We start from the raw sequence: 1,089,508 nt of genomic DNA, 5'->3' as shown, positions 1-1,089,508 counted from the left end.
CCTAATAAGAGACTAGGTTGGATATATAGGAACTCAGACTTCCTTGCCTCCAACTCTATCCCCTAGAATAAGAGCATTCAAGTAAAAATTGAATCTTATTTGTACATACAGACCCTACTATCCACTTGAACAAAGAAAGGTTAAACAGTAGGTAGTCAAGCTTTGTTTCTTTCTCAAAATCTGTGTAATGCTAGGGAAGACCAAGATTAAATGAAATTTATTGCTTACAAGGAAACTTGCACAGGCTTGTGCAGATCATTGTATTATATACTTGTCATCAAGTGTTACAGGGACAAATGTGGAGTTCTGAACTTGACTGCAAAGATAAGCGAAAGATCGGTCTTTAAACATCCATATTACATATCTTAGATACATCCACAACATACAGAACAAGTACACTTCAAATATTTGGTAACAGAACTAACAATTTTAGGAAGGCATTGAGAATGAAAAGTGTTTGAAGTGCTAAGTTTTGCACTATCTTAAAACTGTTTTCAATTTAAAAAAAAACTTTACAGTTGAGAAACTGGCAAAAGCAGTGTAGTTTAAAGTTAAGACTGTAAATCCCTATTGTACGGTACCTACTACTGTATATGTCTTGAATTCGTGCATGCTAATATAAGTAGCATCTGAACCTGAGGTACCTTAAGTATGGAATGTCCAGGCAAAATTAATTTTACTGTGTAATATCTTAATGTAAACTAACTTTACTGTTAAAGAACCTACTCTGAGACAGCTAGGGTGCAGCATCCTGCATAGGCAGTATATGTTAAATGCTAATTTCTTCTAATCATTACCCAAACAACACTGGGAACAAATAGCATGAGTTGAATACTGTGTAATACTAAAGGTCCTAGGTTCTGTTCTCCTAGATCTCCAGAGTCAACTCAAGCAATCTTGGATACTTCTAGTTTGAACCACAAAGAAAGAAAGAAAAAGACCAGTATGGGACACCAGAAGATGAATGTGCCACTAGTGCAGAGGAAGATTTTGGATACATGAAGCGGAATGCTTTCTGCATTGAGAAGAGAGGTTGGATTAGATGGTCTCTTTTCTACATGGAAGGGTTAGGGAAGCCAACCTTGAGTTCAGAATGGGCAGGCCTTCTTTTAAACTGGATTTAAAACATGTAAGAAGGGGAAAGTTATTACTTAACTCAGATTTTTGCATGCATACTGCAAAGTAAGGCAGAATTTTTTTTGAAGTAGACAGCATATTAATGACCCAAGTATATATACTGGCTTGTAAACCGCATGGGAATTCTAGAAAGAAGAACTAGTAACAGCCTAATGGGTAACCGAGCTAATGAGAAAAACTGAAACATGGGATGACTTTCATATCGATGGGCAAAATTTTAGGGAAAGGCAAGAATAGTTAGTGACACTGCACAGCAAAAGTATCAACAATTGTAATGTATTTAAAAATCCATATAAGAAAGAATCCAAGGACTTAAGTAAAATGGTGATTGATACTGTAGAAAACCCTATGATAGATAAAATAGTTTCCTAATTAAATTATTTAGAAAAGAATATAAGGAATGGAAAAACAAAAGTTGCAGTGGCCATTTTCCAGACCATCTGAAGTGGAGGAGAGCTGGAGGGTTCTAAGGAGGCAAGTAGTGTACTGGAAAGAGTGAAAGAGAGAACTGGGAGGATGGAAGACAACCCCTCCCAAAGGGGGAAAGCAGAGCTGGGTGAGTCAATACTTCAGAGCACAGAGCAGCATGAATTAAAAGCAAGCTGACTAGGTCACTGTTCAGTGTGGAGTGAGCGGAGAGACCAACATAGCTATGAGGCTGAGTGAGAGATGAGATGCAAGTTTCAGTGATGGGGGCAAGAATGTGGAAGGAGTGGGAAATCAAACAGTAATGAACTGTAGATGGTTTTAGAGCAAGCGGAGAAGAGACCATGATAGCAGAAGAAATGATGGATCATAGGGGAGTAGGAAAGATAAAAGGGTAGAATTAAGACTGGATAAGAACAGATGTTGGGTATAGGTAAATAGCACAAGGTCCTGGGGAAGTGAGGCAAAAAAGAACCCTTGTGAAGGATCTAAGTTATGCAAGCAATGACAATAGACCTTGCTCCATTTGTGTACTGAAGGTGAGTAAATGGTGATGAGGCATATAAAAGAGCTCAGAGCAAATAAGGTGAAAATGAGTTGACAAAGAAAGAAGACAGTGAACATAGAGTACATGGTGATATGTCCAATCACTGAATTTTTGATCTCTAGTTTGATGCCATGGAGGTGTTACTCAGGAGCCTTATTGAGAGGAAATACTGGATTTGAGCACTCTTGGCACATTCAAGGACTCACCCCAAGGAGTGCTCCCCCAATGAGAAATCTAGTGACCAGTAGCCCATGATGACACGTGAGTCAGTCTTTTAGAGTATGATCAAGACATTAAACTCGTAACTTTCTCCTTTGCAACTGTTTTCCTGTTCATTAAGATGTAGTCAAAGGGCTTGAAAAGTTCTAAAGATACGTTTTCCTTTCTTCTGTTCTGCTTAGTAGTTTAAATATAGACCATTCATTGACTTGTACTTCATCTATTTCCTTGAGGGGTAGACCTGGGAGGACACTTCTGATTAGAGACTCCTGTTCTAACCTTGGATCATTGGGAAGCATTCGCATATTATGGACTGAATGACTTGGGCAGCACTTATATTTTGCAAGAACTGAGATTTATTAAAAGTACACATCTTTTTTCCTTACATGTTGTGAGGAATCAGCAACACAATACTCTAGATTTAATTCTTAAAGTGAGTCAAATTGACACTCATCAAGAACAGAGCATATACCTAAGGAGATGGAATATAGTTTCATGTACTGACTTATAAGTCTGTCATTGCCCCCTAATGGAGACAATAAACAGGACAAGCTTGATTTATTTGGTTGATACCTACTGAGACAACAGGTGTTTATCTGCTACAAAAACTTAATACAAATTACACACACACACCCCACCAATAAAATATGCAGTGCCTTGCTCAATGGGTCTTGGTCTCTGACTCTGGCCTCCAAGTACTCCTTGCAGTACAAATAGCTGAACCCACATATGATGCCCTAATTATATGCCATTCAGTTTAAGGCCTCAATGAACTAATGACATAGATGGGGAAGCCTGCAAAGTTCAGGTGCTGATAGATCACCAAGGAAAGTTGAAGGGGCTCAGTACCTTGTAGGATAATATAAGAACTGCCCTACTGGGTCAGACCATGGTCCATCTTGGCTAGTATCCTGTATTTGACAGTAGCCTTCAGTGGAAGCACACAGAACAGAGACTATGGAGTGATCCACCCAGTCTTCCAATGTTGGCTTCTGACAGAGGTTTAGCATCACCCTGAGCATGGGGCCATTCATGGACCTGTTCTTCTTGAACCCAGTTATATTTTTGGCCACCAAAACATCCTATCACATGGCAATGAGTTCCACAAGTTAGTTGTCTGGAAAAAGTACTTCCTCTTTATATTAAACCTACTGCCTAATAATTGTGAGTGACCACTGATTTTTGTTACTGTGTGATACACTTTTTGCATACCATATATGATTTTATAAGCCTCTATCATATCCCCCTTAGTCATTTTTTTTTCTACGTGGAACAGCCCTAATCTTTGTAGTCTCTCCTCACGTGGAATCGGTTCTATACCTTTGATCGTTGTTGCCTTGCTTTGAATCTTTTCCAGTTCTCCTATATCCTATTTTGAGATAGAGTAAACAGAACTGAACACAGCATTCAAGGTGGAGCCACACCAGGGATTTATATGGTTGCACTATTAGTATCCAGAATAATCCAAAAAAAAAAAAGTGGAACATTTGAATAAAACTAGTTAGATCCAATTCCTTTCCTTTCAATACAATCATTATTGACTTTAATTGTCTTGGGGGTCAGGCCGACTGCTTTAATCTTATGTATACTTCTGTTGGAAAAATAGGGCAAAACACACAATTTCCAGTAAGTTTTTGGAATATATTAGGAACAACTCTTTTGTTTCAGAAAGTGGAGAAAGTAACGAGGGGGACAGCCATTTCTGGCTTGATTCTGACCAACAGGGAGGAATTGGTTGTGAATCTGAAGGTGGAAGGCAATTGAATGAAAATGAAAAGATTTCATGATTCTAAGGAAAGGAAGGAATGAGAGCTGCAGAATGAGGACAGTGGATTTTTGAAAAGCAGACCATAACAAACTTGGGGTATGTATATACTTAAAACACTACAGCGGCACAGTGCTTTGGCATAGATACTATCTATGCCGACGGGAGGGACTTCTCTTGTTGGCAGAGGTAATTGACCTCCCTGAGAGGCCTGGTAGCTAGGTCGACAGAAGAATTTTTCTGTCAGCCTGGTGCTGTCTACACTGGAAGATAGGTCTGGTTAACTATGCCACTCACAGGTGTGAATTTTTCATATTCTGAGCGATTAGTTAAGCAGACTTAATTTTCTAATGTAGACCAGGCCTCAGAGAACTAGTACATAAGGTCCCAGGGAAAGAAAATCTAATGCACAGTGGAGTTCAGGAAAGCTGGCAGTTTCTCCAGGAGACACTATTAGAGGCAAAACTGTAAGCTATCCGGCTGCAAAAGAAAGAATAGTAAGAAGGGTCTAGGGGTTATAGTGGTTCGCATTGAATGAGTCAACAATGTGATGCAATTGTGTGGGAAGGCTAATATTCTGGGTTGTATTAACAGGAGTGCTGTATGTAAGATTCAGGAGGTAATTTGTTATGCTCTACTTAACACGGTAAGGCCTCAGATGGAGAACTGTGTCCAATTCTGGGTGCCACACTTTAGGAACAATATGGATAAATTGGAAGAGACAGTCCAGAGAAGAACAACAAAAATGATAAAAGTTTCAGAAAACCTGACCTGAGGAAGGGTTAAAAAAACTAGGCATGTTTAGTGTTGACAAAGAAGACTGGGTGGTGGTAGGAAACCTGGTAAGTCTTCAAATATGCTAAGGGCTGTTATAAAGAGGATGGTGTTTAGGGTTGCCAATTTTGGTTGGATGTATTCCTGGAGGTTTCATCACATGGCCATCTTCAATTAAAAAGATTAATCTTTAATGCCTGCAGCCCCCTGTGCTGAGGCAGGACAAAGTCAGCCTACAGCATCCCTGACAGGAGTTTGTCCAACCTGTTCTTAAAAACCTCCAATTATTGGGATTCCACAATCTCCCTTGGAAGCCTATGCTAGAAGTTAACTACCCTGATAAAGTTTTTCCTAATGTCTAACCCAGGAGCAGGCAAACTTTTTGGCCTGAGGGCTGCATCGGGTTTCAGAAATTCTATGGAGGGCCACTTAGCAGATGCTGTGCCTCCCCAGACAGCCAGGCGTGGCCCGCCCCCCTCCCGCTTCTCGCCCCCTGACAGGCCCTCCCCCCCTGTTCCTTGATGGGGGCGTCCCCGGGACCCCTGACCCATCCAACCCCCCCCTCCTTCCTGATTGCCCCCCCGGAACCCTTGCCCCATCCAGCCACCCCTTCTCACTGCCCCATTCAATCCCCCCTCCTTCCTGACTGCTCCCCCAGTACCCCTGTTCCCCGCCCTCTGACCACCCTGACCCCTATCCACACTCCTGACCACCACCCCAGAACTCCCCTGCCCCCTATCCAACCCTCCCTGCCCCCTTACCGCGCTGCCTGGAGCACCAGTGGCTGGCAGTGCTACAGCCGCACCGCCCGGCTGGAGCCAGTCACACACCGCGCAGCACAGAGCACCGGGTCAGGCCGGGCTCTGAGCTGCGCTGCCCCAGGAGCTCACAGCCCCGCCGCCCAGAGCACTGCGCCAGTGGTGCAGTGAGCTGAGGCTGCAGGGGAGGGGGAATAGCAAGGAAGGAGCTGGGGGCCAGCCTCCCTAGCCAGGAGCTCAGGGGCCGGGCAGGAGGGTCCCGCGGGCTGGATGTGGCCCACATGCTGTAGTTTGCCCTCCTCTGATCTAACCTAAATCTCCTTGCTGTAAGTTATGCTCATTTTTTGTCCTACCTTCAGTGGACATGAAGAACAATTCATCAGGTTGCCAAATTTTGGTTAAACATATTCCTAGAGATATCACATGTCACAATCTTTAATGAAAGATTAATTTCTAATTCCTGGAGACTCCAGGGCAGTCCTGAAGGGTTGGCAACCATAGCCCAACCAGGACTGGCTGTAGGCACCAGCAAAGCAAGCACGTGCTTGGGGCGGCACAATTCCAGGGGGGGGCATTCCGGCCACCCTTTTTTTTTTCTTTTTTTTTTTTGCACTTGGGGCGGCAAAAAACCTAGAGCTGGCCCTGAGCCCAACATGCCACCAGCGGCTACTGTTCATTCTTCCCTGAACTTCACTAGACACTTTCTGTAGAAGCTTCTGCAGCCTCCTTTCCATCTGCCTTCCTACTATGGATTGAAAGAAACAGTACATTTCCTTTCAGATGCTAAGGCCCCCCAAGGAAGTTCTATTTAGAAAATACCTAATATCACATGAAGACCACGCAGTGGACTCTTCTATATAGAATCATAGAAAAGGTAGAGCTGCAAGGGAGATGTTACTTATTACATAGTGTGAAGCCACCTGTCTCCCTACTCCAGCTACACAGATTTTCCTCCTTTGTTTCTGATAGAAAGTCTGTTGTTTCCTCAAACAATTAGAAACTGAACCTTTCCTGCACCCATACAGGAGTTTGAGTGGGTCTTCAAAATGATATTTTACTAATTCTCACCTCATGTGACTAATTCCTGTGTACCATGGTCACACTCCTATGCACAAGGCAAAATGAGGATTCTGGGGATAATTCTTTGGGACAAAGCCTAAACATAAGGGACTCATTTTACATATTTTACTGAGATAGGGATTCCTCAGACGTTGGTGATTAGAACTTGTCAAATTTGCAAATATTTTATCTCCATTTAAGTTTCCCCTTTCCCCATTTGTAAACATGTAATTTTGAACAATGGAGAATAATAATCATATTGGTAAAATGGTTTGTCACAATAAATTCTGGCCTATGCTCGCCTAGGAGTTTTCACTATTTGTGCAGTATAACTGGTACCTTAAATCACATGGTTTAGTGTCTTTCCTGATCAGACTGCCTATGTTTTGTAAACAGGTGTCTCCTCTTTCTGGTCACAAGTTGCTTCTGAACAGTTAATTGTTTGGCAAACCTATTGTGCAACCCAAAAGAGTTTTTTGTTTTTAAGAGCTAATATATACCTTACATGTTCTTTTGAACAAGTCTACACAGAAAGAAGGCTAATACTTGTACTGTGTAGCGGTAAAAATAAACCCACCTGTTTCAGTGTTCTCCATTAAGTAAAAAGAAGCAGCAATTTGGTTCACTTACTGTTTTAAGATACTTAAATCTCAGGAACAGAATCTTTGCTTTTAAAACACTAGAGGGTACTCCAGTGCTATTTTCAAATAATTTCAGGATGAAGCATTAATTGGGTATGTAACTGGTTAAATTATTTGAATTAAATTGATACTTTACAGCTTTCAGAGTAACAGCCATGTTAGTCTATATATGCAAAAAGAAAAGGAGTACTTAGTCTCTAAGGTGCCACAAGTACTCCTTTTCTTTTTACAGCTTTGTTTCCCTAATTATTTGATGTTTCAAGAACACAAGATCAATTTTATAAAAATTACTCTTCTACTAAATTTTGTGCAGGCTATTTTTCCCTCTAACCATCCAGAAAGGAGTATTCGTTGCTGTGACAATTGATACTTGTTGCTCAAGAAAAACTAGAGTTCTGATTTACAAATTGTTACCTTTAAAGTTTGAAATGTAAATAGAAGGCACCCCACAGCACACTCATGTCCGAAGGATTCACCTTTTAGAATACGCTATTACTGTTTCAAGTGATTTCACAAAACATTGAATTAGGGATTGTTATATTTGCTCATTCAAAACAGTGTTATGTTTGACTGGAGATGGTACGCACGTGGCAGTGTTATACATTTTGCAGTTCAGTGGTGTTATTGAGGTGTCAGTTATGACTCCATAATTCCATCTTTTATTTAAAAACAGGGATTCAATGTCTTTGTTTTGTTGAAAAAAAAAATACTTTCCCAAAATTTGCGGTGGTACTTTGGGAACAAAATAAATATTGATAATTTACACATAAATCTTAGTTTAGGTTAAAATTAATTAAAACCAACTCCTTTAATACATACAACATCTGTCAGTCTGTTCCAAATGATCTGAACAGAACAACACATACACTTCACACTTTCCATATAGTTAAAATGCAGTTAACTGAAATCTTCTGCATAGACTATATTTGAAAAAACTAGGTTGTAATTAATCTAATTTATTGTATCTAATTGCTTAATTGTATTACCATATTGTGTAGGAGCCCTGGTCACGAACGAGGATTCCATTGTGCTAGGTGTTGTACAAACACAGAACACAAAGACAATCCCTGCCCCGAGGAATTTATAGTCTAAGATGAGAGACAACAAATGGATACAGGCAGGCGGAGGGAGTACAAGATAATGAAACAATATTGGCCAGCATGATAGGCAGTGATACAGCACACTGGCAGCTTAACTGGTAAGTGTTTTTTGTAAGTATCACAGAAAAGGAGAAATTTGAATGAAGCTTTACAGATGTTTGTGTAAAGCTTCTCCTAAGTGTGAGGGGTAGCATGGGAGAAAGTTTGAAAATTTAACAAGTTGGCAATGGAGGCTGGAGTCATGGGTTGATCAGAATCAAGAGCTGACATCTCTCATTCACTATCAAGATGATAGGTAAGGTGGGAATAGCTTATGGTCGATGCAATAGAGAAAGGGGAACCAGTGAAGGGAGAGGTGACAAGGTCAAAACAAGGGGCTAGGAAAATGATCTTTGCAGCAGCATTCTGAATGGATGTGAGCAGCACAAGATGGCATCTGTCAAGCCCAAAGAAAAGGATATTGCAGTAATTAAGACATGAGAGGATGAGAACCTGAAAGAGTTTTAGCTGCATGGATGGATAGGAAAGATCATATCTCAGATGTCATGCTGAAGGAATCAGCAAGATTTAGATATAACTTCAGTGTGAGAACCTACAGAGGTCTGAGTCAAAGATGATGCCCAACTTATGGGCCCAGGAGATAGGTGGAATGGTGGTATTGTCCACAGTGATAGAGAGAGGTTGGGGTGAGAGAGGTAAAGGTCTTTTGGGGTTGGGGCATGGAGACAAGGTTAAGGTTTTAGCCATGTTGAGCTTGAGCTGGCTGCTAGATGTCCACAGGGAGGTGTCAGAGAGAGAGAGAGACCTAGATTTTACTTTGGACAGAAGAGGGCAGGTCTAGAGTAGAGGTTGATATCCTGAGTAGTTGAATTTGTGTTTGCCAATTACCCAGAGATAAGGTGTAGAGGAAGAAGAGAAAGGGATCAAGATCAATAAGCCCTATGGAAACCCCACAGAAAGCTGGAGGGGAGATGAGGAGGATCCTGGGAAGATGCAATTAGAGAGGTTGCTGGAGAATCAGAAGAGGACAGAGTCACAGAAACCACGGGAATATTTTTAGCCTATTTAAAAAAAAAATCAGTCTGAGAGGCTCAGATAATTCTCAAGTGTGCCAATTGTGACATTAGAACTCAACCAATCACTACACTTCTTTAGAGCTAATTTGTATGCAAAATATGGTTGTAATGACTCAATGGTATGAGAGACACTGGACACGTCACTAGTAGATTATCTTGTCCAAATGTCATTACTCTTTAAAGATCCTGTGGCTGTACACTAGCATGGGCATCAGTGCTTGGAAAGCTCCATACCGCACTGCTCTCTGGGTTCTTCTGCGTATTGCAGGAGCACTGCTGGAGGCAGACGTGCAGGAGGGAGCCCTTAAAATGCAGAGCCACTGGGACTTGTGGTCTTGGCTCTCTTTGCTCCTCCTGCACATAGTGCCAGTCTCACTAACACAACTCTGTAAACCAATAAGTCAATTGCAAATTAGGGCCAGATTCGCCACTACTTTTTGGCAGCCTTCTGCTGCTGTAGTGCTGTAAGTCAGCTGTTAAGGATTACGTGACATCTATTCTAATAATTTAAAAATTGTATGGTCACATTCTTTTTAGATGTCTTGCTCAGTGTTTGTGTATTACACTTTTAATTAAAACTTAAAGAAATTCCCAAACTACATTAAGATAATGGTAAGGTTGAAAGTGTGAATCAGAAATTTGAGTTAAAGAATTACGGGGATGTTGTAGTTCTCCCCAAACCATTACAAACTCAGGAGATTCAGAATTAAGGAATTAATTAAGGATTAAAGGAAATCCAGACATGTTTGGGTGCCTCACCTGTGCATTTCTTACCCAACATCCTTAACTCCACCTGTAGTGATGCCATCAGGAGGGAAAAATATATTTAAAAAAATCAAATATCTTTAAAAATCAATCTAATGGAGTCACAAATAAAACTGGTGTGGAAAATTTTGAAGTTTTTCATCAGAAAATGCTGATTTGTTTAAATGGAAACTTTTCATGGGAACATACCAATTTCAATGAAACTTTAGTCAGGAAAGGCTTCTCAGATCCAGGATGGATTTTCAGGGGGAAGAGGGGAGAGACACCGCCAACACAGCATGGTTTGGGACTTGAAGCTACATCTCCCACATCATAGGTGAGTGCCCTAATCACTGGGTTATACAGTCTCTCAGCTTTTTTGTAGAAAAAACTTTGAAAGGTGTTAGTTTGTCCTGCTGCAAAATAGGAAATTTTTTGAAATTAAAAATCTTTCCAGGATGGGAAAAATCACTGCACCTTTAATATTAATGTAATTATTTCTACAGTGCCAGAGGTGTTTGTGGTACTTTATAGAGACAAATACAAGAAAACAAGTTCCCTGCCCCAAAGAACTTGCAATCCAATGTAAATATTCAAAATCTAGATTGGTCAGTTCTGTTTGTTGGGGTGGATAGAATCCATCAGGCCTGCTGATCCCTCCCCCAGAACAGGCGCTTCTTGGCAGCCCCACAGTGGAGGGTTTCAAAGAGAGCGCGAGGCATGCTGAACAGCTACTGTTCTCTCAGCTAGATCCATGGTTGGAGGGAAATATGGAGACAATATGAAAATATCAGTTATTTAAGTTTACTCCTAAGGGCATGTCTATACTACCACTTTTGAAAAAAATCACACCCGAATGACACAAATTATGCCGACAGAAGTACCAGTGTGGACAGCGCTATGTTGGCGGGAGAGCTTCTCACAATATGGGATAGCCCCTCTATAAGAACCAAGACCCGTTTTCATGTTAGAGCAACCAAGGACAGAACGACAGTTTCCTAATATAGTTTTTATCTGTTTTATCTTTCAGTAACTCATTGTATACCCTTGATTGAATCTTTTCTGCCTTTTATTATTCACAGATTTTTCTCTTTTCTTCACAATCTACACCTGTACTCTTATTCAGTTTCCCTTGGTCATTGCTTCTTTCTCCTTTTTTCCTGAATTTAAAAACAAACACTTTAGCAAAGGTTGCAGTTTAGAACAGTTTATGTTGCTAAGCAACAACCTGCCTTTCAATGCAGTCTACTTTCCATATAAGCACTCTGTGTTCAATCATGGTCCATGCTCCTCTCCTAGTTACGTGGCAGACTTACATGCCAATTTCACCAGCTCATTTTCAGATGGTATCAGTAGAGCTGGGTGAGAATATGGGGGGGAAAAGATTTTCACTTATGTTACTGATTCAGTCTTGTGCGCAGACATTGGGCTGGGTGACTTCATAAGAGTCTTCAGAGAAAGCAAACATGCCATGAACATTAGTACAAATCTCTCTACAAGTATTTGCACTGGAAATACTTTTTCAGCTCTTAAAATAAAAAAAAAAGCTCTTTTGGGTTGCACGATAGGTTTGTCAAACAATGAGCTGTTCACAGACAACTTGTGACCAGAAAGAGGAGACTCTTGTTTACAAAACAGGCAATCTGGTCAGGAAAGACACTAAACCATGTGATTTAAGATACAAGTCATACTGCACAAATAGTAAACTCCTAGGAGAGCATAGGCCAGAATTTATTGACAAACTATTTTACCAGTCTGATCATTATTTTCCATTTTTCAAAATTACGTTTTTACAAATGGGGAGAGGAGAAACTTAAATCAAGATAAAATATTTGCAAATTTGACTAGCCCTAGTCACCAACATCTATTGAGGAATCCCTACCTCAGTAAAATATGTAAAATGAGTCTCTTATATTTAGGGTTTGTCCTAAAGAATTATCACCAGAATCTTCATGCTGCCTTGTGAATAGGAGTGACGCCATGGTACACAGAAATTAGTTACATGGGGTGAAAGTTGGTAAAATGTCATTCTGCAGACCCACTCAAAAACTGCTGTGTGTGTGCAGGAAAGGTTCAGTTTCTAATTGTATGAGGAAATAATAGACTTTCAGAAACCAAGGAGGACAGTCTGTGTAGCAAAGGAAGGAAAGACAGGTGGCTTCACACTATGGAACAAGCAACATGCCACCTAATGAGAGACATAACCTTGATAAATAGGGTCAAAGAGAGTAAAAGACTTCTAGTGTAATTGTTTTATTGAAACAGGAGTTGTATAGAATGAACTATCAAGGACATCTCCAAAGCCCTGTAGCTTTTAAAAAAGGATTACACAGGTATTTGAAGAAAGGAAATATTTCCTTGTGAAAATTTTAATAGGAAGAAGAAAAACTTAGTTCTAAATAAACTACCTTTAAAAACACATAGGATACCACTCTCTATTAAATTATTTCTATAAAAAGCTAGAGTATGGATAGAACTGGATCCTATAATGCAGGTCCTTATCAGCTTGCCAATTAAGTAGTGTGCACATTGAGTTAAGAGACTGTCTGTGGCAGTTCAACACAAGTAATTCTGAAGTTAGAAATGTAAACAACTGCTTTGCTATGGAAACTGCCATTTTTAAAATTAGCTTCCCAGCCAATAAAAATTCATAACCATCCATCTTTTCACACATATTCAAATCTACTTTTAATTTCTTTAGTCTAAGAAGCCATCCATTTCATGTTACATCGTAAGTCCATGTTAGCTGAGAAATCTCTGTGTGAAAGTTGCTCTGTTAATGAATGCTTACTTTCTGTTGCCTTCTAACTCCCTGTAAAGTTTCCAAAAATATTTCTACATTGAACTATAGAGTCTCTCACTCTCTCTAGCTCAGTGCCTATTTGATTTACACACAGTGGAATGGCTTCAACAGGAAAGACTGAGAGCTCCCCACATCAGAACATCCTGTAGTCCAGTGGTTAGGGCAATCACTTGAAAGATGGGAAACCCATGTTCAAATCCCTTCACATCAGGCAGAGGTGGAAATTGAAGCAGTGTGTCTCACAGCCCAGGTGAGTTACCCAACCACTAGGCTAAAGGTTATAGGAACAATCCTCCCTCTCACCCTGTCTTGTGCAGGCTCAGGCATGTACTGCTGCCATTCTTTTAAGAAACAACTTATGCACCTGACTTCAGGAGTGGGTTCTTGGCTATGGTTTGCAAGTGGAGTAGAGGTGCCTCCCTCCAGCTAGGACTTAAGTGCCTAACTTCCTGAGAAGGGCAGGGCAGTGCCCCAACCCCTCTCCTTGGCTTCAGCTATTGACTAGCTTAGGCAGCTCCCTGCCTAGGATGATGGCTTTTATGGATCCCATTCTTAAGCACGAATCTCTCCCCAAGTGTCGCATATGGAGCCTGGGCACCTTATTCAGACTTTGGATTCCACTGGGTAGCTACATGCCTAAAAGTTAGGCAATGCAATGCTTAGCATAGCAATGCCCCAAGGTGCTTATTTATGACAAGTCATCTTTACTGGGAGGAGCAGCTGTTAGCAGCCATCTCAAAGATCCAGTTCTTCACGTGCTAGTCCATATGCATATTCCTCATTAGGTGAATGTACATCCAGTGTGCGTGCATCTGAGAATTTTCTAGTCAGTAGCATCCTTCAGGGCAGCAGATGCACCCTTCCCTTCCTCGTGTGCTATGTAAGAGTATAAGGGCCTGAGCTGCCTCACCACACCCAGTTCGTTCTCTACTGCCTATGGTAGGTATCGAAATAACTCTCTTTGGGATTTACCTCTGCTTAGTTAACAGTTCACTTAGGTCTCTGAATGCTTCAGGGGGAAAGAGTTTGTTCCCTCGGTGGTTGCTGGCAGTGTCAGCCACTGTGGCAGAGCATGGAAATGCCTGCCTTTAAGAACTGCCCGGCTTTAAGAACTGCCCTTTCTGTGAGGCAGTTATGCCTCTGAATGATAAGACACACACACATCCAACAAAGTGGGTATTCACCCACAAAAGCTTATGCTCCAGTACATCTGTTAGTCTATAAGGTGTGTGGCAAGACGGCCAATTTTAGTCTGGTGGGTCCTGTACTTTTCTTGGCAGGGAGCTAAGATGCTACCCTTTGCCCTGCTCTTGGGTGCCAAGGGCCCCGCTACTATCCCGGGAAGGTGGTAGAGGAGGGAAGCAGGGGAAAGGGTCTGGGTTTGCTCCTTGCTCTGAGTCCTAGCCCCTCTCAACCCCTGGGGGTTTCTTACCCTCATCCCCCTTAGGTGGGGTTACCCTCAGTCCTTAGATGCTGGGGGGAAGGGAGTCTCCCTGTCCTGCTAGGCAGGATCTCCCTTACTTCAATTTTTAGGTCTCTAAACTCCAGTCCCTTCTCCTTCCTCCTCCTTTTTTGTCTGCCTGATGTAGGGGGTTTTATTAGGTTCCTAAGAGGGCCTTAAGTGACTGCAGGTGCTCCAATTAACCTGCAGCCACCTTCCCTAGTCTACAGGGAACCATGCCTTAATTAGTTTTGAGCTTATATATTTCCCCTCTAGCACTCTCCTACTGCTCTCTGTATCACAGGTGCTACAGGACTCTTTGTGGTGCTTACAGATCCAGATTAACATGGCTACCCTTCTGATACAAGACACACAAGGTATCTCTTCTGTCTTAGGGAGAGACATGTCCCAGAGTGCTGTGAAATCTGCAAGTCCTTGAAGTGGGCCCAGCTCTTGAGAGAGGTATGCCTGAGAGCTATCCTTAAGGAGCAGGCAATGAGGTCAGTTTCTGACTCTAGCCTCCAAGCATCTGGACCCGCAGGAGACCAGAGGCTGTAGAAATGCCCCAGCTTCAATGTCAAAACAGGATGAAGGGTCATTTAGGCCTGCGTCTCCTTTGTGTAGGAAGTACAAGGACAGATCAGACTCTGATCGGAAGTCCTCAAAAACAAACATAGCCCCCTCCAGCTCTGGGGCTGCATAAAACCACCAGGCTCTAAGACACTAAAGGTGCCTCAAAACATAGAAAAAGTTCCCCTGACACTAGACCTGGTGCCAGCCAAGTAGACCTGCACATTAAAGAGGCTTCACACCCCATGTCTTTGGGATGAGAGCAACCAGAGAGACTGCTGGCTGACATGGTACTGGCCAGAAGCCTGACTCTATTACTAGCCATTCTATTGCCTCCATGCCAGCTACAGTATGGTCACCTCCACATTTTGCTACAGGCTTTCCATCACCTCTGGTTACTGCTCTTCCTGGCTGGCTTTGGTAGGCATTCCTAAAGAATTACAAATGACACTGGCGGGACCTTCCTTGGGAGGACTGCTCACTTTTCCATGAGATCCCTCAAAAATTCCAGAGCAACATTCAGATCCCTTGGGATCTACTCTCTCCAGATAAAGGTACTTCAGACCCCATCTCTATCAACAGTGGTCATTCTTCCACTAAAAACTGCCCAAGCCCATAGGTCCCAGGCAGAGGGCAGAGAAGAAAATCCAAGGGGGGAGGGTCTACTTCTCGGTCATACCTCTGCTTTGGCTTTGACCAGGCAGCAAATCTGACTTATCACCCAAGGCAGAATACCTTTCATTCCATGTTCTTCACCCTCCCCTTCTTTTCTGGCAACTGTCTGGCTCACTTCCAGTGGACCTGGTCATAGGTGCTGACTTTCCAATGTGCTAGAGGGTGCTCGACCCCTGGCTCTGCCCCAGGCCCCACCCCCATTCCACCCCTTCCCCCAAGGCCCCACCCTGCCTATTCCTGCCCCATTCGGCCCCTCTCCCGAAGGCGCTGCGTCCTCGCTCCTCCTCCCCAGAGCCTCCTGCGCATCGTGGAACAGCTGATCGTGGTGGGTGGGAGGCACAGCACGGGGAGGGAGAGGTGCTAATTGGCAGGGCCTGCCAGCGGGCAGAAAGTGCTGGGGGAGGGGAAGGTGCTGATAGGGAGCTGCAAGTGGGTGTTCAGCACCCACCATTTTCCCCAATGGGTGCTTCAGCCCCAGAGCACCCACAGAGTCAGTGCCTATGGACCTGGTTCAACATCACCTCAGACTGCTGGGTCTTAGACATGGAGTAGAGAGTCTATGCTATCCAGTTCCTCTCTTTGCACCATCCACCTTCCTTGTCCCTCTTTCGGGATCACTCCCACAAGATTCTGCTTCAACAAGAAAGGCAGTCTCTCCTTGCTTTTAGGCATTGTAAAGGAGGTTCCCCCCGCAGCAAAGGAGGAGAGGAGTTTCTATTAAACGCACTTCCTCACCCTGAAAAAGATTAGGGGACTTCACCCTGTATATAGACCCCTCAACACCTATTTCAAGAAACTCCAATCCAAGCTGGTCTCCTTCACCTCCATCATATCCTCCCTGGACCAGAAAGACTGGTATGCTGATTTCAGTGATAAATATTCCATATTGTGATAAACTCAGCACACAAATGCTTCCCAAAGTTTGTGTTGAACAACTAATACCAATATTGGGTTTTGCCCTTCAGACTTCTTACAGCACGCTGGGTATTCACAAAGTGGCTTGCAGTTGTGGCAGTGCACCTCAGAAGGATGGGCATTCGGGTTTTCTTGTGCTTTGGTAACTGGCTGGTCGGGGTCCCTCACAATCTCAGGTCCAAGCCATCAGTGTGTCCATCCTCCAGCTGTTCACATGTCTGGGCCTGCTGGCGAATGAGAAGAAATCCACACTGACCTCTATGTAGTACATAGAATTCATCAGGTTCTCAATGTGGAGACGGCGACTGCCTACCTACCACTTGACAGGTTTCTTATGAAACAAGACCTATGTTCCTGCCTACTGTCCCACCCCCTCATGTGAATGAGAACTTAGAATTATAGAAGATTAGGATTGGAAGAGACCTCAGAAGGTCATCTAGTCCAACCCCCTGCTCAAAGCAGGGCCAATCCCCAGCTAAATCATCCCACCCAGGGCTTTGTCAAGACAGGCCTTAAAAACCTCTAAGGATGGAGATTCCACCACCTCCCTAGGTAACCCATTCCACTGCTTCACCACGCTTCTAGTGAAAGAGTTTTTCCTAATATCAACCTAAACCTCCCCCATTGCAACTTGACACCATTGCTCCTTGTTCTGTCATCTGCTATCACTGAGAACAGCCTAGCTCCATCCCCTTTGGAACCCCACTTCAGGTAGTTGAAGGCTGCTATCAAATCACCCCTCACTCTTCTCTTCTGCAGACTAAATAAACCCAGTTCTGTCAGCCTCTCCTCATAAGTCATGTGCCCCAGTCCTCTAATAATTTTCATTGCCCTCCGCTGGACTCTCCAATTTGTCCACGTCCTTTCTGTAGTGGGGGGCCCAAAACTGGACACAGTACTCCAGATGTGGCCTCACCAGTGCCTAATAGAGGGGAATAATCACTTCCCTCAATCTGCTGGCAATGCTCCTACTAATGCAGCCCAATATGTTGTTAGCCTTCTTGGCAACAAGGGCACACTATTGACTCATATCCAGCTTCTCATCCACTGTAATCCTGAGGTCCTTTTCTGCAGAACTGCTGCTTAGCCAGTCGGTCCCCAGACTGTAGCAGTGCATGGGATTCTTCTGTCCTAAGTGCAGAACTCTGCACTTGTCCTTGTTGAACCTCATCCGATTTCTTTTGGCCCAATCCTCTAATTTGTCGAGGTCACTCTGGACCTTTCCCTACCCTCCAGCATATTTACCTCTCCCCCCAGCTTAGTGTCATCCACAAACTTGCCCCACACTGCTTGGTCTCATGGCAGCATGTACGTTCATTACCCAATTTGTGGGGTTGTTGGTCCAATCGCTACCAAAGATGAGGGGTTGGACCACGAAATTTGCTTGCTGCCATATGTCCTAACAATTTCCTATAGAAAATGCAGGTTACTTAAACATTGCTTCCAAATAGTGTCCAAAAATACCTAAAAATTCTTGAGATCCTTGTATTGGCCTTATGTGAAAGGTGTCAGAGAAGGAGGGAAGACACTGGGGGCAGAATTGTGCTCTGTCAGATCCACCTCCTACAGGGCTTCCGCTACTGAATAATATTGGGAGCTTCAGCCCTTCCTCCTGAGCTCTGCAGTGAAATAGAGGCACCAGGTGAGTAAAATAGAGAGAGAGATTTCATGCATCTTGTACACTGGGAGTGCAATGTTCTTTTTTTAAGATGAGTATTAATACTAGCTATCTCACCTTTCTATGGAAATCTAATTTTTGAATTGTCCCTTTCATGTCCATAGTTATATTGTCATTGGAATTGTTTACCTGTGATTATGCAGTCCTTACTCAGACAAAACCCTCGGAGGACAGTGGAAACTTTGTTTCAGTAAGGACTGGAGGGTTCACAGATTAAGACCAGAAAGGTCTTTGAAATTTTCGTATACATTTTCACGCACCTGGTGAAGAGTCAGAGTCCATAACTTCTAGTTAAGTTAATGTAGACTTTTAAAAATAAATATCCAGTTTTACAGATTTCAAGTAACAGAGACCATACACCACTGTAATTTTTCCATTGGTTAATTACCCTCACTTTTAAAAATTTGCCCCTTATTTCTAGTCTGCATTTTTATAGCATAAGCTTCCAGCCTCTGGCTAATGGATAGGTCTCAAAATGTTACTATAAACAGGGAATCATCATCAAGCGAGTGTGTTTTCAGTGGCATCCCGCAGGGATCAGGTCTTAGCCCTATGCTGTTTAACATTTTTATCAGTGATCTGGAAGGAAACTTCAAATCATGACTGAAAAAGTTTGTAGGTGACACACAAATTGGGGAAGTTTTAAATAGTGAAGAGGACAGGTCATCCATTCAGAACAATCTGGATTGCTTGGTAAACTAGGTGCAAGCATAGGTGCTAGGGGTGCTGCCGCAGCTCCTGGCTTGAAGTAGTAATAACAACCCAGTAGAGGGGTTTGGCCGGGGTTTGTTCCACTCCGGGGTGGCGGGGGACCACGCTGTCTCGGTACATCCTTCCAGTTGTTGGTGGGAAATTAGCCTAGCCGCGGGAGTCTCTCGCCGCGGCAGCAGTAGAAGCAAACAAGATAGTTATTCATGCCCGGCCTGTGGTCGGCAGGCAATAGTGAGTCCAGGGCTCAGGTCTTCAGGCAGGAGCCCTGGACTCACTATTATATATTTATATTATATAATTAGCAGGCCCAGGCCCTGGTTCAGGGCAGGGCAGCAGAGTCAATGGCTCAGGTCCTCAGGCAGGGCTGAGCAAACACAGGTAAACAATCAGCCCAAGCTCTCAACTCAGAGGGGCCTGGGAGAGGAGGAAACATACCCTGAAGGGATAGGCTCAAGGAGCTCAATCTATTTAGTTTAACAAAGAGAAGGGATGACTTGATCATAATCTGTAAGTAACTATGTGGGGAACAAATACTTAATAATGGGTTCTTCAATCTAACAGCAAAAGGTATACACAATCCAATGGCTGCAAGTTCAGACTGGAAATATGGTGGACATTTTTAACAGTGAAGGTAATTAACCATTGGAACAATTTACCAAGGTTTGTGGTGAACTCTCCATGGCAGACAATTTTTATATCAAGATTGTGTTTTTCTAAAAGATCTGTTCTAGGAATTATTTTGGGGAAGTTCTATGGCCTGTGCTATCCAGTAGGTCAGACTAGATGATCATAATGGTCCTTTCTGGCCTTGGAATTTATGAATCTGTGAAACCTCCCATTGAGGTTTGCTTGACTAAGGCTCTCACGTCAGTACAGACAAAATGGGCAGCACAGGTGGGGGAAAACTCCCTTCACAGGAAAAGGATTTAGCCAGACAGTGAAGAGAAAGGAAATTATCTTTGCTGATACTGATGGGCCAGAAATACTATGATGTAACTAGAACAGGAGTACTTGTGGCACCTTAGAGACTAACAAAATTATTTGAGCATAAGCTTTCGTGATGTAACTGACACACACTTGGTTTTACTGAATGAAACCACATTCAGAAAGTTCATAGCCCTCAGACTTACAGTACATCTGATCTGATATTAAAACATACACCGAGCATCGTCATACAGAGAAGGATTAGGAGGAAGGAATAAATAATTTTCTGGGACAGGAATGGATAACGGAGATATATTTTGATACTGATGTAAATAAATCCTAATCAGTGACACTCTGATGAGTCAGCACAGTGGGTGGAAGTGATTTTTATATAATAACAGTATCATCCTTTCTCTTCTACTGCAGTGTCACACAGCAGCAAACACAGGCACTGCACAGCAACCAATGAGTCAGATCCTGTGTACCAAACTGACATGGATGAAACCAAAATATTTACAGTTACATTCGTTATATTTTGTACAGTAAAGAATTAGTAGTTGGTCCCAAGGGACCACTACCTCCTGCTTCCCTAGCAGCTGACCACACAGCAGCCAGAACTTTTGTGGTAATCTAACAGAAAAGATGCTGTGGATTCAACCAGTGTCAAATAGAGAAAGAAGGAGAAATTATTGAGGCTTTGGGGAAACAAAGGCTTTTCCTGAGTCAGGTTTTGTTTTTGTTTTTTAACAGCAGCCAGAATAACTACAGTATGGTAAATCCCCAATTCCATTTACCCCCTTCCAGTGATGAGCTGCTAAAATCTTAACAACGGGTTCCCTCCTCACCCCCCGAAGGGGTTGTTGCCCACCCCCGCCCCCCAGGACTCCTGCCCCAACCAACCCCCCTGCGTTCCTTGATGTCCCCACCCCAGGACCCCTGCCCCATCCACCCCCTTTCCCTGTCCCCTGACTGCCCCCAGAACCAGGCAGGAGGGTCTCGTAGGCCACCATAGTCGGTGCCCACGCCGCCCCGCCCCTAAGAGCCAGAGGCGCCTGCCGGGGAGCAAGATGGGGAGTCCCAGAGGTGCTTACCTGGGGCAGCTCCCAGGAAGCATCTGGCATGTCCCTCTGGCTCCTAGGGGCAGGGGAATGTAGCTGGGGGGGAGCAGGGGGAGCGGCCGCTCCCCCACTGATCACATCAAAAATGGCGCCTTAGGCACTGACTCCCTGGGTGCTTCAGGGCTGGAGCACTCACGGGGAAAATTTGGTGGGTGCAGAGCACCCACCGGCAGCTCCCCACCCCAGCCCCAGCTCACCTCACCTCCGCTCTGCCTCCTCTCCTGGATGCACCGCCTTCCTCTGCTTCTCCACCCCACCCCTCCCCCGGCTTCCCATGAATCAGCTGTTCGGCAGGAAGCCGGGGAGGGCTGAGAAGCAGGTGATGGCTTCCCGCTCAGGCTGAGGGTGGCGGAGGTGAGCTGGGGCGGGGAGCGGTTCCCCTGCACGCCCCCCACCCCAGGTTACCTGCTGCGGCGCGGGCAGCCCTCCTCATGCCCCAGCTCACCTCCCCCTCTCTGGGCCTGAGTGCGATGCCGCCGCTTGCTTCTCAGCCCGCCCCGGCTTCCCATGCAAACAGCTGATTCGCGGGGGGGGCGGAGAAGCAGAGCAGGGCGGTGCTTTCAGAAAAGGAGGTGGAGGTGGAGCAGAGGTGAGCTTGGGGTGGGGAGCTGCCGGTGGGTGCTCTGCACCCACCAAATTTTCCCCTTGGGTGCTCCAGGGCTGGGAAGGGTAACCACCTTTCTGTATACAGAACTATAAAATCCCTCCTGGCCAGAAGCAAAACCCTTTCACCTGTGAAGGGTTAAGAAGCTAAGATAACCTCGCTGGCACCTGACCAAAATGACCAATGAGGAGACAAGATACTTTCAAAGCCGGAGGGCGGGGAACAAAGGATCTATCTGTCTGTGTAATGCTTTTGCTGGGAACACATCAGGAATGCTCTTCATAACTTCTCAGAACTTCTGTTGTTAGTAAGTAATCTAGCTAGAAGTGCATTAGATTTCCTTTTGTTAAATGGCTGGTAAAATAGCTGTGCTGAATGGAATGTATATTCCTGTTTTTGTGTCTTTTTGTAACTTAAGGTTTTGCCTAGAGGGATTCTCTATGTTTTGAATCTGATTACCCTGTAAGGTATTTACCATCCTGATTTTACAGAGGTGATTCTTTTACTTTTTCTTTAATTAAAATTCTTCTTTTAAGAACCTGATTGCTTTTTCATTGTTCTTAAGATCCAAAGGTTTGGGTCTGTGTTCACCTATGCAAATTGGTGAGGATTTTTATCAAGGCTTCCCCAGGAAAGGGAGTGTAGAGCTTGGGGGGATATTTTGGGGGGAAGACGTCTCCAAGTGGGCTCTTTCCCTGTTCTTTGTTTAACATGCTTGGTGGTGGCAGCATAGTGTTCAAGAACAAGGAAAAGTTTGTACCTTGGGGAAGTTTTTAACCTAAACTGGTAAGAATAAGCTTAAGGGGTCTTTCCTGCAGGTCCCCACATCTGTACCCTAGAGTTCGGAGTGGGGAAGGAACCTTGACAGGAGCCCAAAGAATTGAATTGTCCGGTACCAGTACATGCTCAACCTATAACTAAGCCAGCATAGTTACGGGGATTTGCATTGATATAGGAGATTAGTAGCTGCCTTGTGGTGTTTGTGTCACATGCTGGACTGAAACCAAGACACAAACCAGCATCCTGGTGTTTCACAAAGCTACCAAGCCAGAGATTCTCTGTTAGGCAGTTGCCTAAGGAACCTTCATTTGGGGGGTGTTATGATGTTAGTGTTTTTTTGCAATTAAAAATAATTCACAATGTTAATGCAAAGTTAAGTTTGACAAATTAAAGCCACCACAGCCAGGAAATTCATTTAAGGATCCAAATCTGCCTTAACCCACTTGAACATATGCAGCATATTCAGGTCTTTTCAATACATTATCACCTATGTGACATACTACTGATTAAATACCACTTGCAATGGAAATAGAAATGGCTGAGGTGGCAGAGTCTGGATCCAAAGATATTTTAGGCTAGTATTTCTTTTCCAGATTAAATGAAAGCTAAGTTATTAATTGTATTACTATAGCCCCTAAGAGCCTTATTCATGGACGAGGACTCCATTGTCCTAGGTGCTTAGAAACAGAATGGAAAGTTCCTGACCCAAAGGGCTTACAATCTAATTATAAGACAAGAGACAACTGATGAATCCAGACAAATGGAGTATTACAAGGAAACAATGAGACAATGTTCGTCAGCATGATAGGAGTGGTCTCAGCACCCTAGCAACCTAACAGTTGTCAAGATTTTGGTAAGCATCATGGCAAAAAGAAAGAGTTAAGGAGAGATCTGAAGAAGGATATTGAGGTAGTTTGTGGAGGTTGACAGGGACCTCCTTGCAAGGGTTACCAAGCTCTCATCATATCATGGCTTGATTACTTCAACATTGTTTGAGTTGTATGGTGCCGAAAACTTTGGGGCTGTCCTTGTGAGATTCCAGTCCAAGGCGGTGATGTCTTGTTAGAAGAAACTACTTACATGAGGTGATCATTCAAGCTGACAGTATTTGGTCTTGTTGAATAGAATAAATCTTGTCAGATCAGCTATTTTAACAAGACATCTGCCATTTTGGGCTGTGTCTAAACCATTTCTGGAAAAGAAGCCTCAACCAGTCTGGGATCTGATCCTGGACCAAAACTCAAGGAACAGGGCAGGATCCAGGAAATCAAAGTCAAACCTCCATATTAAAATTTGGGGGAAATGGCTCTGAAGTTCTGGTGTGAGCTTATTTCTGGACAGAAGACTACCACATGGAAAGATGCAAGTCTGAAAAGGATTATGGCTGAAGTAGGACGTCGGTAGGTCCTCATCAAAAACAGAATGTCTAAGCTTTCCAGTGGCTGTATAAGGGCCCAATCATGCAACCCCTAGCTCAGATGAAAAGTCCACAGTTCTTCTGACACATTTCTTCCCTTCTGTTAAGCAGGAAGTATGGGAAAGAATCAATAGACTTCTAGGGAGTAAAGAGAGCAATTAGGAAAAATAAGGACATTGCTGAGAAGCTAAGTGATTTCTTTGCATCATGCTTCATCACAGAGGATGTTGGGAAGAGACCTGCTCTTTTCTGGTAAAGAATCAAAAAGTTCAAGGTAAGTGGAATGTTTAGTGGACATTTTGAAATTCATGTTTGAACACTGTTGTTGTCAATGAAATTAATGAACTGACAATGCTCAGAATTGTCATTGTTTGATCTTTGTTGAGTTAAAAGTCTATTTTTATTCAGACTGGGCAAAGTGATTATTGATCAGAGCAGGGCCATATTTGTGGACTAAATCACGTATTTTAGTTACAGTATTTCACTACAAAATATGACAAACTGTGACATAAGCGTTTTTATTTGCATTCTTCTATTTCAGAAATTGCTCAACCAAATTTAATCAAACCTTTACCATTTCTCTGTTCATCCCTCCATCCTCCTCACCCTCCCACCCCAAAAAGAAGACAAAGAAGCAGCTCTGAAACAAAAGAATGGCAGGGTTATTTTTGCAAAGTTTATGTGTGGTTGACTAAATGGTGCTTGTATGAAATTAGGATACCCCCTTTAGCCTCACTAATGTAGTGCTGTAATTACTGCAGTGTACCTATGTGTGCATTACCCTGTTACTGACTGGATTTATTTCACTGACTTATTGCTTTATGAAAGAAGCAAATAGATTACCAATAAATAATCAAGTGAAAACATGCCTGTTTATTTTTAAATATTAGTAAATCAGTGGATGTGTCTAAAGGTAAAAATCAAGGATATTTAACTTTTACCAATTAGGAACATAACACTTCTGAGATACCTAGTCAAGAACATCCTAAATGATCAATGGATTTAATGTGGTTGCTTATTTACTTCAAATGCTAATTTCATAATGATGTTTTATAATATTATATAATAATTAATAATAAAACCCTAGTCCTTGTGAAGAGCTTGAGGTAAGCAGGCTCTTTGCAAAGGAGTTCTGCAGACGCAAGGGGAAATAAGAGAAAGTGAATCCTCTTTCAGGCAGTGAAGCTATTCCACAGTTGATACTCCAGCCTCACCTCTCCAGTAACCCTAAGGTTAGTTCCTTTACCCAGCCTCTACAGGCAGACTGGTGAGTATGTAACACCGACGGACCCTGTTCATCGGGTGGGCAGAATTGAACCTAGGGTCCCTGGAGCCTCTACTGCATGAGCTAAAAGCCATGTGGCCCTTAGCTAAGGTTGTAGAGCAGACTCATTAATTTCTCTCTAAGTGGTCTCAGTGCCACTACATGGGACAGAGCACCACACCCAGGAGGTGTGTGGGTTACAAGTAGGTCTGCATAGTGGTGGATTCACCATTCTTAGCCCCTGAGGTCTGCTTCCCCAGAGCTCTGTACTTGAGCAGGAAGCCTGCAGAGAGCACATATCTGAGGCTTGAAGGAAGCTCCTATGTGTGAGATCCTGGCTCTGCTGGTAGGAATTGCATTGGCTGGGCAGTAGTCAGGGCCCCCTTTGCACTCAGAGGCCACTTTCAACCAGTATATAAACTCTATCAGATACTTACAGCAAAGTAGATATCTAATCTGTCTTTGTTTGCAGAAAGGACTGCTTTCATCATCCATCAGTTTAAGTCTTTACTCCTGAGGGCATTCTGTGCCAAAAAATTAAAAATTCTCTGCACAGTATTTCAAAATTCTGCAAGCTTTATTTGTCAATAAAAAAATATATGGAGAGGCTCCAGCATGGCAGTGGGGAGCACAGGCCACTGGTTGTACCAAGATGGGAGATCACCCTGCAGCCTCCCTGTCCCCTACCCACAGAACATGGACTCAGCGATGAGGCTGCACCTGACCCTGACTCAGCGCAAGGCCTGGGCCTACCCCAGAAACACCCTGGAGCCCTATCCCTCTGCACCATGTGTGGGGCAGGAAGGCTCAACCAGACAGGATCCAAGTGTGGATGGGCTTGGTGTGGGGTGAGAGGATTCTGTGTGGGACAATCTGGGTGCAGGCAGCGAAGTGGGGGAGGGGGGTCTGGTGTGGGGGGATCTGGAGGCACAGAGGCTCATTGAGGGGTTCCAGGTGCAGGGACAATGGGACTCTGGAGGGGCTTCCAGGTGAAAGTGGTTGGGTCTCAGCAAAGGGGTGTGGGTGTCTCAGCGGGGGGCGCTGGGGGAGTGGGGCTTGGTGGGGTGGGGGTCTGGGTGCAGCTGGTTGGAGGTAAGTGGCATGGGGGTCTGGATGTGGGGGCTCAGGGTGGGGGTTTGAGTGTAGGGAGCTCAGTGGTGGATGGTCTCGGTGCAGAGGTGGAGATCCAGAGGCAGGGGGTCTGGGTGCAGGGGGATTTCAAATCAGATGCAGTGGTTAAGGTTCAGTGGGGTGGGTTTTGGTATGGAGGGCTAGGGGGGTTCTGGGTATATGGGGTGAGACTTGGCAGGGGTGTTTGGGTATGGGAGGTCTGGATGCGTGGGGTTGGGAGGATGGGGAGCAGCTCCCCCTACAGTGACCTCTCCCACTGCAGCTGAAGAGCAAAGGGGGCAGGAAGCAAGGGAGGGTGCTGAGCTTCCTGCAGCTGTGGGAGGTCTGACACAGCCCCAGACACCCTTTTCAGGGGAAGAGGAAATCGCATCCTCCCCTGCCTCCAGCCCAGCCAGGACTAGCAACTGATCCCAGCTCAGGGTAGGAACCACTGCTCTGAGTGCTTGAAACAACGTACCTGCGTAGCTAGGGTGTGGTGCCTAACTGCTCTTGCAGCTTCCCTTTGCTTCTCTGTCAGAAAGTCATTTTTCTGAGGGAAAGCAAAGAAATCTGCCAGGGACATGAATTCTGCACACACGCAGTGGCGCAGAATTCACCCAAGAGTGTTAGGTATAGGCCTAGATTCTGACTGTCCCTGTGCCATGGGTACACCAGGGGGAAGCGAAAGAGGGCTTGGAGTGCTTTGCTCCCCAGATTATTTGAGTAGGATGCATCTAGAATGCCAGTCCTTATGTACCTGCAATGTAATGGGAAAAGGGAATGGCTACCTAGAACAACCAACAGCTCTTAATACTACAAATCTGTGCGGCCAAAGCATCATCTTCATTCTCTCCTTACCTCCCTTCTGGACCTGCTTGCACTCAGTGGCAGGTGCTGTGAGAATACATGCTGCACCTTTAAAAAGGAGGAATAATTATCTCATCAGAGCACACTCCTTGGGCCTTCATCTGTCTTTCACAGGCAGAATGCGTCCGGCTATTGCCACTCCCTCCTCCTCACTACGGGGAGGGGGAGAGAGAGAGAGTGAGTGTTCTGGCTATGAAGCCAAAATGCAGCTCATCATTTGCAAATCTCTTTTAGTGGTTGAAAACAAATTGAATTACAGCTCTGAGTAAATATATTGTATTTGTAATGCAGAAAAAGCACATTGAATTTTCTTTCTACATAAAGCATTTCTTCTTGTTCTCTTTAAACCATTTAAACTCCCAACTTTATGCATAGAAGTTAGAGATGGAAAAATACCTTTTAGGCCTTATCCTTCCACCTGCCAATACTGGACATTTCCCTACAGATAGCACTGAAAAAAGTGATATGCAACTCCATGCAAAATATGCATTCCAAACCCAAGGGCAGACAAACATATCGATAAAAATCTTTGGCAAAATATCCCATAGTGATGGAACTTCTAAGGCTGCTGCACATCAGTTTTGCATTATTTGCACAGAAAGTTGTGATTATTTCCATATAATTCAACAGGGTATGTATTGTCTCTAGCAACTTCCATCACCTAGGGTCCTGATTCTGTACTCCTTGTGTATCTAAAACTTCCACTGCCATCAATATAATAATTATTTGTAATATTTAATGGAAGAAGAGATGGGGCAGAAAGGTGGTGACCAGAACTAGGGATCAGAATTTAAATTCAAATCTGGTCCAGAGCTATGTTTCAGAAATCTCCTGAGCTGTCCTTGTGAGAGATCAGCCCAAATTGGTGGGATTTCCATGTTATTAGCCATTCTCATGAGATTTCCACCATGTTGGGCTAAACTTTAACTGGATGTGAAAAACAGTCCCTTTTTTGTTTTGGATTCAACTTGGAATCAAAAGCAGTGTGGCAGGCCCAGATCTGGGAATTCAGATTCCTTCTCCCTAAACATCTCAGTGTTGGGATTTGAAATTCTGTTTTAGTCTGATCTCTAAATGGGAAACTATGAAGTGAAAAGGGTGAATTAATTATTTGATAACTTTAACTTTCTCTTCTGTATATTAAATGTCTGCTGACAGATTACAAATTCTCTGACTTATTCATTAGTCAAAACTTGCAAATTTCTTCTGCAATTAATTTTTGGCAATTTGCAAAGAGTTGGTTGCCAATAGTCACAATTTGAAATTCACCGTCTTTTGATTAGTTCCATAAGTCACATGGTATCGGTGCTGTTTCCTGGTTTAAAAACATGCATATCTAACATAGCACAAATTGTAAATTGTAATTTACACAAATTGAAATTCATTTTAGGGAAATATTTGAGCAATCAAGTTAAAAAAACACAAAACAGTTCACAAGTATCCATGGCATGCTATGGTGCTTGAATTTCCAGTCAAGGCAATTACATTTATTGGTTCCTTTCGTTCCCATCTTTCTTTTTTCCATGTTTCTTTCCACAGGGAAAAAAGAGATTATCCACAGCTATGAACAATAAAGCAAAATACAGTATTTGTAATGGCACCCTTCTCTGTGCTAATAGGTATTTGAGCCAAGAGACGATGCTCAGGTTAAGCTCATTTGCCTGTTAGATCAAGAAGAAGAAATAAAAGAAAACAAACAAACAATTGGTTGCCTATATAAATGCTACAAAATGCAAAGGCAACCGGATTTGAATTCAAGTCATTCAGCTCCAAAATCATAGTCCTGGTGTATGAGATACTTCTAACCCATAGACTAGCTTAGAATCACAAAAGTAAGAAATGGAAAGATGCGGTCCATCACCCTGCAAATGCCATTCCATATACCTGTCTAGCTTCTTATGTGCCTCATCCCACATCACTGTACAGTAGTGAAGGGAAAGAAATATACTTTTTAACAGTGTAGTGAAGAGAAGTAGGGTACTCAAATGACATCTGCTTAGAATGTACAGAAAATGTTGTAGGAAAAAAACACCTGGTTCTCAAGTGATCTCATATTTGGAATATGTTGACACAGCTGTTACTGAGAAGTACAGAGTAATTGCAATAGTGGCTTTAAGCTACCCCAATCGTGGGCTGTGTCTGGGGACTGCTTTTAGTTATACCTAGCTGTTTATAGCCCCAACAGACCACTCCAGCAGCTGGAAACAGTTGGGAATGTAGTGGTGCTTTGACCACACCCTCTATACCAGTGGACTAGAAGAGGGAAAGTGTCTATATTCCCCAAAGGAATCCTCAAGTAGCTAATTAACTGGCTTTCTGACTGCTTTCCATTACAAAGCACACTGATCATAGGCGAGATCCGGGGGCTACATGTAAAAAAAGATGTGTATGTTAAACACTATGTAACTGAATGAGGAAACATATAATCTAGAAATTCTAAAGAGAACATGACAGGTTTTGGAGTAGCAGCCTTGTTAGTCTGTATCCGCAAAAAGAAAAGGAGTACTTGGGGCACCTTAGAGACTAACAAATTTATTTGAGCATAAGCTTTTGTGAGCTACAGCTCACTAATCTCCCCACTGTATTTTCCACTGCATGCATCCGATGAAGTGAGCTGTAGCTCATGAAAGCTTATGCTCAAATAAATTTGTTAGTCTCTAAAGGTGCCACAAGTACTCCTTTTCTTTTTAAAGAGAACACGTAACATCTTGTACCTTATTTCAGTAACTACTGTTTCTTCAGAACATAATTATCAAAGGAAATATAAAAGGTCAATTTCATCCATAGTGTAACTCATTTGACTTCAGTGGAGTTACAAAGTGATGAATCTGATCCAATAATTTGGGAGAAAATTATTATTAATGAGACTCATTGTAATTGTGCATGGTGCTTTACAGAAACACCTCCCCCTCCATAAAATCCAATTAAAACCCATTTTGAAAAATTTAAAATATGAAATGATTGAGGGGGTTTTTTTGGTTGGTTGTTTCCCTCCCCTTACCCCAAGCCTTGTGAACTGTTTGGAGGTAAATGTCCCTTCCTCAAAAGACAATGATAACAAACAACATCTACAGAACAGCCTTTACTGACCATCTTTACTCAGGTGAAACATTTGCCCCATGTAACAGGATGGCTTGCCCATGAACTGGACAGCCTGGGGCTAAGCCAACACTGATTACACAATGTGACTCACCTGGTAGGAATCAGAGGTTGCCAGTATAAAAGGCAGCAGGAAGCTGTAGGGGTGGATAGGGACAGAGGAGGGGAGATTGAGTGCTAGACAGCTGCTGAGTGGAATACGGTCTCTGTGGCTGACAGGAGTGTTGGAGATGGGTATGAACTATGGGGCTACTATGGTGGACTTTGTATTTGGGGCACTGAGGACTATTTTCAGTTAGGGCTATTGACCCAGTGGAGTGCTGGTGATAGTCCTTAGAGAGACTATATGCTGTTCCCAAGGGCTCCTGAGGAGAGGAAGGACCTTGCTAAGACACCTCTGGCCATAAGGTGGTTCCTGGGAAATGGCACCCGTATTACACCAAAGAACTGAACAGGCAGCATAAACATAAAATGGCTAAAAAGCTATGCAGATCACATTAGTGTGCAGTACACGATTGTACTTGTGTTAATGGCTCAAAGAGAGAAATCACAATTTACTTCCATGGTAGCTTCCTGGCATTGTGGCAACAGCATGACAAATGAAAGGTGACAATGAGAAAATTTTACATTCTCAATCTCACTTTCTGGTCTGCTAAAACACCTGGGGCGTTGAAGCAAGGAGAGAAAACAAGCTGTGAGCTTTCTCCACCACAATCTATTCAGATTGCTCTTCTATAGTCACATGTAGCTCCCATTCTTTCTTGCTTCTCACTGAATGCTCCCTACCTCTCTTCACAGTGGATCAATGGTTCACTCCAGGGATGAATTTGCCTTTATATGCAAGCATAAACTTTCTTTTTATGATGATATTACATCTCCTTTCTCCATTAGTACAATTGTGATCAATGCTCTTATTTCAGAAGTGCTGTAGCTCATGAAAGCTCATGCTCAAATAAATTGGTTAGTCTCTAAGGTGCCACAAGAACTCCTTTTCTTTTTAGAATGTACAATGTAATTCTAGAAGACTAACTCACTTGTCCCATTTATCACACTATAACCTCTCTCTTTCTTTATGTAATACATAAGTTCTTTTCCCCACACTTCTCAAGATACAGTTAGGTTTATTTTACTACTTGTTTTTCAGGCTGGAATAAAATAAATGCTATTGTGTTGTCTTATTAAGTATCATTAAACTTTGCCTTTATGCTTGTCTCAACCAACTAAAAGACTGCATTTGCTTTTGACATGTTGTGCTTTCCAGACATGGTCATGGACCACTCAGAAAGCTGTATTTGTCCCAGAAGTCCCTTTTTAGCTTGGGGACTAAATCAGAAGTGCACATATTGGAAGTTCTGTTTTAGTCCCACCCCGTGGGCCAGAAGTCTGGTTTTGATGTGGAGGTATCTTTGATTCCTATAGGGCAGTTTTATTAAAAGAAGGGTACTGCTGAAGGTACAAAACTTAACATGTTGTTTATATTATTTAGTAGAGTTAGTGAATGTAGGTTGTTAGCTAAGGTTGTCTAAGCTTTTTCATTCCAATATTTTTAACTGTTTATGATCTTAGTCAAACTTTCATCTTTGAGTCTGAAAGTTAGCAGGTCTTGTCTGTCTTCTTTTCTTTCTCTTTTTTAAAGTTGGTATAAAACTATTTAGCCATTTGAGTCTGAAGGCAGTGAGGGGAAAATACACTTTTATATTATAGAAGAAAAATGCAGAGGTTTTTAAAAATAGCTTCAGAGACTCAATAACATTTGGTAGAAATCTGCAACAGAGTGAGATAGCACTTTTAAGTGGTCCGATCCAGTGAAAATTAATTTTGATATGAGCAAGTCATAATGGTTAAAAACCTATTTCACCTATGTACACTAATTCTACCCTAACACAATCTTTTTGTTTTTAAATAACCTTCCCACTGTTCTGTCACTTCTTCTTTCTTTTGTCCTAGCAAACTGAATGGAAACTTCAGTCTTTGAAGGAACATATGGAACAGCATTCTATATGATGACTGAAGACACCTATGGAATGAGCCGGGGCCACATAGGAAGCCTTTGATGTTTGAAGGTGAATATGGAATAAGGCAGGGCTTACAAAAGGCACACTCAGGTAAAACACCCTCTTCAGGACCCAGTACTCTACTGCTGTCTAGAAAGTAGTTCCCTATGAGTACAATGTACTTAGATTTGAAACATGATTAAAATCCACAGTAGTGCACAAATTTTCATTCAAAATCTTAAACATTTCCCCGAGGAGCCTTTCCCTAGAATCTCCTGGTTAGAGGCATATGGGGTGCCACCAGACTCCACTGTTCTGCTTAGCTAATCTGACCCACTGGGTAAGGTAAAGAGTCAGAAGGGGTCCTCTTTAATTGTACCCACGGGGAACAGAAATGTCTGCAATGGCACCATGTGTCAGATCTCATGAGTTAAGCAGAACTATAGTGAGTCAATACTTGGATGAGAGCTTGCTAAGTGGTTGGCTGCTACTGGAACAGTTGTGTGATTCAGCAATACGGGTGGCACTCTTCATTCTGAGTCACTTCTGAAGCAGAAGGCACTATTGGATGAGATGTAAAACTGAACCCCTTTGTTTATTAAAGATCTCATACCATAGTTTGAGGGCTGCTGACATAGGTGACTTAGTGTGTTTAATTCTAACTGTTAATTATATTCTGGTGATCTAAATTTCCCCAGGGTTCTTATTGGATATATTCCCTTGCCTACAATTGTGTAGCTTTGCTGTGTGCTGCTCCTGCATTTCAGTAGTGGATGAAGTGATCCCTGTGAATAATTTGTATTCCCTTTTATAAAGGGCTTTAGGAGGAAAGGTGATCTTTAAATATGACAGGTTTCAGAGTAGCAGCCGTGTTAGTCTGTATTCGCAAAAAGAAAAGGAGTACTTGTGGCACCGTAGAGACTAACCAATTTATTTGAGCATAAGCTTTCGTGAGCTACAGCTCACTTCATCGGATGCATTTAGTGGCTCACGAAAGCTTATGCTCAAATAAATTTGTTAGTCTCTAAAGTGCCACAAATACTCCTTTTCTTTTTTGTTTAAATATGAGTATCCTATACCTGGTTTGCAGCCCTGTACTGATGAATGATTATACAAGAGAGAAATTATCTGGGGAAAAACCTTTCTCTCCTACAGCTCCCCAGAAAATGGGGCCTCTGAGAGTTGTGGTAATATAAACATGAAATAACAATAACGAGTCAGAACCCTATTCATTTCAGCGGTTCCCTCCTCTGTCACTATTCACTATGGCAGATATGATTGCTGGTTGCTATCAGTGAAAGTCTTAATGACCCTTACTCATGAATGGAGTGACTCGTTGTCTGTTGCTCTGAGAGAAACGGGTTGAAGTGCACAATCCAGCGCACGAAGGAGCTGGCATTAAAGGGCTGAATTACACGTGTTGCCCTTTTAACAGCAGCAACAGAGTTAATGCAGCAATCCAGCGCCAGTCGCTGTTGCCCTCGCATGCTAGGAAAAGGAAGGGTGGATTCATGAAATGGGGCGCCCAAGGTTTGTTATGGCTAGTGCCTGCCAGGTTTGCCCATCCCAAATATTAACAATGGATCACCCGTTAATGTAAGGAACCAGCATCTCTGGGCGGCCGCTTTCTCCCATCCCCGCCTCTTCATGGGCTGGAGGCTGAGGAGTTGCGGAGGTCAGACAGCTCGCTGAGGAGCCTCTTCCAGAGGCGTCGCCGCAGGCTGTGCCGCGTGGGCCAGGGCTGCGCAGAGCCAGGAACTCCCGGGGAGCGAGGCGGTGCAGACGGCGGGGAGGCGGGAGACCCCAAGGCCGAGCAGCGGGAGGGGGAGGCGAGGAAGGGAGGGGCGGCTGCCTGGCAGAGGGCACAGCGGCGAGGACCGGCGCGCTGCTCCGGCGGGTCTCGGCCCCCGGGCGGGCTGGCGGGCGGAGGCGGGATGCGGTGCTGGCCGCGCCCGGCGCACTGGCACTGAGCGGCTGGCGCTGGGCTGCAGCCGGCCGGTCCCGGGGCCGGCAGGATGGGCTGCGGGGGGAGCCGAGCCGATGCCATCGAGCCGCGCTACTACGAGAGCTGGACCCGCGAGACCGAGTCCACCTGGCTGACGAACACCGACACCGAGCCTCCGCCGCCGGCCTGCGGCCACGAGAGCGCCCGCGCCGAGGCCGGACTGCGGGAGCAGGGCGCGCCGCACCCGGGTGAGTGCTGGGTTGGGCGGGGGGGTCCCCGGGGCTGCCGCCAAAGCCCCTCACCTCCTGTCCCGCTCCCCTCCCTCCGGCTCGGTCCCCGGGGCGAGCTGGGGTCCCCCGCCGGCTCTGAGCTGGGGCGGGTGGGCTGCCCAGCTGTCGTCCCTCCGGAGCCTAGGGGCGGGGACAGCTCCGTGTTCGCGAGCCGCAGACCCCGGGCGGACCGGCAGGACAAGCGGCTCCGACTGATGCGCCGGGAACCTGGCCGGCGAACAGCGTCTGTACGCCGCGCTGAGACAAATGCGAGGGGTCGGGGAGATCGCCGGTTAAGGCTTACTCCTAGCGATCTGTGAAGTGTGGGCCGTTTCTGTCTCTCATGAGTACACCACGGTGCTCCCCAATTCACCGAGCCCCAGGTATTGGAAATTCCCGCTGAACCCTAATATCGGGCACATAGAAAATGTCCTCACTTATGTGAAACACCACATTTGAATCCAGCATCCCCAGGCTGGACGGACGAACTGTCTGAATCTCTTTATTGTTCTGTTAAGAGTTTAATCAAATGCGTGGACACGGGTTTGCAACTAGCACCAAAGCGGTATTCTATAGAGTCTAGTTTTTTTTTTCCCCTTGGGAAAAGATGCTTTTTTACGCCTATGCAGGCATCTAAGTCTGCACTTTAAAAACTTCGTGTTTGCTGCAGCAGCACTGCATCGTGTATCAAAAAAACCCTTCACTGGTCTCATAATTTCTTGTAGTTTCCAGTGGACATGGAAAAGGAGGAACATTCCTATGCTTTTATTAGAAAAGGCTTATTCTCTACCTACCACACTTTGATGCTTAATTTTTTGAGGGAGAACATATAAATGGCATTAGTTTTGTGATAATCTCACTGGAAGAGAATGTGACTGTATGGTCTCTTGGTGCAGAATAAATGACCATGCAAAACAAGGTATTAAGGAGTATATTTTAAAAGTGGCACAAATCAGCCAACCCTCCCTTCCTTAAAACCCCCATGAAAATAAAATTCCATGGACCATGACATTGCAGAAAATCAAGTTGACCCAACTGTGTGAAGTAAGGCAGTTGGCCTACAATTTCACTTTTTATGTTTAAGGTTTGTCACATTGTTAACCAGCAGTGGACCTAAGAATTTACAGTGGGGAAAGACAGAGTGAGGGAGAAAGGGGAGGAGAGATTCAATATGCAAGTGTTAGATAAATTAGATTCTGAGGGCATTTCAATCTGCCTATGGAATCATAGAGAGGAGAGAGAAAAAACACAAGTTGTTTTTCTGTCAGTTTGGGATTGTTCATAGAATACATTTTTTTGTATTGTTGGAGCTCTGTTGGTCCCAGGATGTTAGAGAGACAAGATAGGTGAGGTAATACCTCCTATTGGATCAACTTCTGTTGGTGGGAGAAACAGGCTTTCTAGCTCCTGGAGCTCTTCTTCAGGTCAGCTATAACTTCATACACCTTCTCTCTCTAATATATATAGTCTAGTGTTTTGTCCACTCAAGTTTTAAATGCTCCAGATGATGGAACTACCACTACTTGATGGTAAGTTCTTGGGGTGATGTGCCACTATGAGATAGGGTTGCTGGTTGCTGCTCCTAATACATTTTAGGTATTATCACAGTATAAATACCGCAATAATAATAATAGTTAACTTAATTCTATTGGGAGACTATTCCTTAGCTATATCTCACTGTCAGGAATTTTTCCTAATATTCAAACCTTGATTTTCCCTTTCCTGGTATCCTGTCATTCCTGGTAATACTCCCATGTACCACAATAAATAATCAACCCCATCCTTGGTATTAATAATACCTGTCAAAAATATTTTCAGAATGCTAGTACATCTTTCTTTCTCTCTGCCAGTATATTTAGCTCTGTTTATGTACTTGCACTATAGATAAATGTGTGTGTAGCCAAACCTATGATATTTCATAACATTTTGGCATAACTTTTTATTAAATAAAATTACAATTCATTACTGTATGTCTTTTTTAATCTTCTGTCCCCCTCCATATTTCATCTTTTCTTTCTTCCTGTTCTAGTTTTTTTTCTTTTTAGCATGAATGTTTAAATAAACTAACAGAGATGTTGAAATTTTGTATTTTTCCCAAGAGTAAATACAGAACAATATTCATTGTTAAAAACCTGTAAGTGAAATACTGAAAACTGTAAAAGAACAGATCCTCTGTCCTCTGACCAGGATCATAACAGAAGTAAAATATACTCGGTAGCCATTCATGAAAGTCCAAAGCTGAGCTTTTGATAGCACCAAACAGCCTCACATATTGAAGAGGGAGAGAGAGATAAAAATACAAGTAACATTATGAAGCATTGCAGGTGGTGAAATTGAAAGAAACCTTTTAAAAGACAAAGTTGTCTAAACTTAGGGTGTGTGGTTTCCAGGAGTGGGAAATGAGAGTTTCTAGCAGAATACTGATAAGAGCCTCCATTTAATTGTAAGCTAAGAACTTGTCACAGAATCTTGGTTTCTCAAACCTCCACCAATGCTCAGTCTACAGTTGGGCATAATAATAGTACTGTTTTCCCATAGAAGTACATAGGGCTTCATCATGCAACTCATTACACTTGGTTCTCCTCTCTTGAGTTGCCTCATTGACTTCAGTAGAACTACTAGCATGAGTAAGGGTTTACAGGATCAGACTCAGTCACCAATAGGCTAATCCCCCACAAGAAAACCACCGGGTAAATAATTTTTGAATAACCACCAAAACTGTAATGTCTCAGTTCATATTTATGTATAACTTGCTGCAAAAACTATGATAAACATCTAGTGGGAATGTAAACAGTCTATTAACTGCAAAACACAAACCTCTATCAAAAACCCTTAAGAGTTCCATTAACTCAATTACAGCTGAAACCAAACTCAGTATTATTGCTCAGAAGTAGCTCCTTTTAAGTCATTCTATTCCCACTCTCTCCCAAATCAGCAGCCGTGTTAAACTCAGATTTTGCTTATTCCGGAAAATGACTTTGACTAATAAAACAAAATGCTGCCTCTTGCTCAAAAGGTCATATAGTCATGATCTGTCCCTTTTGATTGACAGCTCCTCAGAGCAGATACCGGCTCTTACTATGTATTTTTACAGCATCTATCACCAATGGGCCCAAATTTTGTCCGAGGGTGCTGCTGCATTATAAATAATAATTCATCTTTAATTGATCAAAAAACTTAACTTAAGAGCACATCAAGTAAGACTTCTTTTTAATTACTTGAGTAATTTTGTTGTTTGACTTGGGAAAAAACAAATAAACCTTTCTGTATTAGTTTTTGTATACTTTACAGTTGTAACCTATCAAAGAACATTATCCACAGTATATTTTATGCAAATCAGCCTAACATACTGTAGAGCAGTGGTTCTCAAACTTTTTTTTTCCATGGACCACTTGAAAATTGCTGAGGGTCTCAGCGGATCACACAATGATCTTTCCAAATGTTGTTTGTACCATTAGCTAACTATTGTAAAGCGCTTTGGATAAATGCGCTATATAAAACCCCCCTTAATTAACGGTTTTTTTGTTCTACAAATAAAAGCACACAACTCATATTAATATCAGTAGTCTTACCTTTCTAATGCAATGGATGTGCCCTCTCTGCCCCCCTGCAGCAGCCCTGGAGCTGGGTCTGGGAAGGAGGGCCATCTCTCCCTAGCAGCTGCAGCCCTGGAGCTGGGGAAAGTTGCCTCTTTCTCTAGCTGCTGCAGCCCTGCACATCCCAAATTGCCCCCACCCTCTCTTCTCACCCTACTGCCCCCTCCCACCTATTTCCCCCAAGACCACCACCTCACCTTACATGTGCATCTTCTCCAGGGTCCAGCCACCCAATTAGTGAAGCCACGCTGGTGTGGCTCCACTGATTAGGTGGGTGGCCCTTCATTCTCTTGTGTGCGGCCACCCAGGTGCGCACCTTAGAAGGAACTATCTGCGGACCACCTGAATGGAGCTCACGGACCACCTGTGGTCCACGGACTACAGTTTGAGAACCTCTGCTGTAGAGGAAAACATATTCATGATGTTAGCAAAGGTGCCTACTCTCAGTGGGCAGACTTATTAGCAGAAAAAAGTATATACCATGGGCCAAATCCTTCTTCTGAAATCATTGGCAAAATGTCCATTAAGCAGGATCAGGATGGGGCCCTTCATGAACTTGTAGGGAAATTCCACCAGAATAATAGGAGGGAAAACTCAACAGTGACACAAAAAAATTAATAAATTAAGATCAGCTAATCAACAATATCAGGCTGATATTTGGCATAATTGTCTCTATTTAGATGCATTTGTGTGTGTTTATGAAAACATATTTTTGTTCTGTTGCATTTACTTAAGTAAAATACCAACTGAGAATGATGTAGTTGTTCTACAAATGTGTGATCACTCACAGCGCCAGGAAAGGCTGATAGATATCACCTTGGCACTTAGGCTGAGGATTCCTGCTCAAGAATCAGCATACTTGAAATAAAATAAAGGGGTTCAAAGCACTGGCCAATTTTTTTATGGAAGTTTCTGAAAGTTGCCCTTCCCTTGTGTGTTGCTTTACAATAGGAGAAACTGAAAGGAGTTGTAGAAAACCAGGGCTGTTTGAACACTAGTTGCCATAACAACAGAGAGCAGTATTGGTTATAACCACAGCTGCAGTCATCTGCTGTTCCATTGACCAGGTAAACATGAAATTAAAAGTTTAACGTGAGTAAACAACCATGAGGTTGCAAATGAAAATCTCATCTTGTGAAAAAGAAAGATGCTTTATTAAATCATTATATCTTTAAATATATTTTACAATAAACAATTTCTGCTGGAGAGCCCATTAATGCAATGTCCAGTTCAGTAATGCATAATAAGGGTATATGTATGCCGCTCTCTATGTTCTTATACCTGCCTTTTCCTCCCGCCCCCCCCATAAGATCATTTAAACTCTGGAATATATAAGGAATGTGTCATAATAATTACTCTGATGTTTAATCGCTAAATAAGAAGGGGTGACTTTATTACAGTCAAGTGTTGTAGTGACCAGTGGATAATTAGGACATCCTTACTGAGTGTAAATGTGTTCCAGAACTTTAGTATAAACTTTACTGTTCGATTAAATGACTAGATAATGTGGCCCATTTTTTATTGTCAATGTATTTTATTCTACACACTCTTTCAACTTCCATTCCCCATAACTTCTGCTGGGAATATATTGTGTTGAACAGGCCCAGTTCTCAGCAATGAAGAAGAGAGCAAAAGGGAGGAGGAAGAAAGGAAGAAGAGATGGCAGGAAAATAGTGTCTAGTTTTCAGAAAGTGGCCATTTATGTGTACGCAAAGTTGAGCAGACACACTTTTCAAGCATTAATATTTATAAGTGCAGGTGATATGCAAAACCTCGGTAAATTTTATTTGTACAGTGGGTTAGTACAGATGTTTGTGTGTGCATAAAAGGATGGGTTGCGATAATGCATGGGTTGAGACCCCTTTGCAAATCAGTCCCTTAAATCATAATTTGATGGGGATGTTCTCCAGATCGGCATGAATGGCACCAGGGTTTACAGAATACTTAGCACCCAGGGAAGAACATATAAATAAACCTCTGTGCTGCCAGTACTGTAAGTACAAACACCGTATTAAACATAAAAGCAAGCCAAAAGCAATCTGAAAGAGTGCAAGACCCTGCTGCTTCAGAGGAATTAATCTGAACATGTCATTCACATATATACCTCATCGTTCAGTGACAGCAAATTCAATTTTTCACAGACTGTCCACTAAAGATTGATGGGAAGTACTGCATGGACTGAAAAGAAATAACACTGATGCACAGCATAACCGCCTTTCTCCCTCAGTTTTCCTGCCAAGAACAAATCACATCTTTAGTTCAGCCCATGAATCAGGGAATTATAAATAACCTTAAATGGCAGTAGATGAAAAGAATAGTTAACTGGATATAGTGTGTAATAACTGATGGGCGCAAACCAACCGGAATTGACACTACATTGAACATTTGCATTCTTCATTCAAATATATATATATATATATATTGTATTCAACTTGGAATCCAGTTAAGGTTTCCTCTTTGTAGCCTAAACTTATATTTACAACACATCAGTTTTAAATTAGATGTTGTCCTAGCAGATAAAGAGGAACTGATCACAGACGTGAAAGTTAATGGTAGCTTAGGTACAAATGATCATGACTTCATTACATTTATAATGTGCAAACAGAATAAAGTTTAGACCAGTAATGTAATGTAATCCCCCCACCCCACCTCACCCCCGGCACACACACACATACACACACAGCACTTTAATAGGGCCGATTTCACAAAGCTGAAAACAAGTACGAGCCAAATCAGCTGGGAGAAATAATTTAATTAGAAAAAATATGAAAGATAATTTGGGAATCACTTAAAAACATCTTACTAGATGCCCAAAGAGCCACAATTGAGGAAGATGGCCATGCTAGTTAAAAAACCAAAACAAACATGACCGAGTTTACAGGGAAATGAAGGTAGCTATACAACAAATGGAAAAAAGGGAAAGTTGATAGTAAGGAATGTAAACCAGAAGTTAGGCATTGTAGAAAATGATAAGGGAAACAACGGGACAAAAGGAGAAATTTATGGCCAGCCGAGGTAAGGACAATTTAAAAAAGTTTTTAAAATGTATTAGGAACAAACAGAATTCTGACAATGGTATTGGTCCATTAGCAAATGGAAATGGTAGAATCATCAATAATAATGCAGAAAAGGCAGAAATAGTCATTTATATTCTCTATTTGGGGAAAAACAGATGATGTAGTCTCATCATATGATAACACTCTTGCCGTTCCACCAGTATCGCTAGAGAATGTTAAACAGAAGCTACTAAAGTTAGATATTTTAAAATCAGCAGGTCTAGATAATTTGCATCCCAAGAGTTTTAAAAGAGCTGGCTGAGGAGCTCACTTGATTGATAAGGTTAATTTTCAATAAGTCATGGAGCACTGGGGAAGTAAATGGGATAACCCAGGTAATGATGTCTTTCTGATATCAATCCTAGACATGATAATAGAGCAGCTGATATGGGAATAGATTAATAAAGAATTAAAGGGGATTAATGTAATTAAAACAAATCAACATGGGTTTATGGAACTCAATCCTGTCAAACTACCAAGATATCTTTTTTTGATGAGATTACAAGTTTGGTTAGTAAAGGTAATAGTGTTGCTGTAATGTACTTAGACTTCTGTAATGTGTTTGACTTGGTTCCACATGACATTCTGATTAAAAAATTAGAATGATATAAAAGCAACATGGCATACATTAAATGGATTAAAAACTGGCTAACTGATAGATCTCAAAATGTAACTGTGAATGGGGAATAGTCATTGAGAAGGTGTGTTTCCATTGGGATTCTGCAGGGATCAGTTCTTGGCCCTGTGCTAAGTAACATTTTTAATAATGACCTACAAGAAAACATAAAATGATCACTGATAAAGTTTGCAGATGACACAAAAATTTGGGAGGAGAAGGTCACTTATTCAGAATAATCAGGATCACATGGTACACTGAACACAAGCAAACAATATGTATTTTAGTACAACTAAATGAAAATGTATATATCTAGGAACAATATTGTAGGCCGTACTTATAGGATCGAGGACTCTATCCTGAGAAGCAGTGACTGAAGAAGATTTGGGGGCCGTGATGGATAATCATCTGAACATGAGCTCCCACTTGATGCTCTGACCAAAAGAACTAATGTAGTCAGGCAACACGTGATCAGGGGAATCTCGAGTAGGATTAAAAAAGTTATTTTATCTCTATATTTGGCTCTGGTGCAACCAGAGCTGGAATACGGTGTCCCGTTCTGGTGCCTGCAATTCAAGAATGATGTTGATAAATTGGAGACAGTTCATTGAATAGCCATGAGAATGATTAAAGGATAGACTAAGAAAATAAGAATGGCCATATGGGGTCAAACTAATTCTCCATCTAGTGAGTATCCTGTCTTCTGACAGTTGCCAGTGCCAGATGCTTCAGAGGCAATGAACAGAACAGGGCAATTTTGAGCGATCCATACTCTGTTGTCCGGTCCCAGCATTTGGCAGTTGGAGGTTAAGGACTCAGAGAGCTCAGTCTATTTAACTTAACAAAGAGACAGTTAAGGGATGACTTGATTCCAGTCTATTACTAACTACATGTTAATAATGGGGCTCTTCAATCTAGCAGAGAAAGGTATAACACAATCCAATGGCTGGAAATAAGCATGACTTTTTAACAGTGAGGGTAATTAACCTTTGGAACAACTTACAAGGATCGTGGCGGATTCTCAATCACTGACAATTTTTCAATCAAGATAAAAAAACCTCTAAAGATATATGCTCCAGGAATTATTCTGGAGAAGTTCTGTGGTCTGTTGTGTACAAGAGGTCAGACTAAACATTCACAATGGTTTCTTCTGGTCTTGCAATATATTAAGCATGTGGCTAGATTCAACGTTTTGATGGCTCAGGGCCATAAATGTAAAACATCCATCCAATTCTCCATATATTGTACAGCAATTTTTCATGCCACTCTCAGTTGTATCTCTTCAGCGATCACACGGACACCAGCATCTCTGTGAAATTAAGATGGCATTATGTTAATGACCTATATTAGAAGCTGGAAATGTGTAGATCAGGAGAAGTAATAGTAATGTCTGCGTTGAGGAGCAGGGATAGTATTGAAGCAATATTTACTTGGTAAATCTGATTTTTCTGAAAAGCTTTTATATTGGTTTGATTTATTTATAGCTTCATAGATTTCAAGGCCAGAAAGGACCACTGTGATCATGTATTCTGACATCTGGTGTAACACAGGCCATAGAGCTTCCCCAAAATAATTCCTAGAACAGATCTTTCAGAAAAACATCCAATCTTGATTTAAAACTGGTCAGTGATCAAGAATCGACCACAACCCTTGTAAATTGTTCCAGTGGTTAATTACCCTCACTGTTAAAAAGTTATACCTTGTTTACTGTTTGAATTTAGCTAGCTTCAACTTCCAGCCTTTAACCTTCTGTTTGTTAAATAGATTGAGCTCCTTGTGTCTATCATTGTAAGGCATGTTTCTAATCCATTAATCATTCTTGTGGCTCTTCTCTGAACCCTCTCCAATTTCAACATCATTCTTGAATTGCAGGCACCAGAACTAGATGAAGTATTTAAACTCTGGTTGCACCAGTGCCAAGTTTAGAGGTAAAATAACTTTTCTATTCCTACTCGAGATTCCACTGTTTATGCATCCCAGGATTGCATTAGCTCTTTTGTTCAGAGCATCACATTGGGAGCTCATGTTCAGCTGATTATTCGTCACTTCCCCCAAGTCTTCTTCAGAGTCTCTGCTTCCCAGGATAGAGTCCTCTACCCTGTAAGTGTGGGTAACACTAAGTGAGGTTTACAGTTCAGGAGGTGGTACTCTTCCCTAAATCAGTGTTCTTGTTTTGAGCTACTGTGCTGGTAGAGGTGGGGACTTTAGGATGCATTGTATAATCAGTATCCTCATCATTTGTGGTTTATCAACAGACCATACCATTTTTCACAAAATCCCAGATGAATTCCAATTTGTATAATTACAATCTGTCTCCCTAAATTCCCCCTGCATTTCAAAGTAGGTGGAGTGGGACTGATTCCACATGATCTTCCACCTTGTGTAGTCATTTGCACGTGGGTAAAACAAATTCATTGAATGTGCCTTGTGCATAGGCCCTCAGCAGAGGGTCTCCCTAGCTGTCTTGGTATCTCCAGGAGAGAGTCTAGTGGATACTGAACTACAGATTAAAAAAACAAAAACAAACAAACAAAAAAACCCCATAAAATTGAACTTGGAAATGTAATGGAAGTTAGTCCCAATCACAGAGTACAGGTGTAATGTGTTTCATATATAAACACTGCTAAGAACGCAGGCTGCTACATTCTGCATTAATGAAACTTCCTAATGGTGTTTAGGGATAGCCTCATGTTGAGCACATAATTGTAATCCAGTGTCAAGGTGACAGAGGTTTGGATACCTGTAACAAGAACAGCATTATAGACACAGAACAGTCAAAATAATCATGCCAGTCCCACTTTTGGTGTAATGCACACCTTAAAGGCAAGGGAACTTAATTGCAGTGTAAGAAATTCTGAGGTTGAAAGTTGTTTTTTATTTTAAGCTCTGATTCAGTTAATGTCAGGACTGAAAAGCTGTACAGCAATCCTGCTAATTTTTCTTTTACATCAGGCCTCATGTTTGGCAGAGATGGAGCAGTGCTATTTTGTTGGATTATGCCAGTTCTTCTTATCAAATGCAGAGCTTGCCAAGCCAGTTTGCGGCACCCTCATCAGCAAAGTGCAGAGCCCTCAGACCACCCTCAAATCTGGTCAGAGGGCAGCTGTCAGTGCTATGTGACGTTGTCTGTCTTTGGCCACAGCTGTATGTGAGATCCTCTCATTGTTCCTCAGGTGCAGGGGTGCTGGAACAATTTGTATAGTGGGGGTGCTGAGGGCCATTGAACCAAACTGCAAACCCTGTATATGATGGAAACCACTTCAAGCCAGGGAGTGCAGCAGCACCCCAACCACCCCTAGTTCCAGCACCTGTGCTTAGGGGTGAAGACTGGCTGCACATTGACCCTGGTCCATTCAAAATCTGTTCAGAAGGACCCATGAGCAGCATGGCAAATCAAAGCTGGGTACATGCACAGTCAGGTCAGTTATAGGAGAGTGGTTTCTGACATCAGCTCCAGACTATTCTTCATGCCACATCAATGTTACAGAGAAATCTGGGCACGGCAAGTAGGCCTGCAATGGGTGCTTTGAAGACAGGTGTGCTTTTGGGTAGTCAAAGAGGACTGTATGGTGGCAGGTTTGGGTTTGCCCTGATCTTCTCACCCATTGAGGCTGTAGCATCCTCACAACAGATGTGTGGATGAGTGGCTTACCTCGGGGAGTCATAGTGCTGGGATGGACGAAATCATCCCAGTTACGATGTGCATGGTTGAATGTATCTGTGTGTCAACCAACTTGTTGTAAGACAGATGGAGCCAGACCAGAGTACAGCTGCAGAGTAACAGAGAGCTAACTCAGATGATTAGAGAATTTGAGTGTTTGCTCCCCATGAAGTCCTGGTCATTTTGCTTAGAAGATATGTTCTGAGTCTTCACGTTAGGTGCCTTTTCCTCAGGTGGTTAAGATATGTAAGAAATCTATCAAGGATTATGCCGAGGTAGTTTGGCTGGGATTCATATTTCAAGTGATGAGAAAGATGTTCAGCATTTTTTCGTGAACCCATGAGTACCCGGTTCATACCAGGGAAACTGATGATCCAACCAGCAGACAGCATTTGAAGTCCTTTCTAGGACTGAATCTTGGTCACTTGCCAGCCAACATTCCTGATGTAATTCTGCCTACCCCCCGAACATTTAAGCCTTTGAACTAGCCCTGAGAATACTACAGCTCAACACTGAGGGATTGTCGACAGCTAAACATAGCATTCTCAGTGATTAAGCCAATGATGCTACATGTTGTGTGAGTATGTATATTTCCCACCAATGGACTTGCATGGAAACAATGGCTTGTCCCTGTTTTGTACCGTAATCAGTAATGCACTCTTCTCCAACAATTTTCTTGGCTATTGGCTTAAGTACTTATTATTTCTTTAGTATCAAAAACCTATTTTGCCTTTTTTTTCTATTATGATCAGTAACAGTGTATGCTTTTAAAAAAGGAAATGGGTAAATGAAGGTGCAGTTTTGTACTGAGGAAGTTTGTAACTGTGAGCTTCACTGCAGGAGGTAAGGTTGGGTTTGTTTTTTTTTAAAGTTGTTGGATTTATTTTTAAATCCCTCTAGTCAGTTGATTGAAGAGTCAAGTTTTCTGCTTTGCCCTCTGCTGGTTGACTCTTAAAGTCTTATGTACCTCATCAAGCAAAAGTTATCTTGAGCCTTTCTGTCTTCCCAGAAGATCATGGATTCTGACTGAGTTGCAGGGCAACCTATCCAGGAGAAAGACTGGCCATCTGCAGAAGAGCAAAATAATTTTCCAATCTCTCTTGTTTTGATTTTTGGCCCTCCATTTTTCCAGCAATACATTTTATTGTGTTTCGGTTCCTGCAGCTACCAACCTTAACATCCCATTCGTGTCCTTCCATTCCCAGCTCTGTGCCTCCCACCCTGCTGATCCTACAGAATGACTTCTCACTCCCAGTGCCCCAAAGCCTACAATCTCTTCTCATTCAAATCCTTCCTAAAGTCTCACTTCTGGAATTCCCACAAACCTTAACCCACATCAGTTGCCTTCTTTTTACCAGTCCTTTCACACTGCCTCTATTGCACCATATCAGGACTTCATATCAGGAAGATCTGACTCTCAACATCAAAGAAAAATTAAAGAACTCTAGATCTCACAAACTTCCAGCACAATAAGGTGGTTGGGACTAGCCTAATGGTATAGGGGTAGCATAATGTACTATTGTGCAATGAATCAGGATTCAGACAAGTTCTCTGATACCTGAACAACACATTCAGCTTTTGGGAAGATGGACTACTGTAGCCAATTACTTCATTTTATCATTCATTTATTGTGTAATGTTATGATTAACTAACATGTCATGTAATTGTAAGCAGAGTCAGAATGAGCTCTACCCTGACATCTGGTGGAGAGCTGTGGAAAAGGACTTCAAGGGCTGATCTCGTTTGCATGGGCACACCCACCCTGCCTAGAATGATGGACTGCTTGCCCAAATGGTCACTTTGGCTGCTGTGGGATCCCCAGTCTCTTTGTCACTGGGGCAGAAGTAATAAAGCATTGTTATCGTCGTTATGTGAATCAAGGACAGTAGAACTATACTTGGCATTTTATGAAAGAGGGACTCGCCCTCAACTAAGTAACACTCACTAGGCAACTAACATGGGTTCCAAACCCAGTGAATTGAGAGAGACTGGGGACAGGTATGTGTACTTGATAGTTTGGGACTCTTCTGAGGGCCTGAAACACTATTTTGACCTCTCCTCTCTCTGCTGTGTCATAGCAGAGCTAATTTTGGCTCTATTAGGAGTCTCATTACATGCTGCAGAGCTGAAATCACTGATACCTAGGTCTAAGTATTAGACCTAATTTGGGGTAGTGGTGCACAAGCACTAAGGCTCCCCTACTACCAGCTAAAAATCACTGCTAGCTGAAATCACTAAAGAGCTGAAGTTACTAAGAGCTGAGATCACTGAGAGCTGTGTTAAGTGTGAGGGGGGGTTTGAAGACAAGTTGGTGAGCGGACAGCAGGACGGCTAGCGTGGAGAGCAGAGCAGAGTGGCTAGCCGGGCAGCTGGCAGAGAGGAGCGGACAGGAGCATGTAAGATGTCCCCCATACCTCCCTCCACTTCCACCCAGGCTGGGAGGTAAACTCTGCAGATGAACTTCTGAACTCTGCGGGGGCTGCACTGACCAAGGACAGAAACTGTGTATGTGTGTAGGGTGACTACTGGGTTGCTGGACTTAAGATCTTGAGGGGAAAAGGACACTGCCAAACTTACTTGGGAATGGGTCTTTTGCTCATGGTTGGTGTTATGAATCCTGTTTGTGGTGTTTCCCCAACATAATGCCACATTGTTTCCCTCCTTTATTAAAAGGCTTTTGCTTCACTCAGACTCTGTGCTTGCGAGAGGGGAAGTATTGCCTCTTAGAGGTGCCCAGGGGGGTGGTATGTAATTGTCATAAAGGTCACTGGGTGGGGGCTCGAGCCGGTTTTGCATTGTGTTATTGAAACGGAACCCCTAGATACTGAACCCGGCCCTTGTTGCTGCCAGCTCTGATGGGCAAAAGGGTTACATAATGTATACTCATTGTATGCTAAATAGATTTAAATTGTAGGATTATAGAAGTATAAAATTGATCAGTAGTCAAAAGGGATAAGAATGCATTAGGTATCTAAGTAAGTAGGGCTGAAATGCAAGGCCTACAGGCAGAGGCATGTAAAATGTCAGCTTAACCATACTAGGACTTAGGCCTAAGAAATGCTTGACATAAATAAGTGACCAAAGAATGACCCTGTGCTACAAGGTTACAGGAAAAGATGTGCAAATGGCTTAAAAATTAACCACAAGAGTAATTTTGACTACAAGATACCTGGTAGTCGCATTGTTCTAACACGGGCCCTAACTGCAGGGTATACATTATGCATAAATGCTAATGAGAATAACCAACCTATGAAAAATGGGGTACACCATTATTTTTGGGGGAACAAATACAAATAAGGAAAAAGAGGGTGGACACCTTCACACATTTGTGCAGAGTGTAGGTGTAGTCAGAATCACAAGATAAAAGAGGGCTCCCAGACTGGGTAAAATGAGTTCCCTACAGGAAAACTCCAATAGGAACTATCCCTCTACTGATGATCAATTGGCAAGGCATCCATCAGACCTTAGAAATATTGTTAAGCATGCGAGTATGACTATATTTGTAACTTGTGCTAGGTCTTTATATAATTTCTATATGCATGGGTAATCATAACCTTAAAAACCTTTAATAAAACTTGTAAAACAGACCAGACCTTGTACTTGTGAATGTATGTATGGCCACTAGCCTTGGTCTTTATGTGTTCCTAGAGACTCTAAATCTGAAGCAAGTAGCAGAGGTGACTTTCACTCTCTTAAGCTTGAAACTAGCCACCAGAGCCAAACCTACAGTGGCATAATACCACATTACTAAATTCACTTTAAATAACATAAAAGGTTACAAACACCCTGCAGAGATTTCTAGTGATTCCAAAACACTCAGAAATTATATTTATGGGCTCCAGAAGAAGTGAGATCCAATCCTCATGAGTCAGAAAAGAGTCCAACACATGGTTGAAGGTGAGGAGGAGAGTCAGAAAGGGGGAATGTTGTGAGGGGATGCTATGGTGACTCTTACAGATCAGAGCCGGTTTTGTATAACCTCTCAGATTAAAAAAAACTCATTGTTTTGTAATTTAAGACATTCGAACTGAAAATAATTGTTTACCTCCCTCTGTAAAGAGGAATTAATCCCTATTTGCTGTTCTTTACCAGAGTAAAATAATTGATTTGACATATGGATGTGCAGAACATAAATGCAACATTAAGCCAGGATTATATGTACGTTACTATTGGAAGACTTTGCTGTGGTAGCAAGTGGAGATCTGATATTTCTGATAATGTAAATACATTTTCCAGTGGCTGAATAATGAAAATGGACTCTATTTTGTTTGCCTATGGATTATTTCCAAGGTGCACAATAGGAAATCCTTGATAAGAGTTGTTGATTGAAGTGTTACAGCTAAAAGGATTTCAGCAAGATAAATGAAAATTAATGTTATATTCTAGTACTTTTATAACCAGAAACAAGAAAAACAATCATCCCCAAAGTTACATTAATATTATTGTTTTAACCCTTTGATTATACCGAGGGAATACTGAATCCCTAGTATTTCTTTAACTGGTTTAAACAAATACATTTTCACCATAGCGACCAAGGAACATGTCAGCGGAGTGATTCAGAAGCACTTTCTCTCATTCAAAACCATGTAATTTTTCATCACTAATTGACTTATTATTGCAGAACCATTTGTGTTGCTATATTTAAGGCTATGAGAACAACATTGCCCAAACCCTGTGGGAGTACTCAGAAAAGTTAATAAAACCTAACACTGTTTAATGTTTCTGCTACCTCTCCCTGCACTGTGGAATCCCTTTTCACTCTTAAGGTGCTTCCAGAGGACACTCTCCAGAGAAGAAAGCCACAGAGGACTGGGAGACAGCAAAGAGACACCAGGCTACCATACAGGGGGCCCTGGCTTTCTGAGTGTGGCTCTCAGAGGATCCACAGAGGGTGAGAGATTGAACCCCTGCTCTTCCAGGAGCAAAAAGGGAAGGCAAATGCCACCCCAAAATGGAAGAATTAGGAGGGAACTGTTTTTGTTTCCTTCTTCCTTGCCCTCCTCCTATGGGCATATCAGCAGAAGAAAGGGGTCTAGGTCTTAGATGACTGCTGTATCCAGTAAATAAGAGCCAGAGTGAGGGACCAGGAGCTGGAAGGTCATGCTGGGATCTAGCCCTGTCTGGCACTGGATTCCTCTGTGGCTTTGGGAAAATCAGTGAAGCTAGTAATGTTTACCAACCTCCCAGAAGTGTTGTAAGTGTTTGCAGAGTTCTTTAATGACATAAACCTCTCTATGTACTAAGTATTTATTATTTAAGGCCTAATAAAAGGTTATTGTCAAGGCTGACTGGCCTCAATTTAACTTTGAAATTGTTTTTATTTTACTGCTCTCCTGGACCTGGAAAGTTGTTCCACTCCTTAAAATGAAGATCACAACTTAAATTCAAATTTATGTGCTAGATGATTAGACAAGTTTTAAGCCTGTTATTTTGTGTGTAGTGTGTGTGGGGTTGTGATCACAGGCAAGTTGTTAAGTTCGGTACCATCTGTATTTTCCTTCCAGAACAAATATAGCCACGATATTTGCCTCTTTATTTCTTGATGGTGTATCAGTGCATGGGGTGTGTTACAGGGTGGCACCCACCTCTCGCGAGCATCCCAGGGCAGGTGTGCATCTGCTCCACTCTGTCTGTGGTAACCCCTGTCAGTGGTTTTTCAGGCAGTTCTTTTGAGACTCAGCCCTCTGACCGAGTCACGCATTGTTGGTGTGCAAACAAAACAAATCCCTTCTGCAGCATACAGTCCAACTGGGTCTATTTCAGGGCCCTCCATAATGTCCTGCAGCCCTCCTCAGGCTCAGTCCTTTAATAGTATGACAGTCTTTACCTGGCCTGGGTATTGAGCCATACCCCAAGGCTTCCTCCATGGAGGCAATGGCTTTGCCCTCTCTGGATCCTTCTGGCCCCAGCTCGCCAGCTGAGCCACTAAGCAGTGCAGTTCCCCTTCTGAGTGTGTATCACATTTCAATATTCAGGCCACTTCCCCGTGGCTAATGCGGGGGAGGGAACCCAGACCCACCCACTACTCCTGGTCTCAGCCCAGGACCCTCTGAATAGCAGCTATGTGCCACTGTGTCCTCTTTAACTCTTCACTATGCTGCTTCAATTCCCTGGGAAACTTCTCCACAGCCCCAGCACCTTCACATATGCTTCATTCTTACTGTAGGGTTGAAGTCTTGTACTCAGTCCAACAGCCAGCCAAGAGCTCCTCCTTGATCCCCTGGTCCCTGCCAGCAACTGTTCTGTCTGCAGTCCTGTAGTTCCCTCAGCCATCTAAGAATGCCATCCACTCTCCTCCAGCTCCAGGCAGCAAGTGCTTGTCTTGAGCGTTGCAGCTCTTTTTATACGGCCTACCTGGGCCCCGATTGACTACTCCTTGCAGTCACTCTAGGCAGCCTGTAGGAATTCTTTACTGCTTCTTTCTGGGACGGTGTGTGGTAGTATCCGGAGACCTCCAGAAAGGGCCTCTGGGCCTGGTACACCCCATCACAGGGTGCAACACCAAACATATCAGTATCAAGGCATTATTCTGTATCCAGACATATCAGTGGGGGAGAACCCGGTCCCAAAAATTTGCAAAGAGCTCCATGTTGTAGATGCCTGTACCTGCAAAAGCACAGGGATGAATCCACATGGAGCTCACTGCAAGATCAGAGTCTATACGTGCTTGATCCTGTCGTCGGTCATTCATTAGGTATCACCTGTCATACTATATTTAAAAATCACCAATTGCACTGCAGGGGATGCATACACTTCATATGACTCATGCTGAAAATGCATGAGCTACTTTCCAAACAGAAAAGGTGGCCCTGTCCAGGCTCTGGAGACAAATTAATGTCGGACAAACATACAGAGGTTAGTCCAAAGGGTATGACACACAAGAAGAGTGGTGATTGGCCATATCTTGATAAGTTATTTATTTTGTATACACACAAGTTATGTAGCTTCCTGCTGCTTTCCAAGCTTTGTGGTATTATGCTGCCAGTCAGAAAGCAGCACTGAGCCCTAAATGTTTGCAAAGGTAGGTGGAGTCTCCCCTCCATAAATATATATGAAGGGGCACAACCCCAGGCAGATTTCCCTCTGTCTGCACAGAATGCCTTCTCCCTGGCATGTAGTGGAAGCCCTTCCAATGGGGCTCTGTACAGAAGGGACTCCTCAAGGGTTTGGGACAGGAGAAGGTGCAAATGGCGCTTCAGGATTTCATACAGATCAGCTTGATTTCCACAATCGAAGGATCCAGCAAACTGCAGCAGGGTTCCTAACAAAGTCACATGGAGGCACAGCTGTCCTTCTGGATGGGTCCTATCTCTGTGGATCTCATGGCTCCTTTCCTTCTGGATCCCAGATTGAGAAGCTTCACCTGCTGCCAAGTCAGCGAGCCCTCAAATTCTGCCCCCTTAGAGGATGCTTTCCAGGAAAATCTCTGAAGTTATCCTCATGGAATGTTCCTGCCTCTCTGCCCCCTTCCCTTAGGTTTGTCCATGGTAAGAAGTGACCTGATGCTTCTAAATTTACCTCTCCTTGCATCCCCACCTACACTCATTAAATTAAGGGTGGGAGTATGATCCACAGATCATTTTAATTTGAACAGGAGAAGCATATAATATGTATGTACCAGTCCTCATTTCAGCAGCTCTGTAAAGTTTACCCAAACAGCAATAGCTTCTTAGAGAAGCAGAGGGGGAGAAATAGGAATTCCAACTTGTAATACATAAACTTTGCTTATGTCACTAAAAATATTTTAAGACTAGAAGAAAGAAACTTAACTAAAGTCACAGATAAATACTTTCTCTGGTAGAAACTGTCTGTGGTAACAAAACTAGCTATTCCTTCTTAGCTGTGAAATATTACTCAAAATGTTCATCTTTAATGTCTAAAGCTCTACAATACCTTTTTATGACTACACAGCATGACACATAAAAGCTTATACATTGTTCATGAGACATCAACCACAATAAATAAGTGGTGCTGCTGAACCAGAAGAATTTAACCTAACCAGACTGTACCACAGTCAGTTCCAAAAATATAGCATTGTTAATTAAATAAGTCCACACTTCCCATCATCTGGAATTAAAGAATGCTAGGTGGCACATATGCCAATATTCAGTCACTTTAAACACAGGTATGCCTTTAATTCAGTATTATAGTATCATGTTTATGATATCATTGCTTGATTATATAGGATCATAAGAATTGCTGTACTGGATCTGACCTATGGTCCATCTACTCCAGTATCCTGTCTCCATGGCCAGCACCAGATACTTCAGAGAAAGGTTTAAGAACCTTGCAGTCGGCAGATGTGAGATAATCTGCCCTTAAGAAGTTCTCATCCTAATCTCTAATAGTTAGAGATTTAAACCCCGAAGCATAAAGTTGTAAATGCCTTCTAAATGTTTTGTTAACATTAACTTTTATAACTCTGACTATTCTTGTTATCCATACAAACATTCAATCCCTTTTTGAATCTTTCTAAATTCTTGGCCTCCATGACATCTTGCAGTCAATGAGTTCCACAGTCAAATTTTGTATTGCATGAAAAGGTATTTTCTTCTGCCAGTTTTGAATTTTCCCTTTCAGTTCCATTGCATGTCCCCTTGTTCTTGTGTGATAAGACAAGGAGGATAGAAGCGCCTGATTTAGTTTCTCTAGACCATTAATTATGTTATATACTTTTACCATGTCTCCTGTTATTTCTTTTTTTTAAGATAAACAATCCTAATCCTTTCAATCTAATTATTCTCATTCCCCTTCTCTTCTTCTGCATTATCCTTTTTGAGATGAGGTGACCAGTACTGCATATGGTATTCAATATGAGGGTACATCATTGGTTTATATGATGGTGGTATAATATTTTCAGTATTATTCTTGTAATGGGGTCAGCACCCATTTCTCGTGTGTGCCCCCTTTTCTCTGGCCAATAGTGCCTGCAAACACAGTTCTTTTCACGGGGGAGGGGCAGACAACACCCACCTCTCATGGATGGCCCCCTTTCTCTCGGTTACGTGTGAGCCTGCTTTTCTTTTCTAGTGATACATCAGGGTGGCTCCTGCCTCTCGCAAGCGCACCCCCGGCCACTGGTTCTCTCAGCTGGTCTTCAGCAGCTCAGTCCTCAGCTGAGCCACACATGCTGTCCCCCTTCTGGGGTATACAGTCCCAAGTTCTCATCATAACCCTGGTATGGGGCCGTTGTTCTAAGGCTTCTTCTCTGAGGGACCGCCTTCTTCAACCGCCTAGCTGGGGCCCACCTCAGTACCCTTGAGTCAGCTGGTGTCCTTTTCAGCAGCCCTTCCTGGGCTAAGTCTGCAACCAGACCAGCAGCGCCCATCTCTGTACCCTCGCCTGGTCTGGCCAGGTCCTGGACTCAGTCCCCTGGGCTCAGTCTGCTCTCACTGACCTTTTCATAGTCCTGCTGCTGTTCTATCCAGCCACTTGGTCTTGGCAGCCTTCCCTGGGCTCAGTTCTGCTGGGTGAGCTCTCTGCAGTGAGCTGTCCATGGCCGGCTGCTTGTGTAGCCCACCAGGCACTGAGTCCTCCCTCGTCAAGCTCCACACAGCAACCGAAGGCTCTGCTCTGCTGCTGCTTGCCTTTTATCTGGCCCTTCTGGCCCCTTATTGGTCACTCCAGCAGCCCCTCTGATTGGCCGCTCTTCTGCAGCCAGGCTAGGCTGCCTGGAGGACTTCTCGCTGCTCTATTCTGGGACAAGGTGATACACAGCCGTGAGCCTCCAGCAGGGGGCCTCAGACCTAGTCGATCTTGCCACAATTCTCCATTCCATTTCTTAAGTAGCCTTATTGCTTTTTGCCCATAGCTGAACATAGAGCCATGGTCTTCATTGAGCTGTACATAGTGATGCCCAGGTCACTTTCCTTAGTTGATACAGATAATTTATAACCCTAAAGCTAAAGTGTATTAATAATTCAAATGTTTCTCTCCAATGTGCATTACTTTGCATTCATCAACTTTGAACTTCATCTGCCATCATGTTGCCCCATCACCTAGTTTGTCAGGCCTGCTGAAGTTCCTCATATCTTTTGTGGACTTGACCAGCCTAAGGAAGTGTCATCTGCAAGCTTTGCTATCTCACTGTTCACCTCCTTTTCCATGTCATTAATAAATATATTAAACAACACTGGACCGAGTATAGAACCTTGAGGCATCCTGCTGTTAACTTTTTGACATGATGAAAACTGACTCTTTATTCCTACTCTTTGTTTCTTGTCTTTTAGCCGGTATCATCCATGACAATACTTTGCTTCTCACCTGATGGCTACTTTACTTCTTTTGCAGCATCTTGTAAGGTGTATTGGCAATTGTCTTTTGAAAGTCGAAATAAATTATATCAACTGGTTCTTGGTCAGATATGTGAGGGTGGGACACTGCTGCTTTGGAATTTCAGAGAGCTTTTTTTTTTTTAATTAGGATTTATATAGTAAAGTCCCATCCTAAGCATCTTTAAGGATGTCTCACATGACAGAGTGGGGAAAGGGACTTGGCGTACATCGCTGTTCCAAGTTTAAAGTGCAGCATGAAAGAAGAGATGAGCATAGCAGTTGGACAGGGTGAAGGGAGCAATCGGAACAGAAGGTCACTGGCAGTATACAGAGCAGTAAGTGTGAGATGGGCAGTGCTCCACTCTGGAGACGTCTGAGAATTTCCATAACACATTCAGATGGCATTTGATGAATTCTATGAGTGGGATTATTTGCTGATTAGAATTTTGTAAAAGAGAAGTCTTTTGTGCTCTTAGAAAATGGGATGTTCCACTTGTCACTGATACATTTCTTTTCAGTCTGAAACACAAAGGATCTTGATGACAATGACTGTGGTTAATCAATAAAGACTTTTAAAGTAGAGATACAACTAAGAATGCACCATGGTTTATGTATTAGGATTCCTCCCCTTAAAAGCTCTTTTTTTTCCCTTTTTTTTTTTTTTTTTTGGGTAGCTTTCTAGGCAGGGCACAGAATGAACTCAATACAACAGCTGACTGATCAGGGCATTATACTGTGCACTCTAAATTTTGTGGACTGGGGTTGTATTTAGTGATTCCTGCTAGGAAATGATAACAAAATGACCACATGCCTATAGTAAGCCAAAGATACTCGGCATAATTTTGAGATTTATTTTTTTCATTCAGCTTGTAACGCAGTTATGTGACTATCCCAGAAAACAGAAAAGTTTGAAGTCCTACTGGAAGTTTTCATAGATTCCAAAGCCAGAAGGGAGCATTGTGATCATCTAGTCTGACCTCCTTTATAACACAGGCCAGAGAACTTCTCCAAAATAATTCCTAGACACATCTTTTAGAAAAATGTCCAATCTTGATTGACAAATGGACAGTGATGGAAAATCCACCATGACCCTTTGTAAGTTGGTCCAATGGTTAATTAGTCTCACTGTTAAAATTTACACCTTATTTCCAATCTGAATTTGTCTAGCTGCAGCTTCCAGCCACAGGATTGTGAAACAGTCAACATTATGATCAAGCATTGGTTATGAATGGCAGATGTTTCTGGAGAGACTATTACATTAAAAAACTTCCCCTTTCTATGCTATTCACACTATTTACATAAACCATTTGAATATGCTCTTGACACCTTTACAAATATATTGATAACTTGAGTTTCACATTTGTGTTTGCTTTAGGTTTTTGTTCTTATTAGATTATACTATTTTAATGTATATATCATAGGGAAAAACAATAGACATGTTAGAAGGGCCAATATCTTGCTGTTCTTGGTCTTCATGTTGAAGCACATTAGATTCTAAGCAGATTTCTCTGTCTATTGCACATGAGCACATTTGTAAAACTAGTACAGTGGTATGCTTTTTTAAAATTGTGTGTAACCCTTCTGCCCGTCAGAGTTGGCAGCAACAAGGGCCGGGTTCAGTATCTAGGGGTTCCATTCCAATAACACAATGCAAACCAGCTCGAGCCCCCACCCAGTGACCTGGGACAAATATATACCACCCCCGCTGGGCGCCTCCAAGAGGCAATACTTCCCCTCTCGCAAGCACATAGTCTGAGTGTAGCAAAAAGCTTTTTAATAACAGAGAGAAACAATGTGGCATTATGTTGGGGAAACACCACCAACAGGATTCATAACACAACCCATGAGCAAAAAATCCACCCCAAGCAAATTGGGGCATGCCCTTTCCCTTTGGTTCTTGAGTCCAGCAACCCCAAATCACCCAAAGTCCCAAAAGTCCAATGACCCAAAAGTCTCTGTCCCTGGTCAGGGCAGCCCCAGAATTCGAAAGTTTATCTGCAGAGCTTTACCTCCCAACCTGGGTGGAGATGGGGGGGGAGAAAGAGAGAGGTAAGGAGCACCTTACATGATCTGAAGCTGACCGCCCCACAGCTCCATAGGCCTTCGCTCCGCTCCGCTCCACTCCACCAGCTGCCCCATGAACTGTTTCACTTGGCTCAGCGGCCCACAAGCAGCTCCCGCCAACCCACGAACTGCTCCACCAGCCTGTTCACAAGGCACTCCAGCCATCCCGCAAACTGCTCCACAATATATCTTCAGGCTCCCCCACTAATTAACACAACACTCAGTGATTTCAGCTCTTAGGTGAATTCAGCTTGTAGTAAGGGAGCCTCAGTGCTGGTGCACCATTAGCCCAAAGTGAGCTCAGCAGCCTGCAACTAGACTCCTAATGGAATCAAAATTAGCTCTGATATTCCACAGTGGAGAGAGGAGGAAGCGCAATTAGCATGTAAGGCCCTCACCAAGGGGCCCATACCACCAAGTATTAATACTTGTCCCCAGCCTCTCTCAATTCACACAGTTTTGGAACCCATGACCCTTGCCTATCGAGTGCTACTTAGTTGATGGTGAGTCCCTCCATCATAACAAAAGGCCAAGTACAGTTCCAAGCACAGTTCCCATAATCAGGGTAATTACAATTTATTCTTCCTGCCCCAATAACAGAGACACTGGGGATCCCACAGCAGCCAAAGTGACCATTTGGGCAGCTATGGCCTCATTCTAGGTGGGGTGGGTGTGCCTATGCAAATGAGATCGGCCCCCGAAGTTCTTTTCCACAACTTGCCACACCTCACCACCGGATGTCAGGGTGCAGCTCATCCTGACACTGCTTACATGTGGAATTGTTGAAACATTACCCAGAGCTGAGGTTCTCTCTGAAGTTCTATAAGAACTAAAGTAGTGCTAAGGAGGACAGGTTTTAGTTTTGGTTTTGCAAAAAAAAAAAAATCACTGGCCAGAATTGGTTTGAATCCATGTTCTATTTTTTCCAATCCACCAACATTTGGGAGGTTTGGATAAAAGGGTCTAGGTTCGTCCTATCTCTACTAGAGACAAATCTGGGAGGGGATGGGGGCCTTGGTTCTGCAAAACATAATTCAAGTTTTCAATTTGTAAATACCAAAACAAGGGATAGTTTGCAAACAGGCCCCATTTGGTCCTGTTTTTAGCTGTGAGGGAAGTTTTAGATAAAAGGTTATTTTTTGGTGTATTTGTAATCAGAACCAATACTGGTCATGGCTAGTGCTCTAAATATTTCTGGAGATTTATAATCTGGACCAGAAACATGTTAGAAGATGATTTGGGCCATAGTATTGTTTCTATTATGCTGTGTTGTGCTGCCATCAAGAAGGTCTTTTATTTATAGACAATCACAGACCTCATTAAAGCTGATGGGTAGTGAACCATCCTTCATTCAGGCTAAGTGGAAGGAGCAATTAAAAACCACTTTATATAATGATAACTAGAAACAATAGTGACAGGTTTCAGAGTAGCAGTCATGTTAGTCTGTATCCGCAAAAAGAAAAGGAGTACTTGTGGCATCTTAGAGACTAACAATAACTTTGTTAGTCTCTAAGGTGCCACATGTGCTCCTTTTCTTTTTGTAGAAACAATAGAAAACCACCACCCAAGGCAACTGGCTACATGGCAAGGTTAAAGTCAGAAGTTAAGCCACATGGTCTCGGGATTCTCTGGGACTGATTGCAAATGCAGGGGCTAAAGGATTGTCTGATGTGTGTCTGTGTGTGAGAGAGACTCAAAAAGTTACCGGTAACTGAGAGAAGCAGTGGTGAGCATGGTCCTGGGAGAAAGTCGAGAGATAGAACTTCTTTTGGGCACAGTACTTGCTGGAAAGGCAGATGTGGCTGCTGTTGGTTCATACTGTGAACAGAGAACCTAGAGTTTGCATACATTTTTTGCAAATAAACTGGATTGTACCAAAAGAAATATTTGACTATCATCGATTTCTGCTTCTAATGGAAACAACTCAGCAAGGCCCCAAATATTGGATATTTGTCAGGATAAAAGGAGCAACGTTACATTATTTGAGGTTTGATAGTCTGTCAAGGGGTCAGGATTTGGGAGAAGAACTACAGAGTCTGTCAAGCATGCTAATTCACTTAATAAAATAGATGAGCTTCAAAGAGCATGTTATGGACTATACTACTTATCCAGGCCCTGGGAGGCTCTCAGACAATTTGAGTGGGCTTGTCCTGACAGAAAGAATTGGATGGTGATAAGGAAAGCATAATTATGCTTCAATTCCTGCTTTGAGAGCTCTGCAAGCTTACAGAGAGGAAGGGGTGTGTGAAAACAGGCACTCTGATATTACTATGATAAGGACATAACAATGGCCATACTGGGTCAGACCAATGGTCCATCTAGCCCCATATCCTGTCTTCTGACAGTGGACAGTGCCAGATGCTTCAGAGGGAATGAACAGAACATGGCAATTCGTTGAGCGATCCCCCACCTGTCATCTAGTCTGAGCATGTGGCAGTCATAGGTTTAGGGACACCCCTGGACCTATCCTCCATGAACTTATCTAATTCTTTTTTGAGCCCAGTTATACTTTTGGCCTTCACAACATCTCCTGCTAATGAGTTCCACAGGTTGACTGTGAAGAAATACTTCCTTTTGTTTGTTTTAAACCTGCTGCCTATTAGTTTCATTGGGTGACCCCTAGTTCTTTGTTATGTGAAGGGGCAAATATACTTCATTATTCACTTTCTCCACACCATTCATGGTTTTATAGACCTCTGTCATATCCCCCATAGTCATCTCTTTTCCAAGCTGAACATTTTCAGTCTTTTTAATCTCTCCCTATACGGAAGCTGTTCCACACCCCTAATCGTTGTTGTTGCCCTTCTCTGTACTTTTTCTAATTCTAATATCTATTTTGAGACGGGGTGCCCAGAACTGCACCAAGCCGTGGGTATAGGGCTTTATATATTGTCATTATATTATTTTTGTCTTGTTATCTATCCCTTTCCTAACATTCTGTTAGCTTTTTTTGGCTGCTGCTGCATATTGAGCAGATGTTTTCAGAGACACAGTGACTCCAAGATCTCTTTCTAGAGTTGTAGCAGCTAATTTTAGACCCCATCATTTTGTATATATAGTTTGGATTATGTTTTCCAATGTGCATTACTTCGCATTTATCAACATGATGATCATGACATAAATGCCTAAGCAGTTCGGTTTAAATTATACTTAGGCAAGACTCAGATACAGGATGTTTCTACCTTAACAGCTTGCAACTTCCAGATGGTGAAAGGAAAAATATCTAACCAGTCATTCCTTTATTTGTGACACGGCAGTATTCTGCTTCTCTTATAACACTGCCAAACGCTTGCCATCTGGAGAGCAAGAAGTTTTGTGCCTAGTCCTTTCTTTAAGACCTTGTCTGTTCTCTAATTAGGATTCATATATGAATTCATGAAATAGCTAGCATCTAAATTATGTTTCATTTTCTGATTTGTCAACAGAATCTTGTGCTCTAGCTTCCATTGCTAATGAATTGTTGTTCTGACTTCACACCAGTGTATATGAAGAGGAAAGTGAATACAATAAGTTCCTAAACTTGCAGTGGATGATGCTAGAATTTCCAAGAGTCTTTTTTTCTCTAGTCTTGTGAGTGTTTTATGCTTTGTTGTGTCTGGGTCTTCTGACACATAAGGTCTCACTCAGGGTTTGTTGTGGCTGCTTACAACATGGCTTCTTCAGCCTCCTGAGTTCTCAGACAGTTCTCCAGCAACTGTTGCTTCCAAACAGTTCCTCCCAGGAAACAGCATGCTGCCTGAAAGTGTCTTTCATATTGTTACAGCCGGCTCAGTAAATCACTCCCTTGTTGATGAACAAGGGTTCTAAAACAGTTTCTTACTTTTAGAAAAGCAAACATAATAGCGTCAGACTAAAATAAGGATAAAGCCTGCAGTACATCAATAGACCCCGATAATGGCAATGTAACTAATAACTGGGCTCAATGGAAAGAGAGAATGGAACTGATATTTGCAGTCCCAGATGCTGATAAGTGGTTAGTTTCAGATAAGTATTGGACAAAATGTCTAATCTCAGCAGAGTGTGGCACTTAAGCAGCAAATTAGCAGATACACAAATGAACCAAATCTACCATTTCCAGTGTTTATGGTTTTCCACAATCCCAAGAAAGATACATCTATTCCAATAAATCTGTTCCGTGAAAGACAGAAAGCGGCAGCACAATCAGCCGATGAATGGATAAAACAACTGTACCTAATAGTGCTACAGTAATACAAATCAATACAACTGTGCTTTTCATAATAGTACTAACACAATAAAATAGTATTGTTATGGGCTCAACCTCCAAATAGCTGCATGGTGAAAGTAGTGCAGGAGAATGAACCCACAGAAGAAAAAACTGATAACCTGTGGGTCATGGGACACTCCACTCATCACTGGAGCACCTCCTTCTGGCTGTATCTGGGAATTAGCTCTGCCAGTCTGATACCCTTCCTGCAGTTGCTCACGCCATCACTCTCTCAGCCTCTCTGTCTTGGGACTCAACTACTCTTGCTTCATGGCTTGGCCCTCCACCCAGGTCACTGTAGTCCTCACCTTCTGGGGTATCAAAGGACCCACAGTGCCAGGCATTCTTCCCTCTCGCTGCCTCTTAACGCCCGCTCCCCAGGGGCTGGTAGGGGAACCCAAGCCCACTCTCAACCCTGGGTTCCAGCCCAGGGATTCTATAACAAGCAGTCAAGGTCTGCACTGTCCTGAACCTTGCACCTGTCTCCCTCAGGTACTTCCTACCTTGCCTTCTCTCATCCTGAGAGTAAAGCCTCCTTCTACTCTCAGGTCCTGGGCTTATGCCGGCCCCTCTTGTTCCTGTCCAGCTAAGCTTCCTCTTTAATTAACTCTCTTTACTCCCTGGCTTCTCCTCCAGGTGCAGCCACTGTGCCACCTAGCTACCTTAACTCCTTCAGGCCTTGTGTGGGGTGGACACCCCATGACACCATATGTTTGAAATGTCCAAATGTCCAAATACTTAACACTTATAGCACTGTGCATCTTCAAAGACCTGTAGTAACACATGCTTACAACACCCCTGTGAGATAAATAAGTAAGTATCCTTATCTCTGTTTTCAGATGGGGAAACTGAAGCCGGGAGTAGAACCAATATACACAAGACCACACTAAGTCAGTACCAGAGTGGGGCATAGAACTTGGGAGTTCCTGGCTACCAAGCCTGCATTTGTTTCCATAGGCTATGCCATAAATACATAAACAGTTCTTGAGCCCTTGTTCCTAAATAACTAACTGGCTCCTCATGTCCCTTCCCACAAATCATCTGAGTGTGCAACAGTAGTCTAGAATCCTTTGTAACCCTGACCCATGCCAGGTGACTGGGACCAAGAAAAAAAGTATCATATGACTTTTAAAAACCAGCTTTATATCTGTGGATAATCTAAGCACTATACCCAGATGTACAGACACTCTTTTCCAAAACTATGTCTTATATAGTTTTTTTAACATTCGTTTTAATAAATTTTTTACTACTCTGCTGCACACCTTAGTCTGGAAAACAGCAGGGAGGTGTGAGATTTAAAATGTAACCTGCTTGAGTAGACTTCATGGAGGTGCAGGAGAGGAGATGTTTACTGCTGAATGAGGGGAGGTGTCAGTGCTGTGGAATAAGAATATAAGAGCTACCACACAGGATCAGAAGATGGTTCATCTTGCCCAGTATCTTTACTCCAACAGTGGCTCATACCAAAGGTTCAAGAAAGAAGAAACCTGAAGGGTTTCTTCAGGTATGTTGGCAACAAGAAGAAAGCCAAGGAATGTGTGGGCCCCTTACTGAATGAGGGAGGCAACCTAGTGACAGAGGATGTGGAAAAAGCTAATGTACTCAATGCTTTTTTTGCCTCTGTTTTCACTAACAAGGTCAGCTCCCAGACTGCTGCGCTGGGCATCACAAAATGGGGAAGAGATGGCCAGCCCTCTGTGGAGATAGAGGTGGTTAGGGACTATTTAGAAAAGCTGGACGTGCACAAGTCCATGGGGCCGGACGAGTTGCATCCGAGAGTGCTGAAGGAATTGGCGGCTGTGATTGCAGAGCCATTGGCCATTATCTTTGAAAACTCGTGGCGAACCGGGGAAGTCCCGGATGACTGGAAAAAGGCTAATGTAGTGCCAATCTTTAAAAAAGGGAAGAAGGAGGGTCCTGGAAACTACAGGCCAGTCAGCCTCACCTCAGTCCCTGGAAAAATCATGGAGCAGGTCCTCAAAGAATCAATCCTGAAGCACTTGCATGAGAGGAAAGTGATCAGGAACAGCCAGCATGGATTCACCAAGGGAAGGTCATGCCTGACTAATCTAATCGCCTTTTATGATGAGATTACTGGGTCTGTGGATGAAGGGAAAGCAGTGGATGTATTGTTTCTTGACTTTAGCAAAGCTTTTGACACGGTCTCCCACAGTATTCTTGTCAGCAAGTTAAGGAAGTATGGGCTGGATGAATGCACTATAAGGTGGGTAGAAAGCTGGCTAGATTGTCGGGCTCAACGGGTAGTGATCAATGGCTCCATATCTAGTTGGCAGCCAGTATCAAGTGGAGTACCCCAAGGGTCGGTCCTGGGGCTGGTTTTGTTCAATATCTTCATAAATGATCTGGAGGATGGTGTGGATTGCACTCTCAGCAAATTTGCGGATGATACTAAACTGGGAGGAGTGGTAGATACGCTGGAGGGGAGGGATAGGATACAGAAGGACCTAGACAAATTGGAGGATTGGGCCAAAAGAAATCTGATGAGGTTCAATAAGGATAAGTGCAGGGTCCTGCACTTAGGACGGAAGAACCCAATGCACAGCTACAGACTAGGGACCGAATGGCTAGGCAGCAGTTCTGCGGAAAAGGACCTAGGGGTGACAGTGGACGAGAAGCTGGATATGAGTCAGCAGTGTGCCCTTGTTGCCAAGAAGGCCAATGGCATTTTGGGATGTATAAGTAGGGGCATAGCGAGCAGATCGAGGGACGTGATCGTTCCCCTCTATTCGACATTGGTGAGGCCTCATCTGGAGTACTGTGTCCAGTTTTGGGCCCCACACTTCAAGAAGGATGTGGATAAATTGGAGAGAGTCCAGTGAAGCGCAACAAAAATGATTAGGGGACTGGAACACATGAGTTATGAGGAGAGGCTGAGGGAGCTGGGATTGTTTAGCCTGCAGAAGAGAAGAATGAGGGGGGATTTGATAGCTGCTTTCAACTACCTGAAAGGGGGTTCCAAAGAGGATGGCTCTAGACTGTTCTCAATGGTAGCAGATGACAGAACGAGGAGTAATGGTCTCAAGTTGCAGTGGGGGAGGTTTAGATTGGATATTAGGAAAAACTTTTTCACTAAGAGGGTGGTGAAACACTGGAATGCGTTACCTAGGGAGGTGGTAGAATCTCCTTCCTTAGAGGTTTTTAAGGTCAGGCTTGACAAAGCCCTGGCTGGGATGATTTAACTGGGAATTGGTCCTGCTTTGAGCAGGGGGTTGGACTAGATGACCTTCTGGGGTCCCTTCCAACCCTGATATTCTGTGATTCTATGATTCTATGATTCACAGGGAGTGTACAGAACAGGGCAACTATGGAGTGATCCACCTCATCTTCCGCTTCTGGGGGTTGGAAATGTAGGGTTGTTCTAAACATGGGGTTGTATCCTTGACCATCTTGGCTAATAGCCATTGATGGACTTATCCAGTTCTTTTATGAACCCAGTTATACTTCTGGTCATCACAGCATCCCATGGCAATGCATTCCCCAAGTTAGTTGTGTGTTGTATGAAAAGTATTTCCTCTTGTTTGTAATAAACCTGCTGCCTGTTAATTTCATCAGCTTTTTGTATTGTGTGAAAGGGTAAATAACACTTTTCTATTAACTTTTTCCACACCATTCATGATTTCATAGACTTCTATCATATCCCCCTTAGTCATCTCTTTTCTAAGATGAACCTCCCTAATCTTTTGAATCTCTCCTTGTATGGAAGCCCTTTAGCATCTTTGTTGCCCTTCCCTGAACTTTTCTCATCTCCACAATATCCTTTTTGAGAGAAGGGAACCATAACTGGTTCAAGGTGTGGGCGTACCAGGGATTTATTAGTGGCATTATGATATTTTCTGTCTTATTTTCTATCCCTTTCCTAATAGTTCCTAGCACACTGTTAGCCTTTTTGACCACTTGCACATTCAGAGGAAGTTTTCAGAGAACTGTCCTGGTGATGACTCCAAGATCTCTTTGTTGGTGGTAACAGCTAATTTAGAACCTATCATTGTAAATGTATATTGGAGATTATTTTTTCAAATGTGTATTACTTTGCACTTATCTATGTTGAACTTCGTATGCCATTTTGTTGCCCAGTCACTCCGTTTTGTGAGATCCCTCTGTAATTCCTCGCAATCTGCTTTGGATGTAACTATCTTGAATAATGTTGTGTTGTCTGCAAACTTTGCCACTTCATTGTTCGTTTCCCCTTTTCAGATCTTTAACAAATATGCCTAACAGCACAGGTCCCAATACAGATCCCTGTGGGGGCAGTCCACTGTTCACCTCTCTGAATGGTCAGTCTTAAAACTGACCATTTATTCCTCCTGCCCTTTGTTTCCTGTCTTTCAACTAGTTTCTGATCCATGAGAGGGCCTTCCCTCTTATCTCAATTGCTACGTAGTTTCCTTAAGAGCCTTTGATGAGGACCTCATCAAAGGCTTTCTCAAAATCCAAGTACAGTATACCGAGTGGATCACTCTTATCCACATACTTGTTGACTCCCTCAAAGAATTCTAAGAGACATGATTTCCCTTTACAAAATCTGTGTTGACTCTTCCCTGACAAATCATGTTTATCTATGTGTCTGATAATTCTGTTCTTTACTGTTGTGTCTATCACTTTGCCCCGTGAAGTCAGGCTCACGTGCCTGTAATTGCCAGGATCTCCTCTGAAGCTCTTTGTTAGAGGCAGATAAAGAGATGAGAGAAACATCAGTTTTTTCCTCTCACAGAAAATGACAACTTCCAAGCATTAAGGACTTTAAAACATATTTTTTACATAAAATGCAATATTGATGTTAAAAAAAAGCTAATTCCATTTTTTATTTGTCTGGACTTTTTTTTTTATTTTTATTTTTTTTCACCTTACAGTCCTACAGAGAAACTGGCACATGGAAGCTCTGTCACCATCTGTTGACAGTTTAGGAAACTGCAATAATATATTTTTATTCACATTTCTCACGCATTAAGTCACCTTCATCACTTTCAGCATCAAGACTGGAAATTTGGGTGGACCTTCTCTTGCAGTTTGGACAGCTGTTTTGGTATGTCCCCAGTTGCTATTTCCATCGTCTTTACTTTTCTCAGTCATTTCCTTTGGAAACCTGCTACTGAAAATTCTTTCTATTGATCAGGCAGCTTTTCCTGCCAGGTGTATTCCCTGCAGATTTCTGGGCGAGAATACAGAGCTACTTCTCTTTCATTTGTTGTGTCCTTAATGCTACACTTGTATTCATATCTGATTTATGAGAATGGGTTTGGTGATGCAATGCACAGTTCAAACAGCAATAAATGTTTTCCGTATAGTTCCTCTTCACATTTATTTCCCCTTTGTATCTATATACACACCCTTACTTCTCCATCCAGTGATCACAGCACTTGTACAGCCATAAAATAAGATTATACATTTTTTCTGTTGGCATGTAAACAAGCCTCTTTATAAATAGAATTTGTTAAGTATTTTTGAACAACGAAAGCTACAGTAACCAAAGTGACACATCCAGCCTTGTTCTTTTTTTCATTGTTGTTATAACTTTGGCCAGATCCACAACTCAGATTTGAGACCCAGAATTACAACTAGAAGTTTAATGAAGTAGGCTTATTGTAAATGATAGCTTAGTTCAGTTAATGCAATAAGATGAGGAAACTTTTTTAGGCTCACCCATATCATATTGCTCTATGTTTGCCTTGCAGTACATTCAACCAGAGCTGAAAAAAAATTATTCCTTAATAATTTGACTATTGATGGACACAATGTTTTGATAAAATATGTTTTTTGTGTCTATTATGCAACAAGTCCTCATAAAAATTAAGGGTACCCTTCTAAATAAAAATCATATTTTTATCAGAATATTTCTTACCTACCATTTTTATAAGTAACCCCTAAGATTACTAAGGTTAGAAGGAATTCAAGGGGAGAGGTGTCTCTAGTTATTTTCCAGTGTCTTCCTTTGTATGAATTTGATCGTACTTTCTATGCAGTCAGTGTCACTGTTTCCTTGTATAGTCAGTTAGGCCATGATCCTCCAAGCCGCTCTGCATTGGCAAACTCCTGTACCCATGAAGTCAACAGGCCTCTGAGGTAGAGAAAAGGTCTGCTCATGTTCAGTGGCTTACAGGACCTGGGCCCACCATAACTCATATCCCATTTTGTTTGTGTAGGACAATGACAGGAGAGGCATTTTTAAGACAGGGAAATGTGAAGGTAAAAATCACAAAAATAGGCAGGAGACACAGAGGCAACTTTACTATCTGAAATTTACTTTTAATTCCTTGTTTTATATAAACTAGGTTTCAAGTTGACAGTGTTCTAGGGTGACCAGACAGCGAATGTGAAAAATCGGGCGGGGGTGGGGGGTAACAGGAGCCTATATAAGAAAAAGACCCAAAAATCGGGACTGTCCCTATAAAATTGGGACATCTGGTCACCCTACAGTGTTCTTTAGTTAAAAGTTACAAAATAGTGATACAATGTAAGGGAACAATGACCATTAGTGTCAAATGTTGTTGGAATGTGATTTCATGTGTTCTTATTAGGTATGCTGGAGGATGAAAAGTCAACTCAGACCTGTGTTACCATGTCCTCGACTGCAAGTGGAATAATTAATACTGAGAAGAAAACTAACTGTGGTACTCAATGCACAAAACCTGCAGTCCATCCCTCTGGAACGATGACACAGAAACACAATAACTTCAGAACAGCAGAGGTAGGTTTATAATTATGTTCTGTGACTCTCAGGACTAGCTTCAATGGAACTACAATTATTTTTGTGACAATTCTCCATTTTACAGTCAAACCCCATTTAGCATCTTGAAATACAATAAAATACGTACACTGCAGCCACAGCATATTGCATGAGAAGCTGCAGATCTGGGCAGAGGCAGACTTTGAATCTACGTCTTGTGACTGATGATTAAGTGCTGACAAGGGACAGACCCAAAGGCCCCTACCCAACTGCACAGTAGGATCATCAGACAGGTTCTCTCAAACATTTACCTCTGGGATGGGAGAACAAGCATGGGAAATTTGAGCCCAAAAGGAATTTGTCTGAGAAAATAGACAGCAACTGGAAAAGGGAGTTTAGAATGGAAGCCACATCTCAATCTTACCTCTAATGTTCATTAATAGCAAACACAATAGTATGTGTGTGTTTATTTTAAACCTCCTTGTACTGTATTATTCATCCTTCATTGCTTCTGCAGCATGGAAATATTTCCCCTGTGACCTACACCCAGTTGTGTCTTTCCATTTAAGTATTGCAGTAGCAGGAGTACAGGGACACATTCCACGTCAACATGACTTCAAGAGCCATAGGGGGATTGCCGAAAATGAAAAAGTGCAAATGCTTGTCATAATCATGAGTCCATTGAGAAATTTAATAGTCAAATTGAATATGGTGTAACAGAATCAATGTAATTATAAAATCCAATTTGTAAGAGACTTGGCAGCATTTCAGAATTAGATTCTACAAATGATAGCTCTAATCTATTATTCTTATTTTTTTAGCAACAAGAATACAAACATTTTAAGAAGAGCTCTGTGTAAGCTCGAAAGCTTGTCTCTCTCACCAACAGAAGTTGGTCCAGTAAAAGATATTATCCCACTCTTCTTGTCTTTCATTTTATTTGGTGTTACTAGAGATGATGGACCAATTCCTGCAATCCTTAAATCATGTTACCATTGACTGCAATGGGGCTACTCACATGAGTATGGATTACTTAATTGGGCCCTCTATCATTGGCTTGGAATGCATCCTTCCAACTTTTTCTGTCAAACAAAGATGCATGCAATCAATTATTATATCCATGTGCACAGAGAACTTGGTTGACACTAAGTCAAATCTTGGTTATGTGATTTATGTGAGTACTCTCACTGACTTCACTTTGCCTTCTATCTTTATTGGGAGGCAGTGTTGCCTAGTGCACAGCACACAGGACTGGGGCTCAGGAGACCTGGGTTATATTGCTGGGTCTGCCAATAGCCTGGTGGGTGACCCTGGGGAAGTCACTTGTTCGTGCTGTGCCTCAGTTTCCCAATCTGTAAAATGGGAATAAAGCTCTTTGAGATCTACTGATGACAAGTGCTATCTATTTATCTATATAGCTATCTAAACTAGGTATTATTATTTATTACAATATCTATTCCTCCGTTGTCTTGCTGAATCAAACTGTAGTGCCAGCAAAGGTGTATGTCAGTAAGGTGAAAAGGATATGGGCCTAAAAGAAATTGATAATAAAAACAATTCATAAAATAATGAAGGAAATATAACGGTTGGACACTCAAGGGGTTAATGTTGGGTCCAGGATTATTGACTATATTGTATGAAAGATCTGACGGAGGAGGTGCACTGGGAGTTGAAGTTTGCTGACTGACATTAAATTATTTTGATTAACAAAATCTGTGGAGAACTGTGAGAAACACCAGATCGATATGAACACTTTGGATCATTAGGCAGCACAATGGCAGATGTAATTCAACTTCCATAAATATAATGTACATTGGCAAATGTAGGGGCCCAATTCTGCCCTTAGTTGCAGGGGTGTAACTCCCACTGGCTTCAGTGGGAGTTACACTTGTGGAAGTGAAGGCAGCATTGGCTCTGTAATCTAGATAATCTGCAGGAAAAAGATTTCAGATCCATTGTGAATGGCTAATGAAACGTTTGCCAGGTACATAGCAACATTTGAAAAGGCAAATAAGTGAATTAAAATAGAGAGATAATATTATAAGACCATTTCAAACACTGGTGTGCACTCATTTATCTTGTCCAGATATGGTTAGCACACTTTAAGAAAGGTAGAGTGAGGACTGGGAAGGTCCAGAGAAGGCATGTATAGATATAAACTGTGCAATAATTATTTAGTCTGGAAAGGCAGAAAAAGACTTGAATGAATTATTAAATTTATCAAGGGGAGATTGAAGATTTCACAAGAAGGAGGCAATCATTCAAAATAAAGGGCAGTAAATTTTAGATAATTACAATAAATATAACTTTAGATAGTGTACAGTCAGCCTGTTGAATCGACTACTGCAGTAGGTCACTGAGGCAATTGCTATCGCTAGATTTCTAAAAGGTAAATCTTTATTTTGCATGGGGACTATATATACTGTACATGTCCCCAATATGCACTGTATTCAAAGCTAAACTTGAGGAAAAACATAGCTTCTCCTGTTAAAATAATCAGATTAATATGTATGAGCAGAGGTTAATGGCGAAGGAGAGTTCACATCTGTAAGGGACATATGCCTCACCTTTCCTTGTTCGCCACAGAAACTGCTCAGACTCTCTTCTTTTAGTGTCCACTCCATATTATTTATTCAAGTCCCTTCAACCAACACCTGTACAGTTCAGTACAACAATTCTAATTCCTGTAGCTCTATTACCATCAGACCCCTGTTCATCAGGGCCCTGGAAGGAAAAGAGATCTCCCTTCCTTGGGATCTTCTTCAGTTTGGGCACAGCTGCCCTGCCCCAATAACACTTCCTTCCTGCCTTTTATCAAGTTAGTCATCTGATGAGCCAATTAGTTCCTTAACTCACCCAGTTTCCCATCGGATTAGCTAATTTCTCCCTATTTCCTCAATCAATGACTGCTGGGGAAACTAACTGAGACAACAGTGATCAGAGTGCTGTCCCATCTATTAGGCCTCAGCACTCTGTCACAACCTCATTTTAAAATGGACCATCTGAGCTATTATTTACATGATGGCACATACATTCTGGGACAAATCCTCCTGGCTCTACTTGCCCCAGGTTAGCCCACAGGGTAAAAAGGATTTGGCCCTCTATTTCCTGTATTTCACAATAGCCACAGGACAATATATTGCATTATGAATTTTGCTTCAGGGAGTAAATAGCCAGGGCTACATCACTACATCTTGTTTTAAACAGAACTGCCCAGGGACTTCTTGATGATTACTAAGAATAGAGTAATTCAGAAGGAAGCAACACATTTCCTACATCACAGTGATAGAACACCCCAGTTTCTCATGACATTTTTTATATATTTACTTAAGTGGAGATCAAGCAAAGTGTCGGAGAAATTGTGCTGGTTTTGAGTAACAAGTGTATGGGTTTTCTTCTTGTACAAAACTTTTTCAATCTGTGTACAGAGGTGCATGCATAGCAGTGTTAATGACGGTCAAAATGATTTATTGGCCTGGTCCAATGCCCACTGGCATCTATGGGAGTCTTTCCCTTGATGTCAACAGGCTTTGGATGAGGCCGGATAGATATCTATTGTGATTAACTAAAAAATTTACCCCAAATCACTAAAATGGGTGGAGAACACTTGGTTTTTCTGTGTATTTAGCATATTTATTTTGACAAACCTCTGATAGCTGTTGTAAATGTCTCACAATTTGCTGCCAATGTCAAACTCATGATATTGTTTTAAACTTTTTAACAGGCTAAATGGGACACCAAGAAAATGCCCACAAAAGAAGGCACCATTAATGTTACAAAAAGCATCAGACAAATTGACAGCGACAGAAGAATCAGAAAGAACTGTGTCAGTTAAAGGAGTAAAGCAAAAGTGAAGATGGACCTGACAATTCTTTGCTGCACTTTAACTGTGACTGATCACTTAAGATTTGAAGATCTCAAGGTGTTCTGTGTTGAATGCAATGGGCAGCGGCTGCTGAGTGCCTTGAGAAACGTTGTCTTAACTAGCAGTAAATAGCTGCAAACACTGTTGGATGTTCAGACATGTATTTATCTATTGCAATGACACTGTACAAAAATATAACAAAATATGTACCATTTTTTCTCCAAATCCTATGCTATCTAATTGTAGATTTTCTATGCTGCATTGCTGTTAGGATGAGATTGGACAATTAGAGCTGCAGTTCATCTCACTTTAAAACAGAGAAAGAAAAACTAATCTGTGTTATTAGTAAGTAGCCTGAAATGTGTTACTTTCTGTTTTACAAAGTTAAAGATCTGACTTTCATAAAAACTCAAACCCAGATATCTCAGAAGTAAAGAAACACAAATGGCTTCCAATTTTTGACTATATACGTGATCCATGAGTCATATTGTCTTCTGGTTAAATTACCTTGTTTTAAGTTAGTTTCTATAGCAGAAGAGTTTAGGTCTTGAAAGCAATAATACTCATGTTGTTTTCAGTCTAATGAATCTGAAGTACCCAGTTTAAGCTCATAGGTAGTGTTCAGTTTACATTCTGTCTTGGCTCTTGCTCAATTCTCCCTTCAGAAAGTCCAAACTGAGAACTGTTTTACAAGAGTTTGTAAGACACCCTTCACTTTCCAACTTTATATATAAATAATCAGACTTTCCCAAATAATTTCTTAATGCTGACAACTGCAAGAAGATGATCTTTATTTGATAATTACATTTAATTTAATTTGGCTATATATTCTTGTTCTTCCAATATATAGAAATGGGCAGAACATACATTTTAATTGCATTATATTGTGTCACTGTTCTGTATATTTATCATAAGTATATTCCCAAGAAATCAATGTAAACTTTTGTATGGACCACTAATTAATACAAGACCCTGTTAACAACAAAGTCATGAGTTTGATATAAACCCACTGTGGTTTTGAATTTGGACTTTCATGGAGATAAGAGCAGTACAATCATTTGACTTACCCATTATACACCTATGAGCATCTTTAAGGTGTCATTTACAGTAACTATTCAGCTACCATTAACGCTCATGACTTATAATAGGTGGAAGTGGGCAGAAACTGATCTATGTCTGAGCTGCATGAGGTGCTTCTTTTTTATAGACACAACCATAAATAGATTCCTGGAACAGCACCCTAATGTATTCCACATGAGAATTCTTTTAAGAAATCAACATCAGGTTTATGAGTATTTATTACTTTACTTGGAATACAGCAAATATATGCAGCAAAGAATTGTTTAAATAAGTAATTGTTTTTATAATTCTTACACAAAGACAAATTAAAGTCCAGTCTTTGCCAGAAATATTTTGCATGCAGTAGAGTTTGTATAGTTTTAAAACCATTTATAATACGTAGATTTTCAAAGGAGGGGGCCAAAGATCCCATTCTTAGCAATTCTAATTTTTTTACCTGAGCTGTGCATTTATGTACAGTAACGAAGCAGCATTGAAAGTTGAGTGGAGTAGGTGAAAACAGCTGCTACCCACATTTATCTCACCTACTTAATGGAACCTGCCAACTTGCTGCACCTCTTAGACTCGCTCCGTAAAATAAGCAGTGGCTGTTCAATATTCTTCCTTAGCAATGGGTGGCCATTGTCGTCTTTGGCAGTATACAAATCTAACGGAAAATACAAATTAATGATTCTGTGTTATTTATGTAGAGCATAAAGTATAGATGGTATTGTCCATGGACAGCTGTGCCAAACCAATAACATTCTTGACCCACAGGGCTTACAGTCAGAGACAGTACAGTACAATCCAGCAAAGAAGCAGTGGGTGGCCCATGTAGCCAGGATGCATCAGGGAACAAATAGATTTTAGAGTGTCTTTTGAAGAAGAGAGAGGTTGCTTTACATACGTTTGCTGGGAGGCTGTTCCACTGGTAGGGCGGTATGGAAGAAGGTAAGGAGTGGGGCATGAGCAAAGGAGACAAAGTGGGCAGAAGGAGTTCAGGTAGCGAGATAATTTGTAAACTAATAATTTCAATGGAAACATTGCTTTTGTTATTTTGATTTTTTTTTAGTTTTTATAGTTTGTGTTAACCAAACTCAGAAACTGAAGATCTACTGTCCAATAATGTAAACTGAATTCAGAGGAACTTTTTGTATTAAATAACTGGAGATACTCATAGTACTACAATTTAAATGTGTAACTTACTAATGATTAAACCCAGTGTAACAGGAAAAGACATGGAAAAGAAAGGCTGCAATCTAGGTGTTGTGTGAAGATCCTACCACAAGCATTACCTGACTTTTGTGACCCTTGTATACATATTGGGAAAGTGCTATGTGTAAACTGTTCCACACATCTTTTTCTCTAGAGATGGGCCCAAACTAAAATATTTGATCCAAACACCCATGAATTTTATGGCTTTTGAAATCCAGATTCAAATTCTGTGTCTTGTGCCAATCACTAAGTTATGACTGTTTGATAAAGGCCTATGGAAAAAAACCTATTTCTCTAAAGGCTGGATACCCTTTGGATCATACACTCTTATGGTTATTACTTAGAAAGACAACTACTATAAACGCTCAAATGGGGGTCTCAGAAATCTTCATTCAGTCCATGTGTGACTTTCAAATGGTATAAGGTAGTAGATTACAGCCCCTAACAGTCCATTCACTTTCTGACAATGTGAGTTGAGCTGAACTCTGTGAGATGCTTTGTTTTTAACTGCTTTATTTTACACCACCTACATAGTATGATAGGATTTTTGTTGATGGGAGAAGAGAAAGCAGTCTACTAGATACATTGTTCCTGGTAGGGAAGTTTAAAGTATCAGATGGAGGAATTTTGCCTCTGTTCTGAATGCCCAGGATTGGATCCATCTGCCTATATTCTGTCATGCAAAAGCAGGTTGCATATTTTCTATAGATGAAAGAGTGAAAGTCAAACCATTTTACCAATGGTTCATTCAGCAGATTATTCAGTCTGTCAAGAAACTGTGAAAGAAAATAATTAATATCTAGTCTATTAGTCTATTAATCTCTCCTCATACAGAAGCCTTTCCATACCCCTAATCATTTTTGTTGCCATTTTCTGAACCTTTTCCAATTCCAATATATCTTTTTTGAGATGTGGCGACCACACATGCACACTAGTCAAGAGGTGGGCGTACCATGGATTTATATAGAGGCAACATGATATTTTTTGTCCTATTATCTATCCCTTTCTTAATTATTCCCAGCATTCTGTTGGCTTTTTTGACTGCTTCTGCACATTGACTAGATGTTTTCAGAGAACTATCCACAATGACTCCAAGATCTCTTTCCTGAGTAGTAACAGCTTATTTAGACCCAATCTATATGTATAGTTCGGATTATGCTTTCCAATGTGCATTACTTTGCATTTATCAACAATAAATTTCATCTGCCATTTTTGTTTCATTTGACAGAAGCACATGGGGTTAGTCTGTGTCTAAGGAATTGTATCGAGGTTATCCCCTTGAATTTTTCATTGCTGTTCTTTAGAAGAGGTACAAAAGCATATTCAGTCAGGCGTGTGACAGCAACAGTGGCCAAACTCAGCATGGTTCTGTCACAAGAGACTTGCAGTCACAGAGCTCATAAAATAAATTTACATACATTACTGCTTAGAAACTGTATAGGGAAGAGAATCCAAATTTGCCCAATCTGTAATTAAAACAACCTTAATGGTTAAAGTGCAACTAGATGCAATGCAAAATTAGGTGTCATTCATGAAGTGCACGGTTCTATATCCTTTGAAGGAATTTCAGCAGGTGCATATTGAGAAACCCACTTGAGACGAAGTTGATGAAAGGCACCAGACTTCTAGTTTTTGATCTTTGCAAACCTTTAACATTACGGTAAAATTACAGCCAGTCAGGTCAGTTTTGGCCTCTGAGTGAGCAATTCTCTACATTGGGATTAAAAGCTTCTCTTGATTTTGAAGAACTGGTGGTTATAAGTCCTCTCCAGAAGCTATTCATTTATGAATGGGTCTGTTTCTCTGGACCGGCGAGTGACTGGCATACTGTCTATGCATGTGTATAGACCAGGGTAGTGAATAGGCAGACCATGTGCCAAATCCAGACCACCAGATGCTTTTGAATGGACCATGAAATCTTTGTATTTACTTATCATTATTTATTTTTTTAAATTATTTTCTCTGGAGTCTGGACCTTCACTATACCTTGACCAAGAAATTTGGACCTTGACAAAAAATAATTGACTATCTCTGGTATAGACAACGTAACATGTGACCTGAGCCTTGCTGTGACTACCACCAGCCATATAAGACTCTGGGTGCAGACGGTGAATCCAAAGGAAGAGTCTTGTACAGGCACTGTAAGATCTCAAACCCAAATACTCTGTCTTTGTCAAGCTGAGGATTATGTTGGTTTGGAGGAAAATTTATCAATGTTTCCTTGGAAGTTTCTGCTCCAGATTTTTCCCTCTACTAGGGCAATCGTCCATTGGATATCTTGGTGTTGGTAGCAATCAATGGGTTGCTATGCTGGCTTCGACAGTGAGGTTTGCAATCCCAGTAATTTCTCCAATGTTTCTTCCAGTAGCTCCTCATCAGCAAATTTGCACACAGACAAGCTAATCATTTCGGATGAGCAATGCATATCCATGGGTGTAACATGGCTTCCTTGTAGTCACCAAGTTGGAATCCATTGCTCACAAATCACATCAAGGTTTTCACCAGGACGGAACCCAAGACACCTCACTACAAGCAAGGATTATATTTCTAGACAATGAGCCACTTGTTTGCCACAAAGTAGGCTTTGCCTTATTTAATATATGAAAAATGTTTGGTCTGAAAGGCTATAGCTGAGGCTTTGGAATTCCTGTGCAGTGTGTCATCATGTCTATGGGGCATTTTGGAAGGAATTTCCCTTCTGAAGGTGAGACGATGTCTTTGCCTGGTGGAGCTACCGTGGCACCAACCTTAGGCTGTCCCAATTTATGAAAGTTATTTATTTCTTTATATAAACATTTTAGATCAACATTTAGTTTAATCTGATGTCCTTGTTGGAATCTTATGATGCCCTCAAAGGAGGCACCTTTGTATCTACTAATGCTTGAAGGGGAAGATATTTTATTAATATTAATGAGTTCCTTGCAAGCCATTCACTGACATCCTGTCCTGAAAGAATCCTGTAGGTTGCTTTTTTTTGTTGTGATGTATGTGTGGTACTTCTTCTCCCAGCTGTTTACAGGGGGAGGTAGTACACTACTCACCTGGCATGGGGACCACACAATAGAGGAAGGGTCCTGCTACACATAACTTGATTTTGGGAGTAGCTTGTTAGATGTCCCTGAAAGGCTACCTGCCTGCTCCCTGAGGCTGGCTAGCACCCAACTAAATATAGTCAGAGCAACTAGTACCATCCAGGGTTTTACTCAATAAATCACGATAATTTTGAATTTTGAACCTAGGTAGGGATTTCTCACTTACCTCTCTCTAATCCCATAATGGCGCACCTTCATGGGGAGTAGAATCCCCACGTGCCTCTGTTCTTGTCACAGACTTGCTGAAGTGCTCCTAAGACTTTAACATGGAGCCAGCCTGTGGAGTGGGGGAGGGGTGGAGAGAGACCCATTTCCTGTCTTTCAGAGCCTGAGCCCCTTTCCCTGGCAGAGCAGGGGTTTATGGCTGATGATCAAAAGGAACATATCCTATGCTGCTGCTGCCTCAGATCTGGCTGAGCAAGGGTCCTTGGGCTGAAAGGCAGACATAGGCTCAATTGCTAGTAGGCTGTAGCCTGAGACGAACAGGCCTCTAAAGCAGGTCCAGACATGCTGGAGGTGGAGCAGTAATGATACAAAAGCACAGAGAGAGAGACTGTGTAGGAGAAAAGCCTTGATTTTCACCCATGGAGTAACGAATGAGGAGAGAAGCTGTGCAACAGAAAAGCATATTCAATCAAACCTATGACAGCAACAGTGTTTAAACTCAGCTTAGTTCTGTCACATGAGAATAGCAGTCAAATATTACTGCTTAGAAACTGCATCCGGAAGAGAATCCAGATTTGATCAGTCTGTAATCAGGACAACCTCAATGGCTAAAGTGCAATTACACTCTGAAAAATGATCATGTGACGATGTCATTGGATTTCTGCATTGTGTTTCAATGATTCCATATCAAATTTAAACAGTTTACAGGTAAAAATCTTTTTTCTCTTATTTGTCAATCTGTCACAGTCAGACCTGGGATTTGAAAGTCAGGGTGTATTTTTCCTAGTACATAGATCACTGTCAATGATAACATTCGGCAACCAGAACTCAGTTAACAATTTTGTTGATATTGTACACCCTAAAATGTAACTCAGCTCACTCTTCTTGAACTATGTTGGTTCTGCAGTGTTAATATGAGTGAAAAATAGTCAAAGCACATTTTTTCAAAAAAATAAGCAGATATGCCACTGAATTGGCATAAGAAACAGATATGTTGAGTGGAGAAGACAATGTAGCCATGTTGGTTGCTTCCCTCAAATGTAGGAGGGCTTCTACTCCAAACTTAAATCTAAGAGTCTTCATCCCTTTAGGGTATGTCTACACTACGAAATTAGGTCGAATTTATAGAATTCGGTTTTTTAAAAATCGGTTTTATATATTCGAGTGTGTGTGTCCCCACAGAAAATGCTCTAAGTGCATTAACTCGGTGGAGCGCTTCCACAGTATTGAGGCTAGAGTCGACTTCCGGAGCGTTGCACTGTGGGTGGCTGTCCCACAGTTCCCGCAGTCTCCACTGCCCATTGGAATTCTGGGTTGAGATCCCAGTGCCTGATGGGGCTAAAACATTGTCGCGGGTGGTTCTGGGTACATATCGTCAGGCCCCTGTTCCCTCCCTCCCTCCGTGAAAGCAAGGGCAGACAATTGTTTCGCGCCTTTTTTCCTGAGTTACCTGTGCAGACGCCATACCACGGCAAGCATGGAGCCCACTCAGCTAACCGTCACCGTATGTCTCCTGGGTGCTGGCAGACATGGTACTGCATTGCTACACAGCAGCAGCAACCCCTTGCCTTGTGGCAGCAGATGGTGCAATAGGACTGGTAGCCATCATCGTCATGTCTGAGGTGCTCCTGGTCGCCTGTGTGAGGTCGATCAGGAGCGCCTGGCCAGACATGGGTGCAGGGACTAAAGTTGGAGTGACTTGATCAAGTCATTCTCTTTAGTCTTGCAGTCGGTCCTGCTGTACCATCTTCTGCCAGGCAGGCAAGAGATGAGGATGGCTAGCAGTCCTATTGCATCATCTTCTGCTGGGCAGCCATGAGATGTGGATGGCATGCAGTCCTTCTGCACCGTCTGCTGCCAGCCAAAGATGTAAAAGATAGATGGAGTGGATCAAAACAAGAAATAGACCAGATTTGTTTTGTACTCATTTGCTTCCCCGCCCCCGTCTAGGGGACTCATTCCTCTAGGTCACACTGCAGTCACTCACAGAGAAGGTGCAGCGAGGTAAATCTAGCCATGTATCAATCAGAGGCCAGACCAACCTCCTTGTTCCAATAAGAACAATAACTTAGGTGCACCATTTCTTATTGGAACCCTCCGTGAAGTCCTGCCTGAAATACTCCTTGATGTAAAGCCACGCCCTTTGTTGATTTTAGCTCCCTGAAGCCAACCCTGTAAGCCGTGTCGTCAGTCGCCCCTCCCTCCATCAGAGCAATGGCAGACAATCATTCCGCACCTTTTTTCTGTGCGGACGCCATACCAAGGCAAGCATGGAGGCCGCTCAGCTCACTTTGGCAATTAGGAGCACATTAAACACCACATGCATTATCCAGCAGTATATGCAGCACCAGAACCTGGCAGAGCGATACTGGGCGAGTAGGTGATGTCAGCGCGGTCGCGTGAGTGATCAGGACATGGACACAGATTTCTCTGAAAGCATGGGCCCTGCCAATGCATGCATCATGGTGCTAATGGGGCAGGTTCATGTTGTGGAACGCCGATTCTGGGCTCGGGAAAAAAGCACAGACTGGTGGGACCGCATAGTGTTGCAGGTCTGGGACGATTCCCAGTGGCTGCGAAACTTTCGCATGCGTAAGGGCACTTTCAGGGAACTTTGTGACTTGCTTTCCCCTGCCCTGAAGCGCATGAATACCAAGATGAGAGCAGCCCTCACAGTTGAGAAGCGAGTGGTGATAGCCCTGTGGAAGCTTGCAACGCCAGACAGCTACCGGTCAGTTGGGAATCAATTTGGAGTGGGCAAGTCTACTGTTGGGGCTGCTGTGATGCAAGTAGCCCACGCAATCAAAGATCTGCTGATATCAATGGTAGTGACCCTGGGAAATGTGCAGGTCATAGTGGATGGCTTTGCTGCAATGGGATTCTCTAACTGTGGTGGGGCCATAGACGGAACCCATATCCCTATCTTGGCACCGGAGCACCAAGCCTGTGAGTACATAAACCGCAAGGGGTACTTTTCAATAGTGCTGCAAGCTCTGGTGGATCACAAGGGACGTTTCACCAACATCAACGTGGGATGGCCGGGAAAGGTACATGACGCTCGCATCTTCAGGAACTCTGGTCTGTTTCAAAAGCTGCAGGAAGGGACTTTATTCCCAGACCAGAAAATAACTGTTGGGGATGTTGAAATGCCTATAGTTATCCTTGGGGACCCAGCCTACCCCTTAATGCCATGGCTCATGAAGCACAGGCAGCCTGGACAGTAGTCAGGAGCTGTTCAACTACAGGCTGAGCAAGTGCAGAATGGTGGTAGAATGTGCATTTGGACGTTTAAAGGCACGCTGGTGCAGTTTACTGACTCGCTTAGACCTCAGCGAAACCAATATTCCCACTGTTATTACTGCTTGCTGTGTGCTCCACAATATCTGTGAGAGTAAGGGGGAGACGTTTATGGCGGGGTGGGAGGTTGAGGCAAATTGCCTGGCTGCTGGTTACGCGCAGCCAGACACCAGGGCGGTTAGAAGAGCACAGGAGGGCGCGGTACGCATCAGAGAAGCTTTGAAAGCCAGTTTCATGACTGGCCAGGCTACGGAGTGAAAGTTCTCTTTGTTTCTCCTTGATGAAACCCCCCGCCCCTTGGTTCACTCTACTTCCCTGTAAGCTAACCACCCTCCCCTCCTCCCTTCGATCACCGCTTGCAGAGGCAATAAAGTCATTGTTGCTTCACATTCATGCATTCTTTATTCATTCATCACACAAATAGGGGGATGACTACCAAGGTAGCCTAGGAGGGGTGGTGGAGGAAGGAAGAAAAATGCCACACAGCACTTTAAAAGTTTACAACTTTAAAATGTATTCAATGCCAGCCTTCTTTTTTTTTGGGCAATCCTCTGTGGCAGAGTGGCTGGTTGGCCGGAGGCCCCCCCACTGCATTCTTGGGCGTCTGGGTGTGGAGGCTATGGAACATGGGGAGGAGGGCGGTTGGTTACACAGGGGCTGTAGTGGCAGTCTGTGCTCCAGCTGCCTTTGCTGCAGCTCAACCATACACTGGAGCATACTGGTTTGATCCTCCAGCAGCCTCAGCATTGAATCCTGCCTCCTCTCATCACGCTGCCGCCACATTTGAGCTTCAGCCCTGTCTTCAGCCTGCCACTTACTCTCTTCAGCCCGCCACCTCTCCTCCCGGTCATTTTGTGCTTTTCTGCTCTCTGACATTATTTGCCTCCACGCATTCGTCTGTGCTCTGTCAGTGTGGGAGGACAGCATGAGCTCAGAGAACATTTCATCATGAGTGCGTTTTTTTTCTTTCTAATCTTCACTAGCCTCTGGGAAGGAGAAGATCCTGTGATCATTGAAACATATGCAGCTGGTGGAGAAAAAAAAAGGGACACCGGTATTTAAAAAGACACATTTTATAAAACAGTGGCTACACTCTTTCAGGGTAAACCTTGCTGTTAACATTACATACATAGCACATGTGCTTTCGTTACAAGGTCGCATTTTGCCTCCCTCCACCGCGTGGCTACCCCTCAACCCTCGCCCCCTCCCCGTGGCTAACAGCGGGGAACATTTCTGTTCAGCCACTGGCAAACAGCCCAGCAGGAATGGGCTCCTCTGAGTGTCCCCTGAAGAAAAGCACCCTATTTCAACCAGGTGACCATGAATGATATCTCACTCTCCTGAGGATAACACGGAGAGATAAGGAACGGATGTTGTTTGAACGCCAGCAAACATACACTGCAATGCTTTGTTCTACAATGATTCCCGAGTACGTGTTACCGGCCTGGAGTGGTAAAGTGTCCTACCATGAAGGACCCAATAAGGCAGCCCTCCCCAGAAACCTTTTGCAAAGGCTTTGGGAGTACATCCAGGAGAGCCGCGAATGCCAGGGCAAATTAATCCTTTCACATGCTTGCTTTTAAACCATGTATAGTATTTTAAAAGGTACACTCACCAGAGGTCCCTTCTCCGCCTGCCGGGTCCAGGAGGCAGCCTTGGGTGGGTTCGGGGGGTACTGGCTCCAGGTCCAGGGTGAGAAACAGTTCCTGGCTGTCGGGAAAACCGGTTTCTCCGCTTGCTTGCTGTGAGCTATCTACAACCTCATCATCATCATCTTCTTTGTCCCCAAAACCTGCTTCCATGTTGCCTCCATCTCCATTGAAGGAGTCAAACAACACAGCTGGGATAGTGGTGGCTGAACCCCCTAAAATGGCATGCAGCTCATCATAGAAGTGGCATGTTTGGGGCTCTGACCCGGAGCGGCCGTTTGCCTCTCTGGTTTTCTGGTAGGCTTGCCTCAGCTCCTTAAGTTTCACTTAAGGCACTGCTTCGGGTCCCTGTTATGGCCTCTGTCCTTCATGCCCTGGGAGATTTTGACAAAGGTTTTGGCATTTCGAAAACTGGGATTGAGTTCTGATAGCACGGATTCCTCTCCCCATACAGCAATCAGATCCCGTACCTCCCGTTCAGTCCATGCTGGAGTTCTTTTGCGATTCTGGAACTCCATCATGGTCACCTCTGCTGATGAGCTCTGCATGGTCACCTGCAGCTTGCCACGCTGGCCAAACAGGAAATGAGATTCAAAAGTTTGCGGTTCTTTTCCTGTCTACCTGGCCAGTGCATCTGAGTTGAGAGTGCTGTCCAGAGCGGTCACAGTGGAGCACTCTGGGATAGCTTCCGGAGGCCAATACCATCGAATTGTGTCCACAGTACCCCAAATTTGACCCGGCAAGGCCGATTTAAGTGCTAATCCACTTGTCAGGGGTGGAGTAAGGAAATCAATTTTAAGAGCCCTTTAAGTCGAAATAAAGGGCTTCATTGTGTGGACAGGTGCAGGTTTACATTGATTTAACGCTGCTAAATTCGACCTAAAGTCCTAGTGTAGACCAGGGCTCAGTGTGCAAGTCCTGGGACAGAGCTAAGATGGGACTTTTGTTAGTTTATTGCTATTCCTACAGCATCCTGGAGTCCCTGTTAAAGCTGACCAAGTTCTTCACTGTGGTAGTGGAGGAGTCATCAAGACTGATTGTTCTGCGTGACTTCAGCGTCCCTACTGATGATGACTTGTTTGGGTTAGTTCAAGATCTCATGAACCAAATCAAACCCTGAATCTCAACTTTAGCAGGTTAGAAGATTGGATCCAAATTTTGTGGTCTGAATCCATGTCTAATTACAAGCAACTTGTAAAATCTCTTCCTGTAGCATATTACACTTCTCATGAATGTAATGGGTAACTTGAAAAGAACCTACAGTATGCGTTTGCTTTCCTAAGCTAGCTGCTTTAATTTTAGTGAAATCTGATGCAAAAGTTTTGTTCTTTATTGATGTAGTCATACTCCTATTGACTTCAAAAGGAATAAGACTGGGCTGTTGATGAGTATTACATGAGTTACTGCATTTTTGCTCACATAGGGCAAGATTCTGTTGGCTTTACTAATGTGGAGTAATACCTTACTCTAGGAGTGGCCCCATTGAGGACAATGGGGCTACTTGTGAAGTAAGGTACTACTTAATGTGTGTAAAGATGGTAGAGTCCAGCCCATATTGATAAATACAAATGAAGTCCTAAAAGTAACATTTCCCTTATATTATTTCACTGGTATTTCTGAAAGGGCAGAGACAATCTCTTGTGTCTCTTATTGCTGGTAACTTTACATAGAAAGAGCATATTTAAATGAAACACTTAATATATTTTGATAGCCCGCTTAAATATTTATCAAGTAAAAATTCTGACTTTCAGAAATAGTTCATATAAATGAACATAAATGAAAGGTGCTTTTTGTTTTTAGCTTACAGTGGCTATGCAAATGATATAACTAAAGTATTTAAAAACCATGCACTCAATAAAATCTAAATGAATTACCATAGCACTGACTACAGTAGCCAATAGTCAGATTAATTATTGTCTTCCTGCTGCCCTATAAATAAACATTTGAAATTGACAAGAAGAAAAATAGACACACTTTAATCAGAGCACATGGAAACTCCAGAAAGTTTAATAACCTACAACCACCAATAGTACACAATGGTCAACAACATGTTCAGAGGCAGCATATCAATTTTTTAAAAGACCAGAAAACAGATTTGTACTTTTTTAAACTAAAAAAATGAACACTGTGTTTCAGTTATTGTTATTATTGGGAGTAAGTATTAATATTATGGTTAGCATTCACAGACCATAATCGGGACCTTTATGATCTGCTTCTCCTCACCCCATTCAGTTCCTGTTATACCTGCATTCTGTTATTCTCTTTCCATTTAAATGTTCTCCATGCAATCCCAAATTATCACTGTTTTATTGGGAACTGCATATCAGCCTTTACTCCATAAACTGGCTTCTGACTTTCTCATCCTTTCCCCCACCCCCTCTTTTGCCCAACAGACACCTTAGGATATCACTACACCATAGTTTCATCATTTATTTTCTAAATTTGTAATACAAAAAGACTGTATATAAATTATGTGACAAGAAATTCAGAGTTCTTGCCAACACTGCATCATTAACTCAGACTACTGTGCAATCAGCATTAAATAATGTGTGGAAGTCCATATGCTTCACTGTTACACACTCTATGCAGCTTTACTGACTTCGGTGGCATTGTCCATGAAGTCAATAGGGTTACATGGGGTGTAAATCATGACAGGTTTAGCACAATGGATTTTTGGCTTAAATCACAACTTTAGGGATAAACTCTGCTCTCAGCTGCACCTCTATAAATAAATGAAACTCCATGGGTCTGATCCTGGTCCCACTGGATCCAATAACAAAACTTCCACTGACTCCAGTGGGAGAAGTTATTGGGTCCAGTAATTTCAAAAGGGTTCCTCTGGATTCATATCCCTGCAACTGAGAGCAATGTTTGGCAACTGCTGAACAGCGTATGACTTCATAGCCATGCATTGGAGGTTCCTCAGGTTTGGCGTTGCTTATCTTCTTGTGATTCAGATATAGAATAAACTTTATCCTCCATTGCCAATTGCTCTGACTCTGAGAATGCCTTTGCATGTTGGTTTTGCTTTACTACTTTCAGATATGCCACAGTGGCTAATACTGGGTCATTAGCATAAACAAGTTATTGGTGGCCACACCATAATGGCTTCAGTCTTCTGTGCCATTTTCTCCCCACCTGCCCACAAAACCTGGGTCCTTATGGAGTTCCTATTTCTACAGCCATTGAGGTCAACTGCCAATGATGAGAGGTGATTGCAGTGAGCATGCTCAGAAAGACATCCTGACATCCTTACTCAGAGGTATCATTTCCATGAATGAACATTCTCACCAAATGTGTTCATCAAAGGGGGTCTTTAAAATGTTAACTAGGTCAAATTTATAAAACAAAATGATTGTGGTAGAGGGCATTCTCCTCTAAGATAAAAGAACTTCCCCTATCTTGCCACCAATACTTCTGTTTGTCCGGTGATAGGAAGCTTCACATTTAATTCTACCAATACCTCTCTTTCATTCTAAGTGCAAGGAATCATGCCATTTAGTTTGTTCCCCAATCTGCAGCTGTACAGGAGAATCAAATCACACTGGAACATCCCTTCTGAAGAAATTACTTTCCCATCTCTGGGATGGGTTTTTATTACTTGCATTAATTCAGGTTTAATTTCCCATGGAAATTAGCTCAAGTTGGTCTGGGAGTTATAGAACTGCATGATCCAGAGAAAACATGCTGATAGGATTTTCTTCTGCAATTTTACCCAAGATGCAGATTTACATTTTTCTGAACAGTGAAATAGAGTTACTCAGAGAAAATTTCAAAACTATAATTTGCAGTAGAATTTGCATCAAGATAATGCAGAAAGAGAGAGCTCACAGTTACCAGTAGCAAAATTCAGCCCTGCTGTAAGTGGGGTTGTGCTCAGTTGCATCATTGCTCCATTTAGGCATATGCTTTCTCAACATACTTAGTAATTTCATCACCATTAACACTGCTGATTGGCAGACACACACTTTTACAGTACAGCAAAGCTGAACATTCATAGAAAAGGGAGGAAAGTATGATTGTTTTGTAAGCAATATACAGGTACTAGGGTTAACTTGCATTTTTTAGTTTGACTAAGGCCTCATATAAAATAAGAAATGTTGATATTCCAAGTATGTTTGTTTATATATATATATATATATATATATATATATATGTTGTGTATGTATATTGCAATGTCTTTAATGTGCAGCTATGTTCTGCAGAACATACATGTTTTTGTGAACCTTTTAGTTGTGAGTTCTTAAATCTGAGACACCAGTCTAATATGTTTTAATGTTTGAACTGAAATCTGTTTAACATGCCATATGAAAAGATGAGATGTATAATTTGTGCACATAAATATTGTTTGAAGAAGAAGGCTTTGATTTATTTGGAAATAATGAAAAATCTAGTTAAACAGCAATGTAAACTAGAATAAAAGGAGCATTTTTGTACTTGTATTTTATTTGTAAAGGACTGAGCTTTGAAATTGAATTTGAAAACAAAAATAGACTAATTTATCTGTTACATAACAGATAATTAGTCTATTTTTGTTTTCAAATTCAATATATTTAATACACATTTGTATACAAATTATATATATATATATATAATGTGTACAGTAATATAGTTTCTGGCAGATAGATACTACAGAAGTAGAAGTAATGACTGGCGATGTACAAATAGTCCCTCCCCTCATATAAAATTGGAATACTCTATTTCAGAGGTTCTCAAACTGTGATCCATGGACCACTCACATTTAAACTAGCTAAAATAAATTAAATGTTTTCCTAAAAATACTTTTCCACATAGGCAGTTGCTGTAGTTGCCACAGAGATGCTATGCTGTTGCCAGTGAGAGGGGAAGTGGCTCACAGGATTGGTAGATGGAGGGTGGGTGGTCCCTGTGATGGCAAACTGGGAAGGCAGAAGACCCCTGAGAAAATTGTTATCCATGATATGGCAAAGTTTGAGAAGCCCTGTGTGACAGGTTCCCCCCGGGGTGCCACCTGGAACTGAGGTACCACTGAGCCCCCTGACCCACCAGCCTGGGCTCTCTCTAACATGTACTGGTGTGACAAGCTACAAAGCCTTCCAGCCTGCACTTTAACCCAGCATACACACAGGTTGGGACACACCCAGCTGCAGTTACATGCAGGCGCTCTGACCAGCTCCTCAGGCACGGACGCGCTCTGGAGTATAAACCCAAAATTATACCATCTTGCACTGCAAGGGGAACTGTACACTATAAGCTCATAAAATTCACCCCCTCCCTCAGTGTGGAGAGGCATGTGCAACAACCTTCTGACCCTGAGTTATGATTCCCACACACTGGTTTAGATGAAGCAAAACCAAGTTTATTAACTATAAAAAATAGAATGTAAGTGATTATAAGTAATAGTAAACAGATCAAAGCAAATTACCTAGCAAATAAACAAAAAATGCAAAGTAAACTTAATACACTAAATAGATTGGATATGAATAGCAGATTCTCACCCTAAGGGATGATACAAGCAGGCTGCAGATTCTTAAGGGGAAAGCTGCAATTGTTTACAGCTTAGAATCCCCAGGTGCTCTATTCACAGGCTAAAATCCCTTTAGTCTGGGTCCAGCACTTCCCCCAAGTTCAGTCTTTGTTCCTCAGATATTTTCAGGAGTCTTTCTGTGTGGGGAGCGAAGAACACCAGATTATGTCACTCCCTGCTTTGGCATATGGTGGGAACCCTTTGTTTCAAAGCTTGGTTCCTAGTTCCAGACACATCTGTGGAAAATTATTGACATCCCAAGATGGAGTCTAGAGACATGTGGTCTTATCACAAGTCTTTGCAGAGTCTTAGCAGCCATTACTCAGAGGCTTTCTGTATGCTCCCCAGGTGGGAGATAAGCTTCTTCTAAGGCCTATTGTATTCCTAATGGCCCATTCCCTACCCACTGTCTAGAATGAAAACTTGTCTAGTGGGCAATACCTAGATGTAACTACATTCGAAATACAGATAAATAGTTAATATTCATAACTTGAGATACAAAAGTGATACTTGCATACAAATAGGATAATCATATTCAGCAAAGCATAACCTTTTCAATGACATCTCACATGTCTTATCTTGCATAAAGTACATCATAACTATGTCATAATCATATCATAATATCACTATGAAGAATGTGGGGTGCAGTGTCACACCCTGTTCTATTCAATTTTCTAGAGGGTTGAAGAATTTTCTAATTACAAGAAAAGGTTATTTTATTGCCATGTTCTGAATGGCTCTTCCCTGAAATAACAAGTGAATGACTTCATTCCTTTGTGAATGAAAGACTATATTTGACATTAGATTTCCATAGCGTTAGTTCTGTGCTATTGATATCTCTTTTGCAGTAGCCTCAATCAGGATCAGGGATCCATTGTGCTAGGTGCTGCATAAACATACAAGTAGACACAGTCCTTGTCCCAAAGAATATACAATTTACTCTGAAACAAGATACAACAAGTGAGTGTAGCAAACAGTAGCAGGAAAGTGGGGAAGGAAGAGGATGAGGATAAGATAATATGGTTGCATAAGTTAGCCATCTGTACAATATGATGGTTTCTTGTGCAAGTACCATCACTGAAATCTCAGAGAAAGCCTGTGCAAAAGTTGCTGTGAACAAAAGAACTATAGGCCTCATTAGAAAATGGAAAGAACGTGAGTTCCACTACAGAAAAACAAAATTTACCTTTGCCGTGTTGGTCCCAAGATATTAGACAGACAAAGTAAGGTAATATCTGTTATTGGACCAACTTCTGTTCATGGAAGAGACAAGATTTGAGCTACACAAAGCTCTTCCTCAAGTCTGGGGAAAGTAACCAGAGTGTCTGAGCTAAATACAAGGTGAGACAGATTGTTAAGCATACACATGCGATAGAAGACCACTTAAAATAAAGTGTGTTGTGGGCAATTAAGGTTTAGACGGCAGCAGGGTGTATCACAAATTGTTGTAATGAGCCATAAAAACCAGTATCTCTGTTAAGTCCATGATTTTTAGTGTCCAGCAAAGTTATGAATTTAAGCTCCTAGATTTGTCTTGTGAAAATGTTATGCAGGTTTCCTTTGAGGATGAGGACTAAAAGCTCAGATATGGAATTATCACGCTGTGAAAAGTATTTACCTATAGGTGATATGGTGTTTTTGTCTTTTATAATTTTTTTGTGCACATTTCTTTTGAAAGTATAGTGATTGTTTAGTTTCATCCATGTAGTTGTTATTGGGGCATTTGATGCACAAGGCAAGGTACACCACATGTTGTAATAGGCATGGATCTTGACAGGTGTGTTGTGGAGGGGTATTGATCATCGTAGCAGCGGAGATAGGTTTTTCATCTGTTGTTCTGGCAGGGTCTGGGGCTGCCTGGAGTTAGTGTGTCCAGGTCTGTGGGGAACTTGCTTTTGATAATGAGCTTGGTGAGACTGGGGGAAGGAGGGGGTGTTTGAAGGTCCGAAATAGGGAGTTCAGGAAAGATTTCTTTCAGGCTGTGGTCTTCATCAAGCATGGGTTGTAATTGTTTTATGATACCCAAAATGAGTTCCAGTGTGGGGTGGAAGGTGACAATTAGGGGTATGCAGTCAGGATTTTGTGAGGGTTTTTTTTCTGTATTGAAGCAGATTCTCCCAGTGTATTTGGTTAGCCTGTTCCATGATGTGATCTATTTCTCTAGTGGCCTGTCCTTACTTATTGCCAGTGGTTTTAAGTGTGTTTAGGTGTGTATCCTGGACTTTCTTTTTGGAGCAAATTCTGTGGTATCTAAGTGCCTGGGGTGTAGATAACCAATTTCTTGTGTCTGGGATGGTTGTTGGATCTGTGGATGTAAGTGGGGTGATCAAGGGGTTTCTTTCATATAGTGGTTTTAGAAGTTTGGGGTTGGGGTTGAAGCTGGTCATGGTATCCAGGAAGTTGATGCTGGTGTGGGAGTGTTTTAGAGAGAGTTTGATTGATGGGTGTTGGTTATTGAAGCTGTTGTGGAAATCTCTGAGGGAGTTTAGGTCGTCTCTCCAGAGGATGAAAATGTCATCAATGTATCTCAGGTATATCATTGGTTTTGTGGTGTATTTTTCCAAAAAAATTTCCTCAAGGTGGCCCATAAGGAGGTTGGCATATTGAGGAGACATCCTTAGACCCATGGCTGTTCTGATGGTTTGGACATGTTTGTTGTCTGATGTGACATTGTTGTGGGTGAGAATGAAATGGATGAGTTTGGCAATGTGTTTGGGCTGGATTATCTTGTAGGTATTTGAGGCAGGCAGCTATGCAGTCATTGTGAGGGATGTTGGTACGTAGGGTGGTGACATCCATGGTGGCAAAGATGGTGTTCTGTGGGAGGTTGTAATGTTGTGGAGTTTCTGGAGGAAGTCGGTAGTGTCTTGGAGGAAGCTGGTGGTGAGTAGTTTGACGGTGTGTGGAAGAATTGGCTACCCCTGTGAGCCTTTTTGTGGCCTGGGTACCTCTGATTTTCCCTTTATTCTCCCTCTTCCAGGCCCTTTTACAGAGACTCCATGCAGTGGTCTGTCCAATTGTCACCCTTATAGGGGTCTGGGTTTAGTCAGACAATAACTCAAAAGTAAAACTCAGAGTCCCAAAAATCTGTCCTAAGGCATGGCTCTTACCTTGGAGCCTGGATGAGCAAAAGGGTTCCTTCATCTAGTCCTTTTCCTTTTCTGTGAGATCTTAGGGGTGACCCTCCTGGGGTTTAGCTGTTCCCTTGCTCCTTCTCACTCCCTTTGCTCTCTCACATGGTGGTTTCTAGGAGTTCTGATAATCCTTCAGTAAGAGTGCTATGGCCAGACATTATGGGTCTCCTTGTGTTCACTGGTTTGTGTATTTTGGGGAGCAAGTAGAAGGCCTCTGGGTAGGTTCATGAGGGATGAGGTTGTAGAGTTTTTCTTGGAGTTGTATGGGGAAGGATTTGATGATATCTTTAAAATCCTATGTGAATTATGGTGTGAGGTCTTCTTTGACATGGGGTCTTCTCCTTATGCTGAACCATCTGCCCTATCACCTTGCATTTAGCTCAGACACTCTGGTTACCTTCCTCAAAACCCAAAGAAGAGCTCTGTATAGCTCGAAAGCTTGTTCCTTCCCCCCAACAGAAATTGGTTCAATGAAAGATATTACTTCACCTACTTTGTCTCTCTCAAACTTACCTTTGAATTGTGGGAGAGTATTAAATGTGCACAGTTAACATCTCAGAAGAATGGTCACAAGGGCAGGGTGTTCCACAGAATGGCATTATTGACATGTTACTGTCAAAAACTGATGGAATTACAAAGGGTGGCGAGGTGTAGAGATGTCCTAGGATGGCCTCTTCATGGCTGGCATCCTCTTCTCTTCCATACAGCAGATCCTCTTCACTTCTAATAGCTTTGAGGCCTTCCACAAGATTTGGCGCAATGGAAACGCAGTGGGGAAATGCTGCAGTGGTAACCACACTCAGAGCAAATAAGGAAAAACTGGTGCAAAACACAAGCAAAAATGAGGTGAGTGGAAACATTCTTTTTGTGCTTTCTTAAAGGCCTGGGGGCTCCGCCATCACAAGGAGCAAGGTAAAAAACTCTTTGTTTAATTACTTGTACACCATTTCATGAGTGGCATTGAGTAGGGCTGTGCATTTGGGCTCCATAGGAAGCCAAGTATACCTGTGCTATTTCAGTCCCAGGAGTGGCTCCCTGAGGGATTGAGAAAGCCAGAGAAAACCATAAACCCCAGTACAAATACCAAAATCAAGTGTGATATACCTGGATTGACATCCAATGTTGGGGAAAGTCAGTTAGCCAAGCAGGATGCTAAAGAAATAAGAGAGTTCATTATCCTGAAACTGCATGGTTGTCATTAGAGCTCCTGATCTCCAACAAAAAAGGACCTATATATTTTCCAAACTTCTTGCACCAAGGGATGAAAGATTCCAAAATGAGGCTTGTCTATGTCCAACTCCAGAACAGATATTGTGGGGTTTGTGTTATTTATTTTTGTGTCTGCATTTAAAATTAATGAGGCAAATAGATACAATAGCCAATGAAATACAGAATCAATTCACCCAGAAGAAATAGTACTGATGCTGTAGATTTGATGAGAACGCGGTATTGAATTGCTTTACCCTTGCTATAGAAATTACCCCAGAACTCTTGATGGTGACTCCTACTTTTGTCTCCTTTTAATTAACCTGAGAGTTGTTGAGATTTTTTCCCCTACTGCCTGAAAGAGTTTCTGTGGCTAAAATATCATCCCCAACCTAATTGTCTATGCCTAGTGTGCACTTTGACAAGTAACTTTTTCCTTTTTGATTCATAGCCAAGATGCTGACACAGCAACTGGTTTGTTTCCTGTTGAAAAGAAATAACAGTAGAAAGAAATGTCTTTCAGATGTGCCAAAAAATAAAGAATTTGGGGGGCACAATGAAACCAGCGTCAGCAGCCAGACACATAGCAGCACATGGGATCCTGAGAACAGAATGTTCTGAATATCTGGGGTTAGACTGTGCCCTAAAAGTGTGGTGTGGTGTGGTGTGGTGTGGAGCGACAGAGGGGGACCCACAGCCGTGGGAATCCCAGCAGAAGTCTACTTGAACGGATTCTGTTTGGAATTCCTCCGATGTCTCCCAGGGAGAGCATTGAGCATTAGCAGCTCTGTGTACACATTAAATGAGAGCAACATAGAATCATAGAAATGTAGGGTCAGAAGGGAACCTGGTGCCCCTCCACCCCTCTTTGCCCCCTTTAGGGGAAGATAGCACAGAACATAGGGTTGTCAATCTTGGTTGGACATATTCCTGGAGATTTAATCACATGACATAATCTTTAATTAAAGATCAATCTTTAATTCCTGGAAACTCCAGGCCAATTCTGGAGGGTTGGCAACCCTAATGGAACAGCATGTCCACTCATCAGATACATTGTAGCTAGCCCCTGCACAAAGGCATAAGAGGGAACATGCCTTCTCCCTCACCTTGGGCCCCCATGCAGACCTATGTGCAGTTTGACCCTTCCAAAACACTGGAACATAAAAAAACACCCTGTCTTTGGAGACAGTGAATTTAATAATTTCTGTGAGTGTCCAGTGAGAGGGACTGGCCACTGCAGAAAGACATCTTTGAGGACCTCAGGAACTGGGGTTCACTGATTGTTACCTGCAAAAGAAGGTTAAGACTGGCAGAGTCTCAAAGAATTTGCTGGTGAGGTGGATAGACTGGTGTGGCAGGGAGCTGACACATGGTTCAAACCCAGCAAAACTCACTCTTGCTGAGGCAGAGGGGTAACACAGTGGCTTATGTCTGCATGCCCTAAGAATACATCACAGAAGCCTGGCCACCGCTTTCTATTTTGTACCAATTTCACAGCTTTGTTCACATCTAAACCTTTTTGTTCAATGTTATTCTTCACTGTGTCTGTCCAACGCATCCTCGGTCTTCCTCTATTTCTAGTTCCGTGCACTCTGGTATGTATCACCATGTATGGTATTTCTGTTCAGCTGTTTGCTAGCAGTGTAAACGGTTTCTCGTAAGAGTGTTACTGACATTTTCTCCAGTTAAATGACAGCCCCTACGACTGAATTCTTGGAAGCTCTTTCATAAACCTGGTATTGTGCTCTTATCCCCTGGGCTTCAAATAATATCATCAGTATGCTTGCATGCCTTCAAGAACATGCTCTGGGATTCTACGAAATATTTACTCTGCTGAACTGATACCAAATGGTAATCTTTATAATCAAACCCTAAAGCTCTGGCTGCTAGAATCTGGGGCTGGATGACAGGGGATGGATCACTCGATAAATTGCTCTGTTCTGTTCACTCCCTCTGAAGCACCTGAAATGCTGATCAATGTTGGAAGACAGGATAACTGGGCCAGATGGACCATTGGTCTGACCCAGTCTGGCCAGTCTTATGTTCTTAAACCATGTAATAAGTATACATATCTTTGCACTTTCATATCAGACTTCAACTGCCAGAGCTTAAAAAAGTAACAAGCATCTGCCACTATTTCGTCTATCTGATTATCCCTTTTTAATATATTAAAGGTAATAATACTACTACTAATAATTAATAATAAATTAATACCTAACTATTATATAGCCCTTTTCCTCCATAGATATCAAAGTGCTTTACATAGGTCAGTATTAATTTGAACCTAATCTATAAAGTGATGAAGCAAATTAATCATTTACTTCATCACATCATAAATGACATTCACGCTGGGTAAGATACACTAGCACAAATCAGTGTAAATTGAGAGCTGACACCTGGACTTTTCGTCAGGCAGCTAAAGCAATAATAAAAATCCAGTGTGAATTAGATCTCAGAGCCGTCTTTCTCCCTTCCCCCACTCTTTAACAGCACCAAGCAAGAGCTGAGAACTCATCTCTGTGACCCTGATTCTCATTTACACTACACCACACTGGCGGTGTAAAATGACCTTGAAGTTTTCATAAATTTCATTTACTCTAAGGGTCTATGTATTTATTCCTGGTTTTTAGGGCAGATCGGTTTATATAATTTTAGACCATTTAAAAATAAATTACTTTTCTGAGTATTGACAAGTACAAATAGTTATTTTCTTTACAGGGGCAACATGAATTATGCGCCTGCTGTCCTCATGCAATCATGCTATTCTAGAATGAATTACGTTATGGTGATACAGTCATCCCCACTAAAGCAGATTATTTTCTTCAGTCTTTTTGCTTTCAAGTTCAGTAACAAATTAAAAACGAGTGTCACAGCCAGAATGAGGGTAAACATAGATTCTTCTAAATTGGTTTAGATTTGAGAACTCTTTTATGGCACTTCACAATTTCACTCACATAATTCACATAGAGCAGGAACAAAAGCTTAGCTGAATTATTCTCTTCGCTTCCAGGAGTGTAGAGACCTACTGGATCTGCAGGTGGCCCAAAAAAACAACAACAAAAAAACAAACAGAAAAAATACAATTGGCAGAAATGCTCAGAGGTACTTCTTGTCAAAAGAGGCACAAAGGAGGAGAATGGAAACAGAAAAACAGATATGAATTATAGAAACATCAGTCCTTTGGGCCAAACTCTGCTGTTAGTTATACACAAGTAAATCAATGAAGTCAGTGATGTTACTCCAGATATACATCATGCTGGTATAAATGAGAGAAGAACTTGGTCTTTATGTTTTAATAAAAACATTGCCTGTCTTTTGAAGAATCAGTCCAGTAGCATTGTGTCAATACAAGCTGTTCAATGGCTGCTGCACTACATGTTTGCAGATGAGTTTTGTAGAAAAGGATAAATTAGTCTAGAACAAAGTGACTGTAAAGACATGTAGTACATGTAACACTCTGTAGACAAATTGGTACCACTCTAGTTAAAATCATTTCATGGTAATCCAGTGTATTATGCACCTGAACTGTTTTGTCTATCAGAATTTAAGCTTTGTGAGATAGGTAATGTTTCTTCCTCCTATGTTTGTACAAGGCTGAGTAATCTGTCAGTGATCTTTATATACTAACAATCTATTTTCCAAAAAAATAAAAAAAAGAATGAGAAGTACTTGTGGCACCTTAGAGACTAACAAATTTATTTGGGCATAAGCTTTCGTGGGCTAAAACCCACTTCATCAGATGCATTCAGTGCAAAATACAGTAGGAAGATATATATATACAGAGAACATGAAAAAATGGCTGTCGCCATACCAACTCTAATGAGATTAATCAATTAAGGTGCGCTATTATCAGCAGGAGGGAAAAAAATTAAAAAAAACCCCAAAAACAATAAAACGAAGGACGATCTCACAGATCTTGGGAGACAGGCCAGTCCTCGCTTACAGACAGCCCTGCAACCTGAAGCAAACACTCACCAGGAACCACACACCACACAACAAAAATACTAACCCAGGAAAATATCCTTGCAACAAAGCCCATTGCCAACTCTGTCCACATATCTATTCAAGAGACACCATCATAGGACCTAATCACATTAGCCACATCATCAGGGGCTCATTCACCTGCACATCTACCAATGTGATATATGCCGTCATGTGCCAGCAATGCCCCTCTGCCATGTACACTGGCCAAACTGAACAGTCTCTACACAAAAGAATAAATGGACACAAATCAGACATCAAGAATTATAACATTCAAAAACCAGTCGGAGAACACTTCAACCTCCCTGGACACTCAATTACAGACCTAAAAGTAGCAATTCTTCAACAAAAAAACTTCAAAACCAGACTCCAACGAGAAACTGCACAACGGGAATTAATTTGCAAACTGGACACCATTAAATTAGGCTTGAATAAAGACTGGGAGTGGATGAGTTATTACACAAACTAAAAGCTATTTCCCCATGCTAATTTTCCCCCTACTGTTACTCACACCTTCTTGTCAACTGTTTAAAATGGGCCATCCTGATTATCACTACAAAAGATTTTTTTTTGTTTTTTTTTCTTCTGCTGATAATAGCCCATCTTAATCGATTAGTCTCATTAGAGTTGGTATGGCAACACCCATTTTTTCATGTTCTCTGTATATATACATCTTCCTACTGTATTTTCCATTGCATGCATCTGATGAAGTGGGATTAACCCATGAAAGCTTATGCCCAAATAAATTTGTTAGTCTCTAAGGTGCCACAAGTACTTCTCATTGTTTTTTTGCTGATACAGACTAACACGGCTACCACTCTGAAATCTATTTTCTAACAGTCTGATAGGATATGTCTTCTACCTTTCACAAAACAGCTCTGTATGGTCTATTCTTGCTATTGTGATCACTTCATTGGCTTGTCATTGTGGTGTGGGTTGTGTTTAGATTTTCCTTTCCTCTCAGCGGGGTTTTTTCTTCTTAGGGGAATCCTTGTTGTAACCATTGTAACACTGAAAAAAAATCCTCCCTGAGGAGCCCAAATAAACAAGGCAAACACTTTTTCAAAAGCAGGCACTGTGTGGTGAGAAAAGGGTTGCACGGAGTGGCTTGCACTTCTCATAATCCAGCTGTCCTTCCATAGAGTCTGCAGCAGTTCTGCAGTTTATTGAGATTTCCCCTAAAACTGTCTAAATAATAATTATGGTTCTGGAGTCAAGACTAGAGAACTTTTGCAAGAGGGCCTACAAACTCTAAGTACCCAACAAACTTTTCAAGCTGTTAGCTGAATGAATTAGTGTGGTTATTCCCTTGCTGGTTAAGGAAAAGGTTATTTGTTCAGAAAATTGGAGACTTTGGAAAATAATCTGGGTTTTGTGATGGGGTATACAAACCCCACACTGGGCCTGAAGGCGTTAAAAGGCAATACTAGGACTAGACAGCCCCGCCTCTCCAGACCTGCTGAGCATGCTCCAACTAGAGGAGCAGGTTAAAAAGAACTCAGAAGCCCAGGCAAAGAGCGTGGACAGGCTGCATCAGGGAGGAATTCTTCTTCAGGAAGCCAGATAGAAGAGCAAGCCTGAGGGTGTATCTACACTTAAACTGCTACAGTGACGCAGCTGTAGACCTTCAGTGAAGACACTCACTACGGTGATGGAAGGGATTCTCCTACCACTGTAGTCAATCCAACTCCCTGAGAGGTGGAGCTAGGTTGACAGAAGAATTCTTCTGTTAAACTAGCACTGTCTACATTGAGGGCTAGGTTGGCATAGCTCTGTCTCATACAGGTGTGGATTTTTCACACCCCTGAGAGACATAGCTATGTCTATGTAAATTTTCTGTGTAGACCAGCTCTGAGAAGGGGCCCTAGAGTGGGTAAGGCCCTCAGGCAGAGGCTTCTCTAAACACCACCTCTTTGAGAACTTGAAAGTCCAGCAGAGCCCTGCTGTGATGGACACTTTTGTTGTAAGGTGATTGACTGTTTGGACGATAGGGCCCATGCCCCAAACTGAAGGGATCTATAGGTAGAAAGTAGCCCAGGGAAGCAACTTAGACTCACTGCAGGGAGGAACCTGCTGGGGTCACTTCCCACAGAGTGCTGGGCTGGGACCCAGTGGAGAGGGAGGGCCCAGGTTTCCCTACCACACCATCTTAAGGCCAAAAGCCAAAAGCCAAAAATCCTCATCTTAAGGTCAGGAACAGGTACTTTTACTGCTCTGAGAGGCACAGGGCTGGAAGTTGGATGCACTAACCACTAGGCCACTTGGCTCTCCAAGCTCCCTATCACAGCAAACTAGACATGTTCACTTTTGGGTATGCAAGTCACAGAAGGTACTGTATGGCTCCTTGTGGCATTAGTTGGCCTACTCAAGCTCCCACTCAGAGCAGGAAGCAGCCTCCAGGGCTGTATAGCTCAGGAGACTATGTGCAGAAGTTTCTTCTGCTTTGCACCTTGTGTAGACATTTAGTCTAGTGCAAAGTAGGTGTCAAACACTAATATTGTTGGATCATATTAAAGAAGTTCTGTATTAAAATCACAAATGAGTTTGATTCCCCATAGTTTAAATTCCAGGGTATTACTAATTAAGAGCTCTCTTGGTTTTTGGTACTGTTTCTCTCCCTCTGTGTGTGAAACTTGCAAGCTGCTAATTGTGTTAGTACATTCTAAGACAAAGTCTGTTCTCAAAGCAATTCTTTGTAACAACAACTACTCACACAGAGAGAGACTCAAAGCAATACTCTGTAACAACAGAAACAGCACCCAGATACTCTCCGCCCTTTTGTTGTATTCATCTCACTTTGTTAACAATTGTGATTAAAATAGAGATCGAGGATGTATGTGGATGGATGCTTGGTGTGGATAATAACTGAATGATCAGGGAGGTGCCAGACTAAGAATCCAGTGTCCATTGGCTAAAGAAGGCATCAAGTGGAAACAACCAGAGGACCCCCGGAGGGCAGACTGGAATCCACCCAACAGCCTCAAGAATGGTAGAACCAAAGAACAATATAACATCTGGCAGCATGGAGCCGTCAGGAATGTGCCATCTGCTGATTGATTCAGCAACAGCATGATGAAGCAATTCCCATAGACTGGCATAGGAAGAAATTCCTATAAAAATGGACTCTAGAAAGTGAGAACTTTGGGGTCTGATTCTGCAAACCAACTTCCAGGAGCATCAGCTGAGCATCTGACAAGGCCCTGCTCCCTCCTCATGTCCAGGCCACCTGGCCAATGGCTTGGCATGAGCAACTCTCAGGCTGGTAACTATGATAACAACCTTGCAGAACCTGTGTGTGTGTGTATGAATGAATGTGTGAATAAATATGAAATTGAATGGAACGTTATAGCTATAACTAACTGCTTACCAGGATTCTTTCTGTATTCACAATAAATGTGGCATTTTGCCTTTTCCCCTTCAATAAGATCCTGCTGGTTTTTATTGTATTGGTATAACAATATTCTTATTTGGTATTTACACCTATTTTGCACTCAGCACAGACATAAATAATTGCGCAAGGTGCAAAGCAGTGGAGAATTAGGCCTTAACCTATTTATTGTAGGCTCTTAGGCCTGGGCTATACTCAAAATTTAGGTTAATATAAGTCTTCTTGAGTTGACCTAGTTGTCATGTATCATAAATATAAAGGGAAGGGTAAACACGTTTAAATCCCTCCTGGCCAGAGGAAAAAGCCCTTTCACCTGTAAAGGGTTAAGAAGCTAAGATAACCTCGCTGGCACCTGACCAAAATGACCAATGAGGAGACAAGATACTTTCAAAGCTGGAGGGGGGGGAACAAAGGGTCTGTCTGTCTGCGTGATGCTCTTGCCAGGAACAGATCAGGAATGCAGCTCAGAAAAAATGCAGCTGTAAAAAGTTAGTAAGTAATCTAGCTAGAAATGCGTTAGATTGCCTTTTGTTTAATGGCTGGTAAAATAGGCTGTGCTGAATGGAATGTATATTCCTGTTTTTGTGTCTTTTTGTAACTTAAGGTTTTGCCTAGAGGAATTCTCTAGGTTTTGAATCTGATTACCCTGTAAGGTATTTACCATCCTGATTTTACAGAGGTGATTCTTTTACTTTTTCTTTAATTAAAATTCTTCTTTTAAGAACCTGATTGCTTTTTCATTGTTCTTAAGATCCGAGGGTTTGGGTCTGTGTTCACCTATGGAAATTGGTGAGGATTTTTATCAAGCCTTCCCCAGGAAAGGGGGTGTAGGTCTTGGGGGGATTTTGTGCGGGAAAGACGTTTCCAAGTGGGCTCTTTCCCTGTTATATTTGTTAGACGCTTGGTGGTGGCAGCAATAAGGTCCAGGGACAAAAGGTAAAATAGTTTGTACCTTGGGGAAGTTTTAACCTAAGCTGGTAAAAATAAACTTAAGGGTTTTTTCAGGCAGGTCCCCACATCTGTACCCTAGAGTTCAGAGTGGGGAAGGAACCTCGACATCATGTATCTACACTCAAATGTGTTGCTTGCAGCCATAAGCGCCCCATTACAGTGAGAGTAACACCACCTCCCCGAGCATGGCATTGAGCTGAGGTTGACGCAGTTCAAGCATAGAACCTGCATGGCTTATGTGCCACAATGCCCAACACTGACTGCTCTGGTCACGGTTGTGAACTCCACTGCCCAGGCTACACAGAGACCAGAAGTTACTCCTACCCTTGAAAACCTCACATATTTTTGAAATGCCTTATCGTGGTTCCCCAGCTTGGTGAGCACACCTAGCAGCTCTCCCTGGTTGGGTGTAACTGCGAAGCCAACCATGCTGGTTACGCACTCTAGACTCGCTCCTGACTGGAGTAGACAGGGGGCATTGGGTCTCCTGCACCTGTGTGGAGAACAGGCTGTGCAGACACAGCTACAGACCAGCCATAGACATGTGCACCTCTATGGAAAGATTGCACAAGGGATGCAGGCGAAGGGATAGAACAGGGAGCAGCAGCAGTGCTGCATGAAAGTGAAAGAACTGGGCCAGGCTTGCCATAAGGTCAGGGAGGTCAACAATAGATCTGGTGCTGAGCACAGATCCACCACTTTTACAATAAGCTGCATACCGTACTTGGCAGAGACCCCACCAGCACATTGCAGGGCACCAAAGATACCTTAAAGGAGCCTGAGACAGGGACTTCTGCCAGGAGCAATGAAGAAGAAGAGGACAGGGGACATATAATGGGAGAGGTCCAGCTATGCCACGAGTCAAGACTTTTTGAGACTTCACTGCAGTCTAGCCAATCCTGCCAGCCTAGCACGGAGGAGCCCAATGTGGGGGGGCGGGGGGTGGACCTTGGGTAAATGTATGAATGCATTTTGCATTACAGTGTTTAAATGTACAGATGGTACCCGACCCCAACTTAGCAGGACACAGGTATCAACTTTTCATTGTTTTACTTGTACTAGCAGAGGTACTGGTACAACAGACAAAGGTAGAGTTGTCATCTGCTTTTCATTCTCCTGTAGAGTGAGGTGGGGAATGGTGGGAGGTAGAGCAATTTGTTTGTGTACAAACATAGGGATGGCCCTTGAATAGATCTTGAGAGAGCCTGACGAACCTTCCATGCAGGTACTTGCAATCCTCTCCTCCTGGTAGTTTCTGGGGGTGGCAGCCTTATTTCTTCCTCTGTTATAGGCCCCTTTCCCATTCCACTCTGCGATTACCTAGGTAGGCACCATTGCTGTAAACAGCCTAGCAGCACATTGGCTCAAGCAGCTTTGCTGTGCTGTGCCTTTGTTACCCTCAGGAGCGAGCTATCAGCTAAAATCACCACTGCATGTGGAAAATAAAGCCAGTGCTCAGTGCCGTTGCCCTGCACCCATACCCACGGAAATTAGGGGCTGAAATTTTATTGTTTCCTGCAGCTAAACAATTCCCTCCTTGTTCTCCCTCCCACCCTGGCCCAGAGGCAGCAAACTAGATCATTCCAGTGTTCATGAAAAGGGAACACAAAGGGCATGAGAATGGGGGAAAGCAAATCCATTACAAATATTGAAAAAATATTTGTGGAAAATAGTTTTTATTATCCACTCAGTTCTAAAAGTTACATTTGGCTGATAAATAATAGCAGATACCCTAAGGACTCAACTATGACTTTTTATTTATCTCACTTGGTCTGTAGAAGCACCCTGAGACAATTGCTTGATAACATGTTGGGTATTCTGTGTAGGGTTGAATTATTTGATTAGATCAGTGGTATGCTTCAGCTAATTCAGGAAACATGAACCTTGAATGTACATGCTTTTAAGACCTTATCTAAAATATTTGGCATTTCTTGCTTTGATGCAATTCCTTGCAAGTGAAATACATTTTTTCTGTTCAAAAGCTTCTGAAAACACTACTGACATAACCTACAACTTTCCTTTCACACTCATTATTCATTCTCTTTCACTGGCTTCTGTCTAACAGTGCTTCACTTTTTTTTCCCTCTGACCCAATTTCTATTCTGAAACTGTTTCTCACTGCACGGGTGGTTTGGGCTAAACATTATGAACTACTTTTTCTAGAAAGTCTTAATTGCAAGTGTTTCTACTCTGGATATTGCTTTTCCCCCCATAGATTACAAAATAGGAAAACAGTGAAACAATGGTTGATCCTAACCACCAAGGATGAAGAGAGAGAGAGAGACTTAGAACTGTTAACAGTGATCAGCACTCTCTCCTAGGCAACAGCATACATGGTCAACACATTTTACAGATTTTAGCCTAAAGCAGTAAAATTGATATAAATCTTGGGAGTGCAGCAAAATGTCATCAACCCAGCAGGTCAGCTGTTATGTCATTGCAGTTACCCTAGGGGTGTCTACTGGGTCTCATTTTTGTATTCTATAATGATCTCCAGAAGAATTGCACCGAAATCCCTACCTGAAAACATGGTTAGTATGCTGTTTCACTCTTGTCAAGGTCAAGGGTACCCTTCAAATTGTTCAGAAAAAGCAAATGCATTTTTTTCAGTTTGTTGCTTGTTGGATATTAAAATTGTAAGAATCAGAGAATTTACGTTGTCATCACCATAAACAGGAAAAATAGCTGGAAAGATCACAACGGTAGAAAGTGACTCGCTGCTTGTAATAAGGTGGTTTGCCCCTTAGGGTACGTTTACATAGCGTTTTGGAGCTTGTAGGAGTGAGCCTCCCAGCCCAGATCGACAGACTTGGCCAAGTGCGCTCTAAAAGTATCTGTGTAGACAGCGCTTTGAACTTGCGGCTTGGGCTGGGCCTCAAGCTCTGAAGCCTGGAGAGGGGGTGGGCTTCAGGGATCAAGATCCAGCCCAAGCTGCAACTTCAAAGCACTGTCTGTGCAGCTATTTTAGAGTGCTAGCATGAGCCCCTGCTAGCCCTTGTCTGTCTGCCCCCCATTTAGGAGACTCGCTGCTGCAGGCTCCAAAACACTGTGTAGACATATCTTTAAGGGCTAGAGGCCAGGGCCAGACAACCCTAGTTACTAAGGAGGCATATCGGAACAGGGATCACCTGATTCCCCTATAAAGATGCTGTGGAGGGTGGGAAAGTTTGCATTGCTCAGGTCAACAAAGCAAGCTGTAGAGAGACTGCAGGGAGTAAGAAAGGCTCCTGCTTGAAATCCTGAGACCAGGAGAGTTTGGCCTGTGCCCAGCTTCAGGCTGGTGGGAAGACTTTTGTGTTTATTACTGAATTTCAGGTTCATACACCAGACCTTAGGAGGGCTGCTGGCACTAGACTCATGAAAGCCTGCATGGAGTTTATTTTAGAAGCATCTTGAAGGGGGAGACTGAGGCAGGCCACTTGCAGAGTGACCTCAGGCCACCAGGGGGCATGCAAGTGATGGCCTGCCTGCTTACATTGATCTATAGGTCCAACGAGATGGATATCATGATCTTTTTCTGCTGAGTTCTGATAGTTATTGTTAACACAGCAAATATCTTAACTATGCATGACTCATGATTTTTTTCAAACAAGATGAAACTATTATGCACTGCAAACCAAAAATCCTGTACTTCGATGTTGTAGCCTTCCTTTTCCTTCCCTGCCTGCGATATAGTGAATTAATGTTCTTCTATTAGGACAGAGAGAGTGGAGAGATACCAGATACTGATAGAGCTGCCTTTTGTATGTCAGGTACTCTGCTTTGTTCTTTGGTAAGTTTCCTGAACTTGAGAGATCACTGCTGTATTGTTATATCTGATGTGAAGACAAATGATTATTATTTGTATTACTGTAGTGCCTAGGAGCCCTGGTCATGGACCAGGACCCCATTGTGCACAGGTGTTGTACAAACACAGAACAAAAAGGTAGTCCCTATCCATTAACTCTGTCTGTGTTCAATGTTATTATCAATATCCTGGAGCTTTGCTGTGGATACTGACTTAGCCTGATTGGTTTAAAATGCTAATTAGTTACTTTAGAAATTCCTTAACATCTGCCAAGCTGCGAAACAGAACCAAGAAGCTCTGTCAGTTCCTGAGCTTTGAAATGTTGTATCCCTGGTATTTTGATGTTTTGACAAACATACTATTTAAGAAAAGTGTCAGCTTAAAAAAAATGGTGAGTGAAATCTGCATAAAGACAGTCTTGCTCAGCAAAAAAATAAATAAGGGAAAGTGGAATCACCTGTTCAGACATAACGCTGGGAGAGACAATTTAACCCAAAGCTAATGGATCAACATGGCAAAGGGAACTGTGTACAGATGTACTCCATTAACTCAAGGTTTGTTCTCTCTGTTCTTGCCCTTCATCTGTACCCTGTACTGCTCATAATATAATGTTAATGATTGTTCGGTTGGTGTACCTTAGGCACTGTCCACTGGGAATGCACTCATCATACTATACGGGATAGGTTGGGCTTTAGACTCCAAGTTGCAGCTTGGGCTGCAACATACACTCTCTTATTTTTAGCACGCTAACTCAAGTCCCTCTAGTGCAAGTCTGTTTACCTGCACTTGGAGGCTCACTCCCAGCTGCAGTGTGTAGAGTGACATACCCTGAGAGGCTGCAGTCCTTCTTGGGTTCTGGAGAATTCGGGTGACACACATACATTTTGAGGTCACACTACAGAGGTTGAGAAGTCATTCCTGTGAGATGTCAGAAGGGATTGTGTTGTATGCGTGCACTGAAGTATAAAAGTGCGTGTGCTCTACTGAAACCTTGCACTGTAAAATGTATAACAGCAACAAAGTGGGGAAGTCTGTATAAGGAACACCAATAGATATGCCACCTAATAGTTTTGTTGAAGAAGTTATTAAAAAGTATTCCAAATACTGTTCGCCAATGTGTATGTACTTAATGTTTGTTCACTAAGAAATGGTATGACACTCTCTCTCTCAGAGGCTGACTAGCAGCTATTATTAACACTTAATAAAAAGTCCTTAAAATGCAGAACTGCAATGTGCTTCAGCAGCGAGGCATAGGTGCCAACTCTGTGGGTGCTCCAGAGCTGGAGCTCCGTCAGCTAGCTCCTCCTTCCTGCCCCCCGTCTTACTTTGTTGTTCTTTCTCCTCTTCAGCCTCCTCTCCCGCACCCTGCCCCCTTGCTGCAGCGCGTGGCATGTGCGTGCTCGTTGTCTCCCCGCCTATTAGTGTGTGTGCACGCATGCACGCCCAGCTGCAGCTATGGCGTCCTTCTCACTGCGCATGCACAGAGTGAGGCAGGACAACTAATCAGCAGTGTGGGCAGGAATCCATGAAATTAAAAAAAGGGGGGTGAGGGGGAAGCAGAAGCAACCTGCAACTCTAAACTGTTTAAAGTGGCTAAAGAAAAAAACCCAAGCCTGATTCCAGGGGCACCATTTCAGATTTTGGTGGGGGGGATGGGGTCAGGGACTTTAACTGTGATTCCAAAGGCTAGTTGGGCACCTGAAAATGTTCTTGTTTTTTAGCAGATAATAACTTAGACACAGCGCTCTTGTGAGATAATAATTTCTAATTTCTATATAAAGAAAGAAAAAGAAATAAATATTAGACCCACTCAGCTCTAATACTTTTTCTGACATCTTGTGTCAATTCACTTAAGGGACACTGATTAGGTTTAAAAAATTAATGTATATTCTTACTTTGTTACTAACTCTTGAATACAACAATTGAAACAACTGTAGAAAAACCTAGATTACTTTCTATCACTTTTTTGCAGTTCATCAGGCTTGGAATAGATTATTTAACTTTTGGAAACATCCTATTAGGGCAAGGCCCTGTGAGTCAATACTGCACCTGCCTGGGGCTATAGGGGTGTTACCCCACTACAGATAATAGACTAGAAAATGACTTTAAACAAGAGTGAAACTGATACTTTCAGATCACTTCCATAGTATTGCAAACCCCAAATGTTCAAAAATCAAGAATCAGGCTCACCAAAAAGCATGAGACTTATTTTTACATAATCTCATTATTTTAAAGCCATGGATTTGGTGTTCTTTTTATTCATATTCTGCTTTTTGAGCCTTTAAGGTGCACTGGGGACACATTTTGAAGCTTTCTCCCCAGCCACACGGGCTAGAAACTTCATTTTTCTTTGTAAGCAGTGTCAGGATGAACTCCACCCTGACATCTGGTGGTGAGGTGTGGCAAGTTGTGGAAAAGAACTTCAGGGGCCGATCTCATTTGCATAGGCACACCCACCACGCCTAGAATGAGACCATAGCTGCCCAAATGGTCACTTTGGCTGCTGTGGGATCCCCAGTGTCTCTGTTATTGGGGCAGGAAGAATAAATTGTTATTACCCTGATTATGGGAACTGTGCTTGGAACTGTATGTGGCCTTTTGTTATGATGGAGGGATTCACCATCAACTAAGTAGCACTCGCTAGGCAAGGGTCATGGGTTCCAAAACTGTGTGAATGGAGAGAGGCTGGGGACAAGTATTAATACTTGGTGGCATGGGCCCTTTGGTGAGGGCCTTACATGCTGATTGCACTTCCTCCTCTCTCCACTGTGGAATATCAGAGCTAATTTTGATTTCATTAGAAGTCTAGTTATAGGCTGCTGAGCTCACTTTGGGCTGACAGTGCACCAGCACTGGGGCTCCCCTACTATAAGCTGAATTCACCTAAGAGCTGAAATTACTGAGTGTTGTGTTAAGTAGTGGGAGAGCCTGAAGATATATTGTGGAGCAGTTTGTGGGACAGCTGGTGAAGCAGTTCGACGCGGAGCAGTGTGTGGATGGCAGGAGCTGCTTGTGGGCCGTGGAGCTGAGTGAAGGAGTTCGTGGGGCGGCTGGCGGAGCGGAGCGGAGCGCAGCTGAGCGAAGGAGTTCGTGGGGCGGCTGGTGGAGTGGAGCGCAGCTGAGCGAAGGAGTTCGTGGGGCGGCTGGCGGAGCGGAGCGCAGCTGAGCGAAGGAGTTTGTGGGGCGGCTGGCGGAGTGGAGCGCTGCTATGGAGCTATGGGGCGGTCAGCTTCAGATCACGTAAGGTGCCTCTTACCCCTGTCCCATTTCCACCCAGGTTGGGAGGTAAAGCTCCGCAGATAAACTTTCGAACTCTGGGGCTGCCCTGACCAGGGACAGAGACTTTTGGGGCATTGGACTTTTGGGACTTTGGGTGATTTGGGGTTGCTGGACTCAAGAACCAAAGGGAAAAGGGCATGCCCCAATTTGCCTGGGGTGGGGTTGTTTTTGCTCATGGGTTGTGTTATGAATCCGGTTGGTGGTGTTTCCCCAACATAATGCCACATTGTTTCTCTCTGTTATTAAAAGACTTTTGCTACACTCAGACTATGTGCTTGCGAGAGGGGAAGTATTGCCTCTTGGAGGCGCCCAGCGGGGGTGGTATATATTTGTCCCAGGTCACTGGGTGGGGGCTCGAGCCGGTTTGCATTGTGTTATTGGAATGGAACCCCTAGATATTGAACCCGGCCCTTGTTGCTGCCAACTCTGACGGGCAGAAGGGTTACATCTTGAAGAATGAAGGCCGAAATCATCACATATCCACCTGACTCTAGGAGCTGCGGCTTTAAGGAAAACAATAATTATCATGAGACTCATGACAAGATCATGAGAGTTGGCAACACTGCACTTCTGTTTAAAGGCTAGTTACTTTCCAGAAGGCTCTTAAACACAACACTACAGCGACTGAGTTGCAGTTTTCACAGGAGAATATTTTAAATCAAACACCAAGAAAATTCAACATTTTAAAGTTGGGTAAAAATTGTGACTTCTGAGTAATATCAGGGCCACTGCAGGCAGGAAAGCAAAATAAACAGGCACAGGAGCTCTGGGCAACTCTTCCTCTTGAAAGAAAGTTGGAGGGTCAAATCTTCTAGTCCTTAGTCAAGTAAAACTTCTGTTGCCATCAGTGCCTCCACTCACAGATATAAACATCACAGTAAACATGCAATTATAGTTATTGACCGCACATGTTCACTTCATACTTAAATAGCTGAGCCATCTTATCCCGAATTACACATCTTATATGCACTGGCTTAGGGATTACATTTTCTGGCATATTCTGAACAGAACACACAGATCATGCCCAATGAATAACACAAATCACGACAATAATGGTTGACTTTTAAGGACTCTGTGGATGCAATTTCTGTTCTTTGTTCTGGAATTGGCCTGAATACAGCTGAAACCCTAAGAATTTGATTTATAATCACATCTGATACTCATACCACACTCTCTCATTCCTTCCTTTTCTCAAACTCAGAACAAAAAATGACAAAAACAAAATGGTTTTCAGTTAAAATCTAAAATTGCACAGCAGGCATTGCCGTACAACTCAGCTTGGGGCAGAACCCACCATGCATTGGTAGTAAAGTGCTCTCCTCTCCTCTGACTCTCATTCTCTTTCTTTCTTCATCCTTCCTGATCTCTGTGCTGCTCTTGATACTGTCAACCATGACATTGTTCCCAATCATCTGGGATTGGGTGCTGGAGTCTCAGAGAACTGGCCTTCTTGGTTTTGCTCCCATCCATCAGAGGCCTCTTTTTTGCAGCATGCAGCAGAGAGGAAGGCTGGTCCACTGGATAGGGAGCTTGCCCTGAGAGACCTGAGTTCTACTCCCCCCATGGACTTCCTGTATGTCCCTGAGGTCAGATTTTCAAAGGTTTTTAGGCACCCAAAGATGTACCTAGACATCTAGTGGGCTGTGCAAAGAACCTAACCTTCTAGGTGATTTTGAAAATCCCACTAGGTGCCTAAATACCTTTGAAAATCTGGCTGTTAGTCTCTCTGTGCCTCAGTGCCCCATCTGTACAATGGGGATAACAGCACTGCTCTACCTCACCGAGGGGCTGTGATGTGAGGCGCTCAGATACTACAGAGATGGGGCCATGTAAGTACCAGAGGTAGAGTGGGAACTTCTCTATACCCCTGCTATCCCTTCCCTGGGTTTTGGCCGCTTCTTTTCACTTATGCTCCTCACATCTTCTTCTTTTCTGAATGTAACGTTGGCTCAGAAGGCTTAACTGTATTTCTTCTGAGGCCTGGTCTACACTAGCAGTTGAGGTCGAATTTAGCAGCGTTAAATCGATTTAACCCTGCACCTGTCCACACAATGAAGCCCTTTTTTTTTTTTACTTAAAGGGCTCTTAAAATCGATTTCTTTACTCCACCCCTGACAAGGGGATTAGCACTTAAATCGGCCTTGCCAGGTTGAATTTGGGGTAGTGTGGACGCAATTGGACGGTACTAGCCTCTGGGAGCTATCCCAGAGTCCTCCATTGTGACCGCTCTAGACAGCACTCTCAACTCAGATGCACTGGCCAGGTAGACAGGAAAAGGCCCGCGAACTTTTGAATCTCATTTCCTGTTTGGCCAGCATGGCAAGCTGCAGGTGAGTGCAGAGCTCATCAGCAGAGGTGACCATGATGGAGTCCCAGAATCGCAAAAGAGCTCCAGCATGGACCGAACGGGGGGATCTGATCGCTGTACGGGGAGAGGAATCCGTGCTATCAGAACTCCGTTCCAGTTTTCAAAATGCCAAAACATTTGTCAAAATCTCCCAGGGCACGAAGGATAGAGGCCATAACAGGGACCCGAAGCAGTGCTGCGTGAAACTTAAGGAGCTGAGGCACGCCGACCAGAAAACCAGAGAGGCAAACGGCCGCTCCGGGTCAGAGCCCCAAACATGCCACTTCTATGATGAGCTGCATGCCATTTTAGGGGGTTCAGCCACCACTACCCCAACGCTGTGCTTTAACTCAGTCATTGGAGTGGGAGGCAACACAGAAGCAGGTTTTGGGGACGAGGAAGATGAGGAGGAGGAGGTTGAAGATAGCTCACAGCAAGCAAGCTGAGAAACCGGTTTTCCCGACAACCAGGAACTGTTTCTCACTCTGGACCTGGAGCCAGTACCCCCCAAACTCACCCAAGGCTGCCTCCCGGACTCACCAGATGGAGAAGAGACCTCTGGTGAGTGTACCTTTTTAAATAGTATACATGGTTTAAAAGCAAGCGTGTTTAATGATTAATTTGCCCTGGCATTCGCACCCAGTACAGCTACTTGAAAAATCTGTTAACGTGTCTGGGGATGGGGCGGAAATCCTCCAGGGACATCTCAATGAAGCTGTCCTGGATGTACTCCCAAAGCCTTTGCAAAAGGTTTCTGGGGAGAGCAGCCTTATTCCGTCCACTATGGTAGGACACTTTACCACTCCAGGCCAGTAGCACGTAGTCGGGAATCACTGCAGAACAAAGCATCGCAGCTTATGTTTGCTGGCGTTCAAACAACATCCGTTCTTTATCTCTCTGTGTTATCCTCAGGAGAGTGATATCATTTATGGTCACCTGGTTGAAATAGGGTGCTTTTCTTAAGGGGACATTCAGAGGTGCCTGTTCCTGCTGGGCTGTTTGCCTGTGGCTGAACAGAAATGTTCCCCGCTGCTAGACACGCTGTGGGGAGAAGGGGGAGGGGTTAGCCATGCAGTGGGGGGAGGCAAAATGCGACCTTGTAACGAAAGCACATGTGCTATGTATGTAATGTTAACAGCAAGGTTTACTGTGAAAGAGTGTACCCATTGTTCTATAAAATGTGTCTTTTTAAATACCACTGTCCCTTTTTTTTCCTCTCCACCAGCTGCATGTGTTTCAAGGATCACAGAATCTTCTCCTTCTCAGAGGCTAGTGAAGATTAGAAGGCGAAAAAAACGCACTCACGATGAAATGTTCTCTGAGCTCATGCTATCCTTCCACACTGACAGAGCACAGATGAATGCGTGGAGGCAGACAATGTCAGAGTGCAGGAAAGCACAACATGAATGCGAGGAGAGGTGGCGGGCTGAAGAGAGGGCTGAAGCTGAAAGGTGGCGGCAGCGTGATGAGAGGAGGCAGGATTCAATGCTGAGGCTGCTGGAGGATCAAACTAATATGCTCTAGCGTATGGTTGAGCTGCAGGAAAGGCAGCAGGAGCACAGACCACCGCTACAGCCCCTGTGTAACCAACTGCCCTCCTCCCCAAGTTCCCATAGCCTCCTTACCCAGAAGCTCAAGAACGCAGTGGCGGAGCCTCCGGCCACCCAGCCACTCCACCCCAGAGGATTGCCCAAGCAACAGAAGGCTGGCATTCAATAAGTTTTAAAGTTTTTAAGTTTTAAAGTGCAGTGTGGCCTTGTCCTTCCCTCCTCCCCCACCCTTCCCAGGCTACCTTGGCAGTTATCCCCCTATTTGTGTGATGAATAAATAAAGAATGCATGAATGTGAAGCAACAATGACTTTATTGCATCTGCAAGCAGTGATCAAAGGAGGGGACAGGCGGGTGGTTAGCTTACAGGGAAGCAGAGTGAACCGAGTGAGGAGAAACAGACAGAACTTTCACACCGTAGCCTGGCCAGTCATGAAACTGGTTCTCAAAGCTTCTCTGATGCGCAGCGCGCCCTCCTGTGCTCTTCTAACCACCCTGGTGTCTGGCTGCACATAACCAGCGGTCAGACAATTTGCCTCAACCTCCCACCCTGCCATAAACATCTCCCCCTTACTCTCACAGATATTGTGGAGTGCACAGCAAGCAGTAATAACAATGGGAATATTGGTTTTGCTGAGGTCTAAGCGAGTCAGTAAACTGCACCAGCGTGCTTTAAATGTCCAAATGCACATTCTACCAGCATTCTGAACTTGCTCAGCCTGTAGTTGAACAGCTCCTGACTACTGTCCAGGCTGCCTGTGTATGGCTTCATGAGCCATGGCATTCAGAGGTAGGCTGGATCCCCAAGGATAACTACAGGCATTTCAATATCCCCAACCCATGTCTGCCCAGGTGATCCTGACCGACCTCACTGACACGGCCAAGAGCACCTTGGACATGATGACGATGGTTATCAGGCCTATTGCACCGTCTGCTGCCACAAGGCAATGGGTTGCTGCTGCTATGTAGCAATGCAGAACCACGTCTGCTAGCACCCAGGAGACATACGGTGACAGTGAGCTGAGCGGGCTCCATGCTTGCCGTGGTATGACGTCTGCACAGGTAACTCAGGAAAAAAGGCGCAAAACGATTGTCTGCCCTTGCTTTCACGGAGGGAGAGAGGGAGGGCTGACGACATGTACCCAGAACCACCTGCAACAATGTTTTTGCCCCATTAGGTATTGGGATCTCAATCCAGAATTCCAATGGGTGGCAGAGACTGTGGGAACTGTGGGATAGCTACCCACAGTGCAACGTTCTGGAAGTCAACACTAGCCTCGGTACTGTGGAAGCACTCCGCCAAGTTAATGCACTTAATGCACTTACAGCATTTTGTTTGGGGACACACACAATCAACTGTATAAAAACGATTTCTAAAAAATTGACTTCTATAAATTCGGTCTAATTTCGTAGTGTAGACATACCCTGAGTCCCCTGCATTCTCTCTTTAACCCCCATCTGTTTTACAGGTTCATCTAAGGACTTCCAGATCATTAATTTCATTACCATCCTTTTCTCTTCTTAATCACCCTGCCTCTGTTTGTAAACAAAACACTGTCTCCCTGCCCCAGGGACACAAGCTGGGAGAAGCACCTCTCTGCAGAACTCACATTCCACACTCATGCTGAGCTGTTAAGAGCTCCACTTGGGAGAACACCTCCTGTATGAAACTTGGGGGCCTTGGCCGATTCCGCTTATGATGGTTGGATTTGGCAAAGGTGGGGAGCACCTCCTACCTGCCGGTGCCACCGCCCATCAACTCCTCCTTCCTCCCAGGGCCTCCCGCCCATTGCAGATCAGCCGTTCAGTAGTGTGCAGGAGGTGCTGGGAGGGGTGAGGGAGGAGTGAGTGCAGGAAGAGGTGAGACTGTGGCGGGAAGAGGCAGGAGGTGGGGCCTTGGGAGAAGGGGTGGAATGGGGGTGGGGCCTGGGGCAAAGCAGGGCTTGAGCACTCCTGGGGAAAGGAGGAAGCTGGTGCCTGTGCAGTAGGTAAACTGAGGTACAGGAAAATTGGGGGCATAATAGAGATTACGTAATATTGCCTTAGCATCCCCCTAGTCAATTTCAGAAGCACAGGACAAAAATCAGTCAAACCCTGTATCCAATGATCAGTAACATATGTATGTATGTTAGATTTTCTCTCTTGCTTTAAATGCTGTGGCAGACATTACAGCTCTACTACTGCCCAGGAGAATCACATAATCCTGCAGCTATTAATTAACATCTGAAATATTTGTTAATAGAACACAAAATACTAAGGCATTCTTTTAGGATTATGTAACTGTCTTGGGTTTTGCTTTGCTTGTTTCAAATATGTTTCAGGATTTCTCTGTGCAATTGACACAAATTCCCAGCAGCTGGATTAAAGTAGTAGAGCTTCTACTCACTATCAGGTCTTGGAAGAAAAATGATTTATTTATAAACTGAAATGTTTTCATCCTTGACTATTTTTGTATCTTAGTTAAAGTAAATGGTCTTAACACTCTGTACTTTCTTCTTGTCTTTTTTTTTTCCAAATACATTTTTGAAAATACAAGGATGACTATTTTTTTTTTAGTTTGAAGTCTCGCATCAAGATTTACTGGTGGCACCTACTGGTTATTTTATAATGCTTGTTGTTTTTAAATGAATAAAATGACAAACAGTGTGTCTCAACAGTATAACAAAAACATTATGACACTTATAAATGAATTAGCCAACAATAGAATGTATTTAATTGGTAAATCTGTAATAGCCAAAGAAAATTATTCCAGGTTTCAGTACAGTACATCAGTGGAAAAATACAGTTATGCAATTTTTACTACTGCCCAGGGTGAAATTTGATATTATGCAGAAGGCAAACACAAGGCCTCTACACCCACTTAAATCTCACTTAAGTCCGACCTTGAGGACTTTGTGCTGGTCCTTGGAACTAGTGTGACTATTACATCTCCTCCCCAGTGCATAATAACCATGTAATGCCCTGTGTTTCACTTAAGCTCTCTGTAGCATAAATTGTTTTAGTATAAGTATGTGAGGCAATGTACAGCAATATTACAGTGGCTGAAACATTACACTAATTTCGGATCCAATTCAGCAAAGCACTTAAGTGCATTACATTTAAGTACATACTTAAGGGCTTTACAGAAAAAAGATGAGATTACTCACATGCTTAGCTTAGCCTAAAATAGCTAGAACCTAAACCTCTTAGATCATGACTCTGAAAATCTTGACTCTTTAGTTAATAGTTTTCTAAATTATTAGGTTTTGGTTAAATGAAATATAATAACCTGACAGAATAATGGTTTATGGTCTGATCTTTCTGGTATATGATTATGCTATATGAAACACAAGAATCCTGGTAAAAAAAACTACATGTTCTTGCCTTAGACCATAAAAAGGGTTAAGTATGTATAAAAATTCACCTGAGGGAATGAGGGAAGCCATTACAAGTATGTATAAGTACAAGTACACTACAAAAGGGGATTTTAAATTACTCCAGCAATTGCCATTGAAAATATTACTAAGGGCTAGATCCTGCAAATGGAGCTGCACAAGTGAACCACAGTGTTTACCTGGAGCCCCATTGATTTCACTGGGGCTCTGCATGGGTTTAATGAATTTCAGGATCAGAGCACCCTAAATCAGGGTGCTTCACTAGACTATTGAGAAGACGGGGGTGTTAAATGATTGAAACAATTGGCCAGTTAAATATTGAAGACACTACAAATAATGGAAAGTGATGTCATGAGCACAAAAGGAAAAGAAGGAAGAAAGTAGGTGTGATGTTGCACTCCATATGATTTTATGAAAATATGCTAATGAGTGTGAATATAATGTAACTGGAATATGCTTCATGCAAAAGGTCTCTGTAAGGTATCATTACAAAGCTTATAATCTACTGAGCGTGGTCATCCTATTTGCATAAATGTATCATACTTGTATCTAAAACTAGAAATATAATTCTTACGTCCTATTGTAATTATGCAAAGTGTGGGCCATTAATGGTGGTTTGGAATCTTGATGGCTCCCATCAACTAGGACAATTGGTTGTAAATGGCTCTGTTTACTTGCAAGCCTATCTGTGAGGCCAGGAAGAATGAAGGCTTGGGGTCTCACAGGACATGTGACCATGTCATCTGGTACCGGAATCCATCTTAAACCTGGTGCTTTTCCATTTAGAAGGAGGGGTGGGGACCCAGAGAGACTAAAGATTCCCACCTTGTGCCAAAGCTATATAAGGGGGTGGAACAGAACAAAGGAGGCTGCAGTCATGAGAAATTTCCTAGCTACCACCTGAGCTGGAACAAGGACTGTACCAGGGGAAAAGATTGGGCTCAGACTCAAAAGAAGTCTAGTCTGTGAAAGAAGCTTATTGGAACATCGCTGAGGGTGAGATTTACCTGTATTGAGTCTCTTAAATGTATTAGGCTTAGACTTGTGTGTTCTGTTTTATTTTGCTTGGCAACTTACTTTGTTCTGTCTGTTATTGCTTGGAACCACTTAAATCCTACTTTTTATACTTAATAAAATCAAACTTTTGCTTTTTAATTAACCCAGAGTAAGTAATTAATACCTGGGGGAGCAAACAGCTGTGCATATCTCTCTATCAGTGTTATAGAGGGTGGACAATTTATGAGTTTACCCTGTATAAGCTTTATACAGAGTAAAATCGATTTATTTGGGGTTTGGATCGCATTGGGAGTTGGGTGTCTGGGTGCTAGAGACAGGAGCACTTCTTAAGCTATTTTCAGTTAAGTCTGCAGTTTCGGGGGCGTGGTTCAGACCTGGGTCTGTGTTTGCAGCAGGCTAGCATGTCTGGCTCAACAAGACAGGGTTCTGAAGTCCCAAGCTGCCAGGGAAAATGGACTCAGAGGTAGTCTCAGCACATCAGGTGGCAGTCCCAAGGGGGTTTCTGTGATCCAACCCATCACAGTAGGGTTATAGCAATTTTACAACATCTAACTGTAGCAGTGCCGACTCACCGCCACGGCACCTCCTGCTGGGAATTAGCTCTCTTGGACCACCAGAGCACCTTTTACTAACAATGTCTCACTCGCCCTTATTTTCACTTCCTCTATCATCTCGATCATTTGGACCCATGTCGCTCCCAGACCATGGTGTCCCCCCAGCTTTTGAGAGACAGGCAGTCCTCCCACTTGTCTCAGCGGCCAACTGCAGTCTTTAGTCTAGCCCCTGGCTTTAGGGCCAAACTGCAGCCTGAATTTAAGCCACTCTCCTCTTTGGCAAGTAAGAGAAAAGGGGGAGGTGGGACCCAGGCCTGCCCGCTACCCTGGGTCCCAGCCCAGGGACCCTATAGCTGGCAGCCACTTACTGCCCCTCCTCCTATTCCTGCTGCCTACTTTCCGTGGGCCACTTCCCCTGTAGCCCTAGCACCTTCCCTGCTCTTGCTTCAGGGGCCTCAGTCTGGCCATGGTCAGCCAAGAGCTCCCCTATTGCTCCACTACCCTGCCCAGCACTGTAGTCTCACCAGTGCTCCTCAGCAGACAGTCCTTCCCCCTTGCCCTCAGGGAGAGACTGCCATTTGTTCTGCTGAGCAGCCCTTTATATATGGGCTGCTCCAGCAAGCCTTCTCCTGATTGGCTATCCCAATAAGCCCTTTCCTGATTGGCAGAGTTCTGTGCGGTGGGATTTTGTGCAGCCTCTCCAAGGCTGCCTTACCCTTCTCCTGCCTGTGTGGGGTAGGTGCCTCACCACACACTCTCCCCCTTAAGACCACACACCACGAGGGTTCTATCTCTCCAGTTTCTTCCTCAGCTGGTGAGCCTTCAGGACATCTCTTTCCTGCCGCAGGCTCTCCAGCATGAGGAACAACTGGCTTCCCTCCTCAAGGGTTTGGGTACCCACTGTAGCCTGCTTGGCTCCCGCATGGGGTCCCTTTTTCGTTTGGGTCCCCACCATACCTTGTCTCACTCTCATGTGAGTTCCCCTCTTTATCTGGGGCCCCTCTGCCCCAGACATGCCCTCTGCTAGGGCCTCAATCTTCACCATCCCCTCCTTCTGAGCAGTTTCTGACTGATCCCAATTTTCCAGTGTCCCCCTCCATCTCTGGGAGAAATGCCGCCGTATATGGTCCTCTTTGTGGAACCAGAAGTACTTCTTGTGCCTTCTCTTGGCCACGACCCTCCTGCAGTTTATTTCTGGCTTAGCCCTTCCCTCCAGACTAGCCTGGGCCTTGCAAGTCCCATTTGGGCACTCCCTCTTCTCATGCCCCAGTTCCCCACAGGCCCAACAAGTGCGCCACCTCCCTGCTCTCTTCCCAGGGGGACTCTCTTAGGTTCTTCTTGTCTGTTCTCTGGGGTGATCTCCATTCCCCATCCCGGTAGGGGCACTTCCTCCTGAAGTGTCCCTGTCACCCAGAGGTGAAACATTGTGTAGGCCACGACACCAGCCTCCCGCCCCTGGCTCATACTGTCTATTGGCCCTCGCCTGCAGCAGCTTAACCAACCTCCATTGCTGCTCGGCTAGCTGGGCCACACAGGCTCTCCAGTAGTAGTCCGCTATTTTCTCTACCCTCCGTTTCTCAAGTCTCGGATCGGGCAACAGTCCTACAGTCCTTGTCCTGCCACTTGTATCAGGGGCGACCACATGCCCACACTGTCCACCACAATGTAGCAGTCCAACGCACTGCTGTGGCACATCCTGCTGGTCGTGCTGGGAATTAGCTCTCTTGGACCACCATAGCGCCTTTTACTAGTGATGTCTCATTCGCCATTACTTCCACTTCCTCCACCGTCTCCACCATCTGGACCTGCATTGCTCCCAGACCAGTGTCCTCTTCTGGACACAGCCCTCCAGCTATGCCCCAGCCTGCTGTCTCCCCTCCATGAATTTATGTAGGGTCTTTTTTTGAACCCTGTTATAGTCTTGGCCTTCACAACATCCTCTAGCAAAGCGTTCCAGAGCTTGACTATGCGTTGTGTGAAGCTGTACTTCCTTTGGTTTGTTTTAAACCTGGTGTCTAGTAATTTCATTTGGTGACCCCTAGTTCTTGTATTATGAGGAGTAAATAACACTTCCTTATTTACTTTCTCCACACCAGTCATGATTTTATAGAACTCTATCATATCCCCACTTAATTGTCTCTTTTCCAAGCTGAAAAGTCCCAATCTTATTAATCTCTCCTAATACGGAAGCTGTTCCATACCCCTAATCATTTTTGTTGTCCTTTTCTGAACTTTTTCCAATTCCAATATATCTTTTTTGAGATGGGGCGAACACATCTGAACACAGTATTCTGCAATCTCTGCTCTGAATGTATAAATGTTAAATATTCTGAAAAATCAGGCCATAGGCATCTTAAATTAGGCACCATCCATCCCATGCAATGAATTGAGGAAAGGATCCTCTGGGAAATGCAGTATGTGATCATGTAATTAAAAACTGTATCATAATGCATATGCACAAGGGACGGAACAGGCAATCTTAATTTTGTCTTTTACTATTTTTGAGTGCTTGATTTTGCAAATTTAATGTTCTTTTAACATAGTTTTTGGATGACGTAATCATAATTACATACAGCCACCTTTAATTATTGCTGTTCTGACTATGGCAGACATTAAAATATTATGTTACCAACTCCCTGTACCAATTAACTTTTGATGGAGTAACAAATAATCCAATATATACTTTATTTCAAAAGCTATTATCAAAAACAATGACCACCCTTCTGCTATACCCATATAAAGCAATATATATGGTTTCCACACCACTCCCTCTGTTGTTAAATTCTGAATGTTGCACACTTAGGCCTCAATACTTATGCACATGCTTAACTTTACTACACTCATTGTAGTAAAGCATACACATTTTTCAGGATTGAGGCTTTAAAATTGTTCCTTGGCAGTCTTAATGGACCAGATCCACAAAAAGATTTAGGACCATAACTCCTGACTTTTGCCACCTAAGGCCAAAATTTAGGCACTTTGCTTAGCTGTCACTTAACTCTGTAGGTATTAAACTGACTCAGCACCTATATTTTGCTGTGAAAGTCCCTTAGTGTTTCTGGCTGAACTCCTCACTCTAGAGCCGGCGTCCACATGCCTATCTTATACCTTATCCCCTGTGAGCTCCTCAAGCAGAAGAAGATAGGTGCCCCTCTAGTGGTTAGCACACTCTCCTGAGAAGTTAGAGAAGCATGTTCAAAGTCCTTCTCCCCATCATGAGAATTGAACCCAGGTCTCCCACATACCAGGTGAGTGCTGTAATCACTGGGCTAAAAGTTATAAGGGAGTCACCATTCCTTTCTCCTCCAGCTCAAAAAGCAGCTGAGGTGACTAACTCCAAGAGAGTGTTCATGGTTGTGGATCCCAAGCAGAGGGAGGTGTCTCCCTCGACCTAAGTTCCCTGTAAGCTGTGCAGCCGCCTATGTAGCACCGTGCAAGCGCTCAGGGAACCCGCCTGGGGACCTGCCGCGGCCGGGGCAGGTCACCCTCCCCCCGGCCCCAACCTAGCCCAGTCTTCAACCTGTTTTAGCTGGGGTAGCCCCCCAGCCCCAACTATACTGCGGCCAGGGCATCCCTACCCCGACCCCGGGCGGCCCGCCACAACCACAGCCACAGCTGGGGTGGCCTGGCCTGAACCTGGGCGGCCCAAACCAGACCCAGCTGGGGAAGCACAGTGTGGCCCGGACCCGGCCGGGGCAGCAAGGCGCGGCCCAAACCCAGATGCAGCCAGAGCAGTGCAGCCCACCAGACCCAGCCAGGGCAGCGCGGTGTGGCCTGTACCCAGCTGCGGCCGGGGCAGCCTGGCCCAAACCCAGGCAACCCTGCCTGGACCTAGCTGTGGCGGCCTGGCCCAAACCTGTTGCGGGGTGCCCCTCCCCGAACCCAGCCCGGACCTGTCATAGCCAGGGCGCCCCTCCCTGAACGCAGCCCGTCCCAGAGCTGTCGCAGCTGAGGGACAGGCGCCTATCCCCCCAGCCAAGGTGCTGCTGTGGGGAGAGAGAGCTGTGGGGAGTCCTCTCTCCCCACTGTAGCCATGGAGCACCCTCCTGCATCCCAAGCCCCTCATCTCTGGGCCCACCCCAGAGCCCGCACCTTCAGCTGAAGTACTCACACTCCTGCACCCCAGCGCTCTGCCCCAGCCCTGAGCCACCTCCCACATTCCAAACCCCTGAACATCACCTCCATATCGGTGCAAATAACAAAATTCATTCTGCACATGGGTGCAAAAAATTAGAGGGAACACTGTCCTCCACCTGCATTTAGGCACCTAAATCCCAGAGGGGGCAGGGTTTAGGACACACCTCTGTCATCGTCATCTGCTAGTAGTTAGCTTAGGTAGCTCATTGCCTTGCATGCTGGCTTTTGTGAATCTCATTCTCAGGTGTTTATCTCTTGCCATATATTGGAAGCCTAGGTGCCTAACTCAGGCTTTGTTCATCTCAGTGATTTTCTAGATGTCTAAGTCCCTTTGTGGATCCAGGCCAATATCTAAGGCCCTGATCCTGCAAAGACTTATGCACATGCTTAACTTTAAGTGCTGAGAGTAGACTCATGCGCTGGAACGTGACTACTCACAATGCATAAAGTTAAACATGTGCATAAGACTTTGCAGGACTGGAGCCTAATTCAGGTTTACAAATGTTATACATTGTCTTTCATATTGTAAGTTGTTTGGGGTAGGGACATACCCATATACTGTTCCAGCACACAGAGTTGCACATGCAGTATATGGGCAAATTATTCTTTTTTCCATTTTCATATAGGCATGAAAAACCTTCTGAGGGAGAGAACACTTTGCAGTTAGGAAATTTCCTGTACACATGTGACACTTACAAATTAATTTACATGTTTTCAGTGCAGTATCCTGAACTGACTCACAAAAGACTGGCATGACATGATCACCCAGGGTGACCAGACAGCAAGTATAAAAAATCAGGACAGGAGATGGGGGGTAATAGGTGCCTATATAAGACAAAACCCCAAATATTGGGACTGTCCCTATAAAATCGGGACATCTGGTCATCCTATAAGCACCTTTCCTTTTTCTCAGTTATCAGCATCACACTCCACTGTGTAATGATCTTCTTTCAGGCCCTCTATTTGATGTCTCAATGCACTTTCAGTACGCAAAGGAAGCAAGCTTCACAAGACATCTGTAATGTATTTTTATCCCCATTTTACAAATGCAACAAGTGGTTATGTGATTTGCCCAAAGCCATGCAACAGGTCAGTGGCACATGAGGAAATGGAACCCAGGACTCCTGATTTCCAGTATTAGGGTTTATTGCCACGAGAAACTTGCATTGGTATAATTTACAGTGGGCAGTTAAACCGGTGCAAGAGATTAGGGACATTCTTAGTTCAGTTAAAGTGTGGCTCATTTCTGGGTAGCCTAGGGGCAGGTTTAACAGAACTACAGGGCAGGAAGCCATCCTCACACCCAATTGCGGTGTTCACATGGGAGCTTGCACTGGTTCAACTATTATAGGTTTAAAATCTGATTTAAATTATCCCTCTGCATCGCTGGTTCCCAGGTAGCAAGGCCCAGTACTGCCCCGCGATGGGGATGGGGATGGGCCCGGGCCGGGCCGGCGGGGACAGACAGCGGCTGGCGACGGGCGGGCGGGCCGCCTCGCGGCTGGCTATGCGTGCCACGTGGCCGTGCGGGCTCCGCCCCCTCACGCTCCTGCCCGCCGGCTTTCAAATATCGCGGGATTCTGCGGCCAGGTGAGGAGACGTTACGGCCTGTTGGTGCTTCGCAGGAATCGCAGCCGGAGCGGAGCGGCGCGGCCATTGGAGGGGAGGAGTCGCTGCCGCCCCCCCCCCCCCTTGCGGCTGAGGTGAAGACCGGGCTTCTGCGCCCTCAAGGGCTGAGCCGCCCCGCCGGTTTTCTCCCGGGGCGGGGGGTGGCTGCGCTGCCGCGGGGGGGGGGGACTTCCGCCCGTGCCGCGGCACGTACTGGGGAGAGTGGCCCCTTCCCCGCAACGCTGCGTCAGGGCTCCCGAGCGGCGGGCCCGGGGGAGGCCGCCTGAGGGGCCCGGGGTCCCCGGACGGCTTGGGGGCAGGGTGCGTTGTGCCTTGTCCCTGGGCGGAGCCGTGTCCACGCCGGCTGGGGCAGCCTGGAGCGGGGCCATGGAGCGAGTTCCGTGGTCCCGCCCCAGGCGCCGCTTCCCAGGGAGGGGCTGGAAACCAGGCCCCGGCGCGGGGCGGAGGCCGCAGCTGCAGCTCCGGGGCAAGGCGGTAGCTGAGCGGTGTCCAAGCGAACCGATCGCGGGGGTTCCGCTCAGCCAGTCCCGGCACGGGAGCGCGGAGCGGTGTGAGTGGAGAGCCCGCGCCGGGTCGCCTGTCTGCTGTACGTATTCCCCGCTGTAACCTCAGCGGCTGCGTGGTGGTGGGGGAAATTGATTTCTTGTCTGGAAAGTCCCCTTGCTTGCTTAGAGCCATTGGACAGGTACCAGGTGTGATGGAAGGTTAAATTGTCGCTTGACCTCCCCACTCCGCTAGCGTTGGTGGCTCTTGACTTCAGATTTAGCAAACCTGACCCATTGTGAAAGATTTAAAAAAACTGGGTGTGCTTAGTGTTGACAAAAGAAGAGGAGGCAAACGCTTGTTGTCAGGGATGATCTAGGTTGATTTTTGTCCTGCGACAGCATAGGGGCTGGACTTGATGACTTCTTGAGGTCTCCCTTCTAGCCCTACATTTCTGTGATTCTGGGGAGTTACTCTTCATTCTCACCAGTGTCAAGTGAGAGGAGAATGAGGCCTGGGAAAAGTTGTCTTTTCATTTTACAGATTTATAGAAACCTGCTTTCTCTGCTGGAAAGTCTACTGTTTCATGTCATTTACTGGCTTTTGTACAGATAATTACCACTGAGCTGCGATGTCTTTTTGTTTTTACAGTTCACAAATAAGGAGAAAAAGATTTTTCAAGGAATCAAGATTGTACAGATTGGGAAAGTCCCATGAGAAGCAAGGAGCTTGATCAGCTTTTCACTGCTCTTTGTCCATCTTCTTCTGGAAGAAAAGATGAAGATTGACTTCATATGAAAAAATCTCTGTAACCACTGACCAAAATTATGTGCTAAAATCAGAAATCTTGACAAAAATGGGAATACTTGTGTTTTTTGTGATTTACAGTCTAATCTTAACCCTGATACAAGGGCACAGTCTGTTCACCTGTGAACCAATTACTGTTTCCAGGTGTACAGGACTGACATACAATATGACATTTTTTCCAAATGTGATGGGACATTATGACCAGGACACTGCTGCTGTCCAAATGGAGGTGAGTTGCCCCTCCCTGTTTTGTATTATTTGTTGCATTCAAGTAATATAACTGGGAACAATTGGAAAGGAATGATTTATAAACAGATAAATCTTTCTGTCATCCTGTAATACCTTGGAAGGGAAGGTAGGTAATAGAAACAACTAGCTGCCCATTTGAACACCGAGGAAGTGCTTCTCCATCCTGTTGCAGCCTCCTGGATGTGCAGATAAGGTGTATGACAGTTGTATGCTGTCCTATGCAGACCCTTGCAAGCCAAGAGCACACATTACTGTGGCTATTCTGGGCCTCTCTAGGTTGCAGAGCCAGGATTTAGAGCAACTCCTTGAAATGCCTAAATTATGTCCAGTGGCAAGTAGAACCTTGATCAGGCCAGAATCCAAAGTGTATAAAAGGAGCTTAAAGTTGCCTTTCCCACCCCTACCGAGATGCTGCTTTGTGTGCTGTGCATCGAGGAGACTGAGCGCATAGTCTCATCCCTACTTCCCATTCTTTGTTTCCTGAGGTCTCCTGACTGAACATTTTAAAAAGAAAACTGCATCTGTTTTGAAAGTTGACAAGAAAAGAAGCACTTCGTACACCCAAATAAATTGTTTCTGAAAATCTGTAATACACTTAGTTTTTTCTGGGAGCTTGCCATCTGCAGAAAAACCTTGTTAGTTGTTATAGTGGTAGGAAAGCCCTCTTGTTGAGAGACTTGTAAAACAAGTTTCAAAGCCATTTTTAAATGGGAGGGAAAATACAGGGCTTGAAGTACTTAGCAGACATGTACTTGCCAGAGGCTAATGCAAAAGATGGAAGTGGCAGAGGGGCACAAGGAAAAACTTGAATGCTTTTATCAGGGGCTGAGGACCCAATAATGATGCTACCAGCAGGCTGATCGAGGGATTGAGTAACTAAAGCAATAAGATGGGAAGAAAAAGCTCTTTTGTTTTTCCAGTACATTTGAGACCATGACCATCCTCTAGTCTGTTTCACTGCTATGTTGAACCCCTTGTCAGTTCCACTGCTGCCCAGTCATGCCAGTTACTTACTGGTGCTAGGCACTGGAGCTTTTCGCGGGATGAAGACACAATAATGGATGCTGGAAGAAGGGTAGAGCAGCAGAGCCCCAGTCCCTCAACAGCTGCCAGTAGGTCTATGTGGCAGCTGTGAAACTGACCAGAGTTGTTTAAGGCTGATTCTGCTGCTGCTTGGGACAGCTTTGTCTAGTGGCAGGGGCCCTGGAGTTGCGAATAAGTTAATGCTTGGATGGTTATCATTGCAACCATAAGAGGTAGAAACAATTTGTTTTAAATTAAAGCTTAAGTTCTGCAGGAACTTGTCTTCGTCCTTACAATCACCACTTGCCATGAAAATAATCCTTATCATTGTGCATAGCTATTTGGATTTTTCAAGACCCAGAAAGCAGGAATGTTTAAGGCACTGGGTCTAAATCAAGGTGATTCAGGGTCTAATCCTGACTTTGCCATAGACTTGTGTGACCTTGGATAAATTTGTGCGTGGAGGGGGCCCTCTGTATGCAGCTGTCCCCAGCTTTGTGTGCAGAAGGGGGGTCTGGTCTCCTTTGTTGGCACCATATTCTTTTGTCTCATTGCTTTTGACCTTGTGGAGGCCTCCGCGCAGGGTCCCGCTTGAGAATAATGAATGGAGACTTGGCAGGCCACTAGGGAGGAGTGGGGTGGTCCAAGGGTGCATATCATCCTCTCTCTGGCTTTGTGAAAAATTTGTGGTACAGATGATAGAGCCACAGGCTATATTACTGTATCTATATAGCCCACCTTGACTTTTCCATGGCCATCTACGGGGGAGAGGAAGTTTCTTGTATAGCTTCACTGGAGCCAGGGAGATGTGCTGGGGGGGAGGGGCAAAGCTAATGCTGAGGCACAGGGCCTCTGCACCGGTGGCTCTACCTTTCCCCTTTGTCTTATCCTCTCCTTTGACAGGGTGATTTGGGGGATTGGTGGTATTCTTTCTTCAGACTTCTCTCCCAAAAGAGAAGATCTGAGGTTGCTCTGCCTCAGTTCACCATCTGTAAATGGAGATGCCACTTCCCTGCTTTGCAACAGAGTGGTATGGCTAAGTTTATTAATATATGTGAGGAGTTTCTATACTGTGACGGGTGACATAGCAAAGCCTATTAATAAATTGATACAGAATTGGGCCCTAAAGATTCCCTGCTTTCTTAAATTACTGTGAAAACAGACTAAACTGAATATTGACTTAATACAGCTTTGAAACTTTACTATGCAGAAGAAAATGCTGCTTTCCTTTTTTTTAGTAGTTTAACACAGTACTTTACTGTATTGGGGGGTGGGTGTGGGTTTGGTGACTGTGCTGCTGCCTGATTGTGTACTTTGGTTACAAATGAGGGGTGTGACTGACAGGTCAGTTCATAACACTGGTGTTTGTAACTCTGAGGGCTTCCAGCGGAGGGCAGTGAAAATTATTAGGGAGTGGAGCACATGACTTATGAGGAGAAGCTGAGGGAACTGGGGTTGTTTAGTCTGCAGAAGAGAAGAATGAGGGGGGATTTGATAGTTGCTTTCAGCTACCTGAAAGGGGGTTCCAAAGAGGACGGATCTAGACTGTTCTCAAGGGTAGCAGATGACAGAACAAGGAGTAATGGTCTCAAGTTGCAGTGGGGGAGGTTTGTTGAAACAAATGAAGTTGTTTCAGCTCAGACTCAGTGGAGAAAATAATAAAACGTTTTTGTAAGAATGTTCTATACTGTGGTGGTATAGCTATGTTGGTCCCAGGATATTAGAGAATCAAGGTAGGTAAGGTAATGGACCAACTGCTGTTGAAAGACAAGCTTTCTAGCTTACACAGAGCTCCTTTTCTGCGTCTGGGAATTGTATTTAGCTGGGACTCTGAGTACAACATGGAACAAAAAAGGCTTCAGAGGTGATCCTAGCAATTATAGGCCAGTAAGCCTAATGTCAGTACTGAGCAAACTAGTTGAAACTATACTAAAGAACAAAATTGTGAGACACATAGATGAACGTGATTTTTGTGGAAGAGTCTACGTGGTTTTTGTAAAGGGAAATGATGCCTCACGCATCTAATAGAATTCTTTGAGGGGGAGCCAACAAGAATGTGGACATGGATGATCCAGTGGATATAGTGTACTTAAATTTTCAGAAAGCCTTCCTCGCCAAAGGTTCTTAAGCAAAGTAAGCTGTCATAGAATAAGAGGGAAGGGATGGTCCTCTTCTGGATCAGTAACTGGTTGAGCCACAGGAAACAAAGGAATAAATGGTCCATTCTCAGAATGGAGAGAGAAGTAAATAGTGTGGCCCGCAGGGGTCTGTGCTAGGACCAGTACTGTTCAACGTACTCAATCTGGAAAAAGCAGTGAACAGTGAGGTGGCAAAATCTGCAGATGACACAAAACTACTCACGATAGTTATATCCACTGCAGACCATGAAGTGTTAAAGGGATCTCACAAAACTGGGTGAGTGGGCAACAAAGTGGCAGATTAAATTCAATGTTTATATATGCATTACATTGCATTCATCAAATGATGGGGGTCTAAATTAGCTGTTATCACTCAAAGATCTTGGAGTCTATGTGGATAGTTCTCTGAAAAATCCACTCAATATGCAGTGGCAGTCAAAGAAGCTAACAGTGTTAGGAATCATTAAGAAAGGGGTAGATAGTAAAGCTAGGATTTAGTCACTGGTATTTTTAGTAAAAGTCATGGACAGGTCATGGGCAACAAACAAAAATTCATAGCTCATGGCCTGTCCATGACTTTTACTAAAAATACCTGTGATTAAAATCTTGGAGGGGGTGCTGGAAGGTGGGGGGGGGGGTTGTTGGGAGGGGCAAAGGGACATTGCTGTTTGGGGTAGTGGGGGTGGCACTGGGGGCCAGTGGCACCAGCGTCAGTTGTGGCTGTCGCGGGGGCCACCGACCAGCTGGCCCTGGAGCCATCTGCTAGGGCGGTCCTTGAGTCAGCCACACTGGCCCCTGGAGAAGTCACAAAGGTCGTGGAAAGTCACAGTATCCGTGACTTCTGCGACCTCTGTGACAGACATGGCGTCTTAATATTAAAAGACAAATTATCATATTGCCTCTATAAATTCATGGTACACCACCTCTTTAATACTGCGTGCAGATCTGGTCACCCCTCTCAAAAAAGATATATTGAAATTAGAAAAGGGCAACAAAAATGATTGGGGGTATGGAACAGCTTCCATATGGGGAGAGATTAATAAGACTAGGACTTTTCAGCTTAGAAAAGAGATGACTAAGGGAGGATATGATAGAGATCTATAAAATCATGACTGGTGTAGAGAAAGTAAATAAGGATGTGTTAGTTACTCATAACACAAGAACCAGGGGTCACCAATTAAATTAATAGGCAGCAGGTTTAAAACAAAAGGAAGGACAGCCAACCTGTGGAGCTCTTTGTCACAGGATGTTGTGAAGGCCAAGCCTATAACAGGGTTCAAAAGAACTAGATAAATGCATGGAGGATAGGTCCATCAATGGCTATTAGCCAGGATGGGCAGTGATGATGTCCCTAGCTTCTGTTTGCGAGAAGCTGGGAATGGGCAACGGGTTGGATCACTTGATGATTACCTGTTCTGTTCATTCTCTTGGATGTATCTGGCATTGGTTACTGTCAGAAGACAGGATACTGGGCTAGGTGGATCTTTGTTCTGACAGAGTATGGCCGTTATGACTTGTCAGTATCAGGGAAATTGTCCATAATAGCTATAGCAGAATACATTATACAGCCAGAGTAAACTATTATAAAGATGGAGTAAACTACTCTACTCCAGCTGTAATGGTCAAGTTCCTTGTCTAGACAAGCCCTATATCTTCAGTTTCCCCAGGTCACCTGATTGTGCAGGTTATTGCCAGTAATTTTTCAGCCTTCGTAGTATGCACATCCTCAAGATATCTATAAACTTTATTTCTAGTCTTTGTTTGTTGGTAAGTTGAGATACATGTAAATCAGTCCTTCCTACTGATCCGTCACTTTTGTTTTTCTTTGAACTCCCTTTTGTTTGTCAATGGCTGTGTGCTGATAGTGTGAAATTGTGAGCATTACTTCTAGAGAGAGGTGGGTGAGGTAATATCTTTTGTTGGACCAACTTCTGTTGTTGTGAGAGACCAGCTTTCCATCATACACAGAGCTTTTCTTCGGGTGTGGGAAATTTACTCAGTGCCACAGCTAAATAAAAGATGGAACAGATTGTTTAGAACAAGTAAACACATTTCAAAAGACCATTCAGGGGGAAGTGGGCTGCATTCCCCCCCTCCCCATGATTTGAAAGGATTTAAGGGAGGGGGAAGTTGGGCAGTGGGGTTAAGTGGGTCATAGATGTAATAAGCAATAAATCCAGTGTCTCTATTCAATCCATGATTTTTAGTATCTAGCAAATTTATAAATTTAAGCTCCTAGGCTCATCTTTCAAAAGTGTTGTGCAGGTTTCCTTTGGGGAGGAGAACAGAGGTCATATATAGAGTGATGGCTTTGTGAAGAATGTTCACCCACAGGTGGTTTGGTGTTGTGACAAAAGACAAGCTTAAATTAATAACTTTGCTAGATACTGAACATCATGGACAACAGATACACTGGATTTATTGCTTACTATAGCAATCTGTATAACCCAGTTATGCTTTTCCCCCCCCATTTCCCCTTCTCCTTGAATGGTCCATTGAAATGTGTTAACTACTTATGCTAAAACAACGTAAGAACAGCCGTACTGGGTCAGACAAGTCCATCCAGCCCAGTATCCTAACTTCTGACAGTGTCCAATGCTAGGAGCATCAGAGGAAATGAACAGGACAGGTAATCATCAAGTGATCCATCCAGTCACCCATTCCCAGCCTCTGGCAAACAGAGGCTAGGGACACAATCGCTGCTTATCCTGGCTAGTAGCCATTGATGGACCTATCCTCCATGAATTTATCTAGTTCTTTTTTGAACCCTGTTATAGTCTTCTCTGGCAAAGAGTTCCACAAGTTGGCTGTGCGTTGTGTGAAGAAGTCCTTCCTTTTGTTTTAAACCTGCTGCCTATTAATTTCATTGGGTGACCCCTGGCTCTTGTGTAATGAGGAGCAACTAACACTTCCTTATTTACTTTCTCCACACCAGTCATGATTTTATAGACCTCTGTCGTATCCCCCCTTAGTCATCTCGTCTAAGCTGAAAAGTCCCAGTTTTATTAATCTCTCCTCATCTGGAAACTGTTTCATACCCCTAATCATTTTTGTTGCCCTTTTCTGTACCTTTTCCAGTTCCAATATAGTCCTTAGGCTCAATATCTGGAAAACTTCCTAGCTGTAAGATTCATTAGATTTTAATAGTTTTATAGAAGGAAATGTAAGGCCATTTCCAAAGTATTTTAAAATTAGATTACAGGATATTTTCTACTGTTTTGTGTGGAGAAAAATCCTGCCCTGTTGAGGAATGGAAAAAATGATCTGATCTTGTATTTTCCATTTCTAAATTCTGAGACAGGTGTTCTTGTGTCTGTTATCTATGCTTACAGTGGAGAAAGAAATGAATCTAGCTACAGCAGCAGGAAAAAAATAAATAGAATTAAAGTCACTGTCAAAGATGTACCAAAAATAGTATCACTTGAATTATTGAAGCAGCTGTAGAAAATAAAATAACACTTCTGTACCAAAAAACACTTCTGTATTTTTCCCCTTCTGTAGATTGAATCAATTTAATTTCTCTATTGACATAATAGATTGTAAAATGAAGCAAACAGTGGAGTTGGGAGAAATAAATCTTTCATAATTAGTTCAACATTAAACAACAGACCCTTGCAACTGGGAAACATTGACATTGTTTTAAGTTACCGGATATCTTCAGCACATGGAGGGTGTTGGTAGGAGAAAAGAAATGCAACGGCTACAAATGCAGAGTGTCAGGAATTCTGTAAGATGACTGGCTCAGAATACTAACACACTGAAATGTGGATAGATATTCTTTTAAAATTTTAAGTGAAAATTATCTGGAAGAAGACAAAGGAGATCATGGACTATAATAGAAAGATTTTGTGGATGGTGGCATGGTATCCTGTACATCTTGTCTTTAAAAAACAATATAGCATAGTGCTCACAAATAATAGTGGCACACCACCCAGGTAAGATGCCTATATAAGTTCTTTAGTGTACTTGTAATTTAAGACATTAATAAGGTGAAGCTTCACCAGAAGGTGAGAAACAGTTTTATATTTATAATTCAGACATACTATCCAAATTATCCTACATGCTTCTAATAAGGCTAGCTTCAAGACTAGACTGCTATTAGTATGGCAAAGTGGTTTGCTTTCTCCAGGAAAGAGTTGTTGGCTGTATCTCCTTAGAATCACCCTGAAAGCTCAGGAGATGAGCAAATATATATATGAGCACCAGCATGAAAGGTAGTTAATTTTTCTCTTTAGTGTAGAGTTTTATAATGTAATTGTGTTTTTCATTTAACAGCAATTCAGGTAGAAGATGGGAAATTGTTTGTTAGGAAGCATTTATTTGCATGATGTTATGGCTATGCTGACTTTTGCTGGCCGTTTAGGTGGTGGTTTCAGGTGTATTTGTTTTAACCATTATACAGAAGTGCATAAGGGATAACTTCTTGTGTACAGTACATAGTGAAGATTAATCCACCAGTTTTGGTATTAGTAGTGGTAAGCATGTCAGTAGGAAAAGTACTATGCCTTTATTTAACCTCAGGTCAGTATGGCTATTCATGTACTTGATGTTAAGCATGTATGTAGCAGAGGGAAATAATCCCATAGTTGAGACCCTCCTTCCAGATGTCATGGTATCCTTCCCCATTGAGGATACCTCTGTGCGGGAGGGAACTCCAGTTATTAGGAAGAGACGGGTAATAGTAATGGCAGATTCAATTATTAGAAACATAAATAGCTAGGTTTGCAACAAACGGGAGAACAGCATGGTGACTTGCCTGCCGGGTGCAAAACTTGCAGATCTCTTGAGACATCTAGACCAGTAGTTCTCAAACTTTTGTACTGGTGGGACCCCTTTCACAAAGCAATTCTGAGTGTGACACCCCCCCCGCCCCTTTATAAATTAAAAACACTTTTCAACATATTTAACCCCATTAAAATGCTGGATGCAAAGCAGGGTTGGGGTGGGGGCTGACCGCTCATGACCAATGTCCCAACCCCTAGTTTGAGAACCCCTGATCTAGACAGATTTATGTGTAGTGCTGCAGAGATGGTCATGGTACATGTAGCATGGCAAATTGCTGGTACGATTATGATGGGTCCCACGCTTCCTCCTCTTGGAGGGTGAGGTGGGGTTCAGGGCACAGTTTTCTGCCCTTGAACTAGGGTATTTACTGTCCCACTAGTAACCCAGAGAAGGGTAGTGGAGAGGGAGGGATCGCCCTCTATTCGGGGTCCCAGCCCAGGGGCCCTAGGGATAGTGGTAAACAGCTTCAACTAGTGCTTCCTTCCCTTGGGATGCTTCTCTCTCCTGCTCTTCAGCTTGTGGGGCTTTCCCCCCCCCAAGTCAGGTGTCTCTTTACCTAGGGTCTTTGTCTTCTAGCCAGCCATGGCACTTCTTCAGACTGCTCTCTGCTCCAACTCCTTCCCCTGGCTGATTGAAGCAGGAGGCTTTTATCAGGTGACTAGCTTCAGGTGCTCTAATAGGTTTCTATAGATTAATTAAAAGAACCTGAAGCCATTCTTCCCTCTACAGGGAATAAGGCTTCTCCTCATCATGGGACTTACATATCTCTCCTATATCACTTTCCTGCTGCCTTCTGGCCATGCTGTATTACAGTATTATTATTACAGTAGGTACCAATGGCATAGGGAAGGATAGGAGAGAGGTCCTGGAGGCCAAATTTAGGTAAGAGATTGAAGTACAGGACCTCTATGGTAGCATTCTCTGAAATGCTTCAAGTTCCATGCACGGGGCCAGTTAGACAGGCAAAACTGCAGGGTCTGAATGCATGGATGAGATGATGGTGAAGGGAGGAGGGGTTTAGATTTTATTAGGAACTGGGGAATCTTTTGGGAAAGGGGGAGCCTATACAGGAAGGATAGGCTCCACCTAAACCAAAATGTAACCAGATTGCTGGCATGTAAACACAGTTTTTAAAGTAAGGGCTCTGGGAAAGCTGACAGGTACAGAGGAGTATGTGTTTTGGACTGAGACATCCCTTGGAGGATCTATTCATGGAGATTCTATATGTCCTAGTAAGAAGGAGGACATGGAAGATCATAAAATATGGGTAGGATCTGATGAGATCTGGTCGCCCCTTCTCAAAAAAGATATAATGGAATTGGAAAAGGTACAGAAAAGGGCAACAAAAATGATTAGGGGTGTGGAACAGTTTCTATATAAGGAGAGATTAATAAGACTGGGACTTTTCATCTTAGAAAAGAGATGACTAAGGGGGGATATAATAGAGGTCTATAAAATCATGACTGGTATGCAGAAGGTAAATAAGGAAGTGTTGTTTACTCCTTATAACTCAAGACCTAAGGGTCACAAATGAAATTAATAGGCAGCAGGTTTCAAACAAAAGGAAGGACCTCTTCACACAGCACAGAGTCAACCTGTGGAACTCTGCCACAGGATGTTGTGAAAGCCAAGACTATAACAAGGTTTAAAAAAACTAGATATGCTCATGGAGGATAGGTCCATCAATGACTATTAGCCAGGATGGGCAGGGATGCAAAACCTTGCTCTGAAGTGTCCCTGGCCTCTGTTTGCCAGAAGCTGGGAATGGGTGACCTTTAATATTGCAACCTTTAGGTCTGAAATTGAGTGACCAGAGAGATTGAAGTGTTCTCCGACTGGTTTATGAATGTTATAATTCTTGACGTCTGATTTGCGTCCATTTATTCTTTTACGTAGAGACTGTCCAATTTGACCAATGTACATGGCAGAGGGGCACTGCTGGCACATGATAGCATATATCACATTGGTAGATGTGCAGGTGAACGAGCCTCTGATAGTGAGGCTGATGTGATTAGGCCCTATGATGGTGTCCCCTGAATAGATATGTGGACACAGTTGGCAACGGGCTTTGTTGCAAGGATAGGTTCCTGGGTTAGTGGTTCTGTTGTGTGGTATGTGGTTGCTGGTGAGTATTTGCTTCAGGTTGGGGAGCTGTCTGTAAGCAAGGACTAGCCTGTCTCCTAAGATTTGTGAGAGTGATGGGTCATCCTTCAGGATAGGTTGTAGATCGTTGATGATGCATTGGAGAGGTTTTAGTTGGGGGGCTGAAGGTGATGGCTAGTGGCGTTATGCTATTTTTTTTGTTGGGCCTGTCTTGTAGTAGGTGACTTCTGGGTACTCTTCTGGCTCTGTCAATTTGTTTCTTCACATCAGCAGGTGGGTATTGTAGTTGTAAGAATGCTTGATAGAGATCTTGTAGGTGTTTGTCTCTGTCTGAGGGGTTGGAGCAAATGCAGTTGTATCGTAGAGCTTGGCTGTAGACGATGGATCGTGTGGTGTGGTCTGGGAGAAAGCTGGAGGCATGTAGGTAGGCATAGCGGTCAGTAGGTTTCCAGTATAGGGTGGTGTTGATGTGACCATCGTTTATTAGCACCATAGTGGCCAGGAAGTGGATCTCTTGTGTGGACTGGTCCAGGCCGAGGTTGATGTTGGGATGGACATTGTTGAAATCTTGGTGGAATTCCTCAAGGGCTTCTTTTCCATGGGTCCAGATGATGATGTCATCAATGTAGTGCAAATATAGTAGGGGCATTAGGGGACGAGAGCTGAGGAAGCGTTGTTCTAAATCAGCCATAAAAATGTTGGCATACTGTGGGGCCATGCGGGTACCTATAGCAGTGCTGCTGATTTGAAGGTATACATTGTCCCCAAAATGTGAAATAGTTATGGGTGAGGACAAAGTTCAGCCACCAGGTTTGCCATGACATTATCGGGGATACTGTTCCTGATGGCTTGTAGTCCATCTTTGTGTGGAATGTGGTGCTTCTAGAACTCTATTTCAGACCTAAAGGTCGCAATATTAAAACAAAAAGACTTCAAAAACAGACTCCAACGAGAGACTGCTGAATTGGTTAATTTGCAAACTGGATACAATTAACTTAGGCTTGAATAGAGACTGGGAATGGATGTGTCATTAAACAGAGTAAAACTATTTCCCCATGTTTATTCCCCCCCGCTCCTCGGACGTTCCTGTTTACTGCTGGAAATGGCCCACCTTGATTATCACTACAAAAGGTTTTCTCCCCCCCTCAATCCCCACTCTCCTGCTGGTAATAGCTCATCTTAAGTGATCACTCTCCTTACAGTGTGTATGATAACACCCATTTTTTCATGTTCTGTGTGTATATAAATCTCCTCACTGTATTTTCCACTGAATGCATCCGATGAAGTGAACTGTAGCTCACGAAAGCTTATGCTCAAATAAATTGGTTAGTCTCTAAGGTGCCACTAGTACTCCTTTTCTTTTTGTAAATTAGTTTAGAAATCTTGGTATACTTACCTGTGTTTGTATTTTAAAATGAAGATTGGAATCAGAATGGTGTTTCCTTGCCTTCCTGTTTCTTAGGATTGGGGTGTGTCTAGAATCATAGAAGAAGTTTAATTACTATGTGTGTATGTCTATATAGCAAAAATTCCCAGCCAGTCATGTTAAAATGCAATTTTAGACATGTCTTGTGTGGGAAAATTCTGATCTCACAAACTATTTATTTAAAAATTACCCATGTGAAAGATGTGAACAATTTTCCTATAATTGAGACATAAGTAGCACTAGTTTTCTCTCAAGCAAAAACTTTTATGTAACTTTTGTCAAACTTTAAGGACACACACAGGTTCACAAGGGGGGCTTAAACACTTAACTGCCACGTGAGGAACCTAAGTTTAACATTTAGGTGCTATTGGCATTCACAAAATCACTGGTGAGCTGCTGCCTACCCCTGTAAGTGCCTAAGTTTCCACTGTTAAAGTCCCCCAGTTGCCTACATTTCTGTGCTGGGGCATGCACGCAGCCTAAGTCCTGACAGCACCAAGGAGCTCAGGGCTTAGCTCTCACCTAAGCCCCAGTGAAAGTTCCCCTACCTATCTTGCCTGCAGGGACAGATCTGTTAGCTGTGCTCAAAGTCTGCCTAAGAGCATGCCTAGCAGATCAGGCCCTTTTTACCCAATAACCCAGTAGTTAGAGCAGTCACCCAGGCTTTGGTGTTCAAATCCCCAATTTGCTTGTTTTGGAGAAGGGATTTAAACTCAAGTCTCCCCTGTCCCCATAGGTGAGTGGCCTAACCAATGAGTGTTAAGTGTTCTGGGGTGGGTCTCTCTCATTGAAGCCATTCCACTTTATATAAATAAGTATTCATTGGGCAAGAGAGAGAGTGAGTGACTCTATAGCCTCTGTGGTTAATACACTCTCCTGGGAGACCCAGGTTCCTGTCCCCGCTTCAATGGATATTTAAGTATTTTATACAAAGTGGAACAGCTTCAAAAGGAGAGACACAACTCTTCCCTCCTCACCCACAAGTACCTTATAGCCCAGGGCACTCACCTGGGAGTAGGGGAGACCTGGGTTCAGTTTCCTGCTCCAAATCGGGTAGGCTGGGGAATTGAACGGGGGGGGGGTCTCCCACATCTTGAGTGAGTGCTCGAACTACTAGGCTGTTGGGGGCAGGCCTCTTCCTTCCCCTCTGTTTTTTGTTTTGTTTTGTTTTTTTCTTGAAAAAGGGCTGTCTTTGGCGCCTAACTCCATGAATGGGTTAATGCCTGGAATCCTGAATAGAGATAGACACTAACTCCAGGCCAAAGGCAAGTGCATAATTGCCTTTGAGGGATGGGGCTTAGGCCACACTCCTCTCCTCTCATTCAAAAGAAAAGGAGTACTAGTAGCACCTTAGAGACTAACCAATTGGATGCCATTCGCCTTTTCTTTTTGCGAATACAGACTAACATGCCTGCTATTCTGAAACTCTTCTCATTGGCATTTCCTACTGCTTGTTTAGATGGTTCTCAGTTCAATTTGCTGACTTTTGTGAATCCCTTTTTTGGCACCTAGCTTTCCCCATGCATTGTGAGGGAAGCCTGAGCCCCGAACTTGCTGCTGTGAATTCCACTATGTGCGAACCTAAAGATTAGGTGCTGTAACTTTCAGCATTTCAGTGCCCAAGTCCCTCTTTTGAATCTAGCCCCAAATGAATTTTTTGAAGTAAAATAATTCAGTGGCGCACTCTGATGCGGTAACAGTACTTACCACATATTTTAAGTTTTCAAAACCCTATACAAACATTAATTACAGAGAAAATCTACTTAAAGCTGAAGAAAAGACCTGTTTTTGTGTTTCTGTCTGCTATCACTGTGATGTAAACTCTCATCCCAGAAACAGGGCCTTCCTTAGGATTTATGGGGCCCTAAGCAGTATTATTAAACTGGTGCCTCTATGCCCGATGGCATCCTGAGCTTGCAACCCGTTGGCAGTGGGGAGGCAGCAAAGGATAACAAAACACCCAGCCCGCCTCTGTACCCTCTCTTTGAAGAATGGACATGCAGAAGGTACCTAATTAAAAGCACTAAATTTGGGAATAAAAAAATGTCAGTCACAGTTTTTTTGATACACCCTGAAGTTTGTAAGACATTTATTTGCAAAAACTTTGTAGTAAGGTTGAATCAGCTGTCTTGCTGAATACAACATTAAATATTATGGAATACATGATGCAGCTCTTCCTTGTTTTACATTTTCTTAATCAGTATTTCTAAATTGATTTTATATTTTAAATGTACTCTTAAGCCTTCTTAAAGTAATCATTCCAGATTACTACATATTTAACTCACTGAAACAAAGACATTGTAGTAAATCAGTGACAGAGGTTTACTGTGTTCATAACAATGTTCATTGCTTTTAGAAAAAGGGAACACTAATTTACTTTGTGTGATCTCCATAACAAGAAACAGGTTTATGAAATTTCACAAACTTTAAAAAATATGGCAAAGAGTCCTGTGGCACCTTATAGGCTAACAGACATATTGGAGCATAAGCTTTTGTGGGTGAATATGAAAGCTTATGGTCCAATATGTCTGTTGGTCTGTGAGGTGCCACAGGACTCTCTGCCGCTTTTACAGATCCAGACTAACATGGCTACCTCTCTGATACTTTTTAAAAAAATGTTTCCAAAGGATTTTGTCTTACTAAAGTACTGATTTTTCTGGAGGGTTCTCCTAAAACTAGTTACTCAGATAGTCAGAAGTAAAGAAAGGGAAACTGCTTCCAGATAGCTGGACAAAGAAAGGGGTGTTGTCCCTTAAAGGGACCTCTTCAATGGGGGGTGGGGAGGAGAAGGGTAAAGGGAGAAAGAGATGGACAGGAAGATTTTGGATGAAAGTATTTTTTACTATAGTAATTTAAAATGTGTGGTTTAGATAAGGGTAGTCTTTTGAAGGATTTATTTAAACTGTCTGAAGATCCAAGCATTTAAGGCTAAAGATGATTGTGCATCTGAAAATCTATAAAAGGATTTTTTTAGAGATGTGATTTTTATAATCTTCAACACATTAATGAAATATTCTTAAAGCAAATTTTAAACTAAGTCCTGTAGACTGACATTTTCTGAGTAAATATTACAGTAATGCACAACTGTTTTTGTCAGTAAATTCAGAAACGGACAGTATATACCTGGGGTTTGGCAAATGCCTGTTAAATGGTTTCTTTACCCCTTGAATGGCTCTTTAACAGTTTCAGTGTTGTGCTAATCGGTCTGGCAGGCTGGAATGTTTTTTCACCTTTAACTACTAGATCCTCTCCCGAGGAAGACTCGCCAGGCTGCAGCAGCCAGCTGTGGGAGCCTGCAGGAAGGGTCAAACAGGGTTAGGAAAGCCAGGAGGGTGGACACTAAGACCCAGTGGTGCCCCAGATTTGCAGGGGCCCTGCACAGCTGCTTATGTTGCGTGTGCCTAAGGATGGCCCTGCCCAGAAGCACTGGTATTATAGAAAATTACCCTGGATTCAAATGTACAGCAGTTGGTAGATCCTACATAGATGTAAAGACAGCAGTCGTCATACAGTCAGTCTCCAAAATTAAACCAAACCAAAAATGTTTTCCCATTGTTCTTTTCAGCTGTATCTCTAGTTGTGTAATTTTATATATTCAGATTAGTCATCCAACAGGGGCATCCTGTATAGTTTTCACTCTGGTCAGTGCACTTGCGAAACTAAGAATTCAGTTTTAGGCCCCAAACTTGCAAACTGGTCCTTACTGATGCAGAGACCCTCTTGCAGGATAGGGGCCTATGTTAGTCTATAGAAGGTAGCTAAACTGCAACATAAGTTTAGTGAGTTGCAAAAATTTTTGTTAGGAGCCATGTGTGCAGTGTATATTTGCATCTTGAAATCCAGAAGTTGTGAATTTTAAGTTGTCAAACAAAAGGAACTGTGCACCAAAGCTTCTCAAAACAGATAATGGTTTTGCTTTCTCAAACCTCCAAATTTATTTTCTGTCATTCCTTGTCCAATCATAAACAATTCACTTAGGGCAGGATGTTTGCTGCTTTGAGAGCCTTCTATTGCCATTTCAAAAGAAGGTGTCAGTCTTACTGTACCTCAAGCATTATTTGATGTAAGTAGACCTCTGCTCCATAGGTGAGCAGTGTATAGTCAGGTCTCTGTGGATATGTCTGCACAGCATTTTGGAGTGAGTCTCCCAGTCCTGGTTGACAGATGTGGGTTAGCAGGGTTTGCACTAGCACTGTAAAAATACTTGTATAGATAGCGCTTTGAAGTTGCGGCTTGGGCTGGATCTCGAACTCTGAAGCTTAGGGAGGTGGGTGGGCTTCAGAGCCCAGATTCCAGCCGAAGCCGCAACTTCAAAGCGCTATCTATACAAGTATTTTTACAGTGCTTGTGCGAACCCTACTAGCCTGAATCTGTTGACCTATGCTAGGAGGCTTGCTGTGTAGACATACTCTGTAAGATCTGTACATATTTTGCTAAATAGAGAACACCAAGTTTCCTTATTATTAAGTAGGCCATCATGCTGGGGTGTTACATCTTCCAAATAGGTTGGTCCCTGTTAGTGCTTCATTTCCTGAAAGTTGATTGGTAAGACCTTTTTACTTACCCTTACTTAAGCAGTGCTGCTGAATTAGAAAGATGTACTTTTAGGTTAGATAATCTTTCATTTAAGGGAACAGAGCATAAGAAATTTTTCGTTATCATTCTGCTAAAGTAGCCATTTGTTTTGATCTAAATTAACTCTGAAACCTAACACTGAAAACTTCTGTGCCAACTTTAAGTATTTCATGAATTTTAGAAAAATTGATTTTGTCCCTCATCTCTCTGATCAGCAATGGAAATTGTCTTCAGCGTAACTTGATTGCCAGCTCTCTAATTGGATTCTTTTAAAGTTACTTCACAGTTTGGGTAAAATTAACCAGCTTTCTGGAGATATATAGTTATTAAATTCCTATACTTTTATCAAGACCAGTTAGGTTATTCTCTTTGTATGAAACAAAATAAGAATCAAATAATCTTTGTTATGCAAATTGCATTGTGGCTGTGAGATGCTTTGTGTGTATTCTTTCTAGATTGATCAGAGTTTTTGTAGACTTGTAGCTAACCCAGCCAGTTTTACTTTGTGACATGACAGACTCTTAATTAACCTAAGGTCCATGTTCTCTCATGAATTTTTTTTCTACAGAGGGTCGGAAATTCCTTGAATTTCAACTCTTGTGATTTCTGGTAGTCTTTGTTGTGTGGGTCGAGGACAGACTACAGAGATAAATGCTGAACTTGATCGGTGATGGGATTCAGCCTCCTAAACCAGAGGATCTTCCAGATTATATATGGGGTTCAGTACTACTTCCCACCAATGCCTGATTTTTCCCCCCCCCTCTGTCCCCCTGCACCTGTTCATACCCTTTCCTTATCTGGCCAGCAGTGAAGGTGAGGTTATTAGTGTTCAGTTTTGTTAGGGTGTGTATGTGACAAGTAGGCCCCTTGGTAAAAGGTCCCATGTTCTTTTCAAACAACTCTTGTCTCAAACCTGACAAACTCACTATGCCATACCTCTTGTAGGGGATTTACCTGTGAAGGGTAACGTACGGTGTCAAGGTTCCTCCCCCACTCTGAACTCTAGGGTACAGATGTGGGGACCTGCATGAAAAACCTCCTAAGCTTATCTTTACCAGCTTAGGTCAAAACTTCCCCAAGGTACAAAATATTACCCCCGTTATCCTTGGAATGGCCGCTACCACCACCAAACTAATACTGGTTACTGGGGAAGAGCTGTTTGGACGCGTCCTTCCCCCCAAAATACTTCCCAAAACCTTGCACCCCACTTCCTGGACAAGGTTTGGTAAAAAGCCTCACCAATTTGCCTAGGTGACTACAGACCCAGACCCTTGGATCTTAAGAACAATGAACAATCCTCCCAACACTTGCACTCCCCCTTTCCTGGGAAATGTTGGATAAAAAGCCTCACCAATTTGCATAGGTGACCACAGACCCAAACCCTTGGATCTGAGAACAATGAAAAAGCATTCAGTGTTTTACAAGAAGACTTTTAATAAAAAATAGAAGTAAATAGAAATAAAGAAATTCCCCCTGTAAAATCAGGATGGTATATATCTTACAGGGTAATTAGATTCAAAACATAGAGAACCCCTCTAGGCAAAACCTTAAGTTACAAAAAAGATACACAGACAGAAATAGTTATTCTATTCAGCACAATTCCTTTCTCAGCCATTTAAAGAAATCATAATCTAACACATACCTAGCTAGATTACTTACTAAAAGTTCTAAGACTCCATTCCTGTTCTGTCCCTGGCAAGCGCAGCATACAGACAGACACAGACCCTTTGTTTCTCTCCCTCCTCCCAGCTTTTGAAAGTATCTTGTCTCCTCATTGGTCATTTTGGTCAGGTGCCAGCGAGGTTACCTTTAGCTTCTTAACCCTTTACAGGTGAGAGGAGCTTTCCCCTGGCCAGGAGGGATTTCAAAGGGGTTTACCCTTCCCTTTATATTTATGACATACGGTATCTGTTGAAAACTCATAACTTACCAAGACTCGTAATCATTACAAGATGTATGTAAGTATATTAAGGGTATGCTTTATGGACTTGGAGTAAAAGTTAGTCACCTGGGGATAAAATATCTTGGTGATGGCCCATTCAAGCAGGACTAAGTTGTCATTCCTCCGTGGTTAGCTTCCTCTCAATTTTCTAGCTTTGCTCCATCCCACGACTGTCAATGGAAAACCATCAGACAGAGCTGCAAATAAATGAAACCACTTTCAGACAAAAAGGGAACATTGATTTCCAGCTCTATTGGATTCTTGCCCTGCCAATAAATAAAGACAAAAGACTGTTTTAGTTAACAAGATGGGGAGAGGCACTTTCTATCCATTCACTGAGGAAATATCTTATGGTGTGGGGGTATTTTCATAATAGTTTAAATCTTGGTTCCTGTGAAGCCAGCAAGCTCTATAACAGACTGAACTTTGAGGTAAAATCTACTTTATTAGATAGGAAAGGAAACTATTAATAATATAGGTCCTAGTTCGCATTTTTATGTCTTTTGTTACTAGAATTTGTTTCCATCACTCTCTTATTTCTAGCTGAATCTCTGTTCTTTCTTAAATAAACCTTCATTTATTTTATTACAAGTGCTGTGTGTTATGTAGGAGTGGTGATTTAAGGTAAAACTAGTAAACTGGGGTACACTGCTCCTTTGGGGGCAGAAAACCTGGGATTTATGTGAGTAATCAGTCTCGAGCTGGATATCACAGGGAAATGCTTCAAAGGAACTCAGGGCTGAGGTGCATCTATTGTTAGGCACCTAGGCGAAGATAGGGTTAGCATAGCCCAGAGGAGAGTGCTTGAGTGGCTAACAGCCACCATGGGCAAGGCTACTTCTCGCTAGAGGCCAGCGGTAACAAGGTGACAGTCAGTCCCGGGAACTCCAAGGACCGTGGCAGGTGGAGTAGAGTATATCATGGTGTGCAGCTGTTCCTCAGTTCCTCTACCTGCTACCTCAGAATTCCAGGGAAGGGCCAACCCCACTGTCATAAATATAAAGGGAAGGGTAAACCCCTTTGAAATCCCTCCTGGCCAGGGGAAAGCTCCTCTCACCTGTAAAGGGTTAAGAAGCTAAAGGTAACCTCGCTGGCACCTGACCAAAATGACCAATGAGGAGACAAGATACTTTCAAAAGCTGGGAGGAGGGAGAGAAACAAAGGGTCTGTGTCTGTCTGTATGCTGCGCTTGCCAGGGACAGAACAGGAATGGAGTCTTAGAACTTTTAGTAAGTAATCTAGCTAGGTATGTGTTAGATTATGATTTCTTTAAATGGCTGAGAAAGGAATTGTGCTGAATAGAATAACTATTTCTGTCTGTGTATCTTTTTTGTAACTTAAGGTTTTGCCTAGAGGGGTTCTCTATGTTTTGAATCTAATTACCCTGTAAGATATCTACCATCCTGATTTTACAAGGGGGATTTCTTTATTTCTACTTACTTCTATTTTTTATTAAAAGTCTTCTTGTAAAACACTGAATGCTTTTTCATTGTTCTCAGATCCAAGGGTTTGGGTCTGTGGTCACCTATGCAAATTGGCGAGGCTTTTTATCCAACATTTCCCAGGAAAGGGGGGGTGCAAGTGTTGGGAGGATTGTTCATTGTTCTTAAGATCCAAGGGTCTGGGTCTGTAGTCACCTAGGCAAATTGGTGAGGCTTTTTACCAAACCTTGTCCAGGAAGTGGGGTGCAAGGTTTTGGGAAGTATTTTGGGGGGAAGGACGCGTCCAAACAGCTCTTCCCCAGTAACCAGTATTAGTTTGGTGGTGGTAGCGGCCAGTCTAAGGATAACGGGGGTAATATTTTGTACCTTGGGGAAGTTTTGACCTAAGCTGGTAAAGATAAGCTTAGGAGGTTTTTCATGCAGGTCCCCACATCTGTACCCTAGAGTTCAGAGTGGGGGAGGAACCTTGACATGGTGGCACAGTGGTGGGATTAACCTGAAATCATTTTGAGATCCAGTTGAGATTTTTTGAACTAGAAATACAGATTTTAAAAAGGAATTTTTAGGAAGTCCAGAAGGCAGCTTTGAAACTGAAAGCAGCTTGGTTTCTCTCTGCTTTGTGGCCAAGCAGAGACAAAAGGGGATTATCTTGTGAATTGCAGGTTTTCTTTGCCTGGAGGCAGGGTACTTAACTCCTGCAGGGAAATTCAGTCTTCCAACCCAGAGGTTTTTTTTTTTTCTTTTCTTCCTAAAAGTAAATAGGGGGTGTGTGCTCTACCCATTTGCCTGGAGACAAAAGTGGCAGGGTTTTTTTTAGGATTTTGATTTTTTTTTGTTTTACAAGGAGCACAGGTTTGAAAAAAAAAATTTTTTTTTTCTTTGGGCTGGGTAAGCAGGTTTCCAAGTAGTTGGAGGTTTTTTGCTTTAATTTGGGCCCAGAGCAGAGACAAGGGAATTGTCTTTTTCTGTAGGCTGACAATCACTATCAGAGAATAGGTATTCTATTCCAGCACAGCAAAATTTTACAGCCAAGTTTTGTTTGTTTATTTCTAAACCTCGGGTGTAAAGTTAGTTAAAAACAGAGAGGTTAGAATGGCCAAATCCTCGGCTCGACTACAGCTGGAATTAGCCAAATTTCAGGCTGAGGAAAAACAAAGGGAACATGAAAGACAGATAGAACTCATGCGGCTGGAGAAGGAGGTACAGGAGGCTGCCCACAAGAGGGAAATGGAGGCAAGGAAGCATGTGGAGGAGATGGAGAGGATAAAGGCCCAGCAGAATATACCAACAAACCCTAGCAATCCTTCTCCAGGTACCACTTCCCATCCCAGAAAGTTCCCCACCTACAAGGCAGGTGATGATACTGAGGCCGCCTTAGAAAACTTCGAAAGGGCCTGCCTTGGGTACAACATCTCTACTGACCAATACATGGTAGAGCTGAGGCTGCAGCTCAGTGGACCCTTAGCTGAGGTGGCAGCTGAAATGCCTAAAGAACATATGAACAAGTATGAACTGTTTAAATCCAAGGCGAGAGTCAGAATGGGGATAACACCCGAGCAGTCTCGTCAGAGGTTCCGAGCCCTAAGGTGGAAACCAGACATGTCATTTACCCGACATGCCTACCACATTGTGAAACATTGGGATGCCTGGATATCAGGAGCAAGTGTTGAATCTCCAGTAAATTTGCCCTTCCTAATGCAAATGGAACAATTCTTAGAGGGTGTTCCTGAGGAAATAGAAAGATACATCCTAGATGGGAAACCCAAAACTGTAATCGAGGCAGGAGAGATTGGAGCCAGATGGGTGGAGGTGGCAGAGAAGAAGAAAACTGGTCGCAGTTGGAGCGGAGACCAGAAGGGACCACCCCAGACCACACCCTATTACCGGGGGCCGCCCAAAGCCCCACCTACCTCCCAAAGAACCCTCCAGACCCCTTATCGTCCCACCACCCCATTCTCCAGCAACCCACCTCGCCCCAGTGACCCGTCAGCTAGACGATGTTTTAAATGTAACGAGCTGGGGCATGTAAAGGCCAACTGCCCCAAGAACCCCAACAGATTACAGTTCATTGCACCGGAATCACACCAGAGGTCCACAGGCCCAGATACCTCCCAGATACCCTTGGAGCGGAGGGAAACTGTGAGTGTGGGCGGGAAGAAGGTCACCGCGTGAAGGGACACCGGAGCACAAGTGTCAGCTATCCATGCTTCCTTAGTGGACCCCAATTTAATCAACCCAGAGATCCAAGTGACGATTCAACCCTTCAAGTCCAACTCTTTCAATTTGCCTACAGCCAAGTTGCCTGTCCAGTACAAGGGCTGGTCAGGAATGTGGACTTTTGCAGTCTATGATGATTATCCCATCCCCATGCTGTTGGGGGAAGACTTGGCCAATCATGTGAAGCAGGCCAAGAGGGTGGGAATGGTCACCCGCAACCAGGCTAAACAAGCCGTGAGGCCTAGCTCTGTTCTGGAAACTTCTATCAGGACCCAGTCAGAGGTGATGGACCTGGACCCCAGGCCAATGTCTGCAACAGCAATAGTGGATCCAGTCCCAGAGACCCAGACGGAACCAGTCCCAGAACCGGAACCAGCCGAACAACCAACACCAGACCCCGGGTCAGCACTGAATCCAGTACTTGCAACCTCAACACCAGAGGGCCCCACCGAACCTGAACTGGCAGCAGCCGATAACCCTACACAAGAGGCTCAGCCGGAGCCTGAATCCCAACATAGTGCACCAGCGGAGAGCGGTTCACAGTCAACAGAAACAGCTCCATCCCCTATATCGCTTCCAGAGGGACCAAGCCTAGGTCCACAATCCCATGAGGAACTGATGTCTCCAGCATCAAGGGAACAGTTCCAGACTGAACAGGAAGCAGATGAAAGCCTCCAGAGAGCTTGGACGGCGGCACGGAGCAACCCACCGCCTCTCAGCTCTTCTAATCGATCCAGGTTTGTTGTAGAAAGAGGACTTTTATACAAGGAAACTCTTTCTGGGGGACACCAGGAAGACTGGCATCCTCAGAGACAGTTGGTAGTTCCAACTAAATACCGGGCCAAGCTCTTGAGCTTAGCCCATGATCACCCTAGTGGCCATGCTGGGGTGAACAGGACCAAAGACCGTTTGGGGGGGTCATTCCACTGGGAGGGAATGGGCAAGGATGTTTCTACCTATGTCCAGTCTTGTGAGGTGTGCCAAAGAGTGGGAAAACCCCAAGACCAGGTCAAAGCTCCTCTCCAGCCACTCCCCATCATTGAAGTTCCATTTCAGCGAGTAGCTGTGGATATTCTGGGTCCTTTTCCGAAAAAGACACCCAGAGGAAAGCAGTACATACTGACTTTCATGGATTTTGCCACCCGATGGCCGGAAGCAGTAGCTCTAAGCAACACCAGGGCTAAAAGTGTGTGCCAGGCACTAGCAGACATTTTTGCCAGGGTAGGTTGGCCCTCCGACATCCTCACAGATGCAGGGACTAATTTCCTGGCAGGAACTATGAAAAACCTTTGGGAAGCTCATGGGGTAAATCACTTGGTTGCCACTCCTTACCATCATCAAACAAATGGCATGGTGGAGAAGTTTAATGGAACTTTGGGGGCCATGATACGTAAATTCGTAAATGAGCACTCCAATGATTGGGACCTAGTATTGCAGCAGTTGATCTTTGCCTACAGAGCTGTACCACATCCCAGTTTAGGGTTTTCCCCATTTGAACTTGTATATGGCCGTGAGGTTAAGGGGCCATTGCAGTTGGTGAAGCAGCAATGGGAGGGATTTACACCTTCTCCAGGAACTAACATTCTGGACTTTGTAACCAACCTACAAAACACCCTCCGAACCTCTTTAGCCCTTGCTAGAGAAAACTTACAGGATGCTCAAAAAGAGCAAAAAGCCTGGTATGATAAACATGCCAGAGAGCGTTCCTTCAAAGTAGGAGACCAGGTCATGGTCTTAAAGGCGCTCCAGGCCCATAAAATGGAAGCATCGTGGGAAGGGCCATTCGTGGTCCAGGAGCGCCTGGGAGCTGTTAATTATCTCATAGCATTCCCCACCTCCAACCGAAAGCCTAAGGTGTATCATATTAATTCTCTAAAGCCCTTTTATTCCAGAGAATTAAAGGTTTGTCAGTTTACAGCCCAGGGAGGAGACAACGCTGAGTGGCCTGAAGGTGTCTACTACGAAGGGAAATGTGCTGGTGGTGTGGAAGAGGTGAACCTCTCCATGACCCTTGGGCGTATGCAGCGACAGCAGATCCAGGAGCTGTGCACTAGCTACGCGCCAACGTTCTCAGCCACCCCAGGACTGACTGAACAGGCATACCACTCCATTGACACAGGTAATGCTCACCCAATTAGGGTCCAACCTTACCGGGTGTCTCCTCAAGCTAAAACTGCTATAGAACGGGAGATCCAGGATATGTTACAGATGGGTGTAATCCGCCCCTCTGAAAGTGCATGGGCATCTCCAGTGGTTCTAGTTCCCAACCCAGATGGGGAAATACGTTTTTGCGTGGACTACCGTAAGCTAAATGCTGTAACTCGCCCAGACAACTATCCAATGCCACGCACTGATGAACTATTAGAGAAACTGGGACGGGCCCAGTTCATCTCTACCTTGGACTTAACCAAGGGGTACTGGCAGGTACCACTAGATGAATCTGCCAAGGAAAGGTCAGCCTTCATCACACATCTCGGGCTGTATGAATTTAATGTACTCCCTTTCGGGCTGCGAAATGCACCCGCCACTTTCCAAAGACTTGTAGATGGTCTCCTAGCGGGATTAGGAGAATATGCAGTCGCCTACCTTGACGATGTGGCCATATTTTCGGATTCCTGGGCAGACCACCTGGAACATCTACAAAAAGTCCTTGAGCGCATAAGGGAGGCAGGACTAACTGTTAAGGCTAAGAAGTGTCAAATAGGCCTAAACAGAGTGACTTACCTTGGACAACAGGTGGGTCAAGGAACTATCAGCCCCCTACAGGCCAAAGTGGATGCTATCCAAAAGTGGCCTGTCCCAAAGTCAAAGAAACAGGTTCAATCCTTCTTAGGCTTGGCCGGTTATTACAGACAATTTGTACCGCACTACAGCCAAATCGCTGCCCCACTGACAGACCTAACCAAAAAGAAACAGCCAAATGCTGTTCAGTGGACCGGAAAGTGTCAGAAGGCGTTTAACAAGCTTAAAGCGACACTCATGTCTGACCCTGTACTAAGGGCCCCAGACTTTGACAAACCGTTCCTAGTAACCACAGATGCATCCGAGCGTGGTGTGGGAGCAGTTTTAATGCAGAAAGGACCTGATCAAGAATTCCACCCTGTAGTGTTTCTCAGCAAAAAACTGTCTGAGAGGGAAAGCAACTGGTCAGTCACTGAAAAAGAATGTTATGCCATTGTCTACGCTCTGGAAAAGCTACGCCCATATGTTTGGGGACGGCGTTTCCACCTGCAAACCGACCATGCTGCACTAAAGTGGCTTCACACCGTCAAAGAAACTAACAAAAAACTTCTTCGGTGGAGTTTAGCTCTCCAAGATTTTGATTTCGACATCCAACACATCTCAGGAGCTTCTAACAAAGTGGCTGATGCACTCTCCCGTGAAAGTTTCCCAGAATCAACTGGTTAAAATCGTCCTTGAGATGTGGAAAATATTGTTAGTCTTTATGTACTTGGTAGTATATTTAGAGATGCATGTGTCTTATTAACTCTGTTTTCCTAGAGCTCCAGGAAGAAATCCCAGCCAGTGTTTCACCCTAGCTGAGATTTGGGGGGCGTGTCATAAATATAAAGGGAAGGGTAAACCCCTTTGAAATCCCTCCTGGCCAGGGGAAAGCTCCTCTCACCTGTAAAGGGTTAAGAAGCTAAAGGTAACCTCGCTGGCACCTGACCAAAATGACCAATGAGGAGACAAGATACTTTCAAAAGCTGGGAGGAGGGAGAGAAACAAAGGGTCTGTGTCTGTCTGTATGCTGCGCTTGCCAGGGACAGAACAGGAATGGAGTCTTAGAACTTTTAGTAAGTAATCTAGCTAGGTATGTGTTAGATTATGATTTCTTTAAATGGCTGAGAAAGGAATTGTGCTGAATAGAATAACTATTTCTGTCTGTGTATCTTTTTTGTAACTTAAGGTTTTGCCTAGAGGGGTTCTCTATGTTTTGAATCTAATTACCCTGTAAGATATCTACCATCCTGATTTTACAAGGGGGATTTCTTTATTTCTACTTACTTCTATTTTTTATTAAAAGTCTTCTTGTAAAACACTGAATGCTTTTTCATTGTTCTCAGATCCAAGGGTTTGGGTCTGTGGTCACCTATGCAAATTGGTGAGGCTTTTTATCCAACATTTCCCAGGAAAGGGGGGGTGCAAGTGTTGGGAGGATTGCTCATTGTTCTTAAGATCCAAGGGTCTGGGTCTGTAGTCACCTAGGCAAATTGGTGAGGCTTTTTACCAAACCTTGTCCAGGAAGTGGGGTGCAAGGTTTTGGGAAGTATTTTGGGGGGAAGGACGCGTCCAAACAGCTCTTCCCCAGTAACCAGTATTAGTTTGGTGGTGGTAGCGGCCAGTCCAAGGATAACGGATGTAATATTTTGTACCTTGGGGAAGTTTTGACCTAAGCTGGTAAAGATAAGCTTAGGAGGTTTTTCATGCAGGTCCCCACATCTGTACCCTAGAGTTCAGAGTGGGGGAGGAACCGTGACACCCACATAACTCTGCTGGATAAGCTTTCATTGAATACTAATGAGCATGTGTGTGTGTGGTGGGGGGCAGAAGGGAAACATACTGGTGAAGCCAGAGCTCCTCTTTCCCCCAAGCCTCATCCTGTGCTATCCCACCAGCATACACCTGTCTATTCACAGAGGCAGATAGAAGATTAATGCCTCTTCAGTATATTTGGACTGTAAGGTTAACTACTACTACTACTGTAAGACCCCGCAAGTGAGATTTCTTTGTATACCAGCAATCCAGTATATCAGATATTTAAAAAAATAAGTGTGTGCCACATAGCAAAATAAATTCAGAAATTCAATTATTAGAGTCCTGTGAAATTCTTTTTATTTTCTATAATTTGTTTGTTTCTCTTGAATTTAGTGTTAGAATATAAGAATGGTCAGACCACTGGTCCATCTAGCTCAGTATCCTGGCGTCTGACAGTCGTCAGTGCCAGATGCTTTAGGGGAAATGAACAGAACAAGGTAACTTTGAGTTATCCAACTCCATTATCCAGTCTTAGCTTCTGGCAGTTGGAGGTTTAGGGACACCCAGAGCATGGGGTTGCATCCTAACCATTTTGGCTAATAGCCACTGATGAACCAATCTTCCATGAACTTATCTAATTCTTTTTTGAGACCCATTATAGGTCTGGCCTTCACAACATCCATGGCAATGAGTTCACACACTGCAGTCAGCCTGTGGAAGATGTACTTCCTCTTGTTTTGTTTTAAACCTGATGGCTGTTAATTTCACTGGGTGACCCCTGGGTCTTGTGTTATGCAAAGGGATAAATGACGCTTTCACTTTCTCCACACCATTTGTGATTTGAGGACTTCAGTAACTCAGCCAGAGGTTATGGGTCTATTAAAGAAGTGTGTGGGTGAGGTTCTGTGGCCTACAAGGTGCAGAAGGTCAGGCAAATCAGTGGTTTTCAAACTTTTTGTTTTGGTGACCCTTTTCACACAGCAAGCTTCAGAATGTGACAAACCCCCCCCCCCCTTATAAATTAAAAACGGGACGGGGAGAGTTGATTTGATTTAATGGAGGCTCGGGGATATCAGCCCCATGGAACTGACAGCTCCTGACCCGGATATAACCACCTTTTGACCCCCTGAGAGTCACGACTCCCAATTTGAGAACCCCTGGACTAGATCGTAGAACAATTTACAAAGTTGTGATGGGTCACTGGAAACTTTTGAATTGCAATTGGGTGTTTTTCTAAAAAATGTGCTCTAGTTCAACCATAGGCATTGGACTTGAAGCAGGAATTAATTCAGCGAAGTCCTATGGACTCTGTTATGCAGGAGGTCAGATTAGGTGATCATAGTGGTCCCTTCAAGCCTTAAAATCTGTGAATCTAGGGTATATAGTAAAGTTATTTGAAGGTCTACAGTGTATTTTTATTTTTCTCTCACATTTATGCTCTGTATAATCTACAGGGAGAGAACTATATATAACAGTTTTTCACAAAGATTTCAGATCTGTAGTGCTTAGAATAGAAGCATTTTGTTATGATTGTTTTGAATTGTAAATTACAGATAGTGACATCTATAATTTAGGTTCACATCTCAAAATGCCGTGTGGTTTTTTTGGTAAGCCATTTGGGAAAGCTGGGATTTAAAATCACTGTACTTCAGTTTGTTTCACAGCAGCTACTTTTATTAAGATTTAAATGATTTCATATTTATACTGTTTCTAAATTTTGTGAGTTTATAATTTTTTTTTTTAATTTTGAACTTTGGAAGTAGTATAATAGGGCATCTTTACAACAGTTAAATTATTTTAAAGCTCCTACTCTTACTACTATGTGTATAAAATAACTGCAACATGCCAAAGCCTAGAGAAATCTAAAGCAAAACAACCTGCCTTCTCTACCGTGTGTGCGCGCGTGTGCATGCGTGTTTTCAGAAGCACAAGGCAGTTAAGTGGCCAACTCCTGTTGGCCTTCAATTGGAGTTAAGCATCTAACTACCCTTTGTGGTTTTGAAAAAAAATTTTCAGGTGCTTTGTTCCCATCCTGCCTGGAATTCTGACTAATGAAAGATGGGGATTTGAATGGAATTGTTAACACTCATAGCTACAGTAATGATAGAGCAAGGGCTCTCAAATTGGGGGTCGGGACCCCTCAGGGGGTCACGAGGTTATTACATGAGGGGGTCACAAGCTGTCAGCCTCTACCCCAAACCGTGCTTTGCCTCCAGCATTTATAATAGTGTTTAAATATATTAAAAAAATGATTTTAATTTATAGGGGGGTTCACACTCAGAGGCTTGCTTTGTGAAAGGGGTCACCAGCACAAAACTTTGAGAACCAGTGTGATAGAGTTTATAGGTAGGGTTGCCAGACGTCTGGTTTTCGACTGGAATGCCCAGTCGAAAAGGGACCCTGGTGGCAGTGTGTGGAGTCTCCCTGACCACCCGTGTGCCATAGGGCTGCAGGAACCTGGGAGCCACTTCCTGGGAGCCACAGAAAGCACGGCTGGGACCTTGAACCCTGTCCTGCACCCCAATCTCCTGCCCCAGCCTGGAGTCCCCTCCCACACCCAAACTTCCTCCAAAACCCCCCAACACCCTGACCTAGCCCTGAGCCCCCTCCTGCACCTCAAATCCCTCATCCCCAGCCCAGAGCCCTCTCCTGCACCCTGAACCCCTCATTTCTGGCCCCACCTGGAGCCCACACCCACCAGCCCAGAGCCCATACCTGCCCCACACCCTTGCCCCAACCCAGAACCCTCTCCTGCACCCCAAACCACTCATTGCTGGCCCCACCCCAGAGTCTGCACCCCCAGCCAGAGCCCTCACCCTTCTCATGCACCCCAACACCCTGCCACAGCACAGTGAAAGTGAGTGAGGATGGGGGAGAGTGAATGACTGAGAGAAGGGGGGGGTATGGAGCAAACAGGGGCTGGCCTCAGAAAAGGGGCAGGACTTCAGGGAAGGAGTGTTCATTTTGTGCAATTAGAAAGTTGGCAACCCTAGTCATAAGTTACAGGACCAAAAGGGACCACTATAATAATGCTGTCTGACCTCCTATTTAACACAAGCCACAGCATTTCTCTGAATTAACTCTTGTTTGAACTAGTGCATCTATTTTACATTTTGAGACTGTCCAGATAGTTTTTAATCCATTTAATGTGTCATGATCATTTGTATCATTCTAATTTTTAATCAGAAAGTTGTACTGGACCAACTCAAATGCCTTACAGAAGTCTATTATTATTTATTAGTATGACTACAGCGCATAGGAGACCCTGTCAGGGATCAGGACCTAGGCGCTGTACAGACAGCGAACAAAAAGTCCCTGTCCCAAAGAACTTACAATGTAAGTATAAGATCAGAGACAACAGATGGATACAGACAGACCAACAGGAAAATACAAGGAAACAATGGGTAGGTCTACACTTTGAGCTGGGGCTGTGATTCCCAGCTTGAGCGTTACCCAGGATTTTTCAGAATCCACAGCTGTGGCAACTTAACTGTTTCACTCCTGGTAGTGTCAGGAATAAATCAGTGGGAACACAGCAATTCCTTCTGATAGAGTATGCTTTTTTGCATTAATCTTTTATCTAATACTGCAGTTTATTAGATTTAATACACACAGACATAAACAATAGGTTTAGAACGTTCCAAATATTTACCTAAAATTTGGAACAATATTGAGTAATTAATAGCAGGTTCGTAGTGGCCAGTTGCTCACCTGCTGGGGAGAAAAGGTGTCAGAAAAAATGTCTCTTAAGATGGCTTCAGAGGACTGCTCCAAAGTACACTGCATTAGCTAGTCTTTTATAACTAACCTCTACAAAACACATAGGTCATAGTAAAATCTACTAAATCAGCACTTTTCCTAACTTTCAATAAACTACTTATCAACAAACATCCCTAACAATGTTAATCATCATAAACTTCTGTATCAAAGGCACCCAAATCCAAGATTTTCATCCACCAAGGTTTTCAGTCTCAGTTGACTCTTCTTTTTCCCTCCTCCCATTCTGATTAGCAGAAACTGCCAGTTAGTTTTGACCTTGCTTCTAAAAGCCTGCTTTCAAATTAACCCTTAACTGTGTGGTGGTCTATTTATTAGTTCATGGTAGCTGAATACACATAATATGGTTGCAGTTAGCTTGATCAAATCCTGGGGTGCAATAGAGAAGAGGGAGCTAGTGGACTGATGCAAAGAGAGGGTTCAAGGCATGGTCAAAGCTATGGGTAGAAAAATAATCTTTGCAACAATATTCTGAATGGATCTCAGCGGGGCCAGATTGCATTTGTCAGGGCCAGAGAAAATATTGTGGTAATCAAGATGCGAGATGATGGCTGGGCAAGAGTTCTGGCTGTGTGGGTGGATAGGAAAAATTGTATGTTGGAGATTACATCAACACTGTTGCCTTTATCAACCAAACTTGTAATCTCATGGAAAAAAAGATACCAGGTTAGTTTGACAGGATCTGTTTTCCGTAAACGCATATTCTGTGACTTTGTAGAAGTCATGGAGGTCCTGGAGTTGCAGCAGCCAGTGTGACTTCTGCGGTTGCAGCAGCCGGCTGTGCCAGCCCCAGGGGCTGCCGGAGCAGCTGCAGTCCTGGGTGTGGCCCGGGAGCAGCTGTCCTGGAGTGGTGACGCGGCCGTGAGGCCAAAAATTTTGCCCGCTCCTGTAATAGATTAACGTGCATGGACGAGGAATCAGGGAGTTTCTCTGCCATTGACTCACTGTAGAGCCTTGGACAAGTCACACAGAGCTCAATCCAACCCCCATTGACCTCAGTGGGAGTTAGATAGAGCTGCTAATCTCTGGGGCCTGATTCTGATCTTCTTTACATCAAATCTGGGGTAAGTCCATTGAAGCAGTGATCTGATATTAGATTCAAGTCTGCTGTGTTTGTTAAATTGGGGGAAATTACATTTTTCTACCTTTATCGAGGTGTTGTGAGGATTCATGGTTTGTATAACACCATAAGCACCCAAAAACTGATTATTGCCTGGTCTTCTGAGAAAAATGTATTCATTACTTAAATACAATTGGCTGAAGGAGTCTCAGTCCTTGCTGGCATACTAGGCATACTAGGAGTTAAAGCAGACCACAAAAATTATTTGAGTTTTTAGATTGAGGATAAATTTTAGTTCTAGAGTGATGCCTACTGAAAGATATTTGTGTTTGCTGCTGGGGCTATAAACTATTTTACATAAAGAGTGCCTTTCAGATGAGATCTCCTTTGCTCCAAGCAAGAGAAACACTGGTGAACTAAAGTCAATAATATCAGTAATGTAGATTTGAATTTATGGTTACAACGCAATGTGTTTATACAAATTCAAGTACAAACTCCTTTGATGCTTCCAAAAGTGAAATGTAAAGAATTCTACAAAGTAACGTTCTGAGATATGCTTGCTCAATTTTAAATATGGTATAGGTTATAAATATTCTCAGACCATGTTGTATTTTATATTTTGGAGCAAGGGCATATTTTTGACATGATAGTAAAGGAGTTGCAATGTTTTCACTTTAAGTCACAAGATTTATATCCTGCTCATCAGGGAGGGCTAGATCCACAAAGGGGACTTCAATTCAGTGTTGCAATGCCTAACTTTTAGGTGCCTTGCTGTCCTAGTGGAATCTACAGCCCTGGGTTAAGCACGGAGGCTACCTATACAATGTAGAGTCAGAGGTAGGCACCTAAGAATGGGATTCACAAAAGCCAGGACTCTGAATGGGGAGCTGCCTAGGCTAGCCAATAGGAAATGCTGAGTAGAGAGGTGAGATCTAACCAGGGCCAGCCCTAGACCATTACAGGCGAGGAGCGTTTTTGGTGCACCCCTCCATTTGTTAAACTTCAGAATACCTTACTTTTTATTGCATTTATAGCCCATTTCATGACTTTGATACATGATTTGCCTGCATGATTTATCCCTGTCATAGAAGGCCATGAATTTGCACACTAGGATCTGTAAATCTGTATTTATTCATGCCAGATATAAGCAAAGGGGGAAAAAAAAAACCATTTCCTCTAAGCCAGTGGTTCTCAATTGATTACACATTGTGGGCCGCATATGTTACCTGGGTCACAGGGGCTGGGTGGCAGGGCAGCAGCAGCAGCCCCACCCCTTGCTGCGTGGGGCAGCCGGCTGCCTGCCAGGATGCTGTGGGGCCGGCCAGTTGCCCTGGACCCCACCACACTGCTGCCCCAGATCCCAGTCCTCATGCGGCTGCCCGGACCTTGTGGGGATGGCTGGCTGCCCTGGACCCCGCGGCAGCACTTTGAAGTGTGAGTGTGGTCGTGCGTGAGTGCTGGGTGAGAGCTCTCCCAGTGCTCCTGGTAATCCACCTCCACTCTCCAGCGCACGGAGTCTGTCTACACTAGTGTTTTAAAGCTCTCAGACTTGTTGTGCTCAGACAGGTGATTTTTTCAGACCCCTGAGCCAGCAAGTTAGAGTGCTATAAAATGTAAGTGTAGACATACCCTTAGAAAGTCATCAACATTACGTGTTATGCATGGCAAAAGAAGTAGGAATTTCTTTTATATTGTTGTGTACTTCAAACATTCTATTTTCCCTTTTGTTGCTATCAACAAAAACAGCACCCCCCCACGCCCAGCACCCCAGGCGGCTGCCTGCCCCTAAATCCTGTCCTGGGTCTAAGCCTTGCTCCTCAAAGGAAGAAAGGACTGCAGTCTACCTCTTTTGCATCCTAGGGTAGTGTCCTCTATCCACTGGAAAATGGCAGTCATTCTCACTCTTTCTCTCTGGCCCATTGAATATTTATTTATACAAAGTGAAACAGCTTTAGCAGGAGAAATTGAGATGGTTAATAGTCTCCTGTAATGTTACTCTTGAGGGATGCTAGGAGGTTATTGTCGCCCAATTGATTAATCTTTTAGACCCCAGTGGTTGGTAAAGGTTTGGTCTTCTGAACTGCTACCGCATCAGGAAGATTATTACCAATATTATTAGAATAAGAGACCCGAGGAGCACATGAGAAACAATTGCAATTTAACCCAATTCCTTTTATTAACAAATGAACTATCTCACAAACTCTGAAATACAACAGCAGATAGAGATAATATAAAGTGTTCAGCCTTCATTCACGTTCCCTGCTGGGCAACTCCGGAGTATCAGTCATGTTCATCATCATCCATCATCATCACCGGGTATCATCTGGCATCTCCCAAGGGATGCAGGCTGGGATACAGCTTTTATAATGTGTTATACTGTTGCCCACTGGGGTTTGTATATATTTAGGAAGGTTTCAGCCCCTTTTCCTCCTATACCTCTGCACCCAACTAAATTTGGGGTGCCCTGTTTTTCATAAAAACGAGGAATCCTTGTAGCACCTTAGAGACTAACAAATTTATTTGGGCATAAGCTTTTGTGGGCTAGAACCCACTTCATCAGATGCATGGAGTGGAAAATACAGGAGCAGGTATAAATACATGAAAAGATGCGAGTTGCCTTACCAAGTGTGAGGTCAGTCTAATGAGACAATTCAATTGACAGCAGGATACCAAGGGAGGAAATATAACTTTTGAAGTGGTAATGAGTGGCCCGTTTCAGACAGTTGACAAGAAAGTGTGAGTAACAGTAGGGGGAAATTAGGTTTAGGTTTTATAATGACCCAACCACTCCCAGTCTTTATTCAGGCCTAATCTGATGGTGTCCAGTTCTGCAATTTCACGTTGGAATCTGTTTTTGAAGAGTGTTTTTGTTGAAGAATTGCAACTTTTAGGTTGAAGTGTTCTCCTACTCGTTTTTGAATGTTATGAATCCTGATATCAGATTTGCGTCCATTCTTTTGCATAGAGACTGTCTGGTTTGGCCAATGTACATGTCAGAGGGGCATTGCTAGCACATATCACATTGGTAGATGTGCAGGTAAACAAGCCTGTCATAAATATAAAGGGAAGGGTAACCACTTTTCTGTATACAGAACTATAAAATCCCTCCTGGCCAGAGCAAAAACCCTTTCACCTGTAAAGGGTTAAGAAGCTAAGGTAACCTTCCTGGCACCTGACCCCAAATGACCAATGAGGGGACAAGATACTTTCAAATCTGGAGGGGAGGGGGCGGGGGGAACAAAGGGGTTGTTTTGTCTGTGTGATGTTTGTGTCGGGAACAGATCAGAAATGCAAGCCTTCCAACTCCTGTTAAGTTAGTGAGTAATCTAGCTAGAAAATGCGTTAGATTTTCTTTTGTTTAATGGCTGGTAAAACAGCTGTGCTGGAGGAAATGTATATTCCTGGTTTTGTCTTTTTGTAACTTAAAGTTTTGCCTAGAGGAATTCTCTGTTTTGAATCTGATTACCCTGTAAGGTATTTACCATCCTGATTTTACAGAGGTGATTTTTACCTTTTTTCTTTAATTAAAATTCTTCTTAAGAACCCGATTGATTTTTCATTGTTCTTAAGATCCAAGGGTTCGGGTCTGTGTTCACCTGTACCAACTGGTGAGGATTATTATCAAGCCTTCCCCAGGAATGGGGGTATAGGGGTGTGGGGGGGCGCAGATATTTTGAGGGAAGACATCTCCAAGTGGTCTCTTTCCCTGTTCTTTGTTTAAAATGCTTGGTGGTGGCAGCATACTGTTCAAGGACAAGGCAAAGTTTGTACCTTGGGGAAGTTTTTAACCTAAGCTGGTAAGCATAAGCTTAGGGGGTCTTTCATGCAGGTCCCCACATCTGTTCAGAGTGGGGAAGGAACCTTGACAGAGCCCCGATGGTGTGGCTGATGTGGTTAGGTCCTATGATGGTGTCCCTTGAATAGATATGTGGACAGAGTTGTCACTGGGGTTTGTTGCAGGATTGTCCTTCAGGATAACCTCGTCCTTCAGGATAACCTGAGGCCTTCTTTGGCTAAGTGTGGTGTTTAGATGTTTCTTGTAATTATTAGAATTGGAGCACTGGCTGCTGGGAGTCTGAAAGGACAGGAAATAGAAAGGAGGGGTGAGGAGTTGAAGAAGCTTAGGGTGAGCTACTGAGGGTGCAGCAGCAACTTGGAAAAGAGGTTTCCACTTTAAAAAATAAAGTCCTGTTGAAGTTGGTTAGCCAGACAAAATACTAAGAAACTACTACAACACTAAGCTAAATATTTCACAGGCCTGAGGCCTGTTGGCACTGTTAAAACTTAAATTAATACTTCACCTCTATATCTTTTTTTATCCTTGGCTACATGATGCAGAGCAGTGTCACTACCCTAGATACTGTGACCTTGTTTCTGTCATGTTCCAAAGTTTGGTAGTCTGCTAAGCAAAAGGACAGAGGAACTGGTGTTGTACCAATAAATTAAAAACCAGCAGGATCTTATTAAAGGGGAAAAGGCAAAATACCACATTCATTGTGAATACAGAAAGAATCATAGGAAGCAGTTAGTTACAGCTATAACATTCCATTCAATCTCATATTTATTCACACACACACACACACACACACACACACACACACACACACACACACACGTTCTGCAAGGTTGTTATCATAGTTACCAGCCTGAGAGTTGCTCATGCCAAGCCACTGGCCAGTTGGCCTGGACATGAGGAGGGAGCAGGGCCTTGTCAGATGCTCATCTGGTGCTCCTGGAAGTTGGTTTGCAGAATCAGACCCCAAAGTTCTCATTTTTTAGTCTATTTTTATAGGAATTTCTTCCTGTGCCAGTCTATGGGAATTGCTTCATCATGCTGTTGCTGAATCAATCAGCAGATGGCACATTCCTGACTGCTCCCTGCTGCTAGATGTTATCTTGTTCTTTGGTTCTTCCATTCTTGAGGCTGTTGGGTGGATTCCAGTCTGCCCTCCGGGGGGTCCTCTGGTTATTTCCACTTGACGCCTTCTTCAGCCGATGGACGCTGGATTCTTAGGCTGGTGCATCCCTGATCATTCACTTATTATCCACACCAAGCATCCATCCACATACATCCTCGATCTCTATTTTAATCACAATTGTTAATACAACAAAAGGGCGGGAAGTCTCTGGGTGCTGTTTTTGTTGTTACAGAGTATTGCTTTGAGTCTCTCTCTGTGTGAATAGCTGTTACAAAGAATTGCTTTGAGAACAGACTTTGTCTTAGAATGTACTAACACAATTAGCAGCTTGCAAGTTTCACACACAGAGGGAGAGAAACAGTACCAAAAACCAAGATACCTCTTAATTAGTAATACCCTGGAATTTAAACTATGGGGAATCAAACTCATTTGTGATTTTAATACAGAACTTCTTTAATATGATCCAACACTGGTCCGTCGCAATGTCTCAGAGAATCTAAAAATATAGTAAGTCAGGTGCTAATGTTTTTGTCCAGGCTCAGGAGATCATTCCCTCTGACTAGCCCAAAAAATTTCACTCCCACTGCTGAGAGAGTTTAGGATGTTTGAATTTATGGGAAGCAGAGGAATTACATCTGTCTTGCCAGTGCTGTGCTTGGAGAGAACAAAATCATGGGAATGGTCTACAGAAACAGTTGAGCCCCATGACATGGCTCAGGACAACCATGTCTTGAAGCGATTAACTCTCATTTCCAGTGGACTTTTGATTGGTTTTATATTTCCTTCCCCACAAACAGGCCTACAGGAGGAGAATACTTCTCCTTAACTCTTGGTGAGCTTTTGTTTTAATGGTCTTCCAGAAAATGCAGACTGCTTATTTTCTGTAATAGCCAAATTGGAAACGTTCTAACTGGAGGGATCTACAGTAACTCATCACTTAGTCATCCCGGTTAACATTGTTTCGTTGTTACGTTGCTAATCAATTGGAGAACATGGTTGTTTAAAGTTGTGCAATGCTCCCTTTATAATGTCGTTTTGCAGTTGCCTGCTTTGTTCACTGCTTGCAGGAAGAGTAGCCCGTTGGAGCTAGCTGGTGGGGGCTTGGCACCAGGGTGGACCGGCAGCCCCCCTATCGGCTCCCCATTCCCCATAGTTCCCTGTGTAGCAGCCGCCCAGCAGGCTATCAATTGCTGGCAGTTCAGCTTTCCCTCTCCCCACTGCCATGTGCTGCTCCTGCCTCTGCCTTGGAGCTGCTCCTGGGAGCCTCCCGCTTCCTGTATGGGGCGGGGGGAGGAGAGGGGAGAGGAGGGCTAGTGGCAGGGTGTCCCCCTGCTCCTGCACCCCACTTACCCCATTTTCCATGGAGCAGGGGGGACACACGACAGGGCTCAGGACAGAGGGAGCTTCGTGGCAGTAGCTGCCATCTCAGCTTGCTGATCTACTTAAAAAGGCAGTGTACTTAGAGTGGGGTCAGCGTAAAGGAGCAATGCGCATCTCTCTCTCTCACACACATGGTGTGTGTCTCTGTTTCTGTCTGCCATGCTGTCTCCTGTCCCTCCGTTCGTGCTGCCTTGTAGAGTGTGACGCTACATTAACAACAATGGGTTAACCCTTGAGGGCTCAGCCAATTGCTAGTTCATCATTTAGCAGTAAGGCATTCCCTGGGAAATATCCCACCCTCTGACTCCACACTCTGACTCCACCACCTCAACCAAGCTTCACAATCATCATCACTGTGTACCAGTATTAAATTTTGTTTAAAACTTGTACTCTGTGTGTGTGTGTGTGTGTGTGTGTAAAATATTATCTGCAAAAAATTGGGTTTTTGAAAAAATGAAAGGCTTTATGGAAAGTGTCCGCTTTCAATAGGAAAAATTAGGGTACGTCTTCACTACCTTCCGGCTCGGCGGGTAGTGATCAATCTATTGGGGATCGATTTATCACATCTAGATGAGATGCGATAAATCGATTCCCCGAATTGATGCCTGTACTCCACCTTGGCAGGAGGAGTAAGCAGAGTCGACGGGGGAGCTGCCGCCGTTGACTTGCCACCGTGAGGACGGCCAGGTAACTCGAACTAAAGTACTTCGACTTCAGCTATGTGAATAGCATAGCAGAAGTTGCGTATCTTAGTTCGAACCCCTGCACCCCCCGCCCCAGTGTAGCCCAGGCCTTAGACTCTTTGCTGAAAACCCAGAAGTTTTCAGTTTGCAGCCAAAAAATGAAAACTTTCAGTTTCTGTTTTTTCAATGAAATGTCAAAATTTTGACCAATTATTTTTTTCCACTTTTTTTGTTGAAATTTTCTGTGGGGGAAAAAATCTCCCACTAGCTTTAATAGTGGCACCTAGAGGTCCTAATGTAAACCCCATTGTGTTTGGCACTGTACAAATAGGAAATACCATGTATAAGTAAAGAGAGAGCCTCTACTCTAAAAATTCTACAAGCTAGGTTAATGACAAGATGTGACTGGTGGAGGAAACAGAAAACTTGGGGGTGGAAAGGATGAAGGATGTGGTAAAAATAACATTTTTACATAAACTAGCTATATGACCAATGTAGAATATGTATTAACTTCACATATTCCTAAAGTTTTACCTGTCAGTTGAAGCTTTCACTCTGGCTTATCCGAAGAGAGACCTTCTTTTACATCTCTAATAGCCTTACCTACACAAGGAGAATTTTTGAGCTTTATATTTTTATGGAATGGTATAATACTCTTTCATTAGGAAATACAGTAAATATTTCAATAGAACCACTTCAAAAGTGAATTCAGTTTCCATAGGAGCCAGCTAGTAGTAGTTCCATTATTTTTAGGGTTGCCAGGCGTCTGGTTTTTGACCGGAACGCCCGGTCGAAAAGGGACCCTGGCAGCTCTGGTCAGCGCTGCTGACTAGGCCATTAAAAGTCCAGTTGGTGGTGCAGTGGGGCCCTGTGGCTAAGGCAGGCTCCTTGCCTGCCCTAGCTCCATGTGGCTCCCAGAAGTGGCCACCAGATCCCTGCAGCCCTTGATGCATGAGCAGCCAGGGAGGTGCTGTGTGCTGCCCCACTCCCAAGGATGGGTCTGCAGCTCCCATTGGCTGGGAACCGCAACCAATGGGAACTGCGAAGGCGGCATCTGCGGGCACCAGGGCAGCGTGCGGAGCCTCCCCCATGAGTCATGGGGCCGGAGGAGCCTGGTGGCTGCTTCCTCAGAACCATGATAAGCACCGCCAGGACCCTGCCCTCCAAACCCTCTCCTGCACCCCAACCCTCTGCCCCAGCCCGGAGTCCCCTCCTGCACCCAAACTCCCTCCCAGAGCCTGCCCCCCCGCAACACCCAAACCCCTGTCCCAGCGCGGAGCCCTCTCCCATACCCTGAACCCCTCATTTCTGGCTCCACCCAGAGCGCACACCCTAAGCCCATACCCACCCCGCACCCTACCCTCTGCCCCATTCCAGAGCCCTCTCCCACACCCCAAATTCCTCATCCCTGGCCCAACCCCAGAGCCCGCACCCCCAGCTGGAGCATTCACCTCCCTCTCGTACCCCAGCCCAAGCCCAGTGAAAGTAGGTGAGGTTGGGGGGGAAAGCAAGCGATGGAGGAAAGGGGATGGAGTGAGTGGGGATGGGGCCTCAGGGAAGAGGCGGGGCCTCAGGGGTTTTTGGTTTTGTGCCATTAAAAAGTTGGCAGCGCTAATTACTTTATGTCCTTATGCAATAAAGAAATGAGCCAGGGTAAACTGAACATTAGGACTAGAGCTGGATGGGAAATGATTTTTCTCTGTCCCTTGCATTGGGACAAAATCGAGACTTTTTGACGAAATTAAGAGAAACCCAAGAAAATCCAATAGCCTGGTGATTAGGGTACTCCACTAGGACATGGGAGACACTGATCTGGAGCAGTGACTTGAACCTGGGTCTCCAGCATTCCACCAGGCTATTGGATATTCTGGGGTCTTTTGCTTGCTGCACATTATCCCAGAGTTGTGCCTGCCTCCTCAGCAGAAAGTACTCAAGTCTTAGGGTTCCAACAGAAGACAATTGCAAAGACAGCTGGTCAAGTGCACATACTTTCATAAAGCATTACTTTCTGTAATGGAATCTGCAGATGAAGTGCACAGCCACAATGTTCCATGGCGTAGTGCCAACTTAACATATTTTTGATTTTTTTCATGAGGGGCTTTTCTGTTTTAGCTTCCCCATCCCAAACACACATCTAAACTTTATTACTTATGTACCATGAAGATTGTTGGACATGTAATTTTGTGAGGGGGGAAAAAAAGTAGTAGTTTGCAATTTATTTTCTCTTAAATAGCATGTCCACGAATCCCACTCTCCCTCGGGATCTTTACTGTTGAAGGTTAAAGCATCTTGGTTTGAAAAACAGCTTGTTTATGTTAAGTTTCCATTCTAGAGTCAAAAATTGACTTCTCCCTCTCCCAATCACTGCCTGACAGCTTTAGAATTGTTTCTAGTTGCCAGAAGGTATAATAAGGATTGGGAGACATATCCATTAATTGGAAAGAAATAGCTAGGTAACCATTTTTCCTTTGTCCACATTTGCTTATACCATACATTCTGCTCCACTGTGAGAACTCCTCATATTCTTCCTATTTATCTATAGATTTTCATATGGGTCATATATTATTTCAACTTTCCTGCTATACATATTTGACTACTAGTTGGAGACATAACTTAGTACAGATATTACCTGAATCTTGGAGGGTGTGGTGTGTGGTTTTTTTTTTTTTTCCAGTAATCCAAAAAGAGATTTACTTAATCAAGTAGCTGTCCTAGTCTAGGTATATCACTCGGAATATATTGTCAATATAATGGCAAATGGGCTCTCAAAAATTAGCAGTAACTAGTGGATGGGACTGCAGTCTGTTAAGCTAAACCATGTTTTTAACTAGTAATCAATTTGGTATACCATAAATAACAAGTTATTTTTTCCTCTAGTAGGCCCATCTGCCTGAAAACAGTGCATTAAGCTATTACTAAAGTTGTACTTATTTATGCTAGCAGTTGCCAGGTAAAAGTGGTTACCAGTAATTCAGTGTCTGTCTTTTTGTAGTGAATATATAAACTAGGAATACTTTGACAGAGGAACGCTGGCCTGTTTTTGAGTTTTGGAATATCTTATACAGAAAATCAATAATGTTCCTTAATTACACTAATCATAACAATTCTTAGACATTCAGATCTCATGGTGATGAATGTGATGTATCTTGGCCAAGATTTTTAAGTAAATGGGAGCTGCTAGGTTGTAAATGCTAGGTGTTTAAGTAAATGCTGGGCTGCTAGGTTGTCAGCAGTTCTTAAAACCAGGCCACTTATTTAGGTGCCTAACTATTAAATTAGGATCCTAATATTAGGCACCCATTTTTGAAAATCTTAGTCTTAGAAAAAACTTGTAGGTGTATAGTGTATAGTACTATCCTCATTTCACAGATGGGGAAATTGAATTAGAGAGGTTGGCCCTGGGCTAAGATATCAGAGCAGAGTTACGGTTAGCAATGTTAATAGAACTCAGAAGTCCTTCATTCCAGTCATTCAGATCACTAGTTACAATCCTTTTTTATAACTGTCAAACAAGTAGCCTTTTTTCATAATATCTTTTCAAATCCACATGAAAGTAAAATGTGAACCATAGTGATTTAAAATTATTTGCAGTATTGTTGGAGCCGTGTTGGTTCCAGGATATGAGAGACCCCAAGTAGGTGAGGTAATATATTTTATTAGACCAACTTCTGTTGGTGGAAGGGATAAGCTTTCAAGCTACACTAGCTCTTCTTCAGGTCTGGAAAAGGTAACCAGAGTGTCTGAGCTAAAATACAAGGTGGGACTGATTGTTAAACACAAGGGGCTCACACATTCTGTAGGAGACCACTTACAATGAAGTGGACAATTAAGGGTTAGCAGGCTGTAGGGCAGGAGTAGTCAATAGGTGGACTGCGGGACAAATCCAGACTGCCAAAGGCTTTTAACTGGACTGTGCAACGCTGGGGGGCCAGGGGCAGTTAATGCGGGGTGTGTGTGTGTGTGTGGGTAGAGGAGTAATTGGCCATGTGCTTGAGCTTGGGGGAACCGGGGTTGCGGGGTAAGGTGGAGGAGCCTGGCACCAACACTCACCCTGCTGCTGCCACTTCCACCATCGGCCTGCGACTGAGGAGCAGGAGTCAAGGCACCTGACTGCCTGCTCTACAGGGGCCACAGCGTGCTCAAGTGGCCAGAAGGCACAACTGCAGCTCAGTCCTGCCTGCAGTTTAGCCCAGCTGTGGCAACCATGCTTTATGTGCCCCTGGTCAAAAGGGGTGCCATTTAGGGAGGGCAGGGGGTGCACCTGCCCCCTGGGTTTCATGTCACCCCCTGGGTGTCTGGGGCTCCCACTGCCCCAGAAGGTGCCTGGGACAGACATGTAACTGAGAGGGGCAGATGCCCTTTCCCTCTCCCCCCCCGCCCTGCCTAAATGGAGTCCTGGCCGGTGCACAGGGCTGACAGCAGGAGCCCTGGCAAGCACCCGAAGCAGACAGTGGAAGCCCCAGCAGGCAGCCAGGATTGACACATAATTCAGGGGGTGGCTGACACATAACTTGGGGCGCGGGGAGTGTGCCCCCTCCCGCACCTGCCTTCCCTAAATGGAGCTCTGCCAGGCTGGAGCCCCTGCCACTGGAGTCCGGACCTTGACTATACCTTGACCAAGAAATTTGGACTGTCACAAAAAATATTTGACTACCCCGCTGTAAATAAGGTGTGTTACAAATCCATAAAACCAGTGTCTCTGTTAAGTCCATGGTTTTTAAGTTTGCTGATTTTTTTTCTTTTAAAAATTACTAATCAAAATCTTTTTCTTTTTGTAAAGCCTTTTCTTCCTCTTGTGAATCTCCACTGTTCTCCAGATGTCCACACATTTCTGTGTAAAGCATTTGTGCCTGCTTGCATGAAGCAAATTCATGTGATTCACCCCTGTCGAAGACTTTGTGAGAGAGTATACTCCGACTGTAAACAGTTAATAGACACTTTTGGGATCACCTGGCCGGAGGAACTGGAATGTAACAGGTGTAGTACCTTTTAATCTGACATGCAATGAAGGTGACATTTTCAAACACTCCTGATTTGACCCACAGCTGAACTGAAAGTCTGAGACGGAGAATGTGTTAATATCTGTTTGAGTAGTCCCCACGTCAGTGGGGACCCTGAAAGGTTACCTGAGCAAGAGAAATTTCTCTTCAAGAAACTTAATTAAACTAATCTCCTGGATTTCCTGTTAATGATTTTGTCTCAGTACAAAATGCTTAAAACTATATATTTCTGTCTGCTTCCTTATCTGTAAAATGGGATAACAGTACTTATCTGCTTCACAGAGGTTTTATGAAGAATTATAGAGTTTAAGGTCAAAAGGGACCACCATATCATCCAGTGTGACCTCCTTACTCCTGAGGGAATTCTGCACCAAAAAAATTAAAAATCTTGCATACAATATTTTAAAATTAGATACAGTTCTGCAAATTTTATTTGTCAATAAATAAATGTGGAGGCTCTAGCATGGCAGTGGGGAGCATAGACCACTGGCTGCACAGAGGTGGAAGATCACCCGGCAGCCCCTCCCCAGGACACGGACTCCTCAGTGAGGCAGCACTTGACTCTGACACAATGCAAGGGCCAGGTCTGCCCCAGAAACACCACAGGGCCCTGCCTCTCCATGCAAGACACACCAGGTGTGGGGCAGGCAGGTTCAGCCTGGCAGGATCCAAATGTGGAGGGGCTTAGTGTGGGGGGGATCCAGGTGTGGATTGAGAGGGTTCTGTGTGGGGCAATTTTGTGTGCAGACAGCTTGGGGAGGGTCCAGGTGTGGGGGGATTGGATGCACAGGAGCTTGTTGGGGGTGGGGGTTTCCAGGTTCAGGGGTAATGGAACTCTGCAGAGGGGTCCAGGTGAAGGTGGTTGAAGTTCAGCATGGGGGGTCTGGGTGTTGGGGGATGGAGCTCAGCGGGGGGGGGTGGTCAGATGTAGGGAGCTCAGTGGGGGGTGTCTGGGTGCTGGGGGAGTGGGGCTTGGTAGGATGGGAGTTTGGGGCTCAGTGAGGGGTGGTCCAGGTGCAGGAGAGTGGTGGTTCGAGTGTGGGGGGCTCAGCAAGGGGTGATCTGGGAGCAGGGGTGGGGATCTGGATGCAGGAGGTGAGACTTGGCAGGGTGGGGATTTGGATGCGGGCGGGTGAGGCTCGACAGGGTTCTGTGTATGGGAGGGTTCCAGATGCACACGTAGTAGGCAGTGGGAATAGCTCCCCATACAGTGATCCCTACCCCCACACCTGAGGAGTAATGTGGCAGGAAAGAGGGTGTGTGTACGGAGTTTCCTGCAGCTGGGGGAGGTTTTTGGGGGTGAGTTTGACCCGGCTCTGGCTGCTCCTTGCAGGGGAAGAGAGAGTCCCATCCTCCCCCAGCCCAGCTGGGACCACTCTTGCAGCTTCCCTTTGCTTCCCTGCAGAAAAATGACTTTCTAACAGGGAAACAAAGAAATCTGAGGGGGATATGAATTCTGCACACACGCAGTGGTGCAGAATTCCCCACGCTTAACCTCTGGTATATCCCAGATGACTCTCTCTCACCAAAGTATTCCAGCCCCCAAAGAGTAACTGAACGGTACTATGAAATATAAAGCACTCTGTCTATACATCACTAAGTACCAGAAGGCTTTTATTTTAATCTTAACCACTTAGCTGAACAAATTAAACCTCCCATTACTTTATCTATGCTGCATGCCAAGATTCAGTATTTCACAAAAATCTTATCTTTGTCTGTTTCTTCTAGCCCCCAGAGAGATAATGAAAAATTCATAGATTTTTAGGGCGTGAAGGGATCATTATTATAATTTAGTCTGACCTCCTGCATAACACAGGAAATTGAACCTCACCCAGTAATTTCTGTTGGCAACTGTAGCATTTGTTTTTGAAAGGTGTCCAGTTTTGATTTAAGACTTCAAGTGATTTGAGAATGCACCACATCCTTAGGTAAGATGTTCCAATGGTTAATTACTCTCACTGTTAAATAAGGTGCACGTTTTATTTCTAGCCTGAATTATCTAGATTCAGTTTCCAGTCATTGGATCGTTATGCCTTTTTCTACTAGATTAAAGGGCCATCTACTATCTGAAATCTCTTCCCCATTTAGGTACTTGTAGACCATGATAAGTCACCTCTTCACTGTGCATAGCCACAGGGAAAAGAGTCTGATAGTATGGACCCAAGGGCAGGGGACAGGTTGAGCAGCAACATGGAAACACGGTATGGAGGCCCATGGGATGTTCAGGCTCTGCAGCATTTCACACTCTCGCCCCTGCCCCTGCCCCTCTGCAGAGCTACAAAACTGTCTCAAAATTGTTCTGTAGAATTAGCCATCTTAGAAGCTTATTCAGATATTCAGTATATTTTCTAAATTATATTTTAAAATAAAATACTCAGTTTTTTTCAGGAACCGTTGCATCTCTAAATTATTCTACTACTGACAATAATGACTTAAAGTTAACACTATCTACTGCTCATATGTGAAGTGAGTGGTATTCTCTGTCCAGTTCTTAACATAGAGTCCATAGCACAAAAAATACCCTTGGAGTCAGCAGTAACTGGCACTGTTGTTGGCAGCCTCAGAAAGGCCAAAGACTGAATGAGCCTAGAGAGTGTTGAGAGGCACTAATGAGAACCCTAAGATAGACACTCCTGACTCCTTAGAGATGACCCCAACAGAACGAGGGTAAAGCAAGTTGGTAAATTGGTGAGATAAGCTTGTGCTGGTGCAGTGCATGATAATCCTGCTGTATGGTTAAAAAGAACTTCAGCTTCTAGAATTCTCAGGCCAGCCCAATTTGTCCAGAAGAACCCTTATTAATGGTGGTGATGAAACAGAGAGCCCAAGTTGAGTTTGTCCATCTGGCATGTAGGGGGGAAAAAACCTTTCTACTTTTAAACTGAGTATATTTGTTACGGAAATCAGTGAGAAATCATGATGATGGAACTCCGCAATGCCATTTTTACAGAGGCACTCTTAATCTATTCTCACTCTCATGGATAAATTGTAGAACTCACTCATTGGTGAGTAGTTGCACACATTAGTAATCTCATTGTGAGTAAGTGTGCTCCTATTCAAGTAAAGATTGCATAATCTAGCCATAAGATAATAAGTCCATCAACTGCTAATGCAGAAATGGTCATTATAAAACAGATTAAGTTATTTTGTCCAATCAAATTCTAAATGTCACAAGCTATAGTTAAATTAACTTTTTTTAAAAGTTAAAGAAAAAATAATTACAATTGTGTTCAACTTTTATACTAGCTCTCCTTTTATTTTTCCTGTCTGTTAGGTAATTTCCAGTAATATATTATGGATATCAAAGTCCTTATCAGTTCTATGACAGACAGTCCTCACCATCTGACTGCTTCTGTAAATATTTTTCCCCTGAGGGAAAGTGTTATCAGCTGATATGAAACCAAGCAGATCCATTAGTGAAGGCAGATTTAATGTTAAAAAGGTCATCTCTCCATTTCTAATAATGAGTCTTTTCCTTTTTGAACGGATTTACACTGCTATTATTGTGAGACTTCTACAAAATGTTCTAAATTCCCACTGGCCTCAATTGTTTGTTCCTTCTTTGATCTCATAGTCTTCATCTCTCAATTTCAAATTAATTAGCACTGTAAGGGGCCTTACAGAGCTGAGAACAAAAGCAGTGGGTACCCTGGGAAGAGAGCTTTCTGAGAGTAGGTGATTTGAAACACAATCAAACCACTATTATCAGCAGTTAAACATTGACCTGGTCCAATAAAAGCAAAGATATTTCCATCTGTATATCCCAGATGTTCAACATTTCACTCCTGTATTTGGATTGGAGCTTGCATTATCTCTAGTGAATCTCAAACAGCAATTTGTCAACCAAGTATAAAAATCTATGATGTGTTTTTTCACAAGTTTACATGTATATAAATAATTTTGATGTGGAATAAGACCAGTAAAGAAACAACTGCAAAATGTCTCTTTTAATTTAAGAATTTGAAGTGTTTCATAACAAACTGAATACAAAACCAAGGTTTTGTAAAGAATAGTTAAACAGCTTGTGTTCAACTGTTCTTCTAAACTTAACATTAAAGATTTTATTTGACTCTACTCAAAATTTTTTCTAAAGGCCACCTGATTTTGTTCTCATAAACTAATTTTTGGATCATGCATAAAATATTTTACTCAAACAGCTTTTTCACACTTAGGAAGAATAGCAGTAAAATAAGGGAACACTTGACAGTGGAAGAGTATTAATGTACATGCACTTTTCTTAATCTGTGTAGACTGGAGGATTGTGATGAAACTGCTCCTGTCACTGCCGCTGTAACCACAAAGGTCCATGGAACACAGAAGACCCCAGGGCAGGCTCGAAGGGACTATGGATTTTGGTGTCCACGGCATCTGCAGACCTCCAATGGACAAGGCTACAAGTTTTTGGGAATTGATCAGTGTGCACCCCCATGTCCCAATATGTACTTCAAAAATTATGAGCTGGATGTTGCCAAAAGCTTCATTGGAATAGTTTCAATTTTTTGCCTTTGTGCTACTCTGTTCACATTCCTGACTTTTCTGATTGACGTTAAAAGGTTCAGATACCCAGAGAGGCCAATCATATATTATTCAGTCTGTTACAGTATAGTGTCTCTGATATACTTCATTGGCTTTTTGCTGGGAAATAGAACTGCTTGTAACAAGGCAGATGAAAAGTTAGAAATTGGTGAAACAGTTGTTCTTGGCTCTCAAAACAAAGCCTGCACTGTCTTTTTTATGGTTTTGTATTTTTTCACTATGGCAGGAACAATATGGTGGGTGATTCTTACGATCACTTGGTTCCTAGCAGCAGGAAGAAAATGGAGCTGTGAAGCTATTGAACAAAAGGCAATTTGGTTCCATGCAGTTGCATGGGGCATACCTGGTTTTCTCACCATTATGCTCCTTGCAATGAACAAAGTTGAAGGGGACAATATCAGTGGAGTTTGCTTTGTTGGTCTCTATGACATGGATGCATCTCGATACTTTGTCCTTTTGCCTTTGTGCTTTTGTGTTTTTGTTGGTCTCTCTCTCCTTTTATCTGGAATTATTTCTTTAAATCATGTGCGGCAAGTCATACAGCATGATGGCAGAAACCAAGAGAAGCTGAAGAAATTTATGATTCGAATTGGAGTCTTTAGTGGCTTATACCTGGTACCACTGGTGGCACTTCTTGGATGTTATGTTTATGAGCAGATGTATAGGAGAATCTGGGAGACCACTTGGGTCTTTGACCACTGTGATCGGTACCATATTCCCTGTCCTTACCAGGTAAGGAGTAATGTTTTGTATAATTCATATTGTAATAAGAAAAGGAGGACTTGTGGCACCTTAGATTAACAAATTTATTTGAGCATAAGCTTTTGTGAGCTACATCAGATGCATGCAGTGGAAAATACAGTGGGGAGATTTTATATACGCAGAGAACATGAAACAATGGGTGTTACCATACACACTGTAACGAGACTGATCAGGTAAGGTGAGCTATTACCAACGGGGGGGGGGGGGGACCTTTTGTAGTGATAATCAAGATGGGCCATTTCCAGCAGTTGACAAGAATGTGAGAGGAACAGTAGGGGGGAAATAAACACAGGGAAATAGTTTTACTTTGTATAATGACACATCCACTCCCAGTCTTTATTCAAGCCTAAGATAATGATGTCCAGTTTGCAAATTAATTCCAATTAAAACACTAACCCAGGAACCTATCCTTGCAACAAAGCCCATTGCCAACTGTGTCCACATATCTATTCAGGGGACACCATCATAGTGCCTAATCACATCAGCCACACTATCAGAGGCTCGTTCACCTGCACATCTACCAATGTGATATGTGCCATCATGTGCCAGCAATGTCTCTCTGCCATGTACATTGGCCAAACTGGACAGCCTCTATGTAAAAGAAGAAATGGACACACATCAGACATCAAGAATTATAACATTCAAAAACCAGTCGGAGAACACTTCAATCTCTCTGGTCACTCGATTACAGACCTAAAAGTGGCAATTCTTCAACAAAAGAAGAGTTTCTCCCCCACTCTCCTGCTGGCCTTACTTGATCACCTTACCTCGTTACAGTGTGTATTGTAACACCCATTGTTTCATGTTCTCTGTGCATATAAAATCTCCACACTGTATTTTCCCCTGCATGCATCCGATGAAGTGAGCTGTAGCTCATGAAAGCTTATGCTCAAATAAATTGGTTAGTCTCTAAGGTGCCACAAGTCCTCCTTTTCTTTTTGTGGATACAGACTAACACGGCTGCTGCTCTGAAACCTGTCATATTGTAATGTTAACATAAAAAAGGCACCGAAATGCATTATGATATTTGTAACAACATTTAGTGGGTAGACTGAAGTTAGGGAAGCCAATGAAATACACACAACGTAATATTTATAGACCAATTAAACATTTAAATAAATTGACTGAACCAATATTTATGTTGAAATCTCCAGCTAATCAGATTGGTGGCACTTAAAATCTTTTTAGAGTCATGAGTTTAAATTTTTAAGGTATTTGAACTTAATAAAAAAAATGGTTCATGGTGGAAACTTTCTACATAATAAGCAGCTATTCCTAAAAACTATTTCCCCAAATTTTCTAATTAGGTGCCTAAAGTTACTCAGCATTTCTGAAAATGAGGCTGCCTTGAAATATGTACCTAAGTATTTAAGCAACTAATTTTAGCCATTCGAATTTGAACATTTTGGTCAGAACCACATTTGATTAAAATCAGTTTTGTCTTTTCTTATATTGTATAAGTACAAAATACTGAGCTTTTCACTCTTTATTTCTCAGAACTATGACTGCATATTTGCAAACTGATTTTTGGTAATGTGCACTTAAGTTTTAGAAATTTTAAAAATATATATCTTAAATTGCTGAGATGTTCAGGTTTAAAATTTGACTTTTGATTAAAAAATTGTCTTCAGAAAGACTTTAGTATGCATACCAACTGCACATATGCAGTACTCTCTATGTATTACATTTTGTTTTAATGCATAAAATTCTCTGTCATATCAAGTAATTTTTGGTTTATGTCTCGCTATTTATGAGCTGGTGTTTAAGAAGGAAATAACAGTAAGGGAACTGTTAGTTTTTCATGTCAAGTTACACACTTCAGTTGCTTTGCATCCCACCATTAATGTTTATACTGCAATGAGCTACTATAAAAACAAGGAAAAGAAACACAGAATTCATAGAATGTTAGAGCTTGATCCTGCAAGTTTCTGAGTACCCTCTACTCTGATTGACGTCAATGACAGTTGAGTACAGCCCCTCATAGGACTGGGTCCTTAATACTTATTCTTGCTCCTGTTTAAAGTCAGTGACAAAATATCCACTTCAGGGGATACAGCATTGAGCCCTTCATCAACTTAAACCCTCCAAAGTAAGAAAGTTAAGAGTTGAGGTATCTATTCCTTCTTTAACAAATTTGCCTTGCAATGTTTACCTTGCAGTACAGGTAATAAGAAATTAATGACATAATTCTCAAGGATTATTTAGTTTATTGGAGAGAGTAAATAGCAACAGAACAAACCTATCCAATCAAATATTATACCAAGAAATATTACAACTGGATCTGTTCCTTTGTGTTGTACTTGTTGTTTTCCAGTGACAAAAACCTATTAACTACAGAGTGGCTTCTCTTTTTACTCTGATTAGTTCAAAACAAAACAAAAACTTCAGCTTCAACAATTATGGATACCTAGCTAACAAAAAGAGTGACTAGTGCTTTGAAGGCCAGAATACAGAGACAAGTGGATTAACCAAGAAAACATAAATTACATTTGGGGCATGGGAGAGGAAGTTAAATAACCACTTAATGAGTTAAATGTCTCAACAACTGTGACCCTGTTCTGCACATTGGTGGATTAATTTTGCAATAAACGGCAGAAAACACTGGTATACTGGTAAGGGTGAAAGTAACTTAAGGGACTTACCGGTACGCAGGGCCAGGGACCTGAGCAAAGGGGGGCTCAACCGAAAAGGGAGGGACCTCAGGCGGAAGGGGCGGGGCCTTTAAATCGCTGCCACTACCCCGGGGCTGCGGCAGCAATTTAAAGGGCCCGGGGATCTGGCTGCAGTAGTGGCGGCTGGGAGCCCCAGGCCCTTTAAATCACCACCGGAGCCCCATGGTAGGGGTAGCTGTGGTGGCGGCTGGGAGCCCAGAGGCTCTGGTGGCAATTTAAAGGGCCAGGGGCTCCAGCCAGTGCCAGGAGCCCAGGGCCCTTTTAAATTGCTGGCCTGGGGAAGCTGCCCCCGGCTAGTACGGTTGGCTATGTACCAGACCGGACCAGCTTACTTTGACCTCTGTATACTGTCCTGAAGCTCTCTGGAGATCCTGATTCATGTAATTAAATCTAATTCATCCACTCCATCATCTCCTCTGTATCCAGAGGAAGCTCCCAAATATGCAGTGTTTCACTGGAGAAACTGCTTAATAATAGGTTTCAGAGTAACAGCCATGTTAGTCTGTATTCGCAAAAAGAAAAGGAGTACTTGTGGCACCTTAGAGACTAACCAATTTAAAGCTTATGCTCAGATAAATTGGTTAGTCTCTAAGGTGCCACAAGTACTCCTTTTCTTTTTGCTTAATAATACTTTTCTCCCCTCCAAATAATCTTTTCTTCCAGTTTTTTAAAAAATCTCCCTTTATGCCTCACCTCCTGTCCACACCTTCAGCTACATCTCCATAAGCAAAGATTAACCAGATCTGACTTGACTGTGCATGTTTTAGTTCAGTCCATGGTGTGTCTGAATGCAGTATAGGATAGCTGGTGTAAAATAGAAAGTACCTCAGTATGCTCTTGTACATGGTTTCTGTTCATTTTATGCACTTTGTCAAGAGTCAAAGTGTGCGTGTGTCTGTGTGTGCGTGTTTGTTTATTGAACTTTGTTATCTTTCAGGCAAAGGCATTAGCTAGACCAGAAATATTTTTGTTTCTGATGAAGTACCTGATGACGTTAATTGTTGGCATCTCTCCAGTATTCTGGGTGGGAAGTAAAAAGACCTGTTCTGAATGGGCCAGTTTCTTCAACAGAAATCGCAAGAGAGAGTAAGAGCAACTCTTTGTATGTGGTACTGATAAGCTTTAAAAAAATGTATTTGTAACATGTGTCCCTTTAAATATTTGTCAGGCAATATAGAAAAAGTATTGTTTACTCTCTCAGGGCCCAATCCTGCAGTTAGACATCGGTAAAATTCCCACTGGAGTCAATTCAAGTTTTACTTGTGCAATAACTACATGATTGGGCCCTAATAAGGTAGAAAACATACTTCCCTATTGATTTGGTCCTTTAAATTGAGCAAAAGGGATTTTGTTGCTCTTAACACTGACTAACATGGCTGTAACTTTCAATCAACAGGGAAGACTGTTTGGCCCCATCAACTCCGACTCCTTTCATTTTCCAGGTCTGCTGCTTACATCATTTGCACTCCTGCTTTAACCGTATCTTGCAGTGATGGTCCGTCCACCATTTTTCTTAGTAGCTTACTCTGCTGCCCTAATTCTCTTACTATTTCTAATGTCCTACCTTAATTTTTTCTTCTATTGTTTCAGACTACTGTTTCTTATTCTATCCCCTTCTGCACAAGAGTAATTCCATTCCTTTATTTAAACTTACCTAGGGTTCTCTTTTGTAGGAGATGCATGGGTCATATCCTTTTCAATATAAGCAGACTGGAAGTTTAGGTCCCATCCCTTGTAATTATTATATCCTTTTCTTTTCCCCTGATATATTTTTTTTTTAGATTTCCTATATTCTTCCTAAACTGTGGATGTATTTTTAGAACTCTTTATTTCCTTGGACTTGCCCAGCCAACATTACTTTGGTTTTCTTTAGCTCCTTTTATTTTAAGTCTGCATTCCTGGATGGTGAGCTTATAGCTTCCTTTCCATCTCCCTACTTTTCCATTTCCTGTATAAGTCTTTCTTATGTTTCAGCTGTAAACTACTTTCAGCTAAGTGATTAAAAAAATGTTGCCCATTTTATACTATTTACCATTTTTTTCACTTTAACAAGTTTGCTTTAGGAAAACTTAATTTGGTGACCTAGCTACCTATGAGCTAATCCTGCTGTCCTTTCTCACATGGTTAATCTCATTCAAGGTATTGGAACTATTTGCAAGAATGAGGCATGTAGGATTTTGCTCTATTTCTGTAAATTTAATTGCTCCACAAATATAATTACTTAGTAGCCACTACCCCCAGATTTCTTCCCAATCATCAGAGGTTATCATTTCCTCAGTATTGGTTAACATTGGAGCCAGGTTTGGTACATTAGAGCCACCCCCTTTGTTACTTCCTTTGCATTTTGGAATAAGAAGCAATCTTCCGCTGAGTCTAAATGATCTTTGATGAACTAGTCATATGCCTTTGTTTTTCAGTCCAATCAGTGAAAGCCGAAGAGTGTTGCAAGAATCATGTGACTTTTTCTTGAAGCACAATTCTAAAGTTAACCATAAAAAGAAGCACTACAAATCCAGTTCACACAAACTGAAGGTTATTTCGAAGTCTATGGGGACTAGTACAGGTGCCACAACAAATCACGGAACTTCTGCAGTGGCTATTACTAACCCTGATTACTTAAGCCAAGAGAACTTTCCAGAAATTAAACCCCCTCGAGAAACATCTGAGAAAGAGATGGAGGCAGATGGAACATCCACCCAGAAAGTGGAGGAAGGGGAGAATACTGGTGGTGAACATGTACTACAAATATTATCTACTTCTAAACTGGCTATGGAACAGGTGGAAAAGAGCAGCAAGGCAGACAACACGTTTGATATGATTAGCTTATCTGAGAGTATGAAAAGAATGGGTGAAGGAAGGTAGGATGCTTATTTTTTTTATCTAAGTTTGGACTTCAGTTTTCTGGTGTATGTTCATACTACCAATACTATGGTATATTTTTTGTGTCCTTTTCCTTTTGAAGACAGATTGTCCAATAACAGTAGCTGCAAGAAAAAAGTAGTTCTTATAAACTACCATATATACTTGATCATAAGCCGGTTCGTTTGTAAGCTGACCCCCCCCCCCCCCAGATGGATAAGTAAAAATGGGAAATTTTTATGACCCATTCATAAGCCGACCCTATAATTCAGGGGTTGGCAAACTTTGGCTCCCAGGCCATCAGGATAAGCTGCTGGTGGGCCGAGACAGTTTGTTTACCTTGAGCATCTGCAGGCAGGGAGGTATGCTTAAGTAAACAAAGTGTCCCGTTACACCAGCTGCTTACCCTGACGGGCTGGGACAGCAACTGTCAGGGAAATTTTTTTTGGGAGGGGGGGGAGTGAGAAGCTGGGGGTCAGGGGAGTAACCCCTGTGACCACCTCCCACATGACCCCACCCCTAGCGCGGGACCCCCACACTCTCCCCATCCCATTCCTTCCCACCTTAGCTAGGGCGGGCCAGGGGAGGATGTCTCTGGCCTGGCCGGAGCTGCTCCAGCAGGCTGGGCGGTGCGGCCGCAGCGTGCTCCAGCGGGCCAGACTGATTACTTAAGCCAAGAGAAGGCCAGACAGGGCGGCACGGCTGCAGCGTGCTCCGGCGGGCCAGACTGGGTGGCACGGCTGCGGGGCCGAAGCGGCATGGCCGCAGCCTGCCAGCCCTGGAGCTGCAGCTGCTTCGGAGGCTGGGGGGAGAGCAGCGTGGCCAAAAGCGGAGAGACTCTGGCCCTGCCTCTTCCCTTCTGGCTCTGCTGGCTGTGCTGCCTCTCCTTGCCTCCTCTGTTGGGGGGATGGGCTGTGTCCCACCTCTCCCCCCTCTATACCCATTCATAAGCTGACCCCCTTCTCTGACACGTCCCTTTTTACTAAAAAAAATTCTGCTTCTGAACGAGTATATATGGTACTTTCCAGATGACCATGCAGCTGATGTGTTTCTAAATGAGGATATATGATTTGGGGATTTTTTTCTAGTAGAGATTTTAAGTACTAGAGCTTTTATCTTGGGATAGGATGTGCCTTATATTTAGGGCCCTACCAATTTCACGGCCATGAAAAACATGTCATGGACTGTGAACTAAGCCCTTCCCCTTGAAATCTGATCTCCCCCGTGCTGCTGGAAGCACCCCAACCAGGGGCTCCTAGCTGCGAGTTCCAGCACGGCTGGGGAGGAACAGGACTTGTCCTTTCCCTGCATAGCCGCTCTCGGGGGGAGATCAGACCCACCTCTGAGGGCCTCCTGCTGGGACTGGGCAGGAGCCCCGGAGGTTCCTGCAGCCAGAGAAGACTTGTGGAGGTTGGTCTGATCTCCCACTGAGAGCTACTGTGTAGGGGAAGGACAAGTCCTGTTCCTCTTCAGCCTGGCCGAGACTCACAGCTAGGAGCCCCTGGCTGGGACACTCCCAGCAGCAAGGGGGCGATCGGACCCACCTCCACCTCTGGATGACTCCTGCAGCTGCAGGAAGCTCTGTAGCTGCTGACATCAGCGCAGTAGTGAGGGTGGCAATCCTATGACCCCCCACTACAGGTTTGTGACCTCCCACAATGCCCTTTTGCGTCAGGACCCCTGTGGTTACAACACTAAAAAATTTCAGATTTAAACATCTGAAAATGTGAAATTTACTAAATTTCAAATCCTATGACCATGAAATTGACCAGAATGGACCATGAATTTGGTAGGGCCCTACTTATATTGCTGAATAGTGACCTCTAAGACAAATAAAGGAATAGCACTGAAAAGCTGTGAAAAGCATTCCCTATCCAATGCTTGCCAAGACATCTGTGGCTGCCATACAGCTTCTTTGGATAGGTGGCTGGTATAAAAAACATTACTGATGACCCTCAGGCCTTTGTGTTCCTGAGTCCAATTAAATGGCTAAGGAAAGAGTATTCAGAACTATATTATTGTCTTTTAAAAGGAGTGTTGTAAGTTCAGTGTATATTGCCATTTTGTTGCTAAATGTTTGTGTTTCAGTCTAAAACATTATATGCTTAACATTGTTTGTGTGTTTTTTGTTTTTGTTTTTAATTACATATAGGGTATCTCCTAAAAGTGACTTTGCTGAAACTCATCCACTACAAGTCAGTAATTCACAGCTACCCAATGTTTCACAACCAGGCAGTACCAGCGGCTCCATATCAATGCTTGTCCACTAAGCTTCAGACACTAGAAAAGATCAGGATTTTGGAAACAGTTCAAATCCTTGAAAGATTAGAATTTCTATATGAATGATTTCAGTTTATGAAACTGTTATGGGTTTGTATTACACTGGAGATTACTGATACTCTGTGCCTTGTAAAAATACCACATACATATCCCTTGTTTTGCACTTAAAAGTTACACTGCAATAGTGGGGAGGTCTAGCAATAACCACTGTATTTAACCTCATAGGAGAGTAACGGAAACTGGAGTTCTAATAGCACTCGACTGGGCAGGTCAGCAGTAATTTAAGAGAAAAAGAAATGAGAGAAATCTCTCTTCTAATACATGAACATACTGTTAAATTACAGTAAAAATAATTTATGGAAGACAGTTGTGTTATTTTGAAACATAAAAATTTAATTTGCTTCACTGGTGTCTTTCAATCTTCCTATTAACATTTCTTTTTCTTTTTAAAGTAACTGCATTTTAAATAGCTGTGTCATTTTAGAATAATTAGAAGTTACACAAATCTATAGATATCTTTAATGTGTAAATGTCTCATGATGTACTAATCTTAGCACTGTATTATGGTAGTTTCTACACTGAATCTGAAAAGGACTCTGGAATTATAGTGATTTATTTTGTAGTTAAAAATGAATCTGGTAAATAACTTATTTTTATAAACTCAACGTTAAGAACTACTGTTTTGTTTGTTGCACAAATCTGATAACTAAGGTGCTTCCTTCTAGTACCAATAAGATCAACAATATTGTGCTGATAAGATGACATCATTTCCTTCTGAGCAATAGTCACTACAGGATAATATAAGCACTAATATAACCTCCACATCTAGGGCAAAATTGTGTCTGGTCCCTCCACAAATGAGAAAGGAGAGACACCCTTTACTTTTGCACACCTACTGTTACCCCAAAAACAGACCCAGGGTATCCACAGAATAGCTTCTCTGTTATCCCACTACCGGGTTTACCAGAGGTTCCTTTCAAGGTAACCTACTAATCTATTAATCTATTTATGCAAGGTAAAAATTGGGCCCACCCTAGAGGAACTACTTGGGTTTACCAGGTTCTCTTCAAGAGACTCCCCAGAATAGCTTAGACCTGTTATCCCTGGGAGGACATAGATACGGCCTTCTGTTATAACTGATCGACACACAGGCAGTACTTTTTCTAAAACAAAGTATTTTTTATTACAATAATTACTCCTGGGGGAATTCTGCACCACTGTGCATGCGCAGCATTTATGTCCTCCGCAGATTTCTTTGTTTCCCCACAGAAAAATAACTTTCTGACAGAGAAGCAAAGGGAAGCCACAAAAGCAGTCATGCGACCCTCCCCAGTGGTATGTTTTGAGTGCCCTGGGCAGCCGGCAGAGAGGTAAATCACTGTGGGGTGGAGGCAGGACTGGGGAAGACAGTCGTGGCTCCTACCCTGCACTGGGCTGAGCTGCTAGGCCTGGCTGGGCTGGGGAGGATGGGACTTCCTCTTTCCCTGCAAGGAATCTGGGGCCGGGCCACACCCACCCCCAGATTTCATTTTGCATGAACTCATTCCAATTGTCAGTTTATTAACTTCAATATTATGGTCTGCTATTGCCACTCTACTTCCCTGCCAATTTAGTTAATCCTACCTAATTTTTCCCCCTATTTTCAGCTAATGGTGGCAAAATGATGTCCACCCAGGGTTGTGCTGAGAAAACAGAATAGAGTAGTTCAAAAATCTCTGATATCTCTACACAAGGGTTGAGCTAAGGGATAGCAGGACTGGGAGAGATTAGTGTCAGCATCAGTGCAAAGAGATGGGGCAGAGAAGTGGCAGAGATATAGCCCTGCCTAACTTCTTCACTGACTGTTCTCCTCAAAAAGATGCAGCCTTTGTGCATTCTGTACAGGAGGGGTGCATGAGGTGCAGCTCCACTTCAGAAAGGATGCTTCCCAGAGCTTCTGCCGGAGTGGTGTTCCACTCATCCCCAATGAGGAGGCACAACAAAGCTCTCAGTACACAAGGACAGCATGTTCTGAAGCACATATTTCTAAAAATCTAATGTTAAAGATTCTGTAGAGAATTATGATCTTGCAGAAAAAGCAACTTTTGAATATTAACATGCAAATTCATCAGATGAGGTTTTCACTTAAAACAGGACAATAATGCATTTTCCATGTGCCATAATTTTTACATGCTTTAATGGTCTGTGTGTTTATACAGAAATGCCACATTTTCTTTAGCTTTTTGGTATTAGGGCCCAATTACGCAGCTCAGAGTAGTCCTTACTAATGGAGGAGTCCCATTGTTTTCAATGGGACAATGCACATGAGTAAGATGACTGGTGTGGATAAGGGTTGCAGGACAGGGCCCTTTGGGTGAAATTCTGTCTCCAATGAAGTCAATGGGAGTTTTGCTGTTTCAGTGGAGCCAGGATTTCACCTTCCAGCTGTAACACTAGTGTTGATACATTCTATAGGGCTCTTCTGCATTTTGCCTTACTGGTAACTGGAGGGCTCATAGTGTGACACATCCACTTTGATATATGATACAGTGAGGCTATTACATTCCACTTTGAACAGCTTTTTTGGGTGGTGGTTTGAACACTCAAGCAAAATCACATAACTGAAAGGTCATGTAAATACTGAATAAGAAATTGTAGTTCTGATAAACCAAAGTTACTTGTTTTATCCAACATCTATTGAAATTTGAATGTTTGTTATATTGTGTCTCCTGCATTTTATAATTTGTAATTTATTGCCTTAAATAAGGGATGTTCGTTTTTTTAAGTGTTCCCTTTTTATTTTTAGCACACAATATTCTTGCTGCTGAGATAGAGAATGAGAAAAATCTGAAATATCCTCTGTGAAGAAACACACTAAATATTCTTCATTCTCTTGTTCTCCTATTTGTAAACTGAAAACTTTATATGTATTTTAATAGTTTTGTTTTTACTATCTGTTAGTAATAAAATATATTGTACAATAGGAGCTCCTGAATTGATTTTATTGTTAACTTAGTTCTCATTAGTTGGCTTTATTTCCCCTATTGTCATAGTATCTGAGCACCTCACAGTAATGTTTGTCCTCACAACACTTTTGTGAGATAGGGAAGTACTATTATCCCCATTTTGTAGGTGGGGAAATGAGGCACAGAGAAACAAAGTGACTTGCCCAAGTTAACTGTAAATGTGTGGTCCTAACCACTGGACCATTCTTCCTCTCTCTGGTCCTAATCAAAGACCTCCTTTAGAGTACAGTATATATGTCCTTACATAGTGTCATCTCGACGTAATGTTCTGTCAGTGCACAAGTACATGTCAGTAGTTTGACTTGAGATGCTTTTCTTTTAAAACTCATTTAAAAAAATTAGAAAAAGGAGTACAAGAGCACTAAAAAGTTGAGTACAATAAATACTTTGGATTTGTATTACACTGCATTTTCAAAGCACTGTACCAATGTTAACTAATTAATTGTTACACCCTTTTGAGGTATTGTAAGTATTCTTATTTTACAGATGGAGAACCAGACACAGAAAGTAAGTGACTTGCTCAAGATAGAATCTCAGCAAGTCAATAGTAGAGCCATATTTTATACCTCCCGTGACACAATCAATTGATCATGGGCTTCTAGTGCAATACCGTAGCTAAGATGGTGAACATGATCCTTGGATATACAAGCAGGGGAATATCAAATAGCGGTAGGGAGGTAGTATTACGACATTAGTGAGACTATTACTGGAATATTGTGTCCATGTCTGGTCTCCGTGCTTCGGAAAGGATGTTGAAAAATTGGAAAGGCTTCAGAAAAGAGCTACAAGAATGATTCAAGGTCTGGAAAACCTACCTCACCGTGAGAGGTTTCCTTCCAGCATACAGCTCCTAGCTATTCCCCTGCCTGTATCCCGAGCTACTCCCTGCCTGCACATAGCTCCTAGCTACTCTCTCCCTGCACCCTGAGTTATACCCCTTGTCAAGGTTCCTCCCCCACTCTGAACTCTAGGGTACAGATGTGGGGACCTGCATGAAAAACCTCCTAAGCTTATCTTTACCAGCTTAGGTCAAAACTTCCCCAAGGTACAAAATATTCCACCCTTTGTCCTTGGATTGGCCGCTATCACCACCAAACTAATACTGGTTACTGGGGAAGAGCTGTTTGGACGCGTCTTTCTCCCCAAAATACTTCCCAAAACCTTGCACCCCACTTCCTGGACAAGGTTTGGTAAAAAGCCTCACCAATTTGCCTAGCTGACTACAGACCCAGACCCTTGGATCTTAAGAACAATGAACAATCCTCCCAACACTTGCACCCCCCCTTTCCTGGGAAATGTTGGATAAAAAGCCTCACCAATTTGCATAGGTGACCACAGACCCAAACCCTTGGATCTGAGAACAATGAAAAAGCATTCAGTTTTCTTACAAGAACACTTTTAATAAAAATAGAAGTAAATAGAAATAAAGAAATCCCCCCTGTAAAATCAGGATGGTAGATATCTTACAGGGTAATTAGATTCAAAACACAGAGAACCCCTCTAGGCAAAACCTGAAGTTACAAAAAAGATACACAGACAGAAATAGTTATTCTATTCAGCACAGTTCTTTTCTCAGCCATTTAAAGAAATCATAATCTAACACGTACCTAGTTAGATTACTTACTAAAAGTTCTAAGACTCCATTCCTGGTCTATCCCCGGCCAAGACAGAATATAGACAGACACACAGACCCTTTGTTTCTCTCCTTCCTCCCAGCTTTTGAAAGTATCTTGTCTCCTCATTGGTCATTTTGGTCAGGTGCCAGCAAGGTTACCTTTAGCTTCTTAACCCTTTACAGGTGAGAGGAGCTTTCCCCTGGCCAGGAGGGATTTCAAAGGGGTTTACCCTTCCCTTTATATTTGATACCCCTCACTGTGCACAGCCCCTAGCCAACCCCTCCCTGCACCCTGAACAGCTTTCAAAGTTTGAGCTGAACACCCCCCACTTTGAGTTACAATCTTTGGTTGCGTGCTGCTCCCCAACCAAGACAAGCTGGGTGGCCTGCTGAGGTTAGTCAGGGGGTGGAGGTGGTGGTCCCTCCCCAGACCCCACCATGCAGATCTGACCTGTAAAATAGAAGTCAAACTACACCTGTGGAGCCCCCCTCCAGCACCCTGCAGGGCTAAAGCCCCAAGTTCCCCTGGCCCCCACCCACATTGGGCCCTGGAGTTTTTCTAGCACATGGGGGGTTGGGTTCAGAAAGAAAAAGGTTGAGAACCCTTGGCCTATATTAAGTAGGTCAGACTAGATCAGCTGGCTGGCCAGATGTGGCCCAGGGGCCATAGTTTGCTCACCCCTGATCTAATCTGGCCCTTGAGTTTCCACTGGGGAGTGGGGTCTGGGGCTTGCCCTGCTCCCACACTCCAGCTGGGCCATGGGCTTGGGGGCCACTCCGCCCGCACGTGCCACAACTACCAGAAGCAGTGGCATGTCCCTGCTCCGACTCCTATGTTTAGGGGTAGCCAGGGGGCTCTGTGCACTGCCCTGTCTGCAGGTGCTGCCCCCGCAGCTCCTATTGGCTGGGAACTGCGGCCAATGGGAGCTGCAGGGGCGGCGCTTGCGGATGGGGCAGCGTGCAGAACTGCCTGGCCGTGCCTCCGCGTAGGAGCCAGAAGGGGGGGACATGCTGCTGCTTCAGGGAGCTTCTTGAGGTAAGCATTGCCCGGAGCCTGCACCCCTGCCCCTACCTCTACCCCAGCCCTGATTCCCTCTCTCCTCCTTCAAACTCCTCAGTCCCTGCCCAGAACACCCTCCTGCACCCCAACCCCCATTTCATGAGCATTCATGGCCCACCATACAATTTCCATACCCAAATGTGGCTTTCGGGCCAAAATGTTTGCCCACCCTGGACTAGATGATGATGATCCCATCTGGTTTTATAATCTGTGAGCCCTCTGCAATACAGCACAATGCCGCTCTCTATTTTTTTTTAGTTTACGCAAAGTGGATCTCCATGATAGAGCACTTTAAAAGTGCATTACAATTAGCTCCCAGGTCACATGTGAAATTAATTTCAAAGGCCAAGACTTAAAAAAAGAGAATACTGTCATAAATCTTGTGTGAAAGAACCTGTCTGCTAAATTAGGAGTCCTCCAGTTAGTTTTGCAACAATGTGTTTTCCGTATAATCTATTTTACTTTCCTTTTTTATTTATCATTTTAGAGAGTTTTGGGCTGCAGTTTACCAAAAAGTTGCAGTACAAAATAAAGCTGTAGGATATATCAACTAACTGGAAATCATCTAGTTTTGGAGCCAATTTAGTGGTGAAATGCAAAAAGTAAACCAGCAAATGGCAAAAAATAAACTAGTTTTTGAATTCTCCGACTTGTAATACTTTTAAAGTGATGTTAGTAAATTTGGTAAGAAAAACAACTGCATATGATTTGTAGTTTTATACTATCCTTTTAAATTTACAAGGAGCCTGACCATTGCAAAGCACTCCTGGGCTGAGTGGGAAGAGACAGCTGAGACATCATTGCATGTTTTTAGTTTGAAATTTGATCAGTTGCTTCACAGGGAAATACAGGTCCTTCCTCTTTCATAGCCACCGAACTCACCAGTGCTTCGTAGGCAGCCAGGTCACCTTTTAGTTGAGTAAGAAACTAAATCAGGAATTATTTAAATGTTCCCAATTCAACTTCCTAAGTAAAACTAAAAAAGCAAACCCAGCTTTCTACAAAGCACTGAAGACTGCAGGAGCTGAATGGAATGAGGAATCATTTCTCTTTGAAGTTTGACCACCCACTCTCACCAGACCATCTCATAAGGCCACACATCACAGGAAAATGCTACATCAGTTGACTAGCACTAGCTGCTGTGCTCAATAGTGCTTTGAAGGTGTCAAGCTGCTTTTTGTTTGGCTGTGTTTATTAGTAAAAATCTTTGCCAATGCTAGCCGCTGGTATTAGCAAAAACTTAGAGGACTGGCACCAAAGATGATTCATGGTTTAGAATCTCACAGGATAAAATGTTCCTTTCTGCTGTAGCTGTTTTTGCATTTATGCTTGCTTTCTTGTTTCCCCTTCATCATGTTCACCCTCTTTCTTATTTTATTTTTTCAGATAGAATAAAAGACTCCTTATACAAGCCTTGAACTTTTTTAGTCGTAACATAATTGTTTTTAAAAATCAAAGTCGTGCTCCCTACACCTACTCTTAATGCGCTGCCTGCTTTGTACGTCTGGAAGATGAATTAGGAGTTACTTTTTGATGCAAAACTATAGAAAAATGAAACCCAAATCACATTAGTAAATGTAGGAGCAATTTTCTGCACACTGCAAATGCTTCAGTGTATTGACCCGAGTTTATTCTCTATCACTAACTGGAGCATTAATCACATTTAAAATATTAAAAATTGGAATATTGAATTTTTGGCAATGACAACTAAATCAGAATACTTCACTACGTTTGCTCTCTGCATTTCAACTTGGTTCAAGAACCAAATCTAAAAACCAGCAAGCCTATAAAAAAGGAATGCATATAATAAGGCAACAGTTTTGTTTTACTTTACTTTTTTTTAGATCCTACATCTGACAAAGATTCTAATATGTTTTGAGCACTATTAAGAGTAGTAATTGTTTATATTGCCTTAGTGCCCAGAAGCTCCAGTCAAGATTGGAGCCTTGTTATGTTTGGTGCTGTACAAATCATAGGTACAGTCCCTGCTTTGTTTAATTTGAGACCAAATTTAACAAGTGACTGTGATAAATAAAAGGAAGGCATTGGACGGGGGAGATCAGAATAACAAAAATAAGATCAGTTGGTTACATATTGATCAGCTATTGTGTAATTTAATGGAACCTGATATATCCAAATCATCTTAATTAAAATAAATAAATGAATAACATGAACTATTCTCAACTGCCACACAACTAGTGTGTTAAAATTTATATCCCAGACTTTCTCCTTGGTGCATATTCTGTGGTATTTGAGTGCCTGGCTATAGATCAGTGGTTCTCAACTTTTCCAGACTACTGTACCCCCTTGAGGAGGCTGATTTGCCTTGTGTACCCCAAGTTTCACCTTACTTAAAAACTACTTGCTTACAAAATCAGACATAAAAATACAAAACTGTCACAGCACACTATTACAGAAAAAATGCTTATTTTCTCATTTTTACCATATAATTATTAGAAAAAACAATTGGAATATAACTATTGTACTTACACTTCAGTGTGATACTTGAGTCTGTTTTTTACTTGTGAGCCTTTTCTGAAGCAAGAGCCCCAGGCGGCAGGGCTGAAGCCCGAGACCCGCCACCTCGGGCTGAAGCATGTAACTTAGCTTCGCAGGGCTCCTTGTGGCATGGGGCCCTTGGCAGTTTCCCTGCTTGCCATCCCCTAATGCTGGTCCTGCACTTGTGACCCCCCTAAACCCATCCTGTGACTCCCCTGGGGCTCACAACCCCCAGGTTAAGAAACACTGATCTAGATGAGTTGAGTACCCCCTATAGGACCTCTGTGTACTCCCAGGGCTACATGTGTCCCTGGTTGAGAACTATTGCTGTAGATAGCAGATTTCTTGGTGTGTTTGGGGTGGTTACTGGCTCTGAAGGTAGGTGTGGAGTAAATCGCCTTTCAAGGGCTATTTTTACTTGAAAAGCATTTGCGTACTATTTCTGGGAACCACTCAAGTGGAACCTGAGTGAGCATGCCTGTTGCTGGGGAGCCACCCTGTCACAGCATCCTATACTGGACTTCAGGTGACTAAACAAGTGCATTCATTAGTTTTGGTTCACAATGGGTACCCTTGCTTCTATAATCCCCTCCCTGGGTCCCATGGATTAGTTTGCAACTCTTGATTTTCAGGATGTGTACTTCCATATTTCCATCCTTCTGTCCCAAGGAAGAACCTAAGATTCTTAGTGAAAGACACTCGTTAGCCATTGAGACTGTTAATGGCTTTGGCCTTTCTACAGTTCCAAGAGAATTTACCAAGTCGTAGACAACTCATGCCTCCACAAACCTTACTGGCCTAGGTGAACCCCAAAACATCACAGCTTCTCACTCTCTGGACACATCTATTTCTATCATCCCATCCTACAGTAACCAAACTTTTGAAGGGGCTAATGCCTTATTTCCTGCCAGATAAGAATGTTTCCCCTTCTTGGGACTTAAGCATTGTCCTATCTCTGATGAAATCTGTTTGAATCCATGCCCTCATATTCTGTGTATCATTTGTCTATTAAGACAGCATTTTTGATCTATTCAGCTACTACCTCTAGTCTCAGAATGAGAAAAATCCAAGCATTGATGGCAGGACTATTTATGCCACCTTCCATAAGTAGTTACTTTTCATCCTCATCCTAAACTTCTGCCTGAAGTGGTCTCAGACTTCCACTTAAATCAATGTATTCACTTACCTGTGTTCTTTCCAAGACCTCACTTGTCCTCTGCAGAGGCTAAACTCCACACTTCGGATGATTTAATAGCTATCTTGTAGTACCTCAATAGGACAAAAACATTTCATAAATCACCAAAACTATTTGTACCTTTTGCTAATAAATCCAACCCGAAAACTCTCAAAATGGGTGTCAGTCTGCTTTAGCATATCTACCAGCCAGCATCTGACTGACCTCTCCCCACACATCTATTGATAAGCTGGGGGGAAAGACCTCAGGACCAGACTGTATTTGTGTAACCCATGCCTGCTTGGTATGGCACTCTGTCGCTTTCTAGTGGCACCAAGCCCAGATAGAGATTGTTGAGCCTGCTACAGCATTGGCTAAATGCCAAGTGACTTTGAGCTCATGCAGTAGAGGCTTATGCACTAAGCTTCAGAAGTCCCAGGTTCAATCCCCCCTGCTGACAACTGGGGTCTGTTGGTATTAGATTTGCATGAACACACCTACTCTGCTTAGATGATCAGCAGACAAGCCTGCTTTTTGAAAGTGATCAATTTCAGCTGTTTTGGGTTAAAATCCACTTTAGGTTGAATGCAGGGGAAATGAAATGTTGTTATCCTTATTGTATAACTAAAGGGCAGCAGAAATGTACTTAATATGTCCTATTGTGGAAGGGGTCACTCAACTGAAACCTCACGGGGGGAGGTAGTGCTGTCAGCTCCAAGTAAAAGGGGGGACTGGTTGAGATGCCTTGTTTCTGCTGAGTGAACGGGAGCTGAAATCGCTGATGCGCCGGTCTAAGGGGCTGAACCTTAGACCTGGTGTGGGGACAGTGCGGCAGTGAAGGAGAAAGCAACAGCAGTGATATTCCCCATTCCTTGGTAAAATCACTAGAAAATGGGCTAAGTGGGGGGGGGGGGAACCTCAGGATACAGCAGTGCATCTGGAGAAAGAGGCAACAGGGAGTAGCAGCAGCGGCAAGCAGTGGCAGAGATAACAGCTAGGGCAGCACACAGCAAAGATGGTAGCAACACACAGCAGCAGTGGTGAGCAGCAAGTGGCAGTAGAGACAGCTGCGGCAGTGGTGAGCAGCAGCAGCTGCATTGCACCAGTCCTTGTGATGATTCTTAGGGTACCCAGGTCTGTGAGTCATCTTGTGTCCCTCTGCCTCCAGCAAGTGGTAGCCAGTATCAGCTTCCTCACACCACCAGCCTTTTGGCCATTCAAGCACTCTCCTCTGGGCGCTTCCAGCCCTAAATTCACCTTGCAGGTCCCTGCGTCCCTTAGAACCATTCCCCTGTGATATCCAGCCCCTGACACTGGCTATTCCCAGTAATTTTCTGCCCACAAAAGTACAGTGTACCCCAGTTTACCAGTTTTATCGTAAATCACTGTTCCTTTAAACCACACAGCACTTGTGAGCATTTATAATAAAACAAAAATAGTTTTATTTAAGAAAGAAAAAAGGTTTAACAAAAAATGAGAGAGGGGTGAAACAAATGGTTCCAATACAAAACAAAGTCATAAAATGTGACCATGGGTCTAGACGTATTAATAGTTTCCTTTCCCATCTAATAAAGATCCTACCTACAGTGGGATCAGTATGAACATGGGCGACTGGTGAAGCTTCCACTGGGGGAGACTAGCTCCTTGTCCCGCCTCTTCTGCCCACGGCCCTGCCCACAGTCTGCCCCACCTTGGCTCCAAGCTCCACCCCCCCCACCGTCACTCACCATGTCCCTCCTCAGCCCCTGCCTGCCGCGAGATTCCCCCGCTCGTCACATACCTCCTCAGCCCCTCGCCCGCCATGTCCCTCTTCGCCCATCATGTCCTGCCTCACTCCCCTGCCGGCCACTCGTTGTGTCGCTCCTCACCCCTCCCGCCGCCCACCGTGTCCCTCCTCACCCTCCTGCCTGCTGCAAGACACACACACCCCCACTTGCCTCCTCACCTCCCTCGCCTTCTTGGGGAGAGGGGTGGGGGAGAGGAGGGATGCAGTTAGTGGCAGGGACCTCCGAGGGAGGGGGAGGTGGAGTGGAGGAGCGGAGGAAGACTCACTAGGCAGCAGCAGCAAGCAGTGGGGACCTTGGGGAAGGAGCGGAGCAGGCAGGGGACACGGCCTAGGCGTCCAGCAGCGGGTTGGCGGTGGCTGGGCCAGGGGAGGTTTAGCCTCTCCTGGCCTATTGTACCCGCTGCCCATGTGTGTGGACAAATTCTCAAAGAAGAGGGAACCATTACTTACCTTGCAGTAATTGTGATCTTTGAGATGGTGTGTCCACACGGACCTCACAATGCCTTTCTTCCCTCAAATGTAGAATTTTTAGCCTTGGGGATTCTGCATTGGTGAAGGAACTGTGAGGCGGTTGGGGCTGATCTACATTTTAACTGTTGGAGAAGAGTCTTAGGGCATGCAGGGTGCATGTGCAGCTTCAGTAGAAGTTGCTGGCCAAAAGAATCTGATCTTGCGTGCATGGGGCACACGCGCACCTACAGCGGGCTCTGAGTGGACCAAACAACTCGAAGAACCACTTACTGTAAGGTCCCTAACCATTCTTTCTCAAGCATCAATACCTGTTCTCATGCCAACAGAGGGATAGACCCACAGGAACACCCAAGTTTCCCATGCAACGTTTGGTGGTTTTCCTAGCTGGCATGATAACTTTTGTGGGACTGTGTGCAGGAGCATCTGTGCTTAGGATCAGGTGAGCTTATTTGGCTTTGAACTGTTAGGGTGATCAGTATTTAAATAGCTCAAAAAGGAGAAAACTAGCGACTGTTCAGGGCTGTGGTTGTTCTTTTTAACAGCTGCCAGGCATATTCTTTTTAACAGCTGCCAGGCATATTGCTTTTAGATATTATCCCAAATTACTTGGTACCGATTTACTATACTAAATTGCCCAGGGAGGTTGTGGCATCACCATCATTGGAGATTTTTAAGAGTAGGTTGGACAAATATCTGTCAGGGATGTTCTAGATAGTACTTAGTCCTGCCATGAGTGCAGGGTACTGGACTAGATGACCTCTCAAGGTCCCTTCCAGTCCTATGATTCTAAATTACTTTAATGTAAAAGTGTAAACTATAGTAATATCCTACCCTTCCAAGCAAGTAAAGCAAATTTCAAATTCACAAAGGGTGAAATTCACCACTGTGCAGACAGCCGGCACTAGGCCTATCCTCCAGGTATGTATTTTGAGGACTTACGTAGTGCATAGGTTTAGAGAAAGCTGTCTGCCCAGGGGTGATTTTCACCAGATGTGAATTTATCTTATGCTTTGCTTGCTCAGAAAGGGAAGATATTATATTTTACAATTTCAGATTTTTTTGAAGACAAAAATTACATCCTAATGAGCAACATGAACTGACACATTTTATAAAACCATTACATCTGCCCTCAGAACTAGTTTTAGAGTCACGTCTTAAAAGGTTACATGTCTTACAAAGAACTACTATACATACTACACCCCCTAAATGGCAAACTGGGCCAGGAATCAACCTCTTTTAGTCAACAAATATCTAACACAGTTTATCCCTGCCAGTAGAAGCAACCAACAGAGAAGCAGTTTTCTAGTGTCCTTTAAAATACTATTACATGTGTTTTATTCAAATCAGGTGCACAAATGAAATGTATTTAATTAAAATTTCAAATATAGCTATTGAAAAGAAAGTTTTCACCCATGAAGAGCACAGTCATTTTCTTATATTGTTCTTAGGATCTTTGTAAGAAAATTAAATATATTTCCTAACCTGCAGTAAGTTTTAGTTCCTAGAAAACTTGTATTTTGGCTTTCCACTACTGCAGAACAGACTGTTCTTTCTTTCTTGAATCAGACACACAGGCTGCACAGTACCATTTGAAATACCCAACCGTCTTCTCTGATCACAACCTTTTAAAAAAAACAAACTAACTTGTACACATTTTCACATACTACTTACTCTAGACATACAGAACATAATGAAGAGAGAAACAAGATGCTCCCACAGTCCAACTACAACACAGCCCAGAATATCAGCAAAAAAATTTAAACAAAGCTAAAACATACGATCACTGAAATTAAAAGCGTTCACTAAATTCCTATCTACATGATATCATAGAATCATAGAAGATTAGGGTTGGAAGAGACTTCAGGAGGTCATCTAGTCCAACCCCCTGCTCAAAGCAGGACCAACCCCAACTATGTTATACCAATAAAATAAAAACCAGCAGGATCTTATTAAAGGGGAAAAGGCAAAATGCCACATTTATTGTGAATACAGAAAGAATCATAGGAAGCAGTTAGTTATAGCTATAACGTTCCATTCAATTTCATATTTATTCACACATTCATTCATACACACACACACACACACACACACAGGTTCTGCAAGGTTGTTATCATAGTTACAGCCTTAGAGTTGCTCACGCCAAGCCACTGGCCAGATGGCCTGGACATGAGGAGGGAGCGAGGCCTTGTCAGATGCTCATCTGATACTCCTGGAAGTTGGTTTGCAGAATCAGACCCCAAAGTTCTCACTTTCTAGAGTCCATTTTTATAGGAATTTCTTCCTATGCCAGTCTATGGGAATTGCTTCATCATGCTGTTGCTGAATCAATCAGCAGATGGCACATTCCTGACAGCTCCGTGCTGCCAAATGTTATCTTGTTCTTTAGTTTTCTCATTCTTGAGGCTGTTGGGTGGATTCGAGTCTGCTCTCCGGGGGTCCTCTGGTTATTTCCACTTGACGCCTTCTTCAGCCGATGGACACTGGATTCTTAGGCTGGCGCCTTCCTGATCATTCAGTTATTATCCACATCAAGCATCCATCCACATACATCCTCGATCTCTATTTTAATCACAATTGTTAACAAAGTGAGATGAATACAACAAAAGGGCAGGGAGTCTCTGGGTGCTGTTTCTGTTGTTACAGAGTATTGCTTTGAGTCTCTCTCTGTGTGAGTAGTTGTTGTTACAAAGAATTGCTTTGAGAACAGACTCGGTCTTAGAATATACTAACACAATTAGCAGCTTGCAAGTTTCACACAGAGAGGGAGAGAAACAGTACCAAAAAACAAGAGACCTCTTAATTAATAATACGTGGCTCTGGGAAGAAGGATAAAGGAGTTTGAGGTGCAGGTGGTGTTCTCGTCCATCCTCCCCGTGGAAGGAAAAGGCCTGGGTAGGGACCGTCGAATAGTGGAAGTAAACGAATGGCTACGCAGGTGGTGTCGGAGAGAAGGCTTTGGATTCTTTGACCATGGGATGGTGTTCCATAAAGGAGGAGTGCTGGGCAGAGACGGGCTCCACCTTACGAAGAGAGGGAAGAGCATCTTTGCGAGCAGGCTGGCTAACCTAGTGAGGAAGGCTTTAAACTAGGTTCACCGGGGGAAGGAGACCAAAGCCCTGAGGTAAGTGGGAAAGCGGGATACCGGGAGGAAGCACAGGCAGGAATGTCTGTGAGGGGAGGGCTCCTGCCTCATACTGAGAATGAGGGGCGATCAGCAGGTTATCTCAAGTGCTTATATACGAATGCACAAAGCCTTGGAAACAAGCAGGGAGAACTGGAGGTCCTGGTGATGTCAAGGAATTATGACGTGATTGGAATAACAGAGACTTGGTGGGATAACTCACATGACTGGAGTACTGTCATGGATGGTTATAAACTGTTCAGGAAGGACAGGCAGGGCAGAAAAGGTGGGGGAGTAGCACTGTATGTAAGGGAGCAGTATGACTGCTCAGAGCTCCGGTACGATACTGCAGAAAAACCTGAGTGTCTCTGGATTAAGTTTAGAAGTGTGAGCAACAGGAGTGATGTAGTGGTGGGAGTCTCCTATAGACCACCGGACCAGGGGGATGAGGTGGATGAGGCTTTCTTCCGGCAGCTCGCGGAAGCTACTAGATCGCATGCCCTGATTCTCATGGGTGACTTTAATTTTCCTGATATCTGCTGGGAGAGCAGTACAGCGGTGCATAGACAATCCAGGAAGTTTTTGGAAAGCGTAGGGGACAATTTCCTGGTGCAAGTGCTAGAGGAGCCAACTGGGGGGGAGCTTTTCTTGACCTGCTGCTTACAAACCGGGAAGAATTAGTGGGGGAAGCAAAAGTGGATGGGAATCTGGGAGGCAGTGACCATGAGTTGGTTGAGTTCAGGATCCTGACACAGGGAAGAAAGGTAAGCAGCAGGATACGGACCCTGGACTTCAGGAAAGCAGACTTCGACTCCCTCAGGGAACGGATGGGTAGGATCCCCTGGGGGACTAACATGAAGGAGTCCAGGAGAGCTGGCTGTATTTCAAGGAATCCCTGTTGAGGTTACAGGGACAAACCATCCCGATGTGTCAAAAGAATAGTAAGTATGGCAGGCGACCAGCTTGGCTTAACGGTGAAATCCTAGCAGATCTTAAGCATAAAAAAGAAGCTTATAAGAAGTGGAAGGTTGGACATATGACCAGGGAAGAGTATAAAAATATTGCTCGGGCATGTAGGAATGAAATTAGGAGTGCCAAATCGCACCTGGAGCTGCAGCTAGCGAGAGATGTTAAGAGTAACAAGAAGGGTTTCTTCAGGTATGTTGGCAACAAGAAGAAAGCCAAGGAAAGTGTGGGCCCCTTAATGAATGAGGGAGGCAACCTAGTGACGGAGGATGTGGAAAAAGCTAATGTACTCAATGCTTTTTTTGCCTCTGTCTTCACGAACAAGGTCAGCTCCCAGACTGCTGTGCTGGGCATCACAACATGGGGAATAGATGGCCAGCCCTCTGTGAAGAAAGAGGTGGTTAGGGACTATTTAGAAAAACTGGATGTGCACAAGTCCATGGGCCGGATGAGTTGCATCCGAGAGTGCTAAAGGAACTGGCGGCTGTGATTGCAGAGCCATTGGCCATTATCTTTGAAAACTCGTGGCAAACGGGGGAAGTCCCGGATGACTGGAAAAAGGCTAATGTAGTGCCAATCTTTAAAAAAGGGAAGAAGGAGGATCCTGGGAACTACAGGCCAGTAAGCCTCACTTCAGTCCCCGGAAAAATCATGGAGCAGGTCCTCAAAGAATCAATCCTGACACACTTACATGAGAGGAAAGTGATCAGGAACAATCAGCATGGATTCACCAAGGGAAGGTCATGCCTGACTAATCTAATCGCCTTCTATGATGAGATTACTGGTTCTGTGGATGAAGGGAAAGCAGTGGATGTATTGTTTCTTGACTTTAGCAAAGCTTTTGACACGGTCTCCCACAGTATTCTTGTCAGCAAGTTAAGGAAGTATGGGCTGGATGAATGCACTATAAGGTGGGTAGAAAGTTGGCTAGATTGTCGGGCTCAACGAGTAGTGATCAATGGCTCCATGTCTAGTTGGCAGCCGGTGTCAAGTGGAGTGCCCCAGGGGTCGGTCCTGGGGCCGGTTTTGTTCAATATCTTCATAAATGATCTGGAGGATGGTGTGGATTGCACTTTCAGCAAATTTGCGGATGATACTAAACTGGGAGGAGTGGTAGATACGCTGGAGGGCAGGGATAGGATACAGAGGGACCTAGACAAATTGGAGGATTGGGCCAAAAGAAATCTGATGAGGTTCAATAAAGATAAGTGCAGGGTCCTGCACTTAGGATGGAAGAACCCAATGCACAGCTACAGACTAGGGACCGAATGGCTAGGCAGCAGTTCTGCGGAAAAGGACCTAGGGGTGACAGTGGACGAGAAGCTGGATATGAGCCAGCAGTGTGCCCTTGTTGCCAAGAAGGCCAATGGCATTTTGGGATGTATAAGTAGGGGCATAGCGAGCAGATCGAGGGACGTGATCGTCCCCCTCTATTCGACATCGGTGAGGCCTCATCTGGAGTACTGTGTCCAGTTTTGGGCCCCACACTACAAGAAGGATGTGGATAAATTGGAGAGAGTCCAGCGAAGGGCAACAAAAATGATTAGGGGTCTGGAACACATGAGTTATGAGGAGAGGCTGAGGGAGCTGGGCTTATTTAGTCTGCAGAAGAGAAGAGTGAGGGGGTTTTTGATAGCAGCATTCAACTACCTGAAGAGGGGTTCCAAAGAGGATGGAGCTAGGCTGTTCTCAGTGGTGGCAGATGACAGAACAAGGAGCAATGGTCTCAAGTTGCAGTGGGGGAGGTCTAGGTTGAATATAAGGAAAAACTTTCACTAGGAGCGTGGTGAAACACTGGAATGAGTTACCTAGGCGGACGGTGGAATCTTCATCCTTAAAGGTTTTTAAGACCTGGCTTGACAAAGCCCTGGCTGGGATGATTTAGTTGTTGGATCATATTAAAGAAGTTCTGTATTAAAATCACAAATGAGTTTGATTCCCCATAGTTTAAATCATAGAATCATAGAATATCAGGGTTGGAAGGGACCTCAGGAGGTCATCTAGTCCAACCCCCTGCTCAAAAGCAGGACCCATACCCAATTAAATCATCCTAGCCAGGGCTTTGTCAAGCCTGACCTTAAAAACTTCTAAGGAAGGAGATTCCACCACCTCCCTAGGCAACGCATTCCAGTGTTTCATCACCCTCCTAGTGAAAAAGTTTTTCCTAATATCCAACCTAAACCTCCCCCACTGCAACTTGAGACCATTACTCCTTGTCCTGTCCTCTTCCACCACTGAGAATAGTCTAGAACCATCCTCTCTGGAACTACCTCTCAGGTAGCTGAAAGCAGCTATCAAATCCCCCCTCATTCTTCTCTTCTGCAGACTAAATAAGCCCAGCTCCCTCAGCCTCTCGTCATAAGTCATGTGCCTGTAATCATTTTTGTTGCCCTCCATTGTACTGTCTCCAATTTTTCCACATCCTTTCTGTAGTGGAGGGCCCAAAACTGGACACAGTAGTCCAGATCCACAGTGCCGAATAGAGAGGAATAATCACTTCTTTCGATCTACTGGCAATGCTCCTACTAATGCAGCCCAATATGTCGTTAGCCTTCTTGGCAACAAGGGCACACGGTTGACTCATCTCCAGCTTCTCGTCCACTGTAATTGCTAGGCCCTTTTCTGCAAGCCTGCCACTTAGCCACTCAGTCCCCAGCTTGTAGCAGTGCATGGGATTCTTCTGTCCTAAGTGCAGGACTCTGCACTTGTCCTTATTGAACCTCATCCGATTTCTTTTGGCCCAATCCTCCAATTTGTATAGGTCACTGTGGACCCTACCCCTACCCTCCAGCGTATTTACCTCGCCCCACAGGTTAGTGTCATCCACAAACTTGCTGAGAGTGCAATGCATCCCATCATCCAGATCATTAATGAAGATGTTGAACAGAACTGGTCCCTATCCTCTAACTCAACCAGAAATTATGGGCTTGATGCAGGAATCACTTGGTGAAATTCTGTGGGTTGTGATATGAAAGAGGTCATCCTAGAATCATAGAATATCAGGGTTGGAAGGGACCCCAGAAGGTCATTTAGTCCAACCCCCTGCTCAAAGCAGGGCCAATTCCCAGTTAAATCATGATGGTCAGAATAGTTCTCTTTGGCCTTAAAATCTATCTATATTACTTGATTGAATTTCATGCAATTGGAGTATTACAGCTAAACCTGCACAATGATGACTGTCCTCAGATGTACAAATAGAGAGCATTTAAATAAGTAAAAAATCACATCCCATGCAGAATGTCAGAGAATAGGGGTCAGACTGAATTAGGTTTGGGAGTATGTCTACCTTCATTTCTTCCAGATGGCAATCCAGAATGGCAGACAAATGAGTACTGTGGATTTTACAGCAGACATACTTATCGGAACTTGCAGCATCTCCTACACTATTCCTTGCTGACTCACTTTTCTCGCTCAATGCTCAAAAACATCCAAAGGTCATTAAATAAATAGAGTGAATGCTACAACGAGTCAAAACAGTCAATTCCGTCACTAGAAAAAAGTTCTCAGGGCTGTCCTCATAGTAAGGAAAAGTTTCTGTAAGAGTTAGTGGTTTTAGATCTCAAGGGTCTCAAAAATAGATGAGGATAACACAGTTCACAATGGAAACATTTACTTCAACCATGGATGGAAATATTATTAAGCATTATTTAATGCCATAAATGTACATAGCTGGTCCAGATAAGTGGTAGTCCCAAGTCATTACTATCTGTTAGCTGTTGTTTGGCCATTGTGAAGTGAGTTGGAAGTTTCAGTCCACTTCCCAGTGGACCATACCTCACAAAATCACCACCCCATTTGGCACTGACTGTAATTAGCAGGGCACTATATAAATACAAGGCGTGCTGAGAGAGACTATGCAGACTGTCATATGAGGTCCCAGCTTTGTTTCTTCACTGGAGCCCCTGACAAGCTGATGCTTCCTGGAGACATTTCAGCCAGCATGGACCCTGGGAGAATGACTGAGTGACACACACACACACACACACACACACTCACTCTCTCTCTTTGTGATGGTTGTTCTTGCATGAAAATAAAGCACAGAGACTCCCAGGAGCAATATCCAAACACAGGGGGCACTGAGTATCTAAATGAATTTCAACTGGTGGGATAAACCAGGTAGAGGGTAGCCATGAGGGGAAATGCCTACCCCCAACATACTAAATCCGCTTTGGCAGACTGTGTGGAGGAGACTTCTTGACCAATGGTTGGCAAGGCACTGCAACAACATACTGTTGAGTACGTAAGGCTTGACAACGCACAAAAGATGTCAATGGCTATCCACGGCAGCTAATGAAGTTCCCAGTCTTTGTGACCTTTCATGCTGCTGGTCTTTGACTTCAGCAGCTGAGAGAGTGAGATGCAACGGTCTTCTCACTTAAAAAGTCTCGCACACAGGCATTCACACATATAAATACAAAATAGTAATATGGAATATTTCATCCTTGCGGAAACCTTACCTCTATAATCCTACTCAGGCTGATGTCTGCATGGGTTAGCTCTCAAGTAACTGTCTGACTCTTCCAGTCCCAATGAGTGGCAACATATAACATAATTTATTTTGGATTGATTTTATTTCTAATATGACTTCATAATAAAGTATTATTTTAATTAATGCAATGTGAGATTAATTATATTGGTTGTAGTTCTTAGTATTTTGGCATTTCCTTGAGCACGAGATCAAAAGTACTAAGTGGGAGGCAGTATAATGTTATCTCATAAAAGTCTAATTTTCTACTGCTGGGAAAAAGAATTTTGTGTCCTCTACGCTCCACACCTGTTAAAATGAAATAGATCCTGTCATCTATACATTTATATTTAGATAGGATTTTCAAAAGTAATGATACTCATGCCACAGTTGGGAATCTTTGCTGTAGCTAAAATAGCATCATTCCGCCTTCTATAAAATTGTTCTGTGAGTTCCTGGAAAAAAAGCTCCTTAACCAGAAAGATACTAACTGTAAAAGAGGGCCTCAAAGGTTTAAAAGGAGGGTTATAATAGAGGGATCTCCAGGGTTGTCAGACAAATGATGAATAATGGATGAGATATGAAAAGTATAAAGCATCTTCCAAATATAGGCCTACTTGACAATTTTCGGTATTAATCTATTTTCTGTATGGCAGCCGTATTGACTCACAAGACAGTAACAACTCCATAAATCTATTTTTAAAATGGTGTCTAAATATGAATTTGCATAAGATTTTTGACATTATCTTTGGTAGACCATTCCTATTTTCAGAATTAGTTCATTAATACTATTGTATATTTTTAGTTGAGTGGCACAGACAAGGGCGGCAGAGCCTGACCAAAATTTTGCGGGGGGAGGGTTCCCCACCCCTGGCCCCCCCTCTTCTGCCCCTGGGGTTTTCAGAACCCCCAACAGTGGTAACTTAACTGTTTCACTCCAGGCGGTGTCAGGAATAAATCAATAGGAACACAGCAATTCTGTCTGATTAAGAATTAAATGCAAGTAAGTGTGCTTTTGTCTAATACTGCAGTTTATCATATTTAAGCACACACAGACATAAGCAATAGGTTTAGAACATCCCAGATATTTATCTAACATCTGGAACGGTACTGAGTAATTAACAGCAGGTTTGCAGTGGCCAGTTGCTCACCCACCAAGGAGAAAAGGTGTCAGGAAAAATGTCTTTCAAAATGGCTTCAGAGGACTGCTCCAAAGTACACTATATTAGCTAATTTTTACAATTAACTTCTGCAAAACACATAGGTTATAATTAGGGATACAATTATGTCACCAAGGCCATGGATGTCACGGAATCCATGACTTCCAGAGACCTCCGTGACATTTTTTGCCCTGGGGCTGAACTGCTGTCAGCAGGCAGCCCAGCAGTTCTCAGCCGCTGCTGTCAGAGGCCCCCAGCCACCATGTAGTAGTGAAATTTCAGCTGGGCTCCCCGCAGCTAATCAGCTGCAGCAGTTAGCAGGAGCCCCCCCACCCCCCCACAGCAGCCTACCCGTGGCAAGCAGTGCGGGAGGGCAGGAGGACCCTGCCGCAGCCCAGTCACCAGGGCAGGGATTGGAGCCTGCAGCAGCCCAGCCACTGTGGGTGCCCCCTTCTCTTCCCATTTTGTCAGGGATAATTTTAATAAAAATTATGGACAGGTAACGGGCTTCAGTGAATTTTTGTTTATTGCCTGTGCTAAGGGCCCGGGGCACAGGCGGTACGCTTGTAGGGTGCCCGTGCCAAGGGCCCGGGGCGCAGGCGGTACGGTTGTAGGGTGCCCGTGCCAAGGGCCCGGGGCGCAGGCGGTACGGTTGTAGGGTGCCCGTGCCGAGGGCCCGGGGCGCAGGCGGTACGGTTGTAGGGTGCCCGTGCCGAGGGCCCGGGGCGCAGGCGGTACGGTTGTAGGGTGCCCGTGCCGAGGGCCCGGGGCGCAGGCGGTACGGTTGTAGGGTGCCCGTGCCGAGGGCCCGGGGCGCAGGCGGTACGGTTGTAGGGTGCCCGTGCCGAGGGCCCGGGGCGCAGGCGGTACGGTTGTACGGTGCCCGTGCCGAGGGCCCGGGGCGCAGGCGGTACGGTTGTTCGGTGCCCGTGCCGAGGGCGCAGGCGGTACGGTTGTTCGGTGCCCGTGCCGAGGGCCCGGGGCGCAGGCGGTACGGTTGTTCGGTGCCCGTGCCGAGGGCCCGGGGCGCAGGCGGTACGGTTGTTCGGTGCCCGTGCCGAGGGCCCGGGGCGCAGGCGGTACGGTTGTACGGTGCCCGTGCCGAGGGCCCGGGGCGCAGGCGGTACGGTTGTTCGGTGCCCGTGCCGAGGGCCCGGGGCGCAGGCGGTACGGTTGTAGGGTGCCCGTGCCGAGGGCCCGGGGCGCAGGCGGTACGGTTGTAGGGTGCCCGAGCCGAGGGCCCGGGGCGCAGGCGGTACGGTTGTAGGGTGCCCGTGCCGAGGGCCCGGGGCGCAGGCGGTACGGTTGTACGGTGCCCGTGCCGAGGGCCCGGGGCGCAGGCGGTACGGTTGTAGGGTGCCCGTGCCGAGGGCCCGGGGCGCAGGCGGTACGGTTGTTCGGTGCCCGTGCCGAGGGCCCGGGGCGCAGGCGGTACGGTTGTAGGTTGCCCGTGCCGAGGGCCCGGGGCGCAGGCGGTACGGTTGTACGGTGCCCGTGCCGAGGGCCCGGGGCGCAGGCGGTTCGGTTGTAGGTTGCCCGTGCCGAGGGCCCGGGGCGCAGGCGGTTCGGTTGTAGGGTGCCCGTGCCGAGGGCCCGGGGCGCAGGCGGTACGGTTGTAGGGTGCCCGTGCCGAGGGCCCGGGGCGCAGGCGGTACGGTTGTAGGGTGCCCGTGCCGAGGGCCCGGGGCGCAGGCGGTACGGTTGTAGGGTGCCCGTGCCGAGGGCCCGGGGCGCAGGCGGTACGGTTGTAGGGTGCCCGTGCCGAGGGCCCGGGGCGCAGGCGGTACGGTTGTACGGTGCCCGTGCCGAGGGCCCGGGGCGCAGGCGGTACGGTTGTTCGGTGCCCGTGCCGAGGGCCCGGGGCGCAGGCGGTACGGTTGTTCGGTGCCCGTGCCGAGGGCCCGGGGCGCAGGCGGTACGGTTGTAGGTTGCCCGTGCCGAGGGCCCGGGGCGCAGGCGGTACGGTTGTACGGTGCCCGTGCCGAGGGCCCGGGGCGCAGGCGGTACGGTTGTAGGGTGCCCGTGCCGAGGGCCCGGGGCGCAGGCGGTTCGCTTATAGGTTGCCCGTGGTAAGGGCCCGGGGCGCAGGCGGTTCGGTTGTAGGTTGCCCGTGCTGAGGGCCCGGGGCGCAGGCGGTTCGGTTGTACGGTGCCCGTGCTGAGGGCCCGGGGCGCAGGCGGTTCGGTTGTAGGTTGCCCGTGCTAAGGGCCCGGGGCGCAGGCGGTTCGGTTGTACGGTGCCCGTGCTGAGGGCCCGGGGCGCAGGCGGTTCGGTTGTAGGGTGCCCGTGCTGAGGGCCCGGGGCGCAGGCGGTACGGTTGTAGGGTGCCCGTGCTGAGGGCCCGGGGCGCAGGCGGTTCGGTTGTACGGTGCCCGTGCTAAGGGCCCGGGGAGCAGGCGGTACGGTTGTACGGTGCCCGTGCTAAGGGCCCGGGGCGCAGGCGGTTCGGTTGTACGGTGCCCGTGCTCAGGGCCCGGGGCGCAGGCGGTACGGTTGTAGGGTGCCCGTGCTAAGGGCCCGGGGCGCAGGCGGTTCGGTTGTACGGTGCCCGTGCTAAGGGCCCGGGGCGCAGGCGGTTCGGTTGTAGGGTGCCCGTGCTAAGGGCCCGGGGCGCAGGCGGTACGGTTGTAGGTTGCCCGTGCTAAGGGCCCGGGGCGCAGGCGGTTCGGTTGTAGGGTGCCCGTGCTAAGGGCCCGGGGCGCAGGCGGTTCGGTTGTAGGGTGCCCGTGCTAAGGGCCCGGGGCGCAGGCGGTTCGGTTGTACGGTGCCCGTGCTAAGGGCCCGGGGCGCAGGCGGTACGGTTGTAGGGTGCCCGTTGTAAGGGCCCGGGGCGCAGGCGGTACGGTTGTAGGGTGCCCGTTGTAAGGGCCCGGGGCGCAGGCGGTTCGGTTGTAGGTTGCCCGTGCTAAGGGCCCGGGGCGCAGGCGGTACGGTTGTACGGTGCCCGTGCTAAGGGCCCGGGGCGCAGGCGGTACGGTTGTAGGGTGCCCGTTGTAAGGGCCCGGGGCGCAGGCGGTACGGTTGTAGGGTGCCCGTTGTAAGGGCCCGGGGCGCAGGCGGTTCGGTTGTAGGTTGCCCGTGCTAAGGGCCCGGTACGCAGGCGGTTCGGTTGTAGGGTGCCCGTGCTAAGGGCCCGGGGCGCAGGCGGTTCGGTTGTACGGTGCCCGTGCTAAGGGCCCGGGGCGCAGGCGGTACGGTTGTACGGTGCCCGTGCTAAGGGCCCGGGGCGCAGGCGGTACGGTTGTAGGTTGCCCGTGCTAAGGGCCCGGGGCGCAGGCGGTACGGTTGTAGGTTGCCCGTGCTAAGGGCCCGGGGCGCAGGCGGTTCGGTTGTACGGTGCCCGTGCTAAGGGCCCGGGGCGCAGGCGGTACGGTTCTAGGGTGCCCGTGCTAAAGGCCCGGGGCGCAGGCGGTACGGTTGTAGGGTGCCCGTTGTAAGGGCCCGGGGCGCAGGCGGTTCGGTTGTAGGGTGCCCGTGCTAAGGGCCCGGGGCGCAGGCGGTACGGTTGTACGGTGCCCGTGCTAAGGGCCCGGGGCGCAGGCGGTACGGTTGTAGGTTGCCCGTGCTAAGGGCCCGGGGCGCAGGCGGTTCGGTTGTAGGGTGCCCGTGCTAAGGGCCCGGGGCGCAGGCGGTACGGTTGTAGGTTGCCCGTGCTAAGGGCCCGGGGCGCAGGCGGTTCGGTTGTAGGGTGCCCGTGCTAAGGGCCCGGGGCGCAGGCGGTTCGGTTGTAGGGTGCCCGTGCTAAGGGCCCGGGGCGCAGGCGGTTCGGTTGTAGGTTGCCCGTGCTAAGGGCCCGGGGCGCAGGCGGTACGGTTGTAGGGTGCCCGTTGTAAGGGCCCGGGGCGCAGGCGGTACGGTTGTAGGGTGCCCGTTGTAAGGGCCCGGGGCGCAGGCGGTTCGGTTGTAGGTTGCCCGTGCTAAGGGCCCGGGGCGCAGGCGGTACGGATGTAGGGTGCCCGTGCGAAGGGCCCGGGGCGCAGGCGGTTCGGTTGTACGGTGCCCGTGCTAAGGGCCCGGGGCGCAGGCGGTACGGTTGTACGGTGCCCGTGCTAAGGGCCCGGGGCGCAGGCGGTACGGTTGTAGGTTGCCCGTGCTAAGGGCCCGGGGCGCAGGCGGTACGGTTGTACGGTGCCCGTGCTGAGGGCCCGGGGCGCAGGCGGTTCGGTTGTAGGGTGCCCGTACTAAGGGCCCGGGGCGCAGGCGGTTCGGTTGTAGGGTGCCCGTGCTCAGGGCCCGGGGCGCAGGCGGTACGGTTGTACGGTGCCCGTGCTAAGGGCCCGGGGCGCAGGCGGTTCGGTTGTACGGTGCCCGTGCTAAGGGCCCGGGGCGCAGGCGGTACGGTTGTAGGTTGCCCGTGCTAAGGGCCCGGGGCGCAGGCGGTTCGGTTGTACGGTGCCCGTGCTCAGGGCCCGGGGCGCAGGCGGTACGGTTGTAGGTTGCCCGTGCTAAGGGCCCGGGGCGCAGGCGGTTCGGTTGTACGGTGCCCGTGCTAAGGGCCCGGGGTGCAGGCGGTTCGGTTGTAGGTTGCCCGTGCTAAGGGCCCGGGGCGCAGGCGGTACGGTTGTACGGTGCCCGTGCTAAGGGCCCGGGGCGCAGGCGGTTAGGTTGTAGGTTGCCCGTGCTAAGGGCCCGGGGCGCAGGCGGTTCGGTTGTACGGTGCCCGTGCTCAGGGCCCGGGGCGCAGGCGGTACGGTTGTAGGTTGCCCGTGCTAAGGGCCCGGGGCGCAGGCGGTTCGGTTGTACGGTGCCCGTGCTAAGGGCCCGGGGCGCAGGCGGTTCGGTTGTAGGTTGCCCGTGCTAAGGGCCCGGGGCGCAGGCGGTACGGTTGTACGGTGCCCGTGCTAAGGGCCCGGGGCGCAGGCGGTTCGGTTGTAGGTTGCCCGTGCTAAGGGCCCGGGGCGCAGGCGGTACGGTTGTAGGGTGCCCGTGCCGAGGGCCCGGGGCGCAGGCGGTACGGTTGTACGGTGCCCGTGCCGAGGGCCCGGGGCGCAGGCGGTACGGTTGTAGGGTGCCCGTGCCGAGGGCCCGGGGCGCAGGCGGTACGGTTGTTCAGTGCCCGTGCCGAGGGCCCGGGGCGCAGGCGGTACGGTTGTAGGTTGCCCGTGCCGAGGGCCCGGGGCGCAGGCGGTACGGTTGTACGGTGCCCGTGCCGAGGGCCCGGGGCGCAGGCGGTTCGGTTGTAGGTTGCCCGTGCCGAGGGCCCGGGGCGCAGGAGGTTCGGTTATAGGGTGCCCGTGCCGAGGGCCCGGGGCGCAGGCGGTACGGTTGTAGGGTGCCCGTGCCGAGGGCCCGGGGCGCAGGCGGTACGGTTGTAGGGTGCCCGTGCCGAGGGCCCGGGGCGCAGGCGGTACGGTTGTAGGGTGCCCGTGCCGAGGGCCCGGGGCGCAGGCGGTACGGTTGTACGGTGCCCGTGCCGAGGGCCCGGGGCGCAGGCGGTACGGTTGTTCGGTGCCCGTGCCGAGGGCCCGGGGCGCAGGCGGTACGGTTGTTCGGTGCCCGTGCCGAGGGCCCGGGGCGCAGGCGGTACGGTTGTAGGTTGCCCGTGCCGAGGGCCCGGGGCGCAGGCGGTACGGTTGTACGGTGCCCGTGCCGAGGGCCCGGGGCGCAGGCGGTACGGTTGTAGGGTGCCCGTGCCGAGGGCCCGGGGCGCAGGCGGTTCGCTTGTAGGTTGCCCGTGGTAAGGGCCCGGGGCGCAGGCGGTTCGGTTGTAGGTTGCCCGTGCTGAGGGCCCGGGGCGCAGGCGGTTCGGTTGTACGGTGCCCGTGCTGAGGGCCCGGGGCGCAGGCGGTTCGGTTGTAGGTTGCCCGTGCTAAGGGCCCGGGGCGCAGGCGGTTCGGTTGAACGGTGCCCGTGCTGAGGGCCCGGGGCGCAGGCGGTTCGGTTGTAGGGTGCCCGTGCTGAGGGCCCGGGGCGCAGGCGGTACGGTTGTAGGGTGCCCGTGCTGAGGGCCCGGGGCGCAGGCGGTACGGTTGTACGGTGCCCGTGCTGAGGGCCCGGGGCGCAGGCGGTACGGTTGTACGGTGCCCGTGCTGAGGGCCCGGGGCGCAGGCGGTACGGTTGTTCGGTGCCCGTGCTGAGGGCCCGGGGCGCAGGCGGTACGGTTGTTCGGTGCCCGTGCTGAGGGCCCGGGGCGCAGGCGGTACGGTTGTAGGTTGCCCGTGCTGAGGGCCCGGGGCGCAGGCGGTTCGGTTGTAGGTTGCCCGTGCTGAGGGCCCGGGGCGCAGGCGGTACGGTTGTAGGTTGCCCGTGCTGAGGGCCCGGGGCGCAGGCGGTACGGTTGTAGGTTGCCCGTGCTGAGGGCCCGGGGCGCAGGCGGTTCGGTTGTACGGTGCCCGTGCTAAGGGCCCGGGGCGCAGGCGGTACGGTTGTAGGGTGCCCGTTGTAAGGGCCCGGGGCGCAGGTGGTACGGTTGTAGGGTGCCCGTTGTAAGGGCCCGGGGCGCAGGGGGTTCGGTTGTAGGTTGCCCGTGCTAAGGGCCCGGGGCGCAGGCGGTACGGTTGTACGGTGCCCGTGCTAAGGGCCCGGGGCGCAGGCGGTACGGTTGTAGGGTGCCCGTTGTAAGGGCCCGGGGCGCAGGCGGTACGGTTGTAGGGTGCCCGTTGTAAGGGCCCGGGGCGCAGGCGGTTCGGTTGTAGGTTGCCCGTGCTAAGGGCCCGGGGCGCAGGCGGTTCGGTTGTAGGGTGCCCGTGCTAAGGGCCCGGGGCGCAGGCGGTTCGGTTGTACGGTGCCCGTGCTAAGGGCCCGGGGAGCAGGCGGTACGGTTGTACGGTGCCCGTGCTAAGGGCCCGGGGCGCAGGCGGTACGGTTGTAGGTTGCCCGTGCTAAGGGCCCGGGGCGCAGGCGGTACGGTTGTAGGGTGCCCGTGCTAAGGGCCCGGGGCGCAGGCGGTTCGGTTGTAGGGTGCCCGTGCTAAGGGCCCGGGGCGCAGGCGGTTCGGTTGTAGGGTGCCCGTGCTAAGGGTCCGGGGCGCAGGCGGTTCGGTTGTAGGTTGCCCGTGCTAAGGGCCCGGGGCGCAGGCGGTTCGGTTGTAGGGTGCCCGTGCTAAGGGCCCGGGGCGCAGGCGGTTCGGTTGTACGGTGCCCGTGCTAAGGGCCCGGGGCGCAGGCGGTACGGTTGTACGGTGCCCGTGCTAAGGGCCCGGGGCGCAGGCGGTACGGTTGTAGGTTGCCCATGCTAAGGGCCCGGGGCGCAGGCGGTACGGTTGTAGGTTGCCCGTGCTAAGGGCCCGGGGCGCAGGCGGTTCGGTTGTACGGTGCCCGTGCTAAGGGCCCGGGGCGCAGGCGGTACGGTTGTAGGGTGCCCGTGCTAAGGGCCCGGGGCGTAGGCGGTTCGGTTGTAGGGTGCCCGTTGTAAGGGCCCGGGGCGTAGGCGGTTCGGTTGTAGGGTGCCCGTGCTAAGGGCCCGGGGCGCAGGCGGTACGGTTGTAGGTTGCCCGTGCTAAGGGCCCGGGGCGCAGGCGGTTCGGTTGTAGGGTGCCCGTGCTAAGGGCCCGGGGCGCAGGCGGTACGGTTGTAGGTTGCCCGTGCTAAGGGCCCGGGGCGCAGGCGGTTCGGTTGTAGGGTGCCCGTGCTAAGGGCCCGGGGCGCAGGCGGTTCGGTTGTAGGGTGCCCGTGCTAAGGGCCCGGGGCGCAGGCGGTTCGGTTGTAGGTTGCCCGTGCTAAGGGCCCGGGGCGCAGGCGGTACGGTTGTAGGGTGCCCGTTGTAAGGGCCCGGGGCGCAGGCGGTACGGTTGTAGGGTGCCCGTTGTAAGGGCCCGGGGCGCAGGCGGTTCGGTTGTAGGTTGCCCGTGCTAAGGGCCCGGGGCGCAGGCGGTACGGTTGTAGGGTGCCCGTGCGAAGGGCCCGGGGCGCAGGCGGTTCGGTTGTACGGTGCCCGTGCTAAGGGCCCGGGGCGCAGGCGGTACGGTTGTACGGTGCCCGTGCTAAGGGCCCGGGGCGCAGGCGGTACGGTTGTAGGTTGCCCGTGCTAAGGGCCCGGGGCGCAGGCGGTACGGTTGTAGGTTGCCCGTGCTAAGGGCCCGGGGCGCAGGCGGTACGGTTGTACGGTGCCCGTGCTGAGGGCCCGGGGCACAGGCGGTTCGGTTGTAGGGTGCCCGTACTAAGGGCCCGGGGCGCAGGCGGTTCGGTTGTAGGGTGCCCGTGCTCAGGGCCCGGGGCGCAGGCGGTACGGTTGTACGGTGCCCGTGCTAAGGGCCCGGGGCGCAGGCGGTTCGGTTGTACGGTGCCCGTGCTAAGGGCCCGGGGCGCAGGCGGTACGGTTGTAGGTTGCCCGTGCTAAGGGCCCGGGGCGCAGGCGGTTCGGTTGTACGGTGCCCGTGCTCAGGGCCCGGGGCGCAGGCGGTACGGTTGTAGGTTGCCCGTGCTAAGGGCCCGGGGCGCAGGCGGTTCGGTTGTACGGTGCCCGTGCTAAGGGCCCGGGGTGCAGGCGGTTCGGTTGTAGGTTGCCCGTGCTAAGGGCCCGGGGCGCAGGCGGTACGGTTGTACGGTGCCCGTGCTAAGGGCCCGGGGCGCAGGCGGTTCGGTTGTAGGTTGCCCGTACTAAGGGCCCGGGGCGCAGGCGGTACGGTTGTAGGTTGCCCGTGCTAAGGGCCCGGGGCGCAGGCGGTACGGTTGTAGGTTGCCCGTGCTAAGGGCCCGGGGCGCAGGCGGTACGGTTGTAGGTTGCCCGTGCTAAGGGCCCGGGGCGCAGGCGGTTCGGTTGTACGGTGCCCGTGCTAAGGGCCCGGGGCGCAGGCGGTTCGGTTGTAGGTTGCCCGTGCTAAGGGCCCGGGGCGCAGGCGGTTCGGTTGTACGGTGCCCGTGCTAAGGGCCCGGGGCGCAGGCGGTTCGGTTGTACGGTGCCCGTGCTAAGGGCCCGGGGTGCAGGCGGTTCGGTTGTAGGTTGCCCGTGCTAAGGGCCCGGGGCGCAGGCGGTTCGGTTGTACGGTGCCCGTGCTAAGGGCCCGGGGCGCAGGCGGTTCGGTTGTACGGTGCCCGTGCTCAGGGCCCGGGGCGCAGGCGGTACGGTTGTAGGGTGCCCGTGCTAAGGGCCCGGGGCGCAGGCGGTTCGGTTGTACGGTGCCCGTGCTAAGGGCCCGGGGCGCAGGCGGTACGGTTGTAGGTTGCCCGTGCTAAGGGCCCGGGGCGCAGGCGGTACGGTTGTAGGGTGCCCGTGCTAAGGGCCCGGGGCGCAGGCGGTTCGGTTGTACGGTGCCCGTGCTAAGGGCCCGGGGCGCAGGCGGTTCGGTTGTACGGTGCCCGTGCTAAGGGCCCGGGGCGCAGGCGGTACGGTTGTACGGTGCCCGTGCTAAGGGCCCGGGGCGCAGGCGGTTCGGTTGTACGGTGCCCGTGCTAAGGGCCCGGGGCGCAGGCGGTTCGGTTGTACGGTGCCCGTGCTCAGGGCCCGGGGCGCAGGCGGTACGGTTGTAGGGTGCCCGTGCTAAGGGCCCGGGGCGCAGGCGGTACGGTTGTAGGTTGCCCGTGCTAAGGGCCCGGGGCGCAGGCGGTTCGGTTGTAGGGTGCCCGTGCTAAGGGCCCGGGGCGCAGGCGGTACGGTTGTAGGTTGCCCGTGCTAAGGGCCCGGGGCGCAGGCGGTTCGGTTGTAGGGTGCCCGTGCTAAGGGCCCGGGGCGCAGGCGGTTCGGTTGTAGGGTGCCCGTGCTAAGGGCCCGGGGCGCAGGCGGTTCGGTTGTAGGTTGCCCGTGCTAAGGGCCCGGGGCGCAGGCGGTACGGTTGTAGGGTGCCCGTTGTAAGGGCCCGGGGCGCAGGCGGTACGGTTGTAGGGTGCCCGTTGTAAGGGCCCGGGGCGCAGGCGGTTCGGTTGTAGGTTGCCCGTGCTAAGGGCCCGGGGCGCAGGCGGTACGGATGTAGGGTGCCCGTGCGAAGGGCCCGGGGCGCAGGCGGTTCGGTTGTACGGTGCCCGTGCTAAGGGCCCGGGGCGCAGGCGGTACGGTTGTACGGTGCCCGTGCTAAGGGCCCGGGGCGCAGGCGGTACGGTTGTAGGTTGCCCGTGCTAAGGGCCCGGGGCGCAGGCGGTACGGTTGTACGGTGCCCGTGCTGAGGGCCCGGGGCGCAGGCGGTTCGGTTGTAGGGTGCCCGTACTAAGGGCCCGGGGCGCAGGCGGTTCGGTTGTAGGGTGCCCGTGCTCAGGGCCCGGGGCGCAGGCGGTACGGTTGTACGGTGCCCGTGCTAAGGGCCCGGGGCGCAGGCGGTTCGGTTGTACGGTGCCCGTGCTAAGGGCCCGGGGCGCAGGCGGTACGGTTGTAGGTTGCCCGTGCTAAGGGCCCGGGGCGCAGGCGGTTCGGTTGTACGGTGCCCGTGCTCAGGGCCCGGGGCGCAGGCGGTACGGTTGTAGGTTGCCCGTGCTAAGGGCCCGGGGCGCAGGCGGTTCGGTTGTACGGTGCCCGTGCTAAGGGCCCGGGGTGCAGGCGGTTCGGTTGTAGGTTGCCCGTGCTAAGGGCCCGGGGCGCAGGCGGTTCGGTTGTACGGTGCCCGTGCTCAGGGCCCGGGGCGCAGGCGGTACGGTTGTAGGTTGCCCGTGCTAAGGGCCCGGGGCGCAGGCGGTTCGGTTGTACGGTGCCCGTGCTAAGGGCCCGGGGCGCAGGCGGTTCGGTTGTAGGTTGCCCGTGCTAAGGGCCCGGGGCGCAGGCGGTACGGTTGTACGGTGCCCGTGCTAAGGGACCGGGGCGCAGGCGGTTCGGTTGTAGGTTGCCCGTGCTAAGGGCCCGGGGCGCAGGCGGTACGGTTGTAGGGTGCCCGTGCTAAGGGCCCGGGGCGCAGGCGGTTCGGTTGTAGGTTGCCCGTGCTAAGGGCCCGGGGCGCAGGCGGTACGGTTGTAGGGTGCCCGTGCTAAGGGCCCGGGACGCAGGCGGTACGGTTGTAGGGTGCCCGTGCTAAGGGCCCGGGGCGCAGGCGGTTCGGTTGTAGGTTGCCCGTGCTAAGGGCCCGGGGCGCAGGCGGTACGGTTGTAGGGTGCCCGTGCTAAGGGCCCGGGGCGCAGGCGGTTCGGTTGTAGGTTGCCCGTGCTAAGGGCCCGGGGCGCAGGCGGTTCGGTTGTAGGGTGCCCGTGCTAAGGGCCCGGGGCGCAGGCGGTACGGTTGTAGGGTGCCCGTGCTAAGGGCCCGGGGCGCAGGCGGTTCGGTTGTAGGTTGCCCGTGCTAAGGGCCCGGGGCGCAGGCGGTTCGGTTGTAGGGTGCCCGTGCTAAGGGCCCGGGGCGCAGGCGGTTCGGTTGTAGGTTGCCCGTGCTAAGGGCCCGGGGCGCAGGCGGTACGGTTGTAGGGTGCCCGTGCTAAGGGCCCGGGGCACACAGCCCCGGCACACTTGCCCCGTGAGTGCCGGCTGCAGGGCGCCTGAGGCTGGGGCGGCGGTGCCGGGCGATGCGGAGGCGGGAAGCCCCGGCGGGCCTGTGGCTGTGGCCGGACGGCTCAGGCGCGGAGCTGCTGCCCTGTTACAGGATGGAAATTCCTGGCGTCCCCAGGGAGGGAGCTCAGGCTCCGGGCTGTGAAAGGCTCATTTATCCAGCGCGCTGCTGCGGGGCGCTGCAGACACTGACTAATCCCTCCGCACGCTCGCTCAGCTCCCAGCCAGCCCGGCCCCGCGCCCCCGGCAGCCCCGCACCATGCGCTCTCCGCCCGCCGCCGCCTCGCTGCTCCTGGCCGCGCTGCTGCTGCTGGTTGCCCCGCCGCTCGGGGAGTCCGAGAGCCCGAAGGCGAAGCACAAGCCGCTGCGCCAGAGGGAGGTGGTGGACGTGGTGAGTCTGCGCGCGCCGCGGAAATAGGGGATGGGAATGAAGGGGCCGGGAGCAGCGGAGGACTGTGGAGCAAGGGGTCGGGAGAGAGGGACGGAGCAATGGGGGCGAGGGAGGGGCTGCAGTGGGGCTACGAGTAGATGATGGGGGCGGGGGGGGCGCTGGAGAGGGGTTAGGAGGGCTGGAGTGGGAGTCTGGGGGCAGGGGCAGCCTGGAGAGGGGTTAGGAGGGCTGGAGTGGGAGTCTGGGGGCAGGGGCGGCCTGGAGAGGGGTTAGGAGGGCTGGAGTGGGAGTCTGGGGGCAGGGGGGGCTGGAGCGGTGTTAGGAGGGCTGGAGTGGGAGTCTGGGGGCGGGGGGGGGCTTGGAGAGGGGTTAAGAGGGCTGGAGTGGGAGTCTGGGGGCAGGGGGAGCCTGGAGAGGGGTTAAGAGGGCTGGAGTGGGAGTCTGGGGGCGGGGGGGCCTGGAGAGGGGTTAGGAGGGCTGGAGTGGGAGTCTGGGGGCAGGGGCGGCCTGGAGAGGGGTTAGGAGGGCTGGAGTGGGACTCTGGGGGCAGGGGGGGCTGGAGCGGTGTTAGGAGGGCTGGAGTGGGAGTCTGGGGGCGGGGGGGGGGCTTGGAGAGGGGTTAAGAGGGCTGGAGTGGGAGTCTGGGGGCAGGGGGAGCCTGGAGAGGGGTTAAGAGGGCTGGAGTGGGAGTCTGGGGGCGGGGGGGCCTGGAGAGGGGTTAGGAGGGTTGGAGTGGGAGTCTGGGGGCGGGGGGGCCTGGAGAGGGGTTAGGAGGGTTGGAGTGGAAGTCTGGGGGGCCTGAAAAGGGTTAGGAGGGTTAGAGTGGGAGTCTGGGGGCAGAGGGGTCTGATGTGGGGGGAGCTGGTGGACAAGGTTGCGGGTGATGTTGTGGATTTGAGGTTACAGTAACAAGTGAGGAGCTGCTGGAGAATCTTCCTTGCTGCTTTCTCATTCAAAGGGTTGGAACCACCCAATCCTCTCCTTTGCTTTATCCCAGGAAGAGGCTAGAGCAGCTCTCGGGGCCAGTCTCTGCAAAGTGTCTATTGTTGGGAGAACAGCTCCCTTCTGCCAGCCAGGACAGTTCCCCTGCCCAAACCCAGTTATAACTTGAAGACCTGACCATAGACTCAATTATGCTGGGTCATTTTTGCAGGAAGGATGAGTAATTTGATTTATCTTCTTTTCTACATTTTATTGCTCACTGATTGTGATGATGCAGGGAAATGTTTAGAATGGATTTGTCTTCATGGAAGCTATTTCTTTCCAGATGCAGACTGTGTTTCCTCAGATTTTCACATAGCAGAGTCTGTAGTCTGTGGTTAAAGTAATACATACCCTTCTCTCCAGTCATGTCCGCATGAGGAAGCAAGGCCAAGTTAATGTGGCTGGATTGTTTCTATAAAAAAGAGTGGACTGTGAACTGCTTTCCTTCCTTACTAAGACATCGCCTAGGCAAAACTGATTTTTTAAAGCCCTTATCAACTAAACTAGAATAGTAAATAAAGGACAAGATAAAGAAAAAAGGTTACTTTTAAAGAGCCACAAAAAGCTGCAAAACTCTCATTTTATTAAATCCCACTTTCCCAAGTGTAAACAAATTCACACTGCTGCTTATACATGGCACATTTCCAGATGCTGTTTGATTGCAACTACAAATGCACTGAAGGCTATTGAGCCATGGAAAACCAGTGGCATGGATTTTTCTTCCCTCCAGACAAAGGCAAGTCTTTGCAGGGATCCCGCACTTGTATTCACTAACACTTATATTTTTTTAGGATGGAGAGGGTGCTGCTGGTTTTGGTATGTAGATGGCATTGTCAGCAGATGTACCTAGATCATACCCTTCAAATGTACTTCAGTTTGAGGGCTATCACTAGTTTCAGTCCCAAAGCCACCTGTGTTCCACACAGCTTTGGTGCCATCTCACTGTCATTGTTGAACATTTTTTATATAAAAAAATAAGGAATAATGAATCTGAGGTTATGGGAAGTTAAAGGAGTGAATCCCACAGTTTAAGTTTTCTGTATGAACAAATATTTTTGTGTCCCTCATCTTGAATATTTGCCCGACACTGCATCCCATTTTTCAGCTTGGCAGGCTGAGCTCTATGACACAGATAAATTAGTGGAAGTTAAGGAAATATACTTAAGTAGATGTATACTAAATGTGTCAGCTAAAATAACTTTGACACAAACTCCTTCAAAAATAGAACCAAAAACATGACAAGGGGTCGGCTTGCTTCAACAGACACAACATTGTCATTTTACAACTAGATGCTCATTCCACTTCAAAAGCAGCATACCATATGTGAAAATAATTGATCTGGTGAGTACAGATCGGTTTGGCTGAAGAGGAGACCAAAGTCCATGTAATTCTTTTGCATACGTGAGTTTCTGGGTCTGCAACAGTTTAAACCTCCCTCTCTGGAAATATTCAACATTTCTTTAATGTTAGATCAGTCTGGAGCACCCTCTTTTTGGCTAGCTCTGCCCCCTGGTGGAATCTAAAACTAAAATGTCCAGGTCAGCTAAATCGGTGGTTCTCAACCAGAGGTACATGTACCCCGTAGATATGCAGAGGTTTTCCACAGGGTACATCAACTCATCTAGATATTTGCCTAGATTTACAGCAGGCTATGTAAAAACACTAGCAAAGTCAGTACAAACTAAACTTTTGTACAGCAATGACTTGTTTATACTGCTCTATATACTGTACACTGAAATGTAAGCACAATATTTATATTCCAGTTGATTTATTTTATAATTATATGGTAAATGAGAAAGTAAGCAATTTTTCAGTAAGTGTGCTGTGACAGTTTTGTATTTTTATGTCTGATTTTGTAATCAAGTAGTTTTTTAATTGAGATTGAGGTGAAACTTGGGGAGTACACAAGACAAATCAGACTCCTGAAAGGGATACAATAGTCGGCAAAAGTTGAGAGTTACGAAGTTAAAGCAAAGAATAGCTAAATAGCATATTTTATTTGTAAGACCATGCTTCTCACATGTTCCAGATAGTGGGCCTGATCCTGTGAAGAGATGAGTGCCCCCAACTTCTACTGAGTTCAACTTTCTTAATATTTTTCTATTCATCTGTCATATTCTATGATATTAAAGATATGATATGATTCTATGATATTAAAGAAATCAGAACTAGGCAACATTACAATCAGTTTCAATATTAAAGGCAAAATGTATCAAATAAATTGGTACAAGTAGTACTGTAAGAAATGAAAATGTCTTCACATAACTGTCTTGCTTATTAGTTTTGTAGGTGTCTCTGAGACCAAACTAATATTCATTGAGCCTTTTTAAGGATCTGCTCCTTGATCAAATGTTTCACTGGCATGTTCTTGTTACTGTATTTGCCAACAGTGATTCTTTCTTTTTGAATATTGTAGGAAATGTCAAAAGTTCATTATTCTGGATCTCAATTTACTTCCTTAGTAGGACTTTTCATTTTAATTATTTATTTATTTGTATCACAGTGGGGCGGCCCTGTTATGCCGAGCATTATCCAAATATAGGTTAAGAGACAGTCCCTGCCCTGAAGAAATATAATCTAAATAGACAAGTCAGTCAAAGGGAAGGGAAGAAGGAAAATAACATACAAGCAGGAGCAATGTTATGATTTGAAAGTGTCATGTTAGTTGCATAATTCTCTTTCAATTTTGTTTTTTGTTTTTGATTAGGGTTTGGTGGGTGGGGATTAATTGAACAAAAGGAAAAAGGGAAGGAGATAAGCATGAGACAGAAGGCAAGAAAAGAGCAGGGCAGTAGGAGGTGAAGAGACTCGATGAATGGGTGAGGATTGGAATAAGCACCCAGTCAGCAGATGGGACCTAATGTTCAAGATAAAAAATGTAGTGGACATCAGCAGTGTCCAAAGGTTCCTGTTGCAGATTCTTCTATGTCTCCTTCTCCTGGCTTTGTCTGCACCCCCAAATTGTCTCCTCCCTGGAGTTATTCCCTGGAGCTTGCATGGGTGGGGACAGGTGGAACTGCCTGGGGTCCACCCTGCACAGCTCTGGGTCCAAATAGTTTGGGGATTGAGGGCAGAGAAGAAGAGAGAGCCCCATCTGAGTTTCATCTTCCTCTCTCCCAAATGTTAAATTTACACTATTACTATCACAGTCTAGTTGGTTAAAATGTGAAAGCAAGGTGTACCATCATAGTTTGAGGCCAGCAATTGACCATATTAATATTGTAATCTGGGGAAACTTTTTTGGAAGGTAAGGGGCATGTACACTTTTCCATGCAGTTTTGTAGTTAACATATATGAATATTTCCTATTAATGAAACTACCACCCTGCATCTATCTTTGATATCCCACTAACAGCAAACTCAGCTGCCAGTTTTAACATATTCATTTAATTTTCAGTATTTGAGAGGCAATGCCATTTCTTGCCTCTCTTTCCTCACTAATAGAGGAATTTTCATGGCCTTCTATAACAGACTCCTATCTTGTACAAAGTAAGCAACACTATTTTTCAGCCTTAGAATCAATAAGCAAAGTGTGAAAAAAGGTTATGTTTTTCAGTATAATGGAATGTGTTTACAAGGACCTGGTGGTGTTCCTGGACGAGATGGAAACCCTGGAATCAATGGAATTCCTGGGACACCTGGAATCCCTGGTCGGGATGGGCTGAAAGGAGAAAAAGGAGAATGTATGCGAGAAAGCATTGAGGAGTCTTGGACACCCAACTTTAAACAGTGTTCATGGAGTGCGCTGAATTATGGCATAGATCTTGGCAAAATTGCAGTAAGTAAGCACACGTGATGTTGTAGTGTGATGTTAAAGCAACACCACAGCAGCTGTTGATGGAAACTTTTTCTTCAACATTCAAGGTTGATCCCAGCTAGAGTTTTAGTTCAGGCCCATTTCTATTATGTGTAATAACTGATTGGACACTCCAGGTGTCTTATTTCAGTAATAAAGCTACAGGTGAGAGAGCTGGGTTGTTCTAGGTACATACAGCAGACCCATATTCAGTTTTCCCTTTTGAAGCAGTAGAACTGGAAGCCAAGGTTTTGGGTGCATGGATTACAGAGATAACTGGCTAACCGACTGGTGAGACTTGTGCAGCATCAACAAGTCCTAACCAGTTCAACAAAAATATTGTATCCTTAGTTCAGGCCTCTGAGTATGAGATTTTAAAGTAAGGAAAAAAAAAACAACAATAGGTATGGAAGATGACCAGAAAGAAAAAAAAAATTCCCAACCCCCTAGGAGCAACACATCAAGCCTGAGATTGGTAGGCCTACTTTGTTTAAGTAATACAGTTGCAGTCACAGTGTGAGAACCAATTCAATAGATACAATAAATATCTAATTTCCATTTACTTTAGAACTGCCCCTTAATGGGCCCAAGCAGCAAGTTATTCAGCATTGGGTAGGTGGAGGGGCACAATTAAAAATTCAACTGAAAATGTTTTCTACTAAATTTTATAGACTATCATATGAAGAGTCTTGCAGTTTTCATGAAAACAGTGTCTTGTGACTGCTAAATCCAGAAAGCCCCTAAGTGATGAAGAGAGAAATCATAAAATTATATTATGTAGGGATTCAGGTTTCAAACACATCCCTTGTTACCTTGCATCGGTGTACTGCAATAGGATGGACTGATTTTAAGTCACCGGTTTTAATCATGATTTTAACCAGCAAGCAGGAAACTTTGATTTCAAGAATTGATTTGAGTCTTGTTTTGCATTTATACTTTTGAGTTACTTTCCTAAAGAAAAGTTGATTCTCATTGGTGGGTAACCATAAAACATGTTGATTGGCAACTAAATGTAGCATTTACATGAAATTTGATACTTTTTTGCTAACCACATCTATATATATTTAAGAAATTATTCTGCATAATTTACATTTATTCAGATTTTTAATTTTTACATCAGAAAATAATGAATGGTGTATTTATTTACTAGATGATTGTGGGGTTTTTTTACTTGTGATTTATTTTAAGCTTGACTTGAATGGAAATGGGAGTTCAAGTAAAAATAGATACACAGCATTTTAATGTTTTATTAATTAGTTAAATAAAACTAAAATGTGGAGGATACATGAGGAAAAAAATTATCAAAACATGTTTTGCATTTAAAACTGAGTTACGAAATTATCTGTAGTTGTTGAATTGAAGTGATTGTTTCTGGTCACCCCGTCCTTCAAGATTTTAGAACTAGGAAATCTCATCCTCTCACACCTAGTTTTTATTCATAGATTGGAAAAGGAAAACAGGTTTCCTGAAACTTTTTCAACTCCCAATCAGTTTCTTAACTTTGAATGAACAAGTCATTGAACTAACTGAATAAACTGTAATGAAGAAAATATTCTCTCTGTACCTGCAGAAGAGGCTACTGTTGTGTCAGGCTCGTTTAACACCTCAGGAAACTCCCGTGTCCATGTGCTGAGCCAGTGGTTTGATGTTCTTTAAAACTTTGGTAGCAAATATGTAGAACTTATTAAAATCACTTAAATATAGTTAATGAAGGCTTTAACATAACTTGTCATTTTAAATGTATTTTAAAAAGCAAATATTTAAAATTTAGAAAATCTGGTTTAAATAATCCCTATTAAAACTTCTTTAAAAAACCTAATTTATCCACCTTGTACAGCACCAAGATAACCCTGCATCTTTCCATCAACCTCTTCTGGCTAACATTTTGTCTGGAATATGGACTGGCTTGAGAGAGCTGGTAACACTCTCCTTAACTGCAAGGAAGGAGAGTGTTGGGAAAGAAAGAAGAGAGAAAGGAAAGCCCCAAAGATATTTAGATACTTAACTTGACAGCATACATTGTCTCATATTAAAATATAGGATCTCAACATTCCCCCATCCTCTGGTGTGTTTGAAACACCGATCAGTATTTTGGGGCACTGACTTACTTGTCAGGTGCTAGTTTTTAATAAAAGGAGCAGGGGAATGAATGGGGAGAACAGAGAAGGTGATTAATGTATTCTCAAAAGAATTAGTGAAGTGGGTTCAAAAGCCACAGCCAACAATTTATTCTTATTTTCCTTAGGAATGTACATTCACAAAGATGCGCTCTAACAGTGCTCTAAGAGTTCTCTTCAGTGGATCACTTCGACTCAAATGCAAAAATGCATGCTGCCAGCGGTGGTATTTTACATTTAATGGAGCCGAATGTTCTGGGCCACTTCCTATTGAAGCCATAATTTATTTAGACCAAGGAAGCCCAGAGCTGAATTCAACTATTAATATACATCGCACTTCTTCAGGTATGTATGTCAAAGCCATGTATTTAGGAATGGAGTTCAAGATAAGGATGCAGTTAACAAGTGACATGGGGAACCTCATAAGGACATCTATTTAGAAGTCTAGGGTCCATAAAGGGGAGGCAGAGAGGGACAGTTGCTAGATGATTTTTCCCACCTGTGTCAAAATTCAGTATAAGTATTAAAAATACAGTAACTCTAGTTTTTCTTGTGGATTTGGGTTTGCTGCCACTCCATTTTTACGGTCTTACTAGCTTTAGTCATACTTTAAGTAAATTCAAGAAGTTAGAGATGAAGAGACTTACCTTATCCAGCCCAACCCATTGAGCTTTGATAGGTTTCTATTAAACAACTACTGCTGCTTCAAATTAGGATAAAAAATGGCATGTGTGACACTATGCCCAACTGCAGTATAACTAAATAGCACTAGTGCTTTGGTGAAACTGGGATACCACCTTCTAAGCAGGCAGTTTATGTATTGGACCTGTATTGTCTTTTGTGCAGTTATTTGTATCGGGTATGGAATTGCATGCAATATTCTTGGGCAGACTAATTTCTGCTGGAGTTTCCAACACAAACCCATCTTCACCAGTGAGACCTATCACATTAAAAGCTAAACCAAATCATATTCGGAACAATTAGTTGTCCACATCTTATATGATGCCCTCTTCTAAGAAAAGGGCAAATCACAACAACAGTTCTTGTTCAATATCAAAAGATGATGATATAGGGAAAATGGGAGTAACAACTAAAATATACTTACACCATATGTCCCCCTTAATACCTTGAATTATAGACATATGCTGAGAGAAATTGTATATAAAACCAAAGGCTTGCAACATCTAACTTACCAGATGTTGTAGCATAGAGAATATTCACCACAGCGCAGCAGAATAGGCTAGAAGATTTCACAGGAGAACAACTGCTGCTTGTAACAGGCCTAAGGTTATGGGAAGCTAGCAGCTCAGCTTTTTGCCTATGACAGAAGGCCTCTGACTCTGTCTCTCTTCCCCCGGGGTAATATTTCTTTAAAGTAACAAGAAAATCCATGAAATCTCACTTGTGTGGCCATAGTAGGCCTTTCCGTGAAGTATCAGAATGGGTTTTCCACCACTCTACTCACGTCTCCCATTAGTACTGCCACTACAGTGGAGACTGTTGAAAAAATGGACAGAAATAAGGAACTGTGTATGGTTAAAAACTATTCCTATAGATGATCATAAAATTAAATTACTTTTAAAACTTTGTATTATGGTTTAAAAAACATTTGGCTGCAGATAGTTTCTACCGAGGCCATGGTACCCTGGAAGACAATGTTCTCCCCCACTAAAGATTTAAACATTAACAACATAGTAACCTTACCTAATGCAGTTTCTGTAGAGAGAGTTGCACTGAACTGCTGTTCTTTGGAATGTTAACTATATAAATCAGGATATGGAAAAAAAAATCAGTGAAATAAGTGATACTGATTATTTGAAAGAAGATACAATGTTTGTCTTTAAACAGTGGAAGGACTTTGTGAAGGAATCAGCGCTGGGTTGGTGGATGTTGCTATCTGGGTTGGTACTTGTGCAGATTACCCAAGAGGTGATGCTTCTACTGGATGGAATTCAGTCTCTCGTATCGTCATTGAAGAGCTGCCGAAATAGAAGTTTTTTCCAAACCTCCTTGTAACCCATCGTTCCAAAGCCCCCATATCAATTTTTTATACACGTTTTGTACAATTTACTTTGAAATTGAATAGTTCTCTGGAGCTTTGTAAGCATCTGGCCAGAATACACAAGCTTGCTTACAAGCACCCTAGTTGAATTTTTCCAGCTGAACTGTTTAACATGTAGCCACATCACTGTTAAACACACCTGGCAAGTTCTTCTACCATATAATTTTAGAACAAATATTAGAAACAAGTTTGTCCAGTTTTATTATCATTTGGACTGAATATTTATCACCCTTGTAAAAACTGTAGATTAAATCTTTTTATATCTGTTCAATAAATAAAACCTTTTACAAAAAGAGGCAAAAATCTAGGCTATTTTATTGTCAGCAAAATGCAAAGGGTTTTACTTTTTACATGGCTATTATGAAACAGGTGTATTAGAGTAGCTTGACGGACATGAAAGTAACATCTGTGGAGAAAATACTATACTTTATTCATTTTAGACTTCAAGAATCTTATTTAAAAGGATCAAATCATATTATACGAACCTGATTGTACTACTGTAGCACTAGATTATTCAACTTTACTATAGTTCTACTATAGATTCAACTCCCATTGATATTAGTGAGAGTTGGATCCAGGACAATAATAAGCATAAAATATCTCATTTTAAAAGATTAAGTTTTTAGCATACCATTTTGGCTTTTTCCCCACTAAGTTAAATAACTCATTAAGAGGTTCTCAACACCCAATTTATTTTTAGTATGAAAGTCAGTTTCACTGAAGAAGACTAATAATGGTGAATATATTGGATAATTTTACTACAACAAATGTTGATTTACCTTAATTATTAAGGTATTTAATTTCCCCAACAAACTAGTTTATTTCAGAGTCTTCTTAGCCAGTCACCATGTATCACCTTGGTGCTAAGATAATTATAAATCAGCAGCACAAAAGTATGAAGTGCGTTATACATTAATAGAAATGGAGAAAATAAATAAGGGTAGGCTCAAATGCCTCACTCTGTATGGCCTTCAGAATAGTTTGCAAGTGTTGGAAGCAATCACGCTACAAAGGTGATGTGTTCAGTCTCATAAGACTAGATAAAATGATCATGTTGATCATTCAGCATGTCTCATAGCTAACTGTAGCATTTTAAGTATTCACTCCAAAATGCAGCTGTCAAGTGACAGTACCAACAAAAGTAGGGCTCTTAAATTTTTACAACGTAAAAAAAAGTTAAGTGGTTAGAAAGAACTCAAATTTTGCACTGAAGAGCCAAGCCAAACCAAAGGAAAAGTCACAAAGCATGTATAACATGCGAAAGTGTAATGACTAATTTTCCCTAGAATTAAAAAGAAAAAATCCTGCACAGCTTAGATTCACATTTTAACTTTTTTAAAAGAAATACTTTGGCTCAGCGACGTTCTGAAGAGAATATACAATACATATTTCTTTAAGATTGTCACAGCATTTCCCTCTCAAATTTCTACCTCCATTTTGCAGTAAGTTGGTACTATATAAACGAACCTAAAGCTAGGAGGGCTGTCAGGCTCTTCTACCTGGAAATATCATCAGTGCTGCTGCTGAAGTCCAGCAAGCTATACAGCTGATAGATCTCCCCAGACCTTTGTTCATTGCCACTGTCTTCATGGGATTTCAAAGTATATTCTGATCTTCGAGTGGTTAACACCACAATGCCCTATTGAATTAGTCCTACATATTATGTACTTGATATGTTCTTAAATAAAAACCTCATAAGGCACACAAAGTTAACAACTGCATTATACAGAGATGTTAAGCTTCGTAATTCACATGGTGGCCTTAGAGTAAGTTCAGTTATCATTCAAATGTAAATATAAAAAATGCCTATATAATAAAGAAGGCTAGCTAATGGAACCCTAACAGTATCCCATCTCCGCTGAATGCCAGCAATTTCATAATTTAGACATTTATGTTCTCAGGTCTGTGTGAGTGGGAGTAGAAATGGGTTATTTATTATTTGTATTACTGTAGCACCTGGGAGCTCTAGTCACAGACCTGGACCCCACAATGCTATGTGTCGTACAAACACAGAACAAAGATAGTCCCTGCCCCAAGAAGCTTAGTTATTAAAGCCTTAAACATGCACAAAAGATTACCCAAGAAGGCAGTCAGATTAGTCAATTGAAACAAACATTCCTCTCAATATCAAGCTACTCTTCAAATGGTTGAATTAAGAATGCTCAACATTTTAACGTTTGCAATGTCCTAAATTCCAGGGTCATAAAATGAAATCAATTCCTCAGCTCCAAATTAATTCTTATGTATAAGGAACTTGTCATAAGTTACATTAGCTTACTATGAAAGGATGAGCTTCCAGAATAATCAATTTCCTAAGCAATAAAAAAGGTAAACCAGTTGCCTGGCTCCAAGTTATTTAACTTACAGGCTGAATAATTCTTGTATTTACATTTATTAACTCCTGACTCTCATTTGATACTTTATACAAAACAATTGAATGCTTTCATTGTAGTTAAAGAATTTTCCTGATGCAGAATTAAAAATAACTAAAGTCTGAAAAGCATGTACCCTTGATCCTGACCCCTGGGATGCCACCGCTGTTTCAAATGGTGCTTATGGTGGAAGACTACGCTGTGGTATTAAGCAATAACCTGAATAAATAAGACCAACATTTTGAAATATCCATCTTTAAAATAAGACTTTGAAAACTACTGTTATTTACAAAAACTAGTGCAAAAGCATCAAGCTATTTATTAAACATGTCTATGTGTCTGAAACTCAACCTGGAGTTTACATGTAATCTCTGTAACTAAGAGGGACTTTATCTTTCCCTCTAAAGAGGAAAAACTGGAGAAGTGGCCAGCGACACATTAACCGCTGATTTAGGTCTGATGCTGCAAACATTTTGCAATATGCCTTGGACATTATACTAAAACTGGAGGTCTAGCAGATTTTAATATAATGGGCTGGGTGAACAGCCCTCCTCCTTACTGTCTCCAGCCACACTGTACCTTAAAGGTACTCTGAATCATAGAATATCAGGGTTGGAAGGGACCTCAGGAGGTCATCTAGTCCAACCCCCTGCTCAAAGCAGGACCAATCCCCAATTAAATGTTTGTGCTGTCCCCCGCACAGTCTCCTCCAGTGAGTCAGGGTTTGCACTGCACACACACTGCAGTCAGGGCATTCGTCATTCTGAAACCTGACAAATTACACATGGATGGGATTTAGAAAACTCCAGACCACCATGAGGACGAGCATGTACACAGTTCTGTTGGGTCACAGCCAAAGAGAGGCCCTGTGTTTGATACATCTGGAACCTGTCACAACTTTTGATGTCCTTACAAACCCACTCAATTAACCCTGGACATCATCAGCTTCTTGCGCTTGTATAGGAAAAGCTGATTTAGAGAGATCAGTTCACTGAAGGACATGGCTGTTGCAAGACTGGCTTTTTACAGTCACTGTGCTGTTTTAAGGTTGGAATGGGAACAGCTGTTTCAGGCAGAGGCTGCTGATTCACAGAGAAGAGGGAAATAGAGGGGTCAGGAGAGCTCCAATAGAAGAGAAGGCAGTTTGGGTTGTTCTCTCCAAATTCTTGCATTGATTACTGGAGCAGTTCACAATCTCAAGCTAGACAGTTGTACAATATTTCTCTCGGATTACAAGTTTCAAAAAATAAAGGACAGTAAACTCCACTGGATGCAAACTTCTAGCTTAATTTAATTATTCTCTTTTCTAAAATTAAGCAAAAAATTTGATACATTTTCATACACTACAAAGGTAATGCAGCAGGCAGGAGTCACTCTGATCACATTGGGGACGATCCCTTTGTAAAATCCATGAACTCCTTCTTTCCTTTGGGGGGTGGGAAAGAACATTTTTAAGCAGATTTGAATGAAAAATCACTGAGACAAACAAACATGGAAGCCCAGGATGTCTCTCCCCGTCCCCAATATTCAGTTTTACACCTATCCATTGTCTTCAAATTCTAGCCCTTGCACCTGTGCAACCCCACTGACTACGAAGAGTTTGTACAGATTTAACTAAGTCCAGGTCTGCACTACAGATCTATAGCAGTATAACTACATCGCTCAGGGGTTCGAAAAAACCACACCCCTGAGCAATGTAGTTACACTGATCGAACCCTCCTTGTAGAAACTGCTATGTCAACGCGAGACCGTCTCCCATTGACATAGGTACCGCCTCTCGGGGAGGTGGATTAACTAGGCTGAGGAGAGAAGCTCTCCCAATAGTATGTTAGCGTCTTCACTAAAGTGCTGCAATGGCGCACCAGTGCAGCTGTGCTGATGTAGTGCTGTACGTGAAGACAAGCCCTAAGTAAATAACTCCGTTGAGCAGGTGATGTACTAGGAGGAACAGAATCCAATTCACACTTGGCCCTGCAGAACCAACACAGCTAACAGAAAAAAAACAGTAATAAAAATGTGTCACTGAAGTCAGCAGACACAACACTGACTACAGACCGGGAGCAGATCTGTTGATTAAGGTGAGGTCATTTTCACAGAATTGCATTCTTACTTCTCTATGCCTACCTCCATGTCCTGCGAATAACATCAACCATTCCAGAGTACCGATTGTGTTGATCCTGAAGACGAGCTCGCACTACTTGATATGGGTATGTTGCTGATACAGCAAATATTTTGGATAGTGCTGCCATGGTAATGTATTCTAAAGCAGTCTAAAATTGTAAGAAAGTTACCAATGTTAGTTTAAGTCAAATTACAGACAACTAAAAATGCTGGGAACGATCACACTGCTTTTTAAAGCATGAACGGAGCAGTACTCTAGATTTTTTTTCTATAAGAAGGGTATACAGGTTCCAAGAAGTGCTGATGTTTATTACACATTAATACTAGCATTAGATGTACTTATTTTGGTGTAAAACCTGATTATACTGGATGCTCTCATTTATACCACAAGTTCAATAGCATACTTAAGTAATATCCTAAAAAGTATATTATAAATTACTTTTTTGGTATAGCTACTTTTTTATTTGTTTATATTTGTGGAACTACAAGCATTCTCCCAAAAGTTAATTTAACAACAAAACAAAAACAAACAAGATTTCCCAAGTTCTCAGATGAAAAGTAGATTACTCCAACATGTAAAAAAACAGTGCTAACTGTCTTGTGATGAGGTAATTTGTACCGAAAGTGAAAAAACAATGAGTATTTTCCTTATTTTTCCTATGTGATCTGCCAAAAGTTAACATAACATTAATAGCTAACCAATTGGTAGTTTGTGGCAATTGCACAAACAGTACACTCTCATCTGATCTATGTTCTAGATCTACAGTTCTGGTTTCCATATACTCACATACTATAAAAAGATAAATGTTTCGATTTTAGGCAACTTACCAATTTTGTATCCAATAGTCTGTTTCTATGCTTATTGTATCTCAATTTCAGATTTTCATATGCCATGAACTGAAGTGCTCCATGTGAAGTTCCAAACAGACCAGGCACAAATCCCTAAAACATTTTTATTAAAAAAACAAAAACAACAAAAAAAAACAGGTTAATCTGTAACCCTTGAAAGCTAGACAACCTGCTTGCATCTGCTTATTCCAACATATGCTCTGCGCTCCCCTCCCAATACACACAACTCATTTATATTGTTGTAAAACCTAAAGACTACAACCAGGTTCGGCCCTGTTGTGCTACATACCATACAAAAACGTCTATCTAAACATCAGCCCCTGCCACACAGAGTTTACAGCTGTAAACCGCCCCCCCCCGCCTCCTTGCCATAAGGGGGTGAAACTTATCTGGGCCAGCCAGGGCTGAAGACTGCATCCCAGAAGCACTGCTGCTCTGTTGTCAGTCAACCCTCTCTTAAGCAGAGAGGAGGCTGGAAGGAGGAAACTAAACCAGCAGCTCCAGATGTCCCGACACAGGGGACTTCTGATTGGTTCTCTACCCCAGGGATCTGGGAGAGAGAAGATGGTTCTGTATCCCTCTGGGTAACAGTGTAGATAGACAAGGTGGATGAGACAATATCTTTTATTGCATCAACTTGTGTTGGAGAGAGAGACAAACTTTCCAGCTAAACAGAGCTCTTCTAAATAAAATAAAATGAAAGCTATTACCTCACCCACCTCGTGTCTCTAATATCCTGGGACCAGCACGACTAAAACACTACAAATAGTTGAGAAAGAGACAAGGAGGAGGTAGCCCCTCCTTTAAGGCGACATCGGAAAGGGTGAGTGAGATGGTGGCGGAGAGCACCAGACAGGAAGGGAGCATCCAGCTCCCCTCACAGATTGACTTTTTTTTTTTTCCAATTTTCCCAATCCTTAGTTGGGAAACTCCATTGAACTGGGCTTCCACAGGGTCTGCCATGCCACTCTGAGGGCAGTGACTGCCTGATGAACAGTTCAGCTGGCTGCCACAGCCAACAGCCTGATCACGAACAGTTACTTCACCCAGGAGGAAAAGCAAAAAGCTGGTGTCTAAGATTGTTACCCCAGAAGAGAAGGATTCAGATCATCCCAGCTATTTCCAAGATTCAGATCGCTCTGTGGATCACTGGACCCCCTCAGACAAGACACCAGGCCACAGTGCCTGCAATGTCTACAAGTGCACCATTGATAGGTACCTGGACTTGGGACTGACACGTTAGAGCAGTGGTTCTCAAACCTTTGTACTGGTGAGCCCTTTTATATAGCAAGTCTCTGAGCGAGACCCCTCCCCCAATAAATTAAAAACACTTTTTAACATATTTAACACCATTATAAATGCTGGAGGCAAAGTAGGGTTTGGGGTGGAGGCTGACAGCTCGCGACCGCACCCGCATGTAATAATCTCGTGACCCCCTGAGGGGTCCTGACCCCCAGTTTGAGAACCCCTGTGTTAGAGGGCTGACATAATAACTAGAGTCAGGGAGACTTTGTGGGTGGTTGTTTTAAGTGACCAAAAGAGATATAAAAAGAGGTTTAGAGCATCCTCTACAGACGGCTTTGTATATATTTAAAAAAAACTATCCATGTTCATATATATTTATTTAGTATATTTTGTTCTTGACATTTTTTGTGTTTATAATTTCTATTGTTTATATAAAGCTTACTGGAGTTGTTTGGTAATTTGAGAATTGTGTACTTATTTATGAATGGAGTATGGTATCCCGTTAGGGTGGGTTACCCATTATTTCCCAGGAGGCACCGCTGATGGAGTAGCAGTTTGAATAATCCAGATCTACAGTGCGGGGAGTTGTGAGTTCAACACAGAGACCCACAATGGCAAAATGACCCTGGACCTCAAGAGGTCAAGCACACCCAACCCCTCCCGAGTGTGTACCTTCTGAGGTGCTTGGGGGAATGCAGGACGGGGAGAAGTCATGTCTTTTAGACTATGCTACAAGCGGACAAGACAAATAATTGGCTAGGGGAGACAAGGTAACAAATCCAAAAGAATGAGTTCAGGTTCTTAGCCAGTTATTAGCAGTGATCACTACTTGCCAGTCGCCAGGTTCCGTTCTTGTGAATACATCACAGGATGGCTGGCCTTTTAAGGGAAGCTCGGCCCAGCAATTCTGCAAGTTTTATCAGTAGTGATTTTATATTATTTATTTGTTGCTGATGAAAATGCTGAATAGCATCGGGCCTACTACCAATCCTTGTGGAACCCCACTAGAAACACCCCTACATTCAAAAATTCCTCACTGACGACTACTTTTTGAGATCTATCAGTTATCCACTTCTTAATCCATTTAATGTGAATTCTATAGAGACTATATAATGCTAATTTTTTAATGAGAATGTTGCGCTGTACTATGTATATTATATCTACGCAATTACTTTTATCAAACTTTTAATCTAAAAGATGACGAATATCAAGCTTGACAAGACCTATTTTCCCTAAACACATGTTGACTAGCATTAATTATATTCCCATCTTTTACTACTCGACCAGTTGAATTCAATGTCAGCTTTTCCCTTATTCAGCCAACTCTTTTAGGACTCTCACATCAGCACGCCTGGATAACTTGCACTCAGACAAATTTATCACTAGCAGATGTTGTTTAACATCCTTCTCAGTTACTGATGGACTGGAATGTATTATCATTGTCATATGATGAGAGCATCATCCTGATTCTTTCCAAATACAGAACAGAAATATTTATTGAACACTTCTTCCTTTTCTCCATAATCAACAATTATAGCATTTCAATGGGTCTATATCATTGCTAGGATTTTGTTCCCAATATAATTAAAAACGTCTACTTATTGTCCTTAGCCCTGCCAGCCATGGATTTTTCCCTTGTATTCTTTGGAATCAATGAATTACAAATTATGAAGTGCAAAAAATTGATAAGGGAAGCTATCTACTCCCTCCTTTTCCATGTGTTACATTTTGCTTTTTTATTTCTAATTGCTGCTGTCACTTCACCCTGAACTCAGATGATCTCGAAGGATGCAAGTTTGGAGGCATCTGAGGAGGAGACTGCAGTAGCCAAGGCATGATACTTAAAAAAAAAATCTCTGCTATAGTCCCTTTCAAGATATGTTTACATATCCGCTCAACAAAGGATTTATTGTTAATCAGTAGCTTTAATCTAAGGAAAAACACAAAATGGACTATATAGCTGACATGCTAACTCAAGTGATTTTATTATGAGTTTCACAATATTCGGTGTTTTTCTTAAAACCCCAGCACCTGGGGTCTTGTGATTATATGAGAATCTGTTTATTTTTTAATTTAAGATTTTAGCCCTAATGGTTATGGAGAAAAGCTAAAGAACATGAACCTTGAAGTCACCAAGTCAAATAGAGAACCAAAAAAATTAGTATATTTTAAATCTCATTATTTTTAAGCCAACCTCATGATATTTTTGGGGCCTAAATCATGATTTGGCATGCTCAGGCCTGGGATTACTGTGCTGGCTCTTTTAAGACCTGGTAAGACCAGCTTGCTGTTTACTGGGCCTCAACCCTTTCAAACAAGGGAATTCTGGCAGATGAAGTCTCCAGGAGGCAATGATGGGCAGGGCATATCATGTGACAGCTAGGCTATAAACAGAGAACTATTCTTGCCTCAGTTTGGCAGAGCCCCTCTCTCTGGTCTCTTCACCAAAGAAACAACCTTGTGGATAGACTAAAGAAACAGGCAGGTGAAGAGAACAGAACTTGAGCATCAAGTATCTGAAGGAAAAGGCCTGAGGCAATATAGTAAGGGTGCAGGCTTGAGACCTGGCACTGGGCACTTGTGCTTATTTTGGGACCACAAGCTGGGTTGAATGAAGCCTCCTTCACCCCGCATCAATAGAATGACTACTGATTTGGCCTGGGGAGGATCAAGAAAAAAAAAAAAACCTGCTTAATTCAGGAAAGGCAAGTTATTGAGGAACCCTGTATCAACAGGGCAAATGAACTACCAATCCCAGGCAGGCCTGAAAATTGTGGATGCAAGGCCATGTGCACAACAGGCTAAAGAGAAAGCTTTTTCAGGGATTGCAAAAGAAACTGTTCAGTTCAGAGAGGGCAACCCTGGGTAAGTGGGGTGCGAAAGAGATGCATTTTGCTTTTGGGATAATTAGAGTCCAGACGGAGAACTCTTTACTGTGGTTTGGCTGGAGGGCTAGATTCCAAGTCACTCATCCACCAGAGGAAGACTGCAGCCCACAAGCTAAAGAAGAGAAACATAGGCAGTGAAATATGAGAGATAAGAATCAGTTAGACACAACTGTGGAGAATGAGGAAGTGTACCTTATTCATCTGCAAAAATGGTTATCTGAAGAGAATACTGAATACAGCTTTGTGTTCTCAAAAAGAAAAGGAGTACTTGTGGCACCTTAGAGACTAACCAATTTATTTGAGCATAAGCTTTCGTGAGCTACAGCTCACTTCATCGATGCATACTGTGGAAAATACAGAAGATGTTTATATACATACAAACCATGAAAAAATGGGTGTTTACCACTACAAAAGGTTTTCTCTCCCCCTACCTCACTCTCCTGCTGGTAAGCTATTAGTTAGTCTCTAAGGTGCCACAAGTACTCCTTTTCTTTTTGAGAATAAAGACTAACACGGCTGTTACTCTGAAGCTTTGTGTTCGTAGGTCACAGACTCTAGTTCATACTAAACAAAACTTCACAAAGCTTCAAACATGGCGCACAGAGGATGAAGCAGCAGGGAAAGTCATTCCATGCTTTAATTTCTTTAAAAAGAAAAGGCCTTAACTACTCTAGACTAGAATATAACAGGCTGAAACAGGCCTAATCTCAAGCAAAAGTTGCTTGATGTGGATACTTATGTGGGTAACCTTCTTTAGATAACAGCTATTATAGGCTCTTTCAAAGGAAGTACCTAGCTTGGATGCCTACTCTTGCACGTAAGATTAGCATTAGAGAGAAGCATCCAAAGCCAAGACACATACTAAACACATGGAAAATCTGAAAGGCAACCCAATGGAACAGAATTTAAGAAGTCCTAACAGATGCAAGAAATTAGAACTGATCTACATGGAACAGAACAAACATTTATCCAGGCACACCAAAGAATCCCAGCAACTTCAGGTTAAGGAGTAAGTGAAATATTTTGTTTCAGAGTTATCAGAACGTGGCATTCATTGGTACCTGCTACAACAATCTCAGAGACTGGGATCAGGTTTCCCGCAGCAAATAAGGGAGATTAACATTCAGTAACCTACCCATAGTTGCTAAGAGTCAGTAAGCCTGTTCCTCCGCATTAGCTGGATTAGAAGAACCAGAGTTCTTCAGGTCTCCAAGGTATCCATGACTGTCCTAATGTCATGGCCTGAAGGAAGGAACGCAGAACCAAGTTCAAATCAAGCTGGTATTTTGTTTCCCTAAATAAATTCTCACACCAAAAGAATAAAAGCCATATTTGCAGTTGTGTAGCTAGTAGTTGTAGCCAAATTTAAAATCCTACAAAATGTGTGGATCCAGAGCTGAAGATGACACATTACAGGCCTAAATGCCTGGGAATGGGATGTGGGAGGCGACTGCAGTATTGTCCATAGTAATGGAGGGAAGATTAATAACTCTGTTTCAGTCACACTGCATTTAAGATGATGGTTGGACATTCATGAGATGTCAGAAAGACAGACAGAGAGATGGGATTGGATGACGGGGAACAGTTTGACCAGTAACAGCACCAATCTGCCCTAGAAATTATGCTCTGTTGCCACCACCTCTCTCCTCCAACGACTAGAAGAGAATACTACAGAAGAAAAATTCATGATCATTAAACAAAAGCAGTTCTCGATTCAACTTTTCTATTTTAGTCATATTCCTCTCATCTGAGTTTCAGCCCACAATGCTTTTGTCCACGTACCCCATAGTCTTCCCTCTTCCAGTTTCACTACTGCTTATCCTTCTGCAACCTTTACTTACCATTATAAGCTTTTTTTGCTGCAATCCTCTGGTGTGGTAGAAATAGGCTTATGAGATGATGAAAGGTAGCTTTTATAGTAACATGTAACAACTTTCCAATTCCACAAGAGCCACAGTGCTATTACACCCATGATAAATTCCAGAATTCTTCTCCATTATGTCAAATTATATTACCTTGTATAAACCACGTATACCCTCGAGCTTGTATATCTTTATAAGAGCATCAAACATTCCTTTGTACTGGCGCTTTGATGAATCAATGCCAGCATCATATTGTAACACAAGCCGTGTCTTCGTTACCCATATTGGGTTTGTGATACAGAGGGTCATGACTCCTAAGAACAGATGGAAGTTAGACTAATATTATGAATGCCACTCTGAAAGTTTGTACCCCTTTGTTCAATTCAGTACAAAACACACACCCCCCCATCCTACAAGAGCACTAAACAAGAAAAATGTAAGCATCCCACTCTTTTCCTCTTAACTTTGAGAGCCAAATCCTGCTGCAACAGTTCTGCTGAACAGAGGGTGGGAGGGGAAACTGGTACAATTTGGGGAGTCTGTGCAGAAAAGCATGCTGCAGACCACAGGGCTCCCTGTGTATCCTTTACATTGGGGCTAGTGGATATCTCCTCCTTTAGTCCACCAGGGTCCAAATGGTGGAATCTGGACATAAGCAGCTAGTATTATTTTATTTGTGCTTTAATTATCTCAATTTAGCCTTATGGCACACAAAATTTCAAAATTAAACAAGGGGGCACAGAAATAAAGTGTCCATGTAATGAACCACCTCGCTCTGTCAGAATGTTTGACCTGATGTAGCTTTACAGATTACTTTAAGTCATAGGACTGTAAAGTAATGACAAACTAAGGATATACATTAAATTGTAATACTGCAACAAGAACTCTTCCAAAGCTCCAAGATTACCATCTATATCAAAGAAATGTGTACAAGAACACTAGAAATGACTTAGATTAAAAATTGCAGAGATCAGATATTTTTATTTTGTAGGTAAGATATTTTGAGCATTGGATTGGACCTGTAGTGTCGATAAGTTCTGGAATTCAGATCCATTTTATTCTTTAAGAATTAAATGTATCTGAATTCAAGATCTTATTGACACTACAGGTCCAATCCACTGCTTATTAAAGCCAACCAAGTTATTGTACTGCCTTCAATGGGTGCCTGATTGGTCCTATATCTGCTTTTGTGTGTCATTCTAAGTGCACAAAATTAACACTAATACATTATATTACAAGGATGTGTTTAATAAATTTTGGCCTTTTATTGAACAGCTGCATATAGTTTATGCACTAGAATTTGTATAAAATATTAAGAAAAGAGGGCTAGGCAGCCATAAAACATTTTAGTGGTTGCTATTTATGAATAAAAATGTAGAACACACAGCTGTCCAACCAAACAGTATTAAATTATTTATTACTTTATAAGTGAATGCAGCTGGACTGAAACACTTGCACTTGCCATCTGGAAGAAAAAGCAACATTGACAGACAAAGGCAAAAACAGCATATGGACAGGCTGAAGGTAAACATTAATCTCGCTTGCATTTTCCTCACCGGCCTCAGCAGCTGACACTAGGTGTTCGGTTGCACCAAGACCTTCCAGCTTTCTTTCCTCCTTGTAGGCTTTGATGGCATTATAGCTGGAAGAGGTAAAACATATTTAGATAGAAGAAATACAGATCATTTAGGAAAAGGTTTTTAAAGATTACTTTATGCACCATTGCCCATTAGAGAGCAGACAGAGTCAGAGATTAACCTGTCTCAGTCAGATGCAATACAAATTGCTGAATTGTAGCTTTAGGCTATTTAAATATCTTTTACAACAGTACTCTTTAAAGTGACAGAATATTCCTAGATGACAACAACGGGACTGCACCCTGTAATTTTTATCTTAAGCGAAGAATTAGTTTGTATGAGATGCTTATAAGACAAAAGACTGCCTCTTCATAAAACCTAGGTGGTAGGTATTCATTTTCTAGCACTACATTACATCAATCTTTATCTGCTGGATTGACCTCATGCCCTCTGGTCTGCATTCTGGATTTTGAGTGAACTTTCACTGGGAGGTGAACAGGTGGAAGTCAGAAGAGAATAAGCTCTAGATCAGGGGTCTCAAACTCAAATGACCACGAGGGCCACATGAGGACTACAGCATTGGCCTGAGGGCCTCATCACTGACACCCCCACACTGCCCCTGGCCCCGCCCCCATTCCAACCCCTTCCCTGAGGCCCCGCCCCCATTCCAACCCCTTCCCTGAAGTCCCCAACCCAACTCTGCTCCCTCCCTGCCCCCAGGGGGTGCAGGGTGCGGCAGGGACTCAGGGCAGGGAGTTGAGGTACAGGAGGTGTGCAGGGTGCGGCAGGGGGCTCAGGGCGGGGAGTTGGGGTGCAGGAGGGGTGTAGGCTCCGGCCAGGCGCCGCTTACCTAGAGCGGCTCCAGGGTGGCAGCGGTCAGGGCAGACTCCCTGCCTGCCTGCCCTGGCCCCGCTCAGCAGCCAGAACCACGTCCCTGTGGCCCCTGGAGGAGGGGTGGGGCACGTGGCTCCATGCGCTGCTTTTGCTGCTCCTCCAGGTACCTTCTCCGAAGCTCCCATTGGCTGCGGTTCCCCGTTCCTGGCCAATGGGAGCTGCAGGGGGCAGTGCCTGGAAGCAACGCACAGAGCCCTCTGTGCCACCCCAACCCCCACAGGGACGTGATGCCAGGAGCAGCGCGGCACTCGCGGCACCAGGGGGGGCAATCTTGGCCTGCAGGCTGTAGTTTGCCCACCCCTGGCCCGGACGTAGGCGACGCGGGTGGGGGCACACAGGGAGCTTGGCTAATAGTCATTGATGGACCTATTCTCCATGAACCAATCCAGTTCTTTTTCGAACTGTTATACTTTTGGCCATCACAACATCCCATGGCAATAAGTTCCACAGGTTAATTGCATGTTGTGTGAAAAGCACTTCCTCGTTTGTATTAAACTTATCAATTTCATAGGGTGACCCCTAGTTTTTGGAAAGGGTTTCACTTTTCTATTCACTTTCTTCACACCATTCATGATTTTATAGACCCCTCATCTCTCTCCTTAGAAATCTCCTTTCCAAGCTGAACACCCCCTATCTGTTTAGTCTCTCCTAATATGGAAGCCATTCCATACCCTTGATTATCTTTGTTGCTCTTCTCTGAACCTTTTCCAGTTCCACTATATCCTTTTTGAGAGGGGACAAACAGAACTGGACACAGTATCCCAGGTGTGGGCACATCATGGATTTATAAAGTGGTATTGTATCTTCTGCCTTATTTTCTATCCCCTTCCGAATAGTTCCTAACATACTGAGAGACTTTTAGATTGCTGCTGGGCATGAAGTGGAAGTTTTCAAAGAACTATCCACAGTTACTCCAAGATCTCACTTAATTTGCCATTTTCTTACCCAGTTTTGTAAGATTCCTCTGTAACTCCTCAAAGTCTGCTTTGGACTGAACTATCTTGAATAATTTTCTATCAGCAGCAAATTTTGCTGCTTCATGGTTCACTCCCTTTTCCAGATCATTAATTAATGTGTTGAACAGCACAGGTACCAGTACAGATCCTGGGGAATCTGCTGTTCACCATTTTCCACTGAAGACAGACAAGCTACAAGTAAAGTTATTTAATATTTCTGCAGCATCATAATAATAAAACCTAGCTCTTATACAGTACTTTCCATCAGCTCTCAAAGCCTTTTACAAGGGAGGTCAATATCATTATCCTCCCCATTTTACAGACGAGGAAACTGAGGCACATAGAGGTAATAATTTGCCCAAGGTCACCCAGCAGGCCAGTGGCAGAGCCATGAATAGAATCCAGGTCTCCTGAATCCCAGACAGAGTGAATAAAAATCAATAATAAAAAAAAAGAAAAAGAAAAATCTGATTTAGATTAAAAATTTGATTTTTAAAAAATTAAACTTGAAATTATAACCACAAAAAGGAAATAAAACATACTTTTTAATGTAAGTAGTACATGTTAAAGGAGTTCCGGAGACCTGTCGATTTCTCAAAGAGACAATATTAAAGGCACAACAAACTATCCTGATGCCAAGGAAAGCTAAACAGAATATTAGGAGGCCAATATGGCTCCATCTGGAGCTCTTTAATGACCTGAAAATCAAAAGGGAATCGACAAAGAGTAGAAATATGAAAAAATTGCAAGGGATGAGTACAAAAGAATAGTGCAAGCATGCAAGGACAAAATCAGAAAGGCTAAGCCACAATATGAATTACACCTAGCAAGGGATGTAAAAGGCAATAAGAAGAGGTTCCATAAATACAGTAGGAGCAAGAAAAAGAAGAAGGCAAGCATAGGTCCACAACTTACCAGTGAAGGAGAGCTAATAATGGATGACACTGGGAAGGCTGAACTCTTTAATGCTTATTTTGCTCCTGTCTTCACTAAAAAGGTTAATTGTGACCAGACACTTAACATAACATTTACAACAGGGGAAGGCACACAAGCCAGAACAGGAAAAGAACAAGTTAAATTTGTTCAGGTTAGCAGGGCCTTATGAAATTCACCCTAGAGTATTTAAGGAACTAGCTGAAGCAATCTCAGAACCGTTAGTGAATATCTTCAAGGATTTATTGGAGACAGGTGAGATCACAATGGACTAGAAAAGAGCAAACCTAATACCTATCTTTAAAAAGGAAACAAAGAGGACCCAATGAATTATAGACCAGTCACCCTAACTTTGATACCTAGAAAGACACTGGAATAAAATGATTAAACTATCAATTTGTAAGCACCTAGAGGATAATAGGGTAATACGCTATAGCCAACGTAGATTTGTCAGGAACAAATCTTGCCAAACCAACCTAATTTCCTTCTTTGACAGTTATTGGCCTAGTGGTTGGGAACAGCTATAGATGTGCTACACCTTCATTTTAATAAGGCTTCTCCCACGTGACATTCTTATAAGCAAACTAGGGAAATACAGTCTAGATGAAATAAATATAAGGTGAGTGCACAACTGGTTGAAAGACTGTACTCAAAAAGTAGTTATCAATGGCTCACTGTCAAACCAGGAGAATGTACCTAGTGGGGCCCTGCAGTTCTGTCCTGGGTACAGAACTCCTCAACATTTTCATTGATGATGACTTGGATAATGGAACAGAGAGAATGCTTATAAAATCCAAGCTGAGAAGGGTAGCAAGAACTATGGAGGACAGGATTAAAATTCAAAATGACCTTGACAAATTGGAGAATTTTCATGACATCAACAAGATGAAAGTCAGTAAAGGCAAGTGCAAAGTACTACACTTTGGAAGGAAAAATCAAATGGAAATAACTGGCTAGGCAGCAGTACTGCTGAAAAGACACTCTGGGGCATAGTGGATCACAAATTGAATATGAGCCAGCAATGTGATGCAGTTGTGAAAAAGGCTAATATTATTCTGGGGTGTATTAATAGGAATGTGGTATGTATGACATAGAAGGTAATTGTTCTGCTCTACTTAGCACTGGGGACCTCAGCTGGAGTATTGTGTCCAGTTGTGTTCACCAGGCATTAAGAAAACATGAACAAATTGGACAGTGGAGAGCAACAAAATAATGAAAGGTTTAGAAAACCTGACCTACGAGGAAGGTTTTAAAAAACTGAATACGTTTAGTCCTGACACAGCAGGGGGAGAGGGGAGGGCACTTGAATCAGTAACAGTCTTCAAATAATGTTAAGTGCCATTATAAAGAGGACAGTGATCAATTGTTCTCCATATCCACTGAGAGTAGGACAAGTACTAATTAGCTTAAGCTATAGCAAGGAAGATTTAGGTTAGATATTAAGAATTAAGAAAAACTTTCTAACTATAAGGAAATTAAATATTAGAATAGGTTACAAGGGAATTTATGGAATTCTTGCAATGGGAAGATTTTAAGAACAGGTTAGACCAACAACTATTAGGGATGGTCTAGGTATACTTGCTCCTACCTCACTGTGAAGGGATGGACTACCTCACCTTGAGGACCCTAATAGACCTACACTGCTATGTTTTCTATGTTTGCTGACAAAGTTTTAAAGAAAGCTGAACCACTGACCTGGTCAAAGTCACTGGCTAAGCACCTGAAACCAGAATTTGCTGAAGTGATAAACCAGCTATTGACAGCAGTACCCTCTTCTGCAGGTGCAGAGACTTTTTTTTTTTAAATTTTAGTCTATTCAAATAGTTCAATCAAAGTAAAGAATCTGATTGGAAGTTGGAAAAACAACAGGAAAACTTGTTTTCCCTCTTCCAATCCATGAATAAAAATGGGGTGTGAGGATGAGATCTACTACTTCTAAAATCTTGAAGGACATGGTGACCAGAAATAATTGTGTCAATTCACTGTAGTATTTCCTTAATAAAGCAATAAGTTTTAATACAAAGCATGTTTTGATGATCTTTTTCTTATGTATCCAGTACATTTAAGGTAGTTTTATTTAACTAATAAAAACTATTTTAAAATGCTGTTTTTGTGTACTTGAGTTTCAATTTCTATTCAAATACTTAGAAAAGATGCAAATAAAAATTAATAATCTAATAAATAAAATGCATCGTTCACAATTTTCTAATAAAAATGTAAGAAACCCAAGACTCAATGTGTTTTACACTAAATAATTGCTAAGTAAGTGTATAGACATAGTGCATTCTCCTGATTAGCAAAAACATACCATATTGCATGTCAAGACTTTATCTAGTTGTAAATCAACATTTTGAATGGTTATACCAACCAGTGAGAATGAATCTTTCTTTAGGAAAATAACTAAAGTACAAACGCAAGACAACATTAAACGTGATTAAGTTAAAATAGATCATGAGTACAGTTGGTTAAAGGATGATTAAAACTGATTTAAATCAATCCACCCTGGTTCCAATCCAGTACTCTATTCATTAGGCCAAACTACCCTCCAAGGCATGCACTATACTTTACAACAGTTACAGATCCCTGTCCTAAACTGCTTACAGTCTAAATAAGACTTAAAATATCAAGTGATGACAAAGGGAAACATTTATATTTATGCACCCTCACCATCTCCCCAAAATCAAAGTGCAAGGATTCACTTTGCATATTCAAGGATCACTTTGCATAGAATATTAATATTCTACAGATCCACTTACAAGAAAAAGTAGAGTCCCCAGGAGGCACCTGCACCCCACATGTTTGGAGTTACCCCTTTGTACAGGCCACGTAGTCCTTCATGCTTCCAGACAGTGATCAAACAGTGTAGAATCCCTTTGTATTTTGGTCTCAATTCCAACCCGTCACTCACTATTTAAAAAAGAGATTACACTGAAAAAAACCCCAACATTCCATAAAGAGTAAAAGTGTGCGGTATAAACACTACAAAGCAAATACCTTTTTCTCTAGGCTGAGCAGGGAAATGTGCAGTGTTAAAGAAAGCTGTAGTGAACCCGCTGGCATAACTATTTACACTAGAACCTCAGAGTTACAAACAGTTCATGAATGGAGGTTTTCTTTGTAACTGTGAACAAAATGTTACGGTTGTTCTTTCAAAAGTTTACAAGTGAACATTGACTTAATACAGCTTTGCAACTTAGTATGCAGAAGAAAAATGCTGCTTTTAATCACCTTAATTTAAATGAAACAAGCACAGAAACATTTTCCTTACCTTGTCAAATCTATTTTTTTAAATCTTTCCCTTTATATTTTTAGCAGTTTACATTTAACACACTACTGCACTGTATTTGTTCCCCCCTACCCCCCGCTGCTGCCTGATTGCATACATCTGGTTCCAAATGAGGTGTGTGGTTGATTGGTCAGTTCGTAACTCTGGTGTTTGTAACTCTGAGGTTCTACTGTAGCTGTATTCCGAAGGTGAATGTGAGTTAAGGTTTGGGGAACTGTACAATGGATTGATGCAGTTGTTCTGCAGACTTCCTAAGGTCAACAGGATGGAAGCACCTCTCACTGAGAAGGTAACTCTGCTGCAGTGTACCTTAGATGAGTAGCGTCCTTGACTTAAAGCATTTTGTCAGTTTTACAGAGGACGGAGTTTGTCTTATTAATGCCGTAAGAGTTTTATGCTACATCTAACCTATAATCTTTGACATTTTTGTGGTCCTCGACAAATACTACTTTTCTCCCCCAAACGATTTTCGTCCCTTGGAATTTTTATAATGACTTTAGCAAGAAATTCCCATTTAAAATGTATCATCCACGTTTGATGTAGGATTTTCAACAGGTCATGATCCGGTCAATTCAAAATCAGTTTTCACCAGAACAATCAAAGGCTATTTCCATGCTAAATTCTAACTTTTTCTCTGCCGCTCCTCACTACTTGGGCTGCATTGCATTTTTTTTTTTAAATTAGAACAAAGTGTATCTTTGGCCCTTTTCTATTCAACAGCTGAACTGTTTTTAGCCCAAACTTTCAAAGACATTCACCTTAAGAAAAGATGGAAGTTATGGAAAGTTTTAGCCTGAGAGATTTCAGATGGAACAGAAATGTTTGTGTAGCCTTGACTATAGCCACTATAGCAGTTGCTTCTGCTCTTACTATAATATAAGACTGTAAAATTAATGGCTACAGTATTTGCGATACAAGGAATTTACCTCGAAAGCAGGAACCAGAGGTGGGGTTCAGAGTGACCTAAACTTCAAACTAAAGCAAACTTTCCCAACTCTGTTAAGCCTGTGTCACAACAAGGAAGTCAGCTCAAAATTTTGCCACCAGAGTGGCTTCCTGGCCTGCTTATGCAGAGAAACTATGCCCCCATCAGAAATGGTAGTTTGGTAACTAAAACACAGACAGCATTTTCTGTTTATTACATCCATTCTCTGACCCGCCTCATGTACATAATATGTTCTGACAAAGACCAAGTTTGAAAAAAGAAATGGATCAGCAGGACCTCAAAACAACAGGGGAGTCAGAGCCTGGAACATACATTAGGGTGGTCAGTGAAGTTGTTGTTTACCAATATAATCTTAATCTCAGGTTATCAATTGCATTTCACTTTAACGGTTTCTTAACCACCCTAATTAAATCTAGTGAGATCTTGGAGGTGTGGGAGCTCCTACCCTAAACTTGTTTTTAAACTTCTCTTTAATTAATAGTTTAGGTTTTTTTTAATCACGATCCTCATTTCTCAGTCCCTAATTCCACTTCCTGGTTGAAGGCAGAGGCTGGAGACTCTTCTGGGTTTAACCCTGGCTTAGGTAAATGAAAAATGAAATCCCATCTATGCTGTTTGGTGAGAATTCATCTTGGTGGGGTGGACACATATTTGGCATCAGAGTTCCAACCAATAATTCAGGGGGACAGCTCAAAATGCACTGATTGACGGTGATGTTGTGGGCTAAAACCTACCACCTGAGGCCACAAGCAGCAGGAATCACATGGAGCAGAGAAGAGGTTTTATCCTTGGTGAGGTCTTGGCGCAGAAAAAAACCTGAGGCATCAGAATGCGCACCCCCTCCCCCCCAAAATTATTTCTGGGAATCAGAAAAGAGCATGTAAAGGGCCCATTCTGGTGAGGGAAGGAGTCCAAGTCTCAGTGGTTTGGAATACAGACTTTTGTCTAGTCATACCATAAAGCTCTTGAGAAACAGCCAGCATCCAAGGCGTGGGAAATCACAAATACAATCGAAAATGGAACTGTCAAAGCCCAAGAACAAAGTTGGAATGCAAAACTTAGAGGGGTCTGTGACAGTTAGGAATAAGAGCTGGGCTGAGGTATAGAGAAGTTTAGCTAGCTATCACTGCCAAAATAAGGCAAAAATGTGGTATTAGATGTCAGAAAAAATAAGATTTAGAGGAAGGGACACTGTCCTGTTAAAATATCTTGGGTTACCAGACCTTTAAGACTACTGAAACTAGTTTATTTTTCACCACCTATTCTATCTGCTGCTAATATATCAATAAGATTTTCATAATAAACAGAAATCTAGTCAATTTTTCTTCTACACAGTCAGTTGTATTTTCCAGGTGTCCATATGCTTGACACAATGCTCCATCTGTAACTGTAAGAAAAAGTGTTTAAATCCTCACCAAAAAAGTACAATTCTACTTGAATCTTTAAATGTTACAGAAAACATATTTTGTAAATTCAAAAATTCACAACATTTAATTTTGGAGGCTAAATTATCCAAAAATCCATTTGAAATAAATATAAAGAAATTAGGCAGTTGTTTAACCTATATATAAACAGATGTGATAAAATAGAGGCTTCAGAAGAACAACTCATCAGCCACATCAACAGTAGCTCATCGGAAAGAAGAGGACACCCTTCCCTGCAGAGAAACTGCAATTCCAACTTCATTCTCTGCTGACCAGCATCACAGCCTACAATAATGGGGCTAAATTTAGTTGGGGATTGGTCCTACTTTGAGCAGGGGGTTGGACTAGATGACCTCCTGAGGTCCCTTTCAACCCTGATATTCTATGATTCTATGATTAAATTAAATACTCTTTTGTCTCTACTATTTAATTTATTGGATCTAAAGTCAGTAAAACTCCCCAGTTATGTACCATGGGAGAAATTAATCTAACACATAAGGAATTTAATATTGCATGTCATATATGAACAAGATAACCGAATACTTGTTATAATAGTGTATTAAGGTTAAGTGTATTCTGACAGGTGCTTAGATCCAGTCAATGTACCAAAATTGCGATGGTTCTTAAACTTTTATACTGCTGACCCCTTTCACATAGCAAGCGTCTGAGTGAAACTCCCCCTTATAAATTAAAAACACCTTTCAATACATTTAACACCATTATAAATGCTAGAGGCAAAGAAGGGTTTGGGGTGGGGGCTGACAGCTCGCGATCCCCCATGTCATAACCTCGTGACCCCCTGAGGAGTCCCGACCCCCAGAAAACCCCTGAGTTAAAGTTTAGTGTTACTCAGTATTGTGCTGGATCGTGCTTACAGTACATTCGCAATCCCAGGCTTTGCTGTAATCGCAGCCCCCCGGTCCCCTCGACCTTTGCTCCCACTAGAAGTCTCGAGTCGTGGCTGGTTTCGGAGAGCCGTAGGCGCCGGGGAAGGAGAGCGGGCACCGCACGCACCACGCCCCTGCGCAGCTCGCTCTAACCTTCCGGCAGCATGGCAAATCCATGCTCTGAAGCGAAGGTGGGAAGAGGCAGACTGGAAGCCAGGCTGTGCTACGCACCGTGCCTCAGTTTCCCCAGTGGGAGTGGCTCCAGCAGGCGTAGTGGCCCGTCCAGGGAGGGTGCCCCCTCTGCAGGGGAACGGGGGGAGCAGGGGGCCCGCCTCACCTGCGAAGCGGATCTTCACCAGGTCCAGCGGATGCAGCACCAGGGTGGAGAGGACCCCGCCGCTCAGACCCGCCACAAGGCTCTCGTACCGCACGTGTCTGAACAGGGGCCGCAAGGGCGGGGCCGGCGGAGACTCCACCGCGCGCACCGGCCCCCGCGTGCCCTGAGCCGCACTCATCAGCCCTCGCCCACCGCACCACCAGCCCCGTGGCAGAGACAGAGGATAGGGGAGGGCTAGCCCCTGGCGCCGACCAAGCTCCCTCGCTGGTGGGTGGAGCCGGGCAACACGTTGGGATTGGGGAGGGTGTCACGTGAGCCCGACGTCAGCTCTTCCGGTCGTTACTGTGAGCTCTGACTTGACCCGGAAGCATTCCGGGCTGGTTCCGGTCTGTGCAGCCGCGAGGAGCGGAGCGTGGCGGCGGGATGAGGGTGAAGGTGCTGAGCCGGAACCCGGATGATTACATCCGCGAGACCAAGCAGGATCTCCAGCGCGGTGAGCGCGCGGGCAGGCGGTTGGTTGGTTGGTTGGTTGGTTGGGGAGGAATCTTCGGTGCGCGCGACGGACAAGTGCTTGGGGGCGAACCTAGCGTAATGGCTGTGCGGGTGTCCTGAGCGCCGTTCCCCGGGGCCCGCCTTGTGCTGGGGCCACCCGCCAGAGAAGAGGGAGCATAGGCTTGGCAGGCTGGGCTAGGAGAGGGTCCGGCCTGCCAGCCCCTTGGACAGGTGTGTACAGCGCCTAGCACACCAGCGTCTTGGTCCCCTACATGGCGCCATCCCAGGCTGCAAGTAGGTAACGATAACACTGTCGTGGGGTACAGGCTTTACAGATTAGTAAAAGACGCTCAGGGAGATTAAAGCTAACACCTACAGAAGTGTCTGCTGATTTTGGATATCTCAGTAACTCGATGCCCGAGGCACCTATGTCTTTCGCCAGAACACATTTCGTTCCCTTTTTGCAGTCTGAGCCACTATCCACCGTTCAATTTACTCCCAGCAAGAACTCATTCACCACTGAAACTGTTCTGAATAAGTCAGGGGTCCTATGGAAAAAATGGTTGTGATCATGGTATCAAAGATGGTATCATAATGCTAGTGAATAGGGTATCAGAATTAAGGATATGTGTGCTAGCTTAATTTTGACATTGTTGAACAATTGACTGCTTCATTTTGCAGCCTCAGTGTTCTTTCAGTGTAGGGATTTATTTTTCTTTGAAACTTCCCAGGCTGAGTTTTCATCTTGTGCGTTTATTTTTTTAGACACTGGAATAATGTTCTGCATTACACAATAAGAAAAGGACTGCCTCTTTCTATATAAGGACATGCCCCAATAATGTATTGGAAGTTGGGAATGCAGGGTTCTGTTTCTGACTCTGGATATGGATCATGATCTAGGTGAGGTAGTCAGTAGGCGGACTGCAGGTCAAATCTGGACCCCCAGATGCTTTGAATGGACCCTCAAATCTTTTCATTTACCTATTATTATTTATTATTTTCTCTGGAGTCCGGACCTTGACTATACCTTGACCAAGAAATTTGGACCTTGACAAAAAAATAATTGACTACCCTGAGGTTAGACTCAGTGGTTCTCAAACTTTTGTAATGGTGAGCCCTTTCACATTGGAAGCCTCTGAGTGTGACTCCACCCTTAAATATATAAAAAAGTGTTTTTAATTTATAACACCATTATAAATGCTGGAGGCAAATCAGGCTTTGGGGTGGAGGCTGGCAGCTCATGACCCCCCATGTAATAACCTTGCAACCCCCTGAGCTGCAACTGACCTCCAGTTTGAGAACCCCTGGGTTAGAGAAAGGGTCTGGGACTTATGACTCTAGCCTGCTACTTATTTTTCAGTGATGTTTTGCCCTTATTAGCGCTTGTTCATCTCTGGATCCAATGGCATCTTGTAAAGATGGGTGTGTCAGAATAGTACCACATTATGGACAGTCTCGTCCTGATCAGATTTGGCACATTCTTTTTGAGAGATGCTGTAATCGTGCTCTAACGTAGGGGTTCTAAACCTTTTTGTTTCTGAGGCCCCGCCAACATGCTGTAAAAACTCCATCACCCACCTGTGCCGCCACAACTGGTTTTCTACATATGATACTTTCGGGAGAATTTTGCGTCACTGCAATGCGCAGAATTTGTCCCCAACAGATTTCTTTGCTTCCCCCCAGAAGAATGATTTTCTGATGGGGAAGCAAAGGGAAGCTATAAGAGAAGTCATGTGACCCTCCCCAGCAGTATATTTCGGGTGCCTGGGGTAGCTGGCAGAGAGGTAAATTACTGTGGGGCAGGGGGTGGGACTGGGGAAGACCTGGCTGGTGGCTCCTGCCCAGCACCAGGCTCAGTTGCTAGTCCCGGCTGGGCTGAGGAGGATGGGACTTCCTTTTCCCCTGCACTGCATCTGGGGCTGTGTCAGACTGACCCCTACTGGATTTCTCCCCTGGCTGTAGGAAGCTCTGCAAACTCCACCTTCTGCGCTTCCTACACCTATTTCTCCTCAGCTGCAGGGGGAGGGATCTCTGTACAGGGAGCTGCTCCCCATTTGCCCAATCCCCATGCAACCAGACACTCCCGCCGAGCCTAACCCCCCCCCCCCACACACACACACAACCAGAACCCCCCTGATGAGCCCCACTTCCCCTGGACCACCTCGGCAAGCCACCTGTACCTGGATCCCCACCCTACCAAGCCCTGACCAGCTGCACCTGGACCCCCCTGCGGAGTCCCATTAGTGTTGCCTGCAGAACCCCTCAACAATTCCCTGTGCATCCAGATCTCCCCTCCCCCCCATGCACCTGGCTCCCTCACTGAACTGCCCCCACACAGAACCCTCTCAACCCACACCTAGATTCCCCCCACACTAAGCCCCTTCACACTTGGATCCTGCCTTGCTGAGCCAGCTTGCCGGCACCTGGCACAGAGGGGCAGAACCCTGAGGTGTTTCTGGGGCAGGCCAGGTTCTTATGCTGTGTCAGGGTTGGGTGTAGCCTCACTGCTGAGTCAGATTTCAGAGTAGCAGCTGTGGTAGTCTGTATCCGCAAAAAGAAAAGGAGTACTTGTGGCACCTTAGAGACTAACAAATACTCCTTTTCTTACTGCTGAGTCAGTGTCCCCGGGGAGCTGCACAGTGATTTCCCACCTCTGTGCAGCCAGTGGTCTGTGCTCCCCAATTCCATGCTGGAGCCTCTACGTTTATTTGACAAAATTTGCAGAATTTTAAAATATTTTGTGCAGAATTTTTAATTTTTTGGCACAGAATGCACTCAGGAGTAATATAAAGCCAGGGCTCACATTAATGGGTAGCAAGAAGGGCAATTGCCCAGGATCCCATGCCACAGGGTGCCCCTTGAAGCTAAGTTGCTCAGGCTTCTGCCTCAGCCCCGGGTGGCAGGGCTTAGGGCTTCAGTCCTACATGGCAGGGCTTTCTGCCCTGGGCCCCAGCGAGTCTAACACTGGTCCTGCTTGGTAGACCCCCTGAACCTGCTCGTGGACCCCCAGAGGGCCCCAGACCAGTGGTTTTCAACCAGTGGTCTAGTGGATGAAATTTGGGTCTTCCACTTTCTAGTCTATTTGTATGCTTTTCCGAGCTTTGTCAGATATGAATGTATGTAAACTCTATGGCCCACAGTTATCTCAATTGTGTAATAGGGTAAGGAAGAAACTAAGTTTCATAACGTAGGGATATGGTACCTTGCTCAGTAATAAGTGTTACGAAATGCAGGGAAATATTGTTCCTCATTGGAAGAGGTGAGAGTAGAACTCATGGTCTCCTACCTTCACTAGAACAGAGGCTATTTTGGTTGTACAGAAGAAAAGATCTCATAAATAGGCTACGTCTACACTACCACAGTAAGTCAGCCTACGCTATGCAACTCCAGTAATGTGAATAACATAGCTGGAGTCGACATACCTTAGGTCAAAAAGAAAAGGAGTACTTGTGGCACCTTAGAGACTAACCAATTTATTTGAGCATGAGCTTTTGTGAGCTATAGCTCACTTCATTGGATGCATGCCATGGAAACTGCAGCAGACTTTATTTATACACAGAGAATATGAAAAAATACCTCCTCCCACCCCACTGTCCTGCTGGTAATAGCTTATCTAAAGTGATCATCAGGTGGGCCATTTCCAGCACAAATCCAGGTTTTCTCACCCTCCACCCCCCCACACAAATTCACTCTCCTGCTGGTGATAGCCCATCCAAAGTGACATACCTTAGGTCGAGTTCCTACGGGAGAAACTCTCCTGTCGACTTACCTTACTCTTCTCATCGGGGGTAGAGTACAGGGGTCGACTGGAGAGAAAGTGGCTGTCGATTTGGTGGGTCTTCACTAGACCCACTAAATCAATCACCGGTGGATTGATCTCTGAGCATTGATGGTTATGTGGTGGGGTATGTGTGTGTGTATGTATGTATTCCCTCCCACCCACAACAGTGTGGAAGAAACAAAATAATTACAAAATATCCTTGTCCATTGGCATTCTCAATACTGGCTTTGTTTTGGTTCTTTGAGCAGGTAATGTCTCTTGATAGGCAAGAGCCTTTTAACTTTCAGTTCCCAGCCTGCTCACATGACTAGTATAAATCCAATGTTGAGTTAAATTATGGGCATTTTAGTTTCAGCGCTTTTTGAAATATAAGACAAGTGTTGATAGCTAGAAGTCTAATCTAAAAGTAAAATCTTTTAAAAATTACTTGACACTGTCCATTTAACTTCTTAATTTAAAAAAAGCTAGTAGGACTAACTCTAAACTTAAATATTTCAGTAGCCGGTGATCCCACAGATCACTTTGCAGTTATCAATGTGACAGAAATCCCAGTGTTGTGGGAAAATATATTCTTTCCATCATGGCAGGAAAAATCAAAGGGAAATTTATCTTAATTCAACTTAACTTGCACCACAGAGGATGTCATGGGTTCTTACGATTATCCATCTTATTCCAGTTCCAAGAAACTATGATCCTGCATTGCATCCATTTGAGGTTCCACGAGAGTATATGCGAGCCCTGAATGCAACAAAATTAGAACGTGTGTTTGCAAAACCTTTTCTTGCTTCACTGGATGGTCACAGGGATGGAGTTAATTGTCTGGCTAAGCATCCACATAGTTTGTCTACAATACTTTCTGGGGCCTGTGATGGAGAGGTAAGTGAATTCCCCCCCCCCCAAAAAAAAAAAAAAGAATACAAACTTCTTTTTAAAAAAATATAAGAATGGCCAGGCTGGGTCAGACCAGTGGTCCATCTAGCCTGGTATCCAGTGCCAGATGCTTCAGAGGAATGTATAGAACAGGGCATTATAGAATGATCCATCCCCTGTTGTTCAGTCCCAGAATTGGTCAGTCAGAAGTTTAGGTGTACCTAGAGCATGGGGTTTCCTCCCTGACCATCCTGGCTAATACAATAATTCCTTTCACTGCACTTTCTATGGTCCCTATCCTGCAAGCAGGTCTAAGTCATGTGGAGCAGCTTCCAGTATTGGGTTTGTAAAATCGAATTCTTGCTGGTGGTAGCAGTGACACTCACTTCAATAAAGAAATTTTAAAAAAATATAAGGGAAATGTGATTGTAAGCCAACAAAAAATAGACATGGCTATTCAGGGGAAGGTTTGTTTTGAACTCCTTGGAACACATTTTCTAAAACTAGCTAGATTTCAGGCTGCTGGTGTCCATTTGACATGACTTTTCATGACATCTTACAGCTAGAAAACTACTAAATGGAAAAATGTTTTGGTATTCTTTTAACAGGTTAAAATTTGGAACTTGACCAAGCGAGAATGCATCCGTACTTTACAAGCGCATGAGGGCTTTGTACGAGGGATATGTGCCCGCTTTTGTGGTACTTCTTTCTTCACTGTAAGTATAATGTTGGTATGACGTATAGAGCATACTTCCACCATTGGTTTTCCAATCAGAAACTTAGTGTAATCATTTGGTGAGCTTCTCTGTGGTAGCATGTTTAAAATGTCAGTAGTTTTTAGGAATAATGTCCACTAAACTCCATTTATATTGCAAACCTAGCCTTTTCTGTTTCTGAACAAAAATGTTTGGTGCTACAACGCATTTGTTAACCAAGACTAGCAATTTTCTGGTGTTCTTCCTTTAATAAGGGCAACTCAATTAATTTGAGTACGTTATTTTACCTACTGGTTTTGTATGGCAAACTGTGTTCATTGAAAAACACTATGAATAGTTAGTATGATTCAAGATGGTTTCAACTGAGTAATTAAAGTCAAAGTTCTGTCAGTAAACATCCTTTCATTGTCACTTTATATCAAGTATAATGGGTTTAAGTGCACATAAACTGACTGTGATAAAATATCAGTGTTTTGGTGTTCAGATGAAAACAGGACTAACATCTAACAATGAAAAGCATGAAGTATGGAGGACAGAATGAGTTGATGGGTCCTCTTGTTAACAAAAATCTTGTATGTCCATCTACCGACAATGGAATGTGTATCCACTGCTCTGAAGTAGACACTAGATAAGTGTCATGGGGCGGGGGGGAAAGGTTTGGGTAGTTGCATAACATAGGAGCTTGAATTGTGTAAATAGAATAAATGTGTGTTAAATACTCCAAAGAGCTAGCTGTATACGATTTCTCCAATGCTTCTAGGTTGGTGATGATAAAACTGTGAAGCACTGGAAAATGGATGGCCCAGGATATGGAGGAGAAGAAGAAGAACCACTGCATACAATTCTTGGAAAGGTATAAAAACGTCTATTCTCTTGTTACTACTTAAGTTAGTTAAGCATGGACTAGTGGGGTGGAAGGTGATTGATTGTGGATCTGGGATTTATATTTCTGCATTTTCTCCTGGGAATGTTTTATGTTTTTCAAAGACTCAAAAAGTAATAGCAAATTTTTTTTAAGTACATCAGAAGCAGGAAGCCTGCTTAACAGCCAGTGGGGCCACTGGACGATCGAGGTGCTAAAGGAGCACTCAGGGACGATAAGGCCATTGCAAAGAAACTAAATGAATTCTTTGTGTCGGTCTTCACGGCTGAGAATGTGAGGGAGATTCCCAAACCTAAGCCATTCTTTTTAGGTGACCGATCTGAGGAACTGTCCCAGATTGAGGTATTATTAGAGGAGGTTTTGGAACAAATTGATAAATTAAACAGCAATAAGTCACCAGGACCAGATGGTATTCACCCAAGAGTTCTGAAGGAACTCAAATGTGAAATTGCAGAACTACTAACTACTAGTCTGTCACCTGTCATTTTAAATCAGCTTCTGTAGCTATCCTCCAGTCATCTGGTAATGTGATACCTATTTTTAAAAAGGTCTCCGGAGGTCATCCCAGCAATTACAGGCCTGTAAGCCTGACTTCAAGTACCGGGCAAACTGGTTGAAACTATAATAAAGAACAGTATTGTCAGACATATAGATGAACATAATTTATTGAGAAAGAGTCAACATGGTTTTAGTAAAGGGAAATCCTACCTCACCAATCTACTGAATTCTTTGTGGGGGGTCAACAAGCATGTGGACCAAGGGGATCCAGTGGATATAGTATACTTAGATTTTCAGAAAGCCTTTGACAAGGTCCCTCACCAAAGGCTCTTACGCAAAGTAAGAGGGAAGGTGCTCTCATGGATTGGTAACTGGCTAAAAGATAGGAAACAAAGGGTAGGTATAAATGGTCAGTTTTCAGAATGGAGAGAGGTAAATAGTGGTGTTCTGCAGGGGTCTGTTCTGGGACCAGTCCTATTCAACATACTCATAAATGATCTGGAAAAGGGGGCAAACAGTGAGGTGGCAAAATTTGCAGATGATACTAAAGATAGTTAAGACCCAGGCAGACTGCAAAGAGCTATAAAAGGGTCTCTCAAAACTGCGTGACTAGGCAACAAAATGGCAGATGAAATTTAATGGTGATAAATACAAAATGATGCACTTCGGAAAACTTAATCCCAACTATACATATAAAATGATGGGGTCTAAATTAGCTGTTACCACTCAAGAAAGATCTTGGAGTCATTGTGGATAGTTCTCTGAAAACATCCACTCAATGTGCAGCAGTAGTCAAAAAAGCAAACAGAATGCTGGGAATAATTAAGAAAGGGATCGATAATAGGACAGAAAATATCATGTTGCCTCTGTATAAATCCATGGTACGCCCACATCTTGAATACTGTGTGCAGAAGTGATCGTCCCATCTCAAAAAAGATATATTGGAATTGAAAAACGTTCAGAAAATGGGCAACAAAAATGATTAGGGGAACGGAACGGCTTCCGTATGAGGAGAGATTAATAAGACCGGGACTTTTCAGCTTGGAAAAGAGATGGCTAAGGGGAGACATGATTGAGATCTGTAAAATCATGACTGGTGTGGAGAAAGTAGATAAGGAAGTGTTATGTATTCCGTCTCATAACACAAGAACTAGGGGGTCACCAAATGAAATTAATAGGCAGCAGATTTAAAACAAATAAAAGGAAGTATTTCTTCACAGAACACACAGTCAACCTGTGGAACTCCTTGCCAGAGGATGTTGCGAAGACCAAGACCATAACAGGGTTCAAAAAAGAACTAGATAAATTCATGGAGGATGGGTCCATCAATGTGTATTAGCCAGGGTGGGCAGGAATGGTGTCCCTAACTTCTGTTTGCCAGAAGCTGGGAATGAGCAACAGGGGATGGATCACTTGATGATTACCTGTTCTCTTCATTCCCTCTGCGGCACCTGGTACTGGCCACTGTCGGAAGACAGGATACTGGGCTAGATGGACCTTTGGTCTGACCAAGTAGGGCTGTTCTTATGCATGTGTGGACGGGAGTTAGGTTAGAGGCGACTCTTGAGTTATACCTCTAGTTCATATTGCTGTGAAAACAAGCCCTTAAAGTGCTCCATCTGTTTGGCTTATTAAAAAGATTGAGAGGTGACTTGAATAGAGTGTATAAGTACCTCCATGGGGAGAAAATACCGGACTAAAGGGCTCTTTATTCTAACAGAGAAAGGCATAGCAAGAACCAGTGGCTGTAAACTGAAGCCAGACAAATTCAAATTAGGAATTAGGACAGATTTTTAACAGTGAAGGAGGTTAACCGTTAGAACAAACTACCTATGCAAGTGGTGGATTCTCCATCTCTTGATGTCATCTTATTGACTGGATGCCTTTCTGGAAGATAGTCTTAGTCAAATACAAATTATTTTTTAGTTAGATGGAAGTTATTGGGCTCAATACTGTGTTAACTGGGTGAAATTATCATAGGTCATTATTCAGGAGATCAGACTACATGATGATGAGATGTGATAGTGGTTTTGTTTTAAGTAACTTAAAAAAAAAAGCTGATTTTTATGGCATCCTCCACCACAGTGCACATATTTTGATGTGTTTTTTTGGTATGTGAGCTAGGGAGAGATTTTAAAATTAATTATGGTACTTCCATAAGGAAAATTGCTAACAAGATTCAGCTATACACTTTTGTGTAACACATGGGATCTATTTGACTGCCTCTGGAAATACATTAAACATTTTAAAGTTTTTTTTTATGTAGGCTATATTACCACACTTTTTAATATGTTGTATGTCAAAGTAAAATGCTCGGTCAGACTGGTTTCAAACTGTCTGAGTGACAGTTAATACAGGTTTCACTATAAATATAATCAATAAAAATTTACAAAAAAGAACTTGCAAAAAGAAAATGAAAGGCTACAATATTCTTAAAATAGCTAAATGTGAAAGACTACAACATGTTCAGCAGGGCGTGATGATTTGGTCATCAGTAATTTAAATAATAAATGTAACAACTTGAAAAACTTGTTATACAAAGTTGAGTTGAACATTCCTGTAACTAAGTTCTTTTGCCTTTTATAGACAGTGTACACAGGAATTGATCACCACTGGAAGGAAGCTGTATTTGCAACTTGTGGGCATCAAGTAGACATCTGGGATGAACAAAGGACCAGTCCCATATGCTCTTTGACATGGGGTGTTGATAGCATCAGCAGTGTTAAATTTAATCCAATTGAGGTAATGTTTTCTTTATACATACTGTATGTCAATATTTTATTTGATCAGTACGAGGACTAAATCATGTTAACATTTAGAGATTCATATTAAACTCTCTTCAACTGTTTGTTCCAACTCTAAATTTCCAAAACAGTATTTTTAACACCGTTATATAGCATGTGTTTTTTATTTATTTATTTTTATTAAAGTGGTGATGTTGCTTCAGTAGGTAATACTGAAGATAGTCTTTTGTATACATACTAAATCAATTACCAACATCGTGTTGAGGGGAATTTTGTGATGGGAATTACTGTCCTTTAGATTAGCTGGTGAATATGTGAAAGAATTACTACTTCACAAGTAGGGAAAAACGGATTGATTTCGGTTTGGTGAAAACAAAGCTATTTCTGAAAAAAGCCCTCGAATTGACTGTTCAGCTGTACATAAAGAATAGTGAACCCATTTACTAATGGTTAAAGCAAATAGAACACATTTGACACCAAAATTTTGTTTTGTCAAAGGAGATTCAAGATCATGTTCCTGTTCTGTGATTGCTTTTATTCACAGTTTTCTTAAAATTTTAAGAGTCATATATTAGAAGAAAGTGGCTATGTCTGTACTTAAATTAGCAAAATAGCAGTTGCTTAAATATTTAGTGTAAAATATATACCATATATATTCGTTCATAAGCCGAATATTTTTGGTAAAAAAGTGATGCATCAAAGAGCGGGGGTCAGCTTATAAACGGATCTACACCAAAATTTGATGATTTTAAACTCTATGAAATCATTGAATTGTATATCTAATACATTGTTGTTTTGTTTACCTGGAGCATCTGCAGGCATGGAGCCCCTCAGTTCTCTGTGGCCGCGGTTCGCCGTTCCCAGCCAATGGGAGCTGCGGGAAGTGGTCTGCCACTTCCCGCAGCTCCCATTGGCTGGGAACGGCGAACCGCGGCCACAGAGAACTGATGAGCTCCATGCCTGCAGATGCTCCAGGTAAACAAAATGTCCCAACCCGCCAGTGGCTTACACTGACAGGCCAGAAGCCAAAGTTTGCCGACACATTTATTGATGTCAATACTGCAGCCTTTTAAAGTTGCAAAGTCTTTGTTTAGTGAACTAGATTGGCTTGGAAAGAATACTAAAAGAGCAATGCTGCAGATCTGCATGACATTTGACCCATGCATTTTCACAAAATGCTATGCCTTACAAGCCAATCAGAAAAATACAACGAACGATAGTACTATAGCACTGGTGTCAGTCTGCTACTGTGTAATTTGATCTCTTCGTGAATTTCTTTCTACCAATGGACCTCATAAGTCTTGAGCCAATATGAAAATATAACGTGCAGAATTGATGGAATCGCTAATAAAATTGAAATAGCCCGTTATCCCCACAGACATGCCAATCTACAGGGCTGCTTTGAAATAAACAAAGAACAATAATAATTTGACAGTGATAAAGCAGGTGACATTCTATATAAAATCCTACAAAATCTATAACTACAATAATAATATACTATTTTCATACTAGTATTTAAAATAAACAACGGTGAAATCAAAAGAAAAAGATCTGCTGATCACGCAGTGTTCAAACTTAAAGTTGTTGAATATACAGAAGCAAACAATAATTGTGCCGCTGCTTGTGAATTCTGTATCAATGAGAAGCAAGTAAGAGAATGGTGAAAAAATAAAAAAAAAACTAAAAGACATGCCAAGAAGCAAGAAAAAATGTCCAAAAGGTGCGCTCCATTTCCTGAGCCAGAGAAAGATCTCAATAATTGGGTTGTTGAATGTCGACAAAGTGGGTACATTGTCATTAGAACTGGAATTCGTCTGCATGCTCTGCAAATGTTGAAAGATGACAAATACAAGTCATTAAACCATCAATGTTTGTCACATCAGCGGGTTGGTGTAGTCACTTCATGAGCAGTCATAGTCTCTGTCTTCATCAGCGAACAAAGATAGCGCAAAAGCTGCTGACAGATCTGGAAGAAAAAATCGAATCTTCCCAAAGGTTTATTATAAAATATCGAAAGGAATATGCATTTGAACTGTTACAAATAGGAAATATGGATGAAACACCGATGACATTCGATCTCCCGAGCAACAGAACGGTAACCAGTGTTGGTGAAAAAACAGTTTTACTTAAAACCACTGGCCACAAAAAAAATCCATTTTATGGTGGTTTTATCTTTGGCAAATGGATCAAAGCTCCCTCCTGTTGTTCTTTTTAAAAGAAAAACCTTGCCTAAAACTTTGAAATTTCCTGCTGGTGTCATTGTACATGCACACGAAAAGGGATGGATGGATGAAAGTGGGACTATTGAATGGCTGGAAAAGTGTGGAATAAGAGCCCAGGAGCATTTTTCAAGAAATCTGCCATGCTCGTTTGGGACATGTTCAGGGCACACAAAGACGGATGAGGTGAAAAATGTGGCCAAAAATATGAAAACTACTTTGGCTGTAATACCTGGAGGCTTAACTTCAGTTCTACAACTGCTTGATGTCTGCCTGAACAAACCCTTTAAAGACAGGCTATGGAAAATGTGGTCTGAATGGATGTTCTCAGGCATGGCGAAGTTGACAAAAGGCAGGAATCTTATGAAGCCCAAAATCAGTCTGGTCACCCAGTGGATCAAGCACACGTGGGTGTCCATTCCCTCGGAAATGATAGAAAAATCATTCAGGAAATGCTGTATCAGCAATGCACTCGATGGGTCAGAAGATGCCATATTTCATGATGACACAATAGAGGTTGATGATGAGAAGGAATCTGAGACAGGACTACACTACCGACATCTACGATGATGATGCAGGTGCAGCTGTGACTGAAGCCAAGTTTAATGAACTGTTTGGTGAATTGGAGACTGATTCACACTTTGAAGCATTTTAAGACTTTTAAAAATCTCATATTCTTCTAAGTTACTTGTTTGAAATATCCGTTCACTGATTTTAAAAATTGACTGTAATTTTGAAGGTGAATACATATTTCTTCAGTTATTATAACAACAGGTTTTTCGTTAGATTACATTAAAATAATTCTAGCAAAACTTTTGAGTGTTTTCTTGTGATGCCAGCTTTTAAAATATAGCAGGTGTTGGCAAACTTTGGCTCCTGGCCCATCAGGGTAAGCCGCTGGCAGGTCGGGACGTTTTGTTTACTTGCGGCGTACTGCATTCATCCAGAGCTTGGGGTGTCTGTGAACGCTCCAGGTAAACAAAACGTCCCGACCCACCAGTAGCTTACCCTGATGGGCTGGGAGCCAAAGTTTGCCAACCCCTGAAATATAGGGTCGGCTTATGAAAGGGTCATACAGTTTTTAATATTTTTACTTATCCATCTTGGGGGGTCGGCTTATAAACGAACGGGCTAATGAACGAGTATATACAGTACTCAGTGTCCTATTTTTTTTGTTTTCATAGCTTTAGAAGGTGGTACCTGATATAATGGCATGATTATTTTTTAGATGTATCTTTTGGGAAGCTGTGCTTCAGACAGAAATATTGTGCTGTATGACATGAGGCAATCAACTCCATTAAAGAAGGTAACTTTGTTTTCTCGCTGTTTTAATGATTTGTTCATAAAATGTTGATAGCAGTTTTGGTAATACAGCAACACTTAAGTAGCATGTTAGCATGGAGAGGCCCCAGACAGTTTGAAGTTAGTCCCTGACATAGTAAGCATTGGGGATTTTGGACCAAGTGGGAGTTCTGTGGGTGTCATCTCTTTAATTTAAACTAATCTCGGGTGTGAATTTTTGTGATTTAAGCCATGCAAAGGGTTTAAAAAGGGCCCTCTTTTCATTTCAAATTGGCTGTCATACTCTCTCTGTAATACATTGTAAATGTGTGTAAGACTGGCATAAGAGTCTTAAGGCTTGTCTACACTACCCGCCAGATTGGTGGGCAGAGATAGATCCAGCAGGAGTCGATTTATCGTGTCTAATATAGATACAATAAATCGACCACTGAGTGCTCTGCAGTCGACTCCGGTACTCCACTAGAACGAGAGGAGCCAGCGGAGTCAACGGGAGAACGTCAGCTATCGACTTACCACAGTGAAGATGCCGTGGTAAGTAGATCTAAGTATGTCGAATTCAGCTAAGCTATCACATAGCTGAAGTTGCATATCTTAGATCGACCCTGCACAATAGTGTAGACAAGCCCTTAGTTATGTTCATTTAATGTAGTGTTCCTACACGTGTGGTGTTTTTTCTTACCAGAGGGGGAGGCAAAGTAACTTTTTTTAACTCTTAAAAGACTTTCACTCAAAAAAGGAGTTCCAGTTTAGGCTGTGCTGAAAAATTGAGCTTACACATATTTACAAATGGAAATGACAAGCTTTTCTTGAGCTTGCTCGAGTTAAATGGTGTGATCGATACATTTCTAGTTAAAACTGAATAAATACTTTGTCGAATAACATTTGTATAAATTATTTTGTACACAACATGTGAGTTGTCACTTGTCTTTCCAAAAACATTTTAGGCAAACCATTAAATGTAAGATAATTCACAGTTAAGTATTTATGATCAGATAATGTGGTTATTGGGTACAAGGACTGACTCAGCTTGATGACATTTTTGCTTCTATGGGAGCGCAGTGTTCTGGCTCTTTGTTACGCACTGAGAGTCCCTATGGTGTATTATGCAGTCTGTTCCCACACAAAAAATCTGTCTTTGATGTGAGTGGGAGCCTTGTGTGGGGAAACAAGCACCAAACATCAGTAGAGCCTCAGTGATGATCCAAAATAATGTGCCTAGAAAGGCTTAACAGAACAGTATATCTGCTCTTTGATTTAAAATAAATTAATAAATTTTAAAAAATCTGACAGCAGCATAGGTCTCTTGTAAGAGAATGGAAATACTTCAAGATTTTTAGTATGTGAGAAAGTGCTTTCAGTGGGATGCAACTATAGCTCTACATTCACTCTATTCCAAGCCATCATTTATTGTTTATTTTTCATACTTAAAATAAGTTCTTAGTTCTGGTAGTATTGCTAATGTAACTGAGTGAGTGAGCTGGATTCTCCTCTGTTTCACTTATCAACAGAACTGTTGTTAAAGCTCCAGTTCCAGAACCAAATTCTGGACTCATCTTTTTCTGAAGACAATCGAGTTCCACTTCTGTATAGTTGAGGGCAGAATTTGGCCTACAAAATCTCTCATTGGTGATGATGTGTTAGCCATAACACACAGATAAATGTGAAAATAGACTTCCATGCAGTTTAAAGGAGCCTGTCAAAGTTAGGAATGTAGGCTGTGTGGAGATGTAGGAATCCCCATTCAACAATTTTCTCACTGTTCTATGCACTTCTGCATTGGTGATCTGTTGTTCTTTGGGTTACTGCCATGCAATCTTGTGAAGAGGCCCAAGGGGACCTTTGTTTAATTAAACATTTAATATATAGATAGTCTAACCACCAGTGGAAACGGAAAGCTATGCTATGAGTTGCCATAGTCCAACTATTTTAGCAATAGTAAATATAAAGCTATGATAGGAGGTAAAATTTAAAAAACCTCCACCACCTAACCCTGGCTTGCAGATGAGAAGCTTTTAAAGCAACTGTAATGAGGTGCTGTTTTCTTATAGAAAAACAGTTTAAAAAAAAAAAAAAAGGAATTCGAAACTAGAAGCACTGCTGCTGAAGAAAGATAAATGGTACACTAATGATACAATGGAAGTCTATCTGGAAGTCTTTGAAAATTATTTATTTTTAAGAGAGAAATAATCAGTAGAAAAATCTGTGCTACGTTTAAAACAAAGTGGCTGTGAATGGGTGACGAGAATGGAAAACTCGTGGCCTGATTATCAGACAAAGATGCAAGATTTATCACTTAATTAGAACTGATAACCATCCATCACACCATTATTAAATAATGATTCTGCAGTATTTATAAAAGCCTGTGTGCAATCACCCTAATCGCAGACCTTCACATAGCTAATGACTCCCTAAAAAAGAGCAAAGATCTCTTTCCTTTCAGATGTACTAGCTTTAATTTAGGAGATGAGATACCATGGCAGTGTTCAGGAGAGAACTGCAGCTGTGCAAAATAAAGCCCTTTGTTTTTCTTCTGTCTAGTGCAAAATGTTCTATTTAAGTGTGTACATTAATTTTGACAATTCTTGGTATATACATTGCCATTACTTTCTCCACTTGCATTCCATTCCACAACTGTTATATGTGGCACATATTTTTAATGCAAACCCTATAAATATAAAAAATGAATTCTATAACTTCTATAGAGTCTGCACTAAAGATAAACATAAAAATATTAGCCAACATAATTGAAAAGATATTTATTATGGGGGAGGAAGCAAACTGTTAGATGGTAAAACTTGCAGATGACACCATTATTTAGGATAGTCAAGGCCATTAAAGACTGCGAAAAACTTCATAGGGACTTAACAAATTTAGATAAATAGGCAGCATTATGGCAGACGCAATTCCAAATGCAAGGTAATCTATACTGGAAGATATTACTTGAACTACACATGAATATTCCTGGGCTCTAAATGAATTGTGACCACTTGCAGTGGAGTAGTCCTAAGGGTCATTACAGACAGCTTGAGGAAAACTTTTGCTCAATTTGTGGTAGTTAATTTAATTTAAAAAAAAATGCAAACAGTGTTCTGGTGTTTAACAAATGGGATAGAAAACAACACTGAAAGTATTAATGCCATTATATAAATCAGTAGAACACCTAATTGGAATACTCTGATCAGTTCTGGTCCCTCCCCCCCACTTGAAAACACATATGGCACAAGCAGAATGTATTCAGAAATGGTGATGAAAAGGACTACAGGTATGGAAAACCTTCCACGTGAAAAGATTGGGACCATTTTAAATGTGTAAAAAAATGAATGGTGTAGAGAAGATAGAAAGGGTAAATGGGAGCACCCATAATTCAAGAACAGGAAGACATTCAGTGAAATTAAAAAGTAACCAACTTAAAATTGTAAAAAGGCAATCATTCCTGTAGAATCTGTGGGATTCACTGCCATAAGAAATCATTGAAGTAAAGAGTTAAGTATTAAAAATTCCCCTCTATTTGAACTGCCTAGAGGACCAAAATGGTGTTCCCATTGTTTGCAATACTAATAAAAACCTTAGCTGATCAAATAGGCCAAAAACTCAATACATACTAAAGTGGGAGAGATTAGTAAAATCTCACTGTACATGGACAATGTGTGTTTGTGTTGCTTTTAATCTGCAGGTCTCCTTATTGACTCTTCATATAGGAAACCTCTAGCAAGTGTTCATGGTTTAAAAATAAACAAAACCAGTGTCCCCAAGGACTTCTTACCTGAAACTTGCCCTAGTAAAGAGTTCTGCTCATTAAATGTCTGGACATTTCTAGAATTAAAAATAGAGATCATGAAGTGGTCTCTGTTAGAAATTTAAAAGTTTCTGTAGTGGCTGTGTAAAAAATCACACCCACAGTAATTCAAATCTCTTCAAGCCCCAGGCTGAATTCTACAACTGCTGTCAGGCATAATATTAGATATGTATGGTAACATTATTGGTTCAGTTGGTGTTTTTACTTGAAAAATGTAGAATGAGTCCATGTGTGAAACAGTGGATTCAAGATATAGTAGACATCATTCCGTTGGAAAAGAGCTATTATGAAACAAGAGGTGAAGGCATAGACTTTGACCAAAACTGGCTCCTTCTGAGCGGAAGCTACCCATACTAAGACCCAAATCAAAACCAACAAATACTTAGCCACTTCTGATTCACCAGTAATACCAAATAAAAGAAAAGGAGGACTTGTGGCACCTTAGAGACTAACAAATTTATTTGAGCATAAGCTTTGGTGAGCTACAGCTCACTTCATCGGATGCATTCAGTGGAAAATACAGTGGGGAGATTTATATACATAGAGAACATGAAACAATGGGTGTTACTATACACACTGTAATGAGAGTGATCAGGTAAGGTGAGCTATTACCAGCAGGGGGACCTTTTGTAGTGATAATCAAGATGGGCCATTTCCAGCAGTTGACAAGAACATCTGAGGAACAGCAGGGGGGGGAGGAATAAACATGGGGAAATAGTTTTACTTTGGGTTACCAAAAGAAACTACAGCATTTGGTCAAGAAACTCCTTGAAAAAGCACAAGATCAAATCCGCACAGACACACCCTTGGAACCCCGACCAGGGGTATTCTATCTGCTACTCAAGATCCATAAACCTGGAAATCCTGGATGCCCCATCATCTCAGGCATTGGCATCCTGACAGCAGGATTGTCTGGCTATGTGGACTCCCTCCTCAGGCCCTACGTTACCAGCACTCCCAGCTACCACTGACTTCCTGAGGAAACTACAATCCATCGGTGATCTCCCTGAAAATGCCATGATGGATGTAGAAGCCCTCTACACCAACATTCCACACAAAAGTGGACTACAAGCCGTCAGGAACAGTATCCCCGATAATGTCACGGCAAACCTGGTGGCTGAACTTTGTGACTTTGTCCTCACCCATAACTATTTCACATTGGGGACAATGTATACCTTCAAATCAGTGGCACTGCCATGGGTACCTGAATGGCCCCACAGTATGCCAACATTTTTATGGCTGACTTAGAACAACGCTTCCTCAGCTCTTCTCCCCTAATGCCCCTACTCTACTTTCACTACATTGATGACATCTTCATCATCTGGACCCATGGAAAAGAAGCCCTTGAGGAATTCCACCATGATTTCAACAATTTCCATCCCACCAACAACCTCAGCCTGGACCAGTCCACACAAGAGATCCATTTCCTGGACACTACGGTGCTAATAAGTGATGGTCACATCAACACCACCCTATACTGGAAACCTACTGACCGCTATGCCTACCTACATACCTCCAGCTTTCATCTAGACCACACCACGCAATCCATTGTCTACAGCCAAGCTCTACGATACAACCGCATTTGCTCCAACCTCTTAGACAGAGAGAAACGCCTACAAGATCTCTATCAAGCATTCTTAAACTACAATACCCACCTGCTGATGTGAAGAAACAAATTGACAGAGCCAGAAGAGTACCCAGAAGTCACCTACTACAGAACAGGCCCAACAAAGATAATAACAGAAGGCCACTAGCCATCACCTTCAGCCCCCAACTAAAACCTCTCCAATGCATCATCAAGGATCTACAACCTATCCTGAAGGACGACCCATCACTCTCCCAGATCTTGGGAGACAGGCCAGTCTTTGCTTACAGACAGCCCCCCAACCTGAAGCAAATACTCACCATCATCCACACACCCCACAACAGAACCACTAACCCAGGAACCTATCCTTGCAACAAAGCCCGTTGCCAACTGTGTCCACATATCTATTCAGGGGACACCATCATAGGGCCTGATCACATCAGCCACACTATCAGAGGCTCGTTCACCTGCACATCTACCAATGTGATATATGCCATCATGTGCCAGCAATGCCCCTCTGCCATGTACATTGGCCAAACTGGACAGTCTCTACGTAAAAGAATAAATGGACACAAATCAGACGTCAAGAATTATAATGTTCAAAAACCAGTTGGAGAACACTTCAGTCTCTTTGGTCACTCGATTACAGACCTAAAAGTGGCAATTCTTCAACAAAAAAACTTCAAAAACAAACTCCAACTAGAGACTGCTGAATTGGAATTAATTTGTAAACTGGATACAGTTAACTTAGGCTTAAATAGAGACTGGGAGTGGATGGGTCATTACACAAAGTAAAACTATTTCCCCATGTTTATTCCCCCGCCCCGCCCCCTGCTGTTCCTCAGACGTTCTTGTCAACTGCTGGAAATGGCCAACCTTGATTATCACTACAAAAGGTTCCCCCCCCCCCCCCCCTTCTGGTAATAGCTCACCTTACCTGATCACTCTCGTTACAGTGTGTATGGTAACACCCATTGTTTCATGTTCTCTATGTATATAAATCTCCCCACTGTATTTTCCACTGAATGCATCCGGCGAAGTGAGCTGTAGCTCACGAAAGCTTATGCTCAGATAAATTGGTTAGTCTCTAAGGTGCCACAAGTCCTCCTTTTTCTTTTTGCGGATACAGACTAACACGGCTGCTACTCTGAAACCTATAATACCAAATAGTTAATTTTTGCCAAAATTTAAATTTAGAATATTGATCATATATGTAATAAAACTTGGCTATAAATTTATTTTTGTGGCTTTGGTGTAAGCCGTGCAGTGTTCACTTACTGTTAACTAGTTTAAAATGAAATTTTCATCCACGTATAATAAGCTGAGAGAGAGAGTTGAGTAGAATAAAGATTAAATACAAAACTTTGGCTAGGATTAGAGTTGACGACAGTCTGTTTGAATTTCTCACTTATTAATAACTTCTGTGTCGTTATCCATCTAATATGTGGCAGGAAGAATCACTGTGTGCAAATAACTCTCTTGATATGCTAGTTGGAAGCTCCTCCACACCTCAGGAGAGACCAGAGCTACTCTGTTAATAGATGACAGATGATTTTTTTTTCTCCTCCCCCAACAATTCCCCAGCTGTCATTACAATTACCGGACTCCTCTTCAGGGTGGGAGAATAGAACATATGGCTTCCTAATACCTTTCATCTAATCGACTATTAGCAAAATGTGTGGGTTGTCTTACTAGGGTAGTTGTCAGCTCCATCTCGACTACTTTAAGATGAAGCTGTTTTTTTCTGTGGCCCGTCTGGTTTTCACAAGTTCAGGATGCAAAATTCCTGACTCATGAAGCAACTTACTGCCAGTGGTACAGGTCCCATTTTTACTTAGGGCTTGTCTACACTACCCGCCGAATCGGTGGGCAGTGATCAATCCAGCAGGAGGTCAATTTATCACGTCTAGAACAGACGTGATAAATCAACCACTGAGCACTCTCCTGTCGACTTCGGTACGCCAGCAGAACAAGGGAGTGCAAGTGGAGTCAATGGGAGAGCATCTGCTGTTGATATACTTCAGTGAAGACACCACGGTAAGTAGATCTAAGTACGTTGACTTCAGCTAAGCTATTCACATAGCTGAAGTTGCGTATCTTAGATTTACCCTGCGCAGTAGTGTAGACAAGCCCTTAGTATATCTGTGGTATTATACTAACTACACCCACCCAAAAACTGCTAGGCACTTCTCAAAGCAGACCAGATATCATCTTCGCCTGAGGAATTAATAAACAATAATTTCTGACATAGTAAGAAGATAACAGCTGGGGTGGGGCATAGTTGCAGACAGGACAGGGGCAGTATTAATTTTAAATGTGGTTACTTAGCAAAGACTAATTCATTGCATCATCCATCAAAGATATCTTTTAAAAAAATAAATATATCAAATAGATAAGTAGATTTGAAAGGTTCCTGTTGGTGTTATGGAAGAAATGGACCTTCAGGGGAGATGTAAAAGTAGCTTGGTGTACCAGCTCAGGAATGATATTCCCTGGGTAAAGGGCAGCATGGCATGGCATAAAGCCCTTGTTACATGACATGTCTCCACAGAGAACTTAATTGCAGCATAATCTGAAGGAAAGACCTCATAATTTGGGACAGGAAGTCCTGAGTCCTAATCCTTGCACTGCCACTGAAATGCTCTGTGGCCTTGGGTATGTCACTTCACCCTTCTGCCTCAGTTTCTACATCTGTAGAATGGAGTTGTTTACCTGCTTCCCGGAGGTGTTGGGAGATTTGGTGTGTGTATGTGGAGAATGGCCACTATTTATTACTTATAGCAATGTAGTTATATGTATTTTTTCTCAGGTTATCTTGGACATGAGGACAAATACGCTCTGTTGGAACCCCATGGAAGCTTTTATTTTCACTTCAGCAAATGAGGACCACAAGTAAGCATGCTATCGCTTTTTGTGATCCCTGTTAGTTTACTTACCTAAATCTTATTTATTCATCCTTATTCTACAGTATTTTTATAAAATCACTTCACATTTTATATTTGAGTCACTTAAGTAAATGACTAATTAGAAAATTCTAGGTTTGTTGGATATAAAACTTGTATTAAGTAGCAGACCACTCTTTCTACATGAATCAATAGCTGGAATTAATACATTGTCTTTTACTAAAAATTAGCCACCATTTTGTTCTCTAAGGGCCTAGTGAAGCAGTCCTTCTTTGGCCTTAAAGTCAATGAGAGTGTTTGAAAGACCTCATGACCTACCTTTGCAAGACCAAAGATAGTGCTACTAAGGAGGGCTGTAGTACTATGTACCCACCAGCTACTGTTGTACTCCCAACTAGTTTTCTCAAACTAAATCTGCTGTTCATATAGTTACAAGGTCTATGTGTCCTTGATATGCCTGTGTCACTTATCTGCACTGAAAGTTATGCATAATCATCAAAATCAGAGTAACTATTTCTGTAGGAGGAGGAAATGGGAATATAAGATGACAGCTCTTTGGTCACCATTTTAGCTCACAATAAGAAAAAGTGAATTGATGTAAGTGTAACCTACAATGGCACTTGGAAATTAAACACCATTGATCCAGCCACAAGAGCAATGAAAGTGCTTATTTACTTGCCAGCTATCATGAATCCTGGCATAGTGTGCTAATCAGCTATTTTGGCATGAACATTTCTTTTTAAAAAAATAAAAAGCCTCTTGATTTTTTTTTTTTCCCCACAAAAGGTTTTAGTACTTAACCTTTGCTAGCTCTTCCTGTCTCCTAAAGCACTTTTTTGGGGGAGATGGCATTGGCCACTTGAACAGTCAACCTAATGTTGGAAAAAAGCCTTCTCTCTCTCTAATGGTGTTTAAACCCAGAAGCACTCAGGATACACTTCATACCTTTCTTTCCAAGGAGCCAGTGGTCCAAAAACAGAGATCACCGCTTTCTTCTATAATACATTAATATAGTGACTCTTCTTGAGGATACTCTTCCAAAGAACTGGTAACTGGCTATGTCGTTGAAAAGGGGAATACACTGGATGCTCTGTTTATTCCTTATTTGCGTGATGGGAAAAGTAAAGCCTCCTAAGCAGTTTAGTACAACTCATAGCTTGTAGCACCACTGAAGTGATCAAAACTTTATGAAGTTGGCAACCACTATTAATTCCTCTAATTTGTGTTTAAAAAAAATAGTTTAAAAAAAAGTAACATACTTGTGTACTGTTGTATATCTTCAACACATTGTACAAGCATTAGTTAATTAAACGGAGTAGCAGGTGCGAGTGGGAGAAGGAGGTCCTGCATTCTGAAGGAGATTGGGTCCCTTCCCCATTCTCCAAGCAGGCAAGGATTTCCCTGTAAGCTCCTACTGGGAAAACCTCTGGAGTTGGCTGGCCTGCCTTCAGTGAAGATGCTACTACACCAACGGGAAAGCTTCTCCTTTTGGCGCAGTTAATCCACCTCTGCAAGAGGCAGTAACTGTGTTGATGGGAGAAGCCCTCCTATCGACATAGCCCTGTCCACACCAGGAGTTAGGTTGGATTAACTCCGTGGCTCAGGGGTTTGGATTTTTACACCCCTGACTTAGTTATACTGATGTAAGTTTATAGTGTAGACCTGACTTTAATGAGGGCAGTGTAGCGGAGAAGAGAGGGTGACAGGCAGGGCAAAGGGTGTGCCAAATGGAATCTGAGAAACACTCAGCAGTTGTAGATGGTACATTTTGAGGCTGGAGGTGGGAGGAATGAAGGAGGAAGATGGGGTAGCTTATGAAGCAGGTTGAGCCAGAGAACCAAAAACAGGCTGAGGGAGAAGTAGAGTAAAGGAGACCCACTTTTCCTGTACAAACAGGGAAGGAATCCTAACTCTAGCAATACAGCTAAACTTACCAGCTAGTATGTGTTCTGTACCTTTTTTCAAGTCCTACGATTCTTTTCATGCTTTATTAGCGGTTGTCTGACTTGAAATAAACAGTTTTAGGTCCTAGGATCTAAAAGCTGAGCTTTATGGGTGCATATAATCACGTACTTCAAAGAAATGTATGGTGATATAACATGCGTTTGATAATTCAGTTCATTTGGAAATTGGTATATGAAAAGCATGAATCTTTTTCACATAAGTGTTTATATGAGATGGTATTTAAAGCATGGTGCCTTCTTTTAATTAGCAAATTTCTTTTACAGCTTATATACATTTGATATGCGTTTTCTTGAGTCACCTGTAATGGTTCACATTGATCATGTGTCTGCAGTTCTTGATGTGGATTACTCCCCCACTGGGAAAGAATTTGTGTCTGCCAGCTTTGATAAATCTATTCGCATTTTTCCTGTAGACAAAGGTCACAGCAGGTCAGTGATTTTTTTTTCCTTTCCCCAAATCTATCTCTTAGGTCTCCTTCCCCCCCCCACCCCCCAAAATACTTAGCTCTCTCATTAACCTATATAATCAATAGATTCCCATTGCATGCCTATAGGGTCTCATCATATGAATAAATGTAAATACTAAATCACTGTCTAAATTTTTATTAAATATATTAGAGTAAAACTACTATTTAATGAGCAGTGAATTTTGTGTTCTAGTTTTGAGTTAAAATTATAAGTGGAATCCAGGATTGAAATTTCTCTAGCCTGTTAAATCATTTTTTTTCTCCTCTTACTGATATTTCTGGTACTAAGGTGCCAAGGACAGAAGTAGTAATCTAAGTGAAACATTGACCATTTCATATAGAACAGGGGATAGATACACTCCTTGTTTCATGATGTGATGTCCTTTGGGAAGGCAGCCGAATGTTACTTCCCTGTCAAGCAATATATCTTGTTACAAACACACCTTTGATTTCTGCTGTCACCTCAGACCTCTCTTGACACTATTGCTTTCCAAATATGTCTTAGATTGAATATTAGTTCTGAATTATTATTCCTAGATGTATTAGTTTGCATTTGTCCATTTTATCTCATTTTATTTCCTGCCTTTATTTCTGATCTGTGTAGGTCCCTTTGTATATCTCTGTCACCACTGATGTGTACAACACCTACAGTTTTGTAGCATTTGTCTTTTTATGGGCTGTTTTTTCTCCTCCTTTTGAATGATTACATACAACAGGATGTAAAAGATTCCTGTGGAAACATTCTGGACACTTCGCTGATCTAATTAATTTTCACTTATTATCTTTTTGTTCATGTTTCTCTAACCGGGTTTTATCCATGTGACAATGTTTATATCCACCACAGTTTGAATTATTTTTTTCATGTAAGATTTCATAAGCATATTAAGTACTACACTAAAGTTTAGATTTCATCGACTGTGCACTCCCTTCATTATTTTTTCAATTTGATCAAAATCAAAGAAAATGATCAGATTTGTCTGGCATTATTTGTTCTCCATAAACCTGTACTGTTTGTTTGTGTCTGGTTCCATTATTCTCTACTGTTGTAGGTTCTTCCAGTTTTTTATTCTTGCTGCTTTATTTCACTGGAAGACTTGCCAAATAGCATTTGCAAGACTTGCTCTTTTTCTTAAAAGATGCCTTTTCTCAAAAATAGTTGCCAGTGGTTTAAGTTTATTAATTATTTCCTCTAGGATGTTAGAATGCATATTAATCAGACCGGCTGATTGTGTGGAGTCCATTTTATTATTGACAGCTTCCTTAGTGTCCTCTCCAAACTGTTCATATGCCCCTTTGTCTTATTAAAGGCCAACTTTTTTTTCCTGAGTCCTTAATAATTGATCTACAAAACTTTTAGTTTTCCTTCAATCCTGGAATTGTGTCGCAGATACCTACTGTAGTTCCTTGACTATTTTTTATTTTTGTATTGCTAAGCAAAGTGGTAGCTGTTCCTCTTATGTCGATCAGATAACTATTTTAATTGTTTTTTGTAAATATTTTTGATCCATAGAAGGGGAAAAGAGGTAGAACTGTGTAGCGCTGAAGGGGGGAAGAGGGAAAGCGTAAGTGCAAACTACCAGGAAGCTTGCCAAAAAGAAGCCTGAGCTGATGGTATCCACTTGTGTATCCAGATGTATTTTGGGGGGGGGGGGGGTGTTTGTCCCTGGTGCACTAGTAGCTCTGAGAACTGAACGACTTGACTTAAGCACATCTTTAAACCAGGACCACAATCTTGTCACAGTTAATTCAGAGACTTTATTCGCAGTCAGGTGGGTTAGGAACTCGTTCTCTTTGTTTTTAAGGAAAGCTTAAATTTGAAACTTGAAACTGTAGGGAAGACACAGACCTGATTATTCCTCTTTGGGGTATGGAGGGAACGTGCCTTTTTGGGTATGTCAATAGTGCAAGTGAAGGTGTGGTTGTAGCATGAGCAGGCATACCTGTGCTGTTTTAATTTAGCGAGCATGGGTAACTGTGACAGGGTAGATGTGGTAGTACGGGCTTCAGCACAGCTAGATGCCTAGTACAAGCCCGCCAGGGAACCTGTGTACATACTCTGGTTGCTAGCCTACGCTGAAGCCTGTGCCACCATATCTACACTATAGTTATTACCTTTGCTAGCTAAATTAAAACTAACAGTAGATTGTCTACCCATCACACTTTCACTTATAGTGTAGACATACCCTAAGTGGGGAGGGGAGTCTTTGTGGAAGACCTTACATGTTATGAGGAAGCTGTAAACACTCGCATTGGTATTCCAAAGTTCAGCCTTGAAGGCACATACCCTCAAAGGTACACACAACTCCCATTGTACACAGATATGAAAAGGCAGAATTTATGGCCGGATTCTAAGCTGATGTAAATTGGTGTATTTCTTTTGAAGTTTATGGAGCTATGTCTGTTTACACCAGGTGAGGTTGTAGCCCCTGACAGATGATACTAACTAACTCTCTATAGTTCTTGACTTGTTTTACAAGACCAGTAGTTTGGACTTTAATGGAGGCAGCCTGATCCAGTGTATTGGATGCTGCAATAAGACAAAAGACCTAGGCATATTCTTGGCTCTGCAATTGCTTTCCTATGTAACCAGATAAAATCACTTAACTTGTGTGTGCCTTAGGGCTTATCTATATATGGAGTTATTCAGGACTAGCTCCATGTGTCCTCTTATTCCATAATAAGTGTGCCTTGGTTTTATTTAGCTTAGCCCAGTGGATTAAGCTAAACAGCAAAAAAAGGCACTTTTCCTTTGGAATAAGTGTGCGCAGAAATGGAATTGGCCAGGAATAGTTTTTGTGCTTTTAAATCATACCCTAACTTAATCTGAATTAATTTTCAAGTGTACATAAGCCTGTATTTTGCCAACTCTAAAATAGCAGTAATGATACTTGGTCACCACTGTAATGTATTTTGGGCTTGATCTAAAGTCCACTGCGGTCACTAGATACACCCCACCCCCTCATGTTTGTGTAAAAGGCACTATATGTGCTAATTATCTGTTAAAACTATTTTCTGTCTGGTTTAGTAATCGAATATCGATTTAAATAATACAAAAATTAAAGTTTAAAACATGAAGTTTGATTAAACTAAAAATGTTCTAAACTTTAGAACATTGGTAAATATATAAGACGTAGTAAATTTTTGTTTATTTATGTAGCTGACACCAAGTTATTGCTTTACGTGAATGTTATTGATCCACTTGTTTGCGTGGTAAATATTGAATGAAATCCAAATAGGAGTTTGTTTTAAATAGTGATTTAAATATAACATTTAGAAGCATTCACTCATAATTTAACTGAAAAATTCAGTTTGTTGAACACACGAATGAAGCATTTCTGAAGGTCAGTGCAAATTTATTTTTCAAATATTGCTAGCATTGTTGAACAAAAGGTTGATGTATTGTCTATCTGCAGAAATTATTAGTTATTGGTTTAAAAGCAACATTACTGTTCTAAATCCTTCACCTGCTTGTCAACAATGGTCACTCCCCAGTGTGTGCTGAAGCATTTTTATTTTAAGCTGTTTTCTCATATGGCTTGCAAATTCCTCATTGACTGACGGAGGAGGCTATTTTTCTGGGGGTAAAGGAGGAAAATTGCAGTGAACAGTAACTGACACATCTCCAAATTCATATTGATGCTCTTAGGTTTCAAACATCTTCTCACTCATTCACAGTATTGGTGCCAGACAGACTAAGTTTAACTCTACAATTCCCATATCTGTAATGCTTACTCAGGACATTATAAATTTCACTCACAATATTTGTTAGTATAAAGAAATAGATGTCTAGGATTTGTAGATAGTGTATGTCTGTATGACTGACTTTGGTAATCTAAGGAGAGCAATTCTTCTGCTAGTTAAATGCCATGGAAAAGATGAGAGGTTGTTTTTTGTTTTTTTTAAAGTATTATCTAGCTAATTTTTTGTCAGTATATTTTAGGCAGAATTTAATTGGAGAACTTTCCATGTATCAGTTGGGAAACTATTCCCCTGTAAACAAAACCATTTTAATCAGTTATGGTTATTGTAGAACAAATATTCAGACTTTGAAGAGAGAACATTCTGATAGGTGAAAGGCAGCAATGATTGGGAAGGTAACTATAACACATTTTCTAATGATTCTTTCGGCTTCTTTTAGAGAGGTATATCATACAAAGCGAATGCAGCATGTCATCACTGTCAAGTGGACCTCTGACAACAAGTACATTCTGTGTGGCTCAGATGAGATGAACATTCGTCTGTGGAAAGCTAATGCTTCTGAAAAACTGGGCGTGGTAAGATTTTTGTGCTAGCTTCACCAGTTATCTCAAGACTGATTAAGATACAAAACAGTATTTTTCCAAAATTAAAAATAAACTTCTAACAATTCAGAACTTTCTAAAAGGAAAACATAATTGAAAATTTATTTTGAAAATTTTGAGATAATATGCAAATCAGCATATCAGTATTGGCAAATATTTCACTCATTGTAATCTTTAGTGCTACCTTCATTGTTTATAATATTAGAATCATGCATTTTTGCCCAGTGAAGTATTTCTTTGTCATATTTGTTAAAGTATACTGTTCAGCTTGTACCAGTCTGAATAGGATTTGAGCCTTCCACGTCTACGATGCAGGTGTGAATTCAGGTCTGAGTGGTAGTGACAAAAAACCAAATTCCGTTTGTCTCTCACCAACAGAAGTTGGTCCAATAAAAGATATTACCTGACCCACCTTGTCACTAATATCATGGGACCAGCATGGCTACAACAACACTGCATACACATACTGGACATAGGTCATGCCAGAGTAACTCCATTAGAGCGCAGTGTCATTATTTGCCAAAAACTGTTCTGTGATCTGTTTGAAATAAGTTGGTGCTCTTTGTATAGTTCCTAGTGGGGTAGATCTTCATATGCTGAACAACTTGCTCTGGTATAACTGAATATTTGTCTAGTTAGTCTATGCGAACCCCTAATATAGATGTGTGTAATTCTGTTCAGTGTAATAAACATATCTACTTTAAGTGTGACTTAGAACTGATTTAAGCATGTCTGTTAGGGGTTTATACCAGCATAACTAGACAGACTTTTTATTAACCTCAGTGCAAGTTGTATAATACAGTAAAGGGTAAAATCTGATGATATGATTCGTGCTAATTTGTACCCTCCTGAGCAGACTTAGTAAAAAGATCAAGTTCTGAATGGGCATGGACAGTGAAATTACCCTCTCCCTCTCTTGGAGTAGTCCCTTCAGGTCATGGTGGAGGCATATCAGTAGGGCAGTTGAGAGTTGCTTGCACTGCTACTGTTTATTCTATATTAGTCTGCAGAGCTGTCAGTTTGATATCTTTCACAGTAGTGCATTTTTCTTTTGTAAAAGAGAGGAAGGGAGGAATTTTAAACTGTACTCTGACCGGCAAAATATAAATGTATAGTAACAAATTTATTTAGTATATAGTATAGTATTTATATAGTAACAAATTATATAGTAACAAATTATCATTGAAATTAAATTTCTGTAAAAAGTTGATTGGCCACTTTCTTTATTTAGGCTGCTGCAGTAGTCATTTTGGTCTGCATTTTGGCTTTATTTATAAGGAGTTTTATATGTAGCGGTCCAGATAAGAGTTTTTTGTAAGTATCAGACAAAAACACCTCTAGTTCTAGAGACTGTGTGACATCCACTGTGTACTTCTCTGTTGCTGCTGATTTTGTGTGGAAGGGGCTCACCTACTGCAGTGATGGACAGCAGTATAACACGCTAAGAATAATTAGTTTATCCCACTGGTTGCTCATCATATACGATATAGATACACCCTCTCACATCTGGCATCACAGTATGAGCCAAAACTCCATCTGCTTCATTCATCCTCTGTATACTGACTGAGAAAAGCACTATGTTGTCTCCATCCCCCATATGGTTCTAAAACAGATGCTGTCCAGAAACAGGTTTGATGTGCACCTTTACTCTGCACACTCTTCACACAGTGGACACAGATGAGTATCTAAAGCAGTTCTCAACCCTTCCAGACTGCTGTACCCCTTTCAGGAGTCTGATTTGTCTTGCTTATGCCAAGTTTTACTTGGGCTTTGGCTTCAGCCCCATGTCACAGGGCATGGGCTCTCTGTCCTGGCCACCATGGGTCTGTCCTGGCGCTGGCGACCCCATTAAAATGAACTTGCCCACAGTTTGAGAACTGCTGATATAGTATATAGAACAGTATAGACAAATCATAGTCTATATGAAATATTAGTTTGTACTGAGTTCACTAGTGCTTTTTATGTAGCCTGTAGTAAAACCATGCAAATATCTAGATGGGTTGCTGTATCTCCTGGAACATCTCTACGTACCCCTGGTTGAGAACCACTGATCTAAAGCATGCTGATATTCATATCAAATGTTAGTCATTCTATATGTATGATGATGTGGTATTTTTGTTGCAGAACGTAGAATATTTCATTATCCCTGTTAAGTGGACAGAGGCAGAATACATGATCTGGAGTTAGGTTGTTTTGCGAATCTTAAGTGCAGCCATCCTGAAGTTTCATTTTATTAACTACTGGTGGCAGTGAATTAGTCTAAGAACTGCTGCTTTGAGTTTAATAGGATGGGTACTTGGTTTTAGGAAGTTATGGACAAAGGCAGCATACCTTTTGCATGTAATGAACATTGCTACTTAACACTAAATACAGTAAAAGCTGTGTTATCCGGCACTTTACCAACTGGAAAGCTCTATAAACCAGCATTTCTAATTTTCATTGAAAGTCTGGTTGGTGGGGGGCAGGCAGGCTCCCTATCTGGCTCCGCATGGCTCCCTGGAAGCGGTGACATGTTCCTGCTGCTTCTAGGTGGAGGAACAGCCACGAGGGGTTTGAAGTATGGGAGGGGGTGTGGGGCACGGGCTCTGAGGGAGTTCGGGTGTGGGAGGGGACTTGGGGCAGGGGTTTGGGGTATAGGATGGGTTTTGGGGTTCTGCATCTCAGGCGGCTCCCCACAGGTGGCAACATGTCCCTGCTGCCTCCTAGGGACATCTGCCCCTGCAGATTTAAATAGCTGAAATAATGAAATTTATGAAATTTAAAAATTGTATGACCGTGAAACTGACCAGAATGGAGCATGAATTTGGTAGGACCCTAATAATAACATAAGGTGGACACACAACTGATTTGGAAACACAGTACCCAAAAAACAGTTATCAATGGTTCACTGTCAAACTGGGAGAATGTATCTCGTGGTGTGCCCCCCCCCCCCCCCCCCCCGGGTCTGTCCTGGGTGTAGTATGCTTCAACATTTTCATTAATGACTTTTAAATGGAATGGAGAGTATGCTTATAAAAATTTTAAATGACACCAAGCTGGGAAAGTTTGCAAGCACTTCGGAAGACAGGATTAGAATTCAAAACAACCTTGAAAAATTGGAGAATTAGCCTGAAATCAACAAGATGACATTCATTAAAGACAAGCTAAAGTATTACACTCAGAATGGGGTGGAAATCAAATGCCCGAGTACAAAATAGGAAATAAGTGGTGAGGCAGTATTGCGGAAAAGGATCTAGCAGTTATAGTGAATCATAAAGTGAATGAGTCATCAGTGTGATGCAGTAGCAAAAAGGGCTAGTATTCTGTGGCGTATTAACAGGAGAGTTATATGTAAGACACAGGAGATAATTGTTCCCCCTACTTGGCAATGGTGAGACTTCAGCTGAAGTAGTGTGTTCAGTTCTGGGCACCGTACTTTAAGAAAGATGTGGACAAATTGGAGTCCGAGCAACAAAATTATAAAAGGTTTAAAAAACCCTGACCTGTGATGAAAGATTTAAAAAGGGGCATATTTAGTCTTGAGATAAAAAGATTGAGGGGGGACACACTGACCTTTTTCAGATATGTTAAGGGCTTTTATAAAGAGGTTGCTGATTGTTCTCCCATTGTCCACTGAAAATAGGACAAGAAGTAATGGGCTTAATTTGCAGCCAGGGAGATGTAGGTTAGATATTAGGAAAAACTTTCTAACTATAAAGATAGTTAAGTACTGGAATAGGCTTCCAAAGAGCCAGTGGAATCCCTATCATTGGAGGTTAGAGACACACCTGCCAGGGATGGTCTAGGTTTACTCGGTCCTGCCTCAGTGCAGGGGGCTGGACTGGATGACCTGTCAAAATCTCTTCCAGCTCTATGTTTCTATGATTGTATAAGAGCATACTTCTGGGGAAAATTTTCAAAAGTGCCTAAATGTCTTAAAAAGCATAAACCCCATTGACGTTCAGTGGGACTTAGGAACCTGAGTCACTTAGACACTTTTTTGAAAATGTTTTCCTCTTTATCCTAGTGTATTATGTGTATACAAGTCAGAGAGATGAAGTTAAATTCTGAAGACGGAATACAATGCTAAATTCTAGCCAGTATGCTGCATAGATACATGTCAAAGAACACAAGGCTAGTTAGCAGAAGTACATGTGGAAGCTGGCTTTCCCAGTTTTGGCTTTCCAAACACTGTAGAGAAGCTGCTTTTATAAAAGGGGCATCACCAAGTCTGGCTAAGGGGTTTTGGGCTGTGGTCTGCGTACTTAGTGCAGTTATGCTCCTGACCCAGCAACAACTTGTGTGCAAAACACCCTGCACAGGTTTTTTTCCTATTCAGATTAGGTGTTTAGTACCTAATGTGCCTCTCTGCATGGTATCTAAGCATTGTAATATGTTGAAATTGGAGGCTGTTTGTGGGTCTCCAATCCACTATGGGTTCTTATTCATACAGCTTTTGTGGCATGTATGCATGACTGTTTGTGGGGATGTATGCTAACCAGAATTTGGCCCCATCAGCTGCTATATAATTGAGTTTGAGGTTCTTTGTCAGTTCGGTGCATAGATGTATCTGCTAAAATGCATGAGGAACAGAACCAAGAACAATAAAGAAAATATAATGCTGTTGTATATCAATCAGAAAATCAGTGGTGTGCCCTCATCTGGAATATTGTGTGCGGTGCTGGTCTCCCTATCTCAAAAGGATATTGCAAAATGTAGAAGGGATTCAGAGAAGGACAATGAAAATGACTAGAGGCATGAAAAAACTCATAAAGAAAAATTGGAAAGGATGGTATTGTTTACCTTAGAATGGAGAAAAATAAGAGGGGACATAAGGAGTGGGACAGAGAAGTTAGATTGGGAGCTTCTATTCTTGTCTCATAACACAAGCACAAAGGGATCCTCAGTGAAACTGAAAGGAGGTCAATTCATAACCAGTAAAAGGAAATAGGCTGTGGAACTCGATTCTGTAAAAAAAAGTCTGAGTATTTGTAATAAAAGCTGGGGGTGTTTGGGCTGCAGTATTTTCTTAGGTCGGAGGATTTGATTGAATGATGCATACAAATATCATTGCATTTCTAATACACCAGCACCTTGTAAAATGAGGTACTTTGTTGAATTAAGATTTACTTATGCTGGGGAGGCCTGGATCATCGTGATGTTTTATTATTGCTAATAGCAATTTAGGGGTTTTTTTTCCAATTAGAGAATTCTTCTTTGGCTTGTGCATAGTCTTTTACTTCCCATTCAGGCACGATAGAAATGAGACTAAAAGTGAGCTGCTTATTTTGTGTCTTGTGGCTGATGAATGTTCGTCTGACTGGAAAGTTGTACTTGCAGCACTGTGGCTGCCCAAATATTCATCAGTTCTGACATCCATGTTTCCTTTGTTTTGTTAATGCATTTGGCATTGCTCTCATTACGCAAAATCAGTGAAACGTTCAAGAATCAAGTCTCTGCAGGAGCCAGAGGCATACCATGTCTACACTCCACTGACAATTAAATCTATATGATTCTGTGTAAGGATTGGAGTTAAACTAAACCTAGTCCTTAGATCCACAGGAGAGATTGGCCTTTTACATACAATTTTAGCACTCTGACACATCAAAATAGAAGTTAAACTCTTTTCAGTAGCTACTTAAAAATAAATTTTAAAATGGGACTTAGTAGCGTAAAAAACATTCACCATGGGCTTCATAAAAACTGCAACTTACAATTCAGGTACTTTAGAGTCCTATTAATGTATAATCTGGAGTACCTCAAGTACTTCTAATGCACACATACCTTAGTTTTGTAGAGGTCTAGGAATTTAAAAGGGGACTAAAAATTTAGTTTGATTTGGAGGAAACAAGCATTTAAAGTGAAAAGTGGAAAAGGCAGCACTGATGGAATAAAACAAGTAAGTCTCCTCTAAATATATCTTGGAAAAGGTCTGGTTTTTTTTGACTTGTAGAAAACAGGATACACTGAACCTACACCAAGGCTTTGAAGATCTTTACTAAACTTGGAATTGTTAAGACATTTGGTAACTTCTGATTCAGCAACCTATACATGATGAATCCTTAATAGGATTACTCACCTAAGTAAAAGCTGCAGAACTGGCCAATAGTTGGTTCTGTTTCCTCTCCTATAAAAGTAAGGAATGGACTGAAAACGGAGCAGGAGACTGACCAATTAAAATGCTTTTTTAGTAAGGAATGGTTTGTATTCCTGTAAGTGTGTAAAAGTAAAACATTAGTGTGAGGAGAAACTGGAAGCCTGGTCGCACTTAGGGTTGCTGTTTACCGTTGCTATCCTGTAGGAGATATGAAAAGAGCAAAAGCTTTTGATTTAGGTATTGAGTGAGAGTTAAAGGAAAGTGCATTTACGGCCCCTTGTATGTTGATCAAGCAAACCACATTAGCAAGAGAACATTGAGGTTGTCTAAATAGATGTGTGCTTTCAATCTACAGTATCAAAAATTTCCATTCTGTGACATAAGGCGAACACATGGGTAGTATGTGAGACGTGGCATTGGTTTAGGAGTGATTTCTAGAGCTTGTGATGAAATGTGAATGCGACTTATCCACTTCATGCTTCTGTTTAACAACTCTGTGGATTTACTCTGTTATTGAATTGTCCTCTGACAGAAGGAGGACACTTCGCTAAATTGTAAATAAGCTTTACATAGAAGCATTATCCATATACATATGCATGTTTACTTTGCATTATATCTCTAAGGTCAAATTTGTTTCTGCAGAAGCATTATTTGTTTTGTTTGTTGTTTTTTTTCCACCATTGGGTTTTTTTGTACCCCAGCTAATCTGGATCAGGCCTCAATATGCTAGGCGCTGTACAAACACATAGTAGGAGACAGTCCCTTCACCCAGAGAGTTTGCAATCTAAATTGAGACAAGATGTAAGAAGTAGGTGTCACCAACAAATGGAATAGCTTGTGGTACAGGGAACGCAAGAGTAGCAATAATAGAAACGCATTGACTATCTGTATGCACGGTGGGTAGGTGGAGTCTTAAACATTTAAAAAAAAAATCCAACTTGCTGCTAGAAATGCCTACTGGCTACCAACTAGTTGTAACCATTTGGCAGTTTGCTATAGGCATTATGGTCAATTTGAGTATCCTGGCTTTGTGTTGCAGCGATCATGAACACTGCTTCATCAATAACTTGAGTTCACTATTTGGGAGGGACTTCACCTCCTCCCCCATCCCCATGACTTGTGAGGTGTGTTTGCATGGCCCCTTGTCCACTTGAGATGGGACCAAGAAGACGCATCTTGAGCCAAAGTTCTTATCTTGTCTAATGGTACAAAGCACCTCTGCTAGCTAGGTCCTTCCATCACTTAACTTTTAACTAAATCTGAGCCAAACTAAAGAAACAAAATGTTGTAGGTAACCATAGTCTTTGAGCTTAGTGTCTTTTTTGTTTTACTTACAGTTACATTTGGATACTGAGCCTGCCCTTTCTAAATTATCAGTGTATAGTTTCTAATGCAATTCGGCCTTTGTGCTTAGGGTTTTTTCTTTATTGTTAATGTTATGAACTAAGGCTTGGTCTACACTACAAACTTACGTCGGTATAACTACCGACAACCCTGAGCAACGTAGTTATGCTGACTTAACCCCTGCTGTATACAGCGCTATATCAACAAGAGGGCTTCACATTGACATAGCTACCATCTCTTGGGGGAGGTGGTGTATCTACACCAGTGGAAAAATCTCTCCCATTGTTATAGGTAGTGTGTTCACTAAGCGCTACACTGGTGCAGACAGGCCCCTGGATGTAAGTAGGATGTAAATTAAGTTTCGAGGTAATAGTTAGTAGCAGTAAATTTAATATCCAGTTAGTTTCATTAGGGACAGGTGTAGCAGGTCGAGCACTCACTGCTGTAGCACCTCCTGCTGGTCAGTCCAGGAATTAGCTCAGTCCAGTCTCAGAGCGCTTCCTGCTGGCCAGTATCTCCCTACCTATACCTGCTTCCTCGTCAATCTCCACCACTGTACTTCAGGCCCCTTTCTCTTGGGTGCTGCCCCGCAACAGCGCCTCCACACTCTGGGTCTCCCCTCCCAGGGGAACCCCCTCCCCCTATGCCCACCTTGCCTCAGTGGCTGCTGCCAGTTGTCATCTAGCCCCCTTTCCCTGTGGCAAACTGCAGTCTGTAATGGCACTCATCATTGGCAAGGGGGTTGGACTAGCTGTCTTCCTGTAGCCCCAGTACCACTTTCCTGCCAGGCCTGAGCTTCCCAGCTCAGCCTGCTCCTTCCCCAGCACTGTTCTATCAAAGGTATCATGTCTCTCCCAGGCAGCTAGGTCCTTCTCACTCCATCCCTGGAGTGAGACTCCCCACTCCTTACTCACAGCCCTCTATCTGGGCCAGCTGAGCCCTAATTGAGCTGGCCACACCTGTGTCCAGCCACTCAGCCAGGCGCCCCTAGCTGCTCTCACTCCTTTTATCCCAGAAGCGGGGTAACTGCCCTGCTACAGTAGGGAATATGTGTAAATAAAAGTGAGCTGCAGTAAGAGGCATTAGCAGAATATGTCTGAATTCTGATAAATGTTGCATTGGGGATTTAGCTTCCCTAACCTAAAAGGCATTCTCTGGGCAGGATAGATAGCAGCAGCTGAGTTGCTGAAGTCCTACTACTGTGTTTTTGAGCTTAAGTGCAGTACAAATGCAGTCCTATTTAAAAGGAACATGATTTCAGTTTCTTAGTTATTCCCATTCAACAGACAGTTCTTTGGATAAGGACTCCTTTGAGAACTGCTTCTCTAAATTCTATGTACAGTGGAGAGGGCACTGAAAATGATTGGGCTCTACCTCTCCTACTAAGGCCACGTCTATACTATAGCTTCAGTGTTGCAGCTGTGCCCCTGTAGTGCTGTGGCACAGATGTTTCCCACGTTGACGGAAGGAGTTTTTCAGTTGATGCAGTTAATTCATCTCTCCAAGAGGCGGTAGCTAGATCAATGGAAGAATTCTTCTGTTGACCTAGCTGCATCTACACCAGGGGTTAGGCCAATTTAACTATAGCATTCACAGCATGACATTTTTACAGCCCTGAGGTCCATCTAATTTTTAAGTGTAGATCAGGCCTAAGATACAACAATCGAGAGAGTTGATTCTAGGGCAGATTTTACCAGTACTGACAATATAGGTGCCATTTTTAGAGTTTCTTTCCTTGTTTCTCTCTCCAGACTTCTGTTCCCAGCAACCACTCCTTCCTTCCCTACATCACCTCTTTTATTTTTTATCCCTTATATTTTTATCCCTTATATTTCTAGTTCCTATCAGTCTAGGGATTGAAAAGATTTTTATGGTCAATCAACTTGAGTTCTTTTGCATGGTAGTGTTAAACACTTCTTTTATGAAGAGGAGTGGAGTTTGTTTTGATGAAAATTGACCTTGGATTTGCGAAAACCCAAAGCTGTCTATACACTGGTGCTGGTTAGGAATGTGCACATAGGTTAAGTGCCTTAGGCAGGACTTGTCAACCACCCATAGAACTGTATAAATCCTAATGTGTTAAAGTGTAAAATGTTTTAGTCTCTCAACTCTATGGACCTGGTCCTGCAAGCCTGTTGTGCGTGGGTGACCCTCCCTCTCCCTCCCACTTGCAGAAAGCACTATGGAAGTCAATGGAATTCTGTACAGGTGCTTAGTCCACCATTGTAAAGCTGCTTGCAGGATGGGAGTCTGTTTGCCTCTCTCGTGCTGTCTCTTTTCTATGGTATGTTGTGTTTTCATCTTTGATAGTCATTTAGTCAATAATGATGTCCAAATGGCCAAAATTATCTTTGGATAAGGTAGCTATGCATACTGGGCTATAATCATCCACTCTTCACAGTTAGGCAGTAAATATCCAAATATAACCAGGTATATGAAAGGCATATAAAAATTACCTGAAAAAGATGCAACAGACTTTAAAATAACTGACCCTGTGTTGATATCTATCAAGTTTTTAACATGACATCCTGGATGTTTCATATGCTAATTTACAAGATCTTTTTTGTCAGCAAGGTTACACTAAATCAGCAGCAATTTGTTCTTCTTTAATTGAATTTAAGAAAATCATTGATTTGCATTAAAATAAAAGCCCTTTAATTTGGATTATGTTGGCAGTTTGTGGCACAGTGAGAATGCCTGGGATTGATCGCAACTGAACCAGCTATTTAGGCTGGCTCAGTATAATGAACTTGACTGCGGAGGGTGGGGGGAGAATTAACCAGTAATGGCTGCTGGGTTTGCTCACTGATTGAAATTTAGGAGATGATCGCAGATGTAATTAGAATGGAAGATGTGTTCAATGGATTAGAAGATCTAGAAACCAAATTTTAGAATATTTTTACTACTTTGATGTTTGAAAACATGTTTCCTATTTAAATGATGGATAACTGGCAACTGCACATGTGGCATTCTAGTTTCTCTGTTGCACTGAAGGGAGAGGGGTTTTTTGTTTGTTTTCTTAATTAAGGACTTGGAAGCAAGATATTTAACACACTTTTGGTCTGAGTCTGTAGGTGAAGTATATTTCCAGAATTTATTAAATATTTCTGTCTGAGAACTTCTATTAAAGGTGACCTCTAAAAGGGAAAATAATTGGGAGGGGTTAAGGAGGGCCCTTTTAAAAGCAAAACCAAAACCAAACCATGTTTTGGGTTTTTTTAAAACTTTGTACATGAAGGGGAGAGTTTCTTCTTGTTCTCTTACATTGGAAATTCTGATCTTGTTCACCCTGGAAGGCTCTATAGCATGGATGGCCAAACTTACTGACCCTCTGAGCCGCATACACTAATCTTCAGAAGTTCTAGATCCGCAAGACACGTACAACCTGCCCCGTGGGGCAGCACCTGCTGGGGTGCAGGACTTCTGCCCCAATGCCCCCTCTCTCCCCCCGGCTGGACTAACTCCCTTAGATCCTCCTCGCTGCAGGGCAGAAACCCCTAGTCCCACCACCCCACCGCAGGGCAAAAGCCCCGAGCTTCAGTCTTGTAGGCAAAGAATGGGGGGAGGGGGTGTATGGGGTGCTCCAGGAGTGGCACTTAACCGTAAAAGAGCCACATGCAGCCCAGGAGCCACCATTTGGCCACTCCTGCTCTATACTAACTAAAGCACTAGTGAAATTATGAGTCAAATTGAAAGCTGTCTACACTATCCTTATTTTCCTAAAATTTCCCACTGGTTGTAGCAGCAGTTGAAATATTTACCGGGGGGGGGAGGCTAACATAGGTGCCTCCTAAGAATGGGAAGGGTTTTTAGTCAAACTGTTTTTTGTGGGGAGGGCGGAGAACGTGGAAGGCACGACATGTGGGAAAACGGAGGACATATATAACTTCCAGCTAAACCATAGAAGACCAAACGTTTGAGTTCTAAATAAGCTGTGTGTTTAAAAGCACACACTCAAAACAACCATTTACCAACCTTTCTTACACAACATAGGCAATAAAAGGGCACAAACCCCATTTAACAAACACCCTTTCTGCAGGTCATGTGTAAGGTAATGGGATAGTCCATTTCTAATAATAAGCGCCAAAAGAAAAAAAGCTGTTAACAGCATTTTGGTTATACTTTTTAAATAGACATAATGCAAAAAATTAAAGTGCTCTTAGTAATTTTAATGCACTTGTAATGCCTGTACTCTCTGTGATAAAGTATCAATTCGACTGCTTAATGAGAAATAAAAATTACTCCATATGTGCAATATTGGCAAGATAAAGCTTACAGTTCTCATGTGCACATTGCAGTTCTCAATGGTCTAATTCCATTAAAGTGGATGAAGATGCTGGGTAAGCTTGGAGCATGCCCCCCGACCCAGTGAAGAGAATATTCCTTCTGTAGGGAGAGGCTATAGCTGAGGGGTGGCCAACCTTTGGCTTGGGAGCCACATGCGGCTCTTCAGAAGTTAATATGCGGCTCCTCGTATAGGCACCAACTCCGGGGCTGAAGCTACAAGCGCCAACTTTCCAATGTGCCGGGGGAGGGTGCGGGGGTGCTCACTGCTCAACCCCTGACTCTGCCACAGGCCCTGACCCCACTCCACCCTTCCCGCCCCCTCCCTGAGCCTGCCATACCCTCACTCCTTCCCCCCCGCCCCGCCTCCTGCACATGAAACAGCTGATCGGGAGGTGGGGGAGGGAGCGGCAGGAGGCACTGATCGGTGGGGCTGCCGGTGGGTGGGAGGTGCTGGGAATGGGGTGGGGGAGCTTATGGGGGGGGCTGCTGATGTATTACTGTTGCTCTTTGGCAATGTACATTGGTAAATTCTCACTCCTTCTCAGGCTCAAGTTGGCCACCTCGCTATAGCTAGACACGTCCTTAGCAGCATCTCTAGTTACAGTAGATAAAAACTGAAAAGCCTTTGAATCTTTTGTTTCATAGGAAAAGCTCCTCACTAGCTGGGAGTTAGGAATATTTTTTTCCCTGTTTGCTGTTATATGCTCCACATTCTACTCTGAGGGCAAATCCTTTGCTCTGCAGGATACTAGCAGGTCACCAGTTTCCATTACAACCCCCTCCCCCCCCCTCGTGGCAGAATAAAGTCTGCTCTTAGACAAATGAACTTACGTTGTAACTTTTGTGAAAGTTAAAATTATGGTACTATATTTGAGCAGTGGGGTGACAAAATGTAACACTTCTTTAGAAAAAAATATTTACTAGTCTTAAAGACTCTGCTTTTAGGTTTATAACACCTAGACAGAAATGCCCAGAAGAAACCACTGAAGCTGTCTAAACTTGTAGTTTGCTTTTAGAGACGGTGATGTTATTGCAACCGGTGCTATTTATAACACACTTGTGTCTTCTGTAGCTCGTACCACGAGAGAGAGCAGCAATGAATTACAACCAAAAGTTGAAGGAGAAGTTCCAACACCACCCACAGATCAAGCGCATAGCTCGTCACCGTCACCTGCCCAAAGCCATCTATAGCCAGGCCAAGGAGCTGCGCATCATGCGAGAAGCTCGTCGGCGAAAGTACGACTCTTCCTTTTGTTTTCATTTTGTCTTAGTAAAACATATGATGTCCCATTGCTGTGGCATCAATGCATGGGGCCTCTAACAAGGGAACATCTCTTATGAATGACTGGTATTGATTTAGTCAAGTGAATAAATCAATTATTAGACTGGTTGTTTTGGACTCTATGGAGTGGTAAGTGCAGACCAAGCTGCCAGTAGTAGCAAGAACTAGTTTCCTTCCCAGGCCTTCTGAAAGGGTGGAAAAGGACATAAGGTTATGGGGGGGCAACACCCCCTCCCAGCCTTATGTGTAGTCATATGAGAGGGATTAGTCTTGATGTGGGAAGATGAGGGTCTTCTGGCTCCTTGTAGGTGCTAGGCCTCAGGATCAGTGTGAGAGGTTTTTCAGTTCCCCAGGACATCTCTACAGGTCCCTGGGAGCAGAAAGGGATGGGGAGCTGAAAGCATCTGTGCATGGCTGGTGCCATGGTATTGAAAGAGGAGAAGTTGGCTTACACATGCATGGAGAGGAAATGGGAAGTGGTGGGGCTGAACATGTTTGTTACACTCTGGTTTGGCCACACTTCCCAGTTGAAAGACCCCTATAGGATTATCTCCAGGGAGCAGATATTTATCTACAATTAAAAATAAATAATTAAAAATAACTTTGTTTCATAGGAAAAGCTCCTCACTAGCTGGGAGTTAGGAATATTTTTTTCCCTGTTTGCTCTTATATGCTCCACATTCTCCCCTACTTTGAGGGCAAATCCTTTGCTCTGCAAGATACTGGCAGGTCAAACTGTGCATGCTCTAGAAAGAAGGCTCTTAAAAATGTGAACTCTTCTAAATTTGCAGTTTAAAGGGTTTTCATATGGACAGTTTCTTTTTTAAGGGAAAAATTTAATAAATTTCAGCCACCTCAGTTGATTTGGACTCTGAAGACATGAATTTTTAGGAGCGGTGGAACACTTGCTGTAGTACTCTAAGCAAGAAGCTAGTATTTCTGAACTTGAACACACCTACTGCTGACATTCTCAATCTCACTTTTCTCTTTTTCTTGTCTGTTTCCAGGGAACTGAATCGCCGTAAACACAGCAAACCAGGATCCTCGCCCTTTGTGCCAGAAAAGAAGAAGCACATTGTGGCTGTAGTGAAATAATTTTTGCTGGCTTACAGCATTGTGTGTAATTTTTTATTTAAATAATTAGCTACACTGTACAAAAGTTTGAGGATCTGCTGCAGACCCTGCCACAAGTGGTGCGGCTCACTTTTCTTCTTTGTATATTCCCCCCTTCATTTCTCAGGTCATCATCCAGTTTGGGAGGTGAGAAGAATTGGCCCCTTTAAAGTCCTGTAATCAAACTTGCAGAGAGTGTAAAGTGATCCACCCCTGTATATCCCAGTGGAACTTCATTTTTAGTACAAGGAGAGAATTTGACTGTGGTGGTGGTACCTCAGGGGATCAGCCCTCTCCCCTGCCACCTTCCCTATCAGAAAAAGGGTGAACGTGCTTCAGCATTGCTTGTGGCAAATAGACTTTCCCTAGAGTTAAAAATTACAAACTACATTGTTTTTTAAAATGGCAATTATGAAAGAGGAAAAACATTTTTGGTAGAAGTGAAGAAAACGAATATTGCATACAGTGAGGTAACCCAGGATTATGCTCAATAACTATACATTGCACTATACTTGTTACCATGAAACATACTCTTGTTTCTCTTTGATTAGAAGGGCTTCAACAGGACTCTCTGACCAATGTAAATAACAGGATTTTATTGTTTTTTTCCCAGTGTACCCATTCAACACCTTCAAGGGCTGTTGTATCCTGATAATATTAATAGAGTTGTTGAATAAATGTCTTTACTTCTCAACTTAATTAAAACCTCTTAAAATTATTCAGTGTCTGTCTCTCTCTCATTTAGGTCTTAGAAAATCTTGAAATTTCCCTTCATGTGAGAGATGTTGTAAGCCTCTTGTTTAAGATTGCATAAAATCCCCCCACTCTGATACCATACCTATCATCCCAAAGTTCTTTAATTTGTATGCAGATATCACTTCACCCCCAGCAGTGAAATGGAAGTGGCTTCCCATTGAAATGACAGAGTAATTTAGTTGGGCAGATTGTAATTATCCACACTGGAATTCAACAAGGCTACTTGGTCTAATACCTCTGTCCTTGCAGAAATTTTGAGATATTTAATGACCATAAATATTCAGAGCTTTAGTCTGGTGTCTTAGTTAAAAACATGGTGTTAAGAAGCACTGTGCTGCTGGAGATACTTCCTTTAGGGTGAGTATTAACTCAGGCCCTAATCGCTTTTGATTATTAAAAATCCTGGGTAAAATTTTCAAAAGCACACAAGTCCCATTTTCAGCAGTGACCTAAACTCTTAAATATCATTGACTTTCAGTGAAGCTTAGGCTCTTAAGTGCCTCATGGTCAGATTTTTACAGATAGTCAGGTGTCTAAAGATACAGAAAGGTGTCTAGAGCAGTGGTGCCCAAACTTCTCTTGCATCCCCCCATTGCCAGTAATTGAATCTGTCTGCGCGCCGCGCTTCCCCCCCCATTACTGCATAGTTGGCTCAGCAGAGGAGCTTGGGCTGAAGGCAGAGCTGAGGCCTGAACTGGGGTGGGGGCAGAGCTAGGGATAGAGGAAGGGTGGCTTGGAGGCGGAGAGGGGATGAGGGCAGGGCTGGGGGTGGAGTGGAGCAGGGGCTGGCAGCGGAACACAGGATGGAGAGTGGGGCTGGGGCTGGAGGCAGAACAGGGGGTGGAGTGAGGCTGGGCCCAGAGCTGGGCTGTGGGTAGAGTAAGGGGAAAAGTAAAGCTGTGGCTGGGGCCGAAGCTAGACTGGGGGCTGGGTGGCACTCCCTTCCTACCCCACATGGGGGCTGGGTGGCACTCTCTCCCCATCCCCCCCATGGGGACTGGCCTGGGCTCCTCCATGCACACCCCTGAGTGTCCGTCTGTGCCCCCTAAAGGGGTGCGCCCCACAGTTCGGGGACCACTGGTCCAGAGGGATTTTCAAAAGCATATAGTTCCCAAACGTCAATTAATTTTAATAGGAGTTCAGTGCTAAGGGCTTTTGAAAATTCCACAAAATGCCTGCCACTTTTTAAAATGGGACTGTAGGCACCTTTGAAAACTCTATGCCCTCATGACACTTTTTACTGAAAGTCAGAGGAGTTAGCCTTCAGATCCTGCCCAAACCCCAATTTGGGGTAATTATATTTTGTTCTCCTTATACTTCCCCTTTATTTAACTATATGGGCAAAGCATTTGTCACATGAAGATGAAAAGTAGTTGCTGTTAAGAAATGTCTGACGGGATGGTATAGAGATGACTGTTTTTCTCAGGACTAAGTAAAGAGTCTTTCAAAGCAAGGCTGCAATCTCTATAGAGTAATTTGTACATCATGATTTTTACAAACGTCAAATTACGGGGGAGCTGGTAGCAACCCCCATATTAGACTGCGGAACACTTTCCGTTATAAAAGTTTTTTTGCAGCCTTTTTTGAAAAGGTCTAACATGCCTGTGCATTATGATAGTCTTTAATTACATGATCACATCCTGTTTTTCCCCTTGCAGAACTCCTGTCTTATTTGTTGCACAGGTTGGATATTGAAGGGAACAGAATCAAGGTTGTATGAGCAACCTAAAAGTTAGGAAATGCCAGATTTGGAGGGTTGTACCTTGCAACTTAAATAAATTTAATGCCTTTGATGCAAGGGCAATTTAGGGTACTTCTGAATCTACACAGCCTGTGTAGAGGCAGTGAGCCTCCCAATCCAGGTCATCAGACTTGGGATTGTTCAGCTCGCACTAGTGCTCTAAAATTAGCTGTGTAGACAGCACTTCGAAGTTGCAGCTCAGGTTGGAGCTCGGGCTCTGAAGCCAAGGCAGGAGGGTGGGTGTCAGAGCCTGAGCTCTAGCCTGAGGCAAAGCATCATCTACCCAGCTATTCTGAGAGTACTAGTGCAAGCCTTGCAACCCCAAATCTGGCAACTGGAGCTGGAGGCTCACTGCAACAGGTTGTGAAGACATACCCATAGATTTATGACATTTGGCAGCTTTTGGGGTGGGACAGGGGAGTTGTATTTTGGCTGCTTGTAACTTAGGATATTTAGAGGTCCTCTTACAGCTACTAACTATAACAAGTTTTCATCCAGCTCTGTGGTGGAGGCTTGTGCGTTTGGATCTCTGTCCAGGCTTCTAGCCCAACTGCTCAGTTGTATGGTTCATTATGGAGATATCACTGATCGTTTTTAACAGGTGTGGTAATAACAGATGTGGTAATACAAGTCCTCTTCTAGATTAAAGTTAAAATAGCTCCTCTTTGAAATTCCTGCAAAGTTACTATAGACCCCATTCTGCTAGGCATTGTGTCATGCTATACAAAGCACACAAGATCTTTTATAGGGGAGAAGGCAAAACGCCACATTTATTGAGAATACAGCAGTTAGCATATACTTTTCAGTCACACACACCCGCACACACCATGCACACAGTCCCGCCAGCCTATGTTTATAGTTACCAGTCCAGGGTCTGGATCAATCTAGTGGCCAGCCAGATTGGTCACAGAGGGGAGCCGGGCTCTGTCAGTCGCAATCCGGTGCTCCTGGAGTAGTGGCAAGGCGAACCCGAAGTCCCATGGCAAAGCACCCTGTTCTTACAGTCAGTTTTTTTTCCTCTGTTGAAGTCTGGATTTTGCTGTGTCAGTTTATGACCGGTTACTTCTTAATTGGTGTTATCTTTTGATGTTAACATTCCAAAACACCTCCGAGAGGGTCATTGATTGTCTTTAGGGGTGCCAGCCTCCACATCAGGGTCGTCAATCTGTCCTTCCTCAATCATGGATGTGCGTTGATGGTTCTCTGGCATCAAGAAGTCTCTAAGTGTCTTCGCTCCTCCTTTCTTGATCATCTGGTTAACAATGGCCTTCACACCTTATCTTTTCCTGATGCATGCATTCCTCATTCACACAAACAGTCTTTTACACAGACCTTTGAGAATACAAACAGCAGTATTTTATATCAAGCAAAAAGACATTGTAAATTAAACCTTGCTAAATTTTATAACCAAAACAATTCACATTGAGGCCCAGGCCTTCAATGTTCCTCTAATCTACTTAACATAGACACAATACAGGATCCTGTCTCTTACTAACTATACCTTAAAACAAAGAACTAAAAGGGCCCAATTTGTAATGCATATGGGAAACGGAATCCCATAGTCCCAGAGTGTCATTCCTTTCTGCTATTCAAATAAGGTGGTTGGCAGGATGAAATCAAATCATACATTAATTCTCATAGTACAATTATAAAATTCTGCTCCTATAACCGTACAAACAAAACAAAAAGACAGTCCCTGTCCAAAGAGTTTACAACAGAAGTGTCAAATAGTTTGTCTCTCTCCTTCCTCCAAAACCACAACTTAAAACAGAGGTAGATTTTGTCATTGGTTCATGCATGATGTCGTTTTTAAAAAACTAGAAAAAATACTTCTGAAACTTTTTGAAAACAACATGTGATTCTCTATCATGGAAGCTGATAAAAGAAAAAAGCCAGTGAAGACTATATTCTATTGCTGCCTGTCAACTAATTATTTCAGAGTTTTATCCTATTCTCATTGAAGTCAATGGCAAAGCTTTCATTGATTTTAATGGGGCAGGATCAGGGCCTCAATGACTAAAGCAGAAGGACTGGGATGATGTGTTGTACAGTGCATTTTTGTTTTGTTGGATTCTTCCTACACAATTTTCAAACTAGAGGAATAAGGATGTTGGGTTTTGGCCTTTATTAACTTGCTCAACTCCCCTCACTACTTTAACAATCTGGTGACCCTTTCTTCCTACATATCAAAACTTCAAAAACTATATCTACCCCCAAGAGCAAAGGCTTAAAAAAAATTGTTCTTCTAAGAAGTGGTCTTAAAATCCAGTTTGTCATCAGACACCTGAAATGTGGTCTGTTCTTACAGGTGAAAAAATTGTGGCAAAGATTGTGTTTAGGGGCCTTGAACTCTAGTTTCATTCAATTAAATCCAGGATGCATATTTAGTATTTTATCTTGAGCACTACTGACATCCTTTTTAGAAAGCTCCAGGGCTGCAGCTCTTTATTTCATCACAGCTATTCTGACAGAGTGTTATCTGGCAGCTTATTTTCAGTACCTTGCTCAGTGGTACAAAGGTCATCTTAAGCTAATGTTCCAGTAGAAATGGAGGATATTAAACTAGTGGCTGTTTATTCTGAGAAGGACTTGGCTTTGTTCACCAATTATTCTTTTATGCACAATTCCGTTAAATGATATTCCAGGAATTAAAAATGACTTTTTTCCAAACATATATGAAAATCTACACTAGCTAAAGGAGATATGTAGGGATTTATAGAATTTACAACTTAAGAAAATAGAACCTGTGTGCATGCATATAAACTCTCTCTCTCTATATAGTTTGTATACATATCAGCTTAAATATTTTTGTATTTTATTTGAACTAAAAGAAAATGCTGATATCCTGTTTCCAGGATTTTGCTATACATGATTATATAATGCTTATAAATAGGCAGAATGGCAGAAGATGTGGTGAAGGGGAAATAGACGAATATTGGTTAAGCCAAACAAAGGTCTTGGCTGAATCCTATTTAGACAGAGCAATCTTCCATACACTGTTTCAACAGGGAAATGAATGTAAATAGTTCTATATTAAAGGAACTGTGATGAGGACTTTGCAAGCAAGTTAGATCCATATCATCATGCACACACTTCCAGCTGTCTTCAAATTTTATACCTATTTTATCCTAGTCAGATTAAATAAACCATACACCTTTAAAATATGCTGATTTTTAAAATATTTTTTAAAATTTTAACCAAATAGATTTTTCACTGTTGATGCATGTGTTATGATGTTCTGCATTTCCAGAACCAAATACATTGCTACAGAAGACTCTGAAAATAACATAAATCAGTGGAAGTCAAGGTAAAGTAAACTTTCTTTTAATTTTTTCCAGTGTCCCTATGTTAATGTTTTTTATTTATTTTATGTGAAGATATTTCTTTTGCACACATAAAACCATATTAAATCAGAGGCAAATCTACTGAATCAGAGCTCAGAAATTAATATTCAAATAGTCAATTTTACAATTACTTTATTTTTATAGAGCTATTATTGCTTAATATGATGAAGGCTTGGATGTAAGTTTCTGTGTAGAATTGGTTTTTGATGAAACTCTGATTAATTTAGATTGCTGAATAATTAGTGTCGGCTATGCTGCTTAGAAATGGGTCCAGCTTAAAATGGATGATGTTACAGTAATTACATAAGAAAGCTAGGTGGAGTTATCTAAACTAGATGTATTATGTTTTGTGTGGTGAAATGATCTCTAGACTTTGTACAATACACATACATCATGTATGTATATGCATCCCTTTTGATATTATGTGTGTAGTACGTATAATAAAAGGAAGGGGATGAAAGAACTGATTGATGGAAGTGGTTTCCATCCAATTTAATTGTTCTTTAGCAAATACCCACACTGGGACTACAGAGCCTCTTCACAATCTGATTACTTTGTCATTTCACATATTTGATTAATTTATAAAACATTAACATAAATTAACACAATTTAAAGTTAATGAGCATGTATTTATATTTTTTAATTGAAAGCATTAGCCAGAAAGACTAAGCATATTCTACCCATCATAATGCATTCTATTTAGGTTGTATAGGAACTTAATAACACAAGATTATTGATTGACTTCACACAGACCAACGTAGTCTGGATCAAGTGGTAGCAATAATCCTTGATGTGGAGGAAGTAATTCACAGCATAAATTTAAAATATTTTATCCTAAGCATAGATCTGGGTTTGGAAATAACATATTTAAAGGCTTCTCTAAACAGATAACATTTGTAGCCTCATGTGGGGACACAATCTACAGGCTTTTTCATTACATAAAATAACTATCTAGAGATATCTATTATCCCAGTTATTATTGAATTTGGCTGTACAGCCAAACAGTTTTTTTGGGAAGTAATAATATCATCAAGGGAATAAAAGTTGAGTGAGAAGGAATGAAAAGATCTGATGTGTGGCTAGTACTGTGATAGGGAGTCTCAAAAGACAGTAAATGCCATTCTATATCTAATTGGGGAATATGGCAAAATCTCAAATAAGATTAATGAAACCCCACCAGAAGTTTGACGTATTTTAAAAGGATGTTTCCAGACACATTGTGTAGACTGAGATTTAGAAACTCCTCTCCAGGCCCTTCTGTATCCCTAGAGGAAGCTTCTAAAGGAAAAAGGATTCAGCGTCTTTTGTGAGAAGGACATGAGTGAGACAGGGCAAATAGAATAATAGGGCAAAAAGCAGAGGCCATGATGGTGATGGGAAAAGGAAAAGAAAGGCATAGATGAAGTGACCCAGGTTAGAATGGCCCAATGTAGTGGGTAAATTGCCTGAGACAATTCAAAGCCTGTACTAGCTACAAAGTCAAAGAGTGTATGTTTGACATCTTTGTAAATAATTATTGGGGTCACCACAACCAACCACTTATATCAGAGGTTCCAAAATTGTGCTCCGTGGATTAATTGCTGAGAAGGTGCAAAAAGCTGGTTACATGATGTTGGCTTCTCCACTTGTTTCCAGCTGCAAAATTGTATTAAAGACTGTTTAAAGTATATTTTCCTAGAATTATTTTTCCATGTAAGCAGTTGTCAGCTGCGTTTGTCCCAGTTATCTTATGTAATTGTGAATGGAAAGAGGGTGGCCAGTGTAATTGTGAGTGGGAGGGGAATCGATTCTTTATCAAGATGTGGTCTACACTGTTTTTTATTTATTTATTTATTTGTTATTTAAAGTGTAGGAAACCATGAGCATAGTGGATTCTGGTAAATTTCACTCTGCCCTGACAGTGTCAAGCCAACAACTTTTATAATTCCATTTGGAAGCTATTGCTTTTGTCACTTTCCATCCATCATCACAAACTCCCCAAAAATCTTCCAAAAGGAAATAAATTAGGTTCTGTAAGGAGGGAGTAGAAAATTTCAGTGATGACTGTTTGTGGGGAGTTTGAAGACAAGCACAATATAAGGTTAAAACAACTTGTGAAGGTAATTGAGGCTGCTGGACTGAAATTAAATAGACGTATTCAAGAACAAACTCAACTATCAATCTTGGCCACAAGGCTGTACAGAGGAAATACACAGAAATCTAGAAAAAGTCCAAGCCATAGTTCAAGTGCCACCCACTAAAAATATATCAGAACTGATGTTCAGCAGTGTGATGAAAATTTTGGTGGAAATTCATATTTGCCCTGTCTTCACAATGCCAGCTCTTTATGAACAATTTAAAACAGACCCTGGGTTTTACTTTTGAAGATGTTGAGCACCCACACAAGCTCTCATTGACTTAACAAAAGTTACAGGTTCTCAGCACCTTAGAAATTCAGGCTGCCTGTGTGGATCTGGGATAGAGCACAGAAATATGTTTTGTAGATATAAACAATCTGTTGTTATAGATCCACATCATACTCTAGTTTCAATGCCAGAGATTGTTCATAGCGCATAGGGGCAGCACAGAACTTACAGCCCAAAGGGAAGGGGGGTTAAAGTGGCTTCATGATAACTGTGTTCCTCCAACCCTGGGTTGCTCTGAGGGCTGAAGAAACCCCCCTCCAGCATAACTGAAGCCTAATCTACACCAAAATAGCTTTACCTATATAGAGATACTAACAAACCCTCCTAGTGCAGACAAAGTTTACACCAATGAAAGAACTCTTTTGGTGGTATCCCTCCATCTACACTAGGGCTTTTCCTTATCTAAAAATGTTGGTTAAAAACAAAAAATCACACTCTTAACTGACATTATTATACCAGCAAATGTTTTAAGTGTTGGCCTGGCCTGGCCAGCCTTGGGCAGCCCTATGAGCTGTAGTTGGTGCACAGAGTCCCCTCAGCACTGTCTACTGTGCTCTGCCCATGGCACACCTTTCAAACCCCCAGCCCTGTCCCTGGCATGTGCCATACTCCAGGGCTTGTGAGGGGGTCCTTGTCATGTAATCGTACAGCTGTCTTCCACATTGCCTGCTCCTTTTAAGGGACCTAAAGAGACCAGTTTAGATTTCATCTTAGATCTAGGAGTTCTGTTGGTTACCCAGATTCTCCAGAATTTTAAGATATCAAAACACAGATGAGTGCCATTTGAAATGGCCTCCCAGCCTCATTAATAAAACTGATTTTAAAGTGTCATTATTGCTGATGGACAACTACGGACTCTGTCAGGGTTTATATGACATGGTTGACCTATATATTTATGAGGGGTGTCTCATCCTTCCTACCTGTGATTTCTTTTGAAGGAGCAGGGGACTCTGAAGGTGAAAGTCTCATTACATATGGCAATCATACTGTGGTTAGTACCACAGTTCTTGTGGGGTGACATTGAATGGACACGTGAGATGTCAGGAACTTACAAAATCCTGGTGGTGAGCCTAAATGTTGATGTGGTGGCACGGTGTGAGGCAGAATGACAAGAAGAACATAACTAAAAGAAAAAAATATGTACTAGCTCTGCTGAGGGTAACCACCTCAGTAGTCACCAGAGTAAGACCAGTTCACCTTCTTATGGGTTGACAGAGCAAAATGTCAACGTTAGTGGTAAATATTCATCCTAAGTGGTTCTGCTTAAAGAATGTGAAGTTTAAAGATGCCAGATCTAAGAGCTTTCTTATTCAATTGTCAGAATGCTGCCCAAAGCTTACACCAGGGGATCCAATCTGGTAAAAGCTGTATAAGGGAAAAAATAGAGATAATAGGGAAAAAATAGCTGCTGTCACTGGATTCAGCGGCACCTTGGCGAAATAGCTAGCAGGTTTCTCCTAGTTGATTTCACTTTCTTTTTCCCAGCCTTCCTTTCTTGAGGAGCTACGATTTTGTTGGCTTCCAGCAGTGTGGGATCAGGACTGGAGGATGCAATCCATCTGAAGCCAAAGCAGTTTTGTACTTACCTGTAAATTGGTCTGCTCAAAGAAGTGCAGATCCCTCATCTGTTGGGTTTTTCCTCCATTTGTCTTTTGGTTACTTTAGATCTCTCCTCCTTCAAGCTCTTCCTAAGATCATGTGCTGGATCTATTATCAGTCCTCCAAACCCAGGTGCACAAAATCTCTTAAACTGCCTTTAAACTCCTAGCGGTGGACAGGCCTGCTGAGGAGACTGGAGTCCAAAGTGGCAGATACATTCTTTAAATGCATCTGAAGAAGTGAGGTTTTTTACTCACAAAAGCTTATGCCCAAATAAATCTGTTAATCTTTAAGGAGCCACCAGATTCCTCATTGTTTTTGAGGATACAGACTAACACAGCTACCCCTCTGATTCTTTGAAGTGGTGCATTGACAGATAGGCCAAAATTGCTAGCAAGCTATCCAATGACCTGCCCTCTTCATTATTTACCACTCCCCCAATTTTTGTCATCTGCAAATTTTAACAGAGATGATTTTATGTTTTCTTCCAAGTCATTGATAAAAATATAAAATAGCATAGGGCTAAGAACTGACCTCTGCAGGACCCCATTTGAAACACAGCTGCTTAATGATGATTTCCCATTTACAATTACATTTTGAGACCTCTTAGCCAGTTTTTAATCCATGTAATGTGTGGAATGTTGGTTTTGTATCTTTCCTGTTTCTTAATCAAAATGTCATGTGGTACCAAGTCAAAGGCTTTACAGAAATCTAAGTATATTACATCAATACTATTACCTTTATCAACCAAACAGCTCATCTCATTTTTTTAAAAAAAGAGTTATGTTGATGAGGCCTGTTTTCCAGTAAATCCATGTTGATTGGCATTTATTATGTTTCCTTCTTTTAATTCATTATTTGAGTCCTGTATTAGCCATTCCATTTGTCTAGGATTGATGTTAGGCTGATAGGCCTACAATTACCTGGGTAATCCTATTTACCTTTTAATTTAAATATTGGCAAAACATTAGCTTTCTTCCAGTCTTCTGTGATCCAAGACTTATTGAAAATCAACATTATTGCTCCTTGGCCAGCTCTTAAAACTCCTGGATGTAAGTTATCTGGACCTGCTGATTTAAAAATGTCTAACTTTAGCAGCTGCTGTTTAACATCCTCTTGACTGTTGGAAAGGAAAGTATTTTGTCGTCATCATCATCATATGATATGACTACATCATCTGGCTTTTCCACAAATATAGGACAGAAATATGTATAGAACATTTCTGCTTTTTCAGTATTGTTACTGACAATTCTGCCATAAAATATTCTCTGGTGGAACATTCCCCTAAGAAATGATGATCTTTGAGCTCTGAAATGAATGATTCCTGCATATTCCACCATGTGTTTGGTCTTGTCTATGCACTTTCAGATGTCACCAGTCACTACTGCTTCCCTGTTTCGAGGCAGAGAGAGCCATAAGGAGCTTCTTCTGGGTAATTATTTCTAATTGAGAGTGGGGTTACTGGTCTGCAAGTCTACACCAAAGGGAGTCTGGTATCTGTAGTGCCAGGGGAGGGCATCAGGGGAGACAAGATCTGGCATCTAAAGTGCTGGGGGATCAGACGAGAGGAGAGCCTTATGGGTGGATTACCAGAGTGCAGCAGGGGTTTTGTAGGCAGGCACTGAGGTGGCCACAAGGCAGAGATTTGGTATTGTAGGGAGATGGGAGTATCAAGTCACAGAGGGGCGGAGAAGGAGCATACCAGCAGTTTTCCTCCCTAAATTTGAGCAGTGATGACAGGAAAAATCAGTACAGATTTTCTTATTGCCATCTAAGGTAAAATAATCTTTTTTTTTTTTTTAAATCTACATTTATTTATTTATTTTGAAAAGGGCATGATCCAGCATTTAAGGCTGATGGTAAAAAGATTCAGTAGTTCAGCTGGATAACTAAAGGTGTTGTATTTATAGACCACCTATTTCAGGAATAGAGCCTGTGTTCTTTTGTATCACTTAAGGCAAAATGTAACCTTGGCAAAGAAAACCACTAGCAATATTTGCAGTTGCCTCATTCTCAATAGAGAATTTAAAATCAGGAAATATAAGCCACTGCTTTTAAATAATCCTAGCTGTTATGGCTGTCCATAAGAATCCAGCTGCTTCAATACAAATATCTTGAGCAGTAACTGTTCGCTATCCAAAATTAAAGAAGCATGGAGTAGGTAATTGGATTAGGATATTTATATCAAATTGTGGAATAAATTTAATACAATTGTTGGAAAAGTCTGTGTGTGACTTCAAACTAAGGTTTAGCCAAGATTTTTTTTCTTTCAGGAATGAAAATAGTAAAAAGCAAAACTCTGGACCATTTTTTAGAATTTTTAGAAATATGAAGCAGCATATGCTAATTTGCTACATCAAGAATATGACTTTTTTTCCCAGCTTTATTTTATCCCCCCAAATTGTATGTTAGACCTGTAATTTTACTGAGCTGCATGTACAGCAGACATATCCTCATAATGAAGATGGGGCTGGGCCAAAATGTAATGGGATAGAGATACCAACTAGCTCAGATATCATGGTAATAGCATAAAATGCAGACAGACTAGATTAGAAATAGTGTTCACTAAATGCAGTATAAGAAAGTTTGTGAAAAAAGGTTTCTGCTAAAATTTTGCTCAATAACCAAGAAATTGATACCCAATTTGGAAAGAGTTAACATGTCATATTAGAATGCTAAAATAACTAATTAAATCTTTTATTCAGAGAGCACCACTAGAAAGAACTTGCAAATCATTCAAGCTCTCATTTTTTACTATATATAAAACCCCAGAATTAAGTTGGTTATTTTAGCTCCTCCTATTATTTGCTCATATATCTAATATAAAAAGAATTTGTTGCCATTCCCTAAGTTAGGAGTGGGTAGTTAGGGAGAGAGGTTGATGTGAATATTATTATTTATGTATTTATTTATTTATTCATGATTACTGAAGAAAACACAGTAACAACTGCTGAACCCCCTTGAGGAAGCAACAAACACAGAAAATTAAGGCAAAAATGTCCTGTCTATCCCTCTTTGCCCTATTCATCATCTCTCATATATTTCAACCAAAATAAATGGTTGAAAAGAGCAGTATGAGTGAAGTGAAAAAAAAAAGGAAGGGCAGAGAGAACAAAAGAGGAACCCAACCCAAAGAGGAAGAAAGTGAAATCAAACAAAGAGGCTACCTATGTTAGTCCTTGGTTATTCTCTCTCACTGCATAGGAGTTTGACTCGCTCATTGATCTGTGTTTAATTTAAACACAAAAATATAAACTATTTCTTTTTCTCCAGTTGATGGTTTATATTTAAGTAATCTGTTCTCATGAAGAGTAAACTGATTCTGGGGATAACAATACATTTACTAAGAAATTTAAGATTATGGTTTGGGACTTTGGGGTCACAGCCATGATTAACATATGGAACTCCAGGTCATCCAGTCTGGTTTAAGTGGCACTTGAGAAGCTTGACATTTTGTTTGAGACATTACAGATTCTGCAGGAAAAAGCTAATGGACTGTAGATTCTTCTTTGAGTGATTGTCCACCCTTGGGGGCTCAGCACATGAGATTGGATTATTTTTGAATAGCAGTATCCATTGTGGTTGCAGCTGCACCCCTCAAATCCTCCAAGCCACCAAAGCAGAGGGCATAAAGGGCAGAGTGGCCTCAGCTGCCACTCAGTTTCTTTTTGCCACCCAGGGGAAAAGATGGAACACCAGCAGTATTCATATTCCTGTGTGACATAGCTGCTACTTCTAGTTCATGTTGTTTTGGAATCTTTGGTCCTACTTTATTTTTATTTTTAGTATTAGTTACTGTTTTTCTGCCTGTTGGCTTAAAATAAACACACATCTTTTAAGGGGTATGTGTAGTGAGACACTCCTTCATTGCCCTCCAGGGGGGTACTCCTCCAGCATGGTGCACTCGATCCAGCTTTAAGAACGGCTCATTTGATTGTGCCATGCCCATTAATGATGGCCACTCCCAATGTCTCATCTGTCTAGGAGTGGGACACATAACAGAGTGCTGCTCTCCATGTTGCTCATTCTCCAAGAGAACCGTCAAGAACAGAGAACTAAAGTTATTCCTGCTGGAAAGAACCACAGAGCTCCAGTTCCCACCTGGAAAGGATCAGCCTCATCTCACCTTAACACCAGCCAGCTGCGTTTCCTCCTCTACCTCTCAAGCGGTCTCTTTCTATAGACCACATTTAGAAAACCAAGCTATTCAACACCACCACCAACACTCCACGGTCTCCAGGTCATCAAAGCTTCTCCTCTATCCCTGGATCTATACACCCCCACAATGCAGAGAAATTACAGTCATACTGTAACTACAGGCTTCAGCCTCAGTACTATCCCCAAACAGTGCTCTTCTAAGCCTCCAAGAAAAAAGCTGAGGTACCACAGATATTGACCATCTGCTCCCTCCCTGCCCCATTGTATGGACCTTCTTCCAAAAACCAGTTTTGACATGAGTTTCAAGATCCTGTGGATCATTTTTTTTTTACACCTCCTCCTCTCTTTGGAAATCACCTTTGATTTTTCCTAGAACCTTGGTTGAGGATAACCTCAGACTAGTGGATCTTTGAGATAGTAAGCAAAGGGTATCCCCTGTGGTTTCAGTCTTCACCTACTCCCTCCCTCCTTTTTCAGTCCCTTTCCATGGAACCCTCTTATGAGAGACCTTTTTGGAACAAATGAATTCCCTAATACAATGTGGAGCTGTGGTAAAAGTACCCTTGAAGATTAGAGGGAGGGGCTTCTCTTTTCCTGCTACTTTCTAGTTCTAATGAATAAAGGGGCTGGCGACCCATCCTTGATCTTTGACATCTCGACATGTCCCTCTCTCATTTCAAATTTGGTTTGCTCCGCCTAGCCTCCTTACTGCTTCCCAGGATCCTTTGTACTGGTTCACAGCTCTCAACCTTCAAGATGTGTACTTGCATATTTCCATTCACAGGGTATGTCTACGCAGCAACTAGACACCTGTAACTGGCCAGTGCTGGTCAACTCGGGCTCATGCAGCTCAGGCTGTGGGGCTGTTTCATTGCTGTGTAGACTTATGGGCTCAACCTAGAGCCTGGGCTCTAAGACCCTGCGGGGTGTCAAGGTCCCAGAGCTCAGGATTCAGCCTGAGCCCAGAAGTCCACACAGCAATGAAACAGCCCCACAGCCTGAGTAGGGTGGAATGGGCCAGCTGCAGGTTTTACTTTGCTGTGTATACGTACCCACAAAGTGTCCTCAGAGTCATACCTTTCAGCCTCTTGACGGTCCCTTGAATCTTCCAAAGGTTCTAGCCTTAGTGCATGTCCATCCATGCAGGATGGGAATACAAGAATACCCAGTCCAGATGATTGACTCGTTTGGAGGAAAGCCCCACAACAAGCTACTGACTCAATTCACACAGTTCTTCATCTCTTTGCTCAGGGTCAACAGCAACAAATCTACTCTGACCCTACTCATGCCATAGAGTTTATCAGGGCAGCGTTAGATTACAAATCAGCAAGGTGATACCTGCCTCAACAATCATTCCAGATGATGGGAGATGTCATTAATCAGCTTTGCACCAACCCCAAAACACCCATGAGGATGAGTCTGAAACCCATGGGGCACTTAGCAGTGTGCACCTATGACACAGCATGCCAGATCTTCACATTTGGCCTCTGCAAGGTTGGCTGAGCTCAGTATATCTACTCAACAGACACAGCATGGACCAGCTGATCATAGTTCTTTCAGGAGTGCTAGCCTCTTTAGGGTTGTGACCGGAGCCACATATCCCCTTTAGACAAGTGTGCAACAGAGTTCCACTCTCTGTGCCTCTCCCCACCAAGATATATTGTCCACACAGATTCCATGACCCACTGTCTATGCCTCCTAATCAGAGACCCAACACCTGGGGAGTCTTATGGCCAAAGTAACTGAATGGCAGGTGAAGCCATCCCACCCATTATGCCCTTGGCTACATGAGTCAGGCAGGCATGAGGGCCACATGCACAACCACGAGGGATCCAGCTGTTCAGAAAGAATGTGGAGTGACACAGTTCATCAGAGGTGAGAGATATCTTATTGCAAGGCAGAAAGACTTCCACCTGAGCTGAGAGATGCTGCAAAATGGAAGAGATTCTCAACCTAGGTGATGTAATAGCAATTTTCATCATATCCACTTCAGTCCCAAATGTCCTGGATTATCTACTCTGCCTGAAGCAATCTAGGCTCTATCAGCTTGCTTAGAGTGCACTCAGTGGCCATTTGTGCATATCACCCGCCAGTACAGAGTTATCCCATATTCCCTCTTTCCACAGTACTGAAATTCCTGAAGGGCATCTCTTACATTTTCTCCAAGGTGAAGAGCCTTCCCATTCCTAGGACCTCAATTTTGTTCTAACTGGCTTACTGGGATTGCCCCATCAAACTCATAGCAACCTGCTCCCTTTAATACCTGTCCATGAAGATGTCATTCCTGGGAGCCATTACCTTGGCCAGAAGAGTCAGCAAAGTACATAAGAATATAGGAATGGTTATACTGTATCAGACCAATAGTCCATCTAGCCAATATCCTGTCCTCTGACAAAGGTCAATGCCAGGTGCTTCAGAGGGAATAAACAGAAGTGGTCAATTATCAAGTGATCCATCACCTGACATCCACTCCTACTTTCTAGCAATCAGAAGCTAGGGACACCCAGAGCATGGGATTGCATCCTTGACCATCTTGGCTAATAGCCATTGATGGACCTTTCCTCATGAACTTATCTACTGGTAATTCTTTTTTGAACCCCATTATACTTTGGCCTTCACAACTCCCTGGCAATAAGTTCCACAGATTGACTTTGTATTGTGTGAAGAAGTACTTACTTTTGTTTGTTTTAAACCTCCTTTCTATTAATTTAAGTGGGTGACCCCTAGTTCTTGTGTTATGGGAAGCAGTAAACCACATTTCCTATTTACTTTTTCCACAGCATTCATGTTTTATAGACTACTATCATACCACCCCCACCCCCGCATAGTTGTCTCTTTTGCGAGCTGAAAAGTCCCAATCTTTTTAATCTCTCCTCATATAGAAATTGTTCCATACAGCTAATAATTTTTGTTGCCCTTCTCTGTACCTTTTCCAATTCTAATATATCTTTTTTGAGAGGGGCAGCCAGAACTGCATGCAGTATTCAAGGTGTGGGTGTACCATGGATTTATATAGTGGCGTTATGATATTTTCTGTCCTACTATCTATCCTTTTCCTACCAGCCTTCAGGATTGGTCCTCTTTGACTATATTCCATATGGACATGGTCCATCCTTAGGTGTCATCCGAAGTTTCAGGTGTTCAGCTCAGGGAGTAATCCACCTTCTGATCTTTTTTCTGAAGCTTCACTTCAACCTAGGTAAAATGAAATTGCATACTCTAGATGTGGTGAGAGCTTTATCCTTTATTTGGTCAGAACAAAGTAATTTAGAACATCTCCCATACCGTATGATTTCAGAGAAAGAGATAGAGGATAATCTATTTCCACGCAGAGGCTATCGAAGAGAGTCTCCAACTGTATTAAAACTTGCTATCAGATGGCCAAAAAGAACCCTACAGGCTAATGTCAGGGCCCATTCCACTAGGGTGCATGAAGCTCCCCAGCAGCTTCCCTAGGTATTTCCCAATATCTGCAATATGCAGAGCTGCTACTTGGAATTCATTTCACACATTCACCTTCCATTACTCCTTGGTCCAGGCTTCCAGATCAGATGCCAGATTCAATAGAGCTGTCCTGAAGTCATTCTTTCAGCTGGAGGAGAGAGAGGAGTCTCTAGAGAACTACTTGCTGGTCACCGAGTGGAATCAGTGTGGACAATCACTCAAAACAGCAACAACAAAAGTTACTTCCCAGTATATGTACCAGTGTAGGAAGAAACAAAAACAAGGGAAGCCAGCCTATATGATAGTTAGCACAATCCATAAAGCCATTGCATTAAAAATGCAGTATCCAAGTGTTGTATACACATGCAGGCCACAGGGGAATATAAGAGGAAAAGATGGTTATGCCAGGTAACCAAAGTCACACCAAATAATATATCAAACAGAAATAAGATGATGAATGAATAAAGCTATGTGAGGGAGACATTTAGCCATGTACCCAGACCTCCCTCATTGCTATCTAGATGTATGAGCCCATTGATGATAATCCTTGGAGGGTCACACAGCCATCTGTTACAAAGATCCACTCTGGCTATCATTTGCAGCACTGAAAGCTTCTGAAATCTTATGCCATGGCTACTGGGGTAAGTGAAGAAGGCACCTTTCTCCTCCATGATAGAAACTATGGAGTGTTGGCCAACTGAACTACTTTGAGTAACGGCTTGGCAAACCCTGGCTGTAGCTGCTTCCACCTTGAAATGGAGTGGAATATTTCCTGTTGTAAGCAATCTTTATCTTCATAGATTACATAATTTGGATTTGGAGTAGATTAGCTGTCTCTTTTAAGGCAGAACGTAGGAGACAAATGTCCTGCCATTTCTGGTTGAGTGTTGCTTACTTGAGGTGCCAGAGATGATGCTGGGAGAGCTACAGCCTGCCACCAGCAAGTTGGATCCATGATTAGTGAAAGAAAGCAGGGAGTATTAGTTCCATTGTTCCTTTAGATCATTAATATTTCCTTAGAGAGAGAAGGTTTCCAGTTCATTGAAACAAGGTGGTGTTAGGAGAAACCATATTTGTTGGTATGATCTTGCTAATTTTCAACCTGTCCCAACCTTTCATTTCTGGGCACAGTGACTGTAAAACTTGTAGCAAAGCAGCACTGTTATCTATAATCTTCAAATTTCCTTTATCTTTTTAGTCAATTTTTAGGCCTGGCTGTTGTGCAGAGACTATGTTGGTCTGTGTGGATGAATATCTAAAGATAGACAAAAATCAGATGTTCTTTTATATCTGTCACAGGCCTGCAATACCATGGACAATAGAAGTCTGTGAAGGATGAGTCCTGGTGGAATCCACAACACTCACTATTAAAATGCCAACAATTATAATTGCTAGTTTATAAGTTGTTCACCACCAACATGCTGATCACTTTATGAAACAGTAAAAAAGACAGTCCCTCCTTAAAAGAACATACAGTCTAAAAGACAAAGAGAAGATAATGCACACTGGCAGAACCAGAGAAAGGAGGTGTAAAGAGATCTTTCTTTCTTTCTTTCTTTCTTTCTTTCTTTCTTTCTTTCTTTCTTTCTTTCTTTCTTTCTTTCTTTCTTTCTTTCTTTCTTTCTTTCTTTCTTTCTTTCTTTCTTTCTTTCTTTCTTTCTTTCTTTCTAATGTAATATTAGGGCAGAAAGAGCTAGTGATGTGGGCTAGTATTAAGGCATCTGAGGTACTCCTTTTCTTTTTGCGAATACAGACTAACACGGCTGTTACTCTGAAACCTACAGTAATTTTGTGGACACTGTGAGGGTTAGGGAAATCTTGTCCCCAATGTACCTATGAGCATCTGAATTACATCACTGCAGCAGCCTATGGAGTCTAGGATTTACAAGTGGATGGAACCAACTACATACACAACAGGTTTTGTGGGCCAGTAGGTTTTGGCCCACAACAGAATAGATCCACTGGCCATGCCCTAGTCTTCAAAGCCTATCTACATTCCACTTTTTTCTTGTGGTAAACCATGAAACTTGCAATGAATATCTTCTCCATGGTACACGGGGAGCTGTAGAGTCTGACTGTGCAATGTGTCCTATTTTGGCCTCCTACCACATCAGACTTTTAACCTCCTTTGTAATATCCTGCTTAAAGAAATGTGTGCTTTCTGAAGCCTACCTAAGTGTATTGGAATATCTATAAGTATTAGTACAGTTACTCATTTTCTTTCCATCTCAGGGAAAACTGATTTTGAAAGCATGACCCACTATTTTATGTAAGATGCAAAAAGTACAAGGCAAGCTTTGAAAGCTGGCATTCTGTCTAATGTAATCTCTTGATGATAGATACTTGAGTCTCATAAAGACTGAAGGAACTCCCTTCACCTCTAATGGAAGAAAGTTCACTTAAACTTTTTTTTTTAAGGTGCAAGTGGCAATCACAAAGATGGAAACTGATATTTTATCATCCCTTTTCCCAACTTCCCTAAACAACCATGTGTACATTATTTCACCTCTTGCAGATATAAATAATTTATTCAAGTTACATTTTATTCAACTCCTGTACAATCAGGAAAAGCTGGAGGAAAAGGCAAACTCTTAAACCTTTCAACTATCAAAACGAATAGATATTAATTTTTTAACAATCCACAAATCCTGAAGTATATTTCTCTCATCTTTTATGAGATTCCAATGAACAACATACAGTAAAGAATGTTTTGACTTCTCATCTGTATTTATTAACTTTCTTATAATGAATGCAAATGTTTCAATGGAAATAGTATTAAAATATAACCATACAGTGAAATCTTGTGTGAGTCTTTCCATTACTATCTGGCAGGACACTCTTCTAGAGAGAAGTGACTGTAATATTACCATGCATTTGCTGACTCTAATTTTGTCAAGTGCAATTTTCCCCTTAGCATGGTAAAATGCCAGATTTGATTAATGCTGGTCTTTATAAACTTTCACACTGCACTTGTATATTTGATTTTAATCTGAGGTATGTCAGTGAGCACCACAGGGACCATCTTCAGTAAAAGGTACCAGAAAGTGTCAGATGAGTGCTAATGATCTCAGTGCACAAGGAGAAAATTGTTGTCCAATTAGATATTAGCCTTTATAATTCTAGTGGCTCTGCCTTTGGAATATAAAATGAACTTGTATAAGATACTGACTCCTTTCCTCATGGTACACCATGCTAAAATTGTAATGGAGGATTCTATTTGTTTAAATACACTGGAGTTGATTGTTCTCTTCACAGATCTGCCTCCAGTAGCAGTTTAGCAATGTTTCCATCTCTGACTCTACCAATTATCTGAATTAAATGAGTTTATGAAAGATTTTTGTGGCCACTTGGCAGATGTGGAGCCCAGGCAGAAATAACATTTTCTATCTAGAAATTTACTTACAAAAAGGTTTTATGACCATCTCTCTCAGGCATATTCTAATTGCAAAGGAAACCATATGCCAGTTCCAAGAGAGTTAACCTTACTTGAAAACCTTAGATGCATTAATCAGAATTGGTTCTGGGGTTTGAACTACAATGGGCAAACTCAAGTTGAAAAATGTCTACTCTCACTCACCCACAGGCCAATATTTTAACAAGTGGATACATAAATTAGGCACCAACACAACCCCCATATTAGGTGCCTAAATAACTGATTTTCACACTGACTGATTTTCACAGATGCTGAGGTTTCATAGTTCCCACTGACTTCACTGGTAACTGTGGATACTTAACACCTTTTGAACTCTGCCCTGAAGTGATACCGGATTGAAGGAAAAAATCTAATATTTCTTTAAAAATCAGTTTAATCTAATCTGGGACTACAAACATTAAAATGCCTTAATCATAATCCACAAACATAATATGGTTATTGCATGCTGCCACTACAGGGCAGATAAAGTTGCTTGGGTGCCCTAACTATGCATTTGGGTGCTCTAATTGTGCATCGCTTGATTTGGGTACAATTATAACGTGATTGTGATGTTATATATATAACTAATATTATCCTAGTTTACTGATGCGTATTCTCAACCTTAAAGTCATTTTTGTCTAGAAATTCACCAATTAAATGGGGTTGAGCAGTTAAATAGCAAAAATTTTTGATGATGCAAAATTACTTAGGTTAGTAAAGTCTAGGGATGACTGCAGGAAACTTTAGAAAGACCTCCCAAAGCTTGATAAGTGGGCAGTGCAATGGCAGATGAAGTATGGGGCTTGTCTACATGGTGAATTAGTGTGTGGCAAGCCAGGGTGTGAATCTACAGCACACCAGTTTGGTGCATACTATCTCACCATGTGTACTCTGTTAAAGCACAGTGAAAGTCCCAGATTGCAGCTTAGCCCACTGCACTTTTCAAGCAGGTGTGCTATAGACTTACACCCTTGTTGCCAAGCACTAATTTGCCATGTAAAATACAAAAGATTTTGTGGTTTGCGTAGAAGAGAAATTTAGTTTCCATACCTGTAATTTTTATGTTTTGTAATGGATGGCACTAGATACCAACTTTTGCCCACTAAACTTGATTATTACAACAAAGGCTGTTTTAGATTTTTTTTTTAATTCTCCATTGAGTTCAGACTGATTCTGCTGAACTACTGCAGCATCATACTCTGACTCCAGGAAATGAGTTCCATAAGCTAAAGGTAGAAAATATGAGTAGGTCGCTGATTCTGCAAAAACATACACACATTCTTAACTTTAAGCATATGAGCAGTCACACTGAGTTCAAGGGGACTACTTGTACTTAAAATTAAGCATGTGCATAAATCTTTGCAGGATTGGAGCATGATACTGTTGATAAAATTAACAACATTTAGAGTACAATATACATACATTTAATTATTCCAGACACCCCAGGAAGAAAGACAGATAATCAGAAATGTGGTTCATCTAGGCTGCAACTTTACTAAGTACAACAGAACCCCTATTTTATGAAACAATTGGGCTTGAGGCATTCATAAAATTGAACATCTCAAAATTACAGTAGGTACGGTGCATAATTGCAGCATGGGACACTACATCAATTTCTTCTTGTCTTTCAAACCACTGCAAAGCGGTTTCCAATGCATTGAAGGCATTGGAATGAGAAGGGATGTTGACATGTTCTTCATCAACATCATTTTTCTTATGTGATTTGTTTTTTCTGTCAGGGAAAAATGGTTCATAGAACTGGTCATTCATAAAACTGATGCTCTGCTGTAAAACATTTGGGAAACTATGTGGCAATAACTTGTTCATTACAGGTCATTCTTCCCTTCAAAAGCTGTACCACTGGGGGGAAGGGCTGCCGTCACTCCCCCACATGTTTAACCTAGTCCCAGCACCATTATGGGGACCCATCATCCTCCCCTTAGACAAGAGTTAAGATAAAGAGGAAAGTGGTTTTTCCTCACTCTACCGGACATTAGGAGCCCCAACCCTTTCCTGCACCTTCTTTAGGAAATGCTGTCTCCTAATCCACTTCTATTCTAGTTTATCAGGGAACGGGACCTCCTATTGAATGATTACCTGTACTGGGCACCTTCTATATTTCAACAAGCTAACCTATTCACCAGATCCCTGGGCTGGAGAGTTGAAAATGAAAAATCCCACACTGCACAGGCCAGTCTAGTAAAGCGGGCAGAAAAACTTTCCTAGCCCCAAAAGACAACTAGTGTGATACACACCCAGAGGCCCAAAACCTTGGTCATACTCTAATCCCAAGGGGGGTGGGTGAGAACTGTTTCTCCCGGTGCAGAAAGGCACCCTAGGCAGTGGGAAGGGATTATAAATCTTCCCTTTGAGTGCACAGGTTCTAATAGGATTACACTGCAACATTCTGTCCATCCAGGCAGCCAAGGAGTCCTCACGCCCCCACTTCTTCTCAAGACCATGAGGAGGCTGAGTCCCCACAAGGGGAAAAAGTGGGGAGAGCAATTCTTAAAGTGGCCAAGGCTTTTCTTTCCCCTGCTGGCTCAGACAAAGACTCCTCATCTCTGAGGCTGGGAGAGAATTTTGTCCAGAAGAGTTTGATATATAAATATGAGTGTGGGGGAATCTTTGCAGACTAGTGGGTGGCCCTCTTTTACAAGAAATGAAATAAGGAAATCGATTTTCTCTTTCTCATTCAAAGTATCCAGAGGTCTTGACATTATGGGAAATATCCATCAGTAAGATGCAATTTCTTGGATGGAAAGTAACTTCAAAAACAAAGCAATATAAATCCCTCTAAGAGAAACAATGGAAATGTTTACTTTATTATTCTTATCTGGTTTGATCTTTTTACTTGTAATTTTAATTTTATTTGCTCGCTTAATGTAAACTGAGGGCAGCCTGGAAGGCCCCAAGGCTGTATCAGCCAAGGAATGAATATCAGTATTGTAGTGCTTAGTGAAGGAATTGCAAATCTCAAATTGTTGTATTGCAAATTTCATTATGCAACTATTTTTGCTTCTCAGCCCAGAACTTTGAGGAGCCCCTTGTAAAATGTACTTTGATGCCTCTAGGAAGGGTCTTATTGTATGCTTGGAATGCTTAGTATCTGTCTGATTTGGTCCATCAAGAGACTATAGATTGGAGGCCTTCAAGCAAGAATGAGGATATCTGACGTTTCTCTATTCTTGGTCCAATATAGATAGATTTTAAAACTTTTTCACATCAAATATATGAAGGTGATTTTCAAATGGATGTTGGACTTAAGGCAAAACTAAGAGAAAGAAATTGATAAAACAGAAATGTTCATTTTGCTTGTATATAAAACCAAAAGATGGACTAAGCTCCATCTTTTCAAGGAAGAATTGGAGATAGAATTCTTTAATCGACAAAGCTACCCACTCATTTACTGTTAGCTGAAACTTCTGCTACAAGGTAGGAAATGGAAACAAATATAGTTAGGCCTCTATTAAAGGAGGTTTGTGAGAGTTTTCAAAATTAAGTGCTGCTATTTCACTGGGAGCTCCTCTTGTGCAGCAATGTTTAAGAAACTGGAGACAGCAGCATGACATTGGAGGAGAAGGATGAGACCAGAAAACTTGGATTAATAACCTCAAGAGTATATAAGAGTACACCTTTAAGCAACTGGGATTTAATCCTTTCTGGAGGCCACCCAAAAGAAACTGAAGGATGTATCTGACAAAAGTCAGCTGGGGTGAATTTAGGCTGAGGGCTGTGCAGCAGGAGAACAAATCTAACAGAATATTGGAAGAGAAGGATTAAAAACTGGGAATCTGATTTTCAAAAGTGCTGAGCACCCACAAATCCAGCTGAAGTAAATAGGAGCTGCAGGTGCTCGGGACCTTTGGAAATCAAGCTCAGCATTTTTAGAAATGTCACTAGTGAGAGAATAACTAATTACTGTTTCTTGAAAATGAGTTCCATAGCTGATAAAACCCAGTATTAATATTTTGTTTGTTTAATTATGGATTGCTATTGCTGCAGTTATTCTGGACTGTGTGGGAAGAAGTTTGCTTCAAGTACATTTTCAACAGTAAGTCATCCATTTAATGTAGGTATCAATAACAGCATGAGAGAAAATTGTATGCAAGATGACATGGACATAAATAGGTAATGTTTCCCTTTAATTACATGAAAATGAGCATAATAATGGCTAGACCTGATTTGAGAAAGAGAAGTAGATTTTTTGAGATCTATGGAGCATAGAGAAGTCAAGTGGGACCATTTCTTCAATGAGTCATAGAATATTTTCTGCTCTGGATCTTGCTTCACTTGCAAATTAAATACCTGGATAAGGCTCTGAAGGTGTGTGTGATTTTGGCTCTTATTCTCAGATTTATTTATAATTATAATTTTATTGACAGAGGATATGGAAGGGAGAGGGAAAATATTATATTTTAAATTAAGGCTGAGAATACGTATCAGTAATTTAAGGGTAAAAAAAAAAGAAGGCATTTTGACATTTTCAAAACCAATCATTATAAACTTAGAAAATTCAGTGAACATGTTTAAATGTATTTTATGTAATGCACACAAACAACCTTAACTCTGCCCTATAGTGATGTCATGCTTTAAACACAGCTATGATTAAGGCAATTTTAGTGTTTGTGGTCCCAGATTAGATTACATTTATTTTTATAGACTTTTTTTTCATATCCCTTCCACCTTGTGGCATTGGCAGTTACTGACACAGTTTCATGACCTGGCAGAGTGGAGAGAGTTGTCATAGAGTGGGGTTCTGCTAATTTTTCTGATAGTTCTTAGAGAGTGGTGATGAGTGATTACTTCTCCTTCCTGAATGCTAACGTGTGGAATCCCACAGGGAGTAGTCCTGTTGACCCTTCTGTTCAACATCTGTTATCTCATTAGAGATCATGAGATGATATGGGCTATAACATATTCCCTATGCTCATGACATTTTCTCTCTTCTGACCCAGAAACTTACCCAGTGTCTGGCAAAAATTGGACACTACATGAAAGCCATTTGGTTGGAGTCCAATCTGGCAAGAGAAAGATAATGTTCATTGGCAGATGAAAATGCTTTGAGGACCTGGTGAAAGCTATAATTGTTCTACCATTTGACTGTATCTGCTCAACTGGTATCAAAATGGTTCACAGTCAAGGGGGATCTTACTAGACTCCTCATTATTCCTGTATGTACAAGTCACATCAGGTAACAGAATATCCTTCTTTCACATAAGGCTGACAAACAGACTTACTAGATGAAATTCAAGTCACTGGTTATCTTTTTTAAACAGTTACACTTGAATGGTCTAGGCATATGGTACTGAAAGCATGGCTTCACCATATCTAACTTACCATTAGTCTGTGTTCCTCCAGTACACTGGAACTTATTCTCCCAAAGACTTAACACTTATGAGTGCTGGTGGCAGAGTGTTTTTGAGATTTAGGCTGTTCCTTAGAATTCATGCCTTGTGAAAACACAACTATGGATAAATCTGGCCACTTTTAGAAGAGGCATCACTTTGCTCAGGCTTTTCTGTATGGTTAAATCTTTGTTTCCTAGCCCAGGTGAAAGGTTGCTGGCATCAGCAGAGTAGGCTATTTGGTCTCGTACTGGGAATTTGAATCTCTCAGTGTAAGTTTTATAATATGTTGATGGACACCAAATAAAGTGTGTAGTAATAATAAAGCTGACTAGAAATATCTTCTATTACACATCATGTAAAAGAATATCAGGTGACTATCTCAATGTACTTTTAATAAATACATTGAAAACCAATAGATTTGGACTAAATGTGGTTCTGCATCCAGATATGTTATTTGTCGTTTATTGTTGCTAAATGGCATTTTTGGCACCCATTGGTTCTTTCCCCAGGTGTGATTATTTCCGATTGAAATGGGGGGGGGGAACCGGGATGAGTAGGTGAGCTTTGAGAGGCTTTCTCCAGTGCAACCTGGTCCCTATTGTAGAAGAAAGATTCAGTTGTGCATGAAAACTTTCTCCTCCTTTCCCTTTCTTTTCCACTGTAATGCGCCACTGAGTTTCTGTTTCTGAGGCTCAAAAGAACCCCAACCCCAGCACAAACACCTCCGGGCAAATCTTACCCTTTGCGTCTGTGGAGTGATGCTCCAGTTAAGAGTCTGTGACAGGTAATAGGGCAAAGAGTCCTGTGGCACCTCATAGACTAACAGAGGTATTGGAGCATAAGCTTTCCTGGGTGAATACCCACTTCGCCGGATGCATGTCAGGTAATGGAGTTTAGGTAAACTGAGATAAAGAATCTCTGACGGCTACGGAGAAAGCCAAGTAATTAAAAGGAACAAGGGAAAGAAATAAACTGAAAAGTAGTAAGAAGAAAAGTACTATATTACAGAACAGGAAGCTAGAAAGACAGGAAATTCATTTGAGTAAATTAGATAAGTAAGAGACAGAAAATAGACGTTAGATATATTAATTGAAGGAGAGTATTAAGATAGTAGTTGGAAGAGTAGAAAAGAAAACTCAGAAGACTTACATTATTCAAAGAGTATATGTTTGTTTCCTTTCTTTAGGACTCGCCCTTGCTGTTATCTTTTCAGTAGGTTATTCTGATTCCAGACAAACACCCGTAAGGTACGTGGCTATGTACAAATTTGACTTTTCCTTCTCTGTGACCAGAGTTCGGATTGTGGGTGGGTGGTATTTTATTCACTGTCTCCTACACTTTGGGTTGGATCTAAGGGGCGGGGCCCTGTACTTTCTTCAGCTTCGGAAGGCGAAAAAATGAAGTCAAGAAGAACCTGAGCCCTCTCCCTAAGGACTGAGCTCTCCAGCCGATAGCAGCCGGGATGCCGCCGGTGCCCTCCCAGAACCCCTCACTCAGGTCAGGGCAGAGCTCAGCTCAGCTGCTTTTAGTAATTGTACTGCCGTGACTCCTCTCCTGTTATTGGGTGTGACTAAAGATATTGGCGTGCACGGCTTTCCCCTCTTACATTCAGCGGTGCACTGCACCCGGTTAGCTCCCATCCCCTTTGTACCTTTGCTCCATCGCACTCTCTGCTCCAGTTCGCCTCCACGGCCGACCCCGTCTCCTCTTTCCTCAGGGGCTCCTTTCCCAGCCACTTCGCCCCCTCGTAACCCCTTTCTTCCTCATCCGATTTCTCTGGCCGCCTTTCCCACTCTCACTCTCTGCTCTCCCCACCCCCTTCCCCTGGCTCCTCTCCACCCCCGCCTCTCGGGAGAGCCCCGGCAGCGGCTGCTGTGCAGCGTCTCTCTCCACCCCCCTCCCTCGGTGCGTCAGCCCCTTGAGCAGCTGGGCTCGGTCCTCCCAGCGCGTCCCTGGCGCTTGGCTCCTCCTTGTCCTTCCTCGCGTGATTTTTATCGCACCCATTTTTGTGCCTTTATAAATAAATAACAATAATAATAAAAAAATCTCCTCCCCACCCCGGCTGGGCGTCGATCGCCCGCGAGAAGCGGAGCCCCGCCACTCCCGCGGCAGGAAGAAGCGCCGCTCGGGCCAGGCGGGGGCCCGGCAGGAAGATGCCGAGCCCCCACCCGTGACTCCGGCTCTCAGCGCGGCGATGGGTTAGGCGGATTGTATCCGGCAGCCGAGAGAAGAGCAGTCGAGCGCGGCGGCGGCCAGGCCCGCGCGGCAGCACCTGCAGCAGGAGGCGGCGGCGGCTGCGGCCGTCAGCGGCGCCCCACACACAGCCCCCGCCATGGACCTCGGGCTGGAAGGATGAGCCGGCTACAGCTGCCGGCGGCTGGGGCTCGCGCGCACCCTGAAGGGTTTGCCCCCGCTCGGCGCTCGTGGGCGGCGGGGCTTCCGTCCCACACCCCCAGCTTCTCTCCCTGCAGCCGGCCTCCTGCCCCTGGCGTCCCTGCGGCCGCCGGTTTCCGCGCTCGGACTCTTCCCCTGGCACCGGGCTTAGCGTAATCTGGCCTGGCTCCTTCTCCTGGGGTCAGTCGCGGCCCCCGGCTCTCTGTCTGGCCACCCCCTCAGGTCTGCGCCCGTTCCGCTGCCCCCTCCCAAAGTCCCTGGTCCTCCAGCTCCCTGTTCATTGCGCTTCGGCCCGAGCGTCACTCTCCTTCCTCCCTTCTCCCCCCGCGGCTGCCCTCACGAGTGGGCAGAGTGTGTGTGGGTGAGGCCGGGCTTCCCCGGCCAGCCCCCTCCCCGGGGCGCTGTTGATTCATCCGGCAGCCCATTGACCCGCGTGCACTGACTTGTATGTATCGCTCCCCGCGCCAGCGGCCGCTGCTCCTGCCGCTCCCGCGTCTCCCGTCGCGTGGCTGAGCTCCACGAAACATGTCGGCTCCTGTCGGGCCGCGGGGCGGCCCTGCTCCTCCTCCGCCTCCGCCACCTCAGGCCCCGCAGCCGGAGATGCCCGACCTCAGCCACCTCACGGAGGAAGAGCGGAAGATCATCCTGGCCGTCATGGAGCGGCAGAAGAAGGAGGAAGAGAAGGAGCAGTCCGTGCTCAAGTAAGGGCAGCCCCCTCCTTTCCTACCCGCTCAGGGCCGCAGAGAGGGCCGGGGTGGCGGTCTCGACCCCAGCCCCGGCGCTGTTTCGGGGACTGGGGGCTCGATTCTGTCGGGGCCCTAGCTGCCGTGGGGAGGGGGATGCTGATGGGCGTGTGGAGGTGAGGCCGCTCGGCTGTGGTATTTGCTCCATGTCCCCGGTGCCTTGCCCTCTCCCCCCGCCTCCCCCCGGCTCTCTGGGGGCAGGAGGAGGCGGCTGGCACCGGGCAGAGACTGGGGCTAGGTACCCAACATGGCCGCACAGGTGCTGCTGTTCTAACCCGGCGTGTGCAAGGAAAAGGGTCTAGGCAGCGGGGGAGCTGCCGGAGGGCGGGTGGGAGGGGGCGGGCTCGGTCCTGGCTTGTGTGCCGGGCTCCGAGCCTGTGGCGCGGCGCCGGGGCCGCTCGCCCCCACACCCCGGGCCGGAGATGTGGGGCCGGGGCCTAGGCTCTAACTGTCTCCAAGTGGGTTTGCAAGAGCCGCCATCTTCCTCCACCAGCGTCGCCCGCCCGCCCCGGCTCCGCGCCTCTCTCCTAGCTGAGAAAGCGTCTCCGCGGGGTGGGGACTCAGCCCCCGGCACCTGTGGTTCCCTAACACCCTGTCCCGCTAGCCACACGCCGGGCGGGGCCTGCAGGCTGCCAGCGGCCGAGACGCTGAGGAGGGAAGCACGTTTTTACAGCGGCTCTGTAACTTCAGCACCAGGGAGCTGTCCAGACCCGGGGGTGGAGGTGGGGGCCGTTTATGGCCCTGCTGTCCTTCCTCGTCTCTCCATCGCCTCCCTTCGGTCTGCAGAGGGGTCCAGCTCTCAGCCGTTGTCAGGGATGGGGGCACTTGTCTCGGAAGGCTCTACATTTTAATGAATTTTTGTTTCTTCGAAGTGCAGCGGGAAGTGAAGGGTGCTAAGGAAATGCAAACTTTTTTTTGTAATCTTCGGTGATTTTTACCTATCTAAGGTACTTGGGGAGGGATTCAGATCTATTGCTTGCAGGTTAACGTGAAGATACTGGGTTTGTAATCTCGATCCGTACGGTTGTCCCATAAGTCTACTTACCAAACACATGTAAACACTCATGAAAACTGCTTCCCTATCTGGTGAAAACACCACATTCACCTATAATGATTTAGAAGTATAAAACCACACTACTATACACAGTATTGTGTGTGGAAATATGAAAAAGCCAGAAAAGAGGCAGCATAATATTTTTTTCACAGTATCAGCAGTTAAGGCAAAAAAGAGAGAACTGCATGAGTCAACACTGTCTCTTGACCATTGTGGTCTTCAACTGTTCCTTCAAAATCTGTAGCTAAAAGCTATCTCTGGGCCTTAACGCTTGGTCAGAAGTGTGTGTGTTCCAGTCATTGTTTAATTAGGAATGTGCTAGTGGAAATTTAAACTATGGATATTCTTTAAATAACAGTTATAGAAGGCAGAAGAGTGCTCCACTTCTTAAATCCTTTTCATTGTCCCTCTGCTTTAAAAAATGCTTTAATATGTCAACATTACGAAGAATACCAGTGTGAATTATGTAATTTGACTTCCAGTGTATATCTAATTTTGTCATTCTAATTCTAAATAATCAAAAGCAATTCAGAGTATTAAATAGCTGACATTTTAATATTATATATTTCACACAATTGTGGCACCCACATTTTAAAGTACTTAAAAGATTTGTTACATTTCTGAATAATATGGAGAATCAAAATAAAAGAATATACATTTTTAACTTAAAAGTTTTGTGTGTTTAAAAACATTAACAAGAAATGAAATTACAAGTTATTAATCAGAAGTAAAGCTTCAATATATGAGAGTAGCATTAAAGATTAACAAATAATGCTGGCAACTTTGTTTTGGATTCGATAATATTTGTGATTTTAAAAATTACATTCACTGTAAGAAAGTAAGAATATCACTTTTTTATAGTGAAAAATCATGTGTAATTCTAAAATCTAAACATGAGTTATGTGTATTTTAAATGTGATTGTGACCTATATGCATGAGGAGTCATCTAATTTTTTAGGAGTAAGGTTGTTACAAGGCTAAGAATTTCATAAATGATCACTAATGTGCATATTATAGGCAGAGTAATTTCCCAGTATTTTAAGAAAGCGAGAGGCTCCAACTAACATCAAATGGTTTAAGTGTAAGGATTATAAGTGTAAACAGATTTTCTATTTTTTTTAAATTTAAGTTTGCTCTGTTATTATATGAGAACACACTCAGCACAGAAGGAAGTTTGTGGGGGGTAAAAGAATGCATGCAGTTACAAAATAAAGTAAGGTGATACCACACCCTTCATTAGAACTTTGAGAGAAGCTATATGCATTCTATGAGGCTTAGTTTCTCATTGTTTTCACATGCAAACCTCCTATTGCTGGAGCTATGTCAATTTATATCAGCTGAAGCGCTGACCCAATGTCTTCCCATTAAGGAGTGTCATCGCTGTAATTTCAGTTTTTCACTTGACACAGCAGTGGGGGGATGGTGTGCTGGAGGCTGAGAATTGTGTATAGGGTATTGGAAAGACTATATGCAAAAATATGTATATACAGGATGGACCGAAACAACTATTTTATAGAAGTATTGTTGTCAATGGGAGTTAATAATAATTTACAAGACCTTGAGAAGTGATATGGTTTCAGGTAAACAACTTATCAATGTTATTTTCTAAAGACATTTTATTTACTTTATTTAATGTGAAATATGCACTTAACAGTTTTAAAGCACTGTTTATTCTAAAAATGTTCTCTTTTCTATATTTACTAGAAAAAATATCATACAAAAATTTGTTCTGCTCTCTTAAGTAAATATTTTGCAGTTTAACCTTCTTGACAGGTATGTCCCCCAATTTCTAAAAGAAAACAAGAACATTAATACAACATATACATTTAACTATTCTTATTGATATCATGCAGATAGAGCCAAATTGTACACTCCTTATTCAAGCAAAATTTCCACTGAAGGGAAACTTCTTTTGAAGTGAAATGGACTTTTGTCTGAGTAAGAATTACGGGCTGTATCATTCCATTCCATGAAAATATAACATGGGAGGGTAAAATTATGCTGGAAAGTCTGAGCTAACACTTGGAGAGGTCTTGTGATAACATTCTTATTAGAGAATCAAGGGGATATGAATGGATTTCCTGTAAACTTTGGGGGAACTTATGATGACTGAATGTCAGTCTGAGGGGCTAGCCCCTCCCTCCACTCTACTGCTTTCTTCAATTCCATTTCAAGTTCTTACATGGTGCCCATCACTGTGATATTTTAGCACTTTCCAGAAGTTCATTAAATAATGTGATTCGTATCTGTCATGTGGGCTATTTATTTTTATTCCTCCCCCTTTCTATCTCCAGGGGGAAATGTGTATGTCTATTAAAAAAATATAGATATATAATTTTATTCTCTCTACATGCGCTAATCTTTTTTGGGAAGTGAAGGTAGATGCTATAGAGTTTGAATCTGCAGGAGTTAATTTTGATAAGGTCAGCATGAACTCCTGCTGAGATTTGTTGGGAGAAGATGACATGTAAAGTGGCTGTTTACCAGATCTGCTCCCTTCTGGCAGGCTCTGTCTCCTAAAAGCACACATCTGTAGCCATGCAGTGCTCTCATGGAGGAGGAGGGGTCAGGATACTGTGCTGCTTCTACTCTGAGCCTCTCCTCTGGAAGGTTTGGTACTACTGGAGTTGGGTTTTTGTTTCTTTCATCCCTGCTTTCTTGAATGTTGATTTGGGTTCGGTGTAAGAGTTGCTGCAGCTGGCCCTTCATTAAGGCTATCATTCTATACTTAGCTCATTGTGTTGTTTGTTTTTTCCTAAATCAGCTATAGGCCTAAATTTGAGATTCTTTGCTTTTGCTAATTTGTGTTTCAACCTAAAGCTATTTAAACATATATTATTGTAATTATTTGTGAGGCAATTTATCTTTACTAGAAACTAGAGTAATGTTTTAATATTGGACTGTCATTTTTTAATCTGGAAAACTGCACATTTTAAAAATGTTCCTTCCATAGAAAAAACATTTTGCTGAGATTTAACAAAAGTATTTCAATTAACAGGGCAAAGTAAATGTAGCGTGGTTAAAAAGATAACTTGACAGAAAAAGATTTTGAGCAATATTTAATATACATAATATATGTACTCCAGATGCAATAAATTTTACCTCTACAACTTATACAAGTTCATCCCAATTAAACTACAAAAATGCGAATGTTTTGAACCTCTGTTGTTTTAGGGACTTTGTGTAGAATTTGCATGATTTTTCATTTAAAATACGTATGTTCTGCATCTTTTTTCTAGTTTTATCCATGTAAGCTTCCTAACAGATTTTCAGGTCATGTTGTCTCTATATAAATGAATTTATGATCCCAGTCTTGCAAGGTCCTGAGTGTGCTCCAACGTCCACTGATTTGATTGGCATTGAGTGCACTTTGCAGGATTGGGCCCTATGTTAGAAAAAATGCAAATTAACTTAAGTCTCTGTATGAATCTGACTTTTGTGTGGGAGGGCTGGCTTGAGGGGAGTGCTTACTGGGAGGTCTCACAAAGCGTAGTAAGGTGGCAACATTATTGCATGACAGACTAGGGAATGGTCCTTTAGGCGCATATGTGTGTGTCCAGCTTACCTTCAGTGTCACCAGAGGTTGGCAGCTATTTCAGGTGACCAGTCTGTTATGCCTAAAAAAACTAGGATAAAATGCTGTTCTCTGTAAAACCAACAGGAACAGGCTCTGAAAACAATGTACATTTCATTGTTTCAGAGACATATTGTAATCCCATTTTATAAATAAACTGAAATTAGGTGTTCATTCACATGGTGCTGAGTGGGGTGTGGGCACGATGAAGGGATTGGAAGAGGAAGTAGGTATGGCTAGCACAGTGGACAAAAGATGATTTTTGCAGCTGTGTTTTTTTGATGCAGTGAAGTGACAGCTAAGGAGGTCAGAGAAGAGGAGTTCTCAGTAGTCATGAGGAAAGATGATAAAGTGTTTAATGGCAGGAATGAAGTGACTTTGGAGAAGTAAAGGAAAAAATACTTAGGATTTAGCAGTAGTGTTGATGTGGGAGGAGACTGTTGCCTGAGAGTTCTAATCCTGATTTGCCAGTTTGTGGTCTTCAAAGTTACACAAACTATTTGTATGTGTTACTGCTATATAAAATATGATTAAAGCTTCCCTACCTCACTATGCAAATTGATTAGTTAGGATTTATACAATTTTTTTAAAGATAAAAAACATGAAATGCTCGGTGTTTTGATTGTTGTTGGGGTGTGTGCGTATAAAGTGATCACTCTTTGTATGTTTTTTCTGAAGTGCAAATATGAGGGATTCAGAAGTGCAAGTATGAGGGATTCAAAATTTTTAAGATGATGTAAATCTTGAGGGCCCACTGATCTGAGTAATGTCAGCTCAAGATTCTTGAAAATAAAACAACTGGTTGCCAAAGGGTAGAACAAAGATCCTTTGGTCCAAGCATGCATCAGACTTCCTGACTATTCAAAACCTCAGACTGTGGGGCAGCCAAGGAGGAGGCAGAGGGTTGCCTCTGGTGGAATCTCTGCCTCTTTCTCAGTGGCTCTAAAGATCTTGAGTTGAATGTAACTGAGCACTGTCTGAAATATGGGTGCTGTCATGGCTGCTTCCTTTTAGGAGTTGGGATACAGAGCCCTGGAAGGACAGAGTTGCTCTGTCATCTTTTAAAATATGGAGGGCTTTGTCTGTCCCACTGCTGAAGAGGCTTTCCCTCAAATGGGAAGTCCTCAGTTATGGCCTGAATCTCTGTTGAAATTCCAGAGGACTGAAGCCAGAACTACCTTGTCCGGCTTATTTCAGTAGCCATGGTGTGACCTGCTGTATCATGTGTCCAGTGCAGTCTGCTGAGATGTTTGAGCAACCAGTTGGCCATAAGTTATTTCAGCAACTCTTGTTGCTCCTTGAGTAACTGATCAACAAAATTAGACAGTTTTCCCAAATTAAAAACACATGTTGAGCAGTACTTGATAATTTGCTGCTTTCATTTGAAGGCTTGCTGAAAAGATCCAGTTTTTTGGGGATCTTTTTTCTTTGGGGTGACTTTTGTGGACTTTACTATTTTGTTCTCTCCTGTACTACTTGCGCAGCAAGAGAGCCAGATGAAGGATGAGAGTAAGTGTTCAAATCCTTTGCAGGGACTTGAGCTTCTGTCTGCTGTCTTAGAGGTAGCTGAGATGGAAGTAGGCCTATGCCAGATGGATTTGGCAGGTTCCAGCGGGCCATTGTTTATTGGCATGGCTAATTTCCCGGGTCTGTGTTAATGCAATATGTTTAAGAGCTTGTGGTGTTTTTCTTGAATAGTCTCCAGGGGAATGTCTAAGATTTTACGTGCACTTTAAGTACTTGAAAACTTTATTAATCTGCAAAGATAGATGTAGATGGATTTGCTGCCTCACCAAAAGAAGATGAAGATATTGCAGATGAGACTGGATACTCTTTCTCTGGAATATTCTTGTCTACTTTCTTCCTTTTTTTCTAAAAGATATGCTCTAGGAATTATTTTGGAGAATTTCTTTGGCCTGTGTTCTATAGGAGATCAGACTAGATGATCAGATTTTTTTGAGGTAAATAATAACCTAGAACTATAGTCAACATTTCTTATTCAGGCAGTATTCCTATGATTTCATTATGTGTTTTGCCGAATATAGAGTGAAGGATGGAGCATACAGTTTTGTTTTTGTTTACTTGTGCCGTACAACATATGTATACGGTGAAGATGAATTTAAATGTAGTGTCTTGAAACAGTGGAAAATAGAAAGTATAGGGAGAAGAAACTTGAGTGTTGAAGGGCCTGACACTCTTTTTCTCCTGTCTTTTTTTGTTTCTTTTACTGTCCGCTTGTTTTCTGTTTGATTATTCCACTTGCCTGTGCCACCTCTTCCTTCTTTCTGTAAAGTTACTATCACCCTTTTGGATGCTGGATAAATAGTAGTAGTAGTGGGGTTACTTCCTGTCAGTGACTAAGCAGAATGTGTTTGTAGATGAAGGCAGACTCCAAACGGGTAGTAGTGAATAGGAATAGGGAGTTGATTTTACCTCTCTATACAGTGTTGGTGAGACCAATACTGGAATAATGTGTACAGTTCTAATGTCCACATTTTTAAGTTAAAAAATTGGAGAGGATACAGAAAAGAACAATGGCAATTTTTGAGAGCTGTAGAAAATGCCTCATAATGAGAGATTGAGAGTTAAATCTGTTTAGTTTATCAAGGAGAAGATTGAGAGGTGCTTGATTACAGTGAGTATGTACCTTCATAGGGAGAAAATACCAGGTAGTAAAGGGATCATTATTCCAACAGAGAAAGGCATAACAAGAACAAATGGCTGGAAGCTTAAGCCAGACAAATTCAAATGAGAAATAAGGTACAAATTTTTAATAGTGAGGATGATTAACCATGGAAACAAACTACCAAGGGAAGTGATGGATTCTCCGCCATATGATGTCTTCAGATTAAGATCAGACGTCTTTCTGCACGTTATGCTTAGTCAAACCCAAGTTATTGGGTTCAATACAGGGGGAACTGGGTGAAATGTAATGGGTTGTGATATACAGGAGGTCAGACTACTTGATCTCATGGCCCCTTCTGGCCTTAAACTCTATGAATCTATGAGTAAGATAATTTAAAACCTATGAAAACGTTGAAAGCTTGATTTTTTGCATTGAAACTAAAGCCTAATTCCAGTATATATTGTAAGTTCTAAATTGTACAGAACAAAACTGTCAATCTAACCTGATTTAAAAAGTGTATTTTTCCCCAGACCACTTTTAAAATATTTGCAGTGAACTTTGCATTTTCTTTCCATAATGAGAAGAAAAAAGTAATAAAAGAGTTCTAACTTTGAATTTTAAGACAGTGGGATTACTTATGTGTAAAGTTATTCATGTGCATAAACCTTCATTCTGCACTTCAAAGGCAGGCACAAAAGCTTCCTGGTGTGTTTTTTGTTTTTGTTTTTTCCCCCAGACTGGGTGCCAGCACCCCCTTCTGGCATGCTTGAAGTATTACAGAATATTGAGAGCAGAGTCACATAAAGAAGGTGAATGTTCCTTGGTGCACTCTGTTAGCTCTCCTTTTCTGGAAGGCTGTTTGCCTTTGTCTGTTTCTCTCCCCTCTAGCCCAACTGCGGTTCTGACACTGGGAGGGTCTTTCAGAATGATTTTAGGGGAACTGGAGAATTTTCCTGTTTTTAGTTTTGTGGTGTGTGGTGGTTTTTTTTTTTTTTTTTGCTTCCAGCTGTTGAAGTGGGGCCCAGGATTCAAATAAAATGAGCCTTTGCACCGACTGTGCTCAACATGTGTGCAGCTACTCCCTCCCTCATCAGTAGTACTGGTAAAGGCTATTTGAGGAGATTAGGGGTTGGTTTTTAAAGTAGAAGCTAGCTTTACACATATGGAGAGGTGACGGAAAATGCTTCTATGCCGTCTTTTCATTTCCCTGATTCTGGGGCCAGCTGGAGGCTGAAACAACTCTGATGTAATTTAGAGCAGCTTCAGGTCTGAATGGTTGCAGTGACAAAGCATCTGGGAAAGAAAGACAGAAAAAATATAAAGACAAAACAAACAATACAAGCAGTAAACAGTGGTTACTTCAGATACAATCTCTTCTGTATTTCTTTCTGTGGAGAGCTTTCAGCAGAGATTACACCTTAAGAGTGGAACCTCTTCCGGTGGGGACACTCTTCTCTAGGTAAGATAAGACCAAAATCAGTAGTGAGTCCAGTCTCAGTGTATCATAGATAACAAAACACAGTTTATATGTAGGCAAAGGAATTTCATTTAAAGGTTGTTGAATCCTGTTTGATTTATCATGGGTAATATAAACAGTTTATAAATGGGTAAAGGTGAGTGTTAAATAAGTACTATGAAACAAAAAAAAAAAAAAGAATTTAAATTGGTTACTTAAAAGAAACCATGAAAAGTAGTCTTCAGATGGGCAAATTAATGAATATTAAATTAATGAATACTCAAGATAGACCCAGGCAGACTGCAAAGAGCTACAAAACAATCTCTCAAAACTGGGTGACTGGGAAACAAAATGGCAGATGAAATTTAATGTTGCTAAATACAAAGTGATGCACATTGGAAAACATAATCCCAACTATACATATAAAATGATGGGGGCTAAATTAGCTGTTACCACTCAAGAAAGAGATCTTGGAGTCATTGAGTGGATATTTTCAGAGAACTATCCACAATGTGCAGCAGCAGTCAAAAAAAAGGAACAGAATGTTGGGCATCATTAAACTAGGAATAGATAATAAGACAGAAAATATCTCATAGTCTCTATATAAATCCATGGTATGCCCATATCTTGCATACTGCATGCAGATGTGGTTGCCCCATCTCAAAAAAAGATATCTTGGAAAAGGTGCAGAAAAGGGCAACAAAAATTATTAGGGGTATGGAAAGGCTTCCCTATGACGAGAGATTAATAAGACTGGGACTTTTCAGCTAGGAAAAGAGATGACTAAGGGAGAATATGATAGAGGTCTATGAAATCATGACTGGTGTGAAGAAAGTAGATAAGGAAGTGTTATGTATTCCTTCTCATAACACAAGACCCAGGGGTCACCAAATGAAATTAATAGGCAGCAGGTTTAAAACAAACAACAAAATATTTCTTCACACAACACACAGTCAGCCTGTGGAACTCTTTGCCAGAGGATGTTGTGAAGGCCAAGACTACAACAGGATTAAAAAAAGAACTAAATAAATTCATGGAGGATAGATCATCAATGGCTATTAGCCAGGATGGGCAGGGATGGTGTCCCTAGCCTCTGTTTGCCAGAAGCTGGGAATGAGCAACAGGGAATGGATCACTTGAGGATTAGCTGTTCATTCCATCTGGGGCAGCTGGCATTGGCCACTGTCAGAAGACAGGATACTGGGCTGGATGGAAGGAAGATATACCAGGCCTGAACAAAAGTAATAATGGTGTCCCTCCATACTGGCCTTGACTCCCGTGGTTCCCCAGATTTCTTCTGATTCCTTTTTCACCAACCCTGGTTCCTGCCAATCTTTCAAGACTTGATTCATCAGGGCACTTTCACTCATGGAGACCTCCAGCATCTGAGATCTACTGCCTAGAATCTGAATGTTCTCCCTTTCTAGACCAGGTCTGTTCCTAATACTAGTATATTTCTTGCTCAAATTCTAAAAACCTTCAATGAATCATGCTTGTAAGGAGATTTGGAGACTGTGATCCTTTTGATGTGTATGACTATGCATCTCTACCAGAGAGAACTTGGAATTCCTCCTAGATGGCTTCAGTTTGTGTTTGAGGGGGAAGCTTGAGTCGTAAGATCTGAGATTTCCAGTCCCATCTGGATCACCCTGAATATGGACGTTGGACTATAACCTATAATTAATGCTGAAAGAACTCTTTGCTACTACAAAGCTCACCATCTCTACTATGAATCTGATCTCATAACTGTACCCTTGTCTGTATGTATACTGATCTTTTAACCAATACACTTATTTTTTTTTAATAAATTTTAGTTTAGTTAATAAGGACTGGCTGTAAGCTTGTATTTGGGTAAGATTTGGAATATTCATTAACCTGGAAGGTAATGTGTCCAATCCTTTGGGATTGGTAGAACTTTCTTATATGATTAAGATTTTCAGTAATCCTCATCATATTTGACTTGGGTGTCTGGGTGGAAGTCTAAGGCTGGATTGCTTTATGGGAACTGTGTTGTTGGCTTCTGGATAACCAGTAAGGTATTAGAAAAGCTGTTTTGTGCTGGCTTGGTGAATCTAAGTATTGGAATATCCACCAGCTTTGGGGATTGTCTACCCCATTCTTCGCAGTTTGCCCTAACTGAGTAATCTCAGAGTAACTCCCTGGGACCACGCTCACAGTTCTGTCTTGCTAAGGAAAGCCTCCTACTCACCATTAGAGAGTGGTGAGGGGATATTTCAAGCCGTAGGCTAGAATAATTCGGATGAAGCTAGTCCCATCTCTAGGTTAAATGTTATAAATACAGGAAATAACTTTTCATTTAGATTCCTCCTCCTCCAATAACATTAAGGAAACAGTTTGTTAAGATTGTGACACAAATTTACAACAACCAGCAGTTCAATTAAGACTGTCATTTCTCTCCTTAGCTCACATATTGTCATTCTCTCCCCCCTCTCCCCCTCCCTAGCCTCCAATGTGATAGAGATTTAAACTTTGGATGTGAATGGCTTGCTTTTTGTAAGTTGGTCATTGCCTTAACACTACCTTAACATTATTTATGTAGTTATTTATCTATATTACCTATACACAAGCTTTTGACAGTAGTCTGTTTCTGTAAATTTAACATGAATATTTCTGAGTTGATTCTAATATCTGCATCATCTAAAGGCTGAATTCAGCACTGTGGACATTTAGGAAAAACTTGTATCTGCTGTCTTGTGTGGCATGGAAATAAAATGAATTTTTGCCAATTCAGGCCCTCAGACAGCTGCTTTTTTTTTTTTTTTAAATTCAGAGTGCTTTCATTAATTTGGTTAGTCGTGATTATGATTCACTTCATTCTGTGTAACCAACTGCTGCACAGTAAGTGACAGTTGAATTATACATTACCGAAGAGTTAGAAAAATAGCATCCTATCATATTAAGAAGGCTGAGAATTACATTCTACTGAACACTGATGTCTTGAATCAACAAGGATTTTCATTAATAATTTTTATTTTTCTCATGAGTGATGATATAATAGACGTGAAAGATAGCTACAAAGAGTCTAAGCTATTCAAGAATAAATATTACCTTTTATTTTTGTGCAGAGAATGATATTTCTTGATTTTGCTTTGGAATATTTTCACTGCTTTTTGCAATCTCTCATTAATTGACTTGTAAAATTATATCAGTATCTGCAGGGACATTGCTAATAATTTGTTTCACATACAATTCAAGCTGCAGATTCACAGATCTAAATATACCAGAATAGGAGACCTTCTCTCAGCAGTCATATTTTCTAAAGTCTGTCTATTTGGCATTGGAAGAGCATTGTCAGAGTAATTCTGTTACCTATCACCTTAAATAGATGTGTTTGAAAATATTAAATTGTAAATACAGATTAAGGAATGTATGGAGAATCAGTGGTTAAGAAGCTTTAAAATAAACCAACCCCTCCTCTTATTTGAAAAAAGCTATATTTCTCCCTAGTATCTATGTATTGCAGACCCCTGTGGAAATGGATCTGGGGGTCATAGTTGATCACAAGCTAAATATGAGTCAAGAGTGTAACACTGTTGCAAAAGAAGCAAAACATCATTCTGGGATGCATTAGCAGGAGTCTTGTAAGCAAGACAAAGTAATTCTTCGGCTCTACTCCAGACTGATTAGGCCTCTGCTGGAGTATTGTCTGGTTCTGTGTGCCATATTTCAGGAAATAAGTGGACAAATTGGAGAAAGTCCAGAGAAGAGCAACAAAAATGATTAAAGGTCTATAAGACATCTCTGATGAGGGAAGATTTGAAAAAAATTGAGTTGGTTTCTCCTGGAGAAGAGGAGACTGACAGGGGACATAATTTTCAAGTACATAAAAGGTTGTTACAAGGAAAAAGGAGAAAAAATGTCCCCTCTGAGGATGGGACAAGAAGCAATGGGCTTAATTTGCAGCAAGGGCAGTTTAGGTTGGCCATTAGGGAGAGCTTCCTAACTGATGGGGTAGCTAAGCACTGGAATAAATTGCACAGGGAGGTCACAGATATCCATCATTGGAAATTTTTAAGAGCAGGTTAGACAAACACCTGGCAGGGATAGTCTAGATTATACTTAGTCTTGCCTTGAGTGCAAGGAACTGGACTAGAAGACCTGTTGAGGTCCCTTCCAGGCCTACGATTCTGTGAGTCTATGATTTTGACCAAATTATGTCTTCCAGAGTCAAAAGTTCATGACAGAACACCTGAGAGGAAAGGGCTGGAAGTTTTATGCCCTGGTACTGGCTTTTCCAACACACATTTATAGAGAGGATGCTTTGCAGGCGTTCACCCAAGAGCTCAGAAACAATGCTCTAATATGTGGGGCACTACATCCTCTGACAAAGCAGTGGTAGTGAGGCATCTCCTTTGTGCTGATTATTCATGTTACAGACAAAAATAATTAATATTTATAGATGGGCCTGCACAGGTGGTCATAGCTGAATGGATTATAGAGGAACAAGGATAGTTCTTTGGCAGTATATATTTGTGCCTATTCAGATATATTTAGACAGAGTTGTGGAATTTGGCTCTTAACTCCATATTGTACTTCTGCATTTATGTTATCCACATAGTTTACTGTAGTACGTCTGTGGGTTCTTGTCTAAAACATGCTGCTACTTGTATATCTGAAAAATATTCACAAACCCAGTGTGCCCGCAAGTGGGGTGGGGGGAGGGAAAGATACCAGCGAAAGGATGACACTCAGGCCTAAGAATAGCAAGCTACAATTTATTGAAGGATGAACTTACGCTCCAGTCTGCACGGTGAGTCCTTAGGATGCGCGGAGGGGCTGCAGGGGACTCTGGCCATTCAGGATAGCTGACCAGGCAGGACTCCACTGGGGGAGTCCTCTGCAGTGTTGTTCTCCGCACTTACCTCGAGGTTACATGGGGTCAACAGCTGGTTACATCCATTACATTCATGATTTATGCTTTTTTTAAAAAAAAAAAACTGACTTGTTTACAGGAAAAAAATATGCTGAACTATGTTAAACTATTTTGGCAGGGTCTGTCGGACAAAGTTCATTGAACTGCCTGCATCCTCTGCTTACGTTCAGTCACGTACGTGGTCCGCCACTTAGCTCCTCGCCAGTCTTCCTCAACCTTGCCCCTACACTCCACCCCTTGGCGGACTGAGGTGTGTTTGTTACTGCCACCAGTACACGGTGAGCATGCACACTGGTCTGGGGGTTGCTAGTCAGGCCAGGAGGGTGGAGGAGCAATTCACACAACATTGAAGAACAAACACACACAAAAAACCCACTAGTTCAATCAATAGTAGGAGCCCGATGCATCTCTCCCAGGCACCGAGATCCAGAAGCCAGGAGGTTAGCCACCGCCAAGGGTCATCCCATACAGAAGTCTCAGAACCATGTCATGTAACACCTCCTGATTTGAGTAAAAACAACTTTCATTAATTAAGACACAAATGCCATCTTGCGCAGCTAATAGATAATCTAACGCCATACAATTTTGTAATTCGCCATAAAGAGGCTACCTCTAATTGCAGGGCTTGGATTGCATCTATGGTATTTTCTATAACCTCCAATGTGGCTGAAATATTTACTATAGAGCACTCCAATTTGGCCACCCCTAGCCAGGGGAGGAAAGCCCAGTCAAACTGATGAAAGCCCATGGGTCTCCGCACAATGGGGTTTGGGCTTCGTTGTGGATGTGCCACCAATATGTAATTATGCACTGCACGAGCATGCATGATTTGCATTCCATACATGCAGGGGAGGAGCTCTCCCAATGTGCACCATCCACACCATTGGTTGGGTAGGGTTTTATATGCCTGTGATGGGGTTGGGACTCACCACCATGGCGCCTCCTGTTGGTAACTGTCATAAATATAAAGGGAAGGGTAAACCCCTTTGAAATCCCTCCTGGCCAGGGGAAAGCTCCTCTCACCTGTAAAGGGTTAAGAAGCTAAAGGTAACCTCGCTGGCACCTGACCAAAATGACCAATGAGGAGACAAGATACTTTCAAAAGCTGGGAGGAGGGAGAGAAACAAAGGGTCTGTGTCTGTCTATATGCTGGTCTTTACCGGGGATAGACCAGGAATGGAGTCTTAGAACTTTTAGTAAGTAATCTAGCTAGGTATGTGTTAGATTATGATTTCTTTAAATGGCTGAGAAAAGAATTGTGCTGAATAGAATAACTATTTCTGTCTATGTATCTTTTTTGTAACTTAAGGTTTTGCCTAGAGGGGTTCTCTATGTTTTTGAATCTAATTACCCTGTAAGATATCTACCATCCTGATTTTACAGGGGGGATTTCTTTATTTCTATTTACTTCTATTTTTTATTAAAAGTCTTCTTGTAAAAAACTGAATGCTTTTTCATTGTTCTCAGATCCAAGGGTTTGGGTCTGTGGTCACCTATGCAAATTGGTGAGGCTTTTTATCCAACATTTCCCAGGAAAGGGGGGGTGCAAGTGTTGGGAGGACTGTTCATTGTTCTTAAGATCCAAGGGTCTGGGTCTGTAGTCACCTAGGCAAATTGGTGAGGCTTTTTACCAAACCTTGTCCAGGAAGTGGGGTGCAAGGTTTTGGGAAGTATTTTGGGGTGAAGGACGCATCCAAACAGCTCTTCCCCAGTAACCAGTATTAGTTTGGTGGTGGTAGCGGCCAGTCCAAGGACAACGGGTGGAATATTTTGTACCTTGGGGAAGTTTTGACCTAAGCTGGTAAAGATAAGCTTAGGAGGTTTTTCATGCAGGTCCCCACATCTGTACCCTAGAGTTCAGAGTGGGGGAGGAACCTTGACAGTAACTCTCTGGGAATTAGCTCAGTCCATGTGGAGTGCCCTCCACTGGTGATGTCCCATTTGTCTCTCACCCTCTATTGGTTTCTCGACCCGCATTGCTTATGGTGTCCTCTTCAGGGCACTGCCCTCTGGCAGTGCCCCCAAGTCCACAGTCACCCCCTTCCGGGGGGGGTGGTTGTGCTTAACAGCAGTCTTTTCACCCCAGCTGCAGAGGCCAACCATATCCCCAAAGTCTAACCCCTTCTATCAGGGGTCAAGTGCAGTCTGCTATGGCCACTCCTAATGGCCGGGTGTAGTACAAGGGAGAAGGGGGGGACCCAGGCCCACCCTCTACTCTGGGTCCCCTCTGGCAGCAGCCTCCCTGCTCTCCTTCGCTCCCCTTGTTTGCCTCCCCTCCCTGGGCTGCTTCCCCTTCGGCCCCCTTGCACCTTGTGAGCCCTTCTATCAGGGCCTGCAGCCTGGCAGGTATTGGGCTGGAGCTCTCCTCAGATCCCCCAAGCCTGCCCTGCGCTGCGCTGCCCTGGGTGCTGGTCTCCTTCACTCAGGAGACAGACCTTCTCCTTTGAAAGTCTGGGAGAGACTGCCTGCTCCCTTCCTGGGCAGTCTGTATATAGGGCCTAGCATTGTCCTGATTGGCTGGCTGTAATACTGGCCCTGACTGGCTCTCTAACAGGCCCTCCCTGATTGGCTGCCACCTTGCGCAGCTGTTCTGGCCTGTTGTAGCCCAATCTGGCATGGGGGTGGGGCACTGCCCTACCACAATGGCCGCATAGCCAGTACAGCCCCGGCAATCCTGCTGTGGGGAGCCATGTGCTATCTGAGGCATTGCGACACCACCTGTTGGAGCTTTGGTTACACTGAGACCAGTAATGTGCACGCGGGATTTGCCCGCGTCTAATTGTACTGAGGGGCATTCTCTATAAGGGGGCACTGGCATTGAAATAATACAGAAAATCACAGGTATGTAGTCCCTGCTCTCCCCAACGCCACCACCAATGGCAAAGGGTGGTGCCATTGGTATAAGTCAAACTGGTTTCAGAAGAACTGGAACAAGTCTCACTTGAGACCCACGTCTCTCCAGCCATCCTCTTATTGTGCAATTCTGATGGGCCGGCAGTAACGTTAAATTGCCTGGCATCTGGCAGGTATTCTGCTATCACTGCGCACGAGGACGGGGGAAGTTCTCCAATGGGATGAACGGTGTCCGTCACCGAAGGTCGCTGAACACACCAAGAAGCATCCCCCAGTACCACTACCGGTGTCCCTTGGCACCGGTAAGGGGGCGTTTCATTATACTTGGTGTCAAGGTTCCTTCCCCACTCTGAACTCTAGGGTACAGATGTGGGGACCTGCATGAAAACCTCCTAAGCTTACTTTTACCAGCTTAGGTTAAAACTTCCCCAAGGTACAAACTATTTTACTCTTTGCCCTTGGACTTCCACTGCCACCACCAAACATTTATCTGGGTTTATTTTTATTAGAAAAACGTCGTTTGGAAATGTCTTTTCCCCCCAAAATCCTCCAAACCCTTGCACCCCACTTCGTGGGGAAGGTTTGGTAAAATGCTCACCAGTTTGCATAGGTGACCACAGACCCAAACCCTTGGATCTTAAGAACAATGAAAAAGCATTCAGTTTTCTAACAAGAAGACTTTTAATAGAAGTAAAAAAGAATCATCTCTGTAAAATCAGGATGGTAAATACCTTACAGGGTAATTAGATTAAAAACAGAGAGAATCCCTCTAGGCAAAACCTTAAGTTACAAAAAAGACACACAGACAGGAATGTTCATTCTATTCAGCACAGCTATTTTCTCAGCCATTTAAAGAAATCATAACCTAACACATACCTAGCTAGATTACTTACGAAGTTCTAAGACTCCATTCCTGTTCTGTCCCCGGCAAAAGCATCACCCAGACAGACACAGACTCTTTGTTTTTCTCCCTCCTCCCAGCTTTTGAAAGTATCTTGTCTCCTCATTGGTCATTTTGGTCAGGTGCCAGCGAGGTTACCTTTAGCTTCTTAACCCTTTACAGGTGAGAGGATTTTTCCTCTGGCCAGGAGGGATTTCAAAGGTGATTACCCTTCCCTTTATATTTATGACACTTGGTGAGAAAGGTGGTGTCGTTAAGGGCCCAGGATTCATTTCATGGTACTGCAGCCCATGGAATGCAAGCGCTTGCCAATTGGGGGGTGTGCATGCAGTACCAACAGTCAGATTTGTTACCTGCTAGTGCCACCGATTGCATCCACTGGACAGCAGAGTTGTGATGCCATGTGGCTTGGACATCAGTTGCAACTAAAATTGGTTTGAGGATTTTGCTGTGGGGAACACGTCGTAGAGACATCACACAGGTGTTGGTCTTCGGGTGGTGTGACCGGGATGCTCCACGGAGCTGCCCAAACTGCAATGCAGCGGTTATGGTTGCCTGGAAGAAAGATGCTTAGCGGGCATATAAATTGGGGCATCTTCCCCTTTTAGCAGCATGAGCTGAGCGTCCCCGGGGCTGTCAGCTAGGATTTACCCTTCGAGTGGGTTATGTTTGGTAGGGTTGTGAACCCAAACTGCATGTCCAGTTGTGCTGAACCCCCCCACTCGAGTGGTGGGTGCAAGCGCATCCACTTCCTGCACATCAGGCAACCCAATGCACTCGCAAATCAGCTGTGCAATACGTTCGCCTTGGAGGAGAGTTATTGCCTGCTGGCCATTATGAACCAAAAGCACCTTAACCTCCCTAGTATAGTCAGCGTCGATTACTCCTGCTGCAACATCTATGCCCTTAAGGGCCAGACTGCTGCATGGAGCAATGTGCCCATAATAGCCCTGTGGGAGCCCAATGGCTAGGCCAGTACTTACGAGGTTTCAGCTATTGGGCTATAGAGTGAGGCTCTCTTGAGGGACCTGCAGATTGAGACCAGCACTTCCCGGGGTGGCCCGAATGGGGAGGTGGGCTTGCAGGTGCAGACGGTGCACTCGCAACACACGGGGTCACTCAGTGACCTCCCCCTTGAATCTAGCATACAGGGTGGAGCCATACAGAGGGTGGTCATTGAGCGCAGCCAAGGCTTGGTGAAGATTACTGCTCCACCCGGTCAGGGATTCTGTGGGAGATAGTTTGCATAACTGTTCTTTAAGGAAGCCATTCATGCGTTCAATGAGCCCGGTGCCTTGCGGGTAGTATGCGATGTGGAACACCCACGCAATCCCCCATCCCCTAGCCCATTCTCTTACTTCCATTCCCATAAAATGGGTTCCCTGATCACTTTGCACCTCAAGAGGGGATCTGTAATAGCAGATGAGTTCTTCCAACCCCTTTATAGTCTGCTCCTGTGTGGCTCTTGCGCACGGGTATACAAAGAGCAGACCTGAATACGTGCATGCATTGTACAAAACGTATCATAATGATCACAGTGGTGAATATGGGAGTTCCAGGGTGCTACTTTGAGGTACTGAGTGTCACATTGTGCATTTGGTATATACAACTACACATGAAAAGAAATAATTAAATTATGAAGACCTGAAATCTATCCAAGTCTATGTAATTTCCTTAGAATACAAGAAATGGAGAATTCTGGGAACTGTAGTCTATGCTATGCATAGAATCATAGCAATGTAGGGCTGAACGAGACCTCCAGAGATCATCTCATCCATTACCCCTGGGGCAGGACCAAGTATACCTAAACCAACCCTGACAGGTGTTTTAACCTGTTCTTAAAAACCTCCCTGTCAGGGATTCCACAACTTAACTATCTTTATAGTTAGTTTGCCCACCTCTGATCTAAACTACGGCCCGCAGGCCACATACAGCCCACGGGACCGTGCTGCCCAGCCCTTGAGCTCCTGGCTGGGGAAGCTAGCCCCTGGCCCCTCCCCTGCTGTCCTCCCTCCCCCACAGCCACGCTGCTGCATGGGTCGTGTGGCTGGCTCTGGCTGGGAGGTGGGGCTGCAAGCTCCTGCTGCTCTGAGCTGCATGACAAGGGGGTGGGGGTTGGATAAGTGGCAGGGGGTCCTGGCAGAGCAGTTAGGGGACAGGGAGCAGGGGGCGGTTGGATGGGGCAGAGGTTCTGCGGGGGTGGGCAGTCAGAGAGCAGGGGGTGGTTGGATAGGTGTGGGAGTCCTGGGGGGCCTGTCAGGGGGCAGGGGTGTGGATAGGGGTCGGGGCGGTCAGGGGATGGGGAACAGGGGATTGGATAGGAGGTGGGGTCCCCAGGGGTGTGGATAGGTGTCGGGGGGGGGGTGCGGTCAGGGGACAGAGAGCAGGGGGGGTTATGTGGGGGGCGGTCAGGAGACAAGGAGCAGGGGGGGTTGGATGGGTCAGTGGTTCTGAGCGGGGCAGACAGGGGTCAGGAAGTGGGAAGGGGTGGATATGGGGTGGGGGCCAGGCTGTTTGGGGAGGCACAGTCTTTCCTACCCGCCCCTCCATATAGTTTCACACCCCGATGTGGCCCTCAGGCCAAAAAGTTTGCCCACCCCGGATTAGATAATAGGAAAACTTTCTAAATCTCCCTTGCTACAGATTAAGCCAATTACTTCTTGTCCTACTCTGATGGACATGGAAAACAATTGATCACCATCCACTTTATAACAGTCTTTCACATATCTGAAGACTGTTATGAGGTCCTCGCTCAGTCTCAAGACTAAACATGCCCAGGTGTGGGGTTTTGTTATTTTTTTTTTTTTTTTAAACCTTTCCTCATAGGTCATGTTGTCTAAACCCTTTATCATTTTTGTTGCTCTCCTCTGGATTCTTTCCAGTTTTTCTACATCTTTCTTAAAGTGTGGCCCCCAAAACTGGACCCAGTACTCCAGCTGAGGCCTGACCAGTGCTGAGCAGAGAAGAACAATTTCCTCCTGTGTCTTGCATACAATATTCCTGTTAATACACCACAGAATATTAACCTTTTTTGCAACTGCATCATATTGGTAACTCGTATTCAATTTGTGATCTACTATAACACCCAGATCCTTTTCCACAGAACTACTGCCTAACTAGTTATTCTCCATTTTCTATTCATGCATTTGATTTTTCCTTTGTAAGCACTTTATTGAATTTCATCTGCTTGATTTCAGATCGGTTCTCAAATTTATAAGGGTCCTTTTGAATTCTAATCCTGTCCTCCAAGATGCTTGCAAACTCTTGTTTCTTGCCATCTTTTGTACATTTTATAAGCATACTCTCCATTCCAATATCCAAGTCTTTAATGACAATATTGAATAGTACTGGGTCCAGGACAGATCCTTGTGGCACACTACTAGATACATCCTCCCAGTTTGACAGTGACCCATTGATAACTCTTTGAATATGGTTCAGGACTGTGTACACAGAAGGAAAAAGAAAAGAAACCGTTTCCAACAACTCTCTCATCCTGGCTCTCAACCAAGAGAATTAAGTATATTTAGCTGTATTGAACACATGAAAACTGCAGTTCATAGAACTCCCCACATCTCTAGCCAGTACAGAGAACAAGTCCAAAGATGGTTCTTGTCCCAAAGAGCTTACAAACTAAATATAAGACAAGAAATAGAGACAGATGGCGACAGACAGAGGAAGGAATACAAGGAAAAAAATTAGACAATGTTGGTCAGCATGATGGCTGGTGGTGTCAGTGTACCGTTTATTGTCAAGTTTTCTGTAGGCATAATGGAAAAGGAGGGTTTGAAGGAGAAAAATATATTAGTTTTGTGAATGTTCCTGGGGAGATCTTCTCAAGTATGAGGGAAAGCATGGCAGAAAGCATGAAGGTACTTGTTTGAAAGTTTGACAGGGGGACTGATTGGAGATGGAAGCCAACATCTTGATAATGAATGAAAGGTAGGATGGGGATAGCCTATGAAGGGCATAGAAAATGAAGACAAATAGCTTATAGTATCGTAGGACTAGAAGGGACCTCAACAGGTTTTCTAGTCCAGTCCCCTGCACTCAAGGCAGGACTAACTATTATCTAGACCATCTGTGACAGGTGATTGTTTAATCTGCTCTTATCAGTGATGGACATTCCACAACCTCCCTAGACAGTTTATTCCAGTGTTTAAATACCCTGACAATCCAACCTAAACCTTCCGTGCTGCAATTTAAGCCCATTGCTTCTTGCTTTGTTAACAAGAACGATTTTTCTCCCTCCTCCTTGTAACAACCTTTTATGTACTTGAAAACAGTTAAGTCCCCCCTCAGTCTTCTCTTCTCCAGACTAAACAAACCAATTTTTTTCAATCTTCCCTCATATGTCACGTTTTCTATACCTTTAATCATTTTTGTTGTGCTCCTTTGGACTTTCTCAAATTTGTCCATGAAATGTGGCACCCAGAACTTGACACAATACTCCAGTTGAGGCCATATCAGTGCTGAGTAGAGCAGAAGAATTACTTCTTGTGTCTTGCTTACAACACTCTTGCTACTACACTCCAGAACAATGTCTGCTTTTTTCGCAACAGTGTTACATTTTTGACTCATATTTAGCTTGTGATCCACTATGACCCCCCAGATCTTTTTCTTCAGTACTCCTTTTTTGGCAGACATTTCCCATTTTGTATGTGTGCAATTGAATGTTCCTTTCTAAGTGGAGTAGTTTGCATTTATCCTTATTGAATTTCATCCCATTTAATTCAGACTATTTCTCCAGTTTGTCCAGATCATTTTGAATTTTAATCCTGTTCTCCAAAGCCCTTTCAACCCCTCCCAGCTTGGTATTGTGTGCACATTTTATAAGTGTACTTTCTGCCATTAGCCAAATAATTGATGAAGATACTGAACAGAACTGGACCCAAGACTGATCCCTATCAGACCCTACTTGATATGTCCTTCCAACTTGACTGTGAACCACTAATAATTACTCTCTGGGAATGGTTTTCCAACCAGTTATGCACCCACCTTATAGTTCCTCCATCTAGGTTGTATTTCTCTAGCTTGTTTGTGAGAAGGTCATGTACGACCGAAACAAAAGCCTTACTAAAGACCAGATATACCACATCTACCACTTCCTCCCTATCCACAAGACTTGTTACCCTGTCAAAGAAAGCTATTAGGTTGATTTGACACATTTTATTCTTGACAAATCCATGCTGTTACTTATCACCTTATTATCTTCTAGGTGTTTGCAAATAGATTGCTTAATTATTTGCTCCATTATCTTTCTGGGTACTGAAGTAAAGCTGACTTGTCTATAATGCCCCAGTTTGTCCTTATTTCCATTTTTATAGTTGGGGACTACATTTGCCCTTTTCCAGTCCTCTGGAATCTCTCCTGTCTTCTATCACTTTTTGAAGATAGCTCCTCAGTTTCTTGCGTATTCTAGAATGTATTTCATCATGCCTGGTAACCTGAAGACATCTAACTTTGCTAAGTAATTTTATGTTTTATGTTTGATTTTATTTTAGGATTTTATGTTTTCTGTTTGAAGGAGGAGCCAATGGAGGAATGCAAGGAGAGGGATGACATGGTCAAAGCAAAATGATCTTTGGAGCAGCAATCTGAATGAACATGAGGGGGCAAGGTTGCATTTGTTCAGGCCAGAGAGAAGGATATTGCGTAACTGAAACATATGTTGAGAGCCTGGACAGGAGTTTTTGCTGTGTGGATGGATAAGAACTGTCATATCTTAGAGATGATATGCAGAAAGAATCATCCAGATTTAGACATAGCGTGGATATGAGTACCTAGAAAGAGGTCCATGTCAAAGATGAAGTCCAGGTTATGGGCCTGAGTTATAGGCAGGATGGTGGTGTTGCCCACAATGACTGAGAAAGGAAGTAGTAGGGAAAGCTTGAGGATAAGATTAAGAACTCTGCTTTACCCATGTTGAGCTTGAGCTAATGGCTAGAAATCCATGAGGAGATGGCAGAGAGGCAGGCTGAGGTTTTAATTTGGAAAGAAGGAGACAGGTCTGGAATAGAGAAAAACAAAATTTGCCAAAAGGCTTAAGTAATATATAAAATATAGTATTGCAAAGGTTTTTTTAAAATTGCAGTGCAATCTGGGGGCATTGCAAAACTGTGCACCCACTGCAAAATAAATAAAAAGAAACATCAGTTTCAACAGTGTCTGCAGTCAAATATACTGTAGTCCCAATTTTTTTGTGTATTACCTACACTTTTCAGGAATGGATTTGAATACTTACTTTTACTTTTCTGCATTTGTATTTCATTGAAAACATTTTGGTTGTTTTAAAGTTTCTGAAAAGTTAATGCAGTAATTGGGCTCATCCTTTCCAACAAGAAATTCCTTAGAAATCGCAGTTTCCACTCTGACTTAGCAACTTAATTCTTCCCTCAGAGTTACATTTCTGATGTGAAAATTATTTAACTGAATTTTCTCATCTCAAAGCAGTTTCAAAGGGAAACCCATTCTTCCTTTTGTGTTGCAGACACATGCCTTCTCCAAACAATTAAGTGTATGTGTCCAAAGAACAAAAAATGGAGACTTCTGGGAATTGTACTTGTAGTTCATGTTTACATAAAAACAAAAGAAACAACAAAAAAATCCCCCAAAACAAACAAAATCTATTCCCAGCAGCTCAGTAAAGTGTGTAACAGAATACAGTTTTACCTGAATTCAGCACAAACCTATTCTGCTGTTGAGAATTAGAATGTGGTAGTAGTTCCCAGTGGCTGGAAACAGTTTTCCCCACCTCCAAATAAACATGAACCATAACTACAGTTCCCAGGCGTCTCTATGTCTTGCTCTCTAGAAGCATTGTGCTGTTTGGAGGAAGGCATGTACGTACAGAATACCAACAAGAAAGATGCCTTTTCAAACTTCTTTTCAGCTAAATAATTTTCAGATGAGAAATATGAAATTGATTGGGCAGTGACATATGCCAGTGTATGGACATGATAGAAACATACAACACATTAGTATTTGTATATTTGAAAATATATTTAAACAGTGTCCAGTAAAAATTTAGATATCCATGTAGTAACAAGAAAAAATACAAATAAAGCTGGAAAAATAATTTTTTAAAGTCTACAATTTGAGAAAATTGGAGTGTGGGTGAGATTATACAATATAAAGTCTTACTTTGAGAAATAGAGAAATTTCTCTAATGTCTATCGAGTTCACAGGATGGCAAATCAGAATTTTTGTTTTGAGGAAGCAGGTCTTAAATGGAGATGAGGAAGAGGGCATAACATCTAAAGGTTTGGAAGACTAGTTTCATTCAAAACACTACATATCAAATTGGCTTCTTTTTAATCAATAGCATCAATAAGTTGCGTGCAATTTTTTGAGGGCAACAAAATCATGAAGAATCAAAAATTGTGTTTATGACTCAGTAGTGGACCACAGCCTAATGATTATATCTCATTTTAGTATATAGCTGTGGTATGAACTAGTGTACGTGCATCCTGTCTTCAGATTTTTCCAGCATCCTTTCATTTCCTCTACACTACAATTTGATTATCAAGCTAATAAGCCCTCTGAAATTTTACCCATTTAAAATCTAACAGTCCTGGTGGAAAGAGTAGAGGTGTAGTATTTCTCCAGTCACCTCCTGGAAAACTATTGCTTGTCCCATTTTATGATCTAAAAAGTATCCCTCAGGTATCGGATACTTGCATAATGCTTTAATATCCTGTACACATAGAGACTAAAGACCAAATTTTGCTCTTTTCCTGTGCAACTCCAGTGAATTCAGTGTGGTAAAGTGTACGTAACAGAGCACAATTTGTCCCACTGTATGCATAATCTAACACTTTTTCATTGGTTTAGTAAAACAATTAAATCCAATCAGTCTATCCAGCAACAGATTATTATTCATTGTGTGGTGTATTGTCTGACAGTGGGGTTAGAAAACCTCCAGCCAGCTACTAAATCATGCATGTGTAAAAGAGATAAAAACTTCCATTCAGACTAAGCATATGGTTTCAAATGGTTTTTGTTCATTCTACCTAGCTAGCTATCATTTCTGCTGCTAAAATCACTTGCTGAAATCAACACTTTGTCAGCATGTGAAAATGACAAGAGATTGGGCCAGATCCTCAGGTATGGAATCTGATTTATTACCTAAAACCTACAATATTTAAATATTCTTTTCCCTTTCTAGTCACACAACTATTTAATAACGTAGACATTTCTAGCTGTTTGTACCTGTAACAAATAACCCCCAATATCTCATTTGGAATAAGAATCCTATTTAAAACCCATAGAAAACTAATTAGTTATTCCCACCCTCACACAAGAATAAAGAGATGAAATTAAGCTGGCATTCCCTTCTGCCACTCCACCTGATTTAATTTAGATTGTGAGCTCTTTGGGACAAGGACAGAATCTTTTTATGTCTTCTGTGGGTACAATCCTAGTAGTTTACATTTCTGATGGTTTAAAATGTAACACTAACTTCCTTCCTTTTGTGATTTAAAAACTCAGAGGGAACTGGTCTCATGTGTGTCTGCTCCCATTAATTTTTAAACCACCCAGAGTGAACCGATTCATTGAGAACATAAGAAAAAGCATCAGTAAACATTACAATTGAATAAAGGAACAGTAAATTAAATGTGTTCTTAGGACTAACAGCCACTTCAGACTAATATTCTTTCAAAGAACAGCAAGTTTTATAAATCAATGTCTTTAAATAGAATTAGTGCTGATTACCAAGCCAAGACATATTTGTTTTTTCATTTATCACTGACTAGAATTCAAACAGATTAAGATGAGGACATAATTTTTCTTTGATTTTATTTTTAAATGAAAATACTTTTGTCATTGTAGCATAGTTACCAATATTTGAAAATTTTAATCTGGGACAGTTTTCCAAACAAGCTGAGGTCAGAGGACCAATTCCTTCTGTCCCCTCTCTTACAGCTTCCTCTGCCCCTCTGGACTGACCTTGATGTACATTCAGGCTCTCTCCTATTAATAGCTCAATGGCCTATCCCACAGTCCCTACTGGATGTCCCCTCACTATCAGTAGCATCAATTCTAGTTCTGCCTCTTCTCTTCTCTTATGAACAGTCAACAAGTGGCTGCAGGGGGAGGGAATGGAGTTGGCAGCTCTGTGTGTGAGATAGGGAAAGAGAGAAGTAGCCAGGGGCATGAAGGAGAAGACTGCTTAGCTAATGAGAGATAGATAACTTGGTGAAGAAGAAACTTTCTACTGTACAGTTCTGGAGCGTTGGCTGAAACAGCAGTTCCCTGGGTTAGATTTTGAAAACTTGAGCCTGTCCTGGCCAAAAAGGGTCTGTTGGAAGATGCTGACTTACTACCCCTGCTGAAGATCTGGTCCTGTTCCCTTACGAGGAAACTGTTCAAGCTCTGGGAAAAGCCTGCACTCTGTTTCCCCTTTCCATACTGGTACTGAGGAGGTTGTCAAGGTGTCATGAGAAAAGCCAGATGGTTGTCTTTTCCTTAGACTATTTTTTAAACAGTTTACCTAAGAGATGCTGCAAGATCTAAGGGATGCGTCCTACATATAATGAAGCAATCACTTTGTTGAAAAAGTCAACTTGTTTCACTGAAAGTTCCTTCTGGTAAAAGCTCAGGAGGAATTGTGTACTGTTTTAGAAAGCATTTCTGTGGGTGGGGATTGGGTTTCAATCATGATCTTATACTCTATGATATTAACCATTTGCCTCCAGCCTCTGTATCTGGTCTCTCAGGCAAATCACAAATAGATGAAAGCCGTCAGGGCTAACCTTTGTTTGGTTTCCAGCTTCTTGTTTGATGCCTTACTGTCACCTTGGTCTCCCTCTACTAATGAGTAAATTCACAAAGAGGTGGACCCTCTGGTCAAGGCCCTAGTGCCAAATATTCCTGATCAAGAATAAATCATCATCACCCCTTTTAAAGATGTGAAGCTTATTAAGGAGGTCTTTGATCAAACTTTTTAGAGCTTCTGTATGTAGAAGAATATCATGCTGGAACCCAGGAAATTTTCTTAGCTGTTCTTTTTTCTCCTGGTTTGTTCAAGTCCACAGAGATGCATCTTTAACTTTTTCTACAAGACAGGGTTGCAGAGGGCCTATTATGCAAGTGTGAAGGAACGGACCCAAGCTGGAACAGTTTATTAAACTAGGAAAGGAAACCATTCCCAGCCTCCTCAGTTTGAGGAGCAGACTCTGTTTCTTCTAGCAGCAATGGAAAAGATCACAAAGGACAATTGGGTGCTCTCTGTGATCTCTCCAGTATACTTTGTGTTCTAGTTTCTTTCTGGTTCCTGCAGATTTGTTCCAATTCTTATTTCCTGTTAGATAAGCAGGAAGTAATAGAGTGTCATCTCCTGGACCTCAACTTTGTCTCAAGTGCCAGAACTGGAGAACTTTTTGGGGGTGTATTTTGTGGTGTTGGAGATGAGGAATTCATGGCTATATCTGTCCATAGTCTTGATGTGGCTCATTCATAGATTCCAAGGCCAGAAGGGTCCACTGTAATCATGTAGCTGACCTTCTGTATTACATAGATCATAGAACTTATCCAAAATAATTCCTAGAACTTATCTTTAGAAAAAACATCCAATCTTTATTTAAAAATTGCTAATAATGGAGAAGCTACCACAACCCTATGGTAAATTGTTCCAATGGCTAATTACCCTCGCTTAAAAAGTTGTGCCTTATTTCCAGTCTGAATTTGTCTAGCTTTAACTTTCAGCTATTGGATTGTATTAGGCTTTTGTTTGCTAGATTGAAGAGCCCATTTTTAAATATTTGTTCCACTTGTAGGTACTTATAGCTTGTAATCAAGAGACCCATTAACTGTCTCTTTGTTAAACTAACAAGATTGTCCTCTTTGAGTCTATTGCTATAAGGCATTTTTCCTAATTCTATAATCATTCTCGTGGCTCTTCTCTGAACCCTCTCCAATTTATCAACATCCTTCTTGAATTGCAGGCACCAGAACTGGACACAGTAATCCAGCAGTGGTTGCACTAGTGCCAAAATATAGTGGTAAAACAACCTCTCTATTTCTACTTGAGATTCCCCTATTTATGTATCCCAAATTTGCATTAATTCTTTTGGCTAGAGTGGGAGATCATGGTCAGCTTGTTACCCGTGGTTCTTTCAACCCAAAGCTCTTGGTAACTTTACTCTGTGTGGGGTGGTGTCAGGAAACAAATCAATGAAGACACGGGTGTCCGACTAATAGATGGCTGGCACAAACTGTTCAACACAAGGTTTCTCTCACTTAAAGCTATACTTTTCCTAGTCTCAAGCACTTACACATGTCCGCAACAAGTTAGTAAAACACCCCAACCCTCAATAATTACTGAAGTTTGGGGTGGCTCTCAAGTGGTACAGCGGCAGCCTTCCGATTGACTCATCTTTCAGCTGCCATTGGGGTACCCAAACTGTGTCTAAGAAAAGATCTGAAAGAGTCCAAACCTCTCCCCCCTTATTTATCCTTGTTAGTAGACAAGTTTTTTTGTTTTTTCTTTGATATGTCATTGTTAGGCAAGCAGTTTCAAAGCCAGGGTCTGCATGTTTTGAGACCCTGACAGACACATCTCAGAAGGCAAATATAGATAAAATTCTTGCTTTTCTCCTAAAACACAGACCCCAGCACATCCAAAAGAGCCTTCATCAGGGAGGGGCACAGGGGCAGGCAAAAGTTAAGCAAGAGGCTCCCTTCCTGTGGTCACCCAAATCCCCTCCCCTCCTGGCTTAGTCATGCTAAGCTGCACAGGTCTGCAAAAAGGCCTATTAGTTTTGGCTGCTGTTAGCAACAAGTCTGATAAACAATATTACACTATTGGTAGTTATCCCTGGCCTTTTACTGGTCTGTCAAAATCTCTGCATACAAGCTGATTGTCCACCACGACTCCTAAATCTTTTTCAGAGTCACTTCTTCCCAGGATAGAACCTCCCTTCCTGTAAGTATGGCCTACATTCTTTGTTCGTAGATGTATACATTTACATTTAGCCATATTAAAATGTATATTGTTTGTTTACGCCCAGTTTACCAAGCAACCTCGATCACTTTAAATCACGACTTGTTGTCTTCATTATTTACCACTCCCCCAATTTTTGTGTTGTCTGCAAATTTTATCAGTAAAAATTTTAAGTTTTCTTCCAGACCCGTAATAAAGATGTTAAATAGTGTAGGGCCAAGAACCAACCCCTGTGGGGCCCCAATGGAAACAAACCCACTCAATGACAATTCCCCACTTAGTTATATTTTGAGATGTATCAGTGAGCCAGTTTTTAATCCATTTAATGTATGCCATGTTAATTTTATATCATTGTAGTTTTTTAATCAAAATATGTGGTACCAAATCAAACACCTTACATAAATCTAAGTATATTACATGAACTCTACTACCTTTATCAATCAAACTTGTAATCTCATCAAAAAAGAAGATATCACATTAGTTTGACAGGATCTATTTTCATTCTCTCCATGGTCTACTGAAAAATCAAGATAGAGGCACCCTAAATTATTATAGAACCTGGAGCTTGCATATACCCAACAGGAATACTTGTATTATGCATCAAGTCAGTCCTTTGGCTTGCATTGGATACCTGAGCTGCACAGCCTTCCTTGTCTCAACAACTGGCTTGTGAAGGCCCCATTAGATCTAGAGGGTGGTTTAGGGGTATATGAAACTGCTTACTCTCCTAGCTTTTGCTATTGTGAGGAGAGAACAAGCTCTCTAAAGAAACTGTCCCCTTATGGAGCAGCTTTCAACACTTCCCAGAGGCATGCCTCCCCTCTCAGGAGCAGATTAACAAAGCAGTGTTTTTAGTAGCTTAGTTTGGGAAAACTGATGTCTATGTGGCCAGGTGAATCCTCCAGATACATGGCATCACATTATCTTTCATAGATCTGGTCCTGTGGTTTGGGCAGTATGTTTTACTCTTGCTCCACTACCTTCTGGTTCAGTGGACTCTGTACATGAGAGACCTACAGACCAAGATAATCCTAACTCTGGCAGTCCATGCCCTATTATGGTGGAAGGACCTTTATAAATCTCTCCAGAAAGATGCCTCTTTTCTGGGATCCTCTGAGACCAATAATTACCACAGACTCTAGACTTTATGGGTTGGGAATTCCATGGGACCTCTCTCAGACCAAGGATTCTGATCTATAAGGGAATCAGCCCTTTACATCCAACTTTTCAAACTGTGAGATGTGAGATTGTCCCCCTCCCCCCACAAGGTTTCAAATCACAGGTGGCAATTTCAGCTGAGAACACCGAGGTAGTGTTATGAATGAACAATCAGGTCAGCACCAAGAACAAGAGGCTAGTGTACAAAAATCTGTGTTCCTGAGGGACTGAACATAATGCAGTCTGGTATAGTACTAGTTTGGTATGCTCCATCTTCAAATGGACTGGCTGAGTCAATATCCTATCTCCTCCGAAATGGGAATTGAACCAAGTGGAGTTTCTGCAAATGTTGGGGAAAACTATCACTTGATCTGTTTTTGACAACCAACAGGGCCAAGCTTCCCCGATTTTACAGTTGCTACAAAGAGGAAGTGGCCTGGGTGACCGACGCATTTCCTGACACGTAGCATTTGCCAGATGTATGCCTTCAGATTCCTCAAGATTGGACCTACTGGTAGTAATTTTTCAGACAGCTGACCCTAGTGGTGAGAGATTCCTGTCCCCATCCCAGTGTCTTAGGTCCTCAGAAAAGTTATATTTAAAAGCCTGCCTCCTTTAAAGATAAACCCCAGCTTTCTAGGTGTTGTTAAACAGGGTACTCTACTTGCTGAAGTCCAGAAAGACTTCTGCAAATGGAATCTAACCTTAAAAAAAATTCAACTGCTGGTGTGCCAGTAAAGAGTTGAGAGCGCTTTCTGGTTATCTTCCCAATTACTGATCTGTATAAACCAGGAATGTTCACAGAGCATGTGGTACTGGTCTGCAGAGTGCTAGCCTACCATATGGTGTTAACCCTCCTCTTGGTTTCTACCTTCTAAATAGCATTCCAGGATAGTTTATGTTGCCAGTTTATTTTTTCCCATTTATGCAATTGCTGTATTTGTGTCAGGGATGTTATTTGACTGTGAATGAGAGGGGAAGTGATCCATAAGACTCTCTTTCTGATAAGATGTAATCTACACTATCAAAAGCTTTGAAAACTCCTGTTGTAAAGCGTGAGAAAGAGAGACTAAATACAGAATTAAACACTCATTGGTTAAGTACAGGGCTGTCAAATGATCAAAAATTAATTGTGATTAATTGCATGATTAAAAAATTTATCGCACTTAATCAGGCGATTAAAAAAATTTATTGCAATCACATGATTAAAAAATTAATAGTCAATTAATCACACTGTTAAACAATTATAGAATACCATGTATTTAAACAGTGTTGGATATTTTCTACATTTTCAAATATATTGATTTCAATTTCAACACAGAATACAAAGTGTACAGTACTCAACTTATATTTTTTATTACAAATAATTGCACTGTAATAAACAAAAGAAATAGTATTTTTCAATTCACCTAATACAAGTACTGTAGTGAAATATCTTTATCATGAAAGTTGAACTTACAAATGTAGAATTATGTACAAAAATAACTGCATTCAAAAATAAAACAATGTAAAACTTTAGAGCCTACGAGTCCACTCAGTCCTACTTCTTGTTCAGCCAATTGCTGAGACAAACACGTTTATTTACATTTGCAGGAGATAATGCTGCTTGGTTGTTTACAATATCACCTGAAAGTGAGAACAGGCGTTCTCATGCACTATTGTAGCCAGCATCGCAAGATATTTATGTGCCAGATGCACTAAAGATTCATATTTCCTTTCATGCTTCAACCACCATTCTAGAGGACATGTGTCCATGCTGATAACTGGTTCTGCTCGATAACCATCCAAGGCAGTGCAGACCAACGCATGTTCATTTTCATTGTCTGAGTCAGATGCCATCAGCATAAGTTTAATTTTCTTTTTTGGAGGTTCAAGTTCTGTAGTTTTCTCATTGGAGTGTTGCTCTTTTAAGACTTCTGAAAGCATGCTCTACACCTCATCCCACTCAGATTTTGGAAGGCATTTCAGATTCTTAAACCTTGGGTCGAGTGCTGTAGCTATGTTTAGAAATCTCACATTGGTACCTTCTTTGCATTTTGTCAAATCTGCAGTGAAAGTGTTCTTAAAAGGAACATGTACTGGGGCATCATTGGAGATTGCTGTAACATGAAATATATGATAGAATGCGGGTAAAAAAAGAGTAGGAGACATAATTCTCCCCCAAGGAGTTCAGCCACAAATGTAATTAATGCATTATTTTTTTTAACGAGCATCCTCAACATGAAAGCATGTCCTCTGGAATGGTTGCTGAAGCATGAAGGGGCATACAAATGTTTAGCCTATCTGGCATGTAAATACCTTGCAATAGAAGCTATAAAAGTCCTATGTAGATGCCTGTTCTCACTTTCTGGTGACACTGTAAATAAGAAGTGGGCAGCATTATATCCCGTAAAAGTAAACAAACTTTTTTTGTCTTAATGGTTAGCTGAACAACAAGTAGGACTCTAAAGTTTTACATTGTTTTGTTTTTGAGTACAGTTATGCAACAACAAAAAATCTGCCTTTGTAAGTTGTACTTTCACCATAAAGAGATTGCACTACAGTACTTGTATGAGGTGAATTGAAAAATACTATTTCTTGTTTGCCATTTTACAGTGCAAATATTTGTAATAAAAATAATATAAAGTGAGCACTGTCTACTTTGTATACTGTGTTGTAATTCAAATCAATATATTTGAAAATGTAGAAAACATCCAAATATATTTAATACATTTTGATTGGTATTTTATTATTTATCAGTGTGATTAAAACTGTGATTAATCACGATTAATTTTTTAATTGCCATTACTTTTGAGTTAATTGCATGAGTTAACTGCGATTAATCGACAGCCCTCGTTAAGTGAACCATTTTGGCTGAAATATATAAATAAAAAAAGCCAGTCTAAGGCAGACACCCAGCATGGAAAATATCTGGCCAAATGGATGAAGTTTAGCAAAGATGTAAGCAACTGAAAACTGTGTCTTGTAAACTTAATACGCTGCTACTGGTCTCGCCTATAATTATATATACACAAAAAAGATTTTTATTTTACTGGTATGCAGTTTGGGGTTTCAAATCTGTTGTTTTTCTAAAATTTCTGTGATATATCTCAAAGATGCTCATCCTATAATACTGGAATTATTCTATTGAGTCAGGTGGTATTTTTACATGAAGCTGATATGAAGTATTTAAATGAGAATCTCTTTAAAATCTGCTATATAGATGTAATTGGATTGCAGAGGCTAAACATGTTAATTTTTACTGCAATGAACAATATTTATATTTGGTAAAAATCTCTTTAAAACAATATTAACTGGTGATTTTAAGTAAACCAAGTTTTTACTCATGTTACAAATGGCTTTATTTCAAAGCTATTTATGATTTTGAAGAAACTGATGGTGGTAACTGACTCAGACTAAGTATGCAACTTTTAGACAAGCACACATTTCAGTACAGATCAAGAAATGTAATTAGATTACAGCACTTGAGAGCTTAGACCCTTGATTTTGTTTTCCCTTTCAGCACCAGTATTATCGTGGTCCTGTTTACAGATGTCTTATGTTTGGTTGGTATTTGGCTATTGTAGTTGTGTAGTATTATAGTCTCCTCTTATAAAAACAATCAGTATCAAGAATATGGTTTCAGTGAAGTTATTAAATCCTTACTGATTCATTTGGTTTCCATGAAAAGCAGATAATTTTTGGGGAAATATAGCAAGCACAGATATTAGGTTTGTGTGTGATATACTGCCACAAAGAAGATTTGGTTCACAAAAATAAACTGGTTCATTTGATATTTGTCAAAATCACATACAGTCTAGCTCTCTGCAATCTGTAATAGCATGCCTCTAGTACAGTATGTGATATCAATAGAAGGAAAAGACCATGTAGAGTGTGATTATACTCTGAAAAGTGAGTATGTGAAAGTGGCAACATGGAGTTCCATGTTTGTTGCATCTCATTGATTCCATATAAAATTTGCTTAGTTTACAAGTAAAAAAGTACTAGAGCTTTAATTTTTCCTGGCTTACCCATCACCACTAATAATAAAGATATTGCAAATAGGAACTTAGCTAACTATTCTGTTGGAAGTGCACAAACCAGGGTAGAATTCAGTTCATTCTCACACAGCTCTGTTGGCTTTTTAGCAAAAATATTGTCACTAAAGTAGCAAATATGACTTGGAATACACAAAAGGAGCAGATTATGTTTAAATAAGAATGTCCATTTTACCTAGTTCTTTTTCTGATCATAATCACTCTTTAAACAAAGTTGTTCTATCATATTTCATGGAGTACAATAGCACAGAACACCAGAATGTTTGAAGACAGGCATGGAAGAGTGTTTTTAAAAAAGTTATAAAATACATTTTGCAGTTAAATCATACTGAGAACAATATCTAGAGGTCTGTATAGGTGCATTAATAGGATATTATGTAACACATTATCTACATATGAAGAGAAATATTTAGTGTGTGTATAGTTTCATTTTCCTTTTAATTTTGCTTCGGTGTTCTCTTTTTTCCCCCCCACATACTGAAGGGATTTTTCTCTGAGTGTGAGTAGTTTGCTATTACTTCTGTATCCAAAACATTATTTGTATATCTAAAACTGATGTTTGGTGTAACAGATGGCACAGTACATAGTTTCATATTATTTAGGAATATAAAGGAATGAAGGATTTTTGGACATGGCTAATAGAACTTAGCAGTATTTATTTTTACAAAAACACTAGACAAGTTAGGAGTAAATCTACTGACCTCACATTGAAGAGCTGCTAGCTGTGTTGAAATAACAACATAATGGGAGAAAGTAATTCAGTTGTTAATGACCTATCTGTTGTAAATTGATTGCATAAAAACAAATGGATCTCACACACTTTTCCAACATGTATCAATGCCATTCTCATCAGACATTCTATGTGACTCTACAATTTGTGTTACTTAGAAATTCTACAAATGTGCAATAGAATAAGTGTTCAGTATGATGATTTACTAGGTTGTATGCTGTTGGGATGGTACAGTATTTGTCTGCATTTTAGTTATGAAATGACAAAGTATCAATGCTACTAACACATTCTAACATTAGTGTGCATTTGATGCAGATAAAGTTGTGGTGTTCTTAAATGCTGAAAGTCCTATGTTTGAGAATAAAAGTGTTTGTTTTAAGGAAACCCCTATGACCACCCAGTTCCTGTTTCTCTGTTATGCTTTTGTTGTTGCCTCAGTCTGGATGTGTGTCACATGGTGGCTGGGTACATCTTGGGGGAAAACTCAGTCCCTCCGGTCTCAAACGAACACCCACACCACCTACCCCCCAGAGCCCAGCCACAAGACACGCTCCAGCACAGCCACCCTCCCCCCAGAGCCCAGCTGTTGGGCATCTCCCAGCCCAGACACCTCACCCTCCAGAACCCAGCTGCAGGATACCCCCCAGCCCAGGCACCCACCCCCTATCTCCCAGAGCCTAGCCACTGGGCACCCCCTTGCCCAGACACCTGCACCTCTTAGTTCCCCAGATCCCAGGAATCTGGGGAGAAACAGCCTGATGCTGGGTCCCAGGTGTTCACTGCATGCTATCTCCTTCCTTCAGCATGTGCTGGGAACCGCAGCTGCCCAGAACAATTCAGTTCCCCCTGCCCCTCGGCAGTGTCCAGTATTTGCAAGCTGGAGAGCTAGGCTCTGCAGGGTCCAGCATTCTATAATGGTGGCCAGCCTCTCTGCAGCACCAATTCTGCTGGGAAAAATGAAATTCTGCACAGAACATTAATTGTGCGCGAATTCTGAATTTCACAGTGGTGCAAAATTTCCCCAGGAGCAACTAAATCCAAACAGCCACCATCTCAGATTACTTTAATGGGACTGAAGCCACAGACCGCGTGTCAGTCAAGATAGCTGCTGTTTTCCTACAGTCATTGCATGTTGAAGTGAGGCAGCCCTTATTATAGATGCCACTATCTCCCATCATTTTCAGGGGATCTGAAATCAGAATGCTGTCAGAACAGGTTGTGACCTCCTAGACTCTATAGTTAGGAAAAAATAGTTTCTCTATGGGCACTGGAAGAGTGAAAAAGGGGCTATACAAAGGAATATAGGATGCATGTAGGAAACTGAGGAGGGACATGGACATAGGAGGTACTCGAGGGAGAATGTTGAAGGTAGGAGACTGATTAGAAAAGGAGGGAAGTATGGGGTTAGGTGAATATAGGTGGCTGATATGGGTGAGACTTTAGTAGTGCTTAGAGGGAGCATATGAGTAGAGCAACAGATTTGATAAGGCTAGGAGAGAGACTAATTACTCAAGAAGAGATTCCTGGATGCAGCACAGTACCTTCTTCCAAAAGCTTCCTGTATTGCAAAAAGGATCTTGGGCATCTTCTAGTTTAAGAAACACCATACCAATGGTGTCTCCTTTTGAAGTGTGACAGTGCCCTATAAAAAGGATATAGGGGCATTTTAGAGCCTTGTAGATGTTGGTTGCTATGGCTTAGCAAGAAATTTGGTTAACATATGTCATAAATATAAAGGGAAGGGTAAACCCCTTTGAAATCCCTCCTGGCCAGGGGAAAGCTCCTCTCACCTGTAAAGGGTTAAGAAGCTAAAGGTAACCTCGCTGGCACCTGACCAAAATGACCAATGAGGAGACAAGATACTTTCAAAAGCTGGGAGGAGGGAGAGAAACAAAGGGTCTGTGTGTCTGTCTATATACTAGTTTCTGCCGGGGATAGACCAGGAATGGAGTCTTAGAACTTTTAGTAAGTAATCTAGCTAGGTATGTGTTAGATTATGATTTCTTTAAATGGCTGAGAAAAGAATTGTGCTGAATAGAATAACTATTTCTGTCTGTGTATCTTTTTTGTAACTTAAGGTTTTGCCTAGAGGGGTTCTCTATGTTTTTGAATCTAATTACCCTGTAAGATATCTACCATCCTGATTTTACGGGGGGGGGGGGATTTCTTTATTTCTATTTACTTCTATTTTTATTAAAAGTCTTCTTGTAAGAAAACTGAATGCTTTTTCATTGTTCTCAGATCCAAGGGTTTGGGTCTGTGGTCACCTATGCAAATTGGTGAGGCTTTTTATCCAACATTTCCCAGGAAAGGGGGGGTGCAAGTGTTGGGAGGATTGTTCATTGTTCTTAAGATCCAAAGGTCTGGGTCTGTAGTCACCTAGGCAAATTGGTGAGGCTTTTTACCAAACCTTGTCCAGGAAGTGGGGTGCAAGGTTTTGAGAAGTATTTTGGGGGGAAAGACGCGTCCAAACAGCTCTTCCCCAGTAACCAGTATTAGTTTGGTGGTGGTAGCGGCCAATCCAAGGACAACGGGTGGAATATTTTGTACCTTGGGGAAGTTTTGACCTAAGCTGGTAAAGATAAGCTTAGGAGGTTTTTCATGCAGGTCCCCACATCTGTACCCTAGAGTTCAGAGTGGGGGAGGAACCTTGACAACATACATGTAAGGAAAATTTTTGCCAAAAAACAAACAAACAACCCAAACCAAAGCAAAACCACCCTCCCACCCCAACCTCCTTTCAACTCAAGGAGCAGTAGTTCTCTTTAGCCCTCTATACCTTATATGTATATGCATAATGAAACACTTTATATCTAGCACCAAATGCCTTTTAATTTAGGACTTTAGATCTGTTTTAACGGTGATATTTTGAAATGTAGTTTCAGCATTATAGTAGCTGGTAAAATGAGAAATTAAATAACTTGTTCATGGGTTTTTCTTTCTTTTTGAGATGGATCCAGATCAAAAATGTATCCTACAAAAAAACCCCCCCACCAAAGTCATATCTATTGAAATAGATGCATTTCCCCACACGAGTACTGTGAAAATGTAGTTAATTTGGGTGACCTTATAAGAACCTGAAGCTAACAAGTTGTGTGCTGAACCTCACTTTAATTATCTAGCTAGTGTATTGTATTTCTTACCCCTGCCCTTCAATCTGTTTTGTGGCTTTGCAGATTCTGAACTCTGGGGCAGAGGCTGTCTTATGTTTTGCACAGTACGTAAAACATCTGAGGCTGTATCACAATACAAATAACTAAAAATAATAATAAAATAATGAAAGTGTGACCAGGAGGTTGTCTATATGCTATTGTGCTGTTACTGTGCTCAGAGTACCTACTCAGTTCTCATGACCAGGAAGGGTACTGAAATGAAATATACAAGAATGTTGTTCCTGTAGAAGGGCAAGGTTCCTGAGCATTTCAATATCCTGCACATGCTGATATGAATGCATCAGATAGACAAAGCTAAGGGACACTGTAAAATGCACACTTTCCAAAAGAAAATCAGGTACTGTAGGTCTATTTAAACTTAAAAATGTCTGTCTATTGTACACTATAGCAGTGGTATTCATACTTTCCAGACTACCGTACCCCTTTCAGAAGTCTGATTTGTCTTGTGTACCCCAAGTTTCACCTCCATTTAAAAACTATTTACTTACAAAATCAGACCTAAAAATACAAGTGTTGCAGCACGCTTACTGAAAAATTGATTTTCATTTTACCATATAATTATAAAAAAATCAATTGGAATATAAATATTGTACTTACATTCATATGTGCCAACTCCATGGGTGCTCCAGGGCTGGAGCACCCATGGAAAAAAATGGTGGGTGTTTAGCACCCACCTGCAGCCCCCCTATCAGCATCTCCCCTTTTCCGCCAGTGCCTCCCACCTGCCACAATCAGCTGTTCTGCAGTGTGCAGGAGCTGGTGGGGGGGAGGAGGGAGCAGCAAGGGTGGTGCGTGATCGGGGACGAGGTGGCCTGGGGTGGAGCCGGGGGAACACTCCCAGCGCATCAGAAATTTGGCTCCTGTGCTTAAATTTCAATGTATAGTATATAGAGCAGGATAAACAAGTCATTGTCTGTATGAAATTTTAGTTTGTACTGACTCCACTAGTGCTTTTTATGTAGCCTGTTGTAAAACTAGGCAAATATCTAGATAAGTTGATATACTCCCTGGAAGACCTCTGTGTAGTCCCAGACATACATGTACCCCTGGTTAAGGACCCCTGAACTATAATGTTCAGCCTTGAAGAGCTGTCCTTTTACCCATCGTTATTACATTGGCATATAAGACACCATAGTAACCTACTTCTGGCACAGAGAAATCTATGGTATCTTGAATAGTGCTTCTAATTGGCAGTTAACATTTCACTACAATATCTCCTCCACCCACCTCTTCTGTATACGTATTCTTAGATTCTAAGGCCAGGACTATTTAAATTTTGGGCTTGATGCTGATCTCGCACTAGTATAAACTGGGAGTAACTTTGCTGAAGTCTGTGGGGCTAATAAAGGATAAATGAAATCAGTTGGGCCCTGTATGCTTTTAATAATTAAGGAAAGTGTGTAGGTGCTCCTAGAGACAGTATTGTATATGATTGTTAACTATGAGGAAAACAATTACAGTCAATAAAGCAAAAACATGGTCCTTCATAGTTACATCTATCATGTTAGAAATTTTTTTCATAATTTTTACTGACACATTTGATGATTAAAGATACTGTACCTTGGTTTAAAGAAAGATTTGCTCCTTCCCAGTCTATCTTGACTTTGTACTCAACACTGTACTGAAATCAGTCAAGGTAATTGGAAAAGACTGATGCAACGATGACAGGATTATGGTTTCACTTTTGGTTAATCAGAAGAAGCTGAATTATGAGGAAATAATCTTAGTCTAAATGCATCTCTCAAATAAAATGAAGTAAATTCAGAAATTGAATAAGCCATTTATTGTTAAAAGTGTAATTGAAAATGCAGCAAGGGTATGCATGTACATATTCTCCCCCTCCTTCCCTCCCCAAACTTCCCCACTAGCAAATTTAAGTTTGTCAGGCTAGCACATTATCTGTATAACAATATCAAATACAAAGCCATACAGTTTTTTTTAAAAGTGATTGTTCTTTCCCATTTATTTTAAAAATGGGATGAGTTTTGTGTTGCTCTGGCTAAGATTTGCTCCATAATGTTTACAGCTTGAGCTATAGGTCTTGAGGTGTGGTCCTGCTGGATTCCTCCAGACTATCAGGATTGCTTTCTTTGGCCAGCATTAACACTAGTAAAAGAGCCTTTATATATAATGAATGATGTTTTAGCATGTTAATGTCAAGAAATGCAATTGTGGTATTTTGGGAACAACAATTTCCAACCTTTGTTTATATTACTTCTACTCAAAGAGTTTGTGTGTGTTGACGTGAAAGGAGGAGTCGTCTTGAAATTTTCATTCACTGCAAATGCTGCTGGTATTTTTTGCATATTATTTCATTTAATTGTCTGGGTATACCGCAAGAAGGACAGGAGACTTGTTATGGGTTTTAATCAGGCTGCAACTTTATTATATCGATGTCTGGGACTACCTGGCAGATAAAGTGTATAGTACAGGCAAATCCATGCTTATTCAAATCAATCCTCCAGGGCTTCCACCAGCCCCCCTTTGTTTAATCCATGCTTATTCAAATCAATTTTCTGGGGCTTCCACCAGCCCCCCTTTTGTTTTCATCCAGGTCCCACAGCTGACCCTGGGACCTCCTTAAACCCCTTACAAGGCTTGGACCTTACCATCCACCAGCCTCGTAAGAGGTTTAAGGAGGGCTATGAGAACTATTCACCAGAAAAGGTCCAGCATCATACCCGCTGTGGGGAAGGCGAAAAAACTACACTCCACCGAAGCCAATTCTGGTGGTGTGGGAAAAATTCCTTCCCAGCCCCCCTTTAAAAGGGGCAACTAACGTAATGCCCATAGCAGGTCCTAACCCAGCCTGCCATTCGCCTCCACAAGGGGAGGTAGGGTGGGTACTGGCTTCCTCACTGCTTGGACATAAGAGACTTGCCCCACCCAGGTTTTGTACCTTTTATGCACGTTCCTGAGCGGGGGGTGGGGGGTGTCATTGCTGCAAAGCTGACCACCAAGCACCTTTTACAGCAGTTTCTGACCTTCCTCCCCCCCCCCACCCAACTACAAAGTAGTGCTGCCCTTCTTTGGGTAAGCCCAGACAAATTCTGCTCCGCTTTAGTTGTGGTGCAGTCATTCTGGAGAAATAAACCTCTATAAAGATCTATGTTTGTATAAATGTTATTTCTGGTAATGTAATACTTTATAGCTTCACACCATCGCTTTTGACTAGAATTTAAATATTTTAAACAAAAGATATTAAAGTCTGCAATTGTGTACAAAGTTTCTTTGTACTTCACAGCCTTAGTAGATCCTCAGCTTTTCAGTGGGATGCAGTTCCCACAGACCTTTGATGGTGCTGAAGTATTTAAAAATGTAGTTTGAGCTGGAAGTAGTGCAGCCTGTATTTGTTTGAAACTCCTTTTTGTTGACTTCAGCAAAGTTACTTCCCATTTATAATAGTGCAAGATCAGAATCAAGCCCCAAATTTAAATAGTCATTAAAACCTGCTATTTGTTTGGGGTTTTCTTTTGTATATTGAAATTTCAGGCTCAAACTTGCCATGACTGGAATATGGGATCTATTACTCCTTGGGAAAAATCAGATCTCCTGTTACTGACTGTATACATGAAGTTTTGTGTTTTATTGTGTTTTCCAGTCTTCTGCCAGGTGTTTACTGTACCTTTTTCATAAGGAGATGACCCATAGGTGGACCACGGAAATAATCACTTATTTTTAAGAAATACATTGCCTTTGTCACTTTAAAAAAATTGTTTTAATAATTTCCAGCCAAATGCTATCCATGGACTCCTGGGCCCAGTGTGAAACATATTTTAGTTTGATAGCCCAAAGTACATTTTTGAAGACAGCCTAATATCTTCCTCCTTTTTGGGCATCTGAGTCTATGTAAATCAATATGTGATGTATTCCCCATCCCTTCCTCCCATAAGAAAGGAGTGACAATTTCATTTAGGCTTGTCATAAAAATAAAGGGAAGGGTAACCACCTTTCTGTATACAGTGCTATAAAATCCCTGCTGGCCAGAGGCAAAACCCTTTCACCTGTAAAGGGTTAAGATAACCTCGCTGGCACCTGACCCAAAATGACCAATGAGGGGACAAGATACTTTCAGATCTGGAGGGGAAGGGGAACAAAGGGTTCATCTGTCTGTGTGATGCTTTTGCCAGGAACAGATCAGGAATGCAGCCTTCCAACCCCTGTTAAGTTAGTTAGTAATCTAGCTAGAAATGTGTTAGATTTCCTTTTGTTTAATGGCTGGTAAAATAAGCTGTGCTGGATGGAATGTATATTTCTGTTTTTGTGTCTTTTTGTAACTTAAAGTTTTGCCTAGAGGGATTCTCTGTGTTCTGAATTTGATTACCCTGTAAGGTATTTACCATCCTGATTTTACAGAGGTGATTCTTTTACCTTTTCTTTAATTAAAATTCTTCTTTTAAGAACCTGATTGATTTTTCATTGTTCTTAAGATCCAAGGGTTTGGGTCTGTGTTCACCGGTACAAATTGGTGAGGATTCTTATCCAGCCTTCCCCAGGAAAGGGGGTGTAAGGCTTGGGGGAAGATGTCTCCAAGTGGGCTCTTTCCCTGTTTTTTGTTTAAAATGTTTGGTGGTGGCAGCATATGGTTCAAGGACAAGGCAAAGTTTGTACCTTGAGGAAGTTTTTAACCTAAGCTGGTAAGAATAAGCTTAGGGGGTCTTTCATGCAGGTCCCCACATCTGTACCCTAGAGTTCAGAGTGGGGAAGGAACCTTGACAAGGCTAAAGGAAACTATTTACATTAAAGTGAGGCATCTGGATAGGATATAGTATTCTTAGCAGAGTATTCTTTTATTGCACTCCTTTACCTAATAGTAACAGAGAGGGCTTTTTCTATCTAAGAAGTTATTTCTTAACTGGTGCCATTATAGTTGCCATAGAATATTTATACATATCTTTTAATTCCATGAAGGTTCATATTTTCTAGTGTCTAGTTTTCTCTTTTGCTTTTTTAAAAGCAAAATGAATGGGATGGGAATATATGTCCAGTGTGAGCTATTAAGATTCAGACTACTTAATTTTATACCTGAAGTATGATGCAAAAATATCTGATTTCCATTAATCCTGAGACAGAGTGCTCTGATTGCATAGTGAAAACTAACAACTCATCAGCACAGAGTAACAGTTTGCATCCTTCCACATTTATACTGATATCTGACTTTTTAGGAAGATATGGCTAATACTTCTCTTACTAACTAGAAAGGGATATAGTGGCTGGTCATTTGTTGAGTGGGGTTAGCTGCAAAAAGGATTATATTAATTCCATTTAATAAAAATGCTTGGGATACAGAGTTCTTATGCAGTCTGAGAGTCTACATTAAATTTGTACAGTACAGTCCTCATAAAAGCCCATTCCACTATGTCAAAACCCATTTCAGCATCGATAGGTATAATTAGAAATTTGGTTAGCATAGCATTTCACATGGTGAAATATATTCAGTAACCCTTTTAATTTACTAGCAGGCTCTCCCATTGTGACAAATCCTGCTTGATCAAGATCTACAAGAGATGTTAAAAGCCTTCCCAGATAATGTAATTTCTTTAACTAGATTCTTTGCAGCCACATGCATTAATGATACAGGCCTATGTGATGCACACGGATTAGGATCTCTGCCTGGCTTTGGTATTAGTGCTATATATGCTTTTATGGAAGCTGAAAGTTATTAATGGAGCTGATTGAAAAGTTTTCAGCAGAGCAGTTTTTCATTGTAAAAGGCAGTTTAGTCAAAATCTAAACATTTCACAGGAACATGTTGAATTTGACAGATTTTAGATGGAATAAACTATGATAAATGATTAAAATTTCCAGATTGTGGCAGCAGTTTGTAGTAACCCATTAAAATTGGTCTGATAATGCCACTTTTCCAATTTTGATATGGATTATTTTGTCAAGTTTGTGCCAAAAAAGACTATTTAGGTGTAAGTGTTTTGCATTGTGAAAAACCATCACTTGGGTTTTCCCCCTCATACAGCCCCTTGCAACACACACCACTGAGAAATGACACCTTTTTGGGGGGCCCTTTTGATTGAGGCTGAGGTCAATGTCAGATTCAGCTCCAGAAACTCCATTTGTCTTCTCTATTTCCTCTTACCAGTTGAAGGACTTTGCTGTCTGTAGAGGCAATCTGGGTGAAACATCCACACAACAATATTCTTAGAAAATAAGACTTATTAAAATAGAAAAATCAGATAAAAAAATAAAATGGTTTGTGTAACATTCCTCATTAGAATATTCACTTATCTGATACATTAGGAAGTTTCTTGATGAAGCTCAGTGTTCCTGCCAACATGGCAAAGGTGTGTGTGTGTGTAGCATGTTTTTAAATAAAATCTTCATGGTAGCTGAGTAAATCCAATGCAACTTGAATCTATTTACCACGGAGTTGTTGCCTCCCCAGGTTATGTTTCTCCCTGTGATTCTATATTTTAGCTGAAAAATTCTGGAACACTTGGCTCCCAGATTTCATGATCTCTCCTGCATGTTTGGATGCTAGGAGGACCCTCTGATCCTGGTGTTTGGAATCTGACAATTATAGTTTTGAGTTTGATGTTGCTTATCACCCCTATAGTTCTGTGTGCTCTTTCAGTTGGCAGAATACTAATTTTTAATGTGTCAGAGAACCATTTTTCAAAATATTCCACAGAATCATGACCATCCTGGCCTTCCAGGAAAATTATACATATATTTTTACATCTATCTGTTCAAGGTCTTTTATTTTATGTTCTAGAATTTTATAGTTCATTTTGTTGTACAAACCCCCAGTTTATTTTCTGTAGCTGAGAGTTTTTTATATTCCTCTTCCATGACTTTAGATCTGTAGTAATTTTGGTGTCCAGTGTTTCCATTTTATTTCTATTACCCTCCAGGACAAAAGTTAAGCTACCAGTATAATTTGTTTCCTCACTGGGTATGTCTGTGCTGCAGCAGCTTTAGTATTAGCTGGTGCTTGGCCCACTTCCTTCTTTCTTTCTTTTCTAGCAGTTTTCTGTAAGGAATATTTAACCCCCCCCCCCAAATCAGATAGGACTATCTTCTCCTGACTTTTAGATCTTTTTTTCTGGTGGTGGGAGTGAGGAGGTGGTACGTCAGCAGAATTTTTAGCATGATTTTTATTATAGAAACTAGAAGGAAAGAGGGTATTCACAGGACCCTCTGCTACTGAAATCAGCACATCACATGATCCCTTCCCCCTACCCAGCCCTCACAAAAATACTGTGTTGCATAAATTTAGTTGTTGAAATTTTTGATCCAGTGGAAAAATCCCTCCTCTAAAACCTGTTCTGGGCTAAGAATAGCACAGGTATCTTGCTGTCTACTGTACAGAATGTTAATGAATCTGGAATCATTATTATTTTGTATCAGGAAACTAAGTACTTAAGTCCATTTATTTGAGTTATTTTATTTTAATCCTATGAAATAGCTCTAGTGCTTTAGCACTGAATGCATTGCTGTTCATAATACTAGGCCTGTTTATAAATAGGGAAATTATTGATTAAGCTGCAGTGATCTAGAACACACTTCAGAAATTTTAACTGGATTGGCCACCAGCCAAACACCCCCACAGGGCCAGAGGTCATTCTTTCCCTTCTCCTCCTTTAGGGCCCTTTAAGAACTCCTAGGTCAAAGCTGTTTGAAATAATCCCCAAAAGGAGCCCCATTTATTTAGTCCTCTGGTACATACTGGCCCTCTAGGCCTCAAGCTCAGTTCAGTGTCTCTCTCCTAATTAATTCAAAATAACACAAAACAAAAACTCACAGAGTCTTCATACCAGCTGACCTTTTAAGTCCCTCTACTGCTTGTACAGGGTCTCTTCCAGGTCTCCTTGCCTAGAGAACTTTTTCCTACTCTCTCCTGCTTCTTAAGCTTTTCACTTGGTGATTCAGAGCCTTGCAGGAGCCTTCTTCCTCTCTACAGTATCCTCAGATACAACTGAAGCCTTCTCAGTTTCCCCCATTTAATGCAACTTCCTGCCCTTTTTATTCTGGGATCACCTGATTCAACCCAAGTGTGGCTCATCCTGTAATCAGGGCTGGCTTAGCCCTTGGCTCTCCAGCCCATGGAGCAAGCCAGTGTTACATTAAGCAATTTGCCAATATTTCTTCCAAGAAGAGTCTAGAAATATATTTAATTATTTGGCTCTTTGACAGGGTGACCAGATAGCAAGTGTAAAAATATCGGTACAGTGGGTTGGGGGTAATAGGTGCCTATATAAGAAAAAGCCCCCAAAATTGGGACTGTCCCTCTACAATCGGGTCATCTGGTCACCCTACTCTTTGAGGATCATCATATTTACATTTTTTTTCCCAAGATGGACCTCTCTAAAAACTATTACTTTGTATACAAACAAGTAAAATAGTTAGAGTTCTGTAATATAGCCTTGTCAGAAGAATCATTAAGCAGCTCAGATATCCAAGGCAATTGATTAAAAGATTCAGACAAAATTAAAAAGATGTTGAGACTGAAATAGTCATGGTGCCTACTTCTTACATCATGGAGAAGCTAACAGTTTTTAACAATATGCATGATGATACAAATTTTGGTAAATAAACTGTGGTTGTCTTAGTGCCACCTTTTGAGTTTACCTTTTTTGTGTCTGCATTGTTGCTAACCAGTTAGAGGACTCTGCAAAATCTGGATTTCTGTGTGGAGCTGGGATCAAGTTCTTCATGATATTAAGCATGATACTTAATTTTTTAAACACATACAAAATATGCAGAATTGTAAATTTTTAGTTTTTGCTATAATTTTTCCTAACATTTTACAATCTACTTTTTTATGAGTTGTTCAATTGGATGTTGGATGAAAACTGTGATTGGAGTTCAGATGTAAAACTTATCAAATAACTTTATGTAAAGTTACATTTCTCATTTCTTGTGTAAAAGTTTGAGAAGCAAGAACTATTTAACTTTAGTTAACATTTGTTTGATACCTTTTTGGTTTTTGTGCTACATTTTTCACATACAACTCACTGTTTGAATTCCCAAACAGTATTGTTGATAAAGATTAGTTTATATAATACTGATATTTCTCACCTGAGCTCTTTTTTTCCCTATAGTAAGTGATTGCTGCTGTTTCATAAGGCTAAATTTGAATGTATATTGATTGTGACAGTATGCAAATCTCAGATCTAATCTTTATATTACTTAAGAAAGTGTTAGTTAGACTTGTTATAATAACTCTTGTGTATGTACACTGTAGGGAAAGAAGTAGACCCCTCTCCTTGCCTCCAAACTGGTAGCCAGAGAATAGAAACTTTCTCTCTCCTGCTTTAACCCCATTAAATTCTAGTGTTGCATGATGATCTTGCTGCTTAACTCCTGGTGCTGCTGATGGTGGTAGTAGTAGTCTTAGAGTAGTGCCTGGGCACCAACTAAGAATGGGCTCCCAGTTGCACTGGCAGCAACTTGGGCTAACTGCCTGAATATGTCCTCAGATCATAGAATACCAGGGTTGGAAGGGACCTCAGGAGGCCATCTAGTCCAACCCCCTGCTCAGAGCAGGACCAATCCCCATTTTTTAACCCAGATCCCTAAATGGCCCCCTCAAGGATTGAACTCACAACCCTGGGTTTAGCAGGCCAATGCTCAAACCACTGAGCTACCCCTCCCCCCTGTATCCATGTATCCCTGTATCCATGGGGTCCTGACAAGTTTGTATGAGAGGCATCTAGTTCCTCCTGCTACTCACCGCTGCCCAGGCTACTGTGACTATACTACTATTTTTAGCATGCTAGCTTGATAAAAGGTGGTGTGAGTATGTCTCCTCTGTCTGGGATCATACCCTCAGCTCTGTGTAGACATACCCATACAATAATAGACTGTCCCTGTCCCAAAGATCTTACAAGACAAATTAAGGGCAGGGTATACTGATACAATATACAAGCAATGTGATCCATGTGATGGCCTGCAAATGTTATATTAGTGCCACAATTTTTTTCCTGCCCCTTTTAGGAGTAGTGGTGTTGATTTTTGTTTTTATTCTGTGCGGTTTTGTTGGAAGGGGAATCACTAGACTAAAAACAAAGGAAGTCAGAGGGAACATAGAAGGAAGCAGAAGGGTATGAAGGGCAGGTGGAGGGAGGCTGAGGTGAAGAGACAGTGAGAGAGAAGGCGGGAGGATTTTGGAGAAAATAGCCAATCACTACAGGCAGAGAATATCTGGAGTTAAAAAATGTACAAGTAGGTTTAGGCCTGTGGAGATGAATTATCCCTCTGTGTTGTGTTGGCTCTACTTATGAAACCCAAAATCACATTGGTGTGTTTTGCTGCCATATTGTACCATAAACTAATAACTAATTTACTGTTTGCAGTGTTGGTCTCAGGATATGAGAGAGACAAGATAGATGAGGTAATATCTTTTATTGGACCAACTTCTTTTGGTAGAAGCTACAAGCTTTCAAGCGTTACAGAGCTCTTCTTCAGGTCTGGGTAAGGAAACCAGAGTGTCTGAGCTAAATACAAGTGGGGATAGATTGTTCAGCATTAGTGGGTTAACACATGCCATAGGAGACCACTTAAAATGAAGTGGGCAATTAAGGATTAACATGCAATGGGGGTGTGTGACAAATTGTTGTAATGAGCCATAAAACCAGTGTCTCTGAGTCCATGATTTTTAGTGTCTAGCAGAGTTATGAATTTAAGTTCCCAGGCTCACCTTTTGAAAGTGTGCAGGTTTCCTTTGAGTACTAGTATCTAATTTGCTCTCCATTATCAACTCCCAGTTTCTTTTAGAAACACTCTTTTCCAGGTGCCTTCCTCCTTGTATGTGGTGGCCACTGTAGGTTTTCCTTTATTTTTCATGCCTAGTGTAATTACTCAAAGTACTTTGTGCTCATCTAAAAGCTGGACGAGTACAAGTCCCTTGGGCCGGTTATACTGCATCCGAGGGTGCTAAAGGAGTTGGCGGATGTGATTACAGAGCCATTGGCCATTATCTTTGAAAACTCATGGCAATCGGGGGAGGTCCCAGATGACTGGAAAAAGGCTAATGTAGTGCCCATCTTTAAAAAAGGGAAGGAGGAGGATCTGGAAAGCTACAGGCCAGTCAGCCTCACCTCCATCCCTGGAAAAATCATGGAGCAGGTCTTCAAGGAATCAATTTTGAAGCACTCAGAGGAGAGGAAAGTAATCGGGAACAGTCAGCATGGATTCACCAAGGGCAAGTCATGCCTGACTAACCTAATTGCCTTCTATGACGAAATAACTGGCTCTGTGGATGAGGGGAAAGCAGTGGATGTGTTATTCCTTGACTTAAGCAAAGCTTTTGATACTGTCTCACATAGTATTCTTGCTAGCAAGTTAAAGAAGTATGGGCTGGATAAATGGACTATAAGGTGGATAGAAAGCTGGCTAGATCATTGGGTTCAACAGGTAGTGATCAGTGGCTCCATGTCTAGTTTGCAGCTGTTATCAAGCGGAGTGCCCCAAGGGTCGTTCGTTCCTGGGGCTGGTTTTGTTCAATATCTTCATTTAATGATCTGGAGGATGGCATGGATTGCACCCTCAGCAAGTTTGCAGATGGCACTAAACTGGGAGGAATGGTAGATATGCTGGAGGATAGGGATAGGATACAGAGGGACCCAGACTAATTTGAGGATTGAGCCAAGAGAGATCTGATGAGGTTGAACAAGGACAAGTGCAGAGTCCTGCACTTAGGATGGAAGAATCCCATGCACTGCTACAGACTAGGGACTGAGTGGCTAGGCAGCAGTTCTGCAGAAAAGGATCTAGGGGTTACAGTGGATGAGAAGCTGCATATGAGTGCCCCTGTTGCCAAGAAGGCTAATGGCATTTTGGGCTGTATAAGTAGGAGCATTGCCAGCAGATCAAGGCACGTGATCATTCCGCTCCATTTGGCATTGGTGAGGCCTCATCTGGAGTACTGTGCCCACTTTTGGGGCCCATACTACAAAAGCGATGTGGAAAAATTGGAAAGAGTCCAGCAGAGGGCAACAAAAATGATTAGGGGGCTGGAGCACATGACTTATGAGGAGAGGCTGAGGGAACTGGGATTGTTTAGTCTGCAGAAGAGAAGAATGAGAGGTGATTTGATAGCTGCTTTCAACTACCTGAACGGGGGTTCCAAAGAGGATGGAGCTAGACTTGTCAGTGGTAGCAGGCATAGGACCCAGACTTCTGTGAGTCCACTGAGGAATTATCAGCCTCAGAGTAGGCAGGAGGGGTCTTGCAGGAGGAACAGGAACTCTAGAAAGAGACCTCATTCCTCCTCTGGCCAAGCCTCTGGCCAGTCTAGACTCACCTCAGGCCAAAAACTGGCTTTTTGAAGGTGTGCACCAGAACAAAGACTGGATCCACCCGCCTTACCTTTTCGTCCCAACTATCCCCTTTCTACCCTGTCTGGGGCTGTATTACATCAGACCATTGGGTGTGCCGCATGGTAGAGAGGGGATACTCCCTCCAATTCTCTAACCTTCCACCCCCTTCCCCGTCCTTCAGGGACTCTTCTCGCAAGCAACTCCTTGTACAGGAGGTGCAATCACTCCTATCGCTGGGGGCAGTGGAAGAGGTTCCTCAGGAGCTGAAGGCAAGGGTTTTTATTCCCAGTATTTCATAATGCTGAAAGCCAAAGGTGGGCTCTGCCCCATTCTAGACCTGTGAGAGCTCAAGAAGTTCATGAAGAAACCCAAGTTCCACATGATCTCTTTGGCCTCCATCATTCCCTTCTTGGATCCTGGGGACTTGAAGGATGCGTACTTTCATACATCAATCACATCGTCCCACAGAAAATACCTCAGGTTTGTGGTGACGGACAACCACTATCCGTTCACAGTCCTCCTATTCAGCCTGTCGGTGGTTCCTCGAGTTTTACCAAATGCATGGTGCTGGTGGCTGCATTCCTGCTCAGATGATAGGTACAGGTATTCCCGTACCTTGATGACAGGCTGATCAAGGACTGCTCCAGGGGTCAAGTGGAGGCACAAGTCAACTTCGTAAGAATGACATTTGACAAACTGGCCCTTCTCCTGAACATGGGGAAATCAACTCTGTACCCTGTTCGGCGGCTAGAGTTCATAGGGGCAGCATTGGACTCGACATAGGCCAGGGCATACCTCCTGGAAGTGAGCTTTTGGGCCCTGGATGACATCATTCGAAGTCTCAGGCAGTTTCCCACCACCACAGCAAGGAATTGCCTGAAACTTCTTGGACACGTGGCTGCTTGTACCTATGCGGTGCAACACGCCAGACTCAGGTAGTGTCTGCAGTGGTCCCCTTCACCAGTGCTCAGCCATCGCTCTCGCTGGTGACAGGCGCATCAGCCTTGGTCTGGGGAGCACATTTGGGAGAACTCAGAACACAAGGCCTCTGGTATCGGGTGGAAGTTGCTCTCCATATCAATGTTAGAAAGCTGAGAGCAGTGCGCCTGGCATGCCAGACTTTTGGAGTCCACTTGACGGGGAGATGTGTATCAGTTATGACAGACAATACCACGGCAATGGTCTATATCAACTAACAGGGTGTGCATACTCCTCTCCTATGTGCCAGGAAGCCCTCATGCTGTGGGACTTTTGTGTAGCTCATTCAATACATCTGCAAGCATCATACCTCTTGGGATTACAGAACAAGTTGGTGGACCATTTTAGCAGGTCATTTCACAGCCATGAGTGGTCCCTACACCTGGATGTCATGAATGACATCTTCCAATGGTGGGGATTTCCCCAAATAGACCTCTTCGCCACGCGACACAACAGGAAGTGCCAGCAGTTTTGCTCCTTCCCGAATCACAGTCTGGGCTCCATCGCGGACGCGTTCCTCCTCCTGTGGGGAGACCATCTCCTGTACGCATTTCTGCCCTTCCCTCTCGTTCACAAGGTGCTACTCAAGATACGGAGGGAAGAAACTTCGGTGATATTGATAACTCCAGCCTGGCCCCGCCAACACGAGTACACATCCCTCCTTGAGACGTCCATGGAAACTCCAGTCACCTTGCCACTCTTCCCGGACTTAATAACTCAGGATCACGGCCGTCTCCAACACTTGAACCTGGAGTCACTGCACCTGACGGCGTGGAAGCTCCGTGGCTGAACCCGATGGACCTCTTCTTCTCAGACCCAGTTAAAAAAGTCCCTCTTAGCAGTAGGAACCTCTCTACCAGGGCTATCTACCTGGCCAAATGGAAGAGTCAGCACAACACTGTCCATCTCCGATGCTCACTTCCATACCACTTATATTGGACTACCTTTTCCATCTTAAGCAGCAGGGGCTGTCCATGTCGTCAATAAAGGTTCACTTGGCCACCATTTTGGCCTTCCATCCAGGTGCAGAGGGCCAGTCGATCTTTGCCAACCCTATGGTTGGCCATTTCCCGAAAAGTCTCGACAGGCTATACCCACATGTCTGACAACTCTCTATAAATATATCAGATATATAGATAGCTCTGTAAGCAGTGTCAGGATGAGCTCCACCCTGACATCTGGTGGTGAGGTGTGGCAAGTTGTGGAAAAGAACTTCAGGGGCCGATCTCATTTGCATAGGCACACCCACCACGCCTAGAATGAGACCATAGCTGCCCAAATGGTCACTTTGGCTGCTGTGGGATCCCCAGTGTCTCTGTTATTGGGGCAGGAAGAATAAATTGTTATTACCCTGATTATGGGAACTGTGCTTGGAACTGTACGTGGCCTTTTGTTATGATGGAGGGATTCACCATCAACTAAGTAGCACTCGCTAGGCAAGGGTCATGGGTTCCAAAACTGTGTGAATGGAGAGAGGCTGGGGACAAGTAGTAGTACTTGGTGGCATGGGCCCCTTGGTGAGGGCCTTACATGCTGATTGCACTTCCTCCTCTCTCCACTGTGGAATATCAGAGCTAATTTTGATTTCATTAGAAGTCTAGTTATAGGCTGCTGAGCTCACTTTGGGCTGACAGTGCACCAGCACTGGGGCTCCCCTACTATAAGCTGAATTCACCTAAGAGCTGAAATCACTGAGTGTTGTGTTAAGTAGTGGGGGAGCCTGAAGATATATTGTGGAGCAGTTTGCGGGACGGCTGGTGAAGCAGTTCGACGCGGAGCAGTGTGTGGATGGCAGGAGCTGCTTGTGGGCCGTGGAGCTGAGTTCGTGGGGCAGCTGAGCGAAGGAGTTCGTGGGGCGGCTGACGGAGCGGAGCGCAGCTGAGCGAAGGAGTTCGTGGGGCGGCTGGCGGAGCGCCGCTATGGAGCTATGAGGCGGTCAGCTTCAGATCACGTAAGGTGCCTCTTACCCCCGTCCCATTTCCACCCAGGTTGGGAGGTAAAGCTCCGCCGATAAACTTTCGAACTCTGGGGCTGCCCTGACCAGGGACAGAGACTTTTGGGGCATTGGACTTTTGGGACTTTGGGTGATTTGGGGTTGCTGGACTCAAGAACCAAAGGGAAAAGGGCATGCCCCAATTTGCCTGGGGTGGGGTTGCTTTTGCTCATGGGTTGTGTTATGAATCCGGTTGGTGGTGTTTCCCCAACATAATGCCACATTGTTTCTCTCTGTTATTAAAAGACTTTTGCTACACTCAGACTATGTGCTTGCGAGAGGGGAAGTATTGCCTCTTGGAGGCGCCCAGCGGGGGTGGTATATATTTTTCCCAGGTCACTGGGTGGGGGCTCGAGCCGGTTTGCATTGTGTTATTGGAATGGAACCCCTAGATATTGAACCCGGCCCTTGTTGCTGCCAACTCTGACGGGAAGAAGGGTTACAGCTCTCTATAAATATATCAGAGGGATAAATACCAGGGAGGGAGAGTAATTTTATTTAAGCTCCGTACCAATGTGGACACAAGAACAAATGGATATAAACTGGCCATCAGGAAGTTTAAACTTGAAATTAGACAAAGGTTTCTAACCATTGGAGCAGTGAAGTTCTGGAATAGCCTTCAAGGGGAGCAGTGGAGGCAAAAGACCTATCTGGCTTCAAGACCAAGCTTGATAAGTTTATGGAGGGGATGGTATGATGGGATAGCCTAATTTTGGCAGTTAATTGATCTTTGACTATTAGCGGTAAATAAGCCCAATGGCCTGTGATGGGCTGCTAGATAGGGTGAGAACTGAGTTACTACAGAGAATTCTTTCCTGGGGCATCTGGCAGATGAGTCTTGCCCACATGCTCAGGGTTTAGCTGATGGCCATATTTGGGGTTGGGAAGGAATTTTCCTCCAGGGCAGATTGGCAAAGGCCCTGGGGTTTTTTCACCTTCCTCTGCAGCATGGGGCACGGGTCACTTGCTGGAGGATTCTCTGCACTTTGAAGACTTTAAACCACGATTTGAGGACTTCAATAGCTCAGACATAGGTCAGGGGTCTGTTACAGGAGTGGGTGGGTGAGATTCTGTAGCCTGTGTTATGCAGGAGATCAGACTAGACGATCATAATGGTCCCTTCTGACGTTAAAGTCTATGATTCTAACCGGTCCAGACCTGGGACCTCAATCTGGTCCTTTCCAAATTGATTGGTCCGCCCTTTGAACCGCTGGTGACTTGTTCCCTGCTCTTCCTGTCGTACAAGGTGGCGTTTCTGGTAGCGATAACCTCAGCCAGGAGGGTGTCTGTGCTCAAGGCCCTAACAGCAAAGTGTCCTTACACAGTATTCTGTAAAGACAAGGATCAGCTCAGGCCACATCCTGCATTCCTTCCGATGGTTGTCTTCCAATTTCATATCAACCAGGATATCTTCCTCCCAGTGTTCTATCCTAAGCCGCGCACAAGCGGCAGGGAGCAGAGGCTTCACTCACTGGATATCTGCAGAGCTTTAGCTTTTTACATAGAAAGAACGAAACCATTCCAAAAGTCCGTTCAGCTGTTTGTGGCCATGGCAGTCAGGATGAAAGGTCTTCCAGTCTCCTCGTAACAAATTTCGATGTGGATCACTTCCTGCATCCATGAGTGCTATAACCTGGTGCCGGTGCTGACCCCACCGCTCACCGTGCACTCCACCAGGGCACAGGCTTCTTCAACAGCCTTCCTGGTGCATGTTCCCACACAGAAAATATGCAGAGCGGTGACGTGGTCCTCCATAAATACCTTCACATCGCATTATGCTATCACCCAGCAGGCCAGAGACGAAGCGGCCTTTGGTAGAGCAGTGCTCCAGTCAGTAGACTTCTGAACTCTGAGCCCTCCTCTGGAACTGAGGCTTGGGAATCACCTGAATTGACACGAACAAGCACTCAAAGAAACTGCGGAATCACCTGATCAACATCCTCTACAGCAAACAGGGAAAGATTAAGAGTGAGCTCTCAAAAATGGATACTCTCATAAAAAACCAACCTTCCACACAAGCTTCCTCGTGGCTGGATTTTACTAAAACTAGACAAGCCATTTACAACGCACACTTTGCTTCTCTACAAAAGAAAAAGGACACTAAACTTTCTAAACTACTACATGCTACAAGGGGCCACAGCAATGGTTCCCTCAACCCACCTAGCAATATTGTTAACCTATCCAACTATACTCTCAGCCCAGCAGAAGCAGATGTTCTATCTCGGGGCCTCTCCTTCTGCCCCTCCACCCCCACGAACATGATACAGTTCTGTGGTGAACTAGAATCCTATTTTCGACGTCTCCGACTCAAGGAATATTTCCAAAATACCTCTGAACAGCATACTAATCCACAGAGGTCTCCCTACCAACACTACAGAAAGAGGGATTCTAGGTGGACTCCTCCTGAAGGTCGAAACAGCAGACTGGACTTCTACATAGAGTGCTTCCGCCGACGTGCACGGGCTGAAATTGTGGAAAAGCAGCATCACTTGCCCCATAACCTCAGCCATGCGGAACGCAATGCCATCCACAGCCTCAGAAACAACTCTGACATCATAATCAAAAAGGCTGACAAAGGAGGTGCTGTTGTCATCATGAATAGGTCGGAATATGAACAAGAGGCTGCTCGGCAGCTCTCCAACACGAGTTTCTACAAGCCATTACCCTCTGATCCCACTGAGAGTTACCAAAAGCAACTACAGCATTTGCTCAAGAAACTTCCTGAAAAAGCACAAGATCAAATCCGCACAGACACACCCCTGGAACCCCGACCTGGGATATTCTATCTACTACCCAAGATCCATAAACCTGGAAATCCTGGGCGCCCCATCATCTCAGGCATTGGCACCCTGACAGCAGGATTGTCTGGCTATGTAGACTCCCTCCTCAGGCCCTACGCTACCAGCACTCCCAGCTACCTTCAAGACACCACTGACTTCCTGAGGAAACTTCAATCCATCGGTGATCTTCCTGATAACACCATCCTGGCCACTATGGATGTAGAAGCCCTCTACACCAACATTCCACACAAAGATGGACTACAAGCCGTCAAGAACACTATCCCCGATAATGTCACAGCTAACCTGGTGGCTGAACTTTGTGACTTTGTCCTTACCCATAACTACTTCACATTTGGGGACAATGTATACCTTCAGATCAGCGGCACTGCTATGGGTACCCGCATGGCCCCACAGTATGCCAACATTTTTATGGCTGATTTAGAACAACGCTTCCTCAGCTCTCGTCCCCTAAAGCCCCTACTCTACTTGCGCTATATTGATGACATCTTCATCATCTGGACCCATGGAAAAGAAGCCCTTGAGGAATTCCACCATGATTTCAACAATTTCCATCCCACCACCAACCTCAGCCTGGTCCAGTCCACACAAGAGATCCACTTTCTGGACACTACAGTGCTAATAAACAATGGTCACATAAACACCACCCTATACCGGAAACCTACTGACCGCTATTCCTACCTGCATGCCTCCAGCTTTCACCCTGACCACACCACACGATCCATCGTCTACAGCCAAGCTCTGTGATACAACCGCATTTGCTCCAACCCCTCAGACAGAGACAAACACCTACAAGACAGAGACAAACACCCCTCAGACAGAGACAAACACCTACAAGACCTACAACTACAATACCCACCTGCAGAAGTAAAGAAACAGATTGATAGAGCCAGAAGAGTTCCCAGAAGTTACCTACTACAGGACAGGCCTAACAAAGAAAATAACAGAACGCCACTAGCCGTCACCTTCAGCCCCCAACTAAAACCCCTCCAACGCATTATTAAGGATCTACAACCTATCCTAAAGGATGACCCAACACTCTCACAAATCTTGGGAGACAGGCCAGTCCTTGCCTACAGACAGCCCCGCAACCTGAAGCAAATACTCACCAACAACCACATACCACACAACAGAACCACTAACCCAGGAACTTATCCTTGCAACAAAGCCCGTTGCCAATTGTGCCCACATATCTATTCAGGGGACACCATCACAGGGCCTAATAACATCAGCCACACTATCAGAGGCTCGTTCACCTGCACATCCACCAATGTGATATATGCCATCATGTGCCAGCAATGCCCCTCTGCCATGTACATTGGTCAAACTGGACAGTCTCTACGTAAAAGAATAAATGGACACAAATCAGATGTCAAGAATTATAACATTCATAAACCAGTCGGAGAACACTTCAATCTCTCTGGTCACGCAATCACAGACATGAAGGTCGCTATCTTAAAACAAAAAAACTTCAAATCCAGACTCCAGCGAGAAACTGCTGAATTGGAATTCATTTGCAAATTGGATACTATTAATTTAGGCTTAAATAGAGACTGGGAGTGGCTAAGTCATTATGCAAGGTAGCCTGTTTCCTCTTGTTTTTTCCTACCCCCCCCCCGATGTTCTGGTTTAACTTGGATTTAAACTTGAAGAGTGGTCAGTTTGGATGAGCTATTACCAGCAGGAGAGTGAGTTTGTGTGTGTATGGGGGTGGGGGGGGATGTGAGAAAACCTGGATTTGTGCAGGAAATAGCCCAACTTGATTGTCATGCACATTGTGTAAAGAGTTGTCACTTTGGATGGGCTATCACCAGCAGGAGAGTGAATTTGTGTGGGGGGGTGGAGGGTGAGAAAACCTGGATTTGTGCTGGAAATGGCCCACCTGATGATCACTTTAGATAAGCTATTACCAGCAGGACAGTGGGGTGGGAGGAGGTATTGTTTCATATTCTCTATGTATATATAAAGCCTGCTGCAGTTTCCACGATATGCATCTGATGAAGTGAGCTGTAGTTCACGAAAGCTTATGCTCTAATAAATTGGCTAGTCTCTAAGGTGCCACAAGTACTCCTTTTCTTTTTAAGGAAAAAACAGTTACTCACCTTCTTGTAACTGTTGTTCTTCGAGATGTGTTGTTCATATCCATTCCAATACCCACCTATTGACCCCTGTGTCAGACTAGCCGGCAAGAAGGAACTGGGGGGGGGTGGCGAGTCAGTAGGGCCCTATATTGGGCACCATGAAGGTGCCACTCCAGAGGGCACCTGGATCAACCCGATGGATACTGCTGGGGGAAAATATTCTGGCTGCTGTGCACACGCGCACACACACACACACACCTGATTGGAATGGACATGAACAACACATCTCGAAGAACAACAGTTACGAGAAGGTGAGTAAACGTTTTTTCCCCCCCATACTACCCTTCATGTCGAGCCATATTTACCCTTCCACTTTTGAAGCCATGAGATCCGTGTCCCTCAAATTGAGGTTCAATAATCCTTTCTCCTACTCTTTGGAGGAAGGGTTAATCTGTTGCTGTATGTACATTGCCCAGCACAATGGAGCCCCAATCTTGGCTGGGATCTCCAGGTGTTACTCTAATACTAATAATCAGCAAGTGAAAGTGTTGAAATAGATATTTTACTGGGAAAGGTCAGACATAATATTTTAACTTGAAACTAATAAAAACATAACACTAACAGCAATTTTTAACTAACTAAATAATTTACTAAGTAAAAGTAACTGCTCTGACAGCTATAACAAATTGCTAAATCATAACTTGCTAAGTCATAACCATTACTTAGAGGGTTTTTTTTTTGAGTTAGCTCCTAGCAGAGTGAATTAGATCATTGTTAGTTTACTGAAGGTCTAGCAGGAACTGTTTTTTTGTAGACTTTGAGCCAGATTCACTGCTGTGTTGATGCAGCATCAGAAGGGAGATGAATTATCCCTCCCCTGTTAAGGGGCTGCTGGGAAGTGGTGAAGGCCAACCTGCTTCAGAGGCCTCAGTGGACTAATTCTGAGATGCTGGTTCATCCAAGCCATGCTGTCTTCTGGTCCCAATCTATCTCCAATCCACTCTCATCCTTCTCAGAATTCCCCCCTCCCCTCTGCATTGGTACTATTCACTACAGGGGGCATAGTTGCAGGGGCTTTCACCTGCCCTATGACTGGGATAATTTGCACAAATAGACCATAGAGCAACGATGAATTGGGCCATGAGCCTCTTTGCTGCTGTACAACAGTACTGTCAGAGAGTTTTGGTAGGGGGATGTAATGCTATCCCCAGCTGTATTACCTTCTATGTGTATTTCTTTGTTGGAATTGAGAAAAGCAGGGGACAGCACCATGGACAGTAGTGTTTTCCCTACTCACCTACACCAAGCTCCTAGGAGTCCCCATTGTGAGAAAGGTGGTACAGAGGCAGAACTCTCTTGTTTTCAGGCAGAAAGTCAGATAGCCACATGTGAAGGCACCTTCCTCGTGCAGATCCATAGACAAGACCATTATAGATGGTTATTGCCAGTACTGCAGCTTGAAGAGGTGGAAATACCCATTTGACATCCATGAACATTAAAATGATGGATTAGTATTTTTGCACCTCTTGCAAAAAGTATTTTAAGGTGTTGCTGAGGAATCTGCACATGACAGCTTTTACTACTTGTTAATGATCAGGTGAGAGAGAGTATTTTACAACTGTGTTATATAACTGCTATCAGAAGAAATAATTTCAGAATTAGGTCAGCCTGCACACTAGTTGCCATTTTCAGTTAATTTTGTGAAAAGCAAATGTTGGAAATGTTTTGTTCACTATGTTACTCAGTAACAGCTTGTTCCATATTAAACAAAGAAAGATCAATGGCAACTGTCACAGACCACCTGTCTGGTTGCTTGGTATTGCTGATTGTTTAGATGTGTTTTGCTTTAGGTAAGAACACACTTATCAGCAGTATGTTGCAAGTTTTAGTACAAATATTTATTGTCCTATTTGAATAAATTTCCACAGCCAATACATTTATGATATGTTCAATCACAAAAAATGGTGACATTAACTTTTCAAATATAATTTTAATGTTTCCACATTTACAATTCCAAAAGTAACTTTATACTACATCTTTTTGAAAGCAAGAATTGTTAATTTGCAAATCCCTTTAATTCTCCCAGAAAACTGCCTAGCATCCTCATCCAATTTCTCAGAAAAGATTCATTCACTGAGTCTTAAAATGCTAACATTTGATTATCTGTACAAAATACACTACAGTATATTTACTGCTACTATATACTGTGTGAAGCATTGTAATTGCACAGAGAATATAATTAATGTGACATGAACAAAATGGAATATTAAAAAGAAATGAGTACTAGTCGTCTGGGAGCAGAAGCAGTTATTTCCTGTTGAAATATGCTTTGAGGAGCACTAGTGATTCATAGATACTAAGGTCAGAAGGGACCATTATGATCATCTAGTCTGACCGCCTGCACAACGCAGGCCACAGAATTTCACCTACCCACTCCTGCGAAAAACCTCTCACCTATGTCTGAGCTATTGAAGTCCTCAGATCGTGGTTTAAAGACTTCAAGGAGCAGAGAATCCTCCAGCAAGTGACCCGTGCCCCATGCTACAGAGGAAGGTGAAAAACCTCCAGGGCCTCTTCCAATCTGCCCTGGAGGAAAATTCCTTCCCGACCCCAAATATGGCAATCAGCTAAACCCTGAGCATATGTTCTTCGCGATGGTTCTTCAAAGGGAAACCACTGCTTCCTATCTGAGTCTTAGTGCACAGAAGTACTTCAAAGGGAGATTTAAAGTTAAAGTTTACTGTAAGAAGTGGAATTGGGGGTAGTTTAAGGGTCCAGTTTCATTTGGTCTTGTTGAATTCAGCCTTATTCTTTCTGCATATACAGTGATGGTGCTTAGAACTTTTTAGTTATCTTCAATAACAAAATATTATTTCAGTATTTGCATATTTGCAGGAAGAATAGAATAGTATAAGAAGCATTGAGGTAAAGATATTAAAGGCAAAATTGAAAGCAGCAAGCACTATAATGCTTCTATGATTTACAATACTGTGTGTAGGTAAAGCATAAAACAAAATGGACACTTGGGGAAAAAAACAAAGTGCATCTTTTTTTAGTCAGTAAAACTGCTCACTATTGAATATCTATTGACTGTTTACTGTCTCAAAATATAGTGTAGCCATGAAGTAACTCTTCAGATTGGAGGGAAAAATAATTAAACTTGTGGAGGAGTAGCATATTAATTGTTGCTTTAGAATATTCATTGTGGGAGCTTCGATGTTAATAGAATATTTAGTTTTTTAATGTCTATTCAAATATTTGATTCTGATTTAACATGCTTATGTAACTACAAAGATGTCCTAATAAACTGATTATATGTCAAAATATCTAATTTTTAAACTAGACAGTCAGATGATTGATGATTTCTGAGATCTAATTTTATGGATTAATTACATTTTGCATAAACTAAATTTTAAGAGGGGAAAAAAGAAAAATTGCATTAAGCTCTTGTTCATTCACCAAAAAAGAAAAAAAAAACCCTTAGGGAAGTACAGTGAATTCCATGAAATAATTTCCAAATGAAGGAGGAAACTGCGTCATGTGCTGGTTTACTTTTGGTCAAAACACATCAAGAATTTACACACATCCAGCTTGTAAGTGAACTAGCTTTAGTGTGCATAGCTTACTGGTTGCCAGTAAAAAGCCAGCATTTTCCAGTATTTTCACTGGGCATGAAGTACCATGATTAAAGTCACATATATGAAATTCATTGAGAGAGGATTTGTAGAGAATTATGGACCATTGCAAGATTTGGTCATCTAATCATTGATAAAGATATTTTTCAACTTAATTATAATAGCACCACTGAGGTAGGAACTCCAGTTGGAGAAAGCTGAATAATTTCAATTCAATATTAATAATAATCATCACTTTTTTCATACATTGCACAAATATGCTACTGGTCTTTATCAAGGCAGAGCTAGTAGCGTGTGTGTCATGAGATTCTCTCCGTCTTGGTTTGTTTGCAGCTTAAAACTGACACTGTAAAATGTTTTACTAATGTTAGTGCATCATTTGTTTCTGGTGTCTTTGGTGAACTGTCTACTTGCTCTTCTCTGAAGATCTTGGCATTATTTTCCTGCTTCGGTGAGTTAGGAAACCTTATATTTTCTAGCCATAATCTTTACCTGGAGCAGAGGTACAAGGGATCATATGTAGGAGGTTCCATACCCTGATTTAATGGGCCTAATCTGAATTAAGCTCTCAGAAGCATGTGTTGTGCTAGTTCCCTCAACTGCCTGTAACCCAATTACTGCAGAGAGTCTTCTGGGCCCACCAGAAGATCCCCAAGCCACTTGAGTCTCCATTACTATAAGGAATGAGAAACTCTTTCAGAAGACTATCCTTGCAGTGATGAAGAGAGAAAAGGGAATACATTTAAAGTGGGGTAGAGTAGAGGAGAAAAATAGTGATGTGAAATAATTCTGATCTCTGAATAAAAAAGAAAACGTAGCCAGATAACAGTATAAGTTACAATCAATCTTGTTCATGTTTCATATAGACATCACATAAATGAAGCTGATATTAATCTTTTACTTTGCCAGTGGCATATTTACTAGTGTATTAAAATACAGCATTAAATGCAGTAATGGCTTTCTTCATAGATTTTAAAGCCAGAAGGAACCACTATTATCATCTAGTCTGACTTCCTGAATAACTCAGGCCTTGTAACTTCTCTCATTAACTCCTGCATCAAGCCCAATCATTTGTGGCTGACCTAGAGCATATTTTTTAGAAAGATATCCAATCATGATTAAAAGATTTCAAGTGGTGGAGAATCCACCACAGCCCTGAAAAATTGTTCCAGTGGTTAATTACCCTCTCTGTTAAAATTTTGCATCTTATTTCTAGTCTGAATTTGTTTTCCAGCTCCAACTTTGAGTAATTGGATCTTATGACACTGTTTGCTAGGTTATCTTCTTGTCAATAAGCTAAATAGATTGAGCTCCTTAAGTCTCACTGTGACAAAGTGACACATCAGCCAGCGTACCGCTTTATGACTGGATGGGGAATTTTTAGGTTTTCCTTCTTTGTAGCCTCACTGACTATCCATTCAGGTCCACTGGTGGTTCCTGTTGGCTTGTGACTTCGCCTTCCAGCTAGGTCGCTTTTAAGCTCACCCCTTTCAGAGTAAGTCAAAGTCCAGTTTATTAACAGTCTGGAAGTCTTTTGCCAGGGCACCAGCCTGACTCTAGGCCTTATTGTTACCCAGGGTCTTAAACCCAAAGCAGTGGTAACTTAACTGTTTCACTCCAGGCAGTGTCAGAAATAAATCAATGGGAATGCAGCTTTTCCAACTGATGAAAGATTGATACAAATAAGCGTTCTCTTTTCTAAAACTACTGTTTATTACATTTTGATCACACACAGATAAGCAATAGGTTTAGGACATCCCAAATAATTACCTAAAATCTGAGATATCCACTGATTAGCAACTTCCCTGCCAGGGAATAGGGTGTTAGGATAAAAAGTCTCTCAGGGTAGCATCAGAGAACTGTTCCAAGTACCCTCTATTATCTAGTCTTTTTATAACTAACTTTTACAAAACACATAGTTCATAGTGATCCCTACTGGGTCATTACTTCTCCTAACTTAAATAAACTATCAATAATACATTCCTAACAATCTTAGCCATAATAAGCTTCTATACCACAAGCACCCAAACTCAAGGTCTCCATCCACTTATTTTCTTTCAGTCTCATAATTTGTTGACTCTTCCCCCCCTCCCATTCTGACTAATAGAAACTGCAAGCCTGCAGCTAATGTTTGACCTTGTCCCCAAAAGCCCTGCTTGTTCAAATTAACCCTTAACTATGTGGTGGTCTATTTTATTAATTAAGGGTGGCTGAATGCACACAATATGTCTGCGATTAGCTTGCTCAAGTTCTGGGGTAATGCCCCTCAATTCTGGGGTAACACTCCCCTTCTTAAAGGTCCTATATCTTTACTATTAAGACCTTTATATATGTATAAGGAGTTCAGTAGGTTACTCGTGAAGGCCCGGCATTAGGCTCAAGGCTGTCGACCGAGAGCAAGAAAAGAATCTTCTCGCTGGCACTCTCAGATTTTACCTCTGATTTTGCCTCGTTAAAGACCAGACCGCATGTACTTATGTTCAGGGAGTACCCATGGTCTATAGAACCACTAGCTTTGCAGCCTATCAATCTTCCTTTTTATCCAGCATGTCAGTGCTAGGAATACAACATGTAGTAAAACATAATATTGCATAAAATATCCCAGAAGCATTTGCTACAAAATTCATAGACACGTAATGATAAAAATGTTTGATAAACTGAATGTAATTGTAAAATAGAGGGAGAAAACTAATTGGCAAAAATCGAATGTAAATATACCAGGAAGAGGTGGCTCTCAGATAAAACAATCTACATGTATTACAAGGCTCTGTTCCACTAGCATTACTTTAGTCTTGCCTGGGTTCAGATTCAGTTGCTTATTGTGCTGCTGATTTTAGCTAGGATTTGAGGAAGCTGGGAGATGGTACTGTTTGACCTATGCGAGATAAAGAGTTGAGCAACATCAGTGCCACTTCATCCTGTGTTGTATCAGCTGAATAATGTGGAAAAGAAGATTGAGGTTTGTGAGATGCCAGAGTTTAGAGTTTTAGACCTGAAGGAGCAGTTGCCCATTGAATTCAGTTTTAGGAGAAGAACCTGAGCCATTTAAGACTTATTACCACCCACCTCTTCAGCCTCTTGGCTGCAGGAGCATTTTGTTCTGATAATTTCATGGGTAGTTTGTTCATAAAATGGACTTTAGACTAGACTATAAGGGATAGTCTGCAAGGTCTTTAGTAGTGTCAGATTATTGCATATTTTCAGGTGTATGGGGAGCAGACTTGTATAGTTAAGGAGGTACTGAAAATCTTTTACCAAGGATTCCAGATATTCTCTACCTCTGTCTATTCAGGAAGGACAGGGTCAGACTTGTGGATGGTGGCCACCACTGCCATCAGTACTTCCCTGACTACCACTTGTGTGAATGGACCAAATTCTTTGAAGGAATTTTTTGGTTCTGGTTCTTGGCTTGACTTATTCTTGGTGGCCCATGAAACTTTCATCTATCTTGTGAGATTAGGATTTGGCTCTAAAGTTGTAAATGTAAACACATGCATGACTAAGGAAATAAAAATGATAAACTTCTTATTGCAACAATAACTTGAGCAGATGTCACATTTGTAGTATTTGATATACTTAATGTTCAACATGAGTAAGTTAAGGATGTAATGGAAACTATAACTTTCTCATTTACCTTATTATGTGGTTGTATATGTGTTTAATTTATAATCTTAGGGTGGAGTTTTCAAGAGCTTGTAAATGACTTAAGAGCACAAGTATTACTGAAAGGAAATGAAACTTGTCCTCATAAATCATTTAGATACTTTTGAAAACTCCACCTTTAATGTTGAATTAATGTAGGTTTTTACATGTATTTAATATTTCCATTTCTCAAAGCAGAAATGCATTTTTCCTTGCTGGTAGGAAAGAACACAACAAATGGTGTTATTCGTTGTGTGCCAACAGCATGCACAGAAGTTTGCAGAACAAAGAGGAGCTCTTTTCTCCAGGAATTTACAATCTGCACTATCTCCGCTTGAATGTGGAGTTGGCATTTTTTAATAGAGTCAATCCAGACAAGTTTCCTACATTTGTTTTTTTAAAAAAGTGATTTTTAAGATTATAAAAATAAGTTCTCATCCAATCTCTTATATTTTTCATTTATACTAGTGGTGTGTGTTAAAGAAAACACTGAAGTGCAAACTTTAATTTACTCCTGATGTGCATTTATTTGAAACGAGCATTGGGAGTAATTATAATCATGTTTGTCACTCTGTAAAATAGTGTTCATTACCAGTGATTTTAGTAAGACACTGCTGATGTCCACTTTCTTACAGCTGCAATGAACTATTTATCTAGCTGCTGTTGATGTCATTTTGTATTTACTGCCTTTCATTTGCATATTGTTTCTTCGTGAATGATAGTCCGATTCATTTTAAATGCACACCAACTGCAAATAGACATGAATGAATGCTTCTAATTAGCTCGTAACAAGAACAGTGAGTCCCTGCTTTACAATAATGATTTATGGATTAAATGGTCTGAAGCTGTGACTCAGGACTCAGTTATTAAACATTCAGCATTTCCCTTCAAATAACAGTTTGAATAACCAACCCATCTTGATACAGAGTGACACACACAAAGGTAAATATTGTATAGATGGCATTACATTTCTATTCTGATTGTGGAATGGAAGTAAACACTAGAGGTAAAGCTGATTTATTAAACAAAGGACATGCAGTAGATCTAATCTATCTGGACTTTACTAAAGCATTGGACACAGTATCGTATTGGAAATTATTAGTTAAATTAGAGTAGATGGGGGATTAGTACAGAAATTGTAGAGTGATTAAGAAACTGGCTAATGAGACAACAATGGGTTATGCTGAAAAGAGAACTGTCGGGCTGGAGGGAGGGTACTAGTGGAGTTCTCAAGGATCGGTCTTGGGAGCAATCTTATTTAATATTTTCATTAATGATCTTGGCATAAAAAGTAGGAATGTGCTAATAAAATTTGCTGATGGCACAAAGTTGAGAGATATTGGTTGTCAATATAGAGGACTGGAATATTATACAAGAAGAACTGGATGACCTACAGGACTGTAGTAGTAGAAATGGGGTGAACTTCAGTAGTACAGCGTTGAAGGTCCATGAATTTAGGAACTAATATCAAGAATTTCTGCTATACGATGGGAGTTCATCAATTGGAAACAACATAGGAGGAGAGAGACCCTGGTGTATTAATCAGTCACAGAATGTCTACGATCCACCAGCATAGTGTGTCCATAGAAAAGGAAAATGCAGTTGTAGGCTGTCGCAAGTGTGGTATTTCCAGTAGATATAGGGAGGTATTAATGCTGTTGTACTAATAAGACTTCATCTGGAATAATGTGTACAGTTCTGGTCATCCATCTTCAGCAAAGATTAATTCAAACTTGGAGGAGGCTAAAGGAGCTTTGCTTGTTTAGTCTAGCAAAATGAAAGCTGAGAGGGGTTAGATTGCTCACTATAAATACATCAGGAGGGCAAACACTAGGGAGGGAGAAGAGCTATGTAAGCTAAAGGACAATGTTGGCACAAGAACAGATGGATATAAACTGGCCATTAATAAATGCAGAGTAGAAATTAGAAGAGGATTCTTAACCCAGCAGAGGGGCAAACAACATAACTAGTTTTATGATAAAATCTGATATATGTATGAATGGGTTTACATGATGTTCCCTATGATAGAAAGGGATGGGACTTGATGATGAAGGACATACCTTCCAGTCCTATGCTACTATTAGTAGAGGCCACAGAAGGCTACAAATTCTTCCAGAAAAGGATAATGCTGATGGGGGCAAGCCTCTGGCATTGCCTCCTACTCCTCCTGTCCAGTAGGATTTACTGGGGAAGCAACCCGCAGCCCAGATAGGTATAGTAGTAGAGTTAGCCATCAATAGGCTGATTTTTATAATTACATTCTTTAGCGTTTTTTTGCAGTTATATAGTAAACAATCAAAAGAGTATTCATTTTTATTTAAATTTTGTGGCTGAGTTAAGTGTTTGAAGAAAAAAGTGATAGATTAATAGTGCAAGGCAGGTGTACAAGTTTCTAAACACTGCTCCAGAAATGAACCTGAGTTCTGAGTGATAACATCCTCTGCTATTTTAATTTTTGGCCTTATCATATCAATAATGATCTAGGTGATGCTATCTTGGAGACAACCAACATTAAAACAAACCAACACATCCATGAATTTTCAGTGCAATCCTGTAGAGAGTTTGTTTATCACACATTGGAAGAAAAAGTGATAGTAAATATGAAAATTATTCAAAGCTCAACAGAAAATAAGAGAATAAAACAAACTAAAAATATAATTAGTTTTTAAATATATTTATATTTTTCCCTCTAAATGATGTATTGATTTTCATGTCTCACAGAGTCCCTCTTTTTCCCATTTTTTCTAAACTTGGAATGGCTTCTTATAGAAGGACAGCTGTATGTACAGAACAAAACATCCACTATTTTCAAGGGCCTGGCCTCCTTACCCTTATTATGTGTTTCTCAAGTGGAGATGTTTGAAAACCTTTTCCTTTCTTTGAGACTAATTAACATACACACAGGAGGTGTTAGAGGTATAGTTTGCAACCAGGAAAAGACATCTATGAGGTCAAAAACTGGGAGGGTATATGCCAAGGCAAATCCATTGGATGGGATGTAAATTAGCACAGAATTTGGTGCATGGTTGTTAAATCTCTGCTTTACAGCAGTCAGTGCTGTCCAGTTTGGTCATCTGACCCTTTGCCTGAGACCTATATATGGACTGCGTGTTTTATCCTGGTGTTAGGTCATAGGAGCTAATCCAGATCAATTCCTTTTCCTGTATTATGTGTCCATGGTGTAGATTTAAATGAGTTAATTTGCTCTTGTGACTACTTCATCAATTTATTGGGTATCTCTAAGTATGCATAGATGTGAATAAAATGAAAATTCAAACAGGAGAGAAATGCACGAATGGCAATACACCCTTTGAAACTCAGCAGTGCTCGTTTCATTTGCCTGAATTATGTTCCAGAACATCAGATCAATTAGAACCAAAATACTCTTCCTTGCCAGCTTTGGTACTACAAGGTTATAGCAGAATGAATAAGAAACATGGCTCACTGGAGCCACAAATACATTTCAATTAGATACAACCATTGATATTACCGAGGCTCATATTCCAGTGGAGCTACTGAGACTATTATATGTAGGTTTTACATTTAAAATTATGACTTCCCTTGCCAAAATTCTTCGTAACAGTTATACAGAGGCCAAAGAATTCTGTTTATGGACACAAGATTGTTCAACAGATCAAAAGGATAATTTTCAATATAGGTATTTTACAATGTGCACACCATCACAGTATTTAAGTGTATTTTATTTGTCTTATGTAACATTACTCACAATCTTTTTTTTTTTTTAAGAGCGGTCTACAGAAATAGTAAATCTTCCTTAAACAGCAGTTAAACTTCCATAAGCTCACTTTGTCTATTGCAAGAACATATTATGCTGAATAATGAGCTATCAATGTTGAGTTTTTTGCTTTGTATTGAATTTAGATGTTAAAGGTGACTTGAAAAGGTTTTGTAAAAAAGCAACTGGCACTTATAAGATTCCAAAAGTGAAATAAATATATATATATCTGTTTTAACATACATTTGGCATGGTATTTTAACCATCTAAGAACAGCTGGAAAGGAAGGGATTGGGAAATTAGGCAGAAGGGCACATCCTGACAGAGAAGGACACATAAGAAATGTCAGCAAAAGTGCCAATAACATACAGTGAGAGGCCTGGCTGAAGAGGGGAAATCTAGCAGAAAGAGCAGAAATGCCATTGGATACTACATTGTTGTTCTCTTATCAAGTAGTGGAGAGTCTCCCTTAGTTTAACTGGTAGGTGTCATTGTTTTTGGGGAACAAGGATTTAAATTCTTTCCTCGTTGTCATGAAGTCATGAGGCCAGTGCTTGTGGATTAGAAATAAATGTGAAGTTCTTAGGTGACTGTTGATTTATTACAATATTTTAAAACGAAAATCAAGTCAAAAATAATCTGAATGGCAAATAAACAAATAAAATACAAATATAGAAGATTAATATTTTTACTGAAGATATAGTATGACTCTGCAGTACCAGTGAAACAGAGAGCTATGTTTGGAATGGCAATGAAGACGATTGCGATTTCTCCATGCCTGAAGAGCAACAGAAATGAAAAGCCGAGGAGCTGACGTGAAAAAGTGGAAGGGGTGGTGGTGGTAGCGGAATCAGAAACAAAATGAATACTTATAATTGTTTTTGTTTTTATTTTTGATCCCAAATGTATTTTTTTTTGTTCAGCTTTTGGGTGGGTTTCACTTTTTTTTAAACATAGTTAATATTAGAAATAAAATGCTTTGAAATGAAATGTCAAAACATTTCATTTTTGAAATTGTCGAAACAAACCGTTTTGACGTTTTTGGAAAAAAAAGTCATTTTTCTGGCCAGAACTACAAAAATTGTCCCCAAATTTGTGAACAACTTTGATGTCCCCCAAAATGCATTTTTTGGTGCAGGTACCATTCTTCTTCAAGCAGTGTCCCTATGGTGGCTCCAGTTCAAGGTGCGTGCACCTCTCAAGCCCTTGATCAGAGATTTCTAGCCAGCAGGGCCTGTTTGGCCCACACATGTGCCCTGTGCCTTCTTGTGGCAGACACCGAAGTTATATAGGGATACACGGGTGAACCGCTCCCAGTTCCTGCCCTACCACCTCTTCCTGGAATGGAACTCTAGCATGTCCACATAGAGCAGGGGTCTCAAACTTGCAGCCCGCGGACCTCCCCAGTGTGGCCTGTGTGGCTCCTTTAGTTTTGGGGCTGGGTCTCTCCCTTGGCCCCACCTGCTGCCCCCGGGCGCTCCTCCCCTCCCCCAGGAGATTTAAAATGACTGGGGGCCCCGGCAGCGCAGCGGAGCTGAGCGGCGTCTGCCTGCTCGCTCCAAATGTCTGTCGGCCCCTCCCTATGGCCCTGGGGCAGGGCGGGCCTGTGCCTCCACGCACTGCTCCTGCCCCAAGTGCCCCTGCGGCCAATGAGAAGCTGTGGGGATGGTGCCTGGGGGCAGCAGCGTGCGGAGGCCCCCCAGCCCGCCCCGCCTTGGAGCCCCAAGTAAGAGCCGCACCCCCCGACCCCTTCCCAGAGCCTGCACCCCTACCCCCTTCCCCCCTCAACTCCCTCACAGAGCCTGCACCCCCACCTTCTCCTCCTGCACCCCAATCCCCTACCCCAGATCTCCTCCCCCACCCAAACTCCCTCCCAGAGCCTTAGGCAGGTGGGGGGTGGAGTTTGTGGGAGCGGTGTTTGGGGGGGCAGGTTCTGGGTGGCATGAGTGACATTATTGGCCCGCTGGGAGGATTTGAGGACTGGCACTGGCCCTAAAGTAAATTGAGTTTGAGACCCCTGGCATAGAGCATACTTGGCGTTTTCTCTTTACCTTTTTCTATCAAAGTTAGTTTAGAGTTGTTAGAGTTAGTTTAGATGAGAGGGCTGTTTTTTCCTTTCTTTTGCCGTCGGAGACTTGTCTTCTCCTGATGTGGTATGCCTGCTTCTCCAGGCTTCAAGTGGTGCCTCTCCTGCTGGGAGGCTATAATGGTGAGCAACAGATACTCCAAGTTTGTCCATTGCCTGGGGAAGTCCCACATCTCCCAGGAGTGCTTCTTTCGTTTAGCCCAGAATCCAGGACAAGGAAAAACAGGAAGATAAAGTTCAGATTGTTGGCAATGGAACATTCCCTATAACCACCCTCTGAGCCAGGTCAGAAGATCCTCTTTGTACATCTGTCCCCAGGCAGATCCAGCATCCTGTCAACATAGGGGCATGCTTCTCCTATGAAAGGGAAGCCTTTGGAGCACCTTGGGAACACTCCCAAAAATAGGAGCATGAACTCTAAATCTAAGAAGCTGGCTCCAAAACAGATCAGGTCCCTGTCGAGGTACTCAGTCTCTGAGGATACCGTTGAGACCAAGGACTATTCCTCCAGTATTGGGGGGCCTGCAAGCCCCCGAGCTGCAAGGAGAAGCACAGCTCTGATAGGGTACCTGTACTCTCTGCTAATAAGGAGAGAAAGCACTGGATATTATTGAGTTGGCCCCATCATTGCCACTGAAGCATCCTGCTCAGCCACTGGTGCTGTCACATGCATTAACCCAGCCATTGGTTCCGATGCAAATAGCTCAGCTGCTGGTGCCTGTACAAGTGGTACCCTCAGTACTGAGCAAGCATTGGCATCTGACAAAGCATACAGTGTGCTCATTGTTACTGGTACTGTTGGCCCCAGCTACAGTGACTTTGGCTATGGTATTGGTACTGGTACTTTCCAGTACTGCAGGAGTTCCAATAATTGAGGGATTCCTCAGTGTCACTTACATGGGAGTCCCCATTGCTGTCCGGTATCAAGAGTCTCATGGTACCAAAACCTCCATCTTTGAGTGGCCACTCTGTGGCACTGGACTGTCCTCCATCCTCACTGGCTGCCCCCATGGGAACACATGGAGGAAGAAGAGGAGGATTCCCAGTGGGTCTCCTTGATATCTGTTAGGGGTTTTCCTACATACCCATTTGAGAATCCACCCATGCACAGGGGGGACTTGGCAGTGTTTCAAGGATGGTGGAATCAGCCTATATGCCACCCTGCTCCCTTATGGACTTCTGCACTTGCCATACTGGGGCTTGTGGGCTGCCTATTGGCAACAATTCAATAAACCACCAGTACCCTCTCTTAGGGAAACGGGTTTCACATCCTCCCCCTACCCTTCCAAGGCAGGAGGAGACTAGAGACTAGGGCAGATTAGGAAGTCACCCCTGACACTCCCATTTTGTTGTCACTGGATGAGGCAATTATGCCTCCCCCTCCTTCCATTGCTGATGACTTCAGACAATTCCATGACCTCATTAGAAGGATAGATGACACTCTCTGCGGATCCCTCTGGAGGAGGTCAAAGATCAGCAGCACAGGCTGCTAGATATTTTGCAGTCAGCAACACCTCCCAGAGTGGCATTACCTATTAATGAGGCTCTCCTGGATCCAGCTGGTATGGCTGATGGACCCCTAAGGACTCTGACTTTTTATTTTTCCATTCCCCACTTAACTCCCACATGGTGAATGCTGTGAATGAACGGCGTAGGTAGCACTTTTTGAGAACTACCCCCATGACAATGATTAAAAACAAATGCATTTCTTTGGACAAAGTCTTATTCGTCCACAACCTTGCTGTTCCAGATTGTGAACTATCAGGTGCTCAGGGCCAAATATAATTTTATTAACTACAACACGCTCATGGCTCTCAAAGTGTCCCTAAATCAGGGGTACTCACATCAAATTTTTTGGTGGCCTTAGAGTGCGACCATCAACTCTTGCTGGTGGCCGCACTGACATACTTGATGAACTTTAGGAAAAACAAATAAATAGCACATATATACATCCACGTCATTGTAATTTATTTATGTAGAGGGTTTTTTTGCAGACTCAATAGTAAAAATATTACTGTGAAAAGTGATATTTGTATGTTTGTTAATATCAATCACTTTTCACAGTACACTTAGTAGTTATCTGGAAAGCTGTGAAAAGTGATACTTGCATGTTTGTTGATATCACTTTTCTCAGCAAGTTCCATGACAAATTAAGCTCTGGATGGCGGGCGGGAGGGAGATGGAGACGGAAGCAGTGGGGGACATGGTAGGATAGATGTGGGCTGGGGGAGGCAGTGGGGCCCTGAGGCAATGGAGGGGTGGATATGGGGCCAGGAAGGCAGTGGGGTCCAGGGGTGATGGGGAGGAGGACATGGATGTGGAGCCAAGAGAGAGGAGGGTGGGTGGTGAGCCCAGCAGCTGTGTGGCTGGAGCTGGGGATCGGCACCCGCTGCCATGTGGCTGGGGGTTGGTGCCCATGGCCAGAGCAGGAGCTGCATGGCCAGGGCAGGGTGTTGGAGCCCAGGGCCAGTGCCCCCTGCCATGCAGCCAGAGCCTGGAGTTGGGTGCTGGAGCCTGCATGGCCGGATCAGTGCCTGCTGCCACGAGGCTGAAACCAGCACCTGCTACCACACACCTGGAGCTGGGGATCGGTGCCCGGTGCTGGTGTCTGCTGCCACGCAGCTGGGACTACATGTTGGCACCTGGGGTCAGCGGCCAGGACTGGGGATCAGAGCATGCGGCTGGGGGTTGGTGCCCAGGACCAGCAGCTGCCATCAGGGTCGGGGCCTGAGGCGGGCACCATATGGCCAGAGACGGGGATTGGAGCCTGCTGCTGTGTGGTCAGGGGTTGGAGCCTGAACTGAAGGCCCATGGCCAAAGGCCAGGGTCACGTGGCCAGAGCTGGGGATCAGCACCAAAAAACCTTGCAGCTGGAGCCGGGTGTTGGCGCCTGAAGCCCCAAGATTGGAGCTCTGGTCTGCGCAGCCAGGATCCCAACCACCCCAGGGCTGAAGCCCGAGCCTCATTGCCCCCCCGCCCCGCCCCGGTAGAGAACTCACCGTGCTCCTGCAGTGTTGTGTCCCACCTGTTTCCGGGGGTTGTGCAGGGCTGTGTATCCAGGAGGAACTGGGATGGATGGGGGAGAGGCTGATGCTTTGCCTCTCTCCCTCCACATCACCACTCAGGAAGCTGTTGTGGCCACAGGGAAACCCTCTGATGGCCGCATGCGGCCATAGTGGTCACATTTGAGAAACACTGCACCTAGATACTGTGGATACTGCTGCTAGATCCATCTCCATGGTGGTAGTTATGTACAGGGCACCTGAGAGAGGTCCAAAATATTGTAGAGGACAAACTTCTGTCAGTGACCACAAATGACTCCCTGCACATATTCAAGCACTTCAGGGCTATCCTATGTTCCTTGGACATTTATACACCTATGAGCAAGAAGTATTTCAGTAGGTCATAGACTGCCCAGAGTTCACGCCCCACTCAGTTCTTGGAGCAGGGCGGAGCGGGAGGGGCAGGGTGGGGGTGGGGCATTGGGGGAAGGGGTGGAGTGGGGGCTGGCCCTGGGGCAGAGCTGGGGCTTGTGCACCCCCTGGCACTTTGGAAAATCAGTGTCCGTGGTTATATCTGCTCCCCTCTGCTTGAGTTGTTCCTTAGGGGATTACCGAGTAGAGAAAGAACTGGAGTTGGTTCACCCATGCACCCCTTTATGGCCTCCATGTCTGCCATGAGGAGGCAGAGGGTGCATGCAAGAGCCGAATGGACACTGCTAGCTAGAAATCTCTGATCAAGGGCTTGAGAGGTGCATGCACACCTGAAGGGGAGCACCCATAGAGAGACACATCTCAAAGAACTACAGTTACTGCACAGGGTATGTAACTTTTTTCCTTTGCAAATTTTTTTTTGCCCATTTTTATTAGCCGGTATCTATGAAGGATCCCTGCCAAGGATATTTTCTGTCTTGGAATATATAGTTAGTCTTGTGTACGTGAGTTTGCTATGCTAATCACTGCTGCTGTTAGAATCTTTCATTTTAGAACAAAACATAGTGTTTTCCATAAAAATCCTACATTATTTTAGATGTGATTAACTTTTGGATTCTTCCTCAGCATTTAGCATCCATTTGGGTTCATTTTTTATTTATTTCAGCAATTTCAGTTCCTTTTATCTGCCCAGCACTTCATCCATACCTATGGTGACTAAAACATAAGAACAATCTGCATCTCAATCTCATGGTGCTATATGAGAAGTGATTATCATTTCAGATTTGTTTAAAGTCCAGTGCTGAATACATTTTAAATAACTAGATATGTAACACTTTCTTTTCCTGGAATTTACAAACATATGTATTTCCATTAGCAAACCTTTTAATTGTCCAAACCAAATATTTCTAGATTATCTAAACCACAATTTTTCCAGGTTATCTGACTTTTAGATAAGTAAGTACAGTACCCAGAAATTGATCTTTCCCTTGAAATATTTAGCTATTCAGGGGAATTAAGCATGTTTATAAGCTGCCAAAAGAAAAGTTAGAAAAAAATTGTATTAATTCTGTAAATGTCATTTCTGATAAAGAGAAGGCCTGTATAATGAAAGGATTTCCTTTTTTCCTTGTGGAACCAGTAGATTAAAAAATAATCTGGTTGTGAAAAGTTTCTAACTATTTGTATATGCTACACGAGAAAATCTCGTTTACCTTACTTGTAAGTAGTCCCACTGATGTAATTTGAGATTTCACTTTACGTGGGTACAGGATTTTATTCCTAACAGGCTAGATGATCTGGGTCTTTAAATTATTTATTTTTTGTGTTAATATTCAAAATATGGTAGGCCGTTTCCAAAAACAGCCCGTGTGCTAAAGAGCATTACAGCCTTAAATGACGAAGATGAAGAGGGGGAATGGGATTGTAATGTACAAGAAAATTTTTTACTAAAGTGCACATCTTACTAACTACACCTTTGTTGTCACTGTTTTTTTTTAAAAAGGAAAGAACATTAATTTCTCCTCCTCTGTAGTCTTCCCCCAAAGGAAATTCCCAGCTTCACTTCTAGTGTCCTTCAACTCATCTCTCCATACAGATGAGTGTTTTTCTCATGAAACAAATAAATGAAATAGGTAAGTAGATGACTTTAGTCACCTACTTTTTTGTAGGCTTGCTTCATGGAAGAAATGGATCCTCAGTAGGCCCTGATCCTGCAAGTGAATCCACATGCACGTCTGCATGGAGTTCCATTGAAATCAATGAGGAGCCCTGCCTGGGCAAGTTTGGGCATAAATAGGACAGGAAAATGATTATGTAGACCAGTTTAGGAGTGGCTTTTCATGTTTAGTGGCCAGAGGAGAAGAAAGCTTCCATACAGTTTTGGAGGAAATGGGCAAATCAGTGACAAAACTGTCTTCTTTGGGCTGTTGCAATGAGAAAGAAGGGTGGATAACTATGAAGGGACAGTTATAAATGGCCTTGAAGATGATCACAAAAGACCCAAGTTTGATGGAGAGGCGAATGGAGAAACAGTGGAGAGAATCAAAGAGGTGTATGTGGTATGATCAGATTGTCAGGCAAAGATGATGGTCTTAGTGTTGTATTTTTCATGGCCTGGAAAGTGAGTGGGCATGATGTAGGTGTAGAAGAGGCCAAGGAGGAGGATACAATAAGTAAGATTGGAGATGGGGGCCTGAACAGGTCAACGAGATTCTAATTGCTTTACAGCTAGCTGAAACCTTTGTAATTTGATATGTCATTCTACTACTTCAGTGTCCTCACAAAGCTTGATATTTGCAAAGAGTTTGTTGGTACCATATTTAGCTTAAAACGTAGGCTCACAAATATGTTTTTATAAAAAAACCTTTTGGTTAAATTGTATTCTCTTGAAGAATTAGACAGGATGAGTCAGTATTATCTTAGAATGCTTTGAGCAAAGATCAAAATAGGATCTATGGCCACTGAACATCAAGGTTTATATCCTATAGATGAATGTATCTATAGGGTTAAAAGTAAGGCTGTCAAGTGATTAACAAAATTAATCACAATTAATTGCGCTGTTAAATAATAATAGAATACCATTTATTTAAATATTTGTGGATGTTTTCTACATTTTAAAATATAGTAATTTCAATTACAACACAGAATACAAAGTGTTGCAGTGCTCACTTTATATTTATTTTTGATAAGTATTTGAACTGTATAAAAACAAAATAAATAGTATTTTTCAATTTACCTAATACAAGTACTGTAGTGCAATCTCTTTATCATGAAAGTTGAACTTACAAATGTAGAATTATGTACAAAAAAACTGCATTCAAAAATAAAACAATGTAAAATTTTAGAGCCTGCAAATCCACTCAGTCCTACTTCTTGTTCAGCTCATCGCTCAGACGAAGTTTGTTTACATTTGCAGGAGACAATGCTGCCCGCTTGTTTACAATATCACCTGAAAGTGAGAACAGGTGTTCTCATGGCACTTTGTAGCAGGTGTTGCAAGACATTTATGTGCCAGATGTGCTAAACGTTCATATGTCCTTTCATGCTTCAACTACCATTCTAGAGGACATGCATTCATGCTGATGATGGGGTCTGCTCGATAATGATCCAAAGCAGTGTGCACCGATGCATGTTCATGTTCATTTTCATTATCTGAGTCAGATGCCAACAGCAGAAGGCTGATTTTCTTTTTTGGTGGTTCAGGTTCTGTAGTTTCCGCATTGGAGCGTTGCTCTTTTAAGCCTTCTGAAAGCATGCTCCATACCATGTCCCTCTCAGATTTTGGAAGGCAGTTCAAATTCTTAAACCTTGGGTCGAGTGCTGTAGCTATGTTTAGAAATCTCACATTGATATCTTCTTTGCGTTTTGTCAGATCTGCAGTGAAAGTGTTCTTAAAAGAAACAACATGTGCTGGGTCATCATCCGAGACTGCTATAACATGAAATGTATGGCAGAATGCAGGTAAAACAGAGCAAGGGACATACAATTCTCCCCCAAGGAGTTCAGTCACAAATTTAATGAATGCATTATTTTTTTAACGAGCGTCATCAACATGGAAGCATGTCCTCTGGAATGGTGGCCAAAGCATGAAGGGGCATACAAATGTTTAGCATATCTGGCATGTAAATACCTTGCAATGCCAGCTACAAAAGTCCTATGTAAATGCCTGTTCTCACTTTCTGGTGACATTGTGAATAAAAAGTGGGCAGCATTATATGCCATAAAAGGAAACAAACTTCCGTGTCTTAGCGATTGGCTGAAAAAAAAGTAGGACTGATTGGACTAGTAGGCTCTGAAGTTTTACATTGTTTTGTTTTTGAGTGGATTGTAAGAAAAAAACCTACATTTGTAAGCTGGACTTTCACGACAAAGAGTTTGCACTACAGTACTTATATGAGGGGAATTGAAAAATGCTATTTCTTTTATCATTTTTACAGTGCAAATATTTGTAATAAAAAATAATATACACTTTGATTTCAGTTACAACACAGAATACAATGTATATGAAAATGTAGAAAAACATCCAAAATATTTAATAAATGTCTATTGGTATTCTATTGTTTAACAGTGCGATTAATTTTTTTAATTGTGATTAATTTTTTTGAGTTAATCACATGGGTTAACTGCAATTAATTGACAGCCCTAGTTAAAAGGAATTGACAGCAAAAATTTCAGGTTCTGAATATGTTGATAGCATTGTATTGTATTCATTTCCTGAGTCTAATGATTTGATTCAGTGACTGGACAAAAATAATAAGCTATCAATTCTTTTGATTTATATTGCATCTGGAATGTTAGCATTTTCAACACTTCCTTTCCTAGTTATAGAGAAGGAAACTTTTCAGGCAAGAGTAATGTAGGCTCCTCAAAATCCACTAATTACAAAAAAACTCCAGCTTTTCAGGTAAGGAGAACTTTACTCCTAGAGCATTTAACACAAGGCACATGGGCTTATAAAGGAATCAAAAGCCCAGAAAAATCCTGTAGAGTTCAGAGTCTTGTATATCCCTAATTCACTTTAAAAAGAGCTAAGTGATGATCAAATAAGATAAGTGGACAGCAAAAGCAAATCAATCAACAAAAAGACACTGATTTATCTTCTCTAAATTGAACATCAAAGCAGACTTGTATAGCCAAGGGAAATAGGTTCTTTAGCACAATATTTTTTTTGTGTTAATATAATTATGTAATTATATAAATTATATATATTTGTATAATTATATAGTGTTACGTATTAAATAGAACTACATGCCCATTTTTCATCTGTAGGTTGCAATACTATTCTCACCGATTTTAACTCCTTCAGGCATCAGATTATATTTCTTTCAAATTAATAGCCCAAAGAAGGCTGCTTTTAAAAGGGCAATCAGCCCAAAGGCAGGATGATCTGACCTAATAACTTGTGCCATCTTTCTACAGTCTGAATAGACATCATATCTACTCCAAGTATCTCATGTTTCAATTAGTGTTGTTCTCCAAATGAGATTAGATCATACTTCAGTGACCTACCAGATAACTACATTTTATTTAGTCATAAACTAATAACTTTCAAAGAAGGTTTTAAGTAGAGAACTTGAGATGCTGAAGCCAAAATAATTTCCCATTTATGCTTTTATTGTTTCCTTATATATACAGAAGATTTCTCTGAAACTATAGATTTGTACATGTGCTATTTTCTTAACTTGGAGACTCCAAAATACTAGTTATTCCTTGCAAAAGTCTTTTAAAATAGACCTTCCAATAATATATTTTTTTACACTTGTCCACACACAAGTGGACAGCTGTAGGAAATCAGTCAGCAAAAAGAGACTGATATCTCTTTAAATTAAATATCAAACTCTATCTAATTATGCACAAAAAACCAAAAAGACATGGGACTTTGATTTCAGGCATCTGAACCAGCCCTCAGAGACCATCACAGCTCTGTTTAGTCCAATTCTCTTCACAGTGATAATTGTACTGAATTTGCACTAAAATGTACATTAAGTAAAATATGCATACGATCAGTTAACATACAACTATATTTTAATGTTCTTTAAGAAATGAAAAACTAGCATTATCCGCCTCTCAACCAAGTCATTTAAAGGTGAGTTAGTATTGATCCTCCATGGGGGAGGTACTTGACAGTGCAGCTGTTGAAGAGATTATGCTGCCAGCAAGATCCAGGAATCAATGGGAGAAGAACAGGACCTCTGTATCATTGGTCATGGGCTTCTATGGGTTTCCAAGGATCTACTGGTTTAAGGTGCTCCATTTCTTTTCATGACAAAGTGCAAACCCCACTCTAAAGGTTATGTTTACACTATAAATGAAGGTGTGATTGCTGGCATGGGTTATAGTGGTAGTGAAGAGATAGTGGCATGGGTTTCAGCACAGGCTAACCGTCCCAGTGCAAGCCTGCCAAGGCATTCTGGCACATAGTTGAGTTGCTAGCCCACTTGAGGGTCCATGCTATTGGGTCTTAACTGCCATTGTTACCTGTGCTAGCTAAATTAAAGCTAGCACAGTATAACTACCTGTGCTGCAATCACACCTTCATTTGCAGTGTAGACACACCCTTAGGAAAAGATACCAGGGAAACTTCTAAAGAGGAAATGTCATGGCACTTCTATTTCCATACACAGATAAATTCCATAGGAATTTGGAAATAGGCCCATAGATTTCACCCTCTGAATGACAGAGTCCTTTTTAGTGCCTTGCTTACTGAGTTAAATAAAGTGGAGTGGGGAGCAGAGAATATAGGAATTTAATCATGTTGCATCTATACTAGAGAAACAACCATTTCAAAAACCATTTCAGCTAACATAATTTTACCATCAGCGTGGAAGGTGCATAACTTTGTTAAATTTTGTTTTTTTAAAACCTTAAGACTAAAATCAATTTTGACAAAGTTGTACTTTGCTTGAACTGATGGAAAAACTGTTCTAGCGGAAACTGTTTTCAAGCATGACATTTTCTGTAGCATAGACAGATTCTAATGCCATGAACCAGCAAAGCACTGAAGCATGTGCTTTAACTTTTTGTCCCCAGTGGGACTACTCACTAGCTTAAAGTGCTTTGCTGGATTGGGACCTTTAAAGAGCACTGATCATACCTAACTCTTATACAGCACTTTTCAGCTACTGATATAAAAATATTTTACAAAGAAGGTAAGTATTATTCTTATTTTAAAGATGGGTAAACTGAGGCACAGAGGTGAAGTGACTTGCCCAAGGCATCCAGCAGGCTAATGGCAGTGATGAGGATAGAACCCAGGTCCTCTAATTACAGTCCATTACTTTTCCATTGGCCCACACTAACATCTATATTCTAATATCAGTCCTGTATTCTCTGAGCAGTGTTCAAATAAAAATGGATAAACTGGGTCAGACCAAAGATCCATCTAGCCCAGTATCCTGTGTTCCAACAGTAGCCAATTCCAGGTGCTCCAGATGGAATGAACAGAACAGGTAATCATCAAGTGATCCATTCCTGTTCGCCTATTCCCAACTTCTGGCAAACAGGCTAGGGACACCATCCCTACCATCCTGGCTAATAGCCATTGATGGAGTATCCTCCATGAATTTATCTAGTTCTTTTTTGAACCCTATTATAGTCTTGGCCTACACAACATCCTCTGGCAAGGAGTTCTACAGGTTGACTGTGTGTTGTGTGAAAAAATACTTCCTTGTGTTTGTTTTAAACCTGCTGCCCATTAATTTCATTTCGTAACCTCTAGTTCTTGTGTTATGAGAAGAAGCAAATAACACTTCCTTATCTACTTTCTCCACACCAGTCATGATTTTATAGACCTCTGTCATATCCCCCTTTAGTCGTCTCTTTTTCCAGCTGAAAAGTCCCAGTCTTATTAATCTCTTCTCATATGGCAGACGTTCTATACTCCTAATCATTTTGTTGCCCTTTTCTGAACCTATTCCAATTCCAATATATCTTTTTTGAGATGTGGCGACCACATCTGCACGCGGTATTCCAGATGTGGGGGTATCATGGATTTTTATAGAGGCAATATGATATTTTCTGTCCTGTCCCTTTCTTAATGATTCCCAGCATTCTGTTCGCTTTTTTGACTGCTGCTGCACATTGGATGCATGTTTTCAGAGAACTATCCACAGTGACTCTAAGATCTCTTTCTTGAGTGGTAACAACTAATTTAGACCCCATCATTTTATATGTATAGTTGGGATTATGATTAGTGTGCATTACTTTGCTTTTATCAACATTGAAAATATGTAAAAAGAAATGTTCACAGTTATATGCTAAATAACATAGCTTTTGTACATATAACAAAGGATGAAGATACTGCAGCAGGTGCAGAAATTATATCACTTTGAGTGGCAGGAAAAGATACTTTACTAATCAGAACCACAGTTAAAAAGACATATGACGTTCTCTCTATTCTATCACCCCAGCATGTCTGCTATTTTTGTCCATGTGATGCTTAGTTTTCACACTCATTAGCCTGTTGCTTTATACCTGCCTGCATCCAAAATATCTTTACAATAGTCGGGGACCAACAAAGAGTGGAATTGGATCAAACTTGTGGATGTTTGCTGCTCGTGAGAGATTCAGCCTTGAATGTGGCTGTTAAACTGAGGCTTAACCAAAGACTTGATTAACCAGTTTAGTTCAAAATGCAAACTTTTTTATTTAAAGAAATAGACAGAAGTTATACTTAAAAAAATAGCATCATCATCACTGGAGTTTAGCTTAACAATATTCAGGTAACACAGAGTTAGGAGGAAGTGTCCCTAAATTAGTATTATCTGACATTCTAAATTTAAATTTTTAAATTTTAAATAAAAAATAATTTAAAGGAAACAAATTGGCCTCTCTCCTGCCCTTGCCTAATATTCCTTCTTTTCTTCCTCCTTTTCTTACCCTACAAGTTTATATATCAATTCAAGACTGAATTTGGAGGAATAGGCTTGAGTTTTTCTAATATAAACAAACAGCGTAAACACAAATATTTGAAAGTGTCTGGGGGGGGGGGGCAAGCCCTGATAATGTGTAGGAAGGGAAAGTGGGCATTGCGGGCACTGACAAAACTCCTGCTGGAGTTAAATGGGAGTAGGATTGGGCCTGATAAACAAAGTTGATGGACTTTAAAATATTTTTTTAAAGTTAATTTATGTCACGTTAGGATTTTTCAAATTCAAATGGAAATGATGCAGCATCTTTTCAAAAAAATTTGCAAATGCTGAGTAGCACAAAAGACTAGAAGGAGTCTTGTATTCAGAATACAATTACTGAAAAAATAGCTATACAGTAAGTATGTAAAGTCATGCAGTTATTAGGTAGAGCTGGTTAAAATAACCCCCCGCCCCAAAGTGTTCAAACATTTTATTGTTTGTTTTTTAATATAAGTCAATTTTTGATTAAAATATTTACTCAAATTTGAAATTTAGAAAAATTTTGAAGAACTTTATTATTAGCTAAATCAACACAGGGATTTGCATATTATATAGACACAGAAATAACCACACACTTAGATATTCACAATAAGAGTTGAGAAAAGTATATAATTGGGAAAAACTGAAAATGTTGTTTCAATATACATAATTTAAAACAACTGTATAATATCCCTGAACCCTGACTTACAAAGCAAAAGTCCAAAAATGTAATTAAACTTATTTCACAAATTGTATATAGATCAGCTGAGTCACTGCTTGAGCTTATTTTTGTAACAGAATGCAGCCACATTCCATTTCTCCCTTCTCATCTGTTTTCCCCCCTCACTTTGTCATTTCATGTCTAAATTCTAGATTGTAAGCTTACTTTCAGGGCAAAAACTGTCTATTTGTTCTGTCGTGTGGTTTTGTTTTCAATGCAGTGTAATTATTGGGCTATCCTTAATTATTATGTAACAATACTGGTAATACTACCATTTCTTAGAACGCATTTTCAGTGGAGAAAATGATCAAACAGTGGTGTCATTGCTCCTATAACCTTGAGGCAGTGGAAACAGAGCAGTTGTTGGGACATTTGACAATATGCTCACTGCAGCTTATGTGGTGGGCCTTTGTTCGGCTGGCCAGAAGAAAAGGGTTGCCGCATTACGGGCTCCCTCTGCAGCTGGTAGCAGAGGAGGAAAAAGGGGAAACTTTTACTAAGACAGAGCTGGGAGACCTCATATGGAAGATGGTTAGATCATGCTCAGGCTGTTCAGCCTTGCTGTTTGAGAAACATTAATTTAATGTCTACTTATAACTGTTGTGATATTACAATTAGCATGTATAATTCCAAACTGCTGAATACTATGATTTAGCAAGTAACTTAAATTGATCTATTTTCAAACTTATTTTAATAGGATACTGCAAAAAATCCTATAATAGTAACAGAATACCTATCATATGAAGACTTATAAAAATTACAAAGTTTAAATCAATTATATAGTTTGAAAATTAATGTTAAGAATTGAATTTAGGGTTAACTGGATGCCCTGAAGCAACCAGTGACATTACCAAGCACATCGGAAAGTACTTCCCGCAGTATATGGTTGGGATGCCATCTGCTGTTGAAGGAGAGGCACAGAACACTGTACTCAGATCATGGAAGCTACATAGCAAGAATTGCTTTTTAAATATTTTGTTAAGAAATGTACTTGTAATGTCTAAGCCTAAACAGATAGTCCTTGAGAGATCATTTAAAAAATCAGCTTTGTAGTAAGTACATCTTTAATAGTTTTTGTACATTTTATATTTCACTACAGGTAATACTCGGAGGTTTTAACTATTAATTTCAATATACTAGTTTTGGCATGATTTTAAAAAAAGGTTTGTTTTAATTTTTTTATACAGAGTTTATTAAGAATTTCAGCCAGTCTAAAAAAGACCTAGACAAAAATAGGAACAAAAAATTGAAATATCTTCCATGTCTTTTTCATGTGGAAAGTTACATTGGGAAAAAATAGTCCAGACACTACAATAAATATTCACACATACCTCTTAAAGCAGTACTTGTAAACAGGTCGGTCAGGGTGTCTATAAAAAGAGTGAAAAGAGAAGAGAGGAAAAGAAACACTGCACAGCATTCAAATTAATTCTTTCTAAGTGAATAAAACTTCTAATCAGTGCAGTTTTGTTTCCATGCAGGCAAAGAAGTCCTATATGTTCTCAGTCTCTTACGTTAAAATATTAGCTACATCATGGTCTGAGAAGGTGTATGTATTTGCTATTAGAGATATATAAGGTAGCCTCCTAGGTTACATTCTTTCTTGCTTACATTCTCTAAACACTACAGGTTAATATGCATTTATGAGCTAATGCATCATTTGGTGAGAGAATGAGGTAGATGAGTGTGAGACATTAATCCTTTCTGACTGCATGGTACTTCATTGTTTTGGGACGTTCTAAGCCTCAAAGCTGGCACAGAAAATTGAAAGGGCAGGTTGGGGTTTTCCTTATCTGTTTAGTTTACTGCATTTGAGGTCTTCTAGACAGTCCACACCTCTTCCTTTGGAGACTAGCACTCTTTTACAAAGTTTCAGAGTTTTATGTTACAATTTCAAAGGCTCAAAATTTGAGATATATTTTGCTTTGTAAATAATGTGAACTGCTTTTGAAGATTCAGCTGAGTTCTGGGAGCTAGCTACCCTCCGAAGTCTATCAGGCTACGTCTACACTGGCAACTGAACGATAAAACTTTTCTCTTTCAGAGATGTTAAACTCTCCCCGCTCGAAAGACAAAAGTTTTGCTGATGACAAGCACCAGTGTGAACAGTGCTTAACGCCATTCATTGGGGGTGGAAGTTTTTTGTCTGCAGGAGAGCCGACAAACAGCAGCTACACGGTGCAACTTTTAGCGGCATGGCTGTAGTGACACGGCCGTGTTGCTAAAAGCTGTGTTGTGTAGATAGAGCCTCTGTGTCTCCATCTTCTGTCGGGAGGAACAATAGTTAAGTGTGTGACTGACGTGAACAATTTCAAAGAAAGAAAGGTAATTAACATGAAGAAAAATTTCTCATAATGCTTTTTCCCTTTCCCCACCTCCAGAAAAAGAAAACGGAATCAGTCAATAAATATTGAGCCTGAGTTTTTTCCTTCATGGGGGATGCAAATATATATGCTACTAGTATAGTCCAGGTCTGAGGAAGAACTCTCTGAAGCCCGAAAGCTTGTTCCTTCCACCAACAGAAGTTGGTCCAATAAAAGATATTACCTCACCTACATTATCTCTCTATTAGTGAAAACAGAAAGTTGCCACCAAAGACACATCAACAAATCAGTGACTGACAAAAAATAAAAGGGATATCTGTATGCATTGCTTTCTGTCATTTAAAGGGATAAGACACTGACATTGCAAAGTAGAGCTAAGTTCTGTTAATCAAAATAAAATTATATTAGCTGAGACTTTTCAGTTCATGTTGGAGAAGCAATAGTGCAGTATAACACCATGCACAACAGGAGAGATAGGAGTATTAAGCCATACAGAATCTCTATTCTAATTTCTCTCACATAGCTCCTTAAGGAGAATAAAATTGATATTTACTGAAACATTTTAGTGTATTTAAAAGTTTATATGCCTTCTGCCTGGAAAAGATTCTACGAAAACAACATACTGATTCAAATGGAAGAGGTTTTGATTGGCTCTCCTGCTCTCAAAATTGGACTAGTTCTAGTAAAGTTTCCCTAACAGCAACAGTATTTAAATAAACTAGTAGGAGCTAAATTTGTACAACCTTTTTTTAAATGATATTGAATATGGTTCAGGGATTGTTAGGAGCTTGCTTATACTTTTCTAACTACCCACTTGACACCCATCCAATGTTTCTGATTAGATCTCTCCTTTGTTCCTAGTGGGCATTCCACTGGCATTCTACAACAAGCTAATTCCTGCTTTTGCCGTTAAAACATAACTGATGCTGATTTTGCAATTATTCTTCTGGCATAGTCTTGAAGTAAGCAACCAGCAGGTTATAGCAAATTTATCCAGTGAGGATCAGGCTTGTAAATCTAGCAGAGAGGAAACCAAAAAAAATCCTGCTGGAAATTCAAGGTAGGAGGAAACATTTTTTCTCCTCTTATTATTTTTCTTTACATGTTATTTATATAACGTGAAGAAAATGTGAAAATGTTTCCTTTTGTCTTTAATTTTTAAAATCTATTAGTATTGTTTTTGCTTTTATATTACCTGCTTTCATGGATCCTTATATATAATATTTGCTTGATCCAGCAACTTAATACACTCAAGTTACTGCTGTTAATCTTTGTTTCTTTTTTGTTTCATGATTCCCTCAGCAGACACAAGATGCCCAAGTGTGAAGCAGCTGGCATATCCCACATGGTGACCAATTACAATATTGTAATTGTGGCATCTGAAATATCATTGTTATTTGCTAAATATAGGGAAATCTGCAGTATCTCATATTGATTAATGTGGTAATTTTTTGGCAAGTGTAAGATTTTTTTTTTTAATGGTGACCTCTGTCTCACTTCCCTGACTGAGTCTTCTTACTCCCAGTTTTGGATCATCACCAAAACAGAGGACTGATGTTAGTCCTCCATTTACCTGGTCCCTGAATTAATTTTTCTGAAACCTCACATAATGTGGTTAACATTTGATGTGGATCTTGCTTCTTATTCTTATTGCACTAGTTTCTCATCCTTATTTGTTGATTTCTGAGTTTGGCTCACATTCTGTAGGTTAAATATCAAAACCACAATTGTGAAGGAGAAAATCTGACCATGCTAGAAGACTTGTAAGTGAGAAGGGGAGCAACTCAGCATTAAGAAATAAGAGGAGCTCAATAACTCCTCGTAGAAGGTGAACAACCACCAATAGTGCCATCTACTGGTCAGGTGGGAGTATGGCAGGTGATTTCCCAGTTGCAAATACAGTCCTGCAATGGTTGCTGGTCCTTCCCTTTAGCATGGGGACTTTGGGGTCTGGTCCTTGAACAGTCAGTGTCTTCCACAGATGGGTTCTCCCCTGAGCTGAAGGCTTCTGTTATCACATCTTCTTGGAGTGTGTAGGTGAGCCTGGGGCCACCCCTTCCACTGGGCTCTGGTCGAGGGCCCAATAGTGGGCAGCTATGCTCTGCACGGTTGGGTCTCAGCAGCTGCCCCCGGACCACTTCCTACCCAAGTCTCCTTTTCCCCACAGAGTAAATCAAAGAGTCTCAACTGAAGTCTTTGACCTGCACAATCAGAATCAGTCACCTGCCTCTCCTGTGTAGGTTTTCTCAGGTTTACATTGTCAGGTCTCAGGCAATGAGCTCCTGGTCAGCACTTTCCCCCAGAGCTCAGAGCAGCACTCTGTTCCCTTCCACTGTCTGCCTGCCTCTGAGCAGCTCTGCTTCCCTTTTTATGGCCTGCCTCCTGCTTGTGCAGGCTTTGCAGTTGTGGTTGGGCAGGACCGCCTGGCCCTAGAGCTGTTCCTTAACACCTTGCTCTTCAGTGTGGGGTTTGTGTGCCCCATCATGCTCCTCCACAATTCTCTGCCATGAGTTCTAGAGAAAAATATGTCCTGGTTCCTAAATGGAAGAGCTATGAAGTCCCAATGATTATCATGTACCAAACTACCTGTTCACCAGACTATTACAAAGCCCCAACTTTTTAAAAAGTTATAAATTAATAGTACTTTTGCAGTAGGGAAGAGCTGTAATTTGCAACCCTACAATGGAAGTAGTATAAATCATTCATTCAACATGTTAAATGTACATATTGATTTATAAACATAGAATAAAAAGCATTTCTTGTCCCAAAGATTTACATTCTAAGATAGACAAATTTTGAGTTGATATCTTTTAATGGACTAATTCACTGACCTTTTCTTTGCCGAATTCTGGGACCAACATGGCTACAAAAGCACTGCAAACAAATTTTGAATTGTTAATCTGGTACTGAAATAATGAACCCTTCTTGTCAGTCTCCATAGTCTGAGAATTTTAAAAAGTATATATGGGGCTGCTTACTTGCTGGCAATATCTTTATTTTATTATGTCTTAAGATAAAATGACCCCTTTTAGTATATACTTGCTAAAAATATTGGTGTGAAAATTCCATCTTGTGAATTGATTGTCCTAAACTGAATTTTATCTGAAGAATATTAAGTCTTTGGTAAAGTTATCCAATTTTTATCACCTACATATCAGAACAGCCTTGATCTCAGAGATTTTGTTGAAATAGTTGTCCTACATTTTTTATAGTTATTGTCATGAGATGGTTGTTCTTTGAGGGTCCATTTGGAACTCATTCAACCAGCAGTACTATACAGCAGCAATGATGAGAACCAACCTTAGATCAATACTGTCTCTTGAATGCTATGTGGTGTTCATTTGGTGTTCTTTATGTTTTTCATAAATATTCCTGCCTTAGTTTATGCTCAGAAGCATTTTAAATTCATTATGAATATGTTACGGATACTATTCCAAGCTGGAGAACTTAACTTTACCCTCTTGCTTGTTTACTAACATCATAGAATCTAAGGCCAGAAAGGACCATTGTGATCTCGTCTGACCTCCTGTATAACATAGGCCATAGAACTTCACCAAAATAATTCTTAGAGCATATCTTTTAGAAAAACATCCAATCTAGAGTTAAATATTGTCAGTGATGGAGAATGCACCCCGACCCTTGGTAAATTGTTCCAATGATTACTTATTCTCATCATTAAAAATTTATGCCTTATTTTCTGTCTGAATGTGTCTAGATTCAACTTCCAGACATTGGATCATGTTATACCTTTCTCTGTTAGATTGAAGAGTCCATTATTAAATATTTGTTCCCCATACAGGTACTTGTAGACTGTAATCAAGTCACCCCTTAACCTTCTCTTTATTAAGCTAACAAGATTGAGCTTCTTGAGTTTATCACTATAAAGCATGTTTTCTAATCCTTTAATCATTCATGTGCCTCTTCTTTGAACCCTCTCCAGTTTATCAACATTCTTCTTGAATTGTGGACACCAGAACTGGACACAGTAGTCCAACAGCAGTAGCACCAGTGTCAAATACAGAGGTAAAATAACCTCTCTATTCCTACTCAAGATTCCCCTATTTATGCATCCCTGAATAGTATTAGCTCTTTTGGCCACAGCACCACACTGAGAACTCATAGTCAGATGATTATCCACCATGACCCCCAAATCTTTGTCAGAGTTATTACCTCCGAGGATAGAGTTTTCCTTCCTGTAAATATGGCCTAAGTTCTTTGTGGCCAGATGTATACATCTAGGCTCATTAAAACACATAATGTTTGATTGTGCCCAGTTTATCAAGTGATCTAGATCACTCTGAATCAGTGACCTGTCCTCTTCATTATTTACCATTCCCTCAATTTGTGTGTTATCTGCAAACTTTACCAGAGATGATTTTAGGTTTTCTTCCAGGTCATTGATAAAAATATTAAATAGCTTTGGACCAAGAACTGAGCTTTGTGGGACCCCACTGGAAACAGACCCATTTACAATTACATTTTGAGACCTATCAGCCAGTTTTTAATTCATTTAATGTGTGCCAAGTTAATTTATATAATTCTAGTTTTTTAATCAAAATGTCATTCAACACCAAGTCAAACTCCTTACAGAAGTCTATTATGTCAACACTATTAGTTGATTGGCATTAAGTATACTACAGTCCTTTAATTCTTAATAAATCAAGTCCCATATCAATCACTCCATTATCTTACCTGGGATCGATGTCAGGCTGACAGGCCTATAATTAGGTCATCCTGTTTACCCATTTAATTATTAGCACAACATTAGATTTCTTCCAGTCTTCTGGAACTTCCGCAAATATCTATGGATATCTTTGTTCCTTATCGAAGATGTGGTTTTACGGTGGCTCCTTTTTTTGTATTTATATTGATTTATGTGAAAATCACTTCACTCTGAGGAAGCTTTTTGTGAACAAGACCTTCTCTTTAAAGTGGTCAGTAACAGGATTTCCAAATATAAGATTCTTGGACTGTATTCCATCTTCTCATGCCGACTTATCTATTAAGCAATAGAAGCAACAATTGTGTAATATTAATTAGAAAATTAATTAGTTATATGATGACCTCAATTGTTCTCTCTCACATAATTAGGATAATCAATTCAGTTTGTCTTTAAGATTTAAATATCCAATTAATGTGCCAATTACACTTAATCTACTTCACTCCGTAGTCTAGGAATCAAACATAGTTTATTAAATACTTTTAATTACAACTTCTTACCCATGGCAATACTCAAGTGCTCCTTTGATATTCTGTATCTTTTCCTGGCTATCTTTTCAACTGAAGAAGTCTCCTCTGTCCAGAAGATAGCATCAGGTTTGACTGTTTGCCTTCTGTTACTTAAGGAAAAATAAAAGGAGTACTTGTGGCACCTTAGAGACTAACCAATTTATTAGAGCATAAGCTTTCGTGAGCTACAGCTCACTTCCTCAGATGCATATCGTGGAAACTGCAGCAGGCTTTATATATACACAGAGAATATGAAACAATACCTCCTCCCACCCCACTGTCCTGCTGGTAATAGCTTATCTAAAGTGATCATCAGGTGGGCCATTTCCAGCACAAATCCAGGTTTTCTCACCCTCCACCCCCCCACACAAATTCACTCTCCTGCTGGTGATAGCCCATCCAAAGTGACAACTCTTTACACAATGTGCATGACAATCAAGTTGGGCTATTTCCTGCACAAATCCAGGTTTTCTCACATCCCCCCCACCCCCATACACACACAAACTCACTCTCCTGCTGGTAATAGCTCATCCAAACTGACCACTCTTCAAGTTTAAATCCAAGTTAAACCAGAACATCTGGGGTGGGGGTAGGAAAAAACAAGAGGAAACAGGCTACCTTGCATAATGACTTAGCCACTCCCAGTCTCTATTTAAGCCTAAATTAATAGTATCCAATTTGCAAATGAATTCCAATTCAGCAGTTTCTCGCTGGAGTCTGGATTTGAAGTTTTTTTGTTTTAAGATAGCGACCTTCATGTCTGTGATTGCGTGACCAGAGAGATTGAAGTGTTCTCCGACTGGTTTATGAATGTTATAATTCTTGACATCTGATTTGTGTCCATTTATTCTTTTACGTAGAGACTGTCCAGTTTGACCAATGTATATGGCAGAGGGGCATTGCTGGCACATGATGGCATATATCACATTGGTGGATGTGCAGGTGAACGAGCCTCTGATAGTGTGGCTGATGTTATTAGGCCCTGTGATGGTGTCCCCTGAATAGATATGTGGGCACAATTGGCAACGGGATAGTTGTGCCAATCTGTCAGAGACCCGCAGCACCAGAAAAGCCAAACAAAAGTCTGTGCACGCCTCTGAACACAGGTCATGCGCAGCGGAGTCACACCCTAGGGAACAGGAACAACACTTCCTAATCAGGACGACCTTTCAGTGGCACATGAGCCTAACTATCCACTCCTGGACACACAATGCTCACTCTTTGACCAGCCGCTCTCCCCACCTGACTTGGCTATCTTTACTGACAGTGAGCCTGATATGCAGCAGCAGGAGGAGTTCTCCCCACCTGCCTCTCCTCCTCCACCTGAACCTTTTGCACCTCAGGTCATGGCTCACAACCACCAGCCTCAGTTTCCCTACTTTGCCCCCCCGTGGGCAGCACCTAACTTTTCTTATCCAATGCCTTGGCCTCATTGGTACCCTTGCCCAGCTCCTACTGCCACTCACCCTCATGCTTCTTCCACCAGACCACAAGCTCCTTCTGAGCCTCTATCTCCAGCTCCATTTACTCCTAGAGCGCCTGAACCCCCCCTCTGAAGAGGTGGGCTGTGGACCATACCCTGATTCGCCAACTCCTAACTCTCCATCAGCTCCAGATGGAGCCCTCATGCCTCCGTCTCCACAGAATGTGGACGACTTCAAACAGTTCCAGGAACTTTTCAAGAGGGTGGCACTCAGCTAAGACATCCCTTTAGAGAAGGTCCAGGAGACACAACACAAATGCCTCAAAATCCTCCAACCCTCTGCACCCTCAAAGATCAAGCTTCCCATCGTGAAGCGCTCTTTGAACCAGCTGACACTCTCTGGCAGACCCCAGCCTCTATCTTACCAACTTGCAAAAAGACTGAACGTAAATATGATGTTCCTGTTAAGGACATAGACTTCTTATTCTCTCATCCACAACCAAATTCTCTTGTAGTGGATGTAGCAGCTCACAGGATGAAACAGCCGCACTACCAGCCCATCCCACAAGACAAGGACCTCAAACGCCTTGACATCTTGGGCTGCAAGGTTTATACCTCCTCCATTCTGCAATTCAGAATTGCAAACTATTCCACCCTACTTGCAAGCTATGACTTTGATAACTACAATAAACACTTTGATTTTTACCTCCCATATTCCAGAGGACAGGAGAGCAGACTTTAACTCAGTCCTTGTCGAGGGCCAGTTGGTCTCCAGAACGCCCTACAAGCATCTCTAGACATGGTGGATACAGCTGCCCACACTACTGCAACAATATGTGGAGGAGCATTCTGACTCAGCCTCTGAACTTTCTATACAAGGAGCTCTACTTTACTGCAGGAGAAGTTATTTCCCATTGCAGAAGCAACAGACACCAGATTGCTGCCTTCCAACACTTGGGATGACCAGTGTTGGATTCCTCCTCCTTTGCCATATGGTCTCCTTCACTGGCCTGTCTGGGACCTTGCTGTTGTCACTGGATGAAGCATTTATGGTATCACTTTCACCTTAAAGACTAACCGATTTATTTGGGCATAAGCTTTCTTGGGTAAAAAACCCACTTCTTCAGATGCACCCAAAGTTGCATGTGAAGAAGTGCGGTTTTTACCCACGAAAACTTATGCCCAAATAAATCTGTTAGTCTTTACGGTGCCACTAGATTCCTTCTTTTTGTGGATACAGACTAACACAGCTACCCCTCTGATATATGACATCACAGACGTTATTAGCTGATGAGTTTAGACAGTTCCAGGACCTGAAGAAGCAAGTTGATGACACCCTGCAAATTCCCTTGGAAGAAGTCCAGGATTCCCACCATAATCCCCTGGACATATTGCATACCTCTACCTCAGCATTGGTGTCACTACCAATTAATGAAGACCTCTTGGATCCAGCCAAGTCCATTTGGCAAACTCCAGCAATGGCCCCCTTTACATGCAAGAGAGCTGATAAATAATATGTCCCCACAGTGATTCTGAGGTTTTTATTTTTTCATCCAGCACAAGCCCTCTGGTCCTGGATGCAGTCAAGGAAAGGGGCAGGCAGCATATCACCCCTTTATAATAAGGACCAGAAACATCTGGACCTGTTTGGTTGTAAGAGCTATTCATCAGCAACACTTCAGTTCAGGGTAGCTAACCACCAGGTGCTGATGTCAAAATAAGACTACCTTAACTCTGAAAAGTTTAATGCTTTTGTTGACCATTTACCACAGGAACACTGAGAACAGTTCAGTGCCATAATAGAGGAGGGCCAATGTTTGGCAAAAACTACAGTGCAGGCTTCACTCGGTGTGCTGGACACTGCAACCAGGTCTATTTCCACCACAGTAGTGATGAGACAAGCTTCATGGCTTCAGTTGTCTGGGTTTCCATGGGAAGTACAATCGACTGTTGTAGCCTGATTCTTTAATGGTTTATAATTGTATTGTTTGCCAACTGATACTAATTTAATGAGCTGGGTGTAATATGGTTCTAGTCCCAGAATCAGACACAACAGAATTAACTAACTAGTTCAATATCTTGTAGGGAACAAGATGGCAGACAGTCGCACTGAGGGCAAAGCAAAGCCTTAGCCACTTTTATTAACACAATCAGTAAAGACAAGAAAACTCCAAACCACATAAACAAATAGCAGTAATATTGTATTGGGGAGATCTTCGGTATCATCTCTTGCATAGGCTCCTGTACTTACAAACTCACAACCTTCCTTGGGGATCTGATGTTACGAGACAAAGAACCACCCCAGTCCCTGGCATGCCAAATGAGTCTGATGGTCCAGATACCAATGCCTGACCATCAGTGGTAGATAATAAATGAAGAGCTGAAGAGTCAGTGATGGAAAGCTCGCCCCTGCTACATGGCGGTCTGGTTTATTTTAGAGATTAGGACTATCATGAACATTCATTCAGATGCCTAGCCCCCCCATGTCTAATTTCCTAACCCTAATAATACCAGAGTGCCTTTATCCTATAGGTTAGCATATTAATACCTTTTAGTTCATTATCTTATACATTAACTATTGCTAAAGCAAGTTTGTGATTCAACATCTGCCAGCAATTTTATCTTAAAATAGCCAAGCCTACTGGCAGTTCAGTATTCCTGTGGTTGCCTGATATTGTTATGTACCAACTCCTCTCTTGAGCAAGTTTTTCCCAATTCCCTAAAATCTAGAGTAATTTTCAGGCCATTTTATCTATGCTAAGGGTCATAGGCCTTTTTTACTTATGCCAATGTCTTACAGGGTATAATTCTGTAGGTTCCTGGCATTACTGCCAAGTAAAATAAAAGGCCATAGGCTACACTATGAAAGATTTATCTTTCGTTGGCCAGAAGCTTTTTGCAGATTACTTAGATGATTTACTTCATACCCTAAAGGGCTCTAGAGCAATGCTTAGGTCTTTAGGGAGATATATGCCCGTAAATAAAAGGAAGTTTAGCAGGTCTCAATCAGCACAAAGATGCTCAATTTTCCGCCTTTTGTAAGTCACTGGAACCACCTGCTAAGAGGTCGAGGTTTTCAAAGAGAAAGCATGCAGCTATTTCCACTGCTTCAATGCAGCCTTCAGCATCACACAAATGCCAGTTCTGATGGTTTGGTCAAGAGTCCAGACCACCCAAAGACCAGATTTTATCAGCCACATGACACAACCCCCCTTCCTCAATTTGGACACTACCTCTCTCTATTTCATCAAGGGTGTATAGCCTTATCTGTAGTTATGGGTTACTTTAACCGATTAGCCACCCCCTGGTGACAGTTTACATCTACTTTAATCTGTGAGAGTTCAGCCCTCATTCACACATCAACTAGTGTAGAGAAGTTATCAATGGAAGGGGGACCCCACAGTGCACAACAGAGACTACATAGTGCTCTTTCTAAAATAATTATTTTTATTTACCAACCAAACAATACACACACTGCAGTCTGATAAAGGAGAGAGAGACCAATATAGAACGCATAATATTTGCATTATTTACACAATGCTTTGTGGAAAAACCCAAAGTGCTAGTCTTCATGCTCATCTTCACCATCATCATCACTCTTGGTTGTCATAATGGTGTCTCCCCCACCATCAAGGCATGCAGGCTGGGATACAGCTTTTATAATGTGTTACTCCGATGTCCACTCAGGTTCATATATATTTATGGAAGTTTTAACTCCTTTTCCTTATTTGAACTTCCACATCCCATTACTTTTGGGATGCCCCATTTTTCATAGGCTAACTCATTCCTCTTGTACTCATTAATATTTGTCATCTTGTCGCCATAGTTACAGGCAGTTACCTTAAGGAAGTCTCTAACTTTTCAGACTGGCTACCAACAGTCATCTTGTGGTGTCTGTTGATCTCTCATAGACCTTATTATGCAAACTCAGCAGTTATTTTCAAAACATCAGCACATCACAAATATAGATACAAGATCAGCAGATTTACCTGTTACTTATGCTAATTTATCCTAAATCCTAATTTGACTAAGCTAATATTTTACAGGTCTGAAAGCCCTGTGTTACAACATTACTTAATATTTATTGTGGGGGATCATGGGCCTCAAACTTGGCCCTGTGACTGCCACCCAGCAGCTGATCTGAGTAACCAGGAAAGAGTCCAGTGAAGGGTTAGTTCACAGAGAGCCCTGTCCCCAAAGCTCCTGATTGGGGGAAACATCCAGCCCCGCAATTGGCTGAGGGACTCTATATAAACCAGGAAGTAACAACTACAGCTACTATGGACTCCTCCTGCTTACCCGATTCCTGCGCCCTACATTCTTGCCTGCTCCCAGATTCTGCTTCCCACCTGCTCCTGATTCCTATCCTCCTATCCCAGACTCCTGTCCACTCCAGTTCCTGCTGTCCTTCCTGCTGTCCTGCCTATTCCAGGTCCCTGTTCCTCAGCCTTATCTCTGATGCTGTCTCCAGCTCTGACCTCTGGCTTGGCACCCAACACCATACCCAGCTTTGACCCCTGGCTTGGCACCTGACTCTGACCTTTGGCTTGGTACCTGATGCTGTTTTCAGTTTTGACCCTTGACTTTGACCACTAAGCCTGGCTTTGGCTCTGACCACTAGGCATGACTGCCTATGCCCCAGTCATTGCACTTGTATTTCACCTCTGTATCTTAAATATACCTGATGCCTTTTATTCTTTGCTACACATAGGCGGCTATAACATCAGACAAATGGGTATTGAAGGCCATTACCTGGGGTTATACTATATAATTTACCTCTACCCCACCCTTTCAACCTCCTTCCCCCTCCCTATTCAGGGACTCCTCTCCCAAGCAATTGCTGACGTAGGCAAACTCATCACTCCTATGTCTAGGAGCCATAGAGCCAGTCCCACTTCAACACAGAGGAAAAGTGTTCCATTCAAGATATTTTCTGATACCCGGGGGGGTTGAAGGCCATTACTAGATCTCAGACAATTGAACAAGCATGTCAGACATCTGCTATTCAGGATGGTGTCCCTAGCATCTATAATTTCCCCACTTGGAATTAGGGCACTGTTTTCTGACCCTCTACCTCAAGGATGCCTACTTCCATGTAGCGAATCATCCTTCTCACAAAAAAATGTCTTTTGTTTCACTTTCAATCATAATCATTACTAGTACTGGGTCCTAACTTTCGGCCTGTTATCCACCCCAAGGGTGTTCTCAAAAGTCATGACAATTGTAGCTGTCTACCTCTGTCATGTAGGAACAACTGTTTTTCCCTACCTCAACAACTGGTTCCTCAAGGGTTGGTCAGTTCAGGAGGTATGGTCTGCAGTTCAAACAGCAACTTCACTATGCTGAAGTCTAGGCCTGCTGTTAAATCTTAAGAAATCTGTCTTGACCCCTATGCAATGAATTCTATTTATAGGAGAGCTTCTGGATTTGATAATGGGCAGAGCTTATCTCCCTGTTGACACGTTCCTTGCACTAAAGAATCTTGTATACAAACAGCACAACTCAGCCCTCAATTTCCAGCAGGGACCTGTCTGCAACTTCTGGGACACATGGCAGCTTGCATTTTTGTGACACAAAATGCAGGTTGCATCTTCAACGTCTCCACAGGTGGCTCAGGACTGCTTATATACCCAACAAACAGTCTCAACAAGCATCTGTACCCAGTCAGGTCCTATAGTCACTCACCTAGTGGATGAATCCATCCAAAGTTTGTGCAGAAATCCTGTTCAACCAGAATACCCCTTTCGGGATGAGGAGCACATTTGGGTGCTCATACAGTCCAAGGCAAATGGTTACAACAGGAACAGCACTTGCACATCAGTCTGTTGTCATAAATGCTTGCCTCCACATTCTTCCCCTGTTCAAAAACAAGTACATCAAGATCATGACAGACAATATAGTTTGGATGTGTTACATCAATTGTCAGCATGGACCATGTTCCCCCTCATTCTGCACGGAAATGATAAAGTGTTGGAACTGGTGCATAGCCAATCAGATAGTCATCTTAGCTTCTTACTTCCCAGATACACAGAACACTGTGGTGGATGACCTGAACAGACATCTCTTCCTAAATTATGAATCGGAGTTGGACTCTTGAGTCTTCAACAAAATATTCCTAGGTTGGGGATTTCTAGAAGTTGACCTTTTTGCCATGGCAGCCAACACAAAGTGTAGGAAATTCTGCTCTTGGTGGGGGGCTCAATCCCTAATCTCTAGAAGATACTTTTCTCAATACATGGACAAAGGGTCTTTTCAGTGCATATCCTCCAACTCCATTGTTCCTAAAGGTCTTTATCAAGATCAGACAGGATCAAGCCAAAGTCATAGTGATTGCACCAACTTGGCCAAGACAAGTTCGGTTTCCTTACCTCATCAATCTCACTTCTTACCCTCCAGAATCGTTCCCGATTTGCACCTCAACTGTTGTCTCAGGATGTTGGTCAGACTCTTCACCCTGATCTGACTGTCCTGTAACTACAAGCTTGGTTCTTCAGTGGTTCTTCGGATTAGAGACCACATGTTCATCCAAAACTCCCACCTCCTTCAAGGGTTATTTTTAGGGAGTCACCTAAAGTCACCACAGAGGCACTACTTGAAGAAGGGGAGAGGTTACTCACCCTATGCAATAACTGGAGTTCTTTGAGATGTGTGTAATTTAACAGTTACTGACTGGCTAATTATAACCCCATATTTAATCTTCCCTATTTGGGTAAGTTTATTAAAAAGGCTGTGTGTAAGAACTCTTGACTATTTTGTTGCCACAGATCTCCTTGAACTTTGTCAATCTAGCCTTTACACAGATTATTTTAGTTGAATTGGCAGTAGATATCCTGTTGGTGATAAAAACTATTTGTCCATGCTGCTGTTAAGCTACCAGCTGCCTTTGATATCATTGGTCCTGAGGTCATGTTGACTTGCTTGCAAGCCTCAGCATGTGTGGACAAGACTGCTCTTGAGTGTCACCATTCTTTTCTTGCACAGTATTATCAAAGAATATTTACAAAGTTCTCTTTCTATGAGCATTTTACAAATACATTCTTCAGTCTGTACTGACTACCTCTTGGTTTCAGTGTGGATCTTAAAGAGTTGGTTTTGACCTAGATGGGTAAGATAATCCAGGATCCAACTATCTGAAAGATAGTCTCTTTCCCCATGCCATGCTGATATGGTCATAGTAAAGGTGCTTGAGCTGGAGTCCCCTGGATAAAAGAAGAAATCCATTGGCAGGGCATTCTCTGTGGTGCCCCCTCCACTTTGTTTAGTTTTCTCTAGACTGAAGTAGCTTGAAACTGATTACCTTGAGGTCCATCTCTCTTTCCTGGATTTTGGAGAGTTGGGAGACTTGTGAGGTCAGGGAGTGGTAATGTCAGAATGTGGCAGGAGGGATAGTCTTAAAAAAACATTTCTAGTTGCCAGGCCATTTTTTAGCTGTAGAACTGTTATAAGAGTTGTCTATTTTTTTTTAAGAAAAAAAATTGAGCAAGGGGATGTGTTCTTTTTCACTGTTTATAAATCTAAATAAATAGTAATACTTAGCCCTTGTGTAGCTCTTTATTTTCAAAGTCTCCTACAAATGCCTGATAGTTAGTGTTTCTGTGAATTAGTTAAGTATTACCCCCATTTTATAGATGGAAACCAGAGGCAGAGAGTAAGTGACACTCAAGGTTATTTAGGAGATGGCAGCACCAAGTTTAAAACTCCAGAGTTGTGCTTAGACCATGCTTCTCATTATCTTTACATAGACATTACAAACCTGATTATAAAAAGGTCTTGGAATAGTTGAAAATACCTGATAATTATGGACTTGGTTAATTAGGAAAGCCAGAATGAAGTTTTCCCTCAGAGCTTTCATGCTGGCATCCCTCCTCTTCAGCTTCATGCTGGTTCTTCATTACCATCTGTGTTTGGGGAACCTGGAGTGCGATGCAGCGCAAATTACAAATCCTGAGGAGAGTGCTGAGTTTAATCAGCTTTGTAATGCATATGTATGTCAAATAATTGGAGTACATGCAGTTATGTTTATTACAAGGGTAGCACTTCTGCAGGCACACTTTTACAAGTTTTTAAATGGTAATCAAAATTTGGGACAAAATTCTTTTCTCAGATCTGCATTATTTGGCTCTCATCAAAAAAAGTCTCTACTCCTTTTTTGTGAATGCTGTTTGTGGTCAGAGTTGGTATTGTGCCTGTAGAGAAAGCAAAATATCAAGATTCTTCTTACATTGATCTAAGAATTTCCCCTCATTGTTCTGTGCTTCTTTCTGTAGAGGCAATAAACAGTACTCCTCATGCACTGTATGCAATATGTAATCTCTTTATTTCTCAACCAAATTATTTAAACTTTAGCAAAACATGCATTTCTCATTGAGGACTACTATACATAAATGCCACATTAAAGTTTTTGGGCCATGAGGCTAACAAACTCCCCAACTTGCAGTTTCATCCAAATTATTCCACAAGAAGTGGGGCTGGAGAGGCAGAGTTTCCCACATTTTCCAATTCCCTTAGAAAGATGGGTGTTCAGAAGTTCTCGAGACATTTTTGGGGGCAGAGCAAGTGAATACAGATCAAAGTTCTTTTCTTATATCTTGATACCACTGTTCCACAGCAGCTGCATTCAACCTCTGCTCCTCACAATGGATGAAAGGGTAGTAGTTGTGTTTTGGATGTTTTTCAATTAGACACACAGCAGGATTTGAAGGAAGCATGCTGTCAAGTCTGGACTTGTTATTAAATGGGGGAAGGACCTCCAAAGTATTTGGGAATTATTTTTTAAGGTGAAAAAAGTTCTACTTTGTAAAATGTTGTTTTTTTATTTTATTTTATGTTTATTTTATTTTATGTTATTAAATTTCAAAATAAAATTACTTTTCAAGAAAATCTGTCAAATCATTTTAGTTTTCATATGCATTGATATTTGAGCAGAGCATAAGCATGAAAAACTTCAGCCTCAAAGTTAATGTTCTGAGTGTTGTATTAATGACTCCCTAAACTAGTGTTGCTACTGTGGTGATGTAACAAGCTAACGTTGCATTTTCATCAAATCATTTAAAATTTGCATTGTGGCATGCTGAAACTTGCTGTACAATTCTTTATTTTCAGTATATTACTAGTTCTTCTGGCACCCTGAACTTCAACTCGTTTGCCTCAGTGGCCATATTACATTATGCTCTTAAGGGCAGTTTTGTTATTTTTGGAATACTTGGAGCATTGCAGGCTGATTGTAACCAGCGATTAAATGCACTGTGTGTCTTCATTTATGGACAGCTCTAGAATCATAGAATCACAGAACCATAAGGTTACAAGGGACTTCAAAGGTCATCTAATCTAACCCTCTGTCAAGATGTAGGATTTGTTGTGTCTAAACCATTCAAGACAGATGGCTATCCAGTCTCCTTTTGAGCATCTCTAGTGAAGGAGCTTCTACAACCTCTGTAGGCAGTCTGCTCCATTGTCTTACAGTTAGGAAGTTTTTCCTAAGATTTAATCTAAATCTGCTATTCTGTAGTTTGAATCCATTGCTTTTTGTCCTGCCCTCTGTGGCAAGAGAGAACATCTTTTCTCCATCTTTTTTATGGCAGCCTTTCAACTATTTGAAGACCGCTATCATGTCCCCACCTTAAATCTCCTCTTTTCCAAACTAAACATACCCAGTTCTTTCAGCCTTTGGTTATATGGCTTGCATTCCATCCCTTTGATCATCTTTGTCACACACCTCTGGATCCTTTCCAGTTTCTCTACATCTGTTCTATACATTGGTGACCAAAATTGGACACAGTACTCCAGCGGAGGCCTAACCAACGCCGAATAGAGTGGTACTATCACCTTTTGTGACTTGCATGCTATGCCTCCGTTAATGCAACCTCAAATTGCATTTGTTTTGTTCATTTTTTTGCAATGGCTTCACATGATTGATTCATATTGAGGTTGTGATCTGCCACAACTCCCAGATCCTTCTCAGCAGTGCTGTTGTCAAGCCAGTTATCCTGCATTCTGTATTTGTGCATTTGGGTTTTCTTTCCTAAGTGTAGCACCTTACATTTGTCTTGGTTGAATTTCATTTTTTGTCTATAGCCCAGCCCTCCAATTTATCAAGATCCCTTTGAATTTTAGCTCTATGCTCTGAAGAGTTCAAAACTCTCATCCCCCACACTTTGTGTCATCCGCAGAATTGATCAGTATGCTCTCTATTCCAACATCCAGGTAATTAATAAAGGTGTTAAATAACACCAGACCCAGAATAGATTCCTATGGGACTCCACTTGAGACCTCCTTCTAATCTGACATCATTCCATTAATAGCTACTTTTTGTTTGTGGTTTTTTAACCAATTATGTATCCACTTAATTGTAGTTCCACCAAGCCTAAATTTCTCTAGCTTACTTATCAGAATGTCACGTGGGACTGTGTCAAAAGCCTTGCTAAACTCCAGGTATATTATGTCCATCACATTTACCCTATCCACCAAACCAATTATCCTGTCAAAGAAGTAAATCAAACTGGTTTGGCATGATTTCTTCTTAGTAAATCCATTCTGGCTGCTAGTGATTACAGTTTCATCCTCCAGGTATTGGTATCCCAAACAAAAATATGATTTAGTATTCCCTAGTCCTCTTAGGCAACTAACTGGTGCCCCACCCCTTCTTACAGAATGTGTCTGTTTCTGGTCCTTCATAAGAAGTGAACATGTTTAAGTTCCTCAAAATGTCTCTGAATCTTATGTATTGACTTCAGCAGATCTTTGAAATAGGTGCTGTAGTAGCCAGTATAGAGGATTCTGAGGAGCATTTGGGAAGTGAAAAGATATTTTCTGACAAAAGTTGAACAGAAAAAAAGACTCCATGTAGAGAGGGGCAGGGACCAAGGCATACAGGAACCTTCCAGAAAGAGAAGAACAATTCAGGCCTGACCTTTAAGATTGTGATTCCAGTCCAGTTCCAGGAAACCCTTAAAGAGGATGCCATAGGAAGCTGACAATTAGTCTGTGCTGAAGGCGGTTTCTGAACTGATTAGTGTGAATGTGGCTAATTCACCTTTTATCCTCATCCCCTACAAAGTACAGGTGCTTCAAAGGGATACAATTTAATCTTTACGTAGTGGGTTTTTTTTTGTTTTGCGGGGGAGAATGAGAAGGTCTAATTTTCTATGCTGACACCAAACTGAGGAAAAACAGTCACTTCTCCCCACAGACATTTGTTAGGTAGTTGAGGTTGGGATTGTGAAGCCAATCAAAAAAGTCAGAAATGTCAGTTGATAAATCATTTTGCTGTTCGTTCACCTGATTGAACAATAAAACAAATCATGACATGAATAATAAAGCAAATTAATAACAGCACCTTTCACCATAAAGGAGTTCAGAAAGTTTACAGGTTTCATATACAGTGATCATGTAACTACTAAAATGCAAACTTTGGTGTGTAGCGTTATAACCTTTCTGCACTAATACTTAACATTTAATTTCTAACAAACACTATAATTTTTTATGAGACCACGTAGTGGCATGGCTGGAGTAGCGCCCCCTTTGTGAACCTATCAGGTGCTCCAACGTGCCCAGAGATCTCCCCAGGGGGAAGAAGTCTCTGTCTCGGGTGTCCACTAAGGCAGACTCCGGTCTACCAGCTAATTGTCCTTTCCCCTTTGGGGATAGGGTATTGGAGAGGCCTACCTCTGAAATGTTCTAAACAAAAAGCAAGCACAATTCAATACTGGGCTGCCCACTAGTATTCCCAGGTGGTGTCCCTGCCTATTTCTTTGGGCCTGGTGCCCAAACAGTTTCTTACTCATACAACCTGCTGCTTGGGGTCTAACTGCTGCTCCCCACTGGTTAGCAGGCCCATCTCTCTGCAACTCTGCAGACAAAGCTCCTTTCAGGCAGAGCTCCGTCCTCCTTCCTGGCCGGTCAGCCCTGAATGGAGCCAGGCTCTTTTGTTTTATTTCCCCTGCAGGTTTGGTATTGGCTGCAGGTATAGTGGGGCAAGGCTAGCTGGACTCATAGGCTTGCGTGAACCCCTTCTCATGGTGTGGGGCCTCTCTGCGCTGTCACAGACTACAAGTATGGTTCATCACAGTAACTTCTGATAAAATATTCTGAGACTTCTGTAAGGCATTTAACTTAGGACCATATGATCTTCTGATTAAAAAATAGCATATATAAAATGAATTAAAAGCAGACTAAATGATAGATTTCAATAAGTAAATGTAAATGGGGGTTCATCAACCAGCGGAGGCATTTCTAATAGAGTCCCCATAGGGATATGTTCTTGGCCCAGTGCTATTCAATATCCTTGTCAATGATCTTTGCATCCGAGAGTGCTGAAGGAATTGGCGGCTGTGATTGCAGAGCCACTGGCCATTATCTTTGAAAACTCGTGGCGAACCGGGGAAGTCCCGGATGACTGGAAAAAGGCTAATGTAGTGCCAATCTTTAAAAAAGGGAAGAAGGAAGATCCTGGGAACTACAGGCCAGTCAGCCTCACCTCAGTCCCTGGAAAAATCATGGAGCAGGTCCTCAAAGAATCAATCCTGAAGCACTTGCATGAGAGGAAAGTGATCAGGAACAGCCAGCATGGATTCACCAAGGGAAGGTCATGCCTGACTAATCTAATCGCCTTTTATGATGAGATTACTGGTTCTGTGGATGAAGGGAAAGCAGTGGATGTATTGTTTCTTGACTTTAGCAAAGCTTTTGACACGGTCTCCCATAGTATTCTTGTCAGCAAGTTAAGGAAGTATGGGCTGGATGAATGCACCATAAGGTGGGTAGAAAGCTGGCTAAATTGTCGGGCTCAACGGGTAGTGATCAATGGCTCCATGTCTAGTTGGCAGCCGGTATCAAGTGGAGTGCCCCAGGGGTCGGTCCTGGGGCCGGTTTTATTCAATATCTTCATAAATGATCTGGAGGATGGTGTGGATTGCACTCTCAGCAAATTTGCGGATGATACTAAACTGGGAGGAGTGGTAGATACGCTGGAGGGGAGGGATAGGATACAGAAGGACCTAGACCAATTGGAAGATTGGGCCAAAAGGAATCTGATGAGGTTCAATAAGGATAAGTGCAGGGTCCTGCACTTAGGACGGAAGAACCCAATGCACAGCTACAGACTAGGGACCGAATGGCTAGGCAGCAGTTCTGCAGAAAAGGACCTAGGGGTGACAGTGGACGAGAAGCTGGATATGAGTCAGCAGTGTGCCCTTGTTGCCAAGAAGGCCAATGGCATTTTGGGATGTATAAGTAGGGGCATAGCGAGCAGATCGAGGGACGTGATCGTTCCCCTCTATTCGACATTGGTGAGGCCTCATCTGGAGTACTGTGTCCAGTTTTGGGCCCCACACTTCAAGAAGGATGTGGATAAATTGGAGAGAGTCCAGCGAAGGGCAACAAAAATGATTAGGGGACTGGAACACATGAGTTATGAGGAGAGGCTGAGGGAGCTGGGATTGTTTAGCCTGCAGAAGAGAAGAATGAGGGGGGATTTGATAGCTGCTTTCAACTACCTGAAAGGGGGTTCCAAAGAGGATGGCTCTAGACTGTTCTCAATGGTAGCAGATGACAGAACGAGGAGTAATGGTCTCAAGTTGCAGTGGGGGAGGTTTAGATTGGATATTAGGAAAAACTTTTTCACTAAGAGGGTGGTGAAACACTGGAATGCGTTACCTAGGGAGGTGGTAGAATCTCCTTCCTTAGAGGTTTTTAAGGTCAGGCTTGACAAAGCCCTGGCTGGGATGATTTAACTGGGAATTGGTCCTGCTTTGAGCAGGGGGTTGGACTAGATGACCTTCTGGGGTCCCTTCCAACCCTGATATTCTATGATTCTATGATTCTATGATCTGGAGGAAAATATAAAATCAATACTGGTAATGTCTGCAGATGACACAAAAATTGGTGGTAGAATGGTAACTAATGATAAGAACAAGTCAGTTACATAGAGTGATCTAGATTGCATGGTAAACTGGGCTCACTTGAATAACATGCATCTTTATTAGAGTTGGATAGAGAAAAGTAATTCTGTTTTGTGAAAGATTTTGAAATTAGATTTCATTACAATTTGGAACAAAACCCAAATATTTCAAAATGTTCCACAAAAGGGAATGGAGCAGTGTACCAATGTACCCCTAAGCCTCAGATCCTGGGTTCTCTGGGGTCCCAAGCTCAGCGGCAATCCATCTGGTAGGTTGCCCTGAAGCCATGGACCGTAGAAACCCTGGGGTCTCTGATTCCAAGACAGTCCATTTGGTGGACTGCCCTGGAATCACAAGAGTCTGGAAGCTCTGGGGTCCCTCTAGGTTGATCTGCCTGGTGGGCTGTCCCAGAGCAGGGGACCCTTGGAGCATGGCTGCTGAGAAACTGAAAGCCTGGGCTCCCCAGCAGCAACCCAGCAGGCTGCTGCAGAGCTGAGAGGGTGAGCTGACAGGAAACAGGCAGGGTACTGTGAACTTTTTGGAAATGTTTCTGTTTCCACTAAAAGAAAAAACATGTTTCATTGACTTTTTTTTCTGGTGAACTCTAGCTGTAATACAGCTAGATGCAAGGTCACACATCTAGAAACCAAGGACATGGGTCACACTTATATATGGGGACCTGTATATGGAAAGCAGTGACTCCAAAAAGAACTTAGGGATTGTGGTGGACAACTGGTTGAACATGATCTTGCAGTGCAGTGGCTAAGAGAGCAAATGTAATCCATGGATGTGTAAGCAGGAGAATATTCAGTGGAAGTAGGGAGGTGGATTTATTACTGTATATGGCAGTGAGACCACTACTGGTATATGCGTTCTGGAACTGTGCCTGCTTTCAAAAGGATGTTGATAAATTAGAAAAGGTCAGAAGAGCTACAAGTGTGATCTGAGGTCTGAAAAACTTGCCATGCTGTAAGAGACTTAAAAACGCTCAACCTATGTAGTTTCTTCAAGATAAGTACTTGCATGGGAAGATTTCTTATGGTAGTAGAGTGCTCTTTAATCTAGCAGACAAAAACTTAAAATGATCCAATAGTTGGAAATTGAAAATCCTACCCAGGGTTGTGGTGGATCCTTTGTCATTTGAAGTTTTAAAATCAAGATTGGATGTCTTTCTCGAAGATATACTACATCTGAACCAGAAATTATGGGCTTGATGCAGGGATCACTTGGTGAAAATGTGTTATGCAGGAAGTCAGACTAGAGGATTATAATGGTCTCTTCTTGTATAAAAATATTTGTATGTGTATCTGGAGCATGGGCTAGGCACACTTCTAGAAATCTAAATAAACAATTGAACTGCTTTCCCAGTGTTTGTGTTCCCTTTACATATGTTCTGTAAAGCCACTTTGAGTAAGGCATGAGGAACTGAAGAAAAGAGGAAAGGAACTGAAGTATAGAAAATTCTAAAAAGAAAAAATATTTAATAGAAAAAACACACTGACTCATAATACTTATAATTCTATGTTAGCTTCTGTAGTTTTTTATATCAGATATTTGTGCAGCAGAGTAAGTGTTCTGGGCAGTACAGGTTGTTTTCCCTACATCCTTTTTTTGTTTCTAAGTCCTTCCCCCTCTCCTCCCCGCCCCCCGTTTTTGTTTTTCCTTTTTTCCTTTTCTTTCTGCCTCTGCCTTTGCCTTTTCATTCTCTGGAGGGTGAATGGGGAATGTGGTCTTTCACTGCATGCATATTTGACTTTTTATCACTGGAGGAAAATGTTTGGTCATCCCAACTTATCTATTTAAAACTACAGAGAAAATTTAAGTAGGGAGAATGAATCCACGGTAGAATTTATTCAGTACACCAGGGAACAGTGTTGTCAAGGGATTAATCTCAGACACTTGGGAGTTGAGACTAATAGGTTCTATTCTTTCGTGTTACTAACTTGTCATGTAATCTTGCTCATGAGTAGTCTCACTGAAGTCAATGGGACCTTTCATGAAGTAAGATGCTACATTACATAAGGCCTATCTGGCCTTCTTTCCTCAGTTAACTTCTCTGTAATTGCTGTAAAAAATACATAACTAAAAGTACCCCAGAAAAGATTTTGGAGGCTTAATTAATGTTTGTAAAGTGATTTGAGACACGTAAGATGCAGAATACATGCAAAATAGTATTACCACACCTGCAAAAATTGCCATGGAAGTACTAAAGGCTCGATTTCTTCTTTTAATATTTTACAGTGAATCTTGGGCTTGTGAAAGGCACTAGGTAGGTGTTGTGGAGACTGAAATCTTCTGACAAATGGTTTTGATCCTACAAACACTGATATGAGTAGTCAGAGCCTTTTCAGTGGAATCACTCACATATTCAGATTTAAACATATGGGTAAACATTTGCAGGATCAGGGTCTAATTGAGAAAATAGAAATGTGAGGCTGATGTTCCAGCTGTTATTTTGGATGAGATCTAAAACTTGCCATAAGTGGAGCTAGATGTCTCATGAGACTGGAAATGGGATGCAGAATCTTTCACCTTTTAGATTGCTGGGATGAACTAGTCCTAGTCTTTCGTAATCAAAATTTACTATCACGTGCCATCTGTTCACTGGCCTAAGTTAAATGAGTTGGTGATCTCAGTCCAATTTCAGTTTCCTCATTACAACTGGCATTCTTGCTAGCAATGTCCCTAGAGAGGATAAGATTGAATAGACATGGACTCTAACTAGTCTGTCAGAGCAAAGTCATGTTGGCAGGGTAACATGGGAGGAGATTGCACTACCATACTCCCAGGCTGTACTTGTTCTTTGGGTAAACAGAATATTTCTCTTTCCAAAGTGGTCAATCCAACCCCTTTCATGAACAGTTAATTAAACTAATTTTTAAATGGGAAAAATACCTCCACCCGCACATACAATAATAACACTATTGAATAAAAGTAATGCATGGGAATCAGGGCAGTCTACAGGAATTAGTACTGGAGTAGCAGTCTTGATTTGCTTTGCTTTGTGCCCTTGGTCAAGTCACTTGACTCCCGTGTGTCTCAATTTTTCTCTTCTGTAAAATAAAGATAATGATAAGTCCTAGTGATATTTTGAAAGCAGGTTGATATTTGTGCATCACTTTGAAGATTACAAAAATGATGTAAAGATAAATATTTTTATGAACATTTTAAGACTGAAGGAAGCTGTGCAGCTCATCTACTGACCTATCTATTTATCTTCCCAGTTTATTAACTTTTGTAATATAATTTTGTATGTAAGTTCTTGATATAGCAGATTTTTTCAGGCTGTGCAAGTTGCAAAATGCAATGGATGCCGATGACATAATGGTTTACTTGTTTAGGGGAAGTTCTAATGATCTAATAATAGGCTGGTAAGTCAGGAACCACTGACTTTCTAAAACATTTTAAAAACTTTTAAAATTTTAAAAAGAGCAGGTCCATATATCTTGCATGCAAGGAGTTTAAAAGAGCTGACTGAGGAGCTCACTATTTTGATACTGTTGATTTTGAATAACTCTTGGAACACTGGGGAAGTTCCAGAAGACTGCAATAAAGTGAATGTTGTGCGAGTATTTAAATGGATAAATGGGATGACCCGACTAATGATAGGCCTGCCAGCCTGATATCAATACCAGGCAAGATAAAGGAGTGGTAGAAATGGAACTTAAGAATTAAAGGAGGTTAGTATAATTAATGCAAATCAACTTGGGTTTATAGAAAATAGATTCCATCAAAGTAATTTTATTTTTTTATGAGATTACAAGTTTGGTTGATAAAGAGGTAGCACTGATGTAATATGCTAGGGCTTCTGTAAAGCATTTGACTTGGTACTGCCCAACAATTTGACTAAAAAACTAGAATGATACAAAATTAACATGGTACACATTAAAAACTGGCTAACTGATATGTCTCACAATGTAATTGTAATTGGGTGTGTTTCTACTGGGGTCCCACAGGGATTGGTTCTTGCCCCTATACTATTTAACCTTTTTATCAATTACCCGGAAGAAAACATAAAATCATTACTGATAAAATTTACGGTTGACACAAAAATAGGGGGAGTAGTAAATAATGAAGAGAATAGGTCATGTATACAGAGCATTTGGATTGCTTCATGGGGGGTGCAAAGACAAAATTGGTGGCTTTGAAAATCTATTTTAGAAAGCTAAAAACAACAGACCCTATGTTGAGGATAATAGAGTATTGGGTATTCCTTTACATGTTCCTGCAAGTGAAGTAGCACTAGCCATTTTTTATCTCTGCTGTCTGAGCCCCCTCCATTTGCAAATAATCTCTCAGTAGCGGGTAATCATTGTTACTGTAGATTGTAGGCAGGACCACTGTTCTTAAGGGTGTCTAATACTTCCCATTATAAGATCCTGTTTTCAGCTGATTATAATTTTGCCAAAGTTCAGCTGTTTGGTTTGAAATTTTCCATGCTAAGTGGCTGACTCCATTTTTTTTCAACAAGTACTTAGTATCTGAAAAATCATAATTCACACACACTCAGCTGAGCCTTGATGGAATTTGGCAGCTAAATTCTCAGATTACAGCTGCACTGAGCATGTCTCTTCTGTGCTCTGAAGGGTTCCACTGCTGGCACACAGGAGAAGGAAGAATCGTTTCTGGCATAAAGAGGGGTAAGCAGCAGGGAGGCATACAGGGAGATGTGGGGGGCAGAAACAGGCTGCAAGGTGAGGAAAGAGAAGGGGGAACAGAGGCAATATGTGGATATTGGTTTGTAACTACAAAAGCACGTTCTCTTCAAGAATATGAATTGAACCCAGGAACCTTGAATTTCAGCATTCCTCTGCTGTCTAGCAAATAGCTCTGAAACCTGCTGAAAAAGTTTGTATCAGATCCTCATTTAGTGGCTTGTTCACATGGAGGATAACAGCCTTCTACTGTTATCAATAACTCCATTAGTTCAAGTTGTAGAGAACTCTGTGCTCTGGATCTAAAGATTCCAATTCTGGTGATGACTCTTGTAAAGGGTTGTTATGGTAGCATTTAATTTTTTTCCAGAATTATTATTATTGTTGTTAAACCTAGGAAATTATATTAAAAAGTTAAGGTTGTAAAGTCAAGGAAGACCTTTCCCTCATTCAGTGCAGAGGATGAATGGCGCTCAAGGAATCTATTAGGTCTGTGTAGTGAATGAGTCTGTTGTCTGTAGGACCTCTTGTCTTAATTTAGATGGAATGCATGGGCCCAAAGAGTTAAGTATTAACATGACCCTATCACTGTTCAACATTGAACAGTGTTAAACAAGCTTTAGAGAGTTTGATCTAGAGACCTCAGCATGCTTAGTACCATGGCAAACACACCATGAAAATCTTTCTTCTATTTAAGATACAGAAAAGCAGGAAAAATAGTTAAGGCATTTGAAATGTAAAATTTTAAGAGAGGCTTTCATTTTAACGACATTCGTTGTTCCCTGTCCCTTTCCCTGCAGAGAGTCTTCAGAAGGAAGCCAGCCCCATCACCTGTTTGACAGTCTCTTAGATGGTAATAAGTGTCTTTTTTTGGGAAAAGATAAGTTAGCTGAGATGGGCTGGAGCTGTCATTGTTGCTGTTGTTGTTAAAGTCCTGTCCTATTTCCTAGAAGACAAAACAAAACAAAAATACATAGAAAGGGAAAGAAAAGATAGTAAATATGAAAAATACTGCTTTTGTCTCTGATGTTGACTCTTACTACATTTTTTCTGCTGGAAAAACACAGGCACAGAAAATGGTCTTATCAGCCACTCAGAGACCTGGCAAATTTGTACCAACATTGGGCTGTTCAAGTGCATTACTTTTTGTTGTCTCTCTTACAGCAGTGTTGCAAAATACGCAGTGTTGCCTGGCTAAGTCAGACTTTTATAGAACAGAAGTCAAAAGAGAAGGATAGTAAAGAGAAGTAGTATGGTGGGAAGGAAAACACATGTGGGAGAGGAGTGTGACAAAGTCTCACATTCTGGGTGGCCTTTGGGATTTTGCTGGAGCCAGTGAAGAGGGAGATATCATATAGGTCCCCCTCTCTCTGGTTCAGTCTGGTCAGGACATCTTTTTGGCCAGTATCAGGATCATGAAGGCACAGTGGTGACAGCAGGCAGTTGGGTGGCAACCATCATGGTGTAGCTCACACCTTCCCCTTCTCTTGTTTTTCAGACAGACAATATTTGCAGTTTTTCTCTTGTCCATACTTTCCTTCCAAAGTTTCTCTTTTTAAGAACTCCACAAGGGAGTGGTGGGTGGAATAGCTCATCCCCTCATCATTTTGTTTGCTAATTAGGCCTAATTTCCAACACACCAATTTTGGTTCATTAATTTATGGTCCCAAACTGTTCTTGTGTGCTAGATATGATCTTAACACAGCCTTGAATTATATCAATAGGCCTTTTTGTTTAGACCAGTTTTTCTGTCTTCCTTTTGCACCTTTTCTCATCAATATTTGTTGTTATAGGTTATTTTAATACTGTAACGGATTCCTCAAAGGGTTAGGTATCCTTCTAGTTAGTGCACTTAGTGCCACCTCCCTGTCTGGATGTGTCTTGCAGTCCAGGTCCTCTTTTAATCAAAGGTGCAATGAGGTGGGCAGGCAGCTTGGGTAGTAGTAGGGACAGTAGTATGGGAACTTAGGCCCACCCACTCCACCAGGCTCTGAGCCAGGGTTCTAGGAGGGTCAACAGTGTCTAGCCCCCAAAAGTGGACTCCAGGTTCCGTCCCTGGGTCACTTCCTACCATCTGCCTTTCTCCCCCAGCTTCCAGTCCAGTATAAGGTGAAAAGAAAAAGAAAAGGCAACCAAACCATCAGCTGCATCTGATCTCAGCACATGGTCTTATTCCCTTGGGGAGGCTTCAGGATAGGTCTGCACTCCTGCCCAGCCTCCCTCTTTCTGAGCTCCATTGCTCCCTATTCAATCCTTTCTCCATCTGGAGCATGCTCTTCAGGGTTGGAGGGGTGGGGTTATGGGGCCTGTAATGTTCTTTAATCCCTTTTAGCCCACTGTGGGGTTTGTATACCCCATCTCAAATACTTTATGAACTTTCACTCAATTTTAACAGTTGAGCTCACATTAGGGTAAATTTGTAGGCCTCATTATCAAAACAGACACCCCACCTCATTTCTTGTAGAGGGTTGGATGGTGTCTAGTGGATGAGGCAGGGGATTGCAGAAAGAGAAAGAATGGCCTCGTGGTTTAGGTAGTTGAATGGTGCCCTGCAGAACTGGATTCTATCCCTGATTCTGCCACAGAGTGCCCATCTCTTTAACCAAAACTTTTCAGAGGTGATCACTAATTGTGTGTCCTTTATTTTATGTATGCCCAACTAGAGCCACCTGGTGTCAGATTTGAAGAAGTGTTCTTACAACTGCATTGAAGTCCGTCAGGGCTGTGCATTGAATATATAAAATGTTAAATACTTTGAAAAATCAGTTCCTAGGAGACTCAAACTGTGTACTCAAAATTAGTAGCCATTTATGTCAATGTTGGTTTTAATTGCTCAGTGCTTCGTTTGACCATCTGTAAAATGAAGATGATGATTTTACTTTACAAGTGTGAGGTGAAGAATATTTCATTAATATTTGTTTTGAGGACCATAGAACAGTCCATGTGGAAAGTAATTATGCTGTATTCAATGCAGAGATGGCATGTGGTAAATAAGGCTTGGACCTTACATTGAACAAGAAGTATACAAAGACCTATTGAATAGCTACCAATTCAGGGGCACTGTCTGTTATGGGCACTGAATGAGGTAGAGGTCATATGGAAAAAAATAGTATTTGATCATGTGATTAAAGACTTAATTATAATCCACAGGTACAATTCACTACAAATATATGGGGTGAATTAAGGTTGCACAAGGAAACTGAATTTAGACATTTCCTAACTTTTGCATCTGTATGCTTGATTTTTCAACTGTAACTTATTTTTAACATAGTGGGGTGTATGTGTGTGTGATATTGTAATATACTAAAGAGGCAAAGCAGTGATAGGAAGTTATTGATTCTGTGCTGTATGTTTTGTCTCTGATGTAGTAAATTATGAAATATTTTCAGGATATCATATTCTACCTGCTGTGTCACTGACTCTTTTCACAGACCGCTCTCCTAGTTTTCAGAGTAACAGCCGTGTTAGTCTGTATTCGCAAAAAGAAAAGGAGTAGTTCTGGCACCTTAGAGACTAACCAATTTATTTGAGCATGAGCTTTCGTGAGCTACAGCTCACTTTATCGGATGCATACTGTGGAAACTGCAGAAGACATTGTATACACAGAGACCATGAAACAATACCTCCTCCCACCCCACTCTCCTGCTGGTAATGGCTTATCTAAAGTGATCATCAAGTTGGGCCATTTCCAGCACAAATCCAGGTTTTCTCACCCTCCCCCCCCACAAACTCACTGTCCTGCTGGTAATAGCCCATCCAAAGTGACCAGTCTCTTTAAAATGTGTATGATAATCAAGGTGGGCCATTTCCAGCACAAATCCAGGTTTTCTCACCCCTCCACCCCCCTCCAAAAACCACACACACAAACTCACTCTCCTGCTGGCAATAGCTCATCCAAACTGACCACTCTCCTTACAATGTGCATGATAATCAAGGTGGGCCATTTCCAGCATAAATCCAAGTTTAACCAGAACGTCGGGGGGGGGGGGGGGGAGAGGAAGAAAAAACCAAGGGGAAATAGGCTACCTTGCATAATGACTTAGCCACTCCCAGTCTCTATTTAAGCCTAAATTAATAGTATCCAATTTGCAAATGAATTCCAATTCAGCAGTTTCTCGCTGGAGTCTGGATTTGAAGTTTTTTTGTTGTAAGATAGCGACCTTCATGTCTGTGATTGCGTGACCAGAGAGATTGAAGTGTTCTCCAACTGGTTTATGAATGTTATAATTCTTGACGTCTGATTTGTGTCCATTTATTCTTTTACGTAGAGACTGTCCAGTTTGACCAATGTACATGGCAGAGGTGCATTGCTGGCACATGATGGCATATATCACATTGGTGGATGTGCAGGTGAACGAGCCTCTGATAGTGTAGCTGATGTTATTAGGCCCTTTGATGGTGTCCCCTGAATAGATATGTGGGCACAGTTGGCAACGGGCTTTGTTGCAAGGATAGGTTCCTGGGTTAGTGGTTCTGTTGTGTGATATGTGGTTGTTGGTGAGTATTTGCTTCGGGTTGTGGGCCTGTCTGTAGGCAAGGACTGGCCTGTCTCCCAAGATTTGTGAGAGTGTTGGGTCATCCTTCAGGATAGGTTGTAGATCCTTAATAATGCGTTGGAGAGGTTTTAGTTGGGGGCTGAAGGTGACGGCTAGTGGCATTCTGTTATTTTCTTTGTTAGGCCTGTCCTGTAGTAGGTGACTTCTGGGAACTCTTCTGGCTCTATCAATCTGTTTCTTCACTTCCGCAGATGGGTATTGTAGTTGTAAGAATGCTTGATAGAGATCTTGTAGGTGTTTGTCTCTGTCTGAGGGGTTGGAGCAAATGCGGTTGTATCGCAGAGCTTGGCTGTAGACGATGGATCGTGTGGTGTGGTCTGGGTGAAATCTGTAGGCATGTAGGTAGGAATAGCGGACAGTAGGTTTCCAGTATAGGGTGGTGTTTATGTGACCATCGTTTATTAGCACTGTAGTGTCCAGGAAGTGGATCTCTTGTGTGGACTGGACCAGGCTGAGGTTGATGGTGGGATGGAAATTGTTGAAATCATGGTGGAATTCCTCAAGGGCTTCTTTTCCATGGGTCCAGATGATGAAGATGTCATCAGTATAGCGCAAGTAGAGTAGGGGCGTTAGGGGACGAGAGCTGAGGAAGCGTTGTTCTAAGTCAGCCATAAAAATGTTGGCATACTGTGGGGCCATGCGGGTACCCATAGCAGTGCCGCTGATCTGAAGGTATACATTGTCCCCAAATGTAAAATAGTTATGGGTAAGGACAAAGTCACAAAGTTCAGCCACCAGGTTAGCTGTGACATTATCGGGGATAGTGTTCTTGATGGCTTGTAGTCCATCTTTGTGTGGAATGTTGGTGTAGAGGGCTTCTACATCCATAGTGGCCAAGATGGTGTTATCAGGAAGATCACCGATGGATTGTAGTTTCCTCAGGAAGTCAGTGGTGTCTCGAAGGTAGCTGGGAGTGCTGGTAGCGTAGGGCCTGAGGAGGGAGTCTACATAGCCAGACAATCCTGCTGTCAGGGTGCCAATGCCTGAGATGATGGGGTGCCCAGGATTTCCAGCCCGTTGCCAACTGTGCCCACATATCTATTCAGGGGACACCATCAAAGGGCCTAATAACATCAGCCACACTATCAGAGGCTCGTTCACCTGCACATCCACCAATGTGATATATGCCATCATGTGCCAGCAATGCACCTCTGCCATGTACATTGGTCAAACTGGACAGTCTCTACGTAAAAGAATAAATGGACACAAATCAGATGTCAAGAATTATAACATTCATAAACCAGTTGGAGAACACTTCAATCTCTCTGGTCACGCAATCACAGATATGAAGGTCGCTATCTTACAACAAAAAAACTTCAAATCCAGACTCCAGCGAGAAACTGCTGAATTGGAATTCATTTGCAAATTGGATACTATTAATTTAGGCTTAAATAGAGACTGGGAGTGGCTAAGTCATTATGCAAGGTAGCCTATTTCCCCTTGTTTTTTTCTACCCCCTGCTCCCCCGATGTTCTGGTTAAACTTGGATTTGTGCTGGAAATGGCCCACCTTGATTATCATGCACATTGTAGGGAGAGTGGTCACTTTGGATAAGCTATTACCAGCAGGAGAGTGAGTTTTTGTGTGTGTGTTTTTTTGAAAAAAAAAGGTGGGGGGGGGTGAGAAAACCTGTATTTGTGCTGGAAATGGCCCACCTTGATTTTCATACACATTGTGAGGAGAGTGGTCACTTTGGATGGGCTATTACCAGCAGGAGAGTGAGTTTGTGTGTGTGGTTTTTGGAGGGGGGTGGGGGCATGAGAAAACCTGGATTTGTGCTGGAAATGGCCCACCTTGATTATCATACACATTTTAAAGAGAGTGGTCACTTTGGATGGGCTATTACCAGCAGGAGAGTGAGTTTGTGGAGGGGGGGGGGGGAGGGCGGAGGGTGAGAAAACCTGGATTTGTGCTGGAAATGGCCCAACTTGATGATCACTTTAGATAAGCTATTACCAGCAGGAGAGTGGGGTGGGAGGAGGTATTGTTTCATGGTCTCTGTGTATACAATGTCTTCTGTAGTTTCCACGGTATGCATCCGATGAAGTGAGCTGTAGCTCACGAAAGCTCATGCTCAAATAAATTGGTTAGTCTCTAAGGTGCCACAAGTACTCCTTTTCTTTCTCCTAGGTTTGCTTTTTGTGGATGTTCATTGAACCTTTTCACAGTAGTAATTCACTATGGCATCATAGAAAGCAGAAAACACTTGGCTACTGCTTGAATTTTTGGCGCAGGTTACAGTAAACTTCTATGACTTTCTGTACTTCACTACATGGGACCCTGTGTGTATATGTGGTCTTTGCTGTGTGAGATGCGAGTGTAATTAGGTGGTGTTAGAGCACTGGATAGCATGCACAAAGCTAAGCATGTACTTCAGCTGAAATGTTTTCTTAAAGACATTTGACCTTACTAGAATTGTTCAATAGCTATTGTGGGTAATAAATAGCTGTCAGCCTTTTTCAAGTCCTAGTAAGGTTTATTCAAACAAAACTGACTTGTTTAATTTTCATAGCTGTACTGTACACTGATGCTTATGAAATAGAAATGTAATTTAGAAAGTGAACTAAAGGTTTATCTTCTAATTTAATCTACTGGTTCAAGAAACTAGATTCACTTCACTTTGAAATACAATCGGTGAGAATTTCACTATACATGTAGACCCTGAAAATTTTTCTCTGTCAGAAATATAAAAGTATAAAATATTAATATATTAACTTATGATTAAAACACTACCTTTTTCAATTTTGTAGGTTAATATATTTCTAAAAATATTCTAATATGCTATTCTGTCTAAAGATTAGAAATCAATCACAGTACATCCCTCTACTCAATTTTAGATATTAATGTTACACTACCTCATTTTTAAGTCTTAGTGGAAGTTAAAAAAGAATACAGTTCACTACAACTATATGGACAAGTATTAAGTAAATCTAGTTTAATACAAAATTAAACTATTTTTCCCCATTGGATGTAGATTATAGAACTGCAGATAGAAACTGTTTTCCAGTACACTGCACTCAGTTGTGCAAACTTATTTTTTTAGGGTCAAAGAAGAACAAAAACCACAACCGACACAGTAAGTAAAATATCTTAAAAGTACAGTAGGCTTGACTTTTCTACCTTTGCCATGTTCTGCTTTCTGCACCTTTGATGGTATTAGCTTTCACTAATACCTGATAGGCTGCAGCTAGTTTGTCATCTGCTTCCTGATTGGCTTGTAAGAAAGCTGCCTGCAGCTTCTTACTTCATCCACATGTTAGCTGGATGTAGTTTCTTGCTGCCTGCTTGTGGCCTGGTTAAGTGTAAAACTTTATTTCCCTTACATTCTTAGTGGCTGACTTATTATTGCAGCTAACATTCCCATTGGCTGTAGCTTTTCCACCTGTATATTTCTATTATTATTGGGTAAGAAAACACTTAAACTAGTATGATTTATTTGGTTATTCAGTCACATTATTTGCTTATTTAAACAGGTGGTTTCCCTTTAGCGGGATCACTGAGCTGGTAAATAACGTTCTTCAGCCACAGCAAAAACAGCAAAATGAAAAGGAGCCCCAGACGTAAGTAAGCTGCTCTCTGTAGACTAATTCATATCTCTATAGCATTAAAACATACTGGAGAGTATGTGTAAAATACTTTCCCATTCATAACATCCTTATAAGAGCATTTTACAAGCTGACACTGCCTTTGCTTTCAGAGCTTTGATTGGCAAAGAGAAATATGCAAATTAAGTGAGGGCCCACTTTTACCAGACAATTGAGTTGATTAGATGGGGGTGGGGAGAGAATCTTAGGAACTCTCACTGCTCCATTTAATGCCTTTCCTTGCAAGTACTCTTTTTGAAAAACTTCCATTGAAGTTAACATGAGTTCTATGCATGGGAAGGTTGAATGATCAGATATGTAGTATTATATGTAGCATATCTATGTAGATACACAGTATTTATGATAAAAAGAAAAGGAGTACTTGTGGCACCTTAGAGACTAACCAATTTATTTGAGCATGAGCTTTCGTGAGCTACAGCTCACTTCATCGGAGCTGTAGCTCACGAAAGCTCATGCTCAAATGAATTGGTTAGTCTCTAAGGTGCCACAAGTACTCCTTTTCTTTTTGCGAATACAGACTAACACGGCTGTTACTCTGAAACCAGTATTTATGATATGGGTCATACATAGAATGCTATAAAATATACATCATACATCTGAAGAGCTGGGAGTTTTCCATTTCATTTTTTTCATGACGTTGAAATATCTGTAAAGTTTCTGAGCTTTGACAGATATGAGGTGAAATCCTGGTCCTATTGTAGTCAATGGGAGTCTTGCAGTTGACTTCACTGCAGCCAGGATTTCACTGATGATCTTTTTACAGTGCCATGCCACGATGGATTTCCTTTAAGGAGAACCATATGAGAAATTAACTGTTTTTGCCATTTGAAAATGTTAAGGTTGAACAGAACCTGGCAAAGCGAGGAGATTCAAAATTACAGTTGAACTTAAACCATGCAGCCACAAATAAAAAGAGAAGAAAGTTAAGAATAACTTTAATTTCAAATTTCCTAGATTTTTCTAAGTGTTACAGCCTAATGTTATAGCTTTTTAATTTATGGAGTTTTATTTTATTTATTTACTTATTTTTATGGGAAAAAGTCTTGTTGGTTTATATAATTAATTTTTACACTCTTTTTGGGCACATGCTTAGGTAGTTTTAAAACATGCATTTTTATTATTTCCTTTTTATATATTTTTCAGAGACCTGTCCGGTCCCTTTGTTAGATATATATTTAGCTGAGTTTCTTTTAGTTATTATAGGCAATGGCAGTTTTAGTTTATTGTGAAAATATATATTTAGAAACATAAGAATCTTTAAAAAATTGCACAGGAGAACAATTTGTGGGATTGGGTATACTAAGCCCTGAATTTTGCAATCCTTGCATACATTCTTTAGAAAAGGCTGTATGATTTGGCTCATAACTACTTTCATATATATATATGATCCCTTTAGTGGGATCACTGAGCTGGTAAATAACGTTCTTCAGCCACAGCAAAAACAACAAAATGAAAAGGAGCCCCAGACGTAAGTAAGCTGCTCTCTATAGACTAATTCATGTCTCTATAGCATTAAAACATACTGGAGAGTGTGTGTAAAATACTTTCCCATTCATAATATCCTTATAAGAGCATTTTACAAGCTGACACTGCCTTTGCTTTCAGAGCTTTGATTGGCAAAGAGAAATATGTAAATTAAGTGAGGGCCCACTTTTACCAGACAATTGAGTTGAGAATTTTGCACTCAAATAGTTTTTTTTATACACTTAAAGGCTAAAAAATAAATTTGATAAAATCTATACTGTAATTTTTTTGTCAGACATACATATATGCAAAATTTCATGTGAAACTTTTAAACCTTTCAGCCAGAATTTTTTTAAAGGAAAGCAATAACCTCCTGAAAAGACTTAATAATGGAAATGTTGACAATTAAACTACAGCAGCAGAAATGTTTAGCTATAAAGTTATATATTTGTATTACTTATATTTTTCCACACACACACATTATTTCAGTTTTATTCATACTTTTTTATGATACCTGAAGTATCTAATTTCACTTAATTGTACTGTAGGCTGTATTTTCCAGTGATCTATTATGAGGAGTATTCACTTCTAACATTATAATAGCTGTCTAATAATTAGCATGACTTACTATGTGGCAATTAGAATCAGAAAAGGAAGGGGAAAAATTGAAGAGTAGTCATAATCCAACTATGATTTCATCCTTTTAAAAATTTCTACAGGATAGTGTATAATTTGTAATCCTAAAATCATAGATTTCTGGTAAAATTTATAGAAGATGCATTTTTTTTCTTCATGAAATACAACTGTGTTAGTTACTGCTTACATTCAGCTCACTATGCTACGAGATTACGTAAAACACTGAGATTTGTCATGGTGAACATGAGCCAAATTCTGCTCTGGTATATGTACAATTCCCACTGAAGTCATGATAGCAGGGCTCCTAGATCAGGGGAGAGAGCTGGTCAAAAAGTGAAAAAACAATTTCTGGAAAAATTTTGAAATTTCAAAGTTGTTTCTGTTTTGCAGGGTTCAAAATTTTTTCCTTTTAAAATTGCTTTTTGGCCAAAATATATTTTGAAATCAAATTTTTTATTTTTTTCTCCTTTCTCCTCTATTTTTTTTTTTGTCACTGAGTACAGTAAAATGGTGTCCAGGTTTTTTTTGTGTGTGTGTGTGTGTTTTGTCGACTCTGCAACTTTTCAAAGGTGAGGAAATTTTGAAAAGTTACAAAATGGCTAATGGAGGAGGAGAAGAATGAAAAAGTGTGTGTGGGGAAACAAAACATCATTCATTCTGTTGTATTCAGTAATGAAAAGGAAGGAGGATAAATGTGTGAAACAAATGCAAAATTTTGCAATTTTCAGTTTCAATGAAAAAGTGGAAAACAAAACTTTTTATGAAAGTTTTATGTTTTGGAAAAAAGGCCATTTTTCAGCAAAAAAGTTTTAGTGAAAAACTTTAACCACCTTTAATTGAGCTTAAAATTTGTTGACAATCTGTGAAGGAAGTGGTAAAATATTTAATATTACATTTTTTTTCATTATTTAAAAAAAGTTCTTTTGATATTGACAAGTATTAGATTTTGTAAGCTTATTTTTGTCTGAAGATAAACATCTATAAAATTCAGTTATTGGAAGAAAACTCATTTATGTGGTTTCTTCAGAGATTCAGTTACAATTATTCAGAAGTCATCGAAGGGTCTGATCCTTCAACCTTTATTCATCTGAAGTTAATGGGACTACTTCGACGAATTAGGGTTACCAGTTTGATTGTAATGCTTTTTCACTATTAACAGGCAATATGAAAAAAAACTTCACACAAAAAGTCTAGTGTGATATTTTTCATGACATAAAAGTACTGTATTTTGTATTATTTCAGATACATCACATCAATACCTACAATGTCTAAAACCTGTGTATAAAGATATTACAATTGATCGGTTGTCTTTGGCAAATAGGGTGTGTGTGCAGATGAGACGAGGGAGAGTTCGGTGGCTAGATTTGTTTCTAAAGTTCCTAAGATGAAATCAGTGGGGGAAGGTGTGGCAGGGGTGCTGAAGGAATTGAAGAATTGGAATTTTGGAAGGGAATTTTGTTATTGATTTCAGTAGGGTCAGAATTCTACCTGCATGTCTACTGGAAACATACAGAGGGGACTGTGTGTGTGGGAGAAATGCAAACTAGGTGAAGAAGGCAGTAAGGCATTCCCTGTTGGTGCATAACCATGATGTTAGGTGTCTATTACAAGCAAAAAAGAAAAAAAAAAAGAAAGAAATCTACACACTTGTAAAATATTCTTTAACTGACCATTAATTTAGCAGTGCTATACATTCACATCTCTAATATACAGATTTGAAGAGCTGCTGCATACTGGTCTTCTAATCTAGAGCATATGGGAAATAACATACAAGAACTTCTAGATAGACCAGTACATGAACATGATGATTTTTGCTATGCTATGTATATGCTATGTATATGAACTAGAAGTACCATAGCCTATCATAGAATCATAGAATATCAGAGTTGGAAGGGACCCCAGAAGGTCATCTAGTCCAACCCCCTGCTCGAAGCAGGACCAATTCCCAGTTAAATCATCCCAGCCAGGGCTTTGTCAAGCCTGACCTTAAAAACCTCTAAGGAAGGAGATTCTACCACCTCCCTAGGTAACGCATTCCAGTGTTTCACCACCCTCATAGTGAAAAAGTTTTTCCTAATATCCAATCTAAACCTCCCCCACTGCAACTTGAGACCATTACTCCTCGTTCTGTCATCTGCTACCATTGAGAACAGTCTAGAGCCATCCTCTTTGGAACCCCCTTTCAGGTAGTTGAAAGCAGCTATCAAATCCCCCCTCATTCTTCTCTTCTGCAGACTAAACAATCCCAGCTCCCTCAGCCTCTCCTCATAAGTCATGTGTTCTAGACCCCTAATCATTTTTGTTGCCCTTCGCTGGACTCTCTCCAATTTATCAACATCCTTCTTGTAGTGTGGGGCCCAAAACTGGACACAGTACTCCAGATGAGACCTCACCAATGTCGAATAGAGGGGAACGATCACGTCCCTCGATCTGCTCACTATGCCCCTACTTATACATCCCAAAATGCCATTGGCCTTCTTGGCAACAAGGGCACACTGCTGACTCATATCCAGCTTCTCGTCCACTGTCACCCCTAGGTCCTTTTCCGCAGAACTGCTGCCTAGCCATTCGGCCCCTAGTCTGTAGCGGTGCATTGGATTCTTCCGTCCTAAGTGCAGGACCCTGCACTTATCCTTATTGAACCTCATCAGATTTCTTTTGGCCCAATCCTCCAATTTGTCTAGGTCCTTCTGTATCCTATCCCTCCCCTCCAGCGTATCTACCACTCCTCCCAGTTTAGTATCATCCGCAAATTTGCTGAGAGTGCAATCTACACCATCCTCCAGATCATTTATGAAGATATTGAACAAAACCGGCTCCAGGACCGACCCCTGAGGCACTCCACTTGACACCGGCTGCCAACTAGACATGGAGCCATTGATCACTACCCGTTGAGCCCGACAATCTAGCCAGCTTTCTACCCACCTTATAGTGCATTCATCCAGCCCATACTTCCTTAACTTGCTGACAAGAATATTGTGGGAGACCGTGTCAAAAGCTTTGCTAAAGTCAAGAAGCAAACTTTCTCATTTGAATAAGAATTAGCGGATAAACTTGGAGAAGGAAAATCCAGTTGAAAGTTTACTTTTCTCATTTATTAAGTGGTAACATAAGTAAGTTAAAGTGTTTTGGTTTTTGTTTTTAAACTGATTTTTTGAGTTGACAAAGGTTTCTTGGGACAATATGTCTTCTCTGTGAGGGTTGGCTCAAGAAAAAACTCAGACCCCCCCCCATCAAAATGATTGACTTGGGCCATCCAGTGTGCTATCTTCTCCCTAAGATATGTCCCAAACTGCTCTGTCATGCTAGCAGGGAGAGGCGGCGGAGGAGAAGAAATAAGTGATGTGTTCAGAATTGGTACATTTGTGAAAAAGTTAATGTAATCCTGTACGGAAATGTCTCGATAAACAGGAGGAGACAGAACCTGCAGTGTTTTCCCAGTTAGGACTTTGATAAAAGGGGAGACATCCTGATTCCTGAGGGGACTCTAATTATTAACACTGCAAAATTCTCACCATGAAGCAGCTTTCACTTCACTTTTCAGTTCGGAAGCCTAAGTAGTAATGCTAGCATTTCAGTTCATTTTGCCACTGGTATAATTTAGCTGGGTTCCCTAACTTTTTTCTGCTTATTTATGGTCTGCAGATGGCTGTTGCAGCTGGGGATTGCGGGGGGAGACTGGGAAATAGCATGAAGCTGCTCATTCTGTCTAGAGTTTTATACTAGTGCTTGCCACTATAGTATCTGAGCATCTTCCACATAAAATCAATAGCAGTAATGGAGTCTGTAGTGGACTACATGTCTCTTGCTCTCTTCCCTTTTAGGGGTAAAAACTTAGCTTGTGGTACTGATTTTTTTGGGAATATATAGTGGTGGTAGTAATCCTGTGAATGTCATTCTTGTTATGTTGGAAAGGCTTTTTCTAAGAGGAAGGCTTCATAGCATTTTCCAAACATAGACTGTGAATTTGTCTGCTTTCCCCTTGGAGTTTATTGTATAGCCTCTTGACTTAGAATGTTTTGTCCCCCAGCTCTCACATGCTTCATCTTCATTACTGTCCTGGATGTTTGTATGTCAGCCAAAGATTCCTCACACTGAAGACATCCTCAGCTGCCCAGCGTATGCAGCTTTATGGCCCCTTTTCCCATCAGCCTTTGGCCCATCATTTTTGATTGATGCAAATAGGTTTAGTATATTTTCTGTAAAAAGTAGATTCATATTATTTGACTTCACTGGGAGTTGCAGGTGCTCAGTGTACCTCAGGATTTGGGCCTGAGTTTATAATATTTTGTCTTGTAAACAAGTTGAAAATTCGTGCAATTGTATTCTATAGTAAGCTCCCTTCAAAAGAACAAGGTTTATAAAATTTGCTTAAAGAAATGTCCAGAATATAAATATTTTATTTCTGCATGTGGACATGTTGGTTTATTTTTTGAAGTGTTGCATAATATATTCATTATTACTATAATAATGCAACTTGAGCTGTTAAAGATAATTTAAGAATATAGTAATACCATATTTTAAACATATCAAGGTGCCCTAAATAACATTTAACATTAAAGAAATACATAATTTATTCTAGCCAGTTGCAAAACTATTTTTTGAAATACGTAAACAATTTTTTCTTTTGGTGCACATGTGTAACACCCACTATTACTAAAGAAAGTTATGTATTTACAGCAGAGAGAATATACGTAATTCACTTCATCAGTGGCTGGTAGAATTTTTAAAGTCACCTTAGAATGGCTCCTGCTGATGATCCTAGTAGAACTCTCATTGCCTACAATGAGAAAAGGAGCAAGCCTTCTTTCCTGGCTTTTGATAACTTATCAGGAGGATGGTATTCTTAATATAATAAGATTCCAGAGTGTGTCACTCTGTAGCTTCAAAAGTCTGTTGTGTCAGTGTGAAGCTATAGAAATTACTACAAGCATGGCTGGGGGATGTTTTTGTTCAGAATATTACTAGGTTCTGTCATTCCTGCCCCCCCTCCCCGCCTCCCGCGACAGCAAGGCATGTATCTACGCCATGCCATAAATCCTAGACCACTGTGGTATATATCACAAGTAACTCAGCCAATCAACATCCTTATTTTACAGCTAATTTTCAGGCTACTATTTTATTGGTTCTGTTAGGGAGACTGCACAGATGGTGGTTTCTTTGGCCCAACTGCCACAGTTCTTCAGAACTACCTATACAATAGCACACACAATAATCCCAAACACACCTCACTACAGCATACACCCCTGATTCACCAGCTGCACAAATACACCCAAGTCTCCCAGCACTATACAACCCACACACAAATCAACACAACCAGCACAAACAGTAACCCCAAATATCCTAGAATGCATGATGAGTCAGTGTGAAGTGATGAAAACAGCTACAAGCAAAGTTGAGAGTTCTTTTTGTTTAGAATATCACTAGGTTTAATCATCACTGGGGTTCATGGTGTGTTGCTGTCAGATTTTTAAGTTCTCAGCCATTTTTGGCTTTTTACACACATGATTTCATGAATTATATCTGTGACAGCACAGACTTTCAGGTACTTGTTACAAATGCAGCCTGTGTCAGAGGGCGTTGTGGATTATTTATTTATTTAAATAATTAGAATCAAGAAAGTATTTTCTTGTACTTGTAAGATTAGTTTTGAGTGGGAGAGGGGAGCCAGACACAATAAAAGTACACTATTTATCACAACATAATGACCACACATGGAAAAAGATTTCTCAAATCAAGCATGTTAAATTCAGTGCTTTCTCTCTGCTTATAACAATAGTGTGTTAATAGACAGCTATCTTGTGTTTTTTATGAGGCTATTGTTACTTTTGTAGGGGAGATGATGGATAATATTTGTTATAAAATGAGATGTTACAGAATCTTAATTTTTCTACAAGATAAATCTCCACAACCAAGGTAACTTTTCTATTATTAGCCAAACCCGATATATTCTAAAAGAAATATTTTCAGTAAAATGCTAATTTATTAAACATCTGTGTTCTCTCTGGCCAAGAACCTCAAATAAACTGCTAGCAGATTGTTTATTAATTTTAGTTTATTTCTAGAGGCAAACCTCGAAATAAACTGATCTTCAGTCACTCAAGAATGATATAAAATTTTTGCTATGCAAGTTTTTGAGTAATATTTGATTTCTACCATATATACTCATTCACTGTGATCTCCTGCTCACGTCCCTACATTTTTGTCATGTGTCCTACCCCATTGGAATAGAGTGGCCTCTGGTTATAGTGGGCAAAATTTGGAATTATAAAAGTTTCTGTTATAACCATCATGCACTGTATCTATACAGCAAACAATGTCATTGTTCAGCTCATCTTCCCTCAAGGCACTGTTGCCTAAAATAGAACAAAGGAGTGAAATCAATTGTAAAACAGTATCAAGATATAACATTGCTTTAGTTTGACCTCTGTGCCATTAACCCGGAGGAGAACACTTGACAAGTAGAGGTTTTTGATATGATGTACATTATTATCTACATAAAATGGTCATTAAAGGAAATGATAGTGGATATGTTTATCAGTATCTGAATAAAAATTCTTTAAAATCGCCACATTGATAGTTAAAATAAAATATATCAAGAAAAATAAATTAATGTCTCAAACAATTAAATGGTTGATTATTGTTTGAATTTTGGACATGATGCATAAACATTGTCATGGCTTTCAGATAATTGGGAAGTCTACCAGTAGATTATTTACTTAAAGCACAGAAATAAATGAACACAGGAAAATTATTAAGTTATTGCAGTCTTTTATTTACAATATGTTTAGTTCCTGGAAAAAATGGTTGCTCTTCGAGGAGTGTCCCTGTGGGTGCTCCACTTTAGGTATCTTAGCACCCTGCGCTTGTAATCAGAGATTTGTAGTAGCAGTGTCCCAGTTGGCCGCGCACGTGCGGCAACCGTCTCGCGCCACTCCAAGCGGCTACCTAGCATGCGCACCAACCGACCCCCAGTTCCTTCTCTACCACCCTTGGCTTGAGTCGGAGCACCAGCAATGCCCCTTCAACTTTGTAGAAAGTTCATATTCCTTCCTTTTTCTTTTATCCCCTCTATTCTAGTTAACTTCAGTTAACGTTACTTTTAATTTCTTCCATATTTAAAATAAATTTTTTTTTAGGGTAGTTTTTTCCTCTCCCGCCCCCGGTGGGCCTCCTCCAATGACTGCTTAAACACGGGCTACCCCATTTTTCTGCAGAGCTGGACCTTCCTCAGGCATGCCTGGTTCCCCTGGATTTAAATGCTGCCTGAACTGCAGGCTATCAATACCTGTTTCAGACAGCCATGCTCAGTGTGTCCGCTGTCTCTGAGAGACCCATATTTCTCAAAAGTGTCTTCACCGTAAAAAACAGACTGTCAGGCACTAAAAGCCAGGGACCTCCAACTTAAATTACTCATGATGGAGAAATCCCTTAAGCCAGCCTCCAACCCAGAGTCCAGGATGCCTCCTGGCCAATGCTTACCAGCAGCAGCCTCAGAGAAGGGCTCCGCTACCAACACTGTTTCCAAGGACCTTGCCCCTAAAAAGGTGATCAAACACCAGTCTCAGTCATCGCCACAGCGAGATCCACCAAAAAAGAAATGGTCTCCTGGCAAAAAATCTGCCCCAGTACCAACGGTACCGAGAGCCTTGGAGCGAGAGGCTACTGAGACTTCCTGAGGAGCCAAGGATCCGGTACGGGCAGGCTCTCAGTCAAATGCGCAATCCTTAGCTCGGCATGGACCATGCCGAAGAACGTCCCGGCACTGACCACTGTAATGGTGCCACCTACTGCATCTACACAGCTCAGCAAGACCTCAGCACCGACAGTTCTGACCCTCTCCTCTCAGACTGCTCTGCCATCCTTGGCACCGAGCTTCCCAGTACTGCAACTTTTCACTAGACAGGCAGACCTGGCAGTTTCTTCGACGCCAGGGACCCTCCACGTTCAGTACTGATGGTACCCCAGTGAGGCCGAAACCAAGTCAGATCATCACCCCAGGGGCTTCAGCACGAAGATGATGATCTCCAGTGATGATGATGAGGAGAACAACCCAGGACTATACACCCTTGCCACTCCTCTGCAAAAGCTGGTCCCTCACATCACCAGCCACTAGTAGACACGCAAGCTTGGAAGCCCCAATCCTGGCTGCCACCTCCTATGGCCCTCCCACCCAACTGGCCATATTGGGATCCATGGGCCATTTATAGGGCCCAGAACATTAGACTACCTAACCCACCAGTCTCCAGAACAGCCTGCTCTCCCTCACCAATGGACCCAGCACCTTCAGAGGCCCAGGATGAGGAGACTGAAGAACAGCAGGACGCACCTGAAGGAGACACCTTGCCACCTATGCATATCTCATCTTTGTCTTCAGATAAAACGATCATGCCACCCACCCCCCACCACCACATCTGGGGATGACTTCAAGTCCTTTCGGGATCTTTTCAAAAGGGTGGTGTACTCCCTCAACATCACCTTGTCTGAGCTCCCTGAGACCCAACATAAGCTCACTGACATTCTCCAGGCCTCCCCATCGGCAAAAATAGCACTGCCGATTAACGCTGCCATAATGGACCCTGCCAAAATCATCAGGCAGACACCAGCCACAGCCCCTCCTTTCTGTCGGACAAAAAATACTACGTGCTGGCAAAAGGGGCTGAATTTCTCTTTACCCACCCCACTCCTAATTCACTGGTCGTGGAGGCAGTAAATCAGAGGGGCAAACAGCAACAGTCTAGATCCACCCCTTACAACAAGGACTGGAAGAGGCTAGACCTCTTTGGGTGCAAAGCCTATTCTTCCACCACCTTGCAATTCCGCATCGCAAATTACTCTGCACTGCTCACAAAATACACACAGAACCTGTTTTCTACAATGTAATCTTTTATTGAACATTCCCAGAGGATGAGAGAAACATATAAGTCCAACATCTCTGAAGCTCTCTCATCACAAGGATGGCCCTCCAAGCCTCTCTCGATTCCAGCACGCTCCACCGTGACCTCCGAGGTCATGCATCAGGCATCTTGGCTCCACCTATCAGGATTTCTGAGAAAGGTACAGGCTATAGTTGAGGACCTACCTTTTGAGGGTCAGAAACTGTTTTCCAAATTCACCAATGTGTTCTGGCATACTCCAAAGGTCTGTTGGTATCTATGTCCTTGTAAACAAGAAAAAGCAGGGCAGGTTTTGTAACCAAAAATTCCAGGTTGCACCATACTCCCTGCCTCAAAGACACTATACCCAACGCTGCAAACCGAGGCAGATGGGATGAAGGCATAATCAAGACCAGCCTTCCATGTCCCAGCCTTCCACTTTTAAGCAATTGTGTTTTTAAGGTCTGGTCAAGGGCCTGATACCTCTACACTCTCTAATTCCAGATCTCAACCCCACTTGAACACCTTTTTGGGGACTCCCTGTCACCATATTACCCAGTCTGGAACAATATCACAACAGACAGATGGGTCCTGAAAATTACCAGCAGGGTTACTCCATCCTCTTTATTTCTATCCCACCTACCCATCCCGCTTCCCTGTCCCTCTTCAGGGACCGCTCTCACTAGCCCCTATTACAACAGGAAATAAACCACCTCCTGCAATTAGGGGCCATGGAACCAGTACCACCTCAACACAGAGAAAGAGAATTTTATTCCTATTTCCTCACTCAGAAAAAGAACGACGGATGGAGATTCATTCTGGATTTAAGCAAACTCAACAAGTTTGTGAAAACACAGTGATTCAAAATGGTGACCCTATCGACAATAATTCCGGCATTAGAGAAAGGAGATTGTAGGTCGAGGGATGAGAGCCAAAGACACTTATTTTCATGTCCCCATTCACCCAGTGCAGAGAAGATTCTTGCGCTTTCACCCTAGGACATCAGCATTACCAATACAAAGTGCTACCCTTCGGACTGCCCCAAGAGTCCTTTTCCAAAGTCCTCGCTGTTGCTGCAGCTCACCTTCACAGACTAGGCGTCATGATTTTTCCATACCTAGACAACAGCCTGTTAAGAGCATCAACACACTGGGCAGCACTAGAGGTCACACAGACTGCAATGGCCCTCTTTAAAAACCTCAGAGGCCAAATAAATCTTCAGAAGTCCACTTTGGTCCCTGTCCAACAACTGTAATTTATAGGGACCTATCTTGACTGCCTCACAGCAACAGCGAGGTTACCTCAATAATGCTTCCTCAATTTAACCAATCTGATTACTACAGTCATGCTCAGCCCACAAAGGTCTGCCAGGACGTGCTTACAACTTTTGGAACACATGGCCGCTACGACTTTTGTCAAACATGCCAGATTACATATGAGATGCCTACAAGCCTGGCTTTGCACATGCTATATACCACACAAGCACTCCCTCAACAGGCAGCTCACCATGCTCCACAAGGTAAAGGATTCCCTCGAGTGGTGGACGCACCCACAAAACGTCTGCTCGGGCATCCCTTTTCAACAGAAAGCTCCTACAATAACTATCACCACGGTTCCTCCCTCATGGGATGGGGAATTCACCTGGGTGACAACGCGATCCAGGGTCGATGGTCCTCAACGGAAGCCACCTTTCTTATAAACATACTAGAACTAAGAGCAGTCAGAAATGCATGCGAGCATTTCCTTCCTCTAATCCACAACACAACTATCAAAGTCCTTATGGACAACACAGCACACATGTTCTACATAAACTGCCAAGGGGGAGCCCTATCATACCCTCTATGCATAGAGGGTTATACACCTTTGGAATTGGTGCAACTCCCACAATGTAGACATCTCAGCATCCTACCTGCCAGGTCACCAGAACACCATGGTGGACCAATTGAGCAGAGTCTTCTCACAAACCCACAAGTGGGAGATGGACTATGCAACCCTCACCACCATATTCAACCTCTGGGGGTTCCCAGCTGTAGACCTATATGCCACAGCTCACAATGCAAAGTGTCCTCAATACTGCTCCCAAGCGGGGCTGGGACGCCACTCCCTGGATGACACCCTCCTCATCAAATGGGAGGCGCCACTAATGTATGCATTCCCTCTGATTCCACTTCTGAGTCAGGTTATACACAAGATCAGGCAAGACAAGTCCAGGGTCATTCTCATTGCCCCTATGTGGCCCTGAAAAACACGGTTCCCATATCTGAGACAGATGGCAGTGAAACCAACTTGAACCCTTCCTTTAATACCTCACCTCCTGACACAGGACGTGTCAGTCACCCCAACCTAGCTTTTCTCCATCTCAAGACCTGGCTTGTCCATGGCTGATGGGTATTGACAAAGACTATTCTGACAAAGTTAAAGACATACTCTTGAACAGCCGCAGACTAAGCTCACAGAAAACATATACACAAAAGAGTACACGATTCTGCACCTGGATCGAGGCTAGCCATATTTCTCCACAATCAGCCCCACTGCCCGGGGTCCTCAATTATATATTGGGTCTTAAAAAATCAGGGCTATCCAACAGCTCCGTCACAGTACACCTCGCTGCAATCATCTCGTTCCATAATAATGTGGATGGAGCCACTATCTTTGCTCATCCAACGACAAAGCATTTTCTAAAAGGCATGATGAATACCTACCCAATGCTAAAAGACCTTACACCTGTGTGGGATCTTAACCTCATCCTCTGTAGCCTCATGGGGAAAATATTGGAACCCTTAGCGACTTGTTCATTGCTACATCTATTGATGGCCTTCCTCATTGCCATCACTTTGGCAAGAAGGGTAGGAGAGCTAGGTACCTTAATGGCACACCCATTATATACAACATTCTATAAAGACAAAATGATCCTACAGCTGCATTCCAAGTTCATACGTAAGGTAGCCTCGCCCTTTCATCTAAATCAACCAATATACTTACCTGTGGTTATTCCCGAAACCACATGCCAAGAACAGGGGGGCTTCTCTTCACAAACTTGATGTCCACAAAGCACTAGCTTTTTACCTAGAAAGAACAAACATTTAGAAAATTGTCTCATCTCTTTCTCTCCATAACAGAACGATCAAAAGATCAGACCATCTCTAAAAATGGATCTCAGCTGTATCCATTTGTGTTACCAGCAGAACAACCCTCCTGCTCCACCAGGAGTTCACATGCACTCCACTCGAGTGTTATCAACACCAGTAACATTTCTCAATGACATACCCATCACGGACATTTGCAGAGCAGTTACCTGGGCCTCCGCCCACTTTTAGTAAGCACTACACTCTCGAGCAACAATCAGCTGCAGACGCATAGTTTGGACTCTCAGTGGTAGCCACCGTAAATAAACCAACTCCGAAGTCCCCCCTCCATTTGTTACTGCTCCATAGTCATCTAAAGTGGAGCACCCACAGAGACACCCCTCAAAGAAGAGAGTTACTCTCCCTGTGCAGTAAATGAGGTTCTTCGAGATGGTTGTCCCTGTGGGTCCTCAACTACCCCCGCTCCTTCCCTCTACTTCGGAGTTTCACGGTGATCCTCTGGGGTAGAGAGGGACCTGGGGGTTGGTTGGCTGTGCACGCTAGGTAGCCGCTTGGAGCGGCATGAGATGGCATGTACGGCCAACTGGAGCACTGCTACTACAAATCTCCAATTACAAGCGCAGGGTGCCAAGCCACCTAAAGTGGAGCACCCACAGGGACAACCATCTCGAAGAACCTCAGTTACTGCACAGGGTGAGTAACCTTTTTTCAATAGCAGTGAATTTTAAATAGTACTTCATAAGCCTATGTACTCACACTGCAGCGACACTTTTCTTAAGACAAAAATGTGTACTTTCAACTGACACACATGGTACTACAAACATGAGCTCTTGTTCAAATCCAATGTTTGTATTTGCAAACAAAAACTATATTAATATGAAGGTAAAGTTGAGAGTAAATATGAGAGACTTGTGTAAGTCATTCTGTGAGAGGCTGAAGGTGAACACCACACGGAAAGCTCAGTTTGTCCAATATGTAGCATCCCATGTCTTGAGCAAGGAAAAACTGCATAGAGAAGATCACACCAAGTATGGCACACTCACTAGCTTACCCATTAATTTCCAAATAGTTCCTGGTCCTAGTCCTCATCTTGAAGATGATTAGCCAAGCCATAGCATGAATATTTTGTGGATAAACTTTGTCAGTCTTTATTCTGTACTTTCAGTATTGTTAGCGCCAAAGATTTCCAACTTTATGGGGGGAGAAGGAAATAACTGCTTTTAAAAAGAAAACAAGATTTTTTGACTTGCCTACTGATTTTCTGAGCCCTGCCCTCCCTAATTTGTGTGTGATAATTTTAGGTTGAAATATAATCTTTAAATGTATGTGGAATGTGCAGACATCAGTATGGTTCTTGTCCTATCCCAGCTGCTAGAAGAAGGACTACTCTTAATTTACACATCTCAGAAGTTAAGGGAACTTCATTTTTCCTCTTTCTGTTCCTCTCTCTGAACATATTCCTACCTCCCTTTCCTCACTATCTCCTGCCCATTCCGGATCCTTTTCCCTGCACTCTATCACCTCTGTCTCCTGTCCAAGTCGCAGCTCAAAGGGAAATGAGGGTGGCTGTCTTGGTTGAGGGCAGTCTGGCTTCTAGTAAAGGCAGCCTTGCGTTCAGTGTTGAGATTGCAAGGAAATGTGGGCTATCTTAATTGACGGCAGCCTGATTTCCAACCTTTGGAAAATAAGTGAGATACATCATGGTTTATGGATAATTACTTAGATGCCATTACTTAATGTACTCCATGGCTAGTGCTAAATGTAGGATTCTCTTAATGGATTAAATCTTAATTTTTCAATAGTCACGCATAATGTAAATCTATTTTATTAATTTAAGCATGCAGAAAAACTTGCAAGCTATAAAACCTGTTCTTTTGATTTACTCTTTTTTTTTAAATGGTGGAAATATTACATCAAAATGTAATAACAAATTGTTAGTTTTTAAATTTAAATTTCTCCAATCACAGGGAGACAAACTCAGATTAATGAAAACTGGGGAAGGGGAAAGGATTCTTTATATAAGTTGGTGGTATGTGGTGATTGTTGTCAGCTTCAAGCTAGCTGTGACTTTTTCCTCAGGCTGGGAGAGCCCCATATCTATCTGAGGTCTAGTTGGAAAGCCGGATCCAGAAGTGCAAGATCCAGTTGTCACGTAGAAACCAGGGCCGCCCAGGGTGGAGGCAAGTGGGGCAATTTGCCCCTGGCCCCGCAGAATACTATAGTATTGCACCTTTTTTTTTATGGAAGGGGCCCCCGAAATTGCTTTGCCCCAGGCCCCCTGAATCCTCTGGGCAGCACCAACAAAGGTGGTATCAGACACACAGGCAAAGACCAAATTCAGGACTGTCTAGGATATATTCTATAACCTAAGAAACACCATGGCCTGAATTCCAATGGGCTTTACATTGACTAGAGATCTAAATTAGAGAAGATTTAAAAAAGAGACGGACATAAAGGAATAAAAAGTGAAGAGTAAGTTCCTCATTCAGGGTTATTCACTCTGATTCACACCACTTTATACTTCACTAGTCTATGAAAAGTACAGAGGCTGTGCATAGCAGCTCTTTTCAGAGTTCTTCTGTAGTTTTTTAACCCAATTTTGTATACACAGTGTCCTTGATCACAGTCTCAAAGTATATTTTTAACAAGTTCAGTTTTCAAAACAAAGTTCCCAACATTCATAGGCTTTTCCTTAGTCTGAATAGGGTAAGTGACTTTAGTGATATGTATTTTGTATTGTATGTTGTGCATACTTGTTTTTCCAGTTCTGGGAAAACTATACTTTACTTAATTCTTACTCTTAACTCCTTTTCCATTTTGAGAGAATAAGGTCAGGTTGGAGAGCATGAACAGATGAAAAGGAGTTGATATTAAAGTGAGAAATAAATGCAGCTATTTCAAGGGTTTAAACAAAAGTACATTCCTTTCTCTACATATATTTAGACACTGGATACCATATTGTGAAGTATGTTTTCTAGTCATTCCTCAGAGTTTACCTATTACTTCTAGGATATAGCAGTGTGAATTTTTTTCATGGCTGTTCCTGTTGTGGCCTTTCAGTATGATGGTATATTAAAATGTTCCCAGTGATTAGTTTCACATTTATCAGCATAATCTTTTATATGCTGTGTGAAGTAGTTATGGATATGTGATTGAGGGATAAATTTGGAAATATTGATTAAAATTGTTTGTAATGTAAGTTAAATTGTGGTTTTACATAGTCAAAGGGATTAACTCTAGTCACAACTAGCAACTGTTAATAGTATTTTTTTACCTTTTCATCCCATTCTTTGATTTCTCTTATCTCTGAAAATAAAAATCCTCCAGAAAATATATTAACAATATTTTAAAAAGTTTTGCCATGTGCATGATAGGACTTATTAGCACATCATTCTAGAAAATATGAGGCTGAAATTCCTATATAATTGTACAAGAAAATGCCCAACTAAAGCAATGAAGCAATTCCGTTATTTTAGAATAACCGTTCCAACTTGGCAGTTGGAAGCTATCTGGAAATTCCAGGCAAAACACTAGTGTATTCAGATGGTTACATGAAGCTATCTTCTGTGGTTATAGTACAGATGCAGTAAACTTTTTCTTTTCACCTGGTTGTTAGAATCTAGTTATATAAATATACCATAGTTTATATATATAAATAGTTATATAAATATACTATTACCAGGATAGTCACTGCTTTATATCCATTCCATTTATTTATTCTTGGTTTCACAAGGGCTATCTAAGAGATTATTCTGCACTGCATCAATCCCTGCTACCTGACTGCAGGTTTATCCAATGCTGTCAAGCTCCACAGGTGTTTTGATAACATAATACAGATTCAATTAAGCTTTTTGTTTTTTGTTTTGTTTTACTTTATGTAATGAACCCTATCTGAGTTAATGGCTAGCATGAGAGCACTACTACTTGTGAGCTAGATTCAAATCCTGTATGGAATTGCAAGGGCAAATGACTTTGGATGGTTCTCAGTCTAATTGCTGTTAAATCATTATTATTATAATGTGTTATTTGTATTACAGTGGTGCTTTGGAGCCCCAATCATGGACCAGGGCCTGGTTGTGCTAGGTGCAGTACCTAAACAACAAAGAGCTTACAGTCTAATATTGATCTATGTGACAAAATTGCAAAGGAGTTTATTACAGTTTCACTTAACCAAGTCTAGTTTTAGATATGATAGAAGACCCTGGCACCAAGAATTGTGTAAGTCATTGAGGTGTATTGGCTGAGCAGTCTGGGTGTAACCCACACACCTCCTGGGTGTGGTGTTCTGTCCCCTCTACTGGCACCAAAACCACTTAGAAATGAATGATTCTGTTACAGCATTAGCTAAGCGCCATGTGGCTTTTAGATCATGCAGTAGAGGCTCATGCACTAAGCTTCAGACGTCTTAGGTTCGATCCTGCCCACTGATGACCAGGGTCTGTCGGTGTTACAAGTGGGGGCTTGTCCGGGATTTCAACTGGAAAGTCTCTGAAGCTCAGGACGCGCTTTCTCAGCTAGGTGAAGTATGTAGCCCATACTCCTCCTGGTATGCCTCCAACATACTGGGGAACAGGCTTACCTGTCCTGGCTCCCAGCTTCTCCCAGAAGCAGCAGGCACATACGCTGTCGGGGGGCGGAGGGGGGGCATGGAGTCTCCACGTGCTGCCCCTAGTGCAAGTGCTGACTCTGCAGCTCCCATTGGCCGGGAACTGTGGCTAATGAGAGCTGTGGGGGCAGTGTCTGAGGGCAGTAGCAGTGTGTGGAGACCCCCGGTTCCCCCGCCTAGGAGCTGCAGGCAGAGGGATGTGATGGATGCTTTCGGGAGCATCCCAAGGTAAGCGCTGCCCCCCTCCCACACCCTGCTCCCCTGCCACAGCCCAGAGTCCACACCCAAACTCCCTCCCAGAGCCTGCACCCCTCATCCCCTCCTGCACCCAAACACCCTCCCAGAGCCTGCACCCCCTCCGCACCCCAACCCCCGCCCCAAACTGTGAAAGTGAAAGTGAGGGAGGGTGGAAGGGAGCAAACAATGGAGGGAGGGGGGATGGTGTGAGTGGGGAGCGGGGCCCTAGGGAAGGGGCAGAGAAGGGGGCAGGGCCCCGGGGGAAGGGGCGGGGCAAGGGCTGAGTGGGAGTCTTGGGGATCCCCCAAAATTTTTAAATAAAAATGGGGGCCCTTGGGTTGCTAAAGTTTGAGAACCACTGCAGTAGAGTCTCATGCACTAAGCTTTAGAGGTCCTAGGTTCAATCCCACCCGCCAATTACAGAAGTTTGTCAGTGTTACTTGGGGAGCTCTGAACAAGACAAAAAATGAGTGGTGAGTGAGAAATGTTCTCCCAGTCCCTGCTAAACTATGACTGACTCTAGCTAGTTCTCCCTCTCTAATCATCTCAATTTCTTGAAATTAACCAACATGAACAGAATGAGTGGAGGGGCAGGTGTGCTGGTATCTTAGTGCTAGACCTGGATTTGATGTCTGAGTCTGGTCTTTTGCTCTTTGAGCCAGAAACACTGCAGAAACAGCAAAAACTGGGGGAAGTGGTAAAAAAAAAAAGATCAGGATAGGTCACTGATACAGAACAATCTGGATTGCTTGGTAAACTGGGAGCAAGCAAACAATATACATTTTAATATGGCTAGATGTAAATGTATACACCTAGGAACAAAGACTGTAGGCCATACTTACAGGATGGGGAGACAATATCCTGGGAAGCAGTGACTCTTAAAAAGATTTGGGGGTAGTGGTGGATTGTGATGGGACATGTCCTAATCCCACTGGCAGCAAACCTAACAAGTGTCCCTGCACTCAGGCAGGGACAGTAAGGTGCACCTGCAGAACATGCCCGTTCTGAAGAAGGGGAAGTTAAAAAGGTGAAGCTGGCAACAAAGTGGGGGAGTTTGGTCAAGAGTAGAGGCTGCTAGGGACTGCTAGGAAGCCCGGCCTGAGGCAGTGACTAGCCTTCCCTCCCCACACCTCTTGTTTAGGGAAAACAGACACTGCAGCCCTGAGAGGGGCTCTGGGTGTCTGCTCTCCATAAGGGTTCTGTAGCAGGACTTAAGGAACAGCTCCAGGGATTGGAGGTAATTAGATTGAGAAAGAATCCCAGAAGTGAGATCAACCCCTGCAGGAACAGTGAGCTTGCCCAGAAGTGGGGGCTCCTGTAGGGGATCATGGGGAAGAGACTGGAAGAGACTATAGCCAAACCCAGGCCTGAGGGTGAGCCAATTACATGGATAATCAGTGGAACATGAGCTCTCAGTGTGATGCTGTAGCCAAAAGAGCTAATTGTGATCTTTGGATGCATAAACAGGGGAATATCAAGTAGTGGGACAGAGATTATTTTATGTCTTTATTTGGCACTTTCGTGTCTTTATTTGGCACTGCTATATTGTGTCACAATTTAAGAAAGATGTTGATAAATTGGAGATGGATCAGAGAAGAGTCATGAGTCTATAAGTACCTACATGGGGAACAAATATTTAATAATGAGCTCTTCAGTCTAACAGAGAAAGATATAACAAAATCCACTGGCTAGAAGTTGAAGCTAGACACATTCAGATGGGAAATAAGGTGTAAAGGGTCATGGTGGATCTTCCATCACTGGTCTTTTCTAAATCAAGATTGGATGTTGTCATAAACATACAGCTAAGGGTATTATAAAATCCCTCCTTACCTGTAAAGGGTTAAGAACTCAGGTAACCTGGTTGGCACTTGACCAAAAGGACCAATAAGGGGAGAAGATAATTTTAAATCTGGGGTTGGGGGGGTAAGGTTTTTGCTTTGTTCTCTTTGTTGGTTCTTTCTGGGTCAGCGAGGAATCAGGACAGGAAGAATACATCTTTGAAAGCCCTACTTGAACTAAGCATCTACATTACAAAAATTGTAAGTAAAGCAAGGAAATGCGTTAGTTTATCTTTTGTTTTAGCTTGTGAATTTTCCCTGTGCTAGAGGGAGGTTTATCCCTGGTTTTTTGTAACTTTTAAGTTTTGCCTAGAGAGAAATCCTCTGTGTTTTGAATGTGATTGTCTTGTAAAATTACCTTCCATCTTGATTTTACAGAGGTGCTTTTTTAACTTTTTTTTTCTTTATTATAAAGTTCTGTTTTTTAAGAATGTGATTGGGTTTTTAGTGTCCTGCAAACCCAAGGGTCTGGTTTGTGCTCACCTTGTTTATTTTTCAAGTCTCCCCAGGAAAGGAGATGTAGGCTTGGGGGGATATTTTGTGGGAATAGGAACTCCAAGTGGTCTGTTCCCTGATTTTTTGTCTAAATCACTTGGTGGTGGCAGGATACCTCAGTTCAAGGACAAATAGAGATTTGTGCCTTGGGAAAGTTTTTAACCTAACCTGGTAGAAATAAGCTTAGGGGGGTCTTTCATGTGGGTCCCCACATCTGTGCCCTAGAGTTCAGAGTGGGGAGGGATGTTCTCCCCTAGATGTTCTCTAGGAATAATTTTATGGGAGTTCTATGGCCTGTATTACACAGAAGGTCAGATGAGATGATAACAGTGGTCCTTTCTGGCCCTTGAACCTATGAACCTAGAATCTCTGAAGACAAATGAGTGGATCTGAAATTGTCAGTAAATAATATTTTACCAGGAAAAATGTTGATTATCAAGTACTGTGCATTGTTGTTATTCCTTTGTGCTAATTACTTCAGCAGTTTTGTGTTTGGAAAAAGAATTGTTGGTGTGCAAAGAAAGATTTAGAATAAATATATAATTACCATCTCTTAAGGTATGGGAAAGTCTTAAAAGCTGCTTGGTTCTAACATATTATAGAACTTAAAATAAAAATCTTTGATCCAGCCAAACTGTGCTTGATGCAGGACTGGAAGGGTGGACAAAAGTGGCTTCATGGCTCCCAAATCCTGGGACTATCTGAGGGCCTGCTTAGCTCCCAGAGCAATTTAAGAAACTTTTAGGATTATCAGCCCAGGGTATAGTAATTAATGATGTAAGAGGCCCTCAAGTTCTTATGATGAAATATGCTTTTCCCACAGCACCATGCAACCTTAGTCCTTATTCCTATCAATAATTTTTTTACATTATATTTATTTTAAATACTGATCCTCTATTCATTTTTTTTCCTTTCAGCGTCCCTAATTACCTCTTCTTATCTTTTTTCTTTTTCCTCTCCTTCCCCATGTCTCTTTCTTCTGATCCTTTTTCTTCCTTCACCATTTCTTTTATCTCCTCAAAAATACAATATTACTTTCCCCATTCAATGCTATTGAGATGCTAAATGGGTTAAAGGGTAGAATAGTGTGTCTCTTTCTTTCCCCGACCATAGTTGCTGTTACTGAATCTGTAAGGAAATGGAGGATGGGTGAGGTCCCAGAAGACTGGAGAAAGCAAACACAGTGCCTTTCTTTAAAACTGGAAAGAAAAAGGACCTGGGGAATTATAGGCTGGTCAGTCTAACTTCGATACCCGGAAAGATACTGGAACAAATTATTAAGCAATCAATTTATAAACATCTAGACAATAACAGACTCAGACTTTAAGGTCAGAAGAGACATTGTGATCATCTAGTCTGACCTCTTGCACATTGCAGGCCACAGAAGCTCACCACCCACTTCTGTAATAGAGCCATAACCTCTGGCTGAGTTACTGGAGTCTTCAAATCATGGTTTAAAGATTTTAAGTTACAGAGAATTCACCATTGACACTAGTTTAAACCTGTAAGTGAACCCTGCCCCATGCTGCAGAGGAAGGAAGCCTCCCGCAGGGTCTCTGCCAATCTGACTTGGGGGAAGATTCCTTCCTGACCCCAAATATGGCTATCCGTTAGAATCTAAGCATGTGGGCAAGACGCACCAGGCAGATACCTGGGAAAGAATTCTCTGTAGTAACTCAGAGCCCTCCCCATCTAGTGTCCTGTCTCCGATTGTTGTGGATATTTACTACTGGCAGTCACTGATGGGCCACATGCCATTGTAGGCAGTCCCATCATACCATCCCCTCCTAAACTTATCAATAGGGTTATAATACCCAACATGGATTTGTCAAGAATAAATCATGCCAAATCAGTTTAATTTCCTTTTTTGATAGTGTTACTGGCTTAGTTTAAGGGAGAAGCTATAGATGTGACATGTCTTGATTTTAGTAAGGCTTTTGGCACAGTCCCACATGATATTTTCATAAGCAAACTAGGGAAATGTGAGCTAAATGAAATTACCATAAGGTGGGTGCTTAACTGGTTGAAAGACCATATTCAAAGAATAGTGATCAATGGTTTGCTGTCTAGCTGGGAGGGCATGTCTAGTGGGGTCCCATGGGGTCAATCCTGGGTACAGTACTGTTCAATATTTTCATTAATGATTTGGATACTCAACTAGAGAGTATACATATAAAATTTGTGGGTGGCACCAAGTTGGGAGTGGTTGATAGCACTTTGGGGGAAAGAATTAGAGTTCAAAATAACCTTGACAAACAGGAGAATTTTTTTGAAATCAACAAGATGAAATTCAATAAAAACAAGTGCAAAGTATTTCACTTAGTAAGGAAAAAAATCAAATGCACAACTACAAAATGGGGAATAACTTGATAGGCAGTACTACTACTGAAAACCATGTCGGGGTAGTGGATCACAAATTGTATGAGTCAACAAGGTGATGCAGTTGTGAAAAAGGCTAATATTAACAGGCACGTCATATGTAAGACACAGGAAGTAACTCCTGCTCTACTCGACACTGGTGTATGGTGTCCAGATCTAGGCACCACATTTTAAGAAAGATGTAGACAAATAGGAGAGAGTTCAGAATAGACCATTGAAAATGATAAAATGTTTAGAAAGCTTGACCTACAAAGAAAGGTTAAAAAACCTGGGCATGTTTAGTCTTGAGAAAAGAAGATTGAGGCGGGAACCTGATAACAATCTTCAAATACATTAATGGCTGTTATAAAGAGGTCAGTGATCAATTGTTTTCCACATCCCTTGGAGGTAGGAAGATGGGCTTAATCTGCCGAAAGGGAGATTTAGGTTTGATATTAGGACAACTTTTCTAACTACGGCTACATCTACACTATGAACTAGCCCTGTGAATCTCCTACTTATGTGCAGATATGCTAGCTCTCACTGAGCTAGCGCAAGTATAAATAGTGGTGTAACCACAATAGGACAGGTAGTGGCGGCAGCAGCAGCATGGCCTAGCCATGCCGAATACATACCCACTTGTTTCAGGCAGGTTTATACTTGACATGGCTACGCTGTGCCTCTGCTGCTCCTACCTGTGCTACTGCAGCTATATGGCTATCTATACTTCCGTTAGCTCGATGAGAACTAGTGCAAATATATGTGCATGAACAGGGGAATCACACTCCTAACTTGTAGTGTAGACCTAGCCAATAAGGATAGATAATTACTGGATAAGATCCAAAGTAGGCTGTGGAATTCCCATCATTGGAGGTTTTTAAGAAGAGATTAGACAAACACGTATTGGGGATGGCTTATGTATACTTGGTCCTGCCTCAGTATAGGTGTCTGGAGTAGATGACCTCTCAAAGTCCCTTCCATTCCTTTGGTTCTATGAAATGAAGGGAGCTGTTAATATATACAGATAATGTAATTACGTGTGTGTGTGTATGTGTGTGTGAGTGAGAGAGAGTTGTAGCCATCCTCAGGAGCAAAGAGAAGCATGGAAAGAGGAGCAGTTTGAAAGGATCAGGGGTATCTGGTGTTAAGTATGTGTGTGTCTGTGTGAGAGAGAGAGAGAGCGAGCACATGCACGCACAGAACACGAACCAACTGTTTATTGTGTTCATCTTATGGAGTTCTGACAACAGAACCTAATGTGAAGAGACTTATGTATTGTACAGTAAGTATGTAAATCAAACCCTCTCAGCTACTCAGGAAGCAGAAATTTGTAACCATATAGTTGCAGGTCAGTAACTGGTCAGAATCATTGTGCTCTGATTAGTTGAGGCAATTCATTCAGTGTAATACAAAACTATTCTCATAGGCCACATTTTTCTGGCTTGGCTTTCTCTCTTTCTAGTTCAGACTCCTATGGCCATTTCATTCTGCCAAGAGGTCTCTCCCATAGTGGCTCTCTTTTGGCTCTCAGGCCTGAGATATCAATTTTCTGTTTTAAACCCCAAGGACACCATTGCTCACCATAATTTTCCCTGATGTTGTCCGTAGTGCCTGTGGCATATTCATATAGAGATGTGATTCACAGGAGGGAATACTATCTGTAACACTCAATTCACAAAAGTTATATCTTTCCGCAGTGCCAGTGGCTTATTTACATCATGTTGGAACATGGACCCTGACTGAAATGTAAATGGAATTGTACTGAAATAACATGGTCTTTCCAAAAAATTGGCTTCCTGAGGAAAATATTAAATCCAGAAACATTAGGCTAGAACTGTGCTTCCTGTTATGTGCTAATCATCTTCAGCTCCCATTAATGTCAGCAGGAGTTGAGGACATTGAGCATATTTCGGCACGACAAGCACCTTACAAGTTCAGACCCCATAGACTGAGTTTAAAAATAAATCTAAACATGATCTCCTTAAAATAATGATTTTGGTTGGGGTTTGGAGGAGGGACTAATAAGTGTCTAACAGACCTACAAATTTAAGGATGTTTGAACTAGTGATTTTTGTAGAATTGATTAATAGAATTCCTCCTTCAAGTCCGTCTTCAAAACATGCTTTTTTTGTGACCTCTGTAAACCCTAATCCTACTTTACAAACATAAAACGTGTGTGTAGCAATCACTCGCCCAAGAAAATGAATGTGGTGGTGTTTTCAGCCTGAGCTAGCTGGCTCATTTGGGGCTATAGGCTAAAGCCTGTGTGCCACTTTCATTCAAGCAGGTCCCCATTCCACTTTGCAGTGAGGATGCAGGCTAAAGCATTCAAGTGCTGATAGTTATCCATTGCCTTCCCACAATTCCCCCCCAGGTGCCCAGAAAGACAGACAATTTATTTTGCAATTCATTGGGAAATAATTAGAGTGACTCAGTTTACTGCAGCACAAAGTACCATGGGATATGTCATAAATATAAAGGGAAGGGTAAACCCCTTTGAAATCCCTCCTGGCCAGGGGAAAGCTCCTCTCACGTGTAAAGGGTTAAGAAGCTAAAGGTAACCTCGCTGGCACCTGACCAAAATGACCAATGAGGAGACAAGATACTTTCAAAAGCTGGGAGGAGGGAGAGAAACAAAGGGTCTGTGTCTGTCTGTAGTCGTCTTGGCCGGGGACAGAACAGGAATGGAGTCTTAGAACTTGTAGTAAGTAATCTAGCTAGGTATGTGTTAGATTATGATTTCTTTAAATGGCTGAGAAAAGAATTGTGCTGAATAGAATAACTATTTCTGTCTGTGTATCTTTTTTGTAACTTAAGGTTTTGCCTAGAGGGGTTCTCTATGTTTTTGAATCTAATTACCCTGTAAGATATCTACCATCCTGATTTTACAGGGGGGATTTCTTTATTTCTATTTACTTCTATTTTTTATTAAAAGTCTTCTTGTAAAACACTGAATGCTTTTTCATTGTTCTCAGATCCAAGGGTTTGGGTCTGTGGTCACCTATGCAAATTGGTGAGGCTTTTTATCCAACATTTCCCAGGAAAGCGGGGGTGCAAGTGTTGGGAGGATTGTTCATTATTCTTAAGATCCAAGGGTCTGGGTCTGTGGTCACCTATGCAAATTGGTGAGGCTTTTTATCCAACATTTCCCAGGAAAGGGGGGGTGCAAGTGTTGGGAGGATTGTTCATTATTCTTAAGATCCAAGGGTCTGGGTCTGTAGTCACCTAGGCAAATTGGTGAGGCTTTTTACCAAACCTTGTCCAGGAAGTGGGGTGCAAGGTTTTGGGAAGTATTTTGGGGGGAAGGACGCGTCCAAACAGCTCTTCCCCAGTAACCAGTATTAGTTTGGTGGTGGTAGCGGCCAGTCCAAGGTGTAATATTTTGTACCTTGGGGAAGTTTTGACCTAAGCTGGTAAAGATAAGCTTAGGAGGTTTTTCATGCAGGTCCCCACATCTGTACCCTAGAGTTCAGAGTGGGGGAGGAACCGTGACAGGATATGTCCCCAGAAGTCCTAGAGACATTCACAGGTGAGTGCAGCGCCAGTGAGGACACAGTAACTTGAGCATGGCTTTGCATTGTGGCAGTTCACACCTGGGTGAAACCGATAGCTTAGTTCCATCCTGTTTTTGTTATCCACATGTTTATAATATAACAAGGAAAAACATGAAAAAAAATAGGTGTATTCTTTGTTGTATTAGTTAATGATGCAGTGAAATTTGATTGTCATATCATGTATCTTTTTAAAACAATAAAGTCTCTGAAAATTTGTAGATTAATAGGAACTACGTTTTAAATGAAATCAGATTATTTTGGATGGACATCGACAAAGGGTTTGAGTAGCTGAACACAAAGAAGATTTTATGTTCATGGAACTGGAAGAGTCATAAATATTAATAGTTAAAAATTGCAGTCACCTTTCCTGAAATAATCTGTATTTTTTTAAGAAAAAACAGTGATAGGGAGACAATTTTTAGATTGCAAATTAAAGATTTGGGATCAGGTTTATATAATCTATGTAGATGTATATTAATCCTCCGAAAACCAAGAGTTATTTTTACACGTAATAAAGGGTCTTTCAAACATCAGTTTTATTGAACAGTAATTTTTGGTAACAAGTATTCTAAATTATCATCTTTAAAAAAAAAAGTTACCTTAGAGACTAACCAATTTATTAGAGCATAAGCTTTCGTGAGCTACAGCTCACTTCATCATATGCATCTGATGAAGTGAGCTGTAGCTCACGAAAGCTTATGCTCTAATAAATTGGTTAGTCTCTAAGATGCCACAAGTACTCCTTTTCTTTTTGCGAATACAGACTAACACGGCTGTTACTCTGAAAAAAAAAAGTTGTTCAGTTTTAAAGTTGAGTCACTTGGAACTTTTAATATTGTGTGTGACTTGACTTTTCCTGAGAATAATTTTTAAAACCTAAAAAGAGCATAATCAGCATCTCAAAATAAAAGTTTTTGGGGAAGGCTTTAGCTATCATGGTCAGATGGCTATAGCCAAGGCTGTGAGTTTGTCATGGAGCTCAGGGAATTCACGGATTCTGTGGCTTTCTGGGATCTCCATGACTTCTGCAGTGCCCCGTACAACTGTCCTGGGGGCCGCCTGAGGAGCTTGGGCAGCTCCTGATCCAGCTGCACCGGCCGCTGCTGGGGCAGTCTTGGGACACTGCCCCCCACCCCAGCAGCAGCAGGAGTTTGGGTGCGTGTGGGGATGGGGTCAGGGCTTGGGCTTCTCGGCCAATGGGAGCTGCGGAGCCAGCACTTGGGGCAGGGGCAGTGCGCAGAGCTAGGAGCTGAGGGAGGAACATGTGCTACTTCTGGGGAGCCACAAGCAGCCAGATAGGGAGGAAGCCAGCCCCGCCAACCCCTGCCCCCAGCACCAGCAGGGGTCCCGGACTACACACCGCTGCCTGTTCCCCCCAGTACCAGCAGGGTCCTGGGTTGCTCCCCACCCGAGCACCTGCAGTGCCCCCTCCGAGGACCTGTGTTGCCCCCCCGGGCCATCCCCCCAAGCATCCATGGGCTGCCCCTCCCAAGATTTAGTCAGGGGTATATAACACAAGTCATGGACAGGTCATGGGCGGTGAATTTTTGTTTACTGGCTGTAACCTGTCCATGACTTTTACTAAAAATACCTGTGACTAAAACATAGCCTTAGCTATTGACCATTCAAACTTCACAAGTCTCCTAGGCCAAGATTTTTAAAGGTATCAGTGTAACAATGCATAACTGATTTAAGAGACTAAATCTCATTTTCAAAAGCATAACATCTAAATAACTTTAAAAATCTGGGGCTGCTAACTTTCTATTCATAACTTTGGTAAATTTGATGAAATCCTATAAATAAAATTCTGGTGTTTAAACTAGCAAACAATTTTACAACTTGTAGGCCATAACTTTAGAGTATTTAAAAGTAATACCTACTAAGGGATAGATCCTGTGAGGTGCTGAGTGCCCTTCAGCTGCAACTGATTTCTTCAGGAGTTGAAGGATCAACCGCACCTCACAAGGACTGGACCTAAGATCTAAGCCCTACATGTTGATGACTGCTTTTGAAAGAAATGGACATAACCAAAGTGCTAAGGCTCAGCACCTACGAGGAACAGCTTCTGCTTAGGACCCAATTTTGTGAGGTGCTTTGTGCTGCTGTGATGAGTTAATCATCCTCAACTGTTTATTACTTCAGTGGAAATAGAAGGCATCAGTCTTTGTTCTAAGGTCCACAGTCCTGTTACAGTGGGTACTGTGGCCTACTTGCAGGTTGGGGGCAGAACCAGATCTATCACTCACTGCCCCCACTCACTTCCTCACCGTTTTCTCTGCTTCCCATTGGCCAGCTGCTCAGCCAGCCCTCCCTGCTGCAGAGTTTTCACAGGGAAATCACAAACTTTAGTTAAAATTTCTGACTTACAGTTCAGCTCAACGACATGTCTGTCCAATTGCCAGCTGTGTCCCAGAGCTGTGTTGCCTTTTGGGGAGAATGCCTCGTTGGCTTCACTTCCCCTTCAGAGAAGTTTGCACTGGCTGGTGTCCTACAGGCTTCAGGGATTTAACTGGGATGAGAAAAAACAGAGACGAAAAAGAAAGGGCTGTATCTCCTGCTCTCCTGCCTTATCGAGTATCTTGCTGGGGAACTAAATCAGCTCTGTGGTCAGGATATAGCTTCACTCACAGCCTAGCTGGCTGGGGTCACCTCAGCTTCCTCTTCCACCAGCTGGAAAGGAGCCAGGCAAGAGTGGAATTGCCCCCCTTCCCATCTCCTGAAGGCATGGGCATCGCACTGAAGCCAGGAGGGCATCGCACCAGATGAATGCCTGAGTACCTATAGCCTGCACCAGCAGTCGCTCCTAACTGCAGAGCTCAGGCATCTCGTCCCTCCTCCTTCACTTCCCCAGGGATAGTGGATGGAGGACACAGCACAGACACTGCTAGGGCCAAAGTGTATGGTAAGGGCCTTCAGGCCTAGCTCCCTCTCCCTACTACCATCTCCCTAACAGGTACCCCCACCTCAGGGGATCCCTACTGACAGGAGACCTCTAGGAGAAACACACATCCTAGAGAAGTGGAGCTTCTGGGTAGTCCATCTTGAACCTCAGGCCAGTATCTTCCCTTGGAGACCCAGAAGGAGTCCATGAGGGGGAAAGGAGACAAATAAATCCAGCCTCTTTGAGGGGAGGGGGCGTGCTAGTCACTTGAAATATTTTTGGAGTAATCTCTGAACCCAGTTTTGCTCCCCTCTCTGAGGCATGATTACAGGGACAAACTCCCAAAGGGGAAGTAAATAAATAATTAAGTGGTGGTGTTTTCTCTTTCTCACCTTAACAGAGTGCACCGGGGCATATAATCCCCAGTGTCTGTTCCCCTGCTCTACCTCAGATGTGCTGCATGGCAGATCAGTGCAGAAAAGCAATAAGCCATAGATACTGCTAATTCCTCTAGGTGTGCATACCCTTCCTCCCCAACATCCGCACACATATAAAGGGAATTTTTCCTCCTTAGGGAAGGAAGGCATCCTCATCAGGCATCTGTTAGGGGTGTATACCTTTGATGTCCACCTACACTGATAATTCTGCTGCTCTAAAAGGCTTTTGAAAAAGTCATTTTGACCTGCCTAGAATGTGTCACTTAGTCCCAACATTGTAATATCTAGTCTCTCCATTTTTCTGAATATATTGGCTAGCTTCCTGGGTTGATTTGTTCCCCTTACGTTCCATGTGGCAATCCTTGTAGTTGCCAGTTTCAATCTTCCAGCCTACTGGGGCACTAGTCGGATTTCACAGCAGTTGAGGAATACTGAGTTGGGTTATCATGGTATAACTTTGGGACTAATGCCATACAAGGGCCCCAAGAATCAAGAGCAGCCAGTTTTTTGGGTTGGAAACCCTAGCCTTTAGCCAGAAGGCTTAACCCACAAGGCATCAGGGATTTTGGCAGCAGGCTTACTGAATGGTGGCCTATACTTGCCATATCACAGTACCAATTTTGGACATTTTGTGGCATTTTATAGGTGCAACAGCACCATCTGCTGTTGCACCACATCCTGTTAGTATTCTCATTAAATTGCCCTCAACTGCTTATTCAAACAGGTTTCCCTGCTTATATTGTGTCTAACCTCCATATTTGAAAACTGTTCCACTATCCATAACTTGTGGACACACTCAGTGGCAGAAGACACTGCCAGGGATTATTCAAGAATATGCCACAACAACTTCAGGTTCTGATGAGGATGTCAAAAAATTCTGTGAAAACATTGGAGTACTGGAAATCGGTGTTGGAAAGAAAGACAGAGGTAATTCTTATGGGAGATTGGAACAGAAAAGTAGGAAGGGAGAGAACATCTGTGGCAGTGGGCCCATTTGGCCGTGGGGAAAGAAACAGCAGAGGAGAGAGATTCATAGAATTTTGCAAGAAACATGACCTCATTATCTGCAATACTTATTTTGAATGAAAAGAAAGCTCAAGGTATACATGGGAATCACCAGTTTGTATGTATAAAAACCAAATATATTTATTCACAATCAGCTGTGGGTACAGAAACAGTGTTAGGAAGGTTAAGGTTATGCCAAGTGAAGATTATGGATCAGATCACAGATTGGTGTTGATGAGAGTGAATATCAAATTGAAAAAGTTACAGAAAATCAAACACTATCTAGGACTGAAACTTGATGCTCTGAGGAATCATGAGATACAAAGTCACTACCAAGAAGAAGTGTTATCAAAGAAGCTGCAGATAAACATGTAAGGAAGAAGTTACTAGCTAAAAAAAACTCATTGAAATCATTGTTCTGATGGACAAAAGAAGGAAATTAAAAGCACAAAGATTGACAAGAGAAAGAGTATTACTGAAATAAAAATAAAATGATAAAGAATAAATGCCGATTAGTAAAGACTAAATGGCTGAATGAGAAATGCAAAGGAATTGAACAACTGGATAAAGAGAACAAACCAAGTGAGATTATCAAAATATAAGATTTACAGAAGGAAGGTGATCAATATGACTCTTAAACACAAACGTGGAAAATATATGACAGATCCTAAAGACAAAAACAAGAGATAGTGAGAATATGTCATATATGATGCCAATAACTGATGAAGAAATCATGGTAGCAGTAAAAAGTGTTCAGAATGGAAAAGCACTAGGCTTATAGAATACGAGCAGAATTGTTAAAAAAAATATAGACAATGAAGGCTTAAAAGCCCTATCAGAGGTAATGAAGAATATGTTTGAGACAGGAGAATCGCCAGAAGACTTTATAACGTCTCTGTGTATCCAAATCCCCCAAAAGAACAATGCTATGGATTGTTAAAACTGCAGAACAATCAGCCTAGTATCACATGCCTCTAAGAAACTTTTGCAATTTGTTCAAGACCACATACAAGGAAAGATTGTTAAGGAAATAAGCAAATGACAAGAGGCCTTCAAACATGATTAGGGCATGGTAAATGCTATTAGGAACTTGTAGCTCATATTAGAACAATCAGCTGAAATGGGGAAAACAGTATACTTGTGTTTCACTGACTTTCAAAAAGCAGTTGACAAAACCTGCCACTACAAATTGCTCAACATATTAAGATCAGTCGGGATTGATGGATACGAATACTGAGTAATGAAACATTTGTACTGGAATCGGAAGGCAATTATAAATGGGATTTGAAAATGAAAATTTAATAGAGATCAAGAGAGGAGTGAGACAAGGTAGTGTAATGTCACCTACTTTATTCAACATTTATAGTGAGTGTTTGATTAAATTAAAGAAAGAGAAGAAGGTATTAAGAAAAATGGAAAAAGGGTGAAACCACTGATAGACCCAAAGAGCTACCGACCAGTTTCTTTGCTGAGTGTCATCTACAAGCTGATGAAGAAATTAATCTTGATGTGGATTAATGAGCTAGTCGTTCCTCAGCTGTCTCACATTCAGGCTGGACTCAGGAGGGGATGATGCACCCAAAATCAGGTATTCTTCTCAGAGGCAAGATACAGAAAACTCATTTGAATCAGGAAAGAAAGTTGGTGCAGTTCCTATTGATCTGATGACAACCTACAACAACTGTGTGGCATGTCAGGCTGGCTGCCAACTGCTGCAAGTTATTCCTTGTAGGTCGATGGTGCAATTCACTCAAGACATGATTAGCCGCTGAGGCTATATCCTGCAAGGTGGGGAGAAAAATCAGTCACCTAAAATGTCTCCTTATGGCCTTGCACAAGGGTCAGTTTTGGCTCCTCTTTTGTTTGATATATACATATACGATCTTCCTGAGATGCAGGCTGACAACTAGGTGTATGCTAAAGGCATCGCTATTGCTGATACTGGAAACTAATTCCACGGGATTGAAGGGAATCTTAGACAAGACATGGATACCTTGACCACTTACTTCCAGCATCAGAGACTAATGCTTACTGACACCAAGACCATGACAACTACTTTCCATCTAAACAATTGCTTGTCAATCAACCTATTTTGATCCATGTCCAAGGATGGCTACTGACATTTCATCCAGTTGTCACATACTTGGTAGTAATATGCAACCATAGCCTGACACACCAGTTTTACTTGGAACATCTGAAAACAAAGATCTATTCCCATACTACTTTGGTCTGAAAACTGGGGAGAACGGGGAGCAGACCCTTTCCCCCTTTGTACATTCATATTTGCCCTGGTGTTTGCTCCAGCTGAATATTGCTTTGACATCTGGGATTGCAATCTCCACACTCAGCTTGTCAACACAGTGTTGAATTTGGCTACTCATATTATTAGTGACTGCTTGAATTATACACCAAGTTCCAGTCTGTATGTGCTAGCACACAGAGCTCCATCAAACCTTTGATGAGAGGCCATTGCTGTTGTCTCTCTGGAGAGCTGTGACAAATGAAACAAATCCATTTTATCTCTGGTTGACTGATTCCCCAGTCTCAGACAGGAAACACAGTGCCAAGTCAAAAGTCTGCTCATACTCAGGGGAGGTATCCTACTCCTATGCACTAGCATGTGACACAACAGCAAAGAGGTGACCAGATCAGCTACAGGCCCTTTACTATGCATGGATGATCAGCACCACCAAGGAGCTGAAAACTATGACCTTACAGAGTGGAGGCATCAGTGGGAAAGAGAAAGAGAGTCTAACCCACTAAGTAATCAGGATTCCGTCACCGCACCTGACTGCTTGTCCACTTGATTGCAGATATTGGAACAGGTACCACAGGTATGCACCAGCTTGGCCTGGTTTCCTCCCTACTCTGTGACTATGGGACAGCACTGAAAACAATAACTTCCATCTTGGAATAGTGCCCCACTCAATATTTGGAGGGCAGTTTACAGTGTCTAGCCCTCCCTGTGTTCAAAGGCTGTCCTCTGGTTATGGAACCTGAACATGAAGCTCTGAGCTCTGCAGGCAAGAGAACTACTTTTTGGGCTGTCGTTACCACCTAATGTAATGTCCATATTATTGCCTCAAGCTTCTGTCACAGGTTGCATGTCTCCACCTCCTCCCCCCACATGATGGCTATGGAGTTATGGGAAGGACAGCAGACCAGATATTGAAGAACTAGCATGCATTAAGTGACCTCTTACCCACCATTTCTTTCTTTCTATCTTTCTTACCATCCGCCTGACCCCCACTGCAGGTTTAAAGACTTTCTGGCCCAGAAAGTTCCTCAGTGTGCAGCAGTCAAAATTTAATCTAGTATCTCTATCAAAGGTACATGTGGCTACTTTCCCTGGTGGTCATGGATTCAGCGTTTCTTGCTCGAGGAAATTTGTACCCGAAAGAGTGGTATCCTCAATACATGGACCCTTCATAGGCTCCTGACCCAGCTCCCCAGCAGGAGCTCACAGGCCAGCTTAAAATGACTCACGGGCTGTAGTTTGCCCACCCCTGGTCTATTGCCTCAGAGCTGCCAGCAGATTTCCCAGCAGGCATATCTGGCATTAGAACTCTGACTGGTGCCAGGTTCTTTCAATTTGAGAGCAAAAGGGCTGCCTACAGCTTTGATTAAATGTGGTCACTGGACTTTGTCCAGAGTTAAGCAAGAATTTCAGGAAGAAGCTTTGTTCCATTCCCAATCTCAGCAACCTATTGAGAGGCCATAAAATCATCCATTTTCTGTTTCAGATCAGAGCATCACAATCCCCTCCCCATCTCAATCCTATTTCTTGTCTCAGAGAACTGGGGACAAGCAGAGAAGGGTCCTGTCTGAATCACCTGAATAATTCCCTAAAGGAGGCTTGTCTTCAAAGTATTCACATTTTACTATCCTCAGACAATTCTTACATTTTCAGATGAATGGATGGCTATTTCTTTTCCCAGCTTTGAGCATTAACATTTGATCTTGCAGGGTCATGTTTTAATATCATAGTAGCAATTATATTGGCTTTAGGGAAGAAGGAAATCTCTTCCTAGACAATTTTTTCTGATCAGGTTCTGTGCAGAGAGAAAGTTGATGTAAACGCATGGTGGCATGGTTCCTGGAATATTTTGGATTCAGGAAAAACACAGACACGTGGTGTCAAGGAAGCCAATCATAGACCTCGGCTGAGGATAAATACAATCAGATACAAGGTAATAACTCAGAAAAATAGTAACAGAAAATAAAGATGTCCATAATGGAAAACAAATGGCATCACAAAAATAAAAGTCTAAGTCTTTTTCGGAACCTATTAGCAATTCTCATGTCATACACAGCTATATTTCAGTGATCCAGATTTCATATGATACCTATCCTATAGTTCTGGATATCCCCTTCATACCTCTTCCATCTCCTCCTTTGGCAGAGATCTGGCTCCAAATATATATTCTGCATTCCAACAACTGGTGAACTCAGAATTTTTTTTTAACTTTTAAAAGCATCGTCCTAATTCAGTTCAGGGAAAAGGGGTACCAGAAAAAGATCACTGCATCCACCCACGATTCATTGAGGTCTTAGCGCACCTCTCCTTTAATGGATAACAGGCCTGTTCTGGTTATGACAGTCTACATGTCTGACAGGATTTTCATAATAACTGGGAAGACCACGGTCAGCCCTACTCCAGAGAGATATTTTCCTGTTGTGGGTGGAACAAGAGTTCCCATCTCTATGTGCACTGCCCATCAAGAGGGAGATGAACAGCAAGACTTGCATAGCAGAAGTTGGATTTGGAAAATGGCTCCTATGCCCAGAAATATTTCTCTCCCAGTAAGTCAATATGGTAGGCTAGTGGTCTTTGCATTTTGAGACAGTAAACCACTTTGCATCTTGAGACAGTAAATAAACCCTGTAGCCTCTCTGTATGTCAGGACCCAGAATATGAGGTGATGAATGACATCTTACAAAGCTGGTCAAGGTCCTTGAGATATGTCTTCCCACCTTTTCCAGGACAATACAAAAGATAGGCCTATGAGAGTGGCAGTGATAATGTTTATATCTTTCTGGATATAGAGGCTATGACTTTCAGGCCTGATTTACCTAGCACTGGATCTTCAGATGTAGTTATTTCGCAGAAGAAGACTGCTATTGTAAAACCAATTCTCCATTTGGGATCAGAAAGGTATACAATTAATACTTGGATGAAGTGATAATCACTGTCCTGGACCGCCAAAGAAATCAACTAATAGAACTTATTCTATTGGCTGAGACAAAGTCCATTGTTTAACAAACATGTTAAACCAATGAAACATAGGCTTGAGTTCCTCTAGGAGGATTTTTTTGTGGGTGTATAATAGTGTCTGTGGCGGTTCAATGACAAGACAGAACACAGCTTTTAGCAAGCAAGCGACTGGTCTGCTAACAGGCTTCTGCCTGTCAGCTTTCCACCTTCCCCTTTATTCTTTCTCTCCCCCCGCACATTACATTCTCCAACAGATAAAAGGAATACACTGGCTTTGTTTAACATTCTTATTTAGCAGTTTCTATCTACCGCATTCCTTGCTCTCGGGCCTTGAGCCCAGTCCTGGGAGGCTTCCCACGGTTCATGTCATCTGGGCGAGATTCCAAGGTTGATGCCCTTGAAAGGAGCTGTGTGTGCACAGGTCCAGCACAACACTCCGGGTGTGCCCTGAATGTTGCCAAGCGCATAAACCTTGTATGAATCCTACAAGTGTCCAAACAAAAAGGTCAAGTCTCTGTAGTATAATGTGCTCAGCCTGTTCAAGAAAAGAAATTTTTGTACAATTCCTAACAGTAAATGTTTCCTTAGGGCATCAACCTTATTTCAACCCTGCAAGGTCATAGTACACTACCTTGGAACTTCATTGTGTTCCTTACAGCACTACCCACATTGAACCTCTGTTGGAGATGTCATAATACTTCATATCCTATCCTATCCTATCCTAACCTGATGGCCACTATCCCCACTCAGGTGAGCTCTTTTTTGAAGCTGGGAGCTTTCTGCAATGAGATCCTGTATTGTACTTTTAATTCAGACAGGTAGGCCCCACAACAGCCATAGCATTCGTTCCCTAGGTAAATTCCTTCAGTGAAGCATGAAAGTCGTCCTGAGGAGCACTGACAATCCCAGGGCAGAGTAGTCATATCTCCTGTGTTGATATCAGTAGAGAACCACATGGCAATCAGTTCCTAAGTTCATCATGTTCTACATATTGGGCATCCAGCCTTAGCCAATGCCAGTTCCTTTCTTTTGGCAGAAGTCTTCACCATACTTTAGTGCTCAGAGGAAGATAGAAGATTATATTTATATATAATCTACTTCATTTTTGGATGTCCACATTTAAAGGATGATCCTGCTTCCTATTCTAGAGTCATATTTTTGTGAATATCCCATTGTAATGGATATGTGGAGCTTAGCATGAAGAAGAATAGCAAAATATATCTGTGCTTATCTGAAAATTTGCTTTATTTTGAGGAATAATTTTCATAGATCTTGCCAGGGCTGCTGGAACAATTTGTATAGTGGGGGTGCTGAGAGCCATTGAACCAAACTGTAAATCCTGTATATGATGGAAACTACTTCAAGTCCGGGGGTGCGGCAGCATCCCCTGCACCCCTACTTCCAGCACCTGTGGATCTGGCCCACCCTGGAGACAAATGGATGGCCCAAAACAGTTGGAAATTGACATCCGAGGATTTGTTGTCAGGTGGAGTTTATAATGCTCTGTGGCAGGAGAAATTGCTATGCTTTTTCCTCATAGTATATTTAACACAATCTGTAATTTAGGAACATAGATTTGAATTATCCTGGGTATGGAAGTTATTTTAACTGGAGGGAATTTTAGAAGGGGGGGCATTTTCCTCCTGCCAATGACTGGCAGGTCTAGTTCTGACCCCCAAGCTGCAAGCAGGTGGAAGTACCCATAGTTATGGGTCTGTGGGCCTTATTACTTGAAGGAATTAATTTTTCAGGTAAGCACATGTACATTTTCCTATTCAGCATGTTGCAGGATTGTGCATATAATACAGAGAAATATGAAAGGTGTTTGACTATGTGAGCAAATTTCTATACCATACTGAAATGAGAACTGTAAAGCAAGAAGGAAAATGGTTATGATTTCAGGCAAAGATAGGGTAGGGTCTTACTGATAGTGTTTAAATGCAGCCTAGTCAATACAAGCTTTTATGAGTAGCTTCTCTTTTTGGAATGTTCAGTTATCTGATTCGAGATAATTGTAGCTCACTAGAGGGTGCTTTAAGAGAGGTATTTAGAATAAACTGATATTGAGACCAGCTCTTAACATAGAAAAAATGTCCAAGGGTTGTGGGGAAACAGAATTTCACACAGTCATCTATTCAGTGTCTCATGATATATACTCGGCACAGTGTTCTTGATTCCCCCACATGCATACAGTGCCTGCTATTATCTGCTTATCTCATTTTAATGGATCCTGGGTAACAAAGCATGTTCAACAGCCTTAGTGGTCACTCATTATTGCAGTCTTACAATCCTCACTTACATCCCTGTAGGACCAAGTCCTTACTGATTAATTGATGAACTTTAATTGAGAAGTAAATGGATTAAGTATAGGACTGGATTTTAATCCTATTTCTGCTACCATTTTCTTGGGTGTGGTTTGGACAAGTCATTTAACCATTATGTCTAGGTTTGTATTTGAAAAACTGAGATGATACTTCTCAGAAACATTGTGAAATTAGTTAGTGTTTATACGGTGCTATGAAGATTAAAGCATAATTACTATTTTTTGTATCTATTCAAATATTACATATTTTGATTGAGCTAAAATAGGGAAACTGTCACATATCTTCAATTTATATTAATGCGTTCATTGTACTGACTAAAATTGTGAGCAAAGGATAATTTTTTAGGTAAAAGGAAGGTGTAAAAAGGGCCAGCCTTAGAAGTTAATAACATAGGACGAATTGTTCCTATCCTTAGTCATGCAAATAGTCCCACTGAATTAGAATAATGTGAGTAGGATTTTCCCCATAGTCAGTAGTGAATCCTTTGCTAATTCAAAAATGTAATTCCTTTAATTTTAATGGCAAAAGAAATGGTTTGAATTGCATTTTCACTTCATTTCTAAAGATCTATTCCTTTTGAATTTCTGGAAGATCTTATGCTATAAAAACAAACGTTGTGTTTATGTGCATACTTCCTATTTAAAAGTATGAAAACTGACAACCCCCTGGGCACTTTAAAGCCTTGTCTGTTTCAGGAGATCTCCCACTATTGCACTACCACCAGCTCCACTGGTGATAGTGCAACAGTAGGAGTTCTGGTGTAGACAAAGCTCAGACCTTTTTAAATTTGGAGTCATCACAACCTGCTCTGGGCAGGGTTAAACAATAAAGTGATAAATACTCCTGAGCCGTGTCTACACTAGGACTCATAATGTTGCCCACACTTATCTCCTGTTCATTAAAAGGAAAACCATCCAGATAAGAACAATGCTGTCACAGTAGTAAAAGGATAGGGGTTACTTAATAATTGAAAACTCTCATGAATGTTGTAAATGAAGTGGAATGAACTCATTCTAATCATGATACTGCAATGTCAACAAGTGTTAAGTTTCAGAGCTAAAATAGAGTGACCTATTTTGTACGCATTTATTTTAGTTGTGTCAAATAAAGTATTACAGAAAGTTAATTTTGCATCCAATAATAAGGGCAAAAAAATCTTTAACACAGCAACTTTGTAATATTTTTGTTCTTCTAATAACATGGTCATAAAGGTTATACTTAGCTAATGTACAGCTAGCTACTCATGATGCAAATAAAGTAACTTGAGTGACTTGTCAGAAATATTATATCTGGTAGAGAGACTCTTCATAAATGTAATAATGTTTCAAAGTACTTAACGGCCAGTGACTGAGCTAGTTATTCTTAAAAATACATTTTGTAAATATTATATGCCTCTTAAAAGTAACTGTTACTTTAACCATTGTGCAAAGTAAATAAAAAATATAACTTATTGAAACAAGTAAAACGTACAGCTAACTGTGGCCCTTTTATATGGGGAAGCTTTCAGACCTCTGATAATAAAGCAGTAAACCATATAGTTGTAAGTAGTGAGGCTGAAGTTTTAAAAAGGAAGGTCTAGCCACTTAAACCTGCCAAGGGAGAAATTGTTGCATGATGCTAACTCACTCTCTTTATCTGAAATAAAGTTTGATTGTTTAAAGAGAAGGTCAGTGTGAAATTCACCAACACAGGCTAAGACCTTCTAAAGCCTGTCCAGTTAAGGCCCTGCTTTCTTGATTGCCAATATTCATGTGATTACTGAATTCAACAGGGTGAATAACATATAAAAGGATTAGACAGATGTAAAATTATACTTTTACAGCTTTTACTACTACATAATGTTTTTATTATAAAACACTTAAATGTGACTGGCAAAGTGTCTGTGTGTGCGGGGTTGGGGAGGATATACAGAAGTGGTCATAGAAGTAAGCAAAGTTAGGATTTATAAAAATAGGTAGGAAACAATACTGAAAACATATTGATGCCATAAGTGTGTCCTCATCTGTGTTCTGTTCTGGAGACCTCATCTCAAAAAAGACGTAGAAAATAGAAAAAAACGAAGGAAGGGCCTTTTACCTGATGTATTCCAGAAGGATCCATTCACCACATGAGAGCCTTGGAGAGGTGGTGAGATGTTGCACACACCAGTGGTCACACTACATGGATGATACCCAGCTGTATGTCTCATTTTGCCCAGACAAACCAATAACATCATAAAGTTGTCAGAATGACTACAAAGCATCAGATCTTGGATTAAGAATAGCTGGCTCAAATTAAATCCATGCAAAATTGAGGTGAGACTGTTTAGAAGGAGAAAATGCTTTGAATAGTTGGATAGGATTCTGTACTGCACTTCTATTGGAGACATCAGCCCTCCCTTCCCAAGTAATGAAAGTGGTGTTAAGCCTTGGCATTCTGTCCAACTTTATCTCTAAATCTAGATTATCAGGGTGACAGACTGACAATATCCTGGACAAACCTTATGGAATTAAGATAAACTTTATTGAATTTAGTTAAACCATACAGAATTAGGTTTAATACATTTAGGGTACATTGTGTTAAAAATGCAATTATGTACCTATTGTGGCATTGTCTGTAACTCCTCTAGGAGGAGGGGGTGTGCATGTAATTCCTCAATTTATCAGCCCTTTCAGAGGTTGGTATATACTAGTTCAAACTCCAGGGACCAACAGACAAAGAAATAGCCTGGTTTTAATCAGTCTCAGGACCTCGTTCCTAATCCAGCAAATGGACAGGACTTCTTGTCCACGGAGGACCCCAGCCCTTAGAGATGGGTTGGAATGACTTGGGCTACAGAAGCCCCATAAGGCCCCGTGCTTGCTCTGAGCTAAAGCCATGATGAACTTGATATCACAAAGAAACCCCTTGTGTGATGTATTGAAGGACTGCTCCTTCCAGAGCCAATGTTAGGATTGGGGTGATCTCTGGTAAGTGTAGTAGCTTGCATGTAGGTTCTTTTATTGTTTTTAATATATTTTCTGTGTAGTGCACTTACCTTAACAATAAAATACGCTTTTTTAAAAAGAGCTGTGTGGTAACTGTAACTATGGGCAGTTACACTGTTAACAATCTGCCTTCTTAGGAGATCAGGGTTGGAAGGGACCTAGTCCAACCCCCTGCTCAAAGCAGGACCAATCCCCAATTTTTGCCCCAGCTCCCTAAATGGCCCCCTCAGGGATTGAACTCACAATCCTAGGTTTAACAGGCCAATGCTGAAACCACTGAGCTATCCCACTTGGGCAGCTTATCTCTGCTGGGAATAACACAGTGTTCAGCCCAGAAATACCCTCATCTGGAGTGAGTGAGACGTTTGTCTCCACCTAAGAGAGGTGATGGCCAGGGGAGCCAGAAGCCTGAGAGTGGGTGCCCTTGCTGTACCATAGAGGGTGAGTACAGATGCAGTTGACCTGAATTGTGACAATCAGTTAGCATTCAGTTGTAATATAAGCCATTTTCAGTTGTAATATAAGCATAAAGACTTTTTCCACTTGCCAGTTTGCTAGGAAACCTAATCCTTCTTCCTAGAGGAGGATCTGGCCAAAGCGATCCATGTACTTTGTCATCTCAAGTCTGGACTACTGTAGCTCAGGGCTTGTCTCCAGAAACATTGCATTCAAAACAAGCTACAGTGTGAATCTACCATGCACTGACTGACCATGTGGACCCTGCTGATTCACACTAACAGTTCCTTAGTGTGCTTTGATGTACCCCGCTTTCAGTAGTGTAGTAGTAACAAAAGGAAATGGGTAAACTAATTTATACTAATCTCCATATTCACCAAATGAGAAGTGGATAAACTTTGTGTACCTACATTTACCCTCTACTGTATTACTGCCCACTTTGAAACAGGAGTAGATCAAAGGTCACTAAGGAACTGTTAGTGTGGGAAGGCCATTACTTCCATGTTTCCCACTCAGTGCCCTACTAAGTCTCTGCTCATGAAACAGCTCATTCAGAAGAAGAGAAGATTTCATCATTATATCTTAAGCTGAAGAATTCAGAGCCTAATTCCTATAGCCAACTTGTTAGGGAAGACTTATTCTATCTTTCAGGCAAAATCCTGCATAGTATTTGTTTTAACTTCCAAAGTGCAGTAGTCCAACCAATAATACAGAGACCATCACTTGACACTTCTAACCTTGCCAGTTACTGTCTGGTGTATAACCAAACTGTTCTAAACAATTAACTCCAAAAGCTAGGAAAAAAAATCCTAAAACCACCAGTTAGCTCTAAAAAAAACTAACGAGGAGTCCTTGCGGCACCTTAGAGACTAACAAATTTATTTGGGCATAAGCTTTCGTGGGCTAGAACCCACTTCATCAGATGCATGGAGTGGAAAATACAATAGCAGGTGTGTGTGTGTGTGTATATGTATATATATATAGTATATATACTACTATATACATAGTACATGAAAAGATAGGATTTGCCTTACCAAGTTGGGGGTCAGCATCTTGGATGTCTCCCAGTCAGGCTTCCTGCCAAGGTCTGGGATTGATATAGCACTTACTGGTCTTGATCGAATAAATCTGTATTCATTCCACTGGATCTCTTTATGACATTTGATACTGCTGATCACTGAATTCTCTCTCCAAGAGGCTACAGGGGTCTCTGAAAACGTGCAGAAATGGCTCAAGTCCTTTTCTCAGACCAAACTGAGGGTCTCAATAGGTAACTGTTCCTCTGCCTTAAGAGCCTTCACCTTCTGGAATCCAGAAATAATCAGTCCGTCCTGTCTTCCATCTTTCAAGGTCTCTCTCCAGATATTCAAAAGCCCTCTGTGGGCATGGACCACCCAACCTAAGATAGCATCTTCCTTCACAGCCACAACCATGACCTTTTGTAGTTACATTCCACTGAAGCCAAAAAAACTGTTGACCAGTCAGATGGAGCTCATGAACTTTACAGAAGCTGGTTCTAAACTATGAAACACAAGAGAGAAGAATGGCCACAACTTAATGCAAATCTCACCTCTTGAACTTAGCTTTCACACAATTGATTCTTCACGTAGACACATGACAATCCTTCTTCTCCCTTACAAAAAATCTATTATTATTCGCACTTACTCTTACGTGTGTTGAAAACATGGGAGTGGGAGAGTGAGAAAATTTTGTTATTACTCAACACTTGGGAAGTGGTCAGACACTAGGTACTTATACTGCCCCATCATCATAGATGGGTAATGATCTGTTTTGAGAAAGACTTCTGTTCATTTTTATTGGCCCTTTCAATTGTCCTTCTGGGAATATGTTTCCACTCTACACGTCTCCCATTCTTTTTACTCAAACCTTACCTAAAAATGGTACATAAGCACTTTCAGATTCAGAATTCAATAAACTTCTCCTTGAACTGATAAAAGAACTAAAGTCAGATGTGGATGAAATTTTAGATACTACAGTGATGTGGTCATATAATTCAAGACTATCATAATGCATATGCACAGAGAGGCCAAATTAAGGTTGCGCAGGCAAACTTAATTCTGACATCTACTAACTTTTGAACATTTGACTTTACAATTGTAATATTCTTGTAATGTGATCTTTTTGGATGTAATATTCTATTTTTATAAAATACTGAAAAAAACCAATAGCAGTTCTATCATGGAAGTACATTTCCCCCCCACATGGGTCATCAGAAGGGTCTGGACCTTGTATGCACAGCATAGACTTCTTCCATTTGAACTAACAGAGTAACTGATAGCAGGAGTAGGCTGGTATCCTCTGTGTGTACCAGCCACTACATAACGATGAAACACACACTTTGTCAGTTCCTGCCTCCCACTCTGCCTAGCCACTACTCCCACCCCCAGCTCCTGCCTCCTTCTCCCTCTACATCTATGCCATGACCCAACCCTCAGCTAGGCTATGCCTACTGTGAGGAGAGGCAGAGGCAAGCAAACATAATGGAAATAGCCTTAAATTTTAAATTGTAAAAAGGAAAAGGTCAGAAATTTGACAGGAACAGTAATATAAATAATAGAGTAATATTATAATATAATAATATAAGGTAACATTAAATACTTACAAACATAATAAACTATAAATTACCATCACAATCAAAGTACATTTTTCAACAATATGTTGTGTCATGCCAGGAGGTGCTGCAAAGTTTCCCTGGCTGCAAAGTCCAGTTTCATCCCAGCTGTCCTGCTTTCGCCTCTTTCTGGCTTGCAATGTTCCTTTGCTTCAAGGATGACTGCACCTCTTTCCAACAGCTCCACCTTCAAACTAGGGCCACGCATGTTCACCAGGAACCCAAACTGTATTTCTTATGATGGTGTCCCAGTGGTCAACCTCACTGATCATACACGTTGCAGCCTGGCTCCTTGCATATTGCCCTTCAAAGTCAAGCTTCCTCTCCCCAGCTTCATCACAAATCCTCTTTTTACCCCAGCACTGCTTCTTTCACCTCCTTTTGCTCTAGCCACCTTCTTGCTATCCACTTTGGGCAGATTCTGAGACCCCTTCCCAGCTTGAGCTGCCATCTTATCTCTCCCAAGGACAGCATTCTATGCTGTTGCATCACATCTCTAGGCCCTGACATTACACCTCTTGGTCAAAACTGCAGCAGGTGTTAGTGCCAGGGCAAGGGTTACTACACCTATACAACCCTTTCCCCTTTCACTTGATCTTGCAAACTCCCTTTCCCGTGCCATTTCTCATCTCTCTGTATTCAAATCAGGCAGTTTCTGCCTCTGTCTCTTCCCTGCTCTCTTGGTGCCTTCAGGAGGAGTATCAAGAATACAAGAGAGACAGTTTCCCTGCTCTCAATTCCTGTGCCTGACACTACCATGGCCCCTGGCCACCTGGAGGAACAATATCAGGCAAAGTCCTGCTCAGCCCCTACAGTCCTGGAATGGAGCATGTTCAGTGCAGAGGGAGTCTTCAGAGAATTTAGTTGCCAAACTTTTAACATATGTCTGCTGAATATGTGCTTGCTGAGATTTTTCAAAGTCTCATATCTTGGCCAGATTTGGGCAGATTTTTCCAGGGATGGGAAAAGGCTAATCCCTGACACCAGGATGACCCTCTGCTAAATTTGAAGTCCATGCGCCAAAGTGTGGAGATGCTAGAGCTTTCAGCAAAACAAATTATACATTTTTAAAAACATGGGTATAATAAAAGCATTTTCCCCTAATCTCATTCTTGGAAATAGCAGAACCAGTTTTGCTGAATCCTCCTGCAAAAATTCAGCCTGAGCATGGAAAATTTCTTTCCAAATCATTAAACATAGGCAAAGTTTTAAGCAACTAAAAACAGAGTATTATAATGGGAGGTGTTGAGCAACCTTAAGTATAGGTGGTGCTATCAACTCCTCTTTTTTGTTCATCAGAAGGTATGAGCTAATCTTTTGGGAGATTTAATCAATGCTATTCAAAGACCTGAGAGTTGGTGATAAACTATAAAGCTGATAGTAGACTTTCAGTCTACAGACTGATAAGAAAGACTTTATTGTGGGATAGGTAATAGAAAATTGAAAACGGCTAGCTTGCAAAGTATTTTAGTACTGCTTATTTTGAAAACCACATTAATTTTAAAACAAAAATAGTGAGCTAAATTCTGCTCCTCTTATCCATACAATTATTCCCATTAAAGTCAATAAGACTTCTCAAGTGAATAAGATGAATGGCATTTGATCTTTTGTCTGACAAATTTGCTTGAATTTTTTTGAATACTTTGCTAAAATGATAGACAAGGGTGAAATAGTATGTAGAAAAGCTTCAGATTCTGTTCTACACAGCAAATTAATTTACAAAATCAGAAAGAATTGTGTGAGGAACTGTTGAAATGAAAAAAAAAAGTTAGATACCTGATGGAGATGTGGAGAAAATATGCCTTGTAACATTATTTTTGTCTTTTTGTGTGTGTGTGTGTGTGTGTGCGCGTGCACACGCACATCCGTGTTTGCGTGCACATGTGGGGGAAGGGGAGAGAGAGAGTACTTTTTTTCCCTGCAGAAGTATATACTATACATTTTCTAATTGGCACACAACTAAGACAAAATAATATGAATTCAGTTCTGAGTTTCAGGAACAGGATATTCAAGCTTCATGGTTGTACCCTGCAAAAGTTAGTCCTTTGTGGAAAAGAAATACATTTTCTGAATATGATCAAACTGTGATTTGACTCTTCTGGCCTTCAAACAGCCCTCATTCCCAGTCTCACCATACTCATCATCAGAAGGAAGCTCCTCACAGATCAGATCCACCAACTTAAAGCGGCACAATGGATACAAAACCTGAAGATGTCTCTCCACTACTACAATGATCAAATATACACCACAACACCTTTCAAGATCCAGGAGTCCTACTCATGCCTATAACAATGTGTTGTACCTCATCCAGTGCACTAAATGCCTGAATAACAACTATATGGGTGAAACCAGACAATCACTTACTCTCAAATGAATTCACAGAGAAAAATGATAAAAGACAAAAGCACCATATCACCTGTGGGCGAACACTTTTCACAAAATGATTGCTCCATATCAGAGCTCTCAGTTCTCATCCTCAGAAGAAACCTACACAATACATTAAAAAGAAGAGCCTGGAAATTTAAATTCATATCTTTGCTAGACACTAAAAATCATGGTCTTAACAAAGACACTAGATTTATGGCTTATTACAACAATCCATAACCCATTAACTGCCCTTTTTTGTTCTATGACTGTAGTGGTGTTTAATGATCCACTTCACCTTGTATAGTCCCTTAGAATATGTGTTAACTACTTATATTAGAAAGTCTGTTTCATCTTATATTTAGCTGTGACACTGGGAGTACCTTTCCCAGACCTGAAGAACTTTCACCAACAGAAGTTGGTCCAATAAAAAATATTACCTCACCCACCTTGTCTCTATGACCAAGCTAAACATTCTTAGGTGAACATATGAAGATGTGGACTCAGTGAACTGATATAACCCTTGTACAGCAGCCTGAAGTGTTCATTCAGGTTATTTCTGCTGTACTTTGTCCTGATATTGGGAGAACATTGATGCCAAATTATAAAGTGATTACTTCTAATGTGCTGGCACCAAGCTCCAGAGAACTTTCAGACAGAAATATTGTGTGTAGAGACCTGAATACAGATAATATGAATAAGCTTTAATTTTATTTGCACAATATTTTATGAAAATTCAGTGTTACAAAATTCTTATTAAATTCTGTGCTATTATAAAAAAGCAAACTTTATTATCATGAGGTGACATTAGACATTTACTTTTTGTTTTAAGCCACTGTCTGTGAGACCTATGAGAAATAGTAGATATTGAAGTATAAAATAAAGTGGTTCAAGTAATTTTATGAGTTTCCTAAACTGAGGACTTTACAGTTTTTGTTCAGCTATGATTATTTAATCTGGGTTGCTCTGTTAATTAAGTGAATGCATACAACATGTGTTTTAGAAGTATCTGTATGAAATTTTGTCCTATGATGTTGTTTTTTTGCCCTCTGACAACTGTCAATACAATAATCTATGTAGTATATTCCTTCAAATAGAAAATATTAATAAAGGAGAGAGGCAATACATAGGTTGTTAAAAGTGCATATAGTTTTAGTTTTGTATATGACCTTGAAAGAGAGTCAGAGGCTACTAGTAAAACAAAGTACTCGTGTATGGCAATGAGAAAGCTATTTGAATATATTTGGCTTTTGGAATGGCAAAGGGTTTGTGCTTTTTATGTAGATAAGTATAAATTAATGAGACCAGTGACAAAATAAATAATAATAATAATAGAAGCTTTAGTTTACAAAGAAGCACAATGCTTAATGGACTAAAACCTACACTCGAGGTTCATTACAGACAACACATTTTAAATCGAGAATACAATGTTTGGCAGGAATACAGAGGCAAGCAAGCTCTCAAAGATTACATGTATTATATGGAAATGTGCCATACTGCTGGTATGTTTATATACTATAGTGTATATAACATGTGGAAATGTGCCAGATTCCAAACATTTTCCAGAGTCAAATTCTGCTTTCATTTACACCCATGCAGCTCCACTGAAATCCAGTGGTCCATAGACTGTATTACTCTCTCTCTCTGTGTAGACTACATTTCCCTCTTTCATATTTTATAACAGCAAATGAGCAGAATTTAGTTGATATAAAGTGCTAGAGCAACCACCTATGACAATTTTATTCATTTACTATCATTACAATACAAGAAGGACATTGCTATTAAAATTCTTAGTGCAACCTGTATATCTTGGGGTTTAATGTGCTTGTGAACAGGCACACCCTATGAATTATATATTTAACAACAAGAACCATTATTTTCTGGCTTTGGGGATTTAAAATTTTTCATATTTTATTTTTCCCCTCTCAAGGAGTATTGGGTGTCATAGAAAAAGTGAAACTGTAATGTATTCTGTTCAGGACTGGAAGTGTGCAAAAATGAAAAATAATAAGTGAAAACAGTTATCAAAATAAATTTGGATTTCAAAAATGTAGTTCAAGCTTTTGGGAAGTTCAGTTTTTACATATTTTTTTTGAAGTAATTTGCCCTTCCTTAGTTTTCATATGGCCAAGACAGAGACAGCCAATCTTAATTTTTCCACAAAAACAGAATTACTGGAGAAGAACTACACTTGATGGCTTTGAAAATCTCTAAAAGTGGCTTGAGTACAGAATAAGTTTGTGTATTCCTTTCATTCCGCTGAGACAGTGAAAAAGACACAGGCACTGAAACGTTGTTGTTTGCTTTAGGGTTGCTACAACAATTGTTTGTCTGTATTTGAAGGAGGGACAGTATATAATGATATAATTGTAAGTTATTGTAATCATAAACATTAAACATGTTAACATGAAGAACATTTAGAGACCGTTCCTTGTGCACTAAAAACTCCTGAGGAATCCAGTGGGAGTTCTGAGTGCATGAGAAATTCAAGATAAGGTTAAGTGTTAACCTTATCCATAGTGTTAAGTTTTGTAAGGCATAAAAAGTATAAACTGAGATATTGACATTGTAATTATTTCCTGGTAAATTGCGTAATAGCAAGTTGATAACCCACTAAGAGTAATCTGTTATACCACTCAAGATCTGGGGTGAAATCCTGGCTCCATTTAAAATAATGGAGTTTTGCTGTTGAGTTAAATGGAGCTAAGAGTTCACCCTAAAATTCAACTTGAGCTCCCTCTGAAAATTGGATCATATATTTAAGTAGCTAGAAAGCTTGTGAGTCAGTGTAGTTCAGACTCACCAGAGTGCTAATGTTTTTGGGCCAATGAAAGCAGCAGCTAGAGTTGGATCTGAAGGTCTCTTATCCAGCCCAGAGTGGATGGGATAGCCATGTGTATAGCTGAGACACCTTCAGAAATTTTTTTAACTGAAGTGGTATGATAAAAAAACGATTTATTTTGGAAAGGGATTGGAACATTTTGAATTAAAGTATTTTGTATCTCAGTATTCAAAAATAATCAAGGAAATTGGACTCCCAGATTTAATTTCCTTTTGGAGATTGGTTGTATTACACTGTATAATGCTTCATGTGTATTGTTTTTAATAATCCAATCTGCAAAAAGTCTGGGAAAGATAAAGAATCAAACAAATGTGAAACCCTCATACACATTTTTCATTTTGCTTTAAGTGTACCATGTTTGTACTATTTCAGATTGTAAACTGTGTGAGACAGGAACTATGTCTTCTTGTGCATGTGAATTGTGCCTGACACAATGTGGGCCTTACAGGAATACATAAAATAAATATTAATAGATTACCGACATCTTTAGAGGCTAGAGACAAAACTCATTCCACTAGAGCTCAGGTAGCCTCAGCATCTTCACTTAAGCACATGCTCATCTCTGATTTCTTTCCCTTTTCCTTGGTCTAACAGAGCCAGAGTCTATCTATTCTTGCTTTTTATGATCACTGGCTTGAGCACTGAAAGGCTTTTGGCTTCAAGGGGATTACTTGTGTGCTGGAAGTTAGGCACATGCTTTAGTATCTTGCTGAGTTGGGGCCTATATGAAAGTGATCGTTTTAAGTACAAGTATCAGAGGGGTAGCTGTGTTAGTCTGGATCTGTAAAAGCGGCAGAGAGTCCTGTGGCACCTTATAGACTAACAGATGTATTGGAGCATAAGCATTCGTGGGTGAATACCCACTTCATTGGATGCACTTATGCTCCAATATATCTGTTAGTCTATAAGGTGCCACGGGACTCTTTGCCATTTTAAGTATGTTCATTTTGAGATTTGCTAATAAGTTTGATGTATAAATCAAAATGGTAAACAAAGTAAAAACTGCACATTTCTTATTGTTAATATCTTGTTTTGTTTGTTTATTATTTCCCTCATTGGAAAGGCCCCTGCTTGCCAGCTATTGTTGTTGTTGTTTACATAATGCAATAAGTAGGCCTTGTTTGGCACTTTATAAACCCAGAGTAGACAAGGGCCAGAATTTCCAAAACTGAGTGCCAAAAGTTAGGCTTCTGAATCACTTTTAGAATCACTGCAAACCTGTAGTTCCCATTTTCTCCAAAGTGAGCTGCACTTGTGTAAGTGAGCACAGATTTATCCCTTAGGATTTAGTTTAGTTATAGTACAAATAAGTAAGGAACAGGCTACACTGGGACATTAGTGTTTAGCCAAAAGAAGTGAATTTACAGGAAGAAAGAACCAGTGTCAGAAGAGACATGAAGATGAAAGTGTGAGGATACTAAGGAGAGAGGGTTGGCAGAGAAAATGATTGCTGAAAGTTGGTAGGAGTGGAGCTGTGCAGAGCCTTAATGGTGAGGACAAGGAGTTTGAGCCTAATATGGAAAGAGTCAGAGCGTGAAAGTGATTCCAGGAGGAGGGAGGGTGAATGGAGAGAAAGATTAATCATAGTTCAGTAGACCCACAATATTTCATAGTAATGGCTCAAACCATCTTAGTAATAATACCATTGTAACTGTATTTGTATTGTGATTGTAGTGTAGTGTAGTGTGTTGGAGCAGTACTGTAGAACAATGGTTAACGACTTTTTCTGGGTTTGCAACTCCCAGAATGCAAAAATAAAAATAAAAAAAATAAATCATCCTGCGATGCACCATATTCCACAAGTCTGTGGGGTATAGGTTATGGGACTAAGCCATGGGAGGCTTTTGGGTGCCTGGAGTGGGACAGCTTCTTCTGCTGTCAGGTGATAGTGTTGCTGAGTGGGTAGAAAAAGCTGCTGGGGGCGTCTGGTAAACATGCTTTTTCTTTGTTGTGAAGATGAGTGTTGTACAGGTGGGAAGGCTGAGGAGCAGTAGAGAGCTACTCCTGTAGAATTCCAGAGGGTTATTGTTTCTTTTTAATAAGCATCTGACCTCTTAGCTAGAATCCCTTCCAGCTGTTGGATATCAACTGAGATATATGCGAGTTCCAATCTACAATATGCAGCCTCAGCATGTATGTCAGATACCTAGGCATGAAGTCAGTAGCCAATTAAATCAAATTCTTGTTTCAGTATGTCCATTTGTATGAGATTGTATATAATGCATTATATATACTGTAATTTTATGTAGTAAAACTATCCAGTATTTATGCATGGGTGTGACACTCACACAATTGCCCCTCCCCTTACACTGCCCATATATAATATACATAAATGTATAGCAACATCATTGGAGTGTTGTGAGTTACAGGAGGGGAGCAGATCTGAATAAGCTGTCACCTCCTCGGGGGTGCTTCCACTATCCATGTCTTTAAAATCCTGTTTTAAAAAAAATAAAAATATTAATTTTTAACAGTTTTCAGTAGGGTATTGATTTACTTGCTGACTCAGCAAGATTGTGTATCAATCATGATCATCACCTCCTTTTTCCCACATCAGGTTTGGTAAGGTTGAAGTAATGAGCAAATTCTATCCATTGAGCCACCATTTGAGCCTGTTGGAGGGTTGGCTAGATGGTTTTATATACTGTGTTATACCGCTGTCTCTTTGGACATCCACAGCCTCTCTCACTGTGCACTCTTCCATAGAGAACTATTTTGGGTAGTCAGTACAGGGTCATACTAGCAACATGGCCAAACTATTATAGTTGGCACCTTTTTAAAGATTATAGTCACTGCACATTCACTCTTTAACAGGTGTCATCGTTTCTTAGTCTGGTTAGCCTTGTCAACTCTAGGATATGATGGAGGCACCCCTCATTTCAAATGTTTGTGGCTTTTGCTTCAGATGCTAGCAAATCTGCTATGTTTTCATTGGAAATTGCAGTGGGAGTTAATGATGACGGCTTGATCATTATCTCCTGCTATGTGCTTCCTACGCTTACATCAGAGAGTTCTTGAGCGAACGTATTGCCAGGGAGCCGGAAGCAGTGAAGTGGAGCAGGTCATTCTCACTCATGCCTAGAGAGTCACAGGATTTCTGTGGTTTCAGAGGAGCAGCCATGTTAGTCTGTATCCGCAAAAAAAAAAGGAGGACTTGTGGCACCTTAGAGACTAACAAATTTATTTGAGCATAAGCTTTCGTGAGCTACAGCTCGCTTCATCCGATGATATATCCGATGAAGCGAGCTGTAGCTCATGAAAGCTTATGCTCAAATAAATTTGTTAGTCTCTAAGGTGCCACAAGTACTCCTTTTCTTTTTGAGGATTTCTGTGGGATTTCTCAGTGTATCTTGTGATATATACTTTTTATAGTGGTATGCTCCCTTTTACCTTCTCAGAACCATGATCAGCATGACCCCAAAAAGGATGTTCTGGGAATTCCATGTCATTGACTCCATAGCATTTTCGTAATAACTTTTCCTCTGCTGCAGGTTTTCCAATGGAGGGGATGATATAAGCTATTGTATCATATTTGCTCCCCCCAGCCAGATTCAGAGAATGAATAAGAATCTTCTTGCAATTACTGCTTGTGTCTATTGGAGCTGGCTGTGGTGCTGGGTACCAGCACTGAGAGCAGTGCACTCTTCGAATCATAGAATCATAGAATATCAGGGTTGGAAGGGACCTCAGGAGGTCATCTAGTCCAATCCCCTGCTCAAAGCAGGACCAATCCCCAACTAAATCATCCCAGCCAGGGCTTTGTCAAGCCTGACCTTAAAAATCTCAAAGGAAGGAGATTCCACCACCTCCCTAGGTAACACATTCTAGTGCTTCACCACCCTCCCAGTGAAAAAGTTTTTCCTAATATCCAACTTAAACCTCCCCCACCACAACTTGAGACCATTACTCCTTGTTCTGTCATCTGCTACCACTGAGAATAGTCTAGAGCCATCCTCTTTGGAACCCCCTTTCAGGTAGTTGAAAAGCAGCTATCAAATCCCCCCTCATTCTTCTCTTCCACAGACTAAACAATCCCAGTTCCCTCAGCCTCTCCTCATAAGTCATGTGTTCCAGTCCCCTAATCATTTTTGTTGCCCTCCGCTGGACGTTTTCCAATTTTTCCACATCCTCCTTGTAGTGTGGGGCCCAAAACTGGACACAGTACTCCAGATGAGGCCTCACCAATGTAGAATAGAGGGGAATGATCACGTCCCTCGATCTGCTGGCAATGCCCCTACATATACATCCCAAAATGCCATTGGCCTTCTTGGCAACAAGGGCACATTGTTGACTCATATCCAGCTTCTCATCCACTGTAACCACTAGGTCCTTCTCTGCAGAACTGCTGCCTAGCCATTCGGTCCCTGGTCTGTATGTATGGGATTCTTCCGTCCTAAGTGCAGGACTCTGCACTTCTCCTTATTGAACCTCATGAGATTTCTTTTGGCCCAATCCTCTAATTTGTATAGGTCCCTCTGTATCCTATCCCTACCCTCCAGCGTATCTACCTCTCCTCCCAGTTTAGTGTCATCTGCAAACTTGCTGATGGTGCAATCCACACCATCCTCCAGATCATTTATGGAGATATTGAACAAATATCTGTAGTCTTCTGTAGTCTTTCCTGTACTTTCAGGGCATCTTCCGCTGGTCCCCAGGGAATGAAGGGGCAATGAAGGAAACAGCATGACATGAGTGCAGGGGGATGAGGAGCAGAGTGGAGACAGCAACCTAACTCTCTTTAGCTTCTAGTAAAGTCTCCACATTCCCCAGTCACCGCTGTCTATTTCCAAGCTCCATTTCTGAAAGTTGTAAGGGATAGTCTAATGTCTCTATCTGTGCCCTTCCCACTGTTCTAGGGCACCCTGAAGGGGAAATAAGTGACAATTTTGCTAACATTCAAAAATCAAAGAGACAGCGGTATAACACAGTATATAATTACTGTTATGTCTGCCAATAGTGGGTCACACACTAGAGAAGCATTAACTAATTAGTGAAGTCCCCTTTATCGTAGCTGGACTTACTGTGTATGTGATTTGCACATGATCACATCCAAGACTCAACCTAAGCCCCTTATGTTTAGTCCTGTTAAAATGGATGGTAAAAGGTAGAACTTCATGTAACATATGAAGTAAGTGCATTATGTATGCAATCAATTACATTTTTTCAGTTTTCTCTTTACTGTGGTATTTCTTATTTAAATTTGTTTTGAAAATTGATGAACAAATTTATGCATGAACCTGAATAAAGCAACTTTTCATTGATCTGTTTTCTTCTGCAGGAAATTGCATCAACAATTTGAAATGTATAAGGAGCAGGTGAAGAAGATGGGTGAAGAATCACAGCAGCAGCAGGAGCAGAAGAGTGATGCCCCGACCTGTGGTATCTGCCACAAAACAAAATTTGCCGATGGCTGTGGCCATAACTGTTCATATTGCCAAACTAAATTCTGTGCACGTTGTGGAGGAAGAGTGTCTTTACGCTCAAATAAGGTATGGAATTTGTTTAAAATAAATATCACTGAATTTTCATATTGATGTTGCTTAATGTGAAGTGTGATGTAATTTGGTACAGAAGTTCTTTGAAGATTATTATTGTAATTTGTCCACAGTTAGTTACTTTAGTTATTGGAAATATATCTGAAAAATGGATCTCCTAGGACATACCTGTGCCTGTCCACAAGTTCGGTATCTGTTGTTCAGAATCACTAGTAATGCCTTATGGTTATTACTCAAACAATTTTTCCTTCAAGGAGGAAACTGTTTTAGGTGTATTTAGGCCATTGTCCATTTGACAAAGAATCTTCATTAGAACTCTGGTCTACCTGTGGACCAGTGAATGTTGCTTTTAATTTAACACATACCACAGTTCTGCTGCAGGATCCATGTAAGTGGATCCTTGTGCCTGTGCGGATCCAATTACAAGATTAGCCCCTAAATATGGAAGGAAAGGAATTTATTTAGTGACAATCATGTTGGGGGAGTTAGAAGTTAGAGCAAGGAATTGTTCCTGGCTTTGCCTGTCCCAGGCTCACTTGGACAAGTCTTTTAGCTTTATTTTACCTCAGTTTAGTAATGGGTATTATAATGTTTAGCTATCTCCATAGTGTCATTTGAGGGAGCTAATTAAACAATGCTAGTAAACTGCTTTTTTCTTCTACAAAGCAATACAAAATGCAAAGTATGTACAGGGAAAAGAAATCACTTTTTTTTTTTTGCTTTTGAGAATGTATGCTTCATTTAAAAAAGATTAGTGTGCTAAGAAATAATACTCAGAGCTATCATAATGATTTGTATTATGAGAAATCAAGTGGACTGCCAGGTTGAATTTAAAAAAATACTTAATTAAAACAAGTACAGCAGAAGTCAAGTAATTACCAAAATATTTGAGTTTAGTAGAGAAATTAATTTACTAAAAATTTTAAATAAAATTCCCAAAGTGATGACTTGACATAAAATAGGGAATAATGGCGTAACAATGTAAATCACATTCAGCATAGAAGTCTGTCTCAGATTCAGACAGATTCAGATATTCAGGACACTGTTCTGAACTCTTCCTTTTTTATGTGAGTCTTTATGGGAACATGCATAATTATTTTCAGTAGAGTAATTGGCACAACATGCACATAGTATGCAGAGTAAGAGAAATTGGTATGTACTTTACAGGAAGTTGCTTTCTTTATCATATCATTAGGCTGAAAAACAGGGCAAATAAGGTTTAATATGTATGTCAGCAATGCAAGTTATAAATCAGAGTACACAGAAATCTGCTCACTGGTGGCTAAAAGTAGCTGGGAGTATATACATCTCTCAGGTTATGTTGAACATAATGAAAGTCAATTAAAATATATTTTTAAAGTTTTTGTAGAGCCTTTTATCCTGAAGGATCTCACATATAATTATTACTTTTGATAACTAAATAAGTTTACAACAATATTTTTGGTATAGGAAATACAATCAGTACTGTAATAATTTTATCTAGTTATCAAAGGCAAAATTGGACAGTCTTTATTGCTGTACACTCAAACATCATGAGAAGACACCTCTGTGATGGGAAAGTATCACCAATTGGCACCCAGAAAAATGCTCTGAAATGTGGGGATGCTACCTGCACGTTTTGTCAATTACTCTGTTGAAGGAAATCAATTTTACTGGCAGAAAGTGAAATTGACAAGAGCCTGCCAGGCAGTTGGGAAAGTCAAAATTGTAAGAAAAACTGAAATTTCCCCACTGAAAATTTCAGTTATGCAAAAAAGATAGTTTTTCATCAGAAAAAATTTCTGATATAAAATTTTTGATCAGTAGTTGCCTCTTTTTTTACCTGTATCCTCAAAGTCCATCAGATTGATCATTTAAGATATAAGAAGAGGGAAGCTGTACTTACAACCATGGAGTAGATGACAAACGATTGAAACACAGCCTTGTGATAGTTCATTCTAAGACTGGGTTGCTTTTATTTCCTGTGTCTAAAATAAGATCATTGATGGACCTTTTTGATCTCTTTCCATAATTCCAAATGCATCCAGGTTTATGTCAGCTTTTGCTGCTATACACATCAGTGCAGGTCATGTAGAGGTAGAGGCAGCAAGCATTGGAAAAGGAAGTTGCTGAAGTGCAAAGCAGCCACAATTGCCCTTCTCTTAGGCTATGTTTACACTATAACCTATGTTGGTATAACTTATGTCGCCCAGGGGTGTGAAAAATCCACCCCCCTGAGCGACATAAGTTATACCGACATAAGCACTCGCGTGCACACCACTATGTTGGCGGGAGAGCTTCACCCGCCGACATACCTACTGCCTCTCTGAGATGGTTTTATTATGCCCATGAGAGAGCTCTCTCCTGACGGCATAGAGTATCTTCACCAGATATGCTGCAATGGTGCAGCTGTATCCTCAGGCCTCGTAAAGGTACTCAGAGTGTCACAGCTAAATATAAGATCAAACATATAGTTCAGCATAAGTAATTAATGCACATTCTAAGGGACCATTAAGTGTGATGTGGCCCTTTAATACCATGGTAGTCAGAGGACAAAAAAGGGGATTAGTGGGTTACAAATCGTTGTAATAAGCCATAAATCCAGTGTCTTTATAAAGACCATGATTTTTAGTGTCTAGTAAAGTTATGAATTTAAGCTCCCAGTCTCCTCTTTTGAAGGTGTTGTACATATTTCCTTTGAGGATGAGGACTGAGAGGTCAGATACGGAGTGGTCGTTTTGTGAGAAGTGTTCACACACAGGTGATATGGTGTTTTTGTCTTTTATCATTTTCCTGTTTACGTTCATTCGAGAGCGTAGTGATTGGCTGGTTTCACCCACATGGTTGCTATGGGACATTTAGTGCACTGGATGAGGTACAACACGTGATATCAATGGTCCTATACATGCCTCTTGAAAGGTGTGTTGTGGGGGGCGGGTATTGATCATTGAAGCAGTGGAGATATGTCATCAGGTTTTGCATCTGTTGTTCTGGCAGTGTCTGGTGCTGCTTTGAGCTGGTGTGTCTTGGTCTATGGGCAGCTTGCTTCTGATGATGAGCTTGGAGAGGTTGGGGGGTTGTTTGAAGACCAGAAGAGGGGGATCAGGAAAGATTTCTTTCAGGATGGGGTCCCCGTCGAGTATGGGTTATAGTTGTTCAGTGTTACCCTGCAGGGGTTCCAGTGTGGGGTGGTAGATGAGAACTAAAGGCATGCAGTTGGAGAGGGGTTTATTTCTATATTGAAGCAAAATCCGCTCCGATCACATACCCCTAGTTGTCACGGGACAATGATACAAGACAAAAGTACCTTATGACTAGTGGATGAACACTTTTCACAAAACCAACCCTCTATATCTGATCTCTTAGTCCTCGTCCTCAAAGGACATCTTCACAACACCTTCCAAAGAGGAGCCTTAAATTCATAACTTTGCTAGACACTAAAAATCATGGTCTTAATAAAGAAACTGGATTTATGGCTTATTACAACAATTGGTAACCAGTTAAACCCCCCTTTTTATTCTGTGACTACAGGGGTGTTAAAGGGCCACATCACCTCAACTGATCCCTTAGAATATGTGCTAACCAGTTATACTAAATTATATGTTATATGGTTGATCTTGTATTCAGCTGAGACACTCTGAGTACATAAAAACATGACTTGAAATCATTAAGTTATGCATATTGTTAGTCTTTTTATCTGTGTAATTTTATTACTGTTGCCTTCATTCTTCTAGTCATTGTCATGCTCCCTGGTTGTCTTAATGTAGATTGTAAGCTTTTCAGGGAAGGGATTGTCTTCCTATGTGTGCATACAACACCATGTACAAAAAGACTCCTATTCTAATTGTGGCTTTTTGGGCACTACCACAATACAAATACTTAGTAACAATAAAAATATTTTTAGCGGCAATTCACAGATTACAAGGCCAAAAGGGACAACTGTGATCGTCTAGTCAGCCCTCCTGTTAACACAGGCCATGGAACTTCCCCACAGTGATTTTTAGAGCATAACAGGGCCAGAGCAAGATTTTAATTTTCAAGACATTTGGGAAAATGTAAGAGAAGCAACAATTTTTAGGTAACTTCCTGTTTTAAGAGACATCTCAAAGCATCCACAGCCATAGTGAGTTAAATTCTTTATACTGACTGGGTGAGCCAAACAGTGCTGCGGCTGGCCACATCCTCCTAACTGGGGATTTCATTGATGTTGGAGTCTCCACTAGATATAGAGATGGCTCTTATACCATCCTTCTCACGGGCTTCAGTGTCAGGTCTTAGTTGGGGGTGGGGAAGAGGAGTGGCTGGAGTGTGTTGTATTCTGGCTGCCTCAGTGGACAGTCCTTTGGGGACAGTTGCCTGCTGCCTCAGGTTAGAGCAGTTCCAGGGCTGCTGTAAACTGTGCTTCAGCCAAAGACCCTCTAAAATATCAAAATGCTCTAACTGGTTCCCTGACAGCCTCCCCCTCTGCTTTGCCAACTGCAAACTTTGTGAAAAAGAGAATCTGGCCAACTGAATATACATTTTTTGCATCTTATTATGAGACTACCTCTGATAATCAATTTTTCTGGGCATCTCGCATGATTGCTTGAGACATTTTGTAGTCTGTGGTATTGGCAATGACCAGGTGACTTGGATTTATTGGACATAATTTTAATATCACTTACACTCTCATAAACTTCATTCATTTAAATGGAGTTACTCCTGACTAATATTAGTGTGAGAGGAAAATCAGGCCATGCAATTTTTATTTGATTTTTAATTTTTTTTTTTTTACTATTGATGGGATAAAATGATTGGGATAAAACACGTTGTTCTTATAAGAGTGTTGTTAAGTTTCTAAAATTTTTATTTAAACCCTTTTGCAGCCTGAGTGGCGGAAGGTAATTTGACAGAGAACGCTCACTCACTTAGAAGTGCCTTTGAGTATTCAGATGACAATGGATTTGATTTGTCAAAGTTAAGAAGCTTTGTAAATTACACTTTGCAAATATGCAGAGCATTTTTAACAACAATCTGCTAACATGAGGCTCCACTCTTCACATATGTTCAGAGAACTGAGTAGTGACTGTAGATGTGTAAATTGCACATTGAATGAGGTTGGGCTACACAGTAAAATGTATATTGACTGGTACTCTGCACAGTGAACTGCACATTGAAAGAGGCAGTGCCAACAGGTGCATAGCCTTGTGCAACTGAAAAATTAAGTGCTGACACACAGCTTTCATGCACTGATAAGTTGGTGCCCAATTGATATTTTCAACAGCACAAAGTGCCAACTCAATGAGGCAGGATCAGTGTTTTGTTTTTGTACCCCTTCTCTTTTAGAGAGAGGAAAAATATATTTGTATTACATATATAACATACATATTTAACTTGTATGTAGATACAAGTGTATGTGTGTACCATGATATGTGTAATACAAAAATGTTTTTATTTTTGTACAGTGCCTATTGCAGTGTTTGTTGTTACTTTGGGACATTATTCAAGCTATTTACTATGAAAGAATAAGACTACTGCAGAGATGGTGTACTTCAAAGTTTCAGCAAATCACCTTTAGGGGTCAGGAAGGGATATTTTCCCCCAAATGTATTCTGTTTATTTATTTATTTTATTTGATCTCCTTCCTCTGAATCCTGTACTTCACACAGGATTCTCACTAACCCACCACATTCTGAGTTTGGAGGGATGTTTGTGAGATGGTGTGTGTGTGTGTGTGTGTGGGGGGGGTGTTTGGATTCTATTTGCTTACATCCCTTGCTATTTTGCTATGCATTATGTCCAGCTTCCTTTCTTTAAAATAAGAGTTGACCCTTGTTGTGACTTCTTGATTCTAACACAGTTCAGGATCTGGTGGAAGGATCTGGTCACCAAAGTACATGCAGTTGTTGATGTGCGCCTTTGTAGACTTACCACTGTCATTAAGAGGGTCAACATTTTTGAGCTGGGGAGGTTTCATGCTGGAAGCTACAAAAACAAAACGAGACTGCTTGGCAGGTCACTTCTACCACTAATTTGAACTTCCAGAACATATTTTTAAACAAATATTACACTATTTAATATGTTATCTTTCTGTGTCAGTCAGGTTAATCCTGAATAGTTGATTGTGCATTTTTTTGAAAGAATTAAACATGTCATGCCTGTTTTCTGTCTCTGGTTTGGTCTATATACAGTAATGCTATGTTGGCTGAATTGGAGTGACTTTTCTCCTCCTCGTGTATTTTGATTCATTTTTCTTGAAGGTGAAATTAAAAAAAATTTTTTTGCTAATGGTAAGAACTATTAAGTGTGAAACACAGATCAACAAAACAGCCAAAACTGTGAAAAGCAACAGTCTTCTATTTGTGCAGTTATGTTGGTATATATAGAAGACTATTAAAATATTTCACAGTTAAAGACTAGAAAATAAACTATAAATACATTAATAACCAAATTTTTTTAAATGAGTATCCAAGATTGACATAAACTTATTTAGGCCACTGGATGTAATTTATATTGGCTGTAACTTTTAAAATAAACTCAGGTAAGAGTGGGAAAATAATCCAGATGGGTCATAAAAGCAGAATTCATAAATGGATGTAGGTGCTCAGAGAATTATTTAAAAAAACCTGATAGTCTAAAGGGCATATTTTCTTAAAAACTAAGGGTATGATGCCAGGCTACATCAATTAATTGTGTGTGCGAATCATAGGTAGTGTGGGCCCTTCATTCTCTTAAAGAGAAAATACCTGCAAAACTGTTGAACAGCATAATTTCCAGTCAATTCCTGGAAATATTATTATTATAATAGCAGTACATTTTCCTGAATCTCAGGAATAGAGTTCATATACTGTAGGAGAGAAGAGTCCTTTGTAGTGGCAAATATGAAAAGATAATGTACAAAACCAGATATTAAAAGTTCTTTATTTTATTTTTAAGTAGCAATAATAATTTACTAGGAATAAACAGTTCTACCTCAAAGTGTTAACAGTTTGAACAGATAGAACAGACAGTAGTAGATGGAAAACAAGCAGGTATATGTGAGTAAACATGACCTCAAGCATCTTGTTTCTTAACCTCTTGCCTCTTTATTAATTTTACTTAATTTTAAATCTTATCTATTAATTATTTTTTATTGCCTAGCTCCTGTCTTTTATTTTATTTTAAGTTTTAAAACCATTAACTATCTTCTTTTTTAAACATTAATATCTATTTTACATTTTTGTATATTACCTTTTGCCCTTCCTTTTTTCTGTTTTTGTATATATTTTACCTTTAACCTTCCTTATGTTCTATATTTTTAAAATTAACCTTTTAGGTAATTTAGTCTTGTCAGGTTTCTATTATTTTAAAATTAAACCCACCTCCCTCACTCCTGTCTATTTCCGCCATTTTGGGGATTTGATCTATTCCCACCCTATTATTCTCCTTCACTGTCACTTGTCTATCCAGAACATCTTACTAGTGGCTGAGAGGCAGTCACAGAGAAAGCAGCAAAACAGGTAGGCACTTCAAGGTTCCATGTGTCCGAAAGTATGCATGACCTCTCCTACCCACCCTGAATCTCTTTGTTAGAAGCTCCTGGCATTGCTCATGCTACTTATAAAGTGGGGAGTCAGGGGCATAGAATATTCACATGGCTCCTCCATTCCCAGTCTAAATCTCTCCACTTTTGCTCCTGTGGGCCAGGGAGCCTTGTTATGAGTCCAGATCAAGGGGCAAAGATGGCCTGGTGCAGTACGGTTAAAAAATATACTTGCATGTACAGTGGTACACTTCAAAAATTCTGTGGTTTAAAAGACTTTATGATTTTCAGTGATACTCCCTACTTATATAATGGGGAATACCATTAGAAATGGTAACATCTTTCAAAATGCTTAAAATTTAACCCACTGTACTTTGACATTTTCAATAGCTAGTCTGTGAGAGCACAAACTGTATACAGATACCTGAATGAGAGCAGTAAAACAAATGGAGAGAGCTCATCTACTTAAGTGTGCAATTAAGTTCTTAATAGCATACCTAAGTTTAGTCAGTGTATTGGCAAGTGTAAGTAACTGAGTTATCAAAAATCTTTCCATTTATAAAGCTTTGTTCTCCATTGATACTAAATTGGTTGACTGAGGGATAGTTTTGATTTAAATAATTTTGAATATTTTTTGTTTTCTAAAATATGCTTCCTGTTACATTTTTAGGCAGCTAAAAAGACAACCTTCTCGCCAAGAAAAATAGTATGGCAATATTAATACAACCATATATTTTCATAAACATGCAAAGGAAAAAAGCACAAGACAAATACAGAATAAAGTATATTCTACATAACATATAATAAACAGTTGGTACAAATTTGTCTTAATTTACATCTATGATTCAGACTCTGATATTTTGTATGAGCTATGTCACTACCAGTCTCTTATTTCCAATTGCATTAGTCTATAATCCTTCAAAGAGATTTGCCCACCCAGAATCCCATTGACATCAAGCCAGTGGGCTTCTGTGCAAGTGTGCAAGGGTTCCATCTGTGCAATCATTAGTAGGATTAGGACCTATCACACCCGGGCCAAATCCTGCATTCTTTATTCACATGAGCTCCACTGACTATTTGTTTTAATAAGGCAGGTGGGATTTGACTGTTAAATTGTTTTTATTAAAATAATTTTCTTTGTGCATGTATTTGTACTTTGACTTTTTTTGAAAATGTAATTCATAAACCACTTGAAGAAAACCAATAAAATAACATCCCTTTCACCATATACTTTTCATAATTAGAAGAAACAAAAAGCTATATGTGAATCAATTTCTTTGAAATTTGTTTATTTTTACTAACAAATACTAGTTCTTGGTTTCAGTATGGAAATAACTGTCTTTCCTTCTTTGTCTTTTTCTGTCCTTTCTTTCTTGCTTTCATGGATATGAACTCCAGGAAGACAAAGTGGTTAGAGACTTTTTCTGTCTAACATTATTTATTTTGATGAGTATTCTTAATGCTAAAGGCTAGATTTTGCCCTCACTTATACAGATGGAATTCCCACTGAAATCAAAAGGATTTGCTCTTGTTTAAGTGAGAGCAGGAATGGGCCTTATATGTTTCATAATTATTCATCTTAAAAACCATAAAACTTTAAAGTGTTGTAGATATTATGCATGAAAATTCTTTTGTTAAGAAACTTGTGAGCATGCACTTTTTTCCTTCTTTAATTTTGTCATATTCTATATGTGCAGTTTAAAAAAGAAAAGAAAATGGATAATTGATGCAATACTAATGTTTTTCTTCCAAAAGTATTTGACAGCAATTTTACAACTTAAGTGGCACAAATTTGGTAATCTCAGCTTTATTCACAATGATACCTCTGATTGTATTATGAACATCCACATGGTTCAAATTTAATTTTTTATTACATTTTATCCTTCTGATTTTGAGGGAAGGCCCCTCAGTAGTTTGAGTTTTTTTCACAGTAATTCAAACATTAATCATCAAATATCATCAAGAAAATATGTCTATCCTAAACTTTTAAGAATGAACAATTTACTAGATACTATTTAATCCCTATAATATTGTGGAGTTAAGAATTAGTATTTAACTTATTTTTATTTTTTAAACTAAATTGTAAGCATATGTTTGTCATCCACAAGTCCTGGTGCACATATTATATTGAGCATAATGTTGAAAGGATGTTAAAAGTTATGCATGCTACTAATATTTTGCTAGTTTGTTTTGTGAATACTAAACCTAAAGTATTCTCTTAAAATACTGATTTTATTCTAGCTATGTTTAGGAGAGGATGTGTAAGAGAATATGAATATGCCTGGACAAATTTAAGCATTTATTGAAAGGAATTAAATTTAATTTAAAAAAAATACAAACAACAAAATATCCTGGCTAAACTAAATCTACTTTTCCATGAAAGTGACTGTAAACATTCTAAAATCAACTGCTAATATAAAAGCTCTTGTCCTCTAGTGCTTAGCAATTAAATCTCTGTCACTTGCAGACTAAAAAGTTTTTTTACAGTTTACATATGTCCAAATGGGGTACACATAGAACAAACACTCCCATTTAAATAAATGGGAATTTTCTACCACTTTTCACTGGGAGCTGTTTCAGGCCTCACAGCTTATGTCTACACAGCAATGAAAAAACCCTCACTGTCCTATGTCAGCTGACTCAGGGTGATGGTCTTGGACTATGGGGCAGTTTAATTGCGGCATGCCTGAGTTAGATGCACCTAGTAAGGCACTCACATACATTAGAGGATTCCTTCTTTGCTGTTGATGTGGAGGGAAGAGGCTTTCTATGCACTCCTATTTTCTTTTCTTACAGCACTCCTGCTTTAAACCGTTGTTTCCACATATTGTACTTCATGTGTACATTTCTGCTGATGTTGATGATGATAATGATGGTATAGTGAGAACAAATTAAAAAGCAAAAACAAATCCCAGTCATGCTTCAGTCTTGCATAATTGGATATAGCAAAATATGTTTGCCAAATGGAGGACCAAATCTGTAAGGAAAGAAATAATCTATTCTTCTTTAAGGGATGGTCCCTATATGGATTCCAAGATAGGTGCGCTTGCACCGGAGCTGGAAGGTTTTAGTAGCTGTGTCTGTTGACCCACATGTGAGCCATGTGTCCCCTCATGTTTGCAGCTCAGGTTATAAAAGGTTGTGTGGGTCAACGCCTCTCCAGTTCCTTCTTACCACTGCATGGCTTGAGTTGGAACCCCTGTTCCTTCACGCTGTTAGCTTAGCTAAGTGAGTGAATTTGTCCGTTCTTCCTTTCTTGTATATAGTTATAGTAGTTTCTTGTTTTGTAGTTTGTTTTTAGAGTTCTATTTAGTTAGGTTCTTCAAGGAGTGTCCCTATGGGTGCTCCACTGTAGTGCGGCAGTGCCCCTGCACCTGGGATTGGGGATCTTTGATTGCACTGCCTGGTGGGCTGCACGTGTGCGTCTCCCCGTCTCTCACTGTGAGCTGTGGCTTGTAGCGCTGTGTGGTCCAACCATCCTCAGTTCCTTCTCAAGCACCCTTGGCTGGGGATGGAATCCCTAGCAGAGGCCTTCAGACATCTGTAGTGATATTAGTGCTTCTGTTGCAAGTTCTTAGTAAGCACGTGTTTCCTTTATTTTTTTCTTCCCTTTACCCCTTCTCTCTCAATTTTTTTCCTTTTGCTGTTTCCTCCCTGTTACTCTTTAGAATATCATAGGTTTCCTTTTCTATGCTCCTTTCTACTGAGAAGTTCTCCCTACTTGGGGATATGCCAAGTACATTGCACTCACTTGGCATCTATACACAGAACCAAAGAAAAGACAGGGTAGATAGCAACCTACTTCGAGATCTCGACCTTCCTCTTCCTCCCCTCAATGGCATTATGTTCCACAATGCAGGTGACAGAGACCTCTTTTTAAACCTCCCCATCCCACTTCACGGATCCTTCTTACAAGCACCTTCTATGAGAAGAAATAAAGCACCTTCTGCAACTGGGAGCTGTAGAACTAGTCCCATTCTAACACAGAGGGAAAGGCTTTTATTCCCATTATTTTGTAATCCAGAGGAAAAAATCTGGTGGGTGGAGACCTATCCTAGACTTGAGGAACCTCCAAAAAGTTTGTCAAACTACAACACTTCAAGATGGTCACACTTGAAGTGTTGTAGTTTGACAAACTAATCCCAGCTCTGGAATAGGGGGACTGGTTCTCAGCCCTCGACCTCCAAGACATGTACTTTCAAATTATCATACACCCTTCCCACAGGAAGTTCCTCAGATTTGACCTGGGGTCTGACCATTATCAATACAAGGTACAACCCTTTGGCCCCTCTACAGCACCCAAGGTATTTTCCAAAGTCCTGGCAGAGATTGCAGTGCAGCTCTGCAAACAAAGGATTATAATATTCCCATACCTAAAAGACTGCCTCATCATGGCTCCATCCAGAGTCGATGTGCTTAAAGCCATAACAAAAATGTTGGACCTTTTCTGGAAACTCGGCCTCCAGATAAACATACAAAAATCAATGCTGACACCAGTCCAACAACTAGAGTTTATTGAGGCCCCCAACTAGATGCTATAGAGGCCATAAATTTCTTCCCAACTCAGATTCTTTACGATAGTCAGTTTCATCTCCACTGTAAGGACCAGCCCACAGATCTCATAAGAACTTGCCTACAGTTGCTCACTTATATGGCAGCGACCACATTTGTGATAAAACATGCCAGATTACATATGCACTGTCTTCAGGGATGGCCATGAACGGTATCCGTACCCCACAGACACAGCTTGAACAAACTTCTCTCAATACCACTCAAGGTCAAGCAATCATTAGAATGGTGGACACAACCCCAGAATATCTGCATGGGGATTCCCTTCCTCCAACCACCACTGTCCTTGATACTGATGACTGATGCCTCGCTACTCAGTTAGGGAGCACACTTACAGATCCACATGTTACAGGGCAAGTGGTCCCCATCGGAATCCGTGTTGCACATCAACTTCCTAGAATTATGTTCAGTCTGCAATGCATGCCTTCACTTTCTACCAATAATCAGACAAAAGACGATAAGAGTAATGATGGACAACATTACTTGCTTGTTTTACATTGACAAGGGGGAGCGCTAAAATTGTGGAACTGATGCATCCAACATGACATCAACATCTATGCCAGCATACCTATCTGGACACCTGTACACCATGGCAGACTCACTGAGCAGGAGGTTCTCACAAGAACATGAGTGGGAGATAGACTCAAGAACCCTACAGCACATATTCAACTGCTGGGGATTCCCGAACATAGATCTGTTTGCCACACCCGAAAACACCAAATCCCCACAATTTTGCTCAAGAGCAGGTCTGGGTCACCAATATCTGGGGGACTCCTTCCTTGTTACGTGGGATGCACCCCTCCTCTACACCTCTCCCCCATTTCACCTACTATTGAAAATGATTCACAAGATACAATTGGAATGAGTCAGAGTAATTCTGATAGCCCCAAAATGGCCATGACAGGTAAAGCGTCCTTACCTCTTGTGCATGACAGTCTGTCCACTGACCACGCTTCAGTTGACGCCACACCTCCTCTTGCTGAATGCAGGCCAAGTTTTCAATCTGAATCTAAAACTTCTCCATCTTAAGGCCTGCCTCCTTCATGGTTCCAGGATCTGGAGATGACCTGTTCAAAAGAGGTAAAGGAGATTCTTTTAAATAGCAGATGTTCAGCAGCATGCTATCATAAGTGAAAAAGATTCCGGACTTGGTACGACACCAAATGTGTCTCAGCAATTAACGCTCCTTTGCCACTCATTCTGGATTATATTCTAGAGCTCAGAAGATCAGGGCTATCATAAGCTAGGATCGCATACTTCCGGCCACCATTACTGCATTCCACTCCAAGATAGAAGGTCATTTGGTATTTAACCACCCAATTACAAAAAGATTCCTTAAGGGCCTTCAAAACCTTTACTCTGAAGTATTAGACCCCATCCCATTTTGGGATCTCAGCCTAATTTTACATTGTCTCCCCAGCCCCCTGTTTGAACCTATGGCAACCTGCTGCTACACGCATCTGTCATTGAAAGCGGCCTCTCATAGCTATCACATCTCCTTGGAGGGTAGGAGAAATAGGTGTCCTCATGGTGTATCCCCCATTCACAATTTTCTACAAAGATAAGGTCATGTTACAAATAGGGCCATCAAACGTTAAAAAAAAATTGCGATTAATTTCAGTTTTACTCGCACTGTTAAACAATAGAATGCCATTTATTTAAATATTTTTGTATGTTTTCTATATTTTCAAATATATTGATTTCAATTACAACACAGTACAAAGTATACAGTGCTCACTTTATATTATTACTTTTGATTACAAATATTTACACTGTAAAAAAGATAAATAATCTCTTTATCATGAAAGTGCATCCTACAAAGGTAAAATTTTTTTTTACATAATTGCACTCAAAAATAGGACATGCTTCTATGCTGATGACACTCGTTTTAAAAAATTAGTTAATTTAAATTTGTGACTGAACTCTTGGGGGGAGAATTGTATGTCTCCTGCTCTACAGTTTTACCTGCATTCTGCCATATATTTTGTGTGATGGCAGTCTCAGATGACAACTCACATGTTCATTTAAAAAAACCCTTTCACTACAGATTTGACAAGACACAGAAGGTACCAATGTGAGATTTCTAAAGATAGCTACAGCACTCAACCCAAAGTTTAAGAATCTGAAGTGCCTTCCAAAATCTGAGAAGGATGAGGTGTGGAACTTTCTGTCAGAAGTCTTAAAAGAGCAAAACTCGGATGCAGAAACTACAGAACCCAAACCACCAAAAAAGAAAATAAACTTTCTGTTAGTGGCATCTGACTCTGCACTGCTTTGAATAGTTATTGAGCAGAACCCATCGTCAGCATGGAAGCAGGTCCTCTGGAATGGTGGCCGAAGCATTAAGGGGCATATGAATGTTTAGCATATCTGGCACATAAATACCTTGCAACGTTGGATGCAAAAGTGTCATGTGAATGCTTGTTCCCACTTTCAGGTGACATGTAAATAAGAAGAGGGCAGCATTATCTCCCGTAAATGTAAGCAAACTTGTTTGTCTTAGCGATTGGCTGAAGAAGAAGTAGGACTGAGTGGACATGTAGGCTCTAAAGTTTTACATTGTTTGTTTTTGAGTGCAGTTATGTTAATTCTATATTTGTAAGTTGCACTTTCACTTTCACAATGAGGATTGTACTCTAGTGTTTGTATGAGGTGAGCTGAAAAATACTATTTCTTTTTTCTCTTTTTTAATGCAAATATTTGTAATAAAAATAATATAAAGTGAGCAATGTACCTTTTGTATTCCATGTTGTAACTGAAATAAATATATTTGAAAATGTAGAAAAACGTCCAAAATATTTATAAATTTAAATTAGTATTCTATTATTGTTTAACAGTGCATTTAAAACTGCAAGTAATAGCAATTAATTTTTTTAACTGAGTTAATTTGTTTTGAGTTAATCGCTTGAGTTAACTGTGATTAATTGACAGCCCTAGTTATAATCACACCCGAAGTTCTTACTCCAGATACTGTCCTCTTTCCATCTAAAGCAACCTATTCACATAAGAACATAAGAACGGCGCTACTGGGTCAGACCAAAGGTCCATCTAGCCCAGTATCCTGTCTTCTGACAGTGGCCCGTGCCAGGTGCCCCAGAGGGAATGAACAGAACAGGTAATCATCAAGTGATCCATCCCCTGTCACTCATTCTCAGCTTCTGGCAAACAGAGGCTAGGGACACCATTCCTGCCCATCCTGGCTAATAGCCATTGATGGACCTATCCTCCATGAATTTATCTAGTTCTTTTTTGAACCCTGTTATGGTCTTGGCCATCACAACATCCTCTGGCAAGGAGTTCCACAGGTTGACCGTGCGTTGTGTGAAGAAATGCTTCCTTTTATTAGTTTTAAACCTGGTGTCTATTAATTTCATTTGGTGACCCCTAGTTCTTGTGTTATGAGCAGTAGAAAAGGACACTTCCTTATCTACTTTCTCTACACCAGTCATGATTTTATAGACGTCAATCATAACTCCCCTTTGCTGTTTCTTTTCCAAGCTGAAAAGTCCCAGTCTTATTAATCTCTCCTCATACGTTCCATACCCCTAATAATTTTTGTTGCCCTTTTCTGAACCTTTTCCAATTCCAATATATCTTTTTTTGAGATGCAGCAACCACATCTGCACACAGTTTTCAAGATGTGGGTGTACTGTGGATTTACATAGAGGCAATATGATATTTTCTGTCCTATTATCTATCCCTTTCTTAATTATTCCCAGCATTCTGTTCACTTTTTTGACTGCCACTGCACATTGAGTGGATTTTTTCAGAGAACTATCCACAATGACTTCAAGATCTTTCTTGAGTGGTAACAGCTAATTTAGACCGCATCATTTTGTATGTATAGTTGGGATTATGCTTTCTAATGTGCATTACTTCGCATTTATCAACATTAAATTTCATCTGCTATTTTGTTGCCCAGTCACACAGTTTTGAGAGATCCTTTTGTAGCTCTTCACATTCACTTTCCCTCCTTCTTCTCCAAACCACATGACAACCAGGATGAGGCCACACTACACACCTAAGATATTAGACAACCACAAGCCTTTTACATTGACAGAACCCAATTGTTCAGACAGTCACAATGCTTATTCCTCTCTATTGCCAAAAGATCAAAAGGATCAGCTGTATCCAAACAACATATTTCTAAATGGATATCAGAGTGCATCCACCTTTGCTACTGATGAAACAAACTTCAGCCCCCACCTGGAATTCAGAGGCATTCCACTTGATCACTGTCCATCTTGATAGCTTTTCCGAATAATATACCTATTATGGACATTTGTAAGGCAGCTAACTAGGCATCAATGGACACCTTCTGCCAACATTACACGATCACCCACGACAGGGCCTCAGACATCCTACTAGGACACAGTGTCTTATCCTCCTTAGTAGATGTCACTCTGAAGCCCCAGCCTTCCAAGTAGGGGCACTGCTCTAGAGTCACCTAAAGTGGAGCACCCAGAGGTACACTACTTGAAGAAGAAGAGAGGGTTACTCATCCTGTGCAGTAAATGAGGTTCTTTGAGATGTGTGTCCCTATGAGTGCTCTACTACCCGCCCTCCTCACCTCTACTTCAGAGTTCAAATGTAGACTCTGCAGTACAGAAGAAACTCAGGGTGGTTGGACCACACAGTGCTATATAGCTGTGGCTCACAGCATGAGACTGGGAGTAGCGCATGTATGTCCCAACAGGCACTGCTAATGAAGATTTCTGAATCCTGGTGCAGGAACACTACCACACCTACAGGGGAGCACCCATAGGGGGACACATCTTGAAGACCCTTAGTTACTGCACAGAGTGAGTAACCCTCTCTTATCTCAGTCTCAGAATTCTTCCCCCATTGGGGATCCTAGTCCTCCTGGGAAGTATGCCTCAGAAGCCAGATTTAAAAACTGTGCCTTGTGCCTGGACTACTTCTCTGTGCGTGATGAGCTTGTACTTCCTCGGTGAAACTCACATTGCCCCCCGCTGTTCCATCTGCCTCTCATTCCCACCCCAGATGTGGAAGGCCAGGGAACTTAGTCTCCAAAAGTTCCTCATGGAGCAAACTATGCGTCCATGTCTGCAGTCAGATCCAGGACTGGCAGAACCACTGGTGTGGCAACCTTTGCCAGCAGCGAGCACCACTCTGGCTACCTTCCAGCTGGCAGATCCATCAGTGCTGATGAAATCCCTCCCTGAGCACAAGAAACATGGCCATGCATATAAGGGCAGGTCCCCATCCAGGACTCCCGACAAATGCAGCATTGTCTCCCCCAAGCTGTGGCTGGTCAGGAGTGAAGTTTTGTGTTAACCTTGCTTCTCCAGCTCCTAAGGTGTCCCAGACAGAGCATAAAGACACCACTGCAGTAACTTATATCAACAAACAGGGTGGGACCAGGTCCCCCCACCCCTGTGGGGAGTCTATCCATCTCTGTAACTGATGCATCAAGCATCAGATTACGCTTCAGCCCACATACCTCCTGAGCACCCAGAACTCACTGGCAGATGTACTCAGCAAGACACTCTGCCTGAGCCATGAGAGGGAACTGCATGATACCACACTCTGGTGCCTCGTTTGCAAGTGAGGCATGCTGCAATGGGACCTCTTTGCCACTCGCAAGAGCCACAAATCTCCGCTGTACTGCTCCTGTGGGGCAGTAGGGTGGGACTTGCTGGGTGATGTCCTTCTTCTCACCTGATCGGACTCTCTCCATGACACCTTTCCTCCCATGCTCCTGCTGCAAATTCTCTGCAAAATTTGCCAGGATCATGCAACGGTAATCCTCATAGCCCCATTTTGGTCCTGCTGGTTTTGGTTTACAGACCTTCTGACCCTCTCTGTCCTTGCACCATTCTGCCTCTGCACTCTACTGGATCTCCGCATGCAAGACCAAGGCCACCTCCGTCATCCCAACCCCACTTCACCTCACAGTGTAGTTTTTGGATGGAGCTCGGAGATAGGGTGTGCTCCACCCACCTATGACATATCCTTAACCAAAGCAGACAGGCCTCCACCAGAGAGTGCTACCAAGCGAAATGGAAGTGCTTCACCTCCTGGGCTCATAGCCACCAGTACCTGCTTATCTATGATGTCCATACTTACTGTCCTCACCTGTCTGTTCAAACTCAAAACTTTGGACTTAGCCCTTAGCTCCATTCAAGTCCACTTCGCAGCACTCCATGCCTTTCTTCCCCTGGTGGATGGCACTTCTGTTTTCACACTCCTTCCTGAAAAGGTTACTCAATATCTTCCCACCTATACTCCAACCCAAGGCCTCCTGAGACCTCAATCTTGTTCTCTCTGCTCTGACGAAACCTGTCTTCATGCCCATGGCAATGTCCTTCCTTTCTCATCTCATCTCTCCGTGAAAGTGATGATCTTAGTAGCCATCACCTCAGGTAGACAAGTCAGTGAATTGACAGCCATGATGGCCGACCCCACCTACATGATCTTCAACAGAGATGAAAGTTTCCCTGTGTCTCCACTCTAAATTCCCCCCAAGGTGGTGTCAGAGTTCCACTTGAATCAGTGTGTTCTCCTCCCAGTCTTCTACCCCAAACATCACAGCTCCATCATGGACAAGTCCTTGACATCTGCCGTATCCTGGTGTTCTATCTCCTTCCATGACTTGCTATGACTCTTCGTCTCCATTGTTGACTTTTGTAACCAGCACGCCCTCTCCTCCCAGTGCATTTCCGAATGGTCTCTGGGTGCATTCGTGAATGCTACACCCTTTCAAACCTCATGCCAACTGACGACATCACGTCACACTCCACCCAGGCTCAAGCGGCCACATCATCATCCCTAGCTGATGTCCCCTAGCAGGACATTTGTCATACCACGATGTGGTGCTTCATACACACTTTCACTATGCACTAAAGTATCACCCATGCAATGACTGCACACATCGCTATGGGCCATGCTGTGCTACAGACTGTGCTCCCGAGCACATCCTCGCACCCACCTCCACATTGATCACTGCTCGCTACTCACCCGCATTGGAATCCTTATAGGTACCATCCCTCAAAGAAGAAGAGGAGGTTACGTACCTGTAACTGGAGGTTCTTCGATATGTGTGGTCCCTATTTGGATTCCAATATCCGTCCTCCATCCTCCTTTGCTGCAGCTTCTGCTACTTAGCAGTAAGAGGGATCTGGAGAGGCATCCACCTGCATGGCCTATTATAACCTTGGCTCCAAGCATGAGGGGATACATGGACAAAACCTTCTGGCTCTGGCACATGGCACTCATGGACTCCCACGCTGGAATCCAATTAGGGACCACACATCACAAAGAACCTCCAATTATAGGCAAGTAACCTCCTCTTTGAGGTTCTAAAACTGCATGACAACCATAGACAACCAAGTAAAAGTAGTTGGCAAAGTTACTTAATTAAAAATAGTTCATTTAGTTAAAGGTTTTCAAACTGCTTAGGTTTTTTTAAACGATGAAAGTACTTCACTGAATTTTTAAATTCTCTGGATTTCTGTTAGTATTATCATACTTTGATTATTAGAATGATAACTAAGTGAACTGAGAAATCAAAGTCTAATTTTTAAGTTTAAATTGAACTGAAATTATTTAAATAGATTAAGATTCAAGACATCACTTTCTCTTGCTTGGATTCAACCTAATTTGAATTGATATGTATATTTCTTCTTTAATATTAATGGCTTCAAAGTAGCCATGAACACTTCTGGTAAAAGGCAAGTGAGCAAGCAGCCTCTCAAAATCTGTGAAAACAAATGGAGGGATGGGAAGAATGTGGTCACGCTGGGCAGAAATGAGATTTTTCTGATTATGATATGACATTTAGCTACTGTAATAATGGCAACAATAAAATACATAGTTTTGGATATTCCAGGTCTGGCTATGTCAGTCCATGCCTTTCAAGGGTTGGTTTTCCTTTTTTCTTTCATAGATAGATCTCTTAAGAGCAACCATTGGAGAACTTAGAGCCTGATCAAAACTCCATCAAAGTAAATGGAAAGACTCTCATTGACTTCAACCAGGTTTAGGGTCAGTCCCTTAGAGTCTAACCTACAGCTGTAATTAAAAAAGGAAAAAATATTTCTCTTTTGATACCTGGATTTCTTCCTAATCAGTTAATTAAAAAGTGTGACAAAAATGGGCACTTCAGTTGCTGCCATAAGAGAGGCTGCTATTTTCTTTGCTCTTTAATCTCTTTTAGTAGGGTTCAGGAAGTTGCTTTTAGTGAATTGTTTTTAAACTGCTCTAGGTAAATCAAAGCTTTCAATAGAGTAATTTAGAATTCTATACAGAATAAACCCATGCAGAGCCACGTCAGGAAACTTCCTCCCCTTTCTTCCTTTATCTCCTGTGAAAAATTGATAAAACATTCAACACTTTCTTTGAAGTAGATCCTTTGTCTCAGTAATGTTATGCATTCTGAAATATTTAAGAAAAAGGCAAATAACATGTTTGTCAAAGTTCAGTCTTTAACCTTTGCTATTTTCAGGAATCCTGGGATTCTTTACTAGAAAACTCCTTTCAAACATTCCTCTAAACAAATTTTGAACAGAAGGTATTGCTTGGGTAGTTTCTCAGGTCAATCCTCATAATAACTTGGTTGACTCCTGAGTTCTGTATGAACACTGAATTCTTTTCGATTCCAAGACATAGACTGCTTATATAATGAAAGATATTTTTTAGCAAATTCTTTGAATAAAAGTAGTCTAGAAACTACAAATAAAAATGAAAGAGCACATGAAGATAGAGCCTGATCTTTTTTCCTTCCCTCCCATTTCCCCCTGCCATACCATTTGGGAACATTCACAGGAGGTACTAGGAAGGAGGAAATGTTCACAAGGTTTTCCTGGTGGAGATTTTGCCTGAATTGTTAAAGGTTTCCCCTTCCTTTTCCCTTATCAAAACAATTCATGGAGCCTGCTCGCATACCCCGCAGATCCTGCAAAGGCTAAATCATCTGGGCGGAGTCTTTCTGATTCTGTACTGGCTCTGTATCCCCAGAGTGCTGTACTGAAGCTACACTGCCATGGCTTCCTCAGCCTGTGGCCGCCCATAGAACCCCTCTTCAATGCAAATCACCATCATGGAGTGGGGACTAGTCAGTTATTACAGCTTGAATCTGTATCGATTTCTGTGGAGTTGCCAGGAGGGAGATTTGAGGAGAATATTCTAGTTTTCTAGTAAAGAATTTTCTTCCCCACATTCAACATTTTTTTTTGGCATATCCCCTCTCCACTCATGGATTGCTGGACTCATGGAGTGCACTTTACAGACTCCAGGGCAAGTGATAATGTAGCCATGGAGGTGGCTGATATTCTCATTATGATGTTTTCCTGCCTCTGTCAATTTTGGAAGATTAATGGGTAGGTAAACAACCTGCAATAATTTCTTGATATGACAGTAGCTTCAAGATAGGCATTATAAGTACAATTACTGTAAGTTATAAAGTTCTGATTTCACCTTATTAGTTATTACTGCAAGTGGCATCAGCCCATAACATTCTTGTTAATGAGTTCTAAACATGGAAAACGTATTTACGCATATTCCAGACTCCCACATATGATGCTAATTTTTGGTTGAAAACTGAAGTGATTAAATAGTGTGCAGATGTGAATATCCTTTCACAGCCAGATACAGATACTTACATTATGCATTTTTGATAGCAAAGACATCAGTAATAATTTGCCTGATCATGTAGGGAACTGAAACAAACAAGTAAAAAAGGAATTAATGCAAAGCCTCCTATAAACAAAATGATAGCTTAGTTATTAATATTAAAGGCAATTATACTGATGGAAAAATAAATTCTAGGCACTGAGAGATTTTTTCTTTAATTACCAAGTTACAAAAAATAAATGTTTGTCTCTTCCATATTTGTTCAAGTTGTTTTAAAATGTTGCCTTGTTACTTAAAAATAATAGTGTATCAGAAGAACGTATACAGTAAAGTTGCACTTCATTTTTTTCAAATATAGAGATCTTTGCAATTACAGAGCCAGAAGACTAAACAGTTCTCGAACATTAAGTTATATTTGCAACCTGTTACAGTATTCAGAAACCATATCAAGTGCTATTAAGTTCCAGGCGTAGACCTTTATCAAAGTTAGTTCAGCAAATCCCTTGTTTCAGTCACAGGTGTGTAACTGCACACCTAGGATTCTTCGAGCACAGTTTAGGCATTATGGCACAGCAGGAGACTCTATGAATATTTAATCAGCTAAATTTGGCTTCAGCGGCTGGAAACCAGCACCTATATATATAAATGATGAAGTCATTACTAGTAATAAAGTAGAAAACATAGTCAGGTTTTCTCTTTTTTCTGAGCTGTTTGCTTAGAGCTTTATTTGGATAATGTCTACAAGGAGTTCTTTACTGATAACCTGAGGAATTAAATGAAAAAAGCCTGACTTACACCTGCAATAAGGTTCCTAATTTATGTGTCAAGCACATCATATAATGGAGATGCAAGCCTGACAGTTGTTACCAAGCTAATACAAGTGGCTTTATGAAGACAGCTTTTGCAGACCTTGGACTTTAATGAGTTTATGGTGAGAGATTATGTAAACTGAGAAAATACTACTGTGCTTTAACAAGGTTTCACCAAAGTTTAAAAAATAAGGATTTGAAACCTACACATTCCTTGGCTTTCATAATTATAAAGATGCCTTCATTCAGAATAAAGGAGCTCAACGGAGAAGCCTGGATTTCAGGTAGTTAAATTGGATTTCAGTCAATTGATATGTTCTGATGTTTATGGATTCTTGTGAACATAATTTCAACATAGTTAAGATCTTTTTGTCACTGTAGGTCTTTAATAAATTAATTACATAAATTTTTAAAACAATATGCATAAGATTAATAAAAATCTTGAATCAGGCTGGGAGTAATACAAAGCACCTTAAATATAAAAATTGCTGAACAGTTTGTAATTATGAGAGAGTCATAAATGTCATCTTGTTAACTGAAATTAAAATATTAACTATGAATGCGATGAATTTGCCATCAATATGTAGATGTATCTACCACATATCTTTACATGTTTTGAACATCTTGGGCACCATTCATCGACATCCTTCTTTTATCTGCTCATTTTTCAACTTCACCTCAATAGACACATACCTTTAGACTTGTGACTGGTTAATTAATTCCTGATCCCAAACATTTCCATCATGTGAGTATCAAAGACTATATTGAGTGTTATTACCAAATTTTTGCATAGCTTTCATATAGTTTTTAGATGGGGAAAGTGTAAATTATCCATAGTATCTTTCCCAAAGACCATATCAGCTCCTACAATGTTTTTGGGGCTCCAGTTTAAATAACTTTTTCAAGGTTTGTACAACAGTTTATTGATGTTCGGTTTTAGTTCATCTTTATAACTGTAAACCATGTGGGGAAACCTATGTACTCATTAATAATTGTTTTTTATATTCTTATATGAATAGGAAACTTGAATTCCATCCTAAGTGTTCCTCAGCTGTGGGTTTTTGTTTTTGTTTTTTTTGGTAATATGTAATCCTACATTACTTGGCAGACAGAACTGGGAAAGGTAGAAAAAACTTCTGCATATCAGATATCCTGGCCTTAATTGTTTCAGTAAAGGAACATTGCGACTGAATGGGTATTGCAAACATACATGCTTTTAAGGGAACATATACAATCAGCTTGCCATTTATCCTATAGGTCCATCAAGCACACCATTCTATAGTACATTTTAAAGAGAACTGCAAAGCAGAGTTAGTTTACTTTTCCTCCACAGGACAGAGTTTTACTGTTGTTGTTGAACAAAAGGCACACAAGATTTATTTTTTGCAATAATCCAATCTTGCAGTTTTTTTTCTAAACGAACGTGATGGTTACCATGGTTTGCTAGTTTCTTAACTTATTTACCTTAATTGCATGTGTAGTTGTTTAATCATAGGAGACTCTATCATTTTAAAAAAAAGCCCTGTACCCAGGATCTTTAGACTTATTTTAATTTAATTATGCCAAAGGTTAATTTTGGACAGTACACTTAAACCACTTTACGAAGAACAATATTGAGGCAAGTATACTGTGGTTGCATTATGAATTTTAAATTGCCTTAAACTATAACAATTTAAAACCTTTTAATAAATTTCCTTTTATTATTACTTTTAATTATTTATGATCATGTATTAATAATTTTTAGTATGCCCTTCCACTGTGGTATCTGGGTGCCTCACAAATTTAAGAAGAAAACTGGATTTTTTAAAATGGCCACGTCGTCTCTGCTTCCCATTTTAGTGCAGCACTGTCAGGATCAATTATCAAGAGGTCATTTAGGAAATGTCATGTAAGAAGGTGCATTTTAACCTGTATAGTAAAGGTGAGGAGACTTGGATTCAGTCATATGTCTCATGATATCTAATCTATAGGTGTATGCCTTCCTCCAGAAATGTCCTGCACCTGATTTCCAGGAAGCTAAACCTGGATTGTATCACCTGGAACATCCCTGTTGAGCACAGTTGACATGTTGATGAGCAAATCTTGAAATAGTCACTGAGAGAACTGGGTCCTAACTCATTTAGGGCTTTAATGATAAGGGAAAAAACCTTGCAATAGACACTGTGGTGTATTGGGAACTGTCATAAATATAAAGGGAAGGGTAAACCCCCTTGAAATCCCTCCTGGCCAGGGGAAAGCTCCTCTCACCTGTAAAGGGTTAAGAAGCTAAAGGTAACCTTGCTGGCACCTGATCAAAATGACCAATGAGGAGACAAGATACTTTCAAAAGCTGGGAGGAGGGAGAGAAACAAAGGGTCTGTGGGTCTGTCTATATGCTGTTTCTGCCGGGGATAGACCAGGAATGGAGTCTTAGAGCTTTTAGTAAGTAATCTAGCTAGGTACATGTTAGATTATGATTTCTTTAAATGGCTGAGAAAAGAATTGTGCTGAATAGAATAACTATTTCTGTTTGTGTATCTTTTTTGTAACTTAAGGTTTTGCCTAGAGGGATTCTCTATGTTTTGAATCTAATTACCCTGTAAGGTATCTACCATCCTGATGTTACAGGGGGGGTTTCTTTACTTCTATTTCTATTAAAAGTCTTCTTGTAAGAAAACTGAATGCTTTTTCATTGTTCTCAGATCCAAGGGTTTGGGTCTGTGGTCACCTATGCAAATTGGTGAGGCTTTTTATCCAACATTTCCCAGGAAAGGGGGGGTGTAAGTGTTGGGAGGATTGTTCATTGTTCTTAAGATCCAAGGGTCTGGGTCTGTAGTCACCTAGGCAAATTGGTGAGGCTTTTTACCAAACCTTGTCCAGAAAGTGGGGTGCAAGGTTTTGGGAAGTATTTTGGGAGGAAATACGTTTCCAAACAGCTCTTCCCCAGTAACCAGTATTTGTTTGGTGGTGATAGCGGCCAATCCAAGGACAAAGGGTGGAATATTTTGTACCATGGGGAAGTTTTGACCTAAGCTGGTAAAGATAAGCTTAGGAGGTTTTTCATGCAGGTCCCCACATCTGTACCCTAGCGTTCAGAGTGGGGAAGGAACCTTGACAGGAACCAACATAGAATCTGGAACACTGGTGTACAGTGCTCTCCTTGATGAGTTTAACGCAAGAGATGGTGGTCTTCAGGTTATACCAACTATTGTTTTCAGAATTTTTCAAGGTCATTCACTGGTAGAGATCATTACAGTAGCTTTCCCTGCCGATGACCAGCATGCGAATGACTCAGATAAAGTACACATCTGATTTGAAAGTATATGGTGTTTGGACTAGCTGAAGATAGAAAATAGTATTTCTGGCTACCATTGTCGTGATGAATCCAATAGGACTCAGACATTCTGCTTCACTTCCACTATATGAGCACTGATGTCCTTAACAGAGTGTGATTAGAGTCCGAGCCAGTCTCCCAAAGTGCTGCCTTCTGCCAGTCAATGTAACATCCTTTCTCTGCAGTTATCCATTTTTATCAAGCATTCAGATAGCTTGGGACAGTGTTCCCTCCATGTTTGTAGATATGGTGAGGAAGAGAAGACTGTTCCTACAAAATTACAAAATCCTGTGTATGTATCTAAGATTGTAGGAAAAAGTTCTGATATTTTATTATTAGAGAAATAGTATATAATTATAGACTGTGTCATAGTACATATATAGAAAGGGTTAGAAGTTTGAGGTTACAAACTTTGTAATTTGCTGATTTGTTTGGGGTGATCTGAATGACTTCTAACATGTCTATGTCCTCGTAAGTAACCACCCCTCCAAAACTGACGCACTAAGCCCTTTATGCTACATTCCATAGTCATGTTCTCTCTCTCTTCCTCCCTCAAAACGTGATACACCCATACCTTGAATACTGCATGCAGTTCTGGAAAGATATATTACAATTGGAGAAGGCCAGAGAAAATGATTGGGGTATGGAACAGCTTCCATACAAGGAGAGAATAAAAAGACTGGGACTATTCAGCTTAGAGAACAAATGAATAAGAGGGGATATAATGGAAGTCTATCAAATCTTGAATGATATGGAGAAAGTGAATAGGGAAGTGTTATTTACCCCTTCACAGAACATAAGAACAAGGGATCACCCAATGAAATTAATAGGCAGCGGGTTTAAAACAAACAAAAGGACGTACCTCTTCACACAATGCACAGTTGACCCATGGAACTCATTGCTATGGGATGTTGTGAAGGCCAAAAGTATAACTGGGTTCAAAAAAGTATTAGATAAGTTCAAGGAGGGTAGGTCTATCAATGGCTATTAGCCAAGATGGTCAGGGACGCAATCCCATGCTCCAGGTGTCACTAAACCTCCAACTGCCACAAATGGACTGGATGATAATGGATGGATCACTTGAAATTGCCCTGTTCTGGTCATTCCCTCTGAAGCATCTGGCACTGGCCACTATCAGAGACAGGATTCTGGGCTAGATGGATCATTGGTCTGACCCAGAGAGGCCAATCATTTGTTCTTATGTACATCAATACACACACACTTTCCAATACATATTAAGACATTAACCTCTCATGTAATGACCTTTTTCATCTTTTGCTTAACAGCAGCAATTGGAATCCTTGTGGTTACTTAGGAGGGTTTTTTTTTTAGTTTTTGGGGGCAAGCATAAACAGCCAAATGCATCAATATGGATGTAGGACAAGTAAGCACTGAAACAGTTATGACATTTGGCCAAACTGATTGCATCTTCATTTCTACATGAAAGAAAATATTGCAGCAAAGATTAGTGGCATAGCAAAATCATTAAACAATCATTTTTATCAGCTATTTTACAACAAATAATTACAATTTTAAGAGATGGCTTTGTTCCTTTAATTGATTTAATGGGCAAAATTCATCCCTGGTATAACTTAATTGAAGTAAGTGGTATTACACCAATGGTGAGTTTGGCCTGAGTGTGTTAAGGTATGACTGAATGAATATATTATCAAATAGAGGTTATATTTTATTTTGTACAAGAGCAGGAAAATCCATCTTGCAGTAAGCGTTGAGGTAATTTTTTTAATAAAGAATATTAAATCATGTACATTTATTCTGTTTTAAAACAGAATAAATAAAATCACTTGATATTGAATGTAAACTAAATTATTTTTAAAGTAAAACTAAAAATTTAAGTATAATACTCACTGTGGGGAAAGTCTGTCCTCAGTTACAATAGTGTAAATCCAGAATAATTCTACTGACTTCAAAACCAACAGAACAATTAGCTGGGATTTATACCAATGTACCAGAACTACATCTAGTTGTGGGAAATTCTTATTTGAACATTGTCAATTTGTGCACACTTTAGAAGAAAATATGTTTTCTACCACATAGAGTTTACCTTCTAACAGGCAGTACAGTTCAGACCCACACACACACAGCATTGGATGAGAATCCAGTCTCCAACTAGTGCAGAACATATTTTTTGTGTTTTTTTCCGATCTTACTTTGGTGGTTCTCCATTGAAGAGCTTGACAGAATAAAATTTTTAAAGGAGAAATTTGACAGACAATGTGACAATTGGATAAATTTGATAGTGGAAACGCTACAGACCTCTCAGGCCCAGGTTTCTACCTTGCAGGCACAGAATGTGGTCCTATACACTCAAGCTGCACCACCTTCAGCTCCGACCCCCGCTCCCTGCCAGCCCCCTCTTCTTCTACCAGGCTAGCACAATGGTGATTATGACAAATTTGGTGGGGTCCTAAATCAGTGTTGGCTCCTATTTCTGCTATATCCACAGTTGTACCCCATTGACCAAGCTGTGACCAACTGCACCCATGCCTTTTGAGGCATCATTTGAAAACGAATAACTCGCTGGTCAGTAATATCATGGTGAAATGTGTGTAGAATCATTAAATGTAAAGTTATGACCATAAGCAGAAATTATGTCTGAAATGTATTTACCAGAGAAGTCTGGAGAGTGGGTAAACCTTTTATTCAAAGACAAAAGACAAGCTGATCTAGCCAGGTGTCATCAAAGCTGATTGGCAGTCACCGGTCAAGTGGCCATTCTTTGGCAGCAAAGGGGGCAGGAACCTGGATTTTAACAAACAACAACATGGAACTCTTTCACCACGAGACTCCATGTCTCCATCCTCACAGCTGGAAGTAAGTTTATCTTGGGTAACTCTCAGGAAAATGCATCTCAAAGGGTGACTGGACTAAAACAGTGAGGGCCAAACCACACCAGGTATTCTATCCTTCTTCTTTCTCTTTCACTCTTGTTCTTTCAACTAAGCAGACAAAGTAACCAGCCCTTTGTACTTTGAGGGCAGATCCTGACTTGAGAATTTGGTCAGCAGTGTTGCTGGGAATCTGGCATAAGAGATTTTATCTTGAATCCAAGTCTAGTTTAAGTTTCAGCACCAGAAAGCATTTTATATTTATTTCTCTTATAACCATTTCTGACTTTAATGCCTTATACTTGTACTCACTGAAAATCTTTGTAGTTAAATAAACTTATTTTATTCTTTAATCAAAACTAATCCAGTGTTCTGTTTAATTAGAGTTGCCAAACAATTCAGTTTAAAGTAGCAAACACTTGTACTTTGACCCCTTACACACGCAACAGACCTCTGATATCCAAATTGTCTAAGGGAGGGCTGGACAGCTCAGAACACATGTTTTGGGGAAAATTCAGGACTCGGAGTGTGTTGGGGGTCAAGCTGCAAGCAATAACCAAGGCTGCTGGAAGCCAGAGTGTAGCTAACGTACAGCTGGTAGGCAACAGCTACTTAGGGTCTGACCTGCATGGTGTTTGGGTGTTCATGAGGGGCCCAGATTGGGAGCTACAGCAGTAAAGCATTGTGAGACACCCAAGGTTGCAGGGCAGGTGGTGGCACAACCCCTCACTAGTCTGGATTGCACCCCAGAATGAGATGCAAGCCCAAGTGGGATTGATTATTAACCTGCTTACTTGGGAGGTCTTTGTCTTTGCTCTTGGGACAACTTGAGGTGGAATCCCCATCTGGATTGTATGCCTTAATCAACCTGTGCATCAAGATCAACTGCTTGACCAAATGCCCCCAAGAAAAATGATGGCCTTCCCAGATCCTGCCAGCTCTGACCCAGTTCTCCCTCCATTGTCCAATCTGTGCCCTGGTCAGGAAATGCCATACCCGAGCCCTGACTGGGAGGGAGGGATTGGGCCGAGTGGTGCTCTTCCTTTCTCCCCGACAAGCCACACCAACTCTTGTCTGCGGGTACCTTGGTGATGGCCAATCCACATCCTACATATTTCCAACTCCCTCTCTAGCTCTGGCATCCTGTAATGCCTGACATCAGCATAGAGCTGCTGGTGGACTCAAGCGCTTCAGGCAGTTCCATGGACCTGGAGTTTGCCTGAGTGCACAATATCCCCACCAAGGATTGCCCTGAGTTAGTAGAGTCCATATATGGGTCACTCCTTTCATCAGGACTGGCCATCCACCAGGCAGCTCTCCTAGGGGTAACTATCCTTTGAGAACACTGAGAAGTTCTCCAGTTTGGACTAATTTGTGCACCACATTCATCAGTTGTCCTTGGCATCCCCTAGCACATCACCCAAGATCTCTGCAGACAATCCTATTTCCCAAAAGCTGACCTGGGACCAGAAACCATTTGCAATGTACAGTAGAACCTCAGAGTGATGAACTGACTGGTCAACCACACACCCCATTTGGATCTGGAAGTACACAATCAGGCAGCATCAGAGACCTAAAATAAAAAGCAAATACAGTATAGTACTGTGTTAAATGTAAACTATTAAAAAATAAAGGGAAAGTTTAAAAAAAAAAGGATTTGACAACTTAAGTTTCCTTTCTGGAAACTTTCTGTGCTTTTTTTGTTTAAATTAAGATAGTTAAAAGCAGCTTTTTTTCTTTTGCATAGTAAAGTTTCAAAGCTGTATTATGTTAGTGTTCAGCTATAAACTTTTGAAAGAACAGCCATAATATTTTCAGAGTTACGAACATTTCAGTGTTACAAACAATCTCCATTCCCAAGGTGTTCAGAAGTCTGAGGTTCTACTGTATTTGATCTTCTAAAGAATTCAGAGATATGAATGGAACATCCAAAAGTAAATCCAGCAACCCCGGGGACATTCCAATGGCTCCAGGGATTCCTGTTAAATATCAATGCTACGTCAATGTGTTCAACAAAAAGAAAGCCAACACCCTGCCAACCCATTGCCGCAATGACTGTCCCATCAACGTCCAGCCAGGAGCAGACATTCCCTTTGGGCTCACTTACTCCCTCTCGTAACCTGAACTACAGGCACTGCAAAGCTATCTCAGGGAAAACCTATAGAAGGGGTTCATTTGCCTCTGCACATTCCAGCTGTTTGAAAGACTCTGCTCTGCCAAAGTCTTCACAAAGTTGGACCTCCACCAAGTTTAAAACGTAGTGAGGATCTGGGAAGGAGACAACTGGGAGACCACTTTCCATACCAGGTATAGTCATTTAGAATATATTGTCATACCAGTTGTGTTGTGCAATGTCCCTGCGAACTTCCAGCATGCCATAAATAACAACTTTAGGTACATGCTGAATCAATGAGGACATCCTAATTTTCTCCAAAAGTCAGGACCTCCACAATCATCCATGTGTCTTGGAGAGACTCTGCCCAACCCACCTTTATGTGAATTTTGAGAAATGAGAGTTCTATAAGAACACAGTGGAATTCTTGGGATATATCATCTTGCCCAAGGGACTCACAGTGGACCCGCAAAAGGTGGTGGCAATATCTGACCAGGCCACATAAACTGGCAGCAATATCTGACATACACAGGGGTTCAATGATTCCTGGGGTTCACCAGTTTCTACAGGCAATTTATTAAAGGGTTCTCTAGCTTACTAGCACCTGTAACAATATTCTTGCAAAAGGAGCCTGGTTCACCTGGTCCACGGAGGCTCAGTCAGCCTTCAATCAACTGAAGAGAGCATTCACCTTAACATCCATCCTGATTCACTCAGCTCCCATAAAACCATTAACAATTGAGGCCAATGCCTCAAAATTTGCCATTGGTGTAGTATTATCTCCACATGTGGGCTCCTGCAACCTACTCCATCCCTGTGCCTTTTACTCCTGGAAGATAACTCCAGCAGAAAAATATTACGATATTTAGGACAAGGAGATACTGGCTATCAATGCGGTTTTTGAGGATTGGAATCCCCTCCTAAAAGGAGCCTGAATTTCCCAATCCAAGTCCTGACAGATGACAAGAACCTGGAGTGCCTATGAACTGCTAGATGCCTTAAACTACAGGTCCCTTTTCTTTAACTTGATTTGACTTCATTGCCCGGGGCGAGAAACAGGAAGATGGATGTCCTATCCCACAAGGCGGAATATTTCTAGCCTGGCGAAGAACCCTCTGCCACAGTACTCAATGTATTCACCTTTGTCAACAGCATGATTGATAGCAGTCTGATGTGCTCCATCTGCTATCTGCTCCCTTTCAGAAGCCAGATCCACCAGACCCTGAATGATGATGGTATCCAGTCCAACTTTGTGTTCTTACTACAGAATGGCCTTCTTTATTCCAAGAGTTGTATTTATATTCTGGAGAGACAGTTTAGGCTTCAGGTATTGAAATTATGCCACGATTTGCCACTTGTGGGCCATTTTGGCCAGTTCAAGACTTGGAATCCAGTCTCAAGAAGCTTCTGGTGGCCAGACGTATGAGCTTACATCAAGGAGTATATAAGGTCCTACAGCCTTTGCAGCCATACCGAGAACCCATGAACAAAACCCCTATGTCTCCTCCAATCTCTGCCCATGCCTCCACATCCTTGGTCTACAGTATCAATAGACTTCATCATAGAACTGCCATGCTTCCAGGAACACTTGGTAATCTTGGTTGTCATTGATCTCCTAACAAAGACGGTGCACTTCTTTCCATTTTATACTGTTCCTACTGCATGGGAGACATCTTCGCTTTTCCTGGAAAATGTCTTCCGGTACCACAGGTTACCATTGTATTGGTCCAGGATCTCTAGTTCATCTCCTGATTCTGGCAGGAATTTCTCAGACTCCTTGGCATTGAGCCCCGCACCTTGTCAGCAGCTGACTAAGGGAAAACAGAGAAGGTCAATGAAATCTTGGAGCAGTATCTTTGCTTCTTTTTGAGTTACCACCAGGACAATTGGCTTCCCCTACTGTGCTATGCTGAATTCAAATACAACAACGCAATCCACACCACAAACCAGTGTAGCCTTTTCTTTGCAAGCTATGACTTTCACCCCTAATTCCACCCAGACTTACCTGTGAGTTCCCCAGTACTGGCCGCTGCAGATTTAGCCTCCCACCTATACCAGGTGCACTGGGACCTCAAGGAACTCTTGCATTCTGCCAAAAAAACCTATAAACTCCATGCAGACTAAGATTGTCAGGCTGCCCCCAATCTGACCAAGGGAGAAGATGTGGCTCTCTTCCCAGAACCTTAGATTGAGCTGCACATCCGCCACAGTAGACTACGAATACCTGGGCCCCTTCAAGATTATAGAATGGGTATACCCTTTCAAGTTTCAAGTTACAGCTGCCCAAGTCCTTGAAGATCCACCCTGTCTTTCAAATCTCACTTTTAAAGCCCTGCATTGAGAACCCATACCCAAACTGCTCCTACCTGCTACTGCCACCTGCTATACAGACAGGCGGACTACTTGGTTCCCTACAGTTCAACTCTTAGCAAGTAGGGGAAGGCTCCAGTATCTGGTCAACTGGAAAAGCTACAGTCCAGATGAGTGGTCTTGGGAACAAATGGAAAACATCTATGCCCTGGGCATGTTGTGAGAGTTCCATCAGAAGTAACCCAAGATACGAGGCTCCAAGGCCCCTAGGAGGTGCTCTTGAAGGTGTGGGTACTGTCTGGAAGCAGGGCCTGCAGCAGAACCAGTCTCTGGGCAACCTAATGGGCACAGCTGGCCCTGTAGTAGGCTGCCTGGTTGACTATACTGCCTGATTGACTGGAAGAGTCAGCATACTGGATCTTAAGCCCAGCAGCAGCAATGGGTTAGTGGCTGTTCAAAGTATTGGCCCATGGATGTGATAGCTTGTGTGCTTGCTTCTTCCCATCCTTGTTTCAGCCCTGCTTCTGCTTTGGCCTCAGTCCTGCCCCTGCATTGCCTCACTTCAGGAACCCGGTTCTGACCCTTGGCTCTGATTCCTGACTTCAGCTCTGACACTTAGTTTTGGCATCTGGCCTCTGATTCTGGCTCTGACCCTGGGCTCCTATTCCTTACTATTGACTCCTGTTCTTAGCACAAGTCCTGGCTCCTGTTCTAATCACTGTGCGTGACCACCCATATCACAGTCACTGACCGTACCTTTCTTGGTGAGCTCTCTCACTAGCTCCTCTGAGAAGTCCCTCTCCACAGAAGCTTTCTGTCTTCTGTAGGCCTCCTGACTGAGCACTCCTAAACCTTTATTATGCCCAATTGTTCCTTAGTTAATGAACTGCTGCCCAGCCTTCTAGGTAATTCTTCTTTCATATGGCATTTGAAAAGTAACAGGCTGGGATTATAATTGAATCTTAATATTTGAAAGCCATTCTAATGCTTTTGGGGTAGCTAGGTGCCACCCTGCCCCTGTGCCATCGCTGTAAGCATGAATGGGGCAGTTGTCCATGACATGTCACATAGGGTTTGTACCTCACTACAGTCACAATTTTATGATTCCCTGATTATCTATTTGGGGAGGAGATAACCACACCTTCCATGCATTGCCCAAAAGTGGTTGAGTGCAGTCCATTGCCTATGGGGAAGGCAGAATCCTGGGATTTTTTTTGTTGGCTCTTCAATCAGGTCTTTGTTTAGGATTTCACAAGAGGGCCATAATTCAAGCCAGCAAGTACTGGTGTCCTTTCTGTTGGCCTGCAGCACTGTCACATGGATCCAGAAAGGCTTCCTCGATTTGAGATGGGGGCGTGGCAGTGAATTGAGTCTTGGTGTATTGGCAGGTCTGGCGCAGCCAGGATCTTGCACTCCCAGAACATCTTGTCTGATGTTGGCTGGTACAATGGGAGCCATAGTATTGGGATTGATTTGAGAGAGCCACTAGTAATACTGAGCATGGTATTGATTTCAATATCAACAAGACTGATGTGGGAGCTGTTGCACCAAAGTGGCAAACAATATGCCACTGTTTGCAAGACCAAGGCTGTACTGATGTTTGAAGCATGCATGTATCACATTCCCTGGATATTCAAGCAAGCTTCTGGATGATGTTAACTCTTGTCTTTTTCTTCCTTTTTGTGTTGTCAAGGTGTTGGCAATAGTTCAATGTCTGATCAAGGGTAACTCCAAGTGGGTTCTAGCCCATGAAAGCTTATGCTCAAATAAATTTGTTAGTCTCTAAGGTGCCACAAGGACTCCTCGTTGTTTTTCCAAAATACTGGGGACTGTGGTCATGTGAAAGAAGCAGACCACAAAAGTTCACTTTCCGCTGCACTTTGACCTCACACTTTTTCAAGTGGAAGGCAGAGACAAGTGTTTTCAAAGCACTGGGTTTCAGTCACCAAACTTTTTGAAATATATCTGAACTGTCCAGAGGTGGTTGTTCATGAATTTCTCTATGGCCTCCAGAGACGATGCTTGCATTGCTAGCACAATGTCATTTGCGTAGATAAATTTACAGGATGATGGGACCAGAATATCGCTGGTATAGTGCAGCCACTAAAACGGATCCCTCTGAGAGGCCATGTTCCATCTCCATAATTTGCAGGTGTATGGTGAATTTTCTGTTACTCAGCATCTTGAATCTGATGGTTGATTGGCATGGGAAAGCTAATACTAACTTCAGTTGAAGATCTTTGAACCATACGTATCAGATACAGAAGAAAGATCAATGAATGCTGCTGCTGTTTTTAATTGTTGCTGGTAGCCAGATTCTATGTACTTGGCTAAGGCCAACACCTGGTCACAGCAGTTGTGACCAGTTCTAAATCTCGCCTGCTCTTTAGGAACCGGTTGCTCCAGGATTAGCTGTAACCTTTGAAGTAAGAGCCATTCCAACAGTTTATAGGGAGATGGGTCTGGTAGCTTTTTGGGTCAGTGGCTTCTTTTCCAGGCTTCAAAATGGCTATGATCTTGGCTACCTTCCACTCTTTTGGTATTATGCATGAAGAGTTGATGTTGCTGAAGAAGTCTGGCAGCCACCTTCTTGCCTTCAGACCAAAGTTCTTCAGGAATTTTGGATATATTCAATCCATTTCTGCTGCTTTCCTGGACTTAGTGTTGGAGAGAACCTTGTCCACTTCATGAGAACATAAGAATGGCCATACTGTGTCAGACGAAAGGTCCATCTAGCCCAATATCCTGTCTTCCGACTGTGGCCAGTGCCAGGTGCCCCAGAGGGCATGAACAGAACAGGTAATCATCAAGTGATCCATCCCCTGTCACTCATTCCCAGCTTCTGGCAAACAGAGGCTAGGGACACCATTCCTGCCCATCCTGGCTAATAGCCATTGATGGACCTATCCTCCATGAATTTATCTAGTTCTTTTTTGAACCCTGTTATGGTCTTGGCCTTCACAACATCCTCTGGAAGGAGTTCCACAGATTGATTGTGCATTGTGTGATGAAATACTTTCTTTTGTTTTAAACCTGCTGCCTCTTCATTTCATTTGGTGACCCCTAGTTCTTGTGTTATGAGAAGTAGTAAACAACATTTCCCTATCTACTTTATACCAGTCATGATTCATCTACTATGTAGGGGACATAAAGGGATGAAGACAACTGGTACTGATTCAGTGTGTGGTAAAGTTGGTTGTGGACTTGCTGCCCGATTTTTTTATCCATTGGCACATGGGAATTGGTAATTAACTGAGCAGAGATGGTACCTGCATTTACTGATATGGTTTGTAGGCTGCTGGAGCTGCACTGCCTAAAAGTTTGAGGAACTTCCAGGCTTTGCAGCTTCAAGTCAAGCACCATCATGGTTTTGCACAAACTTTTTCTTCTAGCTGAGTTCAAAAACTCAAGCAATACTATTGTGGTTTTGGACTTTTGTCGGCTTGATATTGTCAGAAGAGTACCTCATTCTCTTCTGTTGAGCAAGGAGTGAATGCTTTTCTAAAGCCCCTTGCAATGTTTGATTTCACAGCTGATACTAGTAGGCCTACAAAGCAGTGGTAATTGAGCTGTATATGGTGGGATCTGGTTTATTGAACCCTTGCTGTTATCACCACATAGAAGGACCAATCAACAGATTGTAGATTCCAGCACGGTTTCAGGAAGGATTGAATGAGTGGAACTTGTAGGCCTATACAAATCACAATAGGTAGTGTTGGCTGTTGGTAATGTCATTGAGAACTGACCTTTTGGATGGCATGGGGTGGCTGCTGATGTCACACGACACAAAACAAAGGTCAGAAGTGTAGCATTACCTCCATTAGGCCGACTTGAATGTGCCAAAGTCTTTGGTATTGTAGAGGAGGTGCTGGTCTTCAATGAAAGCTCAGGATGTCAGCTGTTCTCCAGCAGAGTTGTTCTTGTTATAGCCCCATAGGCTGTTGTGGATATTGAAATCACTGACATGGATGGTAGGATGGCTTGGTGCTAGTAATGCTAGACATGGCCATTCCATTGATGGTGGCTTGTACCCATTTATAACTGTCAGATTGCTGATTTTAATGGCAATTGAGCTGGGGTTTGTGATAGGCATGACCTGGATGGAATATTAAGGTCATGTTTTATGTACATCATGAGTCCATATTTGGGATGATGGCTTGCAGATATCAGGACATATCTGTTGATCTTTGATTGGTGGCCTTCACTCTCCAGGTGTGTTGTAGCACAAGGACACTGATATTTTGAGTCTGTAGGATCACTGTGATGTAATCACACTTTGCATTGGATGGCCCTCGAGGTTGAACTCCATAATGTGCAGTGATGGACTGATTTGAAGGAAGGTTTGGCCCTTACATGGGCCATTATTGCCATTGCTTTTCTGACCAGGAGGTCCTCTAAGGATGTTGGCTGCACATAATGGGGAAGACGGTGTGAAGGTTGTTGTCTCCTCCTAAGTAAATTAACTACTCCGAGGTGGATCTGGGTTGGGTTGTTCTCTTTATCAGCTGCCCTGTGAAACATGGATAGTGACCTTTGATATGGTTCAGTATGATGCTTTAGCAATCATAAGCCATTGGTTGGTGTTAATCAGAGTGTGCCCAGTAAAAAGTAATATTTGTTTCCCCAATAATCCAAGCTTTTAATTTTTTTCAGCATGCTATGTACAGTGAATTCTGGAATTAGTTGCCTCAACCATTAGAGTATCCAAACTTGAGGGCAAGAAAAATATGAAAATTTTTGTTTAGAAATCTGATGAAAGCCTGTATTTTAACCTTTTATGCAACCAAGTAGGATGGGAATAAATACCTTTGGCTAGTCCCAAAGAATATTATTTTGATTTGAAGGGCTTCTTAAGGTATACGCTTGTGTGTAACAGGAAGAATACTGAAGAGTTTGACCTCTGTCTTGCACCACCAATATTAGATTATCCAGAGTTGCTGGTATGCTGCTGAAAAGCTCTTGGAAGCTTCAGGGTCTTAGAAAGAAACTGATGACTAAGCAAAATAACCTCAAAAAAGGTAGATCAGTCTCTCATTTTCTGAGTTAGATTATGTCCAGAAGTGACTCCTGCCAAGAGAAACAGAGGTTAAACTAATAGCTCACTGAAATCCCTTATTGCTATTTTGCAAAATGAGGAAGGCCCAGCACAGTTTGGAGCCAGAGAGAAGGATCGTAAAGTTGACCCCAGTTTTCACTAGGAAAAAGCAAATATGGCCAAATTGTGCAACATAACAGATTTGACCATATGCATAATCCTAATTTATTAAGAGATTTTTCTTATGTCCTCTAAGGACTGTCCTGAAGCAGCTGTTTCAGCAGGTTATATTACAAATCTCCAGCAGTGACCAAAACAGAGATTGAAGAACTTCTCAAAGAAGCCTATTTTGCACAGGATGACTTCAGTTATTGCGCTGTTCCAAGAATGCACTGACTCCTTTAGCATCAATAAATGGTAAAAAGGACTGAGTTAGTAAACGTGATTAATGAAGTTGGTGACGGGCCAACTATAAGCTCATCTCATTGAAACTAACATTCTAGACCTGCCACAATCTGGATTCAGGCCAGGATTTACTGTTTAAAGCATTTTATCTGTCTGGAATATAAAGAAAAAATAAAATGTTTAAAGAAACACTGTCACATTCTGGGAAACTTCAGGGTGCATAAGCAATAAACATCACACACTAATGTTTCAACCTGCTCCTGGCACCTGGGATCTCCAGAGAATTGACAGCATTGTAATAATAGGCACTGACTTTGCTCCAAGAGCCTCGATGCCATTTCAGCATAGTTTTGTGGCCTAAAATCCACTCTTAACATACTTTTTATTATTACAGCTAAATAGCTTAGTTACTGCAACAATGTTATAACAGGTTTCAAAGTTATAACGAAGAATCATACCAAATAAAAGGTACAAAGTGATGCTGGTTAAATAGATCCAAAACAGTTTTTGTTAACTTTGGTTTAGTTTTATTTAGTTACTTATTTTCTGCTACAAATGTACAAGGCAAGTGGCAAATGGAACACGTGTTGGGCCTTTTTTAAAATAAACTTTCGTCTCTTAGTTAAATATAAGCAGGTGGTCTAGTCTTATTTTTCTTGGAATATAGGGCACCTGTGATCACAATCAAACTTGTAACTAGTATGCAATCAAATACACGATCTGTGGTTTTGGTTATGCCCCTCTCTTGATAATCTCAAGCATTTTGAAATTATTATAAGACCTATATTTTTCATATAATTTAATGTGATACATCCTGTATTTTTAATATTATACAGAAGTTTAGCAAATGGTAATTTTTCTGCAAGATATAGCAGTCTTACTTTTCATATAATTTATTGTAAAGGTGTAAAATAAAAATGACTTGGAATTTCAATCCATTTGATTAAATTTAAGATGCATTTTTACTTTACAAGAAATCTGCAGGCAAAAATTATTTATAAATAAGCAATACTTTATACATTGCAATTACAAATGGATTTAAAATAGTGGATAAGTTTTGTTCTATTGTTAAGAAGAATTACATACTGTGAAGTAGTAAACTGGTGTGTAAGAATGTACACAGATCATACTACTTAGTTTAGCTGTGTCTGAGACTGCTACAGATGTGTCGCTCTTATCCTCTATGTAAATGTTCATTGCCCTTCTCCAGACACTGGCTGATTAGACTGACATTTATGTCTTTGAGGAGTCTGCTTATCTTTCCAACTATATTAAGATAGTAGCGGTGAAAGTAGGGGATATAATTTATTTATTCAAAAAGCTTGCTTCAAATGCAGAGGTACTAGCCACCAGTGGTCTTCGGAGGTGGTGGTAGTAGTCAGAAGCTTATCATATTATGTCCATTAAGTGATGATAGAGTAAAGGAAAGCCCATGCTAAAACATTAGGAACTTCTCTGTTTCTTGTACAGATTAGGATTGTGCAGAGTCAAAATAAGGTGAAGATTTAGGTAAATCCAATCTTCAATTTGGGTCAGTACTTGGCTAAAAACAGAGAACTACTTAAAAAAAAAGAAAGAAAATGTGTTTTGAAAAATAAACTAAATTCAGAGTTAATACTGAAATGTCATCTTTGATATATCTTATGTAGTTATTGTGACATATTAGTAAAGAACATTTAATTTTTTTGAACATCAGCAATACCTACTATAGGCACTAGATGGTGTTTCAGCCTTTACTGTGAATTAATGAACATTTGTGTGTTTCAAAAGATACTGGCAACCTTTTAGGATGCAAATTTTTGGTAACTTCAGAAAGTGAAGATTATTAGAGGTGTTAAGAGAGCAGAATTTTGCATTTTTCTCCATTTAAGGTGGACACTGTACTAGTTTTTAAAATAATTCACACACAGAATCTTCCATGTTTGTATAGGCACACATTGTTTTCTTATATATATATATTTTTCCAGGTTGCTGTTAAACAATGGATAGAGGAGTTAAAATGCAAATGCAATTTGAAAATGGTCTTTAGATTATGATTTTGTCAGAGCATGAATCAGTCCTTCTCAGTTTTAAAACAAAATATAACCTTAGCATATTGTGTGTGCTACTGGAAATAAATATTTTTTATAACAGGAATGCTACTAGAGACTGAGGAATAAGATGTAGAAATCAACTCTGACCTCTAATAAATCAGAGCCTGAATATTTTTGTATACATTAATTAATTTGCCTACATATGTGACAGTGGCATTTTGTTAGTTCTTTAATGTTACTTTAAAAAAAACCGGTAACTACTTATCTCAACAATTTGAACAGCTAAATGTAAGAAGCAGTTTTCCTCATGAATAAATATGCAATGTATTTGAAAATAAGTGTGAGTTATAGCTGGTATTTCTGATATTAGCAAACAGGTAAAATGATGAAAAAATATGAAAAGCAAAGGGCTATATATTTTTCGCATGTTATATTTAAAAGTCACTCTAGCATAGAACACTTTAATATAGCTTTCTGTTTTCAATTTCATTTATTTTCATGTTTTGTAGGGTTGTTTTTTTAACATTTATAGTATAATTTCATTCAGATCTGATCCATTTTGCTGTGAAAGTCTATAAGAAATATAATGAATTATCTCTAGAGCCAATCTGATTTTTCTGAGAGTCAGTTGGATATTCTATGATTACTTCTCTGGTGTGTGATCAGAAACAAAGGAGCTGATCCAGTCTCAGTGGCAGTCTATGAGAAACAGATTCCAAACTTTAGAGTGGAAATGAAATGACAAACCAGGATACCACAGATTCCTATCCCTTTAAGATTGGATAGTGCCTTTAAAGAAAGGGACAGATGTTGGTCCAACTTCTATCATAAACATATCTGTTTCCTCAGTTATCTCGTGGCATTGGCAACTGTGCTGCCATGTGCTGAGCTAGCTTTTCAGCTACTCAGCCCAGCAGCGGCTGGTATTACTGCAGAAGTAGCTCATTAAATCACACAGGGCTATAAGGGAAGGAAATTGGTATATTTCTCTCTGACAGCTCGCTGTGGGTAACCCAGGAGCAAGTTCATGACTCCTGGTAGGGGAAACCTCCAGCCATCTTCTGTTGGAAGGACTGATCACTGTACCACATTGCTTTGTGGCAAAGGTGAAAATGCTAGGCATCCTGAAGTGCCTCTCTTCAAGGGAAAAATGTAGCTGGGGACTAAGGAGTTATACACTGAGTGGTTCAGCTTGTGCGGCTTGGTTTCAGTGAATCATTTAAAATCTCTAACAATACCAGAAAAATACTGTAAGAAGACTTTTAGGGATCTGATACTGCAGTGGGTTACTTGTTCAAAATTGCCACTGACTTCTGTGCCTGAGTAATGATTGCAGGATTGGGTCTTTAAGTATAGTGTCATATATGTGAAAAGTTTACCACTTCATTCAGTGGAAACTCTGCCTGTACAGAAGGCAGCTACAGACATTACATCTATTTCTGGTTGGAAAATGGTTTTCCCATCCCAGGAAAATTTTCAGTCCCCTCCTCCACTCCCCCCCCCCTTTCACATTGGAACAAAATGGAGAATTTCTAAGTTTTTCATGAAAAAACAGAGAGAGAACAAGAAAGATCCCATAATAACCAAATAGTGTACTCAACTGGGTTGTGTAAGACCTAGCTTCAAGCCTCTGCTCTTCCTTATTCTGTAACTATTTAGCTCTTCTAGGGCAGTGACTCTCAGTCTTTTCAGGCAATTGTACCCTTTTCAGGAGTCTGATTTCTCTAAAACCTACCTGCTTACAAAATCAGACATACAAATATAAGTGTCACAACAAGCTATTACTGAAAGATAGCTTGCTTTCTCATTTTATCATATAATTATACAACCACTGTTCTAGGGAGTCTCTTGCTTTCTAGCTCATTTTGACTAGAAATTCTATCTTGGACTTGAGAAACCTTCTGGACAAAAGTTTCATCAACATTTTCCCACAAAAAGTTGTGCTTTTGATGAATTGGAAGGTTTTTCTGATTTTTTTTTTAAATCCTTGAAAAATTCCTGACCAACTCTAATTACAAGTTTGTGGTCACCCATCACAAAACCTAATCCTGTTTCAGAAGGCAAAACGCTCTCCCTCCTTTGTTTCTAAAATTTCAACTTGGAGCTTTGGTCTATGCTCTGACTTATCTGTGGGATGCATAGCATTCCTGTCTTCAGGATATTTATATATAGAAGATAGTCAAGTGGTTCACTGATGTTCATTGTGAGGAGATCATGCTACCTCATACAGATACCTGAGGTATCTCTTTTTGACACTTTGATAAGCTTATTTAGGTTGTCATGTCAATAAAATCTCACTGAATTGAACTGAAATGAGTTCTCAAAGCTTGAATATTAATGATGAGGATATTGCCACAGTAAAAATGAAAAGGACACCCCCTCATAACATAAGAGAAACAGTCATCATCCTGGCGGTTTTCAAATGAGGAAGCCACTCAGTCCAGCTTTAGCAGGACCTCTCTCTTTTAAGTCGCCTTCCAAATGAAGCTTCCATAGAAATATTTTTGGTCAGAAATGATTAGGCAGCCTGGCCCAAGTTTTCAACTGGGTAACTCATTGGAGATTAAAAGAACCGTACAGTTTGTAGCTTCTTCTTACTGGATATTTTTTGGTGGTTTGAGCTGCTGTGTTAAGAGACAGGTACTTCATTTTCAGTGTGATGTCTTTCTCTGTACTGGAACTCTCTTCTTGACTAAGACATTGAGTGTTATACCTCCATAGCCTGATCATCTAGTTAGTTACATTTACTGAAAAACTGGTCAGGAGCATTAAGAAAGTTCTGGTTGAGTGTTTCGTAGTGCAAAATAAAAAAAATGAATGGCTGATCAAGCTTGGTTAGTGGGGATGATTAGCCATACCTACGGCTGGGTGTTGTTCTCCTGAAAAATATGTACATAAGATGTATAAAAATGTCAGCACACAGACCACAAAATAGTAGAAGGAAGTATACAAAAAGAGACAAGCTAAGACATGTGAAAAGAGGAAGGAATTAAAAGACTAGATTAGTGAATGAGTACTATATAAATTAATTGTTTCAAAACAAACTGAAACAGATGTATTGTTTTATTATAATGACTTTATAAAGTATTACTTTTGTTTTTACCCTTTGGACATGTTCTGGCATATAGTCGTATATATTTACTTTGTATTGTGGTAAGATTAGCTACATAATCAAGTTCCAAATTACCTAGTGCTGGAAATGACCTGCACTAATGTAATCAATTACAATCTCAAGACCCTGTAGATGAGCACATTTTATTATAATAAAAATAACTAAGTACAAAATATGTAATAGTTACATAATTGGGAAGTTGCAATAAATTTTTGAATAATCAGTTATTAACACAAAACAAGAGTTAAATAATCTCCCCACTTCATTGTTAAAATCATTCCCATAAATATTGAATTTTTACCTTTGTGTTTACTAAATCAATTTAATTTAATTGACAGCAGTTTAATTTAATTTACAGCAGTTTAAAAAATCAAGTCAGATGCCCCATTTAGCCCTGCAATTAAATATAGAGGTCCAGATACTAAGCTGGTGAAATCAGCATATCAAAGTTGAAGTCAGTAGAATTATGTTTATCTGCACCAGCTGAAGATCTGATACAAAGTTTCTAACCCTGATTTTTCTTTAATTTAATCCATTTTCTTATATTTTTTACCCCCTTGTATTGCTTCTGTCATGTTACCCTTATCTCTTAATAATAATCTTTTCCCTTCTATTTCTACATCTTGCAAATCCATCTACCATTTTTCCAATTACTGTAAATGCAAAAGCAAGAATGGAAGCAAAAATACTTTCTTGCATTATATTTTACTAAAGAAACTTTTCTTTCCACATTTGTCTAGACATATTTTATTATGCTTATTAATACCTTGTCTGTAACTTTATTTTAAAGAAGCGAAATATACTCTTGTTTGTACCTCCAGAACTAGCACCCCAACTGACACATGCTTAACTAAAACTTTTTTATCTTTGTATTATTTGACAAAACTAATTTGTTTTTCATTTAAATCTATGCACAGGTAATGTGGGTATGTAACTTGTGCCGAAAACAACAAGAAATCCTCACAAAATCAGGAGCCTGGTTCTACAACAGTGGATTAAATACGCCGCAGCAGCCTGATCAAGAACATATTAGAGGATTGCGGAACGAGGAAGCACCTCAGGAGAAAAAGGCAAAGCTGCAGGAGCAGTCCCAATACCAAGGACCCTCAGGTGACATATCCACACCAGCTTTGGACAAAAATAGATCTCAAGTGCTCACAAGACAAGACTCAATTAAAAATGGTTCAGGAGTGAAGCACCAGGTTGCAAGTGACACAACTTCAGACAGGTAAGGAACTATTTCATCTTTATACTCATAAGAGAGTTTGTTGAAGTTGACCTTATTCTACAAATCCTATATGAGACTTTTGCATCTTCTAATTATATGTATTTTAGGTTGTTTTTTTTAAACAGTTCTAATTGATAAGCAGCTGAGGAGCCTTTCATTGTGCTCAGAAAGTTGCAGACAGCATACTCTCTTCTTCATCCTCTCCTTCTCAAAAAAGGTATTAGCCAAAAAATGATGATGATATGATGTACCTGAAAATGTGATGCTGAAAGTGTACATTGTGCTTAGATCATTTGCCCCTTTCAAAACACTCTTTGTATACTCTTTATAAAATATGTAGTCTGCAATGTTGTGTGATCACTAACTTTCTGGCATAATTATTGTGATTACTGCCAGTACTTAAAAAATAAGACATGGCAAGGTGTGTTGTTGGAAGTTAGTAGTCGTTCAGACTGTCAGAATGTTACTTTGCATAATACCTGCTGTATTTTGAATGAAAGATTGTAATATCTTTGAGTGTTGATGTCAGTACTGCATTTTCCAACCTCAGGTTTAAACCTCAGTTCCCTTTGTCAATAATAATAAAAAAAATTCTTAACCCTGTCATCTTAGTGTCACCTATCACAGGCTGAAATTACAACTATTTTTTAAATTAATATAATTGTAACTTTCCTTCCACCTGTCTCACCAAATTCTAATTCATATTTCCTGCTCTGGTTGGAAAAAAGTTGAATGTAATTAACCAGACCTTTTTGCTTCACCTATTCTGCCTGCTGCCCTTTGCTCTGATTTCAGTTGACAGGTTCAGTGCGGAGTGGCTCCAAGTGCTTCTTAATTATATTCACTGTCTCTGAGCTGCACAGCACTGAAGTTGGCAGTTGAACTCATTGCTAAAGAGCAGCAGGCACAATGGGAGAAAAAAAGACTTATTCTACTTCTCATTTTTTCTTAATTATGCCTAGAAAATGGAATCATGCATCTCCTATAGTATTATAATGATAATGCCCCATCTCCTCAGCAGTATTTCAATTCTTGTATAAAGGCTAGATAGATTTTTAAAATGCTATTTTCTAAAACTCTAACTACAGATATAATATAAATATACACAGTTCAAAATAAAATAGATCAACAGGAAAAAATACTCTGTCCTTGAATTCCATCCATTCCCGTTAAGATCATCAATATCCAACTTGTTGATAAACTGTGTGGTCAATTGCTTGACTACACTTGGTTCATTCTGAAATATATTCAAGAGACCAAATAATCAATCAGTCATGTTTATTGCTAAAAGCCATTAATAATATAGTGTAGGAAAAAGGTTCAGTACTATACCAGTCTCCGGAAAGCTGTCTCACACAGGGCTGTTACATTCATCTTATACAGAAGATGTTCTCCAAAGTTACCCATTTCAGTTAGGAGTGTTTATGAAATCCAGCCCATCAGTTCCTCCTAATCTCTTAACTTTTATGTACCTTTCCTTATCTTGTTTTGGATACTAGCATTCCAGGTCCTGGTCCGTGAAGATACTGCTTTTACCAAGGTATAGAACAAATGTAGCTTGATTTTTGAGTTCCCTCTCTCTTATGCCAAATACTGAGCTATACAATTGCAGGGTATTGTGGGATGTAGCTTAGCATAAGTGAACAGAACTCTCAGAAAAACATAAGCCTATTCAGCTCTTATTACTGTCAGGCATTCACATAATGTGATATATACTAACCTAACGTATGTGTCTTGGGTAGCAAACAAACACTGGCTCCTTCAGACCCAGTCTCCTCTTTCAGTTTTATTTGTATATTGTACTTACTCATCCTATCGTCTCTTAACTAACATAAATACAATCTTGTGTAACAACCACACCTAAAATTGTATCTATGGTAAGTGCTGCACATCCTTGAGGTTTAGAGGAGCCTCTAGTACTGAGAAAATCTCTCTTAATTTTTCTATGGTTATAATACCCCGTCTTAATGTTCATTGAGCCAATCTTCCTTCCACTGAAGGAGAGCTTGAAATAAGATACCTCCTGATGCATGACCATCTCTTTCCTAAGCTGGCCATAGTGTCTATTAGAGAAGGATGCCAGACTCTCCCTACCTCAAGGTCTCTAAGAGGTGCTGCGCTAAAATTCAAGAACTGAGCTAAGTCTCAAACATGAATCATTATATGACAGTGTGTTGCATACCAGTGTGGTAGTCTTAACAGTAGCAATATTTTTAAAAGGAATTATAATTGTATTTAAACAAAATTTTAAAAGTGAAGGCTTTCATTTTATTACATTTACCCTTTTATTAAAATAGTACATAGTATTTTATTAATAATAAAATGTTTTCATGTTTAAATTATAAAGTATTTTGTAGTATTCTCTTAGGCTAATGGAGCAGTACCTATTAGTCTATAAGTATTATTTTTTCTTTTTGATTGCTGATCGTGCTCTAAGAACCTCTTTCCATCTTCTAATCCCTCCAGCTTTGATCAAAGTAGCATATCCAAAGCATCTGAAAGAGTGTGAGACTTTATTTTGTATCTTCTATTTAAAAATATAAATTAGAATCTCTAATAATGCAGATGAATCTCTTTAAGTGCAACTGAAGCATTAAAATGACCAGCCACTAGATAAGCATGTTGGATGTGATATCACCTTGATAGAATTTTATTATAAAAGCGCTCAATCAAGGGAGTGAGTTTTTTGTGACTCGTATGGGAGGCCATTTTTGTTCCTTTCACTTTTCTGCATAAGATAAATCCAAAAGAGAAAGATGACAGATCAAAATAACCCCACTGACAGTGAAGTAGCAATAGTGCAGCCAAAGTTTTGAGAAGGGGACTTATATCCAGAGCACAGTAAGTAGTCAGAAAGTGAATACGAATATAAAAAATAACATGATATAATAACATGTTTCCAGGCTTTTTCAGTGTCCCCAGGTTTATTAGTGTATTTACACCAGACTTAATTTTGGAAAATTAAAGCAGTAGAATAAAATAATTTATTCTCATGTGTGAGAGAGCTCATTCATTATCTCCAGGGCTGTGGTGTATTGTTGCTTTCTTGTGACCATGAATATATCCCCAGGACATAGTGTGCTGAACTATTTTCCAAATGCTGCATGAGATTTATAGGTCCCTTTCAAAATTTACCCAACAATATACATCCAAAAGGCTATATACATACCTGTATATTGTTTTAATTTTCTTAAAATATATTAATTTACTTACATTAGCATATATATAGTGTATAGTAATGATGTATTGCATGTAATTTTGCTGTAATTTTGAAGTCTCAAGTACTGATTTGAGTTTGTGTAGGTTATTTGGTTCATTATTTTTGCTTTATCTACAGTAAGTGGCTTGTACAGTATGGCTGAGGATATGAATTGTATACTGTCTGCTTTTTTCATAGCATATAAGAAAGAATAAGTATGTTTACAGATTAATATATTTTTCCAGTAAAATTTGAAAATTGGTATCTTTAATTTGTTTTGAGCTTTTGCTTACTGAGCACCCACAGCTTCCATTAACCTTAATTGCAGTAGTCAGCACTTAGCACTTTGGCATATCAGGCTCCAGATGTCTCAATTTGGGCAGCCAGAAAATGAGGAACACATAATTAGTGGGCACCTGAGAAAATATTGGTGTAAGTCACTTGCCCAGCATCATATGAGAAATCTGTAGCTGAGTTAAGAATAGAACTGAGCTGTTGTGGGTAGCATTCACCTCCTTAATCATGAAACCATACTTGCTGTCCCTGCATTATTCTCTAGCACTGCCCTATTTGTCCCTTTCTCCCACCTTTCCTCTCTTTGTCTGTCTCCTTTGATTGTAAGTTCTTTGGAGCAGGCACCATATCTTCTTGAATATCTGAGTATCATCTAACATGTTTTGGCTGCTACTGCAATAGTAATAATCTTGATTAGCATAATATTCAATATTAACAATATCTTGACTAGTATTCTGTTTCTGCTCCATGTACAGAACTCCCTTTTGATATCAGTGTGAACACTGTGGCTGTAGGAAGAGCAAAGTATTGGAGTGGAGATCCTGTTTTATTGACCTAAGAGCAGAAATTTGCCTTAAAACTCTTGAGATGGGTTTGAACTGCAAAATTTAGATCTGACCTTTCTCAAGGCTGTTTGAAAAAGAGGTTTCAGTTTGGGTCCATGTCTACTAAAAACAAAAGTCAAAATCTACTTAACAGAAAAGTGTACTTGTCACCACCAGATCAGTCTTCCATTACTGAATATGTTTCTAGTATATATATGGTAGTTATAATATGCCTTAAAGTATTTTTATATTGCTGTTTGTGAAATAAATCTATGGAGAAGTCAGAGCCAGAAGGTTTATGATTGGACCCAGCGTGACATTGATTTGGGTTAGTGACCTACCTATATATGAAGTGAGCTGTAGCTCACGAAAGCTTATGCTCAAATAAATTTGTTAGTCTCTAAGGTGCCACAAGAACTCCTTTTCTTTGTGCGAATACAGACTAACATGGCTGCTACTCTGAAACCTACTTATATCTGACATTGATAGAGGCTACACTGACATTGTTTGTATAATGCAGAGATTTTATCCTACAGACAGACAGGAAATATATAGTATTGTTGAAAGATTTAATCCGTTTTTGAACAAAGTATAGGTGTTGATGGGGACACAGTGCCAGGGCCTCTGAAAACTGGTGAGCAATGTGAATCCAAGAAAAGTAATCTAAAACATTTAATACAATCTAAACAGTAGATGCAGAAGGTCCATTTTGAGATCTGCTGTGCACAGATGGGTTATTTATGCTGCTGCGCATTGCAGTTCTTTGATTTGTACTATTCAATCTATTTTTTTCCTGGATCACTCAAAAGGGTCCTTTTTATTTTACTGTTATTAACAGCACCATACAGTCTGTCGTAGTCCTCAAAACCAACTCTGTTGCTGTTTTCTAATACATTACATTTCCATCCTCGCAACAACTGTGATGTTAATACTATCTGGATAGAAATATTATCTTTTCTGAAGCTACCTGTAATATTCCTTCATTAATCATTACGTAGAGGACTCTCAGTCTTCCCTCTCCTCATCCAAATCCAAGACAAATCAAGACAATACTCTGCAATTAAAGAGAAGGGAACGGGATCCTTATGATTGCTCCCAAACTCAAGCTGTTTGCACAGCACCACACTGTTTGTCTGGAGTGCAGCTGTGGAATAGTCATGTGGAGTGAATAACAGATGTTACCATGTTTGAATAATGCCATGAGCATGAAATAAGAAGTCATGCCTCCCCCTATGCCAATATAGAAAGTATGACACTCAGGGATGACATAAGAGGGACTCAGCTAAGCAGTAGGAATGGGTTATTCAATTCAGACAAATAAGAATTGGCTACATTCTTGTTCATCCATTGTTCATCCCATACAAACCCCAAACCCTTTCAGAGATTTGAATAAGTTTGGTTAACTTTTAAAAAAATTATTTTTCATACATGTGTACTTGTATTTGGCCAATATACTATAGCGAAGGCTATTCTCAGAGTATATCCTACCAGGTCCAATGCATGAAGTAGTGAAAATCTTGCAAGAAATCTTGTTTCCATGAAATTTCCAGTGCTGAGTTTAGTTTGCTTTTGCTGCATCTATTTAACAGTCTGCCATGTTACAGAGAGAGAGGGTACTTATTCTCTGGATGAAGTGGGGAGTTGTCAGCATCATGGTGAATTGGTTTGGAGCAAGACTAGTAGATTGGGCTCTCTGTCCCTTTTCAACCTAAAAGAAGGGAAACAAAATTAAATGAGTAAGCCAAAACTAAAAAAACTTCTTGAATGATCAAGTAGCATCATAACAGTAGTATCTGCTTTCCAGGCAGCAGACATAGCACAAAACCTGTACTCTTTCCCCTCCACATACAAAAAGATGCAGATGTATTCTCAGGGTATTCTCTCCTCCTTTTTGTTTTTCTGCAATAAAAATGGGTTGCTCAAATTGGCTTCCTTTATTAGGGGCCAAAGGACAAAAATCCGAAATTCTGGGCAAGAACTGCAAACAAGGCAGTGGAAGAACTATTTTTTGGGGTGAGGAGGTTGTGGCAGTTCACTTTCTGTGCAAATGTTTCTTGAATAGGAAGGGTGCCATGCAAGGAAAATCATCAAGGATTTCATGTGTATTCTGCAGCACCCTAATTCACTCCACTTCCTCATACAAGCCAGTGTAAGGGCATTTTTTGTTTTATAATTAATCGATTTTAGTAAGAGTGTTCCATAGAAAGATACCACTTACTGTCAGAATTAGGGAGTTTAAATTTGACACTATATGATGAGAAATGTAACCAGGTTACTTTTTTTGTTTTTTAGTTTCTGTTTTGTGTTTGTACAGCTCCTAACACAATAGGGTCCTGGTCCAGGACTAGGGTCCTAGGTGCTATTGTAATACAAATTAATAATAATAATTTGCCCAACAGATTACCTGTCTGCAGTCTCAGTTGTTCCTTCTTGGCTCCCCAGTGACTGCACATGCACCCATGTTGTTCTTGTGGGCTGGCACGCACACTAAATATAAGCACAAGCACTTCCTACCATGGGATAACAGGAGGTTCACCAACAGTCTGTCCCTTAAGGCTTAATCTTCTCTCTCACCTTGGAGCAGGGTTTCACAGCCCCCTCTGATCTTTGTAATTTGTCAACTTTCTGCTTGACTCAAACAGTCATTTTGGCCCTTTTGGACTCCAGCTGAGGGCTTCCTAGCTCTCCCAGACCAGAGGTTCTCAACCTTTTTTCTTTCTGAGACCCCCCCCTACATGCTATAAAAACTCCACCGTCCTCCTGTGCCACAAGAATGTTTTTTCTGCATATAAAAGCCACAGCCAGTGTTAAGGGGTAGCAAATATGTCAATTGCCCAAGACCCATGCCACAGGAGGCCCCATGAAACTAAGTTGCTCAGGCTTTGGCTTCAGTCCCAGTTGACTGGGCTTGGGCCCCTGGGCTTCAGCCCCATGTGGTGAGGCTTCTGCATTCTGCCTTGGGCCCTAGCAAGTCTGATGCCAGCCCTGCTTAGTGGCCCCCCCTTAAACCTGCTTGTGGTCCCCTAGGGGGTCCCGAACCCCTGATTGAGAACCCTGTCCTAGATCTTCTGTTTAGTCTACTACGGACAACCTCCTATCTCTCCACTTTCTGCTCTTTGCAGGTCTCTCCATACAGGTACATTTTATATCTTGCTTGCCACCTTCTTAGCTGCACTGCAGGAGAGCTGTACTACCTGCAGGTCGTCTTCCTGTTATATTCATAAGTTAGAATATACTTGTTAGAGTATTCTTGTAAATGTAAGGGGGTTGTGTAAAAACTACATGGAAAGCCAGGGCTGTATTTTCCTGTTCCCTCTTGCCTATATAGTATTGAGGTCAAAGTAACATAGCTCTGGTAAGCAGGGTGTAGTCAAAACAGTTTTGTTGCTCCTGAGTAGAGCAGGGTGATTTTTTTTCAGTGAATAATAAATTCACCAAAAATGCATTTTTTGGCACACTGAAAGTGTTTGCAAATTTGACGCTGATTTGCTGAATAGTTTTGGCTATTCTGTTTTCAGGACTGAGGCACCATCCACAGAAAAGAAGATGGTTGTGCAGCCACCCCTGTAAGCTTTAGTCATTGGATAAGAGAAAGAGAGAGTAAGTGATAATGACCGTAGCTTTGTGGTTAGGCCACACACTTGAGGGGAAGGGAAGACCCAAGTTCACGTCCCTGCTCCAATAACTGTTTAATTACTTATATAGAATGGAACAGCTTCAACAGGAGAGATTGAAAGAGCCACAAGAAAGAAAATGCCATAGCCCAGTACACACCTCTGCAATGGGGGAGACCAATGTTCAAATCCCTTGTCTACATCAGGCAGATGGGGGAATTGAAACTCAGTCTTCTACAGCTCAAGTGAGCGCCCTTACCTCTGGGCTACAGGTTATAAAGGGAAAGCATCGAAAACCATGTTTTATTTGAGTAGAAATGGACTTTTTTGATTTGCAAAAATTTTTCAGTATTTCTGTATTCACTGTAACTGCCAGTGAATCAAAAAGATCAATTATTCACCCATCTCTACAGCTGAGAGACTCAGCAGCCATGGAACTTGTCAAGTCTTCATGTGTGCTGGATTATGGTAAAAAGTAAAAAAAAAATTAAACAAAATTTAAAACAGCGCCCTGCCCTGCAAGTGTATTATGAACAGGCAGCCCATCTTGTAGGACGTTCTGCCTCTGAGCTGCTGTCACTTGACTAGGGACCTACCAAATTCAGGGTCCATTTTGATCAATTTCACAGCCAGAGGATTTTAAAATTGATCAATTTCATGTTTTCCGATGTTTACATTTGAAATGTCATGGTGCTGTAACCGTGGGGGTCCCAACCCAAAAGGGGACTGTGGGTGGGAGGGTCGCAAAGCTACTGGGGAGGTCACGGGATTGCACCCCTCACTTCTGTGCTGCCTTCAGAGCTGGGCTCTCAAGGCAGTGCAGCTGTGGAGCTTCCTGCAGCCAGGGGTACCCAGAGGTGGGTCTGATCTGCCGCCCAAGAGTGGCCGTGCAGGTGAAGAGGAAGTCCCAGCCCTCCCCAGCCCGGTGGACTAGCAGCTGGAGTTCGGTGAATGGTACAAGCCCCCAGTCATGCACCTCCCCCTTCTCTCCATTAGCTAGATTTCACAGGGGAGGTTTGATTTCATGGTCTGTGATGTGTTTTTCACGGTTGTGAATTTGGTAGGGCCCCAGAGATGATCCTTTGTCACCTCAAAAGGTATTCTAGAAAAAATTCTGTTTGAAGAGAATTTGTGCTTCTGTTTCTCTCAGGTGTCACCAAGAGAAGCAAAAGGAAACTGATGAGGACAGCACAATTCTCATAGTTATGCTGTTCCCGCTGGTGCCGTAGGGAAGTGCTGTGCTATATCTAGGATACAGGAACAATCCTCTGCTGCTTCATGAGCGCTCTGTGAATGGGATGATATGAAAATAGGAGGGAATAGAGATTGTCCCTTCCCCTGCCACTCTATTCCTCTCCACAGTCCAAGGAGCATATTGTTAATAATGCAGATGTTTTTCCATGAAAAAATCTCCAAAGAGATGGGTTCTGAGGAAGAAATGGAAAATTTCCTCCTTCTTTACTCACTGCAGGGGCTGAGGTGTGAAGTCGGTCAGCTGAGATCTGTTTGATTGCTCTCTGTTACCTATCTAGGTAACAGGTGCTCCTATCTAGGTGCTCCAGCAGAGAGCAGAGTAGCTGAGTCATGGAGAGGGGAAGTGGAGACCGATAAGAACTCCTACTAGCTCTCCATAGTCCAACATTTGTTTCCTTCCATACAAGTGGCCTGAGGCTTTAACAGGATATGTGTTTAAAACATCTAACACTGGATTGATAAACCTTGGGAATTTCTAGCCAAAATGGGATATTTGGTCAGTATAGACATGTGCTTCCTATACATTTTTTTCCATAACACCAGCACAGGCAGCAGAGTGAAACTGATACTTCTCACCTTCATTCAGTGCTTCTGAAGGAGCAGCAGTAATGTGCAGGCAATTAGTTACAGTCTTTTGGGATTGCAACTGGGGTTGTCAGGGAGGGAGTAAAGAAACAGAAAAGTGAGGAGGGAGGAAAAGAGGCCAGAAATAAGGTGGGAGGGAAAGGGTGCAAGAGGAGGCTGAGAGACAGCAGGGAGCAGCATGAATTAAATTGATGAGAATGGCACTGTCCTTATCTGTTTTGTATTGTGTCACTCTCAAGTGACCTTCCTCTAGCCACTAAATGATGAGCAATGATAGATTCTAAGAGAACACCATTGGTAGATGCGAGATGGCTTCTCAGTCTCATGAAAAACCTTAGTCAGAAGCAGACGTAAGAACAACTCCATGAGTGATTTGAATTTAAAGACAAATATAGATATTTCTTCTCCTAAATGGAATTTTTGGACTCTGATTCATAGTGGTCACAATGTGCTGTGTCAGTCTGCTTTTGTGGCTGAAAGTCAGCTGACCTACCTTTCTTGTGTGCCCATAACTTTTAATATATCCAATATGCTTAGGGGTGACTCTTCTAGGACTTGGCAAACCAGTTCAGGAAAAACAACTGATTAAACTGTAAACTGATACAAACCTTTAAAGAGGTTTTCTGTCTACATTTTAAATGCAGTATTGTTTGATCATGTAGGGTATGTCTACCCTGCACACTAAATCCGGGTCTGTGGGACTTGGGCTTGTGGACTTGGTGTTTCCAAGCCCCTGCTTGAGTGTCCACACTGCATTGTAAACTTGGGTTTGTAATTGCTGGACTTGGGTCTCACAACTGTGCTAATGTGTCCATACTGCATTATGCAGACCTTCTGACTCGGATCTGTAGTTTGACCTGCATCCACATTGCAAAATGACAGGACTGGACTTGGGCTCTGACCCACCCCTCTACCAGGGTCGTAAGACCTAGATACTAAGTACTTGCTGACCTGAGTCATATTGATTTATGTGTGGATATAAATTGGGCTCGGGTTCAAACCTGACTCAGATCCCAGGCTTCATGTGCAGTGTAAACATACCCTTTGAGTGCTCTGATAAGCACATTCTGTTACTTAAACAAAACAAAAATATAACCCCCCCCAAAATAAAACAGCAAAACCCAACAACCCCACCCCCCCAACCTCCACCCAAAATCCTCTGGCTGTGAAATTGATCAAAATGGACCCTGAATTTGGTAGGGCCCTAGTCAAGTGACAGCAGCTCAGAGGCAGAATGTCCTACAAGATGGGCTGCCTGTTCATAATACACTTTTTCCATTTCTGGGTGTCAGCAGGTATGTCAGACTCTGCTGAGCTAACTGCTGTTTTAAAATCTTGTTCCCTGCGATTTCTCTAGAGGCAGATAGATACAATACATTTTAGCTCACCTTTGACCTAGGAAAAATACAAAGAATGCAAGATTTGAAGACTGCAGACTCCCATAGCCCAACAGTCACTATGCGGTCTAATGAACTTAAACAGTGGTCATATTGGCAGAGAAAGAGAGAGGGAGATAAGGGGAGAGAAAAGGGAATGTGGAAGAAGAAAGGGACCATGGGAGCAACAGAATAGAGAATGACAGTAAATAGGTTTATGGTGAAAGGGAGAGTGTGTGTGTATGGGGGAGGGTTAAGAGTCAGAATGCAAAACGTATTTTGAAGAACTGATCAGGGTCCTGGATCAGGTCAAGGAACTTGGGTGAAGGATCTGGCTGATCTGAAAGAAGAAAGGGAAAAATAAGAGTAATTATAAAGAAGGCTGGAGGAGGAAGCTCTAGAATAATAATTAGCACCCTAATTTGGGGCAATCTGAACCTTAATTTTCACATGTCAGTAGTATAATATTTGCAGACTATTTTTGCCTGTTCTCAAAAAGGATCTAATCAGCCACAAGTATTAATGAGTTCAATGTTTTTCCTTCTTTCACTGTTCAGGTATTCTATTTTAGGCACATACTGTATATATGAACAGATGTTAGCAAGTGTAAGCAAATGTGCTGCCAATTCTTCAGTGTTGGCAGAGAGGAAGGACTTCCTGCTGATGAGATGCCATTTTCAATATTACGCAGGCTGCTCATGCAAAGTCATTGTTGCCTGGCACTTATGCCTTTAAGCAAGACCTCATTATGATTAAGCAGGCAAAGGTCCATCATAACAGATGGACATGAACACTGGGAGCCCAGAGTGCATGTATATGCAAGGAATATGGTCTTGTGGGAAGAATCTCCACATGAGCATGCTGAAATGGTTATTTGTTCTCAGAACTAGTTGACTATAAGGGGGATATGCCATTGCTAGTTCAGTTTTGATCTGTATTGACCTGAACAACCAACCAAACAAAAACCCATCTCCTCCTCCCCCCAAAATAATCCTAATTTATAAATAGCTCCAGTGGAAAAAAAAGTCAGTGGGACCAAAAGAGGAATTCCAATGTAGTTCTGTTTCTAGTTTGTCACTAGTCGGAATTGTCTTTGAGTGGGCCAAAACAAATGTCTTCACCTATGTGACTTCAAATTCAAAATTGACAAGGTCAGAAATATGTTCCATAGGTGTAAGGAATGTGTAACACCAAGTCTAAGTAAAGCTATTGATATGAAAAGCAATCCAGTAAGAAAGAGCATCTGCTGCAGAAAAATCAGGAACAGTAGTTAAGGTTAAAAAATACAGATGAACTAAAATGTACCTTTACAGGATAATTAGTTGTGTGAAAAGAAACCCTGCAAAATCAAGATGCCAAAACGTAAACTACATGAAAATACAAACTGTCAAATGCAAGCTGCTGAGTTTTTTACAGTGAATTAATGAAGATTTTGGAGTAATATTATTCTGAGGGTGGCTTCCAAGCAGTAGTTGAGTAAGGGAGTATTAAAATTTCATAAGTATTTATGCTGCAATAAACCACCCTTCTATTATTTATTATGTACTATCGGTGTGCTTAGTGCTATACAAACATTTGTATACACAAATACATACAACATGACATTGCATTACTATTTGTTTTTATGCCTTTGAGTTTACATAAAGTAATTTGGAATGGCAGGCAATGAGGTGATTCTCCAAATACTCTGGACAGTTATTATAGTATAAGACTTAAGGACGTTCACTAAATATTATTATTTCAATTTATTTTACCTTAAACCATGAAATCCTAACATGAGTTGATCAGTTAAATTTCTTTTTTAAAAAAATGAAATCTGTTTACCTACCAAAATTATCCATATTTTCATATTTTCACCTAAACATTTGGGCCAAAATATTGAAATGAGGCCTCTGATTTTGGTTACCTGACATGAGAGATCTTTGCCCTTAATTTCCAACTGAACCGAAGCCCTCATTTACTTCATTTGGAGTTGTGGTTCTAAGCACATTTGACAATGAAGACCAAGGGGTCTCAAGTTGAGAGGCACACAAACTCAGAGGCTACATTTTAACATTTTTGCCTTAACTTTTCTTGAAGCAGCAGTGAAATATTTTCAGTTTTTTGGTTCAGATGACTATAGAAATATTATTCAAGTATCTAACTGACAATGCATCATGCACATTTCCTCATATTTATAGTTCATGACATTGGCAATTATGAGCGCTATCATGTAAAGAAACTGGTACTCAAATACAGTTTTTGCAATCTGTAGATCTGTTACTTTGCATATGTAAGAATGTGTTCTTGTTATGGACATTGTTGACCGTAATAGTAAATAAGAAATCATTTGTCAGGTAAACAGAAAAATGTATTCTAAATGCTGAATTTTCATGAAATTAGCACAAGTATTTAGGCAATTTGTATAGGTAAGTTTGAAATTAAGTCTTAGGGCTGAATTCTGTCCTTGGATGAGGGTACAGAGTTCCCATTAACAATAAAATGCCTATTTGATATCACTTTTCATCAGTAGATTTCAAAGAGCTTCACAATCTTTAATATATTTATCCTCACAACAGGTGGGGAAGCATTATTGTCCTCATTTTAAAGATGGGGGACTGAGGTACAGAGAGGCTAAATAACTGGTTACACAGGAAGTCTAAGGTGCAGAGCAGGAGGTGAACCCAGATCTTCCACATCCTAGGCCCATGCTGAGCCACTGGACAATCCTTCCCCTCCCATTGATTTAAGTACTAGAACAGGAGGAAAAAATGCACAGTATCAGAGGAACACTACCAATGGTCTCAGCATCTAGTTTAAGACTGAATTTGGTGCGACTTTCATACCTGTTTCTGAGGTTTAAATTTGGCCCTGTCTCCCTGCTTCTATTCCATCAATTTACATCCCCGGCTATCTACCTTGCTGCTTTATCCCTACAATTAGCTCAAAAGGAATCCCCTTTTAAGAATTCTGAAATAAAATCTATATCTATATGCAGATTGCTGTTTCAGTACTTCTCTGTCTGCATCTCAACTCTAGGGTGCCATATGTCTCTAGAGATAATGATGTTAGAACAGCTCTAATAGAATCTCAACCCCACTTTTAGAAATATATAATAGTTTGGATCTGTTTCCCTATTATCCTTATGGCTACTCCCACAGTTTTTTAATGCTGTCAATGTTCTTCTTCCCTCATGCAAGCTGGGTTTATTAGCTCTCTGAAGTTGGGAGTGGAATGAAAGTTAAGTTCAGTTCTGGTCTTGGCTACAGGAAGCAGCTGCAACATGAAAGAAGGAGGAAGACAGAGAAAATCCAGTATTTAGAGGCAGTCGGAGAAACAGTAGCTGGATATTAGTGAAAAAAAGAAAAATCTTTCACCATGTCATGGCAACACACAGAGAGAAAATTTTAAAAAACTTACCAGACACCTACTAGTCAATGAACTAAATCTATTAGCAAGAGGTAGATATGAAAGATGATGAAGGAGATGGGGTCTATCTGCGAGCCCTAGGTGCAGAGCCCTTGTGAGAAATCCAGCCACCCTTGCTGCTGGTGAGGAATTGTCATTTCTACTAACAATCCTGTCCTTTGACCTTGCTCTTCGAGAATCTCTGAGAGAAGAGAGATTCAAGCCCTAATGGCTGACCCTCTTAATATGGTCTTCTATCCTGACAACGAGTCTCTAAGAACTCATCCATAGTTTCTACATGAGGTGGTCACAGAATTCCATCTGAATCAACAAAATCACCTGTGCATTTTCTTTCTCAAGGGGCATGCTTCCAAGATAGAAGTAACTGTCCACATCAGACATTCTCTATCATTCCGTCTTCAAATAGAGAGCAGTTCATGACTTCATCAAGACTCTTTGTTGCTGTAATGGAAAGACTGAAAGACAAGGCAATCTCAGTTCAGAGACTATCAAAATAGATTTCTGGCAGTGTAAGAACTTTCTGAGTTAGCCAAACTAGAACCACCTACTATTCTCAGGGCCAGCTCTACCAGAGCTCAAGCAGCTTCAGTGGTGTCATTGAAGAATGAGTCTGTCTCAGAAATTTGTGTGCCAGCCATCTGGGAAGGTATATTCATACACTTACCAAGCATTACTCTGTTATTGAAGTCTCAAGGTCCAAGGCTGTGCTGCAATCCTTAGGGTATGTCTACACTATGAAATTAGGTCGATTTTATAGAAGTCGATTTTTCAGAAGCAGTTTTATACAGTCGATTGCGTGCGTCCCCACTAAGTGCATTAAGTCGGCAGAGTGCATCCACAGCACTGTGGCTAGCGTAGACTTTCGGAGCGGTGTACTGTGGGTAGCTATCCCACAGTTCCCGCAGTCTCCATTGCCCATTGGAATTCTGGGTTGAGCTCCCAATGCCTGATGGGGCAAAAACATTGTCACGGGTGGTTTTGGGTACATGTCAGTCGCTCCTCCCTCTCTCCCTCCCTCCATGAAAGCAATGGCAGACAATCGTTTTGCGACTTTTTTCCTGGGTTAATCGCACAGACACCATAGCACTGCAAGTGGGAGCCCACTCAGCTCACCGTCACCACTGCTGTTGTGGGCAAGTCTACTGTGAGGGCTGCTGTGATCCAAGTAGCCAATGCAATCATTGACATTCTGTTATCAAGGGTAGTGACTCTGAGAAATGTGCAGGCCTTTTTAGATTTTAGGTGCATCATATTCCTGTCCTTTGTCCCTAGTGAAGAAGTCTTGCAGGCGCACATTCCACATGAAACAGCTCCAGGGCTCCTGCTCTTTTGCCTTGGCCACACAGCAGCAGCTCCCGGGTGTCTTCGCATCAATGGTGAACGGCTCCACTGCTTCCACTGCAACTATGCAGCAGATGGTGCAGTAGGACTGCTAGCTGTCCTCATCAATGGTGTTTTGCTCACTCCACCGCTTCCGCTGCAACTCTGCTATCCTGATCTCCTGCGAGCTGGAGGCTTCTGCCTCAGGCTGCTCTCCCATGCAGTTTCACCTACCCCAGCCTACCCCTTGCTCCCATGGCTCATGATCCCTGGACAGTAGTAAGGAGCAGTTCAACTATAGGCTGAGCAAGTGCAGAATGGTGGTAGAATGTGCCTTTGGACGTTTAAAAGCTCGCTGGCATTGTTGGTCAGACCCCAGCGCAACCAACATTCCCATTGTTATTGCTGCTTGCTGTGTACTCCATAATATCTGTGAGAATAAGGGGGGGACGTTTATGGCGGGGTGGGAGGTTGAGGCAAATTGCCTGGCATCCGATTTTGAGCAGCCAGACACTGATTAGAAGAGCACAGCAAGGCACACTGCGTATCACAAGAGACTTTGAAAACTAGTTTCATGACTGGCCAGGCTACGGTGTGACAGTTGTGCGTGTTTCTCCTTGATGCAAACCCGCCCCCTTTGTTGATTTTAATTCCCTGTAAGCCAACCACCCTCCCCCCTTCAAAATCAAGTAACTATTGTTTTGAAACCATGCATTCTTTATTAATTAAAAAAAATTGAGATAATGGACAAGGAAACCGCCAGTGGTTTTGGGTACATGTCGTCAGTGACCATTCCTTCGCTCCCTCCCTCCCTGAAAACAACAGCAGACAATCATTTCTCGCCCTTTTTCCTGGATTGCCCGCGCATACGCCATAGCATTGCAAGTGGGAGTCTGCTCTGCTCACCGCTGCAGTTGTGAGCATTGTAAACACCTCACATTTGCCCTGGGAGATTTTGGCATATATATTGGCATTACGTCTTTTGGAACGGAGTTCTGATAGCACGGATTCATCTTCCCATGCAGCGATCAGATCCAGTTCCCCCTGCTTTCGGGGGACTGCCTGGTCACCTGTGCTGATGAGCTCGCCGTGCTGGCCAAACAGGAAATGAAATTCAAAAGCTCCCGAGGCTTTTCCTGTGTACCTGACCTGTGCATCTGAGTTGAAAGTGCTGTCCAGAGTGGTCACAGTGGAGCACTCTGGGATAGCTCCTGGAGGCCAATACCATTGAATTGCGTCCACACTACCCCAAATTCGACCCAGTGATATCGATTTTAGCGCTAATCCCCTTGTTGGGGAGGAGTACCAAAATAGATTTTAAGAGCCCTTTAAGTCAACAAAAATAGCTTTGTCATGTGGACGGGTGCAGGGTTAAATCGACCTAATGCTGCTAAATTCGACCTAAACTTGTGTAGACCAGGGCTTATTCTCCTAAGACTCCAAGCTCCTATCTCCATTGCACTGGTCTACTGCTTGGGCGTGACGAGAATGATTACATGATTATAAAACATGCCTTTATGGACTCAAGAAGCTCAATTTATTTAGTTTAGCAAAGAGAAGGTTAAAAGGGTGACTTGCTTATAGTCTATAAGTAAATACATGGGGAATAAATATTTAATAGTAGGCTCTTCAGTATAGCGGTGAAAGGTGTATGACACAATCCAATGGCTGAAAGTTGATGCTAGACAAATTCAGACTGGAAATAACATTATTAACAGTGAGGGTAATTAATCATTGGAACAATTTACAGGGGGGTTGTGGTGGATTCTCTATCACTGACCACTTTTATATCAAGTTCGGAGATTTTCTAGTGATATGCTTTAGGAATTATTTTGGGGAAGTTGTATGGCCTATGTTATACAGGAGGTCAGACTAGATGATCACCATGGTCCCTTGTGGCCTTGAACTCTATGAATCCGCAGGGTTGTAGTCTTTAGATCCACCTCACAGACCTTTACTACTTGAGCTAATGAAATAACTGATAGCAATACTCGGCTCATGCTTTATGTGGACCAACAGTAGAGAAGAATGAAACACATTTTACCAGAGGGTTTCATAGATATTTGCTGACAACAGAGGAATTGTGAGATTCAAGAGTCTTGGGATCCATTTCAGGCTGTGAAGGGGAGTGTTATCTAGCAGGCACAGACATGTCTGCCCATTTGCTACAAGTTTTGACCCCTTATGCCCCATCCTCCCCAACTTGTCCCTTTCCCAGTACTGTGTCTTCCCCATCTCTAGCTCCTTGTCCCAGTCCTGTTCTCCTCACCTTCTCAGACCCAGTCTGAACCCCTCAGACTTCTAATTCTAGTCCCAGTGTTCTTGCACAGCCAAGTTCTAGCCACCCTTTCTGGGCTTGCTGTCTGAATCCCAATCTCTCCACCCACTCCAAGTCTTTCATTCTTCCCACACTTAGTCTCCTTGCCAAACCAGTGCCAGTTCCTCCCTCATAGCTCTTCTTCTGATCTGTTTCTCCCTGTGTTTTGTCAGATCTGTTCCCCTTTCATCTGCCTTCATTTCCCCTGATACTGATTCTTAGTCACAGTTTCCTTGTCCAAACAGTCAAAATCTCCCCCATTGCCCCAGCTGCTCATCCAATCTCAGTGTTCACTCCCATCCAGCTGGCTCCCAGTATCCCCAAGTATCCCTCACTGGCTCCCAGCCTTCCGGCCCAACTAGTCTCATCCTTCCCTCTGGCTACCAGTCCCACTCTCCTTGTCCAGCCAGTCCCAGTCTCCTTGCCCCACCAGTCTCAGCCCCATTTTCTCTTCTCTCCCATCTCAGTCTCACCTGCCTCTTTGTCCCAATATACTTATTTCTTCCCTGCCCCGGTCCAGATTTTGTGCTCTCTACATTCAAATCAGATGGCTTCCTCCTCCACACTGCCTCAGTTCCACATGGATGTAATGTGAATCATAATAGAAAAAGGACATACTACTTCTCTCTTCCACTACTATGTAAGAAAACTCTCCTCACTCCACCCTCCTTCTCAGGACCCACTGTGTAAATAGATAGGTCTTGTAGTGTGCCCTAAAACTGAAAAAAAAATGGTGATTCTGTAATACATAAGAGACTCAAGAGCATGTACTGTATGAAAGCGTTTGAGGCCAGTAGTAAGGTCTTAACCTTAAGGCGTTTATAATAAGAAGAATAGATGAGGTGGCTTACTTAATTATTTCCTTTTATCAATAAAATTTCTGTTAGCACTGGGTAAGCTCAACTTTGCTCTACCATTTTTTGTAATATAGTGATAATAAGTATTAGTAATTGACAGCCCATGCTATTGCATGGGTGTAATTCTTAAGCTATGCGTATAAAAACACTGAAAATGGCTGAGAACAAAAAAAATTGGATGGTAACAGACTGCAGATCCCAGTGGTGAGTGAACCTGGTGATATTCTAAACAAAAAGAGCTCCCAACCATGCTTCTAGCTTCATGCTTCCATCATTTCATACTGACTCAACAAAAATTGTAGGTTTCAGAGTGCTGTTTGTGGTTAGTGTGTGTGCTGGTTGTGGTGCTTTGTGCGTGGCTGGGTTGATTTTTGTGTGGGTTGTGTTCTATTGGGGGAGTTGTGTGGATTTGTGTGGGCAGAGAATGAGGGTGGTGTGCTGTGCTGAGGGCCTATGTGTGTTTGGGGTTATTGTGTATGCTGGTTGTGATATTATGTGGGTGGGGAGTTGAGCTGGGAGATTTGTGTTGATTTGTGCAGGTGGCAGTTGGGCCAAGTGGTTTACCATCTGTGCAGTCTCCCACATACAACCAATGAACTTGTTGCATGCAAATTCACTGTAGAGTAAGGGTGGTGATTGGTTGAGTTACCTCTGATCTCACAATGTTATCTTGGCATGGTATAGTACATGACTTACTATGTCTGTACACCTCACAAGTGTAATTTGTAAATCAAAATGGCTGAGAACTTAAAAATTGAATGGTAACAGACCACAAAACCCAGTGATGATTCAACCTGGTAATATTCTGAAGAAAAAGAGTTCTAAACCATGCTTGTAGCTGCATCCATGGCTTCACACTCATCCAACAGGCATTTTAGGCTTCAGCGTGACACACACAGTGACATTCCTAGAATCTTATTATATGGATTAGGGACAAAGGAATAAAATTAAGAAAAAGTATATTTATGTGTGTTTGCACAAATAGAACCAATTACCTATCTGTCTTCTAATAGCAGTTACGGTAGGTGGGTGATTTTAATAGGTTTCCTTTTACTTTTTTACCATTAGGAATGGTATTACTTGAATGAGTAGGTATTTTCTACACTTTGAGAAGCTAACTGTTGATTCCAAGAGTAATAATATAACAGGAAATTTTTAAAGTATGTACTACATTTTAATCAGTAGTTCTCAAATTGTTTTACAAAGGAGGGTACGTATCATTACCTTTACAGATATGAAAACAAAAGCACCGAGTGGCTAATACCAAGATGTTCATATTTGGGTGCCAACTGTGAGCATTTTGGCTTTGGTGATGTGAACAAAGTCACCCAGCAGCGTAATTATGTAGCTGGAATTGGGAATAAAACAGAAGTCTCCAGACTACCAGTCTTGTATCTTATCACAGGACCACATTGCCTCAGTACTATTAACAGACTGTCACAAGCCTAGTAATTGTAAGAGGCTTGGGACCACATTTAACAGGAAGCAGTTATACATCTTGACTGATGTAATGGAATCTTTAGCTGTATATCTTTGTGACGGAATGTAGACAGACTAATTTCAATGCATTATATACAAATGTCATTTCCCGCTTCATCCGGGTTAGCTAGTTTCAGGAGTCAAGTTCTCATTCTTTCTCTTACAGTAAACTATCCATAAAGAATGTGCTCTGTAGTAATGAGTTACTACAGTTGCCCTATATAGCTGTGCTTCAAGCTTGCCTCCTCCATATGTTTCTCATATATAAATATATTTCAATAATGCATGGTATCTTGCTATTGCCTGAATTAGCAATAGCAATTCAGCTAAAGATTGCTTCTCCCAGTATTCTCTAGTATGGACTTTGATAATATTTGTTTTGATTTAATTCATAATATTTCTCCATTATATTTTTTGAAAGATTATTTAACACAGGTGTCAGTAGGGAATCCTCTGTCTCCCTTTCACAAACTTGGAAATGTTTCCCACTTCCCATCCCCACTATCCACCTTCTCCTGTGAAAGCTCTGTGTTGTGGCTGCCGTCCTTTTGGCCTGGGAAGACTGGATAGGGACTCCCTTCTGAGCCCATCAATGCAGGTTTTTAATTAGTTGGAAGGTTGCTTATTTCCTTTTCCTTGAGGGTTAAAATCGCTTTTCGTGCTGAGGCTTTAATAATAACCCTCATTTTATGATAGTTTATTTGGGGATTTTGTAATTAGTTGGTGAGATGTTTAAAGCAGTACATAGACAATAAGAGATTCTAAGGAAAATCTTGTTAATCGATATTCTTCAGTTTGACAGTAATTGGATATATTGTAATATTATGCTATAATTTGGCCTGAGTATTGAAAGAAAAAGGAAAAAAATAATTTGCATTCATGGACAGTTATTTGTCAGATTTTAAACAGTGTTCACTGAGCACATTACACTGTATTCTATCAAATGAACAGTTTTGTCTCCTACTCATTGGCTTACTGTACTGCACATGCACCAAAGCAATAGGTTTCCAAGCCTATAGCTTTCCTTGGGGTTAGACAGGTATGGAATAGTTGATGTAATGATTGTTTTGATCACTATTAAAATGGTTGATTATGTGCAATAAACTTTGAAAAGGTGCTGAAGGCTTCTTATTTTGGAGTATATTGTGTAGATCAGTGGCATTCATTTTGGATTATTTTTTAAATATCTGTGACAAATCAGTGCCTCAATACTACATGTATAGTATGTAACTGAATAGTATTACAGAATAGAACTCAACAAATAGTATTACAGAATAGAACTCAATTAAAATAGTTAAGAGATGAATCTCCTATTATCTCATGCAAGGTACAGCATACCTTTTCAAATACAAGAGACAAAAGGCCTATTGTTACATTCTCATCACTACATATTATTGTATGAAGAATACAATAGCTATTTTTAGCATGGTCTGTCTGTCCTGTACAGCTGCCTCCACATTAAAAAAAAAGACCTATATATTTGGTCACTGGGTTTGGCCATTTTTACAGGGGAGGGAAAGATGCAGAAATCTTCCTCCTCTTAGACAGTAGTAACACTGTGAGGATGCCTTGTCCTCATTTTTATTACTTCTGAGATTTTATTGCTGGCAGCCAGATGTGCTGAAACTCCTGACGACAGCATCTATTCACTGCGTGTTTTTAATAGGCTTAGAGAAATATGAGTAGAGTACATGAAAGCAGCTCAGCTTCACACTTCAGCTGGGAATGCCCAAAAAGCTTACTGCTGTTTAGAATTCTTGCTACAGTCAGGAGAAAGCCGCACGGGTACTAAATCTTCTACGACTGAATTAGAAGAATAATGACTGTACAATTAACTATCAACCCCTGCTCATTTAGGCACAGTTTTTACAGAGATCAGGAGAAATATGGAACTTGACTGGCATATTTGTATTTGATGGTGTCTGCAAAATAGATGACTTTTAAGACAGGAGGGGAGGAAAAATAAAAGGGAAAGAAAGAAAGAAAATGCAATTTGAGACATTGCGCCAGGTCTGCAATTCTGTTTTATCTCATTTTCATGGGGTTTTCTCATCCCCTCCAAATGTTTTACAAAATGATCTTTTTGGACAAACATTGAACAACATTAGGTAAGTAGAAATAAAGCATTTTTCCTGTAGCATTTCTATGCTCATGACAAGAGTTTATCTATATGTATGTTTTCTGGTAGAGAACTCTGTAATTAGACTTTGAAATATTAATATTTTATTGTAGCAGAGAGTTCCTCCTATTGGTAATTTCATGTTTTATATCAGGATTTAAATGAAACTTGTTCTGCAGAAATAAAAACAGCTTAACTAAAATAAAATATTTAAGATGTATATGTCTCTTTCAAACCTATTAGCTACCATTACCAGGCAGCATTATTAGGTGTAATCCTAAAAACATATTAAATATTCACAGACAAATATGTCTGAGAAAACAATTTTATGTGGATATGGCAGTGAAAGGATTAAAGCTACAAGGATGTGGCTATTCAATCATAAATAATTTGTTGGAAGATGTAAATGAGCAGTCCTGCATACAATCTGCAAAATATGCAGAGAACACTTTATTGTTTTCAGAAGACTTATATATGTGTATAGTGCTTTTCAATAATCTTTTAACTGGCCATATTACAGAAGATCAGTAGATGCTTTGCAGTAGGTCAGTCAGTTCTGAAGGCTATTTTGTTATGAACAGCTATTGTTTTGTGGGAAGTGGAGATGGCAAAGAGTGGTGTTGCTTATAGTTGTGATGGGGTAGTTGAAGCTAAAATACTGGTTTGGAATTCATTTTTTTGTAGTGAACTCTATTAAATATTACTTATTACTTTTATTACATTTATTCAGTAAACACATGCTGTATAAGTGATGTCTAGAACTTTTTCATATGATTATTAAATATTAAAGGTGAAAGAAATAAAGAGTTTTATCTAAAAGAATGAGTGAAGGCAGAGGAAGAAGAGAGAATTCTGTAGTTTTGTATAATGATAATGCATTAATGGAAACATTCTGGAAAAAGAGGGAAGTAATAGTGTACAGAACATATAAATAACATTTTAATCTTCCCCTCTCTATCTGTAAGAAAGGCCATTGTTAAAGGGGATTTTCTTTCTCTTAAATACAACCACATTTCCACTTTAAAAAATCAGAAAACTATTATCTGTTTATTTCATCAGACTATTATTCTAAGGATTTCCATTACTGCTGCTATTTCTTTTACATACAATCATTATATTTATTTAATGTAGTTCTTCACAAGTTTTACTATCTTAGAGATAATTTTCTAATTAGTCATGCAAATTTATGAAGCTGGTGATTGTAAGCATGTTTAATTTAGCGACAATTGCAAAGTAAAGTTAATCCATTTAAGGAATTTAGGTATCCTTTCAAACATAAATGAAAATCTGTAGTCAAAGGTAAGATTTTCTCCTAACATGGCTTTTTTGCATGCTTTGACATCTTTGAAGATCTACAAAATGGAGCAATAATTTTGTATATTATCAACTGTGCTTGTAAAATAGTGCACATCTCCAAGTGCATAGTCTTAGGCCTGCAGCTACCAACACTGCCTAAGCAGCTGTTCTCAGCATCCATGAACCTATTCCTGATTTGCTCATTTCTGCTTTTGCAGTAATCAGAGTGCATGCTCCTTGTAAAAAGGAAAATGTAATGCTTTTAGGTAGGTGCGTGTGTGTGTGTGTGTCTGTAAGAGAGCAGCTGCAAATGATAACAGTTTCAAATCATAAAGACGTTCAGAGAAATATTTTATTGAATTTAATATGGCTGAGACTTAAAATTGTTTATTCCAGGGGACTGGTTAATGAAAGAGGATTACCCGGAAGCTCAGTCTCAAACTCAATATTGTTTATAATTTTAGGCTGAGGATATATCTACTTCTTTAGACAGTAATTTGGTGTTTTTTCAAGCTAGTGATTTTGGGCTTCAGAAAGCCTTGCTGTTGTGCTGTTTTTAACAGCATAGAGAGACTAAGCCATGTTTGCTGTGGTAATTAAATTTAAACTGTGTGATTAATTGAAAGTTATTTAAGGCTATTGTGTAAGTAGTTTTTTTTCCTGTCTTCTGGATAGGTATCAGTATTTTAAATTTGCACCTTGATGGTAGGGCTCTATAGAAGTCATTTATTTAATGGTCACCGAAAGTAAGAGGTCTTCCCTAAATTTGTTTTGGAGGTTACTTACCTATGTTATTCATTTTATGATTTTTAAAAAGCAATTTAAATTTTCTAATTAAATCATTATAATGGGCATCTTTCTCTTCTTTATGTAGATTTTCACGGAAAACTTTGATTAGCAGTGTAAAACTATTGCTCTAAACTAATTGCTCTAACATCAAGTTAATTTTTCAGAACTATGGATAGGCAAGCACATAATTATTTTTAAAAATAACAACTTGTGCTTTTGAGATGTACAAATGTGATCTGTGTCCCAAGACCTGAAGTTAATTGTCAATTCATGGGATTAAACAGAAATAGTGCTCGTGCTTTTTCAATTATTTTTTTTCCATTCAGTTTTTGGTGGTTATATTTGAAAAAGTCAGACTATAGAAAGATAACTACTGACATATTAAGCATAAAATTAATCTGTTAATGCATAGACTAGCACAGCGCAGCAAGCATACTAATATGGTATAAAATACAATATAAAATGCAAACTAAGGATCAGAGGGAGAGAAAGTAGATACATATAATCGTAGTAAGAGACACATCACTATTAATATGTTAACATGATCTAGGTTCTTAATCTAGGGGACTTCAGTCTTTTTTGGAGGGCATAAGGAGTGCTGGTGTTTTGTTCCGAGAGACACTGAATATCCTAGCATTGGTTTCCCAAACCCACCAGCAACTACTAGCAAGGATGTATATCAAGCTGTTTTTTATCTCCCCCAATTAGGAACCCTACTTGGTCTGGCTGTCTGTTTAATAATTATTATTTATATTATAGTAGCATCTAGAAGTCTCAACTGAAATTGGACTCCTGTTGTGGTAGAATGATGCTATCATTTAGATAGGAGTTTAGTTAGCCTCTGCTAAATAAACTGAAACACTCCATAAGCTGCTGTAGTGTTGTGCAAATATTCGATGTTCTGTATGCTGTGCCCTCCCCCAGATGCTGAGTGTCACTTCCCTGACATTCCCAACTCCAGCTAGCTGAAGCAGCAAGACCCACGAGTTTACTTCAGAAACTCTGGTGTTCTAAATTATGGATCATGGTGATATGTACTTGTGCATTGGGTTACATAGGCTCTTTTTATCTAACTGTGATTATTATTGTGAAAGCAGATTTTTTTCTGCATAGAATATGTGTTTGCTCTCCACCTGGTGAGTAGCTAGTGTAGGGAATAAACTCCCGTTGTTTATGATTTTTATCTTGCAGTTGAAATAAAAAGTGCAGAAACAGAAATCAGTACATCTTTTATCTTGTTTTTAAAAACTCATTTGATGTCTTTATAATTAAATGCTTGTATTTAGTCCAGTCCAATTTTAAAGGCAGAGTCTAAGAGCCCTTTGATTTTTGGCCTCTAAATATTTTTGATGACTGAACTCCTTTATTTTTAAATTTGAAGTACTAAGAACACCAAATTAAAGTGGTACTTATGTCTACTAAAAGCCCTTAATTATTGGATATATTTATTGGATTTTCAGGTTGTGATTCTGCATTTAGAGCTGAATCACAATTATTGTACTGTCAGATGCTCTATTTGTAGCAGCATACTTTGCACTGCATTGGAGTTCACAGTTGCTTTGGGCAATATTCAGATTAACACACCACTGCATAATGAGTATCTTTCTGACCAAAATTGATATAAACTGCACAACACAATATCAGTCCAATTTACCATTTGCTGTGTATATTAATAGCTTTTTTTGAGGAATGGAAATGGAGAATACTCCCCCTTCTATTTTATTGTTTCTTTGTTACTAGCAATGTGAAGGCAAATTTGTTGTGCAGGTTGGCCACACAGGGGCATAAGACATCTAACAATTTCCCAGAATAGATAGTAGAAAGGTTGATCTTATCACATAGGCACAGTAGTGGTCTGTATTTTGATGCTATAAAATTAGAAGGACTTTAGCTTCAAAAAGTAAAATATGTTTTTTTTAACTAAAAACAAACTGGCTTGGAGATTCTTAGGATTATGTGTTTTTGAAAGAGGAACTGGATGATAAGCATGTTTGGATGTGATATTAATGATTATTTACACATTTTTTCAGAAGAGGATTACTACCAGCTCTAAAATATTAGCCTGCAGATGAAATCAGATTTTACACTGAAAATACAGTAATTCTGGCAGTAAAGTGTTATTTATTTTACAAAAGAGTATTTTGGCCCATACTTTTTGTCTTCCAACTATAATTTACTATCACTTTGTCTTATAACAAAACCGTCATGTGATGTCCGGGTTTATTGGCACAGACATTTGTTATTCATCATGGTGCACTAACGATTACTTGACATTGAAGGAACAAGAGTGCTTGCTTTCTTTTCTTTTATTTATTTGGAAACACTTTTGTAGTTATATGTGCACAATATGCACAATTTGTGTGATTGGGACTCTCTATCATTGCAACATGGCTATGTGTGTGATATAACTTGTGTGATATAACTCTAAGGATATATTGTCTTGATATAATCTATGATTCCAAGAGACAAAGAGAAAAACATGCTGCTAGCATTAGAACTGAGAATGTTGCCCATTCTGATTATAGTGACATACAGTAATGAGCAACAACTAGATCCTGCCTCCCCTTACTTTAGAAATCTAGCATGCCTACCCTCCTTAAAGATTTTATTGCTGAGATTTTCATATCTTCCTAGTTTTTTATTTTTTTTACTGGATCAACCATTTCCTGACAGTTGTGAATGATCAGCTTAATCATATACAAAAACCTGCAGTGTTGGACAAAACATTTATTTGAATTGTCTCTGTCTTAAAATGTAGATAATTTTTAATGATTGATAGGATTAGTGCATATAAAATTTTATTATGTTTTTCATTCTTTTGTCAGGTTGTGTCTTACATGGTAAACAGGGCTCTAAGTTAAGACCAGTAATATCATTTCCGTTTTGCTTCAGTACAACATTTGCAAAGCAGCAGCCTGCGCGCATGTTATGCACCAGATTATTGGTTATTCTTATTGTTGTGACTGGTTCTCAGAGTTTCACAATGCTAGCAGAGCACCATTAATATTGATTTACAACCTGAGTTTACATAAAGATGTGTGGATAATTTTAAAGGCAACACAGAATGTTGAAGAATTCAGAAGATGATTTCTTGATTAAAGAAATAACAGCACTTAGCATTTGCATAGCATTTTACAAAAAGCTGTATAAATAGTAAGGTTTCAGAGTAACAGCCGTGTTAGTCTGTATTCGCAAAAAGAAAAGGAGTACTTGTGGCACCTTAGAGACTAACCAATTTATTAGAGCATAAGCTTTCGTGAGCTACAGCTCACTTCCTCAGATGCATATCGTGGAAACTGCAGCAGGCTTTATATATACACAGAGAATATGAAACAATACCTACTCCCACCCCACTGTCCTGCTGGTAATAGCTTATCTAAAGTGATCATCAGGTGGGCCATTTCCAGCACAAATCCAGGTTTTCTCACTCTCCACCCCCCCACACAAATTCACTCTCCCTATCACCAGCAGGAGAGTGAATTTGTGTGGGGGGTGGAGGGTGAGAAAACCTGGATTTGTGCTGGAAATGGCCCACCTGATGATCACTTTAGATAAGCTATTACCAGCAGGACAGTGGGGTGGGAGTAGGTATTGTTTCATATTCTCTGTGTATATATAAAGCCTGCTGCAGTTTCCACGATATGCATCTGAGGAAGTGAGCTGTAGCTCACGAAAGCTTATGCTCTAATAAATTGGTTAGTCTCTAAGGTGCCACAAGTACTCCTTTTCTTTTTATAAATAGTAACTAATTATTACACGCACACGTTTCTGGAATCAAAGTTCTACTTAAAAGAAGTTACTTTGGAAGAAGATGAAGAAGATGAATGATGAAGATTTGTAAATCCTCAACACTCACCTTAAAAATTGTGATTTTTGGAATTTTAGGAGCTACTCTGAATGATCTTTTCAGAGCGGTTTTCTACTGTACCCACTGCAATCTTCATGCAAGGGGATCTTTGTCTGGCTAACTGGAAGAAAAGGAGCATTGCCCCTTTAAGGGCTCCTTACAATGGGTGAGGAGGAAGGGGGGAGTTTATAGGGATGGACAGCAAACAGTTGGGGCAAGGTCAGGGGAAGGTCACTGCTTTTCCCACTGATGGGAAGAGTGTGTGTGTTGCGGGGGTGGAGGGGCTTTATGGCCCATGCAGCCTGGAGAGATCCTCTTTTACTGGGATAGGGCTGGCATCACCTACCCATGAACTTGGCAAAAGGACTGGGTTCTCTCTTGATCCACTGTGGGCATTATGCTAATTGCCCTTTTCCTTGCGGGGCTGGGCAAGATTTTTTCCTTCACCGCCAGATTGGTTGAGATGGTGTAGGTTTTTTTCACCTTCCATCCCCACAGCAGGTCTGGGACCTGGGGAAGTGGAGTATGGGTTTAGGTTACAAGTTTACAACTTAGTATGTAAAACGTGTGGCAGATGTCCAGTGTAGCTAAAAGGGATATGGTCATTGGATAAAATGGACTGCAAAAGGATCCGAAGGAAAGCATCCCTTAAGGGAGTGGAGGAGGGGAGGTTGGGGCTTCTATGTCTGGAACAAGGCAGGGCAGTGGGGTCCCAGCAGTAGTATGGCTGGAACCAAGTTGGGGATTATGTGGAAATGATGATGGCCTGCTCTGTACAATCTGTTGCTGGGTATTCCCAGATATTTTAAATGAATAAAGTTAAAGCCTAATTAAACCACATCCATTGCCTCCTGTCTGTCTTCCAGCATGGACGGACAAAAGTGTGGCAGATGTTCTGCTCAAGTAAACTCCTAAAGGCCAGGAGCAGACACCTGAAAAGAAGAGAGAAACTCTTGTTGCTGCAGTTTCAGGTGACCCAGAGAAGACACACCTTGGAACAGTGCAGGGAGGAACACATTTGCATCCCCTCTCCCTCTTAACAGCAGAACAAAGGGCTAGCAGGACAGGAGAGTAGGTCGCTCAGGGCTGGGCTCAGTAACCAGCCTTCTGATCTCTTCTGCAGGCTGCAGCTCTCTCCTGCATCTCTGTCCCAGAGCACTCTGTCATCTTTGAGCCAATGGTATGTTCTCCACTGACTTTCCACTATCAGCATGGTACTTTTAGGGCACATATGACAGGTTGCAAGCAGCACAAGTGCTCTCCCCCAGGCCTCCCAAGCTTTCTGTTTTCTTGGAAAGAACAAGAGTGTGGAGCTGCCACCCAATTATCTATCCTCAGGCTACTAGATTTTAGGAGAGGTTCTTCTTCCCAGTTGCTCTGTTCCCTCTTACCTACTATCTACTCCATCATTGAGAAGAGGATCCTCTGTCCTGCCATAGTTTTATTTTTAAACAAGAGGGGGAAGGGGCAGGAGAGCTCCTTCCAGAACCCACCCCGCTTTCTGTCTCTTGCAGTTCTCAGGTGAACGTCCCTCTCTGTCTTTTGCCCCAGCAGCTACAGAGTTCATGAGAGGCACAGATGCTCTCGCTCTTTGAGTCTGTTAGAACTGAGGGTCTTTGCAGCAGCAGGTTTCTCAATGTACTCTTCAGGGAACAGCTGCTGCTCTTTGTTGACCATATAAAAGTCTCCCTGGGCTTCTCCATCCCATCAGGAAGAAAAAGAAGAGAGGTAGCTTACTATCATGTCCATAAGGCATATAATATATTACATTAACAACTTTAAATGCTTGTAATTTTAAAACTGCTAAAATATTTCTTCAGATTTGATGTGATTTTTAAGTGTTGGTGAGATCCACAAATGTTTAACAATTTTTGAGTTATCCAAGTACATTTCTGATAAGAACATTTTCCTCAATGCACTTTTCAATAACTCAGATAATTCCTATAATGTCTCACAATGTCCTCATGATGTAAGTAAGTATTATCTCTTTTGTCCAGATATGGAAAAGACAGAGGCCAAGATATTCAGAGGTGACTAGTGAATTGGGTGCCCAATTTGAAACATTTTAAAGAAGTGTGACTTTCTGAGGGCAGGTGCTCAGTAGTTTCTGAAAATGAGGCCCTGTGATAGGGTGCCTGCCCCACCCTGGGTTCTTAGGGGTTAATAGAGCCCTCGGGAGGCTGCGCAGGAGGCAGCCAATCACAGAAGGGCTTATAGGAGGCAGCCAATCAGGGCTGGGATGGCCCATATAAGAAGGGCTGCAGAGCAGAGCAGCTTCAGTCACACCCAGGAACTTGAGGACTGAGGTTGACTACCTGCCTTGGAGGCTGAAGGCAGCAAGCACCCTGGACAGAGCAGTGCTGCAGGCAGAGACCTGGGGAGCTAAAGGCAGCTCCTAACAAGCTGCAGGGATTTGCAGGCTGAGGCCCTGAGGCAAGGGCAAAGAGGGTGCTGGGACCCTGGGGAAGTGGCCCTGGGAAATCTACTGAGGAGTCGGAGGGGGCACTGAAAGCAGCGGCCATCTACAGGGTCCCTGGGCCAGGACCCAGAGTAGTGGGTGGGCCCGGGTCCCCCCCACCCTCACTCTCCACTGAGGAAGTGGCTGGACTAAAGGACTGTGACATTCTTCCAGAAGAGGGGAGGATAGATTGCAGCACAGCTGGAGAGCTGTGTCATAAAGAGAATGCTGAGGTCCTGGGGGTGACGTGGGTCCCTGGAGAGAAGTGACAGCGACAAGACACCAGCAGAGGAGGGCGCACTGGCATACACAGCTAATCCCCAGGACAACCAGCAGGAGGCGCCACAGTGTTGAGTCAAATCCCATCACAGGCCCCTTTAAGGTGTTTCAAGTTGGGCTTCTAGAAATGGAGGCATTCAGAATTACCAATCACTTCTGAAAATCTTGGTCAGAGAGCTTAAAGGATACTTGCTGTGTCCAGAGTCACACAAAAAGTCAGTGGCAGAGTTGGTATTAAAACTCATGTTGTCTTTCACCATTTCATTCTTACCCCTTCTTTATCCTTTCATCTCCTTTTCAGGGTCACGACTGATTCTATGTCCGCAGCGCTCTGTGAAAATGTATGGCACTATATTGATGATAATGATAATAATAATTTCCCCCCTCAGTAATAATAATTGTAATGCATCATAGGAGCATGATCGTCCAAGAAGTAAAGTTTTCCTTAGCTGAACAGTAAAATAGGAGAAAACTTAGTGTTTTGTGGCTGTTCCTTTCTGTCCTAACAGATCTAAAACTGCTTCTTTTCTCTTTTATTCTGTTATGTCATCCAAACAGGTAAAAATGTGTCCTTAAAATAGTTGGGTACTATTTTCTGTTAAGTGCTGAAACAATTTGCATGGGGGGGTGCTGACAACCATTGAATCAAACTGTAAACCTACTGCAAGCCAGGGGGTTCAGCAGCACTCCCCGCATGCCTAATTCCAGCACCTATGGTAATTCCCAAAAGGCACTAGATCATTAAACATGCTTCTACTGACAGTGCTTTAAAAGAACAAGATGTTCAATACACAAAAGTAAGCATACATACTTCTTATTAATATAAAAGTGTTACAAAGCAAGTGCTGCCTGTTTTTTCAAACAGAAGCTAAGCAAAATATTGTCCTCAAAACTGTTCTAGGGTGTGCAGCCTGGGTGGAGAAAGCTGCACAATTGATCCTGCTTCCATTACTAGCTTGTTGAAGCAGTCAGTGAGATGCAGAAGGGATACTTCCTACAGTGTGGGCTCTCCTGGTATTGATTTCTTGATTTACAGGCTTTTTTCACTTTTGATCTACTTGGGCAGTGGTGATACTGCATAAGAAGATAAAACTGCACAGGAAACACTGTAAAAAGCAAAAAGCAAAACGGAGCAAAAACCCCTCAGCCACTACTTGGGCTCAGAAAGAGGCTATACAAATAAATAAGTCAATTTGGATGCTCTTGGTTTGAAAAATATGAAAATTCAGAAGCTTTCATAAACAAAATACAAATGATGAACAAAGATCAAAGAAATTGACATCACTTACTTCCTCACATTAAAGCCTTAATATGACTTCCAGGGCTTTAATAGAAGGAATACAAAGAAAGGTGTAAATATTGCAGAATAAGTCTAGGGTCCAAAATCTATGGATACTTGGTTAACCAGAGTAATCAGAGAATGGTGACACTGTTAACAGTGGCTTGATACCCTTTGAGGAAATATTAGATATGAAGTTTGATGCAGAAGTCACAACAGTATTTCAGTTTTTTGGCCTCTCCTCAGGGTGTGCTTTGTAACCAGTGCAAAAGGTCACTTTCTGACCTCTGCTATAGGCTTTTTGTTTCCTTTCTTTAGCTGAGAAGAGAGAAATTTTGAGAATGATGAAGGAAATAAATATTCTCTGGTTTGAGAGTACTGTGTTCATATGTCCTGGATATGTGACTCGGCTCATGGATTTTACTTGTTGAAACCAGAATTTTCAAGTTTTGGGGTGAGGGCTATGTGGAGTTTTGTCTTGAAGAATTCAAAATTATTTTGGATGTGAACACGTATGGTATCCTCATTTGTGAGAAGACTAAAAGATATCTTGATGTAAACACTTCATCTTATCCGCATGAGAGGTTTTTCCTTTCAGTTTCTAACTGTTGCTAGTATCGATGAGAATGCTTGAGTAGACCTGCCATGGGTGTTTTTACTTCCATGTTTTCAAAATCCTTCTCAGAGCAGGTGTAGGTGGTTAAAATGCTGGTGGCCAACAATGCTTTATTTACACAATAGCCTCCACTGTTACTGCTACTGGTGTAAAATTTTAAGAAATATATGTTGTGTAGACAAGGCTCAAGTAATCAGGAGCAGTGTTTCACAAGTCCTCTGAAAGAAAGTATGTCCAACAGCACTGTGCCCCTGACTCTATGCTGGGTCATGGGTTTCAGATCTGACTTACAGTATATGACTCTAATTACTCTGTCACAAAAACCACTTTCTATAGAACCTGGATTTCCCTGAACATTTTTCTTTTTAGGTATTGGCTTTACCTAGCCCTTCATATTTGTGAGAGCTGTGATAATGTCAAGAAGGACAGAGAGGGTTTCAAACATAACTGGAGAGAGGAGTTTATTTCAAAATCTAATTATTTGTTCACACACAAACTGATGTTCTTAACATACATTTTGATTGGAAAGTAAGTCCATTCACAGAGTAAGGCAAAACAACTGTGTGCATGGATTATCTGTAGTTGGTAACCCAAATCTGTATTTTTAAATAATTCAAGGGAGGAAAGAGTATGTTGTTGTTGAGGCACAGGGCTGGGCTCCAGGAGTTCCTGCCTCTGCCAGTACTTCTTGTGTAATGTTGGGCAAGTCACCCAAGTTCCTTCAGTTTACCCACTGCTTCTTGTCCTATCCTCTGAGGTTAAGGAGAACAGTTTGTAATCTACTATAACTCCCAGATTCCTTTCCACAGCACTCCTTCCTAGGTAGTCATTTCCTGTTTTGTATGTGTGCAACTGATTGTTCCTTCCTAAGTGGAGTACTTAGCATTTGTCCTTATCAAATTTTATCTTATTTACTTCAGACCATTTCTACAATTTTTCCAGATGGTTGGGAATTTTATTCCTACCCTCCAAAGCACTTGCAACCCCTCCTAGCTTGGCATGGTCTGCAAAATTTATAAGTGTACTCTCTGCCATTGTCCAAATCATTGATGAAGATATTGAATAGAACTGGACCCCAGACTGATCCCTGCTGGACCCTGCTATATATGCCCTTCCAGCTTGACTGTGAACCACTGATAACTACTTTCTGGGAACAGTTTTCCAATCAATTATGCATCCACCTTATAGTAGCTCCATCTAAGCCACATTTCCCTAGTTTGTTTATGAGAAAGTCCTGTGAGACAGTATGAAAAGGCGTACTAAAATTAAGATATACCACATCTACTGCTTCTCCCCATCCACAAGGCTTGGTACTCTGTCAAAGAAGGATATTAGATTGGTTTGACATGATTTGTTCTTGACAAATCCATGTTGGCTGTTATTTATCACCTTATCTTCTAGGTGTCTGCAAATTCGATTGCTTGATCAACCATTTGTTCCATTATCTTTCTGGGTACTGAAGTTGACTGGCCTGTAATTCTCTGGGTTTTCCTTATTCCCCTTTCTATAGATGAACAGTATATTTGCCCTCTCCCTGTCCTCTGGAATCTCTCCTGTCTTCCATGAGTTTTCGAAGATAATTGCTAATGGCTTAGATATCTCTTCAGTTAGCTCCTTGAATATTCTAGGATGTGCTTCATCAGGCCCTTCTGATTTGAAGACATGTAACTTGTCTAAGTAATTTTTAATTTGTTCTTTCCTTATTTTAGCCTCAGATCCTACCTCATTTTCATTGACATTCACTATGTTAGATGTCCGAGCACTACTAATCTTTTCTACATTTTCTGTTCTTGTCTTTCCTCCTCATTGATTAATGGGCCTACCCTGTCCTTAGTCTTCCTTTTGCTTCTAATGTATTTGTAGAATGTTTTCTTGTTATCCTTTATGTCTCTAGTTATTTTAATCTCATTTGTGCTTTGGCCTTTTTAATTCTGTCCCTACGTGCTTGTGTTGTTTGTTCATAGTCTCCTGCCCCCATCAAACCTTCTTTAAAGCCCTTCTCACTAGGTTAGCCAGTCTGTATCAAAAGATATTCTTCCCCCTTCCTCTTCCTCAATAGTTGGACCCCCATCTCTGCTCAGCAGTCCTTTACAGAGCAGCATGCTGTGGTCAAGGAAGCCAAAGCCCTCCTGGTGACACTGTCTGTGCAGCAATGGACCCTTGAATGGAATGTGAGCTAACTATTTATGCTTGCATTTAGTTGTGCCAGTAGGTGTGCCTTTCCCAGACTTGAAGAAGAGTTCTTTGTGGCTCAAAAGCTTGTCTCTCTTGATAACAGAAGTTGGTCCAATAAAAGATATTACTTCACCCACTTTCTCTCTCTAATATCCTGGGATAACAAACAAAAATAGACATCCTTTACATAGAATTTCTGATATAAAAGGGATTAAGCGCCTCCATTTTCACTTTTAGGAACTTAATCTGCAACCTTTAAATTAGCTTGGAATTATTATTGTCAGTTTTCAGAAAGGAAAAAGGTAAATAGTGGTGTGCCCCAGGGGTCTGTAGTGGGACCAGTACTGTTCAACATATTCATAAATGATCTGGAAAAAGAAGTAATCAGTGAGGTGGCAAAATTTGCAGTTGATACAAAACTACTCAAGATAGTTAAGTCCAAAGCAGACTGTGAAGAATTACAAAGGATCTCACAAAACTGGGTGACTGGGCAACAAAATGGCAGATGAAATTCAATGTTGATAAATGCAAAGTAAGGCACATTGGAAAACTCAATCCCAACTATAAATATAAAATGATGGGGTCTAAAATAGCTGTTACCACTCAAGAAAGCGATCTTGGAGTCATTGTGGATAGTTCTCTGAAAACATCCACTCAATGTGCAGTGGTAGTCAAAAAAATGAACAGAATGCTGGGAATAATTAAGAAAGGGATCGATAAGAAGACAGAAAATATCATATTGCCTCTATATAAACTCATGGTACACCCACATCTTGAATTCTGCATGCGGATCTGGTTGCTCCATCACAAAAAAGATATATTGGAATTGGAATTGGAAAAGGTTCAGAAAAAGGCAACGGAAATTATTAGGGGTATGGAACAGCTTCCCTATGAGGAAAGCTTAATAAGACTGGGACTTTTCAGCTTGGAAAAGAGACGGCTAAGGGGAGATATGATTGAGGTCTATAAAATCATGTCTGGTGTGGAGAAAGTAAATAAGGAAGTTATTTACTCCTCCTCATAACACAAGAACTAGGGGTCACCCAATGAAATTAATAGGCAGTACATTTAAAACAAACAAAAGGAAGTATTTTTCATACAATGCACAGTCAACCTCTGGAATCTGTGCCAGAGGATGTTGTGAAGGTGAAGACTACAACAAGGTTAAAAAAAACAACCAGATAAATTCATGGAGGATAGGTCAATCAGTGGCTATTAGCCAGGATGGGCTGGAATGGTGTCCCTAGCCTCTGTCTGGCAGAAGCTGGGAATGGGTAACAGGGGATGGATCACTTGATTACCTGTTCAGTTCATTCCCTCTGAAGCACCTTGCATATGGCCACTGTCAGAAAACAGGATACTGGGCTAGATGGACCTTTGGTCTAACCCCATATGGCCATTCTTATGTTCTTATATCTAAGCCCCCTCGTGCATTAGAGCTGAATACAAGCAAAGTGAGAATTTTATATGAAAGTATCATTTTGAAAATTAATTAGTGCTATATGTATCCCATGTAAAAGTTAATTTTAATGTTACTTTTTTGAAGAACTAGATTATTTTATTAAGTGTTTAGAGCACAATTATGCCATGATTTAATCCTGTTCAGCCCTACTAACTGTAGTTGCACAGGTTTAAACACAGACCAGAATCCAATTAGTGTAAGGTGTTAAAAATACATACATCATTTTGAAAACATAGTGGAGATAGGCAGCCCTATCCTAAAACTTACTGCATACAAAATAAAACCTTGCCACGACAATTCAGGTAAAGAGACGATGAAAAAGTAGTCCAGGGGTCATACTGGATTAGTTCACAGTGAATTGGCAAACCAGTACTTTTTTTTCCTTCTTCAAGTGCTTGTCCACGTCAATTCCAACCAGGTGTGCATGCACTGCGTACACGGTCATCGGAAAGTTTTTCTCTTAGAAGCTCCCATTTGGTTGGCTGTGGATCCCCCTGGAGTGGTGCCTTCATGATCTCAATATATGACCCTGCTGACCCGACACCCCTTCAGTTCCTTCTTACCACCTGTGACAGCTGTTGGAACTGCGTTTGCTTGCCTAGCAAGTGTTTCCCTTAGCTTTCTTCTCTAGTTTGTAGTTTTAGACTAGGTTTCAGTTATTATAGTTTTAGTGTATATAGTAGTTAAGGTTAGGGAGCGGGGTCCTCCCCATCCCTTACCTTTCCCTCAGCTCTGGGGCATGCCTCCAGGCCAAGGGTTTAAACCTTGCGGGACCTGCAGTAAGCACGTGCCAACTGGCAACCCCCAAATGTGTCTGAAGTGTCTGGGGGAAGAGTACCAAAGAGACAGGTGCAAAATCTGCAGATTTTTCCACCCTAGGACGAAGAAAGAGCAGGATTTCTGTCTGAAACAACTTCTGATGGAGTCCGCTCTCCATCCCCAGTCCGCCATGGAGCACCAGGATCAGGGACCGAGCGTGCCAGTGCGGAGTGCTCCAGCTTCATTCCCCAGTGCCGAAGGCAGCCAGCTGCCAGGCTCAACAGCAGTGCATCCCTTGAAGGAGCATTCGGCGGCCAAGGAGCAGAAGTTGGCGCCATTGACTTTGGTTCCCCGGAGGGGACCGTTGAGTCCAGCGCCCAGTGACTCCCTGGACAGTCAGTGCCAAGTGGAGGAGTTGGAGTTCCCCTCCACCCTGGACACTTTTGAAGCCACCAGGGATTTAATAGAGATGACAGCCCTTCAACCTTTGGCTATCAGAGACAAGCCTCCAATTTCACCGCGTCCGGCACCATTGAGAGGCAAGCCGGCCCTGATGTGGTGATCATCTTCTCTGGTCCAGTACTGCTCACTTCGGCACTGCTTGGGTTTGACATCACCAAGGCACCGATCATCAGCTCCAGACCCTATGTGTGGTTCCCTGGCACCAACAAGACAAAAATCTCGATCTCCGGAACTGGCGGAGCAGCACCGGTGTCTGGCACCTGCGAAGTGGCACCCGTATCAGTTCCCAAAATCGGTCTCCCAGCACCAATCCCCGGTGTGGGCACATCAGTGATTACTGGTACTGTGCTGCACACCAGTGCCGCTGTGATTGTCACGATCCAGATCGTTGTCATCTGACTCAGACGGGAACTCATTTTATTCTCATCGTAGCAGACAAAGATCGGATAGGCGCAGAAGTGAGGCACTGGCGGCATGGCCTCCACATTGGCAACTGTAGCTTCAGTGTCCCTTTTTGACTCCCTGGGCTTATCACGAGGTCCAGGGCTCATTTTGCAGGAGCTCTTGGTCGGTGGTCTCTGAAACCCGAGAACCTCAGCCACCTAAAGGTCACCCAGTGCCTCATGGATCGGAAATGACGACAGCAAAGGGTTCACAGCCCATCCAGGTCACCACCGAAACAACCAGCCCCAACAGCTGGCCAGACTGCCACTGCTGCAACAACGATCAGCGCAGAGGCACCAGGCACAGACCAGGAGGACAGTAGAGAGCTGGAAGGTCAGGAGGACTCTGTACCACCTCTAGCCTCCTCATCCTGGTCCCCGGACAAGGTGTTGCAGGGACTTCGGCCTTGGGTCCGCCTCCGATAGATCACTGTGCACACAAGGACCTCCTGTGCAGAATCGCCCGTAACATGGGATTACAGGCGGAAGAGGTTATCGAGCCAGAGGACCCCATAGTCGATATCCTAATGCTGGAGGGTCCCTCCAGGTTAGGGTTCAAAGCAGGCCTTTTGAAGGTGCGCCTGAGGACGGCGTACCCTCCGTGACACCGGATCCTTCCCTTTCCTTCATGGATCGGCTCTCCCACTTCCACAAATAACATCGGACCGCTGGGTTCTTTGCACAGTAGAAGTGGGATATTCTCTCAAATTCTGCTCTTCCCCACCCTCCCACTGCCCTTCCTCATCCCTCTTCAGGAACAATTCTCACAAGCAGCTCCTTATCCAGGAGGTGCAGTCGCTCCTCTCCATAGGAGCAGTTGAGGAGGTTCTTCAGGAGCTAAGGGACAAGGGATTTTACTCCCATTATTTCATAATCCCCAAGGCAAAGGGGGGTCTCAGACCTATTTTAGACCTCTGAGGACTCAACCAGTTCAGGCTGAAGTTGAAGTTCTGCATGATCTCAGTCAGCACAATCATCCCTTCCCTGGAGCCAGGAGACTGGTATGCCATCCTCAACATGAAAGACATGTACTTTCACATAGCCATTTGCCCCGTGCACAGACAATTTCTATGGTTTGTGGTTGACCACAAATGTTATAAGTTCACGGTCCTCCCGTTCGGTCTATTGACGGCCCCCCCCAAGTATTCACCAAGTGCATGTTGGTGGTAGCATCCTTCCTTTGGCGGAGGCAGGTGCAGGTATATCCCTACCTCAACAAATGGCTACTATGGGGGCACTCCAGGGAGCAGGTAGAGTCTCAAGTCTGATTTCACCCACTGCAGAACAAGAAGGGACCAGACCAGACCAGACCAGAATCCCCTGGCAGTTTCTGGGAGGCCAGATCCCTCTGCACAGACTCTGTACATCAGCATTATTATAGCTGACCTCACCACTTCACATTTCAGCTTGGAGAAGACAATCGATTTTTTCCTCCAACGTTTTAGCTGCCTAAGGCAGCAGACAAATAGCAGGATGAGGCTGCTATTTTGAACAGCAACTTACCCAAGTCTCTTCTCCCCCTCCCTCACCTGGCCTTTTCTGCTGCTTGGCTCAACAGCACTCTTACTTACTGCAGCTTCCCACCAGCAAAATTACCTCCTGCTGGGCAGGCAAGAGGGTGCATTGTGACTGTATGCCACTGACTCAGCTCCCTCCCTAAACTATACTCCTCCAGGCTTAGAAAATCTGAGAGCTTGGAGAGGAGCTAAGCCAGCCATGCAGGCCATCCTTGCTACCAGCCTCCTATCCAGCAGCAGCAGCTTTTTCTATCACTATGAAGTCAAATGTTAATGAAGATAACAGGAAAGGAGCACACCAGAAAAGCAAGAGACGGGGTTATTCTGTCTATAAATAAAGACAATGAACTTGGGGATATTTCTAGGAGGCAAAGATGACATCCTGGTACCCTGCACCTAGGAAGAAAACGGACAGTATGCATTCATGAAAACAGGGTCTCAGCCAACCTTGGTTGAGAACTCTGCAGAAGACTTTGGGTGAGAAACTTCTTTAGACAGGAGGTTAACCTGCAAGTTAAGTTTAGTCTCTAGAAAGAGTGTTATGATTTTGTTTTATATGTAACCATTTGTTTCCAATATTCTTACTCACTATGACTTGAATCCTTGATTTAAAAAAAAAACGTATTCTTGTTTTCACTATAAATATCTCTAAGAGCTGTGGCATTAAGTGAAGTGCTGGTCCAGAGCTGAATCTTACCAACCGGTATGTACTGTTCCCTTGGAAATAGCAGAACCCCAGTTGTGAGTGTCCAGTGGATAAGGGATTGGACACTGCAGGGAATGTTCTGAGCACTCAGGGTTGGCGAGTGCCTATCATTACCTACGGGGAGAGAGCAAGGCCTGCTGAGGCCTGGGAGGTTGTGGCTATGGTGCCAGAGGTTGTTGGTTTCAGGGACCTGATCCAAAGCAGGCAGAAACAAGACTTCTTCATGCTAAAGGCAGGTACGGGCGAGGAACCTCACAATCCTAAGGAACATCACAAAAGCAAAATATAAAAATTAACCTAGTAATCTGAAGATTTAAATCAAAATATGTTTATCTTTCATTAATGTGAATTCACATGTTTCAGATTAAGATATAGACTGGAATATTCAAAGTACAATCCAGTTGAAGATAAAGAATTGTGAGATGCTGGGAGCTTAGTTATCTTGGTCTGGGCCCCTCCTCCCTATTTATTTCACTTAAAAAAATAAAAGACAAACAGTAGCAGAATTAATTCTAATGACCGTATGCACTAGTTTAGAAGTTAATTGGAGGGAAACATCAGAGTGCATCTCCTAACTCAAACAGAACCATAATTATACAAGAAAAGGTTAATGGTAATTACCAACTTTTTTCTTCTTCTTTACACAAAAGCAGATTTGACATGGATGATAGAGCTGTGAAGATTATTTTTCATCACTCTTAACAGCAAACAGAATGGTTTTCCATATAATTTATCCAAGCTTGGCCTGTCATGCAGTAGTTGTATTTATTTAGCATTCTCACTCATTTTAAGTTATTTTTAAATATCTATTTTGCTTTCAAATATCAAAGTTTTATTCCCATGAAATATATGTAAATACATATACACAAAGACTTTTTTTAGATAGATCTAAACTGTTTCCACATAAATGAGGCATCTACTGAATTTATTTTTGAAATTGTTAGAATTATTAGATCTGTACAAAACAAAATAAAACAAAATAAAACCTTCTAAGTTTGCTATTGTCAAGACAAAACCCAAGATTGCACAGCAAGTTTAGTTCTAGTAGACTGGAATAATAGCTCTTTTTTTACTTGGCTTTGAATTACAACATGCCCACAATACACCTCACAGTTGGTAGCCTTCCTAATTTTGAACTATGCTTGGGAAGGAAAGTTGAAAAAACTTGTAATGATAAATTAAATAACCATAGGTAGTAAGGCCTTATAGCTTATTTACCGTTCAAATTAACTTAGTTTGTTAAAAAGTATACATTTTCATTACAGATGAATGAATACAACACTATATTTGACATGATACTCTATAATTTTCACACCATTATACAAGAGGAAATAGAGTATGTGGAAATTATCTACTTACATGCAGTAAACTGGAGGGCAGGGGTCTAATTTTCAAAATCTATAGACCTTAACAGGATGTCCAAACTGACACTTGTGCACAAAAAAAGCCATTTATATGTCTGTGTACTCATAGCATCAAACTGCTAAATTTAGACAGCCTGTTGTAGTCCCCATACTTGGAAAGTATGGGCTCCTAATCTACTTCTATAACTGGATATTTTCTAAAAATCAGATCAGAAAAAAATTATTCACTTATATATGGAACTATCTGAAGGCACAAAATGAATTTGAAAAATTCCAAACTTCATGTATCTGACCTTGAAATTTTACATGGTAAAACACTCAGACTAGCTACCATTATTACAACCAGTCAAATCATATGATCCTTTGAGCTTCAGCTGACAGCCTTGAAAACAATATTAGTATGAAGACATCATCATTTCAGTTTTTTACAGAAAGGCTGCCTTCATTGACACCAATGGTGCAAAATATGCTAACAATCTTATTCACTTAATATGCAAAACTAAGACAAACTCACCAAATACAGATTCAGGGAACGGAAATTAGAGGTGAAAACTGGGAGACACAAAGAAAACATAGTCCAAATGCAAAGAAGCACAACTACAACCAGTGTGACAGAGGGCAGATTGAGTTTGAGTGGCACTTTCTGCTGCAATTTGTGAAATGTGGGGGAATCATAAAACACTTAGGAAAAGGTGATGAGAAAAAACTGTGCTCAACCCTGGGACTGAGATGGCATAAGTGGACTAAGCACTGTGTAACAGTTTGCCACTGTGTCAGAAATGGACAGTAATAATAAATGGACACAGGGGATTGAACTTCCCAGACACTGTGTAGCCCTATCCTGGGTAGCCCCTATACTTTGGGATCTGTCTCTTGCTTACAGTTTGGTAACACTTGTATGGGTTCTCATGGCATAATGGTTTTTAGAATCATAGAAGATTAGGGTTGGAAGAGACCTCAGGAGGTCATCTAGTCCAACCCCTTGCTCAAAGCCAGACAAATACCAACTAAATCATCCCAGCCAGGGCTTTGTCAAGCTGTGCCTTAAAAACCTCTAAGGATGGAGATTCAACCACCTCCCTAGGTAACCCATTCCAGTGCTTCACCACCCTCCAAGTGAAATAGTGTTTCCTAATATCCAAGCTCGACCTCCCCCACTGCAACTTGAGACCATTGCTCCTTGTTCTGTCATCTGCCACCCCTGAGAACTGCTGAGCTCCATCCTCTTTGGAAACCCCCTTCAGGTAGTTGAAGGCTGCTATCAAATCTCCCCTCACTCTTCTCTTCGGTTTGAACTGACACCACAATCTGTTAAAAGGAGCCACAGACTCCCAGCCCTAGAGTGTCAACCGAAGACATATGCAGTTTCCCCTCTACTTTGACATCCTTTCCATTATACAAGAAGGTTGATAACCCCAACTAGCTTTTCTCAATCTGGTGAAATCATTTCTGCCACCAACAAGATCAGTTGTCTCTTACCTGGCCTTGACAGTAAAGGGTTTCACAGACTGTATGCTTGTCACTGAAGCAGGGCAAGTGTAGTAATCAGATCAGAGCAATCTACGCATCAGAGCAATCTACGCATTAGAATTTAACAGTCTGACCATGCCTCAGGAGAGGACAATCAAAGTGGCATCCAAAAAGTATAGCAAATTTTCTCAATCTCACCAACTCCCATGTAAATGTTGGGATAGCCATCTTTGGTAGTTGAGATAAAAGAATGAAGATTATATGGCAACACAGCAAAGGATCAAAGAACAAATTATTTTGTTAAAGCAACCAATTATTTTTAAACCATTTTGAGGGCAGTGCATTTTGTAATCTAAATCACAATAATAATATTTTATCCATAGTAAGTGATGCTCCAAAACAATGACATCTGCCAGGCTGCCAAACAAAAACTAATTTAGGATAGGCGTCCTGGTAACATGAAAGCACTATGTTTTTGTGAAGTCTGTAATTCTTCCCACAGAACTGATTTCTTTCAAGAAGGCCTGGAACTAAAAGATGCCCTTTCCTGCATGACCTGGTATATTATATAATTTTAGGAGAATGTATAAGACTCTATTGTAGAAAAGAAACCTGATTTGATAGAACAGATTACATTTCTGATTAACTATTAACCTGGCAGTAGGCCTTTTTGCCCTGGAAGGTTTTTTCACATGTAAACTGCTTGGTCTAAGGAATGAGAGATCCTTTCTCACCACATTGGCACCTAATCCACTATTCTGCAGAAAAGCTGACTAGAGTAGCTGTTTGACATCCATCTTAGTTTCTTTCCTCCTTCTTCACACTCCCCTTCTTTCCTGCTAATTCAGATACTGCCTGTCACCGGTACATATCAGATGAAGAGAATGAAGCCATGTGGCATGAATGTCTTTGCTCAGTCTATGGTGAGTGACAAATAGGAAGATTTACTGCCTTCCAAATGCCTACCTTGAACTTCCAAAAAGAAAGATGACTGGCTCAGACATTGTGGTTTGTGATACACCACATTATTGAAGAGTCCCCTCTACTGGTAACTGGATAGATTCCTCAAAGAAGATATTTTACAAATTCTCTTATGGTTTTAGAATCACTATCATCTGCAGAATAATTTAACTGTGAAACTGAACCATAGATCTTGACAAAAAGTCATTGTAGGATTAATTAATGGTTTCCAAAACTTGACAATGGCTTCACATTCCATATAAGTCAAGCTTTAAGACTGTATAGTACCCAGTAATTTGTTCCCCTTTTATTTTTTTATCCAGTATTCAAAAAGTTTGCCTAAACATGAATATTCAGTAAACTAGAAAGAAAAAAGAAAAAAAGAAGGAGGGATAGAAGAGGGCATCGGCAAATGTCTCTGGTCTGTTCTGTTTTTCTGTTTGTAACTTTTTATTAATAAAATGCTTTGGATATATATTAGCTTTGTTTCAATACCATTGAAATAGGAACACTGCAAGACTTTTGATAAAAAGGTATTAGAATAATTCCATTTAAATTGCTCAGAAATTTGTTTTAAGAACCTTCCACATGTGTTAGAGTCTTAATTCAAAATGAATGCTAACAAAACCGAGATTTCCAGGAAGGGTCTTTAGTCTGTGAAATAGTGCAGCAGGCCCTGGAAATTTCCTGTTACGCGATTATTCTGGTGAAGGTAAATTTTAAAGTGTTAAATAGAAGGGGATACTGTTAGGGGGCTTATTCCTTCACCCACTTACTTCCCTGGTCCTTCTCGCATGAACAGAGAGCAACAATATCCAAAGGCCAAAGGTGCAAACGATTCAATGTTTATTGGGGTGAACTTCCAGCAAGCATGATTCCAGTTTCCTTCCTTAGTGTCCCCCTTCACAGCTCTGACACCACAGAGCCTTACACCTGTGTCCCTGTTCCCATTCCTGCCCTTAGCCAAACATGATTCCAATTTCCTTACCCCCATTCCCTGTTCCGATCTTCCCCACCCACACACCCACCCCCTCACTTCCGGATTGACTGCAGACTATATAGTAAAACTTGAGTTCTGCTTAGCTATGCCTTAACCAATCATTTTCCTGAAATTTAACTAACCAATCCTAACATATTGTAACATGATTATGTAACCAATTATATCCCACCACCTTAATTAGTTTACACCCAGCAAAATTAATTATACAGCAGACAGAAACAATCACAGAACCAGACAGAGATTATACAGACAAACAATTGCAAAGTGGGAACTATAATGACAAAACAATACAGAAGTGAGGATTTCACATCCCAGCTATTGATAAGTGAGTTCTTGCCAGACAGGATGCTATCAAACTAAGTTTCCTTTTACATTTTCTAGGCACTTCCCTTTCTCTGGAGATGATAGGCACTATCAGGACAGGATTGTATTCCTAACAGCCCAATAGCACCTTATTTCAAAGTGACTAGTTTGGAATGTGAGGATGTGACCGATCGCTTCCCAGCTTATGGCTTCCTCTGCTGCTTAGCCACAGGCCTTAGCCTAAGAACAGGGCCTCAGACTGTCACAGTAAGAGAAGGCCCTTACACCGGCAGACAATGATTTTGATCCTTTCTTTTATACCTCTATAACTAGCCAAATGATAAGAATACACCTAAATTCTTCGAGTACAGGCCTTCACCGACAGGTCTGAATATCTATATCCTAACAAATACATGCTATTAAGAGTTTATGCACAGTTCCACTGTACCCAGTACATTATTGTTATACCTGATGCTACTGGTTTCTCAAGGCACAAACCAGCAAAACTATATAAAAAGTTAAGTTTTTAGATAATGGCAGAGTTTATTTTTTCCTTGATATGCATTTTCAAATCTTGTATTGTACAGATATTGTACTATATTGTAGTTTCAAGTATTGGTAGCCTCTCCAGAACCTGAGAGTCATTTCAGTCAATCCACTGGAATAATATTAAATGGTATGGAGTGTAACAATTTTATTTGACTAAGAAACTACTTGTGAAATATGAACTACTTCATCCTCCAAAAGACAGCCAGATAACAGCTGCTATCAACTTACTTAGAAGATTATCTTTTGCAGTCAACCAAACTTGAAAGTCCCATCCTCTAACACGATCAGGCATTCTAGCTGTCATGTGACTTCACTAGGCAATCTTATTGTGTTTAAGCATGATTGGAAGGGATTGAGTTAGCTGTGACTGGCTGGTGGGCGTAAGCAAGTACAAGCAAGACATGTTAGCACTGTGTCAGCTAGTCATGGTTTAACTCCAACGGTTTTTGTTGTATAGCTTTTTAATTGCCATAGAATTTGTATTGTTCTGATAGTCTATAACTGAGGATTGAATTGCACTGTGAAACTCTTAGCCTGCCAACTCAGTGTCACAGCTCATGATTCAAGAGGGATGTTTCAAATCCCTGGTCCCCCACATTCCCTTTAAATAGAAAGGATGAGCTCCTGTTAAGAGGTCGTCTTCATTAACCATTCATTTCAATTAGAGTTGTGGATGCTCAGCACTTATGAGAGTCAGGCCCTAGGTGTCCCAAAGTGGAGAAACACAAATCTGAAGCACTCAGAACTTAAGTCACTTTTGAATGTCTTGACCATAAGCCCTTTGTAACTCAGTTAGCTCAGCTGCAACATGAGAATAACACTTGCTCACTACAAAGTGCGTTTTGGTCTACTCTTAAAAAAGGAGCATAGTAAATAAGATAGAAGTATTATCAGTAGTTATGTTATACAATAACTTCATTCACTTCACAATGTTCTGAAGTTTTCTAGTTTCACTGCAGCTTTTCCATATCTGTCTATTTTTTCTGTCTGAAATATTATTTAGAGCAAGGCAATACACCTTAAATGAATCACAAGAGACATTCCTGAGATTCCAGCAGGAACAGAATACTAATGAACCTACTATATTTTTCCTTTTTCTCCACTGGCAGCAACAGACCAATGTCACAAAAGTATTTTGTGCATCTGCATATCTGGACTCCAGCCCTCTCTTCACTAATATTAATAGATCCTATGAAATGAAAAGACTGATATTAGCGAAGAATGGAAATACTCAATTTCCCAAGAATAATTATATTGGAACTTGGTTCCTGCTTTCTTTTATAGGTCTCTTGAACTCCAGATTGAAATATTTGGGCTCAGAATATGAGGTGCAGGAGATATAAAAAGGACCCTATCTTTACTGAACTTCCAAGGGCAGTGTTGGAAGTGCCCACTCAGATATTTGGGCAACGCCCTGCTTAACCTTTCCTTTTCCCCCTATCAAAATCTTATTATTACATTTGGATTACTACAGTGAGGAAAGAATCTGAAGCTGTGAAGGCCATTGGCACATATACATTGAAAAGCTGCAAAGAATATTCATACATAATTTCATTCCATTTTAGTGTGTAATATATTAGAAGGAAAACAGAATACAGAATGACATTTTTAATAACTTCTCATGTAAATCTATGGAAAATGCAGCTATTTACAGCAAAATGGTAAAAAAAATGAAGGAAATGATTTTACAAAATGACTGACTGATTCAAATAACAAATGCTTTGTTATTAATTCATTTATTTAAAGACAAACCAAGGCTCAACACTACAAATAAACTGTATAATCAACAATTAATATGTACCCTATATCAATAAATCATTTTCTAGAAATGATCACCTGATGCAATGATAGTTAGACTTCCAAATGGTTAAGTGAATATTTTGGTGATCACAAATGAACAAAGTCCATTTAGAAAGAAGTACGTCTATTAAGAAAATACAAACCTATTTAAATATGATAATCCAGATTAGTTGATCTAATTAGGGCTGGTTGAATGATTTGGAGACTGTTAACTGAAATATATACAGATATGAAATATTTCAAGTTCTGATTATTCTCATTACCTGAATACCATTGTGCTTTCTCATCTTATCATACTATGACTACTTAGTACACTCTTAATTTTAAGGTCAGCTTTTCCACCTTAAAACACTATCAGTTTCAGCTGACATTTTTATGGAGTCTTCAAAACATCTTTTGAAATTAGCAGGAGAATAATGCTTCTTGTAGCAGCTTATAAATAACTAATAGAGCACTTAAAACACAGTCAAACCTGAATAACGTTCTTGTTCTCTAATTAGAAAAAGGCACTTTGTTCTTTAGCAGACTTAAACAGAGTACTATATAACCCTTTTAGTTTAGCATACCTCTGCTGCTGGTTGAAAATTCTACTCAACCATTCAAGCATTCAAAAATAGTTTAAGGGTTTAAGGTTAAATGTACTGCATGAAGACATTTAATCTTTTTTGTCCTTCATACCATGGTTTGTCAAGTGAACAATTTTGCTTTGTGATATAAAAATGTAAAAACTAAAAGATAAAATTAAAATTATACTTGACTTATTTTGTGTTTTCATCCATAGAAATACTCATGTTAAAACCAGAGGCTAAATGAATATCTTACCAAGCAGAAAACATGATGAACTAATTAATGTACAGTGTGATCTCATTTATAAAATGAATTCATAGAAACACTAGCAGAGCAAAAAGAAAAGGAGTACTTGTGGCACCTTAGAGACTAACAAATTTATTTGAGCATAAATTTTCGTATGCTCAAATAAATTTGTTAGTCTCTAAGGTGCCACAAGTACTCCTTTTTTTCTTGCGGATACAGAGTAACACGGCTGCTACTCTGAAAACTAGCAGAGCAAGCACTGACTATTGATCCATCTTCTATTAGAACCATGTGCCTTTGAGTAATTTCACAAACAATAACAAAAAGGCAGTGGAAGATATTATGTACATCCTATACCTACGTATGACATCATATATGCATGACATGTCACAACTCAGCCCAGTACTTGAAGTAAAGTGTACAATGCCACAACAGTGAATTTCTTTCAAGCTGCCTATGGAAGCTAATTATGTGGCCTACAAAGACAGTTCATGTACATGTTTAAGGGCATTTAGAATAAAAATACGTTTCTGAAAAAGTTACAAAAATCCAGTTTATAAACTGGTTGCAGCTCTGATTGATTTTCTTTTCTTATAGGACAAAAGCATTATCTACCCATAAGAAAATAACTACAGTTTCTTTAAAGAAAGAAAATTGTTAATGTCCATAATTAGTACTCATTTTTTAAGTAAATATATATTAGGTCACGTGCGCCAGAAGTAACAATATTAGGCCTGATTCTCTACTCTCTTACACTCAGGAGACTTCAGTGGAGCCAATGGACTTGCAGTGATATAAAAGTGAATTAGCACAGTGGAAAATGAGGCTTATTAACTTTTGAATTTCATTAACAGTGATTGTGTTCTGAACATTCAAACACCAAGTACATTTAAATGAAGACTGGACTACTGTATTCACTAAGCATAGTCATTTCAAATGCTGGCTATATCATCTTAACATCCAGTAAGAAGGTTCTATCACCTTTACTTCTCTAGATACCACATTTATGGAACAACTAGCAAGTAGCCAAGAACCATATGGCAAGGTATATGTTACATTCATTCACACCACTTGCCCCTCATTTTCATTATTAATTGACTTTTAAGGCAGGGTTGAAGGGTGATAATCCCCAATTCTGTAGCTCTGAGAAAATTGCTCTAATTTATCTTATTGATTTACTGGCATCTTCACATGATGACCCAATATTTCAAGAGCTCAGCACCCACAAGTGGGCCACATTGAACGGGACAGATTTTTGAATGTGCTCAGCACAGCAGCTCCTTGTAATGGGGTGGCATGCACCCTATCGCATGTGCCCCTTGGTCGAGTGTGTGCGTGCCTGCAGGTTTTCTTGATTTCCTCTGCTCACGGTGCCTTCTGTTGGCTGCTGTACTCATCAGGTAGGCCTTCCGTGACTCAGCCCTGTGGCCGAATCACACTCCGTCCATGTGCGAAACAAACCCCTTCCAGGCTATGCTGTCCAACCAGACCTATCTCAAAGACCTCAGCAATGTCCTGCAGCTCCTACTGGGCTCAGTCCCTTCACAGTCCAGCAGGGCCCATCACAATACCTTCAGTTGGTGTGTCCCTGCAGCCTGTCCTAGGCTCAGTCCTTAATCTGACCAACAGGGCCTATCTCAGTATCTTAGTTGGCCAGCTTACGTGCAAAGGTTCTTGCTCTGTGGTGGAGCAGCACCCACAGGGCTTCCTCCCTGAAGAATCTTCATGTGTCATTTAGTCCTCTGACCCCAGCTCTCCAGCTCGGTCAGTCTCAGTTCAGCCCTCTTCTGGGGGGAGCGGGGAGCAGTAACAATTCCAGGTACAGTTTCTTCCCTGGGCCTATCTAAATTCCCTTCTCTCAGGGTATAGCCATTTCACCAGTGGCTGTTGGAAGGGACCCGAGCCCTCCCACTACTCCAGGTTCCAACTCAGGGACTCCCTCAGTAGCAGCCATGTGCCATGTCTTTTTAACTAACTGCGTTTCCCTGGGCCACTTCCTGCAGCCCTTATCTTTGTTGAGTCCTAGCAGCCAGCCAGGAGCACCTTTCTTGCTCCCCCTGCTCCCTGCCAGCAACTACCTGCCTTGGCCCTTGCAGCTCATGCAGCCAGCCAGGAGACCCTTCCTCTTAAATTTATTTATAAATATAAATTGGCTATGTGTCATCTACACACACGCACACACACACACACACACACAATACAGCATAAAGAAATAAATACTTGAATGTAAGATAAAAATGATTTTCTATACTTGTCTGTTAGCCTTTTACTAACAAAGTCTCTTTTAGGTTTCCATTTTAAAGGCCCAGTTGGTACTAGTGTAAGGAATAGTGTTCAGACACATCAGAAAACTCTTTTCTGTGAGCGGTCTTTTTCCACTTCTGTTTTGAGGATACAAAAATCTCAGGTACATGTAGTTCAGTGTGTGGGCATTTGGGAGGTCGGTCACTTTTGGAGTTGAGAAGTACCTTATGAGAAACACCTAAAATTGGTGAGGAAAAAGGTGATCTTGTTTGGAGTGCTTCCTGTTCATGGACAGATGATTTCAGATGTAGGAAAAGGCAATTAGCTAGGAGCTAAAGTGGCCAGGTATACTCCTGATCGGCAGTATGTGGAAGAACCAGGGTCAGTAAAGAACAGCAGAACAGACATATCACAACGCCCAATATTATAACAGTCTACATGTAGTAGCCTTATTGTAGTATATGGTACTACTGAACCTTTGTAATGTGGTACTTCTGTTACAGCTCCTACCGCCAAGTTTGCTGCTTTCTCTCCTTTCTACTTTCCAGCATAGTTGTCTTTCAAATACCTCTTTTTAATAAGCATTGCCTTTCAGATTTGTTAACAAGGCTGAGCTGTCTTTCTGCAACTACATCAAAGATAGGTATCTGCAAAATCTAGCTAGGATTATGAGGGTTTGGAAGCACTCTCCAAGTTCCCAGTACCAGTCATACCATCATTGGATGCCATTGCATATTCCAGCACCTTATACACTAACAATGGAAACTTTGTCTAGCATGAAAGGACAAGATTTTCAAACCTGACTAGTGATTTTGGGTGCCCCTGCTCTTGAATGCCCAACTTGAGACATCTTTAAGTTGCCTGATTTTCAGAGAATAGGTGCTTTACATTATCTCAAGTTGGGCAACCAAAAATGGACACTCCCCAAATCACTAGCTATTTTTAAAAATCTTGTTTTAAATATAAAAAGAAGTGGCATGTCCCTCTCTTAGAAGAGATCACCCGTTGAATCTGAAAGCATACTCCATCACAGAGCATAAAAAGAAATAACACATGCAAGAGGTGGGAAAGATCTAGCTGGTCATCTGGTGTATTTTCCTGCCAAAGCAGGATTGTCATTTACAATATTTACCATTGTTTTATGTAGTCTAGTTTTAAATTTAAGTATGTATTTCACATACTTACTCATGCATCCTTCAATATCCATCACCAATAAACTAAACACCCCCCCACACACTCTTCTGCCACAAAAATCAGCGTACACGTGGGTCAACACAATTACTATCATGTATCGGTCATGCAGAATACCCTACACTGTTATCCTGACATGGTGGTTGTCACTTCAAAGCCTGATTTAACAGATAATCTGTACACCAGCTCTGAAGATCATGGGTTCCCACGGGGTATCAGAGGAAATAAATTTTGTAAATTAAGACTTCAGTATCTCCTGTTAATTGTGTTTTCCTGTTAGTACTAAACACATCTAACCACAACAGACAACAATCATGCCCAACCAATTCTAACTGTCCCAAGCAGATGTAGAGGAAGAGATGATTTCAGATAGCCAGATCCTGGCCTATTTAGCATTTTTCATGGGGAGGGGCACTATTTTTTAATTTTATTTTATTTTGCTGTTCAGCTAGATATTTTCCTTTGCTTCATTTCATCCCATTTCCCTTAGTTTTATTCTGTTGGACAACCTTGAACAAATGCTTGCTGAAAGTCTACCACGAATGAGAAAAGTAGGCTTAGCATTTTTAATTTCTCCTCATAAAAGTCAATCCTTTAGTCCCACACTCATTTTTGTTGGTATTATCTGAAATCCCTTCAGACATGACATTTTTTTCTAGTACTCATTGGAGCTGTATCCAGCATTTCCGGAGAAACACTGACATATATAGGACAACCCATCCTTCAACCATTTTCATATCCAACCCAATACTGTATTGCCTGTTTTGCTGCCGTGTAACGTTACAAGGTCATCATCCGTACCCTAGCTCTCTTTTGGTATTACTGCTTTACAAAGGTTAAATTATGGACTGGAGCCATTGCCCTGCAGAGATTCATGAACCCAAAATAAGCTCAAAGAGTCATGCCTCCTAAAGAAACTGGAGACTAAAGCTACTTTACCACCCTTAAAGAGCAGAGCACATACTCCTCCATGCAGTACAGACAGAGGGGTGGAAGGAGTGAAGTCATTGGCCTACCTCTTCCTGGAGACCTTTCCAGAAACTAGTGTTGCTTAGCCAATCCTTGCAGTTGCTGAGAACAATAAACCCCCCATGCCCAGCCACAGGTGTGTGTGTGGAGGGGGCACAATGGAGGGAAAAAAATCTTCTGTCCCTCATTTGCATACTTGCATAGGAGCAAGGCACCATCTAGCACCAAATCTGACTCTACCAATGAATTGCTGTGTTCCCAGTTTTTTCCCCCCACAGGCCTTAGGCTCTGATTCAACAAGCTATTTCATTACCTGTCTATTTTACACATGACTAGACCCATTAGAATATAAAACAGCCATAGTGGGTCAGACCAATGGTCCATCTAGCCCAGTACTCTGTCTTCTGACAGTGGCCAGTGACAGTGCCAGGTGCTTCAGAGGGAACGAACAGAACAGGCAATCGTCAAATACTCCATCCCCCTTGTAGTAGTTTCATTGACTTCAGTGGGACTATTCCCATGTTTAAAGCAAGGCACATGCTCAGGTATTACAAGCTTACTGAACTGGGGTCTTAACCTCCATTTTTCCAGGTTATATCTCATTTTATTTCTGAGCTATATAACTTTTCTAGGTTTCATTCTATTAATTATTTCTTTTCTCTCTGCTGTTGGCAGCAATCCCAATTAGTATAATCTCCAAATTTAATTAACTTATTTACCCCTCTTTGTTGTTCGTTAATAAAGATGTTGATTTGATTTAGATCAAGCCTTATGCTAATCTCTGTGGCATTCCCATTCCATGCACTGCCATATATCCTTACCTATAGTTAACAGTCCTTCAGTCACTTTTCAATACATGTGATCAAGCTCATATCCAAATGAATTTGAATGAATTTTTAAAGTACCAAACAATTTTTAGAGCACAGTTAACTACTGCATTCTCTTCATTCATTAATGTAATTTTATCAAAATACCAATAGAGCTTGTCTAGACTGGGGGAGGGGGTGGTTCGATCTAAGTTATGCAACTTCAGCTACGTGAATAACTACGTTATTCACGTAGCTGAAGTCTACATACTTATATCGAATTACTGTGGTGTCTTCACCACAGTTAGTCAACTGCTGCCACTCCCCTGTCGATTCTGCCTGCACCTCTTGCGGTGCTGGAGTACAGGAGTCGACAGGAGAGCGCTCAGGGATCGATTTATCGAGTCTAGACTAAATGTGATAAATCGATCCCCGCTGGATCAATCGATCCGGCGGGTAGTGAAGACATACCCTTAGTCTCTATAAATTCAGGCTGGTTATTTGTCTTTGTTCCATTAATCTCGAGATGCTTACAGATATTCTGTCAATATTTGTTCTATTATTTTGCTAGGAAGTGAAATTGGATTTAACAGACAGCAAGTGACAGGTTAACACCTTTTAGTTTTGAAGATTCATATCGCATCCTTTCCCACTTCACCACAAGTTCTCCATGACTTTTTAAAATTATAAAGACTCAAATATAAGCAACTGGCTGAGTAAAACTGAGAGGTTGTTTCACTGGAACTCTCTTTAGAGATCTGAAATTGTCAGAAATACATTAGAGTAACTGAAGATGGGAGCGAGGGAATGGATCTGGAGGATAGGATTATGGGGCCTGACCCAGCTTCCAGTGAAGTCAATTAGAGTCTTTCTATTGATTTCAGTGGAAACTGAATCTTGTTATTCAAGTCAGCAGAGGTAGTTAAGTTGAATAGAAAAGGTAATGGACCTCAAACAGAGAGGTTATATTTAAGGAATTGGGTTAGGGAAGCACTTAAAGAGCAAGAAAATATATCTGCCTTTCTTCCCGATTAAAAATTTAAATTACCTGGTTCATATGATCCCCAGTGTCAGAAGGAATTTATTTTAGCACAAAGAAATGATGGAAAATCTGAAGGAAAGAAAGGGGCTTTCAAAGGCAACAGACACTCACGGAATCAAGTACTCTGAAAAAAATGAATTAGTCTCTATTTTTAAAGATGTTACGCACAAGACAACAGGACCAGGGAAAACCTACTGGGTTCAGATTGTTATTACTCAGTTCTGTTTTGTGTAGAACTTAGATGATGGCTAACTAAATTACGATGGATCAAACTCACCTTGTGGCTTTGTGCACTCTGAGCCAATGGATACAAACAGCTACAGTACAACAAAAACACATTAGAAAGTGCTTTAGTCCACCTACTTCTCTAGTTGACGTCTTCCTTGGTTTTGTTTGATTTGGGAGGCACTCAGTTACTATGGTGATGGGCTCCAGATAACTACCTAAATATAAAAGGAGAAAGTTGCAAGCACTGGAAAAGATACACTAGTGCCTTTGAGTCATATAGTCGTGTTCTGCCTTCTTATGTAGTTAGAAGACAAAGCATTGAGCATATAAAGGAAGAAGAAGGAGAAAGAAAAGTGAAAAGCACAGAAAGGGAAAAAAGATTGTAAAGAAAATAGCATACAGATAGAACAAGGTGGGCCAAATTGAAATTCCATGTCTGTGGGGGGAACTCCACTGAAATAAATGAAATTGCATCCATTTACATCAGGTACGTATATTTTGTGGTATACACACATTTGTTCCCAAAGAAAGAATAAACACTTTTGAATCATCACAGTTGAACACAGTTTGTGTTTTCCGGTGTTCTCTTTATCCTAATCTGTCTCTCTCCCTTCTTTTACTTCTCCCATTCTCTCTCCCCAACTTTTGGAGGTGGATGGCATGTAGCTCTTCAATGCCTGCTTGGCAAAAAGTGTGACATACTGATGTGCTGCCAATATTTTAAACAAGGAACTCTTACAAAAATATCTTCCCTAAGCTTATGATAAACCCCATTTATTAAGAGTGCATGTACTTATTTTGGGTGGGGGATACAGAATTGGGAATCCATTAATGTGTCTTCCTATTTAAACAAAACACTTCGTCATAACCATAATCTGACTGATTCCTGAATGTTGATCATATCCATTTTAAGAAGGTCTAAATGGATGACCAGTTGCTTCCCTGCAGATTTCATCATTTGGTGCATAAGATCTCCCAGGTGCAATCTCTCAGGGCATGCAATGGATGTAGAATTTGAGGGCTCTACAGGTGTCCAATGTAGAAACAGAGAGCCTTTTTCAATTCAAGGATATGCAAATGAGCTTCTTCTGTGTGGGCCTGGGCATTAGGGAAAGAGACAAGGGGAAAAATACACTGGTTCATGTAGAAGTGTGTAAATATTTGGGAATTAAGTTAGGATGTAACCTAAGAGCTACTTTGTCTTTGTGTGCACTGGTGTATGGTAGACTAGTCATCAATGCTTTCAGTTCGTCAATCCATCTGTGAGAGGTCACCAAATGCTCTGAGAAAGGCAGTTATACATGATAAATGTGCAATGGAACCAAACTTCTGGGGATCCAAATGCTGTTTCCATCAGCTTTTTCAGCATCAAAATTAAATCCTAAGAAGAGACTGGTTCTTTCACTAGTGAAAAGGTGTAGGCAAGGCCTTTTAGAAATCTGGAAACTGCAGTTTGAATGAACACTGTTGTTCCTTGAGCATGCTGATAATGGAAACTGCAGAAAATATCTCTGAAGATCTATTGGGTCAGCTCTACAGGACATACCTGTGGGTGATTGCTCAGCCCAATCCTAAAGACAATCAAGCATGCCCACAAATATCTTCAACTGTCCAAGGAAGACAGAGGATCCTTGTTGAGCATTCTATGCTAAGCAGAATTAAAACAACATTTTGCAATGGGCAGAGGGATAACAGGATGGTGTGCTGTCTTTCCAGAGCCAAGATATGAGATGTAACTAACACTGGAGAGGCTTCTGAAGTTACTGAGCAAGGACCCACTATTGATGGTGCATGTTAGCACTAATGAGACTGCTTCACATGACACCTCACAGATTATATATGACTTCAGGGAAATCAGAAGGGTATTGAAGGAAAAGAATGTCCAAGTGATATTCTCTGAGATTCTTCCTGTCTTGCATGTGAAGGAATACAGAAAGCTTAAGATTTTGGAAGTGCACCACTGGCTAGGTACTTGGTGCAATGTAGAAAATTTTGATTTTGTGTGGCCTCTATCTCAGAAGAAGGGGAACCAATCTTCTAGAAGACAGGCTAGCTAAATTATTTAGGAAGGCATTCAGCTAATAACAAAGGGGGAGGGTGAAAAGGGGAAATCAATGAGCACTCATTTAACACAAAAATCAAGATGTTGAGAATTAAATTAACCAAGGAACGTTAGGAGAATAAATTCCTTAATTGCCTATGCACTAATGCTAGGAGCCTGGGTAATAAACAAGAGAAGTTAGAATTTCTCATTTATGAGCATGAATTTGACCTAGCTGGTATCACTGAAACCTTGTGGGAAGATATATATGACTGGATGCTAAAATCACTAGTTATAACCAATTAAGGAAGGATCGAGTGGGTAAAAAGGTAAGGGGAAGCATCACTGTCAAAAATGGCATTATCTATTCCAAGTCACTGACAAGAAGCTGATTAAGAAACTAAGAAGCAAATGATCTTGAATGTTTATGGATGAAAATTCTAATAGATAAAGTAGAAGAAGGATTACTAGTTGGTGTATGCTAAAGTCCATTAACTCACATGAGAGAACAGGACCACCAACTCCTTAAGCACCTATCTACATTATATAGGAAAATGGCTGCATTATCACAAGAGATTTCAATCTTACTAAATTATGCTGGAGGCCTCAGGGTGCCAGTACTAACACATCACTTGGAATTTTGAAAACTTGTAGACGTCAATTTCTTAACTCAATAAGTATTGCATCCTATACTATATTCTATATTAGACCTCATGTTGACAGATAAAGAGGAATTGTTAAATTAATCATAATTAAAGTGAGTTTGGTTGCTTAAATGCAAGCATTCAAACCTTGATTACATTTGTTATGTGTAAACCAATCATGTTAGTACTTGGTTCTTTAAAAGGGCCAATTTCACAAAGCTGAAAACAATTGTGAGCCAAATTTACTGGGAAAAAGAATTTAAACAGAAAAAAGTGAATTATAATTGTGAACTGTTTCAGAATACTTTACCAGGTACCCCCAAAAGCCACAATCACACAATCAAGAGAGAAGGGTACATTAGTTAAAAAACAAAATGAAAACGAAAAGCTAGCTTAGTAGGGAAGTGAAAGTAACTATAAAAAAGCAATATATAACAAATTGGAAAAAAGAAAAGGTGATAGGAATGAATATAAATTAGAAGTAATCGCACTGTTAAACAATAATAGACTACCATTTATTTAAATATTTTTGGATGTTTTCTACATTTTAAAATATATTGATTTAAATTACAACACAGAATACAAAGTGTACAGTGCTCACTTTATATTTATGTTTGATTACAAGTATTTGCACCGTATAAAAACAAAAGAAATGGTATCTTTCAATTCACCGAATACAAGTATTGTAGTGCAATCTCTTTATCATGAAAGTTGAATTTACAAATGTAGAATTATGTAAAAAAACTGCATTAAAAATGTAAAATTTTAGAGCCTGCAAATCCACTCAGTCCTACTTCTTGTTCAGCCAATCGCTCAGACAAAGAAGTTTGTTTACATTTTCAGGAGACAATGCTGCCCGCTTCTTGTTTACAATGTCACCTGAAAGTGAGAACAGGTGTTCTCATGGCACTGTTGTAGCCAGCGTCACAAGATATTTACGTCCAAATGCACTAAAGGTTCATATGTCCCTTCATGCTTCAACTACCATTCCAGAGGACATGCGTTCATGCTGATGACGGGTTTTGCTCGATAACAATCGAAAGCATGTGGACCGACGTATGTTCATTTCCATTATCTGAGTCAGATGCCAACAGCAGAAGGCTGATTTTCTTTTTTGGTGGTTTGTGTTCTGTAGTTTCCGCATTGGAGTGTTGCTCTTTTATGACTTCTGAAAGCATGCTCCCCACCTCGTCCCTCTCAGATTTTGGAAGGGACTTCAGATTCTTAAACCTTGGGTTGAGTTCTGTAGCTATCTTTAGAAATCTCACATTGGTACCTTCTTTGTTTTTTGTCAAATCTGCAGTGAAAGTGTTCTTAAAATGAACAACATGTGCTAGGTCATCATCTGAGACTACTATAATATGAAATATATGGCAGAATGCAGGTAAAACAGAGCAAGGGACATACAATTTTCTCCCAAGGAATTCAGTCACAAATTTAATTAACCTTTTTTTTTAATGAGCATCATCAGCATGGAAGCATGTCCTCCAGAATGGTGGCCAAAGTATGAAGGGGCATACAAATGTTTAGCATATCTGGCACGTAAACACCTTGCAGTGCCAGCTACAAAAGTGCCATGCAAATGCCTGTTCTCACTTTCTGGTGACATTGTAAATAAGAAGTGGGCAGCTTTATCTCCCGGAAAAATAAACAAACTTGTTTGTCTTAGCGATTGGCTGAAGAAGAAGTAGGATTTGTAGACTCTGAAGTTTTACATTGTTTTGTTTTTGAGTGCAGTTATGTAACAAAAAAACCTACATTTGTAAGTTGCACTTTCACGACAAAGAGATTGCACTACAGTACTTGTATGAGATGAACTGAAAAATACTATTTCTTTTGTTTATCATTTTTACAATGCAAATATTTGTAATAAAAACAATATACACTTTGATTTCAATTACAACACAATACAATATAGATGAAAATGTAGAAAAATATTTAATAAATTTCAGTTGGTATTCTACTGGTTAACAGTGCGATTAAAACTGCGATTAATCGCGATTAATTTTTTTCGTTAATCGCATGAGTTAATTGCGATTAATCGACAGCCCTAATTAGAAGCTAATAATTGTAAAAAATTGATAAAGGAAATAAAAGGACAAGAGAAATCTATGACCAGCAGAGTTAAGGACAATAAGGAAGAGCTTATTAAACCTATGAGGAACAAAAGGAATTTTAACAACAGTACTGGTCCACTACCAGATGGAAATGGTAGATTGTCAATAATACATACAACAGTAGTATTCAACATATTTATGTTCTGTGTCTGGAAAAAAGTCAGATGTATTCATATCATATGATAAAATCATTTCCATTCCAAAGATAATGCAGGAGAATCTTAAACAGCAGTTACCAAATTTAAACATTTTACGATCAGCAGGATTGGATAACTTGTATACAAGAGTTTTAAAAGAATGGTCTGAGGAGCTCACAGAACCATTAATGTTGATTTTCCAATAACTTTTGGAACACTGGGGATGTTCCAGAAGGCTGACAGAAAGCTAATGGTGTGTCAATATTTTATAAAGGTAAGTGGGATGACTGAGGTAATGTCAGCCTGACATTGATCCCAGGCAAAATAATGGAATGACCAACATGAGACTCAATTAATAAAGAATTATAGGAAGGTAACAATTAATGACAGACAATGTGAGTTTATGGATAGATCCTGTCAAATTAACTTTATTTTTTTATGAGATTATAGGTTTGGTTGATAAAAGCAATAATGCCAATGTAATATACTTAGATTTCTATAAGGCATTTCACTTGGTATTGTATGAAACTTTGATTAAGAAACTAGAATGATATAAAATCAACATGGCACACATTAAATGGATTAAAAAACTGGCTAGCTCATAGGTCTCAAAATGTAACTGAGACGGGAAGTCAATCTGTATTATTCCAAAAAACATACACTAGTTCATTTTTAGGTCATAACCAGTCTGTAGCAGGTTTTACTCGGACGCTATCAGGCCTAGGGGCTGGCAGTGGCTCAGCAGTCCTTCCCACTAGGTTGTAGCAGATTCTACTCAAGGCCAACACACATAATGGGAAGGCCGTGACTCAACACTCTTTCCACCTCCAAAGTCCTGGGATGGGCTTGCCTGGAATCAGCAGACCCAGTAGTCAAACTGCAATCTGTCATTCCCAGGACAGGTGGAGGAAGATGGGGAGGTAGGAGGACCCAGGCCCTCCCACTCCACCAGGTCACTGCCCAGGGCCTAAGCGAGGGAGGCAAGGAGTGTCTCAGTTGCCTCTTCCAGGGGCATCTGACCAGCCTTCTGTGGGTCACTTCTTACGTTCCCGCCTCTCTCTTCAGCTTGGGGTGTGGTTGTAGCCACCATTTCCCCTCCAGTGAGGAACTCCCAATCAGCTTCAGAAGCTCCATTTGTCAAATAAGTATTCCCTAGCTCTCTTTCCAATGTTCAGTTTTACTCTCCTGAGCAGGGAATGGGGAAGGAAAAAGGGTCAGGCTCTTGCCTCCTGGTTGGAGTCTTACCAACAGTCCAGACCCTTCTCCTGTGGATTGCTTTTTCCTCAGAAGCTGCAAACTGGCTTCCTCCCTATAGGCTGCCTCTCCTTCACTCTCTTCCCTTGCTTGACTGTCAGAATCCTTTTGAGCAGATTCACCATTTGAAGCATGCTCAATGGCTGCTGAGGAAAGGTACTTTTTTTGCCAGTACTGCTCCTTCGTTCCCTTAGCCTCTGTCTGGAGTCTGTAAACCCCATCACATAGCCCCTGATATTGAGGTAGATTAAAAAGGTAGGCATTTGATATTTGTTTTTTAAGCTAAATCTATTAAAAAGTTTTTGTTATTTTTAATAATTACAATGAAAACAGTTTGTTTGGATTTGACCATTTCCCCTTCAAATATCTGCATCCCCAAACATTGCATTATTGTGTAAGAGCATGACAAACAGAATGTGAAAGTGTCTGAAACTGACTAGTTTATTTTTATTGTGAAAACTGAAAGTGGTGCAAAAAGGAAACAAAACTCATAAATGATTAAAATTTTTAAAACTCTTCCAAGTTTATTAACTTAGTGTGTTATTAGTATCAAAAGGGTAGCCGTGTTAGTCTGTATCCACAAAAACAACGAGGAGTCCGGTGGCACCTTAAAGACTAACAGATTTATTTGGGCATAAGCTTTCATGAAGTGGGTTTTTTATGCATGAAAGCTTATGCCCAAATAAATCTGTTAGTCTTTAAGGTGCCACTGGACTCCTCATTGTTTTTGTGTTATTTTCCACTGTATTTTCCACTGAATGCATCCAATGAAGTGAGCCGTAGCTCACGAAAGCTTATGCTCAAATAAATTTGTTAGTCTCTAAGGTGCCACAAGTACTCCTTTTCTTTTTACTGATTAAGTAATCTGTCTTCAAAAATACACTATTTTTCACCTGATTGACTATTTAAACATGTATTAGTCTAACTGGAATCTTGAAGTGTATTTTAACTTTTTGCTGGATGACCAGGTTCACAACAGCTAATCAGAAAGATTCTTTCACAATAGAGTATGCCAAAGAATATCAAAGATTTCATCACAAAAAACTCAAAGACCATGTAACTCAATTGTTAGCTTTGAAGCGTGGTGTAACTTTGGAGTTTTTTCAATAGGTTTTTGTTCAGCTATTTCTTTTATGCTCAGTACCAGACTTCAGCCCCAGGTTTACATATATGAGGCAGCTGTGCCCCTCAATAATGGGCATACCAGATGTTTGTTTTGTCTGCGAGTGGGGCATATTACTGAAAAAGTGTTTGATCTGCAGGACATTTTCAAAAAACATGAAAAAAGTGAGAGAAACTTTTCTTATCAGACAGATCAATGAAATCTGCTTCAGACCCAGGGACAACAAGATCCCCCCAGAAAAGAGTAGTCTTCACCAAAGAGATCTGTTAAGATCTGAGTCTGCTGTTAACTCCTGAGTGGCTTCTTCTAAAAACACCTTTTCTGCTGTTCCTGCCCTCAAGTCTTCCTCACTGACTACTGAGAGGGGATATAACAGAGCATCTCTTTACAAAAAAGCACAAGCATAGTCACCTTCCAAAGGACTGAGTAAAAAGAAGAGGCAGAAATCAGCTCATTTCATGCCCTCAAAGGGTAGCATGTGTCATGAGATGGGTCCTTCTGGCACCCTGAAGAACTCCAGTCACCCAACTATGATACCTGTTAAGTAGCAGCTTTAAGCTGCATGTATTTTTGGAACTGCTGTCCTTTCAATGGTGTTCTTGGTACCAACTCTGGGACTCCCAGTACCAGCACTAGCCCTTTCAGTATTCACTTCTTTGACACCTTCCGCTTTGATGCCAATGGTTTCAAACATGTTGCTCCCAGTATCAACCTTCTTGGCACTGAAGTTTATGGTTCTGAAGTGGTGATACCGTGAGTCCACTCTTGATTCACCACTGTTATCTGTGGTGAAGGTACCCCCTTGATACTGGCCACTAGCTGGACATTGATGTTGTGTATTTGTGCAGCACAGATGAGGGAACTCTGCATAACATAGCCAGGGATCCCTATGAAAATTACACAACCACTGGAGTACTAGTCTTTCTACTCATCAGCCTCAGAGAATAGTAGAGGGGCTTTTCCTGGATACTCCCCCAAATCCCACATTGTTTATAACCCATACATATCCGTTAGATTCTAGGTCATGTTACTTTTGCAGATGGGGGGTGGGGGAGAATCTAAAGAGAGAGAGCTAGCATCCTCAGCATCAGTGACTGCCAATGAATGAGGGCCTGCTGGAGCCAGCACAACCTCTATGGTGTACACCGACATCAATATCACTTACACCTGAGGGTTTGTCTAGATGAACAGTCAGTGTGAGGCAGGCTCTGGTGTGAATCTACACTGCTGCAGTGGGCCCTGCACTAACTGTCTGTGTGGACCAGTTAGTCCTGTCTGTGTGGACGAAGACTGTTGGAAGAGAGAATTGAGATTTGCTGGCCAGAGGTGGGGATTTTGGGGGAATCTCAATGAAGATGCCAGGACCAGACCCTTAAAACACTAGAGACTAGTCTGACCGGGGACTGTAGAATTTTGGCTTACTGGGAAGAGACCAAGTTTGGAGGCCCTAGAACCCAGCAGCTTCTGAGAAGGAAGAAAGAAGAACCCAGCTTCTGGGATCTTTTAAAAGACTTTCCTGTGTGTGAGAGGGCACCTGTCGATGAAGGCTAAATGGGCTCATTCATGAGTTTACTAGTAAGCAATAAAGAGTTCATTAACCAAGTCTGAAGTGGAGCTGTGTGACTGGGTTTTCCTTCAGTGGCCTTCGAACAGCATATGCCATATTTTTCAGTGAGCATCTTACTCTCAGGGTCGTTGGAAAAATAGAGTAGAGTGAGTGGTGACACCATATAAAATTTCCAAATGTGAAGCTTGGTGTTGGCAGCAGTGCTCAAACCCAGGGTGTACGAAACCTGGAGCCATGACACCAGGGAGGCGAAGACAACTATAGAAGATCTCCCATTCCAGGGTGTGGACTCGTTCAGCAATAAAATGGATGAGGCTTTGCACTCTTTAAGGACATCTGGGCAACTCTCCAGTCTCTAGGCATTTATTCTCCATGGCCAAGAAAAAGACAGTCTAGACAGTAGACACCTATAGTCAGGCTCCTCTGCCTCCTTATTACCATCCTCCAAAACTGGTAGAACTCCAGAGAAAGAAACAAAGTTTTCACAAAAGAAGATCTGTTGTAGCAATTTAGATTGGGCTAAAGGTGCTAACTCAGTCACTGTCCAACATTAAAAAGTGTTATAAGATCTGGCTTTGGTATGCAGAGACCTCAGTCTGCTTAGTATCTTGGCAAACACACCATTTAGAGTCATTTTTAACCTTTTATTAAAGATAGAATAAAGAAGGAAAAACAGTTAAAGCATTTGAAATGTAAATTACTAAGTAAGGCATTCATTTTAACATACTTATTCCCTTTCCCTTTAGCTGTAGACAGTTTTTATATGAAAAAGCCCCTTTTTCACAGTCTGAGATAGAATCAATGATGGTAATAATTGTAATCCCAGGTGTGGTTGGGATTCATCTGGAGCCTGCAGGGGTGACGATATCATCTGGGTCCCTCCCTCTCTGTTCTGTTCTGATCAGGACCCCATTCAGGATTAGAACGAGGAAGGCCTGGGGATCCAGGAAATGGTGAGTGTGGCAGTCATGATTGTGAAGCTTGCTCCAGTAGCCTTTGTCTGTTCTTCTTTTTTGTTCTTTAGAACTTTCCCCACAAAATCTTTCTTTAAGGACCCCAAAAGGGAGTGATGGGTGTAAAAGCCCTTCTCATGAGTTTGTCCACCGGTTAGGCTCGATGTCCAACATAACAGTTTTGGTTCATTAACTTCCGGTTCTACATCTCCTGTTTTTAGCAAGCATAGTTTCAACATAGTCCTTAGTCCTTATAACGTTTCTTATATGTTATTGTGACAGTTTAAGAACTTTTTACAGTTGAGCTCACAATTCAGATAAATTTGTAGCCCCAACTCTGACAACCCACCTTCAGCTACTTTATCTATAGCAGTGCATTCAGTGCCCATCTCCAGATATCTGGTTTGATTGTGTGGTTGTGGACAACATGGACCCACTTCTGATGTATCTTTACCCCATTCCTGCACCATTTTGGAGACCACTTATTTCATTTTCTGGATGCAAATCACCTTGGACCACTGAGTCTCGGAAATCACTGAGGTGGGATATTCTATACAGTTCCAGCACCCGTCTATGCCCCCCAGTGCTTCCCCGTCCCTATTACAACAGACAGTGCGGTCACTTCTGGCTTGAGGCGCGATAGAAGAGATTCTGCTTCCGTTGAGGGGAATGAGTTTTTTTACCCCTATTATTTTTTAATTCCCCAAAAGAAATGATCCGGACTTCAGAAGACTCTATACCTTCAGTCATCAATTCAAGTTCAGGATAGTAATCTTAGCCAATATCATCCCATCCCTTTATCCACTAGTCCTTGACTTTCAGAACACATATTTCCATATATCCATTCATGCTGCTCACAGGAAATAGCTAAGATACTGAGTGGAGAGCACTTATTTCCAGCACAGAGTCATGGTTATCAGGTTATTGACTGCTTCAAGAATCTTCACAAAATGTCTCACTATGGTGGACAGCCAAATAAGAAGGCAGGCAGTCCAAGTTTATCCCTACCTAAATTATTGGCTTATTTGAGGGAGCACCTTAGGAGGCACAGAATTCTAATAATCAAATAATTCAGCTCTTCACATCACTTCAGGACTGAGAATTAGCAAGGAGAAATATTCCCTGGTGCCAAACCCAGATAATTGAGAATAGGATTGGCCCTATACATTTAATGTCGATGACCACATATATCTCTCAAAACAGATTCAGAGTCATGACAGACCTCTAAAATAGCCTACTGACTTCAAGTAAGAACATGTCTCCAGCTACTGAGACAAAAATAGCCTTGTCCATGAATGTAACTCAGCATGCCAGACTTCACCTTTGTTCCATTCAAGCATGGTTGAAATCTCTCTACTTATCAAGCAGATATTACATCCATATGGCAATGCAATTCCTCAGGATGTCCTTATCATTAAATTGATGGAAGAACCCTATTCTGGTATGCAAGGGAGAACAATTTACACTACCTCTGCCCACAAAAACTCCAGTTATCAACACTTTCAGCCTTGGCTAGGGCGTGAATTTGGATCACTATCAATCCCAAGAACGCTGGCCTCAAGAAGCACCTGCAGATGAGTGGCTTAGAGCTAAAAGCAATCTGATTACCCTGTCTGGCACTTCTGCCCTTGATCTCAGGTCAGGTTATGAGGTATGATGATTCAGGTTATGATAGACAATACCACGGTGCTGTTTCATGTAAACAGACATGGGGAAGCCTGATCATCTGCCTGTGCCAGAAGCAATTTGACTGCGTCAACAATAAGATAACCGTTGGTCCATCAAGGATTTTGTCCTCAAAAACATTTTTTTGAAAATGGGATCAACTAGTCATGGCTTTATTTGCCACAGAAGTGCACACAAAATGTCAATTTCTGCTCAGGAGTGGGGGTTGGGATGGAGGAGGAAGTTAGAGTCCTGGCTCTTAATCAGGTGCTTTTTGTTTTTGTCCTCTGGGTTGAGGGGATAATGTATGTGTACCCACCAATCCCTGCAATACCAAGGGTGTTAAGGAAACTCAGGCAAGTCATGGTGGTAATGGTCTGAGAGCACCAGCCTGGCCTAGACAGTATAGCTGCGCAGATCTACTGAGACTGCCTATCCCTCCATTAGTATAACTACCTCAGATTCCAGGCATAATTTCCCAAAACAATAGGAATATTCTTCATCTGACCCCAACCCCACTGCATCTCACAGCAGGGATACTGGCTGGCTAACCAAGGTGGAAAGAGGCTGTTTTGTGGATGTTCTCAACATTCTAACTCAAAGCAGAAAAGACTCCACAGACTGACTGACATATACAGCAAAGTAGAAAAGATGCTCAATTTGGTCAGAGCAGCATCACTGTTTTCCTTTGGAGGTTAATATCCCTTTTAGTTCGGTCTGTTTGTTATCTTTTTGAAGAAGTCTGGACTATCTGTTAGTTCTAATGTAGTGCACCCAGCAGCAATATCAGCCCATCGTCCTCTGATCCAGAGTCATATGATATACTCACTCCTGACAATAGTTAGGTTTCTCAAAGGGCAAATTCATGGATTTTCTCGAGTCTGGGTGCCCCATCCTTACTGGGATCTTAATGTGGTTTTACCTAGATTGATGGATTTCCCCTTTGAGTCTTTGGCATCATGCTCTCTGTACCATCCTTCAATGAAGAAAGTATTTTTGAGTGGCAGTCGTATCAGCCTGAAGGATAGTAGAGATTCAGGCATTTGTGGCAGGTTCATCATACACGGTCTTCCTCAAAGGCAAAGTTACCCTGTAGGCCCCATCCAAAAGGTTTACCTAAAATGATCTCTGACTTCCCTCTAAACAAGATGATCCACCTACCCATTTTCTTCCCTGAACCACATGACAATCAAGGGGAGGCTAGGCTCCATATTTTAGATGAACACAGGGCCATCTCCTTTTTGCCTTGATAGAACCAAAATGGTCAAGGTCTCACCTAGCTTTCTTATTGTTTTTGCAGGTAGGGTTAAGGGTCAAGCTATATTGTCCCAAAGACTGTCGGAATGAGTCTCTGCATTAGCTGTTAGCAGCTAGCTAGTTTAGACCCACAAATCAGGTTAGAGCTTATTTGACTAAACTGCAGGCAGCATCTGTGACTTCTCTGAGAGAGTTTCCCATCACTAAAAGCTGTAGGGTAGCTACCTAGGGCCAGCACATACATTTACAATACAGTGTTCCCTTTTAGAGGCATCTAGCATCAGGTTACTGCTTGTGAGTCACCAAGAGTGGATACATATGGACAACCACTTGAAGAAAAAAGGTTACATATCTTACAGGAACTGTGGTTCTACCTGATGTGTTGTACTTATGTATTTATGACCCACCCTCCTTCCCTGCCACTGTGGATTCTAATGTGTGGATTCCATATTGGTGAAGGAGCTGAGAGATGCTTTGTCATACTCCACCATCATGTGTGTGTGTGTGTGTGTGTGTGTGTGTGAGTGAGAGGGTAGGGTGACCAGATGTCTCAATTTGATAGGGACAGTCCCGATTTTTGGGTCTTTTTCTTATATAGGCTCCTTTTACCCTCCACCCCCTGTCCCGATTTTTCACACTTGCTGTCTGGTCACCCTAAGAGAGAGAGAGAGAGAGAGGTGATGGTGTGGAGCATTCAGCCCAGGGACACTGCTGGCCAAAAGATTCTGATCTCAAGTGCATGGGGTGCATGTGCACAAGAATGAAATACATGTGGACAACCTATCTTGACAAACCACTGTTACTGTAAGGTAAGTAACCATTCTTTCCCATTTCTTACATTTCCCACCGCCTTGTCTCTGTTGCAGTGTGAAAGACCCCAATAAACAAGGGAAACTCACTAATTGTCCATACAGGGGAAACTGACTGTACACGAAGTACTGACAAATGCAAAAATTAACTAATGAAGGAAGAGGAAAATAATTCTCTCTCTAAGCCCTTTCATTTATAGTAATTTTAGGCATTACTTGTAACTGTACCAGATAAAAAAAGTCAAACAGAAGTGTGGTTAAGATGCGTCCCTTTGAAAGCCTTTGTCCTACTGTAATAGTCTTTCATATAGCCTATCAGATAGCTCTGCTAAGAAATACAATCCTGTCTATTATTAAAATACCAAAATAGAACCAGTTTGTGATGGCTCCGTGTTCTGGTCAACTGCTATATTCTGAAGTGCATTACTTGTGGAATGACAGTAAGTTCTTCTGTGTTGTGTATCGCACACAGCACATAGCAACTCAGTAATAACTTTTTAAAAAAGCTTTTAAGTTGTAGCAAAAATCAGATTCTTATAGTTTAAAATAAACACTCATTTTCTCATTAGAGTATTTTCTTTTTCTTAAAAACAAACCAAAAAAATATTTTTGGCTTTCTCTTAGATTTTTCTACATCTCCCATATCTGTAGTATCTCTGTACTGAATAAATATTATATTATTATTATTATTTTATTATTTTATTCGACATGAGTAGAAGAGTCCCCAGTGCTGTTGTAAAATTTTTGGAGGCTTACAGAAATGGTAAAAAGCAACAGCTTTCAAAAGCCCTCAAATTTATTTTTAAGCTTTTAAATCCAGAGTACCATTAATCATATTTTGGAATATAGTGCTCCACTATCACATATTATACCTTAATTTCGTATTAAACACATGAAGAAAATTTCCCCTTATTCCTGTAGCCAGCACTTCTGTTTTGCTGCCTGCAATTTGGAAAATAAGACCAAAACAGACTGCTTATATTCTACAATATTTTTTTCTCTGATGTATTTATTTTCATTGGGTCACTCTGAGCCTCCGCTGAAACACTGTTTTGTTCTACAGTACACAGAACACTCTCAAACAATCCAGCCATGACTGGATTGATCATTTTCTTGTCCAATTGCTTACATTAAAAAAAAAGATAGACACAAATATAGATTGAGGCATATCATTTTATGTTCTTGGATTAAAGTGGCATATCCAGTACAATGCATTGCATATTTTCATTGGGTTAGCTACTGCGTATTTTTAAAAGATTTGCTAAAAGAGGACACCTTTGTAACAGTACACATGCCTTTACATTGTGTGTATTCAGTGACCCAGTATTTTGTTATATTTATATGTGCGGTAAGAGAAAATCAACAAAGACTAAATGCATGGATTATTTGCTCGAAGGATATTTATGTTCACATTTTTATTGTATCCCTTAGAGTGAAGCTTTTTAAATACATGGTTTTTTTCATAGATTTTTAAGGTGGTTTTTTATAGTGAAAATCAGAGTAATCAGAGTAAATCTGAAGTTCTTTTTGTTGTTGTTCTTTCAACTGTTAAAGTACAATGCAGTCCCAGCATGTACTCTGCAGTTTTGATAATGACATGAAAAGTATGGAGAGTCAGAGACAACTGACTAAATGCAGTCTTATTTGAAAAACTTTATCCCTTCCCCAATAAAAAAGTCTTTGAACTTTTCCAAAAATATATGCATTAATAGACCATAAAAATACTCTGATACTGAAACTACCACATGTGGTTTTCCTGAGGGGGTGCTGATATTTAAGAAAAACTACGTAAAATGGGTTAAATAATCTATGCCAAGGATATTAAGATCATAATAATATTGCTACAGCTATTTTAACAAATTTTATTCCAAAAACAATTTGTTTCTAAATATTCAAAAACTTTATTTTTTTTCAACTAGATTGTTCCTTCAACAATCTGATTTTTGTTCTTACCTGATAATAGGAGAAAGGTTGCCTCATATAATTTGCCTTGATGAGATGGATGCAACGGCTAGATAGCTCCTAGATAACTACCATGGCCCCAACAACTCCTCTTTTGAACATATTTAAACATTGTTTTCAACAGGAATGTTAATTGGGGGGCATATTGAGCTTTGGTAATTAATAGATTTTCATATGGATTCAATTAAGAGTGCTACTCAAGCAATTCTGTCTAATCCTTGTGTTTCACCATTGTACACAGAGTAACCTCCACAGAGACACAGAAGATTTGATTTGCTACACTAGAAAAAAATTGACCTGAGGTGCAATAGAAGACATTTGGGATCTAAAGGCCATTGAAATTCATATGTCCTGCCTTATATACCTATTTTAAAGCACATAACAGAAGTCTTTACTTTGCAGATGTTAGTTTTCTTCTTCTTAATGTGTCCTTGTCACAAATTAGATGTTTTTCCAGAACCGTGCACAAGTGATGGCTTTCTGTCACTGCAGCGAGGTCCTCCTTAGTACAGGTCTCCCCAAGGAGTCAGCAAACAAGCAGGTGCTCCATGGTCTGCACTTCACTGCAGTCACATGCATATGTGTCTTTATAATAGATCCATTTGATCATGTTAGTCTTTCATCTGCTGGTTTGCATGCACAGACAGTTCAGGTACCACCATATTGACCAGTCTGTATCGGCCCCTCTGAGAAAGTCCTCCTGGGGTTCCAGATTTATTTCAGTGTGTCCCACTGTGTGTGGTCTTTCATTCCATAAACTCAGTCATGCCTTGCCAGCTGTTATGACCAGTGTTGTGCCCTTGGATACAAAACTCTTTCGCGATTTAATGAATTTGGTTACTCCTGTGTGACTATATAGTGGATGCCTTGGATTTTCCATCTGCCATGATCTTTCCCTTTGGCCTGATACCTTCCTCCTGATACTAAGTGGTGCAATGCCAGCCAGTAAGTACAAGCTATCCTTTGGTGTTGGCTTCAAACATCCCGTTATTCCACAACAGCTGTCATTTAGAACAGAATCTAGTTTCTTTGCATGGATGAATTATTCCCACACTGGTTATGCATATTCTGCTATGGAGTAGCACAAGGCAGTAGCAGTGGTTTGCAGAGTCGTTGAGTTGGCTCTCCACTTTGAAGTGACTAACTTTAAGAGGGTGTTGTTGTGGACACTAACTTTCCCATTCATCTTTTCTAAATGTGCTTTGAAGGAAAGTACTCTGTCCAATGTCATCCCCAGATAGCCAGGGTTTGGATGATTAGCTGGCGGGATTCCGTACCAGGTGATGCTTAGTTTCTGTGTAGCTTCTGGATGGCGTAGTTGAAAGACTGCCACCTGCATCTTGGTCGGGTTAGAGTGAAGGTGGTGCTTATTGTAATAAGCTGAGAGGTTGCTCAGTGCACATGGCAGTCTGGTCTCGACAGTGGTGAAGTCCTTCTCTTGTGCCATGACGCATAGGTTATCGGCGTGTATTGCGTTGCTCTGTATGGGCTGGTCATTGGTATATATGTTGAAGAGGAGTGGCACTAGCACACTGCTCAGTGGGAGGCCATTTCGTTGTTGTCTCCAGTGGCTCCATTTCTTGCACAGTTTTATATAAAAAGGTCTGTTCTCCAGAAGAGATCGGAAGAGTTGAACAAGGTGGAAGATATGCATCATATCATAGTCTTTGGCAAGTAGGTTTTGGTAGCTGACTGTGTTGTATGCCACTGATAGGTCTACAACAGCACCTGTTATCATCATCCTTCTCTCAAATTCATCTTCTATATGCTGAGTGGAAGTTGGTATTTGGCCAGTACAAGACTTTCTGGTCTAAATCTGGCTTGTTCCTGTATTATATGCTGTTACATATAAGGTGAGAGGCGATTGAGAATGAGACGTTTATAAAGTTTATAGCGGTGGCATAAGAGTGATATTGGTCTAAAGTTCTTTGGGTCAGAGGCACCCTTCCCTGGCTTCAATAGGGCTATGAAACAGGCTTGTTGCCATAGTTTAGGTATTCTAAGGGTTGATGTGCAATTGTTAAAAAGGTATCATAGCCTTACCTTGGATGCAGCAGAAGTGCTTAATCTGCTCCCTTCTTATGTGTTTGAGTCCAGCTGCTTTATTGTTCTTCAAGTGACTTATTCTGGCACTGAATTCATCTGATATAGGGTGTGCTGAAATTATTTTCTTCCAGGTCAGTTTGCTGTCTGATTAGTATTTTAGGCTGCTTATTCAGAGCTTTTCTATTGACCAGAAGCTGGTGTACCACCTGCTTGGCTGTGATGTTGTGGTGTTGCTCTCCTGTCTTCAGGTCGTTATTCAGCTTACAAATGATCAATCATGCTTTCCTATGAGTGTAAGTCATGTCTATTCCTTCGATCAATTCTTTCCATCTCTGTTGCCGTTCTTCTTGGAGCTTGTTAGTTAGGACTGTCCCTGCTGCAATAGTGTCTTCTGACAAAGGAAGTGGTTAGTGGTAGAATGGTAAGAACATAAGACCACCATACTGGGTCAGTCCAAAGGTCCATCTACAGTATCCTGTCTTCTAGCAGTGGCCAATGCTAGGGAATAAACAGAACAGCTAATCATCAGGTGATCCACCCCTCCATCACCCATTCCCAGCTTCTGGCAAATAGAAGCTAAGGATCCCTGTCCATTCTGGCTAATAGCCATCTATGGACCTATCCTCCATGAACTTATGTAGTTCTTTTTTGAACCCTGTTATAGTCTTGGCCTTCACAACATCCTCTGGCAAGGAGTTCCACAGGTTGACTGTATGTTGTGTGAAAAAATACTTCCTTTTGTTTGTTTTAAACCTGCTGCCTATTAATTTCATTTGGTGACCCCTAGTTCTTGTGTTATGAGAAGGAGTAAATAACACTTCCTTATTTACTTGCTCCACACCAGTCATGATTTTATAGACCTCTATCATATCCCACTTAGTTGTCTCTTTTCCAAGCTGAAAAGTCCCAGTTTTATTAATCTCTCCTCATATGGCAGCTGTGCCATACTCTGAATCATTTTTGGCACCTTAGAGACTAATCAATTTATTTGAGCATGAGCTTTCGTGAGCTACAGCTCACTTCATCGGATGCATACCGTGGAAACTGCAGCAGACTTTATATACACACAGAGAATATGAAACAATACCTCCTCCCACCCCACTGTCCTGCTGGTAATAGCTTATCTAAAGTGATCATCAAGTTGGGCCATTTCCAGCACAAATCCAGGTTTTCTCGCCCTCCACCCCGCCACACAAATTCACTCTCCTGCTGGTGATAGCCCATCCAAAGTGACCACTCTCCCCACAATGCGCATGATAATCAAGGTGGGCCACCCCCAGCACAAATCCAGGCCTTCTCACCCCCCCACCTCCATACACACACAAACTCACTTTCCTGCTGGCAATAGCTCATCCAAACTGACCACTCTCAAAGTTTAAATCCAAGTTAAACTAGAACATCCGGGGGGGGGGGTAGGAAAAAACAAGGGGAAATAGGCTACCTTGCATAATGACTTAGCCACTCCCAGTCTCTATTTAAGCCTAAATTAATAGTATCCAATTTGCAAATGAATTCCAATTCAGCAGTTTCTCGCTGGAGTCTGGATTTGAAGTTTTTTTGTTGTAAGATAGCGACCTTCATGTCTGTGATTGCGTGACCAGAGAGATTGAAGTGTTCTCCGACTGGTTTATGAATGTTATAATTCTTGACATCTGATTTGTGTCCATTTATTCTTTTATGTAGAGACTGTCCAGTTTGACCAATGTACATGGCAGAGGGGCATTGCTGGCACATGATGGCATATATCACATTGGTGGATGTGCAGGTGAACGAGCCTCTGATAGTGTGGCTGATGTTATTAGGCCCTGTGATGGTGTCCCCTGAATAGATATGTGGACACAGTTGGCAACGGGCTTTGTTGCAAGGATAAGTTCCTGGGTTAGTGGTTCTGTTGTGTGGTATGTGGTTGTTGGTGAGTATTTGCTTCAGGTTGTGGGGCTGTCTGTAGGCAAGGACTGGCCTGTCTCCCAAGATTTGTGAGAGTGTTGGGTCATCCTTTAGGATAGGTTTTAGATCCTTAATAATGCGTTGGAGGGGTTTTAGTTGGGGGCTGAAGGTGATGGCTAGTGGCATTCTGTTATTTTCTTTGTTAGCCTGTCCTGTAGTAGGTAACTTCTGGGAACTCTTCTTGCTCTATCAATCTGTTTCTTTACTTCCGCAGGTGGGTATTGTAGTTGTAAGAAAGCTTGACAGAGATCTTGTAGGTGTTTGTCTCTGTCTGAGGGGTTGGAGCAAATGCGGTTGTATCGTAGAGCTTGGCTGTAGATGATGGATCGTGTGGTGTGGTCAGGGTGAAAGCTGGAGGCATGCAGGTAGGAATAGCAGTCAGTAGGTTTCCGGTATAGGGTGGTGTTTATGTGACCATTGTTTATTAGCACTGTAGTGTCCAGGAAGTGGATCTCTTGTGTGGACTGGACCAGGCTGAGGTTGATGGTGGGATGGAAATTGTTGAAATCATGGTGGAATTCCTCAAGGGCTTCTTTTCCATGGGTCCAGATGATGAAGATGTCATCAATATAGCGCAAGTAGAGTAGGGGCTTTAGGGGACGAGAGCTGAGGAAGTGTTGTTCTAAGTCAGCCATAAAAATGTTGGCATACTGTGGGGCCATGCGGGTACCCATAGCAGTGCCGCTGATCTGAAGGTATACATTGTCCCCAAATGTAAAATAGTTATGGGTAAGGACAAAGTCACAAAGTTCAGCCACCAGGTTAGCCGTGACATTATCGGGGATAGTGTTCTTGACGGCTTGTAGTCCATCTTTGTGTGGAATGTTGGTGTAGAGGGCTTCTACATCCATAGTGGCCAGGATGGTGTTATCAGGAAGATCACCGATGGATTGAAGTTTCCTCAGGAAGTCAGTGGTGTCTCGAAGGTAGCTGGGAGTGCTGGTAGCGTAGGGCCTGAGGAGGGAGTCTACATAGCCAGACAATCCTGCTGTCAGGGTGCCAATGCCTGAGATGATGGGGCGCCCAGGATTTCCAGGTTTATGGATCTTGGGTAGTAGATAGAATATCCCAGGTCGGGGTTCCAGGGGTGTGTCTGTGCGGATTTGATCTTGTGCTTTTTCAGGAAGTTTCTTGAGCAAATGCTGTAGTTGCTTTTGGTAACTCTCAGTGGGATCATAGGGTAATGGCTTGTAGAAACTCGTGTTGGAGAGCTGCCGAGCAGCCTCTTGTTCATATTCCGACCTATTCATGATGACAACAGCACCTCCTTTGTCAGCCTTTTTGATTATGATGTCAGAGTTGTTTCTGAGGCTGTGGATGGCATTGCGTTCCGCATGGCTGAGGTTATGGGGCAAGTGATGCTGCTTTTCCACAATTTCAGCCCGTGCACGTCAGCGGAAGCACTCTATGTAGAAGTCCAGTCTGCTGTTTCGACCTTCAGGAGGAGTCCACCTAGAATCCCTCTTTCTGTAGTGTTGGTAGGGAGACCTCTGTGGATTAGTATGTTGTTCAGAGGTATGTTGGAAATATTCCTTGAGTCGGAGACGTCGAAAATAGGATTCTAGGTCACCACAGAACTGTATCATGTTCGTGGGGGAGGAGGGGCAGAAGGAGAGGCCCCGAGATAGAACAGCTGCTTCTGCTGGGCTGAGAGTATAGTTGGATAGGTTAACAATATTGCTAGGTGAGTTCTGGGAACCATTGCTGTGGCCCCTTGTAGCATGTAGTAGTTTAGAAAGTTTAGTGTCCTTTTTCTTTTGTAGAGAAGCAAAGTGTGCGTTGTAAATGGCTTGTATAGTTTTAGTAAAATCCAGCCACGAGGAAGTTTGTGTGGAAGGTTGGTTTTTTATGAGAGTATCCATTTTTGAGAGCTCATTCTTAATCTTTTCTTTTTGCGAATACAGACTAACACGGCTGTTACTCTGAAACGAATCATTTTTGTTGCCCTTTTCAGAACCTTTTCCAATTCCAATATATCTTTAAGATGTGGGCATACCATGGATTTATATAGAGGCAATATGATATTTTCTGTCTCATGTATCCCTTTCTTAATAATTCCCAACATATCCAATGGTATATCTTTTACTGTATCTAAAAAATTAGGTCTCAATCCTTCAACAAGATCTATTCCTGTGAATCCTTCTATTGACATGGAGTTCCACTAATTACAATGGGAACCTTTGTGGGCATAAGGTTCCACCCATACTGATGGCATTGCCAGTTTGGGATCTTAGATATTTAACAACTGAAAATTATCTTAAAATGCTACTACCGAGCTGAATTGCCAACAGTCTACCAGTTAAAAGGTTTGTAATTTTCATTTGTATTTACAGTAGAATCTCAAAGTTATGAACACCTTGGGAATGGAGGTTGTTTGATGGTAACTCTGAAATGTTCAGAACTCAGAACAAAACATTGGTTGTTCTTTCAAAAGTTTACAGCTGAATATTGACTATTAAGCTTTTAAACTTTACTATGGAGAAGAAAAATGCTGTTTTTAACCATCTGCATTTAAATGAAACAAGCACAGAAATAGTTTCATTTCCTTGTCAAATCTTTTTTTAAACTTTCCCTTTATTGTTTTAGTAGTTAATGTTTAACACAGCATCATAGAATCATAAGAGATTAGGTTTGGAAGAAACTTCAGGCGGTCATCTAGTCCTACCCCCTGCTCAAAGCAGGACCAACACCAAATAAATCATCCCAGCCCGGGCTTTGTCAAGCTGGGCTATGAAAACCTGTGAGGATGGAGATTCCACCACCTCCCTAGGTAACCCATTCCAGTGCTTCACCACCCTCTAGTGAAATAGTTTTTCCTAATATCCAACCTAGACCTCGCTCACTGCAACTTGAGACCATTTCTCCTTGTTCTGTCATCTGCCATTACTGAGAACAGCTTAGCTCCATCCTTCTTGGAACCCCCCTTCAGGTAGTGGAAGGCTGCTATCAAATCCCCCCTCACTCTTCTCTTCTGTGGACTAAATAAGGCCAGTTCCCTCAGCCTTTTCTCATAAGTCATGTGCCCCAACCCCCTAATCATTTTGGTTACCCTCTGCTGGACTCTCTCCAATTTGTCCACATCCTTGCTGTAGTCGGGGCCCCAAAACTGGACGTAATACCCTGGATGTGGCCTCACCAGTGCCAAACAAAGGGAAATAATCACTTCCCTTGTTCTGCTGGCAATGCTCCTACTAATGCAGGTTGTAGTGGAGCAATTGCCCCACTTTGGCAAACAAAGGGTAAATAGCAGCCCTTGGAGCAGCTGCACAGAACCAAGCCAATCAGAGAAGACTTAAAGGCAGCCAATCAGGACCAGGCTGGGCCCTATATAAAGGCTGCAAAGCAGAAGAGACAGGAGTCTCTCCCTGACCAGCAAGGGAGGAGGACTGGCTCCCAGGGATAGCACTTGGATAGGGTAGCACTGGGCAGTCTTAGGAAGCTCCAGCCTGATACCTGCCAGGCTGAGGCCCCTGAAAGAAAGGGCCGGGAAGGTGCAAGGGCCAAAGGGAGCGTGAGCAGTAGAGGGGAAAGAAGGAGGGTAGGACATGGCTGCCGCCAGAGGGTCCCTGGGCCAGGACCCAGAGTAGTGGGCGGGCCTGGGTCCCCTCCCTCCCACCTTACACTGCACATGGCTGTGGAGGAGCATGGCCCAATACAGACTGTAGCTTGCCCCTGAGGCAAGGGGCTAGAATTTGGGGCTGCAGTTGGCCATGAGAAAACTGCAGACTGAGGACTGCGGATACCCCTGGAAGGGGAGAGAACCGAGTGGAGCATAGCTGGAGGCCTGTGTTCAGAAGAGGACACCGCAAGCCAGGTAGCAACGCGGGTCCCAAACAGCAGAGCAGACAACGGGTGACACACCACCTGCAGAGGGCGCTCCACAATTGGACAGAGTTAATTCTCGGAGAAGCCAGAAGGAGGGGCCACGGTGGTGAGTCTGCAACCTGTTACACAGCCCAATATGCCGTTAGCCTTCTTGGCAACAAGGGCACACTGTTGACTCATATCCAGCTTCTTGTCTACTGTAATCCCCAGGTCCTTTTCTGCAGAACTTCCACTTAACCAGTTGGTCCCCAGCCTGTAGCAGTTCATGGATTTTTCCATCCTAAGTGCAGGACTCTGCACTTGTCCTTGTTGAACCTCATCAGATTTCTTTTGGCCCAATCCTCCAATTTGTCTAGGTCACTCTGGACCCTATCCCTACCCTCCAGCTTATCTACCACTTAGTGTCATCTGAGAACTTGCTGAGGACGCAATCCATCCCATCATCCAGATCATTAATGAAAATATTGAACAAAACCGGCTCCGGGACCGACCCCTGGGTCACTCGGCTTGATACTGGCTGCCAACTAGACATCAAGCCGTTGATCACTACCCATTGAGCCTGTCAATCTAGCCAGCTTTCTATCCACCTTATAGTCCATTCATCCAATCCATACTTTTTTAAACTTACTGGCAAGAATACTGTGGGAGACTGTATCGAAAGCTTTGCTAAAGTCAAGATATATCATGTCCACTGCTTTCCCCCTATCCACAGAGCCAGTTATCTCATCATAGAAGGCAATCGGGTTGGTCAGGCATGACTTGCCCTTGGTGAATCCACGTTAACTGTTCCTGATCACCTTCCTCTCCTCCAAGTGCTTCAAAATGGATTCCTTGAGAATCTGTTCCATGATTTTTCTGGGGACTGAGGTGACGCTGACCAGTCTGTAGTTCCCCGGACTCTCCTTCCCTTTTTAAAAGATGGGCATTAATATTTGTCTTTTTCCAGTCATCTGGGACCTCCCCCATTGCCACGAATTTTCAGAGATAATGGCCAATGGCTGTGCAATCACATCAGCACCCTCAGATGCATTGCATCCAGCCCCATGGACTTGTGCATGTTTAGCTTTTCTAAATACTTGTCAGCAAGTTAAAGAAGTATGGATGGATGCACTACAAGGTGGGTAGAAAGTTGGCTAGATTGTCGGGCTCAACGGGTAGTGATCAATGGCTCCAAGTCTAGTTGGCAGCTGGTATCTAGCGGAGTGACCCAAGGGTTGGTCCTGGGGCTGGTTTTGTTCAATATCTTCATAAATGATCTGGAGGATGGTGTGGATTGCACCCTCAGCAAGTTTGCGGATGATACTAAACTGGGAGGAGAGGTAGATACGCTGGAGGGTAGGGATAGGATACAGAGGGACCTAGACAAATTGGAGGATTGGGCCAAAAGAAATCTGATGAGGTTCAACAAGGACAAGTGCAGAGTCCTGCACTTAGGATGGAAGAATCCAATGCACCACTACAGACTAGAGACCGAATGGCGAGGCAGCAGTTCTGCAGAGAAGGACCTAGGGGTGACAGTGGACGAGAAGCTGGATATGAGTCAACAGTGTGCCCTTGTTGCCAAGAAGGCCAATGGCATTTTGGGGTGTATAAGTAGGGGCATTGCCAGCAGATCGAGGGACGTGATCATTCCCCTCTATTCGACATTGGTGAGGCCTCATCTGGAGTACTGTGTCCAGTTTTGGGCCCCACACTACAAGAAGGATGTGGATAAATTGGAGAGAGTCCAGCGAAGGGCAACAAAAATCATTAGGGGTCTGGAACACATGAGTTATGAGGAGAGGCTGAGGGAACTGGGATTGTTTCGTCTACGGAAGAGAAGAATGAGGGAGGATTTGATAGCTGCTTTTAACTACCTGAAAGGTGGATCCAAAGAGGATGGATCTAGACTATTCTCAGTGATAGCAGATGACAGGACAAGGAGTAATGGTCTCAAGTTGCAGTGGGGGAGACTTAGGTTGGATATTAGGAAAAACTTTTTCACTTGGAGGGTGGTGAAACACTGGAATGCGTTACCTAGGGAGGTGGTGGAATCCCCTTCCTTAGAAGTTTTTAAGGTCAGGCTTGACAAAGCCCTGGCTGGGATGATTTAGTTGGAATTGTTCCTGCTCTGGGCAGGGGGTTGGCCTAGATGGCCTCCAGGGGTCCCTTCCAACTCTGTTATTCTATGAAATAGTTCTTTCACCGCTGAGGGCTGTTCACCTCCTCCCCATACTGTACTGTCCAGTGCAGCAGTCTGGGAGTTGACCTTGTCTGTGAAGACCAAGGCAAAAAAAGCATTGAGTACCTCAGCTTTTTCTGCATCATCTGTCACTAGGTTGTCTCCTGCATTCAGTAAGGATCCCATGCTTTCCCTGACCACCTTCTTGTTGTTGACATACCTGTAGACACTCTTCTTGTTACCCTTCACATCCCTTGCTAGCTGCAACTCCAATTGTGCTTTGGCCTTCCTGATTATACCCCTGCGTGAGCAATTTTTTTATACTCCTCCCTAGTCATCTGTCTGACCTGCCACTTCTTGTAAACTTCCTTTTTGTGTTTAAGGTCACCGAAGATTTCTCTGTTAAGCCAAGCTGGTTGCCTGCCATATTTGCTATTCTTTCTGCACATGGGATGGCTTAGGTCTCCATCACTGTACTGTATGTGTGTTTTTCTTTTCTTTTTTTTGTTTTTGCTGCTCCCTGATTGTGTACTCCCCATTCCAAATGAGATGTGTGGTTGACCAGTTAGTTTGTAACTCTGGTGTTTAACTCTGAGGTTCTGCTGTATAGGCATAATTACCCATCGGTCTCTGCTTGTTTTTATCTCCGTCATACCCCTTGTGATATACTGAAAATTTGGCAATATCTTTGATTGTTTCTGGACTTACAAAAAGGGTTATGCCTACTTGGACATGTAAACACTTCTAAAAATCTGGCTCTCCACATAAGCTAAATTTAAGCCTTGTTGAAGAAAGGGACAGGGGAGCGGCAGGGTCTTTACAAGTTTATATTTTTCTTGGCTCTGATTCTCTGCAGGAAACTTAGTATAGCAAAGGATTCAGCAATAGATTAGCCTTACTCATTTTTTAAAAAAATACCATGATAATTGCATAGAAAAGCATTAGATATCTAGGAAGCTGAATATCTTTAACAGTTGTCACTGTAGCAGTGATTCTAGGGAAGGTGTTCAGAGATAAATGGGTCAAATTAAGTTGTGGTGTAATTCCACTATATTGTTTTGAACTGAATTATACCTATGGTGACCAGATGTCCCGATTTTTATAGGGACAGTCCCAATATTCAGGCACCCATTATAAAGGTGCCTATTACCCCCATCTCTTGTCTCGATTTTTCACACTGGCTATTTGGTCACTCTAATTATACCAGAGTTATATTTGCCCTAATATCTTTAATTTTCAGTCTCCTTTTACTTCCAGCAACAAAATCAACTAAATTGGAAGCTCTTCTAAGGAGGGCAAAGAATCCAGTGATCCATGGAATAATTATTTCCAATTCACTCAGTTTTTGCTGTTGAAAAAATAGTCCCAGTTTCTTTAAAGTTTAAAGAGATTGTGTCTCCTGGATGTTTTCTGTTTGGTTCTATGAACAAATCTTAATAGGTCCCTTGAAGGTATTTGGTTAGCTCTTGTGTCAGCATGTATTGCATTACCAAATACTGAATGTGGGATATTTTCTCTGAAGGGAACTGCGTGACACCTTCAAGGTTGTGTTCAGGGTAGTAGCTATTTTGTAATCCAGGCACGTGAGATCAGAGCAGATATCACTCTCTATATTAAGAAAGGAGAAAATCTTTAACAATATATTGAGACATTAATCATATTAACCATATACTTAGCAGGGTAAGATCAACTGTATTACATTTCCCCCTTTGCTCCCCTAGTTTTTATATTACCTAACATTTATCTTCATAAATGATCTGGAGGATGGTGTAGATTGCATTCTCAGCAAATTTGCGGATGATACTAAACTGGGAGGAGTGGTAGATACGCTGGAGGGGAGGGATAGGATACAGAAGGACCTAGACAAATTGGAGGATTGGGCCAAAAGAAATCTGATGAGGTTCAATAAGGATAAGTGCAGGGTCCTGCACTTAGGACGGAAGAATCCAATGCACCACTACAGACTAGGGGCCGAATGGCTAGGCAGCAGTTCTGCGGAAAAGGACCTAGGGGTGACAGTGGACGAGAAGCTGGATATGAGTCAGCAGTGTGCCCTCGTTGCCAAGAAGGCCAATGGCATTTTGGGATGTATAAGTAGGGGCATAGCGAGCAGATCGAGGGACGTGATCGTTCCCCTCTATTCGACATTGGTGAGGCCTCATCTGGAGTACTGTGTCCAGTTTTGGGCCCCACACTACAAGAAGGATGTGGATAAATTGGAGAGAGTCCAGCGAAGGGCAACAAAAATAATTAGGGGTCTAGAACACATGACTTATGAGGAGAGGCTGAGGGAGCTGGGATTGTTTAGTCTGCAGAAGAGAAGAATGAGGGGGGATTTGATAGCTGCTTTCAACTACCTGAAAGGGGGTTCCAAAGAGGATGGCTCTAGACTGTTCTCAATGGTAGCAGATGACAGAACAAGGGGTAATGGTCTCAAGTTGCAGTGGGGGAGGTTTAGATTGGATATTAGGAAAAACTTTTTCACTAAGAGGGTGGTGAAACACTGGAATGCGTTACCTAGGGAGGTGGTAGAATCTCCTTCCTTAGAGGTTTTTAAGGTCAGGCTTGACAAAGTCCTGGCTGGGATCATTTAACTGGGAATTGGTCCTGCTTCGAGCAGGGGGTTGGACTAGATGACCTTCTGGGGTCCCTTCCAACCCTGATATTCTATGATTCTATGGTTTTCAAAAGAGAATGATAATTCAGGCAATTTTAATAGTAGTTGACCATGTGAGGATTTTTTCAAGAAGAGGATTAATTATACCATAGCTAATTTTTTAAGAGACGTTTCATTAAAAGCAATAATTTCAGTTAGATTTCAGAGCTCCTGACAGTGATTTGCCTTGGTTTGCTAGGAAGGATCTCAATTGGTTTTTGAAAGGCCCCAACAAGAACAGCATCCCGCCCGCAGAGATACAAATAATGAAATTAAAATACCTTACCTGTTGAGAGTAATCTTTTAAAAATAATAACTTTCCCAGACCTGTAGAAGGAGATGGTTGTTAAATATGTATTTTTCTTTTTCGAACGTTTTCTACATTTTGTCATATGAATGTTGTGAATACACTATATTTGCTTCCTCAGAGGATTTTCCTAGTAGAATCTCAATAATTCTTATTATTTAATAGATAATAATTATCATAATTTACCGAAAGACCCACCTAAAAATGTTCACAAACAATAATAAAAGAAAACAAATGAAAAAACACCTACTTCTTAGCAAAGTTTTAAGCAGAATGTTGTAGTTAAATATTATATTTTACCAGGGCAATATTGGTAGGCTCAAGAAACCTAGAAAAGTAATTTGAACAGCCTAAAAATATATGAAAGGGGCACTGTCAGCCTGAATATTCTCCAACCAGGGGTGTGTGCACGAATTTAAGTTTGACCCCTTTTGGAGGGGCACATTCTGTGCAGCTCTCTCTTCTTCCTCCAACTCCGGCCCTTGGAGGAACTGACTGCCCTCCACCACCCGGGCCCTGGCAGGAGCTCGCTCTTTCCCCCATCCTGGCAGGAGCTCGCTCTTTCCCCCACACTGGTAGGAGCTCACTATTCCCTCCCTTCCTGCCCCAGCCCTGGCAGGAACTTGCTCTGCCCCTGCCCACCTGGCCCTGGCTCTTTCCAGCCTCCAGGGCTCCAGGGCCAGAGAAGTTCTGTGCCCTATGACAATTATTGGGGGCTTGCCCCCTTTGTGCACACTGCTGTCTCCAGCAGACAGTTATGATGCAGTCTTTCAATAACAAGCCCAAAAATGTACCCATTGTGGGGGAGTGCAATTTTTTGTCTCTACTAGGTCCTGCGATGAGGTGTGGGGTTAAGCCACCCCATCACATATTGCGGTTGAGAAGAAAGTAAATCTTTAAACTGTTAATTCTAGTAGATTTCCCACTTGTAAATAATATGGGAATAACTGAACATATCAAATAAAAGAAGTATGTGAAGAGCTGATAAACAGACTTCTTTCAACACCAGACCCTAAACAACTGTCCCTCTGCTCCCACCCCACCCCACCCCCCAAATATTCCTTTAGAGAGTCAGGGTTTCTGGAAACTACTCTTCCTTTTCTAGGAAGACCTGCCCCCTTCTCCCTACACCTCGTGCCTCCAAATGTTTTAATTAAATACTCCAAAATGTTTATTTCACACTTACATTTCCAGGGTTTCAGCAGGTTATAGCAGTGCCGAATTTATTCCTAGAACATCTAATATAGGACTCCATACAGGAAGGCACTGTATAGAAACCATTTTCTTCCCTTTGTTTCTAACAATGAAGATAAGAACTGTTTCATGGGAGAATCATCATATCCTCATGGATTAATCTTTAAACAAATGTGGTAGAATGAATCAGTAGGAAAAAAAAGTCTGTCATTTTCTTAAGGAATGAGTTTCATAGCTAGAAATAAGATGACACACTGTAAGCGAAACAGAGTAAACAGTCTCCAGTCTGAGATTCAGCTCTGGGGGGTGGATCTCCACCTACTCAGGAGTACTCCTTTCCTTCAGTCTCCAATGCAGCAACTGGAAAAGTTCTTTAGCTGAGTGCCAATGCAAGATGAAGGGGAAACTGAGTTGGAGTTAACCACTTGCTCACTAAGGTCCATGTATTGCCCCTGATCCCTGTCACACCAACTTTCTGACACCCTTAAAGGAAAACACCAGTGTTTTCAAAATGGTCTAAACTTTTGTATAAGAATAACAGAATTTATTTTTTTAAATATAATAATGAAGAAAAGAAAAAAAATCAAACTGACTTTGTGAAGGCTGCCACTTCCAGTTTAAATGGCAGGAAATGTCTGAAATTAGGACACAAGAAACTCATTCTACAGTGGGAAAAGCCATGAAATTTGGACACAGATTTGAGGCAGCTTTTGAAGTGCTCACCTTGCTCACCAGGATGCAGCTTTGATGGGGCCAGGAGCAGTGGAGATATTTTCAGGGGCCAGAGGTGGGGGAGAGACCTCAACCAGGAGCAGGTGAGTCGTACTCCTTTCTTTTCTCTCCCCCACTCTTTGGCTTCAGTGTCTGGGGGTTGCTTTTCTCTTCCCGCAATCCCCCATTTTAGTCATGCTCAGGATGCAGAGAGAAGTGTATGGGGGGGTGCCATATGATGCACATAGGGCCCAGGCTTTGGGACTTTTCCTGCCCACTGCTGCCACCATTGAGTGGTGAGGTAATGATGGTGGGTGGTCTGCTCCCATTTTGAGGGGTGGAACAGGAGGTGGGTTGATACAGTTTGCCACCTAGCCATTGTGGGTTTCCTGTTTCTTTCTTACCCTTAATCTAGTTCCTGGGTCTCTGCTGTTGCTGGGGCTAGGCTGATCACCAGTTTTGGGGTTTGGAAAGAATTTCACATGTGGCAAAACTGTCAACCTTCTGGGTGTTTTTTTACCTTTCATCCAGCATGCAGGGGAGGAAGTCCATGCTCACTGTCAGCTTACAGTTCACCATGGGGCTTTTGTGCCCATTGAGAATCACAATAGAACAACCCTGCCAAATAATTTGGGGGTGATTATCCCTGTTAGGTGATAGTTTTAAATAAAGTTGTGGCCTTTGCATTTAACCATGTTACTGTGTCTCTGTCTCATTGTTTCTGCATCCACGTCTAATTTCAGCTTGAATGCTTAAAATGGACTGCCCAAAGGAAAACTACTGCTTTTATTAACTGTATTCTCTTCTCAGAGATATATGTAGAAGTATCAGTTATGGTTGAATGACATGAGTTACTTGGGGAAGAGTTCTTTTCCCTAGGGTAACCAGGTGTCTGGTTTTCAACCGGAACACCCGGTCGAAAAGGGATTCTGGTGGCTCCGGTCAGCACCGCTGACTGGGCCGTTGACTGTTCGGTTGGCCGCCCCGCGCAGTGAGATTGGCAGGCTCCCTGCTAGCCTCTGCGTGGCCCCCGGGAAGCAGCCGGCATGTCCCCCCTCTGGTTCCTATGTATAGGAGCAGTCAGGGGGCTCTGCATGCTGTTTCCATCCCAAGTACCGCCATTGCAGCTCCTATTGGCCGGGAACCATGGCCAATGGTTCTGGGGGTGGAGCCTGCAGACAGGGCAGTGCACAGAGCCACCTGGCCATGCCTCCGCATAGGAGCTGGAGAAGGGATGTGCTGCTGCTTCCGGGAGCTGCCTGAGGTAAGCTCTGCCCGCAGCCTGCACCCCTGACTCCCTTCTGGGCCCCAGTCCTGATCCCCCTCCCACCCTCTGAACCCCTCAATCTCAGTCCAGAGCCCCCTCCTACACCCCAAATCCCTCATGCCCAGCCCCAGCCTGCAACCCAACCACCTACCCCAGCCTGGAGCCCCCTACCGCAATCTGAGCCCTTCATTTCAGGCCCCACCCGGGAACCTGTACCCCCAGCCCAGAGCCCATACCCCCTTCCATACTCCAAACCCCTCGATTTCACCCCCCAGCCTGGAGCCCCCTCCTGCACCCCAAACCTCTCATCCCTGGCCCCACCCCAGAGCCCACACCACCAGCCAGACCCCTCATGCTCTCTCACATCCCAACTCACTGCCTCAACCTGGAGCCCCCTCCCGCACACTGAACTCCTCATTTCTGTCTGCACCCCCAGCTGGAGCCCTCTTCCTCCTGCACCCTAGCCCCCTGAGCCAGCCCGGTGAAAATGAGCAACTAAGTGAGAGTGGGGAGAGCGAGCAACGGTTGGCTGGACTGACACTCGTAGGAGGGATGGGACAGGGATAGGGCAAGGTGTTCGGTTTTGTGCGACTGGAAAGTTGGCAACCCTACTTTTCCCACCTTTGCATTATGCAATTAAATCTAAAATAAAGATTTTATCCTTCACCAAGGAGCCACTCCCTTTTTCTCCATTCCAATATACAAGGGAAATTAAAGGTGACACAGATGGCATTGTAAATTACATTGGTGAGGCAGCAGAAGTCTAAATTGGTATAACTTACATACCATGGCCTTGTCTAATTTACTGAATGTAGGCATTCTGTAGGCATAATTGAAACATCCTCATATGTCTCTAATACACTGTTTCTACATGCTAAGTTAATACCACTGGTACATAAGTGTTCACATAACTGTTGGGATTTCTCTTGTGGTAAAAGGCTAACTACCCTGTCATTCAACACTGTCAATTTGCACTGGTTTAATGATAGCGTGTATAGCAAACTGACATAGTAGCTGTTTCAGTCTCCACCAGCGTCTCTCAGTGTACCAGTCTCTCCTGCAGTGGCCTCACTGGTTGATTTTCTGTAGTCTACTGACCATCATCTGCAATCAAATATTCTGGGAGCCTCCACTTGTACAAACTGCGCCTCTTAAATCACACTGTGTGTATTGTCTCTGCTTCTGTGTGATCCCTGCGTTTCAATGCTAGCCTCCCATGCTGGTTTTGGATCATAACTCAGAAGCTTCCATACGCCTGGCTTGGTGAAGAAATACAATCCCGTATATACCGCTTCATAACTGAGTATCTTAGAAGCTGGCCCCTCCCAGGGTATCATGGCCACTGTGAAAGTGCCCCAGGAGAAGATAAAGACTTTCAGGCTGTGTTTTACTGCAAAGTTGCTCTGATGAAGGGAGGAAAGCTTTATCCTTTTCTGAAAATTTAAAGCTGATTCACGGCACACAGGACCTGGATTTAATTGTGGACAGCACTACAGCACCCTACACTGTTGTTGAGAGTTCGGGAGGGAGGAAGATGTCTCAGCTGGGTACTAGGAGCAAAATTGAGTATGTGGCTGAGATTATGCCATGATCACAAGACACCTTCTCAGGCAGATGGCACAGAAAGGGGATGTGAGAGGTTCAGAAAGAAGACTGAGGAGATGCTCTGTCCCTCTACATAAGGTATGTTGCTTTTTATTGTTTTTGTAGATTTTGGCTTTTTCTGCATCTATCTGTCTGTCTTGTCACCACTTTTGTTGTTTTGTTAAATGGGCAGGTGCATCCTTACAAGAAGGTGGAGATGCTATCCACTTCCTCTACTGACTTCACCACTGTAGGATACATGGCAGCATTTCCTCCCACATATTCACAGCTTGTTTTGTAAGATTGATTGGATGAGTCGTGCTACATGACCAGCCTCAATATGGGGACAAAAAGGGTAAATGTAAGTGTTTATAAAAGGGAGAACAACATAGAAGCATTGAAACTGGCAAGATATATATTTATTTCAATAAGGTTGGTTTGTAGATTATATTGTTTGAGCCAGTCCATAGGCTTCTGTCAGCAAGCAGTCCAGGACACTTTTCTAGTGGAATCATCTTTCATGCTGCTTTCTGTTAATCTCATGAAACATGTGTAATAGCCACCTATTTAGTAACAAGCAGAGGAAACGGGGATGCGGGCGGTGGGAACCATGAATCTGTCCAAGCTCCTTTTTGTCAGCCTGCAAGCCTAGGACAGCAATGTCGTGGACTAATGTGTCCTCGGTATTTGGAGGTAATCTCTGGTTAAATTAGAACTCCAGTTTGGCGATTAAATTGGGTGATCAAATTTACTTTCCCCATGTCCCCTTGAAATTCACTTATGACTCTTCACCTCCTGAGGCTGTTTCATGTTAAAAGCAACTATAGAGGAAACATATTGATCTTTCCCCCATTCAGTCTAAGCGGGTCATTCCTTCCTTACACATCTGAGAAAAGCTGTTTTAGCCTGCAGTAAGTAAACATGGTAGTACCACATCTCAAAACTCTTAACACTTCACATCTCCCCAATCTCCATAAAGGGAATTAATGACATGAAATAAAGAAAGTAGGTGATAATGCCCGTGTTATCTTGAATCCTTCATCACACCACCTTTCTAAAAGTATTTGGAATTCAAAAGTGAACATAAAATAAGTTTTACTGTATTATTTGCTATTCCAGGTGTGGGTAGTGCATTCATACCTCTTGCTAACCCTGTTCTTCTTTCTCAGTTACAGCCCATTGCTGCATCAATGCCAGAGTCAAGAAATGCCAGCCTATCTCAGACCAGGAGATTAAATGGGCATTCAGGAGCTCAAGTGGCAGAATGTTTGACCAATATCCATGCCAAGAAGAGAACAATGGCAAAATCATTCTTGAGTTTAAGAAGAATACAAAAGGAGTTAATGACAGCCTATCAGAAGGGGGGCAAGTTTAAAAGTTTGAGGAGAAACAAAAGGCTTCCTTTGCACACCAGGAGAAATTCAGGTTTGAGGACAGCAACTATGATGGAGCAAATCAGTCATGAGAGGGAAATGAGGTTTTTGTAGCAGCAGTTCTACAATGAACTCTTCAGAGACCATATACAAACATCAAGACAAACTAGAGGACCCCAGCCTGTCCCTGCACAAGTCCATTCACATATGCAGCATGTACCAGCTTCTGAGTTCAGTACCACGGCACAGGCCAATAGCAGTGCATACTACACCCTGTGGGTTTTCACCTGTTTCCTCCCAAGGGCCATAATTATGGAACTCCACCCCAGATTTACAGAGAATGGAAATCAGGAATCCATACAGCATTTCTTTCCCATAGTTCCTAGCCATAGTGGCAGACTATGTTTTGTTTTTGTGTGTGATTTTCTTGCATTGTTTTGTTCTGATCACTCCAGTCTTTATTATTTATTGAAGATGTTCTGCATACTTTGTATTAAAGAAAGTTGGTTCTCAGCCTTTGTCTTTATCAAGATGTCAGTAAGCAGATTTTATTAACCCCCCCAAGCATCTCATTAAATTATATTCAGCACCTGATTACTTTACTCTTCACTACTCCATAAGCTTCCTTACGCAATTGTTATATAATCAAATTATTACTGAATATCCATGGTTAATCCTGCCACCTGCAAATAAAACAATCCTAGTAATAATAACCAATGAATATAGTACAGTCTGGTACATTTATAGGTGCCCCTCTTTGTCCCCTCACATTCCCCTGCATTTACAAATAAACAGCATAGTATTTCTGTTTAGGTCTACACACTTAGTGCTAGCGGCATTTAAAGTATCAGGCTCCTCTGCTTGTCTCTCTGGCTGTGCATAATTTGTATCAAATTCTGTGGCTTCCACAGTCTTTTAAACACCTTACCCTTGCTTTCATGAATGTTGTGTTGGCTATATGCAGGAGATACTATGATAACCTTATGTGGATTGCACTGTCGTGTGTCAGCAGGTGCTGCCACATTTCTACAATTATCTTGCCACTTCCTTTTCCCTTATGAGTGGAGCTCACATCCCTGCTCATCTGACACTGAAACTTCAGGCCCAGCTCCCTATATAGATAAAGGTTTCCTTCCTCATCCAGAACTTCGGCAACCACTGCTACTTTTCCAAGGTCTTGAGAACAATAAAGGCCCACCAGTGTGGCATTGAAGTCTTGACTCAAAAATGGCATTGCACCAAGCAAATGTCCTTTTCAGACAATTGATGAAGGCAATAGAGTGGGCAACAGCTCCTCACTGGAGTTGCAGTGCAAATTCCATTTATTGATGCTCTTTGCCTCTGGCTTTCTAGCTGCATATCGGGAACAGCCTTTATTGCCCATGATCCAGGACCTTTAATGGCACTAGGTAAAGCATCTTCAGGAGCTGCAGCAAAAAATTGGGTCTCTGAGCTATGAGCAACCTAATTGTTTTGGTTGGTTGCCATTGTGTTGCAAAACTGTGAGTATATCCTAGTGACTTATAGGAGTTTGACCTCTTTTCTCACATTTCCCTAGAATTGCTTTCAAAATTCCCACAAGTCATTGCTGCAAGGAGGTGTACTTGGAGCTGGATGATAAGTATACAGAGAGCAGTACAACTTTGATGCTTGACAAGAGTGCTATGCGTGGACATGAGGCAGTACTGCACCCAAAACAGGATGGTTAGTCTGGAGGCACTGTACTGCTGTTATTTGTACTGGTGCAGTCTGACTAATTCACTTACTAATGGCACCATCTCTAGCGTAAATGCTCCCTGACAGGGCAGAAGGGCAAGACTGTACTAGAAAAAGCAACCAGCAAGAAAATATAAGATAAAGCAGAGGACCATTCAATGTATCACAGTCTAAATGAGTGAGAAAGAAGGGAAGGTAACTATTCCCCAACAGAGAGTCTGTATCATTATCTTATATTTCCTACCACAGAAGCCTTTTTACAAAGAGATAATTACTGGCTCTCTCTGCTGGCAAACAGATCTGTTTCCTATTCTCCCCATACCTCTTCCAGTTTTTGGAAAATATCGAGATTCAGACCTATGGTTTTGCACATATAGCTAGTAATTGTTAATGTAATCTGCTACCACATTCTTTCTCCCTGGGACATGCCCTGCTTGCAAATACAGATTCTTGTTCTCAATTCTTTGGATATTTGTAATGATAGATTTCTCATCCATGCAGACTTGGATTTTTCTTTCTTGTTCAGATAAGGTCTGTATATGCTATTAGAATCTTTCAGAAGCCACATACGAATCATTTGTAGAATGTTGAAAGCTGCGAATGGCTTCCAAATTATTAATGCTAATTAGTGTATACTCTATTTCTCTCCACTGCAGACCAATAACCTTGCTTGAATTGTCCATTTAGAGATGCTCTCCAACACATCCTTGGAAAGCTGTGTCCAAAACAGTGGGTGGTGCAAGTGGCAGGAAAGAATGAAGCTGAAGAAGTATCATTAATGACCTCCCGCACAGTAGATATTCTCCAATTCTCTTCTGTTAGACTAACCTTGTGATCCCAATTTTTCTGTTTATTCCTCTCCTGGAGCAGACACGCTTTCAGTCCAAGTAATAAAAGTTGTCATCTAAAATACAGGTAGTGATGATAGATAAAATCTTTGGAGAGGGGCTAACTTTCATTACATGTCTGTTTCTGTGGTCATGATTTTTTGACACAGCTATAGTTTTTCCTCTCTTTCCTGAGGGAAATTCTGTTGCTGTGTAAACCAAATTGATAGTTAATCTTCAAAATTCCAACTCTCTAAGCAGCATTGATTTTTCTTGATTTATCACAAGCCCTAAAGCTGTAAGGAAGTAGCCGACTACTTTGTAATGGAAAGATAAGCGTTCTTGAGACTATGCTATTAATAGCATATCAGCTAAATAAACCAGTAATCTAATTCCATTGCTTGGGGAGACATCACCCTCATGAGTAAGGTAAACAACCTCAGTGCCACTGATAGGCCACATGTAATTAATTTAATTTGATACTTCTTCCCCTCCCAGCAAAGTCTCAGCTATATCTTGTACCTGTCATGCATTGGTACACTTGGCTATGCATTTAAAAAAAATTGTGTAGGCCATTAATTATTCAATTGCAGGTTGCAACCTTCAAATCTTTCAAGCTATCCATTCTGAATGTTTTGATTCTTTAAAAAGCATTTAAATTATTAAAAATCAACATGGCTGCACACTCCCCTGAGACTTTCTTTACTGTAAAGAGGGTGTTTCAAGAGATTCTTGTTCCCCACTTTCTTCGTCTGTCAACTCAAACATCCCAGACGTCACATGGTCTTTTATCTCCTCTCTCAACGTTGACCTGGCCTCCTTGTCTAATGAAGCACCCAGAGGCTCTCATACTTGAAAAAGGCTTCCATGAAATATATATTTAGCCCTTCTTGCTGCCTAAGGTAACAGCATATATAGTGACTCTAAATTCTTCTAAATGATTATACCTTCCAGAAATATGCCAGTAGTTGTGCTGGTGTAGTACTGTTAGTATTTTAAAAGCTGTTATCGGCATCTTCACAAAGTGTTTTAACACGTCTCTTCCCTTATCAGAATGTATCATTTTCTGTTAACTGATGGCTCACTTTCTACTGGGAGACTGAATCATGGCCAATGGTTCTACTCATTCCACTGCACTTTCATTTGGTAATTTGGTGTTGTGTAAGGCACCCAGCTGTCACACCACTGAACAATTGCAACCCATGTTTTTCCACCAGCTGCCATTTGGGCTTCTGGATGGCTTGGGTTGTCCTCTTTGATTAGTTCAGAACATTTCTAGAGATTAAATAAACAGGGGTGTTTGAGTGGGAGTTCTGTTAGAGGAGAAGGTATTTGTATGTATTTGTATTGGTATTTATAGACGCTTGTAGGGGCAGTGTGCTGGGAGAGAAGCTGAGCCCTGATTAGGGGTCAGGGCTTCTCTGACTAAGGGTCCTATGAAGATAACCAGCCAGTCAGGCAGCAGCACAGACAGCTGCTGTGGCACAGGAGCCAGCAAACAGAGCTGTAAACAGGGGAGTTTGAGTGGGAGTTTGTCTGGGGGGGAAGAATAAGAGCCAGGCAAAGGAACAGACAGGCTAGTGAAGGGAGTGTGGGGTGTTCTGGTTGTGTTTTGGTGCTCGTTGGGGGTTTGTTTTGCTGTGGGTGGTGGTGTTTTGGTTTGGTTTGTGTTTCCCAGACTAACAGGACTTAGGTGGGAAGGCTAGGATAGATACAGAGGCAGCAGTGGGAGTGACCCAAGTAGTGGAAGACACAATGAAGATGACTGAATGTAGAAAATGTGGCACGTACATGATCCTGGAGGGGGCACCTGAAAAGAATTTCTTCTGCACGAAGTGCTGCCTGGTAGAGCTGATGGAAGAGAAGATCTGAGGATTGGAGATGCAGGTGGAGGCTCTGGTTGAGTTTAGAAGGGGGTTCAAGCGGATGATGGAGCAAAGACATGAGGAGGCTGAAGGGAAAAGCTCAGACTTGCAGATGGAAGCAGGACCGAAGAACTCTGAGGGGACACTGCTGGGTGAGGAAAGTGGATAGTGGAAGCGTGTGACTAAGAGAACCAGGCAGAGGAAAAGACAAGGCAGTGAAGGAGAAACAGAGCTCAGGAACAGGTTTGCGGAGTTGGAAAATGAAGAAGGGGCACAGAAGGTGGCCACTGAAGGTGAGAGGGCAAGGAAGAAGAGAAAAGCAGATAGTTCTATTGGAAGAGGGCAAGAGTCAATGGAGATAACAACACCAGATATGAGCCCCACAAGGATACGGGATGGGTTGCAGAGGATTGCAAGGGACAATAGGAATCGAGAGGACTTGCAGCCAGATGGAACAGGGGATAGACTGGAGAATTGCGCCATCTCCAGGAAAAGGCAGGTCTACGTGATTGGGGACTCATTACTGAGAAGAATAGATAGGCCTGTAACAAGAGCTGATCCAGAGAACAGAAGGGTGTGCTGTCTGCTGGGTGCTAAGATACGGGATGTGGATCTGAGGCTGAAGAGGATCCTAATGGGAGCGGGAAAGAATCCCCTAATTATCCTTCATTTGGGAACAAATAATACAGCCAGATTCTTGCTGGAACGTATCCAGGGAGACTATGCCAGGCTGGGGAAGACGCTTAAGGAAATCCAGGCTCAGATGATCTTCAGTGGGATTCTGCCTGTTCCTAGAGAAGGGCAACAAAGGTGTGAAAAGATTATGATGCTCAACAGATGGCTCAGGCAGTGGTGCGATAGGGAGGGCTTTGGGATGTATGGCCACTGGTAAGCATTCATGGACAGAGGACTGTTCTCTCGGGATGGACTTCACCAGAGTAAGGAGGGAAATAGACTTCTAGGATGGTGGATGGCACAACTGATCAAGAGAGCTTTAAACTAGGAATTCAGGGGAGATGGTTGGGAGAAGTCCAGGTAATCACCATGCCAGATTTTCTCTTTGAGAGGGAAGAAAATGAAGTAAGAAAGGATATAGCTGTGGTTAGGAGAATGGACACACGGCAGAAGGGCTGTGTACATACCAATCTAATAGATAATATTGGCAGTAGAATGTCTGGGCTCAATCGGGTAAAGAATTTGAGCGAGGCCAAACAGCAAAAATTAAGATGTTTGTACATGAATGCGAGGAGCCTAGGTAACAAAATGGAGGAACTAGAGCTACTGGTGCAGGAAGTGAAACCAGATATTCTAGGGATAACAGAAACATGGTGGAATAGTCGTCAGGACTGGAGTACGGGTATTGAAGGGTATGTGCTGTTTAGGAAAGACAGAAATAAAGGCAAAGGGGCTGGAGTAACATTGTATATCATAGAATCATAGAATCATAGAATATCAGGGTTGGAAGGGACCCCAGAAGGTCATCTAGTCCAACCCCCTGCTCAAAGCAGGACCAATTCCCAGTTAAATCATCCCAGCCAGGGCTTTGTCAAGCCTGACCTTAAAAACCTCTAAGGAAGGAGATTCTACCACCTCCCTAGGTAACTCATTCCAGTGTTTCACCACCCTCTTAGTGAAAAAGTTTTTCCTAATATCCAATCTAAACCTCCCCCACTGCAACTTGAGACCATTACTCCTCGTTCTGTCATCTGCTACCATTGAGAACAGTCTAGAGCCATCCTCTTTGGAACCCCCTTTCAGGTAGTTGAAAGCAGCTATCAAATCCCCCCTCATTCTTCTCTTCTGCAGGCTAAACAATCCCAGCTCCCTCAGCCTCTCCTCATAAGTCATGTGTTCCAGTCCCCTAATCATTTTTGTTGCCCTTCGCTGGACTCTCTCCAATTTATCCACATCCTTCTTGAAGTGTGGGGCCCAAAACTGGACACAGTACTCCAGATGAGGCCTCACCAATTTCGAATAGAGGGGAACGATCACGTCCCTCGATCTGCTCGCTATGCCCCTACTTATACATCCCAAAATGCCATTGGCCTTCTTGGCAACAAGGGCACACTGCTGACTCATATCCAGCTTCTCGTCCACTGTCACCCCTAGGTCCTTTTCCGCAGAACTGCTGCCTAGCCATTCGGTCCCTAGTCTGTAGCTGTGCATTGGGTTCTTCCGTCCTAAGTGCAGGACCCTGCACTTATCCTTATTGAACCTCATCAGATTCCTTTTGGCCCAATCTTCCAATTGGTCTAGGTCCTTCTGTATCCTATCCCTCCCCTCCAGCGTATCTACCACTCCTCCCAGTTTAGTATCATCCGCAAATTTGCTGAGAGTGCAATCCACACCATCCTCCAGATCATTTATGAAGATATTGAATAAAACCGGCCCCAGGACCGACCCTTGGGGCACTCCACTTGATACCGGCTGCCAACTAGACATGGAGCCATTGATCACTACCCGTTGAGCCCGACAATCTAGCCAGCTTTCTGCCCACCTTATAGTGCATTCATCCAGCCCATACTTCCTTAACTTGGTGACAAGAATACTATGGGAGACCGTGTCAAAAGCTTTGCTAAAGTCAAGAAACAATACATCCACTGCTTTCCCTTCATCCACAGAACCAGTAATCTCATCATAAAAGGCGATTAGATTAGTCAGGCATGACCTTCCCTTGGTGAATCCATGCTGGCTGTTCCTGATCACTTTCCTCTCATGCAAGTGCTTCAGGATGTCAATGATGAGGTAGACTGTAAAGAAATAAGAAGTGATGGAATGGATAAGACAGAGTCTGTCTGGGCAAAAATCACATTGGGGAAGAAAGCTACTAGAGCCTCCCCTGGGATAGTGCTTGGGGTGTGCTATAGACTGCCAGGATCCGATTTGGATATGGATAGAGACCTCTTTAATGTTTTTAAAGAAGTAAATACTAATGGGAATTGTGTGATCATGGGAGACTTTAACTTCCCAGATATAGACTGGAGGACAAATGCTAGTAATAATAATAGGGCTCAGATTTTCCTGGATACGATAGCTGATGGATTCCTTCACCAAGTAGTTGCTGAACCGACAAGACGGGATGCCATTTTAGATTTGGTTTTGGTGAGCAGTGAGAACCTCATAGAAGAAATGGTTGTAGGGGACAACCTTGGTTCGAGCGATCATGAGCTAATTCAGTTCAAACTAAATGGAAGGATAAACAAAAATAGATCTGTGACTAGGGTTTTTGATTTCAAAAAGGCTAACTTAAAAAAATTAAGGAAATTAGTTAGGGAAGTGGATTGGACTGAAAAACTTGTGGATCTAAAGGCAGAGGAGGCCTGGAATTACTTCAGGTCAAAGCTGCAGAAACTATCAGAAGCCTGTATCCCAAGAAAGGGGGAAAAATCATAGGCAGGAGTTGTAGACCAAGCTGGATGAGCAAGCACCTCAGAGAGGTGATTAAGAAAAAGCAGAAAGCCTAGTAGGAGTGAAAGATGGGAGGGTTTAGCAAGGAAAGCTACCTTACTGAGGTCAGAACATGTAGGGATAAAATAAGAAAGGCCAAAAGCCATGTAGAGTTGGACCTTGCAAAGGGAATTAAAAGCAATAGTAAAAGGTTCTATAGCCATATAAATAAGAAGAAAACAAAGAAAGGAGAAGTGGGACCGCTTAACACTGAGTATGGAATGGAGGTTAAGGATAATCTAGGCATTGCCCAATATCTAAACAAATACTTTGCCTCAGTCTTTAATGAGGAGCTTAGGGACAATGGTAGGATGACAAATGGGAATGAGGATATGGAGGTAGCTATTACCACATCCAAGGTAGAAGATCCAAACTCGAACAGGTTAATGGGACTAAATCAGGGGGCCTGGATAATCTTCACCCAAGAATATTAAAGGAACTGGCACATGAAATTGCAAGCCCATTAGCAAGAATTTTTAATCAATCTGTAAACTCAGGGGTTGTATCATATGACTGGAGAATTGCTAACATAGTTCCTATTTTTAAGAATGGTAAAAAAAGCGATCCAGGTAACTACAGGCCTGTTAGACATCTGTAGTATGCAAGGTCTTGGAAAAATTTTTGAAGGAGAAAGTAGTTAAGGACATTGAGGTCAATGGTAATTAGGACAAAATAACAACATGGCTTTACAAAAGGTAGATCGTGTCAAACCAACCTGATCTCATTCTTTGAAAAGGTAACAGATTTTTTAGACAAAGGGAATGCAGTGGATCTAATTTACCTCGATTTCAGTAAGGCATTTGATACGGTTCCACATGTAGAATTATTAGCTAAATTGGAAAAGATGGGGATCAATATGAAAATTGAAAGGTGGATAAGGAACGGGTTAAAGGGGAGACTACAGTGGGTCACACTGAAAGGTGAACTGTCAGGCTGGAAGGAGGTTACTAGTGGAGCTCCCCAGGGATCAGTTTTGGGACCAATCTTATTTAATCTTTTTATTACTGACCTTGGCACAAAAAGCAGGAACGTGCTAATAAAGTTTGCAGATAACACAAAGCTGGGAGGTATTCCCAATACAGAGAAGGACAGAATATCATACTGGAAGATCTGGATGACATTGTAAACTGGAGTAATTGTAATAGGATGAAATTTAATAGTGAAAAGTGCAAGGTCATGCATTTAGGGATTAATAACAAGAATTTCTATTATAAACTGGGAATGCATCATTTGGAAGTAACAGAGGAGGAGAAGGACCTCGGAATATTGGTTGATCACAAGATGACTATGAGCCGCCAATGTGATATGGCCGTGAAAAAAGCTAATGCAGTCTTGGGATGCATCAGGCAAGGTATTTCCAGTAGAGATAAGGAGGTGTTAGTACCATTATATGAGGCACTGGTGAGACCTCATCTGGAATACTGTGTGCAGTTCTGGTCTCCCATATTTAAGAAGGACGAATTCAAACTGGAACAGGTACAGGGAAGGGCTAGTAGGATGATCTGAGGAATGGAAAACCTGTCTTATGAAAGGAGACTCAAAAAGCTTGGCTTGTTTAGCCTAACCAAAAGAAGGCTGAGAGGAGATATGATTGCTGTCCATAAATATATCAGAGGGTTAAATACCATGGAGGGAGAAGAATTATTTAAGCTCAGTACCAATGTGGACACAAAAACAAATGGATATAAACTGGCCATCAGGAAGTTTAGACTTGAAATTAGACAAAGGGTTCTAACCATCAGAGGAGTGAAGTTCTGGAACAGCCTTCCAAGGGAAGCAGTGGGGGGAAAAAGACATATCTGGCTTCAAGACTAAGCTTGATAAGTTTATGGAGGAGATGATGTGATGGCATAGCCTAATTTTGGCAATTAATTGTTCTTCGACTATTAGCGGTAGATATGCCCAATGGCCTGTGATGAGATGTTAGATGGGGTGGGATCTCAGTTACTACAGAGAATTCTTTCCTGGGTGTCTGGCTGGTGAATCTTGCCCACATGCTCAGGGTTTAGCTGATTGCCATATTTGGAGTCGGGAAGGAATTTTCCCCCAGGGCAGATTGGCAGAGGCCCTGGGGGTTTTTCTCCTTCCTCTGCAGCGTGGGGCATGGGTCACTTGCTGGAGGATTCTCTGCACCTTGAAGTCTTTAAACCATGATTTGAGGACTTCAGTAGCTCAGACATAAGTTAGGGGTTTGTTACAGGAGTTGGTGGGTGAGATTCCGTGGCCTGTGTTGTGCAGGAGGTCAGACTAGACAATCATAATGGTCCCTTCTGACCTTAAAGTCTATTATTCTATGAATAAATATTCAAGTGTCCCATTCTTTGTCCCCCAACCATTCCTACAAACCAGCAGCTGAATGGGCTAACTCGCATCCTTCAGATAGACACAAATCACGCAGTGGTGATGCCTCAAGTTCCCCCAGTATTTTTCACCCAAAACATGACATTAGAATATCAAATTCAAAGAGTTGGGAATCTGGATTGAAAATGTACTGTCTACTTCCTCCTCCTCTTACTGTGCATCTTTCAATATCTACAGTTCAACTTGTCTTCTACTTTCCTTCTTTAGTATTGTTCATCCTGCTTGTACTCCTGTCAATTTACTGAATATCAGATGTAAATCTTGCACCATAACAAGTTATAATAATAAAAACTACTTTTCATTTCCATAATGCCTTTCATCCAAGACTCTGAAAGCCCTTACAGATATTAATGAATTATGCCTAAGAGCAGCTCTCAGAGAGGTAGATCAAACATTAGTTCTACTTTTCAGATGGAGAAATTGAGACACAGAGGGTTTTCAGTAATTTGTCTTAGTTCATCGAAGAAATGACTGAGAACAAAGAATAGATGCCAGCTATTCTAATACCCATTCTTGGGCTTTAGTCACAAGCTCATTCTGCATATCCTGACTTTGGATGATCCTGAAAAATCCAGTCTGTCAGATAAATACATGTTTGTCACTGGGTTATGAAGATGGAATTAATTTTATGTATTGTGCATGCTATTTATAATTACTCAGATGTACAAACAAGTTTACAAAATGTGTATTCTGTACTCCCACTGTATGAGAAAATCCAGGTCACTCCTTTTTTCTTTAGGCCAGGTTGAGGAATGTTGAACCTTTTCTTTTTCCCCAGCAGAACACCAAAACATCAGATTACACATTCTCCTTCACTCATGGTCTTATACATGCAATACTTCAGCCCCCTATGTGCTCTGAGTGGGGTCCTTTTGGATTTACTCATTCTTTCATTCTTAACTGCGGTCTGTTCCTATTTTTAATACATACCCACTTCAGCTTTCCTTAGTTGTGTTCACAAGATACTGTCATATGTAGCTGCACCTTTTGGTTATGTGTGTTATCTTGTGAAAAGTCTGGGTTTAGTGTACCATGAAGCAAAGTTGATCAGTTCTTGCGACTATGGTTCTTGCGACTATGGAGAGGAGAATCATACCCTAATAAAAGGTATCTTAGCTTATTATAAATCATTTGATTTATGATTGTGGAAGTCGTTCTTTGCATTTTTGTTTTGGCTTGTCATTTTTTTAACTGTGAAAACTTCCTTGAAACAATGGATTATTTCTTTAGAGGGACAGTTACCCTCTTCACCAACCATTAAGGCTTTCTCTGCAACATTCATGCCAAAATACAAATGCTTCAAAATGTTGAGAAAAATCTACATGCTAAATGGCGCTGGTGGTAAAATAACTAAACACTTTTTACCTTTCAGGTTGAAAATTAGCTGCAATATATATGATGATATACTTCCCCTTAAATCTGAGAACCGAACTGAGCCATGAGAATGTCATCTCTTCATGCTCCTTTTCCTCACCAGTCTCCCATCCAAGGTGGGGAGAGTCTAAGTTGTTTCTTAATTTGAGTTTTCCCATGAGATACCACATTGTCATGGCTACTATATTTTCTAAATCACATTTAAACTGAGAGGTGGTGCTTTCAATCCAGAAATTCTGTTAAGATTGAGTCTGTTTTTAGTAGACAGAGGGAGCCTTAATTAGGAAATAATAAGAAATTGGTATGGGTCAGAGTACTTCTTCATAAGGTACTGCAGAACTCTTTATTTTAATGCAAATGAGGGTAGCCATGTGTTTGCATGTGTCACGGTTCCTCCCCCACTCTGAACTCTAGGGTACAGATGTGGGGACCTGCATGAAAAACCCCCTAAGCTTATCTTTACCAGCTTAGGTCAAAACTTCCCCAAGGTACAAAATATTACACCTTGGACTGGCCGCTACCACCACCAAACTAATACTGGTTACTGGGGAAGAACTGTTTGGACGCGTCCTTCCCCCCAAAATATTTCCCAAAACCTTGCACCCCACTTCCTGGACAAGGTTTGGTAAAAAGCCTCACCAATTTGCTTAGGTGACTACAGATCCAGACCCTTGGATCTTAAGAACACTGAACAATCCTCCCAACACTTGCACCCCCCCTTTCCTGGGAAATGTTGGATAAAAAGCCTCACCAATTTGCATAGGTGACCACAGACCCAAACCCTTGGATCTGAGAACAATGAAAAAGCATTCAGTGTTTTACAAGAAGACTTTTAATAAAAAATAGAAGTAAATAGAAATAAAGAAATCCCCCCTGTAAAATCAGGATGGTAGATATCTTACAGGGTAATTAGATTCAAAAACATAGAGAACCCCTCTAGGCAAAACCTTAAGTTACAAAAAAGATACACAGACAGAAATAGTTATTCTATTCAGCACAATTCTTTTCTCAGCCATTTAAAGAAATCATAATCTAACACATACCTAGCTAGATTACTTACTAAAAGTTCTAAGACTCCATTCCTGTTCTGTCCCTGGCCAAGACGACTACAGACAGACACAGACCCTTTGTTTCTCTCCCTCCTCCCAGCTTTTGAAAGTATCTTGTCTCCTCATTGGTCATTTTGGTCAGGTGCCAGCGAGGTTACCTTTAGCTTCTTAACCCTTTACAGGTGAGAGGAGCTTTCCCCTGGCCAGGAGGGATTTCAAAGGGGTTTACCCTTCCCTTTATATTTATGACAGCATGATATTCTTGTCACATTCCCATCTGCTTCTGAAGGTGTGTTCTGATGCTTGCCAGTTGCTAGAAATAAATACTATACATTCATTTTCACTGATTTTTCAAATTGGTGAATAGAGCAAAAATAATTCAAAGTGAATATTTTCAGTTCTATAGTATGTTCAGCACATGAAACTGAAGTAGATCCTGTAGCTGGTTTTAACCTAAGTTTTCAAAAAGTATATCAAGATTTGTCCAACAAATATTTTAAAATAATTAATATTATCTATTTATTATCTGAGAAATATCATAACACAATAGAAGAGGTTGAACAGATGTACCATTAAATGCAAATACTAGAATTAGGCAATTGTAAGAGTAGTTTTTAAAATATGCCTGGGCCTGGAGTGTACATGTTGCAGGCAGTACAACTGTAGCAAGGCACTAATCAGCTAAGTACCATAATCCTCCTTATAGGGTAAATTCTTACTTGACCTCCAGCTATATACAGCACATGGTAACAGTATTAACTAGAACCCTCCTCTCATACTCTCAACGGCTTCCCCATTAGGTCAACTCTCTGTCTTGAATTATTAGTATTAGTTTTGTTTTATGCACTGTACCTTTTTCTAGATGCCGTATATCTTTTAGTTGTATTTTGGAGGGAAAAGGATTGTAAAGAAATATCCAGCAAGTTGTATCTACTAATTAAGAGGCTGTTCATATGATTACACTGAAGCTAGAAGGATTAAATGAAAGTGCTAGTCAGCACAGAAATTGATGTATTCTCATGATCATGATGCTTCCTACTTCCCAGATGTGCAGTGGCTGATCAGAAGGTAATGCCAGGAAGAAAGGTGCTGAATGTGCTTTGTGAAAACAATGTATTATGCTCAGTATTTGTTGTCCTTTTGGGGGGAATTAGGAAAATATTTATTATTTTAAACAAAAGATTTATTTCAGGGATTGTAAGATAATGTACTGAGCATTAGGCACAGGAGTGTAGCTGTTGTGTCCTTAGCAAGGTCTCATATCCTTGCTGATTTTTTAATTCAGTATTTTAACTTGAATGACATCTGCAGCGTATAGAATTTCCTTACAATACTGCATTTGTTTTAATTGTAATTTATGCAAACTTTTAGAATTCTACTAATAATATTAGTGTTTTTCTGTATCTTGAATGCCATTTCTTAACAGTTCGTTACATAGGTTGTGGACATCCTTCCTTTTTATTCATGTGATCTCCTTTACATTGAGCACTCCATTATTGTTTACCTCACTCTCCATCTTTTATTTTACCACTGTATTATAATTGGTAGGGGGCCCCATTCTTCTCCCATGGATTGCAATTGGAGCAGGATTGAACCTAATAATTTCAATGTACATTGTGACTAGTTAATTTAATAAAAGGAATTTAGCATTTTAGTGTTATATTCAACACATCAAATAAATTGTTTTCTGGGAAAAGTAGGTCAGCTACAGTTCACAAAGCTATAAAACATAGAAATCAGTAACTTTGAAAATGTTCGCAAATAACTAAAAAACAAAGAAAAGTTTTGGAATATTTTACCTACCTTATGAGGGGTAAGTGTTCATCTGTGAAGTTGACTAAAAAGACTACGAGATTGAAGTATTTAAACTATTAATTTGTCTGTTATTATTTTCAGTTATTTGCTACAATAATGAATTCTCAAAAGTGTGTGTGTGTGTGTTTGTGTTGTTTCCAGTTACTTTCTAAATCATCGTAAATTAGTGAACTTTCAAATAAAACTAAGTATATATTTTGGGGCTACAGTTCAAAATTATTACATGATCTTCGAAGAGGACATTTTATAAACTTCATGTTTTATAACTATAAAAGTAATTCTGCTCATTTGTTGAGGCTAATTCTGTTCATATTTCTCTAAGTTAAATAGTTAAACATTAATAATATTTGTTGTAAATATCAGTCATAATAAAATGATTAGAGCATCTTTCATTATCAGTATCATTTTCCCACATGCAATGCTCTTGATGTAATAAAGAAAATATATTATTTTTGTACTTGAAAATTGTGATTTTTTTAAACAAAGGAATAATTGATTAGAAGCTTTGCCGACAAACAAAGGCATGTCTAAAATCATTTTGGTTCTTTAACTTAAAATGGCAGAATATTTTATTATTTTGGTTACAGGCAGCAGCTTCTCTTTCTTAGTGTAGCCAGTTTCCTACACAAGTTAAAATATCCTAGAATCAGTGGTATTGTGGAATAAACATGTATTGGATGCTGCATTTTTTATAAGGTGTATATGATTTCAAAATGAAAGTCCAGGTTGTTTTGTATATCTCTGCAATCACATCCTGTTCAAAATGAGGTTATCAGTGATAAATGTCATTATGTTAATGAATTTGTTACCACAAATGTCCTTTCATTCTGTTGATACCAGATTGAGCCCATAGTGAGTGTTTTTCTATATTCCAGTTAAAGCTAACAGATCAGCAACTGCAGTGTGATTTTTTTCATGCTTCAGTAAATTTTATAACCCTCATTGCAGGCTTAACTCAGTATTGCCTGGAAATTCTTAGATAGAAAGCATTACAGAGATACAAGGTATTGTTATAAAATGTAATTTGTAAGGAGATTGTTGAATTGAGAAATTAAGTGATATTTCAGATAAATTTTATTTAATGATTTGGTTACACAATTCAATGCTGGACCAACTGCAGCACTGTCTGTTCAAAGGACTATTAGTTAAATTAGCCTGTAAAATGAATATATTTGTTGTGTATCACACTAGGCTGCTGAATTGGCTCAGCACAAAAAACACGGGGTCAGCTGTATATGTCCCATTTCCCAGTAGAGTGAGAAACCAAATAAAAAGCACAGATACAGGAAAGATTCCATGCAATATAGTACTGTACAGTATGTGAGAATTGGAAAAAGGGAGGTCTAGGGAGAAAGTGAAAGTAGTTTAAAGCATTTTTACAGGAAAAGGTTAATATTCTCAATAAATTGGAGCAATATCTGTTTTTTGAAATGTGTGCAAATGGTTGCTTAGGTAGAATATGATTCAGCAATACTGCGTCAGGAACATTATGTACACAGAATGAGAAAATAACTGAAATTAATACAGATACAGCATTTGTAACATTTACAAAACAGCTAAAATTTGGCTGGATTCATTACTGTGGAAAAGAAAATATAAGGAAATATTTTAATGAAAAAATCTCATTGTAGAAGCACAGAAAAGACCTTGGATATTTCAGCCTGATCTCCTACACGCTGCAGGATTCTCTCTCTTTAGGTCGAAAATCTGTGTTGTTTTGAGCATTCAGTTTCTACTCTCAGTTGCATTTGAGGATTCCGTACCCTACACAGAAGAATAACTAAAATCGGGGAACCCCAGAATGGACCATCAATTTCTGTGGAGTCATTCCTGCTGCAACCAGTGGCCCCAGTGCCTCACTTGCCAAGTCCATGCAATGCTCAGCCCCTGCCTTCCAGCTCACCTTCCCCATCTCTGATAGGTGACACAGGCTGCTGGAAGTGGGGCAAGTCTGGGCAGATGCCCTGGGGGTAGCCCTGGTGAAAGAGCTGTCCTACAGCTAACCCACTGACCACTCAGGTTAGGCCCCACCAGCTCTCCATCAAGATGCTGGGGCACTGTGGGGCCAAAACTTAGTGAGTGGCATTGCAACCTGATTCACAGGGGTTGCAGCACTGCTCAGGTTTGGCCCTATGGCCACTCTGACATAATGCAAAGCCAAATCTGAGCAGTGCTGCACCCCATGTGTACCACGTTGCAATACCACTTACTGAGTTTTGATCCTGCCACCCCCCATGTTGACAGCGGGACAGCAGGTCTAAACATGAGTGGGCAATAGGATGGCCTACCCTGCTTCTCTTTCCTGATATGAATGTACTGCGCATACAGGTGCAAGTGTACTGATTAGCACTTGGTCACTTGGGCCCAAATGTCTTATGCATCCTTTTAGGATCCAAACGTGCAAGGTCCTGAATGTCTCCAGCTCAGGTCCAGGCACTTTTTTTTGCACATCTCTAAGAGATGGTTTCTCAACTACTTCCCTACATCTTACTGGAGGTTAGGAACCTGAGCATTTCTGAAAATCCCACTTGGTGCCTGTCTTTAAGCACCTAGATACCTTTAAAATATGGTCCTTAAAACCTATATGCATTGGAACCATTCTTAAGCAATTTCTCAGAGGAACCAAAATATTGGTAATCAAATAAAAGTGATCATCTCATAAAGGAGGAGCAAAATTTGCTCCATATATTTGGAGATTTTTTGGGGTGGTCTCTTACAAGTAGTTGCATAATAACCCTGTGTCTTGTACAGCTTTCCTTGTCGATTTCCAGGGGAAACTGGAGGGAACCAGAGGCATGCATTGCTTCTAAAGTGTCTAGTTTGTTACTCTGAGGATTACAGTAGTGCTAACTTGTGTGATTTTTGTAATGATTCTGTGATAGTGATTTTTGGGATGTTTGTTTTTACCTGCCTCATGAAAACATGATGAAAGGTGCCAACTCACAAATTTTCCCATGGCCACCATCTCCTATGATGTCCATGGGGCTGAAGCCTGCAAGATGACCACTCATGGAGTTAGCAAAAACAGTCACTTGTAAGAGGTTGTCTCTCTTCAAAGGTATAGTATTGTCAGCCTTACTTCCGTGCTGCTGCTGATGGTGTGGTGCCTTCAGAGCTGGGTGGCTGGAGAATGGTGGCTGCTGGCTCTGCCCAGCTCTGAAGGGAGTAAGAAAATGTGGTCTATGGTCGCAGATGACGGGTGGTCACTCTTCACAATTTCTTCACAGTTGAATTATAGGCGGAAAAGTTCTATGGCCTCTGCAAGTAGTCGTTTGGGACAGGTAGTTTCTCTTCAGAGATTGTTGCTAAGGCAGGTTTTACTGTTTCTGCATGTGGAAGTGAGGCTGCCCTTAATAAAGTTGGCTGTCACCTCCTGTTTTCAGTGAGATTGAAGCATGCCCATAAGCAAAATGGTGTCATTCTATGGTTCAGGAGGCTGAAGAGGACACAGGGGCTGTGTTCAGGTTGCCAACCCTCCAGGATTGTCCTGGAATCTCCAGAAATTAAAGATTAATCTTTAATTAAAGATTATATCATATGATGAAACTTCCAGGAATACATCCAACCAAAACTGGCAACCCTAGCGGGGACCAGCGGATAATGGGACACTGTGAGGAGGACTGCAGGGCGTTGGGGGAGCAGAAGGAAGATTTAGGGATTGCAGGGTAATGGGGTGCAGAAGAATGTGGGGGCAGGAGGGAAGCTGAGAGCATGCAATGTTGGGGGTGGGAGATGGAAGGCACAGAATGGCAGTTCCCTCAGCCTGATGGTAGTGGTGGGTAAGGAGAGTCTCTCTGAGCAGCAAGGGGAAGGCAGTGTTGCCAGTTCTCACAAACTGATTGTGAGTCATGGGATTTTATTTCCTGAAGGAGAAACTTTTGCAATCTTACAGTTTCCAGGGCTGAGCACAAGGCCAGAAATCTGTGTGAGCCTCGTGACTAAGGACACAGACCTGCTTTGCCACTGAGACCTGCCTTCATGTATGGTCTTATAACACAGAGAGGCAGTAGAAGGCAGGAGAAGTGGTGGCCAGAGAAGTGGTATTCCTTGGTCCCAGCTAGAGAAGTCCTTGGACAAGCAGGAAGTAGAGAAGATTGCTGCTGGGTCGAAACAGTAATAGAAAATGGATTACAGTTTCCCTATCTCAGGGATGAGGATAAGGTAAATGATGTCACCATCTGGTCAGCCAAGGAGAGTATGCATTAAAGGCTGACTTTTCAACCTGAAATTATCACACATGTTGGTAGAGGAATAGAGGGGAATTAAAAAGTAAAAAGACAGACTAAAACCACAATTTAAAAAAAATCATATTGTTTTTGAGGAGCTGATGTAATTTTTGATCTCTTGAGGTTGGCAATGCTAATGTTAAAATAGTACTTAGCATGTACAGTTTTCATATCACTTCAAAGTAACTCATTTGTATATGGAAAATATACTTTGAAAACATTGAAGTAAATGTTTTTTGTACACATTGCATATTAGTCAGTGCTCATTATTATAAATATCTTCTCCTGGTTACATGCTCATTTATGACAGTATTGAAATGCAATTTCCCTTTACCAAAACAATGGCACCTGCAATTAAAAAGTGAACCTAGTTTTTCTAATGCTGGGAACACAAATAATCTTTCTCAAGAAATTCCTTTTAATTCTTTATAGATACTAAGGATAATTTGTCAGATCTATAACACTGAAATATTTGTATCTTTGAAAATCCAGAAAAATTAATCTTTTTCGCAACAATAAACATACACACAAAAACCTCAACAAGATAAATCCATCATCTTTCTAATTCTGTTATATTATGTATGATGCAAACATTTTTAAATTGATTTTTAAAATTATATTTGTTTCTCAGTAATTTGGTTTGTAGGAAATGAAGAGCAAACTTTTTGGTAAATCATAACTAGACTATGCAACAAGGCAACTAATTTTTTTATTTGTAAATATATGACTATGGTCCAGGCTAAACCAAGTATATCTTTTTATGTTTAGCTACGCAATAACATCTCACTTGTGTGAAAACTGTAAGCCTGTGAGGATAAATTTAGTGCCCAAACTGTTGTTTTTACATGGGGTACAAGCATAATTTTTTCAACACTTTCTGTACATAGTGTACGTAGTACAAAATAAGATCATAACCAATGAATTAAACTGTATGTTAATGGTCTGAACACAGAACTGGGAGCCAGGGAGTGTTGAGAACAAATTCTGAATGTGATATAGATACCCTTTCTACTGCAGCATTGGTGAATTGCAAGGGATTTTTGAGTGTAGTCACTTTTAAAAATTTAATGGAAACTTACCTCAGCCTATTTTGTTTCTTCACAAAACTCTTGAACTAATTTAAAAAGAAAATACAACTGTGGATTTTCCTTTCAGCGAAAAGTCCAAATGAATGAGAGTCTCATCAGGCTTAGGCTCCAGCCCCTGAAATCAGTGCCATCAGAGAAGGGAGGGTGATTATTCCTTCTCTACTTTGCTTTAAGTACTTATCCTCCAACTTTTCCAGCATGGTGTGGGGAAGGGAATCAAGTAAATTGACTGTTTGAGCAGAAGGAGCTCAGATTACAGCTGAGCTATTTGAATTTCTATGGTACTAGTGATGTCACTACCACACTATTAACAAGATTTCCCCTGATATGAAGGTAAGGATGAGACCCACACTAAATGTCATGGATCTGAAAAAAAGGAAAGCTTTAAAAATATGTTAGTATGAATTAATAGCAAACATATGTGAAGGTTGTTGGGATTTTTTTTCTTTACAGTTCATCTTTAATCTGTTTCAGCCTTCAGATCTGTAATTAAATTGGGATAATATTTCTGTAATATGCCTCACATACATGTTTAAATATAATATTTGTGAAGTACTTGGAAGTTGAAAAATACTATATATATTTTTATTTATTTTTATTAATCAAAAGGGAAGAAATCAAGCTGTCTGTGCTCACTTTACAGTCAAAGAATGACCTTTTCAAAAAATGTGTTAATTTTCAGAAAAATTACCACAAACATTGCCTTTTTGACCTGATAGTTGGATGTTGCACATCAGAATTATTGACACATTCTCAGGGCCATATTAGCTTTGAATGTGCCAGTGTACTTCTGTAAACACAGCAGTAATGATTTCCCTTAGTGCATCTAGCTGGGGGAGCAAAATGAAGGGTTTTTATAAGACACCTTAAAAGTAGTTAACGGCAAAGAATGGATTAGACAGAAGCTCATAATGATCAGTGGGAATTAGCTTTTAATCTAAAAATAACAACAGATATATAAGGTGGTGTCGTAGCCATATTGGTCCCAGGATATTAGAGAGATAAGGTGAGATTCCACCCTGAGAGAGGTGAAGTCACAGGGCTAGGCACATGTATGGGTTCACTGTGAGACCAGGAAGGGGTCAAAGATTATGCATCGTAGGAGGGAAAACAGCAAAATAAAGACAATGGACTTCAAGAACACAGGCTTTAGCAAATTCAAAGACTTGGTAGGAAAGATCCCCTGAGAAGCAAGTCTAAGGGGAAAAAAGAGTTCAGGAGAGTTGGCAGTTTTTTAAAAGAGACATTATTAAGGGCACAAGAGCAAACTATGCCTATGAATAGGAAAGATAGGAAGTATGGTAAGAGGCCACCCTGGCTTAACCAAGAGATCTTCAATGACCTGAAACTCAGAAAAGAGTCATACAAGAAATGGAAATTAGTTCAAATTAAAAAGGATGAATATAAAAAAACAACACCACGCATGTAGGGACAAAATTTAAAAGGCCAAAGCACAAAATGAGATTAAACTAGGCAGGCATATAAAGGATAACAAGAAAGCATTTTACAAATGCATGGGAAGCAAGAGGAAGCCCAGGCACAGGGTAGGCCCATTACTAAATGAGGAGGGAAAGACAGTAACAGAAAACACAGTGATGACTGAAGTTTTATATGCCTTTTTTGTTTCATTTTCACCTAAAAAATTAGAATTGATCAGATGACTAACATAGAGAACAGCAGTGTAAATGGGGTAGGATCTAAAGCTAAAATAGGAAGAACAAGTTAAGAATTTCTAAGACAAGTTAGATGTCTTCAAGTTGGCAGGGCTTGAGGAAATACATCCCAGAATACTTAAGGAACTGGCTGAAGAAATCCCTGAGCATTAGCCATTATCTTTGAGAACTAATGGAGGACGGGAGACATAACTGAGGACTGGAAAAGGGCAAATACAGTACCTATCTTTAAAAAGGGGAATAAGGACAATCCAGGGAATTATAGACCAGGCAGCTTAGCTTCGGTACCCAGAAAAATAATGGAGCGAATAATCAAGCAATCAGTTTGTAAGCACCTAGAAGAAAATAAGGTAATAAGAGTCAACAAGGATTTGTCAAGAACAAATTGTGTCAAGCCAACCTAATATCCTTCTTTGACACAGTAACAAGCCTTGTGGATAGGGAAGGAGTGGTAGATGTGGTACGTCTTGACTTTAGTAGGGCTTTTGATACTGCCTCTCATAACCTCATAAACTAGATAAATGTAGCCTAGATGAATCTACTACAAAGTGGGTGCACAACTGGCTGGAAAAACACACTCGGAGAGTAGTTATCAATTGCTTACAATCAAGCTGGAAGGGCATATTGTGTGGGTCCTACAGGCATCAGTTCTGGGTCTGATGCTATACAATATCTTCATAAGTGATTTGGATAATGGCATAGAGAGTATACTTGTAAAGTTTTCAGATGATATCAAGCTAGGAGGGATCGCAAGCACTTTGGAAGACAGGATTAAAATTCAAAATGATTCTGACAAACTGTACAAAATGGAGAAATAAACAGGATGAAGTTCAAAAAGGAAAAATAAAATATACTGTAGTAGGGAAGGAATAATCAATTGTACAAATATGAAACAGGAAATAACTGCGTAGGAAGGAGTATTGCAGAAAAGGATGTGGGGATTAGAGTGGATCACAAACTAAGTATGGGTCAACAACATAATACTGTTGCAAAAAAATCAAATATAATTCTGGGATGTATTAGCAGGAGTGGCATAAGTAAGACACAAGAAGTAATTCTTCCATGCTACTCAGCACTGATAAGGCCTCAGCTGGAGTACTGTGTCCAGTTATGAGCACCACTCTTCAGTAAAGTTGTGGATAAATTGGAGAAACTCCAGAATAGAGCAACAAAAATGATTAAAGATCTAGAAAACATGACCTTCAAGGAAAGATTGGAAAAAAATAAGTTTCTTTAGACTGGAGAAGAGAAGACTGAGGAGGGACATAACAGTCTTCAGGTACGTAAAAGGTTGTTATACAGAGGAGCGTGATAAATTTTCTTCTTTACCCCTGAGGACAGAATAAGATGTAATGGGCTTAAATTTCAGAAAGGAAGATTCAGGTTAACTGTTAGAAGAAACTTCCTAACTGTAAGAGTAGTTGAACACTAGAACAAATTACTGAGGTAGGTGTGAAATCTTATTGATTGTAATTTATATCAGGAAATATAGAAGTTCATAAGATGGTTGTCATGCTGTACAAGTGGTGTAAGTACTTACATTCTATTTTTTAAATGTTTAATTATTATGACATTAACATTTTTCTTTGTAATGTTTTTGGCTTCAGTGAATTATGAACCTTCAATAAATATATAATGTGACATACTCTTGTTAAGTTTCTGCAAAAAAATAAAAATAAATAAAAGGTGCGAGCACACTTGCAATCAGAAAAGAAGTCAGTGGAATGATCGTGTTTGAATCTGTTGACCACAGTACCTTCTTAATCCATTTAAAGTAACAGATATATTTATGCTATTGGAAGTATCGACAGAATTTTCTTACTTGTTGTTTGTCTTTGTTTACTTAGGAAAAGAAGCCCATCAGTATCGAGAGATCAGAACAGAAGATACGACCAAAGGGACGAGAGAGACGAATATTCACAGTATGCTACATCAGACAGTGCGATGCCAAGGTCACCATCGGATTATACAGATAGGCGATCACAACGTGGGTCTCAGCTGTACGAAGAACCTGAACGTGGTGACTACAGAGATTCTAACAGAAGAAGTCGCAGACGTTCCAAAGAGTATTCTGTAGAGGAAGATGATGTGCAGAACAGAGAGGAATATGAGAGGCAGAGGCGAGAAGAGGAGTACCAGGCACGATACCGAAGTGATCCTAATTTGGCTCGTTACCCTGTCAAACCACAACCATATGAGGAACAAATGCGTATCCATGCTGAAGTATCCCGAGCACGCCATGAACGAAGACACAGTGATGCCTCGTTGGCAAACACTGAACTGGAGGAGTCCCGGATATCTATGCTGAGGATGGAACGACCATCAAGGCAAAGATCTATATCTGAGCGCAGAGCTGCCATGGAAAACCAACGTTCATATTCTGTGGAAAGAACTCGAGAGGCTCAGGGACCAAGTCCCAATCGTCAGAGGACAACAAATCATAGCCCTCCAACACCTAGGAGGAGTCCAATTCCTCTGGATAGGCCAGAAATGAGGCGCACTGATTCATTAAGGAAACAGCACCATTTGGATCCCAGTTCTGCTGTACGAAAAACAAAACGTGAAAAAATGGAAACAATGTTAAGGAATGATTCACTCAGCTCAGATCAATCTGAGTCAGTCAGGCCTCCACCACCAAAGCCACATAAAACAAAAAAGGGAGGTAAAATGCGTCAGGTTTCACTGAGCAGCTCAGAAGAAGAATTGGCTTCTACTCCAGACTATACGAGCTGTGACGATGTAGAGATTGAAAGTGAAAGTGTTAGTGAAAAAGGTAAGACCATTTTTTTTTTACTATTTCAGTATTTAATATGGGTCATTGTTTATTCCATTGTATTTTATCTTATTTAATATACTTGATTGAATCATGTGATCTATAGCTGTTCTCATGTGGTTTTCAGTTTCACATGATGGGTTGTTTTTTTTTTTGCTTTGTTTTTTATTTTGAAATATATTTAATGACAAATTGCAGTAAGGGTAACATGGAGAAGAACATTACAGTTTATAAATTAATTTGGATATGCTACTCATTTTTGACAGGGACAACTGTGCCTGTTGAAAACTTGATTAACTCTTTCAAGTATCTGGGTAGTGTTGTCACATAAGATTTTCTTGGTCAAATGATTGAATGAAATCACAAACCTGTCAAAAGGCTACATTTTTAATGATGTTGGCTGAAATAGTAAAATATTTAGGACCAAATTCTTCCTTCAGTTATGCTTGTGAAAGCTGAGTGATATCAGTATGGTTGCACAGAGGAAAGAGAGGGAAGAATATGACCCCTGTTTGTTAAATATGTGAAACTATTTAGCTGAGAGGCGAGGAGGTGAAGATTAGTGGTTGGTATGGACTGTGCTGCAGAGAAGACATACACACAAATTTTATGTTTCTGTAGCAGAAATGCTTATCTGACCATTCTGTGTGTCAGGAAGTCAGTTTGTCTGTTTGTTAGGCACATGCAAAAATTACTCTACTTATCTAATGTTACAAAAATAACATTTCTTCCCCATTACAGACTAGAATGGTTTGAATATGCTGAGGTAAAAAGCAGATGAAAAGTCAGAACAGCACAACTGGTCGGGGAGTCTCAGTAGTGCTTACAGTTGCCAACTTTCTGATTGAAGAAAACTGAACACCGCTGCCATACCCCTTTTCCCAAGGCTCCATCCTTGCCCCACCCCTTCTCAAAGGCCCTGCCTCCACTCATTCCATCCCCCATATCTTTGTCACTTGCTCTCTACCACCCTTGCTCACTTGCTCATTTTCACTGGGATGGGGTAGGGGGTTGGGTGAGGCAGGAGAGAGTGAGGGCTCCAGATGGGGGTGTAGGCTCCGGAATGGGGCCAGGGATGAAGGGTTTGGGGTTCAGGAGGGGGCTCCATGCTATGGCGTGTGGCCAATGGTTTTGGAGTGTGGGATGGGGTGCAGGCTCTGGGTTTGGGCCAGAAATGAGAGGTCCAGGGTGCAGGAGGGGGCTCTGGGCTGGGGCAGGAGGTTGACGTGTTGAGGGGTGAGGGCTCCAGCTGGGGGTGGGCCTGGGACTGAAGGGTTTGGGGTGCACGAGGGGGCTCTGGGCTGGGACTGAGAGGTTTGGACTGTGGGAGGGGACTCAGGTCTGGGACAGGGGGTTGGGGTATGTGAGCGGGTGCGGGCCCTGGGTGGCGCTTATTTCAGGAAGAGAAGTGCTTTGTGTTGTTCAGGAGCAACATTTATGGAAAATTAAGGAGCAGTTTCTAAATAAAAGTATCCAGCTCTCAGTCAGAAGAATGATGACCATAATGTGGAGTCTTGAGAATAGAGTTTATGAAGGAGGGGAAGAAAAAGGGAACCTGCAGGGTTCTGAGAGGAAAGACCTTAAAACAGACAAGTATTTTTAATTAAATATTTAGCTGGCTGTATGAAGAATTATATATGCAGATCTACATTTTCAAAACTGTGTGAATATTTTTTCATGCACCCAACAGACACTTCATCCATACTGGATGCATGTGCAAAAGTTGTTAGGATTCTAATGGTTGCACAAATCTCTAGAGAGACAGTTAGGTACATTGCACAAGATTTACACATGAACATCAGATGTTCCACACGCACAAATCACACAGGCACTTTTGAATACTTAGGCCAGAATTCCTGTTGTTAAGTTGGATCATAGTGCTAAATATTGTCCAGCATAAAAAATTACCATTTTTCTTTCCACAGATTGTTTTTTCTATCCCTGCCAACACTGACAGATGTTTTGTCTTTGGTAGAAAGAGGGTCTGACATTGCATTGGTGTAAACAGGAGGAACTCCACAGAAACCAATATAATACACAAATACAAAACTAGCGTAAGAGAAGAGTCAAGCTAATATTTATATCACGTAACTTCATACATTTTCTGTATTGGTATAAAGTATAATGGTTGTATTAACTTTGTAACTTACTTTTTATGAATATTATTTCAGTGAGTTGTAATTTTATCTTCACCTAACTGCTCATAAATATTTTGGGTTCTTTAATAGTAGTGTTCAATATATTAACTGCTAGGAATAGGAAACCAGAACATTCATTCCAGTTTGCCTTTTATAGAGTGGCAACACCTAGCCAGCTTTGTGAGTTGAGATCAGGAAACTTTTTGCTAATATTATTATCCAGAAAGCTGAAAGCCCATGCTGTTGCACAGGTGTCGCAATTGGACCAAGTAATCCCCCATCTGTGCAGTCTCCTTCATACAGCCAATGCAATTGTTGCCTGCAAATTAGTTGTAGAGTAAGGGTGGTGGTTGGTTGAGTTACCTTTGATGTCACAATAGTCTAGAACTCTTGACATGCAAAGATACATGCTTACTGAAGCTGTACATTGCAAGGGTATAATTTTTGAAGTCAAAATGGCTGAGAACTTAAAAACTGGACAGTAACAGACTGCAGAGCCCAGTGATGACTGAACTCAGTGATATTTTGAACAAAAAGATCTCTAAACTATGCTTGCAGCTTCACTCTGACTCAATAGACATTCTAGGCTTCAGAGTGACACACAGAGTGACAATCGTACAATCTTATTATACAAATAGCTTTACAGATATTGAGGTTCTAAATCTTATCTCAGTTATGACAGTAAGGATCTGAATAACTCAGCTGAACTTACCCAATGAAGTCAATGACATTTATACATGTAGCCCCTCCGACAGGTGTTGATGGTGGCAACCAGGGCTAGGTTACAGGGGGAAACAGACAGTTCCATCCCTCTACGTCTAGCTCTGGGGCTTACACAAATTCTGGTTCCAAGAATCAAATGACTCAGTTGGGTACAGTAGGGTTTACAATTTAATTCCTAGAGTGAAAGCCTGGCCCCCTTTAAATCAATAGCAACACTCCTGTTGACTTCAGTGGGGTCAAGATTTCACCCCTAATGTTTATGACTTAACCTAACAGGGAGATGACCCAATCTAGTGTCTAGAATGAAAATATTAATGAAATATGCACTTAGTGTATCTTGGGAAATGTGATATAAAATAATACTAGAATTCTCTGGAATCAAAAGGTCTTAGCTATCAAAGAAACTGAATTATGTTATTAAAAATGGCCTACTTAACCTGACATTCAGGTAATAAGTGAAGCTAAATAATGCATCCAATTAATATATATGTGCACTAATTCCTACAAAAATGCCATGAGAAAAAAATGTTTTCTGAGTTGACTTTGAGTGAGTTAATATACACAATTCACATACTGTATAGCACATACTACTTGAGTAATTATTTTCATTTTCATGAACAGCAAGCATTCTCTTTGTACTTAAAGCCTTCACTCCGAATCTTACGCAAGCATCTGTCACAGAGAATTCTCCATAAAAACCTAGCTAAAACCCAAGCACATATGTACATACCCCTTCTATTGCAAGTTTTCCAAATGTCTTGGCTGCTCCAACAAAATGAGCCCCAAATAAAATATGCTCACTGTATGCTCTCTGAGGATCCCCCACACCAGGGAAATCCTCAACCATTCCATTAGGACGGATTTTATGTCCCTTTGTACAAGGATCATCAAACCAAAAGGCAGAACGTTTAAGTGACTTGATTGAGGCCACAGAGGCAGGTGGTGTCAGAACTAGGATTAGAACGCAGTAGTACTTTGGTCTCAGAGTTGTATGCTTGGTGCATTGCATAAGGCCATCTCTTGCGTTGCTGAGCTTTCCTGTCTTTTTACCACAGGCAATATTGACAACTGAACAGAAGAACCTGCTCAGAGGTCAGAATCTTGCTATGACAGAGCTTGCTGTAGCAGCCTCTTATATCTATGAATTGTTCCAGTGTCCTCTCAGAATTGAGTGATCTGTGGCTGAGAGTTTTTACAGGCCCCAAACATCTGCCAGTGAAGTCTGTGAATAATCCACAACGTTAGGAAAAGTTGCACTGACAAACTTTCAGCTTTTTCAGTCATTTTACATTTTCAGAGCAGTCCTTTTATGGGAAGGGGCTAGAAACTGACTTTTTTATTTTTTTGAGAAAAACCTGAAATTAGCATTGCCATTTTAGGCCCAAAAGCAGTTATGACCTGCAGCCATAGGCCTGAAAGGCTGGCTCTGTGTGCATGTAACGGCTGAAGGATGAGTGTTTAAAGGAGTATTGCATGTCTTTGGTTTTCAGTATTCGGTTTAATCTCAGTCAATGGGGGGAAGGGAATATACAAATATAAAACATATTTTATAGAACTTAATCTATGTTAATATTATGGCAATGAAGTAAGTATAGTGTCTATGTATACTACTAGAGTATGTGTTAGATTTATCAATATGCTTCACTTTCTAACTAGATGTCAAATGATATAAATAATGGTAAATTGTATGATTTAAACCAGGCATTGCATTTGTTTCCCCACCCCACTTTTAAACTTAAAGCTGATCGAGTATCATGGTATAAATTAAGGTGAGGACATCAGCCTTTCCTTTAGAATTCCATGGCTTATATTGATTATTGCCTTAGCATTATTTTTCCTTTTTCATAAAAGTAATTACAAAAATGGTAAAATAAGAAAATTTAAAATCTTTCATGAACCAAGGTCTCTGCTACATTCTCTGGTATCTGTCTCTATAGTTACTATGATGGTCAAGGCTCCACTGCTGGGTCTGGACCACTCTCCCAACCTGGCTGTGGCCTTGCCTCAGCCTGTTCCCTAGACCAGTCCACAGCCCCAGGTCTGGGGTGTCTTTGGGCCTGCTTCTCCCAGAAGATGCAGCACCACATATGCCCTGGTCTCAGCCTGTTTCTCTAAGTCTGCTTCTGCATCAGCTGTTTGGTCCAGAGCTAAACAGGTAGGCTGAAACCAATTCTGGACCAGGGCTGAGGGGTTTGGGGTGTAGGAGGGGGCTCCGGGCTGGTACTGAGGGGTTCGGAGTGTGGAAGGGGACTCAGGGCTGGGGTGGGCGGTTGGAGTGTGGGAGGAGGTGCGGGCTTTGGGGGGGAATTTGGGTGCGGGAGAGAGTTCCATCCTGGGGTAAGGGATTGGGGTTGGGGTGGGGGTGTGGGGTCTGGGAGGGAGTTAGGGTGCGATAGGGAGTTCCGAACTGGGGCAGGGGATCATAATTGTGACCTAATTATATAGAGGAAGGTGAGAAGTTAGAGAATATGTGCAGGGAATAGGTGGTAGTGTTCTCCACCAGTGTACCACTGCCTCTAGCCCCTATTTATTCAGCTCCCATATAGAAGTTCAGCTCCATTACTGCCAGGTGGGATATGTCAAATTCAACTAGAGTAGAGTAGATTTGTGGGGAATACAAAGTTGCTGAATACAGTAACTTCCCTGACAGGGCATTAGAGCTTTCAGTGCAATTTGCCTTTTAAGTTACTGTCAGCACAAGAAGCTGCAACTTCCATTCTGCAGCTTTAACAAATCGTAGAGTGAAGGTAAGAGCTGGTCAGCTGTTACCATTAATTGGGAGGACTGGTCAGGAGCAGTGGGATCCAACTGAGGACAGGGTCTGAGATTCATGGAGCCTTCACTTTCATTTTCTGCACATCTCAGGTCTGTGAGATTGCTAGGTCATTTCTCCCTTTTCAACACTGCTGTCAGTCCTGAGGGGATGATGTAGCAGACTGTCTGCTGTCAAAAGGCCATATCTGGAGGGCAGACTTCCCTGCTGTGCAGTTCTAAATGGGAACTTTAAATAGGAAATACATGTGCCATTTCAGATAGAAAAGGTTTAGAATATGTACAGCAACAATATTTGGAACCTAAATTTTACACACATTTATATTTTCCCTAAATTACAGGAGCAAAAGCTATTAGCTAGTTAGATAAAAACAGTTCCTCAGATGTCAGTGTTCTTATCAAATCATATGTGAGTTGTAAAAAAAAAGATCCTAAACCACTAAACTATTTTTTTTTAATTGTATGGTTTTACAACAAGGTGAATGGAGGGTAGCTGTAGCCATATTGGTCCCAGGATATTAGAAAGACAAGATGGATGTCAGAGGGTTATAGATAGTAAGACCTCAGGGGATGATATTTTGTTTCTTGAATTTGTTCAGAAAGTAGATGTCGCTTTTAAGTTTTGCTTCCTTTTTCCACAACATGAAGAAATGAGGAGCTCTGTGTGGCTAGAAAGCTTGTCTCTGTCACCAACAGAAGTTGGTCCAATGAAAGATATTACCTCACCCACTTTGTCTCTTTAACAAGCTGAATGTTTAGGTGTGCTTTTAGATGTGCTTTAAATTGGTTTTAAAAAGCCAGAAACCCAAAGAAAGCTTTCAAGATTACACCAGTTTTTAGAGCCTACTTACAAGCCCCTGAGAGACAATGTTCATAAAATTAAAAGTTGTCACAGTATTAACTGTGGCAAAGTGAACAATGAGACTCTCACTACTTCCCTAATGTCCAGTCCTAGAACGAACATAGTGCTATTTATTTGTAACATTTGTAAAAAATAATATAGGCCCTAATAGTAGCTTTTGGGACAAATTGACCATTCTGTTTGCATTCAGTGGAATGGGATTTGCCACTATTGCTGCAGATATGATTCCCATAATCCTCCAAAGTGAGGAGCTCAAAATCTGTGCCTGGAAGGAGTTAGAGCTGGGCCAAGATATGGACAGTCTCTGCAGAAGTGTCCATTCCAACCTCGCTCAAAGTGATTCCCAGGCTAAGTTATGTTGACTGTCTATGTCAGCATTAACTTAAGTGGCTTCCATCTTGCAATGTTAAAACCCTCAGGGGGTGGGGAGACAAATTCTTAGGGCAATGACCACTCTTGGAAATCAGGCCACGCTGTTAAAGAGGCTGGAGGGGCTGGGAGTCAGTGCAGTGGTACAGGGCTTCTGTGTGTTTGGTGCTAGTCCCAGTTAGATCCCCCAAGATTCACAGGGATCTAGAAAGATCTGTGGGTTCCATATGCTAAATACTTTGCCATTTTTGCAAGGAGGCATAGGGTTGCCATCTTTCTAATCGCACAAAACTGAACACCCTAGCCCCACCCCTTCCCCGAGGCCATGCCTGCAGCTCACTACATTTCTCCTCTCTTGGTGGCTCACTATCCCCCACCCTCATTCACTTTTACTGGGCTGGGGCAGGGGATTGGGGTGCGGGAGGGGGTGAGGGCTGTAACTGGAGGTGCGGGCTCCGGGGTGGGGCCAGAAATGGTTTCAGGGTGCAGGAGGGGGCTCTGGGCTGGGACAGGAAGTTGGGGTGTGGCGGGGTGAGAGCTCCAGTTGGAGGTGTGGGCTTTCGGGTGGGGTTGGGGATAAGGAGTTTGGGGTGTAGGAGGGGGCTCCAGGCTGGGGGGGGAAGGCCAATGGATTTGGAATGTGGGAGGGGGCTGTGGGTTGAGGCAGGGGGTTGGGGTGTGGGAGGAGGTACAGGCTCTGGGGTGAGGTTGGGGATGAGGAGTTTGGGGTACAGGAAGGGGCTCTGGGTTTTGGGGGGAGGTGCTCAGGGCAGGGGGTTGGGGGTGGGCTTACCTTGGGTGGCTCCAGGTCAGCAGCACAGCAGAGGTAAGGCAGTTTCCCTGCCAGTCCTGGCCCCCATGTTGCACCTCGGAAGTGGCCAGCAGGTCTGTAGGCACTGCCCCCCCCCCCCGAGCTCCTTTTGGCCACAGTTCCTGGCCAATGGGAGTGCGGAGCCAGTGCTCGGGGTGGGAGCAGTGCACTGAGCCCTGTGGCTCCCCCCGCTTAGGAGCTGGACTTGCTGGCCGCTTCCGGGGCATAGAACGGTGCCAGGATAGATAGGGACTAGCCTGTCTTAGACCCACAGCACCGCCAACTGGACATTTAACGGCCCAGTCAGTGGTGCCAGGGTCCCTTATCACTACATAATCCCCTTTAGTGAAATAATGTAATGGGAACTCCATATATGAGAACTCACTCAGTTTCCTATCCCATTCACATAGTGATCTCACAGAAGAGCAAGATGGCCCTTAAAGAAAGTGAGTATTCATCTGCTTCTAGCACTCTGTGATATGAATAGTTACCTTGTTAAAATGAGCAAGATAAAACAATATTTTAATAAAATCATTGCATCAGTTTTGATGTGCATAATAAATTTAAATAGAACACACAAACACAGCCACATAATAGCAATGCATGTACAAACACATAGTTAGTTATGTTTTGATGTATGTGTGATGGGCTGGATCACAGAAACCCCCTTCGGACTGCCAACTGATGTGCCGAGACAATCTCTGAGCCCGTTTTTCCTGGCGGCTTGGTGCCTCAGAACCTTGCCTTGTTTGAGCTAGACATGCTAGCCTGCTACAAACACAGAACCAGGTCTGAACAACATCCCCCAAAAGCTTCAGGCTTAACTGAAAACAACTTTAGAAATGTTCCAGCCTCCAACATTCAGATGCCCAGCTTCCAATGGGGTCCAAACCCCAAATAAATCCATTTTACTCATAAATTGTTTGCCCTCTATAACACTGATAGAGAGCTATGCACAGCTGCCCCCCCCCCCCAGGTATTAATGCTTACTCTGGGTTAATTCATAAGTAAAAAGTTATTTTATTAAATACAAAAAGTAGGATTTAAGTGGTTGCAAGTAATAACAAACAGAATAAAGTGAATTACCAGGCAAAATAAAATAAAACACCGAAGTCTAAACCTAATACAGTAAGAAAGTGATTATAGGTGAAATCTCACCCTCAGAGATGTTCCAATAAGTTTCTTTTACAGACTAGCCTCCTTCTAGTCTGGGTCCAGCGATCACTCACACCCCTGTGGTTACTGTCGTTTGTTTCAGTTTCTTTCAGGTATCCTTTTTGGGGGTGGAGAGGCTATCTCTTAAACCAGCTGAAGACAAAATGGAGGGGTCTCCCAGGTGCTTAAATAGACTTTCTCTTGTGGGTGGAGACCCCCCTCCTCTCTCCTATCCAGAATTCAGCTCCAAGATGGAGTTTTGGAGTCACATGGGCGAGTCACATGGGCAAATCACATGCACATGCATGACTGAGTCCCTTACCAGCCAGGCCACATTCCTGGGAAAGCTCAGATGTGGATTGGCATCTCCAAGTTCATTGTTAGCTCAAGTGTTTCTTGATTGGGCACTTACTGAGAATAGTCTTTTCTCAGGAAGCTGACCAACTGCTTCACCGAGGCTACTTAAAATTAAACAAATACATAGCCAATATTCATAACTTTGAATAAATAAATGATACATGCATACAAATAGGATAAATATATCCAGTAGATAATAACCTTTGCAGAGATATGTTACATGGCATATCTAGCCTAAAACATATTCCAGTTATGTCTTATTTACTTTTATAAGCATATTTTCATAAAGCATTATGGGGTGCAACATCACAGCATGAAAGCAAATAAAGGGTGTATTGTAGTTCCAAATATTCTATTTAATTACAAAAATTCAGATAGTGAAATCAAACCAATGTTTAATTGCTATAGTAACCTCGCATATAAACTCCAGTGTGGTAGTGTGTTCAGTGTGCGAGGTGTTTTACAGCTGCCAGATGACGGGGATATAGAGAGTTGGGGTGGCAGTGGGAATAAGGGTCCTTCTATCCCTGTGGTAGTGGATGAGGGGAGACAGGTGGAAAGGAAGAGTGACATTGGCAGAAACCAGAATCAAGATTTTTAATCTCAATACCACTCATTTCACCTGCAGTCAGCTCCTGTAAAGTCAGGGAATTGGTTAACCAACAACCCAGTTTTAGGGTCATGCTGTTTAATGTAAGATTGTTGGCCAATAAAGTATCCACTATCCATAGTATAATTCAGAACAAGGGACCAGACCTTCCATAGGCTGGTCTGATTGTTGGGCATCTGTTGCCAGTTATGACTCTGCTGTTTGCATCCAACCTGAAATGCAGGAGGCTGCCCACTCCAATTTTAGATGGGATACAGTGTGTTTGTCGTGTGTGTGTGTGTGTGTTCCAGGATGGGATTGAAATTTTGGCATGCTAATCATTCTGCTGCACTAAATCCTAAGTGAGCTGATTGTGTTCATTATCATGGTGTCATTGAAGGGACAGAGGTAGGGTTGCCAACTTTCTAATTGCAGAAAACCAAACAGCTTGCCCTGCCCCTTCCCCGAGTCGATGAAGTGAGCTGTAGCTCACGAAAGCTTATGCTCAAATAAATTGGTTTGTCTCTAAGGTGCCACAAGTACTCCTTTTCTTTTTGCCCCTACCCGTCGCTTTTCCGGGGCCCTGCCCCCATTCACTCTGTCCCTGTCCCTCTGTCGCTCACTCTTCCCCATCCTCACTGACTTGCTCATCTTCACTGGGCTGGGGCAGGTGGTTGGGGTGTGGGAGGGTGTGAGGGCTCTGGCTGGGGTTATGGGCTCTGGCATGGGGCCAGGGATGAGGGGTTTGGAGTGCAGGAGGAGGCTCTGGGCCGGGTGGTGGGGCCAAGGGGTTCAGAGTGTGGGAGGACTCTCCAGGCTGGGGCAGGAGGTTGGAGTGTTAGAGGGGGTGTGGGCTCTGGTCTGGGGGCTCAGGCTCTGAGGTGGGGCCAGAAATGATGGGTTCAGGGTGTTGGAGGGGGCTCAGGGCTGGGGCAGGGGGTTGGTTTGTGGGAGGGAGCTCTGGCTCTGGCTGGGGGTGGGGCCAGGGATGTGGGGTTTAGGTGCAGGAGGGAGCTCTGGTCTGGGGCCGAGAGGTTTGGAGTGTGGGAGGGGTCTCAGGGATGGTGTGAGGTGTGCTGGAGGAAGTTCAGGGTGCAGTTCATGGCCAATGGGAGCTGTGGAGCCAGCACTACGGATGGCGTCTGCAGGCAGGGACAGCATGCAGAGCCCCCCATGGCTGCCCCTCTGCCTAGGAGCTGGAGAGACATGCCGCCACTTCCCAGGAGGCAAGCGGAGCTGGGCATGGAGCCTGCCTGCCCCGCTTCTGTGAACCGGATTTTTAGCACCCTGGTCAGCTCAGCTGACCTGTACTGCCAGGGTCCCTTTTTGACCAGGCATTCTGGTCGAAAACTGTACGCCTGGCAACCCTAGATTGAGGCTGATAGTGCTTAATGACTTGAACAGCCACGTGGATGAGGAATCCTTAGAACTGGCTAAGGATCTCATGGTCACCATCATGATGACCATGAGCTATCCTACTTGGGTACTGGCTCAACTCACGTAGCTGGCCATGCTTTGGATCAAGTGTTTGGGATGTGACAAGACTGAAAGTGAGACAATTAAAAACGAGGCCTTTGACATGGACTGACAATTATCTTTTGCATCTTTAGGTTGGGCTGAGGCAGCTGTTGCAATGGTCCATGTCTTTTTTTGTTTGAAATTGTTAGCTCTCAGAGCATGATGGAGGCTGCATCTATTTGCATAGGTTGCTGTGGAGGTGTCACAGAGGTGAGGTTTGTGTTTTATATTTTGTAGGGGGTTGAGTTCTGTTGACTGCTGTTTAATTTAATTATTTTTAAACTGTATGAGGATCTCATAGAGCTCTGGATAAGTGCCCTTTTTATTATTGTAGAAATCCAAAAAAAAAAAAAAAAAAAAGAAGACAAATATACTTCTGTGCTATGAACTCTTTATATTGTTACATCATAATATTTTAATAACATTTTAATTATTAAAAGAAAATTGGGTGAAGGCTACAGAACACAGGTGGGTGTGTGTGTGTGTGTGTGTGCATGTGCACACACGCATATGGGGAAAAACCCAGGACTCAGTTCTTTTCCTTGCTTTGCCAGTGATTTGCACTGTGACCTTGGACAAATCACTTAACCTACTATTGCCTCACTGTGCCTATTTCCAAAATTTAACTAACAATGCTTACCTCACTAAAAGTTGTGAGGTGAATTGCATTACATTGGTGTCAGTGGGGTTCTGTGGATATGCAAAGGTACACAAATGCGCAGAACTGACTGCAGAATTAGGGCCTAATTTTCTACTACAATTCTCTACCTTTGCAAAATTAAAACAAAACAACTTGTGAAGTGCAGGCAATATTTAATTTTCAGTAGACTAATATCCACTTGGAAACAATTTATTTTTGTCATTTTAAAACTGATAGTTTTGCTCATTGCTTGAGAAAAAAGCTTACTTTATATTGCTGAGTGCTACTACAAGAGCAGTGAATGTTTTCCTTGTTTGAAAGGTGGGAAGCAAAAATGGAATATTATTCTCTGTGGCAATGTTCTTGCCAGTGATCTCACTTCAAAATTTTAAGTGACAATGGGCCTGATTTTGATAGCACTTATACCAGTTTTACATCTGTGTAGCACCAGCTTCAAAGGAGTTATTCTTTATTTACACTGATTTAAATTAGTTTCAGAATCAGGCCTATTGTTTCAGTTCTTTGCAACAAGGCTAACATCCATGTAACAGTTATGAATTGCAACAGAAGGGAAAATTGCAAGAGAGTGTCTTGAGCACCTGTGGTTTCGAAAATTGTATAACGTCTCAAGTGCTTCGGTAGGACATTTAAGTGGTAAAGATATTAAATTATGAAGGAATGTGAGGCAGTATAATTGTTTTACCCAACCAAAGCCCTCAGAAATCTTGCAGGTATATTTTCATTTTAATTAACTAATTTAAAAAGAGGCTGACTAACAATTAATTTCAATTTTTGCTTAATCTTGCAATGATCCAAAATGCAAAGTGCTTTGCATTGGCGAAGGGATGCTCCTTTGCATGCTGTGTACCCTGACTCTGCAATACATGAAAATATGGTGTAGTGGTTAAAATCTAGGACTGGAAGTGTGGAGATCTGGATTCTATTTCTGTCTTTGCCACAGATTCTTTGTATGACCTTGGGGAAATCTCTTAACCATGACTCAGTTTCAACTACTGTAAAGTAATAAAATAACATGTTTCCAAAGTGCTGAGTATCCAGCAGTCAATGGGAGCTGCAGGATGTTCAGTAATTTTGAAAGTCAGGCCATGAATTTTAGGTATGTTAATATGGCACCTATTTATGAAAATCTTGTCCTATATTGTAATCAGCAGTAGAATTTTCTTCAGAAGAAAACAAAACATACATGTTTTGAAGTTTTGTTTTTCTTTTACAAATTTGTGTTTTCAGCTGAGAGAAATATTTGTAGTGATTTCTTGTGCTTCTTGATTTCAGTTTTATTTTTTTTTGGGGGGAGGTGGTTTTTTTGGGGGAGGATAACATATTTCATATGATCAGTACACTTTTTTCTCCACTCTGGTTCAGTATTTTCATTTGATAGAAAAACTCCAGTTTTGGGGGGTAAAGTACAAGTCTTGCAGTAATTGCAATGTTTTTTTTCAATAAAAGGAAAAAAATATTACATAAAGTAATTATCAAATCTGTGTAGATAAAATTGAGATGTTGCAGTTTGTCAAATTGGTAGTTAGCAGTTATGTTGTGGAGAAATATATTTTGACATGTATTATACACCAACTACATCAGAACAGACATTTCCCCTGAGTGTGAAATTTTAAATGTGATATGCTAACATTTTCCTGATATGCTTCTGAACTAATCCTGTTTGTCACAGAAAGGTTAAGGACAGGGTAGTGTACTGTAGCAGAGAGCAAATAAAGACACCTTCAAGAATGAGAGGAATGTCTTTGGTATTATATTGTCTTTTTGTTAAACTTCTGCTTTTGTGTTTTTGTTTGCTTAAATGGTGTCTTCAGATGAGATTTTATGGTGGAATAAGATATAAATCCAGTCCTCATCTCAGTTGTAGCACTGTTCTTCAAATCGATTTGAAATTGAAAAGGTGAATGCACTTGACAGCTATAATTTGTTTCATTTCTGGAAGTGTTTGTGATAAAATTTATCAGCTTCTGATGTAAAATAGTCATATTACAGTAAATCCAGAAGTATGGTATAAAGTACAGGTGCTGTGTCTGTCATAAACACTAGGTGATTATGTTTGGGCATTGTATTTGAAGCTATCACAAGATTAAAGAGAGAGGATAAAAAAATTGTTTGAGGTCCTTAAAGAGAGATTTGCATTACTTGCATAGCAGTGTGCTTCCACTTAGTATTACTTATTCAGATCTTGGCACTGTTCAATATTTCTTTTTTCCTCTACAGAATTTGTGTTTGCTCTCTCTCTTGTTGCTCTCCTTCTTAGTCCCATTATAAAGACATTTAGTTTAGGCAATAATGTGACTGGTGCAACTTCAAGATTCCACATTTTAAGAGATTATTAAGAAAATATTTTACACACTTCAGATTAACCTGGTGAATTGCCATGTGTGCTGGAATCTGCTGTTATATTGGTAATCAGTTATTCTATCAAATGTATTTGACTCCACCGCTTCACATTTTGTATTTAATAGTTCATTGCCAAGTACATAGTGAGCACCACTTGCCAGCACAGAGATTTACAGGTTATTCTAGAGCACATTGTGGCGCAGTTCCTGGATTACTTTTTTAATCTGGTGTCAATGGAAAATTTCATCAAACAACCTGTATTAATTCAGTGTTCTGTGTGTGAAGATGTAGTGACTGACTGTTGTAGATTTATAAAGATAAATTAAATTAGTGGATATGAAAATAACTTGAGTTCCACATTTAAACTTTGTCCAGACTGGAGTCACATAGTAATTCTTAACGAACATTTATAGTTCAATAATATTCTTCAGAAAAATTTCATTAAAAATAGTTCCACTGACACATTGGATGCTGTAATGAACATTTAGATTATGATTCTCTTTGAGGGCTTTAGTTATATAACCTGTTTACTTGGAAACGAGAATATGTGGACATCAGTTATATAATATGAATTAAAGTCAAACTGCAGTTTTCATCACAATGCTCCATGACTATTTTCTGCTGCATGTTCCTTGACCATATTTATATACATCAGTGTATTTCTATAACAAAAAGAAAGGCCCCTCTACATCCAACTCTCTTAAAAGAATTGTGTGACATTGGGCCATCTATGTGTGCTGACCAGATGATAGATGATACACTACCAATAACAGAAATGCTTTCATGCTACAGATTCCAGGAGTTCTAGAATTACTTTTAGCATTTCAGTACATTTAGGGGAAAATTTTCAAATGTTCTCAACATGTTGAATGCTAAACACTTTTGAAAATATGAACCTCGAGGCTTTACCCTGCAAATCTGACATACTTAAGAAAAGCAAACTACAGCAGGATGTATAATTTAATTTTTCAAACAAATATATTGCTGAATTGTGAGAGTTGAAATTTGTTTCTTGGATGTTTATGACTAAAGATATATAACTAAATCTCAGACTGATGAACTAAATCTATATTAATAGGATACAAAACCGCACTCCTTACAGCATGGAAAGCAGATTCTGAAAAGTGCTTATTTTTGGATAATTATCTAATCAGTTGCCTCAGATCAAATACTATGCCCATTTACATAGACCCAAGGTTGGTCAATAATAAAGATCCTCTCAAATATATCCACTATAATTAAGGCTGAATAGAACAGATCTTCTGTGGAGGCTTCTCTTTTGCTACTGCAGCAGATACAATAATCCTCCTTTCTAATTTCTGCTACCTTTCTTTAAGGGCTACATTGCATTTTACTGACTTGGTTAAAACTTTTTGTGATGTGGGTAAATGTTATCAGTTTTACAGAGGAGCAGACTGAGACACAGAGAAGCTAAAGGGAGACCATCAGCATAAAAATAAAACTTCTGTCTGAAAATATTTTACAACCTGTTGTTGCAAGAATAATCTAAGATTACTATAGCTAAAAGAGATTAGAGAAAAATTAGATTTTTTTCTGTTTTTCCATTTGTTTATTTTGTGCACTTTATATATAGTCAGTTTCCTTTTCCCTTTATGATTAGCCAGGTTTGTTTCCTGTTATTTGTGTGGGTCTTTAACAGAGCAACAGAGGAGTGAAACACATTTTATAAACAGGAATTTTGCTTGTAAATCCACCAAAATTGTCAGGGAAAATCAAGCCAGGTGGAGTGCCTGAAACTGCTTTTTAACTTTTTTTTTTTTTTAACTGACTAGATGTCAATTTGATGGTGTCCTTTTTAAGTGACTTGCCAGAGGAGGCAGAGCAAGTAATAGAACCCATCAGGATCTATTCAGAGTTCTCTGTGCGAACTAGTAGATAATGTTAATGTAGCCCACACACCTCCTGGGTGTGGTGCTCTGTCCCAGAGAGTGGCACTGAGACCACTTAGAGAGAGATTAATGAGTCTGCTCTACAGCATTAGCTAAAAGCTATATATGGCTTTTAGCTGATGTAGTAGAGGCTTACGCATTTAGCTCCAGAGGTCCCAGGTTCAAGCCCGCCCGTCAACGACCAGTGTCTGTTGGTGGTCTACTACCACTTACAAGCACTACTGGGCGGTATAGGCAAAAATATAAATTTACAAAGACAGTGGAGCCACATGTCTCGGAGAGGATGTGTGGAAGATTATTGCCACTCTGAAACAACATTTTCGTAAAATGAAAATAAATAACAAAGAAGCATCTTTTGGCCCATGGCATAAGGAGAATGATGAGCCTTCCATAAACTGTGTATTTGAGCAAATCTGAACACATTAGGATAAATTGCAACTTTCAGTAACCTCTCCGGTGGTGAAATTGGAAGCACTGGCTATAGAATTAATAAAGCAAACTAGTTGTCATGGAGTGAAGCAAACTAATTCTGAGGATTCTCCTCCTCTCCTGTTTGTCCACATAGAGGATGACAGCATAATACTACTATTACTTAGTGCTTTAGTTCAAGTGGAAGAGGTCTGTGTGGTGGATCTAAATGTTCCACCTCTGCTGATTGAGCCATGTAGGTATAAGTATGATGCCCATGATGGAATATCTCTTGTTTGTCTGCTTTTTAAAAAATATAAGAAATTACACACCAGATTTTTGTTTTGTTAAAAGAATGGTATTAAGGTTGCAAAGTCAAGTATGTAAAAATAGGGAAATGCCAGAATTAAGGTAGCCTATGCATCCTTAAATCAGTGCCCTCGTGTGTATGAATTATGATTTAGTTTTTAATTACATGATCACATAATTTTTTTTCCCACAGGACCCCTGCTTCATTCAGTGCACTGTATGGAAATACTCTGGGGATGAATCAGGGCTGTGTAGTGAAGGACGCTATTGTCTGTAGGACCAGGCCTCATTTATTAGAGAAGTGAGAAGGAGTGTACTGAATGAGGCAGGGGATTTCAGAAAGAGAAGGGAGGGTCTCATGACAAAGACAATTGACTGATGTCCTGGAGAATTGGATTTTATCTCTGCCTCTGCCACAGAATTCCTGTGTGATGCTAAGTAAGTCATTCAAACCAAACTTTTCACAGGTGGTCATCAATTGTGTGTTCCTCATTTTCTGGGTGTCCAATGTCAGACCCTGGGTTCTGGTTTGCAGAAGTGCTGAGCATTCACAGCTGGAACGGAAGTCTGTGGTAGCTCTGATTGAATATTTAAAGTGCTATATAATGCTAAGTACTTTGAAAGATTAGGTCATAGGTATTTCAAATTGGGAACCCACCAAAAGTTAGTGGATACTTCTTGTGCCTCAGTTTTCCATCTGTTAAGTAGGGGTACTATCGTGCCCTCATATCACTGGGTGTTATGAAAATAAATTAACTAATGTTTGTGAAGAGCGCCATAGAAAAAGCCATGAAAAAAATTAATAATTCTTTCTTTGTAGCAGGTTTTGAATAGTGTGCAGTATATAAAGCCTAGGGCCATACATTGATAAATAAGGAGAAAACAAAATATTGATTAGCTTCTAATTAATAAAGCACTCTCCATCCTGTGCACTGAATGAGGCCGAGATCCCGAGGAAAAAATACTATGTAATCATGTAATTAAAGACTATCATAATTCACATGCACCAGAGAGCTGAGTTTAGGTTGCACAAGCAACCTGAATTCTGGCATTTCCCAACTTTTCATTGCTTGAGTTATCAACCTTACTAATGTTTTTTTAACATAGTTTATGTGTGTGTTGTCATAAATATAAAGGGAAGGGTAAACCCCTTTGAAATCCCTCCTGGCCAGGGGAAAGCTCCTCTCACCTGTAAAGGGTTAAGAAGCTAAAGGTAACCTCGCTGGCACCTGACCAAAATGACCAATGAGGAGACAAGATACTTTCAAAAGCTGGGAGGAGGGAGAGAAACAAAGGGTCTGTGTGTCTGTCTATATGCTGGTTTTTCTGCCGGGGATAGACCAGGAATGGAGTCTTAGAACTTTTAGTAAGTAATCTAGCAAGGCATGTGTTAGATTATGATTTCTTTAAATGGCTGAGAAAAGAATTGTGCTGAATAGAATAACTATTTCTGTTTGTGTATCTTTTTTGTAACTTAAGGTTTTGCCTAGAGGGGTTCTCTTTGTTTTTGAATCTAATTACCCTGTAAGATATCTACCATCCTGATTTTACAGGGGGAATTTCTTTATTTCTATTTACTTCTATTTTTATTAAAAGTCTTCTTGTAAGAAAACTGAATGCTTTTTCATTGTTCTCAGATCCAAGGGTTTGGGTCTGTGGTCACCTATGCAAATTGGTGAGGCTTTTTATCCAACATTTCCCAGGAAAGGGGGGGTGCAAGTGTTGGGAGGATTGTTCATTGTTCTTAAGATCCAAGGGTCTGGGTCTGTAGTCACCTAGGCAAATTGGTGAGGCTTTTTACCAAACCTTGTCCAGGAAGTGGGGTGCAAGGTTTTGGGAAGTATTTTGGGGGGAAAGACGCATCCAAACAGCTCTTCCCCAGTAACCAGTATTAGTTTGGTGGTGATAGCGGCCAATCCAAGGACAACAGGTGGAATATTTTGTACCTTGGGGAAGTTTTGACCTAAGCTGGTAAAGATAAGCTTAGGAGGTTTTTCATGCAGGTCCCCACATCTGTACCCTAGAGTTCAGAGTGGGGGAGGAACCTTGACATGTGTAATTTTTATAAGCAGTAGTAAAGAACCCATCAGTATATAAACCAGTCATTTTTATATGAATCACTATATAATCAGTCATTTGTTTTATTCTCAGTTCATGTCACTTTGCTTCTTTTTTTCTCAGATAGTTCAGTTGTTAACTAGTACTAGGGTTGCCAAGTGTCCAGTTTTCGACCAGAACACTCGGTTGAAAATGGAACCTGGTGGCTCTGGTCAGCACTGCTGACCGGGCCGTTAAAAGTCCGGTTGCTGGCAGTGCCGGCCCAGCAGGGCTGGTAGGCTCCTACCTGGCTCTGGGCGGCTCCCGGAAGTGGTCGGCATGTCCAGGTCTTAGGTGGAGGGACAGCCATGGGGGCTCTGCGCGCTGCCCCCCGGCCCGAGTGCTGGCTCCGCAGCTCCTATTGGCATTGGAAAATTCTGTCTTGCTGGTGCTTGCTTCGGCATGTGCTGTAGACTCGATAAATACATAGACAGGTCATTCAGGTATAGGTGTATGTTAGCTGCTGGACCTCAGCCTTCTTCCCCATCTGGGATAATACCTAGCTGGCATGCTCTTTTCTCCTCTACCCCCGCCCACCATCTGTTCCCCTACATGCTGGGACAAGACTACTTTTTATGTTTTAACTTATCCTGGTGGTTATGGTAGTAGTATCATAAAATTAAGTTAATTCCAAAACTGGTCAACCTTGGGACTAGTTAGACAGAAAGGAAAAAGACAGAAAATAGAATCTGATAAAGAGAAGTGTGCAATGATTATTGTCAGCCTAACATCCTAAAGATTGTTTAGGATTCAATCAAATTAACATCCTCACTGGTTTATCTTCTGGTCTTTGTAGTTGTACAGTGATACATATGGGAGGTGAAAACAGTCCAAAGGCAGTCCAAATGACTGCTGGATAATGAAATTAGATCTCAACATCTCTCAGGACCTGGCAATACCTCTGTTTTTCTCTCCGGGCAAACTCCTCTTTCCTTTGAATCAGTGTGAGTTTTGCCATTGACTACAATGGAGTCAGATTTAACTCTAAATATCTAGAGGGGGCCTGGTCGGCCCTCATTTCCCCCATCAAAATGTCCACCGTAGAAGGCTTTTGTATCCCAAATATTGGCATATCTTTTTGTTTCCAATAATTTGAAGTTTATTACTATTCCTTGTAGCCTCCACTCCTTTGAGGTCATCTTGCTACCATATTTTAGTGTAAAGAAGCTAATTTCACAGAATTTGAGTCAATTTTATGCTTTCTTTCATTAAACTAATTTATACAACATGTTTACAAGGTAAGATGCCCTTCTTCCAACTTTACCCACTTTGGGTAAAATTTTGCTCCATTAAAGTCAGTAGGAAAAACTCCCATTGACTTTAAAACACCCATTGACTCCCTTTGGCTCAATTTTTTTTTTAAAAGCTAACAAAATATTTACCTCCCCCCAAATCAATCATCTTTAACAAAGTAAAGCTGGCTCAGCCCCCAGACCTTGCACAGCTGGATGTCCACAGCCTGGCTTCTTCTGGCAGAAGCCAGTAGAACCTGAGAAATGAAAGCAACATTATTGGTGAAACCATTATTGGATGCTTTAATCAGATTTTAGAACAGATCTTTTTTACTAACAGAAACTACAGGAAAAAAAATGAGGCATACTTGTGGCACTTTAGAGACTAACAAAGTTATTTGGGCATAAGCTTTCATGAGCTAAAACCCACTTCATTGGATGCATGCAGTGGAAAATACAGTAGGAAGATATATATATATATATATACACAGAGAACATGAAAAAATGGGTGTTGCCATACCAACTGTAATGAGACTAATCAATTAAGGTGGGCTATTATCAGCAGGAGAAAAAAAACTTTTGTAGTGATAATCAGGCTGGCCCATTTCAAACAGTTGACAAGAAGGTGTGAGTAACAGTAGGGGAAAAATAGCATGGGGAAATAGTTTTACTTTGTGTAATGATCCATCCACTCCCAGTCTTTATTGAAGCCTAATTTAATGGTGTCCAGTTTGCAAATTAATTCCAATTCTGCAGTTTCTCGTTGGAGTCTGTTTTTGAAGTTTTTTTTGTTGGAGAATTGCGACTTTTAGGTCTGAAATTGAGTGACCAGGGAGGTTGAAGTGTTCTCCGCCTGGTTTTTGAATGTGATGCTAGAGAGAGAGCTGAATAAATTTGAAAGTTTAGAATGTGATGAGGATCAGATAAGAATCTGGTTATATAGCAGCTGTTAATTTTACATACAGGGTCCATGTGATGCCTAGAAGTTGTTGAAACTAATCTTTTTTTCCCTGCAGAAAATTTTGAAAAAATAAAAGATTTTTTACTGCATTTTTTGTGAAAATTTTCATTTTTCCCAAAATTTTGTTTTGAATTGTTTTTCAAAAAAATTGTTTTCAGTTAGCCCCCAATTTTCAGTGAAAACAATTATCAACATTTTTTGGACAAACTGTAATAATTTCCGTTGTGAGAAAAAAAGCAGACAAGCTGACTTCTCTGCTCACTATAATGGAAGAAATTTGACAATACCAAATTGTCTTTTCACAAAGATGTGCAGATGTGGCTAAGTGAGGTACTTGCAGCTCTCTACTTGTAAAACATCACTGTTAATTCCTTCTTTAGCTAACTTTTCTTATGTGTAAATTCAGGGTTCTTCTTTTTGGCTTCAACATGGAATGATGTCAAGGGTCAGAGGGGTAGTGTTAGTCTGTATGCACAATAACAATGAGGAGTCCAGTGGCACCTTAAAGACTAACAGATTTATTTAGGCATAAGATTTCGTGGGTAAAAAAACACTTCTTCAGATGCAAGGAATGCAACATGGAATGATATCCATAGTCATTTTTTTACATGAAAGTATGTTGATATTCATCATAAGTGATAATCCCTGAAGCACATTTATGTTTGTGCTGCAAGACCAGGGTTCTAATGGGTATTCCCAATTATTGTTAGAGGATTACAGGCGGAATTTAGCAAAAATGACAAAAATCAGCTAAAAGGATGTAACTGGAAGTCTGTCTATAACAGTTTAATATGAAGGACAGGAAAATCTACATTGAATGATGGAGGCCAACAGTACAATATATGGTACCTGTCTGATAAGAAGTTGTAAAATTTGCAGCATTTTGTGTCATATCCTCTATGTCTATGAAGTTAGAGGCCTGTCACACACAGTCTTTTAGTTGTAGTATGCTATGGCATAACACTGCTGGTTTATGGCATGATTCAACTTAGGTGTTATCCACACTATAGTTAAAAGGTGTGTGGACAACATGCCTCCAACTTCCTTGACATGCATTACACGTAGGACAAAATGCTCCTCTACCACCTTGCGATTTGGATAAGTGTTAGAGGGGAAAAAAGGTAAATGATCTGTTTTACTTTGTATATAACTAGCTAGAAGTCTTTGAATAAAAATAATTGTTTTACATCAACAAATTGAGTATGATAAATAAAACCAGCATTAAATGGTATTTTAGACTTTAAATATTACATGTCATGCTCAGTCAAAAATATAATGAAAACACTGCATTGCAGTAGAAATCTATTTCATTTCATTTTCTGCCCTAAAATAGATTGCAATAGATACTTATGTCTATGAGGGAACTTTATTTCCCTTAACCAGTCTTTTAATTCACCTAATTAATACACTTACTATGTATTATTATCCTTTGCTTGATATTATTCATTTTCACATTAGCAGATTTTTTTTTTTGAATAGGTTGTCAAGTTAAGTCACTGAGGCAAATAGCACAAGACAGTTAGACCTTTTGGGGAGAGCAACGAGGATTGAAGGATATACAATGAAAAGCAGGGAGCAGGCATCAAGATGAACTTAGAGGACAGGCTTGTTTGGTCTGATGACCTTTTTTCTGTCCTATTCTTCTTTGGGTCCTTATGTTTCTTGTTATCAATTGAAACCACAAAGAATTGCTGTAGACCACAATTACACTAAAATACTTATATAATATTGTACTTTGGGTAGATAAACAAAGTTGATAAATAAATAGGGCCCCAGTTGTACTCTCACACTTACATTTACTAAGCACCTTGCAATTTTGAAGTACAGTATCTTCATACTCTGAAACCTTTCATGTTTTACTAGCAATTGGGGGATTTCTAATTTGTAGTCCCTACAGAGCTATGCACTTTCCTCTCTGTTTGCTTTCCATGCTGTGTGGCATGAATAACAAACTACCTGTCCTACGCGATCCCCATGATGCTATGTAGCCTACTGTTTGGAATTAACCACATTTCATCTGAACAAGTTCCTGAATCTAATTTTTAGTCATTACTATGCTTTCCTCTCTCTCTGTCTCCTTCTATTTTTAGTGTCAATATTGCCATAAAGATCTGCAAGAAGACAGTTTTTTTTAATATAACAGCCATCTTGTAGGATTTATGCATTAATGTCAAAAAGATTATATTCTGAGCTTCTTCAAATATTTAAATTGCAAAGGGAGATGGAGAAACTGGAGTTTGCTGTCCCTGTAAAATAAGTGATGTGATTGTAACCTGATTGAACTTTCAAAGTTGATAAAAGTATTGGATAAGATTGACTGAAGCAAACTCTTCCCATTTGCAAAGAAGGTAAATTACCAGCATACACTCTGCAACCTATAGGAGGAGTTGAAAATAAGGAGCCATAGGCCATAGCTGTGGCAGTTATCCTAAGCCATGGCTTGAAGTAAGTGTGTGTGTGGGTGTGTGTGTGTGTGTGTGTGTGTGTGTTATGGCTGTCAGCATTCCCGTCAGCTGGTCTGGGTTGCTGTGCTGAACAGCACAATGGATGTCAGTTCAGTAGCAGCAGTAGTAAGAGGTCTGACAGATGCTTTCTTTGAAAAGGAGCTAGTGTGGGCCAATCCTGTCCACAGTTCTGGCTAATGAAATCATCATACAGTGCTTCTGCCAGCATGAGTAGACATGATTGATGCCTGGAGGAGGCCTTTAGCCACCCTGACATTCTATTAGAAGAAAAGGGCAAAAAGAGGTGAAATGGAGAGCAGAGAGGAAAAAAGAGATAGCAGGGGTCAGGGAGAGCAACATGAGGAGTGTGGAGCAAGGGGAAAGAGCAGATGTGGGGGGGAAATGGTATCATGACAAGGCCAGAGCGGTAATATGAGTGGGGCTTCTGCATATTAGGAAAGAAGGCCAGTAAATCCTGTGTGTAATCCAGGTTTTGTCATATAGAATTAACATGAGGTGAATGGATAGGTGATGCTGAGGCATTGCCTCTGACCTTAGTGGGAGCAGGTTTTGGCCCTTAAACTGAACAAAACCAGTCCTAACGCTAATCCTCGTGGTACTCCTCTGCTTACTTCCCACACTCACAACTGCTGACTTCATAGACATTTTTCTCTGTGATACTGTATTAATTTTTTAACATCCAGTAAGTTTTATGCACAGGTTCCTTTTTACTTCTCCAAAAAAGTTTGACTTTTTACATCGACTGTAAACATTGTCCAAATATTAATCTTAAAACAGTTTTCATATCCTCCCTTCTCACCATTGCTTTATCCTAATAATTTTCTGCTAACATCCTGAATTATTTTTAAAAAATTGTGCTACAATTCATCATCTTTATTTTTCCCTCATGGTATCACTTAATGGGATTATGTCAAGCTGAATTTTGAAATTATATATTGATTTTTTAAACTTTGCTCTATCCCAATATATATCAGAGCTTGAACTTGTTGAATTCCAGGCTATTTTCCTGGACATTTGGTGAGGGTTAGGTGTATGTGATGCTGGATGGGACAAATTGTGACTTTTAGGGAGATCTAGTGGAAGACACTTGATATAAAAAGGCTTGTCTATCTATTCTGAACTTTATCCTTTTGTTTATATGCATTTTAATTTTATAAAAAACAAAACAATCTCCCTCTAAAAATAACAAGAACTGCTGACCGGGCCGCTAAAAGTCCAGTCGGCGACGCAGCGGGGCTAAGGCAGACTCCCTGCCTGACCTGACTGCATGGGGTTCCCAGAAGCGGACGGCATGTCTGGCTCCTAGGTGCAGAGGCAGCCAGGGAGGTTCCACGTGCTGCTCCTGCCCCAAACGCCAGCTCCACAGCTCCCATTGCCTGGGAACCACAGCAATGGGAGCTGCGGAGGCAGTGCCTGTGGGTGTGGGTAGTGCGCAGAGCCCCCTGGTCCCTCTGCCTAGGAGCCGGACATGCCTGTCATTTCCGGGAGCTGCCTGAGCTGGAGCCTGCACCCCTCACTCCCTCCCACACCCAAACACCCAGCCCTGAGCTCCCTCCTGCACACAAACTCCCTCCCATAGCCCACACCCCACACTCCCTCCTGCATGCCGAACCTCTTGGCCCTATTCCAGAGCCTCCTCCCACACTCCAAACTCCCCTGCATCAGCCCTAAGCCCCCTCCCAAACCCCAAACACCTCATCCTCAGCCACACCTCAGAGCCTGCACTCCCAGCCCAAGCCCGCACCCCAACTGCCTGCCCCACCCCGAGCCTCCTCCCACACGCCGAACCCCTCAGCCCCAGCCCAGAGTCCCTTCTTGCATCTCAAACCCCTCCTCCTCGGCCCCACCCCAGAGCCTACACTCCCAGCTGGAGTCCTCACCCCCTCCCGCACCCCAAGCCCATTCCCCAGCCTGGAGTCCTGTCCTGCACCCTGAACCCCTCATTTCTGGCCCCACCCCGGAGCCCTCACCCCCTCCCACACCCCAACCCTCAGCCCTGGCCCGGTGAAAGTGAGGGAGGGTGGGGGAGAGCAAGCGATGGAGGGAGGGGGGAAGGAGTGAGCGGGGGGCGGGACCTTGGAGAAGGGGCGGGTCAGGGGCAGGTTCTCAGGGAAGGGGTAGGGGGCGGGGCAAGGGTGTTTGGGTTTGTGCTATTAGAAAGTTGGCAACCCTAATTTCCATTGATGATGATCAAAATTTACAGATAGGCAAAGTAAGAAAATGCTGCTTAAGAACTTCTTAATTTGATGTAAGGGTATTTACTTGTATATTTTGGCATGTAATGTTGATAATTTGTGTTTTAACGGTTATAAAGCTTTACCTTTTTGAATCTCAATCTTTACTATTATTCTGGCCTCCTCTACTATCTGACCCTGTTTAATTTCCTCCACTGTGAACATTTAAATCTGCAAAAATAAAGAAAAATGCTTAAAATGCATAATTTCATGCAACTATTAAAATTAAATAAATAAAAATAAAATAATTCTTAAAAATAACCATTGATATTATCCATTGAGATTACCAAATAGAAAAAAGAAAAAAATTTGAATTCTGCCAAGCCTAGATATAAACCACTTGAACATATGACTTTAAAATAGAAGGAAGGAAAAACAAACAGATATTGACCTATACACATCTGTCATCATGTGCTTCTATAACATACATATGTTTCAGAAAAGTACACTGCAAAACAAACTGGTGGGAAATCAAAATGAATGTGTGTGTGTATAGAACTGAGGTTTTTATTATTGTTATTGTGGTGTACAATTTTGCAACCATTTTTTGGCTGATCTAAAAAGTATGAGGCTTCTTTGAAAATTCTATTTTTTTAAAAAATCTAGCTTTAATATTACTTCTAGGTTCAGAAACCAAGTCTTACAAAGTCAGGAAATAAAGCGTTACGATTGAATGGTCCTGATTATATACATTTATAATCTTTAGTATGATAAGATGAAGAAAATTGTCAGGCAGTAGCAGTACTGATGAATCCATAACTATTTATTAAATATAAAAACTACTGTTTTAACTATATTTTCAACTATGCAAACTAAAATAATGAAGCTGACATGAAAAAAATAAATAAATAAGAGGAAATCAGCAAGCATTTGAAATAAAAAAAGATATAAGTGACACACGTCTTCAATGCTTCACAAATTCTAAAATCAGTACAATTTGAAAGCAAATGTTGCAAAAATGCACATCTGAAAAGTGATTTAGTGCTTTCCATTAAACATTTCAGACTGTATTATTTTGAGAAGTAATGAAAAAAGGTAACTAAATTGTTATTCCTCTTTGATTTTGGTAAATGAGCACAGTATATTTAGTGATGGAAATACTGTGCTAATCATTTCTAAGCTCTGTGTTTTTATGTATTGTGAAAATGGGGAGATGAAAGCAATGTCAGTTAAGGGTATCTAATGTATGATGTGACATACTCTGTGAACAGTGAAGTTTTAATACATGTAATCATTCTATTTGTAAGATATTTCAAATGTTGGGTCCTCAATACAAATACACTTCTCTTTGTTTCAAAAGAGAAGGTGATGAAACACTGAAAGTTGTAAGACAGTAATAGGACCAAGTTTACATGTTACTAGTTTACAGAAATTGTATTTCTGATCTACTATCAGGCAAGATTCAATTTTTATTACACAGTAGTAGTGTTCAGTACTGTTGTGTACAATTCTCTGTTTGCACTACATAGTCTGTTATTTGACTATACATATGTAGTGCATGTTTTAAAGGAATGTGCACAAAGAGACTGAGGTGAGATTGAGCATTCAACACTATATTTCCTGGTTTTTGATTAACTGGTTTCTCAACCTTAATGGTGCCTTAGCACTATTTTTTCAAATAATTAATATGTCTACAGGGCTTTGATGATTTAATATGTTACAGTAAGCCATTTATTTTTAGAATTATTATGGTATGATGGCTGACCCAGAACAATGAGCAAAGCCAGACTCTGAAGTTCTTCCTTCCCAGTTCAGTGCAGAGATTTCAATAAAAAAACAGCGTGTTCATAAAGCTCATGTTGGTGTTTCATCAACACAGTCTGTTATTATAATATTTTCAAAAGTTGGATGATCTTCTCTGTATGCAACTGAAAATGTAGTTCTCCTCTAAAAAATGTCTGTGTAAAACAGAAACCTTCTTACTCAAGAGACCTGCTGATCATAGTCAGATATCCTCAGTGTGCTGACTAAAATACATATTTACTACACTTCTTGTAGCACTGCATAGCTACCAGAGTTCTGGAAGAATGTGCAGGAGTTGTTCTGGCTCACACATTGTTATTAACAATTCTGTTAAAGTTCTACTCACAGAATAATTTATTGTTGGAGATGCGAGAGCCAGAAAGGACTCTGCTTGACTTTCAGATTGCAGACTGAGTTTGCAATGTAAATACTTAGAAAAAAATAATCTTACAAACTGGGCAGATTTGGTCTGCAAATCATTGAGTCAATAAATGGGGAACCCCACAATGCTGTTCTTATATAGTTGCTGTTCAAATGAGAACTGCATTTGAAAATTGACTCCTTGGTGTGTCATAGTTGCCGGCATTCCTTTTTTGGCTAGAACAGTCACTTTCCCTCCATTTCAAGGGTCCTGGTTAGTTGCTGTTCTGGCCTGGAGAGCAGGAATTGTGTAATGTTTTCACTATAATTCTTCCAACCAGATTCTAGGAGATTAAATGGTTTATTTTCTGTTGCCCTACAGCAAAGTGGCTGTAAATCAAAGTGCTTCCAAATCAAAAATGGAAATCCATATTTTAATTAATATCTTCTTGTGGAAAATATTTTGTTAAAAATGAGGAGCCCACTTTTGAGAAAAGTCTCTTAATTTTAGCAAGCGTATACAGTGACAAATTTTGCCTGTATTGCAAAATATCATCACTGGCAGAAGGAAATACGAAAATTTGAGTTCACCTTTCAGTTGGAAATGCTAATGTGAATTAGAGTTCGTTAATTGAGTCATGAATAAAGAACATGGCATACCAAAGGGCACAATGTGTAAATCATATATTTAGATCTTAACTGGAAGTTTCTGTGTGTCCTTTGGAGACATTTAAATGGATATTTCTCAGTAAGTACAGTGTTGAAGTGCCATAAAATCCTGAGTTTTAAGTGATTAACAGATTTCTATCCATAATTTACCACAGACACCCTTCTTCCCCTACAAACATATACATCATAATATAAATATATGCCCACAAAGAGAGGGTGAGATAGAAGGGAGAATGTCTGTAAGTACTGAATATTGGTAGTGATGTGAAGTTAATATCAGTCTTTTTTATTGATCAGTTTTATTACATTCTGCAGAAGCTACACAATAGAGTATGGATACATCTTAAATTAATAAATAAAGTCCAGACTAGAAGAGTTTTCTGCACATTATATGGAATAACTAAAAATTAAGGAATGTTAATTTTGGATGTATTAAAAATAGTGTAAATCAACACTTACTGTACAGTAGACATCTATCGCTCAATAAACTAGATGATGTATAATGTTTGTTATTTTTCTTGTGTATTGACAAATCCAGGCCTTGCAATAGTTTGTGAATTTATTTGTCCTGCCCTTAGTTCAGCTGTTGCCTTTAGGAGCACATGAATGCATACTAATGAAACAAACATCTGAAGAAAAAACAGACAGAATGCATTAGCAATCTGAGAGGAGAATAATAGTAATTTGACCTGCAAATAAAATTGTATTAATTTTTTGTAAAATAGGTAGGTTTTTAACTTTAAACCTGGACTTTTGCTTGAGAGAAATAGAGAATCAATTTTAGCATCCATGAAATAACATATGCTGTGTAACAAGATAAAAAAGGATTGTTAATATGAACATAGTTTTTTGTAATTATATCATTTTACATTTTTTATAACCATAGTATTGTTTCCCTGTGACATAATTTTTCAAATTTTTCATAATTTTTAACCTGATAGTATGGTAGTGATTTTTTCTTAAATTCTACCTTTACACTTTCTTTGGAAGTATGATGAAATACACTTCTGTTATTATTGTCAAGCTGTCTGGAGTGGCTCATGAATAGGCCAACTTTCTAGTAGCACAAAATTGAAAACCCTGGCCCCACCCCTTCCCCACAGCCCTGACCCTGCCTCTTCCCCAAGGCCTCACCCACTGCGCACTACATTCCCCCTCCTGCGGTGGCTCGCTCTCCCCCACCCCCACTCACTTTCACATGGCTGGGGCACGGGGGGGGTGGTGCGGGAGGGGATGAGGGGCTCTAACTGGGGGTGCAGGCTCCAGAAATGAGGGGTTCAGTAATGAGGGGTTCAGGGTGCAGGAGGGGACTCTGGGCTAGGGCAGGAAGTTGGAGTGTGGGAGAGGGTGCGGGCTCTGGGGTGGGCTGGGGATGTGGGATTTGGAGTGTAGGAGGGGGCATCAGGTTGAGGCAGGGTGTTGGGGTGTAGGGGGAGTGAGGGCTCTGGGCTGGGGGTGTGGGCTCTGCGTTGGGGCCAGGGATGAGGGGTTTGGAGTGCAGAAGGGTGCTTCGGGTTTGTGGGGGGCTCAGGGCTGGGGCAGGGGGTTGGGGCTCAGACAGCTCCCAGTCAGTGGTGCAGGGGCAGGGGGCTAGGGCAGGCAGCCTGCCCTAGCACCATGTTGCGTGGGTCCTGGAAGCAGCCAACAGGTCTGGGTCCTGAGGGATGGGGCAGGAGGATCCACGTGCCATTCTCGCCCATAGGCATTGCTCCCATTGGCTGGTTCCTGGTCAATGGAAGTGCGGAGCCAGTGCTCCGGGTGAGGGCAGTACACGGAGCCCCGTGGCCCCCCTGCCTAGGAGCCGGACCTGCTGGCCGCTTCTGGGATGCAGTGCAGAGCCAGGACAGGTAGGGACTAGCCTGCCTTCATGCTGCAGCACCGCCGACCAGACTTTTAAAGGCCCGGTTGGTGGTGCTCACCGGAGCCGCCAGGGTCCCTTTTTGACTGGGTGTTCCGGTCGAAAACCAGATACCTAGTCACCCTACTCACGAATGTGAGTGGCAACCTCGGGGAAGAAACCAGCTCACAAACCCCAAAGATGTTGTGGGTTCTATACTTCACCAACCAAGTGTCAAGTGTGAACTCCTCAAGCACTGTAACAGCCTTAACCTGGAGTCACAGACAGTCCTCTTGGGTACTCGGGCTATCTTGCCACCCAGGCAAACTTACCTTTGTGATAGATGGTCCCTTACACAAAAAAGCACAATAATATTCAGGTTATTCCCAGTACCAAAGGACCGGTCACTTACCCCAGTTCAATTCTATCTCAGATCTCACATCAAAGACAACGCTTGTAGCGAATCCTAGTAAACTATCTAAAGGTTTATTAACAAGGAAAAAGAAACGAACACCTTACAAGGTTAAACAGGTAAACACACACACACAAATGAGATAGTCTTAGGTTTCCAAAAAATAAAAATAAAAAATAGAAGCTGCTATAGTGTGCAAGCTCTTTTAGGGCTAACCTAAGCTAAACAGCCAGAAATCCCTTGCTTATGCTTAGAAGCTTTGCCCTTTCACTGAAGTTAAAGCAGCATAGAGATAACAATTTCTTCTGGACAAGGATTTTTTTTCCCTTCCCCCAGAGTTTGAGCTGATGGGAAGAATGTTTGTGCACATCTCTTCTTCATGGGTGTCGGGGGAGCAATCAACAAAATATTTTGTCCTCTGATGTTCTGTGGGTTGTCCGGTGTCTATGGGCCTTCTTTTGTTGGAAAGATGACACCTCCTGTTGTCAACTAGTATTTCCCACTTGGTAATGCTTTACTCCTGATGGTGGGGGTTTACAGTTTTAGAGCAAACACTTAAATATTACTGTGGCTGCGGTCCCAGGGGGGCCACACTGAGATTGCTCAGTTAGGACAAACTGTAAAGAATGGGGCAAACAATCCCCGAAACTTGTGGTTATTCTAATACTTAGATGCACTGAACTAGCAACAAAATAGCTTTAATAATACCTTATTGGTTACCCAGAAGCCAACAATACAGTTCCCTTAAAGCAAACGAGCCTTGGGATTCCACCCAGACAGTCAAGTCAAATACGGTGAGGATTATTGAAAATCTTCTTCCTTATATGAAAAGTTCTACCAATCTCAAAAGATCGGACAGATTACCGCCCAGGTCAATTAATATTTCAGAATTTACCCGAATACATGCTTACAGCTGTAACCCTTCTGCCCGTCAGAGTTGGCAGCAACAAGGGCCGGGTTCAATATCTAGGGGTTCCATTCCAATAACACAATGCAAACCGGCTCGAGCCCCCACCCAGTGACCTGGGACAAATATATACCACCCCCGCTGGGCGCCTCCAAGAGGCAATACTTCCCCTCTCGCAAGCACATAGTCTGAGTGTAGCAAAAGTCTTTTAATAACAGAGAGAAACAATGTGGCATTATGTTGGGGAAACACCACCAACCGGATTCATAACACAACCCATGAGCAAAAACAACCCCACCCCAGGCAAATTGGGGCATGCCCTTTTCCCTTTGGTTCTTGAATCCAGCAACCCCAAAAGTCCAATGCCCCAAAAGTCTCTGTCCCTGGTCAGGGCAGCCCCAGAGTTCGAAAGTTTATCGGCGGAGCTTTACCTCCCAACCTGGGTGGAAATGGGACGGGGGTAAGAGGCACCTTACGTGATCTGAAGCTGACCGCCCCATAGCTCCATAGCGGCGCTCCGCTCCGCCAGCCACCCCACGAACTCCTTCGCTCAGCTGCGCTCCGCTCCGCCAGCCGCCCCACGAACTCCTTCGCTCAGCTGCGCTCCGCTCCGCCAGCCGCCCCACGAACTCCTTCGCTCAGCTGCGCTCCGCTCTGCCAGCCGCCCCACGAACTCCTTCACTCAGCTCCACGGCCCACAAGCAGCTCCTGCCATCCACACTCTGCTCCGTGTCGAACTGCTTCACCAGCCGTCCCGCAAACTGCTCCACAATATATCTTCAGGCTCCCCCACTACTTAACACAACACTCAGTGATTTCAGCTCTTAGGTGAATTCAGCTTATAGTAGGGGAGCCCCAGTGCTGGTGCACTGTCAGCCCAAAGTGAGCTCAGCAGCCTATAACTAGACTTCTAATGAAATCAAAATTAGCTCTGATATTCCACAGTGGAGAGAGGAGGAAGTGCAATCAGCATGTAAGGCCCTCACCAAGGGGCCCATGCCACCAAGTATTAATACTTGTCCCCAGCCTCTCTCCATTCACACAGTTTTGGAACCCATGACCCTTGCCTAGCGAGTGCTACTTAGATGATGGTGAATCCCTCCATCGTAACAAAAGGCCACGTACAGTTCCAAGCACAGTTCCCATAATCAGGGTAATAACAATTTATTCTTCCTGCCCCAATAACAGAGACACTGGGGATCCCACAGCAGCCAAAGTGACCATTTGGGCAGCTATGGTCTCATTCTAGGCGTGGTGGGTGTGCCTATGCAAATGAGATCGGCCCCTGAAGTTCTTTTCCACAACTTGCCACACCTCACCACCAGATATCAGGGTGGAGCTCATCCTGACACTGCTTACACAGCCAATCCTTGTTAACTAAACTAACATTTATTAAAAAAGAAAAGAGAGAGAGTATTACTTAAAAAGATTCATATAGATATGAATAGTGTGATGGTGAGCTTTAGAGTTGCAAAGAGCCCTTTCAGAATTAATCCATAGGTTCGGTCCAATGTTCAATATCAGGGTGATCCAGAATAGAACTGGAGACCTCAATCTTGTGGCTCAAGTTTCCCCTGATGAAGCATAAGCAGATTTGAGATGAAAGGATCAGGTCCAAAAGCCCTTTATACATTTCCTGGGCAGCCTCTTGACAGCACTAGTCCTCTGGTGAACAATAGTGTCTTTGAAGTAACCTCCTATTTCCTAAAAAGAAAAGGAGTACTTGTGGCACCTTAGAGACTAACCAATTTATTTGAGCATAAGCTTTCGTGAGCTACAGCTCACTTCATCGGATGCATACTGTGGAAAGTGTAGAAGATCTTTTTATACACACAAAGCATGAAAAAATACCTCCCCCCACCCCACTCTCCTGCTGGTAATAGCTTATCTAAAGTGATCACTCTCCTTACAATGTGTATGATCATCAAGGTGGGCCATTTCCAGCACAAATCCAGGGTTTAACAAGAACGTCTGGGGGGGAGGGGGGAAGGAAAAAAACAAGGGGAAGTGAGCTGTAGCTCACGAAAGCTTATGCTCAAATAAATTGATTAGTCTCTAAGGTGCCACAAGTACTCCTTTTCTTTTTGCGAATACAGACTAACAGGGCTGTTACTCTGAAACCTCCTATTTCCTAAACATCACCAGTAATTAGCTACATGGATTAACATAAGGCAATTGCCTATTCCCCACCATTTGCAGATTGTTTGCTATAGACTTGCAAAAGAAAGTGAGACAGTGATATTACTACATAAACAGTTCATTTAAATGTTAACCTCTTCTTTTGATCTCTGAATTAACAGAATACAGCCATAGGCAGGAAATGTTTGGTTACATTGTTAACCTCTAACAATATGTATGCAAACACACAAAGTCACAAACATTATCTAGTAATATGTCTCTAAAGGTTGAATCTGGGTCAATTAGCCTGCTAGTTGTGTAACCCTTTCTGGCCCTGTGTCACAATTACCTTACAACATGGGATACAGATATTGTAAATGAGATGAATGCATGCAGCAGCTTGCAAGCATTTCATCAGGTCTAAATGCTACACATTTTTATAAATCTCTAATACCTGGTCTGCCAGAGACACAGTTATCGCACCCAAAACTGTTTAAATATTCCATGGCTTTAACCAGTTAAAATACGAATCTTTTATTTTTATGATTTGGAGTCTTTTGTTTTTTGTAATATATAATATGATATATATTTATGGACACTCATATATAATATGATATATATGACATATATTTATGATTCAGTCTTCCTTTTTTGTAATTGTTATATAATATAAAACAATCAATCAAAAAAGCTATCAGTACTGGAAAATAAGCAATATTTGTATCTTTGCATATGAGAAAAATGTATATTTATACAAAGCATTATCAGGAATACTCCTTAGACAAATGTTAAACAAATAAAGACTCTATATGTTGAGAAACGCTAATGCAATTTCAGCTTATGTTAATGTTTGCAATGCCAGCTGAGTATGTTCTGGCTGATGTCCAACATATATGGAAAACAATTTTTTGTTGTTAAATAAAACATGACATCCTCTTGGGCCTAATGACAATTTCTTTATATTGGAGCAAATAATGTCCCAATTTGAATCAGATAATTAGGTATGCGTAAACTTCAGAGGTCTCTACTGTAAATACTTTTAGATACCACATATGTTTGTAAATAAATAATAATGCACATTGGCTAATTTTTGTAACAAATTTGAAAGACATGGTGGCAACAGTTGAGCTGGGATGATATTTGCAAGTTGTGTCTTTCATCACAGTATAAATTTTCCCTTTGGAATGTGGTTAGACTCAGAAATCAGACCTTGAATGTAAATTCAATTTTGTGAAAAGAGCTGTTGTGACAAACCTGCCCACTAGTCTTCTCTTTTTTCACTTACCAGATTAAGCACTGGTAATGGCAAAGTAAGCTTCACCATGCTGCCCCAAGGTGTCTCAACTGTAAGCATCTGCCTCTAGGAGTGAGATTGTAGTTCTGTTTCCCATTCCCATTCAATCTTTGCTCTCTTCTCAGACTGTTAGTGAGAGTGCTTATTGCAATAGTCTTCTAGAAACTGAACTGAGGCCACTGACTAATTTTACACAGGTCACAAAAAAGTCATCAGAGGATAAAAGCTTTCAGGAACCTATAATGGTTCTGAGCTGGTGACTAAGAAGGGAAAAGCTCAGTGTCCTAATTCCTAAAGTTATCCAGTCCCCTAATTACAGTACTTGTGATATTGATCAGAATCAGTATCTCAAATCACAGTATATTATAATGATACATAAAATTATATTAAAAGGATATTATTTAGGTTTCAGAATCAAGCATTCTAAAGTTAGGAAATGCCAGAATTTAGGTTGCGCATGCAATCTTAATTCTGCCTCCTTGTACATATGTGTTATGATACTCTCTTTAATAACATGATCATATAGTACTTTTTTTTAGCAGGGCTCCTGCATGAGCCAGTGTATAGGATAGGTGGTGCTCAAAAAATGAGGTGGCTATTCAATCTTTTCATCCTCATCATTCAATTATTGCCTTATTTACTGCAGACATCCAAACCCTACACTGAATACAGAACTATACTATCCTCAAGTTCTTTTCTAGGGTGCTCTTCACTGTAGTCTAAGTGCCTCACAAACATCAATCAATCTCTATGGTGAGATGAGAGCTTTATCTCAATTTTACAGATAGAAAACTTAGATGTCTGTCTGGGGTCACACAGTGAATCAGTGATAGAGTTACGCTTAGCATTCAGGTTTTCCAGACTTCCAGCCCTTCTGCCCATTCCTCCAGGCTACGCTGCCCAAGGAGCCGAGCAACCACAGCTTCTTCAATTTCAGTTGCAGATGTTAGTACTCAGCACTTCTCCATATCGAGACTTGGATGACTCAAGTTGGGCATGCAGACAATAAGGAACACACAATTTGTGGCCACCTGCTAAATTTTTGGCTTGTTTCTTTCTCAGCATTACACTGGAAGACTGTGAAAAGAGGCAGTAACAGAACTGAGTTCTGCTGTGTGACTTTCACTTGCTTTCTCTAGAAGACAATCCGACCAACTTTTCTCTTCCTGCAGGACCCTCCTTGTACTCTATGTACCTTTGAATTGCTAGAGCAAATGAGATAAAGATCCTACAAACTCATTCCCTACACAGCTCTGATTCATTCCCTGAGCACCATTGATCCTGTGCATGGAATGAGACAGGGGTCCGGTGAAAAAAATCTAGTATGTGATCGTGTAATTAAAGACTGTGTCATAATGTATAGACACAGGGGGACCAATTAAGGTTGCCCATGCGACCTTAATTCTGGTATTCTCTAATTTTTGAGTATTTGACTTTGCAACTTAAATAATGTTCTTTTAAAGTACTGCCTAAGTTGTTTTTTTAAGTAAAATCAAATTCTATTATGTGCTACTGTGATAACTTTACTGTCATGCATCATTGGCAGAGTTTGATTGCTGAACCTTCAGTGCTGCAGTGCAGCTTGAATTACAGGACTTACTACATTTGGCTGGCAGCAAGACAAGACTGTTATTTTTGGTGCGAATAGGCCATTGGGATTCTGTGCTGCATCCAGGGGTGAGGGTTGTCAGAGTGAGACTGGCCCAACTTATCTCTCTCTCTCTCTCCAGAAGGGGTGGATGGGCAACTGGGACCTTGTGCTAGTGTTGACGGAGGGTAGGTTTTTGGGGAAACCCAGCTCAGCTTTGTCTCCCCCATCCTAAATAGTCTGTCTGCTCCTAGGGACTCCACTGCAGTGCGTGTGCTGCTGCTGTTTCGGTAGTGGTGTTACCTGGGCTCATTAGAATACTTGTCTTCAGTTAATGTAGTGGCATGCTGCCACGTTTTGATGACAATGCAAGTTTCTCTCTTAGTCAGACCTGAATGGAATATCATGGATCAAAAAAAAAAAAAAAAAGTCATTTTGCTTGTCCCAAAGCTTTCACTGTGCCAAATTTGTGTCTGCTGCAAACGATGAAAGTGTTAGAGATTCTCACAAAGAAGTTGCAAGAATAATTTGTCATTGAAAGTGTCTGGCAATCTAAAGATAGGGTGTGCTACTTGGTACCCCCTCTTAGAAGTCATACACACAGTCTATAGTGTACACTGTTGCCAACTCTGTTTCATCCTGAATAATACATTTTTTGACCTGCTCCAGGCAGTCTTGTGAGAATGTGAAGGGCTCCAGCCCTCATGTTCAACCCTGAGAACAGGAAAATGCTGCCTGATTGTCTGCCTTCTCTGCTTCCTGGAGACAAATTGTAAATCACAGCTGCTCCAGGAGACAGGCAAAGCCCATCTCCCTCAGAGACCATCAGACATTTTTGGAGAGGGGGCAGCTAATGCCATTTTTGCAAGAGGGGGAGTGGCAGGAAGAAGCAGAAAGAGCTCTGAAACTCAGGGTGGCCCAGTGCCTGCTCCCTCCTTTCCCCCTCCCCTCTTATGAAAATTAGGTTCTTCGAGTGCTTGGACAAGTTCATTCCACTTCAGGTGTGTGCATCCCAGTGTACAATCAGAGAACTTTTCCCATAGCAGTAGTACTCATCAGGGTCGTGCATGTGTCCTCTGTATGTTTGTGCTGCTAGCCAAGAGCATAAAGGGGCGGAGCTGCACTCACCCCTCCCTCTCAGTTCCTTCTCACCACCTAGAGTTGATAGTCAGAATTTGTGTGTGCTTGTCACACTCTGCCCCTTTCTTCTCTTTAGAGAAAGTTATTCTATTCATAGATTCATAGATATTTAGGCCAGAAGGGACCATTATGATCATCTAGTCTGACCTCCTGCACAATGCAGGCCACAGAATTTCACCCACCACTCCTAAAAAAGACCTCACACCTATATCTATGCTATTGAAGTCCTCAAATTGTAGTTTGAAGACCTCAAGGAGCAGAGAATCCTCCAGCAAGTGACCCGTGCCCCATGCTACAGAGGAAGGCGAAAAACCTCCAGGGCCTTCCAATCTGCCCTGGAGGAAAATTCCTTCCCGACCCCAAATATGGCGATCAGCTAAACCCTGAGCATATGGGCAAGATTCATCAGCCAGATACTACAGAAAATTCTTTCCCGGGTAACTTGGATCTTACCCCATCTAAAAACCCATCACAGGCCATTGGGCCTATTTACCATGAATATTTAATTACCAAAACCATGTTATCCCATCATACCATCTCCTCCATAAACTTATCGAGTTTAATCTTAAAGCAAGATAGATCTTTTGCCCCCACTACTTCCCTCGGAAGGCTATTCCAAAACTTCACTCCTCTGATGGTTAGAAACCTTCGTCTAATTTCTAATCTAAATTTCCTAGTGGCCAGTTTATATCCATTTGTTCTTGTGTCCACATTGGTACTGAGTTTTGTTGTACCAATAAAATAAAAACCAGCAGGATCTTATTAAAGGGAAAAAGGCAAAATACCACATTTATTGTGAATACAGAAAGAATCATAGTAAGCAGTTAGTTATAGTTATAACATTCCATTCAATCTCAAATTTATTCTCACATTCATTCATACAAACATACACACACACACACACACACACACACACACACACACACACACAGGTTCTGCAAGGTTGTTATCATAGTTACCAGCCTTAGAGTTGCTCATGCCAAGCCACTGGCCAGGTGGCCTGGACATGAGGAGGGAGCAGGGCCTTGTCAGATGCTCATCTGATGCTCCTGGAAGTTGGTTTGCAGAATCAGACCCCAAAGTTCTCACTTTTTAGAGTCTATTTTTATAGGAATTTCTTCCTATGCCAGTCTATGGGAATTGCTTCATCATGCTGTTGCTGAATCAATCAGCAGATAGCACATTCCTGACGGCTCCAAGATGTTATCTTGTTCTTTGGTTCTCCCATTCTTGAGGCTGTTGGGTGGATTCCAGTCTGCCCTCCGGGTGGGGTCCTCTGGTTATTTCCACTTGACGCCTTCTTCAGCCGATGGACACTGGATTCTTAGGCTGGCACCTCCCTGATCATTCAGTTATTATCCACACCAAGCATCCATCCACATACATCCTCTATCTCTATTTTAATCACAATTGTTAATACAACAAAAGGGTGGGGAGTCTCTGGGTGCTGTTTCTGTTGTTAGAGTATTGTTTTGAGTCTCTCTCTCTGTGAACTGCTTTGAGAACAGACTCTGTCTTAGAATGTACTAACACAGTTAGCAGCTTGCAAGTTTCACACATAGAGGGAGAGAAAGAGTACCAAAAACCAAGAGACCTCTTAATTAGTAATACCCTGGAATTTAAACTCTGGGGAACCAAACTCATTTGTGATTTTAATACAGAACTTCTTTAATATGATCCAACATAATCCCCCTTTTGACACTAAGATTTATAATCGTCAGTGTCACTTTCTATATAGCCTATTCAAGAGAAAGTACTGTGAGGCAATTTGAGTTTGAGATTCCAATTCATGCCACATACATGATCCTAGTGATGTATCTTTACTACAAGGTTCTGGGGCAACAGGCAAGGTGAGGCACACCCACTTTTGAGGAGTCCATTCGGTACAACCTCTAGTGTCCAATAGCTTCCCTCCCTCCCCAGCCCACTGGCTCAAGGTCCAGGGTAGCCAAAAGGATCCCATGTGTAATATGGGGAGTGGGTTAACCTTCAATACCTTTGCCTCCAGGGACTGTTGGTGTGCAATTTTGACAACAATTTCTCCCATTAACAAGTCTGGTTTACAATAGTGGAAACATATTGCATCCATTCATATTGATAAGTGTCAAACAATGATCTCTTTCTTTTTTAACAAACGCATCAAACCCTTAATATTTCCCAATATGACCCAGAACATTTTGTGTTCCAAAGTAGCTAGTGCAAGTATCTGCATTTCAGTGCATCCCATAGCTATGGCTGTGTAGTTTCCTATTTCTAATATTTTTTTTTTCTTATGGATAAGCCATGTGGTAGTATTAAGCCATTACTAAAGATTCCATTGGCCTTTTAGGTTACCCAGACCAATTTGGACCAAGTCTACATTGGCATGTACTTGTTTTTGTATTAGGCTGTCCTGTAGCTGGGACAGAAAGCTTAATTTATTTTTAAGTTCCTGCAGGTCTTCAGTATTTTTTTTTTAAACACACAACAGTGCTAGCAACAACACAAAACACAAGACAAAACATAGAACACAGAACACAATTTCTATTGTGACAGTAGATTCATGGTATTGGGTTGCTTTTCAGCTGGCAGCTTTTCCTGATTTTCTGAAAGACAAAAAAAACATGTTTCTACCCCTTTTGGGGTGGCAGATTATTGCTTAAAATATTTCTTTTACAAATACCCTTGCTGATTGCAGGCAAAACAGAGAAATTGCCCCCATATTTTCCTGTTTTTGTTCTATAGGCAGGCCAGGTTTCAAAGGCTTTTATCTTTTAAGGGTTATGGGGAAATTATCCCACTGTTTAGTCATTAAATCCCTGAGTTTTCCTTCTTATACAGCAGACCAAGTTTATAATGTTTTTCCTGCTGTCTTAAGCTTTAAGTTTTATTTACAGGTAATAACTGAGAAGCATCATTACCATACGACCTTAAAGGATTTTTCCAAAAATCATACACACTATACGTTGTTACAGGGATACTTATTATCATTAAATTTATTAAAATTATCTTGTTATCCCATGCCTTTTATTTAGACAATTTGTTTGCTGACCAGGTATGTCCTTTATCTACAGCTCCTTTGTGCTGCTAGTTCTTTCCTTCCTTTATCATTTAGGTAATTTGCATTTTCACAGAAACTTCCTGCTTTTGGATTTAAAGCCATCAGCAGCTCAGAGACTCTATCTTAAAAGGGACACAATCAACTTTCACCAGAGTTTTGATTACTTTTAACTTCTGCTTCCAAAACACACAGCAATCTGAAAAAGAAAACCCAACCTATTGTGGCTCCCTTTGGAGCCCTAATAGCATTTTAATTAAGTAGCATGGTATGTTTGCATTTCTTTTGCCCCTTCTACAATATATCCTGCACATGTTCTGGGGCAAATGCACATTCCTTCCATAGTTTAACTTCTATAACATTATCCAGATCCATTTTTACATAAGGTGTCACTATTTCTTTTTTTTGCTTACAGAGTTTTCATGTACCTTTATCAAAGTGACAGTCTGATTACTCAGAGCCATTTTAAGACTCAGTGTTTCTAACATTGCTTCTTTTTGTTTTGTGCACCTCACCCCTGCTGTTGCTTCAGAGAGGCACTGTCTTTTTTTAATTTTTTTTTTTACTACAACTCTCATCTGCTATTTTGTTACAAAAACAAACAAACAAAAAACAAACAAAAAGAATCCAAAATATTTTTTTTTTATATTCTCCTGATTTTGACTGCCCTGCTGCAGCCACAACTTAAAAACATTTTAAATTTTGTAAAGCATTGAGTTACCTTTTAAGGGTTAAATGCCAAATCCCAAAGCCAAACAACACTAATTACCTGTGTCTAGCAAAAAGGTCTGTCAGTTTTGCAACTTTGAATTAAAGAGTCAAATGGATTTTTAGTGGCATTATTTAAAACAAAAACAAAACTAACTGGTCCTTAGAACTTTACATATTTACACACACACAGACAGATACATACACATTTTCTTTTCCTTAACATCCCTTCCACACTGCTCTGTTTTTTACATCTTACATTCCCTTTATACATTTGAGGCAGTTAAGTTCCAATAGAACCCTCTTATGTTCTTTTAGCAAATTTGACTAAATTGTCCAGTCAAATGATTTTAATCAGTTTATTTTTGCCTGGCTAATTTACAGACATTCCTTTGGAAAAGGGCCCATTTTTCTTTCAGAATGGCTGCAAAGAAACCAAGAATGCTCTAACACTTTTCCTTTTTAACATTTTCGGTTAAAAGTTGTTTGGGTGAAATACAAAGTTTAACTGCTTAATTCCCTCCAGCCTCTGCAGAGTTAACTTTTTTTTTTTTTTTTTTTTTACTCTCTTTTCTCTTTGTAATTATGCCTGGGGGTGCTGTACATAGGACCTTCTCCCCCTTTACCTGCCTCCCTCCAGCCTCTGCAGAGTTAACTTTTTCACTCTTTTTGTATTCCTGGAGTGCCTCTTTCACTATTTTCAGCTGGCTTTGGATATTTGTAGCCAGCACCTTCCAATTGTCTGCTCCCTTTTCCATTTGTGCCTTTTCCTCTTTACATGAAGACAAGCGGAGGGAAGAATCCTTACATGCCTCCCACAACAGCCAAATTGCTGCTGCATCTCTTTTGGCAGCACTAGAAGGTTTGTATATGAGGATATACTGAGCCAATCTATCCTCTAGGTCCGAAATAGTGCAGACATCAGCTAGGCCTTGTTTAGTCCAAGGACTGTGCCCAAATTTTTGAAGGATTTGTTTAAAAGGTGTAATTTCTTTAACAAAAGGTAAGGTTGGAGTTCCTTCTGACTCCATTCCTCCCTCTGGTACTGGCTTACCCTGTTTTCTTTTAAACATCTTAACATGGATATTTCAATCTCTTTGTCACTGCTGGTATTACTTAGCAAGTGACACAGCCTAGATTCTGAAATCATAGCTTAATCTATGCGTTTTTCCCCTGCTACCTTCCCGGAGGCCAGCAGGTCCCCTGCTACCTTCCCAGAGGCCAGCAGGTCCCCTGCTACCTTCCCAGAGGCCAGCAGGTCCCGTTAACCTTCTCCCTGCTACCTTCTCGGAGGCCAGCAGGTCTGGTTAACCTGTTTCTCCCTGCTACCTTCTCGGAGGCCAGCAGGTCCGGTTAACCTGTTTCTCCCTGCTACCTTCTCGGAGGCCAGCAGGTCCCCTGCTACCTTCCCGGAGGCCAGCAGGTCTAGTTTAATCTGTTTTCCCTGCTACCTTCTCGGAGGCCAGCAGGTCTGCTTTAATCTGTTTTCCCTACTACCTTCTCGGAAGCCAGCAGGTCCCCTGCTACCTTCTCGGAGGCCAGCAGGTCTGGTTTAATCTGTTTTTCCTGCTGCCTTCTCGGAGGCCAGCAGGTCCCCTGCTACCTTCTCGGAGGCCAGCAGGTCTGGTTAACCTAATAGAAATGCCTAGCTCACTAGAGCTGGCGGTGTGCACACCAATATTTACAATAACTGAGGTTTTTTACCAATATTCCCCCTTTCGCAATTCTCCACCAAAATGTTGTACCAATAAAATAAAAACCAGCAGGATCTTATTAAAGGGAAAAAGGCAAAATACCACATTTATTGTGAATACAGAAAGAATCATAGTAAGCAGTTAGTTATAGTTATAACATTCCATTCAATCTCAAATTTATTCTCACATTCATTCATACAAACATACACACACACACACACACACACACACACACACACACACACACACACACACACACACACACACACACACACACACACACACACACACAGGTTCTGCAAGGTTGTTATCATAGTTACCAGCCTTAGAGTTGCTCATGCCAAGCCACTGGCCAGGTGGCCTGGACATGAGGAGGGAGCAGGGCCTTGTCAGATGCTCATCTGATGCTCCTGGAAGTTGGTTTGCAGAATCAGACCCCAAAGTTCTCACTTTTTAGAGTCTATTTTTATAGGAATTTCTTCCTATGCCAGTCTATGGGAATTGCTTCATCATGCTGTTGCTGAATCAATCAGCAGATAGCACATTCCTGACGGCTCCAAGATGTTATCTTGTTCTTTGGTTCTCCCATTCTTGAGGCTGTTGGGTGGATTCCAGTCTGCCCTCCGGGTGGGGTCCTCTGGTTATTTCCACTTGACGCCTTCTTCAGCCGATGGACACTGGATTCTTAGGCTGGCACCTCCCTGATCATTCAGTTATTATCCACACCAAGCATCCATCCACATACATCCTCTATCTCTATTTTAATCACAATTGTTAATACAACAAAAGGGTGGGGAGTCTCTGGGTGCTGTTTCTGTTGTTAGAGTATTGTTTTGAGTCTCTCTCTCTGTGAACTGCTTTGAGAACAGACTCTGTCTTAGAATGTACTAACACAGTTAGCAGCTTGCAAGTTTCACACATAGAGGGAGAGAAAGAGTACCAAAAACCAAGAGACCTCTTAATTAGTAATACCCTGGAATTTAAACTCTGGGGAACCAAACTCATTTGTGATTTTAATACAGAACTTCTTTAATATGATCCAACAGTTTAAATAATTCCTCTCCCTCTCTGGTATTTATCCCTCTGATATATTTATAGAGAGCAATCATATCTCCCCTCAACCTTCTTTTAGTTAGGCTAAACAAGCCAAGCTCCCTGAGTCTCCTTTCATAAGACAAGTTTTCCATTCCTCGGATCATCCTAGTAGCCCTTCTCTGTACCTGTTCCAGTTTGAATTCATCCTTCTTAAACATGGGAGACCAGAACTGCACACAGTATTCCAGGTGAGGTCTCACCAGTGCCTTATATAACGGTACTAAAACCTCCTTATCCCTACTGGAAATACCTCTCCTGATGCATCCCAAGACGACATTAGCTTTTTTCACAGCCATATCACATTGGCAGCTCATAGTCATCCTATGATCAACCAATACTCCAAGGTCCTTTTCCTCCTCCGTTACTTCTAGTTGATGCGTCCCTAGCTTATAACTAAAATTCTTGTTATTAATCCCTAAATGCATGACCTTACACTTCTCACTATTAAATTTCATCCTATTCCTATTACTCCAGTTTACAAGGTCATCCAGATCCTCCTGTAGGGTATCCCTGTCCTTCTCTAAATTAGCAATACCTCCCAGCTTTGTATCATCTGCAAACTTTATTAGCACACTCCCACTTTTTGTGCCCAGGTCAGTAATAAAAATTCTTTTAGTGGGATTGGTACATTGATTATGGTGTTAGTTAGATAACTTGTTTTAGTAATTTGTTTTATATATATTCTTTGAGCTTTAAACTCAGTACTGTGGCCTGCGTAAATCCCTGGGAATTAAGCACTGTTCTGGCTGTAATAAATCCATGTGAATCAGCAACCCTAATTCTAGCCGTTTAAAGTGTTTAGGAGAGGGACACGTAAGATATAAGTGCCTTGTCTGTAGAGGGTTTAAAATGAGGTCTAAGAAGTTGAGGGAGGTTCAGCTGCGGCATATTCTGATGGAGGTCACTTTGTACCCTCACTTGGAACCCAGCCACTCTAAATGCAGGAGTTTATGCACTACTCCATCTTGGAATGCACGCCAGAATTGGTGGTACCTCTTGTCAGAGGAAACCCAAGAGAAGATATCATTCTCCTTCTCCCAGTACCACATAAACACCAGAAGAAATCAGGCACTTTAAATTCCTCCAGCCAGAAGAGGCCCTTTTCCTCCTTGAAAGATAGGTCCCCAACAGAGACTCGCAAAAAGAAATCTGGTGCTGAAGTCAGAGCTAAGCTAGGCCCAGCTAGGAGCTCTGTAGTACTGCATTCATCATCTACCGATGTAGAGGCATGGACTTCAGCTCCTCTTGTCTTACCATTGAGACCAACTCCATTGCTGTGACCTTTTATAGCGTAGTTTTGGTCTGTGATGTACCCTATGCTCTTGGTCCAACAATGCCTGTGACCTCCTTTATCTCTCAGTTCCAGATTCACCATTGATGCAAGATGAGTTTCAGGCCACTGTTCTTGCCACACAACCTCTGGCACCATCATCTTCAGCACCCCCACTTTCAGTGCCTTTGGGGTCTGGGCACTTGCTGGTACATCAGAATCTAGAGGCCATGCAACAAGACAGGTGTACAATACGTTCAGTAGGATAGCTACCAATCCTTTCTCCATGTGTTTTTTCACGTTGAGAACACTCTTCCACTTCTTATGAGCCCACTGAATAACCTGTCTGTACATAAATCCCTCATAAAATAAAAGTAATCATTGAACTGATAACCTATCAAATAAATACATTTTACATTTTAAAAAAATTCTAAATATTAAAATGTAACTAAAAAGAAATAGGTGTGTGTTTGCGTGGGGGAGGGTGGTCACGGGGGAAGGGAAGCACATAGGCCCAGATCATCAATGGTATTTAAACACCTAAATACCTTTGAGGATCTGGGTCATAGTGTATAATCTACTTTATAGTAAACTCTGCTCTTGAAAGATCAGTATCCCTTCTTATTTACTTTTGTTACTCTACTTGGCATGGCTTGTTATTTTTTTGTCATGTTTTCCATCTAATTTAGCTTGTAAACTCCATGGAGCAGGGATCTTGAAGTTTTATTAACCTGTAAAGCACCATGAACACTGCTGGTGGTATATAAATTTAACCCGTTGGTTGTGTTGCTTTTAGTTCCTTGCTAGCAAGATAAAGTATTTAAAATAGTTTGAACACAGAGAGACTGGGAAAGTCCAAGCCAGGATGCTATGCTACAAGCACAGATCACTACTGGATGTGTTGCCTCCAAGGAAAACTGACAACTACCAGATCTGCCAAGTGTGACGCAGTACATACAATGTGCATTTTTCAGGTCTGTCTCACCTTCCTGCATCTCAGGTAAAAATGTCACACAATTTCAGAGTGACTCCCACAAAAAATCCTCTGTAGTTTAGGGAAAGGTGTACTGAGCTGCAAGCTACAAGACTATGAGTTTTAGTCTCTGCTCTTCCACTGATAGATATTAATATTTTCATGCATTTCACAACCCTTATTATTAAGCAAGGACTAATATCACTGTTCTAGAAGAGGCAACTATTCACTATGTATTTTACAGATAAGTTTCAGAGTAGCAGCCGTGTTAGTCTGTATTCGCAAAAAGAAAAGGAGGACTTGTGGCACCTCAGAGAATAACGAATTTATTTGAGCATAAGCTTTCGTGATGAAATGAGCTGTAGCTCACGAAAGCTTATGCTCAAATAAATTTGTTAGTCTCTAAAGTGCCACAAGTACTCCTGTTCTTTTTACAGATAAGATAACTGAGAAGTTGCGCAAGCTCCCTTCAGTCAGAGCTGGAAATCGAATCCCAGTCTCCAGTATGACAGAGCTAAGTCACTCCACTCTACCTTTCAGAAGAAATGCACCAAATTAGGTAGTGGGGTGTGCTGTCTCTAACCTTTCGATACACTTGTCTCATAACCAGGATTAGAACTCAGGAATCCTGATAACCAGCAGTTCAGTGTTGTCTCACAAATAGTTATCTAGTGCACTGGCAAAGTGTGTCTCCTTTTATGGTCTGCTCTGTGTAGAGGCTTCTCCTTCCTCCAATTACTTGTAGCTACAGTGTTTTTGTGCCCTGGCAAGTCTGATAATATTGGACCAAAAGTGTGTCTGCCACTTACTTTATTTTTTTTCTCAGTATGTATGTTTACATTTCTGACAGTTAATTATGTAAGACTTTGGCCATATCTACACTAAAAGTGTTGTACTGGCATAGGACTATAGGAATGCCAGAATATTGTACTGGCAAAGCACTTCTAGAGTGGACACAGTTTATATTGGCTAAGCTGCATTTTTAACTTATTATACACACACGTCCTGAGTGAAACAAACAATACCAGTAAAAGCACAGTTTTGCCAGTATAATGTGTCTAGGGGCTTTTGCTAGCACAGTGATGCTGTGATCAGATCTCTTCACTCCGACCAACACAGGTATGCTGGCAGAGAAGTCTGTAGTGTGGACATAACCTTCAGTAGTTTTAACATTTGTCCTTTCTATTTTCCATCTCAGTCTGAAAATCATGTTGCAGCTGGTATCATAAGCATTCCTATTTCCACATTCCAAAATCACTGTTGTTATCCTATCTAATTAAGTGGAGAAATTATTAGACTTTGACGAAAAAATGTAAAGTTTGATATTTTCTTAATTTTGTTTAATTGTCATTGTAGTTCCCATGAATATGGAAACAGGAACTGCTTGTGACAGTATCAGTGAGCTAGCATTCAAATGGATTATCAGAGTTTACTGGGAGAAAATCACAACCCAAGCACAAATATTTATTCTTTGTCAAGTTTAGTAAAGATACAGAGACATGTTATATAGTTCATATTTAATAAGTACAACAGTATTGAAAATAATTTAATAAACTAGACAACATCCACTCTTTGGGCCAGATCTTCACCTTGCATAAATCATCGTAGCTCTGTTGAAGTCAATGTACTTATCTCATATACTAGATGATGATCTGACCCTTTAAACTCATTGTTTGGATATATTCTCTTGCTTTCTTAACACCGATAGAAGTATGTCTTTAACAGTATTTTCATAAACTTCTAGGCTTACAGATTAATGTTTTATACCACTTGAAAGGTAGGAAACTAAGGCTTTTCAGGTGATATTCTGTTCCTCATTCATTTCAGCTCAAACAGTTTTCAATATGGAAAGAATCTTTCTATGGGTGGATAACATTTTATGGGCCAGAATCTAGCCCCTGCTGAGACCCTTTATGCTGCTGTGGCATTTAAAAAGGACTTTTAAAGGGTTGGAACAGTTCCCTGGGAAATTACCCAAGGGTAGAGTAGTATAAGGCAGAGTAGATACATCAACCTTGTGGCAGATAGACATGACAGAGGCGGAAGGAGGAGTGTAGTAGTTCTCAATCATATCTGTTCTGGGATCCTCTTATCCGTACTGGGAGTTCCCCCTCCCACCCTCATCTAGTCAGGGCTGTCTCCCGTGTAGCGATACGGGAAGGGTGCAGCGGTTGGAAATCCTTGTTTTACAACTGCCAGTTGCTGCTGCCAATACATTTAAAAATTTTTTTGGCTAACAACACCATAGCCTTTAAAAATGGGTTATAGAAAACAATCGCAGGACATTGTCCTTGTAAACAGAGAACCATATATGAACATCTTTTAAATAAAAAGAAAAGGAGTACTTGTGGCACCTTAGAGACTAACCAATTTATTTGAGCATGAGCTTTCATGAGCTACAGCTCACTTCATCGGATGCATACCGTGGAAACTGCAGAAGACATTATATACACACAGAGACCATGAAACAATACCTCCTCCCACCCCACTGTCCTGCTGGTAATAGCTTATCTAAAGTGATCATCAAGTTGGGCCATTTCCAGCACAAATCCAGGTTTTCTCACCCTCCGCGCCCTCCTCCCCACACAAACTCACTCTCCTGCTGGTAATAGCCCATCCAAAGTGACCACTCTCTTCACAATGTGTATGATAATCAAGGTGGACCACTTCCTGCATAAATCCAGGTTCTCTCACTCCCTCACCCCCTCCAAAAACCACACACACAAACTCACTCTCCTGCTGGTAATAGCTTATCCAAAGTGACCACTCTCCCTACAATGTGCATGATAATCAAGGTGGGCCATTTCCAGCACAAATCCAGGTTTTCACTAACACGGCTGTTACTCTGAAATCTATCTTTTAAATAGGGTCTCATTTGAAAAGAACCAGATAAAAGAAAATGTGATTGAACTGTGGCAGAGAAATGGTTACATTCAACAGTTTCAGTTGAGACATGCTGCTTGCCAAAGTTGTTATTCCTAAAGCATGTCATACTTGCCAGTTTTCCCATTGGGTGTGGCAGAGGGTGAAGTTCCTAAAAAACTAAAAAACTGGCACGGGCAGCAATATCACACTCAAAGGTCATTAACTGCTCAATGTGTTGTTTACATTAGCATCGTGGTGAACATTGCTGAGCTTAGATTTGCTAAAAACTTGTGGTGTTCCCATATTGGAGAAACTGCAGTGCTAAAAAATATAAAATATTATAAATCATGATCTGTTCTGAAATGCTGAGTAATAAACATTAATGGTTCCATTTTCTCTTTTAGTGGCACAATGAATCATCAAGTTCTTTTTTTAGAGACAATTTTATATTTCTTGGAAAGATCTAAACAATCCAGTTTTGCTTTCATACATGAAAATACCAGCAAAAGAATAGTGTGGATACAGTGACTTAAAATCTCAGCAAAATAAATACATTCAAGTACATATCAGAACCCTTAGTGTGGGACCTGGGACCAAGCACAAAATAGAAAATACTTTTTTACAAAGTGTAATAATTTATAAGTTCATTAGGCCCTTGCTCCTTTCAAGTCGTCTTGAGTTGGGGGAGAAAGACTGCAGTGTTTTCACAGCTGAACCAAAATGCTCTGATGCAGACACAGGCAGAATGGCAGAATGCTTCAGATGCCACAAGTACTCCTTGTTCTTTTTACATTAGAGCAGTAACTTCGAAGCAGTATTAATCCCTGGCAGCACACATACCTCAGACTCTGCAGTGGATTATAAAAATGTTAAGGATGGAAACTTAAGCACTCAGAAGCTATGAAAAATATGAGACCTAAGGTTCCCATCCAATCTGGTGGATAAGTCACAGGCCATGAATTTTTGTTTATTGCTCATGACCTCTCCATGACTTTTACTAAAAATACCCATGTCTAAATAGTAGCTTTAATCATGGCCCATGTTAATTAATTTGCTTTGGTAGTAATATTTTTTTCTAAAATGATCAGAAACAACAAGGGTAAAGCTACATTTGAAAACTTACAATGATTATTATTATTGGAATTCGTGGTAACTTCATTTTCAATGTTGCTGCTTCTGCCATTAGTCTCCGAGGAAATAATTACCTTCAGATGAACTGGTTAGACAAAAATAACGTGACCAAAGTCAAAAGAAGAACTGTTGTTTAAATATATCAGACTGCTCCTGTTACTGCAACTAGCAAAAGGGACATCAATAATTATTGATCCAATTACTAGTTTACAGAAGTTTATATTGAGGTGTCAAAGTGATGAACTTTGGCACTGAACCTTTCTGCTGCCACTCCAGTTCACTGAAACAGCAGATCCACTGCACAGTGTGTGGTATGTGTGCTGCCAGGGATTAATATTGCTTTGAAGTTACTGCTGTAATGTAAAAAGAACAAGGAGTACTTATGGCACCTTAGAGAGTAACAAATTTATTTGAGCATAAGCTTTCATGAGCTACAGCTCACTTCATCGGATGCATTCAGTGGAAAATACAGTGGGGAGATTTATATACATAGAGAACATGAAACAATGGGTGTTACCATACACACTATAATGAGAGTGATCAATTAAGGTGAGCTATTATCAGCAAGAGAAAAAAACCTTTTGTAGCGATAATCAGGATGGCCCATTTCCAACAGTTGACAAAAAGGTGAGAGTAACAGTAGGGGGGAAAGTAAGCATGGGGAAATAGTTTTACTTTGTGTAATGACCCATCCACTCCCAGTCTTTATTCAAGCCTAATTAAATGGTGTCCAGTTTGCAAATTAATTCCAATTCAGCAGTCTCTTGTTGGAGTCTGTTTTTGAAGGTTTTTTGTTGTAATATTGTGACTTTTAGGTCTGTAATCGGCACCCTGACAGCAGGATTGTCTGGCTATGTAGACTCCGTCCTCAGGCCCAAAGCTACCAGCACTCCTAGCTATCTTCGAGACACCACTGACTTCCTGAGGAAACTACAGTTCATTGGTGATCTTCCAGAAAACACCATCCTGGCCACTATGGATGTAGAAGCGCTCTGCACCAACATTCCACACAAAGACGGACTGCAAGCCATCAGGAACAGTATCCCCGATAATGTCATGGCAAACCTGGTGGCTGAACTTTGTGATTTTGTCCTCACCCATAACTATTTCACATTTTGGGGACAATGTATACCTTCAAGTCAGCAGCACTGCTATGAGTACCCACATGGCCCCACAGTATGCCAACATTTTTATGGCTGACTTAGAACAATGCTTCCTCAGCTCTCGTCCCCTAACTCCCCTACTCTACTTGCACTACATTGATGACATTTTCATCATCTGGACCCATGGAAAAGAAGCCCTTGAGGAATCCCACCATGATTTCAACAATGTCCATCCCACCATCAACCTCAAGCTGGACCAGTCCACACAAGAGATCCACTTCCTGGACACTAAAGTACTAATAAGCGATGGTCACATAAACACCACCCTATACCGGAAACCTACTCACCACTACATGCCTCCAGCTTTCATCCAGAACACACCACTCGATCCATTATCTACAGCCAAGCTCTACGATACAACCGCATTTGCTCCAACCCCTCAGACAGAGATAAACGCCTACAAGATCTCTATCAAACGTTCTTACAACTACAATACCCACCTGCTGAAGTGAAGAAACAGATTGACAGAGCCAGAAGAGTACTGAGAAGTCACCTACTACAGGACAGGCCCAACAAAGAAAATAACAGAACGCCACTAGCCGTCACCTTCAGCCCCCAACTAAAATGTCTCCAGCACATCATCAAGGATCTACAACCTATCCTGAAGGATGATCCCTCACTCTCACAGATCTTGGGAGACAGGCCAGTCCTTGCCTACAGACAGCCCCCAACCTGAAGCAAATACTCACCAGCAACCACACAACAAAAACACTAACCCAGGAACCTATCCTTGCAACAAAGCCCATTGCCAATTCTGTCCACATATCTATTCAGGGGACACCATCACAGGACCTAATCACATCAGCCACACTGTCAGAGGCTCGTTCACCTGCACATCTACCAATGTGATATATGCCATCATGTTCCAGCAATGCCCCTCTGCCATGTACATTGGCCAAACCGGACAGTGTCTACGTAAAAGAATAAATGGACACAAATCAGACGTCAAGAATTATAACATTAAAAAACCAGTCGGAGAACACTTCAACCTTCCTGGTCACTCAATTACAGACCTAAAAGTCGCAATATTACTATAAAAAAGCTTCAAAGACAGACTCCAACGAGAGACTGCTGAATTGGAATTAATTTGCAAGCTGGACACCATTAAATTAGGCTTGAATAAAGACTGGGAGTGGATAAAATAAAACTATTTCCCCATTTTTATTCCCCCTCCCCCACTGTTACTCTCACCTCCTTGTCAACTGTTGGAAATGGGCCATCCTGATTATCACTACAAAAGGTTTTTTTCTCCTGCTGATAATAGCTCACCTTAATTAATCACTCTCATTATAGTGTATATGGCAACACCCATTTTTTCATGTTCTCTCTGTGTATATATATATATCTTCCTACTGTATTTTCTACTGCATGCATCCAATGAAGTGGGTTTTAGCCCACAAAAGCTTATGCTCAGATAAATTTGTTAGTCTCTAAGGTGCCACAAGTACTCCTCGTTCTTTTTGCTGATACAGACTAACACAGCTGCCACTCTGAAACCTGCTCTGATGTGTTTCCTGCCTCTCAAACCACACCATTTCAACAGTGAGCCTAGTTTGTGGAAACTGCCATTATAACCACATTTTGATAATCTGGCAATTTATGTTAATTAAACATTATATTTGTTTAGGCCGTTAGGAAGGCTATTGTTAGTATTCAGTATGTGTAATGTTAAACAGCCTTAGAAAGAAAAGAGTAGCTGTGATTTGTAGTTGAATGCTGTATTTTTCCTGTAATTAATCGCTTCCCTTTAGACAGATGATTATACCATTATGTCTGTATTTCCATCTTACTTCTTAGGTAGAACTTTAAACTTGCCCCAGCTTTCTGTATAATGCAAATCACAAATTATAGACAGGAAAATAATAAGTCAACTTAAATCCTAAGCAGCATATTACTACTATTCAGTATACTTAGTAGTTAAAACATGCATTATGCAATGTTTAATTTCTAAGTTTATTTTATATTTCTATAATAATAGAATTTGTGTTTTCTAATCAATAATCAAGACATTCGGAGCAAATTTAGAGTCCTATTATGCGGCCACTCTCAGCATGAGGAACTCTCACTGAGTTCATTGGGAATACTATGTACAAAGCTGTAGAACTGGGCCCTTTGCCAGTTTGTTGAGATCTCCATCCAGTAGTTGGCCTCACACCATTATCTCTACATCCAAAGCTAAAAGTATAGGACCTTTCTAATCCCCAAGCCGCAAACAGCTGAGCCAGCAATGGCTGAGATGAGCTGGTAGCCACATATTGGTTCTAGTATTTTATATGAGAAATTGTGCAAAGCGATTGTTTCACTTTGGAAATTTATTAACATTCATATTGATTATTTGTAAAAGTATATTTTACCATAGTTCTTTATTGCATTAATGTGCTAGAAATGCAAATATCTTTTAATTTGTTAGTTGGTTACCTCATGCTGACAGCCAAGCCCGGAGATCAATGTTACGTTCTCAATTCCAGTTTTAGGGTGCAAAATATCACTGAGCTTGACTAGAATAAGGGTAGAGGGGAAACCAGGTTTGACCAGTAAAACAACTAGCTGATCTTCTATCACATTGTATAGGTGGGCTGTAATGTACAGATGGGAATTGATTCTAGATCAATCAATCACAGTCTGCTACTGTGTTCCTACAGTACTACTACTGTGTTGCTACAGTAGCAGACATCTTCATGTTAGGAGTGTCACCTTTCATGAGAATTGTTTCTCTAGGATTTCAGGGATAATTATATACAATGCCCTTATGAATTAATACTTTTTTAAGTAGTTCAACATTTTATTTTCACTGCTGATAGTAAGTCTGCTCTTTACCATTCACCTCTGCTCATGATTGTTTCATTATGTGGGTTGAAAAGGAATATTTGAACATCAAGTAATTAAATCTAAAAATTATGTAAAGAAAATAAATCAAATTATCAAAATTGATAACCGGGAGAAACAACAGTTAAATAGATGGAATTGTTAACTAACTGTTTCTTGTGTGACTAGTTAAGTGGAAACCAAAATAAAGAGATGGAATGATTGATACAGGCTGGTCATGAGACTATATCAATGGATGTGACTCCCACTGTTTTAGGGGTTATTTTAATGCACTACATGATGCCTCAAAATCAACAACTGAATTTGACTTTGAAATAAAGAAAATGTTTATTCAAGTAACTACAATAACAAGAGAAAACCAATACACAAAATAATCAATAATGAGTATGCAATTGAATACAGTAAAGGTAAATAAATTCCCTACAGAAACTTAGGAGTAAATACTGACTTTTAAAACTACCTATGCTTTAAAGCAAAGTGGGATTTATCTCACCCTTCCTTTTTTTATTCAGGGAGTTTTCTGGTGTTGTGATGGTATCTGCTTGGTATCTATGATCTTCAGAAAGGCACCTTCTTTCCTAAGGCATCTTACATTTGCTACTTTGGACCTTTAAATTTCCAATACCTAGGTTCTTGTCTGTAAATGAGATTTAGATAAAAGAATCTCTGTCTTGGAAGAACAAAGTCACCTAACATGGCTTACATGAATAGAACAGAGTTTGGAACCTTAAGCCCTGAAATGAAGTCTTGATTTTTCAGGTTAAGCAAATCTGATGGCTTATTGGAGAGAGAATAATGAGAGAATAACGAGTTGTGATTTTGCAACACTTTTATGAGTTGTCTCTTCATTCAGTTGTATTGAGGGACTAGACTGATTCCAAAAAAGGAAGTTTTGATGCCTCTAACGTCTTCCTGTTGGGCAGTCCAAGGTTTTGGTATGTATGCAGATGTTGCAGGATGTATATTTACCAACTGCATAGGCCAAAGTGTCATTGCATATTTCCTATCCATCCAATAGGTGGCATCTAAGCTTTAAAAAGTTCACCATTCCAAGAGTTTTCAAACTTCTTGGAATTCCTTAATTTCTTCTTAGCATTGGTAATTAAAATATACACTAACAGAGTTGTTTAAAAGTCTTTTGGTTCAATTTTCTATTGCTAGTTCCTGAGCTATTTAACAACAGGATAAAAGTTTTCACATGCTTTGTTATAAGTAGGTAATTATCTTCTGAAAATTTTACTTAATTTCAAGGTTTAAAACTTTATTCTTCTTTCTTCTTACACTTAATTTGAGGAGAGTTCCTCTCTTCTTTCTCTTAAGAGTAGGGAGAGTTTTCCCTTATTTGATTCAAATGTTAAACAACTTCCAGTTCAATTATAAAATCAATCTCTTAACTCCAAATAGTTGGAATATTCTATCTTATTTTATGCATTGTCCTAGATGTTTCAAAACAGCAGTGACACAAGAGTGCTAATTCTTACTAACACCACATCCTAATATAACTTCACTCTTGCTACTCTTTGATCTTTATGTAAGCGGGGGAATAGTCCTGCTATTGTGGGGAACTTTCCTGGCTTCTGCACTACCCGGGTGAAGTGGGCTAGCGAAAGGATCTGAGTCCTCGCTCCCACTTCCTTTACCCAGTGGCCTCCCTACCCTTGAGGACTCCCCTTCCACTCTCCTGTCTGGTAGAGTCCTCGTAACCCCAACAAGGCTGGGCCCAGGATTCCTGGGGGGCTCGACCCCCAACCCTGCTATGGTCACCTAGGACAGGGGCTAGGGTGTCCTCGCTCCGGGGTACTCTCTCTGCACTGGGCACTTCTCTGACCCACTGACCATTACATACAATTTGAAGCAAATGCAAGTTATTTAATCAACAATTAATTTTAAAAAGAATAAGGGGAAATGGGAAAGGTTAAAGGAAACACATCAACCCACTCTGTGGTAGGGAATATCACAAACAGTGTCTCTGGAATGTCCGGGCAGTTCACAGTCTGTTCCTTGTAAGTCCCAGGCCTTCTTCTCAGGCCCTGGCTGTGCTGCAGGGATGCTGTGGGTTGGACACTCGCTCTGGTGGAGGCCACAGGCTCTAGGTGGCAAGGCCCTTCTTCCCAGCATCGCCCCCGCCCTGTTGGGGTTACCAATCCCCCTTGGAGTCTGGCCTGCAGAGCCTCCTGGCTGAGGCATCTCCCTGTGCTGGGCCCACTGCCCAGGGTCCCCCCTCGCTCTCCCCAGCTGCTCACGACACCCAGCTCCGGACTGCTCCAGCCCCAGCTCCAGTTCCAGCTCCACTCTGCCTTAGCTCCAGCTCCACTCTACCTCAGCACGGCTGCTGCTCTGCCTCCAGCTCCCTGGGCTGCTTCTCTGGCCCCTCTGGCTCTGGTTGCTACAGCTCTCCTCCCAGCGCAGGTCTGCTCTGCAGGCTGCTTCTGTGACTCTGCTCCCAGCACTGACCTGCTTCATGGGCTGCTTTTCTGGCCCCTCTGGCTCTGGTTGCTGCAGCTCTGCTCCCAGGACAGGTCTGCTCTGCAGGCTGCTTCTGTGACTCTGCTCCCAGCACTGACCTGCTTCATGGGCTGCTTTTCTGGCCCCTCTGGCTCTGGTTGCTGCAGCTCTCCTCCCAGGACAGGGTCTGCTCTCTCTGGGCTGCTTTTCTGGTCCCTCTGGATCTGGCACAGCTCTGCTCTGCAGCTTAGCTCAGGCCCCAGCTTTCTCCTTAGCTCGGCCCCACTCTGTCTGACCCAGGCAATTCCAGCTCACACAGAGGACGGGACCTCCCTGGCCTCCTGACTCCCTGATTAGCCTGCCCGCCCTTTCATTCAGGCTGACCTGGAGCATTGGCCTCTCCCCATTGTTCCTGGGGGCTGTCAGTCTTAGGGTCCTGATTCCCAATCGACCCTTCCCCCTTTTTAGTACTGGGAGCTAGCAACTAAAACACCCCCTCTGAATGTTAGTTAGGGGGCAACAGTCCCCTTACATTTATACAACATTTCTAGATTTACTAATATATGAGCATACACAACAATTTTATACACCAACATCTTTAAGTGTTTTTAGTAAAAACATCATCTCATACGTAAATGAATTTATCCAAGTATATATTCCCACAAATACCTATTGTATTACAAAAGGCCTTTGTTTGAACACCTTGATTTTTAATAGAAATGTTATAAAATGTGTTTTGGCTTTAAAGTTTTATTTGTTCTCTAGATGGCTAAAACATTGATTGTGCAATTTTCTGAATATTATGAATTAGAGACTGTTGTGAGATTACTTCTTAAATTAATGCATTCCTCTGCACATTGAGAAGATGTGCATTAATGGTTGTGATGAACCCGTAGTACCTAATTCATTCAAAGATAAGAAATTTTCCCCAAACAATTTTGAAGATGTTTATTTTAAATACACTCAGGTTTATGGTCTCATTTTCCTGGCTAAGCTTTAATTGTACAGCTTTTTTATGTGGGACCTTGGTCCTTTTAGCAAGGATATATTGCTTGCAATGACACAGAGAAAACAAATTGCAGCATCATTTGTGTAGGCTTCTGTGTCACGTATTAGGAAATTAATTGAAACATCTGTTTTGATATTAACTACAGTTTTAGACACTTCGGTATATTTTGTTTTAAGTCCAACTATTATTAACATTTTAGCTAATATGGGCTTATTCAAAGTGTTAAATAGAAATCTAAATGAAGAAAAGGAAGAAGAAGGGATAGAAGGAATGTGTGCGAAAGTTGAGAGGCCTTTGTTTATTTCTTCCCTTACAGCCATATATTTCCTCTTGAAGGTACAAGATAACATTTGTATAGTTAGAAAGGACTGTTAGTTCAGGATGCAGGAAAAAGAAAATGAAACCATTTAAAATATCTCAGGGTTCAATTGAAGGTACCGTGGTCTGCAATCAGCCCTTTGTGAGAGTTTAATGCAAGTATATATGATTCAAGGGTGAGCTATTTCATTGTATCATTACCTTATAACTTCTAAGTAAAAATATCAAAATTTCATATTCAGGGGCCAAAAATCAGACCAGTTAGGCACCACAGCTCTAGTACAACTCTGTTATTAATGTAATTCACAACCTGAATTCTTGGTTTTGCATCTGATGTCATATCTTATAAAGGAGACACAGTCCATTCCCTCACTCTGTGCTGATTCTCTACCATCTGGGGCTTTTGACTTAAAGTTTCATTTACATTTAGGATGTACTGGTTCAGTGTGGTTTAGAATTTGTTTAGCTAATTAGCACTGATTTTAACACACTACAAACTTGGAACTAGACAAATAGCCAAAAGGAGGTTACTGTACATTTGATGTGTATACTCAAGCCCTATTACTATTAATATGTGTGTGTTATAGAAAAGTAGGTCTTTAATGTTTATTTGCATTGGCTCTGACTATTGTAATAGCTTATAATTCATTAATAGGAGAAAAAATTGCCATAGTTTAGCTACAAATGTGCACGTCAGTTTCAAACTAGGGGAATTTCACTTGCATCAGACTTCAATAGGCACAAATGACAAAAGGAACAACAGAAGCATAGTAGTACTAAGCACCGAGTTCTGGAAAAGGTAGTCTCGAGGTTTCCGTTAGCTTCTCCAGTTACACTGAGCATCTCAGAGTAAACAGTAAAAATGGCTAGCTCAACTGTTGCTATTCAGAATTTTCCTAAAGCTAATTGTTTCTTCCTCAGTTTAATCAGGACTCCACAGTAGGCATGGAAAATTGCTAATAAATATGAGAAAGAGGAAAATAGATGATATGCAACACACACGATCCATTCTCAGCCTCTCAGATCAACAGCTCTACAACCCTGTCTCACCCTCTGCTGTAACTGATGATAAATATATCTCTGTAGTTAAAGAGTCTATGATGCAAGTATGCCCTTGGGGTCCAAAACAGCACTCTTTAATGAGTGCATTATTCTCTATCCTTTCCTGATGCCTGTATCTTCGCTGGTAGCCAAGGAGTTCATGCTGGCTAGAGTACAGCTGGTGAATCCATTCTTTGTCAATTCCAAGTCTATAAAGACCCATCATTAAAATTTTATTTTTCAATTTTCAGATATTTCTTGGTACATATAGGAATCCAACTAACATAAAAATTAAAATTACACAAAACATTCACTACATAACCTGACATATAAACTTACTCTTCTCAGTCTTTCAGACAAACATCTGAACAGATTAACTTTGCATCATGTCTTGTTGGTTAATATACTTTTCACCTTAGATCTTAGTTCCTCCAGTGCTACTGACACATCTGGCTATCCACTTCTTCCATTGATTACAGTCATTCTCTAATTGTGGGACTTCTTTCCAGGTGTTGCCAGCGCATTCAGTGTCCTCACTATCTTCTGCTAAAAGAATTTTTTTTTTTGGCGGATACAGATTAACACAGCTGCTACTCTGAAACCTATCTTCTGCTAGTTCTTCCTTGGCCTTCCTTGCTTCCTCTTTCCTCCATTGCCTACTCAATGTAATGCTTGCTTAGCATGTCTCCAATCTTCCATACAGTGTACATGTCCCAACCACCTCAGGCTTCTTTCTTTGATGACATTTTCTAACATGTCCTGCTCTATCTGTTCCTTTCCTCTCACATTTACTGTTTTCTTTCCATGAAATGTAAAATATCTTCCTCAGCCTTTTTTGATGGGCAGCCTCTAATCTTTTTTTGTTAGCCACTATCATCGGCCACTGGCATAGTTCAGTATTATCAAGCAGGGGTGTCATAAATATAAAGGGAAGGGTAACCACCTTTCTGTATACAGAACTATAAAATCCCTCCTGGCCAGAGGCAAAACCCTTTCACCTGTAAAGGGTTAAGAAGCTAAGATAACCTCGCTGGCACCTGACCAAAATGACCAATGAGGAGACAAAATACTTTCAAAGCTGGGGGGGGGGGGCAAAGAGTTCTCTCTGTGCGTTGTTTTTGCCGGGACCAGAGCAGGAATGCAGGTCAGAACTCCTGTAAAGTGTTAATAAGCAATCTAGTTAGATATGCTTTAGATTTCTTTTGTTTAATGGCTGGTAAAATAGCTGTGCTGAATAGAATGTATATTCCTGTTTTTGTGTCTTTTTGTAACTTAAGGTTTTGCCTAGAAGGATTCTCTATGTTTTGAATCTGATTACCCTGTAAGATATTTACCATCCTGATTTTACAGAAGTGATTGTTTTACTTTTTCTTTAATTAAAATTCTTCTTTTAAGAACCTGATTGTTTTTTCATTGTTCTTAAGATCCAAGGGTTTGGGTCTGTGTTCACCTGTACAAATTGGTGAGGATTTTTATCAAGCCTTCCCCAGGAAAGGGGGCATAGGGCTTGGGGGGATATTTTGGGGGAAGACGTCTCCAAGTGGGCTCTTTCCCTGTTCTTTGTTTAACACTCTTGGTGGTGGCAGGATAGGGTTCAAGGACAAGGCAAAGTTTTTACCTTGAGGAAGTTTTTAATCTAAGCTGGAAAGAATAAGTTTAGGGCATCTTTCATGGAGGTCCCCACATCTGTACCCTAGAGTTCAGAGTGGGGAAGGAACCTTGACAAGGGGTGATAATCCCTAAGCAGAGAACCTCTCACTGAAAATGCTAGTGACCATCATCTGTGAAAGAGCAGATTAACCAATCTTTTACCAATCCTAGTAAGTTGGGCTGCCACATTCTGCACCAACTGAAACCGCCAGGTGTCTGGGGTAGCCTCATGAAGAAAACTGTATGCATATACAACTGCAGGAAAGTTTGCATTCGATGGAAAGGGTTAATAGCTTCTGGCTGCCAAACCCACCAGGGAGTCACAACAATCCATCTGAATCTCTCTGTGGACTTTATAAAGATTAGTTAGTTAATTTAGCCTTGTATCACCCCAGGGAGATAGGTAGGTGGGGTATACATAGTAATTTAACATTAATCATATATTCCCATTTCTCAAACATTTCAGATGTTTCTCACAAATTTGTATGCAAATCCAGTTATGAAGTGGGGTTTTTCAGCCCTCAAGAAACTAGCTAATTCCAAGTAGATGACATCGGAGAACTTGTTAACTTTTAGGGGGGACGCTGTGATGTATAGAAAGTAGCTGCTGAGATAAAGGCTGGATATGGGACTGAATCTTTGGTGGTCTTTCTCTCTACCAGACATGTTCTTTGGCTGCACTCCCGATATGACTTGTTTCCCACAGCTTGCAATTCCTGGTCCTTCTCTGGGCCAGGCAGTATTCAGGAGAGGCTGGAATTGCATTAGGTGAAGCCAAGGGCTTGGAAGAACTAGCATGGAAGCCAACCATGAGGAAACTGGGATGGTAGTATAGGTGGCAGGGAAGACGTGTGAGGCTGTAAGCCCAAATATGTGTGTGAGGTCTAGCTGCTAGATGGGGACGGAAGAGAAAAAGAGTGTGCTCAAGAGAGGAAGAAAAAAGGAGAAGGAGAAATCTGGGCCTCCTGCATGGATTGGAGAAGAGAGAAAGAAAGGAAGTTGTCATAAATATAAAGGGAAGGGTAACCACCTTTCTGTATACAGAACTATAAAATCCCTCCTGGCCAGAGGCAAAACCCTTTCACCCGTAAAGGGTTAAGAAGCTAAGATAACCTCACTGGCACCTGACCAAAATGACTAATGAGGAGAAAAGATACTTTCAAAGATGGAGTGTCGGGGGGAGGGGGGACAACAAAGGTTCTGTCTGTCTGTGTGATGCTTTTGCTGGTACCAGGTCAGGAATGCTCTTCAGAACTTCTGTTAAGTTAGTAAGTAATCTATCTAGAAATGCGTTAGATTTCCTTTTGTTAAATGGCTGGTAAAATAGGTTGTGCTGAATGGAATGTGTATTCCTGTTTTTGTGTCTTTTTGTAACTTAAGGTTTTGCCTAGAAGGATTCTCTATGTTTTGAATCTGATTACCCTGTAAGGTATTTACCATCCTGATTTTACAGAGGTGATTCTTTTACTTTTTCTTTAATTAAAATTCTTCTTTTAAGATCCTGATTGCTTTTTCATTGTTCTTAAGATCCAAGGGTTTGGGTCTGTGTTCACCTATGCAAATTGATGAGGATTTTTATCAAGCCTTCCCCAGAAAGGGGGTGTAGGGCTTGGGGGGATATTTTGGGGGAAGACGTCTCCAAGTGGGCTCTTTCCCTGTTCTTTGTTTAACACTCTTGGTGGTGGCAGGATAGGGTTCAAGGACAAGGCAAAGTTTATACCATGAGGAAATTTTTAACCTAAGCTGGTAAGAATAAGCTTAGGAGGTCTTTCATGCAGGTCCCCACATCTGTACCCTAGAGTTCAGAGTGGGGAAGGAACCCAGAAGTACTAAAGACAAATTGTCTTCCATACCTTAGTACTGAACACTAAACATGTAGTTTCTGAGGAGCTAGTGAATAGGAGCAGCAAACAGAGGAGTTTTGCGAGGGACTTCTCCATGTGAAGGAGGAGTGACTATGTGACTCCTTGAGATGGGTTTATTGTCTGTTATTTTGTTGTGTGCTTGCTGTATGCCAGATTGACTGAAGTTTATAGTGTGGTCTGTTTGAGGGGGCCGTGCACTGAAAACATCTGCTCAATGTGCAGCGGCAGTCAAAAAAGCTAACAGAATGTCAGGAACCATTAGGAAAGGGATAGATAATAGGATGGAAAATATCATAATGCCACTATATAAATTCATGGTATGCCCACACCTTGAATACTGTGTGCAGTTCTGGTTGCTCCATCTTAAAAAAGATATATTAGAATTGGAAAAGATACAGAGAAGGACAACAAAAATGTTAGAGGTACGAAACAGCTTCCATAGGAGAGATTAAAAAGAGTGGGACTGTTCATCTTGGAAAAGAAGTGACTAAGGGGAGATATGATAGAGGTTTATAAAATCACGAGTGGAGAAAGTGAATAATGAACTGTCATTTATCCCTTCACAAAAGGAGAACCAAAGAAGTTCATAGAGAGCAGGTTTAAAACAAACAAAAGGACATACTTCTTCACACCATGTACAGTCAACCAGTGGAACTCATTGCCAGGGAACGTTGTGAAGGCCAAAAGTATAACTGGGTTAAAAAAGAACTAGAGAAGTTCATGGAGGATAGGTTCATCAATGCCTTTTAGCCCAGATGTTCAGGGAAGCCTCTGACTGCCAGATGGTGGGACTGGACTACAGGGAATGGATCACTTGATAATTGCACTGTTCTATTCATTTTCTATGAAGCATCTGCATTGACAACTGTTAGAAGACAGGATACTGGATAGGTGGAACATTGGCCTGATCGAGTGTGGCCATTCTTATGTTCTCCTACTGTGCCTAAAATTTCAGCAGATTTCCATTTAATATTTTAGTCTAGACAATTCATTTGAAAATACAGTATACATAAATCAATCACAAAAAAACCTGCAGTTGAACCAGATATCAGGTGTACAGGGTAACTTGGTTACCTCATACATAATGCCTGATTGCCTCCCATGCCTTTCTGACAATAACTGCTTTTTCTCTTAAAATGAAAAGCAAACAAACATAAAACCATACGCAATTGTTATTTCTGTTTGTAAGATACTCCCTTATTGTCCTTACTTTGAAGAAGCCCTCCTTTTTTGAACTCCTGCCCATTGGCTCAAATAACTATCAACATTCAATTGTGAGTGGACATTCAGTCACACAAAATGTGGTTGCCATATTGATGTGCTTTCCCTCCTTCCCTTTCTCTAATAAAGGCTTTTATCAAAATGTACAAGATTGATGGATTGAGTCTGGTTGTGGGAATGTGTATGTAAATGTATTTCCTACTGTTTAAGCCCTCCTGGGGAAGCACACTTAAGAAAGTAGTTTCATTAGGCCGTGTTTGAACTCTGAACAATGATGCTGAGAATCCCTAATTGACAGAGAGAGCATGGCTAATGTGAACTTTCAGGTTGAAACCCTTTTACTGTACTGGAGGGTCATCCTTTATATTAAGATTGAGCTAAATTAGTAGAGTAGTGTGTGGAAATATTTGGCTTGAGGATAAACTAAGGAGCTCATTTTCTTATAATATTTCTTCCTCAAGCAACCACCTATTCTTTTTAAATTAATAAAGATTATCAAATGTAAATCAAGGGATTTTTTAAATTCTTACTGTGACATGAAAAATCCAGCAGAAAACAGAACTTGGAAGTCATAGGTACTGCTGGGTAACCTTTTCATAAACATTTAAACCGTTAGTTAACTTCTCTAGCTTAGGCCTCTGTTGATATATCATCTTTCTCTAATACAGTGACACAATCTAGAGCTACCCTAGCTCAGAGTTTGCCCGTGTTTTCATTATAAATCTTGTTTTTCAGGGGCTTCTAACAACCATAAAATATTCTTCTTGACAGAAACTTGGCAGTAAATTTTGAGCTTGAGAGAAAACCCATAATTTGTTTGTCTTTTGCTATATTTGATTTAACTTGGTTTGATCATTGTTGATTTGTAGAAGGGCAAACAAGAAAAAGAAGAATTAAAAAAGCTTTGCCAGGTCAGATAGACCTCAATCCTATTTCCCAGAAGTCACTGGAAGTTTTGTCACTGGCTTCAGTGAAAGCAGCTATTGACCCTATTTTTATTTGGACTCCCATAGTTTAAAAACAGCCTCATGTGAAAAGGTAACAATAGGTAAAGTATATTTGTTCATTATGGCTGAGATTTTCATAGGAGCCTGCTTAAAAGGGAGTTGAGTGCCTAACTTCCTCAGGCAACGTCCCAGTCTGTACAGACTATTTGATTTTGGGCGCTTAACTGCTGTTCCTTAAGATTTTAGCAGGAATATACTCTATACTATGCTTGTAGTATAGTATTCGTTTATTCTGGTTAAGCATAGAACGTGGTGTGTATAGACATTAAAGATTATAGTTTTTCAACATTGTGGAGGAGTGGATCCTCTGCAGCCTTTCAACTTAATTGCTTGAGGATTTTGGGGTCTCTTCAGAATTTGGAGACCATACCCCACTATTCTTCATAGCCTACTTATGCTCTGTTCCCCTTAGAGAGAAGCATACATTGAAAATGTATGAGGTGAACTTGTAGAGAAACACTTGTGGAATGACAGTGAGAAAAATCAAGAGATAGTACTTTTGGGTAGAGTGCTGACTGGAAAGAGACTTGGATCTGTGAGCAGAAAAACTGTCTCCTGCTGTTTGATTCCTACTCTGTTCAGGAAAGCAAGACTTCATGTACATTCTTTGTATGTAAATAGGATTGCTTCAAATAAATACCTGATTCCATTTTAATCAATTTCTCCTTCTAATGGAAACAACCCACAAGTACTCCAGAGTTGGCTAACCAGTTGTGCCAAAAGGGTAACAGTATATCAGTCATTAATTAATGCCTCACTTGGAGGTATTCAGATACCACAGTCTGGGTATGATATACACATCTCAATAGAATAGAATATATTGTGGAAATAGCTAATAATTATAATACCTCACTGTTGAAAGGTCATTTTGATACAAATCTGCTCTTATAGAAGACCATGAAAATGTATAGCATTCTGTGAGAGGAAACTAAACAAGAGTTTTTTCACCGAGTGAAATATTTTTTTTCTCAATGGTACAGACTGTTAATGGGCAAACCAGAAAAAGATTGGAGTGTGGTTTGGATAAGAACATTGTGAAAATGAGATGCATCTCCTAGGAGGCTATTCCAGTGGCAAACATTGTACAATCAAACTTTAAAACAAAAAAATTGGAAGCCGATCTGAACCACATGACTGGAAATCTTTCCAGAGCACACTTTCTTTTGAGACTTTCACTACTTTTAGCTTCCTGTTGGGGTGGAAATGTTGTAAAAAAAATTTCTTTTGCTATTCTAGCAACTCCAGTTCTGGCCAAATCTCAGAGTGGAAAAATATAACATGGGGAAAAATACACGGAAACAATTTATAACCTCCAAAATGATTTGGTTTGGTTTCCACTGAAAAGAACATAGGATAATTCATAGGTTTGCTTATTTTTTCCAAACTGATTTGTCCATGCCAAGTTTCTTCTGATCTTCTTCTACTGGCATTATTACGAACTGAACTTGCATATCAATGAGATGATTAACCTCCTCCCCCATTCCTAACCCTGAATTTATTTATTTACAGTTTGAATATTACGATAATGATACTAACTAACATTGTATTGTCTTTGATAATATACTGGTTGATTTTGGGAATTAGTATGGAAAGCTTGCTATACATTTTTACATAACAAATAGTTGGTAAAGAAGCATATAATGTATCTGATAGCCTGACACTTTTCCCTGACTCATTTCTGCTGGGTACTATACTTAGCCATGAAATGCACTTACAGTATTCTCAGTAATAAAGAGCCTGCTGTTAGGATAGAGAAATTTCTGAGCAAAGACCAGTAATGGTGCTCTCCACTAGTCAGAATGGACAATTGAACATATTTTGTCTTAATATACAAAGATTTGTGATATACAAGTTTTATCTGTAGGAAGCAAAGAATTATATATTTTCATGCATTATTCTTAATTTCAAGATTTCACACATCATAAACCCACTCAAGATTTTAATGTTTAATGCTTAGTCATTTCATTGAAGTTATTCATTGCATCTCAAAATACTATTGGTGTACAAGGCAATAAATGTCTCCCATGACAATGGGCAATTATTCTCTTCGTGGGCAGGCCATTTGTCCACTTGTAAGCCATACAGTCCTGTTTTGGTAAGATTTTTCCTTGTCCAGTACCAGACATGGTTTTGTCTGGTATCAGAGCACTCTGTTTTGCCCCCACTGCCCTGATTTCACATACATGGTATGTGTGCGACATCATGGCAGCGGGGGGTTGGGGGGGAGGGGCATGCTCTGCAAAATGGCGTCCTCTGTGCAGCATGGCCTCACATGTACTGTGTGTGCAAGGTCATGCCAGTGAGGTGGGATTGAGGTTGGTGTCATGCTGTTCTGGCAGTACCTGCCATGTCTGGTATTCTGGGGGTGCATTAATGACCACCTGATCACTGTGTAGTCTCCCAGACACTACTCTTGGGGATATTATTGGTTTATATGTTTTAATAAATAATAATTCTGCTCTATTTCATTAACTTGCATAGTGTTTAGGGTATTTGTTTGAATGCATCATATTGCACTGGTAAGGGCAAAATATGGATGACCTAAATGGTCTTTTTCATGGAAAAGGTCAATTTCTATGATAATTTTTTCAGAACCTAATTTAGAGCTTTATATTTTAAATGAAAGGAGAGCATGAAGGAACAGAGCATATGTAATGGACAGAACAATCTTTGGCTTTCCTGGAATTGTTGCTTGCTGCAATGAAAAAATAAAAATATTTTCTTAACGGGTATATAGAAATAAATTTTGAAATGTGTAGTTTCAGCTGTGATTTCCATTGACTTTACTCGGAGACTAATGGGTAAAACCCTGCTCAACTCTGGGAAGACTGAACCATATTCTTTGCTGATTTTACACCCAATGTAATCTCACTGATTTTAGTGGAAGTACATGTGGTAGAAATCAGTGCCAATTTAGGCATATCTGGGCTTACACCTTAATATGCTACAAAATCCGGTCTTCTAAAATAAAAATAAAGTATGCATGTTCAAATAGGATATCATAAATGAGCACCAGGTTTTTCTGATTATACTAAAACATTTGAGTAAAATCTTTGATTTTCTCTTTTGCCATTTTTGTATCTGTTCTTAATCCTTCTACACAGGACTTAAGTTTGGTGTTTTTAGGCCTACTACACTTGAGTGCTTTTCATGATAATTTTGGAGTCTTCAAGGCTATATATACACAAGTAGTTGAGGCTCCGTCAATAATAACTTCTGGTTTCAGGTGTTCAAAAGTTGACTGTAAAAAGTTCTTTCAAGTTTAAAAGGAAATAAAATTCTTTTTACAAGTACAAAAGGTCATATAGCTAAATATCCTGGGTTGTTTTGGTTTTACCCTGAAAATGGGCAAATATAGGCTGTAAAAGCAGTATTATCTTGTATTATTTTGTGTATGTGTTCTGGCTACTTCAGGATTGTCTGTATAATCACCACAAATGATACCTTTAGTATGAGTATGAATATTCAAAGTGCAGGAGGGATTTTTTGAGCTGTGAGAAGTCAGAGGTATACTTATAAAAGCATGAGGATGACACTCTGCTCTAGAACACTCCACAGGGGTCTTACATTCAAAAGTTTGTGTGCGTGTGTAAACTATTGGTTTTGGTGGAGCTAGGAAGAAGACCCAACAGCTCTGCCTCTTGGTTCTTCTTCAGGCTGCATCTTCTGGGGAGTATTCATAAACCAAAGCCAGGGTTCGGTGCCTAGAATTTTAAAACCACACTTTGGCCAAAAGTATCAAACCTCAGTGTTTAATGTTAGATACCATACCTAAATCTATGTTTAGGCATCTAAATGAAAGTGGACTGGTTTTCTGAGGTGCTGAGTAGCTGCAGCTCCCTTTGGAGCCCTTTGGAAATACAGGTGCTTAGAGCCTTTGAAAACAAGGCCAGTTTTATTTGAACGTTTACATCCGCATTGAGGTGTCTAAATGTAAGCAACTAAACTGGAAAAATTTGACCAGAATCTAGATATAGAGCACAGCAGTTATATAGATGACACAAATAATGATTGTTTTGAAAATTATACTTTATTATGCCTTTAGTTCATGTACTAAAGAGTCTTAAGTCATGGAATTGAGAATCATGGAATACATTTCCCTTTCATATAGATATTCTCTTTTGACCTGTGTCTAAACAGGGATTTACAAGATAGATCATATCGCTACAAGGGAGTCTTGCCATTTATTAAGGAAAATAACAATTAATTTCTAGAGAGCCCTAAATATATATTTATATGGTATGGGTGAAATTCTCCACTGGTCACTGATGGCATAACTCTGCTCCCATTGAAGCCCCATCAGGAGGGTGCAAATGTAATGCTTTAGAAAATTCCACCCTACATGGTTACTTAGGAAATAATTTATGTATAATACAGTGGGTGCTCTTATGAAAATTCCTTTTTCCCTTTAAAATATTTACAGTTTTAGCTGTATTCCCATTTGTAGGAATACCAGAAATATTGGAAATATTGTATTTAATGATAATAAATTAAAAGGAAACATTTTATGTAATTTAAAACTTAACTACTTTACATGAACATAGAATCATAGAAATGTAGGGCTGGAAGGGAGCTCAAGAGGTTATCAAATCCAGCCTTCTGTGCTATGGCAGGACCAGGTAGACCTAGACCACCTCTGACAGGTGTTTGTCCATCCTATTTTTAAAAAACCTCCAATGATGGGGATTACACTAACTTTCTTAGAAGGTTATTCCAGATCTTAACTACCCTTATAGTTGGAAAGTTTTTTCTAATATCTAAGCTGGCTGCAGATTAAGCCCATTACTTCTTGTCTTATCATCAGTGGACACGGAGAACAATTAATCACCGTCTTCTTTATAACAACTTTTTACATATTGTGGCAAATTGCTGGCATGATTATGATGGGTCCTGCACTTTCTCTTCGGGGGGGAGGGGGGGCGGAAGAGGGGATTCAGGACACAGTTTCCTGCCCCTGAACTAGGCTATCTACTGTCCCACTAGTAACCCAGAGAAGGGTAGTGGAGAGGGAGGGACCCGGGCCCGCCCTCTACTCCGGGTCCCAGCCCAGGGACCCTAGGGATGGTGGCAAACCACTTGAACTAGTGCTTCCTTCCCCTGGGCTACTTCCCTCTCCTGCTCTTCAGCTTGTGGGGCTTCCTGCCCCCTCTCTGCACAAGCCTGGTCTCTCTTTACCTAGGGTCTTGGACTCCTAGCCAGCCATGGCACTTCTCCAAACTGCTCTCTGCTTCTGCTCCAACTCCTTCCCCTGGCTGATTGAAGCAGGGGGTTTTTATCAGGTGACTGGATTCCGGTGCTTTTAATTAATCTATAGAAACCTTTTTTCCTTCTACAGGGAATAAGGCTTCTTCTCATCCTGGGACTTACATCTCTTTCCTATATCACTCTCCTGCTGCCTTCTGGCCATGCTGTATCACAATATTTGAAGACTGTTATCAGGTCACCTGCTGAGTCTTCTTTTCTTATGACTTACTGTGTTCAGTTTATTTACCCTTTCCTCTTAAATCAGATTTTCTAAACCTTTTATAATTTTTATTGCTCTCTTCTGGACTCACTCCAATTTGTCTACATCTTTCCTAAAATGTGGCACTCAGAACTTGACACAGTACTTCAGCTGAGACCTCACTAGTGCCAAATGGAGGAGGACTGTTACCTCCTGGGTCTTATATACAACACCCCTGTTAAGATACCCCAAAAATGACATTAGCCTTTTTCGCAGCTGTGTCGCATTGTTTCAGCAGTACTATCATCTCGCCAGTTTTTCCCCATTTTGTAGTTGTACATTTGATTTTTCCTTCCTAAGTGAAATGCTTTGCATTTATCTTTATTGAATTTCATCTTGTTGAATTCAGACCAGTTCTCCAATTTGTCAAGGTCATTTTGAATTCTAATCCTGCTCTCCAAGGTGCTTGCAATTCCCTTCTTCCCCCAGCTTGGTGTCATCTGCAGATTTTATAAGCATACTCTCCACTCCATTATCCAAGTCATTAATTAAAATATTGAACAGTACTGGACCCAGAACTGACCCCTGCAGGACCTCACTAGATACATCCTCCCAGTTTGTCAGCGAACCATTGAAAACTATTCTTTGAATATGATCTTTCAACCAGTTGTGTACCCACCTTACAGTAATTTAATCTAGACCACATTTCCCTAGTTTGTTTATAAGAATGTCACTGGGAACTGAGTGGAAAATCTTACTAAAATGAAGGTATATCACGTCTACTGCTTCCCCCCGTCCACTAGACTAGTAACCCTGTCAAAGAAGGAAATTAGGTTCATTTGGCATGACTGTTCTTGACAAATCCATGTTGGTTATTCCTTATAATCCTATTATCCTCCAGATTCTCTACAAATTGCTTAATAATTTGTTCCAGTATCTTTCCAGGTATTGAAGTCAGGCTGACTGGTCTATGATTCCCCAGGTTGTCTTTGTTCCCCTTTTTAAAGACAGGTACTATGTTTGCTCTTCTCCAATCTTTTGGGACGTCACCCATCCTCCAGGAATTCTCAAAGGTAGTTGATAAAGGTTGTGGGAATGCTTCAACTAGTTCCTTAAGTACCCTAGGATGAATTTCATTGGGTCCCACTGACTTGAATACATCTAACTTATCTAAATCTTCTTTAACCTGTTCTTTCACTATTTTGGCTTGCATTCCTTCCCTCTTGTTGTTAACAATAATTGTGTTGAGTATCTGGTCACCACTGACCTTTTTAGTGAAGACTGAAGCAAAATATACATTAAACACCCCAGCTTTATTGATGTAATCAGTTATTAGCTCTCCTTCCTCACCAAGTAGAGGACCTACATCTACATCTTTCTCTGTTAAAAGAAACTCTTCTTATTGTCTTTTGTGTGCCTTGCTAAGTGTAACTAATTTTATACCTTTGCCTTTCTGATTTTATTCCTATGTGCTTGACCTGCTATTTTGTACTCCATAGCAATTTGTCCATGTTTCCACTTTTTGGTGTCTTCTTTTTGATTTTCAGGTCATTAAAGTGCTGTTGCTGGAGCCATATTGGTCTTTTACTATTCTTCCTATGATAGATGACCATGGCTTTGAAGAAGTCCTTTCATAGTAGGGTCTAATCCTGTTTTCAGTGAAATCAAGCAAAACTCCTATTGATTTGAATGACAGCAGGCTCAGACCTTTAAATAATAAATATTTAGAATATGTAAACTTCTAGAGACTTTCATGAGATTTCAGAGTGGTAGCCGTGTTTGTCTGTATCAGCAAAAAATATGAGGAGTACTTGTGGCACCGAAGAGACTAACAAATTTATTTGCGCATATGCTTTCATGGGCTAAAACCCACTTCGTCGGATGCATGCAGTGGATACATACAGAGAACATGAAAAAAATGGGTGTTGCCATACCCACTATAATGAGAGTGATCAGTTAAGGTGAGATATTATCAGCAGGAGAAAAAAAAAACCTTTTATAGTGATAATCAGGATGGCCCATTTCAACAGTTGACAAGAAGGTGTGAATAACAGTAGGGGAAAAATAAGCATGGGGTAGTTTTACTTTGTGTAATGACCCATCCACTCCCAGTCTTTATTCAAGCCTAATTTAATGGTGACCAGTTTGCAAATTAATTCCAATTCAGCAGTTTCCCGCTGGAGTCTGTTTTCGAAGGGTTTTTTTGTTGTAGTATTGCCATTCACATATTTAGTAGTCCTGTTGCTTTAAGGGCAGTTTAACTCTGACTCTAACCATGGGTCCAACATTAGTATCTCCACAATGTACATGTTAAACAGAGCTTAGCTGGACTTTCAAATTCCAGTTAAGTCTGTAAGGTTGTCAGTTATATCTGAATTTCCCACCCCCAACTCCCCACAGTTTTTCTTATTTGTAATCTGAGCAGATATGATTGGGAATCATTGAGGATCTTAAATGTGACCAGAAATACAAGAAGAACTGATTAAGACTTTTTTTCAGAGAACCTCAGAATAATGGGGGATCTTATACACTATATGGACTATGTATAGACGGAGTTAAAGAAAGATTTTCATATTTTCCCCCTGAATTTTGTCCCATTGGGATCTTAAAACCAAGCCTTTGTTAAGGCTTATTTCAGTGCCATTTTTATGTATACATAAAGAGGTTTATTTTAATTTGAAGATGTTTGCAGGGCTAAGGGATTGATACTGAAGAGTGTACATACATTTCAAGCTTTCTGTTTTTCATGCAGTGCTTATTGTATATTAGGGAGTCGCACATTTCATAGCTTGTGCGGGCTGAGCTTGTTGCACATGCAAGATGCTCCCTGCATTCCTCCGTTCCACTATATGAGCTTCCTGTGTGCCAGCTTCCGATCCCCTCCTTTTCAAGGTCTCCCTGCCAGTTCCCACAATCTTTTATCTTCCAGATTCTTTGTGTATCCCTCCCCACCTCCCATAACAAGTTCTCCCATTCTTTCCCTAAAGCAGCTGCATTGTATGTACCTCCTTTTCATTTCTCCCCATGTCCTCTATTCCCCTCCATGGCAAGAACTCTGTCTTCCCCATTCCTTCCTTCTGCCATACCAGCATCTCCCATTGCCCCCCAATGCCAGGAGTGGTATGTGCCCTCTTCCCCTTTTCTTCCATGGCCCCCATTCCATCCTTTTCCCCATACCAGTATCCTCCAATCCCCTCACTGGGGGTTCTATTCCCACCCCCCAAACAATTCCACTGCATACCAGGGTACTCCACTCTCCACCCCATCACAGGGGCTACTTACAATCCTATATCCCCCATATCAGGACCCTCCATTCTTCTCCCCTACCTGGGATTCTGTGTGCTCCCTTTTCTCCCTCCATCTGTTGCAGCATCTCCTATTCTCCCCCCTTTATATCAGGCTTCCCCATTTCCCCCGCACATTCCATGGGCTGTAGGGCCCATATGCTCTTCTTTCCCTTTTCTTCCACCATTATTCTTCCTTCTGTCTCGGAGAGAAGTCTTTCAACATGCCAATATGTTATACTATTGAAAGGATAAGCAGAGATGAACAGTGGAATTGTTTTGTTGAAAGGCATAATGGATACTATCTACCAGTTCTGTGATCCATAGACAATTGCAGTAGTGCTAGAGGCTTTTGCTGCTCTAAAGAGATGTCTGGGGCTCCATTTGTCTCCCATTTTCGGTTTTCTGATTTCACTAAAATCAGTAGAGTTTTGACCATTGATGCCTACATCATTCTCTGAAATTTTGGAATTGATGGGATGCATTGTTCAAAAGTTATCATGTTACAGATAGAGAAATGCCATTGAGTAAAGTGTAAGGGCTTTGGAAGCTCAGCTAATAGCCCTACTGAGAGTTAAACCCGATCACCCTGCAAAACCATGAATAAGCTTTGTGTAGGGTAGTTAGTTCTGTGGGATCTGTATGTGTGCATCCCATATGCAATATGATTTGGTCAGTGGATCAGAGTGATATCAGACTCACTAGTCATACTCTACCCTGTCACCTGATGTGAACTATCCCAAACTTCTCTGAGCTGTTTCAATAGCACACATTGAGCCCCCCACAGAGCAATGGTTTGAGGTACAAGGCAGATACAGGCGAGGTGTCTCAGGGGCCTGTACCATGGATTACAGAACCACATAGGTTCTGTTGCCTATTGGACCCTACACTTGCAGCTAGATGCAGGAGGCAGGAGTTGGTCTTGAATAAGAAAATAAAGATAAAATAAAAATTTTCACATATAGTAACATGACATTTATGGTACAAGGAAAATGTTATAAGGCCAAAAGACTTAGGTATATTCTACAATTTACAGAACCTAGATAAATGGGAAAATATTTATATAGCACATAGTCATGTATTATCACTCATTTTTATTGACAATAGCATTAATCCTTTGGAACAACTGCTCAAAAGTATGAGTATCTCTCAGTTTATCTAAGTCAACTTTCTGGTATAAAAATTACATTTTTATTGTATGAAAATATTTTAAAAGTTTGTTATGTATCAAAATACAGTCCATTAATTCCAGGTTTTGAGATAACAATACAATAGCAATAATTTTGCCTGCATTAATTCATGAATGTTAATTTTTTCTATGAATTTTATGCAAAGTTAATATCAATCAATTATGAGTATTTTGTACCTTTTATTTTTCTTAATGATTTATAATCTCTTGACAGGTGTTTCAACATTCTGAAGCTTATTACAATAAAGTGAGATATAGAATTGCACTGTTTAGATGTTTTGTTATAGCTATTAGAGAAAAATCATTATTTTGATCTGAAAAAGGCAAGAAGGTCTTTCCAACAAGACAAACCCATTATTAGGTCAATACTGACAAAGCTGATGCAAGTTACTCTTACTGTCGTCAGCGTCCAGAAAGTTTCAAATGTGTACACATTAAGTTGTCGCATCTTTTTGTGATATTTGTAGGTATTTTCATAAGAATTTCAAAGAACTGTTAATGGTATTGAATCAGTCTTTATATGTTACATATATTGAATATGTATATACACACACACACACACACACACACAAACATGCCGTTTTCCACATTCCATGTATTCCATTGTTTTAGAGTCTCAACTTTCTCTTGAAAACGTTGTAGCCAGTGTTACAGACAAAGGTTATGAATCAGGCAGGATAACCACAAATTTTTAAAAGTTTATTATATCTGTGTCTGTCCTTTCTTTCGCTTTTCCTTTACTTGCACTATCTTGTCTGTCTGATTCTCACAGGAGACATGGATTACAACTGGGTGGACCATACGTCTTGGCATAGCAGTGAGGCATCCCCAATGTCTTTGGTGAGACATGTGGAGCCTTACCATTCAGTTTACTTTATCATTTCACTTTTCCTTTGTTTTATTTACACCTTTGCATGTTTTCTTTTTTGTATCCCTTTTTTTTTATCCCACACTTATAGGGGACAGTCAAAGGGGAAAAAGAAAAACTAGTGAGCAGGCAGTTTTGTCGGATTCTAACACCTTATCTGAGAGACACAAGAAAATGGTGTGCTTTGGTGGCCACTCTTTGGAAGAGGACTTGGAATGGTCTGAGCCTCAAGTTAAAGACTCTGGGGTAGATACGTGTAGTAGCACAACTCTAAATGAAGAGCATAGCCATAGCGAGAAGGTACTGAGATTGTGGAGCCTGCATTTTAAACTTCTCATTTGGTCTTCGTTTGCTCTGTGTCACTCATTAAAACAGTGCGTTTAATAAAAAGACAGGGAGTTTTTAGAGACAATGTAGCATTTCTTAAGGTGCAGAAAAGAAAAACAAAACCAAAAATTCCTGCTTGCTTTGTCACTTTACTATTTGGTAGCACAAGAAAAAAATATTCAGGCACAAAGGAATGTTTGGTCTCATGGTCGCATGATAGTACTTGGTGATGTTACCTTCAATTATAAAGTTATTAACAATGAGGATTCTGTTGGATTGGCTTATATGATTTCCTGCCTATGTGCTCCTGGGGCTAAAATAAAATTAATAGTTTAAATTCCAGGTAAAAAAGGGAGAAAAATTGGTCCATTTGCACAGAAAAGTTGTTTTTCTTTTTTCCCTTTCACTGTCATGTTTGTTCTTTTGTTTTGTTGTCATGCCATTTTTGTGGAGTATTGTGTAGTATTAGAATCTTTGCCATCTGCTTTGATATTTGTTAGTATTGCCTTTCGTTTGGTGGGGATTGTGATAAATCTTTTTAGAGTTATTAGATGTAACGGGAGAGGAGATGTCCTTTGCCAGTTAATTTTGCATGGAGAGGAGCATGAAACTAGTGTATAGTTGTGAAAAAGTACTATGATTACACCAAATAAATGATAAGTTTATTTAGAGTTTTATTCAGCATGTTATAATAATATAAAGTAATAATATGTATGAGTGTGTCTATGTGTGTGTGTGTACACACACAGAGACACACACACACCGTAGAGGGATGATGGAATATTCAAACGTAGCTGTTCTGAATATGTTTAATATGTATGAACTATTATAAACGATAATGTTATGTCAATAAATACATCAGAATGGGGAGTTACTACTTTATAACTTTACATTTAATTTGTCCTTTTGATAATTTTGGAGCACTGAGAGAATGTAAACGTGTCCGAAAGGCTTTACATATTCATAGAGAGGAAAACTGAGATGGTTAGAATGGTGGAAAAGAGAATAAGTTTGAGTCTCAATATATCAGGTTTCAGTTTTGACTTCTACAGTAGAACTTCAGAGTTATGAACACCAGAGTTAGGAACTGACCGGTCAACCACAGACCTAATTTGGAACTGGAAGTATGCAATCAAACAGAAGCAGAGACACTGAAAAAAAATATCAAATACAGTACAGTACTGTGTTAAACGGGAATTACTAAAAAAAATAAAGGGAAAATTTAAAATTTTTTTGACAAGGCAAGGAAACTGTTTCTGTGCTTGCTTCATTTAAATTAAGATGGTTAAAAGCAGAATTTTCTTCTGCATAGTAAAGTTTCAAAGCTGTATTAAATTAATGTTCAAAGCTGTAAACTATTGAAAGTACAACTATAACGTTTTATTCAGAGTTATGAACATTTCAGAGTTATGAGCAACCTCATTCCCAAGGAGTTTGTAACTCTGAGGTTCTGCTGTACTTCCTATTCAGCATCAGGATTATTGTGTTAGACTTCAACATCCATTTTTGTTTCAACTCAAATGTAATGATCACATATATCATGTATATCTAAATATCTGTACTTTTCTACCGTGTACAAAAGAGACAAGGTGGGTGAAGTAATATCTTCCACTTCTGTTAGTGGAAGGGACAAGCTTCACACAACTCTTCTTCAGGTCTGGAGAATGAAACTAGAGTTTCCAAACTAAATACAAGGTGGGACAGATTGTTAAGTATAAGGGTTCAGACAAGTTGTAGGAGACCACTTAAAATGAAATGGGCAATTAGCATCTCTGCACTTGTAGGACAAGGGAGGGTTAGTAGGCATCAGGATGTGTTGCAAATTGTTGTAATGGGCCATAAAACCAGTGTCTCTGTTAAGTCCATGGTTTTTAGTGTCCAGCAGAGTTATGAATTTAAGTTTCCAGGCTTGCCTTTTGAAGGTTTTATGCAGGTTTCCATGGAGGATGAGGACTGAGAGGTCATATGTAGAATGATTACTTAGTGAAAAGTGTTGACCCACTGGTGGTAGGGGTTTTTTCTCTTTTATTATTTTCCTGTTTGAGTTCATTTGATAGTGTAGTGATTGTCTGGTTTTGTTACCCAGGATTTTCAGAACCCAAAACAGTGGTAACTTTACTGTTTCTCTCCAGAGGATGTCAGGAATAAATCAATGTGGGCACAGATCATCCATCTGATAAATAATTGGCACAATGGAGTACTTTCACCTAATCTTTTATAGCTAACTTCAGAAAAAGCACATAACCTACAGTGACTCCTAGTAGGTCACCTATTTTCCTAATTTCAGCAAAACTACTCATTATCTCTTATCATTTGTAGTCATAACAACAATGTGTCAAGACACTTAAAACCAATGTCGCTATTCACTGACTCTCTTCCATACTTATAATCTGTTAACTTTCTGTCCCATCCTCCCATTGTGATAGCAAAGCTGCAAACATGCAGCTGTGTGGCCTTGCCTCTCAGGGCCTAAGATTTTTCTAGCTATGTGATGTTTGGTTTTCAGCTGGTAGTAGATGAATATACAGAATTGCTTACTGCAGTACTGTCCCATCTGGGGTACATGCAAGAATGACAAATTCTTGGGTAACACTCCCCTCTTTGCAGATTGTATATCTTTAATATGAAGATCTGCACACACATACGCAATGAGTTCAATCGGTTACTAAAGAGGCCCAGCATAGGCTCAAAACTCTTGACCGAGACTGAGCAATAATCTTCTTGCTGGCACTCTCAATTTTCACCCCTGATTCTGCCTCATTATAGACCAGACCCCGTGTAGGTTCCCTCAGGGGATACCCAGGGTTTGCAAAAGCATGGGCTTTGAATTTATCTTCCTTTGAATCCAGCATGTCAGCACCAGGAACAAAACAACCAACACCATTTGAAACACCAAAATCACCACAATTGGTAAAGCCAGATTAAAAATCCCTGTTGCCATGGGGGACCAACAATGTCTCCCACCATTTGTGTTCTGAGTTTTTGCTAACCCTGTTTACATGTTTAATTTCATGGGTAGAATGATGGACCGTGACCATAACCAAGACCATACATGCCTCTTGTTTAGCAGCATGTAAATAATTCCTCAAAAGGGAATGTTGAAGCAATATCTGTAAAAGCAGTTCATTCCAATGGGTGCAGTTATTACATCTGAGTACAATGTGTATTTCATTTTTAATTGGCTGTATTTCAACTCAGGCACTTGAAATTTAAAATCATATCCTTCAATAACTAGAACATGGCAAAATCATCTATTTTCATGGGGACCATGAGATACATGATGCACATATTTAATTATAAGAACTGGGCACTAACTTCTAAGACATATACAATTATCACCCATATACATAATCACAGATTCATTTACAAATGGATTAACAGCATAATGACATTTTCCCTCTATTACTTCTAAACATATATTCTGTGGCTGCTAGGTATTTGTGGTGAATTCATATGCAATGCCAGGTTCTTCTAAGCAGACTCCCAATTGTACTTTCTTCAACCCTTGGGCCTCTTCTGTACCCATACCCTATGATCCAAGGGCTCTATCACTATCTCATTAGCATTAAGACTCACTTTATCTCTGCTTCTGACACTAGTAAAACAATAATCGCTCAACATCTTTTATCATATGCAAAATTTACCATTTTCCAATAGGATTGTAAATCCCTCTCAATCTGGATGGAATTTTTCCTAATAATGCTCCTAACTTCCAATGGGAGTATCCCTCACATATCATCTCAAATCATGTCCTTTACCACATCACTAATTCACATCTCCATTTGCATGCATGCCAGGGCTAAGGAAACATTACTCTGGAGGGTACCAACAGCCTGCAAGAGACGGAGATGATCTTTTTCTTGGGATTGCTCCCATTCCTCTAATAACTGCGCCACCCTATTTTGTATGGAGCATAGCTGATCTAAGGATACCCTCAGAGATGTTACTAAATACTTTAGGTGTTGCCCCACTGAATTCATTTTATTCACAATCACTTCCTCCTTTATACTATTAAAAACCCCTACCCCTGTGCCAAATGCTTCCAGTATGTCCCTTTTTACTCATTTCTTGCATGGTCTGGGGACATCATGAAGATTAATCCAATTTTTCCAGCCCTCATATAATGGCTGGACAAACTTTCCAAAATGGGGTTCTATCGTTGAGATATTTGCTAAAATGAGGTTCACAATAACCTTATTCAGGGTGTGGGTTGGATTAATCACCAGTTGTTTCTTTACATTGCTTTGAACCACATATGCTCTGATCAAATTAATTACAGGTAGTTCCAGAATTCACACTTCTATACCTTTTACTCCATGGGGTCCCTGAAGGAGCCATTTTCCTGTCATATTGGGCTTCAAATTAATAACCATTTTATCACGGCACCATTTAGCTTCAATATCCAAACATCCTTTCTTCTTCAAGTGATTGCTCATGTCAATTCCAAATAGGTGTGAGTGTACCACATGCACAGCAGCTGGAAAGATGTTCCCTTAGCAGCACCCTTTGGGTCGATCCAGGTACCCCCTGGAATCATGCCTTCATGGCATGGGGCCCTGTGATGGTTAGCTGGAATGCTTGTTATCTCTAGCTTCAGCAAGCCTTCTCTGTCTCTTAGCAGATTTTTCCTGTAAATAGTTAGTTTGATATAGTTAGTCTTAGTAGTTGTTAGTTAGTTAGCTCTCTCTAGAAGTTTGTCTGGGGGTACTCCCCATCCTCCCGTTCTCCCCCGTTACCGGGGCATGCCTTGGTCCCCGGGGTTTAAACCCTGTGCAGCCTGTGGCATGTCTGTGCCCAGAAGTGACCACACTTCCTCCTTGAAGTGTTTGGGGGAAGCCCACCAGGATTTTGCCCTAGGACTCAGAAGGAGCTTGGCCAGCACCTCAAAATCCTTCTGATGGAAGCTGCCCTCCATCTCCACTTGGACCCAGGGTCAGCTGAGCCGATGCCGAGCACCTCGACATCACTGTGCAGTGCTCCAGCATCATTGCAGCATGAGTCGGCACCGAGGAAGGAGTCGGCACCAGCAAAATTTCCCACATAGGGCCCCTGTGCAGGGCAGTGGGTGGCACTGTTCACAATCCCTGGTTCCCCACAAGAAGAGGAGACCCAAAAGGGGTCGCTTACCCACGCCCAGACTGGCGCAGGAGGAGACCACTGTTGTGAGACCCATGTTGGGCCACGTAAGCTTGGCATGGCTGTCTAGGGTTCCGTCAACTCCTGCCCCACCATGGGACCAGTTGAGTCTGGGCCCCCAGCACTCCCCGTTCCAGGAAGGTTGCGACCACCTGCAGTTGCCTTCCATGCCAGAGATGTTCAAGGCTGCCAGGGACCTCATAGCCTTCATGGTGCCGTCTTTCCCTCCTAGGTGCAACAGGACACTGAGCTCCATCTCACAGGTGCCTGTGAAACCCTCGATGCCATCAAGGGGCAAGCTGGAAAGGGTATCATGCTGATCACCATTCCCTTGGCACCGGTTACCAGTACCTTCCACCAGCGGATAGATAGGAGAGCCACACCAGTCCCCAAGTTCCCGGCACCGCTCCCCGGCACCAGTGGGCACTGCCCCTCTGTGGTCATCCTCCAGTGAGTCCTCCCAGTCAGAGTCGGAATCCTATAGTTGAGGTGAAGCGGGTGGTCCAGGTCCAGCAGACACAGGCAACAGTTCTATCTGGCACTGTGGCCTGAACAATGACAGGCTCCAGCCCAGTGGCCTTTCTGGATCCCTGGGCGTTCCATCAGCGTCAGGGCCAAAACCAAGAGTCCCATTTGCGGAGGTCGGCGTCAGTGGTCTTGGCATCAAATGTGCATCTGGCACCTCACCCGGGTCAGGACAAATCGCACCACACTGCACTGGCACCGACTGCACCGGCCGCACCGGCACTGGTCACACCAGAAGACCAGGCACTGGTGCCAGGGGCAGAGAGCAGGACCCACTCCCTGCTAGGGCTGTGTCCTCATCCTTGCCTGATGAGGCAGTGGCAGGAACTTCGACGGCCCTGCCCTGGGGGACAGCAAGGTGCTCCAGCAGCTGCTGAGAAGAGTGGTGCAGAACCTCGGGATCCAGGTTGAGGAGGTCGCTGAAACATTGGATCTGATAGTGGACATACTTGCCCCCGCTGGGCCCTCCCGTATTGCCCTGCAACTTATAAATACTATTCAGGACACCACTACGACACTGTGGCAGACCCCCGCCTCCTTACCACTGACGGCAAAGAGGACTGATTTAAAGTACTTCATTCCCTCTAAGGGGTTTGTGAATTTTTATACTTATCCGCCGTTGGACTCCCTAGCGGTAGTGGCGGAAAATGAGCAGGAGTGCAAAGGGTACCAGGGCCATCCCCTAAAAAACGGGAGACTAAGAAGCTGAACCTCTTTGGGAGGAAAATTTATTCCACCGAGGGGCTCCAGCTCCAAATTTTAACCACAAGGCTGTCCTCAGCAAGTACAACTACAACTCATGCGGAGGTATGGCGAAGTTCATAGAGCTTCTACCAGAGGACTCCAGGACAGAGTTCTCCTCCTTGGTGGAGGAGGGTAATCTAATTGCCAGTGCTTCACTCCAGGCAGCCCTCGATGTGGCTGATTTGGCCACCTGCACTATGGTCTCTGGGGTAGCAATGCGGAGCAGCTCCTGGCTGCAAGTATCAGGGCTCCCATATGAGGTCTAGCAGACCATACAGGACCTTCCCTTTGAAGGCTCAGCCCTCTTTTCAGAGAAAACTGTCTCATGGCTTCATAGACTCAAGGCTTCAAGGGCCACCCTCAAGTCCATTGGCCTGCATACTCCAGCTACGCAATGGAGGCACTTTAAGCCTCAACCCCAGTTTCTACCACCCACAGAACAGGAAGGATTTTTCTAAGAGGTGTAACAGGAACAATAGAAAGGGGCCTCCCCTCTCATCAACCCAGGTCTCTGGGCAGGTGAAACAGTCCTCAGGCCAGAAACAGAACTTTTAGAGGTGTGCCCAGGGGTGACACACCAGTCCAGACTCTGGATCCATCCCCGTGCTGACTGTCCCTTTTCTACCCTGCATGGCCCCGAATTACATCAGATTGCTCGGCACTCCACATGGTAGAAAGGGGATACTCCCTCCAGTTCTCCTCCCGCCCCCTCTCCCTGACCCTTTTCACAAGCAACTCCTCATGCAGGAGGTGCACATGCTCCTAATGGTGGGGGCAGTGGAAGAGGTTCTTCAAGAGCTGAAGGGCAAGGGGTTCTATTCCCAATGGTTCCTAATACCAAAAGCCAAAGGCAGCCTCAGGCCCATCCTAGACTTGTGAGACCTCAAAAAGTTCATAAAGAAACTGAAGTTCTGCATGGTCTCTTTGGCCTCCATTATCCCTTCCTTTGGATCTGGGGGACTGGTATGCCACCCACAACTTGAAGGAGACTTACTTTCATATTTCAATAATGCCATCCCACAGAAGGTACCTCAGGTTCATGGTGAACCACAATCATTATCACTTGACAGTCCTTCCATTCGGCCTATCAGTGACTCCTCGAGTGTTTAACAAGTGCATGGCAGTCATGGCTGCATTCTTGCACAAGCATCAGTTGCAGCTGTTTCTGTACCTCATCGATTGACTAATCAAGGGCTGCTCCAGGGCGCAAGTGGAGGTGCAAGTGAGCTTCATAAGGGCTACTTTCGATGACCTGGGCCTTCTACTGAACATACAGAAGTCAACCCTATCCCCCGTTCAGCGGATAGAGTTCATAGGGGCAGTATTGGATTCTACATAGGCAAGAGGGTACCTCCTGGAGTCACATTTCCAGTTCCTGTGCAACATCATACAGAGTCTTAGGCAGTTCCCTACCACCACAGCAAGGAATTGCCTAAAGCTTCTGGCCCACATGGCTGCTTGTTACCTATGTAGTACAGCATGCCAGACTGAGACTCTGACCTCTTCAGGCATGGTTGGCTTCAGGGTATTGGCCTATTTGGGACTGTCTAGACAAAATTGTCACTCTAGCTTGACCGGTTCTCACATCCTTCCTATGGTGGCTCGACCCTCAAGCGGTGTTTGCAGGTGTCCTCTTCACCTTTTGCTGGTGATGGACATGTTAGCGATGGGTTGGAGAGTGCACCTGGGAGACCTCAGGACTCAGGGCCTCTGGTCCCAAGCGGAGCTCTCACTTCACATCAATGTCAGAGAGCTGAGAGCAGTCGGTCTAGTGTGCCAGACATTCCAAGCACACATTTCCCTTCCAAATGAATCGGCCATGATGGACAATACAACAGCGATGTTTTATACAGACAGGGATGTGCACACTCCTCTCCCCTGTGCCAGGAAGCCCTCAGACTGTGGGACTTTTGCATAGCTCACTCAATATACCTGGAGGCGTTGTACCTTCCCAGAGTCCAGAACAAGTTGGTGGACTATCTCAACAGGTCGTTTCACAGCCACAAGTGGTCCATCTGCCCAGATATCGCAAATACCATCGTCCAGCATTGGGGATTTCCCCAGATAGATTTGTTCACCACGCGGCACAACAGGAAGTTCTGCTTCTTTCCAAATCACAGCCAGGGCTCCACCATGGACGTGCTCCTTCTTCCCTGGAAGGGACACCTCTTGTATGCATTTCCACCCATACCCCTCATTCACAAGGTCCTGCTCAAGGTTCGAAGGGACAAGGCCTCGGTGATAACGATAGCTCCGCAAGCACTGGTACATGTCTCTCCTGGATATGTCCGTGGAAAACCCAATCACCTTACCGCTGCTCCTGGATCTGATAACCCAGGATCACCGCCGCCTCCAGCCCCCAAATCTCGTAACCTCACGGTGTGGAAGCTCCATGGCTGAACCTGATAGAGCTCGCCTGTTCGGATCCAGTCAGGAAAGTCCTCCTTGGCAGTAAAAAACCCTCCACTAGGGCTACCTATCTGGCAAAATGGAAAAGATTCACAATTTGGTCTTCGCAATATCTCCCGTCTCCAAGACTTTCATCCATACCTATGATATTGGACTGCCTCCTCCACCTAGAGCTGCAAGAGCTTTCTATATCTTCAGTAAAGGTACACTTGGCTGCCATTTCCACCTGCCATCCAGGCGTGGAGGGCTGGTCAGTCTTTGCCAACCTGATAGTAGGCCATTTTCTTAAAGGTCTTGACAGACTATACCCTTACATATGACAGCCAATCCCCGCTTGGGAGCTTAACCTGGTCCTTTCCAAGCTAATGGGGCCACCTTTTGAACCACTTGCAACATGTTCTCTGCAGTACCTCTCATATAAGGTGGCATTCCTGGTAGCCAGGAAGGTGTCTGAGCTCAAGGTTCGAACATCTGAGCCTCCTTACACTGTGTTCTATAAGGACAAGGTTCAGCTTAGATCGCATCCAGCCTTTCTTCCTAAAGTTGTCTCCCAGTTTCATGTTAACCAGGATATCTTTCTTCCAGTTTTCTTCTCCAAGCCACATGCAAGCAGCAGGGAGCAAAAACTTAATTCATTGGATGTTGGCCGGGCGTTAGTTTTCTATATTGAGCGGACGAAACCATTTTGGAAGTCTATTCAGCTGTTTGTCACAGAAGCAGACAGAATGAAAGGTCTTACAGTCTCCTCACAAAGGATTTCGTTATGGATCACGTCTGTATCCGGGCATGCTACAATCTGGCGCAGATACCTGCCTCTCTGCTTACAGCGCACTCTACAAGAGCACAGGCATGGTCTGCAGAGTTCCTGGCCCAGGTTTCAACCCAGAAAATCTACAGAGCTGCGATGTGGTCCTCAATCCACACTTTTACCCCGCATTTTGCCATCACTCAGCAGGGTAGAAATGACACAGCCTTTGCCAGACCGGTGCTACCATCAACAAACCTTTGAGCTCTGACCCCACCTCCAAAATGTCAGTGTGGTAATCACCTAATTGGAATTGACATTGACAATCACTCGAAGAACAAAAAACGGTTACCTACCTTTCGTAACTGTTGTTTTTCGAGATGTGTTGCTCATGTCCATTCCAATACCCACCCACCTACCCCTCTGTCAGAGCAAACTGGCAAGAAGGAACTGAGGTGGCAGTGGGTAAACAGTGCCCTATATTCCGTGCCATGAAGGTGCACCTCCAGGTGGCGCCTGGATTGATTCAATGGCTACTAATAAGGGAAAATCTTTCTGGCTGCCGTGCACGTGGCATGTGCACATCTAATTGGAAAGGACATGAGCAACATCTCAAAGAACAACAGTTACAAGAGATAAGTAACTGTTTTTTGTCTCTGTTATAAATTTCCTGAGGACCTGGGACCTCCAAAGTACGGGGTAAAATAACCTCCCATTCCTGTTTTGTTATCACTATCTGTAGTTTTGCCTCCCCAGATCTTCTTGTCCAGTGTTTGGGAATAAAAGGGAGTGTTTCAGCCTAAAATGAATTGTCTTTTCTCCTGGAGCTGCCTGCTTAGGGATGCCAGTCCACAAGTGAATGCACTGGCTTTCACAGGGGAGGAAAGAATTTGAATTTGTTTGTTACCCATCTGTACTCCCAGATTCCTGTGTTATTGTTGTGTCTTCCCTCAACTCACATGAAATTCACTCTTGAAAAGTCTGGAGGAGGGAGGTAGATGTGAGCATCCATTTTGTCCCAGTGGTGGTGAAACATGTCTAAAAGACGTCGGCAGCATTGTTCCCTGCTTCCTGGGTCCTCAAATTGACATTCATTTCGTTTGCATTGTTCACTTTACACTCCATGGTCATCCATGGGTAGTCTCCCCCTGCCTTGAACATAACAAATTCCAGATTCACACCACCAAAGGAGCAGGTCTGCAATCCAAAACCAGCAAAAGCAGTTAATAATCTAAAACACAAAGCAAAACAAACTTTCCCCCTTCCTATATAGGGGACATATCACTAAACATTTAAGCTGAACTTACTAACTTTTACTGAGACCCATCTGGGCCTGAGTCCCTTTTTCCCCAGGAGGGGGCTCTTAAACTTTTAACTAGGCTTTTAGCACAACTTGGGGCTCAGCAAATTCATCAACCCTAATTTGCTTAGGGCTTGTTGGGGCTAGACACATATATTTTATTAATCTTCACAGTGAGCACATATTTCACTGGAGAGTAGACAGTTTTCAGTAACACAGGAGACAGTCCCACCAGATATTCCCGCTGCAAAGCCCATACTAGTGCCAAAATTTCCTTTTCACAGGGGGTGAATCCCCTCTTGACTTCACTTAATATTTTGGAGGCATAAGATAAAGGGCCAAGCCCTGCTCCATGACTCTGACTCAGCACAACTCTCACCCCCCTTTCTTAATTGCCAGCTGCAGCACAAACTGCTGTTTCATCCTGTTCCCTCCTTTAACAAGTCATGCAGCAGGGCTGCTTTCTCTGAGAATCCCTCAATAAAATCTTGGAAGAAATTAACCATTTCCAAAAAAGGATCTAAGAGCTCTTATGTCTGTAAGAGCTGGAAGTTTAGGAATCTGCTCAACTCTCTGTTGACCAGGGGAATGCCCCTCCTGCTCCAAATTCACTCTAAAGTAATTTACTTGTTGGGAGTACAAGTGGGCTTTCTTTGGGCTTACTTTAAATACAATTTCCTATATCTTTTGTAACACCCTATCCAATACTTCCAAATTTTCTTCGCTAGTCTGAGTGCAAACCAGGATATTATTCACATAAGAAATCACACTGTCTCTTTCAGGCATCTCATCTGACATCTTAACTGCACAGGCATGACAAATAAGAGGGGCATTGTTCCAGGCCATGGGGACCCTGGCAAAACACAATTGCTTCCTTTGAAAGGTAAAAGCAAATTTATAATAGCTGTCCCAATGTAAAGAGATAGCCAAAAGGAAAAAGAAAAAAAAAAAGGACAAATCCAAAACTGAAAGCCACTGGGCCCCTCCTATAATGGAGGCCAGTACTTCCTGATACTTAGCCACTATGGGGGCCATCAGCTGGGTCACCTGATTAAGATGGCAAAAATCCACTACCAGCCTCCAAGTCCTGCCATCACTTTTAAGGACCGGCTAGAGGTCAGCATTATTGGGGCTTGATTATTTCATTAAACCCCGTGTCTTAAAAGCCCATCAGTTATTTCTTTCAGCCTGGCTTCTGCCTCCTTTGGATACCTATCCTGCTCTGGACTTGGGGAATCGGGGCCTGTAATTAGGATTTCTGCCTCAATTTTATCACATTCTATTTTATTCTTGGCCCAGGCCTCCCAATATTTTTCTGCAATTGCCAGAACTTCTCGGGGGCTACGTTGGCCGCTCCAGTTCTTCAGAAGCCTTAAGGGCTGCTAGCCAGTAGCTTGCTGAAATCTCCACTAGTTCCCAGGATGGGCCAGGAGGCATTTCCCATAGGACCCTGTTAGCAAAATCAACTAACACTCTTAATTCTCTCAAGACATCAATCCCAGGATCCCTTCTCCTCCCAAATCCATTAAGCCAAATTGCCCTTTTATTTCTCCTCCTCCCCACCCAATACAGGATGTCCCTGCAAAAGGGAACAACACTCTGTACCTCATTAATACCCGGTAAGGTTTTAACTCCAGTTGGAGATTCAAACAGGGTTTCATTCTGGGTACCCATCAAGGAATACGTGGCACCTGTAACAATTCTGAATGCCTCCTCTGAATGCCCCTCAACATAAACTGTGAACCTCCCCCACCCATCAGTGTCCAAATAGGGAGATCTAGAGGGTGCCCAGCCTTCCTAAGGGCAGCAGCGGGAGGCACACTTGGGGTCTTCCCTTCGTGCTCAGCCAGTGTTAACAAAAGTTCCAGAGTGGACAATTCATCTATGTCTTCCTTTGGCTTGTACCTTAGGAGCTGTCTCCAAATTTCCACCTGCCAGAGATGAGGAGCTCTACCCCAACTTTTGTAGGGCTTTTCTCTTTCCTCTCTCCCCTTTAGCCCTTGCCTTCCTTTAGAGTATTATCTGAGAGGGTTATTGCTTTAAACGGGGTTGCTTCATGTGCAACCACAAGTCCTCTTGTGGCCATAAAACAAATGGTTTTGGGCCTGATCCTTCTTTTGTTAATTTACAGTTTTTCTCAAAATTGTTTTCAATAATTAGAATAATTAGCAAAGCAAACATTTCTGTTGCTTGGCAACCATATCTTCAGGGACAGTAAAATACTTTCAGTAAAGTAAAAAGTAAAGTTGTGGGTTTAACCCTTAACTTTCAAAACAAATACAAAAGAAAAAAACACCATGGTTGGAGAGTGTGGGGGAAGCAAGAGTCAGTGTGGGGAAGAGAGAAGAAGCAGCAAAAGAGGGGAAGAGTGTGTGTGGAAGAACGACTTAGGAAGAAAGGAAAACTTAAGACAAGAAAAACTACAGACAGAAACAACTAATCTAAAAGTGGGGCTCTATGGGCCAAAGCATCTGGGAACCCGTACCTCTGGCCACTATCCTAGGTCTGAGAGGAGAGTGGCAGTTGCTGTCACATCCGCCAGAGTGAGATCGAGAGTGCCAGCTATCCTTGCCAGCCATGCCAATGCTGTTCTCTGGTTTAATGGGCCAGCCAATCTCTCTGTGGCTTTAACCTGGCCAGGGGAGAGGGACCGAATCTCTACCCATTCTTCTCCTTCTTGGTTACCCCTTGGAGACCAATCTTCCTCACCATGGGAGCTATAGGTGTTGGCATCTTCAGGTCTTCAAGTGACCATACAAGGACTGAGAAGGGCCCAAGGGAAAAGGACCATCCCTCTCAATATATAATAAGAAGGATACAAATCAGGGTCCTCCTCTGACCCATCCCTCCTTCCTAAACTACTATTCCCTCAAAGCGTAGCCATTATTACCTTCTGATCTCGCAACATGGCTCTAAGAGTACAACTTTGTCTCTTACATTACCCGTAATCTGCCGAGGTCTTATCCTGAGAATCCTTCAGTAACGCTCTAACAATTCCTTTACTCTCCATTGTCTGCTGTTTCAATCCACAGACTTCCTGTTCCATGTTCTCACTTACTCTCTCACTGTCACTATTACACAATTGCTTTTGCGTTGCCACTATCTCAGTCCAGAGGGTGACTGAGTTAGCCTTCAAGCTGTATATCTCTTTCTCTTTCTCAATTTTATCTTTCTCTAATTCCTCCACTCTTGCCTTTAACTGATTTTTCTCTTTATCTACTACCATTGCTACCATCTGCTTACAGAGCAGCAGGAACGTTCTGGGACTGGTAAAGCTTCCAGAGACCATTACCATGCTCCTGTACAAAATCAGTCAAGATGCTTCCCAAAATCATTTCCAACTGTTCTTTCTTTCTAGATGTTCCCTTTCCTTTTGACATAATCCCTCGACCAGGCCACCAGCCTGGGGCCCTGAGTCCCAATAACGAAAAATTGACTCATGGCCCACACATGGGGAAATTCCAGGTTCATACCCTGTCCTACATCCTCCATTCTTGCAGTGCATGGCAAACCGTTTGTACCAATCGTTACCTTCCTCTCCAGCACTCCTGGCAACTGGCTTGCCAAATTTGTAACCCAGGTTTTCAGAACCCAAAGTAGTGGTAATTTGACTGTTTCTCTCCAGGCAGCATTAGAAATAAATCAGTGGGGGCACAGCTCACCTGTCTGATAAATAATTGGCACAAGCACAGTATTTTCACCTGATTTTTTATAACTAACCTCAAACAAGGCACATAACCTATAGTGACTCCTTGTGGTCAATCGTAGTAACACCTAGTGAGTCACCAATTTTTCTAATTTCAGCAAAACTACTCATTATCTCTTATCATCAAAACATTTCTCATCATAACAACGTGTTGGGGCACTTAAAATCATGGTCGCTATTCACTCACTGTCTTCCATACTTATAATCTGTTAACTTACTGTCCCATCCTCCCATTCTGAAAACAAAGCTGCAGACATGTAGCTGCGTGGCCTTGCTGTTCAGGGCCTAAGATTTTCCTAGCTATGTGATGTTTGGTTTTCAGCTGGCAGTGGCTGCATATACAAAATTGATGACTGCAATACTGTCCCTTCTGGACTACATGCAGTAATGTCAAGTTCTGTTGTACCATTTCACTTACATAGTTGTTGGTGGGGCATCTGATGCACAGAATGAGGTACACCACATATTATGATAGGCATGTGTAGGACCCCAAAGGTATGTTGTGGGGGAGGTGTTGATCATTGTAGGGGTGGAGATACGTCTTCGGGTTTTTTATCTTCTGTTTTGGAATTGTCTGGTGCTGTTTTGAGTTGGTGTGTCCTGGTCCGTGGGGAGCTTGCTTCTTCTGATGAGGTTGGTGAGGTTAGGATGTTGTTTGAAGGATAGAAGAAGGGATTTGGGAAAGATTTCTTTCAGGATGGGTTCTCATCAAGTCTGACACTGATTGTATCACCCATTACAACAACTTTGTGACACACCCTGCTGCATACAACTTCCCATTGTCTGTGACTGCAGAGATGTTAATTGCCCAAGTCATTTAAGTATTTTCCAATAACATCTGTGAACCCTTATGCTTAACAATCTGTCCCACCTTCTATTTAACTTAAACATTCTAGTTTCCTTCTCCAGCCTGGAAGGAGAGCTGTGTGAAGCTCAAAATCTTGTCCATTCCACCAACAGAAGTTAGTCCAGTAAAAGATATTACATCACTCTCCTTGCATCTTTCATGTCCTCGGGCTAATACAGCTAAAACTACATTGTAAACAAACATGTTCTGTATAAAGATAGTTATGGATATTCTACAAATTGGGTGTAGGAATACATTTGTGAGGTAGAGATTTTATTCATTCTTTAAATGACTTAGGGATAGAATGAATGACTTAATATGTCTTTTCTGGAGCTTATTTCTATGATTCTATTAAACTAATAATGGTGTAATCATACTGCTTTCAAAAATTGTAAACTTCCTGGAAATGAAAAAATAATATTGAGATTTTTTTCTGAGAAAATATGTTCACTATGTTTTCCATTAACACTTCATCATAGCATCCTGTGACCTGGCAGCCATCCAAAGATGGAGACCGTCTAATTGGACGGATTTTGTTAAATAAACGACTAAAAGATGGAAGCGTGCCTAGAGACTCGGGAGCAGTGCTTGGATTGAAGGTTAGTAATGGACAATTTTGAAAATATGTATTACTTTGTTAGCTAAATGTTAAGTAATCACATTTAAAGTTAAGTAAACTAAGTTAATATGCAAGAAAAAACATTATTTTAAATGTTGCCATTACACTGAGAAATACAGTATAATGACATTTTTTCTTCAATTACCAAAATGATTACTTTTCAATGTAATTTTCAATTTTTCAATTTTCAATTACTTTTCAATGATTACTTAGATGTGCTTAATAAAATGTATACTAGAAAGGTGTTGGAACTTTGTTTATCTTAATGCTATGTTGTTTTGAATTGCATTTATGGACTTCTATGTTTTAAATAAACTGAGTTGTGATTTAATTTGTATTTATGTATTCTATATGATAAGCAATATGTTTTCTGCTTTATTATGGTTTCATGTCTAGTACACATCTGTTAGCTTATAACTTACATATCTATATCTCATGTTTTAACTCATTTCATGTATATCTTGTAGACTTTGAGATAATGGGTTTAATTCTAACAGAATACTAGCACAAGAAGAAGAATGAATAAAATTTTGTAAAAAAGAATGCAAAGAAACCTGTAAATGTGGTTTGAACTTCTTTATTTATGGTAAATTGTCAACAAGTTTGATTAATCTAATATTCTTCATTTAACATAGTACTGGCTTCAGTTCAAGTGCACAGATTAGTCTGTAGTTTGGGATACTGTAAATAGGGATTATGTCAGCACAGTTCATTATGAGCAATATTAATCTGCTTTAGAATTTTTTGAAATTTTTATTTAATTGAAAAATGTTTACATTGTGAGAGGACAAGGTCAGTGAAAATACAAGCTTGAATCATTGGTTTGGTATGTATTGCACTGTTTAAGGATCAGAAAACTTAAGACAAGGGGATAATAATATCACTCTGTCAATAATTATTAAATACTTTGCATTATGTTATACTGATGTACTATTTGTTTTAAACAGTTTTGCTGTCATGGATTTTAATTTTATCAGGTTGTTTCTTTAAGCTTTAAAACTAACCTTAAAACAGATTTGATATTATTATTTTATTGCTGCATAAAGAATGCTAAAAAATCTAAGGTATAGAATTAGAAGATTATACTATATAATACATTCTTTCCTGATTCTCAGAGATACATAGTAAAGTCAATGTGCCTCGTCTCCAGACAGAGAGAAATCCTTAATACAACAAGTATTTTTAATAAACTTAATGAACCAAATTAGATTTGGTTGAGTAATTAATTAATCCCGTTGACTAAACTCCTCTGCTTAGTAATATTATTTTGCAAATTACTTGTACCTTAAAGGTAGAGATTTATATTAAAGATAAATAATAGAAGCAGAAAATAGAGTTATAAGCACAAATTCTATTGTTATGCAATTAAAAGTTCACATTGCTTTAAAATCATAGAATCATAGAATATCAGCGTTGGACGGGACCTCAGGAGGTCATCTAGTCCAACGCCCTGCTCAAAGCAGGACCAATCCCCAACTAAATCATCCCAGCCAGGGCTTTGTCAAGCCTGACCTTAAAAACTTCTAAGGAAGGAGATTCCACCACCTCCATAGGTAACACATTCCCTCCTAGTGAAAAAGTTTTTCCTAATCTCCAACCTAAACCTCCCCCACTGCAACTTGAGACCATTCCTCCTTGTTCTGTCATCTGCTACCACTGAGAACAGTCTAGATCCATCTTCTTTGGAACCCCCTTTCAGGTAGTTGAAAGCAGCTATCAAATCCCCCCTCATTCTTCTCTTCCGCAGACTAAACAATCCCACTTCCCTCAGCCTCTCCTCATAAGTCATGTGCTCCAGTCCCCTAATCATTTTTGTTGCTCTCCGCTGGACGTTTTCCAATTTTTCCACATCCTTTTTGTAGTGTGTGGCGCAAAACTGGACACAGTACTCCAGATGTGGCCTCACCAATGTTGAATAGAGGGAAACAATCACGTCCCTCGATCTGCTGGCAGTGCCCCTACTTATACATCCCAAAATGCCATTGGCCTTCTTGGCAACAAGGGCACACTGTTGACTCATATCTAGCTTCTCATTCACTGTAACCCCTAGGTCCTTTTCTGCAGAACTGCTGCCTAGCCATTCAGTCCCTAGTCTGTAGCGGTGCATGGGATTCTTCCGTCCTAAGTGCAAGACTCTGCACTTGTCCTTGTTGAACCTCATCAGATTTCTTTTGGCCCAATTCTCTAATTTGTCTAGGTCCCTCTGTATCCTATCCCTACCCTCCAGCGTATCTACCTTTCCTCCCAGTTTAGTGTCATCCGCTAACTTGCTGATGGTGCAATCCACACCATCCTCCAGACCATTTCTGAAGATATTGAACAAAACCGGCCCGAGGACCGACCCTTGGGGCACTCCACTTGATACCGGCTGCCAGCTAGACATGGAGCCATTGATCACTACACTTTGAGCCCAACGATCCAGCCAGCTTTCTATCCACCTTATCGTCCATTCATCCAGCCCATACTTCTTTAACTTGCTGGCAAGAATACTGTGGGAGACCATGTCAAAAGCTTTGCTAAAGTCAAGGAACAACACATCCACTGCTTTCCCCTCATCCACAGAGCCAGTTATCTCGTCATAGAAGGCAATTAGATTAGTCAGGCATGACTTGCCCTTGGTGAATCCATGCTTACTGTTCCTGATCACTTTCCTCTCCTCTAAGTGCTTCAGAATTAATTCCTTGAGGACCTGCTCCATGATTTTTCCAGGGACTGAGGTGAGGCTGACTGGCCTGTAGTTCCCAGGATCCTCCATCTTCCCTTTTTTAAAGATGGGCACTACATTATCCTTTTTCCAGTCGTCCGGGACTTCCCCCGATCGCCATGAGTTTTCAAAGATAATGGCCAATGGCTCTGCAGTCACATCCGCCAACCCCTTTAGCACTCTCGGATGCAGCGCATCTGGCCCCATAGACTTGTGCTCTTCCAGCTTTTCTAAATAGTCCCGAACCACTTCTTTCTCCACAGAGGGCTGGTCACCTCCTCCCCATGCTGTGCTGCCCAGTGCAGTAGTCTGAGAGCTGACCTTGTTCGTGAAGACAGAGGCAAAAAAAGCATTGAGTACATTAGCTTTTTCTACATCCTCTGTCACTAGGTTGCCTCCCTCATTCAGTAAGGGGCCCACACTTTCCTTGACTTTCTTCTTGTTGCTAACATACCTGAAGAAACCCTTCTTGTTACTCTTAACATCTCTTGCTAGCTCCAACTCCAGGTGTGATTTGGCCTTCCTGATTTCACTCCTGCATCCCCGAGCAATATTTTTATACTCTTCCCTGGTCATTTGTCCAATCTTCCACTTCTTGTAAGCTTTTTTTTGTGTTTAAGTTCAGCAAGGATTTCACTGTTAAGCCAAGCTGGTCGCCTGCAATATTTACTGTTCTTTCTACACATCGGGATGGTTTGTCCCTGTAACCTCAATAAGGATTCTTTAGAATACAGCCAGTTCTCCTGGACTCCTTTCCCCCTCATGTTATTCTCCCATGGGATCCTGCCCATCAGTTCCCTGAGGGAGTCAAAGTCTGCTTTTCTGAAGTCCAGGGTCCATATTCTGCTGCTCTCCTTTCTTCCCTGTTTCAGGATCCTGAACTCGACCATCTCATGGTCACTGCCTCCCAGGTTCCCATCCACTTTTGCTTGAACAAACATTTTTCATCATGAAGAAAATGCTCCACCTTAGAGTCAAAGAAAATCAAACAAAGAAAAAAAAAGTCAACATTACAGAATATTATATTTTTCACGAAATGAGGCACTAAAAGATTGGTGGATGGTTTTTTGTAAAACTGTGAGAGGTTAAAACAGTCATTTATTGATTAAATATATTTTTACTGAGTGTGGGGGAGAGAGAAGAAGCAGAAAAAGGGGGAAAGAGGGTATGTGTATGAAAAACGACTTTGGAAGAAGGGAAAGTTTCATAAAATATTAAATATTTGGAGACATTTAATTTTAGTGATAGTCAACATTTATGATATTTCCCCTGGAAGAGAAATATAATGTAAAATAGACCTTACAAAAATGCTTCTTTTTGTAAGTAAATGATTTCAAATGAATATTACATCTTCAGTTAATAGCAATGAATTTTGTGCCTTCCGGCTACAAATTAAGAAGTACAGTCTCTCTGAATACCTGCAACCAAAACCCTGTAATACCAATCTGAGCTGTATGCATGCAGTTAGAACAGCATACACTAGGATTTCAGTATATTTTTTATTGATGTTAACAGTCTAGCCACTGATACATTAAATGTTGCGAGGGGAGGGGAGATAGCAGTTTCCAGTGCTGTGAGACTATAAGCTTATTCTGTTTACATGAACTATACTGTTTATAAACTTTAAAATTCTGTATTTGCATTGCATTATCTTTAAACCACTTAAATATCCAGAGTAGATGTCAGCTGAGCCAGTCAGCCAATATTTTGAGGGGTTTGGTTTTTCTTACATGTATACCAGTATCTATCTCACCTAGGCTGCATTTTAAAAAAATAAATCAACTAATTATTTTGTTTATATTGCCGTAAAGTCTGAATTGTTACAAATAATGCCATTTATGTGAAAACCCTTCTCTTCCAAACAGGTCGTAGGAGGAAAGATGACTGAAACTGGTAGGCTGTGTGCATTTATCACCAAAGTTAAAAAAGGAAGTTTAGCTGATACAGTGGGACATCTTAGACCAGGTATGTGTCTGCTTTAGAAATGAGCTACTGTACAGGAGACAATAAGCAAGAGAATAAGTTCTTATAAGTTTAGTTTGAAGTAATCATGCATACTAAATGTGATGAGCGACAGTAGTGCAGCTGATAAATTTGAAAGTTCAAATCAAGCCCTGCATTCAGTCATTAGATTATCCATGTTGCCACTTTTACAGGCTCTCTCAACTCTCACATTTTTCCAAAAAAGCAACTAACTTTAAAAAAACAAAAAAACGCCACCACAACATGCCATATCTGGTGAATAACTGTGTTAGTTTTACTAGGCAGTAGTTGTCTTAGTTGTAATATTAATATTTTGCTGGTATTTATCCAAAGATGATGTATGGGAAGCTTTTAGTTCTCCAGACCTCTCCTATATTTAAGACACTAGACTTGTTCTACAGTACAGATTGCACAATTCAGAAAGCTTGTAGTAGAGTAGGGAGGGTGTCACTACCAGTGCAGTTCATAGGATTAGCTTTTTTTCCTAAGAAGATAATTATTACTGCAATTGCAGGCGATGAAGTGTTAGAATGGAATGGAAGGCTATTGCAAGGAGCCACCTTTGAGGAGGTATATAACATCATTTTAGAATCCAAGCCCGAACCACAAGTGGAGCTTGTCGTTTCAAGGCCAATTGGGTGAGTTGTTTTCTAAATTTTCTTACTGATTAAAATAAAGTGCTGTTACATTTCACTTTAGACCCAACACATATTGTGCAGATTTTATACAGATTATAAAATGGTACCCAACATTCTATAATCAAAAAGCTTGAGTGTAGGGCCAAATTGTCCCTGTTAGGCATGGGTTCAAATGGGAGGTGATCGAGAGAGCTCCAGGAGGTGTTTTGGAGCTTCTTGATGCACAGGTTGGACATACCTGCTACATCACCTCTTGAGAGGATCCAGAATATGCTCTCCTCAATGGATGGCAAATCCCTGCCCAGGGCAGTACAGGCACTGCAATTATTGTTGGCTCCTGCTTAGGGGAAGCAACTTGTTCCTTGTCTCTGCTCCATACTTTTGTATCCACACATGGATCGGTTGAAGTATGACCCATAATGAATCCGGACCCATTTCCTGATATGCTGCAATGTAGAGTTTTTGCCAGAATGTGTACAATGATAATATAATGCATAGGAAGTATTCTCTCATGTAGTGAAATCAGATTTCTTCTTGCTCAGCTGTGAATAGACGGTCTAATAAATGATTGGTTAGCATCTAGCACATGAGATACCTCAGTGAAGCATTAGTACAACTCAGTACATAATTAACTCTAATGTCTTATCTAAACTGTTCTCCCACCTCCTATTTAGTGTATTGCATTGCCCAATTGCTCTTACCTTTGAGACTTATTTCCTAATATCTAGCCTAAACATTTTCTTTCTTAGCTTCAGGCCATTTCTCTTTGCTTTGTCTTTAGAGACTGTGAATAACTCCTTTCCTTCATTTATACAATTCCTTAAAGGTATTTACAGATGGTGGTCATGTCCTCCTTTTCCTGCTCCCTCATTTTCTCTTTATATGTTTTCTTCTTCCATGCTTATATCATTTTCTTTGCTCTTTTTATCTTCTCTATTATGTTTATATTTTTCCTAGCCTGTGGGTCCCAGTAGTATATGAATTATTCCACATGGCTGTGAAGAGGGGCATTATTACCTCCCTAATTTATTTCCTCTCCCTAGGTGTATGACTTTGCATAATTTGTATTGAATCTAATGTTGTTTCATATAGCTCTGTGTATCTGATGATATCTCTTTGGTTTTGAATTTATAATTACAAAATTCCTCTAGCTTCAAACTACAGATTAGTGATCTTTGAATGTCATGGTGATGAATAACCAAAATTCCAAAGAAAAAATGTAATATGGTTTGATATTTCAGTTGGGATATTTCCATGTGGGTTCAGTTTCATGTAACAGTATTTGTATGGGTTTAATTTGAGGATATTTTGTGTTAAAGCTTAATTTAATAATGATCAAAGATTTTAATGTCTGTCTTGTCTGTAGGGTGGGAGAATGTGTCTTACATATATGTTAGATTGCAAAAGGCAAGGACTAGATCTTTCTGTTTGTTCCGTAAAAAACTTAGGACACTTTGGGAAGCTGTAAAAATGTTCATTAAAAATGATAAGGCACACACTAACATGCACACTTTTTCAGATGGGGAGGATTCACATTTTTTCAGATAGGAGTAAGTTTTATATCTCAGTTTCTTTCAGCGAGCATTATAGTTCATGGTGGCAGCCTAAAGAAGCTAAAATACAATCCCCACCCCAAACTTAAGTCATTCATTTCATTCTTTTCTTTTTGTGCTCTCCCATCATTGTGTGTCCTCTTTCCCCCGTGCTCCATCTCCTCTCTGCTGTTGTTCCCCATCCCCATCATGTCCCCTTATTGACCCTGACACCACATACGCTGTCACCAGAACAATTTTTCTGTAATTGCATTAGGAAGATGATGTAAGTTCTCACGATACCCTCATTCCCCATGATGACAGGTTTCAGAGTAGCAGCCATGTTAGTCTGTATCCGCAAAAAGAAAAGGAGTACTTGTGGCACCTTAGCGACTAACACATTTATTTGCTCAAATAAATTTGTTAGTCTCTAAGGTGCCACAAGTATTCCTTTTCCTTTTTCTCATTCCCCATGTCAACAACAGTGTGCTGCATTGGCCGAAGAACTGAGCAGGGGCAGAGCTGAGGTGCCTGTTCTGTGTGCTAGACTCCTATTCACTTTCCCCTGGCAGGGTGTGTTGCTGCAGGCCTGTCAGAGGAGATGACGTATTTCATCCCCAGTACTCCAGTGGCTAATCTGAGCGGGTTTATAGGTGAGGTCCTAATTCAGAATGATTGGTTTCACTTTTCAGGTACTTACTTGGCCCTCACATGATTAATTCTGTCTCATCTACAGGTAGGCCAAGGAGACTGTTTTGGGATCTAGATCCAGATTAGATTTAGGTAGTGTTTGGAATTTGAGACTAAAACTGTGTTATAGTTCAGTTTTGGTTGTACTTAAATCTGACAAAGTTTTCTTACTAGATTCCAGCTAATGTGTTGGAAATATCATTCTGTCAGGTGGTATTGGAAGATTTCCGGTCATAGCCAGATTGTGACTGGACAACATGCGTCTTACTGGGTTGAATCCAAGCAGACACAAATAAGGCCAGGTTCTGTTAATGGGAGTCAAATCATAATCAATGCAGAATTAGGAAGGATTCAGAGTTGAGGTTCCAGACCTGACCAAGTCTTTTAAAAGGCCATTAATTCAGTTAAAATCACCAATATCTCACATTGTATCTGCAGGACCTTTCTAACTACACTGACCCCAAGGTCTATCTCTCAGTTTGTTTATTAAGATAGTCTGTGGGGCTTCTTTTGGCATTCTCATGGCAGTGCATTGTTCAGCCATGTGATAAATTCAAGTTCAGACCTTGCCTTTTGCCAGAGCTGTCCAGACTGGCAGAGCCTGGGAATTAGCTTGTGTGAGAAAGTGAGCATCTTGTGGAACTCTTAAGTGACCCACTCTGACATTCAAAGTGTATTGACATATTCCAGTGAGAGCTATATTCAGTTCTCCTTCACTGGACAATGGGTTGCCTAATATGGAGGCTTAAGATAATAGGTTAGGATAGTAAAGGAGAGGGAAATGGTAGATTCAGGAAGATCTTCCACAAATGAAATGAATTAATAAGTTCTGCATGTGGCTTGTCCCTCTCACTCTCTCAAAATGAATACTAATAGATGAGCTGCTATTGAGTGATAATTGGCTATTGCTCAAGTACAGAAGCTTTTTTCAGTTTTTTAAAATGTTAATATATGTACCTGGTATTAACGCAGGTGAGAGCTCTAAACCAAGGGTTCTCAAACTGTGGGTTGGGACCTCTCAGGGGGTTGTGAGGTTATTACATGGGGGGGTCACGAGCTGTCAGTCTCCACCCCAAACCCTGCTTTGCCTCCAGCATTTATAATGATGTTAAATGTATAAAAAAGTGTTTTTAATTTATAGGGGGGGGCGGGTCGCACTCAAAGGCTTCCTTTGTGAAAGCGGTCAGCAGTACAAAAGTTTGAGAACTACTGTCTAAACCAAGGCCTAACATGATATATTTTATTAAGTATCCTACCAAATGTGCATACAGTGAAACACACCTTAAATGGCAAATTAAGAGCTGAATAAAGAAGGAAAATTGATTGCCTACTAAAGATAGTGTTCTAATAAATATATAGCTGAATTACACTGAATTGTACTAAGAAAAGGAGTACTTGTGGCACCTTAGAGACTAACCAATTTATTTGAGCATGAGCTTTCGTGAGCTACAGCTCACTTCATTGGATGCATACCGTGGAAACTGCAGTAGACATTATATACACACAGAGACCATGAAACAATACCCCCTCCCATCCCACTGTCCTGCTGATAATAGCTTATCTAAAGTGAAATGATCACTAAATAAACAAATAAATTGTTTAGTCTCTAAGGTGCCACAAGTACTCCTTTTCTTTTTGCAAAGACAGACTAACACGGCTGTTACTGTGAAAACTGAATTGTACTGGAGATACTCTAGGGTGGTCTCCTAGAATGGAGGTTGCTACTTAGGTCCCTAGAGTCTGTGTCATCCTGGTACAGTAGAGTAGTAATTATACACCAGCTTCATTTAAATTAACAAAAGTCTGTTTAGCTCAATATGAAACTGAGAGAACAATCAGTACAGTACTGTGTTGATTTATATGAAATTCAATTTATTTTAAACTGGTCCTTCATTTTCAATTTGCAATATGCCACAAACTTTTGAATTCACAACACGTTTAACGGTATTGTAGAAGTTGTCAGATGAAGGTTTTGGAAAGTTGGTAAGGGAGAGTTGGAGCTTTTGGAATCTGAGGAGGCATAGGAGACAGTTTGGGATAAGCACATTGGCTTCATGTTTCTACTGACATTGTGAGCAACGCAGCAGTTAATAATGCTGATAATTTAAATTGGTCACTTTTGGTTTCTAGGGCTGCCAAGTGTCACATATCTTACATGTTACATCAGGCAGCCCTGTGATGCATTCTTGCAGCCTAGCTGGATTCTCATATAGCCAGCTGGGCTTCCGGAATATCCCCACAGTTGCTTTTTCCAGCTGTAGGGGGCTGCTGTTCTGCCTGCTCTGCATGCAGCAAACTATCCTTTTAGCTTCTCCACTCACTATTCTCCCTGCTGGATCCAAATAGGAAAGGAGCGTCTGGTGGAGACAAATGTTTAAGGGCCCATTAGTGACCCCAGCTAACCTCTTCTCAACCTTCCTAATTCTCAACAGACTCCCAATATCTCCGATATCCCCCAACGCTTGCTAACCACATTGCCCTCATTACCCCCTTCCAGACAACACTTACTTACTCCAACAACCTTCAGACCCACTCTTTCACCAACTCCAGAAATACCCAAATAACGACCCACCTAAATTGTGATACCTAGACACTCTCCAACAACGCATACCTACCCCAGTCACAGCTGCCAACTTTTTTGCAGCTCTGTGTCCTAACCCCACCACTGGTGGGCAGGATGGGTGAGGAACATCGGTGATTCTCATCCATAAGGAATGTCACATATGTAGCTGCGCAGAACTTGGAAGCTATAGATTTTGGGAGGCTGAATGGAAGACTCATATTTTTCAGATTTCTTGTTTCAGCTATCTGTAGACTCAGGAAGACATTACTTCATCTGTTCATGCTGGTTCATATTTTCAAGGTTTTATTCACAACCCTGTGTGCTAAAGAAGACAGGTTAGATTTTGTACCACAATCAGATCCAAAGGGCAAGGAGCAGATTACGCTGTAAATTTTTTGGCTGTGGAATATGTGAAAGCCTGAATATGTTTTTATATAATAACCTTAATAAGTACCTTACATGCATTTACTTACTAACATGATAGACTGCAACATTTTCTTAGACGTGATTTATTGTGCCAGCTGCATCTCTTGTGATGCATTTGGATTATAGGATACTGAGCTTAGAAAGATCCCTGCATCATTAAATAAGGGTATCTTTCTAATTATCTTCTAATAATTATCTAATTATCTTTCTAATTATCTTCTAATACTTCAAGAAGCATTTGGTAAGGCTGTACAATTTTTTTTTTTTACTAGATTGGGTGTTTGATAATCATACTATAGACTTGTTTTACTGTGTCAGATGCCAGATGTTTCCAGAAAGATTTTTTTTAATGCTGCACTTTCCCTTTTATATACACAAAACCAAGCATATTTAAACACAAATAATTAATTTTAATGTTGTTTTTAGTCTGACTCACAGCTGAAGCTCTTTATTTGACCCTGTTTTGTCCAAATAGCCATATAGTTCTTTTGAAAGTATTTGTTCTTACCAACATATAATGCAAGTTATACACGCACATCTTGGGGAAAACAGACATCTGTGTTCCGTAGGCATAATGAGGTACTTAATCATTGGAACATCAGTGCTTCAAAATGACATAGTTGGTACATGGAGCTGCATCTGACATGACGTTTTGCCTCATATAATAGTAGGTACATGCAACAGTATTAAGTAGTTATGTCTGCTGTGTTAGCCTGCACAATGAAGATCCTGGTTTGGGGATTCAAGTCAAATCCTTACCCTTACTTGGGCATAAATTCACACCCAGACTGATTGCGAATAGTTATCACATATTAGAAGATAATATATTCAGGCTGTTTCTGTCTATTTGTCCTGTTGTCAAACAAAATTACGCACTTTTACACTTTTACAGTAATATTTTATCAGTGCCATAACCACTGCTAGTAATGGACACACTGAGACAACCAGTGTTAAGGACCCAACTTGTTTAAGGTGGTTTATATCATAACAACAAACTCACAGTTCTAATTTGTGCTTAACTTTGGAATTATTGTATTTTTTCTTTCATTTTATTTACTCAGCCACTGTATCTGTGACTTTATGGATTCTCAGCTACATTAATTAAACAGTGATTACATAGACCTTTACTTTGAACTAGATAGATATGTATAAATGGGCGGAGGTAAATATTCCCTGTGGCTGACAATAGCCAGTAGATGTATGGTTTTCTCAAAGTACTATGTGGTGATTTGAAATGTGTTATAGTTGACAGAAGTTTTAATACTATTGTTAGATAAAGGATCCAACTGTCTTGCTTTTCATACTTACAGGGATATTCCCAGAATACCTGACAGTACACATGCACAACTGGAATCCAGTAAGTTTCATATACTGAGTAGGAAAAACTTAAATCTCCCTTATGTGAACACAGATTGAAAAGATGTTATCTATTTTCAGTGTAACTCTTGTCTCTTTGTCTGTCTACGTATCTGTCCCATCTACCTTTTTTATCTCTCTCTGTTTAATAATGAACTGTCAAAAGTCAGGAAATTTAAAGTTAAGTTTGACATTTTCTTATAAACTCATGCTGCTCTTTAATAAAGGGAAAAGAAAAACATAGTGGTAAATAGTGTGCATAAAGAGTTGAATGTCAATTCTAATGTTTAATTTCCTGTATTTTGTTGTTTTGCATTTCAACTGTAACCTTATTAAACAAAACAATTTTGATGGCATTTTTGTTACCTTGGGCCTAGGAGATGGATATTTTGAAATAAGCACACTTCTGTTTTATTTAGACCATTCAGTATAACTGACCAAACCACTATTTTGGGGAAAAAAGAAATTGTGGCTTGGCTTAGACGTTGTGTATCAGATTTCAGCTGGAGTTCTTTTTTATGGCTGTTTTACTGTGCTGCTATAATAAACACCACCAATTAAAGTGGTGGCACAAATTTAATTGTAGTAATGTGAACAAGCTTCTACAATAACACTTCACTGGTGAGTTAAGTCTTACAATAAAATCCATTATGTTTTTTTGTAAGATGTGGGATATTAATATCCAGTGTTCTGTATTGTATAAGAACATGATATCTTCCTTTTACTGTACTTGTAACATCACAAACATGTCATCTCCCATTTTGCAGAAGTCGTTGCAACCTCCAGATTAAAATCCCCAAACTCTAGCATCTTCATTCTGCTATTTTTAAAAAATTTGCAATTAGAGTCTGATTCTATTAGGAGTCAAGCACTTGTGCAATGTGCTGAGGACCCTGAACTTCCGGTGAAGTCAATGGGAATTGAGGATGTTCAGCAGAGAAGCATAACGCACAGTCATAAGTAGTGGAAATTTTCTATTTATGCTATGTGCTTGACATGAATGTTGACAGCTTAGTTTTTATTACATTTTGCTTTTCTCCTTGTAAGCTATTCGGTCATCCTGAACACATTAAAATAAGGTTCCAGTTTTCACCACCGTATACTCCATGTTTATTGTATGTGTGGCTATAATTGTGTTCTGTAATATGTCAGAAATAATGTTTTTATAGACCTCTGAGACTATAAAGCTCAATAAAACAACTAATTGTTATTATTTTTATACATTATATTTATTTGTAATTTCAGGTTCTAGTTCATTTGAATCTCAAAAAATGGACCGACCATCTATTTCAGTGACTTCTCCCATGAGTCCTGGCATGTTGAGGGATGTTCCACAGTTCTTGTCTGGACAACTTTCAGTATGTAAACATTTGTTTAATCCTCTCATATTGCTTTTTATAACATACACAATTTTTATGCAAAATGCCAGCTAGCTGTAAAATAAAGTTCTTGTAAGAACCTAGTTCTCTTCTTTAGTGCCATGTTTCTCAGTCTAGGCAGGGCATACCTTTTAAAGTGCAGCCTTTTCATCATCTATTGGGAATTTAAATATATCCATTAAGCTATAAGAGTGATATTCTGAGACATATAGGGTCAAATTTTCAAATGTGCCTGAATCTTGCCTCCAGCTGTATATGTGCAATTGAGTGCCCACACTTTTTGAGCAATAATTCTTACCCATGCATTTGACAAAATTTTTCACCGCATGCATGGATGTTAATACTTGAAAAATCCACACATAGGTGCTTATGTGTATAAAGTCGCAGACACTCATCTATCCACTCTGTGAAAAATTTGGCCCATGTTTTCAACAATTTAAAGAGTACTGTTCTCTCCACTGATTCCTCATGGTGCTCACTTTCATTCTCCCCATCCTCACTGTGACCAAAGCTCATCCAAAAAATCCACAAATACATCCTCTGAAATGATGATTTTTGGACTAAGCTAAAGGTTTGGGGGCTTTTTATGCTCTCAAATGATATTTAGAACTCCAGGGTGGGATTTTCAAAAGTGCTGAGCATTGGCCTAACTCTATACCCATTGAAGTCAATGGTGAAGCTATTGGTAATTTCACTGGGAGCAGAGTTAGGCCGCTGTTGAACACATTTGAAAATCTCACCATTATATTTTTTAAAAAATGTTTATAGGTACATGATCAGTGTGATATAAAAAAACGTACAGAATCTAGAGAAGGTGTTCATAAAATTCTCACAACTGATGCAATGGTATGTAGAGATGATGGGAGTGAATATTTTTTTCCGGTGAAGTCAGTAGTCTGTTCTGATACCTTTTAGCTGTGGATGAGACATTATTTGTTTTGCTTATCAGCACAACCATCTGTAACTATTTTTCTTTAATTTCCTGTACTGCTCTGCTGTTGAACTACTTTGCGAGACTGTATTATTTGGAAAAGTGAGATTTAGATATCCTCAATGTAGAGCGACTAGTAGGTGTGGAGACTGCAAAAATATTTGCGCTAGTTTAAAATACAAGAACAAGGAGACACAAACTTGGGTTATCAAAGATACAAACATTAAAGTTTCTTTATTTAAGGATTACTATATAGAATAACTTTTCAAGTATAGCAAAACATAATGAAAATATAAATAAAAAAGGACTTAGCCAATCATATGTAAAAGAGAAAAAATATTATGGCCATAGCTACGGCCTCAAAGCAGGGGACAAGACAAGAGTGACTTCCTGGCTTTCCTAACTCCAGAAACATCCCCCTCTGTAGCTAAATACAAAATTTGCAAAGCTTTAAGGTGAGATTTTTTTAGATGAGGGAGTAATACTGTTTATTCTCCAGATTGTTGTGATGTCACACTTTGAGATAATGAAAACTCAGGTTGCTTATGAGCTAATATTAGGGGATCTGGAGGAATGGTCTGATTTAGTCACTGCAATTGCAGAAATCACCAAAAAAAAAAAAAATGTCAAAAAGCTATATTACTGAGGGTTGATGTTTGCCTATTTTTAATGAATTTTATTTTCAGTCTCTACATTTAAATGTCTTTTAAATATTTTCTTTTTAAAATGTCTTCCCCTCAAAGAAAACCAAATGGCATTAGGAGGAATTCAGAGAAATCTTTGCACTCTTCGGACTGACTTATGTACTATCATGCATCAAGCAAAAATGAGTTTTCTTTCACAAATATTTTTCACAGAACCTTTTCTAGAACCACTTAATTCTTCCTTCTTTGTGATAGACAAACCCTCTGAGTCACACAGAGTCTTATTTCCTGTCTTTTGTTTTCATCCATAAGTTTAGTTTACTTTTTCTTTGTCTACTGATGAACTGTTTCCCTGCTTTAATCAATAAAGCAGCTGATTTTCAGAGTACTGAGCATCCACAACTCCAGTTGACTGAAATGGAAGCTGCAAGTGTTCAGTATCTCTACAAATCAAGCTCTAGCTCTCTTAAACTGGGCACCTAAAATTAGTGGACACTTCTGAAAAGCAGATATCTTTTGCTGCCAGCAGAAAGAAAGTTAAGGTAGGGAGGTGATTAGTATGAAAATTATTATTTCTTCAAATCTCCCTTGATCACTCCCTACGTGAAAATACTTACAGCCTTCATTTTACTTTCCTTCAAAAAGATGTAAGTAGAGTATGTCTGTCCATAAAGTATTCTGGATCACAACTCCGATCATCATGGATTGGCAGAGCCTATTTGTTGCTACCTGTGCAGCCCACTTTTTGCTGCAGCTGCCACAGGGGCCTTATATTTCAGTGATGGATGTAGTGGGTTGTGCTTAGTCCCTGCTTCCTGGAACATAGGGATGTCTGCTGTCACCCTAGAAGATTCAGTGCATGGGAAGAGGCGTGGCACTTACCAAGCAGCTGTCCTAGTCTGAAATAGAGCTGGTCAAAATTTTTCTACTGAAAAATGTTCCCAGAAAAAAAAAAGGGGGTTTCATTAGAAACAAAATATTTTATGGGAAATTTTCATTTCTGAGAGTAAAAAAACTTTATGGAAATATGCTTAATTTTATTTTGTATTGAAATTGTAATTTAGTTTTGGTTTTTTGAGAACTAAAATTATTGAAATGTCAAAATTTTTGTTTTTTCCCCTTCAGCCTCCTTTGTCCCTTTTGCCACTGAAAGCAGTGATATCAGTTGGATTCCCCTTTACACACACTTTTTCTTTTCTTTTCTTTTTTCTTTTTTCATCTTTCCCACCATAGCTTTCCAAAAGTTACTTAATTTTGGAAATGTGAAAGAGTGGCAAAAAGAGAAATGAGACACTCTAAATTGACTTGTCAGAAGTTGAGGAAATTTCGATCAGTTACAGAGTTGGCATCTTTCTTTCTCTGTTGTAATCCGTGTTGTTGTAGCTGTGTTGGTCCCAAGATACTAGAGAAACAAGGTGCGTGAAGTAATATCTTTTATTGGACCGACTTCTCTCACCAACGTAAATTGATCCAATAAGAGATATTGCCTTACTCACCTTTGTCTTTCTTTCTTTCTTTCTTTCTTTCTTTCTTTCTTTCTTTCTTTCTTTCTTTCTGTAATTTTTCCAAAGTTGGAGCATGTGGCAACAAAATTCAAATTTTTGAAATTTTGAAAATTCTGATAAAATATTTGCTATTTTTTGGCAAAAAAAAAAGAAAAATTGTTCCATTTTGAATTCTGAGAAATGGAAGCAACTTCAACATTTTTTGTGAAATTATTTTTTCCATCAGCTGTGCTCTGAAGATCTTGAGGTTGGTGAGCAGCCATCTGACTCCTCTCAGGAGAGACTGAGGTGTTGGAGAGGGAGGGAAAGACTAATATTCCAAAACCACTCAGAATGAGTTTGGCATGGTGTCTGGTTGGGAAGGAAAATACTGCAGAATCCAGGGTCTATATGGGAAGGAGGATATATGAAGATGCTGTTGGAGGTGTGAGCATTGTGAGAGGAGTGTGTGTGTGGATAAGTGCAAGGGATAGTGCTGGTCTGGGTAAGAGAGAAGGTCAAAGGAAAAGTGGTGATGGCTTCCTGTCTGCTCTCGGAAAATTCTTGGAGGATATAGAAGGTTGCCTGGCCTCCCATACCAGTAGACACTATCAGATATTGTCAGGGTAGTTAGTGTGTTGTAGGATGTGCTGTAACAGAGGGCTGCTGGGATTGATGGAGGCCTCTGTAGTTCTGTTAGAGGTGTGCATAGTGTGGATACATGTCTGCATTTGTGTGTGCTTATCCAAACTCCACTACCCATTTTTAAAAGTTTTTATTGGTAGTATTTTGGGACTACAGTATATATTTTTGTTATCTGCAGGCTGGTTTATTGCTTGCTCTTTCAGCAAAAAATGTTCATAACTGCACACATTAAACCAGCCCCAACAAAGCAAAAGTACTGATATGGGGTTGATTTCCTGCATGCTACTGTATGTATTTTGGCAGTGCTATGGACAGGATTTCATTTTCCTCATACATACTTTGGCTATGCCTGATGCTGGCGTCCTGCATACTTCTATGTGTACAATGTTTTTAAAATGCTGAGGGTGAAATCTTGTGTGCTCTCACCTGTATTTTGGCATCAGCGTGGATGAGATGTTGTGTATTATGTTTGTGTAACTGGGCAATGCCAAGAGTCTGGAGCTTTATTTTGGCCCTTGAAACATAAAACCAAAGAAGGCTGCCTGAGCCCATAACTTGCTATATTCCTTGGCCAAAATGTTCAGACTTAGGTACTGTGACAAAGTTCCTGCTCTACCTTGGTGGGTCTTGCTCTTATTGGCGGATTTGCTCGCCTTGGAGCTTCACGGCAGCACTCAGCTTGACCGTTTTTCTGAATTCACAGTCCAGGTTGACTCCTCCTGTGTCTGACCAGGAGTTGGGAGGATTTGGGGGGGGCAGCTCGGGCCCGCCCTCTACTCCGGGTTCCAGCCCAGGGTCCTGTGGAATGCAGCTGTCTAGAGTGTCTCCTGGAACAGCTGTGCAACAGCTACAACTCCTGGGCTACTTCCCCATGGCCTCTTCCCAACACCTTCTTTATCCTCACCGCAGGACCTTCCTCCTGGTGTCTGATAATGCTTGTACACCTCAGTCCTCCAAGAGTCTGCGTTCTGACTCTCAGCTCCGAGTGCCTCTTGCTCCCAGCTCCCCACACGCACACCACAAACTGAAGTGAGCTCCTTTTGAAAACCCAGGTGCCCTGATTAGCCTGATTGATTCTAGCAGCTTCTTGATTGGCTGCAGGTGTTCTAATCAGCCTATCTTAATTGTCTCTAGAAGGTTCCTGATTGTTGTGGAACCTTCCCTGTTACCTTACCCAGGGAAAAGGGACTTACTTAGCCTGGGGCTAATATATCTGCCTTCTATTACTCTCATATAGCCATCTAGCCCAACCCTGTCACATATCCCCCCGCTCTGCTCAACACTACGGGGTTGGGCAACTTGGGACGTCAGGCAGTGTACTCGTGACAAGCCATCTGCATTGCCATGGTGGCTTCCAACCCGGTGTTGTGTGGTGAATTGGAAAGGTTGTAGGGACAAGAACCATCTGGTCACCCTTGCGTTCTTCTCTTTATTTTGCTGCATCCACTGGAAGGGTGCATAGTCGGTCACAAGGGTAAACCGTCTTCCCAGAAGGTAATAACGTAGTGTTTCCATGGCCCATTTCACAGCTAGGCACTCTCTTTCAACTACGGCATACTTCTGCTCTCTCGGGAGGAGTTTCCTGCTGAGGTAGAGGATTGGGTGTTCTTCATCTCCGACCATTTGCGATAGGACAGCTCCCAATCCTACTTCAGATGCATCTGTTTGTAAAATGAATTCTTTGTTGAAGTCTGGGGCTATAAGCACGGGGTTACTGCAGAGGGCTGTCTGTAGATCCATAGTAGAGAATGCTTTCTCTGCGGCATCTGTCCACTTCACCATGTCTGGACCACGGGCTTTTATCAGATCTGTCAGGGGACTCGCTCTGGTATCAAAATGGAGAATACATCGTCGGTAGTACCCCACCACACCAAGGAATGCCCGGACTTGCTTTTTCCGATTCGGCCAGGGCCAATTTTGGATAGCCTCTAGTTTGTTTAGTTGGGGCTTGACCATGCCCCTTCCTATGATGTAGCCAAAGTATTTAGCCTCGGCTAGCCCTATAGCACACTTGGCTGGGTTGGCTGTGAGGCCAGCCTGTCTTAGCGTGTCCAGAACCGCTTCCACCTTTCCTAAGTGGGTTTCCCAGTCAGGGGTGTGAATAATCACATCATCCAGGTATGCTGCTGCATAACTGGTATGGGGCCGAAGGTGCTTGTCCTGATCTGCTCCTGCATATTATTTCCCTGGATCGGGGTCTCTTGGGCCTGTCTTAATTGATTCTAGCAGCTTCTTGATTGGCTGCAGGTGTTCTTATCAGCCTGTCTTAATTGTCTCCAGAAGATTCCTGATTGTTCTGGAACCTTCCCTGTTACCTTACCCAGGGAAAACTTACCCTGGGGCTAATATATCTGCCTTCTATTACTCTCCTGTAGCCATCTAGCCCGATCCTGTCACAGTACCTAAAAGTAAGTACCCAAGATTTTCAAAAAGGCTGTGTATCCACAACTCCCATTAAAGTTAATAAAAGCCCGGACTACTTGGCACCTTAGAAAAAAGGGCCAATTATTTAGGTGTCTAAATGCGGAGTTAGGTTCCTAACTTTATGCATTTCAGTTTTCCCCAATGCCCCAAACAAAAGTAAGAAAAAATTTAGTGTGTGTTTTTGGAGGGCAATGTTTACTGAATTGATTCTCATCTCTCAAGGGCTGTAATATAAGTGTTATTTAGACACTTCGAGTGTGATGCAGTCACCCTATATTTTGCATTCTCTTTCCCTGTGTATTCTTGGTCCTCTCTCATTTTCCCTTTGTTGCAGTTAATGTCTCTATACTTATTCTGTAACGGGAAAGACAGGCTGTGTCCTCTGGGGATATACTGTAAATCCAGAATTGACCATTAGGGAGTAATGGAATTTGTTACTAGCCTCACTTTTCCACCAAAAGGCTGAGAGAATCAGCAGATCATCTTACCTTATAAAAAACTCCTATCTCCATAAATATTTGCCGTGTTCAAATGCATATTTCATATAGGCTAATTCTGTGTAGTTACACAAAAAATGTGTATGTTATCATATGCTAATTTAATTTGAATAATTTATTGTCCATGTTTTGCAGAGGTTTGGCCTCTTTGCAGGAAGTAACATGTGTTGTAGTTATTTTTTTTCATTATTATTTGCTTTACTTGCTGCCTTTCTCTTTACATTTCACTTACTTATTTTCCTTTAAATGTATTTGCTTTCATTTGCTCCAAAAAAGCAGCATTTGAGCCTTGGTATTGTTTGTTTCATTACTACATTCTGACTATTTCTTCAGTGCTGCATGAAAAGAATAACTTGGAGACAGTCCTGAGGTGGTTAGAATTAAAGATTGAAAAAAATGCTCTTTAGAACTCACAAATGAGTAGATATGTAAAATCACAATTACACACTTTTGCACCAGATAGAGAAGCCCTGCAGAAAAGATATAAAGTATATGATTATTTGCCTATTCAATTGAACCCCATTATATCTCTATGCATCTCATTATATCTACCATGTATATTCAGCAGTTAAAAACATTATAACAAAAATATATTTCATCACAAATTAATTTCTGTGGGATACTGGAAAGGGGATTGATAGATGCACTAGTCATAATGATGTGCATAGACTGTATGTTTGTTGAGGGAGATGAGATTTGATTGGTTCAGTGAAAGAAGGGAAAAAAACTGGAACAAGTTGGTATTTATTATTGGTTGGTTTATTTGTGGAGGTGGCATTGCTTTACAAAACAAAACCTGTTTTAACAAAGGCTGTCTCTGTGTTTTAGAATTGTTCTTTAATGGCATATGGTAATGTCTAATATTGTTTTAGGAGAATCTGTGTTGGATTACCATTGTTAACCTAGGGCCCAACCAAACCTGTGATAAGCACCCCAGCTCTCAGTTCCTACTGCAGTGAGTGAGAGTCGAGGGTGTTCAGTTCATTGTAGGAGCGATTCAGTCTCTTAGGATTGTGACCAGTCTGTGAGGCTAAAGACATTGGAGTAGACCTGGAATAGAGGAACTCTGTATTTTTTTAAAGTTGTTACAATATGGGAGAATCATGAAGACCTTGAAATCCTATTTTTTACTTTGGAGCCAGATTTGACACATTCACTCACATTGGGCTAGATACAGTCTATCTTGGGTAAGGGACAGCATGCAGCTGTGCCACTGCAGGAGCGGACCACGGGACAAACTGTGACAGAGGGTATGTCTACACTGGAGTTGGAGGTGTAATTTCCAGCTCAGATAGATGTCTGTGCACTAGCTTTGATTGTACTAGTGTGCTAAAGGAACAAGTGGTGTGGGTGGCAGTATGGGCTAGCCTTCCGAGTAAATATCCAGTGTCCCAGCTGGGTTTGTACACGGGGAGTAAAAGCCCATCACTCATGTTGCCACTTCTATTTTTAGCATGGCAACTCAACCAAAGCTAGTGTGTGTATGTCTACTCAAGCTGGAAATTACACCACCAGTTCCAGTGTAGATGTACCCTGAGAGAGTCACAACTCTTCTCAGACTCCCCCTTGCTTTGGTGTGAGTTTCTTCTCCCCTTTTCATGGAGCAGCTTATTCCAGCAAGAAAAGCCACGTTTGCAGTCCCAGCCCCTCTCCACACCTTCTCTGCCCTTACAGGAGGGAGTGCTGGGCAAGTAGTCCCTTCTTTCTTCACCCTGTGGTAGAGCAAGTCTTAGCTGGGCCAACCGATGAACAGGGGTGGTGAAACAATTTTTATAGATGGGATGCTGAGAACCATTGAACCAAACTGTAAACCCTGTATATGATGGAAACCACTTCAAGCCAGAGGGTGCAGCAGCACCCCCAGCACCCCTACTTCCAGCGTCTATGCCGGTGGAGTGAATGGGACTTTCGTACTTCCCTGCACAGCCGTATCTAGCCTATTGGATAATACCTTACTCTGTGAATAGTCACACTGAAATCCTTGGGATTATCTGCAGAGTAAGGTGTCAATAAGGTGACAGAATGGTCAAATTGTACAGAGTGTGATTCCTAACTATTGCTAAATTTTTCAGGACTCATTTCATGCAAGAGTTTTCTGTATGCACCATATGTCATTCCTGTCATGACTGGTAGGGAATGGAAATACATTATCACACCTTTTCCCCAGTGCTAATATCCAACTGCGCCAACTTCAGTTTAAGGGTTGCTACAGCGTGTATGAGGGCTGCTGGTACAAATGCTACTTTAGACTGTGGAAAAGGGGAATAAAACCTGGAATTGCTGTATTAGTTTCTAGCCTCTCAGTGCACACTTTAAGCTTTCTGACAGAGATATTCAGGCTGAATTAATATTTACTATTCCACTTTTAATTCCCACTGTACTCATTTTTTGCTTTAGTTAATATTATTTCTTAATCTGTTGAAAGCGTAATCAGTAGACAGACATACAGGGTGAATCCTGGCTTTGTTGAAGTCAATGTCAAAACTTCCATTGACTTCAGTGGGGCCAGAATTTCACCACAGAGTTTTGACATGCTTCAGTAACATATGTGCAGATTTAATTTATGCACTGCATTAAAATAGTTTGTTTTGGATAAATATGTCTTTGGTGTAAAGCTGTGTTTAAAGTAATAGTTGTGTGTCTTTGTTTTTACTTTTGGTCTTTTAGTTTCCAGCGTGTTGTCTTTTTTGGTTTTGTTTTATTGCTTTTTCTTTAATTTTGCTTACCAGAGCCAAAGCCTTAGTAGAAGAACAACGCCTTTTGTTCCTAGGGTTCAGGTAAAGGCCTCGTCTGCCTGATAGAAACTAAAGTTGTGTTCTTTTCTTTTGTTTATTTTGGAAAATGCATAGTAGGAAAACGTTACGTTTGGGTCTGTTTTCCCATTGTTTTAATGTGTTGTTTAAAACCATATTAACACATTTCATACCATCTTGTGAGCAGCTTGTAAAATTTTGCATGGGGGTTAAATATTAAATTAAAATTTAAAGAGACAATTAGCTTTAGTTTTGCTACTTTTGTGATATATATTTAAACTCACACAGGTTTCAGCAGTGATAATGGCTATGTGTTCTGCATACATACATACATACACATATTGTACAAGTAGTAAATAATCTTGTGCTGTGGATGTTTGATCTCATTATACCAAGGTTGATGTCTCTTTAAATCATTCATTATCATTACTTAACACATCCTTTTTTGCATTTTCCAATTAATAGTAGTTCCTTCAGTGGAAGATTGGCAAATAAATTTGTACCTTGTCTAAAGAAATGAATTTTGTGTATATTATACTCAGTGCTTGCATTTTGAAAAGTAGGTTGATTTAATCAAAACCTGATTTAATTAAATAATAATTTCTGTCTGCCTCTGATCATTGAGTTTATTGAGTTTTACAGTCCTATTTGGGTACAAGTTGTTTGCCTTTTTTCATTAGGAAACCCTTAAGGTACTGTAGATTAACTCAAATGTAGGTTGTACTAATATGTTACACCGCTTCGGTTGTTTTGCTGCATGTTTTTTCAGTTTTTTATATGTAGAATATTACCTGATTTTGTTACAAAATATTTTTATGGAAATGTTCACTTTTTGTTTGAGAATTGTATAATTTTTACATATATTGCTCAGTCATTGCCCAAGGAAAGGTGAAAATGAAAGGTTCCAAATGATGAGAGTGAGATTTTTAATTTTCATAGTGAAATGGAAAAGTGCTCATAGTATTAACTTGAAGGGAAACGTTACACGAGATAGGTTAGACAGCAGAAAATGGTTTGGCTGGGATTAAGGTTTAATAAGCAAAGCATACTGACTAATTTTTCCCAACAATTTATGATTTCCCTAAAGTGGTATATACAAATGCCTGATTATAAGTTCAGAATAAAAATGTGAGAAAAATTTGGAGCAAAAGGTTAAAAGCTTGGTAATATTGTTTAAAATATTATGTGCTACTGATATGTAGTGGGTATCTAGTAAGAACGTCAGTGCAGATCGTTTAATATGTGACTGATGTTGATGGTTTATGAAGTTGGCAATCAAAATGGAAAACAAAAGTTGTATACAAATTCAAACACAAATTGTTAAAAGCCCAGGAAGGCCAAGTACTGGCCACTACCTTATGTATAATTTAAATGATTCATTTATATTTCTCTTCTGCTTAGATATTTTCAAAAGAAACTATGAATTAGCAATTTCATCTGACAAGCAAGAGTTCAATTGAAAAGCAAAAATTATCCTAAATTCCATGATTTTATGAAGTATTATAATTTAGAAGCACATGTGGTAGCCCATCATTTTAAATTACATTAAATATGACAAAAATCCTGATATAAATCCCATTTAAAATAATTTCATTGAATAATTTCATTTATTTCATTGAAGAATGAAAGGTATCTTCATTTGATCAAATGATCGTGTTACTCATGATTAAGAGAGTAAAAATAACAATAATTCTGTATACAGCATTACCGCAAATTACATGAGAGTGTAAGGAATAAGCATCTCCAACACTGATTATTTATTACAGTTCTACTACTCAAGGGCTCTATTCAGATGAAATTATATTTTTGCACATTGTCCATGGAGCCTTTACAGGCCTTTATGCGTATCCTTCTACAGAGTATAATTCTGGTCAAAGAGTCAAATGTTGCTTGGCATGGTTCTCAGGAAGCTTATACTCATGGCTTTGACACCATCACCCTAACTAACATGAGAAACCAAATCATGCCTCCCAATATGCCCATATTCAGTAGGAAGGTAGATGGATTAAACTGGATTAGTGTACAGATCTCAGGGATGTTCACACATCACTGTCAGTACCTATTCATTTAATCATTCTGAAAGATTGGGTTTGCCCCTGATTCCACTGTCAGCTTCCCCGCTGTTTCCCCCACACCCTCCCACCTCTCACCACAACCACACTCCCTCTCTATCCCCTGAGTCCCTGGGTATATTTTTAACCTTCACTACTACTTCAATAAAAAGAAAAGGAATACTTGTGGCACCTTAGAGACTAACAAATTTATTTGAGCATAAGCTTTCGTGAGCTACAGCTCACCCATGAAAGCTTATGCTCAAATAAATTTGTTAGTCTCTAAGATGCCACAAGTACTCCTTTTCTTTTTGCGGATACAGACTAACACGGCTGCTACTCTGAAACCTACTACTTCAATGTATGCCACACATGGGTATGTATGTATGTACACCATGCACCCGAGTCTGGAAATTTTTGGTAAGCAGTTTCCATTGGTCTGCACATGCACAGTTATTTTCCAAAATAAGAGTATAAAGGGCAGTGTGGATAGACACCTCTCCAGGTCCTTCTTATCACCACATGGCCTGAGTTGGAACCTTCCATGTCTACTTCGATCTTCCTTTACTGTGAACCTATGAATACAATCTGTAAATAGTTTTTGACAGATTAGTATTTTCTTGTGTTTAGCACACTAGCATAGTTAGTTTTGTTCTTCCTGCTCCAGGGAGCTTCTCTCTTCGAAGAAGGACTTTTCCAAGAGTTCATGGGTTCAAGAACTGTGTCTGTCAAGGTTCCTCCCCCACTCTGAACTCTAGGGTACAGATGTGGGGACCTGCATGAAAAACCTCCTAAGCTTATCTTTACCAGCTTAGGTCAAAACTTCCCCAAGGTACAAAATATTCCACCCGTCGTCCTTGGATTGGCCGCTACCACCACCAAACTAATACTGGTTACTGGGGAAGAGCTGTTTGGACGTGTCTTTCCCCCCAAAATACTTCCCAAAACCTTGCACCCCACTTCCTGGACAAGGTTTGGTAAAAAGCCTCACCAATTTGCCTAGGTGACTACAGACCCAGACCCTTGGATCTTAAGAACAATGAACAATCCTCCCAACACTTGCACCCCCCCTTTCCTGGGAAATGTTGGATAAAAAGCCTCACCAATTTGCATGGGTGACCACAGACCCAAACCCTTGGATCTGAGAACAATGAAAAAGCATTCAGTTTTCTTACAAGAAGACTTTTAATAAAAATAGAAGTAAATAGAAATAAAGAAATCCCCCCTGTAAAATCAGGATGGTAGATATCTTACAGGGTAATTAGATTCAAAAACATAGAGAACCCCTCTAGGCAAAACCTTAAGTTACAAAAAAGATACACAGACAGAAATAGTTATTCTATTCAGCACAATTCTTTTCTCAGCCATTTAAAGAAATCATAATCTAACACATACCTAGCTAGATTACTTACTAAAAGTTCTAAGACTCCATTCCTGGTCTATCCCCGACAAAGACCAGCATATATACAGACCCTTTGTTTCTCTCCCTCCTCCCAGCTTTTGAAAGTATCTTGTCTCCTCATTGGTCATTTTGGTCAGGTGCCAGCGAGGTTACCTTTAGCTTCTTAACCCTTTACAGGTGAGAGCAGCTTTCCCCTGGCCAGGAGGGATTTCAAAGGGGTTTACCCTTCCCTTTATATTTATGACATGCCCCCCAAATCTCAGCTAGGGTGAAACACTGGCTGGGATTTCTTCCTGGAGCTCTAGGAAAAACAGAGTTAATAAGACACATGCATCTCTAAATATACTACCAAGTACATAAAGACTAACAATATTTTCCACATCTCAAGGACGATTTTAACCAGTTGATTCTGGGAAACTTTCACGGGAGAGTGCATCAGCCACTTTGTTAGAAGCTCCTGAGATGTGTTGGATGTCGAAATCAAAATCTTGGAGAGCTAAACTCCACTGAAGAAGTTTTTTGTTAGTTTCTTTGACGGTGTGAAGCCACTTCAGTGCAGCATGGTCGGTTTGCAGGTGGAAACGCCGTCCCCAAACATATGGGCGTAGCTTTTCCAGAGCGTAGACAATGGCGTAACATTCTTTTTCAGTGACTGACCAGTTGCTTTCCCTCTCAGACAGTTTTTTGCTGAGAAACACTACAGGGTGGAATTCTTGATCAGGTCCTTTCTGCATTAAAACTGCTCCCACACCACGCTCGGACGCATCTGTGGTTACTAGGAACGGTTTGTCAAAGTCTGGGGCCCTTAATACAGGGTCAGACATGAGTGTCGCTTTAAGCTTGTTAAAGGCCTTCTGACACTTTTCAGTCCACTGAACAGCATTTGGCTGTTTCTTTTTGGTTAGGTCTGTCAGTGGGGCGGCAATTTGGCTGTAGTGCGGTACAAATCGTCTATAATAACCGGCCAAGCCTAAGAAGGATTGAACCTGTTTCTTTGACTTTGGGACAGGCCACTTTTGGATAGCATCCACTTTGGCCTGTAGGGGGCTGATAGTTCCTTGACCCACCTGGTGTCCAAGGTAAGTCACTCTGTTTAGGCCTATTTGACACTTCTTAGCCTTAACAGTTAGTCCTGCCTCCCTTATGCGCTCAAGGACTTTGTGTAGATGTTCCAGGTGGTCTGCCCAGGAATCCGAAAATATGGCCACATCGTCAAGGTAGGCGACTGCATATTCTCCTAATCCCACTAGGAGACCATCTACAAGTCTTTGGAAAGTGGCGGGTGCATTTCGCAGCCCGAAAGGGAGTACATTAAATTCATATAGCCCGAGATGTGTGGTGAAGGCTCACCTTTCCTTGGCAGATTCATCTAGCGGTACCTGCCAGTACCCCTTGGTTAAGTCCAAGGTAGAGATGAACTGGGCCCGTCCCAGTTTCTCTAATAGTTCATCTGTGCATGGCATTGGATAGTTGTCTGGGCGAGTTACAGCATTTAGCTTACGGTAGTCCACGCAAAAACGTGTTTCCCCATCCGGTTTGGGAACTAGAACCACTGGAGATGCCCATGCACTTTCAGAGGGGCGGATTACACCCATCTGTAACATATCCTGGATCTCCCGTTCTATAGCAGTTTTAGCTTGAGGAGACACCCGGTAAGGTTGGACCCTAATTGGGTGAGCATTACCTGTGTCAATGGAGTGGTATGCCCATTCAGTCAGTCCTGGGGTGGCTGAGAACGTTGGCACGTAGCTAGTGCACAGCTCCTGGATCTGCTGTCGCTGCATACGCCCAAGGGTCTTGGAGAGGTTCACCTCTTCCACACCACCAGCACATTTCCCTTCGTAGTAGACACCTTCAGGCCACTCAGCGTCGTCTCCTCCCTGGGCTGTAAACTGACAAACCTTTAATTCTCTGGAATAAAAGGGCTTTAGAGAATTAATATGGTACACCTTAGGCTTTCGGTTGGAGGTGGGGAATGCTATGAGATAATTAACAGCTCCCAGGCGCTCCTGGACCGTGAATGGCCCTTCCCACGATACTTCCATTTTATGGGCCTGGGGCGCCTTTAAGACCATGACCTGGTCTCCTACTTTGAAGGAATGCTCTCTGGCATGTTTATCATACCAGGCTTTTTGCTCTTTTTGAGCATCCTGTAAGTTTTCTCTAGCAAGGGCTAAAGAGGTTCGGAGGGTGTTTTGTAGGTTGGTTACAAAGTCCAGAATGTTAGTTCCTGGAGAAGGTGTAAATCCCTCCCATTGCTGCTTCACCACCTGCAATGGCCCCTTAACCTCACGGCCATATACAAGTTCAAATGGGGAAAACCCTAAACTGGGATGGGGTACAGCTCTGTAGGCAAAGAGCAACTGCTGCAACACTAGGTCCCAATCATTGGAGTGCTCATTTACGAATTTACGTATCATGGCCCCCAAAGTTCCATTAAACTTCTCCACCATGACATTTGTTTGATGGTGGTAAGGAGTGGCAACCAAGTGATTTACCCCATGAGCTTCCAAAGGTTTTTCATAGTTCCTGCCAGGAAATTAGTCCCTGCATCTGTGAGGATGTCGGAGGGCCAACCTACCCTGGCAAAAATGTCTGCTAGTGCCTGGCACACACTTTTAGCCCTGGTGTTGCTTAGAGCTACTGCTTCCGGCCATCGGGTGGCAAAATCCATGAAAGTCAGTATGTACTGCTTTCCTCTGGGTGTCTTTTTCGGAAAAGGACCCAGAATATCCACAGCTACTCGCTGAAATGGAACTTCAATGATGGGGAGTGGCTGGAGAGGGGCTTTGACCTGGTCTTGGGGTTTTCCCACTCTTTGGCACACCTCACAAGACTGGACATAGGTAGAAACATCCTTGCCCATTCCCTCCCAGTGGAATGACCCCCCCCAAATGGTCTTTGGTCCTGTTCACCCCAGCATGGCCACTAGGGTGATCATGGGCTAAGCTCAAGAGCTTGGCCCGGTATTTAGTTGGAACTACCAACTGTCTCTGAGGATGCCAGTCTTCCTGATGTCCCCCAGAAAGAGTTTCCTTGTATAAAAGTCCTCTTTCTACAACAAACCTGGATCGATTAGAAGAGCTGAGAGGCGGTGGGTTGCTCCGTGCCGCCGTCCAAGCTCTCTGGAGGCTTTCATCTGCTTCCTGTTCGGTCTGGAACTGTTCCCTTGATGCTGGAGACATCAGTTCCTCATTGGATTGGGGACCTAGGCTTGGTCCCTCTGGAAGCGATATAGGGGATGGAGCTGTTTCTGTTGACTGTGAACCGCTCTCCGCGGGTGCACTATGTTGGGATTCAGGCTCCAGCTGAGCCTCTTGTGTAGGGTTATCGGCTGCTGCCAGTTCAGGTTCAGTGGGGCCCTTTATATTTATGACAGTGTTTCCTGCTTCTGTTCCTTCTCTATCAACGACAATGTCCTGCACTGCCTCTGTTGCCTTGCGGAGGCTCATATCACCTCCAGTTTGCAGTATCTGCCGTGCCTTCCCTCTCCGAACTCATGAGGGACCAGAGCTTGGTCTGCAGAAGCACTCATGGAGTAGCCCATGAGACCCCATTCAGATTCAGACTGGGAAGACCTGCCTGTACAACTGTAATGGGGATGATCATGCCTAGTGGTCAGAGCCAGGGTCAGAACTGGGATTATGAATCCAGAGTGAGGCGGGAGTGAGAGCAGGGCTGGAGTAGGACTAGAAACAGGGCTGGAGCAAGAGCAAGGCTGGAACAATTTAGGCTTAGGGAGACTGTTAGGGTTAAAGATGTGTACGACGTAGGATACATGAAGGCCACATGGGTATTGAAAAATGCAAAAGAAGGGCTAGAAATGTTCTATATTGGCCACAAATTAATACAGATAGAGTAAAATCCATTAAAGCTTGTGAAACATGCCAACAATACAGAGATAACCAAATAAAATGGCCTATGATGGTAAATGAAGAAATTTTGTCATCCTGGTCCAAAGTAGGCATGACTACTTTGCAGACTGCGAAATTTGCAGACTTTAAAGACAGACTTCCCTAGGCCAAGTTTCAAGCCCTTATTGATGAAGGCAGGCCGGTGGTGAAGACATCATGTCAAATGATAGTAGACACAGAAGATACTGCCTCTAGAGCCATCACCACTGCTCTAGTCATGAGGTATGAGTCATGGTTGCAATCTTCAGTGTTCCCCAGGGAGGTCCAGAATACCATTGATGAACCTTTGATGAGTCTAACCTCTTTAGTGAGAAGACCAATGAGTCTTTACACACTCAAAAAGACTCTAGAACCACCCTCTTCTCTCTGGGAATTTACACCCTGGCCCTGAAGAGGAACCATCACAAGCAACACTATAGACTCAGACCTCCTCCTCAGGCATCAATGTCCATATGAACCTCTATGTAAGAAACAAAGGGCTCAAAGACCCAGATGTATGCTTTCTTCTACTTCCACAACCACCTCCAACTCCACCCACCATCCAAGCAGTTCTTCTGCTGGTATGCTCAGGGACTGTGTACCACCATGGATGGCATGCCTCATTGCAACCTGAACCTTTAGTGGCTTTTTTATACACTTTGCTCTCAGCTGGGCAACAATAACTAAAGACAAGTGGGTACTAGATGACATCCACCAAGGCTATGTAATTGAGTTTATCTGACCTCTTCACCACAAACCCCCTTACTGCCTCCTTTTCAGGGATCACTCTCATGAGCAGATTCTATGTTAAGAGGAAAATTCTCTTCTCCAGAAAGTGGCCATAGAACTGATGCCCCCTCGATATGAGGGGAAGGAGTTCTACTCCCCATATTTCTTGGTCCCCAAGAAATCTGGTGGATGGAGACCGATTCTTGGCCTACAGCAACTTAATGTTTTCATCCAAAAATTAAAATTCTGCATGGTCACAGTGGCATCAATAATCCTCTTTCTGGAAGAGGGCACTTGGCTTTGGGTCTTTCATATAGACATTGACTCTTCCCACAGAAGGTTCCTCAGATTCCTCATTAGGGAGGACCACTTATAATTCAGAGTTCTTCCATTTGGCACCCAGAGTCTTCACAAAAGTCCTTTCAGCAGTGGCAGCTTGGATGAGACAAAACAGTTTCACCATCTTTCCATAGCTCAGAGACTGGCTCCTGATGGGCAGATCCAGCAGGGAAGTCCAGTCAGCAATAGCATTCCTACTCCAACTTTTCTCCCCCTTAGGAGTCTGGGTCAACCATCAAAAGTCTACTTTAACCCCTACAAGGTTGATAGACTTCGTAGGAGGAACACTGAACTCGACTACAGGAAGAGCCTATCTTCCCATCAAGAGATTACATGTTATGGGTGATCTAATAAAACAGGTCACCCTCAAACTGTTGACCTCAGTCAGGGCTTGCCTTTCTCTTCCTTATGTACCCACATTATACCATTTGCCGGATTCCATCTAAGCTGCCTATGGTGGTATTACTGCCTAACCTGGCATTAGTCCATCTACTCATCAGAAAAAGACAACATCAATGCCAAAGTAACAATTCCACCAAGGTTTTGGCTTCTCTTGCCTGGTGGGCAAAGTTGGAGAAAGTTTGGACGGGTATTCTTTTTCTCACACCTACACCCAAGGTAACTATAATCACAGATGTCTCTCTATGAGATTGTGGAGCTCATATGAACAATCACACTGCACAAGGCACCTGGACCCCTTAAGAGGCCAGGATGCACATCAACTTACTGGAATTAAGGGCAGTCTGTTGGGTCTGCAATGTATTCCTCCCACTCATCTGATCCTGACATAGCCAAGTAATGTCAGAAAATATGACTAATGTGCTATACATAAACAATAGTTGGGGACAAGATCCCTCCCCCTGTGTGTAAGGATGGTTGACCTCTAGAACTGGTATATCAGACATCACATAACTCTCTCAGCAGTATACTTACCAGGCACTCAGAACTCACTAGCAGACAGTTTCAGCAAACGTTTTTCAACAGACCAGGAATAGAAGATTCATGATTCTGTTCTCAATGAGATCTTCAATCAATGGAAACTCTGTCCTGGGATTGCTTTGCCTCACAAGGGAACAGTAAACTCACCCATACTGCTCCAGAACAGCTCTGGGCCAAGGCTTGAAGAACAATGCCCTTCTGTTACCCTGGACTGACCACCTCAGGTACAGCTTCCCTCCCATCCCACTGATACTATAGTTCTGCAAAATATCCCTCATGACAGGGCTTGGGTCATGCTCATTGTGCCCAAATAGCAGATGCAGTTCTGGTTCTCAGGCCTCCTGAGGATTTTATCCTGTCTGTATACCAAAATCTGCCCATTTCTGGATCTGCTGATGCAGCACAATGGTATGATCAAACGTTATAATTCTGGGCCACTCCAACTCAAGGCCTGGTATTTGGATGGAGTGCTCAAGTTAAATAGCAGTTCAATCCGTTCTCAACCAGAGCAGGAAGGATTCTACCAGGAAATATTATTCAGCCAAATGGAAACATTTCTCCTTTTGCTCATGACAGTCTTAAGAGTCTACTGGGATCCCTGATATCCTAGATTACCTATTTACCCTTAAGACATCGAGTTTCTCTGTCAGTTCCATATGGATCCATCTGGCAACAATCAAAGCTTTTCCTCCTGTCAAGGACCACATTGTCTGCACTCATCCTGCAATCACTAGATTGCTGAATGAACTTCTTAGATCTTTTTCATCGGTGGTGAAGCCAACATCTCAGTAGGCCCTCAACATTGCTCTTTCAGTTCCCACCAAACCTCCATTCAAACCATTAGCCACTTGCTCTATGTCCCATCTCTTGGTGAAAGTTGCCTTCCTAGTCATCCAGAAGGATGAGTGAGCTTGCAATGCTCATGGCAAATCTGCCATATGCCACCTTTTATAAAGAGAAGGTGTCTCTTTGCCTCCACCCAAAAGTCACCCCTAAAGTAGTTTTGTAGTTTCCTGTGAATCAAATCATCCTCGTACTGGTATTTTTTCCAAAACCACATGCTGCTGCTGAGGAAAGAAGGCTTCACTCCCTAGACATCTGATGTGCACTGACCTTTTATCTACAGAGAACAAAAGCAATTAGAAAGACACCTAGACTTCTTATTGCTTTGTGATCCCTTATTGCTAGTGTGGTCCCTATTCTAATACCCAACCTCTGTCCCTTCTGCTGTGGATCATAGCCAGATTTGTGATAAGCAAATGAACTGGAGAGGCATCGGTCCACACTGCCCTTTATACTCTCAGTTTGGAGCATGAAGAGAACTGCACATGTATAGTCCAACAGGCACTGCTTACTTAAAATTTCTGGTGTGGTGTGTGCATGCATACACAGGTGTGGTATACACATTTTGAAGAACCGCCAGTTTCAGGTAAGTAACCTTTATTTATGCTTCCAACAATCAGAATTTTTGTTCATTATTATTTTTTTCACTGCACAGAAAGGTTCCTGTTTCTCTCGTGCTTGCATCCTCCTTCTTGATCTGTGCTGGTTATACCATTTTTGGAAAAGTACAAGCCTGTATCTTGAACACTGATGTATTCACATCTTTGTGTTTCAGTTTAACTCCCAGTGAAGTTTTTTAATGCATACCGAGTGCTATTAGGCAACATTCTCCTGGGAAATTATATAGTCTTAAACATATTTCCCATTCACCATCTTTAATTAGCTTGACAGCCAGAATTGGCTGTGAACTACTGTTCTTCCTTACCTTGCAGTTTCAATTTGTCACACAAATATCAACAAGTTTAATCAAGTATAACAATGTATGCACTGCCAATGTATCAGTCCTGGCAAACAGGATGAGCCTGCTAGAGAAAACATGTATGTGTAGGTAGGCACCTTGAATAGCTATGATTTCCTGGAAGTTGTGCCTTTAAACTAGGATCAATCTAAGGGCTTGTCTACACTACCAGCCGGATTGATAGGCAGCGATCCATCCAGCAGGGGTCAATTTATCGTGTCTAGTATAGATGTGATAAATCAACCACCGATCGCTCTAGCGTCAACTCCGGTACTCCACCTCAATGAGAAGAGCAAGGGGAATCGATGGGAGAGTGTCTCCCATCGACACATTGCAGTGAAGACACCACAGTAAGTAGATGTAAGTATGTCGACTTCAGCTAAGTTGCGTAACTTAGATCGATTCCGCTCCTGCCCCCCTGTAGTGTAGACCAGCCCTAATTTGTGAGTGATGGGGCATTATCTTAACAGTCATTCATGTGTGTAGTTTGCCAGAAATCTCCATAGAGATTTGGTATTTCTTGTTCACAAGTGTTACTAGGAACAGTAACATTTCCAAATAAATACATTTCCATAGCAGATCAGTTCATGACGTTCCATTGTGCATGTAGACAGGAAATATAGGTGAAGTTGGTCCTCCCAGCTGAGCCCTACAATACTCTTTCCCACCCTCAGTAACATCTGCACCCACTATTGCCTGTTAGCACTCCTCCCATACTTGTTCCCAGCAGGCCAGAGAGCAGCCAAGGCAGCATTAGTCTGGTTTTGGCTATGCTCAGGAGCCACTCTTTATTTTGGGAAAGTAGTCAAAAGTTCATGTCAGCTACACCACAAACTTCCCCACCTGAGGAGTAACATCTGCATTTGTAGAAGCTTAATCTAAATAAAATTTTAAACAAAACCATCCCCCTGAGGTATCATTTGCTCAAAAATGACACAAAATAGAAAAGAACATATTATTTCAGCTATAAAACATTATAATTATAAAAATAATTATAATGCATAAAAATAAAGTATGCACATTATATATAAAAGGAGAAAAAAGCAAAGCTCAGTACCACCTAAGGTCGGTGGTGCTAACCATAGTCACCTCAGAGCCAAAGTTTGTATGGCAGAGGATGTCAGTAAAGCTTGTGGTCACCTTCAACGTTGACCTCTGCATGCAGTTATGTGAGAGTGCATCTCCCCACCTCGAGACATATGTACAGATGATTGGAACAAATCAATAAAGAAATCAAAGATACCATAATGTTAACAGGTGTAAATACAGTCTGTTTTTACATCTGTAAGATACAACTGTCTAAGTAAAGTATATCGTATATTATACACACAACATGTGCTCCTCCCTAATATTAAAATAACATTATCAAGGTTGCAAAGTCAAGCACTCAAAAATTATGAAATGCGAGAATTAAGGTTGTCTATGCAATCTTAATCCAGTCCCGTTATGCATATGCATTATGCTACAGTCTTTTATAACATTGTCACATACTATATTTTCAATGGGACCCCGGCCTCATTCAGTGCATAAAATGGATATTAATGAGCAGTTTTTCAATAGTTATTTTCACTCCATTGTTCAATGTGTGGCTCTAGCCCTTAATTACTGCACACTATTCAAATCCTGCTCTGAAGACAGAATTATCATGGGAATTTCTATGGTGCTCATCACAATAATATCTGAATGCTTCACAAACATTAATGAATTTATTTTCACACCAGCCCTGTGAGATGGGGGTCAGAGGGTGGCATTATCCCCATTTCACAGATGAGGAACTGAGGCACGAAGAGATTAAGGTCAAAATAATCCACTAGTTTTGGGTGTCCACTTTGAGATGCCTAGCATGTCTGATTTTTCATACTACTTAGCATTATATAACAATTAATATGTTCAAAGCACAGCTCACATTGACTTCAATTCCAGCTGCGAGTGCTCAGCCCTTCTACAAATAAGACCGCTGGGTCTCAAGTTGGGCACCCGTAGAACACAGAATTAGTGACCACCTATAAGAAGTTTGGTTTAAGTGACTTGCCCAACGTTGCATAGGAACTCGTTGACAAGGCAGGGATAGAATCCAGTTCCTGAGAAGAGTATTCTAGTGCCTTAAAAATGAGACCCTCCTTTTTCTTCCTGTAATTCCCTGCCTCATTCACCATACACCGTCCAACTTCTGCAACAGCAGAGGCAGGGATCATGCATACAATAGCTACCTTTATTACTCCCATGGCTCCTCATACACTCTGTCTCCCCTTTCCCACACCTCTCCCAACTTCCCCACTAGTTACCAGTCTCCTTCTCTTCCAGACCCTGCCTCCCTCTCTGCTCCTCATATAATCACAGTCTTCTTTCCCTCACCACCTACTGGAACCAGTCTCGTTGTGTTTCTCTCCTGGGCTCATACTGCCAGTCTCCTTGCCCAGCCAGTCCCAATCTCCCCACCTCAACCTCAACTCCTAGTTCCACTTCCCCTCTCCCCCATTCCAGCCTCCCGCATCCAGGCTCCTTGTCCCAATCTATTCCTGTAACCTGCCCCTCTCAGTCTTTCTCTTCTCCCTCAGCATTCAAATCAGGCACCTTCCTCCTCCATGCTGTCTGGGCCCAGCAGAGGGGGCTTTGAGAACACATGTGAAACCAGCTCCTTGCTCTCAGTTCTGGTGTCTGTTCTGGCCTGCAACAGCCCAGCGCAGGGAAAATCCTGCTCAGGTGTGTTGGTGGTAGCAGCAGGGGCAACCCATACAGTACTCTTTGATTAGGCAGGGGTGATACTGACAGTGCCCCCACCCACAGAGCTCTCTGCTTGGGAGTGATGTGGTGAGGCAGAACCTCCCTAGTGACCTCTCTGTGAGTGGGTGTGGGTGCCCAAGACATATGGGTGGTCAATGCAGCCCTCCACACCCAACTGTGCAACTTCAATGAACATCAATCCTCAGTTTGGGGGAAGGTTGCCAAAGCCCTCTGAATTGAGTGGTTGGGGGAACAGCCCTCTAGAGCTCTCTGTGTGAGTTCAAGATGTCGAGGGTAGCACCACTCCCTCCATCTTCTGTTTGGAGTAGTTATAGAGCCACCTAACTGGGAGTACAGAGGTGTCTCCATAAAGCTTCTTAGTGAGCTAGAGGCCCACTCTTCTCCTGAAGAGAAATTTTAGAGGAAGTGATAACGGGGAAGAGAGGCCGCCTCCTTCCTTTGAGCATCCATTTGAATATCACTGGCTGATGTTAGGCACCATAGTGATGGACTGGGGAGGAGAGAGGCCCTGGCCCACCAGAAAATGAAGCCGAGTGTTTGTAGTCATGTTCTACCAAAGTCACTGAAGTACTGGGAACTACAGAAGCCTGAGCCAGCTTTTTGTGTTTTAGTCATATGACCTGAGAAGTGTGCCAGCTGCCAAGGCCTGTCTCTGGTTGCCTGAAGACTAGAAGCTGTGGTGCCAGCTGATGTGCCCCTTCCCCTGGCCTAACCAAAGAGTGTGAATTAGAATCAGGAGAGGTGGTGTCAACCCCCAACCTCCTGCCCATCAGGAGTTGTAGTGTTGGCAACACCCATCACAAGATTTACCTCTGCTGGGATATGTCTGTGCATGGAGATGGGCTGCTCTGGTAGGCGTGGAGTGACAGGACTGAGCACTCCCCTCCCTGGCTCTAGTAGGTGCCACTAGTAGCTGCTGCTTCCTCTAAAATCTCTAGTTCTTCCTCTCTCTGGAGCAGACTTTCTTGTACAGATAGTCTGTTCTGTCAGCCTGTCTGTAATGATGTGTCAGTGATGTTATCACACTATCATGTGATACCCTGATAATTTTTAATACTTAATCCTGCTATGGGTACACCATTTACCCCTGAAGGAGTTCAATGGTCTAATGTAGATATGCTCTGTATGCGAGCAATATATATTTGGAAGCATAATGTTTAGGCTGGAATGTCTAAATAGCAGTTTGTTATGAGCTTCTAATACCTGTAGTTAAAAGGATACTCCATGGCTAATCTAGTTCTGAGATTAATTAATAATAAAAACAACTTGTACACCTAAATAAGATTTTTTTTGGCCTGTTGGTTTGGTTATTATGCTGAGTTGGATTGAGGAGGGAATCATCATAATGAAACATTCACCCACCCTTTCATCTGTTTGTGGAAAGCTCCTGAGAATTGAACATAAACATGCCTCCAAAACTATTCTGAATATCATTTGAACAGATCCATAATGCCTAGGGCTTCATTCCATAGTCTTTTTTCCCCAACAGGATATGAAACATTCATTCATTGTGAATAGAGCCCTTAGAAATGGCAAAATATTTAAAGACCCCATGTAGCTAAATACCATACAGCAGAACCCAAAACTACAAAAGGAACATAATTTTAAACAGTTCACTATTTGGAAATCAATGAGAAAGAAATAATATGCATATATGTGTGGGTTTTTTTTATGAAATAACTTTTGATACACATTGACTTTATTACAGTGTATCCTTTCATTTTTTTGCCTCACTACAATTTACAAAATGGGATACAAATTGTCTGGGTTGTAATAATAAAAACCATCACAGTTGAGGGGCTGAAGAGTAAAATGCATCTTGGGAGGAGGAATAGTGTGCTAGATTGTTAAAGAAATGAGCTGACTAATGCATATTTTCTCGTTACAGATAAAGCTGTGGTATGACAAGGTTGGTCATCAGTTGATAGTCACAATATTGGGAGCAAAGGATCTTCCTTCAAGGGAAGATGGGAGGCCAAGGAATCCTTATGTTAAAATTTACTTTCTTCCAGACAGAAGGTAGGGTCAACGGAAAAGTAAGGAATATTTTAGTAGACATTCAAATAGATATTCAGATGGCATGCAGAGTTGAGAAGAGATTGCTAGCTAGTACTGGTCATACATGAGATCTTATAGAATAGTCTTAAAGAATGGAATTTAGCGATTGAACATGTTATGCAACGATGAAGAACAGGTTTTACATTTATTTTAATACTATTTTCTATTAAACAAATTAACTTCAATTGGATTATTTTATCAACTATTGGATGGCAAACTAAAGATAAACCTGTCTGCATTGCATGATGAGATGTTGTTTGCAAATACTGTTGTTAATATTTTAAGGCCATATTATCTGCTAGGTAATTCTTGTGTAGGGGACAGGAAATTCCACAGATATAGATTCATTGAGTTTCTGATAATTTCTTCAAGGCATTCATTGTCCCCCTATTCCCTTCCCCACAGTAAAACAGAAGAGGGTTTGGCATCCAAAAACCATAGATGTCAAATTGTGGTACTGAAAAGTTAATGCTGAACAAGACCCGAACCTGTGACATGCTGAGAACCCTCAGCTCTAACTGTAGGCCTTTCTCACTACACAGTATTGATATTAATTTACACCAGTAATCCCCATGGCATTTAGGGGAAGATGATGGTGTGATGGGGCCTTTACCTCCCCTGGCCCCTTTTATCTCAGTGCTTGATTCTGTGAATGTAGTTGTTTCTATTTGGTCAGAGGGAAGGGGAACAGCTAAAGGAGTCCCTCTGACTGGATCTGCTCATCTGTGTTTCCTCTGCTCATGTTGGCAGAGGGGAATGTTTGGCTTTATTTTGTGGTATGTTGCGAAATGTAGCAGAGGTTTGTTGTAAATTGAGGAATCAGTATATGAAAAACCGATTGATGGAGCTATAGAATAATGTGCATCTTTAAAATAAGTATTTTTACTGCATTTGTTTGTTATACTATGCATAAATGTTTCCCAGCCTGGAGATTCTGCCTTCCTATGCATCTCTCCTCAGCCCTGTCTGGGGCAGAGCCAGTTAACCTTAAATATTTAATTAGAAATAATTGTCTAATCGTGAAAGGTGCTAAGTACCTCCAGTTTCCATTGATTTCAACAGGAATTGAGGGTGCTCAACTCCTTGCAAGATTGTCCTTTTCACCTTCACGCTATACAGTATGGTAAAGTAACCTGAAATAGGATAAAATGGTGAAGTTAGCCAAAGAAGAATGGTTTATCCATTTTATGTCAACTTGGATTGTGATATCTTTTATGCTATCATCATATGCATTGCTGTATTTCAAAAGTCCCTGTTGGGCCTCTTTGCCTTAAAAGTTTTTAAACCATTGGCCTAATAAAATACAGTGGTCTAGATCCTCAGCTCGTGCAAATTGGCATAGTGGCATTGAAGACAATGGAGTAGGCAACAATCTGCACTAGCTGGGGATCAGATTAATTGTTTTATTATATTTATCTTGTCCACTTTTTTGAAGATCAATATGCCCACCAATAATTTCTGTATCCATATTGTTAGATAATTAGAGCTCTTATAATGCAATGGGATATGGGCAGAAAGACCCCTGTACCCTAGGTTGAAAAAGGATGGTCAGGTGATGAAAAGAAGAAAAAATCCCCAAATATAATATAAAATAAATAGAAATATATTATTAAAATAAAATAATGTATACAATACCAATAATGATATATTTTGGAATTTTATTATGATTTGGTAATGTTTTACAAGAAATACTTTGTGTTATTTTTTTTATTTTCTTTTATGTGAGGCGGGTAGAATTTTTCCTTTAATTATTCCTGGTATTTCCTCTCATATATAAAAGAAACAGCAGTTTGTCTTATTGAATTAGTTTTCTTCTGAGAGCCAAACTGCTTTTTCTTTCCTCTGAAGAATAAACCTAGTAGGCTAAAATAAATCTCTTGTGCATGAAAAAGTAACCTGCAAGAGGAAAAGTGCAGTTAGATAAGTCAAGCATTTAATTAAGTGAGCATGTGAAGTCCTGACTAAACAAATTTCACTGGAAAACATGTCCAATGTAACTTAGTTCTCTATGGTGAACAAATCTTGAATGTTGAAATATGCAATTAAGTTCTTTATTTTAACAATATGAATAAAATGCAACTACATAGTGAACATGTTGTTCTGACATCTAGCTACCAGGAGTTTACAAATAATGCAGTTGTTATCCATATAGTATGGATTAGTATGCTATACTTAGAGTATTTGCAAATGTTCCAGTGTCTTCATTATATTGTTAAAAATATATAAATTAGTACTGCAGTTGAATGATGCAAAGAACCCAGCTAGTTTTAAACTAATGAACTTTGTAAACACGCTTCATGAATACAAAACTGTAAATTATGACCAATCCCAGGTTCTAATCTTTATTTCATCAGAAACTCCTATTCTGGTGTCCTTCTGGTTTATTGTTAATCTTTCAAACTATATACAAATTACCACTGTTCTAAGAGATCATGCATTTAACAAAATGCTTAGTACAATGTAGTAGGTTTTGGAAGTCTTTAATGTTTAAATTGCTCTTTGCAGTGATAAAAACAAAAGAAGAACAAAAACAGTAAAGAAAACATTGGAACCGAAATGGAACCAAACATTCATTTATTCTCCAGTTCATCGGAGAGAATTTCGAGAACGAATGTTGGAGATTACCCTTTGGGACCAAGCACGAGTTCGTGAGGAAGAAAGTGAATTTTTAGGAGAGGTATTTGGAACTGTTTTGACTCTTCATAATCAGTCAGTAGTTTGGGGACTTTGTCAATAGTACATGGATGACTGATGATTTCTTTGGCTTTTGTGAATAACATATTTTTATCTGATATAAAAAAAAAAGCTGACACTTTTGCACATATTTGACTGCTTAATAGTAACTCTTCCTAAAAGTTACTGAAATTTACGATGTAATGTTGGTATCAGATACCTTCTTTAGTTGTTCTGTCTTAATAACAACATGAACATAGTTTCAAAAAGTCATATTCTTTGAGGATTGTTGATAATGGTCCAAATTTGTCCCTGGTGTAACTTTACTGAAGATGTTGAAATATGATTGTTTATTAATTTGTCCCAAGATGTTTAGATGCTGTTCAGATTATCATTAAGGTGCTATGGTTGCTATTAAAGTTAGAAGTGTTTGTCTTATTCGGTGTCAAGATTTGTTACAAGTACTATATTCGTAAGTGTCTTGATGGCTCATTTTTGAGTGAATGCAAGAACTCTTTAATTTCAAATGTGAATGTTAACATTAGAAGAATGAATAGAATAAAATATGTAGAAATACCTATTTTAAAATAGTGTTCCACTGTAACACCTGTGCTTGTTTCATTTGTAGATTCTTATTGAGCTAGAGACAGCACTATTAGATGATGAACCTCACTGGTACAAACTTCAGACACATGATGTTTCCTCATTGCCACTTCCCCATCCCTCGCCATATTTGCCTCGCAGACAGCTACATGGTGAAAGCCCTACACGGAGGTTACAAAGTAGGTTATTAATATTACTAATGCTGTGTATATCTCATCTAAATTAGTGTGTACAGTATGTTACATTCTAAGCTAAAGATTTGTAAAAGCAGGAGTTGACATTGTGTGTGTGTTTTTCTTTGCCATTAATCAGTGCCTTTTTTGATTGCCAATGAGCTTCTGAAGTACTCAAAATGCTAATGCCGAATAGTGCATGATAATGCATTCTTTCTTAAAATATATGGGCCAGATCCTCAGCTGAAGGAAATTAATTTAGTTAATGAAGTTATGCCAACTTGCACCAGCTGAGGACCTTGTAATCTGATTGTACAGCCAAACTGAAAGCACAGTAACTTTGTCTTCAGCCTAAACATTTTAAAAAAATGAAGCACAATGACTTGTATGTAACTTTGCATGTATTGAATTTAATACAATTGTTTGTTACTGCCTTTTGATACTATCACTACAGTAAAAAGAGCATGTTCAACATTTTGTTAAATTCTGACAACTCTGAATTGTCAGACCATTTGCAAACGTTTTTGTTTGATTTTGCAAGTAAAGGGGTGCTTCATAACTCTCTTTGTATAGTACAGTATTAGAGGTCAATGGTAGGTTGCAGTAAATAGCAGAAGTGTTAACAAAAGAACTTACGCTGAGTTGGTAAAGGAAAATGTAATTTGATACTTAAGACAGAAAATAAGTGGTAGTGTATGACCAAATCTTGTTTAATCGCCTTCTTTCTTTTTGCCATTTAAATTACTTTATTGAGTCAGTGTTTTGTGATTATCCTTACAAAATTTCTGTAGGCATTGTGAAGTATCCTTTGTGAGTCCTACAGATATTTTTGTAAAAAAATTGTAAATCAATTTATAAGATTTTTTTTGTTCACGCTCTCTCTCTCTCTCCATGCACATTTATGCGCACCTTGAAAAGATAATTATTTTTTAAATTTTGTTTTTGACAACGTTCGTATATTATAAACTCCACATGGATTCTCCAGTAATTACGTTCATAAACATAAGTATTTGTAATAGTTGTCTACTTTGAGGTCGTGCAGCTGATTATGAGAGGTATTGGAATGCTCCATATCATAATATTCTGAAATTGATAAACTACTGCACCAAATTGTGGTGCATAACTTTCTACTCATGAAATTATCATTATACTTAGTCATATTTTCTTTTTCTGACTGACAGGTGAGGATCTCCTTTTCAATCCAGTATGCTTCTCAGTAGCTATGTTGTTGTTTTTGACAAATTCTTATGGTTTTAAAGTATTTTGTTCCTTCTTCATTTCCTGCAGTTAATTTTTCTGTAAATTTTTTTTAAAATTTAAACTCAACTTTTTTGGTGTGTGAGAGTAGTTTTCTATTTGGCATTTAGTTTATTTTATTTTTTTTCTAGCTTTCAGAAAATGTTTAAACCCTGAGTAGCAAGCCCATTTGTTTTTAGCATATGACATACATACATTCAAATGTTGGCCATTGTGGATAACCATAACAGCTAATTCCTTTGTTTTGGGGGTGTAACCGTGCCTCCATGGGTCACAACTGAGAATACCAAATTCAGGACAAACTGTTGAAAAATAGGACAGATACACCCCAAACTGGCAGTTATTCTCCCTTAAGATATACCAAACCAGCAACAAAAGTAAACTTCTGTTTTACCACACTGGTTGACAAGAAGTCAGAACAGCAGTTTCCTTAGGCATTCCAGTCCTTGTATCATCACCAAAAACACTAGACTTTAAGATGAGTGGTTCTTTACAACCAACTTCATCAAATGAAAGGTTCCTCTTATCCCAAAGGATCAGCCACAAACCCAGGTCAATATATAACTCAGATCTTACCCAATAATCATGCTGTTGCCAATCCTTTAGTATGTAAAATCTAAGGTTTATTTATAAAAAGAAAGAAAGAAAGATGAGAGTTAAAATTGGTTAAAGGAATCAAATATGTACAATAATTGCAAAGTTCTTGGTTCAGGCTTGTAGCAGCGATGGCATAAACTGCTGGCTTAAATCAAGTCTCTGGTTGCTTACAAATCATTGGAAGAACCTCAGTCCCTTGGTTAGAATGCTCCCATTAGTATAAATCCATAGTCCAGAGTTTTGAGCAGGAAAGAGGCAAAATGGAGATGTTTCCAGCCTTTTATAACTTCTGCCATGTGGAGGGAAATCCATTCTTTCAAACAAAGCCCTCAACACAGCTAATGGAAAATTACAGGTAAAATAGTCACCTGGGCAACTCACATGTCCATGCATGATTTCACTTAGTCATAGCAGGAAAGTCCATTAAGTGTAGATAGGTGTCTTCCATGGTCCATTGTGAGTTAAGTGTTTCTTAATGAGCCACTTAATTTGAATAGTTCCTTCAAGATGTGTAGGCTAAATAGCTTATGGGCATTACCCGAGGAGCAAACATTTGAAATCCAGGCATAGAGCCAATATTTATAACTTCAAATACAAAATGATACATGCATACAAATAGAATAATCGCATTCAGCAAATCATAGCCTTTCCATAGACACCTTACTTTGTACAAGATTTGTTGCAATTATATAACAGTGGTAGCAACAATGATCTATATGGTCATATTTTAATCAGATAATATCACAGGGGGAAGCTCATATTGATGCTAGATTCAAGATCTGATCAAATATCTTGCCTCATACCTTCAGATATAAGGAGTATATTCTGTCTTCCTGGCTGCACCTGAACAATCTTCTAAGCCTGTATGAAAGCAAGTATGGAAACCCTTATCAAAGGTTGCATGGTGTCAAATATTTGCTCTGGTTGGAGGTCAGGACTTAGTGCAGAAATCCTTCTCCATTTCAATGTAGCTTTGACCCAATTGGCCCCCAAGCAGTAGTTTGACATCCTCAAAATGTGCCACAAGTTCCAAAGAATTAGAGCCAAAGAAGAAGTTTAAAGTGCTCATTATAATTGTTGGAACCTTTATACATTTCTCTTTATGACACAAGGCTGTCTAAATTGCAGTAATAATATGTGTGTCCAAATTGAGATGAGAAGTCCACTCAGAAGGATTTCAGAATCATGATCCTTCTCGTAGTCCAAACTTCTCCTCACTTTCCTAGACTGTATGTACTTCAAGATTTTGAAACCTGGTGTCCCATAAATTATTCCCAATTCAAATTGACACAGTTTTGCAAGCACATAAATACAGAACAATGACTTTTGGAACTGAAATTCTCCAGATTTGGGACTGGGAAGATGTCCAAACTGAAATTTAGTATTCACTAGGAATTCTTATAGGAAAAGGACTATGTGATAACTAAGCAATTCAATTGAACAGTGGTAAATCTCACGAGTTATCCCTGCATCAGGAATTGGAAAATTATATATTTCTTGAACTGGAGTATGCCTAAATTAAATTTATTTGTCACATCTCCGAGTTTAAAATTATAAGTATCAGTTTCTTGCAGAAGAAAGTGGGAAAGTCATGGGAGTGCTTGGGGAACAAATTTGCATATCCCTCTGACTTCTCCAAGAAGAGAGTGTTTAAATTCTACTGTTAGCACCATAATGGTGAAGAAATATTTGGTTCCTGTTCTTTTTGCTGGCGGTTTCAAGAGAAGATTCAGCTAAACTGAAGGCCTCATCATGTCTTTTGACTTATGAAGGTCTTACTGAATCCTGTGTTAAAAAGTCTTCTGTATAATGGAATATGAATGTGGTTCTCAGATTATGAAACTTTATTTTGAGCAAAGAGATGTTTGTAAAATCAAGTTTCTTCAACAGAAGATGTTATGTCTGGTGTCAGTGAATTCATCCTATAGGGCGACTGAGTTCCAGGCTTTAGTGACTATGATTTTATGAAGAGACAATGATGTTGTGTTAGATATGCAGATACCTTCCAAGCTGGTCTCAGAGTTCCACCACAGTCATCCCATTTATATTTTTTTGCATTTCCTAAGCTCTGTCCTGCTGTACTTCTACATGCGCAGAGTTTTAAAAGTCCCCAGTGTTTGTTTTGGTGCAGACAAAATCCCTTAGAAAGTCAGTCCAGCTATTTGCTTTCATATGGAACTAATTGCTTCAACTACGTATTGCATAGTGAATCTTGCTTTCAGCGACTGGGGTTACAGAAGCTGTTTCCAGGTTGAGACAGGAGTAGTTCAACCCTCCCACTTTTGTATTTTGGAATGACTCTAAGTATATTATTGTTACTTTGTAAAATAAGACCTGTCTTAGTTCATGTATACAAAAGTTGTTGCTGTTAGAAATATCTTATTCCTCATTTTAAAAAAATAGATATTTTTACTGTATTTGAGGTACTGTATATCTCTCAAAAAAGAGGTTTTGAATTACAAGGATATTTGTTTTTCTTTTCATATGCAGACATATTTGGGCTTTATAGTGTCCAGATTAGAAGAGAAAGGAGAGAAATTTACTTAATTTTTGTTCTCTGAAGGTAGTATAAAAGAATCACCTACACTCACCCACTTTCTTTTCTTGCTAGAGTCAGGGATATGGTGTTTTACTTGTGGCACCTTCAATTCTCTTTTTAGCTTCAGTGAATTTTTGTGATAACGAAAATTGCCAGATTGTCAGCCCTGAAGAAAGCATTTCTGTATTTATGCACAGCCAGTGATGTAGAGCAAGCTTTCCACAGCACTCCATATGCTGGTTTGCAGTGGCCAGCTGTAGCAGAGAGTAGTTCAGTTTCCATACCCATTTATCCCTCGATTATTTCTGAATAGACAGATTTTGTGATACAGACATGTCCAGTAAGAATTAGTCTATCATTGATTTTCACTTATGTCACTAAACATACACAGGTGGTAACAAGTTTCAGTCATCCCCAGCCTGTGCTGGATTTGAATTGGTGCAGATGAAGGACTTTGTATCCTTAACTGATCCTCCCACGCTATCCAATCCCTGGACTTTCTATTGAGAAATGCAGAGCATTTTATCTGGGGGTATCTCATATATACACTGATAGATTACAGCTACTGCAGAACACTCAAATATACAACATTAAAAAAATAAAAAATTATCTTCTAAATATATCAGCAAAGGGAATTCATGGTGCCATACTACACTAATGACACTGTTTGGCTCTTATACAATGACTATGTTTTAAGCTTTTACATATAGTATATAAGGTCTATGGCAACATAAAATGTAAATAGTCCATCTCACTGATCATAAGTGGACTTTTGGGCTAGATTTTTACCACAGCCTCAACCCAGCTTCCAGTTATGCCCCCAAAATCAGCGGTGCATAAAAAAATCCAGGCAAAATAATCAAAGTTATTGACAATTTTATAGTGTAACTAGGGAGTTATTTGCATTATTTTCCTTCTGACAACTGATTGTAGACACAAAATTATAGGTAATTGAAAAAAATTGGCATTTACCCCCTGTAGTTGATCATTATATTGTGGTATTTGTGACATTTCTCATAGAAGATGTAGAAAATACCACAAATTCCATGGAAAAGTTAATAAGTAAAGTAAGTCAAAGTAAATATTGTGGTGTGGTATCACATTTATGCACTACAGCAGTTCAAATCAATGGGCCTGAGACTACGAGTAGTTCTACAGCTTAAACTCAAGAGGTTGAGAGACAAGGTCTTCTGTATTGTGGGCCTTCAAATCTGGAAGGTTTTTCCTCTCTCTATTTCCCAGTGTACATATGTAGCATTCTTCACATTGAAAAGCAAGATAGATTTGTTTCACATTTTACAATTATTTGCAGTTGTGGGTATGCGGCATGGACAGTGTTTATATCTGAGTCATGTGGGCTGATATTGAGTGGTGGGTGAAGGTGTAAGATTATTGAATATTTTGAGGCACTAATTCTGTACTAATTCTGCTTTTTTTATAGAGACATATGCCCTTTGTTTATTGAAACTTGTTTTAGATATTTTTAAAATAATTGAATTATTGTTATTTATTTTTACTTAGTGTTAAAAAGCAACAGATTCATTTTTCAAAGTCAGTTCTTATAGCTTTAGAACCACACTCTGCCCTGCATTATTGATCCGTTAACCACAGAGTGTGGGTGGACAGCACTGATAGTGGTGAGATGCCAAAAAAGAAAAATATGTACAAAACAGAATTTTTTAGTCCCTCTGGAACACAGCTTCTCTAGCACTTTCACAGGAGTGGAAACCTGCAGACATAAGGAGACATAATATGGCTGAGATCCTGAAAGAGAAAAGTTTTAGATTATGAGCACTTTCACTAGGGAGAACAATGTCAAACTGTGACCTTCAAAGAAAGACTTAGCAGTTTTCAGAAATAACAGCATTTGGAAATTGACTGTGAGAACCAACAAATAATGGACAAACTACATTATCCTGAAAAGATAAAAGTGAATGTAATTGCCAAAAAAATAAAAAAGCAGTATCTAGAAAATCAAATTAGAGTCCTCAAAATATCTGAAAATAAGAAAATTCCTAACTGGTTTTATTACATGAAGAATCTTATATTGTTTGTTCTTAGAATTAATGTCAATAAGAACCTCATTTACTAACCTACATAATTCCAAAGTGAGAGACTGAAAAGAACTCTGATAAGGGAGAAATTGTGTCGTCAGTATTTCAGAACAAAGAGACAAAGATTGAATGCAGCATATGCGACAAAAGAAATCTGCATATAGTATATGAAAACAAAACATTCCTTTTCCAAATCTAACCCGATTAATTTGGACAACAAGAAAAGATTTGGTATCCCTAAAAAAAGGTCTAGATGAGGGTATAAATTCTGCAGTCCACTTCATGGCTAAGTGTTGGGCCATTTACCAGGAGACCGGCTATCTTTCCTGGGACTAAGCTTCAAATTTGAAATTACTAGAAACCTTCAGGTCCAACCAGAAACATGGGGAATTTAACAAACTAGAAGTCTCAGTTCACAGGTAATTAACCCAAAGATGTTTCCTCTGTTAGTTAATTTCTGAGAAACTTCACTAACTGGATTTGAGATCCTGGATTCAGTTCTTTGGAGTTTAGAGGCAATACTTTCCCTCTATCTTCAGCAAACTGGGGATGAATGGAATTTTATAGTGAAGATTCAAGCCATCCCTCCTATTGCATTGTAATGTTAAAGTTTGCAAATCAGTAATGTTGCGACTTGTGAAAAACAGGAGACTTTTTATTAGTATTGCTGAAATTTGAAAAGTTCAATAATAACTGAGATAAGTATTGCAAAGTGTTGCGATTTTACCCTGCTGGATCATGACCTTCCATATCATGTATTTCTCAATAGTTTCCTTTCACTGTACTGTGAATATGGAAAGCCAATAATATAATCTTAAATCAACGCCACCACCATCAAACCTAAGTTGAGGTAATTATAACCATTCTATCTCACGAGTCAATAGGCATGGGACACTTAATGGAGAGGCATATGATTTTTTAATATTATAATATGGAGCATTTTACGTGCATTTTACGTGCAGTAGCACAGACCCACAAGTGGAGAATGTATTACACATATTTAACTCTGGTGAGCAAGAATAACTTTTTTCTTTCATGCTTTTTACATAATTTTCCCCGTTCTTTTGTGGAACACAGGTCTTGGGCATGTTATCTTGATTTGCATGTATGAGTGTTTTGTTCATAGGATATGAATATCAATACCAGTATTATATTCTTATTATACATGGATGAGTTATTAAATCCTTTAACAAAAAGGTATTTAACATGATACAGGGGTGTCTGAAAGCCTTTAAATTACCAATATTTTTCCTTATTAAAAGAAAACTGTTTTGGCTATGAATTTTCTGCTGTTTTGGATAATTAAAAAGAGGCTACAGTAAAGTGTGATTGAACCACAAAAACATTTGAAGGCCCAGCAAAAATTTCCAAAAGCAGTGAAAGGGAATTTGGGTATTTTTATAGTTCTCTAAGTCTGACTACTTTATATAATCAAGTTAGTAAACTATTCTCCTCCCTCTGATTCAAGAGAGCCAAAAACAGAAATGGTGAGAGAAAAAAATGCTTTCATAGCAAATTAAACCATTTGGAGGCAAAATTTACTTTGCTAAACAGCATATATATAGCAGATTAGGTTGCCTTTAAAAAAGTTTTAAAGTATCTGGTTCCAGAAGGGGGCATTCTGTTTTGGCTGAGGGTAATAGAGTCTTGATATAATGATTATGCATAATAAACTATCATATATAATTTTACAATAATTTCTGGAAAAATGTTTAAAAGTTTAACATTATTCTAATGGTAGAGTTTCTATCTTGTAACTATGTAAAGGCAAAGGTGGCTGCTCAATAGTCATAGGCCGCAATATTGCAATGATCTCCACATGGGCATAGGCCTGTGCCTTCCAGGAGATCTGCCTCTGTACAGCTCTTTGCAGAACTAAAGCCTTAGAAAGTCCATTCCTCTCTAATTACATCATGGAGCTTTGGTCAGATTCACAAAAGTATTTAGGTGCCTAATTCCCTGCTGGAGGAATCAGCGAATATAGTGATTATGGGTCCCTGGAAGCTATATTGTCAAGTGGAAAGAGAAAAGGGCTCTTCTAATTTTAATTATATTTACCAACAACAAAATTTGATAATATACAGAATTGCCATTTGTAGGTAGATTAGTAGCATCATATACACTTTACACAGTGAGAAACTGAGGCTCACAGAGATTAAGTGACTTGCCTTCAGCGGCACACTGATCTAGCAGATTACTGCTAAAACTAGTTGTCTGGAGACTTGGGTTCCAGTATAGATTCTGACACTGACATGCTGTGTGACCTTGGACAGATCACATCCTCACTGAATTTCAGTTTCCTCATTTTTAAAAAGGGGGCAATTATATTTAACACCATTATAAAGTTGTTGCAAAGTCTAAATAATATTAGTAAGCTGTTACTTGTGCAAAATATTATTAGAGCCTTTTAATGGCCAAATAGAACTCAGGACTTCCAACCATGTTCTCATTGCGTTGTGAAGACAGTAGCATCAGCTCCTCCTGTGGTAGCTTTACAAATTTGCAATGCAAAAGTGACTTTTCACTTTTTCACAAATGTTCAAATAATGAATTTTGTCCCAAAAAATTGAAGTTTTGGAAAATTTGTCCAATTGCATAAGAATTAGAGACCTGTAAAAGAGGCAAACTTTATTTAAAAGAGTCCACAAAACAAAATTTTTGTCTGTTTAGCTGTTAGGTGAGGAAGCACAGGAGGAATACAAATACTAAACTAAATCCTGCAAGCTGGTACCCACATGAATAACTTTGTTCATGTCAGTAATCTCAAACTCAGTGGGGCTATTGGGAGGAATGGAGTTATTCATATATGTAAATGCTTGCAGAATTGGGGGCAGAGAGTTAGTGGAAGGAGGGGAAGATTGACAGAGACTTCCTTTTTTGGTGTGGTAAATCAGGAACAGGACTTTTAGGTGCCAGCCCATAATAGCATGCAGAATTGCCACAAGTGAATGCTGCTGATAATATTCTGCTGGAGACCCCTTCAATTCGAAAGCACTGCACAATCACTTAAGGATAGTAATTTATTGTTTTATTATATTAAAATTCACATCACTGAATATTATTTGAGCAGACTGGTTGCCATTAAAAAGTAAACATTTATTCACAGTTATAGTTCAGAATAGGCAACAACTGGAGTATCTTTGTCAACATTGTTTAGTTACTGGGAATAAAAGTTGACTTTCTATTGGTGACCAAAGTATCATTGTTGTGGTTTAATTTCTGCTAATTACTGTGGTTTTCCTCTTTTGTATTTAATTTAGTTTGAAATATATACCTTTACGGAAATCTTTAAGCATTAATATGGCCAGTCATAACTCCTCCACTCTAAACAGAAAAGTGTTTGCAAATTCACAGGTTCTAAGCATCCCTGTTACATGTATAGATTTCACGTATTTTTTCTTGACATCACTTCATTTTAATATTTGTTTTGCAGATAAAGGCTTATATTCATATAATTCAGGTAAATCTTCAGCATGCCTGAAGTGTTTATTGCTTGCGTATATATGCACAGTTTAAGTTGACATTTTATTGATGTGCTTATGCTACATACTGTGCATATTTTAAATTGCTAAAGAGTTACTTGGCTTTCCTGTGTGCTTTTCAGTCATGTCCTTTGTACTGGCTTTATTTTTTCAGCATCTTAGTATTGGGAACACCTTGCTGAAAGTATATTTGTTTTGTCTGTCTTTATTTGAAGGGAGATAGAGATTTGATAGATAAGTTGTAGTATGCTTTACTAATTATACTGGGGAAATATTAAGTTATTTGGGTCAGAGATTTATTAAAATTGAAAACTTGTACTGAAGCTACTTTGTAAACTGTTTTAAATAGTTAAAGAATGCAGAAATATGGTAAGTAAGATATTGTTAATATCAGCATAAGTGTCTTTGTATATAGCTATATTATACCGTCCCAGTTGCAAATCATTTTGCTATATCTGAGAGAGAAAAGTGATGCTCTTAGCTTTCCTTAATTAAATATAAATAACCCAATAATGTAAAGCATTCCTAATACAAACTTAAATTCTATCACACATTTCATGTGGGACTTTTCCAGGTCAAACAGTTTTAATTACATGAACTTCATTGAGATTTGGTTCACCTAATTATATTTTAATTATGTTTAATAAATGTAATACCAAGAAATTAAAGCTAATACTATGCCCACAAAAATCTCTTCCGCCACTGATAATCAGGTTCTCTGAATGAAACTGAGAGAGAGAGCTGCATGATAGTCAGTTGTGGCTTCCTAAGTCTAAGACTGTTTCTGTTTCAAGCCTGGCATAAATTAGAATAATTTAAGGGCTGCACTAAACTAGACCAGGGGCTACATTCACTTTTCCTCCTCCTCCTCTTCCTCCTCATCCTCATGTGTAAGATTGCCTATAGAGGCCCAATCTGGTAGGCAAGTGCTGAGTCCGCTTACCAGATCATGCTCTGCAGGCGAGTTAGGCAGAGGACCACGTCTTCCCCTGGTTCTTGCATTGCTCTGGGATATATGTGTTTGGTCACCTGGTGTGGAGCTGCTCTGCACATGATCAGAGGCAGAAACATAGATGCCTTGGGAACTTTATTGCAAAATTTTAGGTGCCAAGTGAGCTTAGGCACCTCTAGGGTTTGGTGGAAGCCAAGGGAGAGGGGGTGGGGAAGGTCTGGTGATTCCTAGTGGGGCCTGATTCTCGGATTTAGGTGCCTAAAGTATCAGTTAGCCACCTAAGTCCTTTTTTGAATCCAGTCCCAACTGACTAAGCCACCGAAAGGCCATCTACCATCTTGAGATACCTCTAACCACTGGACAATATGTTATTCTGATGTCTGTCTTAGTCTCTCCTGTTGAATTTATTCCACTTTTTATATGTAATTAAATTTACATTGAGCCTGAGACAGAGTGAGAAATGAGTCCGTAGTCCAGTGGTTAAGGCACTCACCTGAGAGGTGGTAAACCTGGGAGACGTCTGTGCTACCTTGCATGTAAAAGCAATATCTCCCTGGGATATTGACGACAGAACTATGCACAGGTCTCTACATCACTGTCTAATATCTGGTCCAATGTGGAAAGTAGTTTCAGCAGGTCTCCTCTGCATGCTAAAGCTGTATGTCTTCAAAACATTTATAAATACAGAGTGTTTCATTCATGATTTGGAAGAGGCTGGATAGCCATCTCTCTTGGATGGTTTAGCCACAACAAATCCTGTATCTTGGCATGGAGGGTTAGACTAGATGACCCTTGTGGTCTCTTCTAACCTTATGTTTCTATGAACTGCAGTCTTATAAAGTTTGGTAATGCCCCAAAATGTAATTCTGAAAACATGCTTTTTGGATATGACATATTCATTCTTCTCCAATGACTTAATATCATGTTTAAGGCTAAGATTTTGTCACAAATATTTTTAGTAAAATTCATGGACAAGTCATGGGCAATTATGAAAAATTCACGGAAGCCATGACCTGTCCCTGACCATTACTAAAAATATCCATGACAAAATGGAGAGCCTGGGCAGGTGCTGGGGGGCTGGGAGCTCCTGGGTTCCCCACCACCCGTGGGGGCTTGGAGCTCCAGGGTCCCCGTCCACTGGTGGCTCTGAGCTCTGGGGGTCCCGCTCTGGCATCTGCGGAGGCGGAGAGCTCTGGGGGTCCCCCAGCCACCCACAGTAACCGGGAGTGGCAGAGGGTCCTGCCTGCCACTCATGGTGGCTGTGAGCTGCGCGCAGCTCCCGCCGCCTGCGGTGGTGGGGGTACCCTGCAGTTTACTGCCTCTGCAGTGGATCCTGCAGCTCCCAGGCAGCGCTGGCTGAAATCCTGGTGGTCTTTGGAAGTTACATATTCTGTGACTTCTGTGACTAAATCACAGTCTTAATCATGTTCACTCAGTTATTCATTCAAGTCAGAAAAGGTTTCACTAGCTACCAGGTCTGTGGACTCTGTGATGGATTTCTCCCAGCTGGGGTGCCACCTACACTGAGGCCCCATCAGCCTGGGCTCCCTATAACTGTACTGCTGTGAGCAGCCTGCCAAGCCCTCTCCTTGGCTCCAGCACACATAGAGGTAGGGACACACCCAGCTGCAGTTACATACACACAGGTTCTTTAACCAGCCCCTGCATGGGGAGGCATAGCTAAGGCACCTCCCATTTCCTAAGGCACACATCTCCCCTTAAGTGTAAACCCCAAATTGTATTGTCTTTTATTTCACAGAGATCTGTATGGCATAAGCTCATGACATTCGCCCCCTCCCTCAATGTGGAGAAGAAGCAGAAAGCTGTTGCATATCTAAGTTATGACTCCCACACACTGGTGTTTAGACAAAGCCAAAATGAGTTTATTAACTACAAAAGTGATTATAATGGATAGCAAACAGATTAAAACAGATTACCCAGCAAACAAACAAAATACGCAAACTAAGCTTAGTATACTAAAGGGATTGGATATGAGTAGCAAATGCTCACCCTAATGATGATTCAAGCAGGCTGCAGAGATTCTTAAGGGGCCAGCTGCACTTGCTTACAGCTTAAAAAACCCCAAGTGTTCCTTTCACAGGTTAAAAATCCCTTTTGGCCTGGGTCCAGCACTTCCCTCCAGTTCAGGCTTTGTTCCTCAGGTGTTTCCAGGAGCCTCTTTGGGTAGGGAGTCAGTGAAGAACCACGATGATGTCACTCCCCTGGCTTAAGTAGCTTTTGCATGTGGCAGGAACCCTTTGTCTCAAAGCTGGGTTCCCACGCCTGGTCGGTGGAAAAACACTGGTATTCCAAGATGGAGTCCAGTACCAGGTGACCTGATAGTGTCATAGCAGCCATGAGTGAGAGGCTGTTTACAGTGTCCTCAGGAAGAGAGATTAGCTGCTTCTAAGGCCTATTGTTTTCTCCTAATGGCCCTTTAACCTGAATGGGCCCTTCCCAGCCAGCCATCTAGACTGGCAATCTTTTGCCTACTTGGTGTTCCCCAGGTGTAAACACATTTGTAATACAGATATATAGTCAATATTCCTAACTTCAGATACAAAAATGATACATGGGTACAAATAGGATAATGATATTACAGTAAACCTTTCAAATGATATCTCACATGATCTATCTTGCATAAAATATATCAGAATTATGCCATAGTCATATCATAATAATATCACTGCGAAGAATATGGGGTGCAGTGTCACAGGCTCATTCTAACACAGCCAACCAAAAAGAAACTTGTATGCGTTTGATGTGTAAAGCAGAATAACTTAGTTTTGCTTTTGTTCAATTTGGTACTGTATTACTTGCAGTAAGATAAAGAGAGATGTCTTGGAAGAAACATAGGAAACACATACAGTATTTACACCAGTAAGTTGCCATATTTACAGAGTTATTTTTATCTGTATCACTTCTCTTTTTAAAAATGGATTGTGATTTTGGGTAATTTATTCCTATTAGACCTGACCCAGGGATTACTGAAGCCAATGAGAGTATTTTCATTGACTTCAATGGGCTTTGGAGGAGGCCAGTTATTCCTTGAGGTAATTTTTAAGTTTTAGACTAGATAATCATGTAGCATGGTGTGTATTTTGTTTTCAACACACAAATGTAATAAGTCATAATGAAAGACAATATTCACCCTAGACTGGGATGATTTGTTAATAAATTATATTCTAGGACACTTAATTAGTGCTATTCCTTACATTAAAATAGAGCCAAGATAGAACTGAAGGATAGAGGCAATGATCCATTTATATTCTGTAAGGCTATCAGTCTTGAGAGTCCACCCTAGGTCTGTCACAACATGGCTGTCACATACACCATACTAATGGAGTTTGAACTGGTTTCAGAGCGGAGAATGACTCCCTTTTTGCACTTACATAATACATACCTTCCTTTATAAAACATCTTGAAACATACATATGAAAAGTGCTAAATAAGAACTTATTATTATTATTATTTTATTATTTTATTTATTATTTATTATTATTCCTTGGGAATAATTTATTTGTGAACATGTTTCATTTTCAATAGTGCCAGATAAACCTGAGATTGATTTTTTTTTGCCTTGTTGGCATTTGTTCTAGTTGCTCAGATTAAAAAGGGGTAATTTTACAGGGCACAGGTAAGAAAAGATAGAAGTCTACGTCTTCAGAGCTCTGATGTGTGATTCCAGAATTGCATCTTCAATGGGCTATAAAGGAAAAAACCATCAGAATTACTAAATAATACCACACTTGCAAAACTTACAAGAAGTTTTAAACTCTGCAGCCACCATTCACAGTAGTATCTTATACATTGATTCCAATGAGGGATCTGAACCTTTCAAACTTTTTCTGTTTCTGGGGCTAATGAGAGACATTTTAAATAAACACTCAGTTTGGTCTGACTACTTCACAAAACTTACCAGTTCCAGGCAGACACTTTATTTCCTCCATCCTACCTAAAAACATTAATGTCCAAAGGGAATTTTTTTAAGTGAAAATTTTCTTATCTTGTTAAAATAACACCCCCCAAAAAAACCACCAAGCCCAAAAAAACACTTACTCTACATTTGATATTTTGATGATTCTTTAAAAGTTAATAAAAAAATTTTATTTTCATCATTAAAAATGCATATCTTGTCTCTAGAATATTTAACATAACATTCTAAAATATATTAAAACAGCCCTGTTAATTGCAATTATAAAAATATATAGAAGTAATATTCTAATAATTAATTAGCAAGATATGCTCATGTCTAATAAAATATTGCTTACTGAAAATCACTGCAGCGCTTCACAGCCACACTGGCTGTGACCCTTCTTTCATGAGAAAGAGACACTGTCAGTTTGCCTCCTGGGTGAAGGATTCTGGGTGTTTCTTTGTACTCCAAGATATACCAGACCAATCCTTTGTCTTTATTCATAAATCGGATACCCCCTGCTGTTTTTCTTCCTGTAGATTTCCTCTCTTTATATTGCACAATATCTAAACATGCAGCTGACTCAGTATGCAAATAGGCATGCACTGTGAGGCATACAATACATAAATGACCAGACAGGGAAATAGATATCAGTTACCTCTTGCCTGAAAGTAACATTTCTGAGGTATGTCACCTCCTGGTGACCTGACTTAATTCTAAGACTTTAAGAACATAATTTTCAGTATAGATATATAACACCTTAAATATTATCCATACACACATTTCACAATGATTACGGTGACCAGTAGGCTACTGCCTCTTAGTGTAGACCTCACATGCTGCCTTCAGTGAACTATTATGCAGCTATCTGACCCAGAGGATCCATATAAAACCCTATTCAGATGAATTGTCCTCTGCAAATTGGCATAAAGGGGTCCCTGGGTCACAAAGTAGCTTGGGGTTAAGGTGTGTTATAGTTTGGTTTTTGTGCTGGTGCCAGGGGGGATGGAAGCATGTACCCCTGTCCATGTTCCATCCTGGTGTTATTATCAGTACCATATGGAAGGCTCTCTACTGGGTCTAGAACATCAGGGACAATATTACAAGTGTGGATGATTCTCTTTCCCTGTGGGTTAGGCTAGATTTTTATGGAAGGTCCCCTCAGGAACTCTATAATTAGGGAATAATCAGATCCAGAATTGCCTTTAAGTCAAATTTAAGTATTCTCCTTAATTACCCTGTTTACAGTACGTCCTTTATGAGTATGGAACCTGCTCCTTCACTCTCGCCCTGATTCTCTGGGTCTTTCCTAGTGGTAAATTGTTCTTTCTCCTTGTGTTAATCCAACCAATGGACTTCAAAAGAAAAGCAACAAACCACATGCATGGAAATTTAAAATTATTTACATAACCTATTAAACTAATCATAGTCAGTCTATCTTAAAGTTATACATTATAGTAAGAGTAGGCCTGGCTTTCCTTGCATTGATAATTTTCAGGTTCTCAACTGTGCTTAAAAATTGGTATATCATATAAACAATAACAATTAACATCTTTCTAATGCAATTACAGAATTAATTTAGTAACAAAACAAGTTAACTTATAACACTTTATAAGTTTTTTTTCAAGAGTAAAAATTACATTTCCAAGTATTTCCAAGTTAAACAGCTTTATTTGAGCAATGAAGGGCTGAATTGTAGATTGTGGGCTTTGAGCTGGAGGGGAATGAGCATCAATCAAATATAGTGATCAGTTCATACTCCTCATTGAAAATTCCCCACTATAAAGTGGCATGCACTATGCACCAGGGGGGCACATCCTCTTCATGGGATCCCCAATCTGGCTATATGCCCCTGATTCTATTACAATAGGGTTCTCCCCTACTGTGGAGCAGGGGTCTAGGATCCACCCGGAGAGATATGTGAATAATCTCCATTCCCCTGAGTAGTGATTCTTCTTAGTCTCTATGTCTTGGTTTTACCCTTCAAAACTACTATTTTTTCTGCATCTTCCAGGTAGATTAATCATCCCTTTCCTACCCATCAGAAACCTTGCACACATGTCAAGGACTGGTGGCAAGTAGGTTCAGTCTCATAGCTGGTGACCTATTGGATGATTGCAAACAGTCTGAGCTGACACACAGTTGTGACCATGTAATCATTTGTTAATATGTATTACTACGGATTTCCTTGTCCTCATTTGAAAAAGTACATTCTCTTTTATTAATGGGTGAGTATCACCGACATGTTAGTATACAGATTTGAACATTCCAATATCAGCAATAAAACAAGTTGGGCAGAGCTGTACTTACAAGATGCCAAAGAAGAAAGAGATAAGTGTGTATAAGTAAAATTAAGCCAAACAGAGGCTAACACATTTATTTGTCATACATGACCTACATTTTAGGTCTAATTATGGATTTAGAATCTGCTTTTGCCAACTAAGCTCTAGCTATTTTAACAAGTGTTGTGCTTGCTGTGGTACAATTAAAATACGTCTTTTCCTCTGAATTTTCACAGCTATAATTTGCCTTGCAGGATGCAAACTATGCATATGAAGCTGCCAACTCTAATAATGATTATCATTATCTTTTAGAAAATGTAGCATTCATTTAACATAATAGCTATAATTCATCTTCCAAGTGTTTATATATGAGTTTAGCTATATTGCAAACAAGAAAAAAACATAACATAACTTCGGTATTTTGCAGCTGGATTTCACTCTTTCACTTTTGAACTATTACTTTATGGATTTCAAGGAAAATAGTTAATGTGCCACTAATTAATAACCATTACAATAATATATATATCTTTCTGTTCCAAGGATCCTGTATTGATTCTCCTTGTATTTATCTATATATTTTTGCCAAGTTGTGTAGTCTGAAATGCATTTCATTTGGTTATTATTATTGCCTGAGCAGTTCTGACTTACAGTAATAACAATGGTATGTTTGTGACCATTCTTTTTCTGCAGGGTCCAAAAGAATCAGTGATAGTGAAGTCTCTGACTATGATTGTGATGATGGAATTGGTGTAGTTTCAGGTATGAATTTCTAAATGCATTCTTCTAGTTTCAGTAAAGAGCTTTCTTATTTATAATTTACTATGATTAATTTAATGTTGCTTTTCTCCTGGTAGAAAATAAATCGGCACTCAATACACATTTTTCTAACAAACACGCAGAATGCTGTGAGCTAGCTTTTCTTAATGCATTAACTACAAAAATGACTTGTAAAGGGGGAAAGCAATGATCCCTTTTCCTTTTTGGCTTCTTTATAATGTATTTTGTCCAAAAGAATGAAAAAAGAGTTTTATTTTGTTGTGCTTTCTTTTTAACTCAGAATTCATGTTATCTGGAAAACTCTATGGTGAAATCATAGTGAAATAGTGAAAACACTGGAGTCAAGGGCTCAGAAAGCTGAACATTTGAGAGAGGAAGGGAATTTTAGCCATATGTTTTTAAAAGTGTATTTGTTTTGTTAACAGGCATTTAATTTTGGTGTTTCATGAGTATTTAAGACAAAAAATGTTATTGGCAAAGATCCAACCTCTTCTAATAAAATGCAAAGAGCTCACAATATAGAACTCTTAGTTCTCCAAGACATCCATCAGTAAAACCAGAAGAGACTACATTTTGCATTTCTGGATATTTCTAAGATAATAAATAGAAAAAAAACCAACAATTGTTTTTATAAAGAAAAAATAACAGTAATAAAACCCATACACTATCCTTTTGAGTCTTTAAACATCCCACAGAAACAAAAAGGGACATCCTGTGACAGGAAAAAATCCTTATGCCAGTCATGTTTAATTCTTTCTTTTGCAAGAGGCACCATTCTGGACTGGGGTGCGCTTTGTAGTTGTCTGGATTGTTAGCTCAGTCCCCAACATTTCTAGTTTTTTTCACATCTAGTTCCCCCTTTTTGTTGCAGCCCACCTTTGGCCCCATATCTATCACTACCTTATGGTCGTAGGCCTTGTCTACAGTGGAGAAAGGAATTATGTTAGAAATCATTATTAACTAACACATCTAACTAACAGAATGTAAAACACAATTTAGTACCTAATGTGTTCACTAATTATGAGTAACTGGAGGGTCCTCATTACCATAACCAGATAATACATTTTAAAACTTGTCCTTGTCAACACTAGTTGCTACACATCATATTAGTTAACACATTTCTAACATGATGCATCTTCCTGGTCTACACAAGCCCTAAGAGGGAATTCTGCTGCATAGTAGACACATCCAGCTGGCAGTTGTGCCTTTGAAGAAGCATGTTTGATGGGGTAGGGATTGCAGCTGAGATATGGTTCCATATGGCTGGCCCCTTTTTTATCTTTTGTCTCCTGGCTCCAGTTCTGTCTCCTGAGAGGATATTTCATTCTGGTTCCTTTGCATTCATGGGCAGGCATCAAACAGATAGTCCAACTTCCATAGTGAGCACCAGGCCTGAGCCAAGGTTCACAAAACTGTGAACAAGGAGGGTGATCTGAAAACAGTTGGTTTCATCCAAGTTTAACTGTGCCATAATTCATTTACATTCAGCTTTCCAGGATGCAACCGGTCATTGTTTCCACCTCCCCATAAGCTTCTGTATGTTTGAGAGTACAGGAAGGATAGTTGTAGGGTACTTCTCCTCACTCTGCAAGTTGTTCTTTAGGAGTTCCTTCACCCTTCTCCTTTCCTGGCACCATTCTCAGTGGCCAAAGAGGCCATAGATTTCCCCTGCCCTAAGCCTGTTTTCCAGATCACAAAGAAACTGTGGAGGAATCCTGGGAGAAATATGACTTGAAGATAGCTTTTCTTGTTGCCTCCTTGGATCTGGTGACTTTTTCTTCTCTTCTGCTTACCAATAATCTTACGGGCAGAAGAATTTCATGAAAAGCACAATTCCAAACTGAACAGTGCCTTATAGCCTGCCCCTTTTAGGAAAAAAGCTATTTAGGGAAGATCAAACCCTGTAGACTGTCCAGGATGAGAAAAATTCTGCTCCAGAATGACCAAAGTATCATATTCCTCCTCCTAGCATAAAGAACACTCAGGTTGCTGTTAGTTTCCCTTCAAATCTCACTAAAGACCAAGGTTCCAAATATCTCACCATGAAATAATTCTCAGGAACAAATCAAAACTGGAAGAGTTTGCAGACCAAGCCATGGAGAGCTTTTGATCCCAGGGCTCTGAAACTTCCTCCTCTCCTTTTAAGAGAAGTTTTCTACTTCCTTTCTTCAGACAGCACTTGGTACAGATCTCAGAAGACCATTAGGTTCATTTGGTGAGTTTTTTAGATTAGTTTGTGGATTTAGTGAATATCCAGGTCTCTGCCCCGCTTGCCCCAATCTCTCTACCTAGAAAACAGTGAGGAGAGGAAGCAGCACCACAGTCCTTCTGACATATTCAATCCATAACAGAGAGACAGTGATTCTTGGAGATCTGATTGCTCCTAATTGCTGTGCCAAAGATGTCAATAGGAGTTTATCTTAGTTTAGATCTGAAGTGGCTCAACTTCTAGCGTATGCTCAGTCATCACCATAGTAAGGCCTGAGGGATTGCTCTTGCCTCTGTAGATTCTAAAGATGAATGCTTTCATATTCCCATTGCTCAGTTGCCTCAGAAATACCCCATTTAACTTGTGGGGAAAATCAGTCCATCTGGCCTAATGTCAGCACCCCAGTGCTTACAGACTCTCTCACTACTGTTTGACAATTGATGGACTTGCTGTGAAACACTTGGGCTTTATAATACAATGACAGAATCTAGCCAATTCTTTATTAGCTGCTAAAGCATGTGTTGACATCGCTTTAGGGGTAAGTCAATGCTTTCAGAAAAGAATTTTCAAAGGTGATAGTTCATGTCAGGAGACACCTGAATAATTCAGCCAAACACATACTAGAAATGTCATCCATAGATCTAGTAATTTGGGACACAAAAATCTGCTAATATGCATCATGGTACCATGTTGGAGCAATGGAACCCAAAGAATGATCTGCAAGCCACAATCTTACTCTCACCAGTGGTCAGGCAGTCCTTGTTGTGATTGGAAAGTCGTACTGCTGCACGATTTTCAGACAGTCCAAACAACATCCGATGCAAACCTGCAGAGATGTGTAACTGTCTGATCCTAGTTACGTGAAGACACTTGGTCCCATCAGGAGAAGTGTCTCCAAGTCAGCCTACTGGAACACAGGGCAGTGGGGTTTGCCCTTCAAACCTTCAGAAATGAAATCCTGAATCTCATAGCCCTGTTGTGTATGGACAACACCCACTGTAGTTAGGTATATTAATAAGCAAGGGGGCATCAGCAGTAGAAGACTGATACAGGAAGCATTGACCCTAGTTCTGTGTGCAGAAGATCACCTGCTGTTCAACATGGCAATGCAATGGGCAGACTTTCTCGAGTTGCAGGTTAATCGGCTGAGCCAACAGGTACTGGGCATTGAATCTGCAGGACTTCCAATCAGTAAGCAATCAATGGATCACCCCAGCAGTGGACCTCTTGTGACCACCAAGATCCCTAGATTCTTTGATCGGTACATGAAATCTCAAACCTGGGCAAAGCAAACCTTCTCTCTCAACTAAAGAGGCCTGTTGTTTCTCCTTTCCCCTTGAAGGAAAGGGAGTCCTGTAAAGGACAAGATGGACAAAGAAGTACTCATTCTAATAAACCCCAGACTGCCCTTACTGGTCAAAGGATTCAAGGCTGCTGATGCTCTCACCCACAGATCTGATTTTTCTCCAGGAAAGTAGAAACACAGGTCATACAGTGCACCGGGAAACTGCATGTAAACGTCTGGCTAATGAAAAGAAAGACCTGAAACTATAGGGGCTTCAGACAGGTTACTATAGTCCAGATAAATATCCCCCTCTAGAATTTACCACAAAAGTTGGGATAAGTTTTATTGGTGTGTAGGAAAGGATTGGAGAATGAATCTGAAATCCTGTTCCATTTCCTGTGCGTTTCCATTTACCAGAGGTTTATACTCTTAGTGAACAGACGTCTGAGGACAGTGAAATTATTTCAGCAAAGCCTCATTCTATAGAACCAGTGATTAACTTAGTTTTTCATAAGGTGTTTTCTTCTCCTCAAGTCATTAGTAGTGCTAGTTCCCTTCTTTTGGTTTTCTGTTAAGCTGTCTGTTACTTCTATTCTTGGGGGCCATTACTTCAATTATGAATATACGGGAGCTAGCTGCTTTCCTGATCATGCATAATGACAAGGTATGCCTCAGAGAGTTACAAGTTTTACTCCTGAAATTATCTCTAGATTCCTCTGAAATCAAGCCATTAATCTCCCTTCCTTTTGCTTTCAGCCAGCATCCCCAAAGGAGCCCTTATAGCATACACTAGGCCAGAGGTTCTCAAACTGTGGTCCGCGGACCACCAGTGGTCTACGAGCTCCGTTCAGGTGGTCTGTGGATAGTTCCCTCTAAGGTGCGTGCCTGGGCAGCCATCTGCCTAATTAGTGGAGCTGCGCAGGCATGGCTCCGGTAATTAGGTGCCTGGACCCTGGAGAAGACGCACATGTAAGGTGAGGTCGTGGCCTTGGGGGAATATGGGGTAGGTGGGAGAGGGCAGTGGGGTGAGAAGAGGGGGTGGGGGGGATTTTGGTAACATGCAGGGCTGTGGTGGCCAGACTTTCCCAAGCTCCAGGGCTGCGGCTGCCGTGGAGAGATGGTTCTCCTTCCCAGCCTCAGCTCCGTGTCTGCTGTGGCAGGGGAGAGACCCCCCTCCTTCCCAGCCCAGCTTGGGGGCTGCTGCAGTGGGGGAGACCCCCTCCTTCCCAGCCCCAGGTCGGGGGCTGCTGTGGCGGGGAGAGAGGGCACATCTATCTCATTAGAAAGATAAGACTACTGATTTTAAAATATGAGTTGTGTGCTTTTATTTGTAAAACAAAAAAACGTTAATTATTTAGGGTTTTTTTTAATATAGTGCTTTTATCCAAAGCGCTTTACAGTAGTTAGCTAACGGTACAAACAACATTTGGAAAGATCATTAAGTGGTCGGTTGAGACCCTTGGCAATTTTCAAGTGGTCTGCCAAAAAAAAAAGTTTGAGAACCACTGCACTAGGCATAGTTATAGCTGTTACATTCTGTTCACACAGAACGCCAGACCTTTGGAAATCAGATTTCCTATATGTACTCCTCGAGGGCCAAAGGCGGGAAATGCTATATTTCAGTCATAACTAGAATGGTTAGTCTGTTGTATCAAGTAATTAGACTGAAGTTTGTCCTTATGGAGTCAAAAGTTAGTCAGAGGGATGAGTGCCTCCTGGCCAGAAAGAGTCTGCTTTTGTGGGTGAGATTTGCCAAGCAGCACTTTCATGCTTCATTCAGAGGAGATGTTTGTGTGCCTACAGACATAGCTGCTAGACTAAAGGCTAGATTTTCAAAGGTATGTAAGTGCCTAAAAATGGGAGTTAGATCCTAACCTCCCTGCTTAGATATCTTTGAATATCACAAAAGATGCCCCTCTGCATCTTAGGGCACCTAAATACATTTGAAAATTTGGCCCTGAGAGTTTTAGGACTCATAGTGCAGAGCAACATAGCCTTGGTAATCTCTTTAGTTAGTCCCTCCTGATGTTGGTTAGATGTATTGCTATGCATACACCTGTCCAACTTTGTGGGACTTCATCACAGAAAAGGGCATTTTGGACCTGGTTTTCAACTGTCTAAGCTCTGTTTGCATACAGTTGTTGTGTCGGGGGCACGGGGAACCAGCTGCAACTCCCTGAGCCCCAGTTACTTGGCTCCAGTGCAAGTTACATCTTCAAGGAAACAGTCTGCCCCATTCAGGCCATGACAGTCTCCTCCCTCTCTATTCACCACGAGCCGGAGGGACAGCTGGTGCAGGAAGCAGAGGAGCCACCTCTGTGATCTTTCAGCTACAAAAGGGGGGATTTTCCACTGGACATCTCTGGCCAGTTCAAATTCATTGTGTGGCACATAACAACCCTTTATTATTGCTTTGTGATTTATGTTTTGAGCACACCAGTTAATTTTATCCAGGCTGTGATTTTTTCAGAGTTCATTCAGTTCAATTACAGTAGTAATGCAAGGTGCTAAAAAAGTTATCAATATGGACTGAAAGATGGAGCAAAGAAGGATAGCTGGGTGTGAAAAATCTAGCTAAATAAGGGATAGAATTACTTATATTTAAATAGTCCAGTCCAAAATGGTGGGCCCCCTCACACTGGAAGAATTTCAGTTTGCAAGAAAGACCAAAGTCTCCTTTATTTAGCTTGTTTTCTTAATCCTTTTGTGTTAGTTAAGAAGAGTACTATGACCGCATACTCTACGTGATGAAAAGTGCATAATTTCATTTTGAAATCCTTCAACATAGTAGCAGTCCATTTTATAGTATTAAGAGTTTGGGAGGCAAAGTTGGGATCATACTTTTATCTCACCTAAATGAGTTTTTTTCTAGGTGAGTGGATAGCATTTGTGATTTCCTCCCTTCTTTTGTACATTATTTGAAAACAAGTTGACTCTTTCAAAATGTTAAACTATCCCTGTTGTTCATTTTGAGTGTTGATTCTTAAATAAAGCTGATAATGACTACTCATCTACTTCATCTGAATTTGTTCTGATCAGCCACTTATGATATCCTCTTTTTCCTGACACAGAGTAGCAGACAGTATGTAGAGCCATCATGTTCCATACAAGATTAATGAGATTGTTCTTAATTTCTTTCAGTTGTATGAGTCTCCTATTTAAGATAATGGGTTAAGAATCGATTGGCATTTTCTTTCCATTCTCCAAGACCTAAATGTCTTCATAGATTGTATGAAGTTTACCTTTATTTGACTTCTGTTTTGATATATGACTGTACAGTTGGAGAGTCTGCACAATTCTGTGGATGAGTTTCCTGCTCTTAACAGAGTGTGCAATATGCCTCAGCACATTTCTTTTGGTTCTTTTTAACTTTGATTTTTCTGCTACCTTGGTTGCATTGTAATTGGGGCTGGTTGTGTGGGTGGGAAAGGTATAATGTTCCTGTGGCCTTGAAAAAATCTATTTAATTGCCTCTCTTTTTCAGTACTGCTGTCACTCTGTGTACTTTCTTTTTAAATGTATTCCTTGTTGTCTTGTCTCATCATCCACATACATCTCTCATTTACGGTTCTTATACTCAGTTTGCAAACTCATCACAATGTCATCTTGATTTAAATATTTGCCGCCATTTCATCAAGAGTTACCTCTTATTTTTTGCTTCTTTTCCTCCTTATCCCAATTCTTTCATTTTGTGTTCTTGGTTTTTATTTAACAGCAGGTTTTATTTAACATGACAGCTCACTTTGCTCTTTGTTCCTTCTGTCATATAAATACGATATCACCTCAAATAAGTTTGCTATCATCTGTCAAGTATTTGTCTTGATCCTTTCCATGGCAATTCTTGCTTATTTAAAGTATTGCACATGCAACCTAAGCCCCCCAGAAACCTTTAGGCTTTGACTTGTCATGTTTCCGTACTTATGCTTAAGAAACAGTTATACTTGTCCGTCCTCCACATGGATGATTTTCTTAACCTACTGTCCAATCTAATTTCCATTTGGCAAGACATTCTTCCACCTGTTAAGGACAAGAGCCTCCTGTGGGTTGCTCTATGTTTCATTTTTATTCAAATACCATATGTGAACATGAGAAAAGGCATGAGGCACCTTGTTGAGTCCACTATGCATCTACTTATTTTCTATCAAATGACAGTTGGTCTTTCATCTACTGTAGTTACTCCTTATGTCATTTTAGATGCACTTCTTTAGCCATACCCACCTCTTAATTTATGTGTACCTTGTTACTGGTCTCATAAAATCATGGGACCTTGTGAGTAACCCATCCATCTGGCTAAACTGGTTGTGACTAGAAATCAGTTATTGGCATGGGAGGCTCTTAAAGCAATTTTTAGTGCACATATGCAAGCAAAATTATATCCATTCATATCTGCTTGAAAATGAAATGGCAGGAACCTTGCAAATGATAATTCCTCGAACTGCCTTTTTAACTCCTTTTTCAATATGTTCACAAATGCTGATTCTGCCGCTGCCTATGGTAATTTGATCCACATATTTAATTACACACTCTGTAAAGAAATGATTCTTAAACTCCCTTTATATTTGAACCTTTCTTAGTTTCCTGCCCTCTCTAGTTTTTGAGCATTACGAAGTTCAAAGATATCTGGTGAGAGCTGTTTACAAAGCTGTCTCTTTTGATGGTTTGCACCTTGTCAAGGTTCCTCCCCCACTCTGAACTCTAGGGTACAGATGTGGGGACCTGCATGAAAAACCTCCTAAGCTTACTTTTACCATCTTAGGTTAAAACTTCCCCAAGGTACAAATTAATTTTATCCTTTGTCCTTGGAATATCCACTGCCACCACCAAACTCTAACTGGGTTTACTGGGAAACGCAGTTTGGACATGTCTTTCCCCCAAAAATCCTCCCAACCCTTGCACCCCACTTCCTGGGAAAGGTTTGGTAAAAATCCTCACCAATTTGCATAGGTGACCACAGACCCAAACCCTTGGATCTGAGAACAATGAAAAAGCATTCGGTTTTCTTACAAGAAGACTTTTAATAGAAATAGAAGTAGATTAGAAGTAAAGGAATCACCCCTGTAAAATCAGGATGGTAGATACCTTACAGGGTAATTAGATTCAAAACACAGAGAATCCCTCTCGGCAAAACCTTAAGTTACAAAAAAGACACAAACAGAAATAGTCATTCTATTCAGCACAATTCTTTTCTCAGCCATTTAAAGAAATCATAATCTAACGCATACCTAGCTAGATTACTTACTTAAAGTTCTAAGACTCCATTCCTGTTCTATCCCCGGCAAAAGCAGCATATAGACAGACCCACAGACCCTTTGTTTCTCTCCCTCCTCCCAGCTTTTGAAAGTATCTTGTCTCCTCATTGGTCATTTTGGTCAGGTGCCAGCAAGGTTACCTTTAGCTTCTTAACCCTTTACAGGTGAGAGGATTTTTCCTCTGGCCAGGAGGGATTTTAAAGGGGTTTACCCTTCCCTTTATATTTATGACACACCTGTAGTCATATTTAGACAAATATGTATTCTTCAGTTTATTAAGGAAAGTGTTGCTTTATCCTGTACCTCAACAAGAAAAGCATATCTTTCATAACAATCAAAGAAAATAATTATAAATCAGACTTGGAAAAATTACTGCACTTCAGAAATCTTTTTCAAATTACTTTTTCTGCCTGTTTATCTATTCTGAGCTACCTACCCCAGAGAGGGCTACAGCAATTAAAATAACAAATGTTGTTATAGTGATTTTTGATAATTTTTTCCCTTCATATGCAATACATATAATATAGAGTTCATGCTTGGGAAACTAGAAACACTGGGCCAGATTCTCTGCTGCATCCAGTCTCTGCTGGGTGCAGTGTGGGAGTAGCTACAGAGAAGCCACTTGCAGCTCCCTGAGTCTCAGATTAGCTGTTCATTGGTCCCGGTGTAGTTCAGAGCAGTCCTAAACTACACCAATTGATACTGGCCCTCAAGGAGCTGACTGGCATCAGACAATAGCTAGTGAATAGCATCTTATCATGCCACTCCTATCTCTAGAAAGATTCCCATGCAGGGCAGAGATGGCAGAGAGGGTGGTAAAGGAGCCCTCTATGCCTACTGTACATCAGCTGAAGTCTCTTCAATGGCAGGGAATTCTTAGCTGAGGAGATTTGTCTAGTTTCTGGCTCTTTTGTGACATCAGAGTGTGGCAAAGAAGACGGATTGCAAAAGGGAATCTGGACAATTTATGTGTGTTTCTCTCTCCACATCTGTATAATGTTTTTATTGGATAACATCAATACAATGCCTTTTACATTGTATTCTTCTGAAAGAATCCGGGAGTGCTTTATAATAAGATACTATTTAAATTATCCTAATATTAAAAGTGATTGAATGGAAAGCTAATACATTTTTCTTTAGCTCTATTTTAAATACCAAATCTGACTGGCACTGCAATTAGAAATATTAAGTAAGTTCAAAAAATTGTGGCACATGGTTGCTAAAGACCATCCCTCCCATGGTATTTTATAGTAGGGTGTATTTTGGACTAGATAAGTAACCTGCTTATGGAGGTCAGAATCAAGAAACAGGGACAAAAGATGAGTTATTTATAATGGCTCTCAGCTATTAAGTGGCTTATAAATGTTTTAAACTCTATAATCAATACTACAGAATTTTATGGAGTGCCAGTGAAAGACAAGATACATTTTGAACATCTGTGTTCTGGACACTTTATATTCAGGAGTTCCTGCAAGTACAGGATTGTGTTAGTTCAATCTTGAGAAGACAGCAGCATTTATCAGTGACACTAAGTATTTTTCACTGTGTAAAAGATAATGAGATGCTTGAGGAGCAAAATGAGAATACAAATGAGGTACTACTCAGCAGGTGTTCAGAATTATCTAGATTAGCAAAAGTAAGAACAGGTAAAACTCTTCTCTAGCTCACAAAACTACTCTGTTTCCAAAAGAAAATGAAAACCACTTTTTTCTCTTTTCCTCACTTTTTAAAAAACCTATCTTGTCCTTTTGTTCAAAAAATTGGCTTCCTTTCTTTTTAACATTGCATCCTTCTCTGTAATTGAAGCAAAAGGCTAGTTTTCTAGTAGCATTTGATTTTCAATAGTTACCTTAGACATTTTAAATTGCTGACAATGAGGTCTGAGTTTTCATATGTGGGTTCCGTAGGGAAATTACTTTGCAGCTATAAAACACTAGAATGCTTTGGTCACTGCTTGAAACCAAGTGCAGTTTGAAAGTTATTTTAAAGCAACATATAAATGTACAGAATGGATGCAGTCTTGGGCCCATTGATGTCAATTGGAGTTTTGCCTCTGACTTCAGTGGGGCCAAGATTTCAAATTAGATCTCTGGTTTGTCCCTGAGTAAGAGCCTTTATCACTCAGAAAGCCCAATAATTACCAATACAAACATTCCCCTAATTCTTAGAGTCCATGTCCATAATCTAATATTGTTCTATGTGAATTCTTGGGCTGGTCTTGATGGAGGTAACTCACCTCTGTGTAAAGGGCCAGTCCGAGGCCTATATCCTACTTAAACCACCCAAAATACTTCTGAAGTGAAACGTAAATGGTGCAGAGGTCATATGCTAGATTTTTATACTTGGGTGAGTTTCATATATTCTTCATATGAAACAAGAGTGACTTTTAAATGTCTTTCATTCACAACTCTCAAAATGCAGTTATTAACACAGTATATGTTTGTGTAATGATTAATATTTATTTTATTATTACTCAACAGTTATTGGATACACAGTTAATATTTATTGCTTACAATTACTTGTTTAGTACTTATCAGTTACTAAATAAATCTTATCTGCAGATTTTAATAACACATAATGCATGGGTATATAATTATGCTAAGCTTTTGATTCAAAATGGGCTTTATGTTTTCCATAAGAGGATCAGCTTTTTTATGTGTTTGCATCTGTGAAGCAAAAGGCTTAGAGAATCCAGAAAAGGAAATTACTAAAGTATCAATAGATTAAAGTCTTTATAACTTACAAGTCCCATAAACATTGTTTTAGAAATCGGTCTATGGCCAGAGTAACTTCTCATCTATAACCAATACCTTTTCTTGTCTCTAAGTCAGAAAAAATTGGTTTTCCAGATTCATGTGTCTATTATTGAGAGAGGCAGAAACAATGTAACTAACTTTCTTTGTGATGTTTCAGCAAGCTTAAATTGTCATCCACAAACTGTCAGCTAATCTTCTTGGCTAATGAAGCTGCGATGCTTCTTCAAGAGAGTTCTTGCTTCTTTCTTGAATAGTTTGTCCTTGATGGGTTCTCCCTGGAGACTGGTTACCTCAACAAGCAATTCCCCAGAAAAAATTAATTTCAGGTTGTCTTGGCTGCAGATTCTGCAGCGAGATTCTGCAGTCAAGAGTTCTTTCTATCCCTGCTCCTCTTGTGATTGTCATTTTTATGCCAAACCACAAACATTTGGGGGCCATTTTTTAAAATGTTTTTTTCCCTTGATTTTACTTGCTTTAGATGGTATTATCTTGAAGGCATTAGCTTAATAATCTTATTTCCATTATTTCTCATGCATGTATGTTGATAAGGCTTGAACACCACGATACTTCCTTCTTAATGTTAAAACAATGCAAAGGTGCTTTACAGTCCTTTCATCATCCATAGATGTCACTGCTGTAGCTTTTTAGCAGTTTTTATTGTAAAACTTACATAATTTCAATTTTATAAACATTCATACTTTTTTCATCAATGTTTAGGGTATGTGTTCTAAGATCTCTGCCAGCTGCATTCATCTCTTTATACAAGGGAGCTTTAATTGTGTTTGCTTTTTTTCAAGTCTGCACAGCAGTTCTTTTCAAAAGAGAATTTCTCTTACTTCAAACCTCAAGTAATATCTTTAACTTGAATATATTAAGTTATTATATATCTTAAAACAACCTTTAATTTGATAAATATAAAATGTACAAAACCAAAACACAAATAAAATTTCACTTTAATTTATACTCTCAAAAACTTATTTTATTAAACTTGTTACTTTCCAAAATTATCAAGAACATTCTCTTCTTTTTTCTATAAAGCATAAGAAAAGCAAAAGGAAAAATTAGACTCACTCTCTCTGTTAGTGGCAATTGTTCAGTTGAACTTTCAACAAAACATAGCCAATTACAAACAATTTATCTTTAAAAGAGAAACTCACATTGTTTGCAAAACATTTACCATCAGTAGTTCCTCACCACTAAAAATCATTTCTGCTTAACATAAGAACATAAGAATGTCCATACTGGGTCAGACCAAAGATCCATCCAGCCCAGTATCCTGTCTACCGACAGTGGCCAATGCCAGGTGCCCCAGAGGGAGTGAACCTAACAGGTAATGATCAAGTGATGTCTCTCCTGCCATCCATCTCCACACTCTGACAAACAGAGGCTAGGAACACCATTCCTTACCCATCCTGGCTAATAGCCATTAATAGACTTAACCTTCATGAATTTATCCTGTTCTCTTTTAAACCCTGTTATAGTCCTAGCCTTCACAACCTCCTCAGGCAAGGAGTTCCACAGGTTGACTGTGTGCTGCGTGAGGAACTTACATTTATTTGTTTTAAACCTGCTGCCCATTAATTTCATTTGGTGGCCCCTAGTTTTTATATTACGAGAACAAGTAAATAACTTTTCTTTATTCACTTTCTCCACACCACTAATGATTTTATATATCTCTATCATATCCCCCCTTAGTCTCCTCTTTTCCAAGCTGAAAAGTCCTAGCCTCTTTAATCTCTCCTCATATGGGACCCGTTCCAAACCCCTAATCATTTTAGTTGCCCTTTTCTGAACCTTTGCTCATGCCAGTATATCTTTTTTGAGATGAAGGGACCACATCTGTACACAGTATTCAAGATGTGGGTATACCATGGATTTATATAAGGGCAATAAGATATTCTCCATCTTATTATCTATCCCTTTTTTAATTATTCCTAACATTCTGTTTGTTTTTTTGACTGCGGCTGCACACTGCATGGATGTCTTCAGAGAATTATGCATGATAACTCCAAGATCTTTCTCCTGATTAGTTGTAGCTAAATTAGCCCCCATCATATTGTATGTATAGTTGGGGTTATTTTTTCCAATGTGCATTACTTTACATTTATCCACATTAAATTTCATTTGCCATTTTGTTGCCCAATCACTTAATTTTGTGAGATCTTTTTGAAGTTCTTCACAGTCTGCTTTGGTCTTAACTATCTTGAGCAGTTTAGTATCATCTGCAAACTTTGCCACCTCACTGTTTACCCCTTTCTCCAGATTATTTATGAATAAGTTGAATAGGATTGGTCCTAGGACTGACCCTTGGGGAACACCACTAGTTACCCCTCTCCATTCTGAAAATTTACCATTTATTCCTACCCTTTGTTCCCTGTCTTTTAACCAGTTCTCAATACATGAAAGGATCTTCCCTCTTATCCCATGACAACTTAATTTACGTAAGAGCCTTTGGTGAGGGACCTTGTCAAAGGCTTTCTGGAAATCTAAGTACACTATGTCCACTTGATCCTCCTTGTCCACATGTTTGTTGACCCCCTCAATGAACTCTAATAGATTAGTAAGACATGATCTCCCTTTACAGAAACCATGTTAACTTTTGCCCAACAGTTTATGTTCTTCTATGTGTCTGACAATTTTATTCTTTTCTATTGTTTCAACTAATTGGCCCGGTACTGACGTTAGACTTACCGGTCTGTAATTGCCAAGATCACCTCTAGAGCCCTTCTTAAATATTGGCGTTACATTAGCTATCTTCCAGTCATTGGGTACAGTAGCTGATTTAAAGGACAGGTTACAAACCATAGTTAATAGTTCTGCAATTTCACATTTGAGTTCTTTCAGAACTCTTGGGTGAATGCCATCTGCTCCTGGTGAGCTCCTGCTCCTTGTTACTGTTAAGTTTCTCAATTAATTCCAAAACCTCCTCTAGTGACACTTCAATCTGTGACAAATCCTCAGATTTGTCACCTACAAAAGACGGCTCAGGTTTGAGAATCTGGCTAACATCCTCAGCTGTGAAGACTGAAGCAAAGAATTCATTTAGTTTCTCTGCGATGTCTTTATAATCTTTAAGTGCTCCTTTTGTATCTCGATCATCCAGGGGCCCCACTGGTTATTTAGAAGGCTTCCTCCTCAAGTACTTAAAAACATTTTGTCATTACCTTTTGAGTTTTTGGCTAGCTGTTCTTCAAACTCCTTTTTGGCTTTTCTTATTACATTTTTACATTTAATTTGGCAGTGTTTATGCTCCTTTCTATTTACCTCACTGGGATTTGCCTTCCACTTTTTAAAAGATGCCTTTTTATCTCTCACTGCTTCTTTTACATGGTCGTTAAGCCATGGTGGCTCTTTTTTAGTTCTTTTACTGTGTTTTTTAATTTGGGGTATACATTTAAGTTGAGTCTCTATTATGGTGTCTTTGAAAAGTGTCCATGCAGCTTGCAGGGATTTCATTCTAGTCACTGTACCTTTTAATTTCTGTTGAATTAACCTCCTGCTTTTTTCCCTATTTATTCTTTTTTTTTCTATGTATACTATATTTAAGCACAATAAATAAAACATATAATGTACCTACATATAAAGTTCAGTTATGTTTGATTAGTATCTGTGTGTTGTTGTAGCTGTGTTTGTCCTAGGATGTTACAGAGACAAGATGGGTGAAGTAATATCTGAAGAAGAAAAGGAGTACTTGTGGCACCTTAGAGACTAACCAATTTATTTGAGCATAAGCTTTCGTGAGCTACAGCTCACTTCATCAGATGCATACTGTGGAAACTTCAGAAGACATTATATACACAGAGACCATGAAACAATACCTCCTCCCTCCCCACTCTCCTGCTGGTAATAGCTTATCTAAAGTGATCACTCTCCTTACAATGTGTATGATAATCAAGTTGGGCCATTTCCAGCACAAATCCAGGTTTTCTCACCCTCCCCCCCTCCCCCCCCACCTCACTCTCCTGCTGGTAATAGCCCATCCAAAGTGACAAAGCAGGAGAGTGGGGTGGGAGGAGGTATTGTTTCATGGTCTCTGTGTATATAATGTCTTCTGCAGTTTCCACAGTATGCATCCGATGAAGTGAGCTGTAGCTCACGAAAGCTTATGCTCAAATAAATTGGTTAGTCTCTAAGGTGCCACAAGTACTCCTTTTCTTTTTGCGAATACAGACTAACATGGCTGTTACTCTGATACCTGAAGAAGAGTTCTGTGTAAGCTTGTCTCTCTCTCACCAACAGAAGTGGTCAATAAAAGATATTACCTCATCCATCTTGTCTCTCTAACTAGTGTCAATCACAGTTCTTTAAAATAGGACATCCAAAGCCTGCATTTGGATGCACAAATCAGAATGTAAGCAGGGGCATGCATGTGGATGTAAATACCTACATGGATGTCCAAATATGGGATTTGATTTTCCATGATATGCTCATGGAATTTTGATACGTTAAATATTTTTGGCAACTTGATTATATTATTGCTTTTAATTGGTACTTGCTCTACTAACTTTAACAGTGAAGTGTTAAAAATTAAATAGCATATAAAGATAACGCTCAAAGCCTCAGACAGTACAGATGTTAAAGAAGGAAATGACATTTAGCATCACAATCTGAAACAAGTCAATTATGGTATCTTTGATATGCAGAAGTACAATATAGTTAATGAGTTTCTTACACGTCTGAAAGCTATTTTTTTCCTATAGACAAGCAAACAACAAGACATTTTGTAATTCACTTTAAAGGTTCATAGAGGCTCTTCCACTGGTGTTTGCTGGTTTATTCTAGAGATATTGATGTGAACTTCACACATTTTAAGGTTTGCGAATTACAGTTGTATGCTGGCTCAAATATAAAATATATGAAACAGTTATTAATAATATTAATGGGTGAACACTGACACTATATTTGGTGCTGTACAAGAACAAGTATGAGAAAAAACCCTCTTGTGTTCCTTTGTGAATTAACTTCCCTTCATTAAGCCACTTAGTAATCTAAAAGAGAGAGAGAGAGGGAGAGAGAATTATTTAAAACTCTAGGGAGCTGTTTCCGTGGCTAGAAATAAAAATTTCAATATTCTGAGCAAAGGTTAAAAAAAATGGTAATCAAACTTTTAAGTTCAAAGATAGGGAACACACTTCGTAACATATGGCCAAAGAGAGCAGAGGTGTTTTTTCTGCATATGCAACAATATTCCTTGGGGCATGTAGGCTTTTGCTTTATTTTCTTCATTTCAAGGTGATTGTTGTTATTATTTAATATTGTGTATTATTGGTATGAATTGTGATAATGCCGAAATGCCCCCAGTTATGACTGGGCTTCATTAAGTTAGGCATTCTGCAAATACATCAGAAGTCATGTTCCCTGCCCCCAAAGAGTTTACAATGTAATTTAAGGCAAGGTGTAACCAGTGAGAGTAACAAACATTGCTCAGGACAGAGAGGAGAAAGAAATAGAGCCATAGGGATGGATTTTTAAAAGGAAGTCTGCAACATTATTAACTTCGAACATTAATGAGGAGAGAGGCTAACATCCCCTCCCCTTCCCCTGCAAAATACCAACCATTTACTTAGGTCCAGTGCATGTTAAATTAGCTCCATGCCAAATAACCAGTATTTGGGGCTGTCCCTCTTCAGCCTAACCCATAGGATCCAGGCTACCTCTGAATCCTCTTACCCTCCTCCTGTTTACTTCTAGGAACTGGCCCCTTTGAAACTTTCACCCTCACTGGACACTGACTGCAAGTTGTAACAAACTTTCAAATTCCCTCATAAATTAACAACTTTAAAATCCTGTCAAGCTCTCTTTACCTAAAACCAGGAAGCTTCAAAGAAGAAGAAAGACCCATCAGATAGCTTGTCAGTGTTGCTCTAATGGAAAACTTTCTTTTTTATCCAAAAAAAGTCGTGATTGGTCAGACCTACAGCATCTTGGAAGCACAGTTCAAACTATTCTTCCATTTTAGGGCAGAGTGGGTGGGGCAGCAACCCCAGCAGAATGACTGGTGCATGGCCCAGGGTTTCACATGCAGGAAGGGGAGGGGAGAGAGCACAAAAGACAATCAACTCTCCCTCTCCCCCTCCCCCAAACACATGCAGCCTAACCAATGGAAGCAGAGAGAGATGGAGCATTCTTTCCTCTCTCATGACCCTCTCCCTGCCCATGTTCCAATCTTTACCTGCATTCTGGGTGGGGGAGAAGGAGAAAGTCTCCAGAGCAACAAAGACAAATCTGCCTCTTCCTTCCTCATCCTCTTAGAACCACAGGTGTTGTCTTTCCTGTGCTGATCAACCAAGCATCTCTTCCCTTTAATGATTCTCACCAGGTAATATTTTTATTGTGTTTTAATAATTATCTATGTCTTCAGTCCAATCGTGGTTAAGTATCCTGAGATGAATGCATCCGATGAAGTGAGCTGTAGCTCACAAAAGCTTATGATCAAATAAATTGGTTAGTCTCTAAGGTGCCACAAGTACTCCTTTTCTTTTTGCGAATACAGACTAACATGGCTGCTACTCTGAAACCATTTCTTTAGCTTTACCCAAACCTTTAAGTAATGGAACTTATTTGTGGTTTAGACAATACCAGGAACTGGAACTGGAATATAGAATATCTGTGGGGAAATGAATTCTGGCTTGTGGAATGGTAAAATAAAATGCCCTTTTCACAAACTTTGGGTTAGATATGATGGATGTCTTCTAAACCCCCAAATTATTCTCCCCAGTCATGTTTTTCACTTGCTCCCCTTCACATAGACTAATGAGAAAAAAGGAGATACTGGTAATTGTCAAAACTATACAACTGGATGTTATTGATTTCTCCCTTTTTCTTTCTAGTAAGCATGCACTCACATATGTTATGAATACTACTTCTGGGGGAATGCTGCGCCAAAATTTAAAAATTCTGCACCAAAAAAATAAAAATTCTGCACACAATATTTTACAATTCTGCAAAATTCTGCATATTTTCTTCATCAAAATAACACAATATAGTCACGCTAGTTTCCATTATTTTGGTTATTTATTTAAACTACCATACAATAAATGGAGAACGGGAATGGGGAGCATAGGAGGAAATCCCCAAACCCTCTCTATCTAATAGTAATGTAGCTAGTTTTGACCCTTTACTTCTAGTTATCAGTTAACAAATATATGCAGTCATATGCTCAGTGTTACATCATAGGCAACTGAAGAGCAAGTGATGGCTGGGGACTCAGACTCACAATATATATTGGCTACTGACCATCTCCAGAAAGGTCGGTAGCAAATAGTTCAAGGAGCACATTTTGATAGGAAATTTTTTCAGTCCAAAAATTTAGACCAGTTCTAATCCCTAAAGCACCATAAGCATTTATAAGGTCACACTGTTCTTTACAATAAAGCTCCTTTACAACATTCTGGCAATGTAAAGGCTCCTTAAAACTTTTATACCTGTTTTATACTCCTGGGGGAATTCACTGAGAACAATGGGAACAATTTACTAAGCAGGGAGGCTGCTACATTCTGCTCTGCCTGAGGGGACAGAGCCTGCTCCACGCCTACCTCCTCAGAAACACTGGAAAGCCCTGCTCCTCCACACCAAACGTGCTACAATAGCAAGTGAGAGGGACAGAATGTGTCCCTCTCACTTGCACAATTGCCCAGCTCCACCCCCTGACAGTGATTTACATCTCTACCGGCGGCCCTGGGTGCCCAAATCAACATGCCTGAACTGCCAGAGAGGGGCGCGTGATCACGCTTGTAGCATCCCTTTGCTTCCTCAGCAGAAGTCATTTTTCTGTGAGGAAGTAAAAAAATCTGTGGGGGCCATGAATTCTGCGCATGGGCAGTGATGCAGAATTCCCTCAGGAGAAGAATATGAAATCCAGAACACATATTGTAAGCATCAAGAAGGCTCCCGTACCTCCACACACACACACACTCATTTCTGTTAGAACCAAACATTTATATAAGAGTTGATATAGTACTCTTATGCCTGTATTTAATTTGGAGTTCCACTAGGGATAATTAAATATTAATGAAGTCATTTTCATGAAATTATGTAGCTAGCAAAGTCATTTTTGCATGTGCCTCTGAAAGCCAATTAAAAAGGTGACTCACTTTAAATTTCATCATGGACCCTGAGGAGTACAAATTAGATTACAAAGTACTTCAGGACAAATAATTACAGGAGTCATGGCAAATATGATCATACTGTACAATGGCAGTATGCATATGTGAAGGAAAATTAAACTACATTAGTTTCTAATGCAATATAAAATATTGGTAGCTAGTAATATTTTCTAACTTTAAACTAAGTTTCATGGGAAAATGTTACTGATTCTGTTAGTAATTTAGTGATTTTCAGGAACCAATCCTGCAAGGTGAGATTACTCTCAACTACCATTGAAGTTTGTTTCAATGAGAGTTGAGGACGTTCAGCACCTTACAGGAAATATTCCCCACCTCATGCATTTGGATCCTAAGTATATTTTTGAAACTGTGCTTTAATTTGATCCCTGCTGTCTTTTAAAATTAATTTTGGTTAATGAAACCGAACAATGAAGAAAAGTTGCAGATACCCTTTTCCTGTGTCCCTTCTAAGGACTGGCCTACACTGGAAAGTTAATGCAGATTACTCTGGAACAAGAGTGCCTTTCAAAAAAGGGTATGTCTACACTCCAATTAGACATCTACAGCCAGCCCATGGCAGCTGACTTCTGCTTGCGGGGCTTGAGCTGCAGGGCTGTGTAATTGCTGTGTAGGCATTTGGGCTCAGGCAACAGCCTGAGCTCTGGGATCCTCCCGCATCTCAGGGTCCTAGAATCTGGGCTCCAGCTTGAGCCCAAATGTCTACAGCATAACTAAAGAGCCCATGAGCCCAAGCCCTGCAAGCCCAAGTCAGCTTGCACAGGCCAGCTACCAGTTTTTAATTGAAGTGTAGACTTACCCAAAGTGGCTTAACCTAAACAGGAACTTGGAACCTTTGTTTCAGAATGAGAGCAGCCACACCTAGAGTTGATCAGGAAAAATTCTGTGTGTAGACAAGCAATGAGTGCCCTCAATACTATTTGTTTATCTAGGCTAATTATTTAATAACAAGTGTATATTAAAAAGGATCAAACATTGTCACAGCTAGTTTTGCTCTTTGAGAATAATATGCAAATAGGATACCAGAAATGTATAGAGAATTTAAAAATAGGTAGGAATGAAAAATGAAAAGAGTAAAGCCCTCATCCAGCAAAGCACTTAAACATGTGCATGACTTTAAGTATGCCAGTATTCCCATTGACTTCCAAGAGTTCGAAGATTTTTCAATTGATTTAATTGGAAATGCTCATATGTGTAAAGTTATGCAAGTTATTGTTACCCTTTTTCACCTGAGCAGCGAGTCGAAGAAGCTGAGATGGAGTCAGGCATCTTTGATGCAATCATATTTACAATGTACAAAGACCTGTTTCCTTGGACACAGGAGAAATCAAACAACAGGAGATAGTTTCTATGCTTACAGCTCCAAGCCCCTTTCAGTCAGCACTCAGTCCAAAAGGTCTCCCTAGGCTTTTCTCAGGGCCATGCTTATTCTCTCTGTGTCTGGAGCTTCCTTGTTGCCTTCTGTCTTCTTGTCTGGTGTTTCTCCCCTTCTCTCTCTCACACAGACACCCGCCCACACATCAAACAATATTCAGCAAAAAAACCTTTTCCCCACAAAGTGCTAATTCTTGAGCAGATTCACATGTGCTTTTGTTCTGGGCAGAGACATATCCCAGTGTTTTTGTTTGAGGCCCTTATTTTTTCTTACATTCACCCTGAATGAAGGGTACACCCACCAGCTTAAAACAATGTTTTCACCCAGCCCACAACACTGAGGCCCCACTCCTGCAAACACTTAAGCATACACTTTACTTTAAGCATATGAGCAATCCCACTGAAATCAGTTACTTTGCTGAGGTTGTTCAGGTGGTTAATATTAAACATGTGTAAATGTATGTAGGATTTGAGACTTGGTGCTTTCCTGGGTCAGGGCCTATGTTCTCTCTGTTGTTTTGGGATGCTTATATTTTAAGCCTTATTTTCAGTGCCCTGATAATTTTGGATAATTTTGGATAATTTTGGATCTCCTGTTCTCCATCCCCCCGTGCCACGTTTTATTTTCCGTCTACACTACGATATTTTTTTTAATCTTTGAAGACAATTAGCATATTTTTAAATTGACAGGCTTAAAATAACACTTTTTAGAAATGTCACCTCTGTTGGCATAGAGGATTGACTGTTGTACCCCCTGGACAGTGCTGGAATGCAGTTGTATTCTGGAGGGGATTCATTCCCCCAGAGAAGGCAGGCAGGCAGTGTTTGCACCTCCTTCCTCCATGAACACTTTTGTCAGGGAGGGATTCTTTGAAGTACAATTGGGACATTGTAGGAGTCCCCAATAGCTGCTGTGCCCAAACTGTGCTGAATCTAATTATTCCTTGGGCACCCGGGCCAGTACTGCCCACTTTTGAAGCTACTCTGGTTAACTCCAAGCCCCCTACCAAACTTCCCAGCAAATCAGGGGGTGGGATGCCTTGTGCTACCGTAACTACTCCGAAGCTTGAAGTCCACAGAGGAGCCAGGGACATCCTAACTTCTCCCTCTGTGGTTTCAAGGGGATCAGTGAAAGACGCACATTTCCTACATGCCAAAGTATTTTACCCGTTAGATGTTAATTGCAGCAAATGCCAATGAAACCAACTAATAGTGGATTGAAACTGTAAGCAGAATGAAAGATGATTGAATCAATTAAAGACTTTCATACTATTCCATTACTACATTATCAGCAGAATTTTGCTACATTGGAGTTCACTTTAAGTGGGTTCCATTGCTTGTAAACAATTTACTCGGTAATATTTATAGAGCTGCCACTTACAATGCTTCAAATGCTATAATTTTGGGATAATTTTGGCAGTTTCACTATTGACTTCAATGAGGCCAAGATTTCACCCTAAGATAACAAGACAAATGTGACATGCAGAATTTTCATATGCTAAAGTGAGTGGACTTAATTTAAATCACACCTCTCCCTTGCCCGGACCTAGAACTCTAGATGCAGAAGATGCATTAATCATTACTATTGTAATGAGATATGAAAGAAGACTTCTACATAAAACAAATGCTAAATAACAATACTGTTATTTCAAATTTAAAAATGATTTTTTAAATTTTTTTCATATATCTTCACAATCTTAAATAAGACCTGTGTTAAAATGTAGTTTAAAGAAATAGTCTTTATATAAACTTTTGTGCAAACATTTTACTTAAGGGAAGCCTGTATTGTTAAGTCTTTATTAGCTATTTCTGGCTCTCTTGTTTTTTGTATACATTTTTTTTGAGATTTAAGAGACATTTTTGAGTCATAAAATACATGCGCATGAAACATGGTCTTTCACACCGTTAACATGTTGTGATATTCTAATAATCATAGGAAAATTCCTATAAGGATGTAGAGTAGGAATTGCCTTACAATTACCATAAAAACTCTATACAATTAGTTAAGAAAAAAAAGGAGGGGACTGTAAGGAGGAAACATAGAGAACCAGAAAAACTTGTGTCAGATATCTGATATTGGGCACCAGTGTTTCTGTGCTTGGTACAGTAAATGTATTTGTAAGGAATAATTCATTCTCTCATAAGGATTATCCATGTAGGGATCTTGAGTTATATGATATAAAAGTGCCAGTCACATGTACTAAAGATGTGTTTAAAGGAGCCAGTTTAAATTGTTAAGCAGTAAATGTTTATTTAAGAATCAGTGTTCTGTATTACTTTGAGATAGATTATTATTTCGTTCCTCATTCTTAACCCCCTTTTAGACTTTTGCACCCTATTATACAAAGTGAGAATGCACTAATATACAATGAAGAATCCATGTGAAAATACAGATTTTTTAAAATAAATTTGAGTTGACTTCTCTCACTTTAAAACCAAAAGTTACATGGAAATCAGATTTCAGTGATGTCTTAAATAGAGATGCCCACAAAATTGAGGATATTTAAAAAATTAATGTTTTCCCAACAAATAGAACATGCCGCTAAATGATGGCTATGTACAGTCATCCCGCCCCAACTATATCATAAGTCCAGTTATTAGCTAATCTCTAAACCCTATATCTCCACATTAAAATTCAAATACATTTTAACGTGCTGTGTTTTTGCAACATACAGAATACCCATTTTAATGGAATAATAATTTTACCTGCTACAAATGCTGGCAGAAAGCTAACTGTACATACAGTTGAAGCCAACCACGTGTTTTTTCCAGTATGACATGGCATACAATTTTGCATGCCATGTTGTAGACACAGGACTTGTAGGCACAGGTATTTTTTTAATAGGAAATAATGGCAGATAGATGCATTAACTCCTACATAATTGAGGGACTGCTTTGGTACTAGCTTACATTAATATAAAATGTAACAGGTGTTGCTACTGTGTAAAATGTCACAGTTTTGACAATTATTAAATTATTAGGCGTTTACACATACAGTCATTATTCCTTTGAGTGAATTAATTACAAATTTGCTAGGATTATTTTCTGGCAACAAGGCATAGAGCATATTAATCCAGCTCTAGAACACTATCTGATATCTGTTAGTTATTTGTGTTGATACTAAATTGAATGAATTGATGTGCTTGAAGTGGTTGCTTTTTAAATTATTATACAGGAATTTTATTAAGAAGCATTACAAAGTTTACTTATATTTGAATGTACAACATTCCAGATCAATCTTTTCTTCTTTAGGTGGTTGCAAATGTATATTCCACTCAGGTGTGCCTGGGCCCAGAGCACCGACGTCAGAGAATTTTGCTTAGTGGTATCTATAGGGATGACACTTGCACACTCTAGCCCTTATAGCCTATCCCATGGCTATATAAGAATGGCATCACTCTCAGTTCCTTCTCACCACACATGGCCCGAGTCAAACTGTTCCATGCAGATTTTACCTCACGGTTTTTGAGAACACAGAGATCTTTGTCAGCTTTTGTACATAGTTATTCCCTCACCAGGTTTCAAACACTGCCCACTGTATGGGATAAGTATGCCGAATAATGAAGCCCACACTCAGTGTTTATTGTGTTTAGGCAAGGAGCACATTAGGGAAAAGTGCTCCATTTGTTGCTCCTTTAAGAAAAGGACACAGCCAATGAGGCCTCCTGACATGCCACTGGTTTCAGACTCTTCTCCCTGGAAAGAAAGGGACCATTCTTCTTCCTTTGGTCGCTCTAAGAAAATACCTCAGAAGACTAATTGGAGCCATTTCAGGGCTCGGAGAGACTCGTCCTCCTGTTGTAGGAAGAGTTGGGAAAATCACTCTCCAAGTGCCCAAGATAGAGCCAGGGATGCTCTTCATTATCAAAGCAGGATCAGAGTGCATTGTACTGTTTACTCCAGCAATGCCCATCAGGTGAGTCTGGTACCAACCTTGGTTTCAGCACTGACAATCTCAACCCTGTTTGCTTATCAGACAGAAACCGATTTACTCTGCCTTCCTGTTCTCAACTGTGACAGGGCGTACTAGGCCTGAAAGCCGCATGCTAGAGGTACTCATGATTCTACCACTCCCCAGCCCAGGAAAAGAGCAGAAGAATGGAGTCCTCTGAGCTTCCTAGAGAGGCGGTGTGGGAAGCAGCCAATCAGAGCCCAGCAGGCTCCTATAAAAAGAAGCTGCTGGACAAAGAAGTTCAATCTGCTGGCATGGACCAAGGGAGCAAGGAAGGTGCTCCTGGCTGGTTGCCGGGACTCAAACATGGGAGAAGGTGATGGGTATGCAGGGAAGTGGCCCAAGGGAACGTAGTGAATAGTCAAAGGGATGCAGAAAACAGCTGTTTCTCGTAGGGTTCCTGGGTCAGGACCTGGAATAGTGGGTGTAATGGGCCTGGGTACCCCCCAACAGCCACTGGGGAAGTGGCTTAAAAGCCCAGAGCACAGGGAGTTTAACCAGGCCACATTTGGGAATTTTGATATATCCCAAAAGGAAATCAAATTGAAAGACAAATCCAGCTAGAGTGCTGGACCAGGTGGCAAAGAGTCTCAAGGTAGGAAGACCTGGAGGCACTTCTCCATTACAGAGTAGGGACCTTGCAAGCCAGCCAAGGGAGGGCTGCAAATCAACCAGCTGAGGGTACCATTATGGGGCATGTTGGACAGTTTAAGAACTGAGTCCAGGGAGGGCCACAGATCAACCAACCAAGGGTACCATGATGGGCCCTGTTGGACTGATTAAGGACCTGAGCTGAGGGATGGGGCTGCAGGCTGATACCAGCTGAGGGCCCGATATAGGCCCTGTTGGATGGAACAAGGACAGAGCCCAGGGAGGGCTACAGATGAAAAGGCCAACCAGGATGCTGTGATAGCCTCGGTTGGTCAGATTGAGAACTGAGCCTGGGGAGGGCTACAGGGAGTTCCAACTGAGGGTACTGCTATAATTCCTGTTGGCATGTTCACCATGGAAGGGATTTATTTATTTATGTTCACATGGACTGAGTGTCACTTGGCCAGAGGACTGAGTCACCAAAGATCCACCTAAAGAGGGCAGTAGTGGACATGAGACACTGAACTGAGAAAAAAGTGCAGGCACACACCTGACCATGAAGAAGCACTCACAAGAGGCAAGTGAGCTCTCATCACACCAACTCTGCACTGTTTCAGGATTCCTCTTCTATAGGATATTCTTACTGGTACCGGCACAATCTGGATTTGTTGCTTTGCCATATGGCCTTGTGCCTTCTTCTGTACCAATTACTAGGCCTGCTAGAGATGTGATATATGTCTTGTCATTGGTACCAAGACATTCTTCTTCTGCACTAACTCCAGTTTTGGCACCCAGGGTCATGTTAGTCCAGGTCTCTATGCCAACAGGATTGATCTCTGCTCTTTTACCAACCTCGGCTTTGATACAGTCTTCAGCCCCAGCACTGATTCTTGCACTGAACATTAGTGTGGTTTCGAGTCTCCAGCCCATACTGACACAGTCTGTAGTATCGCCTGTGAATTCAACACAGCGCTGGACTTTGGATTGATTGGGGGGTGCAGTAGCTGCGGCAGGTTTGGCCCCTCCATTACCTACAAACCACTCAGGGCGCTCCTTATTCTCGAGTCCACAATCAGCTTCTTCCTCCACATCTCCTCCCTGGGACTGGTCTCACAAGTCTTCTAGATCTTCAGTGGAGGACCAACATCAGTCTGAGATCAGAATGGGGACGTCTGGGCTTGGGCTAGCATCTACTGGCCTCTGGTGCCATTTCTGGTGCCATTTCTGAAATGGCCCCCCTGAAATCCATGGGGTGTCTCATGGTCTCCAAGATCCCAGTCGACTGCTGATTCTTGGCAGAGATCCCCAAATTCTCCAGCTGTTTGTCCTTATACCCCATCTAGATGGGAGACACAGACCAGTATGGCATCTATTAAATCTACATTGCAGCAACAGAATCACACTTTACACTTTGGCTCCACTGCATTTATCATCATCTCTCTGGATGATTCTACTGTCCCAGATTCAGCTTCCCCGTCCCAGAAGATTTTAAATCTTACCAGGCCCTTTTAAGGAGGATGGCTGTAGCCATGGGTATTCAATTTGTCCAAGAGAATGCCCATAAATTAGTGGAAATACTGCAACCTTCATCCCCAGGGAGAGTAGCGCTTCCCATAAACAATACTTTCTTGGAGCTTGCAAAGTCCCTATGGCACATGCCAGCGTCCCTGCCTCCTACTCTGAAGAATACCTACAAGCAATAGATACTAATCCCTAAACTTGTTGATCACCAATTTATATCCATTTGTTTTTGTGCCTACATTGGTCCGTAGCTTCAGTAACTCCTCTACCTCCCTGATGTTTATCCCTCTGATGTATTTATAGAAAGCAACCATATCTCCCCTCAGTCTTCATTTTATTAGGTGAAACAAGTCTCCTCTCATAAAGTAGGTTTTTCATTCCTCTGATCATCCTAATAGCCCTTCTCTGCACCAGTTCCAGTTTGAATTCGTCTTCCTTTAATATGGGAGATCTGAATTCCATACAGTATTCCAGATGAGGTCTCATCAGTGCCTTGTATAATGGTAATAACACTTCCCTATCTCTACTGGAAATACCTAACCTGATGTATCCTAGGAGTGCATTAGCCTGGTTCAGGGCCTCATTAATGAAAATATTAAATAATATTGGTCCCAAAATCGATCCCCGAGAAACTCCACTAGTAACCTTCCTCTAGACCAGTGGTTCTCAAACTAGGGCCACCGCTTGTTCAGGAAAAGCCCCTGGCGGGCTGGGCTGGTTTGTTTACCTGCCGCGTCCACAGGTTCGGCCATTCGCGGCTCCCACTGGCCGCAGTTTGCCGCTCCGGGCCAATGGGGGCTGCAGGAAGGGCGGCCAGCACATCCCTCAGCCCGCGCTGCTTCCTGCAACCCCATTGGCCTGGAGCGGCGAACTGTGGCCAGTGGGAGCCATGATCATCTGAACCTGCAGATGCGGCAAGTAAACAAACCGGCCCGGCCCGCCAGGGGCTTTCCCTGAACAAGTGGCGGCCCTAGTTTGAGAACCAGTGCTCTAGACTGACCGTTCACCTTCTGCATGCCCCATTGAAGTCTCCACTTTAAGCAGTTACTTACCCACCTTTTCATTCTCATATTAATCACCAGATTCTCTAATTTAATAATTTTCAGTGTAGAACTGTGTCAAATACTTTATTGAACTCTAGGTAGATTAGATCTACTGCATTTTTTTTTTGCCTAGAAAATCAGTTATCTTCTCAAAGAAAGAGATCAGGTTGATATAAAATGATTGCTTTAGTAACATTTCTGGGCACCCTTCAAATATTCAGCTTTTTAAATCTTTCATTGTAAATCAATACTTTGTGCTTTTACTCATTTTCATTGCCCTTCTTTGTATTCCCCAAATTTTAAATACTGTCCATAGGTGTAGGCAGTGTCTTAACTGCCATCTCTTCAATGCTGTATAAAAGGGAATTGTCATATTTATGGTACATAACACTCTGCCTGTGCATATGCAGAGAAAAGCGTATTGATATTTTTGGTACCACATTGCATTGTAAGCTTGTATCTAATTTGCTGTTCACAATCATTGCTAGCGCCTCTCTTGGCGTTATGACTTCTCAGCTTTCTGCCATCCACTGAATATGTCTCTGATATTATTCTTCCCCATACGTATTAACTTGTGTTTTCCACATTAAATCTAATGCTGTCCATATTTGTAGCCTCTCCTTGGACAAAGTATATTATTTTTCTGACTTTCCTAGGGCCTGCAACAACTCTCAATTTAATATAATCAGCAAATTGAATTAGTATACAGTTTACTCCTTCTTAAGATTTTTTATGAAGATTTTAAATATGACCAGAGCTAACAGGTTCCCCTGTGGAACTAAAGAAAGTGCATTGCGAGCATACGGGCTATAATACATCACAAATTAATATTTTTAAGACACAGTGCATTTCTAATTATTTCAATTTCTGTAGCTCAGTCTTGCATTTCCTTACAAACCTGATTTGCAGGTATCATTTTATTTCAAATGTGGCATGATAACATTAAACACTTCTTAAAATTCCTAGACCTTTAAAACATATCTTGAGTTATGTTCACAATGCCATTTTGTGCCTACAATCGATTTGTTGAGCAACATAGCTTAATTTCTTAATTTTATATAACAATTTAAAATATAAAAAATATTTTATTAGAGCATCTGCCATGACATCTAAACTATCCAAGATACTATCTGAATGGAATTCTCACTCTTGTATCTTATGTTCCCAACATGCTCATAGTTTTTTTGGCCCTCTGAGGCCTGCAAAACCTCTCACTAATCAGTCATATGCCACGAGTTGGCCCTATCTCACCTATAGAACTTTCCACTCTTCTTTATCCCAGTCATATAAAGACCTTTGCTCAATACCTGACCATTTGTCTCACTAGCTTATCTTATCTGCCTATCAATGCTCAGTTATATGCTTTCTGGTTTTGCTGACTTCCAGAAAGCCCTAATAAAAACCTCATGTACATGGCATCTTTCATATACCAACCTTCCCTTTTTCCTGCATTCTCTACTGTCAAGGTTCCTTCCCCACTCTGAACTCTAGGGTACAGATGTGGGGACCTGCATGAAAATCTCCTTAGCTTACTTTTACCAGCTTAGGTTAAAACTTCCCCAAGGTACAAACTATTTTACCGTTTGCCCTTGGACTTTCACTGCCACCACCAAACGTCTAACCGGTATTATTATTATTATTAGGAAAGAGTCCATTTGGAAACGTCTTTCCCCCCAAAATCCTCCCAAATCTTACACCCCATTTCCTGGGGAAGGTTTGATAAAAATCCTCACCAATTTGCATAGGTGAACACAGACCCAAACCCTTGGATCTTAAGAACAATGAAAAAGCATTCAGTTTCTTAAAAGAAGAATTTTAATAGAAGAAAAAGTAAAAAGAATCACCTCTGTAAAATCAGGATGGTAAATACCTTACAGGGTAATTAGATTCAAAACACAGAGAATCCCTCTAGGCAAAACCTTAAGTTACAAAAAGACACAAAAACAGGAATATCCTTTCCATTCAGCACAGCTTATTTTCTCAGCCATTTAAAGAAATCATAATCTACCGCATATCTAGCTAGATTACTTACTAAGTTCTAAGACTCCATTCCTGTTCTGTCCCCGGCAAAAGCATCACACAGACAGAGATAGAGGCTTTGTTTCTGCCTCCCCCCAGCTTTTGAAAGTATCTTGTCTCCTCATTGGTCATTTTGGTCAGGTGCCAGCGAGGTTATTCTAGCTTCTTAACCCTTTACAGATGAAAGGGTTTTTCCTCTGAGGGATTTTAAAGGTGTTTACCCTTCCCTTTATATTTATGACATCTACAAATACCAATTTCATCAATAAGAAATTAGTTTCTGAACATTTACTTCAGAAGAATCTTTCCTTGTTTTGTAAAGCAGCATGTGTTTCTATGGCACTACTTAAGTAATAAATTATAGTTTGTTTTTGTTGATGCTTTGAGGTATGTGGCTGCACAATATAACTTTCTTGAGGTCTGTGCCTCAAACTCCCTTAAACTATCTTTTCCACTAATCTCTTAATCTGAGCACCAGTGTGTCTTTTATTTTGACTTAGATTGTTTCTGAATGTAGGACATATAGGCCTATAGGAATGAAGACATGAAGCAGAAACTTGATAGAGTAAAATAACCTATCACACAGTTTACCAGTTTCTCATTCTGTGCAACAGTTCTGCAATTTCTTATTGGGCTCATTAGGCCTCATAGACCTTGTGAAAGTATATGCATGAGACATATGAATGGGAAAGGAAGAATTTTTCTAAGTCAAAGGACGGTGGGTCATAAATTAGGACCAAAAAAGTGGCCAGGACCAAATGGTCAAGAAGCTGTTTAGGAGCTCTGACTGTTGACCCAGATAAGGGGAGCTGAGATAATTCTGGTAGAATCATTACCTCCTATTGTTCCCCTAACATTGCTTGCTTGGGACAAACACCCAGATTTGTGCATGTGACAAAGAACCAGTATCCTAGGAAGTAGGGCCCCAAAAGGGGACCAAAGGTCAGACTGACCTCACTTGACCAGGATTGGACAATGCAGTTGGAGTCCAAAGTCTGTGATCCTCTGATCAGAAGATTGCTGAGGAGATCCTTTGGGACAACACCAGCCTGGGTTTCTCCGTTAAAAGACCTAGTAAATGTGAAAGAGAGTGTGTTCCTCCTGAGGTCACCACGATGACAATGAGATGGCTGATACTCCTACTTTCCCTCCAAAGGAAAGTAGAGATTGAGGCATTGTAGAATGGCCAGTTGACCAGAGGATGGTGCTTGCTAGCTTGACAATACCTGAGCCACAAGACATCACCTAATTCTCCAAACTGCAGTTTCTGACTGACTGTAAAGCTCCACAGACCAAGCAAGGTGAAGAGCAGATCCTTTATCTTTTTCTTAGTAACTTTCGTGTTTTGTTCTTTTCCTTAACAGGATACTTGAATATCTGTGCAGAGACACCTGCCAGGAAAAGACTTCATATCTTAACCTTTTTAGGCATGCATGAATGCATGTGTATGGCCAGTAATAGTGCATGCATATAAGCCCATAATGCAAATTACCATTGGACATCGGTTAACCTAGGTTGAAAGAAAACTTTACCACAGAGCACTAGAGGTCACCTGTGGTATTTAACACATTAAAACTTAACCCATTGTTTCAATAAGGGAAAGTATAACTGCTAAGTAAACTGCATAGAGAAAGAAAGACCAAGTAAACCATTTAATCTTTGGTGTTTTGTTAACTTTGTGATTTGATTAGTGGTTGGGCTCATGCAATGATTTGACCAGTTGTTGATCTCAAGTTGTTCTCTTCAATTCTGATTTGTATTATTGTTAATTCCTTGATTTGGCTATCTTGATTTACACTGTATGATCAATCAAATTTTCATTTTTTTTAGTATTTTATGGAAGTATAATAAATTAGTTAACCTTCTAATTGTTTATGCTCTTGAAGAAAAGCAGTAAAAACACACCAAACTGGTTTTATCTGATTAAATGGTGATGAGGAAAACACAACCTTAATTAAAGGAATGTGAATTAAACATTAGACTCAAGTTCTGAAAACCCTATTGTTGTTACAAGGAGTTGTATCAGCACATTGGTATCAAGGCTTTGACATGTCAAGACTTTGCTCCAGTGGTCTTCCACACATAGATATGTCCATCAACTCTCAACATTTTAAGGCTTGTATCTCTTGACGCATTCTGTGAGCATCCTGTTGGACATCTGCCACACTGAGTGTTTTGGTGTTTTTTGCGTTCATACATCTGTGTCAATAAATGCAGCTAGTATTTATACTGTTTTCTTTTACAGGATGGCATCTCTCTCCCTTGATCCACACAAAGGAGGAAAGAAAGAATCTTAAGAATTGAAGAAGTGTGTATGTAGCAGGAAGAAGTTGCTTGCAGATTAACATGATTGCTGCATCCTTTGTTTTGGAGTCAAGCATGATATATATGGGTACTAGATTTGCTTGACAAGGTCTTGCTTCATTGAAACCATGACTCTAGGTCAGTTGGGTTTGGTTTAGTTTGTTACCAAGGGTCAAGACTGAGAAGTACCTGGACTAGGAGCACATTGGAATAATATGGCAGTGTCCTATTCCTGGTGAGTTAATGAAGACATGACAGAGACCTGCTGTGGCTAACAGAAAACCATCCGAATCTATGAAACTGGACCCCAGAACAGAGTTTCAATGCTGCAGTCCTTTTAGAAGTGGATCTACTGTTTTGTGGCTACTCTCTTATGGACTGCAGTCTATAAGGCCAGAGAGAAAATTTGGGTGTGGATGAATGCTCATGCTTTAGTTGAATTTCTTCTCCAAGCAGGGAATGCCAGGATAGATTATCAATTTCGTGCATGAAGTTATGGACCTGACCCAGTATAAGTTGCAGACAGCCTTTGATGTATATGGTATATTGCCAAGAATTATTGGCTGAAGAGTGAATACCTGAAGGTCTGCTTTCTGTAGGTATCTGAATTCCACATGGGGGTCCACAAAGCTTCAAGTTCTTCCATTCACTGGAAAGGGTAACTTCAGAATTAGTGGAACATCTCTACAGAATGCAAAGGAACATGAGGTCACTCTGCTGTCTCCGGGATCACCCCGTTTTTCTCCCCATGAGAGGTGAAGACAGAAGCAAAAGACACTACCTTGCATGCCGTTGTACACACTGACAAGATTCAAGTGTGCCTAGAGACATCCAGCAAGGCTTTCAGGGACAACAGCTATGAATCTCTTTCCCTTTTACCTAAACAAGAAACTACTACTCTTCTGCTCATGATGCCAGGAAGAGACCAGACTATTAAAGGACATCACTGGTGATGGTGGTGCCTGCGTGCCTCTCTATCGGTACCTTTCTGTTAGCAAAGGTCCTGACAAGCTTAGATGTAAGGGTTTGAGTATCCTAGTAGTCCAATATAGGCTCAAACTTGTACGATTCTCCACATTGTTGCAGCTAGCAGTGACTGTTCCCACAGATAATTGCTCAGAACCAGACTGTCTTGCTCTCTCCTATGCTGAGAACCCTAACTTTGAAAAGTTTGGTTCTTGACAGGGTAGAGTTCCATAGGTGTTCTGTCTCAAGTCCTCCTGCTATCTCAGATGTCTGCCAGAAGGATTTATAACTTTAAGTGGCAACATTTTTCAGTGTTGTGTAATCAGGCCATTGTGGATTCCTTTAAGTACCCCTCACCAAACTGTTTAACTAACTTCTTCTGGATGAAAAACCAATTCCATCCATGTTTATTGGGTAACTACTATGGCTTGTCATAAGCTCTTTGAAGACCAGTGTCTCTGCAGCCCTTTGTGATCGGGATTAGTTTTAAAATTCTTCCATCTCTTGTGACAGCTCCCTGTATCACTGGATATTAGTGTGGTCCTGACAAACCTCAGGAAAGCTCCTTTAGAGCTGCTCAGTATCTGTGAGTACCCATATTTCTTACCTAGAAGATAATGTTCCTGGGGCAGTGACTTCAGTTTCAGGAATTGGCAGATTTAAGTAGGACAAAATGGTGGTATTTACTTATCTGCAATTCCTTCCAAAGCTGGAGATATATTTCCACCTAAATGAGTCTATCATCCTACCAACATTTATCTCATATTCATATGCTCATCCTGCTGAGTCTCTTCTCCATAAACTTGATATTAAATGAGTTTCTACTTTGTGTATATGAAATATCTTAGAAAGTCTGTCCATCTCTTTTTTCCCTTTGATTCCATTTCTTTCTGTTGATGTCTGTACAATGGGTACAGCTGTCATAAAAAGGACCATTTGTTTGCATTTTGCCATCTGATTGCATTTTGTACTTCTATAACTTGGTAGGTTTTCTGTTAAGACTTTTCATGAGTCATACTATCTAAACATCAAGGATGTTAACTTCAGGACATCCACATTTTCCTTCTTATATACATTTACAAAGCAATCACTATTGCTTAAATTTGATCCCAAGAGTGGTATCCCATTTCAGTATGTCAGTGCTGCTCTACCTGTTTCTGAAGTAGGAGTTCCCAAACCTCCCCATCTGCCCCCTAGAACTTTACTTTTCTTTTAGGATCACCAATTTTTGAAGGATTTTGAATTATGGAAAGTGATGGATCATGACATTACACCATTTGTTAGAAATTGCATTAACTAATTTTGTATATCTTATTGTTCAAATAAAATATATTTTAAATGAATGTAATTAATGTATCATACTCTTCACAGATCTTTTTACTCTAAATTACTGTTTGGATACATGGCAGTTTAAGTGCTAGTCATTTAAAGGGACATTCCATCATAAATGTAGGAAACATATCTATACACATATTTTATGTTATATGCATTTGAAAACAGACATAAGTCTGTCAACAGTCAAAACAACATTGCCCTATTCTTCACGTTTTATGGCATCTTTAACAAGTGCTACATACTTAATAAAATAGAAAATAAACAAACAAACAAACCCAAATGTGATTTTAGTTTTGCTCATCTTTTGTATTTTCTTTAGATTACCGACATAATGGAAGAGATCTTCAGAGCTCAACGTTATCAGTGCCAGAACAAGTGATGTCATCCAATCACTGCTCTCGATCAGGGTCCTCTCACCATACAGATAGTATAGGACGGACTAGATCTTGGTCTCCCAGTGTCCCTCCTCCACAAAGGTAAATCACTTATATGGATTCAGTGCCTGTGAGGGTATGAAATTAAGTGCTGTTGAAATCCATGAGGATGTCTGAAATAACTATGATCCCAAGAAAAATTAGTGAATGATAGAAACACAGAGTAATTGGTTTGCTCTTTATGAAATAATGAAAAATGAGTTTTTAATAATATAGCTGTGTGTAAATTATTCCTTCACTTTTTTTGCATCAGTCTGACACAAAAGCAATAGAAATTTTTATCCCCATTCTTTTAAAGAGAGATTTACAAGGTTAAAGGTATTATGATATGAAGTGTTCTTGTTTTTGTTTTTAATCAGTTTGTCAATGGCTGTTTTGTACCACTATGTCTGTAAATGACCAAGCCTTGGGAAATCCAAAGATTCTGTACATGAGTACATTTTTAAACACGTTTTGGAAGCAACAACTTTTTATATAGAAAAGAATATACCTCCTTTTCCTCAAGCAGCCTCTGATCCTGTGAAACAAAGATCAGGACATCTTCCTTACACCCCAGCTACATAAGATAATGTTTACTACAGGACTGAAAATACTATTTATGAACAATCTTGTTAAGCATGGACAGACATTGCCCTCATGGAAATGTGTTTCTTCAAGAGGATGCAAAAGTAGAGATATAGAGTAGAACGGGTTTCCTCTTGGTGTTTAGTGTCACTTTCGAGGGCTAGGTCCTCAGCTGCTGTAATTCAGGGTAGCTACACTGAAATCAGTGGAGTTGCACTGATTTAATACCAGCTGACGATCCGGCCATAATGTTAATATTGCCCATTAAATATTGAGTGCACAGTGTCAAATATTCTGAATCAAGTACATGTCTGCATGCTCTTCCATAACAATTCTGCTTCTCTCTCTCTCTTTTGTTTTCCCTTTTGTTCTTTTTTTAGATTAAACTGTTAATTTACTGGTCCTATTATTTATTTAGTTATTTTTTTACTTACTTACGTGCTATTTTCTCAGTAACAACATATTTTTATTAATTATGCACAGGTAACATCACACACATTATCATAATTCATCACATAGAGGTAACTGATGATAGGTTCCTACCTAAAAATCCAGTAAAATAAATAAATACAACCCTTCTATAAATAAAAACCTACTTAGGAAGTAGCTAAATAGAACACACAGAGGGACTTATTCTGATCTCATTTATTTAAATCAAGATTGGATATTTTTCTAAAAGATATGTTCTAGGTCAAGCATAGCTATTGAACTTGAAGCAGGGATTAATACGGGAAAGTCATATGGCCTGTGTTATGTCAGAAGTCAGGTAAGATGATCACAATGGTATCTTCTGGCCTTAAAATCTATGAACATATGACACGATTAGAAAATAATTTAGCAAGATAGGATTTTTTTTTCAGTTTGCCTTTAGTATATCTAGGAAATACCATTTTTTAAAATGTTAAAATAACATTAAGGTGACAGTCTCAAGCACTCAAAACTTAGGAAATGCCAGAATTAAGGTTACCTATACAACCTTCTTCAGTTCCCTTGCATGGCATTAGTATACTGTCTTTAATTATGTGCTGTCATACTATTTGTGCCTTATTCAGTGCACAGGATGAACAGTTAATGAGAAAGAAGACTGCAAGAAGAGAAAGGATGTTTTCTCATGTTTGCGGCCCTGGACTGGGACACAGGAGAGAACTGGGTTCTATTCCTGGCTCTGCCACAGACTTTCTATGTGATGCTGAGTTAGGTTATCATAATTCATACATACCATACCCTGAGAAGAATTCTGCATCACTGCATGTGCGCAGAATTCATGGCCCCACGGATTTCTTTGTTTCCCCGCAGAAAAATGTCTTCTGATGGGGAAGCAAAGGGAAGCTGCAAAAGTGGTCATGTGCCCCTCCCCGGCAGTGCAGGCAGGTCAATTTGGGCACTTGGAGCAGCTGGTAGAGATGTAAATCACCATCGGGAGTGGGGCTGGGCAGTTGTGCAAGTGAGAGAGAGACACTCCATCCCTCTCGCTCACTATTGCAGCACGCTCGGCAGGGAGGGGACAGGGCTTTGGGGTGTTTCTGAGGAGGTAGTTGTGGAGCAGGCTCTGTCCCCTCAGGCAGAGCAGAATGTAACAGCCTGCCTGCTTAGTAAATTGTTTCCATTGTTTTTAGTGAATTTCCCCAGGAGTATAACACAGGTGTAAAAATTTTAAGGCTCCTTTACATTGCCAGAGTGGTGTAAAGGAGCCTTATTGTAAAGGACAGTTTGACCTTATAAATGCTTATGATGTTTTAGGTATTAGAACTGGTCTAAATTTTTGGACTGAAAAAATTTCCTGTCAAAATGGGCTCCATGAACTGTTTGCTACTGACCTTTCTGGAAATGGTCAGTAGCCAATATAAATTATGAGTTTGAGTCCCTAGCCCTCACTTGCTCTTCAGTTGCCTATGATGTAACACTGAGCATATGACTGTATATATTTGTTAACTAATAACTAGATGTAAAGGGTCAATACTAGCTACATTACTATTAGACAGTGGGGGGTTGGGGATTTCCTCCAATGCTCCCTACTCCCATTCTCCATCCATTGTATTGTACTTAGTTTCAATTATTTTTGTAATTTATTTAAATGTGATTATATTGTGTTATTTTGACAAGGAAAATATGCAGAATTTTGCAGAATTGTAAAATATTGTGTGCCAAATTTTTTTGTTTGGCGCAGAATTTTTAATTTTTTGGCACAGAATTTCCCCAGGAGTAATACAAGGAAGCCTTAATTCTGGCACTTCCTAACATTTGAGTGTTTGACTTTATAACCTTATCATTTTGTTAACATAATTTTGTATCCACATATGTATTTACGTGTGCATGAATGCACACATGCGTATGTAACAAAAATATACTTGAATAAATGTTTAATGTATATACAACTTCTATGAAGATTTCTGTCACTGCATACATCATGATTTCATAGTATGGACCATAAATGCCAAGAATATGGAAATACCTTATTATTCTGATAGATCTTGTTTGCATCATTAAAATTATAACACAATTGTAAGATATATATGCATTTCCTTCATTGCATGATAGTCTTTAAATATCTTTCCTAATAAACTCTGTGAACATACAAGTGAAAATATTGTATTTACCTGACAAACTTTGCAGTTGATAGTACTACCTTCCTTTCTTCCTACTACTGATTGCTTTGTTCTATGGTTCTGCAGGCAAAGAGGGGTCATTGAATACCAATGGTTACCAAAGTTTATGTTGAATAAAATATAGGTGAAAGCTTGGCCCCACTGAAGTCAGTGGTAAAACTTCAGTGTAGCCAGGATTTTACCCACTATAATTATTACTTGTTGCTACTGGAATATAGAAAATGTTTGATTAAAATAAATCTTCTTCCTTTAAACTCCTAGATTATGCAAATTATTGTGCTGCTGCTTCATTGCAAAACTGATATCTAGTGATTTGTACAGGTGATAATTTGCTTGGCAGGCTGAATTTTCCCTTAGTAGTCCTCATTTCACTCCATAGTAGATTGCCTCTGCCTAATATGGCAAAACACCAGCCCTGTATTTGATGGACCCTGGAACATTCTAGTTCTCTACAATAATCCCTCAGTTAGAAAGCAGACTTCTGCTACAATGCATCACTCTGTAAGTACAATGGCTCAGATTCCCTCCTGTGCTAAAGTCACAGTATCTGTGGCACGAAGGTGGTGCCTTTTCTCTTTGAAATAATGATAGCCACTACGTCAACAATTCACCATGAGATTTATAATTATGTAACAGTACAAGTATGTGAAAGATAAACCTCTTAAAGCTTTTTTTATAGCTGACATTTTCATTAACAGAACTAATTTTACAAATCAGTATAAGGACATGGTGCACTACTCACCCTAAGACTTTGATGGCTTTTATGTCCTCAGTAGGAATGTGGAACAGGGACCTCGAGGGACTCGATCTACTCCTGCACATTATAATACCATGAACCGAATGGATAGACATCGTGCAATAGATGACCACTACTCCCCAGACAGAGAGAGGTAAAAATCATATAGGAATTAGAAACACCTTTAGTCTACAGTCATCACAAGTGAATTATATCAGTGTGATGTATTAACCCTAAATTCAGGTCACTAAAGTAAACAAAAAACCCAGAGAAACTACATAGCCTCAGAATTCTGTAGATGATGATAACTCTGCTGTTCTTTTTAGTGGTTTAATGTTTAAAATTCACAGTGTGTACAGGGCTGCCTGAACTGCCATCTTGTATCCTCTTCAAAAAAAGAAAGAAAACAAAAAAATCTTTGAGGTGTATGTGTTACACTAGCAGCAAGACTGATTCTCTGTGTATTTGATTTGATTTTGACTATTTCCAATTTTTTTAAACAATGTTTGTTGTTTACTGTGTTTGTAAGGTCTCCAGACTGGTGAATATGTTGAAAAATATGTAGCAGTATTCTTAGTTGATAATTTTCACTGCTGTACGAAAATTACATAAAAGTCCACATTTTGTACTCAGTGTTTGTGCAAAACTCCCATTGGGTAGAGTGGGAGTAGCATGCATATAGCAAAAGTAGAATATGGCACAGTTCTTATCTGTTCTTAACTTTATGAGCCATTTACCCTTAAAATAAACTGCTTTGCCATTCTTTGAGATCAGAATTGGGCCTTGTGTGTTTAGAATGCACATCTCACCATGACAGAAAGGTTTCTGCCGAACAGGGCTTCATAAATCGTGAGCAGAGACATATCAACCTATCTGAATTTTAATGAATTAGAAGTGAGATACAGTTTATAGTTGGCTAGTGTAGCTCATTTTGCTATATTACCTGAGGTATCTTCTGCCTTCAGTTAAAAAAAAAAAAAGGGACGAGGTGCTTGCCACCATGACTTTGGGTCATAAAACAAAAAGAGAAAGCATTTGTCTCCCTTAGTTTTAAAATACTCCTGCACTTGACTACGTTTTGTGCGTCAAGATGGCAATATACCTATCACAATTATACAGGCAATATTGCTAAATACTGTAGAATTTGTTTTTTTTCAGATACCAATGAGCAATACAGATATATTTTCCCATCTTCACTTATCATACATTGTGGGCATTTATGTAGTTGCTGTATGCCAAATTAATATTTTTGCAGATTATTAGTAAAGACGGATTATCTAATAAATGACATCAAAATTACATACATGGCAAACATGGCAGTAGATACTCAGGATGATGTTTCTTAGTTTATGGCACTCTGGAACTTCAGTAGCTGACAGAGTGGCTCATTAGATCTGTAAGGTTGAAGATTAATAATTTTTTTATTTTATGCTTATTTTTATGACTTTCTTGAACTTTCATATGTGGCAACACTTGAAGAATTATTTTTCTTGTTTTTTCCCTCTCCAAAGAAATACTTTATATACTGTTATGTATTTAAAAACAAACCAACCAACCATAAATGTATCCTATCATGTGTCGTTGCAGTATAACCCAAACTTTCAACCATTGAAGTTTCTGTTGTGAAATACTTTCTCTAAAGTATTATTGGCTGTGAACTATTATATAGGGGAAGAAAAAGAATAGTCCAAAACCTTTCACAGTTTATATTCTTTTGCATACCTAGCAGCAGGAATGTGAATGGGAAGGTAATTAAAGAATCAAAACAATAGTATTGAACATATTTCAGATGTTCTCCTTGTCTCCTATCGTCTTTATCTGTTCACACTAAATTCGTGGGGTGAAATCTTGGTTCCACTGAAGTCAGTGGCAAAACTCCCACTGACTTCAGAGGAGCCAGGATTTCATTCCTGGATCTGATTTCTTACTTTCTTGGTATTGCACTACTCCTGCTGGAAATGCTTATTTACTTTTGAATAATATACAACTTTGCCAGATATAGCAGGGAAGTGTCTGTTTCAAAGTTCCTCATAGAATTCATGAGTGTGATCAGCTCCTGACCATGCTGAGTAGTAGGGTAAAGTTCAGAGGAAGGAAAACTGCTATATTTTTGTACAGTTATAACCTTCCTTCTTGCTGCCAAAATTGTCCTGAGTTTGTCTCACATATAACTGTAAATAGCTAAATGCATACTTTGCACTACTATTGTTTTGAAAAAAATATGAATGCGTAGGGCTGCATTTACCTGCATAGATCTGTGGGAATTGTGGTCTGTTTAGGACTGCTTGGGAAATGGGATTAATCTGCATAAGTTTGTCTCCCCACCTCAAGCTACTCTTCATTACCTGGCTAAACTGTGGGAGTGAACACTCTTCCCTCCATGTGGCTTGCTCATTTTCTGGTTCATCTTAGAGTTGAGCTAGCATATCTGACATTAAGGGGCTACACTGCTACTATCAGAGAATCATAGAAGATTAGAGTTGGAAGAGACCTAAGGAGGTCATCTAGTCCAACCCCCTGCTCAAACCAGGACCAACCCCAACTAAACCATCCCAGCCAGGGCATTGTCAAGCCAGGCCTTAAAAACCTCTGAGGATGGAGATTCCGCCACCTCCCTAGGTAACCGATTCCAGTGCTTCACCACCCGCCTAGTGAAATAGTTTTTCCTAATAGCCAACCTAGACTGCCCCAGTGCAATTTGAGACTACTGCTCCTTGTTCTGTCATCTGCCACCTCTGAGCTCCATCCTCTTTGGTACCTCCCTTCAGGTAGCTGAAGGCTGCTATCAAATCCCCCCCTCACTCTTCTTTTCTGCAGATTAAATAAGCCTAGTTCCCTCAGCCTCTCCTCATAAATCATGTGCCCCTAATCATTTTCGTTGCCCTCCGCTGGACTCTCCAATTTGTCCACATCCTTTCTGTCACTGTATAAGACAAGTTGACTTACTGATTGGAAGGAAAACATGAATTGGAATGGCTGAGAGGTTAAAAAAAATCATATGAAATACAATGTATTAAGAACATAAGAACGTCCATACTGTGTCAAACCAATGGTCCATCTAGCCTAGATGCTGGTGCCAGATGCTTCAGTGGGAGTGAAAAGAACAGGGCAATTTATCGAGTGATCCATCCCATGTCATGCAGTCCAGCTTCTAGCAGTCAGAGGTTTAGAGACCCCCAGAGCATGAGATGACCATATATTTTGAAACATAAAAAGTAGGATTTAAGTGGTTCCAAGTAATAGCAGACAGAACAAAGTAAGTTACCAAACAAAATAAAACAAAACATGCAAGTCTAAGCCTAATACATTAAGAAACTGATTATAGATAAAATCTCACCCTCAGAGATGTTCCAATAAGCTTCTTTCACAGACTGGACTCCTTCCTAGTCTGGGTCCAGCAATCAATGGTCTCAAGTTGCAGTGGGGGAGGTTTAGGTTTGATATTAGGAAAAACTTTTTCACTAGGAGAATGGTGAAGCACGGGAATGCATTACCTAGGGAGGTGGTGGAATCTCCTTCCTTCAAAGTTTTTAAGGTCAGGCTTGACAAAGCCCTGGCTGGGATGATTTAGTTGGGGATTGGTCCTGCTTTGAGCAGGAGGTTGGCCTAGATGACCTCCTGAGGTCCTTTCCAACCCTGATATTCTATTATTCTATGATTCTATGAATCACTCACTGCCCCATAGTTACTGTCCTTTGTTAGAGTTTCTTTCAGGCATCTCTTGGGGGTGGAGAGGCCATCTCTTGAGCCAGCTGAAGACAAAATGGAGGGGTTTCCTGGGCCTTTTATATTCTTTCTCTTGTGGACGGAAACCCCTTTGTTCTCCTGTGCAAAATCACAGCAACAAGATGGAGTTTGTAGCCACCTGGGCAAGTCCCATGTCCATGAATGATTCAGCTTTTTGCAGGCCGACACCATTGTTTACATGTTAGTTTGAACGTTCCCAGAAGAGCTCAAATGTGGATTGGCATCTCTCAAAGTCCATTGTCAGTTAAGTGTTTCTTGACTGGGCACTTACTGAGAATAGTCCTTTCTCAAGAAGCTGACCAAATGCTTCACTGAGGCTACTTAGAATCAAACACAAGTACATAGGCAATATTCATAACTTCAAATACAAAAATGATACACACATACAGACAGCATAATCATAACAAGCAAACTACAATCTTTCCATAGATAACCCACTTGACCTCCTCTGTACAAGACCTGGTGCAACCATAGGATTCTGGTTACAACAATGATCTATATAGTCATAGTTCACGTCAAAAACATCGCACCTCCCTTGACACATTTCCACGCCCCCTTTGGGAGGACTGCCCCATAGTTTGAGAACTGATGTTCTAGAGCAGGGGTGGGCAAACTTTTTGGCCCGAGGGCCACACTGGGGTGGCAAAACTGTATGGAGGGCTGGGTAGGGAAGGCTGTGCCTCCCCAGACAGCCTGGCCTCACCCCCTTCCACCCCCCCCACTTCCCGTCCCCTGACTGCCTCCCTCTGAACTCCCGACCCATCCAACCTCCCCTGCGCCTTGTCCCCTAACCGCCCCTTCCCGGGATTCCCCGCCTCTAACTGCCCCCCCGGGACCCCACCCCCATCCACCCCCCCAGCTTCCAGTCCCCTGACCCCTATCCACACCCCCTCCCCCTGACAGGCCCCCCGGGACCCCATGCCTATCCAACGCCCCCTGTTCCCTGTCCCCTGACTGCCACCCCTGGCAGAACCTCCGCCCCATCCAACCGCCCCCTATCCCCTGACTGCCACCTGGGAACCCCCACCCTTTATCCAACCCCAGGCCCTGGCCCCTTACCATGCCGCTCAGAGCAGCATTTCTGGCAGCCGCTCCGCCCGGCCAGAGCTAGACATGCTGCTGCTCTGCTTGGCAGGAGTGTGCTACCCCACTGCCCAGAGCACTGCCCACGTGGCTGCAGGGGAGGGGGGACAGCAGGGGAGGAGCCGGGGGCTGGCTAGCCTTCCCGACTGGGAGCTCAAGAGGCAGGCAGGACTGTCCCATGGGCTGTAGTTTGCGCACTTCTGTTCTAGAGCATATCTTTTAGAAAAACATCCAAATGTAAAGTTAAAAATGGTCAGTGATGGAGAATCCCCCTCAACCTTTGGTAAATTGTTCCAGTGATTAATTACTCTCACCGTTAATAACTTAAGCCTTATTTCCAGTCTGAATTTGTCTAGCTTCCACCTGCAGCCATTGGGTCATGTTGTACCTTTCTCTGCCAGACCGAAGAGCTGATTATTGGTTTTCCATGTAGATACTTATAGACTGTAATCAAGTCACCTCTTTACCTTCTCTTTGTTAAGCTAAATAGATTGAGCTCTTTGAGTCTATCACTATAAATCATGTTTTCTAAACGTTTAGTAATTCTCACCGCTCTTCTCTGAACCATCTTCAATTTATCAACATCCTAACTGAATTGTGGGCACAAGAACAGGACACAATATTCCAGCAGCAAACACATTAGTGCCAAATGCAAATATAAAATAACTTTTCTATTCCTACTCGAGATTCCCCTGTTTATATATCCCAAGATTGCATTAGCTCTTTTGGCTACAGCATCACACTGGGATCCCATGTTTAGCTGCTTATCCAGCATGACCCCCAAATCTTATTCAGAGTAACTGCTTTCCAGGATAGAGTCCCCCATCCTGTAAGTATGGACTACGTTCTTTGTTCCTAAATATATAGTTTTACATTTAGCCATATTAAAATGCATATTTAAAGACTTCACCCAAAATCTACAAAACACCTCTCAAGACCACTTCCCCAGAACTGTCATCTTTCACTTCCTGAATCAGAGGTAAATAAAATATACTTAAGTATGCCTGGTAGAATCTCTCACCTTCTAAAACACTTCCCACATCTCGTTCAATCCAGACTGTAAGTGATGTAGATGAGAGTTCTGAGGACAGAAAACTTCCTAAGAGAATGTAAAATAATATACTCTTTGCTCTATTCCATGAAGCTAAGACAAGAACATCATAGTACTGTGGTTTTCTCCTTGGAGCTGCTGGCAGCCCTAAGGAATATAAGAATGCTTGTGTCATGGATCCACACTGAGAGCTTATGTACAGCTTTTATACAGACTCTCAGAGAGTATACCTCTTTAGTGCAAGGCCTAAAGTGGATCCACTTTTGTAGTGGATCCACTACACCCATGGTGGCAGAACTACCTGCCACTCTGGCCCAAAATGTCCAGGATGCCATCTCTCTCTCTGCTCTGGGAAGCAGAGTTTTTACAACAGTTTTCTGACACCTTAGTCATTTATTTCAAGATCTAGTCATATTATTTTCACATATTTTGCCTCCCTCAGCTGCCAGGTGTTACAAGTAAAACGGTTCTGGTTCCTGATCTTCTATTGTATGTCTGAGGGTAACTCCATTCATATGTTGACAGTTCTTGGTAGTTTGTTCATACTTACCTAGACATGCCTACATGACCAACATCCATCTCTTATTCCTCTGCCCCAAAGAAGAAATTAACCCAATCAGTCCTAGTAGAACACAATACAAAAGTGAGTAGGGAAACCAAGTGATATATATTTTTCATAAAATGCAGTAATTCTGACATTCTTCACTGTTAGTGATACAGAAGGAACATCTTCCTAGCTGACACCACAGACAAGACTCTCTTACCACTTTCAAGTCTAATGATAATGTAAATGTTCCCTGAAAAATTAATACTCAGAACTGAAAAACAAAATACCAACAAAGCACCAAAGAAGACATAGACTTTTTTCTGCCTGGATGTAGTCTGAATCCTTAGCGCTCAACCACTGAAATGTGATTTATTTTATTACAACTTGAACATGAGTCTACAATGTGATGCTGTTGCAAAAAAAGCAAATGCCAGTTTAGGTTGCATTAACAGAGGAATGGCATGCAAGTCACAGGAGGTAATAGTCCACTCTACTTGGGGCTGGTTAGGCCTTAGTTGGAATACTGTGTCCAATTTTGGTCACCACTGTATAAAAAAGATGTAAGAAACTGGAAAGGATCAACGAAAATGATCAAAGGGATGGAATGGAAGCCATATGAGCATAGGCTGAAGGAACTGAGTATGTTTAGTTTGGAAAAGAAAAAATTAAGGGGGGACATGATCATGATCTTCAAATACTTGAAAGGCTGCCATAAGAAAGATGGAGAAAAGTTGTTCTCTCTTGCCACAGAAGGCAAGACAAGAGGCAACGGGTTCAAACTACAGCATAGCAGATTTAAATTAAATCTCAGGAAAAACTTCCTAAGTGTAAGAACAGTAGGACAATGAAACAGACTGAATACGGAGGTTGTGGAAGCTCCTTCACTGTAGGTTTTCAAAAGGAGGCTGGAATTAGGGTGCCTAGATAGCAAGTATGAAAAGTTGGGACAGAGTGTGGGGGGTAATAGGCACCAATATAAGAAAAATAAGATAAGAAAAATCCCCAAATATCAGGACTGCCCCTATAAAATTGGGACATCTGGTCACCATAGGCTGGATAGCCATCTGCTTTGGCTGGTTTAGACACAACAAATCCTGCATCTTGGCAGAGGAATGGACTAGATGATGCTCGTGATCCCTCCTATGGTTCTATGATTCTATGATTAATCCTTTAAAACATTAATTATTATAAAAGGCATGTTTATATATCTTAATTAAAGGCCAATATTCCTTTTTTGATTTACTGAATTTTAATAGACACACTGGCATGTAGTCTTGATGACAGAGTTAAACTATAATTAAATTTGATGACCTTAGTCTCTAAGGTGCCACAAGTACTCCTCATTCTTTTTGCTGATACAGACTAACACGGCTACCACTTTTAAACCTTTAAATATTGTATTCTCCTTAATCTAATACCATGTTTTAATAGTATAAAGCACAACCATCTAATAAATGAACAATGCACAATGAATTTCATTATCCTTCCAAGTTACTATGTACATTTTATTGATCATGTTTTAACAGCAGTTTATTATATGGGTTGGAGAAAGCCAGTAATCTGCTTGACTTCCTCAGAAGGAGGACTGTCAAGATGATGACTGTGATGTGGCAAGTGAGGAAAAAGACATTTTAATTTATGTAATGATGCCCTGAAAAAAATCAGAAACACATTCCGGTGTATCTATCTATTACAAATAGTTAGAAGTTATCAGTGACCGTAAAATTAGAATGCCTAACATTTAATGATAGAGGCAACTAGTAATTACTTTGTAGGAGGAGATAGACTGTGTAATAAACATCCCCACCGCTAAATTGAGAGCATGAACCACTCAGATGTATGCTGTCCATTACCCTGAGAAATCTGCATGTGTGTTTTAGTCTCATCCTCCACTGTAAGTTATTTTAATTGTTAATTTTCTGTTAGGGCCCTGTCCTGCAATTTACTGCACCCAAGCATAGCCCCATTGAAACTCATCACCCTGCACTTTAAGCAGGGAGGGGTTTGTCTGGCTGGCCGGGAGAAGAAGGCAATGCTTTCTGGCTTGGGGGAGGAGGGGAGATGTAAAACTGCTGGAAGAGCAGTCAGCGTGGTGGATGACTCACCACCTAAGAGGGGTTTAAAAAGGTCAGTCTGGGCCTGGCCCCCCCCCCCATCACTTGGAGCAGGCTGGGCAGCACTCACCTTCCCTCCCTAATTAGATCACAAATATTCCAGGTGTTTAGCTATATCTGCTGTGGACATTACGGTAGCCACTGCACTAAGGGGGGCTGGGAAGGAATTTTTCCATTACCACCGTATTGGCCAGGTGCAGTAGGGGATTTTTTGCCTTCCTCGCAGCAGGTTCAGGTGGGCTCTGTTCATGCATAGCATTATGGGTGGTAGGCCATATGTCACAACTCCTTATTTAAGTGTATAGTGGATGTTCAGTGCAGGTAATCCATAAATTAAGGCACAAAAGAACGGAAACATGGCTTGGAAAAGGAATTAAGGAGAGGTGCTTGGTAATTGAACAAGCTGGGGGCAGTTGGGGACTCCTATGATTGGTACAGCAGGGAGCCAACCCCCCATCATTATAGTCCACCTTAACCTCTCCTACAAGGGGGGATGGTCGGTAAGCTCCTGGCAAGGGAATTGCTGGAGGGACCTGGATAAATAGGAGCTGTGGAAGCTCTCCTCCCCCCGAAAATTGGCTGGAATTGGTAAGGTCCTGGCAGTGAATCTGCTGGAGGGACATACATTTTGTACCTGCACTGTACACATTTTATCCACTGGGTTAGTCCCAAACGTCTGTCTAATAATGAAGTTTAAACCCATATCTAATGTCTCCTGTCATTCTTTCAGCATAGCCAGACAATGGTAGGGCTCTGCATGGATGCAGCAATTGTAATTTTCAGGATTGGGGCCTTAGATTCTAAGCTCTTTTGGATGATGACTATGCATTCATATGTGTTTAGAAAGTAGTGAGCACAAAGATCTCATGCATTATTTCAGCTAACCTCATATAGCTGAGGAGCATCTACTTTTTAAAGCTTACGTTGTGGCTGATAGCATATTGTATCCATGTCCTTTATCAGAATGGGAACCTGGCAAATATTTGTGTAAAATATCCTATGGTACTGCAAGGGCCTCCTTCAATGGATGTCTGTCTGATTAATGCCCAATCACTTATTATTAGAAACATAACAAGTGAGAAATACATATATTTAGAAAAAAAAACAGTTCCAAAGGTATTTATTTTTCTGTATTTCTGATCAAATTGGCCTGCCTGTCTAGGGTGGGCTTTTACAATGTTAGTGCACACTATGTTTTTACTGATATGGGAACATGATTTTGAAAATCTGCAAAATCTATTTCATGTCACTTTCTAATGGGATAGTAGCCTGCAGTATACTCCATCTTGATAAAAATAAGATATAATGATGTGGCATTCTCTTGGCAGACAAACCAAGTCCTGTGAGGTGAAAGACAGTTTAGTTTTTATGCAGGCTTAGTCATGAGTCTCTCCTGAGACTTGCAAATCATGCTGCATTGCACTGTATTATATGTAGTAAGTTTGTGATGTGGATTATTGCCTGTTACAAAGTAAGGTAAAACTGCCAAAATGAGATTCCTGAGATGAAAGACTAGTGCCTGATGTATGACTTTGTCCATGCTTCTGAACAGTGTTACTGGAAAAAAAAATCACCTTGATAAGACTGGTACTGAACTGGAAAAATCGAGTTTTATCCACTCTGGCCTTCAGAAATTGAAATAGACATCTGAACAGTTAGTGCTCTGGTCTGAGTGAAAACACAGGCACTCACTGGAAAGATCTTGTAGCAAAAAAGGATAAAGGGATGTTTGCTTAAACTGATTCTGGAGGGCATGACCATATTTAATGCTATTTTTCCTTTTTTTTCCTCAACGTTATCCATAAATCAACCTGACTGTTATGTAACAACAGTTATTGCTGTCTTGCTTATCCTTTATGCCTCTAAAATCAAACCTAGGCATTATTCTGCATTTTTTGTTCTTTTTTCCAGAGAAAAATATTAAAATTCAAAACATGTTCCACAGCAAGTATTTAATTATTCATTGCCAGCCACATCTCTTTTTTCTCTTTTTCTATCTTTATTTTATTCATCTGTGAAGTTGCTGTATGCTGTGAAGTTGCTGTACTCAAACAGTTTTTAAGTATTTTAATTTTTATAAGAGAGTGTAAAACTTTGAAAGTGTAGAATCAGTTAAAGTTACCCTTGCCTATTTATGGTAGAACTAAGGAAGATTTATTAGAAACAAGTTATTCACAAAGTTAATTTCTTTAAATGTTTTTTACTGACCATTTATTCTTCAAATGTGATCATTAGTAATTTGTAAAGGATCTGTGAGCATATTAGACTTCAGGTGTTTACGAGTGTATTTAATACATCACTTCTGTGCATTTTTATACTAGTTTAACCAAATGTTCATAAATACCATTTTTGGTTGTCATGCTGCCATACAATCAAGCCAATTTTTTTTTAGACTTAGCCTGACAGTGTCAACATGTGTTCACCATGGTCATTGTGGCAGCATAACATATTTGTTCATGTTGCTGACTGATCACCCTCCTCCAGTCAAGGAAATTCCAGGACTGTCAGTCTCTCTCTGTGTCACTTTCAAGCCTAGAATGTCTGTTCAGTCAGTCTTTTCTCAAGACTAAACATGCCCATTTTTTAACCTTTCCTCGTAGGTTGGGTTTTCTAAACCTTTTATCACTTTTATTTCTATCCTCTGGACTCTTTCCAACTTGTCCACATCCTTCCTAAAACTTGGCCACCCAGAACTGGACACAGTACTTAACTGAGGACTCACCATTGCTGAGTAGAGTGGGACAGTTACCTCCCTTGTCTAATGTAACACTCCTGTTAGTAAACCCCAGAATGATATTAGCCTTCCTTGTAACCGAGTCACATTGTTGGCTTATTGTCAGTTTGTGATTTACTATAACCCCTGGAGCCTTTTCAGCAGTACAACTGTCTAGGCAGTTATTCCCTCTTTTGTATTTGTGCATGTGATTTTTCCTTCTTAAATACTGTATTTTGCACTTGTCTTTATTGATTTTCATCTTGCTGATTTCAGACAATTCTCCAATATGTCATAACCCATACATAACCTCGAAATGGGGTAAGATGATTACAAGCATCGTGTCTTATTCTTTGTCAGCAATTACTGAAGTCAGGTCTTCAGCATGCGAAAGTACAGTAAAACCTCAGAGTTATGATCACCTTGGAAATGGAGGTTGCTCATAATTAGTAGCAGAAGAAAATGCTACTTTTAACCATCTTAATTTAAATGAAAGAAGCACAAATCTTTTTTGTCAAATCTTTTTTCTTATTTCACTTTTAGTACTGTGTTACCACGATACTGTAGTTTATTTGCTTTTTTATTTTTTGTCTCTGCTGCTGTCCGATTGGATACTTCTGATTCCAAATGAGGTGTGTGGTTGGCTGATCGGTTTGTAACTCAGCTGTTCATAACTCTGAAGTTCTACTGTAAATTATCTTCTCTAAACAGACTATCTGTGAGGATTTTCAGTCCTGAATCTTAGCGCCTTACCTAAGACCAGTGGTTCTTCTTTAGTTCTTAAAGAAGTTTTACTCCTGCTGCAGACAGCAGTAGCGGGGAGAGAATGAGACATGGCCCTACTGTTGCACATCATCCCCTGCTGGGCATCAGTGCTTCCTTCTGAACATTCCAGTGGGTTTCTTCTTGACTGGGAGTCAGCAAAGGACCTTCCTGTCACTGTGCCTCTGCATTGCTCCAGCTCTTCCATACATTCTCTAGTATCCTTTGCAAATGACTCCCTAGATTCCAGCCAGTCTGGTCAGTTGCCTAAATTGTCAAGAGCATTTTGTGGCACTTCAACATTTGTGTCTTGGTGCTTCAGCTTCCACCTCAGCATTTTGGTGCTTGCTCAACTATTTGCTTTTCCTCTGTGCATCTGCACCTGCCCAGATGTTTCAGTACTAGCCTCCATGCTTTTGCATCTTCTTGAATTGTTTAAAAATGCAATTTCCTGTTAGTGTGTCAATGTACCCGTTTATTTTTATCAACCTACTAGCACCTAAGTTATGGTTTTCCAGCACCTTGTGTTTAGTAGGCTTCTTGGAACATTGACTCCTACTACATATTCTTGGTGTGAAATATTTTTGTTGTTCATTTCCACCACCCAACTTTTCCTTTTAATATATGTCAAGAAAGAAAGAAATAAACTTTGAATCATGTTAGTGCAGCAGAACTGTGTCTAAGATGGACAGCCATGTTCTGTGTGTCCTCTGTCTTTGAATTGACCATGGTGTGTAGGGTCAGCAAGTTTGCTTGCAGATGTCCACCAATGTGAGCAGCGTTTTCATACCCACTTTGAAGAACACCTTGGATATTCATGTAAGTCTAGTGTAAGGTATTACTTATACTGATGCAGACCACACTCTCTTCTCATAAGACCAGGTGGGCAACTTGCTTATTGAAGTACCAGGTGGAGTAACACGCTCAGCTACAGGTGCCGTGAAGCATTTGGCTTCTCAATAGTAGGGCCCCAGCTCATTGGATAAGACAGAGATATTCCCCTGTTGAAGGCCTTGAATCCACAGTTTTGTACTGAGGATGAAGGATTTCCCTTCCTACCACCCATGTGCTCAAAGTAGAGAGGAGGAAGAGGAGGATTCTGGTCAGTGCCTGCTCCTAGTTCTCTGTGAGATTGCAATGATGGCCACAGTAAGGCATTGTTCTCTCCCTGTCTCTACAGGGATGTCTCTCAGAAAAGAGAGTGCTCTTTGCACCAAGACTAATGATTGTGTCTTAAAAGTTGGTGATCTTGGGATAGGAAATTCAGGACTTCATGTCAGTGCTTCTTATGCCAAAGACTGCAGCATAGCCAGTTTCCAAAGGTCTGGTGACACACTATGCCTCCCCATCCAGATGACACTTCCAGATGGTTTGGAGGGGGCAGGCTGAGGATTAGATGACCAGAGCTGCTGCTTGGGACTGATGGTCTGGGGCAGTGGTTCTCAATCACAGGTATGTGGACCCCTGGAGGTATGCAAAGGTCTTCCAGCAGATACATCAACTCATCTAGATATCTGCCTAGTTTTACAATAGGCTACATAAAAAGCACTAGCGACGTCGGTACAACTAAAGTGTCTTACAATGACTTGTTTGTACTGCTCTATATACTATACACTGAAATGTAAGTACAATATTCATATTCCGATTGATTCATTTTATAATGATATGGTAAAAATGAGAAAGTAAGCTATTTTTCAGTAATAGTGTGTGTGACACTTTTGTATTTTTATGCCTGATTTTGTAAGCAAGTAGTTTTTAAGTGAGACGAAACTTGGGGGTACACAAGACAAATCAGACTCCTGAAAGGGGTATAGTAGTTGGAAAAGATTGAGAGCCACTGGTCTGCAGGACTCATCTGATACTAAATTCACGTTTTCTGTGCGAAACACCAACATAGCAATGGCAAAGAGGATGTTTCTACTTTTCTCCAGTTTTTGCAGAAGCCATCCAAGGCAGCTGATATTGAGTTAAATTTTGTACAGGAAGGTACAAAAGGCTACAGTCAAGAGATACCTAGGCAAGGAATCCCTGACCAAGTAGAGTTGCCATGTCCTTGCAGCCTATTTTTGACCAGCTGCTTCTAAGTTGATAAAGAAAATGTATAACTACTTCAAAGACCATGCCAACTCCTCCCACACTTCACATTAGAAGTACGAAGTGGAGGTAGCTATGGCTAGAGGGAAGGCCAGCCATAGCTAAAGTTCTCTGCCCAGAATCCTCATCTTGCAGTACTCGGAATCATTTGAATGAAAGATTTACTTTTTTGTCATTGTAACTCTTCACATTGTGAACTACAAACTTTAATGGCAGTCAGATTGTAGTTTTGGAAGAAATCTTTCATCCTGATAATTGATTCTCTTTCCAAAGAGAAATGTCAGGACCTAGATCTGGGCTGCATTAGAATCAGGAAGATTTTAGAAGGCTTGGATGCTTCTTGGATTCTTCTCCCTTTTTGGAAGCTGTGTTCATTAGATTCCAGTCATATAATTTGTAAAAGATTTCCACACAGTCTTTGGACCAACTTTTAAAAACAATATTATTAGATTAGCACATCTACTTTGGTAGGGCTACTCTTTCATTTCTCTTTAACTAGAAATACCATTATATACTAGTGGATATTGCTTATTAGCCTCTTAGATTTGCTATCTATGGATGGATGTTATGAAAGTGAAAACTGGGTTATTGGTCTGTAACTGGAATTTTCAGAACTTGTCTCCTTTATAGTTATATATTTGCTTCCAGCATCTCTGTTTGTATGAGAGTCTTCATTCTTCTTTTAAATGGAAGCTACCTGAGAAATGGAAGATGGTTCATTGGACTTTGGATTTATAGTGAATGCTTTGTTTCCATGTTACACATAGAGTCTTAACAATCAACATTTTAAAAAACACCTTATTTTTTATCATCTTCTGAAGTCCCACATAGCCATGCTATGCATGATCCAATTATATGGAGTAATCTGTGGAAGAAACAAACTGAAAACTTTCATTACAGGAAAGTAACCTAGTTTTCTCAAAATATTAATAACTTTTCCTTGAAAATGTTTAAGTATTTTACCCAGTTTTGATACTTCAGATTTAAAAGTTGGTAATTATTTCAGTACTTCCAGGCAATATTTTTATGGATGCTCTATCCACAAGCCGTCTGACCTTCATGTTTCTGTTGTGTGATGTAAATTATTCCCTCTTTGTTTTATTGTTTCATATTTGTATTTTTGTTTCTGTCATGCTTTCAGTCATTGTCTCACGCTACCTGGCTCTCGATATACTCAGTCCTTTGACCACCACCACAGAGATGCCAGGTATATATTTTCCTCTGTGTGATACTATGTGAATAACTGCATGTACCTGTGTGTACCAACATTGTATAGTGGTAGAAGATAAAATTCCAGAGAACTGTGCTTAGTACCAAAATAAATAATGTATTTTTAGAAAAATTTGATGTCTGGATTATTAGTTGGTAGACAATTGGATAGGATAATATTTTTATAAGATGTATTTTTTTTACATTTTTCAGGCCCAAAAGTCTGAAAATTGGTACCACATAAAAATGAAACTACATTTTTATAGTTGCAGTTGTCTCTCTCCAATAAAGTTATTAAAGACAACTATTTAAAATCAATCAACATAAACACTAAACAGAAATATATCTGCCACATATAGTATTTAAACTGTATAAGCCTTTTTGCTCTAGGGTTACAACAGACAAATCCTAAGTGTGATAATTATATTTTTATATTCTTACCTGCATGTTAATTTATTTTACATATTTTTATTTCCAGTAATTTTTCTAAGTTGACCAGTGCTCTGTTTCTCATTTCAGTTTGTATATGCTGAGTTCTATTTTTGATGATTACTTCATTTGCTGAAAGTTTCCTGCTTTTCATGTTTGTTTGTCTTCATCTCATTTTTGTGTTGCTTTTCATTGTGTTCACCCTTTATGTTTTGGCAGCAAGGATCACACAATGTATCCTCTCTTTTGCGAAGATGCAATCAGGTTACTCCGTTCCCATAAGATGTGTCGTACTTATTCTGAGGGTGCTTACTATGATCTTGAGAGGTATAATTGGTGTGCAGTATATTATTTATTCTCCCATTTATACTTAGGTAGACAGTAATCCATTCAGGTTCAGAACTAAACAATGTATATTTTTTAGCAGTACATTTATACATTAAAGATACTGTACAATATACTGTGATTATTTGCAAATATATTAATCTAAGATTTATTACCTAGAAGTATATTTATATCTTTAAATACTAAGAAAAACGGAACGGTTTCCTAAAAGAAACAGTCATATTTAGAAAACAGAGTATATTAATAAATATAAGGGGTTTTTAATAGCTCATAATTTTTGGCTGGGATTTTTAAAAGTGCTCACTGCTGTCTGAACTCTGCTTCTATTGGAGACAAAGGTTAAATTCTTGAAAATCCTTTGATTGAAAAATTCTGACAGAGATTCTTTTTAATACTTGTAAAGTATGTATTTATTATTCATTCATTTTAGTTATAGGTATTTCTAAAGTTCTCATTCAATAGTTTCTGAGTACCTCACATGCATTAATTAATTTAGTTTCACAACACCCATCTGTAGTAGGGAACATTATTCACTCTGTTTTATAGATGGCAAAGATGAGGCAGAAAGAAGTTTAGCCCATAGTAGCTTATTTATTATTTAGCAATATCAGGGAATATAAAATATTCCATGTGGAATATAGTTTCATCTCAGGCTTGTCTACATGGGGAAGTAGCCCAGCATAGCTAGTGTATTTGGAAGTGGATTAAGCTAAACTGCAAAAAAGGCACTCTATGCAGAATAAGAGTGTTGACATGGGGATTTTCTGGAGAATAACTATTACACTTTAAATTCACATAGCATATTTTGCACTACCTTGTAGTAAGTAACAATAAGTGCTAGTATGGTGCTGTATTTGGAACAGATTATTAGCATACAGTTCTTTCAGCAAAACACTAAATGTAAGAAAAATGTCTGAATGGTTTTGTGGGAATGCTACAATATGAAGATATCACTCCAATATGCTATGAAATTATTAAGGCCAGATTCTAATCTCATTTAGTATACTTAATAGTAGATATTGCCATTTCTTTAAAGGAGGAGCTGATATGTAGCTCTTCTGCATTTGTCCATTGCAGGAACTGAAAAATTCCTCCTACATTCATTCATGGTTGCCATCTTGATCTCACTCAATCAGAATGACAAATCCTCATAGCATTTTTAAAGCTTTGTTTTGTATTAAAACAGCATAAAATCCCTTTAGTATCTGTAGAACTGGATTAAGAGATAAAAACAAAAATAAAATGGTAGCCAGAATTTTTACATTCCCACAGAACTCTTCAAATCCTAAAGGTACCTTGTTCAAAAATTCCTTCTCATACATTTCCTTGGCATGACAATTCCTCTGAGGACTCTTCCATGTCAGGACAGCTTGACAAGCTCTGCCTGGCTGCCTGATGATGTAAAGTTTAATTGGCCGGTGATAGGACAATAATTGGGGAGAACTCTGAATTACTGCAGAGAATTCTTTCCCAGGTATCTGGCTGGGGGTCTTGCCCACATGCTCAGGATCTAACTGATCACCATTTTTGGGGTTGGGAAGGAATTTCCCCCAGATCAGATTGCAGAGACCCTGGGGGTGGGGTTGGGGGTGGTTTGCCTTCCTCTGCAGCATGGGGCATGGGTCACTTGCAGGTTTAAAATAGTGGAAAAGGTGGATTATCTGTAACTTTAAGTCTTTAAATCATGATTTGAGGATTTCAGTAGGTCATCCAGAGGTTATGGCTCTATTACAGGAGTGGGTGGGAGAGGTTCTGTGGCCTGAAATGTGCAGGAGGTCAGACTAGATGATCATGATGGTTCCTTCTGGCTTTAAAGTCTGTGAGTTATGAGACTGAACACCCGTAAATGCTGTTACCTAGGAAGCTACCTACAGTAGAGTTTGGCTATTCTAAACTGAATGATTAACAAATCATCACCATAGATTTTTTTGTTTTTGTGGCTTGTGCCACCTTCCCGGAGCGAATTAACAGTAGGTTAATTCTGCCATAACTGTGCAGACACACTTCTCAAGGCAGTGCTGCATGTGTTCATGTCACACTCCCTGTCAGTCCCGGCCCTGACTGGGGAAGCTGATGATACAACCAGTGGACAAAATTCAGTGATTAATCCTGGTCACGTGCCACCTAAGGCACATTGCACACATGCTAAGAAGAAACTTTCCTAACACTTTCTATTACAAGACTCTGTTTTCAGCTGGTTATAATTTTGCCAAACCTCAATCGTTTGGGCTAATACTTTCCATGATGATTGTTAGCCTCAGGCAGATTATATTATTATTACTATTATTTAAGTTTAAGATACAATCGTTCATTTGTCTCCAAATCACTGCACTAAATATGGACCTGCCAGGGCTGCAAGCCTACTCCTGCTGGCTACCACCAGCTACTGTGGTATGAACAACTGGAACTGAGAGCAGGGAAGACTGTCCCTCTCTGTCACCACAATGCACCACAGTATGAACTCTGTCCCCTCTGGGGATGCCAGTCTTCCATCACCCACTTTAACTGGATTACTTCACCACTTTACCAACCTATGGTCTCCAAACCAAACCAATTACTACACCCAGCATTCACAACTCCTTGTGTAGGTGCAGGGTGAGGGAGGTAATCTGGTAAAGGGCTGTGTGCAGAAGTTATGGTGTCTGGTCTGTGGTGTATAGTGGTTGTGATAATGATAAGACTTGCACTTGTAGGTGCAAGAGCATAAGATATGTATTGTTAAGTTGCTTAAATTTTCACAGTTAGGTTTGTATATTAGCCGTTGTTGGTGGGTGTATGAGTCAAAGCAAGTAGAGCAGGTCATTCTTTGCATGGAAATGTTCTCGGGGATCATTGTCCTGGCAGAAAAAATTGTCCTGTTTTCTGTTTCTAGGGAGCATGGCACTAATAAAGCAATTTCACTGTGCAACTAAATATCTTCTCTTTGCCAGGAACAAAACAGAATATGTATTAATATAAATGGCAATATGCTCTGTACATCTGAGATTAGAATCTGACTCCTTCATGAACATTTTGAACGATCATGAATTTTTAATATAGCTACTTTATTTCCTTTATAATGTTTTCTTCGTGTGTGTGTGTGTGTGTGTTTGTGTAAATAGCTATTACTTGGCAAGCTTCATACCATTTATTTTGCCTAATCTGAGGATTATGGTTCCTTTTAAAAATTTTTTTTTAGATTTATATGCATATTTTTATCGGGGAATTTTGGTAAAGCTCCTAGAGAACATAAAGTGGTCAATCAGAGTTTAGAGAGATTTATACAGCAGAGAATGTAAGCTGTTACAAGTAGGGTTTTTTTAACCTCAGATAATTGAGCAGTCCTTCTTGAAGCTAAATTAGCCACATCTTGTACTTTGGATTCTTCATAGGTTATTGTGCCCTGTTGTATCTCGATGAAGTATTCTAGTATTCTTCCCCATTGTTGCATTTTACCTCCTATTGCAATTTACTCACTAGATTTCTCAAATCTGCTGTGCTTATTATCTAATTCAGTGTTGTACTTCTGTAGCCTTTGAACCCGTTGATTATTATGGTGTATGCAAGTAATTAACGGCTAATGGTACTAAGCTTCCTCATTATTCCCACATTCTCTATTAGTCCCCCCTTACTCATAAGCAGATGATCCAGATGCATTCTTCTCTGCTTGAATCTTCTATCTTACTTGTTAGCCTAAAGCAATCTTGTTCATTAAATCCTGCATAACTATATATTAATATGAAGATATAGTGCTTTTTGCAGTGTAGGTGAACATGTAAATAAGTTAAGCAACAGACACATTAGTGTTATCTCCAAATTACACAGAACATTCAAAAGGTACCTCAGTCACTGCTGTGTGACCAAAAAGAGAAAAATAACAATCAGATTACAACTTCCAAAGTACCTTCAATTTAAAGCCCTCAAGATTGCTTACAAATATAATTCAAGCCTCCTCTGTGTGTGATTATTCCCAGTTTACAAATGGGGAAAAAAGGCACAGAGAGAAAGAGGGTATGCAGCTTGCCAGAGATCATATAACAATTTCACAGCAGAGCAGGAAATATATTCCTGGGGCCAGAGCCTCAGTTGGTAGAAAGTCAGTGGAGCTACGCTGACGTATAACAGATGAGGATCTGGCTCCAGATCTTCTGAATCACAGTCTTGTGATTCAAGAAGACAGAGACAATTCAACCAAATTGCTGCATATGTAAAGCATTTTCTTGAAAGCATGAAAAGAAATTAGACAATTAAAATAGCGATCTTAATTAATTAGTTAATTTTTACATAATAAAAAAGCAGTTACCCTGGTTTGTCTGAGTCTGGTTTCAGACTGTGGGCCAGATCTTCAGATAGTGTGAATCAACATAACTGAAGAATGGAGCTATACCAGTTTATACTAGCTCAGGATCTCACTCTCAGAGTTCTCATTTTAGCACCTGTGCTAGTCACCTAAAAGAGAAAAATTTTGATCAGTAATGCCAGAACATGAATGTGTGTATATGTATAACTGAAAAGCCATATGTGAATTGTGGGATAGTTTGTAACTTTGCACAAAGCCCTGAGTACAGAATCATAGAATATTAGGCTTGGAAGAAACCTCAGGAGGTCATCAAGTCTAATCCCCTGCTCAAAGTAGTTGTTACAAACTTCAGCTGGAGTCAGAAAATAAATCTAGTAAAGCAAAAATAGTCCTGTGCAGGCTTAATTCAACTATTAAAATGGTCTATTGAGGTTCAGAGTGCCTTCAGATTTAAGGAATGTTTTGATCTCTTCAATCCAAGTGGTATGTATCTATCTATGTTGACATTCCAGTTATGAGAATCATCTCACCAAGTTTTAGTTAAATCTAATAGATTATAGTCTCCATCATTTCTCCTACTTTTTCTTGTTTTTATCCCATATTCTGATAGTTGTTCATAGACACTTGAATGCTAATTAATGCACAGTACTTATCTTATTCTTCAGCATCTGTTAAAAAAATCAAATAGTTTAAATCTTCTTTCTTGTTTTGAGTTTGTGTTTTGGGAATACATGAAAAATTTCTTCAGTTATGCAAAATCTTCTCATATACCTAGTTTAACACCTGTCTAACAAGCAATATACCACATCTGAATCCAATTTACAACCCATGTGAAGACCAGCTAATTCATTCAATCACCTCTCATCAAGAACTGTTCCTTAAATCCAAACACCACTTTTTATACTGTTAGTCTTTACTATCAGTCTCATACCTCTTTCACTTTTACTTAACACTGAATGTCTGAGAAGATAAGCTACATCAATTCAAAATTCAGTTCCTGAAATCATTCTTGATTATACTAAATATTCCTTCACAGGTGTCATTTATTCTCACATGGATTACAATCACTGGGAATTTTCTATAGTTCATGAGGATATCAAGCATTATTTTATAACATATTTTGTGCTGACATCCAGGAAAAGGCAGGCAATCCTGTTTTCATCTGGCCCAAAGATATCTTGTGGCATATTTCTCACGATGGACTCATTAATCAGGATTACTTGCTGCTTCTTTCTGTTTGATGGTTGCCATGCAGTGCTTGTTGTTAACCATTTAGGGGCAGCTACTTACCTCCTGTGGGCTCTCATCGTTGGAATTTTCTTCTTTCTTGTCAATTTGACTAGACATTGTGGATATCAGTGTGAGATGGCTGCCTGCGCATTTCTCTTTTGCTCTTCCTTTAGTTTCTAGTCTTTCTAGATGTTGTATTCTTCAGCCTTCCTTTATATCATGTCTCCATTCCATACAGGTTTTCAGTTTTTCATAACTCTCCTGATAATCATTTCATTTAATCTCTAACTATTTCAGCGCTCTGTATATCTTTCAGTGATTTAGCTGCCATTTGAGTCCACCTTTGTCTCCAGAATAAAAATGTACTTGCACTTCATCTATAGCTCTCTTGATCTTTGTTCACAAACAAAAAAGGAACCTATGCCATGAAACTGTCTTAGATCTTTCAATAGTCATTCTTTATGGCAGTTTGCTATTACTGCAGGTAGTCTTTTGTTTGGAACCCATTAATATCAGGATACTCTCTTTTTGCTGATACAGACTAACACGGATACCATGCTGAAACATGAATTAACAATGAGGAGTCCTTGTGGCTGTTAATTCATGAACTCCCTGTTTCCAACTTGTAGTTGACCTCTTTTAATGTAATAGCCCAGATGGTTGCACTAGTTGGTACCCCAGTTTACCACACAGCACCTAATTTCTACTCAGATCAAAGTCATTTTAGCCATCATCCCAGCTGGCCTTTCGGAGTTTTACTTGCCCTTTTATAAATACTTGGGAAATCATTCAGCTGCTTTCCTCCGCATTTCTTTCCTTATTCACAAATTCAATACAATGATTTTGGTTCAGATCACAGTTCACACTTCCACAGTCACTCCCTTTAAAGAGACTCAGATGAACTCAAAAGTGTAGCATAATGAATGGTCTCAACATTTTTATTACAAATTCATTTTAAAAGGAAAACATTCTGTGTATGTAGTCTAGCTATGCCAATATTCACTAGTCACACTCATATCAAACTTGAGTTTTGGGTGGACTCTGTTGAACGCTTCCCTTCTCATCTGGCATCTCAAAGCCCAGCTTCATCACTTAAGAGACCACACTGTTTTTTATTCTTTTAAGATGCCTTCATGACTCTTTTATTTTCATCCTTTTTGTTTACATCGAAGGGCTTGTGCTTGGAGAACAATGGAAGCTGATTTATGCATGTAGGTGCAGGAGATGTATTTCTCATCTGTTCAGCTATTTTATTGGTTCACTTTACAATAAGGAAATTAACTTTTGATTTCTGTTACCAATCATGGAATTTCACAACATCCATATCTTATATTTCCTGAAATACTCACCTGCTTAAACACCACTTACATGCTGATATGACTGAGCTGTTAGGAAAAATCTTTGTATAGCTCACAAGGCCTGAATACATTATTAATCATGGCTGAATACTAATTGAATGTGAAAAAATTAAATTAATTTGGCTTTGAATATTTATGTTTTTAGTAGATATTGCTGTACAGGAAGTGGACTAGCATACTGTATGTGCATCATCTCTATGATACAACAAGGATAAACACTCAATTATAAGGCACTATTAAAATGTCTAAATATCTGTGCTATTTATTTCATATTCAGGAGGACTAGGCAGGAGAGAAGAGTGCCTAATACATATTATGACGACACTACCCATACTCCTGAAAGGTATTTTCATTTATATAGTAGAAATAGATAAGTTTCAGTAATATAACATTTTGTGAGCAGTGTACTGTAGAATTATGAATTGGCCAAGAATCATGATACTGAAATTTACAATGCATTTCATGGAGTATTGTTTAAATTTGGAGCAATCAGGCTTCATGGTTTGAAATGCTAAATGTTATTTTAGCACTACATGAACTACTTTCTGTATTTTAACTAAAAATGTTACCAGGAAACATGTTTATTGGTAGGGAGGAGCGGGGGAAAATACCAACAATTTAGGTGAGTTAGGTGGTTTCCCCCTTAATTACAATATGCCTCCCATAGCTAGGATTTTCAAGTAATTTTATTGTTAAAAGGGCAGTGTAGTTTTCTCAGTTGTATTATTTTAAGGCTCTGATCCAGCAAAGTGCTTAAGCATGTGCTTAATTTTAAGCATGCAAGTAGTTGCATTGATTTTGGTGTGATTAAGCACATGCTTGAGTTCTTTGCTGAATTGGAGACTAAGTCAGTATTGTCCCTCCTAAATTTTGGAGTGTATCTGAAAATTTGCACAATTCTGAGACTACATCTAGTCAGCTCAAAAGTGTGAGAAGAGTTGAGAGAATTGGTAACTCATTAGCCACAAGCAATTTATTTAGTCTACATTCAAACCTCATACACAAATACAATCATATTTATATCCCTTTTGTAAAATTTAGTTTCATATTTATACATTACAATTGTGTACAGTAAAAGACCTCTACAATATTTTAAAATAGAGGTTTGATGTTTTATTGAATATATTTATTAAAATATAATTAATACAAACAATTAATTTCCTAAAATCAAGATAGTCTTGATCATTTCATAAATAGCCACCATTACAACTTTATAATTAATACAGCACTGATTTAGTTTTAAATGCTGTTATTAATAAAAATAAAGACACAAAAAGGGTTGCATTTAACTCAGGTAGAAAAACTCTTGTTCTCTGAGTATCTGAGTACCAGGTGTTCCATCTCCTTTTTTCCCTGCTGAGTGACATCCACTCCTTACTTTGTTTTTATGATATGGTGTAGAACTTCAGCTAGATTTCTTTCAAGAAATGCCAGTTCTCTTCCTAAAATTATTATATTATAAATAATTAAAAATAAATGTAAGCATAATAATCATAATAATGCAAATTACTTATTAGGCAAGGTCATTGAGTTAGAATGGAATATGAGCCATTCCAAGGCCATGGAATCATGATGCAGACAACAGAAGTTTATTGTATTTTATTTATGTATTGCAATTTTTACCAAATGGTCTCATCCACTGCTCTGGATGCATCTACATCCAGTCCAAAATATCCCCAATAAAAAAAGCCAAAGATCAGACCAACTCAGTTGCACCAAATCCCTGTGATCAAGCCACAACTAGAACTTTACCACACCCTAACCCATCATCTTACTCCTATCCCTAAGGAAAAGGCTGAAGGAACAAATGGGCATTTCAGTATGACCCGGAAGTAAACAAATTCTCAGTTTAGCAAACTGATATGAGAATCAGATTTCACAGTTGAGGACCCCTCACTGAAAATGCACCTCTCCCCCACCCCTAGCATTCTCCCAGTTTAACTAAGATATTGAGTACCGAAGATGATCTCAATTGTCATGTTAAAATATGAAAAGAGATGGAATCTCAAAGGTAACCAAAGATCCAACCCAGTTAGGGATTTATTAAAACCAGCAATTTTGAATTTCACCCAGAAATGGATTGAAAACCAGTGAAGATCACCAAGGATAACACACCTCCTCTGAGAAACACCCTTTAATGAATGGACCATCATGTTCTATGGTTTCAGAGCAGTCCTAAGAAGTAGCTTCCTGTAGCATGCATTGCAGTAATCCAAACCTGAGTTGACAAAATAGCAGACACAAATTTTGAACCTGAAACAAAAGTTTGCAACATGTTGGTCAAGCACACATGATCAGGAGCACTCTTGCATTCTGCTATATCCTGATAATCCAGAAGCTGGTGGGTCCTGTGTAAATTGCCCTCATTCAAGTCTTGGTCCTGGCCAGATACTACATAACCCCATCAACTGCTCGAGCCCAGTTTGATATGAAAAGGAGATGAACTGCTGAGTGACATCCACATAGTAAAGACGCAAGTAAAGCCCATACCACTTCATTGTCTTCCCGCAACTATCGAATACACACATTAATCAGGAAGGGTGACGGCAGAATTATGTGATACCCCACATGAGGTTGCTCCAGTACTATACCCTGAGACCTCAGAGGAAACAACTGTGTCACTCAAGAACTACTCCATCCATCCTTGCCATGGTTTGCAATAGTTTCAGCAAAAACCTTGTGTTCATCAGTATCAAAATCATTAAGAGGTTCAGCATGGACACTTGGTCTGGGATTTTCAATGGAGCCCAGAGAAGTTAGGTATCCAACTCTCTTTGACTTTCAAGGATCCCAGAGACTTAATTGAAAATCCCAGTCTTGGTTCTTGTTCACCATTTTCAGAGGATCATTGATCCATGAAACCACTGTAGTCTCAATGTTACATACCCAGGCCACTTGCAGGAGATCTGAGGACTCCATGTAGTACCCAAGTTGATTTGCATCACCATTTCTCTAACCCAGAGTTATATGAAGTGCATGTGTTTCCAGAGTTTTAGGGTAATGAATGATAAGAAGATTATCATGTGGTTTCTGGAAGAAGGACAGGTATTTAACTTAGAGGTTGTGACTCCATCTGCCCAAAATCTCTTTTTCCAATTCTGCTTCCGTTCAAACATAACCTTTCTGCAAACCACTTGATGTTGTTTTTGACTGATGTTGTTGATGTCATGTTACACATGTTTAAATCATTTAGCTCAGCCAGAGCAGTGCAGAGTAATAATGATTGTCATTTCATTGATTTTTCATTGTGGAGGCTGAATAGAATGCAACACCCCCCTCCCGCCTCCCTCCAAAACAAATAAAAAATCCCTCCAAAAAAAAAAAAATCTTCAATACATAACAGTAAACAGAATTTTAAAAATTGCTTTACTATTTAGAGGTGTTTTTAGGACATAGGTAAAAAAATGGTTTGGCTTACAGTATATGGCTTTTAAGTTTGACACTATCTCTCTATGGTCTAATCTGAAAAGTATTCCACACACACTCAAAGACAATGGAAGTATTGCATGCAAAAGCATTGAAAGATCAAGCCTTAAAGAAAGAAGTTAATAGTTAGGCAAACTTGCTGAAAATGATAGAATTCACTTACTGAAATATGTTGGGAATTAGATCTAAAATATACATAACTGTTGCCAGAAAGTGCCTGTTTTTCTTAATACCTCTTAGCAAAGAAGAGGAAATGCAAAAAACATATTGGAAGCAATTGAAAAAAATCTCTAGATTAGTGAGAAGCAAATATGACACATGAATTATAGTGTTTTTAATACTACCTATATTTATTTATAACACCTCTTTATTTTAACTGCATTGTAAAGGTGGTACAATGGTGCAAGTTCATGGGCAGATCATGTAGTCAATGGTTCAGCTGAAAACTATGGGTAAGTAAAGAGTGTAGTGATACTGAATATGTGTTCCTAATCTGCTTGTAGAGTTGACTAACCGTAGTAACCAATTTTATTTCTGATGTCATGTAAATCATCCTCCATTTCTTTCTCTATTGATCCCAGAAAAGGCATATTTGTTGGCTTGTCTCTTTCCAAGGTTTCCATTATGAGGACAGAAAAAACAGTGATGATGGCTGAACTACTTTATGTGAATCTTTTTAATATGTTGGGCTGTTCTTGAGAAAAAGGATTATGGTGGACGAAGGACACATACAATTTGGAACAAGATAAATTAAAGTCCAATATTGAATTTAGCTTAAAGAATTTGGACCTGATCCTACCAGCCCTTACTGCAGTGAGCAGCCCCATTGGGTACTTATTGAGTGGGATCTTGGAGGATCAAGCACAGAGTGTGATGCATATAGTGGTCAGTTCTGAAGTCCTTACTCCCATTGATTTACTGGGAATTTTTCTATAGTGAGAGCTGGTTAAGGTCTTCATAAGTGGACCTGCAGTGTTTCTTTTCTTTTCTTTTCTTTTCTTTTCTTTTCTTTTCTTTTCTTTTCTTTTCTGTAAAACTCCTTATATTTATTTTAGGATAAATATGAATTAATTATGTAAAAATAATAACCACTCATCTGTCTCTGTCCTATAATATTTTAAATATCAAAAATATGTTTTAAATTACACAAAATAAAGCCTGTAAATATAAATGGATATTTGAAATGCAATATGTATTGTGCCAATTTTTCAAATATAAAGTAGTGTAGAAAAAATTCCATAACCATTGAAAGAGTACAAAGTTATATTTTCATTTTGTTTCATTAGTAACATTATTTGGGTCTCTAGTATGGAAATGGTGTATTTACTCATTTTTCTATAGCAGCACAAAGTAAACATTTAACTTTGCAGAACTATTTAGTCAAATGTATGTTTGCCTCTATAAAACAGATGTGCAAGACTCAAGCTGTGCTGATCCAAATATTATAGACTGTACAAGTGTGAATGATTGACCTGGTGTATTGAAAGAAATTGTAGATACATGATTACTTATTTTAATATCTTTAAGACTAAAGATTTTACTAAAATAGTAATTGGTATTTGCTCTGTGTGTTCCACTGTTAATGAGAAATTTTTTGTTAGCCATCTAGTCTGGCATCCTTGTATATCACAGGCCCCCAACACCGTCCACTCTGAGAATTATGACAAAAGTAAAAAAAATTAATCAGTGTTCCTGCTCTGCAGCTATGTTTGTAACAGACTTTTGGATGGGCCCCAGAGCAACATCACCCAATGTACTTTCAGCTCTCTTTTTTTTCTGTGCACTCACCTGCCTGCTGACTCTTCAATTTCAGTTTTACTGGTAATGGGGAACATCCTCTTGCAGAGCCTGGGGTAGAGCATGTATGTGAGATCCCCCTGGAACAGTGCATGAGTAGCATGCGGATGATGCTTTCAAATGCACAAAGTAAACAAGCTGAAATGAGCGAGAAAAATTGAATGCTTTCTATTATCTTTTTCTGTTCTAGATATATAAGATATTCCTTGTGACAGTATTAGGTACAAAATGTTCCACTGATTGTTTTCCAATTTGGCAGTTTCCCTTCAAGACAAGCTTCCATCAGCACATCTGTAATTAAATCAGCAGTTGTAGTATAAAAATATATTTGTATTGAAAATTGACATACCAGGTCCTAGCTCTTTCTTGTTTTTCTTAACTCCATATTATAAAAAATATTAATTTGGTCAATTTAAACTAAAGCTATGTAGTGCAAAAAAAAAAGTTGTAGGTCTAAGTTGTTTTGTTGCACTAGAAACTTAAAATACCTTTATTATTTATCTGATATTTCTTAGGCTCAGCTCATAATAGAGGTTAATATGGTAGGCAGAGAGGAAAAAATAACCACAGTTTATAATTCAAGAAACAATTTGTGTTGGTACTCTGTGTACCAATTTTAATTAAGATCAGCACGGCTGTTACAAAAAAGCAAAAGTTGGTTTGGGACATATATGGTTCAATTTGACATTTAAGCAGACTATAAAGAATATTTTGAATATTTTAAAAATTCTTAATAATTATGCAAACTTTTCAAAAAATGAAACAAATTCCATTATTATCAGAGGAATTAAACAAGGGATTTTGGACTTTGACTCAAATCCTGACCTTTTTTAAAGTCAATGGCAAACCTCCCATTGACGTCAATGGGGCCAAATTTTCACCCTGCAAGTGGTCCCATTGAGATATGGCAGTATGGTCTGGTGCATAAAGTTAAGCAGATGCATAAAGCTTTCCAGAATTAGAGCTTTTGTGTGGACTCTTACAATTATAGTTAAAGATCTGCCGGGGTATCAGTCAGCAAATTACTACCAAAAATAAAGGAAAATTAAATCAGAAATTGTGTTATTAATAGCATGTAAGATTTAAAACAAAATCCCAGAAGCAAGGAAATTCAGAGCAGAGGTTGAACCGTTGTCACTAACTATTTGTGGGCTGAATTATATGTCATGTGTTTATCCAAACGTAGTGTTCAACCCTGAAATGTTCTGTGCACGCAAACCCAGTCCAGCAAAACACTCAGGTTTAATTCTGAGCCTGAGAACAGTCCCATTGACATCAGTGGTAATATTCATGTAGTTAAGTGTTTTGCTGGATTGGACTAGAATGTTCAGCACCTTTAAGAAATGAGCCCTTACTGGACGTTATTTCTGTTTGTATTGCCTGATATATCCGTTAATTCTCATTCATTAAATTACATGTTCAGTAGGGAATTTTGAAAATTGCTACCGTGCATATACATCTTTCCATTTTAAGGTGTCATTTTTATTAAATATTTCAGAGCTTTTCAGTGAATGGGTGAATTTACATATACACTGAATTACCTAGGGGAAAATAACATTTTAAACATATAAGACTTAGTTCTGGATTTGCATGCTTGAATAGTTTTAGTATTTCCATTAACATTGGTGTGATTATTTATTTAAGAGGTATAGTATACTCAGTTGTAGAGAATGGGCTATGCAAGAGGAAAAGGCAGCAGAAGAGAAGCAAGATTAGAGGGTGAGATTCAGAAGTGGTTGTTGAGATACAAAGCAGTACTGAAAGGCAGCTGTGATCCTGTAGGTGATGGGAGGAGGGAGAAGAGGTCCCATGAGTACAAGAAACCTGGGGTGATTTTTTTTTACAATTAATGGATTCAAAATTATAAGAAAAGATGTTTACATTTGTTCACATTCATAGTGAAAGAATACCTTGCATAAATGTCCGACTGCTCAAATTGGTTTTTCAAAGATTTTTTTGTATTAAAATTTAAAATTAAGGAGCCATACCAAAATAAAAATAAGTCAAACCATGCCATTGTATGCATGTGAGATTGGTATGCTTATTTTTTGAAAAATAATCTTAGGTCTTGTCCACACAGAGACATAGTGCATGGGAAGACGGGGTGTAAATCTACTGTGCAATAGCCTGCTGAGTACCAACTGGCCCTGTGGACCCCACTACTGTGCACTAAAAATTCTGTAGTGCACTCTGACGTCTGCTGTTTGAAACAGCAGTAAGTCAAAGTGTCTAGGTCTTGTCTTCACTGCAACAGTTAGCTTGAGTTAGTACACTGAGTGCCTTCAAGGTACCATAGCTTGAATGAGAGGGACCACACTTCAAAACAGCACTGGAGTTACACAGTGATTTGATTAGCAGCACGCTGATTGGATTAGAAGAGTGATTGGATTAGCTGCTGCTGAGTTGCTGTAACTTGAGCTGTTGCATCCTCACCGCATTAGTAGCTGGAGCATCAGCATCACTCAGGTCTCAACCTACCCACTCCTGACCAGTCAGCTAGCTCAAGGCCAAAGCACCACTTAACTTAAGCTAGAGATTTTTGTGTGGACAGGAGTCAAATTAGGGGTAAAACTCCAGTTATAACTCGAGCTAACTGTGCTATGAAGACACACCCTCAGTGCGCAGTATCAGGGTCCATATGGCCAGTTAGTGAACAGCAGGCTAGTGTGCGCAGATTTATACCCAGCTTGCTGTGCATCAAGACCCTTGCTGTGGACAAGCCCTTAAAGTCTAAAAGTGGAAAGTGGGATCCTTTAAATTAAGCTAACAATGTCATCACCTCATGGTGCTGTGTCTGCTTTCATTTAAAGTAGTATTAAATATGATCTGCGACAACTGGAGATTTATTTAGAAAGATTTATTAATAATTAGAAAGTCACTACTTGTACTAAATCTTGGAAGATAGTGAGATTTTTTTGAAATATTTAAACTGAGATATAAAGTAAGAAAAAGCTATTCAGGTAACTTTTAGAAGTATTTTAAAAATGTATTAGTTATTTTTTCTCTTTTCTTCCGAGACCTATGTTGTTGAACTCATGATATTATTAAGAACTGGGTAAAGCCTTGCGATGGGTTAAAACTTCATCAAACTGATGTGTGAATGTGCCCTTCATTTAAGGTAGTTGTAAGAGATATTTAAGGGGCACACCTAAAACAAGACCAAATAGTGTGTGCTTGGAAACTAGCACCATGTGTGTGGGAGATTCCACTTGGTATTGTGATCAAGTGTGTGGATGTGTGTGAGGGAAAGCAGAACACACACAAGCTGAAAACAGATGAGACTAGAGAAAGAGGAAGAGTCAAAAAGCAAGCAAGTCCAGCAGGAGCCTGTGAGCACAGGGTGACCCTGGGAAAAGTTAGAGAGAGAGATTCTCAGCATGTTGGCTAAAGAGACTTGGGGCTGTAAGCTAAGAAACTGCTCCTCTTTCTTTTGATTCCTCCTTCATATGTTGAAGCAGGACTTTGTATATTCCTTGTAAATAAACAAAATTGCATCAAAGAATACCAGTCTCCATCAATTTCTGCTTCCAAATAGAATGTCCCCAGGGGCCTGAAATTTGACTAGTCGCTCAGGTCAAAGATGGACAACAGTATTAAGTGAATTTATAGGAAGAAAAGATAGGAAAAAATGGACCAAATCAGTTTTTAAAAACTTCCTAAACTTCCTAAAAAACTATTTCTGTAATAGTATTTCTAACATGAACAGATGACATGAGACCATGGTGTGGCATAAAGGTTTCATTGGCATGACTAGTGTAATTCACTCATGGCATTGTTCATATGTAATGCACCCATCCCAAACTGATGTCAATGAAGAGTCAGATAATGTGTAGTTCCACTGAAAATCTTTATACTATATCATCACTTATTCTCTATATAGTTATCACACAGATACCATAGTATATGACATTAATATATGATTGACTATTCACGTACATTACTTTATTTATATTTTATTTACTAGAGTTGATGCAAGCATTGAATTCTTTTCTGCACTAAGTATTATTCAAGAACATATTTTTATATTATGTTAAGCTTCTTCATAGGTATTTGATTTTGATCCTCGTAAAAATGAAATTACCCTGCAGCTGCTAACTAGTTATTTCTCTATCTCTGTGTGGTTACAATGAACTGCTTCTTCACATCTTCACACACTTCCTATTACAATATTCATGACTCAATGGTTATTACTAGAAATCTCACTTTTTGCAGACATGCTTATTTATGTTATGCTAACAGAGGATCTTGTGTCTGTGACTAAACAGCAAAGTTCCTATAGCTAGTAGAAGAACAGCATGTCCAAGGATTGAAATCCAGCAACCTTCCACGGACACTGACAGGTATCCCATTGGATAGTAGCTGGCCTATTCTTGAAGTAGTGACTATTAGATATTGTACCTTTTGTATTTCTCTTGTTATTTGCTAAGTGTTTCTAGAAGTAGTGAAAGCCTGATATGATCACAAAAGTTGCATTAAAAACCCTTGCATAGTGTACATTTATATTTCTGTTTCTTCAGTTCTTTGTTATGAGGACATATTAACTACTTTTGAAATTTTAACAAACTGTGATTTTAACTGGCCTGCTGCTGTAATCTACTTTTTATGTATTGTGCACAGTAAAATGAATATTGCACATGGGATGGCAGCTAAAATATGGGAAGAACATCCAATTGTTTTGGGAAGTAGTGAGATGCTTGTGTGCTTGCACTGACAGCTTTTATGATTATTCACTATTGTTTGCCTCCTAAAAGTCTTTCTGTATGAATGCACTTAGATAAACTACTATTTATTCATTTGATGAAAAATCTCCTTTTTACTTGTTAAAAAAAGTAACATTAATTTTTGAATAATTAAAAATGAGAAATGCTCACTTTGTGCGTCGAAAAAATTATTAACTTTGGACATTCCCAGAATATGAGCATGAACCAATGCACATAAGTTAGTACTTAACTCAAGGCTTATAGCCCCTCAGGTTAGATGGTAGTGAACAGAAATTACAATTATTACTGTATACTAGAGGTGACTTTCTTTATAACATCTTGGTAATTCTAAATTTTGGCCTTTTAAAATGTTTATTTTAAATGTAGAATAGCCAGAGTGCTGTTCTACATGGTGGCTTACAAAAAACTGAAACTTTGTCAGTGTGATCGATATGCTTGGTTAAGATGTAGACACCTACTGATCCATTCTTCCGTCAGTGCGTGGGAGAATTATGTGCGCAAATCTCCCACACACTGATAAGAGAATAGACCACCTAAAATGAATGTTCTTTGCCAGTAGATATAGAAGGATGGTGAAGTAGGTAGTACTAAAGGAGAAGTGGGAGGCCATACTGACATTTCATTAGATTTAAAAATGAAAACCTTTGCACAAAGGCTTTTGGTAATGCAAAGGCGTTTCAAAACACTTTAAGTAATGCTGTGGGTGTTGGATAGCTTTAACTTTGACTATCTATTTTTCCCCTTTAAAATGGCCTTCAGTAGTTCATATGCAATAAGTTATATTCATATTGGATGGGATTTTCAAAAGCACCTTAGTGACTCAGGCACTCGTGTCCTACTGAAAGTCAATTGACAGTAGGATGTATGCCCCTTAGTCACTTAGGGGTTTTACAAATGTCATCCATCCACAGTTATGGCCAGATTGTGACCGATACAGCCACGTATTATAGGTGATGTGAAGCTGCATTTCTGCAGCTGGTTCTTTGGTTGGCATGGCATCTCTTCTGCAGATTACAGCATGTGCACCCCGTCTGAAGAGGGTGCAAGGACCAAGCCCTGCCTGACCCCAGATAGCAAAACAAACTCCTACAGTGTGCAGAGACTGCCTCTCTTACAGAGATGAGCACAGGAAAACAGCACTAGTCCTACAAGAATTTTCGCATTCCTTTAGTATAAGAACTTCTGTTGTGCTTGACCCCTCTGTGGAAGCCAGAAGGAAGAGAGAAAGATGTTCCTTGTGCCAACTCCTTCTCTTTCCCACCTGCACAAGGACTAGGCACAGTCTGGCTTTAGTCATGCACTGTTTTTAGAATTCAGGTCTCGGGGTGAATTGCTTTCTTCAGAATTTATTTCTGTAACCAGAGAAAGCTTGTTTCTTCACCACCATGTGGATGCTTGACTCCCTTACTCATCATTTGTAGCACTGAGACCCTTCTTTAAATGGTTATCTAAGCTAAGCAACATCTATCACAAAGCTAAGGTTACACTTCTTTGTTTATCCACAATGTTAAAGAAGCGAGACAGTGGATGTTTTGGCTGATCAAGCTTCCCATTCAGAAACAGAATTGATAGAGCCAGAAGAAGACATGAGGTAATCTTTGTGGTTTTGTGCCAGGCTAGTTTTACTTCTCCCCTGATTGTCAGTGCCTTTAGTTTATAATTACCATTGTGTGTCTCATTGTGGTGTGTTTGTTTGTTAGGAGCTTTAGAAGTAGGGTAATGGTGGCTGGCATTATTCTAGACCTGTCTGGGGGAATTTCATTTTGTTTTCTACGAATCCAATTACTACCTCCTGGAAGGCATGAACAGACATTCATTTTAATGACTCTTTTATCAAAGCACTCAGCAAAGTTAGCAGCCCTAGAGAAAACTTTGCTCTGTCTCAGTACAGTCTTTTATAAAAATAATGCAGTTAATACCGTAAGACTCTTCATAATGAGGCTGCCTGCAGTGTCTCTCTCTGTTTAAAATATTAATTAAAACTTGACTTTTTGTTACATTTAATCACCATCCAGTCACTCTTCTTATTAACCAACCAACCAACCAACCAACCAACTAACCACACACTCTTATTAACCAACTTCATTGTAAAATACAGGACTTAGCTATAGGAAAAGCCTTAAAAGGTACTATTAGGTTAAGAGTTTGTAATTCTGTGGAGATTCCATTAACTCCATTGGAGGTGTGAGGTACAAATTATTACAGAATCAGCCCAACTAATATGTACAACTTAGTTTTAAAATTTAAAATGGATGTGTATATTTAAGGAAGTTGCTAGTCATCTTTCCCTCTTTGTATTTCTGTTTGCAAGCAAAAGGATCAGACTATGACCTGAGATAGAAAAGTACCGCAGAAATCCAATAATTATTTCAGAACAAATGAAGCTGAACCCCACAAATTATTTTGCACTATATCTTAATTTAGTCAGTTGTTTTGGAACCTCTTATTTTCCTCTGCCCATCTTTTTCCTTTCACATCTCAGTGTTTTCCCCTTTCTGTCATTACATTGGCACCATACATTAGATCAAGAAAACAAGAAGCTAACTTTTATCAGAGACAAATCTTGTGTTCCCCTGTGGGTCATCTGAATGTGTACTGTGCTAGTGGTACTAGAGTTCTCTATTAACCAGAACATCGAGTACTCTAACTGTATGAGCCATTCTTAATGCATGGCGTATTATATATTGTCCTTTGTTTCTAAAGTTGAATCTTACAGCTGACGTCAACGTACTGTAATTAGATCAGATATAGCTTGTAAATATTTACTATGGACCTTATCCTGCAAACCCTTGTTCATATGAGTAGTGCTAATGAAGTTAATGTAATTGGTAAGAACTACTTATATGAGTGAGAATGCAGAACCAGACAACTTATTAACACCAACTAGGTTTAATATTCTCTAATCAAATTGATTTTTCCTTCAATGTTTGGTGTATTGATGTAGTTGGTTAACAAAATGGTTTTACTGAGAAATTGCTTGGAAACAGATTATAGCATGGGAAGTCATTATTGAGACACAGAAAACATTTTAGCCTATTTATCCAGAGTTTTGCATAAGAGACTGCATACATCTATAAATACTGTATGTTATCAAGAAGCGAACTCAGAAAAGTTACCAAAATGTATTTAACAATGATTTTTCTCCAAATCAATACCAAACAGCATATTTTATAACTAACAGAACAGTTAAAGGTCAACTGAGCTGCTTTTTGACTAACATTACAGGAATTGTGAAGCAGCAGATAGACAGCCATATCAAAGATCCAGATCAACAGAACAGCGTCCTGTGCTAGAGCGGACCAACTCCCGCTCCCGATCCACAGAGCGTCCTGACTCAAACCTCATGAGGTCGATGCCTTCATTAATGACTGGAAGATCTGCCCCTCCTTCACCTGCCTTATCGAGGTGAAACAGACAAATCAATCAGACTAATTACTTTTGCCCCACCAACTCACATTTTATTTTCCCAGTAGCTAATTGGTATCGCCTTCCATCTTTGGCTGATCACTAGTAGCAGTAGATACTAACCCTGTCAGTGCCAACACACTATTTATATTCTATTGTGGATATAATGGTGTGGCTGCCATTGTAATTTGTTTACTAACGTATTTAACTACATTTGTTTTGTGATTTCTCATTTATCAGGAATCCTGGGAGATTTCCCACATAAAGCACCTCATAACTATCATGTTCTTCTCTTACAGAATGAGAATTTTTTGTGTGTTCATCAGACATCGCTTATGGAACAACCATCATAACATCAAATGAAACTATTTTTTTTAAAAAAAAGTTTCTTTAAATGGATTGTACTAACGTTGTGTATTAACCACTGTTTTCTCTGACTACATTTTACTGTGCCATAGTCTGTATAGTTCCTGTTAAAGTACATTATATTACTACTGATGCAGAATTTTACCAATTTATGTAAACTCCCTTTAGTGCAACTACAGTAAAGAAGGTATGAGTATATGTGGAGCCAATTTGGCCGAGTAGGAAGTTGAATGAAACATCACCTTATTTTAGGATTGTAGAATATATTTCTTGGCTTTCCGATAGTGAAAGCTAATTATATCAAGAATCAATTCCTGATGTCATTTCTCACTATTTTACTTCATTTTTACTTAGTCAGAAAAGCTTAACTGAATATAAATGGAATAAGGATCTTAGCATGTAGCCCCTAGATGGTTTTGTATGTATGCGTGTATTTAATAAAAGAGCACACACACATACATGAATACATGCACACAGAAAATATGTGGAGTCAGCTACGCAAACATATTACATGTCAATATTTAGCCTTATTTTGGCTTTTTTCTTTAGCTAGAGTTTTCTCTGTTTAATTGTTAACTAGTCCTTCTGTGAAAAAAGACAGCAGTACCACTACAGTACCTCAAGGCTTCTAAGCGCACCAAAATTTTCTTAGTCATTGTGTTAGCTCTGTAGGTATCAAAGGATGAATGTGACTTTTAAAGGGCATGTTTTGTTTTGATGTGTGTTCTGTAGGTCACATCCTCGAACTGGGTCTGTCCAAACAAGCCCATCAAGTACTCCAGTAGCAGGACGAAGGGGCAGGCAGTTACCACAGCTCCCACCAAAGGGGACATTGGAAAGAAGTAAGTGTTATTTTTTATGTGACTTCAGAATTGTTTGTGGATTGCTAAAATGAAGGAGGTTATTATTTATTAATAATGGTTATTATTTATTCCTTGAAATTAGAACCTAAAGGTCTTGAGTTTTTCCTGTGTCAAACCAGTATTTGCTAATAGTTTTGTGTTTTGTACCATCCGCCATTTCTTTCAAAATCTGACTAACATCTACTGCCACTTGAATTAAACTAATCTATATCATCAAAACAATTCAATAAACAGAGACCAAAGTGGACTATGCATTGACTCAATTCTGTTCCCATTGAAGTCGATGGGCATTTTGCACTGACTTCAACAGGAGCAGAAGGTCCTGTATCAGTTGCTTAGCATTTTATTGATAAAACTATGGTGTAATGAATGTGTTTCATAAAATGTCCAATTCTGAAAGGTTCAGAGTGCCCACTGTCTTCCCTGGGTGTTGAGAATGTAGCATCCTTTTTAGGATCAGGATCAATGTGTGGTAGAATAGTAGCACAAAGCTCCTATGCTAACAACAATAAAGGAAAAAATCTCACAAGTACAAAGGATGATTAGCTCATGCATAAGTATAGATATCACTCTTGACACAGAAGTAACAAGAAAAAAGGGCATCGTCTTTAACAACAAAAATAAATACCAGCAAGATGCTTGGTGATGCATATTTTATGGATACTGTCAATACTGTTCCTTTGAATGCCTCATGAAAGCGTTGTTCAGTAGACAAGACATTTTCAGGAAACTTCAAAATCATAGGAATAAAACTACATTTTTGGTATCAAATATATTTTCAGCTTTTCTGTTGATAGTATATAAACATGCTTTGCAAAATCAGTCTAAATGCCCATGTGCTCTCTTTTTTTTCTTCCCTTATGAAGATGTATGTTATACCTTTTGTAAAAGTGCTGTTGTTTTTAAACCCTATTCTTTGGTTCCCTTTTTTGTTTTATTTTTATTCTCCCTAGACAATGGAGACAAGGAGATAGAACCTTATGAAGGTCTGTACATAAAGGAGGGTTTGTTTTCTGCTTGAAAGTCTTTTTGGGAGGCTGTATAAGCAAAAATAAACCCAAATGCAATTGATGTTACTTAATTGCATAGACTTTTATTAGGTCAGTGGAAGAATTTTTGTGATAATTATTCACTCATGTATTTTTCCCCATTTGTAGTTCATAAATTGTACAGTGGTCAGCCCTAAAAATGTAGAATTTTTGTTTAGATAACTACCTAAATATGGCCCCAACTGAGCAAAGTAATTAAGCATGTGCCGAACTTTAAGCACATAAGTAGTTACATTGCATTAAATGAGACCACTTCATGTGCTTAAAGTTAGACACATGCTTTAGTACCTTACAGAATTAGACTGTATATAATTCCATAGATATATGATTCCTCAGACTGTATATTTCCTAGAAATATTTAGGCCCTGATCCTGCACAAACTTTCATGAGTTGTCCTACTGAAGTAAGTTGGACTATCATGTGCATGAAGTTAAACACATGTATTACTGTTTGCAGCATCAAGACCTTAGGTGTGTATTTAAATTTAAGCACTACAGTAGTACCATTAATTTCAATTGGGCTTCTCAGCATGCTTAATGTTAAGCCTGTACATACATCTTTATGGGATTGGAGCATTAGTGTTCACTACAAGTACACATGTAACATTAATTTGTTGTCTAAAGCAATTACTGGATTTTAAGTCACACCCATTGGACCGAGAAGTAAAAATTCCCTGAATCAAGGTAGACTTAAAACAAAAAGCGGTAAGATTTTTCCTAAAAATTAATCTCCCCACAGAAATGAAAAATATTTCAATGCCAGTTTTGATACTCAATTTGCTTCATGGCAAACATGAAGATATCAATTGCAGTCCTTTTTTACGTCACTGAGGATCTATACGTATCTGTCTCAACAGACTTTTTATTTAGTGTTTATGGTGTTTATTTCAGTTTTGGAATCAGACTCTCCAGATCATTACCCTAGTGTGTACTTTTCTGCAGTGTCTTTTGCGTTGTGAAAATGTTTATATCACAGTTAAATATAGTCTAGCTATGCCAGGAAATAATATACTAACATGACTTCTGTGCCATTGTTCATTATGTTTGTATATTCTATCCTTTTTCCCTACCCTTTGTCTGTGTTATCTATTTAGATTGTAAGCTTTTGTGGCTGAGACTGGCTATTACTCTGAGTTTGTACAGGGCCTACCACAATGGGGCCCTGTACTCAGTCAGTTCCTAGGCACTACCATGATAAATACATTTTTAAAGATTGTAATATTTGTTTATGAGATATCTAGAGTTGTTGGCTGTCCTGATGTTGCATGAGACACTACACTGATGGTTTCAAAGAATGAAGTGGTATTTTGTTATTACTGAATATCAATCTAAAAATTAGATTTTTCTGAAGATTTGGGTTACAGAGAACTGTAAAGTACATAGATATTGGAGTTCAATATATAATCAAAGTATAATCATATGTTCAGGCCTCAGTGGCTCGACCTATGGCATTTTAAATTTTGTATATATATTTTTTCTATAATATGTGAAGAAAAAGTACAAATGTAATTAAAGAGAATATGTAGAATAAATATAAATATTTTACTTTTATATACCCTAGCTTATCTGCCATAACCTGCAGCTATGTAATCTTTGTCTCAATATTCTACACAGTTTTTTTCATGTGGTAATTCAGGAGCCAGTTAACTCCATTTTGTAACTCATTTTATGCAGTTACTGGTAAGTAATCTCTGACAGCAACTCAATGAAATTATGATTACTATGCTGTCATTCTGTGTAGCTTGATTGCAAAGGAAGATTGCATTTTACAGAAAAAATTTATATAATTTTAAGAATGTGGATTATGTCCCAAAATATTGCTGTTGTTACAACAACAAAAAAAGCATGCAAGATTCTGACTGAAAACCAGTGGAACCCAGAACATTGACCACAATGGAAGAGTTATTTAATTAATAAATAATTTAAAAAACTGAGTAGAACATTGAGGCAATGAGAACAGCATTAAAGGCAATAGCAAGTAAAACTGAAAGTTGTCAGGCATTCTGCAGATTATTATTTATCATTATGAGTAGCGCGATAGTATGCAGAGACCCCAGTCAGGCTCAGCTGCTCATGCTAGGCATTGTACTAACACATGCTAAGAAATGGTCTGTAAGAGTGATGTAAATGTGGGCAACAAAGAGGGCAAAGTTTCCCATGATTTAAAGAAAATGACTGCAAAATATAGGATTGAGTACTGTATGTGGAATATGCTGTATTATATAACTTTCTTGCATTTTAAAAACCAACATTTTAGCTTGGACCAGTTGAAGTTCAGATGTTAATGTAACAAAAGAGATAATTAAAAAATTATCAAAGGATTACAAACAGGAGTTAGTCCATGTCATCTCTGTATTGTATTAGAAGGAAAAAGGTTTAAAAATAACATGATCTGTTGACCCTTAGTGACATGAATAATCTGTACTTATTTCAGGGTCAGACACTTATTACACATGTCTGAAGAGAAACAGTAAAATGCTGTGATTCTAGGAGGGAACAAATGAGCTATTCACAGCTCCCCAATCTGGGTCCCCTTTTGTTGTAGCTGAGTACTCAGCTTTTAGTGTGTAACAGCATGAAAGCTTGCTTTAAACTATGGTGACTGCTTGTGGCGGCAAGGGGCCGATCCATTCTCAAGGGCATAGTAGGGAATCCACAGTTGGCTAGATCTGCCACATTTATGACCTCTTTGTGTCGATGAACCAGTACGAAAGTGGTGTACTGCAGTGAAGTGTCTGGCTCTAGAAGGTGGTTGGTTTGTTTGTGTGTGTGCTTTTTAAGTATATAATTATTTCAAGGACATTTTCAGACCAGAAAACACTTATTTTTTATGTTGGATCCTGCATATGGTATAGTACTTCTTAGAGGCTTGGAGAATCTTTTTCTTTCTTTCTCTTTCTTTCTTTCTTTCTTTCTTTCTTTCTTTCTTTCTTTCTTTCTTTCTTTCTTTCTTTCTTTCTTTCTTTCTTTCTTTCTTTCTTTCTTTCTCATTTTTTAGCAATATTTTCAATATTTTGTTCTGGGCTTTAGCTGTACAACTCCTTTTAGCATTAAGTGGAGCTACACAGCTAAAACTGTGTACTGAGCTGAAACTACACCTCCTACAATTTTATAACGGTGTTAGAGACATCAAAAACTTATTACCAGTGAATGTTTATAACTATTGCTAATCTAATAGGAGGAAAATAAGAGGTTTTTACTTTATATGTTGCTGAAATGCAAGTCTTGGTCCTACTTGGCTTTAAGAACAAGGCTAAATTCAGTAACTGCCTGCAGTCTATATTTTAAATATGAACCCCATGAAATTACTCTTAAAACTATTTCAAATATCGGACTTCTTGACTTCCCACATTTTAACCCTATCTACTCCATTTAATTATAACAATAAGACTTTCTACTTCACAAGATTTTGAGCCACTTTGAAGTGATCGATGCTTCACTCATTATTCTCCAAAGAAATCACAAATTATTGATAATCTTCTGTGTTTTAATTTGTAAATAATTGTTTATTAAGATCTATACTATATTGAAATTATAATAGAACTGGTAACATCTGTAGTTAAAGTTGTATAATACTTTCCGTTGTAAGACCCCATTTTCAATTGCTAATAACTTCACCAAACTTTAAGTGTTGGGGCTGAAATTTTCCATGTTTGCTCTCTGTCTCAGCTGACTTGCAAAAACCACCGTCTAACTGTTTCTTTGAAGAGCTCTAACACCTCCATGCTATAGAGCAGGGACTTGAAATTTAGCAGAGGGATAGCGTGAGGCCAATTCCTTTTTCCGTTCTTATGAAAACCCACTCAGATTTGTCCAAGTTCTAAGTCTGTGAGCATCATCCTTTACATGTGTTCAGTATAGCCTTTAGCGTGGCAGTGCTAAAATGTCTGAACGTTCCATGTGCCTTAAACCTTTCCCAGCCCAATATGAGCTCATTTCATGCTGTCATAAATATAAAGGGAAGGGTAAACCCCTTTGAAATCCCTCCTGGCCAGGGGAAAGCTCCTCTCACCTGTAAAGGGTTAAGAAGCTAAAGGTAACCTCGCTGGCACCTGACCAAAATGACCAATGAGGAGACAAGATACTTTCAAAAGCTGGGAGGAGGGAGAGAAACAAAGGGGTTTACCCTTCCCTTTATATTTATGACACATGCCAATTGCACTGAGTATACGCCCATCCTCTACTGAACCTGCTATGTGTTAAGCATAGTGCAAGAACACCAGATGGGAGATGCAATAGATTTAGGCAATCCTCTATCCTAGGGAACTGTACCATAGATTGGGAGTCAGGAGGTGACCTCAGCCTCAGATTCTAGCCTCAGCCCTTTCACTGACAGGGGTTATTTCTGTTAATTTTACAGACGTTATAAGTTATCAAAGCCTTGTATTCCTACTGTAGCATAGCATACCCACCTGTTTTACAGACAGGGTAACTAAGAGGTTGTCCAGCGTCATTTCTGGTAGAACTGGGAGTTCACACAGCATTAAAGAATGAATATACCAAATCTATATGTGTATCTGTGCTGTCTGTAACCATTAGACCACATGACCCTCCAGAGTAGAGGTCTGCTTGGGCCTAAGTTTTTGACTTGGACCCAACTTAGACCCAAGCTCACACAACCTAAGAGGGTCAGGTTGTTTTCTGACCCAATCCGGAGCCTTCCCCCGAACCTGAGTCAGCTCCACAGCTGCCATCTCCTGCCTATGGGGTCAGCTCTCCTCCTCTTGCCCAGGAGGTGGCGAGACAGTGGCTGTGTGCCCTGCTTCCGCTGTCTGCCACATCCTGCTGCGCTGTGCATGCTGTAGAGTGAGAGGTGCTCTGACTCACCAGCACACTGTCTCCAGAGCACACACAACATATCAAGGTGGCGATGGCCTGCAGGGATGGGGCATACAGCTAAGGTGGTGACAGCCCCAAAGGCAGAAGGAGGGAAGCGAATGCAAGCCTCAGACAGTCCATTTGTTTTCCCACCCAAGCCAACCCAAACACTTGTAGTTGGGTTCTTTTGGGTTCAGGGTGGGTTGTAGGCTCTACTCCAGGCTGGGAATTAAACCCTGGATTCCCGATTCCCAGTATTTCTCTGCTATCAATTAGTTGTATAAACTACTGGCAAAGAGTGTGTTGCATTCCCCTGCAGTGTTGCTTACTACTTTAATGTAGTCTCTAGAAGTCTGTGCTGTGAATCCAAAGGTGGTGGGTTCCCTACTGATGACCAGTGATAATCAATATGGGTCCATATGCTGGAATTTCTGGTTTTTCAGTTGCTCTTAAAAATAAGGGTGGGAAAAAGGGGGAAATTACCTATAAAGTTGAAAAATAATTTTAAAAGAACATTAAGGTTGCAAAGTCAAGTACTCAGACATTAGGAAAAAGACATGTTAAGGTTGTCCGTGTAACCTTAATTTGTTTTCCTTGCACATATGAACTGTGATACAGCCTTTAATTACATACCATTCTGCCACCCTGTCTCTCCTTGGAGAAGTCACTTAGGGCTTGTCTACGTATGTAGTTATTTCTGATTAACCATTCTTAATTAACTCCATGTGTGGACATTCTCATTCCACATCGAGTTAATCTGGGATAACGTGCACATCACTGTTGCCCAGTTTACACCGCCCTTACTTCCTTGCACCGGCTACCTTGATTGGCAGAAGCTCAAAGAGGAGAGTAGCTCAGTTATATGCTTCCAGTCTGCTCCTGTGGCAGTGCAACAATGCACTGCCCCTTGCTTGGAGCTTGTGACAGCCACAGCTGAGTCCTGTATTAGTAACCCTGGGTACCAATAACATTCTAGCTCAGTTCTGCAAACTTTTAGTGGAACCAATCTTGTATTTCCATTAACACAGCCATGGCAGATCTAATCCTGCTCCCATTTCAATCAGTTTTTCTACTGACCACAATGTGCTATTAATAATCTGAAATACCATAACTTTATTGTAGAAATCTAGAGAAAAATCTAAGCACCCATCTATTTCCATTTTACTGACACTACTTGTTGTCTAAATATTAATATCAATGGCTTGGTATCAGTAATTTTAAGTTGTGAGTACAAACTAGAAAATCCCAATATCTAGATATTCAGTATACTGGTTAGTTGCACAATATGTTTACAAGTAAAATTATAATAACCCTATGTAGTAGTGGAATCATTAACAAAGAATTAGAAACAGAACATCACACTCAGTGAAGAAGCAAAATACAAATATTTCTTTTAAAATTCTGTGAGAAACTGTCAATAAGTACCAGAAAAAATGCAATGTTAAAAATAAGTAAAAACAAACCAAATCAATTAATTGCATTCAAAAATGTGGGTTTATAGAAGGATAAGTGTCCAACTCAACATGCTTTTTCTCTGTCTACTGTAGTTACTATGGTCACAGATATGTTATATAGGAAGAGTTCTGGTTCTTTTTTTGTATGTACTCTTTGGTACATTAAATAGATCAAATAAGATTTATTTTGTTTATCTTATAATAATGTACCACCTGACGTTGTCTTTACTGAATCTTGTGAACTTTTTCCGATGACAGTAAAATCTACATGTACTTATATTAGCACTTTCATTTTAATTGTAGTTCCTAAATAAAAGTCAATTGGGTTAATGTTTTGTTGAATTCTAGGTTTTCCGAAATTAAGCTAACTTGCTGTTTAAGTTACAAATTGATCATCTTCTTCCTTTTTTTTTTCTTTGCAAGTGACTGAACTTGGGGGAGGGGGACATTATTTTCACATTGCTCTTTGGGGGCATATGCAGGTAACTCTCAAATTCTTACTGATGATTTGCCCACATATTTAAATCAGCTGTTCACTGGTTGGAAGATTGTTGCAAGAAAAAACAAAACAAAACCAGAGTGGATGTTTTACTTTAGATCTTTAAAGCTTATGCTGTGTCTGCTTTTCTCTGCTTCAATAATTATTGTCCGCTTTTATATGCATCACTAAATAATTCAGAAACCACCAGGTCAGGAATATTAAGGGCCACATCCCACCTTCTTTCCTTGCACAAAGCTTGCATTGAACTAAATGAAAGTCATGCATAAAAAAGTAAAACAGGATTTGGTGCTACTAGAATTAGGTACGACCACATACACAAGACGTATTTCACCCTTGATTCACTCAAAAAAAATAATTTGTTCCGAATAGTGAGGAATTGTATATTATGTGTTTGTCATTTATTGTTTATTTGATCAGCTTGTAACGACGTATACATGTTTTTGTCTCACTTTTTTTTTCTGTTTTGCTTATATGAATGCAGAAGGAGATGAAGAAAACAAGCATATTGGAGAGCAGGGTTCAGAGGTTGAGGCAGGTCTGTCTGACCACATCTGCATATCCCCTTTAGATATATATTCCCTATGAGCACATATATTCTCTAGCTAGCTTGGAAATATATTAAAATGCAAAAGCCAGACAGTAATAATTTCATTACATTTAAGTTGAAAGCAAACAAAACCAGTGCATCATGGATTATTTAAAATGCTTACAGGGACACTGTCAAGCATTTCTCAATCAAATGTTGAACATACAAAATTGTTATAATCTTGTCATCTGCATTCTAGAGATCCATTTTCATAAAAATCCTCTGTTCTGTCACCAAGAACAAATCTCACCATTTATTAAATGCATAGTCTTGCAATATTTTTCTTGTGTTGCTGCAGAGTTAGCCATCCAATCATCAGAATAAGCCCAGGTTAATTAACAAGCCCTGTCACAGAACCGTGTTAACATTAGTCACAGTGCTTTTGACAAGCAAGGAAGTAAAGACTTTGTCATATTGCTCTATTGTCCATAAAAAATACAGCTGGGTAGAAAGTACAAAATGAGCAGAGAAGATTGTTATTTTAAGGCTCCTAAGTATGTATTTCAAGCAATGGCCCTGATCCTGCTTGCAAAAAATTTTAGTTGATACAAATGGGAGGTCAAGTATGAGGAGGGCTGAGGGAAATCAGACCCCCTAGAGGCTAAAAAAACAAAATTTGAAACTCTTTTATAATAGACACTGTCCCTTGTAAATCAAATAGAAATGCAAATGGTAAATAATTTTTTTTAAATTGTCCCAAATACTAGTGTGCTCAAAATGTTTAGGATAGCTTATTCTAATAACAGAAAACATGCTTCCTACAGTTACAATAACACATAGAGCTCAAAAGGATTTATTTGGTCGTCTAGCTCTCAAAATTTGCAGCCTTGCTCTCAAAATTCTTCTTTAAAGGAAGAATGTTAAAAAGACATAAATGTATAGTTTCACATATTACAACTTAAGTAGGTCAAAGACAGTTTATCTGTTACAATTTTCAGGTTAAAGCTCATCTCACAAATAATTTGTTCTGTGGGTGTAGTCTTTGACCTACAGCATTTATTTATTTTCAGAGTGGAATTAGTAGAGCAATGTAGTTGTGCCTTTGTGATCATAGACACTTGCTATTTTTATTAAGTTGCACATTTTATATTGTTGTTTTTGTTGTTGTGTCTCTGTATGTGTATTGTGCAGTCATTTGCAGTTTTGTGATAGTTCAAACGTAGTGCATGGATTTGTATTTTCATAGTTTCCACTTTCCTCTGGTGTGCTATGCTTAAGTTGTTCGTGTTATCATTAGTCTTAATTATTAATCATCATTGTCTGTTTTTAATATCATAAAGATTATGAGGAAAAACAACAAAATCCATCGATTAATGGGAGAAAAGGCAAGTTTATAACATAGTGGATTTTGGGGTATCTGGAGATTCATCACTTGTATTTTGTATTGCACATCTCTGTGTTTCTTAGTTATATTAGTTTAAAATAAGTAACTCCATTCATGTTTAGCTTTTATGTTCTGTCTTACTTTCTTGAACCTCTTTTAAAATTATTATCTGTGTGATTTTTAATCTTTCTTGGAACTAGTAGTTCCAACATTTTTGACTCTTATTTATGACACAATACTGAAATTAGAATTTACACCTTCTTAATGTGTAGTTAAGTTAACTATTAGTTATATGTGTAGTTAAGTTAACTAAGTTAACTGCGGAGGAGTCAAGTTTTTCCATCTTGATGCTTTCCATTAGTCCAGATGCACAAGGTCCCAATCTGCTAAATCCGAAGGGACTGAGTAAACTTTATAATAATTTACAGAGTAGACTGCATTGTCATCCAGTTTTTACCAGTCATTTACCTAATCAGGCTATATATTTTGCAAGTTTGGCACATTTTTACTAATCACATTACAGTGAAATCCTCTTAATTGGTACATCCTGGTGGAAATAGGCTCATGCCATTAGACAATCTTCCCAATTATCTCGGCCTCATAGGAATACATTTTTCTTGTAAATACTCACTTCTGTTTCGTGAAAACAAGTATAGTATAAAGCACTCAGACATTCAAACATATAGGTTGACTTAGTCATAATTGGAACAGGAAAGCAGAATGAAGCACCCACAGGGCTTAACAAGATTTTTATACTAGAAAATAGCAATTCATGTTTGTAAATTACTGTGATAGCTTTGAAGACATCATGTGTGCCTTTATCCAGCTTTTAGCGATACTGAAAAATGCATTACATTGACCCTTTTCATCCATTAAGAAGGCTTTCTTTTATCAGAGGGCTGATTAAGGACTAGATAGTGCCCTGTCTTTATGCAGCGGCACAGAAGCAAGAGTAAATATTCCCCTTAACCTCCTTCTCTCCCTACAGCCCATGAAAGGGCTAGCCACAATTTCAAGTCCACAACTTTGGGGAGCCCACAGGCTCCTTCCAAGAACAGGTTGGCAGGGAGGATTACAGTAGGCATTAGTGAGAGCCATGGCACTACCTTCCCCTACGCTGGCTCATTGTGTGCATGTTGTGTGGAGTCTTTTTAGAGGTGGGTAATCAATTATTTCTCTCTCCCCACCCCAGTGCAGCCAGGTTGTCATATTACACACAATGGGGCAGTGTACCTTGCACCAATCTGTTACTGTATACTCCATGCTAAAGCATAATCTAGCCCTGACTGAATTCTACTGTGTAAACTTTATTGATCAGATTCTGTGCTTCAGTGGTAATTACCAGATAGTTCACTGATTATATTGCATTGTAGGGCCAAATCCTGGTCCTATTGAAGTTCTGGGGGTTTTGCCATTGGCTTCAGTAGGACTAGAAATTGGTTCTCATTGATAAAATTTATAGTGTACATAATTTGATTTCAAGCACAATTTGTCTTCGTAAATTGAACTACAAACCTGTCCTTTGCATACTCATATAGATCAAATAGCTTACTCTATAACAGTGAACTGTATATTTAGTATATTGCTAAATTGTATTCAGAATAGTTCACTTTTATGTATTTAGTCATCTGTCTAATGGGACCAGTTTACATTTTGTTTGTGTCGAAAGCTCTTCTTGCACCTCAGAGCTCCTTGCCTCCAAAGCAGCAGAGTTTGTGTCTGATTCTTGGGCCCAAACAGCCGATTCCCAAAAATATTAAGTCCCCCTAGACTCTGTTCCATTCCTGTGTAAATTGTTGCCTTTTCGTTTCTCTTATGTGACGCTGTTGGATAATGGTTTGGGATTCTGAGAGAAGGCTGCTGGTATTGTTCTCCTTTTTTTGTATGTGCTAATAAGGGCTCATAATAGATGACATATTTAGAGCTATGGAACCTGAAAACCTTTCTGTTTTCTCTTCCCTTGTTCTTTATAAAGTTTTACTTAATTTGCATTTGAATGTCTCTGTCAACTTTTACTCTGATATTTGAGCCTTGGGATGGAGTAATATGATATCAATTGGGAAGTATGGTGAGATCTGATATAAATTAAGAGGAATTCACAGAATAGATTTTACAAAAGATTCTGTATTGCATCAGGAAGAGTATCACAAAGTAAACCTCAAAAAATCACATCTCATATAGCCATTAAAATTTTTTAAAGGTATGAGAGTGCAGATACCCACTAGGAAGAGGCTCAACGTAGAGCTCTGAAATGTCACCCACTGTCTCTATGAAATATCTAATACTAATGGAAATCTTTTTATGCCTGTATATGTTTCTTGGGAACGAGAACAAATTTCAGCTCACAGAGTTGCCTACCAATCAATTTATAAGGAAAAGGGGTTTGCTCTGTCATAGAATTTGGTCACTCAAACCACCTCACTGTTTAGCCTTTTTCCAGATCATTCATGAATATGTTGAACAGTACTGGTTCCAGTACAGGGACACCACTATTTACCTCTCTCCATTCTGAAAACTGACCATTTATTCCTACCTCGTGTTTCCTATCTTTTAACCAGTTACTGATCCATAAGAGGACCTTCCCTCTTATCCCATGACAGCTCACTTTGCTTAAAAGCCTTTGGTGAGGACCTTATCAAAGGCTTTCTGAAAGTCGAATTACACTATATCCACTGGATCCCCCACCCCCATCCACATGTTTGTTGACACCCTCAATGAATTCTAATAGATTGGTGAGACATGATTTCCCTTTACATAAGCCATGTTGACTCTTCCCCAACAAATGATGTTCATCTATGTGTCTGATAGTTCTGTTCTTTACTATAGTTTCAACCAGTTTGCCTGGCACGGAAGTTAGGTTTACAGGCCTGTAATTGCTGGGATTACCTCTGAAGCCTTTTTTAAAAATTGGCATTACATTAGCTATCTTCCCATCATCTGGTACAGAGGCTGATTTAAGTGATAGGTTACATTCCACAGTTATGTCATATTTGAGTTTCTTCAGAACTCTTGGGTGAATATCATTTTGTCCTGGTGACTTATTATTGTTTAATGGATCCGTTTGTTCCAAAACCTCCTCCAATGACACCTCAATAGGGGACGTTTCCTCTGATTTGTCACTTAAAAATGGCTCAGGTGTGGGAATCTCCCTCCCATCCAGGTTTTTCCAGATTGTGTCATGCTGCATTATCATGTAATGATTAATTTTAATTGTCTTTTTGATTAACAAATTCTAAATAATTTGCTCAACTTGACTGCTTTATTAAGAACACACCTTTTTCAGTAAAGTAGGAACAGCTTACTGTATGAAAGTATTATTCAGCTAGGAAAGTATGCATTATAGATGACAAGACTTGTTGTCTTGCTTAATGTAGCTTTAAATGAGATCTTGTAATCATTACCATATACTGTATGATAGCTACATAAAGTCTTAATAACCTTGTAAATATAAGAAATAACATGTATAAACTATTGTATTTTAAATAGTTTGAACAAAATCTATAGTTTTCTGGTTGTAGATGAACCTATGCAAAAAATTAATGAAGAAACAGACTAATCATAAACACTAAAGATGCAGAATTGTGTTGTGTAGCAGAAATAGTTCCTCAAATGTGCCAAGAAATATAGATAGATGAATCACAATGTTATATTTTCAGAATTTGTAAGAGAAGGTCTTTTATACAGATTCCACTTAGGTATTAAATTGTTTAATGTATAGGCAATGTATAGTGTGGATCTTTGAAGTATAACTTTAAGAACTATCTGCACCAAGTAGAAACTTATCCTCTGCATTCTGCAGTGTGGGTCTTTTCTGCAGTGTGAGTCTATCAGTATTCTGATTTCAGTCTCTGCATGAAACTTTCACTTACATTTGTGAGAGAGCTGAATGCAAAATGAATGTAGCAACGGAGATCTGAAGTAGTGCAGAGCAGAAGGGAGAATTTTGTTCCACATTTGCATTGTCCATAATCCTCTAAATTTCTTTATTACAATGTTTGCAAAACTCCTTGACTACTAACTGTCAGATGTTCTATTAAACTCCATTCTGATTGAGACTGTTGGCCGAGTCCTTCTGTCCAGATTCAGGCAAGCCTCTCTGTGAATTCAGTAGGAGTTAGGGCTGCAGTGTTGGACTCTGAAGATGTTTTGTTTTTTTCCCTCCCTCTTCCTCCAAAACCCCCCACAAAAACCAAAACCAAACCAAAAGCCATTAAAGAGTCATTTTGATTTGGGGCCCGATCCTGCAGCCCTCACCTACTGAAGTGACTCATGTTACCTTAACAGGACTACTCATTTAAGTAAGGCCTACAGGATCAGGCCATTAGGCCTGTTGTATCATACTTGCTTCTAATGTGTTATGTGCATGTAACCAGAAGAGGGAGCAAAACTTCCATCTTTTAAAAGCAAAGTCATAATATTTAGAAACCCAAAAAACCTACCCAGCTGTAAGGAAAAATCTCAGTGCTGGCTTAAAAACAACAGATTTGCTCATTTGCAGTGTCTCTTTGACCAACAGATCTTGGTTGAATAAAAGATATTACCTCACCCAGCTTATCTCTCTAATATTTGCTCATTGTTATTTAAATATATTCATACAATTTGAAAGTTCCATTTACCCATTAAATTACTACTTCAAATCTATTGATTTTATAGTTTTATGAAATGTATCTAGTATTCTTAATATTTGGCAAAATCAATAATATTTATACTAATAATATCAATGTATTTTGGTTTTGGGAAGAGAAGATATCAATTAAGCAGTGATGCAAGTAGTGTTCAGCTAAGTATTTTGTTTGAGTAATGGTACATAAGTAATTTCTTTTAAATTCTCAAGGAATAGGAGTCTATATACAATTTCCCCCCCCCCCGCAAAAAAATGGAAGAAACCGCCAGTACAGTACATTATTTTAAAAAAAAAATAACAAGATATGGATGGTATTTGCATTTAGAGAGTATTGCAATAAGGATTCCCATTCCATTCCCCTAAGTGATTTGCTACTACAAATAATTGAATTACCAAAAGTCTGTGAAAGAAATAACTGGAGGAAAAAATTAAACTAAACTGTATTAGAATGCATACTAGCTATAGTAATATAAAATATAGACAGCTGGCTCTATTTTTATCAGTGCCCAAAGGATGTACACTAAAACTCTTCATGAGCCCTAGTAAGTGTTCTTCATATACATTTCCACTGCAGTCACAGGGAGGAACAAAGTACAAATTGTTTTCAGAACGTGTAGACTCAACAAGGAAGTTCAAGCCAGAACAATAAACAATTGGGAGAGCATGTATTGTATATATTTTTCTATAACATTAAAGATAGTTAAAACTAATATGCAAGAAAAGATTTTAAAATGAACACAGAATTATTTACACACATAAAGAGAGTAGGAAGAAGGGCTCTTAATATCTGAAACTTATGGAATGATCTCTTTTAATGAAAAATTATTTGACACTCAAAGTCACATTGTCAAAACAATGAACTCCTGCAAAAGGCACTAGTTGATAATACAAGATTGATGACGGGTTCTCAAACTGGGGGTTGGGACCCCTTAGTGGGTTGCGAGGTTATTACATGGGGGTCATGAGCTGTCAGACTCCACCCCAAACCTCACTTTGCCTCCTGCATTTATACTGGTGTTAAATATATAAAAAAGTGTTTTTAATGTATTAGGGGGTGTCGCACTCAGGGGCTTGCTATGTGAAAGGGGTCACCAGTACAAAAGTTTGAGAATCACTGATCTATGGTGAGTCTTTAATAAGAAAGAAAACCAGTTTCTTGAGGTGGTATCAAATTGAAGCTTTACACAGGCTGTGCCATTCTGGAATTAATTCTAGGAATCTGGCTTACTAAGATTAAAAATAGTTATGTAGATGAGTTACGATAAGTTTTGTAATATCAGTTGTCTAATCATCTCTAAACAAAGAACATGGTAATAAATTGATAGCAAAATGAAATGTATAGCAAATCAATATATACAGTATGTGTGTATTATACTACCTAGGATAGACATTGAAGAGTTATTGAATAATCCATAAAAACTTGTGGCCAAATTATCAACTGTTGATGGGCACTGTAAGAGATAAAAATATTTGAGTATTGCTGGGTGAATATATTGCTTGGGTGAAATGCTCTGGGTAAGAGTGTGATAGGATTTCCATTATAAGATCCTATTTTCAGAGTTTATAACATGACTGAATGCAAGCTGGTGTATGACACGGCCCAGAGAAATGGTGTTATCGTTACTAAATGTTGATATAATTGGATTTTTATAAGATACACCGTAGAAATTTTATTTATATAACATATTGAGTACAAAGGGTCTGGAAAGCTGTCCTGATGGGCAGCTGTAGATTCTTCTGGTGTGAGGAAGTCCTACACTGGCATAAAGCCAACACAGCTGGATCTATGCCATTCCTTCCTGGCCTTCATGACATGAGCAGCATGTTAAGATGGAAGGTGGGACTGGAGTTTCTCCAGATAATATAATAGGTCCTGGCTGGCTCAGATATGAGGGAAGCGCAACAATGTTTTAAAGCCACCTTTGCCCTCCTCCCATTCCTATGCCAAGTGGTGCTCTGGCACAACTGAGAATCTGGCCTAAAGTGTGCGTATGTATTGACCACACTGTCTTTTTTTCATTCTCTTAACACTGAAAAGAGGACTTTTCATCGTAAAGTAAAAATTTGTATAATGTGGACCAGGCCTTTTCGATGGCCTAATAAATCTATCCCTACTTCACATCATTCATCTTTCTTAGTCTATTAGTGCATGAGAATTTGATGTTACATGTAATTTCTCTGCCTTTGACAATTTATGTAATAGGATTAACAGTATTTCAGTGTGCTGCTCTGTATTTCATAAGTCACTAGTCAGAGCCACCCTTGATTAATTTTTACAGTAGTTGTCTCCAGACATTAGTAAGACTTTAATTGCCTTTTGGGGATTCATTTATAGTGTGAGGAATAGAAAGAAGTTCTCAGAGTTTTCATCTGTAAGGAAAGGTCACTACATTAAGTTTGTTCTAATTCGAAAAGCGAAGACTTTCTGGTGACTTAATTTAAACTTTAGAAATTTGGAACTGAATTGATAAAAACAGATTCAGAGAGAGTGGATTTAATCTAAAATATTGGAAATTTGGATAAAATGGAAAGTGCATGAAAAAGGGTTTGATGCACAGGGTAAATAACGTATAATTTTAGCTTACTGAGGGACGTTTTCTCCCCTACTACAGAAAAACACATGGAAAGGGGAGAACTTACCTAGGAAAGATCCAGAGCTTCAGTAACCCTGCAATTTTGCTGCATCATCACTAGCACTGCAGTTTTGCATCATCCCAATTCATGTGAAGGATTGGTGGGGGTTAAGAAGTAGCCAAGGGCATGGACAAGGGCGGTCACAGAGTCTGAGAATCTACATGTTATTATCATTTATTATTTTGATATTGCCAAGAGAGTGTTATACACTGCATATTGAGTAAAGACATGGGAAACCCAGTGAATACTAAGGTCAGTGATTGCATCCCCCATATCTAATAGGTAAGCATCTGGATCTATCCAGCTGTCAAATCTTCTTAGCCCCAGAGTTGCTTTTGAAGGCTATAGAACTCTGCATGAAGATTTTATCTTCTACTTGGTGCAGGACCCCACAAAATCTAAGTTGGCTCTGTTGTGTGTTTTTTCATTGCTCTTAGATCTTCTGTAAACATAAATCAAACACTTGATACAGGAGAGACTAAATGATCATATTATATGCTGTCTGTACTTGACTTTACTTATTCCTTGACTTTAGCAAAGCTTTGGACACAGTCTCCCACAGTATTCCTGCCAGCAAGTTAAAGAAGTATGGGCTGAATGAATGGAGTATAAGGTGGACAGAAAGCTGGCTAGATCATTGGGCTCAACAGGTAGTGATCAATGACTCCTTGTCTAGTTGGCAGCCGGTATTAAGCAGAGTGCCCCAAGGGTCTGTCCTGGGGCCGGTTTTGTCCAATATCTTCATTAATGATCTGGAGGATGGCATGGATTGCACCCTCAGCAAGTTTGCAGATGACACTAAACTGGGAGGAGAGGTAGATACACTGGAGGGTAGGGATAGGATACAGAGGGACCTAGACAAATTAGAGGATTGGGCCAAAAGAAATTATATGAGGTTCAAAAAGGACAAGTGCAGAATCCGTCCAGCGGAGGTCAACAAAAATGATTAGGGGACTGGAACACATGACTTATGAGGAGAGGCTGAGGGAACTGGGATTGTTTAGTCTGCAGAAGAGAAGAATGAGGGGGGATTTGATAGCTGCTTTCAACTACCTGAAAGGGGGTTCCAAAGAGGATGAATCTAGACTGTTCTCAGTGGTGGCAGATGACAGAACGAGGAGGAATGGTCTCAAGTTGCAGTGCGGGAGGTTTAGATTGGATATTAGGAAAAACTTTTTCACCAGGAGGGTGTTGAAGCACTGGAATGTGTTACCTAGGGAGGTGGTGGAAACTCCTTTCTTTGAGGTTTTTAAGGTCAGGCTTGACAAAACCCTGGCTGGGATGATTTAGTTAGGGATTGGTCCTGCTTTGAGCAGGGGGTTGGACTAGATGACCTCCTGAGGTCCCTTCCAACCCTGATATTCTGTGATTCTGTGATTCTATGATACTTCATGTGCACTCATTGGAGAAGAGAGGAGGAGAATAGTCAAGGAGCCATTGCCTAGTTAGCTGCATAAAATAGTTCAGTTTATCATTAGTTGTGGCATGAATAATGATAGTATTAGACAGAAGAAAGAGCACTAGAAGCTTTTAGAATTTCATTGACATGTTTTGTAGAGCTTCACAGGAGTCCAGGAAATGGTTCAGTGAGAACCTACTTATACCATTTTTTCAAACCAGAAACAGCTAAAATGGGCTCTTCATTTGTAGTAGTAGTGTTGCTGCTACCAACTAACGTATTACTCACCTGAGGAAAAATTCTGCTACTGTGTGCATAGAGGCTCATATGGTAGCAGAACTGGTATTACTTTGCTCCATAAGAGGTGGGTATGATTCTGGAGAAATGTGCAGGGGTTGCACCCCCCTTATATAGCACGTAGCTCAGCTCCACAGGAAGAAGAGGACAGGTGATCTGCTGCTATGTGCATCCTTCAGTACCTGCAGGGGGCGACATGTTGGGTGTTTGTCCATGACTACATTATTGGTCTGAAATAGCTGAATAGAGTGACTGAATAGTAGCTCTGTAGCCATTCCAGACTTAGGGGAAGATGCCTCCCATATTTTCCTTAGCCCTCTGTCCAATGCTCAGTTCAATTAGCTGGTGTGGGAACTTGATTCTGGATTTGGTCCTAAATGCAAAAACCTCCATAATGCAGGGTTAAGGGCCAGATGCTGGGGTGCATCTGAGCTGCATTTGGTGTAGGTCAAGGTGGGAACAAAGGTCATTGTATGCCATCTTTATGTCCTTCCCTCTCCTGGAACTGGCTGTCTACCAGTCCTGTCCTTAGCATGAACAAGAGAAGCCTCTAGGTTGGTCTACTTTACACAAGCTGTCATAAGACCCCCAAAACTATTCCAGTGTCTGAAGGTCAGGGATATCTTACCCATGCCTCCTTAATAACCACATCCTCTAGCCCAGTGGCATAGGAGTTGCTATGAATTCCGCTAAACAAAGGAAATCCTTCATTGGCTGGATCCATCATTGTTACACCACCTTTGGCATGGTGGACTGCAGTGCCTCCGAAGATTTGGGTTGAACTTAACGTTACAAATTTAAAATGAAAGAAAATGGAAACACTAAAGTTTCCCCATCCAAGTTAACTTGGCCATGACAGAACAAGGAGTAATTGTCTCAAGTTGCAGTGGGGGAGGTTTAGGTTGGATATTAGGAAAAACTTTTTCACTAGGGGGTGTTGAAGCACTGGAATGTGTTACCTAGGGAGGTGGTGGAATCTCCTTTCTTAGATGTTTTTAAGGTCAGGCTTGACAAAGCCCTGGCTGGGATGATTTAGTTGGGGATTGGTCCTGCTTTGAGCAGGGGGTTGGACTAGATGACCTCCTGAGGTCCCTTCCAACCCTGATATTCTATGATTCTATTCTATGATTCTATGTGGTACTTTCTTCTTTTTTTATTTTGTCTGGTTAAATATCTAACATTATTGCACTTCATAAACACAGTAGTCTGGGATTTTAGTGGTCCCCTGTGAGAAGTGAAATGTGCTATCCAAGTCCATAGGGACTGGAGGCTTCTGATAACTGGAGGCTTCTGATATTTTCAGACTAAGGTGCATAAAGTTAGGCACTTTGATAAATAACCTGATTTTCATAGGTGTTCCATGCCTACAGCTTCTAATGAGGGCAATGGGTCCAACTAGTGCTGCTGTAAATGCTCAGCACTGTTGAAAAAAAATCTATTCTTAATGCCTCTGAGAATCTCTGCTTATCTGATCTTAGAGAATCATTTCAGACTTACTTGGCTTTGAAACAGTTGATCATAAATGCAATGCAATAGCTTTAAAATTGAAATGCCAGTCGTTATGGAACGTGGCATTATACATTTTGCATCATCTTCTACACTCAGAAAGTAGGCTCCCTCCCTGATGTTGACCTTGACAGGCTAACACATATTTAAACATGACTTGTCCTGTTCATAGGAGGTACAAAGGACTGTTTAAAATCGTGTTAGTTAAAGCGTGTTGGCTAATACATTTTAGAAAGCAACCAGTTTTGCTAGTCTAGATATGGCCTTAATGTCAATTTGTAAGTTGCTGTCTATACTGATTTTTTTCTACACCAAAATAGCATAAATTAAGAACATAAGAATGGCCATACTGGGTCAGACCAAGGGTCCATCTAGCCCAGGATCCTGTCTTCTGACAGTGGCCCATGCCAGGTGCCCCAGAGGGAATGAACAGAACAGGTAATCATCAAGTGATCCGTCCCCTGTCGCCCATTCCCAGCTTCTGGCAAACAGACGCTAGGGACACTTCAGAGCATGCTTTTGCATCTCTGCCCATCCTGGCTAATAGGTTACTCAATGAACTTATCTAGTTCTTTTTTTGAACCCTGTTATAGTCTTGGCCTTCCCGACATCCTCAGTGTTATGTGTATCACATAAAAATATGTGTTGTAATGTGACTTCCATAGTGACCACTCTTTTTGATAATGTCAGATTACATGACACTTTATCCTTCATTCCTTGATGTGTCCAATGATCAGGATAGATATCAGAGGTATTAGTTTTTATCAGCATTGCATTGATAGTTCAGTGGCACTACAGATGATGTGCATGTACTCTAACTTGTGAGATTCAGTCACTATTTGTTTATAGGACAGAAATAGATAGAACTGGGGAAGATCATTTCATTAAATTAATACTTCCAGAATTTTCAGAAGTTAAATCTAGATATTATATCACCATAGAGTTACAGAATCTGTTTAGTAATATAGTCGTCATAATGGGCTCGGGTTGCTTTTCTGATATTGAAAAGTGAAATGGAGTAGCATCAGCTCAGAAGGCTTGAAGGATGTATACAGGTGCTTTTCTACATTTTGACACAAAGGTGTATTCATCCTCCTTTATAATAACAATGGAAGAGTGTGGAATAATATCCATTTATGGCAAATTGACTTTGTGATTACACAGTGGGAAATGTGCTTCACTACTCTCATGATTTTTCCCCACTGGTGATTGTGGGTGTGATCCTGTAAACATGCCCATTTTTGAGTAGTCCAAATGGTTTGCTGGGTCAGCAAAGCAAATGCCCAAATAGTCCAAAATTAAGACAAAGATTTATCAGGGGCATAGTACTATCCAACTGTTTAGGCCGATATTAAAGAAACTAGCACATGAAATTGCAAGCCCAATAGCAAGGATTTTTAATGAATCTGTAAACTTGGGGGAACCTGTTTAAGAAAGGGGGAAAAAGAGATCCAGGAAATAAGAAGTCCATTAGTTTGACCTCAATTGTATGCAAGGCCTTGGAACAAATTTTGAAACAGAAAGTAGTTAATGCTATAGATATAAACAGTAATTGAAATAAAATAAACATGATTTTACAAAAGGTAAATTGTGCCAGAGCAACCTAATCTCTTTCTTTGCAAAGATAACTGATTTGTTAGACAAAGGAAATTAAATAGATCTAATCTACATGGATTCCAGTAAGGCATTTGATACAGTTCTCTAAGGGAAATCATTAGTTAAATTGGAGAAGATGAGTATTTGTGACAGGTTTCAGTAGGTCCTCCGAGCCCCTAGGGGGCGATGGAGAGCTATGGTCCCACTGGCGGGCCTTAGTCACACCTTTCGGGTGCTGGGGAATTAGCGGGAAAGGTGTGCTGGCAGGGGAGCGTCAGCACGAGTCGGCAGCGCGCCCTTCAGGCAGGGGAGCGCCGGTGGTGGGTTGGTAGCGCACACCCAAAGGCAGGTTGGCCGGGGTAGGGGAACGCAGGCCCACCCAACTCCACTGCGTTCCAGCCCAGGGCCCTGACAGTGGCGGGAGGTGAAGGTCCCGCCACTTGGTCAGCAGGGGGCCATCCGCGCCCGCTGACCAAACCCACCCCATGGTGCAGTTCTGCCCCTGGGCTACTTCCTACCCAGTCTCTCAAGCGGGTCTCTCCAGTCCCTCCAGCTCGTCCGGGTATTCTGCTGCTGGCAGCTCCAGCTCCCCCTCTGTGTCAGACTCACGGTGGCCTGGACTACAGCCGGGCCCCTCCGGGTACTCAGCAGCGGGCAGTCCTGATCGCCACAGGCCTTCCTCCCAGTCAGGTTCCTCCTGGCCCCAGGCCTCCCCTGGGGCGGCAGCAGGATGGCGAGGGAGCAGCCTGTGTCTGTCTTCCTCCCTGGTGCTCTCTTCACCAGGCAAAGGGCCCCACCCTTTGTACTTCCTGTCCCACCCCTCCCCTTCCGGGGATTGGCGTAAGCTTGGTCTGGCCCCGCCCACTCAGGCTGAGAGTGTGGCTCTTTACCCTTTGGTTCGGAGGGAAGCCACCCTGGCTCCCTACAGTATTAATATTAAATTGAAAGGTGGGTAAGGGACTGGTTAGAGGGGAGATTACAATAGGTCATACTGAATGGTGAACTGAATGGTCAGGTTGGAGGGAAGTTACTAGTGGAGTTCCTCAGGGATCAGTTTTGGGACTAATCTTATGTAACTTTTGCATCAATGCTCTTGGCACAAAAAGTGGGATTGTGCTAATAAAATTTGCAGATGACACAAAGTTGGGAGGTATTGACCTAAATACTGAGGAGGACTAGAATAACATACAAGAAAATCTGGATGGCCTTGAAAACTGGAATAATAGAAATGGGATGATATTTAATAGTGTAAAGTGCAAGTTCATGCACTTAGGGACTAACAAGAAATTTTGCTGTAAGATGGGGGTGTAGCAGTTGGAAGTGGCAGAGTAGAAGAAACACCTTGGTGTATTGGTCAATCACAGGATGACTGAGCCACCAATGTGATGCAGCCATGAAAAAGGATAACACAGTCTTAGGATGCATCAGGTAATGAATTTTCCAGTAGAGGTGAGGAAGTCTTGTTACCATTATACAAAGCATTGGTGAGCACTCATCTGGAATACTGTGTGCAATTCTGATCTCCCATGTTTAAGAAATATGAATTCAAACTGGAACAGGTGCAGAGAAGGGTTTCTAGGATAAACAAAGGACTGAAAAACATGCTTTATGAGAGAAGACTCAAGGAACTTTACTTGTTTAACCTAACCAAACGAAGGCTGAGGCAAACAAATGATTGCTCTCGGTAAATACAACAGGGGGATAAATACCAGGGAAGAAGGAGCGCCAGTGCTGACACAAAAACAAATGGATATAAACTGGCCATCAACAAGTTTAGGCTTGAAATTAGACAAAGATTTCTAACCATCAGAGGAGTGAAGTTCTGCAACAGCCTTCCAAGGGAAGTAGTGAAGGCAGAAAACTAACTGGTTTCAAGACTGAGCTTTATGGAGGGGATGGTGTGGTGAGATTGCTTACAATAGTTTGTGGCCTATCTGCGACTGCTAGTAGCAAATATCCCCAATGGCTGGTGATGGGACACTTGATAGGCAGGGCTCTGAGTTACTGCAGTTAATTCCTTCCCAGGCGTCTAGGTGGTGGATCTTGCCAATGTGCTCAGGGTCTAACTGATTGCCATATTTGGAGTTGGGAAGGAAATTTCCCCCTGGTCGGATTGGCAGAGACCCTGCTTTTTTTCATGTTACTCTGCAGCATGAGTCACTTGCTGGTTTAAACTAGAGTGAATTCTCTGTAACTTGAGACTTAAAACAAGATTTGTGGGCTTCAGTAACTCAGCCAGAAATTATGGGTCTATTACAGGAGTGGGTGGGTGAGGTTCTGTGGTCTGTGATGTGCAGGAAATGAGACTAGATGATCAGGATGGTCCCTTCTGGCCTTAAAGTCTATGAGTCTAAATTCCCCTTTAGTAAGAGATTAGGTTAAAAAAGCTTTAAAACCTAAAAAGGAGATTGCTGAGGCTAGTTTAACCCTAGCAAAAGATGGAAAGTAAATCTTTAGGCCCAGAATATTATAACAGCCAAAGAAAGAAATTTCAGAATCCTTCTGAATCAAGAAAATGGTGTCCTGGATGGCGGAGGGTACATAAGCTTCTGTTGACAACTTATCTTGGTGTTGAGATCAAATATGCTCATTTACACGGTATAGTAGTCTGGAGGCAATTTACACATTATGAGAGTGCTAATTGAGTGATATATTACCCTTAATATACCAAATGAAAGAAAACCAAACCCAAAACTTTATCATAAACTGTAAGTTAAAACACTGAATATTTATGATTTTTTAAAATGGCAACCTCAACTATAGTTGGCATAAATATTTTAATAGAAACTGCAGGTAACTCAGATAATGTATTTGTTAAAAATAGGCTGTTGATTTGAAAAGAAACATACATAGTTGATGGTTTCATTTTTTCTTTGTTTGTTTGAATTATAAATTTGCAAAGCCTTTTTTAACCAAAATATTGTTGGTAAAGGTCTTTTTAACTTGCAGAAATATAAAAATATCCTAAAACTCTGTAGATTATAAACACACTAATCTTTAAAAACTGATCACTGTGCACTATATCAGGGGTTCACAACCTTTTTCTTTCTGAGGCCCGCCCAACATGCTATAAAAACTCCACAGCCCACATGTGCCACAACAGCTGTTTTTCTGCGTATAAAAGCCAGGCTCAGTGTTAGGGGGTAACAAGTAAGGCAATTTGTCATGGCCCCACAACACAGGGGGCCCTAGGCTTCAGTCCCATACAGTAAGGCTTTGGCTTTCTGCCCTGGGCTCCATTAAGTCTAATACCATCCCTGCTTAGCGCACCCCCTGACTCCTGATTGCGGCCCCCTAGCCCCTGGTTGAGAACCACTGCACTATAATATACACTTTTTTCCTATTCAAAATGTTAAGTATAGCAGAGAGAGCAACCAAAATATTTGGTAGATTGTATGGATATTAATATACATTGTATGTCCTATTCTGTATTTTAAGACATTTGATAAAGAAAAGTAATGAAAGAACTCAAGTTTTGGCCTGCCAGTTACAGTTTACCTGTTTAGATTAAGCTGTTCCAAATGATGTTAGGTGTCTTATAATGGAAGTTACATAATGTTTCTGACAAGCTCTGATTTCTTTTGGTTTATGCTAGAAGTTACATGGGAGGACCAGCAGAAAAAGGTGAATGGTACAATAACTGATGACAAACCATTGCCGAAAAAGAAACACCATTCTGAGCCAGGTTTGTCAGGGTTTGGAAAACCACATGAAAGCATGAGACTATAGAAGCATTGCATTACATTTCATGCTTTTATAATGAGTGTGTGCTTGATGTACCTTATTTTTTCACTTTGGTGTGAAATTTTTAGTATGTAGAGACCATTTAGTTTAGTGTTGTACACAGTTCTGTTTTAGATTAGCAAAAGTAGATCCACTTGTGTAAGCAATTGTGTTAGACTGCACATGCATTAGAAAAAGAAATAATTTGGCATAATATTAGCATTACCTTGCTTTTCAGTTTCAATTCTATTTTGATTTATATATGTGTGTGAGTCTCAGGAATCCAAGTCTGAGTTCTGCTAATCCTTATCTTGGTTAATCTCAACCAAGGTATACACTGCATATAAGGAGGTGGGACACCCACCTCCCAAGATCTGAAACAGAATCCTTCCTGCTATGTCAGATGTCGCTTAAAGCATAAAAAGGCTCAACCATCCCTGTCTTTCCAGTGCCACTCTTTGCATGTATCCAAGATAGGAACTCTTAAATCTGGGTTTGGAAATGTAGCCCCTATCCTACAGAGATGTGCATAGCATTGAGCTCAATGGGTCTACTCACATACTTAAGGTTTAGAATGTACTTAAGTCTGTGTACCCTAACCTGCAATATGAATAAAGCTCCTCTGTGCAGAAGACAGAACTTTCTCAGGAGTTAATCTAAGACTGTAGAATGAACTACCTCAGGAACTAATGACTATTGCAAACCTCACTGGCACATTTCTAAACTAAAACACCCTACCCAAACAAGACACTACATAGAACACAATTCTCCCTTGGGGAGAGCATGAGAGAACAAACAACATGTGGCAGGTGTCAGTCACATCACTACTCATGCAAGTAAAGGTTTGTAGGATTGGCCTTTGTGCAACAGAGTTGTTGCTGTCTGTTGGGTGACTGCTAAGAGCCAGTTGGGAGAGTTTTACTCCATTTTTATTTAGTCCTTACTTATCAGTGGAGGATTTGTCATTGTAAGGATTTACTAAGACCCATCAAAGTGAGTCCTATGCATTTTCTAACTGAGTACTGTTCCCAAATATAAAATATACATTCTAAAATAAATTAGCTGGGTAAAAACATACACATTTTTAGGAAAATAATCCTAATTTTTTTTTATAATTTTAAATGTATGAGCCTGCTAAATATTCTGAACATGATGTACACTTTATATATCTTCTGGTAAAGGTTTTAAATTAATAAATGAAATGGATGCTTAACCATTTACTTCTGCAATCAAGAGAGCATTTTGAGATACAGTATGTTAAAAAAGATGCTATATGAGAAAATAGTGGGTTACCTTATTAATATAATTCAATATATGACATCACATACCATCTTTTGAACATACTGTATCTCAAAACTCTCTGTACTTGCGGAATCAAATTTTAATTAATAGCATCAGAAGTTAGACATTAAGACAAATCAATAGCAGATTCTGGGCTACATTTGAGCAGCTCTGCACTGTTCTGTTGTTGCAACAATGCTCTAAAGCTAGTTTAGCCAATCACTGGGGGGATTCCCCCTATGAATAACAAAGCAGTTACATTAGACACTTACTCAACCAAGCTCTCAGCAGATTGTTTCAGTCCTCCAACTTGGGTGGTCACATGACCAAGCTGGAGGACTACGATAATCTGCTGTTTGGTTGAATTAAATAGTATTGCAAGTAACTGTGTTGCTATTGGCTAATGACTGGGATTGACTCTGAGATTTTGATGATAAAAAATTAGTTGAGAGAGGGTCCCAGTCTTCTGATTTCTTGAGGAGGAATGCAACAAATTTGAGATATGCAGGGGAGATGTTGAGTGAGAAGCAAATGATGTAAGAGAATTTGTATTCAGGGAGTTTGCTGAAGGGGAAGCCAGTTAGCCATACATATTCCTTGCTCATACAACCTTTTGATCATAGGTCAACTCCCAGTAAATTGAAAACCAGGGAGATTTAGTTAAATATAAAAATTAATAATTCAGTCAGTATGTTATTCCTTGTATAATTTGGTTGATATGAAAATCAGTACAATTACAGAATTATGAAATGTTTTCCAGTTTTTAATTGCCTCCAATTTTCATTTCAGTATGACACAGAATTTTTATTGATTACACATAATTGCATTGTAGTATATGTCAGGGGGAAGCAGGAGGATTTTGCAGCTGTATATAGAGTAGTTTCATTAAGGGACATACATTAAGAATGGTGGGATGCAGTTTGGGTTTTTGAATCCAGGAAATGATTGAGGCTTTTTGTACTTGGGAAGAGATACTTTTTCTCTCCTTTCCCTTGTGGGTCAGAGAAGACTTCACTTGAATTTTTGGGGAGCCTTGAATTGTTAATTCCCCATCTTAATAGTTAACAGTAATAACTTTCCCTGATCTCCCATTCAACACCCATTTCTGCATCCAGAAATTTTGGATAAGCACATGAGCAGAATGTTTTTTTTGATCAGCACTGAAAAATTACTACATTGCCAAAAACTAGATATCAGAATCAACAATTTATTCTGATGAATGAGACAGTTCACAGTTCTCTGAAAGATATTTTTTCAAGTTATCTTTTTGTAGACTCAATAACACTGCACTGCATCAGTTTACACTTAGTTCACAGTCCGATTGTTTTCTGCACAAATAAATAAATGCTAGAAACTTTTTTAAAATAAAAGATTTGATATAGTAGCAAAAAGTAATCAGAAAATAAGATAAAACCTACAGAAATAACCAGGACAAGAATGATCTGTAATGTGTTTTAAGTAGAAATATTTTGAATTAAATTTTAAAATGATAACATCTGCATGTTGTTCACAGAATATATCTGCATGTGTATATAAAATATTTGAAAAAATAGATAACTATTTCAGGTAATTGAAATAAATAACAATAAGGATGATCTGCACCTTGTATAGCACATAACATTTGAGAAATAGAGATTTTGGCAGAAAATCAGGCAGAAATCTAAACAAACTTTACCAAATACAGTAATGGAGATGGAAATGATGTAGAGCAAACTGTGCTGTACAACTGAAGTGGCCTTATTTCTAGGATAATGAAAGAAAATATAACTAGTTGGAACATAACCAACTAGTTAACCATAAGCATTAAGTAACACAAACTCTTTACCTGATCTCAGCCAGGTCTTTTTTATAGCCAAGATGTAAGTAGCAGATTCTGAAAGTATCATTGATGAAAAGGGCCTAATTTTGTAATGACCTAAACTTAAACACTTGCATTATTTTTCGTAGATTTTTATATAATGGGCTAATAGAATTAACCTGAATAATATTGTTTTGTATGAAGAGATTAAACAATACTCACTAAATTAATCTGGATAACATCCCCTATGTATTATTTCCCAAGGAGTGGCTATCTATTTTATCTTACCTATTCTATCTAATCTATTTAGGATCTGATTCTACACATATCACCATGATATTACAGAATCTTTAAAACCTGATTTAAATTAATTATTATACAAAATATTGTACAAGGTAAAATAGCCTAAAGTCTGTTCTAATTTACATTACTGCTAATGGCTACAATGGACCACAGCTACAGCCCAGTACTGGCACAGGGGCAGCATAGGAGCACTGTAACTATCTCCCTTTTTCGGCCCACCCTCTGTGCACTACAGCTGAGAGGTGAGGTGGTGTAGAAGCCCCTGTAGAGGCTGTATGCCATTAGAGAATCACCAACCCCGCCATATATACATAGAGTGGGGTAATCTTGCCAAAATCCCCTGTACTGCAGAAGGGACACAGATTTCCTGAAACTTTCCAAGATGGGATTCAGCCTCTAGGTAGGAGTGGCTTTAATTTTTACCAAGAACACTTTAGGAACCGAGGCTGCACAGGCTGCGACAGGGAGCCACTAATTCAGCATGGTCCCTGGCCAGGCCATCCGCTTTTGAGGCTGCATTGGACTATCTGCAGGACTGTTGGCACTGGGAAGATTGTGGGCACCTTGCACTGCTGCAGCCCCCTCCTGATGGACATTCCAGTGCTAAGGACCCTCTGCCATAGCCAGCTCTGGCATAATGAATCTAGACCAATTTGTGCAGGATGCAGTTGACAATATAACCTATGTGGTCACATGGAACATGGTATTGTTGTAGTTTATAAAGCATCTTTTTAAAACTATAAATCCCAGTTGAATTTTATATATATATATATATATATATATATATATATATATATATATATATATATATATATATATATATATATATATATATATATATATAGTGACTCATGAATTCGGTCAGGTGAGGGCAAATTGGAAGTAAAAAGGTAAAGAGATGAAAATAAAAAAGAAATAGCTCAGAATCACAAGAAATATAATGTTAGAAAGCCTACAAAAGCATTAGAACCCAGATGCATGTTTGACTAGAAATGCTTTAGAGTTTAGCAAGGGTATTTGGGGACAAGTGAAGATGATAATAAAGATGTGGAGAAATTAAAGGAATTAAATGATCAGTGTCTACCATAGAAGAAGACGGGGAAATTCGTATACCTAAGGTATTCCTAATGGTAAATCAATGGCGTTTTTTTTAACATAAATTGAAATCTCTAAGTTATGGGGTAATTTGGTGGCTATTGTTCAGTAAATCACAAAGAGTAGATAGTATTTATCTATGGGTTTTGAAAGAAATTAAGTGTAGAATGGCAGAAATATTGATATAGGTAAGCAATATATCCTTAAGAACCATAACAACTCAAGGCTAGTGTGGTGCCTTATTTTAAATGGTTTCATGGTTCTGTGAGAGAATGTTCCACAGTCAGTGCACCACTGTGTCAACAACCTGATGCAATACAGTATTCACCTTTTGTCCTTAACTGTTGGTATAGTGGCTTCTGCTGTAAACACTGCTTCCCTCTGAGCTATGATGGATGAAGCATGAAGGCAGGTGGGTTAGAGTTTCAGTGTCAGGAATCACATTCTGAGGCCTTGAATCTTCTATTTTCTTATGCAGTGCAAGGAAAGGGACAGAGCCTCAGTCTCTTGCTCTCTACTGTAACAATGCGTGGAGATCACGTTCGGGAGCAATGTTAAACACTGGGCATAGTCCTCTGCATTGAGAATTAGTAACTTTTGCCTGATTTATTACTCTCAAGAGTGTGAGGTAAAAGGTAATTGTATGTGGGCAGAGAATAGGTATACCCTATGTTGATGGAAATAAGATAGGGCAAGATGCCAGGATTGATTTATCTTGATGCTGGTAATCTTGCCAGTATCACCCTGTCTCTACTGTTCCATTCTTCGAGAAGGTAATTGGTGAAGTTGTGCTGAAGAAGCTCTTGGTTCTCAGATTTCCTAGATCCCCTGGTTTTAGAACTAATAATGATACAGACACAGCACTGATCTATCGATGATCATCTGTCAATAATCTCTTGACAATGGACAAAAACTAAGTGGCCAGTTGTTTACTTTAGATCTGTCAGTTGCCTTTAATACTATATCTCATGATGTATAGTTGATAGTATTGTACTTTCTAGCAAGGATAGATGAAGAGTTGTGCAAGGGTGATGAGGGTATGTACTCTGTGAAAGAGACCAAAGGATAACATCCGATCCCAACAGCTCTCTTGGGCTGATACTGCAGGTCCACATCATTTCATCTTTTTTGTTCAATGTGTATGAGAAGCAACTGGAGGAGAGATTGAAGTGTTTAGATTACCAAGCCAGTAATATGTCAGAGACATGAGTAACATGTGACACAGAAACGATTATATGGATTGTGCAGTCTTTCAGATTTCACAGTGTCCAGAAAAAAATGGGGATTTAATGAGGTCTAGCTCGTTAAAGCTCAATCCAGATATGATAAAAGTGATTCAGAAAGTATCCAGATGAGATGACAAAGCTGATATTTGGGTTTCTCCCTGTTTTTATTAGTAAGGTGGGCAATCAGGGTTCTCTTGTATCTCTACCTGCTATTATATGGTAAAGTACAGCAATAACCAGGACTGGTTTCCTTCATCTTTCTCTGTCAAGGAAATAGCATTATTTAATCAAAAATGCAGACCTTGCCACACTCACTCATAGTTTACAAGCCACAATTAAGGACCATGAATAACCCCCGGGTGAGAGGGAAAGTCTTAGCATTTATTAAAAAGCAATTAACAATTGAAGACAAAGAGAGTAATTGACGTGGATTTCTGCCTTTCAGAGTACAAAGAAGTTAAAATTTGAGAGTCCCAATTGTCATTTTTGGGGAGCAATATTGTTCAATGTATTTTTAATGATTTAGAAGAGGTAGCACAATGTTAGAGTGAAGTTAGCTAGAGTAAGAGAAAGATAATGAACATTCACAAAAATAGTCTAAATTCGTATATGTTGAATGTCTGAACTTAGAGGATCATGAGGGACAGAAATCTTAGGAGCCATGGATACCTCAGTACATTTAGTGATTGTGTTTAAAATGTTTCTTCTGGTTTGGATGTTTTTCCCAATTGTGTATAGAAAATATCATGCAGAAGGATTTTAAAATGAGACCTCCGTTTATCTGTCCATTGTGTAGCAACAGTTAAAATAGAAAATAGGATGCTTGGATTTGCGAAAACAAGATAGAAAATAATACAATGGTTTCATCCTAACATTTTATCAACTATCTGAAATATAGTGTCCAAATTTTAATTATTTGAATTAAGAAAGTTTATTATTTTTATTTGACTAAATTCTGATGTCCTTAGTCATCCCCATGATCCAGCCATGTGGAAGTTCTTCGCATATAGAAGGAGAAGATCTGTGCCTCTGTGGCACCATCTCCCCTTCTTGGGCTCTCACAGAAAGCCCTCTGTGGAGTACCAGAGCCACGTGTGGGGAGCAGGCTCTGATCCAGAGGGGGATATACATATTTCCCAACAGACTGCACAGAGAATCCATGTAAGAATACAACTCTAAGTGGAAATACCTGTCATGGAAGTCCATCAGAGGGATTACATCAATTTGTTTAGAATAGAGGAAACTGAAATTGAGAGAAGAGAGGAGGAAGTCAGTGTAGTTACAGGACTTTGTACAAAGGCGCAGAGAGCTCAGAAACATGTGGAGGTAATGAATGATGGGAAAAAGTCAAGGTTAGGGATTAAAACAATTGGAAGATTGCTGTGAGAGGGGAGTGAAGAGCATAGAGTTTGAAAGTAGAAACAGTGGCATCAGTAGCAGTGAGTGGGACAAGGACAGAGCAGCAGAAAAGTCAGAAAGTTTGCTAGACCAAAGAATACAAATGGTGGATGTGATTGGAAGTGAGCAATATTGAGAAAGAGCAAATGGTGATCAGAAGAAATTTAAACAAAGAGAGAACAGTGTTTAGGGGGGAAAATCACATCCAAAATTGGTGATTAAACGTGGAGGTTAGTGAAAGAAAGTGAAGAGGCAGGAGAATCAAAAGGGTAACTGATACTGAAACTGAAATTACCTAGTACTAAGATAGCAGCTTAGAGTAATAAGAAGAAAGAGCACCAGCCATTAAAGCTTGACAGGAAGGAAGGTGGGGAGCAGATAATGTCCACTTAGAGAGGATAAAGGAAAACACAGTGGATTGGGACTCAAAGGAAATGGGTGGGAAAGAGAAGAGGTAGGAAACAGAAATTGTAAGGGGAAAAGAGTTCATTGCTAACACCATGCCCATTGGGTCATGACAGGGGAAAGAGAGAAGAAGTTATGGATAGAGGAGGCTATGAAGGTACAGCAAAGATTGAAAAGGTCATGAAAGAAAGTGAAGGTTGTTAAAATTTATAGCAGGATTTACATGTTTGGAGCGATTTCAAAAACTAGGATTATTTAACATGGGAAGGGTAAGAGCTGGTTCGACTAAAGTACTCAGAATTACAGCTGGCGACTTTTTTTGGCCAATAGTAAATTCACCAAAAATGCATTTTTCCAGACACCAAACCTATTCCCAAATTTGACATGCTGAATAGTTTTGGCCTATATATATTTCAGGACTGAGGCACCATTCACAAAACAGCCAGAGGAGGTGGTGGCAGCAGCCCCCTGATTAGTGTCAGCCCATTGATTAGGGCATCCACCAAGAATGTGGGAGTCAGGTTCAGTTCCCCCTGTCTGTCTGATGTGGAGAAGGATTTTGACTATGGGTCTGCCATATTACAGGAAAGTGCCCTAGCCACTGGGATATGGGATATTCTGATATGGGTCTCTCTTAATCTTTCCCGTTGAACTGTTCCACTTTGTATAAATAATTAGTCACTGGGGGCCAGAGAAAGAAAGGGTCTGAGAATGACTCTATAGCCTGCTGGTTAAGGCAGCTGACCTGGGAGGTGAGAGACCTGACTTCATGTCCCTGTTCCAATGGCTATTTGTTTATTTATAAATAGTGGAACAGCTTCCACAAGAGAGATTGAGAGGAACCCACATCAGACTAGCTCAGTATGTAGAGTACTTTTCTGCAAGATGGGAGATCCCTGTTCAAATCCTTTTCCACATTAAGCAGACTGGGGGAATTGAACCTGGGTCTCCCCCCATCCCTGGGGAGGGCTAAAGCTCATAAGGGCAGGAGAAATGCCACCCACTACTCTGGTCAGTTTGTGAATCAATCCTTTAAAAATGCTTAGAAATTAAGTGTTTTGTGTCAAGCAAAATGTTCAGTTCAACATGAAATTTCCTTGTTATTTTCACCAGCACTTATTTTTTCAATGTTTCAGAATTGCCAATGAACTAAAAAATCAATTGTTTGCCCATTATCAGAAAACACTCAGTGATTCCTTGCTGCTCCAGGGCAACAAACTTAAAACAATTACTCCATTAATTTATTGATTTTTATGTTTATTTAGATTTCTTAATAACCCACAGCTCTAAGTTATAGTACTTCAAATGAGCAGCAACAAAAATCAAATATGAAATGCAAATGAACTGCCCAGCCCAAATCATTCAGACTAGAATAACAGTTGAGTAAAATCAATATAAGACCCTCTCCTATATCTAACCACCTGCAGCCCTTAATACACATCCTTGTCAAAAGTCCATATGAAAAGGTTTACTTTTTATGGCCTCTATAAATGGAAACAAATTCAGGCTCTAGTAGACTTAACAGGGAGTATAAGGACTTCTCATAGGAAAAAGTCCTGCCATCTCTGTGTCTCCTTTTAAATCAGGGGTCTGTATGCTGATTGCTGCTGTAGTGCTATTGCATAGGTGGCAGTTATAATGAAATCTTGGGCTTCTGAGTTGAATCGGAATTTGTACAGAGGTCAGGAAGGAACTTTACAGCATACCACACATATGGCTTGTTGGACTCTGTATGCATGGCAGACCAACTGTCTGATGTAGCATTCTTTTTCATACTACTTTTTGCGTGTAGTTATTCCTAATTCCATTTCTGACTGCTACTTTGGACAGAATTCTTGTGAACTCTCTTATCATAGGCCTATGGAAGGCCTGATTCTATCCCAAATTGAAACCACTGACATCTTTGGGAGTAGGATTAGACTAGAAAGATCAACTTTCTGACAGCAATTACTTCAATTTAAAATAGCCACTATACCCTATACTGCAAGTAGATTATATATCAATGTGGTAACATACCCTGAAAAATTTATTTTCTGAGGCAGAATTAGAGTTTTAATAAATTAGATGACCTGTTGATGGGAGTTATCTACCATCTTCTCAGCATAGATTAATGATATACTTTTTATTAACTGGATTTCAAAAAGCCCTTCAGTGTGTAATGGCAAAAGACTGTTTGAAAATTCTTTCTGTTTTTTTTATATAAACATATAATCTGAATTTGGTTTAAAGGAACAAAATCATAACTGCAATCTATCTGCATTTCTCATTTGTATTTCTTATATTCTGTGATCAGTTATATCTCTTGAGATTTGTAAAGCAGTAAGTTTGACGCACACTGGATATTTTTCATGCAATACAGAGACAATGCTACCCAAATTATCTAAAGGTTGTTCTTTTATGTGTTTCCCAACCTCCTTTCTATCTATTGCCCTTATCTATGTAAAGGAGTGTCTGTAGGTTCTCCATATTCCTATTCTCTTTTTATCTAGTCATATATTTACTCTGAAAGATCAAACTACAAAATACAGTATTCCAATTCTTTGATCTCTGTGGGGATTTTTACATCACAGTCCTTTGACTATTGTTTTGTGCAAAAAATCTCAGTCACTGTCCAGTCTGCTGTAATGATTGTCGGTGGATGATTCTGAACTTTAAAGAACTAGCCTTTAGTAGTAGGGATCTTATATACTTGGGGAAAGAACTGGAAGTCTGAGTCTGAGATTTAGTATACCTATAAGGAGGGCTAAAATCATTATTATTTGGTTTTCTCTCTGTTTGACAGGGAGATTATACTGAAACCTGATTTTTATTTGCACTTCATTATAATTGACTGCTGTTCTCCAAACTCCTCCTCTAATAATTATCTCCCTGCTCTTATCTACTCCCAGATCACCTACACTATCCCCACCCTTTCACCGTTCACCTGGCCTCAGGGACCAGCTGCCTTTCTTGAGTCCTGGAGGTGAGGTGCCACTTGCCTCTATTCTCCTCATCCAGTTATGTGTGTGCTAGTCAAATGTATTTATGAGACATACAAAATCCTGGATCATCCCTGTCCTAGAATTTTCTCCATGTTGTAGGGTTTTGAACAGGACACTGTGCTTCTACACACAATTAATTATATTTTGAGGACAGCAATGAAGCACTGCAGAGCTAGGATCCACAGAGGCTGCTGAGCGTCAAGATATAATGGAAGTTCTGTGTATGTGAGGAGCAAAGAATATTGGAATCAAAATCTGCCAGGAGAGGAAGATGTTTGCCCTTTACTTCTATGCCCTGTACTACCATTAGTGTTTAATATGGGCATATCTGATTAGTGTAATTATCCTGCCTTGTGGCAGGTTAAAGCAAAGTTTGACCTCAGTAATATGCAAAGTTTCAGGTAGAGTTGTTTGTGCACTGAGATTGATACCTTTAATTAAACACGTTTCTGTAGTAATTCACATTTTATTTGTCATGAAAAACATTACAGAATTTTGTGTCAGAACAAGATAAAAGAATAATCAATTAACTTCTGTTTTACTCAAGTGTATGGTACAATAATTGGCATTACTTTTCTTTATAAATGTATGCAGTAGAAGACACTCACATTTCCTAATTTCTGTGCAATAGGCATTTATACTTAGCATTGTTCCACATCAGAATGAACAATAGATCCAAATAAATGCTAGTTCCTTACCAAAGCAATGACTACGTAAATGAGCCGACTACCTATTACTACCATGCAAATTTAACAGCCTTTCACCCCATAATTTTGCTCTCAGATGCTAATAAATTGTATCAACAAAGATTTAATTCATTAGATTAAAAGAAATAGAGAGAGAGAGTTTTAAAACTCTACTTTTGGGGATGCATGGCTTAGCTTCTTAGTCAAAAGGAATATAAATATATATATGTATAAATATTCATGAATTACTCACTAAAAGTTATGACATGGCAACACACCAACCCCCTTCAGTTAACCATCAGTAGAAGGAAGTCCTAATAGCACTATTAATTTAGCTGCTACAGAACTTTTATGAATCAGTCATTATCAAAAAGTAAAATATTACCAATGGCAAAATTTTCTGAGTTCTTGAGACACAAGCTGACAGATGTCCTCAAGTAAACAAAAAGAAAAGGCGTACTAGTGGCACCTTAGAGACTAACCAATTTATTTGGGCATAAGCTTTCGTGAGCTACATTCGATGAAGTGAGCTGTAGCTCATGAAAGCTCATGCTCAAATAAGTTGGTTAGTCTCTAAGGTGCCACTAGTACTCGTTTTCTTTTTGCGAATACAGACTAACACGGCTGCTACTCTGAAACCTATCAAGTGAACAAGTAACTTTTTCATATTTTCCTGCCTGGCTCATGTTAATATTGGGCTTCTAATACATTCTGTCTGGTAACAGAAGCAGAAGAATAACAGTGCATTTGTACTGTTAAAAATTGTTTCATTTAATTGATAATGACATTGTTGGATTGTTAAAATTTAAATAAAATACACTCGAATTTTCATGACAAGTGTTGCACGAGGTAGCAAATTGGTAGTAAATATTGTGACATGTTACTTATATTATTGAAGCTAGATATTGATCATTTGGGCCTAAATCATATACCTGATCCTGCAAAGGAGCTTCCGTCATGGACTCTTTCACCCACACAGAGTCCTGTTTGCTGGAACTCCTCATGGGTAGATCCCATCACAAAACTGGGGCTTTATTCCTTTCTCAGGCCAAACTCCCCTTCACGACCTCTTAAAGAGAGATTTGGCCAACTGCAAGTGTCTTTTTCTAAGATAAGCAAATGGCTGGATATTAAAAATAACCAATGAAAAATATAAGGAGGTTGAGAGAAAGAGAGAGATTATATTTTTCCATGTTCATTTTAACACTTTCTAATAATACTTTTAGTTGAAGTAATAGTGTGGGTTTCAGGGATATGTGAATACAACATAAAACATGTTCAAAGAACTTAACAAAGTTGGACTTTTTAATATGGTTGTGGCAATTATGTTCACATATTGCCAATACAGGATATACAGTACCTAGGAAAAGCTGAGCTTTCGTATTCACTTGTTCATATCTTGCTTTATGACATATATGTCTTGCCTATCTAGAAGGATATGTACTCATCCTAACATTTTACCTTTTCAGAGTGTAGGTACATAACAGTCCTTATCAAAGCTTTCAGCTGCTCTGGTCTTTTTTTTATTTTTTTGTTTAACTTTTTACTGCTTTCATATATGCTCATTGATTAGCACCCATATTGTAAACAAATTCCTATTCAATTAGCACAAATAAATATCAGATGTGTCTTTTACAAGTTGATTTATTACAGAAGATTTGCAGAATCTTGGCATTTGTCAGTATGCAATAGGTTACAGTATGCCAGCTGTAGTTTAACATGGAATAAAGTTAGAAATGTCATTCTTAGAATAGACAACATTAAATTGGTAACAGATAACATTAAGTTTTGTCTTTAGCATCATTTTCAATGTATTGACTTATGCAGATGTGTTCTAATTTATATAATTTTTTTTGGAATCACAACACTGATTGCAAAACAACTGCCCAAACTTTTCTGGATTCTTTATATAGTGCCTGCAAATGAATTCTGATTGGGGGTTGAATATATGAGGGAAGTCTCAGGATCAGTATGGATTGCAAGTTAAAGCTAGGCCATAACTTGGCTCTGCTTATGTTTTGGAAGACAAGAATATATTTATGTTGCTGATGTTGGCAGGTCACCAACATTTGTGTAATTTCCACTTCCTTTGAAGATGACTTCCCTCCACCCTGTATCTGGATATAGACATATAGTACACTGAGTGAAACTCTCCCCAAAATATACTCATGTCTTAAATGGCAGTGCATGGTTTTGAATGCTACATTTTAATGTAAGGTATAGGACACGGTTGCTTCATGCACTTGACTTGTATAAATATCCTGTACTGTAAGTCATATATAATTGGTTTACAAGTGAGGGGACTAGAATGTTATCTACTCATTTGAATGCAAGAGAAAATAATTATATATTCTGTTTTTTATTGTCTGGTCTTGTTCTACAGTTTGGGCTGGAGAATATTGCAGTAGCACAATGTTATAATAACACAGATCATTTGCGGAATGTGTTATGTGGATTCTGGAAAATATTGGACTTTTTTGTCCTTTTCCAGTTATTAATCTGTAATTTTGGATATGTGGAACTTTGGTTCAGCATAAATAAGAAAGGAAAAGAAATAATTAAAATACTTTAATAATACAGTTCCGGATGTTGGCAATTTAAGAATGAAATCAGGGTTTGTTATCTTTAAGGTTCATTTAAAGAAAAAAAAAGTTACTTGGTTTTAAGTAGATATTGTTTCAAGAAGCTGAATAATCCATGTCATGAACAAAGTGGTAACTGCTAATTAGCCTACCTTTTACTAACCAAGTCTTTCCTCAGCTTCACTGCCAGGACTGGCATTGCGGTCAACTGTAACATTTGTTATTTCCTTATCTCTTACACTAACTCTGTCTTTCTGGTTCTTTTTCTCCAACAGTAGTTTAATCAGCTCTTTCTTGGCTTTCTTTTTCCTTTTGGTGTCTGTTGTGTTATTTTACCCCCTTTTCTAACTCTGTACTACAAGCCTCTCTCTAAAACAATTTTCAGCCCTTTCCCTCAGTGTTGGTTTTTACCTTCTGAGTACATCCACTCACGCCCATCTCCTTTGTCTATGTCTGTCCATTATATGATGTGATCACAGAAGAAGCGGAATCATCAAGGAGAAGAAACTCAGGTCTGTCTCTTATAGTGCTTATCTCTCTGTTATTTTTTCATTTTACTTGTCCTGTGGATTTTATCATCTTGCTTGTCCTGTACATTTTATCATACCCCATCTCACATACTTTCCCCTCTTAAACTTAAACACTTTATGATTGTAAAAAATTAATTTTAGATGTTTATCATTTGTGTATAGATAATTATTTTTACCAGTGCATATAAACTATATACTGCACAAAAAATATGAAGTGTTAAAGTAAATGAAATGGTGCCATACACATAAAAAAAATACCTTATCTTACTCATTTCAAACTACCTATTATAGTTTTTCCAACTCACTGTTTATTCCCCATATCCATTTTCTTTCCATGTTAGCTTTTAAGATCCCTGTCAACTCACATTGCCTACTGGTGAGGTTTGGTTTATCACTACATTCAAAAACTGTTCCAGAAGTTACAGAAACTCAAATATTTTAGCATTCTTTTTTTTTTTCTTGGGGAAGAGGTAGTTTCAAAATTGAAGATTTTCATTGGGTTGCATTTGATGCTCTGAGATCCTGATCTTAGCTTAATCAAATGCACCATGATGATAAACCCACGGTTGTGAGTTTAATCCTTGAGGGGCTGTTAAGTTGATCTGTGGCAAAAAATGGGGATTGGTCCTGCTTTGAGCAGGGGTTTGGACTAGATGATCTCCTGAGGTCCCTTCCAACCCTGATATTCTGTGATTCTGTGATTGATTTTAGACGAAAAATTGTTAGAGTTCAAGCACTGTTCTCCCATACCAAAAAGGGTGTGATAAGAATATAAGGATGTAATGACTAAACATTGGAGAGCTGTTTGGGTAGTGATTAATATCTATGTTGTTCAGTGCTTGTCTCAAGGATGTGTACTTCTTATTTCTTCTGGAGATTTCATCCTTCATATCATTGCTGCTGTTTTTAGTAGTAGGTGATGAGGGAGGATAACTACTGAGCAGCCCACCACTCACCCCATTTTTCAGGAGGGGAATGGAGGACAGGAAGCAGAGTTCTTTTACAGGATGTATAACAGCTGAATGGCCACTTATCCTATAAAAGGAGCAGGGAAGGAGTGACTGGAGTCCTTGTGACTCTCCTTAGTGAGGACGGAGAAGGAGTTAGGTGGAGAGGAAGACCTAGGAAAGTGAGAGCCCAGTATAAGCAGCAGTATTGTCAACTCTGAGGATTCAAAAATCATGAGTCAGGCTCTGAAATCACAACACTGAATAAAAATCATGATACTTTAAAGATAAAAGATGTTGCATTCTAGTTTTTTGAACTAGTTCAAAGTTCACATTTTCAAGTTTTTCTTTGCAGCTATGATGGCTAAAACTGGATGTTTTTATGTAATAAGGTGACCACTGCGGTTGGGGCTTAAAAAAAACCCAAAACAAATATTGTGAGACTTGTGATCAAGTTTGGAAGTGTCAGCAACACTGACTGCAATAGAGGAGCCTGCAAAGAAATGTGGGGAGGAGGGAAGTGCACAGAATTAATGGACCAGTGAGGAGAAATAGAAGAACCCATAGTTCATTAGTTGGGAGAGAGGGTAGCAGGAGAACCAAGGACTCAATCATTCGGAGTAGAAAGAGGGAAGCCCAAATTATACTTGTCAAAGGGGGGAGCAGAGAGACCTGGATTTATTTAAGATGTTCTCTTCTGTTTCTTTAATAACACGTTGGGTCCACTATATGTAATGCAACATATAATGCTAACTTATTTTAATACGAATATGAACATATCTAATTGAGCATACAGTTCAAACCAGGGAATGTTTAAATATGTTAATAATGTCTGTGTAAGGAATGAATGAATAAAACATTTAGGAATGTGCAACCAAAAAACAGCATCTCATATTTTTTGAAAATATTTTAAATAAGTGTACAATAGAGCCACAATGCCTGCTGCAGTGTATATGCCCAGAGAGGTCATAATCCTACAAACATGCCCATTTAAGCAATGGGCTTGAAATGCAGCAAGGGATGTTTAGGTTGGATAATAGGAAAAAAATTCCTAACTGCAGGGTAGTTAAGCACTGGAATAAATTTCCGAGAAAGGTTGTGGAATCATTGGATGATTTTAAAAGCCGGTTAGATAAACACCTTAGATAATACTTAGTTCTGTCTTGAGTGCAGAGGACTGGACTAGAAGACCTCTTGAGGTCCCTACCAGTCCTATGATTCTGTGAAACATGCATGATTGTAGTTTTCCTCAATTACTTATTTATGCCAAGGTAAATATATTAATTTTTGCAGGAGCAAAGTCAGGTACAGTACATGGGCATATATTGTAATTGTATGGTATCTTCTTAATTAACAATACTATTTTCACATACTCAGATGTGGATATACCACCCATAATGCATGAGTAAATAACTTAGCACCTCCATATCTCAACATTCATCAAAGTCAGAGACAAGGTCTGGAAAATTTTATTTTTCAGAAAAGTATGAATGGAAATGATCTAGGGTAGAAATTCTTAGCCAGTTTTAACTATATCTATCACTCCAGCTGTGCAGTATATTGCTGATAATAAAGCTACATTTAAATACTTTTATGCAGGTTGCAAAATTAAGCTCTCAAAACTTAGGAAAAGACAGAATTGAGGTTATGCAACCTTCATTCTGCCCCATTGTGTGTATGCATTATGATACAGTCTTTATTTACATGATCACATACTACCTTTTCCAAAGGACCCAGCATTATTCAGTGCACAGAATGCACTGAGCTCACTAAATGAATTAGGGCTATGTGGTGAGTGAGGCAAAAATGTGTAGCAATGTGTCCTATTTACTGTAGAAGGTGTCAGAGGAGTGTAAAGAATAGGGCAGAGAAAGGATGATTTTGTGGTTAAAGCAGGTGAATGCTACTTAGGAGAACTTGATTCTCTCCCTGCCTCTGCCACACACTTTCTAGGTGAGTTACTGGAACCAGATTTTTGCTGTGTGTTCCCCGTGTTCTGGGAACCCAACATGAGAAGGGCCTGATTTTCACAAGTGCTGAGCACTCACAATTGCAGCTAAAGTAATTGGCAGCTGTGAAACCTCTGGCCAGAGCTGGGAGTCAGGAGACCCCTACGTCTAATCCTGACTCTGATAGTGACTCACTGTGTAGCTTTAAGCAGTTCACTGTGCCGCTCTATCTCGTTTCCCCATCTGCAATAGTTACCCAGCTACCTCTCAGGCAGGAGTGTTGTGAAGATTCATTTATTATTCATGTAAAACTGTAAAATGCTAAGTATTTGAAAAATTATGCACCATAATTGGTCAACACATGCAAATTTTGTTCTTATGCTCTTTGTACTCATCTGTGAAATAGTGATGATAATAGTTCTGTATCTCAAAGGAGAGTTGTGAATATAAATTAACATTTGTGAGGCACTCAGATACTTCACTGATGAGTACCATAGAAAACCCCTTAAGGAAATTAATAATTCCATATTCAGTGCAGAGTTTGGATGATGAGTACTACATTCGGTGTGGGGACACAACTTAATGATGAGAATAAACAAGAAATACTGAACAGTTGCCTGAGCACTGTCCATCCTGTGAACTGAATGAGGCAAGGATCCTGTGGACAAAATAGTATGTGATCATGTAATTAAAGACTGAACCATGATGAATAAGAGATGGAACTTAGGTTGCATGGGCAACCTTACTTCTGGCATTTCATAACTTTTGAGAGCTTGATTTTGCAAATTTAATAACATTCTACTAAATTAGATTCTGTATGTAATTTCCTAGTGTTGTTTGGTTTGTTGGTTTGTTTAAAAAAACAAATTAAGTACTGTGCAGTTGTAATACTTCCTTCAGGGTCATCAAGAGAAAGTGAACCCTAGCCTTTCAGCAATACAGCTTAAGCCTCTACTACTTGAATAAAGGAGTAATTGCAATGGCTAGCAGTTAGAGTAGGCTGTTATCCTCTTTGGACCAGCCACTACAGGAGGAAGTATAACATTTTGAAATAGTTAGTATACTGAAGTTGCTCCATTTTTCAGACATCATGGCCAACCATGGAGATTTTACAGGTCCTTTAGAAGAGGCAGTCCATCAAAGTGGATGAGAATTGGATCTGCTGTATTAAGGGATTAAGTAGATTCTATTCCCAACTCTGCCAACAATGATTTTATGTCACATCTCAGAGGGTGGTTGAAACAGGGACAGAACAAGAATAGGAGGAAGGAGGACCGGAGCTGGTTCTCTGCCTCCACAAAATACTCAGAGCTTCCCAAGCCTGACCATGAGGCTGCACTGATTCCTGCCATCCCTGAAATGGGGAGCAGTATGATCTGCTACTGCTGGCACTTTCACTGACGCAAGGATGAACCTTCCAGAGTATCTGCTACCACTCGTCCCCTACCGCATCCTAATCTCTCTCACACACAATGACTATTTGTTTTGTTTAAAAATATAACATTTAAATAATTCTGAATCATCCAGTCTTGCATATTACGAGCCTCTATAACTGCACACTCCTATTAGTTACCTAATAACTATAATAATAATAATAATAAGGAGGTTGCTTCTATTGGTTGGCCATAATTCATAATGCTGAAGTGCTTCTAGTTTATTTTTATTTTTAATCGTTTTTTACATTTTAATCACTGTCATTTCCTTTGCAATTAAAAGTTTGTATTTTCTGCTTATCAGCATGATATTGATTAATATGATTCAACAACATTCATAAAGAAAAGTCGCACCCACCTATCTAATGCTGTATGTTTGTATAAGTTTGGGAGGAAAAAAAACATTTGTATTGCAGTAGCTAGTGATAGGAAAGAACCATTGTGGTCATCTAGTCCTCCTGTATAACACAGGCCAGAGAATTTTCCTCCAAATGATTCCTAGGGCACATCTTTTAGAAAACGTCCAAGCTTGATTTAACAATTGCCAGTGATTGAGAATCCACCACAACCCTTGGAAAACATGGAGTACTGTGTATTGGCATGAGTTGGGATAGTCATAGTAAGTGTTTTAGTAATATGTGTTTTATTTGCTATTGGTAAATGGTCTGACATTCCCAGAATGTTTTTAATTGATATATTAATATAAAGTCAATCTAAAAAAGAAATAAAACAGAGCATTTCAGGGATTCATTCATATTCACCAAGTACAATATATACAAACAGCTCAGACATTTTAACCAGCTTCTTATTCTTTTCTTTGACATTTGCACTCATTGCTATAGTCTAGATCTACCCATTTATAGAAAATCAAAACTTCATTAATATCAAAGAATGCAATTTTCCAAATACAAGTTTTCTATAACAATATATATTCATCAACTCATCAACATTTAAAAAGCAACAAAATAGTTAAAAATTAGTGTCATTTGTTTTTTACTACATGAAAATAAACATATTAGTTTTTTTTATTATTTGCGCCCATTATGTCTGATATTATCACTTTGAACAAAAATCGCACATAAAAACTCTTTCCATAAAATACAATACTAATTTTGACAGAATTTTCTCTTTCTATTTTTTTTTTAACAGAAAACACAGAATGCAAGTCAGGAGCTCTGGGATTCTAGCCCTGTGCACATTTCTCTAAATCATGTTGCCCCTGAATTGAGCACCACTGCCATAATGTTTTATATTAATATCCCTCAACAATTCATATTATTTTTGTTGCAATTTTTGCTGCACTGTGCACATTCATATTAATACATTTTGTCAAAAACACTTGAAATGAAGATTTCATTGAGCTTTAAAATCAGCTATGAATTTAATTAGCATCCTGTCCTCTTCATTCCATCTCCTAAATAGACATATAGAATCTAACTGAAAAAAAGGCCCCTACAAGATCTGTGGGGAACATATGCAGTGGTTAACTATTATATGCAGGCTTAGGGATCATTGTGATTACAAAGGACAAATACAGGGGTGATTCTGTTTTGTAGCAAAGTGAGGAATATGTGATTACTGAAAGAGAAACACAGATATACAGACCTACAGTCTGATCTAGCTGTGGCCCAACACAGATCATTTCAGCAATGTACAGAAATCCACTTATGTGAAGTGTATTGTTTCTTTTCCAGACAAATTGGATAACTTTGATACAGTTAGAGTTCAATACTTTATTCAGTTCAGCTGGTCATACACAGGATACAATATCAGGATTTCAGTCTATATATCAAGGTTAATGCAAGACACAGCAAAGTAAAAAAGGAAAAATATTGGTTAATGTGAAGGATAAGGAAAGGAAATAAAAGCCTAATTAAGTAATCATAAATACTGAAATATGCAAGCTTATTTAATTGCTTCTCTTGAAGCATTGCTGTAAATATGTAAGCTGTGCTTATAGGTCATATTTCAAATTAAGGCTCAGCTAGTCTTATTTTCTTACCAAATATACACATAGAATAAGTCACTCCATTTTCAAAACACTAAATTAATCTTCAGGGAATTTTCTTGAGCTTATTAAGAATGGGGGTCAGATTCCTGGCTAGCATAAACTGGTGTAGTTTACTGAAGTCATTGAGACCGGCCTCTGACCAGACTCTCACACTGAAGGGCAGAAAGATAATACAACCAGATGAGATATGAGCCGGAATTTTCAGAAGTGACTAATGATTTTGGGTTCCTCAAATGTAAGGTGTCCAATTTGAGACAATTTAAAATGGCTGATTGTCACTGGGTTGGTGTTGAACACTTTCTAAATATCAGGCCCCTTTCAAGCTCCCTTCTTTTTAGCAACCACATACTCATATAAAGATGTACTGCAGAAAAATCTTGTAATTTAGGCAGTTGGACAAATACGTCCTTTGAAGCATCCCAGCGTATCAGGAAAATAAGTTTATCCTACATCATAGCAGAAATAGATTTCCACATTTTTAGATGCTGTTGCAGACTGAACAGAGATTCTTCTCAATATTTAATCATAATCTGGGCCCCAAATCAAGGGTATTATCATGATGGATGCTACTTAACTCTCACAAACTTTAGATTGAACCAATAACAATAATTCCTTGTGTACAATTATTTTTAGTCAGTGAAAACCATAGCTATACTTTTGAGGACGTAATGTGATAAAGTATTGTATTCCTAGCCATCATATTGGTGAGTCTGAGTGGTGTAAAAGAAAACATAGAGAAAACTCAAAAGGTTTAGCAATTTGTTTAATTAAGAAGATGAAATGAGTTTGCCGGGGCAACATACCATAACATAAGGCAAGAGAATACAAATAAAGTTAACTGCAAATAATAAAGTACTTGCAAGAGCAAAAATAGTCTGTTTCTAAATATCTAATTACCATTACTCACTACCAGATGATGTTGCATGCAGTGTTGTAGCTGTGCCAGTCCCAGGATATTAGAGAGACAAGGTGAGTGAGGTAATATCTTTTATTGGACCTATTTCTAAAAGGAACTCTGTGTAGCTTGAAAGCTTGTCTCTCCCACAAACAGAAGTTGGTCCAATAAAAAATATTACCTCACCCACCTCTCTAATACCATTCATGCTGTAGGTTATATGAAGACCTCTTTATATGAGAGAACAAGGCTGGATAGGAGGTGTAAAGAACATCCCACCAAGCCTGCATATATACACAGGAACCAAGCATATTAATATGCCTTACAGTATACTGACTTCCCCAAGTGAGCAAAGAGGGGGGTAGAATGATGGCTTACCATGTTCCCCTCCACATTGACCAGCAGAGCTGGTTCCCCACAGGAAGGTGAATGAAAGCTGTACTACATCAAAGGATGATGCACTATCCATCCTTTGGGTGGATGGGGGTGGGGGGGATGTGAGAAAACCTGGATTTGTGCAGGAAATAGCCCAGCTTGATTGTCATGCACATTGTGTAAAGAGTTGTCACTTTTCATGGGCTATCACCAGCAGGAGAGTGAATTTGTGTGGGGGGGTGGAGGGTGAGAAAACCTGGATTTGTGCTGGAAATGGCCCACCTGATGATCACTTTAGATAAGCTATTACCAGCAGGACAGTGGGGTGGGAATAGGTATTGTTTCATATTCTCTGTGTATATATAAAGCCTGCTGCAGTTTCCACGATATGCATCTGAGGAAGTGAGCTGTAGCTCACGAAAGCTTATGCTCTAATAAATTGGTTAGTCTCTAAGGTGCCACAAGTCCTCCTTTTCTTTTTGCACTATCCATGCTTTCTCTGCATTCCAAGAGCCTATATTTGTATGATGCACATATACCCTGACCCTGCTGTGAGTTGTTCTTTAGGCACAATTTGGCCCTTTCCTTTGGTAGCTAACTACAAATTGTAGATGAAGTCAGATTTGTGATATTTATTTAAGATTTATCTTTTGTATTATTCCACTAGGACAGAGGTGGTCTGTGGACTATAAACAATAATAATGTGGAAAAGATCCCCTAATAAGTGGCAATTCTGAAATAAAAGGTTTAATCATTTGAATAATACTTTGGATTTGTGACTTGCAGGAGTTTTTTGTTCCATCAACAGTTCAGTCATTTTTGTTTTTGCTTTGTTTTTAATTAATCTTATTTTGACTTATGATGAGAAAGAGAGAGACTGAGTTGAAGAATAAATATACTTATAATTCTAATTAAAAGTAAATTTCCTTTTGACATTGAATGCTTATACATTAATTGCCAAACTTAGATTTCAAAGTATAGTGTATGTGCTGGCAAACTTTTTGGAAAGGGATTCAGTTAATTTTCATTTCCTGTTTCCAGAGAAACACTTAAGTCTATATACAGCCCTTGATCTGCATTCAGAATGTCTGTTGACATCAGTCAGTAGGAATTATGTGCAAAAACAGGGCTGTGTATTGCCTTTATTATCTTTTGTTTTATTTTTCATCATACCCCAGCTCGAAGACAAAACTACAGTAGCATTGTTGTTAAATCTGGTGACCTGTGGGAGCTACAAGAATTGGATATCTAAAAAAAGATTTAAAGTAGTTACTGGGGAAAAAATTGAGACATTTAATATTCCTGCTTGAACCACTTGACTGAATCCTGTATTTGCTTCTTAAATCATACAGCACAAGTATGTTTTTGACTTTTCTTTATATGACGCACTATTCATGAGAACCATAGGCTAACTGTGTTTGACACCTGCCTTGCTGTCTTTTGTATGGACTGTGTTAATGAGACTGAAAGTGCATAAACACCCATGACAGGTTTCAGAGTAGCAGTCATGTTAGTCTGTATCCACAAAAAGAACAGGAGTACTTGTGGCACCTTTGAGACTAACAAATTTATTTGAGCATAAGCTTTCATGGGCTACAGCCCACTTCATCAGATGCATAGAATGGAACATATAGTAAGAAGATATATATATATACATACAGAGAACATGAAAAGGTGGAGTAAGAGGCTAATTAATTAAGATGAGCTATTATCAGCAGGAGAAAAAAACTTTTGTAGTGATAATCAAGATGGCCCATTTAGACAGTTGACAAGAGGGCGTGAGGATACTTAACATGGGGAAATAGATTCAATCTGTGTAATGACTCAGCCACTCCCAGTCTCTATTCAAACCCAAGTTAATGGTGTCTAGTTTGCATATTAATTTAAGCTCAGCAGTTTCTCATTGGAGTCTGTTTTTGAAGCTTTTCTGTTGCAAAATTGCCACCTTTAAATCTGTTACTGCGTGGCCAGAGAGGTTGAAGTGTTCTCCTACCAGTTTTTGAATGTTATGATTCCTGATGTCAGATTTGTGTCCATTTATTCTTCTGTGTAGAGACTGTCCAGTTTGGCCAATGTACGTGGCAGAGGAGCATTATTGGCACATGATGGCATATATCCCATTGGTAGATGTGCAGGTGAACGAGCCCCTGATGGTGTGGCTAATGTGATTAGGTCCTATGATGGTGTCACTTGAATAAATATGTGGACAGAGTTGGCATCGGGCTTTGTTGCAAGGATAGGTTCCTGGGTTAGTGTTTTTGTTGTGTGGTGTGGTGGTTGCTGGAGAGTATTTGCTTCAGGTTGGGGGGCTGTCTGTAAGCAAGGACTGGTCTGTCTCCCAAGATCTGTGAGAGTGAGGGATCCCATGGGTTCCCTCCAGTAAATCTCTAATAAGGGTGCAAAAATGTACATGCTAGTATGCAGTGAATAACCTTCGGTATGTAGAACACTTTACTTGGTTGGTTAACAAAAGTCATGAATTTAAATGAATTTGATGGATTTTACTCCTTTAATGCATGATTCCTATTACTTTTAATATTATTTTCTGCATTCTTTCTCTCCTTTTGTTTTTGGTTTACACATTGCTTTCATTTGTTTATAGAAGAAAAGAAAGCAGATCCAGAGAATGGGAATGCAGGTAGGGCAGCTTATTAAAAATCTCTCATCCTTAGATGATGTACAACTACAATATTTAGCCAGAACATGTATTATACAGCTGGTATACAGTGTTGTATTTCCTCTGATTAATACAAAATCAGGAGTAGAAAACATAACCACCACCCCCCAGCTCTAAATTGCGGCCATGTTCCAGCACCTCCAAGCAGCCATTCTGCAGCCTGGCATGCTGAATTTTAGCAGCGTTACAGCCATGCCTGCTTCCCCATGACACATGTTCTCTGCCAGGGTTGGGAAGGAGGTACACAGTGCCAGCTATTTGGGCTCTTCACCAACCATGTTGGATCTGTTACGTATAGAATATTATCTATTAATAAAATTCTGAGACGAGGTTCCAAGCATAAGAAAATTGTTGGAGCTATCAACTCCGTCTGTTTGGGACCTTAGCCTATAATAGCTTACATGGAGCTGATTCATGCCCAATACTGCAGGCTATGTTCAGAAGTAACAGCTCAGATGATAGATGCTTCTCTCCCTACACAAAACTTTCTACACCTGTAGATCTTGACACTCTAGCCACACCTTTTCTCTACTGTATTCCCACACATTGGGTCACTAGTGAACTTAGCCTATAGCTTTCAGTGACCCCTGCAGAGCCTTTATATGTGTCAGTTCTATGCACAACGGAATCACACCTGATCTGCTGCATCATGAACTTCCCACCACCCCCAGGATTTCCCCTTTGTGCATCCAATTTATTTGTTGAAGATGTTTTAATATGAGATAAAAATATATTATAAGAAGTCAGATTTTGATTAATGCAATCTTCTAACAGTCCTGAAGAACCTACCTTTTGTGAATTTTGGTTAATTTTTTTCTCCATGTTACCCGTCTGAATTTTTTAAAATATATTTCTTCTTATTGAGAGCACAGTGAGCCAACTTTGGCTTTTTGTTTTTGACATATGGGCGATTCAGCCATCCTGAATTCCCTTCCTGTTCCCAACCAGGATATGTATCAAAATGGCTGTCAGTTCTCACCATCTTCCCTCTAGCTGTGATTCAAAATAGGGGGCAGTGTAAAGTTGTAGAGTTTTAATTGATTTACTAGTAAGGTTGAAGATTTCTTGGAAGAAGGAATTCAAAAATTCAATAATAATGCTAAAACTTAAGGGAGGATCTATAAACAATGTAGGTCTCCAAAGTTCTCTCTGCAATAAACAGAAAGTATCCCAGCATAATTAAATCAACTGTGAGTCTATAAATTGGGCTAAATATGAATATAACAAAAAACAAAAACCTTTAACATATGTTTATATTAATAATCTTACTTATTCAGGTAAATTAGGAGTGACATTCACCCTGGAGATTCAGTTGATGGTGCTATATATCGACATGTCTACGCTAGAAATACTTCAGTAACAGAGTTGCAGCTGCACTACCGCGGTATAGACATGTACTGCAGCAACAGAAGAGATTCTTCTGCCACTGTAATAAAGGGCTTTAGTGAAGTATTGCGCCTTGAGCAGGGTCTCTGCATGTGGCTGATATTTGCTATAGGTGCAAGACCTGTATCACAGTAGAGGGGGTAGAACTGGAGCTATGCAAAGTATAAGCTTTCACTTTGCCACATGTATAAAAACAGATATTCTCACAACTATTTGTGAGATTTTCCATATACAAGAGTTAATATTTCTCCATTTCTTACAATTTCCTCAGCTTTTCATGACAAAAATGACAGAATATGAACTTTCCAAGTTTAACAGAAATGATTATTTCATACCAGGGCAAAACCAAAATGCTTATTTTACCCTTCATCCCTTTCTCTTTTCATTAAAAACACCAAAAGTATGGATTAATCTTCAAAATATTCTGTTTTCATGGAAATCTATATTTTTATCTATGGGTTGGAGTATTTTCATTCATCTTTAGTGACGCTGTTGTGTTATTTCTGTCATTGAAAAGAAGAAAAATATTCCAAGTAAGGATTCATTTAGCTGTGTTTTTTAGAAGCTATCAAGAAATTCAACTATCTTTCAATCTATTAATCAAAGCACTTGCATCTCCCTTTCAGAGTAGGAAATAAAATAATTATTGAAAAATAAAGTTAATTGCTGTCAAAAGCACTTTAATTAAATAGAAAATTACCAAAGAATCAGTGTGGTCCCTTGATGCTTGCCAACTATTAGTTCAAGTTTATACAGTAGCTGATTTAAACATGGGATACATTAGATTTATCTTCTTTTAGGGTTTTTCACTGTATGCTTTATTTATTAGCTGCCTCTATCCCTGTAACAGCATTTTCTTCTTGTTCATTCATTTCCGCCATTGATTTTCATTCCAGTTAGTATTTGGGATGTACTGTTTTCATTTAGGTTATTTTAGGGGTTTTTAAGGAAAAGCAGAGACCATAAGGGCATGCTGCTGATAGTGCATCACATTTATTTTTTCTTTTCCACACCCTTCCTCACCCACAATTTCCTGTTAGAGTTGCAGGTTTTGCGGGTACCAGCTAGTGCCATCAGTAGAACTATCGCTAGAGGATATTCAAAGCATAGTTCAGAGGGCCTGCACATAGACCTGTTTTACCACTTAGATTTCTCCTTAAGACCCATGTTTAGGGTTTGTGTGTGACTTCAGTGGTACCGGGGAAATAAAGTTAGGCTCCCCCCTAATCCTATATTTAGGTGCCTAAATAAATGGACAGATTTTCAACAATGCTGAATACACAGCAGCTTCCATTCAGAAATGAAATTTTCCTTTGCAAATCTTCATCTTCCTCAGAAAAATGTATAGTATGCGAAATATGTCAGTCAAAATTAATGTGACTTAGCCACAATACTGTATGAAAAGTAATGCTATTAGTTACATTGCTTCAGCTAGAAACTTTGGGCCTGATTCTTCACTTCCTTGTTTTTGTTTACAATGGTATAACTCAATTGACTGCAATGGAGTTATTCCTGATTTACATCAGAATAAGTGGGAGAAGAATCAGACCATTTATGTACCCAGTAAATATCTATATTTTGCTTGATTGGAGAGATGCCCTTTTTGCTTGGACATTTGCCTACCATTTTGTTTGGGGGCTGCTACCTTCCACCTCCAGTGTTCTCTCTCACACATTTGTTTTGGTACTTTCTTTTGGCACTTTTAGTACTTTCAGACACCGCAGGTTGGCTGAAAAGGGCTGCTGCCTGAGTGACATAGCAAGCATCCTTTTCCCATACTGAGGCTAACTATGTGCTTAGTCTCCTGTGGTCCAGGAAGAATGAATCCTGAAATCACTCTTGAGGCTGAATGTCATTGTAGAGTGATACAGCAACACCACTGGGCAGCTTGTTAGCATTCCTTTCCAAAATTATTTTTAAAAAATTGACAGGTTTCAGAGTAACAGCCCTGTTAGTCTGTATTCGCAAAAAGAAAAGGAGTACTTGTGGCACCTTAGAGACTAACCAATTTATTTGAGCATAAGCTAAGCTGTAGCTCACGAAAGCTTATGCTCAAATAAATTGGTTAGTCTCTAAGGTGCTACAAGTACTCCTTTTTTTAAAAAAAAATTCTTATGAATATATTAAATTATGGTAAATCAAAGCTATGCCAACCAATCAGATTATTTCCAGTGATCCTTATTTACTGATAGAAACTAAAATCAGTCATTTCATATAAAAGAGCTAAAATCACCATAATAGAACATATCACAAGATCAATATCTCCTTTGGAAATAAACATGTTGCCTTTGCATTACTCTTTATTTTCTTTAAATAAAAGTCTTGATTTCGTCTATAGCAGCAATAAATTATTCAGTGAAACATTCTATTCCATTTACATTCTCTCCTCATTTGAAAGTTTTCTTCATATTAACTGTGGAGAATAAAATATTTGTCAAGGTACAGTTAAAATACTTTATTCTTTACTACTATTTCTTGCAATTATGGCTTTTCTCCCAAGTTTTCCACAAAAGGATAATTTTGACATGTTTTTAATTTACCTGGAAACACAGATACAGTAATTTAAGCAAAAGTCAGATTATATCCCTTCTGTAAGAAGTTGTATGAGCACCACTTTAAACTCAGGATTCAAAATTAATTGATTATTTATTTATTTATTTTATTTAACAGGTGGTATGGATGTAGAAGAAAGAAATCGTCAAATGAAAATAAGCAAGTACAAACAGGCAGCAGGATCAGACTCCAGGCTGGAGCAAGATTATCATTCTAAGGCAAGGGAGTTTTGTTTTGAAAAACAGCAAAATATGCTAATCTGAAACATTTGATATTCTTTTAGGGTGATGTGGACAAGTGACCTTGCATGGGGTTCTTGCATGTCTGTTACAAAGTAATTAAAATAAGTGCAGCAACCATAGAAACCCTTATAATATAGAACATCCTTGATTACTAAAGTTTAAGATATAGGAGTTAATTGATTAAATGTAGTGTTCATCTGCTTCAAAAAGTGAGAAATGACCATTTAGTTGTCTAGTGGAATGAGCAATTAAGACCCAAGTTTAGAAAAGATAAAGAGGGAGCAATAGACTCAGGGCTTGTCTACACTTACCAGGGGATCAACGAGCAGAGATTGATGCCTCAACGGTCAATTTAACAGGTCTAGTGAAGATCTGCTAAATCGGCCACAGATCACTCTCCCGTCGACTCCTGTGCTCCACCGGATCAGGAAGAGTAGGGGAGTCGACCGGAGAGCATCGCGTAGTGTGGACCCCAGGGTAAGTAGATCCATGCTATTCATGTAACTCAAATTGCGTAGCATAGATTGAATTTCTCCTGAGGTGTAGATAAGGCCTCAGGAAGTACCTAGAGTCCTAATTCAGAGTGAGATCTGCTAAAACCTGTGCCTGAATTCCATGCTATGGAGCAAATAGTCATATAGACCTCCAAACTTTTTTTGTTATTGTTTTCTTGGCCTTCTAAAGACTTCTGCAGCACAGACATAATCGTTTTTATTTATTCTGGTAGTGAAAGTTTAGCCTTTGGATAGATAACCTTACCAGTCAAATCAGTACACAAGATTCCAATGTAATTGTGGCAATTTGCAAGTAATCAGGTTGGCCATGTAGCAATGCAGTTCTAAATTTATGATCCAAATTTCCTGTTATCTGGAACTGGGTCATGTCATCTATTATATGTTAATTGAATTGAAAATATCTTGATTATTTTAAAATTCCATTATACAAAATAATTAAGTGACCTCTCTGAGACCTGATAAATCAATTTGAGACTGTAAATGGTAAACATAAGACTTCTTAGCTATAAAATCTTGCTGAGGAGAAAAACTCTGTTGCAGACATTGTATGTTAATTGTGCAGTTCATTACTCAAAGTAATGAGGAAGATAAGGTAAAACTAGGTTATCTAATATATGAAAATAAAGAAGCCATTAATTGTATTAAGTGCTATTAGTTTTGTAGAGAATTCTGGTTAATTTAGTGAATTGCTTTCTAATAACATAATTCCTCATAGTAAAAAATGTACATGATATTGTGGGAGTATTACATGAAAGCCTCATGAGAAGTCCTAGACAAAATGGAAGAGTCTATTATTGAAAAGATTTAGAATTCATTGGAACAAATGGGCAAACTATATAGTTATGCTCTGAACATTTAGACCAGTAGATGTATTGTATGACTTAAGGATGTGTTCACTCATAGTACTTAATGTAATGTAATAACATGTATAAGGGGGTTTGGGTCAGGAAATGTTTTCATGTTTATTTTATATGGAAACATCACTCTTACGTTTATCAGTTATATCCTTTCTTGAAGGGCATTATCTTTTCTTGTACAGGAATGGACTTGGTGCTGTGACCAGACTTCCCCATAAATAACTGCTATGATTCTATGTACCATGTAAGGATTCATAGATTCATAGATATTTAGGTCAGAAGGGACCATTATGATCATCTAGTCTGACCTCCTGCACAATGCAGGCCACAGAATTTCACCCACCACTCCTAAAAAAGACCTCACACCTATATCTGTGCTATTGAAGTCCTCAAATTGTAGTTTGAAGACCTCAAGGAGCAGAGAATCCTCCAGCAAGTGACCCGTGCCCCATGCTACAGAGGAAGGCGAAAAACCTCCAGGGCCTTCCAATCTGCCCTGGAGGAAAATTCCTTCCCGACCCCAAATATGGCAATCAGCTAAACCCTGAGCATATGGGCAAGATTCATCAGCCAGATACTACAGAAAATTCTTTCCCGGGTAACTTGGATCTTACCCCATCTAAAAACCCATCACAGGCCATTGGGCCTATTTACCATGAATATTTAATTACCAAAACCATGTTATCCCATCATACCATCTCCTCCATAAACTTATCGAGTTTAATCTTAAAGCAAGATAGATCTTTTGCCCCCACTACTTCCCTCGGAAGGCTATTCCAAAACTTCACTCCTCTGATGGTTAGAAACCTTCGTCTAATTTCTAATCTAAATTTCCTAGTGGCCAGTTTATATCCATTTGTTCTTGTGTCCACATTGGTATTGAGTTTAAATAATTCCTCTCCCTCTCTGGTATTTATCCCTCTGATATATTTATAGAGAGCAATCATATCTCCCCTCAACCTTCTTTTAGTTAGGCTAAACAAGCCAAGCTCCCTGAGTCTCCTTTCATAAGACAAGTTTTCCATTCCTCGGATCATCCTAGTAGCCCTTCTCTGTACCTGTTCCAGTTTGAATTCATCCTTCTTAAATATGGGAGACCAGAACTGCACACAGTATTCCAGGTGAGGTCTCACCAGTGCCTTATATAACGGTACTAAAACCTCCTTATCCCTACTGGAAATACCTCTCCTGATGCATCCCAAGACGACATTAGCTTTTTTCACAGCCATATCACATTGGCAGCTCATAGTCAACCTATGATCAACCAATACTCCAAGGTCCTTTTCCTCCTCCGTTACTTCTAGTTGATGCGTCCCTAGCTTATAACTAAAATTCTTGTTATTAATCCCTAAATGCATGACCTTACACTTCTCACTATTAAATTTCATCCTATTCCTATTACTCCAGTTTACAAGGTCATCCAGATCCTCCTGTAGGGTATCCCTGTCCTTCTCTAAATTAGCAATACCTCCCAGCTTTGTATCATCTGCAAACTTTATTAGCACACTCCCACTTTTTGTGCCCAGGTCAGTAATAAAAAGATTAAATAAGATTGGTCCCAAAACTGATCCTTGAGGAACTCCACTGGTAACCTCCCTCCAACTTGACAGTTCACCTTTCAGTAGGACCCGTTGTAGTCTCCCCTTTAACCAATTCCCTATCCACCTTTCAATTTTCCTATTGATGCCCATCTTATCCAATTTAACTAATAATTCCCCATGTGGCACAGTATCAAACGCCTTACTAAAATCTAAATAAATTAGATGGTGAATATATAAATAGATCTGCAGTTATTCAGCCAATTCAGTTGCTCCCTCACTGTTTGATTCTGTCCCCTTGATTCTGTGTAATTCCTGACTCCGTAAGAAAGCATTGGGACTACACACGCAGAAAGGTGCATCTTTAGGCCCTCAAAAGTGTTTTTCAAAGGAAACCACATAGAACACAGTAGCTCCAAAGAAACACTTCTTCCCCTTGACCCCACTATCTCATCATTTCTGCTGTCTCCCCCTGTATATGAGTTTATCTTCATCATTTTCCTCCTGCGTTGAGGATGGGAAGTCTGATATCGGATTGATTTTTGAAAATAATCACTTCTTAATTATGCAAACTATCTCTAGAAGTATACTTTCAGATTTATTTCCCTGCCAGGATCCACTTTACCATTGCAAAGGAAATGATTTGCCTTACCAGTTAGCCCAGGAAGACAGACAATGGCACATTCACAAGCATCACTGAGTGTGCATCAATAGAATCTCATAGAATCCCTAAGATCTTATAAAGTCATACCCAGAGAATTCAGTCTTCACTTTCTCACCATTTCCCTGTTGGTTCCATTTTTCTTAATTAAATATTAATATTACATAGAGTTAGGAAAATAAATAAATACATATGATATACCTGGTTTTTACCAAGTATCTTTTATATTGATGAACTGATCTGGGTATGTCAGATACTAACTGAAAACTCCTAGTCTATATCTATTGCAAGTGGCTTTGATTTTCTAAATTTCTCAACTAGCATAAGGTCAAGTGTGCTGTTTTCTGGGAAGACAATTTGTTTACTGCAGCCCCTCACCTGAGAACAAGTTTCTTTAACTAAGCTGTAGATGGCATGCAAGTGGAGTTTAGCAGGTGGAATTTTCTGTTGTATCTCCATTCTATTTTTTCTTTTGGTGGAAATAAACATAATTACTATTTGCTGAGGGGAAATAACCCTCCTATTATGATTGCTAAGGAAGTGGAAAGGTGTACCAACAACAACAGGACTAGCCATATTGGATTAGACGAATGGTCTATCTAGTATTATTCCATCGCTGCCAGCTGCCAGTAACAGATGCTTCAGAGGAAGCTACAACCCCTCCGCCCCAAATAGATAATTATGCAATAATAAGTCTGTGGAAGAAGATTTTTCCTAACCCCAGGGCTTTTAGCTGTTGGCTGAAGTATGAAGTTGACTTTTCTTTATAAAATTTTCTTTTAGCTGGTGTGAGTGCAGATGATCTATCTATCTATCTATCTATCTATCTATCTATCTATCTATCTATCTATCTATCTATCTACCTATCTATCTTTTTTTCCAGTGTTGTTGCAGCCTTAAAGTCAAGGGTGACCTCTGGTATGCTTTTCAGCAGGCATGTAGGATCTTTTATTATTTTATATGCTTTCTCTTTAACACTTTTTCCGTAAGAATAAATGTGCTTGCTCAGAAGGAGCTGTGTGGTAACTTGTAACTGCTGGCAATACATTGGTCATAGCCCTGAGAAAGAAATCAAACCGCAGGAGCTGGCTTTTTAGGCAGACCAGCTGGCTGGGGATGTCACATTAAGATAGGGAGCTGTGCAGACTTCAAATCCCCAAGGAAGAAAGGAGTGAGACGTGGGGCTCTGCCCAGGAGAAGTGATGGCTGGGAGCTGGAAACCTTTAAGTGGTTGCACTGGAGGGACCATGGAGGAGGAAATATAAGTGTAGTTACCCTGAAACTGTGACACTTACTACCACAGGACAGTATTGAAGTAAAATGCTTAGTAGAATTCAAAAAAGGTTTAGACGTATGAGTAACCATGCTCTGTACTGCCTCTGGTCCCCTGGTCAGGGTAGTCAGAGAGATTATTTCCCTGGCCTGTGCTACAAGACTCAGAGAATTTCCCTTCAAGTCATTAGGTCTCCTTACTCCCCTGGAGTAGGATGCTGTCTGTCACACACACACCACATACACACCCTCCTCAGATACTGGTTTGCATACACTGGGGAGGTAACTTGATTTATCTTGGATACTGTCAGAGGGGATACACCTCCCACTCCTTCCTGTGAGCTACTCTGCTACTTTGCATTTTGGCTAACACAGTCTCTTGTAGATCTGGAGCTAACTGAGAAGGTCTGATTCACCCCTTCTGCTTTTAAAGCCATAAAATCATTCCACAAAAGCAAATACTATGGAATATTGACAATACACCTACAACCAGCAGCCCTGACTGTTCTTGGATCTAATGGAATCTGTGCTGTAGGTAGAGCAAACACCTTTACACTAGCAACTTTAACCTGGATTTCACATGCTGGGAGTATTTGATGGGGTTTAATGGCATGGAGCTTAACTATAGTCTTAGCAGTCCCAGTATCTCTCCATCAAATGAATGTCTCCCCACTGACTACCACCTTCTACTCCCAGTGCCAGTCTGATGGATCTGCACCCAGGTGGTGGGTGGTGGTTTGGGATCTGAGTGGCTCAGTAAGAACTTTGGTATTGTGGAACAGCACCACAGTTCCACACAAGTGTTCCAACAGTTATCTTCCAAGATAACAGCCAGTGGCTATACAGTGCTCTACAGATCTCTACAATGCTTATGTGGTTTATGGTATTTTCACTTAGAGTATTCCTAGGTCCAGTATACTCTATCACAAGGACTTGTTACCTAGAAAGAGGACTATAGTGTTTTGAACCAATAGAAGAGAAGGTAAATGGAGAAGAGGGAAAGGTCAAGATAGGGCCATTGAGGCATTCTATAACAAAAGAGAAGTTTAATCCTTTGTTATTATTGAGAAAGAAGAGGCTGGATTCAAAATAGGAAGAAAGAAAGGAGGAAAAATTCTTCATGTTCATGGAACTCAAATTCTTAGTATAGAGAACAATCTTTTATTAGATTGATGATATTACTGATGTATATATTTTAACAAAAACCCTCTATATATTGAATTTTGTATGACTCTGTAATTCCGTTTAATCTGTAAAAACAATCCAAGTCTCATAATTGCTAAATATAGAGTGCAAAATACATGTATAACCAGGAATGCGCTGTATTTGATTTGGGAGAAAGGTAGTAAAAAAGCTAAGGCCATATTTACTTTGTGATCCAATTAGAATTTATAAGGTAACTGGGTCAAACCAAATTAAATTGTGGACAAAATACTTCCTTGGAATACCTGGGTTTCAGTATGACACTTCCCTTTGAGTGAACATTCAATGAGGAACAGAGTTAGTGAGTGTGTGTCACACACACATACACACACATTACTGGTTCTCTTTAGCTGCCAATCTGGCCACAATTTGTTCTTTCATCCCACTCTCTGGAAATGTCGTTCTTATCTATTTTTTGTGCACTGCTTGAGATATTTGCTTCAGTGATTCTTTTGTCTTTGCTGCCCTTCTGATTTATACCATTATAATCTATTAAAACATTTGATTAAATGCTGTACCAGAGAAGAGTTTGTCACCTCTCTTTGTTGTTCAGTATTTTGCATATCTTGCAAATGGCAGCCATAAGAACCACAGAAACTACTTTTAGAGTATTGAAAACATTCTTTGCCTTTAAGTCCTCAGAGCTGGAGGGGAGAAAGAACACTCAATCAAAGGAGTAGTTTAAGACTCTTGCTCCCATCACCACATACCATACCAGAAGTTGGTGATTTGTGGCCTGTGTTCCAGAGACTGGTAGCACCTTCTGCAGATGGGTGGGCTCAATCCTCCAGGCTGTCAGGAACTTTAGGCTGGGATTTTCAAGGGCACCTAAGGGAGTTAGGCACCAAATTCCAATGAATTCAATGGAATTTGGAAATGTATCACCCTTAGGGGCTTGTCTACACAGTGTGCTAGACCACACCAGTGAGGTTTAAATATTTAGTCTGCACCAGCATGTTGCACACTAACTTGCTCTTGTGGACCCTGCTGGCATGCACTAAAAGTTCCCTTGTGCCTATTAATGTATTCCGATTTCAAACACACACAAGGGAACTTTTAATATACTGCAGCAGGATCCACATGGGCCAGATAATGCTTGGGATGCTGGTGCAGACTAAGGCACCATGTAAACATGTAAGTCCTTAGACGCCTTTTAAAATTCCAGACTTAAGGAGTAAACTTCTAAGTATATGGACTGAGCTCGAAAGGGCTAAATAATTCAAATGGAGCCATGCAGTGGTTCATTAAAGAATAATTGAGAGGGGGAAAAATTGACACTGATAACACAACACATAATTACCCTGTGGAACTCATAGCTACAGGAAAGCTACATTGCTAGTAGGATTCATAATAAGATTAGACATTTAGATGAATGAGAACATCCACAGTTACATTGTATGAAGTATGTTTAGAAGGGATATAATAAACCCTTATGCTTCAGAACATAAGCCAACCACTTATTAGGATTAGGAAGGAACTTTCCCCATGAGTAGGCTATTTGGTAACTGTCCATTACAAGGTTTCTTGGAACTTCCTGTGAAGTATCTGGTCCCACTGTCAGGCATGGTACTGGACTAGATGCACCATGGCTCTGATCCAGTGTGGCAATTCCTATGTCCCCCATCAAGTCTGTGAGCACTAAAGGTACTCAACACAATTGTTTTGATTCTTGATATATATTAGGACTTTTAATTGGTTGATGACAAATGGCATGTGATAACATCAATAGAGCAAAAAATTATATGTCTAGAAATGGATTCATCCCTTTTCTGATGTTGCTTATGACATGCAAACTTCCAGTCAAGAGTACTTATTATAAACAGTAAAGTTTGTGGACCAGGGTGCTGATATTGCAGATCTGTTTTCTGCTAAATCTTGTTTAATGTGGAAGGACCCAAACATGTAGTTTTCAAGATTCACCTGAGGCGAAGCATTTTTCAGAATTCTAGATTTGAGTTTCAAGGGCAAGATGATGATGATGAAGATGGTTTGGGAAATTTCTCTCCTTCCATTGATGTATTATATCCAAGACCATTATCAGTTTTTACGATATTAATCAAATGTGTTTGGATAAAAATGCAATCTAATATAATTGTTTATTTTTCTCTCAATAGCTTTAGTTTTTCTTCTGGGATTATTGAAATCCAAATTATGAGATAAGCATTTATGTTGCATCTGTGGCACTAATCTTCTTAGCTGTAGTTTTTTCTTCACTGCTGAAGTTCAAACTCTGGTATTGTTCTGTTTATTTATTTTGTGTCCACTCTTTTTTATTTTGTTTTTAATTTTCTAATTTGTGTTTCCTGTATTAAAGGTTTAGTGAGGATACTGTTAAATATTATGCACCTGTTTTCTATGGAAAATGCCATTTAGTGAAAACCTAATTTCCCATTGAAAAACAGTTTTAGTTTAAAATTTCAGTCAGCCCTACTAATGATCAAAAAAGATAAGGGTGTTAATGCTATTGTCCTAGCCAAATTCCAACAAGGGCAATCATACTCTGCCTACTCGATTTCTTCTCACAATTTTCATTAAATATAATACCTTCATTTTGTGTCCAAAGCTATTCTGTTGTTATGAACTGATTTACTATTAGTGTATTTTAGATCAGACATGGCTATATTTTCATGGTGAAGTAAATGATCTCTCTATATAGTTTATGTTAGTTTAATCTGTAAAATTCTTGGCGATATCAAGTGCTATATACAAATAATTTGTTATCATTACATAAAACAGCGCTGTTAAAATAACTTGTTTCACTTGTCTAAGGCACACAAAAACCATAGTTATGTTCCCTGTTTTTAATAAAATGGTGCCCTATATGTATTAATAAAATCTGGGAAAAGCCAGGACTAGAATTAGCTGGGTATAATTTAGATAAATATCTGAGTGCTGAAGTGAAACACTCATAATCAGTTAGTAAATTAACAGTTTAATGAGTTAATTTAATTGATAGAGGGGTGAACATGTCAAGAAAGGGAACATGAATGTTGTGTATCCAGTCCAGAGACTTTTAGTACTAATTAGTTTCTGTGACAGCCAGAACAGATTATGGACATCTGATGAAGGTCAGCAATGGCAAAGCAATGGTTGAGTGTTTTCCCAAACTATTAGATAAGTCAGAAACATATTTGCCTGAATCCAGTACTTTTTTTCCATTTGAAAATGTCAAATTAAGCATTAATTCACGTCAGCAAAAGTATAAAATGTAGTGTGTGAAGTCATTGTACAGTGATTACATGGAATATGCCAAAGTGTGTGGGATTGAAAAGTGAAGGACCAGGATATTTGGCCCATGCCAGGTGATTCAAAAAGGACCCTACAGTTGCCCAAATTAAGTAGCAGAGGATGTGAGGGGAATCCTCAGCTGGTGCAAAGCCTGTGTAGCTGGTTCTGTGCCAGCTTCTTACTCCCTTCCCCTTGCCCTGGGATGTCAGAGCCAGAGTGCACAGTACTCTGCAGTGCTTACTGGCATAATAGCCACTAGTGAGCTGGGGCCAACCTGGGGTAAGTTAGAGCAGCTCTTAGGTGCAGCTGAGATTTTAGCCCCAAGTTTAGATATGTTATGCCAAAAAACTATTGTGAGGCATATTTTACTTATACGTGTGTATAGAATTATGCACACAGTTACATTAACAACATGTAATACCATGGGCTTTTTCTTCTTCTATATATCAGTTTTACTGCTGTGTAACTACACTGACTTCAGTGGAGTTACTCCTGATTTAAGAAAGGGCAGAACTGGGCCCCCAGCATGCTGGTTCACAAAAGACAGCTTGACTATAAGAGTGGAACATATGTAATTGATTAATTTTATAAAAAAACAGTCCTCATTTAAGGTAAAAATAACATAAAATACAATGAAGTTGATTTTCTGTGCTTCCATTTAAATCAGTGGAAGTCTGGCCATTTCTAGGTTCTTTCCAGAGAACAGATTTTATAGTTTTCTACAAATCTTTGCCATCTGTTATACAATAATTTAAGCTGTAGAATTGCATCAGATTTTCCAAAGCCCTCCACATTTTATCTCACATGTTGGAATATCCCTATATATAGGATATTCCAAACTATATATATTGCAGTTAATCCTAGTGACTATTATACTGACTTTTAGCATATGTATTGAAACCAAGGCACGTGTAGAATTAACTTGAACATGTAACAGAGCTAATCAATAATGAAAATAGTCATATATTGCCTTTGTTCCATTGGATCCAGATCCTGCATTACTGAAGTCAATGGAAGCGGGATCAGACCTTAGGAGCCCTGTTCCACATAGCTCTTTCCTTCAAAAAAACCTTTCTCCCCCTAACAGCACTTGTATTGAGAACACCCCATTAAAACATGAGATGTGAAATACAGCACTTCTTGCCTGCTTGCACTATCTGCCAGTGTGAAAGAAAGTTTCACTTTTTAAAAAAATGTATTAATTTATTGTTAGATAATAGTACATCAGAAAGAGCACAAACCTACTCCTATTGAAGTGAAACATAGTTTTTCCATTGACTTTGGTGGGAGCAGACTTGGCCCAATGAGGAGAATAAGAAGAATAAGAATACCTCACAAGTCATGCTGAAAGTCTAAGTCCCAGTTGTAGACGGAGGTAATAATTATCACACACAAAAAATTCCCAAGAGATATCTTCTTCTCATCCTCAAGCATATATACAGATGTAGGGAGCTGTTACAGCATCACCATTAATTACTATTCATGAGATATAAATCTTTTTATAAATTAGATTTTGAAATGGTTAGATTATTGAAACAAACTTAATTCTATTAGTAGAATTCCAAGTGTGTAAAGTGAAATTTACTTTGGAGTCAATATTTCCTGATAAGTAATAATCAATCAATATAGATTATAAGTAATACTCAATATTAAAATTAAAACTTTTTTTCCCCTTATCTTGGAGAATACATGATTTTTCATCTAAAACCTTTGTGCAACATAAATTGAAAACAAATGATTTTGAAAGAACTTGTCCCCATGTAAGCCATGTTAGGAAAAATAATCGATCAAATAGTCATACCTACATTACCTTTGTTCTGTAGTTCAACACAGATTCACTCATAAGCAAAAAATTAAAATTGTATTTTTCTACTTAAAACTCTGTCAAATATTGAAAACAAATTATATTCATGTTCTTTGTGTTCAGTATTTTAGACCAGTTACATTTTTCAGAATTAGGAGTTTGGTTTGTCATCCTGAAATCGTTTTTTGTTTGTTTGTTTGTTTGTTTGTTTGGAATGGTAAATCACATTTATTATTGAAAGACCAAATCTATCAGTTTTTAGATTCCCACAATAGAACCCTCTTATTAATGCTTAATTTCTACATATTTTTACTCTGAACAGATTTTCCAAAAACAAACAGAAAACTCCCACATTTTCTTGATTTACAGTTACCTAAAACTCAGAAGTGACAACTTTAATTGATTACTTAAAAATCTGCAGAATCAAAGTTTTTCAAGAATGGTAAAAAGCTGGTAAATGTATAGGAAGTGTTGTTGGTGACATTCTTCTTTCTTTGTCAGTACTAAACCAATACCCTAGAATGGTGTTATGTAATGTTGTGCTAAGGGCGATGCTATATTTTAAATGAGATGTAAAACAAGATTCTCTCCCCTTTTAGTCATGAAAGATCTCAAAACATTTTCACAGGTGTAAAGGCATCAACCCCGATATCTAGTCAAATTCTAATGTGGGTAAACTATTTTCTGAAATAGCCTAAATTTCTCCTGTAATTTCAACTGTTTGGGTAGTCTTCATTTCTTGTCCTAAAATGTTACATATTTTTGGTCTGTATTGTCATGCTGGTTTGTGTAATCTGGAGGAGAGGCTGTAAGTAATACTCATTCCTCTAGCTGAGAGACAAGGTGGGTGAAGTAAAGTCTTTTATTGGACCTACTTCTGTTCGTGAGAGAGAAAGCTTTTGAGGCACACAGAGCTCTTCTTCTTTCCCAGAATTTGGTCCAATAAAAGATATTGCATTCCTCCAGTTGGTTAGTTACAACATGTGCTGCTTGTTTAGGTTAATTTAAAAAATGACTACAGTTTCAGCTTGAGAGTGAGTAAAACAATCAAATTAGAATATTTAGAAAGTGCTAGGTGGCTTTCACCAGCCTAAGGGTAAACAATCTATTTCTCTCTAGTTTCTCTCTCCTCCAGAGGTGGAGTTCAAGGTATAGAGAGAGTGACATATTTTTTCCAATCCCTAGATAAGAGAGACTCCAGTCAGAAGATCTGTCCCTGTAGACACTTTCCTCCCAAGTTCTCAAAGTAAATGGTGCAATGGTGCTAAGGAAATCTACCTGAAGGGAGCAACATTTATTTTAGGAAACTACATTTTACTCATTGAGGGGTCCCAAATTAGCAGATTTCCTCCTGCTGATTTCATCCTCTTCCTTAGACATATGAGTCATCAGAAAACCTGTAGCCAAAGAGCAATCTTGACCTGGTACATACTATTTTGTGCAGGACTTTTTCAAGGTTTGTCCTGAGTGTTAATAAAAACAAGCACTCAGGAAAAAAAGATTTGTAATCCTACTCATTTTGGAAGCCCTGCTTGTTAGAATATCTGTGGTGTGGCCATTTGAGGACCCTTGGGGTACAGTCATGTAAACATGAATTTATATCTTGTTCTTGAGCAATTATTCCACACATTTCACAACAACATTTTTGCTTAGGGGAGTAAAAAGGTTACCAGATGGTGTCTGTGTTGGTCCAGCTGTTCTCTTAGGAAGGAATGCCATTGGAGTTGCTGACAAGTCCAGGTACACATTTTATGAAAAGCATGATTAAACTTTTATATAAAGAATTGAGGATTAAGGTGATTAAAACCTCACCCTGCTGTCTCAACCAACTGGTTTGTTGGAAGTTTTACCGGGCCTCAAGGGAAGTGTGCTTTTCTTTAAAGGAAAGTGTTGATGTGACAAGGAAAGATGATTTTCCTGCCTTCCTTTTGCTTCACTGACAGGCCTTGAAAGGTTTTTCACATTTTGTGACAGGTGAAAGGGCCAAGAGATGTAATCATGGAAACCACTGGTCAAAAACAAGCCTCTGGGGAGTGTGGCCTCATATGTCCTGAAGATGCTCAACTTGTGTGACTCTGATAAGGGAACTTGCCCAGAAACATCTGGAAGAAATCCATTCCATCCAGAAAATCATAGCCAGAAGAGGGACTTTAAAGCAGAGCAGAAGATCATAGAGTGAACTGCTAGCAAAGTGGCAAGCTTTGTAAAGTCCAGAAGAAGGTGAGCACCATCATCTATTAAAGGTTTATGCTGAACAGATTTAAGAGGCAACAAATATGGCATGTGAACTTTCTGAGAGATGGAAAGGGGAGAATGCAAGAGCTGCATTTGAAGATATTTATCCCACGCCTACTTGTAGGTGGTGAAAGGCCAAAAGGAACCAGAAATGGAACTGCTGATCATCAACAAGAATTAACCAAGTTAACTAGTGGTTTTACTACAGATTGTGCCAGAAATCTGACAGTAAACCCTAATGTGTATGCTTGAGTTCACCAGGAGGTAAAGTACTTGGGATACATAATGGGAAAGTTAAACCACAAATGTAAAATCTTAACCCATCCATTGAACAACAGACCAAAGGATGATGATGATGAAGGTCAAAGATTTCCAGGGATTTTTAAATTGAATTAGATAATTTAGCCCGCATTTTCCACTTTTGCAATTTCCCTAAGAGACCTGTTCTGGAAGCAAAATCTAATAAAGAGAAGTAGATTGTGGACTGTGAAGTGACTTTCAAGCCTAGGAGAACAACTTGTGTGTGATTGTCCTGGCTTGAACAACTCAGATTTTCAGCAGCTAATACTGTGTTCAAGATGATACATTTCCAGTAGAATTTGGGACAGTGTTGTCCCAGAAGAATAAAGAACTGCTTATCTGGATCTCACTCATCCTAGATGAGCGCCTAACTAACAGTCTATAGAGTCATTCTTCCTCTCTTTCCCTGGCCCAATGATCATTCATGCACATTGGAAAATGCACATTGGAAAACAGAATCCCAACTGTACATATAAAATGATGGGGTCTAAATTATCTGTTACCACACACAAGAAAGAGATCTTGGAGTCATTATTGATAGTTCTCTGAAAACATCCCCTCAATGTGCAGCGGCAGTCAAAAAAGCGAACAGAATGTTAGCAATCATTAAGAAAGGAATAAATAATAAGACAGAAAATATCATATTGCCCCTATATATATCCATGGTATGCACACATCTTGAATACTGCATGCAGATGTGGTCCCAGGACTGAACCTTTTCCAAGTCCAATAGGTTCAGTCCTGGGACTGAAGTGGCTACAACTACACTGCATTCCTCCAGAAAAAGGTTCTGAGAAGGGCAACAAAAATGATTAGGAGACAGGAACAGCTTCCGTAGGAGGAGAGATTAATAAAACTGGGACTTTTCACCTTGGAAAAGAGACAACTGAGGGGGCATATGATTTAGATCTATAAAATCATGACTGATGTGGATAAAGTAGATAAGGAAGTGTTATTTACTCCTTCTCATAACACAAGAACTAGGGGTCACGAAATGAAATTAATAGGCAGCAGGTTTAAAAAAAACAAAAGGAAGTATTTCTTCACACAACGCACAGACAACCTGTGGAACTCTTTGCCAGAGGATGTTGTGAAGGCCAAGACTATAACAGAATTCAAAAAAGAACTAGATAAATTCATAGAGGGTAGGTCCATTAATGGCTATTGGCCAGGATGGGCAGGGATGGTGTCCCTAGCCTCTGTTTGCCAGAAGCTGGGAATGAGCGACAGGGAATGGATCATTTGATAATTACGTGTTCTGTTCATTTCCTCTGGGGCACCTGGCATTGGCCGCTGTCAGAGGATACTGGGCTAGATGGATCTTTGGTCTGACCCAGTATGGCCGTTCTTATGTTTATTGTTATCATGAATGACTATGAACTGCCACTATGAATGACTGAGCTAAAGTCTGTAGAAGGGGGCAGTAGCGGCGGAGCCATCACCTCCTCCTGCTCCAGATGTTATGTGAATCTTTTATTTGCTTTCATCAAAATGCTTGAAAGTCAAAATGTTTTAACTCAAAAGTTTTCATGTCAGTAATGTTGAAACATGTCAATTAGTTTTGACTTGACTTTTTTTTTCTTCAAATTTTTGATTTGCTGATAACATTTAAAAAAAATGTCATTTTGGTTTGACCCAAAATGAATGTTTGTTTTCAAGTTTTTTGAAACTGCCAGTGAACTGAGAAATCCATTATTTGCCTCCCTCTAATGAACAGCTAGGGCAAGAGACTACTCAGTTTCTTGAAACTGACTGTGAGCAACCAGATTTGGGTATTGACAAGTTAATTCTCAAACTCACTGAATACCCTCTTGAGTCTTCCTAGTCCTCTCCCATTTTAAGATCTATCTTCAGGCTCTGGATCGTCTGCTTAATGTAAGAGTCCTTTATAGTGCGGTATTATCTTTGTTTCAAATTGCCATTTGTATCCAGGAAGTCCTTAAAGAACTGCACCATCTGCTTGCATATCTGAAGCAGATGGTGCTTTTCTGGCTCACCTCCAGACTGTTTCCTTCTAGGTTTTTTTCTTCTCAGACAGTGTACCAGGGGTGGCTTCAATATAAGCTGCTGAGCTTGCAGTTTCTCCTTCAGCTTTCAGAATTTCCTGACTCACTTGCTATTTCTCAGTGTTCAGGTTTCAGTTGCTCCCAGACCTGGCACTAGGATGCTGTCCACAAGATAGCCTGGATCAGGTAATGGAGGCATGTTCCTTAGACCTCCCCCTTGGTTTAGGACCTCTCATACGAGACAATCCTACACATAATACTTATACGCCTCTCTGATTCATGAGGGGGAGCAGAACTGATAAGTCTTACGCTCCAAACCCCAAGTAAGAATGAACAAGGGCCCTTGAAAGTGAATAGTATTTTTTCCAAGCGGTTGGGTGTTATACACACACAGGATTTGTTCAGTGGGAAGCTTCTTTTGGCATCTAAATTAGTGGCCTTATTTTCAGAGTGGCTTTGCAAGTGTTAATAGTGTTAATAGTACCTGGGGGTGCTCAGAACATCTGAAAATCAGATCACTTATTTAGATGTCTAAATATGGATTTAGGTGCTTATTTAGGCATCTCCATTTGAAATTTTTAGCCTAAGGTTCCAATTAAAATTACAACTGAGCTACATTAAACATTTTTATTATTTTTATTTCCATATCCCTTCTTAAATGTGTAGCTGAAAATATTTTATATTAAAATAGATAACATAATATAAGATATACGTGCAGTGTGCAACCTTATCACATCATTTATGTAGCTTTTTAGCTTTTTGCATGTATTTTGTGAGTATATAGTATACATACAAACATGTATCTTTTATGTGTATCCCTTACCTGTATATGTTAGTAAAGAGGTTTGGAATCTTTTGTGGTCAATGATACAATACAAAAGTAATATTATTAGTAGTACTGCTATTTATCATGATTGTCATTTGTATTTATTTTATTGGCTTGGTGTGTGGTGCAGCCATTATCAAGGTATTAAATAATAAACAACAATCTAATGAAAATAAGTATAATGCGGTATTGCAGCTGAAAGTTGCACAGCCCTTTGAGGCTGTAAACTGGTCCAGAAGTTTCCCTTCACATCAAGAAGGAGCTCCTGCAATTGCTGAGCCCTGGCTGCTCATGGAGATTCTGTAGATTCTGCAGTCACAGACAAATTTAGCAAGCATAAAGCCCTAAAAAGGTTGAGATAGTTCCTAAATCTTGGTATGGTGGAGCAAAGTACTGTAGTCTGCAACAACCCCACAACAATCTGATCCATTAGTAAGAAAGTAGAAGGATTGACCAGATCAGTATGTTCCAATATAAATGTTAACACATGAACACTGATGACAAAAACACGAGAAAGAAACCATATTAATCAAATAGGAAGGGAGTTGGAAATCCCTGCAAATTTCAGTTGTCTGGGAGTTGAGTGATTATCTGGCAGCCGAATTATCTAGTTCAACCTGGAAGGTCAGTAACACTATATTAAAACTGAGCAATAGCAATTTCTTTAACTGTGTGTAGAGTGCTCCAGGGTAGTTAACTTCAAGAAATGAGTGTAAGAAGGTTTCAGATTTACACACAATCAATTGCTCATGTAATGGCAGTTTGCCAATCAATCAGAAATTGTACTTGCACTTAAAAGCCCATTGTAATAGAAAACAGAATAACTATTCCTTTTTCAGGTGTAATACTCTTGTAAGATGTCACCACAGAAAAATATTCCCTTATCAGTGCAAGAAATCAGAAATCACAAAAGTACTTCAATATCAGTTTGTTAGAGCCTCTTAGGAGTACTTTCTCTACCACAGAGGATAGGATTTTAAGAGTCCACAAAAGCTTGTTGTTGATACAGTACTTGTTACTAGTATATTTGCAGTGTTAACCTGGTTCCTGATAGGCCTATCAGGAGTCATTCTTGTCAGTTGCAATAATGTTGCAATAGCTGAAACTGAAGTGACAGCAGAGCTTGGTTCCTTTCTGCAGCCTACGTGTATCTGACGAAGGGTAAAATTTTCAAATGCACTCAAGTGTCTGAGCAGCCTAAGTCTCATTGAAAGTCAGTGGGACTTAGACTTCTAATTCACCTAAGTATTTTTGAAAATTTTACCCTAAATAATAAATTTTTTAAAATATATCTACTTCCAAATGAAGGAAAGTAAAGCGCAGCTTCTTTCAGTACAGTAGTTGTGATTAAAAAGGCAATATTTGATTATCATTTTGTCTCTGATACTTACATGGCACTGATTTGTTATCCTGTTAAAATGTCCTAAATAAACAGAGATGTCAGTACTTAACAGCAGTTCCCACAACATGTCTGAGATACCACAATCCCTCCCTCTGATTGAGATGAGAAATAACTAATGTCTCTCAGATATCAAGACATGATAGCTGCTGGTAAATCATAGAACTGTAGGGCTGGAGGTCATCTAGTCCAGCCCCCTGCATTGACATTAGCTCAAGTAAACCATCCCTGACAGGTGTTTGTGGAATTCCCAACATTGGAAGATTTTTAGCTCCCTTGGAAGCCTATTCCAGTGCTTAACTATCCTTATAGTTGGAAAAATTTTCCAGATATCTAGCTTAATTCTCCCTTGCTGAAGATTAAGCCCATTGCTTTTTGTCCTACCTTCAGTGAACATGGATAACAATTGATCACTGTCCTCTTTAATATATTTGAAGACTACTACCAGGTCCCCTCTCAGCCTTCTTTGCTCAAGACTAAACATGTCCAGTTTTTTTAACCTTTCCTCATAGGCCAAGTTTTCTAAAACCTTTTATCATGTTTGCTGCTTCCCTCTAGACTCTGTCCAATTTGTCCACAACTTTCCTAAAGTGTGGACACTGCTACTTCTAAAGGCCACTGTAGTACTTGTAATCCATAAAGTAAAAACAGTAAAAAAACCCAAACAAACCAAAAAAAAAACCCCAACAACAAACCTTGAGAAGATTCTGAATGAGTTGAAAGGGAAGCTCTGGATGAGGGAATGCTTTTATTTGGCATCTTCAGGCTAATGTCTAAACCTTCCACAAATTGAATAATGCAAATATATACATTTAAAATAAGGCTTCACCACAAGAAGAAAAATGTTGCCCATATCTTTTTTTAACATTACTCATAAAACGGAAAGACTAATTTAATGTCTAAGCATAATACAGAGGGGCACTTTGGAAGCTTCCCTGTATTGGAATCATAGTAAACGTAGGGCCCAATCCTGCCCCTTTCAAGTCAATGGCAAGACTTCTATTGACTTCAGTAGTGCAAATCAGGCCTTTAAACCCTAACACGCAACACACTGACTACTGTGATACTTGCCCTAATCAAGGGGTCAGATACAAGAGCAGAAATAGATTTCTGAAGGATGGAAGTTAGCAGGAGAGCATAATTTTTTAGATCTGTACTATGGGAAAACAAAGTCTGAACAGTAACTCAGAGCAGAGTTGTGCATGCCTTGACTGAGGTATTTGAACTTAGTCCATGGAGGCAGCAAAGTTGCAGAGTCTAGATATTACTATGGAACGTAATTTAGAGAGGCTGATATCTTAGATTCAAGAGGATATGTGTGACTATGTAGTGGAACCTGTTACTGATACTTTGCCTTTTTTAATGAAAGAGGTATTGTATATTAAAACTTTCATAGAGAGTACAAAATGTTATTTCTGCTAAAAACAGCCTTCATCCCAAACTCACATTACCTAAAATGATAAATATTTGTCCTCTTTACATTTATGTATGTTCTAACTCAATCATAAAATATTTTATTGGGGTTAACACATAAAATACAAGAGCAGAGAGTTATTTTAACATAATTTGAATAAAACTATGATTAGAAGAAAGATCAGATGATGGTTTCCTTCAATGCTCTTATATTTAAAGTATGGCTGTTTAAAATTGAAATTATTGCTGTTCTTGATCCACATTGTGCACTAGTGATTTAGATATTTTGGAAAGATAGAAACTGAATTAGGCAAAAATTGTTTAACAATTTAGCTACGGTAAGGGATGGAAAACACCGCAAAACAAACACAAAATGAAACAAAAACTTGGAAAAAAAATTACTGGGTCAAATTAAACATTTAATTCAACCCGAAACAGGTTCCCCCCCAGTTTTTAATTTTATCAAGAAAAACCATTTTAGCCAAACTGAAATATTTTTGGATTTTTCAGTTCAGCCCCCAAATCGAAAAATCAATGATTTGCTCAGCTCTAGATAGAAGCACTAAAGTTTAGGAAAATGTCTAATTAGGTATATGCAGTAGATTCCTCCCAAAACATTTCTAAGGACTTCTAAGACAAAAAGTTAGTTTACATAACCAGCAGCGGCAGAAAAAATAAAGCTGCGGGGTATGTTCTCCTTGCAGTAGGTAAGCCCCATTTTGGGAGGTAAGCTTGTAGGTAAGCCCCATTTTGTCCTGTGTTTGTACGTACCTAACACAGGGTTGTCCTGATCCATGACTGGGGTTCCAAGGTGCTGCAATACAAATAATTAATAATAGTAATAATGGGTATTCCTTAACATGATAGCAATGCTGCTGCTGACATGGATGCTCCATGAGAAGAATTGTGGTGATCTTATCAGCAAAGAGCAACAACCAGTTAACTATTTTTTTATATGTGGATGATTTGAAACTATATGGATGGTCACAAAGGAGATAGAGATTGATGACAATGGTAGACAAGTTTGGTGAAGGTATAAAACTGTGAGTTGGCTTGGCTAAATGTGTGTCAGCATCTGTAAAGAGGAGCAAACTGGTACAATGAGATGGCATACAATTAACAAAGATACTAGCAAAGATATCTCTCAACATGACACCCCCAAATACCTGGGAATCAGGGAATTGTCAGAGTTACAATATAAGGAAGTCAAAGAGGAAGTGAGGAAGAATATTACAGCTGAATAAGAACTTCTTTAAGTACAGAACTTAAGGAATTTGATCCCAGCCATTAATATGTGAGCAATTTGTGATAGTATGGTACACTGCTGGAGTGATCAAGTGGAATCAAGAAAAGAAGAACAAAATTTGACATCCACACAAGAAAGCTTCTAACAATACATAGAATAATAAATATCAATCAAGATGTGAACAGGATGTACATCTGATTATGTGTTGGAGGAAAAGGTCTGCTATCTGTGGAGGAAGCAATTGACAATAAAGTCTATAACATCAAACTATATGAGGAGTCAACCAGAATAAAAGATGATCCAGTCATGATAACAAGTGATGCCCGAACATGTATCCCAGAAGCATAAAAGAAAGGAAAAAGCAAACCACTAAAGAAATACTTGAAAGATTTACATAGAATCAGTGCACAGACACTGTGGGAGAGAGATCAAACCCATTATATCGAAGATTAACAAACTCATGGCTTGTAGAAGGATTCCTCAACAGAGAGAGAGAAAGCTTCATTATGAGTACACAAGAGCAGTCCTTAAAGGCTTCATTACATTTAAAACAAAACTGACCAATAGAACTGCTTCCCAAACTGCAGAATGTGTTCCAGAAAGAAAGAGAGGGTGGAAAATGTATTGAGCACCTGCAGGAGCCTGGCTGGGAGGGAACATATGAACAGACACAATGAGGTTGCCAAGTGCCTGCATTGAAGCCCCTGTGGCAACGATTTAAACGATTTAATTACAGCCACCAAATTGAAAATGCTCTAGTGAATGAAAAGTGTAAAATTGTATTTAATCTGGCAATTGTCAAGACTGAATGGTGCAGGGAAACAGGCTGGCCATGGTTGATGCAGAAAAGAGGAGAAACAAAACTTAATTGATATTGAAATACCAGCAGATAGAAACATAAAAAAGAAACAAGAGAAGCATGAAGAACTCTGTCATGAAGTGGAAAGATTATGGAAAACTAAAACAAAGATGATCTCAATGATTACTGGAGAACTTGGCGCAATCGCTAAGGGTATGATTGAGCAATGCAAGAACTTGTTAGGAATGCAAGACATCACAATCAGTGACCTCCAGAAGTCAGCACTCTTAGGCACTGCAAGAATTTTAATGAAAGTCAGAGGAGAACAAATGCATTTGAGCACCTAAAATGGAGAAATTCTGTAGAGAATTTAATGAAACTCCTGACTCCCCAAACATGTGGAGTCAGTTCGTGGTCAGGATTTCTTGGTGACTCATGCAGATAAATTTTAAGCAGTAGCTCTCTCCTTTCTGTGCTTAAAGATCTTTTATGCTGTGAAGGCTGTTTTAAAAAAAATAATCGCCATGATGTAATACTGAGGGATTATAATAATAATATATTTTGCAAAGATGCCTGAAGTATCTTTTAGTATATATTATTATAAATCAAAATAAAATAAACACTAGTGGGACTTACATGCTTGAATCAATTAAAAAATTATACCTAAATGCATTACAGGAGCAGTTATTGGCCGTTGGAATAACAAATGATAAAAGATAATCAAGGATTTATAATCATTTTGAAAAAGGAGGTGAACATTTGGGGCATATTTAATATCTGTCCACCCGTTTCTCCTTTGGTGCGCACGCATGTATGTGTGTGTGTATATAAGTGCACTACAGAACTGTGTATCTCGTAAACTTTGTAAGGGATTTTATAAAAAAAATAATAAAAACATGCAGTAAAATATACTAGGGCTGAATTGTGGCATGTAGGCACAGCTCTGTGCTGGGTGCACTGCAAAGCCTCACCACCAGGGTAGAGCATCAGAGAACATTCTGCTTCAGAAAAGTACAGTACTTCCCAGAGCAGATATCTAGGAGGCATGGGGGCTGCAGTTCAGGGCAGCCCCTATACTGGCTGCACAAGGTTGGGGTAAATGTCCTCACTCCTTTCTCTCCCATATTGCCAGATTCTTAGGGCCTGCCACGGTTTAGATCTTCATCAGCACCCTGATAAATTGGGCTGATAACCAGGGAACAGAACCAGGGCAACTCTTTTTGATGCCTCTGAGCAGTGGATTGAAGGTACACCAAATTATATAAATTCACTTTGAATGGTTTGCTGAATGTTGTCTGCAACCCTGTTAACTGAGTGTCCCGTTTTCACTTTATGCTTCTCTCTGGCTTGATTATGGCCGCCACAAAAAGTCACATGACCTTAATACAGTTTTTTAAAAACATTTTTCAAGTGCAATTATACTCTGTAAAGTGACTCTCTCAAAATTCGGGCACTGCTTTACACTTAATGCTATTCTCATTTGTTCATTTTATACTTTTTTTTTCCTGCTGATGGTGCAAGCTTGATATGGGATCTGCTACTCAAGTTGTATTAATGCATTAATTACCACAAGTAATTAAATATCCTGTCATTGGAATTTAGTTAACAAGTCTGTCGATTATTTAAATTCCAAAATATAATCCAATTTACTTCACCATAGTATAGCTGCATTGGGTCTAGAATGCTAAGAGAAATCAAATGGAGTAGATATGACTAAGTGTACACAGAGAAGAGATCTTAGTAAGAATGTACCATTTTTATAGCCACCTTTCTTATGTTAATGTGTTTTACATTCTCTGTTTTAATAAGCTCTAAAATAAACAGAATCTCCTTATATGATGTGTTCCTGTAACTCTGAAGATTTGGACAGTTGCTTAATTGTCATATTTCTGTTTCCACTGGGATGTAAAGAGGAATTTATTTTATTCTATCAGGCAAAAAAGTTTGACTATGTGGCTACAACACAAGTCAAGAAATGCTGTGACATTCAAATGTATGGTGTACTCCTAAACTTATGGCTCAATACATATAACCTCTTCTTATAAGGTCTGAGGGGACAGAGCTGTCAAAGCCTGGAATCTATGTGGGTAGAAATGACACTGTTCCTATTTTTGGTTCTGCATCCTAAATTTCACAAAACATCTTAAGTGTTATCTGAACTAGTTGGGTTATATTTAAGAATCATGCAGATTATACCTAATGTAGAGTTGGGGCTGTGCCCTGGCCTTTATGCCACAGCCTAGCATGACTGTGTGGGAAGGCTGATTTAGCAGACTGCACACTGGTCTGGGGCTCAGGAAACCCATGTTCAATTTCTGGGTCAGTTGCAGGCTTTCTGCATCTCCTTGAATGTGAGTGTGAGTTAAATGCTTAGGCCCAGATTTTTAAAGGTATGATGTTTCTCTGCATCTTTATCTGCTTACTGACTTTAAAAGAATCTGGCCACTAGCTCCCCTAAGACCTTTTAAAATTCCCAATCTCGTTCCCAGTTTTAGTTTAATAATCTCATTTTCCCCTTTCTTTTAAGTAAACAAGAGTTAATATCTGTTAGAAAATCTTTTGAAGGTAAACAGTATAGTTACCTAGAATACCAGTGTTATTTAACCATTAGAACATGAGTTCTATCCCTAGCTCTGCTTTTTGCTAACTGAACAAGCCTGGGGAAGTCACTTGGCTTTATGACTCTATTTACCCATTTGTAAAATAGATATAATCATTAAATCCTTCGCAGTGATGTTGGGAGTCTTCACTAAAATTTGCAAAGCCCTTGAAAATTGTCAGACGAAAGGTGTTGTACAAGTTACTGAACATGTGGCCCATGGTAAGGACCTTAATGTAATATCTTTAGTTGAGTAGTGCAGTTAGGTTATAATTGAGATATACAAAAACAAGATTTGTATTCCATACAGTATGACCAATTAAGAACTTCACTGTAATAATGCAGACAGAAGTTGGTGATGGAGTCAATTAACATACTATTATGGGAAAGCCCCAACAGCTGATTTATGGTGGTTTCACTGACTACGTCTGTGTCTTTTTCGTTCTGTTTTTATAGTATCGGTCAGGACGGGATCCTCAGCGAGGCTCAGACAATATTTCCAATAAGTCTTCAGACAGTGATGTCAGTGATGTGTCAGCTGTATCAAGGACAAGCAGTGCTTCTCGTTTCAGCAGCACAAGCTACATGTCTGTCCAATCAGAACGACTGAGAGGGAACAAGAAAATAAGGTGAGTAATAGAACTAGGAAGTTGGTCACTTATATGCTTTTAGAATACTTTTCAGGTGAGTGCATGTGAATATTCTGCTAAACTTTAACATATATAATTTTAATAAAACTTACAGGGCTTTCCAAAATATAGGTTTTAGTTTATTTTTGTGTTTCTACTGCCCTTTTGATTCCTTATGCTAGATATTTTTTGTAAGTGAATAAAGGGATTTTCTTGCATGCAGACTTTAGCATCTTGAGATGATGCTGCTATCAGAAGGCATTTGTTACACTTAGACTTGCATCTTTTGAAAAAAGACTCTTGAAAAATATTGAACAATTTAAATGATAATTTTATTTACAAAATACTTGCCAGTAGTCTCAGAGTCATTACAACATTCTTTACAAATTGGAGCAGAGACTATCCTCCTGCATCTCCACAACTTCTGTGCTTGAATTTAGGTCTGTCAATTAATTGCAGTTAACGCATGCTATTAACTCAAAAAAATTAATTGTGATTAAAAAAATTAATCGTGATTATTCACAACTTTAATCGTACTGTTAAACAATAATAGAATACCAATTGAAATTTATTAAATATTTTTGGATGTTTTTCTATATTTTCTAATATATTGATTTCAATTACAACATAGAATACTAAGTGTACAGTTCACTTTATATTATTATTTTATTACAAATGTTTGCACTGTAAAATGATAAAAGAAATACTATTTTTCAATTCATCTCATACAAGTGCTCTACTGCAATCTCTTTATCATGAAAGTGCAATTTACAAATGTAGAATTCTTTTTTATTACATAACTGCAGTCAAAAACAAAACAAGGTAAAATTTTAAAGCCTACAAATCCACTCAGTCATTCTTCTTGTTCAGCCAATCGCTCAGACAAACAAGTTTGTTTACATTTACGGGAGATAATGCTGCCCGCTTCTTATTTACAGTGTCACCTGAAAGTGAGAAAAGGGGTTTACACGGCACTTTTGTAGCCGGCATTGAAAGGTATTTATGTGCCAGATATGGTAAACATTTCTATGCCCCGTCATCATTTGGCAGCATTATCTCCCGTAAATTCAACTTTCATGATAAAGGGATTGGACTACAGTACTTGTAATGGGGGAAAATGAAAAATACTGTTTCCTTTGTTTTTTACAGTGCAAATATTTGTAATCAAATAAATATAGAGTGAGCACTGTACACTTTGGATTCTGTGTTGTATTGAAATCAATATATTTAAAAATGTAGAAAACATCCAAAAATATTTAAATAAATGGTATTCTAATATTGTTTAACAGTGGAATTAATCATGTGATTAATTGCGATTAATTTTTTAATCGCTTGACAGCACTACTTGAATTGCCGGACTCTTAAAACTTCTTGTAAAGTGCTTCTATAGATACTGGACCCGGTTCTCTTTAAATATATTGCTGTGCAACACTCATTGTCTAGTCTTTAATAAGAGTTGTACAGTATATCTGAAAGCAGAAATGGGCTCAACTTCCATTCCTTGAACACTCAAAACACCGATGAAAGGAATGTAAGATTGGGCCTTAAATATTTTGGCACTAGTATTCCTTATTTTGGGAAATTTCCCCTCCTAAGAGAAATTATATTTTAAAAAAAGGGTAGGTTTAAGTATCTCTCATTTTGCATAATTGATATTGTCTGGAACACAGAAGTGTGCATTCCATGTATTTAAGCACCGTTTTGTGTGATTTATCAGCGTGTAACTTTGTATACAAAATACGTGCATTACAGACTGTCCTGAAAAAATGGTTGCATCTTAAGCTTTGTCTAGCCTGTGCTGGAAGTTGGCCAGCATGCTTTTACCCGTCACTACATTTTCCCTTCTAATTTATTTATTTTCTTTTAAATTTCTTTTTGTGTACTGCATGCATGCTTCTTCTCTACAACCCTAACTACACTTTGTCTTCTTTTTTGTTTGCATGCCTTCCTCAACTTGTGTTGACTTCAGAAGGTCAAGGGATTTAGAAGGAAAAAAAGAGGGAGGGCAGGAAGGGGATGAGCATGAGGAGATATTTCCTGAGGAGGAGGAGCTTGAGGAAAAAGTGAAGCAAGAACAAGTTAATGAAAAGGGGGAAGAGCAAGAGGTTTCAGAAAACTGTGATAAGGAGGAAAGCAAAGAATCAGGAAATGGTGAAAAGACCCATGATGATCAAAGTGAGGAAGGGAAAGAGAAAAACCAGAGGAAAAAAGAGGATTTACAAAGGCAATTCTCACAAGATGATGTCAGGTAAAATATATTTCTGTTTATAGATAGATAGTTCCCTGTGGTCCTGTAGCTCTTTTTCCAATGCCTGGACCCTGTTTGTTTTCCCATTTGTATTTTATTTGACATAGCTTGTTGTTTATGTTCCCTTGAATCCTTCTTCACCTTCAGCCATAATTCTTCAATAGTGAACAAATTTATCTCTTGATTTTAATGGAATGGTTCTGCAAACAGAATAAATAAACATCTTAACTTCACCCCTTAGAATGCAGGCAGCCACAGCCTTTTGTTCCTTTTGAACTGGTTTATAGTTTGCATTTGACTGTATGACATAGTGCTGGGGAGCTAGCAGGTGAGCACTACAGTAGAACCACAGAGTTACGAACACCAAAGTTACGAATCGACCGGTCGACCACACATCTCATATGGAACCGGAATTACGGAATCAGGTAGCAGCAGAGACAAAACAAGTACAGTACAGTACTGTGTTAAATGTAAACTACTGAAAAAATAAAGGGAAAGTTTAAAAAAAAGATTTGACAAACTAAGGAAACTGTTTCTGTGCTTGTTTCATTTAAATTAAGATGGTTAAAAGCAGCATTTTTCTTCTGCATAGTAAAGTTTCAAAGCTCTATTAAGTCAATGTTCAGTTGTAACTTCTCAAAAACCAATCATAACACTTTGTTCAGAGTTATCAATATTTCAGAGTTACGAGGAAACTCCATTCCCGAGGTGTTCGTAACGCTGAGGTTCTACTGTATTTAGGTCCCCTAGAGACATCTGATTGGATATTGGGATGTAATTTTATCTAAACAAGCTAGCAGTCTGGGGGTGCTAAAGGGCTAATTAACCCATTAGCTGAGGACTGATACAAAGGCACAAGAAGGCAGTGCTGGTTGGGAGGAATAGAACTAGCTGAGCCCAACTTCAGAGAGAACATCAAGACTTCTCTGTACTGAAATTACTTTTGTGTAGGCTGATAAATGTGTGTGTGGATCAATTGTGGACATGGATAATCAAAAATGGTTCTTTCACCGATTTGCATTAATGAGTTAGCGTGGTGTGAAGTGGTAGCATTGTATAGGTCTGTGACTGTAGTAAGCCTAAAATATTTTAGGTGCCTGTGACTGGGTGTCCTATGCATTTGCTGCCCTCTACTGGAGACCCTGCTATCTTGGTGAGCCATGCCCTAGGAAACAGCCTTTTAAGAAAAGAAGGACAGAAGAGTTTGGACTTTCAGGAGTTGTCTAAAAAGGCCTCCCAGGGTCAGCTGCTGGTAGAACAAGTGAGACTTTGTACTCCAGCGTGCTAGAAGGACTGGGAGCAGGCAGAAGCCACTGAGGTCTCTGGAGGCCAGATAAAAAGGACCGGCTGCTTCTATCTTGTGGCAGTTCTGGGTGAAGCCAGGAAAGGGGAGGGAAGAAGGATCCTCCCTCTGCCTTAGCCCAAGAAGCCAGTCCTGGTCAGCACCTAATTCTGAGTGCACTTTGCATGTAAGTCAGGGAGAGACTGAGTTAGACATTTATTACACTACTGAAATTCAACAAGCTCATTTCATGCAACACCCATAGGCTTAATCAGGTCTGTGATATGCTTTTACCAATGTAGTTTCTATTTCAACACACTCAGAGTTACACTATAGCTACAATTAAATAGTCTGGAATTGTGATATTTAATATACAATTATTACATTTGCTGTGTTTTCCACTTAGTTTATAATGGGAAAATGCAATATTCCTTATCTGATTTACTCATTGATAAAACATTTGGATTTCTTGATTGGTTGAATGCTTCTGCCCCTCTTTTTGTCATGTGACAATAGGGAAAAAAATCAGAGTCACTTTCTTTTAATGCTGAACAAGCAACTCTTTTAGAATGAGAAAAGCAGTTTTATCTTACCGGCTACTCTCTCACACTTTCTCTGCTTCACTACAGAGCTTCTGCTTAGGACCTAGGTCAGACCCCTCCTGCCTTGCTATTGATTTAAAGAAACAGAATCAATGTCACCTTTGTTGCAATAGAAAGGTGTCCTCATGCAATAGGATGTGTGACCATCTGTGAACTGCTCCGTTGTACATGGTAGAGGGGATTTTTTCTTTCTTATAACAGTATTGCCAACTCTTGCTATTTTATCACGAGTAATGGGATTTTAGAGGGTGTTGAAGCCCATCTCGCAATGACATGGGAAGCTCTAGCCCCCAGTGCTGCCATAAGCAGAGTCTCTCACCTCTACTCACTCCTAGAGTTCTCACAGCAGGGGTGAGGGAAGGAGGGAGCAAAGAGTCCAGCAACCCATTATAGCTCCACTCCCTCAACCCTGGCCCCTCCTGTGAGAAACACATACAGGATGTTGCCTCTGCTTCTGAAACTGCCACCCCCAGCCAGGGAAAGGGGACCCTGTTGCAATCCCCAGGCCTGGGAAAGGGGAATGAAGAACTCTAGCAGGAGCAGACGTGAAGTAGGTGGGGACTGATGAGGGGATGTTCATGGATTCAGGAAAAGGGAGAACCCCTGGAGGCTGTGGGAGGGAAGAATAATTAAAACAAAAATGAATTAGTTGCATCATTTATGTAGTTATCAAAGTTATAGACAGAAGAAGAATGATTTACATTTTTTTCAAATAATTTGAATTTGACTGAATTGATTATTTAAAAAAATAATATTTAGGATTATCAATATAATAACTGAACTGAAATATAGAAAGCTCTAAAAGGTGGTTAATGTAAAGATGTTCTTGCATGTAAAGATCTTTGCAGCTCCCCAAAGTCTTAATTGAAAAATAGAATTGGAAAGCTTGATACATAAAGTGCTTTGTCATCCTTGGCTGTTCATTGTTCATTTTCCAGCTCCATTTTATAAGATTTTTACAGTATATTTCTAAATATGCACAAATTCGTTTTTTTCACACTGTAGAGCTCTCCACTGAGTATGTATGTTATATGTGTGTACAACAGCCTAGAGCATAAGTACTCCCCCTTTTTCCCACCAGCACGGATGTCTTCCCTCCAGTCCATCTCTCCATTTTTGTAGGGATATTTTTGAGGGGACATCTATCCAAATATTGAGATACCACTAACAGAAGCATTACAATTACACTGAAATTTGAGTTTCTTGCTACTTAGGACTAGCCCAAATAAAGCAACGACTTACATATTATAACATCTTTCCCACTCTCAGAAGCCAGGGAGAGGCATGTGTATGTTAAAGATCAACTTTTCAACCTGAAATTTATTACAGACACATTGCCAGAGGAGCAGATGGGAGTTAAAAACTCAGGAGACAGACTACAAAACATGGTTTGATTATGTTTTTTTTTAAATCTCATGATTTGTGGGGACAGTCTTGTGATTTTTTTTTCTTGATCTCTTGAAGTTCAATATACTATTATAACCTCTGGGGCAGCCAGCTGGTCCAGCATTCTTCCCTTTGCTCTTGATTTTCTCTTGGTAGAGATTACAGAGATCCAGCACAGCATGGCTGTGGTGAATGCAAGACTGATGTATTTCCTGTTTATACCGGCGCTTACTTCCTAGCTCTATGCCCCCTAGTGACTGCTTTAAACATTCACAGGTAGCACCATATTCCTTGTGAAGGGTGATACAACTTTTATCCAAACTTTACATTAAACAACAGTTAACAGGAATAAAATATCACAGCAAAACAAGAATAAACAGCCCTATAAAGGATAGAGTAGGCTGCCTGAACTTGTGTCAGGGATTTATTCTGCCCTTTTAAGACGTTCTCTACTAGTCCTCTGACTTTTTTGAATTCTCAAGTCCTTTGTAATCCTCCATACTACAGGAAGCTGTCTTTTTCTTGCTGGTTATCTCCTTGCAGGGAGAAGAGCTAGAGGAATCACTAGTACGAAGGCAGGTGGGGTCTTCACAGGTTCAGTCTCGGGGTAGTGATCAGTGTGTATTGGAAGTCTGCCTGGGAAGGTGACAAGATGACACTGGTTCTGAAAAATGATTCCTACTAGCACCCTAAAAAGTAGAATCAAGTGTCCTGGTACATCCCTGCATTGTCCCCTTTTCTTGAAAATCTTTCACCCAAACATGATCTCCTGGATTCAGTACTACCAAGGATTTGACTCCATAAAGCCTGCCAAAGTCTCTCTTCTGATGGGGTTTATATGGATCTTCCTTCTTCTGTAGTCTCGGGAAGACAGGCCAGCAAGAGTATAGTTGAGCAGGGATGGCTGGGATAGTGGACCTCAACTTTTTTCATATCAACAGTTCCATAGGGCAGAGTCCATTTGCTAGAAGAGTTTTATTATCTTTACTGCACATTCTGCTTCAGCATTATTCTGAGAAAATTGTGCCTGGATATGAGGTGAATGAAACCATAGGTATCTTCAAACCTCTTAAATCTCTCAAAAAAACTGAGGACCAGGATCAGAGATGACTTGCCCTGGAATCCTAAAATTAGCAAATAAGTGTTCTATCCTTTCCATGGCACTTGATGTCATTTTGAGCAACCTGGCAGCTACAGTTAATCTTGAGAATTAATCAGTCATCAAAAGATAGAAAAGATCACTCCTGAATTTCTGTTGTGTCCTGTCTGGAAGAGCAGATAGTAACAATGGTTCTGATGGGTTGGTTCTCATGCAAGCACAAATATTATATTTCTCAACACTCTGGTGTAGTTGTTTGCTCAGCTCAGGCCACCAAATAGACTTTTGAGCTCTCTCCCTGACTTTGGTAATGCCTTGGTGCCATTCATGCGGTCTGTCAATAATTTCCTGTTGCATTGATGTAGGTATAACCTATCTGGATTCCTTCATAAACAGATTTTGTTTTATGGTAAGATTCCCAGAAACCACCCAATATGGTTTTATAGAGGTTTCTGACCTGGTCTCATTTGTCATAGAATCATAGGGTTAGAAGGGACTGCAAGGGTTATCTAGTGTAACCCCCAGCTAGGATGCACGGGTTTTTGTGTCTAAACCATCCAAGACAGTTGTCTTGCTATATTTTTCTGAATGACTGGCTTGTGTAGTTCCCCAATACCAGGAATTTTCTGGACAGAAGAGATCTCATAATGGCTTTGACTTCTGTGCCAGGTGAGGTAGGAATTTTCCCACATGTGTCACTTCACTGCCACTCTGTGGCTCCTTCATGTAGGTAATCACTTGTACTTTCTTTTGGATCTTGTCTGATCCTTGGTCCATCAATGGGCCTAGAAACTTGATTCTGTCTTTGAGAATTCACACTTTTTAAGTTTAGGCCTGCTTTCTCCAGTTTTTCCAGGACTGCAATGAGATGTTAGGTTTCTGTTGATCCATAGCTAAGGATACCATTCATTTGGCTGAGAACCCCTTCCAGACTCTCTGGGAGCTGTGACATTTTCCTCTTGAAGAGTTCGGGGGTAGATGGCATGCCAAATGGTAGCCTATTGAAACAAAACTTTCCAGAATTGAGCAAAATGAAAGTCAGGATATATCCTTGAGAGACACGACAAATCAAATCCCTCATTGCAGATATTTTCTGGTGATATGTTGAGGTGCTCATATTTCTCAGATAGGAACCTTTTTTATTTTTTATAAATTTAAATCCATCAATAAATAAGGCCGCAGTTCTATAAACATTTGCATATGTGCTTATCTTTGTGCACAAAAGTAGCTTCACAGAAGTGTTTGCGGGATTGGGGTTTTCATAAATAAAGTGTTGATACACATTAGCCTATCATCACAGCTTGGCAACTTGAACCAACCAAGAGAAGTTTCTGACAAACTGCCAATATTTGCTAGTCCCAAAGCAACACTCAATGTTTAGTCATATCAAAACCTGCTTGAGAGGTCTAACATAGCCAAACTAGCCAATTGGCTCTACTTCAAAAACAGCAAGAAATCATTTGGGACTCTGGCTATTATGCTCTCAGCCCTTAAGAAAGGTTTGAACCTAGATCGGAATCTACCAAGGATATTATTGGTACACAAGTGCACCTTTGATTCAATAGCCACCACTTTCTAAATCAACTTTCCAAAAAAGGGCATCTGGAGGCCAAGTGACTGTTAGCAAACATGTCATCATTAAGGCTACAGTTTAGTCATGGGTATTTTTAGTAAAAGTCATGGACAGGTCACGGGCAATAAACAAAAATTCATGGCCCATTACCTGTCCGTGACTTATACTATACCCCCCCTGACTAAATCGGGGGGGTACTGCTGCAGGGGGCCGCTCCTGGGGGAAATCCCAGTGGGGCATTGCTCGGGGTGATGATGCTCATGGGGGACTGGGCCAGTGGCACCAGCTGCTGGGGCCCACCAAGCAGCAGCTCCCCTGGCCGCCCCAGGGACCACTGCTGTGCGGGGAGGGAACCAGAGGGCCACTGCTCAGGGGGAAGGGGACTGCCTGAGCAGCGGCCACTGCAGCTGGCTGCAGGGCCACCTGAGCTGCTGGCTGCAGAGCCACTCCAGCAGCAGTCAGTGTGGCTGTCCCCAGGGCCACCTGAGCACTGACCCCGGAGCTGGCTGCTTGGGTGGCCCTGGGCTCACCCACGCTGGCTGCTGCAGAAGTCACAAAGGTCACCGAAAGACACGGAGTCCTAGTCAGCATCAAAAATTGGTTTCTTGGGAAGTTGTCAGACCTCCAGATTTTAGAATGTTAGAGACCCCTCCCTCCCACACACACCTAAGCAAAGCGCTGATGATACTCATGAATAATGGCAACACAGAATACTTGCTATAAGCAACTAAGATGCACAAACTTTAGAACTTCAGAAGGAGGGCCTCAGAAATCAAAATCTTGTCTATTATGGGGACCCTGATCAGACACAAACTCAGACTGCTATGGAGAAAGGTGGGAGTATGGGATGGCTAATCATGGTCCATGCCTGCTGAAGAAAGCAGGTTTCCCGCAGAGAACTGCAGTTAGCCCCCACATTTTTAGAGAAGTGAAAGTCAATAAATCTTCCTGGGAGAAATAGAGCTGGAGTCAGTTTTTGCCTGGATTAAGCATTATGACACTAAAAATTGGCATCTGTTTGATATATAGCTAAAACACAACTACGTGTTTTTTGTGTAATGCATGTTAGTAAAATCACAGTATAGATCAAACTTCTTAAATAATTTTTCTAGGATTCCCTTATTTGAAGCTATTCTGTATCCATGCTGCTGTGTCCTTTTGTTTGTATCAAAAACAATTGTTTCTAATACTAACTCATTTTAAAGTCCCTTATAAATAATACTCTGAGAATAAAGTAACTGAAAGAATCCTTATGTAAGACAAACAGACCCCGGTCGTCGGTGGGTGGGATCGAACCTGGGATCTCGGGAATTTATTGCAAGAGCCTCTACTGCATGAACTAAAAGCTACCTGGCTGTTAGCTAAGGCTGTAGAGCAGACTTATTAATTGCACACTCTCTCTCTAAGTGGTCTCAGTGACACTAGGTGGGACAGAACACCACACCCAGGAGGTGTGTGGGTTACACTTTGTTCAATAGCTTCTAGTTTAAAACTTTATTTGGACTTCATAGTTAATTAAACAATTCAGTCCTCATGTTATGAAAGGATAATATTTTTTGTGTCTGATCAGAAGTTTAGTGTATTGTTTGAACTGTTTCTAGTGTTGCTTCAGTGAATCATAGTTCAGTTTGTCATGCCAGCCTTGTGATGCATAATACTATGTTTTGTAGAGAATGCTCCCTCCTACACTAATTATTTTTGTCTCAAAGCAATGACACTTCTCTGAAAAATGAGCAACTTAGATCCACCGTCATCTCTTGTAGTACCTCATTCTTCAGTTCCTTCATTGAACTGCTATATGTTCTTTGAAGGTTTGTGCATTTGATTAAAATTCTGCAAATATATCCTGCCTGGCAATGTACAATATGACTATGAAAGAACTTGGCAAGATTCCATAGACCCAAACCCAAAGAAAGTAAGAAACTATATTAATAAAATAGTTGTTAGTGTGAAGGGTGCAGAGTGATAAAAATGATTATTTATGGTTTGTATTATGGTAGATCCAATCAGGGTCATACTTCCTGCTAGGTTTTGTCCAAATACACAGTGAAATGTCAGGGTCCGTTTGTATACTTTAAGACTCTCTTCCTAATGGGCTGTTTTGGTGCTTCATAGCGTGCTGTCCACCAGTGATTAGCTAAGAATTGCTAAACTATTGACCATGGGAATTTTGGCTGGCAGACCTCTTGCACCCCATCCATCTCCTAATTTGCAAAACATTGTCTTCCAGAACCGCAGAGAGATGTTGCATCCAGACCTGCAGTCGTGACTGTCAGGGTTCCCTCCCCACTCTGCACTCTAGGGTACAAATGTGGGGACCCTCATGAAAAACCCCCTATGCATATTTCTACCAGCTTAGGTTAAAACTTCCCCAAGGCACAAATTCTTTGCCCTTGGAAGGTATGTTGCCACCACCAAGCGATTTAATAAAGAATCAGGGAAAGGACCACTTGGAGTTCCTATTCCCCCAAAATATCCCCCAAGTCCTTCTACCCCCTTTCCTGGGGAGGCTTGAGAATAATATCCTAACCAATTGGGATCACAGTGATCACAGACCCAAACCCCTGGGTCTTAGGAAAATAGAGAAATCAGTTAGGTTCTTAAAAGAAGGATTTTTTTTTAAAAGGTAAAAATCACCTCTGTAAAATCAGAATGGAAAATAACTTTACAGGGAAACAAAAGATTCAAAAACACAGCAGAACTTCCTCTAGGCTTAGTTTCAAAGTTACAAAAAACAGGAATAAACCTCCCTCCAGCAAAGGAAAAATTCACAAGCAGAACAAAAGATAATCTAACATGCCTTGTCTGGCTTTTACTTACAATTTTTGTAATATGAGAGACTTTTAGGATGGTTTATAGAAGGAGTTTTCTGACCTGATGCTTCTCTGCATCCCAAGAGAACACACACACAAAAAGCCTCCCTCCCCCCCATCCCCGCCCTACGATTTGAAAGTATCTTCTTTCCCCATTGGTCCTTTTGGTCAGGTGCCAACCAGGTTATTTGAGCTTCTTAACTCCTTACAGGTAAGGAGGAGTTCTAGGCTACCTTTAGCTGTATAGTTATGACAGTGACATCTTACAATCTGGATTTTGGCTGGTTGAGCACCATTGACAGACTGTTTTTGGAAGGTTCAAGAAATTCTCATCCAATACAGGAAGTTGTCTACTAGGAAGACTACTTCTCCAAATAGAAACAGTTCTCTATATGGACAGCTCAGCATAAGCTGATCCCAGTTGAGGTTCCGATACCACAGATCCTCCACTTCATGCTGCATTTAAAACAAGCTGGATTGGTTGTTTATTTTGCTCAAAGTCCACCTTGCAGCAATAACAGTATGTCATGCTCTGATATGGTCATACGCATTCTTTCAACATCTAATGGTATCAAGATTCCTCACGGACTTCCTGCATACTTACACACCTGTTAGAGACCTGACTCCTATATGAGATCTCAACATCCTCCTCCTCAAAGGTCATGGAGCCTCTGTTCAAGATGCTATTGGATTGTTTGATACATCACTTTACCCTTAATACAGCCTGTCTGGTGGCTATCAGCTTGATGTAAAGGATAAGGAATTTCCAAGCCCTTATGGCCAGACCTCCATATTGATGCTTTCACAAGGACAAGGTGGTTCTGAAACTGTACCCTAAGTTCATCTCTAAGGTGGTCCAGATTTTCACCTGAATCAGTTGATTTAATCTTTCAGTATTCTTTCCAAAAGCATATGCAACACTAGTAGAGGAGAAGTTGGATGTGTCCAGAGCCTAGCTCTATTACCTGGATAGGACCAACTCCTTTAAGTTGTCTCCTCGTTTCTTTGTGGCAGTATCCAGCTCATTGAAAGGCCAACTTGTCTCATCATAGAGACTTTCTAAGTGGATCAAGTAATGTATTAGTTAGCTAGTGAACCACTCCCTCCAAACATTATGGCACATTCCCCCAACGTACATACAGCATCTTCCGTCTGCTTCAGAAATGTGCCAGTATCTGAGCTCTCTAAAGCAGCAATGTGGAACAACCCTCTGTACTATGCCCCTCAAGTATTCCGCCCTTGACGTGGTGGCTAGATTTGATGTTTGGGAGAGTAGTATTCCAATCATTATTGAACAGATGTAGCTGGTACTGCTCATTCCCACGGTCCAGAGGGAATACTGTTTGTCAGTCATCTACAGTGGACTCCACACTGAGGCATGAAGAAAAGAGAATGGCTGCCCTAGAGTAGCTGTGTATTTTTTCAAATGTTGCCATCAATGTGGATCCCACAACCTGCCCTTCATCCTGGCTTTTCAGAGTCCTCAGCAACTCACGCTGTGTCTACATGGCCACTTTCAGTGCCAAAACTTTAGTCATTCAGGGGTGTGAAAAGCACACCCCTCACCGACAAAAATTTTAGTGCTGAAAAGCACCAGTATAGACAGTGCTTTATCTCTGGGAGCCACACTCCCAGTGATAAAGCTACCACCGCTCATTCAGGGTGGTTATTTTTTATCTCCGGGAGAGCTCTTGCAATAAAGCGTGTCTATGCTGCTCACATCACAGTGCTGCCGCAGTCACCTTATAACATGGACAGTGTAGACATACCGTTACGCTTTGAATTGCGAAGCAATTGAAGAAGGGCGGTGACCACCCCACCTTTTATGCCCTCATATGGGTTCACAGGAAGGCATGAAGCACCTGTGTAGCCTTGATGGACATAGCTATTTGAAAGACTCCAATCTTGCATCTATGATTGCAAACCTATAGTGGGATCCACACTGACTACAACATCTTGAAGAACCACAGTTACTGTAGGGCAAGTATCTGTTCTTCAGAGTCTATATCAGATATTAAATAATCTAATTCCAGTAGCCATTGCCATCTGATTCTTGCATAATTTAATTAACAAGTTGTTTAGCTTCTGGTGTGTTTGCTAATTAGGAGAACGCTTCCTTATAGATAATGTGTTTACTCAAGTAAAGATGATAAATTGTGGCTTGTCTTACCCTGAAGCTGTACATGATTTTTCTCATAGACTCATAGAAATGTAGGACTGGAAGGGACCTCAGATAGGTCATCTAGTTCAGTCCCCTGCACTGAGGCAGGACTAAATATTATCTAGACCATCTCTGACAGGTGTTTGTCTAAACTTTTCTTTAAAACCTCCAATGATGGAGATTCCACAACCTCCCTAGATAATTTGCTCCAGTGCTTAATTACCCTGACAGGAAGTTTTTCCTAATGGCTAACCTAAATGTCCTTTGAAGCAATAAAAGCTTCCCACTACTTCCTGCCCTGTCCTCAATGGCTAAGGACAGCAATTTATCACCCTCATCTTTATAACAACCTTTTACATACTTGAAGAGTGTTATCATATCCCCCCTCACTTTTCTCTTCTCCAGATTAAACAAATCCCCAGTTTTTTCAATCTTTCCTCATTGGTCATGTTTTCTAGAACTTGGATTAATGTTGTTGCTCTTCTCTGGAATTTCTCCAATTTGTCCACATCTTTTTCAAAGTCTGATGCCCAGATGTGAACCCACTACTACAGTAGAGGCCTTAACAGTGCTGAGTAGAGTGGAAGAATTACTTCATGTGTCTTGTGTACAACACTCCCGCTAATACATCACAGAATGATGATCATTTTTTTTGAAACCTTATTACAATTGTTGACTCATATTTAGTGTGATCCATAACCCCCAGATTCTTGTCTGGAGTAGTCCTTCCGAGGCAGTCATTTCTGATTTTGTATTTGCGCAATTGGTTATTCCTGAGTGTAGTACTTTGCATTTGTTCTTACTGAATTTCATCCTATTTATTTCCAACCATATCTCCAGTTTGTCAAGGTCATTTTGAATTCTAATCCTGTCCTCCAAAGTGCTTTCAACCCGTCCCAGCTTGGTATCATCCTCAGACTTTACAAGAGTACTCTCTATGCCATTATCCAAATCATTTATGAAGATATTGAAGCATACCCAGGACAGGTCCCTGCAGCACCCCACTCAGTATGCCCTTCCAACTTGATTGTGAACCATTGATAACTATTCTCCGAGTACAGTTTTCCAACCAGTTGTGCACCCACCTTATAGTAGGTTCGTCTAGGCTATTTTTCTGTAGTTTGTTTATGAGAAGGTCATGTGAGACAGTATCATCTCTGTATATTTTGACAGTTTATAACCTCAAGTCTGAAAGGATATGAAAAGATCTTTTTTTCTACAAGATTTTTCTCACTTTTCTGGCTTGATTTAAAATTCTGTCTCTGGTAGTTTTAGCTCTGGGACACAAGGTAGATTCAGGATGTGGTTGATCAGCTCACTACATTCTCTTCATTTCAAAATTAACTTTCCAATTCTTCCACGAATAAACCTCTCAAGCAACCTTGCAGTTTAGTTGTATTCTTGGATTTAATAAGCATTGTCAGATCTGAAAACAAAAAGCATTCCTCTCTGACTTTCCACCGTCAGTAAAGTAGGCTACAATTCAAAAAAGTATTTAAACGTGCTTAACGTTCACTTCAAATTTAAACCTGTGTCTTAAGTGCATTTTTAATAGGGATGCTTTCAGGGCCATAATATGCAGGCTTGTAGAAGGCCAACTGCCCTTTTTAAAGGTGGAAACTTCATTGTTAACACACTATTGACAAATGTTGTTGTTTGGTTGACAGTTTTAGGCAGACAGGCTGTTCACCTTCTTAGCTGAAAGATGTGGATAACTGCTAGATGGTTCAGCCTCATGAGTTCTGTTCCACTGATTCAGTCACACTTTAATTTATGTCTAACCCTGATCTCTGATTGACCCCCCATATTTACAGATTTATATGAAACTAAAAAAATATAATAGTACTAACTAACTCATCCTTGCTACATTTCTGGGAGTTAGATAATTAAGTATTATTTACTTCCAATCTTATACTTAGTTCTCTTGGTCAAACCTGTTCTTAATAGTTCTATAGTGATAAAAGTATGTTAAAGCAAGAGGAGAATTCATTTACAGAAAGGTTCTACAAATAAGAGAAAACTATTATCATGCAATTTGGCACTCAGATTTTGTCTTTGTTAGAAATTTTACAAGGTATTGAAATATAATGTCCTGAAGAATAGAAAAATAAATATCTGAGATAGGAATTTGCATATCTGAAATCCTTATATAGTGTAATTTTATCAAATAGAAACTTGTGCCAAGATATGTTAGTACTGAATTCTTGTCTTGAAATGCCAAAGTGAGGGAAAGATTATAACACAGAATCAGGTCTATGAAATTCATACAAGTTTATCCCAGCAAAGGGTGTCAGTACAGATACATATGTGATAACATTGTAATGAGGCATCTCATGGAGCCTGACTACATGGAACTTTACTGCCCAGCAAGCCACAGTATGAATCTACAGCACAGTAGTTTGCCATGCAGTAACATCACTGCACACCCAGCTACAATGGGTATAAATAGTAGTGAGGCATTGGCTAGGGTACACCCCGAACACTAGGATATACCATAGACAGCTCTTTAAATGCCCAAGCAGTGCCTTTGGCAGCAGGGAGCTGATATAGACTTTCCTTGTCGCCTCCCTCCTGCCAGAGCCTTTTCTTGCTGCAGTGAGAGGCTCTGGTAGCAGGGAGCTGCTGGAGCATATCCCTGCTGCCTGTCCCGCACTGGAGCCTTTCACTGTCGCATGTAGCTACACACTACAGTGAGTGTGGACCCACTCTGCCTTTCGCTGTGGCGTGTAACTACATTTACTCTCCAGGCCACCACAGGTGTAGGCAAGTATAGATAAAGTCTAACAGTCCCAGAGTGCACTTTGTGTGTTGCCTATTGTTTCTATTTTTATACACACATGCTTTGCTTGAATAATGTTTATATATAAGAGAGTAAATTGAAGTCACCTATGTATTCACTGATGAATTTCTCTTCAGAGAAATATTGCGTGTTGAGAGCATTCTTTTAAACAAACCATACTCATTATTTGCTCAATTGTTTTCAGTCAACCTACTAATTATAAGTTCAATTAAATAAATCTAATAATTATGGTTTAAGGGAGGGTAGCTGTTAGAAGTTTACATCAGTTGTATAAATAGGTAAGAATGAGTCAATACAATATTTTTTTGGCCAAAAGAGGACTCTAGGGACCAGTCATTATAATTATAATTCATTATAATTTCCCATTGTAGTGTCTCTCTCTGATGTGAATTGACAGATGAATACATGTATTAGCCTGAAGCATAGTTCCCATGGAAATGTTACTTTCTACCTCATCGTTGTTCCAAAAATGCTGTTATTGTTCAGTTTCTTCAGCAAATCAATGGAATGAAAGCATCTTTGAATATAAAACATCTATTAAGATTTAAATTCCTTTCTCAGTTGTAAAAAAGGTGTGTAAGAAAATCTTGAGGGGTCTGCTGACCTCATGAGAGACAACTATGATGAAAGATCTTTCTGGAGCACTTAAGAAATCATTTCCCCCCTAAAACGTCATAGTATGTTAGTTCATTACAATATCCATTCTATGGCAAAATGAAATGTTAGAGTTATAAATAAGGCTACATTTTAATCACGGTTTTTTTAGTAAAAGTCACAGACAAGTCACAGGCACATGGCCTCTTGATGACTTTTACTAAAAATAGCTATGACTAAAACGCGGTAGAGCTACCCAGCGGCCCCACAGGTGCTGGGGGAGGGAGGCCCAGTTGCTGAAGGGGGGATGGGCAGCACTCCTGCAACTCCCATTGGCTGGCAGGTGGCCAATGGGAGTTGCAGAGGTGGTGCCCTGGGCGGAAGCAGTGCTCAGAGCTGCCTGGCCACGCCTCCGCCTAGCAGCTGAGTGAGGGGGATGTCACCACATCCAGAGACCCCCCCAAGTAAGCGCTGCCCAGAACCCACCTCACCCCATGTCATGCCCCAACCCCCTGGCCCAACCCACACCCAAACTCTTCTGCTGTGAATGGGGGAGACTGCACCAGAGACTGCCTGAGCTGCCCCTGAGCCAGGCGCACCTGCTGCTGTAGAAGTCATGGGCAGAGGTCACGGAAAATCACGGAATCCATTACTTCCATGACCTCCATAACAAACTCACAGCCTTAGTTATAAATGCTTCATTTTAATAAAGAATCATTCATTAAAGAAGTAAGAAAAATCACAAGGAGGTATTAATATTGGCATTTTTATTGGAAAAAAACAAATGATTTCAATGTAAATCAGATTCTGATATTTACATCTTTAGTATAAAGACAAGAAAGTATTGCTGGCCCAAATTTATTTTGCAAATTAATTTGCAATTCAGGCTTTAAAAAATAAAAAAAAACAGTAACAAAGTTCTACAAGATATCCAATAAGTGAGATACAGTTTTTTAGATTATATCACTAGATAAAAAATGATAATCTAGATCTATCTTTTGATTCTCTAAAAACTATTTATATTAACAATATTGTAAATATAAGAAAGAGGCAATGTTTGGTCATAAAGTTTTTATTAAAGCGTATTTCATAAGTAAGTAATAAATAGTAAAATATTTGATATACACACATGAATAGTTGGCTTTCAGTTATACTGGGGAACACAAGTGATAATTTTTTTTTACTTTTTCTGAGTAAAAGAAAATTAAATTAGATACTTATGTAAGTAACTTATCACTGATTATGCAGTTACTGAACTGTAAAATTCCATTTTCTCAGTTGTGGCTCTGTAACCTATGTGAAGTGAACTATGTTGTTTCCTGCAACAGATATTCTTGATTCAGGACCAGATTCTGATACATACTTTTAGTTACATTTAGTAGCACCGTACTCAAAAAGTAGTCATAATGACCTCAGAGAAACTACCCTGGGGGCAAGGTACTATTTCATGTGAGTCAGGTGTCCACAATCTGTCTCCAACCATTAAGTCGGCAATATTCAGAATCTGGACTTTAGCAACATCATCTTGAATTACACAGAGAAAGAAATTACATAACTAACACTTACCCTTATATGTAGGCTTGGCAGAATTCAATTTTTATTTTTTATAATTTTGACAGACAATATCAATATTTATTTTTAAGCTTTTTTAATATTGTTCTTGATTTTAAATTTTCACAGTTTAAAATTATGGGGTGTCAAGGTTCCTTCCCCACTCTGAACTCTAGGGTACAGATGTGGGGACCTGCATGAAAGACCCCCTAAGCTTATTCTTACCAGCTTAGGTTAAAAACTTCCTCAAGGTACAAACTTTGCCATGTCCTTGAACCCTATGCTGCCACCACCAAGCGTATTAAACAAAGAACAGGGAAAGAGCCCACTTGGAGACATCTCCCCCCCACCCAAATATCCCCCGAAGCCCTACACCCCCTTTCCTGGGGAAGGCTTGATAAAAATCTTCACCAATTTGCATAGGTGAACACAGATCCAAACCCTTGGATCTTAAGAACAATGAAAAAGCAATCAGGTTCTTAAAAGAAGAATTTTAATTAAAGAAAAAGTAAAAGAATCACCTATGTAAAATCAGGATGGTAAATAACTTACAGGGTGATCAGATTCAAAACACAGAGAATCCCTCTAGGCAAATTACAAAAAGACACAAAAACAAGAATATACATTCCATTCAGCACAGCTATTTTACCAGCCATTAAACAAAAGAAAAGCCAACGCATTTCTAGCTAGATTGCTTACTAACTTTTTGCAGGAGTTCTGAGCTGCATTCCTGATCTGTTCCTGGCAAAAGCATCACACAGATAGACAGACCCTTTGCCCCCCCCCACACACACCCCCAGCTTTGAAAATATCTTGTCTCCTCGTTGGTCATTTTGGTCAGGTGCCAGCGAGGTTATCTTAGCTTCTTAACCCTTTACAGGTGAAAGGGTTTTGCCTCTGGCCGGGAGGGATTGTATAGTTCTGTATACAGAAAGGTGGTTACCCTTCCCTTTATATTTATGGCATGGGGTTTAAGCATTTTTTATTGTACTTGATTTACATTTTCCCAGTTGTTTCTCCAATCATTGTCTCTACAGTCCGCTGGACAGTCCTTTGTAACTTATCAGCGTTGGCTACTTTATCCTACCAACTATTCTTCACAAGCATCTCTGATGGAATGCATTAATTTTTTATGTGGGTTTCTAGTACTTGCCAAGTTTCAGAACAATGTAACAATGTGGAGATCACAATGGCATTGTATAACTTTATCCTGCTTCTTGTGTGAATCTCCTTATTTTTCCAGATATTTGCCAGTCTTGAAAAGGAACCACTTGTCTTTCCAATTTTTGCTTTCATCTCCTTATGGAGTTAGCCATTAGCACTAAATTCTGCTTCCACAATATAAAAATTTGTTAACCATGCTGTATTCTTCATTATCGATCACATGTACATCATCATTGCTGACTCCTCTTTCAACATTCATGACTTTTGCTGTCTTTCGGCTGATTCTTAATCTTACTTTGGTAGCCTCACATTTGACATTGATAATGGCCTTTTTCCTAACATCATCTTCTGTGTCCAACAGAACAATGTCATCGGCAAAGTAGAGATTTTGAAGTTTTCATTACTCCACATAATTCCTGTATCTTCCTTTGATGTTGATTTTTGCATTATGTAATCTATCACAATGCAGAAGAGGAGAGGTGATAAAGTGCATTGCTGTCTTACTCCAGAGACAATATCGAGCCAGTTGGTCTCTGTACTTTCTTACAGCATTTTGAACCTTCATACAGCATCTTAGCCGCTACCACTATCTTTCTAGGAAGTCCATGTTGTCACAAGATCTTCCATAGCAATTCTCTATGAATACAGTTGAAAGCTTTGGTGAAATTTAGGTGGTTCAAGACTGATATTCTTTGATAAGAAAGCCCTTTCTCAATCAGTCATCCCAGGCGTTGTGATTCCCTCTGAGACCTTTTCCACTCAGCTTATCCAGAACACCTTGTCTAGTTCTGGAGAATGCTTTATCCAGTTTTATAAGATCAAAATATTCAGTTCAACTCCTGCTCATCAAATAAGTTATTTTATTATACAGCTCTATGCCCATCTTATACAGGCTTAGATGCAGGGGGGTTAAATACAAAGTGAAACCATAATTCCAAATCAAGTCACACAATACACAGTTTATATACATTTTTCCTAGCTATTAACATCTATTCTTCTTATATCTAATTGGTTTGAATATTGCATGGATCATGTAAGGCCCAATCACTTATGTCCTCACCTTACCTACATTTCAAGCTTATCAGTTCACGGTGTTCCCAGTTATCTCAACCAGTTCGAAAACATTTTCTCCATCACTTAATCTATCACACCCTTATTTAAAGTTTAATTTAGCACTCAAAAAATCTGAATTTGTCCTACATTTTGTGACCCAAGTAAACTTTCAAAATTACTAATTTTTACTTTTCACACAAAGGAAAGTTTGAGATTTTACACACATTTCAGAAGCTGAAGCCCTTTCCTTCTACATTAGTTTGGTTGACAGAACTTGCCTGAATGAAATCTACTTCATTGTCTAAGGTAGACAAAGCAGAACATGATCTTATGCTTCCAGTTAACTAACTGTAGTGAACTAGCTGACTTTTCTAATATGTAGTTCTTTAATAATGAGCTACAGTACTCTATGTCTAATGGAATTATAGTAACTTTGTTTGACAGCCATTTTAAGCACCTTGCAACAGATTTATTTAATGGGGATGACTGTTTGAACCTCTTTCATTTAGGGGGAATGGAACAGCTCAGCCTAAGGATTAGTAATGGCATATTTCTGAGTCTTGTGGGAGCATTCACTGCTCTACATATTTTGTGGGTAAACAGAAGACTTTAGTTTGGAGTGCTATCACTCTAGGGCCTTTCCTTTCCCCAGCATTACAGTCATGTATTAAATAATGCAAGTTTTATTTGCTACTAGGAAATGAACAGTTTTTATCACACAATTTGTATATAAGTACCACTTTCTTACAGGATGTAAGTACCACTTTCTGAGTCCTGCAAGGATTTTACTGTAAGGTAGTCATGAAGATAGTTGCTCTTCCCAGTATCAACCTTCTCTGATCTTACAAGGATTTTATCATGCAAATGATGCTGACACTGCGTATTACTTCGTGTTGACTGGAATTGCCCCTCTGTGCTGTAACCCCTAAAGGTGTCCAAGATAGACACAGCTGGGTTCTCATAACAGTTGCCAGAGCAGTTTTTAAGAGAATATGCTGCCACAGGTGAAAGACCCTGGTAGTAGACAACCACTTCTTTCCTTCCCTATCCCATCCTATTTCAACACCTCTTAGGTTTCTGTTCAGTTCTTGGAGAACATTTTACACATGTGCTAAACCTGGAATGGTCTTTTGAGACCACAGCCCTATTTGCTCTCAGGGCAAGTCACACTTGGCACCAATAATAGAATTCTGAACAGGATACTGCAAGTTAACACTCAGAGTTTCTTAAGCCAACCATGGGATTTTCCTGCATAGGATATGGCTTCGCCCTGAGCTTTTAGCTGCTCCTTCCTATTTAATCTCCATTTCTTATGTAATATAGAAAGGCAGCAGCCTCCCCATAGCTAAGGTTGCAGCCAAGGTCTTACTCGAAGGGTGATTATGGATGCCTTTTACATTTAAAAAATAAAAAAACCCTAATTGCTTCATAATCTCCTGGTGTAAATCTCATTGGAAATTAAAAGACTCAAAGATGGCTCTTTATTTTCCCAAATTGCCTAACATTTCTATGGCTCCTTTTTTGTACCTACTTATTTGACAATCTGGACTAATGGGTATCCCTCCTGTTTTACAGACTTGCTGTCAAGGTTCCTTCCCCACTCTGAACTCTAGGGTACAGATGTGGGGACCTGCATGAAAAACCCCCTAAGCTTATTTTTACCAGCTTAGGTTAAAACTTCCCCAAGGTACAAACTATTTTACCTTTTGTCCCTGGACTTTTTTGCTGTCACCACCAAGCGTCTAACAAATATAACAGGGAAAGAGCCCACTTGGAAATGTCTTTCCTCCCAAAATCCCCCCAAGCCCTACACCCCCTTTCTGAGGAAGGCTTGATAAAAATCCTCACCAATTTGCATAGGTGAGCACAGACCCAAACCCTTGGATCTTAAGAACAAGGAAAAAGCAATCAGGTTCTTAAAAGAAGAATTTTAATTGAAGAAAAAGTAAAAGAATCACCTCTGTAAAATCAGGATGGTAAATACCTTACAGGGTAATCAGATTCAAAACATAGAGAATCCCTCTAGGCTAAACCTTAAGTTACAAAAAGACACAAAAACAAGAATATACATTCCATTCAGCACAACTTATTTTATCAACCATTTAAACAAAACAGAATCTAACGCATATCTAACTAGATTGCTTGCTGACTTTTTACAGGAATTCTGACCTGCATTCCTGCTCTGGTCCTGGAAAAAAAAACACAGAGACCAAGAGAGAACCCTTTGTTTCCTCCCCCTTCAGCTTTGAAAGTATCTTGTCTCCTCTTTGGTCATTTTGGTCAGGTGTCAGCGAGGTTGTCTTAGCTTCTTAACCCTTTATGGGTGAAAGGGTTTTTCTTCTGGATTCCTTCCGGCCAGGAGGGATTTAAAGGTGTTTACCCTTCCCTTTATATTTATGACTCTTGTTAAACTGAATGACCAGTCATTGGCCTCCAAGATTTTTTTTCTCGCTCCACAGTTGTATTTCCTCTACAGACTAGCTCCTGCACTTTCCTCTGCTTAAACTCTGCCTTGGCTCTAGGTAGAGACCTTTGCCTCCTCATGTAGCAATCAGCCAGACAGCAGAAAGTTATAGGTCCCCAAATTTCTTTAGTGGAAGGTTCTTGGTGCCAAATTTAATGCCTCTTCTCATTTTCCCTTGAGACCATGTGGAAGAAACCCAGTCTCACAGTCTCCCATCACTATTATAACAAAGGCCGTAGCAGTGTTGGCAGACCACCAGGCTCATCTCAGGACCGAGGTTTTGTGTCCACCCTCTTATGCTCACCTCATCAGGCAGCAAATGTTCGGACCTCAGGCTCCTGCTTCTCCTCCCACTTCAGGGCAGACAACATATTCCACAAGTTTTCCAAACTGCTCTGGTCCTCAGCAATTTTTCTTCCTCTTCAGGGTGAGTGGTGCATTAAAGAGGCCTTACTATTTATTTGCTGAGCAGTCTGACAGGTTCCAGTACACCAACCTTTCTCTTTCTGCAAGGACAGAGCACCTCTGCTGGCATCTTAGGGACAGTCACCCATAAGAAAGTTTCTCTCAGGCTCGGGTCATGTGAGCACTCCAGTTCTACCTCCCCTCGGTGGGGCAACAGGGAACATTGTCTGAGGCCGTTACTCCTAAAGCATGGGCCTTCAGCTGAGAGAGAGTGAATTTCAAGCAATAAGATATTTTTTTCTGGAGGAGTTCTACCCTGAAATCTTACCCTTAATGGGTCAAGCTGTCTAAGAGTCTAAGGCTTCTCTCACTAATGAGGCTACCCTGTCTCTATACAGTTACTCATCACCCCTTTTAATTGTCTGATTCATCTTCTGTTCCTCAATCAGACACTGTAAATGTGAGTCAGGATCGAAAAGGAAAAGCTCTGTAATTTGCAAATTCTGTCTCTCCTCACATCCCATATCCCTTCACTTCTCCCCCTCCACCCCCCCACCCACACACAAAAGGAAATATCTCCTTCCTCTTCTATCATCTTGCTCCTCGGAAGAGCCCGACCTTGCTGGTTTCTTTAGTTCTGAATAGTGTTCATTAATCAAATCATATTGATTCTCCAATAGGCTTCCCAGTCCTTGAAAATGACTCAAGGATTCACAGAAGAATGAGAAGTAACATTTCCTTGATACTGAAGGGGAATATGTTTACTCTCCCCCCAAATTTGGCCAAGATAATCCCAGAGATTTGCAGTGATCCAGATTCCCCACCTCTTAATCTCCATATATTTCCTATGTTCCCTTTGGCTAATAAACCCACTTAATTAGGTAATCCTGGGCCACTCATGACTTATCCTTGGAATATTTGGGATGGAGATGTCTGACTTTCATTCTCCCTTTCTCTGTAGTTATCATGTTGAAGTGAGTGGCTAGCCCACCTCCTTATTCAAGGAGCCAGATCAATGAAGGAGGCACTCTCTAAAACTGTCAAGAGACTGGTTATTGTACTTCCTCTGCCCAGTCCGGCTGGCACCCTGGGGTAGATGAAGTCTGACTCTGCTTTTATAGGCATCATCAAGGGAAGAGTTTTCCTAAAATGGGGAACCCTGTCCATTAGACTACATGCATCCGATGAAGTGAGCTGTAGCTCACAAAAGCTTATGCTCAAATAAATTTGTTAGTCTTTAGGGTGCCACAAGTACTCCTGTCCATTAGGGGATTGGGTTTCCCTGATCTCAGGCCCACTAACAGCCCCCACCATCTCTGTGGTGTCTCTAGACATAGAAGATGTAGATCTGCTCTGAAAGTCAGCATAATTGTCTTTATTTTTCACAATTAAACATATTCAAGTATGCAGTATTTTTCCAGATGTTTGCACTTTACTATTTATAGATAGTGCCTAGGTTTGCCTAGTCAGGCCACTACTGCTGATTAGCTTGTAAAGTAGGTACCCAAACATAAAAGCAGACTTCCAGTAATGTGAACTGACGTACCAATTGCTTTGTTCATGCTGGATTTTTCCTTCTCCAGAAAGGGGGGAACAGACTCAGCCACCCAGTACAGTGGACACTATATTTGTGTATATATGAGTGTATAATAATGGCGTAATGTGTGCGCTCTGGACGGCACCACATACGCTCAGTGAATATGTTTATAACTGCATAACGTCTACTGTGGAAACTGCAAGGATCAAAGACACCATCCCTGCTTTTTCAAATGGATGTGGAACAAAATAACATCTATTCGACATTGGTGAGGCCTCATCTGGAGTACTGTGTCCAGTTTTGGGCCCCACACTTCAAGAAGGATGTGGATAAATTGGAGAGAGTCCAGCGAAGGGCAACAAAAATGATTAGGGGACTGGAACACATGAGTTATGAGGAGAGGCTGAGGGAGCTGGGATTGTTTAGCCTGCAGAAGAGAAGAATGAGGGGGGATTTGATAGCTGCTTTCAACTACCTGAAAGGGGGTTCCAAAGAGGATGGCTCTAGACTGTTCTCAATGGTAGCAGATGACAGAACGAGGAGTAATGGTCTCAAGTTGCAGTGGGGGAGGTTTAGATTGGATATTAGGAAAAACTTTTTCACTAAGAGGGTGGTGAAACACTGGAATGCGTTACCTAGGGAGGTGGTAGAATCTCCTTCCTTAGAGGTTTTTAAGGTCAGGCTTGACAAAGCCCTGGCTGGGATGATTTAACTGGGAATTGGTCCTGCTTTGAGCAGGGGGTTGGACTAGATGACCTTCTGGGGTCCCTCCCAACCCTGATATTCTATGATTCTATGATTCTATGAACAATGGGCCAGAGGGCTGCTGTTGCCTGTGCAGAGGCACAAGTGAGAGAGTCACAGCATTAGTCTGTGCAGGGGTGAGGACATTTGCAGCCCCACTATTCACTCCAAAGACAGTAAGAGGCAGGGTTATGGCCCCAGTCCTCCTCTGCACTAACTAACAGAGCTGGCTGGCTCTACAGGGAGCACATGCTGGATCCCCTGAAGTGGATCCACTCTTCTTGAGTAGCAGGAGCTCCAGGAGGATTGACTTCATATGACTGTGGCTAAAAGCCACACTGGAGCCCTATGCTGGCGGAAATCACTCACTCCCTGTCTCAGTTCTGTGTTTAAAACAAACAAACAAAAAGCCTTTGTTAATCTTTGTGGTATCACTACTTGTAAGCAAAACTGTGTTAATTATTTTCTTTGCCTCACTAAAATATTCCACTTTGTTCTATTTTTACTATCCAGCATTGTGTCTAAAGCAGAATTACCAAGAGTAGGCGCCTACCAAATCGAACTAATAAAGGGCGGAATCCTATGCAAGGAGTTTCCATGGAAGTCAACATGGAGACCTTGTAGCAGCAGACTCAAAGTTAACACAAAAGTGCAGTACTGTAAAGTGTTGCATATATTTCTATCTTTCTGAAGGGAGGACTTTAACTTTTTCCCAAACTGTCCACATCATATGTCTCAGACAGCCCTTTTTCACCAAATGGTATAACACTGATCTATGTAGTTCTCACATCATGATTCATGGAACACTTATAGGTGAGTGTGGAGCTGCTTCTGTCACAGTGCTTTGCCATTTACCAATTTTCAAGTTGTGATACTTCATGTTAATTGTCCCCCAGTCATGGATGATTGGGGTTTCCAGAGGATTTTTTGACCAAGTAAACTAAACAAACCAAAATAAATACCCCCCTGTGACTCCAGCAAAAAGAAGTACCTATCTGCACCCTGCCGTGCAGCCACTTTGTGTGTTCTGTGTAGGGTGTTTCTTTAGTGTAAATAATACATTTGTGGATGACAGCTATGTTGGAGTGGCAGCAAACATACAAAAGGAGAGAATCAAATTGCAGTGTCACCTAAGCAGTATAGTGGGAGATGCAGACAGCAATAGGAACACGGTAGTAATAAACGTATGGCACAGCCAGGGCCGGCTCCAGCATTTTTGCCACCTCAAGTGGCAAAAAAACAAAACAAAAAACCTTGCCGCCAAACATGGAGCCAGTCCTGCCGCCCCTTTACATTTGCTGCCCCAGGCACCTGCTTGGTTTGCTTGTGCCTGGAGCCAGCCCTGAGCACAACGCAGATACAAAATGCAGGGGAGGAAAATAAGCAATTAGCCCTGTCCGCCATGTTGAAGCAAGCTTATTTTTATTTAGTCTCTCTAAGCCTGCCCTCATATCGCTTTTATATGTAATCAAGCACCATAGTTCCTACAGGGAAGGTGAGGGATCAGGACTGGGAGGTTGGGGAGTAACTTGTTCATGATCATTGGGAAGTGACTGTGAGCAAGTCTTTCTTACCAAGGAGTCTGCACTGTGCAATGGTTTGGGAATCACTGATCTGTATGAGAGGCTGATCACTTGCAATTATAAGATAATATACCCAAATGTCAATATAGTGTAAATAAGTTTTAGAATCAAGAAAGAGCTTACTCAGGAAAAATAATCCAGTGCAAAAAAACTATTCATCTACTCAGGGATTCTGCAGCATTAGATTTTTAGTTAAAAAAAATGACATTACAGATGACACTTTTGATGCTTTATTTGCGTTGCCTCTTTTGCCTGGCCTAGGCAATCTTTGCTTAACTGATTTGCAGAATCTGCCGAGTGGCAGACCGGAGGAACAGGTGTGTGTAATTTGACTGGCCAAGAGTTAAACATGAAAAGGAAATACTGAACTAATAAATTGTATATTAAATATGAAAATACATGATGTTTTCACTACATTTACAAATGCTATATAAGTGTATTTACCATTATACTATATGTAGATAATATACTTTTAAGAACTTTCATAAGTAGAAGGAAAGCCTTTTAATTAAAAAAAAAGTTTAACAAGTGAAGTATATGATTAAAGAGAGAAAACCAATAAAGTGCTAGCAGGAACTTGACAATTAAAGTTGTTCCTCTCTACCTCTAACAAAAGCAAAACCCTACCTGTGTGAATTAGCTGCTTTGCTCCTACAATCTCCCAAAACTTTTCATCTGAAACCCATCCTTTTCTGTCTTCCCCTTTTTACTCTTCTGTTGTCTATGTTGTTTGTCCATCCATCGGCTGACAGTGTCTTTACATCCAAAATGCAAAGCAGACAGATGGGTGCCTCAGGAAAGAACATGACTAAGAGCACCAGCATCGGCGGGGACATGTACACGCTAGAGAAGAACGATGGCAGCCAGTCTGACACAGCAGTGGGCACTGTGGGGACTAGTGGCAAAAAACGACGCTCCAGTATTGGCGCAAAGATGGTAGCGATTGTGGGTCTGTCACGAAAAAGCCGCAGCACTTCTCAACTCAGCCAAACTGGTAGGAATCAGATTTTTTTAGTTTGTGATTTAAATATGTATAATATATATATATATATATTACAATGTAGTCATTTGAATGTAATGCTGCAGTTGCCTAATTAACAGTATTCTAGGGGAAAAGAGGAGAGTGGAAACTTTTTACCTGGCTGAACATTTATCAAACTGTTTTGTTTCTTTAGCAAAGATCCTCCTACCGATTGGACTGTGGCTTGTGTTTTTATGCTTACTAGAGCACACCTAATGCAATAATCCTTTCCTTTTCAGGAACCAATGTGAGTTGTGCTTATGTTTTGGGGATTGTTATTAATGATTTGTGAAGGATCACTGAAATGCAGTTACAGAATTGTCTGTCTTTTGTTATAAACATTCTTTGTATATTTCAGTCCTCTTTTTCTCACATTTGAACTTGCAAAATTTATTTGATGTGGAACAGTTTTCATTACCAAGAAGGTATCTTATATTTTATTGGATTAGTATAACCATTTTATTGATCAGTACTTCCCTTCTTTTCAATTTGCATTTGTCATTGCTTTTTACATTTACCAGTTAACATTCAATACCGAAATGTTCTACATAAATAGGGATAGAGTTCTATTCTGACTTAATACCAGGACATCCAGAATCAGTGTTAGGTACTTTGTTTATTTCATACCTTACATCTGGAAAAAATCATTTATATATAATTCACTCTGAAAAGCTGTCATTAGCAATTAAGGAATTTGAGTAAAACTACTGTTTCTTACAAAGGAAATTGGATATTTTATATTAAAATGTGTGTGTGTAGTATGCAGTATATAGTGTATGCTCATTAATATTCATACAAAAGTAGCGTGTTATGTTGGTATGTGGTTTATACTAAATACAGTAAAAAACAGCTCACTCTCTTCTGTTCAGACATGTATGGAGAAATTATTATTTATTATTTGTATTATGGTAGCACCTAGAATTCCCAACTGAGATCAGACCCCCATTGTACTAAGCACTGTTTAGAGATGCAATTAGAGACCGTCCCTGCCCTGAAGAGTTCATAATCTACATAGAAATTACAGACAAAGGGAAGGAGAGAAGGAATATAACAGAGTGAACAATGTCACAAATTTCCAGGTGTCACAAATTTTTGTTGTTTTGTTTGTAAACTTTTTTGGATGGTGTTTGTTGGGAGTGGATTAGCTGAACTGAGAAAGGGGGAACAATGGAATTGAGCGGGGACAATGAAGGGAGGGGATAGGAAAAAACAGAATATGCGGGAGGAGAGGAGCATGGAGTGAGGTTTAATGAAGAGTTAGTCTCTAAGGTGCCACAAGTACTCCTTTTCTTTTTGCGAATACAGACTAACACGGCTGTTACTCTGAAACCTGTGGGAGTTGGGAGGCTGTTGTACCAAACAGCCCAATCATCAGAGGGGAAAACATAGTCAGAGTGAAAGCTGTAAAAACAGTCAGACACTGGTGATATCATCAGCACCCTAAGATCCCTGCTGCAGTTAGTTGTCTCAGCTCCTGCCAGCTCAGTTTCTGGCTGCAGAAACTGCAGTGCTGTCTGATGTTTCTCTCTTCCCCAAGCTCACATATCTGAGTGGGAAAGGATGGGGTTACAAAGGTGCCACCTTATGGAAGCTCTCCCTTGCACAATTCTGGGAAACCTCTAACTGGGTGTGCAGTTTGCCCATGGCTAGATGCATGTCCACCTAGACATGGTGTGCAAGCAAATCAAGGATTTGCACATGCAATAATGTTCTTGTAATGTAAAAGTGCAGATGTGTGTGGATTTCAGAGCTGAAAATAAGGTGCTATATGATTAGGGATGGTCTGTCAGGACTCCCTTACTATGAGAGGCATCAAATGATTTCAGGATGGATGTTCAGTTCATACTATATTGTTCTCTTGGAAGAGTTGGAAGATTGCCATAGCCTGGATCCAAAGTAAGACAGGATCAGACTAAATATCATGTTGAGATATTTGTGTGGCACAATATTTTTAATATGAAGTGTCTCCATCACTACTTTTTAAAATCAGTTGGTCGCTATTTTGTATCCTGTAGTTATAAACAAAAACTAGGGGTAAAATTTTCAAAGTTGCCTCATTGAAGTAGGAGCCTGACTGCCATTGATTTTCCTGGCCTGAGAAGCAGGTGGTATTTTAAATAATCCCCAAATATAAACAAATTCATTTCACTATTAGAGTTGTGAAAGAAACCAATTAAAGACAGTACAGTAATGACAGACAGGCAGACTTTTGCTCAGCTTTTCCCCTTATGTAGTTGGAGTGAGGGCCTAAGTTAAGAACAGATTGTTAAACTTTTCAAATTTAATTTACTTACAGGTAAGTTCCATCTATTTTATCCACTGGGTCATTTTCTAGTCCTTAGACTATAAGACCTAATGACAAAACACGAAACGTGCTGTAAATTACTTGTAAGTAAATTTTAGTATAACTAGGAAGCAATGGATACTATTAAAATAGCAAAGCACTATCATGACATAGAAACTGTCTGAAATAAAGGGAGTAGGAAATTAATTTCCAGCAATACCAACATAGTTCAACGGGTATCATATTTAAGCTGTCAGCTAAGCGTCTCTTAAATTGGTATGCCAAGGCTGAAACAACAATTATGAAATAACAATACAACATTTGTTGAAATTGCCATCACACTTACAAGTACTTAACTTTTACTGTCCAAAACATGTTGGCCAATTTAAGTCGTTACATAGCGGTATATTAAGTCGCTATAAAATTGCCTTCTGATGCCTCCCAGTTATATGTTGTAGTTGTCTTTGTTTATATTTAATGGCTAAAAACTGTTACAGAATGTGGCTTTGTTTAAAAAGCTGAGTTCATCTCATGACCGTTTTTGTGGCTATGAGTCAAACATCCTGTATATTCGTAATATAATTCGATAAAAGAGCTAATTTCTATTGTCATTTGAATTTAACTTTGTGTTACAGGCAAATTTAATGCATTCTTTGTTGTTAGTAGATGTAGAATTGGCAAATTTCGACTCTAGGGATGAATAAATTAATGTACTCTGTATTCTAATCTTTAACATTTGTTTAATGCATTCAGATGTTTTTGTTATTGTTTATTTTTGAGTCCCAAAATTATGTTAGATACACATGAAAACAGTCCCTGCCCTGAAAAGATTAATTCACCAAGACATAACAAGTGAGTGAACAGATCAACAAGAGGGAAGAAAAGGGGGCAAGGAGACAATAACAATATCATATTGCTACTCGATAAAGCATGTACACATCATAATCTTTATGGTTCTGTGTGTGTGTGTGTGTGTGTGTGTCTCCCAATAGGCTTTGTAGCAGATGTGAGTATTCAGGAAGGATTTGAACCTCAGAGATGTCTGAGGTTGTCAAGGCTACATCGTAGGTTAAGTGGAGAGGGCAGGGGGCAACATTAAAGTAGAGCAGATCTAGGATGAAGCCATGAAGGCTAAAGCAAGCAGAGAGGACTGAATTTGATTTAAAATGTTTTGCTATATTTAGTTTTAAAGTGACTTTTCAGTGCTCCTGAAAGGTGCTATCTTGATAGTTTGACAGCACTGGAAACCTATCTCCACAGAACAAATACAACACAGGGACTATGCTGCTTCATACTCCCCTACTTCAGACATATTCTGAAGATCCACCTTCAGTCGTGAAAGGACATATTTGTCAACAGGCTACTTTGATCCTTGGCCTTTTTGCTGAGATTGTCAACCAAAGTGCCAGATGTTAATTGAACTAAATACATCAGAGGACACCACAAAGCGTAGTGATCCTGTAGTAGATTTACAATGATTTTGTAAAAGCGATGTTGCAGTAAGTTTACAATAGGATTCAATTTTTTCTTGGTCTCCAATTTATCTATTTTGAATAAATGAATTGTTTCTATCTAATCAGATTGTGATATCATCTACGTCTTTATACCATCCCCATAGTATCTGAGTGCTTCATAACAATGAAATTAATTCCCTCTTGTGGAGTACCACTTCCCAAAGTCTGAAGTTGGATTTAGCCCAGATTTTAACCACTGATTGGCAGGCTACATTGGTGCTCAATGCCATCCCAAAGTGTAGACAAAGCAAGCTGAAATGTACATAAGTGGAATTCACACTGGTGTCAAGCCAGGGTAAGTTGTCTACATTAGGCATTTGCATTAATGCAGCTCCTCCATTGGCTGACAACAGGGCCAATTCCCCATGTGGACAAGCTTTATGAGTTTTTCAGGGAATATCTAATCTTTCTTTTTCACTGGCATTTTTAGGTGGGAAATGCCTATAACAGACAACTAAATATTCCACATAGTGAAAAGGCCTAATTCACTTATGCACCATTTTCAGGCCCTCCCATTCAACAGAAGGGGCATTGATTAAGGTTGCCAGGCATCCGTTTTTTTAAACGGAACGCCCAGTCGAAAGGGAACCTGGCTGTTCCAGTCAGCACCACTGACCGGCCTGTTAAAAGTCCAGTCAGCAGTGCAGTGGGGGCCTGGAGCTAAGGCAGGCTCCCTGCCTGCCCTAGTTCCGCACGGATCCTGGAAGTGGCTGACAAATTCCTGCAGCCCCTATGCGCTGGGGTGGCCAGGAGCTGGGAGGCTCCATGCACTGCCCCCGCCCCAGTGCCGGTCCTGCAGCTCACATTGGCTGGGAACCGCAGCCAATGGGTGCTGCGGCAGGCGGGACCTGCGGGCACTGCGGTAAGCACTGCTGGGACCCTGCACTCCCTTCTGCACCCCAGCCCCCTGCTCCAGCCCAGAGTCCCCTTCTGCACACCAAAACCCTTAGCCCCGGCCCCACCCCCAGCCAGAGCCCTCATCCCCCCAACCCCTAACGCAGCCCCCAGCCCCCTCCTCCACCCCAAACCCTTCATTCCTGGCCCTACCCCAAGCCAGAGCCCTCACCCCCCTGCACCCCAATTTCCTGCCCCAGTCTAGAGCTCCCCGCCTGCACCCCAAACCTCTCATCCCCGGCCCCACCCCAAAGCCTGCACCTCCAGCCCAGAGCCCATCCCCCCTCTTATCCCAACCCCCTCCCCCAGCCTAATGAAAGTGAGTGAGGGTGGGGAAGAGCGAGCGACGGAGGGAGGGGGGAGGGAGTGAGTGAGGGTGGGGCCTTGGAGAAGGGGCAGGGCATGGGCAGGGCCTTGGAGAAGGGAAGGCAGTGGACCGGGCAAGGGTGTTCGGTTTTGTGTGATTAGAAAGTTGACAACCCTGGCGCTGGTCATGATGATAACAAAAACTTTACCACCCCTAGGATGGTAAATCTAGAAGATGGGATTTGGGTTTGTGCAGAACTATTCCTATTGTCTTCTCCTTTCTCCGACTAATTGTCCAATCAGAGAATGTGAGGTATGAGGAAGAAGGGGGAAGAAATAATGGGGAGGGAATAGTTATCTAACAAGGCACTGTAAGTTTTCCCAATAGGTCATATGAAACTGTGATATAGCTAAACAGAAAAGGAGTACTTGTGGCACCTTAGAGACTAACAAATTTATTTGAGCGTAAGCTTTCGCGAGCTACAGCTCACTTCATTGAATGCATTCAGTGGAAAATACAGGGGGGAGATTTATATACATAGATAACATGAAACAATGGGTGTTACCATACACACTGTAACGAGAGTGATCACTTAAAGTGAGCTATTACCAGCAGGAGAGCGGGGGGGGGGAAGAGCCAGAAGAATACCCAGAAGTCACCTACTACAGGACAGGCCCAACAAAGAAAATAACAGAATGCCACTAGCCATCACCTTCAGCCCCCAACTAAAACCTCTCCAACGCATCATCAAGGATCTACAACCTATCCTGAAGGACGACCCATCACTCTCACAGATCTTGGAAGACAGGCCAGTCCTTGCTTACAGACAGACCCCCAACCTGAAGCAAATACTCACCAGCAACCACACACCACACAACAAAAACACTAACTCAGGAACCTATCCTTGCAACAAAGCCCGTTGCCAACTGTGTCCACATATCTATTCAGGGGACACCATCATAGGGCCTCATCACATCAGCCACACTATCAGAGGCTCGTTCACCTGCACATCTACCAATGTGATAGATGCCATCATGTGCCAGCAATGCCCCTCTGCCATGTACATTGGTCAAACTGAACAGTCTCTACGTAAAAGAATAAATGGACACAAATCAGACGCCAAGAATTATAACATTCAAAAACCAGTTGGAGAACACTTCAATCTCTTTGGTCACTCGATTACAGACCTAAAAGTGGCAATTCTTCAACAAAAAAACTTCAAAAACAGACTCCAACTAGAGACTGCTGAATTGGAATTAATTTGCAAACTGGATATAATTAACTTAAGCTTGAATAGAGACTGGGAGTGGATGGGTCATTACACAAAGTAAAACTATTTCCCCATGTTTATTACCCCCCACCCCCCACTGTTCCTCAGACGTTCTTGTCAACTGCTGGAAATGGCCCACCTTGATTATCACTACAAAAGGTTTTTCCCCCCCGCTCTCCTGCTGGTAATAGCTCACCTTAAGTAATCACTCTCGTTACATTGTTTATGGTAACACCCATTGTTTCATGTTATCTATGTATATAAATCTCCCCATTGTATTTTCCACTGAATGCATCCAGTGAAGTGAGCTGTAGCTCACGAAAGCTTATGCTCAAATAAATTGGTTAGTCTCTAAAGTGCCACAAGTACTCCTTTTCTTTTTGCGAATACAGACTAACATGGCTGCTACTCTGAAACCTGTACCTAAACAATTCTTCTTCCCCTTGGTACTTACACCCTTCAAATACTTGTAGTCATTATTTAGCTATGCTGTACAGTTTGAGTTGTTTAGACTTTCATTCTAAATCAGTCCCTTCCTAGGCCCTTAGTAACTATTTGTAAGCTTATTGTTGATGTTTTTCTGATGTTGAATTGGCCCAGAACTGTCTGTATATATTGTATTACTTTTAAGCTAACCTTTGAACTTTGAATAATTTAAGCACTATATCCAAATGTACAGACACTCTTTCCTTAACCTGTGTATTATATAATTTTAACATTAAGTTTATTAAAGAACTCGCTACTATATAAAAGAACTATTCCTAACAAGTACTTGACATAATGCCTCTGTGTATACAGACCAAACTCAGACTGAATTTTTGCCAACATATTATATTGCAAGCTCATATTCAATTTGCTGTCTTCTGCTTTACTGCTTTCCAAGTATCAGCCTCCCACTGAACCTCTGTTAGATTTCTTTCCCCAGGATGAATTTTTGCATCTCATGAGTAGTTCTGTTGTCTTCTGTCTTTAGATCTCATCTCTCTAACTCCCCTTACTTTTATGTCCTCATTTGTACTTGCAGTACCTCCCAAGTACGTGGGTTCTGAGTGTTCTATGTGCTGTTACCTCTTTTGCAATATCATTATTAAATATTTTAAATAAAACAAGGCAAAACACTTATCCCAGTGCATATCTCCTCTCCACCCAACTTGACATGGTACCTTTTATTATCATCTTTTGTGTGTGGTCTTTTGACCAGTTTGTCCTTTATCATCTAATGCTGTTTTTTACAGTTTTCTTATTCTCTAAGTGCTTGCTCCTACAGAAGTTGAATGCCTTCAGGTAGGTTCTGAGAGTACTGAATTGCCAATAAGGGCTTTCAGACTGGTCTTCCAGCTACCTTCATCACTACTGATCATAAGGTGTTGCTGATATTTTATGACCTACCTGACGTGGACAGATTGCTACAGAATGATTCTGCACATTTCTTTCTGCTTGTTCCTTGAGAGTGATGTTGGGTAATTGCTAGTTCCTCCACACAAGGGTTTTCATCTGTGAGGTGCTGCATAGATTAGTCCTATCACTTCTACAACATCCATCAAAGGAGACTGAGAAAATATGGGTTGCAGCGTAATCTGTTTGCTGATAACACCCAATTCTGTTTCTCCTATTCTGACCTAGGCACTGTTATTTCTAGGCTTTCTCAATGCCTGGCAGAAGTTAGAAGTTGAAAGAAAGCCAGCTGGCTATAGCTTGGCATGGGAAAGTTGGAGATGTTGCTGATGGGCAAGGAAAATTGCTTTGAGGGCCTGGCAAAATCTATAGCTTCTCCATCAGCTGCAAGTATCTGTTTGGCCTTTCTCCATATGGTCCACAATCTGGGGCCTTACAAGAATCCTATCTGCGTGTAGACTGTGTTACTTTCAGTCATATGTGGATTTTTCACTGATCATCCACTCTTTGTAAGTACTTGGCTGGACTCATGCTCTCTATTCAGAAGTTGTGGGTAGGTGAGAATGTAATGCCCACCTAGATGCTAGAGACCGGACATTTTTGTTATTAGGCCTGGCCCTCTTAAACTTGCATCATCCAGAAATACAATTAAGCATGAACCCTGGTCATATTTAGAAAGAGCTGCCACCTTTTTCCATAGGTCTTCCCACTGATCAAACAATGACATCTTGGGTTCATATTCTAAGGGCAGAAGGGACCATCATTTCGTCTGAGCTCCTGTATATCACCGGCCACTAATGTCATCAAATTAGGCCTGTATTGAGCCCAGTATTTTGTGTTTGACTAAAGTAAATCTAGTTCCTACTTCACTGATCAGATTAAAAGATGTGGGATGTTGGCATCAGGCAACATGGAACCTAATTTTCCAGGATGGTAGTGCACACAACTCTCTTTGAAGCACCCCTTAAAATCAGGACCATGGTGTTTTGTTGCTCTGATTTGGCTTTTTAATAACTTAGTTGAAGCATTGTAAAAACACACAGATACCATGGTGATACACACTCTTTACATGCTGGCAATAAACTTATCAGCTATCGGGGTTCGATATTAAGTGAGTCAAGATGTCAGATAACCAGGCTTAGTGGATTTATTTAGCAAAAGTAAAATCAGCATAATACAGAAAGGTCAATATGTTACCAATCTGGAGAACAGTCTTTTAGTGGTTACATCTTCACTCAGTTCCAAATTATGAGCTCAATTTTGCTCATATTTACACTCCCCTTGTTTGTGACAGGTAGAACATTCCACGGATTCAGTAGACCTTACACACCTTTTCTTATCAAGGTTTTGATACAACATTCCAAAGGTCAGTAAACCATAGAGCAGAGGTCCCCAAACTATGGGGCGCACCCCACTAGAGGGGCACAGAGGAACATTCAGGAGGCACGGTGCGGGTCTGGGTAGTGATGGAGCACTACCCAGCCCTGCTCAGCTTCCAGCTCTGCTATGGCCCCAGCCGCGGCCCCAGTGCCTGGCCCTGCCCCGAGCCTTGGCATCTGGCCATGGCTCCATTCCTGGCCCCAGCCCTGCTCCTGTCCTGCTCCCAGCTGCAGCCACAGCTTCCACCCCCTTACCTCTGTCTGTGTTTCCTCCACCAGAGCTGTGGCCCCACTCCTGGCCCCGGCTCCGGGAGGCGGTGGTGGTGCGGACACGGGTAAGGTGGGGACACAACCCTGAAAAGTTTGATCACCACTGCCATAGAGACATCTACACTAACTGTACCAAGCATACAATTCATATTTGGCAAACCTCAACAGAATGTACTACTTGCTTAAGACAAATTCTGCGTTTTCAAAGAACAAAGGTTACAACAATTTATCTCTTAGTACGTTTTGACAAACTTAGCATAAGTAAAAAGTATTATAGGAGATTTTAAGAAGCTCAATACACTGACAAACTTCAGAGTTGAGGCTCTCAGAATTAAACCTGGTTGCAAACAGAACTTTCCTACGGAAAATTTCTACTTTTTGTCCCCCTCCCAAAAAATCAAAAACATAAAACCAGATATTTTTTGTCTGAAAGCTTCCAAAAAATGAAGAAAACAAATAATCCAATATTTGCAAGGAAAGTGAACCCTTTACATGCAAATTTTCATTTAGTGAAAAACCCAATTTTATGTCAGAAATATTGATGGATAATTTTCAACCAGCCATACTCAGAATCAGGGCCAGCTCTAGGTTTTTTGCCACCCCAAGCAAAAAAGTTTTTGGCTGTCCCTCCTTTTTGGCTGAAATGCCGCCCCTGAAATGTGCCGCCTCTGGAAATGTGCCCATAGGCGCTGACTCTGTGGGTGCTCCGGGGCTGGAGCACCCCCAGGGAAAAATTGGTGGGTGCTTTGGTCCCACCGGCAGCTCCCCACCCCAGCTCACCTCCGCCTCTGCCTCCTTCCCTGAGTGCACTGCCGCTGCTCTGCTTCTCCCCCCGTCCCAGGCTTGCTGTGAAACAGCTGCTTCAGGAGAAGCAGAGAAGCAGTGCGCTCAGGGGAGGAGGCAGAGGAGGAATGGAGGTGAGCTGGGGCAGGGAGCAGTTCCTCTGTCCCCCGTTGAGGGTTACTTCTTGCAGCTCTCCCCGTGCGCTCCCCCGCCCCAGCTCACCTCTGCTCTGCCTCCTCCCCTGAGCACGCCACTGCTTCACTTCTCCCCCATCCCTCCCAGGCTTGCCGTGCAAAACAGCTGTTTCGCATGGCAAGCCTGGGAGGGAGGGGGGAGGAGGCGAAATGCGGCATGCCAGGGGGAGGAGGCAGGCCCGGAGATTTGGGGAAGGGGTTGGAATGGGGGCGGGGAAGGGGCGGAGTTGGGGCAGGGCCAGGGGTGGGGGGTCGCGAGCACCCACCAGTTCCGGGTAAAGTCGGTGCCTATGAATGTGCCGTCCCTGGAAATGTGCCGCCCCAAGCACGTGGTTGCTTTGCTGGTGCCTAGAGCCGGTCCTGCTCAGAATCCAACAGTTCCTTTGTCCGTGAAGATTACTTCTTTGAATATCTGTAATAGTTTAACTAGAGATTCAAGTAAGACTTGTCAGTTAGTATCTTTTTAAAGATTGGTCCAACGTTATTTTTTTCCAGGCCTCTAGTATCACCTTGACTTTCTAAGTTTTCAAAGACATTTGCCAATGGTTCATTGAGTTCATTAGTGAATATCTTAAAACTCTGGATTCATAATGTCTGGGCCTGCTGCTTTGTGAGTGAGTGTGTGTGTGAGTGTTCAGTTTTTTCCAAGTATTACTCTACCTACTTTTCATTACCAACTCCTGTCTACAGTCAATATTTTCATTCATTCTTAAATTCAATGCCACCTTTTTTATGTTCTTGTTAAAAACAGATTTAACAGTGTTGCCTTTTAACATTATTGCTATTGTTCCTCCATGTGCACAGCTTCTCCATTATAGGAATGTTCTCACAAGGGGTTTGTGCTCATCTTGTTTATTCTCAAGCCTCCACAGGAAAGGGGGTGTAAGGGCTTGGGGGGATATTTTGGGGAAATAGGAACTCCAAGTGGTCCTTTCCCTGTTCTTCGTCTAAAACACTTGGTGGTGGCAGCGTTTTATCTAATCCAAGGGCAAAGACTTTGTGCCTTGGGGAAGTTTTAACCTAAACTGGTAGAAATAAGCTTAGGGGGTCTTTCATGCGGGTCCCCACGTATGTACCCCGGAGTTCAGAGTGGGGAAGGAACCTTGACAACTTTCTTGCAAGTTTAGAAAGATTTCTTACACTACATGCCATATCCTGAAGGATATGTATCTATTTTAGGTACTTATATGCCCCCCATTGCTGAATTAAATGAGCACCTCACAATCTTTAATATATTAATCCTCACAGCACCCCTGTTTGATAGAGAAGCACTATTATCCCCATTTTACTGATGGGAAACTGAAGCACAGAGAGCTCCAAGGTCACACAGAAAACCTGTGGTGGAGCAGGGAATTGAACTCAGGTATCCCAAGACCAATAGGCCAGGACCAATCTTATTCAGTTGTTATTCAGACAGAATGCCCACTGAAGAAAGTTAGTAATGTGGCCCTGACAGTCTTTCAAATTAGAATATTAGTGGTACTAGTCTGGGTATGTTTTTGTAAATACAGCATTGTGTGCATGCTACACTGATCCACCATGAGAAGGAGATCCATTTATTGCCCCACAAACAGTCCTCATCACTGGGGTCATGACCTCAGAGTAGATCAAGAGGGGAAGATAATGAGTACAAAATCAACATACCCCTATTTTTTTTAATTATCCTACTGATTAGAAGTGGTTGCTAGGGCCTAGGATGAGAGAACTGGAGGGAAGGAGAAGAACCCTCTTTCAGCTACTGCTGCCCTCCACAGCAGATCTTCACTTCTCCCATAGCCTCTGTACCGTATTCAAATCCTGAGTTTAAAGATGGTGTGGAACTTTCTCAAGGGCAGCTGCCTGGGCCTCATGGCCCATGCTGCTCAAAAGCACTCAGCCCCACAGTTGATCAAATGCCATCCTTAAATGGTACATTCCCCAAGAGATTAGGATAGTTTGGGGTGGAGGGAGAAGAAAGAAAGGTCTAGGTTGTTACTCCCCATCCAGCTCACAAGCACACATCCTAGCAGCACCCAGTTCTAAGCACCCCCACCAAACACTAATCTTCCCACTCTCCGCATCTAGCATTCTTCCCAGTCCCCAACCAGCAATATCTAGCATCATCACCAAGCACATCCACCCACCACCAGTCTCATCTGGCATGCCTCAACAAACACTCCACCACCACCACTACCCAGTACACCTCCCCTGATAGATGTCCAACAGCACACATCCTATAACCATTCATATATTTAACATGCACCTTATACGTTCTCTGCATATATTTACTATAGTTAAAACCAATTTCAATGAAGATGCATCTTCAAATTATTGTGGCAGTCTAGTATTATCGTTATTGTCATTCTGTTCTAGAGGGACAGAGAGATTAAGTGATTTACTCAAGCTCACACAGCAAGTCTGAAAATGGTACCCAAAACTCTTGACTCCCAGTCCGACGCTTCAGCCACCTTTTTACAAAGTATTTCCTTTGGCAGCTTAGATGGAACAAAATATCATAATCAGTATTTGGACATGCAGTATAAGCGAATGTGGCTACTGAAGCCTTGTTATTAGCATTACATATTTTATTGTGATCTCCATGTTATCCCTAAAATACAAAAATAAAACCATCTTTATTTCTGTGTCAATATTAGAAGTAGTTTACATTGCAATCTAATAAGTGCTCAGATAAGTGCTGCATGGAACCTGAGCAGCATGGGTTGCATGGAGGAAGTATTTGAAGGAGGTACAAGGAAGTCAGTCTGTAGGAATGTTGAACTCCAGTTGACCAGCTGTTTAAATAGTTGCTTTAATAAAGAACGATTTTAGTTGAATAAAAAAGGAGTTCTCCGAATCTCTGACCTAGCATGGTATATGAAATACTGTAAGTTCCTAGACAGAGCAATAGTCAACATACTGATACAGAGCTTGATGTTCCCAAAGGGTCTTCTAGTGTGAGTCCTTACTCCTGGGTGGAATCCCATTCACTTTAATTAGACTTTTATGCAAGAAAATGTCTGTTCAGGACTGTAGTTTCCAGCACTGAAACTCCTGCTCATGTTCCCAAATTCAGCTAAACAATACAAATAAATATTTTAGGCTACAGCTTGTTTAAAATTAAAGTTAAAAATTTAATTTAAAAACTACAAATAGTCATCAAGCCGACTATCCACAGCTGAAAATTTTAAAGGTCAGGGGCATATATGCTCTGAATATAGTCATGATGAACTTCATGAACAGATAAATCAGCAGCAGACAGGATGTGGTACCACGGTAAAGCATGGTAAATTCTTTAAAATAAGATGAATTGAGTTAACGTAATATCTTAAATACACTCTCAAACATTTAAAAATTAATACAGTATTTAATTAGAAACTAGTGCATATTTATCAATACAAGTAAAGTGTGAGACGTTATTTAGTCAATGTTAAATCTTGGCATAGGCAGTTTGAATTAGTTCAGTTGTAGCCAGTGTGTGTTCTGGGCTGGAAGGACTCCAAAGAGAGAGTTGTGCAAATCCATCTGAAATGTAACAAAGGCCTAGATAAGCAATGCTGTGGTCTCCTGGGAGCAGTAATAACACAAACTTGTAATGCATAGGAGATGATAAATTGCCAACCTACTTAACCCTGCTGACCAAGCTCATCAAAAGTAACTTTCCAGTGCAACATTAGGACTCAGGAAACTCTGAGAGATCTGGGAGCTAACCTAACTGAAACAACTAGTAAGCACTGACCTTCTTTTCAGTTGATCATAGGACACGGCACTGTATGTGCAGTAAATATGAGTGACATTTGAGCACATATACATAAGACCTGAGACAGTGCCAGACTGTCCCGTGTGTAAAAGGAAATTGAACAATAGCCAAAAGGAAGTTGATGACAGTACAGAAAATATGAAGACAAACAGAGGAGGATACTTCTTTGTATACTTATTGGTTTCAATATGTGCTTAAAGAATAACTGCAGTTTATTTTTAGAAAGTTTGTTACATTGTCTACTTGTACAAATGTCCAAATTCAGTGTGTTATTCCATAACTGTTAATAGATTTAACAAACATTTAATATCACTGAATATACAGGAAACATCCAGTTTCCTGATGTGATTTGTGACAAAGCAATGCATAAAAGAGACTGCACAGTTTTGCAGTTCCTTTAACCCTTAGGAACTGAGCTAATGGTTGGATGACACTTGGGAACTAGCTAATTTTGGCAGGTTGTGAGAAGGTGGCTAATGTGTGCAGGCCAAGGTATGAGACAGGATATCTTCCAGTGGAGAAACAAGGTGAGTGAGGACTGGCTTTAATCCTGAGTCCCATACTACCTGACTACTACAAGAAACAGACCACCCCTGTGTGTTTGATGCATCCCACTTTCCCTGGAAGTGACCTTAGAATCAGTCCCTAGGGTAAAAACAGATTATTTTGGGAATTTGAGGCAATGAGCCAGAGAGGAACAATATGGAGGCCAGCAACCTACAATTGGGGTTGGTGACAGTGAATTGGCCCCCAAGTGTAGCAAGTAGGTCGGATATTTACCTAAGGAGGTCAGAGGTAGAAGGTGTGCCATGTTGTAGCTGAGATGCAAGTCAGAAGGGACAGCAGCTGTAGAAGGTGGTGAGACTCCAGTTGGAGAAAGAGAATCTGTTTGTCTGATGCCATCCACCCTGTGTAATCATTTACACCAGTGAAAGATGTGTGTAAAGTACTACCATTCTGACCTGGTAACATTTCAAAACAGGTGTTACTTTTTACAAATATTCCTGTTAAATTATGAAAGTCATAATGATACTTATGAAATTATACCAATGAAATACTGGTTTGTAAAAAGGAAAATAAGATCAATCCATTGCAAATAAAAAAAAGTTGACTTACTTTTGTGTCCTACATAGTGCATGCAAAGAAGCACTTCCGTTATAGTCGGTTACTTTTACACAGCTTTTCAGGAGACCCAGCGTGCAAACTTAGCAAAACTAGACAGAAGCCTTTTGCAATTTTAATTTGTCAAATATGTAAACGTATTTTATGTTCTTTATAGCACTTGGGCATGAGGGAAGTGGGAATGGTTATTTAGATGAAGAGGATGTAGACTGTGGGATGAGGGACCCAGAGGGAGGAATCCTAGGAACAGTGAAGCGTTCAGGAGAAGGCTTGAGCTGAATTTTATCTTACTGTAACTTTCTGCGATAATAATGCCAAACTGCAGGAAACTGAAAAGTTTGGGCCCTGTATAATAGTTGTTGCTCTGATATTTTTAGTTATGATGATATCTGTCCTGAATAAAATATACAGTATATCTGGATCCCGTTTCACAATCATTGAAATAATTGAAGGGAATCAGTCAATTACTGGGCACAGTCATGTCCTGGATCTTAAATTTCTCATCTCAAATTTATATGAGACTTTAGATTTTGTAAAAACAAGCTTTTACCAAATGCGCATCAGAAATGTTTCTGTGTTCTTTCCTTTCCCATCCTCCCCCCTCCCCCATTTCCAGCTGACACGGTTGTTTTTAAACAAATGTTTGTTTACTGTCCTGCCAGGTTAGCAATGGTAACATTGAAACTGAAAGTGAGTCTGATTTCAATCGACTGTCATTGTCCAAAATGAGGGAAATTAAAAAAAAAACAAAAACAACCCAGAGTTTATATAGGGAAAAACAAATTGGATTTTATAATCTAAACTGTTGTTGGTAACATAGGTACAATAATATAAGGCTGAGGAGTTGACCCATGATTTTTTAACTGTGTACCTTTTACATTCTTAAAGAAATCTTTAAAGGAATTTGAACAAAGTTCTTTTTTCCCAAAGACAGGTAGGTAAGATTAATAAATTATATTTTCTTATAATATTGCACTTTTATAAGTATTTCTAAAGTTTATTCTGAGTTAATTTCAAAATAAACCACACATGTTGAGAATAAGAAATATCAACTTAAATACTGATAGGAGATTAGGGCAGGAGTTGGTAACCTTTCAGAAGTGGTGTGCCGAGTCTTCATTTATTCACTCTAATTTAAGGTTTCGCACGCCTGTAATACATTTTAACGTTTTTAGAAGGTCTCTTTCTATAAGTCCATAATATATAACTAAACTGTTGTTGTATGTAAAGTAAATAAGGTTTTTAAAATGTTTAAGAAGCTTCATTTAAAATTAAATTGAAATGCAGATCCCCCGGACCGGTGGCCAGGACCCGGGCAGTGTGAGTGCCACTGGAAATCAGCTCACATGCCGCTTTCAGCACGCGTGTCATAGGTTGGATTATACCTGGATTAGGTCCTAAATTTCCAATTTTTACTTGTGAAATGTGACCTGGATCCTTTATCAGCTAGAAAATATTATTATAATAAATAATGTTACCAAAAAGAGTAATCAGCTATTACTAAACAACATGCAGGGAGTGCCATAATAAAAGCATATACTTGTTTAATAGCAAAGTTCAAGGGCTAGTAAGGCAGGATTTTTGTCTGTATATTTTCAGATATCCAAAAACAGAAGGAGTACTTGTGGCACCTTAGAGACTAACCAATTTATTTGAGCATAAGCTTTCGTGAGCTACAGCTCACTTCATCGGATGCATTCAGTGGAAGATACAGTGAGGAGATTTATATACACACAGAACATGAAAAAATGGGTGTTTATCATGCACACTGTAAGGAGAGGTTTCAGAGTAACAGCCGTGTTAGTCTGTATTCGCAAAAAGAAAAGGAGGACTTGTGGCACCTTAGAGACTAACCAATTTATTAGAGCATGAGCTTTCGTGAGCTACAGCTCACTTCCTCAGATGCATATCGTGGAAACTGCAGCAGGCTTTATATATACACAGAGAATATGAAACAATACCTATTCCCACCCCACTGTCCTGACAGTGGGGTGGGAATAGGTATTGTTTCATATTCTCTGTGTATATATAAAGCCTGCTGCAGTTTCCACGATATGCATCTGAGGAAGTGAGCTGTAGCTCACGAAAGCTCATGCTCTAATAAATTGGTTAGTCTCTAAGGTGCCACAAGTCCTCCTTTTCTTTTTACTGTAAGGAGAGTGATCACTTAAGATGAGCTATTACCAGCAGGAGAGTGGGGGAAGGGGAGAAAACCCTTTGTAGTGATAATCAAGGTGGGCCATTTCCAGCAGTTAACAAGAACGTCTGAGGAACAGTGCGGGGCGGGGGGAATAAGCAAGGGGAAATAGTTTTACTTTGTTTAATGTCTCAACCACTCCCAGTCTCTATTCAAGCCTAAGTTAATTGTATCCAATTTGCAAATTAATTCCAATTCAGCAGTCTCTAGTTGGAGTCCGTTTCTGAAGTCTTTTTGTTGAAGAATTGCCACTTTTAAATCAGAAATTGAGTGACCAGAGAGATTGAAGTGTTCTCCAACTGGTTTATGAATGTTATAATTCTTGACATCTGATTTGTGTCCATTTATTCTTTTACATAGAGACTGTTCAGTTTGACCAATGTACACGGCAGAGGGGCATTGCTGGCACATGATGGCATCTATCACATTGGTAGATGTGCAGGTGAACGAGCCTCTGATAGTGTGACTGATGTGATTAGGCCCTATGATGGTGTCCCCTGAATAGATATGTGGACACAGTTGGCAACGGGCTTTGTTGCAAGAATAGGTTCCTGAGTTAGTGGTTCTGTTGTGTGGTGTGTGGTTGCTGGTGAGTATTTGCTTCAGCTTGGGGGGCTGTCTGTAGGCAAGGACTGGCCTGTCTCCCAAGATTTGTGAGCGCGATGGGTCGTCCTTCAGGACAGGTTGTAGATCCTTGATGATGCGTTGGAGAGGCTTTAGTTGGGGGCTGAAGGTTATGGCTAGTGGCGTTCTGTTATTTTCTTTGTTGGGCCTGTCCTGCAGTAGGTGACTTCTGGGTACTCTTCTGGCTCTGTCAATCTGTTTCTTCACTTCATCAGGTGGGTATTGTAGTTGTAAGAATGCTTGATAGAGATCTTGTAGGCGTTTGTCTCTGTCTGAGGGGTTGTAGCAAATACGGTTGTATCGTAGAGCTTGGCTGTAGGCAATGGATCGTGTGGTGTAGTTTGGGTGAAAGCTGGAGGCATGTAGGTAGGAATAGTGGTCAGTAGGTTTCCGGTATAGGGTGGTGTTGATGTGACCATCGCTTATTAGAACCGTAGTGTCCAGGAAGTGGATCTCTTTTGTGGACTGGTCCAGGCTGAGGTTGATGGTGGGATGGAAATTGTTGAAATCATGGTGGAATTCCTCAAGGGCTTCTTTTCCATGGGTCCAGATGATGAAGATGTCATCAATATAGCGCAAGTAGAGTAGGGGCATTAGGGGACGAGAGCTGAGGAAGCGTTGTTCTAAATCAGCCATAAAAATGTTGGCATACTGTGGGGCCATGCGGGTACCCATAGCAGTGCCGCTGATTTGAAGGTATATATTGTCCCCAAATGTGAAATCGAAGTCACAGAGTTCAGCCACCAGGTTTGCTGTGACATTATCGGGGATAGTGTTCCTGATGGCTTGTACTCCATCTTTGTGTGGAATGTTGGTGTAGAGGGCTTCTACATCCAGAGTGGCCAGGATGGTTTTTTCAGGAAGATCACCGACGGATTGTAGTTTCCTCAGGAAGTCAGTGGTGTCTCGAAGATAGCTGGTAGTGTTGGTAGCGTAGGGCCTGAGGAGGGAGTCTACATAGCCAGACAATCCTGCTGTCAGGGTGCCAATGCCTGAGATGATGGGGCCCCCAGGATTTCCAGGTTTATGGATCTTGGGTAGCAGATAGAATACTCCAGATCGGGGTTCCAGGGGTGTGTCTGTGTGGATTTGTTCTTGTGCTTTTTCAGGGAGTTTCTTGAGCAAATGGTGTAGTTTCTTTTGGTAACCCTCAGTGGGATCAGAGGGTAATGGCTTGTAGAAAGTGGTGTTGGAGAGCTGCCTAGCAGCCTCTTGTTCTTATTTCGACCTGTTCATGATGACGATAGCACCTCCTTTATCAGCCTTTTTGATTATGATGTCAGAGTTGTTTCTGAGGCTGTGGATGGCATTGTGTTCTGCACGGCTGAGGTTATGGGGCAAGTGATGCTGCTTTTCCACAATTTCAGCCCGTGCACGTCGGCGGAAGCTCTCTATGTAGAAGTCCAGTCTGTTGTTTCGACCTTCAGGAGGAGTCCACCTAGAATCCTTCTTTTTGTAGTGTTGGTAGGAAGGACTCTGTGGATTAGTATGTTGTTCAGAGGTGTGCTGGAAATATTCCTTGAGTCGGAGACGTCGAAAATAGGATTCTAGGTCACCACAGAACTGTATCATGTTCATGGGGGTGGAGGGGCAGAAGGATAGGCCCTGAGATAGGACAGATTCTTCTGCTGGGCTAAGAGTATAGTTGGATAGATTAACAATATTGCTGGGTGGGTTAAGGGAACCATTGCTGTGGCCTCTTGTGGCATGCAGTAGTTTAGATAGTTTAGTGTCCTTTTTCTTTTGTAGAGAAGCAAAGTGTGTGTTGTAAATGGCTTGTCTAGTTTTAGTAAAGTCCAGCCACGAGGAAGTTTGTGTGGAATGTTGGTTTTTTATGAGAGTATCCAGTTTTGAGAGCTCATTCTTAATCTTTCCCTGTTTGCTGTAGAGGATGTTGATCAGGTGGTTCCACAGTTTCTTTGAGAGTGTGTGGCACAAGCTGTCAGCATAGTCTGTTGTTGTAGGAGCTGTGCCAGCCTCTTCCCAGTGGGGAGTTGAGGTGAGCTAGACAGAAAATTGGGGGGGGGGGTCTGTTCTATACATATAACACATCACACACACCCCCATACACACACACATACCATACCAGGCCACCCTTACTTCTGCACTGCTGCTGGCAGCGGCACTGCCGTCAGAGCTGGGTGCCTGGCCAGAGAGCGGCAGCTGCTGGCCGGGCACCCAGCTCTGAAGGTAACACTGCCGCCAGCAGCAGAGCAGAAGTAAGGATGACAATACCATACCACGCCACCCTCACTTCTACATAATGGTTGACCTTTTTGCTGAAAGGGGTAGCTATAAGGTGATTAAAGCAAATTTTGGGGCAGCTATAGCCCCCATCCCTGCCCTGTGTGGTTGATTTTTATTTGATTTCATTTTTTTAACCTGTAAGTAGAAAAATTACAAATAAGATGTGTCTCTTTGGAGTAGAAAAAGAGGAAATAAAGTAGGAAATTAATGGATTCGTGCCTGACAGTTATTTTGAACAGGACATATTTGCCTCTCAGCGGTTGCACTTCCTATAAGGGATGCCTACAGTAAAAGGAAATACATGGCTCAGGGCTCCATGCTGAACTCTATACTTAGGCAAAACTCATGCTGACTTTAAAAAAGACCAACTATTATTGAACAACAGTGGTTTGTGGCCAATCAGCCTTTAGAGGCCCTTCCCTCATATAAAATATTGGACATTCCATATGCCATATATGGGTTGAAGATGCAGGTATATCAGAAGAATGTTTTCTGAAGGGAGTGGGAAGAAAAATCATAGAATCATAGAATCATAGAATATCAGGGTTGGAAGGGACCCCAGAAGGTCATCTAGTCCAACCCCCTGCTCGAAGCAGGACCAATTCCCAGTTAAATCATCCCAGCCAGGGCTTTGTCAAGCCTGACCTTAAAAACCTCTAAGGAAGGAGATTCTACCACCTCCCTAGGTAATGCATTCCAGTGTTTCACCACCCTCTTAGTGAAAAAGTTTTTCCTAATATCCAATCTAAACCTCCCCCACTGCAACTTGAGACCACTACTCCTCGTTCTGTCATCTGCTACCATTGAGAACAGTCTAGAGCCATCCTCTTTGGAACCCCCTTTCAGGTAGTTGAAAGCAGCTATCAAATCCCCCCTCATTCTTCTCTTCTGCAGGCTAAACAATCCCAGCTCCCTCAGCCTCTCCTCATAACTCATGTGTTCCAGTCCCCTAATCATTTTTGTTGCCCTTCGCTGGACTCTCTCCAATATATCCACATCCTTCTTGAAGTGTGGGGCCCAAAACTGGACACAGTACTCCAGATGAGGCCTCACCAATGTCGAATAGAGGGGAACGATCACGTCCCTCGATCTGCTCGCTATGCCCCTACTTATACATCCCAAAATGCCATTGGCCTTCTTGGCAACAAGGGCACACTGCTGACTCATATCCAGCTTCTCGTCCACTGTCACCCCTAGGTCCTTTTCCGCAGAACTGCTGCCTAGCCATTCGGTCCCTAGTCTGTAGCTGTGCATTGGGTTCTTCCGTCCTAAGTGCAGGACCCTGCACTTATCCTTATTGAACCTCATTAGATTCCTTTTGGCCCAATCTTCCAATTGGTCTAGGTCCTTCTGTATCCTATCCCTCCCCTCCAGCGTATCTACCACTCCTCCCAGTTTAGTATCATCCGCAAATTTGCTGAGAGTGCAATCCACACCATCCTCCAGATCATTTATGAAGATATTGAATAAAACCGGCCCCAGGACCGACCCTTGGGGCACTCCACTTGATACCAGCTGCCAACTAGACATGGAGCCATTGATCACTACCCGTTGAGCCCGACAATCTAGCCAGCTTTCTACCCACCTTATAGTGCATTCATCCAGCCCATACTTCCTTAACTTGCTGACAAGAATACTATGGGAGACCGTGTCAAAAGCTTTGCTAAAGTCAAGAAACAATACATCCACTGATTTCCCTTCATCCACAGAACCAGTAATCTCATCGTAAAAGGCGATTAGATTAGTCAGGCATGACCTTCCCTTGGTGAATCCATGCTGGCTGTTCCTGATCACTTTCCTCTCATGCAAGTGCTTCAGGATTGATTCTTTGAGGACCTGCTCCATGATTTTTCCAGGGACTGAGGTGAGGCTGACTGGCCTGTAGTTCCCAGGATCTTCCTTCTTCCCTTTTTTAAAGATTGGCACTACATTAGCCTTTTTCCAGTCATCTGGGACTTCCCCGGTTCGCCACGAGTTTTCAAAGATAATGGCCAGTGGCTCTGCAATCACAGCCGCCAATTCCTTCAGCACTCTCGGATGCAACTCGTCCGGCCCCATGGACTTGTGCACGTCCAGCTTTTCTAAATAGTCCCTAACCGCCTCTATCTCCACAGAGGGCTGGCCATCTCTTCCGCATTTTGTGATGCCCAGCGCAGCAGTCTGGGAGCTGACCTTGTTAGTGAAAACAGAGGCAAAAAAAGCATTGAGTACATTAGCTTTTTCCACATCCTCTGTCACTAGGTTGCCTCCCTCATTCAGTAAGGGGCCCACACATTCCTTGGCTTTCTTCTTGTTGCCAACATACCTGAAGAAACCCTTCTTGTTACTCTTGACATCTCTGGCTAGCTGCAGCTCCAGGTGCGATTTGGCCCTCCTGATAACATTCCTACATGCCCGAGCAATATTTTTATACTCTTCCCTGGTCATATGTCCAACCTTCCACTTCTTGTAAGCTTCTTTTTTATGTTTAAGATCCGCTAGGATTTCACCGTTAAGCCAAGCTGGTCGCCTGCCATATTTACTATTCTTTCGACTCATCGGGATGGTTTGTCCCTGTAACCTCAACAGGGATTCCTTGAAATACAGCCAGCTCTCCTGGACTCCTTTCCCCTTCAAGTTAGTCCTCCAGGGGATCCTGGCCATCTGTTCCCTGAGGGAGTCGAAGTCTGCTTCAAAATAAAAGGATTGCTCTTTGAACAAGGTGTATATATATCTCATATATCAAACTAAGCGTTTACATAATTAGCAATCTGGAAAATATTGGTATTCTTAGAGTTCATTTTGTGTTATGTGTAGTTTGATGCTTTCTTCCAAACAGAGGTGCCAAATCAAAGAGTTCCATGGACACATTTCAACTTGGTGCCTCCTGGACCAATATATTTTTTTCTTAAAAGTGCCATAATTTTTTATTATTTATTATTTTCTAGAATTATAAAAGTTAGCTATAGAAAAGATCTGTTCTATTAACTAACTTATAATCCTACATCTTGGCTGGGGGTTAGACTAGATGACCCAAGTAGTCCCTTCTAGACCTATGATTCTAGTCTCACTAAAGGCCAGTTCCAAAGTACACTGATGTCAGTAGGAGTGTTTCCAGTGACTTCAGACCTCTTTGGATCAGGCCCTAATTTGTTTAAAAATGTGCCCTGTAATACTTAGGGCCCAATCCACTTAGGCACATGCTTAATGTATGCATATGAATCTTCCCTTTGACTTCAATGATTGTAAAGTTAACCCAGGCATACGTGTTTGCAGGATCAGGGTAGTATCGACTAATAAACCTGAGCAATATTTTCTGCAAATGATTTTCAATGTTGTCAGCCTCTTCCTTAAAAAAACAAATACAATCTATATTCTTAGGCCAGGTCATCTATTTTATTGTCAAGACAAAATTGAAATGTGGAAAAAGATGTGAGTAAAATATAAACTCTAGCTTGACCTTCTTCTACCAGTCTTCTTTTTGTTTTGTAATTAGCAGTGTGAGCAGTGAGATAAATGTAGTGTGATATTTGTTGGCAAGAGTATTATTAAGTATAAATTAGCTTGTTTTTATTCAGAGCATATGAATTCTCAAAAGATCTGTGCTTAAAAAATATACACACCTTATCATAATAAGTCTTCAGCTTTTTTGATATCTGTTTTCACAATAAAACAGGTTTTTCTAAATTGTGTTACATAAGTCTGTGACAATCCCTTATAATCTAATTCAGCTGGGACCAGTGCCTAGATCCTCAGATGTTGATTTATATCAGCTGAGGATATGGCCCCATTTTTTTTGTTTATGTCAGCTGAGCTCTATTCTATAAAACCAGTTTTGGCTTCCTGTTCAGAAGCTGCATTTTGAACTGAAAGGGGCTGGGCAGGCCATCCCATTGCTGATTTTCTAAGTCTCCTGCTAACTTGATTTAGTACATATGAATTTCTTGATGGATGTTCTGCAGAAGGAAACTCTAAAAAAGCTTGAGAGCATAATAAATATGTTTATAAGCTACTTTCATACTTTTCTTCCAGTAATTATTCACTTCTGCAATCTGCTAATATTCCCAAGATACTTGAATTCCAGATTACTACACTGTGTATATATTAAGTACATAGTTTACATTTTAGTGAATAGGCTTTTAGTTTTTCTTGTTTCCAGATGGAGCAATATTTCTAGTATTGCCACGGGTTTACATGGCCATTCCCAAAAGTCAAGGCTTATATAAAATAACCTCAGTTATCCATAAAGGGTGACATTTATGCACCCACAGAGTGCCTGCACAAAGGCTTCTGCACCGCAGAAATGTTGCTAGAGGACACCAGGAGGATTGGGGGCAGACCAGCTGGCTGTGTGCTATGGAGGGAGACTCTGCGCTAGCTCCAAATAGGCTAATGAGGAGAGGGCTATTAGGCCTGGCCAAAGGGAAGGCTACTGGGTCTATTTGTATGTGTGAATAATCGGAAACTTGTTCTAACTACAAAAAATTACAGCATTTGAACTTTGATTCAATTCATATTTTGAACAGTGCTCAAAATTTGATTTCCATTCTGTGTGATATTATTTTATGGAGTTATTGTGATCATTGAAACACTAGAGTTTTATAGGGCTGTATATTTTCAATTCAGTAATTTTCTATTACTGTAGAAGTTGTTGTACTTTCAAAGAAGGAGATGTGCAGTGCTCTTTAGCAAGTGAAATCTTACTAGTGACATTACATTCAACCATCATCCATGCAATCAGCAATACAATAATGCTCTTATGGTAAATGGGGATATGTTTCTAAGGACAAAAAGTAATTGTAAACTAATTGGTCTCAACAGATAATAATAAGGGTAATCCAAAAAAGTAAAGCCCATGTTAACAAACATCCTTTGCAGAATAATTCAAGACAGTGCTGCAGACTCAACCTTGTATACTATACAATGGTTACAGAATAAAAACTTTCCTGTTACCTTTTTGCTAGCATAGCATGTAAAATATTGCAGCTTTGAGTAGGCCTTCTGTCTGCTTAAAATAAACCACTGTAGTAAATGGGATTTTACATTGACGCCCCCCTCATCCAGATCTGAAGGCAAAAAGTATTAATATTCCTCTTCTAAACTCCACCCTCCAGAACTGTATCCATGACATGCTACTTACTGTAGTTTGTGCAGATATTCAAAATATGATTGTGTGTGCTCACTGACTCCACTGAGATCCTTGAGCTTGATTCCCTCTTAGGGTACGTCTACACTGCAATAAAACACCCATGACTGGACCATGTCAGCTGACTTGGGCTCACAAGGCTCGGCCTGGGGAGCTATAAAATTGCAGTGTAGACGTGCAGGCTCAGGATGCAACCCAGGCTGTGGGACCCTCCCTACTTGTGGGGCCTCAGAGCCCAGGTTCCAGCCAAAGCCTGGATGTCTACACTGCAATTGTATAGCCCTGCAGCATAAGCCTGAAGAACCTGAGTCAGCTGACATGAGCCAGTCACAGGTGTGCTATTGCAGTATAGACAAACCCTCAGTATGGCTTGAATATACTCATAGATGCTGCCAGACTCCTTGGCCTTGTCTCTCTCTTAATTGGGGAAAGAATAATTGTGGTATCTCCCAAATGCCACCCACTTGGGGCACCAAAATGAGACTTGCTCCCTGTAAATTATACAGATTGGTGATTGTTCCTTTCCTCTCTTACGGGAGGAATGAAATAGTTAATAATTTTGACATTTAAATTATCATCACTGGGCCCCTGAGTTATCACCTCCCTGAGATGAATGGGTCAGTTTGCACCTCTCCTCTCAGATCTGTTGTTCCAAGGTGTCTGCAGACTCATATCTGCTTCACACTTGCTTCATGTTTTTGAGGTTTTCTTCTGGAGAATAAGATGATAGCTTCAGAAACATGCCAGTATGGCACATGGGTGTGTTTCATCTGTTTCTAAGCCCTGTGCCTATCAGACAGCAGGAAAAGGTCATTCAAGAACATTTAATACAGTGTGTGGGAAAAACCAGATGACTTGTCAGGGTTGACATCACACAGTGCATTCAAATATCAGTATTATCACATCAGTTGGGGGCTCGATTGTAACTATTTAAGTACAGAATTCAACATATTTAGTTTGGCAACTGCTTTGCATTACCCAAGAAACGTTAACATTTAGTTACTTTAATATCATTTTTTTAAAAACAATGACCCCTTAAGCCTTACATTTACTGTGATTCTGTCGTGTAAGAGCACTGGATTGAGCTGCAATAAACCAAGGTTCTGTTCCCATCTTTGTCATACTTGCTGAGTGACCGGGGGAAAGTCATTTAACCTGTCTATCCCTCATTTCCCTGTCTGTAAAATGTAAACTATGTTACTTCATAACGTAGATTTAAATCTACTGAGGAAAAATGGAATATAAGTAGCATTCCTGCTGAAATTGGAATGTCATATTACAGCTGGAGCACAGGTCAGACCTTAGCAGGATTTATTTCCTTTGTAACTACACCAAGCCTGGTTTCCCAGCCTGATTTTGCTGTCCTGGCCCTAGCTTTCCACTGGCTGTTCAAGACCATGGTCATCCCCTGTTCTTTACTCTCAGATCTTGCAGAGGTGTTTTTTTTAATGTCCTTTCCCCCTTTTTAATGATGTATAAAGGAATCCTGAAAGCTTTTTAAAACTTTTTTCTGCTTTTTTTTTTTTACCTTAGAAATATCAGGAATGTAGGCCTTGTCTACATGATACAGTTTTGTCAGCAAAAGACTGCTTTTGTTGAAAAACCTGTGGAGGTTTGTACACCCTACAATGCTCCTTCCACCAACAAAACTCTCCTGGTTTGCCAACAAAATAAATGACCTACATGAGCGGTGTAGAGCTTTTGGGGCAAAGTTAGATCGACAAAGCATCGGTGTAGACACTGAGTTTGTTATGTCACTGTAACTGGCCTCCAGGAGGTATCCCACAATGTCCACCGTAACTGCTCTGCTCACCATTTTTAACTCCACTGTCCTGCATCCAGCTATACAGCCATGCGCCTATCCCCTTTCTAAACCCCAGGAAGTTTTTGCAATTGCTCAACGTGGACAGCTCACGTAGCTGCTGCCCAGTTGAGCATGCTGGCTCCCAGCAGCAAACGCTCTCCTGCCTGGACTACAAGGGAGGGGTGGATCTCCTTGGTCTGTGGGGAGAAGAAGCTGTGGAAGAACTCTGAGGGAAATCATGGAATCAAAACATTAATGCAGAATTCTGCTTTCCCTGGTACTAGGATCACAGTGGCAGGCAGGCAGGGTGGGCTGCTGCTGGAGGGTGGGGGGCTGGTGAACTGGTGTGGGGAGACTGGGGGACACCAACTATCTGTGCACTACCTTCTGCCTCAGGAATGGCTGCTTCCGGCTGCTGTCTGAACTTAGAGACGGCATGCTGATACACTCACTCTCCCCCAACTCACACACTTCCCCAACACACACTCTGTCTCTCTCTCTCGCGCACACACACACACAGTCTCCCCTCCCACCCTGCCCCCTTCTATGGGCTTCTTATGTTAGTGTTCACCAATGTCAGTTTGGTCATATTACCAAGTGCTACTTTAAATAGTGATTTAAAATATGTTACTTTTTGGGCACATACCACAACCATTACAAGCCTCATAGCATGGTGCAAACAAGCAATGCCAGGCTCAGCACACTACAGCATCACCACATTACTGTGGCTCAGTGTTAATATGCTCCTTCAAGGCATTCCCCAGCCATATAGCCCCCCCGTTGGGCTCCTCTGATAGCCTTGTGTTCATAATGCACAGCACAATACTGAAGAGCAGATCCCATCCATGCTTTCTGACAGAGATGGCTGGGTTGCAGGTTATCAGGGCAGTTGAAAAGCAGATGACACTCTAGTAAGATGCCCATGGAACGATGGGACTGAGAAATCTTCATCATGTGATGCTGTACCTGCCCCCATGAGGCATTGCAAACTCTTCCCTACCCTGTGGCCAGTTGCACAGTGGGATGGCTACCCACAGTGCACTGCTCTCTGTGTTGATGCAAGAGCTGCTATTGTGGATGCACTCCACCGACACAAGGAAAATTGTGTGGACATGCAACAGCGGTTTAATTACAGCAGTGGATGTACATTGGCATAACTTGTATCGACACAACTCTGTAGTGTAGACATGGCCTTAGTCTAGTCTTCTCTGGTTTTGCTGAAGGATCTAACTGAAGACTCAGAACATGTTTATAGTGAGCTCTAAGACATTCATTGTTGAACCGGAGGTTTTCTGGCAACTTTAATAAAGGTGTTTTATCCAGAATGTTAATTAGTTATTAAAGATCAATAGCTGATAACAAAAATAAACAAAACCAGAGTTTCAAACAATCTAACTGACCCCCCAAACCATTTTTTCTCTTAATTGCTCAACTTTCATGGCTATCTTGAATATATTACTAAATTTAACTCATGCAGTATTTTTGTGAAACCTGATATTGTTTAGAAAATGGCATCTAAATAATCGAGTAAATTAGATTACATTTGCACGTCATTATTACAGTTATGATTTTTTTCAGATACTCTTTATTGTATAGATTTTAAGTAGCGTTAAAATATTTTTTGTTTTAACAAGCTGATTGTCTCTCTGTGTTCTTATATAGCATCAATCTGTGCTATGGTACATAAGAATTAGAATTATTTTCTGTAGATTTGTTTTATATTACATGTATTTACCCATTGATATATTCAGTATATTAGTCATGAGAACAAGTTCTCTTGTAATAAGCATACTTACAATACAGTACCCACTTGATTTAAATGTCAACATTTTATAATTTGAAATCAATTAATAGTCTTTTAATTTTTTTTAGTTATGTCAAGAGTGAGCAAGATTAGTTAATGTTTTTCAAGCTCCGTATCCAGTAATTGGAATAATTTATCATGTTAAAATTTGTACACTCTGAAAAGGTCTTTAAAGCTAAAGTAAAACCACTATTGAACTTGAAGTTCTAGTTAATAGCATTGCCTGTAATTTAACAAAAAATATATGTGGCTTCTGCACTAAGACAAGGAAACTGATTTTGTAGAGACTCTGCTTTCTTGATGCCAGTTGCATTTCTTTGTTGTATCAGACTCCTCCAGGCTGCATCCACTCAGATGCAGTCAGGTATTTCTCAGAATTAGGAAATTTCTCTCAGTTTCTCAGATAAGATAGGTGTGATCTGGACTGAGTTTTCACTGTTCTGGGTGCAAATCTGCAGTAGTATCTTTGAAGGAATTTCAGCATTTTGCTTGTTGAGGTTTGAGAGATGCTTGAGGCACTGTGATCTGCATACTGGATTATTTTACTTTACGTGACATAGAATAGATCCACTACCCTTTCTCCTGGTCTAATAGCTTTTATGAATAAGTAGCATTGTTGAAAATGAAGGAAGTTGAGGGGATTTAGAGCTGAACTATGTTATTATGGAGGTGTGATAGAGGCACTCTGATATTATTTATGAGCTGCTCAGTCCTGAAAGGTGCTGAACACTCTGGCCCTGATCCAGCAAAGCATTTGGGCACATGCTTAGCTTCAGGCACATGAACAATTGCATTGAAGTCAATGGTACTTGCTGCACAGCAGGAAGATGCAGAGTTACTGAAGAAGTGGGGAACTAATGTAAATTCATGTCCTACTCAAAGGCAGCCCTATTCACTATTTTCAACTCCCTTTCTCTCTCTGCTAGGGCCACATAGCGATTGAGAGTGACTACAGCCCTTGAGCTTCACTACCTCTTTGTGCAGCCTCAAAATACTCCATTACAGCAATTAATGTGACTTGTAGTTTAACTCTTCCCATCATATTTTATATGCTAGATCAGTTCTTTACTGGTGAAGAGATTCAGCTACCCAAGCGCAAGAGGTATAGAAAATACTCCTGGGTTTAATTACTGGCAGTATCCAGACTGAGTCATATCTCATGTTACTTACACAAACGGTAATGCACATTACTTTGAAACACAGAAAACAATAGAAATACAAAGAAAAAGCACATGAACAGAGATGCTCCTTTTCTTGTAGCTTCTGATTCTTATCTCACTGTCCAGCTGCTTGGCTACATGCAGGACTCATCTTCTCCTAGGGAAATGACCATAGAAAATCTGTTTCTTAAGGTTGTTTTGCTCTTGTTATTTTAGGGATGTGTGGCTGTTTCTGGCAAGATTCCCACAAGATCATACCAAGTATACTCAGACTAAACAGGCAGAAGCAGATGTTCATGCTTGATCTGGTTCATTGCTGATTATCAGAAATAGAAACAAAGTAGTACAGAAAAAATAACAGAGGCAACGCTGATAATTGCCCTACCCATGCTAGACCTTTTACACAAGGGTTTTTCTGAGGTGAAATGCCCCATATTTCAAATGTCAGATGTCTGAAGATGCCTCTGTACATTTCCAGTAACTCAGGCACGTTAAGGTTATCCAGGCTTGGTCAATATTTCTTTCCATTATCATTGACTTTTTCTTCCCTTAGCAAGAGATGCACAAAAATATAGCTACTTATAAAAGTCCATATGTAATACAGTCTGTATATATATTGTATATTGTATTGTACAATCAATATTGTATATTGAAACCCAAGAGTAAAAATGGTGGCATTAGTTGCTCAGTGCCTTGGTTTCCCCATCTGTAAAATGTATGTTGTCAGACTTAATTCATTCATGTTTGTAAAGCGACCAGTCATCCTTGGATAGAAGGCACTATAGAAGTGCAAAGTAATATTAAAGTATTATAAAGTAAGTATTAACTCAGCCATACTAACAATTATTGTTACTTGAACAAAGAATCTTGAAGTTTTTTTTTTTAATTGCGGTCTTCTATTTCTAAGCAGCTTCCAAAAATGATTGAAGTAAAAATAGATGTTCTGTGGAGAAAAGGGATCAATTCTTATTAATCTACAAGAACAGAACAAAAAGTAATGGATTTAAGATGTAGCAAAGAGACTTCAGGTTTAATATTAGAAAACATGAATAATTATAACACCAAATGGGCAGTAGGACAAACTGCCAATGGAGACTGATGAAGCATTTTCAAGGCTATTCAAAGTTAGGCAACCATCTATTAAAAAAGTGATTAAAAGTGACATAAATCATTACAGCTATCATTCCATAATGTGGAGAGATTGGCTAGTTATTGATAAACCTCTAGAAACGCCTACCCAACTGAATTATTCTATGAATGATTTTTAATATTTTTATAAAATATTAGTTATTTTGAACAAGGCTATTCTGTATACTTGTCAAAATAATCAGAAATATGTTTTCCCATAAAATGGTCTTCCATAGACTTTATAAGTAAACTTTGTATCTTAAAGTGTGAACTTGTTATTATGACAAACATATATTTCAGTCTGCATGCTTGTCAATAATCAGACAGAAACTTCTTGGTAAATGCTGCATGTAGTTCCATAACAGTTTTAAAATGCCAGAGAACAGTTGATCATTTGGAAGGGAGGGAATTCCAGAGGTGATGAGGAAAATCCAGACTCTGACTATCTTGAGGATATGCTGCAAAACCTCTCTTTGAAAAAGCCTTTCTGCCATAGCAGGAACGCCACTCACAACACTGACAACCCCTTCTTCTCCAATGCTCTTCCCTCCCCAAAAAACCTGAAATAAACATATCAGCTAGCCAAAAAACAAGGTTAAACTCCAGCATGTGTGCCAAGCAGATTTGTTGTCCCCAAAAGGGAGAAGAGCCAGAAAGTCTGAGAAGTCTACTAGGGATTTCGTTATTGCTATTGATTTTACATGAAAGGCATTCAGATACTAAGGTGATGGGTGGCAGTAGAAAGAGATGGGATTCTCTTTACGTCAGGGGGAGTTCTGGAGATCTCTTGGTGTACACACACATACATACACTGGTAATAGATGATAGGCGTGATTTATCTTAGAGGATTGCAATTTTAGCCAATTATATTTGTCTTTTAATTACTTTGGCATACTCACCCATGTTTAGTTTCAGCAACTTGAAAATAAAACAAATATATGTTTCATTTTTATATATACCATAAATTCCAGTGTGTTGTTCACCTCCATGTGGATTCTCAGCCTGAGAGTCATTTACCTCATGGTGGACATTAACAGGTCTAAAGGGCCACAACCACCCTCTTTTTCTCTATAGTCGGGTGGGAGGGGAGGGTCCCAGAACTATGGGAGAAGGGTTCTGAAGCCTTTTGCTTGTATCATATGGGGTCACAACATGGAAAAAACACTGTTCTAATGCATATCACAAAAGAGCCAAAGGTTTCTGGGTTGTGGTTCATTTCACACAAATTTTGCTGTAAGCTATATACAGTAATACTTTATGGGAATCTGTCTGTATACTTCTCCTCACTAGCTCCTTTACTACAACTGAGTAATGTTTTCTTGGCTATTCAGAGGAAAAGGCCTCTCCTGCTAATGTGACCTCAAAATTAAAAATGTGAGAAAGTTTTCCCAGTCATTCATCTTATTTCTTGAAGAAATCAGGTGGGAATTTTGGCTCCTTCTATTATCAGATCTCTCATCCATGATTTTCTTCTTCAATTTAATTAAAAATTAATTTAATGGAAAAAAATCTGTGGTGACACTGTCTAGTTTTTCTTCACATAATTAAAATATATTAAATAATGTTCTGCACAGTGTAAAGTTATACATTAATTTAATTAAATACATTCTGCCATCTGACAAAGATTCCTTATGTCTACCCAGTTGAGGATCACCTTATTTTTTCAATCTGTATAAGCACTCAGGGACTCTGGTGTTGAGCACCATAAAAACTTCTATTAAATTAATAAATAGAATAAAACAAAGTTAGGGCTAAGATACATTTTATTTCAGACTGCAAAGTTTCTAATTCTTTACCTAAGACTTATGTCATTACAACCAGTGTATCTGCATCTTCCACCCTCCCTATATAAGGAAGAAACTAGATTTTCAACCGTTCCTTGAAGACCATAGTCTGCAAGGCCCTGATTAGGGAAAGCACTTAAGCACATGCTTAACCTTAACACTTCAAAGCGAGTTAAGCAGGTACTTAAAGTGAAGCATATGCTTAAATGCTTTCCTGAACTGGGAGCTAACTTTGATTTTAAAATGATCCTTTCTTTTCTGTTCAGGGAAGCTTTACTGTTTGAATCAGAATATTTTTTTAATATTCCATCCTATCCTTGCAGGAAGAGAGGGGCAAAGCTACTGCTAGCAGCAAGGGTGTTAAAATTCAATGGTTTAGAGGAGTTGGTTTTCATTCAGCTGAACAACAATCTTTGATGGTTCTTTTTCTGCTTGCAAACTGTGTATGTATATCGGCATCATACTCAGCATTTAACTCAGAGGTCCCCAATCTGTGGGGCGTGCCTCGCTCGAGGGGCATGGAGGAACATTCGGGGGGGCATGGCTGGGGCCCAGGCCAGCTGCCACAGGGCACACGGAGGGAGCACTACCCAGCTCTGCTCCTGGTCCCGGCTCCCACTGCCAGCCATGGCTACCGGCCCCACGCCTGGGGATCCAGCTGCCAGCTGTGGCTGCCTGCCCCATGCCTGGTGCTCGACTTCTGGCCGCAGCCACCAGCCCTGTGCCTAGGGCACCAGCTGCCGGCCTTGGCCCCCAGCCAAGTCTCTGTTCCCACCCCTGCCCCCAGCTATGGCCCCAGCCTCGGGCCTTCTTACCCAGTCTGCATCCCCCCTTCCCAGAGCCATGGCGCCGCTTCTAAATTTGAGTTTGCAATGTGACATGACATCAGAAAGGTCCAGTGCAATTTGGGGCTGCATAGTTAGAGGCGTGATAAAGATGGAAACCAATATTTTCCCTTTCCATTCATCTCTGATGTGACCACACTTGGAAAATAGTTTTTGATTCTGGATACTATGGTAAGAAAAAAAAAATTAACAAATTGAAAAGTTATTGAAGAGTAAAAGATAATTACGGGCTGAAGATTCTGACTTATGGGGAAAGATGAAAAAAGCTAAAATAACTGATATTGACTTGGAATAGGTTGACTGTGTTTAGCAAATGTTTATTCAGCTCATCTGCTATGTATAACATGTCTAAGAGACCACTAAGGGGGACATACCAGTTACAAATGTTTGAAAGATTTAAACACTAAGGAAGAAAGGAATCATGTTTGCCAGTCTTGCTTCAGCTGATCTTGAATTCTGAATACAGTAGAGTAGGGCTGACTGAGATAGGATTTTTTCTGAAGATCTGCTGACAAAGCAATTATGAATATTATATATATGCAATGCAGTTTTCCAAGGCCTAGGACCTAGGTAAAGCAGTGGTGGTTTGTTTTAGTTTTTGTTTTGTTGCTGTTGTTGTTGTAGCCAGGGGGGTTTTTGTTTGTTTGTTTTTGCTGCTAGCCCTTTTAGAAACAGATTGATATCAGAATGATAGTGGCTAAAGAGCAAGACCTCACTGAAAACCAGACACTGTGATTAAGCTCTGATTTTCTGAGTAAATAAATTAGTTATAGAAACAGTCATGCTACAGCTCTCATTGCTTCAGGAGCGGTTTCAGTCAGCTTTGTAAATTAATATATCATGTCTTATCTTTAGAATAAAATATTTTTAATGTCCAGGAGGAACTGAGTAAGCAGTGAGGGGAAGTTAAAGGAACAAAGTTAGGTTAAGGGGGAATAAAGCAGTGTAGGAGTGGTGAGGAACTGAAGTAAGTGCCAGTCATTGATCTTGTGTAATCCACAGGTTAAGCACAACACAGGTTGGCTATTTGGTTAGTACAACAAATACTCACTCAAGAATTACTCTGTTTTGAACCTCCCATTTTTATGGAAAGTAATTGAGAAAGTCAGTTCTGACTGCACCTGGATTCCTCTGCTTTATTTGTTCCCTATACATCCGAGTTAAATATGGAACTGAGACTATTGATAGTGTCCATGGTGTTTCTTCAGAATATTTTGGCAACTTTTGATACCATTTCCCACAAAGGTGGCTTAATACTTTATAAATGATAGCTTGAAGCAGCAACGGAGGATGTACCATCCTCCATGAAAAGACAGAGTTTTCATCAAGCAGAGAACTTCACACCAATACCAATGTTCTCAAGCAGAGAACTTCACACCAATGTTTCTCCACAAGAATTAAAAAGAGATGGTGAAATTAAGAGGGAGATGATGTAGCTGAATCTATTCCATATCTGGACCCAGGGCAGAGGGAGAGTCCAAGAAACATGAATAACATATTGGTAGTATGCCACCTCCCCCCCATGAATATAGAAAGGAAAACTTTTTCATAACCAATGTGATATATGCCCCATACCTTGAAATTATGGAACAAAAATGGTGTAAAACTTGAGAGGATAGTATCTTTCAGAGCAGCTATTCGGTGAGCATCTTCCTGTTTTAGATAAGTATTCATAGAATGTCATTGCACAGTTCTTAAGGCATGCAAAAACAAACAGTTGCAAATTCTTCTTTTAAAAAATGGAAAGTTACGGGCAAAGTTACTCAATCCTCAATTATTCTAATAAGGGGGAAACTGTGGACCAAACTTCCATTCACTTCATCTAAGCAGTAATTAGTAAGGAGTTCAAGGCTGGGCATCTGTTGGTTAATAATAAATTTGCTCTTGAGTTATGTAGGATGGAAGATGTTCTCTTGTATTTGATAGTGGGCCATAATGTATAAGTTGACGGTGAATGCCAGACTCACCATTGGGTACCAATGGTGAAGGATATCTGTTCTCTTGCTAGTCCTTTAAATGATCAGCCAACGCTCACTGTCGGAAGGGCCAAATTGTGAGGTCTTCACTTAGGCTGTTTACTTCATTAGGAGTTTTGCCTGAGCCGACGCATTTGGACTTGGCCCATAAAGAAAAATTAAGAGATAGTTTAAACTGAAGTTTTGTATATGGGGTAAACATTGTCCAAGGAACTAATAAAACTCTCATGGACAAAACTAGTAAGACAAATTCAGATTGTCAAAGGAGACCATCCTGCCTAGGTAACAGCAACAGTTCACCATGTCATCACTGTACCTACCTGCTGGCTCAATGCAAACATCAACTCTGGAGTCACTCTTGAAGACAATACTGCTTAGGTAGTATTCAAGCCACGATATTTGGCTGCTTCAGTGAACACAATCAGAACAGCCAGATGACAGCAAAAGCAGCAAAACAAAGGTAAGTTTGAGTAATGATTATGATGAGTAATGAACGGTCTGCAGAACGCAATTTAAACAAGTAGGTAACTGCCTTTCTTAGGGAAAACATCTGTATACAGTGGAGTACACTGTGCATTTTCTACTATTCCATTTACTAGCTGCTTTGATGCTGTGTATTGTGAGATTCTGCAACATGTTGGACATTACCATATCAGGAAGTTGCTTCTTAGCAACTATTTAAAATAAGGGTTTGCTGTCTCTGTTCAATGGGGAGATTAGCATAAACATAGCTCAGTGGTTTGAGCATTGGCCTGCTAAACCCAGGGTTGTGAGTTCAATCCTTGAGGGGGCCATTTGGGATCTGGGGCAAAAATAGGGGATTGGTCCTGCTTTGAGCAGGGGGCTGGACTAGATGACCTCCTGAGGTCCCTTCCAACCCTGGGATTCTATGATTATACTGTGAATGTAATCTAAACAATATTAAATTCAGGAGAACAAGTCTCTGAGGAATGACAGAGCAAAAGCTGCATTGTTCCTGGGCTCTGGTTACAGTCTCTACAAATCACCCCAGAATCCTTCTTAGAGAGACTGCTCCCAGACTCACTTAGCTCATGTGGGTCTCTACCTGGGAAACCAAACCTCTCTAAAAGCAGTTAAGCTGCGGCATCGTGGTCTTCAGCATGAGCTACTTAAACGGGGAAGCAAAGGGAAGCCACAAGAGCAGTCATGCACCTTGCAGCCAATTCAGTGTGGGCACCCAGAGCAGCCAGTAGATATGTAAATTACCCAGTGCCCATCCCCTCCCCACGGTGGTCATGTGTGTGAGTAAGAGAGACACTTTGTCCTTCTCGCTTGCTATTGTGGCACCCTCGGCATGGAGGGGCAGGGTTTTGGGGTGTTTCTGAAGAGGTAGGCATGGGGCAGGCTCTGTTCCCTCAGGCAGAACAGAATGTAGCAGCCTACCTGCTTAGTGAATTCCCTTTTTTCTTAGTGAAATCCCCCAGGAGTATAAAACAGGTATAAAAATTGTAAGACTCCTTGTCAAGGTTCCTTCCCCACTCCGAACTCTAGGGTACAGATGTGGGGACCTGCATGAAAATCTCCTAAGCTTACTTTTACCAGCTTAGGTTAAAACTTCCCCAAGGTACAAACTATTTTACCCTTTGCTCTTGGACTTCCACTGCCACCACCAAACTTTATCTGGGTTCCTGAGAAAACGTTGTTTGGAAACGTCTCTCCCCCCAGAATCCTCCCAACCCTTGCACCCCACTTCCTGGGGAAGGTTTGGTAAAAATCCTCACCAATTTGCATAGGTGACCACAGATCCAAACCCTTGGATCCTAGAACAATGAAAAAGCATTCAGTTTTCTTACAAGAAGACTTTTAATAGAAGTAAAAAAGAATCACCTCTGTAAAATCAGGATGGTGAGTACCTTACAGGGTAATTAAATTCAAAACAGAGAGAATCCCTCTAGGCAAAACCTTAAGTTACAAAAAAGACACCCAGACAGGAATATTCATTCTATTCAGCACAGCTATTTTCTCAGCCATTTAAAGAAATCATAATCTAACACATACCTAGCTAGATTACTTACTAAGTTCTAAGACTCCATTCCTGTTCTGTCCCCAACAAAAGCATCACCCAGACAGACACAGACCCTTTGTTTTTCTCCCTCCTCCCAGCTTTTGAAAGTATCTTGTCTCCTCATTGGTCATTTTAGTCAGGTGCCAGCGAGGTTACCTTTAGCTTCTTAACCCTTTACAGGTGAAAGGATTTTTCCTCTGGCCAGGAGGGATTTTAAAGGTGATTACCCTTCCCTTTATATTTATGACACTCCTTTACATTGCCAGAGCGGTGTAAAGGAGCCTTATTGTAAAGGACAGTATGGCCTTATAAATGCTTATGGTGCTTTAGTGATTAGAACTGATCTACATTTTTGGACTGAAAAAATTTTCTATCTATGAACTGTTTGCTACTGACCTTTCTGGAGATGGTCAGTAGCCAGTATAAGCTGAGTTCTAAGGTACTTCAGAGCAGAGAATCAGCCCTCATTTTATATCTTTTACTGTATGTTTTAACAGCCCTTTTCATTTAACCTTGTTCCCTCTTAAAGCATTTCTTGTAGTAGATAGATCTTAGGGTTTTACACTGCTGTCCACCACTCTATTATCTGAGCACTTGAGATGTCCAGATGAAAGGTACTTTATAGAGTAAATACCTAAGATAGAGTTCAATGTTTATAACAATGGGAACTGATAGCAGTAATTAAAGACCTTATGGAAGCTTCTTCACGTACCTAGTTAAACTGTGTGCTTTTCGGAGGAAAAACCATCTTTTTGTTATATGTTTGCACAGTGCCTAGCACAATAGGGCTGGGCATCTGAGCACTACTGCAATACAAGTAATAAATAATATATTCATGCTAATATTATCCTATTTGGTATATTTCTGTTCTGACTTGGGAGTCTCCTGTTGTTCCACTTCTGAGCCTTTGCTGAGCAGAGACTGCCAACTGGAGATTTGCTAGTCATTGTGTTTATTATTTTTTCTTAGGGATTAAACTGAGAACACTGAATTCACTTCACTTGTGCCCTAAACCAGATTTAAACCCAGCTCTCCAGAGGGGGAAAACCTAGTCTATTAACCACTTTACTTCCTAGGCCACTTTTTATTGCTACATTGTAGTCAAGTTGTAGTCAAGTTGAATTATTTAAGAAAAGTACAATTCATGTGATGTATAGCAGCATCTCCAGCACCGTGCCCTGGGACTGTCACTTGCACTGTGAGTATTCTCTGTTCTGTATTGCAAAGACGTTACATCCTGTAGTGAACAATCTTGCGTTGGCAGTGGAATAGACTAGCTGACCTAATAGGCTTTTTTCTGTTCCTAATTTTTATAATTCTGCCTTCTGAAATATTGCATTATACATATTTATGGATACATACTATTCTGTTTAATTTTCCACCCTTATCTATTTCTTTTGAATTGAATAGTTCACAACAGGAAAGACACCACTTTGTTAAATCTGAGTGTCTAGGCTAACAGACATCCAAGAGCCAGGCAGCAGTGTGATTTGTATAATAATTTTGGCTGATATTTTCATATGTACTGTGTTGATTATGCAATCTGTTTTGTAATACATTTTCACTAAGCAGGAAATAGGGTTGTGCTTCTTTGGCCTGTTTATAGGGGGCTTCAGCTGATCTGTCTCCCACACGCAGATCAGAATCCGCAAGCAAACCTCCATGGGTCCAGGGACATAGGTGCTGTGGATGCTGCTGACTCATTCCACGCAGGAAGGATGAGATCCATGTGCAGATATGATCCTGTGAGCATATGTTCTTAGGGAATGATCTCCCACCTAGTTATTATAGGGTTGGAAATACACAGCGGTCCCTATGTGTTAAGCTGTGAGCCCTAGGAAGAAGGAAGAAAAAAGTGACAGCATGAGGAAGTCATTATTAATTATTATCTGAGCTGTATTTGCTTGTACTCTATTTGGATCTTGATAATTGAATGTTTTGGGGCAAAGGTTTCTACTAATGATTCTTATCTGGGATATATTTTTGGTAGATGGATAGGGGTCCAGTTCTTAGAATAGAAGCCAAGCAGTCAGGAGACCTCCTTTTCTCCGATTATTAATCTGTAAATTAGGGGATTGATAGGTTTAATAAATTAGAACCAAATTCTAGCTTGCTGTCATGGATACAACAGAGTAGATAGAGGGTGCAGTGAGCCCCTTTCTCACATACACAACCTGTTCAGAAGGCAGCCATAATTTGACTGGCTATGCTCGGGAGCACAGCCAGCACAGAAGGTGGAGGCTGGATAGCGCTGCTGACAAAGTGTATCAGCCTAGTAGGTGTGGAGCCATAGACCCACCTGAGAACAGACAATGCTGGCAGTGGAATTCAGGGAGAAACTCAGGCTACAGCTTTTTAGATATCTAAAAAGACCTGCCCTTTATTGCATTAGCTCTAGCATCCCAGAATGCCCCTTCGCTACTGCTAGAGCTGCTGCCCACACCAGAGTGCTCTAGATGCTCAGCAAATCATACTTTGGCCCTCGCTGTTTGTAAAACTCTTTGAGCCCCTTTCAAAAGAGGCACTGCATACTGACGAAGGAGAAGGAGGAATGTTATTAAAAATGTTTTAAAGACGGCGTCAGTAATGGTGCTGAGCACTCACAATTCCCCTCCTTTGTCAAGTCCTTTGATACCTGAGGAAAAGCACTATATAAGAGCTAGGTATTTTTACCATAGTAATAATACAAGTGAAATATATCCAGGCAGGAGCGAGTGAAGCTGAGGCAGTGATGTGGTTAAAAATGTATTTGTTTTGTCAAATGACTTAATTCATCCATGAAAATCACTTCAGCCCTTTAATTCCAGTCACCATCTAATAGGTATAGGAAAGAAACATCATGTGTAAAGCAGGTGCAGTTGCTGTGGACACCGGTTCAGATTCTTCTTAGTTACATCAGTTCAGATGTAACTCCAAAGAAATCAATGATGCTACTTAGGTAAATGTAACCGAGAGCAGACTCTTGCCCTACCTATGTCTGAAATTGTAAAGAGAGGGCTTTTTTAGCACAAAAAAAGGAAAAAAGGAAAATAAAAGAGTCTTTCTTATTGTATAATTCTAAATGGCATACTTCAGTTTCCCATTTTGTTTTGTTCACTTCACTACTTTATTTTGCTGTATAGCTAAATCACCTTTTCTCCAGGCCATGCAAAATGTTACTGCTAAAATCACCTTCCTTGACCACTGATCTGACTATATCACCTTTCTGGCTCCCTGTTTCCCAGTGCATCACATTCAAGCTGCTTGTCCTCACCTTCAATGCTCTTCAGCATCCAACTCCATGGATTCTGGAAAGCAGAAGTTTATATATGGTTTATTCATTAAAGATTATTCTAGTTTCTAAAGAACCTTTTCTGTTTTCTTATTCTAAATTTTGCATTGGCCCATGCTGGGTTTTATTTGATTCTGTTTAGAAGTTTAACCACCTTATCTTAAGCTGATTTTTCATCATTCCAGTTAGACAGGCTTAAGATTTCATTCTTATCTCCACAAGCTGATTCTGATCTTGGTTACACCAATGTAAGGTTGATTTTCAAAGCAGCCTGAGGGCATTAGGCACACTGAAATTCCTACTGAACTCCTACTGAAATTCGATATAATTGGGCACCAAATTACATTAGGCTCCTTTGAAAATCACCATCCTAGTATGGAGAGACAAGGTGGGTGAGGTAATATCTTTTATTGGACCTACTTCTGTTGGTGAGAGAGACAAGCATTCGAGCTTACACAGAGCTCTTCTGCAGTCCACTGAAGTCCATGGAGTGACTCCAGGCTTAAATATATGTAACCCTGTCAGAAGCCGGCCTCACATCTGCAGCATATCCCTGTCTTGGGCCGAGTGGCTGGGTAGCTTTTGTATAAAATTGAATTTGTCCCTTTCATTCAGCGGAGTTTCAAGCTAAATCATTTGCTTAGTTTTTGTCCGTATTATTGGGGGATTGTATACTGGGGGGGAAAACTACATATCTTTCTTGTTGCTCCAAGATCTGGAACTGGGGCTCTGAAAACTATCATAAGAGTACGTTTACTTCAGTATACTGCGCTATTGTCACATTGCAGGGACTAAAATAATGTTAGTTCATTTGTCACATTCAAATATAGAGAATATCTTCCCTCTATTTTCATACATACAATATTGAATTAATCCATGTGTTATATGACCCAGAGACTGGCGGCATATCCCAAGTTGTTTAATAGCACATGGCAGTTTGAACCATATGTAGCAGACTCGGTTTGAACCATATGTAGTGAAAGTTAAGTGAGCTTTTTTTTTTAATTCACTAAGCTATAGTAGAAACTTAGGTAAGAATTCACTTAGCTAAGAATCCAGATTTGTAAATTTAAGGCAATGAGACGAGAGTTGAGAACTCTTGATACACTTCATAACAGGCAGATGCAGGAAAGTTATATTCAAATAATCAATTTGCATTAGTGAGCTGTATTCTAATTGGATTTGTAGAGGTTTCTCAGCATTATTAGAAGACTATACATGAATGCTGGCTCAGAATGCTGATAAGTGTCTGGCATTTGTTAAATCTGCAAAACATTTTTTCAGAAAGTAACAATTCCCAGAGAGTTCATTCAGCAAAAACAGCAATTTAATTTACAAAATGCTTGTCTTCTTTTGTTCCCAAAATGCTTGTTGTTTTGTAGTTTGAGAATTTAACAGTAATATAGTTTTATTAAAATATTATTTTCATTTATGATTTTAATTTTTTAAACATACTGTTTTACTTGCTGGTGTTGGAAGGTACCTACAAAAATATACATCACCACGAGATATCACAAAGATAAGAGCTACAGTCCTAAATGCTGTTTTCACTCTGTTCTATCTACCATTGGTATAGTCTTAGGTCCTCTTTTATTTTCTGGGTTTGGTTTTTATTTATGTGACTGCATGAAGTCCCATAATGGGGTCTCAGTAAAATTATGGCTTTCCCTTTTCCGGTTGATACCAGCAGTTAACTGAAATGTCTTTCATTTACCATAACCAATGCTCCAACACTAGAGTTGATTTCCAGCACAGTGACATTGTGGGTAACATTTTCAAAAATACTACTTGATTCAGAAGCCCAAGTCCCATAGAAATCAGTGGGACTTCAGCTCCTAAGTCACTTAGGCACTTTAAAAAAAGTTTCCATGTGTGTAATGCAGGATATACCACTTGTGAAAGAAGACCTTTTTTCTGCTTTGATCTCTAACCCGGGGAAAGTACTGTAGTACTTAGTCTGATCCTTTTACCAGGGACCATATGTATTGCTATTCCAAAAATCTTGAATTAATGGCTGTCCTCAGCAGGTGTTGCTATAAATCCTAGCCCCCTTAGTAACACCTGGCGAGGTGCTATTCTTTATTTTTAGTTTTAAAAAAGAAGCAAATTTTGATTTCCATTTTACTGGAGGAAATCTGAAGTAATTCTACTGACTTTAGTGGCACTATTCCAGATTGACACTGGTGACATTTAAATCAATATAATCTGGCTCATTAAATATTAAAAAATGACAAGAATTTTGCTACACAAATGTTACTGCTAATGCACACAGAAAATTGCAACCTGATAGTGGCTAGGCAGATGGCAGGTAGTGATCGCTGCTTCTAACTAGCTAAAGGCTTGTCTGTACAGAGAGTTAGGGCTCAGCAAACTAGGGTGTAAATCTCCAGCATTCTAACCTGCCTCACCCTAACCTGCCTCCTTGGTACAGTGAACTACTCGTTCCACAGTGTGTTTTGACTGGCAGCTGTTTGGAACAGCGGTAGGTCATAGAGCATTATGGAACTTCTAGTGCGTGGTAGAAAGGTCCACATGAAAACTTAGTGCATGGCAGGCTGATGTGCTGTAGATTTACACTCCAGCTTGCCGAGAACTAACTCTCTATACAGATAAGCCCTAAGAATTGTGCACATCCTATTAAATTTGTTACCCTGTCTCTGTGACCCACTTGTTTGATTTGTCCACCTGTTATGTCTTATCATTTAGTCTGTATGCTTTTGGAGCAGAATTGGACTTTATTATGCCTTTGTAGAGTTTATAGCACAATGGGGCCCAGCCTTGTTGTGGCCTTTAGGTTTTATCACAATATAAATATTGAATAATGATAATAATAAAAGCACTCCTAACCCAGCTGAAGCACATGGGGCATTGTTCAACCTTTCAAAATACAATCAATTTACAATATAATACAACACTATGAAAACTAATTAAAATGCAAATAACGTGGCAAATAATGCATTTGTGTAAGTGTTAAAATTGTTCAGCTGCATACACAGATGCACAGTCTTGCACATGTACAAATGGAGGCTGGAGGTTGAAAATGTATCTAGACCTGAAGTGCATCAGTGACACTTCTCTTTTTTTTTCCCTCTCACATTCTTTTGATTACACTGCAGGGAACGACCTAAATTATATCTGAAAGATTTTGTACCAACTATCAATGCTTTTGAAATTCACCTTGCACGTCAATTTGGGGTTTAGACAGTTAATGTAAATCAGGGGTAGGCAACCTATGGCATGCGTGCCAAAGGCGGCACGTGAGCTGATTTTCAGTGGCACTCACACTGCCCGGGTCCTGGCCACCGGTCCGGGGGGCTCTGCATTTTAACTTAATTTTAAATGAAGCTTCTTAAACATTTTAAAACCCTTATTTATTTTACATACAACAATAATTTAGTTATATATTAAAGACTTATAGAAAGAGACCTTCTAAAAACATTAAAATGTATTACTGGCAGGCGATACCTTAAATTAGAGTGAATAAATGAAGACTTGGCACACCACTTCTGAAAGGTGGCGACCCCTGATATAAACTATGTGTTGGTGCATTGTATGAGGGCTTGGGCACAAGGAGACCAGCAAATAAACCCAATTAAAGAATATCTTCTAACTTTAAGGTATTTAGGTAGCTAAAATAGGGCAATTTACAGACATTCTCTTCCTCTCTGACAGTCTCTTCTAGAAAAACCCAGATTTGGAGCTGGGTAGCTGGTGGGTTTTTCTTTAGTGAGGTCAGCAGACAGCACAATGCAGTTCTGAAAAACACTTCATAAGTATTTTACCATTTTGTAGTTTAGCCTAATATCAAATGTATTCTGGTAGCATTTTTTAAAAGGATAAATGTCTGAGAGGGGATAATTTAGTGCCAGAAGCATGAAATTTGAACACCTTAGGTCTTTTGAATCAAATGATCAATCCTCAGCAAGGTCCATTCAGCGCATTAGCCTTTTGAATCAGCTAAAAGGAGTGCCACGCAATTTACTGTATGGAGGTCTTTGAAAGAAACCTTAATAAACTGAGTACCTGTCTGTGGTATAGAGATATTTGCAATTCCATGGCACTTTTCACAAGAGTAGAGGTTGCCCAACTGTACATGGCCAAAATTTCCCCTGTCCTCATTGTTGTGTTGTAGGACAGTTGATATCTATAACTGAGCTGTCAAAGTTCACTGCATTGGCTGAATATCATGGAAATATAGTCAGTCTATTTTTATTCTCTGTGTGATAATCAGATCCCTACATTTAGTTCAAAATGACAGTCAAAAATGTCTGATTTCTGCTTGAGGAGTTATATTAATTGTTGCCTGGCTTGATTTTATTTCTACATGAATGACCTCAGAAAGAGTAAATGCAGCTGTCATATGTGTTATGTGCTGAGTTATTAGACCTGAAATTGACCTCTTTGAAAAGAGCACCTATACCTTATACAATAATTTATGTATAACAAGATATAGAACGTTTTAATTTTTACCTGGTTTATATAGTATAGAACATTTAATAAATCATTCAGTACATTATATAAAAACTCTAAGGCACTTACCTCAACATTTCAGTCATAAATGCTTAAAGCATTTTGTATGATGTTTCCTGTTACAAATTCCACTTTTATTACATTATTCTAAACTATTAATGCATTTTTCAGGCACTTGGTGTTTGAGATCTTTTCAGACCACTTGTCACATATGGCATGCTATACTGAAAGACATTATTAGATATAAGAGAGACAAGGTAGGTGAGGTAACATCTTTTATTGGACCAACTACCTCACCCACGTGGCTACAATGACACTATATACATTATTAGATATAGACATACATTTCCTTAGCTATAGGCCTGATTCTGTAGGGTGCCTTCAGTGGGAGCTGAGAGTGCTCAGCACATTGCACAAGATTGAGCCCAGACACGTGAACACAAAAGGCCAGATACACACCAGCTGGTCTATTGCTAGGGCTCCTAGATGCTATGGTAATACAAATAATAACAACTGTTAGTATTTACACGTATCAATTTTTCTCATCCCAGAAATCTGAAATGACAAAATTAGGCTTCTTATATATTCTAGAGATTATTTATGCATAAAAGTGCATTGTATCTTTATAAACTGTAGTGCTGATATAAGAAAAAGGGGTAGTTTCCCTTTAACTTACATGAAATCTAGGTTTCAGAGTAACAGCCGTGTTAGTCTATATTCGCAAAAAGAAAAGGAGTACTTGTGGCACCTTAGAGACTAACCAATTTATTTGAGCATGAGCTTTCGTGAGCTACAGCTCACGATGAAGTGATGCATCCGATGAAGTGAGCTGTAGCTCACGAAAGCTCATGCTCAAATAAATTGGTTAGTCTCTAAGGTGCCACAAGTACTCCTTTTCTTTTTATGAAATCTAGGGTAGCAAGTTTAATCTTAAACTGCCAGGGTTTGTTTAAACGAAACTGAAATTCTTTGGGGAGCATTTTAAATCTACATAATGTTTGTGTGATAATGATTGTGTGATGTAACCTTTAAATTAACAGATATATGTGTGAAGATATGTACCTGCCATCTGCTTAGTGGCTTCACATTTGAAGATGCGACAGTGTATTAATTATTCCACCTAAAGGCTATAATGTTTGGATGGAACAACTTATTTTTGTGATGTCTGATGATGCTGAAAATGCCCCCTTTTGGCCAAACCATATACCCTGTGGTGACCACTCAGTTCCAACCAGTAGCAGTGTGGATTTGGTGCACAATTCTATCTAGAGTGGGAATTGTTTCTATAGATTCCAAGTTATACATTTCAGTAAAAAAAGTACTTTGTTTTGGCGGGCATCTAATGGTAGAATTTGGCTGCAAATTATTATACCTTTAAACACAGAGCTCTTTAGCCATACTGTGCTCCTATTAATTTTGGTGTAAGTGTAGAGTAACTCCATTGACTTCAATAGGGCTAGTCTGGATTTACACCAGAGTAACTGAGAGCATACCTTTGTCCTTGACTATATTAAATACACAGAAGTACTTCAAAAATAATTGTCAGTGATCTGACAGTAACAACCGAATCAACAAAATTCAGAATTAAACTTTCAAATCACCTTTGAGTTCAGGAACACAATGAGGTATGATACTACACCTAGCCTTCATAATGTTTAACTCTGTTCAGAAGTTATTTGTGGTGTACTGCATATAGGAGTTCTGAAACAAAAAAAACGGTGCTTGCCGTATGCTATTTTTGCATTTCAGTACCCGTAATCCTTTTCTAGCTCAGCAGTTTCAAACCTGTGGTAGTGTCTGACTTCTGAGAGCAAACTGATTGCCAGAATAGTGTAAGATTTTCCTCACACACCGTGTAGCCTCATTCTTTACACTTCTGTTGTGTTAATGCTGTTTAAAAGCAGATTTTTAATGGAAATGGACCTTTAATTTTAGAGGATCTGATCCAAAGTCCATTAAAGTTAATGAGATTCTTCCCACTGTCTTCAGTGGTCATCGGACCTTCGATACATACCCTGCCTTAGGATATTATACTGCTGCACATTACTATAGTATCTGAGACTTTCCATGTAAAATCTGTAGCAGTAGTGAAGTTCATAGTGGACTTAATGGCACTTCTGGCACTTCTACCTTTTCAGGGTTAAAACTCTGCTTGGGGAGGTCTTGTGATTTTTTATTTGATTAATTTACATTTATTGGGGGTTTATTTAGGTTGATTTGTATCCGGATTTTTTGTTTGTTTTGGATGGAGGAGGTTGTTTGTGTATTGGTTGGTTGAAGATCTTGAGCAGAAGAAGGGGTGTCAGTATTGTGAGTGCTACTCTTAAGGTGAAAAGTCCTTTTGGGAACCAGGCTGCAAGATGCTTTCAGGACTTAGCTCCTATAATGATGAGTGCAGTATATGTATCTAAAGAGAACAGATCAACAATTGTAATATCTATAAAATAAAACTAAAATTTGGGATTCTGTCAGTTAAAAATTAAATTGGTAGGAAAAACTGATGAATTTGGAGTTCCTGTAGTCAGTGAGTTAATGGATGCCTTTTTATATTGAAGTGACCCTTTGGGGAAGTGAACTCTTTGGAGATGAAATCCACACCCCTACCCCCACCCCCGTGTGCAGACAGTCCTATGTGCCATATAAGGCCCTTTGTCCTTTCAGCCCCATATTAACACCCCAGTCCTGCATCTGGTTCCACACTATGGATTTCTGCACCCCCATGGAGTCCCACTGAAGTCAGTGGAAAAAAAAATTAAGGGCTAATAGTGTGAAACACTCCTATGAGGTCCTGAATGCCCTCAACACCCGCTGAAGTCAGTGCAGGCACTTTACAAGATCGAGCCCTAAGTGAAATTTGCTGTAGTGCTGAGGGGTTGGGCAAGGCCCTATACACCAAAAGAAATCTCAGGGCCATTTGATGGCTAGTCAGTAAAGCAATACACTCTATAGTATAACGTATTCAACACACATTATCTGTCATGTAAAGAAAACAGACCATTTCATTATGCGTAAAGGTGCCTGAAATAGAGTTGCTTCCATGATTAGCATTTAGAGGACTTTTAAGTTTCTAAAGGTGATGTCAAAATTAGGGCATAGACTTTCGCATTCAAATGTCTCATTTAAGTGCTGACAACCAGATGCTCCAAAAGCCTTCATTGCTTTATCACAGTGATTTTTTTCTTAACTTGGAAAATGGCTGCCATGGCTGACTGAACATGAACTCCAGCAACAAAATTATCAGCAAACCTTGTATGTTTTTCTTGATAGATACAGTGCTTGTCTTAGTCGGAAGCAGGGTGTGGTACCTAAATTATTTTGTTTTCTGTGACTTCTTTTTCTTGTCACATTGTTTCTATTTGTTGTTTTCTTATGCAACTTGTAACAGCATTATACTGGAATCTGTTTCTGTGGCCAACTACTGGCAGAAATACCAGCATATAGATCAGAAAGAGCTTTTCCACAGTCTAATTAAATAATGCCAGAAGACTGCTGCATTAACACAGCTACAATAACTCTATGCAGCATGCATCACAGTCAACATTTTTAGACAGCTTCTGCCATTTATGAAGTGAAGTCTGAATTATGGGTGGAGACAAGTCATGTCTCATAAAGACATGGTTTCAGGAACCAAATTCAATTACACTGTAGTAATCTAATATGTGTTGGATCCCTACAGTATGGTATACATGCAGTTATAAAGAAAGAAATAGGAATTTTTATTTTGTGAATTCCTTCTGTTTATTTTTTATTTGAGGGCTCTGAGAGGTTATAGAATACTTTAGACTATCTGGATTCATGTGCTAAGTAAGAAGGGTGGACAAGGGTAGAATGAAGTGAATGGATAGACTGTGTGAATTTTCAGTTCTTTAAAATCACTAAATATTATCTATATATTTATTTATATTGTTCAGTGTACATTTTTTCTCAAAGATATTTCTTTTTAAAAAGGTATGTGCTTTGATTTCTATGCACCTTCTTTTCTCATCCTTACTGAAAACATTATGAATTAACATATTTTGCTGATCTCCTCCCCAGTTTGCAAATTGTCCTGTGATCTTCAAGGTGCAATATTATTTTAATCAAAACAGCATTACTTTAACTGACTTAAGTAGTCTGCTCTGGTTCAGAAGCCTTAATTAATTACTGTTGAACTATACAGAGTGTGCCAATACATGGATAGACCATTCACATGGTCTAATTATACGGAGTGTGACTTACCCTACTTTGTAGTTTCATTATAAACAACAGAAGAAAATGGTGAGGATATTTTATTTAAATAAGACAAAAAGCCTTCAAGTTTTGCAAAGGTTAAAATTAATCCAAAGGGATTTTTTTTTCAAAGCTCCTTGATGGTCATTAAGGCATAATAAAGGAGGAAGGGTCATGTGCAAAGCTAATTCTGCCGTGTTGTTTTTTAAAAATCTGAATATCTAACACCTACTTGGATCTTAAAATGTCTAGTTTAGAGTGTTCTTTTTGTTGTTTCTGTTTGGTTTTTTTCATAAAGAAAAATCAAACTATTTTAATTATTTTTCCATCTTAGGTTTTTGAGATTTTTTTTTTTTTTTTACATCTCTAAAAAGTTCACCTTTAGCGGTTGAGACTTATGTGTTCAAAAGAGAAGCAGTGAAGATCACTGTGAGATCTTCAAATAATTGCTGGTTCAATCATTCATTAATCAGGATTTTCAGCTTATAGTTATCAGGGCTAAAGTCATCTATTAACTGCAGTAGGCTAACACTTGGGATGAAGTTGATCCTCAAAGTAGGAAATGCATGAGAATCAAGAGAATGGAAATCAACTGCTTTCAGTTGTATAATAGCAAAAATATTTAAGGGTTTTGATATCAAATTACTAAACACTGGATGCTCAGAAAATATGAAAAAAAGAATGGAAGCCAGAAAAATGACATCAAACCAATTGCTATGCAATTACTCAAGGAATACTGTGGGAGAGGTCCTTGTATTGGGAAACTATATGGAGACAGGAGGACAGTAGCTAACCACTGAAGGCTAATCCTGTACCTAATGTACCTTTAATTTGTAATGTTTTAATTTATTTATTTACTAATTCAAGATTAGTCTATTAACTGTATATAATTTTCTAAACAGCATTTTTAAGTCAATAAACATTTTATATTTAAGTAAAAACAAAACTTTTTAGCTGAGTGTGACATACTTTAAAACAGGGGTCGGCAACCTTTCAGAAGTGGTGTGCCGAGTCTTCATTTATTCACTCTAATTTAAGGTTTCGCGTGCCAGTAATACATTTTAACATTTTAGAAGGTCTCTTTCTATAAGTCTTTAATATATAACTAAATTATTGTTGTATGTAAAGTAAATAAGGGTTTTTAAATGTTTAAGAAGCTTCATTTAAAATTAAGTTAAAATGCAGAGCCCCCCGGAACCCGGGCAGTGTGAGTGCCACTGAAAATCAGCTTGCGTGCCACCTTTGGCTTTAAACATCAAACATGTATGGATCCATACAGAAAAAAAGTCAAAACTAAATGTACTTGAGGGATAAAAATCACAGTTGTTTAAAGTAGGAATCATCTTAGATTCACAACAAACAGAGAGCTGTATCTGTTACTCTTTCTACTACATATGTAAACCAGTATATAATTATTGCACTTTAGGTCTCAGAGGTGCAAGGCGTCTCCAATTCCCACTGGTCAGCATCTCTGAAAATCAGACGAGCAATGCATAGTAGTGATAGCTGTGGGTGCTCAGAACTTCTAAAACTTAGACCATATGTATCTCATATTTGGCATTTCCTTTACCGAATGTAAATTTGAGGACTAAAATAAGTGCACAGTATAGTCCATATGATATGGCACGTGGAATGCCTTTTATAAAGTTTTTGCTACTCCAGGTTTTTGAGATCCTGGTCAGGATAATGTTCTAATTGCTTCAGCACATGATAGTCTCCTCTGGGATGGGAAAAACTCCTTTTCTGGAGCTCTTTGAGATTCGGAATAGTGCTTTGACAGTGTTTCTGAAATACATTTATTCCATGCAAGTTCCAACGGCAGTGTGGTGCAGGGTCTTAAGGAATCTGGTTTTGGGTGGCCCGCTGTTTTATTCTCTTGGTCTAGCTGAGCTTAAAAGTCACATTTAGCAAGATAACAGTTTTATTCTGAAATTATCAATTGATTTGATATGATTATATGAAAATAAATGTATGCGTCATAGGATATTCAGAACCACACAATCTCTCACTTGACCAGTTAGCAAAAAACACTTCCTCTGTCACTCCAAATACAAATGAAACAGACTATCAAATAGCACACACTGAAACTCTGACTTCACAAAATCCTTTGTGGAGTTCCAAAGTAAAGTTATCAAAGGAAGCTTTTACATTTTGTCCAGTGATAATCAGTATTCATATACTAGAAGAATTTGGTCAGTGTTTTTGACTTCTATTATGAATGTTCTGCCATTCATTGCTTTCAGAGGTATGTCCGGCACTATTTTCCTCAGACTAAAATCTGAAGGAAAGTCTTCGGTGGTGTGAGTCACTGTGTATGCTGTTAGATTCAGTTCACATCAAACACTATTCCACATGACGTGGGCAACATTTTATGGACTCTTTGTGTGAAAGACTGTTTTTTCTCTTTCAAATGTAAGAATTTGTTTACATCTAAGTAAGCGTGATATTGAATGTGAATAGGCTACAGGCAAAATCTAGCTGTTCCTACATTTAACTGTGTTTATAATTAAAACAATATTACCACAGATAATGGTTTTTTCCAGTGAATTTTTTGTTAGTCCTTAGTTCTAACATTCGAGAACAAGGTAATGCTGGCTTCCCATATTCTCTTTTTGTTTTCTTATTAGCTTATTATATCAGCCTGTGAACCCCCTTCTAGACCTTTATCAAATGGTTTCTTTATGGTAAGAAACAAATGCTTTTCTCCTTCTGTAACTGAATTGCCAGTCTGAAGCCACTCAAGATAAATCTGTCGAGGTCTGGGCCTCCTGCAGCAGATTTGGCCTGGCTGCCCCTCTGTCTGAAATTTTAGTGAATGGCACTGTGACCTGACACATAAATCCACTCAAATTTAGCCTATGTCATGGAGGGTGAGCTGGGTCAACTCTGCTGCTCTGGGCAGCTTCCCAGAAATCTGATGCCCTAGGCAACTGCCTAGTTTGTCTATAGTCAGACCAGCCCCTGCTGCTTAGTGAAGGCTGAGGCTGGAATGACAAACAGGTTACAGGTCAAAACTCAGTTAAAACATATAAACTGAGGCCTGGACTGTGTCTGTAAGATCCATGCATAGATGGGACCCTCCTACATGTGGAAAGAGGCCCATTACATATGGAAGGCAACTTGGTCTCCTCTACAGTACTACAACGTCTCCTCCTGACAAACCCCGTGGAGGGTGTTCCATGAATATTGAGTTCTCTGCCATGGAAATGTGTAGAGGTGGGGCAGGCCAGCGGTGAAGTTACAGTGAACTCTCTCAAGTCCCAGAGGGCTTAGGCATAATTATCTTTCTCATATAACAGTATTATCTAGGCAGCTATTTCCTCTATGTAGACCACTGGAGGCAACCATAGTCAAGAGAAATCTTTCATATTGCAGCTCCAATGGAACCCCACTGCCAGCGAGACGGGTAGGGAAATATTGAGGGGCATAGACAGTGAGAGAAAAGCACAGATGGTTTCCTAAAATCTGCAAAGTGTGTGGGGTAGGCTCCCACAGGAGATAAAAGGTTTTGCAGTGGCTTCCCTAATGAGATCATTTGGAATGATTTTGGAGCGGGGGTGGAGGGAAGGTTCCTTGCAGAGATTTCCTCTCCCAGACCTCCTCCCAGTGGTTTTAAGCATGGGAAGGGTGGATGTGGTCCAAAGTAAGGAAATTTAATAGTCTGTCCCAGAACTACATGGGATCTGTCCTGGGTCTGGTTCTAATCAATATCTTCATAAATGATTTGGGTAATGGCATAGAGAGTACTCTTCTAAACCTTGCAGACAATACCAAGCTGGGAGGGGGTTGCAAGCACTTTGGAGGACAGGATTAAAATTCAAAAGGATCTTGAGAAACTGGAGAAATGGTCTGAAATAAATAGGATGAAATTAAATATGGACAATACAAAGTACTACACACAGGAAGGAATAATCAATAGCAATAGCAGGGAATGGATCATTTGATGATTGCCTATTCTGTTCATTCCCTCTGAAGCACCTGGTATTGGCTGCTGTCGGAAGACAGGATACTGGGCTAGACGGACCTTTGGTCTGACCCAGTATGGCCATTCTTATGTTCCTGAGCACAAATACAAAATGGGAAATGACTGTCTAGGAAAGAGATCTGGGGTTATAATGGATCACAAACTAAATATGAGTCAACAATGTAATACTGTTGCCAAAAAAAAACAATCATTCTGGGATGTATTAACAGAAGTGGTGTAGGCAAGACACTAGAAGTAATTCTGCTACTCTACTGATCACTTGTAGGGCCTCCACTGGAGTACTGTGTCCAGTTCTGGGCATCACATTTTGGGAAAGATGTGGACAAATTGCAAAAAGTCCAGCAGAGTGCAACAAAAATTATTAAAGGTGTAAAAACTTGACCTACAAGGAAAGACTGAAAAAATTGTGTTAAATATTTTCCAAGTTCAGTACAAGCACTAGTTATAATCTTTCCAATTCCATCTCTTCTGTGAGATGGAGATAATAATTAAATATTAATAATATACCCATTTCACAGAAGAGGAAATTTGTTCATAGAGAAGACACACAATTTGCCCATTGCACACAGTAAGTCAGTGCTAGAACCAGTATTAGAACTCTGGAATTCTTATCTCACAACTCCATACTCTGTCCAGTAGCTTATATTGCCTCTTTTTTGTAATACAAAAGGTGTGCTACAAATATCCTGAGAAGGCTTTAGGGAAAATGGCAGAAATAGATTTTAAAATGGTGTAAATCTTGTGGCATGCTTGAAAGCAGATTCTATTGTTTGTCCAGGCTTCTGTAAAAGTCACAGTTGTAGTTGCTCAACCAGTGTTTTATGGGTTTTTTTCTCTGCTGCTGGTAATAGCTCACCTTTCCTGATCACTCTCGTTACAGTGCGTATAATAACACCCATTGTTTCATGTTCTCTGTGTATATAAATCTCCCCACTATATTGTCCACTGCATGCATCCCATGAAGTGAGCTGTAGCTCACGAAAGCTTACGCTCAAATAAATTTGTTAGTCTCTGAGGTGCCACTAGTACTCCTTTTCTTTTTCCCTGTGTGTCCCTGTCATGTTTCTTTTAATTTTTATGCAACAGTTTTTTATGGAAATCAGTGATAGTTCAACTAAGATTTACTGTTTTTTACATTCCATATCCCAAAAGGACTCTTTAGTGAAAACTAAAATAAATCAAACCATGGACAATTCTGTTCAGAATTTTGCAGTACTTGCAAATATCAAATATTTTATTTTTAGTGCACTTTAGTTTATATTAATAGGCGGAATGATCTGCAAATGCAAAGGCCATTTTACATCTCTGCTTCAACCATTTATTTGAAGACCGGTGTAAAAGTGTAGAAAACTTGACCCACAAGCCTTTTAGTCACTGATTTCATACTAAAAGAAAAGGAGTACTTGTGGCACCTTAGAGACTAATCAATTTATTTGCGCATAAGCATAACTTCAGTATGCATTCATCGGATGCATACTGAAGTGAGCTATAGTTCACAAAAGCTTATGCTCAAATAAATTGGTTAGTCTCTAAGGTGCCACAAGTACTCCTTTTCTTTTTGCGAATACAGACTAACACGGCTGTTACTCTGAAACCTGATTTCATACTGTATTTTAGAGTTTATTTTTGTATTTTAGGATAGATTTAAATTTTAGAGTGAGCTGCAAACAAAAAATGTTGACTTGCATTCCATCCTTAGCTTGAAACCAAGTTTATCTGTAGTTTGCAAGTAACTGAATATGATGCAGAATAGTCCAAGGTGGAGAGGATTAACTAGAGAGAATTCTGTCACTGTTAGCTCTGATGAATCCATTATTTGGTAAATTGGACCTGTTATCCCACTTATATAGAAAGAACCAATAATGTGCACAATGTGTTACTTTGCTATTCCCCCCCCCCCCACACACACACACACTCTTGGTGGAATTTAGCCCTTAAATGTTATTGATGATTTTATAACAGAAACTAATATATATGGCCCCTTTACACAGCTCTAGCAGTGAAAAGGGGCTTTGAAGTGGCGTAAATTACATTTACATCCACTTTAAAGCCCCTTTATGCTGCCCCAGGATGTACAGGGGGCGGGAGGGGGAGGTGTCTAAGCATAAATGACAAACAGGCTCAAGTAGGTTTATCATTGACAAGAAATATGCATAATTTAAAATGTACTGTATGGAATATCTGTTTTTTTGTTCTAATAAAAATATAGTGATACATAGCCTTGTGAAATATAAGGGAAATTATGTAATATGAGTGGCTGAATATCAATGCAGCATGTGCTGTTACAGACAAAATTTGCCACAGGGTATGTCTTCACTGCAATGCAAGCACAGGGTTAGTAAACTCAATAGTTTTGGCAGACTTCCAAAGCATGAGTGCAGTGGGGCTGCATCTACACTGCAGAGCAACAGGACTTGAGTCAGGTGCACATCCTCCACCTCCGTAGGATCCTGGGTCCAAACCCTTGGTTAGTGTGATTTGTGTGTAGACAAAAGTTAGGCTTGAGCCTGATTTCGAATCCTAGGCTTATATTGCAGGGTAGACATACCCCTAGATTCATTTTAACATTCAATTGTGTACTCTCTTGTGGAAATTTTAATGTCAGTTTTTTTTTGTTTAGTTGCTCACGGAAGAAGAGAGAGGTTTTCTCCATTTATTTGGCTCGTTCTCTTTTTCATTTAGTCATATCTAACATAACTTATTAGGAATACTAGATTATAATGAGTTGGAAATAAAAAATGTGATGCACACTCTAAAAATAGCTAGCGGATTACAAATACACAAGAATAACTTTTTATAAGTGCAGAGGATCGTATGTTCCATCCAAATGTGATTCTTTACCATAGTGGAAGAATAATTATATTGGTTTCAGAGTAGCAGCCGTGTTAGTCTGTATTCGCAAAAAGAAAAGGAGTACTGGTGGCACCTTAGAGACTAACAAATTTATTTAAGCATAAGCTTTCGTTAGCTACAGCTCACTTCATCGGATAATATTGAGCATTTATAACTTCTTATTATCTAGACATGAATATTCCTTTGAAAAGACCAACTCAATAAAAATTTGCTCCAATGACCAGATCCTGCATGAACGTCAGAGTTAGACACTTTGCCTTCAGACCCTACATAATAATAATTTATTACTGAGGAGTTAATACATAACATTAAAAACAATTAATGTTTCATTTACTGGGCATGATATATATGGGCATAAAAGAGCCAGTCAGAAAGCTGCACTTGTATGAGTTCTAAAGCAGTTTTGTCAGCTTGCTGCCTTTTTTGCATTGTCACAGACTGTTGTAGAACAATTCATTAAATACAGGTTTCAGAGTAGCAGCCCTGTTAGTCTGTATTCGGAAAAAGAAAAGGAGGACTTAGGGCACCTTAGAGATGAACAAAAATAAATGGGTTAGTCTCTAAGGTGCCACAAGTACTCCTTTTCTTTTTTCATTAAATAGTTTTACAACAGTAAAAACTAGCCCTTTTTGACGATAGCCAGTTCTTTGGGTTGTTTTGTGCTTAATATCCAAGTACTACATATTCTATTAATAATGCTAACAGATTGCACCACCAAGGAGACAGTGATTCTAAATGTTCTGATACCATTTAGCAAGGTTGGGGTGAAAAGTGAGGCCAAAGCACCAACTATGAAGTCCAACAGAAGTGCTGACAAGACACGTGACATTTAGGGACTGAGCAGCGGCAGGAGTGCTGCTCCCTTGGAGCCCCCTATCGAAAAAGTAAAGTAGACCGACAAATGTGATAAAAGAAAACCTTGACACCCGCTGCTCTCTCGAGCACTGTCTCCTCTCTTAGCCTGCGGCCCTCTTCCCGCTGCTCCAAGTTCTGGTTTGGGGGGGGGGGGGGGCTCGCTCGCTGGCTTAACTATTAACAGAGAGAGGAGTCGTCAGAGAGTCTGCTGAGCGCTTTGTGAGCGCCGGCGGAGCAGGGGCTGGCTGGTCTCCTGCCGTCGCACCGAGCAGTCAGTATCGACTCCCAGCTGCGACCTGGGCGCTCCGCAGGCGAGCTGCACACGACATGGCTCCGGCTCCGACTCCGACCCGCGGCAGCAGTCCCGGAGGCAGGGCTCGCTGACGGCTAATTCCCGGGCTCGGCTGGACGCCGCCGCCGCTCGCTCTCCCCTGAGCCAGCCGCAGAGGGCAGAGAAGAGCTGGGTCTAGCGCCGAGCCCGGGAGCGCGGCCGCTCCCCGGAGCCCGGGGAAAGGGGCCGCCTGCCCCGTCCCCGCTGCCCAGGCTCCGGCGGCAGCTGCTGCCGGGCTGCGCAAGCCGCCAAGACGCCTCGCTTCTTGTACCGCGCCAAAGGCAGGTCCGGCTCGTCCAGGATGGGCCGGCAGGGGCCGCGCGCGGGGCGCAGCGTGGAGAGGTCCCCGAGCCGGAGCAGCCTCTCCGCCTCTTTCGAGGCGCTCGCCGGCTACTTCCCCTGCATGGGCTCCCTGGAGGAGGAGGAGGAGGACGACGGCGGTGAGGAGCCGGGCCGCGCGGGGCTCGGGGATGGGCGCTGCAGGGGGAGCTCGGCTGGAAGGGGGCGGCGGGGATGCCCCGTGCGGTTTAGCCAACTCCCAGGAGCTGTGCGGGGCGGGGGGGGACCTTGAACCCTGCGGTGACTCCGGGCAGGAGTGAGAGCAGAGAGCGCGCAGCCCTCCCTGTGTGCCGGGAGCTCCGCTCCGGGCTGCCCGGCTGGAGAGCGCGCTGCGCCGGGCCCCGTGCTGGCCGGGGGGCGCCGGGCCGCTGGTGGGCGTTGCCCCTGGACTCCTCAAGCAAGTGGTCAGAAGTGTCACTTTTGCTGTTTAAAGCCGTGGTTGGATTCTTATAGGATGAGGCGACTAACGTGCAAAACCAGCTCAGGGCTTTACTGTCAGGCTTCGCTTTTCCCCATTTAGAAGAGAATAGTGCTAAGGACCTCGACGGTAGATTGTTTTCCGTTTTTAAATTGCTTCTTGTTTACATTCTGAACGCCCCGGGTATATAGAATTGAATCTGTTGTGTGTTATTACAACTAATAATACGCTAGGAATTCTTTGTGTTCAGAGTGTAATTAATGACACGCTGTTTTGTAAGTCAGAACTGAGCTGTAATTTAGAAGGAGCCTTTTACATGGCCAATGAAACCGTTAAGAGTAATTTTGATATTAGATCATTGGCTAAGCATTATTTATACTGTAAAATGTTTCTGGGTTTTTCGGTTTCATTTTCTTTAGTAAACTGTCTGGAGAATAGTAAATACAGTCTCAGTATTGAGCTTGCCAACAGTTCTTACTCTGTAGTTAACACACCAGTTCCAAAACAGTTACAATCCGTTTTGAATAATTAAATACTGTCCCTATTTAACACTTCCTTAGTAATTCATTTTATGAATATAGGCAGAAGACCTAGTTTTAGAGCCAGATCCTGTAAATCCTGGCTCATGTAAATAATCTCCATTCATGAAAGTAGCCCCAGTCAATTCAGTAGGACTATTAGCATAAATATGAATTACTTATGTGAGTTACAGGATCAGACCCTTACCAGAAAAATAGTGGAAATATATTTTCCCAAATAACAGTAGTAAATTAATTCAAGTCAGATTTGACTGTAGTTAAAATAGAATATTATAATGGAAAATAAGGAATACTGAGCTACCCAATGAACACAGAACCTGAAAAACAAAATTGTATCTTTATCGTTTCCCATTTGGAGTGTATGCATAGAAAATGTATGTACTTATGCATAATACCAAATTCTTGCTTGGCTACAAATGACTTTTCTTCAGCTCATGTTTTGAAAATTGACTTCAGAAAAAAATAAATTGGCATTTTCGTAATTTTACAGGTAGAACTATTTTAAATTTCATTGGCATTTATCACAAGGAATTTAAGGTTTATGTTTAAAGGAATAGTAATTAAAATATGCTCCAAAAATTTCTGTTAAAAACATGCTGTTTTTAAAGCAATTAAATTACCATCAATTATGCTAAATGTATTTAGATTTTCCTGTTAAGAGAACATCTCCGTACATTTCAGAACAGTTCTTTCATTTTCTAGCATGGGTTACAATTATTATATGTATCCTGTCTCATCACCATGGTATTGGTGCACCTACTTATTTTATTTATTTTTACTTACTTTGTTTCTCTTACTAATAATTACTATTCAGCAGGTGCCTTTGTATGTTAAGAACTGAGGATTGGTAATTTCATGAAATTTCAACCACCTTAAAGAACTTGTCCAATGAGTGGATAGTAAGTCAGTAGAGGAACAACTAGAATATCTAATTAAAAATCAATTGACATATATATAATCCTTCCTTTACTTACTTTGTAATATCAGTTTGTATATTTTCCCATCCTGATTGTTTTTGACTCTGTATCAGAACAAAAAAGAGATGTATGTACACTTTTCAGTATTTTGTTAACCTCTAGTAACTAACCATATTCTGAGCTCAACCATAGACGACAACGATTCTCATGTAATTTAAATGAGACCATTGAAATATGTTTCCCATATAATTTGTGTGAATTTGGGTTTCTACTGCCTAATATTTTGGATACACATGAGGAGATAAAGGGAGTGAAAAGGCGTGGAAGTCAAATTCATCTCTCAAACACATTCAGTGAATCTGTGAAAATAGACATTAGATGTCTATGATGGACTCCAAATAGCCTCCGCACACAGATCAGGATCTGCCATATTCTGAAACATTTTATATCATGACTTTGATGTGTTGTCAGATCCCATAAGTAGGTGTGGTTTGAGCCAAAGTGAGCAGTATACACAAACAACCTCTCCCCTCCATGATCTTTGTATGCAGTCATCTGAAAGTACAGATCCCAAATTCATTTCATGAGTAAACTGTTCCAGCCCCGAGGTGGAATAACTGCTGCATGTGGTGCGTAGGGAAAAGATAGATGTCTCACCATATGAGCTTTTACAAAAATTTTCAGCTAAATGAGACATACTAGTACAAATGGAAAATCTGTCTCTCTGGACTTCAGTGTGGATTTGTGAAACTGACTAGAGGACCTTTGGTCCATAAACCATTGAATTGAATACACATATATGTATTTTTACATCTGAAAAGATACAATGTGGATAATAATCTTTATTATAGAAGTGAGCAAAGTGTAAGTCAATCAAATTTATTAAGAGTTAAGCTACTATTTTTAATACCATGTTCGAGAGAACATAGCCCAAGGGAAATTGATTATAGAAAGATTTAGGTCCTGACTCCCCACTACATCCAAGTTGTGCTCAAATATAGTGGAGAAGGATGGACACACAGAGCTCCCTGATTCAAAATCACCTGACCCTCAGTGTAAGTTAGGTCCTGCCCATAGGCAGTCTTAACTTATGTCAGAGAGAATTTATGACAGTGGCCAATTGGGTGTAACAAAGCTTGCTCTACTTCACCACATCCCCTCCTCAGCCTGTCTTCAAGAATGCCCGCAGGGTGTGGCGGTTGGGAATAGAAGGTGGCAGAGGTAACTCAGAGTTCCCCTGCACAGGGAGAATTCCCCACTGGCAATCTCCAGCCACTTTAAGACTACTTTGCGCCACTTAGCAGACTGGAAAAGCTAGCCTTTAGTCATTATTTATCAAACACATTGTATTGCTGAGATATAATGATTGTAACAATCACGAATAAGAGCTAAGAAATTGAGCAACTTTTACAGTACACAGAGTGCTTTATGTTTCCTAGTTGCCTCTCTGTTGAAGAATCTATGTGGACACTGACGTTTCAGCCAGTTATTTATTCTGAATAACATTTTATTTCATTATTATTTTTATCTATGGTATGTATAGTAAAAAAAACATTATTAAAGCTAATTCTAGATTAGACAGCCAGAGAGAAGTGTATGGTGGACACACATGCACACACACCCCAGTAGACATCCATATGGTATTAGAGCAAAGCTTGAGTCACATATAGATGCTATCAAAGGATTTTTTTTTAGCATTAATGTGTCACATTAACTGAAAGTTAAAAGTTTAGCCCCTACTGAAAGAAGTGTTTGATATTTGGAACAAAATGAAATCACATTTAGCATGGAGAAAAGTTTGGGTGACAATCTCCACCTGTCTAATCCAGCCACTTTTGAATATGAAATCCTGGCCCCATTGAAATGAATGGGAATTTTGACACTGATTTCATAGCACTCAGGAATTCACCCTGTGACTTGAGTTTGTTAGAAACCTTTTTAGATGGCCACACTTCCACAGTGCGAGCTTTTTCCATGATGTAAAAATGGTGAGTTTGAGTTTGCTGAGCTTTTTCTGGGCTCTGGCAGAACAAAGGCCTGATTTTCACTACCACAAGTATGTCCACACCACAGTGTGGACACAGCCTGATTTTCACTGCAGTGTGTAACTTCACACATCTTACATGCCAGCAATGCCACCATCAGTCTAGACCAGTGGTTCCCAAACTGGGGTTTGCAAAATGTTACGGGGGTTCTCGGGAAAAAATTCTTTAATGGCGGACAGAGCTGTCCCTAGGGACCCAAGGCAGCACTGGGCCGGCAGCCCGGAGCCCCTGGACTTCCAAGAGCTAAACAGATCGAAGCAAGCGTATCTATCACACTGAGGAGATTTAAACTTCAAGACCCTTATAAGAAATGGAAAGGGAGGTGGATATTTTTTGCTGTTTTTAAAATTAAATAGGCAGCTAGTGTTGTTTTTAAAATTATTATGAAGAACAAGTTTAAGCTTTGTTGTAACGTGCGTTGTTTGCCTGGACTGCTCAAGACCTAAATGCTTGCATAGGAGGAACTCTTTGAGTTAGCTTCTTAAATACCTTCATGCTGTTTCACATCTGATACTCCTTGATGAAACACAGGAGCCTTGTCTTATAACAGTCTTATTCAAAGTGATACAAGCTACGAAAGTGAGATCTTGGAACAGTGTTGCAGTTTTCATAATGTAATAAAAATACTGTAATGATAAATAATAATTAACAAATAGTGTGTAATAAGCATGTCATAAAAACAAATTTTATGTTTCCAAGATGACTGCTTTTATAATTTATATTCAGGTAAAGGAGAAAATCCCTGGAAATATTCATTTTTAGGAGGGGGTTTGTGAGACTTGACATTTTATTGAAAGGGTTTCACAGGTTATTAAAGTTTGGGAACCACTGGTCTAAGTGGTTCCCAAGGCCTTAGTCAGGCACTGATGGTATGTGTGCTTCCATATCATAGATATGTTACCTGACCTAGATACAAAGCCAGCCATCACCAGCAACTGAAACATCTTCTAAATACTACTGAGATACACACAGTGTTTGGATAAGATTTGATCCTTCCCCATATAAGGACATGCTCATTGGTATACTTCAGTTAATTTTTGCCATTTCATTAACATTAGCAAATTAGGTCTACACCTAACACTTAGGTTGATCTAATTATGTTGCTCAGGGCTGTGAACTAGTTAAGCCGACCTAAACCCCACTAGAGACACTGCTAGCTAGCTCAAAGGAAGAATTCATTCGGGGGGTGGATTAACTACAGCGACAGAAAAACACCTTCCGCCACTTAACACATCTATGCTATTGCGCTCCAGCAGAACAGCTGCAGCACCATAAATGTGCTGCAGTAGTGTCTGTAGTGTAGACAAGCCCCCAATTTAACTGGCTGATCAGACCAGGTTTTGATTGCCAAAATGTGGCATAGGAGCTGGAGTGCACCAGTGAATCTACCCTGGTTAAGAGAAACACATTCTAACATAGTGAAAAGAGATTAATTCTGATTAGGGGCTGCTCCCCATTTGCCCCCCAGCAGCCCTCCCTTGGCCTCTCATCCTATACTCCTTTGGACTGGGGACCTCCTCCCCTTGCAACCTTTCCCAGAGGACCCAGGCATCTCCCTGCCTCCCACCCTTCCCCACATGCCAGACCCCCAGTTGGAGTATAAGGGATTCAGCTTGGAGTTTGTTTTTTTTCATAAAAACACCCCAACCAGTCCCTTGCAGTTGGTCATAAAAATACCCCACCCAGACCTCTGCACTCTGGACTCCCAGGTTTTTGCAGTTTGGCTTTTTTCATAAAAACACTTTTACTTCCTCTGCTAAATGGTATTGTGATATTGGTGTATGATGTTAAACAGCAGCTTGGCAAAGTCGCCTAGAAGATGCACTGAATCAGCAAAGCCCTCAGTTGCCCTGGACCTAGCCCCTTCCTGACCAGCGTCAGCTGCTTTTTTCAGCTGTTCTGGCAGAACTGGAGGTGATTTCAGGCAGCTTGTACCTCTGTCCCCACCCCCAAGTGGACTTAACCAACTACACTCAGATACCATGGTGATGAAGGCAACATAGATGTCTAGATCTTCTTTTAAAAATGCTGAAACAGTTTGAGCAAAACTAAAAATGTGACTGAAACATAACTTGCATATTCTGGGACCCAAGTCTACCAGGAAAACCAAGGGAGAAAATTAGAAAAGATCTGCTGGCTGACTGACATTTATTAGACCTATTAGCGTCAGAGCATAACGCAACCTGAATATTTGACTTAAGTGACTGGATAGAGCTTTAAAACTTTTGACTTTGATGATGTTTCCCATATAGTCAGATTAGTAAAACTCCATGGCACCATTGTTTCAGCTGGAGTTACAAATGTGTAGCAGAATGGTTTGAAAACACCTGCAGTCCCCACTATATTGTGAAACTTGCACTGTATCTAGGAGAGTGTTTGGGACTAAACCTTGGCAGAAGGGGTCTGTTTAAATAATGTTCTTTGTGCTGGCTGGGATCGTATAGATATTCATCTGTTATATCTCACCTGCAAAAATAGGCTTTAGGATTGTGTCTAATTTATGTAATGTCAGTAATGTCATCCAACTATTTTGGCAAGATTTCTCTCATTAAGTCCTAACAGAGGGTGGTGAGTTATTTAAACACTCTCTACATTGCTCAAAAATGTTACCCAGATCCTGCTGATAATGTGTATAATGGTCCTTTGCAACTCTAACAATAAACAAGAGTTGGGGAGAGATTGGTTTTATGATGATTACTGCATGTTTCAAATGTTTACTTTTCTAATATATGTAAATAGTAATAAAACTGCAATAAAAACAATTTTTTAAAAGGTAGGATTTCTCCTAAATATATACAACATTTACAATTTACGGAAGTGTATTCTATCCAGGACACTGCAGAATTCCTGTTAACATTGATGAGCACATGAAGAGAGTATACCACCTAAAATTATATGAATGCATTTAACAGCATAATCCAGAAATACCATGATCATAGTAGTTTTGACATAGACTGTCTCTAAAGATGATCAGCTATTGACCTCTCTAACTAACAAAATTAAAGTCTTGGAGTTGAATGGTTTGAGTGATGGGGATATATATCTCCTTCTCTAATCCTCATATAGATTATATAAAATAAGAGTTTTATTCAACAAAATTACTTGCTCTAATTTTTTAGGGATTTTAATAGTTTGGGGTGGGCATGATTCACCACTGCTTTGTACTTTGTGTAGTCTGTGCATACACAGTTCAAGGTGGATGTAAAATGGTACCATTCTAATATGATAGCATTTTATATTCACTCTGCACAGATGTAGATGACTATGCAAAGTACAAGGCAATTGTGAATCAGGCCCATAATGCATGAGGTTTGAGAACATTACTGTGACTCTGGAAAATAGCCAGGGAGAGTTGCTGTCTGTTCATATCCTATTATAAGGAATTGTACATTTGTAAAGAAAAGTAGATTAGGATAATTTAATAAGCCTACATTTGCCATCTACTTATTTTTCTCTCCTAACAGAAATAACCCACTTCTTGGGTTCCAGTGCATGAACTCAGTGCTGTAACAATATCAGTAAAGTTAGCCATAGCTAGGTTAAAGTGTTTAGGAGTTAGTTAAAGATAAAAGATCAGAAGTTGTGATTGTATTTAGTGTGTTTTTATATTCCCAAATCAGCAACTGTACTGTAGTTTACTTTGCAGAGTGATGAATTGAGGTTTACTCCTTTTAGCTATGGGCAAAAATTTCAGAAAGTGTTCCATCATAAGTATTGTGGGTCTATCTTTGTTTCATTTTGGCCAAATAAGCAACTAAAGATTTAGCACAAGTTACGTTTTTTTTGTAGTATATATTTCTGCCTTAATGTCAGAAATACTTTTTCTGTACAACTATAAAACTGCATTCTTGGTTTATTAACTGTTCCACTTAGATTTTCTTAGATAAATGATGATCACATGAAATGTGAATTTCAACTATTATGGGTTTTATATTTGTTGTATTTTACAATGAGTCACTTAACAACAATTACAGTTTGATAATTCAACCCTTACTATTTTCACCATTAAAGTAACAAGGGGCAAGACAGAGGATATATTCTCCTTATGGGTGCACAGGCATAACTGTCACTAATACTAATGCAAATACAAGTGAGTACAGAGAGGAAAAGAGAAAAGGAAGCTGCTCAGAAATACCCAGAAAAAATAAAGGTGTGGTATTGTGCAGTTAAAAAGGCAGACAGCCTCTTTTGAGACCATCAGACAACTCTAAATTGACTTCTGTGGAGTGCTTACCAATGATTCCTCATACAACTTTCTTTCAACCCCAGTCAAGGGCTGGGGATGATGAGGGTGTTTTAAATTATTCCAGATTAGGAATTTATACATACACATAAAGGTTTAGGTTAGCTTTGGACTGGTAACATCCACGCAACAGCAATGTTCCTTCTTCTACTTAGCCATCACTCCGGCCTCTCATCTGAACTGAATCACTTGTTTCAGATAAAATGAATATGGGAAAAGAAGAATATTTTAAAATGAGAAACCCCAATAGCCACACTCAGAACAGCTAGTGAAATAGGTGTACATGCGCTGAGCCTTGAGCAGCTGTTGCTCTGCTGTTTCTTATGCTTCTTCCATAATTTCGCAGTAAATCAAGTTGCAACATATGTGTTCATTTTTAATGTACGTTTAGTTGAAGCGTCAAGGCAAATAGATTTAGAATTCTCACTCTTCCTTACATGATTAACAACAGTTAAGGACAAGACCAAAAGACCATTCTGAAGGTGTATTATAGTGACCTTGTAGAATCATGCACAGTGGAAGTGTTCTATCGTGTTTGCATTAGAGAGTATAACAACACTGACTTGGAAACGATCCGTACTTAAATATAAACTGAACAAAAACTAACACTGAATGGGGCAAAGAACATTTTTTAAAAAGTGTAATATCACAAGTCTCTTAATGTGAAGAGTATGGAGCTTCCGATATTGTGAACCTTTTATGTGGCCTCCGCTGTAATGCAGGGTAGATGCCTGTTTGTCCATGTAGCTGTGTAAGAATATTCTTTTGTTCCTGTCATAGTAACTGGATTTTAGATCAATTCTGGACCAATGTTGGACGTCGGCTGTCAACTTCCATTAGTTTAATCTAAATAATAAAACAAGTAGACACTTGGAACAGTACAAGTAGATACAAATGAAATTGTCACCCTTTGCCCTTCATTTTTCATAGCTAATACAAAGCTCTTAGTTCTTGCATTTATGTTTATTGATATTGATGGACGTAGTTAGTTTTGATGTAACAAAAACTGATTTTGTTTTATTAGATGATAAATTCATATGAGTGGCCAAAATTTTGCAGCAAAGTTAATCGTCCTATTATTCATCATATCACTGTAGTGATTAAAAGTAAAAGCCTTGGGCAGTATATAGGCTGAAGTCAGCTATTTATCCATAGAACAGAGCCAAGCAACTGGAATTCAAGCTTCCCTACTCCATTCGCTGGATTTAGAGATACCATAACACCTCAGACACGACCTGGAGTGACCACCTCTAGTCATGAAAGAGGGAAGTTCAGTCTCTATGCCACTTCAGTACTTAGCTTTTTTGTCAAGGCTGTCAACAAGTGTGCCACCTGGGGAAATAGATCATAATCCCTAGTCAAATCACTACTCCCAAATTCTACTTTATTCAATTTTTCTTCATCTGTCTGTCTCAGTATCTAAAATTAAAATAGAACATATGTAAGCACTGATGTCTACTTTTAGGTATAGAGATAGAATTTCCATATTATTGTGCATAAAACTAAGCACAAGCTGTATTTCTTCTGCAATACATAGATAAAGCTAACTAACTAAAAATAATAGGAAAGGAAAAGGAAAGATTTGAAATAGGGATTGTATTTTGTTGTTCACTTTCCTCGCTAATAGATATCTATAACTTCATTTAGCAAATGATAACCAAATGCTTTTCAGCCTGAATCAGAGCATTTCTGAAATAGTGTAGGCTTTAGTTTAATAGTGACATTTCAACGGAATCGCTGGAGAAGAGTGCATTTATCATAGGACAAAATATTTTTAAGTACACTAAATCTAAGTACCTTTGTGAGTTGAATATATTTCAAGGGTTTTTATGTTCTCGTTCTCTCAGTGCTGTCATAAAAAACCAGCAACCCATAGAACCACTATATTTTAAAAGATCTACAATATCACAGTCTGCTGATTGTTGTGTCAAAGTGTCTGTTGCTCAAATATATGTGCACAGTATTTTCAATACATATTTGTATATTCCTACTTTGGCATCCTTCTATAATGTTTATTGTCTATATTATTGCCCTCTAAGTAGATCTATTTACTGTAGTGAAAAGAAAAGGAGGACTTGTGGCACCTTAGAGACTAACCAATTTATTTGAGCATGAGCTTTCGTGAGCTACAGCTCACTTCATCGGATGCATAATCCGATGCCACAAGTCCTCCTTTTCTTTTTGCGAATACAGACTAACATGGCTGCTACTCTGAAACCTGTTATTATAGTGAGATACCGTAAGTGTTCTGGTTTGTTTTTACAGAAGCGGGTGGTAAGAAGCTGCGGAGCACTGTCCAGAGAAGCACAGAAACTGGGCTAGCTGTGGAAATGAGAAACTGGATGACACGTCAGGCCAGCCGGGAATCTACAGATGGCAGCATGAACAGCTACAGTTCTGAGGGAAAGTGAGTAAGATTGACTGGTTATGATGTTCTTGTTTTATGTTTCTCCACTAAACTAGTCCTATAAAAAAACAGGAGTTGAATCCTAAAGTCCCTACTCAGGGCAGAACTCCCATTTAAATCAGTTCGCTTGCGGGAGGTTTTTCAAGTAAAACCAATGACTAAAATGTTCTTCTGTGATTTGTATATGGAGGGATTTCCTACTGCCTATGTTTCAGTTGTTAGTGTCACTTTTGCAGCACCATCACCACGACCTGCAGAGAGTTCTCAGTGGGTCTAGGCTCTGAGCATACAGGTTGGGAGGAATACAAATGGGTGGAGTAAATGCATCATACCTCTTGTAACCTGGTGGAGAATCTGCCATCAGGAGTCTTTCTATTCTGTGAAACCTACTTCAGGCAGAGGACCTCTAGCAGATCTCCCGTGATCCATAAGCTCTGTAATCTGAACCTACTTCTTTTTCCAAATAACCCTGCCTGTACTGACATAACCTGTTAGAAAGTCCTCAAGGTGACCCTTGGTGTGTTTTGGCTTGGGCAAGAGTAAAGATTTGGCCCTATGTTTTTAACTTCCTACACTAGGCTTTTGCAAGAGGGCCCAAGTTAAATAATTCTTTAAATAAAATCTGCACAAACAGTTTACACAAATGTCTCACAAAGTATGGTTTATACTAACATGGTATACTCTACCAAGCAATATACTCTACAGAGCTTGTTGTATCAAAGAACATAATTTTTATGTGGCTAGAGCTGTGAAAATAATGTGTAATGGATAATTAATGTGACCCATTTTTGCCTCTTTTTCTGTTTATAAATCATCCACAGAAAGATTGTGTCAAAAGTATTAGATATTAATCAGATAATTTTTGAGACTAATTTTTGGTCTGTAGTTGTTCACAGGCAAATTTTAATATATGAAATTTGAGTTCTTTTGTTTAATTGTATATGCCTTATGGTTCATTTCTTTTCTCTAATTAGATAAGTGTAACTCTTAGAAGAGTTTTCTGGTGCAAATACACATGCATGTGATTCTGAAATTTGTTTCTATGCATATCTGCACACTCAATTAAAGTTCACTATTTCACCAAACATTTCTGCCATTACTGGCATTCATTTGGTTGAGTATTTGTAGAGAGCAAACACAGTCAAAGTGAGTTCACTTAAAAATGTAAATAAATATTTGCCAAAAACTTTAATTCAATGCAACTGCTCGCGTGCTTCAGGTCAAATATGTGCTTAAGTACCTTGTGGAATCCAGGCCCTTGTTAATACCTCAGGAATTGACAATATCTTTGATGCAACAAAAAAGCAGCAAGATGGAGAAATGTCATAATGGGAGGAAAGAACATGGGAATTAGATCACCCTAATCAACTGTCTTCTGGAGGCTGAGTTGCCATTGTTTGAGGTTGTTAAAAAGAGCTTGCAATTGGTAATTTAAACTGTTCCGTTTCCTTTGTTTCCTTAGTCTGATTTTCCCAGGTGTGCGGTTGGCCTCTGACAGTCAGTTCAGTGATTTTCTGGATGGACTTGGTCCTGCACAGCTAGTAGGACGCCAAACGCTGGCAACACCATCTATGGGTAAGAATTCATGTCTTGCAGTTTCAGCATAATCTTTGTGGTCTAGTAATTAAAGAACAGTACTAGGAGTCAAGAGAGCTGAGTTCTAGTTCTGGCCATGCCATTGACTTGTTGTATGATCTTGAACAAGTCACCAAGGGCCAAATTTTCAAAAGTGTCTTCTAACAATCAGTACCTCATCTTCAGATGAAATTAGTGATTGTTGTGAATGCTCAACAGCTCTGAAATCAGGACCTAGGTGACTAAAGTTGCTTATTGAAATATTCAGACGCTCAAAACTAGAGGGCCGGTTTTGAAAATTTGGTCCTTAATCTCTCTGTACCTAAGTTTCCCATCTGTAAAATGGGGATAATATTACTTACCCACTGGTATGAGCAGCTGGAGATTGTCAAGTGAAAAGTGCTATTTAAATGCAAAAACGTGTAGTTATTGTTCATATAATCTTTAAATGTACAAACATCTTTTGATGCATATTTTTTTAAACTAGAAGCATGGTGGAAATAGTTTGCAACAGCTTTACAAATGTATTTTAATGGCTCTTGTAGTGACTCTTAGCTCACTGAAGGGTATGTAAAGGAAAAAAAGAAATGTAATGTAGATTAGGGGAGAGAAACCAAGATGAGAATATTATCTGTAGTGGGTTTTGTACTGTACAGGACCTCAAATAGCAGTGGGAAAAAAATCTTTAAAAAGTATCTATTATAGTTAATTCCTTATTGACTTTGTTGGTGTTATGTGAAAGAAACAAGATGTCATACATTAATTCCATAACATGCCACTAGTTTAAATATGATTGGATGTTCTTGAATAGCAATATCTCAACGTTTTCCTCTGCCAGGCGATATCCAGATAGGAATGATGGACAAAAAAGGACAGTTGGAGGTAGAAATAATACGAGCCCGCGGCCTTGTTGTAAAACCAGGTTCAAAGACACTGCCAGGTAAGAAAAGAACAACATACTTTTGTGAATAGGAATCCCTTGCTAACACACTAAGTTCTGTCTGCAGAAAAATTTCTGAGGCTTCACTGTTGAAGTTGAGTGAAATCTATTAATAGATAGCTAATAGCAGTCAGTTATAGCATTTATTGTACATTGAAAAGTAAAAATGTACTGACCCGGTATGAAAGCCTACATGTACATGTAAAGATTTCGTTTCAACCCCAACGTCAGGAGTAAATGTTAACAGGGAATGTCTTTGGTGGTGCTGTGCTCTGGGCTCCCATTGAAGGACAACAGCTATTTTAATAACAACAAATGCCTCGTTGGCTATGGGGAAGGGAAAGGAAGCATGTGTTGAAGATGTGACATAAGTAATTTAAGGGAGAGGAGGAAGTTAACAAAATGCTTGGAATAGGTACATAACTTAGAAAGAAGACAGGTACCTGATGTTTATTTTCTTCTCTTTTCACAATATATTGTCTTACTGTGTTAGTATACAGTGTTGAATGAAGGGGACAATACAGTGACATGTTTAGCAAGTTCTTCTGTCAAAATAGAAATCAGTTTAGAATCTTTCTTTCCGCAGCTTTTTGTCTTGCAGATTATTTGAGAGCATAAAATATTTGAGGCTTGATCCAAAGCCCATTGAAGTCGGTGTCCTTTATTTACTTAATGGGCTGTGGATCAGACCCTAGTTTTGTGGCACATACTGTTCATTGAAGAAATATTTGATTTTTTTTCAGTTCAAAAACTGAATTGATTCATAAAGTAGACAATACCAAAAGAGAGAGAAATATAGAGAAGGTTTGTAATCTGATATACATGAATATGATAGGTAAGGATAAAGGTTCATAGTTACTGAATACTGTATTTGAGCACTTGTTTAATTAAGATATTTATCTACTAAATGACAGGACTCAGCAAATGGTGATAGAACATTGCAGCTAGCTTGCAAAATCTGGATTAGCCTTTCACTTACTTTTTTTCATTTTCTTCCCCTCTAAGCACCATATGTAAAGGTGTATCTATTAGAAAATGGAGCCTGCATAGCCAAAAAGAAAACAAAGGTAGCAAGAAAAACACTTGAACCTCTTTATCAGCAACTTTTGTCATTTGAAGAAAGCCCCCAAGGAAAAGTTTTACAGGTAATTTAAATCAATATTCTTGTCTATCTGAAAATGTTTCACTTGTACAATTCTCACTGAATGAGCCCAAGACTTCCTTCCACGCCTCATTCTACAAGTCCTGTTATTTCAAAGCCTTGCTGAGCAGATGGCTACCATAGTAATGCCTTATGCTCTATTGATGATTAGCCAGTAAGAGGTGCTGAATGAACATTGATTAGGACACGCAGGCAAATGAGAAGAGGCACAGGGATGGATTTAATTGTAAGGCCACAACTTCATTAAACTTAATACCCAGGTGGGGTGTCATCTGCCCCATCTCCCTCTACTAGGCCTTTGGGTCTAGTACGGGGTTTACAGGGCTCCTATCAGATATTCCTTAACACCGGATAGACTTTCCACTGCTTACCCCTATGATTCAGCTCACTTTGCTGAATCATCTCATCCTCCCCGCTTGTAAAGGAGACCGAAGGTATCAAAAAGGGACCTCAGTCTGCAAAGACTTCAGGTCTCCCCTTTTCCCGTAGGTCTGAGATCCACCAGCAAAATCCCAGTTCTCTGGTTTCTGGTCATTGGCCCTTTTGGCCTTTTATCTGCACTGTACAGTGGTTGCAAGTTGTGATGAACTAAACATTCATACAAATTCCTAATGTTAAATTCCTAACTCCTGTTCCTGTGTAACCTGACTGTGTCTCCATCATGCTACCAGGAAATTGAAAAAAATCTAATAAGCCTCAGCCAGTTTGACACCGATGGGGAAAAAAATCCTTCCTGACCCTCTAAACCAGTTTCATGGCACCCTAGAAACACAGTTCCTGTATTATATAACTACTGGGAGGGAGGGTGGGTTCAGCTAAAATGGTGCAAGAGGCTCAGGAAACCCTGAACCCTTGTTGAGATTAATGATTGTGGGGAGCAAGGAGCCAGTCTACTCCCTTCTCCCTTTGGCTGGGCAGTAGGTGGTGGAGTGCTCAGGGAGAGGAGGGGTCTAGCCCTGGGTATATTCCCCCTTTCATTCCAAAGCTGTCAAGCACTTTGTGGAGTCAGTCAAGTCTCCCATCCATTAAACTGTGTGGGTAGTATTCGTACAGTCATATTTTGTCTGTAATATATGGGCTCCATTTCACACTGGGCCTCAATCTTTCAGTTCTTATTTAACATGATCAAATACGTTTACAGCCCAGGGGACTTCTATGGCTGCACCACTATAGCAGAACCAGGATTAGCCCACGCCAAAAGTCAAATAGGCCATTTTTCTTTAGGATTGTTGGTTTGTGAATAGGTAACTGGTTACATCTGAAGAATTGATTGCATCAGATCACAGCTTTCGTAGTTGTTGCTGAAACTTCTCTATCTTTTGTTTCCTTTACCAACAGATAATTGTTTGGGGAGACTATGGACGTATGGATCACAAATCTTTTATGGGAGTGGCACAGATACTTTTAGATGAACTGGACCTGTCAAATATGGTGATTGGATGGTTCAAACTTTTCCCCCCTTCCTCCTTAGTAGATCCAACTTTGGCTCCTCTGACTAGAAGAGCTTCCCAGTCATCTCTTGAAAGTTCAACAGGACCTTCTTATGCTCGCTCATAGCAGCTGTGAAACTGTTGTCATAGCAACCAGCGTTACAAAAAAAAATTACAGGTCGCAAACCCTGGTAACACTGCATGCTTAATGTTGTGTCTTCTGAGCCTGTTTCTAGGGCTACCAAGCGATCCTGTGTTCTCAGAGGAAGTTGCACACATTGTGCACTAAGGAAGGCCCTCAGGTGAAAGAGTGGAGCTGTAAAGAACTAACAGGTTTGGAGTTCAGTGACGCTTAAGTTTTGGTCCAATCTGAAGCCATGGATTAAACTAAAAGATCAATGTGTTTCATGCAACAAAAGTCCTTTTCAATGGCATATCTATTTTGTTGCTCCCTTTTAACTGCCCCCCAAAGCCTGTTTATGCCACAGAAATGGAGCTACCCCTCTCCCCCATGAAGCCATGTTACAAGTCAGTGGAACAGTAGATGTCGGAAGAACAACAGAAGAACGTAAGACCATCAAAAAAAAAAAGTCAGCTGTGATATGGAACAAAGACCAGAGAAAACTCTTCGTACTAGAATGCTTTAAAAGTTATAGTGGCAGGCTTCATAACTCCAGCTATCGCTACAGTGAAACCCCAGATATGATGGACTCTCTGAAAAATAAAATTCTTTGGATATATTGTACTGTATGAAATTAAAGAAACTTTTTTGCATGGACACAGATTTAGCTGAACACTTAAATTATTTTCTTGGGGCTGCAACTTGCAAAAAAAAAAGAATAAATCAGCCATTTTCAACAATTTATATTATTTTTAAAAGTAAATTTCACTAGTGCATGGTTTTAAAGGGGAGAGAATGCAACAGGGTGGTACAAAGACACCACGTTTATCATTCTTTAAACCAATCATGATCTGTGTTTTTGCAGACATATATTAAAAATAAAAGATGATAATTTCTAGCTAATATTTAAAATTCTGTTTATGTGACAAGAAATAAGTGTACTATATTAAATTTATTAAATGTAAAAGGTACAAGCCTTGTAAAGGTCAACATTATGTGAAAATTGTACACTTCTTCCTCCTTTCTCTCTCTTCTGAATCTTCCTTTGGCTCTTTTTCCCCCCTCTTATTTTCCAGAATGATCCATTATATCCTAAAACTGCTACCTTTTGACTTATTGCATTCTTATGCCCCATATTTGGTTCAGGGTTGCAGATTGTTTTGCATTTCTGAATTCTTGGACAAAAATATTGTTTAAGAGCTTACTTTTTTCAAGCATGTTGAAAAGAATTTTGCAACATGGCTTGGGAGTTCATTAAAGTAATTCAGCATGTATTTGATAAAGAAGATATTTGAACTTTTTGCAATTAATTGTACAGTGCATGGTAACTTATTTTCACTTTTTCTCACCTTCAAATTGAATTCTACAGCAAAATACTGGAATCATGTGGCCATTGTAAGATGTCTTCAATAAATTTGTTTTCAGCACCAGCATCATTCATTCAAGGGTTGAACTATAATTTCTTGAAGGTCTTGGAGAGAGGAAAAAAAATGAACCAAATGTTTGATTTTTAGGAACTAAATTTCAGCGGTTTCATTTGCACTCAGCCAAACAAATTGCTACATATTTAGAGTCATAATAACCAACAAAGATTAGTTTCAGAGTAGCAGCCGTGTTAGTCTGTATTCGCAAAAAGAAAAAGAGTACTTGTGGCACCTTAAGGTGCCACAAGTACCCCTTTTCTTTCAATAAAGAAAGAAAGAAACTCCTTTTCTTTCAACAAAGATTATTAATTCTTCATAATTCTTCTGCTGTAAAGTTTGGTTTTTCATAGTCTATATTTGTGATGGCAACAATGTAATTAGTGAACATCGGTCTGCATAAAAATGTCAAACTTTGATTTGTAATTGCCTTAAAGATAGTAGAACATGTACCATCAAACAGTTATTTGACACCATCACCACAAGCCTAAATGCAAAGTCAACATATGATAAAATACCCGTCTCCATGTAGTAGGCATTTACTACCATTGGGTGGTGCTGGAAGTCCAGATCGCTCATTTACTTCTCATATTTAAAGGGAAGGTAACTGGCTTACATTTAATGATAAACTTTCTCTCTTTTTCTGGGTCTTTATATGCCTTTAATACATAATTATTGTTTAATGGTGAAAACTTGCAATAATTTTTTAAATATACATTGCATTTAACTTTAAATTAAGGCCATGCACACAGAATTATTCTGATTTTGTTTGAAAACCTATTAATGGTGCCCATCAGAAAACTGTCCATGTTTCATAAAAGTAACAACAGTATCACTTTATATGCCTTTTCCTTTATGTGGTGCAATATGATACACATCAAGACTGTGTCTTGTCATTCTGAGATTATATGATGGATCAATGTTAAGTTAATGAACAGACCGTTAAAACTATGTTTATTGAAATAATGTAGACACCTGTGTACCAGCAACAGATAAATGCTAAAGACATACAGTCTACGATATCCCCTAGAATTTAAAAAAAAAAGTACAAAACTGTTTTCCTAATACTATCAGATGCAGTCACATATTCTTTTATGCATATTCCTCTATAAATTATTTCTAATTTTGAAAAGGAGGACACGACCATATGGAAGGATTGTACATACTTGCGTTATGCAGTATTTATTTTAAAATTTATTTTTTTTTAATTTTCACACATCTGCAACTCTACTTATGATTTAGTCATGTAAATAGCACTATTCCAGTGATCACTGCTGTCTTGTACATAGTACGTTTTAAAAGTGAAAGGGAATTACAGTTGGGGAAAAAAGGGCAGATTAGGCCTGTAATGACCACCAACTAATGTAAATCAAATTCATTCTGGTGATGGTATTTAACACTTTAAATAAAACATTTTCTTTACAGAATTGGTACGTGATGCTTTGTTTCTTTACTAAGTGGATGACTTGCACCATTCTTTAAAAGAAGTTGTGATCTTCATAGAGCATCACACAGGAAAACAAAATAATGTAGCTTTTATTTTCTGAACAGCAACGATGTAAATGAAATACTATTCTTAATATGGCAGCGCTCTCATTGAAGAAAACCTCTATTTCTGGCAGTCGTACTGTAATATTACACTGTCAAAAATCAAACTTCTCGGGACAACATTCTGCGTCACCCCTAAATGCAGTAGAAAACCAGCCCAGTTTTGCAGCATGGGATGAGGCAGCACAGGTCAACCTGGCATGAGCCCCATACACGCTCTGTGTCACATCACAAGCCCTGAGTGGCAGCGTGCAGCAGTGTGAGAAATGGGAGAAGAGTGCTCCCAGTGCTTCCTTCGGTATGTAGATCTATTGGCCAAAATCTTCTGAAAAGGGGAAGTATAGAGCTGAGCTGGACAGTACTGCAGCCCTGAGCCAGCAGTAGCAACTCTGGAGCAGCGCTGAGTGTGGTCTGGCTGCGGAGAGAGGCGGTCTCTTCCTGGAGCCCTTTATAGAACCACAGTACAAAGGTTTTTTGTTCAGGCTTTGGCCAAAATTCAAGTGTTTTGCTCTAACAAGCTCTGTACTGTATCTGCTACTTTTCACTAATGAATGATTAAAGGGAGAGTCAATGTAGCAGTAAAGAATCCATCCAGCTTTGAGGTCATGAATGCCTCACAAAGATTGTTTAGTGGGAACTGAATGATGTTGCACTTTACTGGGCACTACACTATGTAGGTATAAATACCAATGAAATCTTTATGAATGTATACATTAGTTTCCAGGCTACATCTCTTGAAGTGTGAGCACTACATTAAGAATATATATTGTTATGCCGGAGGGTGTTGGAAGCTGCCAGCAAGTGTGTGTGATTTACGGGCAATCACAGACCTTGCTGAAGCTGAGGCATGTGCTTGCCACCCTTCGTTCTGGCTAAATGGAAAAAAAGCAATTAAGCTCCTTTAATAGGTAATGTAACCCTTCTGCCTGTCAAAGTTGGCAGCAACAAGGGCCGGGTTCAATATCTAGGGGTTCCATTCCAATAACACAATGCAAACCGGCTCGAGCCCCCACCCAGTGACCTGGGACAAATACATACCACCCCCGCTGGGCGCCTCCAAGAGGCAATACTTCCCCTCTCGCAAGCACATAGTCTGAGTGTAGCAAAAAGCCTTTTAATAACAGAGAGAAACAATGTGGCATTATGTTGGGGAAACACCACCAACCGGATTCATAACACAACCCATGAGCAAAAAACCCACCCCAAGCAAATTGGGGCATGTCCTTTCCCTTTGGTTCGTGAGTCCAGCAACCCAAAATTACCCAAAGTCCCAAAAGTCCAACAACCCAAAAGTCTCTGTCCCTGATCAGGGCAGCCCCAGAGTTCAAAAGTTTATCTGCAGAGTTATACCTCCCAACCTGGTGGAGATTGGGGGGGAGGGGGAGTGGGGGTTAAGGGGCACCTTATGTGGTCCAAAGCTGATGGCCCCACCTCTCCATGGGGCTCCGCTCTGCCAGATGCCCCATGAGCTGCTCTAGGCATCCAACTGCTCTGCTCCACCAGCCACTCTGCTCCACAAGCTGCTCTGCTCTGCTTGCCGTCCCGCAAACGGCTCCGCTCCACAAGCCGCTCTGCTCGCCCTCCCACAAACTGCTCCACCATATCTCTTCAGGCTCCCCCACTACTTAACACAACACTCAGTGATTTCAGCTCTTCGGAAGTTTAGCTCTTTTGTGATTTCAGCTTGTAGTAAGGGAGCCTCAGTGCTGGTGCACCATTAGCCCAGAGTGAATTCAGCTCAGCAGCCTGTAACTAGATTCCTAATGGAGTCAAAATTAGCTCTGATATTGCACAGTAGAGAGAGGAGGAAGTGCAATTAGCATGTAAAGCCCTCATCAGGGGGCCTATGCCACCAAGTATGAATACCTATCCCCAGCCTCTCTCAATTCGCAGAGTTTTGGAACCCATGTCCCTTGCCTAGCGAGTGCTACTTAGTTGATGGTGAGTCACTCCAGCATAACAAAAGGCCAAGTACAGTTCCACTGTCCTTGATTCCCATAATCAGGGTAGTAACAATTTATTCTTCCTGCCCCAATGACAGAGACACTGGGGATCCCACAGCAGCCAAAGTGACCATTTGGGCAGCTATGGCCTCATTCTAGGCGGGGTGGGTGTGCCTATGCAAATGAGATCGGGCCCTGATGTTCTTTTCCACAACTTGCCACACCTCACCACCAGCTGTCAGGGTGGAGCTCATCCTGACTCTGCTTACAGTAAGATGGCTGAAATAATCGAAACCCAAATCAGAGGCTACATGGAAGGCCTGAGGACAGACTAACTCAAGGAGTATAAGAGGGGTTTCCCTGTGAACTGATTGCAATGCAGGGGGCTAAGGCATTCCTTGGATTTCAGTTGTGTCTGTATCAGAAGCAGAATGCCAGGCGAAAGCAAGAGAAACGCTGGTGAACGTGGCTCGGAGAGGAAGCCAAGAGAGAGCTGCTTTTGGGCAGAGTGCTGGTGGGAAAGTCAGGCTTGGATTTGTGAGCAAATAAACTGCCTCCTGTTGTTTGTGCCTATGTTTTCAGGGAAACAGGAACTTATATTCATTCTTTTTAAAGAAGCAGGACTGCACCATGGAACCACCTGACTGTCTTCAGTTTCTCCACCTAACGAACAATTGCAAGGCCCTGAATATCGCCTAACCACTCAGACCAAACGAGGCAACAATATGGAACCACTTATCTATATGCTATACTTGTCTATATGGTCACAGCACTATATGCTACGCTTGTCTATATGGTCACAGCATTTGATTTTGGGGGGATGGGGGTGTCCACTGGCTTGCTCTTTTCCCCGGTGGCCTTTCCCATTCCCCTCCTCCATCTTACCATTAAACCAAACCAAACCACATATCACCATCTTAATCCTAATAATCCAGCTAATGGGGTTGGCATGTGACCCTCTCTTACAAACACTGGGCCACCTGCCATGTGCTTTGCATGGTTAGGTTGTGTGCAAAGCACTTAGCATTTACACTGCACTGTCCTTCTGCAATGTCACGTTAGTTATGTGGCTACTCTATTACGTGTATATGTACTACAGCTTTAAATGCATTCTTATAGCAATCAGGACAATTAAGTAGCATGAAAATGCTAAAGAATAGTACATTCCCCTCTGGACCAACGGAGCCTTACCATCGTCACCAAATCATCCACAGAGTTGTTCACACTTGTATACTTTACAATTAAGTTAAAATGCATTTTATAAAAGATAAATCATGTAATGGTGAAAGAGAATGAAGTTTAAATTGGCATAAAAGTAAGGAAAACTTTAGATTTCCTAGATTCCTTGGGAATTTCTGCAAATTCAGTTAAGGGATCCTACATAAGCGGCATGTTTGTCCGTGATTCTGTCCAACAACTCTGTATTTCTGATGCTCCACTCACCAAAATAACTAGATACCAAGCACAATTAAAAATCTCGCGCATTCATCCAAGTGTGACCATCTTCCCTGGCCTTTTCTTAGTGAGGGTTTATAAACAGGCCTTCTTTAGGGAGAGATTGCTAAGGGAGGAAGAAGGTGCATATATTTTGCCATGCAAGAGATATCCCACATTTAGTAACTATTAATAGAGTAAAGGAGCCATGATCCTGTCAGCAATTGCCTACATAGTTTAAACATCCTTCAGCTGAAGAAGTCCTATCTGAACTGCCTGTATCATTATTAACTTTGATGGTATCAACCAACTAGTAACCGATTGACATGAGGAAAGGGCCAGTGGCAAGGCTACCATTGGGAATCACTGAACCACTGCCCCCTCCCTGAGTCCAGCCACACACACAAAGGGAAAGTAAAGCATGATCAAATAAAATGTATCTTCACTCAGCTCTATTAATTTACCCATGTAGAGTTTGCCAGTGTAAGCTCTGGGCAAGTCAGTTGTGTCCTTATGTGTATTTGGCATTTTACTAAGTTACAAAGACACCATTGGACTTTAGGGAGGGCACCTGCAGTGCTGTAAAAAGCCCTGTAACCATAACAGAGGACTAAGAAGGCACAGTCAGAAGTGCCTATCCTTAATAACAGCATCTGCAACTAAAGTTGGGTTATAGCGTTCGACCTAAAATTTCCTTAGCACTGCTACTGGTGATGTGCTGAGGATGAAATGGGTAGATGAAGGAGCCAGAGATACTAGGTTCAGTGATACCCATTAGGATGACGCTCCAAGGAGGGTTAAACTTGCAGATGACAGAAGCAGATTCATCTAAATGTCTTTTGGTAAACGCACAGGCACTTTCATGGACTGGAAGAAATGATTCATTCAAATGCTGCTGCTTCGTCTTCAACGCTTAGCCAGCCAGTCAGCTGTAGCGATCGTTCGCCATTTGGTGCGTTCCTGCACAACTGCGAAGGCTTGACGGCCTGAGAGTCCAACATTGGAACAGACTTGATGAACCCATGTAATGTAGTGGTCTGCCTATGGGCCGCCTCCACCCCTCGGTTGGTGGAATTTTATCCTGGATGTTACAAGCCGCCTGGAGAATGGCGTTGGCTGGTACGTCTTGTGGCATCTTTGCGACATGTCCAAAAAGTGTAAGGCACCTCCTGTGGACAATGGCTCCCGTAGTCTGCAAACCCGAACAACCATAAACATCTGCATTACAGATGAAATCATTCCACTTTATGCCCAATATACAACGTTGCCATTTTGTGTGGAAAGCCTTCCAGCTTTGTCCAGTCTGCGCGGCATAGTGGCCATGTTTTACAGCTGTACAACAGTAAGGGGAGGATACAGCTCATATAAATCCTGAACTTGGTTGTCATACTAAGATGATGTTGATTCCATATCCATTGTAAACAGTGATGCCAATCTGATGGAGAACCTCCCTGTGAGAATTGGAGGAGTTGCTAAATATAGAACCCACATAGCAAAAGCTGTAGACTGATTTGACGGTTTCATTTTGAACATCCCAAAGTCTTCCTTATAGCACCACTCTCTGAGCCAACAGTTTGAGCTTGACAGTTGGTGTTACCCACCCCTTTCTTCTTGCCTGCTCATACCCAGGCTCACCCCTTAACCATCCATGAAGATTAATAGGGTCAGCCTTCCCTACCAGGCCCTCCATACAGTTTTGGAACCCCGATGTGGCGCTCAGGCCAAAAAGTTTGCCCACCCCTGTTATAAGAGAAACTGAATACAATAAACCTAATCAAATCCTTAACAGCACAACCTTAAGTATCAAAGTAGACACAGTAGCAAGTGTTACAATTTAAGGTTAGTGCTCCTCCTTTCCTTCAGGGAATCCTGGCCAAGATTAAGGTAAGAGTAAGGTAAGAAGAGTAAGGTAAGTCAATGCAGTGCAGTGCATACACCACAGTAAGTCAACCTAAGTTATGTCATCTCCAGATATGTTATTCACACAGCTGGAATAGCGTAACTTAGGCTGACTTAACCCTGTAGTGTAGACAAGCACTAAAACTCACTCCAGGTCATCCTGGCTGTTTGTGAACCCAGGTCGCGCAGCCCAGGCTTAGCATTCTAACCACTGAAACCACAATGAATCACTGTTTGTAACATAGCATGAGACAGCTCCTCCCCTAAAAGCTTACAGTGCAATTAGGCAAGACAAAGATTAGGAGGGAAAATAGAAGTGAAATAAGTTTTCCACGGTAACATGGGAGATGAGTGGTAGAGCCAGAAGTAGAACCCAGGCATCCTAGTTCCCAGTCCAGTGCCCTGTCTGTTAGAGCACACAAGCTGCTCTAATAAGTCATCTTCTTTTTTCTACCATGCCCAAATCTCATCATTTCTTTCTCCCTCTGCTTTTGAGTGCTGTTTTCACTTTGAAACCATATCATTTTATCTCCATGATATACTTTGGGTACGGCTGGTATGAAAGACATTCTCTGGAATAACCTTCTACTGCAGTTTTGCATCAGGAGTGAAGGAGTTCTCACAGTTCTTCTCTTTTCAAGAAAGTCACAGTCTCTGTGAGAGAAACAGCAATTCTGACACCTTGAGGATGGAAGAGGCAACACTTCTGAGAGAGAAAGAGGCAAAACATGTATACTTATTAAAGGCTGATATATAGTTTAATTTAAATCATTATACATGCATTTACACTTTTAAAATACACTTTTATTTTTCTATATGGATGAAGAACTCTTGGCAAATCAAAAAAATGTTTTACATGCAAACAAGAGGCTCAGTACAACCCATCTGAACAGAAAGATTTATAACACATGAGCTTCTCCATCTGGCTAATATGGGTTTTGAGAGGAGTAGCTGGAGTTTATTTTGTTAACTCATGAGTGGCTTATTACATTTCCTTAAAGGTTGTGTCCTGTGCATGTGCATTTTTAATGCTTTGGTAATAGATCAACTCCAACAAATACAGCAGGCTTTTGCATCCTCAGAAATGCCTCCTACAGTTAAAACACAGTTGGAATCACCTTTTCTCTGATCCTCACTTGGTTTAAAAAAAAATGAATTAAAACAATTTTGGCAGGCGTCAGGATTTTGACCTCCCCTTCCCCACAACCAGTGAAACTGCCACCAGATGACAACAAGGGCTCCTTCATGGCATCAGCTAGAGGAGGCTGTCCAACTGTCAAACAAAAATATTTTTAAGCAGCCGTAGGACAGAGTGAAGAGGACTTGGGAGCCCCTGTAGGAAGGATGGTTATGGGGGATGGAGAAGTCAAGCACCTCTGGTCTAAAAGTGCAAATGTCATAATACAACGTGGGGCTTATTTCTAAATAGTAACTGGGGCCTCTGCTCCCATGCTCACAGATTTACATATTTTTAAAAGATACCCATAGTGGTCTGCTAGTGGCCTTGACCCTTTACTTGTATCTAAAGAGTCCAGACTGGCATGGCAAATAAGGCTTGAGACTAAGGCCATGTCTTATATCAAACATTGCCAAAAAAAACCTGAAAAAACACCCCCTGAGTGACATAAGTTTGGCTGGCATAAGTGGTAGTGTGCACAGTGCGATGTCAGTGGGGGAGCGTCTCCCACCAGCCTAGCTACTGCTGCTTATTGAGGCGCTTTTATTATGAGCGGCTACATGAGCAATCTTACGGTGGCGCAGCTGCATCGGTACCGCCATGGCCTCAAATACCACCACTTCCTCCACGTCCAGCTGTCTCAAAAACTACAAGAGAGCTAGTTTACTTTCTAAGGACTACCAAGCAGACCCTATAGAAACATACACACACAAATATAGGAGCGAGAGAAGCCAGTGTAACATAACATACAGTATTTATGCCTGGTTTTACGCCTCATGCTGAACTTTAGGAGTGCTCAAGCCCTCACATGAGTTATGCTGGCAGACTCATCTTTCCCTGAAAGGTCATACCCCCACGCCTGGGCACAAACCCAGTGCTGGACTCACTGATGCCCAGGAAAGCTCTGCTAGAGTAAACAATGCAGGATGAGCCACAACATATTTAGTTTGAAATAGATTAAACCGTGAGTACCTTGCTCTGTAGACAAAAACTGTATGGCTTGATATTGCTTGAGATACAGTATCATGGAATTAAACACTCTCATGACAGACATCTGCACAGGGAGCCAGGCCAAGTTAAGGCTGTGTAGTCCAGCCTAATGTTGTAGAACCAGAATATTTCATTATCATAGTGTTGAGGGAGAAGGCGGATGGGAATTGTGTCCCCGAGGCACAGAGCTTCCTGAGCTACTGTACGTGGTACGTTTACACACCGCCCCTTGCTCAGGATTGTGCCTGAAGGCACAGTCTAGGAAGCATAGTTGTTTACAGACAGTGGTCAGCACTAAAATGTCAACATTTCCCAACAGCTTCTGCAGTTTCCTTCTATACCTTACCAGGGCTTAAATTCTCAATGATTATTTCCCGGATTCCTGCCCCCCATTAGGGCTCAGGGCGTTAGCCCTGCGGGAGGCCAGGGGAGGGACGGGAGCACTGAGGCTTTGGGCTTTAGCCCCACAGGGGTGGGGGGACTCCAGGGCTTGGAGCTTTAGCCAGGCTTCCACAGCTCTGAAAATATTTACCAGAGCTCCACTCTGCTGGGCTCTGGTTGAATTTAAGCCCTGTGTATTACCAATCGTTCCTCAGGTTCCCTCCCAAGATTTAAGCGGTGATGAACACGATCTATAAGTACTTACACTGGGGAGGAAATTTCTGATTGATAGCAGATGCCTCTTTAACCTAGCAGGAAAAAAAGGCGTCACAAGCTCCAATGTCTGGAAGCTGAAGCTAGAATAATTCAGACTTGAACTGAGGCACACATTTTTAACAGTGAGGATAATTAGTCATTGGACCACTTGACCTAAGGCCATGTTGGATTTTCCTTTAAAATCAGGATGAGCTGTCCATGTAAAGACATAGTATAGTTCAAACAGAAGCCAGGAAGGGGGGGGGGGGGTGTTTAATGGCCAGTGTTATACAGGAGGTAAGACTTGATGATCTTAGTGGTACCTTCTCACCTTCAAATCTATTAATCCATATTGAAAAGTGAAAAATTACAGGAAATAACTATAGTATTCAAACACCTTTGTGCATAGATATTGGTAAACAATGACTTTTTAATTGTAATTTCTGTGTGTGTGTGATTGCACATATGTAAATATACACTATTTATAAAGCTGGTGGATTAGGCTGAAATGTCAGTTCCCATACCTTCCAATATTTTCTGTCTCACCACCTTCCAAAATCAGCTCAAAACATCTCTCTCGCCTATTTTCTCTCTTCTCTGCTGTTAGCTTTCATTTGAGCTGGTGAAATGTATTATTTAACTCTGCCACGTATTTTTTGTTTGACAGACACTGTGTATAAGAAGGGGGTGGAGCCTACAAACAGTCCCTTTGATTTCAGCACAAGCTATGAATACAGAGAGCTAGCATGACCAGGCCCTGAAGTTGTGTTGTATTATTGAAATCAATTTAACATATGTACCTGAGGAGCCAAGTTTGAAAATATCTGGGTGAAACCCTGGCCCCATTGAAGTCAATGGCAAAATGCCTATTGATTACAGGACTTCAGTCGCTGGGTTTTGTACACTGAATTTTAAGCATTATTAGGCCAGAGTAATCATGTATACCAGGGGTCAGCAACCTTTCAGAAGTGGTGTGCTGAGTCTTCATTTTTATTCACTCCAATTTAAGGTTTTGCATGCCAGTAATACATTTTAACATTTTTAGAAGGTCTCATTCTATAAGTATTTAATATATAACTAAACTATTGTTGTATGTAAAGTAAATAAGGTTTTTAAAATGTTTAAGAAACTTCATTTAAAATTAAGTTAAAATGCAGAGCCCCCCCAGCCCGGTGGCCAGGACCCAGGCAGTGTGAGTGCCACTGAAAATCAGCTCATGTGCCGCCTTTAGCACGCATGCCATAGGTTGCCTACCCCCGACGTATACATTGGGAAAGGGCAAAAATGTACAAAGATTTTTTGTCATTTTATTAATTATTTTTTATAATTATTATTATGATCCACAAAAGAGGGCTTTGCCTGCTTGCCTTTCATGGGCAAAACCCCCCTCCTCTGCCCCCAACTTCAGTAACTGTATCCAGGGGAGTTTTTGTGAAAGGAAGAATTGCAAGAGTGGGGCCCAAACCATACACGTGGATGTCAAACACAATGGGCACAAAGCCACCCTGGTGTCACATCAGCGAGTGGGATTTGGCCCAGTGTATTGTAAACAGCACGTAAATCATTTCTGTTGGCTTAAGGCAAAGCAGTGTAAAGTATTTCCATAAAAGTTTTATACCCTGCTTTTAAATTACTGCTGACAACAGCTGCTGAGTGCAATTTATTTTCTATACTAAAGCCTATTGGACTACTTCAGAATTTAGGAAATGTCCCTTGGAGATCCCCGTGATTCCCAGACTGGATGTGCAGTAGCAGCAGAGTAGTAGGCCTCCTGGAGAAGCTTTTACCCTGCAGAAGGCTGACAGTGATTGATATGGTGGGATATTTTCACTGAGTGTGTGAACTATGCTGCCCGAGTTTGCAAGGGCCCTACAGCGCTTAAGGGAAAGGGAGAGTTACTACAGGCTTAAAGTGTGTCTGGGTTATGCACTATACAGTGACAGGAAATCAAGCCATGGTTTTATCTCCAGGAGATGCCTCCCACTTCCTACTGACGCCTCACAATAAATTCTTCTTTTAATGGTGCTTTGGATCTTCTTCCTTTTCACTCACCCAAGAAAGGGAAAATTACAACTTATCTCTCTTTTTTGTTTCTTGAGAATTAGTTCTGAGGGCACTACACTGCTTGTGCTTAAGCTCTCTGTTTGTCCTTGCAGAGGACAGAGTTTTGCATGCGAGGATTAGTTCATACCACTGCAGATCTCAGCGTGATTAAAAGAAAAAAGAAAAAACAAAACCCCACTCCAATAGATGCTTATACTAAGTGTCATTAACTCACAATAGCACCTACAAAGACCACAGCCTGCTTGCAGCCTCTGTCCTAACATGTGTATCATCATAGCCTCCTTTCCCTGCCCCTATATGGCAATTCACAGCAGTCACACTCCCAGGCACATGATGAGCAGCTCAGCATTGAGCTTCAGGTTTGATTATTGCTTTCTTCAAGTGCAACACTCCATAAAAAGTGGTGGACAGTCCACATGCTCAGCCATTATAGTGCTTCACTGCAAAGACTTCCACTGAGTTGTGTTTCAACCACTGCCTTTCATAGCTAACTGAAAGCATTTTACTGTACAATATAGTAAGAAAATCTGGCTGTGCTCAAGGTATGGAACACAAAAGGTTATGGATAAAAGAAACATAGAAAGAACATGGGACGTGCATCTGAACTGCTAATGCTGGCTTTGGGCCCACAAGGCACAAGCTCATAATGTCAAGGAGAATGTTTTTTATGAGTAATACATATTCAGCCATGTTGAGATAAGTGGAAACCACTATAAACCAATCGGTAGGATGAAAAAGAAAAAGCAGGTGAGCTACACTGATGCAGAAGGAGCTCTGAGGAACCTAAATCTGCTCTCACTTTCCCACATTTTATGTAAAATGGGTCTATCCCAACAAATTATTTCACCAACCTTCCCCAAACTCCCTAGGCTGCCTTTTCTTTGTGCTGTGATTGTGGTCAACAGGCATTTGCTATCATGTAGAGCAGCTGCTAGTGTGTAAGGAGGTAGGAAATGACTAAAGAGAGCAAAGGTCACCCTTGCTGTGTTGGCTGGTGGAGCTCAGTGGCTGCTGAGAAGAACAAAGAGCTACAAGCTGCAGTTAAAGGGCAAGCTCTTGTTCCTGTGTGTTTATACGTTTACATAACAAGACTAAAATAATGTAACCGTTGAACGCAAACTCTACTAGTTTTAATGGGAAAATCAGTACAGCTAAAACCAAACATTTTGCAGGCAGACCCAAAAATGCTAAGAATAACTGTGACCTATTCATGGTATTACAAAGTAATCTGACAAAGATTTGCAAAACCCAACCATCCCAATTTTTTTTTTTTTGCCCTTTTTTGTGTCTTTCAGATTGACACAGGAAACTGCACTGTACATCTGGAACCTGATCCTGTTCCCACTGAAATCACTTGGGTCTTTCTCTGATTCACCGAATGGGAAGTGGATTAGGCCCCTAGAGAGGTAGGTATCTCTTCCCCAGGATGAGGCTCAAATGAACAAGATACATATTCTCTTCAGCAAATTATACTGAAGTTCTGGCAGAAATGAGTCCATGCATTCAAACTGCCCCCACACTTACGCAGCAGGTCACCCTTGGTCTCAGCATGATCAAAGGCAACAGTTACATACAGACCAAGGTTTTTAAACTTGGGTGCTCAAAGTTATGCATCTAAAGCCTTATTTAGGCACCTAACTGTAAGTGGTCTGATTTTCATAGAAGCCAGGCAACTCCAGTCCCTATTGACTTTAGTGGGAACGCTAGGGTTCTCAGCAGCTTTAAAAGTCAGCCATCTATTTAGGTGTCTAAGTAGGCATTAAGACTCCCACAATGTATGCAACAGAAACAGGCTTCTCTTCAGCATGCATTTGTTAATGTTCACTTTTCAGAAATATAACGTATTACTTCCCAGTGTTCACCTAATGGCATAATAGTGGCTCCTGATCTAGCCTTTGTAACAGTGCGTGCCTGCTCCCATATAGCTCTCACAGCTATCAGCAAAGCATAGCCAGTGGATTGTCTGTAGCCTTATCTTGCACTGTGATTTCATTGGATCTCACAAGCTAAGCAGGGCCAGGCCAAGTGAGATGCCCAAGGATGGGATGGAAGGGGAGCTCTGAGCAATGGTACAGGAAAGTGGCACTGGTGGTGTGGCATGCTCTCCACCACATCAGTATTGAACCACTGCCCGAGCATGGAAATAGGCATACTATTCAGTTGAAGGACCTGGGGTTTTTTGTTGTGGTTGTTCTTGTTTGTTTCTAGACACAACACCATATTGAAGTCCTGGCCATTTTTGGTAATTAAACAGTCTACATCACTCTGTGTGAGTGCTGGTGTTAATCCTGGTGGTGTCCTGGATAAATTTCAATTTACATAATTACATACTCCCTTCTGAGAGTCCCCATGAAGTTTTAGTTGAGAATGGTATTAGTCATTATCTGTCCTGAACTGGTGTTTCATGTTGTGAGGTGCTATAGAACCATCACCCTGATTCATTTACCACACTGTGCCTCTGTGCCTGCCATGTCTAGCAGATATCTGTAAGAGTTAAGCATGTCCACTATTATATAGGTGCTATTAAAAAAAATCATCACTAAAATCAGTGCATCATGCGACTTGCCAAATTACTGCCATTATTTCCTATATTTAGGCCTGGGCCAAAGCCCATTGACTTCAATGGGCTTTGGGTCAGGCTCTGAGAACATGAAATCTGGCAGTATTTAACAACCAGGAGTGAAATATTGTTATTAAGCAGAATCCACCTTAATACAATTCAATATGGCCTTCCACTAGTGATCAAAAAAAGAATCCCCATGGCTATGTGTGGGCCCTGGAATAGACATTTTAGAAATATGTTCACATTGTTGGTATTCAGTAGTAATTTCAATATTTGTTTATCATTGTATGTATTTTTGTTAATGGGGATATAAATTATATAAGAAGAGAAATGGGAGATGCCCCTTAAGTATAGGGGCAGGCTGACTGGGTTACTGCAGAGGCTGGAGTGCTCAGACAACGTGCTGCTGTGGCAGCAAGAGGAGGCTGGCCTGGCGCTGGAAATTGGGGAGGTCTCTGTCTGCAAGAAGCACCTAAAGCAAAAGGCTTCAATTCCCAGAATAAGTAATGTTCTCTCTGAAAAACTGAATCCTGTCATTAAGGGTGTAACAAATTTGAACGTCCTACTAAGCTTATTTGTTCGGGGCCCTTTTGAAGGAGTGCTATTGAGCAGGCCACAAAATGGCAGTGACTGAAAACTTGCTGCTTGAGACTGAAAGCTGCCTGTGTTCCTGGCTACGTGGGAGCTCCTGACTGTGACTAAATGGCTGCAAATTGCCGGGCAAAAGCCACGGAGGTTTGATCCAATATAATCTGCAGCCTTTAGCAGGTGAATCTGTTAGCTCAATGGAAGATGAGACAATGTCTATATTACTTCATCAGAATGATCACAGGATCTGATTCAGAAAGAGAAGGGCAGACCAGATCCAGAAACGGCTAATCAAGAAAACCCCACTCAGGCATGAAAACCAGAACTGGAAACAGGTAGAGCTGCAGCATCAAAAAAACAACAGAGCAATTTGGAGCTAAACTGATGAAAATTGAATCAGTGCAACCTATTGAAAATTGAGGTAATATGGGAACGCACCCTCGGATCCAGCAAAATCTGCAATCAGTATTTAGGATAGATTTCAGAATTACAGGACAGATTGGTGATTCCACACAAAAGGACAAATTCAGTTTAGTAAGTCTGGAATACCAAATTGAAAATGGATTAAAGAAGGGTTATTGAGAGCCAGACATTATAGAAGATGTACAGTCAGCCCAAGATTAAAACTCCCAAGTTATCTGGAGGGCAAATGTGATCTCACATTGCCCAAGCAAAGGCAGATTCTATGAGCACATTATCGTGGGAAAAAAAGCCACCAATCTCTATCAGAAATCAATTAAGGCCGTTCAAGAACCCAAAAAGACTCCACTGGATTTCCTGGCATATGTCATGGATCTTCATCACAAAATTATCTTAACATCAAGAAGATGAAATCTAACTAAAATAAACTGAACTGGTCCAAAGTCAGTTTCTACAGTCTATAGGGACGGGTATGCACAATGAGAATATGACAGTGGCAGGATTTTAGAATTGCACTATAAGAATTAATGTATAATTTGATTTCATCCTGCTAGTCACCCCCATTTGAATAGCAGAAAGGAATGACCCTCTGGGACTATGAGATTCTGTTTTCCCATATGCATTACAAATTGGGCCCTCTTTAGTTCTTTGTTTTAAGGTTCAGTTAGTAAGAGACAGGATTCTGTATTGTGTCTATGTTAAGTAGATTAGAGAAACATTGAAGGTCTGGGTCTCAATGTAAATTGTCTTAGTTATTGATTGTAAAACTTAGCAAGGTTTAATTTGCAATGCCTTTTTGCTCGATATAAAATACTACTGTTTGTATTCTCAAAGTCTCTATAAAAGACTGTTTGGTCTCTGTAAGAGACTGCTTGTGTGAATGAGGAATGCATGTATCAGGAAAAGATAAGGTGTGAAGGCCATTGTTAACCAGATGGTCAAGAAAGGAGGAGCAAAGACACTTATCGGGATTTGTTGTCACCAAAGAACCATCAACGCGTATCCATGATTGAGGAAGGGCAAACTGACAACCCTAAGGTGAAGGCTGGCACCCCTAAAGACAATTGATTAAATTGAAACCAGGACAGGATGACTCTCTCAGAGGTGTTTTGGAATGGTAACACCAATCAAGGAGAAACCAGTCAGAAACTGACACAGCAAAAATCTATAGACTTCAACATAGAAAAAGGACTGTAAGAACAATGTGCTTTGCCATGGGACTTTGGGTTCGTCTTGCCACACTCCAGGAGTATCGGATCGCGACCAACAGAGTCCTGCTCCCCTCTGCGACCAATCTGGCTGGCCACTAGATTGATCCAGACTCTGGACTGGTAACGATAAACATCAACTGACAGGACTGTGTGTATGTGTGTGTGATTGAAAAGCATATGCTAACTGTTGTTTTCTCAATAAATGCGGTGTGCTACCTTCTTCGCTATAAAGATCCCGTGTGCTTATTATAAGTATAAGAACAGGGAAAAAAAATAAGTGGATTGGGGCAACTGAGGCCATTATAGGTAAATGCTATGCCATCTCTTTTGAGAAAAGGAGAAACTGAAAATGTCACTGCTGTCAAAGAACAGAAATTGCCAAAGTCATTAGTTACTCGGGTGGGAAAGAACAATGAAGCAATCCAACATATAGCAATTGAAATAGTTGTGTTCACAAAGACCATGATCTCAGGGAAGACCTCTATTAATTCCCCGAATTATGCTAACCAGAGAGGACAAATGCAAAAGAATGTTCAGAAATGCTGTCAAAACTGCCAGTTGGGGAAACTCAACGGAAAGATGCAATTGCTGCTACAAGTGTTATAGCAGTGCACGCTGGCCGAGAAGATGGCAAGGGTAAGGTCAATAGAAGCAATCAGGAAATGAGAGAGGGTCACAACCAGAGGGAAAGGCCGTGATCAATCCAAAACAGAAGCTCCAATATACTTGCTCCGTTAGCCAACATAAGGGAATGAAAGACAGTTCAAAGTGTCTTCACGAAATGTATTGTTCAAGAGACTGTCAAATGCAGCACTGGAGAAAACATAAAATAACCTGCCAAATCCAGCAAGGTTCCACAGAGAACAGTAATAAGTTATCGAACCCTGAGGCTCATCAAAGCTTTAATGTAGGTGCTCCTAGAGAGCCAGGAAAACTTGCCAAGTTAGTTTGAAAGAACTATTTAGTGTGGTGTTATCTCAATGACAAGAAAGTAACAGCATTACGGGACACAGGTGCCCAGGTATCCATGACTGATTAAAAAAAAAATGGAAAGAGGACCATCTCCCAGGGCTAGACATAAGACCCATTGAAGAATTGTTAGATACTGAAGGGAGACTAGATATAAAAGCAGTGTATGACACCAAAGTTCCTTTTGAAGAATGGTTTGAAATAGAATTCTGCTTATCAAGATCTACTACCAATCATGCAACTAAGAAAAATGTCCCTATGCTGGTGACATGGGAAGATGGAGGAACCTGTAATAGGTTTCCATGTCACTGTAGAGATTATCAAGACTAATGCCCCTTTCTAACCTTGTGTGCAACTCTTAACCTTGGCACTTCAGACAGAGTTAAATCAAGCAAAAACTATAGTTAATGTCATACAGCAGAAAGACAAAAGGACAGCGGATATTTGCACATGAAGAAACAAATAGGAGATACCACTCTTCTGAGAGGACAAGATGCTGAAGTGAAGTGTATAGCAAGAACCAATTGCACAGAGGGAAACTTTTATTCCAAAGGAAACAGCACCCTGGCCTGAAGGACCAGATATTACAGAACAGCTAATATGTGTCCCAAAAGGAAACTCTCATCAGATTGGAGTGAATGTCACTAAACATGGTATCAATTTAAAAAGGAGAACCATAATTGGACGATTACAGTGGATCACTGCTATCTGTCTTATCCAATTACCACAGGAGCCAGGAGCCCCCATTGAAACACTGGAATGAACCTCCCCATGAACATTTTAATAACCAATCAACAATGCTAGCCAAGCATAAAGATACATTACAAACCCCTAGTGAAGTATGGGACCCTTGTGTCAACTTGCAACACCTCACAGAGGAAGATCAGGAAGTGATCAGAGAAATGCTGCATGAAGAATGCAACACCTTTGAAAGGAAAATTCAGATGTAATGTGTACTGAAACTTTACCAATGGACATTAAACTGGCTAACAAGACTCCTGTCTAGAAAACATGCTAATGCCATTCCCTGACCATTGTATAATGAAGGGAAGAGCTACATAAAATATCTTCTTGCAAAAGGGTGGACAAAAAGGTCTAAGTTAACACATTATTATCTCTGATTTGTGTCAGAAAAAAGGATGGCACATTACAACTATGTCTAGACCATACAAAGTTAAACAAGACATCATATACCCATAATTCAAGAGATCCTCAATTGCTTGGGTGGAAAACTCCTGGGTCTCTGTCCTTGATAAAAATAAAACATCCTCAGGTGAACAAAGTGCACACACTCATCACACTCTGGGGTTTATAGGAATGGGTTTTCATTCCTTCTGGGTTTACTAATGCCCCTGCAGCATCCCAGTAATGCATGGAAGAATGCCTGGAAGACTTGAGGGTGAAATGTGCATACCCTACCTTGATAATTTACTCATCTACAGCAAAGATTTCAGGGACCATGTGGAGGATGTAGGAAAATTCTCAAAAGTCAGCAGAAATGGGGTATCAAACTGCAACCAATTAAATGTGATTTTTTTTCACGAAGACAGTGTGCTATTGTGGATAGATGGTGTCAGCTGAGGCGTAGGAAATGTACCGAAAGACATTGCTGATGTACAGGCTTTGAAAGAAAGCACCCCTTCCATGGGGAGGGCAGTTAATAAATTGGCTGGGATCCTTTGCTGTTACAAGGGATTTATAAAGGAATTTTGGAGGATGTCAAAATCACTGTACGATCTTCTTTCCAATCCCAAATACCATGGCTTCAAAAAGAAAGACAAGAACTCCCAAGGGAACAGGATAATTACCTGCCAACCAAGTGACATGGACAGAACTACATCAATCGAATAGTTGATTGATATTCTGTCCAATCCTCCAATCATGGCCTACCCGTTCACCTCACATGCCGATGCCTCAAATGAGGCCCTGGGGTCAGTCATGTATCAGCATCACGAGGGAACATTTGGGGTGATTACCTGTGCATCCAGAACCCTAACACCTGCAGAGAAGAAAGATTGAGAGATTACGTCTTCTATGCACCTTCATTTATAGTCTATAGTGATAATAACCCACTAATGTACATCATGACATTGGCTAACTGCTTTTCGTCATATATGGGTCCTAAAACAAGACACACATGCACTGTAGATTTCATGTTCTCAAGTATTTGTTTTTGCTTTAGCAGCTACTGAAGAAGCTCACTTAAAGGTCCATTTGGATCAGTCTGCAGTGTGTACTGTTCCCAACTGGACACCTCATAAAATTTAACATAGAATGTGTCGAATGTCCATTCTAATTATAGGGAATACCGGTATAAAGTTTTACAGGGGAAAACTAAAGTTTTAATTCCGAAAACAGGAAGTTTTCTTTAACTCTTGTCCTCTGTTCAGTAATCACCCATATTTCCAGTCTTAGTAAGCAAACATTTTATTTCCACAAACAGTCAGAATCTGGGATATTTTGAAAACCATTAATGATTATAGAAATCAAATATCTATTAGGCTGGTGCAGCTTTATTCAGAAACCCCCCCCCATATGTTTGTAATACACTTGTTTATGGATATACTCAACAAAAATTGGAAGTGGGATTTTTATACTTACTGAATTTTTCCAGACATAAAACTACATTTAATATTAAGGAAGTTAAGGAAGAGTCTACATCAATAATTTAAAAGGTACAAAACATTTCCGTCAAAATTATAATTATCCCCAAACCAGGCATTATAAACCCAGGAAATTTAGAGTTAGGCTTGTACTTAAAGAAATGCAAATATGTTGAGAAATGGAAATGCATCATTAAGAAATACAAATAACCTTAAACTCTTCCTTATAGTGATACCATACTATTTTGATTATAGCATTTTTAATGTTTGTAATCCCAGATTAGATTAAATTGATTTTTGAAGACCCATTTTTTCCCCTTCATGGTGTCTCTGCTGGGCAGAGTCAAGATTGTCTGTGTGCCTTAATGGTTTATTTTGATAGCTTAATAACTAGATTTTTTAAAGTGTAACCTTAACTCTGAATTTTCTGGGTTTAATATGTTATGCTTAGTTTGGGGATTTTTCTTTTTTACTCTTATAGTGTTAAGTACTCTGAACCTCAACTCCATTTTAATGTAGTTTTCTGAATTTCCTTGGGTTTAAAAATCATTACAATTTCCATATATGAAGAAGGCACCCAAGGAGAATCACATGCTATTTCTAATGATTTGAAGATATGCAGCGTCAACCTTAAATCATTTCTAAACAAATTTTACTTTTAAGGCCAGATTCAGAGCAGCATAAAGCAGGCAGAGTCACAACAGCACCAAACCCTGTCCAGGTAAGCTGTGTTTTACTGCTGCCTCATACTGCCAGAGCAGTGAAAAACAACTAAAGTGTTCTGGTGAATCTGGCTTTATTTTGCAATTGACTCATTGGTTTAGACGGGGTTACAAAAGGTACATCTACACTGGAGCTGGAAGGCATAATTTCTCTCTCCAGTAGACGTACCTGTGCTTGCTCTGAGTTAGCAGCACACTAGAAATAGAAGTTTGCTCTGAGTTAGCAGCACACTAGAAATAGAAGTTTAGCCATGGCAGTGCAAGCTGCAGGATGAGCTAGCCGCTGAAGTGTTTACCTAGAGTCTTGGACAGGATTGTATTTGAGCATCTGGGCTGCCAGCCACTCGGGCAGCCATGGCTACTATTCTATTTTTAGTGCCCTAGTTCAATCAGGGAGAGGGCAGGTATGACTACTCAAGCTAGAAATGACACCTTCCAGCTCCCATGTTGCCATAGCCACAGATCAGTGCTTTGTGAAAGGAGGTGCAAGGGAAGCTCAGTTGCAGTGTCTCTGCACTTTAAGGGTTTCCACAAGGCTCCTACCTCACTTCCACCAGTCCTGTGGCAGCAGTGGGTTGGGAGTCTTTTTAAACCTCTCGTGCCCAAGTTAACCTGTAGCCACAGAACCTTTAAGGAGCAGTGTCAGTTGGATCAATTAACCTGCAAATGCCAACTGCTGACTACAGGTAGGTGATTTTTTTCATATGAAACATTTTAGTGAAAATGTACATTTGGTGACACCGAAATGTTTCACGTCTTGTGTCAATTTCACTGAATGGTTGCCAGTCAATGGTAGCTGTGATTTCACTGATTTCAAGGGAAACAGTATTGAAAGTTCTGTATCCTCTGAAGCTTTGATCTTGGCTGTCAGTGATTCATAAACCCACCCCCATTTGTACGGACTACTTCAACATGATAGTAAAAAAGGCACTTCAGACAAAAACATTTCTATGCAATTATTACTTTCTCAGCAGCTTACATTATAATCCCCAAGCAATATAGTGCCTGTTTTATTGCTTAATTCTGCACTGTCTGGGTTAACAAATGATTACAGCTGTCACCAGTGACTAAACTAATTCAGGGTTGGTGAAATACATTTCCTGACCTAGTAGCAGGACCAAAGAGCCACAAAAGAGTGAATTGATGTGAATTATCTACATTATGAAGCAACTCCTTTGCGATTCAATATTGAGAAGCATTATCACAAACCCAAAAGATGCGGCAAAAGAGATTTATTTTTTTAAATAATTGTGAGGTGGGAATCAGCAACAAATATCATTTTATTATATGAGGACTCCTTGTGGTGCCTTAGAGACTAACAAATTTATTTGGGCATTGTCAAGGTTCCATCCCCATTTTGAACTTTAGGGTACAGATGTGAGGACCTGCATGAAAGACCCCCTAAGCTTATTCTTACCAGCTTAGGTTAAAAACTTTCCCTAGGTACAAACTTTGCCTTGTCCTTGAACCGTATGCTTCCACCACCAAGCATTTTAAACAAAGAACAGGGAAAGAGACCACTTGGAGATGTCTTACCCCAAAATATCCCCCCAAGCCCTACACCCCCTTTCCTGGGGAAGGCTTGATAAGAATCCTCACCAATTTGTACCGGTGAACACAGACCCAAACCCTTGGATCTTAAGAACAATGAAAAATCAATCAGGTTCTTAAAAGAAGAATTTTAATTAAAGAAAAGGTAAAAGAATCACCTCTGTAAAATCAGGATGGTAAATATCTTACAGGGTAATCAAAACATAGAGAATCCCTCTAGGCAAAATCTTAAGTTACAAAAAGACACAAAAACAGGAATATGCATTCCATCCAGCACAGCTTATTTTACCAGCCATTAAACAAAAGGAAATCTAACGCATTTCTAGCTAGATTACTTACTAACTTAACAGGAGTTGTGAGGCTGCATTCCTGATCATACTGGGAATGAGGGGCAATCAACAGGTTATCTCAAGTGCTTATATACGAATGCACAAAGCCTTGGAAACAAGCAGGGAGAACTGGAGGTCCTGGTGATGTCAAGGAACTATGACGTGATTGGAATAACAGAGACTTGGTGGGATAACTCACATGACTGGAGTACTGTCATGGATGGTTATAAACTGTTCAGGAAGGACAGGCAGGGCAGAAAAGGTGGGGGAGTGGCACTGTATGTAAGGGAGCAGTATGACTGCTTAGAGCTCTGGTACGAAACTGTAGAAAAACCTGAGTGTCTCTGGATTAAGTTTAGAAGTGTGTGCAACAAGAGTGATGTAGTGGTGGGAGTCTGCTATAGACCACCGGACCAGGGGGGTGAGGTAGATGAGGCTTTCTTCCACCAGCTCACGGAAGCTACTAGATCGCATGCCCTGATTCTCATGGGTGACTTTAATTTTCCTGATATCTGCTGGGAGAGCAATACAGCAGTGCATAGACAATCCAGGAAGTTTTTGGAAAGCGTAGGGGACAATTTCCTGGCGCAAGTGCTAGAGGAGCCAACTAGGGGGGGCGCTTTTCTTGACCTGCTGCTCACAAACCGGGTAGAATTAGTGGGGGAAGCAAAAGTGGATGGGAATCTGGGAGGCAGTGACCATGAGTTGGTTGAGTTCAGGATCCTGACGCAGGGAAGTAAGGTAAGCAGCAGGATACGGACCCTGGACTTCAGGAAAGCAGACTTCGACTCCCTCAGGGAACGGATGGCCAGGATCCCCTGGGGGACTAACATGAAGGGGAAAGGAGTCCAGGAGAGCTAGCTGTATTTCAAGGAATCCCTGTTGAGGTTACAGGGACAAACCATCCCGATGAGTCGAAAGAATAGTGAATATGGCAGGCGACCAGCTTGGCTTAATGGTGAAATCCTAGCGGATCTTAAACATAAAAAAGAAGCTTACAAGAAGTGGAAGGTTGGACATATGACCAGGGAAGTGTATAAAAATATTGCTCGGGCATGTAGTAATGATATCAGGAGGGCCAAATCGCACCTGGAGCTGCAGTTAGCCAGAGATGTCAAGGTTAACAAGAAGGGTTTCTTCAGGTATGTTGGCAACAAGAAGAAAGCCAAGGAAACTGTGGGCCCCTTACTGAATGAGGGAGGCAACCTATTGACAGAGGATGTGGAAAAAGCTAATGTACTCAATGCTTTTTTTGCCTCTGTCTTCACTAACAAGGTCAGCTCCCAGACTGCTGCGCTGGGCATCACAAAATGGGGAAGAGATGGCCAGCCCTCTGTGGAGATAGAGGTGGTTAGGGAGTATTTAGAAAAGCTGGACATGCACAAGTCCATGGGGCCGGACGAGTTGCATCCGAGAGTGCTGAAGGAATTGGCGGCTGTGATTGCAGAGCCATTGGCCATTATCTTTGAAAACTCGTGGCGAACGGGGGAAGTCCCGGATGACTGGAAAAAGGCTAATGTAGTGCCAATCTTTAAAAAAGGGAAGAAGGAGGATCCTGGGAACTACAGGCCAGTCAGCCTCACCTCAGTCTCTGGAAATATCATGGAGCAGGTCCTCAAAGAATCAATCCTGAAGCACTTGCATGAGAGGAAAGAGATCAGAAACAGCCAGCATGGATTCACCAAGGGAAGGTCATGCCTGACTAATCTAATCGCCTTTTATGATGAGATTACTGGTTCTGTGGATGAAGGGAAAGCAGTGGATGTATTGTTTCTTGACTTTAGCAAAGCTTTTGACACGGTTTCCCACAGTATTCTTGTCAGCAAGTTAAGGAAGTATGGGCTGGATGAATGCACTATAAGGTGGGTAGAAAGCTGGCTAGATTGTCGGGCTCAACGGGTAGTGATCAATGGCTCCATGTCTAATTGGCAGCCGGTGTCAAGTGGAGTGCCCCAGGGGTCGGTCCTGGGGCCGGTTTTGTTCAATATCTTCATAAATGATCTGGAGGATGGTGTAGATTGCACTCTCAGCAAATTTGCGGATGATACTAAACTGGGAGGAGTGGTAGATACACTGGAGGGGAGGGATAGGATACAGAAGAACCTAGACAAATTGGAGGATTGGGCCAAAAGAAATCTGATGAGGTTCAATAAGGATAAGTGCAGGGTCCTGCACTTAGGACAGAAGAATCCAATGCACCGCTACAGACTAGGGGCCGAATGGCTAGGCAGCAGTTCTGCGGAAAAGGACCTAGGGGTGACAGTGGATGAGAAGCTGGATATGAGTCAGCAGTGTGCCCTTGTTGCCAAGAAGGCCAATGGCATTTTGGGATGTATAAGTAGGGGCATAGCGAGCAGATCGAGGGACGTGATCGTTCCCCTCTATTTGACATTGGTGAGGCCTCATCTGGAGTACTGTGTCCAGTTTTGGGCCCCACACTACAAGAAGGATGTGGATAAATTGGAGAGAGTCCAGCGAAGGGCAACAAAAATGATTAGGGGTCTAGAACACATGACTTATGAGGAGAGGCTGAGGGAACTGGGATTGTTTAGTCTGCAGAAGAGAAGAATGAGAGGGTATTTGATAGCTGCTTTCAACTACCTGAGAGGTGGTTCCAGAGAGGATGGTTCTAGACTATTCTCAGTGGTAGAAGAGGACAGAACGAGGAGTAATGGTCTCAAGTTGCAGTGGGGGAGGTTTAGGTTGGATATTAGGAAAAACTTCTTCACTAGGAGGGTGGTGAAACACTGGAATGCATTACCTAGGGAGGTGGTAGAATCTCCTTCCTTAGAAGTTTTTAAGGTCAGGCTTGACAAAGCCCTGGCTGGGATGATTTAATTGGGGATTGGTCCTGCTTTGAGCAGGGGGTTGGACTAGATGACCTCCTGAGGTCCCTTCCAACCCTGATATTCTATGATTCTATGACTGTGAACTGCTCTCCACTGGTGCACTATGTTGGGGTTCAGGCTCCAGCTGAGCCTCTTGTGTAGGGTTATCTGCTGCTGCTGGTGCAGGTTCGCTGGGGCCCTCTGGTTTTGGGGTTGCAAGTACTGGATTCAGTGCTGGCAATGGTTCTGGTACTGGTTTTTCCACCGGTTCCGGTTCTGGGACTGGCTCTGTCTGGGTCTCTGGGACTGGATCCACTACTGCTGTTGCAGATGTTGGCATGGGGTCCGATTCCATCACCCCTGACTGGGTCCTGGTAGAAGTTCCCGGAATAGAGCTAGGTGTGACAGCTTGCTTAGCCTGGCTGCGGGTGACCATTCCCACTCTCTTGGCTAGCTTCACATGGTTGTCCAAGTCTTCTCCCAACAGCATGGGGATAATCATCAGAGACTGCAAAAGTCCACGTTCCTGACCAGCCCTTGTACTGGACCGGCAACTTGGCTGTAGGCAAGTCAAAAGAGTTTGACTTGAAGGGTTGAATCGTCACTTGGATCTCTGGGTCAATTAAATTGGGGTCCACTAAGGAAGCATGAATAGCCGACACTTGTGCTCCGGTGTCACTCCACATTATGACCTTCTTCCCTCCCACACTCACAGTTTCCCTCCACTCTGAGGTTATCTGGGAGGCATCTGGGCCTGAGGACCTCTGGTGTGATTCCAGTGCAATGAACTGTAATCTGTTGGGGTTCTTGGGGCAGTTGGCCTTTACATGCCCTGGCTCGTTACATTTAAAACGTCATCCAGTTGACAGGTCACTGGGGCAAGGGTTGCTAGAGAACAGTGTGGCAGGACGATAAGGTGTCCGGAGTGTTCCTTGGGGTGTAGTTGGGGCCTTGGGCTGCCCCCTGTAGTAGGGTGTGGTCTGAGGGTGTCCCTTCTGGTATCCGCTCCAGCTGCGACCAGGGTTGTTCCTCTTTCCTTCCTCCACCTGTTTTGTTCAGGCTTGCCCCACCTCTGTGGCAGTCTGGGACTGCTCATATTGATCAGCATAAGAAGCAAGACTTTCTGCTGAGTCCATTTTCTTATCCCATAAACACTGTTTTATATCCTCCTTGGACATATTCAGGAATTGCTCCTGTATCATCAAATCTGCATTCCTCCAAAGTTAGTTACAGCCCATCCATTGAGCCATTTATCAAACAGATCTGTCATCTGGTTTACATAAGCCAAATTACTTAGTCTAGGTCCTCTCTTAAGGGCTCTAAATTTTACTCTAAGTTTCAGATGTAACTTGAAATTGTTGTAAAACCAAATCCTTGAATTTATTAT

General features: G+C 41.0%; 6 protein-coding genes and 1 long non-coding RNA gene across 58 annotated transcripts; 5 read left to right on the top strand and 2 right to left on the bottom strand.

Annotated features, from left to right (window-relative positions):
- Positions 1 to 34,173: 34,173 nt before the first annotated feature.
- Positions 34,174 to 74,713, top strand: BAALC (BAALC binder of MAP3K1 and KLF4). Its single transcript, XM_073330402.1, has 3 exons — positions 34,174 to 34,409; positions 68,459 to 68,628; positions 72,332 to 74,713. The coding sequence occupies exons 1-3, from the start codon at positions 34,232 to 34,234 to the stop codon at positions 72,440 to 72,442; spliced, it is 459 nt and encodes a 152-aa protein (XP_073186503.1). The 5' UTR covers positions 34,174 to 34,231; the 3' UTR covers positions 72,443 to 74,713.
- Positions 74,714 to 122,868: 48,155 nt separating this feature from the next.
- FZD6 (frizzled class receptor 6) lies at positions 122,869 to 183,735 on the top strand. The gene is made up of 7 exons (XM_073330398.1): positions 122,869 to 123,374; positions 123,923 to 124,307; positions 167,057 to 167,253; positions 171,527 to 172,544; positions 176,184 to 176,332; positions 177,664 to 178,104; positions 180,258 to 183,735. The coding sequence occupies exons 2-7, from the start codon at positions 124,128 to 124,130 to the stop codon at positions 180,373 to 180,375; spliced, it is 2,103 nt and encodes a 700-aa protein (XP_073186499.1). The 5' UTR covers positions 122,869 to 123,374; positions 123,923 to 124,127; the 3' UTR covers positions 180,376 to 183,735.
- A 29,428-nt stretch (positions 183,736 to 213,163) lies between these two features.
- Positions 213,164 to 222,659, top strand: CTHRC1 (collagen triple helix repeat containing 1). The gene is made up of 4 exons (XM_073330397.1): positions 213,164 to 213,434; positions 217,974 to 218,195; positions 220,459 to 220,675; positions 222,179 to 222,659. The coding sequence occupies exons 1-4, from the start codon at positions 213,303 to 213,305 to the stop codon at positions 222,319 to 222,321; spliced, it is 714 nt and encodes a 237-aa protein (XP_073186498.1). The 5' UTR covers positions 213,164 to 213,302; the 3' UTR covers positions 222,322 to 222,659.
- Positions 222,660 to 226,031: 3,372 nt separating this feature from the next.
- On the bottom strand, positions 226,032 to 245,253 carry SLC25A32 (solute carrier family 25 member 32). 2 transcript variants are annotated; one of them, XM_073330395.1, is made up of 7 exons: positions 244,970 to 245,253; positions 240,846 to 240,996; positions 235,286 to 235,371; positions 233,883 to 234,043; positions 227,714 to 227,827; positions 226,889 to 227,034; positions 226,032 to 226,190 (listed from the first exon to the last, which is right to left on the bottom strand). In XM_073330395.1, the coding sequence occupies exons 1-7, from the start codon at positions 245,145 to 245,147 to the stop codon at positions 226,055 to 226,057; spliced, it is 972 nt and encodes a 323-aa protein (XP_073186496.1). In that variant the 5' UTR covers positions 245,148 to 245,253; the 3' UTR covers positions 226,032 to 226,054. The 2 variants fall into 2 exon arrangements, with proteins under 2 accessions (XP_073186496.1, XP_073186497.1); XM_073330396.1 differs by lacking the exon at positions 244,970 to 245,253 and adding an exon at positions 244,621 to 244,849.
- An 84-nt stretch (positions 245,254 to 245,337) lies between these two features.
- Positions 245,338 to 288,310, top strand: DCAF13 (DDB1 and CUL4 associated factor 13). Of its 2 annotated transcripts, XM_073330394.1 has the most exons (12): positions 245,374 to 245,462; positions 246,227 to 246,361; positions 249,919 to 250,118; positions 250,721 to 250,828; positions 251,589 to 251,681; positions 254,796 to 254,951; positions 258,401 to 258,478; positions 266,665 to 266,747; positions 268,987 to 269,151; positions 273,328 to 273,463; positions 286,270 to 286,433; positions 287,487 to 288,310. In XM_073330394.1, the coding sequence occupies exons 2-12, from the start codon at positions 246,346 to 246,348 to the stop codon at positions 287,572 to 287,574; spliced, it is 1,287 nt and encodes a 428-aa protein (XP_073186495.1). In that variant the 5' UTR covers positions 245,374 to 245,462; positions 246,227 to 246,345; the 3' UTR covers positions 287,575 to 288,310. The 2 variants fall into 2 exon arrangements, with proteins under 2 accessions (XP_073186493.1, XP_073186495.1); XM_073330392.1 differs by lacking the exon at positions 246,227 to 246,361 and having other exon boundaries at positions 245,338 to 245,462.
- A 2,530-nt stretch (positions 288,311 to 290,840) lies between these two features.
- Positions 290,841 to 317,658, bottom strand: LOC140906437 (uncharacterized). The gene is made up of 3 exons (XR_012157111.1): positions 316,640 to 317,658; positions 313,418 to 313,472; positions 290,841 to 291,421 (listed from the first exon to the last, which is right to left on the bottom strand). It is a non-coding gene; the product is annotated as an uncharacterized lncRNA (long non-coding RNA).
- On the top strand, positions 315,717 to 1,064,073 carry RIMS2 (regulating synaptic membrane exocytosis 2). 50 transcript variants are annotated; one of them, XM_073330341.1, is made up of 37 exons: positions 315,717 to 316,897; positions 436,231 to 436,263; positions 436,661 to 436,747; positions 492,343 to 492,553; positions 537,099 to 537,409; positions 650,492 to 651,417; positions 727,590 to 727,798; positions 743,717 to 743,836; positions 748,426 to 748,525; positions 749,058 to 749,181; positions 755,703 to 755,749; positions 756,994 to 757,106; positions 766,482 to 766,529; positions 782,293 to 782,423; positions 784,968 to 785,139; positions 785,764 to 785,917; positions 795,792 to 795,818; positions 803,681 to 803,749; positions 838,814 to 838,970; positions 842,875 to 842,988; positions 866,073 to 866,138; positions 869,611 to 869,673; positions 878,965 to 879,144; positions 880,243 to 880,352; positions 881,327 to 881,359; positions 888,677 to 888,730; positions 905,757 to 905,846; positions 920,122 to 920,151; positions 930,382 to 930,417; positions 934,513 to 934,613; positions 958,995 to 959,167; positions 986,979 to 987,220; positions 1,055,856 to 1,055,997; positions 1,057,460 to 1,057,572; positions 1,058,411 to 1,058,512; positions 1,059,518 to 1,059,657; positions 1,061,013 to 1,064,073. In XM_073330341.1, exons 1-37 carry the CDS (start codon positions 316,722 to 316,724, stop codon positions 1,061,229 to 1,061,231), a joined length of 5,223 nt encoding a protein of 1,740 aa, XP_073186442.1. In that variant the 5' UTR covers positions 315,717 to 316,721; the 3' UTR covers positions 1,061,232 to 1,064,073. The 50 variants fall into 50 exon arrangements, with proteins under 50 accessions (XP_073186442.1, XP_073186443.1, XP_073186441.1 ...); XM_073330342.1 differs by having other exon boundaries at positions 842,872 to 842,988; positions 987,003 to 987,220; XM_073330340.1 differs by having other exon boundaries at positions 842,872 to 842,988.
- The last annotated feature ends 25,435 nt before the right edge of the window (positions 1,064,074 to 1,089,508 follow it).

Source organism: Lepidochelys kempii, chromosome 2 (assembly GCF_965140265.1).
Source record: "Lepidochelys kempii isolate rLepKem1 chromosome 2, rLepKem1.hap2, whole genome shotgun sequence".
In the NCBI taxonomy this organism is placed as follows: Eukaryota; Metazoa; Chordata; order Testudines; family Cheloniidae; genus Lepidochelys; species Lepidochelys kempii.
Note: the sequence above shows the minus strand (reverse complement) of the source record. Positions and strands in the feature narration are given on the sequence as shown.

Coding starts and splice junctions, on each gene's coding strand:
- SLC25A32 (XM_073330395.1), bottom strand. CDS start 245,147: ATGAGTGCGGCTCAGGGCACGCGGGGGCCGGTGCGCGCGGTGGAGTCT. Junction 234,044..235,285: donor AGTGTCAGCTGCTGAGGCCG/GTGAGGAAAATG, acceptor ATCTGTTCTTAG/GAGTCATGACCCTCTGTATC. Junction 227,828..233,882: donor GTATACGTGGTTTATACAAG/GTAATATAATTT, acceptor AAAATGTTTTAG/GGATTTGTGCCTGGTCTGTT.
- CTHRC1 (XM_073330397.1), top strand. CDS start 213,303: ATGCGCTCTCCGCCCGCCGCCGCCTCGCTGCTCCTGGCCGCGCTGCTG. Junction 213,435..217,973: donor AGAGGGAGGTGGTGGACGTG/GTGAGTCTGCGC, acceptor TATGTTTTTCAG/TATAATGGAATGTGTTTACA. Junction 218,196..220,458: donor TAGATCTTGGCAAAATTGCA/GTAAGTAAGCAC, acceptor TATTTTCCTTAG/GAATGTACATTCACAAAGAT.
- FZD6 (XM_073330398.1), top strand. CDS start 124,128: ATGGGAATACTTGTGTTTTTTGTGATTTACAGTCTAATCTTAACCCTG. Junction 172,545..176,183: donor ATATTCCCTGTCCTTACCAG/GTAAGGAGTAAT, acceptor GTTATCTTTCAG/GCAAAGGCATTAGCTAGACC. Junction 178,105..180,257: donor AAAAGAATGGGTGAAGGAAG/GTAGGATGCTTA, acceptor AATTACATATAG/GGTATCTCCTAAAAGTGACT.
- BAALC (XM_073330402.1), top strand. CDS start 34,232: ATGGGCTGCGGGGGGAGCCGAGCCGATGCCATCGAGCCGCGCTACTAC. Junction 34,410..68,458: donor GCAGGGCGCGCCGCACCCGG/GTGAGTGCTGGG, acceptor TGTTCTTATTAG/GTATGCTGGAGGATGAAAAG. Junction 68,629..72,331: donor ATAACTTCAGAACAGCAGAG/GTAGGTTTATAA, acceptor ACTTTTTAACAG/GCTAAATGGGACACCAAGAA.
- DCAF13 (XM_073330392.1), top strand. CDS start 245,393: ATGAGGGTGAAGGTGCTGAGCCGGAACCCGGATGATTACATCCGCGAG. Junction 266,748..268,986: donor TCAGCAAATGAGGACCACAA/GTAAGCATGCTA, acceptor TTTCTTTTACAG/CTTATATACATTTGATATGC. Junction 269,152..273,327: donor GTAGACAAAGGTCACAGCAG/GTCAGTGATTTT, acceptor GGCTTCTTTTAG/AGAGGTATATCATACAAAGC.
- RIMS2 (XM_073330340.1), top strand. CDS start 316,722: ATGTCGGCTCCTGTCGGGCCGCGGGGCGGCCCTGCTCCTCCTCCGCCT. Junction 785,140..785,763: donor AAAGTGAATTTTTAGGAGAG/GTATTTGGAACT, acceptor TTTCATTTGTAG/ATTCTTATTGAGCTAGAGAC. Junction 934,614..958,994: donor AGCAAGATTATCATTCTAAG/GCAAGGGAGTTT, acceptor CTGTTTTTATAG/TATCGGTCAGGACGGGATCC.